General features: G+C 42.6%; 2 protein-coding genes, 6 long non-coding RNA genes, 2 other non-coding genes and 2 pseudogenes across 20 annotated transcripts, besides 37 other annotated features; 6 read left to right on the plus strand and 6 right to left on the minus strand.

Moving 5' to 3' along the window:
• Nucleotides 3,313-3,607: an enhancer, noted in NCBI's record as "tiled region #11276; HepG2 Activating DNase matched - State 10:DNaseD". NCBI's record gives its function as "activates a minimal TATA promoter and a strong SV40 promoter by Sharpr-MPRA in HepG2 cells {active_cell/tissue: HepG2}" and the evidence as "EXISTENCE:reporter gene assay evidence [ECO:0000049][PMID:27701403]".
• On the minus strand, nt 16,065-17,654 carry LOC105371088 (uncharacterized). The gene is made up of 2 exons (XR_933085.3): nt 17,470-17,654; nt 16,065-16,789 (listed from the first exon to the last, which is right to left on the minus strand). It is a non-coding gene; the product is annotated as an uncharacterized LOC105371088 (long non-coding RNA).
• A 6,425-nt stretch (nt 17,655-24,079) lies between these two features.
• Nucleotides 24,080-168,168, minus strand: CPPED1 (calcineurin like phosphoesterase domain containing 1). 2 transcript variants are annotated; one of them, NM_018340.3, is made up of 4 exons: nt 167,988-168,168; nt 145,466-145,684; nt 68,905-69,330; nt 24,080-29,396 (listed from the first exon to the last, which is right to left on the minus strand). In NM_018340.3, exons 1-4 carry the CDS (start codon nt 168,055-168,057, stop codon nt 29,167-29,169), a joined length of 945 nt encoding a protein of 314 aa, NP_060810.2. In that variant the 5' UTR covers nt 168,058-168,168; the 3' UTR covers nt 24,080-29,166. The 2 variants fall into 2 exon arrangements, with proteins under 2 accessions (NP_060810.2, NP_001092925.1); NM_001099455.2 differs by lacking the exon at nt 68,905-69,330.
• Nucleotides 80,993-81,287: an enhancer, noted in NCBI's record as "tiled region #10358; K562 Activating non-DNase unmatched - State 16:ElonW". NCBI's record gives its function as "activates a minimal TATA promoter and a strong SV40 promoter by Sharpr-MPRA in K562 cells {active_cell/tissue: K562}" and the evidence as "EXISTENCE:reporter gene assay evidence [ECO:0000049][PMID:27701403]".
• MIR4718 (microRNA 4718) lies at nt 84,602-84,652 on the plus strand. The gene has a single exon (NR_039869.1). It is a non-coding gene; the product is annotated as a microRNA 4718 (primary transcript).
• LOC105371090 (uncharacterized) lies at nt 110,121-124,830 on the plus strand. 4 transcript variants are annotated; one of them, XR_007064994.1, is made up of 6 exons: nt 110,121-110,259; nt 117,272-117,347; nt 117,502-117,668; nt 118,102-118,196; nt 121,770-121,869; nt 122,381-122,541. It is a non-coding gene; the product is annotated as an uncharacterized LOC105371090 (long non-coding RNA). The 4 variants fall into 4 exon arrangements; XR_007064995.1 differs by lacking the exon at nt 122,381-122,541 and adding an exon at nt 122,260-122,345; XR_933088.3 differs by lacking the exon at nt 122,381-122,541 and having other exon boundaries at nt 110,154-110,259; nt 118,107-118,196; nt 121,770-122,116.
• Nucleotides 166,348-166,427: an enhancer, noted in NCBI's record as "active region_10479". NCBI's record gives its function as "activates an Ori minimal core promoter by ATAC-STARR-seq in GM12878 lymphoblastoid cells {active_cell/tissue: GM12878}" and the evidence as "EXISTENCE:reporter gene assay evidence [ECO:0000049][PMID:35858748]".
• Nucleotides 167,750-168,119: an enhancer, noted in NCBI's record as "active region_10480". NCBI's record gives its function as "activates an Ori minimal core promoter by ATAC-STARR-seq in GM12878 lymphoblastoid cells {active_cell/tissue: GM12878}" and the evidence as "EXISTENCE:reporter gene assay evidence [ECO:0000049][PMID:35858748]".
• Nucleotides 168,200-168,249: a silencer, noted in NCBI's record as "silent region_7220". NCBI's record gives its function as "represses an Ori minimal core promoter by ATAC-STARR-seq in GM12878 lymphoblastoid cells {active_cell/tissue: GM12878}" and the evidence as "EXISTENCE:reporter gene assay evidence [ECO:0000049][PMID:35858748]".
• Nucleotides 181,230-181,430: a silencer, noted in NCBI's record as "peak2502 fragment used in MPRA reporter construct". NCBI's record gives its function as "represses an SCP1 promoter by STARR-seq MPRAs in K562 erythroleukemia cells {active_cell/tissue: K562}" and the evidence as "EXISTENCE:reporter gene assay evidence [ECO:0000049][PMID:32103011]".
• Nucleotides 183,816-183,895: a silencer, noted in NCBI's record as "silent region_7221". NCBI's record gives its function as "represses an Ori minimal core promoter by ATAC-STARR-seq in GM12878 lymphoblastoid cells {active_cell/tissue: GM12878}" and the evidence as "EXISTENCE:reporter gene assay evidence [ECO:0000049][PMID:35858748]".
• On the minus strand, nt 206,768-206,891 carry LOC124900378 (small nucleolar RNA SNORA27). The gene has a single exon (XR_007065227.1). It is a non-coding gene; the product is annotated as a small nucleolar RNA SNORA27 (small nucleolar RNA).
• RPL35AP34 (ribosomal protein L35a pseudogene 34) lies at nt 245,360-245,821 on the plus strand (annotated as a pseudogene).
• SHISA9 (shisa family member 9) lies at nt 265,879-927,298 on the plus strand. 7 transcript variants are annotated; one of them, XR_007064905.1, is made up of 7 exons: nt 265,879-266,908; nt 280,969-281,096; nt 567,675-567,830; nt 714,461-714,702; nt 838,491-838,622; nt 916,674-916,831; nt 918,124-918,643. XR_007064905.1 is itself a non-coding variant. In XM_011522642.3 (5 exons), the coding sequence occupies exons 1-5, from the start codon at nt 266,223-266,225 to the stop codon at nt 838,527-838,529; spliced, it is 1,251 nt and encodes a 416-aa protein (XP_011520944.1). In that variant the 5' UTR covers nt 265,879-266,222; the 3' UTR covers nt 838,530-838,932. The 7 variants fall into 7 exon arrangements, 5 of the variants coding, with proteins under 5 accessions (XP_011520944.1, XP_047290538.1, NP_001138676.2 ...); XR_932915.3 differs by lacking the exons at nt 916,674-916,831; nt 918,124-918,643 and adding an exon at nt 926,988-927,298; XM_011522642.3 differs by lacking the exons at nt 916,674-916,831; nt 918,124-918,643 and having other exon boundaries at nt 838,491-838,932.
• LOC105371092 (uncharacterized) lies at nt 302,422-321,789 on the minus strand. The gene is made up of 3 exons (XR_001752088.3): nt 321,661-321,789; nt 306,302-307,116; nt 302,422-302,535 (listed from the first exon to the last, which is right to left on the minus strand). It is a non-coding gene; the product is annotated as an uncharacterized LOC105371092 (long non-coding RNA).
• Nucleotides 303,965-305,164: an enhancer, noted in NCBI's record as "P300/CBP strongly-dependent group 1 enhancer chr16:13033541-13034740 (GRCh37/hg19 assembly coordinates)". NCBI's record gives its function as "activates an origin of replication core promoter dependent on BRD2, BRD4, P300/CBP, MED14 and CDK7 cofactors, with strong dependence on P300/CBP, by STARR-seq in HCT116 cells {active_cell/tissue: HCT116}" and the evidence as "EXISTENCE:reporter gene assay evidence [ECO:0000049][PMID:35650434]".
• Nucleotides 376,309-377,082: an enhancer, noted in NCBI's record as "H3K27ac-H3K4me1 hESC enhancer chr16:13105885-13106658 (GRCh37/hg19 assembly coordinates)". NCBI's record gives its function as "activates a minimal SCP1, AML or CMV promoter by ChIP-STARR-seq in primed H9 embryonic stem cells {active_cell/tissue: H9 hESC(primed)}" and the evidence as "EXISTENCE:reporter gene assay evidence [ECO:0000049][PMID:30033119]".
• Nucleotides 377,083-377,856: an enhancer, noted in NCBI's record as "H3K4me1 hESC enhancer chr16:13106659-13107432 (GRCh37/hg19 assembly coordinates)". NCBI's record gives its function as "activates a minimal SCP1, AML or CMV promoter by ChIP-STARR-seq in primed H9 embryonic stem cells {active_cell/tissue: H9 hESC(primed)}" and the evidence as "EXISTENCE:reporter gene assay evidence [ECO:0000049][PMID:30033119]".
• Nucleotides 400,960-401,160: a silencer, noted in NCBI's record as "peak2503 fragment used in MPRA reporter construct". NCBI's record gives its function as "represses an SCP1 promoter by STARR-seq MPRAs in K562 erythroleukemia cells {active_cell/tissue: K562}" and the evidence as "EXISTENCE:reporter gene assay evidence [ECO:0000049][PMID:32103011]".
• Nucleotides 434,015-434,549: an enhancer, noted in NCBI's record as "H3K27ac-H3K4me1 hESC enhancer chr16:13163591-13164125 (GRCh37/hg19 assembly coordinates)". NCBI's record gives its function as "activates a minimal SCP1, AML or CMV promoter by ChIP-STARR-seq in naive H9 embryonic stem cells {active_cell/tissue: H9 hESC(naive)}" and the evidence as "EXISTENCE:reporter gene assay evidence [ECO:0000049][PMID:30033119]".
• Nucleotides 434,550-435,083: an enhancer, noted in NCBI's record as "H3K27ac-H3K4me1 hESC enhancer chr16:13164126-13164659 (GRCh37/hg19 assembly coordinates)". NCBI's record gives its function as "activates a minimal SCP1, AML or CMV promoter by ChIP-STARR-seq in naive H9 embryonic stem cells {active_cell/tissue: H9 hESC(naive)}" and the evidence as "EXISTENCE:reporter gene assay evidence [ECO:0000049][PMID:30033119]".
• Nucleotides 456,823-456,982: a silencer, noted in NCBI's record as "fragment chr16:13186399-13186558 (GRCh37/hg19 assembly coordinates)". NCBI's record gives its function as "represses an EF-1alpha promoter that drives an FKBP-Casp9 reporter gene in an ReSE screen in K562 erythroleukemia cells {active_cell/tissue: K562}" and the evidence as "EXISTENCE:reporter gene assay evidence [ECO:0000049][PMID:32094911]".
• Nucleotides 466,016-466,546: an enhancer, noted in NCBI's record as "OCT4-NANOG hESC enhancer chr16:13195592-13196122 (GRCh37/hg19 assembly coordinates)". NCBI's record gives its function as "activates a minimal SCP1, AML or CMV promoter by ChIP-STARR-seq in naive H9 embryonic stem cells {active_cell/tissue: H9 hESC(naive)}" and the evidence as "EXISTENCE:reporter gene assay evidence [ECO:0000049][PMID:30033119]".
• Nucleotides 532,225-532,774: an enhancer, noted in NCBI's record as "NANOG hESC enhancer chr16:13261801-13262350 (GRCh37/hg19 assembly coordinates)". NCBI's record gives its function as "activates a minimal SCP1, AML or CMV promoter by ChIP-STARR-seq in primed H9 embryonic stem cells {active_cell/tissue: H9 hESC(primed)}" and the evidence as "EXISTENCE:reporter gene assay evidence [ECO:0000049][PMID:30033119]".
• Nucleotides 561,872-567,566, minus strand: LOC105371091 (uncharacterized). Its single transcript, XR_933092.3, has 3 exons — nt 567,482-567,566; nt 562,810-562,946; nt 561,872-561,936 (listed from the first exon to the last, which is right to left on the minus strand). It is a non-coding gene; the product is annotated as an uncharacterized LOC105371091 (long non-coding RNA).
• Nucleotides 594,817-595,552: an enhancer, noted in NCBI's record as "NANOG-H3K27ac-H3K4me1 hESC enhancer chr16:13324393-13325128 (GRCh37/hg19 assembly coordinates)". NCBI's record gives its function as "activates a minimal SCP1, AML or CMV promoter by ChIP-STARR-seq in primed H9 embryonic stem cells {active_cell/tissue: H9 hESC(primed)}" and the evidence as "EXISTENCE:reporter gene assay evidence [ECO:0000049][PMID:30033119]".
• Nucleotides 595,553-596,287: an enhancer, noted in NCBI's record as "OCT4-NANOG-H3K27ac-H3K4me1 hESC enhancer chr16:13325129-13325863 (GRCh37/hg19 assembly coordinates)". NCBI's record gives its function as "activates a minimal SCP1, AML or CMV promoter by ChIP-STARR-seq in primed H9 embryonic stem cells {active_cell/tissue: H9 hESC(primed)}" and the evidence as "EXISTENCE:reporter gene assay evidence [ECO:0000049][PMID:30033119]".
• LOC107984137 (uncharacterized) lies at nt 610,513-682,029 on the plus strand. The gene is made up of 3 exons (XR_001752087.2): nt 610,513-610,671; nt 622,614-622,716; nt 680,041-682,029. It is a non-coding gene; the product is annotated as an uncharacterized LOC107984137 (long non-coding RNA).
• Nucleotides 671,082-672,281: an enhancer, noted in NCBI's record as "P300/CBP strongly-dependent group 1 enhancer chr16:13400658-13401857 (GRCh37/hg19 assembly coordinates)". NCBI's record gives its function as "activates an origin of replication core promoter dependent on BRD2, BRD4, P300/CBP, MED14 and CDK7 cofactors, with strong dependence on P300/CBP, by STARR-seq in HCT116 cells {active_cell/tissue: HCT116}" and the evidence as "EXISTENCE:reporter gene assay evidence [ECO:0000049][PMID:35650434]".
• Nucleotides 715,939-716,538: an enhancer, noted in NCBI's record as "OCT4-NANOG-H3K27ac hESC enhancer chr16:13445515-13446114 (GRCh37/hg19 assembly coordinates)". NCBI's record gives its function as "activates a minimal SCP1, AML or CMV promoter by ChIP-STARR-seq in primed H9 embryonic stem cells {active_cell/tissue: H9 hESC(primed)}" and the evidence as "EXISTENCE:reporter gene assay evidence [ECO:0000049][PMID:30033119]".
• Nucleotides 716,539-717,138: an enhancer, noted in NCBI's record as "OCT4-NANOG-H3K27ac hESC enhancer chr16:13446115-13446714 (GRCh37/hg19 assembly coordinates)". NCBI's record gives its function as "activates a minimal SCP1, AML or CMV promoter by ChIP-STARR-seq in naive and primed H9 embryonic stem cells {active_cell/tissue: H9 hESC(naive and primed)}" and the evidence as "EXISTENCE:reporter gene assay evidence [ECO:0000049][PMID:30033119]".
• Nucleotides 717,139-717,738: an enhancer, noted in NCBI's record as "OCT4-NANOG-H3K27ac hESC enhancer chr16:13446715-13447314 (GRCh37/hg19 assembly coordinates)". NCBI's record gives its function as "activates a minimal SCP1, AML or CMV promoter by ChIP-STARR-seq in naive and primed H9 embryonic stem cells {active_cell/tissue: H9 hESC(naive and primed)}" and the evidence as "EXISTENCE:reporter gene assay evidence [ECO:0000049][PMID:30033119]".
• Nucleotides 721,686-722,632: an enhancer, noted in NCBI's record as "OCT4-NANOG-H3K27ac-H3K4me1 hESC enhancer chr16:13451262-13452208 (GRCh37/hg19 assembly coordinates)". NCBI's record gives its function as "activates a minimal SCP1, AML or CMV promoter by ChIP-STARR-seq in naive and primed H9 embryonic stem cells {active_cell/tissue: H9 hESC(naive and primed)}" and the evidence as "EXISTENCE:reporter gene assay evidence [ECO:0000049][PMID:30033119]".
• Nucleotides 731,519-732,020: an enhancer, noted in NCBI's record as "H3K4me1 hESC enhancer chr16:13461095-13461596 (GRCh37/hg19 assembly coordinates)". NCBI's record gives its function as "activates a minimal SCP1, AML or CMV promoter by ChIP-STARR-seq in naive H9 embryonic stem cells {active_cell/tissue: H9 hESC(naive)}" and the evidence as "EXISTENCE:reporter gene assay evidence [ECO:0000049][PMID:30033119]".
• Nucleotides 754,473-754,532: an enhancer, noted in NCBI's record as "active region_10481". NCBI's record gives its function as "activates an Ori minimal core promoter by ATAC-STARR-seq in GM12878 lymphoblastoid cells {active_cell/tissue: GM12878}" and the evidence as "EXISTENCE:reporter gene assay evidence [ECO:0000049][PMID:35858748]".
• Nucleotides 754,943-754,992: an enhancer, noted in NCBI's record as "active region_10482". NCBI's record gives its function as "activates an Ori minimal core promoter by ATAC-STARR-seq in GM12878 lymphoblastoid cells {active_cell/tissue: GM12878}" and the evidence as "EXISTENCE:reporter gene assay evidence [ECO:0000049][PMID:35858748]".
• Nucleotides 800,950-801,119: an enhancer, noted in NCBI's record as "active region_10483". NCBI's record gives its function as "activates an Ori minimal core promoter by ATAC-STARR-seq in GM12878 lymphoblastoid cells {active_cell/tissue: GM12878}" and the evidence as "EXISTENCE:reporter gene assay evidence [ECO:0000049][PMID:35858748]".
• Nucleotides 801,360-801,419: an enhancer, noted in NCBI's record as "active region_10484". NCBI's record gives its function as "activates an Ori minimal core promoter by ATAC-STARR-seq in GM12878 lymphoblastoid cells {active_cell/tissue: GM12878}" and the evidence as "EXISTENCE:reporter gene assay evidence [ECO:0000049][PMID:35858748]".
• Nucleotides 806,182-806,231: a silencer, noted in NCBI's record as "silent region_7222". NCBI's record gives its function as "represses an Ori minimal core promoter by ATAC-STARR-seq in GM12878 lymphoblastoid cells {active_cell/tissue: GM12878}" and the evidence as "EXISTENCE:reporter gene assay evidence [ECO:0000049][PMID:35858748]".
• Nucleotides 816,910-818,109: an enhancer, noted in NCBI's record as "BRD4-independent group 4 enhancer chr16:13546486-13547685 (GRCh37/hg19 assembly coordinates)". NCBI's record gives its function as "activates an origin of replication core promoter dependent on BRD2, P300/CBP, MED14 and CDK7 cofactors, and independent of BRD4, by STARR-seq in HCT116 cells {active_cell/tissue: HCT116}" and the evidence as "EXISTENCE:reporter gene assay evidence [ECO:0000049][PMID:35650434]".
• On the plus strand, nt 822,607-823,114 carry TMF1P1 (TATA element modulatory factor 1 pseudogene 1; annotated as a pseudogene).
• Nucleotides 823,800-824,301: an enhancer, noted in NCBI's record as "NANOG hESC enhancer chr16:13553376-13553877 (GRCh37/hg19 assembly coordinates)". NCBI's record gives its function as "activates a minimal SCP1, AML or CMV promoter by ChIP-STARR-seq in primed H9 embryonic stem cells {active_cell/tissue: H9 hESC(primed)}" and the evidence as "EXISTENCE:reporter gene assay evidence [ECO:0000049][PMID:30033119]".
• Nucleotides 947,565-948,123: an enhancer, noted in NCBI's record as "OCT4-NANOG hESC enhancer chr16:13677141-13677699 (GRCh37/hg19 assembly coordinates)". NCBI's record gives its function as "activates a minimal SCP1, AML or CMV promoter by ChIP-STARR-seq in primed H9 embryonic stem cells {active_cell/tissue: H9 hESC(primed)}" and the evidence as "EXISTENCE:reporter gene assay evidence [ECO:0000049][PMID:30033119]".
• Nucleotides 959,442-960,375: an enhancer, noted in NCBI's record as "OCT4-NANOG-H3K27ac-H3K4me1 hESC enhancer chr16:13689018-13689951 (GRCh37/hg19 assembly coordinates)". NCBI's record gives its function as "activates a minimal SCP1, AML or CMV promoter by ChIP-STARR-seq in naive H9 embryonic stem cells {active_cell/tissue: H9 hESC(naive)}" and the evidence as "EXISTENCE:reporter gene assay evidence [ECO:0000049][PMID:30033119]".
• Nucleotides 970,461-970,960: an enhancer, noted in NCBI's record as "H3K27ac hESC enhancer chr16:13700037-13700536 (GRCh37/hg19 assembly coordinates)". NCBI's record gives its function as "activates a minimal SCP1, AML or CMV promoter by ChIP-STARR-seq in primed H9 embryonic stem cells {active_cell/tissue: H9 hESC(primed)}" and the evidence as "EXISTENCE:reporter gene assay evidence [ECO:0000049][PMID:30033119]".
• Nucleotides 972,359-972,860: an enhancer, noted in NCBI's record as "H3K4me1 hESC enhancer chr16:13701935-13702436 (GRCh37/hg19 assembly coordinates)". NCBI's record gives its function as "activates a minimal SCP1, AML or CMV promoter by ChIP-STARR-seq in primed H9 embryonic stem cells {active_cell/tissue: H9 hESC(primed)}" and the evidence as "EXISTENCE:reporter gene assay evidence [ECO:0000049][PMID:30033119]".
• Nucleotides 972,861-973,360: an enhancer, noted in NCBI's record as "H3K4me1 hESC enhancer chr16:13702437-13702936 (GRCh37/hg19 assembly coordinates)". NCBI's record gives its function as "activates a minimal SCP1, AML or CMV promoter by ChIP-STARR-seq in primed H9 embryonic stem cells {active_cell/tissue: H9 hESC(primed)}" and the evidence as "EXISTENCE:reporter gene assay evidence [ECO:0000049][PMID:30033119]".
• Nucleotides 1,121,189-1,122,388: an enhancer, noted in NCBI's record as "BRD4-independent group 4 enhancer chr16:13850765-13851964 (GRCh37/hg19 assembly coordinates)". NCBI's record gives its function as "activates an origin of replication core promoter dependent on BRD2, P300/CBP, MED14 and CDK7 cofactors, and independent of BRD4, by STARR-seq in HCT116 cells {active_cell/tissue: HCT116}" and the evidence as "EXISTENCE:reporter gene assay evidence [ECO:0000049][PMID:35650434]".
• Nucleotides 1,131,267-1,142,125, minus strand: LOC124903645 (uncharacterized). The gene is made up of 2 exons (XR_007064996.1): nt 1,142,001-1,142,125; nt 1,131,267-1,131,647 (listed from the first exon to the last, which is right to left on the minus strand). It is a non-coding gene; the product is annotated as an uncharacterized LOC124903645 (long non-coding RNA).
• Nucleotides 1,142,126-1,153,433: the final 11,308 nt, after the last annotated feature.

Genomic DNA, 1,153,433 nt, shown 5'->3' on the forward strand with positions numbered 1-1,153,433 from the left:
GCACCCACCTGTAGTCCCAACTATTTGGGAGGCTGAGGTGGGAGGACTCCTTGAGCCCAGGAGTTGGAGGCTGCAGTGAACTATGATCACACCACTGCACTCTAGCCCATGCAATAGAGCAAGATCCTGTCTCAAAAAAAACAACAAACAAACAAACAAACAAAAAGAAAAAAGCTTAGACTTTGATCCAACAATTCTACTGCAAGGAATTGTTTTTCTGTGAATATACTGCACATAAAGCAAGGACTGAGGATGTAAAGAGCTCACTGAGGTATTGTTTGTGATAACGAATGACCACATACAGCATAGACATCCATCCACACAATACGGAAATGATGTAATAAACACCATGGAAAGAATGTAGCATTCTTTGTGCTTTTGAGCCACTTCCAAATATCTTATTAAAATAATTGTGTGCCTTTTTAAAAAAATTAGATATACGTATTCCTAGACATGAGTATTCATATTTTCATAGAGACCCTGTCTCTACAAAAATAAAAATAATTAGCTGGGCATGATGGTGGTGTGTGCCTGCGGGCCCAGTTACTTGGGAGGCTGAGGCAGGAGGATCACTTGAACTTGAGCCTGGGAATTTGAGGCTGTAGTGAGCTGAGATCGTGCCACTGCACTCCAGCCTGGGCAACAGAGCGAGACTCCATCTCAAAAAAAAAAAAAAAAAAAAAACCACTTATGGAAGGATACACAAGGGACAGTTAAAATAGTCATGACTTGTGGGGAGGTGGCGTTGCAGGTCAGTGATAAAAGTGAGATTTGATTATTTATTTATTTATTCCTGTATTTATTTTTGAGATAGGGTCTTGCTCTGTCACCCTGGCAGGCTGCAGTGCGATGGCACTATCATGGCTCACTGCAGCCTCCAGCTTTGAGGCTCAAGTAATCCTCCCACTTCAGCCTCTTAAGTAGGTGGGACTATAGGCGTGCACCACCTTGCCCAGCTAATTTTTTATTTTTTATAGAGATGAGGATTCTCCATGTTTCTCTGGGCTAGTCTCGAACTCCGAGGCTCAACGGATCCTCCCACCTCGGCCTTTCAAAGTGCTGGGATTACCGGCTTAAGCTACTGTGTCCAGCTGATTTTTATAATGTATCTTCCGGTGCTGTTTGAAAATTTTACCATGTGGTTGTATTATCTATTCAGGAGGCTGAGGTGGGAGGATTTTTAAAAACTTTTTAAGAACTAACTACAAATAAAGAGATGCTACTGAAACAGTAGCTTCAGCGGGAAGGCAGTGATTTGGAGCATGTGTGGGTGGAGCACAGGCCCGGCGTCGTATTTCTAGGTGATCCTAATGGGTCTTGACACCTTCACCTAATTAAAGTGGGCGAGCACAGAGGTGTCTGCTGGTTCTCGGAGTGCATCTGTCACCGGTCCCGCCACAGCGGGAGGCTAGCATGCTGAGCATGTGGAATGTGGAGCCTCGGCCCTGCAGCCTGGGCAGCTGGAGTTCAGACCGCGGGTTCCCAGATCAGCTCCCAGCTCACTAGGCTTCTTGCTATGACAGATACAGGGCAGCAGAGTGTTCAGCCTCCAGCTTCCAGGCAGCCCACCTGCCCTTTCTGTGCTGTAAATGCCTCCTCCCAGGTTCATGGAGTGGCTACCGTGCCTTGAAGCCCACCTGTGTCCAGTCTAATGTGATGGTCATGAGTGTAGGCTCAGAGGGCAGAGAGAAGTGCCTTGGAGACCTGCTTTAGGCCAGGCGCGGTGGCTCACGCCTGTAATCCCAGCACTTTGGGAGTCTGAGGCAGGCGGATCACCTGAGGTCAGGAGTTCGAGACCAGCCTGGCCAACATGGTGAAACCCCATCTCTACCAAAAAAGTACAAAAACTAGCCGGGCTTGGTGGCATACGCTTGTAATCCCAGATACTCGGGAGCTGACGCAGGAGAATCGCTTAAACCTGGGAGGCGGAGGTTGCAGTGAGCCGAGATCATGCCATTGCACTCCAGCCTGGACGACAGAGTGAGAATCCATCTCAAATTAAAAATAATAATAAGAAAAACCCCGCTTCAACCACTTACTGTGCAGCCTTGAGAACTGTACCCAGTTTTTGTGAGCCCTTGTTTCCTCATTGGTAAGATAGAGTTAATAATATCTCTCTCTCCAGGGGCTGTAAGAATTAAATGAGGTCATTTGTAGGAAGAATTCATCAAATATCAATTATTTATTTCATGAACAAACCTTTATCAGGCACGCTAGTAGGTGCCAAATCCCCTGCTAGGAGCTGGAGATTTAAAAAATTATTTATTTATTTATTTATTATTGAGACAAAGTCTTGCTCTGTCACCCAGGCTAGAGTGCAATGGCATGACCTCCGCTCACTGCAGCTTCTACCCCCCGGGGTTCAAGCCATTCTCGTGACTCAGCCTCCTGAGTAGCTGAGATTACAGGTGCCCGCCACCATGCCTGGCTAATTTTTGTATTTTTTTGTGGAGACAAAATGAAAGAAAACATTGGGTTTCACCATGTTGGCCAGGCTGGTTTTGAACTCCTGACCTCAAGTGATCCTCCTGCCTCAGCCTCCCAAAGTGCTGGGATTACAGGTGTGAGCCACCGCACCCGGCCAAATTTTTTTTTTTAAACGGCTGGGCAAGATGGCTTCTGCCTGTAATCCTAGCACTTTGGGAGGCCTAGGTAGGAGGACCCCTTGAGCCCAGGAGTTTGAGACCAGCCTGGGCAATATCATAAGACCCTTGTCTCTACAAAACTCTTTTTTTTAAAAATTAGCCAGGTGTGGTGGCACATCCTGTAGTCCCAGCTACTCAGGAGGCTAAGGGAGGAGGCTCTCTTGAGCCCAGGAGTTTGAGGCTGAAGTAAGATATGATTGCACCACTGCACTCCAGCCTAGGTGACAGACCAAGACCTGTCTCTAAAAAAGAAAAAAACAGTGACATGGTTTTTGCCGTTAAGTAATTCACAGTCAAACAGAAAAGAGGTAATATATAATATTAATAGTTTTTAAAAAACAATCCCAGAAAAAAACTGTCCCAGATTTATCATCTTATTTAATTTTATTACAATCCTCTGAGGTAGCTATTATTATTCGTATTTTATACATGAGGAAATGAAGGTCCAGAGAAAAGTGGAGCAGTGCACTGGAAGGTAAAGGAAGTTAATTGGCTAACAGACAAGAGAATTCTCTGGGGTTCTCTGGTGACAGTTAACACACTCTTTCAAGGCTACTTTAAGCAATTTTTTTAAATGGAGGAAATTTGACATAGGGATCCAGGGGCCTCATGTAATGCCTGTCATCAAAGTGCAGACAATGTAGCTAGCCCTCCCCCAGGAAAAATAGGAAGTAGGACAAAGTATTTTCTGCATCAAAGCCAGGCCTGTCTTTCCTTCTTTCATCATTGCCTCCTTTTGTGCATCTGCCTCTTTCTTCATCGTCAATCTGTCTTCAGAGCACAGGGCAGAAAATGACGATCCTTGACTCAGACACATACCATCTCCATGACTGATACATACCATCTCCATGGAGGAGACCAGCCGAGATAGCAACAGGACTCCTCCAAGGAAAGACAATCTGGTTGGCCCAGGCTGGACCACGTGTTTACTTCTTGACCAATCAGCTATGGCTAGAAAGTCAAGTAGCCTGCTCATTGGTGGAGCAGGTAATCTTCAAACAGGAGGGTCTGGGTGGCTGTGTCCACCCTGGGAACCTCCAGAAAAACAATAAATTTCAATAAACAGAGCAAAAGGGGTGTCCAAAAAAGGACTTCCTGAAGAAGATGACATTGAAGCTTTTCCCCAAACGCTTGTCTTTTCTTCATTAAATCTATAATTTCCAAAGCACTTAAGTGATGTAGAATGTCTTATTTAGGTCAGCAAATGTTACCTTGAAAAATGAGAGAGAAAAAATAAAAACAGCCCTGGCCACTTTTCAATCCTTTTTATATAAAAGTACAATTATCCAATATGTCCCTGAAGGAATAGAGCTGGTACTCTCATGTATGCACTAACGAGTGTTCCCTAAAAAGATATGTCCACTTCCTAACCTCACGTACCTGGGAATGGACTCTTATTTGGAAATACAGTCTTTGCAGATGCAATTAAGTTAAGGATCTCAAGATGGAAGCATCCTGGATTATCCAAGTGGGTCCTAAATCCAATATCTATTGTCCTTATAAGAGAAAACACTGGGAAATTTAAGATACACAGTCACGGGGGAGAAAGCCATGTGAACTCACGTGTAGACGGAGGCAGAGACTGGAGTGATAGTTTACAAGCTGAGGAACACCAAAGATTGCTTCAACCACCAACAGCTGGGAGAGAGGCATGGAACAGATTCTCCCTCGGACCCTCTAGAAGAAAGGAACCCTTCCAAACCCTTCCCACACCTTGATTTCACATTTCTGGCCTCCAGAACTGTGAGAAAATAAATTTCTATTTTTTTTTTGTTTGTTTGTTTTGAGACAGAGTTTTGCTCTTGTTGGCCAGACCGGAGTGCAATTGTGCGATCTCGGCTCACCACAACCTCCACTTCCCAGATTCAAGCAATTCTCCTGCCTCAGCCTCCTGAGTAGCTGGGATTACAGGCATGCGCCACCACACTCTGCTAATTTTGTATTTTTAGTAGAGACGGGGTTCCTCCATGTTGGTCAGGCTGATCTCAAACTCCCAACCTCAGGTGATCCACCCTCCTGGGCCTCCCAAAGTGCTGGGATTACAGGCATGAGCCACCGCGCCCGGCCCAGTTTCTGTTGTTTTAAGCTGCCCATTTTATGGTAAGTTCTCACAGCAGCAACAGCAAACTAACACAGGTATCAGTACGTGCCTTCCCAAACAGCCATGGTGCTCAGGACACATGTAGCGCATGCCCCTTCAAAGGACAGCCAGCTCAGAATGAGACACTTCATGGGGGCCAGGTCTCCAATCACAGGAATGGAACCCCCACAGCCCTGTCTGTGTTACTGGAAGTTACCCTGCCCTGCCCTACCTATAGCTGATTGGTCAAAATTAGGCACTTGACCTAAGCCAGCCAATCTGGGTTTTCCCTGAGGATTCTTCTAGCCAGGAATAAGTCATTCATTCTCTTGTGGTTGGCGACAGAAATCATAAGATGGGAACCTGGCGCATGGAAGCACCTGTGTTTCCTGGTGCATGGAAATAAGAGTCTGTAGTATGAGGGAGTGAAGGCATAGCGAAAAGGAACAAGGTGGATGACTTGGAGACACTGAGATCCTTGAGACCACACTCTCTCTCCCTCCCCTTCCCGTGACCTGGGTGAACCGCCCATTTTGCATCCCATGAGCCAATACAGTTTTCTGGTTTTGGTTTAAGCTGATTTGAGTTAGCTTTCCACCACTTGTTGCATATATTTTGGTGGCAGTGCTTGAAATCTACCCTCTTAGCAGATTTCCAGTACCTATTACAGTATTATTATGATAGTCCTCATGTGGTGTATTACACCTCAAGAGGTAATTGAGGTGTAATATACCACATGAGGACTATCATTATAATAGTGTATCAGGTCAGGCTCAGTGGCTCATGCTTGCGATCCCAGCACTTTGGGAGGCCAAGGCGGGTGGAGCACTTGAGGTCAGGAGTTCTAGACCAGCCTGGCCAACATGGTAAAACCTCATTTCTACTAAAAATAACAATAACAATAATAATAATAATAATCCAGGCATGGTGGCGGGTGCCTGTAGTCCCAGCTACTCAGGAGGCTGAGGCAGGACAATCGCTTGAACTGGGGAGGTGGAGGTTGCAGTGAGCCGAGATCATGCCATTGCACTTCAGCTTGGGCAACAAGAGCGAAAATTCATCTCAAAAAAAAAAATTACTGTATGAATATACACATATTCATCCCACATAACTCCAACTTTACATTCTTTGGCCACCATCTCCCCACTTCCCCACCCCTGGCTACCACTATTTTACTCTGTTTGTATGTATTTATCTTTCTAAAATTCCACATATACGTGAGATCATGCGGTGTTTTTGTTTCTGTGTCTGGCTCATTTCACTTGGCATAATGTCCTCCAGGTACCCTTCCACAGAGGGTAGGAAGTCCTTTTTAAAGGCTGAATAATATTCCCATTTAAATAATACAATACTTGAGGGAGCTATAGCGCAGCTACATTTTGGACACCGTGTGGATCTCGGTGAACATTTACCTGTGGGGCCTGTCCAAATACCACTGAATGTTCACTTTGAAGGGAACTATTTGTGTAAGGCACACATTCTCACAGTGTGAGCTGGAAAACACTGATCACACTGATTTTTTTGTGTGTCACATGTTGTAGTAATGCATTTGTTGCTCAGACCGCCATGACACAACATCGTAGACTAAGTGGCTTACGCAGCAGATTTTTTTTTTCTTGCAGTTCTGGAGGCTGGAAGTCCAAGGTCAAGGTGCTGGCCAATTCACTTTCTGTGACTTAATCTCTTCCTGGCTTGCAGATGGCTGCTTTCTTGCTATGTCCTCTCCTGGACTTTCCTTGGTGCACGTGCAGACAAAGAGAGTGAGCAGACACTCTGGTGTCTCTGCTTTTTAAAAATCTTTTTAGACACAGAGTATTGCTCTGTTGCCCCGGCTGGAGCAGCAGATTGGTGCAATCTGTTGCACCAAGATTGTGATACAACCATAGTTCACTGCAGCCTCAACCTCCTGGGCTCAAGTGATCCTCCTGCCTCAAGCTCCAGAGTAGCTAGGACTACAGGTGCATGCCACCATGTCCAGTTAATTAATTTTTTTTCTTCTTTTGTAGAGATGAGATCTTGCTGTGCTGCCCAGACTGGTCTGGAACTTTTGGCCTCAAAAGATCCTCCTGCCTTGGCCTCCCAAAGTGCTTGGATTTCAGGCATGAGCCACCAAGCCCAACCTGGTGTCATCACTTCTCTCTCTTTTTTTTTTTTTTTGAGATGGAATCTTGCTGTTGCCCAGGCTGTAGTGCAGTGGCATGATCTCAGCTCACTGCAGCCTCCACCTCCTGGGTTCAAGCAATTCTCCTGCCTCAGCTTCCTGAGTAGCTTGGGATTACAGGCACCTGCTATCACACCTGGCTCATTTTTGTATTTTTAGTAGAGATGGGGTTTTGCCATGCTGGCCAGGCTGGTCTCAAACTCCTGACCTCTTGATCTGCCCACCTCAGCCTCCCAAAGTGCTTGGATTTCAGGTGTGAGCCACCAAGCCCAACCTGGTGTCTCTTCTTATAAGGACACAAATCCTATCAGATCAGGGCCCCACCCTTTTGACCTCAATTAATCTTAATTACTTTCTTAGAGGCTCCATCTCCAAATATAGCCACATTGGGGTTAGGGCTTTAATATATGAATTTGGGCTGGGGGGAACAAACAGTTCATCGCAAGTAGTCAGGACGAGTAATGGCAGCTGCAGTAATAAAACATCCCACCATATCAATGGCACACATTACAGTTCCATGCAAGTGTGTGGCAGTCAGCCTTCCACACGGTGCTTCGAGGGTTCAAGCTCTTTCCATCTGTGGCTCTGACTTCCTCATTCCCATGGGTCCACTCTACTCAGCTGGCAGACAGGGAAAGCGAGTGAAGCACTGTATGGGGTGTGTGTACGAGGCAGGCCTGGAAGAGGTGCCTGTCACTTCATCTCCTGTCCCACTTGCTAGAACTCTATCGTGTGGCTGCATTGAACTGCAAGGGAGACTGTCTATCGGGGTGTCTGGAATAAGGAAGTGGATTGAATGAACTGCTAGCCAATCTGTGCCACCATGGTGGAAAAGAGTTTGTGATGAAATCGACTTAGGAAAAGTTGTTTTTAAAACAGTTAGATGGGGGCTGGGTGTGGTGGCTTACACCTGTAATCCCAGCCCTTTAGAAGGCTGAGACGGCAGGATTGCTTGAGCCCAGGAGTTTGAGACCAGCCTGGGCAACATGGTGAAACCCCGTGTCTACAAGAAATACAAAAAAATAGCCAGGCAGGTGGCGGCGCACACCTGTAGTCCCAGCTACTTGGGAGGCTGAGGCAGGAGGACCCCTGAGCCCAGGATGTTGAGGCTTTGGTGAGCTGTGATCACGCCACTGCACTCTAGCCTGGGCAACAGAGTAAGACTGTCTCAAAAAACAAAAACAAAAAGACAAAACAAAACAAAACAACCCAGTCAGATGAATTACCTTACTGTGGAACATCTTAGGTCCTTTAGTGAACTACTGTGCATTGTGAATTGCTAAGACGGCAGGGAGTGAATGGTGTTTCTCATCCTGACTTAAAGACTAGCCCTGTTTTGCTCAAAGAGCTTCTTGTGGCAAAAATATCAGTGTAGAGCAATAGGTCCAAAACCAAGTGAAGAGGGATGAGTGTGGAGGGGGGGAATATGACCGGGTGTTGCAATGTGGATTTCGTGGGATGAGCAAATAAAGCTCAGGAAGTCAACATCAACACAGAAGAGGCAGCCTCACAGTGCAGCCCCGGTGCCCTGCCCTGACTGTGGAAGTCACCATCCTGGCCCCCAATGAGCTCATCGAAAGAGGGACGTTGTTCACGGGCACTGAGAGGTCAGATAAGTTCATTGCAGTTGAAGGCAATAAAGCAATTTGAAAACTTCAGTACGTCATCTCCTGTGGGTCAGAAGCTGTGCTTTTCTTGGCATCATCGTCAGCCTCAAGATGGGGGACAAACACTGGCATTGCTGAGAAATTTCTTGAGAGCTCCAGGGAGGCTCTCTGCATCAGCCTGGTCTGATGCACTGGCTGGATGGAAGTGCAGAAAACCGGTTCAAATGCAGAAAACCTCTTTTCTGACCACCTGGGTCCTTCGGAGCTGATGTGGGGTATACAGTGGAGTCCAGATTATGCAAGCTTAGGCAGGGCTGCCTCAAGTGCGGTGGGAAGGTAGATGCTGGAAACACTCAGAACTCTGCTCAAAGCCTGGCTCTGGCTTTGTTTCCTTACCTGTAAAGTGGGGACAATAGACCCTGCTCCAAATGAAAATATGAATACAGATAACAACAACAACAGTGATGATTAATTGAACACTTACTATGTACAAGGCACCGTGAACTATTTTACTTACATCATCTCTCATCCTTTCAGCAGTGGTTCTCAACCAGGGGTGAATTTGCCCCTCAGTGGACACTGGGCAATGTTTGGAAACATTTTTGGTTGTCACAACCAGGGGAGGGGTAGTGCTACTGGCATCCAGTGAATAGAGGCCAGGGTAAGATCCTACAGCTCATGGGACAGCCCCTAGAGCAAGGAATGATACAGCCCAAAGTGTTGACATTGCTGAGGTTGAGAAATCTGACTTCCAGGGATCCTTCAAGATTGTTCCACCCTTCCCCATTTTACAGATGAAGGAACTGAGGCTCAGACATTATCTAATTTGGAGAAGTCTAGACCTGAACCGACCCGATAGCCATTGTTTGCAATGCCTCTGCGAGCATGTGTGTGTGTGTATGTGTGTTTGTGTGTGTGTACATGCCATCCCCCTTCCTCTCACCATTCTTGTTTATTGACCTTGAGCAAACTCCTCTTCCTCTCATGGTTGTTCCAATCCGTGCTAATCATGAGAGTGTGCAACTCATGGTACTTTAAAATCAATAAGAAAGGCTTAGCTGGGGGTGGTGGCTCATGCCTGTAATCCCAGCACTTTGGGAGGCCGAGGTGGGTGGATCATTGAGGTCAGGACTTTGAGACCAACCTGGGCAACATGATGAAACCCCATCTCTACTAAAAATACAAAAATTAGCCAGGTGTGGTGGCACACACCTGTAATCCCAGCTTCTTAGAAAGCTGAGGCATGAGAATTACTTGAACCCAGGAGGCAGATGTTGTAGTGAGCCAAGATCGTGTCACTGCACTCCAGCCTGGGTGATAGAGTGAGATTCGGTCTCAAAAAAAAAACAACAACAAAAAAGTAAACTAGCTTTCCATTTCCTTTGATAATTTTAAACATTTACTTATTAGATAATTTTTTTGTAAAAAAGAGTCAATGTGTGGCCGGGTGCGGTGGCTCACACCTGTAATCCCAGCATTTTGGGAGGCCAAGGCAGGCGGATCACTTGAGGTCAGGAATCTGAGACCATCCTGGCCAACATGGTGAAAGCCCGTCTCTACTAAAAATACAAAAATTAGCTGGGTGTGGTGGCGCGTGCCTGTAATCCCAGCTACTCGGGAGGGTGGGGCACGAGAATCTCTTGAGCCTGAGAGGTGGAGGTTGTAGTGACCTGAGATTGCACCACTGCACTCCAGCCTGGCAACAGAGCGAGACTCTGTCTCAAAAATAAAAATAAATAAATAAATAAATAAATAAATAAATAAATAAAACAAGTCAATGTGGCAAAAAGTGTGAAGATGATATATTAAACATGACTGCCATTTGGGAAATATGGTTCTAGGGCTGTCCAGCTGGACTTTCTGCAATGATTGAAATGTTCTATTCTGTGCTATCCAATAGCCACATGTGGCTATTGAGTACTTGAAAGGTGGCTAGTGTAACTGAGGCACTGAATTTTAAAATTTTATTTTACTATATAAAGACAATGCAGATCTTGGGTGATAACCGTGATTGATAATGCATGCCTGGAATACTGTCTTTAGGAGGACTCAGCGGTCAGTAGTTCTGTGACAGATTATTAATGCCTGGTGTGGGTATGAGGGGGAATGTGATGGTGAGAGTGTCATTTATTGGCCATCCCTAGACTACGTTTTCTTAGAGGGTCCTTCTAGCTCTAACATTTCAGAATGATATATTCTTCCCTAAGCCTTCGGTAGAATTTAGTACCCAATTAATGATCTGTCTAACCCAGGATGTCATGGAACTATTTGTTTCTGATTTCTGTGTTTTTTAGAAAACCTCACACCATCTGCTTGTTTCCTGATAAACGTAGAGACTACTGATTAGAAGGCTTCACTTTAAAGTATTTACCCATATCTACATGCATTTGCCTGAAGCTAATTATTTCAGGCTGGTGAGATGTGAGTCACCATTTCCTTTTCTCAAGAAAGACACTAAAAAGTCACCTCTTTAGAGGCAGGGGATCATTACCAACGGAAAAGGAAGGACCCCATCTGTTTAATGTGTGGCTAAAAGTGGGGTGCTGGAAATAACCTTTCTCCACGTGACTACAGAGTTGGGACAGGCTGTCAACAGGCTTCGGCTATCTTGGAGAGAAAGTCCCAGATTCTGCCATGGAGAACAGAGGCAAGGCATGGCATGGAACGCTCCCTCCACCCACCGCCATAGAAGCTGAATGTCAAGCAGGTTGGCAGCTTTCCCCAGCCCTCCCCCAGTGTCCCTGCCAGGCACGGAAGGACGGGTCACAGGGCTGACCCTGGCTGGCATTTCAGACAGCTTTATAATTACACCATCTATTTTTCAACTTGCCACTGACCTTTTGGTCTTCTCATTTGTGAGCATGCGAGCATGTGTGTATGTGTGTGCGTTGGATGTGTCTTCTTTTATCTTTGCTTGATGCTCTCATCCTCATTTCCTTTTCTCTTCTCCTCTGGTCTTGTTTATCATTTAAACCACAGGTTGTTAGGGCCAAGTTGGTTTCTCTTTCCTTCTGCTTTATCCTATTATGGAATTATCTAGAATGAGCCCTGTCATCTCTCTGACCTCACTTTCCCATCTGTCAAATCAAAGGTTTTGATTGGATCATAAGAATTGGTAACATTGAATTTTTTTTTTTTTTTTTTTTTTTTTTGAGACAGAGTCTCACTCTGTCCCCCAGGCTGGAGTGCAGTGGCATGATCTTGGCTCACTGCAACCTCCGCCTCCCAGGTTCAACTAATTCTTCTGCCTTAGCCTCCCCAATAGCTGGGGACTACAGGTGCGTGCCACCACTCCTGGCTAATTTTTGTATTTTTAGTAGAGACGGGGTTTCACCACGTTGGCCAGGCTGGTTCGAACTCCTGACCTTGTGATCTGTCCGCCGCAGCCTCCCAAAGTGCTGGGATTACAGGCATAAACCACTGCACCCAGCCAACATAGAACTCTTGACTCTGCCCACCATATTGCTGTCACCTGCTGTCACTGCCTTAGTCCAAGTCCTCATCACCTGTCACCATTGGGACCAAGGTTCTATCACTCCAGAATGGTACCCCCACCCTTGGGCTCCCCTCCAATCTGTTCATGAACCTGAGCTAGAGGCATCTTTTGGAAATGCCCATTGGATCATGTCACTCCCCCATCGTCCTTGTACCCTCCAAGCCCAGCCTCCCTAACATGTCCTCTGAGGCGAATCATCAGGTCCACCATCTGCCCACCTCTCGTCCCCACTCTACGTCACTCTCCTGCACTCTCTACCCTCCAGCCCTCCTGGCCCTCAGTTCCTCAAGCATGTTAGTCTCCCTCTGGTAACAGACATTTCTGCCGGTGGTCCCCTATCCTAGAACAGCTGTTTTCTAACATGGTTGCATATTGGAATCGCCTTGGGAGCTTAAAAAAATCCTAATGCCCAGGCTTTACCCCAGACCATTTGGATCAGAGTCTTTGGAGGGGCAGTGTGGGCAACAGTATTTTTTTTTTTTTTGAAATGGAGTTTCGCTCTTGTTGCCCAGGCTGGAGTGCAATGGTGCAATCTCGACTCACCGCAACCTCCGCCTCCCGGGTTCAAGTGATTCTCCTGCCTCAGCCTCCCAAGTAGCTGGGATTACAGGCATGTGCCACCATACCCAGCTAGTTTTTGTATTTTTAGTAGAGACGGGGTTTCAGCATCTTGGCCAGGCTGGTCTTGAACTCCTGACCTCAGGTGATTCACCCACCTCAGCCTCCCAAAGTGCTGGGATTACAGGCGTGAGCCACCATGCCTGGCCAACAGTACTCTTTAAATTTCCCCAGATGACTCCAATGAGCAACCAAGGTTGTGAACCAATGGCCTAGGATGCCCTTTTTCCTTTCCTCCGCTCTCATCAACTCATCCCTTAGAGGCGATGTCAAAATTTCATCTCTGGTTTCCACCTACGTCTAAGTTGGACCCCTTGTTTTATGCTCTCACAGGACCATGGGCTGTATTTTGAGAGCACATAGCTCAGTTTGCAATGACATATGTGTTAGTGTGATGTTTGATTACTGTCTTTCTCCCTGACTGTGGGACCAGCCTCTAAGATGGCACCCAATGTTCTCCACCTCCTGCTGTTACACCCTGTAAGGTGTGATCCCTTCCCACATTGTACCAGCCTTGGTTTCTGTGACCAGTTGCATATGGCAGAGGTGATGGTATGTCACTCTCAAGATTAAGTTTTAAAACACGACGACTTCCATCTTGAGGATTCTCTCTCCCCTGGATCACTAACTTTGGGGGAAGCCAATCCCCATGTCATGGGGTCATGAGGACATTCAAGGCAGCCTATGAAGAGATGCAGGTAAGAAACAAAGACCTCTGGCCAGTAAGGAATTGCAGCCAGCCAAGAGCCAAGGGGGATCACCTGAGATCGGGGGTTCGAGACCAGCCCGACCAATATGATGAACCCCTGTCTCTACTAAATATACAAAAATTAGCTGGGTGTGGTGGCACATGCCTGTAATCCCAGCTACTTGGGAGGCTGAGACACGAGAATCACTTGAACCTGGGAGGCGGATGCTGTAGTCAGACGAGATTGTACCACTGCACTCCAGTCTGGGCGACAGAGTAAGACTCTGTCTCAAAAAAAAAAAACAAACAAAAAACATACTCCCTTGTCAAGCCTAAAACCCCCTCCCCAGCCTCTAGCTCTGGCTTATGGGAGTCAGTTGCAGAGGTAGAATGGACAAGAAATGGGACTTGAGATCAACATTGTGGAATGTTGTAGCAATCAGGCCTCTTTTGGTTTGCAAACAACAGAAAACTGACTGAAGCAAAGAAAGAAAGTTATTGGCAGCCAGGCACTGACTAGCTTCAGGTATGGCTAGACCCAGGGGTTCATTCTGGTCCCTTGCTTCTTTCTTCTTATTCTCTCTTCTCCCTGTTTCTCTTCCCTAGTTTCTTCTATGATGGCTACATTCCTTGGTAAGCTCTCTTCTAGGTGGGATCCCCCACCAGTTCCAAACATGCACCACCCCTTCCAGCGAACTCCAGTGGAAAGAGATCTTCTGCTAATACATCCAACGAGAAGCCTGGGATACACATCCTTGGTTTGACTTGGGTTCTGTGGCCCTCTGTGACACCCCTGGCATGTGGCCAGAACTGTGGCACCTGATACCTCACAGGTACTTCTGCTTCCACCATGGCAAAGCCCAGGATAACGCCAGTGCCATCTAAACAACAGAAACTAATGTCGGGGATAGTAGGACCTCCAAAGTACAGTGAGAAGGCATAATGGGCCAGGCATGGTGGCTCATATCTGTAATCCCAGCACTTTGGGAGGCAAGCAGATCACTTGATGTCAGGAGTTCAAAACCAGCCTGACCAACATGATGAAACCCCCTCTCTACTAAAAATACAAAACTAGCTGGGCGTGGTAGTAATCCCAGCTACCCGGAAGGCTGAGGCAGGAGAATCACTTCAACCTGGCAGGCAGGGGTTGCAGTGAGCCAAAGTTGCACCACTGCACTCCAGCCTGGGTGACAGAGCAAGACTCTGTCTCAAAAAAAAAAAAAAAAAAAAAAAAAGGCATAATGGATGCTGCACAGGTGTCCATCATAGGTGGGTGGTTCCCATGGACAGTAAGTCACCCTGGATGGAGGTTACATTTCGGTGGTCAGAAAGACTGTTAATCAAATCCAAGAACCTTCTATAAAAGAGAGATGAGTCACCAGGAAATCACTGGGTGATTTCCATGAGAAGGAGCCATCAGATATATCCCTGGCACAGAGTAGGTACTCGATAATTTGCTGAATTAATGTAGAAATGAGTGTAAAGTCTGGGCACAGTGGGTCACACCTGAAATCCCAGCACTTTGGAAGGCTGAGGCAGGAGGATAGCTTGAGCCCAAGAGTTCAAGACCAGCCTGGGCAACATAGCTCCCTACCCCATCTCTACATTTTTTTAAAAAAATTAGCCAGGTGTGGTGGTGCACGCCCGTAATCACAACTACTTAGGAGACTGAGGCAGGAGGATGGATCACTTGAGCCCGGAAGTCAAGGCTGTGGTGAGCTATGATCAGAGCACAGCACTCCAGCCTGGGCCACAGAGCAAGACCCTGTCTCTAAAAAGAAAAAAGGAAATGAGTGAAAGGCAGTGGAGGGCACACTGGGGAACTGGAAGACCCCTAGCTGGTTTATGGGCATCGTGGAAAGTGGCACATGGAGGAGGGAACAGCTTCTACTCAGAGGGAGTTGCAGACAAAGTAAAACGAGGAGTAAGAGGGGCTCAGGACTCAGAGGAGAGGCTGAGAATGCAGGGGGATTTGCTTCACAGAAACAAGAGCTCTGGGGGCTTCAGTGGAAAATTGAGAGAAGGAGGGGCAGGAAGGGGGAAAGGAAGCGTGCTGTGTGTGTGCACAAGAACACAAGTCTGGGCCCAGCGTGGCAGTGCACACCTGTAATCCCAGCACTCTGGGAGGCAGAGGTGGGTGAATCACTTGAGGCCAGGAGTTCGAGACCAGCCTGACCAACACATGAAACCCCATCTCTACTGAAAATACAAAAAAAAAAAAAAAGAAAAAAGAAAAATTAGCTGGGTGTGGTGGCACACACCTGTAGTTCCAGCTACTCGGGAGGCTGAAGCACGAGAATCACTTGAGCTGGGAGGCAGAGGTTGCAGTGAGCTGAGACGGCAGCACTGCACTGCACTCCAGCCTGGGCGACAGAGTGAGGCTCTGCCTTAAAAAAAAAAAAAGAGAGAGAGAAAAAAAACCCAAAAACCAGAAGACTGGATTGACAGATTGAGCTAGAGTCTGCATGGAGAGGAAGGATGATATGGGTGGGGGACATGGTGGAATGAGCTGTCCTCAGGGTGCCATATAAAGTCCTGGAAGCAAACTGGAGTCTGGCGATTGGTCCTGTGTTTGGATGGAAAAGCAGAGGTCACTGGGGTTGAGAAGTGTCTGTGTGAGAGAGAAAGAGAACCTGGAGGTCACCTCCTTTCTCCCCCAGTGGCGCATGGCTTTTATCTTACTGATTTTCTGGAACTGAATGATGTAAACCAAGAAGAAAGTGTTGTTGTCAAATTGACATTCTCAGTCTGTAATTAACTACTCCTTTCTGTTTTTAAACAAAGCATACTGTAAAATTTATTAGTATCAATGAATATTTGTATCCACGCTAAATCTTTTAGGTATTGAACTGTTTCCTTTATGTTAGGTCTGATTTCATCACAATAAATGGTACCCAGGGGCATGATGATTGCATTGGTTGTTTAATCTGAATTTTGGATGCCTGGCAAAATCCATGCCAATACAATTAGCTTTAGAGCACCTGACGGATCCGACTGGAGCCAAGATCAGCAAGGTGTCCACGACAAAGAGGAGCAGACATGAGTTCCCAATTTCTGGTTCCCCAGGATCTGATGTGATCACCTGTGGAAAAAGCCCATCATGTACTGAAAGGGTGTTAAAATTATCAGCCCTGCTGGGGAGATGTTGCTGAACTGTCTACACAACATCAAAACGCTTGTTTTCTTAAATGATAATTAGAGCAGCTCCATGGGAGAGCTAGTTCATAAAGACGCTCCCCGTGAAACTGCTCCATCCACACAAACAAGCCAGACGCGGTGCTGTGACCAGAAGGGCAGAGGCCACCGCTAATTAGACATGACATCAGCATTTATACTCTGCTGACCAATTACGTCGGAAGAAGTAAATAAAGCTAATGAAACTTTCCTTTCATCCAAGCTAGGAGCTGCAGACTCTCCGTAGGTGAGTAACGTTGGCCCAGAAACGCCTCTGCTGGAGATCTTTCGGGTAATGTGTGACTTTATTCCTAGAATTCCTTGGAGAGAAAAAAAAATACTTAACTAAATTGAATAATGAAATAAATAAACTTGGTTCCATTTGTCAGTGGAGACATAATTTGAGGATGAAAATAATTTACTTACTTTTTTTTTTTTTTGAGGAGACAGAGTCTCACTCTGTTGCCTAGGCTGGAGTGCAACGGCAATTCTCCTGCTTCAGCCCCCCGAGTAGCTGGGATTATAGGCGCACACCACCATGCCTGGCTGATTTTTGTATTTTTAGTGGCGATGAGGTTTCACCATGTTGGCCAGGCTGGTCTCGAACTCCAGACCTCAAGTGATCTGCCCACCTTGACCTCCCAAAGTGCTGGGATTATAGGCGTGAGCCACTGCTCCCGGCCAAAAATAATTTACATTCCAGTGTCTGATTCCAAGAGGAGCAGACCTGCTTCTTCATCTAAAAGAAGAAAGCCTGGGGTCCTATTTGTGAACATGCTTTATCCTTTTTGGGTAAGGGAGTACATATGTCATTCCAACTCCCCCTGCCACAGAAGGCTAGAGGCTTGGTACAGTGGAGGGGTAATTGGTGCTGGGACCACAATGCTTGGGTTTGAATCCCAACTCTGACACTCACAAGCTACGTGACCTTGAGCAAGTTCCTCAGTGTCTGAGGTCTCAGTTTTCTCATCTGAAAAATGGGAATAATCAAAATACTTACCTTGGTGGGGTTGTTTTTAGCGCTCAGTGAGTTCATACATGGGAAGTAATCACAATAGTCTCAGGCCACGTAGCTGACGTCTCAGCTGCCTGCTCCTTTATAGACAAGAGGGAAAGTTTGTTTTGTTCCTTTGAAGCTGCATTATAAAAAAATTTGACTGCTGCTGTGCTATCAAATGTAGTTTTTTTTTGTTTGTTTGTTTGTTTTTGAGACTAAGCTTCACTCACTCTGTTGCCTGGGCTGAAGTGCAGTGGTGCAATCTCGGCTCACTGCAACCTCCACCTCCTGGGATCAGTGATTCTCCTGCCTCAGCCTCCCGAGTTTCTGGGACTACAGGCATGTGCCACCACACTCGACTAATTTTTGTATTTTTAGTAGAGATGGGGTTCACCATGTTGGCTAGTTGGTCTCGAACTCCTGACCTCAGGTGATATCCCCCCACCTCTGCCTCCCAAAGTGCTGAAATTACAGGCATAAGTCACTGCACCCAGCCCAAATCTAGCTTTAAGAACCCAGTCTGGGAGGCTAAGCACATTTTAAGGGGGACCATGGGCCCCTCATGGATGCACGGCTGGGCTCTGTGCTGGGGGATGAGGGTGGAGGAACAAACACGTGATGTTTGAAGATGATCAATGTCATGATTATCTATTATGCAAATACTCTGCACAGACACAATGGACAGTGCAGAAGCATTTGGTTATATTCTGCCAAGATTTGCTCATGTATCAGTGCTAAGGTGTCAAGAAGGCTCATGTTAACCTTAAGGGAAAGGTACTATATTGTCCCCATTTTATAGATAAAGAAACTGAGTCTCAGAAACAGGACATGACCTACCCAAGGCCGCAGAATCATTGAGTGGCAGAGCTAGCAATGGAACCCAGGTGGCCCAACTCCATCCCTTTAACACTTCTCCCTTCCTTTTCTTTCTTTCCTTCCTTTTTCTTTCTTTTTCATTCTTTCTTTCTTTTTCTTTCTTTCTTTCTTTTTCTTTCTCTTTTTTCTTTTTTCCTTTTCTCTTTCCTTCTTTTTCTTCTCTTTTTCTTTTTCCTTTCCTTCCTTCCTTTCTTTCTTCTTTCTTTCCTTTCTTTCTTTTTCTTCTCTTTCCCTCCCTCCCTCCCTTCCTTCTCTCTCTCTCTCTCTCCTTTCTTTTTTTTTCCCAGAATCTCTCTCTGTTGCCCAGGCTGGAGTGCAATGGCACGATCTGGGCTCACTACAACCTCTGCCTCGTGGGTTCAAGCGATTCTCCTGCCTCAGCCTCCCGAGAAGCTGGGACTACAGGCGTGCGCCACCACGCCTGGCTAATTTTTTAATTTTTAGTAGAGATGGGGCTTCACCTCGTTGGCCAGTCTGGTCTCGAACTCCTGACCTCAAGTGATCCACCTGCCTTGGCCTCCCAAAGTGCTGGGATTACAGGTGTGAGCCACCGTGCCTGGCCCATTTTTAACTGTATCTGTCTTTCTAGCATTTTCTGCACGTTAAGGAGGCCACCGATGGCGAAGCTGGGTTTTGATTTCAGAAACAGTAAAATGTGAAAAAAATGCGCATCTTAGAATTGAGGAGACGCACCCTGCCCTGGAGGTGACGTTCTGTGTCTTGTGTGCTCACTACAAGAATGGCTCTTGGAGGAGTGGACTGAAAACTTCTGCACTGTGCTGCCCACCCGGCGGTGCTGGGGGAGGTGCTCAGGTATGGCTGGGGGAGTCAGGGAGCAGGTGAGATGGGAGCTGGTCCCTGAAAGAAGTTTGGGCGGAGCAGTGGTCCAGGAGTTGTTCTAACTAAGGAACATCACCAGGAAAGGCCTAAGGAAAAGAGGCCCTGGGGGAGGCGGTTCCTCCAAGGAGAGTCCTGAGGCCTTAGCAACTGTGAGTTGTGAGACATTGGGGCACAGGACAGAGGCAGAACCTGAGTTTCTGGTTTAAGGCACGTGGGTAGGGGCTGTTGCTATTTGTCGAGACAGAGAAATACGAGACAGGCGTAGTGTCTCACACCTGTAATCCCAGCACTTTGGGAGGCTGAGGTGGGTGGATTGCTTGAGCTCAGGAGTTCAAGACCAGCCTGGGAAACAGTGAAACCCTGTCTCTACTAAAAAATACAAAAATTAGCCAGGCATGGTGGCTGGTGCCTGTGGTCCAGCTTCCCACTTGGGGAGGCTGAGGCGGGAGGATCACTTGAGCCTGGGAGGTAGAGGTTGCAATAAGCCGAGATCGTGCCGCTGAACTCCCCCCTGGGGTACAGAGGGAAACCCTGTCTTGAAAGAAAGAAAAGAAAAGAAAAAAAAACAAGAGAAAGTGCTTTCGGAACAGAGATGAATTAAAGTTTGGAAATGGTGTGTGTGCGTTGTTTTGGGGACACTGTCATGCTGTCCAGTCAGCGGAAGTTCATCTTGTCTTAAAATCATTCTATGTGGGAACTGTCATCACATACACAGTAATGAATGTGATTGGTGTCGGTCAGGTTTCCTAGGAACGTCAGGGAGCAGAGAAGGCTGCCCAGGACACAGGAAACATCAGTGTTTAAGTCGTCTCGCAAGAGACAAAGGCTGCTCTCTGTTCACCCGCGCCAGGCACAGGGCGCGGTACCTCCTCGGCAAGTCTTTGGAATGGATGAATAATCGGAAGGTTCATGGTGTTGGGAGGGTTGCTGAGCAGGGAAGCCTTAAATCCAGAAAGCCTCATCTGCTTCACAATGAAACACAGCACAGAGGAAGCAACAAGGAGGCAACACACATTTATAAGAAGGGTGAGGCCCCAGGCCAGGCAATGAGGACACAGTGGCTATGAAGACACTGCTCCTGCTCTCAGGGTATCATGTTGGATTTCATCCCACAACGACATAACAGAACAGGAAAACCCGAACCTATAGGGTAAATACAATACCATGTCACTTTAACAGTTTTTCACACCAAAATATGTGGTTTAAGGGTGTGATATTGCAGTTTGGTAGCCTTTTTTTTTTTCTTCCTTTTTTTTTCAGAGACAGGGTCTTGCTTTGTTACCCAGGCTGGAGTGCAGTGGCATGATCACAGCTCACTGTAGTCTTGACCTCCTGGGCTCAAGCGATCCTCCCATCTCAGCCTCCCAAGTAGCTAGGACTACAGATGTGTGTCACCATGCCTAGCTAACTTTTTATATTTGTAGAGATGGGAGGGGTGGTCTCACTATGTTGCCTAGGCTTGTCTTGAACTCAAGCAATCCTCCCCTCTCAGAATCCCAAAGTGCTGGGATTATAGGTGTGAGCTACTGCACCACTGAGCCAAAAACCTGCCTTGGTAGCTTTTTATTAATTACTCATTATTTTATTTTATTTTTTAGATGGAGTCTCACTCACTTTTGTCCAGGCTGGAGTGCTGTGGCATGATCTTGGCTCACTGCAACCTCTGCCTCCTGGGTTCAAGTGATTCTCCTGCCTCAGCCTCCCGAGTAGCTGGGACTACAGGCATGTGCCACCACGCCTGGTCAATTTTTCTATTTTTGGTAGAGACGGGGTTTCACCATGTTGGCCAGGCTGGTCTCAAACTCCCGACCTCAAGTGATCCACCTGACTTGGCCTCCCAAAGTGCTGGGATTACAGGTGTGAGCCACTGCACCCGGCCTCCTTGGTAGCTTAAGAGAGCAAATCCAGAGTATTTCAAAAATACTATGAGATGAAATCATTAGCTCTTTTTGTGGAAGCTTGAAAGGACAGCTTGGAAGACCAAGGAGAGACTTTCAAACATCACAGTAACAGGCTACATCCTGGATCCGCTCTCCTTCAGTGCCTACAACACATCCATATGGTCTGCCCAGAGGCAGGGATTCCGTGAAAGGCAGATGTCACCCGTTCTATACAGATGGTGGCTCTTTCCTGACATGACCAAGGCGAACTGTGCATAAATCCAGAAAGCCTCACCTGCTTCACAATGAAACACAGCACAGGGTGCCTCTGAGAGAGGAATTAGCAGGAAATGGACATGCGCCTATCAAACAATGGATCGATTACATTATCCCACGTCTCCATCCACTGCCCTAGCCTCATTGGCCTTTCCATTCCCTCCATTCTGGTCTCTAAAAAGAAGGGTTCGGCTGGGCATGGAGGCTCACACCTGTAATCCCAACACTTTAGGAAGCCAAGGTGGGTGGATCACTTGAGGTCAGGAGTTGGAGATATGGCTATGTTGCCCAGGCTGCAGTTCTTTATGTATTTTGGATACAAGCCCTTTATCTGATAAATGTGCTGCAATTTATTTTTCCAGCCTTGCCTCCCATTTTCTAATATCACTGAAGAGCAAAATCTTTATAATAAAGTCCAATTTAGTAATATTTTGCTTCGTGACTCACGTTTTCTGTTTGTTGAGCATAGAGAATTTAATTTTTTAAAAAATTTCACAAAATATGAGAAGTTGTTGGCTAGCATTTTTCCAAATTTTTGGGGGCCCATTCTTTCTTTCCTTTCTGGTACTCATCACCTGTACTTTAGACTTTTGATATAGGGTCCTGAAGCTTTGCTTAATAAAATCCTTTTTGTCTTTGTATTTTAGAATGAATACTTTCTACTGATCTGTCTTCATGTTTCCTGACTCTTTTCTCTCTTCTCCATTCTGCTATTAAGCCCATCCAGTAAGTTTTAAAATTTCAGATGTTATATTTTTCAGTTCTGAAATTTTCATTTGATTTTTTCTATGTTCTAGGAGATATCATTTCTTTTCATTCATACTAAGTATATTTTCCTTTACTTTATAAAGCTTTGTTATAGGAGCTGCTCTGTTCTCCTGCAGTGATAATTCCAACATCTGGGGCATCTTAGGACTGTTTTATCCTTTGAGAGTGATGTATTTTCTTTTCTTTTTTCTGTTGTTGCTTTTGTTGTATGTCAAGCAATTTTGGGTTGTATGCTGGGGATTGTGGATATTACATTGTGGAGAACTAGGATTCAGTTATATTCTTCTGAAGAATGTTGAGGCTTTTGCAGGCAATTAACTTGATCAGACTCCAGTGGTAAGCTTTCTATTGCTTCCTCTGGGCAGTGATTCAAATCTTGGTTCAATTCTTTAAGCCTCTGTTGCCCTGTCTGTCCTGCTCATGCATGCTTTGGGGGTAAGCAAGAGATCTGTGTGACGCTCATATACAAATCAGAGGCTTCCTATCCCTGGCTTGTCTCCCTGCTAGGACTCCTCACTCCCCAGTGACCCAGGCTTCTTCCTCTGGTATCTCTGGTCTAATACACAGTGAATGTTAGGCCAGGCCTGGTGGTTCATGCCTGTTAACACTAGCACTTTGGGAGGCCAAGGCAGGTGAGTCACTTGAGCCCAGCAGTTTGAGGCCAGCCTGAGCAACATGGCGAAACTCCATCTACCAAAAATACAAAAATTAGCTGGGTGTGGTGGTGCATGCCTTTGGTCCCAGCTACTTGGGAGGCCGAGGCAGGAGGACTGCTTGAACCTGGGAGGTGGAGATTCTCATGTGCTGAGATTAAGCCACTGCACTCCAGCCTGGACAACAGAGCGGGACCTCGTGTCAAAAAAAAAAAAAAAAAAGTGAATTTTGAGAAAAACTTTATTGACCTCTGGTGTGCTGCTTTGCAATTGTGGTTTGCCCTCAGACCAGTGTGGAGGGGAGGAGAGACTCACCAAGGTTTTGAGTTCCTTGCATGTCTTCACTCTGAATCGCCAGGTAGGTCTTTTCGTCTATAAAGTTATCTGTAGGAAGTTTGGACTATAGGGGCTTAAACCACTCAACTCCAGCTGGAGTCAATTCCTTTTTTGTTCAGGGTGCACAAGCCTGGAGTTTTCAGATTCCCTTTTACTCCTTCTGTGACTTCCATCTTTCCTGTCTTTCTGTCCTTAGGTATCTTGCAGTGCTGCTAGATTTTCCCAGGAATCTTATTCATTCCCATGACGTCCCTGGGCTGCACTCCCATGATGCAGTTTTCAGTGTTTCCTGAGTTTCATGCCTGTATTTCAAGCCATCTCTTTTACATTCACATAGAACCTTCAGTCTAGAGTCACTCTCTTGTCTGGCTCACCTGCTTTGGTTACTGTACAGTATTTGTTCAGTGAACTAGGCTTAGAATTACTACAAGTAGAGGATATTTTTGTTATCACCTCCAATTTCTTCACCGAGTGCACTGAACTAAAGATGACAATGATGCTGCTAGTTATTGATGGAACTACTGAGAATACTTCACTTTGAGGACAATCCCACAAGGACTACTACCAGGCTTAGGAATATCACTTCCTTCCCTTTCTTCCTCCCCTATCGATTGAGTGTTCATAGTGATAATCGGTATAGATTACTATGTGATCGCCATAGCTATATAGCTTTACCCACCATCCATTGCTGAGTATTCTTTGAGCAGCAACTCTATGCCCTTAGGCACAGTTCCAGCTGCTGGGGATAGAGTGGCAAATGGGACAGACATGGTCCCTGCTGTCTGGAGCTTGCATTCTGGTGGGTGGGTGTGGTGGGTTACACTTCGAGATAATTAAGCAAGGATATTTCTCAGCGATGCGCTATGAAAAAAACAAGCAAGGGAACAAGAATGCAATACTGGGACAAGGAGTGTAACCTTAGATAGGGTGGAGCAGTGTATTAGTCCACTTTCACACTGCTATAAAGAACTGCCTGAGACTGGGTAATTTACAAAGAAAAGAGATTTAATAGACTCACAGTTCCGCATGGCTGGGGAGGCCTCAGGAAACTTACAATCCTGGTGGAAGGGGAAGCAGGCATGTCTTACATGGCAACAGGAAAGAAAGAGTGTGAAGGAGCTATCAAACACAAAACCATCAGTGTCATGAGAACTCACTATCACAAGAATAGCATGGGAGAAACTGCCTCCATGATCCAATTACCTCCCACCAGGTCCGTCCCTTGACACATGGGGATTATGGGGATTACAATTCGAGATGAGATTTCAGTGGGGACACAGAGCCAAACCAATTTGGGTGGAGACACAGAGCCAAACCATATCAAGCAGGAAGGCCACTTTCAGGGGTGAGCGTTTGAGTGGATGTTGAAATGATGACAAGAAGCCAGTTTCTAGAGAGGCACAGTGGCTCACTCATTCTAAGTGTGCTGCAAAGCCCCTTTAGTGAAGAAATCTACTTCTCAAACATAATGGTCAGAATAATGAAGGGTAACATGATTATTCACATTTAATCGACTTCATTTACATAGATAAAGCCTAAAGGAAAAATCCAATCTGTATTTATGTGCATGCACTGATGTTTAAAAATCCACTGGAGGAAAAGGAAAATTTAGTCAGCAAAATCTTTTCTAGATAAATGCTAGAAATCATTATTCCAAGAAAAGAATCCTCCACTTTTACTATATGTGTGTGTGTGTGTGTGTGTGTGTGTGTGTGTGTGTACTCATTAAAAAATACATAAGAGCTCCTCCATGGCTTGAGAATATTTTATGAAGTTATAAAAATCAGTATTACCTGTCAAGTACTATGTTACATGTGCAATCAAAACTGTTGAGGTTACCTGAATAAAAAAAATCCCTGATGTCTATTACAGAAAGCTTTTAACAGAACTTGCCTTGGCAATTTACTCCTAAATCTTCTTTTTCCTCCAGCTCAATATAATATTGCTACCTAATATTGTGACTGCACAAAACCATTTTAGGTACCACTTGGGAATAAGTATTAAGAGTTCAAGTAAGGCTGGGTACAGTGGCCAACGCCTGTAATCCCAACACTTTGGGAGGCCAAGGTGGAAGGACTGCTTGGGGCCAGGAGTTCAAGACCAGCCTGGGTAACAGAGCAAGACCTTCAACTCCACAAATATAAAAATAAAAAATTAGATGTGGTGACACGAGCCTATAGTCCCAGCTAATTTGGGAGGCTGAGGTGGGAAGGTTGGTTGAGCCCAAGAGTTCAAGGCTGCAGTGAGCTGTGATCACACCACTGCACTCCAGCCTGGGTGATAGAGCAAGATTCTGTCTAAAAAAGGGTTCAAGTAAATGCAAATGATGTTTTGGCAACCTTTTCTCAAAAGATTCTGCATTGGAATACAGACTGTAATATTAAACTACTATGTGTATATTGTTTCTACAGTTGTATACACCGTAGTGTCTTTTACAGGTATATAAGGTCAATGGCCCTAGTCTAATTCAGATTTAAACTAGTGCTTGCCTTGTAACTCTGCAAGTGATCAATAATCTCTTAATACTGAAAATCACAAAATAGGATAAAACGTTCTGTTGCTAGTCCCATAAAGCTTACTACATTTTTTCCCCATTCTCCCCAAACTTAGGAGAAACTTGACTAAAGATGTGAGATAAAATTATTTATTGTAAAAAGTAAATGATCATCTCCCCAGCCCCATTCCCAAAGTCACTTGAGCCTTTGCAATCCAATTTGAGATCACTTTAAAAAACCTTCCCCCGTAACATGTCCTTGTGTTTTTGTTTTTTCCTCCAATTAAAGTGATTAATTGGAAAGGGGAGCATTAGGTGACATTCCTTGCCTTGAGACAGCTGGTGGTTTCCTACACCCTGTGGTGGTAACTCCAGACATGGAGCAGCTAGAGCTGCGGACAGTTACTGCTGCAGACAGGGCTGTGTCCCGTGACTCATTATGGTTCAGTTCGGTTTCTAAATCTCCCCCAGTAAAAATCCTCCCCCTGGAACCATCTGCTCTTTGGACAAGCTTCTGCCCCCTGAACCTGGTGCAATCAGGGTCTGGTCTAGGCTTTGCAGAGCTGGGAGGAAATCCCTGGGCCTCCAGCTAACGCTGTCCAAGGTGCTGAATACCGTACTCAGTGTGTTGCCACTGGCTGAGCTGGTGCAACCTTTCACCTCTGAGAAACGTTTTCCAAGACAGGACAGTGTTATGGAGCATGGACTCAAGCCTTGGGCCATCTACATCCGTTCTTTCTCCACCAAGATGAGTTAGGCGACCTTGGCCACGTGACCCCCACCTTTCTGAGCCAAAGCACTTAAAACACATAATAAACATTCAAAACCATAGCACTTAGAATCAGGAAGTCCTTTTATCGTTTTTCACAGTATAAGGCACTTATTTTTTGATATCATTCTCTTTTTTTAAAGGCAAAGGAATTACAAGTGAACACACTAGTCATGGCCCATCAGAATGATAGATGCTTATCTACAAAAACATTTCCTGACTTCTTGCTGAACCTCTTGCCTCTGGGAAATACTGCTGTTTGCTTACTTAAAAAGTGGTGAGAAATTAATATGATTCTCTCTTCCCTTTTAAAAAATTAAATTTGTATAAATATAAGGCGTACAAGTGCAGTTTTGTTACACGGATATATTGCGAAGTGGTGAAGTCCAGGCTTTTCCTGCAACCAACACCAGAAAAGTGTACACTGTACCCATCAGGTACTTTCTCATCCCTTACCCTCCTCCCACCCTTCTGAGTCTCCAATGTTTGTTCCACACTCTATGTTCATGGGTACACTTTATGTAGCTCCCATTTATGAGTGAGAACATGAAGTATTCGACTTTCTACTTCTAAGTTATTTCACTTAAGATAACAGCCTCCAGTTCCATCCAGGTTGCTGCAAAAGACATGGTTTCATTCTTTTTAGTGGCTGAATAGTATTCCATTATGTATACATACCACATGTTCTTTATCCAATCATCTGTTGATGTGATTCCCTTTTCTTTGCATATTCTTGGGGTACTTTTGAATCAGTTCTTTTAAGTTTTTGGGGAAGGAGATTTGGTTTCATTTTCATTACTTTCAATTATCTCCATTATCCTTCTGCAAACCCATGTGCCACAATTCAGAGCATTGTGCATACGTAAGAACAGAGTGAGAGCTCCTTTTCATTTCCCCCTGGAGGAACCCCCATCCTGGAATCGAAGCCCTCTGTTTATGATCCAAGTGTCACCACATCTCAAGTCTCAATGTGTGTGTGTGTGGTTTTTTTTTTTTTTTTTTGAGACAGAGTCTTGCTCTGTTGCCCAGGCTGGAGTGCAGTGGCATGATCTTGGCTCACTGCAACCTCTGCCTCCTGAGTTCCAGCGATCTCCTGCCTCAGCCTCCCGAGTAGCTGGGATTACAGGTGTGCACCAGCATGCCTGGCTAATTTTTGTATTTTTAGTAGAGATGGAGTTTCACCATGTTGGCCAGGCTGTTCTCAAACTCCTGATCTCAGGTGATCTGCCCGTCTCAGCCTCCCAAAGTGCTGGGATTACAGGCGTAAGCCACTGTGCCTGGCCCAATGTGTGGTTGTTATTAGCTATGCCCTTTACCGAACTCCTTTTCTTGACCTCCTATACCTACACCTGTTGTAAAGAAACAAATACAAAACAGGATTTCAGCAAAACACTAAAAGAAGAGCGTTCTAGTTTTTTAAAAAATTTAATTTTCTTGTGGCACATAACAATGAACTCTGGTGTCACCAGCCTATTGTATAATTAACTTCTCGTCTTTTGTTCCTTATGAATTTACATATTTAATTATCTTTCCATTTAATTTCCCATGGTTTTGCTACGTTGACTAAACTCTGTAATGAGAAAGTCTTTTAATTTAATAGACTTTGCAGGTCATGTGTAACCAGCTTTGGAAATCATTTTAGGATTACTGAGTGCTGTTTCATAATGCTGTATATTTTTCCTGCCAGGATTTGGAGTACCTAGGTTATTTGTCCACCAGAACAATGGCTGTAAAGGAGAAAATTGAGCAGTGGTCAGAAGCTGCTGAGAAGATGCGGTAAAACAGGTTACATAAAAAACAATGCTGGTTTGAAATAACCTATGCGCTTTTGTCAAGGGATTTTGCATTAGTGCATTTAGTCCAAGTCAGGGCCAATTCAGAGGATGTGGCTGAAGGCACCGTTTTGGCCTTTTTTGTTTCTTTTGAGAGCTCTGCATACATTCCCACTTTTCCTGTCAAAGTGGACAAAATGAAGAGTCTCATGAGTGGAGGGGCATTCTGATCCCAAGAGACCACCCATCTGTGGAGTGGCTACACAGCCAGAATGTGGATGTGAACCAACTCAACGTGCTCCCCAGAGACTGAAGAAGCGGCGTTTTAGAGCTTTGGTTTCAGTCTCTTGGAGGAGATTTTCAGAAATGGCCAATTTATGTGCAAAGGTGACTTTTCTAGGCACCCAGGAAGGCAAATTTAAGCTCCGAGCTGTATCAACTGCATTCTGTTCCTATCATCAGAAGTCTCAGAATTGAACAGTAAATGGTGCCTACTTGGCTCCTTGTCAAAATAAGTCTGCATGGCTCTCACAACAAGGGAGACAGCTGTTCGTTCCGCTGGAAAGGAAAGGAGATGAACTTTGTTTTGCCTAGCGTTTTGGGAATCGTGACCACAATTTAATACAATCAGGTGTAGTTTGTTTAAGGAATTATCAAAGATCATACTTGGCTGTCAGATTGGAATTGAGGTCGATAGGCAGACTTTGACCATATGCTAACCAGAATACAATCCAATTCAAAAGTGGAGTTGAGAAACACAGCATTAGGAGAATTTATTCAAACATCCATGCAGAGATAGTCTAATATTTTAAAAACTGATTTCCAGGATCATTCGCTCCATTTTAAAGGAAATGCAGTTCTATTTTGAATATAATTCAGGACAGGGCCCCAGCTCTCTGATTTATGCAAAAGGACATAAATTCACAAACCTGCCTGGGCTATTTTTATATTTCAGCAAGAGGTTGTGTGCAGCTGCTGTTTCTGGCAAAATAAAAAAATAGTGCAAGTGAAAAGTGAACGGGAACGGGAAGGAGCGTCATTTTTTCTTGATCAAATCCATGAGATCGTCTTCTATTCCTTTCTCACTCAGCTCATCTAGACTGTAGTATCGGTGAACAATTTTCTCGGCGGTGACCACCACGACTCGGAGCCCGTGGGGGTCTCTGCCCAGCTGGCATCCAATGGCAGATGACACCACCATGTCGAGGTTCTGGTAGGTACCCCCGGCATTCCTGTGGTAGTGGCCTGAGAACACGACTTTGACACCTGCAGAGAAGGGAAAAAGTCATTAGGGGGCCGAGGACTTCCATTAGGTAACCTAGGGTCTCCAGCATTTTATTCTGTGAACAGTAATATATTAAATATATTATTATACCATCATGTAGAATTATCATATTAAATGTATAATATTATTCTGTATATAATCAACAAATAGAAAGCGTATGTGATGTCCAGAATCTTTGAAAGGATACTTCATATATATAATATATTATTAACATGTTTGTCATAACTTGTACAAAGACGTACTAGGGAAGAAAATGAGAGAAGGAAGATGAAGTGAATGACTTTGAGAAAAGACAAAGGAGACTGAAGAAAACAGCCTGAGTCCTATAGAAATATCCAGATGACAAAAGTTATGTATTTTAAAAATAACATTTATGGCCAGGGATGGTGGCTCATGCCTGTAATCCCAGCACTTTGGGAGGCCAAGATGGGTGGATCACTTGAGGTCAGGAGTTCGAGACCAGCCTGGCCAACATGATGAAACTCTGTCTCTACCAAAAATATAAAAAAAAATGACCAGGTGTGGTGGCTCACGCCTGTAATCACAGCACTTTGGGAGGCCAAGGTGGGTGGATCACAAGGTCAGGAGTTTGAGACCAGCGTGGCCAATATGGTGAAATCTCATACTAAAAAATACAAAAATTGGCTAGGCGTGGTGGCAGGTGCCTGCAGTCCCAGCTACCTGGGAGGCTGAGACAGGAGAATCACGTGAACTCGGGAGGTGGAGGTTGCAGTGAGCCAAGATCATGCCACTGCACTCTAGCCTAGGCAACAGAGCGAGACTCTGTCTCAAAAATAAACACATAAACCAACAAATAAATAAATATAAAAAAATTAGGAGGGCCTGGTGGCGGGCATCTGTAATCCCAGCTACTCGGGAGGCTGAGGCAGGTTATCGCTTGAACCCAAGAGGCAGAGGTTGCAGTGAGCCTACATCGTGCCACCGCACTCCAGCCTGGGCGACAAGAGCAAGACTCCATCTCAAAATAAATAAATAAAAATAATGTTTATGGCATTCTAATTAAGGTAGCAGAGCATGTCTGACATATGATCAACCCCCTCTGCTCCAAACAGCCGTAGTGGATGAAACGTAAAACAGAAAACCCAAGGTCACAGGTAGGCTCAAAAACAAAACAAATAGCTCTACAGGCCAGACACAAAACAGAGAGGCAAAGTCATGAGTGGGAGTAAAATGTCACCGGGAGTTCAGCTCTTAGAAGATCATAGAGACTGAAAGCATTTTCAGGGGAAAATGGGGAAAATAAAGCCTGGCTCCCTGCTGGAAGAAGGGCTGTTGTGGGTGCCTCCGTTTACGGAAGGAGGCTGAAGAACGCTGCTGCTGCCTGGGGCTGGGGAAGTGGTAGGCTGGTAAATGTTTCACATGTTATTATTTTTTTTAAAGACCTGATTTGTCACATTTGTCAATTTCCATGGTGTAAATACTTCCACTGTGGCCGTGGCTGATTTCAAGTTGCCAAGGTGATGTCACTGAACCAGATGTAGAAGAGATGCCCAGTAGTGCCCATTACATATACATCAGATCTGTTTCTACCATAGAGATACAAGAGCTGCCAACAGCCTCAAGAGCATGGATGACAGCAATATTTAGCAAAAGAATTACAAAGTGATCAGTTTTGAGTATTTATTACCTTTGCTTTTTAATATAATCTATTTAATACTGAGTTTATATAATTATTAATAATGGCCACTTAACAACCAGCTCACAACATTCCTTAAAATGTAATGATTGGTCCTAATGAGTTAGTAGGAGCTGTCACCAGTACACCACTAGGCTAAGGCTTACTGCAACCTGAGAGTCTAGGAAGGAAGGAGAGACACAGGTTCAAGTCTAGGAACTGAAATGACTTCCCCGATATTACCATGGGGCCCTAAACCACTATTATAAGGCCTGGTCCTGAACGGGGGTGGGGGTGGAGGTAATGAAAACCACTAGAGAGAGAGAAGTTAGTCAAGAGAGAAAGAATGAGGGAAAAACAAAAAACAAAAAAAACACCCCTTACTCACATTGACCCTGAAATGAAAAATTCTGCTGCCCATGGAGAAATCACGTGGTAAAATAGTCTACAAACCCTTCAATTGGGAACACAAATTCACTCCAGATGAAATTAATTATTTAAGATTGTCTGACAAATATTTCAAATCAATGTGTTTAAGATATCAAAGGGTCCTTAATAAAGGACTAACACCCATAAAAAGATGTTATGAAACAACATAGGCATAAATTGAATGAGAACAGGAGGTAATGAACATTTAGAGATGGTGGACACAAAACATCCATTAAAATTTAAAATAAAAACAACCCTCAATAAATGAGATAGGCCAGGCATGGTGGCTCATGCCTGTAATCCCTGTACTTTGAGAGGCTGAGGTGCAAGAATTGCTTGATGCCAGGAGTATGAGATCAGCCTGGGCAATGTAGCAAGACCCCATCTCTATAAAAAATAGTAAAATAAATGAGATCAATTCTAGACATCAATCAAAGAGGAAATTAGTGAACTGAGAGGTAAAACTGAGGAAATGATCCAGAAGACAATACAGAGACCCAGACACAAGCAATAGGAACATGCTCTTGATTTGAGTTCTCTGAATTCAAAAATTCAAAGGATAGATTAAGATCAGCAGAAGTTTAGAGGAGCTGGTGGAGGAGAAAGGAGAAAATAATAGTGAGAAGAATTTGAAGAAATAACAGAAATTTTCCAGAAAGAAGGAAGACACAGGTCCTCAGATAAAAAGTACTACACAGGAAACATGACAGTTAATTCCTACTGACATATGGTGCAATAAAATTGTGGTACAGCAAAGACAAAGAGAAAAACCATAGAAAGAACCGCAGTAAAAACATTATAAAGAAATGATAATCACACAGATAGCAGGAATCTTAACAATAACAGAATCAAAGAGTAATGCCTTCTAAATGCTGACAGCAAATAACTATGAACCTCAAATTTTATTCCTAGCTAAACTATCATTTAAGTTTGAGGGCAAAAAAAAGACATGTTTGGAACATAAAAACTAAAAGTTTACCACGTCTAAATCTTCACTGAATGAATTGCTTCAGCAAAAGAAAGGATGAAATATTAAAAAATAATGATGACCAAACGCCAATATTTTGGTAAACTGAATTAACTATTGATTTTTTTAAACCTATTTTTTAATGTTAAAAGTGAAACTAAACATCAAAAATGTCAAGATAAGGAGTTTGGTGGAAACTTAAAGCATATATAAGTTATTGCCATGTTTGGAAGGGAGATAAAAATACGGAATAACCTGATACTTTGCAAGAAAAAAATGTATAGTTACCTTATTTCTTTAAAATGTTTGGGCATAGCAGTCAAACTAAACTTCATCAAAATTACCAACTTTTGTGCTCCCAAAACATTATAAAAAGTGAAAAGACAACCCATGGAATGGGCAAAAATATTTGCAAATCATGTATCTAATAAGGGTCTAATACCCAGAAAACATAAAGAGCTTTTACAACTCAACCAAAAGACAACCCAATTAACAAGCGGGAAAGGATTTTAACAGACATTTCTTCAAAGGAGATACACAAATGGCCGATAATTACATGAAAAGATGCTCAACATCATTTATCTTTAGGGAAATGCGATTAGCGACAATGAGATAACCACTTCATAGCCACTCGGATGGCTGTGATGAAAGAGATGGAAAGCAACAAGTGTTTACAGGGATTTGGAGAAATTAGAACCTTCATACAGTGCTGGTGGGAAAGTAAAATGGTACAGTTCTTTTGGAAAACATTTTGGCAATTCCTCAAATGTTAAACACGTATTTACCATAATTGTGATATTTCACTCCTAAGTATGTATCTAGGAGAAATGAAAACATTTGCCCATGCAAAAACTTGTAGGTGAGTGTTCCTAGCAGCATTTTTCAAAAGAGCCTAAAATACGGAAGCAACCTAAATGTCCATCAGTTGATGATGGATAAACAAAATGTGGTCTACCCATACAATGGGATGTTATTCAACCACGAAAAGGAATAAAGTGTTGATACAAGCTGCAATGTAGATGCACCTTAAAAATATTAAGCTAAGTGAGATAAGCCACTTGCAAAAGGCCCCATCTTGTATGCTTCCATTTATATAAAATGTCCAGAATAGCTAAATCCATAGAGAAAGTAGATCAGTGGTTGCTAGGGGCTGAGGGAAGGGTGGAACGGGAGAGTGACTGCTGACAGGTGCAGGGTTTCTTTGTGGAATGGTAAAAATGGTCTGCAATTAGATCACGGTGATACTTGCACAACCTTGTGAATATATTAAAACGACTAAATTTGATACTTCAAAAGAGTGCATTTTATGGTATGTGAATTATAGCTCAATAAAAATGCAAAAAATTTACAGGAAGAGGAGGAAGCTAAAATGATCCATATCACAACAACGGATTAGAGTTGGAGATATCAGTGGTAATTCATGTTTAGCTTAATATTGCTGTGGTTTCACATAGAAATATTTATAGATGTGTATATACATAGGCCAGTACATAGACATTCGTTTCCTTGCTCTGTCAGCTGAGAGCCCCTAGAAGTATGTACTAGCAATGAGAGCACCTAGCACTCAGATCTGGCTTCCTAGTAAGGATTCTCTAATAAAAGGAACTATGGCTCCTTGGAGAAATGGCTACCATAGCATTGAGCAAGAAATACAGAAGATGAACCTGGAACATCTTGTGTTGCCAGAAAGGATAGTGGTGCTCAGAAACAAAAACCCTGCAACGATGGGGTATGGCAAATGGACTCAGGAATCAAGTGACAGGATTCCCAATGGCCAAAGCTTAACAATCTGAGTAGTGAAATAAACTAGTGTTGAATTACAACCCACAGTATAAAAAAATCCACGAGGCGGCCAGGCACATTGACTCATGCCTGCAATCCCAGCACTTTGGGAGGCCAAGGTGAGAGGATCGCTTGAGGCCAGGAGTTCGACCAGCCTGGGCAACACAGTGAGATCCCGTCTCTACAAAACATTACAAAATTAGCAGGTGTGGTGGCTCATGCCTGTGGTCCTAGATCTCAGGAGGCTGAGGTGGGAGGATTGCTTGAGCCTGGAAGTTTGAAGCTACAGTGAGCTATGACCGCACCATTGCATTCCAGTTTGGGTGACAGAGAGACCTTGTCTCTAAAAACAAACAAATAAAAACTTTGCAAGACCATAATAATAAACTACTGAATAAATAAATAAATGGTAGGGGGAGAAACATCTCCTACACACAGAAGAGTAACAAATAAATGACACAGACACCCCACCCTCTAGGAAGTAGTGCATCTTTCTTCATCCCTTAGGTGTGGGCTGTGCATCCTGACTTCTGTTCAAAGAGTATAGTTTAAAGAGAAGGTTAAAAAAAAAAAGAATGTATTTACAGTGAAGAAACTGGACAAACACCAAAAGCGATAAGTCACATGATTAGTATGTGCTCTTGATATGAATGTGATAGAAATGGCACTTCACCTCTGTGGTCTTCCTCTCCCAAATCCATCACCCCAGTCTAATCCAGAGAAAAACATCAGACACATTCCCAAGAGAGACACATTGTATCAAATACCTGACCAGCACTCCTCAAAACTGTCATCAAAAACAAGGAATGAGTGAGAAACTATCACAGCCAAGAGGAACCGAAGCACATACGATGACTAAATGTAAATGATCCATGTGTTTTTATTTTTTTAATTATTTATTTATTTTTAATATATTTTTTGAGGTGGAGTCTCACTGTGACGCCCATGCTGAAGTACAGTGGTGCGATCTCGGCTCACTGCAAACTCCGCCTCCCGGGTTCAAGTGATTCTCCTGCCTCAGCCTCCTGAGTAGCTGGGATTACAGGTGCCTGCCACCATGCCCAGCTCACTTTTGTATTTTTAGTAGAGATTGGGTTTCACCATGTTGGCCAGGCTGGTCTCAAACTCTTGACCTCAAGTGATCCACCTGCCTTGGCCTCCCGAAGTGCTGGGATTACAGGTGTGAGCCATCGCGTCTGGCTGTATTTTTAAAAGTATACTTATCCCCTGTACCATTTTCCCCATTCATTAACATATTATATCAGAATAATACATTTGTTACAATTAATGAACCAATATTGACATATTAAGATTAATTAAAGCCCATGATTAGATTCCCTTAGTTTTTTCCTAATGTCCTTTTTCTGTTCCAGGATCTGAATGATTTTTACTAGTTCCACACTGGGGAACAGGAAGGAAACAGAGATTGAGAATGGTGGTAAAGAGGGGTAAGGGAAAGAAAATGAGGAGACAAGAGAGCAAGGGGAGAGAAAAAAAAAGGGCATGAAGGGAATATGCTGATAGCCTCTGCTTCTGGTGAGTGGGGTTCTGGGAGGCTGTAAAGAGAGCTCTTGGGACTATAGCTACCTGTGCTGGCAGGAACTGGAGATTCACCTGTGGGCAGGTGTGGATCAGCTCAGGTGCATAAAGTACTCAGCCTTCCCTACTTAAGACAGCCACAGGTGGAGAGAAACAGCTACAGTCACGTGCAGCACATGGACATTTTGGTCAATGATGAACGCCATATATGAAGGTGGTCCCATAAGATTATAATGCTGTATTTTCACTGTACCTTCTCTATGTCTAGATACACAAATCCCTACCATGGACGTTTTAGTCAATGATGGACGCCATATATGAAGGTGGTCCCATAAGATTATAATGCTGTATTTTCACTGTACCTTCTCTATGTCTAGATACACAAATCCCTACCATGGACGTTTTAGTCAGTGATGGACGCCATATATGAAGGGGGTCCCGTAAGATTATAATGCTGTATTTTCACTGTACCTTCCCTAGGTCTAGATATACAAATCCTTACCATTGTGTTATGGTTGCCTGCAGTATCCAGTACAGTACCATGCTGCATGGTTTGCAGTCTAGGAGCCATGGGCTATAGCACACAGCCTAGGTGTGCAGTAGACTACACCATCTAGGTTTGTGTAAGGACACTGTGATGTCTGCAACACTACAAAATTGTGTAACAATGCATGACTGCAATTCCATTGACTTCTTATTAGAATTTGAACAGAAAGAACTCATGTTAAGGGGGCAATCTAGCAATACTGTCGCACATTTTACTGTACATTCCCTTGGCCCAAAAAAACCATTTTGGTAGACAGTTATCCTTCAGAAATCCCCAGGGAAAAGCCCAAAGATGTATCCGGGCTGTACCTGTGGACATTAATATATGGTTCAATGTGCATCACAGTACCGTTAGTAATGTTTATTTATGGAAGACCTGTTAAATGACATTATGCGCATTTTTTAAAAAGAGGTAATTTACATGTACTGGCACCAAAAGGTGCCAAATACCATTAATATGTATAGCACACTGCTGCAAAAACATCGTGTGATCCTGTGTAAAATAACGTATGCCTTAGAAGGTTTGTGTGCATATACAGGCTCGTGTGCCTATTTGTGTATATGTATACCTCAGAGGGTATGTGTGCATAGACATTAAACTGCTTATAGTGGTGGCTCCAGGTGAGGGGTGTGGGGTGGGATTAGTGAGAGGCACATCATTCTCTCTTATTACAGTAGTGTAATGCTTCCAATGATCACGAATTAATCGGGTGATTGGGAATGAAATCCCAGCACTTTTGGAGGCCGAGGTGGGCAGATCAGTTGAGGTCAGGAGTTCGAGAACAGCCTGGCCAAGATGGCAAAACCCCATCTCTACTAAAAATACAAAAACTAGCCAGGCGTGGTGGCAGGCGCCTGTAATCCTAGCTACTTGGGAGGCTGAGGCATAAGAATCGCTTGAACTCGGGAGGCGGAGGTTGCAGTGAGCTGAGATTGTGCCACTGCACTCCAGCCTGGGTGAGAGCAAGACCCTGTCTCAAAAGAAAAGAAAAAAGAAAAGAGAAAAAAAAAGAAAAAGAAACATTAGGGCAACATGAACAGGGCAGGGTGGCGTGACAGATGCAGCCACTGCCACTCCAGGGCACAAACTGTGCAGTTCTCAGGTTGCAGCTGGGACTGCTGGGTTGGGCGCCTGATGGGTCCTTGCCATAAATAGACAACTGAAAGGCTCCAATCGTACAGACTGCAGGGGCGGTGGAAATGACTGCCTCCTCTGTGGCTCTCCTGGGGTTTCACAGCCAGTCTGTAGCTCAAATGGGACCGCGTAAGATCAGCCCTGCCTGGGGGAACGCTGAACGGCTGGACAGAAAGCACTTAGCATTATTATTTCTTTGCATGCTAAATTATGTTTATGAGATTTGGCTCTTCATGCCTAACTCATAGTTGCAAACTGTACTATTCTGGAAAGAATGTCTGGCAATTTTGAAAGAAGCTTGCATTAGCCATAATTAGCTGTAAAAACTCATTTATGTTTAAGTTTCACACCATATTGAGTGGCATTAACAGAGAGGGGAGCATTTAATGGTGATTGTTCAAGTGCCCAGAGGACCTCTCAGAGCGGGTCTCCCCAGACCCGTGGACAGCTGTTCCTCTCTGTAATATGCATGTCCTCTCCATCTGCCCCTCAGGGCTCACCAATTATTGTTAACGTCCGAAGTCACAGAAAATGTGACCAAACGAGGATTCTTAAGAGTAGCAAAGATGCTGCAAGAGGACTAGCAATAAAGATGAGGCCGGGTGCGGTGGCTCCCACTTGTAATCCCAGCATTTTGGGAGGCCGAGGTTAGAGGATCGCTTGGGGCCAGGAGTTGGAGACCAGCCTCGGCAACATCATAAGACCCTGTCTCTACAAAAAAATTTATCAAATCAGCCAGGCATGGAGGTGCATGCCTGTAGTTCCAGCTACTCGGGAGGCTGAGAAGGGAGGATTGCTTGAGCTCAGGAGTTGGAGGTTGCAGTGGGCTATGGTTGCACCACTGCACTCCAGCTTGGGCAACAGAGCAAGACCCTGTCTCAAAATAATAATAATAAAAAATAACGATGAGAGAAACTACTAGTGAGCAAAGCAGTTGTGTTCAAAACCTTCTCCTTCTGGTAAAAGAGAGTCCTCCCCCAATTCCAATGAGGAACTTGGCCTTCTGAGGTCCTGCATGAAAAAAATGAAGCAATGACTATGTGATGAGTTTACAAAGAGACGGTCAGGCAGGGGACGAAAGTCTGTCTCAGAAGCAGGAAGATGTGACTAACTCCGTCCTCCTGGGTTCTGATGCTGAGTTCAAGGCTCTGGCATGTTCCTGGCTGGCTCAAGGAGTCTGAAACGAGGAATGAGATGTTGAGCTGGAAAATGGGGGAAACACTTCTTGGGTTGGAGCCAGGTCCAGAAGAAGCCTGGTGAGTTTCCAGACGTGGGGGTTTCTGAGTCTATTTCTCAGCTCCAGGGAGGCCCGGAAGTTCTGAACCCGAAATATTTCTCCTAGTTCCACCTCCAGTAAGGGCAACCGCTCCAGGTGGAGTGAAAGGAGGCGGGGCCTGGAAGGGGGTGGCACAGTGGCGGGGCACTCTGTATCCTTCATCCTGTTTTACTGAATCCTCCCAATGCACCTCTGTCCTAGGGACTCACATCGTCTCCATTTTACAGATGAGAAAACTGAGGCCCAGAGAAGTTAAGAAACAAACACAAAGCCACACAGCTAGACAACAGGGCATCCAGGATCAGAACTCAGGGTACTCAGACATCAGAGCCCATTCTGCTTTGGGACCTTGGACCCATTACTGACCTCTGTGAGTTGGCATTTCCTCTTTTGTACCATGAATTAAAATGACAGCCCATATCATGGGTGGCAGAGGTCTGGGGGGGAGCATGGGTGTCAGTACCAAGCTCCTCATCGCCCCACCCAGGAGGCTTTCTCCAGGGCAGGGCCAGCTTCTCACTGCTGGAGGGGGGCACACAGCATGGCAGTCCAGCTCTGCAACACGCAGCCTCTCTCCGAGTTATAATCCTGTCCCTTTCATGCCGACAGGCCACAAGGACCTATAAGAAGTTTTACCCATCTCAGCTTTCTATTAGCTTTTGATAGGGAAGCACTGATTCACAACTCGATGGAGGTAAGGAATGTATTAATAAATCTTGGTTTCCCTGACGGGGTATTGATTTTAGTGATGTTTTCAAGAGCTGGGCAGAATTTCCACTCAGCCTGGGCATCAGTCATCTGTGGCTGACATGCCTCTATGGTTCCTTAATTGAGTATTATGTATAGATTGTTTTTGAATTATGAACTGCTGTAAGGAGATGACAGGCATCTTTTTAAATTACTGCCAGAAGAATTTCCAGCAAAGGCAGCCACTGCATCAACAGAGGATGATTTCTGTGGCATTAGCTTCATATGTTTTTTTTCTCCACGGTATCAAGTCATGAAGACGCTATAAAAGCTATTTTTAAGCTATCTTGATTCAAGTTCATTTCAAATCAATCAGAGGATTGGGACACAGTCACTGTATAATGTAATATTCTAACATTGGAAACCTGCTTCAAATCAATCAGGAAATTGAGATGCAACCCAGTACAATTCTGATACTAAACACTGGCCTTCTTTAATGCCTTGGTGTTGGGGCTTAGACCTGGAAAGTGTAAACACATTCCAACTGGACAGCCTTTACTTTTATCCTGCATGAGACTATATTTGTGAAAATGTGATCCAGCTTTACGTTGCCAGCTATAACAGTGAAAACTGCATTGCAAACCATCACTCACACTGAATTTATTCTGCCTCAGTGGTAGGGAAAAATGTGACACAAATAAAAAAGAGGGAGAGAAATGGAAAGTTAAAAAAGGTTGGGTGTGAATGTACAGAAAGTAGGTATAAATAATCCCTCCTGCCGGTAAAGAATTTCCTTAGCAGGCTTTGAGATAAGAGATTCTGGCCAGGGGGCAAAGGGGAAGCGACAGATGTTTCTTAAGTGGGTTTGGGAGGTGCAGATTGAATATGAAGTCATGGTTAAGCCCCACCTGACTCATTCAGGAAGAGGTTCTTCACTTTTCGTCGTCAATTGGGGAATTCTAGATTCCAGCATATTTGCTCACTCTCATCAGAATTTCCCTGGTATATATCTTCCCCAGTGACCCAATGCCTGTGGCCCAGGACTGCCAGGGGACATGGTGGAAGGGATCCGGGTAAGGTGGGAGGCTGCTTCTTCAGTTAGCTTGAGACAATAAACATCTGTTGAGCTCCCTCTTGGTGCCAGGTATTAAGGAGTGTGGTGGGATCAACCATTCCCAGCAATCAACAACTCAAGGTCTATAGCCAGGCAGTCAGAGAAAGAGCTACTCATAACAAAATGCAGAAATCGACATCACTCAGCAGCGTTTTATTCGCTGGACATCTACGACCTGCATTTTGCACCTGCATCATCTCACTCAAGCCTAATGAGGACGCTGACCAGGAAGATATCATCCCCTTTTGCAGATGAGGGAATGAGGCGAGGACAGGTTAAGTGACTTGCCTGGATTCACATAGCTAAGATGTATACTTGGATAAGGCCAATTCAGAAGCACAGGCTCTGTCCACCATCTGAGAGGTGCAAAGTGCCAAAGATCACCGTGCCATAGGCCCTGTAAGAAGGCTTCCTGGAGGGGGTGGCTCTGACCTAAACACATCCTTAATTTCTCCTAGTTCTCTGCTCATGTCTGACCTGAGGCCTGAGGGGGCATCATATTATGGTGGTAATAATAATAATGATGATAATAATATTTATGGAGTGTTCATTATCTGTCTAGACATTGTTCTAGGCACTTCACTTGTTTTTAGCTCATTTAATTCCCACAATTCCTCCATGAAGGAGGCATGGTTATTACCTGTGATTTTATTATACGATTTAGAGATGTTCAGTAGTTTGCCTAACTCAGCCTGTAAGTGTTGAAGCAGGATCTGAACCCAGGAGTCTGTCCCCAGAGTCAGCACTAAAACACCTGCCAAGTAGAGGTAAAGACACATCAGGTGAGGGGAATATCACGAGCGAGTGAAGAGAGTCAAGTGTGTCTAGGAAGCAGCAGGCACCAAACGTAAAGGCTCCTGCAGACTGGCACCTGCTGGGCATCCGAATTTCCTCTTCAGCATTTTTAATCCTTCTGACACCCAACATCAAGAAACTCCTGCACATTTCCCAGAGGACACGACTGAAGGTCAGCTGGTGGGTGGTACCAGAATTCCAGTTCAGATTCTGGCTTGGCTAGAGGATAGGCGAGGGCGGGGAAAGGCGGGGCCAGAGGGCTGCATGGGGCTATAGACTGGCTGAAATGGAATGACTTACAAAAAATTCCAAGGTTGGCTGGGCGCGGTGGCTTATGCCTGTAATCCCAGCACTTTGGGAGGCCGAGGCGTGCAGATCACTTGAGGCTAGGAGTTTGAGACCAGCCTGGCCAACATGGCAAAACCCTGTCTCTACTAAAAATACAGAAATGTGGATGTGGATGTGGTGGTGGGCGTCAGTAATCCCAGCTACTTGGGAGGCTGAGGCACGAGAATCACTTGAACCTGGGAGGCAGAGGCTGCAGTGAGCTGAGCTCGTGCCACTGCACTCCAGTTTGGTGGCAGAGCGAGACTCTGTCTCAAAAAAAGAAAAAAGGAAGTGCCACGGTCGTGTATGTGTCTTCCTTCTTGTGGTAAGCATCAAAGCATCCCATCACTTCCGGCTTCAGCCTTTCATTGATTCAAACCCTCTCATCCCCAAATCCTGTTAACTAGCATGGCATCTTAAAGACATTTTCATGGAACTTCTTTTGAGGATCACTTGGAACTTAATTGACCTGGGTCAGCAAACATTTTCCAGAAAGGTCTGGACAGTAAATATTTTCGCCTTTGTGGGCCATGTGGTCTCTGTCACGACTACTCAACTCCGCCTTCCTTTGTAGCGTGAAAACAGCCATAGAAAGTATATAAGCTTGTGGGCATGGCTGTGATCCAATAAAACTTTATTTACAAAAATAGGAGGAAGGCCACCCTCACTAATAAAGCATACCATTAAAAAGAATACACTTGGGTAAAGTTCAGCCAAGAGTTCTTGATTCTTCAAAAGTCTGAAAGTTTCTGTGCTTCTCAAAAATAAAAATCAAAAAACAGTGACAACAAAGGAAAGAGTAATTTGTAGTTTCATTTATAAAACCATGAATGCCATTTCAAATAAGGGAGGCAAGTGAATTGTGTTAGTGAACACAAAAAAGGTCAACTATTCTATAAGTAAGAGCATCTGTCCTGACGGTCAGAAAGAGACTTCTATATCTACTTTAAAAGTGTCCACATCCTTCCATCTAAAAAAGTAACTCAGATCTAATTCAACTGTTTTGGCCATTATAGGTACCTTGCATTTCCACGGAAATTTTACAATCAGTATGCTGATTTCTACAAATAATAAAACTGCTATAATTTTGATTGGGATTTTGTTGAATCTGTCGCTCAATCGGGGGGGAAATGCCGTATTAACATTGGCCCTGCAATCCATGAACATGGTCTACTTTTCCATTTACTCAGGTCTTTTAAAATTACTTTCAGCAATGTTTTGTAAAGGTAGAGGTCTTGGACATCCTTTGCTATTCCTAGGTATTTCATGTTTTATGGTGCTATTGTAAATTGAATTATTTTTGTAATTTCACTTAACAATTGCTTGCTGATAGTATATAAAAATACAATTATTTTTGTCTATTAACCTTGTATCCTGAGACCTTGCTAAATTCATTTATTCATTCTAGTAATTATTTTGTAGATTCCTGGGATTTTCTAAGTTAAAAAAAATCGTATCATCTGCAAATAGGCCATTTTACTTCCTATCTTTATGTTTCTTATTTCTTTCTCTTGCTTTTTGCAATAGTTAGGATCTCCAATACAATGTTAAAAAGTATTGGTGAAAATACTCTTTTTCTTGTTGGTTATAAATTTAGTTTTCATATTCCTATTTTTTAGACTTTTGATATGACTGCTAAATTATTCTTCAGAAAAACATAATCAATTTAAATACCCAACAAGGATTTGAGAGTTTGATCAGTGAAAGCTCATTCTTTGGTGATCTCACAAAAGCCTTGCAAAGATTAAAAGGGAAACTCCTCAGGAGGACCTAAAGTAAATATTTGTTTATCCAGAACTTCTGAGTAACTGCTATCCTCCCCATTCGTTTTTCATGCTGGATAATCCCTTTCATCTTCCTCTGAACAAAGCAGGTTCACGGACTTACTATGGTTGGACGTGTGTGTAAAGAGTAGGTGGATATTCTTTTTACTATTCCTTTTCTTGCATCTTTTCTGTAAGCTTGAAAATATTTCCAAATAAAATGTAAAACAAAAACAAAAACAAAAACAATGCATACTTGTTAAATTAAACCCAAATGTTGTAAAAATACAGAATATCAAACAAAAGAAAGTGGGAGGAGGGAAATTTCTTGAAATCCCTATTCCTGTTTTAGGAGTTTAGTGTGTATTTTCCAGATAATTTAAATGTGTATACTACTATATATGTTAGATATAGATCTAAAGAAACATATATACATACACAAAATTTCACAAAAATGGAATAGGCTACATACAGATTTGCAACTTGCTTTTATATATTCGACAATGTATCTTTTACTTATTCCATTCAGGATATGCTGCCCTATTTTAGAGCTACTCACTAACATCCTGAAAACTGTATTTCTGATGTTGGGGCTCAGAAATGGTACCCCAAAACATGGCACTTTGACACGCTAAACTAAAGCAGCAGCCTCAAGGTCTCTCTGACCTTCCCTCCCCAAGAGCAGTGACAGACTGTCTCTGGAATTTCCTTATCTGACTAAGGAGATGTCTTTCTAAAAGAAATGCAATTATCTTAAGAATCCCTCCCTAGGAATCTCATCAAATAACCGAGAAAGATTAGCCAATGGAAAAGAGAAGAGACTAAAAGTCATCACCATGCCCAGACAGACTTTTCTTCCATTCTTCTGAGAGTAGCTCCAAGAGATTACCTGGGAGACTTTATCTACATAATAAGACAACCTTTGTTCACAATGCAGTTCTGCCTCTTACCTTCCCATAACTTACTGGTCCCATTCAGTTTCCTAAAAAAATCATTTAGAAGGTAATGTCTGCTTCCTAGGCCCATTCAATTCCCCTAAAAATCATTTATGACTGCTCAAAATTGCCTGCATTTCTCCCATCTCCCTCTCCCCTATGAATAGGGTATATAAGCTTCAACCATTTGCCCCGAGTCTTATATATTGTATGGCTCTCAAGTTCAGCACATTAATAAATCTGTATGCATTTTTTCCTGTTCACCTGTTTATTGTCAGTTCATTTCGACAGTGAACCTTCAGAAGGTGGAACAAAAGCTTTCCCTCTGCCCCCACACTGCTATGTAAAATCTAGGTTGCCGGATGATCAATCTGTATCTTAATAATAAAAATACTGTAAACTGGGAGGTCAGGAGAGTTCAGAGCCTTTCAGCCCTCTAAGGACTACTCACATGCATGGGGACACACATAGTTACTACAGCTTCTCAGAGAGCATCCAGATTCAGGGGGCAGAGACAGCCCCCAGGGAAGAAGGAGTCTTGTCTGCACAGCCCCTCTGATCTGGGTCTTGGGGGAGAAGCCCAACTACTCCTGCTTGCTGTATCATCAGCATGAGAAGAGAGACACTCTCAGGTTACGGAGTGCCTAAGCCAAGCAGCTCTGCCCCTGTGAGACCTGGGGTGGGCTGTAGGGGCAATATCTCCTTCTGGAGCTAAGCCTCTCAAAGGTTTCACTGTGATGGGTCCACGTGCTCCTGGGCTGAACCCTGCTGGAAACCTGGGTTCAAGCCTCATCTCCTCTGATGCATGTGACATTAACACCTATACACTTGGTCATTTCAGGCATTTGTTCACATGTCTGGTCCATGTGATATAAAGCATCTGGTTTATCTTAGGATTCATAGCCTCCTCTTGAGATTCTCTTCCTCTTTCTTTCTTTTTAATGTTTTGCTTGGGTAGGAAGCAATGGCCCAGTTGTCAAAATGACCTTTACCTAAAGCCAGCTCATACTCTAAAACCTGAAGAGATTTCTTTGCTTTAAGGATTCCTCCCCCGACCCCCGTTTCCCCCCGTAAAGAATAGCCATGCGTTATTATTTCAATGTGCCCCCCAACGTTTAAGTGTTATAAACTTAATCCCCAGGGTAACAGCGTTGGGAGATGGACCTTTAAGAGATGATTAGGTCACGGGGGCTCTGCCCTCAAGAATGCATTAATGCTGTTATCAGAGAAGTGGCTTCCTGATTTTAAAACAAGGATGAATTTGGCCAGGCCCCTTTCCTCCTCACTCTTGCCAGGGATGCCCCAACAAGAAGGCCCTCACCAGATACAGCCCCTTGACCTTGGACTTCCCAACCCCCAGAACTGTAAAAAATCAATCTCTGTTCTTTATAAATTACCCAGGCTCAGGTATTCTGTTATAGCAGCACAAAACGAACTAAGACACCATGTAAATTACACTTTTCATACCTCACCTGATTAACGATTCACAAAAATTATATTCTTCCCTTTTCAAAGCTCCTCTTAATTAAAACTAAGAATGTGGGAGATGGGGATGGCACAGAAGTGGCCTAGAAAACACCTAGGGCTGTGCATTCTCGGCTTCATTAGGATGTAAGTAGTTCTGCAGCAAAAGGTTTGAGAAAGAGTGGATGGAAGAGGTTCAGTGGTCACAGTTATCACACCAACACCTGGAGGCAGCTGAGGGGGGCCCACATTCCCGTTCATAAAATGACGTTTCCCACTTCCACCCACCGCATCTGCATCCGACTTAGAATCAGAAAGGACATGGGGATGTGCTCTCACACTCCAGGGCAAAGAGCAGAATTGGGAAATAATTACTCTCCAGGGGCTAGAGGTGGCTGGCTGCCCACTTGAGTCCACAGCCTTGAGAGTGTGATTACAGCATAGCATCACTTCCCTATCCTGGACTCGAGGATTAGTTATGCTCCTCCAACCCCCAGACTCACTGCCGTTTATTACTTTTTTGAGACAGTGTCTCTCTCGGTCGCCTATGTTGGAGTGCAGTGGCGCGATCTTGGCTCACTGCAACTTGCGTATCCTGGGTTCAAGCAGTTCTCCCTGCCTCAGCCTCCCGAGTAGCTGAGATTACAGGTTCCCGCTACCATGCCCAGCTAATTTTTGTGTCTTTAGTAGAGACAGGATTTTACGATGTTGGCCAGGCTGATCTCAAACTCCTGAACTCAGGTGATCGACCCACTTTGGTCTCCCAAAAGTGCTGAGATTACAGACACGAGCCACCGCGCCCAGCCCCTTTATTACTTTTCTACATGGGGGGCTATGCTCAACTTTTTATTTTTTCCCCTTCCTGATGACTTACAGATTCAAAACCTGTAGAATATGCAAGAGGAGGGCTGTATTTTTTTAATACTAATATTTGGTTGTCAGAAAAGCAGTGGCAGCCTGGGGTGGGAGCTAGGGGTTGGGAGACTCAGGCGTGAACCTCAGTTCTGCTGTTGCTGAGCTGTGTAGGTGTGGCATGGGCAGCAACATATCTGAACTCCTCATTTGGAAGGCAAGACTAGTATCAACCATCCCCAGGGCCACTGGGAAGATAAGTGAGAATCAGGGACACGCCCTGGGTGGCACAGCAGGAAGCTGCGTGTCTTGTACTCAGGCAGCACTCAATAATTATACTTTCCTCTCATCCTTCTCTAAGTATCTGATCAGAAGATCTTTTTCTTTTCATTTGCACAAATTACATCTTTCTCACTATTCATAATTTCCTCTTTATTTTTAAAAGAAGATGGCAGCTTGCGTGTGAAATGGAGCGTGGGGCCCACATTAAGGTTTCAATCCAGAATGGACAATTTTCTAGATTTCCATGCTCTATCTTAAACACAGCTGTCAGGACAAGAGGCTCATTAAAAAGATTGTTTTGACTGACAGAATGTTCGTGTATCAAATTGGAAATCCATCCAAAAATACTCGAGGGAGGTAGACAGACGTGGCGGCCAGCCACGGAAGGAAAATGTTTTGCAGAATTTGTTCAAGATGAAATTTGCTAGGGAGAAAGTGCCCTGCCTCTGACTTGAGCCAGGGAAAGCCAAGAAGGGGGTACTGCATCCATCAAAACGTAAGGACCTTGGGTAAGTGAGATTCCGTTTGAATAACTGGGCCAAGAAAAATTCTGATCAGGCGATGATCCCTTAAAGAACACACATTAACTAAATTTGTGCACTTTTCCTTACCCCTGGGCTTCGAGGCACTTCCTCCTCCAGTTAACAGCTTATTCTTCCTGCATACATCTCCGGCTTCCACAAGCCCTTTCAATGGTGGCCTTCCCCAGGCTCTGTCCATTCCCCTTCTCTCGTCCCTTTCCCTCTCACTGATGACCACCGGTTCTGTTATAACCTGAACCAACTCCACCTGCCAAAAATTCAGAATCATTTCCCAGCCAACAATCGGTTCCTAGGCTTCGTGGACCTCTCTTCTGGACATCCTTGCAAGCTCTGCAAACTCAACCCGCTTACTTCTTTTGCCCCAATGCACACCCCTCCTCGTGTGGGTTTAACTGGAGCACCATGCAGTCATCCAACCCAGGCATGTGGGAGTCACCCCGAGACTCCCTTCCTCCGCCTGGTCCATGCGTCCTGTTGACCTGTCTGCCTGAACACGCTTACCCCCATCTCCTCTCCATCCTCAGTGTGATCTTCCTGGTTGCCTGATCTCCTGTATGATATTCAGCTGTCAGTGGCTATGGTGGCTTAAAAAAGTAAAGGCTGTATTTGTGCTTAACTATGATTTATCTACCCCGTAAAAAGAGGAGGTGAGCAGTCCAGGGAGGGCGCAGCCTCTCCAGGATTTCAATAAGGATCCAGCCTCCTTCCATCTTTCTGTTTTGCCTTCCTCAGTTTGTAGCTTCCATCCTCAAGATCGCAAGATGGCTGCAGGGCTTCCGGGCACTGGGTCCAAGTTCCAAGGCGGAAGAAGAGGTAAGGGCCAACGAAAAGCCTTTCTGGAAGCCCCACTTGCTAAACCCCTGAACCTAGGTCATGCAGCCACACACAGCTGCATGGGGGTCTGGAGACGGAGTGTTTCAGCCTGCCATGCTAGTGCCCTGAACAAAACCTGCTCTGTTAGGAAGGAACGCAGAGAAAATGCATCCCGGTAAACTGAGCAGAGCCATCTTTCTCAAATGCAAAACCTGGGCACAGTGGCTCATGCCTGTAATCCCAGCACTTTGGGAGGCTGAGGTTGGAGGATCACCTAAGCCCAGGAGTTTGGGACCAGCCTGGGCAACAAAATGAGACCCCATCTCTACAATTTCTTTTTTAAAGCAAAACCACTTGGGCCACTTCGTCAAGTAAAATTTGAGGGTTCTCCATCACCTTAGGATCCTGATCAAACACAATGTCTCCATTTGAGCCTACTCCACTCACTGAGCAACTCCAGTGCCAGTGCCAGTACAGGACGAGCTATTTTGTGGCTCCAGCCTCTGCCCATGTTGTGCCCTCTTTCTGCCCAGGTCTGCCTGATGTGCACTTATTCATCCTTCAAGACCCTGCTCATTCGTTTCCTCCAATGGGAAAACATCCCTGGTGAAGGTGCACAGGGCTGCTTCTTCTTCATCCTCTCCCTTGCAAATTCTTTTACTTTTGCCCTGATTTCTGGCTCCCACCTTGGTTTCCCCTACTGGTCTATGAGCTCCTTAAGGGCAGAGGCCACGTGTGTTTAACTGAATACTCATCCCCAGGATGAATAGCAGAGAGCGGCCGCTCTGTGACTGCTGGATAAATGAATGAATGGAGAGATGGATGGATGGATGCACAGTGAATGAATAAATGAAACTTGTGGCAACTCAGAAGCTATACTTTAGTAGGTATCCTGGAGGAGAAACCCAAATCTCCCCTTCGTTGATATTATCAAAGGGAAGGGAGAGTTCCCGTATTTCCTGATTTTACAAAAGAACTGCCATGTTCCTTACAGAAGGAGGCCTTACTCACGACAGGGTGGAAACTGGAGACAGTGGAACGAGCACCGACTCTGGATCCTGTCTGTTACTTAAATGTCAAATGACAAGCGACTGCACCTCGCTGTACATTGTTTCTTCAATTTTAAAAAGGGGACAATAATAGATCCCTCAGCCAGGTGCGGCGGCTCACGCCTGCAATCCCAGCACTTTGGGAGGCTGAGTGGACAGATCACCTGAGGTCAGGAGTTTGAGACCAGCCTGGCCAACATGGTGAAACCCCATCTCTACCAAAAATACAAAAATTAGCCAGGTGTGGTGGTGGCCACCTGTAATCCCAGCTACTCAGGAGGCTGAGGCAAGAGAATTGCTTGAACCCAGGAGGCGGAGGTTGCAGTGAGCCGAGATCATGCCACTGCACTCCAGCCTGGGTGACAGAGCGAGATTTCATCTCAAAAAATAAATAAATGAATAAAATGATAATAATAGCAATAATAATAGCCTCACGAGGCTGTTAGGAGTTTCAGACGTAATGCGTTTAAACCCCTGGCACACTGTCTACTGCATGCCGGGGACCTGATGCTTCTTGGGACCGTGTTTGAAACATAGTGTGGACAAGGACATTTTTCTTCCTTGCCTTTGGAGACAGTGCTGGTTGCCTCTCACTATCCACACCCTCCCTTTTCCTCCTGATTTTGTTCTGGGCAATGTCCTCCTCAGGGAGGCCACCAGCTTCATTCCCCAAACCAGGATGGATGCAGCTGTGACAATTCTCCTACCACGGCCACCCAGGGTCTGGGCAGGAACCCAGGTCTGGATATGGAGATTTGGGAGGAAACCACGGGGGTGTCTGAGAAAGGTTATGTTTCTTTTAAAAAGTCCCCCTTTCTTCCTCTGGGGTTGTCAATGTGAATGAATGTGACGTGCAGAATTGCATCAGCCAGCTGAGAAGTCCAGCCTAAGGAATGGGTCATGACAGGGAGAAGCACAGCGGGTGTGCAGAGAGATCCTGCTCATGCATTCAGCCAGGCCGAGTGCCTGAGCCACCCGTGGCCCTCTGTCCACACAGAGAACTTCCTTATTCTCTGAGCTGGGGTGATGGGAGTTTCCTGTTCTGTACAGCCCAAAGGAACAGATGCTATTGATACTATCCTATACTTGTTAGAACAGTCACTCTCCTTTTGGGGTGGCCAGTAATCCATTTGTTTTGAAGATTGCTTGTTTATTAATTGTATATATATATATATTTTTTTTTTTGAGATGGGGTCTTGCTATGTTGCCCAGGCTGGTCATGAACTCCTGGGCTCAAGTGATCTTCCTCCCTCAGCTTCCCCAGTAGCTGGGACTACAGGCATGAGCCACCATGTCCACGAATCCATTTGTGAACAAATACTATGTAAGTTGGTCTTTGGAAACTCCTACAAAATAACAGAGTTCCCCTGCTGTCCAAGAGGCCGCAGAGGGTTTCTTTGTCAGGGTGGGATTCAGTGAGACTCCATTAGAATACAGTTTTGTCAATAAACTTCTTGTATCATTTCTATTCCTGTGAAATTGCTTTCCCAACCCTCTTGCCTTCAGTAGGACCAAAGCATGCACAGGTCCAAAGGCAGTGAGTGCTGTGGCACATTCCTCATCAGAGAGGGGAGGATGCTGGGATGGGAAAGGTGGCTTAGTAACCCTGGCCCATGTCTGTATGACAACTTGGAGGCAATTTGGAAATGAGAACCAGACGACAGACATGAGAGGCAGAGTGTCAGTTACTAAAACACCCAAAATGTTGGCAACTGAAAACAAAGACAATCTCTTCCTCCCTTTGATTTAGATTGTGACCTTTTACTTGTGGCTGAAGAGATTTAAGTGCAGAAAATGTAAAGTGGCATAATTTTTTTTTTGAAAAGAACTGATGGCTCTGTAACTATGATCCTTAAATATAAGCATCAGTGGTGACTGATTCAGTACGTACACCAGGGGTTGGAAACTAAAGCCCATTGCCCGCTTTCTGATGGGGCCTGTGAGCTAAGAATGCTTCTTACATTTCTATCATAAATGGCTGCATTTAGGATGTAAGCACTTGTATCATAATCTCAATTTTGCCTCTTGTCCCACAAAACCTAAACTATTTAATCATGCTCTTTACAGAAACCGTTTGCCAACTCTTGACCTATACTCACTCCACTACAGGCATCCTTCTTATAATATTATTATTTTTTCATGTTTTGAGAAATTTAAAAGATACGGTGACTACAAAAGAATAATGTAACATTCGTAATGCCACCACCCAGAGATAATAAATATTAACATCTTGTAAGATCTGTCTTTACATTTTTTAAAAAAAGAAATGAAATATTACAATGATATCCCAAGTCCCCTTTAACTGCTCCCCACTGCACCAGAGGGTCTTAGCTTTACTTTTAAGCAATGTGCACCTTCTTGGGATAGGGCTTGGCCAGGGATTTGGCCATAGTGTCAGTGACCTCAACAAGATTAAGAATGGTTATTCCTAGGCCAGGCACACCTGCAATCCCAGCACTTTGGGAGGCTGAGGTGGGCAGATCACTTGACATCAGGAATTTGAGGCCAGCCTGGCCAACATGGTGAAACCCCATCTCTACTAAAAATACAAAAACTAGCTAGGCGTGGTGGCGAGCACCTATAATCCCAGCTACTCGGAAGGCTGAGGTTGCAGTAAGCAAGAAAATGGTTATTCCACAACCCTGACTGGAATAGAGGAAAGAGAGGCACCAGGTCACAATACTCCTGTGTATTGATGGATTAATCACATAAAAAAGCTTTCTTTGGGCTTGGCATAGAGTAGTCAATCCCCAAATTTATACTCAATTAATTGAACAGATGCCCCAAAAGCAGGCACTTAACTGAGTGATTTTATGAAGACAGTAATAACGTAAACATTTTATAAATTAAAGGAATAACAACAACAAAAGAATGAAGGAAGAAGGAGGGAAGGAAGAAGAAGGAGGAATGGAATGTCACTAACATGAAAGTCACAAGGCCAGCAGGTGCCACGCAACTCACACTATTTTTTTTTTTTTTTGAGACAGGGTCTTACTCTGTCTCCCAGGCTACACTGCAGTGGTGCGATCATGGTTTACTGCAGCCTCGACCACCCCAGGCTCAGGTGGTTCTCCTGCCTCAGCCTTCGGGGTAGCTGGGACTACAGGTGCACACCACAACACTCACACAATCTTAAGAGGAACCACACCCCTATCCAATAGGTAGAAAGCAAAGTACTTGCACATCTTCACATGTGACTTATGGGGAGAGAAATTTAAGTAATAAGAAACAACTCTAAAGTGTCCTAGAATCCTACTCCAGGATTTTTTTTTTTTTTTTTTTTGAGATGGAGTTTCGCTCTGTCACCCAGGCTGGAGTGCAGTGGCAAAATTTTCGCTCATTGCAACCTCCACCTCTTCCTGGGTTGAAGTGATTATTCTCCTGCCTCAGCTTCCCGAGTAGCTGAGATTACAGGCAGCCGCCACCACACCTGGCTAACTTTTGTATTTTTAGTAGAGATGGAGTTTTGCCATGTTGGCCAGGCTGGTCTCGAACTCCGACCTCAGGTGATCTGCTGCCTCGGCCTCCCAAAGTACTGGGATTACAGGCCTGATTCATCGCGCCCAGCCCCTACTCCACGACTTCTGCATTAAGTGTAATTCTCTGGTTTCTTTCCTGACTTTTCTCCAAGACTCTGAGCTTCTTGAGGGCAGGGCCGATGCTTACTCCACCTCATGTGTTTCCCTTGTCTCCAAGGAACACGTGGGAACATGCAGAGAACATGTGCTGTCAAAGTTAAAAGATGTAAAGACAAATATAACACTAAGCAAAATACCTGACCCCAATGTCAAGAGCTCCAGTCAGAATGCTACATGTCTTCAGCAAAACACGACACACAGTCACATGTGGCCTTACTTACCAAGACTGATTGCAGGCATTTGTTCTACAAATATGAAAATGCACAAGCATTTTTATGTTAAGATTTGGGTCTGTTTATGCATGAAGAAGTTCAAGATGTTATTATGTATGACAAAGAACAAGTGGAAACAACCTCAGTGTCCAACAATGACAAGAGTTAAATGAACGTGGTATGTCTACAGAGTACAATGAGCTGTGGTCTGGGTTTTTAATGACATGAGATAATGCTTTGTATGACATCATCTTATGCTTCCTAAATGCCCATATATGATCAGCTATATGAAAAGAGGGCTTTTTTTTTTTTTTTTTTTTTTTTAAAGACACAGGGTCTCACTCTGTCCTCCAGACTGGAGTTCAGTGGTGCAATCTTGGCTCATTGCAACCTCGAATTTATGGGCTCAAGAGATCCTCCCACCTCAGCCTCCCAAGTAGCTAGAACCACAGGTGCACACCACCATGCCTGGCTAATTAAAAAAGTATATTTTGTAGAGATGGGGTCTTGCTATGTTGCCCAGGCTGGTCTCAAACTCCTGGCCTCAACTGATCCTCCCACCTTGGCCTCCCAAATCACTGGGATTACACGTGAGAGCCACCACACCCAGCCAGTATTTCTTCTTAACAAGAAACTGTTCATGAATGGACTGCTTATAAACCAAGCCCACACCCCCAATCCCCCAAGCTGTGCAACAAGAGTGCACCTGTATGTGAGACCACAAACCACACTAAAGATGCAGGATTTCACAAAGCCGAAGGAAACGACACTGGGGAAGTCATCGGCAAATAAGGCTCTCACAGAGAAAACATACATGCCCACATTAGCTCCTGAGAAGCCAATCATCAGATTACTGATGGATTCAGAAACAGACTCTTATGAAGATTGATAAAATCTGAAAAGAACCCACAGTGATGCTCCTGCCAATGTCAAATGTAAAGTACAGGATGCTGTCAAAAGAATTTTTTTCAGACCATTTACTCCAAGGAAACCAAGTCGACACTTGATTACCTCTCTGTTCATCCTGAGTTGCTGCATACTGGCAGTAACAACCATTTTATCAAACACAAGTTGAAATTAACTGATTGCCATAATTTGTCTCTTTTCTCAAGACAATGTTTCAAACCAACCTTTATTTTTATTTTATTGCCATTTTCTGTAGCTACGGTCTGCATTTTAAGTGAGCTTTTTTTTTGGCAGCCATAATCTTTAGATAATGAGCCCACCTGGGCTTGAACTGGTGAGGGGCTGGCCAGAGTCTGCGGGGGTGGGTACAGATCCCTCCCTGTTTCATGAAAGACACCATCAAGAAGGCCAAGTGTGGTGGCTCATGCGTATAACCACAGCACTTTGGGAGGCCAAGGCAGGCAGACTGCTTGAGCTCAGGAGTTCTCCAGACCAACTTGGGCAACACGGTGAAACCCAGTCTTTATTGAAAATACAAAAATTAGCCAGGCGTGGTGGGGAGCACCCATAGTCCTGGCTATTTGGGAGGCTGAGGCAGGAGAATCACTTGAACCCAGGAGGCAGAGGTTGCAGTGAGCTGAGGTCATGCCACTGCACTCCAGCCTGGGCAATAGCGCAAGACTCCTTCTCAAGAAAGAAAGAAAAAAAAAAGGCCAGGTGTGGTGGCTCATGCCTGTAATCCAAGCACTTTGGGAGGCCGAGGTAGGTGGATTGCTTGAGCTCAGGAGTTCGAGACCAGCTTGGGCAAAATAGTGAAACAGTGAGATCTAGTTTCTACCAAAAAAAAAAAAAAAAAAAGACACCATCAAGAGCATCTTTGTCTGCAGAAGGCACAATTCACATACTCAAGATGAACGGATGAACGGAGAGGCTTACTATGAAAGAAAAATTCCTGCTTGTTGAGGCCAAAGGGGAATTCCACACCCCTGTATTCCACACCAAGTAGGCTCCACGGACCCTCACTTGGCAGATCCCTTTGGATATCCCAGTGCTGAGCCTCTGTGGTTGCAGCACCAGCTCCTTTCCTGAGGCAGCCCCTGTAGAGGAGCAGGTGAAGAATGGGCAGGAGGGTGAGCAGGTGGGACCCTGCCCCACACGGGTATCCCGGCTCCTCTCTACTTGCCATCAGCACCCGTGCCCACGGTGCATTCTGCTCATCAACATGCTCTGGGGCACCCAACAGCAATGTCGTTGAGAACACAGGACCCAGGGCCACTGCCCAGGCCCCAAGCAATTAGTGTCACCCACCACTTTGCAGCTGGTTGATGCTGGGGAAGCCGATTTGTCTCCCCACGCTGCAGTTTCCTTGTCTACAAAATCAGAGCAAGAGTCCCTGTGGTGTACTATTTATTAAGCAGTCATTATTACTATTTTACTAGTATAGTGTCCTGTGTGTGTTTTCTTTCTTTCTTTTTTTGAGACGTAGTCTCACTCTGTCACCCAGGCTAGTGGCGTAATCTTGGCTCACTGCAACCTCTGCCTCCTGGGTTCAAGTGATTCTCCTGCCTCAGCCTCTCAAGTAGCTAGGATTGAAGGCATGAAGTAGAAACACAATTTGACCCAGCCGTCCCATTACTGGGTATATACCCAAAGGATTATAAAACATGCTGCTATAAAGACACATGCACACATATGTTTATTGCGGCATTATTCACAATAGCAAAGACTTGGAACCAACCCAAATGTCCAACAATCATAGACTGGATTAAGAAAATGTGGCACATATACAGCATGGAATACTATGCAGCCATAAAAAATGATGAGTTCATGTCCTTTGTAGGACACGGATGAAGCTGGAACCCATCATTCTCAGCAAACTATCGCAAGGACAAAAGACCAAACACCGCATGTTCTCACTCATAGGTGGGAATTGAACAGTGAGAACACATGGACACAGGAAGGGGAACATCACACGCTGGGGACTGTTGTGGGGTGGGGGGAGGGGGGGAGGGATAGCATTAGGAGACATGCCTAATGTTAAATGATGAGTTAATGGGTGCAGCACACCAACATGGCACATGTATACGTATGTAACAAACCTGCACATTGTTCACATGTACCCTAAAACTTAAAGTGTAATACAAAATAAAAAAAAAACAAAAACAACATAAAGGCATGCACCACCATGCCTGGATAATTTTTGTATTTTTAGTAGCTATGGGGTTTTGCCATGTTTGCCAGGCTAGTCTTGAACTCCTGACCTCAAGTGATCTGCCTGCCTCGGCCTCCCAAAGTGCTAGGATTACAGGCATGAGCCACTGTGCCCGGCCGTGTCCATTGCATTTTAAATGACCAATGGAGTCACACTGACCCTCGAGGAAGGTGGTTTTTAATACCCACTGGTGGCACTTCACAGAGCCATCTCAGAGACAGGCTAACTTTAATTTGTCCCCGGTGTGGTGAACAGAACAAACACTGCCAGGAAGACTTTGGTTCCCACTCTGGCAACACTCGGCAGTGGGTCAGGGGTACCAATTCAAGGGATATCAGAAACTGTGTCCCTTACACATCCTTTTCACGTCCAGTCATTTAAAACATTTTTCAATAACCATGATGATAAGAATAGAGGTTCGCTATCACTGAGCACCTACCAGGAGCCAGACACTGTCTCAAGGTACTGGATTATTTCATCTGATCCCCACAAAACCCACCGCACCTGCTTCATAGCTTTGTGATCTGAATGGATGACTCTGCCTCTAGGACCTGAATATGTCTGTCGGCAAAACGGAAAAAATACCAGTACCTTGTGGGGTTGCGGTGGAGGTTTGCCACACCATGGGAGCAGCCGCTGACAATAATGTGAATAAAAATAAAAGTGAACACTGACCATGTCTCTCAAGAAGCCTGTTCATCTCCTGCACTTTTCGGGAGAGAAATTGCTCTATTAGGTGCCTTCAGTGGCACCATGGAGGAGTGAGATCAGAGAATACTATAGTCCCCAGGGAGAAAGAGCACGCAGCATAGGGCCCCACCTGGCAGGGCGGCCCCAGAGGAGGCTCAGTGGCTGAAAGAACATCACAACTGCCTGACATGGCCCCTTCTATCTGGACAATGTTACTGCAGGGAATAGTACCCTCACCTGGACTTCCAACTGCACACAGCACAGTGCTTACAGAAGGGAGACGTGTGAGGAAAAAAGATTTCCTTTCCTCTTACCGTGCCTATGAAATTTAAAATAGATTCAAGAGTTAGAGGGCCTCTGCTCCTTACAACTGACGTGCTCAGTTTCCACACCTGTGCCGAAGACCTGGAGAAGGCACCTTTAAGGTCCTGATAGAGGGGCTCCCAGGACAATGTCTGGCACCCAGGAGGCTTCACCTAAATGAGTGGTATTTGCTTTTGAGAGTCTCACTCTGTCACCCAGGCTGGAGTGCAGTGGTGCAATCATGGATCACTGCAACTTCAACATTCAGGCTCAGGCGATCCTCCCACCTCAGCCTCCCATGTAGCTGGGCGTGCACCACAATGCCTGGACTCATTTTTTGTGTTTTTTTGTAGAGACAGGTTTCACCATGTTGCCTAGGCTGGTCTCGAAGTCCTGGGCTCAAGCGACCCGCCCACCTCGGCTTCCTAAAGTGCTGGAATTACAGGGGTGAGTCTCTGTGCCTGGCCATGCTATTTTTTTTTTACTTTCAACTCAATCAATTCATATGCAAACATTTTTAAGTAAAATTTAAAAGGCAATGAAATCAAAGCATTTTTGAACTTATTTTACAAAGCAATGTTGTAGATTTGTACTTACACTGTGGGAAATAGGGAAAATGTCTTTTAAGTGAAGGCAAGTGCAGTAAATAAAAAATAACTTGAACTAGTAGACGGAATGAGCGTTTCACTAAGCTGGAGATACTGGAATTTTACAAAGGAATCTCACTGCTAATTTCAAAATGACACTAATTGCTATTTTTGAAACATGATCTCAAAGGAGAAGATATAATATTTTGACTTCATAAACTTCAACAGACACTGCTGTTCCCCATGTTCTGGGGGCTCCTTTTTGAAATGTTGTGATGAAATTAAAAAATTAAATCATTTTTACTTGGCCGGCTGTGTTGGCTCATGCCTGTAATCCCAGCACTTTAGGAGGGGCTGAGGTGGGCGGGTCACCTGAGGTCAGGAGTTAGAGACCAGCCTGGCCAACATGGTGAAACCCTATAGCTTCTAAAAATACAAAAATTAGCCAAGTGTGGTGGCGGGTACCTGTAGTCCCAGCTACTTGGGAGGCTGAGGCAGGAGAATCACTTGAACCTGGGAGGTGGAGGTTGCAATGAGCCGAGATTGCGCCACTGCACTCCAGCCTCGGTGACAGAGTGAGACCCTCTCACAAAAAACAAAAGAACAGAAAAACCCAGACATTTTTAGTTGAAGAGCAATCTACAACCTCAGAGAAGAAACTTCTCTGTTTTGTTCATCCCTCCATCCTCAGTGCCTAGCGTGGGATCCATGCTATTTGCTGAATGGATAAACGTTGATTTAACTTTAGGAATCAGCAGCATACATTTACACACGCCAGATTCTCAATTTATAAATATTTACCATCAGGACTTGATTTCAACTTTAATTAGCCCAACTGTTAAGGATACCTCCAAAGTGAGAAATCTAATCCATCACTTTACACCAGATGTAGCTTTGGCAGTTAGTCTTTTATCTAGGTTTATAGTGAATGAGAATCAGACATTAAATGACTAGTGTGTGATGTTTTGCGGTGAACTGATTGGAACCTAAAAAATAGGCCAAACGTGGGAAAATGAATTCAAGACTAAATCTGAGGAAATAAAACAAAGAGGGTAAACTTCCTCTAGCTGATAAGGTCCCACAAACTCTGGATTCTATGGATGCTTAAAAAAAGGTGGGGGGGGGGGCGGGGGCATGAGTGTGAGATAGTTTTTTAAAAACCCCCCCCTTTTTTTTTTTGAGATGGAGTTTTGCTCTCGTTACCCAGGCTAGAGTGCAGTGGCACGATCCCTGTTCACTGCAACCTCCGCCTCCCAGCTTCAAGCGATTCTCCTGCTTCAGCCTCTGGAGTAGCTGTGATTACAGGTGTGCGCCACCACACCCTGCTAATTTTTATATTTTTAGTAGAGACAGGGTTTCACCATGTTGGCCAGGCTGGTCTTGAACTCCTGACCTCAGGTGATCCACCGACCTCGCCCTCCCAAAGGACTGGTATTACAGGCATGAGCCACCACACTCAGCCTAAAAATTTCATTTTAAATGGGAGGGCACTGTAACATGATTGTCACTGCCCTGTGGACAGGTTTGCTGCATTTGTAAAAAAATCTGACTATGAAATTATACATTCAAAGGTGTGTTTACTAACACTTAATTGGTGAGGTATGTTAAATTAAGTTGAGGCTCAAGCTGCCTCCTTACATATTTTATTTTTATTTACTTATTTTTTTGAGACAGGATCTTGCTCTGTTGCCCAGGATAGAGTACAGTGGTGCAATCACAGCTCACTGCAGACTTGGCTTCCGGGGCTCAAGCGATCCTCCCACCTCAGCCTTCTGAGTAGCTGAGACCACAGGTGCATACTATTATGCCTGGTTAGTTAAAAAAAAAATCCTTTTCGCAAAGACAGAGTCTCACTATGTTGCCTGGGCTAGTCTCGAACTCTTAGGATCAAGCGATCCTCCTACTTCGGCCTCCCATAGTGCTGGGATTACAGGTGTGAGCCACCATGCCCAGCCTTCTTTATACATTTTAATTTCAGCCAAAGGTTTCTCTGTATACACAGTGAACTGGATGTGTAAACAGAATAGAACATACTCTTGCCAATCTCCGGTTTTGGCCAATCACAGGCAGTCAACTGTTCAAACTGTGTTCAAATAAGGCAAATGCTGAGTTGTAACCCATCTGGCTGTTTTTGTACCTCACTTTCCACTTTCCTTTTTCTGCCCACAAATCTCTCACCATTTGGCTGTGCTCGAGTCTTTCTGAGCCTCTATTCTGGTTCAGGGTCTGCCTGATTTACGAATTATTCTTTGCTCAACTAAACTGTGAACTTTAATTTGTCTAAGGTTTTTTCTTTTGAAACAGGTGTGTGCTTTAAAAAATAAACAAAGGATCAAATTTTATCACTACATTCTGTAAGAATTTTTCATCTACTTCAGCGACTACCATCCTTTTAAACCAGTACCCCCTTTTGTTAAAATTAAAAGTAGCATGCCTTCCTCATCTACCCTGAAAACTCTCAGACTGGCTGTAATCGTCTATCTTCCCGCATATCCCAGGAGCCAAGAGAATTTTGTCTAGCTTTACTTCCTATAGTTTGCATTTTGAACAGAGTTGATCATTATTTTCCCTTTCAAATCTACACAGCTATATCAGCAGGCAGCAGGCATGTCCCCAAACCAGGTCCGCCTGTCCTGGAGATTCTCAAGAACGCCCGCAAGAAGGACGCCAGCACCCCAGGGGTGAGAAGCATGCCGGTCTAGCTAATGGATAAAGCACATTTGCCTGCTGTGGGGTCCCCAAACGGTTCGGGATCATACAGAACAACAAACACGCCCTTAGTGAGTGCTCACTATGAGCCAGACATGGTGCTAAGTGACTTTCTTTTTTTTTTTTTTTTTTTTGAGATGGAGTGTCACTCAGTCGCCCAGGGTGGAATGCAGTGGCGTGATCTCGGCTCACTGCAACCTCCGCCTTCCCAGGTTCAAGTGATTCTCGTGCCTCAGCCTCCTGAGTAGCTGGGATTACAGGCACTCACCACCACGCTCCACTAATTTTTTGTATTTTTAGTAGAGATGGGGTTTCACCATGTTGGCCAGGCTGGTCTCGAACTCCTGACCTCAGGTGATCCACCTGCCTCAGCCTGCCAAAGTGCTGGGATTACAGGTGTGAGCCGCTGCGCCTGGCCTGACTTGTCTTTTTGATTTTATATATGACTCTCCTTAAGGGATACACCAACTTGACAAGGTTGGGGTGAGTACCCTCTTTTTACAAGTGGGAAAACTAAGGCAGAGAAATGTTTAGTGGCTTATCCCAAGCAACTTAAGAAGCCAAATCCTGTCTGTTCACCTGCCATGTTATAGGACCCCCTGCCCACCGGCCCAGACGCTAATTCCCCCTGTACAAACCTCCAAGTTTTGCCTTATCTGCACAGTACTCATACTACTATTTACTGAATCATTTTCTTTATTTTTATTTTTTATTTTTTGAGTCAGAATCTTGCTCTGTTGCCCAGATTGGAGTGCAGTGGCGCAATCTCAGCTCACTGTAACCTCTGCCTCCCAGGTTCAAGCCAATGTCCTGCCTTAGCCTCCCAAGTAGCTAGGACTACAAGTGTGTGCCATCACGCTTGGCTAATTTTTGTATTTTTAGTAGAGATGGGGTTTCTCCATGTTGGCCAGGCTGGTCTCGAACTCCTGAGCTCAGGTGATAATTAAATCATTTTCTTTAAATTGATAAGCTAGTTCTATTTTTTTCTAATACATGTGAAGCTGATCACCCAATTATTAGACATCTTACATGCACCATGGACCCTCTTGTCTGCAATCCATCACATCCTGGTCTTCAGGGGAACATGTGCCTCACCCAGGCACGCCCTCCACTGAAGACCTTCAGGAGGCTTGTTCTGGGCAGACCTTTCTGTCAGTCAGGCAGTTGTTACAATGGGGTCGTCAGATGCATCCTAAACTTAGACACATACAGAATGTGGACAAGGTTCTGGGGAGAGCAAGAGCGTCACCCTGTAATGGGAACATTTCTCTAAGCCAAGAGTTGGAAAATTATCACCGGCAGGCCTACCACCTGTTTCTGGAAATAAAGTTTTATTGGAACACTGCACTGTCTGTGGCTGCTCTCTTGTTATGAAGGCAGAGTTGAGTAGTTGCTACAGAGACCATAGAGCCACAAAGCCCAAAATATTTACTATCTGACCCTTTACCGAAAAGTTCTATTGACCCCTCTAGGCGAAGCATTTCCCATACAAAAGTCAGCTTGTGGCCTGGGTGCAGTGGCTCATGCCTGTAATCTTAGCACTTTGGGAGGCCAAGGTGAGCGGATCACTTGAGGTCAGGAGTTTGCGACCAGCCTGGCCAATACAGTGAAACTATCTCTTCTAAAAATACAAAAATTAGCCAGATGTGGTGGCGTGTGCCTGTAATCCCAGCTACTTGGGAGGCTGAGTCAGGAGAATTGCTTGAACCTGGGAGGCGGAAGTTGCAGTGAGTCAAGATGGCACCACTGCACTCCAGCCTGGGTGACAGAGTGAGACTCTGACCCCAACCCCCACCAAAAAAAAGTCAGTTCATGAAAACCAACTCACAAGTGATACGGATATTACCTGCTGATAAGTAGACTTGAATCACGCTTAATTCAATTCCATTGACCACTATTCACCTATTGGGGGGCTACTATATGACAGTCTCAGCTAGGGGCTGGCCTTACAGAGGTGAATAAGGCTGGGCTTCTGTTTCCTGGAGGAATCAGGATCTAAACAGTGACTGCAATACAGCGCAAAGGATGTCAGAGCAGGATTTGATGTTTTATCTTCCTATAAAGTAAATCCTGGGAACCTGATCTTTTTGTTCTTTAAAACTTTGAATTTTTTTTATTTATTTTTGAGACACAGTCTTGCTCTGTTGCCCAGATTGGCATGCAGTGGCGTAATCTTGGCTCACCGCAACCTCCGCCTCCAGGGTTCAAGCGATTCTTCTGCCTCAGCCTCCCAAGTAGCTGGGACTACAGGTGCCTGCCACCATGCCCGGCTAATTTCTATATTTTAGTAGAGATGGAGTTTCACCATGTTGCCCAGGCTGGTCTTGAATTCCTGACTTCAAGTGATCCACCCACCTCGGCCTCCCAAAGTGCCGGGATTACAGGTGTGAGCCACTGCACCTGCCAAAACTTTGAAATCTTAAAACTATAACCATGGACTAAGATTTATCTTCTCTCTCTCTCATTTTCTAAAAAAGCATAAATACTAGAAATGAAACTCTAATTCTGTGAAATGACTCATTAACTTTTGCGGGGAAGATCAACTTATTGGAATTTTTCATAATTGCCAAATTTGCTCTGGGCTCTCTAACACACAGTTCTAATCTCTCTTCGGAGAATGGAAAAAAAGAAAAGGTATCGAGACATCAAGGGAAACATGGTCAGTTAAAGATCTAGCTTTTGTTTTTTAAGACTGAGCTTCTAAATTGGAATCAATATTAAATGGGTCATATATTAACCCTCTGCTGAAAGAGGCATAAAGGACCGAGAAAATGTCTAGGTTCAACCAAAATTTCATTATCTACTATCTGTCTTTGCTACTCCAACTAGGTATCAGGTGAATAAAGCGGAAAACCAATTTCTACATCCCTTGGATGTGATGAAATTGATTATCCTCACGCAGGTGAAATGAAGACAGAAAATAACAGGTGCTGCTTCACACTGGTATATCTGTCCTGACCTGATAACTGTTTATTTGTACCGGCTATTGACAATGTTTTTGTATCATACAAAGACGGTTTTTCACTGAGCTTCAAAAGTAGAAACAGGATGCATCTGTTTCTAGGGAAACCTGCACTTGGAGGCTGGCAGGCTTCGATTCACACAGCACACCCCTCCACTCCCGGTGGTCCACTGCACAGTGACACCCTCCTCCTCGTTTATCTCATCCCATTTTTAAAAATTAATGCAACAATGAGAGATGATTGTTGATGCTCATTATTAAATCATTTATTCATCCCACACAATGATTCAGAATTATTCATCAAGCTTGCTGGAAGGAAGCTGGGTTTTACCTCCACGGTGGTTTGGGGAGAGATGTGCTCTTTAAAAGGGTATTTTATAACAACACAATTATCATAATTAAAAGTTACCCTGATATTCTGATGAGCTTTTGACATATTTTTGAGTACTGGCATTTCAGCACAAGGAGATAAATGAGACTGAGACAGTAGTAGGGAATAATATTGCCATGGGGGGAAGAAAACAAAGGCAATATTAAATACCAGCTGCCATCGTCACCCCCAATTTTATCCCAGCCTTTAAGTTAATGAATTTTACAAAATATCACTTGAACTTCTGGCTCTCCAAAATGAGTTCCAATTATGTTGTTGTGACCTGAGCCGCTTTCTGCATAACTGAGTCATGGATGCGTACAGCCAAGAGCGCCCACCTACATGAGCTTCCAAGCCCAGCAAGTCTATCTGCCTGCAGCGGAGAGCCTCCACATCCGACTCATATTTCCTTCTGATGTTGCCTAAGATTTGTTCTGTGTTTGGAAGGTCATTCAGCAAAAGGCCTGGTTTGGCAGGCCACGGAAACTGACAGGGAATTTCGGGAAGGGCTCTCATCTCTCTGGCCTTCTCTGTGAAGCAGGTTTAGGTGAAGACCCTTAGGCCAGTGGCCAAGAAGAGGTAGGTGCCTTTGTATACCTGCAGGTGGTGCCTGGAGGAAGCAGTGGGAGGGGGTGCTTGGGAAGAGAAAGACTGCTGAGTGACTTTGGAGAGCCAGCCTGGGGACCAGAGCAGAGAGAGGCACAAGTGGCTTCCCTAAGACCAAAGGCCACAGAGGCCACGTGTTGAACACAGAGGTCTGAACATGCTCTGTTGCCCAAGGTGGAGTGCAGTGGCATGATCTCGGCTCATTGCAATCTCCACCTCCCAGGTACAAGCAATTCTCCTGCCTCAGCCTCCGCAGTAGCTGGGATTACAGGTGGGCACCACCAGGCCTGGTTAATTATTGCATTTTTCAGTAGAGACAGGGTTTCGCCCTGCTGGCCAGGCTGGTCTTGAACTCCTGACTTCAGGTGATCCACCTGCCTTGGCCTCCCAAAGTGCTAGGATTACAGGTGTGAACTACCACACCTGGCCCAAAGACTTTCATTCATTCATTCCACAAATACTGATAAAACATTTATTATGAGCTAATATCTGAGCCAGGTCTCCCAACTGCATAGCTGAATATGACCCTGTCCCTGCCCTCAGGGAGCTGAGAGTTTAGCGGGGATTCAGACAAGTCAACACTTGCAAATCCACCTGACAAGTGCTGGGATAAGAGAAGCTGAAGAACCTGGGGTGGGGAGGAGGGGAGAGCCTTATACAGAAGATGTCAAAGTTGAGTGGGAGGCGGGATGTGGTGTCTCATGCCTGTAATCCTAGCACTTTGGGATACCCCGGCGGGAGGGTCACTTGAGGCCAGGAATTTGATATCAGCCTGGGCAACACAGTGAGACCTCCATCTCTGCAAAAAATAAAAAAATTAGCCAGGCATCGTGGCACTCCCCTGTAGTCCCAGCTACTTAGGGGGCTGAGGTGGGAGGATCACTTGAGCCCAGGAATCCAGGGCTGCAGTGAGCTATGATCACATCACTGCACTCCAGCCTGAGTGACATAGTAAGACTCCATCTCAAGAAAAAAAAAATGTTGAGGCCGGGTGTGGTGGCTCACACCCGTAATTCCAGCACTTTGGGAGGCTGAGGCGGGCAGATCACTTGAGGTCAGTCAGGAGTTCAAGACCATCCTGGCCAACATGGTGAAACCCCATCTCTACTAAAAATGCAAAAATTAGCCAGGCATGGTGGTGCGCGCCTGTAATCCCAGTTACTCGGGAGGCTGAGGCAGGAGAATCACTTGAACTTGGGAGGTGGAGGAGGTGGTAGTGACCCGAGATCATGCCACTGCACTACAGCCTGGGTGACAGAGTGAGAATGTCTCAGCAAACAAAAAATTGTTGAGTGGGCCTAGGCAGGTGAACCAGAAGAGGCTGGAGGGGAAGGCAGATGTGACTGAGAAGGGCCCTGGACACTGCAGTGAAGAGCTGGGCCGGACCTGGGGGTGGAGGGAAGCCTCATGCTTTGCAGTCAGTTACACACCCATCTTGCTGTTAGGTGCAGAATGAACTAGAATGGGTAAGAGCAGAGTGGGGAGCACAGTGCAGAGCTGCTGCTAAGACCCAGATGAGACAGTGGACAGGCTACAGAGACACGAAGGAGGTAGAATTAAAGGGACATGAAATAACCAAGTGCCTTCAGCTAGCGAGCTCCTCCGGAGATGGAGCCATTGGATTCCAGCGCCTGATGTCACTGAGAGTGGAATAAGGCAGCTAACCCCCCTGTTTTCTCATGCCTACCAAGCAGCCTCCTGATTATAATTGGGCTTCCCATGTAGCTCTGCCTACGGGAAGAGAAAGCACCGCTGGGGTGGAGGCCAGGGCTGCGGTCTTGCTCTAAATTAATCAACTGCCATTCTGGTTTGTAGCTATCAGTCTCTGGGAGCTGGGATAATTGGAGACACAGACCAGCTCTTGGTTTGCCAGCAACTCTGGTTCCTGTGCTTGAGGGGTTGCAGATCTGAGTGGGCAGGGGGCTGGGGCATCATGGATATGATGCCACCCTGTAGGGCCCTTGGTGGGTGGTCAACAGGCTTCTCCCAAGGGTGCCCTGTTAGAGCTCACACCTGTAATTTAAACTCTTCGGGGGGCCAAGGCAGGGGGATCATTTGAGGCCAGGAGTTAAAGCCCAGTGAGGTGCAACACAGTCAGACCCCGTTTCTACAAATAATTAAAAAAATTAGCTGGGCATGGTGGTGTGTGCCTATAGTCCCAGGTTCTCAGAAGGTAGAGGTGGGAAGATTGTTTAAGCCTAGGAGGTCGAGGCTGCAGTGAGCCATGATCACGCCACTGCACGCCAGCCTGGGTGACAAAGCAAGACTCTCAATCAATCAATCAATCAATCAATAGAAAAAATTAGAACTGTGAGTCTTCTCAGTATCTGGGGGTGCTCTGTCCTACAAGGGGAAAACCACAGAACTACATACCACTCAGGAATGTGGTCAACAAGAACAAGAACAAAGAACTCAGGGCAGTCATGGGCTTTACATCATCTAACATTAGATCTGGCCAGCTGCGGTGGCTCACACCTGTAATCCCAGCACTTTGGGAGGCCGAGGTGGGTGGATCACCTGACGTCAGAAGTTTCGAGACCAGCCTGGCCAACATGGTGAAACTAAACCTGGCCAAACTGTCTCTACTAAAAATACAAAAACTAGCTGGACATGGTGATGGGTGCCTGTAATCCCAGGTACTCAGCAGTCTGAGGCAGAAAAATTGCTTTAACCCAGGAGACAGAGGTTGCAGTGAGCCGAGATGGTGCCACTGCACTCCAGCCTGGGTGACAAGAGCGGGACTCCGTCTCAAAAAAAAAAAAAAAAGAAATACCATTGGATATGAAAGGAATCACTTCAATGGCATTAAATGTTCTCTCTGGCTTTATTCTCCACTACAGAATAGTCTCCATGGTGGTGCTCATGCCGCCTTGACGCTTTGTTTCCTTGTCATCAAGACAGTTTTCTGCACCAACTCAAGCATGGCATGAAATTTCAAACGACTTAATAGAAGTTTTCTAACTTTATCTCCATGGAACAGCTGGAAAACATCTCCAATTATGTGAGCTTATTGCAAAATGTCTTGAAAATACAAAATGTTCCGCTGGGTGGGGTGGCTCACACCTGTAATCCCAGCACTGTATTCCCAGATGGGACTAAATCCGTTACTCTCTCCGGATTCTGGAGGAGAACTTAATCCACCTCACCAGAGGAAAACTGATCACGTCCCGTGGCCTTGGGAAGCCAAGGTGGGTGAATCACTTGGGGTCAGGAGTTTGGAACCAGCCTGGACAACATGGTGAAACCCCATCTCTACTAAAAGTACAAAAATTAGCCAGGCGTGGTGGTCAGCGTTTGTAATCCCAGCTACTTGGGAGGCTGAGGCATGAGAATCACTTGAACCTGGGAGGCGGAGGTTGCAGTGAGCCGAGATTTTGCCACTGCACTCCAGCCTGGGCAACAGAACAAGACTTTGTCTCAAAAAAAAAAAAAAAAAAAAAGTAAGCCCTGGTGAAAGGAAGAACGAGGACAAAGAGAAGAGACACAACAGTTGTCAAAACTGGAATTTGCCAAATCACTGGTAACCCAGGGAATCTGCCTAGAACAGACTGTTTCTCTTGAAAGGCCCATGGCAGGTGCTACCAGAAAGATAAAGGAGGTGGGTGGGCTAGTGCCTTAGAGTGCCATCAGAAATTGAGGTGTGACCTCCAGAAATGGAGGGTCTTCATTCTGTGCGTGCACGTGTCTGTCACATATATCACTGGCAGCAAAAGATGGGACTAAATCCGTTACTCTCTCCTGATTCTGGAGGAGAACTTAATCTACCTTGGCAGAGGAAAACTGATCAGGCCCCAGGAACTGTCCGCTAAAGCCACATCCCAGGATTTCCTGAGTCACAGCTGATGAATACTGGAGGGCAGCTTGACTCTTAAAGATCGTCTGCCCTTGAGCAAGGTGCCTGCTTCCCAGAGAAGTGAAAGCAGATGTCCCTGGCATCTTGCCTTCTCCCAAGGCACATGCAAGCCACATTCACACCCACCTGCACTACCCAGTCTACTTCCCCCAATAAACCCCTCCTGCCACTTCCAGAACTCCAATCTTCAACTGTGAGCAGCTATGGCACACTGAGTACTTAGGCTAGGGTCTGTTCTCCATGTCTTGGAGGCCTTTCTCATTTAATCCTTGACACCATCCTGCAATAAGGCTACTATTACTATTCCTGTTTTATAGACGAGGAAACTGAGGCACAGGAGGATTAACTAGCCAGACATGCAGTCTGCAAGTCCAAGAGCTGGTATCAGAACTCCCGGCCTAGTCCTCTCTCCCTTTTTGACACATTGCAGAGAGACGGGAGAAAGATCTGGAAATGCCCTCTCTAGACTTGTCCTTCCTCCCTGAAACCCGTGGCCCGGGGCCTCTACCTGCGTGGATGAACTTGTCTGCCAACTTCTTCCGAGTGGACTTGCTGAGGTTGAAGTAGTAGTCGTCGTCCTCGTCGATGCTCTCCAGGAACAGCGGGATGTGCTGGAAGACGATGGCATGCTGGCAGTGCCGCTGCCTCGCGATGCTCAGCTGCTCGTCCAGCCACTGGTCCTGAGCCTGCTTCAGGCTGGGGCATTTGGAGGGGTTCTCGTAGAACTGGGAGTTGAGGACCAGGAACAGGACGCCCCCGACCCAGAAGCTGAAGTAGTCATCTCCCCAAGTCCGGCAGAACTCCTCGACGGTCTCGGCCGTGGGGGTGTTGCCAATGTCATGGTTGCCGCTGACAAGGACCAGTGGGATGGCCCTGTCCACTGCCCTAAGCACTCGCTTCAGGTCCTCCGTCTGCTCCGTCCGCCACGGCTTCCCTGGAAGAGTGAGGGTCACGTCCTGAGAAAGCCAGGGGCTTATTCACTTGAAATAACTAACTTAAGTACTTACTAACATAAAATTTAAAAAAAGAGTAATCTGGAAATCCACTCCACCTAGCACATGGAAACTGCAAAATGCAGTCACGTGCTAAAAGCAAACCAACAAGTCCGACGGGGGCCTCTGCCCATCCTTCCCCAGGATACCTTAGAAATTCCATGACTACATGGCCCCCTGCCCTATGTTGCTGAGTGATGGTGTGAAGTCAATCCTGAGATTAAATATTAGTGGACTGGGTACAGTGGCTCACACCTGTAATACCAACACTTGGGGAGGCTGAGGTGGGAGGGATCACTTGAGCCCAGGAATTATGAGACAAACCTGGGCACTACAGTGAGACCCTGTCTTCATAAAAAAGAAAATTAGGCTGGGCGTGGTGGCTCATGCCTGTAATCCCAGCACTTAGGGAGGCCGAGGCACGTGGATCACCTGAGGTCAGGAGTTCGAGACCAGCCTGGACAACATGGTGAAACCCCGTCTCTACTAAAAATACAAAAATTAGCTGGGCATGGGCACGGGCACCTGTAATCCCAGCTACTCGGCAGGGTGAGGCAGGAGAATCGCTTGAACTCGGGAGGCAGAGGTTGCAGTAAGCCAAGATCACGCCATTGCACTCCAGCCTGGGCAACAAGAGCGAATCTCTGCCTTAGCCTCCCAAAGTGTTGGGATTACAGGCGTAAGCCACCGCGCCGGGCAGAACATGCGTTCTTTCACTGTTGAATACCAAGTTCCTCATATTTCTACTCAATCAAACTCATTAATGGTGTGGTTCAAATTTTCTGTGTCATTATCCTTTTCTTTCGGCCTGTTGATGTATATTTGTTTCTGAGAGACTTGGTTAAGTTGTCGCTGTAACTGTGGATTGATCTGTCTCTTTCTGTAATTCTGCCAAGGTTCACGTCATTTACTTTTAGTTACATTGTTAGACGTGTAAGAGTTCAGAATTTCAATATCTCACTGCAATAGTTTTATATTTAACCCTAATGAAATAAATAAATATCAAGATAAGAAACAGGCGATCTATATTAATGCTATGAGAAAATCTTTAATATATAGTAAGTTAATAATATAAGGCACAGAGGAATAAAATCACACACAAATTTTTAAAAGCCTCACATGTATTCATGTATTATGGATAAAATGTCCCCCAAGATTCAAAGAAAACTGTTAACTCTGGTTAAATCCAGGAAACAGAAGCAGAGAGGGAGGGAGTCTTACACTTGGTTTAAAACCCTTTATATTAGGTTGGTGCAAAAGTAATTGCAGTTTTTGCCACTGAAAGTAATGACAAAAATTGCAATTACTTTTGCACCAACCTAAATACTTTCTTTCTTTCCCTGCCTCTCTCCCTTCCTTCCTTCCTTCCTTTCCTTTCTCCCTTCCTTTCCTTCCTCCCTTCCTTCTTTCCTTCCTCCCTTTTCCCAAGCTTATGTATAATTTTCACCGAAAAAAAAAAAAAAAAAAAACTCAAAGATTTTGACTCCATGGTTCTGGGGCTTAAAGAAGATTGAGGAAGCCAGCCAGGTGGCTGGAATGAATGTTTGGACTGGCAGCCCCAGGGCCAGCCTGGATCAACTCAGACCAGCCATGAGGCCAATGTGGACTGCAGACAAACCCTAGCACCCCTGGAAGAGAGGACTCTCGGTCCCTGGAGCAGGCACGACCTGCTTCCACAGGAGGCTGAGCAGACTGGGCTTCAGACCCCAACTCCTGCTGCAGGGGTCAGCCAGCCTTTCCCGAGCCCATTCCACTGGTGTCCAGAGGTGAGAGGTGGCTGCACGGCCTGAAGCCTAGTGGAGGGAGCCTTAGGGAGAAGCAGGTTCTGCCTGCACCAGAAACCAGGAGGCCTCTCTCTCAGGGGTGCTGGGGGTTCATTCACCTACCGTCTGCATCGAAGGTGCCATTGATTGACATTGCTTCTTTAGCCGAACCCGGACTGCAGGCATCTGTGCTGACTTACATGATCCTCTCTAAGACTCCAGTGTCTGGTTCTTTTCCCATGCCAGTTTAGGAAAGACAAGTCCTTTGTAGCTTTGAACACAACAAACTCTCTCAAAGCGACCCTTGTGGTCCAAGGCTGATTCATTACCACTTTCCTCACTGGATTTTCTCAAAGACCTCAAAGCCGCCCCTCTCACTTCTTCTTCTTTCTGTTCACACTGACTTGGGGATTTTGGGATATTCAATCACTGACAATACTTCTTAGCACTTCCTACAGGCCAGGCACTGTTCTCAGAGCTGTGTGTGCACCGACTTGCTTCCTCTGGACACCCAGTGGAGGAGTGGGGATTTGAACTTGGTGGTCTGGCTCAAGGTGCTGTCTACAGTGTCCTGGTCACAAACTAAGGTCGTTGCTCTCAGGATGACTTCTCCTGGCTGCCCTGAGACACAGGATGAGGACTTTATAATACACTGGGGTGCAGAGCATCTCCTGTTCTTGATTTTCAAAGTCATTAAGTATGGCCCCTCACATGCTAACTGAGGCAGGTATGGAAAAATGTCCGAATCCCTAATGACCATAAACAGAAAAGTTAAGAAGGGGCAGTTCAAAAGAAAGGCTGACTTGGGAAGGAAACCTTGTCTAGGAAGCAACCAACAAGGAAGAGCTGGGAATTACACACAGTAATGTGATGTGTGTTTCCAAACAAAGAGGGATGCTGCTTTTGGGGAAACCACCAATATCCCCCAGTAATCTGTTAAAAAAAAAACGCAGCTCATCTTCCCTAAATTTCCTTCAGCAAAAATGAGCCTCTTGGCAGGGCGTACTGATGCATGCCTATAATCCCAGCACTTTGGGAGGCCTAGGCGGGCAGACAACTTGAGGTCAAGAGTTCAACACCAACCTGGCCAACATGGTGAAACCCCAACTCTGCTAAAAATAGAAAAATTACCCAGGCATGGTGGCATACACCTGTTGTCCCAGCTACTCGGGAGGCTGAGGCAGGAGAATCGCTTGAACCCGGGAGGCAGAGGTTGCAGTGAGCTGAGACCGTGCCACTGCACTCCAGCCTGGGCAACAGAGTGAGATTCTGTCTCAAAAAAATTATTTATTTATTTATTGTTGGAAAAAAAAAAGATGAGCCTCTTTCTTGTGTAGCTTTTCCAACACTTTCTATACCTCTTGCATGGAGTCACAGGTGCTGAGGTGGAGTGAGTGTGCCCTGGGGTTGGTCTCTTGCCCCTTACAAGCTGCATGGCCTTAGGTAAGTCCCTTGGTTCCTCTGAGTCTTGGTTTCATCGTGTATGAAATGGGGATGATAATTCCCATACCTCAGGAATGGCTGTAAGAATTCCTACTAAGATAATGATGTCTAGAGTCTGGTACAAACAAGAATGCAAAGCTGTCAGCTGTCTGCTTTCCACATCCCATCCCCCTAAATGTAATAAATTCTTCCATTTTTATCAGCGACCCACTGTGTGTGCATAACAACCAGTAAATCGTTTCAGAAGGAATGAAAATCTTCCCCAGGGACAGAAATAGTTTTTAGTTAAGAATCTGGAAATAAAAGAGTAAATCCTAGATTACAAAAACCCAAGTTGAATGCCAACATTTGCATGATCTTTAACAAGCTCTCATTTGCATGTAACAGAATCTCTGTAGGGTTACGTACTATATTAACAACAACTTAGTATTAACAAAGATCATAGCACAACTTAGCAGAGCTTCCTGAAAAATAGTCCCATTGTGGCTGGGTGCAGTGGCTCATGCCTGTACTCCCAGGACTTTGGGAGGCTGAGGCAGGAGGATCATTTGAGGTCAGGAGTTTGAGACCAGCCTGGCTAACATGACAAAACCCCATCTCTACTAAAAATACAAAAATTAGCTGGGCATGGTGGCATGGGCCTGTAATCCCAGCTACTCAGGAGGCTGAGACAGGAGAATTGCTTGAACCCGGGAGGCAGAGGTTGCAGTGAGCCAATATCGCACTATTGCATTCCAGCCTGGGTGACAAGAGCAAAACTCTGTCTCAAAAATGTCCCATTATATATGAGAACCCAAAGCCCAAAGCCAACCTCACCAGCATCATGAACAGAAAAAACAGAAACCTGCCCAAGGACACAGAGCTTCAATGAGTTTCCTGTCTCACGCAGGGTTCTATGTTCACAAAAAGAATGTATATAAAGGACAGGAAGAAAGGCAGGGAAACAAGGGGAAAGACTCTGAAAAATGGCAAGACATGACTCAGAAGAGGGGCAGAGAAGGATTGTTCTGGGGTCTCCAAGGTGGATAAGAGGTATCTGCTGAGAAGTGGGTGCCAAGAGTACAGGGACCCCAATGTCAGCACACACCTGACCCCCACGGAGAGGAGCCCTGGGTGGGAATGGCGAGAGCAGTGTAGAAAGCTGCAAAGCGTTTAAAACACTTAAAAAAATTTTAATGCAATTGGTCAAAATAAAACTAGGAGGTAAAAAGCATGATAACGATAATTACAAAATTCTTATTTGTATCAGTGGTACTGTGAGAGGTATGATTTATTTTTGTCCATATTCATTAAGGCAGACATTAGTATCTTGGTTGTTTTCCAAATAGCCTTAAAATACATTGTCTAATAAAATCTCTTTGTGAGTTAGGAAGAGAAATAAACATCCTTAACTGGATAAAGGACATCTGTAAACAAGTATAGCTATGATCATAGGTAATGGTGAAAGACTGACTGCCTTCCTCCAAGATCAGGAACAAGACAAGGAAGTCTGCTCTCACACTCTCACTGAACATCATACTAGAAATCCTAGCCAGTGCAATAGGCAGGCAGGCAGGCAGTCAGGGAAGGAAGGGAAGGAAGGGAAAGACGGGGGGAAGGAAGGGAAGGAAGGGAAGGAAGGGAAGGAAGGGAGGAAGGAAAGAAGGGAAGGAAGGCAAGGAAGGAAGGAAGGGAAGAGAAGAGAAGGAAGGAAGGGAAGGAAGGGAGGGAAGGAAAGGAAAGGGCATACAGATTAGAAAGAAAGAAATCAGTCAATTCTCAGAAGACTGTCTCCACAGAAAATCCCAAATAATCTACAAAAAACAAAAGAACAAAACATCAAAGACTCTTAGCACTAATAAGAGAAATTAGCTTGGATGCAAAGTAAATATATAAAAATCAACAGTATTTCTACATCCTAACATAATATAAAAATTAGAGGTTTAACAAGAAGGATTTAAGAGATATTTGGGAGGTAGAACTGACAGGAATCCTCATTGTACTGGTTACAGGAAGGACTCAAAATTAATTCCCAGACATCTGAGCAACTGGGAGGCTGGTCATGTTGTTTACTGTCAGGGAAAAGACTAGGAGAGAAATAGGTTACAGGTAGAAATCAAAAGGTCATTTTGAATATAAAATTTGATGTATTGTTACAGGCCAAAAAAAAAAAAAGGAGGGGGGGAACAGACAAATTGGACCTCATGAAAATGCAAAACGTTTGTGCATCAAAAGACACTATCAACAGAGAAAAAAGTGCAAACCACAGAATGGGAGAAAATATTCTCAAATTAAATATCTGATAGGGAATGAATATCAGAGTATATGGAGAACTCCTAAAACTCAACAACCACTAAAACAACCTAACTCAAAAGTTGGCAAAGGATTGAACAGACATTTCTCCAAAGAGGATATATAAATGGCCAATAAGGACATTAAAAAGGTGCCCAACACGACTACTTATTAAAGAAATGCAAATCAAAACCACAATGAGACGCCACTTCATACCCATGAGGATAGCTACTATCAAAGAGACAGAAAATAACAGGTATTGGTGAGGATGTGGAGAAAATGGAAACCTGGTGCATTGTTGATGGGAATGAAAAATGGTGTAGCCACTGTGGAAAACAATATGGTGGCTCCCCCAAAAATTAAACGTAGGATTACCAGATAATCCAACAATTCTATATCTGAGTCCCCAAAATAACTGAAAGCAGGGTCTCAAAGAGATGTTTGTACACCTATGCTCACAGTAGCATTATTCACAATAGCTTAAACATGGAAGCAACCCAAATATCCACTGACAGATGAATGGATAAGCGAACTGTGGTATATCCATACAACGAAATATTATTCAACCATAATAAAGAAGGGAATTCTGACACATGCTACAACATGGATGAACCTTTAGGATATATGCTAAGTGAAATAAGTCATGCAGAAAAAACAAATACTGTTTGATGTCACTTATATGAGGCACTTAGAGTGGTCAAATTCAGAGGCAGAAAGTAGAATGGTGGTTGCCAGGACTTTCAGGAGGGAAGGATGGTGAGTTATTGTTTAATGGGCACAGAGTTTCCATTTTGCAAGATAAAAAGAGCCATGGAGACAGATGGTGATGATGGTTGCACAACAAATAGGAATATACTTCATGCCACTGAACGGTACACTTAAAATGGTTAAGGTGGTACATGTAACGTTACGTATATTCTGCCATGCTAAAAGAAAAGAGAAGAAACCACCAAAGTTATCAATATACTCATGATCCCTCCAGGTTGGGCTGTTGAGAGGGCAGCTGGGTCTAGGAGTCTGGAGTTCAGTGGAGGGTGGGGCTGGAAGCAGACACATTCACCATCATTCTAATAGGAGCCCCCATGATGGTGCCCTTGGGGTTGGCTTTTCAAGGGGATCCATAAGTGGGCTCCAGATTCAGAGGACCTGAGGTTGCTCTTTATTAGGGGTGTCCTCTGGGGATGTTGCCCTCTGAGCCTGTCTTCTAGACCCTAAAATGAAAATATTATCACCTCCTTTATGGAAATTCTGTGAGATAAATGAGATCATGTATTTAAAGTGTCCAGTATGTAGTATGTGCATACCTTCCTTTCCCCTCTTTCTAACAGCCCCCTACCCAGGGAAGAGACAGGGGAGGAGGGAGGCAGGTCTCAGGTGTTCAGAGATCTCCCTCCCATTTTCCTCATTCTCAGGGAGCTTAGCCCCCAGTGCCGCTGCTACTGTCCCTGAGAAATGCAGGAAAGAACACACATGTCTGCATGTTGACATCCTAGCCCAGAGCTCACGTTTACCTGACAACTCGTTTACTGTGGTGCCTGGAGGCCACACCTGTCCTGCAGACAGATGGATACATGGATGAGACAGTGCTTAGGCCCTTGCACAGAAAGGGAAGCATGCCAAGGACAAGAATTTCCAGAGACAGCCCTAAGAGGTCCCTGGAAACAGAGTCGATGGGGCTCCGTCCCTACCTGCAGGTTGGAAACGGAATAGTCAAGCCAGGGCATCAACTATATGGTTAAGATCATAGCTCAGTAATTAAAACTCCTTTCAGGGGGCAAGTAGAACTCCTTTCAGGGGGGAATTGGAAATATCCATTTAAACTTTAATAACTTCATGATATTGAGTGAGCCAGCAGTTCCATTTATCAGCCTTTATCCTACAGACACATACACAAGTGTGCAAAACATAACTATTCCTTGTAGCAACAATTGAGAAGATATAAACATTTAAATTGGCTTAAATGTTTATTAATAAGGAATAGATAATATGTATAGAGTAATAAACAGGCATCACAAAGAATGAAGGAGATCCGAATTTAGTGGCCACGGATATATAGAAAAGGTGCACTGTTAAGGTTTGGGGAGCAAGGGTTGGCTGGCAGTGGGGGACAGTAAGTGAAAACAGGAAGTTATTAGAGCTAGTAGTACGACACAATTTTATTAAAAATAAATCTACGAGTTGGTATATTCAGAGATAAAAATATCTAGAAAAACATGGCAAAACTGTTAATAGTACCTGTCTGTGGGGAAGTGGAAGGACAGAAAACATTTCAGTTTCCTGAAAAACTTAATTTTTTATGAGCATAAGTTACTTTCATTATAGAAAAATAATCAAGACATTAAAAAATCACAGATGCACTAAAATTAGATCTTGTTAAGTAAACAAGTATACATTTAAATAAAATGGGAACAAATGTAAAACAAGTGACAAGGCCAATTGTGTAAGTACTGTTCTTTACTCTCAGAAAGAGAGAAAATGGGGAAAAGAGAGTACCAGAAAGGTATTTCGAAATAAGTTCTTAAAAAAAAAAATCGCAGTGGGTAAATTCAATTTAAAAAAATGTATAAAAAATTGTGCTCAGGACGAATTGTGTTCTTTCTGAATCTGAATAATTACATTTTCAAAAAGAGAGTTTTCTTCTAGAGCAGATGACTTTAAACGTCAACACCTAGTGAGTATCAGAGGCAGCACAATGTCTCTGCTACTATTTTGATATCTGAATGAAATAGCATCAAAGGAGAAGGTGGTTGTCCTGGTCTTTTAAATCTAGTTTCTTCTTTTTTATTTTTTATTTTTTTTGAGATGGAGTCTCGCTCTGTCACGCAGGCTGGAGTGCAGTGGCGCAATCTCGGCTTGCTGCAATCTCTGCCTCCTGGGTTCATGCGATTCTCCTGCCTCAACCTCCTGAGTAGCTGGGATTACAGGCATGTGCCACAACACCCAGCCAATTTTTGTACTTTTAGTAGAGACGGGGTTTCATCATACTGGCCAGTCTTGAACTCCTGATCTCAGGTGATCTGCCTGCCTCAGCCTCTTAAAGTGCTAGAATTACAGGTGTGAGCCACCACACCTGGCTATAAATCTCGTTTCTTCAATCTTACTAAAATATGATATGTGTTTCTCAATTTTTTTTTCATTATTGCTGCCCCCAGGAGACCCAAAATTAGACTTTTTCCTAATCTCCCCTCCACTAATAACAGCTTGAGATATAAATACACAAACAATATAATTCATCCTCTGAAGGTATGTTTTTAGAATATTCAAAGAGTTGTGGACTGTCATGAAAATCAATTGTGGGACATTCTCACCACCCCAAAATGAACTTTCACCCATTAGCAGCCCTTCCCCATTGCCCCCCAACTCCCACCACCCTAATTCTAAGCAATCACTAATCTACCTTCTATAGATTTCTCCACTCCAGGCATTTCATAGAAATAGAATCATATAAAATGTAGGCTTTTGTTACTGATCTTTCACTTTGCATGATGTTTTCAAGGTTCATCTATTTTGTAGCCTATGTTAGTGCTTCATTCTTTAATTGCTGAATACTATTCTACTGTATGAATATATCATCATATTTTGTTTATCCATTCATCTACTGATGGACGTTTGGGTTGTTTCTACTTTCTGGCTATTATGAATTATGCTGCTATAAAAATCCACGTGCAAGTTTTTCACATGTGAAAAGATGTGTGGATATCTTTCATCTCTCTTGAGTGTATACCTAGGAGTGAAACTCTGAGTTACATGGTAACTATATGTGTTTACTTCTTTAAGAAGCTAGCAGACTGTCTTCCAAAGCACCATCCTACATTCCTACCAGCAATGTATGAGGGTCCCAATGTTTCCACATCCTCAACACTTGTTATTTTTCACCCTTTTAATTGTAGCCATCTTAGTAGGTGTGAGGTAAAATTTCATTGTGGTTTCTATTTGCATTTACATAATGACTAATGATGCTAAACATTTGTTGTTGTGCTTACTGGCAATTTTTATATCTTCTTTGGAGAAATGTCTATTCAGATACTTTGCCCATTTTTCAGTTGGGTTATTTGTCTTTTCATTATTAATATTTAGTTGTAAGAGTTCTTTACATATTATGAATACCAGATCTTTATCAGATACAGGATTTGCAAGTATTCCCTCCCATTTGGTGGGCTGTCTTTTCACTTTTTTGATAATGTCCTTTGAGGTACAAAATATTCAAGTTTCATAAAGTCCAATTTATCTATTTTCTGTTTTGTCACCTGTGCTTTTAGCGTTATATCTAAGAAATCACTTTCCAATAGAGGATCACAAAGATTTCTGCCTATGCTTTCTTCTAACAGTTTTCTAGTTTTAGCTCTTCTTTGGGCTTTGATCCATTTTGAGTTCATTTTTTTTTTTAATATGGTGTGAGGTAGGGGTCCAAATTCACTCTTTTGCATGTGGATATCCAGATGTCCCTGCACCATTTGTTGAAAAGACTACCCTTTCCCCATTGAATTGTCTTGGCGCCCTTGTCAAAAATCCATTGACCCTAAATGTGAGGATTTCTGGATTCTCAATTCTAATCCATTAATCTCTATGTTTATCTTCATGCCAGTACCATAGTGTTTTGATGACTGCAGGCTTCTAGTAAGTTTGAAATCAGAAACTGTGAGTCTTCCAACTTTATTCTTCCTTTTCAAGGTTGTTTTCGCTATTCTGGGCCCACATAATTTTCATATAAAATTTAGGATCAGCTTGTGGTAACTGTGTAATCAAGGAGAAATAAGATCAAGGTCCAACACTTAAGCAGCTTATAGCTTTTAGGCTGGGTGTGGAGGCTCACGTCTGTAATCCCAGCACTCTGGGAGGCTGAGGTGGGCAGATCACTTGAGGTCAAGAGTTCGAGACTAGCCTGGCCAACATGTTGAAACCCCATCTCTACTAAAAGTACAAAAATTAGGCAGGCATGGTGGCACACATCTGTAACCCCAGCTACTCGGGAGGCTGAGGCAGGAAAATTGCTTGAACTGGGGAGGTGGAGGTTGCAGTGAGCTAAGATCATGCCACTGCACTCCAGCCTGAGCAACAGAGCGAGACTCCATCTCAAACAAACAAAAAAAGCTAAGCTATCTTCCAGATAATTTTGTACTTTTAGTAGAGACGGAGTTTCTCCATGTTGGTCAGGCTGGTCTCGAACCCCCGACCTCAGGTGATCCTCCAGCTTCACCGTCCCAAAGTGCCGGGATTACAGGCATGAGCCACCACTCTCAGCCCCAATGGGATGGTTTTAAGGAAGCTTGTCCAACCTGCAGCCCGTATGCAGCCCAGGATGGCTCTGAATGTATTTTATGTGTGGCCCAAGACAATTCTTCTTGTAAAGTGGCCCAGGGAAGCCAAAAGACTGGACACCCCTGGTTTAGAGGGAAGAGAGTAGAGGGAGAAGGGTTGGCAAGGTAGTGATTTTATGGTTTTTAGCCAAGAAGTAACATGGACTGAACAGAACTATGATACCGGGCACAGAAAAGAAGACAACCATCTACATATGTGTAAGCTTTATTCTGCTTAAATGAAAAACCATGAAAGAGAAAAATATGTAATTGTGAATGTCACTGGACATGTTACTTCTGGTCAAGGTCTTCCATAAATTATTTTTCCTCCAAAGTGATCACCTCTCCTGTATTTACCTTCTTTAGCGCTAACGCTGGTGCTGCTATAAGGTATGTACACACTTAATCATAGAATATTCCATTTAACAAATTGCTTCTGGGCACTTGGTACACATGAGGCATTGCTCAAGGCTAATGATGCACAATGTGATATCCAGGGACGAAGAAGTTCCAGGACAATTACATGCAGATTCACTACTGCCAAGTCCCTTCGCTGGAAGGAAAGAGCACAATTCATTTCTGTTTAGAGATTCTGGGGTGTCAGATCCACGAACAAGTCTTATTTAGAATGACTGCCTTTTTTTACTTTAAGATTCCATGCTACAGTCTGAACTCAGGTGTTTGTGGCTACGCCCCTAAAACTTCAGTCCTATTTGGGATTTTAAATACGCAACCTAATGAAAAGTCAATTAAGAGTTTTACAGTTAAACTCCATATATAGATACTGCTCTTTCAAAGCCAGAGGCAGAATCTGAGCAGGCTTAGTCATTACAGGGCTAGAAACATAAAAATTATTTGTCTTCAGGTAGGCATTTATTCAATGCACCCCTGCTACCCACTGTGTGCTAGGTAACAGCATGACTGAGACAGTGTCTTTGTTCTCAATGGCCCAAGTTCTAGGGAGGGGCCCAGACATGGGAACAGGCAATGACCTTGTGGTGTTGCATGAGTTATGAAGTTACGACACGGAAGCACTGGGTGCCGTGGAAGCTCAGGGTGGGGGTAACTAAGCCAGTTGGGAGGCACCCCAGAGCTTTCCCAGAAGAAGCAACATTCCCACCAAACATCACAGGGCTTAGGTGGAACTAGGGCCTGCTGAACAGGGGGAAAGAAGGTGGGGAGGGGGCTTTCCTAACCAAAGGTAATAGTAGGGTGAGGGTGGAGAGGTTTAAAAAAAAGACCAGGGAGCCTTTTGGAAAGTGGGGCAGTAAAGAGTAAACAAATCAGAGTAATAAAAAGAACTTGGGTTTCTGAAGCACCAACTATGTACCAGGCTAAGTACTCTACACAGATTATCTCATCTGAATCTATAAGAATCCTATTGGGATCTTTTTTTCTTTGAGGCGGAGTCTCGCTTTGTCGCCCAGGCTGGAGTGCAGCGGCGCCATCTCGGCTCACTGCAAGCTGCGCCTCCCAGGTTCGCGCCATTCTCCTGCCTCAGTCTCCCGAGTAGCTGGGACTACAGGCGCCCGCCACTGCGCCTGGCTAATTTTTTTGTATTTTTAGTACAGACAGGGTTTCACCGTGTTAGCCAGGATGGTCTCAATCTCCTGACCTCGTGACCTGCCTGCTTCGGCCTCCCAAAGTGCTAGGATTACAGGCGTGAGCCACCGTGCCCGGCTGGGATCATTTTTTAGTGTAACTATATTCCAGGCAATACTTGTGTTGAAATAGAGACAGACAGACACACACACACATAATAATAATTATTATTTTTGAGACAGAGTCTCGCTCTGTTGCACAGGCGGGAGTACAGAGGCACAAATCTTGGCTCCCTACAACCTCCACCTCCTGGGTTCAAGTGATTCTCTTGCCTCAGCCTCCCAAGTAGCTGGGATTACAGGAGCCTGTCACCATGCCCAGCTAATTTTTGTACTTTTAGTAGAGGCAGGGTTTCACCATGTTGGCCAGGCTAGTCTCGAACTCCTGACCTCAAGTGATCTGCTCACCTCCGCCTCTCAAAGTGCTGTGATTACAGGCGTGAGCCACTGCACCCGACTTGTTCCTATATTTTTCTTATCAAATTTACCCTTCGTAAACTCAAGTCCCATCTGGGTTAACCCAGTCTGACTCCAGAGCTGGTGTTTTCAGCTAAGAATGGGAAAGACTACACTGTCTCCTGGTCAGCACCACCAGTAGATACAGCAAGAACTCTGTCAGGGGAAGAGAAGAGAGCTACAGTTAGCTCCATGAATTTCAATGTTGAGATACAAGATTATGACTTCAGGTCCAATCCCTTAAGCAGTGAGTCAGCTTGGCCACGTTTTTCTTGATGTGATATCTATCACACTGGCAACAATCAAAAACTGTAGATTGGCCAGGCGCAGTGGCTTATGTCTGTAATCCTAGCACTTTGGCAGGCCAAGGCGGGCGGATCATTTGAGGTCAGGAGTTCGAGACCAGCTTGGCCAACATGGTGAAACCTTGTCTCTATTAAAAATACAAAAACTAGCTGGGCCTGGTGGCAGGTGCCTATAGTCCCAGCTACTTGAGAGGCTGAGGCTGGAGGATCACTTGAACCTGGGAGGCCGAGGTTGTAGTGAGCCGAAATTGTGCCACTGCATTGCAGCCTGGGTGACAGAGCAAGACTCTGTCTTAAAAAAAAAAAAAAAAAAAGAAAGAAAAAAAAGGTGTTGATAATACGATTTGTTGGTGAGAGCATGGGGATACAGGGATTCTCTTATATGGCTGGCTGGGATGTAAATGGTTTCTTTTATTCAAATCTGAAAATGCACATTCAGCTGGGAGCGGTGGCTCACGCCTGTAATTCCAACACCTTGGGAGGCTGAGGTGGGCAGATCACTTGAGGTCAGGAGTTCAAGACCAGCCTGGCCAATATGGTGAAACCCTGTCTCTACTAAAAATACAAAAAATAGCTGGGCGTAGTGGCATGCACCAATAATAGCAGCTATTTGGTAGGCTGAGGCAGGAGAATCATTTGAACCCAGGAGGGGTAGGTTGCAGTGAGCTGAGATCCTTCCACTGCACTCCAGCCTGGGTGGCAGCGCAAGATTCTTAAGCAAAAAAGTTTCACGGGCTAATAGTTTCATGTGGCTGGGGAGGCCTCACAATCATGGCAGAAGGTGAAAGGCATGTCTTACATGGCGGCAGGCAAGGGAGAATGAGAACCAAGAGAAAAGGGAAAAACCCCTTATAAAACCATCAGATCTCCTGAGACTTATTCACTACCATAAGAACAGTATGGACTGGGAGGCTGAGGTGGGCGGATCACAAGGTCAGGAGATCGAGACCATCCTGGCTAACACGGTGAAACCCCGACTCTACTAAAAACACAAAAAATTAGCCAGGTGCGGTGGCGGGCGCCTGTAGTCCCAGCTACTCGGGAAGCTGAGGCAGGAGAATGGCGTGAACCCAGGAGGCGGAGCTTGCAGTGAGCCGAGATAGCGCCACTGCATGCTGGCCTGGGCGAAAGAGCGAGACTGCGTCTCAAAAAAAAAAAAAAAAGAACAGTATGGAGGAAACCGCCCCCATGATTCAATTATGTCCACCTAGCACCACCTCCTTGACACGTGGGGATTATGCAAATATGCCTAGAAATGTCTCTTGGAAAGATACCCAAGAAACTGGATGTGGTCTCCAGGAGCGAAGACGGAAAGATTGACTTACCATGTCCTTATATACCTTACCTATATATAGGATTTGATTTTTCCCTCCATACGCACAAATGACCTTAAAAATTAAACACCTTTAGGCCAGGCGCGGTCACTCACGCCTGTAATCCCAGCACTTTGGAAGGCCAAGGCATGTGGATCACCTGAGATCAGGAGTTCAAGACCAGCCTGGCCAACACGGCAAAAGCCTGTCTCTACTAAAAATACAAAAATTAGCCGGGCGTGGTGGCACAGTCCTGTAAGTCCCAGCTACTCTGGAGGGTGAGGCAGGAGAATTGCTTGAACCCAGGAGGCAGAGGTTGCAGTGAGCTGAGATCATGCCACTGTACTCCAGCCTAGGCGACAAGAGCAAAACTCCATCACAGAAAAAAAAAAAATTTAAACACCTATATAAATACGTGTACGTTAATTATATGTCCATTACACTATGTGCACACACACACACACATACACACACACCTATCTGTTTTTATCAGGCCATTATTAAAACTGAACAAAACTGGATGACTTCATATAGTTCTGGACAGGCCTAGACAGGAGAGCACAGATGCCTTCACACCGATCCTGTCTTCCCGAGAGAGATACGCTCTTGGTTTGGTGAGTGTGTGGCAATGGTTTTCTCCCCAGGAGATGGCACCCCAGATAAATCAATCAGAGCAGTGTGGGACCAGGCCTTTTTCAGCCTTGGAGAAAGAAGCCTTTGCCCTAAAAATACAAAAGTGTCAGCTTCTCTTCTGTGTTCTTTGTAGCTGTACCTGAAACCAAGCACCTGTTTGTGACTTGGCTTCAGTTACTAGCAAGCTTTTCCTAAAGAGGTGTTCAAATCCCGCACACCAAAGGATTTGTGCTTCAGTGAAGGAAACTTCTTGTTTTCTGTACCTTTACCTTTGATATTAACAAAGTGTTTTATTATTTTATTTATTATTTATTTTGAGACTGAGTCTTGCTCTATTGCCCAGGCTGGAGTGCACTGGCGCAATCTTGGCTCACTGAAACCTCTGCCTCCTGGATTCAAGCGATTCTCCTGACTCAGCCTCCTGAGTATCTGGTACTACAGGTGTGCACCACCACACTTGGCTAATTTTTGTATTTTTAGTGGAGACAGGGTTTCACCATGTTGGCCAGGCTGGTTGACCTCAGGTGATCTGCCCGTCTTGGCCTTCAAAAGTGCTGGGATTACAGGCGTGCGCCATCGTGCCCAGCCCAAACTGTTTTATTTTATACAAATTCTGTGCAAAGCTTAGTTTACAGCTCAACACAAATAAACAAAATTATATGTTATTAGGATAAAAATCCCATGCCCAATTCATTTATCCCTCAGTTAAACTGTTTTGGCATGGGGGACTAAAAGTAAACAAGATTTGGAATGTCCCTAGGATGGCTATGAATGGCATGTTGCCATAGTATTTCAGAAGCCACTGGTAAAGCCCTAGATGGATAGGATGAGCTCTTGGCCACAAAGCTTTTCTTAGGATTTTAATATACTACAATTTATCGTTTACTGGGAACCCAGGTGGAGTGACTTCATTTCCAAGAACATAGGTGTCCACGTTACCACGATTATTTTTTTCAGATTAAGGCTCTATCTTCTGAAGGGAAAATGACCACTATGCTTCACTGAAAGTCCATCTCAATCAGAAAGACAGGCAGATACCACGGAAACTTAGTACTTACCTGCCAAGCCCAAGACATCAAGATGATACACATTTTGTGTTTCTCTCTGAGGGTAAAAGAAGAAGGAAACTGCTGCAAAGTACCAAGGAATATAACCCGGTTATAAAACAGACAGAACGAGAAACAAATGGCAAACCCAAGTGTTGACCTTCCCATTCAACCAGACCACCCCTCTGCTTGCTGGAACTAGGAGTAGAGAAAAAATACAAAAAAAGGAGGCCGGGGCTGGGCAGGATGGCTTACGCCTGTAATGCCAGCACTTTGGGAGGCTGAGGCAGGCGCATCTCCTGAGGTCAGGAGTTCCAGACCAGCCTGACCAACATGGTGAAACCTCGTCCCTACTAAAAATAAAAAAATTAGCCGGGCATGGTAGCGGGCACCTGTAGTCCCAGCTACTTGTGAGGCTGTGGCGGGAGAATCCACTTGAACCTGGGAGACGAAGGTTGCAGTGAGCCAAGATCACACCACTGCACTCTAGCCTGGGTGACAGAGCAAGATTCCGTCTTAAAAAAAAAAAAAAGGCAAAATAAATAAATAAATAAATAACAACCAGACCATCCCAGCCAGCAATATGCAGAGCTGCTAAGATTCTACTAGCAAATAATTTTTAAAAACCAACCACCTCTGAGACCTTCAAAATATTTTCTCTCCGCTATGGAGGTTGTCTAAATAACAGATTCTGTGAATAGACTTCAACTGTGTTATGAATCCATTTACTGTCTTAGTAAGAATGTTTTTTTTTCCCAGCAAGAACAAGCAAACCAATGTTCTCTGAGGCAAACAGACAAGAAAAGATGCTGCTTAGTTAAAGAAAATAAGACCTCGCTAATCCCTATTCCCTGAAGGCACGGCAACTCAAAGGAGAACTGATGATGATACACTCAGCCACTGCTGGAAAATTTTAAATTAAATAGCAGGACAACCTTAGTAAGCGGAGAAACAGTCAGGTGATGTAACAGGCCACTAATGGAGCCTTTTACTCATTCGGGGTGGCAGCGAGTGGACTTCCCAGCTCAATATAAGCAGCAGCCAAAAGAACAACAAAATCAATATCGCCCTCAGGTAAGTAGATGCCGAGCAGTTAGTTGCAAACCAAATGATTTCTCCAGCTGAGGCAGGCTGCAGGGCAGCCAGACGAATGACAGTTTGCAATGAGGAAGAATTTCCTGCTGGAAAGACTGCTGCCATACTTTGTCAAATCCTTTCCCAGCTGGGCGCGGTGGCTCACGCCTGTAATCCCAGCACTTTGGGAGGCCAAGGAAAGCGGATCGCTGGAGCCCCAGAGTTCAGACCAGCCTGGGCAACACGGCGAGACCCTGTCTCTACAAAAATACAAAAATTAGTTAGGTGTGGTGGTGTGCACCTGTAGTCCCAGCGTGAGGCAGGAGGCTCACCTGAGCCTGGGGAGGTCAAGTCTGCAGTGAGCTGTCATTGCACCACTGGACTCCAACCTGGATGACAGAATGAAGCCCTGTCTCAAGAAAAAAAAATCCCTTCCCACCAGCATAGTTTCCTCAGCCTGCCCTGGCTTTCAGGGGTTTCTTTCTCCCAGGGATTCTAGCCACTGGCTTTCCCACGGACCCCAAGGCTGGGTGGTGCAGTAAGATGCAGGCTCCAGTGTATTTTCATTGCACAATAAAGATGCTCAGTAGATGTGTGTGGGTTGGTCTAATGTGAAATGAGCTGAGGGCAGAAATTAACAGGAAGACATCGGGATACCCACTTCTTGACTCTCCTCACCCCTATTTCAGGAGTGGGTTATCAGCGGGGCTCTCTCAGAATCCTTCCTCATCAGTCCAGGCTTTCTGATGAGAACAGGAGGGTCGGCAACGTCTCCACCCGGCTCCCATCTAACTTCCGTATGTGCGCACACACACCGCACATGCACACGCATGTACACAATGCACACATATAGTGCACACATACACATGCACACAGGGTGTCATTCCTTTGTCTTCTATAGCCTCTTCCCCTAACAGAGCAGTGGGCGAGCCTTAGGCAATTACAGGTGTGACTTCTGGCTTACTGCAATCTGTGAAGCTGCAATGGGCAGGATATGCCTGTTCTGGATGAACTATGTCCCTGAAAATTCCTATTTGAAGTCCTGACCCCAGTACCTCATCATATGACTGCAACTGGACACGGGGTCTCCAACAAGGTAAGTAAGTTAAAGTGAGGTCGTTAGGGTGAGCCTTAGTTCAGCCTGACTGGAGTTGTTATAAGACAAGGGGATTAATGAGAACACAGCTGCAGAGAGGAAGACCATGTGAGGATACAGGGAGAAGTCGGCCATCTGCAAGGCAAGGAGAGAGGCCTCGGAAGGAATCGATCTACCAACACTTTGGTCTCAGGCTTCCAGCTTCCAGAACGGTGAGAAAGCAAATTTCTGCTGTGTATACCCCCAATCCTGTGGTCCTTCCAGCCTTACAGAAAAGGAATTCACTCCCAGGGAGGGACGACAGTGAGGTGTGGTCGGAGCAGCTGTGCTTCTCTTACCTGAAGCCTCCTGATGCTCTGGGAGAAGGAATGCTCTTTGGAAAATTCTGCCAGCTGCCATGGGATAGGACGTGGGTTTGTAGCATGCCTCACTTCTCCCCACTGGTTTCTGCCCATGCCACTGCCTCCACCACACGGGGAAAAGCTGCCATCCACCCAGCTGCCTGACTCAGAGATCTGATCCCTGACCACTCCCTTCCTGCCACCCTCATACCCAGCCACCACCATGTCTTGGGGATCACACTTCCCAAACGTCTCTCAAGCCCTTCATGGTGCATGGTTTCCTTTGCCTAAATCAGAGCATACTTCCCCAAATAACTTGTGATGTATGCAAACCACCCCCCACTCCGGCCCCCAGGTTCCCTCTGGGGCTTCCTCCAGGTCAGGAATGACAAGGAAGGGGTCACAGACACCTCCTGTGTTCACAGTGGTGGCGGCCTGGATGGCAGACAAGAAGAGGCATGCTCAGTGCTAAGACGTCCCCGAACTCACAGACTCTGGGGGTCCCACTGACTTACTACCCAGGTCCTACCCCAGTGAGCTCACCCTCTGTCCTCTGCTTCAATTCCTCACACACTTTACCCATCCCTCTTGCCTTGCAGAACTGGCAAGAGCACACTCCTTCTCCCGGGGCTACAGCTCACTGCCGGGGAAACAATAACCTCCTGACCAGCCTGTCACTTCCATGAGTGGCCCGTGCAATCCATTATCGCGCAGCTGCCAGCAGTGGCTCTTTCAGCTGTCACCAGCCTGGCCTCTTCCAATCACAAACGGCTTACAGCTTCCCGCACTCATCTCATCTTCAGATCCCTTATCCCACTGACACCTTACATCATCCCTTCCCTGGTGCTGTAGATGGACTTGTGGTATCTTATGCAAGAGATCCTTCTGGAAAACCTTGCCCATTTCAAGGCTTGAACATTTCAAGACTAATTCTGCAACAGAAGGGTGTATTTCCGTTACCAGCTGAAGTGTCCATGCCATTTTGCAAGAGAATGGAAAGCGTTTTGCATCTACTCATTACCAGCTCTGAAATGACACGATTCTTTTTCTTTTTTTTTGAGACGGAGTGTCACTCTGTCACCCAGACTAGAGTGCAGTGGCGTGATCTCGGCTCACCGCAAGCTCAGCCTCTCGGGTTCACGCCATTCTCCTGCCTCAGCCTCCCGAGTAGCTGGGACTACAGGCACCTGCCACCACGCCCGGCTAATTTTTTGTATTTTTAGTAGAGACGGGGTTGCACTGTGTTAGCCAGGATAGTCTCGATCTCCTGACCTCGTGATCCACCTGCCTTGGCCTCCCAAAGTGCTGGGATTACAGGTGTGACTTACTGCGCCTGGCCAACATGATTCTTTTTGTTTTGTTTGAGATGGAGTCTTACTCTGTCACCCAGGCTAGAGTGCAGTGTGGTGTGATCTCAGCTCACTGCAGCATCTGCCTCTCAGGTTCAAGTGATTCTCGTGCCTCAGCCTCCCAAGTAGCTGGGATTACAGGCATGTGCCACCACACCTGGCTAATTTTTGTATTTTTAGTAGAGATGGGGGTTTTGCCATGTTGGCCAGGGTGGTCTCGAACTCCTGACCTCAAGTGATCTGGCTAACTGTAATCCCAAAGTGTTGGGATTACAGGCATAAGCCACTGTGCCCAGCCAACATGATTCTTGACAAGTGTTTACTTTGAAGGGACTTGTAAGTGAAGATCACTTACAAGATAGGCTTTTATTTTTTTCACACTACTTTGGATTCACGCAGCATCAATCCCTTTATTCCACCACAACCATTTACGGATGAGAAAACTGAGGCTTAGTGCAGTCATATGGGGAGAGGGGAGGGAGGAATGAGGACTCAGGGTTCAGCTGCAGGGGGTCCAGCACAGCCACAGAAGGTCAGCCTGGGAACTGATTTGTCAAAAGGACCACAGGTAGAGACGGGGGGAAGTGTGGAGACCTCGTGTTCAAATCTCTCTCAGTGACCACTAGCTGTAATCTTGTGTGCCACAATGAATGAAAACACGTCTTAGATATCTTTAGCGAGTGCTTCCATCTGCCAGGGCACCAAGGCCAAGTATTTCACATATATTTCATCTTGACAATACCTCTGTCACTTTGACACCACCTCTTACCTAGCTGTGTGCTGTCTTAATTTCTCTAGGTATAAAGCAGCAATAGGTCAGCTACAGTGGCTCATGCCTATAATCCCAGCACTGAGGCTGGGGAGGCTGAGGCAGGAGGATGGCTTGAGCCCAGGAGTTCAAGACCAGCCAGGGCAACATAGGGAGATCCCATCTCTAAAAAAGAAAAAATCATTTTTTTTTTATGAGATGAAGTCTCACTCTGTCGCCCAAGCTGGAGTGCAATGGCACAATCTTGGCTTACCACAACCTCTGCCTCCTGGGTTCAAACGATCCTCCTGCCTCAGCCTCCCGAGTAGCTGGGATTACAGGTGCACGTCACCATGCCCAGATAATTTTTGTATTTTTAGTAGAGATGGGGTATCACTGTGTTGGCCAAGCTGGTCTTGAACTCCTGACCTCGTGATTTGCCCGCCTCAGCCTCCCAAAGTGCTGGGATAACAGGTGTGAGCCACTGCACCCAGCCCTTTTTTTTTTTTTTTTTTTTAATACAGAGTCTCACTCTGTTGCCCAGGCTGGAGTGCAGTGGGGTGATCTCAGCTCACTACAATCTCTACCTCCTGGGTTCAAGCGATTCTCCTACCTCAGCCTCCCAAGTAGCTGAGACCACAGGCACATATCACCACACCCAGCTAATTTTTGAATTTTTAGTAGAGACGGGGTTTCACCCTGTTGGGCAGGCTGGTCTTGAACTCCTGACCTCAAGTGATCTGCCCACCTCGGCCTCTCAAAGTGCTAGGATTACAGGCGTAAGCCACTGCACCAGGCCTACAAAAAATTTAAAAATTAGCCAGGTGTGGTGGGGCATGCCTGTGGTTCCAGCTACTCGGGAGGCTGAGGTGGGAGGATGGCTTGAACGCAGGATGTTGAGGCTGCAGTTAGCTGTGTTGGCACCACTGTACTCCAGCCTGGGTGACAGAGCAAGACCCTGTCTCAAAATAAATAAATAAATAAATAAAATAAAAATAAAGCAGCAATAGTGTACTTTATCTTCAAAGAATAGAGGAAAAAAATGGTGTTAGTGTACGGGGCTAGGTGCCTGGGAGAGGGTGGTGAATGGGATGCTCACCATGCCTGTGAAGCTCAGAATGTGCACATGAGGCTTATGCCAGAGCTGTCAGGGGAAGGACGCTGCCCCTCATTTCTAAGGACCATCCTCACAGCACCTGTCAAGGAACCGTTGACTAAGTGATGATGAAGAGCAAATAACTCTCGCAGGCTTTAGACCATATACAACTGGAGCCCTGCGTTGGCCACATTCAGTTCAGTAGAGTACAACCAAATGTGTGTCCAGTATAGAGGGGTTTTAGACACTGTTGGAATGTCTCCAGTTTAATTATCCAGATAGGCATTCTGGCTGGTGGCAACAGGCATTCTGGCTGGTGGCGACAGGGAAAACAGTAACACTCAATGATCAAATCCCAGAGGTTATCAAGGAGGTCCCTAGAACTGTAGGGGAGAGTCTGGATATCAAAGCCTTTTGTTTCTTTGTTTGTTGAGATACAATCTTGCTCTGCTGCCCAGGCTGGAGTGCAGTGGCATGACCATAATTCACTACAGACTCGACCTCCTGGGATCAAGCCATCCTCCCACCTCAGCCTCTCGAGTAGCTGAGACCACAGGCGTATACCACCACATCTGGCTAATTGTTAAAAGTTTTGTAGAGATGGGGTCTATGTTGCTCAGGTTGGTCTTGAACTCCTGGGCTTGAGTGATCCTCACACTTTGGCCTCCCAAAGTGTAGGGATTACAGGCATGAACCACCATGCCTGACCGAAAGCCATCTGAATTCAAACATTTTAATCTGATGGAGTAATGTTAATTCCTCAAATAATGACAAGGCTATACAACTTCTGAATCCATCATAACCCTGCACTAAAGAACATTACAACACGGACTTATGAACACACAGTTCGTAAATTATCCCCCCTTGCAGCAGCCAGTAGTATTAAAAAGCAAAGACACCAGAATTATAACATACTATTATTCTCCTACAGTCATCTTCACCTTACAAATGTATGGTATGCAAAAATTTGTTCATAAACTGGCTGCCTGGAATGCAACTATGTTTTGTCATAGAGATCACGTTATAACTGATGGTGAGATCTCAGGCTAACTCATACAAACTGAATTAATTCACAATGCAGATGAATACACTAATTCAACTTCATTTACAATCACGCTTCCTTCCCTTGCTGCATGGTTTACTTTCCCAGCGAAATATTTGCAATTTCTGTTATTATTGCTGGATTTTGTGTCTTTTTCCGCTTTTCAAAATTGCTCTTATCAGCAAGTATAAAAACCTAACTGCTATTTATACCCACAGGTGTAATAGCAATGATCATAAGGGAATTCAGTGTAAGAGAGGGGAGAAATGTATTACGTACAGTAATAAGCATATTAAATGCCTTTGATTAGAGGGTCCGTAGAGGTATAATTATGTGATTATCTATACTGAGAAATACTATTTGTTATATTAATAGAAATAAAATATACTGAATTCGTAGATTTAGGATAACATATCCCTGATACATAAAAAAGCAAAAGAGATGAAGAAAGGATTACAGGTTGCTTATAATCTTGAGATCCCCCGAGAAAGATTGAGAGGAGCCAATTACAATTTGGGTGTGACCAAGTGAAGCAAAACATTTCCTGAGCTGCCCAGAAAGTCACTCTACAGAATAAATCATGAATATACTAGCGATCACTCATGAAACTCTTACCACATGGCAGGCACTGAGCACTTTACTTGCATGATTGCAACCTTCCTAGCCTGTTACTCTACAACAAGATGCTACATTCCTGGCTGACCAGGTGGCTGGGGCCTCTCCTTGTGCTAATACTATTTTAATGAGTACAACGACATCAAATGAAGTGAGCTATAACCAGGGAGGAGCAGTGAGGCCTGGCCAGTTCTGTGAGGCAAGAGGGTTCTGTGAGGCGAGAGGCAAGGCCCAGGAGTTCGAGCCCAGCTTGGGCAACATACGGAGACCCTGTCTCTTCAAAAAGTGTTCAAAGAATTGAAGCAGAGGACAAACGGTGAGCTCACTGGGGCGGGACCTGGATAGTAAGTGAATGGGACCCCCTGTCTGTGAGCTTAGGAGCATCTTGGCACTAAGTATACTTGTTCTCTGCTGGTGAGGTCACCATCACTGGAAACATGGGTGTCTGTGAGTCCTCCTTGCAATTTCTGATCTGCCTGTCACCATCTCTGTGCTGGAGGAAGCCCCAGAGGGAGCCCTGGGGTGAGAGGTGTGGAGAGTCCAGCATATATCATTAGTTCTTTGGGAAAACCTGATCTGACATCCAACTCAGGTCTCTAGAAGTTCAGCTGTGCCTCCTAGCCCTGGCATACCCTAACCAAAATAGTGAAGATGGCTCCAAGGGCCAGGGGAATACCTGGGACCCAGGGATATTATTAATATTACAAGGTTAATTTGGGGACATTACAAGGTTTAAGGTTAAGACGTTTTTATTTGCCTGGACTTGAAGAACGTGATCAGCTTAAATGTCCATATAATTGTATACAAAGATTTTTGCAAACTCAAGAAAAAAACATTTAAGAGAAAGCATCCCACAGACTGTACCTTCAGTTTGAACTGTTTATTAATCATTCTATCTAATAAAGATGTGGAATCAGAATCGTGTTGTCATCTTGTTGGCAATGCAGACTGCAGAAAACGACGTCTGGAGTACTGGTGAGAGGCGGAGGCATTAAAATTTTGTTTTTATAAAGCCACTGAGCAGAAATGACTCAGAGGAAACACAAGGGTATTCTGTCTGGGGAGACTGAGAGAGCTAAAAAGCCATCTTAAAGTCATAATAAAGGTTTCCAGTTAAATATAGTAGATTGAAAACACATTCAGCTTTGTTCCTTCCACAAATCCCACTGTAAAGGCAGGAAACTCTCAAGGACAAACAGGAGAGAACAGCCACAGAATTTGGAAACTGGAAAGTACATGGACAAGTAGCAATGGGCTTAGCTGAGTTATTATTGCTTCTTTTGAGATGGGAGTCTCACTCTGTTGCCGAGGCTGGAGTACAGCGGCGTGACCACAGCTCACTGCAACCTCAACCTCCTGGGCTCAAGTTATCCTCCCAGCTCAGCCTCCCAAGGTTCTGGGACTATAGACACATGCCACCATGCCTGGCTGATTTTCAAATTTTGTGTAGAGATGGGGCCTTGCTATGTTGCCCAGGCTGGTTTCAAACTCTTGGCCTGAAGCAATCCTCTTGCCTTAGCCTCCCGAGTTGCTGGGATTACACGTGTGAGCCACCACGGCCAGCTAATTTTTTTTAAAATTTTTTTGGAGAGAAAGGGTCTTCCTATGTTGCCCTGGCTAGTCTTGAACTATGAGCCTCAAGCAATCCTCCCACCTTGGCCTCCCAAAGTGTTCGGATTACAGGTGTAAGCCACTGTGCCAAGCTGCAGCTGACTTAGTTTAAGTTAAATATTCAGCTGGCAGCGAGAAAAGTCAAGAATCAACTGGCTTTGGAAAACTCTCAGGCAGTATTTGCCAAAGACAAACCCACATCTTCCCGATGACCCAGTAATTCCACTCCTTGGAATATACCCAGAGAAATGAGGGTGTTGGTCTATTAAAAGATAGGAACCAGAATGCTCTTGGCAGCTTTATTCACAATAGCCCCCAAGTAGAAATAACCTAGAGATCCATTAGCAGTGGAGTGGGTAAATAATTTGTGATCTGTTCATTAGATGGTATACTACATGGCTATAACACAGAACCAATTGCTGCTACATGTAATAACACAGATGAATCTCAGACATCACATACAGCGAAAGAAGCCAGAAGACACAAGAGTCAATACCGCATGATTTCATTTTTATGAAGCTCAAGAACAAGCAAACCCAACTAGTCCTGGTGACAGAACGTTGACTGACAGAGAAGGCGCACGAGGGAGCCTTCTGGAGTCTGGCAAATGTTCCACATCTCAACTCGAGTGGTGGGGAAAGGATGAGTTCACATGCTCCAGCTCTTTACTTCACATTACCCGCATTTTAGTTCCTGAGAAACCTCAATTTTTAGCTATCCTTGGGTATAGGAATAAAAAGAGAGCTAAAACAGAAAGATGGCTTGAAACTGCATGAAGCTTGACCACTGTCCTTCTCACCCTGGCAGAAGATGGGACTTTTAGTCTTTATAAAGAGTAAACAAAGGTCCCAGCACTTTGGAAGGCCAAGGTGGGAGGATCACTTGAGCCCAGGAGTTCGAGACCAGCCTGGGCAACATATGGAGACCCTGTCTCTTCAAAAAAAAAAATTTTTTTTTTTTTTTTGAGGCAGAGTCTTGCTCTGTCTCCCAGGCTGGAGTGCAGTGGCGCGATCTCGGCTCACTGCAAGCTCCACCCCCCGGGTTCATGCCATTCCCCTGCCTCAGCCTCCCGAGTAGCTGGGACCACAGGCACCCGCCACCACGCCTGGCTGATTTTTTGTATTGTTAGTAGAGACGGGGTTTCACTGCATTAGAAAAATTTTTTTTAATTAAAAAAAAAAAAGAGTAAACAAAGAAGTTCTGAGAGGCAGCAGAGACTGCTGGGGCATGGGTCCCCCGGGGAAAACAAGGGGATAAAGATGAAAGTTTTACCCTGGATTTCAGGATGGAGTCTTTTCCTTCCATTTGGCTCCTAGAACACTTAGAGCGAAAGAAGCCAGGCAGAGCCCTCCAACAGGAGTGGTCTCTGGGGAATCTGAGAGCCAAAAAGAAACAACCAAAAGCCACCGATAATACGGAAATGGGGAGCCTTCATCACGCGATGGTGAAGGCCGTGGGCGAGAAGGCCTCCCTCCCCCGCATTTGTCAGTTTTTCTGTGCTGTACTCTTTTTCATTCTTTTTTTTTTTTAAATTGCACTTTTAAATGGAAGCAGGCAGCCAAGGACCATTAGATGTATGAGCAATGTGTCTAATATGAAAAAAAAGAACAAAACAACCCCAATGGTAAGAAACAGAGGCGATATGGGGAGGAGGAAAAAAAAAACCATTAGCAGGCTGGGTGTGGTGGCTCACGCTTGTAATACTAGCACTTTGGGAGGCCAAGGTGGGTGGATCACCTGAGGTCAGGTGTTGGAGACCAGCCTGGCCAAAAGGGCAAAACCCGGTCTCTACTAAAAATACAAAAAGTAGCTGGGCGTAGTGGCACACGCCTGTAATCCCAGCTACTCAGGAGGCTGGGGCAGTAGAATCGCCTGGGGGGCAGAGGTTGCAGTGAGCCGAAATCGCACTCCAGCCTGGATGACAAACGTGAAACCCGTCAAAAAAAAAAAATCATTAGCATTCTCAGACAGAGAAGATACTGCATTAATCAACCAATTACAGGATGCTATTTTGAAAAGGAATAATGAAAAAAAAAAAAGCTCTTGAAAATTAAAACTATGGTAGCAAAAATGAAAAGCTCGGTAGAAGGCTTAGAAGATAAGGTGAGGAATCATCTCAAAAAGTAGAGTGAGCAAGGAAGTGAAAAAAAAAAAAGGAAATAATATTTGAGGACCAGAACAAGAGGTCCAATATTTGTAGACTATGAGTACCACAGTATAGGGGAGCTCCCCTGCCCACACACAACACACACACACACAAACACACAAACACACACACACACAGATGGAGAGAGAGAGAGAGAGAGAGAGACAGAGAGAGAGGATGAAATAATTCAAAAGGACTTCCGAGAACAAAAGGGCATGAGTTTAAACGGACTCATACCAAAGTCCCTCACAGTATTATTGTAGAACCCTGGATGCAAAGAGAAGATCCTATGTGTTTCTGGTTTCATATAAAAGATCAACAATCAAAATAAAATTGAACTTCTTAAAATCCATACTGAAAGAACAAAGGCAAGGAGACAAAGCCTTCAAAATTCTGAGAGAAAAATAACTCCTCACCTATCATTCTATACCCAGCCAAACTATCAAACTATCACTTTAATGTGAGGGTGGAATGAAGACATTTTTGGTGCAATTTCTTCTCCAGAAGCTACTGGACAATAGGATCCATCTAAAAAGGAGGCAAAGGTAGATCCAACATGAGAGAGAAGCACAGATGGTTCCTAGACTAGACACAGAAATCCTAAGATCACAGCTGTTAGCAGGCCTACAGAGCAAGCAATCAGGAAATAGCTCCAGGAGAAATTTCACCAAAAAGCTGAGATTGGTTATTATTTTAAATTTATTGACGGGAAATTGGTAAGCTCAGACTTTTGGAAGAAGAGTCTGAGGTTGAATTAGCACTCTTCAAAAACTTAAAGCAATTTTAAAACCACAACAAATAAAGCATGCAGGAAAAATAACCATGCCTACAATGTGGCTCTGTTGTGAATGATGTTTAAAATAACATATGTACAGGCAAGATATTATAAATACTAAATGCTGATACGACCCGAATTAGGAATTTTTTTTTTTTTTTTTTGAGACAGAGTCTTGTACTGTCACCCAGGCTGGAATGCAGTGGCACAATCTCGGCTCACTGCAACCTCTGCCTCCCAGATTCGAGAGATTCTCATGCCTCAGTCTCCTGAGTAGTTAGGATTACAGGCGCCCGCCACCACATTCGGCTAATTTTTGTATTTTTAGTAGAGACAGGGTTTCAGCATGTTGGCCAGGCTGGTCTTGAACTTGTGACCTCAGGTGATCCGCCCGCCTTGGCCTCCCAAAGTGCTGGGATTACAGGTGTGAGGCACTGCATGCAGCCAACCAAATTAGGATTTAACGACACTGGAAAGACACGGGGAAGAAATGTGGGAGTGGGATGGAGAGAAGGACAGAGCTAAATCCTCATTCTCCAGGACACAAATTCAATACATAACAGTAAGTAAGATCTAGAAACATCAACACAAGCATGTTGTTTAGAACAATGGAAGTGAATATCCACAAAATTAGCTCAACTCACGAGGGTGGCTGCCTCTAGAAGTGAGCAACAGGCCAATGAGGAGTTGTGCACTGCTGCTTTGTAAAACTTGCTGGGTACAGCTACTTGACTTCTTAATCTGCATGCATTTATAACGTGAATAAAGACAGAAAACAAAATGAAAAAAAAACTAAATCATAACCTCGTTTTTGCTTCCTATAAAACAGCAATTCCATAACCTGTAGAAAGCATTACACAATTAATTGCTTCTAGTTGGCAATAATTACAGGACAATAATTTGTCTTTGTCTCTGTTTTCAAATTACACGTTTTTTTTTTTTTTTTTTTTTTTTTTTTTTGAGACGAGTCATGCTCTGTCACCCAGGCTGGAGTGCAGTGGCACGATCTCGGGTCACTGCAACCTCTGCTTCCCGGGTTCAAGCGATTCTCCTGCCTCCGCCTTCCAAGTTGCTGGGATTACAAGCATGCACCACCATGCCCAGCTAATTTTTGTATATTTAGTAGAAACGGGGCTTTGCGATGTTGGCCAGCCTGATCTCGAACTCCTGGCCTCAAGTGATCTGCCCACCTCGGCCTCCTGAAGTGCTGGAATTACAGGCATGAGTCACTGCACCTGGCCACACAATAATTTTTTTTTTTTGTTTTTGAGACGGAGTCTCGCTCTTGTCGCCCAGGCTGGAGTGCAGTGGTGCTATCTCAGCTCACTGCAAGCTCCGCCTCCTGGGTTCACACCATTCTCCTGCCTCAGCCTCCCAAGTAGCTGGGACTACGGGCGCCAGCCACTGTCCCCGGCTAATTTTCTGGATTTTTAGTAGAGACGGGGTTTCACCGTGTTAGCCAGGATGGTCTTGATCTCCTGACCTCATGATCCGCCCACGTCGGCCTCCCAAAGTGCTGGGAATAATTTTTTAACTAGCAAATAATTTTCCTCTTCCCCAAAGGTATTTAAATGTCTGGCCTCAGGATGTGGTTCCACTCCCCTATGAGTCTACAGGGTTCCCATGGCATCACTCATCAGAGAGATGAGTCCTCTCATGGTCTCCCCACAGGAACACAGGACACCATGAATCAGGACTTGCACCCCACAAAAATCACAATCCAAGTGCAAGCCTCGAGGAACACAGGGATGAACCTGGGTCAGGTGGTAAAGGGATCCTGTCTTACCTAGCACTCCCCAGCTCTCCCATGCCCATCACCAGACTGCAGAGACCAGGCAAGGCAGGGAGGCTCAAGACAGATCTTGGGTCAAAGCCAGGGCAATAGGGTGAACCCCACCAACAGGCAGAGAAGCAGCCGGGAGTACTATCTGGAGGGTCACCAGCAGCAGAGAGCTAGGGAAGGCTTGTGTTGCCACTGTCCCAAGTGCACGGATGTCCAGGTGATATCGGGTACAAATTCCCTTTTATGGACCTGAAAATCTGCTCCCAACATACTCCATGGACCAATGATTATTTTTGCCTTTCTCTTGGGAAAAGAGAATGGGATGAGTAGACTATGACAATAAAGTATTTTGCACCAAGATCCAATGGCCCCTTCCCCAAAAATATATATATTTTTTTTAGATGGAGTCTTGCTCTGTTGCCCAGGCTAGAGCACAGTGGCATGATCTCGGCTCACTGCAAACTCCACCTCCTGGGTTCAACTGATTCTCCCGCCTTAGCGTTCCGCCTCAGCCTCCTGAGTAGATGGGATTACAGGCGCACATTACCGTCCCTGGCTAATTTTTGTATTTTTATTACAGGCGAGGTTTCACCATGTTGGCCAGGCTGGCCTCAAACTCTTGACCTCAAGTGATCAGCCCACCTTGCATCCCAAAGTGCTGGGATTACAGGCACGAGCCACCGTGCCTGGCACCCTAAAGATAAATTACACTTAGTGTAACAATATGTATAACTATACCACCTGCTTCATAGGATTGTTATGAAGATTCAGTAAGTTCGTCTCTGCAAAGAGCTTAGAACAATGCCTGGAACACAGCAAGCCCTATATAAATGTTAGTTATTACAAATAAAATAAATCAGGGGAAGAGAACATGACTTGTTTGCAAAGGTGCCGTGAGAAGTCTCTCTCTGTCCAGACATTATGCTCACATGCTGTTTAAATGTTTTGCATGAGACTAAAAAGAGGCCTGCATCCCCAGTGCCCCAGTAAGGAAAGAAAGTTATATTTAAACTGCCCCTAATGGTGGAAGAGGGTTACACCTGGAGACCATTATGGGCCGTCACTTTAGTCCAGTGCATAAAGGGATCAGGTCACCTCCCACCTAGGAAGCAAGATCCCCTGGGCCCTGGAGCCTGACGGAGCTTGGTGCCTGGCACTTCTGTATTCTGTTCTGACTTTGTAAGGGTGAGCAGGGCATGGGGCAGTCCTTATATCTAGGGAAGCTTGGGCCTTCAGAGGAGCCCCAAACTCAGAAGTGGGCTGTAGACTGTGTAGATCATATGCAAGTATTACTAAACTCCATCAGCAGATGAAGAAAAGGTTAAACACCTTTGGATTTTTTTTTTTTTTTTGAGATGGAGTCTCACTCTGATGCCCAGGCTGGAGTGCAATGGCATGATCTTGGCTCACTGCAACCTCCACCTCCCAGGTTCGAGTGATTCTCATACCTCCCGGGTAGCTAAGATTACAGGCACATACCACCATGCCTGGCTAATTTTTGTATTTTTAGTAGAGACAGGTTTTGCCATGTTGGCTAGGCTGGTCTCAAGCTCCTGGCCTCATGTGATCTACCTGCCTCGGCCTCCCAAAGGGCTGGGATTATAGGTGTGAGCCACCGCACCTGGCCTGGATTTTGGCTTTCATTGTCTGGAAACTTCTAGCTGTTGTGTTGAAGGGAATCAAAGTAAATTCTAGCCCATAGAAGTGAATACAAAGAAAAGGGAGGAGGAGAGACTTAGATTCAGTATTCTTCCATTTGCTTAACCATTATTTACAGAATGCTAGGCAATCTAAACACTAAGATTCTAGGCACTAAGAATACAACAAAAGTGTCTGCCTTCATGGAGCTTATGTTTTAATGGAGAAAGATGGATGATCAGTGCAGCTAATAGGTAAAGCAGGCAGTATATTAGATGGTGCTAAGTGTTACGGAGGGAAACCAAGTGGGAAGGCAGTGGGGAGGGGAAGAGCTGCAACTCTAAAATCAGAGATCATCAGATGGGTGCGGTGGCTCACCCCTGTAATCCCAGCACCTTGGGAGGCCCAGGTGGGTGGATCACTTGAGGTCAGGAGTTTCAGACCAGCCTGGCTAACATGGTAAAACCCTGTCTCTACTAAAAATACAAAAATTAGCTGGGTGCGATGGCGCACACCTGCAGTCCCAGCTACTCAGGAGGCTGAGGCAGGAGAATCTCTTGAACCCGGGAGGTGGAGGTTGCAGTGAGCTGAGATTGTGCCATTGCACTCCAGTCTGGGCGAGAGAGTGAGACCATGTCTCAAAAAAATAATAATAATAATAATAAAAAAAATCAGAGATCATTTCAATGAAAAGGTAACATTTGAGCAACAACTTGAAGGTGTAGGGCAACAAAGATCTGAAGGACAAGCAGGCAGTCCAAATTCATGGGAAGAAGGAGAAGAAGGGAGAGCAGGCAGAGGGAACAGTGTGTAGGAAGAGGGAACAGAATGTGAAAAGGACACAGAGGAACCAAAAAGCACCCCTTACAGGTGGGGCCCAGAGTGACAGGAGATACAGCAGGCAGGGCCAGATCAGGCAGAGCCTTGTGGTTCCCATGCAGGGACCTGTCTGGATTCTCAGAGCAACCGGCAGCCCCTGGAGGGTTTTAAGCAGGCAAGGGCATACTCAGGGCTGAGCGTTTGAATAACCTCTCTGGCTACAATGCTTTTATTGGCCACAATATTTTGGAAGACTGAAGTTAACACATGGTCTGAGCAGCTTACTCTTGCCCCCCTGAAGAATTCTAGGAACTGTGTGAGGCTGCAGTGGTCAGAGGGGCTGCTGAGCCATGAGAAGAAAAGGGACACTGGAGCTGCGCAGCAAAAGGGCTCTGAGGTCGCCAGAGTGGCTGCCAGATAAGGAACAGTGGGAGGGAGCGGCTGGAGGGAACATTTGAGCAATTTTCTCTCTCTCTTCTTGGTCTTCTTGGCATTCATCTTCCCTGTGTCAGGGGACCCCTGCCTGCAAAACCGAGGAATCCGGTCATTTTTTAAAGTATAAAAATTGCCAGCATCCTGTTCTACCAGGACAAAGTCATCATGGAAATGATAATGACTGACGCCTTCCTGGGGATAAGTGGTTAACACGGTACCCGACGCAGGTAGAGGGCCTGTTGGCAGATGCGTCGTGGCTTGGATTATTCTTTCTTTAGAAAATGTTAAGAATTCATGTATCCGGGAGATAATCCGAATGTGCATCACGAGAAGAGCAGCCCAGTAAAGGATTGTTGTGTTCTTAATGAAAGGACATTACGCAGCCGTTCACAATGATGCTTGTAATAATAAGGAGGTTGTTGATATTATATGAAAAATTGCAGCACACAAAACCGCAAATAATGTAGGAACTCAGCTATGCAAAAAAAATTTTTAAAAATTAGGAAGGAAATATGCCAACAATGTTAATAGTTATTACCTCTGGGTGGTACAGAATTACGAGTGATTTTCCTCTCTTCTTCCAAAATGTCTTTTGATTGCATATCTATTACTTTTATAATCACACACACACACTCGCGCACACACACACACCTGCTTATTATTAAAAAAAATGTTGCAGAGATGAAATGTCTCTGAATATTTTAGTTCACAAATGTGTAACTGTAAGCTGTGGACATGAATACAGATGACCACTGATTCATTTATTCAGAAGCAAGAATGCTGAGATTTTTCAGGAATAAGAAAGTAAAAGCAAAATCTCCTAGCAAAGTGCCTTACCTACTTAAACAGGAAAAAAATTATTCAAATTATTTAGAGAGTTTATGGGTATGGACTAACCTCTGGGTAATTTAGTAGCCTACCATACAAGGTCCTGCTAAAAATTATAACCCTACTCATAAAACGAATGTCATCTAGTTAGGCCCCAAATATAAAATCACCCCAAATTACAGATTCAATATATTTTGTTCAGTTGCAATATTATTAGCAAACTGTTTTGCCAAAACATGTTTAATGTAGCAGCTAAACCCTGGCAGGCTAATGATCATTACCTCCTGGTAGAGAAAAGTTAAATGAAGGAGTTTTCCTACTCTGATCCCAGGATCAGCAGTGCTTGCTCAGGGAGGTTAGCACCACACGGTGAAGGGTGAGTGGGTTTGGGAGGGAGGCGGCTTTCGCATTGAGTCTTGGGTCTGCTGCTTACCGAGCTGTGTAACCTTAAGTAAGGTATTGATTCTTCCTGAGATTGTTTCTAATCCCAAAATAAAAATAGTAGCGCCTCACTGGACAGAATGGTCATGAGAATAAGAAAGTGTGCATGTAGAATAAGTAGTAGAGAGACTGGCTTGCCCTGGACACTAAATGAATGGATAAATGAATGGACAAACAGTCCAAGCAAGTGAGTTTTTTCTACCTGTCCATTAATACCAAAGTGCTGGCCAGGCACAGTGGCTCACGCCTGTAATCACAGCACTTTGGGAGGCTGAGGCGGGTGGATCACCTGAGGTCAGGAGTTCAAGACCAGGTTGGCCAACATGGTGAAACTCTGTCTCTACTAAAAATACAAAATATTAGTTGGGCATGGTGGCAGGCGCCTGTAATCCCAGCTACTCAGGAGGCTGAGGCAGGAGAATCACTTGAACCTGGGAGGCGGAGGTTACAGTGAGCCAAGATCACACCATTGCCCTCCAGTCTGGACAACAAGAGCAAAACTCCATTTCAAAAAAAAAAGTGCTTGTTCGAGTAAACACTGGGGCTGCAAGAGTGGGGCAGATTGCTACGAGTAGGCTAACCTCTCTCTCATTTCCTCCTTTTTCTCCCATTTTTGCCTCTAGTATAGAGGATGCCAAAGCAACAACATGGTTCGCAGCCTCCTCTCTAGTTAGAGGTGGCCAAGTGGCAAGGAGACATGAGGAGAAATTGGCTGGGGGATTCCAGGGAAACTTTTGGTTTCTTGATAAAAGGGTTAGGTGTCAGTGGTACTGCCTCCCTTCCTGCCTTCTTCTCTTAAACAGTGAGGTGATGGCTGGGCTACAGCAGCCATTTTGCAACCATGAGGAAAATAACAAGAAATTGGCAGAGACACTGGTCATGACAGTGTAAACCAAATAAGTCAATGGTCGGAGCTGCCTAGCCTTGTTATTATGTGGAAAGAAAGACGAAAGAAAGAAAAGAAAAGAAAAGAAAAGAAAAGGAAGGAGAAAAGAAAAAAAGAAAGGAAAGAAAGGAAAGGAAGGAAAGGAAGGAAAGGAAAGAAAGGAAAGAAAGAGCGAGCCAGCCCTGCTTTATTTAAGATACTTTTTAGGCCGGGCGCAGTGGCTCATGGCTGTAATCCCAGCATTTTGGGAGGCTGAGGTGGGCGGGTACCTGAGGTCAGGAGTTCAACACCAGCCTGGCCAACATGGTGAAACCCCATCTCTACAAAAATACAAAAATTAGCCGGGCATGACGGCAGGCACCTGTAGTCCCAGCTACTCAGGAGGCTGAGGTGGGAGAATCTCTTGAACCTGGGAGGCAGAGGTTGCAGTGAGCAGAGATTGCACCACTGCACACCAACCTGGGCAACAGAACGAGACTCTGCCTCAAAAAAAAAAAAAAAAGCTACTTTTTAAAAACCCGTAGCCAAAAGTATTCCTAGTGCATACCAATCATGACTAATTAGGTCTGGTCCTTGCACTCATGGAGTTTACCGTCTACTGGGGATGAGGACAATAGAAGGGCCTCACAGCTAAATGTCAAATTAGAATATATTATTAGCGTTACAAAGAAGGGAGTGCTTGGCCCACTCCTTTATATAGCAGGGGTTTTCAGCCAGCTGCAGGGGCAAGGGCAGCTTTCCTCAGTGGGTGATGAGAATGCTGGGGGAGCAGGGGTGAAGGAGAGAATCCCTAGCAGAGTGAACAGCAGGTGCAAGGCCCTGTGGCAGGAAAGGAGAGCACAGAGTGTGAGAATCTGTCAGAAGGTTAGAAAGCCCCTGGTCCGGGAGGGTGCTGCTGGGCTGCTGCACCATGTCCCCTACTGCTTTCAGCTCCCAATACTGGGTGGCTTGTTACCTGCAGGCAAACACTCTCCTAAGTGATCCACCAGCTTTCCCGGCTGATCACAAGAGAAAAGGATGAGTCCACAACTATTTAACAGGCTTAGCAAGTCATTTAATCCACATCTCTAAGGAGCCAGCATTGCACTAGATAACAGTGCCCTTTCTAAAACAGGAAAACTGCCCGACATAGCAATATAATGGGGCCCAATTATGACAAAATATCATAGTAACTCCAGGCCAACTAGGATAGTACTTAAAATATAGTGGGCAGGACGGCAGAGAGAGTAAATCATCAGAAAGAATGGTTCTGCCTCATAAATGGCACCAGAGACACTCAGAATGGTTTCACATCAGACTTTTAAAAATCAGCAGAAAAAAATAAATCCTCCTCTGGCTGCCCTTTTTTTTTTTTTTTTTGTAGAATAAATGAACCGAGACAGACTTGTTTATCGAGAGCTGAGGAGGCTCACATGTGAGTGGAGAGAGATGTCAGAGTCATTAGCGGTGATAAAGGGACGCCATTCACTGTGGGTATGATTTAAGGCAGGAAGCTCAACCAAGAGCAGTTTTTGCAATGGGCCTGATGATTTGCTTTCCCCCAGTGGGGAAGGAATTAGATGGACACCATTAATCTGTTCACACAGGCCATCAGAGAAAAATCATGGTTGAAGAGTAGGTTGGGTACATGAATTTCTATGGGACAGAAGCCCCTTTATGGACAAATGAGACATCTGTTAGGGTTTGATGAGATGGCTCACAGTTAACTGCGCTACACTTTGCACTTTCCAGTATATGATGGTAATCACCATAGTCTATGTGCGTGCCTCTCTCCTCTCAAAGACAACAGTATTTAAAACACTGCAAAACTGACCTGGCGTGGTGGTTCACGCCCGTAATCCCAGTTCTTTGGGAGGCCGAGGCAGGTGGATCACTTGAGGTCAGGAGTTCGAAACCAGGAGTTCGAAACCAGCATCGCCAACATGGTGAAATCCTGTCTCTACTAAAAATACAAAAAATTAGCAGGGCTTCGTGGCACATGACTGTAATCCCAATGACTTGGGAGGATGAGGCGGGACAATCGCTTGAACCTGGGAGGGGGAGGTCACAGTGAGTCGAGATCAGACCACTGCACTCCAGCCTAGGTGACAGAACAAGGCTCCGTTTCAGAAAATAAAATAAAATAAATAAATAAATAAAATACTGCAAAAATAGATATATTCTTACAAATACATGAATAGAGAAATATGTGGAAATGACCATGATACTCAGAGAAACGGCATTTTACATAACTACAGACCTGTCTTTAACACACTGTAATCACATAACCAATAATAAGCTATTACCTAAAGAAACACTCTACAAGTAAAAGCAACTGGTTGCATAGCGTGACATGTTAGAAATCACACAGGCAGGTATGAGGAGCCCGTGAAATAACTGTGGGATTTTAAACTATCGGACAAGATGAGGAAGGTAGAAAATTCCTAACTAAACATATTAAAGGAATTACAAATGTTCCAAGATGATAAAAAGATAATGATTGCCAACCTTAAATAGATATGGGAAAATTTATTTCACTCATTGCAAAAACATAAAATCTATCTGCTCAAAAGAGTTACCGCTGAATGCCTGCCACCTTCCTCCAAACCACCGTGGAGCTTTCACTGTTCCTTTCCTATGGTGATCAATGACCATTTATTGGGTGATACAGGATATGCACCCTGCACTGAAAAATCAGGGGTAGTAGATGGATGTTCAGATGAAGACATGAATGTTCAAGGGTAGTTCAGAACATTGCCCAATAGCTGCTTCTCAGTTATTTTATTATCAGTGGGGAAACGACAGTTGTTGGGGATCCCAAAGATCACCCCCAGATTGAACTGTTTGTTAGGAGGACTCACAGGACCCCGCATATTGTCATACTCCTGGCTGTGATTTATCTCAGCAAAAGGACAAAAAACGAGATCAGCAAAGGGACTGGAGGCGTGGGACGAATACACAGGGAACCAGGCACCAGTTTCCTCTCCCAGTGCAGTCACACAGGATGTGCTAACTCCTCCAGCAATAAGCTGTGACAACATGTGTGGCATTTTGTCTATGGGTCATGAGTGACCCAGCACCCAGGGCTGTTGTTGAAGCTGGTCACTTAGGCAGCCTCTGTCCAACATATACCCAAATTCCAGACTCCCAGAAGGAAAGGTGGGTGTTCAGCATACACCACATTATAGGAACCACCCCAAAATCCAGGTTCTCAGATGCACGCCAAGTGCTAGCCTTGTGAATGGGGCCTTTTGAAGGGTAAGTCTCAGGACTTCTCTGCTAGTGAAGTCTTTTCTGCACAGAAAGACTATTCAAAAAATGGAAATGGGGCCACTGGCATAACCAAGTGGAAAAAAAATGAAATAAAATTGTGATCCTTATCCCCACCACACAAAAGCCAATCCCAAATAAATTAAATATAAAACACCTTTTCAGCTCTTAAAAGAAAATACAGTAGACTATCTTTATGACCTCAGGATAAAGAACGATTTCTTAAACAAGACCCTAAAATGCACCGGTCATAAAGAAAATGGACAAAGTGGACTACGTTAAAACTTAAAAATTCTGTTCATTGAAACAATGTAATTTTTAAAATGAAAAGAAAAATCTAAGAAAAGATAGCAGCAACTGATATAAGTTGATAAGGGATTAACCTGTAAATACACAAAGTACTCTAAGTTACCAAGAAAAAGTCATTTATCTCAATGGAACAAACAGGCTGAGATGAACAGAGAATGCAGAGAAATGGAAATCCACGTGCTCAGAAAACATACGAAAGACACTCGGCTGAGCACGGTGGCTCACACCTGTAATTCCAGCACTTTAGGAGGTCAAGGCAGGTGGATCACTTGAGCCCAGGAGTTTGAGAGCAGTCTGGGCAGCACGATGAAACCCCATCTCTACAAAAAAATACAAACATTACCCAGGAGTGGTGGCTCACACCTGTGGTCTCAGCTACTTGGGAGGCTGAGGTGGGAGGTTCACGTGAGCCAGGGCGACAGAGCAAGACCCTGTCTCAAACAACAAACAAAAACCAAAAAGAAAGAAAGAAAGATGTGGCTGGGCGTGGTGGCTCACACCTGTAATCTCAGCACTTTGGGAGGCTGAGGCGGGTGGATCACGAGGTCAGGAGATTGAGACCATCCTGGCTAACATGGTGAAACCCTGTCTCTACTAAAAATACAAAAAATTAGCCGGGCGTGGTGGCAGGTGCCTGTTGTCCCAGCTATTTGGGAGGCTGAGGCAGGAGAATGGCGTGAACCCAGGAGGCGGAGCTTGCAGTGAGATTGTGCCACTGCACTCCAGCCTGGGCGACAGAGCAAGACTCTGTGAAAGAGAGAGAGAGAGAGAGAGAGAGAGAAAGCAAGCAAGCAAGCAAGCAAGCAAGCAAGCAAGCAAGCAAGCAAGCTCAACTTCTCTAAGAATTATAAAAAGGAAATTAATACCACAGTGAGGACTTATTTCTTCTTCTAGCCAAGGAGGAGGAACACACACTGGGTTTACCCTCCTGCCTGGAAGAATTAAAAAACTGGACAAGAAACACGAAGCCACAGTACTTGAGACATGGACTAGCAGGCTACGGCAGCCAGTGACCCGTAAGAGACAGGACGCTAGTGAGACAGGCCCTACAGGCGTCGGACTGCAGGATTTCTAGGCCATGCTACAGAGAGGGGAACACAGGAAGGGTCTGACAGTCTCCCTGAGATGAGAAAATAGAGCTGGGAGTGCAGGCATCAAAGCATTAAGAGTTTGAAGGACAGAAGCCAGGCGTGGTGACTCACACCTGTAATCCCAGTACTTTGGGAGGCCGAGGCAGGCAGACTGCTTGAGCTCACAAGTTCAAGACCAGCCTCCTGGGCAACATGGCAAAACACCATCTCCACAAAAAATACAAAAATAAGCCAGGCATCGTGGCACATGCCTATAATCCCAGCTACTTGGAAGGCTGAGAGTATGGGAGGATGACTTGAGCCCAGGAGGTTGAGGTTGCAGTGAGCTGAGATCACACTACTGAACTCCAGCCTTGGGCAATAGAGCCAGACCTTGTCTCAAAAATACAAAAGTAAAAATAACAGATTAGACACTACAAAAGGAAAGATCAATGAACTTAAAGGCAGTCCAAAAGGAAATATAGAGGGGGAAAAGAGACAAAAACAGTAACAAACACTCTCGGAGTATCAGTGAGCTGTGGGACAACTTCAAGCAGGCTAATAAGTGTGCAACAGAAATCCCTCAAACAGAGGTGGGGACAGAAAAAATACGTGAAGAAAGGCGGGCTGAAATCTCTTCAAATATGATGCGAGTTATGAATTCACAGACTAAGAACCTCAATGAACTCTGAATGAAAGAAACATAAAGAAGACCCAGCAATCCCATTACCAGGTACATACCCAGAGGAATATAAAGCATTCTACCATAAAGTCACATGCATGCGAATGTGCACTGCAGCACTGTTCACAATAGAAAAGACATGGAGTCAACCTAAATGCCCACCAACGACAGATTGGATAAAGAAAATGTGGTCCATATACACCATGGAACACTACACAGCTATAAAAAAAGGAACGAGATCATGTCTTTTGCAGGAACATGGGTGGAACTGGAGGCTATTATCTTTAGCAAATTAACCCAGGAACAGAAAACCAAATACCGCATGTTCTCACTTATAAGTGGGAATTAAATGATAAGAACTTATGTGTACAAAGAAGGAAACAACAGACACTGGGGTCCGCTTAAGGCGGGAGGGTGGGAGGAGAGAGAGGAGCAGAAAAGATAACCATTGGGTACTGAGCTGAATACCTGGGTGATGTCATAATATGTATAGCAAACCTGTTACTGTGGAAGTTAAAATATGCAACAATAGCACAAGTTACCTATGTAATAAACCTTCACATGTATCCCTAAACCTAAAATAAAGATGAAAAACAGAAGAAACATAAAATGACACCAAGGCATATTATAATCAAATTGCTTAAAACCAACGATAAAGAGAAAATCTGAAAAGCAGCCAGACAGAAAAAACACATTATACAGAGGAAAAGGTAAGAATTGTAGCAGTTTCTTCTTGGAAGTACTGCAAGCCAGAAGAAAAAAAAAAATTTAGGTACTGAAAAATCAATACAAAACAAAATTGTCACGCTACAATTCTATGTCCCGGCAGGGTGTGGTGGCTCACGCCTGTAATCCCAACACTTTGGGAGACTGAGGTGGGCAGATCACCTGAAGTCAGGAGTTCGAGACCAGCCTGGCCAACATGGAAAAACCTCGTCTCTACTAAAAATACAAAAATGACCTGGGTGTGGTGGCACACACCTGTAATCCCAGCTACTTGGGAGGCTGAAGCAGGAAAATTGCTTGAGCCTTGGAGGCAGAGTTACAGTGAGCTGAGAGTGTACCACTGCACTCCCGCCTAGGCGACAGAGCAAGACTCTGACTCAAAAAAAAAAAAAAAAAAAAAATTCGATGTCCAGTGAGACAAACTTTCCAAAACAAAGGTAACATAAAAACTTTCACAGACATCCTGAAAAAGTACATCATCAGCAGCCTGGGGCTGGTTACAAAAAGAAGGGTTAAAGGAAGGCTGGAAGCAGAAGAAAGCCAATACCAGATGCGGCTCTGGATCTAGACAAAGGCACGAAGCCCACCAGAAATGGCAACTATGTGGGCAAACACAGAATCCTTTTTTTTTCTTATAATTTAAATTTCTTTGAAAGGAAATTGTCTTTGTAAAAGAAAAAAAATCACGACAGCATATGGCAGGGTTTTTAGCATTTATTTGTGGAAGTAAAATATGTGACACCCATAGCACAAAGCACAGGAATGGAGGAATGGGTGTCTATTGTTATCAGGGTCTTATGTAATACGCAAAGTGGGGTGATATCGCTTGCAGGTGGACTGTGAGAAGTTAAAGATGTACACTGTGCACGCTAATGCAACCTCGAAAATGCTACAATAAAGGGTTATAGCTAATGGGCCAGGTGGAACTCAAGTGGGATCAGGAAAAATAATCTAAAAGAAGTGAGGAAAAGAGGAAAAAGGGGAACAGACAACATATAGAAAAATGGGAAGTAGTGTTACAACTCTTTTGGAATCCAGGCTTTCCAGAGTTTACTCCCAAAAAATAAAAAAAAAATTAAAAAAAAAAAGAAGAAGAATGGGAAATAAATGGCAACATGGTAGGTTTGAATTCTACCAATAGAAATATCAATAAGGCCGGGCATGGTGGCTCATGTCTGTAATCCCAGCATTTTGGGAGACTGAGGTGGGCGGATTGCTTGAGCCCAGGAATATAAGACCAGCCTGGGCAACATGGCAAAATCCCACCTCTCTATAAAAAGTACACAAATTTGCCAGGCACAATGACTGGCATCTGTAGTCCCAGCTACTCAGGAGGCTGAGGTAGGAGGATTGATTGAGCCTGACAGGGTGATGCTGCAGGGAGCCATGATTGCACCACTGCATTCCAGCCTGGACGAAAAGGGGGACTCTGTTTTAAAAATAAATAAATAAATAAATAAATAAATAAATAAATAATCACATTCCATAGAAAAGGAAAAAAATCCCTCTATAGGCACATCATACTGAAAAATCACTCATGGAAAAATACATCACCTGAATAGCCTTGTAGCTATTAAATAAATTAAATGTGTAAAAACCTACACACAACGAAAACTCCAGGCCCATGTTGCCTGTCTGGTCTCAAACTCCTGGGCTCAGGCAATCTGCCCGCCTCAGCCTCCCAAAGTGCTAGAATTACAGGCATGAGCCACCGCGCCCGGCCTTAACGAGGAAACTTTGGGCGTGACACGTGCACTCATTATTGTGATTGTAGTTTCACAGGTATATACATATGTCAACATTTATTAAATTGCACACTTCAAACGTGTGCAGTTCATTGCATGTTAAATATAACATATAACCCAATAAAGCTACTGAAAAACTGTTCACTGTGTGCGCATTTTTAAATGTCTGCCAATTATATCTCCATAAACCTAAAAGAGGAACACCACGCAGTGCCCGTCTCACACCCAAGAGACTGGTCAAAATTAGAAGCCCAACAACTGAAAGTGTCGGTGAGGAAACAGCCAGTGGACATTCGCACACATTTCTGCTATGCGTATAAATTAACATACCATTTCGTAGACAAAATCTAGCAATATCCTGGAATGCTGAAGTGATTATTCCAGAATCTCTTGCATATGGGCACAGTAACAAAGGAGAAAGCTCACTCATAGTGGCATAATTTGTGGTAGCAAAAGGCTGAAAACAACCTATGCCCAAACACAGCACAATGGTTAACTAAATTGTGTTATACTCATATATGGTAATACTCTACAACAATGAAAATAAATGAACTAGAATGATCCATATGAATGATCCATATGAATACAGAAGGCTTTCTAACATACAGGGAAACAAATCTGTAAAAGAAAATATGTGAGATACGATACCATTTACACACAGTTTAAAAACATGTGAAATAAGCTTATATATTTCTGAGGAATACATACAAATATTAAAAGCATACCTCAGAGATATTGCAGATTCAGTTCCAGGCCACGACAATAAAGTATCTCAATAAAGCAAGTCACACAAATTCTTTGGTTTCCCAGTGCATATAAAAGTTATATTTACACTCCGCTGTAGTCTATTAAGTATGCAAGACTGGCCGGGCGCGGTGGCTCATGCCTGTAATCCCAGCACTTTGGAAGGCTGAGGTGGGCGGATCATGAGGTCAAGAGTTCTAGACCAGCCTGACCAACATGGTGAAACTCTGTCTCTATTAAAAATAAAAAATTAGCCGGTTGTGGTGGTGCACGCCTATAATCCCAGCTACTCAGGAGGCTGAGGTAGGAGAATCACTTGAACCCAGGAGGCAGAGGCTGCAGTGAGCAGAGATCTCACCACTGAACTCCAGCCTGGACAACAGAGCGAGACTCCATCTCAAAAAAAAAAAAAAGTATGCAATAGCATTATGTCTAAAAAAAATACATACCTTAATTAAAAATACTTTATTGCTAAAAAAAAAAATGCTAGCAATCATCTGAGCCTTCAGTGAATCACAATCTTTTTGCTAGTAGAGGGCCTTGCCTTGATGTTCATGACCTCTGACTGATGAGGACGCTAGCTGCTGAAAGGTGGGGTGGCTGGGGCAATTTCTTAAAATAAGACAACCATGAAGTTGTCTGTATCAACTGACTCTTCCTTCCATGAAAGATTTCTCTGTAGCATGTAAAGCTGTTTTGTTTAATAGCATTTCATCTACAGAATGTCCTTCCAAATTGCAGTGAATTATCTGAAACAATGCCACTGCATTGTGAGTTTATGGAATACTCTAAATTCTTTGTTGTCATTTCAGCAATGTTCGCAGCATCTTCACCAAGAGTAGATTCCATCCCAATAAACCACTCTCTTTCTTCATTCCATAAGACGCAACTCCTCATCTGTTCAAGTTTTGATCATGAGATTGCAATTCAGTCACATCTTCAGACTCCACTTTTAATTCCAGCTGTCTTGCTATCTCTACCACATCTGCAGTTCTGTCTTCTACTGAAGTCTTAAACCCTTCGAAGTCATCCATGATGACTGGAATCGACTTCTTCCAAACTCCTGTTAATGTTAATATTTTAACCTCCTCCCACGAATCACAAATTTTGTTTGTTTGTTTGTTTTAGATGGAGTCTCACTCTACACCCAGGCTAGAGTGTAGTGGTGCAATCTCAGCTCACTGCAACCTCCGCCTCCCAGGTTCAAGTGATTCTCCTCTCAGCCTCCCAAGTAGCTTGAATTACAGGCATCCGCCACCATACCTGGCTAATTTTTGTATTTTTAGTAGAGACGGGGGATTTCATCATGTTGACCAGGCTGGTCTTGAACCCCTGACCTCAAATGAGCTGCCTGCCTTGGGCTTCCAAAGTGCTGGGATTACATGCATGAGGCACCGCGCCTGGCAGAATCACGAATGTTCTTAATGGCATCTAGAATGGTGAATCCTTTCCAGAAGGTTTTCAGTTTACTTTGCCCAGATCCATCCAAGGAGTCACTATCTATGGCAGCTACAGCTTTATGAAACGTATTTCTTAAATACATTAAACGTTTCTGTTGTGGAGATGGCTTCTTTCCTTAAACCTCGTGAACCTTAGACTTTGGCTTAAGGGAATGTTGTGGCTGGTTTGATCTTCCATCCCGACCACTAAAACTTTCTCCATATCAGCAATAAGGCTGTTTCACTTTCTTATCATTTATGTGTTTAGAGGAATCGCTAGCACTTGTTAGTTTCCTTTAAGAACTTTTCCTTTGCAACCACAACCTGGCTGTTTGGCACAAGAAGCCTAGCTTTCAGCCTCTCTCAGTTTCTGACATACCTTTCTCACTAAGCTTAATCATTTCTAGCTTTCTATTTAAGGCAAAGGATGTATGACTCTTCCTTTCATTTGAACGCTTAGAAGCCAGTATAGGGTTAGTAAGTGACCTAATTTCATTATTAGTGTGATTCAGGAAATAAGGAGGCCCCAAAAGAGGGAGAGAGACAGGGAAATGGCCACTCAGTGGAGCAGTCAGAACACACCCATTTATCTATTATATTTGCCACCTTAAATGGACATGGTTTGTGGCACCCCAGAATGATCACACCATCAAAGATCACCGATCACAGATCACCATAACAGATATAGTAAAGAAGAAAAAGTTCAAAATATTGCAAGAATTACCAAGATGTAAGAATATGCTGTTGAAAAAATGATGCTAACAGAGGCCGGGCGCAGTGGCTCACGCCTATAGTCCCAGTACTTTGGGAGGCTGAGGTGGGCGGATCACTTGCGGTCAGGAGTTTAAGACCAGCCAGGCCAACATGGTGAAATCCTGTCTCTACTAAAAGTACAAAAATTAGCCAGGCGTGGTGCCTCATGTCTATACCAGCTACTCGGGAGGCTGAGGCAGGAGAAATCCTTGAACTTGAGAGGTGGAGGTTGCAGCGAGCCAAGACTGTGCCACTGCACTCCAGCCTGGGTGACAGAGCAAGACTCTGTCTCAAAAAAGGAAAAACAAACAAACAAACAACAACAACAAAAAAAACAGAAAAAATGATGCTGGATGCATGGTTGCCACAAACCTTCAATATGTAAAAAAACACAGTATCTATAAAGTACAATCAAGAGAAGCCCAATAAAATAAGGTATGCCTGTAATAAAAATATAGAGAGATACAATCAAAAACCCAAAACTCTTAAAGATAATACTTACCTCTGGAGGGAAGCAGAGGAATGTTCTCAGGGAGAGGTGGCTACCTTCCTATCTAATAACCCTTCTTTTTGTTGGCAGCAAGTGTTCCAGCAGAGTGTTCTTAAGGAAATTAACAGTGCTACTCCAGTAAACACACAAATGATAGGAAAGTGAAACAGCCTTATGGCTGATATGAAGAAAGTTTTAGTGATCAGGATAGAAGATCCAACCAGCCACAACATGAAAATATATTACATTTTTCAGTACAATTCTGGTCTCTAGAGTAAAAGTCATTGGATAGACCTCCTTGAAAAGTCCTTTTGCTACTGACCTTTCCTCCTTCGTAGAATACAGATGTGATGGCTGCAGCTCCTGCAGCCATTTTGTAAGCACAAAGACAACAGCCATACCCTAAAGATGAAGGAGCAGAAAGCTAGGAAGTCCCGGGTCCCAGGAACCCATGTCTCCAAATGTCTCATTACCTGAGAGAAAAATAAACTCTTAACATATGCCACTGTTCTTTGCATTTTCTTGTCACATGCCCTTATCCCTAACTAAAACTGGCACACAGGAGGCTTAAATAGGACTGATAATGTTTTACTTCTGAAGCTGGCTAGGGATGCATGTGTATGCGTTATATTAATCTTTAGACTATTTTTGGTGTTTTTTTATGCTTTTCAGTTTTTCTAAGATGCTGAAACATTTAAAACTTAAAAAGAAATTGTAGCCCAATACCTAATCCTCAGTAAGATTTTCAGGACTCAGTGATAAAATAAATGAGAAATGTCTGTGCTAGGAAGCTCTGAATAGGAAGTAAAAAGCAAGCTTCCTAGAGCCACCAAAGTCATAGAATTCAAACCCAGTTTTGTCTGACTCCCCAGGTCAAAGCATTTCCCACTCTATCCCAAATTACTGAGCACAACTTTGCTTTGAAGATTAAAGCTTCCTCGTAATAAACTAGTTCTGGTTTATAAACTTAAACACAATGAGAATAGAGCAGAGGTTAAAGTGCTGTTTGAATATAAAAAGGCTCCTGCTTTCTTTAAGAAAGTCTATTAAAAAAACATCACAGGCTGTAACTGGATTTTGGTGTGAAAAGCATCTTCTGGCTCTTAAAAAGCCTAATTGATGTTAGTTTATGACATAAACTGGCTCCTGAATCACTGTTAGGGGTTTAATGAGTTGTCATGCTTGATAAGAAACTCTTATGTTATCTCCTACTCTACCACACGAAATATGGAAGCTTTGTTTAATCTTGACAGCCCTCACTTAATTCTCTCTAACGGCCTTCTGTTCAACCACAGTTGCCTTTAGATTGTTGGGAATAAATCAATCTGTGTCAGCTCTGAGTAGATCAAATTTATTAAATTCTGAAAATCAGTTAGAAGTCTATCCTGGCAGGTAAACAAATGAATAAAAAGACAGTATGTAATGGTATGAAAATTTATATATATAGTATATATATTTATATTATATATTATGTATATGTTTATATATTATATGATATATAATATATATTTATATATATAAAATCTTGCAAACTAAAACACATGCCAAAAATGAAGTGCTTTCAAAAACTGCACCAGAATAAAATAAAAACAAAGAAAAACATTTGGAGCTAGTAGAAATTATCTATTAAAATTCATCTCTGGCAAGACATTACATAACATATATTAATTAGATTATGTATTATATACTAGCTGTACTATTTATTAATATAATATATAATTACATATTAATAACATTATATAATATATAAATATGTCAATATATTAATGACATATATCTATTTCCGCCTCTCTAGCCATAAACTCCAAACTCTCTTGCCTTTCAGATTCATAAACTGAAGACCGATAGCAAAATGATGTTCAGTTAAGCAAATTCAACATGTCTGAACCTTCATAAATTCGGTATAGTGTGAATTTATGATCTAAATTTTTTTTTACTATCCTATTATTCTATTCACTGTGAAAAATATTTCTTTGAAAAGTTACTGGATTTCTTTACACACTGCTATGGACTGAATGTTTGTGTCACTCCCAAATTCGCATGTTGAAATCCTAGCCCCCAGTGATGCTGTCCTGCAGTGTGATCCTGGCCTCGGGAGACGTCTGTCCCCAGCAGAGCTAATCACCTTTACTCTTTGGGTGAAATTGAAACTGATAATATTTTGATGTCAACGCATCTCATTCAAGAGCTGAGCTGTGAAATCCTACGAAGCCATGGCAGGGGTAGGTCCCGTGCGTGCCCCAAAACCAAGAAAGCCAGGCTTTGGCAAAGGAACAAACAAAAGCAGCAGCAGCAGCAGAGAACAGAAGGCCATGCGGTCCCAGTGATGGCAAAAGTCACTGATCGCCACCCTTCCTGGTCAGATGGCCACCTTTCCTGGTCACTGATCTCCATGCCTAGACCCTCCCCTCCTCCTCCAGGTCTGACTACTCTTCCTGTCCCTGGATTCTCAATCTTCCCAAGTCTCAACAACCCCAGCCACCTCATACATTCATAAATTCCCCCTTCCTCAGAATCCATGTGTCTACCCGCCCTCCTGCCCCTAATGTGAACACACTTCCCGTTTTCCACAGGGAGCCTGTGGTTCTTTATTTGGTTCTTCTCCCTACAGGAGCCCCCTCTCATTTATTTTTTTAACGTCTCCCTTTCATAAAGTGTAGCTTTCTGAGGTTATCCAATCCTATCTGGTGACCGATCCAGGAAAAGAGGAAATGAAGCTGGCCCTCCTGTGTGGCTTGGGGAGAACCTAGGTAAGAATGACAGGCTGGGTAATGAATGGCAGCTCTGGTTGCTTGCAAGGGTGATCCTGGTCATTGCATCACGAGAAAGTCAGTCTCACGGGGGTCTTGGTAGCCCTCCTTTCCAGCTGACAGCCCTCTGAGGCTCTGCACGCAGAGTTTTTCATTTCTTTGTACACCATTGCTTTTTCAGGTAGAAGAAAACAGAGACGCTTAGTCCCTAAACTGCATCTCAGTGATGGAGGGGCACACTCGGGTTCACTGTGGCTTTTGAACCCACCCATTTGAGGGTTTAGAGGCTCTGTTTGATGACAGATGAAATAATATTGATTTTAAAACCAGCTCCACCTCTAGAACATTTCGACAGAGTGTTTTCAAGCCAAACCAAACACCAGATGAAGCCCTCTTAGTTCAAGGCAACTTTATTTCACCAGCAGCTGCTTGTTAGCTGTGGATCTGCTGTGGTGAACACACACAGGGGCGCCTGTCTTTCCCCATCATGAGACGGGCCCCCCATGCTAAAAGCAGTCACATTTAATACACTCAGGGAAGGGGGGCCCAATTTCTAAACCTGATGTCTACAAATCTGATTAAACAAATTAAAGGGGCATGTGCACATTATAAGCAGGTTCTTCATCTTACAAAAGCATCCAGTGCAGAGTCCCTCTAAGGTCCTCCTGCATAGTCTATTTATAAAAATCCAATTTCACAGGACCTTCTCCACAGCTGACAGGCAGAGGCCAAAAGGGAGAATACCAGCTTTTCTTTGGCCCCACAATGGACCCAACTGAAAAAAATGTTAAAGTGTAGCATAGGCAGGTGCTGTGGCTCACACCTGTAATCCCAGCACTTTGGGAGGCCAAGGCGGGAGGATCACCTGAAACCAGGAGTTCGAGACCAGCCTGGGCGACACAGTGAGACCTCTGTCTCTATTAAAATTAAAAAAAAAATTCTTTAAATTAGGCCGGCATGGTGGTGTGTACTTGTAGTCCCAGCTATTCAGGAGCTGAGGTGGGAGGATGGCTTGAGCACAGGAGTTAGAAGCTGTAGTGAGCCGTGACTACAGCACTGCACTCTAGCCTGGGCAACAGAGAGATCTGTTGTACAAAAAATGTGTAGCTAGCAGAAAAAGGTAAGTCAGATTCACTGGAAAACATCTGCTCCCAGGAAGCTGCAGGCAAATGTGGCTTATTCAAGACTAAGGTGAACAGTTTCCTCCTGGACATAAAGTGGCAAAAATGGGGTCAAATCATCTCTGATGGGTCCCTTCTGGCATTGGAATTGCATCATTTTTATGACGAGCATACCAGTGATGCTCATGTATTAATCACTGACATTCTCTCAGGGTAACCTTCTCACAAGCATACAGTATGCATTCTTTTTTTTTTTTTTTTTTGAGACAAGGTCTCCCTCTGTTGCCCAGGCTGCAGTTCAGTGGCACGATCATAGCTCACTGCAGCCTTGACCTCCCAGGCTCAAGCAATCCTCCTACCTCAGCCTCCTGAGTAGCTGGGACTACAGGTGCATGCCACCATGCCTGGCTAATTTTTGTATTTTTTGTAGAGATGGGGTCTCACTATGTGGCTGAGGCTGGTGTATGAACTCCTGGCCTCAAGCAATCCTCCCACCTCAGCCTCTCAACATGCTAGGATTACAGGCATGAACTACCACACCCTGCCTCAATATGTATCTTTATGTGTCTACTTGTTAGGATGTTAGGGCATTTTTGTGATAGATATAAATACTTTCCAGAAGGCTAATACGCATACAATAAAGTTAATTTACTCATTTGCTTCATCATAGGAAAACAGCTAGACACATTCAGCAAATTTAGAAGATATGTTTGGGACAGCGTCATGTGAAATCCAAGTTATGTGGCATATATGAAATTTGCATGGCAGGGGCGTGGTGGGGGCACTCTGCAAGATGCCTCAAAGAATCAGAAGTTGCTGGGTACGGTGGCTCACGCCTGTAAACCCAGCACTTTGGGAGGTCAAGGCGGGCGGATCACCTGAGGTCAGGAGATGACCATCCTGGCTAACACGGTGAAAACCTGTCTCCAATAAAAACACAAAAAATTAGCCGGGCGTGGTCGCGGGCACCTGTAGTCCCAGCTACTCGGGAGGCTGAGGCAGGAGAATGGCGTGAACCCAGGAGGCGGAGCTTGCAGTGAGCCAAGATCGCGCTACTGCACTCCAGCCTGGGCAACAGAGCGAAACTCCGTCAAAAAAAACAAAAAAAAATCGGAAGTTGGTTCAGCTCTAGGCCAGCTGAAACTCATATAATGACACGTCCACAAGACTGGCAATTTGGGAAGGACACGCTGTCCATACTGAGAAGCTGTGGATGTAGTCAGTTATCGTCTTAAATAAGAGTCTCAAACTGAAATTCACAAGGGCAAAATGCTGCAAATTATGGGAGTGATCTGCAACAATGCTGCATCTCACGTGGGCAGTTCCACGCAAACTACTCTGGGGCTGTGGCAGCAGAGATGCATTTAAGAACAGTGAGCCAGGTGCGGTGGCTCATGTCTGTAATTCCAGCATTCTGTGAGGCTGAGGAGGGAGGACCACTTGAGGTCAGTTCGAGACCAGCTGGCTAACATGGCAAAACCCTGTGTCTACTAAAAATACAAAAAAATTAGCTGGGTGTGATGGCACAGGCATGGTGGAGCACACCTGTCATCCCAGTTACTTGGGAGGCTGAGGCACGAGAATCACTTGAACCCAGGAGGCAGAGGTTGCAGTGAGCCGAGATACCACTGCACCCCAGCCTGGGCAACAGAGCAAGACTCTGTCTAAAAAATTAAAAAAATAAAATTAAAACAGTGAGTGATTCCCTTGACACATGCCAGGAAAGCCAGCCAGCAAAATGATAAATCAGACAAAACTAAGCAATTAAGGGTCCCTATGGAAGTTTATGATACCAATTTAACCCTTGAGATCAAAGTTATAGACACCTACAGTGCTCTCCCAAAAGTGTTTCCCCCTAGAGAGTATTAAACATCCATGTTAAATGATGTCAACAACTTTCCACATCTTACTTCTAAAATTTTTAGATTCAATCCCGTGAAAAAACGTTTATCTTCACAAACTAGAATCAGGGTAAGTAAGGTAGGACCCTATTATAGCACCTCGAGGTGACCAACTAAGTTATAGCACCTCGAGGATGACCAACTAAGTTACAGCACCTTGAGGGTGACCAACTAAGTTACAGCACCTCGAGGGTGACCAATTAAGTTATAGCACCTCGAGGGTGACCAACTAAGTTATAGCACCTCGAGGGTGACCAACAAAGTTATAGCCCAGGGCTGAGGGGTTTCCCAGGATGTGGGACTTTTCAGTGCTAAAACCAGAACAGTCCTGGGCAAACCAGGCTGGTTGGTCACCCTAATTTGGAAGAAGACAGATTCCAAAGCATAACTACAAGCATTACTACAAATTTGAAGGGCCCAATATAATGCAGTCGGCCTACAGGGTTTGCCTACCAGAACTGCACAGGGGGATCTTACTTACATGGGGAAAATAAAACCCACAAAATTGAATGTCTCTACTGGCTTCCCTTTGAATGTTTTGTATTTTACAGATAGAGCCTCAGATCCTGGGCATCGATATTCCACATGGATCCTGTTTGTACCTCTTGTATTCACACCGGGGAAACTGCAAAGGGAAGACTGCTAAGTAATGTAAGGGGGCCCGTGCCTGCACAAATTCTTCCTAGCAGGCACACTGGGGGCCTTAGCAGCGTATGTGTTGTGAGCGAGTAACACTTTGCATCCGCAACGGACTTCATGCCTTTCAGACAATCTGCCAGACCAGTCCTAATGGCAACCTTTTAAAAAAGGATGACAAGTCCTTCTAGCAGGCTGTCACATGTTGCCAGATTAAAACATTGTGTAATTATTTACAGGAGACGGTGGGGTGTCAGATCATTTGGCTGGAAAGACCATGTTTCCAAATAAATTTGAGAGATAGCTACAGCTGCTCTAAAACAGAGCAAAATATATGGCAACAAAAGGAAGAAGAACACATTATTGAGGCAAATCATGCAATTAAGTATCCACTCTTTGTCATAGGGCATTTTGGCTGTCCCTGCTTCTCCAGGCAAGCTTTTGGAATATTCTGAATAAGAGCTGGAGAGTCAAAGAAAGAGAAAACAAAGCCCCTTTCTATCTCCCATACTTTTCCTTCCTGCAGGAAAAGGGACACAGTACCATGCAGTTGAACACCATGTCAAGTGAGGATAAAGGAAAACAGCCATGACATCACTCCATTACTGCCACCCCCAGTGTGCCTCACAGGCCCTGCAATTTATAATCTTGTTTAATCCTCCAAGCAACCGAGGAATACAGATATCATCGCCCCTGCTGTACAGATAAGGAAGCAGAGGCTCATTGGGGTCCAGGAGCATGCCTGTGGACAAATAGCTCCTAAATGACATTGAGTTTTAAACCCAATCTCCAAAAAGCCTGTATGTTTTGAGCGCCTATGATGTGTCATCAGACAGTGAGGCAGGTACTTGGGATACAATCAGATAAATGGCAGAGAACCTATCCAAGAAGCCCACAAGCTGGAAGCGAATACAAGAAACGCCATCACTCATAGCCATGACAATTACTGAGTGCCTGTCACATGCCTGGCATTGTTCCCATTCATGACTTCAGTTCAGCCTCCCACCAGCCCACTGACCAAGGCACTATTTTCCATGATGTCTTCACTTTCTGACTTTAAAACCCAGACTCTTCACCATTAGATCATGTGCCTGAGATCAATGGCAAGAGATGAAAGCCTGGCCAAAGCACTGTGTTAATAAAGTAGGCTGATTATACAGTTTACTACAAGTAGAAGGAATTGCCACAAACTGGTACTTCTGGAGCAGTGTTCAGGAAGAAGGCAGGAACTGCAGCTGAATCTAGTAATAAGACACGATGATGATGATGATGATGACAGCAATGACAACAGCAACAACAAAAATAGAGGCTGGGTGTGGTGGCTCATGCTTGTAATTCCAGCACTCTGGGAGGCAGAGGCAGGAGGATCGCTTGAGCCCAGGAGTCTGAGACCAGTCTGGGCAACACGGCAAGACCCCATCCCTACAAAAAATTTTAAAATTAGCTGGACATGGTGGCATGTATCTGCAGTCCCAGCTACTCAGGGGGCTAGGGTAGCAGGATCACTTGAGCCCAAGAAGTAGAGGCTACAGTGAGGTATGATCACACCACTGCACTCCAGCTTGGGCAACAGACGAAGACTCTGTCTCTAAAAAAAAAAAAAAAAAAAAAAAGACAAAAAAAAAGTGCTAGAGAACCAGATTTAAAGCAGAAGCAGTCCGGAAATCACATGCAAAACTGCTCCCAGGGAGAAACGCAAGCCCAGGCACAGAGCCCCGCTTGATGGCAGGTGCTGGACAATAACAATGCTGGGATCCCCGCCTCTGCTGCCACTTTCCTCACCAGCATGGATCCTGCCCTCTCCTTTGTGTCACTCACTAAAGGCTCAAAGTCTGGTTCAAGGTGAGTCTGAGTACTAGGGCCTGGGATACATGCCTGTGTCCTAACTGCAAAGAAAGCAGAGAGGCCATCAGGCCATCTAGCTTTCATCATGCAGGTGGTTTATACCACAAAGCAGGTGAATATATTCAAGGGGTGATACGGTTTGTCTCTGTGTTCTCACCTAAATCTCATCTCAAATTGTAACCCCCGTGTGTCAAGGGAGGGACCTGGTGGGAAGTGATTGGATCATGGGGTCGGGGGGTGGTGTGGTTACCCCATGCTGTTCTCATGACAGTGCGTGAGTTCTCACAAGACCTGATGGTTTAAAAGTGTTGGGCAGTTGCCCCTTGTGCTCTCTCTCCTGACGCCTTGTGAAAAAGGTGCTTGCTTCTCCTTTGCCTTCCATCTTGACTGTAAGTTTCCTGAGGCTCCCCAGCCATGTGGAACTGTGAGACAATTAAACCCGTATCAGGTGGTATCCTTATATCAGTGTGAAAACAGACTAATACTGGGGCAAACTCTCCAAAAGTCAGAAGGGAATACCAAAGTACTGGGAGGTCAGAAAGGACAAATGGACAACCACTGAAAGCTCCTTGTTCTGTCTTTTCTAAATGAAGTCATCCTTCCAATGGCAGCTGTGGGTTCCACGTCTGTGGATTCAACTGCTGATTGAAAATATTCAGAAAAAAAATTCCGTGATGTTTCAAAAAGCAGAACTTGAACTTGCTGTGTGCTGAGTATGACGCTGAATCCGTAAGAATAAAGTGATGTGTAGCACTGTATTGGGTACAGGTAATCTATAGATGATTTAGAGTATACAGGAGAGTGTGCATAGGTTATATGCAAATACCACACTATTTTATATCAGGGACCTGAGGACTGGTGGATCTTGGTATCCTTGGGAGGGTCCTGGAACCAATCCTCCATGGATACCAAAGGATGATGATAATTGATTGCTAACTTTGCCCTTCACAGGTAGAAACAATTTTACGTGTCTCAGAAAGAACAAAGAGTTTAAGATGGTGATGCTGAGATTCTGGACAAGATGGACATGGTGATCTCTACTGGAATCCGGGGACTGCTGTACTACGGTCATATACTACTGCTGGGGGCCTGGTGTTCCCGGGGTGCACTGGGGGCCTTGCTGTACTGATATGGTCATATGCTACTGGGGGCCTGCTGTTGCTGAGGTACATTGTCAGCAGGCCTAGGCATCGAAAATGACACAACTGTCTCCTGTTCAGAAGCACTTAGAATCTCCTGCATCGTGTAACAAGTGTTTAGAGATCCCTAGATCAGGGACTCTGGGGACAGTTTTTAATTTACTGATAAGTAAAGTTTTAAAATGTGACATCTTTGAGTACTGCTGCCCTAGTCTATTAAACAAAGAGAAGCAATTCCCAGGCCAGGATCATCCTACTAACCCAAACCTGATAATGCTGATGTGGCCCAGGGCTGGCAGGATGGCCTGGACTGTAACTAGGCATCCCCTGCTTCCATTTGCAGACATGTGGCTTTGCCCTGATGGAGACATAGTGACAGATCATTTTGTACTACGTAGGTACAGATCCAAAGGGCATCTTAGGCTGGCTGTCATTAAGTTCCAGTGAGGAACACCTGTCTTCTTCAGTTCCTGTTTCTCCAGTTTGCATGCAGCCTCAGCCCATCAGAAGGCAGCGGATAAGAGTTCCCCCTTGGATGGCTTTAAGTTGGCAAACAGGGGTAGAAAAGAGGCCAAGCTGCGTGGTGGCAGGCACCTGTAATCCCAGCTACTTGGGAGGCCGAGGCAGGAGAATTGCTTGAACCCGGGTGGCGGAGGTTGCAGTGAGCCGAGATTGCGCCACCGCACTCCAGCCTGGGAGACAGAGCCAGACTCTGTCTCAAAAAAAAAAAAAAAAAGAAAAAGAAAAAGAAAAAAAAAGAAAAGAAAAGAGGAGAAGTTCTGAGTTTCTGAGATGGGCTGGAAGCACATGGTCACTACCCATCAGCTGGGCGGTGCTGGGCAAGTTGTTTGACCTGACAGTTTGGTCATCTGCAAAAAGGGATAAAAGTACAACTATTTCATAATAAAACAGCAATCTTTGTGGCTCTATACTATGACGAGTACTATTATTTACATTAGTAACAAGCTCTTCTCAATTTCTAGTAGCCGCTTAGGTTTACCCAATGATAATGAATCAATCAGGAAAAATGGTGTCCCTGTGAAGAGACTAGTTAACCAGAAATAAATAAAAGCTATGGATACCAGCAATGGAACTACACTAGTAAAATCGCTTCCTATTTTCCAAAAGTTTGGGCTTAATCTTCAGACAACATGTTCTGGATAAAAAATGTGAGCCAGGGACAGTGGCTCATAGTATAATACCAACACTTTGGGAGGCCGAGGCGGGCGGATCACTTGAAATCAGGAGTTCGAGACCAGCTTGGCCAACATGGCAAAACCTTACCTCTACTAAAAATACAAAAAGTAGCCGGGCATGGTGGCACGTGCCTGTAATTCCAGCTACTCACTCGGGAGGCTGAGGCATGAGAATCACTTGAACACATGAGGTGGAGGTTGCAGTGAGCTGAGATTGCACCACTGTACTCCAGCCTAGGCAGCAAAGCAAGACTCTGTCTCCAAAAAAAAAAAAGTGAACAATGTCAGCACCATAGGAAAGGTAAATTTTTTTTTTAAATGGGAACAATGGAAAGAAGAGTTACAGTCTTAAAATAAACATATCCTCGGCTAATTGAGAGGACAGCCTGGGGTCTGCCCAAGGGCAGGGAACTGGGCCTCCCTCTTCTGCTTAGTCCCCTGGGACTTAAATTTCCACATTAAAAATACTCTCTCATTTATTTTTACTTCTTTGTCGGGGGAAGAGGGTAACGCCACGGAGATGGTGAATTCAATTTCTTGGACCACTAGGGATATTATTTAGTAATGGAGGTAAAAATATGATATTGTACTAGTTATGCTGTATGTCAGGGCAAGAATCTAATTTCCACTTTCCTTAATGTTATCATCTGAATAAAGTGATTCAAATTAATCAACAATCTGCTTCTAAGAATTTATCTCATAGTATAATAAAAAGTAGTAGCAGTAGATAGATAAAATGTGGTATATCCATATGGTAGAATATTATTCAACAACAGCTACAACATGGATAAACCCTGAAAACATCATGGTAAGTGAAAGAAGTCGATCCCAAGGCGCCGCATACTGTATATTTCATTTATATGAAATATCCAGAATAGGCAAATCTACACACGGACAGTGGATTAGTGGCTGCCTAGGGCTGGAGTCGGAGGTGAAGGGAAATAGGGAATGACAGCTAACAGGGACGGAGTTTCTTTCTGGGTTGATAAAAATGTTTTGTTTTGTTTTGAGACAGTGTTCCACTCTGTCCTCCAGGCTGGAGTGCAGTGGCACAATATCAGCTAACTGCAACCTCTGCCTCCTGGACTCAGGCAATCCTCCCACCTCAGCCTCCCAAGTGGCTGGGACTACAGGTACACACCACCACACCCAGCTAATTAAAAAAAAAAAATTTTTGTAGAAATGAAGTCTTGCGCCGGGCACGGTGGCTCACGCCTGTAATCCCAGCACTTTGGGAGGCCAAGGTGGGTGGATCACTTGAAGTTGGGAGTTCAAGACCAGCCTGGCCAACATGGTAAAACCCCATCTCTATTCTAAAAAATACAAAAATTAGCCGGGTGTGGTGGTGGATGCCTGTAATTCCAGCTACTTGGGAGGCTGAGGCAGGAGAATTGCTTAAACCTGGGAGGCGGAGGGTGCAGTGAGCCGAGATGGTGCCATTGCACTCCAGCCTGGGCAACAAGAGCAAGACTCCACCTTGAAAAAAAAAAAAAAGAAATGAGGTCTCACTATGTTGCCCAGGCTGGTCTCAAACTCCTGCGTTCAGGCTATCCTCCCGAGGCCTGCCTCAGCCTCCCAAAGTGCTGGGATTACAGGCATGAGCCCACCATGGCTCGCCTTGGTAAAAATGTTTTAATACTGATTTTGGTGATCATTACACAACTCAGCAAATACACAAAAGACCAATGAATGGAAATGGATGAGTGGCATGGTATGGAATTCAATCTCAATAGAGTCATTATTAAAAATAGAAGTAATCGTAGTTATTGGGCTGTATTAAATGCCAGCCAATATTCTAAGCACTTTTATAGATTATTTCATTTAAGTCTTATGAGAAACCTATGATGCGAGTACCATTATTATCTGCATTTTACAGATAAGGAAATTCAGCTACAGAGAGATTAGATAACTTGCCCAAAGCTATTTGGCCAGGAAACAAGAGAGCCAGGATCTGAATTTAAGCCATCTGACATCACAGGCCAGTTCTCAACTGCTGCCCATGTACACAAACGTATGGACTCCAGGAGGGGCCCTGCAGTGCTGGTTCTGGCAGGACTTCGGACACAGTCTGAGCCTCAAATACTAAACTGGTGCCAAAGTAATTGCAGTTTCTGCCATTGAAAGTAATGGCAAAACTGCCATTACTTGAGCACCAACCTAATACAAGCTGGTATTTTGTCCACTGAAAAAAGTGAAACAAATCTGCATATCCTGCTATGGAAAGACCAGGACAACAACAAGGTATTTAAACATTGTGTCTTTTTTGCTCCCATTTGCATTTTTTTTTTTTTTTTTACAAAAAGCTACACATGCAAGTGTACCCATACTTGACAAGTTTCCATAATTTTTCATGAAAAAGCATTAACTGTAGCTTTCTCTGAGAAGCAGGTCAATGGTGACAGGGACATTAAGGTTTTTTCTGGATACCTTTTGGTACTGTTTGATTTTAATTTTTTTTTTTTTCTTTTGAGACAGAGTTTCGCTCTGTCGCCCAGGCCAGAGTGCAGTGGTGCGATCTCAGCTTACTGCAACCTCCACTTCCCAAGTTCAAGCGATTCTCGTGCCTCAGCCTCCCAAGTAGCTGCGATAACATGCACATGCCACCACACCCAGCTAATTCTTGTATTTTTTGTAGAGAGGGGTTTCACCATGCTGGCCAGGCTGGTCTCGAATTCCTGAGCTCAAGTGATCTGCCCACCTTGGCCTCTCAAAGTGCTGAGATTACAGGCGTGAGCCACCACACCTGGCCAAATTTTTGAATTTTTTTGTAGAGTTGGAGTTTTGCCATGTTGCCCAGGCTGGTCTCAAACTCCTGACCTAAGTGATCCTTCTGCCTCAGCCTCCCAAAGTGCTGAGATTACAGGCATGAGCCACTGCGCCTGGCCTGATTTGAATTTTTAATAAACCATGAGCCTGGTGGGAGCCACCCAGTCGTGCTCCAGTTTCAACGGAGCCTTCTCTAACTCAACCACCTCCCACCCTCTTGGGTATCACAGGCTCAGAGCCACCATTTTGTTTTATTTGTACCTCTTGATGCCTCATGACTCTGCCTGTCTAGCCTGTAAGTGTCCTGAGGACAGACACCGTATTTGTTTCTTGCTAAGCAGGGGCAAACACATAGGCAGATCCCCTCGGTTCCCATCAGAGAAACAAATGAGTAAATGAATTAAAGTCAAACAACTTGACCTCACCTGCCAGCCTCAAGGTCATGAGCAGTGACTGGTGGAACAGAAGAGTGTCACGCTGTAAACCATGTCTGTCATATGAACTATGTCCCCGCTAGCACTGGGAACACTGTGACCTAAGAAGTCTGGAGTGGAACTCAAGTAAATGATTTATTCCTTTGATTAAACACATTTACTTTCATCTAGTCCCAGAGAATTTATGGAGCCATAATCCCTTCCATCTCTAATGCTGTTCATTATCTCTTCCTAATTAATGAAGGTATGTAAATTCATTGATCTAAAACTTTGCAGGCATAAACGTTACTCAGGTAGTGATCCAGCCCCACACTGCTAACAGCTCAAGCTTCATCACGTTCTACCAGTTTTTAAATTACACATGTTATCAGACAAGATTCATTTAATTTTGCAGCTAACAGCTACAGCTGATTATGCTGGCTGCTAGATATTTATAGCAACTCTTGTTGAATCTGTACTGTTAACCTGCTTAGGATATAATTAATAAAAGAGATTTAACTGTCTGACATAATAGGCAGCTTTGTATGATATAAAATATGCTTTAATGTGCTTTCGGGAAAAAAAACATTAAGAAAGGTATATTATCCAAGTGAAATTTGTTACATTGCTACCTTGCAGATCAATACAAAATTTCTTCACAAGAATATTTATGGATGATGACAGTGGTATTTCACTCAAATAATATATAAAGAAAGAAGGGAATGGTAAATTTTTTCTACAAACCAAATAATACATATTGAATAGAACCTACCATGGCTTTCCAATAAACTACTTAGGAACTGGGGAAAAACCATACAGAATTTGAAACATGCAGGTGACTTTCTAAATTCTGGGTTCGCGAAATATATGTCCTCACCCGTTCTGGCATTCAAATGCGCCATTTTCCAACCTCTCATTATTTTTTTTCATTCCACATTCTGATCACTTGACCAATTACCTGATAATTGAACCCCTTTGGGATCATGCTCCTTTTCAGTGCTTCATTTCGTTGCAGAAAATAGGCCCATCAAGGAGGCAAAATGTTCTAACTCCAGGAAATGAGTGTTTAGAGCAAAAACAATGAAAAAGAAGATGTAAATAATCCAGTCAGCTAAGCACAAGCTAGAAAGACACTCGCTTTGTCTATGGCATGTTGATTTGCCAGGGGATTGTGCAAACTTCTGCAGAAGGCGTTCATTAGCTCCAGAAAACCCCAAAGGGAGGCAGAGGCGGGTGCATCACCTTAGGTCAGGAGTTCGAGACCAGCCTGGCCAACATGGTGAAACCCCATCTCTACAAAAAAAATACAAATATATATATATATAGAGAGAGAGAGAGAGAGAGGGAGAGAGAGAGAGAGAAAGAGAGAGAGAGAGAGCTGGGTATTGTATTAGTACATTTTTGTGCTGCTGATAAAGACATACCTCAGACTGTGAAGGAAAAGGGGTTTAATTGGACTTACAGCTTCACGTGGCTGGGAGGCAGAAGGCGTTTCTTACATGATGGCAGCAAGAGAAAAATGAGGAAGATGCAAAAGCAGAAACCCCTGATAAAACCATCAGATCTCGTAGTATGGGGGAAACCACTCCCATAAGTCAATTATCTCCCACTGGGTCCCTCCCACAACACATGGGAATTATGGAAGTACAATTCAAGATGAGATGTGGGTGGGGACACAGAGCCAAACCATATCAGGTGTGGTGGCGGGCACCTGTAATCCCAGCTACTTGGGAGACTGAGGCAGGAGAATTGCTTGAACCAGGGGGGCGCAGGTTGCAGTGAGCAGAGATCACGCCACTGCACTCCAGCCTGGGTGACGGATCAAGACTCCGTCTCAAATAAAAAGAAAAGCAAAAACAGAAAACTCCAAGGAAGCACAGGAGGTAGGCTCTAGGACTCTTCTGCTCAGAGGGCTGGTCTGGTGTCTCTGATCAGACTGCCATAGCCGATTTGCCTAACGGCCTCTACAATCATGGTCTGCTATGAGCGACAGCATTCCCAGGTGGGAGCAGAACACAAGAGCATTCAGATCCCAAGTCATTTTGGCTCCATGGTTGCTCAGAGGTCCTCATTTTTTTTTTTGAGTCATGGAGCCTGTATCAGTCATGTGCTCCAGGGAACCAATAGGAGATACACAGATATGTAAGAGGAGGCTTAGTAAGGGAATGGGTTCACAGGGTCACAGGGGCCAAGAAGTCACACCATCTGCCATATGTAAGCCGGGGGTTTCATTCAGTCTAAATCCAAAGGCCTGAGAATCAGAGAAACTGATGGTGTTAGTGCTGGTCTGAATCTAAAGGTCTGAGAACCAGGAGTGCCGATGTCCAGGGGCAGGAGAAGGTAGACGTCTCAGCTCAAACAGGAGGCAAATTCATCTTTTCTCCATCTTTTTGTTCTATTCAAACCCTCAATGCATTGGATGATGCCTGCCCAAAATAGTGAAGGCATATCTTCTTCATTCAGTCACCCTCACGAACACACCCAGAAATCATGTCTTCTCAGCTATCTGGGCACCTCCTAGCCCAGCCAGGCAGACACGTAAACTGAACCATCACCAGGTCCTTGAAGGATCTGATGAGAGCTGTGGACCTTCTCCCCACTGCAGTCCCCAGAGCATCATCACGACCTCAAGCATCTATGCAAACACACTGGACTTTGCAGAGCTGACAGGGCCCACTGGCTGGATGAAGCCCATCCATGGAGCTCACACCCAGGTAAAGAAACCTACGCCGAGAAATTGCCCTACTGGGGTGCAGTGGCTCATGCCTGTAATCCCAGCACTTGGGAGGCTGAGGCAGGCGGATCATCTGAGGTCAGGAGTTTGAGACCAGCCTGGCCAGCATGGTGAAACTCCATCTCTACTAAAATATAAAAATTAGCTGGGTGTGGGGGTGGGCACCTGTAGTCCCAGTTACTTGGGAGGGTGAGGCGAGAGAATCACTTGAACCCAGGAGGAAGGTTGCAGTGAGCAGAGATCGCGCCACTGCACTCCAGCCTGAGCGACAAATTGGGACTCTGACTCAAAAAACAAAAAACAAAAAAACCCCTGCCCTATTGGACACTGTATGACTTAGTGCCCCAGAAGGAAAGTTTCATAAAAATTTTCTTTAAAGATAAGATTTTCCAGGAAAAGCTGAATTCCTCTTAGATACGGATAAGATGTTGTTTCTTTGACAACCTCTCTCTGGCTGAACCTTCAACTGAATTCTATCAACCAAAAGGACTCTTAAGACCTTTCTGTTTCGCCCTGCGGTTTTGTCTTCCTATATGAACTTTTATTTTCTTTGGTCCTGACATATTTCTTCTCTACTGTGTGCTTTTGCTCATTTTAAGCCTTCTCAAATGCTTCACTGAACAAATAAATAAGGCGAGGCTCTCTGTTTTCACTTTTTGATCTAAACACTGGAACCCAGACGGAAAGATTATGCTTTTTATTTTTAACCTAATCAAAAGGCAACTGTTAACTAGTCCCTATTATTGAGCTCTTGCTACTTCTTTTCATTGAATAATCAAATATCCACACTTTTCTAGCTACGATTAAGACTTCTGGCCTTTAATTAAAGGTACAGTTTCACCATTGAGTTTATATTTTGGTCAATTAAAATAGCCACATGTTGACCATGAAAAGGTACCTCCAAAAAGTCAAAGAACAAGAGTATGTGCGTATGTACACACAGGTGTGGGCTCTTATTCTGGGGCCATGGGGATCTGGGGTTCATCCTGTGAACTTCGATGGGAGGAAACCAGTTTTTTCATGAACTTCTGATATTTAGCATTTCCTTCTATTATGAAGTTAGTAGAAATTACAGAGGTATTAACAACCCCCTTGAATTTCACACCAACAGAGATCACATGGATTTTTTTTCCCATCACATCACACTTGTTGCAGATTAATTCAGGGTATGGTTTAAACTCACTGCCATTTTTTCTTTTTCTTTTTTTTTTTTTTTGAGACGGAGTTTCACTCTTGTTGCCCAGGCTGCAGTGCAGTGGCACGATCTCGGCTCACTGCAACCTCCACCTCCTGGGTTCAAGCGATTCTCCTGCCTCAGACTCCCAAGTAGCTGGGATTACAGGCACATGCCCCCACACCTGGCTAATTTTGTATTTTTAGTAGAGACGGGGTTTTACCATGTTGGTCAGGTTGGTCTTGAACTCCTGACCTCAAGTGATCCACCCGCCTCAGCCTCCCTAAGTGCTCTGATTACAGGTATGAGCCACTGTGCCTGGCCTTAAACTCAACTGCTATTTTGAAACTATGACAGTTATTAGCTCTGCTATTAGACTGTGTTATATAATAGACCAACACATGAATTATTACTATATCCAATAATTTAAAAAATATTTTGATAACCGTATTTCAATAGAATTGGTTTCCTCGAAAATCCTAGGAACTTTATTTTGTGTATTTAGAAATATTATTCTGAGATGGGATCCAGGGGCTTCAGCAACTTGATGAAGGAATCCGAGGCACAAAATGGGTTAAGACGCCGAGACTTGGAATAAAGGACTGACAGCAGCCAGTGTGTCTCCTCTGCCGGACTGCCACGTAGAAAATGCTGGCAGGGGTGGAAGGGCGATCACACACCTAATCAGAAACAACTTTTTAAGTAATATTCCCAGTTCCCTAATTAGTCATATAAGGTAAATTAGTTCCAACCACTTTTAATCAGCCTCAGCAGAAGGGCGGCATTGTCACTGATTGCCTGGATGATTTCACCGGGCTCATACTGGATGTGAAGGAGTGCAGGAGCCAGGGGGCTTGGCTGATTGCTCCCAGGTTACTGCTCAGCATTCGACCCACACGCGACCTGCTGGAAAATCTGAGCACAGACAGCCCCGGCCCATTCCAGAGGCTGGTGATATTTCAACTATGGCATCACTCTCTTGCACGCATAGAACTCCCTTTTTATGTTTCTCTGTGTTAAACTGTAGGGTAAATTGTCTTTAAATCCTGGCATTTCTTGGAGCCTGGTGTAGACACTTAAACATAACAACGCAAGGCTAATGACACAGCTGCGGAAATAAACGTGATTTAACTGAGCCTCTTTAAAAACAAAACCAAACAAAACAAACAGATCCTACTTTAATATGAACAAAACGGTTTCTGTTCAATGGAAATGTTCTGAGTATCTATGACATGGTAGGCGGTGCAGGAACTTATTGCTTACATGAAAGGGATGGAGGCTGTTGGCTACAAATAAGAGATAGCATGGAAGAAAAGTCCTGGTCAGTCCCTGTCCCTGAGAGATGTTCCCCAGAGAACTGCTAAGAGAACGGCCTGGTGTGCTCTCAGTGCAAATGGCGCTGAGGCAGATTCTAAACCCAGGCAACCCTCTTGGACTTCAAGCCTAAAGAAATACTTACCTGACTGTACAACAGCACGTCTGAGGATGCTCACAGCAGCACTGTTCAAATTAACTCCCACCTGGCGTTACTGCAAGATTAACCAATTATGAAATCCCCATCCACAGAACGCAATGCAGTTATTAAAAGCCTCACATGTATGTACAAATGTAAGGTTTTCTAGACAGATGGAAGGAGAAAAAGTAAATCACACAACAATGTGCACAGTATGATCACGTTTGTATTTAAGAAAAGCATGCTGACCAGGGCGTGGTGGCTCACACCTGTAATCCCAGCATTTTGGGAGGCCAAGATGGGTGGATCACCTGAGGTCAGGAGTTTGAGACCAGCCTGGCCAACATAACAAAACTCTCTCTACTAAAAATACAAAAATCAGCCGGTGTGGTGGCACACACACCTGTAGTCCCAGCTACTCGGGAGACTGAGGCAGGAGAATCGCTTGAACCCGGGAGGCAGAGGTTGCAGTGAGCCGAGATCGCGCCATTGCACTCCAGCCTGGGTGACAGAGTGAGGCTATATCAAGGAAAGGAAAGGGAGGGCAGAAGGAAAGGAAAGGGAGAGAAGGAAAGGAAAGGAAAGGAAAGGAAGGGGGAGGGGCGGGGCGGGGCTGGGAAAGGGTGAGCATGCTGACATTGATGCACACTTTTGACCACAGTGACCCCGAGGGAAGCACTTAGGGGGTGGTCAAAGTTTATTTTAAATATAGATTTTAAATTTACAAGGAGAATGTCTCTACATATTACTTGTAGAATTTAAAAATCTAATAAAGTAACAATAAAAAGATCCGTATCTACCCTCATTTAAATCCTACAGGAGACTAGGATGACAACAACAAAAAACACGGAGAACTTCATGTTTCAATATATCTACATGTATCTATATTCCTTATTTCTAAGTGAAGCACAGATTTCTGTCTGTTTCATTCACTAACACAGCACAAACATCTAGAATAGTGCCTGGTGCAAAGTAGACTCTCAATACAGATTTGTTAAATAAATGAATTGACTATTTATTCATGTGTTCCAGAAAACTGTACTGGGTGCCTACCATGTGCTGGCTTCTTGCTAAAGATCACGGGAAACAAACTGTGAATCATTTAACCAGCATTCACTGAATACCTTCCACGTGCCTTGCACTGGGCACTAAATGAAAGTACACACCAATACGGACACACAGACACACACACCCCCACTGCCCTTTAGGAACTTGGAACTAAGCTTGGGAGAAGGCGAACTAGCAGAGGTTGGAGCAATGAGATAAGGCCTTTTCCTGGCCAGAGCCTCAATCCTGGCTTTGGTTTTCAAAATTATGCCTCCGAGGCTTTGCTTATTATGGCCTGTCTTGTACCAGAATTATGTTCATGGGTTTGTGTCTGCCCAGCTGGAGGAAAATGAGTATCAACCTTCCTGGATTGTGGAACCACAGAAAAACAAAGGGCTTTATTCTTTGCCTGAAGCCCAGCAAACCAAAGCATTCTTTGTTCAATGGCTTTATTTCCCAATTCTATACATTCATTACAGAATTAGAAACCTCCCAGTGGGGGTCAGGCATGGTGGCTCATGTATGTAATCCCAGAACTTTGGGAGGCCAAGGCAGGTGCATCACCTGAGGTCAGGAGTTTGAGACCAGCCTGGCCAACATGCAGAAACCTTGTCTCTACTAAAAATACAAAAATTAGCTGGGCTTGGTGGTGCATGCCTGTAATCCCAGCTACTTGGGAGGCTGAGGCAGGAGAATTGCTTGAACCCGGGAGGCGGAGGTTGCAGTGAGCTGAGATCGTACCGCTGCACTCCAGCCTGGGCAACAGAACAAGACTCTGTCTGAAAAACAAAACAAAACAAAACAAAAAAAAACAAAATTCCTAGTGAGGAAGGAGTGTTGATGGTCATTTGGCCATGGCTACTGTTATCAGGACCTTGGTCTAGGCCTTGACATCTAATTGAAGGTGAACAGCTACCAAACTAGATGAATTAGAAGTTTTCAGGTCTCACTGGGGCATTTTCCTGATAGAAAAGCCTAACTCCTTTCATCAGTAATTCTACTTTACTTCCCCATAGCATCTCCCATTCTTAGACGCACTCTACTGATTTGCTTCCTCTCCTCTCCAGACTTTTGCAGCCATATCTGCACAAATCCAGCCCTTCTTTACCTTGAAGTTCAGACTTTTCTACCTAAGTGGATTATTCTGCTTTATCTATAGCAAATATCACTTTTGTGCATGCTCCCTCTCCTCCATTTGTTGGAATCATTTCTAAATTCAATTCCATTTTCATATTGAGTCTCTTTGGTCCCAATAGAAATGGTCCCCAAAATTCAAATATCAGATGTCTGGGACCCTTTTAACTTCTGAAAATGCAGTTACTGGGCAATGGATGTGCGAAAGTTAACTCGGGGAATGACATTAAATCAGAAAAGCCTTCTGTTTTTAGTGATGAAAAGCTTCTTCATCTATAAATCCCAAAGTATCAACTTTGCAGATCCATAAGCTCTTATCCCAAACCCCCTAGGCCAGATCTCATTTGAAATTCCAAGTTTTTCTAACTTTAGAATGGTAAGACAGGTCATAGAACACATATTAAACAATACTTCAAGCTGGGACTCGGGCAGTGCCCTGTAATGAAATCCAGTAATATTTTGTTAGCAAAACATATGAATATGCTCACTAAATATTGGGATCAATAAAGACCATAAACAGCCCTTTGTCACTTGGAAGGCAGTTTTGCCACCAGCTTAGTTTCAAACTTAAGAAAAAACTCTTAGTTTTCAGAGCTTTCTGAACTTTTGAGATGGTAGGTAAGGGGTTATGTACAAGTGCAAGACCCAAACGAAAGAAGCCATTGTAGCTCTCTTAAGCATTCTGCATAAAGACCCTTTTAAAGTATATATGTGTGGCCGTTTTCCTGAACATCAAAGGGCTATTTTGGAAGTCCTGTAAGAAGAGGTCATCCTGCGTTATTCAGTGTTGTGTAAAAAGCAAAGCAAAACCTACAAACTTAAAGCATTTCCCTTTAAATGCTGAGCATGTGTAAGTCTAAAGGAATAATGGTTCTCCTGATATACACCATTATCAGTTAAAAGGAATGTTCACAAACCACTTGCATACACACAAGATTACATTTAATACATTAAAAAGTGGCCCCGACTCGGCGTGGTGGCTCATGCCTGATAAGTCCAACACTTTGGGAGGACGAGGCAAGCAGATCACTTCCAGCCAGGAGTTCAAGACCAGCCTAGGCAACATGGTGAAACCCCGTCTCTACTAAACATACTAAAATTAGCCGGGCATGGTGGTGCACACCTGTAACTCCAGCTGCTCGAGGCTGAGGCATGAGAATTGCTTGAACCCGGGAGGTGGAGGCTGCAGTGAGCCGAGATCATGACACTGTACCCAGCCTGGGCGACAGAGTGAGGCTGTGCCTCAAAAAATAATAAAAATACATAAAAATACACAAATAAATAATAAAATAAAAAGTGTCTGTCTCAGCCACCCACGTGAACAATCTGTGGTGATTTGGCATCACCGCGATTCCTGACTCTCAATTTACATGCTACCAGTAAACAATCATTTTGTTACACCTATTCACACCTAAGTACTTAACAGTAAAAAATATGACACACCATTAACACGGGAGAAAACAGTGTGCCCAGGGAAACTAAGCAGCACAGTGGCATCACTGGAATACCTGCCTCAGCTGTTCAGCAGCAACAGATGACAGCAGGCTTCCAGTCTCCACCCACAATGCTGCGTTCTGACTCAAAGGCTCCTGTGCACTGTATTTTATTTTTTCAGGTGAGAAGAAACATCAGAAGCAGTTGAGGGACCAGAAAGTGAGTCCGCCAGGGATGAGGAGGCATTCTGCTAGATGGCTTTTTAAAAATGTTCCCTCCAAGCTGGGTTCAGTGACTCAACACCTATAATCCCAGCACTTTGGGAGGCGAGGAGGGCAATCACTTGAGGTCAGGAGTTCAACCAGCCTGGCCAACAAGATGAAACCCCATCTCTACTAAAATTACAAAAATTAGCCAGGTGTGGTGGCAGGCGCCTGTAATCCCAGCTACTCAGGAGACTGAGGCAGGAGAATCACTTGAACCCGGGAGGCAGAGGTTGCAGTGAGCCGAGATCATGCCACTGCACTCCAGCCTGGGGGACAGAGTGAGACTGTCTCAAAAAAAAAAAAAGTTCCCTCCAGAGTCATCTGCCTTATTAACAAGGGCTTTTGTCTTAGAAATCTCTTTTATTAACTGACACAATTTCTTGATCTGTTATGAATGCATGCTGTTCTAGTCCTTCAAAAGCTCACCACACATTGCTATGGTTTAAATATTTGTGTCCTCCAAAACTCATGTTGAAACGTAATCCCCAGTGTGGCAGTTCTGAGAGGTGGGGCTTTTAAGAGGTGGCTGGATCGTGAGGGCCATGCCCTCATGAATGGATGAGTCCATTCATGGATTAATGAATGAATGAGTTAGTGGATTAATGGGTTATCATGAGAGTGGGACAGGGTGCTTTTTTGTGTGTTTTTTGTTTGTTTGTTTGTTTGAGACAGGGTCTTGCTCTGTCACCCAGGCTGGAGTGCAGTGGCATGATCACGGCTCACTGAAGCTTGGACTCCCAGGTTCAAGCAATCCTCTCGCCTCAGCCTCCCAAGTAGCTGGGTCTACAGGTGTGCACCACCATGCCTGGATAATTTTCTATTTTTTGTATAGACGGGGTTTCACTATGTTGTCCAGGCTAGTCTCCAACTCCTGAGCTCAAGCAATCCACTTGCCTTGGCCTCCCAAAGTGCTGGGATTATAGATGTGGGTCACTGCCCTGGGCTGGTGGCTTTTTAAGAAGAGCAGAGACCCGAGTTAGCACACTCAGCCCCCTCCCCATGTGATGTTCTGTGCCACTTTGAGAGTCTGCAGAGAGAGTCCCCACCAGCAAGAAGGCCCTCAGCTGATGTAGCCCCTTGACCTTGGACTTCTCAGCCTCCATAACTGAAAGAAATAAATTTCATTTCTTATAAACGACCCAGTTCCAGATATTCCATTATAAGCAACAGAAAACAGACTAAGACACACATTTTCACCATGTCATCTATGGGTACTTTTCCTGCAGCACTGCCATCATCCTCATCATCACTACTATAGGTTGAGTATCTCTTATGCAAAATGCTTGGGACCAAAGGTGTAGAGTTTTCCACTATGGTGTCATGTCAGTGCTCAAAAAGTTTCACATTTTGAAGCATACTGGATTTTCAGATTAGGGATGCTCAATCTATCAGTGCTTCTTGAACCTCATTGTCCATACAGTTCATCTGGGAATCTTGTTAAAATTCTGATTCAGATCCATTAGGTCTGGGCAGGGCAGAGATTCTACATCTCTAACAGCTCCATCTGCTGCTCTGGGCACCACCTTCTGTCTGACCAGCCAGGCTGCAAAACGAAGCGCACAAGGTTTGGAAACAGATGAACAAGAGTTCCCAGTTTACAAGCTGAGTGGCCTTGGGAAAAGCAATTCACTGCTCTGAGCCAGTTTCCCCATCAATTAAAATGGAAATAGCAATGACACCTCCTTTGCAAGACTGTAATGAGTAGATAAGATAGTAACACAGTTCCTGGCAGATAACAGACCCTGAATTCCAGTCCCTGCCATCTGCAGTAGGCTGAACAATGTCCCTCCAGAGATGTTCGACATCCTAACTCCTGGAACTTACAAATATGCTACCTTATATGGCAAAAGGGGAATCTGCAGATGGGATTATGTTAAGGATCTTGAGATGGAAACATTATCCTGGGTTATCTGGATGGACCTAATATAATCACCAGGATCTTTACAAGAGGAAAGCAGGAGAATCAGAGTAACAGAATATGAGAGGGTGGAGCAGAGGTCAGACGGGAGAAAAGGTGCAATGCTGCTGGCTTTGAAGGCAGAAGAAGGAGCATGAGCCAAGAAACGCAGTTGGCCTCTAGAAGCTGGAACCCCTAGAAGGAACACACCGCTGCAGGTTCTTGTTGGACTTCTGACCCCTGGGATGGTAAGAGAACTGTTTGATTCCACTAAGTTGGTGGTAATTTGTGATAGCAGGAACAGGAAACTAACATACCATCCTTTGGAATAATACTGATATGGTTTTGCTGTGGTCTCACTCAAATCTCAACTTGAATTGTAGCTCCCACAATTCCCACATGTTGTGGAAGGGACCTGGTGGGAGGTAACTGAACTGGGGGGGTTCTTTCTCATGCTGTTGTCGTGACTGTGAATAAGTCTCACGAGATCTGATGGTTTTGTAAAGAGGAGTTTCCCTGCACAAGTTCTCTTCTCTCTTGTCTGCTGCCATATAAGATGTGCCTTTCAGCTGGGCGTGGTGGCTCACGCCTGTAATCACAGCACTTTGGGAGGCTGAGGCAGGTGGATCACGAGGTCAGGAGATCGAGACCAGCCTGGCCAACATGGTGAAATCCCGTCTCTACCAAAAATACAAAAATTAGCCGGGTGTGGTGGTGTGTGCCTGTAGTCCCAGCTACTCAGGAAGCTGAGGCAGGAGAATCGCTTGAACCCAGGAGGCGGAGGTTGCAATGAGCCAAGATCATGCCACTGCACTCCAGCCTGGGCAACAGAGTGAGACTCCATCTCAAAAAAAAAGATGTGCCTTTCGCCATCTGCCATGATTGTGAGGTCTCTCCAGCCACGTGGAACTGTGAGGCAATTATTCTTTTTGCTTATAAATTACTCAGTCTGAAATTTGTCTTTATCAGCAGCATGAAAACAGACTAATACAAATACTAAAGCAGGCTTGCCTCCCTTTACAGAACAGAGGACTTCCCAGGGCTACATCATCAACTGAAACTAAGTCACAGAATAGTTGCCCAAGTGCAGCTGAATACATGAAGAACTCTTCAAGGAAACTTTATATCAAGGGAAGAATTATTCCTGTATTAACTGTTTTTGTGTGGTTATGCCAATTTTTAATAAACAGGGATGAATGTATATGTTAGTAACAAACTGTTCTAAAGGCTCAAAGGAATCTCTTGCACCCTAAAGGTATCATCATGTTCTGATTTGTCAGCTTCACACGTAATTGCTGAAATCTAACAAGGCTTCTGGGGACAAAACCAGTGGGTCGATACCTCAGCATCAGGAGGACTGACAAGAGTAACCCTAAATTAAGAGTGAAGGATGAAAATCAATGGGTCTCAGTATTTGCACAAATGTTCACTTGCTACTTACAATGTGGCTTACCCCATAGAGGAGCTTTATAATAGAATAAAATACCAAGATAACCCAAAAGATGCCTGCAAAACAAAAATGTGTTTCAAAACTAAATGGACTTTGTGTGAAACAAAGAAGCCTGTATCTCTTAAGGATTTTCCTATGGGCTTGGCACCAAGGACTCCTCTTCCCATCACATTTTTGTGCTTCTCTGCCAAGACTCTAGTTCCACAGAAAGACCTGGTCTCTTGTCTCCAATATTACATCCATAGCATCTAACACTGTAATTGGCACTTAGTTTGCACACAGACATTTTTGTGGATGATAAGTACTATAATAGATATTTATAAGAAAAAGCATATTATTACTTTCATTAAAAAAAAAATGAAAGTTCTTTTTTTCTATTTTCTTTTTTTTTTTTTTTTCTTTTTTTGAGATGAAGTCTTGCTCTGTCACTCAGGCTGGAATGCAGTGGTGTAGTCTTGGCTCACTGGATTCTCCACCGCCTGGGTTCAAGCAATTCTCCTTCCTCAATCTCCCAAGTAGCTGAGATGACAGGCCCACGCCACCATGCTGAGCTAATTTCTGTATTTTTAGTAGTGATGGGGTTTCACCATGTTGGCCAGGCTGGTCTCGAACTCCTGACCTCAAGTGATCCACCCACCTCGGCCTCCCAAAGTGCTGGGATTACAGGTGTGAGCCACCATGCCTGGCCTTTCTCCATTTTCAACTTAAATCCACTTGGCCCAAGATATTTTCTTTTCTTTTTTCTTTCTTTCTTTCTTTTTTTTTTTTTTTTTGAGATGGAGTCTCGCTCTGCTGCCCAGGCTGGAGTGCTGTGGTGCAATCTTGCTCATTGCAACCTCCACCTCCTGGGTTCAAGCGATTCTCCTGCCTCAGCCCCCCAGAGTAGCTGGGATCACAGGTGTACACCACCATGCCCGGCTAATTTTTGTATTTTAGTAGAGACGGGGTTTCACCATGTTGGCCAGGCTGGTCTTGAATTCCTGACCTCAGGTGATCCGCCCACCTTGGCGTCCCAAAGTACTGGGATTGCAGGTGTCAGCCACTGTGCCTGGCCAGGGCCAAGATACTATTTATGGTAGAACTAAAAGTATGCTTTCTGATTTTATTTGCCTATTAATATATGCATTTGATAATGAAGAATGTGCTAAGTAGTCAAAGCAAATAATTACTTTCTAGTGTCTAACCCTGTCTATGAGCTAAATGAGAGGGAAACCACTTATTGCATATTAAAAAATGGTAACTAGTTTTAAAATGCTCTGTTTAATCTCAAACCACAATATTCAAAACAGTTACATTCCTTTCACTGGTTCAATTAAAACCCCAGAAAACAGTCCAAGTCTCCAGAACAAATTATACATTCTGCTTGAGTTGCACTGCATGTAAAATTCACGTTCAAAAGTTTGCCAAGTCACATTTATGAAGTCTTGACCAACTGGCGGGGCTGATCATAAAAACTATATCTTTTAATTTATAGTGTTTAATGTATATTCAGTGTATCTTATTTAAAAAGCAACATAATTGCATGAAAAACTTTTATTTTAAATCTGATTTTGAAATATGACTGAATACATCAACAGAATTCAGAACAAGTTGGTAAACATCTACGAGAACATGTTATATAATTCCAGTGAGCCCTATAACATTCTGTTTTTAAAGAGAAGAAACCACTGAACAGAAAAATTTGAAATCTTCTTTTCTTCTTCTTTTTTCTTAGAGACAGGGGCTCTCTCTGTTGTCTGGAGGCTGGAGTGCAGTGGTACGATCATGGCTCACTGTAGCCTCAAACTCCTGGACTCAAGTGATCCTCCCACTTTAGCCTCCTCAGTAGCTGGGACTACAGGCATGCACCACCACGCCTGGCTAATTTTTTTTTTTTCTTTTTTGAGACTAAGCTTCCCGCTCTATCACCCAGTCTGGAGTGCAGTGGCGCGATCTCAGCTCACTGCAATCTCTGCCTCCCGAGTTCAAGCGATTCTCCTGCCTTAGCCTCCCAAGTAGCTGGGGTTACAGGTGCCTGCCACCACACCCGGCTAATTTTTATATTTTTTAGTAGAGACAGAATTTCACCATGTTGGCCAGGCTGGTCTTGAATTCCTGACCTCAAGTGATCCACCTGTCCCGGCCTCCCAAAGCACATAAGCCACCGCGCCCGGCCATTCTCATGTTTTCATTATGGGTTTTGTTCTAGATAAGTGGGCTGCCAGAAAAAAGAGCCACCATGAGGAGGAACTGATACACTCAGGCTTACTACAGGGTACCTCGGCTTCTAAAGGAGTTAGACATCATCACAGAACTCAGAGCCTCGGTTTACAAGGTACAACTAGCCCCAGACAGACACCCACACCCACTGCTGTGTTTTCTGCAATGGTCTAAGGTCCCCTGCCTCCCTGAGGGACAGGAGCACTCTCCGTTTGCTTATACCTGCTTGCTGGGCTTTATCTTTGCCTGGGAGAAAAGGACATCAGAGTAGGCAAAATAAATAGGAAGAGAGTTCTAGAAGGTGTCTGTCATCGTTGAATTTCCAACATCTCACTTTTTTCGGGGGAGACTGTCCTGTTCTTTAGGGCACGTGGTTGCAGTGGAGCTGACCCCACACTCTGGTGGAAGGGGGCCATGTGAGCCAGAGGGGTATGAGCCTGGGACTTTGTTTTTTGTTTGTTTGTGTTTTGTTTTTTTGAGATGGAGTCTCACTCCTTCACCCAGGCTGGAGTGCAGTGGCACAATCTCAGCTCACTGCAACCTCCGCCTCCTGGGTTCAAGCAAGTTTCATGCCTCAGCCTCCTGAGTAACTGGGACTACATGCACCACCACGTCTGGCTAATTTTTGTATTTTTAGTAGAGACGGGGTTTCACCATGATGACCAGGCTAGTCTCGAACACCTGAGCTCAAGTGATCCGCCCACCTCAGCCTCCCAAAGTGCTGGGATTACAGGCATGAGCCACTGCACCCGGCCAGCCTGGGACTTTGGACCATCCAGAATAAGGCACTTTCTTTCTGTTCTGGTTTCTGACAAAAGGATACAAATGTAGACCTCCCAGGAGCCACTATCTAGAGAGAGCCTGAACGTAAATGAGGTCAACCCAGAGAAAGGCAGATCAGAGTGATGGAGAGACCAAGTCCTTATAACCAAGCTGACCCCCTAGATCCAGCTGTACCTGCAACCCAGGTCTGCTCCCAGACTTTACAGTCCTATTAGGCAACACATACCTTAAAAAAAAAAAAAAAAGGGAATCCTGTTTTAAGTTGGATTTCTGTCACTTGCAACAAAAAAGCACCAACAAATAAGGGAGAAATAAAAGTGTAAGAAGAAAGGAAATGAGGAGAGAAGATTATATTTATGGATATAGTGTCTGGAAGCAGTTCAAGTTTGTCCCTGGAAATGCAGAAAGGTGATGTGTGGGAATCTGTTCCATTTTTCATATTAAGCTCAAATCATCAGAACTGTAGCTGTGCCTAATTACTGTGATTAATCTCGCCAAACTCTAAATATAACATGAGTGTGCACTTTCTGATGTTCAATGATACTGCAACAATCATGAAGCGAAAGAACGGTCCATGACTGAGCAAAGATGCCTTCGAAGCAAAATCTTTTTTTCTCCTGCCCAAATGCAGTCATGACCGGCTGAAGGAGAAAAGGTCACAAGCGATGACCCGAGTCTTACCTGGCATGGCGTGGATGAGGTCGCCGCACAGAACGAAGAATTTGGGTTTGGGGTTCAGCTTGTTGATGGCCTGGACGGCTTGCTCAGTTAGACGGATCTCCTGTTCCCATTCGTCACCGCCATTGTCACAGTCCCCAGTGGACCAGGCCTTGATCAGCCCAAACTGTGGGTCTGCGCCCAGGATGAAGTAGAATGGGCCTTTCCATTCGCTTTCCTTTTCTTAAAAAAAGAGAGAGGGAGAAAGAAGGAGAAATCTTGTAAAATCTGTCATAAAAGCAACCAGCTTCCCATGCAAAGTGGATACACTATTTTTCTTAAATTAAGTAGGTCATTTTAATAAGCTGTGGTTCAAACATACCATTTTCCTGTCATAGTCTAGAGGATTTTGATTTATACTAATTATGCCTGGGACCTGGTGATACCCAAAGGCCAGAACTGTCCACGTGGGCTTCTGCAGCCACACCACCAAGCTGTTTGCTGACAAGCTAGACAGCCAAAAGGAAGCACGGGCCACAAGAGAACCCAATGCAGAAGATATTCGTGCTCCATAATCGTCTTTAAATTAGAATAAAACTCCCCAAATTGAATGCTGCCAGAAGTATTATATTTAAATTACTAGGTGAAGTGCTTACACATCTTTTCTGTGAGGCTTCGTGGCACCATTTCCACCGTTTCGGGGGATGTGACAGAATTTTAATTATAAAACTTGGCGCTTGGAAGCTCTGGCTATCTGGTGGGAGGTGTGGTGCCAGAAATGAAATCTCGGAATGAGTAAGTCAATGTGGGAGAAAAAAAAAAGAAAAAAGAAAAATCGATGCTAACATTTCAAAGGCAGTAGGATGTGGGCATCCGTGAGGTGTGAGGCTGGGGGTGGGGACTCTTTTATGTTCTTGGAAAGGGATCTAGGCCACCTGAAATCATTCTGCTTGCTCTTCCGACTGACTCTCCTGGGCCAAAGCTTTGTGGGTCTTAGGGTTTCTACTCTTATCTGCCAGAACTGCCGCGCCAGTGCCTGCTTGGGCAGAGCTGGAATGGCCATTAATGGGCACAGAAGTGCTGTGGGTTTCACTTTTTAAAAAATTATTTGGCCACAGAATCCTTTCCATAATCAAAATCGTACATGACAGACCAATGTTGAAAAAACATTCCAAGCAAAGAAGCTTGCTCTTACAGAATAGCATCTGGAACTTCCAATGCCAGAGCCAGATCTGGGGCTGGACACGGCACAGTCTGAGGACCCCCGATCTACAGCCCCCTCATTTATCCTCTGAAGAAACTGAGGCCCGGAGAGGCAAGAGAACTTGCTAAATGGCCTGCTAGCGCTTAGTGGTGGGACAGAGCTGCTCCATCACCTTGAGGCTGTTTTTTTTTTTTTTTTCATAATTTAATGTATGGCCAGGTACAGTGGTTCATGCCTATAATCCCAACACTTTGGGAGGCCAACATGGACGAATCACCTGAGGTCAAGGGTCTGAGACCAGCCTGGGCAACATAGTGAAACCCCATCTCTATCAAAAATATAAAAATTAGCCAGGCGTGGTGGCTAATTACAGGTGGGCACCTGTAATCCCAGCTACTTGGGAGGCTGAGGCACAAGAATCGCTTGAACCCGGAAGGCGGAGGTTGCAGTGAGCCAAGATCACGTCACTGCACTCCAGCCTGGGTGACAGAATGAGACTCTATCTCAATAATAATAATAATAATTTAATGGACAATGCATGTTAACTGAATAAATGGCATTTCCTTTGGAAGTCATGATGATGCTGTAATTTCCAAAAAGCTCCTTGGAATCAGTTCACGTCCATGTGTTTGATTCATTTGTCTATTGAGTATCATACTGGGAGCCTTTGCTTTGCCAGGCCCTGTGAGAGGTGCTGGCAATATGAGGGTGACCAAGACAGATGAGTCCCTGCTGTCCTCGCACTCAGTGCTCGTTGGGGGAGATGAGCAAGTAAACAAGCAGGGAATAGAATCAGAGAGTATTAATGACTATGCAGATTAAGAGTGAGGCAACGGCTAGTTTAAATTAGACAGACAGGGCCAGGCGCCACGCCTGTGATTCCAGCAGTTTGGGAGGCCAAGGCGGGCAGATTACTTGAGGTCATGAATTTGAGAACATCCTGGCCAACATGGTGAAACCTCATCTCTACTAAAAATACAAAAAATTAGCTGGATGTGGTGGTGCATCCCTATAGTCTCAGCTACTTGGGAGGCTGAGGTGAGAGGAATACTTTAACCTGGGAGGCGGAAACTACAGTGAGCCGAAATCATGCCACTGCACTCCAGCCTGGGTGAGAGATTCTGTCTCAAAACTAAATAAATAAATTAAATAAATAAATAAATAAATAAATAAGATAGGAAAGGCCTCTCTGAAGTGGTGACATTTAAGCTGAGATCTAAATGGCAAGTAAGGGCCAGTGATAACCTTTTTAAATTCCATGGCCACTTTCCCACCCATCACACTGAGCTCACTATCACCTTAGAATGGACTCTGGTTTCAAGCCTCCTTTCCCTTCTTAATTCCTTTTTCAGAGTTAAAGAAAAAAAAAGTGAACAAAAATACCTCTGCACACGTTACAGAACAAATTGTACATGTACATAAACCCAACAGTCCTCAACTTACAGCACAGTGTTCAATTACAATGGGCCAGAAGTCAATCTGAACAAAGGCTGCATGAAACCCTGGTGTGTGCATCTCATGGAGAAAGACAGCAATATGGCACATCCAGCAGGGACTGAGGGAGTCCACTGTCATTCACTGAGCACTGACTGTGTTGGCAGAAAGACTCTAAGATGCCCCCCAAATCCCTGCCTCCTGATATTCACATCCCTGTGCAACACCCTCCCTTTGAGTGTGGGCTGCAACTTGCTTCTAATAAACAGAATATGATGATGGCAGTCCCTTCCAAGAGTGGGCTAAAAGAAGACCATGACTTTCATCTCTTTCTCTTTCTCAGAGCCCTTGCTCTGGAGATTAAAAACTGTCATGTTGTGAATATCCCTACAGAGAGGCCAATGTGCTGAGGAACAGAGGGAAACCTCTGGCCAAAAGCCCATGAGAAACCAATCCTGCCAACAACCATGTGAGTCAGCTTGGAAGAGGACACTCCTCTGTTGAGCTTTCAGATGACACCACAGCCCCAACAGATACCTTGACTGAAGCCTTATAAGACTCTGTGGCAGATGAACTCAACTAAGCTGTACCCAGATTCCTCACAAAATCCTGTGACATGATACATATTTGCTTTTTAAGCTGTGAAACTTCAGGGTAATTTGTTACACAGTAACAGATCCCTACAAATGAGGCATTAGGGATAAATGGTCAAGAAGTAGACAACAAGATTTCCTGAAGATCTGACCATTTTGTCATGAAAAAAAAAAAAAACTGAGACTCTGCTTTGTGTCTTTATGTTATTAATCATTTATTTTACTTGCATAATAACCTTTTTTACACCAATGAATGCTTCTAGCTGTGTTTCTACTTTTGAGGCTGTTTGCAGAGCCATTTAAGCTGGATGAATTAATCAGAACCAGATAAGGGAGGTGAACACAGGCACCCCAAAGTAGCAGCATAAATCAACCTTCTACAACAGAGTTTATGAACAGCTCCCTATAGCAAACATTTTAACAAATCGTTTCCTATGACGAATAGTCAGAATTTCAAAAAGTCAATAGTCCTTGAAGCTATTAAAACAAATCTTTCATTATTACTTGTTTACTTACTAAAAACTTAGAATCTCAATTTTATGTGACAAAGTACAAAATAAACAGATTTGACCTAAAATAAACGACAGCTCACATATCAGTATTCAATCTACCTTACTTATCTAATGAGGTAATTTGTTTACTCAGGAATCTTCATTCTCCAAAGGAACTGGATGCTCTTAAGGTTCCTGCTACAGAAGCTGGTGGTCTTTGGTCTCATCGTAATTTCTTTTTATCAAGACTGAATTAAAGATATTTGGAGCTTACAATGCTTAATTCTAGAAGGAGGAATCTCTTTTAAATGTATACCTCTCCATCCCTTAAAAGGGCAGCTTTTTACATTATGAAAGTGAATTGTGTTTTTTTAATTTATTTTTACAGATGGGGTCTGGCTTTGTCACCAAAGCTAGAGTACAGTGGCACAGTCATGGCTCCCTGCAGCCTTGTTCTCCCATGCTCAAGCGATCCTCCTGCCTCAGCCTCCCAAAGTGCTGGGATTACAGGCATGAGCCACCACACCCAGACAAACGTGAATTCTTTTTTTTTTTTTTTTTTTGAGACAAAGTTTCCCTCTGTCACCTAGGCTCCAGTGCAATGCTGCAATCTCTGCTTACTGCAATCTCTGCCTCCCAAGCTCAAGTGATTCTCATGCCTCAGCCTCCCGAGTAGCTGCGATTACAGGCATGCAGCACCACACCTGATTAATTTTTGTAGTTTTAGTAGAGACGGGGTTTCGCCATGTTGGCCAGGCTGGTCTCAAGCTCCTGGCCTCAAATGATCTGCCCGCCTTGGCCTTGGACTCCCAAAGTACTGGGATTATAGGCATGAGCCACCACACTCAGATGAAAGTGACCTCTTAACAATACTTGCATTAAAATTATTTCACCAAAGCCCAGAGTTACCCCCAGGGTACAGTCCCCAGGCACAGTCCAGCTTTTCTGGAAACCCTCTGGAAGCACTCTTTTAGCAACTTGAGCCATGGAAGTATGGATAAACTGAGGTCCACTCCTGAAGCACTCTGAGTATGACAGTATTTGTCATTACTGGAAAAAAAAAAAAAACCAAAAGACACTCAGGGGTCCAGTTTTTTCCCCCTACCTTTCCTAGCTTAAATATGAGATTACTCGGTCAAACAGTACATGCCTGACAATGCTAATTAACGAGGAGAACTAGCCTGGCAATGAGCCTGATGAAGAGGGACAAGGTGAGGGTTACCTGACAGCAGAAAGCAGCAGGTTGCTCATGGCACAGAGATGGCAGGGCTGGGCCACAGCCTTATTCCTCCAGGTGTGACATCAGCGTCGCCTGGGAGCACATTCACAATGCAGAATCTCTGGCCCCAGCCCAGATCCACTGGGTGAGGATCTGCATTTTACTGAACCCCGGGGTGACCTATGCGCACATCCAAATTTGGGAAGCACCAGCCTACATACAACTAACCAAGGAACTCGAGTGGCCTGCAACTTACATGGGTTGGAGGAGAAACAGAAGCACAGTGACTTTCGTTTCCTTAAACTAACACTTCAGAGGGGCTTTGTTCAGGTTGTTAGTGGTGGTATATTTTTTATTTTGTTTTGGTTTGGTTTTGCATACTTCTCTGGTCATTGTTAGGTCTCTGCCTATGTACAGGTCATGGATTTGGCCCTAAATATTTCTTATTTCTCTGTATTATTCATTACTATCTAGTCATCACCCTTTACATTGCCTTGCAAAACTAAGTGTCAAGATTCTTTGAAAAGTAAGAAGTTGGGTTGGGCATGGTGGCTCACACCTGTAATCCCAGCACTTTGGGAGGCCGAGGCGGGTGGATCACGAGGTCAAAAGATCAAGACCATCCTGGCCAACATGGTGAAACCTCGTCTCTACTAAAAACACAAAAATTAGTCAGGCATGGTGGCATGCGCCTGTAGTCCCAGCTACTCAGGAGGCCGGAGAATCTCTTGAACTGGGAGGTGGAGGTTGCAGTGAGCCGAGATCGTGCCACTGCACTCCAGCCTGGGTGACAGAGAGAGACTCCATCTCAAAAGTAAGAAGTTAATCAGGGAATCCATTACTAATTAGTATGTTCTAATTTATTACTACATGACTTCATGGAAAAAGCACCCATTACCAAGTATGAGTATATAGCACACATGTATGTGTACACCCATACGTACACACACACATACATACACGTTTTCCAGTGCACAACAGAGAAGTCTGTATTTTTCTTCCCAAATTGACTTAAAAAAATTAACCCAGTCAGGGGCCCTAACTGATGACTATGATGAAAACCAAGGTCAAATTTTGAGACAAATATGTGTGGAAGGAATAAAAGAAAAAAGAATTGATTAAGATCTCATTTCTGACCCAGATGATATCAAAACAAGACTATAAACTTTGGAAACAACTCATACAAAGCTCTGGATAATGCCTATAGGGTATTTAGTGTTCATACGTGGTAAAAACATACATTTATTTAATTAAAACACCTATATCTGTTATGAATAAGAATATCCAGAATGAATTTTTCTTTCTTTTTTTTTTTTTTTTTTGAGATGGAGTCTCACTCTGTCACTCAGACTGCAGTGCGGTGGCGTGGTCTCAGCTCACTGCAACCTCTGCGTCTCGGTTCAAGTGATTCTCCCACCTTAGCCTCCTGAGCAGCTGGGATTATACAGGCATGTGCCACCACACCTGGCTCATTTTTGTATTTTTAGTAGAGATGGGGTTTCACTATGTTGGCCAGGCTGGTTTTGAACTCCTGACCTCGTGATCTGCCCGTCTCAGCCTCCCAAAGTGCTGAGATTACAGGCATGAGCCACCACACCTGGCCAGCGAATTTAACTTTTTCAACGTTAATTTTTTGACAGATTCATAGAGAAGTTAATTTAGCTGTCTACTGCTGTGTAACAAACTACCACAAATGTATCAGCTTCAAACAACCCACATTTATTATCTTATAGCCTCTGTGGGAGTCTGGCATGGTTTAGCTGGTCCTCTGCAAGGTCTCTCACAAGCTGCAACAGAAGTGTTGGTCAATGCTGAGGTCTCATCTGAAGACTCACATGGGGCAGGATCCGTTTCCAAGCTCACTTACATAGTGGTTAGTAGGATTCAGCTCCTTGTAGGTTGTAGGACTGATGGCTTCAGTTCCTCACTGGCTGCTGCCTGGAGGATGCCTTCAGTTCCTTGCCATATGGGCCTCTCCAATATGGCAGCTTGCAATATGGAGACTTGCCTCATCGAACCACACAAGGCAGAGGGTCTGCTAGCAAATGGAAGCTACAATCTTATATAACATCATGATGGAATTAACACCCCATCACTTTTGCTGTGTTCTGCTCATTACAATCAAGTTACCAGGGCAGCCCACCTTAAGGGCAGGGGATCACACAAAGCATGAACACCTGGAGGTGAAATCACTGGGCTCAGCTGAGAGTCAGCCATGGATGGTAATATAAACCTGAGGGCTAGTCTCACATACTTAACTTATCTCAGTTAATGTCACATTTGTACCTGACCTTCCAGTACTGCACTCAATAAGGCCATTTATTGTAGCTCATCCTGGTGAGATCAGAAGGCTTAACTCACAGAAGCCCGCCTTTTCCTACCTAAGTACTAGAAATTGTCAGTGCTGGAAGGACTCTCAGAGTTACTGTAACCAGCCTTTCATTAAACCAAGGGGGAGATGCTGAGGTCTGGGTAGTGAGGGGGAAGGGAGATGGGGCTTAGGCATGCCTCAAGTTCAAGGTCACACAATAAAGACCCAGCAACTTCTACCCAAGAGCTATTCAGAACCTCAGTGCTGCTGGGCTGGATGGCCTGGAGTGGTGAGAGCCATGATGAAGACAGAACATGCTCTGGGCTTCCCTCAAGTTATCCACCTCAATACTGACATCTTCTCTCCAAAAAGTTTCCTTCAAATGGAACGTCTTGATAAATGGGCTGTACACAAAGACAATGATGGCAAGACCCAGAGCTTTTCCCTGGTCGGCCGTGATGTTCAGGGTCCCTGCCAATAGCACAGGGTTGATTTGAGGCACAGGCGGGGACCCAGACATCTGTCTCCTGTGAGTGCTCAGTGGTGATCTCTTCCAGAGATTACAAACTCGACGTCTGTGGATGAGGTCTGCTTAGCAGATGTGTGCTGTTGGGCCCAGGCAGCGTTTATAAACTTCTGAATTTGTTGCCAACCTTTTTAATTCATGAGTTTCATAAATATACCTGGCTTTCTGGATTCTCTTGGAAAATCTGGCCACATCAGACCCAAATGAAGCATGCTAGTGACTCTCTGGGTCTGTACAGTGGTTGTGCCTTCACATGGGGTTTGTGCTCTCAAATTTGCCACAGTCCCCACCTGGCCCAATTTACCACCTGGCTGCTGTTGGCATCTGCAATGACAAACCCTTATCTATGGTAATCTTTCCATTTTGCTTAGAGGTGAGGAAGAGGAGACCCAGCAAAGGAAAATACATTGACTGAAATCTACAAAGGCTAAGGGGCAAACCAGGCCCCCACCTTTGCAAATTCTGCCACAGACATCACTCGCCCACATTTCAGGACAGCTGAAATTACTATAGAGAAGACATATCCAAGCCAGGAATGCCTAGGTCTAGCCAAACAACAAGCCAGGAAAAAAGAAAAATAAGCTAATGAGTTACCATAATTTTTTTTAATGGGGTCTCACTCTGTCACCCAGGTTGGAGTGCAGTGGCATGACCTTGGTTCACTGCAACTTCCACTTCCCGGGCTCAAGTGATCCTCCCACGTCAGCCTCTGGAGTCGACGGGAGCACAGGTGCGCGACACCATGCCTGGTTAATTTTTTGTATTTTTGGTAGAGACGGGGTTTTACCATGTTGCCCAGGCTGGTCTAGAACTCCTGAGCTCGAGTGATCAGCTCACCTTGACCTCCCAAGGTGCTAGGATTACAGCCATGAGCCACTGCATCCAGCCTGGTTGCCATAATTTTCTAAATCGAATTATAAAATTAACTTTGAAACACTTTTAAATGAAAAATTGACCTTAGAAATCAGAGTCACCTGTTGTATAGAGAATAACAAGATCTGGCCACTTCCACATTTCGGCTAACTTATAAAAGACTGTCACAGAAACCATATTTCAAAACTGAGGGATAAATACACAGTGAATTTTGGGTAATATCAAGCTAAGGACAGAAAGGCCTGTAGGTTTTCTTTAAACATTATCAGGTGCAAAGCAATTGCACTCAGAGAAGAATCTTAAAAACCTGGAAGAATTCACGCAATGCTTTACCATTAATCTTTCCTATGAGCCTCTGTTTATGTGCCAATATCCTGCCTGAAAGACAGATATTCAAATTGCAATTGCTCTTTACCGCTGAACTTTTAAAATCACAAACTAAATGTTTTCTTGGATTTGTCTCTGCTAATACATTTCCTCTCTCATTTTTATTATCCCTTTTAGGCATATTTGTCAATGTTAATGAAAGCTGACTTTTTAATATATACCAAGAATTAGAAATTTTATTGATTTTTTCACTATTACCAGTTAAGCAATGACTAACTATAATGAAGGTGCCCCCAAAAGCAAATGAATCACTGTTTTCATCACTCAACTAGGAAAAGGCCTGGGGGCCAGCCACGTTATTAAGTAATACCTAACATTATAATAATTTCTGCTCTCATGATGTGCTAAACCTGTTACTTGTATGCAACCTCAAATAATTCACGGTAGAATACAATGATAAATAGCTTTCTTAACTTGATTTTCATAAGAAAAGTCACATTGGCCGGTCGCGGTGGCTCACGCCTGTAATCCTAGCACTTTGGGAGGCCGAGTGGCGGGGCGGGGGTTGGATCATGAGGTCAAGAGATCGAGACCATCCTGGCCAACATGGTGAAACCCCATCTCTACTAAAAATATAAAAATTAGCCAGGCATGGTGGCATGCACCTGTAGTCCCAGCAACTCGGGAGGCTGAGGCAGGAGAATTGCTTGAACCTTGGAGGCGGAGGCTGCAGATCACACCACTGCACTCCAGCCTGGTGATAGAGCAAGACTCTATCTCAAAAAAAAAAAAAAAAAAAAAAGAGTAGAACATAGTATTAGTATGTCTGTTTTTCTGGACATGTCCAAGCTCCCAGCTTGTCCCATCAGGATCTTAAATTCAACACTTCCACAGGCAAATCCATCATCTTTTTTTTTTTTTTAATTTTACTTTAAGTTCTGGGATACATGTGCAGAACACGCAGGTTTGTTACATAGGTATACATGTGCCATGGTGGTCTGCTGCCCCATCAACCCGTCCTCTAGGTTTTAAGCCCCGCATGCATTAGGTATTTGTCCTAATGCTCTCCCTCCCCTTGCCCCCGACCTCCCAACAGGCCCTGGTGTGTGATGTTCCCCTCCCTGTGTCCAAGTGTTCTCATTGTTCAACTCCTGCTTATGAGTGAGAACATGCGGTGTTTGGTTTTCTGTTCCTGTGTTAGTTTGCTGAGAATGATGGCTTCTAGCTTCATCTGTGTCCCTGCAAAGGACATGAGCTCATTCTTTTCTATGGCTGCACATCTTTCTTTAAGACTGGCTCCCTCCCTAGATCTTGCTAATTTTGCCACCATCATCCCTAGTCCCCCAGTCTACAGATCTTAAGATCATGTGTCATCCTGTGCATGTAGACAGCCAAGTTGCATCATTCCACGTCTACAACATCCCTGCAGCAGCCCCACCTTACCGTTCCCATCACCAACTACTCTTGGGCCAGGTATTCATGGTTCCCACCTGGGAGAAGGAGGCTGGCAGGATGGCTCCCTGCAGCTCTCCCTACTCCAGTCCATCTCAGGCAGTTGCTGCCATTATGTCTCTTCCCAACCCCTTAACCAGATCATCAAATTCCTGGCTACAGAGCCACCATCCTGAAAGCTCCAGGGCAGGCCCACGTTTGCATTCCCTTTCTGGCATATCAGCAGCTTTTATTATTGAGTCTGGCACGTGGCAGGCATCAGTCAATATTTGGTGAAGAAATGGATGAAGACATCAATGGATCCCCACTCATCCACTCATTCTAGCACTTGGGCCTAAAGGGGCCCAAAGTTCTTCCAGCGGTATCTTTTTTTTTTTTTGAGATGGAGTCTTGATCTGTCCCCCAGGCTGAAATGCAGTGGCACGATCTTGGCTCAAAGCAACCTCCGTCCCCCAGGTTCAAGCAATTCTCCTGCCTCAGCCTCCTGAACAACTGAGATTACAGGAGTGCGCCACCACACCCAGCTAATGTTTTGTATTTTTAGTAGAGATGAGGTTTCACCATGTTGGCCAGACTGGTCTCAAACTCCTGACTTCAAGTGATCCACTTGCCTCAGCCTCCCAAAGTGCTGGGATTACAGGCCTGAACCGCTATGCCTGGCCTCTTCCAGCTGTATCTCACTGGTCCTGATGGACCAGTGGCTGTAGTCCCATCAGACCAGGGATGATTCTGACACATAACAATGTCTACAGACATTTTGAGGTATCACACTGGGAAGTGGGTGGTGCTGCTGGAATCCAGTGGATAAAGGCTGGAGATGCTGCTAAACATCTCATAATGCACAGGACAGGAACCCACAACAAAATCCAGCCCATAAACATCAACAATGCTGGGGGGTTGAAAAACCCTGTTTAAGACATACCACAGGAATCCCCCCAGATAGACCACTATCTGCTTCTCCAACACACCCTATACTTCCTGATATGGTTTGGCTGTGTCCCCACCCAAATCTCATCTTGAATTGTAGCTCCCATAATTCCCACATGTCATGGGAAGGACCTGGTGGGAGGTAACTGAATCATGGGGGCTGGTCTTTCCCATGCTGTTCGCATGATAGTGAATAAGTCTCACGAGATCTGATGGTTTTATAAAGCGCAGTTCCCCTGCACACGCTCTCTTGCCTGCCACCATGTAAGACATGCCTTTGCTCTTCCTTTGTCTTCCCCCATGATTGTGAGGCCTCCCCAGCCATGTGAAGTGTCAGTCCATTAAACCTCTTTCCTTTATAAATTACCCAGTCTTGGGTCTGTCTTTATTAGCAGCATGAGAACGGATTAGTACACTTCCCCTCCTCTTTCTGGTATACGCTCTCCATTCCACCAACTCTTCCTGCTGAAATCCCTTCTACCCTTCCCTGCCAGCTCAAATGCTCCCTGCCCTGTAGGCAGATGCAGCTTGGCCTCCTTCACTCATTCAAGCAGGTATGTTCTGAGCACCTGCTCTATGGCACTGGCTGTCAGTGGTTGGACATTCAACAGTGAGCAATGCTGATGGATCCTGTTCCTTAAAACCTTACACGATAGCGGGGGAGATGCACAACAAACAAGCAAATAACTAAGTTAGTTACACAAGTCAATTACACACTTCGCTCTTTACAACTGCAGGGTCATCAGGCTGATTGCAAGACAGAGTGGCCAGTGGGTGGGGCTGTGGAGACGCGCTCCAGGGAGGGGGCACTGCAAGTACCCAGACCCTAAGTCACCAGAAGGCTGGAGCGGGAGGCGGGGATAGACCATGCTGACAACAGACTTTGGGCCTCTATCTCCTGAAACCCTTAACTGAGTTCCAGTGGAGCTCAGACTGAGGCCTGAGTGCCCAAGTTCAACTCCCATTTCTACCCTTTACCAGCTACGTGACATGATGCAAGTTCCTGAACCTCTCTGGGACTCAGTCTCCTTATCTGCACAGTAGGAATAACAGCTCCTACCTCAAAAGGGTTGTTGAGAAGAATTAATGACTTAAAACATGTAAAGCATTTGGACTAGACACAGAGCAAGTGGTCAAAAGTGAGTTACTCGTGCCATGACTACCATTCACAGTAACCCCTACCCTTATCTTAGCAGAGACAGGCTTTTTAAAGACTCACCTATCTCTTGGTTCCCACAGCACATGGTGGGGCTGAGAAAACATCTGATGAGAGACACATATATATTTACATGCTTTGGTCTTAACATCTTTTCCTTTATATACTGTGGATATTGCTTTGGTTATAAAGCAGGAAAGATGGGAAGCTTCACAGCCGCCTGCAGGCTTTCTAGCTAAAGAGCAAATGGCAACAAAATGCAATTTTTGCAGTTTCTCACAATAGCAATCTGCATAGTGAATCACAATCTAAATGTCTCCAGCAATACCCTTCAACTGCTCTGGGGACTAATCTTATTTCAGCAGTTTAAAAAAAAAAATCACACACCAAAGAGTAGCTAAACAATATTTACCACTTTGGGACTCTTTCTGACTTAACAATCGTAATGTCCCCACTGTGAAGCTGCCAGAATGGTATGCAGCAGATAAGAGTGTCCTTCATTAGTGGCTGTTTAGGGGTTGGGGGTCTTTGGGGGCAGTTTCAGCACGGGGTGCAGGGTTTCTTCTTGGATTAAGGAAAATGTTCTAAAATTGATTGTGATGGTTGTACACCTCTGTGAATACACTAAAAGCCACTGAATTGTACACATTTACACTGTTGAATCAGAAAGAAGCCCAAAGTGGTAAATATTATTTAATTAACAATTCACATGGTGAACTGTAGGGTATGCTAACAGTTGTTAAAGGAAAAAAAAAAAATAGTGTCCTTCAGGACCCTGTCCCTCCCCCCACCCCCAAAATAATTAACTGTGACAGCAATATCCTCAAGAGTCTCCAAATGACTTGTCCTAAGTACAGGTTGCATATCTCTTATCTGAAATGCTTGGGACCAGAAGAGTTTCAGATTCCAGACTTTTTTCAGATTTTGGAACATTTGCATATGCAAACTGGTAGTGCATTCCTAATCTGTAAAATCTGAAATCCGAAATGCTTTTGAGCATGACCTTTGATCATCAAGTCAGTGCTCAAAAAGTTTCGGTCGGATCTTAGAGCATTTTGCAATAGGGATGCTCAACCTGTACAAAGGTAAATTTACCCAACCTCTCTTTTCTTGGCCTAAATGCATCCAAAAGGCAGTTTTTGAGACACACAAAAGATTCTGAGTCATGGCTTGGCTGCCACAATGGCCGTCCTTCCAAAATCTTTATCTGCAACTCTTCAGAGAACTAAGAAAGCAGATGGGCTGGGACTTCGTGGCCAGGCGGCTTTTGGCATCACTGGCTTTGGCTGACGCCATTCGAGACAACGGTTAAAGAGGGGAAAAGACATTTCCAGAACCTCTCTCACTTTTCAAGAGCAGAACTCCACTTGGGGTTTGCCTGGTTTTGGTGGATATTTGCTGTTATTTTTTTTCCCATTTCCCTAACAAGACAGCAGGCAGCTGCTGTCCCAGGCAGCACTCTGGGAAGAACTGGTAGAAGGCGCCTTCTCTGGGCAGAAGCAGCTGTGTAGGCACATGGCCAGGCTAACAGAAGCCCCAGATGCAAAGAGAAGGTAACCCTTCCCCCGGGCAGATGTGCTCCATGTGAGGGCACCCACCTGGTAGGCAAAACCTCTGCCTCTAGATGCTCTGGAGTAGTGCACACAGTGCACAGCCACCTGGTGTAGTCATGCAACTTTTTTTTTTTTCAGAGTCTCGCTCTGTGGCCCAGCCTGGAGTACAGTGGCATGATCTTGGCTCACTGCAAACTCCGCCTCCCAGGCGCATGCAGTTCTCCTGCCTCAGCCTCCAGAGTAGCTAGGATTACAGGTGCCAGCCACCATGCTCAGCTAATCATTGTATTTTTAGTACAGATGGGGTTTCACCATGTTGGCCAGGCTGGTCTCAAACTCCTGACCTCAAGCGATCCACTCGCCTCAGCCTCCCAAAGTGTTAGGATTACAGGCGTGAGCCACTGTACCCAGCCAACAACTTCTATTGGTTTGATCAACACCTTGGTCTCAGCTTTGTTTAGTCCGGAGACTCCATGGTACATGAGAGCAGTGGGTTGGACAGATACACCCAGGTGACCCAGGTGGAGTGTATTCATTCATACTCATCCATTTACTCAATATTAAATGGTCACTGAGGCCAGGCGTGGTGGCTTAGGCCTGTAATCCCAGCACTTCAAGAGGCCAAGGTGGGCAGTTCACTTGAGGTCAGGAATTCAAGACCAGCCTGGCCAACATGGTAAAATCCCATCTCTACCAAAACACAAAAATTAGCCAGGTGCAGTGGCATGCACCTGTAGTCCCAGCTACTTGGGAGTCCGAGGCAGGAGAATCACTTGAACCCAGGAAGCAGAGGTTGCAGTGAGCCAAGATCACGCCACTGCACTCTAGCCTGGGCGATAGAGCAAGACTTTGTCTTAAAAAAAAAAAAGCCACTGAGTGTCTACTACTGCTAGACACCATCCTAGGTCTGGGCTTCTTGCTCCTCAAGAATTTATAGTGTACAGGTAGAAAAAGACAGCAAAGTCACAAGAAGAAACATACAACTGGCCAGGCACTGTGGCTCATGCCTGTAATCCCAGCACTTTGGGAGGCTGAGGCAAGTGGATTACCTGAGGTCAGGAGTTCCAGACCAGCCTGGCCAACACGGTGAAACCCCATCTCTACTAAAAAATACAAAAATTAGCCAGGTGTGGTTGTGTGCACCTGAAATCCCAGCTACTTGGGAGTCTGAGGCAGGAGAATCGCTTGAATCCAGGAGGCAAAGCTTGCAGTGAGCCGAGATCATGCCACTGCACTCCAGCCTGGGCGACAGAGTGAGACTCTGTCTCAAAAAAACAACAAAAAAAACTCACAATGAGATACTACTTCACACCGATTTGGATGGTTATAATAAAAAAGAGTGGCAATAAGAAATGTTGGCAAGGATATGGAGAAACTGGAACCCATATACACTGCTGGTGGGAATGTAAAATGGCGCATCTGCTTTGGAAAATAGTTTGGTGGTTCCTCAAAATATTAAACATAGTTACCGTATGACTCAGCAATTCCAATCCTAGGTATCTACCCAAAAGATATGAGAACAAATACCCTTAAGAAGATGTGTCTGTGACTGTTCATAGCAGCTTTATTCCCAATAGACAAGAGGTACCCAGATGCGTGAAATGTCCATCAGTGTCAAAAAAAAAATGTCCAAATGTTTATCAATAGGTGGTCGGATAAACAAAATGGGTTATCTATACAATGGAATATCATTTAGTAAAAAGGAACAAAGTATTGGTTCAAGCTACAAAATAAGTGAGCCTCAGAAACCTTATGCTACCACAAAGAGGCCAGTCACAAAAGACCACATATTTTTCCATTAACATGAAATGTCCGGAAAAGGCCCATCTATGGAGGTAAATTAGCAGTTGCCTGTGCTGGGAGTGGCAACATGAAGAGACTTGCAAGTGGGTATAAAACCACTTTTTTGGGAAGGTAGAGATGTGCTAAAGTTAGATTGTGACTACACCACTCTAAAGTTAATAAAATCCCTTGAGTTGTAAACTTAAAATGCATGTTATGGTACATAAATTATACCTCAAGAAAGTTATTAAAAAAATTTAGGCCAGGTGCGGTGGCTCATGCCTGTAATCCCAGCACTTTTGGAGGCTAAGGCAGGAGGATTGCTCGGGTCCAAGAGTTCAAGACTAACCTGAGTGACACAGCGAAACTGTCTCTACAAAAAATATAAAAATCAGCCAGGCGTGGTAGCACCTTCTCTGTTCCTAGCTACTCAGGAGGTGGAGGTGGGAGGATCGAGCATGGCTTGAGCCCAGGAGGGGGAGGCTGCAGTGGGCGGAGATCATGCCACTGCACTCCAGCATAGGTGACAGAGTAAGACCCTGTCTCCAAAAAAAATTTTAAAGCAGGCAAGGCCCAGTGGCTCACACCTGTAATCCTAGCACAGGGATTTCCAATCTTTTGGCTTTCCTGGGCCACAACGGAAGAACTGTCTTGGGCCACACATGAAATACACTAACATTAATGATAGCTGATGAGCTTGAAAAAAAAATGGCAAAAAATTCCGAACTTTTAAGAAAGTTTAGGAATTTGTGCTGGGACACATTCAAAGCCATCCTGGGCCACATGTGGCCAGCAGACCATGGGTTGGACAAGCTTGTCCTAACAGTTTGGGAGGCTGAGGTGGGAGGATAGCTTCAGTTCAGGAGTTCAAGACCAGCCTGGACAACACAGTAAGACCTTGTCTCTACAAAAAAATACTTAAAAATTAGCCAGGCATGGTGGTGCACGCCTGTAGTCTCAGCTACTCAGGAGGCTGAGGTGGGAGGATCACTTAAGCACCACAGGTTGAGGCTGCAAATCAGCCATGATCACACCACTGTACTCCAGCCTGGGTGACAGAGCAAGACCACCTCAAAAGAAATAAAATACAATAAATAAATAAATAAATTTTTGAAAATGAAAAACCCCGACATTCAAAAATAAAATTAATTGTGTTTTCTGGAAATGTTATAGTGCAAACTTTTTACATATGTGTGCTGGTCACTCTATCCCTTGACTGATGATTACAACAAAGAGTTGAGAAAGTAATCATAAGCCCTATTTACTCACAGGAACTCTCAAATAAGAGGACCTTCAAATATATCTCAAATAAGAGATAACTAGTTTGGCCTAAATGTATGGCACAATTTAAAGCATTTATTTCATCATCATCATCCTGTTAGAATTTTTAAAACCACAATATTTTCAACTTTGTTCAAACTTGGAGATACCTTTCCAGGTCTACTATTTCTAGAAAAGTTCTTAGGTGAGACCTGCAAGAGACAGAGTGAGTTATTTTTTTACTGACACTATTCTCTGCCAAGGGAGAAGTTTTCCAGAGAGTACAAGGAAAGATTCAGGATTAGCAAATTCCATCAGCTTCTTAGGAATGAAATGTCTGGGAAAATAATCTTTTTAAGAATACCACCCATTAGTCCAGTTCTCTGAAGGGAAAATATCAAACTGGAAAAACAGATTCAGACCTAAAAATAATTAAGTCACTTTAAAAGCATATTTTATCTTGATCTCTCTCCCTTTTAGGATTTCTTCAAAACAGAAGCCATAAACTTCTCAAAAGACAATTACTAGAAGAAAGTAGTCCTAATTAGGATATGTGTCAAGAAAACCTAATTATCAATTTGCCTAATTAAAATGAATATCTGAACATGCCTTAGGAATGTGAGCTTTCTCAGGTGAGACATGTACAATTTTTTTTAATCAACATCCGTCAACAGAGCCTAGCACATTATGTTAACAGGGAACGGATGACTGAAACCAAGTGTCACACATACCACTACTGGAAGGAGTTGATGGGAATACTGTTACTCACGTAAATCACCGGTGGGAGGAAATGGGTCTTAAAGCAAAGCGCTCTTTCATTTAATTGGCAGGCTACACTTGGAAAACAAACTGCTCAATGAGCTGATTCTGCAGCAAAGGTGAAGGGTTCAGAGCTGTGATTTTTAGGGACTGTTGCTTGAGTTAATCAAACCCCTTTGATGGTGTGTGTTTTGGCAAGAGAAGGGGAAAAGTCAGTTTTTTTTTTTTTTTTTTTTGAGACACAGTCATCACTCTGTCTCCTAGGCTAGAGTGCAGCGGGCAATCTTGGCTTACTGCAACCTCCGCCTCTCAGGTTCAAGTGATTCTCCTGCCTCAGCCTCCCAAGTAGCTGGGATTACAGGTGCCTGCCACCACACCCGGCTAATTTTTTTAATTTTAGTAGAGATGGGGTTTCGCCATGTTGGCCAGACTGGTCTTAAACTCCTGGCCTCAAGCAATCCACCTGCCTCGGCCTCCCAAAGTGCAGGAATTACAGGCGTAAGCCACTGCTCCCAGCCTCGAAAAGCTAGTTCTTTAACTTTCTCAGTCTGCCCAAGGGGCAAATCTACTGGCTTCCCAAGGAGTCTGGAGAGGCCTCTGATGCCTCTAAGGGCACCTCTCCAAGTTGCCAGCGATGCTAATAGAGTCAGGACCCCGGGGAATTGTCAATGAGTGCAATGGAAGCAGCAATGGTAGGCTAGGGTTCAGCACCTAGTAATGTGAACCCACAAACCTGGGGTTCTCAGCAGAACACTCTGAGGCTGGGCCTCTCTAGGCCCTCCGTTAAATGACCCATCCTGGGTGTGTCTATGGGACTGCATGGCTCACAGAGGAGATCAAGTGCTGGCCCCACTTCTAGATTTACTCGGGGCTAAGAAAAGTTCAGAGTCACTCTCTCCTCCTATCAGCAGGGTAGGTATCTTATAGATTTATCATCAAGTCTCTCTCCAGCATCCCCATTCTTATCCAGGGGAGCTGCTCTCTGATCCTCTGGTCCCAGTGGTGGCCCCCTGGCAGCTGCAATGGCCTAGGAAGCTACTATACCTCAGCACTCCCACCATCTCCACTGAAAGACACCCCGTGCCCAATAGGCACCTCCAGCTACAGCAAATAAACACATTCAAAGTAAACAATGGGGGCCAAGTGCGGTGGCTCATGCCTGTAAATCCCAGCACTTTGGGAGGCCGAGGTGCCTGAGGTCAGGAGTCCCAGACCAGCCTGGCCAACATGGCGAAACCCTGTCTCTACTAAAAACACAAAAATTAGCGGGCATGGTGGTACATGCCTGTAATCCCAGCTACTCGGGAGGCTGAAGCAGGAGAATCGTTTGAACGTGGGAGGTGGAGGTTGCAGTGAGTAGCATCACTGCACTGCAGTCTGGGTGACAGAGCTAGACTCTGTCTCAAAAAAAAAAAAAAAAAAGTAAACCATGGGGGACTACAGAAATGCAGCCTCTGGACAAATCCTTGAGCTCCAGCTTCCAACTGGATTGCATCCCAAGTTGCTCTAAAGTAGAAATGCTTTTGTTGCCATTGCTGCAATCAGACCACTCTTTTCAAAATAAAAATCTGATCATACATCCTTGCTTCCTCACACATCCAGCTTGAAACCTCTTGATGCTATTAGGACACGACAAAAATCCTTAGTTACCACCACCTCCCTCTCCAGCCTCAGCCCACACCATGTCCCAACCTCATCTTTCTGCTCCAGACTCAGAGACTTCCTTCAGCCCTCATCCTTCCCTTTCCCATCCTGCCATGTCCTAGGACTCTCACACTTGCTCTGCCCATGGTCCACATGGTCTTCCCTCCCTTCGTGGCCCAGTTAACTCATACTCCTCTTTTAGCAATCAGACGAAGCAACACTTCCTCAGGGAAACCCTGCGTGAATGACCTCAGAGCCCACCAGTAGCCAAGCATTATTTTTTGTGCCCTAGCTTTGTACCTGGATTATTACAAGCCTCTGAGAGCATGTAACTTGAACCACTCCCCCGCCCCCAACTTCCTATTCTCCACCATACTGGACAGTGCAATAGGAATATAAGAAATATTTATTTCCTTTCGGTTTTTTTGTTTGTTTGTTTTGAGCTGGAGTCTTGCTCTGTTGTCCAGGGTGGAGTGCAGTGGCACATTCTCGGCTCACTGCAACTTCTGCTTCCCAGGCTCAGGCAATTCTCCTGCCATAGCCTCCCAAGTAGCTAGGACTACAGGCATGTGCCACCACACCCAGCTAATTTTGTATTTTTAGTACAGATGGAGTTTCACCATGTTGACCATGCTGGTCTCGAACTCCTGACCTCAGGTGATCCACCCGCCTCAGTCTCCCAAAGTGCTGGGATTACAGGCGTGAGCCACCGCGGCCGGCCCTCAACAAATATATAGGCGTGAGCCACCGCAGCCAGCCCACAACAAATATTTCTTGAACTGAAAAAAAAAATAATACAGCAGAGTAACAGGGAACTCTCATATACTGCTGGTGGGAGTATAAATTGGCACTACCACTTTGGAAGGCAGTTTGACCACATCTAGTAATGCTGGGGATGATTATACCCTATAACCCAGAACATAGCTTGTAGGTATATGCCTCAGAGTAACTCTCCCATGTGTCCACAAAGAGATTTGTACAGAATGTTCATAACAGCACTGTTACCAAGGGCAAAAACCAGAAACAACTAAATGGCCATTGTATTAGTCAGGATCCTTGCAGGAAATAGTTGGCATTCTCAAATTAGGATGATTTTAAAAAGGGTTTAAAAAGGGATTACTTGGTGGGGGTTGGGTGGACGAAACCTACAAGGGAGTGTGGTAACCCAAGGTTAGAAAAGCAGAACCACTGCCACTCCCACGCCTCAAAGGAGGAAATGGTTACTCAAATCCAGAACTAGAGAGAATGAGGAGAAAAGCTGTCCTGAGAAAAGGAGCGACCTTGACCTTCAGGGGTGGGGAGGAAGACAGCCAGGCGAGGCAACCCCACAGAGTAAACTGCAAGAATAAATACAGCTGCCTTTTGCTTCTCTCCCTGCTCTGATTTCTTCTCAGGGCTCCCCACTGGCTGAGCCCAAAGGAAAACCAAAAGGCAAGGAGCCCACCGATGTAGCTCACGGAGGGCAAACCCCTGGGGCATGGTGGGGAAGGGAGAAAGGTTTGGAGAGGCAAAGGGAAGATATTCAGCATATACATCAACAGAATGTATAAGGTATATAATCATCCAATGGAATGTTGCCCAGCAAGAAAAGAGCAAAATCTTCATGTTGGACAAAAAAGACAAGGTCCATTAAAATACAGTCGTCCCAGGCCGGGCGCGGTGGCTCAGGTCTGTAATCCCAGCACTTTAGGAGGCTGAGGACGGCGGATCACCTGATGTTGTGAGTTCGAGACCAGCCTGGCCAACATGGAGAAACCCCATCTCTACTAAAAATACAAAATTAGCCGGGCGTGGTGGTGCGTGCCTATAGTTCCAGCTACTCCAGAGGCTGAGGCAGGAGAATCGCTTGAACCCGGGAGGCGGAGGTTACAGTGAGCCAAGATCGTGCCACTGCACTCCAGCCTGGGCAATAAAGCAAGACTCCGCCTTAAATGAATAAATAAGGTTTTACCATAGAATTACCGGAGAAACCTACTTTAGATAAGGTAGCAGGTAAAGTCTCTGAGGAAGTGAATGAACTTTAAAATGAGGTGTGACGGTTGAGAGAGCCAGGCTCACCAACCCTGCTAAAGAAGCAGAAAACAGCAAGCGCCAAGACCCTCAGGGAAAGAACGGCCTTGGCCCTTTTAAATGCAGTTCAAACAAGGGCAACAACAAAACCTGTTGCAGAACTGGGCAAGAGAGAGAATGACAACCCTGAAGGAAGTGGACACAAGCCTGATCATATAGGGCATTTAGGGTGACTTCCCTGGGGGTATAAAGCTGGTGAGAGCCTGGGAGGCGATCTGGCTGCAGGCAGCAAAAAGCCACAGAGGGGAATCAACAAACCAGAAACAAACCTCCCTCTTTACTTAGCACCTAGCATGCGTCCAACACCGGGTTACAAAAATACTTTTGATCTGTTTACGCTTCCAACAACCCTATGAGGCAGGTATTATCAAACCCATTTTTAAGGCAAAGCAGATAATCTAAATCCAAAATCCAAGCACTTCACTACGACTCTCGAATGCCCTCCCTCTCTACTGCTCTGATGGGGCAGTGTTACCATTTCGGTGAATGACTTAAATAAACGTCATTATGGAGTACAGAATACATAACGGTGAACAACCTTAATAAAACCGACACCCTCTAACATGCACCGAACGCTTATCCAGTAACACCCACAAGTATTCCCGTTTCACAGATGTGGAAGCTGAGGCCAAGATGCTAATGCACAGCTTGGAAACCAGGTCTCGCTGCAGAGTCCAAGCTGTCATTAACTATGCTTTGCTACCCTCCTCTTACTTCCCTTCTCTGGGGGAAGTTAGGTCAAGGCCAAGGAGGCTCCTAGACCAGATCGCTCTCTCGGCCTCGCCTCTCAACTGCGCCCCTGGAATCCCTAAGAGCAGGCTTTGATGCAGCTATGGCGGCTCCCAGGCCCCGGTGCAGCCCCGGATGGTGTCCGACTGGCGGAGCGCACACCTGAACAAAAGGTTCCCCCGGCGGAAGGTTCCGCAGCCCCAGAGTCCCCTCCCCGGGTGAGGGGCGGGCAGTACCTGCGGGAAACGCGGCCAGGGTCCTGCCCCTGGCTCTGTGGAAAACACCCCCCGCCTCTGCAGCCGACATGGCGAGCGAGTTTCTGGCCTTCACTTAGAACACTGCGTGGGTGGAAGCCGCGCGACTTCACACAGAACAACCGCTGGACCTGTCCCGCTTTGGGCGACGCCCTTTGATCTCGGGGCGGGACTGGGGCGGGACGGGGAGGGGCCCGGTGGCTCGGGGCGCCACTAGTGCTGCCTGGGCGGAGCGGAGGCGCCAGCGGCCCCTCTGGGATCGACCTGCGCGCCTGGCGAGTGGAGACTGTCTAGGGCACGCGTGGGCGGGGATAAGGCTTTGGGGTCAGTCCTTCCCTAAAGGCAGAGTTACTAGATTTAACAAGTAAAAATGCAGGACTCCCGGTTAAATTGGAATTTCAGATTTTTTTTTTTAAAGAATGACTGACTTGGTATAAATATGTCCTATGCAGTATTTGGGAGCTACTTACGTTAAATTTTTTTTTCATTATCTGAAATTCCAATTGAACTGGGCGTCCTAATTTTTTTAAATTTTTCTCTTTTTGCAGGTTTGAATGGAAGCGTCCTGATTTTTTTTTATCTGACAACTCTATCATAAAGTCAGAAGGAGCCACTGGGGTGGCTTACGCCTGTAACCCCAGCTCTTTGGGAGGCCAAGGAGGGAGGATCGCTTGAGTCCAGGTGTTGGAGACCAGCCTGGGCAACACGGCGAGAGACCTTGCCAATACAAAAAAAAAAAAAAAAAAGATGAAAAGGTGGACGTCTTGGAAGACTGTCTCAGCCTGAACTTCCCAGTGGCTGCCACCATCTTTCTGTTATTATCTTTGCTTGCTATGCACCAGGCAGGGCGCTAAGCACTTTGCACGCTGCTCACTTAATCCCCACTACAGCCCTAGGAGGTGGTGCTGTTATTAGCTGCATCCGTCATTTGGGGAAACTGACGCTCAGAGAGATGAACGAACTTGCACAAGGTGACACACATCTAGAGAGGTAGTAAAGCTGCGAGTAACCAAATTAGTGTCTCTTCAACTCAAGAGCCATTGTAGTGAACTACTTAGCCAGCATTTGTCAAACGTGTTGAAAATACAAATTCCAGAATGGACCTATTGAATCCAAATCTCTATGAAAATGATCTGTGTTTTGTTGTTGTTGTTGTTGTTTTGAGACAGGGTCTCACTCTGGTTGCCTAGGCTGGAGTGCAGTGGCACAATCTCTGCAGTCTCGATCTCCTGGGCTCAGGTGATTCTCCCACCTCAGCCTCCTAAGTGGCTGGCACTATTGGCGTGCGCCACCATGCCTGGCTAATACTTTGTATTTTTAGTAGAGACGAGTTTGACTATGTTGCCCAGGCTGATCTGGAACTCCTGAGCTCAAGCAATCCACCCACCCGGGCCTCCTAGAGTGCTAGGATTACAGGCATGAGCCACAGTGCCTGGCCTGAAAATGATCTGTTTTTAACAAGCACTGCAGGGGAGCTCTTATGATCTTACAAATTTGGGAAATTCTTTTCTAAACTAGCTGCCTACATCCAAAGCACTGTTTGAGTAGCTAATATGGCCATAACTACTGTTCTCTAATCCTTGACAAGAGTCACCCATGAATCATAGTGGTTAAGAGTATAAATGCCTATGAGTCCTGGAGTCAGTGGGCTTGGATTAATCCCGGTTCTACCCACTTACTGGTTGTATGCTCTTGAAAATTGCATAGTTTCTCTATGCCTCAGTTTCCCTATCTGTGAAATGGAAACAATAGTAGCATCTAGGTCATAGGGTTGCAGAAAGGCTTAAATGAGTTCATGTATCAAAGTGCTTAGAATAATAGTTCTAATAACAAATGGTAGGTACTCAATGAATATTAGCCATTGTTATTATTAATCAATCACTATAACCCTATTCCCTGAACATGGCCTGGCCCAGAGGAGGAGTCCCAAGAAATGTGAAGGAGGCCGGGCGCAATGGTTCAGGCCTGTAATGCCAGCACTTTGGGAGGTGGAGGTGGCGGATCATGAGGTCTACAGATCGGGACCACCCTCGCCAACATGGTGAAACCTCATCTCAACTAAAAATACAAAAATTAGCTGGGTGTGGTGGTGCACGCCTGTAGTCCCAGCTACTCGGGATGCTAAGGCAGGAGAATCACTTGAACCCGAGAGGCAGAGGTTGCAGTGAGCCGAGATCCCGCCGCTGCACTCCAGCCTGAGCGACAGAGTGAGACTGTGTCTTTAAAAAAAAAAAATGTGAAGGGGAAGCTGAGCACAATGGCTCATGCTTGTAATCCCAGCATTTTGGGAGGTTTAGGCAGGAGGATTACTTGAGCCCAGGAGTTCAAGACCAGCCTGAGCAACATAGTGAGAACTCATCTCTATTAAAAAATTTTTTTTAATTAAAAGAAATGTGAAGGAGAGAATGAATTATAGAAACAGACCCTGCCTCTTATTCACTAGCTTTGCAGTCATACTGGCCATTCAGTTCATTAAACATGCAAATTAATTTCCCTCTCTGCATATGCAGTTCTTTCTGCTTAAAATGCCTCTTCCCAGCTGGGCACCGTGGCTCATGCCTATAATCCCAGCATTTTGGGAGGCCAAGGCAGGTGGATCACGAGGTCAAGAGATCAAGACCATCCTGGCCAACATGGTAAAACCCTGTCTCTACTAAAAATACAAAAATTAGCCAGATGTGGTGGCGCGTGCCTTTAATCCCAGCTACTCGGGAGGCTGAGGCAGGAGAATTGCTTGAACCCGGGAGGCGGAGGTTGCAGTGAGCTGAGATCGCGCCACTGCACTCCAGCCTGGTGAAAGAGCAAGACTCTGTCTGAAAAACGAACAAACAAACAAAAAAGTATCTTCCCCTGCTGAGCTAAAGCCCATTTGAACATGAAGGCCTGCAGTTAAATAACACTTCTGTGGAGAGGCCATGCCCTACCCATTTGCACACTTTGCTGATCTAAACTAGGCCTCCCTCATTCTTTGTTAGAGCACTATGTTCTTGTCCCTTGTTGCACTTTGCACAGTTGATAATTATATGTTTTCAGGTGTAATTATTTATTTAATGTTGACTTTCCCGACTCAACTATAAGGTCTATTAAGTTGGTTACCTTTTTAAAAAATTTACTGTTTTGGCCGGGCACAGTGTCTCACGCCTGTAATCCCAGCACTTTGGGAGGCCAAGGCAGGCAGATCATTTGAGGTCAGGAGATCGAGACCAGTCTGGCCAACATGGTGAAACCCCATCTGTACTGAAAATATAAAAATTAGGTAGGCATGGGAGCACGCCTGTAATCCCAGCTACTTGGGAGGCTAAGGCAGGAGAATCACTTGAACCTGGGAGGCGGAGGTTGCAGTGGGCCAAGATCGTGCCACTGCACTCTAGCCTGAGTGACGAAGTGAGACTCTGTCTCAAAAAAAAAATTATTATTTATAAAGATGGTGTCTCACTGTTATCCAGGCTGGTCTTGAACTCCTGGCCTCAAGTGATCCTCCTGCCTCAGCCTCCCAAAGTGTTAGGATTACAAGCATGAGCCGCCACGCCCAGCTGAGGGCAGTTACCTTGACTGTCTAGCTCACCAAGCAGGATGCCTGAGGCATAGACACTAAATGTTTGTTGCATTAATAAATAAATGGATTATGAATATCTCAACAAGATAACCATATTTTGAACCTCAGCAGCAATTGGGAATAGATCTATAGGCCAATCTGGAGCAACTTCAAAACTGTACCAGTGCATTGGATGATAGCAATAGCTGCAATTGTGAAAGGAAAATAAATATTGAGACCCCAAAATCACTAAGCCAAGGGGAAAAGTCAGGCTGGGAGCTGCTTAGGGCAAACCTGCCTCCCACTCTATTGCTGAAACAGACAGCTACTAAGGCTGGGTACAGTGGCTTACACCTGTTATCCCAGCACTTTGGGAGGCCGAGGCAGGAGGATCACTTGAGGTCAGGAGTTTGAGACCAGCCTGGCCAACATGGTGAGACATCCATCTGTACTAAAAATACAAAAACTAGCCAGTTGTAGTGGTGCATGCCTATAATCCCAGCTACTCGGGAGGTTGAGGCAGGAGAATCGCTTCAAACCACAAGACGGAGGTTGCAGTGAGCTGAGATTGTGCCACTGCGCTCCAGCCTGGGTGACAGAAGGAAACTGTCTCAAAAAAAAAAAAAAAAAAACCTACTAAGATAAAAAAGCTACGTACGTCGCTCAGAAGGAATTTCCTTGTAGACAAAGGACAGACAGAACTCAAAGTTATCCCTCTGCTCACTGAGATAAATGCATTTCTGACTGCCTCCTCTGGAAAAGCTAATCAGAAACTGGAAAGAATGCAACCTTTTTTTTTTTTTATTCCCCCGAGACAGAGTCTTGCTGTGTTGCCCAGGCTGGAGTGCAGTGGCATGATCTCTGCTCACTGCAACCTCTGCCTCCCAGGTTCAAGCGATTCTCCTCCCTCAGTCTCCTAGGTAGCTGGGGTTACAGGCATCTGCCACCACGCCCAGCTAATTTTTGTATTTTTAGTAGAGACGGGGTTTTGCCGTGTTGGCCAGGCTGGTCTTGAACTCCTGACCTCAGGTGATCTGCCCGCCTCAGTCTCCCAAAGTCCTGGGATTACAGGCATGAGCCACCGTGCCCAGCCACCTTTTGTCTCTTATCTACCTGTGACCTGGAAGCCCCCTCCCCACTTCGGGTTGTCTCGCCTTTCCAGACGGAACCAATGTACATCTTACATATATTGATTGATGTCTCATGCCTCCCTAGAATGTATAAAACCAAGCTGTGCCCCGACCACCTTGGCACGTGTCATCAGGACCTCCCAAGGCTATGTCATGGGTGCACATCCTTAACTTTGGCAAAGTAAACTTCCTAAATTGTCTGAGAACTGTCTCAGACATTTGGGGTTCACACTTTTTTTCTTTTTTGAGACAGAGTTTTGCTCTTGTCGCCCAGGCTGGAGTGCAGTGGTGTGATCTTGGCTCACTGCAACCTTTGCCTCCGGGGTTCAAGTGATTCTCCTGCCTAAGCCTCCCAAGTAGCTGGGATTACAGGTGCATGCCACCATGCTAGGCTAATTTTGTAGTTTTAGTAGAGACAGAGTTTTACCATGTTGGTCAGGCCGGTCTTCAACTGCTGACCTCAAGTGGTCCACCTGCCTCGGCCTCCCAAAGTGCTGGGATTACAGGCGTGAGCCACCATGCCCAGCCTGGTCTTGCCAGAGGCATTTGAACCAGAGAGACTCCATCTTGAATAGGGGATGGGTAAAATAAGGCTGAGACCTGCTGTGCTGCATTCCCAAGAGGTTACGCATTCTAAGTCACAGGATGGACCTTAGGAGGTCGGCATAAGATACAGTCGTAAAGACCTTGCTAGGCTGGGCGCGGTGGGTCATGCCTATAATCCCAGCACTTTGGGAGGCCAAGGCAGGCGGATCACCTGAGATCAGGAGTTTGAGACTAGCCTGGCCAACGTGGAGAAACCCCATCTCTATGAAAAATATAAAAATTAGCCAGGTGTGGTAGCAGGTGCCTGTAATCCCAGCTACTTGAGAGGCTGAGGCAGGAGAAGCACTTGAACCCGGGAGGTGGAGGTTGCAGTGAGCCGAGATCATGCCACTGCACTCCAGCCTGGGTGACAGAGCAAGACTCCATCTCAAAAAAACAAAACAAAACAAAACAAAGACCTTGCTGATAAAACAGGTTACAGTAAAGAAGCCAGCCAAAATGAAGATGGCAATGACAGCAAACCTCTGGACATCCTCGCTGCTCATTATACACTAATTATAATGCATTAGCATGCTAAGAGATACCCCACAAGCACCGTGACAGTTTACAAATGTCATGGCAACATCAGGAAGTTATCCTATATGGTCTAAAAAGGGGAGCTCTCATTTCCAGGAATTCCCCACCTCTTTCCTGGAAAACTCATGAATAATCCACCCCTTGTTTAGCATACAATCAAGAAATAACCATAAAAATGTGCAACCAGCAACCCTCAGGGCTGCTCTGCCGATAGAGTAGCCATTCTTTTATTCCTTTACTTTCTTAATAAACTTGCTTTCACTTTACTGTATGGACTTGCCCCAAATTCTTCCTTGTGTGAGATCCAAGAACCCTCCCTTGGCGTCTGGATAGAGACCCCTTTCCAGTAACAGTCTTATGGCCCCCACCCAGGCACTGACTTTGTGCAAAGATGACAACTTCCCCATGATTTCATTTCTTCTATTTTTATTTTATTTTATTATTATTTTTCTGAGACGGAGTTTAGCTCCATCACCCGGGCTGTAGTGCAGCGGTGCGATCTCGGCTCACTGCAAGCTCTGCCTCCCGAGTTCACGCCATTCTCCTGCCTCAGCCTCCCGAGTAGCTGGGACTACAGGTGCCTGCCACCACGCCTGGCTAATTTTTTGTATTTTTAGTAGAGATGGGGTTTCACCATGTTAGCCAGGATGGTCTTGATCTCCTGACCTCATGATCTGCCTGCCTCTGCTTCCCAAAGTGCTGGGATTAGAGGCGTGAGCCACAGCGCCTGGCCTCCCCATGATTTCATTTCTGACCTAACCAATCAGCACTCCCGACTCACAGGTCCACTAACCACCAAATTATCCTTAAAAAACCTGATCCCCAAATTCACAAGGAGACTGATTTGAGTAATAAAATTCTGGTCTCCGGTACAGCCAGCTCTGAGGGAATTAAACTTTCTCTATTGCAATTCCCCTGTCTTGATAAATTGGCTCTGCCCAGGCAGCAGACAAGGAGAACTTGTTGGACAGTTACATCCTCTGCCCTTTATAATTTTGGCTTTATCATCACTCTCTACAGAGAAGACTTCCTCCCAATCACTTGGAAGCTCCAGGCTCCTCCTTCATGGGAGCGGAATGGCTACAGCAGTTCTAGACCACATTCTCATGAGACACCACCCAGTGAGGTGAGGAAGGAAGTGTCTTTTATTTCCTCTGAATCCTCCAGCAAACATCCCCTGCATCACTGCAATGCCAGTTTAAAACCAAAGTTAGAAGGATAGATGGCATATTTAAACTGGCTGCAGTCATGAGGCCCACCCTAAAGAAGGCATGGTGTCAATTTCACCCTAGTTACATGCCTAAGAGTGGGGAGCACAATTCTCTTAAAATGAAATCTTGACGCCATTGTCCTAAGAAAGGAAGAACCAATTGTTAAAAAGAGCCAATAGGTAATCCATTACATAACCCGTGCAGGAGTGAATGTTGAGGTGGGGGTGGGGGAGTCACAAAGGCCAATGACTACCATCCCCGCTCTCCACCCTTTAAAAAAACTGCCCTTTTTCTTCCCTCCCACTTCTTGTAACAGCTATACTTGTAAAAAGCCCTAATCTACGTGGTGGCTCACGCCTGTAATCCCAGCATTTTGGGAGGCCGAGGCAAGTGGATCACAAGGTCAAGAGATTGAGACCATCCTGGCCAACATGGTGAAACCCCATCTCTACTAAAAATACAAAAATTATCTGGGTGTGTTGGTACGTGCCTGTAGTCCCAGACACTTGGGAGGATGAGGCAGGAGAATCACTTGAACCTGGGAGGAGGAGGTTGCAGTGAGCTGACATTGTGCCATTGCACTCCAGCTCGGCAACAAAGCGAGACTCTGTCAAAAAAAAAAAAAAAAAAAAAAGCTCTAATCTAAATGTGCTGTTATTTAGAGTCCTAGATATAAGATTAAGAACATCATTTTCTGTACTGGGCTGTAGAATAGCCTCACTTCTTGAAGCAGGCAGAACAATTTGTCCTAACACTCAAGGACTCTGGGCTGCTGAGCTTTTATAGTTCTTCTGTCCACTTTTTATAGATCTTCTGTCTCCTTGCTCCCAGCCTGTGGGCAGTCACTCCTTGCTTTTTGTTGCATCTGTCTCTTGCAAGTCCTGTCTGTCTCCTTCCCTTGTTTCTCATCTGCCCCAGTTTGTGAAGCTGGATGACAAAGCTTGTTAAAACTATGAGCCAGGTTGGTTTATGGATTGGAGCCAGTAGGCTTGGCATAAGAGCGTAAGGCCGCATTTAGAGAGAAGCACTTGGGCCTTGCTTTGATGGGTATTGTCATTCCTGGTTAGGCTGTGTGATGGTTAATTTTATGTGTCGACTTGGCTGGGCCACAATGCTCAGATATTTGGTCAAACATTATTCTGAATGTTGCCATTGTTAATGGTGGAGGGTGTCCAGGTTCTTGGCATCTTGAACAAAGAATTGGACAAAATGCACAAACAAGGAAAGAATGAAGCAACAAAAGCAGAGATTTATTGAAAATGAAAGTACACTCCACAGGGTGGGAGTGGGCCTGAGCATACGGGCTCAAGAGCCCAGTTACAGAATTTTCTGGGGTTTAAATACCTTTTAGAGGTTTCCACTGATTACTTTGTGTATGCCCTATGTAAATGAAGAGGCTAAAGTGAAGTTACAAAGTTACTTACTTGGCATACACCCTATGTAAATGAAGAAGATGAAGTAAAGTTACAGAGTCATTTACTAGCTGTATGGTGTATGCCCTATGTAAATGAAGAGGATATTTCCTGTTATAGCTGAAGTGTTTCCATTTGATTTAGTTCTAGGAAGTCCTTAGATTCCCTGCCTCCAGGCCCTCTTCTCCTGCCTCACCATGGAAATGTTTTTTTGGGTTTTTTTTTTTTTTTTTTTGAGATGGAGTCTCGCTCTGTTGCCCAGGCTGGCGTGCAATGTCACGATCTCAGCTCACTGCAACCTCCGCCCTCCAGGTTCAAGTGATTCTTCTGCCTCAGCCTCCCAAGTAGCTGGGATTACAGGTGCCTGCCACCACACCTGGCTAATTTTTGTATTTTTAGTAGAGATGGGGTTTCAACATGTTGGCCAGGCTTGTCTCGAATTCCTGACCTCAAGTGATACGCCCACCTTGGCCTCCCAAAGCGCTGGGATTACAGGCGTGAGCCACCGCACCTGGCCTAGGGGTGTTTACATATTACATTACTACAGTTACATTTGGACTTGGAGTGCAACAGATTGCCCTCCATAATGTGGGTGGGCTGCATCCAGTCAGTTGAAGGTCTGGATGAACAAAACACTGACCTTCTCTAAGCAAGAGAAAATTCACCCAGCAGACCTCTTTGGACATGAACCACAGCATCAGCTCTTCCTGGTCCCAGCCGTCTGGACCACCTTGCAGATTTTGCACTTGCCAATCTCTCTCTCTAGACAATCTATACACAGTCATGCATCACTTAACGGCAGGAATAAGTTCTGAGAAACATGTCATTAGGCAATTTCATCATTGTGTGAATATCATAGAGTGTGCTTACACAGACTTAGATGATCTTGCCTACTATGCACCTAGGTGGTGTGGTATAGCCTATGGCTCCTAGGCTATGCACCTGCACACCATGCTTCTGTGCTGAATACTGTAGGCAGGTGTAACATAATGATAAGTATTTGTGTATCTAAACACATCAAAACATAGAAAAGGTAAAGTAAAAACACAGTGTTATAATATTATGGGACTACCATCATATGTGAATATATGTGTTAGGTTGTTGACCAAAATACCATGCAGCATGTGACTGTATATACAGTCTTGGGACCCCAAAATCACTAAGGCAAAGGGAAAAGTCAGGCTGGGAACAGCATCAGGCAAAACTGCCTCCCATTTTATTCCTAAATAAGATAGCTACAAAAATAAAAACATTACATACCTCCCTCACAATTTGCCCACAAGGAAATTCCTTGTGGACAAAGGACAGATATAACTCAGTCATCCCTCTGCTCATATGAGATAAATGCATATCTGACTGCTTCCTCTGCCGCTTTCTTCCTTCCTTCCTTTTTTTTTTTTTTGTTTTAGATGGAATCTCCCTCTGTTGCCCAGGCTGGAGTGCAATGGCGCAATCTCGGCTCACTGCAACCTCTGCCTCCCAGCTCCCAGGTTCAAGGGATTCTCCTGCCTCAGCCTCCCAAGTAGCTGAGATCACAGGCATGTCCCACCACGCCTGGCTAATTTTGTACTTTTAGTAGAGACGGGGTTTCACCATGTTGGTCAGGCTGGTTTTGAACTCCTGACCTGAAGTGATCCACCCAACTTGGCTTCCCAAAGTGTTGGGATTACAGGTGTGAGCCACCACGCTGGGCTTTTTCAAGTGATTCTCCTGCCTCAGCCTCCCAAGTGACAAGGGGGCTGGGCATGGTGGTTCACATCTGGGATCCCAGCATTTTGGGAGGCCAAGGGAGAGGATCATGTCAACCCAGGAGTTCGAGGCCAGCCTGGGCAACATAGCAAGACCCCATATCTACAAAAAATACAAAAATTAGCTGGGCATGGTGGCACATGCCTGTAGTTCCAGCTACTCTGGAGGCTGAGGGGAGGGCATCATCTGAGCCCAGAAAGTCAAGGCTGCAGTGAGTCGTGATGAGGCTACTGCCCTCCAGCCTGGGAGACAGAGTGAGGCTCTGTCTCAAAAAAAAAAAATTATTTTGTGTATCTGAAATACCAATTTAATTGAGCATTCATATTGTATCTGGCACCCGTAGGCTAGTATCTACCATATTGGACAGCACACATGTGGAACATTCCCATCGATGCAGAATTTCTATTGGACAATGCTGATTCAGAACATTCATGAATAACCTGTAGCCAGTGAATCTTTCCTGTTGCTTCGGTTCTTCTGTCCGATGGCCTACCTCTGGCATGTGGGACAGAACAGCCGTAAGTATGCTCACCTTCTCAAATGCAGTTCTCAGCCTTGGAAGCAGATAGTACTAATTGTTCCAACTATTTTTCATCCAGAAACTTGAGTTTAACTTACCATTTAGGCTTTCTTTTCTACCTCCCCTATATTGCTTAACACTCCCTTGTAAATTACTTTCTGGATGATAGTGGAGCTTACTGTTAACTTTTTTCTTCTTCTCCTTTTTTTTTTTTTTTTTTTTTTTTAAGACAGAGTTTCGCACTTGTTGCCCAGGCTGGATGCAGTGGCACGATCTCGGCTCACTGCAGCTTCCGCCTCCCAGGTTCAAACGATTCTCCTGCATCAGCATCCCAAGTAGCCAGGATTACAGGCACCCACCACCACGCCTGGCTAATTTTTTGTATTCTTAGTAAAGACGGGGTCTCATCATGTTGGCCAGGCTGCTCTCAAATTCCTGACCTCAGGTAATCCACCCGCCTCGGCCTCCCAAAGTGCTGGGATTATAGGCATGAGCCACCGTGCCAGGCCAACTTTCTAATCTTCATTTTTTTTTCATCTGAATAATGAACCCAGCCTCCTGAAGCATTTAAATATTTTGCAATTGTTCTCTTGGGTTGTGAAATGAACTTTTCCCCCTTTTTCAACAAGAATAAGAATATTCCTGAAAGCTCCACTCCACTGAACTCAATTGTGCATTGACCGTACAACTTAAGCTCTTTGCAGAGGTATGAGCTCCCCAAGGCTTATGTATCCATTAGAATACACCAAGTGTCCAGAACAGGACCTGACACATAGGAAGCCCTTAATGAATACAAAGCCCTTAATAAAAAGACCCTAATCAAAGTGGAATTTGCTTCTCGGTTAAACTTACTAATGTTGAGAATCCCAAGGGCAGATTCCAAATTCCATTTAGTTTCTCCATGAATCTTGGTATTGGATGAGTTTACAATGAATAACAACAACAGAATTTTACATACTTCAACCCCCACCTCTTGCCTTGCTGTTTGTCATATATTCTTGCAAAGTAACTGTAGTCTGTTCTGGCCCTCTCAGGATGACATTTTTGTCACTGGGGGCCAGGGCAAAATTGAAAGCCACCAGTTTTGTCGGAAAACACTGTTGATACATGCAACCCTTTCTGCGTTTCATTTTCTTTCTCTATCTTCCCCCTGCTGGGCACTGTTTGATTGAAACCAAATCCTGTGTTTGCTAACATCATAACTGTGCTTTGTTTCCTAAGAGAAGGAACACATGTCTGAATCTGTCAGCTCTTACTGGTTTTTATCTTCCCAAAGCACTAGCTTGGTTTTTTATTGAGCATTTAATATTCTGGACTATAAGGTCTGTACGCAGAGGCACTCCAACAACAGGATTCTGGATTTTCTCTCTTGGGACTCTGAACATATTAGTCTCAATTAGTGGTTCTCAACCCGGGCTGCACATTAGAACCGCTTGGGGAGCTTTTGAAGCATATTCGTTCCAAGACTTCACCCTGGGAATTTCTGATTGGATGAGTTTTGGATGAGACCTCAGCATTGCTCTTTCAATGTCCCAGGTGATCCTAATATGAAGCTAGGGTGAAGAACTGCTTGTCCACACTCTAAAATAAGCCAACTGGCTGGGCGCAGTGGCTCATGCCTGTAATCCCAGCACTTTGGGAGGCCGAGGCGGGTGGATCACTTGAGGTCAGGAGTTCGAGATTAACCTGGACAATATGCTGAAGCCCTGTCTCTACTAAAAATACAAAAAAAAAAAAAAAAAAAAAAAATTAGCCAGGCGTGGTGGCGCATACCTGTAATCCCAGGTATTTGGGAGGCTAAAGCAGGAGACTCACTTGAACCTGGGAGGTGGAGCTTCCAGTAAGCTGAGATCATGCCACTGCACTCCAGCCTGGGTGATAGAGTAAGACTCTGTCTCAAAAAAAAAAAAAAAAAAAAAAAGAATAAAATAAAATAAGCCAAGCACCTGAGTCAAGTGAATGGCAAGTGAACAATACAGCCTATTGCTGCTGGTGTGAGGAGACAAATGCAATACACTGCTGAGTCACTGGGCACTGGGATACATACCTTTTCATACAGAGTCCTATTTAAGCTTCACCACAGTCTTGAAATTTTATGCATAGGATTGAATGATTGAAGAGTGTCTTCAGAAAATTCATGTCCATCTAGAACCTGTGAATTTGATCTTAATTGTAAGACAGGTCTTTGCAGATGTAATCAAGTTAATACTCATACTGGATTGGAGTGGGCCCTAAATCCAATGACTGATATCTTCTAAAAAAAATTTTTGGCCAGGCACGGTGGCTCATGCCTGTAATCCCAGCACTTTGGGAGGCTGAGGTGGGTAGATCACTTGAGGTCAGGAGACCAGCCTGGCCAACATGGTGAAATTCCTTCCTTACTAAAAATACAAAAATTAGCCAGGCGTGGTGGCAGGTGCTTGTAATCTCAGCTACTCAGGAGGCTGAGGCTGGAGAATTGCTTGAACCCAGGAGGAAGTGGTTGCAGTGAGCCGAGATTGCATCATTGCACTCCAGCCTGGGCAACAAGAGTGAAATTCCATCTTAAAAAAACAAACAACAACAAAAAAATTATAGAGTGTTCCTTCTCTTGTTTCCTAAGAAAAGGAACACATGTCTGAATCTGTCAAGTCTTGCTGGTTTTTATCTTCCCAAAGCACTAGCTTGTTTTTTTTTAGATTTTGTTTGTTTGTTTGAGATGGAGTCTTGCTCTGTCACTCAGGCTGGAGTGTAATCTCAATGGTGTAATCTCAGCTCGCTGCAACCTCTACCTCCTGGGTTCAAGCAGTTCTCCCTGCCTCAGCCTTCCGAGTAGCTGGGATTACAGGCACCTGCCACCATGCTTAGCTAATTTTCTTTCTTTTTTTTTTTTTTGTATTTTTAGTAGAGATGGGGTTTTGCCATTTTGGCCAGGCTGGTCTCAAACTCCAGACCTCAAGTGATCCACCCACCTCGGCCTCCCAAAGTGCTGGGATTACAGACGTGAGCCACCAGGCTTGGCCTAGCCTGTTTTTTTTTTTTTTTTTTTTTTAATTGAGGATATAATATTCTGGAGAAATAAGGTCTGTAGCTAGAGGCACTCCAACATCAGGATTCTGGATTTTCTCTCTTCAGACTCTGAGCATATTAGTCTCAATTAGTGGTTCTTAATCCTGGCTGCACATTACAATTTCCTGGGGAGCTTTTCAAGCATATTCGTCCTAAGACTTCACTCTGGGAGTTTCTGATTGGATGTCATGTTGCCCAGCTGGTCTTTAACTCCTCGGCTCAAGTGATCCTCTTGCCTAGGCCTCCCAAAGTGCTGGGATTACAGGCATGAGCCACCGTGCCTGGGCTGATGTCTTTTAAGAAGAGAAGAGGACACACAGAGAAAGCAATGTGAAGACAACCACAGAGATTAGAGTGTGTGGCTAGGATGCATCTATAAGACAAGGAATATCAAGGATAACAGAAAACACCAGAATCTAGGGCCCAGCATGACGGCTCACGCCTGTAATCCCAGCACTTTGGGAAGCTGTGGTGGGAGAATTGCAGCCTGGGCAACATAACGAGAACCTGTCTCTGCAATAAAATTTTAAAAATTACCTGAGTGTGATGGTGTGCACTTGTGGTCCTAGCTACTCAGGAGGCTGAGGCGGGAGAATTGCTTGAGCTTAGGAGGCAGAGGTAGCAGTGAGCTGAGATCACACCACTGCACTCTAGCCTAGACAACAGAGCAAGACCATTAAAAAAACAAAACTGGTTGGGCGTCGTGGCTCACACCTTTAATCGCAGCACTTTGGGAGGCTGAGGTGGGTGGATCACCTGAGGTCAGGAGTCCAAGACCAGGCTGACCAACATGGAAAAGCCCTGTCTCTACTAAAAATACAAAATTAGCTGGGCATGGTGGTACAAGCCTGTAGACCCAGCTACTTGAGAGGCTGAGGCAGGAGAATTGCTTGAACCGGGGAGGCAGAGGTTGCAATGAGCCGAGATTACACCACTGCAATCCAGCCTGGGCAACAAGAGTGAAACTCCCATCTCAAAAACAAAACAAAACAAAACAAAACAAAACACCAGAAACTAGGAAGAGGCAAGACAAGGAAGGATTCTCCCCTGGAGCCTTTAGAGGAAGTATGGCACCACCAATACCTTGATCACAGACTCCTGGCCTCCAGATATGAGAGTGAGTCTATTTCTGCTATCTTAAGTCACCCAGTTTGTGGTACTGTATAATGGCAGCCATGGGAAACTAATACAGATTGTTATTGTTGCCATTTGATGGATGAGAAATCTGAGGCAGCGTGAAGGATGCAAAGAAGTTAGACGTGGGTCCCACCACCAGGGCTGTGGGAAGGCATCACACGTAGATTGAGAGCTTGGAGGCCACAGAACTGGGTAGCATCTCAGCCCCACCACTGGCCATATAACCTTGAATAAGTCCCCTAGTCTTTCTCAACCACAGTGTCTTCATCTTCAAAATGAAATACTTCATAGAGTTTTGGGGGAAATGAAATAAGAAACTGCAGGAAAACACACATTGACCTGCACGTGGTTAGCTCTCAAAAATGGTACCTGGGCCAGGCACAGTGGCTCACGCCTGCAATCCCAGCACTTTGGGAGGTGGAGGCAGGCAGATCACTTGAGGTCAGGAGTTTGAGACCAGCCTGGCCAACATGGTGAAACCCTGTCTCAACAAAAAATACAAAAATTAGCCAGGCATGGTGGTGCGTTCCTGTAATCCCAGCTGCTGCTAGGGAGGCTGATGCAGGAGAATTGCTTGAACCCTGGAGAGGGAGGCTGCAGTGAGCTAAGATCGCGCCACTGCACTCCAACCTGGGCAACAGAGCGAGACTCTGTCTCATAAAAAAAGTAACTGTTATTATTATCAGCATTAAACATTAATTTACATCAATAATTAATTTATTAATTAAATTAATTTATATTAATTAAAATAAGTTAATTTATATTAAATGTTAAATACATTATTTAACCTGTATGAAATAGATGAAACTGGCCAGGATGCTTTCAAGAGGGGGAGGAATCAGAATTTACTTCTGATCTTGTGCTCTGCCTTCATCCCCTTAATGTGGCTCAATTGCGATCTTTGGTCAACAAAGTCAACTGGCGGAAAGGGAGGAGGGTCTTGCGCGCCCCCTGGAGGTGAGAGTGGGTAACAGACTGTGCGAGGAGGGAAGGGAAGAGAATACATCCCTGGGTGGTTAATGGGGCCAGATGGTGGAGAACCTTGAGTACTAGTGTATTAGTCCATTTTCATGCGGCTAATAAAGACATACCCAAGACTGGGTAATTTACAAAGGGAAGAGGTTTAATGGACTCACAGTTCCACATGGCTGGGGAGGCCTCACAATCATGGTGGAAGGCAAAGGAAGAGCAAAGGGATATCTTACGTGGTGGCGGGCAAGAGAGCGTGTGCGGGGGAACTCCCATTTATAAAACCATCAGATCTCATGAGACTTATTCACTACCACGAGAACACTATGGGGGAAACCGCCTCTATGATTCAATTATCTCCACCTCTCCCTGCCCTTGACACGTGGGGACTGTTCCAATTCAAAATGAGATTTGGGTGGGGACACAGCAAAACCGTATCAGCTAGGTAGAGGAGCTGTTTTAAGACAGACAAACCATGGTTGTGGTTGAAAGGAACTGAGCATGAGGAGAGCAACTGAGCCCTGAAGTGGCTAAATGTAAGGGTCTGGAAGTCGGAATGAAGAAGAAATGAAGGGAGGGATGCAATGAGAAAGACAGCAAGACAGAAATCACAGGCTTGGGTTTCTAGCCTGAGAAAATCGAGAAAAAATGATTCTGCTCTTAGAAATGGGATACTGGGAAAAGTCAATTTTATCTTAAAAAAAAGAAGAGAAAGAAAGAAAAAGAGTCTGGGCGCCATGGCTTATGCCTGTAGTCCTAGCATTTTGGGAGGCCAAAGCAGGTGGATCACCTGAGGTCAGGAGTTTGAGACCAGTCTGGCCAACATGGAGAAACCCCATTTCTACTAAAAATACAAAAATTAGCCGGGTGTGGTGGTGTGCGCCTATAATCCCAGCTACTCAGGAGGCTGAGGCAGGAGAATTGCTTGAACCTGGGAGGCGGAGGTTGCAATGAGCCAAGGTCACTCCACTGCACTCTAGCCTGGGTGACAGAGCAAGACTATGTATCAAAAAAATAATAATAAAATAAAATAAAATAAAGAAATAATGAAAAATATTTAGTTTTCTTTTTTTCCTTTCTTTTCTTCATTTTTTGAGACAGGGTATTGCTCTGTCATCCAGGCTGGAGTCCAGTGGCACAATGTCAGCTCACTGCAGCTTTGAACACCTGGGCTCAAGCAATTCTCCCACCTCAGCCTCCCAAGTAGCTGAGACTAAGGTGGGTGCCACCACACCTGCTAATTATTTTCCGTAGATACGAAGTCTTGTTATGTTGCCCAGGGTGATTTCAGACTCCTGGGCTCAAGCGATCTTTCCACCTTGGCTTCCCAAAGTGCTGGGATCACAGGCATGAGCCACTGCATCTGGCCCATGATTTAATTTTTGAACAAGCAGATTTTGAGGGATTTTGAAGTGAGAAAAGCCGAATTCTGGTTATGGCTCTGCCAAATGTGAACAATGAACCCATCACATAACCCTTCTGAGCCCAAGCCACTTGATCTTTAAAAAAAGAGGGCACTGGCTGGGCATGATGGCTCACACTGGTAATCCCAGCACATTGGGAGGTCAAGGTGGGTGGATCACTTGAGGTCAGTAGTTTGAGACCAAACTGCCCAACATAGTGAAAGCCCGTTTCTACTAAAAATACAAAAATTAGCTGGGTGTGGTGGCGCATGCCATTAGTCCCAGCTATTCGGGAGACTGAGGCATGAGAATCGCTTAAACCTGGGAGGTGGAGGTTGCAGTGAGCTGAGATTGCACCACTGCACTCCAGCCTGGGTGACAGAGTGAGACTCTATCTCAAAAAATAAAAATAAATAAATAATGGAGGCACTGCGTTAGATCAGAAGAGCAAATGGGTAGCAGATATGGTTTGTTTATTCTACACAGGGTTTTACATTTTAATTTTCTAGCAACATTTGACAATTGGGAGATGATACACAAAAGCTCAGACTTGTGCCTCCAGAAACTGGCAGAAGCTGATCCCTGTAGATAGGACATGTGGTCCCCTGTTTTTCCACAGCCCCCACCATGCCCTATTGTATTCCTGATGGTGAGGTCCAGTATCAGTTGCCATTTGCCACCTACACCCAGCCTGCTTTATATTTATGTTACCTTCCTGGCCCCCTGAGCCATTCAGTTTGAGGTCTCTGGATTAAACACTCTCTAAAGTTCCTTTCAGCTCAGTGTGTCTATAGTTCACCTCTATATCCACTGGAAATACAAGTCCAGTGAGAAATCAGAGCTAGTGGTGCAGATTTGGAAATTACATGAGTAGAGATGATAGTAAGATCTTTGTATGAGTCCATTTTCACACTACTATAAAGAGCTACCTGAGATTGGATAATTTTATGAAGAAAAGTGGTTTAATTGACTCATAGTTCTGCAGCCTGTGCAGGAGGAATGGTTGGGGAGGCCTCAGGGAACTTACAGTCATGGCGGAAGGCAAAGGGGAAGCCGGCACGTCTTCCCGTGGCAGAGCAGAAGAGCGAGAGGGTGAAGGGGAAAGTGCTACACACTTTTGAATAAACAGATCTCATGAGAACTCACTATCACAAGAATAGCAAGTGAGAAATCCGCCCCCATGATCCAATCACCTCCCACAAGGTCCCTCCTCCAACACTGGAAATCACAATTCGATGGGAGATTTGGGTGAGGACACAGAGCCAAACCATATAACCCTTGAGCTACATCATGGGTGTAAGTGTAAAAAAAAAAAAAAAAAGAAAAAAAAAGAAGAACAGAGAACTGAGGACAGAGAATATTCACCTATGGCTAAGGATGGTTAAGGTTAAGAACATGAGAAGGATGAAAGGACACAGAAAAGAAGAGTTTAGATGGAATCGTGCTAGGTAATGGAAACAAGAGAAGTCTCAAGGAGGCTGTATTAGTCCATTTTCATGCTGCTGATAAAGACATACCTGAAACTGGGCAATTTACAAAAGAAAGAGGTTTAATGTTTTTACAGTTCCACATGGCTGGGGAGGCCTTGCAATTATTGCAGAAGGTGAAAGCCATGTCTCACATGGCGGCAGACAAGAGAAGAATGAGGTAGCTTGTGCAGGGAAACTCCCATTTTTAAAACCATCAGATCTGGTGAAACTTATTCACTATCATGAGAACAGCATGGGAAAGACCCGCCTCCCGATTAGCTGGGATTACAGGCACTCACCACCACGTCTGGCTAATTTTTGTATTTTTAGAAGAGACAGGGTTTCACCATGTTGGCCAGGCTGATGTCAAACTCCTGACCTCAGGTGATCCACCTGCCTTGGCCTCCCAAAGTGTTGAGATTACAGGCAAGAGCCACTGCGCCCGGCCCTCAGCTGTGTTCCTGAGCAGTGCTGGCCACTGTCCCCAGTGCTGTGCTGTGACAACCCACCATCCAGTTGTAAACATCTCTATCACAATGTGCACAACAGCCGCAAGCACAACACAGTATGACATTCAGCCATGCAGTTCTTGACACAGATTATTAGAGCAAAAGACATTCAAAAACAAGAGAGCAAGGAGATTTGCTTTCCTGTTTTGTCCCTGCCTTATGAGAAGAAGCTGTTCTTTGGAAACAGTATGTCCTGGGTCAAGTCCATGTTAAAAATTACATGAAGCTAACACTGGCTCAAGGCTTTTAGAGTCCCAAGAACTGCAATCGTAGTGCCCCTTTCTTCGTAATGGAAATAATACCAAAATCAGGATGAGAAAGCCCAATAAAATTCTGATGTTTTTCTATCATTGGCACTTAGATGCTTATATTTTTGAAATATTGTATATCGAATTCTTTCCAATTTTTTTTTTCTCCTTATCCAACCCTTTTTTGCTGGTGGACTGTTCATGTTTTCTTGGCCATCTGAGTGTTCTGACGTTACAGTTAATGCAAAGGGTAATGTGTGAAATTGAAGGAACTTCTTTAAACCTCCACGGAAGTTTTATTGCCTGATAAAATTATGGTCTTCATGAAATACTAAAGCAATAAAGGACAAATGAGTTTCTTTTATTTTCTTTTTTGTTGTTGTTGACATGGTTTTGTTCTGTCACCCAGGCTGGAGTGCAGTGGCGCAGTCACGGCTCCCTGCAGCTTTGATGTCCCAGGCCCGAGTGATCCTCTCACCTCAGTCTCCTGAGTAGTTGGGACTACAGGCACACACCACCATGCCTCGCTAAATTTTTTTTTTTTTGACACAAGTTCTTGCTCTGTCACGCAGGCTGGAGTGCAATGGTGTGATTATGGCTCACTGCAATCTTCACCTCCCAGGCTCAAGTGTTCCTCCCATTTCAGCCTCCTGAGTAGCTGGGACTACAGGTATGCATCACAATGCCTGGCTAATTTTTTTTTTTTTTTTAAGAGACGGGGTACAGGGTTTCACCATGTTACCCAGGCTGGTCTTGAACTACTGGACTCAAGTGATCCACCTCCTGTGACTCAAGTGATCCACTGGCCTTGACCTCCCAAAGTCATTGTTTTGCATGGCCTAGGAATGTTATTTTGTCAGCTGTTTTCTTTACTTAATACGCTGATGTCATATATACCAATATATATGTGTGTGTATGTAAATGTTGATATGCCATATATGTGTATGTATAAAATAGTCCACAGTTTTACAGTTGCACGTGGATTCTGAAGTTGTTTCAAATGCTGTTCTTTTAGGTAGAACTCTATGAAATTGCTGTGTTCATTGGTCAAAAATGGCCAAATACCAGTCATTTCATATGGTTCAACCTACTATCTATGAGGACTATTGCAATAAACAGCTTAAATATATTGGTGCTCTTTTTTGGAGAATTTCTTTAGGATAAGTTCCTAGAAATGGGATTATTGGGCTAAATAGCACATACACATAAATTGTTGATGGGTTTTGTCACCATGTTCTCTTTCCCATCAATAGTGTAAGGGGCTCCCCAATATCCCTCACACTTGGCAAACTAAACTATAAGTTATGGGTAAACCAGTTTACTCTTTTTTTTTTTTTTTTTTTTTTAAGATGGAGTCTTACTCTGTCACCCAGGCTGGAGTGCAGTGGTGCAATGTTGGCTCACTGCAACCTCTACCTCCCAGGTTCAAGCAATTCTCCTGCCTCAGCCTCCCAAGTAGCAGGGACTACAGGCGTGAGTCACCATACCCAGCTAAATTTGTATTTTTAGTAGAGACAGGGTTTCACCATGTTGGCCAGGCTGGTCTCGAACTCCTGGCCTCAGATGATCCGCCTGCCTTGGCCTCCCAAAGTGCTGGGATTACAGGCTTGAGCCACTGTGCCCAGCCCTAAACTGGTTTACTCTTATGAAGTATGTATGCACTCCTCTTTCTGTGGATCTTTGTTTCCCGTTGCCTCTCTTTGGGGTGATCTTTCCTCTGGCATGCAGATACTCAGGTGCCCCCCTCAACTTGCATTGCACAAGAATCAGGCAGTAGAAACTGTGAGCCCAAACAGATGTGCCAGACAGGTCTCAATCAATTTAGAAAGTTTATTTTGTCAAGGTTAAAGACATGCCTGTGACACAGCCTTAGAATTTCCTGATGACATGTGCCCAAGGTGGTTAGGATACAGCTCGCTTCTATACCTTTTAACTAGACATCAGTCAATCAATACATGTGAGATGTACATTGGTTCGAGCTGGAAAGGCAGGACAACTCGAGACGGGGGCTTCCAGGTTATAGGTTGATTTAAAGATTGTCTGGGCTGGGCGTGGTGGCTCCTATAATCCCAGCACTTTGGGAGGCTGAGGCGGATGGATCACGAAGTCAGGAGTTCAAGACCAGCTTGTCAACATGGTGAAACCCCGTGTCTACTAAAAATACAAAAAATTAGCCTGGCATGGTGGCGGGTACCTGTAATCCCAGCTACTCGGGAGGCTGAGGCAGGCGAATCGCTTGAACCCGGGAGGCGGAGGTTGTAGTGAGCTGAGATCACACCATTGCACTCCAGCCCAGGCAATAGTGTGAGACTCCATCTCAAAAAAAAAAAAAAAGAAAAAGAAAGAAAAAAAGAAAATGAAATTATGAAAAAAAAAAAAAGATTTTCTGATGGGCAATTGACTAAAAGAGTTAAGTTATTATCTAAAGACCTGGAATCAATATAAAGGAATATCTCGGCTATGATAATGGGTTGTAGAGACCAAAGTATTATCATGCAGAAGAAGCCTCCAGGTAGCAGGCTTTGGAGATAATAGATTGTAAATGGTTTTTTTTTTTTCTTTTCTTTTCTTTTTTTTTTTTTTTTGAGACAGAGTCTTGCTCTGTCTGTCGCCCAGGCTGGAGTGCAGTGATGTGATCTTGGCTCACTGCAACCTCTGCCTCCTGGGATCAAGCGATTTTCTGCCTCAGACTCCTGAGTAGCTGGGATTACAGGCATCCACTACCATGGCCAGCTAATTTTTCTATTTTTAGTAGAGATGGGTTTTCACCATGTTGCCCAGGCTGGTCTTGAACTCCTCCTGGCCTCAAGTGATCTGCCTGCCCTGGCCTCCCAAAATGTTGGGATTACAGGCATGAGCCACCGTGCCTGGCCTGTAAATGTTTCTTATCAACTTTAAGGTCTGTGTTGATGTTAATGCTGGTTGGCTTTTCCTGAATTTCAAAAGCAGGGAGAGTATAAGGAGGCATGTCCGACTCTCCCCCAACCATGGTCTGAACTAGTTAGGTTAACTTTGGAATGTCCTTGGCTAAGAGGAGGGGGTCCATTCACATGGGCCTTAGAATTTTATTTTTTGTTTACAAAACTGAAACTGTGCCTCCTTTTGTGACAACTGTAACATTGAATTTCCTGGTATGTGATTTCTAAAAAAACTGATTTATATATTTAAAATTCCTGTATATCACATTAATTATTTCCTGAGTTTGGTGTGCATCATGAGTACAGAATATTATCAATAAAATAAAAGTAAATTTAAAGTAAGCTGACAAGGTGCCAGCTCCAATGTTAAGCATTTGTTTTATTGAATCTTTACAGCCACGCTGAGAAGTAAGTATTGGCATCCACATTTTACATAGAAAAAACTTGGGCTCAGAGAGGTTAATTCTCTCATCCAAGGTGGCATAGCTACTGTATTGATGATCTATTGCTACTTGACATGGTTTGGCTGTGTCTGTACCCAAATCTCACTTGAATTGTAATAATCCCCACGTGTCAAGAGCAGGGCCAGGTGGAGATAATTGAATCATAGGGGTGGTTCCCCCATACTGTTCTTGTGGTAGTGAGTTTCACAATATCTGATGGTTTTATAAAGGGAGTTCCCCTGCACATGTTCTCTTGCCTGCTGCCAGGTAAGACGTGACTTTGCTCCTCCTTTGCCTTCTGCCATGATTGTGAGGCCTCCCTAGCCATGTTGGAACTGTGAGTCCAACACGTCCCTTCAACCTCTTTCCTTTATAAATTATCCAGTCTCTGCTATGTCTTTATCAGCAGCATGAGCACAGACTAATACACTACTTAACAAATTACCACAAACTTAGCAGCCTTAAATGACAAATATTTATTATTTGACAGTTGCTGGGAGCCAGGAGTTTGGGCAAAGCTTAGCTAAATACTCTGCTTATGGGTTCTCAAGAGGCTATAACTGAGGAGTCAGTCAGGGTGGGGGTCACCTCTGAAGACTCAGCTGGGGAAAGGTCTGCTTTGCAACTTCACTTACATGGCTGTTGGAAGGATTCAGTTCCTTCAGGTTTCTTGGCCCAAGGGCTTCAGTTTCCTGTTGGCTGGAGGCCACCTTCAGTTCCTTGGCACATGGCACTTTCTAACATGGTGGCTCACAACATGGAAACTTGCTTCATCAAAGCAGCAAGGGACAGAAACTTCTAGCAAGACAAAACTCACATCTTGTGTAGTTTCATCACAGAAGTAGCATCCAATTACTTTGACCATATTCTGTTGGTTAGAATCAAGCCACCAGGGCAATACACACTTAGGGGAGAGGATTACACAAGTGCACAAAGACCAGGAGGTGGGAATCACTGGGGCCATATCGAGTCTACCTGCCACAGCAATTGAAGAGCAAAGCTGGGATGTGAAGCCAGTTTCATCCAAGTCTGAAGCTCCCAACAGTTAACCATTAAGCTCCACTGCCTTCCACAGAAATTAATCTGATTACTTTTTAGAAATATTAATCTGGTTATTCCAACATGGACTGCAGTGTTTATCTCAATGGGTTACCCTTTTAAATCTGTTCTCTCAAGTGAGAACTGAAAGATCCATCCAAAGTGAATGAATTCACTAGTTTTATGAATTTTCTTAAGAGGTAACTTTAGAAAGGAAGACTAATGACCTTAAGACTTCCAATGCTAAATCTTGACCCTGAGCTATTAGACCTAGCCTTCCTATATGATTTTTAGAACATCTGACCAATTTGCATAAAGAAATATACAAATCGGGCAGATGATTAGATTCAAAGAAGATAAACAAAACTTCCCTGGGAGAAAGAATTTAGATTATTCCCTCAACCTTTTTTCCCTCCCCTTTTATGTCTTGAATCTGTAACTAAGTTCAGAATTAAAATGACTAGTCTTAACAAACATCTTCAGACTCAGCCATACATCTGTGTATAATTTGGTTTGTGGGAGAGCAGGAGGACTGGTTCATGGGGCATCTTTGTGGGCAGCAATATATCTTCATTTATTGAAATGTTCCTAGCAACAGAAGTTGTTTTCTTTATCGCCCCCAAATCCTCAAAGTAGAAACAGGCAAAAATGATGACAAGAAATCTAGAAAATTGTAGATGTATTTTCATTTTTTTAAAGTGTAACTTGTGTTGTAAGTATATTTCCTGGCATTTGCCAACATAAAGTCAAAAGCTTTTTTTAAAAAAATTTTAATGACAAACATGAGTTCATGTGCAATTTTTTTTTCCCCAAAAGCTAACATATGGGACAGCAGTTAAATGCTGTCCTGTCATACTGCTTAGAGATTGCTTTGGCATTTCAATTGTATTTCCCTGGCATGATGATTTTTCTTTGGCTATTTTCATATTATTCTACTTTGCATGCATTCAGAATGTACCAGCTCAATTCCTTCTGCAAAGTAACAACAACAAAATTTATTAAAAATTGTTAATGATCACTTACTGTGTAGTCATTCTAGGCTACACACTTTCCATGCATTATTTCATGCTGTTTTCATAATAATCCTAAAACCTAGGTAATTATCTGATTTTATAGATAAGGAAAATGAAGCTTGTGGCTCAGAGAACTTAAGTAATTTGCCCAAGGCCACACAGCAAGTAATTAGTAGAGCAGGATTGGAGAGCATGCTCTTTGGACTATGCAATACTGCATAGGCAATGAGTGATGAATGAATGAATGAGTGACTACTGAGCTCAATTAGAGCAGAACTTACCTGTGTTTTTTGTTTTTTTTTTTGAGATGGATTCTTGCTCTGTTGCCCAGGCTGGAGTGCAGTGGCATGATCTCAGCTCACTGCAACCTCTGCCTCCCAGGTTACAGCGATTCTCCTGCCTCAGCCTCCCAAGTAGCTGGGATTACAGGCATGCACTACGAGACCTGGCTAATTTTTTATTATTAGTAGAGATGGGGTTTCACCATGTTGGCCAGGAGGTCGAACTCCTGACCTCAGGTGATCCACCTGCCTCGGTCTCCCTAAGTGCCAGGATTACAAGTGTGAGCCACCGCCACGCCTGGCCCCTTACTTGTAATTGTATGAGTAAATCAGAGTTTCTCATTTTCTCCCATCCTCCATTGGCAAAGAGTGCAGGATAATGAGACCTCAGGCTTTGTGGGTATTTGTGTTGGCGAAGACCATAGGCTGTGGAGTCAGACAGAGCTATATTCCAATTCAGGCTTACAGCTTTTCAGCTGTACGACCTTGGCCAAGTTCTATAACCTTACTGAGCCTCAGTTTGCTCTTACAAAAAGAGCAGGAATAATGAGTTTTCATCAAGGCCATTTGCAAACAAGGATCTATTTAGTGAAATAAATATGAGTGTATCCATGTCATACAGTTGATGTGAGGATTCTATGAGGGTATACACATAAAGCACTTACTTAGCACAGTGCCTGAAGGTATGGATAAATGCTTACTCCTTGGTAGTTACCATAATTATAATATCACATGGAGTTATGAAAAGTTGGATTTGAGTTCTGATTCTTTCACTTATTAGCTCTGTGACTAGCAGTAAGATATCTCTCTGAGACTCAGTTTCCCTATCTGTAAAATGGGTATCACAATATCGCCCTTGCCGTGAACGATGCTGTGAAAAATTGTATGGAAGTGGTTCTCAAATGTCACCCAGAAATAGTTGGCAGTGTTTGAAGACATCCTGGCCGTCATACTGAGGGGAGGTGGTGGTGGTGCTACTGGCATCTAGGGGGTAGAGGACAGGGACGCTGCTGAACATCCTATAATGCCCATGGCAGCCCCTACAACTCAGCATTATCTGGCCCCAAATACCAATGGTTCCAAGGTGGAGAAATCCTTTGGAATGGGCATTTCACGCAGAGCTAGTGCACAGGAAATGCTAGCTATAATATTATTATGTTTTGTCATTTTGAGTTTCCATTTTTTTTTCTTTTTTCTTTTTTTTTTTTTTTGAGACAGAGTCTCAGTCTGTTGCCCAGGCTGGAGTGCAGTGGTGCATTCTCGGCTATCTGAAGACTCTACCTCCTGGGTTCAAGTGATTCTCCTGCTTCAGCCTCCCAAGTAGCTGGGATTATAGGCACCCATGACCACGCCTAGCTAATTTTTGTATTTTTAGTAGAGATGGGGTTTTGCCATGTTGGCCAGGCTGGTCTCGAACTCCTAACCTCAGGTGATCTGCCCACCTCAGCCTCCCAAAGTGCTGGGATTACAGGCGTGAGCCACTGCGCCCGGCTGAAATATCCAATTATTAATGATACATTTTCCTGAAAAGGTATGATTATTGACAAATTAGTCTACTCATGTTTTAAGAGTAAAGTTGACATATTAAGCCTTTTTTTCTTTCTTCAGATAGAGTCTTGCTCTGTCGCCCAGGCTGAAGTGCATTGGTGTGCTCTCAGCTCACTGCAACCTCCGCCTCCCGGGTTCAAGTGATTCTCCTGCCTCAGCCTCCTGAGTAGCTAGGATTACAGACATGTACCACCATGCCCAGCTAATTTTTTTTTTTCTGTATTTTTAGTAGAGACAGGGTTTCACCATGTTGGCCAGGCTGGTGTTGAACTCCTGACCTCATGTGATCCACCTGCTTCCGCCTCCCAAAATGCTGGGATTACAGGTGTGAGCCACTGCACCCAGCCTAGGCCATCTTTAATGTCAAAAAAGAAGGAGATTAGCCTTCTTTTTAGTTTAGATTTTTCTTTTTTTAGTAGCAACCCTTAATCATTGTGGAAGACTTGCAAAGTTTAAAGAAATATTGAGGAGAAGAAAGAAGAGATAAAGAAAACAGTCAGCTGGGCATGGTGGCTCATACCTGTAATCCCAGTACTTTGGGAGGCTGAGGTAGGAGGATCACTTGAGGCCAGGAGTTCAAGACCATTCTGGTCACCATAGGGAGAACTCCATGTCTAAGGAACTAGTAAAATTTTTTTAAACATTAGCCAAATGTAGTGGTGCACACATCTACTCCTAACTACTTGGGAGGCTGAGGGAGGAGGATTGCTTGAGCCCAGGACTTTGAAGCTGCAATGAGCTAGGATTATGCCACTGCACTCCAGCTTGAGTGATAGAGCAAGACCCTGTCTGTTCTACTCTCAAAGAAAATGGTTTTGTCTTCTTTATCTTCTCCCTTCATCTTCCTATGAACCCGCCTACCATCTGCCTGAATCTGTACCACATTTCCCCTCTCCTCTCTCCAATGACAACGTAGGGATAGACTGTGACACCCACAAAAAAGATCCTGCATTTTGTGCATTGCACCCTACTGTCTAAACTGCTTAGTAGATAGTAGTTTTCCCATCTGTACTCCGTCTTTCCCTTCAGCACAGAATGGTAGACAGACTTCTGTTATAGCAGAAGCGTAACCACTAAATTGTCTGGTCTTCCTCTTTGGAGAAGGAACTAAAAAATAAAAAAGATGCAAGGGGCAACATCTGGTCAGATTCTCTAACCCACTCAGAGTTCCCCTGAAATGATGTGGGCTGCAGCTGTCTTAACCTGCTGGAGAGTTTGCATGTGGGACAGAGCAGCTGCTGCCCACATCGCACAGTGCTCGAGACAAGCTGTGAATTTTATTTTATTTTGAGATGGAGTTTTCCTCTTGTTGCCCAGGCTGGAATGCAGTGACATGTTATTGGCTCATTGCAACCTCTGCCTCCCAGGTTCAAATGATGCTCCTGCCTCAGCCTCCTGAGTAGCTGGGATTACAGGTGCCCACAACCACATCTGGCTAATTATTTTTTTTTTTTGTATTTTTAGTAGAGACGGGGTTTTGCCATGTTGGCCAGGCTGGTCTTGAACTCCTAACCTCGGATGATCCCCCCCTACCTTGGCCTCCCAAAATGCCGGGATTACAGGCATGAGCCACTGCACATGGCCTCAGAAGTATATTAACCTTTTTTGGTCAATACTTCCATGTATCAATAACTAATAACAATTGATATTCAGAATGATGAACCCAAGATCTATAAGGTCCTCAAATACCTTCTAATTCATTAGTAAAATGATAAAGCTCGGTTAGGAGGACCTTTTGTTTTGGTTTATATTTGGCAACTGATGATCTTTTCACAGTATTGTACCTAGCTGTAACACCAAGGGTATTGAATTCACCATTTTCTTCTCCAATTCCATCTGTACAGAGAAGGGAGTGTGGCATGAGTGAAATCATTTCAGAACCAAACAGATCTGAGCTAGAATCTTGGTGCTGGCATTTTTCCACTGTGAAAAGTAATTTAAATTTTCCCAGTCCCTGGGAATAACAACACGTGCCTTGGAGGAATATTGGGGAAAATGTCACACCCGATCCTGTATAGTAATTATTATTGCTGTTTCTGTCTTGTCCATAAAGTGTGTGCTCACCAATTCTTTTGATTTCACCTGTTCCTTCTTCCCCACCAACAGAATGCCTAGTGCATAGTAGGTGTTCAATAAATGTTTACTGATTCATCACTTAGAGTATCGTCTGAATGAGAAGAGGGCTCTCATTTCTCTCCCCTACTCTTCTACTGTATATGTATATGTATATGTATATGTATATGTATATGTATATGTATTTGTTTGTTTCTATGGCACACATCACTATGTGGCATGACATATGTTTATCTGCTTATTTTCTGCCTCCTCCATGAAATGTAAGCTCCAAGAAGATAAGAAATTGTATTTACTCAATCCCTACAGATTTTTTTTTCTTTCTTTTTTTTTTTTTTTTTTTTTTTGACAGGGTCTTTTTCTGTAGCCCAGGCTGGAGGGCAATGGCGGGATCTTGGCTCACTGCAACCTCTACCTCCCAGGCTCAAGTGATTCTCATGCCTCAGCCTCCTGAGTAGCTGGGACCACAGATGTGCATCACCATGCCTGGCTAATTTTTGTATTTTTAGTAGAGACGGGATTTCACTATGTTGCCCAGGCTGGCCTCAAACTCCTGACCTGAAGTGATCCACCTGCCTTGGTCTCACAAAGTGCTGGGATTACAGGCATAAACCACTGCTCCTGACCTTTTTTTTTTCTTTTTTTTTTTTTGATACAGGGTCTCACTTTGTAGCCCAGGCTGGAGTGCAGTGGTGGGATCACAGCTCACTGCAGCCTCAATCTCCCAGGCTCAAGTGATCCTCCTGCCTCAGCCTCCTGAGTAGCCAGGACTATAGGTGTGGGCCACCACTCCTGGCTAACTTTTGTATTTTTATTAGAGACGGGATTTCCCCATGTTGGCCAGACTGGTCTCAAACTCCTGACCTCAGGTGATCTGCCCGCTTCAGCCTCCCAAAGTGCTGGGATTACAGGCATAAGCCACCATGCCCAGCCCCGGCTAGCTTTTTAAATTTATTTTTTTTTAACAACAGGGTCTCACTATGTTGAGACCAGCCTAGGCTGGTCTCAAACTCCTGGCCTCAAGCGATCTTTCTGCCTTAGCAGAAAGTGCTGGGATTACAGGCATGAGCCACTGTGCCTGGCCTAGTCCCTATATATCTCTAGTGCTCAGTACTTACTGTTTCTCATTATTGTAGAGGCTCAATAAATATTATTGAATAAATGAAGTGCATGAGTGATGTCAGCAAAAAAATGAACTCTATTATTTCACACACAAAGTGAAACTCCAAAGACCATAAGGCAAATCACCAAGGAAAAATTTGTTGCCTGGAAGACGGTGGACTTCATATTATTTCCAGCAATAAGGTTTTACAAATTAATTGATTTTTTGACTCACTTTGTGTGGGTTTAAACAATATATCCAAAAGCTCTATACTATATCCTTTGAATTACTGAAACAATTAGAGACCCGAAAGCTGAAATAATGAGTTAAACACTTAGTTGAGCCATCTCTATTAGCGCTTTGCATTTATTGCCTTTCAGCCTCATCTCTGCGGTGTGAGCTTCAGTGCACACTGGGTGCTTCTGGGGACCGATTCCATGAGTTCTCTCCTCATTTCCCTCCCTGCTCATTGGAGAAAACAGCAGACCTGCCCTTGGGTGACATCACCGCTTTGCAGCGCGGGAGCTGCCTGTCAGACCTTCTGAAGGGAGCTACTGCCTCGTCTGAGCCCTGGAGTGCCACCGCCCCTGCACCAGCAATGTTTAATAACATGAAGAATACAAAGGCTGGCGAGATGAGTCACTGGTGCGAGTGACCAGCCAAATTGAATCTCCTTTAATGGAAAGGCCTTAAAATAAAGAAATACAAATGCACTCTAATTTCCAGTTTTAGTGGGAAATGAAATGTATTTCCAGGGAGCATGCCCACATGTGCTTCTTTCTGGTGGATGCCATAAAACACCTCTGAACCTGAATTAGGGTCCAAATTCTTTCTTCACCCAGTGTTTGGCAAATTTCAGCATTTGCATGCCATCTTCCCTAATTTCTTTGCCCTACCTGCGTGCCTCCTGTGTTATTATTTACTTTCTAGTTTTCTGTGATTCACTTTTGTTACTCAAATACCTTGGCTTAAAAGTGAAAAACAGGCCGGGCGCGGTGGCTCACGCTTGTAATCCCAGCACCTTGGGAGGCCGAGGGGGGTGAATCATCTGAGGTCGGGAATTGGAGACCAGCCTGGCCAACATGGTGAAACCCCGTCTCTACTAAAGATACAAAAATTAGCTGGGCATGATGGTGAGTGCCTGTAATCCCAGCTACTTGGGAGGCTAAGGCAGGAGAATCACTTGAACCTGGGAGACAGAGGTTACAGTGAGCCGAGATCGCACCACTGCACTCCATCCTGGGCGACAAGAGTGAAACTCTGTCTCAATAAATAGATAAATAAATAAATAAATAAAAATAAAAAATAAAAAAATGTGAAAAATTCTCACTGCTCACAATTCTGGTAAACTAGTATTTCCTGCCACAAATAGACATGTGTAAAATTAGACGGGGAAGAAAACAGTATCAATACCTGTTAGGTAGCTTCTGGTCTCTGCTAAGGACCTTGAGACAGAGATTTGAGATCTCTTTGATCAAAAGGAGAGTGAAAGTGTTAGGTGGTAAAGAAACAGTAAATGCAAACCAAGACGTTCTCCTTAAAGCAATGAAGTACATTGAAAAGGGAATACTGCCAGGACCTCCTTTGTGGTGATGGGTTCTGTATCAGGATTATGCTGGTGGTTGTACAGAGGTATGCACAAAATAAAATTGCATAGAACTACACACACAAACACACACACACACACAAATACATGTAAAAACTGGTGAAATCTGAATGAAGTCTGTAGCCTAGTTAACAATATTGTACCAATGCCTATTTCTTGATTTTGATATAGCGCTAAAGTTATATAAGATGTCACCATGCAGGACTTTCCATGCTATTTTTGTGGGAACATCCTGTAGGTCTGCATTATTTCAAATTAAAAAAACAATTTCACTGGGCGTGGTGGCTCATGCCTGTAATCCCAGAGCTTTAGGAGTGTGAGGCGGGTGGATCACTTGAGGTCAGGAGTTCAAGACCAACCTGGACAACATGGTGAAACACCATCTCCACTAAAAATACAAAAACTAGCTGGGTGTGGTGGTGGGCGTCTGTAATCCCAGCTCCTCGGGAGGCTGAGGCAGGATAATTGCTTGAACCTGGGAGGCGGAGGTTGCAGTGAGCCAAGATAGTGCCACTGCACTCCAGCCTGGGCAAGAGAGCAAGACTCCTTCTAAATCAATCAATCAATCAATCAATCAATCAATCAATCAATCACGGAGGGGAGTATTATCTTCCCTGTGTGACCTGCATCTATGTACCACATAAAATCAACATATGTACTGCTCACTTTGGGCAAAAATTGGCATACTTTTTCTGCAGGTAAAAACCTAAGTATATTCATTTATCTGGCTTTGGGCCCCTAAAGAATAGGACATAGTATCATTAGAGGCAGGAGAGCATTGTGGTTGGGAGCCTAGGCTCAGGATTCCAACAGAAATGGAGGGAGTCTCAGATTTACTTTGCCGGTAGAGAGACCTTGAGTAATGGTCTTAACCCTCTCATAGTCTAAGTCTTTTTGATTGAAAAGTGAAGATAAGGTGATTATGGTATGTTTCTCATAGGGGTTTTAGGTAGATTTTATGAAATAATTCAGGTAAGGCACTTTGCATACTACATGGCACTTAATAAGTGCTCGATATTTATTTATCTTTATCATCTTCTTTCTCTTATTCTCCCTCTTTTTCCATTATATTCATCATTATCACCAACCAATCAATCATTATCGTTGTCATCATAATGGGTTGAATTGTGTCCCTTAAAGTGATATGTTCAAGTTCTAACCCCTAGTATCTGTGATTGTGACCAAATTTGTGAACAAGGTCTTTGCAGATGTAATCAATCAAATTAAGATGAAGTCATACATGCTTGCAGGGACCCTACTCCACTGACTGGTGTCTTTATAAAAGAAAGAAGAGGGTGATTTGGAGATAGAGACAAGGACAAGATACTCAGTAAAGGAGACATGTAAAGATGGAGGCAGAGGCCAGGCATGGTGGCTCGCGCCTGTAATCCCAGCACTTTGGGAGGCCAAGGTGGGCAGATCACATGAGGTCAGGAGTTTGAGACCAGCCTGGTCATCATGGCAAAACTCTGTCTCTACTAAAAATACAAACATTAGCTGAGCATGGTGGTGCATGCCTGTAATCCCAGCCACTAAGGAGGCTGAGGCACAAGAATCACTTGAACCTGGGAGGCAAAGGATGCAGCTCCAGTGAGCTGAGGTCATACCATTGCGCTCCAGTGAGCTGAAATCACACCATGGTACTCCAGTCTGGGTGACAGAGGACGACACTAAAAAAAAAAAAAAAATTGGAGGCAGAGATTGGAGTTATACTGCCACCAACCAAGTAATGCCAAGAATTGCCAGTTGCAACTAGAAGCTAGAAGAGGCAAGAAAGAATTATTTTCTAGAAACTTCAGAGGGAGCATAACCCTACTAACACCTTGATTTTAGACTTCTAGCCTCCAGAATTATAAGAGAACACATTTCTATTATTTTAAGGCAGCCAATCTGTGATATTTCCTTATGGGAATTCTAGGAATCTAATACAGATTTTGGTACTGGGAAGTGGAATGCTGCTATAAAAAATATCTACAAATTGGCTGGGCACAGTGTTTCATGCCTGTAATCCCAGCACTTTCGGCGGCCAAGGCGGGCAGATCACTTGAGATCAGGAGTTCAAGACCAGCCTGGCCAACATGGTGAAACCCTGTTCCTACTAAAAATACAAAAATTAGCCAGGCATGGTGGCATGTGCCTGTAGTTGTGGCTACTTGGAAGGCTGAGGCATGAGAATTGCTTGAACCTGGTAGGCAGAGGCTGTAGTGAGTTGAGATTGCACCACTGCACTCCAGTCTGGTTGAGAGAGGTTGACTCTGTCTCAAAAAAAAAAAAAAAAAAAAAAAGAAAAAAGAAAAACCTAAAAATGTGGAAGTGGTTTTGAAATTGGCTAGTGGGTAGAGGCTGAAAGAATTCTGACGCATTGACAGAAGAAGGCTAGATTGCCTTGAAGGGACTATTGGTAGAAATATGGACATTAAGGGAGATATACTGATGAGAACTCAAAAGGAAGGGAAGAGGCTGGTAATTAAAACTGCTATTGTTTTAGAGAATACATATATTGTCACAGTCTGTTGTACAGATATGATAATGAAAGGTGTTTCTGTTGAGGCCTCAGAAGGAAATGAGGAGACAAAAAAGCCAAAAAAAAAAAAGTAAAAATAAAAAAAGGAAATGAGGAAACCAAAAAAATTATTGCACACTGGAGGAAATGTGGTTCTTGTTATAAAGTGCCAGGAAACTTGGCTGAATTGTTTTCTGTTATTTTGTGGAAAGTAGAACTTGTAAGCAGTGAACTTGCATATTTAGCAGAGGAGATTTCCAAGCAAAGTGTTGAAGGTGTGGCCTGATTTCTCCTTGCATTTATAGTAAAATGAAAGAGGAAAGAGTTAAATCAAGGAAAGAACTATTAAGCAAGAAGGAGCCATAACTTGGTGATTTGAAATAATCCCAGTCTACCTGTATTTCAAAATATGCTAAAACATACTCTGGAGAGAATTCCCATATTCCCATAGAGTGGCTGGAAAACCATTTGCTAAAGAGGTTGAGTGTTTTTTTTTTTTGAGACAGGGTCTCTCTCTGTCACCCAGGCTGGAGTGCAGTGGTGGGATCTTGGCTGACCGCAACCTCTGCCTCCCAGGTTCAAGCAATTCTCGTGCCTCAGCCTCCAGAGTAGTTGGGACTATAGGCACATGCCAACACACCCAGTCAATTTTGGTATTTCTTAGTAGAGATGGGGTTTCACCACGTTGCCCAGGCTGGTCTTGTGCTCATGACCTCAATTGATCCACCCACCTCACCCTCCCAAAATGCTGGAATTACAGGTGTGAGCCACCATGCCTGGCCTAATCTTTTTGTTTCTGACTACTGTCTCTTGTTTCTAAAGAGATTGAATATTTGGCTAATGGAAACAATCAGCCATCCTAGCAGAAGCCAGGAATAGAGATGAGGTTATCCAGGAAAGAGCTGTGGAGAACCCTCTTACCTGATTGTGTGGACTCTGTGAGTTGCACAGGAGACACACAAAGTTTTGAGAATGTTATATCAGCAGAAGCACTGTCACCCTGAATTGAAAGGGACAGAAGCAGAATTAAATGAAGAGAAGCTGTTGGACTTCCAAAATGTCACAGGCAGGATATGAACTCATAGAGGTACTGAGCTTCAAACATGTGTTTCCTTTAAGAAAAAGGAAGAATGACTCTGAGGACATCCTTAAGACTGACAGGGCTTCTGTAGGCTCAGAAGACAGAGCATCAGCCTGTTGAGGATTATTTTCAGGCCTTGAGACCTAATGAAATTTGTCTTGCTGAGGTTTTTTATTTTTTTAGACAGAGTCTTGCTCTGTCTCCCAGGCTGGAGTGCAGGGGTGTGATCTTGGCTCACTGCAACCGCACTGCCTTCCAGGTTCAAGTGATTCTCCTGCTTCAGCCTCCCAAGTAGCTGGGATTACAGTCATCTACCACCGTGTCTGGCTAATTTTTGTATTTTTAGTGGAGACGGGGTTTTGCCATGTTGATCAGTCTTGTCTTGAACTCCTGACCTCAGGTGATCCACCCACCTCGGCCTCCCAAAGTGCTGGGATTACAGGAGTGAGCCACTGTGCCTGGCTTTGTCTTGCTGAGTTTTGAACTCACTTGGGACAAGTGACCCCCTTATTCTTTCCATTTTCTCTCTATGGGAATGGGAATGCCTGTCCTATATCTGTCCCATCATTGCATTTTGGAAGCAGATAACTTGTTTTATACTTTCACATTTCCACAGATGAGGAGAATTTTTGCCTCAGCATTCATGATACCCAGAGTTGCACCCAAGCCTGATTTACATGATTTACATGGTAAGATTTGGGACTTCTTGAGTTGATTTTTTTCTTCTTGTTGTTTGTTTGTTTTGAGACAGGGTCTTCCTCTGTTGCGCAGGCTGGAGTGCAGTGGCACAATCAGCTCACTCCATTCTCTGCCTCCCGGGTTGAAAAAATCCTCCTGCCTTAGCATCCTGAGTACCTGGGACTACAGGTGTGCACCACCACGCCTGAGCACACCATGCCTGACTAATTTTTGTATTTTTAGTAGAGATGGGGTTTCATCATATTGCCTGGGCTGGTCTTGAACTCCTGCGCTCAAGCAACCCACCTGCCTTGGCCTCCCAAAGTGCTGGGATTTATAGGCATGAGCCACCACATCCGGCCATTAAGTCTCTATTTCTGTTCTGATCTTTATTATTTCTTTCCTCGTATTAATTTTGGGTTTAATGTTTCTTCCCATCAATAGTGAACGATCTGAAAAAGAAATCAAGAAACCAATCCCATTTAAAATAGCAACAAAATAAAATGCCTAGGAATAAATCTAATCAAAGAGGTGAAACATAAAACATTGATGAAATAAATTGAAGAAGACACCAATAAATGGAAAGATATCCCATGTGCATGGCTTGGAAGAATTAATATTGTTAAAATGTTCGTACTACCCAAAGCAATTTACATATTCAATGCAATGCCTATCAAAATACCAATGACATTATTCACAGAAATAGAAAAAACAGTTCTAAAATCTGTATGGAACCACAGAAGGTCCTGTATAGCTAAAGGAGTCTTGAGCAAAAAGAACAGAGCTGGAGTCATCACACTACCTTCAAAATATATTACAAAGCTATAGTAACCTAAAACACATGGTACTGGCATATGAATAGACACACAGACCAATGGAACAGAATAGAGAACACAGAATAAATCTGCACACTTATAGCCAGCTGATTTTTGACAAATTTGCCAAGAACCTATACTGGGGAAAGGACAGTCTCTTTGGTAAATAATGCTGGGAAAACTGGATCTCCCTATACAGAAGAATGAAACTGGATCCCTATCTATCACCGTATACAAAAATAAACTCAAAATGAATTAAAGACTTACATTTAAGACTGAAATAATAAAATGACAAAACTACTAGAAGAAAACACAGGGAAATGCTTCTTGACATTGGTCCATGCAAGGATTTTTTTTTTTTTTTTTTTGCAAAAGACCTGAAAATCACAGGGAACAAAAGCAAAAATAGAAAAACATGTGAGTATTTAAAGCTAGAAAACTTCTTCATAGCAAAGGAAACAATCAACAGAGTGAAAAGACAACCTTCAGAATGGGAGAAAATATTTGCAAACTATATATCTGACCAGGGGTTAATATCCAGAATGTATAAGGAACTCAAAGAACTTAATAGCACAAAACCCCAAAAAATCCAATTACAAATAAGCAAAAGCCTTGAATAGACATTTCTCAAAGAAGACACAGAAATGACCAACAGATAAATGAAAAAATGCTCAACATCATTGCTAATCATGCTAATCATAGCTAAACATGCTAATCATCAGGGAAATGCAAATCAGAACTACAATGAGATATCATCTTACCCCAGGTAGAATGGTTACTATCAAAAAGACAAAAAATAACATATGCTGGCACAGAAGTGGAGAAAGGGGAACCCTTGCACACAGTTGGTGGGAATGTAAATAACTACAGCCTTTATGGACAACAGTATGCTGGTTCCTCAAAGAACTAAAAATGGAGCTACCGTATGATCTGGCGATCCCACTACTGGGATTGAAATAAATATGGGAAATGAAATCAATATGTCAAAGAGACATGTGCACTCCCATGTTTATTGCAGCATTATTCACAATAGGCAAGATATGAAATTAATCTAAGTATCCATTAACAGATGAATGGATAAATAATATGTAGGTATATATATATATACAATGGAGTACTATTTAGCCATTAAAAAGGAGGAAATTCTGTCATTGGCAGCAACCTGGATGAACCTGGAGGACATTAAGTTAAATGAAATAAGCCAGGCACAGAAAGACAAATACCGCACAATCCCCCTCCTATGTGGAATCTAAAGAAGTTGATCTCATAGAAATAGAGAGTAGAATAGTGGTTACCAGAGGCTGCGGAGGTTAGTGGAGAGGAGATAGGGAGAGATTGGTCAACAGGTACGAAGTTGCAGTTAGATAGGAGGAATAAGTTCTTGCATCCTACTGCACAATAGGGTGACTATGTTTAACTATATTTTTGTTGTTGTTGTTGTTGTTTTTTGAGATGGAGTCTCACTCTGTTGCCCAGGCTGGAGTGCAGTGGCATGATCTTGGCTCACTGCAACCTCTGTCTCCTGGGTTCCAGTGATTCTCCTGCCTCAGCCTCCCTGAGCTGGGATTACAGGTACGTACCACCACATCCAGCTAAGTTTTGTTAAAAATAGAAACTAAAAATGTAGAGCTGGGATTTTGCCAGTTGGCCAGGCTGGTTTCGAACTCCTGACCTTGGGTGGTCTGCCCAGCTTGGCCTCCCAAAGTGCTGGGATTACAGGTGTGAGCCACTGTGCCTGGCCAACAATATTGTATTATTTATTTTGAAATAGCTAGAAGAGAGAATTTTGAATGTACTCACCACAAAGAAATGATAAATGTATGAGGTGATCGACATGGTAAATACCCTGATTTAATTTTTACACAATGCATATATATATTGAAACATCAAACTATACCCCATAAATATATATCATTATTATGTGTCAACTAGTAACAAAATAATAACTAATAATAACTAACAAATAACAAAACATAATAATAAGGCACAGACCACAAAGCTTATTAGAGATAAAGTGAGATTAATTCTTAAAAGTATTAGATTTAGATTTATGATTCCTCTAACTTTGCTAAGGAACATTAATCATTCATAGCAAAATATTTCCTTTAGCTGATTATATATATATATTTTCTCAGTTAATTCAATATTATTCCACATTTAGAGTTAATAATTTTCTACCAGGCTTTTTTTTTCCTACTTCAATTTGTTTCCTCTGACGGGATACAAGACAAACACCGTTTGCCTGAGTTTTTAAAGCGTATTTCCTTTGCTCACTTGAATGATCAATAAAGACATAAGTCCAATTGGCAAAGTGAAAAGGGGGTTCTACCAGATTTTAATACACAGTAAAATATATGTAAGTAAACCAGAAGTAATGTTTTCCCTGACAAAACTATTTTGAAATCACTTTCAATTTATGTGCCATGAAAAATGTTTAGATTTTCCCCCAATGATGTAATTGTAGAATTGAGATACATCTTATATATCTGCCTAGCTTATGTGCTAACAAAGATGATAGTAACCCAGATAAATTGTGTGTTAGTTTTTCATATGTCTCAATGTCTCAATGGGGAATCTTTTTTTTTTTTTTTTTTTTTTTTCGAGACAGGGTCTCACTCCGTCTCCCAGGCTGGAGTGCAAGTGGGGTGATCCTGGGTCACCGCAACCCCCACCTCCCAGGTTCAAGTGATTTTCATGCCTCAGTCTCTTGAGTCGCTGGGACTACAGGAGCCCACTACTATGCCCAGTTAGTTTTTGTATTTTTAATAGAGATGGGGTTTCACCATGCTGGCCCAGCTGGTCTCAAACTCCTGACCTCAAGTGATCCTCCCGCCTTAGCCTCCCAAAGTGCTGGGATTACAGGGGTAAGCCACTGCACCAGCCTGTTTTTTTCTTTTAAATCATCTTGACCTCAACATCTTAGTCAACGCTTATATGAAATTTTAGCAAAACAGTGATTGAAAAGCGGAGAATGTAAAGTCCCAGAGTTGGAGGAGTAGTTCATCCGGAAGCATCCGCCAAGTGATCAATTTTTTGGGGACGGTAGGAATAGAACAGGTCCGAGGAGTTACTTTTCTGGAAAATCAGGAAGTACTCATTGCCTCTCGTTCTTCAACTGAAGTCAGGATTAACCAAGACAACATGATTACATACTTGGCAAAGAGATTCACACCTCACATCCTGTACAGACCTCACATCTTGCCTTACTCTCAGAAAGAGAATGAGGATGCTGTTGGACCAGAGGGAAGAAAAGAACCAGTTCATGCTGATGCTGCCACATTTACATCCCAGAAGAGGAAGGCTAAGGAAACCAAAATTTGTGTGCCAGGTAAGCACTTAAAATACTTCACCTTTTTTTTATTTTTTATTTTTTAGACAGAGTCTCACTCTGTCACCCAGGCTGGAGTGCAGTGGCATGATCTTGGCTCACTGCAACCTCCACCTCCCCATTTCAAGCGATTCTCCTGCCTCAGCCTCCTGAGTAGCTGGGATTACAGGCTCCTGCCACCACACCTGGCTAATTCTGTGTTTTTATTAGAGACAGGGTTTCGTCATGTTGACAAGGTTGGTCTCTAACTCCTGACCTCAGGTGATCCGCCCACCTCAGCCTCTCAAAATGCTGGGATTACAGGCATGAACCACTGCACCCAGCCAATACTTCATCTTTTTAAGTCCTACCAACATACATGAGAAAGATGTCAATGCTGTCTTATAAATAAGGAGCCCAAGGCTCAAAGAGGCTCATTTGTCCTTGCTTTTATTTTGTTAATTAGCATTTATTAAGTACTCTTGCTAGGTGCCAACACCTGTATAATTTATTTACGTATTTTATCTCATTCGGTTTTCAAAACTTGTGTGCCATCATCCACACCACAAGTGAGAAAAGTATGGATAAGAAATGTTCACACATTTCCATTCTTAGCGTCAGGGGGCAATAGATAAACACTCCTGGAACAAATCAAGGAACACGAGGCAGTAGTCAGAAACAAAGAGATCAGGATAGGTGCGGTGGCTCACGCTTGTAATTCCAGCACTTGAGATGGGAAGATCAGGTCAGGAGTTCAAGACCAGCCTGGCCAACATAGCAAAACCCCAACTATACTAAAAATACAAAAATTAGCTGGGTGTGGTGGTGCGCACCTGTAATCACAGCTACTCAGGAGGCTGAGGCGGGAGAATTGCTTGAACCCAGTAGACGGAAGTTGCATTGAGCTGAGATCGCACCACTGCACTCCGGCCTGGGCAACAGGATGAGACTCTGTCTTAAAAAAAAAAAAAAATGGAAAGAAAGGAACAAGGAGAACAAAACACCACATGGAAGACTGGTGGCCTTGTGAATGAAGGTTGCTTTCCAATATGCCACAGGTTGAAGGTCACACACATAGCTTGTAAGCAAGGAAGATGGGATTTGAACTCTGATCCGCATGACTCCAGAGCCCAGGCACTTACCTACCCTACTCTCCTGCTCTTACTCTCTTTTTCAGTGAAATAATGGTATAAGGAAATTTTATAAAAACAATTGACTACCCACAGGCACTTCTACTTATTAACTGGTTAGCTAAGAATTAATGAACACTACAGTTATTTCAGTCCTTGCAAATGAAACATCTATTGACAAATGGTCCTCTGCTTGATTTAGCAAATGAAATCAGGAATTTTTTTTTTTAATCTTTTTGAGACTGTGTCTCACTCGGTTGCCCAGGCTGGAGAACAGTGGCATGATCTTGGCTCACTGTAATCTCTGCCTCCCGGGTTCAGGTGATTTTCATGTCTCAACCTCCTTAGTATTTGGGATTACAGGCATGTGCCACCATGCCTGGCTAATTTTTGTATTTTTAGTAGAGATGGAGTTTCACCATGTTGGCCAGGCTGGTCTCAAACTCCTGCCCTCAAGTGACCTGCCCGCCTTGGCCTTCCAAAGTGCTGGGATTACAGGCGTGAGCCATCACGCCCCACTTGGAATCAGGACTCTTAATTGCAAGTGACAGGAGTCCAAATCCAACCAGCTATAACCAAAGGTTACTTTTATTAGAGGGATTCTTGAAAGTCATGCAAAGGAAGAAAAAGTTGAGTCAAACTGGGACAAGAGCAGTGCAGAGATGCTGCTGAGCTTCCATTTGACGGTGATAAGAGGCATGACCTGCCGGAAATCCCAGCCTGGCTTCTCCAGCAGCAGAAGCGACTATTTGTGTATCAGCTTCCTAATGCTGCTGTAACAAGTGACTAGAAATTACCTGGCTTAAAGCCACACAAATCTATTATTTTCTGATGCTGGAGGCCAGAAGTCTGACCCTGGGCTGAAATCAAAGTATTGGCCAGGATGTGTTCCCATCTGGAGGCTCTAGGAGAGAATTCATGTCTTTGCCTTTCTGTTTCTAGAGACTGCCTGCTTTCCTTGGCTCTGAAGTCTTTTCTTACATCTTCAGAGCTAACAATGAGAGTTGCATCCCTCTCTTACTCTCGCTCTTCCATTTCTCTCATCTCCCTGTGATTCTCATTTTTTGCCTCCCTCTTTTTTTTTTTTTTTTTTCTTTTTGAGATGGGGTCTCACTCTGTCACCCAGGCTGGAGTGCAGTGGTGTGATCTCAGCTCACTGCAACCTCCACCCTCTGGGCTCAAGCCGTCCTCCCACCTCAGCCTCCTGAGTAGCTTGGACTACAGCTGCATGTCACCACGCATGGCTAATTTTTTTTTTTTTTTGTATTTTTCGTAGAGACAGGGTTTCACCATGTTGCCCAGGCTGGTCTTGAACTCCTGAGCTCAAGTCCACCTGACTCAGCCTCCCAAAGTGCTGGGATTACAGGTGTGAGCCACTGTGCCGGGCCACCCTCTTCTATTTTTGAGAACCCTCATGATGACACTGCCCTAGTACCCACCAACCACAGATCCTGTTTTAAGGTGAGATGATTAGCAACCGTAGTTTCACTGGCAACCTTAATTCCCCTTTGCCATGTGTCATAACATAGTCATAGATTAGGACGTGAACATCTTTGGGGGAGAGAATCATTATTCTGTCTCCTATAGGGGCATACGCCTAGATTTACCAATCAGCAATTCTGGATGCAATAGATGAGGGGTAGATTTCCAAAAGGAAATTGAAGTGTTAGAAAGGAGGATGGGTGGCCATGTGCGGGGGCTCACACCTATAATCCCAGCACTTTGGAAGGCCGAGGCAGGTAGATCACTTTAGGTCAGGAGTTTAAGACCAGCCTGGCCAACATGGTGAAACTCTGTCTCTATTAAAAATACAATAATTAGCTGGGCGTGATGGTGTGCACCTGTAATTCCAGCTACTTGGGAGGCTTGAACCCAGGAGGCGAGGTTACAGTGAGCTGAGATCCTGCAACTACACTCCAGCCTGGGTGATGAAGTGAAACTCTGTATCAAAAAAAAAAAAAAAAAAGAAGAAAGAAAAAAGAAAGGAGGATGATGATCAGTAATTCTCAGTAATTCCAGAAGATGGAAGGCCTGCTGGGAAGACACAGCCATAGCTGCCCATTATAGATTGAAACAGATGTCAAATCTGTCAAATCTGTCTTTGATGATTTATGCTCTTTCAGTGTCTCCAGATCAATCTTATAACTGCTACCAATTAGTATTAAATAGGTAGAAATACATGTCACTGTGGATTTGTATTGGCTTATAAGATACCCTGAAGTTATTTATTTATTTATTTAGAGACAGGGTCTCACTCTATCCCCCAAGCTGGAGTGCAGTGGCGCGATCACTGCAGCCTCTGCCTTCCTGGTTCAAGCAATTCTTGTGCCTCAGCCTCCGAGTAGCTGGGATTACAGGTACTCACCACCACACCAAGCTCGTTTTGTATTTTCAGTAGAGATGGGGTTTCACCATGTTGGTCAGGCTGGTCTTGAACTCCTGACCTCAGGTGATCCACTTGCCTCAGCTTCCTAAAGTGCTGGAATTACAGGTGTGAGCCACTGCACCCAGCTATTCCCTGAAGTTTAAAAAATGTCCTGCTTATGTTGTTCTCTTGTCTGTCCTTTTCTTATGTGTAGAACTCATAAAAATGGTTATGTGAAGGCCCTAGTGAATTGAAATTTTATTCTGCTACATTTAAGAAAATCAACATCCTTAAAAATAAATGGTATAATAGTAAGACTTTTTCTCAATTTAAGACAATTAAGATTGTTCTCATCTCTATTAAGGTGGCATCCAAACTTGATGAGTTTTCCTGGCCAGATAATATACTTCGTTTAAATTTTGGGGTGCTGTGGAATCCCCCCAACTCACTTCATTCCCAATAGGTACCTATGATTTATAGTTTGGTGTATATATTCTTCTAGATCTTTTAAAATATGTTTATATGTACGAACAAACTATAAACATTTTTTATTTGATTTTTTTCTCATATTACAATTATCTTCAGGACAGGTGCAGTGGCTCATGCCTGTACTCCCAGCACTTGAGAGGCCAAGGTGGAAGGATCGATTGAGCCCAGGAGTTTGAGACCAGCCTGAGCAACAGAGTGAAACCCTGTCTCAAAATACAAACCCAACACCATCCCAGTACTCTTTAGGAAACATTGTAGATCAATCTGTATATTAATAGTTCCACCTTCTTCTTTGAAGTAGATCATTGCAAGATCTTCCAAATGTTTTGAGAGAAACCCTAGATCCTGGCTTTTATAGGAAATGTTCTGATATTTTAAATGTTGGCAACAAATTTAAAAATTTACAGTGTGTAGTCTTTACTGCATATGCCTGTGGGCTTGATTCATCAATCCTGTACAACGCTAGTCTGATACCTCGAATGAGTGTGTTTTTCAATCCAGCCCCCATATGCCTGGTATTGGGCAGAATCTGCCAAAATCTGGAAGTGAGGAGACAAAAGAGGAAAGAAGCGGTGGTTGAAGCTAATATCGTTCATGGTTATCCTTTTCCATTTTCCTATGCACACAAACGGATTGCACTTTTTACCTCCCTTATCATCAGGCAGGGCCATGGGGCTAGTTCTGGTCTTGGGTGCCAGCGAGCAGAAGGAATGTGTGTCCCACCCAGGCTTGCATATTTAATTGCTGGAGTAAAACCTTCTAGCTCTGCTTCCTCCAGAAATCATAGACGTGCATCCTAAAATCATACAAGCCTCCAGCATCACGGGTCCCTGAGTGGCTTTTTTTTTTTTTTTTTTTTTTTTTGAGATGGAGTCTCGCTCTGTCACCCAGGCTGGAGTGCCATGGTACGATCTCAGTTCACTGCAACCTCTGCCTCCCAGGTTCAAGTGATTCTCCTGTCTCAGCCTCCCGAGTAGCTGGGACTACAAGTATATGCCACCACGCCTGGCTACTTTTTGTATTTTTAGTAGAGACGGGGTTTCTCCATGATGGTCAGGCTGGTCTCGAACTCCTGACTTCAAATGATCTGCCTGCCTCAGCCTCCCAAAGTGCTGGGATTACAGGCGTGAGCCACCACACCCGGCCTTGAGTGACTATTTTAAGTGGAGCCCTTCTGATGACTCCCACTAGATGTTAGTACGAGTGAAAAATAAGCCTTTGTGATTTTATGATTCTGAGATTCTGCGGTTTCTAAAATACATTTATAAAACTATAACGGGATTTATCCTGGCAAATATGGGGTATATTAATTTTTGATTGCTGTCTACCAAATCACCTTAAACTTAGCAGCTGAAAGCAACACTCTTTACTTGCTCACAGTTCTGCAGGTCAGAAGCTGGCATAGTGAGGCTGGATTCTCTGCTAGTGATACGACAAGGCATCTGTTGGGCTGTACCCTAATCTGGAGATTCAGCTGGGGAAAGATGCGTTTCCAAGCTTCCATGAGTAGTTGGCAGAGTGCATTTGCTTATGGTTATAAAGCTGAGGTTCCTGTTGTTTGGCTAGTTGCTGGACAGGGACATTTTTTTTTTTTTTTGAGACAGGATTTTGCTTTGTTGCCCAGGCTGGAGTGCAGTGGCACAAACACGGCTCACTGTAGCCTCAACTTCCCAGATTCAAGCCATCCTTCTGCCTCAGCCCCCTAACAGGCTGGGACTACAGGTGCATGCCACCACCCTGGCTAATTTTTAAATTTTTTGTAGAGATGGGGTTTCACCATATTGCCCAGGCAGATCTCAAACTCCTGAGCTCAAGTGAGCTGCCTACCTTGGCCTCCCAAAGTGCTGGGATTACAGATGTGAGCCAGCATGTGCCGTGTCCAGCCCATGGACCATTCTTGACTTCTACAGTCTGCTCCTAGGTTCTGGCCATGTGGTTCCTCCACCTTAGCAACTGAGAAGTTTGTGTAAATGGAATCTCTCTCATGCTTTGGATCTCTCTGACTTTTTTTTTTTTTTTCTGCAACTGTCCAGAGAAAACTGTGCTTTAGAAAGACTCTTGTAATCAGTTTAGTAGCAATCTCTTTATCTCCCTATTTTAAGGTCAATTGTGCCACTTGACATAACTTAATCATGGGGTTAAAACCCATCATGTTCACAGTACCAAGGATTACACAGGCCATGTACACCAGAGGAACAGAAAATCTTGGTGGCCATATTAAGATTCTGCCTAACGCATGGCAAGGAAGTAACAGAGATTAAGTAAGAAAGAAAGACTAGGCCAGGCGCCGTGGCTCAGGTCTGTAATCCCAGCAATTTGGGAGTCCGAGGCGGGTGAATCATGAGGTCAAGAGATGGAGACCATCCTGGCCAACATGGTGAAACCCCATCTCTACTAAAAATATAAAAATTAGCTGGGTGTGGTGGTGTGCGCCTCTATTCCCAGCTATTCGGGAGGTTGGGGCAGGAGGATGGCTTGAACCTGGGAGGGAGAGATTGCAGTGAGCCGAGATGGCACCACTGCACTCCAGCCTGGTGACAGAGTGAGACTCCATCTCAAAAAAAAAAAAGGAAAGAAAAGAAATGAAAAGAAAAGAAAAGAAAGAAAGAAAGAAAAAGAAAGAAAGAAAGAAAGAAAGGAAAAAGACTACCTGTTGGCTTATTTCTGCATGGAGAATAATCTGTGTAACTATCTTTTGTTTAGTCACTTTCATTCATTCCCGAAAACCCTGCCGCTAAGTAAAAACCCATTAAATGAAAAAAAAAAAAATCCATTTATTTTAGTGGAAAAAATTATGATGTCATCCCTCTCAAGCCATAAATCTTCACAATGCTCAAAGATAAAAAATATATCAATTGCAAAATGAAAACACACTTACATAAGTAATAACTAAAAAATAGCAAGTAAAGAAATATAGTTTGTATCTAAGATATAGGAAGGTTTTATTGTCTTTGCCAAAAGAGGACAAGAAGACTTAATTGTGGGTGGTAGCTGGTGAAATAAGTGTGCAAGGAAATTATTCTTTGAAAGGTGAGGTTTTCTTTTTGTGTCATGTTCTTCATTCATTTCCAAGCCATTTGGGGGCTGGCAGGTTGGTTATCTTGCCCTCAAACTGCTCACAAAAAATAACAGTAGAGCTCGGAGAAATGCCTTTAGGATGAAGCAAACCTAGATATGAGTGTGTTTGTGGAAATAGCACATGTGTAAAACACGCTGGAAAGTTACAGAAGACATTACTTCTTCATCCCTTTGTCTTGGTGCACATATGTGAGGAAAATATTTTGGGTTCACCCAATTATGGCTCACAATTCAAATTTGTTCCATTTGATGCTTTGACTTGAAACTGTTGTGTCAGGTAAATTGGGGAGTATAACTTGATCTGAAACTACAGTGTCAAACTATTTCGTTTTTTCTTTTTCTTTTCTTTTCTTTGTTCTTTTTTTTTTTTTTTTTGAGATGGAGTCTTGCTCTGTCCCCCAGGCTGGAGTGCAGTGGTGCGATCTCGGCTCACTGCAACGTCCGCCTCTCGGGTTAAAGCGATTCTCCTGCCTCAGCCTTCCGAGTAGCTGGGATTACAAGCACCTGCCACCACGCCCGGCTAATTTTTGTATTTTTAGTAGAGATGGAGTTTTGCCATCTTGGCCAGGATGGTCTCCAACTCCTGACCTCAAGCGATCTGCCTGCCTTGGCCTCCCAAATTGCTGGGATTACAGGCGTGAGCCACTGCGCCCAGCACACTTCTTATTACATATTTATTTAATGCATTTTAGAACAAAAAATATACTCTATATACACCATGGAACAAAAAAAGAGATCGTGTCTTTTGTGGGAACATGGATGGAGCTGGAGGCTATCATCCTTAGCAAACTAACACAGGAACAGAAAAACCAAATACTGCACGTTCTCACTTATAAGTAGGAGCTAAATGATGAGAATTCATGAACACAAAGAAGCAAACAATGGACAGTGGGCTCTACTTGAGGGTGGAGGGTGGGAGGTGGGAGAGGAACAGAAAAAGTAACTATTGTGTCCTAGGCTTAATACCTGGGTGATGAAGTAATCTGTACAACATATCCTGGTGACATGAGTTTAACTATGTAAGAAACCTTCACAGGTATCCCTGAACCTAAAATGAAAGGTAAAAAACAACAACAACAACAACAAAGAACTGAGTGACAAGAAAGCAGGACACTCTGTGAACTTCAAAATGTCCTTCAAGAACCTCAATGATCCTGGCTGGACTCGGTGGCTCATGCCTGTAATCCTAGCACTTTGGGAGACCGAGGCAGGAGGATCACCTGAGGTCAGGAGTTCGAGACCAGCCTGGACAACATGGTGAAACCTTGTCTCTCATAAAATTACAAAACTTAGCCGGGTATGGTGACGGGCACCTGTAATCCCAGCTGCTCCGGAGACTGAGGTGGGATAATTGCTTGAACCTAGAATGCGGAGATTGTAGTGAGCCGAGATTTCCCCACTGCTCTCCAGCCTGGGCAACAGAGTGAGACTAAGTCTAAAAAAAAAAAAAAAAAAAAAAAAAAAAAAAGAAACCTCAGTGGTCCTAGTATAGAAGTATTTTCAGGATTTAAGACAACCATAGGGTTTGTAGAGCACTCTTTATGGTTTCTGTTGAGTTTCATAGGACATTGAGTTCTGTGCCAATTGCTCATTCATTCATTAGCTTATTTCTTCATTGTATTTATTATATTCTTTATTAAATAGCTATCATGTTCTGGGGATTGTGACAGGCATTAATGATATATAGTCCTGGCAATCAAGAGATTCAAAGTGTTGAAAAAAAGACACATGAATTATATATTTTTGTATTTTTGAGGTAGGTATAAACTACATGAAGTCCACCAATTTTAAATGTAAAAAAAGAATGGTTGTCTAAAAAGTAGCATAACTTCTCAAGAGTCATTATGTCAAAAATTGATTGAACAGCTACAAATGTGATTTTATATTTAGACTTAGCCCTAGGATACATGGCTTAGGAACCTCTTGAAATATATAGGCCCATCGATAGTTTCTACTTATTCTCTGCTGTTAAAAAAAATTACTTTTCTTTTCCAAACTTAAATTGAAAATGAACAAGCCAAGTATTATAAGAGAAACTATTTGAGAGTAAGTCAAAATGACCCATTTGAAGGTCATCACTAATTGGAAATTTCTGAAAGAACCATGCTTAAGAAACAAATATAGACCTTAAAGTGGATAGTTACTGACTTTTATGAATCTTTTAATTTTTAAAATGAGGAAATTTTAAAGTTAAATATTATTTTCATATTTTAGAGTGATGTTTTCTATATTACAAGAACATTATAATGTAAAAATAATTTTTAAAACTTAGCACAAGATAATAATAATGAAATTGGTACCTTCTTTCAAAACATTTCAGTAGGAACTGTTCATTTATGTTATAGCATTATATCTCCACTTTCAAAATGTCATGTAGGGTACTTTTTTAGGATTCTGAATGAGGTAGAAAGGCTGTAAGCCTCAGCTTTCCTCTTGTTGTTTTTCCAAGATAATCTTTAAAAATTCCCCAGTATAACTTTTTCTTTGCCTAAAATGGACATAAGAATATTTTTAGTGGCTGGGTGCGGTGGCTAACGCCTGTAATTCAAGCACTTTGGGAGGCCAAGGTGAGCGGATCATGAGGTCAGGAGATTGAGACCATCCTGGCTGACACGGTGAAACCCCGTCTCTACTAAAAATACAAAAAAATTAGCTGGGTGTGGTGGCGGGCGCCTGTAGTCCCAGCTACTCGGGAGGCTGAGGCAGGAGAATGGCATGAACCCGGGAGGCGGAGCTTGCAGTGAACCGAGATCACGCCACAGCACTCCAGCCCGGGCAACAGAGCGAGACTCCGTCTCAAAAAAAAATAGAATATTTTTAGTAAAGTCTCTTGAAAGTGCAAGAGGAGGAAATACAGTTTTAATTAAGTACCATGTAAATATATCACATGTAAAATAATGTTCAAGGATGTTATTTTGATTGCATCCTCAATACATTTATAATCTAAAACTACTTACTTGGCTACAATTCTGCTATATATATATATATATCTGATATGTATCTATTTGATTATATATATATTTTTTTAATTTTTTTTTTGAGATGGAGCCTTGCTCTGTCACCCAGGCTGGAGTACAGTGGGGCGATCTTGGCTCACTGCAGCCTCCGCTTCTCAGGCTCAAGCAATTCTCCTGCCTCAGCCTCCCGAGTAGCTGGGATTATAGCCACCGGCCACCACGCCCGGGTAATTTTTGTATTTTTAGTAGAGATGGGGTTTCACCATGTTGGCCAGGCTGGTCTTGAACTCCTGACTTCAAGTGATCTGCCCACCTCGGCCTCCCAAGGGATTACAGGCGTGAGCCACCGCGCCCGGCCCAATTCTAATATTTCTTAATGGTGTTATTGGGAGGTAATCCACATGCTATACTTCTGGAGAAGTTGGTAGGGCCTTTGTCTTGCCCTCTCTTCCCCACATTCCATCTTAGTTTATTGTTTTGGGCATGCATGTTGAGCAAGGTGAAGTCAACATTTGATTTTGGTGAGTATTGAATCTTAGTGTTTACCAAAATACAGACGTCAGCATTTTTTTCGGGAAGAATTCCATTATGTTTTCTCTTTGAACAAGCTATATATCTATGAGTATTATCCTCCGCAACCTGATTCCCCCAAGATGTTTTTTAGGTGAAATTATCATTGATACTAGTTTTAGGGCTTCTCTCTTCAAAATGATGACAGATTGGAAGGGCTGTGTTGTAATAGTATAATAGGATTGAGTTCAGCTGCAAAAGCATCCCAAAACATTGGCTCGAACAATAAAAGTGTTTTTGTCCCTCACATAAATGTAGTGTAGAGGCAGATATTTCAGGGCTAGTATGGCAGCTCCACAGTTTACAGGGGCTGAAGCATTTTCTGTACTCAATACATGGCTTTTATCTCATTGTCCAAAATGGCTACCATTGCTCCTGCCAGCAGGAGGAAGAAATGGAGAAAGAAGAGTCCATAGGTGCATGGCAACTGCCTATTAGAAAGGTTTCCTAGCAAGCACTATTGACGACCTCCTCTCACACCTGGAACTTCACTGCATGGCCATACCTAACTATAGGGGAGGCTGAGATATGTCACCTTTATTCTGAGTGGTTATATGCCTAGGTAAAATTTGGAATTTTATTATTATGACAAAAGAGGATAATTGATCTTGATCTCTGCCACAAATAGAAAGATCACGGTCTTTGAAATCAGACACATCTAGACTCAAATCTAGCCCTTATTAATTTTTTTTTTTGAGATAGAGTCTCCCTCTGTTGTCCAGGCTGGATTGCAGTGGCATGATCTTGGCCCAGTGCAACCTCTGATTCTCGGGTTCAAGCGATTCTCATGTCTCAGCCTCCCAAGTAGCTGGGATTACAGGGGTGTGCCACCACACCCAGCTAACTTTTGTATTTTTAGTAGAGATGGGGTTTCACCATGTTGGACAGGTTGGTCTTGAACTCCTCACCGCAAGTGATCTGCCCGCTTCGGCCTCCTAAATTGCTGGGATGTCAGGTGTGAGTCACTGTGCCCAGCCTTAGTTTTTTTTTTTAACCTTGTGAAAGTCGCTCCAGCCCTCCTGCTTTTAAAATTTGAAAGCAAGGATGATATCACATAGTTTTTCTGGTAGCTATGACCTGTCTTCCTAACTTCCATGAAGTATATCTATGAAATAATAAAACCGTAGGCTGGGCACAGTGGCTCACACCTGTAATCCCAGCACTTTGGGAGGCTGAGGTGGGCAGCTCACGAGGTCAGGAGATTGAGACCGGCCTGGCCAGCATGGTGAAACCCCGTTTCTACTAAAAATACAAAAAAAAAAAAAAAAAAAAAAAAAAAAAAAAGAAAAATTAGTTGGGCATGGTGGCATGTGCCTGTAATCCCAGCTATTTGGGAGGCTGAGGCAGGAGAATCACTTGAACCCAGGAGGTGGAGGTTGCAGTGAGCTGAAATCACACCACTGCACTCCAGCCTGGCGACAGAGCAAGACTCCGCCTCAAAAATAAAACAAAACAAAGCACAACACAACAAAAAAAAAACAAAAAAACCCCTCCTGAATCCTGATATATGCATCTTCAGAGAGGTTTCTAAGTTACACTATGACACCTATAACACATTTGAGTATCTTTGGAAACAGCTCTTTAATAAACTACCTTCAAAGTCGCATAAATGTCAGTAAATTAGAATCCAAACAACAGAGTGTTTGTATAGTAAATGTGGACTGAAAGACTATAGAAAGTTACAGAATGCCCCCACGATCTCTACCAAACAAACATAATCAATATTGAATGGATGAAAAAAAATTTAAAGAAAAAATAACCAGATTATGTCATTCTTCATTTCAAAAATTAAGTTTGAGTAAGTGCAGGGTCTGGGCATTTCCATCAAGAGACAGGGAGGAATGAGGAAGCAAGATCCCTGCATTCATGGATTTTACATTCTGTGAAAGGAGACCTGCTTTTTCCCATCTTAAGGGCACAATATCAGGATCATCTGGGAGAATTTGGAAAAAAATTTAGAAATTAAAAAAAGAAAAATGGGCTGGGCTCGGTGGCTCACGCCTGTTATCCCAGCACTTTGGGAGGCCGAGGTGGGTGGATCACGAGGTCAGGAGTTCGAGACCAGCCTGGCCAATATGGTGAAACCCAGTCTCTACTAAAAATACAAAAATTAGCCAGGTGTGGTGGTGCACGCCTGTAGTCTCAGCTACTTGGGAGGCTGAGGCAGGAGAATCGCTTGAACCCAGGAGGCAGAGGTTGCAGTGAGCTGAGATCATGCCACTGTACTCCAGCCTGGGCAACAGAGTGAGACTCTGTCTCAAAAAAAACAAGAAAAAAGAATAAAAAATGGCACTATATATTCACTATACAAAACTCTGAAAGAATCTTGGCCTGATTGAAAAATCAAATCAAATCCACCCTTAATGTTCCTGTGGATGCTTGCTACTCTGTTCTGCCTGGCAGTATGATTCTCTGTCAAAATATAGCACAACCATAGCATTTCCAGCTCAGTTACGCAGTTGCTGCCAGATCCATCCATTCGTTCATCCACCTGTCATCAAATGTCTTTTGCAATGATGAGCAAGATGTGGCTCCTGCCCTCAAGAAGCTCACAGTGTACTGGAGAAGATAGGCAAGCACCCTATTCCAATCTCACTGTCAGCTCTCATCAGAGCAAGTGACCAGCTTGCATGAAGAGGAGATTTATTGCAACAATAAAGAGGAATATTTCAGGATCCAAGATAGAAATTTTATCTACACCCTATGGGCACTGAACACGGCCATGAATTGAAGTATCCACTCCCTCTTTTTGTTTCCTTTGTTATCTAATTCATTATTTTCTTTTTTCCAGACTGGCCTCTTGGTGTTCTAGAAACCCAACTGAGGCTTACTCACACTTAGTGCTGGCATAATAAATGCTCAATAAAGCCTAGCTATTATTATACATTTAATATAAACTGATATACACTCATGCACTTGTATTTATCTAAGCCGATATATATTTATATACATAGGTGTTTTTTTAAACAAATTTCACATCATGTACAGTGGGTTCTGATATCAGTGGCCAATTATCCTTTGCAATGAAACTGAGAGCAACCTTTTGTCATGGTTGACAAAACAGCAATCCTTGTTCCAGCCCCATCTGGGTATCCCTTCTGTCAGATTTTGTAGATCCTCTTTTGTCTTCTATGGTTCTTGTCCTGTTGGCTGATTACCTCATGGTCTTGGGATCTAGATGCTCAGTCTCTGCCAGACTTTACTGAAGCACCAGCTTTATGAATTGTACCCACAGGAGGCTCCCCTTCCCTCCAGCACATGCTACACAGTGTCAGCAGCCCCCTCCCACCCTCATGCTTGGGTAAATGTGCTGTATTAGCCTGTAATCATGCTGCTAATCAGGTCATACCTAAGACTGGGTAATTTATGAGAGAAAGAAGTTTAATTGACTCACATTTCCACATGGCTGGGGAGGCCTCATGATCATGGTGGAAGGTGAAGGAGGAGCAAAGTCACGTCTTACATGGTGGCAGGCAAGACAGCATGTGCAGGGGAACTCCTATTTATATAATCATCAGATCTCGCAAGACTTATTCACTGTCACAAGAACAGCATGGGAAAGACCCTCCCCCATGATTCAATTACCTCCACTGGGTACCTTCTATGACATGTGGGGATTATGGGAGCTACAATTCAAGATGAGATTTGGGTGGAGACACAGCCAAACCATATCATGTGCTTTGGTATTATGGTCTTGCTCTTTGAATGCATGCTTCACTTGTTCTGTGTGTGTATTTTTTTTCTGGCAGGGGCTCTCTCTGTCAGCCAGGCTAAAGTGCAATGGTGCGATCACAGCTCACTGCATATATATATGATATATATAATATATATCATATGTAATATATAATAATATATATCATATAATTATACATGATATATATTATATATAATACATACACTATATATAATATATAGTGTATATATTGTATATATATATAAAATTCCTATTGGTTCTATTTATCTGGAGAACCCCAGCTTTTGTAATAAAAATTTCAATTTTGTGGCCAGGCACCTCCAAATATTTTTGCTTACAACTGTGAGAAAAATTTATAGAAATAAAATTACTTGGCCTAAGGAGATGCACATTTGATGTTTAAACGTATAACGACAAAGTGCTACAAAAAGGCACATTAACATCTTTTGTTGGCCATTGTCTGATGAATATTTGGATAGAAAAAAAAAATGCCCCATTGAGGAAAGATACAGATTCCTTCTTATTTTTAAATGTCTCACATCTCCTTACCATCTTTTTCACCCAGCAGCCCAGGGGGTTGTTTAACCATTTAATGACTGCAGGAAAGAGAAAAACATTCCTGTCTAAAGTTTCCCTAAAGTACCCATACCATTGTTTTGAAAGCAGAGATAATGCTTCGAGTACACTGCTTTCTTTTGGTCAGAGATCGGCAAACTACGACCTGTGGGCCACATCTAAATACCATTTCTTTCTGTGCTGCCCATCAGCTAGAAATGGTTTTTACATTTTTAAAGTGTTGAAAAAAATAAAAAGCCAAATATGTGTGCTACATGAAAACTATATTAAATTTGGCCGGGCGCGGTGGCTCACGGCTATAATCCCAGCACTTTAAAAGGCTAAGGCGGGCACATCACGAGGTCAAGAGATCGACACCATCCTGGCCAACATGGTGAAATGGCATCTCTACTAAAAATACAATAATTAGCTGGATGTGGTGGTGTACACCTGCAGTCCCAGTTACTCAGAAGGCTGAGGCAGGAGGATCAATTGAATCTGGGAGGTGGAGGTTGCAGTGAGCCAAGATCACGCCACTGCACTCCAGCCTGGCTACAGAGTGAAACTCCATCTCAAAAAAAAAGAAAACTGTATGAAATTCAAATTTCATGTCCATAAGTAAAGTTTTATTGGAACACAGCCACACACACTCATTTACATATTGTCTGTGGCTGCTTGCCCTCAACAATGGAAGAATTGATTTGTTACAAGAGGGAACACATATGGCCTGCAAAGCTGAAAACATATATTGTTAATTTGATGGAGATCTTTGTATATTCATATACAGTTGTCAGAAATAATACAGAGAGATTGTACTCTTTGCTCAGTTGCCCCCAATGGTAACATTTTGCAAAATTTAAGCACAACACTACAACCAGGATATTAATATTGGCATAATCCACTGGGCTTGAAACTGAAAGTATTTACTACTTGGCCTTTTACGAGGAAATATTTTACAACCATTCGTTTTGGCCTGCAGTATTATTTTTTCTTTTGTGTTAGTCTTATTTTTTTCTTCTCTGAATTTTTCTCTATAATTCTCTGTTTTGTTTCCCCTCAATACTCCGCTACAGATAATACTGCAAATTAGCAATGCTCACTTTTATAGTGAATTGCATTTTTCTACTTGCCAAGTTTCAAGGTAAAATATATTTTAAGGGAAACAAAGAATAATGGTTTTTCCTTTGGTCTAAAATTAATTTTGATCACAATATTAACACAAAGCTAATGAAATTCAGAACTAAGGGAATTAAAAATATATATGTAAAAAACCCAGCTCTTCATTTTTCTAATTCTACTTTTCCCTAGAAAGACTGATTTACTTTTAGGGTGAGAAGTGGAGATACTGTTACCCCCTCACAGGTGGAGTCTAACAAAACAAAACAATTATTAACCCTTTCCTAGACAGGGCTGGTCAGGGGCTGAATAGCTGCTTAAGTACCTCTGGAAAAGGTAACTTCTCAGCCCAAGGGTGCAGGGCCGGACTTGGTCTTTTTAGATTCATTCCCTGGCTGGCTGGTTGTTAGTTTTGTAAGGTAAGAAAGCAGCATTTAGCAACAGAGGAGAGAATGTGAGAGATAATTCTGGTGGTCCTTTTCCAGGTAGGTTGCTGCTATCGTTCGAATGTTTGTCCTCTCCAAAACTCATGTTGAAATCTAATTACAATTGTAACAGTATTAGGAGGTGGGACCTTTATTGAGTCTGGCCCCCTTGTGCCTCTTGGCCCTTCCACCTTCTGCCATGTGAGCATCCAGCCTTCCTCCCCTCCGGAGGACACAGTCTGTGAGGTGCCATGTTGGAAGAAGAGAATGGCCTCACCTCACCAGACACCAAACCTGCCAATGCCATGACTTTAGCCTTCCCAGCCTCCAGAGCTATGAGCCAATACATTTCTGTTCTTTATAAATTCCTAAGTCTTAGATGTTCTGTATTATTCTGCATTATTGAACAACTGTGTTGTTCAGCACAAATGGGACTATGGCAGCCGCCATCTTGAGAGGACAGTATAGAGCAGTGAGATGTGACAGAGGCCAATGAGGACAGACCGGACATAAGAGGGTTTTCTGAGAATTAACCTAAATCAAAGATTCAAAATGTGCTCCTAGGGCCGGATGCAGTGGGTCACGCCTATAATCCCAGCACTTTGGGAGGCCGAGTCGGGCAGATCACCTGAGGTCAGGAGTTCGAGACCAGCCTGGGCCTTGGCATGGCAAAACCCCATCTCTACTAAAAATACAAAAATTAGCCAAGCATGGTGGTGCACACCTGTAGTCCCAGCTACTCGGAAGGCTGAGGCAGGAGGATCACTTGAACCCACGAGGCAGAGGCTGCAGTGAGCTGAGATCTCGCCCCTGCACTCCAGCCTGGGCAATAGAGTGAGACTTAGTCTCAAAAAAAAAAGAGTAGTGTTTTCAGACAAACAGCACCAAGGACTCTTGACAAATGTGAGTTATCAGGCTCCTACCCTAAACCTACTAAGTCTGATACTTTGGGGGTGGAGCCCAGAAATCTGTTTTAACAAGACTGTGGGTGATGATGATGATTGATACAGGTTCAAGTTTAAGAACAGCTGCCTTCAATCCCAATCCATGCCTAGAGGCCCAGAGTGGAGCCAATCAAGGTCTCAAGAGAAAGCAGGTCTCCCAGGACTGCTAAGATGGGTTTCCTGTTGCTTGTTGTGTCTCCTGATGATAGCTAGTATTTATCTAGTGTAGACTATGTCTCAGACACTCTAGTACATGAAAATAATAGTGCTCAGCGCTTATTGATTACTTAATATATTCCAGATACTGTCCTTGATGCTTTGCTTTATTATCTCATTTAATTTTGAGAACATACTTATCAGTGGGAACTAAGTGATGAGAACACAGGAACACATAGAGGGGAACAACACACACTGAGGCCTACCAGAGGGTAGAGGGTGGGAGGAGGGAGAGAAGCAGGAGAAATAACTAATGCGTACTAGGCTTGATACCTGGGTGACGAGATGATCTGTACAACAAACCCCTGTGACACAAGTTTACCTATATAACAAACTTGCACATGCACCCCTGAACTTAAAAATTAAATTGAGGCTGGGTGCAGTGGCTCACCCCTGTAATCCCAGCACTTTGGGAGGTTGAGGTGGGTGGATCAACTGAGGTCAGGAGTTCGAGACCAGCCTAGCCAACATGATGAAACCCCATCTCTACCAAAAAATACAAAAATTAGCCAGGTATGGTAGCACACACCTGTAGTCCCAGCTACTCGGGAGGCTGAGGCAGGAGAATTGCTTAAACTTGGAGGTGGAGGTTACAGTGAGCTGAGATTGTGCCACTGCACTCCAGCCTGGGCGACAGAGCGAGACTCTGTCTCAAAATAAATAAATAAATAAATAAATAAACAAATAAAATGAAAATTAAAAAAAGACAGTAAATGTAATATAAAGTGTGCAAAGTTCTCACCAGTATACCTAATCAGAGTTGACCTTAGTACATACAAATGTAAAATTATGCTTAATAGTAATTTTGAGAATATAATGAGGTAGTCGCTTTCATTAACCCCGTAATACAAATGAGAAAACTGAGGTCCAGAGAAGTTATGTCATTGGTGATAAGTCATAAAGGCAGCAAAGAGAAGACCCCAGCCTGACCCCAAGAGTCCTGGCTTGTGACCCTGATGTCCTGTCACTGGTGTTCTGAGATGCATTAACTCCCTGGTTCCCAGCCTTTCTGACACCAGGGACCAGTTTCATGGAAGATAATTTTTCCATGGACCGGGGTTAGGGGCGGGGGATGTTTTCGGGATGAAACTGTTCCACATTACATTCCCATAAGGAGTGTGCAACCTAGGTTCCTCTCAGGCGCAGTTCACAATACGGTTTACGCTTCTATGAGAATCTAATGCCGCCTCTGATCTGACAGGAGGTGAAGCTCATGTGGTGATGCTGGTTTGCCCCCTGCTCATGTCCCGCTCCGGCTCGCTCACTGCTCACCTCCCGCTCACCCACTGCTCACCTCCCGCTCCCACTTGCCCACTGCTCACCTCCCGCTCACCCACCGCTCACCTCCCGGTCACCCACTGCTCACCTCCCGGTCACCCACTGCTCACCTCCCGCTCCCGCTTGCCCACCGCTCACCTCCCGCTCCCGCTTGCCCACCGCTCACCGCCTGCTCGCCCGCCGCTCACCTCCTGCTGACCCACTGCTCACCTCCTGCTGTGTGGCTCAGTTCCCAGCCCTCGGCCCGGGGTTTGGGGACCCCTGCATCAACTCATTTAATCCCCTCAACGTTACTAAGAAAGTTAAATTCATTAGTGAAATTTTACAGCTGAGGAGAGGGAGGCTCTGAGAGGTCCACTAGTTTGCCTCAAATCACATAGCTTGTTAAAAGCTCAGCTGGATTGAGAACCTGAGCCATTATTGCTTGTCTCTCCTTGCGCTTGTCCTATTGCCTGGCACATACTATGTCTTCAAACGCTGAGTGCCGCCAGCCGCTGACTCAGAGACCATCCCCTGGTCCTGTGAGGGGGCAGCCTGACCCCTTCTTTAGGGAGCACAAGGGAAGGGTCCTACATCCAACCCTAAACTGAGCGCTCCCAGAAAGAACATTCCCCAGGAGCCTCCTTGAAGCTTGCTGCAAAATGCTGTGAAGGCGGGACCTGAATCAAGTGCGATTCATTTGAACAGAGTTTTAATTAGTAAATAAATTAGTTGGGGGGCAGGGGGAAAGATATCAATTAGAACATGTGGTTAAATAGGCAGAAATATGCAGAGAATTTTTGTGCCTGGAGGAAATGCACGTGTTCCATTAGCACTAATTAAGAAACACAGAATATTCTTTCCAGGCTAAAAGAGGCTTGAGCGTCAGGAACAGAGAGGTAGTGTGGAAAGTCTGGCTGATTTAGGCTGGGTGCAGTGGCTCATACCTGTAATCCCAGCACTTTGGGAGGCCCAGGTGGGTGGATCACTTGAGGTCAGGAGTTCAAGAACAGCTTGGCCAACATGGTGAAACTCCATCTCTACTAAAAATACAAAAAAATAGCTGGGCGTGGTGGCAGGCACCTGTAATCCCAGCTGTTGGGGGAGGCTGAGGCACAAGAATCGCTTGAACCTGGGAGGCGGAAGTTGCAGTGAGCTGAGATCCCACCACTGGACTCCAGCCTGGGCGGCAAGAGCAAAACTCTATCTCACACACACACACACACACACACACACACAAAACAAGTCTGGCTACTTTCAAGCTGGGACAAGCTGGTCACTTTATGGCATCAAGCCTAAAGCTTACTACCTGTGTGAGCTCAGCCTCCAAAGCCTTAACTTCATTTTGCTAAAAATGGAGATAATGATACTGACCATATAGGATTATCAGAAGGATTTTTATGTTTGATATCAAGAAGGCAGTGATATTTGAGTAGGTCCACATTTTTGGTCTTGTTTTCTCCTCAACATAGCCCTATGATTACATAGAGCAGAAATTACAAACCCATTTTTTCAGGTGGAAAAACAGTGTAGTGGATCCAGTCACTTGTCTCTTCTAACATCTGTTCAACTGTTTTTCTAGGACGTCTCTCGTACTGCAGAGACTGGAAAGTGAAAATCTGTAACATGTTTTCCAGACTCCCTTGTAGCTAGCGCTCCTGGTCTGATTCAGAACCACCAATCATATGGACTCACCAAAGACTTGAGTTTAGAATGAAGTTTGGTGGGGAGATGAGGCATCCAACTTGGTGTTAGCTCACAGCAGATGAGATGTGGCTTGACAAAGAGCAGGAGGAGGGATTGTTTCCTGCATCTGGGCCATGGTTAAGGTGGTGTGATCCTGAAGCCAGACATCAGAAGGTGGCTTTCTTTTTTTCTTTTTCTTTTTCCTTTTTTTTTTTTGAGATGTAATCTCGCTCTGTCACGAGACTGGAGTGCAGTGGCGCGATCTCATCTCACTGCAACCTCCACCTCCCAGGTTTAATCGATTCTCCTGTCTCAGCCTCCTGAGAAGCTTGGACTACAGGTGAACACCACCACATCCGGGTAATTTTCATATTTTTAGTAGAGATGGGGTTTCACCATTTTGGCTAGGATGGTCTCGATCTCTTGACCTTGTGATCTGCCCACCTTGGCCTCCCAAAGTGATGGGATTACAGGCGTGAGCCACTGCGCCTGGCCCAGAAGGTGGCTTTCTGCTGGCCCTTCTTCCTCTTTCTCTGATGGGCAAGTTCTGAGATGCTGCTCTGGAAGTCGTTCCTAGAGGACAGCCTAGATCCTGCTCCTCCAGCCCTCATAACAATTTTGTTTGATCTAATTTTTCTTTTCTTTTTTTGAGATGGAGTCCCACTCTGTCACCCTGGCTGGAGAGCAGTGGTGTAAACTCAGCTCACTGCAGTCTCTGCCTCCCAGGTTCAAGTGACTTTCCTACCTCAGCCTCTTGAGTAGCTGGGATTATAGGCACCCGCCACCATGCCCAGCTAATTTTTGTATTTTTAGTAGAGACAGGGATTTCACCATGTTGGCCAGGCTGGTCTCGAATTCCTGACCTTCAGTGATCTGCCCGTCTTGGTCTCCCAAAGCTCTGGGATTACAGGAGTGAGCCCCCATGCCCAGCCTGAACTGAATTCTTTCTATTAAATTCTTTTTTGCCTTACGTAGTGGGAGAGATTTTGCAGCTGAATCCCAGATGATACAATGGGGCACAGAGAAGTTATGCCACTTGTCCTAATAAAAGTTAAGTGTTTGATATTGCTGGTACTTAAAAAACATCCCTACAGATATTAATTTCATTTCCTGTGGATTTTCCACTTTATTTTACTTCTTTGAGCCCCTGTTTCCTCATCTGTCAAATAGAAATAATAATATTTATCTTGCAGGAGATGTGAGAATTGAACAAGGTCATAGATAATAAATTATTAGAGTCATGTAGATAATCCACAAATGGCACCTATTAATAATAAAAACTGGCTTTATAAGAAAGTCTATCAGTTAGGATGTGCTGGTTTTTTTTTGTTGTTGTTGTTGTTTTTTGAGACGGAGTTTTGCTCTTGTTGCCCAGGTTGTAGTGCAGTGGTGCGATCTCAGGTCACTGCAACCTCTGCCTCCCAGGTTCAAGAGATTCTTCTGCCTCAGCCTCCTGAGTAGCTGGGATTACAGGCATGTGCCACCACACCCGGCTATTTTTTTTTTTTAGTGGAGACGGGGTTTCTCCATGTTGGCCAGGCTGATCTTGAACTCCCGACCTCAGGTGATCCACCCACCTCAGCGTCCCAAAGTGCTGGGATGACAGGCGTGAAGCACTGTGCCTGGCCCATTTCAATATCTTAAAACAGAAAAGGTTTATTTCTCGTTCACGCTCATTGATACGTCTAGAGTTGGCAAGGGGTGTTCTGCTCCTCTTGGTTACTCAGGGGTCCAGGCTAATGGAGCAGCCGCCGTCTCATATGCACACTCATGAAAGAAGACAGCATTGGAGGGTCTTCAGTGAGCAATACAATCCTTGGCTTGCAGCAATATGGGGTACGTGCACTCACAATTCATTCTCCAAAACTAGTCACAAGGTCCCACCCAATCACAGGGGAACCAGGAAATGTAGTGCTGTCATGGGATAAGCTGGACAAAATATTTGGTGACCACATAGAGAGTGGAAGTGGAGTGACAACAAGACAGGAAGCTGTGCAGTGCTTCCAACATTTCTAAACTTCAGAACTTGTTCCATCTCCTATTAGGAACTGCAAGACTGCAATTGGATGGTTGGAAAGAAATTAAAGGGCATTTTCAGACAGCTGGAAGGAAGTCTGGAATTAGGAATCCTTCCAACACTTCGGTTTCTCTTGCTTTGCTACATCCCATTCCCCTCCCAGAATCCGGAGTGCTCCATGTGAACATGAATCAGATCACATTATCTTCCCACTTAAAATCGTCAAATGATGCTAAAAAGAAAACCCAAGCTTCTCACGATAGTGCTTCATGACTGTATTAGTTATTGATGGCTGCACAACAAATATTTCCCCAAATATAGGGACTTAAGAGAACAATAAACCTTTATTATCTCATGCAGTTTCTTTATTCTGTTTTTTTTTCCTTCTTTTTGAGACAGGGTCTTGCTCTGTTGCCCAGGCTGTAGTGCGGTGGTGTGATCATAGCTCACTGCAGCCTCGATCTCCTGGGCTCAAGAGCTCCTTCTGTTTCAGTCGCCCAAGTAGTTGAAACTTCAGGCATGTGTCACCCCACCTGGCTAGTTTTTTAAATGTTTTGTAGAGACAGTGTCTTGCTATGTTGTCCAAGCTTGTCTTGAACTCCTAGCCTCAAGTGATCCTCCTCCTTCAGCCTCCTAAAGTTCTGGGATTACAGATGTGAGCCACTGTGCTCGGACTAATGCAGCTTTTCTTGGTCGGGCATTTGGGAGTGACTCAACTGGGTGTCCTGGCTTATGGTCTTTCAGAGGTTGCCATTATGACACAGGTTGGGATTGCAGTCGTCCGAAGGCTTTGTTGGGCTAAAGGATCCAAGATGCACTCACATGGCTAGAAGGTTGATGCTGGCTATTGGTAGGAGGCCTCAGTTCCTTATAACACGGACCTTCCCATGAGACTGCTGAACTGTCCTCATGATACGGTGGTTGGCTTTGTCCAGAGTGAGTTGTCTGAGAAAGAGAGGGCAAGGCAGAAGCTGCAATGTTCTTCTATAACCCAGTCTTAGAACCCACACCCTGTCACTTCCCCCAGGTCCCCTAGGTCAGCCATATTTATTGTTTACACAAGGGTGTAAATTCCAGGAGGCAGAGATCATGGGGGCATCCAGGAGGCTAGCAGGCAGTGACTTAGTGCTCTGATTTTATCTTCTGTTGATTCACTAAGCACTCCTCACATTGAACTTCTATCTGTTTGAAACATGCTAAGCTGAGCCAAACCGAAGGCTTTTGCTTGCTCTTCCCTCCACATGAGATTCTGTTTCTCCAATCTGCTTCATCATCACATTTGGGTTTTGGCTCAACTGTTGTTTTCTTAGAGAGGCTTTCCCTGACCACCCTGTCCAATATTGCTCTTCCCTGCAGTCCCCACTCCAGGCCAATTGCTAGCACATCATTCTATTTATTTCCTTCACTCTTTGAAATCACTTTATTTATTTATTTATTTAGAGACAGGGCCTCGTTCTGTTGCCCAGGCTGGAGTGCAGTGGCGTGATCTTGGCTCACTGCAGCCCTGACCTTCTGGGCTCAAGCCATTCTCCTGCCTCAGCTTCCTGAGTAGCTGGTACTACAGGTGCATGCCACCATGCCTGCCTACTTTTTTCATTTTTTGCAGAGATGGGGGGGGGTCTCACTATGCTGCCTAGGCTTGTCTTGAACTCCTGCACACAAGTGATCCTCCTGCCTTGGCCTCCCAAAATGCCTGGATTACAAGCATGAGCCACTGCACTCAGCTGTAGTCTGAAATCGCTGTAATTACTGATTAGTTTATTAGGCCTCCGTCTCCTCTCTTAAGACTTCGGCTCCCTGAGAGTGGGCTGGGCCCATTATGCTCATCCCAGCATCTCCAGCACCTGGTATAGCTCCTCGTCCATAGCAAGTGAACCATACCTATGTGCCTAGTAAAAGAACAGCCTCCAGCCTCCCACCTCCCATAGGGAAAGTTCCAGATCCCTCAAATTTTCTCATGCCCTCCTGCTATCCTGAACCTGATCTGAAATCGGACCCTGGGTTTGTCCTAAGCTCCCTGCTCCTGTATGATCATTATTCACAGTGCAACCCATGAGTCTGCAAAGCCCTACAATCTTCCTTAAGAGGAGAGGGTGAGAAAAACCTGGTTGGCAGGCTGAGAGGCTGCCTTGCTGCAGGCTTGGCTGGACCCACAGCCAGAGCTCACCCTCCCAGCCCAGAAGCCTTTCTGGTTCAGTTGGTGATTATCTGAATAAGGCACTTTTAACTGCACAATCTAAGGGCTTCTTGGCAGGTGACCCATTAATGCTGGCCTAAATGGGAGTCACCTAGAGGGAGGGATGCCCTGGGGACCACTCTGAAAGCTTTAGCAGAATGCGTGGTTTTCTCAGTCGCTGTGGCTTCCCCAGGCATTTAAATGGGCGGCAGACAAGATTGCTCACATAGCATCTCCAGCCTCTGGTCTCAGAGGCTGCAGGTGACTGAGAGGGGCCATTCAAGCAGATCAACCATCTGCCTGCTAAGCTTCGTTTCATCTTTTCTCCATCTTTCCTTCCTTCCTCCCTCCCTCTCTCCCTTCCTCTTTCCCTCCTTCCCTCCCTTTGTCCCTCCCTTCCTGCCTTACCTATTTAGGGAAGTTGCAAAGGTTTATGAATTCCCCAGCCATCAACCTCTCATCTCTGACTATTGGCTTCATCTACTCCATTCCTTTCTCCTGTATCTTGCCTGCCTCTAACATCTGAAATATTGAGGTGACCTACTTTCACTGTATAAGTAGAGGCACCGGAGCTGTGGGCTAGAGGTATGAGAGAAACGGGCAGAGGCATCCGGCTGGTGAGAATCGTGAGACCCCTCTGACTATCTGGCTGGACTACTGGTGGCTTCTTGCATGTCTAGATTTTCAAAACCTGGCACCTTGGACAGCATTTGTGCACCTGGAGTTTTTGATGTGGGGCATTTTGTCGCAGCTCTTTTAGTACATTTCTATAGCCAGAGTGCCACGTGGGGTCCAGCATTTGCTGAGTGTTACCGGACACCGTGCTAGGTGATGTGATCCCATTAGTAATACTTGTGAGCACTTTATAAAGCAAGCATTTGGCACATGCCATCTCATTTCATCCTCTCCCAAACCTTGTAAGATGGGGGTGATTTGTCCCTAGTTTTCAGATGAGGGAACTGATGTGTAGAGAGGTTACGCTGCTCAGGAAATTCTAAAACCTTCATGTTGTGTATAGATTCTCTTTTTTTTTTTTTTTTGTTTGAGATGGAATCTCACTCTTGTCGCCCAGGTTGGATTGCAATAGCTCAGTCTTGGCTCACTGCAGCCTCTGCCTCCCGGGTTCAAGTGATTCTCCTGCCTCAGCCTCCCGAGTAGCTGGGATTACAGGCGCCCACCACCACACCCAGCTAATTTTTGTATTATTATTATTATTATTATTATTATTATTATTATTATTTTAGTAGAGACAGGGTTTTACCATGTTGGCTGGGCTATTCTTGATCTCCTGACCTCAGGTGATCTGCCCACCTCAGCTTCCTCAAGTTCTGGGATTACAGGCGTGAGCCACCACGCCCAGCCTGGATTCTCAAATTTGATTCTTACCACAACTCTGTGAGATGAAAATTATCATCCTCATTTTATATGCGAAAGCCCCAAGGCTTGAGGGTGAAGATCACACAGCCATCAAGTGGGGACTCTACTATTCATCAGCAGTCCCCTGTGCACGTGAAACTAGGTTGTCATGTGCAAGTGATTCGCCATCATTTGCAAAATTTGAAAGTTCAGTTGTTAGGAGAATCACTTACTCATTCCACAAGTATTTCTTGTGTGCCAATTAGGTATTAGGATCAACAGTGATGTGGTAGATTGCACACATGGACACAGACTGTTCCCTTCTCTTTAACCACACCCCTGTGTAAAGTGGCTTTGCATCTTCTCCCATCAAGAGGTAGAGTCTGTGTCCCCACCTCTTAATTCTGGACTGGCCTTGTGCCAAGCTTTGAACACTAGAATGTGACAAAAGTGACAGTGTGCCAGTCTAGACCTCTAGCTGTTTCTGCTCTCTCTTGAAACCCTATGAGCTCCATGTGAACAATCCTTATCTGATCAGCCAAGCGCCAAGAGACAAATGTCCCAGTCACACATGCTATCTTAGTCAGCATTCAGCCAACTCCTAGAAACAGCTGTGGGGTGGACTGGCAGCTGACCACAGATGCATGAGTGAGCCCAGCCAAGACCAGAAGAACAGCCCAGCTGAGCACAGCCCACGTTGCCAGACCACATGGTCAGGAGCTGAATCGGTGATTCTCAAAATGTATTCCCTAGTCTAGTAACAGCAGACTCACCAGGGAACCTATCAGAAAGGCACATTTTCAAGCTCACTTTAGCACTACAGAATCATACACTCCAGGAGTGGGCCCAAGTGATTGACTGATGGATTTTGAGATGGAGTCTTGCTCTTTCGCTCAGGCTGGAGAGCAGTGGCACAATCTTGGCTTACTGCAACCTCCTCCTCCTGGGTTCAACCGATTCTCCCACCTCAGCATCCTGAGCAGCTGGGATTACAGGCGCCCACCACCATGCCCAGCTAATTTGTATTTTTAGTAGAGATGGGGTTTCACCATGTTGGTCAGGCTGGTCTCAAACTCCTGAGCTCAGGTGATCCACCTGCCTCGGCCTCTCAAAGTGCTGGGATTACAGGCGTTAGCCGCCATGCCTGGCCTGGTTCCACATTTTTGCACTTGAGAATTGTGCAGCTGTAAACATGTGTGTGTAAGTATTTGTTTTGTAAAATGACTCATTTTCCTCTGGGTAGATACCCAGTAGTGGGATTGCCAGATCAAATGACAGTTCTACTTTTAGTTCTTTAAGGAATCTCCACACTGTTTTCCATAGGGGTTGCACTACTTTACATACTGTGGGTTCTATTTTTATGTCCATTTTACAGATGTGGAAACTAAGGCCTAAAGAAGATAAGATCTTTGCTTGAGGTCACTTAACCAGCCAGGATTTTGACTAAGGTGTCTGGTAGGCTCTCAAGTTTATGCTTTTACATGTTGTAGGATCCAAACTCCTAGTGTGAGACAGAAAATGTGTGGTGGACACCCAGAGTGGCCAGAATGGGAGCGTTACAGTTCCACGAGTCAAAAGAGGTTGTATGGGAGAGAGAGTCCCACAGTTGACTGAGTGGGCCAGGCAAGATTGGAACAGGTAGAGAGAGAAGAGAAAAATGAATTTCAGATGGAGAAAGCCGCTTGAGCAAAGATGAGTGAACCCGCAAACCTTACTAAAAGCAAGTGTTTTTATTGGCAGAAGTGAGTGTTCCGGGGTAAGACGGTAGCAGAATTTTAAATTCAGAGCATCATAAAGATTCAGCATTAATGAGTTTGTTGGAAGATGAGGTGTGGAAAGTTTCCTTGAAATATTAAATTAGTAACCCCAGCAAATGTTTTTTGACTTTTGAGTAGTGTGGTCTCTAAATTGACTTCCCTCCACCATTGGACTATAAATGGTTTGAAGATGTTAGACTTGAAAGGGTAGGGAGAATATTTTGCTGTTGCTATAGTTTATTGTCTCAACTAAACTTTTTCTTTCCACATTTTTTCCCTAAAGTGTATTCAGAAGGTGACATACCTCTCTTTCTAATGTCTTCTTTTTCTATATCACTAATAAAAAGAGGGAATACTTCGGTGAGCATCTGTTATGTGCTCAGCATCTGCCATGTTCACCACAAGTTAAGACTCTGCCCCTACTATCAAGAAACCTAGCAATCTAACTGGACACGAACCCATCTAGCATGCAAGCCAAAGACCATTAACAATCAGAGAAGAGAAAAGTCAGTGTAGGCTGGAGAAACCAGGAAGATCTTCAAGGGAAACTCAGTCCTGACATGGGAGGAAAACATTTCAGTTTCTTTTCTGCTTCTTCTCCTTCCTTCCTCCTTCTTCCTCCTCCCTTCTTCCTCCTTTCCTCCTCCTCCCCCTCCTCCCCCCTCCTCCTTCTTCTTCCTCTTCTTCTTCTTTTTCTTCTTCTTCTTCTTTTCTTCTTCTCCTCCTTCTCCTTCTTTTTTCTTCCTCTTTCTCTTCCTCCTCCTCTCTCTCTCTTTTTTTTTAAACCAGTGAACAGAAACATTTCAGTTTCATATTGACATTCAGTACATTAGGACCAGCTTTAGTACCACCTAGAATATATTCTTGTCCAATTTAGGAAAATAAGAGATGATCCTTTGCCTAAAAACTTCTTGGCAGATTTTCAATCTGAAATGGCAAATGTGCTTTACCTCTAGGATCAGTAGTGCTTGGAGTGCTATCTTGAATTTTGAGAATTTGGAGGGTCTCCAGCTTCAGAGGAAATGAATACTGGAAGCAATGGATGATGATGTCTGCTATGGTATGGGAGGTATGGGAGGAGTGGGGGAGAATATCCTATGTATATGACTTCCCTCTCCCATACTTTTCTCTGCAAATTGTTATAAAATCTCTATTTTCGTGTACCCAAGTAGCTAAAATCTTTAACTAATTGTACTTCATGCCCTGCTTTTGACTTTATTTTATTTTATGTTATTATTTATTTATTTTGAGATGGAGTCTCACTCTGTTGCCCAGGTGGGAGTGCAGTGGCACATTCTAGGCTCACTGCAACCTCCGCCTCCTGAGTTCAACTGATCCTCCTGCCTCAGCCTCCGAGATAGTACGGATGCCCACCACCATGCCTGGCTAAGCTTTTTATGTTTTTAGTAGAGACAAAGTTTCACCACGTTGGCCAGGCTGGTTTTGAACTCCTGACTGCAAGTGATCCACCCACTTCGGCCTCCCAAAGTGCTGGGACTACAGGTGTGAGCACTGCACCTGGCCCTTGCTTTTGACTTTTAAGACAGAGGCACACAAAAACAAAATTAAACATATCAAATATATGAAAAGGGAATGACCTGGTACATTTCTGTTCAGCTAGTTAAATTGTAACCTAATATTCTATACTTTATTTGGAGTACTACAAGTTGTTTCCTTTATATCCTGAAAGATGACAGTGAGTTACAGAAAATACTAAATGATTAATGATAAACTATATATTCATATAAATACCAAGCTGTATTCTGTTGAAAATGTATGTTATCAGCCAATGGTCTATCTGAATTAAGAAGGAAATAGTCATTTGAGGATATAGTGACTTACCTGAGTGATATTAGGAGGTTCTAAAATGCTTGATTCTAATCAACTTTAGATAGCAACTCTAGGTTTCAGAGGACAGAGATTAGGAGAAGAAGTGGGCCACATGGAGAGCAATTTTTCTTTTCTTTTCTTTTCTTTTCTTTTTTTTTTTTTTGAGATGGATTCTCACTCTGTCTCCCAGGCTGGAGTGCAGTGGCGCAATCTTGGCTCACTGCAACCTCCACCTCTTGGGTTCAAGCGATTCTCCTGCCTCAGCCTCCTGAGTAGCTGGGATTACAGGCACCCGCCACCAAGCCCAGCTAATTTTTTGTATTTTTAGTAGAGACGGGCTTTCACCATGTTAGCCAGAATGGTCTCGATCTCCTAACCTCGTGATCCACCCGCCTAGGCCTCCCAAAGTGCTGGGATTACAGGCGTGAGCCACCGCACCCGGCCAAAGGAGATAGTTTTTGAGATGACCCTTGAAGGATGGATGGGAGTTTATGCGGAAAACAAGATTTGGGAAGAGGCAGAGAGCACAGCAAGGTAGAAGGCATGGGGTATGAAGAACTGTGGGGCCAGGTGCAGTGGCTCACGCCTGTAATCACAGCACTTTGGGAGCCTGAGGTGGGCGGATCATGAGGTCAAGAGATTGAGCCCATACTGGCCAACATGGTGAAACCTGTCTCTACTAAAAATACCTAAATTAGCTGGGCATGGTGGCCCTTGCCTGTAGTCCCAGCTACTCAGGAGGCCGAGGCAGGAGAATCGCTTTAACCCTAGAGGCGGAGGTTGCGGTGAGCTGAGCTGAGATTGCGCCACTGCACTCCAGCCTGGCAACAGAGCAAGACTCCGACTCAAAAAAAAAAAATAAATAAAATAAAATAAAATAAAGAAAGAAAAAAGAAAAACCATGGAGTATAGCGGGGACTCTAAGCCCTTTGGTATTGCCAAAAAAAAGGTGAAGTGTAGGGCTGTGTGCTGTGTGTGGCTGGCAAGCAGACTGGGGAGATGACAGAATCTCTGATGCTATATTAAGGATTTGGGACTTTATCCTGAAGGCAATGGGGATCCCAAGAAGGGTTGCAAACGTGGGTCAGATTTCCTTTTAGCTAAATCACTCTGGTGAGCAATGCAAAGGCAATGCAAGGATATGCATGAATCAGAGTCTCCTTCCTCCTTTATGCAATGAGATCGGGAAGAATGAAAATAGTTAAGGAGATAGTCTCTAGGGCTTTGATCTCAAATAGCACTAAATGCTAAAAGCTTGGAGTGAGAATGGAGTTTTAAGTGCATTCTGGAAGCTTTATGACTGTAATAAGAGATTCAGATGAGTTGATTTTATTCAATCTCAGACACAGATGCATAGATTCTATAGATATTTTTGAATTAAAATTTGGTGAGGACCAACCCTAGAGAAACCTGTGCCCATGAGCTCAACATTCATGTCCTAGAATGTTCATAGGAACATTGTTAAAGACAGCCCTAAAATGGAAACAGCCTAAATGTGCCTCTGCTCTAGACCTGATAAATGCATTGCATACTCACAGGATAAAACACTATACAGCAGTGAGAATAAAGGTAGTAGAGCTACATGCATTTATGAGAGTGAAACTAAATACATAATACGGAGCAGAAGAAGCAAAAATAGAAAGAATATATACAGTATAATTAAATTTATACAGGGTTCAATAATAGTCAAAATGATACTCTATTGTTAAGGGGCACAGCTGTAGGTTGTAAAATTAAAAAGGAAGTCAAGAAAAAGTTATCTCAAAAGCCTGAGGGGAGGTAGAGAGTTATGATGGGGAAATGACCCTGGGGCTCCTTGGGATATTGAGAATGCTCTGTTCATGACCTAGGTGGCAGGTGCCCGGATATTTGCTTACTATTTAGTAAGTAGTATATTTACATTTTTGCTCTTTTCTTCTGTATTGATATTTCATAATAAAGTATTTTTAAAGTTAGAAAAAGCCTTTGATCATAATAAATGAAAAAAGGTGTCATGGGGAAAAGCTTAAGGGAGGGAAATTCCACAATATGCCAAGGCTTTTTTTTTGAGATGGAGTCTCACACTGTCCCCCAGGCTGGAGTGCAATGGCACAGTCTTGGCTCACTGCAACCTCCGCCTCCTGGGTTCAAGCGATTCTCCTGTCTCAGCCTCCCAAGTAGCTGGGATTATAGGCATGTACCACCATGCCCGGCTAATTTTTGTATTTTTACAAAATTACAACATGGCTTTGCCATGTTGGCCAGGCTCGTCTCGAACTCCTGACCTCAGAGGATCCGCCCTCCTCGGCCTCCCAAAGTGCTGGGATTACAGGTGTGAGCCACTGTGCCCAGGCGCCAAGGCAGTTTAATATGTTTAAATCTTGCTCAAAATTATGTATCACATTTGTTTATCATTAGTGACTTATTTTGCTGCTACATGTTCTCTCTTAAGAAGATTTGTTCAAAACACGCACACACACCCCCCCCCCACACACACACCCCAAGCAGAACCGTGGGCTCCCTAAAATGACCCACGCACAAAGAAGTCTAGACATCCCCTGAGGGCAGCTCTGTGAATTCCAGGCACGGTGTCTAGGAACCTCTCAAAGATTAGTCCTAGAAGTTTGAGTTTCCAGAGATGATAGATGTCAAGGCTACCAAAAAAAAAAAAAAAAAAGTTTATGTTTGTCCACTGTCCTCCCAGGAGGAAGGGCAAAATTACCCCCACCTGATAACTGCTGTTCTAGAACAATGCTGTTTACTTGAAGTAAAATGTAAGACACATACGTAATTTTTAATTTTCTAGGGGCTATATTGAAAAAAGTAAAAAGAAACAGGTGAAATTAACTTTATTTTTATTTCTTTATTTATTTGAGATGGAGTCTCACTTTGTTGCCCAGGCTGGAGTGCAGTGGCACGATCTTGGCCCACTGCAACCTCCACGTCCTGGGTTCAAGCAATTCTTCTGCCAGCCTCAGCCTTTTGAGTAGATGGGACTACAGGCGCCCACCACCATGCCTGGCTAATTTTTGTATTTTTAGTAGAGATGAGGTTTCATCATGTTGGCGAGGCTGGTCTCAAACTCCTGACCTCAAGTGATCCTCCTGCCTGGGCCTCCCAAAGTGTTGGGATTACAGGCGTGAGCCACCGCTCCCAGCTGAAATTAAATTTAATAACATATTTTACTTGACTCAGTACTATCCAACATATTATCTTTTCAATATGTAATCAATCTTAAAACATTGGCATGCTTTGCCATTCTTTTTCCAGTAATAGGCCTTTGAAATGCTGTGTGTTTCTCACACTGACAGCACATTTCAACTTAGACCAGCCACTTCTCAAGTTCTCAGTGGCTCATGGGACTCATGGGTACCATCTTGGGCAGTTGAGTTCTAGAACATAAGCTCTGTGAGAATAGGATTTTTTGCCTTTTTTTTTCATTGCTGTATTTTTAGTGTCCAGTACAGTGCATAGTACATAGCAGACTCCCTGATGGATACTTTAAAAATAAATGATTTAATGAATATCTAATTCTATTCCTAAGAGAGAAGAACATTCTTATATGGAGTGGGGCACTTTAAAAGCATTAAGGGAAAAACAAAGTGAGTCAGAAAAATAATCCCATCTGGTGAATATTACACAAGATGAAATGCACAAAAGCACCTCTAAATAGTCCAGTTTGCTGCCAGGTGGATGAAGTGTGTGGGGAGGAGCACTTTTCAATAAATTGCTGAGTTGTTCTCCTTCAAATGCCTTCCTCTGTCACACTCCCGCCACAAAATGTGGTTTCGATATCCACATCATTGTGTTTTGTTTGTTTGTTTGCTTTTTGGGATAGGCTCTTCCTCTCTCACCCAGGCTGGAGTAGAGTGGCGTGATCACGGTTCACTGCAACCTCCGCCTCCTGGGTTCAAGCAATCCTCCCACCTTAGTCTTTCAAGTAGCTGGGACTACAGGCATGAGCCACCACACCTGATGAAGTTTTGTATTTTTTGTAGAGACGGGGTTTTGCCATATTTCCCAGGCTGGTCTCAAACTCCTGGACTCGAGCAGTCCTCCTGCCTTGTCCTCCCAAAGTGCTGGGATTACAGGCATGAGCCACTGCACCTGGCCCATTGTGATCTTTATTGCAACACTTTTTTTTTTTTTTTTTTTTTAGGTGGAGTCTCACTCCATTGCCCAGGCTGGAGTGCAGTGGCTCGATTTCGGCTCACCACAACCTCTGCCTCCAGGGTTCAAGCAAGTCTTCTGTCTCAGCCTCCTGAGTAGCTGGGACTATAGGCGCATGTCATCATGCCCACCTAAATTTTGTGTTTTTAGTAGAGTCGGGGTTTCACTATGTTGGCCAGGCTGGTCTTGAACTCCTGACCTTGTGATCTGCCCACCTCAGCCTCCCAAAGTGCTGGGATTACAGGTGTGAGCTACCGTGCCCGGCCTCAACACTCTTTTAATGCTCCAGATACTGTTTTAAGAACCACAGATTTCTGCTAGTTGTCTGGTCTAAAAAAAAACTGGCTTGCTCTACCTGCACTTGAGATTCAATTTTTTAATTGGCAAGCATCATGATCTCCTGTGTATACATAGACAGTTAAGTGTGTTATTAAAATGAGATGATGTTTTGCCCTTTACATATGACATGCTGATACAAGCAAACTGGTGACAAAAGACACAACCAGGACCTTCTGTCAGCAACTTTTCCCACATCTTCTCTCAATATCTTGACGTACTTTTAAAATTAGACTCCACGTCCTTTTGGGTCTTGCCTCAGTTTTTTTTTTTCCAGCAGTAGGAGCGTTACCATTCTGGGCAAACTAGTTGTTCAGGAAGACACTGGACTCATTTCATGAACTTTTCTTCTTCCTCGCGCTTCTAGCGTTGATATAAATAAGCACTTATAGAAGGACTCGATTTCTCTTTTTTTCAGTTCAAGGAAAAGTTTCTCTTCTACTGACAAATATCAAGGGGAAAATCCAACTGTAGTAACTGAAGTACAATACGTTTTCATCAGAAATCATCTGTGGCTGGGCGCGGTGGCTCACGCCTGTAATCCCAGCACTTTGGGAGGCTGAGGCGGGCAGATCACCTGAGGTCAGGAGTTCGAGACCAGCCTGGCTGACATGGTGAAACCTTGTCTCTACCGAAAATACAAAAATTATCCTGTCACTGTGGCACGCGCCTGTAATCCCAGCTACCCGGGAGGCTGAGGCAGGAGAACCGCTTGAACCCGGGAGGCAGAGGTTGCAGTGAGCTGAGATCGCGCCATTGCACTCCAGACTGAACAACAGAGAGCGACTCAGTCTGAAAAAAAAAAAAAAAAAAAAAGGAATCATCTGTATTACAATTGGTTTTTCCCTTTTCAACAAGTCTGCCATTTGGCCCCTGTCCCTGTCAGCACATCTGCTTGGTGGATGTCACGCTAACCTGATGTCTCTCTGTAGGATAAGCAGACACAATTTTCCGAAGCTCCTTCTAATGCCAGCCTTTTTGCTCTCTGTTAAGTGGTGGCAATCTAGGCTTGCATTCTCTGGCTAACATGGTTTGCAGAAGACTAACCCTCAGCTGAACCAAAGGTACCCAGCCACTCATCCTGGTCTGGCATTTTTACTTCTGCCTAGACAGAAGAGGTGAGACTTGAACTCTCCAGTGTGGACAAATCAGTCGTTTTGAGACTTTCTGAGTCAGTTTAGGATAAATGCATCCCTGGGGCTTACCACAACCACTCTTGTTCACTGCCAGAGAAAAAAGGGCTCCTACCACCTTAAAATTAGACACTCACACAGGCGCGTATTCACAGGCTTGGCTATCTTAGCACTGAACTGCAAAACAGACATACACGACATTTCCTCTCTATGGGTAAGACTTCCTTCCTTCCTTCCTTCCTCCCTCCCTTCCTCCCTTCCTTCTTCTCTCCCTCCTTCCCTCCCTCCCTCCCTTCCTCCTTCTCTCCCTCCATTCCTCCCTCTTTTCCTCCCTTCCTCCCTGTCTTCCTCCCTTCCTCCATCTCTTCCTCTCTTCCTCCCTTCCTCCCTCTCTTCCTCCTTTCCTCCCTCTCTTCCTCCCTTCCTCCCTCCCTCCCTTCCTTTTTTTCTTTCTTTCTTCCCTTTTTTGAGAAGGAGTCTCACTTTGTTGCTCAGGCTGGAGCGCAGTGGTGCAATCTTGGCTCACTGCAACCTCCGCCTCCCAGGTTTAAGCGATTCTCCTGCCTTAGCCTGCCAAGTAGCTGAGACTACAGGCACCCACAACCACACCTGGCTAATTTTTGTATTTTTAGTAGAGACGGGGTTTCACCATATTGGCCAGGCTGGTTTCGAACTCCTGACCTCAGGTGATCTGCCTGCCTTGGCCTCCCAAAGTGCTGGGATTACAGGTGTGAGCCACTGTGCCCAGTCAGTTTTTCGTAATTTTGGTAGAGATGGGGTTTCACCCTCTTGGCCAGGCTCTGGTCTCGAGCTCCTGGCCTCAGATGATCCACCTGCCTCGGCCTCCCAAAATGCTGGGATTACAGAGAGGTACTTTCTTGCTGACCCTGGAGACCCACCAGAATCTGGTCCTCCCAATGCGATGATCAGCAGAATCACTTATAGGGCTTTTAAAAAAGAGCATTCTGGTTCTAGTGAACATGATGTTCTCTTGTCTACTTGGCATCTGTTTAAAAACAGTTCTCCCTTCTTCTGCTGGCAACAGGATACTTATTTCTTGGGGAAACTCATTTTGTCTGATTTAGGTGGAGTCGGTACCGATATCTCTACCACAGCCATGTACACATGGCTCAGGTCTTACCTATCAGAGAGCTATATTCTTCTGCCTACTGATTGGCTCAAAGATGGGCATGTGACCCAAGCTGGACCAATCATATATCTCTCAGAGACTTCTGCTGAAACTACCAGGAAAAAGATATGTCCAATCTTTGAAGATAATGAATGTAAAGACAAGGCAATAATGGAGCTGCTGTGGACAATTATTTCATCATGTCCAGAGCCCATGAATGGAGTCAACTGGGCTTATCATGATAAGAGAGCCAGGAGAGGGAGGGGAGAGATGGAATCCTGAAGGCAGCATTTGAGTCCCTGAATCTAGCCAGGTCTACCTTGAGCCTTCAGTTTTGTGAACTAGTAAGTCCTCCTTCCTTTTTTATTTTTTCTTTTTTTAGCTTAAGTTAATTTCATTTGAATTTTTGTCATCTTAGAACAAAACAGTTTGTATTAACACACTATTCTCATGAACACCCTGGGTCACTGGATCAGATATGATGACTTTTAAACTTTAGAATACATACAATTTAAACAGAGGACAGAGTGCGGTGACTCACACCTGTAATCCCGGTACTTTGAGAGGCGGAGGTGGGCAGATCACTTGAGGCCAGGAGTTCAAGACCAGCTTGGCCAACATGGTGAAAACCCTTCTCTACTAAAAATACAAAAAAAATTAGCCGGACATGGTGGAGCACAACTGTAGTCCCAGCTACTGGGGAGGGTGAGGCAGGAGAATCACTTGAATCCGGGAGGTGGAGGTTGCAGTGAGCCGAGATCGCACCACTGCACTCCACCCCACCCTGGGTGACAGAGCAAGACTCTGTTTCCAAAAAAAAAAAAAAGTTAAAAACATAAACAGAGGGCATTTTAAAATGCTGATTTCTGGGTCTTTCCCAGAAATTCTGATTTAGAAGGATAGAGTCCAGGAATCTTCATTTAGCAAGCATTCCAGATGATTCTGTTGTAAGATCACACTTTGAAAATCACAGAATTAGAGCATCCTCCTAGGCCACAACTTCATAATGAAGAAAGGTGGCTAATTGTTGTGTGCCTTCTATGAGCCACACCCCTTGGCTATGTTATCTACTTACCTCATTTAATCCCCAGAACAAGAGGTCCCCAAAAAGAATTAGATATCTCCTTTTAGAGGAGTGAAGCACCTGCTGCTGAAATTTGGGGGCAAATAACTGGAGTAGGCCTGCTGGGAACAGGACTTGTTAAAAGAACTATGTCTGGAAGGCTGTGGTCCAAGGCCATTTTTGCCGGCTATAAGTGGGGTCTCCGGGACTAAAGGGAGCACACAGCTCTTCTTAAAACTGAAGGTGTTTATGCCCTAGATGAAACAGAATTCTATTTGGGCAAGAGATGCACTTATGTATACAAAGCAAAGAACAACACAGTGACTCCTGGAGGCAAACCAAACAAAACCAGAGTAATCTGGGGAAAGGTAACTTGGGCCCATGGAAACAGTGGCATGGTTCATGCCAAATTCTGATGCAATCTTCCTGCTAAGGCGATTGGACACAGAATCTGAGTGATGCTGTACCCCTCAATAAACTAATGAAAAGTCAATAAATAAATGTGGATTTGTGCTCTTGTTAAAAAAAAATATATCTCCCTTTAGATTTGCACAATGATTTTAGATCAAAGTACAGCAGCAATTCTATTCTTAACATGGACAGAAAGAGGCAAGAAATAAAAGAATCCACCACGTCTTCATTGATTTTTCATTTCCAGATGTTAATAATTCCAAGGGTAAATGTAGCTAGGAGAACTTAATTAATTTCTTAAATAAAACCTACTTGTCTTATACATGTGAGCAAGAGAAGGTAATGTATGTTTCAGTAAAAAGAATCATTAGTAGGTTACAGAGTCTGAGTAGTAAATACTATAGTTCAAGTTGTGAGAAACTGTCATTACATCACCCTGATTGGAATCATCCTGTTTTGTGAAAATGTGGAGCTAGACCTTTCCACAGCTGGTCTTGGATCAACAGTCTTTGTGCTTTTTGTTTCTGGTTTCAGTTTATGAGAATAATTGCCTGTGGCTGGGTGCAGTGGCTCAAGCCTGTAATCCCAGCACATTGGCAGGCTGAGGTGGACAGATCACGTGAGTCCAGCCTGGCCAACATGGTGAAACCCTGTCTCAACAAAAAATACAAGAATTAGCTGGGTGTGGTGGTGTGTGCCTGTAGTCCCAGCTACTCAGGAGGCTGTGGCAGGAGGATTGCTTTGGCCTGGGAGGCAGAGGTTGCAGTGAGCTGAGATTGAGCCACTGCATTCCAGCCTGGGCAATAGAGCCAGACCCCATCCCAAAATGGAGTTCTTCAGAAGAAGGCCCTGAGATGAGGATTTACCTGCAGTTGATTTTTTTTTTTTTTTGAGACAGAGTTTTGTTCTTGTTGCCCAGGCTGGAGTGCAATGGCACAGCCTCGGCTCACTGCAACCTCCGCCTCCTGGGTTCAAGTGATTCTCCTGCTTCAGCCTTCCAAGTAGCTGGGATTACAGGCACATGCCACCATGCCTGGCTAATTTTTTTGTATTTTCAGTAGAGACAGGGTTTCACCATGTTGGCCAGGCTGGTCTCAAACTTCTGACCTCAGGTGATATGCCTGCCTCGGCCTCCCAAAGTGTTGGGATTACAGGCATGAGCCACTGTGCCTGGCCACAGTTGATTTATTAAGGCAGGATTTATCGGAGAAATCCATAAGGGAAAGACAAGAAGCCAAGTGTCTTAGTTTGCATTGCTATAAAGGAATACCCAAGGCTGGATAATTTATAAAGAAAACAAGTTTATTTGGCTCATGGTTCTGCAGGCTGTACAAGAAGCACGGTGCCAGCATCTGCTTCTGAAGAGGGCTTCAGGGAGCTTCTTCTCATGGGGAAAAGTGAAGGGGAGCAGGCATCACATGGTGACAGGAAGGAGGGAAGAGAGAGAGGAGGCAGGTGCCGGGCTCTTTTAACAATCAGATCTTGCAGGAACTAACAGAGCAAGAAGTCACTCCTTACTGTGAAGATGGCATCAAGCCATTTATGAGCAATCTGCCCCCATGACCCAAACACCCCCCATCAGGCCCCATCTCCAACTCTGGGGATCACATTTCTTTTTTCTTTTTCTTTCTTTTTTTTTTTTTTTTTTTTGAGATGATTTCTCACTCTGTTGCCCAGGCTGGAGTGCAGTGGCATGATCTCAGCCTCCCAAGTAGCTGGGATTACAGGTACCCACCACTTCTCCCAGCTAATTTTTTATATCTTTAATAGAGACGGGGTTTCACTATGTTGGCCAGGCTGGTCTCCATCTCCTGACCTCAGGCGATCCACCCACCTTGGCCTCCCAAAGTGCTGGGATTACAGGCATGAGCCACCACGCCCAGCCCAGTTTTAGCCCATTTTCTACTGCTATAACAGAATACTACAGACTAGGTAATTTATAAACAGAAGTTTATTTGGCTCAGCGTTTTAGAGGCTGGGAAGTCCAAGAGCATGGTGCTAGCATTGGCGAGGGTTATCCCTTAGCAGAAGGGCAAGAAAGATGAACTCATCCTTTTTATCAGAAACTCACTCCTGTGATAACTAAGTTACTCTCTCAATAACAACATTCACCCCTTTATGAGGGCAGAGACCTTATGGCCTAATCATTTCTTAAAGGTCTCACCTCTTAACACTGTTAGAGTGGCAATTAAATTTCAACATGAGATTTAGAGGGAAATTTCAAACCATAGCAAAACCTTACCAGATGTATGGTTTGCAAATATTTTCTCTCATTTTGTAGATTTTCTCTTTATTCTGTTAATTATTTCCTTAGCTGTGCAGAAGCTTCCTAGTTTGATGTAATTTCATTTGTCTACTTTTACTTTTGTTGCCTGTGCTTTTGGATTTATCTCCAAAGGACCATTACCCAGACCAATGTCATGGAGTTTTCCCCTATGTTTTCTTCCAATGGATATAAAATTTTAAGTCTCCCTTTCAAGTCTTTAATCCATTTTGAGTTGATTTTAGTATATGGTATTAAATAAGAGTCTAATTCATTCTTCTGCATGCAAATATCCCATTTCCCCAACAGCATTTGTTGAAAAGACTGTTCTTTCCCTCATTTGTGTTCTTGGCACCTTTGTCAGAAAACAATTGACTGTGTAAAAACATGGAACCAACTCAAATGACCATCAATCAACAAGTGGATAAAGAAACTGTGGTGTGTGTGTGTGTGTGTGTGTATACATACATACATATATATATATATGTATATATATATATATATATATATATATATATATATATATATAGGCTTTGGGGACTCAGGGGGAAAGGGTGGGAAGGGTGGGAAGGGGGTGAGGGATAAAAGACCACAAATTGGGTTCAGTGTATACTACTTGGGTGATAGGTGGACCAAAATCTCACAAATCATCACAAAAGAACTTACTCATGTAACCAAATGCCACCTGTTCCTCAATAACCTACAGAAATAAAAAATAAAAAAATCGGTTGGCTGTAAATTTGTGAATTTATTTCTGGGCTCTCTATTCTGTTTCACTGATCTATGTGTCTGTTTTTATCCTAGTACTATGATGGGTTTTTTTAAAAATCCATGCTGTTTGATTACTATAACTTTGTAGTATATTTTGAAGTCAGGTAGTGCGATGCCTCCAGTTTTGTTCCTTTTGCTCAAGCTTGGTTTGGCTATTCAGGATCTTTTGTAGTTCCATACAAATTTTAGAATTGTTTTTTCTATCTCTGTGAAAAATATCACTGATATTTTGATAGAGATTGCACTGAATCTGCAGATCACTTTGTGTAGTATAGACATTTCAACAACATTAATTATTCCAATCCATGCACATAGGGCATCTTTCCATTTATTTGTGCCTTCCTTAATTTGTTTCATCAATGTTTTATATTGTTCAGCATATAACAGGCCTTTTTTCTCTTTGGTTAAATTTATCCCTAAGTATGACATTTTATTTTTTGTAGCTATCATAAATGGTATTGTTTTCTTGATTTCTTTTTTGTACAGTTTATTGTTAGTATATGGAAGTGCTATTTATTTTTGTATGTTGGTTTTATATCCTGCAACTTTACTATATTTATTAGTTACATCAGTTTTTTTTTTTTTTGGTGGCGTCTTTAAAGGTTTCTATGTATAAGGTCATCTTGTCCACAAACAAGGACAGTTTAAATTCTTCTTAAATTTAGGTGTCATTTATTTATTTCCCTTGCCTAATTGCTATGGCTAGGACTTAAAGGACTATGCTGATTAGAAGTAGTGACAGTGGCCATCCTTGTTTTGTTCCTGATGTTGGAAGAATATCTTTCAGCTTTTAACCATTGATGTGAAAATTTTCACCAGTGATGTTAGCTATGGGTTGTCATATATGGCCTTTTTTGTCTTGAGGTACATTTATTCTCTACCTAATATGTTGAGGACTTTCTATCATGAAAGGATGTTGAATTTTGTAAAGTACTTTTTCTGCATCTGTTAAGACAATCCTATGGGTTTTGTCCTTTGTTTTGTTAACAAGCTCAGTAATTTTAAAGTGCATAATTTATTGGCTTGTAGCACATTCACAGTGGTGCACAACCAACATCACTATCTCATTCCAAAACTTTAAAAATCCCACCCCAAAAGCCAGTCATTCATTCATCTTTAGCCGCCTTAGCGTAGTGATGCATGAGCATTCAGTGTTTATTAGGTGCCTCGAGGAGGAACAACATCCGTTTTCAATAAAACAAGTGTCCAGCATTGAGAGCAGACGTCTGGTAATCATTCTCTGTGTTGCAGTGTTTCTAAGACTTCAGGTGTCCCTTTCAGCACTCGGAGACTTGCCAAATGCCACTCTTTTTAAAAAATCCCTATTGGCCTGGATAATTTAAAACTGAGTTGGCATCGTGGTAAAAGACAATGTGATTCACTGTTACAGTCTAATCTCACCCTTCTAACTGATTCTTTCACTAAATTCCACCATGTAGCCCATTGTTCATCTACATGAACCATCAACATTCCTTAGCTTCATAGCTTTATTCAAAACGTTCTCTCTTCCTAGAACACCCTTCCCTGGGACATTCTACTCATTTTTCAAGCCCATCGTCAGGGTCACTTCCTCTATGAAATCTTCCCTAATGCTGATCTCTTCTTCCCACGTAACACCCATCATGCATTGTCTAAACCTCTTTTCTCAGATGATATGCTGTGTTATCAGAATGATTTCCCTGTTTCTGTCTTTCTCTATCTGAATGTGAGCTTCCTGATGGCAGGGACAGTCTTGTTCATCTTTCAACTTTCCCATAGCGCAATAAGTATTTCCTGAATTGAATTGAATCATAGAATGTGTTAAAATGAATTTTGATAATATTTAATTAAAATAGCTCCAGTAGTCTCAGGGGAAAAAATTTGATTAGTATTTCTAGAAAAATATACGTGTCTTAGGGCTTTTTTGGGTGAAAGAAATGAAAATCTATTCAAATCATCTTAGGTATAAATTGGTTTCTTAAGAAAGATAAAAATCTCAAAAAATCCAAAGCCAAGCTGGAGATCTGGTTCTTTAAAAGGAAAGGAGCTGAGATCATCCCAGGAATTGGCAGCAGTAGGAGTCCATGGACCTTCCCTCGAGTTATTATTTTTTCTTTCAGCTAATATTCATTGTGCACCTACCATGTGCCAGCAATGGTGGCAGGCACTGGGCATACAGCAGTCACGCAAGGATACTACAATCTCTGCTCTCATATGACTTTCATTCTGGTTCCTAATGTTCATGTAAATTGATTCTTCACCTCCGTGCTCCCTCAGACTCAGTCTTTCCTACTTCAAGTTCCTGAGGGCAATCTTTTTTATTTATTTTTAATTTTTTATTTCCATAGGTTTTTGGGGAACAGGTAGTATTTGGCTACATGAGTAACCAAATCTCACTTTAGTGGTGATTTGTGAGATTTTGGTGCACCCATCAACTGAGTAGTATGCAGTAAACCCAATTTATAGTCTTTTTTTTTTTTTTAAGATGGAGCTTTGCTCTTATTGCCCAGGCTGCGTTGCAGTGCAGTGGTGCGATCTTGTCTCACTGCAACTTCCGCCTCCTGGGTTCAAGCGATTCTCCCTGCCTAAGCTTCCCGAGTAGCTGGGATTACAGGTGCCTGCCACCATGCCTGGCTAATTTTTGTATTTTTAGTAGAGACGAGGTTTTGTCATGTTGGCCAGGCTGGTCTCAAACTCCTGACCTCAGGTGATCTGCCTGCCTCGGCCTCCCAAAGTGTTGGGATTACAGGCGTGAGCCACCACACCTGGCCAATTGGTAGTCTTTTATCCTTCATCCCCTTCCCGTCCTTTCCTCCTGAGTCCCCAGAGTCCATTGTGTCATTCTTATGCCTTTGTAACCTCATAGCTTAGCTCCCATGTATGAGTGGGAACATATGATATTTGGTTTTCCATTGCTGAGTTACTTCACTTAGAATAATCCAGTTCCATCCAGATTGCTGTGAATGCCATTAACTCATTCCTTTTATGTCTGCATACTATTCATATATATATATATATATATATATATATATATATATATATATATGTATATATATCAGTTTCTTTTTGTTTTATTTTAAGTTCTGGGATACATATGCAGGATGTGCAGGTTTGTTACATAGGTAAATGTGTGCCATGGTGGTTTGCTGCACCTATCAACCCATTACCTACGTATTAAGCCCAGCATGCATTAGCTATTCTTCTTAATGCTCTCCCCACCCCTAACCCCGCTTCCTTCCCTTGATCCCCCAGTGTGTGTTGTTCATATACCACAGTTTCATTATCCACTAGTTGATTTATGGGCATTTGGGCTGGTTCCATATTTTTGCAATTGCAAATTGTGCTGCTATAAACATGCGTGTGCAAGTATCTTTTTTGAATAACGACTTCTTGTCCTCTGGGCAGATAGCCAGTAGTGGGATTACTGGATCAAATGGTAGTTCTACCTGAGGGGAATCTAATTGGCTGTTGGGCAGCATTGTGATCAATTGTCTCCTTCTGGGTCAGCTGTTTGTTATCTCTGGTCATGGGGGCTACAGGAGATGAGAGCTGGGCGAGGGGAGGGCAAAGACTTTTCTTAGAGAGATCAAGAGCTGGGTCAAGCACTCAAGTGTGCCTCATTAAAAAATCATCTTTATTATACATGATTTGTAAATATTTATGATTCATTTTATGTCCTATAAGGCACCAGATTCCAAAGGCGATGCTAATAAAAGAAAAGCCATTTCATATTATGATAGTAACAGCATATGCTTCTGTGGGAAGCCAGGACAATTGCTGCTTTAATTTGAAAGAAAGTTCTGCCCAAGCAATTAGCTCTGTCAGTGAATATTGTAGATCGCTTTTGGAGTTGGGACCTTAAAGATCATCTGTTCTGCTGACCTGTTTTCTTTTTTCTTTCTTTCTTCCTTTTTTTTTTTTTTTGAGCTGGAGTCTTGCTCTGTCACCCAGGCTGGAGTGCAGTGGCACAATCTCAGCTCACTGCAACCTCCACCTCCCAGGCTCAAGCAATCCTCCCACCTCAGCCTCCCAAGTAGCTGGGACTATAGGCGCCTGCCACCACACCTGGTTAATTTTTGTATTTTTAGTAGAGAGGAGGTTTTGCCATGTTGGCCAGGCTGGTTCTGAACTCCTGACCTCAAATGATCTACCCGACTTGACCTCCCCAAGTGTTGGGGTTACAGGTGTGAGCCACTGTGACAGGCCTTTGACCTGTTTTCCAGGTGAAAAAATCTGAGGGCCAGGTGGTGGTGGCTCACGGTTGTAATACTGGCACTTTAAGAGGCTGAGGCAGGAGGATGGCTTGAGCCTAGGGGTTCGAGACCAGCCTGGGCAACATAATGAAACCCTGTCCCTACCAAAAATACAAAAAATTAGCCAGGTATGGTAATGTATGCCTGTGGTCCCAGCTACTTGCGAGGCTGAGGTGGGAGGATTGCTTGAGCCTGGGAGGTGGAGGTTGTAGTGAGCTGAGATTGCGCCACCACACTCCAGCTTGGGTGACACAGCCAGACTCTGTCTCCAAAAAAAAAAAAAAGAAAAGAAAAGAAAAGGCTTTTCTTTGGTCAAGGTCAAGGTCAAGGATCTGTCAAAGGTGGAGCTGGAAATGGAACTCAGGTTGTTGCTGTCGTTATTAATCCATGCTAATAGAAACTTGCTTTTTTCTTTTCATTTACCCTTCGTCCATTCCTCCTTCTCTTTTTCTTTCCTTTTAAAAACTCTTTAATCAGTTTCTTTCCTTAAATCGTTAAAGCATACAGATGGTTTTAAAAAGTAGTATATAAAAGTATACAGGGAAAAGTATTTCTCCCTCCCACTCCAGTTCCTATCCTTAGAGGCTACCACTGCTTCTAGCATATCTTTACAAAGATAGTCTATAGAGTCTAAGCATGTGTGTGTGTGTGTGTGTGTGTGTGTTATTATTTTTGCATTTTAAAACTATATCTTGAAGATCATATATATAATATATGTAACATCCTGGGGATCTGGGGCAGTCATACCTAAACTGAGTTTCAGTTTTTTAAAAATTCCTTCTTTTTTTAACCACTGTATGGTATTCCATTACTCCGTGATATGAAAACACTGTAATTTATTTAGCCAAGTTCTCACTGATGGACATTTAGGTTGCTTTCAATCCTCTGCTATTACAAACAATGCCTTAAAGAGCACGTTTCATGCCCATCAATGATAGACTGGATAAAGAAAATGTGGTACCTATACACCATGGAATACTATGCAGCCATAAAAGGGAACGAGATCGTGTCCTTTGCAGGGACACGGATGGAGCTGGAAGCCATTATCCTCAGCAAACTAACGCAGGAACAGAGAAACAAACATTGTATGTTCTCACTTATAATTGGGAGCTGAACAATGAGAACACATGGACACAGGGAGGGGAACAATACACACCGGGGTCCTGTAGGGGAGTGGGGTTGGGGGAGGAAGAGCATCAGGAAAAATAGCTAATTCATGCTGGGCTTAATACCTAGCTGATGGGTTGACAGGTGCAGCAAACCACCATGGCACATGTTTACCTATGTAACAAACCATCCTACACATTTACCCCGGAACTTAAAATAAAAATAAAAATCAATTAAAAAAGCACTCTTCTACATATGTCTTTGTGTATGTGTGAGTAATCCCTGCCCCTTCTTCTGTCTTTTCCATCAAGTTAATTAATGGAATCAGGAAAGACAGAAACAAAAAGGAACATTTGGTGGTGAGGTGATAGAGGCCTGAGTAGAGAAACTGGAGACAGAGTATCTTGGTCAAGATCCTTCTAGTTGTGAGTAATAGGAATCAGCCTGAACTTGAAAAATGGGAAGAAGGTAAGAGGAATTTATTGGCAGGTCCAGGAGTATCACACAGAAGCCCCAAATCTCAGGAACGAGAAAGCCATCAGTGATGTAGTCAAGTCTCTTTTTGCCTTATTTCTGCTTCTCTCTGAAATAGAACTCATCTTCTCTTTCTGCCTCCCAACTCTTTCTGCTCCTCTTTGTACATAGAGGAAGACGGTGATACCCGGTGGTACTCCAGTATGTGGATCCTCAGCACAGACTGGTTGGCTTTTCCTTAGTCTAAGATGGATGAGGAGGACCTGATTAGCCACAAAAGTGACCTGATTATTGGTTAAATAATCAGCAAACCTGAACTTGTTCTTCTTTTCTTAACATTTTGTTTGTTTGTTTGTTTGTTTTTGAGATGGAGTCTTGCTGTATCACCCAGGCTGGAGTGCAGTGGCATGATCTTGGCTTACTGCAACCTCCACCTCCTGGGTTCAAGAGATTCTCCTCCCTCAGCCTCCTGAGTAGCTGGGACTACAGGTGTGTGCCGCCATACCCAGCTAATTTTTGTATTTTTTTTGTAGAGATGGGTTTTGCCATGTTGGCCAGACTGGTCTCGAACTCCTGACCTCAGGTGATCTACCTGCCTGGGCCTCCCAAAGTGCTGGGATTACAATCATGAGCCTCTGTGCCTGGCCTCTTTACTTAACATTTTTTGATGAGGTACCATCTATTATGGGAAAACTCTGAGCTTCTTAACAAGACATTTACATTTTTTAATCTGACCCTCTACTTGACCTTGCTGTCCAGTCTGTTCTGTTCAAATGCCCAGGCCATGCCAAACATTGAATCATTTTCTCACATACCCCAAGGATGCATGACTTGGCTGGCAGAGTATAAGGTAGATTTCAGCCCCACCTCATCCTTGGTTGGTGCCTCTCTGGAGTGCACGTCTCCATAACATGTGAGCAGAAGTAGGAAATTAGAGCCAGAAAAGATTAGGAAAAAACCCTTGATCATGGGATGGGGGGTTAATGCTGGGTTTTCCATTATATGGATATGGCGTTTGAATTATTTTTACCCAAGTTACAAAGGTCCTGGTGGTCCTGGTAATACAATGTCCATGGACAATGAAATCTGGGGTTAGCACCTGGGTTTCACAGATACCTTCCCCATACTTTCAGATCTCCCTATTTTGCCCCTGTCCTGGCTAAGCTGGCTATGGCCTCTGAAGACACCATGACTATCAGAGTTGGCACAGCTGATGTTGTTGATGGAGTGGATGTCCCTATGCACATTTGGAGGCCAGGAAGTCCATCACCAAGTCCTGTTGGGTCTGCTGACCTATGGGATTGGTCCTCTGTTGTAACCTTGAATTACTGACTTTTTTCCCCCCGAGACGGAATCTCGCACTCTCACCCAGGTTAGAGTTTAGTGGCGTGAAGGCTCACTGCAACCTCTACCTCCCAGGTTCAAGCAATTCTTGTGCCTTAGCCTCCCAAATAGCTGGGATTACAGGCACCTGCCACTACACCTGGATAATTTTTGTATTTTTAATAGAGATGGGGGTTTCGTTATGTTGCCCAGGCTGGTCTTGAACTCCTGACCTCAAGTGATCTGCCTGCCTCGGCCTCCCAAAGTGTTGGGATTAAAGGTGTGAGCCACCATGCCTGGCCAATTATTGCCTTCTTACTTTTATCCTGGAATAAAGCGACTGACAGTGTTCCACTTCTAACATTGAGTTCCCTGGTCTGTTCTCCATGAAGAAGCCACTCATCCTTTAAAAATGCAAATCTTGGGCAGGTCACGTCTGCTTCAGTGCTACTTCCGTGCCCTAAGGTTAAAATTCAAACCTCCTACAAAACTCTGTTTGATCTGGACCTTGGCTACCTCTCAGCCTTAATCCCCATCTCCTCCCGACCCTCCTAGCTCATTGAGAGTTTTACCTAGCTCATGAACAGTCATTCTTATTGGTAACTTAGTTTAATCATTATTTGCTATACTAGTTTTCTCTTGCTTTTGTAGCAAGTTACCACAAAAGTGTCTTAAAACAGGCAAAATTTATTCTCTTTACAGTGCCGGAAATTAGAAGTCTCAACTGAGTCTTAAGGGATTAAAATCAAAGTGTCAGCAGAGTTGGCCGATTCCTTCTGGAGGCTCCAAGGGAGCATCTATTCCTTGCCCTGTTTTTTAGCTTTTCACGTCCTTTTCCAGCTTTTGTGACTTCTGGACCCCTCCTCCCTCTTCAAGAAACATCACTCCAATCTGTTCCTATCATCACGTTTCCTTTTCCTCTTCTGTCATCAAATCTCCCTCAATCTCCTTTTTTTTTTTTTTTTTTGAGACAGAGTCTCACTCTGTCGCCCAATCTGGAGTGCAGCGGTGTGATCTTGGCTCACTGCAACTTCTGCCTCCCATGTTCAAGCAATTCTCCTGCCTCAGCCTCCCCATTAGCTGGGATTACAGGCATGTGCCACCACGCCTGGCTAATTTTTGCATTTTTAGTAGAGATGGGGTTTCACCATGTTGGCCAGGCTGGTCTCTAACTCCTGACCTCAGGTAATCCACCCGCCTTGGCCTCCCAAAGTGCTGGGATTACAGGCATGAGCCACTGCGACCCGGCCTCAATCTCTTTTTGATAAGAACATTTGTGATTAAATTTAGGGCCAACTTGGATGATCCAGGATATTTTCCTCATCTCCAGATCTCTAGTATAATCACATCTGCAAAGTCCTTTTTGCTAGGTAATAGGTTTTAGGTTCCAGGGATTAGGACCTGGATATCTTGGGGGACCATTATGACTGCTCCAGCCCACCATTCTACCTTCCTGATGTCCAGGTTGTATTACATGTATTAAACTCTCTGCCTGGTTCCAACAGGATGCTATCCTCCGATCATAGCATTTATTACATATCTTATAATTGTCTCAAGGCAAGGGCTGGTTATAGACACACCAGTCCTCTATCCTTACCTGAGCACATAGGAAAACTACATGTCCCAGCTGCCTTGGTTCTTCCATTTGGCTCATGTGACTGAGTTCAAGTAATGGAATATGGTGGGAATGATATATGCCACTTCCAGGCTAGGCCAGATATTGCCCCACTTGATCCTTTCTCACCTCCATCCACATGGCTGGAAGTAAATGATTTCAGGATGATGCTGGATTTCTACGTCATCATTTATTCTGTTAAGGCACTGAGATTTTGGGCTTGTTTATCACAGCAGATGACCTAACCTGACTAATCAATCTGTTTTCTTTATCGGATTGTAAGCTTTTTCTTATTTATTGTTGACTCCAGCCCCTAACGTAGTGTTTGGCACAAAGCGAACATCTAATAAGGGCTCGTTAAGTGAATGAGAGGCAGTTGGATTTGGGATGAGACATGGGTGTAGGAGTGGCTGGAGTGAGACTAGACGGACTTGCAATTGTCATTGTGAGAAGTGATAAGGGCCTGAACTAAAGCAGTGACAATGGAGACGAAAGGAAAGGAAGGATTCAATATTCACTTAGAAGGGAGAATTGACAGAACTTAGTGACTGTTGGGATATGAAAGTTGAGAAGCAGAGTGATGTCAAAGACTTCCCAGTTCATTGGCTTGGACATGTGTCTTCATACTGGTACACCAAACTTTCAAATTTCCGAGGGTTATTCTGAATATGTAGGCGAAAACACAGCTTATTCAGCTCTCTATGACTGTTAGTTCTTTGGTTGCAGTAGAATTCATGTGTACCAGCTTCTGAATCTGCAAAGCCCCTTTTGCCAGGTAATAGGTTTCAGGTTCTAGGGATTAGGACCCGGATATCTTGGGGAGGGGGGCCATTATCCAGCCCACCACTCTACCTTCCTGACCCCCAGGTTGTATTAAATGTATTAAACTCTCCCCTGAGTCCAATAGGATGCTATTTTACAGTCATAGCTTCTATTACATGTATTACACTTGTCTCTTGAGGCAAAGGCTGGTTGTATACTCGCCAATCCTCTGAATATTGTTGGTTGGGCAGCCTTGGTGATATGGAGATTTTCATTTGATTGTGATTGGTAGTAATGAGATTTAAGCTATATGGTAAATTGATACAAAAAATAGGCTGCATTTATTCATGCGTCACACATATGCATGCCTCGGTTTTCAGTGTAACTTTGGCTCTTTCTATCAAGAGAAGTCTCTCTACCCCCTGAATCTAGACTGGCTTTATGGCTTGATTTGGCAAATAAAATGTAGCAGAAGTGATGGGGCGCATGTTCTGACATCGGGTCTCAATAGGATTTGTGTGTTTCTTCTTTCTTTCTTTCTTTCTTTCTTTCTTTCTTTCTTTCTTTCTTTCTTTCTTTCTTTTCTTTTCTTTCTTTTTTTTTTTGACAAAGTCTTGCTCTGTTGCCAAGCTGGAGTGCAATGCGCAATCTTGGCTCACTGAAACCTCCACATCCCGAGTAGCTGTGACTACAGGCACCACGCCCAGCTAATTTTTGTATTTTTAGTAGAAACAGGGTTTCACCATGTTGGCCAGGATGCTCTCCATCCCTTGACCTCGTGATCCACCTGCCTCGGCCTCCCAAAGTGCTGGGATTACAGGCATGAGCCATTGCGCTTGGCCTCTTCTTGCTTTCTTAGGACCTGCCATGCCTCTATGCAAAAAAAGCTGGGCTAGCCTGAGGGAGTATGAGACCTCATGGAGTGGGGAAGAGCTGTCCCAGCTGAAGTGTATTCCAGGTGAACCTGGACACAGCTGGCCTGCAAGACAGCAAATGCATGAGTGAGCCCATCCAAGATCAGGATCGTGCAACTGAGACTAACCTTAGTTGCCAGCCCACAGAACTGTTAATTAAATAAAAATGGTTGTTGTAAGCCGGTAAGCTTTGGGGTGATTTGTTACATGGCAAAAACTAACTGATACATTCTGTATTTACAGGAGTCTGAGCAGAGAGACAGGGGTCTGCAGAGTAAACAACTGTGGGGTTTTCATCTAGTCTCCATTGATTCCTGGGGATACACTAAGTTATTTTAATCAATGTAGTTAGCTGGAAAATGCATGATCCCAAAACCTATTTTGGTTTCATAGCATAGTTGAAAGGAATTAAATTATTTAGATAATTGCTTAAACTTACTACTTCATTTGTAAACAAAAGCTACTGCGAAGCTCTTAAATTAGTGACCACAGACTTGAATTTCACCTTTAATAAAATGACTAAAAATTGGTGTCATTTAACCCCAATTAACAGGTTTGATCATTTTTCCCTGATAAGAATTTTTTTTTAAATACCACACACACATCCCTCATAAACACAAAACTAACATTTACTAACTCCAACGTTATTTGAGAAAGTAAATTGTGACACTAATACAATGTCCAACAAATGTGAAAGGTGTTTACTCAACACATTTTATCAGCCTTATTTTTCTCAATTTCCTATGAACCATTGAAACCTTCAACACATATTGGTATTGTTCTAGCATTTGAGAACTGTTTTTTTTTTTTTTTTTTTTTTTGAGACAGAGTTTCACTCTTGTCGACCGGGCTGGAGTGCAATGGCATGATCTCAGCTCACTGAGCTCACTGCAACTTCCGCCTCCTGGGTTCAAGCAACTCTCCTGCCTCAGCCTCCTGAGCAGCTGAGATTACACAAGCCCACCACCATGCACGACTAATTTTGGTATTTTTAGTAGAGATAGGGTTTCACCATGTTGGCCAGGCTGGTCTCGTACTCCTGACCTCAGGTGATCTGCCCGCCTCAGCCTCCCAAAGTGCTGAGATTACAGGCGTGAGCCACCCCGCCTGGCCTAAGAACTGCTTTTGAAGAATGTCTACCAAAATTCTTCCTGCTGCTTCTGAAAATGCTTACATGCGTTTAACTATGACTTCTCAAATGCTGCCATCCCTGAGAAGCCATCCTTTCCTCTGTAAATGGAGCTAAACATCCTCTTTTAAGTTCCTGTAACCTTAACCCCTATTTCTGCTAGAGGTGCATCACCTGTTTACGGGACCAGCTACAATATTGGTGGTGCTCAGTGCAAAAGTCAAAATGATTTTTCCCAGTGCCGAGCACTGAACCAAGCATGGGGCCCTTTAGAACATGGAGAACTGTGGGACTGCACAAGTCCCATACCCATAAGGCCTTCTCTGTCTCTATATTTCATCTTCCCCTGAAGATTTTGAGATCATGGAGGGCAAAGCCCTTGTCTCAGTCATCTATCTTCCTGGACATCAGCTCATTGCCTGGCATCTTGTCATCCTTCAGGTTTACTATAGTAAGAGTGACCATTTATTAAGCACTGCTGAGGTTCTACTCGCTGGCCACCCACTTTATGCAAAGTATCAATCATCTGTAACATCCCTGGGTATAGGCACCCTTCTTATTCCCGTTTTCCAGATGAGAAAACTAAGCTTGGAGAGATTAAGTGATTTATTCAAAGTCATAGATATCCTATGAGAAAGAGCCAGAACTTAAACACAGCCATGACTCTGGGTTTCAGTCAATTTTGCCCCTCAGGGGACATTTGGCAACGTCTAGCAGCATTTTTGTTTGTCACAACCAGGGGGTGCTATTGGCATCTAATGGGTAGAGTACAGGGATGCTGTTAAATGTCCTACAATGAACAAGACAGCACAAGACTTTCTCACCCACATGTTCCATACAGGGGCAGATTCCCAAAAAGTACCCACCTATGGTAGTGACTGTATTTACTGACTTGATGTGTTCGGAGGAAATCGACTTTTTTTCTTTGCAGAGCAAAATGAACCCGGATGATTCTTTTCTCCTTTTAATATTTTTCAAAGGCTCAGGAAACAGGCTGGGGCAATTTTCCAGGGAGTAGCGCTTCACCTCCCGCCCACCCCAACACAGAATTATCCACTCCAAAATGTCTATAGTGCTGAGATTGAGAAACCCTGGATTGAGGGAAAACCAAAGCCTGTGCTTCCTAAACTTCAGTTTTTAGTACCAGACACTTCACATTGTTTTCTTTATTTTTATTTCTTTATTTGTAAATACTATAATGTCTTTTTTCCATAATTGACTTTACATTGATAGACTTAAAATTATTAACTATACACCTTAAACATTTATTCCAGTGAATCCATGTTTGATGCATTATTATTTTCTTTCGAATACACATTGAAATATCTGTAAAACCATTGATATAAAAAAGATCTTTGTTGGGGTACCACCAAAAATCATCTTCCCTACCACCACCAGTCCCGGGGAACCAAACTTCATACCTAGTTCACTTTTTTTTTTGAGATGGAGTATCCTTCTGTTGCCCAGGCTGGAGTGCAGGGGTGTGATCTTGGCTCGCTGCAACCTCTGCCTCCCAGGTTCAAGGAATTCTTCTTCCTCAGCCTCTCTAATAGCTGGGATTACAGGCATGCACCACCACGCCTGGCTAACTTTTGTATTTTTAGTAGAGATGGGGTTTCACAATATTGGCCAGGCTGGTCTTGAACTCCTGACCTCATGATCCGCCCACCTCAGCCTCCCAAAGTGTTGGGATTACAGGTGTGAGCCACCGCATCTGGCTCAGACCTAGCTCACTTCTCTAAGGCTTCCCTCATCTCTTCAGGAGAGAATCAAATACATCAAATCAGCTTATTGCTTGAAACTGGCAAGGTGCTAGCTACATTTCACTTATGTTTTTTTCTCTTTTTTTTTTTTTCTCCTCAAGGCTAACAGCTGCTTAAAAACCTCTTTGAAACCCTAAAAGCCACTTGAGGAGGACAATTAACAAACCACTCATTTTGGTGAGGGCCAGAGCACATATAATTCAATTTGTTGAGTTGCTTATGAACAGTGGTTGCAATGTCCTGGTAACCAAACATCCTTTGTTATTAAGACATGGTTCCCTTCTCTAATTGTTAGGGAGTACAATTGCATTCTTTTTGCTGTGTGTACTGCAGTCTGACATAATTAAGGCTAGAGCAAATGAGATTCTTCTTTAGATATTAAAAGTGCCTGTGTTGTAAATAATAATGTCACCCTCTCTTTCATAGAAAGCACTTTCATTAAGAGCTGCATTTTAATATCAATGCGTTTGCATGAATTCATTTGGGTCATGGTGGGGGGACATTGCTGATGATTTTTAATCTTCCATGAGCTCACCAGGTGTTCCAATTAGGTCATTTATAATGCCTACCCCTCCCTGCCAGGAGCCCTGAAATAAATACTTTCTCACTCACATTTTCCATACAGGTGTTTGTTCCCAGTAAGTACCCACCCATGGTAGTAACTGTATTTACTGACTTGATATGCTCAGAGGAAATTGACTTTTTTCTTTGCAGAGTAAAATGAACCCAGAGGATTCTTCTCTCTTTTTAATATTTTTCAAAGGCTTGGGAAACAGGCTGGGGCAATATACCAGGGAGTGGTGGCCACTACAGCAGACAGGAACAGGAAGGGAATCTGGTTTGGGGAAAGCTCATGATGGGATAGGAGTTTTAAGGTTTAGAATCATTGGCACATAAGCCACACAGGGTGGCTTTCTGCTTCCTTCCCCAGCACAAGCTCTGCGCTCTTCTTGACACAAACAGGGGGCAGTCTCTGTTAATTAAAGCGAGGAGCAGCAGTCACAGTGAGCCTCCTCTGAGGACCGGAGTCAAATGTCCAGGTGACATGCAATATTTTACAGAGATTGGAAGCAGATTCTGAAATGGACTTTTCTGTCCAGATTTTGTCTCTTTTCTCTGAAGTATTTTTTTAATCAAATTTACAAGTACCTTAAAACTCCCAACCCTTGCAGAAAGAACCCTGTGACCTACTGTTCTCCCATGTCCCTGGTTAAACTCTGCCCTAATACCTGCTGAAGTGGAGTCGGACACAGAGTGGAGGAAGAGGCCGGGGTTAGGAGTTGGGCGTCTAAATCCAGCCCTGGTGGGGTCATTGCTGTCCATGTGATCTCCCACAAAGGTCTTAACCTCTGAGCCACAGCTTCCTGGAACATAGGAAGCCCGCTGGAGGGTCCCTTTCCATTTCCAATGTAGTATATAGAAAACTCCCACCCTTTATATACATAATGACAGCAGATACTCCATCATCCATGCCCTAAGTGTTCCTTTCCTCTTTTGGTTTAAGACAGAGTCTTGCATAAATTAATTAATACAACCCATGCATTTTTTTGAGTGTTTACCATGCTTAGAACTGTACCCCGGGGCTGCACCCTGCAGCCCCGCACAACCCCAAAGGCTCAAATCCCTGGAGTTGCGCACAGGGCTGGAGGGCGCAGCCATGGACCCGCAAGGCAGCTCCGTATGCCTGGGTTCTAGGGGCTGGGGACATGGTATGGGAGTCGAGGCCCTCTCCATTACACAGTTCACATCTCAGTGCAGGCAAACAGACGAAAACGCAAATACATAATATAGTAGGAGGTAGACAGAAAGTTTGGAGGCCTATTTCATGTAGTGGCTGGAGGGCAGTTTCTGGACTCAAATTTCTTGGGTCAAATGTCAATTCTGGCACTCATTTGGCAGAGCTACTTGGGCAACTGGTTTAACTGCTTTGGGGCTCATTCTCTCCCTCTGTTGTGTGGGCCTGGTACTATTACCTAAGGGAGAGAGAGTTACATGAAACCAGTCACTCGGTGGTTCAGCAAATATTTCCAGACTGTCTGCTATACGCTGGGCACTGCTCTAAGCTTTCTTGAGGAGCTGCTTTTAGAAAAAGCAAGCTTAGTGAGTATGTTGCAGGCACTGAATAAATGTCAGCTCTCATTAGCTCTCACACACCAGTGCTTGTGTTTGTAGGACTCACAAGGTGGTGGTGGGCGTGGGTTGCCAGTCATGACAGACTTTCCATACTCTCCTATTTTGGGGATTCTATTATAATGAATCTGGTGAATCTGGATTAAACGTGTTCATACCTTCCCCAGATGGGTTTGGAATATAATACTCCTGGGTATGCCCTGTCAATGTCTTGCTGTGTGTTTGCAAATCTTTTTTGAAACATCAAAATGTGACTTTTTTTTTCAAAGAGAAGGGGCGATTAGCCAAACTTCTCATTTGGAGAAAACTTGCAACAGAGTCCCAATAAATCCTCCCACCCTTTCTCAATTCAGGGGACCCTAGTAAACCATTTTACATGTCGCCCAACTTTTCGTTCTCTGAAGATGCCCTGAGAAGCCCTTGACTGCAGCCAAGTGGAGAGGAGGGTTGTGGAAACATTATCTCCTTGCAAATCGCCTAGCAGCCTGCAAAGTGTATACTTAGTTAATGCAATTAAAAAACAAAACGCCGGGGCGTGGGGAGATCTAAATTTGGTGTAGCAGCTTTGGTGCAAATCCTGTTTTGGGGCTACTGGAGTCAAATTCAAGCAGAGGAGAGAAAGAGGTGGGAGAAATGAGAGAGGGCCTCCGGGGAGCTGGAATTCGCTAGGAGAGAGAGGGCAGATTTGGAAACACAGAGGAGACGGGAGGCTGGAAGCTGAGGAAGCAAGGCAGAGCTCTGCAGCCCCCGGTGAGGATTTCCGGGGGGATCCGTGGGGACAGGGGCCAGCCAGCTCCAGAGACCGATGCGCGGGCTCCAGGTCCGGGAGGGTGGCTGAGGCTGGGTGCCCAGGCCTTGCGCTGCGCCAGATCCGGGAGCGCAGAGGCGGCGCCGCGGTGTTCCCTCCTGTGGAGCGCAGAAAACGCTGCGGGGGCGAAGAGGGACAGAAAGCGGCAGGTTCGAGAGGCTGGGGGACTTCCAAGGAAAGACCTTCCAGGACACGCCATAGCCTCGGCCTTGTTCGGCTGTCCCCTCTTACCCCCGACCTTCTTTGATTCGTTCATCCCGAGCCCCTCTCCCCCGGAGGGTGCTTATCCCTGGCTCAGGGGCTTGCCACCTGTCCTTCCCAGCTCCGCCTGGGTCCTTGCTTGGGCCCAGAGAGTTGAGCCATGCGGGTTGCGCTCAGGGCTGGAGGGCGCAGCCGGGAAGGGCAAGGAGGCCCCGCACGCCTGGGAGGGGCGATCCTGACCAGACTGCACCCAGTCTGTCTTGGAGTGAAAGCCATTTAGTCTGTCCCCATCCTCTCCGAGTCATCCTTCCCCTGATGCACAGATTTCGGCCGCCGCTCCTGCACACGCACCGGTGAAAAAGCTACGAGCTGAGCCGCCTCTGCGCTCTGGACAGGGCTGAGCCGCGCCTCCTACCCAGAGAGGGCGCGGGAGGTCCTGCCGCGGTTTTCCACCTGCCTGGAAATCCGAGCGGCTCCTCTAGCCTCGGCTGCTGCCGAGCTCGCTCCTCCCCGTCCGCTCGCCTGGCTCAGCTCTGCACGCCCCCCAGCTAGCTCCCGCTCTAGTCACCTCTTCCCCGCGCCCCCGCCCCTCTAGAGCTCGCGCCCGCCCCCCCCCACCCGCGCCTCCTCTGCCCGCCCTCCTCCCCCTCCCCCTTCCCTCCTGCCCTCCCTTCATTCCACAAGTGTCGCTTCGCTCTCTTCAGCGCACTTGGCGAGCTGGTGAGGTGAGAGGGATACTGCGAGAGGGCTAGGGGCGGCCAGTCCGGGGCTGCCGGCCAAGGCTAGGCGCTGCCAGCCCGATTCTCCTCTGCTCTCCACCCCCGCCTCACCCAGTGGCCGGCCGGACCTGCACCCCGCGCTTGACCCCGCTCATCCTCCCCCCGCCCGGCCGGGCGCGCTCCTCCCCGGCCGGCCCCTCGGCGCGCGGCGCGCTGGAGGCGAACGCGGGCTGAGGCGAACGCGGGCTGAGCCGAGCGCAGTGGCCGCCGACCACCGAGCGCCCCGCGCCGCTCCCTGCATGTGCGGCCCGCGGCGGCTCGCAGCTCCCGGCAGCAGCCTCGGCAGCTTCGGCCGCGCCTCGAGAGGCGGCCGCAGAGGCTCCAGCGGCGGCCGAGCGGCCGAGCCCGGGCTGGGAGACACCATGCGCCGCGTCCTTCGGCTGCTCCTCGGTTGCTTCCTCACCGAGCTGTGCGCCCGCGTGTGCCGGGCGCAGGAGCGAGCGGGACACGGGCAGCTGGCGCAACTGGGCGGCGTGTTGCTGCTGGCGGGGGGCAACCGCTCCGGGGCCGCCTCCGGAGAGGCCAGCGAGGGCGCTGAGGCATCGGACGCGCCCCCGACCCGGGCGCCCACGCCGGACTTCTGCCGGGGCTACTTCGATGTCATGGGCCAGTGGGACCCGCCGTTCAACTGCAGCTCGGGCGACTTCATCTTCTGCTGCGGGACTTGTGGCTTCCGGTTCTGCTGCACGTTTAAGAAGCGGCGACTGAACCAAAGCACCTGCACCAACTACGACACGCCGCTCTGGCTCAACACCGGCAAGCCCCCCGCCCGCAAGGACGACCCCTTGCACGACCCCACCAAGGACAAGACCAACCTGATCGTCTACATCATCTGCGGGGTGGTGGCCGTCATGGTGCTCGTGGGCATCTTCACCAAGCTGGGGCTGGAGAAAGCGCACCGGCCCCAAAGGGAGCACATGTCCAGGTGGGCTGCCTCCCCTTCGCCCTCCCCTCGGGGCTTCGCTCTCCCTGCTCTCTCCTCCCCACCTTCCCCCAGGCAATGGCGCTCCCCACGGTCCCCGCTCCCCGCATCCCAGCCTCTCCGCTGGGGGATGTCACCGGGAAGCCAACTTCGGCTTGGAACACGGAGAAGGGGCGCTGGGCTCAGCACAGGTGTGGGTCTGAGCGTGTTCGTGTGTGTGTGAGCGTGTGTGTGTGTGTGTGTGACTCTGCTCCCTCACCCTCTGGCCGCCTCCTCCCGCTGGTGACTGAGGCGGACTTGAGACACGTAGCCTGGGAGCCCGTGGCCCCGAAATCTTCGGGTTTGGGGAGAGGGTCCATGGCACCCCTCGGATTCCAGGTGCTAGCTTTTTGGTAAACAGGGGCAGGCGAGCCCGAAAGGGGAGGGGGGCGTGTGTGAGCCCGAGCGCGCGTGTGTGAAGGAGGGAGGGTCAGAGTGAGTGCCGCCTGCAACTCGTACGACTCGCGAAAAGGAGACGAGGGAGGTGGAGTGAGGGGAGGGCGAGAACAAAAGCCTTGCTTGGAGCGGCCGCCTCGCTTTCCCAGAGCTTCGCCGTCCCTGGATTTGGGACCTCAGCTGCCCCCGCCCCTTTACCCACCTCATCCCTTTCTCTGGCCACCACTTCTCCCTGCCCGGGGCCGTGGCCATCGCTGCAGATTGAGCCCCTTGCCCTGGCTGGCGTGGACTCCGGGGGCCCGAGCCCCCTCCTCGCGCGCCCTCACTTCCAAGCACCCTGATTTCGTCAACTTTCGGGTTTGCCTTGTTCATTATGCAAGCCCCAGCACCAGCTAGTTCCAGCAGATGGGAGAAGGCTTTGGGGGATTAATGGAGCTATTTGCCTTTTGCTTTTTTTAAATTTTTTTTATTTTAAGTGTCTAAATCGATTCGCAAACTCCGTAACTTTGGAGGCGGAGGACGCAGCCACTAGGAGCACTAAGCCCCCGGCCGCGGGAGAGGCTGGGGGTTGGCGTGAGGTCCGGGCGGGCGGGGTGGAAGGAGTGACTAGCGGCCTGCGAACAGCTGGATGGTTGGGGCATAAGCTTTAACTGTCCCCTTTCAGAGTCTGGGCAACGAAGTCGCTGTATTTTTCTCTACCCTCTCCCCACCCCTTCTTCCGCGCCCCCTCTGCCGGGGGCCTGTGTGTGTGCGCGCGTGTGTGCACGCGCTCCGTGTGATGCCTAAAAAATCTGAACAAAGAGACCCACCAAAAATAGGCAAAGGAACATCACCACCTCACTAGTAATTATTTTCTATTTATACGCAGAGTATCCGATGAGATTTTTTTTTTTCCCCCAGAGAGAAGAGATTTTGGGGGAAGAGGTGAGGAAGTTCTCGGTTTGGGTCAGCAGGGAGCTGTGGGTGGATGGTGGGGTCTTGCTGCACAGAAGTAAGCTCCGAGGGGCTTCAAAGAAACCCTGACCTACTAAAGGAGTAAAGCTCTGGCCCCGCCCACCTTCCGCAACCACAGGGTGGCCTGTCCCCAGCCCCACCGGCCAGGCCAGTCCCTGTTAATTCCCCGGGTCTGTGTTAAGATGAGGGGAGAAGTGGTCTCAGGACTGAGGCAGCGGGTGTCGCCTTGGTAGGGAAAGATTGACTCCGAGACAGGTAGGCTGCCTTGCAGATTTGGTTAACTACTGCTGAAATCTCCATCAAGCCCTGCCCTCGCGAACCAGCTCTTAAAAGAGTCCTCCTTGATGGTTGGCCTGACGGGAGGTGAGCAGGTGGGGAGAGGAGCTAACCTTTGGGCATCTGTGGGAGAAAGTGATGCTAGATCAGCCCTCTTTGATCTGGGCGTTCTGGTGACAGCTCTCTACCGGTTACCCAAGGGCCCAACTTCCTGGTCCTGCCCCCGTGCAGCTCTGCTGGGGGAAAAATGAACACAGCTGAGCGGGTTGCAGCTACTTTCTTCTGCAGGTATAGGGAGGGTCGGCCTGGTGGCAGAATCTAGGGGACCCAGTCCTAGGGTACCAGAGCCTCAACACAGGTCCTCCCAGTATACATTTTTGAGAATTCCAGAATGGAGTGGAAGTGCATACTCCCGAAAAGAGAGTTGTTGATTTTTACTGGCAGCTTCTAAGGTATGATTTTCAACTGTAACTGCTGTGTAGTATTACCTAGAATGTTTTATAAAAAAAATCCTGTCACCAGGGGTCCCACCCTAGGCTACTTAGATCCAAATCTCTAGGGTGGGACCTGAGCATCTGTATTATTATTTATTTATTTTTTGTATTTTTAGTAGAGACGGGTTTTCACCATGTTGGCCAGGCAGGTTTTGAACTCCTGACCTCCAGTGATCCTCCCACCTCAGCCTCCCAAAGTGCTAGGACTACAGGCATGAGCCACTGTGCCCGATTGCATCTGCACCTTGAAAAGCTCTCCAGGTGATGCTAATGTGCAGCCAATCGCTGTTAAGGAAAAGGAACTAATGCCTGCTGAGCACTGTGCAGGGAGCCAGGCACTGTACTGGGGTGTGTGTGTGTGTGCAAGTAAACACTCTCTCATTTAGTTCTCACAACTATCTTATGAGACAGGTACTATTTTAATATTCACATACATGCAAGAAAATCATGGCTCAGGTGAGGTGCTGTGTCCAAGATCACACAGTTAGGAAATTATGCATTACCAGTCTCCTGGTTTTAATTGTGTCTGGGACAGATGTTTTCAGATTGAATAAACATCAGGATCTGGGGCAGTGTCCTAAAATGCAGATTCTTGAGTTCTATCCACAGAGATTGTGAATCAATAGGTTCTGGGTGGGCCCGAGAAATCTTCATTTAACAACCCCCACTCCCCTAATGGCTTTGAGATAAAGTGGTCCACACTTGGGGAAACATTGGTCTTGGGTTTGGGGATATTTCACAGGGCTGATGGAGGGATAAATTAATCCAGGAGAAAGGAGAGGAGCCACTGTGAATCTCTTATTTTATTTGCATTTTTTTTTTTTTTGAGGCAGAGTCTCGCTCTGTCACCCAGGCTGGAGTGCAGTGGCAGGATCTCCGCTCACTGCAACCTCCGCCTCCCAGGTTCAAGTGATTCTCCTGCCTCAGCCTCCTGACTGGCTGGGACTACAGGCATGCACCACCACACCTGGCTAATTTTTTTGAATTTTTAGTAGAGACAGGGTTCCACCTGGCCTGGGGTTGGCCAGGCTGGTCTCGAACTCCTGACCTCATGCGATCCTTTCACCTCTGCCTCCCAAAGTGCTGGAATTACAGGCATGAGCCACTGTGCCTGACCGTATTTGTATTCTGTTGCTTGTTTCTCAACGTATGTAACTTTTCTGTGGTGCTGGGGCTACCCCAGGTACCTGCCAAATGCATCCTGGGCTGCTTACGCAGTTAATCACTTGGAGTCCCAGCTATGGCAACTGACCCAGTAGCCTTTGCCGGATTGTGCCAAGGGTTGCTCCAGTGGGTGTCAACTTGCCAAGCTTGGCATCAGAGAGGCTGCTATGACACAAAGCAGCTTCCAGGTGAAATTAACCTGCCAGTCACAGGCAGCTTCCAGGTGAAATTAACCTGCCAGTCACAGCCTCTTAATTTTTGTCTGGAGCTGCAAGGGACCCTGAATGGGGGTTTGTTCTCATCCAGACTGAAAGCATATTCTCTTGAAAGACATAAAGTATGTTGTCGCACCCCCATTATAAACTTTGCCCCTAGTGACCAGTAAACTTGGGTTTTGCTGCAGAGGCCTCCAAGATACCAGTTTGCAGGTTCAGAGTCCTGGGCCTGTGGCCTGCTTGCTTCTGGGCTAATTAGGGCTGAGAAAAGGAGAAAGACAGCAATTCCAGGAAGCGGTGGGGGGAGGCTCGCATGGGATCTCGTAAGAACCGAACAAATGCCCATTGAGCAGCTGCAAGAGCAGCCACAGTCAGTCACTATTTATTAGAATAAATGACTGCACATGGCAGCCAGCTATGGATACCAAACCATGTAGTCATGCTTTGCTTGATCTGCAAGGTATTTCTACTTAGGTGTTTTTATTTTTAAGTTTTCCTCAATTTTGTGTTGTGAGAAGTTTTAAACATACAAAAAAACCTTGAAAAATCATAACATAACTTCACTATATCCTTTATCTAGATGAGGATTTCTCAACCTTGGCACTATTGACTGGAGAATCCTGCGTTGTACGGGGCTGTCCTGTGCATGGCAAGATATTTGGCGGCGTCTCTGGTCTCTGCCCACTGATGCTGGTAGCACACACTCCACACCCCAGTTTTGACAGTGAAAAATGTCATCTAAGGGCAAAGGGCAAAACTGGCCCCAGTTGAGAACCACTAACTTAGATTGAACAATTATTAGTATTTTGTCATAGTTGCTTTATTGCTCACACACTCTTTCCATATTTTTTTCTTTCCCTTCTCCTTCCCTCCATCCCCCTTCCCCCTTCCCTCCTTCCCTCCCTCCCTTCCTCCTTTGTTTTTTCCTTCCTTCCTTATTTCCTTCCTTCCTCTCTTCCTTTCTTCTTTTCTTCCTTTCCCTCCCTCCCTCCCTCCTTCCCTCCATCCCCCTTCCACCCTTCCCTCCCTCCGTCCCTCCCTCCCTCCCTTCCTTGCTTCCTTCCTCCTTTCTTTCCTCTCTTCCCTTCCTACCCTTCTTCCTTCTGTCTTCTTCCCTTCCTCCCTTCTTTGCTTCTTTTTTCCTTCCTCCCTTCCCTTTTCTCCCTTCTCTTTCCTTCCTTCCCCTCCCCTCTTCTCATCTTCTTCCCTTCCTCATTTTCTTCCTTCCCTCTTCCCCTCCCTCCCTTTCTTCTTTCTTTCTTGGCTGAAACATGTGAAAATAAGTTGCAGACATGACACTTAGTCCCTAATATCTCAGCAGGGGGCTTTCCTGAGAGCAAGGACATTTTCCTACACAGCACAATTCCATTATCACACCCAGGAAAAAGAGCAAAAATCCCGTAATATCATCAGACATCCAGTCATTTAAAAATTTCTCACTCGCACAAAAACAGGTCTTTCAGAGCTTGGTTTTGCACATCGGGACCCAGCTCATTGTATTTGGCTGTGAAATCTCTTTAGTCTCTATTATGCGTGGTGTTTTAAAACCAGCTGAGACTCAGTTGCCAACATTTACAAACTGGGAGATTTCACGCAGGAATCCAGATTCCTGATTTCTCATGAGAACTCAGTGGGTCTGGTGACATTGGATCTGCATTTTCACGCAGCAGCTATTGGTTGCCACTAAGTGATGACTGCCCCCTTCAGGAAGCTCTTGGGTTCATCTCAGTCACCACCTCCACCCAATTCACTCTGTTATGTTAACTGCAGCCTCTAGAGAGTCAGTCAAGTTGCTCTGCATAGCGCAGACTCCAGTCAGATGGCCTGAGATTCAATCTCAGCTCAGCCACTTAATAGCTGTGTGACCTTGGGAAGGTTGCTTCACCTCTCTGAGTCTCAGGCTGTTGTCTGCAGGTGGAGGATTCACTGAGACAGGGCTTGGAAAACAATGAGCTCAGGACCTGTCACAACTATTACCCTTTTATCATCATCCTTATTATTGACATTTTTTACCTCTTGTCTACTGAAGAGAATTATGTTGTCATCTGGATCTCGGTTACTAACCCTTGCTCTGCTATATTTATTTAACTGTGTGACATTGACCAAGTCTCCTAACCTCTCTGGACTTGCATTTGAATCTGAGTGGGAGGGGCTGGCAGGTGCAGAATAGGAGGGAGGGTCTATATGTGACTACGTTAAATACATTGCAAAGTGTTGGCCTAAGTGGTGTTGAAAAATCCTTGTTGGTTTTGCAATTTTGCCATAAGCTTATGTGTAAATTCTCGTTTAATTTCATACCCTTCCCCCATGAGGTAGGCTCTATGACAATCTGCTGTTTATGGAGGCACAGATTTCTTTCCAAGAGGACGAACCTGCCCCTGGAGAGTGGAGTGTCGGACTTCAAACCTGGACAGTCTGAGTGCACGGATCCTTGGCCGCTAGGCTGCACTGCGTTTGAGTGCAAACCTGCAGGAATTCCAGACTTCTCAGATCACAGAGAAGTACGCGATGCCCTGCAAACAACAGCTCATGCATCGGGGCCAGTTCAAGAAGCTACCGTAAGATGAAGTCTAGGAATGCTTTCTATATCGGCCCCGGCAGGCCCAGACGTCTTGGTGGAGGCGTTGGTGAGAAATGACCTTGGGGACAGAAGCACATATGTGAAGCTCTCTACACTTGAAGCCAGTAGGGAACACATGTCATTATTTTGTCCACCTTCAAACAGAATTGGAAATCCAAGTGGCAAATGGCAGATAAGGGTCCTGTGTGTTTTTAAAACATGCTTCAGAAGAACTGGCACCCCTTGGAAAGAAATAGCAACAAATAATGATAAATGCACCTCCTCCTCTTGCCTTTTGCCTTCCAGTTTCTCTCCTGCCTCTCATCTTTCTATGCATTTGTGGTTATCCTAAGGCTTTGACCAGCTTCCCAGGCTGGAGAAGTCCATGTGTGCATGCATCTACTGTTGGCCACAGAAAAGTCTTAATTTATTTTTCTTTGCAGGGTATGTTGACTTCTCTTTGGGCACTGAGTCCTTGCATTTTAAAAATCAACTTCATTGAAGTATAATTTACACAATAAAATGCACACATTGTAAGTGTGTAGTTTGATGAGCTTGGACAAATGTCTATACCTGTGTAATCATTACTCTAGAAAGCTCACTCATGCCCATTGCCCTTGCATTTTTGAAAAATAATTGATGCTTCTTGTGCAAGAAGAAGTGCTCAGGAACTCTATTCAAGTGTTTAAAAGTCAACACATAGATTGGACATTGGGATACCTGGAGGCTTTGAAGCAAGATACCGGGACTCTGAGTTCTGTTTGGAAATATTGGTGTCATATATTTGTCATTGTAATTGGAAAGAAAAGAGATGCACCATTTTCTTCTTGTTCTTTGGATAAGCTAAGCTCATTCCCATCTTGGAGCTGTTGCACTGGCCCTTGTGTGGCTGGTCCCTCCTCATCACCAGGGTCCCAGCTCCAATGTCATCTTCTCTGAGAAGCCGTCCCTGACCAGGCTTAGTTGCTTCCCACCCCAGCCTGACACACTCCAGCCCATCACCCAGTCAGTGTTATTTGCTTCATTTTTACATTATGGTCTAAAATTAACTTGCTAGTTTACTGGTTTACTAGTTTATTATCTGTCTCCTTCCATTATCCCTCTCCTTCCCTCCTTCCCTTCCCCTTCCTTCCTTCCTTCCTTCCTTCCTTCGAGACACAGTCGTACTCTGTCACCCCGGCTGGAGTGCAGTGGTGTGATCTTGCCTCACTACAACCCCTGCCTCCTGGGTTTTAGCGATTCTTCTGCCTCAGCCTCCCGAGTAGCTGGGACTACAGGCACCCACCATGATGCCAGGCTAATTTTTGTATTTTTATTGGAGACAGGGTTTCACCATGTTGGCCAGGCTGGTCTCGAACTCTTGACCTCAAGTGATCCACCTGTCTCGGCCTCCCAAAGTGCTGGGATTACAGGCATGAGCCACTGCACCTGGCCCTTTTATTATTCATAGTAAGACACACAGGGACCACAATTGTCTCTTCTACTCAGTAGTTGGATTCTGAGTGCCTAGTTCAGTATTTGGCAAGTAAGAGTTCTGCATTTGATATCCTGGTTTACCTGGCACAACAAAGTATCTCCAAATTCATTCATTCATTCTTTCATTCATTCGATAGGTATTTACTGAACATCTAACTTATGCCCAACACTGTGCTGAGAGATATGAGATAACCATGAATAGTACAAAAGCAATCCCTGCCCTTGAAGAGCAAACAGCCAAATATCAGGAGACAGGTAACACACAAGGAAATGTACAAGAAAGTTGAGCCAGCACTTTTATAAGTACTGGTTCTAGTACTAGCTTTCATAAGAAAGTACTGGTTCTAGTACTAGCTTTCAGTACTCTCTTGTGAAATTTTCAATATTCAGTCATTTCAACCTCAAAAATGGCAACATAATTATGTTTCAACATAATTGTTGTTTTAAACAAACAATTTTGTTTCAACATAATTCTCCTGAACTGGGTGGAAGGCTATCAAGAAAAAGCTTAGCTTCTTCTTCAGGTAACTGCAAGAGACAGGGTTCTCTAGAGAAACAGAACAAATATACAAAGAGATTCATTATAAGGAATTGGAAGTCCAAAATCTCCAGAGCCTCTGTACTTGTACAAGTCTGAAGGCCGACAGGCAGGAGAATTCTCTCTTTTTGGGGCAAAGGTCAGTGTTTTGTTCTATCCAGGCTTTCAGATGATTGGTTGAGGCTCACTCACATTAGAAGGGCAATCTGTCTTACTGCCATTAGAATGCAACCTGTTTTACTTAGCTTACTGATTTCAATGTTAATCTATTTCAAGAGCACCCTCACAGAAACACCCAGAATAATGTTTGATGAAATATCTGGGCACCCTGTGACCCAGTCAAGTTGACACATGACACTAACCATCACAGTACGCTTAGGGTCTTGTCACTCGGAGTGTGGCCTGTGAACCAGCAGCATTTTTATCTTCTGGGAGCTTGGGCACGATCTCAGGCCCCACCTCCTGCTTATTGATTCAGAATCTGCATTTTAACAAGATCCCCAGGTGATCTGGATGCACCGTAACATCTGAGAAGCACTCAAACTATGTGCCGCAAACAAACGCCAAATTCTTAGGCATTTGTGTGGCTTGGAGCACATAGTTGGTTCTTTCTACTGTCTAATTCATTACATTTTTTCAGCACATTCCTGTCTATAAAATGTTTTTTTGTATGCACCCCAATATATGCACATTTATAAGCATATGCATGAACCCACGAACAATGATTAGGTACATTATGAAGCATACGTAAGGACAGAAATTTCAAACCAAGCTTGAGGGTGAAATAAATATTATTTGAAAACCTGTTGCTAATTGTGATGACTTCATACTATCATTAGTTACTATCTCAATGCATAATGTACAGTGACGGGTGAAGTTTATCATTAATAAAAAAAATCTGGATTTTAACCATTCCTCCTGAGCATTTTCATTATTTTTATCTGACTTTGTTTTGATCTCAATAGACTGTAATTGTTTTACCCTTGTGAGAAGCTTTTGAAGAGAAGGGAGGGGAGTCCAGTTTAGTGTTTTCTTGTGCTTGCATGATCAGTGCTATCTTCAGGCTGTAGTTTTGTTAAGAAGGGGGGCATTTTTAAACCACATGTCTGCTTTGTGATGGTTAGCCAAGTCAAAAGTATTAGGTCGGTGCAAGAGTAATTGCAGTTTTTGCCATTACTTTCAATGTCAAAAACCACAATTACTTTTACCCCAAGCTAATAAATAATTTAATCTGTGCATCCCCTTTGGGGGCACATATAATTGCCATACAGGCAGCACATCCCAGCGACGGGACTGCTGGTGGTCATCTTCCTTGGTCCAAGGTTCCTGATTCCTGCCATCTTACATGGGCCTTCTGGGAGTGGGTGCCAGCATCAATACACGTAAGACCATACAAAAAAGTTCTGACATTTCCTTCCCCATACCAAATCGGTTTATGCAGTCCCTGGAGTGAGCGAGCCCCACTTCAAAGACTCTTTGTCCAGGAAATGAAGGTCCCTAAAGACTCTTCATTTCTGCCGCACACTCTAGGAAGGGCTGCCCTGGGGAAAAGTGTCCTTGGACTTTGGGGCTGAAATTTCACAAATTTTGGTACTCAAGAGAAGCCCAGGGGATCTGCGGATGGCAGAACCGACCAAGTTCACAGTAGCCATTCTGATTACGTACTTTGTTATCCTTTCAAAAGCCTGAATAGTTCGGAGTTTTGGGGCGCGGGAGAGTGGGGGACTTCTTAGAAAATCCGATAAAAGTGATGGCTTCTTGCTCGAGAAACATGCACAAACACAATTTCTATGCAGTTTCAGAGGATTCAGCGATCCCCTGAAGCTCAGCATGAAGAGCCTGTTTACAAGTGAAAAAGGCAAGTTAGGTTTGGAAGGCCTCTGTCTTTTGTCTCAAAACTTTCTTTCCCTGTAGCCCCTTTGAGTTTCAGACCCTGCTTATTGCACGGAGGTTGCAAGGAGCCCAAACTTTGATTTCAAAGACGTTCAGGATTGCATCTCCTCCCAATCCCCGCACTGCTTAGTGAGTTCACGTGGGCAGTATTTCACTCTGTGAAACAGGTGATGCTGATGGACACCTTGTCACGTGCCCCTGCTCGTTGGCCCTCTTCCAGTTCCATTGGCCTTCTTGCTTGTTCTCCGAATATCTCAGCTCTTTTCTGTCTCAGGGCCTTTGCACTTGCTGTTCTTTCAGCCTGGAATGCTCTTCCCATCATCTTCACGTGTCCAACTCCTCGCTGTTCAAGGCCCATCTCCAGTGTCACCCCCTCACAAAGGCATTTCCTGATTTACACCGAATCTCTCCCTCCTTTCTATTTGTAACTTAAAAAAAAAGTATACAGTTCAGTGGTTTTTGGTATATTTAAAAAGTGTACTTTAAAAAAGTATAGTGTGCGATTCAATGGTTTTTAATATATAGGTTGGTGCAAAAGTAATTGTGGTTTTTGTCATTACTTCTTTTTTTTGGCGGGGAGGAGGGGGACTGAGTTTCACTCTTGTTGCCCAGCCTGGAGTGCAGCAGTGTGATCTCAGCTCACTGCAATCTCCACCTCCTGGGTTCAAGCAATTCTCCTGCCCCAGCCTCCTGAGTAGCCGGGATTACAGGTGCCCACCACCACGCCCAGCTAATTATTGTATTTTTAGTAGAGATGGGGTTTCACCATGTTGGCCAGGCTGGTCTTGAAATCCTGATCTCAGGTGATCCACCCGTCTTGGCCTCCCAAAGTGCTGGGATTACAGGTGTGAACCACTGCAACCAGCCCATTTTTGTCATTACTTCTAATGGCAAAAGTTGCAATTCTTTTTGCACTAATCTAATACTTACAAAGTTGTGCCACCATCATCACTACTTACTCCAAGTCCAGTATCTAATTCTAATAAGGTTTTAATCACCCTTACAAAAAAAATCCATATCCATTAGCAGCCACTTTCCTCTCCCCTCACTGTGTCCCCTGGCAACCATGAATCTACTTTCCATCTTTATGGATTTGCCTGTTCTGGACATTGGATATCAATGGAATCATACAATGTGTGGCCTTTTGTATCTGGCCTCTTTCACGGGGAATAATATTTTCAAGATTCATTTACGTTGTAGCAGGTACTAGTGCTTCATTTCTTTGTACGGCTGGAGAATATTCCATTTCCTGTAACACATCTCGTGTGTCCATTCATCAGCTGACGGCCATTCAGGTTGTTTCCGCTTGTTGGCTATTGTGAAAATTGCTGCTGTGTCCCAGGCTCTCTTGATCACATTACTCTTATTTATTTGATTTGCAGCCCTCGTTTATTTATTTCTTTTTTGTTTGTTTTTCTTTTTTTTTTTTTTTTTGAGATGGAGTCTTGCTCTGTCGCCCAGGCTGGAGTGCAATGGCGCGATCTCGGCTCACTGCAACCCCTGCCTCCCGGGTTCAAGCAATTGTCCTGCCTCAGCCTCCCGAGTAGCTGGGACTAGGGGCATGCTCCACCACGCCCGGCTAATTTTTGTATTTTTAGTAGAGATGGGGTTTCACCATGTTGGTCGGGCTGGTCTCGAACTCCTGACCTCGTGATCTGCCCACCTCGGCCTCCCAAAGTGCTGGGATTACAGGCGTGAGCCACCGTGCCCGGTAGTTTATCTACTTAACATGTTTGTTTATTTTTTTTTTAAATCTTCTCCCATAGAATATAAGCTCCAGGAAGGCAGCAACCTTGTTCATCTTGGGCACTGCTGTATCTTCAGGGCCTTATATAGTGCATGGCACATAGTAGACGATAAATATTTGTTGAAACAATGAAAGAATGATAGCTGTTGTTATTCTCTTGTCTCTTAGCAGACTCAGTCTTTTCCTCTCATTCATATGGGGCTCTTGCTGTTGTGGCTTCTCACAACGCAGCTGTTGTGAGAAGCATGTGCACTAGTCCACGTAAAGTCCCTATGTAATCTCTGTCTCACAGCCGAGATGTCTCCTCACCAGCTCTAGTTCTTACCCTATCATTCCATTGCCCCGTGATCGACAGTTCCCCATGCTTGGGGCCTGTGTGGCCTTAGCACGGTCTCAAATTTGAATGTGTAGCAGATTCTTGCAGGTTGCTGGGTGAACTCCACCCCTGTAGTTTCTGACTCAGGAGGGCTAGATGGATCTGAAAATTTGCATCTTAACAAGTTCCCAGGCGACACTGCTAGGACACTGACACCGTTGATAGGTGGACTGTTGTTTGAGAATCGCTGCTGTAGTACGGTAAGTTCCAGCAGACAGGCTGGGCCTGCTGAATTCATGGGTGGTCTGCGTGGGTTGCCCCCAAACAGCTCCTCTTCCGACTCTGTCTCCCAGTGTGTGGGCTTAGAGGGCTCTGGCCAGCTAAGGGCATGGGGGTATATCCCCAAACACGGCAATTCTACTTGTGGGTTTGCACCCTGGAGAACTTCTCTGTGGTACAGAGGAGGCCGGTATGAAGATGTTTATTGGCCAGCTGCGGTGGCTCGTGCTTGTAATCCCAACACTTTGAGAGGTGGAGGTGGGAGAATCTCTTGAGGCCAGGAGTTTGAAACCAGCCTGGTCAACATAGTAAGACCCTGAGACCACGTCTCTACAAAATAAAACAAAGTAGCTGGGGGTGGTGGCATGTGCCTGTGGTCCCAGCTATTCAGGAGGCTGAGGAGTTCGAGGCTGCTGTGAGCCATGATCACACCACTGCACTCCAGCCTGGGTGACAGAGCAAGACCCTATCTGAAGAAAGAAAAAGATGTTTATTGCAGTGTTGTTTATCGGGGCTGGGGAGTTGGTGACCATCTAGATGGCCATAATTATGGAAATAACAAATGGGGCTGATAGTCTGCTGGTTTGCAATGATGGCAGCTGTTTGTAGCTGCCATCCATTCTGATGGGTTTCTGATGGGCCAGTTCCTCCACCATACTAATTATTGCATATGAAGGCTCATTCCTGAAGGTAAGTGAAATGTGGGGATTGCTTATGACGGAATACTATGCAGCGGCTGCAAGGGATGGAAGGGTTTCACATTCAGCAATATGGCTAACACTCACGTGTGAACAAAGGAAGAAACGGAATGAGGTTTAGGGTAAAAACACTGTTTATGTAAAAGACACACACATATACAACAATACCTACAAAAATATATATCTTTCAAGGATATTCATATGATCTAAATAAACACATGATGGAGTGTAAAGAGAAAAAATGCATTGGTAGGTCTGATCTTGGGTGTGGTATCTGTTTGACAGCTCTCTGGTCTGTTCTACGTATGAACACTGAGTTTTTTTTTTGTGTGTGTGTGTGTGTTTTTTTTTTTTTTTTTTTGCTAAGTTTACATCTAATCATGAAGGTCACTGTCACAGGTTGAATTGTGTCTCCATCCCCCTGCACACTCCAAAAATACTCAGGCTCAAATTCTTGTGCCACAACTTACTGGCTCTGTGACCTTGAGCAGGTCGATTCACCTCTCTGAGCCTTTGTTTACTTATCTGCAAGGAGTAATAATCCTCATAATGTGTTTTGTGCTGTTTTGTTTAGTTAAGACGTAATGCGATTAGCGTGGTGCCTGGCTTATGGCAAATACTCAATAAATGTTATCTACTGTTACTAATACTGGGCCATTGCTGTACATGAAGAGTTTGTATCTAGTGTTAGATATAAAGAGAGAACTAAATCTATGGAGTGCAGACACATTATATGTATTCATCATTTAATCCTCTTAAAAACTCCGTGGGGTAGATAGTCCTGTTATTACATGGCTGCTGTGAGAAGCATATGCAGTAGCCTGCGTAAAGTCCCTATGTAACCTCTAATTACAGTGATTTTATTTACTTACGTTTTTCTCTACTCCACCCCTAACTAGAATGGTGGCTCCATGGAGTAATCCGCCTTGCCATTTGTTCGCGACTGCAGTACTCGGCGCATAGCAGCTGCCAGTCATTGTGTTTTGAATGAACAGATTTAAATTCTTTCTTCTTTCAGGGCCCTTGCGGATGTCATGAGACCACAGGGCCACTGCAACACTGATCACATGGAGAGAGACCTAAACATCGTTGTCCACGTCCAGCATTATGAGAACATGGACACGAGAACCCCCATAAATAATCTTCGTAAGTACAGCTGCATGAACCATTTCCAGTCCCATGGGGTGACCTGAGCAGTGGTCACATTGCCAGATTTCGTGGAGTGTGCTTGGGTTAGTTAAGAGCTCTTTGTGGGCAAGTTAGAAGCTTTCTTTCATGTCTTTTGGATGAAGCTGAATTTAGCATCATCCGATGTCCGTTGGTTGCTTTCTTTGTTAAATGGCGATCCACTTGGTTGGTTTCACATGATTGATACTTTTAGCTAGCAGACTGCTCGACTGGTTCATCTTGATTGATTTATTAACTAGATTAGTGGCCCTCTTGGTTGTTTCATCATGGTTGGATACTTAGTTAACCAATGGATTATTGGGTTAGTTCATTTTAGCTAGTCAATCTGTTAGCCAATGGTCTGCTAGCTTATACGTCTGCCTCCTGAGGTAGACCAGTTGTGACTTCTAGGTTTCATGCTGTTTTCAATTATGAAATACTAGTTCAGAAGAATTATGTCTATTCTTTGTAACGCTAGAGTTTCATAAAAATAATCCACAGAATATTCCGTGTGTAGGGGGTGCAGGGAGTGGTTATTGAATTTCGGTCCTGTTGATTTGAGGTTCCTCTGTATGATTCAACAGCAGCAAATTCGTTTCCATTGTTCTGCCAGGGGAAAAAAAAAACTGTGTTTGCTATTGTGTTTCAATAGGTATTTTTCACAGAGCATGACTGGGGATCTTGGTATACTCCCAAAGATTTTCTTTCCTTTCAAAGGTCTGTATATACAATATACATCGTGGAGCTGATGCTCTGACCTATGAGACTGGAGAAAAAATAAGATTGTTTAGTTTTTGACAATAATGTAATACTGTGGTTACCCCAGTAATTATGTTTTCAAGTAACCCCCACATTAAAGTAATGTGGAGGGTTTGGTTTAAAATAACAAAAGCCAGACAATTTAAAGAATGCATTTAGTTGTGGCTGGAGGTTCCTGAAAACAGAAACAATTCTAATGATGCACATTTTTACAGACTGGGTCGTCTTTGCTGAGGCTCCACTAGGAGTTGCCTGGGTGTTTTATTTGCTGAATCATAGTTTTGGACTGTTTGGTTGCAAATTCTTATGCTCAGTGGGTAGAGGAAGAAGCCTGTGGAATTTGACCTAGGCAATGTGAATTCTCTGATTCTGCCTAGTGATGATTTTTCATGGTTTGGAAATTGTTGCAGTGTGTTAGTAAAGTCAATGTTTGCATGGTTTGAAAAATAGGCCACCAAATAGGATGTGTTAGGTTTAAATATATTAAATAATTTAACATTATTAGTGAACTGGATCACAAAAGGGTATGAGAAATAGCAACATTTTAGAACAAAATACACCAGCAAATGGAAGTTTTATGACCAAATCCCATAGCCCCCCGAAGATATGGTAAATGGCATCAATTCTGACACGGCAGTTGCTGTGTCCGATTCTGGCTTTAATGGAAATGAGCACATTTTCTTTCAGTTCGCACTGGGAAATAAGTTGAACCTAGTCGTGTGCTTCAGTCCCAGACATCGTATACAAATGAACATGATCACAGAGCAGAGAAATTGAAAGGGTGTCAAGTCCTTGGCTGTAAAAGGTGATTGCTAACAGGATTTTCCCTTGAAGTTCCAATCTCTAGGATGATTTTTGAATCAGCACTCAAATGAAATAACAAACTCATTGAAGTCACCTAAGTTTCATCATTCCATCAGGTGGGCGGGAAACCTTAATGAATGTTGCTTACATAAGGCGTTTTCATTGAAAGTTGTACTGAAAATGGATTACTGCTCAGAGATGGGTGTCCAGGGACAGAAGTCTCTTGCGCCAGGCTGCTTTGGTTTATTTATGATTCTTGCGTTTGGTCTATATTTGTGCCTAAGTAATCAGTGATCTTTTACATCAAGGGAGAAAGTGTCTCATAATAGTGTACTGGGTAGCACTAGACTAGAGAATTCCTGGGAAGCTACAGGGGAGAATTCTAGAAGTCATTCTACAAACACTACATTCTTACAAGAATTGCCCAGATATTAATTTTATATAATCCTTCCAGGTTGATCCAATTCTTCTTTCCTAGCATTGTTGGGAATATCTGAATAACAAAAATAAGAAGAATGTGACCTTTTCACCGGTTTATATTAATAAGCTTAATATATGTAACACATTAATTCAGCAGCCGACAGTAATAACAGATTTCCTTGTTTATCTTTTTATTGATTTACAGGAGCTACTTACATATTATAGATACAGAAAAACATTTGTATGTTCAGATGAACAGATGATTTGAGGAGTGCATTGAGAGAATAGGATGAGATAACTGATATTAATCAGTTAAGGGTTTAAGAAGCCAAGCAGTCATCAGAGAACATTTTGATTGATAGCAAAGTAGAAGGGAAGGTATCCAGTCTGATAAATGGAAAATTAGACCAGCCCTTTGTGCCAGAACCAGAAGGCACCCATTTAATATAAAACCCTTCCCTGGACATTATGAGATGTACAAGGATTTACCATTACACAAATTGGAAAGAATGATGCATCTATTTGTGAAACACCAAGAAGGGCACGTCATGCTATTTTCAGTTTGTTCTTCACTGAACATCCAAGTTGTTAGATTTGACTGAGGATTCACTAGTCTCAAGTTAAATGTCATTTTCATGTCTATTCAATCACCCACTCAACATTGCTTTAAGAGAATACTAATCTCCATCTATTTCTCTCTTCTTATCTTAATATTAACCTTAGGTCTCTTTCTATTCTTTCTCTTAAGTTTTAGTCAAATGGTAAGATAATAGCCAGTGTAGAGATCTGGATATTTGGGAAGAGGGCCATGGAGAGAGACTTGGGTGAAGGTGAACTGGGAGGAAAGAGAACATTTTTGTCAACGTTTCTACATTAATTTTCTGGGGTTGATTTTTCCTGTGATATATTGGACTTGCCTTTTTATCTAAAGACGGATTTTTCTTCAGCGGATGCTGTTCATGTTCTTTCCAGGCATTCAGTGATATTGCCTAAAAATATTTAGTCTGATAATCAAAAGGGCCTCAACCTCTTTGATTAACAGGATGTAGTTTCCTGTGAGATGGTGATTTTCTGCAAATGCTCCTCAGCTTCTGTATAATTATCGTTTGTTTTTGAAGGCACATTTTGTCCTTAAGTGCTATGAACATACCCTACCTCCTGCACCCCGACTTCCCTGACTGCCAGTGACACCCCTCTCCCCCTTTCGGGGTTCAGGCTGCATGTAGGTTCCCTTTGGTCTTCTTAAGGATGGAAGACGTGAGTGAGGGGCTGTGGCTACAGCCTGGATCAACGTTTCTCACTCATTTGTGTTCACAGCACACTTCTTGAAATACAGTTTTTGTTTCAAGTCGTGGGTACGGGGAGGGGGGAGGGATAGCATCAGGAGATATACCTAATGTAAATGAACAGTTAATGGGTGCAGCACACCAACATGGCACATGTATACATATGTAACAAACCTGCACGTTGTGCACATGTACCCTAGAACTTAAAGTATATATATATATAAAAGAAATACAGTTTTTGTTTCTGAGTACTTTTAAAAATATTTACAGCAGAAAGGTTGCAAAGATAGTACCCAGAAAAATGAATAAGACCTACTGTTTGATAGCACAACAGGGTGACTATAGTCAATAGTAACTTACTTAACTGTAAGTTTTAAAATAACTTAAAGAGTGTCATTGGATTGTTTGTAACTGAAAGGATAGATGCTTGAGGGGATGGATGCCCCATTCTCCATGATGTGCTTATTTCACATTGCATGCCTGTATGGAAACATCTCATGTACCCTACAAATATATACACCTACTATGTACCAGCAAACATAAAACAACAACAACAACAAAAGATAGTACACAGAGTTCTGTATACTCCTCACCCACTCTCCCCAATATCAACATTTGACATCACCAAGGTACCTTTGTCAAAACTAAGAAATCAACGTGAGTACTTTCCTTTTAGCTAAACTGTAGACATGTTTGGATTTTGCTAGTTTCTTCACTAATATTCCTTTTCTGTTCTAGAGTCCCATCCAGGATACCACGTTGTCTTTAATAGAGCACACTTTGATCATAGAATTTTGGTTGTGCAGTATTGCATAATGATGTGGTAAAGACAGGAAACAACACTAAACAAGCCAGAAGCGATTACAAAGACTTTACTGCCACAGTGTAAAACGTGTTTCCTAGTGTCTATAAAAACAACTACATAAAATTACTCTCTTTGGGTCAGTGTTGGAATGGAACCAGTTGTTGGTCTGACTGTGCTCTTGTATATGTTCATAGGACAAAGACTTTCATATTCCATATACCCTTACAACCACTCTTTGAAACCGGGTTATGCGATAACATAAATCATGATGTTACGTGATTTAGTTTGCAGCATAACCTGAGCAAGTAAGGAGAAATGATGACTTGATGTTTTAGAACATAAAATCCATCAGAAAGAGCAGGATGCTATTCCAGCCGGTCACACCCTGACTCTCCTAGGACAGTTCCCAAACGGACTTACAAGGAATCCCAAAGCAGACCTGCGGCTTAGTTTCTGAGGACGCTGTATAGCTCATATCTAGGACCATTTATGAGTCCATATTTACCGAGGCACCTGGGATGTCCTACACTTAACTTTTGAAAATATTCCCAAGTATTTTAACATATTTGGGAGATTGAGCATGGCTCAGACCTGTAGTCTCAGTGCTTTAGGAGGCAAAGGCGGGAGGATCGTTTGAGGTCAGGAGTTCGAGACCAGCCTGGGCAATAAGATGAGACCCTGTCTCTAAAAAAAGTAAAAATAATTTGAAAAGTAATTGGGCATGGTAGTTCACACCAGTAGTGACAGCTAGTTGGGAGGCTGAGGTGGGAGACTGAACCCAGGAGGTCCAGGCTGCAGTGAGCTATGATCACACCACTGCACTCTAGCCTAGGTGACAGAATGAAACTCTGTCTCTATTAAAAAAAATTAAAAATTTTGAGGGAATTTCCTAGCCAAGGCAGACAAAATGATAAGTATAGATCGAGGCATATATAACAGTAAAAAATATGTAAGATAGTGTAATATCAGCAGTGACTTACACAGATAACATTATAAAACTCCAAAACATGGATTCCTCAAAACCTTATTAGGCTGATACTATTGTTTTTGCCATCATAAGGATGGGGAAACTGAGGCTCAGAGTGGTTAGGTGGCTTGTCTAAAGTTTGTATAGCTACTTAGTGGTGACACTGGGATTTGAACTGAGCCAGTCAGGGCCCCAAGGTCTGTGATTATAACCACTACATTCTATTGCCTTTTCTTGTGATACAGGTGTTTGCAGTGTGAGTGGGTCTTCCTCTGGGAGTAGAAACTATTGAAAGATATGCTAAGTAAATGGAAATATCCATTGGCATTTTAGGAAAGAGAGCTGTTTCCAAAATATACATCCAATTTACAGCCTTACTAACAACTAACATTTATTGAGCAAGTTACTACATGGTTTGAATATATTAGCTCATTTAGTTCTCAATCAACCCTCAAAGAGCCAGGCTCTATTCTGCCCCAGGGGCTTTGCACCTGTTGTGCTTCATGCCTACAGCACACTGCTCCAGCCCTCTGTGCATCTGATCTTTCCTCTTTCACCTCATACCCCAGTGGCTATCTCATTAGAGAGGACTTCACTGTCTACATCTGCCCCTCAAGTCATCCATTATTTCCCATTTCCCCAACCTTTTCTTTTCTTTTTGAGATGGAGTCTCGCTCTGTTACCCAGGTTGGAGTGCAGGGGCACGATCTTGGCTCATTGCGACCCCTGCCTCCCAGATTCAAGCGATTCTCCTGCCTCAGCCTCCTGAGTAGCTGGGATTACAGGCAGATGCCACCACACCCGGTTGATTTTTGTATTTTTAATAGAGATGGAATGTCACCATGTTGGCCAGGCTGGTCTTGAACTCCTGACCTCAGGTGATCCACGTGCCTTAGCCTCCCAAAGTGCTGGGATTACAGGTGTGAGCCACCACACCTGGCCCCCATTTTCTTTATAGCATTTTGTTCTCTTGGAAGTTGTCTCACTCATTATTTTATTTATGCCTCTTCTACTACAATGTAAGCTGCAGGGGAGAAAATGCTTTCTATTGTCACAACTGTACCGCCCCTGCCCCACCAGGAACTGGGCTGACTCATGGCAGCAGCTCTATACATTTTATTTTTTATTTTTGTAGAAATGGGTCTCACCAAGTTGCCCAGGCTGGTCTTGAGCTCCTGACCGCAGGTGATCCTGCTGCCTCAGCCTTCCGAGTAGCTCTATACATTTCTGTCCAATGAATAAAAAAGCCCATGGAAGATACTCTCATTTGATGAATGAGAAAATTGAGATTGGTGGAAATTAAAGAACTAATCTACCATGATGACTGAGGTTTGCTTCAAACATACTCCATATAAAATTGTGGGAGATGGGGCCAGGTGCAGTGGCTCACACGTGTAATCCCAGCACTTTGGGAGGCCAAAGCAGCAGATCCCTTGAGGCCATGAGTTTGAGACCAGTCTGGCCAATGTGGCGAAACCGTGTCCCTACAAAAACACAAAAATTAGCTTGGTGTGGTGGTGCATGCCTGTAATCCCAGCTACTTGAGAGGCTGAGGCATGAGAATCACTTGAACCTGGGAGGCAGAGGCTGCAGTGAGCTGAGATCATGCCACTGCACTCCAGCCTGCATGACAGAGCAAAACTCTGTCTCAAAAAAAAAGAAGAAGAAATTTTGGGAGACGGTAATGAAACAGTCGGAAAAATATTGAGATTTATTGTAGCTGGTTAACCAAATACATGGGAGTTCATTATTCTATTCCATGTTTGTGCCTATTTGAAAATATATATAATAACATATTAAAAAATAGAGGAAAATTAGCTGGGCGTGGTGGTGGGCGCCTGTAGTTCCAGCTACTTGGGAGGCTGAGGCAGGAGAATGGCATGAATCTGGGAGGCGGAGCTTGCAGTGAGCCGAGATCACGTCACTGCACCCCAGCCTGGGCAACAGAGCAAGACTCCATCTCCAAAAAAAAAAAATTAGAGGAGTTATCAGTGACATCATAGTTAATAAATAGAGGATCCAGGATTCAAACCCAGGTCTGTCCGACTCCACAGCTTGCACATGCTTTGTCTCACAGTGAATATTTGAGTCTCAGGAGGGGTAGGGATCAGGACCATCTCAAGAACTTCAGGAGGTAGACTGAGAAAAGCATCTTTTCTTAGTCCAAATTATCCAGAGAGAGAGAGAATATGAGTGGTTTCCAGCCAGTCAGTGGTCTGGCTTCAGTCAATGGATCAGTGGTCTGACCCTGCTTCCATCAGTTGAGTGGGGTGGCGTGCATTTTAGGATTATTCCTTAGCACTGTAGTGGAGCAGGTTCTCCAAGAAAGGTGTGCATGAGGAGGGAAAGGCGAGGTAGACGGCTGTTTGAATCTTCCTTGGGGGTGGGCAGGGATGCATTTGCTTTATTCATCCCTGTATTGCCAATGTCTAGACAATATGCTGTATTCAATAAATAGTTATTGAATGAATGAATATATGAATGACTCTTTAGCACAAACTTGATTAAAAGCCCAGTGAAACTCTAGGACTCTTAGGATTTTGAGTTTTGAGAGAACTTGACTAATTTCAACTCATGTGAAGGTTTGATTCTTTTCTAGGAAGTCACAGCCACCAACATTCTTATTCCTGAAACTTAGTTCTTTTTCATAGTTGGGCAGACTAGTTGTTCTATCTGAAGATCTATGATTCTAAGGGTTTTGGCATATGGGTTAGTAAATTAAGTAGTTACTAAGAGTGAGGGGATGCTCTACACTAGATTAGCTAAAATATGTTTGTAGGTTCAGCACAGTAGCCTGAAATGAGTTTGATTGTTTTAGATCAAGAAATTGGTTTTTCTCTTGAGGTATGGTATTAAGTGGTATAGATGGATCTCTGACATTGAACATGGCTTTGAGGGAGTGCAATGAAGAAGTGGGGGACACAGACTTGAGGGGTAGACAACCAAGATTGGGTATTTGCTGTGTACTTGTTCACTGTGCAGTCTTGGAAACATTAATCAAATTCTCTGAACCTCAGTTTCCCATTCTATAAAAGGAGTAAAACTATGTCTACCTTACAAGGTTGTTGTGAGGATTAATTAACACATGTAAAGAACTTAGCATAGTGCCTGGTAACATAAATATTAGTTGTTACTAATATTGTTTGTAGAATGAGTGACTATTGGTGCGAAAGTTGGCTGTTCATTAGGGGACAATGATACAAATCGGCATGAATTCATTGTGCAGTTGTCTTCACAGTGAAAATGTTTTCACTCTGCGTGCCAGTTGATAACACCGTGTGTGTGTGTGCATGGGAGTGTTTGTTATTACTAATGTTTCAATGCAGATGAGAAATGAAGAAACCGTCAATTCCTTCCCAAGGAAATAGCTTGGATGGAGCAGCTGTCCTGTTCTTTGCCATTTGTTCCTGTCTTACGGTTTTCTTCTCTTTCCACTTAAAACACATGAGCTTTTGTTCTGTTAGGAATTACTGATTATTTTGTCTTACTGGCAGACCAGGTCAGTAAGAATCTGTATGGTCCCCAGCATGTCTTATATTTGCACCCAGAAAATGAGATTGTGTGTGTGTATGTGTGTGTGTGTGTGTGTGTGTGTGCAAGCAACAGAGAAAGACAACCCTTAAAGGGAAAAAAATCACTTTCTGTAAGTTGTCTCCTGGGCTCTTTTCAAAAATTGCTACTAATGCTGGCCACATGGCATAGCCTAATTAGATTTGCATTGCCTTTCCCAAGTGCTTCCAACCAGCTGTAGGACTATTTGTAAAGAAAGCCTAAGTGCTCAACACAGTGTCTGGTTTAGTTTAAAAGATGCCAAGTTCTGTTCCTTCCATACCAGGGAAAGCTTATCCTTGGACACGTTTCTTTTCATAGAGCATTTCTATTGGAATATCTGGATTAAGTGATAGGAAATGCCTACTATAGCATTGATACTTAGTGTGGATTGAAAGGAGTAATAAATAAAACAATTGCTTTTTTTCTGTACTTATCACATGCATGCTCTTTTTGGTATTATTATTATTATTCTTTTTAGTAGAGATGGGGTCTCGCTATGTTGGCCAGGCTGGTCTTGAACTCCTGACCTCAGATGATCCACCTGCCTCGGCCTCCCAAAGTGCTGGGATTACAGGCGTGAGCCACCGTGCCTGGACTGCATTTTGCTTCTCACAACATCTTCATAAAATAATTGAAATGTGTATTGCACTCACATATTGTAGATGAAGAAACTGTGACTCAGAGAGTTTAAGTAACCTGCCCAAGGTCACAGAGATATTTGCTGAGTAATTCAAACCACAGACATGAACTATGTCTACCTGGCTTTAAACCTTATACTCTAGTTATGACCTTTCTCATGCCTTTCTAAAGGACCTATACTGGGCGATATACCAGATTATGCCTCTTTTTCTATTTGTTTTCCTTACTGATTGATCCCTGCTGAGAATTGCAGTATTAGACTACATTCACCTTTGAAAATGGACCAACCGAGATAAAGTCACCATTTCTGTCCTGGAGGACTCAGATTTTAGCTAATTGTTTGCTTTCCTATAATTAATATTTCTATTCAATCAACATTCCGCTGATATTTATTAAAATACTGCTATGTGCCAGTCAATGTGCCAGGAATTGGAGGTACAAGGATGAATTAGACATAAATAGGACATATCCTCTTGGAGCTTATGTTACAGTGGGAGAAATGGAAAAGTAATCACGTAATTGCAAAGTAGCATGGTGGGAGTAAGTTCAGGGTGCCATGGAGCCAGAAGGAGGCCTCCACAAAACATCTGCCTAGTAACATAAATAGTGCCTGGTAACATTGGGGCTAGAAGGGAGGGAAGAGATACTAGGATGGCCTTTCCTGAGAAACAGATATTTTGCTCTGAAAGAAAAATACTTCCCATCAACTTGCTACGAATCAGAGTGAAGAAAAGCAGAACATTTTCATGGACTGACTTTGCCCACCGCTGACTGAGGGGAGGACTATTTGTCTTACACTATAGATCTTTCTTGCAGGTCTGATTAATTTTGTACAAATTGCATACAGGGAGAAGAGGATTTTGTTCTACAAGGACCACACTGCTTTTGGTTGGAAAATAAGAATGCCAGGTCGGCCATGGGAGGACCGAAATTTCAGGATCAGCTGTTAGGAGCTGAATACAGATTTTTTTTCAGTCAGCCTGCTGTTCCTTTAATAGATTAGTGTTGAATTTTTTCTTCTTTTAATAATAACAGCCAATATAAAATTAAGTAACATTACTAATATCGTAATACATATATTAAAATAATTTATAATAAGGTTTTAGGAAACTGCCAAAAAGAAAAATCCCAATAAGCATTCTCAATAAAGTTAATTACAAGGTGAAAAGGAAATCCTGTTACATTAGTCTGAGAATGCAGTTAATGAAACTAAGTATAATCATAATCTGAATATTTCATTAAATGGAGACTTAAACTCATTACTTTAGGTATTAGGTCTGGAGTTGTGTGCTCATACCAAGACTGCCAATCTCAAAGCATAGCTGTTTTTTACTTACTTATTTATCTGGTGACAGGGTCTTGCTCTGCCGCCTAGGCTGGAGTGCAGTGGTGAGATCACAGCTCACTGCAGTGTTACCCTCCTGGGTTCACGTGATCTGCCCACCTCAACCTCTCAAGTAGCTGGGGCCACAGGCATGTGCAATCATGTCAGCTAATTTTTTTTGATTTTTTTTTTTTTTTGTAGAGACAGGGTCTTGCTATGTTGCCCAGACTGAGCTCGAGCTCCTGGACTCAAGCAATCCTCTTGCATTGGCCTCCCAAAGTGTTGGGATTACAGGTGTGAACCACCATGACTGCCTGTTTTTTACTTATGTAGATCCAAATCTTTGGCCACAAAAGGACATGGGCTCCCACCCCCCATAGATCTGTCCCCGGTGCTGAACCACACCATGGAGGGAGTTATCCAGTTCAAACCACCCAGCCAGAAAAGTCTATCTCATCACATTTTGGAGGTGGAGGGAGCTTTAGGTACCATCTTGCCTTTGGTATACCACACTTCTGGTTTCAAAGATGATTAAAAGTTAAAACAATTAGAAGAATTGGAGACCAGCATAGTGTGCTGACTTTTCGATTTTGCCAAAAAAGAAAATTAAGTAAAAAGAAACTACTTAAAAACAATTGCTTTCATTTCACAAAAGATAAGGGCATTTTAACATCAAACAATTTAGGTTAGAAGTAGTTCTCAAAATAAAAGACAAAGCCTAAGTTAAATGAAGTTAGCCTCATGAAAAACTAATTCCACTGTCCTTACTTTTTCTTATCTTATATTTTTTTTTTGCCCCTAATCAGTTGGAAATGAGAACATAGATTTGCATTTTTGGTTCTTTTCTTAATGAATGAGTATTTATTGAGTACCTACTAAATACTAGGCACTGGGGCTTGTCATTAGGGGTGCAGAGGTTGGTTGTGTGTGTGTGTGTGTATGTGTGTGTGCATGACTTTATAGGCTTTATAATCAGACCATCCATTGTCTGCATTTTACAAATAATGACACTGAGGTCTAGGAAGAAGCATGAGCTTCCCTTAAGGTACACAACCATGAAACTTGTCTGGTTAATACTGTTTTAAAAATAGTCATTGAATATTTAGGACACAATTACTGATCACAAATACATGTTAACTTTTCAGTTCTCCAAGACGGACATAAGGATGTGAACAAAAGGGATGGACTTCATTGTTATTGGTGTAGAACTTCTCTAGTTTTGATGCCTCACCTACTATCCAAAGGAAGCCCTTTGAAATATTCAGATATTCTTGACATTTTAACAAAATATTGAATTGCCTACAACCCTTGAATTGGAAGTTGTGCAAGGGCAGCATGTGGTATTTACTTTCCTTTATTGAATAGCAACAAGGAATGGAAGAAGCTCCTCATTCTGCAGAGGCATTATTTTTAAAAATTTAGTGCATATATCAAGTCAAAGAATGTCATCAAACAATTCTTTGATAATAACTGACAAAGACGTTGCATAAGCATATTAAACAAACTGTTTCTTGTGAACATTTTGGTTCTGCTAATCAGCTTAGAAGTGGCTAATTTCAGATACTGGTACTATTCTTTAAAAACATGTTTTAATGAACAGATACTTCTGAAAAGAAGACATACATGTGGCCAAAAAACATAGAAAAAGTGCAACATTACTGATCATTAGAGAAATGCAAATGAAAGCCACAATGAGATACCATCTCATGTCAGTCAGGATGGCTATTATTAAAAAGTCAAAGAATAACAGATGCTGGCGAGGTTGAGGAGAAAAAGGAATGATTTTACACTGTTGGTGGGAGTGTAAATTAGTTCAACCATTGTGGGAGACAGTGTGGTGAGTCCTCAAAGATCTAGAAGCAGAAATACCATTTGACCCAGCAATTTTATTACTGGGTATACACCCAAAGGAATATAAATCATTCTATTATAAAGATACATGCACCTGTATGTTCATCGCAGCAATATTCACAATAGTAAAGACTTGGAATCAATCTAAATGCCCATCAATGATAGACTGGATAAAGAAAATGTGGTACAGATACACCATGGAATACTATGCAGCCATAAAAAGGAACGAGATCTTGTCCTTTGCAGGGACATGGATGGAGCTGGAAGCCATTATCCTCAGCAAACCAATGCAGAAACAGAAAAGCAAACACTGCATGTTCTTACTTATAAGTGGGAGCTGAATGATGAGAACACATGGACACAGGGAGGGGAACAACACATACTGGGGCCTCTCGGGGGTTGGGAGGAGGGAGAGCATCAGGAAGAAAAGCTGATGGATGCTGGGCTTAATACCCAGGTGATGGGATAATCTGTGTAGCAAACCACCACTGCACACGTTTATATATGTAAAAAAGCCCTGCACATCCTGCACACGTAGCCCTGCACTTAAAATAAAAGTTGAAGGGAAAAAAACATGTTTTAAATGTCCCAGAATTGCTTCCACTTCAGGGGTTTTACATACGCTCTTCCCTCTGCCTGCAACAAGCTTCCTCCAGATCTTTGCAATGCTGGCTCCTTCTCATTGTTTAGGTCTTGGGTAAACTGTTATCTTTTTGGGGGGCCTTACCTACAGAAAATATCCCAGCCCATGTAAAGATCTCACCATCATCCTTCTCTATTAGGTCACTGTTTTATTTTCATCATAGTTCATATACTACCTAAAGTCATCTTGTCTACTTGCTCCTTTCACATTTTCCCCACAACATGTTAGCTCCAGGAGGCCAGGAATCTTCCTCCCACTCCCTACTGTATTCCCAGTGCCTAGAACTGTGCCTGGCACACAGAAAGTGCTCTATAAAAATTTTTCAGATGGAATAAATGCTGTCAACATACAATACTGAGCACATTTTATCAAGTAAATGCTGCTATTACTTTTTCTTTGTCAATTCATTGGGATCTTATTTCTTGTGGACTAAACCTTCAGTGCTGTTATCAGAGTCTAGCAAATGCCAAGTTGAGTATCAAGAGTTGTTGCATACATTTAAAAGCTCATGAATACATATTCCAGCATTACCTGGCGATTATGAAATGTCACACAAAGGCAGTGTTTTCAAAGTTCGGCCCACCAATTCAATCACAATTGATTTTTGTCAAAAGCATTTTCCTCCTTTTCATTTCTTTCGGCTTCTCTGTATCATAGTTTGCCTCCTAATGTCCTGATCCATGCTGACCCTCAATTTCACTAGCATGAAAGCAAACTAAGGAGGGAATTGGGTGTGTTTAATATTTATGACATGACTATGTCGTGTTGATGTGAATAATAATGAAAAAAACCTTAACACTGGTGATGCAAAGTAACCTTAATAATCTCCTGCTTAGGGTCACAATATTGATTTTAGTGCATTGCCAAACAGACTATTAAATCTCTAACAGTTATGTTTCACATTTAACTATTATTTTTAAAAGAAAGTCTTAAAACACAGAGAGAGGAAGTGATAGGTACAAAGGGAAAAAAACCCATAACAACTCCACAGATCAATTTCATATCCTATAATAAGGCAATCATCCAATGGCAAGCCCCAAGCCCTGGCTTATTTGTGGTTAAAATCAAGCACTTACCTACTCTTTGACTTTGAATCCAAAAATACCCCAAATGTGTTACCAGATCTTATAATCCCCACCCCTGGAGCAAAATCAGGTCAAGCTAAGAAAAGCACTTAAGAACAAAAGATGCAGTCTCTGGATGTTCCGTCACGAATGCTGGGAGCATCCCCTGTGCTCCCAGGATAACTTTTAGTAAAAGTACGGGAGGAAAGTGGGATGTATTATGTAGTGGATACAGGGGATGGAGGGAGGAGGTTCTTCTTGCTTACCTTTTCCTGGTTTTCGATCTTTGTGTGTTATTGAAGTTGCCCATTTTATTTCACTTTTTAAAACAATTTCAGCTTTCATTTTAGATTCAGGGGGACCATGCACAGGTTTGTTACATGGGTATATTGTGTGGTGCTAAGGTCCGGGGTGCAAATGATCCTGTCACCCAGGTGGTGAGCATAGTGCCCAGTAGATAGTTTTCCAGCCCTTGTATCCCATCTCTCCCTTTCTCGCCCTCTAGCATTCCCAGTGTCTGTTATTCCCATCTTTATGTCCATGTCTACCCAGTATTTAGATCCCACTTATAAGTGAGAACATGTGGTATTTGGCTTTCTGTTCCTGTGTTAACTTGCTTAGGATAATGGCCTCCAGCTGCATCCATGTTGCCACAAAGGACATGATTTCATTCTCTTTTTATGGCTCTGTAGTATTCCATGGTGTATATGTACCACATTTTCTTTATCCAGTCCATGTTTATTGGGCACCTAGGTTGATTACATGTCTTTGCTATTGTGAATAGTGCTGTGATGAACATACAGGTGGGTATTTACCCAGTCATGGGATTGCTAGGTCAGATGAAGTTGCCCATTTTATTAAGCAAGTACTGTATGTGAAACACCATATGAGGCATACTCAGGGTAAAAGTAATGATATCGTTTGGCTGTGTCCCCACCCAAATCTCATCTTGAATTGTGCTTCCCATAATTCCTACATGTCATGGGAGAGACCTGGTGGGAGGTGATTTAATCATGGAGGGCAAGTTTTTCTCATGCTGTTCTTGTGACAGTGAATAAGTCTCATGAGACCTGATGGGTTTTTTAATAAAGTGCAGTCCCCCTGCACATGCTTTCTTGCCTGCCACCATGTAAGATGTACCTTTGCTCCTCCTTCGCCTTCTGCCATGGTTGTGAGGCTTCCCCAGCCATGTGGAGCTGTGAGTCCATTAAGCCTTTTTTTCTTTATAAATTACCCAGTCTCAGGTATGTCTTTATTAGCAGCATGAGAACAGACTAATACAAGTAATAACACTCATAGTTAGCATTTATGGGATATTTGCTGTATGATAGGTGTTTCAAATATATCTTATTTAATTTACTTCACAACTCTGCAAAGTGGGTAGGATTATCTAGATTTTTTTCTTTTTTGAGATGGAGTCTTACTCTGTCACCCAGGCTGGAGTGCAGTGGTGCGATCTGGACTCACTGCAACCTCTGCCTCCCAGGTTCAAGAGATTCTCCTGCCTTAGCCTCCTGAGTAGCTGGGATTACAGGTGAGCGCCACCATGCCTCGCTAATTTAGTATTTTTAGTAGAGATGGGGTTTCACCATGTTGGCCAGGCTGGTCTCGAGAACTCCTGACCTCAGGTGATCTGCCCATCTTGGCCTCCCAAAGTGCTGGGATTGCAGGTGTGAGCCACTGTGCCTGCCTGGGTTATCTAGATCTTAAAGAGTAAAAGACACAGACTCTCCATCAAGTATATAGCAGGGTCAGGGTTATAATACAGTTTGGTCTGACTCTGAAGCCTGGGCTGTTTCTTCCATCCAGAGTAGGCAAGTAGGTTTCATTTTGGGTGTTGTCACTGATGACATGTCGTGGCTCCCTGCAGTGGAGTGTTGAAGATGATTTGGAGGCCATATTCCAGCTCAGTGGGCATGAGTGCTGTGATTGATTAGCCATGTCTGCTGTGAGAAAAGAACAGAAGGATGGTGCTCGTGTGCCATCTATTTACTCTCTTATTTCTGCTACAGATATAATAAAAGTCCCTCAAAGGACTTATGATTTTGCAAATGAGGGGAGGTAAATATATAAAATGAGGGAATATAGACCAAATTGATGGATTGGGAAGGCCTCAAATACGTAGTGCCTAACATATGGTGTTTGGATGTATAGTAGGTGATTAGCATATCTTTGTTTAATGAATGAATGAATATATGAATGAATAATTTGAAACATATAATAAACTTTTATTCTTTTATATTCTCTAAGCTATTTCCCTGCATCGAGTCAGACCACCATAAAACCACATATCAGAACTGCATTCCTTTAGTTTTCTATAGGAATGCCAATTCAGAGTTGTCTTTGTTGTCTTTTTTTTTTTGAGATGGAGTCTTGCTCTGCCACCCAGGCTGGAGTGCAGTGGCTCGATCTTGGCTCACTGCAACCTCCGCCTCCTGGTTTCAAGCAATTCTGCTTCAGCCTCAGTCCCTGTAGCTAGAACTGCAGGTGCATGCCACTGTGCCTGGCTAATTTTTGTACTTTTAGTAGGATGGGGTTTCTCTGTGTTGGCCAGGCTGGTCTGGATTCCTGACCTCAGGCGATCTGCCCTCCTTGGCCTCCCAAAGTGCTGGGATTACAGGTGTGAGCCACCATGACCAGCCCAGAATTGTCTTTTAATAGTATATCCTTGATTTAAAAAACATAGTTGATATAACAAAGGGAAACATAAAGAATGGTTCTGTCTTCTTGCAAATCTGCTGTTGAAAATGGGGCACATTATGTTGTGCCATATCCTTTATCTAGAGAATGACTTCCATAGTACACATTCATTCAACAAATCTTTTTCTTGTGTTATCTAGTTAGGCACTGTGTTAATGAACCAAAAAACAAGCCAGGGTTCTGACCACGGGAGCCTATGTTATAGTGGGGGAAGACTGTTCACACAGCCAGTAAATAAAACATTTAAGAGGGTGATAAGTATGGAGGAAAATGAGGAAGGTGATGGGAGAAAAAATAACAAGGCTGGTGTCACTGAGAAAGTGATCATTAAGATGAGACCCAAGGATGGGAAGAACCAATCTAGTGAAGAGTGGGGGGAAAGGGCATTCTAGCCAAAACAAAAAACAAAAAACTCCGCAGGATGTGCAAAGGCCCTGAGACAGGAAAGAAATTCATCATGCTTGTGGAAGTCCAGTGGGGCTGAAGTCTGGCAAGGGAGGGGATGAGATTATATAAATAAATGTAGGGAAATGCTATTCAGAAAAAGGAACAAAGTAAGATACTGATTATAGACTATAGCTAGAATTCTGGAGCAACTGCTATGCGCTAGACAGTATGTTAGGTGTTTTATACATGTCCTATTGTGTGTCAATGCTTGACCTGACCATCCAATAATGCTTCCCAGTGGATGCTCCATTGAACACTAGTCCTTTGAAATGTTCTTCAAAATTAGAGTTCCTTGGCCAAATAAATTAAAGACTCCTAGAATATATGCAATAAAGCCATTTACATTTATGTTCATCCCAGTGTTTTTCAAACTGATATATCCATTAAACACCTTTTTATGTAACAACTATTGATATATAGGGGAAATAATGTTCTGGAGAGAAGACTTTGAAGAAAGCTATTGGATTAATGTTTAGCTGGCCCTCCTTAATCACTTTCTATGGTGGCAAATTCGTTATGTCTCAAGGCAATACATTTTGTTTTCAGGCAGGCTTCATTCACAGTGAGTTTGCCCTATGGACATTTCAAAGTTATCAGCCAAGCCCCTTTAAAATCGCTTACCAAAGGAAGTGAAAGCCAAAGCCATCAATAATTTTCTTTCCTCTCCTCTCTGTACCCTCATCTCTCTCATCCTTCAAGGCTTAGGGTAAATAGTTTGTGTCAGGAAATTTTGGTTACAAGCAACAAAAGTCAATTCTTCTTCAGACTTAAGCAAAAAAGGGAAATCTTTTGAAGAATATGGGTTGGCTCATAGAACTGAAGGAACGTCTGATGGTCCAAGTTTGGGATGTCAGGAACCAGGGCAGCTCCAACCATGGTCTTATTGGAGCTCTCCTGCTGATATGAATTATTCCAACAATTTTGTCTCTCTTTGTGTCCATTCAAGTGTAAGATTCTTAAACTTGACGGTCTGATTGGTCCATATTGAGTCACATGCTCACCCCTTGGCTGGGAAGGACAGGGGCTTTGAGTGACAGTCTCACCAAAACTGCACATAGTGAGGAATAGGAAAGTCTCCACCATAAAATTGAGATGCTGGTCAGAAGAAGTAGGAAATGGATCATGAGTATTCAAAAAGGGAAACAAACAAACCTCTAAAGACCCAAACAAATTCCATCTCCTCTCTGATCTCTTCTCTGCATTTATGTATATCTTGGTATCTGTCCAAGTCATTTCCATCCCTTAGAATTCTACCAACATCTAGATGCTGCTGATGATATTTCCTGCGTTATTTTCTTGCCCTGTGGCTTAGCTCCTGTGGTGCTCCTTATCTGTGGGCGTGTGTTTGCTTTTTGTCTCTAACTAGGCATAATAATGAAGCCTATGGAATGTCTCCAGCAAAAATGGGCATATGTGATCATGGGAAGCTCATTCATGGGGAAGGAAAATCGAATAATTAGAAGGGACAGGCCGGGCCCAGGGGCTCACGCTGGTAATCCCAGCACTTTGGGAGGCTGAGGCAGGTGGATCACTTGAGCTCAGGGGTTCAAGATCAGCCTGGGCAACACAGTGAAACCCCATCTGTACAAAAAATACAAAAAGTAGCTGGGCATGGTGGCACGTGCCTGTGGTCCCAGCTACTTGGGAGGCTGAGATGGGAAGATTACTTGAACCTGGGGAGGTTGAGGCTGCAGTAAGCAGAGATTGTGCCACTGTACTCCAGCCTGGGAAACAGAACAAGAGCCTGTCTCAAAAAGAAAAAAAAAAAAAAGAAGGGACATATGAGATGGAGGATATATTGAGGGGAAGGAGATGTGAGTGGACATGAGGGCCAGGAGGGAACGTGTTCTCAGAAGGCTACTGAGGCAGGTGGAAAGGAACTAGCCTTACTTGAAGAGAGGGGCTGCCTTCCAGAGTGAGGAGTGATGAAGCCGACTGACAAATGGAAGGCTTAGAAGTCCAGGTAAGGGAATTTAGAACGGAGTCTCTGGGAGTTCTTGAGTAGATGCATCGTCTGATGTCCCTTCGCTAGCAGGTGCTTCGTTGGGTTCTTGGGATGACGGGTGAGAAAGGCCTTTAAGACAATTTGGGGAAGCTCTCCAGCAATCTCAAACAGCTGCCACCACCTTACCCAGGAAGTCCTTGTTCCCACCCTTCTCCAAAGCCTTTTGAGGGTTGCTAGGAAACTGGGGATACTTGAGCAGTTGGGATCTGATTATAATAATTTTCTAGGTTTCCATGGCTGGAGTAGGAGCCAGGTTGGTCCAATGTCATATTCTCTTACCTTACTGTGGAGCACAGTGAGGCATAAGTGTCTTTAAGTTATGTGAACTCAACTCTGTGATCTCAGTTCAGGGATGGGAGAAGGGATGGAGGAGGGGAAGAAAGAGAGAGAGTGTAACATAAATAATGTGAGTATTTCTGTTTCCCATTCCACACAATGAGCATATGCTCAAAGTGAGATGGGAGACATGAGTCTGCTTTTGCTTCAGACAGACTCACTTCCCACGAGCTTCTCCAGAGTGTGATTCTAGCATTTAAAGATATGCATTTTTCATATAACTTGGCCCCTAAACACAAGCCAGTTACTTCATCTGGTGCTGAACCAGAGAAACAGCCATCATGGGTAATTTTGGCTGAATATGATTTTAGCTGCTCCCTCTGGCCTCAGATCTCTACACGAGACAAGACTCTACTGTTATTTTGTAAAACCCCTACTCGGTGCCTATGAATGATGCCATATGGCTCCTGCTTGTTTACAGATTTGTCTAAGCCCTTGAGGTAAACGGAATCCAACCATTGACACCCTTGACACACAGCACGGGTTGGCTAGAGGGCGGTGGGGTTTGTGTATTTGTTCCTTACTCCAACACTGTCTTTTAAGATCACTATTGTAACCTGGAACACAGGATATCCCCCAAGTAATTTCACATACTTAGCTGGTCCTCTTGTGAACCACAGCTCCTTCCCCTGTGTTGTACAAGCCCACCTATGTGCATATTTTTTGAAATTTTAAGAATTGAGTTTTAGATGATTTGTGGAGCTTGGAATTTCCCAGAAGGATGACTTGCTCAGGTCTCTAGGCAGTGTCTTATGTCTAGCAGTCTGTCCATGTACATATAGTACATTTAAAAAAATTAACGTATTTATCTATTTGAATAGGTCAATATGTACATGGTAGAAAAGAAAGTAAAGCAATATTCAAGGACGTGAAGCAAACACTAAGTGCCCTCTCTCCTCAAGCACTCTAATTCTCCTCTCCAGAGTCAACCACTGTAATAAGTTTATTGTCTGTTCTCACAAAGATATTCTATGCATTTACTAACATTTCTGAACACTTCTGCACCTTGCTGATTTCATTTAATAGTGGGCATATTAGTCTGCTTGGGTTGGCCTAACAAAATAACACAGACTGGGTGGCTTAAACAACAGGAATTTATTTTCTCACAATTCTGGAGGGTAGACATACCAGACCAAGTCCATCAGGGACAGTTTTGGAGAGGGCTCCCTTCCTGGCTTGCAGACAGCCACCTTCTTGCTGTGTCCTCACATGGTGGAAAGAGAGAGAGCACTCTGGTGTTTCTTCCTCTTCTGATAAGGGGACCCACCCTGTGAGATTAGGGCCCCATCCTTATGACTTCATTTGATCTTTGTCATCTTCTCACAGACCCCATCTTCAAATACAGAACCATTGGGGGTTAGGGTTTCAACATATGAATTTTGAGGGCACACAAACATTCAGTCCATAACAGTGGATACTGGAGACTTTTTTTTGCTTTTGGTCTATTTAGACCTAGATATATCTTTTGCCCTTTTGCTGTGAGCTGAGCCTGGAGGATTGGTACCAGCTGTGATTTTATAAGGTGAGGCAGCTGGAATCCAGAGAGGTAAATGGAATCCAACTATTGAAACCCTTGAGGAGCATACAGAGATCTTGGCCAGTGGCCACCAGTCTCTCCTTGATGAACTGTTGCTGGACTTGTAGAATGGATTGTGATTCTTATGAGGCCATGGCTGTCCTCAAAGCTTAGTGTAAGAGGGAAAGCCTTGGTTAGGTGTTGGGGTCCATCCCGAGAAGGGGAAGAATAAAGCTATGCTTGTTCCAATCTGTATATTTTCCGATGGGTCAGTTCTTCATCTTCCAGAAGCTCAGCAGCCTGGGGGAATTGAGACCATAGTGGGGCTATCAATGACTTACTGCAACTCTCCCTGGAATACCTCTCTCTTTTCTTGCTAGACAAGTCTTACACATTTTGAGAACTCAAGGCAAAGCTCAGCTCCTTATAATCGATCTATCTGTTTCTTCCACTCCCATGACTCTTTCTTAGTGATGTGCTCAATTCTGTTCTCTCCAAGTCAGCTTACATTTATTGACTCCTAGGGGCTAATTCTCTCTCTCTCTCTCTCTTTTTTTTTTGAGATGGAGTTTCACTCTTGTTGCCCAGGTTGGAGTGCAATGGCATGATCTTGGCTTCCTGCAACCTTTGCCTCCCAGGTTCAAGTGATTCTCCTGTCTCGGCCTCCTGAGTAGCTGGGATTACCGGCACCTGCCACCACGCCCAGCTAATTTTTTTTTTGTATTTTTAGTAGAGAGGGGGTTTCACCATGTTGGCCAGGATGCTCTTGAACTCCTGACCTCAGGTGATCTACCCACCTCAGCCTCCCAAAGTGTTGGAATTACAGGCGTGAGCCATTCTGCCTTTTGACTTTCCATGCCATGTTGCCTTTGACTTTGATTTTTGTGGTGTATCTTAATTTTCCTAGGAGTCTGTAGTTTTCTCTCTAACTAGATTGAAAACACATTGAGGGCAGCAAATACTTCTAAGTTCTCCCTCCCATGTTGAGTATGTGCCATGTTCCAAGTAAGCATTGAGGGTGGATATTCATTGAGTTAGTACATTCAGATGATGTTTTGGGGGAAAAACTCCATCAGGAAGTAGTTTCATCTCTTCTCTCCTCTCCCCTCCTCTCCTTTCCTCTTCTCTCCTCTCCTTTTCTTTCCTTCTGATGGAGTCTCCCTCTGTCACCCAGGCTGGAGTGCAGTGGCACAATCTTGGCTCACTGCAGCTTCTGTCTTCCAAGTTCAAGCGATTCTCCTGCCTTAGCCTCCTGAGTAGCTGGGATCACAGGTGCTCACCACCACGCCTGGCTAATTTTTGTGTTTTTAGTAGAGACGGGGTTTCACCATGTTGGCCAAGCTGGTCTCAAACTCCTGACCTCAGGCAATCCACCCATCTTGGCCTCCCAAAGTGCTGGGATTATAGGAGTGAGTCACTGCGCCTGGCCAGGAAGTAGTTTCTTTTGAATATCCCTGATTGGCCCATACTTTTCCTCCCAGAGGTTTGTTGTTGGTGAAATACAACCCTTGTGTGCACTGGTCACAAGCCCTTTTCATTGTACTTTGAATGGAATCCTGCAGTTGACTATGAGAATGAGCGTGGACCATAGTTCTCATTTATGATTTAAGTCAACCCCATGGGAAATTTATACTCACGGAGGTTGTCACTTGTCCAAGTGGCTATGTTGGGATTTGAATCCCTAGATCTGTCTGACTTGTGCTTTTTTTCCACTCCATCAACTTTTCCCAACCTTCCTCTTTCCCCATCACCTGCCTCTCCCTGTCTATTGTGCTATTCAATGAAACATCATAGAGAGGATAGATGTGATTCAGCATCTGGCATATACCTGCTGTAGATGCTGTAGAACAGATTCTCTGCAAGTGCTTGTTAATGTAAGTTCTCTCCGCAGAACCTCATTCTCTTGAGACAGCAATGCTGAGAAAGCAAATCTGGGACTGGGGCTGTGATATATTCAAATTTGACAGCCTCATCCTCCTCCTAGGTGATTCTGATGTCAGTGGTCCTGAGGCCATATTTTCAGGAATACTGCCTTAAAAGTCATTATTATCCAACCAACGAATTCTTACTCTGTAGGCAACTAAAGGTTGACCCTTCCCAAGGGTCACATTTTAATGGTGTGTTTCACTTTTAACCCTGCTGGGGAGGAGAGAATTTTTGATTGGATGATCTTGAGGGGCAGAGTGTTCTTCTGCCTGCTTGTGGTTCCATCATGGTCACTTTCCAAGGTCTGAGGCAGAGGCCAGAGCTTGGGCTTGGGGGCCCATCTTGCCATTGTTAGATACAGTTAGTTTCCCTCTTCTAACAGCTTATCCAGTTTCCCTGTTCTCTATACTATAATTCCAAATACCCCCTTGCCTTTGCTGCACCCCAGCTTGTCTGAATATGCCTAGGCATGCCTGAACTTGCTACAACCCCAGTCCACATTCCTTTCCTTATTCGGGAATAGGTTACCTTCCTAGTCCCCCCATAAATGACCCCCCATCTCTCTCTTCTCACCTCACTATGTGCCTGCCTTATCTAAGAAAGTTTAAATGTCAAGCCAATCAGGACTAGTTTAGACTGTGCGGTCCAACCCTAGCCAATAGGGGAAAGACACAGAGGCAGAAGCTGCATTAGAGAAAATAAAAACCCCTGCTTTCCTTTGTTCTGTGTGCTCTCACCATTGCTCCATATGCAAGATGCACCCTTCTACAGAAGTAAATTTGCCTTGCTGAGAGATGCTTTGTCCTTTGTCTCAGTGCTAGTGTCTTTGCGGCACTGAGCATTTGTTTCCAACATATGCATTCAAATCCATGGGTTCTGTCTCTTTCTAATGGTGTAACCTCGGGGGAGGTGCATTACTCCTCCTTCCTCTCTTAAAAAATGGTGGTGTTACTATCCAGTTACTTAGATCACTGTGTAGATGAAATGGAATAATGCATGTAAAACCCTTGGCACAGTTCCTAAGACAGGCAAAAGAAAGAAACAAAACAAGAAGAAACAAACAAAGCCAAACCCTGTCTTCCCTACCGTCACCAGTTATCATGTTTTGCTACCAACCTGGTTTCATCTGTGGCACTTGAGTGAGGCACACAGTTGGAATGTACCTTTAGAAAAATGTTTAAAACTTTTTGGCCAGGTGCAATGGCTTATTCCTGTAATCCCAGCACTTGGGGAGGCTGAGGTGTGTGGATCACTTGAGGTCAGGAGTTAGAGACCAGCCTGGCCAACATGGTGAAATGCTGTCTCCACTAAAAATACAAGAAAATTATCCAGGTGTGGTGTGTGCCTGTAATCCTAGCTACCTGGGAACCTAAGGCAGGAGAATTGCTTGAACCCAGGAGGCGGAGGCTACAGTAAGCCAAGATCATGCCACTGCTCTCCAGCCTGGGCAACAGAGTGAGATTCCATCTAAAAAAAATAATTTAATTGTTATATTTTAATGTTTTTGATACATAATAGTTGCATATATTTGTGGGGTACATGATATATTTTGATACAGTTTGATACAGGCATGCAATGCATAATAATCACATCGTGGAAAATGGGGGTATCCATCCCATCAAGCATTTATCATTTGTGTTACAAACAATCCAATTATACTCCTTCAGTTATTTTAAAATATAAAATTAAAACTGTACAATTAAATTATTTTGTCATGCCTATAATCCTAGCACTCTGGGAGGCTGAGGCAGGCTCACCTGAGGTCAGTTCGAGACCAGCCTGACCAGCATGGTGAAACCCCATCTCTACTAAAAATACAAATTAGCTGGGCCTGGTGGCACATGCCTGTAATCGCAGCTACTTGGGAGGCTGAGGCAGAAGAGTCGCTTGAACCCGGGAGGTGGAGGTTGCAGTGAGCTGAGATCGTGCCACTGGACTCCAGTCTTGGTGACAGAGCAAGACTCTGTCTCAAAAAAATTAAATAAACAAATAAGTCATTTTGATTATAGTCACCCTGTTGTGCTATCAAATACTAGGTCTTATTTAAACCTTATCAAAGCATCACCACTCCAATGCAGGTTTGGGGGCACAGTGGCGGGTTTTGTTTTTGTTTCTGTTTGGCTTTGTAAGGATAGGTTACCTGGATTAATTTGTTGCTTGGGCTGGAGCCATTTGGGACCCTCAGTGCAGTGACAGCCTGATGGTAATGTGAGATCCCAACAGCTTGAATTAATCATGGAGACAGGAGGTAAAGAACAGGGATGCTGTGGAGGACAGTTCTTGACATCTGCAGGCACCTCTGTGCAACCCTTCTCAGGGATGAAGGGCAGGAGGTTTCAATTCTCTTGTATTTCCCTCCTCGGGACGGGAGAGTGGAACCTTCAGAAGTTGGTACAAATGAGCTTGCACTGAGAGGGAAAGGGCAGAAATGGGCTGAGAGTCAGTTGTGGCTAAAATGTTTGGGGACCAGTTCCTGGAACACTGACACTTGCAGAGAGCCTCTGGATGCTGGCATACTCAGACCACATTGCCTTTCTTCCAACTGCACAGAATCAAGTTGACCAACCATGGAAGCATGAGTCCCTCAGTGTTCATAACAGATGCTCTGAACAGCAGCCTTATACATCCCATTATTGAATTCGCTGCAAAGTGTCAGTTAATGAAGACAGCATCCTCCATATCTCCCAGTAGTTCCTTGTATAATGCCTATTGTGCTTTGAGAAATAAGTGCTAGAAAAAAGCTTTGCTGGTCCTAAGGAACTTGAGCATTCTCACTTCATGCTTAATGAGAACAATGTAGTTGACCGAATTTCCCTTTTCACTTTGTTTACCCAGAAGCGCACAGCCACATTTGAAACTGCATCCACCTCATCTGCTTTCTGTTTTCCATTTTGCTCTCATCTTGGCATATGCCCTGTAGTATGCCGTAGTCTTTTAGGCTCAAGGGTCAGAAACCTAAAGCAAAGAAAAAGAGGAGTTTATTGGGACGTGTCTCTCACCTTTAGGCACACGTAGGTCTCAACAGATGTTCTCGGGGCTCTGACTTTATGGCTCTATCTCTAGATTTTGTGTGCCTCTCTTGGCTTAGTTTTCAGACAGGCTCTTTCCCTGTGGTGGCAGGATGGTCACCAGCAGCTGCAAACCAGAATTGTCCTTACAGCTCCAGGCTCCAGAGAAGGAGAGAGCACATTTCCCTACAGCTGTTGAAAACCCTTGGAAAGTCCATGATTGGGCTATGATAGGTCGCATGCCCATTCCTGCACCAGTCACTGTGACGAGGGGAGGTGGTGCTCTGATTGGTTGGTCAGGGTTCAGGTATCCACTGTTGGAGTGGGTGGGGTCAACTCCACCCAAATCTCACAGGTTGAAGAGAATTATAATGGAACAGAGTATGGTGTGTGTGTGTGTGTGTGTGTGTGTGTGTGTGTGTGTGTGTGTGTGTGTGTGTGTGAGAGAGAGAGAGAGAGAGAGAGAGAGAGAGAGAGAGAGAGAGAGAGAGAGAGAGAGAGAGATCCTCAGGGGAGATCTTCAGAGAACAGAATAGAAAACAATGACGAAACCTCTACCTACCCCTTATTCTAATTTATATTTCCCTGTTTTGAATGTATGATTGTTTATTTATATTTTACTTTGCTGTCTTAAATCCTTTGTGAAATGAGGTGGAATAAATAAATGATAAGATGTGTAAACTGCCTTAATAAACAAGTGAATGCATCTCTCCTTACAGAAGGAGGGTAGGGTTGATTAGAGGTAACAGTCAGGAAACTGAGCATCAGATTGAGCTCTGGAATGTGCTGGAGGTAGAAAGTTTGTCTCCTGTTGGCCATGGTGCACAGCTGACCTCCATTCTGTTCTGGGCATGCCTGTTAGAAAACACCCTGCCTCCATTTGTAGATATTGATGAGGGGCTCATCTAATATAGATCCTATTTTACAGATTAATAACAAAAGCTAAGATAAAGACACTAGCTCAGGGTTCACATCTTGAAATTCTTGACTTACTTGTTTATTGTCATTCTGCCTTTCCCCTCCATTTTTACATTATTTTACATTTTTAATAATTTATTTATTTCTCAACCCCAACACTATTGATATCTTGGGTCAGACAATTCTTTGTTGTGGGGCTGCTGGTGCATTGCAAGATGTTTAGTAGGGTTCCTGGCCTCTACCCACTAGATGCCAATAGTCCTCGCTTCCCACCCAGTTATGATAACCAAATATGTCTCTAGTCATTGTTGAGGGGTGAAATTGTCTTGGTTGAAAACCACTGTTGTATTAGAATATGACTTCCAAGAGAAGAGGAATCTTGTGTGACTTGGTCACTGTTTAATTTCTCAGCCTAGTACAATGTCTGGCACCTAGGAGATGCTCAATAAATCTTTATTGACTAAGGGAATTAATTTGCTTTGAACTCTTATTTCTAGGCTGTCTTGACCTCCAAGCAGCAACATTTCTTTCTAGAAGAAACCTAAAATTCAAAGTTTATGTCATCACCCTCTCTCAGGTACTTGACAGTCAGTCAATACATGCTAGCATCTGGCATTGTTACGATGATGATTGTTTCTTCCTGGAAGATTGCTGAGCCCAAAGCCATGGATTATTCTGCTTTTTTTGTTGACCTTGCACGTTTGAACTAAAAGTCACTGGTGAATCTTGAACCTGCAGGGAGAGACTGGATTGAAATAGCTGGAGAATGGGATGTTGGCAGCAGGCATAGAGGTTTGAAGGACTTTGGGAAGGTAGCGTTCCATGAAATGACCCTGGCATTGGGTTCTTGGAGCCTAAGTTCTCTAGCTAGAAAGCAGCTGTGGAACTTAAATGTTCCTTATGCAGGAATAGTACTGTACCCTCCACACCTCCCTAAGACTGTTTGGAAAAACGTAGGAATTTTTTTCAGTATCAGTATCCTGTGGAGCTGCCTTGGTTTGACTTTCCTACAAGCAGATGCTGAGACAAGGATATGAGGACAAATAATTTATTTGAGAGTTGATCCCAGGAAACACTGTTAGGTGAGCATAAGTGAGATAGGGAAACCCATCAAGGGTGTGTCATCCAGTTACAACCATGGGCAACTGGAGCTCAGTCCTGCTGGAGAACTCTGGGGGAGCAAGAAGAACGTGCCCCAGAGTCATTGCAATTGAAGAGCAAGGAAGCTGGGGGGCTTATCCACCAAATTCTAGCTCAACATTGCTTGAGGGCTGCTTCCAGGGGCATTGACACTCTAGTACTTCTGGTTGTTTTGGGTGAGAACCACGTGTGTTTTTTAGCCAGAGCAAAGTTACCAGGCAGAGAGCCCCAGGTGTTTGCAGCTGGCACTCTTGAGTGTGGAGGTGAGTGTTGAAGGATCGCTATAGGGAACTGACAGTGTCTGATACAGGACATCTGGTGGGCAGGGGCTGAATATCTCACAGCACATACGGCAGCCCCTCACAGGTAAGAATTATCCACTCTGAATGCCAATAGACATGCCTTTGAGAAACATGATGAATGGGAATGGATATTTCGTTTGGATTCCTGGAAGAGAGAACTCTGTTTTATTTTTATTTATAAAATCAATAAGTGTTATTTTTCCTGGTTATAAATGTAATAGGTACTCCTTGAAGAAAATGTGAAAAGTACAGGGAAAAAATCCTTAAAGGAGACACATTTTAATGCATTTCTTTCTTGTTCTATGTAAAGTCTGTAGAAATAATTGTTACAAGAACAAGTTCTGGGTTCAAATTCAGACTCCACCACTTACTAGTTATGTGGCCTTGAATAAGTTAGTTCACCTCCCTGGGCCTTAGTTTTCCCAACTGAAAAATTGGAATGATAATATCTTATAGGGTTGTTTTGAGACTTAAATGAGATGATATATGTAGAGTACTTGGCTTATAATAAGAACTCATTAAATGTGGTATATACATACACATCTCCTTTTAAGAATGAGAATATGGCCAGGTGTGGTGGCTCACACATCCTGGCTCCCCCAGAGCAACGAGATGAGCACTTTGGGAGGCTCAGACAGGTGGATCACTTGAGGACAGGAGTTTGAGACTAGCCTGGCCAACATGGCGAAACCCTACTAAAAATACAAAAATTAGCCGGATGTGGTGGTGCACACCTGTAATCCTAGCTACTTGAGAGGCTAAAGCATGAGAACTGCTTGAACCTGGGAGGGGGAGGTTGTTACATGAGTTGGCTAACCTGTTTTCCCAGCACCATTTATTGAATAGTACATCCTTTCCCCATTGATTGTTTTTGTCAGCTTTGTCAAAGACCAGATGGTTGTAGATGTGTGGTGTTATTTCTGAGGTCTCTGTTGTTTTCCATTGGTCTATATATCTGTTTTGGTACCAGTACCATGCTGTTTTGGTTACTGTAGCCCTGTAGTATAGTTTGCAGTCAGGTAGTGTGATGCCTCCAGCTTTGTTCTTTTTGCTTAGGATTTTCTTGGCTATAGAATCTCATAGTCTTATTGGGAAAGATACAACTTGAAAGCATAAGGGAACCAAGTAAAAAGACAATACCAGCATGGAGCTAGATTGTGTTTCCTAGAAGCAAAGCCTGAGTCAAGGATTTGGGGGCATTTAATTTATCGAGGAGATTCTCTTAGAAGGAGGAGAGCAAGGAAGGAAGGTAGGGCAGGGGAACAGAGCCAAGCAAGGAGATAGTCTTGGTTGGAGACAAGCTGCAGCTTGATAACAGAGAAAGTTCTGGAACATGGATTGTAACACCAAGTTGGTCCTGATTTGAGGCAAGTGGCTGGTGTTTTGAACTTTTGTGTCAGTCAGTCCCCGGCTCTGGCTGTCCCTCTGGCTGGAGGTTGGGGGCCGAGTAATTTCCTAGAAGAGACATTCTCAATAGCCATGGCGGAGAAGGGGGCAGCTGTGAGCCATTAGCAACCAACATTCTCAACAGCTGGTGAAGGGCATTTGAGCAGGGCACTGCATGGCCATTGCAGTTCTCTAGGGCAGGAGGCAGCAACTACAGCCCATGGGGGAATTCCTGCTTGCCCCCTGTTATTGTAAATTAAGTTTTACTAGAACACAGACACGCTCATTTTTTCACGTATTGTCCATGGCTTTTTCTGCTGCAATAGCAGAGTTGAGTCGTTGTGACAGTGACTGTATGGCCTTCAAAGCCTAACACATTCACTCTCTGGCCTTTTAACAAAAGGTTTCCCAGCATTTGGTCGAGGGGAATAAGAGAAATAAGAGGGGTTCACTGTAATCTGGGTGGTCCCAAGGTGGGTGTTACTCTTACTCTGGGATGTGGGGAAATGGCGAGGTTTGGGTTAGAGGTGAGAAAGCTGGAAGACCTTCAAGGACTAGTGGGTTAATGCAGGTACAGGAGAAGCAAGTATACCTGGAAAAAGGTATATGACTGTAGCAAACAAGCGTGATAAGGTACAGATCCTTCTCTCCAAGGACCATGTGGCTATCTGGGACAGTAGCTTGTTTAAGTGAAGAAATCCACTTAAGGCTCATTTCCAGGGAAGAATTCCATTTAGAAACCCTTAATCAGGGGAGTGCATGGTCTGGGGCATGTTAAACGCAAATGCATTCAAACGTAATTATTTGGAGCAGCTATAAACAAGTCTGGTCACTTAAGATAAAGATGTAAAGCACACGCTTTGCCTTCATCAGAGCAGCAAAAGGAGAAAAGGATATCTCAGTCCTCGATGTTGGTGAATAGTTAGCAGGAATTCATTCAGCTTGGGGAGACATCACGTGGTGGCTAACAGGGACATCGGGACAGCAGCTCTTGAAATCCACGGGCTATTTTTGTCAAAGGAGAATTCAGTTTTAAATATTCGATGCTTTTAGGATAACTCATCTATCACTGGGCCAATTTAAGTCTCATTAATCACACGAAGGAAAGAACTCCCTGCCCCTTGAAGGTATCAGTGTATAGCTGCGAAATGGAGGCCTGGTTCCTCTGAGAAATAGAACACAAATGGTATAATTTTGCAAAGATGGGAGCAAGAGTGATCCCCCAAGTAGTGACCGTTCCTTGACTCAAAATTGCCGGTTGTGGGTTCTGTTGCCAAACCTGGGGCCACCTGAATCGACAGGGTTTAGAAGATCATGATGGGAATCTGTGGATCACATTTGAGAAAGCATAGGGTTGGATAAACACCATAGCCTTTGGGGCTAGGTAGCCTCCATTTATTGTTTTCCCTAGTAAGAAAAGACTGTGTACTAGACAATGTGTGCCAAACCAATTGTGTGCCAGGATTTGTGTTTAAGGTGCTTAGTTTAATCTTTATAATGCGTCTATGATATCTATGCCATTAGCCCTTTTACATATCTGAAAATTGAAGTTTAGAGATGTCTACTCATTTGCTCAGGGTCATAGAACTTGAAAGTGGCAGAGCCGGGATTTGAACCCTGGTTTGACTATTTCTAAACAAAACCAAGCTCTTGAACTATTATATGATACTGCACTCAAGGAGAGCCACTCTCATCAGTAAAGGAGGACTTACTCACCCTGGAAAAACTGGAAAATACAGAATGGTAGAAAGTAGAAGAAAAACCAACAACCATTAATTCTAATTGCCCCAAGTAAGTTATTGACAACATTGTGGTGTATTTCTGTCTTTGTTTGAGCTGCTATAACAAAATACCATGATTGAGTAGCTCACACACAAAAGAAGTTTATTTCTCAGAGTTTGGAGACTGGGAAGTCCAAGATCAAGGTGCTGGCAGATTCAGTGTCTGGTAAGGGCCTGTTTCTCATACACGGTGACTTCTTGTGTCCTCACATGGTGGAAGGGAGAAACAAGCTCCCTAGGATCTGTCTCATACAGGCATTAATCCTGTTCACAAGGGCTCTACCCTCATGAGCTAATCACGTCTGAAGGCCCCACTTCTTAATATCATCACTATGGGGCCTAGAATTTCAATGTATGAAGCTGGGGTGGGACACAGATATTCAGACCATAGCAATATCCTTCTAGGATTTAAAAAATGTTCATATCTGAAAAAACACATATTTGCACCATGCATTTTTGTCTTATTTTTCCCAATAAACCAACATTATGCCATAAGCATTTAAATATTATATACCTTTGTAATATAATTTCAAATAACCTCATAATATTTCACCATGTGGCTGGATATACTCATCTGTGTTAGTTTCCTTATCTTTAAAATATTAGTAATATTTCCCACTGCATGGCTGTGTGGTAGGATGAGATAATGGCAATTAAGTGTCTGATGCATGATAGGTACTCAGTAGATATTTGTACCCTTCTCTCCCTGTATTAAGAAAGTTCCCTAGGAGCAGAGCCTGAGATAGGAATTCTTATGCAAAGCATGTATTATGGGAGTACTAGCAGGAAAAGTCTGGAAGGGAGTGATGGCTGCGAGAGTGGGCAAGGAAGCAAGTGAGTCAAGAACGAGGTCTCCACTGGAGCCCAGCCACAGCCTGATTCCACGGGCAGCTCTGGAGCGTGAACTGCACCACAGTCAGCCCCACTTTGAGGCAATGGGGTTGGCCTTTTATTTTTCCATGTCAGTAGTCACTGGCTGTGGACTGCTCCTTGAGGAGAGGGAGGTAAAATGTTTGGGTGAGGCACCTCCTATTCAACCAAGGGGTACAGTTTAGAGCAGGCCTTTCCAAAATGTCAGCCCCTAGCCACATGTGGCTACAAAGCATGTGACATGTGGCTAGTCTGAATCAAGGTGCATTGTAAGTGGAAAATACACACTGGATTTTGAAGGCTTAGTTGAAAAAATAGATGTCAACATCATTAATAATTTTAAAAAATTGCTTACATGTCTAATGTGATAATATTTTGAATATACTGGGTTAAATAAAACATATGACATATTAAAATTAAGTTCACTTATTTTTTATATTATCTTTTTAATTGAGGCATAATAATTGTACATATTTGTGGGGTACTTATGATATTTCAGTACATGCATACAATGTGTAATAATCAAATAATAGTAATTAGGACATCCATCACCTCAAACATTTATTATTTCTTTGTGTTGGGACCATTCCAAATTTTCTCTTCTAACTATTTTGATATATGTAATAAATTGTTATTAATTATAGTTACCCTACTGTGCTACTGAACAGTAGAATTTACTGCTTCTATCTAGCTGCAGTTTTGTACCCATTAACCAACTTTTCCCCATTTCCACCTCCCCACTACTTGTCACAGCCTATGGTAAACACCGTTCTATTCTCTAGCTCCTTGAGATAAACTTTTTTCGTTCCTACATACAGGTGAGAACGTGCAATAATTTGTCTTTCTGTGCCTGACTTATTTCACTTAACATAATGTCTTCGGATTCCATCTATGTTGCTGCAAATGACAGGATTTCATTCTTTTTAATGGCTGAGTAATATTCCTCTGTGTATATATACCACATTTTCTCTATCCATTCTTTGGTGGACATTTACGTTGATTCCATATCTTGGCTATTGTGAATAATGCCACTATAAACAAGGGAGTGCATATATCTCTTTGATATACTAGTATCTTTTCTTTTGCATATATACCCAGCAGTGGGATTCCCCCGGGAAATGCATCTCAAAATCACAATGAGAAATCATTTCACCCCAGTTAAAAGGCTGTTATCAAAAGGGCAAAAAATAGCAGATGCTGGTGAGGATGTGGAGAAAAAGGAACTCTAGTGCACTGTTAGTGGTAATGTAAATTAGTACAGCCGCTGTGGAAAACAGCATGGAGGTTCCTCAAAAAACGAAAAATAGATCTACCATATGACCTTTTAATTTGTTTTTTTTTTTTGAGATGGAGTGTCACTGTTGCCAGGCTGGAGTGCAGTGGCATGATCTCGGCTCACTGCAACCTCCACCTCCCGGGTTCAAGCTATTCTCCTGCCTCAGCCTCCTGAGTAGCTGGGATTATTAGCTACCACGGCTGGCTAAATTTTTTTTTTTGTATTTTTAGTAGAGATGGGGTTTTGCCATGTTGGCCAGGATGATCTTGATCTCCTGACCTTGTGATCCACCCACCTCAGCCTCCAAAAGTGCTGGGATTACAGGCGAGAGCCACTGCGCCCGGCCCTTTTAATTTTTTTTTTTTTTTAAATGTGGCTACTTGAAAAGTTGAACTCACACCTGTAATCTCAGCACTTTGTGGGGACGAGGCGGGTGGATCACTTGAGATCAGGAGTTCAAGACCAGCCTGGCCTACATGGTGAAACCCCATCTCTACTAAAATACAAAAATTAGCCAGGCGTGGTGGCAGGCACCTGTAATCCCAGCTACTTGGGAGACTGAGGCAGGAGAATTGCTTGAACCCAGGAGGTGGAGGTTGCAGTGAGCCAAGATCGCACCACGGCACTCCAACCTGGGTGACAGAGCAAGACTCCTTCTCCAAAAAAAAAAAAAAAAAAAAAAAAAAAAGGCAAAAAAGCAAAAAAAAAGAAAAGTTGAACTTACACACCTGGCTCACGCTTGTGGCTCTCGTTACGTTTCCCTTGGGCAACATCACTGGGGGGTAGAAGTCGACACACTTTTTCTATAAAAGACCAGACTGTAAATATTGTCAACTTTGCAGGGTGCACAGTCTCTGTTGTAGTGACTCCACTCTGCAGTTGCAGAGGTGAAGCTGCCACACATAAAATATATACAAATAGGCATGGCTGTGTTCCAAGAAAACATTATTTGCAAAAACAGGTGTTGGGCTGGATTTGGCCCATGGACTGTATTTCACTGACCTCTGCTGTAGAAAAAAAATCAGCTGTGAACTGTTAGCAGCCAGTACTCATATTGGCTGGGGATGGCGGTGGGGGAGGGGTGCACCTGCCTGGTAAAAGGATCTGGGGGAGGAACCACCAGTGTGTCCTCTATAGTTCAATTTCTCTCCTGGTTAGAGAAGAATTCTTTTTCCAGTGATTCTTCCCTGCCTTCACCACTGACCTCTAGATACTTTGTCTTTAAAGGAAGAAGCTTTGTTAGGGGTTGCGGTGGAGCAGGGAACTTCACTTCAGGGAGCTTGGAGTATGAAACACTCCTGCCTCAGAGGCTGAAGATGGAGAAATATGCAGGAGGACAAACAAAACCAAACATTTATTTTCTTCTTACAATTGGAGGAAAGGAACATATGCATGTCAATATGGCATTTGAAGATGCTACTTGGTATTCTGCAGGTCTGTGCAACTGGTCTACCCTGGAAGGCGGAGGCAGTGTCTAGGGACTTAAATGATTTTTTTTTGTTTTAAATAACACATTCCCCCAGCTTTTGCTAATGCAGACGTAAACATGGAATTTTTCAATTGAGAGCAATTAACATATAATGCCCTAGGCCAGGAGCTAATTAATACAAAATCCTGGGGAAACAGCAGCACTGCAGCTCATGCTTTCCCAAGGTGGAATTGCTTCATCAAAATGATTCTTGGTCTCCAGAGAACTTTCTGTGACCTGTTTAGGCTGGAATTGGATGTCTCCACTGGGCCTGTGCATCTCCTCTGGCAGCCCCGTGGCACGGTCCCTCCTCACAAATGTGGAGGATCTCCCAGAGGGCCCTTCAGCTGACGTGTGGTTGAGTCTTCCCCAGTTTTTATCCATTGATATATTGGGATAATCTCCTCTGTCTTCAGTGTCCTCCTGTTAGAATCCTTTTGTTCCTTAAAGTCAGAATTGACATCATCTGATGTGGTTTAGCTCTGTGTCCCCATCCAAATCTCATGTTGAATTGTAATCCGAACTGTAATCCCCATGTGTCAAGGGAGGGACCTGGTGGGAGGTGATTGGATCATGGGGGTGGTTTCCTCTATGCTGTTTTAGTGATATGAGTGAGTTCTCACGGGATCTGATGGTTTTAAAAGTGGCACTTCCTCCTTCACTCTTTCTCCCTTCTTCTGCCATCGAATACATGCCTGGCTTCTCCTTCACCTTCCACCATGATTGTAAGTTTCCTGCAGCTTCCCCAGCCATGCAGAACTGTGAGTCAATTGACCCTCTTTTCTTCATAAATTACCCAGTCTCAGGGAGTAGCTTTATAGCACTGTGAGAACAACTAATACATTGTCCTCCTTTCTGCCCCCTCTTCCTTTCACAAATGTTTATTGAACACCTACTATGTACTGAGTGTGTTTTAGGCACTGTGTATGAGGCAGGCACAGCTCCTGACTTACATGCTAATGGGGAAGACTAATAACTAATATGTAAATAAATAGTAAAGTATGCAACTTCAGGAAGATAAGGGCTGTGAAAAAATAAAGAAGGACAAAGGAATAGAAGGTGATGTGTGTGGGATGTCTCTTTTAGATAGAGTGGTCAGGGGACATCTCTTTGAGGAAGTGGCCCTTGAGAGGAACCTTAAAAAAAAGTAAAAAAAAAAAGAAAAACAAAAAAACCCCTCAACAACAACAACAACAACAACAACAACAACAAAAAACAGCCAAAGCTTATAAAGGCCAAAGCTCAAATAGTGCCTACTCTGTGCTAGGCATTGTTTGGAGTGCTTTGCAGACATTGACTGATTATTCTTCATGACAATGCAATGTGGAACTATGATGAGCCCATTTGGTAGATGAGAACCTGAGGCACAGAAAGATGAAGCTGTTGGCCAAAGGATGCCTTGTTCATCAGTGCTAGGATGGACTTTGAAGCCAGACACCTAACACCAAGCACTCTTAACCAACAGAAAGCATAAGGACATTGATTGATTGAATATTTGATTCATTGATTTATTGTAATCTCTCATTCCTAGAGCACCCAATGAGCATCAAGTAGGCATAAATAAGACCTATTACTCTTTTACTGCCTACAAGTAGAGACAGCCTTGGGGCTCAGGCTTGCTGAGAAATATTAGATAAGATATTGTGTCAGTCTGAGACAGTGGGGGAATATATTAATTCATTCTCACACTGCTATAAAATTCTACCTGAGAGTGGGTAATTTATAAAGAAAGGAGGTTTAATTGACTCAGTTTTACATGGCTTGGGAGGCCTCAGGAAACTTACAATCGTGGTGGAAGGCAAAGGGGAAACAAGCAGCTTCTTCATAAGGTGGTAGGAGAGAAAGAGTGAGCTAGGAAGTGCCACACTTTAAAACCATCAGCTCTTGTGAGAACTCACTCACTGTCATGAGAACAGCATGGGGGAAACTGCCCCTAAGATCCAGTCACCTCCAACCAGGTCCCTGCCTCAACCTGTGGGGATTACAATTTGAGATGAGATTTGGGTGGAGACACAGAGTCAAACCATAACAAGGAATTAACAGCCAAGTCCACTCAGCAGAAGTGGCGAGATGATTTAAGACTTGAAGGACGAGTTTGCAGGAAGACAATGTTGGACTGAAGATGTGGAAAATGAGGAAATAGGCCTCAGGAAGGGCATGGCTGAGCAGCAGGAATAGCCTGTGCAAAGGCGTAGAGATGTGGTGTGCCCAGGGAAGTAGAAGTGTCTAAACATGGCATAGGGAGCATGTGGGCAAATAACAACTTATGAAACAGCAAATGTGGGCAGAATTTAGACAGAAACATGGGCATACAGAACTCAGATTTTATCTTGAGGGCCATGGGGAACCACTGAATGACTTTAAATAAAGGGTGATATGTTTGGATTTGTGTGGTTGGAGGATTACATGGGGAATCATGTGCATGTGGTTGGAAGATTACATGGGGAACAGTGTGTGTGTGGAGGGTTTGATGGAGGACAGGTTATTCCCTCAGTGCCTCTTGACACCTTCCATGTGGCCTAGTAGAAATAGAACTTTTTCCTTGGTTCTTAGACATTTTAATGAATAATAATGGCAGCTAATTCTTAGGAACATATTAAGGGCTAAATAGATTTTATGCTATTTTATATTTTTACCTTATTTAATCCTAAAATATATTCTGTGGAATAAATACTACTATCATTTTTATTTTACAGATTAGGAAACAGTTGTAGAGGGTACATGGCACATCTTGAGTTACACAGCCATTAACCAGTGAAACGGGGATTACAGCCTGGGGATCTGAATTCCAAAGGCCAGAGTATTAAGCAGTATGCTATTATCACTCATCTTTCTATGTGCACATGTGTTATTTCCATATCCAGAGGGCACAGCATGCATAAATGCATTTATTGGGCATCTACTATGCACTCGGTATGTGATGGACAGTTCCACACAATATTATTTGTGTTATTCCCTCACAATAGCCTGGTACAGGGTTATCTCCTTTTAATAGATGACAAAACTGAAGCCAGGAGGTGTGCATTGCTGTTTTTTTTTTATTCTTGCCTAGTGTTTCCATTGATTTCTCCCTGAGAGTTTTGTAAGCCTCCTTCTACATCTTTAACTACTTTTATTTCCTGTGGGATTGTCTCTGCTGTCCCTGACAAAGGCTCTAGACAATGGGCATGTCAGGACTGGCTGGATTCCACCAATTCCCAGACACAAGTATTTTTTCTCCTCCATAGTTTGGTTCACTTAATGGCCATTGCTTCCTCATTTTCTTGCCAAGTGACCCCTCCAACCAATGGCCTCCTCTCTAGGCTGGTTGGTGATCAACACACCCTAGAGAATAACCAGCACATTCAGTCTCTGGGCAGATGTGCCTCTGAGTGTGTTTCCCACTGGGGTAGAGTGGAAGGTTGTATTCCTAGAGACAAACTCATGTCCCAAAGACCTTGAGTTTGCTTTTTCTCAAGGTGCCATGAGTTATTTATTTATTATAGGCCAAAAAAAAAAATGTGAGCATGGTACTGGTACAAAAATAGATACACAGATCAATAGAACAAATAGAGAACCCAGAAATAAAGCCACATACCTACAGTCAACTTATCTTCAACAAAGTAAAAAAAAAAAAAACAATGGGGAAAGGACAGCCTTTTAAATAAATGGTACTGGGAGAATTGGCTAGCCATATGCAGAAAAATAAAACTGACATCTAAACTCTCACCATATGCAAAAATTAACTCAAGATGAATTAAGGGCTTAAATCTAAGACCTGGACCTATAAAAATCCTAGAAGAAAACCTAGGGAAAACTCTTCTGGACATTAGCCTAAGTGAATAATTTATGATGAAGACCCAAAAAGCCAATGCAACAAAACAAAAAATAGAGAAATGAGACTTACTTTAATTAAAAAGTTTTTGCAGAGCAAAATAAATAATCAACAGAGTACACAGACAACCTACAGAATGGGAGAAAATATTTGTAAATTGTGCCTCCGACAAAAGAGTAATATCAAGAATCTAGAAGTAACTAAAACAACTCAACAAGAAACAAACAACCCCGTTAAAAACTGGGCAAAGGGCGTGACAGACATTTCTCAAAAGAAGAAATACAAGTAGCCAATAAGCACTAATCATTAGAGAAATGTGAATTAAAGCCACACTGAGCTACGCCTTACACCTGTCAGAATGGCTATTACTAAAAATCAGAAAACAACAGATGTTGGCATGGATGTGGAGAAAAGGGAATGTTTATACACTGTTGGTGAGAATGTAAATTAGTTTAACCCTTATGAGAAACAGTATAGAGATATCTCAAAGAATTAAAAATAGAACTACCATTTGACCCAGCAATAACACCATTTTTATTTGCCTGAAAGGAAAGAAATAATTATATAAAAAATACATCTGCATTCATGTTTATTTCAGCACTACTCATAATAGCAATCATGGAACCAACCTAAGTGTCCCTTAATGGTTGATTGGATAAAGAAAATGTGGTATGTATACACTGTGGACTGCTATGCAGCCATAAAAAGAATGAAATCATGTCCTTTGCAGCAACATGTATGCAGCTGGAGGCCATTTGTCCCAAGTGAATTAACTCAGAAACGGAAAATCAAATATCATGTTCTCACTTGTAAGTGGGAGGTAAACAATGGGTAGACATGGTCATAAAGATGGCAATAATAGACACTGGGGACTCCAAAAGAGGGGAGAATGGGAGGGAGCTGAGCTTTGAAAAATTACCTATTGGGTAAAGTGTGCAGTATTTGGGTGATGGGTACACTAGAAGCCCAATCTCCACCATTACACAAAATACCTATATACCCCCCAAATCTAAAGTTAAAAAAATGTGTATTTGTGCATTATTTTTCAGTTTTAGATATATATGAAACCTAGATAAAGTTATAGATATATGTTTATTAACAATAATGTATATATATTCATCACCAAATATTTAATGTTTAGATAAACTGAAAGAATAAATGAAAAATAACCTTTACTCTTATCACCTACAGATAAACACAGGTATCATTTTGGAGAGTATTCATCTACTCTCTTCTCCCTCCTTCCCTCCTTCCCTCTCCCTTACAAAATGAAATCATATTGTATTAATAAATGCTGCTTTGTCATTGGTGACTCCCTTTCACAGCTCAGCAGAGGCACCTTGACATTCTTCTCTAGCAATGTCTTTCAAACTTCTTTTAGCCTCTTTTGAACCCTTTCTACAAGCATAGGGCTTGGAAACATAATTTATAACTGATTTTCTTAGTCTGCTTGGGCTGTGTCTTCATCAGTTCAGGCTGCCATAATAAAATACCATAGAGTGGGTGGCTTATAAACAACAGACATTTGTTTCTCACGATTCCGGAGGCTGGAAGTCTGAGATCAGGGTGCCAGCGTGGTTGGGTTCTGGTGAGTGTCCTCTTCTGGGCTGCAGACTGCTAACTTCTCTGTGTCCTCACATGGCAGGGAGCAGAGAGGGAAGTAACCTTTACCAGAACTCTTATAAGGACACTAATCCCATTCACAAATGCTTCACACCTTTATGACATCATCTAATCCTAATTACCTCCCAAAGGCACCATGTTCTAATAGGATCACATTGAGGGGTAGGATTTCAACATATGAATTTGGGGGGAGGTACATAAACATTCAGTCTATGACAGGCTTCTATAACAAAATACTATAAACTAAGAGGGTTAAACAACAAGCGTATTTTTTTGTTTTCTTCTCACAGTTCTTGAGGCTGGAAGTCCAAGATCAAGGTGCTGGGTTTGAATTTCCTAGTGAGGGCTCTCTTCCTGGCTTGCAGATGGCCACCTTCTCGCTGTGTCCTTACATGATCCAGAGACAGAGAGAGCTCTGGTCTTTTTCTATTCTTGTAAAGACACTGATACCAGCAAGGGGGCTCGACTTTCAAGACCTTATTTAAGCCTAATGACCTCCCCAAGATTCCACCTCCAAATACCATCGCAATGGGGATGAGGGCTTCAATATATGAATTTGGTGGTGCACATTCAGTTCATAACACAGATAAAAGCAGTTTAATTGGTTGAAGCAGAGGTAGAGGAAACAAAATGCTGTCTAGTTGCTACACTCTTTTGCCCAAATGGGCCCCGACATCACTTCTGTGAATCTCCTGTAGGCTTCCAAGGAGCATTGTTTGCAAAACCGTTATCATCTGACAATATCTTAAAGGTAGTGCGGTATTCCATTGCATGGATGTACACCATGGATTTATCTAGTTTCTATTGTTGGACATCTAGGTTGCTTTCCATTTTTCATCATTATAAACAAAATTCTAATGGACATCCTTGTACTTCCAACCTTGTGTGCACCTGTGATTGTTTCTCTCAGATAAAGTCTTAGAAGTAAAAATCTCTTTTGATTCCTGGCTTGTGGAAATTTCCCCCTGAAGCCCAAATCTCTGCTTTGGCATGCCAGGAGGAAATTTGCCCAGAGTGTGGGCCTCAGTTCAGAGTGGGTATGTGCTGGACACAATATGTCTTCATAATAGATGGCCTGGTGTTGGACTGCTGAGTCATGCTCTGTTGTCAGGACAGCAACAGACTTTCCCCTGGGTCTGGGCTGGCAAGACTGGTGCTTATGATGCTGTCTTATATTTGCAATAGGCTTTTACAGTTTTCAAAGCCCTTTTCATCTGTTGTTCCACAGTCACTACATGAGGTCAGCTGGGAAGATATGAATGTATCTTTAAAAGCATACTGAAGTTCAAAGAGGTTAGAAGACTTTCCTGAAATTATGTATCTAGTAAATGGCAGTACTCTGTACTAGTCAGCTATTATGGCAATAATGCTGCATAACAAATACTCCCCCCACCCCCAGGTCTCAGCACGTTACATCAACAAACAGTATTTTTCTTTCTCCCATGAGAGTTGGGTCTGAGGGTTGGCCATGATTTAGCTGATCCCAGCTGGGCCAGTGTGGCTGGTATAGGGGGCAATGGGTATGATGACACAAGACAATGTCAGAAAGGAAGCCTTGGGCAAAACCTTAAAGGCCATGGTACAGAGCTGGAATCTTATATTGCAATGGGAAACCATTGGAGGATTTTCCATAGAGGAGTGACATGACCTGATTTGTGTTTTAAGAGCCTGTTTGGATTTGTTTGTTCAATGCTGTATTTTCTGTGCCTGGTTAATCATAGATGCTCCATAAATATTTTACTGGATTAATAATGAACCTGATTCCAAAAAAAGGAATGGAATGCAAGACTAGAGGCATTGGATATATGTCCAGCCTCTGCAGGGTGCTGGTTAAGCTGGTTAGCTTCAGTAGGAAAGATCCATTAGCTAATTTATTTATTCATTTCACTCACTGAGAAAACATTTGCTAGGTGCTTCCTCTGGGGTATCCACATCAGCAGAGGAAAAGCTAGGGAAGGCTATGACTTTGCAAACTCTGTAGAAACCTCTGATGGAATCACCCCTCTACTGTCCACTGTAGTCCTCTTTCGAGGAAAAGAAAAAACTCAGGGCAGCTGGAGAAAAAACAGAGCTCAGACTCGAGAAAAAACAGAGCTCAGACTTGAGACACGGGCTTCCCTCTATAGGGGTCAAAAACCAGGGCGGAGAGAGATAACCATTGTTAGAACTTGAACCTCCTTAACTCATCATTTCATTCAGCTCCATTGTGTAGAAGGGGAAACTGAGGCCCCTAGGGTGGGGGTTGAACTGCCATGCTCGAGATGACCCAGCAAATGAGTGGCAGAGCCAAGTAGAGCCCAGACCTTCAACCTTCTATTCCTGGGGCTCTTTGCACAGCTCTGCCCTGCTGCCCTCGCCTTTCAGCCAACAGTTTCCGCACTCTACATATGAGTTTGGGGGAGGAACATAATACTGTTTATTTTGAATTGAAATGCTTTTTAAAAAATTAATAACCAGCCACACAAAGATAGTTTACATTTAAAATTAGATGTTAAAGTGCAAAGGTTTCCTTCAGGAATAGGAATTATGTCTTCTAATTATATAGTATTTGGAACTACGCATTTCCTTTGAAGAAATGCCTTATAAATAGGTCAAAACAGCCTTCACGTTTCTTATGTGTTTACTTGCGTGGTGTGCTCATTTGGCGTTTGGCCCTGATATCATGCAGCCTTGAACCCTGGTTACATTTTCTTGTGTAAAGGAATTATCTCCACTTAGACTGCAAACAAGATTTTCCTACTTGTCATTCTTTTTCCCTCCGTCACAATGTCTAGCGTAGTGCCAGGTACAGGCAATTTGCAAATATCCATTTAAAAAATTATTTTATTATTTTTTTTAAGTTCCAGGGTACATGTGCAGGATGTGCAGGTTTGTTATGTGGGTAAATGTGTGCCATTGTCAAAGATTTAGAACTGGAAATACCATTTGACCCAGCAATCCCGTTAGTGGATATTTACTCAAAGGAATAGAAATCACCCTATTCTAAAGATACGTGCACACATATGTTCATTGCAGCAATATTCACAATAGCAAAGACATGGAATCAACCCAAATGCCCATCAATGATAGACTAGATAAAGAAAATGTGGTACATATACACCATGGAATACTATGCAGCCATAAAAGGGAATGAGATCATGTCCTTTGCAGGGACATGGACGGAGCTGGAAGTCATTATCCTCAGCAAACTAACTCAGGAACAGAAAACCGCACATCATGTGTTCTCACTTTTAAGTGGGAGCTAATATCCATTCTAATTTCCTTTTCATCTCCTCCCCTCACCTGTCCTCCCTTTTCTTCCAGTTCCGTCCTCTTCCCTCCTCTCCAACCCTCTCTCTCCCTCTCATCCTTCTTCCCTATCTCAGCCCTGTTTTCCTTTCCTTCCAGGAACATTTTGGTAATGTGCCAAGCGCTTTATAGGCTTTGGGGACTCAGTGATGAATTAAAGTGAACACGTTTCCTGCTCTCACAAGGCTTTGAGTCTATTTTGGGAGTGGTGGGGGGCAGACACTAAACAGCTAGCAGTGCAATCATTTGTGTAATTATATCTGTAACATGTGGGGGGGATGATGAAAGGAGAGTGTGGAATGAGGGAATTTGGTCAGGGGTCAGGGGTCAGGGGACGTTTTCCTGGGGAATCCAGGCTTTAGCTGAGACCCGGAGGATGAGTGGGAATGACCAGCTGAAGGAAGGGAGACAGTGGAATAGCAACCCAGGCAGAGGGAACTGCATGGTGCAGGGACAACCTTGAGTGGGGAGTGGCCTAGGGCTTTGGAGGGATGGACAGGAGGCCAGAATGGTGGGAGCAGAGGTAGCGGAGTGGAACATGGAGAGGTGAACATAAACATCACACAAGGTCTCAGATGCCACGAGGAAGAGTCTGGTGTTTTTCTTGACGGCAATGGAGATCCATGGAAGGAATTTGAGCCAGAGAATAACACAGTCAGAATTCCATTTCTGGAAGGCCACTTGAGGCCAGAAGTGGAGGCGGTTCCATCAACACGGAGTGGATTAAATAAACCATATTACCTCCTCACAATGGCACGCTCTGCAGATGTAACAGAAAAAGGATGTGTCTGTATCCTGATGTGGAAAGGTCCCCAGAGCACCCCGGCCAAAACTGAGGAAGAGAACAGAGTTTTTCAGCTGAAGAAAGAAGGGGGAAGAAGGAGAAAGAAGGAGAACAGTGACCGCATCATATATTACAAAATGTTAGTGAACACAGAGCCCATTCCCCTGCCAAAAGCAACCCATAAATCAGCCCCAGAAGGCACAGGAGTTCAGTGCACTAGAAATTTCCCTCCAATCAGCTCTCTCCTGTGAACAGCGAGTTCCTTGCGACAAGTCAGGTTTCAGCTGAGCCCTGCAGATTGGGTGGCTGTCAGGTGTGATCACACACACCTGCTACAGCTGGCCTTTCTCTGCCAGGGAGTCACACCTTCCAGTCTTCCAGCATGACTGAGACTGAGAACCAAGTGGCCAGAACCTCGGGCCTGGTAAGAATAATTAAAATGGGATCAGTGTCTGTCCCTGTGGCGACGTCAACATCAGAGCTCCCAGCATGGAGGTCTCTGGCATGGCTGGACTTACTTGCTGAGGACTGGTGCTTGGCCCGTCTTGCCTGCACTGGCCTGGCTTACTCCAGTCGATGCGAAGGCACTGCTGTCCACTGCCTGGCCATCATGTGCTGGTGCTGTCTGTTGTCATTTCATACACATGATCTCAAATTCTCAAGACAACAGCCCTAGGAGGCAGGAAGGGGAAACTGAGACTCAGAGTGGTTCAAGGACTTGCACACAGACAGTGAGAGAGCCAGAGTCAGGGTTGACCCCAGGCCTTCAGGCTGCTGTCATTCTGGGTTTTCTGAGCTTCCTCACCATTATTTCCCAGTTCCCCAGTTGCATGAATGATAGTTGCCAGGTTCACTTGTGTTATGGACTGAATGTTTGGGTCTTCCTGCAAATTCATATGTGGAACTCTAACCCCCAATATGCTGATATTTAGAGGGCCCCTGGGAGATAATTAGAGTTAGATTAGAATATCATGAGGGTGGAGCTCCCATGAGGGAATTAGTGCCCCTATAAGAAGAAAGAGAAAGAGCAGAGTTTTCTCCCTGTCTGCCCCATTGGGACATAGTAAGAAGGTGTCATCTGCAAAACAGGAGGGGAGCCCTCACCAGGAACCAAATGTGCTGCTGCCTTGATTTGGACTTCCCAGCCTCCAGAATTGTGAGAAATAAATGTCTGTTGTTTAAGCCAACTGGTCTATGGTATTGTGTTATGGTGGCCCAAATGGACTAAGACAGCATACATTTCCCCTCGCCACTTTGAATCACCCTGATTTTCATTTGGAAAGTTACATCCCCCTTCCTAGGTGTATCTTGTTGGGCCTGACCAGGGGTAGCTGTGTGACCACTCAGAGCTCTTCTTTCAGGGCCTGGCCTCTTGAGTAGATTCTTTTAGTCCAGTACCCTCCTTCCACTGGGGTGCTCAGGAAATACAGGGAGGGAGCACAATTTCTGTTGCCCCATCCTGATCCTACTGCCAAGCCCAGTCCTCCAGCCTTCAGGTCCACTCTGTTAGCAACCTTGGGTCCACACAATCACACCCCTTTCTGCTTAGGTTCGCCACAGTTGTTTCTGTTGCTTGCAGTCAGAGGTGCCTGAGGGAAGCAGGAGCCTGGGTGTAGGCACTTTAAGTGCCATTTGTTCTTAGTTGTCAGCTGACAGTTTGTTGTGAGATAATGTGTGCCTGTTGTGATGAGATGAGTGGGAATGGTGAGGACATGGAGTGCATCTCTGCAGGACCCAGTATTGGGGGTGGAAGGAGATGTAAACAAGGTCATAGTCTCTGTCTTTTCCTCCAAGAAAAGCTGGGGGCTGGAGACCAAATGTGTATGCAACATGGCCTTTGTCTTCAGGAGCTCCTAGTGTAGCAAGAGATGTGACACAGACGTAAATAACCATAACATCAGGGTGGATGTCATAAAAGTATGAGGGAGACCATATGGCTGGCAGGGAGTTGGAGAGAAAGATTGTTCAGTGTGTGGGATAATTAATAATAGTTGACATTCATCAAATCCTTATTATGTGCCAAGTGCCTTCCTAAATGTTTTATATACTTGTGTCATTTAATTTTCATCATAACACTTGGAGGTAGCTACTATTAGTTCTCCCATTTTGTAAATGTGGAGACTGAGGCACAAAGGGATTATATAACTGGCTTATGATTATAAGGCTAGGAAGGTGCCAGGTGGGATTTAAATACTTCCATTTCTGGCTCTCCAGTCTAGGTTTCACAAAGTATCATACAGGTGGAAGCTTTTGAGTTGAGTTGTGAACGGCAGAAAATTTAGCCCCGAGTTAGCTTATGCTCACCTCAGGCAGAAGGCATTAAAGCAAGCATTTTTACATGTTTTGGATGTCATAGCCGAGGGAAGAACCATTTATGTAATCCCTTCCCTCTGGTCCTCACCAAGGGGGCTTCAGAAGCCCTTCAAGTCATAGCCTCATAATTAAGTAAATGAAAACCTTCCTGTGAACAAGGAATCTTCAAAGTGCTACTGCTTACAGACTAATAACACTGACAGATCATGGTTTTCATTAGAACAAATTGCTGCTGAAGTTGGGCCAGGCCCTAGGTCTGTTCTGAATATGTTAAGAATCAGTGCATTGCCAGATCTGGTCTAAGGTGCTAAATTTGAAAAGGATTTAGAACCAAGATACAGATGGAGCTGATCTTGAAGGAAACAAGAATGTGTCCACTGTTTTCACACCTAGGGCTTTAGCACACAGCAGGCATTCAATAAATTATCCATTGCCTGACCAAATGAAAAAGGTCCCAAATTAATTCCATGGAGCACCAGAGGTGTACAAACCACAGGGGTGATGGTGTATCAATCAAAACATTGGACTTTCTGTTTTTTTTTTTTTCAACAGAAACTCAAACTGACTTAAATAATAGAATTTATTAGCTACCTAACTAAAAAGTTCAAAGGTACAGTGGCCATCAGGAAAGGTTTGATCCAGCAATGTTAATGTCAGCAAGTTTTTCTTGGTTTTGTCTTGAGAGCTCAGCCCCTAGGAAGTTTAAGACAGGATGTGTTTATACTACAGCCCTGTCTGAAGTCTGATGTTGTGGCTTGGTCAAGGGTAATATTTTACAGACACACAATCTGGCCCGAGACAGAAAGAATTCACCAGATTGCCAAGACTTTTGTAGAGTACAGAGGAGCAGATCAACACAATTCAAGATCGTGACAGGGAATGTAGGGAATTCCTAGCTGTGTTAAACCTCAAAGAAGTTACTTAACCCCTGAGATTCTTGTTTCCCTCCACAGTAAGCATGAGGGAAACATAATTTCTGTCCTGTTTATTTCTTGGGGTTGTCAAAAGGCTCAATTGAGAACATACTTCTATTATAATTCTGCATAAAAGAGCAATATAATTAGTGATCATGGGAATTAACTGATTATCAATGATGGTGATTTCTCCTAGTAGATGTTTAGGCTGATTCATTAGTTTATCCTTATATATATCTCCATGCACATACGAATAAATGAATATCTATCTATATATACACACACATACATATATATATGTATATACCTTTCCTTCAGGAAAGGTTTGGTCTAGCAATGTCACCAAGTTATTGGTTTTGTGTTGACATCTCAGCCTCCAGGAAATTTCAGAGATTGTGTGTTACATCATATTACATCAATATTACAGCCCTATTTGAAGTCTGAAACATGTATTTATGCATGTGTGTTTGAAATATATGAGGTATAATTAATATACCATAAAATTTCAGCCTTTTAAGGTGTACAATTCAGTGGTTGTCCTTATATTCACAAAATTGTTCCACTATCACCACTGCCTAATTCCAGAGCACTTTCACCTCCTCAGAAAGAAACACTGTATTTGTTGGCAGTCATTCCTCCTTACTCCTTTCTCCAGCCCTTGGCAACTACCGATCTCCTTTCTGTCTCTTTTATTGGGCACCTATCGTGTGGGAGGCACTCTACCAGTTCTGGAGATACAACTGTGAGACAATTCTCCCAAGTGATTTGGAATCAGATGAACAAACCCTGAATTACTCAGGCAAAAAATTAATGGGTCTGGCTAGCTTCCAACGTCACTTAGGAGGTGGCTGCTTTTTCAGGGAGAGACAATATAGAATGGAGTGTGCAGGGTCTGGGGTTTACTCCCCCTCCCACATCGTGGCAGCCACGTGGCCTTGGTGTTTTCGAGTTTGAGTACTGTCCTCTATAAAACGGCACCTCCCCTCTAGGGTTTTATCCTCATGAATATAAAATGAGATGATATATGTAAAACATCAGTACCCAGCACATAGTCAGTGCTCAGTAAATAAGAACACTATTGTAATTGAAATGAATGACAAAAAGTGTTTTTCATTGAAGAAATAGCAAAGGGCGATAAGTGCTTATCTTAGGAATAGAAGAACAGGGGACATTTTCTTAACCTCATACTTCACTGCATTGAAACTGAGGTTTCCTGACCTTGGCTGTAGCATCATCTTGGACTGGATAATTCTCTGTTGTAGAAGGCTTCTTGTCTATTGCAGGATGTTTACTGGCATCTCTGGGCTGTATCCCTTGGATGCCATTAGCATTTCCCAAGTTGTAACAACCAAAATTGTCTCTAAACATTGCCAGATGTCCCCTAGAGGGCAAAATATTCCCTGGTTGGGCACCACTGGCTGAAACTGAATGTGTTCTGTGCTGGATACTTCACTTTCCTACATCTATGATTTTGCTCACCTAGGGGACATCTGCTTCCCTAATCCTACCCTTGGCCTTTAAGACCAAGCTCCAGTGCTATCTCCTTCCTGGATCTTCCCTGATGAAAGAGTTTCCTCCCTTCTCAAATCCTAAAGCGCTTTATCTCTGCATCTTGTATGACAAGAAGGAGTGCCAACTATGTACCAGATATGTGCGTTCTTTCTTTTTTTGTAGAGACAGGGTCTCACCATGTTGCCCAGGCTGGTCTCGAACTCCTGGGATCAAGCAATCTTCCTGCCTCAGCCTCCCAAAGTGTTGTGATTACAGGTGTGAGCCACTGTGCCCAGCAGTGCTTTATAATCTTTATAACAATTCCACAAGGAAGGCATTCGTTATCCCCACTTGCAGATTAGGAAGCCAAGGTACAAAATATCCCTTTCTCTGGAATAATCTGTATGCAAAACTTAGCCCCTTGGAAGACTGAGAAGGCCCTGTCTCATTCATTTCCAGCACAGTGCCTGGCACAGAGTAAGTGCTAAGAAAATTTACTGAGTAAATGAATGAAAAGAAAAAGAAGCCTTGGAGGAAGATGTTCAGCATAGTTATCAAGCCTTTGAACATGGGAAAGACTCAGATCTGTCCTGGGTGGTTAAATATTCATCTTCCTGTAGGATAATTAGCTGTCCAGACAATCTCTTGAAATCTTGCCTGATTCTAGCCATTCAACAGGTTTCCTGGGTGCCTCCTGGGTGCCAGGACTTGTGATGATCTCTGGGGAGGTCCAGAAATGAATAAGACATGGTCCTGTTCTAGAACTAGGAATACCATTTGACCCAGCCATCCCATTACTGGGATTATTACCCAAAGGATTATAAATCATGCTGCTATAAAGACACATGCACACGTATGTTTATTGCCGCACTATTCACAATAGCAAAGACTTGGAACCAACCCAAATGTCCATCAATGATAGACTGGATTAAGAAAATGTGGCACATATACGCCATGGAATACTATGCAGCCATAAAAAATGATGAGTTCATGTCGTTTGTAGGGACATAGATGAAGCTGGAAACCATCATTCTCAGCAAACTATGGCAAGGACAAAAAACCAAACACCGCATGTTCTCACTCATAGGTGGGAACTGAACAATGAGAACACATGGACACAGGAAGGGGAACATCACATACCAGGGACTGTTGTGGGGTTGGGGGAGCGGGGAGGGATAGCATTAGGAGATATACCTAATGCTAAATGACGAGTTAATGGGTGCAGCACACCAATATGGCACATGTATACATATGTAACAAACCTGCACGTTGTGCACATGTACCCTAAAACTTAAAGTATAATAATAATAATAAAAATAAAAAATAAATAAATATTATTATCCCTGTTTTATAACCAGTGTTATGGACATCCAAGGACAATGTTGATTTTGTTAATAAACAGTGCATCAAATAAAAAAAAAAAGAAATACTCTGGAGATTGAAGATGCCTATGAGCTCCAAAGCATCGATTCCTCTCCTAAGTGTAGCTCCTAAAGATATTGTTGATCCTGGGCACAGAGAGACATGCAAATAACAGTTATTGCAATGTTGCTGGTAATAGTGGAAAAATTGGAAACAACCTAAATCAGTGATTCTCAAACTTGTCTGCATGTTAGAATTACCAGGAGATCTTTAAAAAATTCCAGAGCTAAGCCAGGCATGGTGGCTCATGCCTGTAATCCCAGCACTTTGGGAGGCTGAGGCAGGTAGATCACCTTAGGTCAGGAGTTCAAGACCAGCCTGGCCAACATGGTGAAACCTCATCTCTACTAAAAATACAAAAATTAGCCGGATGTGGTGGCACATGCTTGTAATCCCAGTTACTTGGGAGGCTGAGGCGGGAGGATCAGTTGAATCCCAGAGGCAAAGTTCACAGTGACCTGAGGTGGCACCACTGCACTCCAGCCTGGGTGACAGAGGAAGGCTCCATCTCAAAAAAAAAAAAAAAAAAAAAAAAAAAAAAAAAAAAATCCAGAGCTCAGGCTACATATATCCCATATCATATAAATCACAGTCTCAAGGCTGGGACACATTTGTCACTATGTTTTGAAGATCCTGGGTAATTCCAATGTGTAGACTAGTATGAGAACCACTGACCTAAATATCCATTATAAGGTGGGTGAATAAATAAATTATGGTCTACGTATATGATGGATTACCTTGCAGTAATTACAATGAATGAACTATACCAAAAGACATGGACAAGAATGTTTATAGCAGCACTATTCATAATAGCCCCAAACTGGAAACAACTAAAATATCCATCAATGGCTGAATGAATAAATAAATTGCTTTGTAATCGTAAAATGAAATATCATACATTTTTGAGAATGAACAGCTACAACTGTATGTGTGAACCTTGCAAATATGCTGTTGAGTGAGAGAAGCCAGGCACAAAGGTGTACAGACTGTGTGTGGTTCTGTTTATGGAAAGTTCTGGAAAAGGTCATCTGCAAACTTTCCTGGAAAGAGCTCAGTAGTAAATATTTTAGGCTTGTGAGTGATGTGGGGTGTCTGTTGCTACCCAACTCTGCCACTGTGGTGCAAAACCAGCCATAGATGATATATGTAAATGAGTGAGTGTGGCTGTGTTCCAATAGAATTTTATTTATAAAAATGGGAGGTGCAGGCTGGGCATGGTGGCTCACACCTGTAATCCCAACAATTTGGGAGGCCGAGGCTGAGGTCAGGAGTTCGAGACCAGCCTGGCCAACATGGTGAAACCCCGTCTCTACTAAAAATACAAAACAATTAGCTGAACGTGGTGGTGCGCACCTGTAGTCCCAGCTACTTGGAAGGCTGAGGCTGGAGAATCGCTTGAACCTAGGGGGCAAAGGTTACAGTGAGCTGAGATCCTGCCACTGCTCTCTGTCCTGGGTGACAGAGCAAGACTCCATCTCAAAAGAAAAAAAAAAAAAGAAAAAAAAACGGAGGTGCACACGATTCAGCCCACAGTTTGTAGTTTGCTAATCTCTATTCTGGAGCAAACACCATTCACCTACAGTGAACCTGCCATGGAATTTGTCACCCTGGGTGGAGGGTGGTTAATGTAAAAAAAAGCACAAGAGAGCTCCTGGGATTTGGGAGATGATTTTTTTTTTTTTTTTCTGTCTGGGTGCTGATTATGCTATAGTGCTCACTTGGTGGAAATTCATCACTCCTTGCACTTATAAAGTGTACACTCTTCTGTAAGTGTTGTTCTCCAGGCGGGGTGCAGTGGCTCACACCTGTAATCCCAGGACTTTGAGAGGCCTAGGCAGGTGGATCCCCTGAGGCCAGGAGTTCGAGACCAGCCCTGGGTAACATGGTGAAACTCTGTCTCTACTAAAAAAACAGAAAAATTAGCTGGGAGTAGTGGAGCATGCCTGTAGTCCCAGCTACTCAGGAGGCTGAGGCGGGAGAATTGCTTGAACCCGGGAGGCGGAGGCTGCAGTGAGCTGAGAGCGTGCCATTGCACTCTAGCCTGGGAGACAGAGCCAGACTCTATCCCCACGCCCTCCCCACCAAAAAAAATGTTCTTCAGTGTGAAGTGTACACTGGAAACAGAAAACAAATAAATGAATGAGCTGAAACTGTATTCATTAAATCAGCACGCAAAAAAGTAAGTTTTGGAAGCTATATTCAAAATGTAGAACGTGCAAAACAATATAGTAAACTGTTTAGGGACCATGTCACAGATCTAAAAGATATGCAGGGAAAAAATAATCACTACATTCAGAATGGCGAATACCTTGAGAAAAATGAGATGGGGAGAGGCACACAGGGGCTTCATGGATAGCCCTAATTTTTTTATTTCTTGAACTGAACTGTGAATAAATGGGCTTTATTATGTTATCCTTTATTTCCCTTTATGTATTTAAATATTAAATAATAATAGTAAAAAGAATAATAGATACTATCCTTATTTTTAAGGAATATATATATTTTTTCAATGACAGATTTAGGGGGTACAAGTGCTGATTTGTTACATGGATGTATTGTGTAGTGGTAAAGTATGGGCTGGAAAAACTGGATTGCCATATGCAGAAGAATGAAAGTGGACCCCTATCTCTCACTAGGGGTATATATACATATATATATATATATACATATATGTGTATATATATATATATACATATATATATACATATATGTATATATATATATACATATATATATATACACATATATGTATATATATATACACACATATATATATACATATATGTGTGTGTATATATATATATATATATATATATATATTTTTTTTTTTTTTTTTTTTTTTTTTTTTTTGAGACCAAGTCTCACTCTGTTGCCCAGGCTGGACTGCAATGGTGCAATCTCAGCTCACTGCAACCTCTGCCTCCCAGGTTCAAATGATTCTCCTGCCTCAGCCTCCCAAGTAGCTGGAACTATAGGCACACACCACCACACCGGCTATTTTTGTTGTTGTTGTTGTTGTATTTTTAGTACAGACGGGGTTTCACCGTGTTGGCCAGGCTGGTCTCAAACTCCTGACCTCAGGTGATCTGCCCACCTCAGCCTCCCAGAGTGCTGGGATTACAGGTGTGAGCCACCGCGCCTGGCCGGGGCATATGTTTTAAAGTGGGTTCAGAAGAATGTAAGCCCATGAGGCAGGGATTTTTATCTATTTCATTCACTTACTGTATTTGTCTGCAGTGCCTCGAACAGTGTCTGATACATGGGAGGCACTCGCAAAGTATTTGTTGAATGAATGAATGAAACAGCACGTGGACAGTTAGAGATTGACTGAAGAATACACTTTGGTAGTGCTGAGGGAATTTGGACAGGAGAAGAACCAGGAAATCTCGAAAGACACCCACCTGGGATCCTGGCAGGAAGCTAGGCATTGCTAAGTCTCTCTTTTAGCTGTCTGCACAGGTACTAATTTTCCAGCCTAAACTTCAAGACTAAAACTTCGGGGCAAATATTTAAAAGGTGACACCTGCTGCCCTTATCCCCCCTCCAAATCAGGACTCTGTGTAGCTAAGGCTGTTGAGGACTTCTCAGCTTGCCTGTTTCCTAGGGCTGTCTAGTAAATCCTGAAGCCTTTGCCAGTAGCCAGGAAGCTGAGATCACCTCGGAGCACAGATGGGGAAGGAGGTTATGGGGGAGACAGAGACTGTGCCCAGCTGGGTTGGAGAGGCAGGCAGAAACCCTCTTGTCTCTTGGCTGGCTGCCCAGTCTTGAATGGGAGAGAGGTCTTCCCACGAAGGATGAGTCAGCCACTGAAGCTTGGGAGAGGATGGGGTGGGGAACTGTGACCTAATTTGCTGCATAACTGGGGAGGCAAGCCTCCTCCCTGTGCTCTGGGGATGCTGTTTTTTAAACACTTTATAAATCTCCCTACTCACCCCATGCTGTTGTGTGGATCATCTCTCTTTAGGAGCAGGGGCTGTAGGAACGACATATCGTACCAGATTAATTTTATGACTGCCATTATTATGAATGCCATCATCATTGTTGTAGGGGTGGATCTTTGGTGCAATTCATCAAAGCAGCCAAAGTAAGGAAAATCCTGCAGAAATAAGGAAAGCTAATATAATAAAGACCTTCTTAGCTCCTTTCCAGATCAGTGTTTAGCTCAATTTTAGTGGTACCCAGGTTTATTCCTTTTAGCTTTCTCTTTAGAGAACTGTCCTATAGATTCCGGTCTGTCTTTGCATTGTAGTCTAATTAGTCCACAAAAATTTCTCTTGCATGCTTAATCTATGCCAGACACAATTCTAGACATTGGGGATATGGTTATAAGTAAATTAGGCAAAATCTCTGCTCTCTTGGAGTTTGTGTGTGTGTGTGTGTGTGTGTGTGTGTGTGTGTGTGTGTTGAGAGGGGCAAGTGGAGGAAAAATGTAAATAAAAATAAATAATGATAAATAAAGGTAAATAAAAATAAATTATGATCATTTCCAATGGTTGTAAGCACTCACATTTAAAGGGTAGTGTCATATATTAGCAAGAGTGATCAGGGAAGGCTCTCTGGAAAGAATATTTTAATTAAAAACAGAAAGATAAGAGGAAACAGAAGAGCAGAATGAAAGAGTATTCCAGCCAAGAAGCACCACAGGTGCAGAGGTCCCAAGGTAGAAACAAAGTCTGGCAAGTCCTAAAACCAAATGAGTGGCCACTGTGGGTTGGGTCATCTTCCTCACCCACACCTCCGTATATCACTAAGTGAGCAAGGATGAGAGTGATATATAATGAGGTGAGGGATGTTGGAAGGATGAATCATACAGAATCTTTTAGACTCCAGCAAGGAGTTTAGACTTTCTTCTAAGTCAGCACTGTCCAAATCAACTTCTCATGAAGGTGGAAATACTCCGTGTCTGTTCTATTCAATATAGCAGGCACTAATCTTATGTGACTGTTGGACCATTGACATGCGGGTAATGCAACTGAGAAACTGAATTCTTAATTTTATTTAATTTTAACTAATTCAGAGTTAAATTTGAATAATTGCATGTAGCTATCGGCTACCATATTGGATAATGCAATTATAAGTGACCCAGGAAATAGTGAGGGTGTTGGTGCAGTGGATGGTAAGATTGGGTAATGCTTTTTTAAAGAATGGATTTTGTGGCTGGGTGCAGTGGTTCACTCCTGTAATCTCAGCATTTTGGGAGGCCGAGGTGGGAGGATCACTTGAGGTCATGAGTTCAAGACCAGCCTGGCCAACATGGTGAAACCCTGTAGCTACTAAAAATGCAAAAATTAGCCAGGCGTGGTGGTGGGTGCCTGTAATCCCAGCTACTTGGGAGGCTGAGGCAGGAGAATCGCTTGAACCTGGGAGGCGGAGGTTGCAGTGAGCTGAGATTGTGCCGCTGTACTCCAGCCTGGGCAACAGAGCAAGATTCCATTTCACCCCTCCGCTCCCCCCACACAAAAAATAATAGATTTTGTTAGCAAGAATAAAAGCAGGGACTCATGAAGGATCCTATTCACTTTCCCTGAGGAGCCTGGCAGCTGAATCCCATATTCACAGAAAGTTTTCCTTTTGCCCTTCTTTTCCTTTTCAAATGCTAACAGGTTTCCTGGAATGATATGGGATCAGGAGGGCCCTCTGGACTGAACTGATTCTTCAGGGAAATAGAAAGTCAAGAAACATGTGCCTGTTGTTTCGCTGGAGAGTTCAATTCTAGTGCTGCTTGGGAAGTGATTCTTAACTTCCATAAAGATATAGGCTACAGACTACGCTAGTTAATTCCATTTGGGCAGTCACTGGATGAGTGAAACATTTCGACTTCAGAGCAGAGATTTGGCAGACAACTGGGAGGCATCAGACTAATTCATCCCATCACTCTCCTTCCTCCTGCAGACAAAAATGAACTTAATAAAATCTGCAGATGCTAGTGATAGTTGCTTTTTTTTAGTGCCTATGAGCTAAGCAACTTGTGTATATGTAACACATTGAACTTTTCCAACCACTCTACCTACTAGTGAATGATTCTTAAGAAATTTTAAACTATAAATATTTACATTAAGACTCCTAGAGGTGGGGATAGTAGCACTGATTTGGGCACAGTGGAAAGAGCACTGAATTGGGACTTCAGAAGGCTATGTTCTGGTCTAAGTTTTGCCACTAATTGTCTGTATAGCCTCGAAAAAGGCTCTTCTCTTGTGTGGATATTATCTGGAGGGGATTAGTAACGTATTCTTCAAGCACCCTTCTGGATTTTGTTGCCTGTGGCATAAAAGTATGCTTGCTTTCCTTATTATGCATAAGTGGCATCAAAGTATTATTGGAAGTGAGGCCCAGAGTGGGCTGAAGACACAAGTCAAGGGTCTCCAGCACTGCCTGCCAGGATTCTTTGGTGGTAAGCCAAAGAGACCAATTAGAAAGTGGAAGGCCTAGGAAGAAAAGGGACCAGGGAGTTCCAAGGTCCCTAGAGAACGGCAATGAAGTCCTATCTAGCGTCCGTCCTTGTATTCACTGCTCATGACTCAAATTATGGGGAGAAAGCGTATATCTGGACAAGCTTGGGCCACTCCTTGGCCAGGAGAGGGCAGGACATCTTTATTGATAATTTCTCTAAAATTTTATCCAATGGAAGAGAGGTAGTTCCCTAAAGGAAAATTGACATGTTCTTACCCAAAGAAGGAGGCATGGAAACCAGGCGGGCAAAAATGACCAAGACTCCCTAAAAACACAGACTATAGTTTCTAAAAATTAAGAATATGACTTTCATGTCCATATAAGCCATGGCTAGCAAGTGATTTCTGGTGGTTTTTTTTTTTTTTTTTTTTTTTTTTTCCGGAGTTTCGCTCTGTCGCCCAGGCTGGAGTGAAGTGGTGCAATCTTGGCTCACTGCAACCTCCAACCCCCAGGTTCAAGCGATTCTCCTGCCTCAGCCTCCTGAGTAGCTGGGATTACAGGCACCCACCACCATGCCCAGCTAATTTTTATTATTAGTAGAGCGGGGTTTTGCCATGTTGACCAGGCTGGTCTTGAACTCCTGACCTCAGGTGATCCACCTGCCTCGGCCTCCCATCTAGCAAGTGATTTCTAAGTCTATGTGAAATTGTAATTTATCAGAATCTTCAGTTCACTGGGATTCTTAGGTTGCTTATTATGAAAATTATTCTGAACCTGAAACTATATATGTCTACATCTATAACTCTATATTTATCTGCATTTACATCTATCACATCCATATCTGTATCTATATCTATCTCTCTATATTTATATAAACTTTCAGGGTTGCTATGGAGCCAGCTGAGATTCCAGCATTGGTACCTTGTTAACCTACATGCACAATATTTTAATTAATTGATTAATTAATCCATCTGACAAATATTTGTTGAGCACCTGTTGTGACCGGGCACTGTGTTTACTTATCTGAGCAACATTCCCTGCTCTTGAGGGGCTTTTGTTTAAGTGTGTGTTGTTATCTTTGCTGATAATTCCACTAAAACTGTACCCAGTGGAAGAGGGGCAGTTCACATACAGCTATTATGTTCACATAATCAAAGTGTTGGGGAGGGCGTTCAAGAATAGGGTATTGGCTGGGCACAGTGGCTCACGGTGAATCACAAGGTCAGGAGTTCGAGACCATCCTGGCCAACATGGTGAAACCCTGTCTCTACCAAAAATACAAAAAAATAGCTAGGTGTAGTGGCTGGCACCTGTAATCCCAGCTACTCAGGAGGCTAAGGCAGGAGAATCGCTTGAACCCAGAGGTGGAGGTTGCAGTGAGCTGAGATTGCGCCACTGCACTCCAGCCCGGGCAACAGAGTGAGACTCCATAAAAAGAAAGAAAGGAAAAAGGAATAGAGTTATTAGCTCTGTCAGAATAATTGGATTTATGCAAGTTGTGTGTTTAAGGATTAATAAACATATTTAGGTGATAATGACCAGTGAAAGGCATTCAGGCAATGGTAAATGGGTGGGGTGGGACGGGGGCGGGGGGGGTAAGGGCATGTCACTATGAATAGGCCTGGCCTAATCAGGAATTGGTGAATTTAAGATGGAAATTGTAGGTGGGGCTGGGAGGGGGGACTGGAAAAAGAGGGAAGATGGCCCAGATATTTGGAAAGATTCTTGGTCATCCTTGAAGGACTTGAAGCCATGCTTAGTGGCCTGAGTGATAAAGAAGGATAATAGCTTCATTTATTTGAACAGCAATTTTTTTTTTTTTTGCCAGTGAACATTAAGCCAACAGAAACTTTTAGTTAAATTTTAATTCATCAGCAAATCTGATGACCCGGGGCATCCTGACTAATCAAACTTTTACTGTGATTCTCAATTAGTTTCACTTGGCAACATGTTGGAACCAATCATGGGTTGGCTGCAAATTCATGAGTTGTCTTTCCTACTTATTGCTCTAGAAAAATAAACTTATTATTATTATTTGAGACAGAGTCTTGCTTTGTCACCCAGGCTGGAGTGCAGTGGCGTGATCCCGGCTCACTGTAACCTCTGCTTCTCGGGTTCAAGAGATTCTTGTGCCTCAGCCTCCCGACTAGCTGGAGCCACAGGTGTGCGCCACCACACTCAGCTAACTTTTTTTGTATTTTTAGTAGAGACAGGGTTTCACCATGTTGGCCAGGCTGATCTTGAGCTCCTGGCCTCAAGTGATCTGCCTGCCTCAGCCTCCCAAAGCGTTGGGATTACAGGCATGAGCCACCATGCCTGGCCAAACTCGTTAATTTTTTATGGGTGTGGCTCTTTGGATTTTCTTCTGTTCTTTTGAGCCATTGACATGGGTGCATCATCTTTAGCTTGAAAGGTTTGAGACTGAGCATTGCTTTCTGACTAATTCCTATTCCGCTCCTGTGTCAACAGAATCATGGGGATTTGGAAAGACACTGAATTCCTCTGAAATTCAGTTACTCTAGATATTCAGGCTGAAGGTACTTTCCTCATTCTCAGAATCTCTCTGAATCATTTTAGGTGTTCTAAGGTGTAGATGTTGCTTTCTATTTCGAGTGTGCCTTGCAGGGGGTAAGTAAGTAACAAGCAGGTTTCAAGCAGGTGAGTGTGACAGTGGCAGACAGCAAAACATCATGGTTGAGTTAGCCCTGCCCTAATTTCACCTGTGGCTTTGCCTGGAATGTCACCCCAAGCAGAGGAAATGAAACAGCATGGTGGAAGAGGGAAGAAATATTTGGGACCTCAGAGAGTGGCTGAAAGTGAGCCAGGGGCAGCTTTTAGAAAGAAGTGGCACTTAACAATGAATCAAAAGAACATTGAGGGTTGCGTGGTTTCTCTGGAGGAGGAGAACATTGTAAGCTTGAGAGACATGAAAAAAGAGGGAGCAGTGCGAGCAGAGAATGCCTTGGACACTTTTCTTCCAAGGCCCCTGAGGTTTGGCCATATGACTTACTGTTGCCAGTGAAATGTGAATGGAAGCCTTTAAGAGCCACTGTGTGACTCACTGCAGTCTCTTCCCCCTGTCTTGGAGACGGGCTGTGTTCCAGACAATGGAGGCTCGGTTGGGCTGGGTTCCTGGGTGGATAATCCTATAGTAGGCACTGGGGTTGCGTAAATGAAAGAAATGGCCCTTGCTCTCAGGGAATTCATGATAGGGGGAAGAAGTGGTGATGGGGAGAGCACAGTTCAACTTAGGGGAATCAGGTAAGACTTCTTGGGGACTGACATTTGAGCAATGTTGTAAAGAATGAGAAGTTAAAACCACTGTGGAAGACAGTGTGGCAATTCCTCAAAGACCTAGAACCAGAAATGCCATTTGACCCAGCAATCCCATTACTGGGTATATACCCAAAGGAATAGAAATCATTCTATCATGAAGATATATGCGCGTGTATGTTCATTACTGCACTATTCACAATAGCAAAGACATGGAATCAACCCAAATGCCCATCCGTGATAGACTGGATAAAGAAAATGTGGTACCTGTCACCATGGAAAATACTATGCAGCCATAAAAAGGAATGAGATCATGTCTTTTGCAGGGACATGGATGGAGCTGGAAGCCATTATCCTCAGCAAACTAATGCAGGAACAGAAAACCAAACACCGCATGGTCTCACTTATAGGTGGGAGCTGAACAATGAGAACACATGGACACAGGGAGGGGAACAACACACACTGAGGCCTATTGAGGGTGGGGAGGGGGGAGAGTGAGAGCATCAGCAAAAATAGCTAATGCATGCTGGGTTTAATACTTAGGTAACGAGATGATTTGTACAGCAAACCACCATGACACACATTCACCTATGTAGCAAACCTGCACATCCCGCACATGTACCTTGGAACTTAAAATTTTAAAAAAAAGAAAGCATAAGAAAAAAAGAATGAGAAGTGAAGTGGGTGAATAAAGATGGGGGAGAGGTAGGATTTTTGCAGAGGGACTAGTTGGTGCAAAGACAGGCAAGAGAAACAAACAGAAAGGGAGTACTTGGAAATGGGCAGATGACACAACAATGGGATGCTTTTCTCCAGAAAATAAAATGGAAACCTGAATTTGACCCCTGTATAGACCCTACCATCATCTACCAAAATGGCACCACTGACATGGTATAGAATCATCCAACAGCTTACTGTTTATTCTGGAAGAAATGAGCATGACTTCTAGTCTCCCCTGGGAAAGAATTTTCATAAGTGCAGCCCTGTTTCATCAAATTATGATAGCCGATTTATATAGAGAAGGAAGACTACTACGTAACCCAAGGAGTAGATGTTGATTGTAACTGATGTCTGAATATTATTTGAAGCATGCAGAATGTAATTATTCTCCATGTAGATGGTAAATAATTTGAAATATTAGGCAGTGAGTGCATTTCCAAACTGCAGAGCAACTGCCAGTGATGCACATTACTACTTCCATAAAACTCCCATAAACAACAATTAAGGACATCAATATTTGCTTCCAAAGTAATCTGCTTATTATTAATGTGAATGATGTGATAAATAGCCCCAAAGGAGTGTTTTGAAGCAGTGTCTCATCACCTTGGATGAGGAGATGGCTTGACATCATCGTAGACCATTTGGTTTCTGTGTTTAAGGAGATGAGATATTTTCTTTGAAATTTGTTTTCTTCCCATTGCAATGTAACAGAACCGCTTCCTTAAAAATATATGGATTGATGAGTGGCTGGAGGGATGGATAGAAGGATAGATGAGTGTGAGACAAAATACACCCAAGTAGTAATTGTAGAATCTAGATGGTTAGTATGTATGTGTTCACCACACATTTCTTTAAAATTTTCTGTATCTGGAGAAGTTTCCATAATGAAATGTTGGGGGAACAAAACAGTGAGACATGAAATGGCTCATGATCTGTTTTTGGGATCCCAAATCCTCGTTATACACCTTGACTCATCTCTCCTCCCAATCTCCACGTCTAATCAGTCATCGAGTCCTGTGGATTCTACATTGCATTAAACCTTCAGACACCACCCTCTCCTTGATTGTTCCCATCGCTCCTGCCTTCAGCAATTCTTGCATGGTTTATAGCCACACCCTCTCTGCTGGTCTTTGCCTGATCTCACTCTGATAGATCCTTACATTGTTGTCAAAGTAATGATTAATTCCAGAAACATTTTTCGAGTATCTGCTATATGCAAGACACTGTGCCTGGTGCTGAAGTTTTTTTTTTTTTTGACCTTAGGGACACAAAACTGGACTGCTTATGAGTCTTGGTTTATGACATACTCCCATCGTTCCATGCAGGACTTGCTTTTGTCTAGTTAATTATATTTAATAGTTATAGTTCATTATTTTTAATAATGTGATAAGCGCCTGTGAGCCCATGCTCCAAACGAAAGCTAGAATATTGACAATAATGTGCTTCTAACCACATAGTTTTGTATCATCAGTCTTGGTTCGTCATTTACTTGTTTTCCTTTTGATATCTGTATTGCTTCTCGTATAGTCTTGAACGTGTATATTTTTATGTTGCTTGCTTTTTAATTTTATGGTGTATCATGCTGTATATTATCCTTTGGAATTTTCTTTTCTTTTTTTTCCTCACTTACTAAGATTTATCTATAACGTTGTGTGTTGCTGTGGTACATTTGTTTTGACTGCTGTTTATCCATTTAAGTTTCTTTCTGTCTGTTTCACTTTTTAAATTTTTCATCCTTGTTTTCTTCTCAAAAATAGATGCCTGTATTTCCCTCTAATAAAATACGAGCTTAGCATGCTCTCCCATCCCTTTTTTCTCTTCCTTCTTTACTACGACTTCTTTTAGGTTGATATTATCTATTCTCAAACTTTAATGTGCATTCAAATCTCCTGGGGATCATATTAAATGCAGAGTCTTTTTCAGCAGGTTGTGAATGGGGTTTAAGTTCCTGTATTTTTACAAGGTCAGATGAGGCTGAGGCTACTGATTCAAGGAACCACACTTTGAGTAGGGTTTTGCGACTTTTAATCCTGTGCTTTTATAGATATAATTTCCCTTTTTATGATCTTTTAAAAATTTGGTCTTAGCTACTCTTTAAAGACAGCGTCAAACTTTACCAAGGCATTTGATTATATGCATCTGTACATCTGGTACCATCTCCACTGTATGTCTCTCCTCTTATTCGTGTAATTTATTCAAAAGTAGTTTTAATTTGGGGCTTTCTATGGCAAATCTTTGAGGTCTCGTACATCTGAAAATATTTTTATTGTACTTTCATATTTGAATGACAGCTTAATTGGATATAATATGTTAAGTTCTATTTTTCTCATTTGATTATTTGAAAATATTACTTCATGTATTCTTGCATCTAGCATTGCTGATGAAAAATTCTGACATCAAGATAATTTCTTTCTTTTTAAAAATTCGATGTGCTCTTTCTCCATGGGTGCTTTTAGAAGTTCCTGTGTTTTTAATAGTTTCTGAATTTTCACTACAATGTGTCTAAATATGTTTTTTTTTTTAATTTCTCTTTTGGAACTTTTTTAAAATCTGAGAAATTTGTACTCATTATTTCTTAAAATATTTACTCCTACTTTTATTTCTCTTTCTGGGAGTCTTATTATTTTGACGTTAGTGTTTCTCTTCTATACTCCATATAATTTACCTTTAATTTTTTTTCTATTTTTTTAGTCATGACTTCTTCCTCTGGAAGACTTCCTGAATCTTGTCTTCCAGTTGATTAATTCATTCTTTAGCTGTATCCATTTTGTGTCCATTATCCATTCATTGTATTTTTTATTTCAACCATTATATTTTTCATGCCTGATATTTTAAATTGGTTCTTTTAAATATTTTCTTATTCCTACTTTATGCTGTTAATATCTTTCCTTCTTTCTTTAACATGTTTAATAGAAGGCTAATTAAAAAAACTTAAGTCCATCTGTTCTAATGTTTTTGCTTCTGTTGGAATCTGTAACCCAATGTGTTGTTTTTCTTTCAAAATGATTGTACTCCTCAAATATCTTGTTATTATGGTTTGTGAGCTCACTTTACCCTGGAGGTATTGGGTACTTTGATGGGCAATGTGGATGCGCAAAGGCCAGAGCCCCAAGTCAGCCCCAGTGAGTTCAGGGGCTAGGGGGTAGGTGAGTCCTAGGATGGGGAACCCCAGATACCAGAAACCTACAGTCGATCACTCACAGACCCAGAACTTTTACCCAGCCCTGATTTTATCTCTGGCAGCATTTGGAGCAGAGTTCTCAGTTGGGACATAGGGGCAGGCACTGTTTGCCCCAGGGCAATGGCAGGGGAGCAGACAGAGCCATACTCCTTCAACCCTTCTAATCCCCCATTCCAGTTTATCCTTTCACAGCCTTACTGGGCAGCTTCTGCCTCAGATTCAAGCCATCCCCCGCATCCCAGTCCAAATCAGCACGCAGCCACTCCAGTAGTTTACCACAGGTCCTCTGCTTTCCTGGAAATTCCTTCAAGGTTGATTATGGTGGAGGAAGCCAGCAGTCTAGCCAGCTCAGCATCATGATCAGAGAACTGGCCATCTCGATTTTTAATCCCCTGGGTCTTCGTTACAGGCTGAATTGTGTCTTCTTGCCCACAATTCATATGTTGAAGTCCTAACTGCCAGTATCTCACAATGTGACTATATTCGGAGACAGGGTCTTTAACGAGGTAATTAAGGTCAAATGAGGTCATATGGGTGGACTCTAACCCCATATGACTGGTATCCTTATAAGAAGAGGAGATTAGGACACAGAAATGCACAAAGGGAAAAGACTGTGTGAAGATAATGGAGAAAAGGTGGCTATCTACAAGTCAAGAAGAGAGACCTCAGAGGAAACCAACCCTGCTGCCATCTTGATCTTGGACTTCTAACCTCTGGAATTGTGAGAACATACATTTCTGTTATTTAAGCCACCCAGTCTGTGGTACTTTGTTACAAAGAAGAGCTCCCCATCAACTTTCAAATTAGACTTATGGTCGTTGAATGCGATTACTATACGCCAGGCACTACTTTACAAATGGAAACACTGAGGTACAGAGAGGTTAAGAAACTTCCTCTGAGTCATACAGCCAGCTGGAGATGGAGCCAGTATCACTTCTGCCTCGAGAGCTCACAGCTTAACTGCTGGATTCGGCCATCCAATATGGTGGCCAGTAGCCACATGTGGCCATTTACATTTAAATTGATTAACATTAAATAAAATTAAAAATTCAGTTTCTCTGTCACACTAGCCATATGCCAAGTGCACAGCTAGTGATTGCCATAGTGGACAGGAAAGATTTAGAACACTTCCATCATCTCAGAAGGTTCTGTTGGACAGCACTACACTAGAATATATTGCCTCTCAAGTAAATGATTACACTTCTTAGTGCAGAAAGTCATTCACAAACTGGCCCTGCTTACCTTTTTAATCTCATTTTCTGGCATTCTCCTTTACATTCTCTATCCTCCCATTTTACCCAATTCCCTGAAGTCCCCCAGCAGGGCATGCATGGTACTTTTGTATGATAGGTCAGGCCAACTCATCATTCAGACTGGGTTCGTGAGACACCATCTCCAGAACATCTCCCTTCACTTGCTAGGCTAGACCAGGTTTAGTTTTTTGCAAGATGGCAGCACTCCTTGTTTCTCTCAGCCACAGCATGGTGATGGTTTACTTATGTGTCTATTCCAGGCATTGTGAGTGGGCAGGTATGATAATTTCTTCATCTGTAAAGCCCTGGTACCTGGAAAGAATAAGATACTTAAAAAGCATTGCATAAATAAACGAGGACATTATAGGTAGCTGTCAGTTTCCTTACTCACACGCTCGCTTCTAGCTGTCCTGATTCTGTAAGGTGAAATCTTCCCCATCCCCATCATCTTAGATGAAGATGTAAGAAGCCAATTAGGCTATTTGAGAATTTGAACCAAAAGACACAGCTACTCTTGTGAGGTGGTATTGGGTGCTATTGAATGTAACTGTTGATAAGGGTAGGCTCAAATCTCCCATGTGGTGTTTTTCTCTGGGTGCCATTTAGAATCAGGTTTGGGGTGACCATTTTTTCATTCTGCAAGCCTGCTGAGGCAGGAAAAGCCAGGCTGCAGAGAGAAGTGTTCAGAATATAATAGGCCCAGAGAGCGAAGCTGAGACAGAGCTTATGTGGCTTGTGGCAGCGGGGAGTGGCTTGGAGGACAAGTTTTGATTCCTTATCCTGCCACTTTCAAGCTGTGTGAGCTTGGAAAATTTCTTCAACCTCTTGGAACCTTGGTTTCTCCCTCTGGAAAACGGGAATGTTTGTCCCTCAGAGATATTCTCTGTGAGTTAACTGTCAGAAAATGCAGGGAAAGCATTCAGCACTGCATCCAACACATAGTAGGGACTCAGTAAACATTATTTTTTCTTATGTGGAGTCAGAGAGCAGAGAGTGGTTTTGGGTTTTTTTGAGACGGAGTCTTGCCCTGTCACCCAGGCTGGAGTGCAGTGGCACAATCTCGGCTCACTGCAAGCTCTGCCTCTCAGGTTCACACCATTCTTCTGCCTCAACCTCCCAAGTAGCTGGGACTACAGGCGCCCGCCACCATGCCTGGCTAATTTTTTGTATTTCTAGTAGTGACAGGGTTTCACCATGTTAGCCAGGATGGTCTCGATCTCCTGACCTTGTGATCCACCTGCCTCAGCCTCCCAAAGTGCTGGGATTACAGGCGTGAGCCACCGTGCCCGGCCCAGTTTTGGTTTTTAACTGCTCCGTTATTCACCCTTTTGAGCTCTGTCTTCTACTCCTGATTCTCAGTTAGAGTCCTCTTTAGCTCAGGCTACTTTGAGGGGTTTCTGTTTCTTATCACCAAATGCTATGTGATTAAGATAACCAGTGCTCTTGGTTGTTGGTTTTGGCTTCTGTTCATAATTCCTACATTGGTACCCATTCTACTTGGCTGTTGGTGTTTTTTTAAAAAATGTAAATACTTGCTTCTTAACATTGGTTTTGGAGTTCTAGTCCATCTGGGGCTCTTCATATGGGACCTGGCATACATGTAATCCCAGGTTTTTCAGCCCAGGGGCCCCTGGCCTTCCTACCAATTTTCCCTTGTCACTCCATGGCCAGTGCACTCATCCCCACCTCTTTAAGCTTCCTTTATCTTGGAGCCTCTAGCATCAAGGAAATGAGCAGAGGAGGTGCTGAGTGCCAGAAAGAAATGAAAGGTACATTCAGTATCTGCTGTGTAAAAATTGAAGCCCCTGTAATGTATAAAATCATCTTCCTTGTGGAGGACTTCACATTAAATTTCAGCTGCCTTTTACTTTACCCCCAAATATGAGCTCAGTTTGCTGAAGTTCTATGAACAGTCAAATTCTCTCTTATTTACTGATATTGTGTGAATAAAGCTGAATATCCAGGGGCAAGTTACTCCATGACGTGTCTCTCTCTAGAGGTGGGAAATGGGACACTTTCCTTAGATTAGAGCTGTGTTTAAGTCAGTAATCAGCTCTTGTAAGTGGTTCTTGAGGTGATCTTCAGAATATCAGGAAAGGATGCTTTTTTCTCCCCAGACAGGAGGGAAATTGGTTCTTGGGGTTTAAAACCTAGGGTTTTTGAAAGAGCTACTGGGCTTTAATAAGAACCATGGGTGTCCTGATGGGTGCTGCCTGTGTGTTCTCCAGATAGCCTCTGATTCCTTTGGCATCCTCTGATTTCCTTGGCATGCTTCTGTGGGCCTTGCTTCTCTGTGACTCTTTGAAGGATTCTGGTGGGCTGCTGGAGCCACCCTATATGGGAGTAAGTCTGTACGGCCTGAGGTGCCTAAAGGGTGCAGGCATAGAAGAGCCCAGTTCTCTTGCCTCCAGTTGGAACAAACTCTGAAGCCTAATGTATGTCCAGAGCTCCCGACGGGATTAGGCTGAGGCCGAGACTTGCCCTGAAATTGTCCCTTGCTCAGTTTAGTTCCCTTCCCTGTCCTGCCCCTGAACCCACTCCCTCATTGGTTTATCCTCTGAGCACTTCCTGAATACTGTGTTATATATTACATGAATTGCACATTAATCCTCATCTCAGGATCTGCTTCTGGGCCCCGTTTCCATCAAAAGGAGGTGGTGTTTTGTATATATCTATCAAAGCATTATGTTGTACACCACAAATATCTACACTATATCTGTCAACGAAAAATAAATAAATAAATAAGTAAATAAATAAATAAATAAATAAATAAATAAATGGAAGAGGTGTTGGATGGGAGAGGGTGTTGGAAAGAATACTGGCTCTGCAGATCTGGGATTTCTTGGAATTTCTCTGTTACCACTTATTTCTGGTGAACCCTTCTCCAAGTTTCTGAAACTTGCTGAGTCTCAGTTTGTGCATCTGTGAAAAGAGAAGACTATGACCACCTTGAAAACTTGTGAGGTTGGACAAATCACCTGCCTGGTCCCTGGCACGCTGTGGGCACTCTATTACGTTTTAACTCTTGTTACCATTGGGCACTGAAGGGGCTGAGACTGGAGGCAAGGAGCTCATCCAGAAGTGAATTACCTAATAAAAGTAATGTTGAGTACCAGAAGAGAGGCCCCATGCTAAGATGTCATCATTTGTCTGCCATTTCTTCCCTAAGGGTTTGGGATGACAAACAGCTGGTGTTGTGACAATGTTGGCCTTACACCCAGATCTCCTGGAACCCTTTCACCATTTTTGTGGTCTGCAATCTTTGACTTTCCTGTGCTTTTGCTTCCAACAGCCAGCACCAGTGGCTCTTTCTCAGAGGACTTTTCTGGATACTGGAGCTGCTTTATCTGTATATAAAGAGCCAGAAATGCCTAAGAGTTTGTATCCTGCTTCCAGGACAACTCTGAACTCATTACTCTTGTGTGCACAAATTTGAGAACCCTGCTGTCTTACCTAAGACCAGGCCAGCGGTGGGGCCGACTTACACTCCAGAGCACCCCTGTGGGATAAGATTGATGTTACCATCTGTGGGACTTCGATTAAAGGCCCCACGCTTCAGGGCTTCCTTCCTTTCTATGTGCTGTGTCACCTGCATCTTTACTGTATTTTTTTTCATAACTGGGAGTAGTTTTTAAATAAATTGCTCATATACAAACCCTCTTTAAGGATCTACTTCTACAGAACCCCATTGAAGATAGCCGGTATGTACAAGTATTTCCATAGTGGGTATTAAAATATTGAAATACTTCCTTTTTTTCCTTTGGACACAGGGAAAGGGTCTCCCTCTTTCTTTTCCTCTTTCCTTCCTTCCCTTCTTGCTTTCTTGCTTGCTATTTGTGTGTGGTTGGGGAGACGAGGGTGAAGTATTGTTTTTAGAAGTAATTTGGAGTTTCATTTCCGTTTAGAAAATGAATGAATTACTCTTTACAGCCACAAGTATTTTGTGTTTTGTGGAGCGGTAATTAAAATAATGGAAGTGTCCATCTTGATTCTCAAGAAAGTTTCCTTTGGACCTGTGTGGTGGTGGTAAAGGGAATTCAGGTGTGGTGAGATCATGAGCTCGGAGGTCTTTTCAGACTGGATATTGGAGGGGATGGCTGAATCCCACGGGGAAGATCCCACCCTCTGCAGAGTCAGGGAATCAGACTGTCTTTCTAGAATCCATACACCTAGCTTCCCAGAATTTAATAGTGGTAACAGCTAACATTTAGGAAACACTAACTGTACCAGCCATGGTTCTGAGGGTTTTCTCTTATTTAGTCCTGACAATTCTACGAAGGAGAAGAAGTACAACCATTATCCCCAATTTAAAGATGAAAATACTGAGGCTTAGAGAGGCAAAGGAACCTGCCCAGGTTCATGTGGTTTGCAAGATCTGGAGTTAAAACCAGCCAGTCTGGCTCAAGGGCCTGAGCCCTTCACCATGACAGGGTACTTCTTCCTCTTCTCATTAGATGATATCACACCTGAGTGAAATGTAGCTGTCTCTTCCATATCTGTCTTCTCCACTGCAGAGGAGGACAGGGACTGTTTCCTGGTCATCTCAATATTCCCAGTATCTGCCGAGGAACTGGCACAGGTAAATCAATGCTGAAGGGGGAAGAGAATTGTGGTCAGAGTGTTGTGTTGAGCCCTGGAACACCAAGAAGTCTTGATGGGGCTAAAGAGCTGTTGTCTTTCATCCTTTGTGCCTCTGTCCGTAGATCTATACCAAGTTTGCAGTTTCAAAAGGGTAAATTCCACTCTGAGAAAGGTTCAAATTGTATATTTGGAGTAACTTCAAAAAAGCAATTAGTAATTGCCATTCTGACAGGTGTGAGATGGTATCCCAAAGGCATGGAATCAACCCAAATGCCCATCAATGATAGACTGGACAAAGAAAATGTGATACATATACACCATGGAATACTATGCAGCCATAAAAATGAATGAGATCATGTCCTTTGCAGGGACATGGATGAAGCTGGAAGCCATCCTCCTCAGCAAACTAACACAGGAACAGAAAACCGAATACCACATGTTCTCATTCATGAGTGGAAGCTGAACAATGAGAACACATGGACATGGGGAGGGGAACAACACACACCAGGGCCTGTCAGGGAAGCTGGGGGAGGGAGAGCATCAGGATAAATAGCTAATGCATGTGGGGCTTAATACCTAGGGCTGATAGGTGCAGCTAACCACCATGGCACACGTTTACCTATAAAACAAACCTGCACGTTCTGCATGTGTATCCCAGAACTTAAATAAACAAGAAAAAAGAAAAAGAAAAAGCAATTAGAGCTGCCATTTTGTTGAGTACTGGCTAGGTGCTACCAGGCACGATGCTAAACATTTTGTGTAATATAGATTCAGCTGTCCTTGTAGAGGCGGCAATGGAGGCTTCCATCCATGAAATAAGTAACTTGCTCAGGGTTACAATAGCTAGTATGTAAAGAAGCCATAATTCACCCCAGGGGGCTGGTCTCCAGTGTTCCTATTCTTGGATACTAAGCTATGCTACTTCTTTAAATACACCAATAATCAGATACCCAAAGAGGAAAAAGAATATGCAGGACAAGACAGCAAGACCCTGAAGCCAGGTCTCCAGATTCTTCACCATATCCCAAAGGCAGCAATGCACTGAGACTCCTGTGTCTCTAGGCTCCAGTCCAGATGGACCACAACAGGCACTGTGACATTTCCAGATCAAATTCCCAGTGCCTCTTTGGAAGGTCCTTTTCTGGTAGTTTAAATTGTTAGTCAGTTAAATTCTTCATGGCTGTTGACACGTCAATACGCTTGACTTGAAGCTTACTCACCAGCCTGTCCAATTCAAATAACATTCTCCCGCAGGTCGTCCCCTTCTGCCAGTTGGATTTTTCATCTCTGTCTTCATTCTACCACTAACAGATTTCTGCCCAGTGCCAAACCTCCAAACACCCGTGATCACTCATTCTCAGACAGGGTCTCTCCCCAGAGAAAATGGACAAGTTCCTTCTGGCTTGGTGTTTTGTATTTGTTTTCTTATATTTTATTGTTGTTGTTGTTTGTTTTGTTTTGTTTTTGAGACAGCCTCTCGCTCTGTCACCAAGGCTGGAGTGCAGTGGCGCGATTTCAGCTCACTGCAACTTCCGCCTCCCCAGTTCAACCGATTCTCCTCCCTCAGCCACCCGAGTAGCTGAGATTATAGGCGCCCCCCAACCATGCCCGACTATTTTCGTGTTTTTAGTAGAGACAGGGTTTCACCATGTTGGCCAGGCTGATCTCGAACCCCTGACCTCAAGTGATCCACCTGCCTTGGCCTCCTAAAGTGCTGGGATTACAGGTGTGAGCCCCTGTGCCCAGCCTGTATCTGTTTTCTAAGAAAAAATAAAAAATTTAAAAAAAGGAGTACTTGTTAATGAAATTCGCCTGTTGTAAGTATTCACCTGAGTACTTACAACCTGCCAACACCTTGCTAAGCATTTTATTTGCATAATTCCACTTACTGTTTACCACTCTTTGCAATAAGCACACGGTTATCTGTGTTTTGTAGATGGAGCCACAGCAGCTCAGAAGATGAGGTAAGAGCTAGAAAGTGGCATTGCTGAAACTTAAAGTGAGGGTTTTCAGACTAAAGATCCATTCTCTGAGCTTATAGAACCAGTAGATGCTTTGAAACAGAAATGAAAACTGCTTCTTTTACCACCTAAAGATAATGACAATAGGAATTTGCTTTGTTTCCTTTTAGGCTGTTTTTTTGTTTTTTGTGTGTTTGACGATGTCAGGCTGGGGTGCCTGACCTCTGCCTGCCGGGTTCAAGTGATTCTCCTGCCTCAGCCTCCTGAGTAGCTGGGATTACAGGTGTGCACCACCCTGCCTGGCTAATTTTTGTATTTTTAGTAGAGATGGGGTTTCACCATGTTGGCCAGGCTGGTCTCGAACTCCTGACCTCAAGTGATCTGCCTGCCTCAGCCTCCCCCGGGTGTTGGGATTACAGGCATGAGCCACTGCTTCTGGCCAAACTCATTAATTTTTTATGAGTGTGGCTCTTTGGATTTTCTTCTGTTCTTTTCAGCCATTGACATGGGTGCATCATCTTCAGCTTGAAAGGTTTGGGACTGAGCCACCACTCCTGGCCCAGCCTGTTTTTTTCTAAGAATGTATGTCTACTTAAATAATTTTGTTCTTTGCTTTTTGTCACATACCATTTTTATTATGATTAGGTTTCCGTGTCATTAATTACTCATTAAAAGTAACATTTTAGACAAATACATAATATTCTATCATATGAACACACCATGAATTGTTATTATTTTTCTTCGACTTTTGCTTTATGTTCAGGGGTCCATGTGTAGGATGTGCAGGTTTGTTACATGGATAAACGTGTGCCATGGTGATTTGCTGCACAGATCATCCCGTCGCCTGGGTGTGAAGCCGAGCACGCATTAGCTATTCTTCCTGATGCTCTCCCTTTGCACCCCTCCTGACAGACCCTGGTGTGTGTTGTTCCCCTCGCTGTGTTCATGTGTCCTCATCATTCAGCTCCCACTTATAAGTGAGAACATGCAGTGTTTGGTTTTCTGTTCCTGTGTCAGTTTGCTGGGAATGATGGCTTCTGGCTCTATCCATGTCCCTGCAAAGGACGTGATCTCATTTCTTTTTTATGGCTGCACAGTATCCCATTGTGTACACATACCGCCTTTTCTTTATCCAGTCTGTCATTGATGGGCATTTGGGTTGATTCCATGTCTTTGCTATTGGATGCATAGTGCAGCAGTGAACATACATGTGCATCTATCTTTATAATCAAATGACTTATATTCCTTTGGGCATATACCCAGTAACAGGATTGCTGGGCCAAATGGTATTTCTGCCTCTAGGTCTTTGAGGAATCACCACACTGTCTTCCACAATGGTTGAACAAGTTTACACTCCCACCAACAGTGTAAAAGTGTTCTTTTTCTCAGCAACCTCACCAGCATCTGTTGTGTTTTGACTTTTCAATAATCACCATTCTGGCATGAGATGGTATCTCACTGTGGTTTTGATTCACATCATGAATTATTTAACCATTTTATTATACTTGGACATTTAGGAGGTTTACAAGTTTTGCTTTTGGATCAGCGATTCTCAATGCAGGTTTTGCCTCCTGGGGGACATGTGGCAATGTCTGAAGACCATTTTGATTATCAAAACTGGAGGTGGATGGGGGGTGGTGCTATTGGCATCTAGTGAGTAGAGAGCAGGGATGCTGGTATACATCCCACAATGTAGTGGGCAGGCCCCACAACAAAGAATTAATTGTCTAGCCCCAAGTGTCAATTGTACTGTGGTTGAGAAACCCCATTCTTAGATATACCATCATGATGAACATCTCTGCGCATTAAACCAAACATATTTCACCCATAGCTTTTCTATGGTTTTCTTGGGATTGATTGCTAGAAGGGGAATTACTAACTCAAAGATTATAACTTCTTTGAAAGATCTTGAAACACAATATCAAATAGCTTTCCAGAAATACAGAAATATTATTCTTCCAACAACAGAATCTATTTCACCCCAGTCTTGCTAGCATGAAAAATTATTATAAGCCTTCGTTAATTTGGAATAAAAACCCTCTGCTCTCTTGTTGTTTTAATTGGTATTCTTTTTGATTATTAAGGAGTTGAATACCTTTTTATATGCTTATTCATTGTTTGTATTTATTCTGTGAATTATTAGTTCATGCCCCTCACCCATTTTTCTACTGAAGTTGTAAGGGATTTTAATTGATTTCTGGGAAAGTTTTCCCTTTCAGATCTTTTTTTGTATTTCAAAGGCAACTCAGAACATACATTTTTGACTCATTATGCAAAACTTACTGAACATTGTTTGGTAAGAGCTGTCTAGTAGGATGATGATGATGATTGTTAATATTTTGGAGCCTTTCCCCTGTCAGATATAGAGAGGTCATTTAAAGTTGATAATATTCTTTGAAGATGAAAACACCTTCACCTGGATGTAAACAAACGTCCCATTTTACTGAAGAGAAGGCTATGAAAGTACCTGAAGTTTGGAGTGTGAATTGAAAACAGAGAACTAAGAAGTTCAAGCATGTTCTTGAACTGACAAGGCCCTAGTCTCAGGCTCAGAAAACAAGTTATTGCAATTGCTGAATAATTACTCAATTAACGTCACTCTGTTCATTGCTCTATCAGAGTGGGTTGGAAGAGAGGAAGATGAGCTGAGTCAATCTTTTCTTCAGAGGAATTTAGAATGGCACAATTTTAAGAGTCGCAAGGGATCTTAGATGTGATCCAAGCCTGTGTGTTCAAAAGCATCCACCTTGTAGCACTCAGGTACCACCAAGATGATAAGTGGATACTGATAGATCCTTTTCCTTTTAATAGTCATGCATTTATTTTTATGTACATTAGAAAAAAAATATATCCTTAGCTTATCCATCCGATGGGTTCACGGACATTATTGCTTAGGATGACACTAAAATAGATATTAAGTTTTAAAAAAAGTCATCTGTAACTTGCCTCAGTGTCTAGAAGGGTACCCAGCACATAGGTGCTCAACAAATATTTTGTTGAAGAAATGAATATAATTTAAAAATATGAAATAAGTAATAGTATGGGAGATACATAGATATTTCATAATAACAACTATCAAGGTTGTAGGATAATGATAAATTTGATGATAAGTTTAACGCTGATAAGTTTGAGAAATAGCATTCTTAACACCCTTGTCTTCAGACAAGAAAACCAAGTCTCTCAGAAAGGAAAAACTTGCCTCAGGGCTGGGTGTGATGCCTCATGCCTGTAATCCCCAGCACTTTGGGAGGCCGAGGCAGGTGGATCACTTGAGTTCAGGTGTTTGAGACAAGCCTGGCCAGCATGATGAAACCCCATCTCTACTAAAAAAAAAAAAAAAAAAAGTAAACCGGGTGTGGTGGCACATTCTTGTAATCCCAGCTACTCAGGAGGCTGAGGCAGAAGAATCGCTTGAACCCGGGAGGCAGAGGTTGCAGTGAGCCGAGGTTGTGCCACTGGACTCCAGCCTGGGCGACAGAGTAAGACTCTGTCTCAAAACAAAAACAAAAACAAAAACAAAAAACCCAAAACAAAAATACCAAAATTGCCCCAGGTCACAAGATAAGAGCCAGAATCTGGTCTAGATTCCAGTTTTTCTGCCTCAGAGGCCAGTGTTCTTTCAGCCACAACAAAAGGCTGTTTTCCGCAATTTTATTACAGAGTTTTCTTCCTCACTTTTGTAACTGTAGGGTTGACATGTGTCACTCTGTCATTTTTGCTTTCGGAAAATGACAAGCGGTGTCTTGCATGTTTCAAAGGGCATGCATTACAGGGATGGTAACATTTACTGAATGCATACCATGTACTAGGCCATGACTGAGCACTTCACATGCTTTATCTCTTGGATTCTTCCCCACAGTGCTATGAGGTAGATACTAGTATTATCACCCCATTTTATAACTGGGAAAATTGAGGCATAGGAAGATTACGTCAAACTTCTAGCGTAGGATTGTCTGTGCAAACCATTTGGCACACACTGCTTTGGGACATACTCTTCATTTCCATCTTGGATTTTAAAGACAGTTAATTTTTTGGTGTGTATTTATACCTCCTTCTCTAAAAGAGATGACAAGTTTCATGGTAGAGGTTGGGTAGAGAGGAGAATGGGTAGCATCGGCCTGTCCGTGAGGCTCCCAGGCACCTACCCTCATATATAAAAGGTTCAGATTTGAAATAAGGGTTTGATTTTCTCCTTATTTTTGAGGCTGGGTTTGGTTGTAAAGAACAGGGCCATGACAAGTTTTGTTTCAGATCCTGAGAAATTACCTTTGAGTTTCCTCTAGAGCCAGCAACATAACACAGTAGTTAATTGCATGGACTCTGGAAGTAGATACAACTGGATTTGTATCTGGTCTATCTGGTCTCGGTTTTTCCTAGTGGCGTGACTTTAGGTGCATCATTCTACCTTTCTGAGCTTCAGTTTCCTTCAATCAATACATCTAGAGCAGGCATGATGATAAAATAAAATAACATAAAAAGCCCCTAGGTGCCCAGTAAAAGATAGCTTGGCATTTGTTCAACAACCAATTACTGAGCATCTACCATGGGCACTGTGTTCAATGCTAGTGACTTGGTGGTGGGCAAAATAGATTCAGCCCCTGCCTGCATGGAGTTTACCCTGTAGCAGGAGGCACACATCAAGCTGATATTGTAAGTACCCACTTATAATTTCAATCTGTAGTAAACACAGGTTAAGAGACTATTATGAGGAGTCCATTGAGACCAGACAATCACAAAAGGCCATTCTGAGCAAGAGAATGTTAAGTTGAGATCTGGAAGGTGAATAGGAGGAAGCCCAGGTAGCAAGGAGAATGGGAAGGGGGTTCCAGGTGGAGGGAATAGCATCCAGGCAGAGGGAATGGCTGGGGGACAGGAAAGAGGGAGGAGAGTTAGGGGGACCTGAAGGCAGGCCAGTGTGGCTGCAGCAGGAGGGAGAGGGGAAAATGGAGAAAATGAAGTCAGAGACCCTATGGAGGTTTATAGACACCTGGCTAAAAACCCCAGAGCTAGAGAGATAAGGGGAAGCTTGTGTAAGGTTTTACAGATCAGGATATGGAATTTGGGTCTTTCCTGAGTGAAATAGGAATCAACTGGAAACAGAAGTTGTGAAAAGGTCATGTTGGCTGCTGTGTAGACGATTGGAAGGGCTGAGGGAGCCAGGGATAGTCGTTGGAAGGCTGTTGTAGACATCCAGTTGAGAGATGATGGTGTCTTGGACCAGAGTGTGAGCCACGGAAGCAGAGAGAAGTGAATGGACCTGGAATATGTTTTGGAGGTCACTGAGGCTGTCATTGTTCAGTGACATTGAACAATGTCTCCTCTCCTTTGAAAGACACTTCCTTACTCCACTGATGCTGGGCTTAGCCCCATGACGTGATTTGGTGATTGTAATATGAGCAGAACTGAGCAGAGGCTTTCAGAGGCCTTGTATGTGTCCACTGGCTTCTTGTGTTCCTGTTACTTGCCATGAGAATGACAAGCCCCAGATTTATGGTGGTGGTGGTAGTGGTGGTGGGTGGTTCTTCAGCCTGCCTTCTGGAAATAGGAAACAGGTGGCGAGGACCTGAATTTGACCTACATTCTGAGAATAAGCCCAGCAGAACTATAGTTGACTCACTGTGGTATCCAACCACTAAGATTTCAGGGTTGTTTGTTACTGCAGCAAAAACTGAGCCTAATGAAGGTAGGACTGGTGTAATCCGTTGGTCATGGTCAGGTATATGATGTGATGGGTGAGGAAAATGGAGGTGGCAAGGATGTCCGTATCTTTGGCATAGACAGCTGGGTGGATAGAGGTCCCATTTACTATGATTAAGAAGACCAAGAATTCAGTTTTAGTCTTGTCAATCTGAGATACCTGTGAGGTTCCCAAGTGGAGATATCAAGTCCACAGATGAATATATGTGTTTTGGGCTCACAAGAGAGTTCTGGGCTAAAGATATGCTTTTTTATCGCATGTAAACAATATTCAAAGCCACAGGAGTGGATAAGCTTATTTGGGCCAGTATTTTTTTTTTTAAAATAAAAAAATTAATTAATTTTTTTAAACTTTTACTTTTTATGGGTACATAGTAGGTGTCTATATTTATGGGGTACATGAGATATTTTGAAACATGTGTGCAAGGTGTAAAAATCACATCAAGGTAAATGGGGAATCCATCCCCGCAAGCATTTCTCCTTTGCATTACAAACAATTCATTTACACTCTTTTAATTAGTTTTAAAAGTACAATTAAGTTATTATTGACTACAGTCTCCCCACTGAGCTGTCAAACAGCAGGTCTTATTCATTCTTTTTAGCTATTTGGGCTGGTACTTCTTGAACTTTAATGTGATTTGATGCTTGCTGAGAAAGCAGGTGCCTTGGCCACACTCATGGAGAGGCTGACTCAATAGGCATCTGGTAGAACTCAAGAATTTACATTTTAAGATTCTTCTTGGTGATTCAATGGTGGGGTTCTATAGACCACACTTTGAGAGACATGGGCCTAAGGAGGGATGTCTTAAACGCAAATGAGGGTGTCTTTTGAATGTTCATCTGGCATTCAGCCCAGCAGAAAGGATGTGCTCGGATTCTGAATTTCCTTCCACCTTCCCACTGTTAAGGTCCCTAAGCCTCAGAGGAATTCTCAAAGTAATCCTACAACAGAAAGATTTTAAGACAATTAGATCAAAACATGTTTGCATTCATTTCTAGGTATTTATTTATAAAGAAAATTCTGCCTTCAGATTTTAATTAGGCAGTTTTATCTCATTTATCCATTTAAGTGCTGCCTATATTGAGAGGCTTGAGGTCAAGATGCGTGTACGAAAGTCTTGAAATTCCTGCTTTCATAATAGTGGTCACTCCGGCACATCATTGGCCAAAGCATGGACATACCCACGGCTCTGATGGTGCTTCTTGAGTTGTGGTTTGTGCCCATGTCCCTGGTAATGCTTGTTGCATAATTCCCTGGAAATTGAAGGAGGGTGTAAATGAAGTCTCTTTGCTCTCAGAAAGCAGACAGCTCAGTTTTCTGGATCCAGGACACAAAGGGGTGATGTACACGTGCCTCTTTTTATCTGTTGCCAAAAGCTCAGATGCTTTTTGATGACAGTCTACAACCAAAAGTTGCAAATTGGTGGCCTAGAAGGTGGATCTGTCTGGCAGATATGTTTGATTTGAGCTACACAATGTGTTTTTTTCAAATTAAATTAATTTCCAGCATTGAAAAACCGAGAGGCTTTATATAAGATCCAGATTTTTGGCTTCTCTTGAAGAAAAAAAATGTGAAGATCTGGCAGTGCCAAGCCCATTTTCCCACGTAGCAACCATCAGCTGGAGGTGAGTAGCAGCTGTCCCCTTTAAACAGGGCTCTGTTCCTCAGTTTGGCACAGGCCCCCAGAACACCCTCCTGAGCCTGATGCTCTGGCTGAGTGCTTGTTACCACTTACCATCTTTCCCAGGTCAGCTTGACTTGCTGACTTGCCCACTTTACCAGCATGGCCCCCAGGGTGACTACATTGCACATCTCCACTCCTACAATTCATATCGTAGTCTGGATTTGTGCAGTGTTCAACTGTGCAACCGAACTCAGGAGTCTTGCTGGCTCCGCTGGATCAGTGGTTTTTAACCTGGGATCTATGGGTCCTCAGGGTCTTTGGATGTGTCTCAAGGGTCCCATAGAGTTGAAGGGGAGATCTTGAGGGTAGAGCCTCCAAGGGGCCTTTAATTTCTTATCTGTAGTTCAAACAGAACAGCTTCCTCTAGGTCTGGTATTTTGGAATGGTGAATAATATTTTAATTTTAAAAAAAGTTTCGTGGCTAAGAAAATTCGAAAAAGATGGATGCCAAAATTAGCTTTATATAAGTCACCCAAGTCCTTTGGGGAATAAAACCACTCAGCTTGCATGAAATTCACTTCTGCAGCCCCCAACTGCCAAATCCTTAGGCTAGACTAGTTTTTATCAGTATAATTTACATACAGTGAGATGCACATATCTTAAGTATATAAATCAATAAGTTTTGAAACATGCATATAGCCCTGCAACCAACTCCTCTATCAAGAGGAAGAGCATTTTCATCACCCCCCAAATTCCCTCATGCTTCTTTTCATTCAGCCCCACCCATCCCTCAGAGGTAACCACTGTTTTGATTTCTTTCACAGTAGTTTTGCATGGTCCTGAACATCCCATATCTGGAGTCACAACATATATAGCCCTTTGTGCCTGGCTTCTTTTGCTTGGCAGGACATCTTTGAATTCTTCCATGTTGCTGTTTGTCTTGGTAATTCATTCCTTTTATTGCTGAGTAGTATTCCATAGTATACTGCAATTATCTATATAGTCTCCTGTTGACGACATTTGACATGTTTCCAGTTTAGGCTTAACCTAGTTTTTTTTTTTTTTTTTAGACAGTCTCGCTCTGTTGGCCAAGGTGGAGTGCAATGGTGCGATCTCAGGTCACTGCAACCTCCATCTCCCGGGTTCAAGCAATTCTCCCACCTTAGCCTCGCCAGTAGCTGAGATTACAGGGACCCACCATCAAACCTGGCTAATTTTTGTATTTTTGTAGAGATAGGGTTTCACCATGTTGACCAGGCTGGTCTCGATCTCCTGACCTCAGGTGATCTGCCCACCTCAGCCTCCCAAAGTGCTGGGATTTCAGGTGTGAGCCATCATACCCAGCCTTAACCTAAAATTTAAGGCCCTTCATCATCTGGACTCTGATTTCCCATCTGGCCTCACCACATGGTTTTTGCCAAATATCCTTCATGGTGCTCACTCACTGAGGCCCTTCACCTCTGTGTACACACATTTGTACATAACTTGTTCTGCCTCTAGATATATCTCTAGATAATCATCCACCTGAGAAGCTTGCATATTTCAAGACTCAGCTTAAACGGTGCCTTCTCGTCCAGACACCATGTTATACACGGCGTGTAATAGGATAGAATGCATTGTGTTTGATTATGTCTCTTCCTTTCCACCAGAAGAGAAAACTATAGACTGGGTCCGTATTTTATTCACTGTTGTATCTGCGGTACCTGTACATAAGACAAAGTAATGCTCAGTACATATTTGTTGGGATAATGTATCCTGCCACCCAAATATAATATTTTCTTAGAGCTGAACACGCCTAGTTTCTGGACTATTCTTCATTTTCTCTCTGATAGTAAGAGGAACATATAGGGAAGCAGGTTTACTTCATAGAGCCTGGAAGGTCCATGCATTAGTTAAGGTAGGCTGTACCACTGTAGAAAAATAAGCACTAACATGTGTAATGTCTCAAAGACAATTGACATTTATTTCTTGCTCATGTGGCACTTTGAGGCAGGTGTTCTTGGCTGGTAAACAGCTTTTCCCGATGTGGTAATTCATGACCCAGCCTCCTTTTGGTATGTAGCTCTACCATCCCTTGGGGTAAAGGTTCACAGACTTTCTTTAAGTTCATGGTACTGCTAATGTCTTTGTGATGTTTTTCATAGCACCTTCTGCTAAATAAATCACTTATTCTTATTTATTTATTTTTGAGACAATGTCTCGCTCTGTTGGCTAGGCTGGAGTGCAGTGGTGCGATCGTGGCTCATGGAAATCTCTACTTTCCTGGCTCAAGCGATCCTCCCACCTCGGTCTTCCTGAGTAGCTAGGATTACAGGCATGGGCCCCCATGCTTGACTAATTTTAATTTTATTTATTTATTTTTTATAGAGATGAGGTTTCACTGTATTGCCAAGGCTGAAAATAACTTATTTTTAAGTAGTTGGATTCAAAGAACTTAATGAGTATTTATGTCTGTAACAACTCAGTGCTTACGTTGATCTTCATAAAGTACAGTTGATCCTCATTATTCATGGTAGATATATTTTCTAAGGTCACCACAAACACTGAATTAGCAAATCCCTAACCATTGCTCTTAGAGGAAATACAGGGTTGGGTTCCTGTGAGCCCTTAGTCACTACATTTTTGTCATCCAATCAATACATAGCCTGTATTTTGATGTATTTGATGTGTGTTTCTGTTTAAAGACACCTTATTTGGTATATATTATTGGTTCATTAACACTGAAATCACAGCCAGTAGCACTATAACTCATGCCTGGAGAAAGCTTACCTAACCTGTATTTTCTTTATAAGGCACATCACAGCCTTCTCATGCTTAGGAACACTAGACTAGACAGCTCTGCAGCACTACACGTGGGGGCTGCTTTAAACAGTAAAATCACCAACAGAAAGAACAAAAATGGAAAAAACCTGGCACTAAATAGACCATGAAAAGGACACTTGTTTACAGTTTGAGAGCTGATACAAGGAGGCAGAGGGACACCTTGTTTTACCTTGGCTGACAATGGGCGCGTTGTGTGGTTCAGACTTTTTTCAGACTGCTCTGCACATGTTCATAGATGACTCTGAAAACACATGAGTATTGATTTAGGGGTTATGAATACATTTTAGTGAGTAGGTGAATTCACAAATACAGACTCTAGATAATGAGAATCTACTGTACTTGGTTTTTATCTTAACAACTGCCAAATACTCAGCTTTGCAAAGATATGACGTCATTGAAAAGAACATAGTGATTAATGTGAAGCCCTGAATTACCTACCTTGACCTAGCAGGTTGCATGGGGCCTGATAGATGTTGCTGTGTATCCCTCAAAAGCCTAAAATATCCTATGGCACCAGGGTGAGTTTATGGTGATGCCCCAACAGGGTATGCTGACATGTAGTTTGGGAACTGTGGAATTAGTGCCTGAAGGTTGACTTCCTACAGCCAGCAGGAAGATGAACATGGAGGATATACTCCTGCTTCCCGCAATGCCCTTTCCCGCAAGTGTCCAACATCACTTTCTCTCACATTCCATTGGCCAGAACTAGTCACATGGCCACACAGAATGCAATGGAAGCTGGGAAATACAGTTATTCAGCTATGTGCATGGGAAAAAGAGAAATGGGTTTTGGTAAACAGCCTAAACAGTCTGCCATTCGTCTTGAATTTCTCATCTATTGGGAATAACAATTTGACTCCCTTATATTTCTCTATCACTATAAGTCTTTTTTACGCATAAGTGTCATTTAATTCTCATGGCTATTCTATGAATTAGGGACACTTAGCATTCAAGTCAAAGGTTTGGAGTCAGACGTCCCTGAAACCAAATTCAGGTCCCTTGAGTTCTAGCTTGGTGACTCTCGGGGGGACAAGCTGCTTCAATTCTCTGGGCCTGATTTCCCCATCTCTAAAATGGGATAACAAAGCCTGAGTTGGAGATTCCTATGCAAGTGATTTATTAAGGGAGCTGCCCTTGGGAGAAACTGTGAGGAAATAGGAAAGCAAGAGTAGGGAAGGGGAGACTAAACAACGACGTGGTTTTAGGTGGAGACTAGCCTCAGACTGATCCTGCGCACAGCTCTGGAGTGTAAATGGCATCTCAGAGTTTGTTCCACCTTGAGGAAACGAACCAAACTCTTCTATCTTCATGTCAGTTGGTCACTGGCTCTGGGCTACTGCAGATTGGGAGGAGTAACTCCCTGGAATGTCTGGACAAGGTGGCTCCAATGGCCCCAAGGACGATTGCAGGTGTCAGCCTGTAGCAGGAGCATCCACATCCGCAGGCAGAAGGGGTCCCCAGGAGCCTGATGGGGCACTGACAGTGTCTGCTAGGAGGGCTACGGGGGATGACGCATGGGGATGGCTTCCCAGAGTGCCTGGTGCATGGTAAGCATTCAAGAATGAGCAGCTGCCATTATGATTGTTATGACTGATTTACCCCCTTGGCATTTAAACTCAGACACTTGGAACAAGCTGTATAAGACTGAGAGGCTACAATTTCAGAAATAAAGCTTTTTCCTGGACAGCTGGGAGATGAAAATAGCCAGAGAGGGGTCAGGCAACTGCCCTCATCTTGGGTTGCTTCTTTCTTTCTTTGTTTTTTTGAGATGGAGTCTCACTCTGTCACCCAGGTTGGAGGGCAGTGTTGCAATTGGCTCACTGCCAACTCCGCGTCCCAGGTTCAAGCGATTCTCCTGCCTCACCCCGCCGAGTAGCTGGGACTACAGGTACCCACCATGATGCCTGACTAATTTTTGTATTTTTAGTAGAGACGGGGTTTCACCATGTTGGCCAGGCTAGTCTTGAACTCCTGACATCAGGTGATCTGCCCGCCTTGGCCTCCCAAAGTGCTGGGATTACAGGCGTGAGCCACCGTGCCCAGCCAGGTGACTTCTTTTTGAGATGCAACTTTCTTGTTGGCTTGTGGCACAGACTCCAGATCGCCACAATAATTAGGGGCAGGCAGGGTCCGGGGACCTGCTCCTCCCTCTCCTCCCTGGGCTGGCCAATCCTGAGATTCCACTGACTAAGGATCGGGGGGCCTTTCTGTTACTCCCGGTGTTTCTTCTCCTCTCCTGAGACCCCCTGGGATAGAAACATTTACCTAGACCTTTGGTTCTGGATGTTGGCTTCAGAAAGAATCTCCTCTAGAGAATTTAAAATTGCAATGCCCCAAACTAATCTATGGTAGAAAAAAATCAAAACGTTCTGGGGAACGGGGATGCAGATTGACTGAGGAATGGCAAAAAAGCCTTCTGGGCTGATGCAAATGTTCTATATCTTGATATGCAATGTTATACTCATGTATATGCAATGTTTAACTCAAACTCATAAAATAGTATTCCTAAGATTTGTGTCTTACATTCTAAATAAATTTCATCTCGGAAGAAAAGAATGTAAACAGGTATTGAACTCTAGTTAATGAAATGATAAGCATGCTGACATACTTAGGGAAAAATATACTGGTGTCTGCAATTTACTTTGAAATGCATAAAAAATCAATATGGGTTGATGAGTGGGTAGAGGGGAGGGTAGATGAATAAATAGGTGATAAAAAATGATAAAATGTTAAATGTGGAAGTTAGGTCATGTGTATTGAGTGTTCACTGTAAAAATCTTTCCACTGTTATATATGCTTAAAAATTTCATAGTAAAAATGTTAGAAAAAATAAATACCTATGCCCAGAAAAATGGATTTAATTGGCCTGGAATAGGGCCTGGCATCAGTGTTTCATAAAACTCCCTGGTGATTGAAAACACTGACCTGACTTACAGCAATAACACTTGTGCCTTATAAAATGCCTATGATATGCCAGGACCTTTACATAAAATATCCCATTTAGTTCTCACAAAAGTCTGGATGATCAGAGAGGTGTCACATGTTTAATGTCATATGGTTACTAACTGGCAGAGACAGGCTTGTAAACACCACACTCTAAATCCCTAAACAGTGACCTTTTATTGATCCTTTAATATGTGCCAGGCATGGTAATAAAAGCCTGCAGAATTTCACTGCTTGTCCCTGCAACCATCCTAGGAGTTAGTCGTGATTATCCTCGTTGTCCACAAGCGACGGCTCCAGGAAGTTAAGTCTCATAACCAGTTATTTATTTAATTAATAAAACTTGATATGCCAGACACTGTGCTAGGATCTGGCATTGCAATGTGAGACAGTCAGTTGGTTCCTGTCTTTTTTTTTTTTTTTTTTTGAGACAGTCTCACTCTGTTGCCCAGGCTTCAGTGCAGTGGTGTGATCTCGGATCACTGCAACCTCCACCCCCTGGGCTCAAGCAATTCTCCTGCCTCACCCTCCTGAGTAGCTGGGATTACAGATGCGCACCACCGCACTGGGCTAATTTTTGTATTTTTAATAGAGATGAGATTTCATTACGTTGGCCAGGCTGGTCTGGAACTCCCGACCTCAGGTGATCTGCCTGCCTCGCCCTCCCAAAGTGTTAGGATTACAGGCATGAGCCACTGTGCCCAGCCAGTTCCTGTCTTCATGGCGCTTGCTGGAGTAGGAATTTAGGCTCAAAGTTGCATTGTCAAGCAAGTATTTAATTACAATAATGATTTATGCTGCAGACATAGAATTAATGCATCTAAGAGGGACACGAGGTTGAACATTAGAGATGGGAAGGCCATCAAAAAAAAGCTTCCTTAAGATGATATCCTGAGCTGAAACCTGAAGGAATAGTTGGTGTTGGCCAGGGGAGCACATTCCAGTTGGAGGGAACAACATGTGCAGAAACTTCAAAGTGGGAAAGATTTCAGGAGAAAGAAGGCCAGTGTGGCTGACACAGAGCGAGAGGAGGATTGGTGCAAAATGATCTAGAGCAGTAGGCAAGGGTCAAACCCTGCAGGTCTTGTACGCCATGGGAATGACTTGGGACTTTAGCCCTAGGTCACTGGGGAACCATGGACATGTTTCAAGGCAGGGGGAAAACATGATCTATTTTGCTCCAGGTTATATAAGTTAGAAAATGGCCAAGTCCAGATTTAGACCTGGATCTCTCTGCCCTCGGAGACTTTGTTCTACTCTCCTACACTGTTTTCCTAAGCTCGCTGGGATTCCAAACTTTTCAAATGCTGCTGTATTTCCAAGAATTAGTTGTTTTGGCCATGTGCAAAAACTCAACCTGTTCAGCGGGCATGAAAAGTCCCATTATAGGGCAGAGGACATAAAAGCAACCTGCAACCACCACTAACGACAGCAAATAATGATGAGTTACAGGCTGGGCTGGTGGCTCACGCCTGTAATCCCAGCATTTTGGGAGGCCAGAGTGGGTGGATCACCTGAGGTCAGGAGTTCAAGACCAGCCTGACCAGTATGGTGAAACCCCATCTCTACTAAAAATACAAAGATTAGCCGGGCATGGTGGTGTGTGCCTGTAATCCCAGCTACTCAGGAGGCTGAGCCAGGAGAATCGCTTGAAGCCAGGAGGCGGAGGTTGCAGTGAGCCGAGATCGCGCCACTGCACTCCAACCTGGACGACAGAGCGAGACTCCGTCTCAAAATAATAATAATAATAATAATAATAATAATAAGAAGAAGAAGAAGAAGAAGTTACAACATCCATAATATTCTAGGTGACAGGACTAATTAATGTGCCTAGGCTAAGCTATGTGTTGGGGGTGCTTTCTTTACAACTTCTGTTACAGAGATGTCCTGGGTGAACCAATGTGTTGGGTTCATCAAGAAATAGGCAGGGAGAGGATGTAAGGGTGGAGGCATTTGGCAGATTCTTTGCACTCTGCTTTCCACCTGTTGAGGAGGTGTTTGAGGACTGCAGGGGGCAAAAGGTGGGTCTCTTCTTTAAGCCTCCCTCAAAGGGGATATAGGGAAAAGTCTGACTTGTAACAGATCTGGAAAATCCTTAGTGACCAACTTGTCCATTTTATTGGGATCCAAAAAAAGGGACATGATGTAGTCAAGCCTCAATAGTGAGTCTGTGGCAGTGGAGGAAATAGAATTCAGGTTGCCTGAGGGCCAGATCAGTGTGTTAAATATCTCCAAAGTCAGAACCAGAGGCATAGTCAGTGATGAAGCCACAGAAGTGGACAGTATCGGTTCATGCTCTCTTTTTGAGCAAGGGTAAGGAGTTTTGATTTTATTCTAAAAGTGCTAGGAAGCCATTGGAAGGCTTTAAGCAGAGGGAATGATTTGATCTGATTTATGTTTTACAAAGAGATCTCTTGATGCTTGGTGTAGAGTGGACTGATGAATTCATCTGGGTGAGACATAATGATGATTGAGCCCAGGGAGGGATAGACAAGATGGTGAAAAAGAAACAGGGTCTGCTAGGCGTGGTGGCTCATGCCTGTAATCCTAGCACTTTGGGAGGCCAAGGTGGGCAGATCACCTGAGGTAAGGAGTTCAAGACCAGCCTGGCCAACATGGTGAAACCCCATCTCTACTAAAAATACAAAAAAAAAAAATTAGCTGAACGCGGTGGTGGGCACCTGTAATCCCAGCTACTTGGGAGGCTGAGGCAGGAGAATCGCTTGAATGCGGGAGGCAGAGGTTGCAGTGAGCCTAGATCATGCCACTACACTCCAGCCTGGGTGACAAGAGTAAGACTCCATCTCTTAAGAAAAAGAAAAAAAAAAAAAAAGAAAAAAAGAAAGAAAGAAACAGAATCAGGAAATGTATAGCTGCAATCCATAGAACCTGGCTATGGTTTATTTATGAGGGTGGGAGAGAGGGGTCAAGAATGTGTCCTGGATCTCTGGGTTAGGCAATTAAGACCCTTGGAGAGGAGGTGCCATTCCTGAGATGAAGGTGACTGGTGTGTGGAGTTGGTGGAGGGAAGAGTGTATCACTGAGCTCAGTTTGAGGTACTGTGAAGTTTGGGATGCTTGGGAGACATCCAAACAGAGAAGCCAAGTCAGTGTTGGATATATGAGTATGGAGTTCTGAAGAGAGATTACTCCTGGAGATTTAAATTTGAGACTTTTGGAGGGTGATAAGACAGAGGAGATCAGCTGCTAAGGAAATATAGAAGATGCTGGGGTATGGGTGAAGGGCAACCAACATTTATGAGGCGCCTACTATGTGCCAGGTCATCTTGCAAATACCGTAGGGATGCATGCTCATTTTACCAGTGAGGAAAATGAGGTTCAGAGAAGTTAAGTAATTTGCTCAAGGTCACACAGTCAGTAAGTTATGGCAGAGGTGGGATTTACATCCGGAGTTTTCTTCCTTTTGCTTCTAGAAAGCAAGCTTCTCTTGCTTACTGGTTCCCATGAGGGTTCTTGGATTGACTTTTACCAGGAAAATCTGGGTACCTTCTCATCCCTGCCTCTATCACTCAGGCCAGTAGGACCTTCTGATTGGCCAGGTCTGGGACATGTGCCAACCCTCCAATCCCTGAAACCGGGCATCGGTGTTGACCTTGCCCAACCACATGGCTAGAGAGTAGGGGAGGAGACATGGGAGTGAATATTGGTGAGGGTAAAGAGAGATGTTCACAACAGACACTTTGCTCCTTGGACATTGACATCCTAGGGACTGTTGCCTGTTTAGAAAGGCGTTGCTGCCACATGGCGGTTCTTGGGTGACCTCGGCATATGAGCAGGGGAAGGTCTGAAACAGTGGGAGGCTCTTATTTCGGAGAGTTGAGCACAGAATGTTGGAGTCCTTTTTGATTGCAAAGTCACCCACAAAGGCATGTGTGTCCCTGCAGCTTGGGCTACAGATGGGCAGTGAAGCATGCGCGCACGCACACACACACGCGCACACTCTGAGAGACTGACTTCAGATGAGCTTTTATTAGCTAACATATCATCTGTGCAAAGAAGAGACTCACATGTGAGCGTTTGCATGATTTGAAGGAGAGAAAAATATGCCTGCCAGATTCTTTACTTCCACCCCAAAGGAAGGGACCAGAGTGACCTCAGCAACCTGGGTGGCTGCATTTTCTCTAAGCACCTGTTCCTTGTCTTCTAAATCTGAAATGGGAGAGGTCAAATCATGAGCCATGGGCAGCGGGGAAAGAGTCTAGAGGGAGGAGAAGGGTCTCCATCCACTGCCACCCGTCAACATATCAGCCAACCTGTGACAGTATTTATCAAGCACGTTCTCTGTCTCTCCAACTTGTGACTGAGGACAAAGAGGATGCCAGTGAAGCAAGACACAGAGACTCTGTCTCCAAGGACATTGCAAGTCACCTGGGGACTTCATTTATTCACTTATTCATCAGATGTTTTCTATCTTGTTCATTATTGTATTGCCAGAATCTTGCACAATGCCTGGCTCACAATAGGTGCTTACCAAATATTTATTGGATGGACAAGTTAGCGAAGAAATGAGAAAATGAACTGTATTAGACATTGTGACAACAAGACTGTGAATCTGCCTTGAGAAATTCACAGCTGATTAGGGGGAAATAGACATCCGTCACTGATTCTGTTGTACCCTCCTGCAGCCTGCCTGACTACACCTTGTGTTTGACACAATTGTCCACTCTCTGATCACTGAAGCTCATCCCCCGTCCCCCACCCTTGGTTTTCATGCTCTACTTTCTGTGCTGTTTCTCTTCAACCTCTCTGACCATTCAGCTCAGGCTACTTCTCTCCAGCCTGTTTCTAACTGTGGGTATCTTCAGCTCTCTTTCTGTCACCCTCGACACCTTCTGCATACCTGCTGCCTCAGGGTCCTATCAATGCTGTTGAGCCCCCAAATTATTCACTTGTTAAATGAATAATTCCATAGATATCTATGGATTCTATTCATGTGCCAGTGTATTCTAGATACTAGAGATAATACAACGTACAACACAGACTAACTCGTTCTCTAGGAACTTCAACCTCCCACTCTAAACTCTCTCGCTTGACCTCTGGACTTGACATTCTATTAGATGTCCAAAGGGACATTCATTGTCTCCCACTCTGGACCATCCCTTTCTCCTGTGTTATAAGGCTCAGGAGTTGGCTCTTCCTAATATCCAGTTTCCCAAACCAGAGATGGGGAACTCACCGTAGGCTGCTCCCTCTTTTCCAACCTCCCACCCCCAATAGGCCTCTAGTCCTGAAGTTTCCATATATCACACATCTCCTACAGCCTCCTTTTCCCCACCCTCTTTGCACAAGTGTTCTTTATTTCTTGCCTGTGGCCGCCATATTGGTCTCCCTTCCAACTAATCTATCCACTGCAACTTATCTCTCCCCTGCAGCCAGAGGAATCTAAGATCCCAACCGTGTCATATTTTTTCATTACTGAAAAGCCTGAGGGCCTCCCATGACCCTAGGGTGAGAACCCAAGCCTTTTTATACAACCTACAAGGCCCATCATGAACCATCCCTCTCTAACTCCCCAGCCTCAGCTCTCACATGGCCCATGCAGATCTGCTCACTGTTCCTTCAGCATGCCTGCCTATGTCAGCCTGAAACCCTTTGCTTATGCATCTTTCTTCTACGCAGCTGTTTCTTATATTCTCCTGTGTAGAACTGGCCTCTTCCTTCCTCACACCCCTCTTGTGCCCTGTCATCTTTCTCTCCTCTTGCACTTGTTTACATTCCTTCCTTTTTTTATCCTACAATGGAAGGGGCAGGGTTTTAGTATTCCCAGGGTCTTGCACTTGTAGGTGACTGTAGCAGACACTATTGGTGCTCTACCTTATTTCTTCTACTCTCCTACACCAGCTGCAGGCTTTGTACCGCAAGCCTCTGTGACTCTCTTCCTGACGGTTTTCTCCAGCCATAAGAGCTTGTTTGGGATATGAATGGGGAAGAATGGAAGCGCCAGGGAGTTAATGCTCTAGGGAGCACTGGTGGGTAAATAACAGGTTAAAAAATATGTCAAATAAGAATAGACATTGGTGGATTGATAGCCTGGCATCCTTACTCCTTGGGTGGGACAACTCTGAGATTTTTTTTACACCCTCTTCCAGGGGTCCAAATTGTGAATGTGTGCAGTTGTGACAGTGGTAACATGTTCATTAATACACTCTTCCCCGACATCACATCCCCACTCCTGAACTGGGGCTTCCTGGGATCATCTCCAAAATAAACCATTGCACTCGAATCTTTGTCTCAAAGTCTGCTTCTGTGGGAACCCAACTAAGATAGTGCCTTGTATGGTTTGGCCCTGTGTCCCCAGGCAGATCTCATTTTGAATTGTAATCCCCACGTGTTGAGGGAGGGACCTGGTAGGAGGTGATTGGATCATGGGGACATTTTCCCCCATGCTGTCCTCATGATAGTGAGTGTGTTCTCACGAGATCTGGTTGTTTGATAAGGGTCCGGTGCTTCCCCCTTTTTTCTCTCTCTCTCTCCTTCTCTCCCTCTCTCCTCCCTCCCTCCCTCCCTCCCTCCCTCCCTTCCTCCCTCCCTCCCTCTCTCTCTCTCTCTTTCCTGGCACCTTGTAAGATATGCCTTGCTTCCCCTTTACCTTCCACCATGATTGTAAGTTTCCTGAGGCCTGCCCAGCCATACAGAACTGTGAGTCAATTAAACCTTTTTTCTTCATAAATTACCCAGTCTTAAGTATGTCTTTAGAGCAATGTGAGAACAGACTAATACAGTGCCTTAAGAAATGTTTGATGACTGACTGAGTGTAATATAATGAATATAAATTATCCATAAAACAGTAGGTGGGCAACATAAGATAGCTTACAAACAAGAATCCACAGTTCCAAAGTCTTTGTCAATCAGGGGAGAAGGACTCCATAGGGGATGGAGAGTGACAAAAGTTAGCACTTCATGAATGTCCGTTATGTTCTAGGCTCTGTTCTAAGAGAGAGAGTGTGTGTGTATTTTTTTTTTTTTGAATTTAAACATCTCAGCAACTCATGGTGGGCACTGTTTTAAACCTGATTTACAAACAAGGTAGTCAAGTGGGTCACAGAAAGTTTCAGCACAGATCTTCTTAGCTGTAAGTGGAGGAGCTGGGAGTCGTCGACTCCAGGCAGTCTGGCTTTAAGCTGGGTTCAGAACCACTGTGGCTTGTAGAGGTGGTGAGACTTGATCCAGGTCTTGAATGACTGGAAGGGATTGGGAAGGACATTCAGGAAGGTGGGTCAGCCGGAGCAAAGGCACAGAGATGAGAATGCACACACCTTGCTCAGGATCATAACCTCGGAGGCTTCTTGATTTTCAGGAAGGTCTCCGTTCTGGAACTATATCATTTCCTCCTCCATTTTCCCTGCCCTTCCTCATTTATTTTCAACACTCTGGGAATGTGGGGAAGGTGAAAGGGCCAATAGCCGGAACCAGAAGCCTCCGAGGAACCTGGCTGCAGCTACTACAGCAGCAGATTCTCTTCTGTAGCTTTACTGATTTGTAATCAGAGTTTGCAAGAGTCTCAAACACACACTAAAACTTAGGTTCAAAAATCACAGAATCCCAGAAGTCTCATATCCAAGGCTGCAAACTCAAATGCCTGCAAGGGCCAAGCAGCCAAGGGGAAGAGTGAAAGGCCCAGATGCGGGATGATCAATGGCTCTGCAGATGCCCTGCCTGGAGGAGGCAATTCCCAGCTACAGCCCGTCATGGCCTGGTGGGAGTGGGGGCTTGGCATGGCCTGTTTTTCCTTTTTATAGAAACATAGAAGGCCAGGCATAGTGGCTCACACTTGTAATCTCAGCACTTTGGGAGGCTGAGGCAGGAGGATCATTTGAGGTCAGGAGTTTGACACCAGCCTGGATAATATAGAGAGATCCAGCTCTGCAATCAAATAAAAAAAATTAGCTGGTTGTGGTGGTACACACCTGTGGTCCCAGCTACTCGGGAGGCTGAGGCAGGAAGGTCGCTTGAGCCCAGGAGGTTGAGACTGCAGTGACCTATGATTTTGCTACTGCATTCAGCCTGGGTAACAGCGAAATCTTGTCTCGAAAAAAGAAAAAAAGAGAAGCCAGAACTCCAATTTCAAAAAGATGAAACATTCCAAATTTTAAATACTGGAATAAATTAATTAAAAAATAAAACCTCTTTGCAGGTTGACATTAAGGACATCAAACAAAATGCATTAATGTTTCAAATTGGTTACTGAGTCCCTGTGTTAAGACCCCCACCAGACAATAGGATATTGTACTTAAACCAACAGTATCTTAGACTTAGAGAATCGTAGCTTCAGGATCATTACTGTCATAGATTCTTAGACTTAACACTGTCTCTGAGGATACTTGACATGTTGAATCATTAAAATAATAGACATAGAATTTTAGCTGAGATCTCAGGTACATAGAATCATAAAAGCAGACAATCAGAATCAGCAGCATTATAGGTCTTTTTCTCATTAACCTTTAAAATCTTATCATCAAGTACTACTGGGATCAGAATTCCTCTACACTGAGTATCTGGCTTTTGAAAAATGCTAGTTGAATAATGGTTGGGTGTGGTGGTTCTTGCCTGTAATCCAGCACTTTGGGAGGCCAAGGCGGGCGGATCACCTGAAGTCAGGAGTTCGAGACCGGTCTGGCCAACATGGTGAAACCCCGTCTCTACTAAAAATACAAAAATCAGCCGGGCATGGTGGTGCATGCCTGTAATCGCAGCTACTTGGGAGGCTGAGGCACAAGAATCGCTTGAACCCAGGAAGCAGAGGTTGTAGTAAGCCGAGATAGAGCCACAGCATTGCAGCCTGGACAACAAAGTGAGACTCTGTCTCAAATTTTTAAAAAAGCTAGTTAAATAAATATTCTTATCAAGTTTCTGAATGGGATCCTTCCTCTCCGATATTCTTGCTAATATCTTCCACAAATATTTTTATTGAGCACCTAATACGGGCAGCAGTGAACCAGAGAGACTAAGAGCCTGTTGTAATGGAGTTTACGTTCTTGCTCAGGTGGGCAGGCGGTGAACACACACAAATGATGATTTTAGACAGTGAACCTTTCTTTTATTTTATTTCTTAAAAATAAATTTTATTGTGTATATTTAAGGTATACAACATGATGTTATGAGATGCGTGTAGATAGTAAAATAGTTACTATAGTGAAGCAAATTCACATAACCATCATCTCATATTAGCACTCATTTTTTTTTTTTTTTTTGGCAAGAGCAGCTACAATCTACTCATTTAGCACAAATCCCCAATACACTACACTATTAGTAACCACAGTTCTCATGTTTAGATCTCTAGACTTGCTCATCCTACATATCTGCTATTTTGTGTCCTTTACCCACATCTCCTCATTTCCTCGTCCCACCCCATCCCTGGTAACCTCTATCTCTGTATATTTGACTTTCTTTTTTGGAGTTGGAGTCTTGCTCTTTCGCCCAGGCTGGAGTGCAGTGGTGCCATCTCGGCTCACTGCAAGCTCTGCCTCCCGGGTTCATTCCATTCTCCTGCCTCAGCCTCCTCAGTAGCTGGGAGTACAGGCACCCGCCACCATGCCTGGCTAATTTTTTGTATTTTTAGTGGAGACAGGGTTTCACCGTATTAACCAGGATGGTGTCGATCCCTTGACCTCGTGATCCGCCTGCCTCGGCCTCCCAAAGTGCTGGGATTACAGGCGTGAGCCACCGTGCCTGGCCTTTGACTTTTTTTTTTTGTTTTTGAGACAGAGTCTTGCTCTGTTGCCCAAGCTGGAGTACAGTGGCATGATCTCAACTGACTATAACCTCCACTTCCCAGGTTCAAGCGATTCTCATGCCTCAGCCTCCCGAGTAGCTGGAACTACAGGCATGAGCCGCCACACCCAGCTAATTTTTGTATTTTTCGTAGAGGCAGGGTTTTGCCATGTTGGCCAGGCTTGTCTCGAACTCCTGACCTCATGTGATCCACCCACCTCGGCCTCCTAAAGAGCTGGGATTACAGGCATGAACCACTGTGCCCAGCCCTTTTTTTTTTCTTATTTTTTAAGGTTCCACATATAAGTGAGATCACACAATATTTGTCTTTCTGTGTCTGGCTTATTTCCCTTACAGAGTGAACATTTTTAAGGAGAAATGACACAGAATAATATTATAGAGAGTGACCCTGGGGTGAGAAGATGGGGCTACCTTAGGTGTTCAAGTGGCCCTCTCTGCAGAAGTGACCTGGGAGAGGAGAATGGAATAATGAGGAGGAATCAGCCAGGGAATATTTGGGGGAAGAGAGTTCCAGACAGAGGGAACGTGAGTGCAAGGGCCCTGAGGTCAGGCTGAGCTTGTATGATGGAGGTGTAGGAAGACACCCAATGTGGCCATAGCACAGGGACTGGGGAGGGAGAGTGCGGGGGATGAGACCAAACAACTGGACAAGGATGCACACGCTTTTCATTTCAAATAAATAATGAGAAACTTCTGGTACCCTGGTACTAAACAAGCTACCTTCTACACATTGCAGGGAAATGCTTGCTAAGTGTTTTAGATGAAACAATCAGGTCACAGAGAAGGAGGTGGGGCTTAGTTAGGGCTGCCTTTAGCCACAGCATCATAAAGGGCCTGCAGGGGAATTTCCTCAATGCTTTTGTAAGCATTCTGCTTGATACTTACACCACTTGCCCATTACTGCTGCCTTGCCACAGCCCCTCCTCCCTGGTCTTGTAGTGCTGGGTCCTGTGTCTCCAACAGTCAGCCACGGCCAGACAGGGAGGAGAGACAACTTTCAAAAGGGTGTGTGAGTGCTGTGACAGCCTCTGTGCTTGCCATCTCCATGGTACCCAGGCAGGGGGACAATCTAATTAGGCTATTTTCGGCATCCCGGAGGGAGGGGCGTGGAGGGAGACAGGGAGAAGGGGACCTGCCTCTCCTGCTGCCTGTCTCTCTCTCTCTTCCTTTCTGAAGCTATTATTGATTAAGCAGTTAAAGGCCGAGGAAGCAGGACCTTTCCATGATCTGTGCTAGGATCAGAGGAGTCTTTCTGGCAACTTGGTGGGCCTTGTGAACAGCATCAGGAACCCTGGGGCTGGAAGGCTTCCCAGTGCTCGGTGCTAATGAGCTCTGGAGCCTACAGCTTTGACCGGAATCACGTCCTCTGCAGGCTGTTTGTCCTCTGCTGGGGCTAGCTGCCACCAGCTTCCTCTGAAATGATGGGCCCAGAGTCAAGGACGCCTATAGCCCTTTGTTTCTTAGCCTGGGGCCTGTCCTGGCTTTAGAGGTGTTTGTCTGTGATATTCAGAGCCTGGCCGGGGGAAACTGAACTTTCATCTGCCTGGAACATGTGGCTGGTGGCTCCTGGAAGGGATTCATGGGTTGTCAATGGAACCACACTTGACTCTAAGTTCCGCGTGGCTAGGGATCACGGTCAGTTTGCTCAGCCCATGCCCCAGAGTCTAGACTTCCTACATGCTAAACAGTTATTCATCAAATATCCTGTTATAAGCCTGTAGGAAGGGTGTCTCCTAAAGGGTCTTCTCTTTTCACCCATGAGGCATCACTGTCACATCCCTTCACTGGCCACTGCTTTGCCCAGGTGTGCTAGATCTAGAGGTTAATGTGGTCAAACAAGGCTGGAAAATAATACCTTTTTTTTTTTTGAGACGGAGTCTCGCTCTGTCGCCCAGGCTGGAGTGCAGTGGCGAGATCTCAGCTCACTGCAAGCTCCGCGTCCCGGGTTCACGCCATTCTCCTGCCTCAGCCTCCTGAGTAGCTGGGACTACAGGTGCCCGCCACCAGGCCTGGCTAATTTTTTTTGTATTTTTAGTAGAGACGGGGTTTCACCATGTTAGCCAGGATGGTCTCGATCTCCTGACCTCGTGATCTGCCCATCTCTGCCTCCCAAAGTGCTGGGATTACAGGCGTGAACCACCGGGCCTGGCCTGAAAATAATACCTTTAAAGCCCTTGCCATATTTAGGAACTGTGTCAGGAGGTGCACCTGCCTCATAAGAACTCAGTGAGACAGGCAAATCCTACAAGGCTATTATCCCCATTTTACAGATGAGGAAACTGAGGCAGAGAGCAGTTAGAGCAATGTGCCCAAGACAATACAGTTGGTGTCAGAGTTGAGATTAAAACCCAGATGTGCCTGAATCCAGAGCCATCCTCCCAGGTAAAGCATTTACGTGGGATTCTCAGCTTCAGGACTCACTGGAGTGTTTAACAGGTTAACGTGAGTTATAAATCTCAAAGAAAGGGCATTTCCTAAAATCATTTGACCCTTCCCTTTTTGTTTTTTCTGAGCCCACTTGTTAACGTCCTCTGATGGCAGTTTGGGAAGGGCTGCTAGGAGGTAATTAAGCAGAGCAAGTGATAATGTCCTTAATTAATCCAATCCACTGTCTTTCAATTGTGCTTATTTCCTTATCTTGGAGATTGCTTCAACAGGAGGCCTTTAAACATTAAACCACTGGTTATTCCTTCTGACTCCAGAATGAGCATGAACACCCAAAGCAGCTATTTCAAAGAGCATCTCATCTCGGGTTACTGCTTTGCACCAACCTGAGATGTGGTGCTGTCTGTTACAGCAGAGAGCTGGGAGGAATTCTGAGCCGGGGGTGGAATTCAGGATGTTAACCTGCAGCTGAAGGCTGCTAACCCCTCCTCTTCCCCCATACAAATGCCTTGATGAATCAGGCCTCACAGTGGGACTTTGTTCTTTTGTTTGAAATATTATGAACTCACAAGACTTCAAAGACACTCCTGTGATGTTTTCCATTGCCATATTCCTTTTCACCCATTATTTAGTTATTTGGCATGTTCGGATACTGCCTTGAAGGCAGGGATCTCACCTATATGCCTCTTCCCCACTCAATGTCCAGCAGAGGGTTGGACATGAAGATATCCTAATAAATGGCTGGTTAGTGGATTCTCTCCTTTCATCAGCATTGCTCTCCACATCATCAAAGCTACCATTTATTGATTGTCTCGTATGTGTAGGTATTGGGCTGTACGCTCTGTAGTTAGGAGTCAGCCACACTGCAGCCTATGGGCCAAATCTGGCCTGCCGCCTGTTTTATTTTTACTGGAATGCAGCCATGCTTATTCATTTATGTATTGTCTGTGGCACCTTTTGTGCTGCAATGACATGGTTGAGTAGTTGGGATGGAGATTATATGGCCCCACAAAGCCTAGAATATTAACTATCTGCCCCTTTCAGAAAAAGTTTACTGACCTCTGCTTTAGCTATAATGAATACATAATCTTTTAATAGTCTTGTGACAATCTTGAAAGGCAATGCTGCCATTTCACAGATGAGAAGGTCAAAGCTCAAAGATGTTAAACAATTTGCCCAACTGATGAGTGGGAGATCCGATGTTTGGACTCCAGTCGGCATCTCCAAAGCCAGTATTCTTTACTCCACTCTATGCTCCCCAACAAACTGAAAACAAACTAAATATATTTTTACCCCTCATTTTTGAACCAATGCTTTTGAGCATCTGGGGTTGATTCTACTGGGACTGCAAAGTCAATGCTAGCGTAAAATTGCCCCTAAAGGCATGCAGGCTTCCTGGGTAGTTGGTAGCTGAAGGGGACTGTTACCCTATGCGTAGATACACCGGTTCCCTACTGGAGATCAAAGGTTTCCGGAGTAGCTGATTCATCAACACCCTTGAAATCTGGCGTCAATTTCACAAAGAGAAATTTCTTTCTTTCTTTAAGTTTGTTTGTTTGTTTCTCTCTCTCTCTTTTCTTTCTTTCTTTCCCTTTCTTTCTTTCTTTCTTTCTTTCTTTCTTTCTTTCTTTCTTTCTTTCTTTCTTTTCTTTCTTTCTCCTTCCTTCCTTCTTTCCTTCCTTCTCTCTTTTCCCTTCCCTTCCCTTCCCTTCCCTTCCCTTCCCTTCTTTTCTTTTCTTCCTTGAGACAGAATCTCACTCTTTTGCCCAGGCTGGAGTACAGTGGCATGATCTTGGCTCACTGCAACCTCCGCCTCCTTGGCTCAAGCAGTTCTCCTGCCTTAGTTTCCCAAGTAGCTGGAATTACAGGCCTGTGTCTGCTAATTTTTTGTATTTTTAGTAGAGACAGAGTTTCACCATGTTGGCCAGGCTGGTCTTGAACTCCTAAAGTGATCTGCCTATCTTGGCCTCCCAAAGTGTTGGGATTACAGGTGTGAGCCACTGCACCTGGCTAAATTAATTTCTTTAGCTTCTCAGCCTCTGACGGCTTCAACATCCCTGATGCTTTAACCTGGAAAGTAGTCCTCATTCCTAGTCTTTTTGCACACTGTGGATTTTAGAGCCATCTAAATATTTGCTGACTTCTTTGAACAGGGGAATAGAGAATGAGTAAGAAAGATCAGTTCACAAACATACGTCCAAGTGGTTGGTTGTGTAATGGGCAGTGGTGAGGGCAGAGAATATTAATGCCTCTGGGAAGAAGACTCAGGTGAGCTAGTCTTCAAGTTTTTGGTAGTGGTTTTTTGTTGTTGTTGTTGTTGTTGTTTTTTGCTGTTTTTTGCCGTTTTTGTTTATATTAGGCAAATCCTACAAGGCAAATTAACCAAACTGAAACTCAGAGCACATTTTGTTTCATTTATTGATTTATTTTTCTGGCCTATGACTATATTTACATGTAAAATTTTACAAAAGCATTCATTCATATGTTTACGGAGAGAACTGTAGGAAAAAGAATGAGATCAAGACCATCTTGGAAAATCAGGGACATGTTGTTGTGGTACTTTTTAGTCACACTTTGGGGACATTAAAAAATATAGTCCCCAAGGAGGGCAATTTTGTCCTTGTGAGCATTCCACGATATTAGGAATTTCAAAATACATTTTTAGGGAAAGAGTAGGGGCCTGTGAATGTGTACATGTATGCTGGGGTCTCTGATCTCGGGTACCTTTCTTCTTCTTCTTCTTTTTTGTTTCTTTTTTCTTTCTTTTTTTTTTTTGAGACGGAGTCTTGCTCTGTCACCCAGGCTGGAGTGCAGTGGCCTGATCTTGGCTCACTGCAACCTCCGTCTCCTAGGTTTAAGTGATTCTCCTGCTTCAGCCTTCCAAGTAGCTGGGATTACAGGCCCCCGCCACCATGCCTGGCTAATTTTTGTATTTTCAGTAGAGATGGGGTTTCACCATGTTGGCCAGGCTGGTCTCAAACTCCTGACCTCAGGTGATCCGCCCGCCTTGGCCTCCCAAAGGGCTGGGATTACAGGTGTGAGCCACAGTGCCCGGCCTGTTCTTCTGAAAGTATGAAATTTGGGATTCTGTGCAATGCATTTTCCCCAATTTATCTCATTATCACATTGTCAGCCTTCCATGTTGGAATCATTACCTCATTTTGCAAACAAGGGAATTGAAACTCAAAATTGTTAAGCAATTTGCTGAAAGTCTCATAGCTACTGGCTAAACTGGGATTCCCATTTAGATCTGTCTTATTGAAAGTCTGTATTCTTTGACAATGATGATATCATCATTATCAACAACAATAATTCGTTGACTGGTATTGAGTGTCAATCATATGCAGGCACTGTGCTGAATGCTTTCCATGGATTATCTCATTGAATCTTTATTCAGTGTAGGTTATACATTATCCCCATTTTATAGGTAAGAAAAACTGAGGTTTAGAATAGTTAAGTAGTAGACTCAAGGCCCCTCAGCTTCAAAGCACTGGGGACAGAGCTCATATACTTCATTGTGTGATACCAGTGCTGCAAGGACATGAACACTGCTAACTGGTGATCTACTCAAGTCTTACTAGTTCATGCATTCAATCCAGAATGTCTTTGCCTTGAGGGCTATCACATTCAATCCCCTTGTTCAATGAAAAAATTAGCTGAGTTTTAAGGAAATCCCCTCCCACCTGTATTCCCTTCTCAAAGGAAATTTTTGGCTACTTAAAAGAGAACGTTCTGGACTTGGCTTTCTTCCTTATAACAACCAAGACCATTCACTCTTACCTAAATCCTGTGTTGTCCTCTGCTGAGGAGCTAGCTCAGAGTGCTGACCCTTGGCCCGACAGGGATGGTGACTTCTGGAGCCTTGACCAGGTCAGCTGTTCTTCTCCCTCCTAAGTTCCTTGCTCTGTTTTGGATACATTCTCCATCAGCACAGCTTCACAGTGGGTAGGGTTTATTCGGCTACTGCTGGCGTGGCTTCCCTTTGTCATTCATTCTTTGCCTCCAAAGGCCTGATCCCAAATCTAGCAAGAGGGATCTGGCCTCCAATTTGAATCTAGTCTCACGCAGGTTGGCCCTGCTTCCTGAAGAAGCTGTCGCAATGGCCAGTGAAGACCAGCTTTTTGGTATTGCCTGTTTCCTTTCTGTTCTTCTCTCCTACTCTCAGTCTGTCTACCCCACCTGCTAGCATTTGCCCAGCACCCAAATCCTCCACCTCATGGCTTACCTTTTACAAGCTGTAACTTTGAGCAAGATGTGGGAAGAGGCGAAGGTTCCATCGGGATGAAGGCGATTTGCAGTGGGGTGGAGGGAAGAGTCCCAGGCAGGGGGTGTGGAGACTTCTCAGTGCCTTGTTTCCATCTCAGTCATTTCCAGTCCAGGAGAGGCACTGCAGCTGGTGATATTTCCAAAGCGTACATCTGCTCAAAATCCTTTATTGATTCCTAGTCGCCTGTCAACTTTGGCGACACAAATTTGAATGTGCATAAATACCAGCTGGTGAGTGTGTGAAAATGCTGATTCCTAGGTGAGCACTCTCAGAGATCCTGATTCAGTTCAGGGGGTAATCTGTGTGTGCCAGAGCCTATGTGTGATTATGATGCAGATGGTCCCAGAACCGAAGAACGCTGGAAAGCCTTGACCTACAAAGTGCAAACTCCTCAGCCCATGCATTACTTTGCTCAAGCTACCATAGCAAAGTATCATAGACTGAGTGCCTTAAGTAACAGAAATGTATTTTCTTTTTTTTCTTTTTTTGAGACAGAGTCTTGCTCTGTTGCTCAGGCTGTAGTGCCGTGGCACGATCTTGGATGATTGCAACCTCCACCTCCCCAGTTCAATAGATTCTCCTGCCTTACCCTCCCGAGTAGCTGGAATTATGGGCACTCACCACCATGCCCAGCTAATATTTATATTTTTAGTAGAGATGGGGTTTCACCATGTTGGCCAGGCTGGTCTTGAACTCCTGGCCTCAAGTGATCTACCTGCCTCGGCCTCCCAAAGTGCTGAGATTACAGACGTGAGCCACCACGCTTGGCCAGACATTTATTTTCTTACAGTTCTGGAGGCTAGAAGTCCAAGATCAAGGTTCCGGCAGATCCATTTTCTGGTGGGGGAAGCCTTCCCGGCTTGCTGAAGGTGGCTTCTTACTATGTCCTCATGTGGCCTTTCCTCAGTGGGAGAGCTCTCTGGCGTCTCTTTTTTTTTTCAGATTTTTAAAAAAATTATTATTGTGGTTAACTATACATAATCACAAAGTCTCTGATTTTAGCTATTTTTAGGTGTACATTTAATGGCGTTAGGTACATTTGCAGTGTTGTGCAACTGTCACCACTCTTCATTTCCCGGTCTTTTTTTTAAACTTTTAAGTTCAGGGGTACAAGTGCAGGTTTGGTACATAGGTAAACTTGTGTCACTGGGGTTTGTCGTATAGATTACTTCATCACCCAGGTATTAAGCCTAGTACCCATTAGTTGTTTTTCTTCCTTCTTTTCTTTTCTTTCTTTTCTTTCTTTCTTTCTTTCTTTCTTTCTTTCTTTCTTTCTTTCTTTCTTTCTTTCTTTCTTTCTTTCTTTTTCCTTCCTTCCCTCCCTCCCTCCCTCCCTCCCTCCCTCCCTCCCTCCCTTCTTTCTTTCTTTCTTTCTTTCTTTCTTTCTTTCTTTCTTTCTTTCTTTCTTTCTTTCTTTCTTTCTTTCTTTCCCTCCTTCTTTCCTTCCTTCCTTCCTTCCTTCCTTCCTTCCTTCCTTCCTTCCCTCCTTCCTTCCTTCTCTTTCTTTCTTTTTTTTTGACAGAGTCTTGCTGTGTCACCCAGGCTGGAGTGCGGTGCCTTGATCTTGGCTCACTGCAACTTCTGCCATCCAGGCTGAAGCAATTCTCCTGCCTCAGCCTCATGTGTAGTTGGGATTAGAGGCAAGTGCCACCATGCCTGGCTAATTTTGTATTTTTAGTGGAGACAGGATTTCACCATGTTGGCCAGGCTTGTCTTGAACTCCTGACCTCAGGTGATCTGCCCACCTCAGCCTCCCACAGTGCTGGGATTACAGATGTGAGCCACCATGCCCAGCCCATTAGTTGTTTTTCTTGATTCTCTTGCATCCTCTGACCCTCACCCTCCAAAAGGCTCCAGTGTGTGTTGCTCCCCCGTATGTATCCATGTGTTCTCGTCATTTAGCTCCCATTTGTAAGTGAGAACATGCGGTATTTGGTTTTCTGTTCCTGTGTTAGTTTGCTAAAGATAATGGCCTCCAGCTCCATCCATGGTGTCTCTTCTTATTGGATTCGTACCTCATTTAACCTTAATGACTTCCTTAAAGGTCCCAACTCCAAATACAGACACATATTTGTGGAGTCAAGGCTTCAGCATATGAATTTACAGGGGACCCAATGTTTCCATCCATAATAATATGGCACTCAAGATGTATTGAGAAGGACCTCGTCTCTGCGTATCCTTTGTATCTCCACCATCCCTTCTCTTTTGCATATTAGGATCCAAACATACTAAATGATACCAGACCTCTGGTATTTTGGAAGGATAGGTTCCTAGCTGTTTGTAGTTCTAATTGTCATGTATTCAGGGTGTAAATTGGATAACCAGATTTCTGTCACTTACCCTTCTTTGAGAGCATTATACGCAAGGGCAAAAGGCCCTGCTGGATTCTTAGCTGTGACCACATAATATCTCCCCAGTCCCGGGATTCTCTGGTGATTGGTGCTGGGGCAAGATGCTTGGGTGTAGAAACTGAAATAGTGACTTCTACTCTTGGCTCTCTCGAATCTAGAAGGGCTGGGTGAATTAAGGAGATGTTGAACTTGGCTATTCAACTTTATGGACGGCAATAGCTATATGGTCCTGCTGTCTCCTTGAGTGCTAGACCTCTCTCGAAGCGATGGCTCTCAACCAGGGACAATTTTGCCTCCCTCCTACCTCCTTCAGGGTGTTTGGTGGCATTTGGAGACATTTTTTATTGTTACCACTGGGAAAGGTTGATGGCTCCTGGCATCTAGTGAGTAAAGGCCAGGGACGCTGCTCAAATATCTTACAATACACAGGACCCTACCCTAACCCCAATACTCATGAACAGTGAGAAACTATCCAAACGGTAGTGCTGAGGTTGAGAAGTCCTGCTCTAGAAGTTCTCCTGAGAGTGCATTTACCACATAGAGATGGAAGCCGAAGAGTCTCCCATGCATGGGGACAGGAAGTGAGTTAGGGAGAGGGGCTTGGCTTCTGATACTTCAGGCTTAGTTATCACACCCACTAGTAAAACGTGGCTCAACCCATGTACCTGACTCAGAACAATCAGATGAACAACATCTCTTTCATAAAAGGCAGGAAGGCCGGGAGCAGGATGAAGAAGAAACGGTACCTGAGCTCTGATACCAATATTTTAAGAGGATTCTTATAAAACTCAGCATAACTTTATTTCCTCTTGGAATTTCCTCTGAATCTCTAGGTATATTGGATGTCCCCTTTTCTGAGTTTCTAGAATACCCCCTGTGTCATTTATTATAACACTTATGACACTATTATAATAGTCTATTTATTAGACAGGAATAACTGACCATTCTTTTCTCCATGGGCTGAGGGGGCAGCCTGGGAAGAGAAAGCATAGTAGTGTCCTAGGGCTGCCGTAACAAATGACCACACACTGCATGGTTTTGAAACAATAGAAATTTATTTTCTTACCAATTTGGAGGCAGTAAGTCTGAAATCAAGGCTTTGGTGGGGCTGCGCTCCCTCTGAGGTCTCGAGAGAGAATTCTTCCTAGCCTCTTCCAGCTTCTGGTGGCTCCAGGCTTTCCTGGGCTTGTGGGTGCATAATTCCATTTCCTGCCTCTGTCTCCACATGGCCTTGTTCCTTCTGTATCTGCGTGTCTCAAATCTCCCCCTGCCTTACTTTTTATTTTTTCAAGTCAGAGTGTTGCTCTGTTGCCCAGGCTGGAGTGCAGTGACTCAATCACAGCTCACTGCAGCTTTGAATTCCTGGACTGAAGCCATCCTCTCACCTCAGCCTCTCGAGTAACTGGGACGACAGGCATGCACCACAAGGTCTGGCTAATTTTTACATTAAAAAAATTTTTTTTTTTTCGAGACAGAGTTTCGCTCTTGTTGCCCAGGCTGGAGTGCAGTGGCACGGTCTTGGCTCACTGCAACCTCTGCCTCCCGGGTTCACGCGATTCTCCTGCCTCAGCCTCCCAAGTAGCTGGGGTTACAGGCATGTGCCACCACACCCGGCTAATTTTTTATTGTTAATAGAGACGGGGTTTCACCATGTTGGCCAGGCTTGTCTTGAACTCCTGACCTCAGGTGATCCACCTGTCTCGGGCCTCCCAGAGTGCTGGGATTACAGTTGTAAGCCACCGCGCCCAGCCTTAATTTTATTTTTACAAGATATGGGGGTCTCACTCTGTTGCCCAGGTTGGTCTTGAACTCCTGGGCTCAAGTGATCATCCTGCCTAGGTGTCCCGAGTAGCAGGGCCTACAGGTGCACACCACCACACCCAGCTAATTATTTCATTTTTCAAAGAGACAGGGTATCACTATGCTGCCCAGGCTAGTATCAAACTCCTGGGCTCAAGCAGTCCTCCTGCCTCTGCCTCCCAAAGTGCTGGGAGCCAGCATACCCAGCACTCTGCCTTACTTGTATAAGGACATCTGTCACTGGATTTAGGGGCCACCCCATAATCCAGGATGATGTCATCTTGAGATTAACTTGATCACATCTGCAAAGACCCGTTTTTCTTTCTTTCTGTCTTTTATTTATTTATTTTTTATTATACTTTAAGTTCTAGGGTACATGTGCACAATGTGCAGGTTCGATACATAGGTATACATGTGCCATGTTGGTTTGCTGCACCCATCAACTCATCATTTACATTAGGTATTTCTCCTAATGCTATCCCTCCCCAAGTCCCTGACCCTGCAACAGGCCCTGGTGTGTGATGTTCCCCACCCTGTGTCCAAGTGATCTCATTGTTCAATTCCCACCTATGAGTGAGAACATGCGGTGTTTGGTTTTCTGTCCTTATGATAATTTGCTGAGAATCATGGTTTCCAGCTTCATCCATGTCCCTGCAAAGGACATGAACTCATCCTTTTTTATGGCTGCACAGTATTCCATGGTGTATATGTGCCACATTTTCTTAATGCAGTCTATCATTGATGGACATTTGGGTTGGTTCCAAGTCTTTGCTATTGTGAATAGTGCCGCAATAAACATACATGTGCATGTGTCTTTATAGTAGCATGATTTATAATCCTTCGGGTATATACCCAGTAATGGGATTGCTGGGTCAAATGGTATTTCTAGTTCTAGATCCCTGAGGAATCGCCACACTGTCTTCCACAATGGTTGAACTAATTTACACTCCCATCAACAGTGTAAAAGTATTCCTATTTCTCCATATCCTCTCCAGCATCCGTTGTTTCCTGACTTTTTAATGATTGCCATTCTAACTGGCGTGAGATGGTATCTCATTGCGGTTTTGATTTGCATTTCTCTGATGACCAGTGATGATGTGCATTTTTTCGTGTGTCTGTTGGCTCCATAGATGAAAGACCTCTTTTTCTAAATGAGGTCACATTCATAGGTTCTGGAGGTTAGGACATGGTCATATCTTTCAGAGGGACATTATTCAGCCCACTCCAGATGGGGGTAAAACACAAAGATGGGAAGGGATGATAACAACACATTGTAGGATATGATTTACCACCTACAACTCTGGGAACAGAGAGGCTGAGGAACAGAAGAAAGTAAGAGTAATTAGATGCCTTTTATGTGCGAGGAACTGGGTTAAAGCTCTTCATTTCTCATCTCCATTAATCCTCACTAACACTTAGTGGATTGGTTATCTCCATTTTAAAGGTGGAGAGAGAAGTTCAGAGAAGGTATACAGGTAGCTCAAGCACCTACAGAACAAATTGAGCCCAGGTCTGCTGTTTCCAGAGCCCATACTCTTTCTAGGATAAAGGAAGCATTTGCATGGCCTCTTACTGGCAGCTGTAGGGAGGGACCAAGCCCAGAACATCTCATTTGCAACAGAGAAGGTGTCATTGCTCTTCCTGGGCTTCCAACAGCCTGGTGCTCACCTGCCTGCCTTTGGCAGCTGGAGCCCAGGTGCTGGACAGCCCAGTTGGCCCAGAGCCTCTTGAGGTGGGGATGTGGTGACAGATTTTGGCTGGTTCAGATGCAACACCCTTTTTGGCACCTGTGGCCATTTGGCACTGTGGGGGAGCCAGTCCCATACATATGTATTAAAGGATTTGGATTCCTTACTCCCACCAGTGCTGGGATTCATGCAAGCTGAGCAGGATTTTCTGAGAGGCAGTGTACTGTGATAGAAAGAGAAAGTTGAAATGCGAGAGATCTGGGTTCAAATCTTATTTTTGCCACTTATGGGCTGTATGACAAGTGAGCTATTTCACTTCTCTGAGCCTCAGCTTCTTCTACTGTAAAGTAGGGGGTGACAATACCCATTTCCACAGAGCTTCCACATACGGCACTTTGAACAATGCCTGCTACACAGTAGACCCTCAAAGTTCCTGTGTTGGCTGAATCTGCAGGTCCCTGTGATACTTCCTGACGCCTGGTTAGCATCTATCTCTGCTTGCATGAAAGTAGCCTCTGTGCAGCCAGGATCTCAATTGCCAATAACATCTGTCAAATGCAAGTGTGAACCTTGCTGCTAGTGCAAGGGGCAGATATTGGGGAAGGATGTCTTATCTCATGCATGCTCATAATTACCTGGACATTGATACCAACATGTTAAGAGGGTTCTTATAGAACAGCATAACATCATTTCCTCTTGGATTTTTTTCTGAATCTCTAGGTATATTAGATTTCCCCTTTTCTGAGTTTCTAGAATACCCTGTGTTTCATTTATTATAACACTTATGACATTATTATAATTGTCTATTTATTATACAGGGATACATTTGTAGGCAAGGGCTAATTATTACTTTCCTCTATCTTTCTAGACCAGTAATTTTCAACATTTGTTTCTTAGACCAGCAACGACATTACCTGGAAACTTGTTAGACCTACAAATTCTCAGGACACACTGCAGACCTGCTGAATTAGAGACTCTGGGTGTGAGGCCTGGCAATCTGTATTCACAAAGCTTTCATGTGATTCCGATGATGCTTAGGTTGAAACACCACTTCCCTAGATGACTGGTCCTTAACTTTGGAGGAACTCCTGGATCCTGGAACCCCTGAGGAGCTTTAGAAAATAGCGATGCCTCTGTCCCACCTCTAGAGGTGCTGACCTAATTGTTGAGGGGTGTGAACTGGGTTGAAATTCTTTAAAATCTCCAGAGGATCCTAATATTGAGCCAGGGGTGGGAATCACCAACACACAGCCCCATTCCTAATAGTCACTTAATAGTAGAACATAATAGTTGAGTGCCTCCTTGGCAATCTCATAGACGTAGGTCACATGCTGACCTCCTTCTTCCTAACTGCGGGTCAGTTCTTTTTTTTATTTTTTACTTTTTATTTTTACTTTTTTATTGTAAGAACACTTAACATGAGATCAACCCTCTTAACAACATTTTTTTTGGGGGGGATGGAGTTTTCCTCTTGTTGCCCATGCTGGAGTACAATGGTGTGATCCTGGCTCACTGCAACCTCCACCTCCCAGGTTCAAGCGATTCTCCTGCCTCAGCCTCCTGAGTAGCTGGGATTACAGGCATGCACCACCATGCCCAGCTAATTTTGTAATTTTAGTAGAAACAGGGTTTCTCCATGTTGGTCAGGCTGGTCTCGAACTCCCGACCTCAGATGATCCACCAGCCTCAGCCTCCCAAAGTGTTGGGATTACAGGCGTGAGCCACCGCGCCCACCTTAACAACATTTTAAGTGTATAATACAGTATTGTTAACTATAGGGACAATGCTGTGTGGCAGATTTCTAGAATGTATCCATCTTGTACAATTGAGACATTTTTGCCCATTGATTAGCAACTCCCAATTTTCCCCTCCCTATCCCCCGGCAACTACCCTTCTACTTTCTGTTTCTTTGAGTTTGATGACGTTAGAGTCCTTATTGAAGTGGAATCATGCAGCATTTGTCCCTTTGTGACTGATTTATGCATTTAGCATAATGTCCTCAAGTCTTATCTATGTGTCTTACGTAACAGGATTCCCCTCTTTTTCAAGGCTGAATACTATTCCATTGTATGACTACATCTACTACAGTTTCTTTCTGCATTCATCTGTTGATGGATGTCTGTGTCGTTTCTGTATCTTAGCTTTTGTGAATAATGCTGCAATGGACATGGGAGTGCAGATATCTCTTTGAGTTCCAGATTTCAACTTTTTATATATCCAGAAATGGGATTGCTGCATCGTATGGTAGTTCTATGTTTAATCTTTTGAGAAACCTCTATATTGTGTTTCACAGCAGCTGCACCCTTTTATATTCACTGTGGGTCAGTTCTGACCTCCTCAAGCCCTACTTTTCCTACCTGTAAATGTGAGTAGTGATGGGAATCTTCTCATAGCATCATTTTGAAGACTACCTATGTAATGCAGATAAAGCACTTGACATGATGGAAGACTAACAAGTAGCCATGATGCTTAGTATTATTTCCATTTTATAGGAGAAGGATGTGAAGCTCAGAGACTTTGGCTGCGGGAAGGGAAAACCAGTGCCCCTCCCCTCCTTGATCAGAGTCAACATTTAGGTTTTAAGGTTGAAAGTCATTGTCTGTGTCTTCAAGGTACCATAACTACCTAGAGTTTCATGGCCTGAAAGAGACCTGGAGCTTGTTTATACCTCCCTCCCCCACTGCTGTATCTGGGTCTTTTGGGGTATAGCCCATTTACTGAACAACGAAAACTTTGGGGATCCCCAAGATTTCTGTTCTCAACATTGAATTGTACTGTTGGTTGACAAATGTTGGGTGAAGAGTCCTCAGCTTTCTTTGGAAATTCTGTCCAACATTTTTGGATGTTCTTATCTGGAGGATGGACTCCATCAATATTCTTTCAGTTATAGGCAGCAGTAAAAACCATCTCAAACTTCCTTAAGCAACTAATAATATTTATTGGGTCATGTAGCAAAATTTCCAGGAATCTAGCTAGTTAGAGGTGCCCCAAAGAGGCTGCTTTTTGTTTCTTATAAACTGAAGCATAAAATCCAATATACACTTAGCATGCAACCCAGCAATTTTACTCCTCTGTATCTATCCAAGAGAATTGAAAATTATGTCCACACAAAGAATCTGCACTAATATTCATAGAAGCTCTATTCATAATAGCTAAAAGCTGGAAACAACCCAATGTCTATCAATGGGAGAATGAATAAACAAACTGTGGTACATCCACACAATGGAATAATTCTCGGCAATAAAAAATAATGAATATTGATTCACACAAAACATGGCTGAATCTCAAAAGCAGGCACTGAAGAGTGTATAGTGTTGGGAGGCTGAGGCAGGCGGATCACCTCAGGTCAGGAGTTTGAGACCAGCCTGGCCGACATGGTGAAACCCTGTCTCTACTAAAAGTACAAAAATTAGCTGGGTATGGTGGTGCACTCCTGTAATCCCAGCTGCTTGGGAGGCTTAGACAGTAGAATCACTTGAACCCAGGAGGCGGAGGTTGTAGTGAGCCGAGACCACGCCACTGCACTCTGGCCTGGGTGACTAGAGTGAAGCTCTGTCTCAAAAACAAAAAAAAAAAAAAAAAAAAAGAATGTATACTGAAAGAAGCCAAGCACTAAAAAGTGTATATTGTATGATTCTATTTATATGAGATTCTGAAAAGGTAGACGGTGGCTGCTTGGGGCTGGGGTGGGGGTAATTGACTGCAAACAGGTATGTGAAACAACCTTCTCAGGTAATGAAAACCTTCTATCTCTTGATTGTCATGGTGGTCTTGACTGTATGTATGTGTCAAAATTGATCAAACTGTGTACTTAACATGGGTACATTTTAGTGAATATAAGTTACACTTCAATAAACGTTATTTAAGAAGAAATCTGCCTCTATCATTGGGTTCTATTTATCTCTACGTGGCTTCATTCTTAGGCAGGTTCTCCCCAGGAAGTGATAAAGGGAGCTGCATTAGTCTGTTTTCATGCTGCTGATAAAGACATACCGAGACTGGGCAATTTATAAAGAGAAAGAGGTTGAATGGACTCACAGTTCCACATGGCTGGGGAGGCCTCACAATCATGGTGGAAGGTGAAAGACACGTCTTACATGGTGGCAGGCAAGAGAGAAGGAGAGCCAAGTGAAAGGGGAGACCCCTTATAAAACCATCAGATCTCGTGAGACTTATTTCTTACCATGAGAACAGTATGGGGGAAACTGCCTCCATGATTCAATTATCTCCTACCGGGTCCCTCCCACAACATTTGGGAATTATGGGAGTTGCAATTCAAGATGAGATTTGGGTGGGGACACAGCCAAACCATATCAAAAGCCTTCAGCAGTTTTGCCCCTCAGCTCAGCAATCCCCATGGAGAAGAGCTTCTTCCTATAGATAAATTATGGCATAGAGGGTCGTTGGAACAGCTGGGGTCATATGACCATCCTTGAATCAATCACTGTGTCTGCAGATGGTGGTGAAATTCTCTGATCGGTCAGGATTAGATCATGTTCTGGAGCCAGCTGGGGGTGTCAACACTTCAAAACTACATGGAGTGTGAGTGGGGGACGAGTCCTTCCCTGAAGGAAAGTAAAGGTGCTATTACTAGAAGACTGAGGAATGGATGCAAATGCAATTGAGGTCTTCTACATAGACCTTCCCTAGATATAACCTTCCAAGCTAGGTCCCATTTCTCTCCTTTTAAAATTTTTTTTATTTTTAGTTTTTGTGGGCACCTAGTAGATATATAGAGCTACCACATGCTTCAACAATCCCATTACTGGGTATATACCCCAAAGAAAGGAAATCAGTATATCAAAGAGAGATCTGTACTCCTGTTTGTTGCAGCACTGTTCACAATAGCCAGATTTGGAAGCAACCTAAGTGTCCATCAGTTGATGAATGGATAAAGAAAATGTGGTACACATACACAATGGAGTACTATTCAGCCATAAAAAGAATGAGATCTTGGCTGAACACGGTGGCTTACGCCTGTAATCCCAGCATTTTGGGAGGCCAAGGCAGATGGATCACTTGAACTCAGGAGTTTGAGACTGGCCTGGGCAACACAGCAAAACCTCGTCTCTACAAAAAAATACAAAAAATTAACTGGACGTGGTGGCACACGCTTGTGGTCCGAGCCTACTCGGGAGGCTAAGGAGGGAGGATCACTTGGGCCAGGAGGTCAAAGCTGCAGTGAGCCGAGATTGTGCCACTGCACTCCAGCCTGGGCGACAGAATGAGACCCTGTCTAAACAAACAAACAAAATGAATGAGATTCTGTTATTTGCAACAACATGGATGGAACTAGAGATCATTACATTAAGTGAAATAAACCAGGCACAGAAAGGCAGACATAATGTGTTCTCACTTAATTGTGGGATCTGAAAATAAAAACAATTGAACCCATCTCTCTTGTCGACCTCTCACCCTCCAGAATTAGATAGATCCACATCCATCTCGTCACTTTTGTGATTTATGACAACATAATGTAGTAGAAAGACAAAGGCTGGGAGCCAGAGGCCTAGAGGGTCAAATCTCAGCTCTGCTTCTTCCTTACCTCCTGACCCTAGGCAATTTATTCAAGCTCTCTAAGGATCAGTTTCCGCATCTGTGAACGGAGGATAATTATAGGACCTACTTCATGATGCTGCTGTGAGGACTGAATGAGATCATTCATATCCAGTGTTTAGCATAGTGCCTGGTACACAGTAAGCACTTGATCAATGTCGTTTATAATTACTGTTTTTAGAATTTTGAATGACTTTTAAAAATGGAGTATTTATCTATAGCCAGGTGTAGCAGGTGTATTGGCGCCATGTCCACATCTCCTTGGTACCTCCATTCTTATAGGCACTGATGGAATCCTATTGCAAGAACCCCCCACTCAGACTGTCTGGGGGCTTTCTCTGACATGCTGCTCTCCTGTAGGTGAGGTGAAGTGCTTCTAGAAGTGCTGGAGAGTCGATGCTCCTGGGAGCAGCCCCCAGCCAATGGTAGCCACCCAGCTTTCTCATTCCTTGGGTGAGTCCACTCTAAGGTACATTCAACAGCATTCCCAGGGGTTTCTCATAGGATTGAGCCCAGTTGCCCACTGCAGTAACATGCCCATTAATGCTAGATTGGCTTGCTTCCCTTCCCTGTCTAACTTCCCCGTTCCCCTTTTTGAGATCACCTTCCAAGAACCTGTCTGTACTCAAAAATGATTTCAGAGCCTGCTTCTTAGGGAACTCAACCTGAGATCCGGACCACATCAGTGAGTTGAAACATCATGTTTTTCTGCTCTTGACTAGAATTACAGCAACATTGTATAGTGTCACAGTGTAGTACAGTTACCTCTTGTAGACCACAGGCACTAACGGGCAGCTCTTTAAGGCTTTGATGAATAAAATATGGTAGGAAAAAATTAACTATTCTTTAATAAATGCAGCTTTCTGGGCAGTCAAATTCTACAAAAGCATTTATAGGAGAGGAACGCAATGGGGAAAATGAATCCCAAGGACCCCTTCATGGCCAAAACGTGTGCGTCACTGACAGGGGAGTTCTAAGTATTGGTTGAGTGATTGATTATCCTGGCTTCTAGCACAGGGCTGTTACTCAGTGTCAGATTAATGAGCTGTGGATTTGTGTGTATCCAAGTGACTGCAGAACTGCAAGGCTTAGAAGCCTGAGCCCATATCTTCCAGCCGTTTATATGTCTCTGTTGTGTTGATGGTGAGGGGGCTGCTGTAAGTAAACAATGGCCAAACCAGGTCCCGCGGGGCACTGTGATTACCATGGGTCTTACTCTAGGTATATTGGGAAATTACTGGGGATCCACAGTCCCAGATTTTAACCCCTCTTCTGCCTCTGCCTTCCTGTGTGACCTTGATGAATCCCTTGTTTTCTCTGGCCCTTGGTTTCCTCCTCTGTCCACTGGAATAGGTTGGATGAAGAAACCCCAGTTATTCATGCTTTGGGAACTGAACGAGCTCTGTTGCCTTGACAATAGTGTATTCAGCCATTGCACCCTCTCCATGGGGTGGGTAAGTAGCAAATGGATAATGTTTCATTTTACAGATGGGATGCCTGAGGTAGAGTGGCCAGTATGATACAGGCACCAACCAGTAACTGTGCAAAGGCTTATATTTCAGTGCAAGATCTTATGTAATTCCTGAGACTTAACAAGTAGGCAGCCAAGGGTAAGGCAATTTATACACATATCACAGGAAACACTGGAGTTCAGATGGAGCATGCCAGTATGAAAAGCATGTGAGCACTAGAGTCTGACAGATGTGGGTTTGAATTTTAGGTCTGCCTCTCTGAGCCTCAATGTCTTCTTTTTACGGCCTAAAAAATAATATCTATATCACGAGGTTAAGGCTAGGCTCATATGAGACAGTTCTGTTACAGTACTTGTTCTGAAAACATGAATTTGCACAAGTGAGATTGATATATCAGGAAACAATTTGAGCATAATGTGAATTTCACATTTGTTCATGTGAAATTTCCTCAGTGAGAAACAATAGGCAAATGCAGAAAACTGCACTCAAATAAACTGAGCCACATAGGAATACATAAAATACACACACCTCAAACATCTGCCAGCTACCTGAGTTGTGAGCCATGCCCACCCACATCTGGTGTTGCAACTGTCTATCCAACTTTCAACTTTTTTTTTTTTCAAATTTTACTTTAAGTTCTGGGATACATGTGCAGAACATGCAGGTTTGTTACATAGGTATACGTGTGCCATGGTTGTTTGCTGTACCTATCAACCTGTCATTTAGGTTTTAAGCCCCGCGTGCATTAGGTACTTGTCCTAATGCTTTCCCTCCTCTTGCCCCCACCCCCAAGAGAGGCTCTGGTATGTGATGTTTCCCTCACTGTGTCAGTGCATTCTCATGGTTCAATTCCCACTTATGAGTGAGAACATGAGGTGTTTGGTTTTCTGTTCCTGTGTCAGTTTGCTGAGAATGATGGTTTCCAGCATCATCCATGTCCCTGAAAAGGACACGAACTCTTCTTTCTTAGGGCTGCATAGTATTCCATGGTGTATATGTGCCACATTTTCTTTATCCAGGAACCAACCCAAATGCCCAACTTTCAACATTTTTATGTGAGGTTCCTGTCTTTAAAAAAATGTGTCACTGATGAAGTTTTTGAATGGTGTGCCCCTAACCTCATTTCCCCATAAACTCTGTAGTTTTTATTGCATGATTTTGTATAATGCAGTAATTTTTAGAAATGTGTATGTTGTACTATAGCAGCAGAACTGACTGTGTAATGAAGTAAAGTGCCTTGTACAGTGCCTAGTACAGAGTAAATATTAGACTGTTCTCATCTACTTCTTTCTATTACACTTTCTATTATATCTTATGGAATAGAAAGCAGAAAGGTCCTGAATTATGACTCTTGATTGTTGCAAGAGAAGGTACTCAAGCTTCATAGCTGGAAGTCGATAGAGATCTCTCACAGACAGGAGTGCAACTGAATTCAGGGAAGTCATAGTTTTGACCTTTGTGAGAAACAGAAAACCCAATTCATAATAGCTAAGACAAAAAGCTTGTAATTGCAAAGTTCCCTAGAGTCAGAGCGAGATCAAGGAACTCAAACCATGAGATGTTACCAGGACTTAGTTTCCATTTGTCAGACCTGCCTTCTGCTGTGTTGGCCTCATTTTCAGGCAGGCTTTCTTCGCATGGTGACCAGATGGTGGCCAGAATTTCCTGGTTCGCAACCATACAGCTTCAAGTCTAGTAGAAAAGATAGGGTGCTTTTTTCTTCTAGTCACATCTGCCTAAATCCTGGGATTAGCCGGCTCTAACTGCATTATGTTCTTATTTCTGAAATCATCATGCAGTGCCCATATTTGGTTAGGCTTGGGTGACATACCCTCCCCTACAATTAGGGTGAAAATGGACTGATGACCTGGACTGAAGGGAGGCGGGAAGGTGGTTCTCCAAAGGAAGTTCAAAGTATTGATAACTGAACAAGGAAGAATGAATACTGGACAGGCAAAACCAACACACTTCCACTATAAGAACCAAAACCAGGGATTTGGAAGCCATTTAGATTCTATTTCCTACTCTGTGCTTCATTTCTTTCTTTTTCAGAAGCCTTTCTTTTTCTGCTTCTCTAATCCACATGATCTTCATAATCATAGTAGTAGCTGCCAAGTCCAAACTTCCCAGAAAGGATTGAATATTACAACTTTAAATTCAAAAGAAAGGGTTCTGACCCAGCTTGGATTAGGGGTCCACTTGCATTCAAATCAAGAGACTCAGGCATGGGGGATGGTGGTGTACTATTGTATCAATAAACTGCCAGGAGCTCACTGTTATGTCCTTGGGTTGGGAGACCAATAGGAATGGTTGTTGTGAGTTGGCCACACTACCCAGTAGATGTCCATGATAAGGAAGTTCTTCCCAACTTGCTCCAATAGGCCTCCATTATTTTCAGGATCCAAGTCCAAGATGGTTCAGCCCATGATTGGAAAAATGAAAGAAGCTTATTAAGATACCTCCATGTGGCTGGGCGCTGTGGCTCACGCCTGTAATTCTAGCACTTTGGGAGGCCAAGGTGGGTGGATCACCTGAGGCCAGGAGTTTGCGACCAGCCTAACTAACATGGCAAAACCCCATCTCTACTAAAAATATGAAGATTAGCCAGGTGTGGTGGCGCATGCCTGTAATGCAGCTACTCGGGAGGCTGAGGCAGGAGAGTCGCTTGAACCTGGGAGGCAGAGGTTGCAGAGAGCTGAGATTGTGTCATTGCACTCCAGCCTGGGTGACAAGAATGGAAACTCCATCTCAAAAAAAAAAAAAAAATACCTCCATCTGAGACGAGCATCTTTACCTATCCCAAGTAGAGAAGTAGTCTGCTTGACTCCTTGGACTCCAGCTCATTTAGTAGGATAGAGGGAAAGATTCAGGAATGGCATTGGTGGGGGTAGGGGTGATGAGCACCATTAGCATCTCCTTGGGAATGACCCAATTTCTCAGCTTCTGTTTCACCTCCTGGCCCAGCTAGACTTGCTAATGAGCAGTGATGCCAACTCACACCTTATGAAAGTCAGGTCATTGGGATGTTCTTTCTTCTGAGATCAGGGAGAATTGGAACATAGATATTTGGCCTTAGTCCAGAAGAAGCAACATCTTATTGAGGGCAGGAAGAAAGTTAAGTTTATTTTTGGGGGGCCACTTGGAGATTGCTTTGTATAGCACACTGTAATGATAGACCCAATTCTTCAGACCTCCCTCCATGCATACTCTTTTCCATGTGACTTTGCAGTTTCCATCACAAGAGACATGGAGTCTCTTTCCCTACCTCTTGAATTTGGTCTAGCCTTGTGATTTGTTTTGGCCAATAGAATATGGTAGGAGTGACTATGTGCCAATTCTGAGCCTATAGCTGAAGAACGCTTGTGTGTTTCTTCTTGCTGTTTTGTACCTCTGCCATTGCCAAGACTACTCTGATGAAGGAGGAGAGACATGTGAAACAGACCCAGGTCATTCCCTTCTCCCATCCAAGATCGTCCTACATTAGTCAACAGCCAGCCAGTACTAGACATGTGAATGAGCTAAGCTGAGACTGAAAGATCTGCCCAGCTGATCCTAGACTAAATAACCAATTACAGATTTGGGAGCTAATAAAATGCTTTTTTTAAAAGAAAAAAAAGCTATTGTGTTTTGGAGGGTGGTTTTAACATCAACATTATTTGGTGGATTGTCTGTTAAAATCTTTGCCCACTTAAATCTGATATTGATACTATCAACAAATCCAACATATTTGTTATTATGGTAACAGAAAACTGATATGTTTGGAATATAATAGAATTAATAGCTCTATATTTTGAGTATTCACTATGCAGCATACAACTATGTACATTGCTGTGGTCTTCCTGATGACACATTTAGGTAGGTTGCACTAGCTCTATTTTTTGTAGGTAACTGTGAGAATGATGGAGATTAAATGACTCACAAGGGGTCAACCAGCTAGGAAAGAGTTGGTTTGAGAAAACATGGCAGGTCTTTTTCACTCTATCAATCTTCCTACATCCCTACAGTGTATCTGCACCCAGAATCCCATGTTGGTGATAGAGGTTTGTCCACAGAGCTCAATAATTCAGAGTAAAGGGGACTTTCTTGTGAATTGCATTATTCTGAGGTTGATTATGATTATGTGTTCCTGTAATTTTCAGCTTTTTTTTTTTTGAGATGGAGTCTTGCTCTGTCACCCCGGCTGGAGTGCACTGGAGTGATGTCGGCTCACTGCAACTTCCACCTCCCAGGTTCAAGTGATTCTCCTGTCTCAGCCTCTCAAGTAGCTGGGACTATGGGTACGCACCACCATGCCTGGCTAATTTTCATATTTTTAGTAGAGATAGGGTTTTGCCATGTTGGCCAGGCTGGCCTCAAACTCCTGACCTCAGGTGATCTGCCTGCCAATAACTTCCATCATAAAGATCTGGGATTTGTTGATAGCATTAATATCAGATTTAAATGGGCAAAGATTTTAACAGACAATCCACCAAAGAAGATATATATACGGTCAATAAGTACATGAAAAGATGCCGGTGTCATTAGTCATCAGGGAAATGCAAATTAAAACCACAATAAGATACCACCCATTAGAATGGCTAAAATGAAAAAGATTGATGATATCAAGTGATGGTGAAAATATGGAGTGACTGGAATTGTCACACACTGAAGGTGTAAAATAGTACAACAGAGAAGAGTTTGGTTGTTTTTAAATAAAGTTTAACCTGCCCTTACCATATGACACATCAATTCCACTCCTAGATATCTGCTCAAGGTAAATAAACACAAATGTCCGCACAAAGTCTTGTATACTAATGTTCAGAGTAGCTTTATTTGTAATAGCTCCAAGCTAAAAGTAACCCCCAAATCTATTCATAGGTGAGTGGATAAACTACTTGTGTGATATATTTTAACAACAATAGTAAATAAGTTATTGATACATGTAGCAGTATAAATCAATTTTAAAAATTATGCAGAGAGGAAGAAGGCAGATATAAAATAGTTCATACTACATAATTTCATTTATTTGAAATCTAGAAATGACAAATGAAATCTAGTGTCCGAAGGCTAAATAGTGTTTGTCTGAGGCCAGAGGTTGGGGGGTTATTAAGGTGGGTGAGATCTAATGAGACTTTCTGGGGTGATGGAAATATTCTGTATCTTGATGGTGGGGCTAGTTACATTGGTGTATAAATCTGTAAAAAGTCATCAAAATGTACAATTAAAATGCATGCACTTGCATATAAGCCATAACTCCATAAAGTTGATTTTCAAAGAGACCTAAAATTATGTTTTCTGAAAATTACATGGTTATGAATTTCTGGAGAATGATATATGGGTTGACAGAATCAGCTTCTTGAAGTTCAGAGGAGGAAAAAAAAAAAGCTCCCACAGCAAAAGGCAATTCAGGACCACGGACAGCACCCCCAGTACTAAATGAGGTAAAGTAGTTAGCACAAATCTGGCAACAGTAAGCGCTCACTCAAATGCAGCTCAAAAAACCCTTTAATAAATGCCTACTACGTGCCAAATATCACGTAAAGCCCTATTTATATGAATTATTTCATTTTAGTCTCACCAACCACTTGTAAATTAAAGACTATTATTATCCTTACTTTGCAGTTGAGAAATCAGGCATTGTTCTCAATGTAATTTTGTAAGTAAAAGGAAAGCAGGGAATGATCACACACACACACACACACACACACCACACCACACACACACACACACACAGACACACACACACACACACACACACACACACACACACACACACACACACTGTTGGTCCCAGATTCTGAAAGCGGAAAGGACATTCTTGCCTTTCTTGTGTAATGGTGTTTTGCTCCCAGGGCGTTTGAAGGCAGAATTGGTCGGCAGGCAAGCGGGTGTAAGTGCCAATGTGTGGAAGAATTACAGGTACATTTTCCCAAGCCTCTGGCAGATTATTTTTTACGTACAAAATTACTTGTCAGGAAGCTTTTTTTTTTCTCTCTCTCGGTTCTCATACTATAGAAACAAGTGTTACATAACATGCATATCAGCAGCGATGGTTTTGCACAGCATCTAACCAAGGTTGGGGGAGGGGAGCAGCAGTGAGGGAGAGTGCAAGTTATAGCCAAAGACCCTCAATGTCTGAGGGTATGGACAGGATGGTGGATGAGAGAATGGGGGCAGAGATGAACTCTTCTTTGCAAGATTGGGCAAAATCCTAGCCTGGGAATCAAACCTGGGGCCCTTGCCTGCGAGTACCTCCTTCCACTCACACTGTTATCACCATGGTTTAAACTCTCCTTTCTTTCCTGGAATAAGCAGCCCCCTAACTGGTCCTCCCACTTCCAGCCTTTTGTTTTTCAGTATTTTGACCTTAGAACGTTATAGACATGTATATCTGATTCATTCACTACCTTCTCTCAAATGGGCTAAACATTCCCCCAAACTGAACTTCCTAATGTAAAGTTCTTTATAAGCATCAAGGGTCACTTAAAAATCAGAGCCCTGACTACTCCACCAGTTTCTTTCCTTGCTTTTGTCCAACCTTGATCCTAACCCTAATGCATTACTTGGGGATCCCTGAAAGCATCGTGCTATGCTGAACTTTGCCTATGTTCTGTTTAATTGTTTCTTTGTTTGGAGACAGGGCCTTGCTCTGTCACCCAGGCTGGCGTACAGTGGCAAGATCTCGGCTCACTGCACCTCCGCCTCCCGAGTTCAAGCGATTCTTGTGCCTCAGCCACCCGAGTAGCTGGGATTACAGGTGTGCACCATCATGCCTGGCTAATTTTTGTATTTTTAGTAGAGACAGGGTTTCACCATGTTGCCCAGGCTGGTCTCGAACTCCTGGCCTCATGTAATCCAACTGCCTTGGCCTCCCAAAGTGCTGGGATTACAGGCGTGGGCCACCATGCCCAACATCTGCTTAATTATTCTGCAGTTTACCTTCTTTTCTCCATCTCTCTCCCTTTCCTCCTTTTCCTTCAGAGCAGCTAGGATAACCTTACTGTGGCCCACAAGGTCCTGCACAATCTAGCCTCTTCTCTGGCTCCAGCCTCACCTTGTGCTAGTCCCTGCACCCCACTCTCCTTTGCTCTATTCCAACCTCTTGCTTCTTTGAGGTCCTCCAATGTGAGCCTTACTCCTTTCTGCCTCCTCAGGACTTTTGCACGTACTGCTCCTACTGACTAGAACGCTTGCATCCTTCTCTGTAGTTGATCATCTCGCAGTTCATTCTTATATAACCTCCAGATTTCAGCTCAATCATTTCCCAGGGAAGCCTTCTCCGACCCTTAACATCACCCTGTATGTTTCTTTAAACACACATACCAACCATACAAAGTTATGTATTTACCAGTGTGATCGTTTGTTAATTCTCTTCCTCACTAGACCTTAAGCTCCACAGAGGCAAAGACTACATATCATGTCAATTTTGCCCACTACTGAATTACTAGTGTCTGACACATAGTAGAGCCTCTATAAATATTTGTTGAATGACTCAGTACCTGTCTCTGTTTCTTTATTTAATACTAAAGAATTCCCAATATTATTATTTTTTGAGACAGAGTCTCACTCTGTTTTCAGACTGGAGTGCAGTGGTGAAATCTCTGCTCACTGCAGCCTCCACCTCCTGGATTCAAGTGATTCTCCTGCCTCAGCCTCCCGAGTAGCTAGAACTACAGGTGTGCACCACCATCCCTGGCTGATTTTTGTATTTGTAATAGAGACGGGGTTTCACCATGTTGGCCAGGCTGGTCTCGAACTCCTGACCTCAGGTGATCCACCTGCCTCGGCCTCCCAAACTGCTGGGATTACAGGCATAAGCCACCGCGCCTGGCCAAGAATTTCTAATGTTAATCATAATGTTAAATATTTCACTTCACAAATGACTTTCACATGCAATGTCTTATATGATTCGACTTGAACTCTCAAAATTCTCAGGATAGGGATATTACACCAGCTTTCACATGAGGAATTTGAGGCTGAGAGAGGCTAAGTGACTTGTACAAGGTAATACAGATTAAAGAACCTCCACTTCCAGGTCTTTCCATGGTCTCATCCCCAGCTTCATTATTTGCAAAAAGACATGCCTGCCCAATGTGTCAATGTCATGGGGTTTTTTTTTTTTTTTTTTTTGAAACTTATAGAGGAGGCTGTGAGATTAAGGAGGATGACATATTGAGAGCCCAGAGAAACACAGAGTATAATATAAGCCCTTATTACATTACCCTCTGGAAGATGAATTGGAGCTGCCAAACATTTGCCTAAATCAATAAACAGTGTGGCATTAACTAGTATGAGGTTTATTTTTCCTCTCCAAATGAGGAGTAGTTGGTGTACAGGGAATGCACAAACCCCACACACCTGTTCTTTGTCAAAGACTGCCAAGAGCAAAAGTTCCATCTAAAGAAAACAGAAAGGAAGGAACACGAGGGTTCTGAAGTCACTCAGACCCGGCTTCAGACCCAGGCCCTGACAGTTTACAGCTGTGTGACCTGGACTTCAGTTTCCTAATCTGAAAAATGGGGATGATAAGCCATTCTTCATCACCACAGTGGTGGCTGGCATGCTTGATTCCTCTCTCCCCTGAGTCCTGCCAACTCCACCCACTTAATATATCCACATTTCTTACACTTTCTGGCACCATCTTGGTCCAAGTCAAGGTCATTTCCTCTTGGTCCAAGTCAAGGCCTCCTCCCAGATTTCCCTGATTTCTCTCTTGCTCCTTTCTCCAGTCCATTCTCTACACGAGAGCCAGAATTGTCATTTAAAACCAAATCACATCATGTTACCACTCCACTCAAACCATCCACCTGCAAACTCCTCTCTGTGCCCTGAGAAGTGTGCTTGATCTGATCTCTGCTTCTTGCTCCTGCTCTTCTATCCCTCCTTTTGCCTTGACTACCCAGTTCCAGTCACATTGGTTGGCTTTCTATTCCTTAAACACATGGTGCTTCTCTCTACCCCAGGGCCTTTGCACTGGCTGTTACCACTGCTGGGTGTGTTATGCCCTCTGATGTTTGCATGACCCTCTTCTTGTAATTCAGATTTCAGCTCAAATGCCACTTCTACAAATGGCCTCCTTTTCTAAAAAGCTTTCTGCCCTGCCAGTCTCTTTCTTTTGCATTTCTCTGTTTAATTTATTCTCATAGCATTGATTACATTCCAAATGATCTCACTCATTTGCATGTTTTCATGTTTATGGCCTGACTTGCTTATTAGAATGTAAACTTCAAGAGAGCAGGGATCTCATCTACTTTTCCCCCTTGCTCTATCACCAGTGTTTAGTGCAGTGCTTAATGCATACAATGCCCCAGTAGAATTTTGAAATTGAAAAATATTGAAGAGTCATTTGGTAAAGAAAAGCTTCTTTTCTTTCTTCCTATCCTGCTAAGGTCTGAGGGCCCTTAGGTGTAGATTTTTGGTGCAAGTGAATAATACACCTGGTTTGTAGAGAGTTCTAAGAAAACATTGTTTGTTTTAAGTTGCCCTGTTGAGCTTTGCAAGCCTTTTTCTAGGACCAGCCTGACTTTGGTGGCTCTCAGAATGGAGAGCAAGTGTGGGGTCCTGAGTCTCACCCAAGTGACCCCCAACCTGGAAACGTGTGCTTCTGCTTCAGAGGGTTCCTGCAGTAGACACAAAGCCCTTCATCCATTCATTCATTTAACAAGTACTGTGTCGTTGGGGGCTGAGCCTTTGCAGATCCTGGGCTAAGTACCAGGGGTGCAGCACTGAACAAAATGCATGAACCTTCGCCTCCCAACATCTCAGAGCTGGATGTGTTGTGTTCAAAATGGTATTTTATCAGAGCAGCTTAATGGTCCACAGAAGGAGTGCAGGCCCCCACAAATAAATTTTGTTTCCTCAATGTTTTCTCTCTGGGAAAATGGAGACTGCTTACTTGAACAACCTGATCTCTCTTTGTGCCTTGGGCTCTAGTTTTCATAATGGCTGACCCAGGCTTAGGACTCCTGCTGTTGTCTCTACCCTGGGCTTGGCCTATCCCTGACTGTCTGCTCTGCCATTCATCAGGGCTTTGTAACAGCCTGCTTCTTCCTCCAGTGCAAACCTTTGTCCTCTCTTTGGCTGTTCTATTCCCTGTTGGAGCCACGTATCCCCTGATATGGCTTCTGTAGACTGCTTTCTATTCCTACCAGCCACTCAAGTTGGACTTGCAAACAAGGGGCTATATGTAGCTACCCTCTGATTTATTTTGTGTTTTGAAATCCTGAGGAAGAGTTGATTTTAAGAAAGCATTCTGATCAAGTTTCAAAACCACTAATCTGATGAGCTGCATGCACAAATGAGCTCACCCTCCATTTAGCAAAATGCCAGAGCCGTGCCTGGGCCAGCAGTTCTCAAACTGTAGGGTACATGAGGCTCACTGGGGAAGGCTGATAAAATACCAATTCCAGGACCTCACTGCCATGGATTCCAATTTAGTAGGTCTCTGGTGGGACTCAGGAATCTGCAATTCTAATAAACTCCCTGGGGATTCTGATGTAGCTCCAGGGGTAATAAGAAGAATATTTAGCACATATGAGTACCATCGAATCATCAAAGTCTTGGGGCTCCCCCTCTCCCTCTTGCCTAATACCCGGCTTTGACTTTTTGGTTTCTGGATTGTGAGAGGCAAAGGGGATTTTGAGGAGGGATTGTAGCAGCTGGCTAATCAGGGGGATATTTAGTGTTCTCAGGGCAGTGGCAATTACCAACAACTATGGAGGCAGTTCTGTATTGTAATAACTGGGATTATTGCCAAGCTGTTCCCTGATCTGTTGGGTAGACAGTCTGCAAAACACAGTGGCCACAAGGACACTGGGAATCTTGCACTGGTCGCTACCTTTACCTCAGCCAGGAACTGTGTGTTCATGTTGATTAGCTTCCAGAAGGCACTCGTTACCTGCCCCTCAGTAAAAGACTGAAACCATGCTTGTGGCTTCTTTCTGCTCATTGACAGAATTTGTACCTTCAGGAGCTAGTGTGTAGGATTATTGGCCAATTTGCTTGGCTGCAATGAATGGAAAATGCAGTAGCATTGGATGGGACAAAATATAGCTGACCCAGGCTTCCCAAACAGAGACACTCTTTGTAAGTATTTTACCAGGCTCTCAACAAATGAATGCCTCAGTTGTTCTCATCAAAGTCTTCCCAAGCCAAGAACAGTTGGTTTCCTCTGAATTGAGTGTCTAATTTTTTAATAGAAGTGATCTCAAGAGTGCCCCCTTTGTGATGATTTTCTGGTCCTTTGGTGTCTAGAATGTTTGTGGGTACTAAAATGAAGTTTTGTATTTCAGATAAGAGTCTGAGGGAAATGATTGCCCTAATTAAGATATGTGCCCTTCCCCCTATTCTCTAGTCACACCATCTTTTTAAGTTTCCTTTTTAGCTCTATCACTGGCAAAAACTATCTTATTTGTTTACTTGTTTATTGTCGGTCTCCTCCCACTAAAGTTACATAAGAGCAGAAACCTTTTCCTTGGCTGCCACTGTATCACTAATGCCTAGAAGCATCCCTGGCACACGGTAGAGGCTCAAAGAATATTTATAGAATAAACTAATTCAAGGGGCATATTAGTTAAGGTAATGCTGGCTTCTAGAACAGATAAACCCTGGAGTTTCAGGGGCTTAATACTAAAGAAATGAATTTTGCATTCACATAAAGTTCAATTCGGGGTGCCTGGACAGCAGTTGGAGGGTAGAGGTAGACATGGGATGCTCTGCTCCATGCAGTCACTCAAGGACCCAGGATGATGGAGGAACTTCCAACTTTATCATGTGGCTTTCAACATTGACCTGAGTGTCAACATCTAACCAGTAAGTGGTGGGGGGAATGGTGAGGTCAGAGGAGTGGCATATCCCGTGGGAGGTCTCAACAGGCCTGTCCCGGAAGTGGATATATCAGTTCCATCCATATTCTGCTGGGCAGAACTCAGTCATATGGCCACACCTAACTGCAAGGGAGTCTGGGAAATATTGTCTAGCTGAACACCCAGGAGGAAAGAGAAACGGGCTTAGTAAACAGCTAGCTACTTCCCACCACGGGAGGGTATTTGTGGTTTCTCTATGATTCCTGAATTGGATTTTTAAATTCTCCTGTTTCTATCAGGTTGGTGCAAAAGTAATTGCAGTTTTTGCCATGACATTTAATGCAAAACACGTTATATTAATTGCAAAAACCACAATTACTTTTGCACTAACCTAATATGAAGACCCAAAGTTGTCATCTCTACTCCTGCGGTGGGAACTCCTTAACCTCCCACAGCTTGAACTCACTGTCCTGATATCCTCAGAGCTGCATCCCTCCTTGATCTGATGCTCAGTAGTCCAGAGCCATGCACTTTACACTTCAGGTCTTCTGCTGTTCTCTTTGCCTAGAATGCCTTAATAGCTTAGATTTATTGACATTTTACTGACTGATCCTTCAGAGCTCAGCCTGAAATTCCTCTCTCCTGGATATCCCCTGCCATCTCTCCCAGTGGATCTATTCGTTGTCCTTCTGGGGTCCTGTAACCATGGCTCACTTCTCTGCTTCACTTTATTATGCTTCTCCTTGTCCTTACTTGATTATCTATATTGCTTCATCCTAGGCTGGAATAATATTTTATTTCTCTTTGTATCACTTTCCAGAACTTAGCCTGGCCAAAGAAACTTAGCCTGTTTGTGGTCCCCCAGTTAGAAAAGAAGCCTCTGGCTAGAGTTTGAAACTGGCTTATGGGATTTTGAAGACTCAACCTGTGGTCTGTTTCATGAGGTCAAATCTGAAAATCCTCTAGGGAAGGGGTCCTAAAGGAGGTCTAATTGGGTTCCCCCATTTCAGACACGCAAATGTAGAATCCACGTGGCACTTACAGATATCAGGTTGGTGCAAAAATAATTTTCCCAATACATGAATGGCAAAAACTGTGATTACTTTTGCACCAAATTCCTCTGTGGTAGGAAGGACTTGGATTTAGAAAGACATCAGTTTGGGTTCCAGCCCCGCCACTTACTTGTTCTCTGACCTTGGGCAAGTTATTGAACCTTTCTGAACCTCGGTTTCTCATCCATAAAATGATTGTTTTTACAAGACAAATGTTTTATTGAGTGCCTAATAAGTGTTGGCCATAGGGGAGTGAATGAAATGGACATAGATCTTACAGATTAGTGGGCACAGATCCAATGGCTTTATAAATTAGGTCTGTGGTTACCATGCAAAAAGAATCTTCAACAGAAGGTTTGTTTGAGGAAGCACCGTGGGGCTCAGACCTGATGGTTAGTAAGGACAGATGAGGAGGTTGCAGAAGGATCCAGGCAGAGGCTATAGAATGTATGAAGGCTCCGAGGTGAGAGGGCATCTGGCTGCGTTGCTCAGGGGATTAAACGGACGGCTGCAGTTTTTCATTGTGTGACGAATGCCACACTGGTAGTTCTGAAGATGAATCTTGGATGGTAGCTAAGTGATCACTTAAAGCCCTTTTATATAGTCTTCTCTCTACTCTTTGCATGTTTAAAATCTCCCATCATAAAAAGTCAAATAAAAACTATAATTTATGTGGATGCTTATATTTGCTATTTGAAAAGTGATGTGCACATTCCAGGGCGCAGCTTGGTGCAGATGTTAACCACATGGATTCTGGAGCCTGCTGCTCTACCACTTCTCAGCTCTGTGGCTTCATGCCCGTGATGTGTGCCTCAGTTTCCTGATCTGTAAGATGGGGACGATAACAGCATTTACCTCATAGTGTAGTTATAGAGATTCAACATGCTTGTTATTATGGATGGGAATAATTTAAAGTTTAAGAAATGTATTTAGGCTTAAAGTATGAGTCAATATAGAAATGTTAAGCTAATAATGGCCAAACTTCATCTGGATACTTACTAAGTGCTGTTCTAAGTAGCTCACACATATTATTTCATTGAATGCCTACTATGAGGTAGATGGTATTAACCCATTTTGCAGGTACAGACAGATGACTAGTTTGATCAGGGTCAGTTTATGGCAGAGCAAGGATTCGAGTGCAGGAATTCTGTCTCCAGAGCTCACACCCCTCTGATAAATCTTCCACAAGATAGATATCTTACCATACTGTCTTGGCTAAGTAGTACAGATAGGTTCATGAGTAATGCAAGATTATTCACTCAAGAAATATTTATTGAGCATCTACTACATGCTTGGCTCTGTTGAAAACTCTGGAGTTACAATGGTACACGGTAAATCTCCCACAGAGCTTTGGCTTACAGATGATGAGGGAGAGGGAGAGGGAGAGGGAGAGGGAGAGGGAGAGGGAGAAATCAGTAACAAAGATATAAACCAGATAATTTCAGACCCAGATAAGTCCTGCAAAGAAAATAAAGCTGGATCATGGAAAAGAAAGTGACTGGGGAGCTTTTGTGCTGTCCCCTGCCCCCACTGTGTCCCCCAGGGGGAGTCTGCACTGTGCCTAGGAATGAAGGCTTTTGTCCTTCTCCAAGCTGCAGCTTGGCTCTCCTGATAAGCCAGGCCACGTTACTGCTATGAATTCAATCCAAATTTCAAGACGGTCAGGCCTATTAAGTCAGACCTTTTGACGAGTCTGCAGAGCATGGATTTATTATATGTCAATGTTTGTTTAAATTTGTAACTCTCTCACAGTGGAATTGAGGAGGCAGGCTCCAAATAACCATCAAAGCCCATTAATTTTCTCCAAATGCAATAGCATATTAATCAGGCATCACTGAGGGTCTGTGGTTTGGAGGTGATGCTGATGCAGGATAGATATCTACCCCACTCCCTGCCTCTCCTTGGGAAAAGCAGGTTTTCCTCTGTGACTGACTGTGTATTTATTACACAGCCTTGTGGCCAAGATGAATAATGAATGTAGAATCATAGTTGTATTTGAGCCAGAAGGGACCTTATTGAGGGAGGCTGTATTTTCTGAACCTAAATTTAGGTCCTATATGAGCTGACAAGGGATATTTAAGCTGCTTCTAAGTATGAGAGGCAGTCTGGATATGGGTTTCAGGCACTCGGAAAGCTGAATTTTTAGATGGCTTGGGGAGTGTGAAACACAAAGGCCTTCTTGGGCCTGCCCTGGGGAAAGCCAGGGAGGATTCTTATTATGGCTTTGTAGCATTAGTCCTCTTTTCTCATCTTCCAGAAAATGGGGCTTTGAGAAGGTGTGAATTGCCTATAGCCACACAGTAACTTATTGAGAGAATCAATATTCTGTGCAAAGCAGGCAGGGCAAGTTTCATAAAAAAGAATTTGATTGCTTTGCTCCTCCCTCTGCCTAAAGCCATCCATGGCTCCCTATTGCTTTAACAAAGAAAGTTAAATTCCTAACCATAGTCCCCTGTATGATTGGGCTCTGGTCTGCTTTGACTTCTCGCTTCTCTCCTCTCCAATCCAGCCATTATGAACGTCTTTCAGTTCCCTAGACACTTTCATCTCATTCACCTCCAAGTCTTTGATAACATTATTCCCTCTGCCTAAACCACTCTTCCTCTGCATGGCCTGGCTGGTTTCTGCTCAGCCTTATGCTTCAGTAGCAGCACCATTCCCCCGGTTATGTCCTCCTGGAACCTGCAGATTATTTACCCCTCATGATCTCTGTGGCTCTTACCCCCTGTGTGCCTTGCATGCTGTTCCACTCAGTGCTGGACACAGAGAAGAAGCCTGATAAATCGTATTCATTTTGGAGATGATGGTTAGTATGTGGTTCTCTCTCCAGTGGCCCTGGTTAGCAATTTTCTAGAATGATAAACCGAAAAAGGCTAGAAGTTTATTCCTTAAGGGTCTCCCCAGTTCTCAACTCTTTTTACTTGCCTTGATTTAATACCTCCAGGATCAGTGTTTTGAAAATTCCCACTCTGGCAGTTTTCTTAGAGGTTTAATAAATTCTTCTCTGCCCCTTCTGCCCATCATGGGAAGAAGGGAGCCAGCTCACTCCCTGCCACTGGCCAGCAGGCTGTCCATTCCTCCATCAATCAGACCATTAAAAAAAAAAAAGATCAGGAAAATTCCTGGGAGCCTTTAGGGGCAGGGGCAGGGCCTTCAGCTGGGCTTCTGCTAGAACATATCCAGCCCCAGATTGTGGCAGATTTGCAGTTTTTACTTTGAACAAATTTTCTTAGGCAATGGAAAGAAGTTTGCAATCTGTCTGCTTGCCTGGTTTTGAGCCAAAGAGCTCTGGGAAGGTTTGATCCAGGACCTGGGGATTGTCTTTTTGATGGTTGCTTTCGGGAGGGTGCCTGGATGCTTACTGCATAATGGCTTTGCCCTGCAGAAGAGCAATAAATACAGAAAATTCCCAATAAGACCATCTGGAAAAAGTGAGAAGAAATAAACATCTATCAAGTACCTCCCGTGTGCCAGGATCTGTGCAAGATTCTTTGCATCTTTTATCTCACTCGAGGCTCACACAACCCTATGGGCTTATTGCTATGAATACTATTTAATAGTAAAATTGCTAAAGTTTACTGAGCACTTGCCATGTCTCAGACCTTACGTTGAGTGCTTACAATGCATTATCTCATGGGATCATTACCACTGCCCACTAAGGTACAGGTTACAAATGTCCCTTCATGTAGAGGGACATTGAAACAAGCACAGTTTTATACCATGTGGAAGTATGATTCAGGCCCTGTCCAGAAGACTCCAAGACTCATTGTTAATTTCAGCATCCAGGATTCCTGCTTAGTGCCCACCATTGAGACTTCTGAGGCCTTCTGAAGGATATTATTCTGGGAGACCACGCTCCAAACCAGGATTTTCTTTGAAGGATTTAGAGGACTCAGCTTTCAGGTAGCATGACTTCAACATTTGCACAGCGTATAACTCATCTCTTATTTGTTTTCCCATATACTCCTGTTTTGATAAATGGCATATCTCAAAGTATGATGATGAAGTAACAAATAATTTGTCTGATTTTTCCATGGTAGATGCATAACTCAAAATCAGATGGGATCATCAGAACTTCTGATCAGCATGATATGGAGCCAGGCATCTGTGAAACCTAAAGCAAATCCAGGCATCTCTTGACTGTGCAATTTCTAGTAAGCCTTTTGAGCCACCAAAAATAGTTTATGGACTTATAACATTTTTTTTTTGAGACGGAGTCTAGCTTTGTCACCCAGGCTGGGGTGCAATGGCATGATCTCTGTTCACTGCAACCTCCACCTCCCAGGTTCAAGTGATTCTCCTGCCTCAGGCTCCTGAGTAGCTGGGATTATAGGTGTGTACCACCACACCTGGCTAATTTTTGTATTTTTAATAGAAATAGGGTTTTACCATGTTGGCCAGGCTGGTCTCAAACTCCTGACCTCAAGTGATCCACCTGCCTTGGCCTCCCAAAGTGCTGGGATTACAGGCATGAGCCACCGCACCTGGCTGACTTACAGCATTTTTTAAAAAGGACTTTATGGGTCCAGGAATCTAGAAAAGAAGTTCTGTTCTAAGACAAGCTTTGGACTTCAAGATAACTCCATAATAGGTAGAGGTTATGAGATATAACTGCTTGAATATGTGAGGGATTTATTGAGTCGATCATTCAGATATGAATTATTCAATTAAATGCATTCACATACCACACATTCATTTACTATTTTAATTCTCCTATTACTTATTGACTGAGTCTGCCATTCAACTCATTAAATCCTTTAGTCATTCAAGAAACATTTCTGGTCCAGTGTGTGAGCTTCTGGACTCTGCAGAGAAAAGTAACTTAAAAAAATTTGCTTTGTGTTCCAGGTTCAGCAGGCACTAGCCAGGAAATTACTGACAGATCCAAAGGCTTGAGCTGCCATTCTAAGCTTTGGTTAGGAGTATGTGTGTGTGTGTGTGTGTGTGTGTGTGTGTGTGTGTGTGTGTGTGTGTATGTGTATGTGTCTGTGTGTGTTGGATTTGCAGGCTTACTCCTGGTATTTTGCCTCATAGATATCTAGGATTCATTTCTGGCAAGTTGAAGATCATCTCCAAGTCTCCCTTTCCCCATCTGTAAAATAATCAGGTTGACCAGATGACGTAGGATTCATTGTAAGATTGTCTATCAGGTGCCTAGCCCTATGCTTTTAGTAGGCAATTGCTCCCTTGCAACTTTCACTGTAGGTTTGAAATGGGGATTCATCAGGAAATGACCTAGCTTGGCTTTGCTCTTTACACCCAAGGGAGGAAAATGTGTCCCTGTGGTTATTTCCCCCACTGAATTGCTGATAGTGGTGATGGAGTAGGGGATACTGGGCCTGGCTGCATGTGTTGTAACAAAAACAAGAACAGCTCTTGACAGCATGATTTTTTTTCTCTATCCATAACTTAAATCTTCTCTGTCAAAAGGGGAAAATTAGACAAAGGAAAAATTCCAAAAGGATAATGAGTCCTCATTTCCTCCTGCTGCTTCTCCTCCTTGGGCAGTGCTGTCAAAATGCCCTGACATCACCCTCCTGCCTCCACCTCCACTTATGCTTCCAGATGATTCTCACCTCCTGAAATGCTCAAACTTGGGAGGGTCTGAATGGGGGTTCTGATCCTGCCTCTCGGTGCATTGGTACAGCATCCGGAACCCCACTCCTGGTACTTTTCCGTTTGTTTTGTCATTTGCCCCATATTTGTCCTTGTAAGTCTTCAAGGATAGAGGATATATGTATTCTCAAGAAGAGAAACAACTTCTAGCAATTTTCTAAAGAAATCATCTTGGAGGTGTCAAACTAAATGCCCCCATAAGGGGATGCTACATAGAGGAGGTACTATGATGATATAGAATAACTATTGACATGGAGCGATGTCTAGGATATATTGGTAAGTTTTTAAAATGCATGGTTACAAAATCATATCAATAATATGGTCTTATTTGTGATATTGATTGAGATATGGATGTAGATATACATCTGTTGATGTAGAACAGAATATTATTAATAACTAATATAAATTAATCTCTGGATGAAGATATTATGGATAAATTAATTTTTTCCTTTTTTTACTTGTTCACAGTTTTATATATATACATTTTAAATTTGAGATGAAATTAAATGGGTCTGGCTCCGTCACCCAGGCTGGAGTGCTGTGGTGTGATCTTGGCTCACTGCAACCTCTACCTCCCAGGCTCAAGCCATCCCCCTACCTCAGCCCGTCAAGTGGCTGGGACTACAGGTGGACACCACCACACCTGGCTAATTTTTGTATTTTTAGTAGAGACAGGGTTTCATCATGTTGCCCAGGCCAATCTTGAACTCCTGAGCTCAAGCGGTCCGCTCTCTTCAGCCTCCCAAAGTGCTGGGATTACAGGCATGAGCCACCACGCCCAGCCATTTTATAATTGTTTATAGTACACATATATTACAACTGTAATAAAAAAATGCAGTAACCATTATCTTAGAATCTAACTGGGGAAGCCAGGCCATGGAAGAGTTACCTGTCTCTCCTCATCCCCTCAATAAGCTAGTAACAGATTGGAACTCAGTCATTCTGCTTCTGTGCTCAAGCTGTTTTTATGGGACATCCTAATCTCCTAAAGATTCATCAAGAAGGGTCCACCAGGAAAATCTCAATTTTAAATATTCTGCCATGTTGCTGTCCTGGGTAAACCCCTATGCATAGAAGCAGTATAACAGTGTGTTCTGGAGTTCTGTTTTTACCAGTTCTTAGCTGTGTGACATTGGGCCTCCATTTTGTCATCTGAACAGTGAGGTTAATAGTAATCCTTATCTCAGAGGGCAGAGGTGAATATTCCTTGAGGTGACGCTTTTGCATAATGCATCCTACTGAGTACGTACTTGTATTAGTCTGTTCTCACACTGCTAATAAAGACATACCCAAGTCTAGGTAATTTGTAAAAGAAAGAGGTTGAATGGACTCACAGTTCCACATGGCTGGGGAGACCTCACAATCATGGCAGAAGGCAAAAGAGGAGTAAAGGCACATCTAACATGGCAGCAGCCAAGAGAGAGCATGTGCAGGGGAACTCCCATTTATAAAAGCATCAGATCTTGTGAGACTTATTCACTACCACAAGAACAGTATGGGGGAAACCACCCCGATGATGCAATTGTCTCCACCTGGCCCTGCCCTTGACTCGGGTTTATTAAAATTCAAGGAGAGATTTGGATGGGGACACAGCAAAACCATTTCAGTACTGAATGAATATCGACTACTTCTGGGTGGCCTGCGTGCTTCAATTTGGGGTTCAGAAAATATCTTCACTTTACACACCTTCTCATCCACTTGCCTTCATTTTTTATTTCATTTTTTACTTCATGGAAATTTAGTGGCATTGAACAACCATTGTGCTAGGTAGGGCAAGATAGTTTAAACAAACAAATGACCAAAACAAAAGTGAATGTTGAAAGCCAGCCCATATTTCCAGAGTTTCAAGACTACCTTGAATCAGAGCCCAATTTGCTTTCAATTACTCCCCTGTACAGTTCTTGAGTTTTTATAAAATTTACATTTTTTTTTTTTTGAGATTGAGTCTTGCTCTATCACCAGGCTGGAGTGCAGAGGCACGATCTCAGCTCACTGCAACCTCTGCCTCCCCGGTTCAAACAATTCTCCTGCCTCAGTCTCCTGAGTAGCTGGGACTACAGGTGCCCGCCACCACACTCTTCTAATTTTTGTATTTTTAGTAGAGATGGGGTTTCACCATGTTGGCCAGGCTGGTCTCGAACTCCTGACCTCGTGATCCGCCTGCCTCGGCCTCCCAAAGTACTGGGATTATAGGCGTCAACCACTGCGCCCGGCCTAGCATTTAAAAATTTTAATAATTTCTTATTGCAAGTCTTAAATCCCCAAAGGAGAAATGAGTAAATCTAGTTTACGGTAGAAACCCCCAGTCATTAAAAAGTAATAATAATCCAAGAAAAGAAAAAAAAGAAGCAAGCAATGTGGTGTCAGACAAGTTAGAATCCAGTCTCTGAAGGGCTTTCTGCTTTTGTTAGTGATTTAGAGACATTTTCCCCCCTCCTTTCTGAATATGCTTCTAGCAGTGGAAATAGTTTTTCTGTAATAACTCTTGGTGAACATGTCACCTGAAATATTTGGCTCTAAAGATGATTAAAGATTATGTATGAGGGAGCAAAGCAATGAGGCCAAGAAGCCCACTGTCTTGTGAGAGCTCTACCAACAGTCATTATTAGGAGAGATTCCTCCCTTGTCCCACTCTGATTGATGAGTCATGAATCAACCATGAATCTCAAAAACTAAAGGCTGCCAATTACACTGAAATAATTGAGTCTTGAACCCAATCTATGGCAGAAATACAACTGACGGACAGACACTTTGCAAAACCCTATTTAGATGAGTTCACCCAACCAAGAAATCCATATGGCTCCAAGTTGCTGGGGAGTTGTTTCTATTTTCCTGGATTAACTTAAATGTCTTTAACCATCTGTTGTTCTTTTTCAGTGGTAGCCAAACCTCAAACATACTAAGGGAAAAACAGATTTAAAAAAAATGCCACCTGTTCTGAGCCCTGTGCTGGATAGGTATTTGGTTCACTACCCAGAAGCTTTCACTATGGGTGTGGTTATTCCCATCTTTGGTTGGGGAAACTGAGGCTTGGAGAATTTAAGTTAATTACTCAAGTTGGCACAGCTATTACCAACAAAGAAATCCTTTAGGATCCCCTTTCCTTCCTTTCTTTTTTTTTTTTTTTTTTTTTTGAGGCAGAGTCTTGCTCTGTTGCTCAGGCTGGAGTGCAGTGGCATGCTTTTGGCTCATTGCAACCTCCGCCTGCCAGGTTCAAGCAATTCTCATGTCCCATTCTCCCGAGAACCTGGGATTACAGGTGTCTGCTACCACACTGGCTAATTTTTGTATTTTTAGTAGAGATGGGGTTTCGCCATGTTGGCCAGGCTGGTCTCGAACTTCTGACCTCCGGTGATCCGCCCACCTCGGCCTCCCAAAGTGCTGGGATTACAGGTGTGAACCATCGCACGCAGCCCCCTTTCCTTTCTACTGTCTGCATTCAATCCTTCATCAAGTGTTGGCATCTCACCTCTGCAATGTAGTTGACGATCTGATTACTTCCTTTCATTTCCATTACCTCCAGCATGGTCCAAGTCTCCATCATCATTCACCTAAGCTATAGCCAAAGCCTCCAACAGGTCTCCCTGCAACCATGTTAACCCCTTACAGTCTATTCTTTCTGCAGCAGTCCAACTGTTCTCTTAAATAATGCAAATCAGATTATATCATTCAATTATGGTGCCCTTCCAGAGTTTTCCCATCCACATGGATTAAAATCTGGACTCTACCCCATCACCTACCACCTCTCTCTGACTTCACCTTGCCTGATTCCCTGTTGCTTTCTTCAGTTTTCAGACCTCCCTGATCTTTCTTCGTGTATCTTAAGCCCACTGAACTCATTCCTGCCTCAGTGACTGTGTATTTTCACTTACTCTTCATTCTGCCTGGAATGCTCCACCTCTCATATGGGACGTGGCTTCCTGGTCCAGGTCTCAGGTCCAGTGAATTCTTCTAGCAGTGAAAATAAAATAGTTTTTCTGTAATAACTCTTGGTGAACATGTCACCTGAACTATTTGGCTCTAAAGATGGTTAAAGATTATGTATGAGGGAGCAAAGCAATGAGGCCAAGAAGCCCACTGATACCCTCCCCAGAGTCGGTATCCTTGACGATTCCAGCTGGAGGAGTCTCGCCTCTTCTCTTCCAGCTGGAAGCTTCATCTCTTCTCTCTCTTTCATATAACCTGCTTTATTTTCTTTAAAGCCCACATCAATCCTGAAATTATTTTGTTCACATATGAATTTGCTTTTTTGGTATGTCTTCCCTATTAGAATGTAACTTCCATGAGGACAGAAACCACAGCTGTGTGTTTCCTGCACCTAGAACCATGCCTGGCATTTGATTCAAACACTGGCCTTAAGCAAACCTCCACCTAACGAGCCTCAGTTTTGTCATCTATAAAAATGGGGATAACGATGATCTTCACCTTACAGGGTGGATGCAAAGGTGAAATAAGAAAAACCTGTGGCTCCCACGGTCTGCTTGGCGTCTGGTGCACTGTTGGGCCTCAGTGACTGTTACCCTCCTTCTTTCCCATCCATCCTTTGGTATAGCATTGAAATTTCCTAAGCAGCAAATGATGACTGTTCTATTTTGAACTCCCCGATATTTCTAGGAACCAAGAAGTCTTGAAATCATTTGACTACATACATGTCCATGGAAATTCTTATTGGTGAATCAAAGAGAATGTCTTTAACTTTCTATTATAATCTCCTTTTAAACATAGGGACAAATTTGACTTATTTTCAGGGCAACAATGGGATTTTGCTAAGGAAGTTTGTTAAACTCCTCTTGAGATGGTTGATAAAAAGGCAAATAATGAATACCTCGTATGCAGAGGGTTTAGACTTGCCTAGAGGCAGATGCTTAGAATAGAGAGAAATCTTTAACACGGGCTGCTTCTGGCCTCTCTCTGCACCTCCAGCCCCTCTCATGAGTGATGTTCAACTTGCTCTCTGCCTTCCAGCCACACTGACTTCATTTCAGTGCATGGAAATTTCCACGCTGTCTCCTGCCACGGGGCCTTTGCACATGCTATCCCCACTGGTTCACTCTTCTTTCTAGTCTAACCCTAGTTTGCTTTTACTTGTCCTTCAAATTTCTACTTATATGGCTCTTTCTTAGGGAGACCTTCAGTGACGTTTCCAAAGCAAACCCCTTTGTCCTACAATCACAAGCTGCCCCAAGTTTATATGTATGCATATCATTATTAAATTAATAGGCCTTCTCCTAATTTGGCCATCATCATATAATAATAGCTCACACTCTTAGAATTTGTTCTGTTCTAAGCCCTTCAGTTGTATTATTTTATATAATCCACAGAAACCTCATAAGATAGGGAACTGTGATTATGCCCATTTTACAGGTGGGGAAACTGAGTCACAGAGAAAGTAAGTGATTTTCCCAAGACCATGCTTCAGGTAAATAGAACGAGAATTAGAACTCAGACATCTTTGCTTCAGAGTCTGTGCCCATAACCACAGTGCTGTTTTGTGTCTCTTTTAGGCTCTTTGGGAGTAATGACTATGTTAATTTTTGCTTCTCACTGTCTCTCTGGTTCTAGTGCAGGAACTCATGCATAGTAAACTCCACCTAAGTATTTGGGGTTGAATGAATGGCTCCTTCTCTCTATTTCTGTACCCCAAAGACTCTGTTTCCTTACAGTCTTCTTGGTGATCATGAGAAAGTGTCTTGGCTCTCACAGTTTGAATTCCAATTCCAGGAGCACTGTAATGTAACTTTGTCAGACCCATTGAAGTACGAGCCAGCATCCCACTCTGAATTACAAGAGCTGAGCAGAATTCTAAATTCTCCCTCCATGCCCACTCACCCTCTTCCCTCATAGCACTCTGGAGGCTGTGTGCCACCCAGGGAAACACTAAAATGCATTCTAGGGCAACAGAGAAGTCATCAGAATTACTGAGGATGCAGCAAAGCTGATATTCCCTTAACTCATTACTCAACCGAGATGTATTGTTTTTTAAGAAATCTCGTGCTTAGGTGAGAGTGATGGAACAAATTACCAACTTGCCTTGCTAACAGCCAGTAAGTCCAACAAGCCTTTGCTGAGTGATGCCCACAGGGAAGTTGCCAGCTAGATGCACAGACTGTTGCTGATGTCACACATGTGGTTTTCATGAAGCTTGGGACGCAAGTATGCACAGTGGGTGGCAGATCCGCCTCTGTCATGTGGACTGTGAACTGTAGGAGGGCAGAGACCCAGCATGGACCTCTGAGGGCACAGTTCAGGGCCTGACACATAGCAGGTGCTTGGGAAATATTGGCTGAATTAATATATAGGATATAGGGGCCATGCGCTTAAATGGGCTCAACTCTGAACACTTTATCCCAGGGCAGCAGGAGAACAGAGGAAGCATGCATGCATGACACAGCACTAAATGACAGAAGTGTGCTGGGGGTGTATACTTGAATCAAAGAGGCATTGGTAGAAGAAGAGCTACATTTTACAGGGTGGAGGCAAACTATGGTTTGTCTAGGGAAAAGTCAAATTATGCAATAGAGGCCTGAAGGCAAGGAGATAAAGTCCTGCTCCTCAAATCCACTTCCCTGGGTCAATGAGATCTGTGTTGATCCATCTCTTTATGTTGGAATCACCTACAGACATCAGGTCAGACATGTAGACCAGTGTTAGGTATGGGGAGGGACACATACACTGAAGGGAAGACTAGAATAATATCAGTTATGGGTTGGAAGGATTTATTGGGTAATAAATAGCATGACTCTGGGCCAGATTGTCTGAGTTCAGACTCAGGGCCTGCTCCTTAGGAGCTGTGTGGTCTTAGCTAAGTCACCTCACCTGTCTGTACCTCAGTTTCCTTTCCCATAAAACTTGCCTTCCGCTTCACAGTGTTGTGGTCAGGGTTCAGTGAGTCAATGTATGCAGAGTGCTTAAAAGGACTGCCAAACACAGCAGTCAGTGAGTGCTACATAGGCATTAGCTTATTAGGGTGGGAAAAGGGTACTTGAATTCATGCCACGAAGCGTTCATTCTCAGGATTGGTTAACACCTCGCTGTTAGCAGGAGGAAGTGAGAGAAAGTAGACACAGCGGGGCTTAGGGAGATAGTGAATCTGGCAGGTGTGTAGGTTTGGATTGAACACAGGCTCTGTGGTATGTTAGCTGTGAGGCTAGCAAAGGGGAGTATGGGGCGCCCCCGATCCAGAAAGCATATTGCAAAAGGAAAATACAAACTGGAAGCTAAAGGAATGGGCCTCGGTGCTATAGGCCCGCTAGCAGAGGGGGCTGCTGAGCATGTAATGCCCTTCCTGCCTGGGGCTGGAGGGTTGTACCCAGGTGAGGCTCAGAGGGCCAGTCCTCCAGCTGTGGCAGCCTCCAGGGAGCCGAACAATAGAACGTTCATGGATTTGAGCTAGGCTTGCCTTTCACAAGACAGCCCTGGATGGATGGGATGGGACTCTCATTTATGGAAGGCAGGTGCTCTGTTCCTCCTTAGGATCCAACAAGCTTAGAAGGGAATGTTTTCAAAGTAGGGAGTGTCGGATTCACCGTATCCTAATTGCCTGGGGGGTTTATTTATTTATTTATTGACAGAGTTTTGCTCTTATAGTCCAGGCTGGAGTGCAATGGGGCGATCTTGGCTCACTGCAATCTCCAGGGAGGTTTATTAAAATGTAGATTCTTGGGCTTCACCATAGATCCATCAAATCAGATTTTGGGGAGTAAGAGCCCAGGACTCAGCATTTTAAATACACTCCCGAAGGGATCTGATGCATACCATAGTTTGAGAACTGCTTGCTCTAAATAAGTGATACTTTTTTATTTTTAATTTAATTTTATTTAAGTTCTGCGATACATGTGCAGAATGTGCAGGTTTGTTACATAGGTAAACGTGTGCCATGGTGGTTTGCTGCACCTATCAACCCATTACCTAGGTATGAAGCCCTGCATGCCTTAACTTTTTATCCTGATGCTCTCTCCTCCCTACCACCACAGGCCCCATTGTGTGATATTCCCCTCCCTGTGTCCATGTGTTCTCATTGTTCAGCTCCCACTTATGAATGAGAACATCCAGTGTTTAGTTGTCTGTTCCTGTGTTAGTTTGCTGAGGATAATGGCTTCAAGCTCCATCCATGCTCCTGCAAAGGACATGATCTCGTTCCTTTTTATGGCTGTATAATATTCCATGGTGAATATGTTAAATAAGTGATTCTTAATCAACAGTGCACCTCAGAAATGGATGGAGAGCAGTTTCCACATACAAGCATGCCAATCTTGCTCCCTAGAGATTCTGATGCAATAGGGCTGGGGTGGGACAAAGCCCAGGCATATGAACTTTTTTTTAAAAAGATGCTTTTCCAGTGATTGAGTGAATAACAATTTGGCTTGCTTATTGCCTGGTCATACAATACCTGAGAGCTTGTTAAAAATGCAGGTTCCCAGGACTAGTTCTAGAGTTACAGAATGTGCCTCTATGGGGAAGGGGTGATTCTTAGCATTGGCTGAAATTGGGACCCAGGGTACCTACTGCTCTGTGCCCTCTTATTACTCAGGGCCTCCCTGGTGATTATAACAAGGGGGACTCATGTTGACAAGTAACTGCTACGGCCATCCCTGAGCCATGAGGCTCTTTACACTACTTCCTTCATTTACTCCCACAACTACCATGACTTACCATTATTCCTATTTTCCAGATGAGCAAAGTGAGGCCTAGGGAGGAAAGGAAGACAGCAGTGATGCTGAGAAGGGGTGGAGCTCAGAATAAAATCCTAGAGCCACAAAAGTTCTCTTCTAGTCTTCCACTCCAAGCCCAATGTAAGGGAAAAGTGTCATCTTTCGAGGAGAGGTAGTTGAAAGCTTTTGTACAGGTTCAGGGCTGCCATCCCCCATGATGGCTACATGTCATTGACCAGTGGTGTGGTGTATTTGTGTGTGTGTGTGTGTGTGTGTGTGTGTGTGAATGTGTATGTGTGGTGGGAGATGTCTCCCATAGCTAGGGATCCAGGCAGGACCAGCACACATAATACCGTTGCTCACTAACTAACCAATAGCTCAGCAAGGGGAAGTACATAATTCTAGACCATTTGGCCAAGACACGTGATGAGTGTGGGTTTGGGGGGTGGACATTTGGGAAGGTGTTTCCATATGCATTTTCTGTATTAACCAGTAAGACATTCTTAGAATAATTAGGAATTGAATGGTGTGTTCCCCCAACTCCTATGTTAAAGCCTTGGCCCCCAGTACCTCTGAATGTGATATTATTTGATATTATTCTTTGCCTCTGTAAAAACTCTATCTTTTTTTTTTTTTTTTTTTTTTTTGAGACAGAGTCTCACTCTGTCGCCCAGGCTGGAGTGCAGTGGCGTGATCTCGGCTCATTGCAAGCTCCCCCTCCCGGGTTCATGCCATTCTCTTGCCTCAGCCTCCCGAGTAGCTGGGAGTACAGGTGGCCGCCACCATGCCTGGCTAATTTTTTGTATTTTTAGTAGAGACGGAGTTTCACTGTGTTAGCCAGGATGGTCTCAATCTCCTGACCTCGTGATCTGCCCACCTCGGCCTCCCAAAGTGCTGGGATTACAGGCGTGAGCCACCGCACCTGGCCTATCAGATAGACTATTTACAGAGGTACAGAGTCTATCTGTAAACATGTGGACATGTGGGTGGGGGACATCACATACTGGGGCCTGTCAGAAGGTTCAGGTGGGGAGGGAGAGCATCAGGATAAACAGCAAATACATGCGGGGGGTCTTCATACCTAGGTGATGGGTTGATAGGTACAGCAAACCACCATGGCACACGTTTACCTATGTAACAAACCTGCACATCCTGCACATGTAAACTTGAACTTAAAATAAAAAGAAGAGTCTATCTGCAAATAATATCACATTCCGATATTATTATATAACCACATTCTGACCTCAAGTTAGAATGAGGTCGTTAGGGTAAGCCCCAATCCAGTATGACTGATGTTCTTACAAAAGGGGAGGTTTGGACAAAGGAAAGGTGATGTGAAGAGACACAGGGAGAAGGCAGCCATTGACAAGCCCAGGAGAGAGGCCTCCAAAGGGACCCACCCTGCCCACACCTTGATCTTAGACTTTCCGACTCCAGAACCGTGAGACAATAGATTTCTGTCATTTAAGCCATCCTGTCTGTGGTTCTTTATCTTAACAGCCCTAGCAAACAAATACAGGCAGTAATTCTGATTATTACCCCCATTTGACAGGCGAGGTAACCAGTATTCAGAGAGATCATGACCTTCACCCAGAGTCACATGACAGTTAAGTGCAGGTGGCTCCACTAAATCCCAGACGGGCCTGGCTCCAAGGTGCCGGTTTCCTCTGTTCTCTCAATGCGCCCCGATGTGCCACATTATTGAAGCTGGAGGGACAGCGTTCCTGGGAAAACCATTTAGATTTCATTCTCCTTCCTTTCTCTGACAGAAGCTGCTGGTGAGGAAGGTAATGATCTTGATCAAACCATCCCCAGAATGCATGCCTGCCTTTGGAAGGAGCAGACTGGGATGAAATTCTCTACTCTGCGTCTTATCAACCAGAGGACATGAGGCAGGTTTCTTAACCTCTCTCTAGGATTCCGTTTTCTTCTCTGAGAAATGGGCAGATTGGAACGGATCACAGAGGGTGATGGTGAAGACTGAAAACAGCCTAGCACGGTGCTTGGGTACAGCAAGCCTTGGGCGATGGTAGGTGCTACTTTTTATTTCTTGAAATACACTCTGGAGGCTGAGGCAAGAGGATCACTTGAGCCCAGGAGTTTGAGTCCAGTCTGGGCAACACAGTGAGACCCCATCTCAAAAAAAAAAAAAAAAAAAAAAAACACTCAAAATACAGGAAATTAAAGGTGGAAGCAATGATGTGGGTTCAAACACAGAGAGACAACAGAAGAGCCACGAGCCTCTGGTGCCAACACAAAGCCCGCCTAGGCCAGGAAGCTTTAAAATTATCTCCTGGGTAGGGCAGAGCCAAGGGCTGGCGTGGGAGTTGGAAGTCAGAGACAAGAGCCCAGCCTGGCTGTTAGAATGGGTTAGGGCTATGCAAAGAGTAGGCTCTGGACAAACCCTTGCTTCTTCCTAGTCCAAAAAGACTGAGGGCCGCATGGGGTCATACTCTCCATATCGTCTCCTGGTTGACACATTTCCATGTCCCCTCCAAGGCATGGTGCATGGTATGGGGATCGGGGACCTTGTGGTCCCAATGCTCCTGTCTCCACTGGGACTGAAGGAACTGGTATACCGGAAAAGCAGGGCTTGCTTATCGCCCTGCCTCTTGGAAGCCAATCCTCGTTAAACATAGTAAACACAGGAATGCTTTTTCAGGCCCTCCACACGGGGCCTGATACGGCTACAGGCAAGACCTACTAGAATAGTTATCTGAAGCCTTTGCATATGCTCTGTGCTACAGCCAGCGATATAAATACGCCTCACACACGGCGTTAAAAGAATCATTCCGCAGCCTACACAGATGTCAAAATAATAACAGGATGATGTTAGGCAAGGAAATAGTTTTGATGCCTATTCTCCCATTTAGAGTTATATAATCCTTTTTTTGGTTGTTATTGTTGTTCAGGAAAGCAGTCTGCAAGTCGCTTCGTCCGACAATCTAAGATTGTTACATATCAGCAAAACATTTGAACTTGGCAGGTTTATGCACTGTCCGGATTAAAGGGAACTTGGGTATAAGGCCACTTTGGAGAATGCATTAGCTAGACTGGGAGTGCCCAATACTTACATTAACTCAACATATGTATTGAGGACCTAGTATATGCAGGGTACTGTGCTGGGTGCTGGAGATACAGATGGACCAAACAGGTATAGCTCCTGCCCTCTGGAGCTTTGCAATTCATTACAGGAAGCAACCCCAACCCATTAACCAGCTACATAATAACGTCATTGCAAATTGTGATTTCTGCTGTAGAAGAAACAAACAAAAGGCCAACAGAATGAAAGAAACGGGATACGAAGTGATGGGTTGGGCCTCTCTGAGGAGGCAGCATGTAAGCCAAGACTCAAAGGCTAAAAAAGATATAGAGCCATTGAATGGTGGGGGGAGGAGCATTCTAAGCAGACGGAAGAGCCTGCACAAGTTCCTTAAGTTGGACGGAGCTCAATGCGCCAGAGGAAAGGAGAGCAGGCCGGTGGGGCTGGACTTGAGTGAGGCAGGCAGCAAGTAGGGAAGGCGAAGTGCCCAGTCAAGTTCCAGCTCCGATTATTTTTATTAATCCAAGTCTGTTGCAGCTTGGGCTGCCAAATAAAATACAGGACCCCCAGATAAATTTGAATCTCAGACAAACAACGGGTGGCATTTTAGTGGAAGTATACCTCAAGTATGGCAGGGGACTTACGCTAAAAAAAAAAAAATCCATTGTTTATCTGAAATGCACATTTAAGTGGGAGTCCTGTGTCTCTAGTTGCCAAATCTGGTAACCCTGGCTGTAGTGATCACCTGACTCCGTGCACACTGGGAAGACAGCAGAGGTGTTCAGATAAATCCTATGGACAAAGATGATGGTTTGTTTTGTACCTGCAGTTTTCGCAGAGTAGATCAAGGACTGCATCTAGGTACAGTGGACATTGCTGTGTGACCTAGAGCAGATTGCTTAACCTCTCTGTGTCTTACCTGCCACAACTGAGCAACAGGGGTCCTTTTGGGTCTTGAGTAGCTCAGTAGATTTTACTGAGGCTTCCATTGCAGAATGTTTCCTAAAGTGCTGCAGAGAGTAGTGGGGTTTTGATTAGTTGAGGGTGTGAGTTATCATGGTGCTTTTGAGCCCCTGAGACTAGATTACTCAGAGGAGTTTCCTGGAGTAGGGGGAGGGGAGTATTACTTATTTTTTCCTTTTGCCCCTGACTAATTTGGCTTGGCAGAGTAGAGTTACTGATTTTGCATTTATTTAAAATTTTGATACCTTGTTCAACATGGATTTTTAGAATTACTTTTGATTTTTAAAACTGTTGCATTTGAATACTGTTTATTCCGATGATGGAGTTTCTTGGTGCCCCTGTAAGTTGTGCACCCAAGGAAAGTGGCTCACCAGCCTCACCCTGGTACCCTGATCCTGGCTCCCGAGGGAGAGACCACAGTGGCGAGGCTAGATGCACTTGCCTGGGCGTGCTTTCGGACGCATCCCTCACTAGCTGAGTGACCCTATCTCAGTTTCTTTTCTTTTTTTTTCTTTTTTTTGAGACGGAGTCTTGCTCTGTCACCCAGGCTGGAGTGCAGTGATGCGATCTCAGCTCACTGCAACCTCAGCCTCCCGGGATCAAGTGATTCTCCTGCCTCAGCCTCCCGAGTAGCTGGGACTACAGGAGTGTGCCACCACACCCGGCTACATTTTTGTATTTTTAGTTGAGACGGGATTTCACTGTGTTAGCCAGGATGGTCTTGATCTCCTGACCTCGTGATCTGCCCACCTCAGTCTCCCCAAATGCTAGGATTACAGGTGTGAGCCACTGCACCTGGCCCTCAGTTTCTTTATCTGTAAAACGGGTTTAATGAAAGCACAATCTTAAAGTTGGTCGGGACCTTAAATGGAAAAAAAAAACAAAATCCATGTCCTATAGTTAGGCTAGTGCCTGGCATTCACAAAGTACACAAAGCATGTTCACCATCACCATTATTATCTTTGAATCTCAGTTTTCTCATCTCGTAAAGTGGAAATGACACTAACTTCTGCCTCCGTGTGTTCTTGTGGGGCGTCAATGAAATAATGGCGCAGAATGTTCATCTAAGTACTGGGTCCTTCAGCATCCTCTTCTTTCTTTACATCAGGAAAGCGAGATATTTCTATTGATTGCGCAATGGCATTGACAGCTCACCACTTTCCAGCGAGAGTCAGTGATGGTATCCAAGGAAGGGTGCGTATACTGCAAAGACTATAACAGAGACACACACATTGGTACCATGAAGCAGAACCAGGTGGAAATGTGTCAGCCAGGAGACGATATGGGGAGTATGACCCTATGCGGCCCTCAGCCTTTTTGGACCAGGAAAAAGCAAGGGTTTGTCCAGAGCCCACTCTTTGCGTAGCCCTAACCCATTCTGACAGCCAGGCTGGGCTCTTGTCTCTGACTTCCGACTCCCACACCAGCCCTTGGCTCTGCCCTACCAAGGAGATAATTTTAAGGCTTCCAGGCCTAAGCAGGCTTTGTGTTGGCACCAGAGGCCCGTGGCTCTTCTGTTGTCACTCAGTGTTTGGACCCACATTATTGCGTCCACGTTTAATTTCCTGTGTTTTGAGGGTTTTTGAGATGGAGTCTCACTGTGTTGCCCAGGCTGGACTTGAACTCCTGGGCTCAAGTGATCGTCTTGTCTCAGCCTCCAGAGTGTATTTTGACTCAACTTTTGCACTGAGAGCCAAGATTTGAATAGTTTTAATGCCAGGCCACAGTCATTCATTTATTCAGTCAACAAATACTTATTGAGCACCTACTATGTGCTAGGTACTTTTATAGATCCTGGAGATACCAGCAGCAAATTCAGAGACAGGTGACCTTGCTTAGGGAGCTTATCTTCCTATTGTAGAGGTAGACAAGAAAGAATAGAACACATGAGATCAGGCGCGTTCAGGGTGGTATGCCACTGACAAACCTGCACATGTTCCCCTTGAGCCTAAAATAAAAGATGAAAAGAAAAATAATAATAATACAAGAATTTTAAACACACCATTCCTTCAGCATATCAAAGTCAAGCAAAATGTACATAAGAATTTTGAATGATATAAGGATCATTATATGTGTATGCACAAATGTGCACACTTTCCAGTTCAATACCACTAGTAGCCAATAACGGAAGTTTGCATTACAAATCTACCCAGAAAACAAAAGAGACTCTCCTAAAAATATTAAAAGAAAACTTCAAATTTTTCTGTTTTCAGATTTTTTTCTACAATGAACATGTATTACCTTTATCATTTTTAAACAACGAAATAAAAGTTGTAAGGCAAAAAAAAAAAAAAAAAGAAAAAAAGAGAACAAATGGATGAGAAAGATTACCCTCACCAGAGTGGGATATAAACCAAACAGCCAAGGGAGAGGGTGAGACACTGGAAGAGGGTGCTTTGGGGAGGGGCAGCCTCACTGAGGTGTGACATTTGAGCTGAGACCTGATGGATCACAAACTGCATTCCTCCTTTAAGCTTTGTGTCTTTGTCTGTGACATGGGATCAGAGACCCCACCTCTTGGGAGGATGGTGGGAAGTAACCATTTGACAATGTGGTCAGTCTGGCCTTAGCTTAAGATATCTTGCCTTTATCTCCCCTAGATCTCCCAGACCATGGTCCTCACCTAACAAGGGTATCAGTTGTCTGCCTGGTATGTCACTCCTCCACGTTCATCTTCTTCTCCCCTTGTTTTGCATCCTTGGCAATGATCTCACTTTATTGCCACTGACCTTCTTCTTCCTTATCACTGATTTTTCTCTCTCCCTCCCACTCCCTCATCCCTGTCCCTTTCTCTTTTTCTTTCAAACCCATCTCCTTACCCCTATGTGAGGTGCATCCCAGCCTGGATACCAGCTCAATGTTGGGGTTGGGACTAGGTGTATTTATAAACTATGAACCAGTGAAAGTTTTAGAGAGAAGAAAACAGAATTCAAGGCCAAAGCCACGTTTAGGGCATGACAAACTGAAACTACCTCTGTTCACATGAAAAGAACACAGTTATTTAGCACTTGATATAAAAAATGATAACTTTAGGCACCATCAGGTGGGCTTTTGCCCATGTTTCTAGCTCTTGGGTGAGATTTCTTTTCTGCTTTTAATGTTCTTTTACTAATTAAAAGTTTCTGTTGCTAAGGAAGGGTTCGAAGGCTTGCCACGTTTCCCACGTGGTGGCTCTTCTGTAGGAAAGAACAGAGAAAGGAAAATAAAAGTTTCCGAACCAAGGTGTAAGTCCTTTGAATTTTCCAAGAAAGGCAGAAGCAAAGACTGTTGTCTGGTGCTCCTAGAATCTCCGCTTGTCAGGATGACTCTGCAGGTCTTTCATCACTCTGAGCTAGACCTTGACAAAGGACTGACTTCCACAGCTCAATTTGCAAGTCTTAGTCTTGTATACGCATGGTGTATGAACTGTCTTTTATGCCAGGGTCATTAATAATTTATCCTAGTCACCTGGCCCAGTGGAAAGTGCAAGCTTGTGAAAGGCTAGGGTTCAAACCCAAGACCTTCAATTTACCATCCAAAGGGTCTTTCCAGACCTCTCTACTCAAAGAAGCCCCCACATTTTTTCTCCATCCCTCACTGAGGGAGATACGAACTTTCAGAGCCAGTGTCTGATTCTCCACATCCTTTTCCTCTTGCTATGGTGATAACACTGAGATGGAAGATGCATGGAGATGGCACTTTTCTCGGCCTGGGTCCCTGCGTGACTACAGTGGAAATATCTCTTTCCTTATCTGCACTTGACATGTAGTGTGAATCAGAAATGGACCAGCTCTAGGGACTTAGGGGCTATTTGTTACTGCAGCATAACCTAATGAATTCTGACTGATACAATAGCATCTTTTATTTTTTCTTTTTCCTCTATGGCACTTACCACCATTACCATGTTTATTTATATTTGATATGTTTATTCATTTTCTGTCTCTTCTCTATAGAATATAAATTTCATAAAAACCATCTTTTTGTTGTTGTTGCTGATGTTCAAATGAGTAATTCCAGTATCTGGAGTGCCCAGTACGTGCTAGGCACTCAATGAATATATGTATTGAATGAACTGATTGATAATGGGGTTAATGCGGGAAGGTCACCTAACTTCTATAAGCCTCACATTCTTTATCTGTAAAATGGGAATATTAACCATGCCTGCCTCATAAGGGTGTTTTGAGAATTAAACGTGTAATGAATGTAAAGTACCTGGCATCATGCCTGGCACAAAGTAGGCATGTAGTAAATATGTGCTATAACAATTGTCAGTCCTGTGAACCAAGATCAGGGCCTCTATATGTAATGTCAGTTACATTTTACAGATATATTTTATGTTCCCCAGTCTTGTCAAAGGTCCCTTAGCAAATAAGTGGCATGGTTGCACTGGATTCCAGGATCCTCCTGCATTGAGACTCTAGAAGTTTTGTTCTAAATGTCTGCTTTTAGGTCACAGTCTGAACACTGGTTTTGGGGAAAGTATTTCTACTGTATTGGGCTGGAGTATCATCAAGATCCCCTAGAGCTTTAAATGCTTTGGGTATTAGGGTGGATGTTCAAATAGGAAGGAACTGTGGGAGCTAGTGCCTGGGGAAGCTTTGAGGGACACAGGTAGAAACACTATATGGAGAATTAAACTTTGAAGTGGATAACACCTTGAAGAGACAGAGTGCATGCTTGACTTAGCTTACACTTATTTTCTTTGCCCAGTACTGGGTGTGGGATCTGGTCCTGATGCAGGAGAAATGGACACAGTGGAATCTCTTACAGATCCTTGTTGGCCAAGAGATTGATGAACCTAGAAGGAACCTAGATGGGAAGTGGCTTGCATAGGTGCCCAGAAGCTGGGCTCTGGCATTTGATGAACTCAAGTTCACATGTGATTCCTTCACTTTCTAGATGAGTGATGTTGGGCAAACAAGCTCTCCTCTCTGTGCCTTGGTTTCCTCATCTGCCATTTTGGTTAGAATCAGGTAGGATTCTGTGTCTCCCCTGCTGGACTTGCTTCCTTCTATCTGTTCTCTTGGCCAAGGCCAATGTGTTCTATGTGGCATGTAATTTCTCTCCTAGAAATTCCACCCGAGCCCAGGAGGTCAAGGCTGCAGTGAGCTGTGATTGCACCACTGCAAACCAGCCTGGGTGACAGAATGAGACCCTGTTTCAAAAAAGGAAAATTTCAATGCCTTGGCATTGTCTTCAGGGGAGAGTGTAACTCAGTGTTCCAGCTCAGGCCCTGTCTTAGCTGGCCTTTGCTCACGTCCCCAGTCCGCCTGCACCTGCTGTGCCTGCTGCAGCCTCACTCCAACCCAGCTTTGCAGTAGGCCTTTGCGCCATTTAGATTCTGCTTGGCAGCCCCCACGCTGCTGCCTTCACCACTCTCCTGTCCTCCCACTGATTCCTCCTCAACCTTCAGATCTCACTTGAGATGTCACTTCCTCAAACCCCCGGACACCGGCATTAATGCTCACCATGCTACACTGATGTCACCTTTTTAATTGTCTGCCTTCTCCAACACACAGTCAGTTTCCGGCTGGCTGGGATGGGGCCATAATTGTGGGAGGGCCAAAGAGCTGAGTGGTTGACCACATATGCTCTGAGATCAGGCTCCTTGGGCTGGAACTGTGGGTTCATAAATGAGAGTTCTGGGTCCTAGGACAACCTTCCTGTGCCTTGCTTTCCCCATCCATGGTGTGGGTGTTCTTAAACAACACTCTTACCTTCCTTTGCCTCAGTTTCTCCATTGTGATGTGGGCCATTGAACAGGACTCTTTACCTGCCCAGGCCTCCGTTTCTCGACCCATAAAATGAGCCAACAGTAGTCATTCTTGTGTGGCTGCAATCAGGCAATGCAAATAGTTGTTTTTACTATTTTTCTATGGGTTTGTGGACCTGAAAATAAAAAGGTTCATAAAAGGGTGTGTGAACACCCACACAGACACCTGTTGTACACTTATTCTCACTCTCCCTTCACTAGGGGACATTGGGAATACTCCTCTTACAGCACTGAACTCTGCACAGCAGTTAGTCTAGTTTAGGAGTGGCCTGGAGTTTAGATGGAGAGAGGATGGGTTGTCAGTCTAGACTTTTCTTGTATTCCATCCTAGCAGCTCCGTAAACAAACGTGATTCTGAGCCATGGCTTTCACAGGTTTTCTGAATCCCAACAAGTACTGTGGCTGGGCCATTAAGAAGCCTAGCATCCCCTGCAACCTGTGATGGTAAAAGGGTCTGAGATGTGTGTGTGTATAAATGTGTGAGTGCAGGTGTGTGCATTCATGTGTGTATGTGTGCACACCTGCAATATGTGTATGCATATATGTGTGTACATGCAATGTGTGTATGTGTACTTATGCATGTATGTGTATATATATGCATACATGCAATGTGTGTATGTGTATTCATGTGTGTACATGGAATGTGTATGTGTGTATGTGTATACGTGTGTACATGCAATGTGTATATGCGCATATGTGTACATATGCATGTATGTATATATGTGTGTACATGCAATGTGTGTATGTGCGTATGCATACATATAAATGTATGCATATTCTTGTGTGTACATGCAATGTGTATATGTATGTGTGTACATGTGTACATGCAATGTGTATGTGTGTGTATACATGTGTACATGCAATGTGTATATGCACATATGTGTACATATGCATGTATGTGTATATATGTGTGTACATGCAATGTGTATATGTGTATACATGTGTACATGCATGCAATGTGTGTATGTATGCATGTATATATGTGTATGTGTATATGTGTGTACATGCAATGTGTGCGTGTGTGTACCTGCAATGTATGCGTGTGTATATGTGTATACATGTACACACAATGTACGCATGCATATGTGTGTATGTATATATGTGCATGTGTACGTGTGTGTACATGCAATGTGTATGTGTGTACATACAATGTGTGCATGTGTGTGTATGTGTATGTGTATATGTGTGTGTACACACAAAGTATGCATGTGTATGTGTATATGTGTACACACAATGCATGCATGTGTATATGTGTATACATGTGTGTACACACAATGTGTGCATGTGTAGGGTGTATGTATATAAGCGTGCATGTGTATGTGTGTGTACATGTGATGTATGTGTGCATGTGTGTACATGCAATGTGTGTGTCTGTGTACATAAATGTAAATGTGTGTGGTGTATGTATGTGTGTGTGTGTACCCATACCAGTGAGGGTGCTATGGTCTCTCACATTTATGTCTTGAAACTTAATCTCAGTGTGTGCAGATGAGGATGTGGGGCCTTTGGGAAGTGATTAGGTTATGAGGGCTTTGCTCTCATGAATGGGATCTGTACCCTTATGAAAGATGTCCCAGAGAGATCCCTTGGCCCTTCTGCCCTGTGAGGACACAGTGAGAAGAGAGGTGTCTATGAGGAATGAGTCCTCATCAGACACCTAATCTGCCAGCACTTTAATCTTGGTCTTCCCGGCCTGCAGAACGGTGGGAAATCAATTTCTGTTATAAGCCACCCAGGCTCTGGTGTTTTGTCGTAGCAGCTCACGTGGACTAAGAGAAAGGGTGTCACTTGGAAATTTGGGGGCTTCCATTTTATGTATTGTGGTTTTAGCTGTTTTTCCTTTAAAAACATCAACCCTTTAAAGTACGTGTGTGTGTGTGTGTGTGTGTGTGTGTGTGCACGCATGTGTCTGTGGAAACTGCCAAAGAAGACATGGAATTCCTCCTCTTCTCCCTCCTCCCATCCTTTTCCATTTTTTCTCCCCGTGCCCCTCATGTTGCTCTGTCCCCCGGACTCTGCCTCCATCTCTGTGTCTCCCTCCCTCTCTCTTTCTCTCCTCCTTCCGTATGCCCAGCACCCAGTCTCTGTGTTGGCACAGGAGTACTGGTTGCCTAGGAAACCACCGCAGGGCGAGCACATGCGATTGGCCAGGCTGGGACCTGACTCTGGGTTGGCGGGCAGATTTTTTGGGTGATTCTTGTCCTCATTCCCCTTTGGGGGAGGGACATTCTCCGGGATACAAAGAAACCTGGCTGTGCCGTGGCTGCTAGGGCTTCTCAGCCTGGGAAGGAATTCCTGTCCTAATGAGGATTCAGAGTTGCAGAACTAGGCCACCCAGGAACAAATTTCCAAAAAGGCAGGAGGCCGGGAAGTGGGGGCGGGGCACCAGGACAATCATAGCTAACACCTATATGTCAGTCACTGTTTGCTAAGCTCTTTATAGGCATTCGCTCATTAGCAAACCTATGCAGTTGGTGTTATCTTTCTCCAGGTTTTACAGATTGGGAGAGGGAGACTGAGAGATAATAAATAACATGGCTGAGGTCATACAGTGGCTAAGTGCAGAGCCGGGATTCGAACCCAGGAGTGTTGTATCATTAAGAAGTCCTCACAGCCGCCTTCCCTGAGGAGCCCCGAGGAAAGAGGGAAGATGTGGGACCATGAGGATAGATTAGATAGCTCCTTAATGTTCTCTTGCTTTCCTCCACTCTTATCCTTGACCTGCCTGGTTCTTCTCTCTCTTGAGTAACCTTTCAGTTTGAGGAGCTCTGAAGTCCTCAGGAACTAACATGTTCCACCTGCTTGCTTATCATTCAAGAATGACAAGACATTCTAGAAATGGATGGTGTGATGTTTGCACAACAATGTGAATGTATTTAATGACAGAGAACCGTGCCCTTAAAAATCGTCAAGATGGCAAATTTTATGTTATGTTTATTTTACAATTTAAAAAAAAGGAGTGACAGGGTCATACGTACAGCCAGCCTGGTCTTACGAACCTGTGATTTTATCCCTCTGGTTTTCCCATACTAGGGATAAGAATCAACTAGCAGGGTGGTTTTGAGCACTTTCTGTATGGTTGGCAGGCTCTCTGATGAGGGCTTAAACATGGATTATTTGATGGAATCCTTCCAACAATTCCTCCTACTATTTCCATTTTACAGATAAAGTAGCTGAGGCTCAGAACATTGAGAAATTTCTAGAGGTTATACATGGGTTAGTGATGCAGCCTCGATTTTAACCCTGGCCTTTCCATTCCATTCCTTTCCTTTCCTTTCTTTCCCCTCCCTCCATTCCCTTTTTCCTTCCTTCCTCCCTTCCTCCCTTCCTTCCTTCCTTCCTTCCCTTTCTTCCCTTCCTTCCCTCCCTCCCTCCTTCCTTCCCTCCTTCCTGTCTTTCCTTTTTGACAGAGTCTCTGTCACTCAGGCTGGAGTGAAGTGGCACGATCTCAGGTTACTGCAACCTCCACCTCCCAGACTTAAGCCATCCTCCCATTTCAGCCTCCCTAGTAGCTGGGACTACAGGCATGCACCACCATGCCCGGCTTTTATTTTTTTTTTTAATTTTTATGGAGAGAAAGGGTTTCACTATGTTGCCCAGGCCTGTCTCCAACTCCTGAGCTCAAGTAACCTGCCTGCTTTAGGCTCCCAAAGTGCTGGAATTATAGGTGTGACCCACCGTGGCTGGCCAAACCCCAGGCTTTCTGACACCCGCTCTTCCCAAATCGCCTAGGGCCTGCCCACTGTTGCTCACTGTTGACATTGCAGGGATGTGAATGAGAGAACTCCGCTTCTCTGCAGTGCCCGGGGACTAAATGATTCCCTGCCCCTGGTTCCAGCTCAGTCGCTTTGGAAGGCTTCAGTGCCCATCAGTCTCCTAGTGGACCGTTGGCTGGCCCAGGCCATCTCACCAGTGTCCTCAAAGTGTCAAAGCCACTTGAGTGAGGTTGAGAAGCGGTGGCTGGAAATAAAGCCAGTACCCAATGCAGGTAAGCCTGCCGGATCAAAGTTAATGAAGCCTGTCCTCAGGAACCACAGTGGAGTTTGGCAACATCTGGTGTGATTACTACCATCATGGGTTCTGGAGACATGGCCGGTGGGGCAGTAGCTTGGTGGTGGGGAGTGGAGAGGAATTCAGGGCTTTGCAGGGCCAGGGGAGGAAGTGATGGGGCAGGACCTGCTACCTTTTAGTTATCTCTTGGCGAAATTCCAGCCGGAGGCCTTCCTGCTGTCTTGTGCCCATCACACATCCCATCTGGGTCACTGAGCAGAATCGCTGAGTTGCTGTGATTTTTAGTTCTAGCAGCTCCTACGCTTGCATGTATCATCTCATTCAATCCTTTCAAGACCTATGATCAAGTCAGTCAAAAGTCTTATTTCCATTTTATTTTATTTTAAAAAAGTAAAATCTTTTTTTTTTTTTGAGACGGAGTCTTGCTCTGTCACCCAGGCTGGAGTGCAGTGGCACGATCTCAGCTCGCTGCAACCTCCACCTCCTGGGTTCAAGGGATTCTCCTGCCTCAGCCTCCTGAATAGCTGAGATTACAGGCGCCTGCCACCACACCCAGCTAATTTTTGTATTTTTAGTAGAGATGGGGTTTTACCATGTTGGCCAGGCTGATCTCAAACTCCTGGTCTCAAGTGATCCACCCACCTCGGCCTCCCAAATTGCTGGGATTACAGGTGTGAGCCGCCATCCCTGGCCTTATTTTATGTTTTGAGACAAGGTCTTGCTACTTTGCCCAGGCTGGTCTTGAACTCCTGAGCTTGAGTGATCCTCCTGTCTTGGCCTTTCAGAGTGCTGGGATTACAGACGTGAGCTACAATGCTCGTCCCTTATTCCCATTTTATAGAGAAGGAAACTGAGGCTCTGAGGGATGAAATTGTTCATCCAAGCTCACACAGGTAGCAAAATGCACAGCCAGGTCTGGCTAAGCCCAACTCTCTCCTATCTCTCTCTCTCTCTCTTTTTTTTTTTTTTTTTGTACAACAGGACTTATCATTTCTTGAGGATTAATTGAGGTCCCTGGGGACTCAGGGTAGGAAACTTATCAGGTGGTCGAGGATGAAAAGTGGGAGCAAAGAGTCTTTGCCATCTTTCACAGTTCTGTTCAATGTAGACATCTGGCACTTGCTAACTACCAGAACACAAAGTCACTTGGATGTGGAGTATTTGCCAAGGGCATTGATCTCCCACGTGGGGTCCCTGGACTAGCATCATCAGCAGCAGCATCACCTGGGAATTTGTTAGAAATGCAAATTCTCAGACCCCAGCTCAGACCTAGTGAGTCAGAAATGCTGGATGTGGGGCCCGGCAATCTGCAGTGCAAAGTCAAATGGTGGCAAAAAGACATGTCCATCTAGAACCTGTGGCCATGACCTTATTTGGACAAAGAGATCTTTGAAGATGTTATTAAGGTAAAGATTATGAGATGAGGTTATCCTGGATAAGGGTGAGTCCTCAAACCAATGACAAGTGTCCTTAGAAGAAAAGGGGAGAGGATTCACAGAGAAGGCCATGTGAATGGGAACGAGGCGGATACAAGCCAAGGAACGCCAAAGATAGCTGGTAACATTTAGAAAGCAGGAACGAGGCATGGGACAGGTTCTCCTGCAGCGCGTCCAGAAGAAACCAAGTCTGTGGACTCCTTGGTTTCAGACTTCTGGCCTCTAGAACCGTGAGAATAAATTTCTGCTGGTCGTTTTTTTTTTTGTTTTTTTTTTTTGTGGGGGGTGCAGAGTCTTGTTCTGTTGCCCAGGCTGGAATGCAGTGGCGTGATCTTGGCTCACTGCAACCTCTACCTCCCAGGTTCAAGTGATTCTCCTGCCTCAGCCTCCCGAGTAGCTGGAATTACAGGCGCCCGCCATCACGCCTGGCTAATTTTTGTATTTTTGGTAGAGATGGAGTTTTGCCATGTTGGCCAGGATGGTCTCGAACTCCTGACCTCAGGTGATCCACCCCCCTCGGCCTCCCAAAGTGCTGAGATTACGGGCATGAGCCACCATGCCTGGCCATTTCTGCTGTTTTAAAGCACACAGTTTGTAGAAATTTGTTATGGTTGCCACAGAAAACCAATACAAAGCCCTCCAGGTGGTTCTGATTCACAATAAAGTTTGAGAACCAATGGCTCAGAGCTGTGCCTCTCCATTTCTTACCCACCCAAGGATCAGCCCAAGGATGAACATTTTTTTAATAGGCTTTTAATGGTGGTTTCTATGCACACTAAAAATTGAGAGCATTTAGCCTTGAGGATACGGTGAGTAAATACCTTTTGTCTCTCTGCAGTCTGGCCATACCCAGCCAAATGAGATATATTCTTCAGCCAGCTTCCTACACTTGTGGGAGTACTGCTATTTTTATTGTTATCATCATTACTATTATTTTTTTCTTTTCTTTTCTCTTTTTCTTTTTCTTTTTTTTTTTTTGAGGTGGAGTTTTGCTGTTGTCACCCAGGCTGGAGTGCAATGGTGGGATCTCAGCTCACTGCAACCTCTGCCTCCCAGGTTCGATAGATTCTCCTGCCTCAGCCTCCCGAGCAGCTGGGATTACAGGCACATGCCACCATGCCTGGCTAATTTTTGTGATTTAATAGAGATGGGGTTTCACCAAGTTGGCCAGGCTGGTCTCAAACTCCTGACCTCAGGTGATCCACCTGTCTCGGCCTCCCAAAGTGCTGGGATTACCGGTGTGAGCCACCGTGCCTGGCCATTACTATTATTTTTATTGCTAGTTTTCTCTGCTTCTTTGCAGTTGGCAGGAGAACAAAGTGAACCAGTTTATGGTAGAGATGATTGTACCCAGTTAGGACCCTATATCTGCCCCCTACCATAAGTGCTCCCAGCACACTGTATAAAGTATTGGGGCCTGGCTGTGAGATTAGCAGAGTCCACAGGCATGAGGCTCAGCTACCCAACTCCCATCTGGGAGGTAGGACCACTGTGGAAGCAGAGCAGGGACATGGGAATTTCCTAATCATCTGCTTGGATAGCATAATGAAGTCAACATGCTGCATAATTACATACTTGGGAAGTTTCCATTATTCACCATGTTGTGATCTCTAGCACCTGGTGTCAGCCCCTCCAGAGACAGAGAGGCTGGCTGGCAGGAGGAGCTTGCATGGCTCCCTGAGCCCCGAAGCCAAGGGATCCTGAGTACGTCATCATGCCTTGAACCCGTGGGAGGGTCTTTTGAATCCAAGTTGTCCTGGTGCACCTCCTGCCTGCAAGAGACAGGAAGACGGGAAGACGCAGCAGGCTGGGAGGAATGGTCAGCTAGGGTCGTGGGCTCCCCAGGGGATCCTTCTCGTTCTGAAAACTCAACCTAAGGCTTTCTGGATTTGCTGAGCAGGAGCGGCCCATTCCATTCATAATATCTATTGGTGGCATTGTTCATCTCCTCTATGCAAGGCGCTTCACATATTATCATAGCTAAGCTTCGTAAAATGTCTATTCTGAAGGTACTATTGATTCACATTTTAGAGAAGATGAAGTAGGCCAGCAGAAAAAGTAGCCTGATAAAGATCACACAGCTGGTAAGACAGAAGCAGGATGTGTCTAACTCAGTGTTTCTTATCTAGATACTGTTGGCATTCGGGGCCAGATGATTCTTTGTTGCGGAGGATGGCCCTGTGCATTCTAGGGTGTTTAGCAACATCCTTGGCTTCTACCCATCAGATGCCGGTAGCACACCCCAGCTCGGTTGTGACAACCAAAAGTGTCTCCAGACATTGCTGATGTCCCCTAAGGAGAAAATCAACCCCCATTGAGAAATAGATTTTTTTTTTTTTTTTTTTGAGATGCAGTCTCGCTCTGTCACCTAGGCTGGAGTGCAGTGGCGCGATCTTGGCTTGCTGCAACCTCCACCTCCCATGTTCAAGCGATTCTCCTGCCTCAACCTCCCAAGTAGCTGGGATTACATGCATGCGCCATCACACCTGGCTAAGTTTTGTATTTTTAGTAGAGACGGGATTTCATCATGTTGGCCAGGCTGGTCTCAAACTCCTGACCTCAGGCGATCTGCCCAACTCAGCCTCCCAAAATGCTGGGATTACAGGCGTGAGCCACTGCACCCAGCTGAGAAACAGATTTTGTTTTTTCTAAGATGCTACTCTGCCTCTGCAAATATTCTAAATCTGAGCAGCTTTGAGGCACCAGGGTATAAGGTTATAGATGACATTACTTCTTTACCTATGCACTTTTTAGTTAGCCCACTTCCCCCTGCTCCCTCCTTTCCCCCACCCTCTGTCTTGCACACACCCAACCTTCTGCCATTTTAGAGGTATAGAACAAGATAGAATTTGGTTGACTTGTTGGAAGTTCATATAGCTAGGAAGTTGAAATCAAAGTAAAGCTAAGTTTTGCAGACCCTCTTCTAGCCCTTTTCCTATTTCCCCATTTTCTCTCCTCCAGTACCTCCAAGGCATGCTGGAAGCTGGGTGAGCTTCCTGAAGCTTCATTATGTGACATCGGCAATAGCCTCTTGCAGTGATTGGTTTCCTTACTTTCTCTCCATTTCTTTCCAGGAATCTACTTGGTTGTCACCTCCACAGATGAATAGCTGTTTATAGTGTGTCTGAGACCGTATCCCTACTTGTCATGGTCCCTGTACATAGTAGGCCCTCAGTAAATATTTGTTGAATTAATGACTAAATCACTCTGAGTGTCATTTCCACGAATTAAAATAACATGACCTTAGCTCGTAGTGTCAATGACACTTTGCCTGGGTTACAACCGGGTTTGAGGCAAGAAGCAAAATCCCACGGAGGCTGGAGAGAGCAAAAGGGCTTACTCACTGGAAAGAGCCAGGGATACCTCACAGATGCCAAGGGCAAAAGTACAGTCCAGCTAATGCAGCACCAGGACCAGGACTAAGATCATTATTCCGCCTTTCACCCTGGACTGAACAGCGTCTGATCTCAGATTTGCACAGCAGTTGGCTTTATCTCTGTCTCCTCTGTTTCTATTTTTCACTTCTTCTTCTTCTTCTTCTTTTTTTTTTTTAACCTTCTGAATTCCTCTCTATGTCCAGACCAGTGTTCTCTACTTTATCCATATGGTAAAAGATGACTCCCTCAGCATGGCAAGCTCAACACCCCCACATTGACTTGTCCTCATATTGAAGCACAAACCCAGACCAAGGAAGATTTTGCACACTCAATTTCAAATTTCCAGGAGAAAGAATCTGATTGGTGCTCCTTGTACCAGGTGATGCTCTCTGGCCCAATCAGGAATGGCCATGAAGTGGGGCTTTTTAGTATAAAAATGACCCCTGAGGTCCATTTCCATGTTTGAGGAGCAGTTCTTAGAAAACTGGGGGATGGGGAAACACCCAAAAGCCTCTAGTACATTTTCTCTGCCCAGGTGAGAAGTAGTAGCCTGCTCCACCTTGCCTGCATCAAAGTCAAGTGTTGGAGAAACATCAGGAGTTGGCATGTGACTCTCAGGTGGGCATAACTGGCTCAGACCCTCATTCAGTTCCTTTCCTTTTCCAACAAAAATGCTCAGAAGGAAGCCCTGAAAGGAAGTTGGAGTGCAACAGCTGCCACTTCTAATTACAGCCAGCCTTAGTCAATTTGGATTAATTGGGGGCAGAAAGTCCAATTTACACAAAAGAACAACCATATACACATTTCTTTGTTTTGATTGCCTATGAGGACATACAGCAAGTTATACTATAATGATGAAAAAAATATGGCAAACAAGTAAAAAGAAGGCAAGGAGGACAAACAGAAGCTCAAGCAATAGAAATCCCAGGGGACTGGCTTTATTGACTAAAACCACAGTGATAATAATAAACACACATGCAGTTGGAATTAAAACAGGTGCTTATAAGATGTTTGGAAACAGGTTTGATTCTCTTGAGTAGTAATAATGATAAGAAAGAAAAATAGCAAATGTGTACACAGTTGCCTCTTAGTATCCGCAGGGGATTGGTTCCAGGACCCCCCAAGGATACCAAAATCTCTAGATGCTCAAGTCCCTCATACAAAATGGCATACTATTTGCATATAGCCTACGGCTTTCTCCTGAATACTTTAGATCGTCTCTAGGTTACTTATAATGACTAATACAATGTAAATGCTATGTAAATAGTTGTTGCACTGTATTGTTTATTTGTATTATTTTTTATTGTTGTATTTTTATTTATTTTTCTCAACTATTTTTTTTTAAGACAGGGTCTCATTCTGTCACCCAGACTGGAGTGCAGTGGGGTGATCTTGGCTCACTGCAACCTCTGCCCCTGGGGTTTAAGAGATTCTCCTGCCTCAGCCACTGGAGTAGCTGGGATTACAGGCATGCACCACCATGCCTGGATAATTTTTGTATTTTTAGTAGAGATGGAGTTTTGCCATGTTGACCAAGCTGGTCTCCAACTCCTGGCCTCATGTGACCCGCCCACCTTGGTCTCCCAAGGTACTGGGATTACAGGCGTGAGCTACCACGCCTGGCCCCTTCTCAACTATTTTTGATTCCAAGTTGGTTGAACCCTTGGATAAGGAGGGCTGATACACATTTACTGTGTGCCAGGCTCTATTCTAAGTGTTTGATGGAGTCCATGTCTCCTCATTTAATTCTGCAGCAACCTGATGGTGGAGATGCTGCAGGGCAGTGGGGGTGCTCACAGTCTTCAAAAGTACTTTAAAAATTAACCGGGAGCGTAAAAGGGGAGGGCATGTCTGATGTTCTCTAGAAGAAGCATAACAGAATAGATAAGAGCTGGGACTATGCAGCAGCCAGACAGCCTGGGTTTGAATCTTGCTAAGTGACCCTGTGTGAGTTATTTAATCCCTCTGAGCTTTGATTCCCTCCTCTTTAAAACGTGGCTAATAGAACTTTCCTCAGATAATTGTGGTGAGGGTGAAACATGGCATGGAACCTATGTGAAATGCCGAGCACAGCCCTTGGCACGTAGAAGACACAATCAATGCCATGATATGTAGTTAGGGTTACAGGATCTAGAGTCCACCTGTGTATCTTACAAGCTTTGCCCACTTGGAATTACTTCTCACCAAGCTTCCATTTTCTTATCTGGGAAAACATGGATGATGACAGAATCTACTTCCTGTGTTCTTATGAGGAAGGATTCAGATAATGCAGGTAAAGTTCTTAGTACAGTGTCTTACCTATCATAAGCTTTTACTATATATGATTGTTTTTGTTGTTAGCATTCTAGAATGATGAAAGAAGCACAGAGAAAAAGGTAGGCCATTAAAAATGACAACATGAAACCCATTATACTGTTAAGTGATTTGCGCTGTGCAATTAGCAAATTACACTCATTTTTCCCACCCCAAAAAAGTGCTTTAACAAGAGGAGGCTGCTTGTGCCAATCATAAACACCCTATAAACAACGCATTTCTCCTGGAAGATCCATTTTCTCCTGACAATGCTCTCTGTTTGATGGCATTTGCATTCCCCTTGATTTGCCTAATTTTAATGAGACATTAGATCAACATCACAAAAGCAATTTCAGATTACTCGGGTTCCTTGACAAAAATTCTATTGTCATGACATTGTTCAGTTTATACATGGAGAATTTTTGCCATTGATTTCTGGGACAAAACTCTTATGTAATGCCAGCAAAAGTGTGAAATGATTGTTTTTTTAACATATAATTATGGTTTAAAAAACCCAGGAAACACCTTCTTGTGGTGTTAACACTACACATTAGTGTTCGTTGATGCAAGCAGCAGAAACCAACCTTTCCTAGCATGAAGGAAATCAAAATATATTGAATGCCTTTGAGAAGGGAAGGCCGGGGGATCCAGAAACCAGGGAAATTTTAGGCGTCTAGAAAGCAGGATTATTGGACCATCTTGTAAACACACCACCACTCAGCCGGGCGAAGTGGCTCACGCCTGTAATCCCAGCACTTTGGGAGGCCGAGGCAGGAGGATCACGAGGTCAGGAGATTGAGACCATCCTGGCTAACATGGTGAAACCCCATCTCTACTAAAAATACAAAAAATTAGCTGGGCGTGGTGGTGGGCGCCTGTAATCCCAGCTACTTGGGAGGCTGACGCAGGAGAATGGCATGAACCCGGGAGGTGGAGCTTGCAGTGAGCCTAGATTGCGCCACTGCACTTCAGCCTGGGCGATAGAGTGAGACTCCGTCTCAAAAAAATAAATAAATAAGTAAAAAACACCACCACTTGGTCAGCTCCAATTTTTATCTTAGCCTAGTTTCATTTAAGATGTAAAGTCCCAAGAAGTGTCCCATTGGTCTAGTGTGGATCCTGTGTCTGCCCCTTCATGGGTAAGGGAGAATGAGACTTGATAATTTCTAGCTTCACCAAGACCACAGACATTGGAGGAGAGCAAATTTCCTAAAAGAAGAGCAGGATTGAGAGGACTGAGGAGATGGTGTGTTTGTAGGTGTGGGAACTCCTTTTCTTTAGTTATCATTTACCAGAATTCCTAGTGAATAATGCTTTGCAGTGATTAATGCCCAACTTTTGCTGGCTATTGACTGTCACTGGAGACATAAAATAGCCATGCTGTGGAAGAAGGTTGTTACTATGTGTGTTAGTCACCACAGACCATAGACGGAGTGGCTTAAACAACAAATATTTATTTCTCACAGCTCTGGAGACTGGGAAGTCGAAGGACGAAGTGCCTGCAGATATGGTATCTGGTGGGGACTGGCTTCCTGGTTTGCAGATGGTGGCTTTGTCACTGTATCCTCACATGGCCAAGAGAGAGGTAATCTCTCTCATGTCTCTTCTTATAATCTCACTCATGAGGGCTCCACCCTCATTACCTAATTACCTCCCCAAAGCACCACCTCCAAATACCATCACATTGGGAATTAGCTTCAACATATGAATTCGGAGAGATACAAAAACATTCAAATCATAGCCCTAAATGATGGAGAATTGGGGTTTTCAAAACCATTCTTAGTCTCATTTTATTTAATTTAGAAGTTTTTGCTGTACCTAGGGATGGATAGAAAATGTGTTTTCCAAAACGCAGGCATTCTTTGTGATCTGGACTTTTCAGTCATTTTGTATGGAGAGGGAGTGCCTGGTCTAGATTGAGACCCAAAGCTGTGGGAAGGGATCATTTAGCACGGGAAGATGATGAGATGGCAAAGACAACTTTATAGCACTCTTTATCATGGATGTAAAAGGGTCAGGCGAGGCTGACAAGCCAGTCCTCACGGCTACTGTGAATAGGCCAAGGGAAACTGGGCTGAAATTGCATTATAAATTATTTAGGTAGAACATGAGGAAAGACTTGCTGGCTGCAAGGGAAGTTAGACATTGTGGCAAGCCTTCAAGGTATTTTTTTTTTTTTGATCCGAGGTAGCCAATGTGTGCATTCCCTCCTCCTCCACCCGTGATTCCACATCTATGGTGTATATCACCAGATAATCAGAGCGCTTGTCTCCTCCTAGGCAGGAATGGATCTCAGGATATTTCTCAACACAGCACTTTAGAGGGTTTTTATTAGCTGGGCATGGTGGTGGGCACCTGTAATCCCAGCTACTCAGGAGGCTGAGGCAGAGAACTGCTTGAACCCGGGAGGCAGAGGTTGCAGTGAGGCAAGATTGCGCCACTGCACTCCAACCTGGGTGATAGAGCGAGACTCCATCTCAAAAAAAAAAAAAAAAGGTTTCTACTGATCAACTAGATTTAGCGTGTGTGTGTGTGTTTGTGTGGTAGTGATGGTGGTGGTGTGGCACAATTTACTGCCCCTCATCTAGATTCAGAATTGGGAATGTAAGTGGAGACATGAGCTGCACTAATTATCTTTTCAATATTTCACCTTACTTGGGAGTTACCGCCAACTCATTAAGTAACTGCTAAGGCAACAACGACTACAACAACAACAGAACCCCCCAAAGGGGAAATAAAAGGACAGTGAAGCTTACAGGGTGTGAATTATTTGAAGCAGTGTGAGGTATTAACCAGAAGTGTTTAACTCCCTTGAGAACGCAGAATAGAGACATATCATGCAAGGCTTTTTGCATTGTATACAATAAGAAAATGCAAAACATTCTGGCTTAAATAATTTATGCAACTTATTGACTAAAGCAACAGGAAAATCAAGTTATGATGCCCAGTTCATGTGGGGCTTAATCTAGTAGTTTAAAGACCTGAGTTCCTCTCTCTTTGCCTTTTCATTCCATCCTCGGGCACCTCTTGGTGGGTCATCGTAGCTCTATGCTCTTTTCTTCTGGTCTGAAAACAGCTGCAGCAGCTGCACAATTTCCACCTTCAGCACATCCCGTTCACAGAAGAGAGAGTGTCTCTGCAGGTACCTCCTTCTCATGTCCCGGCATTCTCTCTCTTTCTCTTTCTCTCTCATTGGCTTGAATGGGATCAGTGTCTGGGAGATGCCAGGAAGGTCAATCCTTAGAACCAAGGGGAAGATCAGTCCCGTCTAAACCATATGGCTAAGATTGGTGTACAGGTAAGTTCCCCAAATGAGAAGCAGATTATGATTGAAAGGAATGGGGAGAATGGATACTGGAAAGGCAATGAAAGTACTCTTTGCAATGGTAGTTTGTACATGTGTGGGTGGGGGGCTGAAGTCTCTTGCCCAAGAGCCACTCCTTAAATAAAATAGGAATAAGGAAAAGATGGAAAGTTCATCCCATCCAGAGGTGACCAAGGTGCAAATTGTAGAGAAAACCCTTTCCTTCTTAAGAGAGTCCATCACCTCCTTCATTGCCTTTTGATGTAGAAATTGGGGTTTGGGCCAACTTTTCCACTGGCTGTCTTCTCCAGGTTTGCCTGGAGTTTTGCCCCATTAGCAGCCACTGCCATGTGTGTTTGTGCACCCAGCTTAGCTGGGAACTGATGTGCCAAGTAAGCCTGTGCTCCCCTAGTGCTGGTGGATAGAGGGGAGGGGCAGCCAACAGTGGGGTCACCAGAGGACTAGCAAAGGAGGAACTTGAGGAGAAGCAGACACTATTTCTCCTTCTCTGTTTCTCCTGGCAGTTCGTGGCTACTCCATGGGGCTGGATGGCTACTCCAACAGGATGGAGACATTTTTAAGATTCAGGCTTGAACAAGTTGCTCAACTTCTCATGGTCTCATGCGTCATCTCTATACAATGATCATAGAAGTGCATCATTGTGCGAATAGTTGTAGGCGTTCCATGAGATGATGTATGCAAAACAAGAGGGCTTCACTTTGCATCTTAGGTTGGATTCCCTAGAAGCAGAGTTTGAGATGGGGATTCTTGTGCAAGTGATTTATAGAGGGACACTTTCCAGAGAAGGGTAGTGAGGAAAGCAAGATTGTGCAGGGCAAGGAACTCAGCAAGGATGTGGCAGGGAAAGGAGACCAGCTAGGTCAGCTATTCTTCAGCCTGATTCCATGCGAAGCCCTAAGCATCAATTGCATCTCAGAGCTGGTTCCACTTTGAGGCGAGGGTCTGGCCTTCCATATTCTCATGTTAGTCATTGACTATGGGCTGCTTGTGTTTGTCATTGACTATGGGCTGCCTTGTCTATGGGCTGCTTCAGGGGGTGGGGAAAGAAACCTTATTGGCAAGGTAGCTCCCATTCAGCTAGAGCCAATTTTCCATAGACGAAGGTGGCTGTGAGCCATTAGCAATCATCATTCACAGCCTCTGGGGGATGGGGACACCTGCTGTGAAAAGAATCTGGGCAGGGCACCAACGGTATCCACCACACCATGATGGATACAATCTGGTTTCAAAGCGGGAGGGAGGCAGGATTTGGGATTAACTCTAGTTTATAGACCGGAGAACTGAAGTCGAGAGATCAGGCAACTTGCCCAAGGTCAAACTGCTAGCAGGCATTAGAGAAGAAATGAGGAGGCAAATTTCTTGCCTCTTGCAGTGAGGTTATTCATATGATCATAGTTTTCTAAAAAAAAAGAAAAAAGGCTAGTTTCTTATAAATTATCTGCCCAGCCCTTTATTTTAAAAACAAGGAACCTGAGGGCCAGAAAAGACCAAGCAATCCAAGTTCACAGAGAGAGTCAGGCAGACCCAAGACCAAACCTGCATAATCATATCCACCTTTGAACCCCACAAATCTCATTCTGCTGCTTCTTTTTGAAAACAGGCAATGAAGGGAGCTGCTGTTGCTTTGTGGAAATATGTTCCCATGAACTCAATGACCTCCCTGCTGCTTAGAACAAATCTTGATCAGGCAGTGAATAAACCTTCCAGACAACAGTATTCTTGCTTCAGGAGAGGCTTGTGGGAAAATGCAGTGAGCTCAGGTGCCTTAGAGTGAGAATGACAGACAGGGCTGGAAAGAGAAATCTTGCATTTACTTGACAAATATTTATTGTACTAGGTGGTGGGGGTGTAGCACTGCACACTCCAGACAGGTTCCTCTTTCTGGAGTTACAGTCCAGTGGGAAAGGCAATAATTAACTAAACTACCCTTCATGGGATTTAAATGACAATGATGGTACGTGCTATGAAGAGGTTCGGGATGTTGTGTGAACATATGACTGAGGGACCTGACCTCATTTGGGGCCAGAAAGCTTTTCTCTTAAGCTTAGACCATAGACCATAGACCATAGACAGACTGGCTTAAACAACAAATGGAGATATAAAGAATGAAGAGAACTTAATGAGAAAAAGGGGTTGAGGGAGGGGCTGGAAGAACATTCCAGGCAGACGGAACAGCTTATGAATGATTTCCAAGGGGGGAAGGTTTTGTTTGAGGCCAATTTATTTGAGAAAGACCAGGGTGGCTGGAGATCATGGTGAGAATGGGTTTGATTGGAGATGAGGATGGAGATTCAGTTCTTTAATAAAAGGGAAGACATAAAGTGAAGGTAAGCAGGAAGGTGTCCCAAATGTGTGTGTTTGTGGGGCAGGTAATAGGACAAGACTTGTGTTGTAGAAGTATCATTCTGATTGTGGTGGATTGAGAAGGATATCCTTACCAATATGGTGGACTCAACTGGCAGCATTGCAGACTCAACTGGCATGGCCCTCTTTTTCTTCAAAACACTTAGACCTAGTTGAGACTATTTCTCTATATCTATGTCTATATATCTATATATCTATGTCTATGTCGATACCTATACTCCAAAAGAAAGAAAGATAAATAATTATTAAGGAAGAGCTAATAGTATTTTGTCTAAAGGATTAGACAAAAAAAAAAGGAAGAGCTCCAACATAGATATAGGTTCTAAAACATAAAGGCTTGTGTTGATAAAAGCCGATGTCTCATCAAGAGACAGGTAACATGGCCTAGAGCCAGTGTGAAATGTACAGCTGCAACTGACATTCCTAAAATAAGGCTAGGACTTCGCCTGTTTTATGAAGGGCTAGAAAAACTCTGTTGACATATCCAAAGAAGCTATAAGGAAGGTTGTCGCCTGCCCAGGGTTCAAGGCTGATAAAAGAAAATCTCTGGTGAGAAAGTAAAAGGTCAAGTCTACGTTATGTGTAGGTGCACCGCCTGGGTGTAGGAATTCTAATGTGAGAAATTCAGGTGTGATCTAATCTAGGGCTAAAAAAACACCTGGTGAACAAGCTACCTTCGCAGTCTTATTTCTATATCCCTTGACTCAGGGGACTTTTACAGAATAAAGGAACCTCTGTTGAAGGTTCTAATAAAAAATTATAATCCAGGTAATTAGGCATCTCACATGAAGGAAAGTTAGCACACACAATAAGTAGTAATGTCTCAAGAACTTGAAACAAAGGAACCAAATGAAAGAAACAATAAAATAAGTTTGTTTAAAATGATCAAAGAGAATTTTTTTAAAAAAGAATGAGAGGCCATAATGAAAACACAAGAGTATTGTTTAAAGAAAAAAACAGGAAGATTGTTTTTAAAGCTAACTAAAATTTATAGAAATCAATTATATTGTCATTGGCCTGTCACAGTGGCTCACGCCTGTAATCCCAGCACTTTGGGAGGCCGAGGCGGGCAGATCATGAGGTCAAGAGATTGAGACCATCCTGGCCAACATGATGAAACCCTGTCTCTACTAAAATACAAAAATTAGCTGGGCATGGTGGCATGTGCCTGTAGTCTCCGTGGCTTGGGAGGCTGAGGCAGGAGAATTGCTTGAACCCGGGAGGCAGAGGTTGCAGTGAGCCGAGATCATGCCACTGCACTCCAGCCTGATGACAAAGCAAGATTCCATCTCAAAAAAAAAAAAAAAAAAAAAAGAAGAAGAATATTGTCATTGAAATTAAATAGTCAATTTCAGAGTTAAACAACAAATCAGATATAGCTTCAGAAAGAGGTAGTAAATTGAAAGACAGATGTGAGGAAATTAGGAAAGATAGACCAGGATGCAAAAAAAGGAGACTTGAGAATGGATTGGAAGAAGTCCAGAGTAGATAAGAAACATGCTTCAGTTGTATAGGTGAGAGATGATTGTGGTGTCTTGGGCCAAAATGGTACTAGTGAAAATGGAGACAGGGAAATGGATTAGAAGAAAATTTAGGATATTTGTATTTCAAAATTGAGAAAAAGAACATGTCAAGGCAAAGAGATGTATGCTTGCCTTCTGAGGAAAACAACCACCAATGGATGGAAGCAGGAGAGAGAAAGATTCTAATACATTATAAGGAAGATTTTGTTTTTCTAAGAACCAGACTTTTATTTTTTATTTTTTTAAAATTTATTTCATCTGTTTTCTTTTTTATTATTATTATACTTTAAGTTCTAGGGCACATGTGCCATGTTGGTTTGCCGCACCCATCAACTTATCATTTACATTAGGTATTTCTCCTAATGCTATCCCTCCCCAAGCCCCCCACCCCCCAACAGGCCCCGGTGTGTGATGTTCCCCGCCCTGTGTCCAAGTGATCTCATTGTTCAATTCCCACCTATGAGTGAGAACATGCGGTGTTTGGTTTTCTGTCCTTGTGATAGTTTGCTGAGAATCATGGTTTCCAGCTTCATCCATGTCCCCGCAAAGGACATGAACTCGTCTTTTTTTTTTTTTTTTTTTTTTTGGCTGCATGGTATTCCATGGTGTATACGTGCCACATTTTCTTAATGCAGTCTATCATTGATGGACATTTGGGTTGGTTCCAAGTCTTTGCTATTGTGAATAGTGCCGCAATAAACATACGTGTGCGTGTGTCTATAGTAGCATGATTTATAATCCTTTGGGTATATACCCAGTAATGGGATTGCTAGGTCAAATGGTAATTCTAGTTCTAGATCCTTGAGGAATCGCCACACTGTCTTCCACAATGGTTGAACCAATTTACACTCCCACCAGCAGTGTAAAAGCATTCCTGTTTCTCCACATCCTCTCCAGCATCTGTTGTTTCCTGACTTTTTAATGATCGCCATTCTAAATGGTGTGAGATGGTATCTCATTGTGGTTTTGATTTGCATTTCTCTGATGATCAGTGATGATGAGCATTTTTTCATGTGTCTGTTGGCTGCATAGACGTCTTCTTTTGGGAAGTGTCTGTTCATATCCTTTGCCCACTTTTTGATGGGGTTGTTTGTTTATTTCTTGTAAATTTGTTTGAGTTCTTTGTAGATTCTGGATATTAGCCCTTTGTCAGATGGGTAGATTGCAAAAATTTTCTCCCATTCTGTAGGTTGCCTGTTCACTCTGATGGTAGTTTCTTTTGCTGTGCAGAAGCTCTTTAATTAGATCCCATTTGTCTATTTTGGCTTTTGTTGCCATTGCTTTTGGTGTTTTAGTTATGAAGCCCTTGCCCATGCCTATGTCCTGAATGGTATTGCCTAGGTTTTCTTCTAGGATTTTTATGGTTTTAGGTCTAACATTTAAGTCTTTAATCCATCTTGAATTAATTTTTGTATAAGGTGTAAGGAAGGGATCCAGTTTCAGCTTTCTACATATGGCTAGCCAGTTTTCGCAGTATCATTTATTAAATAGGAAATCCTTTCCCCATTTCTTGTTTTTGTCAGGTTCATCAAAGATCAGATGGTTGTAGATGTGTGGCATTATTTCTGAGGCCTCTGTTCTGTTCCATTGGTCTATATATCTGTTTTGTTACCAGTACCATGCTGTTTTGGTTACTGTGGCCTTGTAGTATAGTTTGAAGTCAGGTAGCATGATGCCTCCAGCTTTGTTCTTTTTGCTTAGGATTGTCTTGGGAATGCAGGCTCTTTTGTGGTTCCATATGTGTAGTTTTTTCCAATTCTGTGAAGAAAGTCATTGGTAGCTTGATGGGGACGGCATTTAATCTATAAATTACCTTGGGCAATATGGCCATTTTCACGATATTGATTCTTCCTATCCATGAGCTTGGAATATTCTTCCATTTGTTTGTGTCCTCCTTTATTTCGCTGAGCAGTGGTTTGTAGTTCTCCTTGAAGAGGTCCTTCACATCCCTTGTAAGTTGGATTCCTAGGTATTTTATTCTCTTTGTAGCAGTTGTGAATGGGAGTTCACTCATGATTTGGTTGTCTGTCTGTTAATGGTGTATAGGAATGCTTGTGATTTTTGCACATTGATTTTGTATCCTGAGACTTTGCTAAAGTTGCCTATCAGCTTAAGGAGATTTTGGGCTGAGATGATGGGGTTTTCTAAATATACAATCATGTCATCTGCAAACAGGGACAATTTGACTTCTTCATTTCCTAATTGAATATCCTTTATTTCTTTCTCTTGCCTGATTGCCCTGGCCAGAACTTCCAACACTATGTTGAATAGCAGTGGTGAGAGAGGGCATTCTTGCCTTGTGCCAGTTTTCAAAGGGAATGCTTCCACTTTTTGCCCATTCAGTATGATATTGGCTGTGGGTTTGTCTTAAATAGCTCTTATTATTTTGAGATACGTTCCATCAGTACCTAGTTTATTGAGAGATTTTAGCATGAAGGACTTGAATTTTGTTGAAGGCCTTTTCTGCATTTGTTAAGATAATCATGTGGTTTTTGTCTTTGGTTCTGTTGATATGATGGATTACGTTTATTGATTTGCGTGTGTTGAACCAGCCTTGTATCCCAGGGATGAAGATCATGGTGGATAAGCTTTTTGATGTGCTGCTGAATTTGGTTTGCCAGTATTTTATTGAGGATTTACGCATTGATGTTCATCAGGGATATTGGTCTAAAATTCTCTTTTTTTGTTGTGTCTCTGCCAGGCTTTGGTATCAGGATGATGGTGGCCTCATAAAATGAGTTAGGGAGGATTCCCTCTTTTTCTATTGACTGGAGTACTTTCCGAAGGAATGGTACCAGCTCCTCTTTGTACCTCTGGTAGAATTCGGCTGTGAATCCATCTGGTCCTGGACTTTTTTTGGTTGGTAGGCTATTAATTATTGCCTCAATTACAGAGCCTGTTATTGGTCTATTCAGAAATTCAACTTCTTCCTAGTTTAGTCTTGGGAGAGTGTATGTGTCAAGGAATTTATCCATTTCTTCTAGATTTTCTAGTTTATTTGCATAGAGATGTTTATAGTATTCTCTGATGGTAGTTTGTATTTCTGTGGGATCAGTGGTGATATCCCCTTTATCATTTTTTATTGCATCTATTTTATTTTTCTCTCTTTTCTTCTTTATTAGTCTTGCTAGTGGTCTATCAATTTTGTTGATCTTTCCAAAAAACCAGCTCCTGGATTCATTGATTTTTTGAAGTGTTTTTTGTGTGTCTATCTCTTTCAGTTCTGCTCTGATCTTAATTATTTCTTGCCTTCTGCTAGCTTTTAAATTTGTTTGCTCTTGCTTCTCTAGTTCTTTTCATTGTGATGTTATGGTGTCAATTTTAGGTCTTTCCTGCTTTCTCTTGTGGGCATTTAGTGCAATAAATTTCCCTCTACACACTGCTTCAAATGTGTCCCAGAGATTCTGGTGCATTGTGTCTTTGTTCTCATTGGTTTCAAAGAACATCTTTATTTCTGCCTTCATTTCATTATTTACCCAGTAGTCATTCAGGAGCAAGTTGTTCAGTTTCCATGTAGTTGTGCAGTTTTGAGTGAGTTTCTTTATTCTGAGTTCTAATTTGATTGCACTGTGGTCTGAGAGACAGTTTTTTGTGATTTCTGTTCTTTTACAGTTGCTAAGGAGTGCTTTACTTCCAATTATGTGGTCAATTTTAGAATAAGTGCAATGTGATGCTGAGAAGAAGGTATATTCTGTTGATTTGGTGTGGAGAGTTCTGTAGATATCTGTTAGGTCTCCTTTTTGCAGAGCTGAGTTCAGGTCCTGGATATCCTCGTTAACCTTCTGTCTCACTGATCTGTCTAATATTGACAGTGGGGTGTTAAAGTCTCCCATTATTATTATGTGGGAGTCGACATCTCTTTGTAGGTCTCTAAGGACTTGCTTTATGAATCTGGGTGCTCCTGTATTGGGTGCATATATATTTAGGATAGTTAGCTCTTCTTGTTTAATTGATCCCTTTACCATTATGTAATGGTCTTTTTGTCTCTTTTGATCTTTGTTGGTTTAAAGTCTGTTTTATGAGAGGCTAGGATTGCAACTCCTGCTGTTTTTTTGCTTTCCATTTGCTTGATAGATCTTCTTCCACCCCTCTATTTTGAGCCTATGTGCATCGTTGCACGTGAAATGGGTCTCTTGAATACAGCACACAGATGGGTCTTGATTCTTTGTCCAAGTCTGTGTCTTTTAATTGGGGCATTTAGCCCATTTACGTTTAAGGTTAATATTGTTATGTGTGAATTTGATCCTGTCATTATGATGTTCGCTGGTTGTTTTGCCTGTTAATTGATGCAGTTTCTTCATAGCATTGATGGTCTTTACAACTTGGCATGTTTTTGCAGTGGCTGGTACCAGTTGTTTCTTTCCATGTTTATTTAGTGCTTCCTTCAAAACCCTTGTAAGGCAGGCCTGGTGGTGACAAAATCTCTGAGCATTGGCTTGTCTGTAAAGGATTTTATTTCTCCTTCATTTATGAAGCTTAGTTTGGCTGGATATAAAATTCTGGGTTGAAAATTCTTTTCTTTAAGAATGTTGAATATTGGCCCCCACTCTCTTCTGGCTTGCACGGTTTCTGCTGAGAGATCCACTGTTAGTCTGATGGGCTTCCCTTTGTGGGTAACTCGACCTTTCTCTCTGGCTGCCCTTAACACTTTTTCCTTCATTTCAACCTTGGTGAATCTGACAATTATGTGTCTTGGGGTTGCTCTTCTCGACGAGTATCTTTGTGGTGTTCTTTGTATTTCCTGAATTTGAATGTTGGCCTGCCTTGCTAGGTTGGGGGAGTTCTCCTGGATAATATCCTGAAGAGTGTTTTCCAACTTGGTTGCATTCTCCCCATCACTTTCAGGTATGCCAATCAAATGTAGATTTGATCTTTTCATGTAGTCCCATATTCCTTGGAGGCTTTGTTCATTTCTTTTTACAATTTTTTCTCTAAACTTCTCTTCTCACTTTATTTCATTAATTTGATCTTCAATCACTGATACCCTTTCTTCCACTTGATCGAATCAGCTACTGAAGCTTGTGCATGTGTCACGAAGTTCTCATGCCATGGTTTTCAGCTCCATCAGGTTATTTAAAGTCTTCTCTACACTGTTTATTCTAGTTAGCCATTCGTCTAATCTTTTTTCAAGGTTTTTAGCTTCCTTGCAATGGGTTCACACATCCTCCTTTAGCTCGGAGAAGTTTGTTACTACCGACCTTCTGAAGCCTACTTCTGTCAACTTGTCAAAGTCATTCTCCATCCAGCTTTGTTCCGTTGCTCGCTAGGAACTGCGATCCTTTGGAGGAGAAGAGGCGCTCTGGTTTTTAGAATTTTCAGCTTTTCTGCTCTGGTTTCTCCCCATCTATGTGGTTTTACCTACCTTTGGTCTTTGATGTTGGTGACCTACAGATGGGGTTCTGGTGTAGATGACCTTTTTGTTGATGTTGATGCTATTCCTTTCAGTTTGTTAGTTTCCTTCTAACAGTCAGGTCCCTCAGCTGCAGGTCTGTTGGAGTTTGCTGGAATTCCACTCCAGACCCTGTTTGCCTGGGTATCACCACCAGAGGCTGAAGAACAGCAAATATTGCAGAACAGCAAATATTGCTGCCTGATCCTTACTCTGGAAGCTTCGTCCGAGAGGGGCAGCCACCTATATGAGGTGTCTGTTGGCCCCTGCTGGGAGGTGTCTCCCAGTTAGGCTACATGGGAGTCGGGGACCCACTTGAGGATGCAGTCTGTCTGTTCTCAGAGCTCAAACTCCATGCTGGAGAACCACTGCTCTCTTCAGAGCTGTCAGACAGGGATGTTTAAGTCTGCAGAAGTTGTCTGCTGCCTTTTGTTCAGCTATGCCCTGCCCACAGAGGTGGAATCTAGAGGCAGTAGGCCTTGTTGAGCTGTGGTGGGCTCCGTCCAGTTCGAGCTTCCTGGCCACTTTGTTTACCTACTCAAGCCTCAGCAATTGTGGACGCCTCTCTCCCAGCCAGGCTGCCACCTCACATTTCGATCTCAGACGGCTGCGCTAGCATTGAGCAAGGCTCCATGGGCATGGGACCTGCCAAGCCAGGCACAGGAGAGAATCACCTTGTCTGCCAGTTGCTAAGACCTTGGGAAAAGCACAGTATTTGGGCAGGGAGTGTCCCGTTTTTCCAGGTAGTCTGTTGTGGCTTCCCTTGGCTAGGAGAGGGAAATCCCCCAACCCCTTGTGCTTCTTGGGTGAGGTGACGCTCCGCCCTGCTTCAGCTTGCCCTCCTTGGTCTCCACCCACTGTCTGACCAGTCCCAGTGAGACGAACCAGGTACCTCAGTTGGAAATGCAGAAATCACCCATCTTCTGCGTCTGTCATGCTGGGAGCTGCAGACCAGAGCTGTTCCTATTCGGCCATCTTGGAAAGCCGTAATTGAGAATCAGACTTTTAAACATTATATGACCATTAGAGATGTGATATGAACCTAACACTTTTTGACACCAAAACCCATTTGTGGAAATACTGATCTGGTATGGAAAGGAATATAGCTTTGAAGTTTCCCGGGGGCATAGAGTCCTGGGTTCTGTTGGCAGCAGAGGAGTTGGAAAGGGTGAGGAACATGGGGCAGCCAGTTCAAGTGGCTGCACCCCTCTTGTTCTGAGTCTTGGCCCAGGGCTTTACTTCAACCTAGGGTGACAAGATGACTTAGATGAGAGAAACTTCTATCGTAGATCCTGCCTGTCACTATAACTGTTGGGTTAAGAAAAGCCCATCTCTGCCACTTACTAGTTGGTGATCTTGGTCCAGTTGCTGTCCATCTTTGAGCCTCAGTTTGTTCATCTATAAAGTGGGATTGATGATAAGACTTATCTTGCAGGGATTTAGATGGGATTAACTGCATAATGCACAAAGGGTCCATACAAGAGGAGTTTTCATGAACACTGGCTGTCATGGATTTCCAGATAAGGACCTGCAAGAAGTGACTTAACTATTGAAATTCAAGGTATCATGTGCATATGAGAGGTGGGGGGAGTGGGGCTGATTATAAATCAGCAAAATCCCAGAGAAAGCCAGGTCTCTGGGAAAAGTCTCGTTTCCCTTTAGTAACTGGTGCTGCAGTTCGGCCCTGGATTTTTGTCCAGGCGCCCACATGTGCTTTGAGGATTTCCTCAGGAGTCTGGTATTTCGCTTCGTTGACCTCCCCAATCTCTGCCTTTGCATCCGTTTGTGTCTTTACTGAGAAGGGCCTCTCTAAGTACACCACACAGCACTGCGGGGCCTATAAATAGTGACAGGGCAAACTAGTTCAGATGCAATTGTTGCTGACTCAGACATTCGCTCCTCTGGCAGAAGGGAGGCACCATAGGATTTAAATAGGTGTGGCTCATCCCTCCCCTTCTGTGGGCTCCTTACTCCTTGTCTGCCTTTCCCACCATTCTGCCTGCGTCCCAGCCACCCCCACTGAAGGTAGGTCCCAACAGAAGCTGGCCCTTTCACAGGTCTCCTATACCAAGGAGGCTGCTGGGGTCCCGGTGTCTTGGTACTTTTCCATTCTCTCTTTGTCCTTTGCCACTGTGCTAGCAGAAAAGACGTTGGGAAAGAAAAGATTGTCATTGTCACAAGAAAGGAGATAAGGTAAAGTATGACAAATTTCCCAACCGTGCTCCTCTGATACGAGTTGTGGGTAGAGGAGGCAGTTTTTCTCCCCACCTCGAAACTGCATAAAACAGTTGACAAAACAGGCAACTTCCCATCCTTGGAAGATGACTTTGAAATAGGCCATTAGACAAAAGTAAGCTAAGAGCCAATGTATTGCTAAATATACTCATTCTTATAAAATCTGCTATTTTTGAGTTAAATGTTGCGGAAATTACCGAATTTGCATTTAATTATTTTAATACATCTTGTTTACAGATGACTAGGCAAAAATAAAAAAAAAATCCCCCAAACTAATTCACTTTGACTGCTCCGGTTGTAACTGTGCCTAAAATAGAAAAACTTACTCTGAATATTTTCTCAAAGTCGGAGGGAAAGCCAACTTTAATTCCATTTTGTCTCAGTGTCAATACCACACATACTGTTTCTTCTATTAAATGAGATTTATACTTTCGAAGTCAGGGATAAAATATATTTTCCCCATTGAAGGACTCTTCTAGACCTGTCTCCTGATTGGCCTGTAGACTTTGTTTTGGGTAAAATGAGGAAGAAAGTGTTATATAGTCCACAAGGGCATGGCCTTTATGGTTAAGCAGACCTGGGGTTGAATTCAAGTTTTGCTTCTTACTAGCTGTGTATCCTTGGGCAATTCACTTAACCTCTCTGAGTCCTGGTTTACTGTTTTCAAATAGAGACAGTAATTTAGCTGTGTAAGTGTTATAAAAATTAACAATAACATATGTAAAGCAGCTACTATAGTGCCTAGCAAACAGTAGGTCCTCAGTAAATACATATTTCTTCCGTTTCCTCCTCTCCTTCCCTCTTTAGATGTGATCAGGCATTTTCTTCCTCCTTGATAGAGAAAACTTGATAGGTTAAATGGTCTGTCAAATGGTTTACAGGTCCCAGGGATAACTGTGAGAGAGAAGAAGAGAATTTTCTGAGCAATCGTTGTTCCTGGCCATACTTGTGGGCAACGTGTATTTGGAGCTTGTTTCTCAGAAGGAGATTGGCAGGTGTCTAGTCTACTTGAAATGCTTTTCATTCCTGTCTCTGCTTTAGGGACACCCAGGGCCATCAGTCTAGCAATCTGCTTTTGTGCTTTGAAGCTCAGCTGAGGATGCTGGGGAGTGGTCAGCTTTGCTGTTTTGTTTCTGTGTTGGCAGATCCCCTGCATTCTGCAGAGGTTGCACATCTTAACAAAATGGGGAAGAAGCAATGAGTGAAAAAAGGCAGATTAGAGGGGCCATACCCATGTGTGGCCACCTCACTGGGCTAGGGAAGGGAAAACGAAAAGGGAAATGGTGGTGGTTAGGGGTGGCTTCCAGTATCCTCCTCAGAACTGTTCTAGCTCCCATGACTCTTAGAATAATATTTGCCACATATGAAGGAAAAGGACTACAGTCCAGACCATCTTCATTTAACTGAATTCTAGCTGTGGGTTTCCAAGTATGGGAGGATAGCACATTCATTCAACAAACACTGCACAACGAGTTCCATAAAGGCAGGGGCTGTTGACAATCTTTTCTCACCAGTGTACTCTCAGCATTTCACATACTATCAGGCACCTTGTGAATACTCGATAAATAGTGAATGGGTTTATACAGCAAGGCAATCAACTCTAGCGCAATGGCTCTCAAACTTGAGCGAGCATGCATCAGGATCACTTGGAGAGCTTTTTAAAGCACAGATTGTTGGCCAGTTTGCCTAGAATTTCCAAGTCCTTATGTCTGGGGCAGGGCCCGAGAATTTCCAGTTGTAGTAAGTTCCCAGGTGATGCTGTTGCTGCTGGTCCAAGGGCCATATTTTGAGAACCACTACTTTGGTGGTCAAGAGTGAAAGCCCTGGAGTCAAGAATACTTGAGTTTGAATCCCTGCTTCACTGGGTATTAGCTGGTTAACGATGAACAAGTCACTTAACTCCTTTAAGCCTCTATTTCTATGTCTATGAAGCGCAGATAATCATATGTATGTCATAGGATGATTAAGAGGATTAAATGAGATTGACTTAAAATTTTCAGTGTAGGCCTTGTTTATAGTAGACACTCAATACACAGAAGGTAGCTGGATTATGTACTGAGCATGTACTTTGGCAAGGCCCTCATCTACCCTTAGGTAGCTCATTTACCCAAGCCTTGCGACACAGAATGCAGAGACAAACGCCATATCATCTCTGCCCTCAAGAAGCTTATAGATTAGTGGGGAAGCCAAGTGGTTAAAGCAATAATCATTTACCATGTGTTAAATGTAGGCTCTTGTGGGGCACAGAGGGAGGCATTCAACCTAGCTGGGGCTGGGGGCTCAGGGAAGGATCCTGATGCAAGACTCATGCTGAAGCTGAATCTTAAGTGTAGAGAAGATGGGGAAGGTTGATATAGGCAGAGAAAATGTTTGAGTAGAATTGGAAGGGCCCATTTGGTGGCCTTGTAGTTATCCAAAAGCCTTTCACGGTGCCCAAATCTTACTATGAGTAACTTCTTGGAGTCAAGGCAGAGTCTATCTTGGAAGTTTAATTCATTGAACCTTTATTAGATGTAGACTTTCTTACTCGCTCAGTTCCACCTTCTTGGACTTTTGATGTTTCGTGAACATCTAAAGCTTGTTCTCACCCCAGCCTTTTGGATGTGCTATTTTTTCAACTGGGAGCTCTCTCTTCCCTGAGACTTACTCATGGATGGCTCCTCTTCTTGTCACCTGCTCAGACAGGCCATTCTCTGACGCCTATTTTAGAGTGACCCCTCTGTTCCCTACACTATATTCCTACTGGGCTCCATTTCTCTTCAGGGCACATCTCACTCTCTCAAGTCACATATTTATTTACTCATTTATTTTCTCTCTCCCCAACTAGAAGTGCAGCTCCATGAAGACAGGGACTGTGTCTGGCTTAAGGGCTTAGGTATATAATCAACACTTGATAAGTGTTTGTTGAATGACTGTTGAGTAATACTAAATGGGTGAATGAGTGAATCCCTATACAGAACCCCACAATGGTCCTTGGAGACTACCTAGTTTCTCTCCTTCATGTTACATTGGGAGGAATTGAGGCCCAGGGAAGGGAAGGGAATTTCCCAAAGCCACACAGGGAGTTGATGTTAGATCTGGCCTTAAACCCAGGACCCTTGACCCTTGGAATAGTGCTCTCAGGTCATCTACCCAAGTGGACAGCAGGCACTTTATGGGATGAGCCATCACGCGGTGGAATGCCCGACATCATAGTGGCATTGTCTGATCAGTATTTTTTTTTTTTTGAGTGGGGTTTTGCTTTGCCCCTCAGGCTGGAGTACAATGATGCTATCACTCAAGTGATAGCTCAAGTGATCCCCCTGCCTCAGTCTCCCAAGTAGCTAGGACTACAGGTTTGTGCCATCATGCCCAGCTATTTCAAAATAAATTATTTTTAGAGATGGGGTCTTACTATGTTATCCAGGCTGGGCTTGAACTCCTGGCTTCAAGTGATTCTCCTGCCTTGGCCTCCCAAAGTGCTGGAATGACAGGTGGGAGTCACCATGCCTGGCCTGATCATGCAGTCTTTAGTAGCTTTGACTTTGGCGGAAGTGTCATTCCTATATAGAGTGCAGCTTAATAGCACTGGGTGATGGGGAGTGGACAGGAATGAGTTTTAGAAGTAAGTACAGTAAAATGTCATGATAGACAGCATCCTACTTCACCAGGTTGTCCTGGCCAATGGTGAAAATCCTGTGATTCTGAGTTAGAGCAAACAAGCTAGTAGTCATAGTAGTACTAATTCTAGCCCTAGTACTAATGAGAATACAGTCAACATTAACTGAGCACTTACTATGTGTGAACCACTGTGTCGGGTGCTTTATGTATGCACAATCTTTCAACAGCCTGTTAATTTGGCACCACTGTTACCACCCCATTTCGCAGAAGAAACGGAGGGTCAGAGAGATGAAGTCACCTGTCCCAGGTTTTGGACCAGGGTTAGTTGACTCCAGAGTACCTGCTCTTAATGTTGATAAGGCATGTAAATCCTGGGATCAGATCCTGGCTATGACACTTAGGGCCTCAGGCAAGCAACAACTTCTTTGAACTTTGGTTTCCTCATCCATAGAAATGGAGCAAAAATACACTCCCTGCTGGATTGCCACGAATCCCATTCAGGGATTCACTGTGGCCTTTATTGCATCCATAAATGCCAGCTCTTACAGTTAATGGCTCCTCTTCTTTTCTTTAATTCTATTTCAGTATTAGGTGTTCTGTGTTACCATATACCCATTAAGATCCCAGCAACCCAGGGAGTCACCACTTTTCTCAGTCTTGCTGGCCCTGTGTTTTCCCTCTTGCCTTTGGAATTTCTGAATCTTGTTCTCTGCAAGTGAGAAAGGGGGGAGGTTCTCTTTGTAAAACCCATGAGCCACTTTCAGGCTACAATAAGACAGGAAGGAGGCCTGGAGAAAGTGACTTCTGGAATCAACCCAAAGGACTTGAGTGGTTTCTGGAGGCTGCAGGAGGCAGGATGTCCAAAGATTCCTCCTTAAGGAGCAACTGCAGGCTCCCATCCACTCTGTGCATGTGGCTGTTGCTGCCTCCAGGAACGGAACTCAGAGTTGAGTCAGATGAAATTGCAAAAAGGCTGGGTGGTTCTGGACTCAGAGAGGCTCCCAGCTCTGTTGAATCTGGCTCAATCTCTTCCTAGATCTGCGGTCTTGGGCAACCCCCTTTGTCTCTCTGAGATTTGGTTTCTTCATCTGCAAAATGGGCTGGTTGTGAAGAGTAAATAAAGGGATGAGTCATTAGTTAAAAGAAAAGGATTGTATACAGGTGGGGCTGACATTAAAAGCTGCTGAATTTATTCAACAAATATTTATTGAATACTAAATGCCTGTGGGGCACTGTTCTAGATCTGGCATTGGCAAGCTATGGCCTTCAGGCCAAATCCAGCTGCTGCCTGTTTTTGCAAATAACGTTTTGCTGCAACACATCCATGTCAATTCACTGACCGATCATCTATGGCTGATGCTGCTACAACAGAAGTGAGTAGTTGTGACAATGACAGGCTCACAAGCTTACAATATGTAGTCTCTGGCACTTTACAGAAAAAGTTGCTGATCCCTAATTGAAGTGATGGGAAAAAATGAACAACACACACACACATCTCTGATGGGACTTTCCTGGAGCAGGAAGACAGATAATAAGCAAAGTAAAATATAACTAAACTAGATAATATATAAGAAGGTAGCAAGCACAAGGGAGAATAATAAAACAAGGGTGGGGGACAAAGAATGCTGGGGAGAGGGTAGAATTGTAGTTCTGAGCAGGCTGAGAGTAGAATTGTGGTTCTGGGCCAACATCACTAAGAAGATGCCATTTCAGCCTTGACTTGATGGGGTGGAGGGAGTGGGCAGTGAGGATATCGGGAAGTGTTCCAAGCAGAGGGACCAGCAACTGCAAAGGCCCTGAGGCAGGAGTGTGCTCTGTGCCTCCTAAAATCAGTGAAGAGTGTAGCATGGCTGGACCCCGATGGGCAGCGGGGACGGGGTTGGTGGGGGCAGAAGCAGGAGATAAGAATCTTCCTTTTAGGCTCAGCCAGTTGTCTCAGACCTCATGGCAATTCTGTACACTGCCTTTTTCTCTGAGTGGGTTAGAAACCACTTCCAGTGTTGACCCAAGAAGTAATGTGATCAGAGTTATACTTTACAAATCCCAGGGGCCTCCAGGGGAGCTGGAGAAAAATCCAGGAGATTAGAGAGCCTAGGAGGCTCCCTGTTGACCTCTGAGCCTTTTGTCCCTGAATATTTCCTTTTACACCTTAGGCAGGCATCAAGAATCCAGACACCGACAGGAGCCAGGCTGGATGGGACTCAGCAGGAGGTCTGGGGACTGTAGCAAAGTGAGGGACACACGGCCCTTTCAGGAGACCACTCTTTACCTCCAGCCAGTGGCTGTTATGTAGGAATGTCAGCTCAGTGTCACCATAGCTGATTCCTCAAGAGAACTCAGAGATGCAGATTTTAACATATAATTGTGCTGCATTGATCTATGGATTAGTAATTCAACTTGTCTTTTTAAACACCACTCAGAACAAAACATATTTGCAGTACCTTTTTGGCAAGCATACACCCAGTTTACTGAATACAAGGATTTGGGCTTTGTTTTATTTTATTTTATTTATTTTTTTGAGTAGGTCAATTGGGACCTGGCATTAGAAAATTGTTGTTTGTAATCATGTGCCCAGGTGAATGAGTGAATCCCAGATATGCACCAGAACACACACAGGAGGACTCTGTGGTGCCCTGCATAGCCCTCGGGCTGGTGTAGCAGGTTGCACAGGACTTGGGTCTGAATGTCCCTTTTTGCTCCTATTACCTTGTGGGTATAGCTTGTACAGGAATGACAGCTCATTCATATTCTGGGGCTGGCAATGTGCTCAGGACTGTCCAAGAGATTGAGAAGTTGACTCCTTGTTCGGGGCCTCCAGAAGTGTGCACTCCAGGAGAAAGGATAGCATAAGCTGTCCTTAAAAACAGAGAAATACTACTCTCTGCTTCTACGAGTTTGGCTATTTATTTATTTATTGAGATGAGGTTTCGCTCTTGTTGCCCAGGCTGGAGTGCAGTGATGTGATCTTGGTTCACTGCAACCTCTGCCTCTCCGGTTCAAGGGATTCTCCTGCCTCAGCCTCCCAAGTAGCTGGGATTACAGGCATGAGCCACCACGCCTGGCTAATTTTGTATTTTTAGTAGAGACGGGGTTTTGCCATGTTGGTCAAACTCCTGACCTCAGGTGATCTGCCCACCTCGGTCTCCCGAAGTGCTGGGATTACAGGCTTGAGCCACTGTGCTCACCCCGAGTTTGGCTATTTTAGATTCCATATCTAGGTGGAATTCATGCAACGTTTGTCTTTCCATGCCTGGCTTATTTCTCTTAGTATCACGCCTTTCAGGTGTGTCTATGTTTCCGGGGCTGTGGGGAGAGGGAAGTGGGGAGATATTGACCAGGTTTCACTTGTGCAAGATGAATGAGCTCTGGAGATCTAATGTACAGCCATGTGACCATTGCTAACAATACTGTACTGTATACTTGAGATTTGTCAAGATGGTAGGTGTTAAGTGTTCTCACACGAAGAAACAAAAGGAAATGGTAACTATGTAAGATGACAGATGTGTTAATTAGCTTTATTGTATCGATTATGTCACAATGAATATATATATCAAAACATCAAGTGGTATACCCTAAATATATACAATTTTAATTTTTCAATCATAACTCATTAAGTCTGGAATACAGAAATATATACTGGAAACAAACATACATATGAAAACCCAACAGAGAAATACTGGTTAGTGCCAGGTAACCAAACTGAAGGCGTCAGGCCAATCTGGCCAACAATCATGTTGTGTTTGGGTTGATGGTCTTATTTAAAAAAATGTTTTAAGCTAGTTGCTGGCTTTTGAAAATCAAAATATTTCACACTGTTCCTTTGCATATATACCCAGAAGTGGGATTGCTGTATCATATAGTAGTTTTATTTCTAATTTTTTGAGGGACCTCCATACTGTTTTCCATAGTAGCTGTACTAATTTCTATTCCTACCAACAGTGGATAAGGGTTCCCTTTTCTCCACATCCTCGCCAATACTTGCTATCGTTTGTCTTTTTGATAATACCCATTCCAACAGGTGTGAAGGGATAGGCACAATTATTATTCATCAATTAAAACTAAATAAATAAATAAAATGGAGGAAAAAGGACTTCACACTAAATTCCAGATGTGAGCTTCTCTTGATGCAAAGCATCAGGAGACTCTGGCCATGCCAGGCCTGAATTCCTGCATGGATGATTGGGTAATGCTGAGAATGGCTGCCTCTTGCAGGTGCAGGTGTGTGCTCCCTACTCACCCAGCAGTTTACTTTACTTATTTACATTCCCCGACTGTCCCCTCCCTCCCTGAGGCTTTTGAGTTTGCATCCCTTGAAGTTGGGGCTACTAATCTGAGGAAGGCTCACCTGGGGTTGTGTCCTGTCTACGAGAACCGACATGCTCAACCCTAGGACTAGAATGCCATGTGTTCTCTCTGATCAATGATCAGTTATGATTGTGCTACCTGTTGCATTTCTAAACACCTAGCACTGTGCACCAGCTCAACATCCAGGTCACAGGATAGAGCAGCCTTCAGATGAAATTACAAACAGATATAGGGCTGCTATTCTGGTAGAATTCTGAACTGTCCCATGGGTTCCAGAGGTTGACTTTCTTCTCTTCCAGGTCCTTCTGTCCTCACCGCGTGGCCCAGGAGGTCTCTTTCTCTAAGGGTGAACTCCGTGGCCACTGATGCTATTCTGGAACACTGAGAGGCAAGGGAGAGAACAGACTTTCCCTTTGTCCCATCTGATGTCCTAATGTAGCCTTCTTGGGCAACTTTATCACACAGCAAAGTCAGGGTTGCAGCTGGGACTCTGGGAACATTTCATCCATGATGTCATAATTGATTTTCCTCCTTTTGTCCTCCCTCTAGACTCCCCTCTCCTTCCCCACACCATCCCTGTTTCTCTGCCGCTATAATGCTTCACTGCTTCCCCTAGACGGTTGGGGAGAATTCACTCTCCATGACTTGTTTTGTCCCTGTTAATCCCCAATCAATATGTGGCACCCAATGTAGTCGCTGTTCCGGGAAAAATAACTATTATTCTGCCTAGGCCAAGAGTCATCTTAATTTAAAAGGATAAATTGCTCACTCAACTTCCAGACTTTTCATTCAGAAGGGAGACAAGTTCATGGGTTGGCAGAGGGAGGCGGCACTTCCTCATAGGCTATGCATATAGAAATACTCTTCTTATCCTTTCAAAAACTTTTGTTTATATTTTTTACTGAAGGTTGTGCCAATCTCTTTGAACACATTTTCTCTAGTCCTCTCAACAGCCTGAGAGTAGTTGATTCATTTATAACTTGAGGAAACTGAGGCAAAGAGATAACAAGACTTATCCAAAGTCATTTAACTTGTCAGTAGCAGAGCTGGGATTGAATTTAGTGTGTCAGACTCCAAAGCTCATGCTGTATATTGAAGAAAACACTCTTCCGGAACTTCACACCCCAGAGTTTCATTCTTGTCTATCTCCTGGGGCGAGCTGAAAGCCCCCTTCTCAAAGATCTTCTCCTGGCATGAGTTTCATGATTTATCTTTCTCCAGCAAGCCTGATTTATAGAGTTTTAGTTATACATAGAGGGAAATGATTATGTTTCTGAGATGAATTATTGCACATTTGAGGTCACAGAGTGTCCTTAATGTCCCATGAGCAGGTGAGTGGAAAGACCAGGGGCTAATGAATGGGAAGAAAGCCAGGGACACAGGTGTTTGCAGAGCCACAAGAATCTCAGGTGAGACTCAGCTCAGCTCTTGAACACAGTAACCCAACCTGCCTAGGCCTCTCAGTCTGTGAGTAAGATGAAGTCACAGTAACAGGAATTGTGCACATTTTCTGGCTCTTATCTTCATTCACATATACAGGACTTCTGCCCATGCAAAGCTTTCCTCTCTTCTGTCTGATAATTCTTGTGGTGGGGTTATTTCACCCTTGCTTTCAGCTGACTGCATTCATCTCATAGTGTCCACCATGTTTTTTCTTCCATGTTGGCCTCATTGTCAACGTTTGTATCTTGAGATGCTCTTGAGGGTGCCATGGGCCACCATGTCATAGGCTTTGTGTCCAGATGCTTACGAAGGTGCTAACTCTAAAGATTTCCAGAGCATTGGAAAGAAGTCATCTCTCCCCCATTCTGGGATATACGCCACTCTCCAAGCTCCAAAGCCATCCTGCTTGGGCTTTGTTCTAGAGTCCTACGAAAACACAGCCATTAGTTTCTCCATCTGTTCCATCTCCAAATTGCTCCAGGAGGCATGCATGTGTCTGGTTCTTGATCCAACCTCATTTCTTTCTTTTGTGACATCAAAGCTTCTTGCTTTCTTCTTCATCCCCAGCTAATGCCCTCATACGGTTGTCTAAGGGGGCCAGGTTTACCAGCTTTCCATATTCTCAGTCATGTCTGAATTCCAGTTTGGCTTCAAGGTAGGATATAGTAGTATTTAATAGTATGAGCTTGGGTGGGAATGTAAAATGGTGCAGCAGCTTTGGAAAACAGTTTGGCAGTTTCTTAAAATGTTAAATATAAACTTACTATACGACCCAGCGATTTCCCTCCTAGGCATCCACCCAAGAGAAGTGAAAGCATATGTTCACACAAAGACATATCCATGAATATTCATACAAACATTATTTATAATAGTCCAAAGTGGAAACACTCCAAATGTCAATCAATTAGTAAATGGATAAACAAAATGTGGTATATCCATATAATGGAATATAATTCAGCAATAGAAAAGGAATGAAATACTGATATCTGCTACAACATGGGTGATCCTCAATAACAGTATGCTAAATGAAAGAAGCCAGATGTATAGGCTCGTGTTGCAGAATTCCATTATGAATTGTCCAGAAATGGCAAATCTATTGGGAAAGAAAGTAGATTAGTGGTTGCCTGGGCTGGGGTGGGGATGGAGGTGAAGATTAACAGCAAATGATCATGGGGACGTTTTGGGGGTGCTGAAAATGTTCTAAAACTGGAGGATAATCGAAATTCTATACATTTACTAAAAATCACAGAATTGTATACTTACAATGTGTGAGTTTTATGGTATGCAAATTACATATCAATAAAACTTTTTATTTTTTAAAAAAGTATGATTTTAGATTCTGACAGACCTTAATTGCTTAATAGCTTCCTCTATTGCTTACTAACTGTGCCACTGTCAATTACTTACGTTGGTTGAGCCTCAGTTTCCCTGTCCATAAAATGGGCGTAAATACTACTTCATAGGGTTGTTGTAAAAATTGAAACTGGTTAAAGCTTGAGAAGTGTTTAACGTCAAGGAAATATAATAATAAACAATAAAATATATTAAAAACTTAATATTGATATACTATTATACGCTCAATAAAAGTTAATTTCTGTTATGGTTGCCTTTCCTTGCTGTGAAGACATTCTTTATATTATTAACATTTTGAAATGTACCATAGGAGTATACGGCTAGCAAAATAATTGGGTTTCTTTTATTTTGGAAAGTGTTTCTGAATATGTGGTGCATCTGTGGATGGAAGGTGTCTAAGCTTGGAGGAGATGCGGTAAGCATTGCTATTACTGTCTACTGCATGCTGTCCCAAGTGGGTCCTGTCTGGACCACATTTCAGGCCATCACCCTCCCTCCCACTTGCTTACCACAACAGGTCTTCTGGTCTTCCCGGGCTCCTGGGCTTCTGCTTCCTATTTTTGCAATGCTTCTCATAGAGAGGCTTAGAAGGAGAGAGGATGGGTAGGATGTCCCCATGGGGCTTCCCGCAGCCTCCCAATTAGACTGGTTGTGGGGAGACTCCGGAGGAGGGAGGTCTTGGCCCGTGCCAGCAGGATGGCTATGAGTCTGTGGAGAAAGAAAATAGAGCACAGAAAGGGAGCTGAACTTTCTAAGCAGCCAGTTTCATTTTGGGCATGGCAGTTGCTTGTGCTGTCAGGGAGAATCAAGCTCATCTGCTGAGGAGAGCTGCCAGGGGCTGACAGACTCCATCCTTATAGGTTCCTCAGCTCCTCTTGGGCTTATTAAAAACTTGGCTCTGCCTGGCCGGGGTACAGAGCTTCTAGGTTGAGGAACATTGAGCATGTTGAAGTTGAGAGCGCCCTTTCAGATGATTTATTGGCACTTGAAGTCTTCATCATTTGGCTTCTATCATAGACACACTTTACTCTTGGATCTCACCAAGGGTTGACTTCTCCATGTGCCCTGGTCTCTCTATTCCCATAGGTAGTGTGCTACCTTCTGCCTCTTTACCTTTGTCCCTGCAGCCCTATGCCATTATTATTTTTGCAGATGAGGAAACTGAGCCTGAGAGAGATCAAATAACTTGCTCAAGGTCACATAGCTAGTAAGTGGCAGAGCTGGAATTAGAACCCAGCTTTTAATGATTCAAGAGCCTGAGTGCTTGGCTATTGAGCTCTGCTACCTTCCAAATTTTGGTGTGAATTATAGCATATTTTATAATTGTATGCTGGTACATCTGCCTCCCTTGTGCAAAGATTGTATACTTTTCATCTGTGTATCTTCTGGGCCCAGCATGAAGCCTGATGTACAGTAGCAAATTTGGTGCAAGTTTAAGTTCCTGCATCAGAGTCCACCTCCACCACTTACTAGCTCTGTGGCTTTGGGTGACTCAGTTAAAGCTTTCTGAACCTCAGTTTCCTTGTTATAGGATAATAATACCTACCCAGGGTGTGTGTGAAGATTTGGTGACATGATGCATGTTTGGTGTTTGATGCATACCAGATGTGGTACACATTTTTGTTTTCTTTTGGGACATTCAATCCTGTATATTTTCAACCGAGGCAGTTTAGATAGGGTTTACCTTAATCTCCAGCTCCAAGGAGAGAAGACCTTCAGCAGCCTGGCCAATCAGAAGGCTGAATTACCCTGATCACAGGGATTGGTTCAAAGGTGGACATGTGACCTGGATGAGCCAATCTGTGCCTTCTCTGGGACTTTGGCTAGAAAAAAAAAATCAGTAAGTGGCAAATTACATCCTTCTGAGATGATAAGTACAATGAACCATGTAAATAGTGAGCTGTGTAGCCACCAGGTGGGAAAGGATTTTTCTGAGAATGAAGCCGTCCCAGAGGAAACAGAACCAAGAGGACAAAGAAAGAGAGAGTTCTGATCATATTGTTCATTTCATGCCTGTAGTTTTCTAGTCACATCAATAAACTTGCTCTTTCTCACGTTCTCTCTCTCTCTCTCTCTCTCTCTCTCTCTCTCTCTGCTTTGAGCTAGCTGAAGTTGGTTTTTGCTACTAATGAGTTAAATTTTTATTCGACAAAGGGGGTGTTTTAAAATGGTGAGCTTTGCGTTTATTCCCCGAGTGAGGGAATGAACAAAATAATATAAGCTTGTTAAAGATCAGAGTTGGGCTGGCTGTGGTGGCTCATGCCTATAATCCCAGCACTTTGGGAGGCCGAGTGGGTAGATCACCTGAGGTCAGTAGTTCAAGACCAGCCTGGCCAACATGGTGAAATCCCATCTCTACTAAAAAAATACAAAAAATCAGCCAGGTGTGGTGGTGGGCACCTGTAATCCCAGTTACTTGGGAGGCTGAGGCAGGAGAATCGCTTGAACCCAGGAGGCAGAGATTGCAGTGAGCCGAGATTGCACTATTGCACTACAGCTTGGGCGACAGAGAGACTCGGTCTGAAAACAAAAACAAACAAACAAACAAACAAAAAAACAACAGACACACACACACACACACACACACACACACACACACACACACAGAGTTAACTTAACTTTAGTTCTAGCAAAGATCAAATAATTAGGTAGGCAGTCAAGGTGAAGATAGGTCCAGAATTTACAGGGAAGAAGGCTCTTCAGGGGGAAGCAGGACATTGAGGCTTAGTAATTTCATTACTAAGACAGCTGCAGTAGGGGTGGCAGGTGAGATTGATCAGGTAGGTTGGGGCCAGGTGATCAAGAGCCTTAACTGTCATGAGAATAGATTGGAAGATGAATAGTGGATGGTGAAACTGAAGGCCAGTAGGCCATTTGGAAACAATGGGGATGAATGAGGGCAGTGGCAGTGGGTATAAGGCACAGACTTAGTCCTTAATTTTGAGTCAGTATAAATTTGAATGGGAAAGGAGGATATGAATTGGGGTCTAGTCTGGTGTAGCAAAAGCCTTACACATAGTAAGTCCTATAATGCTCAGTCAGTTTGATTTATTTTTAAAGGGAGTGTTATGGACATTGTAGAGGGCACATTCTCATAAGACAATGAGTATGTAATATGTTAGGTGGTGATCAGAGCTGAGAAATAAGAAATTTTGGTAGGAGGACAGGGAGTGGAGGGTAAGGTGTTGTTAAGTAGGATATCCAAAGAGAGCCCCCCTCCGGCCCCACCCTGCTTTTTTGAGACAGTCTTGCTTTGTCACCCAAGCTGGAGTGCAGTGTCCTGACCACGCCTCACTGAAGTCTTGACCTCCAGGACTCAAGTGATCCTCCTACCTCACCTTTTCGAGTAGCTGAGACTGCAGGTGTGTGCCACCACACTTGGCTAATTGTTTTGTTTTTTTGTAGAGATAGGATCTTGTTATGTTACTCAGCCTGGTCTCAAATTCCTAAGCTCAAGCAATCCTCCTGCCTTGGCTTCCTGAGTCGCTGGGACTGCAGGCAGGCACCATCATGCCCGGCTAATTTTTTGAAGTTTTTGGAGTCTTGGGGTCTTGCTAAGTTTCTCAGGCTGATCTTAAACTCCTGGGTCAGGTGATCCTCCCACTTTGGACTCCCAAAGCACTGGGATTACAAGCCTAAACCACTGTGCCTGGCCCAAAGAGAGCATCTTTGATTAGAAAACCAACCGTTACCTCAAGACACATGAGACTGCATGCTTACTAATTTCTGGGAAAATATTTATCATGTAATACTAGAGGGAAAAAAATCAGCGTATGAATTAGAAGCAGATTAGGATGGAGCAAGATTGCTTTTTACCATTGGGGGAAATATTGAATTTGATTTGATCTTTTTCATTTATTTATTTAAGAATTTTTAAAAGCCCACATCACAACCAATGGTAACACAAGAGAGTGTTGTGAGCCCCAAGTTGAGTACAGTATCCCTAGGTATGGTCAATTTCTCAATGTTTCTCCTAAAGTGTAGTGTCCTGAGCTAAAACCTTCCAGAGCGTGCTGAGCAGCATCATGTGAAAAGGGACAAATGGATTGTTTTCTCCAGGGGTGTGACAGGTATATGATGATTCAGGGTGGCTGCTTTGACCTGGCTCTCTCTAGACTCCAGAGCATTTTGGGATTCTGAAAATCAAAATTATTATCTTTTTGTGTGTGTGTGAATTACTGAGTGTTGCAGGCATCAGTCTTGACCTCTGGGGCTCAAGTGATCCTCCTACCTCATCCTCCTGAGTAGCCGAGACTACAGATATGTGCCATCATGCTTGGCTAATTGTTCTATTTTTTTGTAGGGATGGGTTTGCTGTGTTACCCAGGGTGACCTTGAACTCCTGGGCTCAAGCAATCCTCCCACCTTGGCTTCCTAAGTAGCTGGAACTGCGGGCAGGCATCACCATGCCCAGCTAAGATCCACTTGTGGTCTTCAAGGGTAGGCCCAACTTGGCTTATTACTCATTCACTCATTTCTCCTTACTCACCACCTGCTTGCATCTCTCCTCATGCTCAGGGATGGGCTGGTGGGTGAAAATCTTGCAAGGCACTTAATACACACATCACTCAGTTGTTCATAAAAGCTGAATGTTTAATGACTTAAAAACCCCCAACTTTATGATGGTATAATTGACATAACATCAAATTCACCCATTTTAAGTATACAATTCAATGATTTTTAGAAAATTTACTGACTTGTGCAACTATCATGAGCATCCAGTGTGAGGACATTTTTTGTCACCCCAATAAGATCCTTGTGCCTGTTCTCATCCCTAACCTCAGGTAACCACTAATTGATTTTCTAGCTCTAGAGATGTGTCTTTTCTGGACATTACATGTGAATGGAATTATACAGTATGTGATCTTCTATGTCTGGCTTCCTTTACTTAGCATGTTTTTGAGGTTCATCCCTGTCTTAGCAGGTATAAATTCTTCATTTTTTATTGCTGCATAATATTCCATCATATGGATAGACCACTCCATTCACACATTGGCGAACATTGGAGCTCTTTTTAATGCTGAGATATTATGAGTAATGCTGCTATGAATACTCACTTGTGAGCCTTTTGTGGACACATGTTTTCATTTCTTTTGAGTAGATACCTAGGAGTGGAATTGCTGGGTAATATATATTAAGATTATATTCAACTTTTCAAGAAAGGAATAGCTTGGTTTTTAAGCTGTGTCAAAGTGCTCTCCCCACCACATATAGAGGGTTGTGTTGAGCATCTCTCATAACCTGGAATGCCCTCCACACATGGCTGCAACTGAGATATTTGCAATGGAATGTTCAGGTCCTTCCATGCCCAGCCATTTGCTGGAGCATTTCCGCCTACTAGTCATTCTGCCAAGCCTCCCATTCCTGCCACAGCCAACCCCAAGGAAGGGGGAACACAAAGACGTCTGTGGCTGTCTGAACGTGGCTTTTTCTCCAGATGGGACAGATGCAGTGGCTGTAAAAGCAGCTGCGATGTTTCCGTGCTGAAAAGGGCTTTTCATGCAAGAGACGAAAAGAGGAATGTCATGCTGGAAAGGTGAACTTTGGGAGCTGGTATGAAAAGAATGTGATGTGTGCTCCCTGTTTCTCTGGGACAAATGAGTCATGTTTGAGAAATGGTCCCTTTTCAGCCTCAATGACTGCTTGCATCTATTTCAACATCCAAAAAAAGTACAGGGAGAGGAGAGCTGGAACTTGAGCAAGACTCAAAGGTTGCTGGAGACTCGGAAACAGTCATCTGATGGTGTGACAGGTCAGTGAGCCAATCAGCCAGCCAAAGAGCTGTGATGAAGGGAGAGTCTGTGATTGTAGAGTGACACATGGCCTCATTTATCCTGGAGAAAGCTGGGGAATTTGGTCTCAGACAGCTGGTACTGAATTGAGTCTTTGTATGTCCAAGAGACAAGATATTCATTTAAATTGAACAGATGCCAATGTTACTTGGGCTCCTTAGTGGTAACTGATCCTCCCCTCATGGGCCTGAAGGTATTAAAAAATATTTAGTACGTGGCTTCTAAGATTTAACTGTAGCCCTTAAGAAGTAAACTCAGACATACAAGAGATGTGAAACTGGCTAGCCATATGCAGAAAACTGAAACTGGACCCCTTCCTTACACCTTATACAAAAATTAACTCAAGATGGATTAAAGACTTAAATTTAAGACCGAAAGCCATAAAAACCCTAAGAGAAAACCTAGGCAATACCATTCAGGACATAGGCATGGGTAAAGACTTCATGACTAAAACACCAAAAGCAATGGCAACAAAAGCCAAAATTGACAAATGGGATCTAATTAAATTAAAGAGCTTCTGCACAGCAAAAGAAACTATCATCAGAGTGAACAGGCAACTTACAGAATGGGAGAAAATTTTTGCAATCTATCCATCTGACAAAGGGCTAGTATCCAGAATCTACAAAGAACTTAAACAAATTACAAAAAAAAAAAAAAACCCAAAAACAAAAAAACAGCTTCCCTTATTTCTTAAGGTGATCTCAGATGGCAGACTCCCTGAGTTCAAATCCTGATTGCAGAAGATCATTGAATAATTTATTTAAGTCCTCTGTGCCTTGGTTTTCTCATCTGTAAAGTCAGACTGAAAACACCTCCCTGTTTTGAGGATTAACTGAGATTATCTGTGTAAGACACTTAGCATATTGGTGGGCACATAGAAAGGCCAGAGTAAACATTAACTATCATTACTATTAGTTTGAAATTTATTTTTTATTATTAAGATAATTTTCTTTTTGGAGCTTCTATTTAACCAGGTGGATGAAATTCAAATCTTACCCTATTCCAGGTAACCTCAAGCAATTCAGTATTGAATATTAAGTATTCAATGCAGTATTGAATTGCCTCTCCCCAAAGATTTGGATTCTGTAAATGTGTGGCAGAATTGTGTTTAAAGGAGGGTAGGAGACTATGATTGTTCCTGGATAGGTGAGAGGCCATCTGGTCTTCAGTTATCATCTGTTGAGGCAGACATTCGTGGAAACCCATTTCATCTTGTATTTGCAGATGAGAAAACTGAGGCTCAGAGAGGTTAGGAAACTTGCCTAAAGACACACAGCTAGGTAGTAGACTCAAAACCAGGTCTGTCTGACTTTCGGGCCTTTGCTCTTTCCCATTTGTCTTCTAAAAATGACTCCAAAGGCCTTTCTATCTTATGCCCAGGTGGTCATACCACTCAGCAAAAGGGTAAGGATTTTTTTTTGTTTGTTTTTAAAGGAGATGGACTAGGTTGTTTCATGATTCGTCAGAAAAAGGCCTGAGGACTTGTGTCAGATGCCAAATAAAGCTTTAGTTCTTGATATGTTTAGAGAGCAATTTGGTGTTTTAGTTAATAAGAGAAATTCAATGCATATTTGTTGAATTGAAGCAGGGAGGAGAGAAGGGAAAAAATAAGAGAAAGAGGGAAGAAAGCAAGAAAAAAGGAAGAAAGATGGGAAGTGAAGAAGAAGGGAAAGAGGGAGGCAGGGAGGAAGGAAAAAAAAGGTTTTGATTTTCATTTGCCAGCCACACTGTTGGAGTATATTGGTTTTATGGAGCTTTACCAAGGTTTTATGCCTTGGAATCTCTCAAGGAACATTTTCCAAATATGCATTCTGGGACCCCACGCCACAGCTACTGAATCAACTGGAATCCCTGGGGTCAATTCTGAGCAAACAAACTCAGGCAATTTTATACAATACCTCTCATTGAGAAGCATGAGTTCGTGATTTTTTTTTTTAACAAAACAAATTAAAGACCAGTCAAGGGGTTCTTCTGGTTTGTGAGTGGCTTCATCTCTTATTTGGATGCTTCTCAGTGATGTTTCTGTTGGGAGGAGGTGCTTGGCATTGCCTTTCAGAGGCCATTAAAAGGCCCCTCTGGTTCATGGCTCCCACTCGCCTTTGTGATGGCCAAAGAATGTGTGGGGTTGACATTCTTCCTGAAACTAAATCCGGTGTCACTTAGAATTAGGGTCTCTTTTTACCCTAATTCCATCTCAGCTTGCAGGCAATAGAGTAAAAAATTTGAGGCCAGGCGCAGTGACTCACGCCTGTAATCCCAGCACTTTGGGAGGCCAAGGCAGGCAGATCACTTGACGTCAGAGGTTTGAAACCAGCCTGTCCAACATGGTAAAACCCCATCTCTATTAAAAATACAAAAATTAGCCAGGCGTGGTGGTACATGCCTGTAATCCCAGCTACTCGCAGGGCTGAGGCACGAGAATCGCTTCAACCCAGAAGGCAGAGGTTGCAGTGAGCCAAGATCATCCTGCTGTACTCCAGCCTGGACAACAGAATGAGACTCCATCTCAAAAAAAAAAAAAAAAAAAAAAAATTGAGAACATCTTCCTGGTTTTCAGGCCTAGACTGACCTAAACTAAAGTGTTTTCATTTGTTGCAGTGATGATGGTGGTAATGGCTCCCTCAAGGGGCCAGTCACAGAGTATCTGCTGTCTCTTTGGTAAGAGGGCTGTCTCAGCCAGTCAGGGTTAGTGTTAGAGAGATCACGTATTCCAGGGAGTGTCCATCCTACCAAGCCTGGAGATTGTTGCTTGATCTGTATATCCCGTGATCAAGAATAGGAGAGGACCAGCTTTGGTATAGCATCTCTGAATTAATTGGCAGCCTTCTTCAGGACTTGGCACTAATCGGACAGAAATAGACATTGAAGTTCTGGGAAAATTGTCTTGCCTGAGAGGCTCATTATTGCGTCCAATACAAAGGAATTTGGGCAGGGAGGTCAGAGTTAATGTGCTTAATATTCAGTTGCTGCAGGGACCCAGCCAAGGAATTGAGAGTGTCCTGAAAATTACTGGCCTCATTTGTTTGCCTTTTCTGGCTGTGTTCTTGGCACCCATGGAGGAGAAAGGGATGAACACAATAGAAACTAGAAAAAGGTCCAGGCCTGTATCTCAGGGACAAAAAGGGTTTTTGGTAATCGTCAAGAGGAATTATCACCTGATTCCCAGTCAATGGAGGCTTCTGCCCTGAGCTGGCTGGCAGGGGTCACTGCCTTCTTCTGTCACTCCATTATTCATTTGTTCATTCATTCAGCAAAGCGCTTACCATGGACATGCTGTAAACCTGGAATTGTGCCTGGAAAAATTCCGGAGAATTTTGTTACCTGTGATGGTTAAAATATTCCTAGAAATAAATGACTGTTGATCTAAGAGCACAGAGGCTTAACAATTAGCAAACTCACAATATTGAAGGCTCCCCCACTGCCAGTTTTCTTTTTCTTAAATTATAATTTTTATTTTGAGGAAATTAAAAATAATACGAAAAAGGCTGGGCGTGGTGGCTCACACCTGTAATCCCAGCACTTTGGGAGGCTGAGGCGGGCAGATCACAAGGTCAGGAGATCGAGACCATCCTGGCTAACATGGTGAAACCCCATCTCCACTAAAAATACAAAAAATTAGCTGGGTGTGGTGGCGGGCGCCTGTAGTCCCAGCTGCTCGGGAGGCTGAGGCAGCAGAATTGCTTGAACCCAGTAGGCGGAGCTTGCAGTGAGACGAGATTGCACCACTGCACTCCAGCCTGGGTGGCAGAGTGAGATTCCATCTCAAAAAAAAAAAAAAAAAAAAAAAGACGAAAAATACGAAGAACTAGGTAACAATCACCCAGGTCCCCACTACCTCAAATCAATAATTGTTAACATTTGGTTATTGCTAACAACATGTCTTCAAATATTATTGCTTTAACATAAGAATGAATACATTACAGATAATGTTTAAATTTCCTCTTCTCTATTGCCTTCAACACCCCACCCTCTCCCGACCAGGCAATTATAGTAATGAATTTTATGTGTTTTTTTCTTATGCTTAATTCCTAGTCTCTTAACTTTTACATATAGATTTATGTGTCCATAATCTGTATGTGTTTTAATTTTTGTGAATTTTATTATATTTTAAATTTCATTCTGCATCTTGCTTGTTTTCACTTAACATTATGCTTTGGGGCTTTATATATGTTTATAACTAGCTAAGTATTACATCTAACTCCATCCATCCATCCATCCATCCATCCATCCATCCATCCTTCTCTCTCTCCCTGTATCTTTGTATCTATATATGTATCTATCTATCTATCGATCATCTATCTATCATGATTATCTATTTATCCATCCATCTATCTATCTCTTCATCACCATTATCATATTTATGTATCTACCTGTTTTTCATTTTGCTGGCTGCCTATTTTATATATGTCCTATTTCATATACTTAGCCACTCAGTTTTCTTGCCTGATTCCTTAGCAGGGATGATATTCAAAATATTTAACAACCCATATTGCTGAGACCAGCTTGGTCAGGGAGACCCTAACCTATCAGCACTAGAGGAATTAAAGACACACACACAGAAATATAGAGGTGTGAAGTGGGAAATCAGGGGTCTCACAGCCTTCAGAGCTGAGAGCCCCGAACAGAGATTTACCCACTATTTATTAACAGCAAACCAGTCATTATCATTGTTTCTATAGATGTTAAATTAACTAAAAGTATCCCTTAAGGGAAACGAAGGGATGGGCCGAATTAATTGCAGCAGGAACACACCCTTAAGACAGAGATCACTAATGCTTTTGTTTGTGGCTTAAGAATGCCTTTAAGCGGTTTTCTGCCCTGGGCGGGCCAGGTGTTCCTTGCCCTCATTCCCTTAAACCCACAACCTTCCAGCTTGGGCGTTAGGGCAATTATGGACATGTTACAGTGCTGCAGAGATTTTATTTATGGCCAGTTTTGGAGCCAGTTTATGGCCAGATTTTGGGAGGCTTGCTCCCAACACCGTATGCCCCAGGCACCAAATAATAAAAACATATGATGGCCTAGTCAGACTAAACCTGGCCAAGAATAACTGGTAAGCCCATTATACTGGTTCATACCAGCTGACTAGTAGCTTACCTGCAGGCATTTCATTTTGCAAACCCTGCACTAACAATTCCTTCCAACACTGACTATCTTATGAACAAAACCCTTGGAGTTTCTTCCTCAGAAATACCTTCCCTTCTGATGACCTATAATCCTCCTTCATCTCTGCTTGTGGAAATCTAAGCATCCTTTTAGGCCAAATTCAAATACCATTTCCTGCATGAACGACTCTGGGATCTCTAAGACAGATTTTAATTCTTCATTCTGCCTTATGATTGCGATTATATCTGTAGTGTTATCCATGGATTGAATCCTTCAGTGGACTGTGAGTTTCTCAAAGCTTGGATAGCTCCTTACTTACTGATCTCTGTAACTTTGTTTCATCTCCATCTGTCACTCAAATGTGCACATAAGCTGATGCCTGGGATACATCATACCTACCCTTGTTAAGTTGGCAGAGAATTAACGGTGGATTCTACCTGGCATGGGGGCATTAGGAGTGGGACATATATGATACAGCATGAAGATGTCAGTGCCCCAGGTTCTCATTCATGGACACTTTCCAAAGTGTTCCTCGGAAATAAATACATGGTCTTTAATGGTCTTTGGCTCTGAGACAGCTTGTCAGAGCACCATGGTTTATAGTATGGCAGAGTGACATTGCTGAAGGTCTCTCTGGAAGGAGCTGAAATTTCAGATGTGAAAGTGATTTGAGAAGGTGCAGCAGGGATGTCTGTTAAGAGCTGGGCAGCATGGGACAGTGAGCAGGACACTGGCTTTGGAGCTAGTTGCTATGTTCTGTGAGCCTGTGCCTAGAAACCAGTCTAGAAAACTGTGCATTTGAATCCCATCATTTCTGGAGCATGGTGGGTGCTCAGCAAGTATTTCCTAAGTGTGTGAATGGATCCAGGTAGTCCTGGGTTCCAATTGCTAATCTAGACTGAGTGTCAGTTTCTCTCTCTGAAAAATGGTGAAGATATTGTCTACCCTTGAGGATTACTGAACAAAGGAGGTTTCATACGTGAATAGTGCCTAACACAACCTCGAAGACTACTAGGACTGGTAGGACAGCATTATTAGTGACCATGTGATAAATGCATTACACTTATTAATATAGGTTAGGGCCTTTACATATGTTAGGGACAAACACCTAGGGGCCAGCAATACGTCCCAGTGGTATTTTAGTTGTGTGATACTGGAAAGGTTATTTTATTTTATTTTTTGAGACAGAGTCTCACTCTGTTGCCCAGGCTGGAGTGCAGTGGCGAGTGATCTCGGCTCACTGCAACCTCCACCTCCCAGGTTCAAGCAATTCTCCTACCTCAGCCTCCCGAGTAGCTGGGATTACAGGCCTGCGCCACCACCACGCCCGGCTAATTTTTATATTTTTAGTGGAGACAGGGTTTCACCATGTTGGCCAGGATGGTCTCAAATTCCTGACCTTGGTGATCCTCCCATCTCGGCTTCCCAAACTGCTGGGATTATGGGCATGAGCCACTGTGCCTCGCCTATTTTATTAGTTTTTCAACACTCTCAGCTTTAGTTTCTGCATCTGTAAAGTGAAAACACATAAATACACATAAATACAGCAGACGTGTGTTTGGATACCTGCTGTGAGATGGCAGAGTGGGCCGAATGGTGACCTTCCAGAAATTCCCTAATCCTGGAACTTGTGCCTGTGACTTTATTTGGTAAAAAGGGTCTTGCAGATGTAACCAAGTTAAGCATCTGCAGGTAAGGAGTTCAAGTTCATTCCAGATTATCTGCCTAGGCCCTAAATCTGCTAGCAATTGTTCTAGAACAGACACGCAGAAGAGAGACATGCAGAGAAGAAAACTGGACGAAATGTGACCACACGGCAGAGATCCTGGAGCCACCAGAAGCTGGAGGAGACAAGGGATGGGTTCTTCCCTAGAGCCTTGGGAAGGGGCATGGCCCTGCCAACAGCCCAATTTCATACTTCTGGCCTCCAGAACTGAGAGGAAAAAAGTTCTGCTGTTTTAAGCCACTCAGTTTGTGGTAATATGTTACAGCATCATCAGGAAACTGACAATCAGTTTCTGTATTCTGGCTCTGCGGGAGCCTTTTGCATATTATAGGTGCTTACTGAAATGCCCTTAAAAAGCTCACAGTCAGCCTGGTGTGATGGCTCACACCTGTAATCCCAGCACTTTGGGAGGCTGAGGTGGGCGGATCGCCTGAGATCAGAAGTTCGAGACCAGCCTGGCCAACATGGTGAAACCCCATCTCTACTAAAAATACAAAAACTAGCTGGGCATGGTGGTGCGTACCTTTAATCCTAGTTACTCAGGAGGCTGAGGCAGGAGAATGGCTTGAACCTGGGAGGCGGAGGTTGCAGTGAGTGGAGATCACGCAATTGTACTCCAGCCTGGGCGACAGAGCGAGACTTCGTCTAAAAAAAAAAAAAAAAAAAAGCTCACAATCTAGAGCTGGGAGATGACACATTCACCAGTAATACAGTCTAGCTGGTCAAGGTTGTGATAGAGGGGCACACAGGAAGGTCAGGCAACCTGACAGGGAGGTATGTGTGTGGGTGTTCCTGGGAATACTTCCTGGAGCTTTTCTCAGCTGAGCCCTAAAGAGCAAGGAGGAATTAGCCAGGCAAGAAGAGAACAGGACATTTTATTAGAGAAATCAACATGCACAGAGGCATGAGACAGCAAGAACAGGCAGTCATTCTTGTCTTCTTAATTCCTGGGAAGGTCAGATAGCCACCTAGAACAGTGCTTCCCAAAAGGTGAGGTGCATGTGGATCACCTGGAGGATTGTGCTAAAATGAAGAAAAACAGATTTTGAGTAAGTGAGTCTGGGGCAGGCCCAGAGATCCTGCATTTCTTACAAGCTCCCAGGGGATGCCGATGGTGACCACACCTTGAGGAGCAAGGCCTTAGTACACTAAAGTCTACGGCACTTTTGCCCATTTCTTTCTTTCTTTTCTTTTTTCTTTTTTTTTTTTTTTTGAGACAGAGTTTCACTCTTTTTGCCCAGGCTGGAATGCAATGGCGTGATCTCAGCTTACTGCAACCTCCACCTCACGGGTTCAAGCCATTTTCCTTCCTCAGCCTCCAGAGTAGCTGGGATTACAGGCGCCCTCCACCATGCCCAGCTAATTTTTTTGTATTTTTAGTAGAGACGGGGTTTCTCCTTGTTGGCCAGGCTGGTCTTGAACTCCTGACCTCAGGTGATCCACTCACCTCGGCCTCCCAAAGTGCTGGGATTATAGGCATGAGCCACCGTGCCTGGCCATGTTTTTGTATTTTTAGTAGAGATGGAGTTTCACCTTGTTGGCTAGGCTGATCTTGAACTTCTGACCTCAGGTGATCCGCCCACTTCGGCCTCCCAAAGTGCGGGATTACAGGCGTGAGCCACCGCGCCTGGCCCACTTTTGCCCATTTCTTATCTCATTTAAGCTTCTCCCTCTCAAGAGGGAGCGAGATCTGCAGCTGTGAAACCAGATGCTGGAAGAAGGGAGGTGCTTTGCTCAAGGTCACACAGGCTGAAATGTTATCATTGATTTTAGAACCTGGGTTTTCTGACTTTGAATACACTGTTCCTTTTAATAACTCATCATACAATTTCAGTATGACATAGGAATAAGGACTAGATTTTGATTTTTGAGCCAGTCTCAGGGTCTTTTTCTTTCAGTAGATTGTTTATGTCACATTTCCACTTGTTGATCTAAAGTACATGTTTATTAATTAGTAATAATAATGATCATTTATATTATAGGCAATGATATATTAATAAACCATCCAATAACTACTAACAATCATTATAATCATTAACAATCGCTAATCATTAATAATCACGAATAACAAATAAGTTAATTATAATTAAGCTGTCACTCTTTATAGTACCTCCCAAAAGATGTGGCAGCAGTTTATTTGCTGTTTTCTTCAGAGGTCTGGGGGTGAACTGGGCTGTATCTGATTTCTTCCCCTAATCAGAGCCCTAGAGGACTGTTCGATGGATCTTACGTTTAGCTCAAGGTAAACATGTTACCAAGTTCTTGGCTAACTAGTTATTTCAGGCAAGTACTTAATATTGAAAGGGAGTTAATAGTTTTTTGTTGTTGTGGATTGCATGAGATTTAAGCTGTCATCTAAGTCCACCTTCAATAACAGCAAAGATGTACAGTTTTTTAGAAGAGGAGTGGTGGATGATCTCGGAAAGATGGGGCAGGGACTCCAGAAAGAATGGGAACATGACAGGGAGACATAAAGGGAGGAGGACAGTGTGGTCTTAAGGGCAGGTGGGCATGGGGTGATCAGAGCTGGCATAACCTTAGAGATGGCAAAATTACAGCTGGTCACGAGAGGAAGGGGACAGATAGGTGTCTGCAAGTAGCACTGGAAGTGGATTAAAAGAAGGAAGGGTGCAGATATGCAATTAGATATATAAATATTTCTTATCTTTGGCCAAGCTAGTTTGAACGCAGAGTTACTCGCCCAGGAACCCCATGGGGCTGTTGATAGTAGTGCAGTGAAAGCTGATAGATTCCATTTTGGAGCACTGGAGCCCTTTGGCTTATCTGCAAGGACCTGTTACCAGGGGACTTTTTAACAGGGGATTGCACAGCAAACATCTGTTCCTTCCCCACGAAAAGGATGAAGCTGGTGACCCCTGTGCACCACCAGGCTGCATGGAAGCACCATATTCATAGTGCCCCAAAGGTTTCCCATGGTCGTATGTAGGGCGGAGAACGCTGGGGACTGAGAGAACATATTTTTTCACATAAATATTTATGTCAAACCAACTCTGCTAAGAAGGTGGCAAAACAAGGCGTGAAAACACAATGAGACAGAGCAGCCTGACTTTTTGCAAATATTTATGAGACAGGAAAATGCTGAGAGAGAGAAATAGCCCTGGAAGGTTGGCAAAGAAGGGAGAGAAACACCCAGGATGCCCCGAGCTGTGGGAAGGCTGTCTTCTTAGAGGAAGAATGCGTAGAGGGGCAGGGCTGATTAAATAACAATACTGTTAGCGAGGGAAGAGGATTGACAGCTTTTCTGTGCCTTTTAAATGCCTGTATGACAGTCAGATTGCTAAGCACATAGGGTTCTTCAGGAGACTTTCACAGCCCATTTTACAGGTGGTCAGGGGGATTAAGAACTTTTTTTAAGCTACTCAGCTGCCAAGGGAGAGAGCTGTGATTCTGTTCATATCAGCTTGTTTCCAGCCTCTAGGAGTCTTCCCATCACTATACTACAGTTCCCTGGCCCACTGCAGGGCTGGGCAGTAGTGTCATAGGCGATTAAAATAACCTGGAGGCTGAGGTGCGAGTATTGCCTGAGCCCAGGAAGGTGAGGCTGCAGTGAGCTATGATTGCATTCATTGAGCCCCAGCTTGGGCCACAGGGGGAGACCCCCTGTCTCAAAAAAATTAATAAATTAAAATAAATAAATAAATAAAATAATCTGGGCTGGGCATGGTGGCTCACGCCCGTAATCACAGCACTTTGGGAGGCTGACGTGGGAGGATCACTTGAGCCCAGGAGTTCGAGACCAACCTGGGTAACATAGTGATCTCCCCTCTCTACAAAAAATTTTAAAATTAGCCAGGTGTGGTGGTGATGTGTACCTGTGGTCCCAGCTACTTGGGAGATTGAGGCAGAAGGATTGCTTGAACACAAGTGTTTGAGACTAGAGTGAGGTATGATCGTGCCACTGTGCTTCAGCTTGAGTGGCAGAGCAAGAACCCATCTCGAAAATAAAGATTATTTGTCTCTGCATTCTGTGCATTTCCTGTAATAATCTTATATTACTTTTTTAACTGAAAATATAAACATTAAAATATTAATTCAAAACTCTAATAAGCAGTCTAATATACAAATAATTATTCTTAATATACCTTTTTTGAATAAGCAATATCTGCTCTGCAAGCATCCACACCAAACTGCATCAATGCTAACTCCGTGGGGATGGGGGCAGGGAAGGGGAATGGGCAATTTCAAAGCTTCATTTTGTCAGTTTTTGTTCAAATTCTTTTTACAATGAACACTATTGCTTTTATAATAGGTCACAACATTAAACACCTATACACACATACACACACACACACACACACACACACACACACACACACACACACACACACAGAACAGGCCTACATAACAGACATAATTAGCATTCTTCCCTCTCAGCCTGAGTTTCCTCTTCGATAAAATGATAATAAAAGCAATCCCGTGAGGATTGAGTGATACTGTTCACATAAACTACTTACCACAGTGCCCAGCACATTGGAAACTCTCAATCCATGTCAGATGTCATATTTTTAGCTGACAGCCCATTGCAGGAGTCCATTGAGTACTGGTCGGGGGATCTAGCACATGCCTTGCCCATAGTAGGGGCTCAATGCTTTTGTTGAAGAAGTAAATACACTGGGACTGACTCTGGCTTTGAGAGTAAGAAATCCAGCCTTTGTGAACCATTCAGGTTTAGGCAGTTGTCAGTCACTGCCGAATTCTTTTGCTGCTGCTCAGCCAAGGTTCCCCAGAAGTCCTCTTCTGATATCCCTTTAGGACACGGCCACTTCTTGCCAAGCCACCAACAATTGTTCCTGCCTCTGGCAAGCAGTTATCTTCAGAGGGACGAAACAATCTCATCCTTCCTAAATGCTGGAGAGAATGCAATAGAAAAAAATCTCTGTGCTACAGGAAGGCAGCCAGGCTGTGATGGTCAAGGGGGAAAGAGAAGCTCCTAAGATGTTTGCATATTTTCTCGAGAACAGGTTGCAAAAGAAATAGGTAGAGTGTCACCTGGATTTGAAGGGTTGTATAGAGTTATTCAACCCCAGTTTTCTATAAGGAGCAAACAGGCAAGCATAATTATTGGCTGTTGCAGAAAAAAGGGGGAGAAGGACATTGACATTAGCAGACTGTCTGTTGTGCCAGGCACTGTGTTTGATGCATTAAGTATGTTTTCTTTTTTCATACTCAAACCATATTATTAGGTTTTAAGATTTAAAAATATTAAAAAGGGCTGGGCATGGTGATTCACACTGGTAATCCTAGCACTTTGGGAGGCCGAGGCAGGAGGATCGCCTGAGGTCAGGAGTTTGAGACAAGCCTGGCCAACATGGCAAAACCTCATCCCAACTAAAAATACAAAAATTAGCCAGGTGTGGTGGCAGGTGCCTGTAGTTCCAGCTACCTGGGAGGCTGAGGCAGGAGAATTGCTTGAACCCGGGAAGCGGAGGTTGCAGTGAGCCGAGATTGTGCCACTGAACCCCAGCCTGGGCGACAGAGCAAGACTCCATCTCAAAAAAGATATTATTATCATTTCTGTTTTATAGATGAGAAACCAACTTGCCTAAGGTCATGTAATGCAAATAAACAGGATAGAACTAGGATTTGAGAACTAGGATATCTATTTGGGTCCAAATCTTCCTGAGGATGTATGGGAGACAGAAAAATTAAAAAGACAAGTTAGTAAATGGATACATTAGAATATGGCCAATTTGATTTTCTGCTATCTTGGGAAGCGGGGCAGGCAGGAAGAGACTTTGTTATTCAACAAGGATAAATTCATTCATTCATTTAGGAGCTGGGATTGGCTTGGGCCATGGGTGGCAAGAAGATTAAATCTTGAGTGCCTAGTCTAATCCATTGGGAGTGGCTGCTCGATGGGAAATTGATTAATGGTGCCTGTTAAGGATATGAAATAGAGATTAGTGGTCTAGTTGCTATATCCTTGATACCTACTCATGAAGAAGAGAAGTGGCTGTTCTAAGTAACACAGGAAGAAGTGCTATACTGAATGGCACAGATAAGGTGATGGTGGATTCTATCTTTGTGAAAACAAAGGTCTGAGATAGATGGTGAACACAGCTGGCAGTTTCTGAGAATCCCATGAGGATAGGTAAAGGCTTCATTTGAGATAGTGAACTTATAATTCTTGAACTACCTCTATGGGAAGCAGCCCAGTCTGGACAAGAGAGAGGCTTAAAGAAGAATCCAGGAAGCAAGCCCTTCTTGTGGCAAAGTGGTAGCTAACAGTGGGACTATGGGAGCTAGACAAGGCCACATTTCAAATCCTGGCTCCATCATGTATGAGCTGTGGGAACTGGGGAATTTACCTCTCTATTTTCAACCACAAAATGTGAATACTGCTTCTAACTCTTGGTGTTGTTCTGATGATGAAATGAGATAACATTATTAAAGTGCTTTGCACACAACTGGCACTCAATGTATGACTGTTCCCTTTTCCATGCACCGCATCGTATCCTGCAGCTGGGAATACTCCCCCTGTGAGGAAAGTCCTAACCGGAAGACACTTAGCCTAGCCCTTGGTATACAGGTGACTCTAATGCCCCCTTCCCATGACTGAACTTCAGGGGCCCTTTACTATTAATAGAAACTGTGTTCCTAATTCCTCTCCCACTGTGCAGTCAATTTACCTCTTAAAGCCTGACAGAGGCAGCATGCAGGAAGATTGACAACATTGCTCACACTATTTGAAGGTTCCACTGTGTGTTGAAAATTGTCTAAATGGGGGGATAATGAACAGTCACCAAATTGGAGCTTTCTGAAACTGAGAGGAAAGAAAGGCTTTGGAGAGAGGTTGCCATCTTACCAAACATATTAGCCAGGGTAGGGAGATGGAGGAGGGATGGTGTCAGTTCCCCAAGCCCAAGAAAGGTTGGACCTGTTAGAGTATGAAGCATCTGGGGGCCGTTCACTGTTAGCAGTTTATGTGATTACTTTCTAGGGAATGCTGGGATCAGACAGGGATGGGCACACCTTGGACTCTGTGTGCCCCAGACAGGTTAATGTAACTGTGAGCCCATGGGCATCCACCATGATCTGGACTGACCTGACATGTGAAGACAATCCTAAAACTTATATGGAACCACAAAAGACCCAGAATAGCCAAAGCTATCCTGAGCAAAAAGAACAAAGCTGGAGGAATCACATTATCTGACTTCAAATTATGCTACTGAGCTATAGTAACCAAAATAGCATGGCACTGGCATAAAAAAAAGACACATAAACCAATGGAGCAGAATAGAGAACCCAGTAACAAATCCACACACTTGTGGTAAACTCATTTTTGACAACAGTGTCAAGAATATATACTGGGAAAAAGGCAGTCTCTTCAAAAAATAGTACTGGGAAAACTGGATATCCATATGCAGCAGAATGAAATGAATCCCTCTCTCTCACCATATACCAAAATCAAATCAAAATGGATTAAAGACTTAGATCTAAGAACTCAGACTATGAAATGACTACAAAAACATGAGACACAATCTCCAGGACGTTGAAGTGGGCAAAGATTTCTTGAGTAATACCCAATAAGCACAGGCAACCAAAGCAAAAATGGTCAAATGGGATCCCATCAAGTTAAAAAGCTTCTGCATAACAAAGGAAACAATCAACAAAGTGAAGAGACCACCCAGAGAATGGGAGAAAATATTTGCAAACTATCCTTCTGACAAGGGATTAGTAACCAGAATATATAAGGAGCACAAACAACTCTATAGGAATAAAACTAATAATCTCATAACAAATGGGCAAAATATTTGAATAGACACCACTGATTTTTCTGATGGCAACTTCCCTAATGGGATGAGGTGTCCTGGGTGGAAGGAGTGTCTCAAATCCTGGTTTCCTGTTTTATTAGCAGTGTGTCTTTGGGCAGGTAGCTTCACCTCTTTGAGTCTCTACTTCTTTCCTGGCAAACGAGGGGTGGTAACACTTATCTCACAGAACCATTGTGATGGCTTACAGTCATGAATTTAGAAACTACAAGTGTAATTTGCCACATTCTTACTTTATGGTGGATGAGACACTATATTAGTCTACAATTTGATCAACAATCATGCAATGTAGGTTACACTATCCACTCTTGTAAAAATGAAATGTTAAGCCTCATAGAGTTGGTGTTTCTCATTCAAAACCTCACAATTAGAAACCAAAATCTGTTTGTCTCCAAACTTGATACTTTATTCCCTCTACACAAGACTACCTTGACATTAAATGCTGCTGACGGCAAAACCTAGTCTGATGTAAGAACATCACAAGTGCTCAAGAAATATTTATTTGTTTATTGTTCATTGATTGATTCACACAAATATTGAGCATTGATCAGCTCTGAGGCTGATGTTGGACCTTAGCTGGTTGGTATCTAACATTACTGGCTATTGACTGTTACCAGGGTCAGAGTACAGAAGCAACCTGTTTTCTTTTTCTCTTAACAATGATTAATAACTATCTCAGAAATGGCCATCAATATTTGCAATTGGCAGGAGGTGAGAAGGAGGTGAAATCCAACTCATTGACATATTCTAGCTACTGGCAATCCCTTAGTTTCTTATAGCCTATTGGAAACTCAGTGGTATATGGAGGCTCACAAAGATTCGGCAGCCCCATGTGCATAGATCAGTTTGCACAGCAGTTTGGAGAGGGATGCAGAGGCTGCCTGAGAGGAAGCCTTCCCTGGGGCCCTCCTCCAATTCCTCTATCATAACGCTGACCTCACTGCTGTCATGATCTGTTTTCCTCTTTGCTCCTCTACTCCAGCTGAGTATGAGTTCCTGGGGTCAGATACAATATTTAATTGATCTGCACATAACCAAAGCATTGCATAAGGTCAGGCAAAGAATGGGCAGTTAATCAGTGCAGAGAGAGGAAGAGGAAGAGGGAGAGAGAGAGGGAGAGGGAAAGAGAGATTGAGGGATGGAGAGGGAAGGAAGGATGAGAGAGAAAGGGAGATTGAAGGAGGGGGAGAGAGATGGAGGGAGAGAGGGAGAGAGAAAGAGACTGAGGGAGGGAGAGAGGGAGAGAAAGGGGGAAAGAGAGAGAGAAAGAGAGACAGGGAGGGAAAGAGATGGAGGCAGAGGGGTGGGGAGAGAGAGAGGTGGAGAGAGAGACTGAGGAAGGGAGAGAGAGAGAGACTGAGGGAAGAAGAAAGTGGGAGGGAGAGAGAGACTGAGAGAAGGAAAGAGAGAGTGACTGAGGGAAGAAGAGAGAGAGAGGGAGAGAGAGCTGAGGGAAAGAAAGAGACTGAGGGGAGGAGAGAGAGAGAGAGAGCTGAGGGAAAGAAAGAGAGAGAGACTGAGGGAAAGAAAGAGAGAGCTGAGGGAAGAAGAGAGAAGGAGGAGGAGACTGAAAGAAGGAGAGAGAGAGAGACTGAGGGAAGGAGAGAGGGAGAGAGAGCTGAGGGAAGGAAAGAGAGAGAATGAGAGAAGGAGAGAGAGAGAGGGAGAGAAGGAAAAAGACTGTGGGAAGGAGACAGAGAGAGCCGAAGGAAGGAAGGAGAGAGACTGAGGGAAGGAGAGAGAGAGGGAGAGAGACAGCTGAGGGAAGGAAAGAGAGAGAGACTGAGGGAACAGAGAGAGGGAGGGAGAGAGAGAGAGAGTGAAGGAGGGAGAGAGGGAAGGGGGAGAGAGTGAGGGTGGGAGAGAGAAAGAAAGAGGGAGAGAGGGAAAGAGAGGGAGGGGGAGAAAGAATGAGTGAGGGAGAGAGAGGGAGGTGGGAGAGGGAGGGAGGGAGAGAAAGAGATGGAGGGAGAGAGAGAGAGTGAGGGAGGGAGAGAGATGAAGGGGTGAGAGAGTGAGGGAGGGAGAAGGAGGGAAGGAGAGAGAAAAGAGAGGGAGGGAGAGAGAGGAAGAGAGAGAAGGAGACAGAGGAGGAGGGAGAGAGGGATAGGGAGAGAGAGATCGAGGGAGGGAGAGAGAGAAACAAGTAAAAGAGGAAAGAAAAGAGAGAAAACAAGAAAAGGATAGAGAATAAAGGAAGAAAAGTAAAGAGAAGCGGAACTTGGAAGGGAAGGAGACAGAGAGAAGAGAAGGGGAGGGAGAGCAGCTTGACAGGTCAGCTCCTGCAGAGTTTCTCTGGCTGTCCTCCAAAAGATGCACTCTTAAGCTGTAAACATGCACTGGGCTCCAGGGTAAGCTTAGGAATTTTTTATTCCAGAAGACCCAATTCTCTGTAAGCCTCAGTCCCCTTGTCTGTGAAATGGGCTTAACCACGTCTATTTCACACAGTTGTTGTGGGGATTAAGCCATAAAATCACAGTGAAAGAGCCAGAGCTCCCAAGCACAGGAGGCTGAAGTCCAGATGTAGCGCTTTGGAGAGAAGCTCACAGGGAGAGGCCTGGACTGCTGGGAGAGCCCAGCTTCTGATGCTGACCTCTTAGCCCTTCCAGTTCTAAGCACTGCGATTGTTCAATTCTTTTATTAGATGCTTTTCTCTGGCTCAATAGGCCCACGTCTGTGAACGGGACCTTTCCTGGGGTGCATACAGACTGTGCTATTTTGAATTCTGCATCATTAAGATAATTAGATGCCCAGACGGAGTTTAAATACTATTAAGAGTTTGGTGTATACTGGCTGGCCCTGGTGACAGAGTCACTTGGGGACACAGTCTCTACTTCCTGCTGATTTTCTGAGCCCAGAACCTTGATTAGCACAAAAAGGCTCTCCTGGGTGAAGGAAAGGAAGGGAAGAGAAGACAGGTGACATATTTTTGGGCCCATTCTTAGTGCCAGGTGTTCTGCAGGGAATTCTATGTGCATTGTCTAATTTAATTTCGCCCTTCTAACAAACCTATCAGGTGTTGTGTGGTTGCTCCCATTTCATAGATGAAGAAACACAGTGGTGGAACAGAGGGTAAATTTGTGTGCTTCCAACCTAGCAGCTAGGAGGCTCCATTGGCTCGGTGGCCTTGAGCGCTTTTCTTTACCTCTCTAAGCCTAAATTTTCTGGCTTGTGGAGTAAAGACAATAATAATACCTACCATGTAGGATTGGTAAGAGAATGATCATGACTGAGATGGGGCATATAACACTCTTACCACAGTGCCAGACAGCTGGAAAGAATTAGGTCAGTGTTAGTTAACATTTTTATTCATGCCCAGATTGTTGGGACCAAACCTTAGGTTTGATTCTATGACTTTGTGAGTCTAGCTTATGTCCCACTGGGAGGCAGACTTGGGTCCCACATGTGTATGGGAGCTGAAAGTCCCTGATCCTGTTTAGGATATGAGCACTTTTGGTTCTCCTCATGCTGTTGGAATTCATTAGGAATTCATTTATGCTGTGTCTGTGTACGTGTGTTGTACCCATGATGGCACAGGAACTTGGCGCTGCCATATCTGTATATACTTTCTGTGCTTGTTCATGTGCAAATCCACCTCTGTGGGGATAATAGAATTAATATCAGAACAAAACTTTGCTGTTTACAGAAGTGGTTTTGTGGATATGCTTTTATCTTGTCTTTCCAATGACTCTATGTCATTGCCATTTATATTGCCCTTAACTTGCCAATATTTTTGTCTACAAATGTTATCTGAGCATCTTCTTTATGTCAGACATTGTTCTAGAAAGAAGAGTGAATAAGAAGACAGAGTTATTGTCTTCATTTTCATTGCAGATGCTTCTGTTTCAGTGACAGTGAATATAAAAGAAAAAATAAGAAAATTTTGTGGATTAATTAGAACTCTGAAGAAGAAAAACAACCCCAAATTCTCAATGCATGTATATAATTGATGTTTATTTCTCATTCACAGTACAGTGAGCTTTGCTCCAAGCAGTCATTCAGGGACTCAGGCAGCTTTCATCCTCTGGCTCCACTATTCTCCTAAGTTCTTGGAGTCCTCCTCTAGGTCCTCTGCATCTGACCAGCAGACAAGGGGAGAGTGAAAGACTGGGGACTAGATGGGAGGGTTTTAGTAGACCAAGCTTCGTGTGGGAAACATAACTTCTATCTACATTCCATTGGCCAGAACTGTCATATGGCTATACCTAATTGTAGAGAAGCCTGGTACATCTGGTCTAGCTGGTTTCCTAGGAAGAAGAGGGAACCATTTTAGTAAAGATGCATACACCCTCTGCTACAGTACACAGGTAGGGCTGTGTTTATGCTCCCTGTGGATGTGTGTTCACATGGCTTTCTTTGGAGGGCTCAGAGGAGCTGGTCTCTGCAAGAAAAGGATGCATCTTCAATGGATGGTCCCATATGTTCAGCAGGGGAAGTCTGACCTCTAGACCTGCCTTTTTCACACCATCCTTTCTCCTATTTACCATCTCTTACCCCATGTCCAACCAGAGACTCAGATCTATTGCTCTACTTGTGTGCCTTCTTTCCTTCTCCCTTCCCAGAGTGAAGCTCCTCCACTCTTGTGAATCCCTCATCACTCCACAGAGGCTACACACAACTGGGAACCCAGCTAGTTTTTTGTACCTTTGAAACATTCTTCGCCATTAGTAGCAGTCATTGTAATGCTACCACTTAAGTTGAATGACCCTCACAATTTTCAAAGAACTTTCATGTATTGAAATTTCTTCCTCAAGATCTATTTCATGAGACCCCAATGAAGGTCTATTGGCACCATGGGCTCTCTGAGCACATCTGTATGTCTGGTGACTATCATGGGTCCTGGCACACAATGGGACATCAATATGACATAGCCAATGAAAAAATGAGTCAATCATTGATTATGTCTTATTTAATCCTTCCAGCAACCTTAAGATTTAAGTATAATTCTCTCTCCTTGGTTCATATTATTCTCAGGGAAGAAAACTGGGACTCAGGAAATTTCATAGCTCTCCCAAAATCACAACAGTAATAATTGGTGGGACTTGGATTCAAACTCAGGTGTGCTTCATCCCTAATTCTATGTTTTTTTGTTTGTTTGTTTGTTTTGTTATGTTTTGTTTTTGCTACATGATACCATCCCTATCATTTAATATTGATACCACATCCTTATATTTCTTGGTACTTTTCCAAAGTACTTCACATATGTGATTTTATCAGAGCAACACAGAGTTTCAGTGTAGTATATAACACAGGTATGACTTTTTATTTTCATAGGTTTAGGTATGACTTTTTATTTTCATAGGTTTAAAAAAATCTTCTGCAATGAAATACATCTACACTAGAACTTAGCAGACTTTTTCTGTACAGAGCTGGATAGTGAATATTTTAGACTTTGTGTACCATGCAATCTCTGTTCAACCCCTCAACCCTGCCACAGTAGCACAAATGTGGCCACAGGCAATATGTAGAAGACTGGTTTGGCCATGTTCCAACAAGACTTTATTTACATATGTTTGTTGGCTGCATGAATGTCTTCTTTTGAACATCACTGATCATTAGAGAAATGCAAATCGAAACCACAGTGAGATACCAACTCACACCAGTCAGAATGGGGATTATTAAAAAGTCAAGAAACAACAGATACTGATGAGGTTGTGGAGAAAAAGGAATGCTTTTACACTGTTGTGGGAATGTAAATTAGTTCAACCATTGTGGAAGACAGTGTGGCGATTCCTCAGAGATCTAGAAGCAGAAATACCATTTGACCCAGCAATCCCATTACTGGGTATTATATACCCAAAGGAATATGTCATTCTATTATAAAGATACATGCATGTGTATGTTCATTGCTGCACTATTCACAATAACAAAGACATGGAATTAACACAAATGGCCATTGATGATAGACTGGATAAAGAAAATGTAAAAAATATACATCATGAAATACTGTGCAGCCATAGAAAGGAACGAGATCGTGTCCTTTACAGGGACATGGATGGAGCTGGAAGCCATTATCCTCAGCAAACTAATGCAGGAACAGAAAACCAAACACTGCATATTCTCACTTACAAGTAGGAGTTGACCAATAAGAACACATGGACACATGGCAGGGGTGGACAACACACACTGGGGCCTGTTGTAGAGGTTGTGGGGAGGGGAGAGCATCAGGAAGAATAGCTAATGGATGCTGGGGTTAATACCAAGGTGATGGGTTGATCTGTGCAGCAAACCACCATGACACATGTTTACCTATGCAGCAAACCTGCACATCCTACACATGTACCCTAGAGCTTAAAAGTTGATGGAAAAAAAAAGGTTTTATTTACAAAAGCAGGTGACAGCCATATTTGGCCTATGAGCCACACTTCTTCAACTCCTGCTCTATACAACCCCCAAGGAGTGAAAATGGAAAATCCCAAAAAAGGAAAATCATGACTGAGAGTCTAAGGAACTTGCCTGAAGCCTCACAACCTATTTGGGACAGAGTTCTGGTCCTGAATCCATGTTTCTTGCTTCCTAAGATAATGTTCTTTCCATGATACCATCCTCCCTTATTAACCACTGTGGTGGAAATAGACGCTGATCCCGGACTCATGGGTTTGCCATTTGTTCTCCCTAATTACAAACATTAGTCACTGTTTAGTCTTCAGTCCTGACAGCTTTTTTCCTGCAAAAACCTATACAAGTGCAAACTCCTTGCTTTGCTGAGTTCTAATCACAGCGACAAGCACAGGACAATGTGTCTGTTTCTAAAAATGAATGTATCAGCCAGAACAGAAACCCTCCCTGATTTCCAATAGGCCAGAGTGGTAAAGAATACAGATTTGGAGGCAGACAATCGAGGTGTGAATAGCAGCTCTGATGGTTACTAGCTGGGTGACTTTGTGTGTCTTAGTTGCCTCATTTGTAGAATGGGGATAGTAATAGTATCCCCAGAAGACTGTCGGATGAGAATGAAAACAGTTAAATGTAAAGCACTTAGAAGAGTGTCTGATACCTAGTAGATGTTTACTGCTATTGCTGCTAATATTATTATTTTTTTCCCAAAATGGGATTTGTGACTTCATGTATTTACTGCTTTTAAACTTCAATGCCTCTAACTCAGAATTTTCATACCTTTGGCATGACTGACATTTTGGACTGGATAATTCTTTGCTGTGGGGAGTGTCTTGTACATTTTTGCAGCAGCCCTGGCTTCTACTCCCTAGATTTGGTGGCATCCACTTCCCCCATCTGTGACAACCAAAATATGTCCTGACATTGCCAGATGTCCCCTTAATCCTAGAGGCAAAACTGCCCCCATTAAGAACCAGTGGGTCTAAAGCCATTGTCTCCTCCTTGTGATTGTTTGGCTACTTCTGACACATGCTTTCCTGATGAAGGGAAAAATTAACAGGCAGTAAGGAAAGGTATTGAAAGCAATTATCTTCTGAGTGAGACCCTCTCACTGATAAGATGAATTGAAGGTCTTTGGAGAAAAATTCTGGGAAAAAGTGAACAAGTTGTAAGAAACTTTTCTGTTATAAAACAAAAAATTAGGGATGGCTCAGAACTTCTAGATCTTCCCCATGACTGGGGTGGGGCCAGTGGAGGGACATTCTGTGTGACCTTGTCCATCACTTGGGGAAGGTGTATTAGGAAAGAGTCACCCAGGTCTGATCATGACAGAGACAGGCAAAGCCATCATTTTTTCATTCAACAAACCAAAGACTACTTCTGTAGCTAAAAAAGCAAAGAGGAATGAGATATTGCCTCTACATTCCAGAAACTCACAATCTAGTCCAAGGAGGCCAAAACGTAGACAAATAAGGTGAGCAGTCCCCCAGACTGGGACTACAGAGCTAGGTGGAATCTTAGATATGTTTTTATTTTTCTGGATCTTGATTTCTACCAAGTATAAAGGGATTTTCATTGATGTGGAGGAAAGTGTGCAAATGTTGAAATTCCTAGCCTCTCTCATGATGAAATGTCCATAAGATTATAATCAAAGGCTCAAGAAAGAGAATTTGCTCACAAGGAATGTCCATAATTTTCATTTCTCATTTTCTTGAAAAAAGTAATAGTTTGGTAAGTAGTGGGCTGTTTAAACTTGGCTCATTGCCCAGTGGTGTCTTTATCAATTCAGGTTCCCAGTTCCTTCCCGAATGCTCCTTACATTTCTATAGCTCTGGCCATTGGCATAGGCAGGGCACCAGGGTGAGATATTTCTCTGTCCCCACATCTCAGGTTGATGAGTGATGCAAGCCCCATTGTATATGAAAAGCGGACTATTTTCTTCCTTTCCTGAATGCCAGTCCCCTCCAGCTGGGTTGGCTGGTTTCCCCTCACATTTCGCCCACATTACCCAAGGGAAGCAACGTGTCAAACCAGGCTATAGGCTTTGCTTTAATTGAAAGTCATGGAAGTAATTGGCTTGTTCTCTGTCAATTGCTACATCTTCATCACTCTCATTATCATCAATTCTATCAACTCGTTCATTCATTCATTTAGCAACCATTCAGTGTTAAATCAAAGGGGGTGTGAAATGGAAATGGTTCACTTTGGCAGGGAAGAATATTTTATCATCGACATTGTTTCAAATTGCTTGTGCATGGTGATAATATAAAGCAGATAAAATCTTAGTGATTCTATTAGTGTTTAAAAATTTCCTACTGACAATGTACTCTATGCCTGCACTAGGAGCAGACTCTACAATCATCTTGATCTCGATACACTACTGCTACCATTTATTGAGTGTCCACTAGGTGTAAGAAACTTTGTTAGAATCTGGTCATACACGGATTGCTGCACAACAGCACAGTGGTTAAGAAGTGGGTAGTAGCACCAGACTGCCTGGGTCTATTACTGCCAAGTGTAAACTAAGCTACTTAACCTGTCTGGGTCTCAGTTTTCTCACTTGTGAAATAGGGAACAGTAATAATACCTATCTTAATTTAATTTAAAATTAAATAAAATAATGTACGTAAAGCACATAGCACAATGCCTGGCACACACTAACATCTCAGTATATGCTAGCTATTATTTATTCCAGTAAATATTTGTTGAGCCTCTCTTGAGTGCCTGACAATGTGCAAGGGACTGGATGGGGATGAGCAAAATGGTTTCTTCCCAGGCCAATGGGGGAGAGAGGAGGGGTTATTTCTGCCTATGGAGAAGGGGTGAGGAAAATTTTCACAGAGTAGAGAATATTTGAGTTAAATCTTAAAGAAGGGATAGGATTTTTTTGTTTTTTCAGGAAGGGAAATGGGTTTGATGTGGCCGGAGCAAAGGTGAGGTGGAGGTGAGTATGGTGGGAGACGAGGCTGGAGAGATGGGCAGGGGCTGAATCATGTACAGTCTTGCTGAGAAGCTTGGGCTTTATGCCTCGTAGTTGATGAGAGGTGTTTCAGTCAGTCTAGGCTAAGTTATGTTGCCATAACAAGTATCCTCAAACATCTTGGTGGCTTGAAACAACACAAGCCTATATCTCACATATGTCATCGTCCAATGTATGGAGTGCCTCTAGCTCTGCTCCATGGGCCTTTACTCAGGAATCTATGCTGAAGGAGCCACCCCTTCAGCCACCTGTGGGACATCCTGGACTCTTAGCAGAGAGGGAAAAAGAGACCTGCAATGACTCTTGAAGCTTCTGCTCAGAAGGTACACATTTCACATTCACTCAGATCTTATTGGCCAATGCGAGTCACATGACTCAGCTTGCTGTCAATTCACTGGCCAAAGCAAGTCACATGACTCACCTTGCTGTCAATTCATTAGCTAAAACAAGTCACATGACTCAGGTTGCCATCAATGGGAGCAAGAAGCAATTCTTCCATAGGGAAGAACAGCAAATGTTTTGAACAACAACAGAATCTACTACAGGATATCATGATCAGATCTGGATTGTGAGGAGCAAATGTATCAGCAGGTATGAAACTGTCACACATTGTAAAGCTCTATTCAAATACCAATAGTTATCACTAGTTTTGGTAATTAGAGATGCACCACCTGGATCCTTCTTCAAAAAAGAACTTTCTGCACAGCTTCAAGGAGTGTGATCAGCAGATAGCCTGCAACTAACAGCTCCTTCATCTGTAGAGATCTACATCATCATAGTCTTTCCAGGGCAGCCAACATCCAATCACTGAATGCGGCATATATACAAAGTTTGGCCCATTCTTGCCAGAAGGAGGACAACCCCAATGGACAATATTCCATCCAGATCTCCTTGCTGGGTTGTCCCATGCTAGCCTGGTTGCAGTTGAACTTCTCCCTCTGCCCAATCTTGTTGCCTCAGCCTTCCTGTCACAGGTGTTGATTCCTTGCTTAATGTATTGCATCCCAAATTGTATCTCAACATCTGCTTCTGGAGAACTCAATCTTTGACCTTATTATAATAGTAATAATAATCATAATATAATTACTTGTATAGTATACAGTAACGCCAACAGCAAGATAGATGCAAGGGCCAGCAAAAGGAAACAAACCAGATTGCAGAATTAGTAATTAAGGCAATAGATTATTCTTTGAGGTTTCATCTGGCAAAAACACCATTTTGTTGCTTAAGGGTTTTGTGCTTCTGGGGTAGATATTCCAGGGCTCCACTATCAGGTCCTTTCTGGAATCAACCAGAAGCTGACATGTCAGTCCCAGGCCATTTGAAACTGAGAGTTCTGGGCCAGGAATAGCCCTTTAAGAGAACACACTAGCTTTTAGCTGCCAAAGTTCTCTAAGAATATCCACGCTGAAGCATATGCTATTCTGAAGTCTGGTTCTTTGTTTAAATTAGTAATATCTCTCTTGATGTCTCTGTTTATTAGAATATAGTGGGAAATGACCCATGTTTCAATCTAGAGAGACTTGGGTTTGAATTCTAGCTCTTCATCTACTACCTGATTGGCAGTGGGCAAGTCACTTAACTTGGGCACTTATAGGGCAATATTTACCCTATAAGGTAGTCTGAGGATTAAATGAACTATTTTATAAATAAAAATTTCTTGCCAAAGTGCATGTCACATAGTAGGGGCTCAGTAAATGTGCACTTTCTCTGCTTTCTCTTCTTTTCGTTGTGTGAAATATACAGTTTCCTTCTTTTTTTTTTTTTTTTTTTTTTTTGGAGTTTCGCTCTTGTTGCCCAGGCTGGAATGCAATGGTGTAATCTCGACTCACTGCAACCTCCACCTCCCAGGTTCAAGTGATTCTCCTGCCTCAGCCTCCTGACTAGCTGGGATTACAGGTGCCCATCACCACTCCCGGCTGATTTTTTGTGTTTTTAGTAGAGAAGGGGTTTCACTATGTTGGCTGGGCTGGTCTCAAACTCCTGACCTCAGGTGATCCACCTGCCTTGGCCTCCCAAAGTTCTGGGATTACAGGCGTGAGCCACCATGCCCAGCCAATTTCCTTCCTTAATAGGTAGTCTGATCACTTCACCTGATGACTCTGGAATAAGAGTCCTTTCTACTGATAAGTCCACACCATGTGGAAAAATTACGGCAGCCTTTTGTTCCCTCCTATGCCCAGTAAAATTTTTTTTTGACTAATGTCTCATTGAAAGATGGGTTAAAAGATGAGAAGGATTTCCTCTTAGATGCAAGCTCTTCTCGGTCATTGGCAGGTTCCTAAGGAGTTAGATTGAGAAGGTTTCTGCAAAAGCTTGTAGGTTCTGCAGGAAACAGAACAAGGATTAATTATTGATGTCTGTCTCCGAGTAGAATTAGGAAGTGATGACACACATGATACCACCTTGCATTCTCCATGGCATTTCAACAGAATGTATCCTTTCCCTTTCAGGAGTTTTCAAGCCTGTCTCAGCTTGTGAGAAGTCAAGTCCAGTTTTGCCTTGGCAACAATCCTAACCTTCTGTATCTGGCCAGATGGAGTTGGATGAAATATATTTGTTGGCTCTGAAATGGGAGGCAGATAGTGGAATCCATAATAGATGCTGTTGTGTGGGGATCCTAATACGGCAGTAGTGATTGGAGTCTGAGTTCATGAAAAAATATGTCTCAAGAAACCTGGAAAATGAATGAGTGACCCCCAAGTTGAGATAAGTAAAAGATCAACTCACTTATTACATCTATTAGCATAAATAGTGTTGAATTGATCACACTAGGGAGGCTCGTTAGAGAGCCCATAACGGAGGATCTAATCTTTTTATTTTTTTTTTTTTGAGACAGAGTCTCAATCTGTTACCAGGCTGGAGTGCAGTGGTGAGATCTCGGCTCACTGCAACGTCCGCCTCCCGGGTTCAAGTGATTCTTCTGTCTCAGCCTCTCGAATAGCTGGGACTACAGGTGCATGCCACCACGCCCAGCTAATTTTTGTATTTTTAGTAGAGATGGGGTTTCACCATGTTGGCCAGGATGGTCTTGATCTCTTAACCTTGTGATCTGCCCACTTCAGCCTCCCAAAGTGCTGGGATTACAGGCATGAGCCACCGCACCTGGCTGGAGGATCAAATCTTTAATCATGTTCCCTGCCTCATTTCTTTGATCATGCATGCTGCATCTAACTATTCCTGGGCCCCAGTTCATTCCTCTTCCTATGGCTTTGTCCAGCTGTTTCTTTGCCTGAAATGCCATTTTCTCACTCTGTTTTCATGGCTAACTCGTATTTTTCTTCAGGACTAAGCGCAAGTAGATTCCCAAGGATGCTGCATCTCAGATGTTACATGAATGATAGTTCACACAGATAATTTGGTAAAATAGATTTCTGGGCTTTAGCTCCAGAGATTCTGACTCGGTGGGTCTGGGGTAAAGCCTGAGAATTTGCATTTATGCACACCCAAAAGTGATGGTGATGCCGCTAGTCCCTGGGCTATATTTTGAGTGGCTGTGCTCTAGGACTTTGCTTCTCTACCTGTGTTCTGTGGACTAGCAACAGCAGCAGCATCTGAGAGCCTGATGGAAATGCAAAATCTGAGGCCTCATCCCAGAGCAACTGAATCAGAAGCTGCATTTTAATAAAATGTGTGGGTAACTCATAGATTGGAACTTGAGACCAATGGTCCAGGAACTCTTCTTTGACCTTCCTTTCCTAGAATAGGTGCTTACATTTTCCACAGTGTCCTTCTCCTACACTGTTTCATCCTTATCACACTATTATAATCAGGATGGCTACTTTTTAGACCTTAAGCTTTTGATAACAGGGGCGGCATCTTCATCACTGTAGATTCATCTCCTATGACACTGCCTGGCATATAGGAGATTCTCAGAAAATATAAATTGAATGAACAGATATGGCAGCCCCCAGACCTTAGACTCCACGAACTACCCCTCCTCTCAGCCTCATTCAAGTTGTCTTTTGTAGACTCTTGAAGAAAGATTTTCCTTAGTGGTTCACAATTATGGATGGATGTCTCACAAGGGGAGTCTTTGAGCCGTTTAGGAGGACTAGAGTGTTCCACACATATCATCTCTTGTTCACATGCAAAGAATTGCTGCCCTATGAGTCATTTTCCCCCATTCATGTGAGCATGTTATGAGGATTCCTATTTGGAAACTTTTATTATTTTTTTTTTGTAGGATTCATGGCTCCTGACATGGCCAGAGTGTCTGACCCCTTATTTGCAGTTTTTAATTCCATGGTACCCACCTTTACCTTTGCTTTTTGATTCATTGGACATCTTGGGCTTGGAGCATCTATTAGGACACCCTGAAGCATTGCGGGATGGAGGGGAGGAAGATGTAGCTGATGCAACTCCTATCCTCAAACGTGGGGTACTAAGTTGCGAATTAGAGGAATGAAGTTGTCACCACTACAGTGCCATTACCTTCCACTGTGGCCTCAGAAATATCATCCTTTCTGACTGTTTTCTCATTGCAGGGTTGGGTTTTATTTGTAATTTGTTTCTTCACTTCTTCATTTCTCTTCCTTAACTTTATTCCCTCTATTATCTCCCTCCCTCCCTTCCCTCACTCCCTTCCTTTCTTCTTGCCATCTTTCTTTTCTTTCTAATTCCCTTCCTCTATCTCTTCCTTCTTCCCTCTTTTTTTAACTTTCTCCATCCCCTCCTCTCACTTGCTTTTCCTTTCTTCACACCCCTTCCCTCCCTCCCCTCCCTCCCTCCCTCCGTCCCTCCCTTCCTTCTTTCCTTCCTTCCTTCCTTCCTTCCTTCCTTCCTTCCTTCTTCTCTTCCTCTTCCTCTCCCTCTTTCTCTCTCTCTCTTCCTTCCTTCCTGTCTTTCTTTTCTCCCTTCATCCCTTCCTTTACTTTATCGGTAAAGTAGAACCACTCCCTTAAGGATTTCCTGTGGAGTGCCAATATGGAAGCCTGCTATAAACAGAGTTGCCCTAGTTGAAGTGTGCATGGCATGGTCTGTAGCACGAGTCTCCTCCGCATTCCCTGTCTTGGAAACAATTCTTCAGAATTCCAGATTTCGTAAAATTCAGTTTCCAAACCACTGGAATTGACCATCTGAGGTGGACATTTTGTTCCTAACAATTTAAGGTTCATATGAGTAAACAAGACAAGTCAGGTTAGAACCTGTTATTTGGCATTGCTCAGCAAGGCAGCTTTAAAACTGTCACCTTGGAACCTCAGAAGAGGCAGGCCTTGCTCTTCAGAGTCACTCATTAAGCTACTGGCTCTGACTCAGTTGAGGTCCCTGGCTGTCTATATCCTGGTGGCTTTGTCACAGCCTCACCCACCTCTCACCTGACTGCCCAGCTTGGCTCTGGCTTTATGCTTTGGCTTTTGACCCTCGGTCATTCCTTCTTGTTTTGCGAGTAGATAGTCCCCTCCCCTCTCCTCTCCTCTCCTCTCTTCTCCTTTCCTCTTCTCTTCCCTTCCCTTCCCTTCCCTTCCCTTCCCTTCCCTTCCCTTCCCTTCCCTTCCCTCCCCTCCCCTCCCCTCCCCTCCCCTCCCCTCCCCTTCCCTTCCCTTTCTTTTTAGACAGAGTCTTGCTCTGTTACCCAGGCTGGAGTGCAATGATACCATCTCTGTTCACTGTAACCTCCACCTCCCGGATTCAAGGAATTCTCCTGTCTCAGCCTCCTGAGTAGCTAGGGTCACAGGTGCCCACCACCACAACCAGCTAATTTTTGTATTTTTAGTAGAGACAGGGTTTCACTGTGTTGGCCAGGCTGGTCTCAAACTCCTGACCTCAGGTGATCCACCTGCCTTGGCCTCCCAAATTGCTGGGATTATAGGCGTCAGCCACTGCACCTGGCCAATGGTACTCCTTTCTGGGGGTACCTAAACATCTCCTTATTTGTCCATTTAATAAATCCACCCAACACAGATTTATTATAGCAAGTTCTGCATTTAATTTACAGCAAGTTCTGCAAGTTCAGACACAGTACTAGGTACTGGGGATGCAGGGATACATCAGACACTATCCTTGCCTTCAGTTATCTCATAATCTGTGTAAACATGTGAATAGATCAGTATCAATTACTGTGACAAGTGCAATGATAGGAACATGTGGACAGCAGTGATGGGAGAGTGTGAATTCTGTAGGGAGGGTTTGAGGGGTCAGGAAAGGTTTCCAGCTAGGTTTTGAATGAAACACCCAATAACTAGACTAGGAAGTTAGAAGGCATTTGAAAGTATGAGACTGGATGTACAAAGTCACAGAGCATGTCTGGCACAACTGTGGGCACTTAGGATTATCTAGAAATACTGGCATGTAAAGGGGGAAGGAGAATGGAGGATGCTGAACCTGGAGAAATAGGACCAGATCATGAAAGCCCTGGTGTATTACTTGAAGGAGATTCATCTTGTAGATGGTAGAACAACAGTGAAGCCTTTCACCGAATCCCCTTATCCTTCATAATTAATCATGGAAAATTTAGAGGACAAAGAAAAATTAAAGCAAGAAAAAAAAATCCATTGACTTTGCATATGGAATCCTACCATCTAAAGGCAACCATTGCTCTTATTCTTGCTTATTTCCTTCCAGTCTTTTTTCTACGCAGGTTTTTTTCTACCATGGTGATAATGACAATGGAGAGATTTAAACAAGAGACTTAAATTCAGACTTGCCTATTACAGCAGTCACTTTATGAGCTGAGGAATAGCTTGAACCCTACACACAATCTCAATGAACTAGAAATCACTTATCATCTTTTGTTTTTCATTTTTTATTATTAAAGAGATGGGCTGGGTGCAGTGGCTCACACCTGTAATCCCAGCACTTTGGGAGGCCAAGGCAAGCAGATCATGAGGTCAAGAGATCGAGACCATCCTGGCTAACATGGTGAAACCCCATCTCTACTGAAAATACAAATTTAGCCAGGTGTGGTGGTACGTGCCTGTAGTCCCAGCTACTGGAGAGGCTGAGTCACGAGAATCGCTGAACCCAAGAGGTGGAGGTTGCAGTGAACTGAGATCACGCCACTATACTCCAGCCAGGTGACAGAGCAAGACTCCATCTCAAATATATATATATAATAAAATAAAATAGTTTAGATTTACAGAAAACTTGCAAAGGTGATATGAAGAGCTCTTGTATCCTCCTTGCCCTCGTTTGTCATTTAAGTCTTTCAATTAAGTAGTCAACATTACTTGCTGTTAGTCAAATAAGGAAATAGGCAAGTCATGGGGATTTGTCTACTAACATAATGGCTAATCACTGCCTCCCTTTACCTCCTCCATCCTTTATGTCTGTAATAACTGGACATTGAGAACAAGAGTTCACATTGACAACCCTGGAGAGACAGATCTGTAGATCTTCCATGCTGAAGCAGGAAATTAACTCAGATTGTAGAAAGATTACGCACTGCACAAGTTGAAATAAACACAGCTTTCTATTCTACCTGAAACAACATTACAGTGTCCCCATTCTAGGAGCATTTCTGAGGCTCAGCATTGAATCCATAGCCAGTTCGAGGTGGTTCTGCTGGGTATGACTCTAGGTCTCTCTTGTCTACGTGTGGACTGGGCGAAGTGGGAGTCTAGAAATCATTCTAATTTGGCTAGGAATGGGGCGTCTAGCAGGCCCAAGCTGCTTGGTGTAGGCACGATTACTTATTAGGTCTTCCCTAAGCCCAGATCAGTAATAGCCCACGTGTTCCCTTCTGTAGCTATTCAGTTTGAGTTCCCCGAACTATATTGCCTGAGGCGGGCAGTTTAATTTTTTGCAGTTTCTGAGTTTTTCCAGGTTTCACTGGGTTTTCATGCTCTGGCTAGATGCAGGTAATCAGAGCTAATTTATTGTACGCTTCTGTGGCCAGCTGCAGTGGGAACTATCTAAGTAAGTAAGAACCGGTAGTCAATACTCAAACTCCAAGTCTTCATATAGAGTTGTCTGTAGTTTCCTTGCCTCTCCTGTGAAGTCTGCAGGCAATGCCTTCTTTCTCCTTCTGCCAGATAGTCCTTTTGATTTTTCATCATCTGGCTCAAGGTACCCTGTCTTTTGTTTACTCCAAGTTCGTTACTTTATTATCATCTCATTATTACCTTTATTTTATTACCATCTCATTATTTCACAGAGTGGGGGGGATGTTTCCATGGTGATACAGCAACCTTACCATGTTGAACACACTGAAAGCACATTAGCACACTGGCTAGGGATTTATTTTTAGAGGGGACATGATTCAGGATGCTATAGAGACTGTAACAGAGCTATATGGCCCTTCCTAATTTCCTTTTTTATATATTTAATGGGAGGGGATATATTCAAATTAGTGGGGATGAACTTAGCATTCTGTAAGGGTGGATGAAGAACCTCTGTAGCTGTTTCCTTTTATTTTATTTTATTTTATTTTATTTTATTTTAAGACAGAGTTTTGCTCTTGTTGCCCAGGGTGGAGTGCAGTGGTGTGATCTCGACTCACTGCAACCTCTGCCTCCCGGATTCAAGCAATTCTCCTGCCTCAGGCTCCCGAGTAGCTGGGATACAGGCGTGTGCTACCAGGCCTGGCTAACTATTTTTTGTATTTTTGGTACAGACAGGGTTTCACCATGTTGGCCAGGCTGGTCTTGGATTCCTGACCTAAGGTGATCAACCCTCCTTGGCCTCTCAAAGTGCTGGGATTACAGGCATGAGGTACCATGCCCAGCCTCTCCTTTATTCTAATTAGCCTGCTTACTTCATGAAAGCTTTTAGCCTAACACCACGGTGTACCAAGGATGAATATATCCCCGTACCTATCCTTCTGGAATTCAGAGCCATCCAGGAAGGAAGCAGTTACAACAGAAGGTGATTTGAATTTCACATGAGGCAGAGGAAAGGCCAGTGGGTCAGCTGCATGGGTCCCCTATGGGAAGCTGTACTGTGATCTGGTCACCATTTCCCTACCGTGCTCCCCAGCCTTAGTGGTGATCCCTCTTGATGTGATCATGCTGCAGGGACTGATTCCCACTAGATTGATGTATAAACCATCATGCAAATATATCTCTTTCCATTGAAGACAAGAGCCAGCCATCAAACAGACAATGCAGAGGCAAATGAATTCTCCCCCATGGGCCAAACCACATAGGAAGCTACATTACAATCCCTGAGGCAGTACCATTGGCAATGCTTGAGCTAGCTTGTCCTGAGTGACTCATAAGGACCAATTGCTCACATCTCTTCCCAAATCCACATTCAGTGACTTTACATCGACTGCTTATAGTTGACCATGGTGGGGATATTTACACCATGATCATTGGAAAATCTTATAAATTAGGACTTATTTTATCCCCCAGAAATCTGATTGCTGCACATTTGTCACCAAGAGCATTTGATCTATTTCATAAAATAAACTCAGTTGGTTAAATAGGGTACCATATGTTTGGGAGGGGCATGGTCAATGTCTTTTTCTTTTACTTTTCTCATTGAAGGTATGGATGATCAAGAAGCCTTCTGACAGATGAATTAGTGTAATATCCTAGTATGGGAGATTATTTTGCAGTTGGAGGGGCTAGTTCTTTTTTTTTTTTTTTTAATGGAGTCTCGCTCTGTCATCAGGCTGGAGTGCAGTGGTGAGATCTTGGCTCACTGCAACCTCTGTCTCCTGGGTTCAAGAGATTCTCCTGCCTCAGCCTCCCAAGTAGCTGGAACTACAGGAGTGTGCCACCATGCCTAGCTAATTTTTGTATTTTTAGTAGAGACAGGGTTTCACCATGTTGGCCAGGATGGTCTCAATCTCTTGGCTTCATGATCTACCTGCCTCGGCCTCCCAAAGTGCTGGGATTACAGGTGTGAGCCACCGTGCCTGGCTGGGGCTAGTTCTTGAACATCACCTATCTCTGCTCTGGTGTGCATCTTGTATTCAGTGGGTAATTTGGCTTCTAGGTTCTGAGTTCTTTGGGATCACCTCACTGTTGGCCATGTGCATATTACGAGGTCGGGGAAAGAAGAGATGGAACTAAAAAAATAGAGAGAAAAGGGTTGCTATCATTTTTAGTGACTTCTATCATCTTAAATGTCTTTGCTAAACAATAGAAATAGATTTAATGGAAGCTAAAGTTTTATGCTGAAACTGGACTTCTGTTGATTTTGGGCCTTGGTTTGGACAAATGGAGGGCAGCGGAAGCCGCCACTAAGTGGATTTTGCTCTTCTTAATGAGGGATATAGTGCCAAAAAATTAAGTTTCTTTCATTAGTGAAAATGAGGCTCCTCCATCAACTTTCACATTATACAAAGAAAGAAGGGGGAAAAATCTAGGCAAGAGAGAAGGAGGGAGGTTAGGCAAAGTAAACAATTATTTTTGATTTATTGATCCCTGCAAGAAGATAGAGCTTTTGGCAGAGGAGGGAGCATCTTTCTTAATTAGTGTCATGATTTTCTGGCAGTGATTGACAATGTTTCTTCGACCCTATTGTTTTCTTAGTGCTGGCTGCTTCCCATGTGTTCCTTGCCAGGTGGCTTGCAGACCCTATCGCAGGGATGAGAGATACAGAGGATTCTCAGCATCTCCCGAAACGACAGGAGCACCTGCATTGCAGCATAGTCCATTTTTGAAACCAGCCCTGCCCTCAAATCCCAATTCTAGCACTTAGTAGTTATGTGAGTTGGGCGTGGTGGCTCACGCCTGTAATCCTAGCACTTTGGGAGGCCGAGATGGGTGGATCAGTTCAGGTCAGGAGTTCAAGATCAGCCTGGTCAACATGGCAAAACCCTGTCTCTACTAAAAATACAAAAAAATTAGCCAGGTGTGGTGGTAGGCACCTTTAATCCCAGCTACTCGGGAGGCTGAGGCAGGAGAATTGCTTGAACCCGGGAGGCGGGAGTTGCAGTGAGCCAAGATCGTGCCATTGCACTCCAGCCTGGGCAACAAGAGCGAAACACCATCTCAACAACAACAACAACAAAAAAAGGTAGTTGTGTGGCTGCGTGGAAGGTGCTGACCTCACTGGGTCCTAGATTACTTAGCTTGCTTACCTACAAAAGGGAATAATCGTGATTTTTGTTGAGAGAATTAAAGATGAAGTGTGGAGTACATTGTATAGTGCATGTGGAAAGTGAGTTATTAATAATAGTGATGGTTGGAGAGATTAATTGCAATCTGCCAGTAGGTGCAGTACTCATTACCTTAACAGATACTTACTGAGCACCTACTGTGTGCCAGGCATTGTTCTAAACCCTGAAGTTACATCAGTAAACAAAACACACAAAAAAATTCTGTCTTCATAGAACTGACATTCCAATACCTGATTTAAAATTCATAGTGAGGGCTGGGCGAGGTGGCTCGCGCCTGTAATCCCAGCACTATGGGAGGCCAAGGCAGGCAGATTGCTTGAGGTCGAGAGTTTGAGACCAACCTGGCCAACATGGCAAAACCCTGTCTTTACTAAAGATACAAAAATTAGCGAGGTGTGGTGGTGTGTGCCTGTGGTCCCGGCTACTTGGGAGGCTGAGGTGGGAGAATTTCCCTTGAACCCGGGAGGGGAAGGTTGCAGTGAGCCGAGATTGCACCACTGCACTCCAGGCTGGGTGACAGAGTGAGTGAGACTCCGTCTCAATGAAAATAAAATTGACAGTGGAAGTGATTATTTGAATTGAGAAGATGCTGGAGGTCTCAGCCTAATGGACTAGGCTCTGAAATGAAGCCAGGTTTCCTGCATTCAGGATATGAAAAGGGCATAATCCAAGCCTATTAGGAGGAAGTTAGGTGCATAGCTTTTATTTTTTTTTAATTTTTGTGTTTAATTTTTGTGAGTACATGTAGGTGTATTTATTTATGGGGTACATGAGTGATTTTGATACAGGCATGTAATGCATAATAATTACATCAGGGTAAATGGGGTATCCATCACCTCAAGCATTCATCCTTTCTTTGTGTTACAGACAACTCAATTGTACTCTTTTTGTTATTTGAAAATGTATGATCAATTATTGTTGTCTGTAGTCTAGGTCCACAGCTTTTAAAGCCAACATTTATTGAGCCCTTGGAATGAGGCAATATCTCATTCAACCCTTTGAGATGGTTTATTATATGAAGCAACAGAAGTACAAAAAGTTTAAAAACTTGTCCAAGACCGCACATCTTAACGTTGTCAGAATCAGGTTTCAATCCCAGATGTGCCTAATCCTGAAATCATGCTCTTAGGTGTATTAACAGGGCACCAACTCAATGAATGGGATCTGTTCTCCAAATTCTTCTTCCCTCCAGTTTCAGATATAGATTATGGGACGAGGTTTCTGGAGAAAAGTCTGATTTCAGTCAATTTTAGTTTATAAGCTTTATAAAGGAAAGAAGCATACTTTTTGTTTGGCACATTCTAGAGCCTAAATGATCCACTGGAATCTATCAATTGCTCAACATATTTGGGATGAATGAGTGAATGAATGAATGAATGAATGAGTGAGTATAGTATAATGTGTCCTTATTCTTTCTGCAAATAAGAGGGACTTATTGAGCACAAAAGACAGCAAGATGCATATTGTTTTTGGCTGAGATAGCATTGCCTTTGAGGAACAGTCAGTAAATGGGTGAGCCTAGAAGATATGGTGACACGGAAGAATGGTAGGAAATAAGAAACTAGCAGGGCCAGGGTCTTTGAGGGTATGATAAGGAGACTGAATTCTATCTAAGGGCTGTGGGGAGCCACTGAATAGCTGTGACTGGAGCGGGAAAGAGTTAAGACAAGATTCTACAACCAAGGGTTTGCCCAAGGTCAGGTCATAAAATAGTGACAGCAGGAACTAGAAACTTTAAGGCTAGGGATTTTTTTTCTTCTAAGCTACACTGTGTTTTCTTCATTCTTACAAAAAAGTGTAAACTGAGCTTTTTTTTTTTTTTTTTTTTTTTTTCCAGTCTCGCTCTGTCACCCAGGCTGGAGTGCAATGGCGTGATCTTGGCTCACTGCAACCTCCGCCTGCAGGCTCAAACAATTCTCCTGCCTCAGCCTCCCGAGTAGCTGGGACTACAGGTGCACAACACCACGCCTGGCTAATTTTTGTATTTTTAGTAGAGACAGGGTTTCACCACGTTGGCCAGGCTGGTCTCGAACTCTGACCTCAGGTGATCTGCCTGCCTTGGCCTCCCAAAGTGTGGGACTATAGGCGTAAGCCACCACGCCCAGCCTGAACTGAGCTTTAACTCTGGGCTGTTTCTGCTCATGATAGGCTTTATGGTTTTTCTTTTTGTTTTGTTTCATTTTTGGACACCTCCACCGGGTGGGAAAATCTTTTCCTACTGAGCATAGCTTGAGAGAAGCTCACATGTGCCAAGAAATGCTACTCACCCCAAATACTTTGTGCCCAGTAAAAGGGATAGTTAGGGACTGAGGTCCGAGAGGGGGACAGCATTCTGGAGAACACTTCTAATAGATCTCTGCAAATATGTTGAAGAAGGACCTAGGGTGTTCTAAACATTGGGGAGGGGTGCTCAGGACTCTGCAACTGTCTTTCCTGGTGTCACTGTTCACGGCATGCACACTCACAACATACACACCTGCCAGCACATACCTACATGACCTTCGTGCCCTTCCCGTACTTCTGGTGCATCACCCCTGCACATCACATTTCCTACATGCATTTCCCACATGTCCCCGCACACCCGAATATACACAAACACATATTCCCCACGCTCCGTGAAGTATGTCCACCACACACTCACATAGGCAAGAGCAGATGCAATGCCTTGGGTTCACACACTCTTTACACACCCCTGCAAACACATCCACACTACACACACCATGCGCAGTTTCCATGACACACCCACACAATCCATATTTTTGGCCATAGACATATAGCACATAACTGCATCAAAACCTTTTCACCCACAAAACATATATACCTCACACTCACCTACCCACCCACGTCACATTGACACTCATATCGACACCATCTCACCAAAGCAAACCACAGTCCACATTCACTCTATATCTATTAATATATCTATATCTATCATCTATACCTATGTCTATATTCATATGCATACATCTCATAGACACACACATTCTCATTCACACACCCACTCTTCACATCCTCATTCTCTCACACATACACAAGCACACACACACACACACACACACACACACATCATGACTATACCCTGCATATAGACCATACTTATTTCCCAGGGATCATAATTCAACATTGAAAAATTGCCTGAGGCCACACACAATCCTAGCCTAGAATCACCAAAAAAAAAAAAATTTTAAGTCTAAAAAGTTTATGGGGAAATAAAATTCTATTTGCCTATTTTTAGCTCCCCCGAGGTTAAATATGGCCTTATTCCATGCTCAAGCAGCTTCTGGGATTATGTAACTCCAACAGCTCTGATGTCTGACGTCAGTGCCTTCTCTACCCTCAGTGACGGAAGTGCAACACCCTTTCATCCACCACCAGCAGCAGCAGGTGTTCTAGGCAAAGGGATATTTACTGCTGTGGTGAAGGGATGGAGTGGAATAAATGTGGGGAAGTGGTGCCCTCAGCCAGTGAGATGAGTCTCCTTGACACCAAAAACCCTGCTTGGTAAGGACTGAGGCCCAGACCAACATCTGAAAAATGATCCTATCTTGCCATATGCTCCTTCTGAAACTCTCTTGATGGGAGACAAGTGTTTGGGGAAAAGGGCTGGGACTCCAGCTGCCCAGGCTGATGTCCTGAGCCTGGCATTGAAGGGCAGCTGGGGATACAGAGGAGGGGGTATGGGGTGGAGAGGCTATCGTTCAATGCCTTGGGTTTTGTGGTTCATGCTCACTGGGCACAGGGTCACAGAGGGTTTCCTGAATCCACTTACCAGCAGAGATTGAGAAGAACCACTGTGTTGCCAGGTTGGGGGTAGTATAGCGTAGTGGTTAATCACAGGGTACCCTGAGTTGCATCAGGTCAATTTCTGGCACCTCATCTATTAGCTCTACTAGCTCCTTGACCCTGAGCGGATTACATTGCATCTCTGAGCCTCTCTTTTCCCAACATTAAAATGGGGGTGGCTCTGACATTCAAAGAGATAGTCATGGGACCAGGCATGGTGGGTCACACCTGTAATCCCAGCATTTTGGGAGGCTAAGGCAGGTGGATCACTTGAGGTCAGGAGTTCAAGACCAGCCTGGCCAACATGGTGATACCCCGTCTCTACTAAAAATACAAAAATTAGCCTGTTGTGGTGGTGGGTGCCGGCAATCACAGCTACACAGGAGGCTGAGGCACAAGAATCGCTTGAACCTAGGAAGCAGAGGTTGCAGTGAGCAGCGATCATGCCACTGCACTCCAGCCTGGGTGATAGAGCAATACTCCATCTCAAAAAAAAGAAAAAAAAAAAGGAAAAAAAAAGATAATCATGAAAAGAGCTTAGCACAGTGCCCAGTATATAGGAAATGCTCAATGGTCATTATCATCCTCATCATTAAAAAAAAAAAAAAAAAAAAAAAAACTAGCCTGTTTTTCTTAGTTAAAAGTCCAGAGTGTCAACCCTGGCCAAGATTGACTTCTAAGGAGGCCCCATTCTTTTCCTTTTTCCTTTGAATGCAGCCTGTTCCTCTTCACCCAAATTGGCCTTTCAGGAGTTCCCTAAATCTACTGCGTTTGTTCCACCTCTTTGTATTTTCTCATGCTGTCTCATCTGCATGCACTGCCATCCTCTCCCTTGTTGGTTTTGGCAAACATCTACTCACCTTTCAAGAGGAAGCTCAAATGCCACTTGTCATGGAGAGCCTTCCCTGACACCCCCAGGCAGACTTGGGTTTCCTCTGATCTGTCACTGCTCCTTAGATGTGGTGACGTCCATGTCTCCCAACCCCCTGCCATCCTTCATTATTGTGGTAGACTTGGCCCTATTTGTCAGCAGCAAGAGACACAGCAAGTAGCTAAGAAAGAGGGCTCACAACAAACTCCAAGATAGTGAGATTATTCTACTCTTAGCTTTGCTACCCAGAGTTTATTCTGGGAACCAGTAGTGTCATCACCACCTGGGAAATTGTTGAGATGCAGAATTTCAGCCCTACCCCAAGCCTATTGAATCAGAATATGAATTTTTAAAAGGAGGTGATTCATCTGCACAGCATCATTGCGGAGGCATTGTCTGGGACCTCCCACCACCCCTGCAAGCAGTAATGGTGGCAAGCAGGGCAGGTAAAGCCATGTGCATATATTAACCCTTGATTTACTTAGTTGGGATTCAACCATGACCATGGAAGAAACCCCAGGTAGGGATTATATCCAAGATGCAATCAAAACCACAATGTAACGTTTCCTTTTTATTGAATCCCCAAATAATCCTTCCCTCATTTCTTCCTTTTTGCCCTCATCTCAAACCTCTCCCAAACACCATCTCAATTTTTCTAAGGTTGAACCAGCAGAATATGAGTTACTCTACCCCAATTATTACCGACTTCACTTTCATAGGGGTTTTCTTCTTATATTATCATTAGCATGAGGTGGGAGCTCAATGAATGGGGATAACTAAGAGTGGCACCTGGTCACTTTTATTTTTATTTTTATTTTAGATGGAGTCTTGCTCTGTCACCCAGGCTGGAGTGCAGGGGTGCAATCTCACCTCACTGCAACATTTGCCTCCCGGGTTCAAGCGATTCTCCTGCCTCAGCCTCCTGAGGAGCTGGGATTTCAGGCGCCCGCCACCACACCTGGCTAATTTTTGTATTTTTAGTAGAGATGGGGTTTCACCATGTTGGCCAGGCTGGTCTCTAACTCCTGGCCTCAAGCGATCCACCCACCTCAGCCTCCCAAAGTGCTGGGATGACAGGCATGAGCCACCACACCCAGTCACTTTGATTTTCAAGGGATCACAACCTCTCTCAATGTGGCTGAACAACAACCAGCTCACCTTCTTCTTATGGTCCCAAGAATATGAAGACCCTACAGCTGTAGGCTTATTACTTCACCTGTGTCTGGATATATCTTATCCACCCAGACATGTTACCTCAAATCCCCTCAGTTAGTAACTATCTCTACTCTTGTTATATAAAGAATATTTCCAAATTTACATGAATTCATAATTTACAAACTCTTTACAAGCTCTTGAACTAAATACGTTTTAGATTCTTATAAATTAGCCAAATACACTTCTCTCATTCAGAAAAACAGATTTCCCTGATGATCATTCTGCACGTCAGTACATGCCCACTTAATAGCTTTTATTACTAGTCTTGAATTGCTATGAGAATGGAGCCATGGATTCGCTGGCCTGTAGTAGGTTTTCTCAGGAATTTATTCTTAGGTGAATAAATGAATAAGACCCTTGTGTCCAGGGAGTCAGACTTTTTATCTCCGCATCACCAGGGTTTCTGGCACATAGTAGGTGTTATCATTTGTTTTCAATGAATGAATGGACAGAAACTGCAGTCATTTCTGCCGCCTTTACCTCTAGGGATCCATGTGGATTCTTAGATTAAATTGTGTGAGAAGAAGATCAGGGAGGAAAACAAAGCAGAAACCTTATTTCGTGCATATTATCATACTGCTTTTTTCATTCAGTGTAAATAAATAAAAGGGGCTAGTTCCAACAATGGAACTATAAAAATACCCAGAGATGCATATGAAAAGTCTACCACTCCCTAGAAATAAATTCATCTAGTTGAGCTATTTATTTCAGACACTTTTTTTTCCCCAAAAATAAATCTTCTGTCCTCCATACAAGTCAGGAGAGGTTGTCTATGTGTCTGCCTATCTTTAGGCTTGTTAGGTTTCTCTGTTTATCTCTCTGTGTCTTTATTTGAATTTGAGGCTGCCAAGGCTCATGGGTTATAAGCAAGAGAAACTAACTTTGGATGACTTAAACAAATACATGATCTATTGGAAGAAAAGCGAGATATTAATAGCTCACAGAATCAGAAGATGTTCTAGAGAATCACACTTTAGGAAGGAGGGAGATGAGGGAAGTTTCAGAGTTCTGGAACTAGCATATCCTGTCACTGAAATGATTGGATGTCAATCATTTTCCATTATTGGGTCACTCAACTCAAGATTCAAATCCCAGGGGCAGGGTTAAATGCCAGGACAATCTTGGGTCACATGTCCAGTCATGTGCCAGGCAAGGATGGAACACCCAGTTTGCCAGGCAAGGATGGAACACCCAGTTTGATGAATTGATGAAGACTCTATCTGAAGAAGGAAGAATAGATATTGTGGTAGACAGAATAATGGGCCCCCAAAGAGGTGCACATCCTAATAATTGGAAACTACATAAATATGTTAGGTTACATGGCAAGAGAGAATTAAGGTTGGAGATAAAATTAAAGTTGCTAATCAGTTGACTTTAAAGAGGAAGATTTTCCTGGATTACCAGGGTATGCCACTATAATCACAAGCTTTCTTTAAATGTAGGCGAGGTAGGTAGAAGAGTGACAGAGTGATGTAATTAGCCACAGCTGAATATCTGAGTATGAGAGGGGGCTCTGAGCCAAAGAATATGCCAGTCCCTAGAGGCTGCAAAAGGTAAGAAAATGATCCTACCCTCAAGTCTCCAGAAAGGAACACGGCTTTGCTGACACCTTGATTTTAGCCCAGTGAAACCCATTTTGGACTTCTGACCTCCAGACATGTAAGATAATAAATCTGTGTTGTTTTAAGCCACTAAGTTTGTGGTAGTTTGTCACAGCCAACTTAGGAAATGGATATAGAGCTCAACCAGAAAAAAAAAACAAAAAAAACCACATGCCTATAATAGAGTGTGCCTTTAAATGTTTGTTTCTATATTGGATTTTTAATGGAAAGCTTGGTAGTTGTAATCCACTCAGGGATGGAGAATTGGAGAATCACAATTAGTTCCAAGGCCTAGCTCAGAGGAGGTGCTTGAGAAATTCCGGCTGCATAAATTGATAGACATGGAACAGGTGTGGTGTACAGTAGATTGTTGATGTATCTCATGCCCATTTCTGGAGAACCTTGTGGTGGAACTCCAATGTGGGATTTCCACAACAGAGAGGGTTCTCAAGCACTGCCTCCCACAGGGTCTTCAGAAAAGGCAAAAGCATGCCCCAAAGTACCAATTTCATCCCAGTACAAGCTCCGGCAAGCAGAGAAATGTGGCCCTCCGGAGGGTATCAAACCTGATGTTCCAGGATGTTTGCCAGTCTTCTCTGGAGCATGAGAAAATATTGCACTTGATGATCGCTCATTTTGATTACACTTCTGCTCCAGAGATTATGGTACTTTTTTCTGCAATGTTTGGGAACGCAGCATCTCTGGGTATTGGTCTATGCCCATCAGAAATCAGTGTTGTGATATAATTACATTTGTGAAGCAGATGGTTCACCAACAAGCACGTGGCTGAAGCTCCTGTTGCAAATAGAGGCAACAGATCTGAGGGCTGGGATGGGAGTGGGGGTGGGGGTGGGTTGAAAGCTCCTCTTTGTTCCCAGATAAGAGCCATCTAGCTTGTGTCTCTGGTGTTTTTGCAAGGATTTTGGCAGGGAGATAATTGCAGAGGCTCAGAGAAGGGAATTACCGTTTATTAAGCACCTATCATGTGCTGAGTTTCTTCTACACCTATCTCATTTAATATTTATAACAAACCTAAGAAGTAGATTTTAATTATCGTCATTTTACAGGTGGGGAGACTGGGGAAATTTAAGTTAGGGGTTTACAGTTATGTAGCTGTTGTGGTAGTCATTAGCATTGCCCACCAAATACTTCCTGTTCTCCTCCCAAGCACAAGAGAATTTCCCTGCTCTTTGGCCATCTCAAAGTGTGGTTTCTGTTCTCTGACCTTTGAATGAGGGTAGAAGCATGTGACTTGCTTAGGAGAGTGAAAGGTGAGCAGAAATGTAGCGGATCTCTTCTGGATGGAAGCTTTAGGAGCCAATACACAGTTAGCCATGTGCTTTTCCCCTCCATCATGGTGATGGGTAATGATCCAGATAGAAGTTGCTCTGTTAACTGGCTCTTGGCAGTGAGGATGGCATGGAACAGAGACCCCAGGCAATGTATGAGAGAGAAGAATCATGAGTGAGCAATACAACTTTGTTGATTTAAGCTACTGAGATTTTGAGGCTGTTGGATGCAGCAGCATAATCCTGTCTAATACAGCTGCTAAGGAAAAGGTCTGGAATTTGACCACTAATCAGCCTGGCTTTTTACCTCCTCTCTGCAGAGCACCAAAGTGGTCTTGGTTTCTCGTTCATGATCCCTGTAGAGAGTTAGGATTTCAGGTTTAGGGTCTTTCCTTTGCTGTGAATCTTAATTTTTCTGAGCTTTTGAAAGCAGACACGGTTACGTGGTTGTTCTCAGGATGTTTTGTCAGGGTTGTTTCTGCCTCCCCAAGAAGCCTGCAGAGATGGGAACTCTGTCCCTCTCTAGACATCCCTCTCTAGACATCACTCATGGTACACATGGCTGCTCAGATTGTAGATGATGATGAAATACTTCCTGTAGGAGTTATTGGCATAGGTTAAAATGACTAAGAAGACAATGAAATAATGACATGGGATGAAATATACTGGAGTAGAATGAACTGGGGACAGAATGGCTTGAAATGGAAGAGGCTGAGTTGCAATGCAATGAAATGAAATGGAAGTAGATTAGAACAGAATGGATTGAACTGGGATCAAATGGGATGAGTTGGACTTTAAATGGGATGGAGTGGCTTAGAATGCAATAGATTGGAGTGGAATGTATTGGAATGATGTGGAGTGGAATACTTGGATATCACAGAATGGAACGAATTGGATGGAACATAATTATTTATTGAGTTAAAGGCATATATTGGAATGAAATGGATTGAAATGGAAAAAGTTGGTAGCTTAGTTCTTTTCTTCTAGGGTCCTACCCCTCCCCACCTGCCCTGGGACTATTTTTGCTGCTCTTAAGTAGTCAACATAATGTTGAGAAAATGATGTTGACTAGATGACCCCTCTGAGGGAGATAATTTCAGTCTCCTCATTAGCTCTACCAGACTGCTCTGCAGGGGATGGCCTCTGGCCTTTCATAGTGTGTTTGTTTGTGTGTGTGGTGTGTGTGTGTGTGTCTGTGTGCATACGTACATATGCACATATGGTGGGGGTAGGGCACTGTGCTAGTCAAGGTACCCAGGCCACAGCCTTTGAACTAATTAGCAATTACTGGGCCTGGGGGAAACGTGGCTGGGGTGGGGGACATTTGTTAATTCCATTTGGTGAAGTCCATGATATTATTTGCTTCTCTGCCTCTTCCCCACTTCCCCCTCTCCCCCTACCCCTATTCCATGTTCCCTGTATAGTAACAAGAGGATTTCTCTGCTTTTTTTTCTTCCCTCTCCCAGAATGAGGGAATGTGCTTGGAAACAGTTGCCGAGGGAGCAATCTTGTTTTTGAAAAAGAAACTGTAAAAAATGTGTTTGCGGGGATGCCAAAGTGGAGGAGCCTTATTTAAGTGAGTGGGGTGGTGGGAATGTGTTTACACAGCAAAAAAACGCAAGCTGGGTGTCTGCTGTTTCTTAAGTGGATGGTATTTTGAAGGGACTTCATGATCTGTCTTTTAATTCACTGTTACTGCTTCTAGTCCAGGAAAGTGTGCCTTCCTGGCATTCTTCATGTAGCTTAGGTTAAGCAGCAGAAAATTGGCAGCCAGTCTGAGCCGGTGCTTACCTAATAGAAAACCGTGTACACGCAGCTCAGACAGAGCCATATACATGGGTGTAACTGGGTGCATCAATGACCACTGTGAGGATTAAATGAGGTGGTACTTGCCAGCATGCTTAGCACTGAGCCTGGCATGTAGTAAACTCTAAATGAGTGTTAGCCCATTATTAATTGTGTGTACACGCGTATATGCACACAATCCTGCCAACACTCATTGATAGGTGCAATTGTATACACATATAAAATTACTTCCTTGGCCAGGCATGGTGGCTCACGCCTGTAATCCCAGCACTTTAGGAGCCTGAGGTGGGCAGATCACAAGGTCGGGAGATCGAGACCATCTTGGCTAACATGGTGAAACCCCGTCTCTACTAACAATACAAAAAATTAGGCAGGCATGGTGGTGGGCGCCTGCAGTCCCAGCTACTCAGGAGGCTGAGGCAGGAGAATGGCGTGAACCTGGGAGGTGGAGCTCGCAGTAAGCTGAGATCGCGCCACTACACTCCAGCCTGGGCAACAGAGTGAGACTCCGTCTCAAAAAAAAAAAAAAAAAAAAATTACTTCCTTGCACAACTGTGCAGACCAATAGCTAGGCACACCTGCGGGATTACATTGTTACACCAAACCCTATGCACACTCCTAACTATGGATACGTATAATCAGGTAGTCTCTCATCTTTGCGCTTCTCCACATCATGTGCGTCATCAAAAGATGAAGGCATGAAAGAAGAAACACATTTACTGAGTGTTTTTTATATAGAATGTATATAAATGCAATTTGCAAATTTCCTTTGGAAACCTGGCTGAGGGCTTTTCAAGTATGCATCAGAGGATTCCTATTTAGAGCTTTGTTTCTGTGTTCCACTCTTTCTTGGTTCCAAATGGCTCTTTCCTTTCCATCTCCCCTGCTGTCATCTGAATCTTCTTCTTACGTGTTTATTCATCCATCCATCATCCGTCCATCCCCCCATCCATCCATCCATCCATCCCACTAAGATGCTTTATGTGGTGCTGAGTGCTGGGCTATAAGAAAGATTTGAATCAACCCTTTCAGAGCCTCTCATCTATCCTAGCATTAAGGAAGTTGTTTGTGTGAAGCTTCGCACTAATATATGTGAAGCAATTTAGCATCACAAAGCTCTGTTGCATACATGATAATACTTGATTAGCAGAGAATGGGAGATCTCAGATTTTGGAACTTGAATGCCTGGGTCCAGATCCCAGCTCTGCCAATTATTTGCTGTAACTGGACAAGTTACTTAGCCTTTCTGTCCCCCAGTTTCTCATCAGTAAAACAGAGATCACAAAATACCCATTTTCGAAGATTTTCGTGAGGATTGAAGGAATTCATACATGGAAAGTACTTAAAACAGGATGTGGTACATATTCAGTGTTATGTGTTGTGACTAAAATTGCTATTGCTGATTTTCTCAGGCAGACCTGGGCAGCTAGTGGTGTTATCTCCATTTTGCACATAAAAAGGGTCAGGGCAGTTCAGCATTACCCCTGAATGACTGCCACTGCCTGTCAGCTGTCCTCCCTGCCTGTTCCCAAGGAGGGAGACAACCCTTCTGCCAGCCCCCAATCCGGAGGCATTCATTCATTCCCACTCTCAGTCTCCCAGGAATTGTCAGTGAACACAGATTTGAGTCTTGTTCTGAGAGGAGGGCTTCATAAAAGGCTGCTCAAGGCTCAGGAAGCCTCAGCTCCATTTGTTTGTTTTCAACACTCTCCTGCTTTGACTCATCTCCAGGGTTCTTAGCCCCTCTAACATGGGCTCCTCAGTTAGTCTGAAACAAGTTTTTTATGTCAGAAAGGGGTGGTGGAGAATGATTGGTTAAGGGTGAGTTGTGGTATATTAGAAAGAACCGGAACCTTGGGGCCAGACCTGGGCTTTAGTCACTTTCAGGCAGAACAGTTCCCTGTCCTCTCTGTGCCTCATCTGTAAAATGGGGCGACAGTTTTTCCAGTATGTCCTCTCAGAGCAGTGTAGCCATAATGGAGAAGCAGGCTTTGTCTTCAGACTGACCAACATTCAGATCCCAGCTTTGCCTCTCACTGACTGGGACTTGCTTGTCTTCCTTGCAATGGAATTAGTCTGAGTTCTTAGTTGCAAGCAAAAGAACCCAACTCTAAATGATCCCAGCAGAAAATGAATGTATTAAAAGGAAGTTCATAGAATTTCTGGATGTCTGAGAAACTGGCTTAGAAACTGAGAAGAAACAAAGAGAGAAAAAATAGCCAGAACTACCCCCAAAACCATGCCACAAAAGCTGTCCTGGGAGGACCCTGCTATTGCCCACAGTGCGCACTGGATATTGCCGCAGTGTTACTTTTCTCAAGATGGCTTATTCACTGTCCCTGTTACTTGGGCTACCAGCTCCCAATTCAAAGACACATCTGATTGGCCAAGCCTAGGTCACATGCTCTTGCCTGTGCCACAAGGGAGGCTGGGAAAGCAAATATTTGGTCTTTTCAACTTGTTGGAGGGAGGCTCCATTTCTTTCCAAGGCCCATAAGATGGGGAGCTCCCAAACATAGGAGAAGGTGATGAAGATGATTTTAAAAACACAGCAAAGCCCAGGCATGGTGGCTCACGCCTATAATCCCAGCACTTTGGGAGGCTGAGGTGGGCGGATCACGAGGTCAGGAGGGCGAGACCATCCTGGCCAACATGGTGTAACCCCATCTCTACTAAAAAAAAAAAAAAAAAATTAGCTGGGCATGGTGGCATGCGCCTGTAGTCCCAGCTACTCGCGAGGCTGAGGCAGGAGAATCACTTGAACCCAGGAGGCGGAGGTTGCAATGAGCTGAAATTGCGCCACTACACTCCAGCCTGGTGACAGAGCGAGACTCTGTCTCAAAAAAAAAAAAAACAAAACCAAAAACAAACAACAAAAGAAAACCCAGCAAAAACACAACAAAAACAAAAAACGAAACTAAACTGTCAACTACAATGTGGATTCCTCTTCTGTACAATCTGGAAAACAAGACCTATTTCTAGGAATATTGTGAAAGTTACATAAATTAACATGAATTAGGCATAATACCTAGCACATTATATGCACTCAACAAATGCTGGTTTCCTGCCCCAGTTACTAGAAGGTGCTCCAGGGTCTGAGTTTCTGGGGTGGTTCCCAGAAGGCTTCCTTTTCCTAGCTGTGGAAGAGGAAAGACTGCCTTTGTCCATGATGCTGATTTATCTCCAGATCCCCAGTGGCTCACAGATGCTCCTGAGCACAGCTGTTCTCGAGATGTGAGAGAAGAAAGCCCAGTACTGTTTGGTTCTCAGGAGGAGGTCAGGATTGGGAGTAGTCTCGCTCTTTTGCCTAAAACTGGAGTAAAATTTCACTCAGCAGAGGGATAGATATGAAGATGACTGGCTCTTGGTTCATTAATCAGAGCATCCTTTGAGCATACGCTTTTCTCTTGATAAAGATTTACTATATTTCAGTTCCACCAAAGCCTTCTACAAGTTCCATAGGTTCCAGATATCAATTGGCCTCCCTTAGAGGAGAACACAGACTCACAGATATGTTCACATCATTTGCCCATTCTCTAAGGCCGAGGTTCAAGTCCATGCCCTTGGGTGAAGCTGTCCATGATTAATTCCGCAGAAACTTCTGCCATCTTTGAATGCTGCTGAAGCTCATATTGCTGCCTCTTCTTCCTGACTCCTGTTCTTTCTCCCACAAATATTTGTTGAGGGCCTACTATGTGCCAGGCACTGGAAATAAAGTAAGTCATAAAACCAACTAGCTATCTGCTGTCAGATAATTTTCCATTCTGGTAGAGGAAAGCGAAAATAAACAAGAAATAAAATAATTCTATATTGCTATGGGTGAGTGTTAGGAAGACTGAAACAATGAAGTCAGGGAAGATTGGGAAACTTTAAGTGTGGAGGTCAATGAGGTGCCTTCTAAGAAAGGCTGAGCCATATGAAGGCCTAGGGAAGAGAGTTCCAGGTGGAAGGAATCACAGGTGAACAGATTCTGAGGCAGGCGTGAGCTGGTGTGTTCTGGGTACAGATGAAGGATTAACATGGATAGAGAGCAATGAGGGAGAGAGAGAGAGAGGAGGTGGATACAGCTTAGTTAATAGTGCTTGATATCTTGATTTGTTCAATCAGATTTCCTATAAGTCAGACCTGTGCCTTCTACTTTTTGGTGTCTGCCTGCTATTGTGTCTAGTATATTCTATTCACCCAAGAGGCACTTAAGTTTATGCTTGATTAACATGAATCCCTCCTCCAGTAATATATCACACTGCATAGGTGGCCCTGGTCCCTTTGAGTTGTTATTTTCTACAAAATCATGATGCTGAATGCAGACTGTGAGGTTCTACACTGGGTTAGGTGGGATGCATCTAAGTTGGGTCACGTTTTGTCAATGCAGTCAAATCAGGAAGTGCAAACCTAAGTATGGTGCGTGAGAACCAAAATCTGATGAGAAAATTTTATTATGCGCTCTTTGGGGCAGGTTGGGACCATTTTAACACCCCCCAGGGGCTTAGTTTAAAGGCACAGCCCTCTGGACCTCCCATTTCACAACCTCCTTGTCAAATGCTTGCATAGATGTGTCAGAATACTTCTGCTAGAAACATGCCCACAGGAGAGAAGCGGTGATGTTGCCCTGGAGCCTCCTAATTCTGCTGCGTCTGGCTGAGACAGGGTAGGCAAGAAATCAACACTTTCCTTTTCAGGCTGGATGGCTTCAAGGAAACAAGTAAATTCTTAGCCTCAGGGTAGATATTGGTATGAAATGACCCTAATTTTTCTTCCTAGCCCCATTCCCCATGGCAGGAGAAGTTAGGTTGGCATTTGAACCAAAGCTTTATAAATAATTTGCAGGAAAAGGCACACCCTGGTTAGAACCAAAGACTTATGTATTTCAGTGGAGCCGTGGAAATTCTCACTTTTCTGTCCTGGCTGGCTCCAGGGAGTTGGAGGCAGAGAGAATTATAGTCTATTGTGCTCCAGGCTGTCCAGAGGTTTTAGAGATGTCTGTGGGAAATAGAATTGCCCAGGATGGTCAGAGTCAAAAGGCGTGGTGAGCCCTTTGCTACATTGATGGGTCGCTCTGTGGTGTCACTCAGGATATCTTTCCCCCCTGCTTGGGTCTTTGTGTTTTGGACTCATCTGCCCATGTGGCTAGCCTCACATAAGACCTGGACCCTAACACGTCCTCACTCATCTGTCCTGTTTCTGAGCAACTTCTCTGAACCTATCTTGCAACATCCTTCTGAGCAGCTTCTGACCCAGTTAATTATACTCTTTCATTTGGGTCTTGACTTTGGGCATTTTTCTCATCTAAACCCTGGCTGTCCCCCTACAGCTAAAATGCCAAGTCTATAAGAACTCAAAGGCATTTTTCTGTCCCAGCCATCCCCTCCTACGTTGGTCCAGACCCATGGTCAGGACCCAAGCTGTGAAGAACAGAATGAGTCTTTCTTGTCTCTGCATTCTAGGTCCTTTATCCCTTGACTCTTAGATCTTCCAGCCTCTTTTATAGGCAGGGGGTCCTTTGAATACCTACCATATGCAAGACAAAATTATAAGTGGGCTGAGGGTGGAAAGTTTGAACTCTACCTTATAAGAAAAACCCTCGTTTTTTTTTCCTCTATCGGTGCTAGAAATGGAAAGTTTCTAAAGATTTGTTTCCTTAGGTACTACAACCTCTCTTTCTAGTTTGCTGAAAGTTTTTTATTGGTGATACACATTGCATTTCATTGCATGATTTTTCTGCATCCATTGAAATGATCTTATGGCTGTTCTTTTTTAGGCTGTTAATATTATGAATTACTTGGATTGAAATTCAAGTGATAAACCAACCTTGGATTAATTAGAAGGGGATAATGTAATGGCAGAGGTGGACCTAGGATGTGGCTATTAATAGAAGACAAGTTAGCCCATATGAACCTCAGTATTCTCAAGTAGGTAATGTAAGACTTAGTAAAAGTAGCCAGAAAGGTGGGTATTCAGAGGGGGTGGGAGACAGCTTTCTCCTGGGGACAGAGTGTATGCATATTATTCTCAGGTTCTTTGGAGAACTAGTTGGTGTAGAAGAAATAAAGAGACTTTGAGTTTTTAGGATTTATGAGTGGGTGTAGAATCGTGTAATTCTTTCTTGGGAAACAGGGAAGGGAGGCATTTGTTTGGATATAGGAGCCATTAAGGTACAAATTAAACAAGGCTTTCAGGTAATTCTTATAGGACTGTCAAGGAAAAACAGTTTGAGGCGTAGGGATGTTCTTTTTTACCTTGCATTAGCATCAATCACTGCGCTGAGCATACAGTACATCTTTAATACACGAGACTGATTGCTTGACTGATACTCCAAATTCCATTAAAACAGATTCGAAACTCATCCAAACTCTCCTCTCTGGTAGAACTGGGCTATGGCAAATGGAACGGGAAATAAGTAGCCCACCCCTTGGCCTTGACAGTGTGTTACACACAGGACTTTATTATAAGGCCATTTTACATAGTAGGTGCCTATTATCAAACAGGTGTATGGATATTGTCATAAGAGAAAGTGGGAATGAATCTTAGCAAAGTAGATGTCAGAACATTTGAAAAAGATTCTAATTGCTAGTGTTCTGGAAAGGAAAGCAAATTAAGTTAGTCATTTACATGAAAAAAAAAACCGATACAAGAAACAGAGGAAGGGGTTTTGAGCACATCTTATTTTATCACCTTGGAGCCGTTATCCTGTTCACCAAAGGTGGTTCTTCTTAGTCCTAATTCTTAAGCTAAATGTGTTATTTATAATGCTTTCTAAGTCAAAGAGAGAAAAAAATAATGAATGAAAGAAGGAAAGACAAGGAATTCTAAGTTAGTCTTTATCCTTCTCTTGTTCTGAAAGCCAGTGATTTTAAAGAACTTGGACAAAAACTGAGTGACCTTGGACAAGTCACTTAGCTTACCTGAGTCTCAGTTTCTTTGTCCGTGAAAGGATGCTAATAATGCTAAGCATTTAGGTTTACACTAAAAAAGAAATGAGAAAATGTATTTGAAAATACCTACCTAGAATAGGCCCAGGTTGGGGGACAAGATGAGACCCCAATGAGTCTCAAATGTCTTTTAAAAAAGAGTCTTCATTTGACCTTTGAAAAGTTATTTAACATCTCTAAGCCAACTTTATTCTACTTCCCAAAGTTGTCTTGGCTCTTACAGATCTTTTTAATTTCCATATGAATTTTAAAATTAGATGATCATTTCTACAAAAAAGTGTGCTTGAATTTTTACTGCGATTGCATTGAGTTTAATAAATCTGCTGTTATTTTTATCTCTGTTTCCACTGTATATAATGTGTCCTTTTTTCTCTGATTGTTTTTATTATTTTCTTGTTGGTTTTCAGCAATTTAATTAAGATTAATTTGGGAAAGAAATGATAGCTTAAAATACTGAATATTTAAAACCATGAACATGACATATTTCTACATTTATTTAGGTCTTTTAAAATTTCTCTCAGTAAAGTTTTTATAGTTTTTATTGTACAGGCCTTGCACATCTTTTGTGAGATTTATCCTTAAATATTTAATATTTTTGTTGCTATTGTAAATGGTATTTTGTTAAATTTCAATAGTCCATTACTATGTTATGCAAATACAACGGAGTTTGGTATGTTAACCTTGTGTCTTGCAACCTTGCTAAAATCACTTATTAGTTGTAATAGTTTTTTTTTAGATTCCAAAGAATTTTCAACAGAGATGATCTCATCTGCAAATAAACACAGTATTAATTTTCCTTTTCCAATATGGACTCTGATTCTTTTCTTTTTCTTGCTGTATTGTACTGGATAGAACCTCTAGTAAAATGTTGAATATAAATGGCAAAAGCAGATGTTCATTCTTGCTTTTTTCTTGACTTTGGGGGATACGTGTTGGATCTCCCACTATTAAGTATGGTGTTATCTATAATATTTTTCATAGATGTCCGTTATCAGTTTGAAGAATTTCTCCTCTATTCCTAGTTTGCTGAAAGTTTTTTTATTGGTGATACACATTGCATTTTATCACATGATTTTTATGCATCTATTGAAATGATCTTATGGCTGTTCTTGTTTAGACTGTTAATATTATGAATTACATGGATTGAAATTCAAGTGGTAAACCAACCTTGGATTAATTAGATTATCACCACTTAGTCATGGTGTGTTATTTTTATATATTGCTAAATTTAGTTTGCTATAATTTACTGAGAAATTTTTAACCTATGTTTTTGATGGACATTGGTCTGTAGTTTTCTTTTCCTTGTAATGTTTTTCTTTGTATCAGGGTAATGCTGGCTTTATGGAATGAGTTGCAAAATATTCCATCCTCATCAATGTTTTGGAAAAGGTTTTGTAAAATTAATATTATTTCTTCCTTAAATGTTTTTAGACTAGAAGCTGAGGTCATTCCTTTGAGATTTCCTAATGTGAGCATTTATGCTATAAATTAGCCTCTAGGTATTGCTATAACTGCATCTCACACATTTCGATATGTTACATTTTTCATTCTATTCAGTTCAAAATACATTTTTATTTCCCTCTTAATTTTTTAATTTTATTCATAGGTTATTTAGAAGTGAATTTTGACCACCAAATATTTGGGCATTTTCTGTTATTGGTTTCTAATTTAATTCCACAAGATTTCACAATAGAGTTTGGATGACATGAACCTTTTTAAAATGATTGAGATTTTATTCTATGGCTTACAATATGGTTCATCTGTGGATTTTTCTAGGTTGTATTATTTCTGATAAGAAATCTGCTACTATTCTCATCTCTGTTTCCTCTGTATATAATGCATCCTTTTTGCCTTTGATTGCTTTTATGATTTCTGGTTGGTTTTCAGCAATTTAGTTAAGGTATGCCTTGGTATAGTTTTCTCCATGTTTCTTGTGCTTGTGGTTTGTTAGCCTTCTTGGCTTTGTATTTGTAGAGTTTTCATAATATTTTGAGAATTTGTGGCCATTAATTGTTCCAATTTTTTTTATGCCTCCTCCTTTCTTCTCTCCCCTAGGAACACTGATTCTATGTATATTAAATCACGTGATGCATTCCACAGTTCAGTCATGCTCTTTTCATATTTTGCTGTCTGTTTTAATCTAAGTGTTTAATTTTAATTGATTTGTCATTGTGTTTTCCAGTTTACTAACATTTTCTCCTCCACTGTGTCATCTGCTTTTAATCCAATCCAGTATATTTCTTTTATCTTATATATAGTAGTTGCTATCATTAGAAGTTTGAATTTGCTTCAAATGAAGTAAAGGTAGTGATCTTAGACCTGGATTTATTTTAAGAAGAGTTATTTAATAAATAGTAGTATAGGTAGTGTTTGAATTTGGCAACAGCCATGGAAGTGACTGAGACTTAGGAAACTTCCTGTTACCTGTTCTCTGATACGTGGAGAAACTGAGGCTGAGATGGATGCAGATTCCTCAGACCATGAGCAAAGGTACTTTGTAATGTCTTTCCTCTCTGTCTTCAGTCAGCTCACAGTTCCACACACTCCAGCCTTTCCCACAACAGTCAGCAGGTTAGACACAGTATCACGTGCTGATCAGTGAGTAAAGTCCTTTCTGCTGTGTATTTATTAAGATTAATTTACTAGGGTGGTTGGGGGTTTATCGAGCACTTAAAAATGTTAATGGACACTGTTCCCAATAAATCATGTCAACAGATCTCTATAAAAACAGTGGGAAGCTTTTAAATTGAGCCTAAGAAGCAGTATTGACTTCACATGGTGGGCTCAGTATAACCTTTAAGAAAATGACAGGTATTATCAGCCCGAGTCTGGAGCCTGTAATTCGCCAGCTACTGAATTCTCCATGGGAAGCCATCCTCATAGTAATAGTTATTATTTGTTAATGCCTGCTGTTTGCAGGAGATTAGTCTTGGCATTTGATAGATGGTCTCTTTGATCTCATCAATGTCTGTTTTATTAACTTCCATTTCATGGATGAGATAATCAAGGTCCTGATAAATGAAGCCCAAGATTGTGGCTTTTCTCCAAGTACCTCTCTCTCAACTCTAGCAACGTCAGACTTCTAAGAGTTTCTACAATGATATGTTATCCTTTTCTGTTTCTGGGCTTTGGCTTCCATCGTTCCTTCTACCTGGAACATCCTTTCTCTTGCTTTTTTGCCTGCCTTTGCATCCCAGCCCTCTTGATAAAGCAGATCAGTTCATGTTACTCACCACTTAACTGTCTTAGAACATCCTCTTTGCTTTAGGATGAAGCGTGTGCTTCTTAGCATGGCCAAAAAGGCAAGATTGGAGAGACTTTTCCTAGCCACTTCTTCTAATAAAACCCATCTCTCTATTCCCTCTGCACCCTCTCTCCCTTTTCCTGCTTTACTTTTCTCCATAGCCTCAGTCTTACCTGACACTATACATTTATCTACTGTGTTATCATTCTCCCCCGCTTGAATGTCACCACCATGAGGGCAGGCATTCTTGTCTGTTTTGTCTACGGTGTGCCCCTAATGCCTCCCCCAAATGCTGCAGAGAAGCTGTCAAAAGTGAAGGCAAAGGAAGAATCATGGGATGCGATAGTGGGAAGGTACTGGTGATCTTCACAAGGTGGTTGTGGGCAAAGAAGCCAGACCATGGTGGCAGAAGCAGGGAAGAAGAGGAGGCAGTAGGCAGAACACTCTATCAAGATGCTTTTTTCCTTAGCTAATGCATGCTGTGCTTAATACCTACGTGATGGGTCGATAGGTGCAGCAAACCACCATAACACACATTTACCTATGTCACAAACCTGCACATCCTGCACATGTACCCTGGAACTTCAAATTAAAAAAAAATTTTTTAAGATTTTTTTTCCTTTAGGAGAATTTTTTTTATTCTTACTTTACTCTACTTCTTCTCTCTCTCTCTCTTTTTTCTTTTTTTTTTTTTTTTTGAGACAGAGTTTCGCTCTTGTTGCCCAGGCTGGAGTGCAATGGGGCGATCTCAGCTCACTGCAACCTCCGCCTCCTGGGTTCAAGTGATTTTCCTGCTTCAGCCTCCTGAGTAGCTGGGATTACAGGCATGCACCGCCACACCTGGCTAATTTTGTATTTTTAGTAGAGATAGGGTTTCTCCATGTTGATCAGGTTGGTATTGAACTCCCGACCTCAGGTGATCCACCCACCTTGGCCTCCAAAAGTGCTGGGATCACAGGCGTGAGCCAGTGCACCCGGCCACTTTACTCCTCTTCTCAGCCACATTTGGCACAGTTCCCTGCTCCTTTCTTCTCCTTAGAACACTCGCCTCCCTTGACTTGTGCCTCTTACGTTTCTGGTAACTCCTTGACGTGGTCTGGATGTGTGTCCCCACCCAAATCTCATGTTCCATTATAATCCCCAGTATTGGAGGTGGGGCCTGGTGAGAGGTGATTGGATGATGGGGGCCATGCCTAATGATTTAGCACCACCTCTCCAAGTGCTGTTCTCCTGATAGTGTTCTCATGAGATCTGGTTGTTTAAAAGCATGTAGCACCTTCCCCCCTTCTCTCTCTTCCTCCTGCTCTGGCCAGGTAAAACATGCCTGCTTTCCCTTCGCCTTCCGCCATGATTGTTATTTTCCCGAGGCCTCCCCAGCCATTCTTCCTGTACAGCCTGTGGAACTGTGAACCAATAAAACCTCTTTTCTTTATAAATCACCCAGTCTCAGGTATTTCTTTATAGCAGAACTTAGTGTGAGAACAGCCTAATACAGTCCTTCTGTCTTAATTCTTGGATTTCCTGTGTTGTTCTATGTGTTTCAAGCAGGTCTTATTACTCTTTCCATGGCTGATAGTTTCTCATTATTCAGGTCTCAGCTCACCTGTCTGTAACAACCACATTTTCCAGCTTCTGTGCTTGATGCTTTGATGTCTTGGCACCTTGCTGACCCTGGAGGGACTGCTCCTCTCAGGATTAGCCAGTTCCTGGAGATAGTAAAGGACTTAACTTCAAGCGTGACTGTCTTATGCAAACTAACCAATCCAAAGCCCACACCCCCAACCACCTCCGTTATGGGCTGACTCAGGGTTGATTACCCATCTGTCCTAATCACCCCAGGGCCAGTGATTAAGATTTAGCTCAGTTAGACAAGACCAGGCTATGTAGCAGCGATGAATAAACCTGTAAGTCCAGTAGCTTAATTCCTTAAAACATTCTTACCTACACAAACTCTGCCACACATGGGCAGCCATCTCCATCTCATAGCAATGCCATCCAAACCTATGGCCTCCAACATTACCATATCAGTCACCTGGAAGCGGCTTACATCATTTCTACCCTTACTCCATTGGCCAACATATAATCACATGGTCCATGTCTACCAGCAAGGGAAGCTGGGAAATGTAGTCTTCTTAGGTGCCCCAGCTGTAGCAAACTGCAAAGCCTTGTCTCTCTACTACACCATGAAAGGGAGAAGGGAGCCTGTTCAGGAGGTTGTGAACTACTGCCTAGAGAAAGCTGGCCAGAAAGCAGTGAGAGCTTAGGAGCAGCTAGCGAGCTGGGATTTGCTCTGGATCTCATCAGCACCTAGTTTCTCGTATTCTGCATTCTCTAGCAGGCTAGGAGCCCAGGATGTGGACAGTGACATCGGAAGTGCATTATTCACGTTCCACTTGCACCATCTGCCAACTGTGTGGCCTTGGCCAAGTCACTTCACCTGTCTCAGCTCTTATTTGTTTACCTCTAAGAGTAGGCATCAATACCTGCCTCACAGAGCCGACATGAGAACTGGAGACAGATGACGCATGCATCGTGCCTGGCAGGAACACTTTGCTCAGTGAGTGATTGTCACCATGATCATTGTTTTTATCATCTTGATAATTATAGTGGAACCTATTGAGGCATGGACCTTAGCAAAGTGGGAGCAGCTTTTGCTTTTGGATTTCCAACTCTCTGTATACAATGACCCCTACGGAAGACCTCACACCTGTTTCAGAGAAGAGAATAATACCCGCCCCTGGGTTTGGCCATTTCCTTTGTCTTACAGTTGTCATGGGATCTTCACCCCTCCCAGCTCCATTGGAAGGTCAGTTGCAGTGCAGCCCTTTTCCGGGGTAATAAGTTTTTAATGTAGACGCAATTAGTGAATAAGCAGTTGATTAGTTCATTACGAAAATAGTGAAAACAACACCATTTGCGGTGGCAGAAGCTTCAGGAAGACAGATGCGTTCCCTTTTCATGTTATTGGCTGGGTCAGAATGCCAGGAAAGTTAACATATTTTACCATAATATTAAGCCCTTTTAACACTGAAAGGCCATTATGTTAGGAAAAAATCCCCCTCTGGGGTATTAATTAGAGAGATAGAGCTTTAAAAAAATCATAATCCCATTAAATTCCTCTCTTATAGCCATTTTCATAAAGAATCCTTAATGTGAATTGTGGATGAAAAACCACAACTCTGGCTAAAGAATTTATGAAAAACACTAGGCAGCTGATGTATCATTTTTAAGAGGAGGAAAACAAAACATTTTATCAGTTTCCTGGCTTTGGATTTCTTAAACAATTATGAACAGCCTAGACCAGAAGTCAGAGAGCAATGCCGTCTTTGTAGTATAGTCTTTAGCCTTCCCGAAAGCTAATGATGACATATGATTGCTATGGGTGGAAATGTATGCTCTGTGTCCCAGCTTCGGATCACTCTCTTCTCTTGGGGCTTTCCTGGGTTGCACTGGGTTTCTGGCTGGCATGGCAGTCTGGTTATGAATCCTTACATGCGTATTTAAAATAGGTATTTAAAATACATGTTCAGGCCGGGTGCGGTGGCTCATCCCTATAATCCCAGCACTTTGGGAGGCCGAGGCAAGTGGATCACCTGAGGTCAGGAGTTTGAGACCAGCATGGCCAACATGGCGAAACTCTTTCTCTACTAAAAATATAAAAATTAGCCAAGCGTGTTGGTGTATGCCTGTAATCCCAGCTATTCAAGAGGCTGAGGCAGGAGAATCGCTTGAACCTGGGAGGTGGAGGTTGCAGTGAGCTGAGATCGTGCCATTGCACTCCAGCCTGGGCAACAGAGTGAGACTCCATCTCAAAAAAAAAAAAAAAAAAGAAAAGAAAAGTAAAATATATGTTCATTTGTTCATTTATTTGTCCCTATGATAAGTATCTACTGAGCCACTCTGCATGCCATATGCTGTGTGAGTGCCTGAGATACAATGGTGAATGGAGTAGACAAGATCCCTGAACTCAGGGGCTTTGTGTTAGTCAATTTTGTGTTGCTATAAAGCAATACCCAAGACTGGGTAATTTATAAAGAGAATTGATTTGTGATGACAACACATGGATGCGTGGCAGGGAACAACACACACTGGGGCCTGCCAGGGGTGGTGTGGAGAGCATCAGGAAGAATAGCTAATGGACACTGGGCTTAATACCTAGGTGATGGTTGGTCTGTGCAGCAAAGTACCATGGCACACGTTTACCTATGTAACTAACCTGCACATCCTGCACATGTACCCCTGAATTTCAAATAAAAGTTTGTTTGTTTGTTTGTTTGTTTTTTGAGATGGAGTCTTGCTCTATTGCCCAGGCTGGAGTGCAATGGTGCCATCTCGGCTCACTGCAACCTCCACCTCCTGAGTTCAAGCCATTTTCCTGCCTCAGCCTCCTGAGTAGCTGGGATTACAGATGTGTGCCACCACGCCCAGCTAGTTTTTGTATTTTTAGTACAGATGGGGTTTCACCATGTTGGGCAGGCTGGTCTCCAACTCCTGACCTCAGGTCATCCACCCGCCTTGGCCTCCCAAAGTGCTGGGATTACAGGCGTCAACCACCGCGCTGGGCCTAAAATAAAAGTTGAAGGAAAAAATAAAAAAAGAAAAAGAAAAGAGATTTATTTGATTCACCCTTCTGCAGGCTGTACAAGAAGCATGGTGCTGGCATCTGCTTCTGGTGAGGGCCTCAGGAAGTTTCCAATCACGGCCAAAATTGAAGGGGAAGCAGGCGTGTCACATGGCAAGAGAGCCAACAAGAGAGAGACAGCAAAGATCCCAGACTCTTTTTAACAACCAGATCTCTTGTGAACTCATTAAGGTGGTGGAGAGGGTACCAAGCCATTCATGAGGGATCCACCCCCATGACCCAAACACCTCCCACCAGGCCCCACCCCCAACACTGGGGATCACATTTCAACATGAGATTTGGGGCAGGGGAGAAAACATCCAAACCATATCAGGCTTCTAGTTCATGGAAAGCTACACATTAATCAACAAATCACAGAGACTGGCGTGAAGTTGCAAATGGGGTAGATGTCATGGAGGAGGGACTTGTGCAGTGCTGGGAGAGTGAATGACAGGCCATTGATACAGCAGGGGGCGGGGGTGGGGGCGGGAGTCAAGGAAGCCCTTTCTTGAAGCTGACATGAAGGAAGGCAGGGGTGTGCTGATGAATGGGGGTGCTTCCAGCAGAGGAAATAGTACTTGCCAGGGTTCTGCCCTGGGAGAGAAAGAACAAAGAGCATTTGGGGAAATGAAAGGAGACCAGGTGGCTAAAAGTTTAGCAAAGAGCAAAAAAGTGGGGAGTGACATGGCACGAGGCTGGAGGGGTGGATGGGGGCTGTGTGGGCCGGGTAAGGACTGTCATCTTTATCCTGAGAGAATGGTAACCACTGGAGCAACGTAGGTGACATGATCATGTTTGCATATATGTGTTGACATTCGTATGCATATGATAAAATTGCAACATTGTGTGATGCTGAGTGAATAGCTTTCTCTCTCGGATTCTCTCCTCATTTGTTAAATGATACTAATAACAGGACTTACTTCTAGTTTTACAGTAGCTATTATATGAAATAACCCAAATGAAAATGCTTATCCCTAGTGTTTGGTATGCTGGATGTATACAAGGCAATTTTCTTCCTTCCTTCCCACTTTCTCTCCTTCCCTTCCTTTCCCCCCTTTCCCTCCTTCCCTCCTCTCTTCTGCCTTTATAAAATGAGCTAACTGAATATATCTTGCTTCTTTTAACTTTAGGACTCAGGGCTGTTTTCTTTTTCAATAGGTACTCTTCTTTGTTTATTGCTTTTATTAAATCAGTTGGTTATCAAATCAGTCAATCAGTGAGTATTAAATGGGCACTAACTTTATGCTTGGTTTTGCAGAGACACTTAAGATGCCTAGGGGATTGGAAGGCTTCCTAGTTATAACACCTGCACATCTTTGTAGTCCAAAGTGCACAAGAAGTCCTTAATTAAACAGGTGGCTTTAGGAATAGATACTAAATAAAGCCAGGTAACTGGCTGGTTGTTCATCCTCAAGGGAATTAGTAACTGAGTCATTAGTCGTAGCATATAATCAACGTGTGCATGAAGCCTCTTTAAATATGTGCAACCATCTTGACTTTGGTCTTGACTATTTCCTCTCTGTGTCACCATCTAGGGCTCCTCAGTTTCTTTTTTGTGTGTGTGAAATAACAATGAAAACACCATTTCACCATCACCTTCGTGCTGGCAAGAAGAGCCGTCGTTGAGTCTTCCAGCAACAATGTCAGCCTGGTTTCGCGTCTGTTTAGGCCCATGAGAGAGTACCAAGAACAATCATATGACTTAATTACAATTCACTTATCTTGATGATTTTTTTTTTTTTTTTTTTGGTAAATAATCTTGATGTAAATTCCTAGTGGGCCACGAGAGAGGAGGCGGGATTGTAATGAACTGGTGATGAAGTGGAAATATTTTGAAACGCCGAATAATGTATTTTGCTTGTCACCTAATTACTTTTCTTCTGCCTAATAGCACATTTCATAATATCTTACTTCCCGATCTGTTCAACTGGCAATAAAAATTCTTTTTTGTGATTGCCGTGTGCTCCCAAGTAAAGACCAGTGCATTAGGAGCTCAACATATAATGATGCTTTAATGACCCCGATAATGTCCCTTTTATCAAATGGAAAAAGGAGTTTGTTTCATTGAAAATACATTTTCTTCTCTGTATGAATATTATTTGAAAAGGAATTGTTTATCAGTCAGAAGAGATGCACGTGCGCACACACACACACACACACACACACATTCATTCTCACTCATTTACCAATCCAGAAACAAAGAGTTTTTAGGTTTTGATTAACACCTTAGCGTTAACAATGCAATATAAACACACAGAAATGCTGAAGGTATCCCAGAAGAACAAAACTCTTATATGCTTTGATATATATATATCCTATATATTTCAGACACTACAATGTGGAAATGGCATGTATGTGTGCATGTACACACACACACACACACACACACACACACACATTTTCCTAATTGTAGATTAGATTGGTTGCATGTTTACCATGTTCCAGGACCTGTGCTGATAATAGGAGTGTAAAGAACAAGAGGACACTGTTTCTGCCCGCGTGGACCTAACAATCTAGATCAGCAGTTCTTAACTGGGGGCAATTTTGCTCCCCACCCCTATTTGGGGATATTTAACAATGCCTAGAGACATTTTTGGTTGTCACAACTTGCAGGAGGCAGTGGGCAGGGATGTGCTAAGCTCCTGAAATGCACAGGACAGTCCCTTATCACCCACCCAAGCCAAGAGTGAGTTTTCCCAAGATGTCAATTGTGCCGAGATTTGGAAACCGAGGTCTAATGGAGAAGACAAATGAAAAACCCGGCAATTACAACAGAGTCAGGTCAATGTATTCTAAGCCAGAGGAAGTTCACAGGGCTGTTAGAGGAGAGTGGTTGAGCATCTCACCCAGCTTGGAGGTTCAGGGAGGGCTTCCTGGAGGAGATGATGGCTGATTGGAGTGACAAACTAGAAGAAGAAATGGGGAAAAGGTGTTCTGGGAAACTTAATGCTGACTGAGGAGTCGGAGTCCTGGCAGATTCCACAGTCTGGGACGTGCTGGGGCCTTAAAAAGTCATATCACCTCTCTAGGCCTCAGTTTCCCATCCCCACCCTTCATTCTCAATAAAATGAGCGGCTGGACTGGTTGATCTCCAAGGTCTTTACTAACTTGATATTTATTATCCTACACCTCTGGCTTGTATAAACTTGTAAAATATAGCATTTGTTTTTTGTTGTTTTGGTTTGTTTTCTGGGTTTTAATTTTCATTATGGGGCCTTCTCATGCAACCATTTCCAGCCTCCTGTTTGTTTACCCAACAAAAACATGACTCTCCTCTGGTCCTGCCTTATGCTGGGCTCTGGGAACCCAGATATTCCTCCTCCTCATGTACCTTGCAGTCTGGCCCCAGATCAGTTCACAGAAGCTCCCTTTCATCACTGTCAGAGTCCTTGACTGTCTCTTGGGAGTTAAGGAGCTGTAAGCCCATTGGTGCCTATACCTCTTCCTTAAGACCATGTTGGTCCTCAGAGAGATAGCGATGGCCTGAATTAAGGCAGGCAAACTGGAGACAGAACTGGGGGCAGGGATGAAGGCTAAGAAATTTGAGAAATATTTATGAGAAAGAATCTCCAGGACTGGACCCCTTACTGGGGATGGAGGGATGAGGTGATGGAGAAGCCCAGGAGGGGTTTGGACTTGAGAGGGTGAGTAGCAATGCCCTCCTCTCACATGGGGTGAGGTGCAGAGGGAAGACGCTGGTTTTGTAGGAAGATGAAATGATCTCTCTCTTGCTTCCTGGTAAGGGGACCAGGGAGGCCTGTGGGAGTGTGAGAGGTCCAAAGGAGCCAAGCTGATTCCTTTATAATCTCTGGATCCAAGGCAGCTCTGAGATAGAAAAAGAAAGACTCCTTATGTGGGGAAAGGGTCCCTTATATTCCAGGTACTTCCTGAGCTTCCATAAAAGACTTAGGCAAAGATATGAGAGAAATTTATGACTGGGTCCTCGTCCTCAGCACAGGACACAAAAAGAGGCTTGCATTTAGCATGAAATAATCTCAGCTTCAGTCCCAGAGCTGCCTATCGGATGCTAGCTCTTGGCTTCACTTTCCGTCTTTTAAAAAAGGTCTGGGATGGACGTGGTAGCTGGCTCATGCCTGTAGTCTCAGCACTTTGGAAGACCAAGGCAGGAGGATTGCTTGAGCCCAGGAATTAGAGACCAGCTTGGGAAACACAGTGAGACCCCGTCTCTCCAAAAAAAAAAGAAAGAAAAAAAAAGAAAAGAAAAAATTAGCTGGGCATGGTGGCACATGCCTGTGGTCCCAGCTACTCTGGAGGCTGAGGTGGGAGGATCGCTCAAGTCCAGGAGTTCGAGGCTGCAGTGAGCCATGGGCAACAGAATGAGACTCCCTCTCCAAAATAAATACATACAAATAAAATAAAACAAAAATAAAAAGATTTGATTTTTTCCCTATGTTCCAGAGATGCTATAAGGAGTAAATGAGAGAATGGATGACAAAAGTTATTTGCAGGCTGGGAAGTTGTGTGATTTGAGTGAGACACGCCCAGGTGAGGGTTCTGAGATGGGTACAGATTCAGTCTCGTGCCCACAGCTGGCCAGGAAGAAGGTGAAGGTTACTGTGACTTGTAAGAGAGGCAGGGCTGATTGAAAGTTATTTTTCAACTGGTCTTAAAGGAACTTGGAATATTAGCTCCAGTATTTCTCTGCATGGGCACGGTGAGCACATTGGGTGGGATGAATCCCTGTGGGACACCACACATTGCAGGACATTTTAGCAAACCTGGTGCCCAATGCTAGTAGCCTCCCCTGCATCACTTTGATAATAAAATATGCCCCCCCACACTTTCACGTGCTTCCAAGGGTGGGTGGGGGCTTTCCTTAGAACGTCACATGTGAGGAGACCAAGCAAGAGAGAGAAACTAGTTAGGTACAAATCCAGAGGGCTATTGAGTTGGCAGAACTGAGATTTGAACCGAGGTATGTTCTCACTCTCCCTCTGTCTCTTGCCAAATCAAATCTCTAAAGTTACATTTAAATGTAACTTTAAGTAGGCATAGCATTTTTTTCCTACTAAAGTTACATTTAAATGTAACTTTAAATATCTTTTTTATAACTTAGCTTAATTTCCGTGTTTTTTTAATAAAAACCTGCCTAATGTTAAAAACCTCTATTAGTTGATTACAATTTCTTTACTCAGTTTATTCTACCTTTATCCTTGTCCCTAAGACTGTATCTAGATTTGGAGGGGGCTTATATAGCCAGGCATATTTTGGGGGGTCTAGGTATGGCCTTTGATCATTATGTGCCTACAGTCAGTTCTGCTAACCAGTTTGGTTTTTGACTGACACGAGTCATCTGTCCTGGACACCTGCAGAGGTGCCCATTTTAATCTCTTTGGTCTCTGATCACACAGGTCACACCACGCCTACTTCTCTACCTCCTCGTCCTGACCCCAAAGTCTTTCCAGGTCTCACAGTCCACTCTCTTTAGAACCTGGATCTTAACCAATGCCTGATGCCACCACTCTTGTGTTTGATGGTTTTATGCCCTTCAGGGCCAAGTGCCACTCACAGACACTGGGAAGTCCAGCCCAAAACAGCCAGACAGACCCAGGAACACGGACCCACAGTGGGAGTTCTGAATTCAGCCCAAGGCTTGGCCCCCTCCTGCTTACATAACTAGTGATGCCCATTCCATCTCTGAGCTGGCTTTTTGACTCACCACTGTTTTTTTTTTCCCCAAGAAGTAAAATGTAATTAATTGCAGGCTTATTGTTATATTATAACCTCACATGGGGGAGTGGGTGGTAGGGTGGGCCGAAGCTCAAGACAGATAATGGCCTTGTAGATCTGCAACCCTCAGATCACCCACACCTCTTCTCCCCTCTCTGTTCTTAATCTAATGTTGAGACAATAATGAAGCCATGATGCTGAGTCGCTGTTATTCATCTGAGTGGTTACTCGGAGGCTGGGGAGGACACATGACTCCAATTACAGACTGTCTCCCAGCTTTTGATCTTTGAGGGCTCAGAGCTGGGGATCCTCTGAATTTGCTGGCTGGGGAAAGCCTGATTCTCTCTGCATTTCATTTTCTCAGCTCAGCCCACCATCAGGAAAGATCTGTGATCCAAGGTGAAACTCTCAGAAGTGGTGGGGAATTTGAGGGTTATGAAAATCTGCACTTTGTTTGCACCAGGGACAGTGTACAGAACCCCCTCTCAGAGAACATATTAGCAGCTCACTTAATTGCTCTCTGATCTTTTTCCTCTCCTAGAGCCCAGATTCTTCATACCTTCTGGACCAGAAACAAAACCTAGCTCAGCAAATGCTCATCCATAGCAATACGAAGTTTGGAAGCTCAAAATCTTAGAATGGCTCTTTTGAGGTCTGATCCTGTTGTGCAGACTCCCCACAGAGACTATGGCTGCCCTGTGGCCATCTGCTCAATAACAAAGTATTGCCACTGTATACAAAAATGGGTGGGGGAAAAAAACATTCAGTTCTTCATAATATCCCACCTCATGTGAATTAGGCAAGACTAGTGCTCAATACTTCTACTTTTATTTTATTTTTTTTAAAAAGCGCAATTGAAAGCATATATCTACTCATACGATTTTCCCTAACTGATACCTGTCTTGCTTACTAGATTACTGGCTCCTGGAGGCAAGAACTAGGTTCACGGTGTTTTTGTTTGTTTGTTTGTTTGTTTGTTTTGTTGAGACAGAGTCTTACTCTGTCGCCCAGGCTAGAGTGCAATGGCGCAGTCTAGGCTCACTGCAACCTCTGCCTCCTGTGTTCAAGCGATTCTCCTGCCTCAGCCTCCCGAGTAGCTGACACTACAGGCAATCGCCACCATACCTGGCTAATTTTTGTATTTTTAGTACAGAAGGGGTTTCACCATGTTGTCCAGGCTGATCTGAAACCCCTGACCTCGTGATCCACCTGCCTTGGCCTCCCAAAGTGCTGGGATTACAAGCATGAGTCACTGCGCCCGGCCAGGTTCATGTTTTGTAACTGAGGTTGTTCCAGTCCCTGGAATGATGCTTTGCACATAGAGATATTTCAAAAATATTATTGAGTGAACAAATGAACGAGTGAATAATCACATCGATTTTGAGGTTCTTTAAAGAAGAGAAGGTGCTTGAACTTGAAGAACACTTGTGGGCACAGACAAAGGAGCTAGGGTATTTTATTCTTCTCAAGTTGCTCAGAGCATTCTCCTCCATCCATGGATCAGCTACAAGGATGGGTCAGGTGCACGTGTGGAGAGAGAAGTAATCTAGAATTCTAGAGAGTTGGCTTTCATCTTGACATATTTGTAGGGTGACCATGAGTAAGCCCATCCCTCTCTCTGGGTTTTTTTTTTTTTTCTTTTCATCTGTTAAATTTTTAATGGGACTGAAAGAGTCTTCAAGGTTCCCAGTTCTACTATCTCCTGACGATGCTTCTGCCTCCCATCTTGGGCCCCACGTTTTACAAGTTGCTTCTTCCAATCACTCTCCAAGCTCCCGACACAGCAGATGGAGCTGGTGCCCGCCCACGACTGACAGATGAGCCTCATTTACAGCCCTCAACATTTAACCATTTGGCTATTTGGCAGAGTCATCTAGCTCCGAGATGCTGGGAGAGTCCTCCCCGTCCCCAGCAACACAGACAACTTCCCACTCCCAGGTCTCTGCTAGTGCCGGGGACCTGGGAATGTGAAACAGAGAAGCCAGCCTCCAGCCTTGGGTCTACAAGGCCTTAGAGGGAAACCACATTTGAAAATAGTAATATTTCCCAGAGAGCAGAAGATGATGGGGAGGTGTCTGGACATACATTAATTAGCCAGCTTGGTCTATTTCCAGGTCCATGTTTTCAGAGGCCAGGTTTTTGTTGTTGTTGTTGTTGTTGTTTGTTTTTTTCTGCCCTATTTAGTAATAATATCCATAATTCTAGAAAAGCCTGATGTTAAATGTAAGGTGGTCTAAGCATTGAAGCAAACTTTCTTCCTATCTCAAAATCATTGAGTTGTTGATGTCTAAGGCTTTGAGTAACCACTTAACTCTATAACAACATCATCCCTCTAGGCTGGGCATGGTGGCTCACACCTGTAATCCCAGCATTTTGGGAGGCCGACGTGGGCAGCTGATTTGAGGTCAGGATTTCTAGACCAGCCAATATGGCAAAACCCTGCCTCTACTAAAAATAAAAATAAAATTAGCTGGGTGTGGTGGCAGGTGCCTGTAATCCCACCTATTCAGGAGGCTGAGGCGGGAGAACAACCAGGAGGCGGAGGTTGCAGTGAGCTGAGATCACACCACTGCACCCCAGCCCAGGTGACAGAGCAAGACTCTGTCTCAATAAAACAAAAACAAAACAAAACAAAACAAAATCTCTCTGATGTCTGTTGAGTGCTGGCTCTGTGCTAGTCATAAACATCTCTACATGCCTTATCTTATTTTGTCCTCACAACACCATTAAAAGATAGATACTATGATTACCACTGTTTTATAGCTGAAGAAACAGAGAATCAGAAATGTTAAATTTATACAGTCATAGAGCTACCAGAAGGAAGAACTAGGACTCACACCTAAGAAAATCAAAGCTCTCTTCCTTGCCTTCTCAGGTGATTGAGGAGAAATCCTCTGTTAATACTCCTGCCTCCTGGCCTTGGCTCCAATGATGGTCCCCTGGGAATGACAGTGGGGCTGTGGGAAAGGCAAAGGTTCTCTCCAATTTGTTCTATCAATTAATGATTTTGAGATTTGGTGTGGAAATCCAAGAATCTATGACCCCATGAGAAAATTAAAGGATGAGATGGGGCCATTGAATGGGAGCAGATCAGAATCCAAAGAGGAAAGGTTAGAGTGTAAAATTCCCTCTACTGCGTCTTCCTGGCAGGATGTGGGTGTTTAATTACTGTGTTGAGAGCAGGATTGAATAAGTGGGACAAGACTGGAAATGTTTGTTTAGGGGCTGTTCCTTTAGGCTGATCTGGACCCAGGGCATTGATGATGGTTTTACAATGTGAGAGAGCTATCAGGTGGGTAGGAAACTCTCCTGAGTCTGTGAGGCAAATGACCTCTGGCTAATCAAGTTTCTTAACTAAGATTGCCTGAGAACTTAAGATGTAGAACTCCACGAAGCAGTCAGGTCTGGACATTTACAATGTACGTGGAACATTTGTTCAATGAATGTAGACACTGTTTAACACTTCTACACTTTCAATACTTGGCTCCTATGAAAAGGTATAGATATATTCAGAGCCTCTGCCGCCTGTCTGGCTTCTAAGCTACACTGCCTATCCACATTCCTGTTGAGAGATATTTGCTGTGTTGACTGCTACATAACTCTGTCCCCACACCAGTTTACAGAAGTTTGGACCAGGGGTGCAGGACACCTAACCCAGAGGGAGCCTGTCCATGGCTGACCTTGGTGCTTAGAGTGAAAAAGATAAACTGATCAGCCAGGCACCGTGGCTCACACCGCAATCCCAGCACTTTGGGAGGCCAAGGTGGGTGGATCCCTTGAGCTCAGGAGTTCGAGACCAGCCTGAGCCACACAGTGAGACCTTGTGTCTATAAAAAATTAAAAAATTAGCTGGGCAGGGTGGCATGCACCTGTCTTCTCAGCTACTTGGGAGGCTGAGGTGGGAGGATTGCTTGAACCCAGGAGTTTGAGGCTATAGTGAACCATGACTGCATCACCGCACTCCAGCCTAGGTGACAGAGTGAGACCCTGTCTCTAAATAAATAAATAAACAAACTGATCAAATGAGATCAATTTGTGGAACTGAAAATGAGAGACTGAGCCATCCTTATGGAATCAGGATTATCAACACTACACAGAGTGCTAAGTAGGATTCTACATTCCATGTCCCAGGAAATTGATGTGGGGGACAGTCTCCTTTCCAGATGGAGAGTTATTCCTGCTTCAGGAGACACCTGATGGAATCATAGTCAATTGGAGTAACATTTGGAATCGTGCACTCAGTGTTAATTCACTATTTTTTTTCATCCAAAAACGTTCTGAGCAGTTACCATGGGCTAGAAATTGTGCTGGATACTGGCATTAAACCAGTAGGCAAAATAGATATTGTTATTGCACATCCAGTGGGGAAGACAGGTATCAAATAATCCTGCAAATAAATATATACATTTTATAAACTATGATTATGGAGGAAAATAATGGGTTTTATTGTTACCATTATTTTTGTTGTTTATATAATCATAATAATAATTATAATTACTATGGTGGGTAGAGCAGATTTATATGGGAGATTAGGCCCAAGAAAGTCTTTCCTAAAATAAAATTTTATATATATATATATATATATATATATATATATATATATATATATACACACACACACACACACACACATATACGAGCAAAGTACAAAAAGATGAATGGGAAATCAAGAGAAGTGAGAACATTCTAAGCAAAGGGAAGAATGTGTATGAAGGCTGTGAGGGGGGAAATCACATATTTGAAGGTTTAAATGAGGGCTCAGCTTGCTGGGGGATAGAGATCAATGGGAAAGGTAATGCCATGTGTCTGGAGAAGTTGGTAGGTGCGGGATCATGCAGGACCTTGTCATACATGGTATGGGTTTTGATTTTATTCTAAAGTGCAGCGGGAATTAGTTAAGGGGTCTGAAGCAGGGGAATGATGTCATAGCTCGTGTGTTAGAGATTACCCTGACTTGTGAGTGGTTAATGGATTGGAAGTGAGTGAGAGAAAGAGAGGTATCTCAATAGGAGGTCCAGGTAGGAAACAATGCTGGTTTCATCTAAAGAGGGGGTGATGGAGATGGGGAGAAGGGGGATAAATTTGAAAAATGTTTTGAAAGGAGAATCTGAAGGTCACAACCTTTAAAATACCCTTGAGATGTGTGTGTTGGGCAGGAAGGGATTCAAGATTCACTTAGAATTATTTTAAGGGAACCAGCAAAGAATGAAGAGTGACATTAGGTGGAAATTCAACAAAGGTTTTGTTCCATGCGAGCAATAAGTATGGTGCAAAACAGCCATCAGGTGTGCAGGGACTGACGTGGGGAGGCAGAAATCGTGCCAGAGCCAATGGTGACCAGAAGCTACATAGTGATGGAACATCTAGCAAGCTCAGAGTAAATATGTAAAGAAAATAATTATGTCTGGGACATCCCAAGTTCTAACAATAGGTTTCACCTAAGTTGCCATAGTATCTCTCATTTATCTTTGTGGGTTCATTTTTGCCAGATAGTTTTGAAAATGGGGACTTCCTATAAAATAAGTGTCATTATTCTTATTTTATCGGTGAGGGACAGGGGACATCAGAGAAGTTAAGTAACTTACCTGAGGTCACATAGCCAAAAACTCCAAGCCTGGAGCTCATTGTATAAAACCATCCTCTGGGTTTAGGAATGTTTAGCTGAAAGAAGAACCTTTCCTTTCCTCTTTGATCAGGCATTCATATCACTTGCCCCTTTTTATTTTCCAGCAGGTCTCAGTGTATCCACTAATGATGATGGTGACCGGTTAGGTTTATAACACTGAGTCAAAGGTATAAGGGTTCTATTTTTCCTCTGATGGCCTCAGTTGTAGTAAATGTTGGGATTTCAGGTTAAAGTTCATCTCATTTGATTTCTTATAAATTTGGAATTGGAGCTTATGCAAATCTAGTGTTTCAGATATACAAACTAAGATGTTTTTCTGATGTCATTGCTGTGTACTGAACCACTCTACAACTTAATAAGCAATGGACACAGACCTCCACCACTAGGTGGAAAAAACGTCAACATCACTTTGCAAAAAATGCATTTGAGAGAGGGAGATATTGTGATGACCATCTTTGGAAACTTAGTAGCTTAAAACAACAACAACAAAAAACAATCATTTTATTATCTTCCATAGTTCTTGGAGTTGACTCTGTTCAGCTGTGCAGTTCCCACTCAGGGTCTGTCACACAGTTGCAGTCACACAGTGACTGGAGCAGAAGTCACCCTGAAGTTGCTTCTCTTACATGTCTGGCAATGGATACTGGCTGTCATCTGGAACTTCAGCTAGGGCTGTTGGCTGGAACATCTACACGTGGCTATTCATGTAGCCTGGGCTTCCCTACAGCATGGCCACTGAGTCCCAAGAAAGCAAGTAGAATTGCCTGGCATTTGATGACCTAGACACAAAATTCACAGGGCATAATTTCTGCCCTACTCCATTGGCCAAAGCAGTCACAAAGTTCTGCCTAAGTTTAATAAGAAGGGCCACAGACCTCCACCACTAGGTGGAAAAAATGCCAACATCACTTTGCAAAGTCCGTATGAGAGAGGGAGATATTGTGATGGTCATCTTCAGAAAATACAATCTGCCACAGATTAGGTAACACACTTGAAAAGTGTTAACACTATGTATTTGTGTACTTAGAAACCTTGAACACTTTCACTGCAAAGTAATCCATGGCTAGTGTTAGTAATAGAAGTTATAGTAAACAAGATCTCTTCCCAATGTACTTTCTGCTCCAGCTTCGCTGATTTTCGTAAGGTTCCTTAAAAGGCATAAAATGCTTTTTCATGGTTCTTTACCTTCATCCTTGTAGTTTCTTTGGACAGAAATGATCTCCCAACTGAGAGCTTAAAGATTCAAGAAACCGTCCCTGAATGCTCTGGATACATAATTAAGTCTCTATAAAGTGCCCTATCTTGGTTTCCACAACTATGTTTTCCTTTTGTGAATAACTCTATTAGGTTCTTTTTTCATAACTACCTATTCTCATTTCAGGTATGCAATGTACTCTCATCCTTCTGAGGATGTTAATTACACTTACTTTAAGGTCCTGATCTAATTGCTCTCTTGGCTCTGTTTCCATGGATTTGAATTCTTCCACTTTTGAGTTTATCTTTCCTATTTCATGGTGTTGGTATTATGCAGTTAGTGACCATGGATTGGATGTGAAGTTTTGTGATTGTGGTTCCTTGTTGACTCTGCTGGATTTGTTAGCATTATGTTCTTGTGGGAGGGGCGGACAGAAACTCTTATTACTGGCAGTTTCTTATCCACACTCTGGGGGAGGGACAGGAAATGTCACTCAGGAGACGGTTGGGCAGGTGGTCTTCTGGGTGGGGGCAGTTTTTCCTAAGCACCCTCCTCTACCCAGAGGATTGTTCTGTCCCTCCACTCCAAGAACTCTCAGTCATAGTAGCTGCCTCACTAAATTGAGAAGCCAGATGGTTTGGGAAGAGGCAGGATGGTTTTCAATCTACTTACCCACCTATTTCCATTCCACTGCCTCACATAACTAATCACCTGTAAACGTCCTCACCTGCTTTTGTTTCCAGACTCTATCACCGCTGGGATGTTTGAGCCTATCTTCTGCAGCTGTACTTTCTGCCTCAGATCCTGGGCTATGGATTCCCATCTTAAGCTAATCCCATTTAAGCTCCATATTTCAGAGAGCTCTCACCGTTTCTGGAACACCAGCAGTTACTCTACGTTTCTAAGTAGGGTGATGTCTTTGCATATTTTTTAAAAACTTTTTAAATTTACTTTATGATTTACATACAGTAAAATTCATTCTTTTGGGGATGGTTCTATGAGTTTTGACAAATGCGTAGAGTGCTGTAACTACCGCTGCAATCAAGACACAAAGTAGTTTTGTTCCCCCACCACCAATTCCGTTGTTCTGCACTTTTATGGCCTTTGTGAACCTGGCAGCCACTGCTCTGTCTTCTGTCCCTATAATTTTGTCTTTTCCACAATGTCTTATAAATTGAATCAGACAGTATCTGGCATTCGAGTCTGGCTTCTCTAACTTAGCATGATGCATGTATTAATAACAGTCCATTCATTTTTAATTCCTGAGTGTAATTTGTTTGTATGGATGTACCACAGTGTGTTTATGAATTCACCATTGAAGGATATTTGTATTGTGCTCAGTTTTTGGCAATTATGAATAAATCCACTTTAAACATTTGTACACAGGCTTTGTGTAAATAAAATTTTTTATTTCTCTTGATTACCTAGCAGTGGGATTGGAGGATCATATTGTAAGTATATGTCTAAAAAGAAACTATTTTCCCAAAAGAGCTGTAGCATTTTACATTACCAACAGCAAGGTGCAAGAGTTTCACTTGCTACATATCCTAAATTGAGACTTGGCATTGTCAGATTTGTGTTTTGGTTTCTGTTTTGCTTTTTTTGGTATTCTTACAGATATATAGTGATAACTCATTTTTGTATTATTTATGCATTTTAATGTTTATTTTTTATATCTTTGTTTGCTTGTTCTTAGAAACAGGGTCTTGCTCTATCACCCAGGCTAGAGAGCAGTGGCACAATCATAGTTCATTGTAGCATCAAACTCCTGGGCTTAAGTGATCTTCCTGCCTCAGTTTCCCAAGTAGCTGGGCCTACAGGGACATGACACCATGCCTGGCTACTTAAAAATTTTTTTGGTAGAGATGGAGGTCTTGCTATGCTGCCTAGGATGGTGTTGAACTCTTGGCCTCAAGTGATCTTCCCACCTCAGCCTCCCAAAGTGCTACGATTATAGTCATGGACTGCCAAGCCTGGGCCATTTTTTATATCTTGATTAACATTTTTAGAAATTTGGCATAGGAGGGATTACAAAAAGGCAAGCCCCAATTTGAAACAGATGTTGCCTCTAATCTCTCTTTGTACCTGCTTTTTAATAACCTCACATGTGTTACAAGGAAATTGTTTACCTGTTTCCCTCACTGGACTCTGAGCTTCTCAAAGGCAGGAGTGAGTCTTGTCCATTTTTCTTTCCTCAGTACCCAGAATGATGCCTAGCCTAGGATGGACACATGGTGATTATTTGATAAGTGAGTTGTTCATGAATAAATTTGCCCAATCTCTAATTAGAAAGGGTTTGATTTACTCAACAATCACCACCCTGAGCATTTTCAGAGGAAAATAAAATGGCTAGGTTGTTTTAATCAAGGACTGAGTTTTGTAAAACTGGAAATGTTATAGGGAAACGAGATAGGATCTAACATTGCAGAGCACTTCCGCATGCCAAGCACTAAGGGTGATATTCTCAGGACATATCTCATTTTACCCTACCTTGAACTCCATGGTAGCGAATTGGCTGGGACAGAGAGAACATTTGCTTTGGATGAAGCTGATTGTGTCTCTGAGGCTTGTGACCTTGAATAAGTGACTCACAGCCTCCCTTTGCCTCTGTTTTCTTATCTTCAAAATGAATACAATAATGCCTGGTTTATTGAATGGGTTTGAGAATAAAGGACATGTATGTGAAGCACATTGTTGTGTGTGTGTGTGTGTGTATGTGTGAAATTGTGGGGAAAAAAATAACATGAAATTTACCATCTTAACCTTTTTTTTTTTTTTTTTTTTTTTTTTTGAGATGGAGTCTTGCTCTGTCACCCAGGCTGGAGTGCAGTGGTGCGATCTCGGCTCACTGCAACCTCTGCCTACTGGGTTCAAGCAATTCTCCTGCCTCAGCCTCCTGAGTAGCTGGAATTACAGGTGCATGCCACCACACCCGGCTAATTTTTGTATTTTTAGTAGAGATGGGATTTCACCATGTTGGTCAGGCTGGTCTCGAACTCCTGACCTCGTGATACACCCGCCTCTGCCTCCCAAAGTGCTGAGATTACAGGTGTGAAGCCACCGTGCCCAGCCATCCATCTTAACCATTTTTAAGTGTACATTTCCGTAGAGTTTAGTACATTCGCATTGTTGTGCAACCAATTTCCAGAACTTTTTCATCTTCCCAAAATGAAACTCTGCATTGCTGAATAATAAATCCCAATCCCCGCTTCTCCAGCCCCTGGTAACCATTCTACTTTCCATCTCTATGAATTTGACTACTCCAGGGACCTCACAGAAATTAAATCATACAGTATTTAGTCTTTTTGTGACTGGCTAATTTCACTTAGCATAAATAATGTTGTCAAGATTTGTTCATATCATGGCATGGGTCAGAGCTTCCCTCCTTTTAAAGCTCAATTGTATTCCACTGGATGAGCAGACTACATTTTGTTTATCCATTCATCTGTCGATGGACACGTGGGTTGCTACCACCTCCTGGCTGTTGTGAAGAGTGCTGCTGTGAACACGGGTCTACAAATACCACTTCGAGATACTGCTTTCAGTTCTTTGGTTGACCTCTGTTTCACATGCAGCAGCACTGACTTCCCCGTTTCCCCCATTCCATGTGCCCTAGCAGACTCTGGAAGGCTAATTAATTTGCCTATGGCCTGACAACTTATGCATTGCTGGGGCAGGATTGCAACCCAAGTTCTCTGGCTCTGCATGACCCATTCTGTCTTCACAGCCTCACTATCTGAAAACTTCTCAGGAGGTAGGATTGGCACCTTGAGGGACAGAGAAGGCTTCTTTTCTTTTCTTTTCTTTTTTTTTTTTTTTTTTTTTTTTGAGGCAGAGTCTTGCTCTATCACCCAGGCTGGAGTGCAGTGGCACAATCTCAGCTCACTGCAGCCTCCACCTCCTGTGTTCAAGCGATTCTCCTGTCTCAGCCTCCTGAATAGTTGGAACTACAGACGTGCACCACCACACTGGGCTAATTTTTGTATTTTTAGTAGAGATGAGGTTTCCCCATGTTGGCCAGGCTGGTCTCAAACTCCTGATGTCTAGTGATCCACCCACCCCTGCCTCCCAAAGTGCTGGGATTACGGGTGTGAGCCATTGCGCCCAGCCCATCTGGGGAACTTTTGAAGGTCTAGAAAAGAGTAAGACTGATGATAGTGACCTTTGCTGTGAATTTCATAACCATTCACTTATACTTTTTCTGATAGATCCTTAAAAATGAAATTTCAAAGCAAAATGGGGAGATTTGCACCCTAACTTCAGTGGGGTTGTGAGTGGACAAAATGTACAAGGTTGTCGACAAAGTAGCATGCTTCCACACGTTGACCATGTGCAGCTTCAACCTAGATGATGCACAGTGAACATTTCATGAATAAAGCCTGATATGGGATTGTCTACAGGTTCCTCCAACCCCTGAGTAGAGATGTTCCCTCCTAGAGACTTGCTGTAGATCACGTTTCATCCTCCAACCGTGGGGGAAGTGTGCTGTGTTATTACCTGATCAATGTAGTATCTTTATTTTGGGGGAAAAGCTGAGCCTCATTTTTCTCATTTGTTATATTGCTTTCCTTTTGTGTGGTCATTTGCTGTCCCAGGCATCAAATGGTCCATAAACAAAACACTTACCCACTGCACACACACTCCAAAAAAGAGCAAACAAATTTCAGAGCAACCAAAATGTTGTTGCTAACCCAGTCCATGAAAGCTCATGCATTTTTCTTGGAGCAATGTCTGACTTTTAGGTAAAGCACCTTGCAAACTGCCTTGACACAGCAGGTGCCTGCAAAACATTTTCTTTTTCTCTTCCTTTCCTGGGTTAGAATTCAGATCCAGTAAGGAGTGAGGCTAAGTACTGGAAATGGAATGATGAAGGAGATGGACATCCGTCCTGACCTCAGAAAGGTGTGGGGAGGCTGGGCACAATGGCTTATGCCTGTAATCCCAGCACTTTCAGAGGCCAACGTGAGAGGATGGCTTGAGCCTAGGAGTTCGAGACCAGCCTTGGAAACACAGCAAGACCCCGTCTCTACAAAAATAAAAAAATCAGCCAGGCATGCTGGTGCATGTCTGTAGTCCCAGCAACTCAGGAGGCTGAGGTGGGAGGATCACTTGAGCCTAGGAAGTCGAGGGTGCTGTGAGCTATGATTGCGCCACTGCACTGCAGCCTGGGTGACAGAGCAAGACCCTGTTTCAAAAAAAAAAAAAAAAAAAAAAGGTATGAGGAAAACAAGAATTGAAAATAAATGAAAGTATTAATGTGAGTAAGGAAGAAAAGGAAAAGGAATGTTACAATATAATATTATATTGAAGTCCTATCACCCAGTACCCCCAGAATGTGACTTAACTGCAGATGCAATTAGTTGAGATGAAGCACACTGGAGTAGGATGAGTCCCTAATCCAATATGACTGGTCTCCTTATAACAAAGGGAAATTTGGATGCAGACACACACAGAGAATGCCATGTGAAGACAGAAGCAGAGATCCCCAAGCCAAGAAATGTCAAAGGTTGCCAGGTAACCATCAGAAGCTAGGAGAGAATCATGGAGAACCCTCCCAAGGAACTATCCCTGCTAATACCATGACCTCAGACTTCTAGCTCTGGGGACTGTGAGATTATAGATATATTTCCATTGTTTAAGCCACTCCATTTGTTGTTCTCTGTTATATTACCTTAGCAGATGAATACAGGGAGCTACAGGGGTATTTAGTGAGGGGATGAAGATTAGGGAGGTCGGTTGGTGGGCATGGTAGAAGGAAGATGCTCAAGGCAGAAGGAAGTTTCATTCCATAGAGGTGGCTCAATGCTGAACCTCCAGATTCTTCCTGATATGTGCTAGGGGCAGCTTAGCTTGACGGAAGAAACATCGATGTTGCCATCACACAAACCTGGCATCGAATCCTGATGTTGTTACAACATGCTGTGTGACTTTGGGAAAGCCACTCAACTTCTCTGAGCTTTGGTTTCCTTCTTTGTAAAATAGAATTGTTATACTTAGAGATATGAGGGTAAAAAGTTTTTACGTGGTTAATGTGCCTTTTTATTTGGCCTTTCTGAGTACACGACTTTTGTCTGAGTTAGCCTGTGGTAACCATCTGCTTTGGAGAGAAAGGAGAGAGAACGATGTGGAAGGCATGTGTTTAAGCTGAGACCTGAAAGATGGCTCAGAGTTAGTTTGGGGAAAACATAAAGGAGAGCAGAGGATTTTACAGAAGAAAACTGTATTTTTACATATGGTTAATTGTTACATGACAATTTATCCTAACGAGCTTGAGTATCTGGTTTCTAATTTCCTAACACATTAGAACTGCGAGTAAAGAAGGCTGCCTCTCACTATGTGGCTGGTAAAACAGACTGACAATGATGGAAGACAAAGGAAGACTACACGATAGAAGGAATTAGGAGGAGAGGGACGCAGAGGGAGGAGAAGAGAAGGGGCAGAAACTAAACAGCCATAGTAGGCTGGGGCTATTGAGTGAAGGGGCAAACATCTCCTGTTAATAGTATCTCATTAAATTGGATGAAGTGGCTGCTGTGGGCATAAAACACCCTTTAGTCTTTTTTTTTTTTTTATGCTTTAAGTTTTAGGGTACATGTGCACGTTGTGCAGGTTAGTTACATATGTATACATGTGCCATGCTGGTGCGCTGCACCCACTAACTTGTCATCCAGCATTAGGTATATCTCCCAATGCTATCCCTCCCCCCTCCCCCTACCCCACAACAGTCCCCAGAGTGTGATATTCCCCTTCCTGTGTCCATGTGTTCTCATTGTTCAATTCCCACCTATGAGTGAGAATATGCAAAACACCCTTTAGTCTTTAGAATGATGATGGTGAGCCACCAAGGGTGAGTTATGGGACGTTAGGGATGTTCTGTTTCAGAACTGATAACAATACATTGTGGTTTCTTCGTCCACATATACATGATGCTACTTCAAATCAAAATGGAACTCCTCCTCTTCTTTTTGCTGCCTTTGAAACTCTTGCAGAATACAGATGAGCAAGGCCCCCTGCCTTCTAAAACTGGATTAGGTGGCCCTCTCTTGTGCTTGCGCGGGAACCTCTGTTTTGCTGCTTCACATCATTCACCGTTGCTGGTTGCAACTAGTTCTTCATGTATCCCGCCATGCTGCGGATCTGCCTCCTACCCTAGACTGTTATCTATTTGCAGCACAACCGGGATTTTGAAATGAATCTCTGTCCCCCAGAGCCTGCATAAAAACTGGCTGAAAGTGAGCATTAAATAAATATTTAACAACTCTAGTTTTAAAATATTTCCATCCTAAATGGTTCAAATTTTTTTTTTAAGTTTTCATGCTCAAACATATAAACTCTTGGGTAACACCAATGCCTCATTTTCCAAAGGTTTTATGATTATATATGTGTTTTTTTTTCTTTATTGCAAATTCCTGCTGGTCTCTCTGCCACCAAGATTCAAAAAGATTCAATTCTCCTTCTACATAAACCTTTTCTGATGTAAGCCTAGGCTGCTATATTCTCTTTTGACAAATTCAGGGTAATTTTGAGTTGGATTGGATACTTCTTTTTTCCTTGCTTGTGGACAGAAAAAAACCTACATGGTATTTCAAACCATAATTTTAAGGATTTCCCTCAAAAAGGTTGCTGGCATAAAGATTTGGAAAGGTTAGAAAGAAAAACAGTGCTAAAAGCCAGAGCTCTGTTCTGATTTCTGAATGTCTATTCTCCTTTTTTGTTCTTATGAGACTAACTAGTGCAATTGGCCCCAGCAGGGACATCTCCTGCCCATTCCCTGTCATTAGTCTGGTTTTGAGGCAATGGAACAATCTAGACTATGTCCAAGAATTCTGAGCCCAGAGAGGACCTTATGGAAACCTAACATCCTCTTTTCCTCATGGCCACCTGTTATGTTGTCTTGGCTTTCTAAACAATTGGAGGCAATCAAGCAAGCTTTAGCTACCATATGTTGGGTGCTTACTATGTTTCAGTGCGTTGCTAAGCATGATGATCATAATGTATTTGAACCTCACAGTGACCCCATGAGGAAGCTGTTATGGTCCCAATTTAGAGCTTAGAAGACTGAGGCTTATATAGGCTTTATAAGACACCCAAAGATGCTGTTGGTAAGTGGAAGAGCAAAAATTTGAGTCCAAAATGGACTGACTAAAAACTCCATTCTTATTTCATTATGTTGTCCTGGATCGTGCTGTCTGTGGAGAGAGAGATGGCTGAGGCCACATCATAGGGTATAGAAGGTGTGTTGCAAACAGTGGAGATGAAGAATGTCCCTGGGCAGGACCAGTGTGGCCTCATGGGCTAGGCAAAAGCATGGTCCCTCTTGAGTATTGAAAGCTTTAGTAGAATTTTATACAAAAAAGACACCAGTACTTGTATGTTCATCGCAGCACTATTCACAATAGCAAAGTTATGGAACCAATGAAGTGGAAGGAGTGAGGGTTGGAAACTGTTGATGTGCTCATCAACAGTTGACTGGATAAAGAAAATGTGGTATATACACACTATGGAATTCTATGCAGCCATGAAAAAGAATGAAATCATGTCCTTTGCAGCAACATGGATGGAGCTGGAGGCCATTTTTCTAAGTGAACTAACTCAGAAACAGAAAATAAAATACTGCATGTTCTCACTTATGGATGGGAGCTAAACAGTAAGTATGCAGGGACATGAAGATGGAAATCACAGATACTAGGGACTGCAAAAGGGAGGTGGATGGGAAAGGAGTGAGTGTTGAAGATTACCTTTCAGGTACAATGTTCACTATTTGGGTGATGGCTACACTAGGACCCCGACCCTGACCTTTATATAATATGCCCATGTAACAAATATGCACAAATATGTATCTAAAATAAAATAAAATTTGAAAAAGAAAGCTTTGGAAAAATTTTATGAAATTCTTTAGTAAGTGGTATAAGAGCTGGGAATCGTTAACCAAGCACAATGCCTGGAACACCATAGACACTAAAATATGTGAGGAAGAATGGATGGATGAACCAAGCTGAAGAGGCAAGCACATAGGTAGGTTCCACCAGGAAGCAGGGTATTTCTAATTTGGGAGGAAACTTGTTTATTATCTGCATAGAACAGTAAGTTCTGTTCTCTGGATAGAAGAAACAGGCCGAGGCGGGTGGATCACGAGGTCAGGAGATCGAGACCATCCTGACTAACACGGTGAAACCCCATCTCTGCTAAAAATACAAAAAATTACCCGGGCGTGGTGGCACGCACCTGTGGTCCCAGCTACTTGGGAGGCTGAAGCAGGACAATCACTTAAACCCCAGAGGTGGAGGTTGCAGTGAGCTGAGATAGCACCATTGCACTTCAGTCTGGGCTACAGAGCAAGACTCCATCTCAAAAAAAAGAGAAGAAGAAGAAAGAAGGAGGAGGAGGAGAAGAGGAGGAAGAAGAGGAGGAAGAGGAAGAAGAAGAAGGAGGAGGAGGAAAAGAAGAAGAAGGAGAAGAAGAAACAAAAAAGCATAGATCTGGCCAGCAGTTTTCTCATCTGACTGGGAAATTTTGCAGGAAGAAGGAAGTTATTCAAGACAGAAGGAAGTTTCTGTCCACAGAGGTGGTTCAATGCGTGGTTCAATGCTGAACTTCCAGGCTCTTCTTGATCCATTCTGGGGGCAGCCTAGCTTGGTGAAGGAAACATTAGTTTTGCCAACAGACAACCTTGACATCAAATCCTGATACTGTTATAACATGCTGTGTGGCTTTGGGCACTCAACCTCTCTGAGCTTTGGTTTCCTTGTTTGTAAAATAGGATGGTTTAACTTAAGAGATGTGAGGGAAAGTTGTTTTTACATGGTTAATGTGCCTTTTCCTTTTTATTTGGCCTTTTTATTTTTTAGATGGAGTCTTGCTCTGTTGCTCAGGCTGGAGCACAGTGGCATAATCTCAGCTCACTGTGACCTCTGCCTCCTGGGTTCAAGCGATTCTCCTGCCTCAGCCTCCCGAGTAGCTGGTATTACAGCTACCATGCCCGGCTAATTTTTGTATTTTTTAGTAGAGATGGAGTTTCTCCATGTTGGTCAGGCTGGTCTCGAACTCCTGACCTCAGGTGATCCACCCGCCTTGGACTCCCAAAGTGCTGTGATTACAGGCATGAGCCACCGCGCCTGGCCAATTTGGCCTTTCTGAGCACATGACTTTTGTCTGAGTTAGCCTGTGATAACCATCTGCTTAGGAGAGAAAGGAGGGAGAATGAAGTGGAAGGAAACCCAGTCCACACAACTGTGTAGGGCCCATTGCCCCATAGTGGCAGGTTCTGTGGTAAGACCCCAGCTCTTGGGGTATCTGGTATCTCAGAGTTATTGGGGAGTGCCAACCAGGCAACCTTTTGGTTAGATTATATCCCTCTGTTTCTTAACTGGCTCAGCTGCCCTGTGACAGCTCAGAGCTTCACTATGAGCTCCTGCTAGAGTCTCAGAGGAAGCAGGACAAGAGACTCCTGCCTCAAGCATTTCCCACAACTCATCCAACATTCCTCCCCTACCCTGCATCTGAAACCCAAAGAGGGAAAGTCGGTGACATGATCTTAGTCTTCCTCCTCTCTCTTTCTTTTCCTTCTCACATCCCCCCAAGAACTGGAGGAGTCAGACATCCCATCCCATTCCTCTCTGGTCCATTCTTGTAAAAATCCTGTGGTCTTGCCAACCAAGTGCGGTCCTTAATATGCCGAAAGGTGGAGATTAAAAAAAAAAATTAGAACAAAACACCTTCCAAAGACAAATGTCTTCCAAATGTGCGTGACTTCACATTGTATTACTGTCTGGCTGCCAAATCATTTCTGAATGTTAGAGATTTGAATATTACCTCCTTCAGCAGCAATAAGGAAGTGCCTAAGTCCACAGATTCTAGAGTCAGACTGTCAGGTTCAAAGCTTGGCTCTGCTGTTTCCAGTGATGTAACTTTGGGCCAAACCTCTCTGTGCCTTGGTTTTCTCCTCTACAAAATGGAGTTGATAATAGTATCTCATAAGGATGCCTGGGATAATTCGATTAGCTAGTATATGGAATAGTGTGGGGTACCTCATAACCCCTTTATGTTTATTATGTATACAAGTGTGTCTTCACCTTCCTCATCATTATCAATATCATCATTTTTTGTGTTACTTCTGTAATAAATCTCAATTCCTCAACCCTACCCAGGCATATGGAAGTCATGGGCCATCCAGAGCCAAGCCCACACACTCAGGAAGACAAGAAGAGAAAAACACATTAAAAACTTAAAAAATACATAGTCCATAAGCACTGTGTTCTAGTTGATAAAGTTGTGTCCCATGAGGATATGGGTTAACAATTCTGATATTGCTATAATTATGTACTGGAATTGAACAAGTAACAAATGGATGGTGGATAATGGGAGCCAGGTTTATTATTCTTGGAGTGGGAGGTTACAGATAATCGAGGGAGGAAGCTAGAATGATTCATCTGACAGTGAGTTAGAGTTGGAGACATCAGGATGACTTCATGCTTAGGTCAATATAGACACGGATAGTTGCTTCTGTAAATTTTTGTAGATATGTGTGTATATACATATATTAGCATACATATCTAAATTCCCTTACCTTGTCAGCATAGAGGGAGTAGAAAAAACCAGCACACCTGGCACCTAGATTTTGGTTTCTAATATTATTCTCCAATAAAATGAACCAGGCTCCTTGAAGAAATGGTTGATTCTTGGACCAGGATAACAAATCTATACAAGATGAGCCTGGGGAATCTTGTATTGCCAGAAAGTTAGAAAGTTTAAAAATGAGGGGAATCTGTCAAAGGAGACAATTGAAATAGTTTCCGATTCCCAAATTTGGAACAATCTGAGCAACAAAACAAAATAAAGTGGTAGTGGATTATAACCCAAGGTATAAAATACATATCCATGTGTCTACACTGATATGAATACATGATTGAATCAATACATAAATGAGGAAGAAGAGACAAATCTTCCATGAGGAATAATTCCAAATAGTTTATGTAGATATTTCTTCCACTCAAGGAGGTAGAGCATAACCCCTACTCCTTAGATACGGTGTGAATGGCACACAGTGACTTCTTTCCAAAGAGTAAAATGTGAAAAAAGGGGAAAATAGAATAATTTTATAGAGGAGAAATCTGTCCAACACTTCCTAAGCCAGGCAATAGTTTAACATCAATAGCGATGAGTCATTATAGTACATATTTTTGCTATGTTATGAGAATGTCACTTTACCTCAGTGATTCCCCTCACTCCCAAACCCATAACCCCAATCTAATCATGAGAAAAATATGAGACAAATTCCGTTTGGCCAGGCGTGGTGGCTCACGCCTGTAATCTCAACACTTTAGGAGGCTGAGGCAGGCAGATCACCTGAGGTCAGGAGTTCAAGATCAGCTTGGCCAACATGGTGAAACCCTGTCTCTACTAAAAATAAAAAAATTAGCCAGGTGTGGTGGTGTGTGCCTGTGGTGCCAGCTACTCGGGAGGCTGAGGCAGGAGAATCGCTTGAACCCGGGAGGCAGAGGCTGCAGCGAGCTGAGATTGCACCACTGCACTCCAGCCTGGGGGACAGAGCAAGACTCTCTCTCAAAAAAAAAAAAAAAAAAAAAAAAAAAAGGCCAGGTGTGGTGGCTCACGCCTGTAATCCCAGCACTTTGAGAGGCTGAGGTGGGCGGATCACGAGGTCAGGAGATTGAGACCATCCTGGCTAAGACGGTGAAACCCCGTCTCTACTAAAAATACAAAAAATTAGCTGGGCGAGGTGGCGCGTGCCTGTAGTTCCAGCTACTCGGGAGGCTGAGGCAGGAGAATGGCGTGAACCCAGGAGGCGGAGCTTGCAGTGAGCCGAGATTGCACCACTGCACTCCAGCCTGGGCGACAGAGCGAGACTCCGTCTCAAAAAAAAAAAAAAGAAAGAAAAAAAAAAGTCCATTCTACAAGATATCTGACCCTGTACCCCTCAAAACTGTCAAAGTCATCAAAACAGGGAAAGTCTGAGAAACTGTCACACGCAAGAGGAATCTAAAGAGATATGACTAAATTCTAAGTTTAATATGGTACCTAGATATTTTGAAACAGAAAAGATGGACATTAGGTAAAAACTAAGGAAACTCAAATAAAGTGTGGGCTTTAGTTAATAGTAACATATCAAAATTGATTCATTCACTGTGACAAATATACCACACTAATATGTTAATAATAGGGAAACTGGGTCTGGAGGATACAGGAACTCTCTGTACTATCTTTGCAGTACTTTTGTAAATCTAAAACCGTTTCATAGTAAAGAGTTTGTTTAAAAAATTTATTGTTTGAGGCCAGGAGCGGTGGCTTACGCCTGTAATCCCAGCACTTTGGGAGACTGAGGCAGGCAGGTCACCTGAGGTCAGGAGTTCAGGACCAGCCTGGCCAACATGGCGAAACCATATCTCCACTAAAAATACAAACATTAGCCGGACATGGTGGTTCACACCTGTAATCCAGCTACTCGGAGGCTGAGATGGGAGGATCACTTGAACCTGGGAGGTGGAGATTGCAGTGAGCTGAGATCATGCCACTGCACTCCAGCCTGGGTGACAGAGTGAAACTGTATCTCTCTCTCTGTACATACACACACACACACACACACACACACACACACATATATGTGTATATATATATAGAGAGAGAGAGAGAGAGAGAGAGATAACATGAGAAGCTCTTTTCCTACTGTCTGGAACACGGTGTGTGCTCGACAAAACAACACTATTTGACCATCTAGTGCCTTTCTGGGCTATTCCTCCTTGGGATATGCTTTGAAGGAGTCATTATGTTGTCTTTCCTTTAAGATGAGCCAGAATGGTCTAGTTTCTGACAGTTAATATTTGTCTCTTCTGCATGGAGAGACTTGGAGCATTCTCTCAGTATTTATAACTGAGCATTTTTACCTTAAGTGGCTCTGAGTTGCATCCGTTTTATTTCCCTGTTTAGTAACTAAGATATCCCACACAACAACAGGAGTTACACGGTAGTTACCTTGGCGCAAGTCTGCCAGATGCTTCCAATGAGTAATTGTATCTTAACCTTCTTTGAAGACGATTGTTGGATATACGAGGCTCCTTCTCTGTCTTAGGAAGGAGAGCACAGGACACCATCAATTTGTCGTTTGTGGACCAAGGGTCTGCATGGAAAAACAGCATCACAGAAGGGCAAGTCTTCATTCATTATTTCGAAGGGTCGTAATGAGTTGCGCTTATAATGGGTGGAGGGGGGAATTTTCTTGTGGCATTGGATAAGGAGTACCTTTCCACAGAGGTGGGTAAGATATCTCTGGGGATGGGGAATGTCTAGAAGGGAACTTCTGAGAGTGAGACATGTTACTGGATTCCATCTATTGCTATGACTGTGGAAAAGAAATTATATATGCGGGCCGGGCGAGGTGGCTCATGTCTGTAAGCCCAGCACTTTGGGAGGCCAAGGCGGGCAGATCACCTGAGGTCAGGAGTTCAAGACCAGCCTGGCCAACATGGAGAAGCCCCTTCTCTACTAAAAACACAAAAATTAGCCGGGCTTGGTGGCACATGCCTGTAATCCCAGCTACTTGGGAGGCTGAGGCAGGAGAATCACTTGAACCTGGGAGGCGGAGGTCACAGTGAGCTGACACCACTCCACTGCACTCCAGTCTGGGCGACAGAGTGAGACTCCATCTCAAAAAAAAAATTAATATATGTGTGTATATGCATACATATATACTTGTGTGTATATGCATACATATATACTTGTGTGTATATGCATACATATATACTTGTGTGTATATGCATACATATATACTTGTGTGTATATGCATACATATATACTTGTGTGTATATGCATACATATATACTTGTATGTGTATGTACATATGCATACATATATACTTGTATGTGTATGTACATATGCATACATACATATATACACACACGTACACACATGCATATTTCTTCTCTCAACTTGGCAAGGGCAGGATTTGCAGATTATAACCTAGATCTCATTCATGCTGCATTTTTTCACTCACCCTATTGTTCTAGTTTTCTTGGATTCCAACCTGGGCTTATCTCCAATCTGCATTTTTTTTTGTTTCTCCTCCCTAGCTGAATATATTTGTGGAAAACTCACAAAGCAACTGGGTTGCCAGGTCTGGTCTCTATCTTCCTGTCCAGTGAAAAGAAAATGACATTTAGAAAACCTAGTCACAAATGTCTGTTTAATAAATTTTGTTTGTTGCCCTGAAACTGGATTTTAATATTTCTGAATATTCAGTGCCTGGAAGCTAGCACAAAATGGCTATCTAAAACTGCCAGAAATTTGCTTTATGTGGTTCTTAATGTGAAACTGGAAATGCACCTTCTGGATGGTGTCACTTCTTTTGAGAGGGATCGCTTTGGTGGGGTATTATGGTTGTGTCTACTTATATTAAGTAACTACTCACTGCCCCTGAGGTGTCTCAGGACTTGGGATAAATAATCTAAAAGCAAATACTTTATAATGGAATATCATGTATTCTGTTTAATAATATAAAAGTGTGTCCCAACATATTCAGTGAGGAACATCTCTGTAGAATTATTTTTTTTCTTTAACGAAGTGTTTAGTATTTTCTCTGGCAGACCTGGACACAGGGTTTGAGCCTAGTAGGTTGAGTCTGAGACTGACGGATCAAACAGATGAGAGAAAGGACTTATACTGGAGGATAATAGGCTTTGAAGGTTCAAATCTTTAATTAGACAGTCTAGTGTTTGGGATGTATTTCCAGGGGTAGGGGGGCCTACCATTGAGACATTAGTTAGCTTACTAATGTCCTTGGGCACGCTCTATGCACGAGTCAGCCAAATTGTTGTTTGAAATTTCTGCTGTAGCTCTGTAGAAAACTGAGGGGCAATGCATTTTCCATCTCGAGGCAATACCTGGGTTTGCCCCATGGACAGCCTTCCCTCTGGTCAGTTTCAGCTTCCCAGAGGAAATCCAGACAACAATTGCCTTAGTCAGAACTCTACATTGCAAGTGGCAGGAGCCAGGAGCCACAAAAAACACTCTTTAGAAAGGGGCTTCTCTCTCTCCTCAGCTGCTTTCCTGTGGGTGTGATTCTTATTCTTTAATAATGAAGAAAGATTTTCTCCACATGGTAGGTTCAAATTCACTTGACTTCATGGCCTTTTCGTTGTTTGACTCCAATGGTTCCAAGTAGAAAAGTTGATGGAAGATGGAAGAACTCTGATTGGCCCAGCATAGATCACATGCTCTCCTCTGGTCCAATCATCATTATAAGAAGGAGGTATTGGGATTGGTTTGATTCAGGCTCCATGCTCGCTTCCATGGCCAGGGGTCTGAATTACTGTATAGCACAATGAGCCCTCGCTAGCTGGGCACATACTCACCTGCTTTTCAACTGCCAGCTCTTACATCCCTGAGCGAGGGTATCTCTGGCCACTGGAGCTAGCTTTGCCTGTGAACATGGGAAGTTGCCAGTGCTAACGAATTAACATCTCCCGGAAGCAGCTCTCAACCAATGACTAATAGGAGTTTGTGTGTAAATACTAAGGGGTCCTTTGCCCTTGGGGTGACATAATTTTGAGGCATGCATTCAATACGATTTACCAGAATTCCAGAGTGGGATTAAACTCCAGTCGACCACATTGCATCTTGCTTGGCATTGCACTTTATTTGCTTCTTCTTGTTCTCTAACTCCCCCATCCTTTTGCTACAAGTATTTCCTGAGATCACCTGCCAAATATGCTTGCATTTAAGTCCTTTGGTATGTTTCTTTATCCTTTATCGCCACTTGAGTTGTGTGATGAGCTGCCAATCACGGTAACTGTCTTAGTTTGTGTTTCCCCGGAAGTCACTAAGATAAGGACTTTGCACAAAAACAGTAGCTATCCACCAAAAAATATATCATGAAACACACACACACACACACACACACACACACACAGCAGCAGCAGCAGCAGCAGCAGCATACAATGAGAACTTAACAGTAAGCCATTTCCCACAGGACCAATACTTGGGAACAAAACATGGCTGGCCTGACATGCCCAGGGGAAGCAGACAGGAACCCTGGTGGGTTGGCTTTGGAGAGGAGAATGTCAGAGGATCTTGGGCTCCAAGGTGTGGTGAAAGCCATACCTTATCAACACCTTTTCTACTGTTACTTTATTAATCCTGGGACTCTCCCATCGCAGCTGAATCTCGGCCAAAAAGCTATCGTGGTAGAAGGATACATGCGTCTCTCCAGACGTTGGCCAAAGACTGGGTTACTTGGCACTTATGTTTGGCGACATTCCCATTTAACACTTGGGCTTGTGTGATGGCCCATGCAGGTAAAGTGATAAAAATACTGTCCCTAACCTCATGCCTCAGCTAGGGTATCTCTGCCTGTTTCCATTTGGGTTTGTTGGTTTCTAAAGCCACACATTTTCCGTATGCATCAGGGGTTGAGTTATCTAAAAGCAAAGCCTGGGAAAGGGGTTCAGATGCATGTGACTTTGAGGGAGTGTTCTTCAGGTAACAAATAAACACACACCTCTAAGGTTATGAGGGAAGCAGTGTAGGAAAGGTTAGGGAGCCACACAAAAATGGGGCTCCAAGTAAAGTCCAGATTCAGGGGTTGTCAAACTATAGCCCTTGGGTCAAACTTGGTACCACCTGTTTTTGTAAATAAAGTTTTATTGGAACACAGCCACACCCATTTATGTAGTTGTCCCACGGTATCCATGGGGATTTGGTTTCAGGACCCTCCAAGGATACCAATATCAACAGATGCTGAAGTCCCTTATAAAAAAATGGCATAGTATTTGCATATAACCTACTCACATCCTCTCATATACTTTAAGTCATCTCTAGATTACTTATAATACTAGTACAACACAGATGTTATGTAAATAGTTGTTACACTGTATTTTTACTTGTATTATTTTTAACTATTGTATTGTTATTTTTAATTTTTTTCTGGGTATTTTCAATTCACAGTTGGCTGAATCCAAGGGTGTAGAACCTGTGGATACAAAGAGTCAACTGTCTTCTGTCTAGGGCTGCATTCATGCTACAAAGGCAGAGTTGAATAGTCAAAGCAGAGACTGATGGCCTATGTAGTCTAAAATGCTTACTACCTGGCCCTTTACAGAAAAAGTTTCCCGACTCCTACTCTAAACTTGTCCCAGTCCATGTGAACTCTGAAGTATCATCATTTCATAAAGTTATCCCCATGTTGAGGCAAGGGGCTGGTCTTTGGACTTCAGTGTCAGCGGGACATTGGTTGCTGACCACTTGAGGATGAGGTGTGTGAAGCATATTGACCCCAGGGCAGTGGCTCCTATCAGCCAAGAGCAATTCTCTGGGTATTGAAGGCAGCTGTGAGCTGTTAGCAGCCAACATTTGCAGCAGCTGGGAAATGGGTTCACATACTAGATAAAGGGGATCTTTCAAGGCACCACTGGCAACCACCGCAGTGCATACCTGGATGGACACACATGCTTCATGAAGCCAGAGGGAACCCATACTTTCCACCTCAAAGTGAGCCATCATTATCTCCCAGTGATGGGATGGATAGACAGGAGGCGAGACCCATTCCCATTTGGGTCTCGCCTCCTGTCTATCCATCCCATTGCTCTCAGGATGAAGATGGTGACACTTACCAGTGTTCACTGGGTCCTGCCACCCTCTCCAACCCCACCTCATTCCAGTTTCCTTACACTGTATTCTCTAGCTGTGCATGGCCAGAGCTCAGAGGGCAATTCCTTCCGTTGCTGAGCATGTTGGGTTCCATCCAGCTCCACGGCTTTTGCTCATGCTGCTTCCTCTGCCTGAAATACCCTCCCTCATATCTTCCACCTTCCACCACACTGAACTATTATAACAACCCTCCTTCCTGTAGATCTCAGCTCAGAAAAACCTTCCTGAATCTCTCTTTCCTTGAATCTCATTTCCCTTCAAGCAGCCAATATTTAGTTTGTTTGTCTTTACATTTGTTTGTGTCTTGTGCAAACTTGTAGTATGCAAAAATATACACATAGGTTATATTACTTAACAAAAAATGCTATACTATTTGCTTTCCTTTAAAGCTTCCTTTTTTCCCTTTAACAATATAAACCATAAGAAACTGTTCAAGTTTTCCTTCATTTTTTCTAACACCTGAAAGATATTCCATCATATGTGTACATACTATGTACATCATATGTATTATAATAATTCATTTAAGAATTCCCATATTGATATGAGCTCAGATTGTTTCTGTGTATGTGTTTTCATTTTTACAAATAATGGTGCAAAAACATCTCTGAACAAATATCCTTACATTCTGATGCTTTTATTTCTGTAGGCTCAGTTGCTAAAAGTGGTATTGTTCAGTCAACATATACATACGCTTTACATTTCAATACTCAGTGCCTGATTTCTTCCTGCAAATATAGGAAATTGCATGTCCACCAGCAGCTTTAAGAGGCCTCCCTGTGCTCAGCATCTCTGCCAGTACTCATGTCCTTCAATCCCTTTAACATCTGCCAATCTGTTGGCAAAGGAATGGCTTCTCATTGTTCTTCTGACTTCCATTTCTTTGACTGTTACTGAGATTGGGCATCTTTTTATACAAATATCATTTCATTGACAAAAATAACCTCTCTACTGAAAGGACCTTAACATGTTAGTTTAACATGTTTTGAGCACATCTTTTGAGATGATGTCAGAAAAACACCCACCTGTCCTCATTTGCTCTCCAGTGAAGACTATGAACTCAATTGTGTCCCATGTATCTGTGAACCCTCTGCTGTTTTGCGACTTGCGTCCCTAAAGGGTGGGGAGAGTTTTGGTCTCCAGTGATGTGGTGATGGGAGGGAAGGTAGATGGTTCTGCCCTGTCTGTGACAATCTCCTTCTGTGTCTTCACTTCCAGATGCCACCCAGATGAACAACGCAGTGCCCACCTCTCCTCTGCTCCAGCAGATGGGCCATCCACATTCGTACCCGAACCTGGGCCAGATCTCCAACCCCTATGAACAGCAGCCACCAGGAAAAGAGCTCAACAAGTACGCCTCCTTAAAGGCAGTCGGTAAGTGCCACCTGATGGATCTTTTTCTCTTTCTCCTCTTCGCTCTCCTTTGCTGCTTCTTGTAGATCTCTTTATCTCCAGTTTTCTTTCCTAATTCCTTTTTCTAGCTCTCTTTTTTTCTCTTTCTGCTTTTCTCTGCCTCTATCTCATTTTTGTTCTCTCTCTGTCTATAAATATGTATATCTATATATCTATCTATGTCTGTCTATGCATTCATTCATCCATCCACCTATACACTCTATCCATCCATTCATCCATCCACCTATTCACTTATCCATCTACCTACCTACATATGTATTATCTATCTGTCTGTCCATCCATCCATCCATCATCCATCCATCTACTATTCACTTATCTGCCTATCTATTATCTATTGAATCTATCTACCTATTATCCTATCATCTGTCTGTCTATCATCTATCAATCCATCCACCCATCCACCTATTCACTTATCCATCTATCTACCTACCTATGTATTATCTATCTATCATCCATCCATCCATCCTTCTATCCATCTACCTATCCACTTATCTATTATCTATCTATATCATCTGTCTACCTATTATCTATCATCTAACTACCTATTATCTATCTATCTATCTATCTATCTATCTATCTATTTATCTATCATCTTTCTATCTACCTATTATCTGTCTGTCTGTCTATCTATCTATCTATCTATCTATCTATCTATCTATCTACCCATCTTCTGGGTCTCTCTACCTGGGACCCAGGTTTCTAAGGACCAGAGACCCTCAGCTGCTTTCTCTGACCTAGAACAAGTTCTACATTGCTGTGTGAGGCAGGGTGGCTGGGCGAGGGGCACATGTGCGGTGAGGGCTATTTCCTGGGGAGAAGAACCTGGATGCTCATTTGGTCCCACTGACACTTTAACCCCTTTACCATCTCCATCTACCCTAGCTGATCCTCAGGGAATCTTGACATAGAATCTAGGTCTCTCCATCCCAGAAATGCCTTATACTTTAGTGGGTAACACCCTTCACCTACAAAGTCCATCCCATTTCTAAGAAGTTGGTAAACAATGCACGTTCCTATCCCAGGCAACTTCTGCTCTTCAGGATTTAAGTATTTACGGGAGTGGGCAGCCTGGGGCTGCTACTAATGGAGTTCTTACCAAGTGCAAGACATTGAATTAAACCCTTGTTTTCTCATAGTGATTCCAAGGTGAAGACACAATGATTATCCCAATTACCAGATTAGAAAACTGAGACTCTAAGAGGCTAATATAACTTGCCCAAGTCAAGCAGCAGTGGGTGACAGAGCTGAGAATTGAACCCTATTTTTATCCCTCCAGAGCCACTGCTTCCACCACTGTCCTGGTTCCTTCAGTTCATTCTTCAATTTAAACATGAGGGGGTGTGATAGTTACCCTGACAGTGACTGAGGCTCCTGAACAGTTTGCTCATAAAAGGGTTCTATTGGATAGAAGCAACAGTCACAGAAAGCAATTCCTGACTCCTGATTGGCTGTGGCAACCTCAGGGTTCCCTAAATCAATGGTTCTCACATGTGGATGCCAATTACTAGAATCACCTGGAGAGCAGGTAAAATATAAGGATGCCCCAGGTCCACCCTGGAGATTTCAATTGAACTGGTTGAGGATAAGATTCAGACATGGGCATTTTTAAAGCACTCTGTGGCTGTTTCTAGTGTGAAGCCAGGGGTGACAGCCATTCATGAAAACTACTTCATCAGTCCCACATCCAGGAAAACCAAATCCTATTTCAAATGCTTGCTCTGAATTTCCTCTTCTAATGACCTTAATACATGGGGGAAATTCCTTTTCTTTCCTTCTCACTGTGTCCTGTGAGCTCTAAGTTTTTCTCCCTGTCTCAGAGGAGAGATTTTAAAGCCAGGCTTTCCACTTAACCTGATTCTTCTGAGTCTATTCCTTGGGGAGCTAGAAAGAGCCAAACAGATGTGAGTTCAAATCCTGGCTCTACTGCTTACCATCTGTGTAGCCTTGGGCAACATTTGGCCCCTTTTTAAGGTCTCAGTCTTCTAATCTGTAAAATGGGCCTAAGGATGCCTGTGATGACTCATATTATAGACTGGTAAAGGACATTCATTCAACATACATTTGTCACCTCCCTTCTCCAGAGCTCCCTGGTCTTGTTTCTAGTAGCCCCATGGATGAATCCTTTTCTCATTTCCATCTTAGAGCATGCTCAGATATCATAGGAAGGTCTTCTTCTTCTTTTTTCTTTTTTGAGACAGAGTCTCACTGTGTCACTCTGGCTGGAGCGCAGTGGCACGATATCGGTTCACTGCAACATCCGTCTCCGGAGTTCAAGTGATTCTCCTGCCTCAGCCTCCCGAGTAGCTGAGGTTACAGGCATGCACCACTATGCCTGGCTAATTTTTTTTTTTTTTTTTAAGTAGAGATGGGTTTCTCCATGTTGCTCAGCTGGTCTCGAACTCCTGACTTCAAATGATTTTCCCAGCTTGGCCTCCCAAAGTGCTGAGATTACAGGTGTGAGCTACTGCACTTGGCCAGGAAGGACTTCTTTAAACATTCTCCTTTTCCAACATGGAGTCCTCACCTTCCCAGCAGAATTGACTGTCAGAAGCTCCGAAGCATTAGAACAATTCACTTTGAGTGGAATCCCATTTATTGGTAGAGGTCTTCTACTCTTTAGTTATTCATAAAATTTATTTATTTATCTATTCTCACATAGTTTTGGTTCCCGAAAAACTCTGGGCAGGCAGAAAACCCCACAAACCATATACTTTCTTTTATTATCAACTGTTCATCCTATTTTCTCCCCCCACTGCCAAGCCCCTCATTGGAGATGGGATGAGAGATACTTGCTGATCGATTTCAGTATGAAATATGCTAATCCTGTTATAAACTAACACCAGAACCCAAAGCACTGACACAACCATGTGTCTAAGATGCATGTGGTAACCATAATCAACACACATCAGATTCACAAAACAAGCATTTTGGTGCCTAGCATAGGGCCAGGCACTTCCTAGGTGCTTAGCCAGTGCTTATACCAGAAGTCTATGTTTGGGAATTCATGTTCCCTGATCTCTTAAGATTTCCAGATGGAATCATTCAAATAGTGACTGAGCCAAATTTATAATACCAAGGACACAGGATGTGCAAACTGACACAGGCTTTTCTAAATCTGAAGCCTTGTAAGACCCTACGTACTGGTTACCCATGTTTCACATTGAATTTCTATGCCCAGCTCAACCCTCGTTATGTCCCATGACCACAGATTCCTTCTATTCCATATTGCCTGTTTGCACAGCATATGCATCCTAACTGCATTCAAATATACTCAGTGTTACTAGGAAGGGATGAGGGCTGTTACCTAGGAGAGCAAGAGTCACGGCATCTTTGCCAGTGTAACTGTGGAAGCCTTCATATGCTATTTGGTGGCCCACTTCCCTTTCTGAGCCTCGCAGTTAGATGATAAATAACATATGCCATTTTATTTTATTCTTCTTTAGGCATTTAAAAAATCAACAGGCCAGGAGTTGAAGACCGGCTTGGCCAATATGGCAAAACCCTGTCTCTACTAAAAATACAAAAATTAGCTGGGCATGGTGGCAGGCACCTGTAATCCCAGCTACTTGGGAGGCTGAGGCATGAGAATCACTTGAACCTGGGACGCGGAGGTTGCAGTGAGCGGAGATGGTGCCACTGCACTCCAGTATGACACCCAGTCGCTCCCTGGGAAAATAGCAGAGGGATATTCTAACAGAAATTCCTTGATTTTATCCAAGATTTATGTGGAGCTCCTCTACATGGCAAATGTCTGCAATGCATTTGGGATTAAATTTTCAGTGTGAAAATCATTTCACACTCTTTGAGTAACCCTCTGTTCATAAATCAGGAACTTCTGAAATGTTTGTTGAATGAATGAATGAGCTTGTCTTTGACAAGAATAAAAAAAAAAGGAATAGCTTGGTTGTAAGGAAGCACTCTAATACCTCCTAGAAAACTCTGAAGCATCCCACGTGGGACACCTTCCCCAGTCCTAGATGGGGTTGATGTACCCCCTCCTGTTCTTCATCCTTTTTTTCTGACCACTGTGAGAGTTCTCAGGGCTTTCTCTGAGACATAGGTGGTCTTGTGAATCTGGAGGGCCAATGAGGAGCAGACTGAGGGATTGCTTGACTCAATGGGTTAGCCAGGAATCCAGCATCTGCCTGCACATATAAAATGCAAATCCCATAATAAATGTTCTTTCAAGGGTTCTTTGTTAAAGCATAATGTGATCATGGTGTGAATGATGAAATGCATTTTATTAATGAAATTATTACCAGCCAGGAGAGAAGTTGTTTAAAAAATGGTTTGCCATTGAAAGTTCTGCAACCTCCGATAAGCAGATTCATTTTCTAAATATTTCAATCCAGAGAATAAGGAGAGGTTAGACAATCTTTAGCATTCACTGGTAAGCTCAAAAATACTTCTGGAAAATAAATTTCTCTGGGAAGCTTTAACATCCAGAGCTCTGGGAAGATGATCAGAGGCTCTGTCTCACTCAGACTCTAACTGTACTTAGCTGGATGACTTTGAGCAGGTCAATGAAGCTCTTGGACTTCAGCTTCTTCATATGAAAAATGAGAAAACTGAACTATAAGATGTCCAAGTTCCATTTTAATTTTAAAATTAGAAAATTAAATAATTCTACTCATTCTAGTTATTAGAATGCCTTAAACATGTGCCATTCATTTCCTGCCAACTCAGGGAAAAAACGGTTTGAATAAAGGGTGTTAATGTTGGTTGTTCCTGAGGCAAATTCTCCCCAAACCTGCCTTCCTTTCTATTTTATTGTATTTTATTTTTGTTTGCTTGTTGGGATCACCCTCACTCATGTTTAAAGAGACCTCTTTTCCTTTCTTTTTCTTTTTTTTTCTTTTTTTTTTTTTTTGAGACAGAGTTTGGCTCCTATCACCCAGGCTGGAGTGCCATGGCGCAATCTCGGCTCACCACAACCGCCGCCTCCTGGGTTCAAGCGATTCTCCTATTGAGAGAATTGGACATGCACCACCTAGTCATACATGGCATGTAACTGCAGAATGGTTTCTGTTCCCAAGGGTTTCACTGCCCAGCTCTTGGTAAAATATTAGCACACACTGGGGAATTGTTAGTGGCTAAACCGTATAGGACTTTGTACCAGAAGGGATGATGACTTTGAATTATTCCTTCAGTTGTTCATTCATTCTCCAAACATTAAGTCTGGTTTCCCTTGACTGCAGGTCCCACTGAGGCATGAACCAAATCTGTCCCATTTGTCAATGTATCCCCAGCACCTAGTGTCATGTGGGGTGCTTAGTAAGGACTCCCAACACCTATTTGTAAAACTAGTGAATAATACCATATGAGAAGCACCTTATCTAGCCTGAGAGGGGCCTTAGAGAATCAGCAGGATAGCAGAATATAGCACAGCCTCTGGAATTTGTCAGGGCTGAGTTTAAGACCCAGCTTGGACATTTATCAAGTAATTGGAGAAATTATTTAACTTCCTCAGGTCTCAGTTTCTCCTTCTGTAAAATGGAGATAATAATGATAACACACAGATAATGGCTTAGAAAATTTGATGATATAGTGTAGGTAAAGTTCTTAGCCTGACATATGTCAGTCCTCAGCAAATACTGCAGCATATTAAAGACCCAGACCAGAGTTATCTGCGGTCATCATTTTCCCCTGATCTCGGAGATACGCTGGTACCTGGATTAACATGCAATTGCCCACATTTCATTTTGAGGGAGAAAGGGTTGGTTCCATATTCTTTACTCCAGTCTGATGGGAAAGACATACATGAAAGTTAACTCATGTCAGGGATCTGATAAAACAAGCAGGCAAGCAAGCAAACAAATGGCTTTTCTAAGCTGTCCTAAGGACCCTCAAAGAATCAGTCTAGACCTCTTCAAGTTCCCCATCTTCAGGGTGGACAATAAAAGTTGATGCCCAGGCATATAGATACTGTAATGTTAGCCATCAGAGAAATATTCTGTTTCAATACAATCCATCAGGGAACTATTCTTTTTCACTCAATTGACTCTCCTTACTAAAGCAAAAATGTAATGTGGATTTAAACATTTCCCACCAATGTTGAGGTTGAGAAGTGGGTCTTGTTATAGACCGAGCCAAAAATGTAACCTGAAAATCCAGTTAAGCATACAAGTTCCCTGGCCTGAGGTGCCCATATGGTTACAATATGGGAGCCTACCTTGTGATTCTTCACAGGCCAAAGTTTGGAAGACAGACGTCTTTATGAAAATATCCCTAGGCCGGGTGCAGTGGCTCACACCTGTAATTCCAGCACTTTGGGAGGCCAAGGCGATGGATCACGGGGTCAGGAGATCGAGACCATCCTGGTTAACCCAGTGAAACCCCGTCTCTACTAAAAATACAAAGAAATTAGCTGGGTGTGGTGGCACATGCCTGTAGTCTCAGCTACTTGGGAGGCTGAGGCAGGAGAATGGCGTGAACCCGGGAGGCGGAGCTCGCAGTGAGCCAAGATCACACCACTGCACTCCAGTCTGGGCAACAGAGCGAGACTCTGTCTCAAAAAAAAGAAAATGTCCCTAAAGCTCACTTGGTGGTTCAGAGAGGGATGATTGGTACTTCCAGAACTGGAAAAGATCACCCTTTCACCCTTTTATGTAATTCCTGATGGGCTTTGCAAACAGAAAGTTGCCTGCACATTGACATTTATCTTTCATTAGCCCCTTGTCCAGTTTTTCCTCTAGGTTTCTGATTATTGAACTCCTAAGTGACCAAAGATTCATGATCATGTGCCCTTAAGATGGCTCAATGCAACCTTGGCCATTGAGTATAAGAAAGAGACAGGATGTACCAGCATCATTGATAAAATGCTGCGTCACTTCATTTCTAATTCAAAATTTTAATTTTATTAAAAAAAAATTGTCTGTGTTGCTATTTGACAGATGATTGACATTTTGCCAGAATCACAAGGCATTTTCCAATAGCACTTTTTGAAACAACAGCAACAATACACTTCAATATGGCAGGAATTCCCTCTTTACTCTTGGAATCATGAGTGAAAACCCTAAAAGCCATACATGAGGCACTTGGCCATGGATTGGCCTCTACTAGTTTAATTTCTTTTCAAGTTAGGGCAGAAAGGGGGCTCACATCACTGAGCTCATAAACAGCACACCTCTGAGGGAGGCATCAGTACCCCCCGTTTTGCAGATGGGGAAACAAGCTTAGCATAGTTATTTCCCCATAATCCGTACTTTTAGTAAATGGCAGAGCCAAGTCTCATATTCAAGAGTGCTTGACTTGGAATCCTATGTTCTTCCCATGAAACTATGCTGTCTTCTGCAGAGAAATTTCTAGCATCTAAAGTATGTAACCAGGCAAAAGAAAAGCTGGGGAAGCCTATCCCCTGCTCTTCTGGGGGAAGGAGAGCTTACCAAGGTACTCATCATTTTTCTTTGTTTGAAAGTAAAAGTTTGGCTGGGCACAGTGGCTCATGCCTATAATCCCAGCAGTTTGGGAGGCCAAAGCAGACAGATCACTTGAGATCAGGAGTTCGAGACCAGCCTGGCCAACGTGGTGAAACCCCATCTCTACTAAAAATACAAAAATTAGCCAGGTGTGGTGCTGCTCGCCTATAACCTCACCTACTTGGGAGGCTGAGGCAGGAGAATCACTTGAACCCGGGGGGCAGTGGGGGTGGAGGTTCCAGTGAGTCGAGATTGTGCCACTGCACTCCAGCCTGGACAACAAAGCAAGACTCTGTCTCAAGAAAAGAAAAAAAAAAGAAAGTAAAAATTTCCCTATGATGTTGAGTATAATTGAACTCTAGTGTATTTGAGGTATGCTATACTGGAGGTATATTTTACATACAGTGACATACACAGTTCATAATTTTACAATAGTGTGATTGTTTAAAAAAAAAGCATACACTTGGTTATCCACATCCCAATAAAAATGAGAAATATTTTCGTCACACTGAAAGTTCCCTCATATCTCCTTCCTTTTAATACCTTAGGTCTACTTCCTCTTCATGAGCATTTTTCACCCTCAAAGTATTTTTCTAATGTCCATGAGTGTGACCAAGTACACAGTGGAGCCTTAACTAAATGTTCCGTAGCCTATACATCATCTTATTAAATGCCCTATTGTCAATGAACTTATAAATGAAAATTCATTATTGTAATAGCTAAGCCCTATCTGAGCTAATGGGAACAGAGGTGACAAAATAATGGTTCCTGCCTTCAAGGCAAACAGCAATGGATTTAATTTGGGGTTCAGATGGCTTCCCTGGAGTCAGCGACTTGTTGGCTTGGTCAGCGTGTGGCCATCCACACAGGAAGAATGGGGGTCGCACCACTATTTCCAGATGACCCTGGCTATGGGGGAGAAGAGAACCGAGTCATCCTGGGTGGGCCCGACTCAGTTTTAACTTCCTCACTCTTCTCTCTTCTGTTGCTCCAATTGTCCCTCTTGTGAGTGATGAGGGGTGTACAGTTCAGATCCACGGGGGGGATGTGGCGATTTGAGCATCCTTTGGCACGCCTGGGGAGGCCAGCCAGAAATGTTTAAATGGGGCCGGATCTGTGCTCTGTAATCATTCAGATGACAGACTGTTCCCTGCGCCTTCACTCAGCCTGATATATCTCTGGAAATAGTGCCAAACTGTTGAGGACTTGGTCTTTCTAGGTAGATGCCTAAGAAAGGAAAGAGCTAGGACCACACGCTGATTGGCCAGGTCTCCAGCCAATGAGGAGAGGTCTCGTGGGTAGGGTTGCCCCACTTTAAGCAAAACCCAATCTTACAGAGAACTATCAAAGAAAATGCGAGGTTGGTGGGGGTTGGGTTGGGTATAGCCTTGGCCAATTCTCAGTATCCTTCATTTTATGAAAGGAGTCATTATGGAATTCTGTTAATAATGTTAGATCTCCCAGGGCTCATTCGGGACATCTGAAAGGGAATTCAATTCGGATAAACTGATTTATAATGAAAACTCCAGGCACACACCTGTTCTGTAAAGCAATGTATTACTCATTATGGGATTCTCAGATAACAAGCTTGATCTCGTTACCGTTTAGAATTTCCCTACCTTAGAAAGGGTGACTCTGTGGATAAAATTGAATGCATTCCTTCATTCAGTCATATTTTCCAAACACAGAATGTGTGTTAGGTACTGTGGTAAGGTAGCCCCCACCCCATGGGGCCTGTCACCCAGCATTTAAAGTCGCAGTCAGTAGAGCCTGTCCCAACCTTGAATCTGGGGCTAATAATGTGCCCCTTTTCAGGAGGGGGATTGCAGTGGAACACGATCAAAGTCTATCTCTTGTCATCAGAGTGTAGTCTTGAGCCAAGGTGAGCTCATATAACTCAAACTTTCCTTTCTTTCTAAGCAGGTTGAAATTTACAGCCAGATTTTCTACCTAAGAATTATCTTTCTGCCTTACGTAACTGAAAATATCTCGGCCTTTTTCAGGAGGCTTCTTTTGATCTTCTGTTGGGTGTTAACGTGAGGCTGCTTCAAGGCCTTGCAGAAAGAGGTACACACATAGCTGCATTTTCACACGTGGCTCCCTTCCCTGTTCCCTGGGTCCCCTGAGGCCTGTCCCTGCTTGGAGGCTGCAGCAGGGGCAGCCAACAGCACCTGGGTGTGAGGGCATAGTGAACATGGGTGCCCTGCAAACAGATCATCAGCATTTCTTGATTGTTATTTTTTTAGGAAGTTCTGATGGTGACTGGGCAGTATCGACACTTAAGTCACCAAAAGGTACTGTACAGCTTTTTCTAGCTCTTTTGTCCAGGTGTTGTCAAAGTTAGCATTAAATAATGAAGGGATAGAGAGTCCTGGTGTCTGTGTGACCTGTGCACATGTGTGTCTGCATAGGGTGGCATCTGCAAGTCCGTCTAAGTTCCAGTGTGTAGGTGTTTGTGTGTTTGTGTGTGTGTGTGTGCATCTAGCAATTGTTGGACAACGTGGTAGCCCTCACTTCCCAATATTTGCTGCCTGATGGAAAATATCACTATGAGAAATCATGCCAGGTAAGGTGAAATATGTTGATTTTTCTCAGAAAGCTGCAATGGCAAATGGCAAAACACAAGGTTAATTAATGGGGGCGGGGCGGGGGAAGAACACAGCTTCTGAGGGAGAGAAAAACATAATCAAGTTATTGGCCAAGGGTCTTGGGAATGACTAGCCTTTTAGAGAACAGAATGCTATTTTCAACTTTCCTGGGACAGCGTGGTGAGCAGAGAGGGTTAGGAAGTTGGTCGACTTGAGTCTGTGAGTTAACCCAGCTGGGTGACCAGACCAGGTGGCAGCTATCATTAATTAGCGCCCTACTATGTGCCAGAGGACTGGCCCTTTACATCATTTTATCATTTAATTCTATGATGATCAGGCTGTGTAGGCATTGTCATCTGCATTTAGAAATGAGGACATGATGTCTAAGTATGGATAAGTCTTGCTGGTCTAGAGTCATGTGACTATTCAGTGGTAGATCTGCAGTTTGAACCTCTATCAGTCTGACCCTTATTCTAAGCTATTTTCCACTAGGGTGTAATGGAAGCAGCTCTTTTTAGAATAGACCAGAAACACCCTTCTCCATATGCTTTGTTGGACTTGGTGGAGAAGTAACTGACCTAAGGAGGTGGAGGTAGAACTATTTATCTATTTATTTATTTATGAGACAGAGTCTCACTCTGTCACTCAGGCTAAAGTGCCGTAGTGCGATCTTGGCTCACTGCAACCTCCTCCGCCTCCCAGGTTCAAGGGATTCTCCTGCTTCAGCCTTCTGAGTAGCTGGGATTACAGGCACATGCCACCGTGCCCAGCTAATTTTTGAATTTTTTTTTTTAGTAGAAACGGGGTTTCACCGTGTTGGCCAGGCTGGTCAAAATCCTGACCTCAGATGACCCACCTGCCTTGGCCTCCCAAAGTGCTGGGATTACAAGCATGAGCCACCATGCCTGGCCAGTAGAACTCTTTAATGAGCTCGAACTGGGGAAAATTAGGAGACATTGCCAGGATATCAGCAAGAAACTGGTGTATTAGTCTGTTTCAATGCTGCTGATAAAGACATACCCAAGACTGGGCAATTTACAAAAGCACAAGGTTTATTGGACTCACAGTTCCACGTGGCTGGGGAAGTCTCACAATCAGGGCAGAAGGGAAGGAGGAGCAAGTCACATCTTATGTGGATAGCAAAGGGAGAGCTTGTGCGGAGAAACTCCCATTTTTAAAACCATCCGATCTTGTGAGACTCACTCACTCTCACAAGAACAGCACAGGAAAGACCCACCTCCATAATTCAATCATCTCCCACCGGGTTCCTCCCACAACACCTGGGAATTGTGCGAGTTGCAATTCAAGATGAGATTTGGGTGGGGGCACAGCCAAACCATATCAATAGTTGTGGCCATTTTTTTTTTGCCGTTTCAAAAGATTATTCTGGCTTCTAAGTGGAGACTGGATTAGGGGACTGTGGACTAGAGTTGCAGACACCCACTGGAAGGCTCTTGCAGGTGGGTGGTGACCTGCACTGAGGTGGGTAGAGGATGGAGAGAAGAAAATGGGAGTGGAAGGATCATTGAGAGACTACAAAAAGTACTGAGTGAGGAGGGGGAGGGATCATGAGACCAATGGTTCTCACGTTGTAACCAGCTTGAGCACACATCAGCATCACTTGGAGGGTTGTTACAAACCCAGATTCCTGGGCCTTACCCAGGAGCACCTGATTCACTAAGCCTTGGCTCAGAAACATCCTGAGTTGTTGCAGGGAGGAGAGTGCATTCTATTCCCTCATTGGGAAAGAGAGCTTTACATCAGTGTATTTAATGAGAATCCCCTGACTACCTGGCTGTTGCCTTCAGAGAGACAGATTTTTGGGTTTTGCATTAGATAATAAGTATTCACATGTCAAAGTCCATTTTTAGAAATGCAAACAATTTGGAACATGACAGACCTCCTAATTTGAGGCATTAACTTCTTTTTTCCCTCCCTGTGAAAAACAAAGCCGTTATGATCTCTGTGACAGCATTTGGAGGCAGCCTGCATTTCTGTCCTTATATCATCCTTTTGTTGTCAGATGCATTTAGAACATATTTCAGTTTAGGTTAAAAGCAAGGAGCTGTTTTCTACCCAAACCAAGCTAACTTCACCTGTCCTGCTAAAGGCACCTTTATCCTGCCTTGTCGGGGGAGAGGAAAAGTGGTCCCAGTGAGAACCAAGTTCCTCTGGGGTCATTGGTCTGCCTCTAGTGTTCTCTACTCAACCTCTAGACCCAGACTCTAGATGAGGTATGGTAGCAAGGTTAGGGAGTTTGTGTGCCCCCACCTTCCACATCCTGCCACTTTCTTAAAAGGGAGAGAGACAGGCTGGGTGCGGTGTCTCACACCTGTAATCCCAGCACTTTGGGAGGCTGAGGTGGGCAGATCACCTGAGGTCAGGAGTTTGAGACCAGCCTGACCAACATGGTGAAACCCTGTCTCTACTAAAAATACCAAAATTAGCCAGGCGTGGTGGCACGTGCCTGTAGTCCCAGCTACTCAGGAGGCTGAGGCAAGAGAATCGCTTGAATCCGGGAGATGGAGTTTGCAGTGAGCCAAGATCATGCCACTGCACTCCACCCTGGGCGGCAGAGCGAGACTCTGTCAAAAAAAAAAAAAAAAAAAAAAGAGAGAGACAATTTGGATATGATGGGCTTAGACTCAGGCATATATGGGTTCCAATACAGGCACCATCATTTGCTAGTCTTGTTGTCTTCAACCTCTCTGATCCCCTATTTTCTGATCTGCAAAATGGAGACCATCATATCACCTACCTCCTAGGTCGTTGTGAGATAAGGTGTTGAAAACACGTGTCATAGTACCTGGCATATGGAAAGTAATAAATGCATGCAGTTCATTACTGGTATTAGTAGTACTGTTATTATCAGATGAGCAAATTAAAGGCTCTGAAAAGCCTTGTGGTAATAAAAACTGGTGAACTCTTTTTAACCCACCATTTCCCAAACACTTTTGACATCTGATCTCTTTGCTCTTAAGGAAGACCGATGAACATCTTAACATTCAGTGGCATGAATGTTGCTGGGAACCTACTTTGGGAACATAGGGCGTGGGCAGAGAAGTAGGTAGAGGTGCAGATGTCACTGGGGAGCAGTGGGGGAGATGGGAAAAGGAAGAGGTAGCTGTCAAGGGGAAAGGACAAGGTCCTTGAAGATACAAGTTTCTTACTGCCACCTGCATTGATAATGACTCCCTTTGGAGTGTGTCTGCCAGGACAGGAAATGATAAACATCATGCTAGTTGGTACGATTTATTTTTCACCACCTAGGGCTTCCCATGCAAGTTGCCCCCTAGTGGTCACTGCTATTGATCCACCCACGCCCAGCCTTGGAAACAACTGTCACACCATTTTAAAATCCACCCACCTGTCACACCTGTTTAAAGTCCACCCTGGGCTGGGCGCGGTGGCTCACGCCTGTAATCCCAGCACTTTGGGAGGCCGAGGTGGGCGGATAACGAGGTCAGAGGATCGAGACCATCCTGGCTAACACGGTGAAACCCCATCTCTACTAAAAATACAAAAAAAAAAAAAATTGCAGGGAGTGGTGGCGGGCACCTGTAGTCCCAGCTACTCGGGAGGCTGAGGCAGGAGAATGGCGCGAACCCGGGAGGTGGAGCTTGCAGTGAGCAGAGATCTTGCCACTGCACCCCAGCCTGGGTGACAGAGTGAGACTCCGTCTCAAAATAAATAAATAAATAAATTAATTAATTAAAATAAAATCCACCCTGGAAGACACCATCTCAAGACCAGCAGACTGTCTTCACCAAGATGAAGCCGTGTCTTTGGAAATCTGTTTATTTTGCAAACAGAAACTTTAAACTTAAGCCCAGTGCTACAGCAAGGCAATCAAATTAGGAGAAACTGCCAGCATAGACTGCAGTGTAATCTCTCTGCTTCTGACTAGAATCAGCCTGCGTCCCCCTTTCCAAGCTACATACATGCTCCACGCTCCCATTTCTACCATTGCTCCAATAGAGGAAATCAGAGAATGTACTCTCTGTAGGTTTTGCACAGGGCTTGGCTTGGTATATAATAGGTGCTAAATAAGAGTAAAAGAGGCCAGTACTCACAAAGTCTCCATTTATCTCTGCTTTGGAGATAGCTCTTAGTCATCCTGATGGAATCTTTCAGAAGGAAATACACTTCACTAGGCCGGGCGTGGTGGCTCATGCCTGTAATCCCAGCACTTTGGGAGGCCGAGGTGAGCAGATCACTTGAGGTAAGGAGTTCGAGACCATCCTGGCTAACATGGAGAAACCTCATCTCTACTAAAAATTGAAAAATTAGCCAGGTACAGTGGCATGTGCCTGTAGTCCCAGCTACCTGGGAGGCTGAGGCAAGAGAATGGCTTGAAACGTGGAGGCAGAGGCTGCAGTGAGCCAAGAACATGCCACTGCACTCCAACCTGAGAGAGAAGGAAGGAAGGAAGGGAGGGAGGGAGGGAGGGAAGGAAGGTAGGAAGGAAGGAAGGAAAAAAAGAAGGAAGGAAAGACATTTCACCTAGCTTTTCTGCTTTTATACATGAGGAAACTGGGGTTTCCTAAAACCGCAAAAGAAAAGTACGTCACAACAGGACCAGGGTCCAGACCTCAAAGAGGGGCTTGAGGACTTGACCCAGAATCACTGGAGACGCTTGTTACAAATGTAGATCCTGGGCCCACTCACTCCTAAGGAATTAGAACATCTGAGTGTCGTGTCCCAGTATTCATTTTTAAAATGCACCTCCTGGGTGATTCTTATGTACATTAGAGTTTAGACCTAGCTTTTCCTAATCCCCCACCCTAGATGCAATCGCAGTTTGCGACACAGCATCCGTTTACATACCGGCGTTCTTCCCAATGTATTTTTGCTGTTTGCTGAAATAAAACTGTTTTCTTAGTGGTGATTTGAGCTGGGGCCACAGCTGGACGGTAACAGCATTGAAAGTGGATAGTGTTGGGTTTGGTTTCTTGCTCTGCCACTTATTGGCAGTGACAGAGTAATTTGTCAGCCAAATTATTTAACATCTCTGGACCTTAGTTCCTTCATCTGTCACGTGGAAAGAATGATATTGCCTGCCATGTCTCTTTAAGAGGGTTTAAATGAGACAATGTACGTAAAATCGCTAAACCAGTGTCTAGCCCATAGTAGGTACTCAGTACATGCTAGTTCTTTCCTTCTTCTAAGAAAATTGACTTAGCCCAATGAGAAATGCTCATGCAGGAGGCACAAGACAATAGACAATGTGCAATAGGGTTACAGTTCCATTGGAGTGCATGCATCCTATAGACCATCCCAGGGGAGGGAACACCCATCGAAAGGCAGCTTTAAAACATTACTTCATGAAATTTGGGCTTTTGCAATTTCCTGATTTTGGTTATTGGTTTGGTCATGAGCCGCCGGGTGCAAAGCAGGTGGAAGACAGGAGGGTGATGTGAGGTGAAGTTTTTTAATAAAAATCAAATCCTACTCGCTCCTGAGTTCAGTCCCCTTTGAAAAGCACACAGCAAGTGCTGGGATTTTGATGAGCTTCCTTGGGAACCCATAGGGCATGAAATGAATGCGCAAAGAGGGTTCTCTGGTTTGTAGAAAATGCTCTTGCATCAAGATTGCAATAAACATTTGACTAGTTTGGCCGTGTGTCCTTCCGAGGCTAACCCAGCCAGATCCTGTTCATTCCAAAGCCATCTTGCGTGACACTCACAGCACACACAGTAGGCAATCAACATATATTTTGTTAATAAATTATTAAATGAAACTGGGCATAGTGTTCAAAGGAAATTTTGTCTTTTCTGAAAAGGTACTGGGAAATGAGAATCAACCAGAGGGAAGTCTGGAAACCTGTATTCTAGACCCAATACTGGTTTATCCATGTGACAGTCTTTGAGCTTGGTATATAACAGGTGCTAAAATTTCCTCTCCTGAAAGATGGAAAGCTTGAGACTATTAATTTTTTTGCCCCCTGAGCCTCTGTAAGTAAATATCCCAGGTTTTGCTCTGATTACCTTACCTTGTCATGTGCCCACCTCTGAACAAATTTGTAGGAGGAGGGCAAAGAAATGGAGAATGCCTGGGGCATGGGGAAGTGGAGGGATATGACATCCAAACCACATGGATTAGGAATAGGAGAGAGGCTTTGGGAGGCCGAGGTGGGCAGATCACCTGAGGTCAGGAATTCAAGACCAACCTGGCCAACAGAGATGGTGAAATTGTCTCTACAAAAATACAAAAATTAGCTGGGCATGATAGTGGGTGCCTGTAATCTCAGCTACTCAGGAGGCTGAGGCAGAAGAATCACTTGAACCCAGGAGGCGGAGGTTGCAGTGAGCCAAGATCACGCCACTGCACTCCAGCCTGGGTGACAGAGTGAGACTCCATCTCAGAAAAAGAAAAAAAGAATAGGAAAGAGATGCATCTCACCTGAAAATTGGGGGCTCTTCTTGGAAGTATGGTGAGTGAATGATTGGCATTTTTATCAGTCAGCTACTGCCACAATAACACTGCGTAACAAATAACCTCAAATCTCATTGCTTAAAATGTATTTAGACCAGCATTTATTTAGATCAGGAGTCTATATTCCAGTGATTTCAGCTGATGTGGGAGGTTCTTCTTATCTCAGGTGATTTCACCCATCTCTCTGGGAGTTGGCTGGATGTTGGGTGATCTAGGCTGGTTTTAACTGGAATGACTTGGGTGACTTGACTCTGCTCCATGTGCCTCATCCTCAAATAAGGCAGCCCAGATATGGTCTCATGAGGGTGGGAGAGGTGCAAGAGAGAAATTCAAACCAGCAAGCACTTCTCCAAATGCCTGTATGTCTCATGTCTGCTAACATCTCTTAGTCACACGGAACAGAGTGTAGAGATGGAGAAAGTCAAAGAATTGATTCATGCATTAATCTAACATAGGATCCCAAATCTCATAATTATCTACATTGACATGGTCCCAGGAAACTACAGCCAAGAGGAAGGTGACAAGTAGGGCTTAGAATTCTTTCCCTTAATTTGCTTCATTTAGAAAACCACCAGTTGTATGAAATTTCACCAGCTGGGAGGATGATTGGAAGACAGACCATGCAATGAATTTCTGGAAAAAAAAAATCTCTATCTATATAGCAGCAATGCACAGGAAGGCAGTGAGTGGATGCAGTTCCATCCAGAACCCTGTGTGGGAATCGGTGGGAGGGGATCTGTGCTCAGCCATGGCTGGAGAATGAGCCTGTCCACCGTTGTCCAGTAGCCTTTCAGAAGATGTTGACTGCACAGCAGGACTGCCTAAGTGAAGAGAGAAAGGGCCTGAGGTTTCAGAGGGCTCCTGGCAGCCACAACAAAGGGGGCCCATGGTACAGGCTGGACAGCTTTGTTGCAAAGCCCAAGCCAGGGGCTGTTTTAGAATTCTCCCTAGCAAAGGCTCCCTCCTCACTCTGGATTAATAGTTTGCCTATATATGGGATTTTAGAAAAAAAAAAAATCACAGTACCACCGCCTGTTGGGAGCCTTCAGGGTTAAGACTAAAAAAGGGCCAGGCTCCTGGACGCCTTTTTCCGGTTTTCTCTCTTAGAGCAATATGGCTTTGGGAAAGATATGGTGCCCCGTGGGGAGGGCCAGATGCCCCGTGCTTCTTTAGGACCTGGTTCATGTGCAGCCTCCGCTACTTGTGTCTCTGCAGCAAGGCCCGGAGGCAGGTGAAGTGCAACTAATTCACCATAAAGACAAATCTTCCATCTACTCCCTGGTCCTCTCCTGCTTAGGAAACTCAGGCTTTTTTTTTCCTGCCTTTCTTGTTTCTGTCTGCTGAGACAGCCTCTGGAATCTGCACAACTTTATACCATGTAGTTCAAAAGAAGAGAGAAATACCTGGACTTTTTTTTTTTTTTTTTTTAACAACATGAACTCTTTCCCTATCACTTTTTAATTCAGCTTGTGAAGAAGAAGAAAGCAGAGACCGAGAAAACGGTCCTATATAAGTTAAATACTGTTTTACGGTACTAAAATGTCCCACAAATACAGTGCTTAAGAGAAAGAAGTATTTCTTTTTTAAACAACTTTATTGAGATATGATTCACCTATCATACAATTCACCCATTTAAAGTGTAAAATCCAGTGGTTTTCAGAATGTTCACAGAATTGTGCAACCATCATTACAGTCAATATTAGAACATTTTCCTCATCCCAGAAAGAAACTCTATAACCATTAGTAGACATTTTCCATCTCTTACTGTCTTAGCAGTCCTCTCCCAGCTAACCCCTGGTTCAAGCAATGACTTGCCTATTTTGTGTCTTTATATATTTGCCTGTTTTGGATATAGCTGTCTCATGTGATAGACCTGTATTAGTTTGTTTTCATGCTGCTGATAAAGACATACCCGAGACTGGGTAGTTTATAAAGGAAAGAGGTTCAATGGACTCACAGTTCCACATGGCTGGGGAGGCCTCACAATCATGGTGGAAGGCCAAGGGGAAGCAAAACACGTCTTACATGGCAGCAGGCAAGAGAGTGTGTGCAGGGGAACTCCCCATTATAAAACCATCAGATCTCATGAGACTTATTCATTATCACAAGAACAGCACAGGAAAAACCCACCCCCATGATTCAGTTACCTCCCACCAGGTCCCTCCCACCAGGTCCCTCCCAAGACACTTGGGAATCATTATAATTCAAGGTGAGATTTGGGTGGGGATACAGCCAAACCATATCATGACCCAAGGAGAGTAATCCAGGTTGGTGGGCAGCTCTACTCCGAGTGGTCACTCCAGGACCCAGGTTCCTCCAACCTTGTTGCACTATGACTCTTACCATCTTGTCCTCATCTGCATTGTTATAGTTGGTTGCTGTCACTGTGTAATTCTGGCCTGGGGGAAGAGGGAAGAGAGGAGACCTAGAACAAGGATTTCTTTTTTTAAAGCAAGTCAGGTAAAGCAGAAATAGGACACATCACTTTTGCTATTATTTCACTGGTGCGATATCAGTCTCATGGCCAAATGTGGCTTCCAGGAAGGCTGGTAAATCTAGTTCTGAGTTGAGTGACCATGTGTCCAAGAAAAAGAAGGTAGACTAAATCTGATCTGGGAGATAAGAAGCAGGCAGCCACAGCATCTTCTCTGATGGGAATGTACATTTCAGGAGATGTACCATGCACTATGCATAATGTTCTGAGTTTTCGCAAGCCTTGTCTCGTTTACTTCTACACTGCACTCCACAAGGTGTGTGTGTATGTATATATATATATATATATACATACACACACCACAAGGTGTATATCCACAAGGTATATATAACATTATCCTAATTTTATAATCTTTATATTTTCTGATGACGACAGAAATAGCAGTTACTACCCTTTGGATACTTGCTATGAGGCAATGACATTGGCCTTTTTTCAGGATGCAACGTCCTCTACACGATTCTCTTCAATACTCTCCATCCCCAGGCCACATAGGCCTGGTTATTTTAGTTTCAATTTTATAGGTGAAGCTTAGAGATTTGAACCCAGATCCATCTGCTGTCAAAGTTTATACTCTTTCCTCCATATGGTAAAGAAGATTTTGTAGTCACAAAAGTCAGACATGGCTGGGTGCGGTGGCTCATGCCTGTAATCCCAGTACTTTGGGAGGCTGAGGCAGGAGGATTGCTTGAGCTCAGGAGTTTGAGACAGGCCTGGACAACATAGTGAGACACCCTTCTCTACAAAAATAAAAACAAAAATAGCCAGGCATGGTGTTGCATGGCTATAGTCCTAGATTCTCGGGAGGCTGAGGTGGGAGGATCACTTGAACCCAGGAGGGTCAAGTCAGTAGTGAGCTCTGATCATGCCACTGCACTTCAGCCTGGGTGACAGAGTGAGATGTGCATATTTCCAAACTTTGTTATCTGTCATATAAAACTGGTGCATTGAATCCTTCAAACTCCCAGCCATATTAACTCCTCTTTCCTTCTCAACATTCCCAGATCTCATTTCTTGTTTTTCAAGACTGGGGGCTCTACCATAGCTTTCAAGAGCCTAGTGTAGGATTCAAAACCAACACGTTGGTTCTTTGTCATCATTTGTATCAGTCTGTTCTCATGCTGCGAATAAAGATGTACCTGAGACTGGGTAATTTATAAAGGAAAGAGGTTTGATGGACTGACAGTTCCACTTGGCTGGGGAGGCCTCAAAATCATGGTGGAAGGCCACGGAAGAGCAAAAGCATGCCTTACATGGCAGCAGGCAAGAGAGGGCATGTGCAGAGGAATTCCCCTTTATAAATATTGTCAAAGAAGCAATATTCATTGTCCATTGCAGGCAATGTAGAATGCCTACATTGCAATATTCTATACTGCAGGCAAAAGCTTCCATAAATATTGAGTGTGATGGCCATAACTTGAGGCAGTGGAGCCAGGTGTCCTGGGTTCAAGTCTCAGCTCCATTTGTTGGATAAACAGCCAAAGCTCTCTGAGCCTCAGTTTCCCTACTTATAAAATAAAACCAATGGTAACACCTACCTCATTAGGATGTTGAGAGTATTGAAGGGGATAGCAAATGTAAATTCCTAGTGAAGGCAGTAGCATAGAACACACACTTAAGAAAGGTGAGCAATTACTCAGTTTGCCATTGACAAGAGTGGGGAAATAGAGAGGAAGTCCCTGTCTCTACTCAGACTTCTGATATACCCAAACAGTCTCTTTAATCAATCCCTGCCTTCTTCACCTGACTTTATTCTACCTCCCTTCCCCCGAGCTAGGTCTGCTAAAGAGTATCCAGGTCTCTGCAAATTCTCAGACAGGAAAATGGATCCTAGTTCGCCTGTCTGCGACATAAAAGCACTTAACCTGAGCTCCAGCCCTTCAATCCCTGTAAAGAACAGATGACTCAGTCTTCGGTGATACAGACTGAATGACCAGGAGATGTAATATCCTGCCCATTTCTCATATTTCAGGGACTGTCATTGGAACTGGAATATCATCAGTGCTTTCCTTCTTTCATCACGTGCATATTATTGCACGCCTGCTGTATACCAGGCACTGGGCTGGACGTTGAGGATACAGCAGTGAGCAGAACAGACACAACCTCTGCCCTAAGTGGAGCTTTATATTCTGGTTAAGGGAGACAGAGCATACACAAGTAACCAAAAAAGATAACTTTATATAGTAATATGAGCTATGAACATATTAAAATAGGGATAGGTCATCAGAGCCATTGGTGGAGGTGTCTTCTTTGGGTATTAGGAGGGTTTTTCAGGAGGTAGCCTTTGGTCACAGGTCCAGATGACAAGTAGTATTTAGGCAGAGGAAACAGCAGGGATGATGTCCAAAGGTCCTGAGATGGTGACAAGCTTGGCGTGTTCAGGAACAGAAAGGAATCTCATGTATAGTGGAATAGTACCCCCCTAAATCCTTGTCCATTCAGAACCTCAGGCTGGGAATGCACATGGAAATAGAGTCTTTGCAGAGGTCATTGAGTTGAGGATATATTGAATTAATGTGGGCCCTAATCCTGTGGCTGATATCCTTATAAGAAGGGAGAAATTTGGACACATAAACACACGCACACACACATACACACACATGGAAAATGGCCACGTGAAGTCCAAGGCAGAGATTGGAATGATGTAGCTTACAAGGCAAGAGATGCCAAGGATTGCCAGCAACCACCAGAAATTCGAAGAGGCAAGAATGGATCCTCTAGCAGAGCCTTCAGATGGAGCATGGCCCGGCCAACTTCTGGCCTTTGGAACTGCAAGAGAATGTATTTCTGTTGTTTTAAGCCATCAAGTTTGTGGTACTTTGTGATGGCAGCTTTAACAAACGAACACACACTGTGATGTGTTCACAATAGGTATGGAGCAGAGGAGGGTGCATAAGTAGCTAGAGTCCACGTCAAACAGACCTCAGGGACCACTGCAAAGAATTTGGATTTTGTTCTTAAGTGTAATGAGAAGATTAATTGCTGTCTTTTATCATACCCTTGAGCGAAAGGCAGAAACCGATGAGGAAATGTGAAAGCTTTGGTTGGGGCATTGCTTACCAGGTGAAATCCATCACCTGTGACCCAGGAATATTACCAAGAAAGAATGAGTGGTAGGAACCCCTCCCTAAGATATCTTTGCCTCAAGGAAAGGAGGTAGGTGGGAGGCTGCCTGCTGAGACCCTCAGATGTGCAGCTTGTTTTGGGAACTGGTTATTACCTTGACGTTCTCCCTTTCCACGGAAGCCAGGCTCCATCCCGCCCCGCACCTGTACAAGTGTCTGCTGCTAATTAAGAGAGAGACAGATGGAGGAAGGTATAGTTTAATTTTACAGCCCCAGTTTCTTCAAGGCAATTAGGGTCATTAGAAGGAAAGCACCTTTTCCTTTCTTCTTCTTCTTTTGTAAATGAAGAAAAGTCAAATAGGAGAGGGCCAGTGTTGTTGAAAGGCTCACACATCTGTTTCCTGGTCAGTTTGTCAGCCATCTGCCCACGAGGTACCGGGGCTGATTAGGTTAATGCATTTATTAATGGGGCTTACAAGACTGTTCAATGAATCTGTTATTCTTTTGCAAGTAGCTTTTTAATATACTAAGACAGGGACTACACTGCACAAAGCCAAGAGTGGCTAGATAAGCATTTCTTTCCCCTCACCTGGCTCCAAACCAGAGGGGAACAGAAACATTATGAAAACAGGTTTTCATGAAAACTGCACTTCCAGGTAATGGAAATGATTCATCCATCTAACCTCTAACCACCTCCTTGTTGTTGAAATAATCTTGAAAATATCTCTTTGGAGGATAGTTTCATGCACCAGGCACCAGTTCAGTGCCTACACTGTGCTTCTCTAAGAGACCACCTGAGTCCTAGGGTGGGAGAATGGTTAGTTAAATGAATAGGCATGAATGATATAATCTTGCCTATAGGACATTAGATGGCCTGAGGATCCCTTGCCTTCTTCATCTATAACTCAGATATCCTTTCAGGTTCTTGAAGCTACTCGGCTCCTTCTCACCTCAAAGCTTTTGCAAATGCTGTCATGTATCAGTTATCAACTGCTGCATAACAAATGACTCCAAATCTTAGTTGCTGAGCATAGCAACCATTTATCGAGATCATGATTCTGGGTCAACGGAGAAGTTCTTGTTTGGGCTGGATTGGCTCCTCTCAGTTGGATTTTCTTGGTATCTGGGTCTGCTGTTAGGTGGCTGATGGTCTAAGATGGCCTCACTGAACATACTGCAGTTAGCAGTTGGTTAGTTGTGTTGAACAGGGGTAACTGGTCTATGGGTTTCTCATCCTCCAGGAGTCTAGGGGATCCCTTCTTCACATGGAGGCAGATTTCAAGAGCCTTAGAGTAGAAGTTGCTAGAATCTACTGGTCCAAGCTCACCATAATGCCAGGACATATTCAAGGCATGGGGAAATAGATTCCACTTCTTGATGGTAAGAGCTGCAAAGTATTTTGGTCATTCTTGGAATATGCCACATATTCCCTCACGTGGGTTGCTCTTTCTGTTACTCTTCACCTTCTGATCTCAGCTTAAAGAGTTCTTTCTCAAGAGGCAGGATGAATGCCTGCCTCTCTAGTAGAATGTTTATTCCAGGATGGCAGGAACCATGTCTGCTTCTGTTTCTGATTGTCTTTCGTATTTCAAGTGTCCAGCATATGGTGGGTACCTGTTTGATGAATGACTAAATGATTGAACAAACAGCTCGAAGACTGCAGCATGGAGAATGGATTACAGGAGGTGAAACAAGGCAAGGAGGCCAGTTTGGTTACTGAAGTAGAACAATGTTCAAAGGGGGTAGGAGAAAGGGAATAGGTTAAGGAAATATTTGTTAGATATAGCTGGAAGGACTTGTTGGTTTGACAGTTGTGCTGCAAGAGAAGAGGAGAATGAAGTCAACCATTGCTCCCAAATTTCTGGCATAAGTGGCTAAGGAGTGAGTGGTCCCACGTGAGATGTAAGGAAAAGGCTGAAGAACAGATCTGAGTAATGTTGCTGGGTTCAGGGATGACAACCTTGGGCCAGAGATGCTATTGAATCTGTCCGGGAGGTAACTGGATATATAAATTTTGAAGTCTAAAGGGGAATCTTAGATTATTTTTCTGTTGAAGTTTCATGGCACTGGAAATCTTGAACTTTCCTCTAAAAGGCAGGAAAATAGGTTCAAATCCCAGCTGTAATGTTAGCTTGTGCTACCTTAAACAATAAAGCTTCCCTGACCACCAACTCCCTCCTGATCAGATCAAGGCCCCTTTGTGTGCCCTTTCATGGAGTAAACTAGGCACTCAACAAACATGGTGGGTGGAAGAAGGAAAGAAGGGAGACAGAAAAGAAGGCAGCTTGGTTTGGATGAATGCCTGCTTTGTGCCTAGTAAGTTGCCTACCATAGAGTAAGTGTTCAAACAATGTCTGTCAAATTTAATCCAGGGCTTCTTTCTTAAGGCAGGGAATAGGTAAAATATAGGTATTGAGCATTTACTACATTCCAGGAATTGTGCTGTGTAGCAGGTGTATCTCATGCAATTCATTGCTCACATTAAATCCAAGAGTGGTTAATATTATCCCCATTTCACACCTAAGGAAACAGGCATAAATGGTTAAGTGGTGTTCCCAAGGTCTCATAAACTCAGATCTGTCTCATTCCAGAGCCTGCAGACTTTCTTTTTCACTCCACTCTTGCCCCAAGTACCAAACACTTTCTGTGCTCAGGGAGTACCCAATACCAGATTCACCAAGCAACCAGCTCAGAGTTAGGTTAGGAGGATGGTGTGGATTCTCCATGTGGGACTCACTGTTTCCTCTTAATGGGATTTTCCCCCCATCTGCACGGATATGGACAGACTTGAATGCCTCTGTATCTACTTTTCTTTAGAACTTTCTGAGGGGACATCATGTATTGAAGCTGCTGGGATGCTTAACTCATAATTTATTTTGTCTGCTTCTCAGAAACAGGAACCATTGAATGCATCCCTTGCTCAGAGCAGACCTCAGACTGGTCTGATGTCTGGAAAGAGGAACATGGGAAAGAATGATGCTGGATCATTATAAGACATTTAATGAGGGCGAGTGAGATTTTTCAGTGAAAGATTACTGGGAGGAAAGTGAGAAAGATAGCTTCCACCCCTATTCTTGCCCTATATTCTCTATGTTCTCACTGTATTTTGCTCATATATTTTTTTTAATTTTTAAGTTCAGGAGTACAAGTGCAGGTTTGTTACATAGGTAAACTTGTGTCATGGGGGTTTGTCGTACAGATTATTTCATCCCCCAGGTATTAAACCTAGTACTTATTATTTTTCCTGATCCTCTCCCTCTTCCCTCTCTCATCATTCATCAAATATTTACTGAGGCCAGGTGTGGTGGCTCACACCTGTAATCCTAGCCCTTCGGGAGGCCAAGGTGGGTGGATCACTTCAGGTCAGGACTTTGAGGCCAGCCTGGCCAACATGGAAAAACGCTTCTCTACTGAAAATACCAAAATCAGCCAGGAGTGGTGTCACATACCTGGAATCCTAGCTACTTGGGAGGCTGAGACAGGAGAATCACTTCAGCCCAGGAGGCAAAGGCTGTAGTGAGCTAAGACTGTGCCACCGCACTCCAGCCTGGGTGACAGAGCGAGACACTGTCTCAAAAAAAATTTGACTGAGTCCTTAATATCTGCCAGGAACTAGGCTGGACATTGCTTATATAATGCTGGCCAAAAGTCATACCTCATCTTGGAACGCTAGTGAGTGAGACGGATGATAATGAATGAACTGCACAAACAAGTGTAAAATGACAGTCATGATAAATGCCACGGGAGGAGCTTATTATGGAGAGATCTGACTTTATCGGACTTTCTAGAAGGGAGAGGGACCTCAGGGGAGAGGCAGCTGGGCATAATAGGAGTGAAGTGATACTTCCCTTTAGTTCTCTAACAAAAAACACCCCTATGTGCTGGAACTGTGAAAACGACAGAGGCTATCCCTGTGGTTCTCAACCCTGGCTGCATATTAGAATCACCTGAGGGACTTAGAAAATATATGTCTGGGCCACAATCTCTGAAATTCTGATCAAATGGTTTTGGGAAGGGGTCCAGGTGTCTGAACACTTTTAAAGCTCCCCCATGTGATTTCCATGTACTGCCAGGACTGAGAACCACTGAGCCACCCAGATGGAAGGATATTTCTGCTCTCAAAGAACTCGTGGTCTAGTGGGGAAACAGATGTGAACACAGAAATTTATAAAACAGCGTAGTCAGTGTTATGATGGAGAGAGCAGGGGTGGCTGAGAAAGTCTGAGGGAATGAGGGAGGCAATATCTCAGCTAAGTCTTGCAAGATGAGTAACAGTAAACCTGGTGCTAATGAAGGGGATAGACTCTGCAGCTCAGACACCTGGTTCTTAGACCAGATAGGGGACCTCATTATAAGTACTGCTATGACTGGTTAGCTCCCCTTCATAGCACTTACCATAGTTATACATTTATGTAATTTGGGGGATTATTTGACCACCATCTCCCTCCTGATCAGATCAAGGCCCCTTTGTGTGCCCTTTCAGGGAGCAAACTAGGCCCTCAACAAACACGGTTGGTGGAAGAAGGAAAGAGAGGAGACAGAAAAGAAGGCAGGTTGGTTTGGATGAATGCCTGCCTCCCTGCTAGAATGTCCACCCCAGCAGGGCAGGAACCATGTCTGTTTCTGATTCTTCTTCATATTTCAAGTGTCCAGTACATGGTGGGTACCTGTTTGATGAATGACTAAATGAATGAACAAACAGCTCAAAGACTGCAACATGGAGAAAGGATTGGAGGAGGTGAAACAAGGCAAGGAGGCCAGTTTGGTTACTGAAGGAGAACAATGTTCAAAGGGGGTAGGAGAAAGGGAATAGGTTAAATAAATATTTATTAGGTATGGCTGGAAGGACTTGTTGGTTTGACAGTTGTGCTGCAAGAGAAGAGGATAATGGAGTCAACCATTGCTCCCAAGTTTCTGGCTTAAGTGGCTAAAGGGTGGGTGGTCCCATGTGAGAGATAAGGAAGAGGCTGAAGAACAGATCTGAGTAATGTTGCTGGGTTCAGGCATGGCCACCTTTGTTACGGGAAAGGAGTCCCGACCTAGACCCCAAGAGAGGTTTCTTGGATCTCATGCAAGAAAGAATTCAGGGCGAGTCCATAGAGTAAAGTGAAATTAAGTTTAATAAGAAGTAGAGGAATAAAAGAATGGTTACTCCATAGACAGAGCAGCCCTGAGGGCTGCTGGTTACTCATTTTTATGGTTATTTCTTGATGATATGCTAAAGAAGGGGTGGATTATTTATGCCTCGCCTTTTTCGACCATATAGGGTAACTTCCTGACATTGCCATGGCATTTGTAAACTGTCATGGCGCTGGTGGGAGTGTAGCAGTGAGGATGACCAGAGGTTACTCTCATGGCCATTTTGGTTTTGGTGGGTTTTGGTCAGCTTCTTTACTGCAACCTGTTTTTTCAGCAAAGCCTTTATGACTTGTGCCAGGCTTCTGTCTCATCCTGTGACTAAGAATGCCTTAACCATCTGGGAATGCAGCCCAGTAGGTGTCAACCTCATTTTACCCAGCTGCTATTCAAGATGGGGTTGCTCTGGTTCACATGCCTCTGACAGTTGTCCTGCAAGAGAAGAGGAGCATGAAGTCAACCATTGCTCCCAAGTTTCTGGCTTAAGTGGCTAAGGGATGGGTGGTTCCCATGTGAGAGATAAGAAAGAGGCTGAAGAACAGATCTGAGTAATGTTGCTGGGTTCAGGCATGGCCACCTTGGGCCAGAGATGCTGTTGAATCCAGGAGGTAATGACATATAAATTTTGATGTCGAAGGGGGAAACTTTGAGTATTCTTCTATTGAAGTTTCATGGCACTGGAAATCTAGAGCTTTCCTCCAAAAGGCAGGAAGATGGGTTCTAGTCCCAGCTCTAATATTAACTTGTGCTACCTTAAACAATTCATGACATTTCAGGAATGTGTGATCCTCACAGCCTTAGCAGATTCCAAGATTCCTTTTGGCTTTGACATTCCATACCTTCAGGTAGCCCTAGAATTTAAAGAGGAAGTTTCTCTTGAAAGGCTTTATCAGTCGGAGCTATTTGCATTACAAGGAATATAAACTCAACTTAAACTGTATCATACATAGCAAGTTAATATGTGGCTTCCTGGGTTGTTTCCTTGGGCAGTAGTCCGAGTGGAGGCCACGCTAGCCAGGAAAGAGTGCGGTGATCAATGAATGATGTCTAGCATAGACACAGCATCAGAAACAGGGACATATTTTTGTTTCAGTCCTGAAACCAAGGGTTTCCGTCTGTGGCCTTTCAAATAATGTTGATTGAATGTAGGTTCTACTCTGGCTCAGCCATTAGCTCTGGGTAACCTTAGTTTAATCATTTTATATGCCAGAGCTTGACAGTTTCCTTATTTGTCAAGCGGGAGAAATAGTCCCCATCTTTTCCACCTTCATTGTTGAAAGGATCTAATGAGAAAAGAAGCATAGAGCCCTGTAAGGAGGAGAATCAGATATTGAAGATATGAAGGAGAATCAGAAACAGACATGGTTCCTGCCCTGCTGGGGTGGACATTCTAGTAGGGAGGCAGGCATTCTTTAACCTTTATGTAAGTTCACATGTGTGACACTGTGAGATCCCAACGTGTGGATAAAAGAGCAAATACTTCTGGTCCCCTGAGAGATGAAAGTTCAAAAGTTTATTGCTAATGAATTAATTTTAAAAGTGTAGATAATCTTATAATAAAAGAATTCAGAAATTAAAATAAAATAAAAGGAGATTTCATAAAATTGTCAAATGAAAAACAAATAAGAAAAGAAAGTGTCAGCAAACCACCATGGCACATGTATACCTATGTAACCTGCACGTTCTGCACATGTATCCCAGAACTTAAAGTATAATAAAAAAATTAAAAGAAAAGAAAAGAAAGTGTTGATGAAAAAGGTCAAACTCTGTCAAATACTTGAAGAGATTTATTCTGAGCCAAATAGGAGTGACCATGGCCCATGACACAGCCCTCAGGAGTCCTGAGAACATGTGCCCAGGGTGGCTGGTCTGCAGCTTGGTTTTATACATTTTAGGGAGGTATGAGACATCAATCAAATACATTTGAGAAATACATAAGTTTGGTCCAGAAAAATGGGACAATTCGAAGGGGATGGTGAGTGGGGAGCTTCAAGGCTATAGGTAAATGTAAACATTTCCTGGTTGACAATTGGTTGAGTCTAAAGACCTGGGATCAATAGAAAGGGAATGTTCAGGTGAAGATAAAAGATTGTGGAGACCAAGGTTCTTTTGAAGTCTTATAGTGGCAGCCCTTAGAGACAATAGAAGACAAATGTTTCCTATTTAGACTTTTAAAAGGTGCTAGACTCTCAGTTAATCTCTTTACGATTGGGAGGGCCTGGAAGAAAAAATCTAGCTATGTTAATAGAGCTTATTTACACATGTAGGTTTTACCCCACAAAAAAACTTTTTTTTTGCAGGGCCATTTCAAAGAACGACAAAAAAACATGTTTTGGGGTAAAATATTTTGACTTTCTTCTTTGTCATGTAATGTTGTGTCAGAGTCAGATAGGAAAGTAAGTCACGATATATAGCGTTAAATAAAACCCATCTGATGAGAATTTATGGTTTGTAGGATATGACTCCCAGACCCCTTAGATAGAAATCTGGGCAAGATAAGAAAAAATCAGAGCTTAGTCCTCAAAAGAAAGAACGAGAAAGAGAAGTAAAAATGAAGGAAGAGAGGGAGGGAGGAAGAGAGAGAGGAAGAAGGAAGGAAGGAAGGAAGGAATCCTTCAATGCTGGAGAGAGTGTAGTTAAATTGAGTGGAAATTGGTAAAACTCTTTTGTAGAATAGTTGGCAATATGTATCAAGAGCCTTAACAATGTTTATACTCTTTGGCCAAATAATTCTACTTTTTATAATCCAAATCAAAGGTCAGCAAACTTTTTAAAGAAGGACTGGGTAGTAAATATCTCAGGCTCTTCAGGTCTCACGGTTTCTGTCAGCTGAGTTTCAACCAGCACTCAATTCTACCACAGCAGAACAAAAGCAGCTATGGATAATATATAAATGAATGGGCATGGTTTTGTGTCCAATAAAACCTTGTTTACAAAATCAGGATGTGGCCAGATTTGGCCCCGTGGGCTATAGTTTGCCAATCCCTGATGTAAATTAAGAAAACAGGCCTGGTGCGGTAGCTCACACCTGTAATCCCAAGCACTTTGGGAGGCCAAGGTGGGAGGATTGCTTGAGCCCCGGAGTTCAAGACCAGCCTGGGCAACATGGTGAAACCTCATTTCTACAAACAAAAAAATACAAAAATTAGCCTAGTGTGGTGATGCTTGCCTGTGGTCCCAGCTACTCAGGAGAATCATCTGAACCTAGGAGGTAGAGGCTGCAGTGAGCTATGATTGTGCCACTGCACTCCAGCCTGGGCAGCAGAGTAAGATCCTGTCTGAAAAAATAATAATAAATAAATAAATAAGAAAACATTTTTAGAATTATGCTAAATTCAAAATTCTAAATATAAAGAGAGGTTTAAGTGAAAAGTTGCTATTACATACAACTGTATTTGTAATAGCAAAATATTGGCACAATTAGAACACTCATTAATAGGGGAATTAATTAATTTTGATAGTTCCACTCAATGAAATACTAGGTACACATGAAAATCCTGTTTATTAATAATTTATAACAACATGAAGAAATGCTTGATAGAACATTACTTGAGAAATAGAAACAAACTTATTTATAATGACGATGATAATGGTGGTAGATAATATCTAAGCACTTTACACAGATCATATCATTTAACTCTCCAAACAGACCTATGAAGTATACTTTTTTATTGTAATGGCTTTCCTTATGGAGAAGCTGATGCTGACAAATGTTAAGTAATTTAGTCAAGGTTAAGCTGCTGGCAGGTGTCACAGTTGAAATGTGAATACAGGTCTGGTTTAACTGCTAAAAGCAAAAACAAAAGCAAACAAACCAGCGGAGAAAAATCCCAAATTAAACTCTGTTTATTAAAAATACCAGAAGAAAATACACCCAAAAGTTGTTATCGGCTGTCTTGATTGGTAGGTCATAGATAGGAAGATCACTTAACATGTTCACTCTTTTCTCTAATGAAAATGTATCATTTTAATAAAAAAGAAACAACACGCGAATTTCATAGGCAAACCAACGATGGCAGAATGGTAGGTGGGACTGTGGGGGGAGAAGTGTTTATTTCGGAGGTCTAGAGGTTCCCTTGGGGATGCCTTTAATCCTCTTGGTCCTGCTCTTTGTTTGTGAAAAGGGCATGGTGCTGCCCTTCCCTCTGTCTTGTTCTAGGTGGAGTTTCTAGTGTGTCTTGTTTGGACTGTTGGCCCATTTTTATGCTGTTCTTGGGTTGACATGCCAGTCTCTAACTCTCTCTCTCTCTCTCTCTCTCTCTCTCTTCTCTTTCTTCCCCTTCTTCATCCACCCGTTCCGATGTGTAGCTGACAAGGTCAATGACGACTTCTACACCAAGCGACGGCACCTGGCTGAGCTGGCTGCCAAGGGGAACTTACCTCTGCACCCCGTAAGAGTGGAGGACGAGCCCCGGGCCTTCAGCCCTGAGCACGGTCCTGCCAAGCAGAATGGACAGAAGTCCCGCACCAACAAGATGCCCCCACATCCCCTGGCCTACACCTCTACCACCAACTTTAAGGGCTGGGACCCCAACGAGCAGTCCCTCCGGCGGCAGGCTTACAGCAACAAGGGCAAGCTTGGCACGGCCGAGACAGGCTCCAGCGACCCCTTGGGAACTCGCCCCCAGCACTACCCACCCCCACAGCCATACTTCATCACCAACAGCAAAACAGAAGTGACTGTCTGAGCTTTCACCACAGGGAGCACCCTGGAGACCACACTCAACTGAGAGAGGCAAAAAACAACCCCGCCCACACCCTCCCCATCCTCCCCTAATACATGCGTCCACACACTCACTCTCAACAAGAACCAACTCTAAACCTACTGGGGACACAGAGTCGCGCTTTTCCTAGGTCATGCCTGTAACGTGTCGGCGGGCAGCTGAGAAAGACCGAAGCGTGGACATTCAGCAATACAGCAAAGGGGAAAATGAGGCACACTCTTTCCACTTCAGGCCCAAGATGGCCAACTCACATGCCCAAACCGTGGGGCTGAGTTTTCTTTTCCTCCTAACTTGAAACTGAAATCCATGGTGACAAAATATAAAAGTAGCACAATTTAGAGAAATTGTCCATTTGAGCACATACACTACTTGCCACGTGCTGTCTGTTTCTAGGTTCGAAAGCCAGGGTGGAAATGGGGGTAGAGAATGAGGGAGGACACAAGAGAAGAGTGTATTCTGGAAGAGGAGTTGTTCTGGGAGGAATTTGCCCACATTAGAAGCATTTTTCTAATTCCAAGAAGTGGTGACGTGGACGTAAAATTTTGACGAGCATGAAACAGTAACTGGACCCCAACCATTCTATTTATAGTACTTTTCATATCATCCATGTTGAAAGCAAAAAACAACACACCCTCAAACTCACAGAAAGTAAATAGACCCTGAACCCACCGACAATGATGGGAAGGAAAAAACAAAAAACAAAAAACATTTTAGAGAACTCCCATAAGGACCATGACCGTGGAAATGGGAGGGATGGGCTTTTACGGAGAGGGTCCGGAGAGTATCAAATAACTTTTTAAAAAGAGGATTAAAATGTAAGCCCACTACAAAACAGATAAAAACGGCAAATTAGGTGTTTTTTTTTTTTCAAAAATCTTGAAGACTTGTTGACATTAACAACAACAAATCCACAGTTGGAAAAGTCCACAGGAGATCAGATGAGGATCCAGAAGCCTCTGATTTCTGGGTTTTGCCTCCAAGACCTGAAACAGCCACAGAAACAAGTCCTCTATAAACTGTATGTCCCTGACATCCCTTTCCCTTCAGCGCGTTGCCGCCGCCGCTGCCAAACTTCAACTGCTTTGGACTGAAAATGTCATAAGCGTGGGTGGTGCCTTCAATGTGTTACTGTTGTTTAATGACAGTCTTGTTTCCCAAGTGCAACCTGTGTTCTTTTAGCCTTCCTTCCTCTTCTTTTTCTGCAGTAGTAGAAGATGTTTCCATCCTTCCTTTGTAGGTGAGCCCACCCCATAACACCCTCTGAGGGGCTGCTACAATGTCAGGGGTACCCAAGAACGAAGACCTCCCTACTCTCTACACTATCAAAATTAGTCCTTCCATTTTCTAGCCCTCTCAAACCTGTCAGATGTTTCTTGGTCCCGTAATTCCCATGGTCCCTCCAAATTACCTCCCCACATACTTCATGTGTTCATCTCCCATCCAGAATGTCCTGAGGTTGTTTTTCTGGTTGGTTCTCATAATCCATAGTCCTTGGGGTCCCAGCAAAGTCAGTTTTCCTACAAGTTGTGTTTGTTTTGTGGAAGCCCAAAGAAGTGGATTGAGAGAGAAGAGATTTTTATCTAAGGTGGAAGGTTTTTCAACTAGCCCCTAAAGGTCTTTGGTAGTTAATTAACATTCAACAGACCCACAGCAACTCTGGTGTCAGAAGCTATAAATGGTCTGGCCAAACAAGACTCAGAGTATTTTCTGAAATCCTGAGCTGCAAGGTTCTGCCTCACCTGTCTCTCCACTCTGACATCACGAAATCAGCAAAACCAGATATTTATTCTCCTCACTCCCAGCAGATACGAGGACACCAACAATGCAGTTGATCCCTCTGGGCCTGAGTCTCCCATCTGAAACATGGGGAATTGGGGTAGGTCAAGCTTTTTGAAACTGCAAAACCTCTACCTGTTTTTAAAAATGAGATCTTTTGACCAGGCACAGTGGCTCACACCTAAAATCCCAGCACTTTGGGAGGCTGAAGCAGGTGGATCATCTGAGGTCAGGAGTTTGAGATCAGCCTGGTCAACATGGTGAAACCCCGTCTCTACTAAAAATACAAACATTAGCTGGGCATGGTGGTGGGTGCCTGTAATCCCAACTACTCGAGAGGCTGAGGCAGGAGAATCGCTTAAACTTGGGAGGTTGCAGTGAGCTGAGACCACACCACTGCCCTCTAGCCTGGGTGACGGAGTGAGACTATCTCAAAAAAAAAAAAAAAAAGAAAAAAAAAGAGATCTTTCAAAGAACGCATAATAGGAGATCTCCATGTATAAAAAGGTACCATGCTGTACAAAGCTGGGGTCAGAGATTTAGTGCCCACCTTCTCAGCCTCCTTGGGAAGACCCCAGAGCTTCCCAGAGTCAAGTAAATACCACTGGGCATGGTCAGAGTTTCCTTGACGTTAATGAGCTATGTACCTGCAACACACTTTGGCATCTCTGTATATCACCTTCACAATATTTGTATCTAAATTGATTCATTTTAATGCATTTTGTTTTTAAAATGAAAACTTCCTGTCTTCATCACAAATTTAAAAAAAATCATCAGTTGCCATAAATAGAAAGCAAACATAAAAATAAGTACAAAGGAAACAAGCAGCGATGATTAAATTCCAGCTGGAGTCTGTTGTCTGTGAGTCTGAACTAAAGCCTGGGGTTCTTTCTTTCTCTCTCCATCTCTCTGTTTCTGTTTCTCTCTCTCTCTTAAAATGATATCATCAGGTATTAAATAATTGTTAAAAATACCAGCACCCAATGAAGACTTTCTCTTTGTACTAATAAGATGGACCAAAAAGTAAATGAAAGGGGAATCATTTCCTATGCAAGTCAGTGTTGAACAATGCTGTAGCTATGTACTGCCTATGATCATTGTGCATACACTAGGGGTGCATAGCCCACACTTCAGAAAACCCTGGGTTGACTTATCTGTGAGGCTCTTTCCAGCTCAAAGTTTCCATAATTCTTATCTCCCTTTTACCTCGTGGTTGCTCTTTGCCCCCAGTCCACTTCGTCCCACCCTTATCTCAACTCTGATTAAGAGTCTTTCTTGGCCTCTAAATCTGTAGTATTGTATTCCTTCTGCATGCTCCTTCTCCTCTGAATAAACTTCATCAATTGAACTGGGCTCCTTGGGGTCTGCAGTTGTAATTTTGGCAGCAAAGGTGCAGACTGGTCATTAAGATGTAGCCACAATGATGGCCCAAGAAGGACACGTACTTTCCAAGTAGTCCTGTCTAGGATGGAAAGCTCAGGAAGTGCTTCATAGTTTATTATCTTCCAGTTGGTTTTGGGAGATGAACTGAAGAGGGAAGTTTGGATAGGGAAGGTCTTTTTATTCTTTTTTTTTTAATGTATCCATGGAGTATTTATTATTATTATTATTATTATTATTATTATTATTATACTTTAAGTTTTAGGGTACATGTGCACAATGTGCAGGTTAGTTACATATGTATACACGTGTCATGCTGGTGTGCTGCACCCATTAACTCGTCATTTAGCATTAGCTATATCTCCTAATGCTATCCCTCCCCCCTCCCCCCACCCCACAACAGTCCCCAGAGTGTGATGTTCCCCTTCTTGTGTCCATGTGTTCTCATTGTTCAATTCCCATCTATGAGTGAGAACATGCAGTGTTTGGTTTTTTTGTCCTTGCGATAGTTTACTGAGAATGATGATTTCCAATTTCATCCATGTCCCTACAAAGGACATGAACTCATCATTTTTTATGGCTGCATAGTATTCCATGGTGTATATGTGCCACATTTTCTTAATCCAGTCTATCCTTGTTGGACTTTTGGGTTGGTTCCAAGTCTTTGCTATTGTGAATAGTGCCGCAATAAACATACGTGTGCATGTGTCTTTATAGCAGCATGATTTATAGTCCTTTGGGTATATACCCAGTAATGGGATGGCTGGGTCAAATGGTATTTCTAGTTCTAGATCCCTGAGGAATCGCCACACTGACTTCCACAATGGTTGAACTAGTTTACAGTCCCACCAGCAGTGTAAAAGTGTTCCTATTTCTCCACATCCTCTCCAGCACCTGTTGTTTCCTGACTTTTTAATGATTGCCATTCTAACTGGCGTGAGATGGTATCTCATTGTGGTTTTGATTTGCATTTCTCTGATGGCCAGTGATGATGAGCATTTTTTCATGTGTCTTTTGACTGCATAAATGTCTTTTGAGAAGTGTCTGTTCATATCCTTCGCCCACTTTTTGATGGGGTTGTTTGTTTTTTTCTTGTAAATTTGTTTGAGTTCATTGTAGATTCTGGATATTAGCCCTTTGTCAGATGAGTAGGTTGCGAAAATTTTCTCCCATTTTGTAGGTTGCCTGTTCACTCTGATGGTAGTTTCTTTTGCTGTGCAGAAGCTCTTTAGTTTAATTAGATCCCATTTGTCAATTTTGGCTTCCTCTTGGGAGGGTAGACAGACCTCACAATATGGAAAGACGGGACAACCTATGGAACTATCTGTGACTTCCATGTACCAAGACAAGGACGCTATAGCTAGGGTAGTGAGACCTAGAAGAGAGAAACCAGAACAAAGCAGACAGGCTGTCCTCTTCCTAATTCCATGCCCTGACATCAGCCCCTATTTTTTGCCTTTAGCTGTCCCCCAGTTTCCAACCCAATGGGACCAGAGTCTGACTTCCCTTTGCCCTTTCACAGTGTCTCAGCCTCCATCTGCCTTGGGCTCCGCCTGGCCTCCCCATCTAACTCTTCCCAGTTTTTTGTGTAAATGGAGCATATTTTATGTGCGAATATTTTAGTAACCGTATGTTCTGCAAGTAAACCTGTGTTAATACTTGTCAACAACTGCAGAGTTTATGATACGAATAATTCTTCCTACAATGAAGAAAAAAACACATTTGTTTGTTTTCTAAGAATGTTTATTTGTAAACATATGTATTCACTATATTAATATGAATTTCTTACCTGGCAATAAAACTGATTATATGTGAGGCTGTTGGGATTGTCATGTATCTTTCTAGAACCCTGCATCCTAATTTGTGTTTTCACCAGGGAACACCAATATTAGCATAGAGAATGAGGTCTATAATACTCAGAATATATGGGAAGTTGTTTCCGGCAAAGGCAATTTCTAGTTAACAGCAACATATACACATTTTCCAGGAGACTTTGTGTTTGAAGCGTTTTTGGTAAGTTTGTGTCACATCTCCTAGTTCACATCCTTTTGCCTTTAGAAATCTATTGTTGCTAGGTTTCCTCATCATAACTAAATTTATTCTTAATGGTCAAGAATCTTGCTGCGATTTGAACTTTAGTTTTGAACGCTGATCAGGGTCATAGAAGACACAAATATTGAAAGGATGGAAGATTCGATTCTTCCCCTATTTATTAAATTTTATTTCCTGTCTGGCCTCTGGTAGCATAGAGTTTGAAATTTTCAGGTAGAAACCTGTCTGACTATGGTTCCTCCAGAAAGAGGCTCGGAGATTAGGATGTGAGAAATGAAGAGAATACTGGGAGGGGGTGGGAGGTTCAATAAGGAAGGCAAAGCAGCTAAGAAGAGTATGATATCATGTCAGCTACCACTATGCACGGCTGGAGTTTCATGCTGCAGGGAAACTTTGGGAGACAGTGTTGAACACACACACAGAATCATCCTGCCCAAGTAACGTGAGCTTGGGTGTTTACGTGCCCATGGCCATCAGACATTGTTTCCAAATTGCTTTCAGGGATGCTAATGTTCAGACACTCCTAGGCTGTCATGTGCAAAGGCAGAAGGACTTTCATGGTGTCAAGAATCCCTAGGCAGCCGGGCACGGTGGCTCATGTCTGTAATTCCAGCACTTTGGGAGGCCAAGGCGGGCAGATCACCTAAGGTCAGGACCAGCCTGGCCAACGTGGATTAACCCCATCTTTATTAAAAATACAAAATTAGCTGGGTGTGGTGGCGCATGCCTGTAATCCCAGCTACTCAGGAGGCTGAGGCAGGAGAATCGCTTTAACTTGGGAGGCGGAGGTTGCGGTGAGCCGAGATCACACCATTGCATTCCAGCCTGGGCAACAAGAGCCAAACTCCATCTCAAAAAAAGAGAAAAAGAAAAATCCCTAGGCACAGAGATGCACCTACTGGTGATTATAAGCCAGTCACTGTACACCAAAGTCCCAAAGACCCTAAGGATGTGGGCAGGAACTCACAGTGGCTGCCCAAAGCCAGAGATCTGGGGTCCCTGGGGAATGAAACTTCCACTCTCTGGATGCTTAGAGACATTGTCAATGTCAAGCAAAGGGGAGATTTGCAGTCAGGGTCAGGATCTTTACTCTGGGATTTGGAGACCTTTCATTGGCCACAGGGTCACTTAGCATCACCCAGAGCAGATCCCCTGGGCTGTCTTTGGGGCACAGTTCTGGTTATCAGAGAAGTCTGGAACACACAGGATGCTCTTTCAGCACTTGGAAACTTGGTGGCTGGAGTCACTCACATCAGAGCCCCAAGAATGTAGTCATAGAACAGAGAATTACACCTCTGTGAGGAGAGCCACACTATTCCTCTAGTGAGCCACCTGGTGGATTATAACTCATAAACAACAACAACAATAATCATAGCAAGCTTATTTGCAGAGCCACACACTGTTAAAGACCTTCTATGCATTGCCACATTTGGTTCTCACTGCAAAAGGTGGGTACTATTATGCTTTGGAGATGCTGTTCAGAGATTTGTCTAAAATTTGAGTAATGCTCCTAAAGCAATTCAACTAGTAAGTGGTAGAACTGGGATTTGAACTCCAGAGCTCATGCTTTAATGGCTCTGTCAATAGTTCTCACCTGGATTCGCATGTGAATCAGTGGGGCAGCTTGATAAAAATGCTGATTCCCAAGCTCCCTCAAAGAGCTTCAGATAAGGTAGATCCGAGGAGATGGGGCCCAGGGTCCAATGTTTGTAACAAGCTCCCTGTCATTGCACTAGAGTGGCCCCTGGACCCTATGATGAGAAGCCTTGCACAGTGCCACATTACATCATCATCCAACATCTGTGGGATCATCCCAAGGACTATGAGATGCAGAAGAAATTGGAGTGGACCTGTGTGCTTCTAGAGACAGGAACTCTCATCATCCGGCTTCATGTCTGATATTGAAAAGTTGTGTCCTATAATGAAGAGAAGACTGACTCCAGGAGACTTGGCTGGTGGTATTTATTGATTCCAATGCCAATTTGCCACGTGCCTTGAAACTATCCTTTCCTGCAACTCCATGTCTTCATTTTCCTTCAGAAGGAGGAGGTTGCAGTTGATAATCTTCAACCCTGCTCTCTGACTGGACTGAGTATTCTTCTTCCTGATCACCACGAAATGGGTATAATCAATGGAATTGAGTCTCTTACCACTTTCAAAGGTTTGCTCCTGGATGACTGGGATTTTAGTGTGTATATTAATAACATTATAGTAACAAATTCTGAGGATTGAGCACTTGCCAGGTACTCGGTGTAGACCCAGAAAATCTGAGACAAGTCTGTTAATTTAGAAATATTATTTTGCCGGCCAGGCACGGTGGCTCATGCCTGTAATCCCAGCACTTTGGGAGGCCGAGAAGGGCAGATCACGAGGTCAGGAGTTCGAGACCAGCCTGGCCAACATGGTGAAACCCCATCTCTACTGAAAATACAAAAATTAGCCTGGTGTGGTGGCATGCTCCTGTAGTCCCAGCTACTCAGCAGGCTGAGGCAGGGAGAATGGTGTGAACCTGGGAGGCAGAGTTTGCAGTGAGCCGAGATCGCGCCACTGCACTCCAACCCTGGGTGACAGTGCGAGACTCTGTCTCAAAAAAAAAAAAAGAAAGAAAGTTTATTTTGCTAAGGTCGAGGACATGTGTCTGTGACACAGCCTCAGGAAGTCCTGATGACATGTGCCCAGGGTGGTTGGGGTGTACCTTGGTTTTATACATTTTAGGGAGACATGAGACATCAATCAAGTACATTTAAGAAATATATTGGTTTGGTCCAGAAAGGCAGGACAACTCAAAGTGGGGGGGCTTCCAGGCTATAGGTAAATTTAAACATTTTCTGGTTGACAATTGGTTGAGTTTGTCTAAAGACCTGGGATCAATAGAAAGGAATGTTTGGGTTGATGCAAGAGGTAGTGGAGTCCAAAGTTTTATCATGAAGATGAAGCTTTTACCTAGCAGGCTTCAGAGAGAACAGGCTCTAAAATGTTTCTTATCAGACTTAAAGCCTGTGTTGATGTTAATGTTGGACAGGTATAATGAGGCATGTCCGACCCCCACTTCTCCCTTCATGGCCTGAACCAGTGTTTCAGGGGCCTTAGAATTTTATTTTTGGTTTACAGCAGCGTTTTTTTTTTTTTTTTTTTTTTGAGATGGAGTCTTGCTCTGTCACCAGGCTGCAGTGCAGTGGCGCAATCTTAGTTCACTGCAACCTCTGCCTCCCAGGTTCATGTGATTCTCCTGCCTCAGCCTCCCTAGTAGCTGGGACTACAGGCACGCACCACCACACCTGGCTAATTTTTTGTCTTTTAGTAGAGATGGGGTTTCACCATGTTGGCCAGGATGGCCTCGATTTCCTGACCTTGTGATCCACCCGCTTTGGCCTCCCAAAGTGCTGGGATTACAGGCCTGAGCCACCATGGCTTTCTGATTCTCTAACAGCCATGGGCTACTATGAATATTCTTAATGTTCTTAGGCCATGGATCCTTTCAATTATCTGGTGAATGCCTATGGATTCCCTTTTCAGAATAATGACTTTAAATGCATAAAATAAAATACATAGAATTACAAAAAAAACCCATTATCTCGATGTATACTCATGAAAATATTTTTAGAAACTCACATTTGTGATATGGTAATACAGTTGGCCCTTGAACAACACTGCTTTGAACTGCAGGGGTCCACTTATGTGTGAATTTTCTTCCACCTCTGCCACCCCTGAGACAGCAAGACCAAGCCCTCACCTTCCTCAGCCTACTCAAAGTGAAGATGACAAGGATGAAGACCTCTATGATGATCCACTTCCACTTAATAAATAGTAAATATGTTTTCTCTTCCTTGTGATTTTTTAAATAAGATTTTCTTTTTTCTAGCTTACTTTATCATAAGCACACAGTGTTATATATTTGTATACATACATACATAAAATACACATAGCATACTAAATATGTGTTAATCAATTGTTTATTTTATCAGTAAGGCTTCTGGTCAAAGTGGACTATTAGTAGTTTAGTACTGAGGGAGTCAAAAGCTGTATGAGGTTTCCGACTACATGGGGTTTGTCGACCTCTAACGCCTGCATTGTTCTAGGGTCAGCTGTATATGTGCTTTTCAACTAATGCAATAAATAACATGAGGTTTCAAAGTATTGATGAGCACAAACAATTCTTTGAGCTATCTGCTACATTTGCGATGTGATACGACAATATCTGTGATTCTACTGTTGACAAAGTCCCAGGTCGGTGCTAATACTATAGGTGGTTCTTTGCCTACATTTATTTACTTACTTTTGAGACAGGATCTCACTCTGTTGCCCAGGCTGGAGTGCAGTGGAGCAATCACAGCTCACTGCATCTTTGACCTCTGGGGCTCTAGCAGTCCTCCCACCTCAGCCTCCCGAGTAGCTGGGACTACAGGTACGTGCCACCATGCCCAGCTAATTTTCTGTATTTTTTGTAGAGATGGGCATTCACCATGTTGTACAGGTTGGTTTTGAACTCCTGGGCTCAAGCAATCTGCCCACCTCAGCCTCCCAAAGTGCTGGGATTACAGGCATGAGCCTCTGCACCCTGCCTTATTGCCCACATTTATAATTGAGGGACATGCTAAATTTCAACTAGAGGCCAGTGAAAGTAAAGACATGATATATTTTCTCCCACCTACTTTCATAAACCCACTGAATTCTACCCACAAATCCCTCTGCAGGTGTGTGGGTCCCAGGTGAAGCACTGTGTACTAGTGAGACTTAGAGCTACTTACCTATTCTCTTCATGCTTCTATTTTTTTAAAATAGGGATAACAATAGTATCTCTATCATTGGCTGTTATGAGAGATAAAATAATAGATAAAAAGACAGTAGCTTAATGCTTAACACCTAGTAAACATTTCAGCATTAGCTTTTGTTATGAGAATTATTCTTTCAGATGATTCCTATAACCTCACAAAATTGTGTTTTATTTTTCGCCACTCATAGAAGAAGAAACAGGCTCAAAGAGGTAAAAATTGCACAAAGTAACCCAGGAAGTCAGTGGCAGAGCTGATTGAAACCTGGTTCTCTCTGATTCAACCTTAAGCTCTGGCCTATCGTGTGTGCTGTGTCATTTTTTAAAACTGATAGTATTAAATGTCCTCACTTCTCCCTGGAATGAGGCTAGACCGACTTTGGAGTAGATCACCATGGATGTCCCCATTTCTTCACCCCTCCCAGAGGAGAAAGACAAATGTCCAAGGTTCAGGAAGCTCTTGTCTGGCGCCTGTTTATTTAAGGGCTTAAATAAATAGCCCTTTATTAATTAACTGGAGACAGTTAATACCAATGTCCTCCCTTCAACACAAGCTCTCTCCAGCCCAGTACTTGCAAGATCCCAATTACAAACCTCACTGTCCCAGAAATTGTCAGATTCTAGTTTTTTATTTAAAAAAAATCCATCCTGTTAGGAATATATTCACCACATAAAACCAAAATAAGTCTGATATGGCTTGGCTGCTTCCCCACCCAAATCTTATCTTGAATTGTAGCTCCCGTAATTCCCACGTGTTGTGGGAGGGACCTGGGGGGAGGTAATTGAATCATGGGGGTGGTTTTCCCCATACTGTTTTCATGGAAGTGAATAAGTCTCACAAGATCTGATGGTTTTATAAGAGGAAACCCCTTTTGCTTGGCTCCAATTCTTCTCCATGCTTCCCCATGTAAGATGTGCCTTTCACCTTCTGCCATGATTATGAGGCCTCCCGAGCCACGTGGAACTGTAAGTCCATTAAACCTGTTTTTCTTTATAAATTTCCTAGTCTCAGGTATATCTTTATCAGCAGCGTGAGATCAGACTAAAACAGTCTTTCTCATACATTCAGTCTCAGCCTTGAAAGATAATAATCATCGTAATGCTAATAGCAACAACTTCTTTGATTACCAATTATTGAACATTTTTTGTGTATCAGGCACTGGGTTAGGCACTGTAAAAGCTTCATTCTTCTCTTCTTGCTGGGGCTCTGAGCCTCAGTCAGCATGAGTCTCTAAATGGTTTTGTGAAGCAGTAACTTCCTTTACCACCATTTCCACCACCAACTGGACGTTATGTGAGTTAGGAATAATCTTCTATTATTATCAGTGTGTTAAGCACTGAGATTTCAGGGTTTATCTGTTAGAGTAGCTAGAATTTCCTTAACAAATACAAAAGATAAAGCACTTAGAACTGTATCTGACTATTTAAAAAAAAACAATAAATGTTATCCGTTGCCATCATCATCATTATCATCATTGTAGCACTCTGTTTTCACACTGCTATAAAGAACTACCCTAGACTGGATAATTTGTTATGAAAGATATATAGTAAATATATAGTATTTATATTTTAAATATAATAATATAATAAAAATAATAATTTGTTATTAAGTGACTCACAGTTCCACGTGGCTGGGAGGCCTCAGGAAACTAACAATCATGGCGGAAGGGGAAGGGGAAGCAAGGACCTTCTTCACATGGTGGCAGGAGACAGAGAGTGAGCAAAGAGGAAATGCCACACTTGTAAACCATCAGATCTCTTGAGAACTCACTCACTATCATGAGAACAGCATGGGGGAACTGCCCCCATGATCTAGTCACCTCCCACCAGTTTCCTTCCATGAAGGGATTACAATGAGAGATTAAATTTGGGTGGGGACACAGAGTGAAACCATATCAATCATCTTAATTAAACTTCTACTCTATGCTAGGACCTTTACATACCTGATCTTTAATCCTCTCAGTAACCTTGAAAGGGTTCATAACTCCATTTTAAAGATAAGGGAACTGAGAGGTTAAATGTCTTACTCAAGGTCACAGAGCAAGTGCTGGAGCGAGAATCTAAACCTGGAGTTTTCTGGTTCCACAATTTCTAGCACCCCACTTAACCCTCTCAAAGTTCCTGGTACTATCTGGATCCAGTTACTGTGGTTAAATAAATAAATAAATAAATAAAAATACCTTTGTGGAAGAAAAATGTCTTCACTGTCAGCTTGGCATCTCACTTATTTTCTTGTCAGATTCCAAATCCTAACTCGTGCTGTGTTGTACAGTTCAAAGAAAGCATTTCCCATCAAGAAATGTCATGGTTGCTAGAAATAATTTTGTCACATCCTCTTGAATTTTTCCTTTTTGCAAGTTCAGAGGTTTCAGTTAGATTCACATCTTATGATGCCTCTTTTTAAAACATTATAAAAGGGCAACTCATTTTTAAAAATCTCAACATCCAAATAGAACACTTCATTGTTTTCATCTTAAAAGGTAAAAAATGGGAAGACTCTAAAGAGGCAATTTACAATGTGCGGGTGCCTTATTTTCTGGTAATTTGAAGCTGTTTTTGATGCTGTAATTTGTTTTTGAATTTTGCTGTCCATGTATCAAAGGCAGTTGAGCTGAATGTACTGGAATTCTACAAGTTAGGTGTCTGTTGAATTCCCAGATCCAGGATGCCAAAAGTCAGCACCATGCGGGTCTTAAAGCCTTTCTCTTGGGTCTTATTAGTTGCCATGAGAATTTTCCTCATGGGGGTTTGATTCTTTTTCACGTGGAGTCAACATTAGACTTTTGGACAAAATTTAGAGAACACTGCTGAGTGCTTGGTTCTGCTCAAAAAACCTCATTTTGTAATTCATTCAACAAATACAGAGCATCTACGATGTGCCAGCCATGGTGCCGGGCCTTGAGGGTGCAAGAATCCCTTTACTGTCTCCCTTCTCCTTCCCCCTTCTCCAAAAAATAAAAATTAAGAAGGTAGAAGATGAACAATAGAAAGCAAGCACCATAAAGAAATAAAGAGAGGCACTGCATGCAGAGAGAAACCTTGGTGTCAGATAACCTTGGATTTGAGTCTTCTCTATAACTTCTAGTTATGTGACCTTGGGGAAGCTACTGAGATTTTCAGAGCCTAGTTTTTCTCATCTGTAGAGCAAGCCCAGTCATACCAACCTTGTCGTGTTGTTTGAGCAGTTGAGGTAAGATATGTAAACCACTTACTCATGGTGGATGTTCAACAAACTTGGGCTTTTATTAATCGGAAGCATTTACTTATCGACTCCCACCCATTAGGAACCAGGCTAATGTGGTACCTTGGTTTTTCCATTTTGTTTTTGTTGGGGTCCCCAGAAAGCGATCCTGAGATAGGAATTCATATGCAAGGAAGGAATTTTGGAAGAAACTGGTAAGGGGATGGCAGAAGTTACGTAGAAGAAGGACCAAAACAAGGATCTACTTTTAGGCAACGCCACAGAGAGGGTAGACCTTATGTGCATTACTCTAGAATTGGCATCAACCCCAAGCAAGGGAGCAGGGCTTTCATTCTTATGTGCCTATGAGTCGAGTCATTCACCAAAGAGATGGAAACTTCTAGCTACTCTGGCTCATTGCATGTTGAGGGAAAATTTCTCCAAGAGTCTCAGGTGCTGGTGGTTGGAAACAAATACTACAGAATCTGGAAAAGAGGTGCATGGAAACAAGAAAAAGGATGTGAGGACATCTAGGTGAAGCACCATGTTGGTTATACTTCACTTTTCTGACTTCTCAGAGACATTAGTCCTGGTCCAGCTGGTCCCAGTAAGGAAGATGAGTTTTCCTTGGTTCATAAAAGCAGGACGTTTGGAGAATTTACCTGCCAAAAATATGAAGAATGGCTTTGGGGTCAGCCTCGTTGAAGATAAAATCTCAGCCTAACTTTTTATAGCCCATGTCATTTTGGGCAATCAATTTAGCCTCCTTGACCTAGATTTTCTTACGTTTAAAATAGGAATAATAATGCGCTTTCTGTAGATTTGTTGTAGGTTGAGATGACTTTATATTCCCTGACTTATTTGACAAAGATATGCTGAGCATCTGCTATATGTGAAACAGGGATAAGCATTGGTACACTGAGATGAATCAGGCACAGGTCCTGCCTTCCAAGACCTTGGCATCTAATGGGGGAGGCAGACACATAAATTACAGACTCTGTTTTCTTCCTTATACATTTTTTCTCTCTTTCTCTGTTTCCTTCTCTGTGTCTGTTTTTTACTCAGTTGCATCTTCTCTTCTTTTTCCTCCCCTCTTCCTTCTCCTTCACTTGATCTCCACCTTTCTTTTATTATTATTTTACTTCTTAGAAACAAGGTCTCACTCTGTCACCCAAGCTAGAGTGCAGTGGCATGTGGGCTCACAGCAGCCTCAACCTGTGAGACTCAAGCGATCCCCCAGCCTTAGCCTCCAAGAAACTGGGACTACAGGCACACACCACCCTGCCCAGCTAAATTTTTAAATTTTTTTGTAGAGCCAGGGTTTTGCTATGTTGCCCAGACTGGTCTTGAACTCCTAGGCTCAAGCAATGCTTCCGCCTCGGTCTGCTGAGTAGCTGGGACTGCAGGTGTGTGCCACCACACCTGGCCACATCTCTGCATTTCTATCTTGCATTCTCTGACCCTCACCACTTCCATACCTAGTCTTTATATTAACTGGAGGATATCTAATCTGCTACCCTTTCAAGTCCCTGGCTCCTGCTGCTGTTTTCCAAAGCTTCTTCTGCAAATTGCAAAGCACATAAAGTTCTGGGGAATTCAACTGGACCCAGACCCTCAGGTGTGACAGAAGGAGACTTGGAGATAGGAGAAAACCATCTACAGCTTTACTTAAAGCTTAGGGGTGGAGGAGTGGGGGCAGGAGGTACAATTAGCAGTCCTGAGTGGGCAGTCCTGAGGAGTGGCAAATAGAATTTATGATTAATTGCATTGGGGGGAGAGGGTCAGAGGTGATTTTCCCTGCTATTTGGCACATGGGTAGACTCCTAAGAGCATTAGGATAGGAGCCAGAAATTCTTCATTTTAATTCTAGCTCTGAAACTAGCTGTATTATCTTGGACATTGATTCCCTTATCCATATGATATAGAGGTTGCATTCAGTGATTTTTTTAGGACTCCTCTGACGCTCTTGGTCAGGAACTCTGCCTTCATAAATTTCTTATCACCCCAACCCCATTGTGTCTTACTCTGGGAATGGCACCCACCAGGTGCTTATATATATAACAACAATACACTTATTTTCTGTATTCCAGGATTCTGGGGATGATTAGCTTTGGGTTTGAGAAAGATCTATATTTGGGGCCCTGGAAGCAGACTCTGTTGGCTGGAACCCATTCAGCCATTTTACTGTGAAGTCCATGGCAGCTGCTGCAGATGGTGAGGCAAACCCTAATGGCTTGTATAATGTGGTACTTCTCAGACTTGACCACCATGATTCAGATGCTCTGTGGGCTCAGGAATTTGCATTTTAAGAAACACTTTGGGGATTCTGATGCAAGTAGTTAGTGGACTACTGTTGAGAATCAATTCTAGAAACCTGAGCTTAGTGCTGCTACCAATACTCTATGTGACCCTTACCTAGTAGTGTAAGGTTTTGAACACGTTTCTTCACCTGCACGATAGGGTTCTTCACCCCCACCCCGTCTTCCTGCAGGATTTCTGTGAGGAACAGATAAAACAGCAGATGGAAAAGCTCTGAGAGGCTCCACAAGAATCAAAGATGGCGGCCTTTGTGTGTGGAGATGCAGCATCCCCAAGCTTCCTCCTCTCCATACTCAGAGGAAAAGAGACTGCTGGCAGATAATATTCCAGGGGACACTTCAGCCCCTCACCCCAACTCCTGTATTTGATATTTCTTGATCCCCGCTTCACCTGCTTTTGACTAACTTTTTTTACTCCAGTCATTGCCATGACAACCAGCTATGCAGGTGTACCCAGTTAGCACCTGGCCTAGGTGTGCTTTAAAGCTCTTGCTTTCTGACTCAGTGCCTTGTGTCCTCAGCATGTGCAAACCTGGAAGTGTGAGAGGGTTAACACACCACGGCCCAAACTTTGACTAATGGTTGCGGGGAGAGGGGTATTGGAGATTAGTGGTGCATGTTCCCCTCTCCATCTCTTAGGTAGACAATTCTAAGTGATTTCTTCCAGCTCCTCAGAGGGTCCTAGTGGGTTGGAACCCACTTGCCCATATGGTGGTTACCAGGTCCATAAAGTACCTTGAGGTTGGCTTTTCATCCTTCCTGTTTCATTCTTCCAAGCCCCTCCTCCTTTTCTTTAGGATACTTTCCAAAATAAATACCTGCACACAGTACCTTGCTCAAGTTCTGGTTTAGGGGGCAAACCAGGCTGACACAAAGAGGGCTCTGTTGATGAACCAGCCTGGATCTCCAGTAGTAATTCCAGGTCTAGGATGGTCATCCAACAATTGACTATTTACTTAGTAGCAGAGTGAGGGCAGGTAACAGGAAATGTAACCTGTCCACTTCCTACTTGACCAGCGAGAACTGAGTTCAAATCCCAGCCTTGTGCCCTAGGGCCAGGTACCATGTAGGTAAAGAATTCTGCAACAATGCATAGTACACAGCAAGTTCCCTTAAGACAGATCACAACGTTCTTTCTTCAGTTCCCTCCTTTTCACTCCATGTAAAGTCAAAATCCTTAAATCAAAGTCCTTAAAACAAGCCCAAAAGACCTTCCATGATCTGGCCTCCAAATGCCTCTCTGCCTTCCTGTTGTACTACTCACCCCTTCACTCACTCTGCTCCAGCCCCCACTGGCCTCCTTGCTGTTCCTCAAATGCCCCAAGAATGTGCTCACCTTGAGCGCTTTGTCCATCAACTGGGACAATGTCGTATCCCTCCTCCAGGGGACATTTGGCAATAACTGGACACATTTTTGGTTGTCATAACTTGGGAGATAGGTTGCTACTGGCATGTAGTGCATAGAGGCCAAGGATGCTGCTAAATATCCTACAAGGCACAGGACAGCTCTCCTGCTTCAAAGACAGAAAATTCTCTGTTCCCAAATGTCAGAAGTGCTGAGGGTGAGAAACCCCCAGGACCCTTCTTCATGCTGCAGTCTTCCTCCCCTGGCTCACCCCACATCTGTTGGGTCTTTGATTATATTTCACCTTCTCAGTGAGGCCTGATGCCCTGTTGATACTGAAGCTTGCGCTGCTCATGTCTCCTGGCCTGTCTTAACCTTCTCTATTATTTTCTTATTGCATTCAGCCATTTCTACCATATTATATAATTGATCTACTTATGTTTACTCTTATTGTCTGTCTCTTCTCACTGGGATGGAAGCTCCATGGGGGTAGAAATCTTTGAGTGCTCCCATATGCCCTCCACCTACCACGGTACCTGGAACATAGGCATTCAATAAATATTTGTTGAATGAATTAATGAATGAATGAAAGGAAATACAGTTGACCCTTGAACAACATGGGTTTGAACTGTGTAGGTCCATTTATACTTGCATTTTCTTCTGCCTGTACCACCCCTGAAATAGCAAGACCAACTCCTCTTCTCACTCCTCTTCTTTAGCCTCCTCAAAATGAAGACGATGAGGATGAAGACCTTCATGATGATCCACTTCCACTTAATAAATAGGAAATATATTTTCCCTTCCTCGTGATTTTCTTAATAATAACATTTTATTTTCTCTAGCTTACTTTATTATAAGAATACAGTATGTAATACATATAACATGCAAAATGTGTGTTACTTGACTGTTTTATTATTAGTAGGATTTCTGGTCAATAATAGGCTACTACTAGTTAAATTTTGGAATAGTCGAAAGTTATATGCAGATTTTTGACTGTGTGGGGGTAGGAGTTGTTCAAGAGTCAACTGTATCGTGAGGCTGAGGTTTGAGGTGCATCTCTTCTACTATCATGTCAACGTCATCAGTGCTTATGGGAACACCTGTCCAAAGGTACAAGGGAGATGGCAGTGTGTGTTAGTCTGTTCTCCACTGCTAATAAAGACATACCGAAGGCTGGGTAATTTATATAAGAAGAGGTTTAATGGACTTACAGTTCCACGTGGCTGGGGAGGCCTCACAATCATGGTAGAAGGTAAAAAAGAAGCAAAGTCGAATCTTGCATTGTGGCAGGCAAGAGAGCTTGTGCAGGGGAACTCCCATTTATAAAACCATCAGATCTCGTGAGACTTATTCACTATGGCAAAAACAGTATGGAGGAAACCACCCCATGATTCAATTATCTCCCACAAGATCCCTCCCACAACACATGAGAATTATGGGAGCTAAAATTCAAGATGAGATTTGGGTGGGGACACAGCCAAACCATATCAGAAATATATCCACTTGGGCATTAATTATCCATGGACAGGAGTATTATGAAACGTCCCCATAAGGTCAAAAGGTGACACATTTCATCCAATTTATTTTAACATTCACCAAGATTAGGAAGAGAAAAATAAGACATTACTGAAGGTTACTTTTTTTTTCACTTTTTAAAAATCCTTCCACTTCCTGTTTTCTTCAGGGAGACTGAAAAATGTCTTCTCAAACATTTCTCATTATCAGAACTTAACAAAAATTCTAATTAGGGCTACTGCACACTTCAGTGGTAGTTTTCAAAATGGAGCTCTGGCTTCATCTTTGTCAGGCTGCCAATCTTTTCTATCCTTGCCAAAGATGCCCTCTATAATAATAATACTAATAATTACCATTTATTGAAAGTCTACTATGTGCCAGGCAATTTGCATACATTAGCAGTTGTCTTCACACAAATCATATGAGGTGGGAACTATTAACCCTAATTTTAGATGAAGTGATTTGCCCAAAGCCAAGCAGCTAGAAATTGGCAGAACTGGGATTCAGACTCAAGTCTATCATCTGGTCCAAAACTTTCCATGTCCAGCCTTCACAGATTTAGGGGAGAGAGAAGATAAGACAACAGGACCACTTGTCACTGCTTCCAGCATGACCATCAGTTCCAACCGGAGGGTTTGTTACGAGTTATTATGTCACCAGCCTTGGTTGCTAGGTCTCTCTGGGAACAGAGTTTAGGGAATCCCAGGAGACTCTGAGACACCCAATTAGAAAGGCAATAATAGCAGACTTGAGAATAGACTGATTGCTTATTCATTATTCTTGTTATTTCTGGACTTTTCCATCCATCGTACAGCGGGCTGTCAGCAATTACCATGACGTTCTTTCCAGAAAGGGGCCTCTTGGCCCCACTAATCACCTCCCCCAGAACCAAATAGAGTCTTTCAGGTGGCAAATTCTTCAGAAGCAACATCAAAATGCTCCTGTCTTTGGGGCTTCCCAGTGAATCCTCAGCGGACACCTTGGGGCAAAGTGAAAGCACTGGACTTCAACAAATGAAGAAACAGTCCCTTCCGGGCTTGTTAAGTGCCAGGAGCCTTGTTGAGCAGGTGTTGCCCAGAGGCGACGTGGTCTTGTAATGGATCAGTAGATTAATACCAAGTAGCAGAGGATCAGGCCTGAACCTGAACTTGAGCTGTTTGAGCAGCAGGAAAGTATCTGTTCCCCTCACCTCCCAGGAGGAGCTTCTTTAATTTTTTTTCCTTCTTTCTATATCATCCTCTTTTTCTTCTTTGCTCCTCTATCTAATAACACTGCAGACTTGGATACCTGGCTTTAGCAGGTGGAGGACATCACTGATGCCTGTTACGTCCCCTAACCTCTCACTGCTTTCTCACACTTCCTCTTCTCTCTCTTGCTATGGTTCTACTTTGACTATATCTTTCTCCTTCATGCTCCTTTTCCTCTCTGTTCCTCTTCCTCTCCCTCAATTCTTCCCCTTTCTGTCTCTCTCTCTCCCTCTCTCATTCTCTTTCTGTCTAGGCATCTTTCTTCCTTTTTGTTTCATGCATTTCTCATCCTCTGAGATCTGCCTTTCTCTGAAACACATTCTCTCTGTTTGACCTTATGTCTCTTCTCTCTTGCCCTCTATCTTTGGGACTCTGTGTCTCTTTATGTGTGTGTCTTTCTCTTTCATATACATACAAAGGATTCATTCTATCTTTAGGTCAGTTCACATTAAACCATCACTGCCATCTTTCACTCCTACTTCTGTTGTCTAAAAAAAGTACCATTCAAGTTCAGAAGGCAGAAGTGAAATCCAGATCTGGCTGATTCCAAAGCTTGTGATGTTAGGAGCTGCCTCAATTTCCTTCTTCCTTACCTTCCACATCTAAATCTATTTCCAGTCCCTGCAAATTTCATGCTCTAAATATTTCTTGAACATTAATTCTACCTCCCAATCCTTACTACTAATTTATTCATTCAACATATTATTATATGAGCACCTGCTATATGTGGTAGGTCTAGGGAGAAGTGAAAGAAAAGACTTAAGAAGACATGACTCCAGTCTATGGGGAAGAGAGATGATCACTATCTTTCCTCAAGTTTGCATCATTTCATGCCCAGATTAATAGAACAAATTTTTCTCAGCTCACTCTCCATACTGCAGCCAGAATACTTAAATTTATGCTTAAATCCTTAACATTTCTTCCCTGTAGAATAAAGAGGTGTCATATAACAACCTTCCTCACCTGTCCTGCAACCTCACCAGACTCATATTTTACTATTTTTGACCTTTTTATGTTCTAGGACAGTTAGGCTATTGGAAGTTCCCCCATACATTCACCATGCTGTTTCTACCACCTGGCCTGCCTGTTTCCTCTGCCAGAATAACTTTTCTCCTACATCTGCTTAATCCTAATAATCCTTTAAGACGCAGATCAGATTCTTTCCTGCCTTCCCAGCCTCGATTAGGTGCTTCTTCTCATGGCCTGTAAATATCCATTATTGAAATTACAGCATATTGTATATGTGTATGTATTTATTTATTTATTTTGAGATGGAGTTTCACTGTTGTTGCCCAGGCTGGAGTGCAATGGTGCCACCTCGGCTCACCGCAACCTCTGCCTCCCAGGTTCAAGTGATTCTCCTGCCTCCGCCTCTCAAGTAGCTGGGATTACAGGCACGGGCCACCATGCCCCACTAATTTTGTATTTTTAGTAGAGATGTTGTTTTCCGTGTTGGTCAGGCTGGTCTCGAACTCCCAACCTCAGGTGATCCGCCCACCTCGGCCTACTAAAGTGCTGGGATTACAGGCGTGAGCCACTGCACCTGGCCGTATATTGTTTGATAATCAGGTGCTGAGGTGTCTTTCTCCCTACTAGACTGGGGGCTCTTTAAAGATTAGTTTGTCTCTGAATTCCCATTGCCTAGAACTGAGTGTAAAGTCAGGCAATTGATAACTCACACTTGAATGAGTGAACAAATGAATGAGTGAGGAAATGAATGAATATTTCTTTTACTACACGGTGTTGCCTTTTGAGTATTTATAATAAGGGTTATTGAGGACAAGAATAGTTTATGATTTGAAAGTTCTAGGGACTGAAAACGTTCCTTTGGTGAGGAATGTCTTAGACCCCTTTAAGCAGCTGTTGAAATCAGTGAACCTTCCCCCAGAAACATACACATACACACAATATGTTTGATATACTTGCAGGGAACTTATAGGCTCTCTGATGTTCATCTATGCCAACCTCTGGTGCCCTTGAACCCAGTGTTAAGAACTCCAACTTTAGAAATTATGTCAGGGTACAAACGACCATCCAGAGACTCTCTGCCCATTTACGAAGTTTTGTAGGAGCAGAGATGAGAGTAGAATTTGTGTTTTCTGCCTTTTTTCCCTTACATTCTTTCTCAGCCAAAGAGTTTGGCCATTGGTAAGGAACCATCCCAGGACAAGCTTTTCTTTCTAGCACTGTTGCTACTAAATGAGATACTTCATTAGAACCCTGGAGAGTGACTTGGAGATGCTGCGTAGGGTAATTGAATGCAATTAAGCTGATCAAGTTGTGCCTGGCTTACTTCTTATTCATTACGTGACAAGTTATTTAACCTCTGGGACTCTCCTTTCTGATCACTAAGATTGGTCTAACAATAACAAGCCCATAAGGCATTAAGTAGCTAACATTCAAGGGTGGGGACTGGGACAATATCGGGTATACTGTCTACGCTCATTCATACACCATCATCATCATCACCACCATCATCAGCTCTCTTGGCCTATGTGAGGCTTTACCTTTTCAATAACATCATCTTATTTTGATCACCCCCTTTTGTAAAGTACGGGAATGTTGGCAGATATTTCCTCCAGGTGTCCACTTCTGCCAGTTTAAATACCGTGGTTCTAAGAAATACTCCACATGTCTTTGCAGGTGTTGCCATGGCTATATGAGTGTCCACCAGGGATCATACATTTATGTAAAAGCCCTTAACATGACTTTTAGAGTGTGAAAGCTCCCTCTCTTCTTAATATTTTAGGCTCCCTTCTGTGCTACTTAGAAGCTGATGAAATCTGAAATCTGCTCATTATGTGCTTTTTGGAGGAAAACCCAATTTAAATACTTTATTTTTTTTGGTGACATAAACCTGTGCTTTCCATGTTCTTTGTAAAGAATGCTGAGATTTTGCAAGCATCCTTCGCTAAATAAAAACATCATGACCAGACTTCTCAGTATGCCCTGTGTGGATGGATAGTTTAGCAAGTGGACAATAATTGTGCATTTTCTTAATTTCAAGTGGCTGAAATTTAGCTAGAAAATCTTAGCATCTGTAAGGCCGTGTAATTGTATTCTTGACACCATTTAGCCATCTGCCATCTACTCTCTAATCTTAGTTTCCCTCCCCTACAACTCCATTTGGACACAGTAAAGGTTTGATTACCTTGAATAGTCAGAGTAAAGCAGATTCTGAATAAATAAATTTTCTGGTTCATTAGGGAGTCATACTGGTATAAAAAATTCTTAGACAGATCTATGTTTGGGTATGGTCACAGCCATTTGTTAACTGTGTGTCCTTTAACTTAACTTTTCAGGGTCTTCATTACTCCAGCCAAAAAAATAGTAATGAAAATGGAAACACTTCAAGGTTTCTTTGAAGACTAGAAATAAGTTGGTGAAGGATATGGCATATAACAGGTGAACAGTAAGAGTTGGTTCTCTTCTCTTCTACTTAGTCATTAATTCATTTCACAATATGTTGAATAATTACAAGGCCCCCAGCACATTCCTAGGAAATAGGGATGCAATGGTGTATTAATTACTTTTCATGCTGCTGATAAAGTCATACCCGAAACTGGGAACAAAAAGAGGCTTAGTTTGATTTACAGATTCTGAGGCTGGAGGCGAGGCCTCAGAATCATGGTGGGAGGCAAAAGCCACTTCTTACATGGTGGTAGCAAGAGAAAAAATGAGGAAGAAGCAAAAGCAGAAGCCCCTGATAAACCCATCAGATTTCATGAGACTTATTCACTAGAAAGAGAATAGCATGGGAAAAACTGGCTCCCATGATTCAATTACCTCCCTCTGGGTCCTTCCCACAATACATGGGAATTCTAGGAGATACGATTCAAGTTAAGATTTGGGTGGGGACACAGCCAAACCATATCATTCCACCCCTGGCCCCTCCCAATCTCATGTCTTCACATTTCAAAACCAATCATGCCTTCCCAACAGTTCCCCAACGTCTTAATTCATTTCAGCATTAACCTAAAAGTCCACAGTCCAAAGTCATCTGAGACAAGGCAAGTCCCTTCTGCCTATGAGCCTGTAAAATCGAAAGCAAGCTAGTTACTTCCTAGATACAATGGGGGTACAGGTATTTGGTAAATACAGCCATTCCAAATGGGAGAAATTGGCCAAAACAAAGGGGTTACAGGGCCCATGCAAGTTCGAAATCCAGTGGGGCAGTCAAATTTTAAAGCTCTAAAACGATCTCCTTTGACTCCAGGTCTCACATCCAGTTCATGCTGATGCAAGAGGTAGGTTCCCATGGTCTTGGGCAGCTTTGCCCCTGTGGCTCTGCAGGGTCCTGCCTCCCTCCTGGCTGCTTTCACAGGCTGATGTTGAGTGTCTGTGGCTTTTTGAGGCACATAGTGCAAGGTGTCAGTGGATCTACTATTCTGTACACTGGAAGATGGTGGCCCTTTTCTCACAGCTCCACTAGGCAGCCCCCAAGTAGGGACTCTGTGTGGGGGCTCCAACCTCACATTTTCCTCCTGCACTGCCCTAGCAGAGGTTCTCCATGAGGGCCCTGCCCCTGCAGCAAACTTTTACCTATGCATCCAAGAGTTTCCACACATCTTCTGAAATCTAGGCCAAGGTTCCCAAACCTCAGTTTTTGACTTCTGTGTATCCACATGCTCAGTACCACATAGAAGCTGCCAAGGCTTGAGGCTTCCACCCTCTGAAGCCACGGTCCAAGCCGTATGTTGGCCCCATTCAGCCATGGCTGGAAAGGCTGGGACACAGGGAATCAAGTCCCTAGGCTGCACACAGCATGGGCACCCTGGGCCCAGCCCATGAAACCATTATTTCCTCCCAGGCCTCTGGGCCTGTGATAGAAGAAGCTGCCATGAAGGTCTCTGACATGGCTGGAGACATTTTCCCCATGGTCTTGGGAATTAACATTAGTCTCCATGCTACTTATGCAAATTTCTACAGCCAGCTTGCATTTCTCCCCAGAAAATGGATTTTTCTTTTCTTTCTTTCTTTTTTTTTTTTTTTTTTTTTTTTTTTGAGACAGGGTCTTGCTCTGTCACCCAGGCTGGAGTGCAGTGGCGTGATCTCGGCTCACTGCAAGCTCCACCTCCTGGGTTCATGCCATTCTCCTGCCTCAGCCTGCCGAGTAGCTTAGACTACAGGCACCCACCACCATGCCCAGCTGATTTTTTGTATTTTTAGTAGAGATGGGGTTTCACCGTGTTGGCCAGGATGGTCTTGATCTCCTGACCTTGTGATCTGCCTGCCTTGGCTTCCCAAAGTGCTGGGATTACAGGCATGAGCCACCGCGCCTGGCCGGGTTTTTCTTTTCTATTGCATAGTCAGGCTGCAAATTTTCCAAACTTTTAAGCTCTGCTTCCCTTATAAAGCTGAATGCCTTTAACAGTACCCAAGTCATCTCTTGAATGCTTTGCTGCTTAGAAATTTCTTCCCTGAGATACCCAAAATTATCTTTTTCAAGTTCAAAATTCCACAAGTCTCTAGTGCAGGGGCAAAATGTCACCAGTCTTTGCTAAAACATAACAAATGTCACCTTTACTCCAGTTCCCAAGAAGTTCATCATCTCCATCTGAGACCACCTCAGCCTGGACCTTATTGTCCATATTGATGTCAGTATTCTGGGCAAAGCCATTCAATGAGTCTCTAGGAAGTTCCAAACTCTCCCACATTTTCCTGTCTTCTTCTGAGCCCTCCAAACTGTTCCAACTTCTGCCTGTTACTCCGTTCCAAAGTCGCTTCCACATTTTTGGGTATCTTTTCAGCAGCGCCCCCCTTTACTGGTACCAATTTACTGTATTACTTCATTTTCATGCTGCTGATAAGGACATACCTGAAACTGGGAACAAAAAAAGGTTTAATTGGACTTACAGTCCCACATGGCTGGGGAGGCCTCAGAATCATGGCAGGAGGCGAAAGGCACTTCTTACATGGTGGCAGCAAGAGAAAAAATGAGGAAGAAGCAAAAGCAGAAGCTCCTGATAAACCCATCAGATCTCGTGAAACTTATTCACTATCACAAGAATAGCAAGGGAAGAACTCGCCCCCATGATTCAATTACCTCTGCCTGGGTCCCTCCCACAACACTTGGGAATTCTGGGAGATGCAATTCAAGTTGAGATTTGGGCGGGGACACAAACCGTATCAAATGGTAAACAAGACCATCTTGCCTATGCCCATGAGGACTCTAGATGTGAAATATGACATACTCTGTGATTGGGAATTTAGGGTATTTTAGGAGTCCATGGGAGAAGACTCTAGTCCGTCCAGTCAAGATCTGTAGGTTTATAGATGATAATGATAATGATCCTGATAGCGGTGGTGGTTGTAGTGGTGGTGATGGTGATGATGGATATCATGATTTTGATGCTGTTGATGATGATGTTGACAGCACTCACATTTTGTGCCAGACACTGACATTAAGTGTCTTGAGCAAGGCCACAAAGCTGGTAAGTATCAGGGTCCAATGCAAACTGAGGTTCTTCCTAATTCCACAGCACCCCCACCAGCTCTTTCCAAGCTGATGAAACACCAGAATTTATTCTGAAGTTGACTAGGAATAAAATTTGGGGCATCCAAATCCTTGCAGTGCGATTAAATTCACTTTACCCTTTCTTATAATCCAGACCCACTGTTTACAAAATTTTATAACTTCAGGTAGGAAGAAGCTGGTAGATTAATGGTGGCACTTGTCTACCAAATGCCATGTGCTGAGGGTACATCATCATAAACACTTTCTGTGACCTGAAATGGATATGGGCTGGTGATCATGGTTTCATGAGCCCAAGAGGACTGTGACAAAGAAAACTGAGATAGGAGTTAATGAGACTCAAACCCATCTGTAGCCAGAATTAGATATGAGTATCCTCAGGAGTCGAAACATCTCTTGCCTTAAGTTCTGTGGCTGAGGATATCAGTAGGCAAGATTCTGCTGGCAGGTGTATCCTGCAGGTGTGTCACTGTGCAGCCTTCATATCAATAATATGACAACAGCTTCAAAAGTAATAGATAGATAACATAGACATTAATTAAATCAGTCAGACTCAGAAAATTGAGATAAGACCCAGCAGTTCTCTTTGAGGTTCAGACTGAGAGGAAACCAACATCTCCACTATCCTCAAATGCCCCCAAACAATTTGGCAAAACAACAGGTTGTCAATCCTCCAAAGAAAACAAAATAAAACATACAAAACCAGTCCTGATATGCTCAGTTTCTGAAAAGAATGGGATTGATACCAGCCAGAAACTGATGAGAGGCAGCTGAGCACCTGTGCAGTGCAGCTAGGCTGTCTTAGCTTTCATGCAACATCCTTAACACTCTAAATTCTAGATCCTGGCATCCACAGCTCTCTTATAAGCTTCTAGTCTCATTTCTCAGTTCCCTCCTTCCTCAATTGCACTAGTAGCCTTTTAGCTTTCGCTGCACTCTGTCTATATCAGAAGGCTTATCAGGTTGTATCACACTTGTTGACCTGCTGCTTTGCCCAATAGCCTGGAGGATCTTTTAAGACAGAAACTCTACTTTATTTACTTTTTCAACTTGACCCATAGAAGGATCAATAGAGAACTTCCATATTCTGGCCCGGTGAGTAAGTTCTCAAAAAAATTGTTATTGTGGAAGGAAGGAAGGAAGGAAGGAAGGAAGGAAGGAAGGAAGGGAGGGAGGAAGGAAGGAAGGAAGGAAGGAAGGAAGGAAAGAAGGAAGAGGCAGGGAGGGAGGGAAGGAAGAAAACAGATGTTAGCTACTCCCTTGTGTAATGGAACACTCCAGCATGAAGTATGGTTTTTGGGGTGAGCTACATTCACTGTGCTTACCCAGTTGAGAGATATAAAGCTAATTTTTGCTCATTCAGGTTTAAGTTACAGGGAGAGCATTAACTATCTACTCTCTTCCTTCTAAATCACTCTCCCCAGGGCACCTATGCCTTGCATTCCCACTTCATACATAGACATGAGGGTCTCTTTTTTATTCCCCATCTCAATCTAGACAATAAGAAGCCTCTGTTTACTTGCCTTAAATTTTCTTGCAACGTAACTATTCATTCCTGTGGATTTATAATTTGTCTCATGTCTTAAACCCCATTCCCAGAGCCTTCACTCCACCTCACTCAGACCATCCCAACTACACTACATTTCTCATGGACATTTCTCATCTCTGTTTCCCCTGGGGTGGGAATTCGGCAAGGACTTTTAACTTGATGAGTCCGTGGTCATGGGATTTGTGGATACCTCCCAATAACTCTATTGTCAGTGATATGGTTTGGGTCTGTGTCCCCACCCAAATCTCATGTTCAATTGTAATCCCATGTTGGAGGTGGGGCCTGGTGGGAGGAGACTGGATCACGGGGCGGAGTTCTCATGAATGGTTTAGCACCATTCCCTTGGTGCTGTTCTTGTGATGGTGAGTGAGTACTCACAAGATCTGGTGATTGAAAAGTATATAGCACCTCTCCCCAAATTCCTCTTGCATTGGCCATGTAAGACATCCCTGCTACCTCTTTGCCTTCTGCCATGATTGTAAGCTTCTTGAGACCTCCCCAGAAGCTGAACAGATGACCAACACTATGCTTCCTGTACAGCCTGCAGAATTGTGAGCCAATTAAACTTATTTTCTTATAAATTATCCAGTCTCTGGCATTTCTTTATAGCAACCCAAGAACAGACTAATACAGTCAGGGACATATAATTCCTACATGACTGTGTATAAAATCTTGTGTGGGATTCTGCCAATACCAATTTCCTGGGTTTTATTGTGTAGTATAGTTATGTAAGATGCCACCTTTGGGAGAAGCTGAATGATAGGTACATGAGACCTGTCTGTACTATTTTAGAAACTTCTTGTGATTCTATAAATAATTCAAAATAAAATGTCTTTCAAAATCTTGTGAGGCAACCAGATATGTAAAATAGAAAAAAAAAATCTTCCTTATATACCTGTTTCTTTTTCAAAAAGGAGAGTCAGATCTTTCCTTTATTTATTAAAGTGGAATTTTATCCGCAAGGTTATGTAAACACTGATATGACTACTTAAGCAACTCTGGGCTCATACCTCCTTCCCCAACATAGTATGTCTTGCTTTATGGGTGGCTGTCATCACCTGTGTCTGCTTCTACAACTCAATAGGGGAGTTAGGGAGGGAGACATTGTTTTAAATCTTTTTTTTTTTTTTTTTTTCCTGAGACTGAGTCTTGCTCTTTTGTCCAGGTTGGAGTTCAGTGGCATGATCTTGGCTCTCTGCAACCTCCACCTTCCAGGTTACAGTGTTTTTTGTGCCTCAGCCTCCCAAATAGCTGGGATTACAGGTGGACGCCACCATGCCTAAAATTTTTGTATTTTTAGTAGAGACAGCATTTCACCATGTTGGCCAGTCTGGTCTCGAACTCCTGACCTCAAGTGATTCGCCCCCCTCGGCTTCCCAAAGTGCTAGGATTACAGGCTTGAGCCACCGTGCTGGCCTGTTTTAAATCTTGAGAGTGGAGGAAACCAGGGGCGGAGTTTCTTTTGGTTGTCTGACCTCAGGATGAAGCATCCGGTGTACAGTTAAACATTTTGCGCTTCAAAGGTTAACTTCTTGCTAGTAGTTCTCCTATTCTTCATTATTCTAAACAGAATGTCTCTCTTGCTTCTAGTCTTGAGTTGATTTTTAGATTTTCTTTCTAATATCTTAGGTTTAAGTTAGTAGTGAGCTCTGGTTTAGGAGTAATAATAAAAGTAGAGTGAAAAAACAAAACAGCACTGAGCACAGAACCCTCATCTTGGGGAAAGAATTCACCCCAATATAAGAGAATTAAATCTTTGTCTTCCCAAAGAGAGAAATCAATAAATAATGTCAAGAAAGTAATAATTCCCTCTCCTTTCTCTTCTTCTCCCTTTCCAGTCTCCTCCCTTTCCCCTCGCCTTTCTCCTCCCCTCCCTCGCTCCTCCTTTTCTCGTCTTCTCTTCCCTTCCCCTGTTTTTCCCCTCCTCTTTTCCTCCTCTTCCCTTCCCTCCTCTCCTCTTCCTGTCCCTCTGCTCCCCTCTCCTCCCCATCCCTCCCTTCCACCCCCTTCCCCTCCTCATCCCTCCCTTCTTTTCCCCTCTCCTCCCTTCCCCTCCCCTCCCTTCCTGTTCCCCTCCCCTTCCCTTCCCCTTCCCTTTCTTCCTGTTCCCTTCCCTCCCCTCCTCTTCCCACTCCCTCCCCTCCCTTTCCCTCCACTTCTGTTCCCTTCTTTTCCCTCCCCTCCCTTCCCTTTCTTCCCCTTCCCTTGCCTTCCATTCCCCTTTCCTTTCTTCTTCTTTCCTTCCCTCCCCTCTGCCCTCCTCTTCCATCTCTTTCCCCTCCCCTTTCATCTCCTTCCCCTCCACTTCCATCCCCTTCCCTTCCTTCCCTCCCTTCCTCTCCTCTCCTCTTTCTCTCCTCCCCCCTCCCCTCCTCTTCCCTTCCCTTCTCTTTCTCTCCCTTCCCTTCTCTTTCCTTCCCTTCCTTTCCCTTTCCTTCATTCCCTTCCCCTCCTCTTCCCTTCCCTTCTTTTCCTCTCCCTTCCCTTCCCCGCCCTTCCCTCCACTCCCCTACCTTCACCCCCTCCTCTTCCCTCCCCTCTCCTTCCCTTCCTTTCTCTCCTTTTCTCTCCTCTTCTCTTCTCTCCTCTCCTCTCATTCATTCAACAAATATTCATCGAGTGCAGTGCATACAATCATCAAACCATGTGATATATGCTGAGGATAATGAAACCAATGAGACACTTTTCCTTCTTTCTAAAAGTGGAGAGTTTTGTATGGGAGACAGAAACCATCTCTTACAAGGAAAAGAGGCAAAAGATAACTGGAAAAAAAAAACAAGAATCTCTGGAGCATTTTGTTTTTAAAAGAATAATGTGCCAACATCCCAAGTGTTCTGGGTATCAATTTACACTGAAATCAATTTCCTAAACTCAAATTCATCTTTATCTGTAGGGTTGGACACTGAGAATTTCTGTTATTAAGATATAAGATTAGGAAAGAAAGATTGAATTTTGCTCATCAGACAACAGATATAAAGTGGATGCATATCTTGTTTTTGCATTTTCATGTTCAGTGGGTGATTCTTAAAATATGTTTTTAAATATCAAAGCAATTGCATGCACATAGTTAAAAGCATAAATCAGCTTTATAAAGGAAAGCAGGAGTCTCCTTTGCCAATGTCCCCGCATCTCTTCTTTTGGGCACATTCCCAAAGGCAAGGGATTTTAATGGTTAGCTGTTTCTTCCAGAAAGTTAGCTTTATGCTGTATTTCTAAATATGCATGCATTATTATTTCTTTATTACCCTTTCCTAGATATTATTTATTGATTTCCCTCTTTGGAAAGATAGGAATTTAGTTTTCTTATATGGGAATAAATGCTTTCCCCAGTCTAGGACTAAGATGAAGGCTCTCTGTCTCTAAGAGCCTGGAGTGCTTCTCTGGAATGACTGCAGGCTGTTTGTTCCCACCATGAGGATTGTCCAGGCTAGAGGGAGCTAGCTTTGATGAGGGCAATGTTGGTTCAAGCATGCAAGCAGCATTCCCACAGGTACTGGCTGTTGTTGTGTTTCCCATTTGGAATTGCTCAGGGAGGCTCAGGCCCCCCAGAATATAGGCTGGCATTGTAAACGAAGAAGAAAAAAACACACAACTTTTAAGATGGAAAACTCTTGCTGGAAGTCCAAGGATAGCTCTGGGGACCCTGCTGGAGGAGAAATTGAGTAGGTAGTGGTGGGTGGAACAGAGAGAAAAAAGGACATCTGCAGAGGCCCTTGCACATCAAGGAGGGAAGGATGAAAAACAGTTACTCTTAGGAATAAGACCTTCATATATGATGACAACAAGCGGTGGGGAAGGCAGGGATTATTTAGTACCCACTGCTGGGACAAATTTGGCAAAAATTCATGTTGATTCTTGCATCAGATTCAACACTGAAAAAAGAAAACCTATGCCTTCTAGATAAAGCCAACGGCTTAAAATTGTAAATAAAAATAATCACCAGGACAAAATAAAATTGAAGATTTATCAAGTTGCTGAAAAAGAGGACTTTGGGTGGATAAAATCACAAAATAAAAGATGGATGTAGTTGATTGTATTTTTAAAAATGTCTTTAACTTTAAAAATGTTTAAAAAGAAGCCAAGTGGGACCATATTCTAAGATGACAAACCAAGACTTGCTAATTTTAACATCAAGAGCCTATAGAATTATTACAAAAATCACTAAGATCCTGAAAGCTAAATTAGATAGGAAAATAAAAATCACAAGGAGGAATCAAAATGGCTTTAAAAACATATGGGAACATATTCAACCTTAATAGTAATCAAAGAAATGCAAATTAAAATGGCAATACTATTTTCAGCTGGCAAATGTATAACATTTCCAAAAAATGAGACTACCCAAACTGATGGGGGTGTGGTGAAATTGATACTGTCATGCACTGCTGGAGGTAGTGTGAGTTTGTACAGCCCTTTTGGAAAGCAACTTGGCAATGTATATCAACAGCCTTAAAAAGATCCGTGCTTCTTAATTCAACAATTCTACCTCCAAGACAGCAATCGTAAATGCAGCCAAAGTGTTCTGTATTAAAAACTCTGTGGTGGTGTTATTTATAATGTTGAAAAGGAGGATGTAATCTAAATGTTTAACATGAGGAGGAAAGGTTAGGTAAATGATACAGTCCAGTTGCTGGATTATTATAAGCAACTAGTAGTGGGTCAGACCAACCTGAATCTATTCTCTGCTCCATCTTCTCTGTGTCCCAGGGAATAGTGCTTACATTTCTGTAAAATTGAACTAATAGGATCCTGCAGGGTGGTTGTGAGAATTTGGCCAGGTATTTGTACATTGCCTGAGAGGGGGTTCTTTTCTTGTTTCTCAGGTTTTTTTTTTTTTTTTGGCTCAGCACCTGGCACTATTCTATTGGAATAGACATTTCTGTGACGAATAGGATACTTATGGCCAAAGGATTCCTCCAGGAAAACATTAACAGGAGAAAGGGGCTCAAAGGGCTTAAGGCCAGGAGAGATGCAGCTGGATGCAACTGCTACACAAATTCATGGGGGCACTTCTAGGACCTCATCCCTTACTACCCCACCCATCAGCTCCTCTCCTGAAACTCTCAATTCTATTGTGATCAAATCAATGTTTTTGTGATAGACACTGGGGGTAAAAATGGGGGCCAGGGAGATGTTTGGCATGCTGAGATGAATAAACCATGCCTTATGTTGAATAAAAAATTTTCTCTAGCTCTTGCCTGTAATCCCAGCACTTCAGGAGGCCAAGGCGAGTATATCACTGGAGGTCAGGAGTTTGACACCAGCCTGACCAACATGGTGAAACCCTGACTTTCCAAAATATACAAAAATTAGCTGGATGTGGTGGCACATGCCTGTAATCCCAGCTACTTGGGAGTTGAGGCAGGAGAATCGCTTGAACCTGGGAGGCAGAGGTTGCAGTGGGCCAAGATCGTGCCATTGCACTCCATCCTGGGTGACAAAAGCAAAACTCGGTCTCAGAAAACAAACAAACAAACAAAAATGTCCCTTTGAGAAATTCATGTTGTACAAGACTTAGCAGCACATAATGTTCCCCATGTAGAGGAAATGGGGAACATTACACTTCTCCGTAGTGTTAATGGTCTTGTTCTCATCCTCAATGTGAGCGTATTTTCCTTTTTTAGTGTAGTGGGCACAATTTCTTGTGATTTTTCTTTCCTAATGAGCTGAAATGTCTTCATATTAATCCTGGAGATCCTTTCATTTTAAAAAATCAACATGCATCCAGAATAAAAAGCAATTCTTGGGGAAAACCACAACTAGCTTTGTGACATATTTAGCAAGTATTTGCTGAGTACATATTACGTGTCCAATTGGACACATGATACCAGTTATACCCACTTACCTATTACCAGTTATATGTACAGCTTTATCATGTGTGGCAAACAGATGTAGCAGTTAATTCAGGGTCTCAGTCCTCAACAAGCTGTGATCAAATGGTGGAGACATCCAGGTAAAAAAAAATAATGATAACATGTAGTCAAGGGAGCTTGCCTGTGCTGCATATGAAGTAACATGTGCAGAAGACAGAAGGGAGGTTCTGTTCAGGAAGAGAAGTCAAGGAAGGGTTTCAGGAGGTGGTAAACTTTATCTGATCTTTGAGAGAGAATAAGCTTGTCAATGTTTGAAAGCAAAACACTGTAGGGCTTTTGTGGCACCTATGCATCCTTTTAGACTATATAGCATGGTTTTGAAGGCAGAGAGCCCTGGATTAAACCCCAGTTCGGTCGGTCACCAGCTGTGTACATTGGAAATGCTACTCAACCTCTCTGAGCCTTACTTTCTGCATATGTAAAATGGTCAAAGCAATACTTCCCCTATGGGGGACATACAGGAATAAATCCTCCTCCATATTTCCAGGGATATCCAGGCTTCTGGTGATCACAAACAGAAAACACTTCCAAGATGGGGCTTTCTATGCTCCCACTGCCATCTATCTTCCCCTCTATGGTCTCTTAACAGTGAGCCAGTGAGCCTCTGCCAAGCAGGCTCTTCTGCTGTTGATTCAGTGGTAAGCTTGGAAAAGCCACTTCCCTTCCCTGTACCTTGGTTTTCTCATCTAACAAATAAAGGAGGTAAACAAAAATAGCGCCTTTCAGCTATATCATTCTGAGAGTGTTCTAGGCAGAGGAGACAGTATATGCTAAGGTCCTGGGTGATATACTAGAGGTGGTATGGATAAAGAGAAAGAATTTAGGAGGCAGTGGCTACAGTAAGGCTGTAGAGGTAGGTGGGAATCTGTGCCTCAGAGAGGTGATATAACTTGCCCAAGGCCATCTATCTTATAAATAGGGGATCTGGGATTTGATTCAAGGTCTGGAGCAGAATCCATGCTCTTGCAATCACCACAGATTTGGTGAAACTTGGCCTCTTTAAAGTTCCCCACTAGCGAGGCTGACATTTGCCAAAAGTGAGTTTTTGTTCAAGGGCATTAGAATGAGACCCAGAGAGCCTGACCCAATTATAATTACTCTACCTGCCACAGAACATTTAAAACCAACCACATTGGGAGGAAATGTTTGCTGGGCTCTGATAAGGGCTTACATGGAGCAATGCCCTGCCTTGCTCACCGGACTCCAACAGAATCCAACTGTTTACTTGGTGGAAACTGCAGTTTGTCTTTATTTACATTTCCCCTGATGGTGAGGGTCAGCAGGCTGCAACCTGGCTGAGACAAGGAGTAGGACTTTGGAGCATTGGGCTGATACATTGCGCAAAGCCTGTAGAATTCTACAGACCCAACAAGAGCAGGAGTTGGGGGCGAGGGGCAGTTAAGGACACCATTGCAACTCTCCTGGGCACCTCCACTGGAATTTTGAAAGGAGATCTTTTGTACAAGGCAAAGCAGACTTGGAAACAGAATTTACCCTCCTAATGACTTGCTCTTAGGAGAGTGAGGAAGGAAAAGAGAAAATGAGGGCGATAGAATGAGCTTTGCAAGAATGTATTTACAATTAAATTGCATTTTAAAGGAAATGTGGAAATCCTTGCTCTGCAGAGAAGTGAAGTGGAGAGAAGCCAACAAATTGTAGTCAAAAGTGTACCAGCTTTAGAGACAAGAAGACTTCGGTTGCAATGCTGGATCTACAATTATTGGTTGTATGACCTTGCCCAATTAACCTAGCTGAAGATCAATATCTGAAAATAAGGATAATTATACACTTACATAAGGAAATGATTGTGCAGGTTGTAACACAGCTGTCACTAAATATGATTTTTCTGTCTTATTAATCAAGATATATGTACAATAAACAGGAAATGGGGAGGGGTAGAGCACCTTGGAGTCATAAAAGTAGACTCTGATTAGAAGTATAGTGGTTAGCATCTGGGAATCATTTGATAAGTCTCCCTTTAAGAAGAGATAAATTTTGAGCCATGGAAGGTAGCATCTCCTAGAGAGGGAGTTAGCTCTATAGCCTGACTTGGGAAGTAGATCAAGTGGTACCATTTCCTTGGGTTCTGAGAGTTTAGGAAAGTGTGCATACTGACCACTGACCTCAGACCCTGAGAAGGGATATGGGGAAGACTTTGGGGTTCAGTGGGTAGCAGGGATATATCCCAAGTCTGACACCCAAATCAAATGCTATAATGTGGAGCTCACATTTGGGCAACTTTGACCAAGCTCAATGCAGAAGCAATGGAATCCAAGAACCACACTGGTGATCCGGGAACTGTAACATCAGTGTAGAGAGAAGGAACAAACATTACCTGTTGGACTCTGTAGAACAGTTCCCTGGTTTGTAGAATCACCTGGAAAGCTTTGGAAACAAATAAGTGTCCTGAGCTCCATCCCCAAGCCCATTAAATCAACGTCATCATGTGTAGCCAGGCTTGAGAACCACAGATGTAGACCAATTTAAAAAAGCACTCAGGTTGTTTTCAGCTTAAGGTTATTATGACCAGTGCTGTTATGAATATCCATCCATGTGTAAGTCAGCGTGTACGGTGGTGAAGGAGTTGACAAAACATTCTATATCCCTACCATGGGATATTCTTCCACCATAAAAAGAAACTATTGACACACACGACATCATGAATGAACCTCAAATATATTATGTAAAGTGAAAAAGAAAAGAAAAACAGACAGAGAGACCACCAAATTGCATGATTCTAGGTATATGAAATGTCTGGAAAGGTAGAAACAGAAAGTAGATTAGTGGTTGCCTGGAGCTGGAGGTGGGCATAGTGATGAACTCAAAATGAGGATGAGGGATCTTATGGGGGGGGTGTGTGTGTGAGAATGTTCTAGGCTGGGTGTGGTGGCTCACGCCTGTAATCCCAGCACTCTGGGAGGCTGAGGCGGGTGGATAACCTGAGGTCAGGAGTTCGAGACCAGCCTGAACAACATGGTGAAACCCCTCTACTAAAAATACAAAAATTAGCCGGGCATGGTAGCAGGCACCTGTAATCCCAGCTACTTCGGAAGCTGAGGCAGGAGAGTCACTTAAACCCAGGAAGGAGAGTTTGCAGTGAGCTGCGATTGTGCCACAGCCTGGGCGATAAGAGAAAAACTTCATCTCAAAATTAAAAAAAAAAAAAAAGAGAGAGAGAAAATGTTCTAAAACTGATTTATGACGGTGGTTGCATCACTTGGTAATGTTACCAAAAATTATGGAAGCATACAATTGAAATGGGCACTTTTCATAATATGTAAAATACAGCTCAATAAATTTTTTTATAAAAGCAATAAAGTAGGAAGAAACAATAGTGATCGCCGACAGTTTCAAAGCAGTTGCTGTTCTTTTTTGAGTGTGGAAGTTGTACAATGACCCTACAATGACCTTTCCACCCCTCTGCCACAGGTAGACTCCATAAAACCTCATTTCTTTTTTTCTGTTTAAAAACAATTTTTTTTTAATAGAGATGGAGTCTCGCTATGTTACCCAGGCTGGTCTTGAACTCCTGGACTCAAGCCATCCTCCCACCTCGACCTCAGAAAGTGTTGGTATTACAAGCGTGAGCCACTGTACCCAGCCTAGAACCTCAGTTCTTTTGAGTAAAATTGATGAAGAGACCTAACAGAGGGTTATCAGAGTTTGGGCCAATCTTGTAGGTGAAGGACTAAAAAGATGACTTGGAAAAATAAAATAAATATCATCACATTTATACACTAAATTTATAGAACAGCTGATACCAGTTATGTGAGGATTGAGTGAAATATATGCATACTGGTAGAATGCCTTGGCAGTTGGAAGATGTACAACAGTTATTAATCCCCTTTTCCTCCATCTCGGGAAAAACCTGTTATCTTTCTCTCTTCTTCTTTACAATCTACCCCATCCCATTGTTTACCATCAGAACTATACCTATATTGAACAGATTTTTTTTATTCTCTGCAACGCTTAGACTTTACTGATTGACTCACTGATATTTTTTCTCTCTCTCTGTTTTTATTTGTGATGTTAAACTCTCAGAACAACTGGGGTTATTGCTTTCTCTCTCATTTCCTGAACTTGCAAAGCCACAGAATTGGAGCAGTGGCAATGATGTATCCAAGCCTCCAGTTGATTCATCAGAATTGGTACATTTCACCCCATTCCACTGGCTTCACCTGCAATTAGCTGTGAACCTCCACATGGGACAAAGTTTATTGAAGTATTATTAATATTAAGGACCCAGTTTTCAACTGTGCATTCCCCTTACACCAATGCAAAAAAAAGAGATTCTACACTCCTGGTAAGACATCTCAACGACATGTCCTAATAGACACATTTCAAAATCTCAGATCTGTGACTGTGGACAAGTTGCTTAACCCCTGATATGGTTTGGCTGTATTCCCACCCAAATCTCATCTTGAGTTTCCATGTGTTGTGGGAGGGACCTGGTGGGAGGTAATTGAATCATGGGGGCTGGTCTTTCCTGTGCTGTTCTCCTGATAGCGAATAAGTCTCATGAGATCTGATGGTTTTAGAAGAGGGAATATCCCAGCACAAGCTCTCTCTCTGCCTGCTGCCATCCATGTAAGATTTGACTTGCTCCTCCTTGCCTTCTGCCATGATTTTGAGGCCTCCCCAGTCACATGGAACTGTAAGTCCATTAAACCTCTCTTTCTTTTGAAAATTGCCCAGTATTGGGTATGTCTTTATCAGTCAGCAGCTTGAGAACGGACTAATACAACTCGCTAGAATCACTCTTTGTCTGTTAAATGGGAATGCCTATTGCACAGGAAAATTATGAAAATTCAACAAGAGTAGTTTTACAAAGAGGCCACAGGAGCAGACATAGGGCAGGGTTTCAGTGAATGTTCATTTTCTCTCCTAAACCTCAGAAACTTAAGAATCTCTAAGATTTTCATGAATTATCAAAGTCCATGGTTACCCATGTATCTGGAATCGGAAATCACTTTCCAATAGGACAGTCTCCCAGGGCCATCAGAGAGTTGGTAGGAACTGAAAATACCACTGTTGAAAGAGAATCTGGGCTCTTCCAAAGTAGTTGTTTTTAGAAAAGAATCATTCACTGTGTGACCTTGAAAAAAATCACTTAACATCTTCAGTTTTCTCACTTAGTCAAAAGTAAGATATTTGTCTAGACAAGTATCCATAACACATGCCATTGGCTTGCTTACCTCTTACTTGAAGGCTCGTAAGATGAAAGCATAAAAATATGTGTTTCTGTCCATCATTTACTGCACCACTCCAGATAAAAGGGGAAGATGGATAGGCCATCATCTTGAGTTGTCTTTATTAATCAATGTTTTTAATTTGGTGTTCTGGCTCTCAGTCTCCTTACATGAATCCTTTTTGATGCTCTGGGTAAATTTCCAGTTGCTATATACAAGATTGTTCTGCTTTAGCATCAGCTTTTATGGTGTGATTCCTTATATATATATACTTAGGAAATGCACTTTATATTGCTAATACAACTCTTGAAAAAAATTTTCTTTCCCTTGCTAATCAGTTGAAATGCCTTGAAGAGGTCACCCACTCCTATAGTTTCGGATGCAAATGCTTATAAATGGTTTAATTTTAAGTTTTAATTAATTATTCCAGCCTCTAGCAGCTGTGCAGTGAAGTGGTTGTTAATTCCCCATGGTAGAGATAATGTGAGCAGACAGAAGGGATCCAAATTACTGCTGGCTGACCCTGAAAGAAGGAGGGAAGAGAAAGCTCCTGATTATGTCAAGTGGCCCAAATTCCATGACATGCCAACTCTGGGTGGAATCAGAGTGCTTGAAAAAGTCATTCATGTTGCCTCGAAGCTGGAAAAGCCACTTAGCAATGATAGCCATCCTTTGGAGGAAATCCAGTGAAATCTAACGTGTTTCGGGCAGGACTCACTAATTCCCTGCAGCAGAAACACCTCAGCCAGTGCTGAGAATTCAATCAATTGTCCTTTCGTCAAGCACAAATTCCCAAGATCCATTGGAAGTGTGGCCCAGAGCGCTAATGATTGGGTCCACTGTGAGTTGGGGCCATGGTTATTTGATCCAGGAGACCTGTCACTCACTATCAAGTCTAAATTCCTCACTGATGACAAGGTATGAGGTCAAACCTCCTTCTATTCAGAAGACATTTGAGTGCAGCTCTACCGTCTACCAGCTACGTGAGATTGGGTAATAAAGACCTCACAGGGCTACTGTGAAGATCAAGTGTGGTAACTGATGAGTTAGGTGTTCACTCTACATTGTTTCTCTTACATAATGAGGTTATTTATATTAATATTGGTTGTTTTTCTTTTTAGATCTTTTCTATGCATATTTTAATGTAATTGAGATTGCACTGCATAGACAATTTTGCCTGGATATAGAAATAAAAGTTCAACACTATATTCTATTAGAGCTTCAGACTTTGCTTTATTGTTTTAGTAATTAAGTCTAAGGTCAATATGGTTCTGATTTCTTTCTATGTAAACATTTTTCTCCTTTCTTATCAATATTTTACAATTTTCTTTTAATTTTTTGTGATTATAATATATTATCAAATGTATGAGTTCGATGTAGTAATATTTTAAGAATATTTGGATGTATGTTCATGAGTACATTTGGTGTGTAATTTTGATTTCAGAATGTCTTTGTTTAGTTTAAATAGTGGCATTATGCTGGCCTCATAAAACATGGGAGGTATATATCCCTCTTCTCTATTTTCTGAAAGAGCTTACCGTTAGTATGATTTCTTCTGTGAGTGTTTTATAGAACTCACCAATAAAATCACCTTGGCTTTTCATCTTGTTTGTGAAAAAATTTTTAATAGAAAATTTAATTTCTTTACTAATATTCCTTTATTATCCTTTTAATGTCTCTAGAATCTCTGAAAATAACCTCTCTTTCCTTCCTGATTCTGTTACTTTGTATTCTCCCTCTTTTTTCTTGATTAGTTCTAACTAGGTCTTCATCAATTCTGTTGAAATTTTTATTTTTTATTTTTAAAAAAAATTAATTTAATTTTTCCATAATTTATTGGGGTACAGGTGGTATTTGGTTACGTGAGTAAGTTCTTTAGTGGTGATTTGTGAAATTTTGGTGCACCCATCATGCGAGCAGTATACACTGGACCATATTTGTAGTCTTTTATCCCTCGCCCCCTCTGTCTCTTACCCCTAAGTCCCCAAAGTCCATTATCATCCTTATGCTTTTGCATCCTTATAGCTTAACTCCCACATATCAGTGAGATGTTTGGTTTTCCATTCCTTAGTTACTTCACTTAGTTTAATAGTCTCCAATCTCATCCAGGTCACTGCAAATGCTGTTAATTTATTCCTTTTTATTGCTGCATAGTATTCCATCATATATATATATAGCACAGTTTCTTTATCCACTCGTTGACTGACAGGTATTTGGGCTGGTTTCATGATTTTGCTGTTGTGAATTGTGCCACTATAAACATGCATGTACAAGTATCTTTTTCGTATAATGACTTCTTTTCCTCTGGGTAGATAGCCAGTAGTGGGATTGCTGGATCAAATGGTAATTCTACTTTCAGTTCTTTAAGTAATCTCCACACTGTTTTCCATAGTGCCTATACTAGTTTATATTCCCACCAGCAATGTAGTAGTGTTCCCTGTTCACCATATCCATGCCAACATCTACTGTTTTTTTATTTTTTGATGATGGTCATTCTTGCAGGAGTAAGGTTGTATCACACTGTGGTTTTGATTTGCATTTCCCTGATCATTAGTGATTTTGAACATTTTTTCATATGTTTGTTGGCCATTTGTATATCTTCTTTTGAAAACTGTCTATTCATATCCTTAGACCACTTTTTGATGGGATTGTTTGATTTTGTCTTACTGATTTGTTTGAGTTAGTTGTAGATTCCGGATATTAGTTCTTTTCAGATGTATAGATTGTGAAGATTTTCTCACACTCTGTGGGTTGTGTTTACTCTACTGACTGTTCCTTTTACCATGCAAAAGCTCTTCATTTTAATTAGGTCCCAGCTATTTATCTTTGTTTTTATTGCATTTGCTTTTGGGTTCATGATCATAAAATCCTTGCCTAAGCTAATGTCTAGAAGGAGTTTTCCAATGTTATCTTCTAGAATTTTTATAGTTTCAGGTATTAGGTTTAAGTCCTTAATCCATCTTGTGTTGATTTTTGTGTAAGATGAGAGATGAGGATCCAGTTTCATTCTCCTACATGTGGCTAGCCAATTATCCCAGCACCATTTGTTGAAAAGGGTGTCCTTTCCCCACTTTATGATTCTATTTGCTTTGTTGAAGATCAGTTGGCTGTAAGTAATTGAGTTTATTTCTAGGTTCTCTATTCTGTTCCATTGGTCTATGTGCATATTTCTATACCAGTACCATGCTGTTTAGGTGACTATGGCCTTATGGTGTATTTTGAAATCAGGTAGTGTGATGCCTCCAAATTAGTTCTTTTTGCTTAGTCTTGCTTTGGCTATGCAGGCTCTTTTTTGGTTCTATATAAATTTTAGAATTGTTTTTTTTTCTAGTTCTGTAAAGAATGATGGTGGTATTTTGATGAGGATTGCATTGAATTTGTAGGTTGCATTTGGCAGTATGGTCATTTTCATGATTTTGATTCTACCCATTCATGAGCATGGGATGTGTTTCTATTTGTTTGTATCATCTATGATTTCTTTCAGCAGTGTTTTGTAGTTTTCCTTGTAGAGGTTTTCGGACTCCTTGTTTAGGTATATTCCTAAGTTTTTTTTTTCTTTTTTTGCAGCTATTGTAAAAGGGGTTGAGTTCTTGATTTGATTCTCCACTTGGTCGCTGTTGGTTTATAGAAGAGCTACAGATTTGTGTACATTAATCTCATATCCAGAAACTTTGCTGAATTAACATATCAGGAGCTTTCTGGAAGAGTCCTTAGGGTTTTCAAGGTAAACGATCATATGGTCAGCAAACAGTGACGATTTAACGTCCTCTTTACTGATTTGGATGCCCTTTTTTTCTTTCCCTTGTCTTAATGTTCTGGCTAAGATGTCTACTACTATGTTGAAGAGGAGTGGTGAGAGTGGGCCTCCTTGTCTTGTTCCCATTCTCAGAGGGAATGCTTTCATCTTTTCCTCATTCAGTGTTATGTTGGCTGTGGGTTTGTCATAGATGGCTTTTATTACCTTAAGGTATGTCCTTTGTATGCCGATTTTTCTGAGAGTTTTAGTCATAAAGTGATGCTGGATTTTGTCGAATGCTTTTTCTGCATCTATTGAGATGATCATGTGATTTTTGTTTTTAGTTCTGTTTACGTGGTGTATCACATTTATTGACTTGCGTATGTTAAACTATCCCTGCATCCCTAGCATGAAATCCACTTGATCATGGTGGATTATTTTTTTGATATGTTGTTGGATTCAGTTAGCTAGTATTTTGTTAAGGATTTTGGCATCTATATTCATCAGGGATATCGGTCTGTAGTTTTCTCCTTTGGTTACGTCCTTTCCTGGTTTTGGTATTAGGGTGACGTTGGCTTCATCAAATGAATTTGGTAGGGTTCCTTCTTTCTCTGTCTTGTGGAATAGTGTCAAAAGGATTGATACGCATTCGTCTTTGAATGTCTGGCAGGATTCTGCTGTGAATCCATCTGGTCCCGGAGTTTTTTTGTTGGTAATTTTTAAATTACCATTTCAATCTCACTGTTTGTTATTGGTCTGTTCAGGGTATCTAATTCTTCCTGATTTAAGCTAGGAGGGTTGTATTTTTCCAAGAATTTATCCATCTCTTCTAGGTTTTCTAGTATATGCACATAAAGGTGTTCATAGTAGCTGCAAATGATCTTTTCTATTTCAGTGGTGTCAGTTGTGATATCTCCTGTTTCATTTCTTAGTGAGGTAATTTGGATTTTTTCTCTTCTTTTCTTGGTTAATCTTGCTAATGGTCTATCAATTTTATTCATTTTTTCAAAGAACAAGATTTTTGTTTCATTTATCTTTTGTATTTTTTTGGTTTCAATTTCATTTAGTTCTGCTCTGATCCTGGTAATTTCTTCTGCTGGGTTTGGGTTTGGTTTGTTCTTGTTTTTCTAGTCCCTTGAGGTGTGACCTTAGAATGTCACTTTGTGCACTTTCAGTCTTCCTGATGTAGGCACTTAGGGCTATAAACTTTCCTCTTTGCACTGCCTTTGCTGTATCCCAGAGGGTTTGCATTCAGTTCAACAAATTTTTTAAATTTCCATCTGGATTTCGTTTTTGACCCATTGCTCATTCAGGACCAGGTTAGTTAATTTCCGTGTATTTGCGTGGTTCTGAAGGTTCCTTTTTGAGTTGATTTCCAGTTTTATTCTACTGTGGTCTGAGAGAGCGCTTGACATAATTTCTATTTTCTTAAATTTATTGAGGCTTGTTTTATGGCTTATCATATGGTCTATATTGGAAAAATTTCCATGTGCTGTTGAATAGAAAACTTATCCTGTGGTTGATGGAGGAAATGTTCTGTATATATCTGTTATGTCCATTTGTTCCAAGGTATAGTTTAAATCCATTGTCGCTTTGTTGACTTCAAAGTATTTACAAGAAACCTTCCAGTTATTAATCTCAAATTTAATTCTATTGTAGTCATAAACTAGTCTCTGTTATTTCAATCCTCTCAAATTTATTGAGACTTGTATGGACCTGCATATGATCTACTTTTGTGAATGCCTTAATTATTTGAAAATAATGAATATTCTACAACTGATGGATGTAGAGGTCTATAAACATCAAAGATGTCCAGGCAGTCGATAGTATCATTCAAGTGACCTACATCTTTATCTAAAATATCTGACTATGATTGTGAAATCACTTCTTTCTCCCTGTGGTCATGTCAGTATTTGGTCCATTTGTTTTGGATGTCTGTTTTCAGGTGCATATGCATTTATGATTGTTGTCTTCCTGAAGAATTATCTGTTTTAGTATTATGTAATGTCACTCCAGTAATGCTCTTTGTATTAATTCAATTTTGTTAGGATGTATAGGTTTTTCAATACATACAAAGTATCTATTGTCCTTATTTTGGTAAATTGTGTCTTTGAAGGAATTAGTCCATTTCATCTAAGTTATCAAATGTGTGAGCATGGAGTTGTTTGTTGTATACATTTACTCTGCTTTAAATATTCATGGGATCAGAGTAGTGATGCTACTTTTTCATTTCTGATATTAGTAATTTGTATCTTCTCTCTCTTTCTCTTTTTTTTTTTTTTTTTTTTTTGGTTAGCTTGGCTAGTGGTTTATATCAACTTTATTGAAACTTTCAAAAAGCCAGCATATGGCTTTGTTGATTTTCTCTATTATTCCCTTGATTTCTATTCCATTAATTTCTGTTCTTTCATCAGAAGACCAGTGCTCTAACCTCTGAGCTTGAGAGCCTCATTATGCTTTTATATTATTTCTTTCTATCTAATTGCTTTAGGCTTAAATAACTCTTCTTTCTCTAGTTTCTGGAGGTGGACAATTAGTCTATTGATTTTAGATATTTATTATTTTCTGACTTGTTCATCGAATATTATGGATTTCCCTCTAAGGACTGCTTTCATTGAATCTCACAAATTTTGCTAAATTGTATTTTCATTTTCATTTAGTTCAAAATATTTTAAGAAGTTTTTGAGTCCTCTTTGACTTGCCTATTATTTAGAAGTATATTGTTTATCATCCACACATCTCAAGAATGTTCTAGATATCTTACTGTTATTTATTTCTTATTTAATTATGTTGTAACGAGAGTATATACCTAATAAGATTTCAGTTGTTTAGAATTTATTGAGACTTAGATATCTACATGCAATGAGGTTGTACCCTTTCCTTGTATCATACCCACCCTTTAACTCAAAATCAATCAAGAATCTAAATATAAGAATTATAACTATAAAGCTCTTAGAAGAAACCATAGGAGAAAAGCCTCATGACAGCAAAAGACATGTGACAAGTAGATGAGTTGAACTACATCAAAATAAAAACCACTCTGTGCAGGAAAGAATGCAACAAGCAGTGAAAAGGAAACCCAAAGAAATGGGAGAATATATTAGGTTGATGCAAAAGTAATTTTGCAGTCTTTGCCACTACTTTTTAAATTCTTATTTTATTTTTTATTTTTAAAATTACTTTTAATATGCCATGTAGATACTGTGCGAGTCACATTATTTACATTTTCTCATTCAATATAACTTAATTCTCGTTTTTAAAAATATCTATGAGCCAGAGATGAAGATGGAGATGGGAAAGATGAAGAGACTAATGCTACACAGAGCGATTGCACAACTTACCCAAAGTTATACAGCTAGTAAATCACTTTTATTATTATGGATGTTTCTTTCTACCTCTTTAAAATTCTTTGTCATGAAATCTGATGTTAACATGGCTTCCTATAGCTCTTATCAATATGGTTTCTTATTAATATGTTTTTCTGCTTTCTTGTGCTTACTGTTTGCATAGTATATCTTTTTTCGATTATTTTAATCTCAATCTTTCTGTATACTTTTATTTCAAAATGTGCATCTTCAGATAGTATGATGACTTCTTCCTTTTAATTTTGGTGTGGTCCATTTACATTTAATGGAATTACTGAATTGATTGTATTTAAGTCAACTATTTTTCTGGTTTTTTTCCATTTTCAGTTTTTGTTCTCATTCCTCTGTTTTTTTTTTTCTTTCTTTTCTTTCTTGGGGTTATTTAAATGTCTTTTAGCAATTTATTATATTTTCTCTTAATTTTTCAATCATACTTTTTCTAAGATTTTCAGTGATTGTTCTAGGTATATCAATATATCTTCTTTGTAAACCAATTAGAGTTTATATGGAATCATATTGTACTTTTTTATATTTCACACCAATTAATGTACAATTTTTGCTTTCTTTTTCCATTTTTTTCCCTTCATACCTGGGCCACCTCCCACCTTCCTAGTTTCTGCTTTATCCTTTATGTTTTATTCATAAATGTGATACTTCCAACAGTATAATTTCATTACCCAGCACCCTTATGATGCTTTATATACTTGTTTTATAATTTTACTTCTATATTTGTTTTAAACTTCATTTTACAATGTTATTATTTTTATTCAGTCAGTGCTAAGAGATGTTAACTTAAATTTTCTCATAATTTAAGAACATTATGAGAAAAAGAAAACAATATTTTATATTAAATTACTTATTTACCATTTACAGTGCTCATCACTCTTTTGAGTACATTCAAGTTTCTATCTGATATTATTTCTCTTTGGCTTGAAGAATATCCTTCTACATTTCTTCTCATGCAGGCATGCTGGTAATGTATTCTTCCAGGTATGATTTATCTAAAAATGCCTACATCTCACCTTTAGTTTTGAAGGCTATTTTTGCTGTATATAGACTTTTTGATTGCCAACTTTTATTTTTTCCTTCAGCATATTCAAGATTTTTTTGTTATTGTTTCTGGCCTCCCTTGTTTCTGACAAAAAGTCAGTAATATTTTTTACATTTGTTCTCTTGAATTTTATGTGTTTTTATTTTCCTACTTTAAAGATTTTTTGTCTTTTGTTTTCTACAGTTTAACTACATAGTTCCTGAGTGTGGTTATATTTATATTTACTGAGTTTCTTGAACTATAACTTACTGTTATATATTTATCACACTTTTGTGAAATGTTTAGCTATTACTTCTTAAAAATAAATATTTTTTCTGCTTCAGTATTACTCTTTTCTCTTTTGGAGACTTCAACTACATGTATGTCAGATCATTTGATATTGTCCCACAGGATCCTAGGACTCTGTTACATTTTTTTAGCTTTTTTTGTTTTGTTCTTTAGGTTGCATAACTTTCAATTACATGTCTTTAAAGTCACTGAATGTTTCTTTTGCTCACCCAGTGAGTTTCTAAATTTCACATATTGGACTTTTCGTTACTATACTTCTAAGTTCTAGCCTTTTCATTTGATTTTTTCTTGCATTTTCTATTTAACTGCTGAGATTTCCTGTCTGTCCACTCATTAAGATTACATTTTCCTTTAGGTTTTTTTAAATATCATTTGCGAATATGTATAATCACTGTTTGAAAATCTTTGTCTGCTTAGCGTCATGCTTGGACCAGCTCAGGATTGGTTTATATTAATGACTTTATTTTTCTTGACTATGGTTCATTTTTTCCTGTTTACTTGTATGGCTAGTGGGTTTTAATTGAATACTGGACATGGTGAATAATATAAAGACTTTGAATTCTAGTTTTTTGAAGAGTGTTAATTCTTATCTTAGAAGGCAATTCAACTACTGGTTGATCACTAGGAACTTTGTGCAACTTTGGCTTTACATTTTGCTTGTTCAAATTTTATTTAGAATGTATTTATCAAATTTTTCTAACTCAGCTAACTTCCACCTCCTAACTCTGTCTCCCCTGCAGATCTTATTTGGGTTTTCTTTTAGGCTTTGTTAGGGTAGGCCAAAGCGGTAGGTCTTACTCTAGTGTATTAATCTGTTCTCACACTGCTAATAAAGACATACCCAAGACTGCGTAATTCTAAAGGAAAGTGGTTTAATTGACTCACAGTTCCAAATGGCTGGGGAGGCCTCACAATCGTAGTGGAAGGCAAGAAGAAGCAAGTCACATCTTACATGGTGGCAGGGAAGAGAGAATGAGAGCCAAGCAAAAGGGGTTTCTCCCTATAAAACCATCAGATCTCGTGAGACTTATTCACTACCATGAGAATAGTATGGGGGAAACCACCCCCATGATTCAGTTATCTCCCACCAGATCCCTCCCACAACAGGTGGGAGTTATGGAAACTGCAATTCAAGTTGAGATTTGGGTGGGGACACAGCCAAACCATATCATCTAGGATGTGTCTTTATTCTAAAATGAGGACATTCTTGTGTCTTTGCTGGATTTCAGGTATGTTAATGATGTGTTAACAAGATCTCTCCATTCTAGGACCAGAACCCCAACATCTCTCGGCACTCTTTTTCCTTCAGCACTCTTGATCTCTAGTGTCTAAGTTCCATTTTCAACCCTAACTTTTGTTGTCTTCTAAACCTTGGGACATCTCACCTTGAGAATGGACAAGCTAGCCCTCAGCCATACACTTACAAGTGACCCCCTGCATGGACTTTTAGGGCAACCTCTCTGCACATCTTCCATCCTTTTGATGCCTTCATTAAACATTACTCATGAATTCATTTATTAAACAGATTGCAAGCTGCTTCATTGCATATATTTCAAACTCTGCTCTCTGCCTTCTCAACTTAGCAGAACTGCTGTGCTCTGTTGAGACTCCTGTTTTCTGCATCACACTGGAGAAATTTTCCCCAAGTATAGAGCTATATAATCACAGGACTTACCTAGGTGTTTCCTCTTTCATGAATCACAATCTCGTGCTGCCTGTTTTCCACCGTCTGAAAAACCTGTTGGCTTCCATATTTTGTCTACTTTTATAGTTATTCACAGTGGGAAGTCTAGCCCAGTACCAGTTACCCTTCCATGGACAAAAACAGAAGCATTAACATTTTCTTTTAGTATCTTGAATTCAGATAGTATCTTTAGAGTATATTTAGATGTAGTGCTTGTATTTCTTATCATTGCATTTAAAATAGTGCCTGACACACAGGTGATCAATAAAAATGTGTTGAATAAATGTGATTTACCTGCTGATTACCTGGTCAGCTCTTTCTTTAGCTCAGAAAAATTTCTTTATTATGCATTTCATTATTTATTTATTTATTTACTGTAAGACAGAGTCTTGCTCTGTCACCCAGGCTCGAATGCAGCAGTGCAATCTCAGCTCACTGCAGCCTCCGCCTCCTGGGTTCAAGCTGTTCTTGTGCCTCAGTCTCCCAAGTAGCTGGGATTACAGGTACGTGCCACCATGCCGGGCTAATTTTTTGTATTTTTTGTAGAGGCGAGGTTTCACCATGTTGCGCATGCTGGACTTGAATTCATGGGCTCAAGTGATCTGCCAGCTTTGGCCTCCCAAACAGCTGGGATTACAGGCGTGAGCCACTGTGCCCAGTCTTTTTTATTCTCTTTGGAACATTTGCTAAACAGATGTTGGATCTTCTGGATGTATGTTACCTGTCTTAACTTTCCCCTCACCCCATGTTTGATCTTTTTTTTCACTAGTTATAACAGAATTCCTCAGCTGGGTGTCCCAGGCCGGTTTTTGGTATTCATGGATAGCCTTTTTTTTCTTTTACATTCCACCCATCTATTAAATTTTAGCTTTTAATTTGACAATCATGGCTTTAAAATTTTGTATTTGAGAGTTTGAGAGTTCAGGTGTTTTCATTTCCTTAGCAGCCTGCTCTTTCTTATTGATGTGATGGCTCAATAAGTTACTTCATTTATTGTTAACTGTTTCCTTACACATGATTTGTTTACTGTACTTTGAAATTCTTTTTCATACAGTTAGATTCATTCCAATGTGTGGTATTTATTGGTTGCTATTCACAATAATTGATGAAATTTAAATTGAACGATGTTGGCAGCTGGGGAGTAATTCTTCTGCCCAAGGCAAATTTCATGTTCTCTTGGCAATGAATGCAGATTTAGATTATAAATGCCTTAATTCAGGTGTAGTTTTTTTTTTTTTTTTTTTTTTTTTTATAAAAGGAGGCAGATGAGGCCGAGTGAGATTTACTTTAACGTATGTGGGTGGAAGATTTTCAGTTTTGAATGTGATCTCCTTGTCTTGCCTGGAAGCTGTAAGCTATCCAAGGTATAGCCCCACTTCTCTAACCATAGATCCCGCTTTGGGGACCTTCTTTGTTAGAGTTTCTGGGTTGGAAATCTGTATATAAGACATTATCCTAAGTGTAAATGTCAGATAAAGCCAAGGCCTGGCTTAACTGCTTTATCTTTTAATTACTTATCCTGCTGACAACCCACAAGGTGCTTGTTCTTTAACCCATCTGTTTTCATTGCCAATCTCTTCAGGCTGATTTTCTCTTCCATCAGAGGATACTGGTGGTTCTCCTCCTATCTTTCCAACTCTGTCAGGGGTTGTTTTTAAGTATGTGTATTTATCTTCTACCATTTTAGTCATGTGCTTTATGAAAGGAAAATAAATTTGAGACCCCAAAAATCACTAAGCTAAAGGGAAAAGTCAAGCTGGGAACTGCTTAGGGTATTCTATTCAAAGCTCACTGGGATAAATGCATATTTGATTGCCTCCTTTGAAAAGGCTAATCAGAAACTCAAGACAATGCAACTGTTTGTCTCTAATCTGCCTATGAGCTGGAAGCCCCCTCCCCTCTTGAGTTGTCTTGCCTTTCTTGCAATATTCATCTTACATCTATTGATTGATGTGTCATATCTCCCTAAAATGTATAAAACCAAGCTAACCAAGCTATGCCCCAACCACGCTGAGCACATATAGGCAGGACCCCCTGAGGCTGTGTCACAGGCATGCATCCTTAACTTTGGCAAAATAAACTTTCTAAATTGACTGAGACCTGTCTCAGATATTTGGGGTTCACAGCTTTAAACCCGAAGTCTCCACTTACAATTTTATATCCTATTTTTCAGTACCATTGCTGCCAAAGATTTTCTTTGTCATTAAATTTATTCACACCAGTGTAAAATTACAGTCAAGAGCCCGCATAAAACAGGCATACAGCTCTGAGTGAACCAATTGTCTGGGCAAAATATAACAGCCAGTTTGTTTGTTCCACAGTGATTAGAAAAAAAATTAAACCTATATTAGGGAAAAAAAGTAACAAGAAGAAACACGTCATCTGCAAAATATATCGGAGAGCTTTGATGTGTGTTTGTTTATCACTAGAGGATAATCACTGATAAAAGAAATCTCATTTGCAGATCAAAAGTATCCTAGGACAGCAGACATCCATAGATAGATTTTCAAGAAAAGGAAATGAAGTTAGCATAAGCCCAAATAAACTTCTTGACCTGATACGTAAAGCCATAAAAATGATGCTTCTTAGTGGTCTTACACACAGACTCCCAGTAAATGAGATGAAGCTGTGGGGAATTTTTTTGTTTTTGTCTTTGTTTTTAATTCTTATTTTTTTATTAAGAACTAAGCTGGATGAATTATGGCCACCAGGCAAATGGAGTGTGGGTATATGATTGTGTATTTTTGTTAATTTTTTTTAACTCATTACCTCTTCGATTCACTCATTAAACAAATATTGATTAAGTATCCACAACAGACACCAAACACTACTTCTACCATTAAGGAAGTCCCACTAGAAGAAGGAAAATGTAAGTACGTTATTTAAAACACTGTAACATGGCCCTACAATAAGATTAATAACATGATCTACGCTATCACATAAGAACCCAATTAAATGTGGAAGGAAGGTAAGGCCTACAGGTTCATTGATGGAGAAGAGTGTGGATGGAAGAGGCTTTTTAGGAGATGAGAATGTGTTCAGTTTTGGACTTCTGACTTTGAGGCACCGGTGGAACTATTCCGTGGCAGAAAGATAAGTTCATATGTCGCTTATGTGCGAATCTGAGCTGAAGTTTATATCTGAGTGGCTAACATGATAATGATAATACTCTCCCAGATGGAGAACAACTAAGCTGAAAAACCAGAAGGACTAGAAGGAGTTAATCAGGTAAAGATCACTGGCATGGAGTTTTTAGATAGAATAGATGTTGAACCATTCAGATGCATTTGTGAACATAATATGATTCAAAAGAATTGTAAGTCGATCCACATGGCCAAAATAAAGAGTGTGATGGGGAGAAAGCAAGGAATATTGCTGGAAGGGATAGTGGGAGTCAGACCCTGCAGGGTCTTTTATTTGTGCTGGCTTTTGTCCAGAGGAATAGCATCATCAGGTTTTGGATGTAGAGCATAGACTGGATCACAAAAAGAAGAACTGGAATTGCAGGGACCACCTAAGTGAGTGTTGTAGAAATTCAGCTGAACAATGATAGTCACTTTCACTAAGATGTTCTTGGCAAAAATGAAGATAAATGGAGGCCTCCTAGAACTACTTAGTGGGTATAATAAATAGAATCTGGCGAGTGTTTTCACCTGAGAGTAAGGGAGAAGGATGCATTCTGTTGAAGCCCCTTCGCTAATGGGTGAATACAGGTCCATTCACAGAGAAGAGTGTGGATGGACGAGGAGCTTTGGGAGGTGACAGTGAGTTCACTTTTGGACTTCTGAGGGAACTATTCCATAGCAGCAGGTTATGTTCTTATGTACCTCATGTGGGAATCTGAGCTGAAGATTATAGCTGGGTGGCCAAGGTGATAATGACAATTGAAAATATGGGACTAGGTTAAAAAAAGAAAAACAACCTATGAAAGAGCATACAGAGACAAATATCAGAGAGATAAGAGAAAAATGGGACCATGTTGGCTATTGGTCAGCTTAGTCTGCCATAACAAAATTCCATAGACTGGGTGGCTTAAACAATAAGAATTAATTTTCTCACGTTGCTGGGAAGAGGCAGTTCAAGATCAGAGTGCTTGCATGGTCAGGTTCTGGTGAAGGCCTTCTTCCTGGCTCACAGAGGACGGCCTTCTCATTGTGTTTTCACATGGGAGACTTGAGAAGAAGATAGGGATTGGGGGAGAGAGAGAGAAAAAGGGAGAGAGGAAGGGAGAGAGAGAGACAAAGAGAGACAGAGAGAGAGATCAAGATCTGTTTTCGGCCAGGTGGGGTGGCTCACTCCTATAATCCCAGCATTTTGGGAGGCTGAGGCAGGTGGATCATGAGGTCAGGAGATCTAGACCATCCTGGTCAACATGACAAAACGCTGTCTCTACTAAAAATAGAAAAATTAGCTGTGTGTGGTCACATGCGCCTGTAATCCCAGCTGCCTGGGAGGGTGAGGCAGAATAGCTTGAACCCAGGAGGCAGAGATTGCAGTGAGCCGAGATCACACCACTGCACTCCAGCTTGGTGACAGAGCAAGACTCTGTCTTAAAACAAAAACAAAAACAAAAACAACCTGTTATCTTTTTCTCTTCTTATAAGTCCACAATCCTGTTGGACTAGGGAACTCATTTAATCTTTAATCCTAATTACTTCCTTAAAGACCCCATCTCCAATATAGTTACATGAAAGTGAGGGAGTGAAGGCTTCAATATATGAATGAGTGAGGCTTCAATATATGAATGAGGTTGGTGCACAATTCTGTCCACAGCAGTTGGTATCACCTAAGCCAATGAAAACCTGTCTTCAGGAGAGAGTGAGTGGTAAATAGGGTTAGAGGCTGCGGATGAGTTAAGGAAGAGGAAGACTGAAATGTGTGCATTGGCATTGGAATGTCCGCAAAGGAATTAGAGTAGAGCACTTTCTCTTTCCTAGCCCACCCTCCTCTCCTCTTTCTTCTGGCATTGTGTTGTCCTGTCTCTTGTCTATCATATTCCCATGTTTTCCCTCTGGCTAAAAAGGTGGGCAGATGACATTGCCCTGCCATTTAAAGTTTCTTAAGGGTGGGCAAGTGACCTAAACTGAGTCCATCTGAGTCCTGTCTGGCACTCAGTTTTGGTTGGTGGGGGGGCGGGAGGGTTGTGGCAGGGTTGGGGGGTGCTGATGGGAAAGTTGATTGCTTGTTCTTTGGGTCAGGGTTCTAGAAAGAAGTAACCAGGGAATTACTTTCAGTTGTGGGACAAAAGTCCTTGTGCAGAAAGAAAAGATAAATAAGCAAAAAGCAAACAAACAAACAGAAAACAAAAAAAAACCCCAAGAGGATCAGACAATATATTAGCAGTGAAAGTGATGAAGGAGGGTAGGAAAGAAGGAAGGAGAAAAATTGGGTAGGGAGAGACAGAGTGAGAGTCAGAGCAAGAGCTAGAGAGAGAGAGAAAGAGAGAGAGAGAGAGATTGAGAGAGACTGGAGAGTTGGTTTGTTGGCTGATTAATTTCTGGGAGCATTGAGTTTCAGAATGAATCTGCAAGCCCCAAACTCTCATGTCTTTTTCTTTGATCACTGTAAGCAACTCTAACTTTCTTTTCAGACACATGATCCCCAAATTCTCTTTTGCCTAAGCTAGTTTGAATTGTGTTTATACTTTCTAATAATATTTGAATAATCCTGACTAACACTGACATCACTAGGTATGGTGATTAAAGAAAGAATGCTGTAATTTGAGAATATAGGGTTAAAAGTAGATAAAATAAGTCTAGTTGTTTTATAAGAGAGATGCATTTATTCAACAAATATTTACTATTCTATGCCCTGGAGATTCAGCATTGAACATAGGTGGTATGGTATGTGCATAGTTGAGTGTGAATAAATCTCTTTGATAACAAATTCCATGGAATGTAAAAATTTAGAGCCCATTTGTAGTATGATCTAATCTTTATTTCTATGGTATTGTACATGTAGCAATAATGTTGAATTTTTGTTTAACACTATGAAAGGGCAAACATTTTCATTTATGGAAGATAGCCAAAATAGAGCTTCTCCCTTAAGTACTATGTTGGTTTTGGGAATGAAGATGCAAACAGAGTCACACTTTCCTGAATTGGATCTTCTTGTTATTTTTCCCCATGGTGGGCATTCACCCATGCTTTTAGCCAAGATGAGCACACCGAGAATGAGATGGCACACCATTGTTAAGACCTAGGAGGATGGAAGCTGATTTCAAAACAGACCTTCTGCACTAGGGAGCGTGGTATCTTGTTTTGCTGCCAATTAAGTAGTGATGAGTTTGTCGTGTTTCCTGTTATCCAGGATGATTAATCTGAGCCCTGAATCCAACTAAACCATTAAGGAAAATTCACAGCAAGATAAGCTGGGAGTGACAATGTTACCCTTTACAAGAAGGGGAGATGACAGAATGAAACACAACCCCCTGCCTCCCTCTCTCTGGTTTCCAGCCTGTGGTGGTAAAATCCTTGGGCTCCTACTGTGATAAAGAGCTTGGGAAGGCATGAGCTAGAGTCACACAATCAGAGACTCTTAGAACTGAAAGGGGCCTTGGGACTTTGCTTCTCCAACCTGCTCATCACACAGATGAAGGAATGGAGGATCAGAGCGTTCATTTTACTCGCTTATAAACACACAGCAAGTTGTTGACTGGGCCGGGACTAGAGCCCCATCATTTAGCACTTATTGTGGTCTCTTTCCCATTGTATCATAGAGTTCTGAGCTCACAGCAGCTGTCTTCTTTTGCGGAAGAGAGTTGCAGTACTGAACACACTATTTAAGGACCTGAGATCTAATCTCTAGACTAGCCTCTGGCACCAACTTGCTATAGGAACTGCAGTTGACTGGCTGCTGTGTGGGGTACTTTGCTTATTTCTGTATGACTTTTCATTCTTCACTGGGCTGGATCTGTTACCTTATGTGGTGGTCTCAGAGAAGCATTTCAAGAGAGTGAAGGCAGACACCGCAAGACCCTTTGAAATTTAGACTCCAAAACTTGCACAATATCACTTCCACCATTTTTTATTGATCAAAGCCAGTTACTGAGCCAACCCAAACCCCAGGTGAAGGGAAACAAACCCAAGCTCTTGATAAGACTAGTGACAAAGTTACATTGCTAAGGGTCCTATGAAATATACCTAATTTTTGCAGTAATCTTTGCAAACCACATCTTCCATATTTGGCAGTCTTGAAATGTACAGTTACCCCACAGAAACAGCAAAATAACCCACTAACTTCATTACCCACACACTTTATGTATTGCCTCTTTTTCATGTTTCCCATGAAGTGCTCCCAATTTTGTTTTTGTTTTTGTGTAAGGGAGGAATCTTAAGAGAGAAATAAGCATGTGTATGTAGAGCATGTGATCACATATATGCATGCGTGTATGTTCTAGTTCATGTTTTAAGTTGATATTTGAGTTACTTATTTCCCAGAAAAGATGTCTCATGACACCAGAGAATATGTAACATCAAAAGAAAAAGCCCAAATTCAAAATAGATGTAAAGCTAATTTAAAAATAGAAGAGTAGAGCAATAAGATGGAGCCAGAAATAAGGCTTAAAAAAGCATACTCTTATATCATTAACACTTGTGGTAGGCAAACTGCAGCCTTGACTCTGAACTGTGTAGGAGCCTTTATGAAGATCACAACACATGACTACTGCTAAGAGATAGGGAGAAAACAGTGTTTTTTTACCTTTTGGTCACAGGGCCTCCTGTCAAGATTGTATTCCCTTTCTTTGGATTTCATAGCCTACTTATATCTGAGTCTATATATTTTTCCTCTTTTTTTTGTAGCTTGAGTAGGATTCCTCATGATCAATGTCTTCTGCTTGAAAATGTAATCTTAAGGAAAAGCAGAGACCAAGTGTGGAGACATCATGGCCCCCTTGGGTCTGTCCATGGTGCTGAACTAGGAAAAGCCAAAGATGACCCAAGACCCTTGTTTCTAAGAGCGTCTTTGCTGTGACTGACAAGAGTCGATTACAATTCAAACTACGTGTGTGCTTGTCTTGACTATTGCTTTTAAACCAGGCCACTCCTAACATAGTGTTTTTAAAATTATGCAGTTGGAATCCTGAAACAGAGGAGTTGGATATTCCTGTCCAGATTACCAAGAAAGGCTTGGGTTTCTCTCTTTATTCCTACCTCACCTCTTGAAATAACCTTGCGTTTATGTTTTTCTGATCCTTTTACTTAGACAATGGACCTAGCTGTGTGCTCATTCCAAATCTAGTGACAGATTTTCTAAGCATTTTTGTTTTTCATCTTTTCAATTATTTCTTAAATATCCAGTGTGTACTGATTTCTCTCTCTCTTCTTAGTAGCCTCCATCATGTAATCAAGCCCAAGTCCCTGAAATCCAGTCCTCATCCAAGAGCTGGTCATCTTGTTCCTATCAAATACAATCAACCTCTCAGATGAGAGGAAGTAATACAAAAAAGAAGTCTTATCTTCAATACAATACAAGGGCAGGGAATGGATAAAGGACTCTGAGGCTGTCTTGTATATTGTACCCTGAGAGGTTATCTAGAAAGTAATCTTTTAAAACACTTTTTGAAAAAAAATTTGTCAAGGACCAACAGTTCTAAGACATCCAGTTGAATGAGGGCACTGCTTCCTTGATCCCAGAAGTCATCTTTTGGAAATAAAGTAAATATATTTGCTTGCTTTAGCAGAAAAACCAGTATTGATCCCCATTCTAAAGAGAATGGAGAGAGCAGATGGCTGCTCTCCATCAAATGAGGATCTTTTTTCAAGAACAAGATGAAGCAAACAAAACCCAGGTTTCCCCCCTGCAAACTGCTGTTTCTCTTGGCTACTGTATTTACTGGAGCAATCAATGAGACAAACAGATTCTAAATAGCCTTCACATATTACCCAGGATTAAAATGAGTACCCAGCTGTGGTAGACAAATTCAGAACAAGTTATTTCAGATAACAGTCCTGTGATTGTTTTGAAACAATTTATTTGTTTATCTGACCCACAACACACGCACGCGCGCAAACACACACACACACCCTTACTTTTCCCTTGAAAAAATGAGAAGACCACGTTGGTTTTTTAAGTGTTTTGAACTCCATGTTCTTTGCTCCCTATGGCTAGTCAACCATTAAGTCATGTTTGTTGTACCATCTGCAAAGCTCTTAAATAATGCAGTGGCAGAATCGTGCAGTGGTTGAGAGCCCAGACTCAAAACGTAGACATCCTGGGTTTGAATCTACCACTTGCAAGCCAGGCCACCTTAGGCAAGTTGCTCAGCCTAACTTGTAAAATGGAGGAAGTAGTAGAACCTATTTCATAAGGTTGTTTATTAAATATATATAATGTACTAGTACAGTTCCTGACACAAAACAAGCACCTGATAAGTGTTATTATTGGCAATGTTTTTGTTATTCAATCTCCTCACTTATTTCCTTTTACAGTCTAAGTTGAAGCCAACATTATATTCCACCTGGACACCTCCAGTAGTTTCATAATGTTTTTCCATGGCTCTGCCTTAATTCTTATTTGCATCCTTTCCATTCTGTCATTGCACAGCCAGAATGAACACTCAAAGCAAAACAAAACAAAAACTCTAGTGGTTGTATGTGTGTCTAAGGATGTAGAAATGGCAAAAATTATGAGAGAATAAGCCATAGGAACTTAGAAGATTCATGAGGGGCATTGGGTTTTGTCTTGCTGTGTGTTGTGGTTTTGTTCTTGGTTGTGCGAAGGGTTGGGGTACCCAGCTGACACTGGCTTATCCAACACTCCAACCCTTGAATTTTTGACCCCATCATGTAAGTAAGCAAGCTACACAAGCAAGCCACACAATTATTGCAGAGCTTCTGGTCATTTCTAACACAGATGGCATTGTCACATATCCTAGAAACATATGCAATATCCTGCTTGGTCATTGGATTATGCTAAGGGGTTTCATTGGCCAGTTTATCACCTAGGGTTTGCTGTGTAATAATCTACCCCAAAACTCAGTGGCTTAAGATAACATCTATTATTATATATCACATGACCATGGATTCCCTGAGGATTGGCTGCCCCAGGATGGGTTCAGCACATCTCTGCTGGGTTTGTTAATACGTCTGCAAATCAGCTGGAACTGTATGTTAAAGTTAGTTAGGCCACCATAGCTGAAGAAGCCCTGCTTCGTGTATCATTCCTCTTCTTCCTGGACCAGCATATAGCCTGGGCTTTTCCTTCTCAATAGTGATGCAGAAAGTGCAAGACTCTTAGTGGAAACACATGAAGCCTCTTAAGGCTTCAACTCAAAACCAGTGCATCAATTCTGCTTCATTCCATGACCCAAATCAAGTCACATGGCCACATCAGGGGAAAGAAATAACATTCCACTTGTTATGTGCATAGACTTCCCGGTGCCAGGATATTTGCAGCTGTGAGATCTCCAAGGTGTTACCCAAGGCACTGTTATCCTTATGGGTTTACAAATGGCCCACATTGGCAAATACTGTATCTTCATTGGAGAGCAGGGGTCTCAAACTCAAATACTTACAGAGTTCAGGCAGCAAATACAATGAGCGAATTGAGTTGAGTGGGAAGCATAATTAAATGGAAGCTTAATTAAAAGATTGTGTCCTATCTAGAGTGAGGGAGGATGACTGTGAATGAAAGCACGTCCAGAGTTAATAGCCAACATAGTGCAGTAACCGTTCTAACATTTACATGTGGGAGGCACTGTTCTGAAACTCCACTTACATTAATTCATTTAACCCTTACAATATGCTTTTGTGGTAGGTATTATTATTATTATTGCCATTTTACAGATTAAAAAAACTGGGGAATAGAAAGGTTTGGTACCTTGTCCGCAATCACAGAGCTGAGATTCTAAACCAGGGAACCTGGCTCTAGATTTCATGCTCTTAATTGTGACACTACATCACCAAATTTTTTTTAATTAGAAATGCAGACTTTTGCATTGAACCATTCAAGTTTTACACTTAATAAGAAAGTAAAATAAATAAAACACAAATTATTTTGTAGACAAAGGAAAATATATCTGGGCTGAATTTGACTGTGGATCTCTTATTTGGGACCATTATCTGACCGAAAGAGTTGGTCTGCTTAGGAGGATTTTATCAGCCTGAATTCAGAGAAGCTGCTCAGTGGCTCCAGGCCTCCTACCCTTCTGGAAAAGTACTGAACACAACCAATCCTTCAAAAATCAATTCTCAAAATTTTGACAGTGTCTTCATGAAACTCTGGCCAGTTCTCCTGCCCTGGCATCGGCCCAGGGTATCAGGTAGGCACTGCCTGACATTGGCCCGTCCTTCAGAGGGCATTGAAAATCAGAACTGGAGCCCAGGAAGGAGACGAGCCTTGGTTTGCATATCAGGCTCGAAAGGCCAGCTGGGGTCTTTTCACCTCGGGGGGTTCAATTTCCTGCAGAGGGCTAGGCAGGTAAGAGATGTGTCAGGTGCCAACCAGCTGTGATTTAATAATGTTGTGGAAAATTTGAGGATTGGAGAAAGAGATCCCTAAGGAGGCAAGAGGATGTGAAAACTAGTGATAAAAAATTTATCACACAATGCAGTGGTCCTTTCTAGAGGACCAATGCATGAAGTGTGCCAAAGAGAAAATTTGAAAATTCAAAGGAAGGAGCATTGATTCAGAGAGGACTTAAAAAAATTTCTGTCGGAGCTTTTCCTTGAATTGCCCAAAGTCATAAGGCAAGTCCTCGTGGGACAAATACACCTTTTTTGAGCCTGTATCAGACTCTGTATATGTCTATTAGCTAGAAAACGGGAAGGATTTTTTCATGCCTTTCTTGCAAATCTGAAAAGTGTCTCTTAATCCAAGTCCTTCTGTTAATCTCAATTGTCACTCTCATAGCCTACTTGTTGTTGTGGTTTCAGCAGTGATAACAGATAGATCTTTTTTATTGAATGCAATATTTTCCTTCACTATCAACCCCACCTCTTCTTCTGTCACTTTGAAAGAAAAGACTTCTGCTTTTTTGTTTTTTTTTTTTCTCTGCAACATTCCCCACCCTCCATCTTTTTGGCAGAAACAGATGCTGGGATTTCTGAAGGTGGGAAAATAAGTGGTTACATCCTCAAGTTATATTTTTTTAGCACTTTATGTAACAAATCCTGGCAATATTTACCCATTTGTATTATCTAGAGGGTTGTTATTTGCTGTGCGTGCTGTTTTTGAACAGCACGCAGGGGGGAAAAAAACAGATCCCTTCCTCACTGTGTCCGAGAATACTGGGAATATGGTTGAAAATGTTCTATGTGGAAGGGCCACATTCTGTCTGTGGATTGACGGTTGCATTCCTAGTAACAAGGCATAACATGGGGCTTAAAAAAAAAAATAACCCTTCACATACATTACAACATTGCAATATTATTCCCTTTTTATAGATACAATACTTGCTCATTGCACTTTGGGAGGCCAAGGCAAACAGATCACTTGAGATCAGGAGTTCAAGACCAGCCTGGCCAACATGGTAAAACTCCGTCTCTACTAAAAATACAAAAATTAGCTGGGTGTGGTTGTGGGTGCCTGTAATCCCAGCTACTTGGGAGGCTGAGGCAGGAGAATCACTTGAACCTGGGAGGTGGAGGTTGCAGTGAGCTGAGAGCATGCCCTTGCACTTCAGCCTAGGTGACAAGAGGGAAACTCCATCTCAAAAAAAAAAAAAAAAAAAAAAAAAAAAAAGAGAATGCTTTCTCGTTGTAAAAATGTCTTAGAAAATACAAAAACAACAAAGAGAATAACCATTCATATTTCTTTCCATCAGTAATACCTTAACTGTTTGATGAATGCTATCTCATGTACCCATTCAGAATTATACTGTAAGCAAATATTAATATCCAGATTTATATTTGACTCTAATGGCATCCCTATGGTATTAGAAACTTGAAATGCCTGCATAATGTTTCAGCACACTGATGTTCAATAGCATTTTAATCTATTCCCTTATGGAATAGGCTATTTTCAAGTTTTTACTTCTATAAAGGCTACCTTGATAAATGGTTTTGTTCATCATTCTTTTGTATTTCATATTATTACCTTAGGCTATTCCTATGGGTCACATGGTTGAGCCCAAGGGAAGGATATTTTTAAGACTGTTGATAATTTGGCCATATAATTTTTTAGGAAATTGAAACAAACTTAGATCGTGGAGCCTTTGAGACCAGGTTGACATAAGCCTGTGGTTGAGGTTTCCTTTAGTCTTTGGGAAAAGTATGAAAGAGATGATGGGATGGAGAGTGCCTGGGGTTGAGACAGTTGCAGGTGGTGTCTCTAAAGTGGAAGATACCTGAGTGATGTGAGAAAACAGCATGCATATATTTAGGAGAAGGGATTCCCAGCAAGAACGGAGTAGCAGACACAAAGTCCCTTAGGCGGGAAAAGATTTGACTAAGTGAAGAATAGTGAAAAGAATGGTCTGGTTGTTGGCGTTGAGCTTCTTGACAGTCAGAGAAAGAAGAAGTTGAACTTCAGGTGCTCCCTTCTACAGGGACATAGTTATCAGTGCGTTCTTTCTTTTTTTTTCTTTCTTCTTTTGAGGCAGAGTTTTGCTCTTGTTGCCCAGGCTGGAGTGCAATGGCACAATCTCGGCTCACTGCAACCTCTACCTCCGAGGTCCAAGCAATTCTCCTGCTTCAGCCTCTTGAGTAGCTGGGATTAGAGTCATGCGCCACCACGTCCAGGTAATTTTGTATTTTTAGTAGAGACAGGGTTTCTCCATGTTGGTCAGGCTGGTCTCGAACTCCTGACCTCAGGTGATCCACCCGCCTCGGCCTCCCAAAGTACTGGGATTACAGGCTTGAGCTACTGTGCCCAGCTGCTATCAGTGCTTTCTGAAACTCTTATCTTCCATGGACCTGCCAGGCTGCAGGGAAATACATTCTTGTGACCAATTCAATCCATGGACACCGGCTGCTCTTCGTTCAAATACAGAGATGCTCCCTTCATTATAGAAACTCATCAACCTTCCTGGTCTTAATTCTGATTTTCAGTTAGTTCAGAAGTTCAGAGAGGATGTGGACTTTATAGAGCCTACTAAGCTGGAAGGAACTGATGATCAAACTCCTATAGGGAAAAGTACCGTGGAAACTCTAATTTTCTATTAATAATTATTCATAATTCTACTAATTATCAATATCAATATTATTATCAATAATAAACACGATGATGACTCACATAATTAAGAGATTATCACCCAGACTTTGTGCTAAAAGTGTTATATGGATTATCTCATTTCAATCATCACAATAATCTTAAGAAGTAGGCAATATATCTTGTTCTTATTGTGTAGAGGAGGAAATCAGAGCTTAGAGTGCTTAAGTACATTCCTCAGGATCACCAAGCTGGTAAGTGCTGGAGTCAGGATTTGAACCCACTTTTGTCTGACTCTAGGGCTTGAGCTTCTTCATCACCATGCAGTGTTGCCTCCAGGATTGCCTGGGCGTTTCAGGTCAGAGTTCGCCCTGTCAAAGCCGTACTTCATCTGGCGAAACCCTGAAATGCAGCCCTTTGGAAGAGTTTATTCTGTTAACTAGGCCCTAAGGAAGGAGGGCTTGAAACTTCACTCTCACACATCCTGGCCCCCATGCTGAGATCTGGCCTAATTATGGCTTTCAGAGCCACCACAGGGCTTGGTTAGTCAGAAGGGCACGTGTAGTTTCCCTTCTGCACACAACTGGGTTCTGCTCAAGGGCAGAGTGGGAAGCTCCCTGCATGGGGTGCCTGGAAGCCTTTCCCAGACACACTTGGTTAAACAAGCAGTCTCCTTGGCTCTCCTCAGAGCTGCAAGGATAAGGCAAGGACTGCCTTGTAAGGGGCCTACAGAAGGATGCTCCCAAGGGCAGCCAGTGACCTCCAGCTCATCTAGCAAAGTCCAGCTTAGATATCCCTCTCCACTTATCTAAGCCACAGTTACCAGCCAACCAAATTCACTCCTTAATGCCCTGAATATTACTTTGTGGCTAAGGGTGTAAAACTTCCTTTGCCAAACACTCATTAGCGCTTCCCTTGTACAGACAGTCACTGCTCTAGATGACCTTTCAGATCATCAGGAATTAGACCCTCCTTCACTCTTCGCAATCCAATGAAGTAGGTACAATTTCTGTTGCCTTTTTACCGATGAAGATTCTGAAGCACGGAAACGTTATGTAACTTGCTTAAAGTCGCACAGCTGGCAGGCAGCAGAAGAGTTCAGAGTCAAATCCCGGTGGCTCATACCTGTAATCTCAGCACTTTAGGAGGCTGAGGTGGGCGGATCACCTGAGGTCAAGAGTTCGAGACCAGCCTGGCCAACATGGTGAAACGCTCTCTGTACTAAAAATACAAAAATTAGCCGGGTGTGGTAGTATATGCCTGTAATCCCAGCTACGTGGGAGGCTGAGGCAGGAGAATTGCTTGAACTGGGAGGCGGAGGTTGCAGTGAGCAGAGATTGCACCCCTGCACTTTAGCCTGGGCGACAGAGTGAGCCTCTGTCAAAAAAAAAAAAAACAAAAAAAACCCGACAATTGGCTTTAAAGTCCAAGCTCTTAACCATCCTGTAGAAATGGGGATAAACAGATCTCTGTTCAAATCTTTGCTATGCCACTCCCTGCTACGTGTGCATGGGCACCTCTTTTAACTGCTCTGTGCCTCAGTTTCCTCATTTGCAAATGGCAGGTACTGGTTGTACATACTCTATAGGGTGACGGTGACTGTGAGGATTCAATGAGATAGTGCACATGAAGTGCCAGGTAGGAGTGTGGTTGCTCAAAGGGACCTTGCCTTCCTTAGGCTTATGTTTTACTGCCACTTCCGTTCAACTCCCCCTATTTCAAAGTAGCCCAGCTGTTTTCTTCTTCCAGGAAAGACAGACTAAAATTGCACCTTGATCCAAGCAAAAGAAAGAATGAGAGGTGATGGAGGCAGGAAGAACAAAGCCTAGAAGTAGCAGGCTCTCGCTCACTTTCCCTTTCTTCTTCCCTCCCCAGTACGCCTGTATTTCAAGATGTACTGACTTCCCAGACCCAATCCGCCCCCACATTCCATTTCTGAGTGGGATACTATGATGTAACAAGCTGCAAAGGGAAGCCAGCTCCCCTGGAACGAGAATCAATTTTGGGAGTTTCCCTGCAAATGTAACCCTGCTTCTCCTCATTCCTAGCCCCAAACTAGCTCATCCAGGTGGGCCCTCCTGGAGAAAAATCGGAGAGGTGCATATTCCTGCATTTCCCTCGACCTACTCTGTGATATGGTCTGCCCCATGAGCAAAATGTGGAGTCAGATTACTCAAAGTCTCATTTATTAATTGGGAATTGGAGGCCCTTTATGACAGAACTGGGCGATTATTGAAGAACTGAGCTGCCATGAACGAATTTAATTTCAAGAAAAAGTCAATTCAATTGAGTCCTGAAAATCATTCTGATGTACTCCCAGGGAATTCTATTTGGAATCAATAAACGTGCCTGTGTCACTGACTCTTGTCTCCACTCTCTCCCCTGCTGGCCCCAAGCCAAGGAGAAATCATTCAAAGAGACCAGGTTTCATTTCAGAGAAATGTGGGTTCTGCCAAGTGCACAAAATGGAGCACTTATTGGCTCTGTGATAAAATCTCCCCCCTCCCCTCCCCTCTTCTCTCCTCTCCTCTCCTCTCCTCTCCTCTCCTCTCCCCTTTCTTTGTCTCTCCCCTCTCTTCCTCTCCCACCTCCTCCTTCTTCTTTCTTTCTCTTACTCTTTCTTTCTCTTCTCTCTTTCACTCTCCTGTGACTCTTTTCTTTCCTTGTCAATATTGACTCCTTCTCTTTTCTATTCTTTTATCACCAATTCGTCTTTCCCTTCTTTCAAAAATGCGGATTCACCCTTCCTTAAAAACTCTACAATCTGTATGCAAGAGTCTGCCCAGAGTTCCCTGTGGAAGTGCCTTAGAGAATTTGTGGTGCCGACCATCTCACCAGAGCCTGGATGACTTTGAGGTTGGGTCTGCTGAGGCCAGACAGGTGGAAATGCCCCCAGAGGAGAAAAGGTTGGAAAGGAGACGAGATTCACACTGAGACATCCTATGGTGATGGTTTGCACTTCTCAAAACTTTAATGTGCAGAAGAACCACTTGGAGAGTCTTGTTAAAATGTAGTTTCTGATTCACTGTGTCTTGAATGAGGCACGAGATTCTGCATTTTGAATAGGCCCCCACATAATGCTGCTGTTGCTGGCCTCAACACTGCACTTGAAATACCGTGAGGTCGAATGTACTGTCACCCAAAGTGTAAGTCATATGCAGCTGCTGGTGCACAAAAAGACATTTGGTGATGCACAGGTGAAGATTTTTAAACTTCTAATAGTTCTGTGTTAATTTTTATTAGTAGCAGAAAATTATAACTAAGCACCTGTGGTTTTATAGATAATATTGCTTGAGAGGAGTTTGAAAGGGTATTTAATTTCCTAACTGAGTTGACTTAAATAAAATTATTAAGGCATTGGTAGTATGAGGTATGTGGGTGTAATGATTCTGTGAATGCAATGAGTGAATGAATGAAGTTGGGAGGAGAGGAGGCACAGAGAAGCAAGGAGCATGGGCTTTGGAATGAAGCCAAGATTTGGGCTCAAATCCTGACTCTACCAAACTTATTCTCTTTGAACGTCACTTTTCTCAATGTCAAACGAGGCTAATGTTGTCTACCTCACAGAGTTACTGTGAACAGGAGAAAGATAGTTTGTGGTACATGCCTGGTGCAAGGTGGGGACTGAGATAATGGAGATAAGGGTAGCAATTTTACTATTGCAGAGAGAATGGTGGGCCCAGAGTGAGGGGTACACACTGATTTTAAAGGATACAGGGCAGAGACAGAAGGCATTAGACAGTGGGGTAGTATGAGCTGCACTGGTCCTTTCTTCCTTCATCACATTATAGGACATAGATCCTTGTTTCTCGGTCCAGTTGTGTCATGGTGGTTAAAGGGAAACTTGGAAAGCCAGAAAACTATTTATACAACCTCTTGTTTGTCCCCCCATTGAACTTAGATGCACAGGCAGGAAATTAACCTCATTTTTAGATAGTAAAGAAAGCCCATAGCTTGTGTATGTGTGCCTGTGAGTGCATGCGTCTATATTAGAAAGCTGGACAGAACCTCAAAGCCTCCCCTATAAATAGTTCTAAAACTGAACCTGAGGAGATAAGCTTTACTAACTCTGAAAGGCAAACGATGCCACCAGCCTGATGCCCCAGGAGGAATAAATGGAGCCCCTCTGGCCTTAGTTCTTTGCAATCAGGCCCTTAGTTGCAATGGGACTGAGCCACCTCCCTCTGCATGATATGACTATGGGATACAGACTCTCTCCATGAACTAAACCCAGAGGCTCCCAGAAGGGGATCCCAGCTGTGCCACTCCTGCTTCCTTCTTTTGGCATCTCACAGGGAGCCATGCTGTCTTCTATCCCCCAGGAATGGCCACGGCCCACTTCCATCTAGATAATCTCACTTCCTCCAGGTAGTCTTCATTCATGCGAGTACGACTGATACAGTTTGACTCTGTGTCCCCACCCAAATCTCCTCCTGAATTGTAATCCCCATAATCCCCATGTGTCGAGGGAGGGACTTGGTGGGAGGTAATTGGGTCATGGGTGTGGTTTCCTCCATGCTGTTCTCATGATCGTGAGTGAGTTCTGACGAGATCTGATGGCTTTATAATGGGCTCTTCCCCCTTTACACGCTCTCTCTCACCTGTTGCCGTGTAAGACGTGTATAATTATAAGTTTCCTGAGGCCTCCCCAGCCATGCGAAACTGTGAGTCAGTTAAACCTCTTCCTTTATAAATTACCCAGTCTCGGGTATTCCTTTGTAGCAGCGTGGAAACAGACTAATACGATGACCCAGTCAAAATGGCAATAACTGTTTTTTGCCCAAGAAGCCTAGATTTAAAGCATTTGTGTTATTTTCTCCATGTGTAAAAAGGGAATACAAGGCAGTTCCTCAAAAAGTCAAACATAGAGAACTAGGAACAATTCTACTTCTAAGTATATACTCAAAAGAAAGGAAAACAGATACTGAAAAAAATACATGTGCATGTATGTTCATAACAGCTGTATTCACAATGGGCAAAAGGAGGAAACAGCCCACATCAGTAGGCTAAATGGATGATTAAGTGGATAAATAAATTGTGTGATATAAAATATTATTGAAATATTGCTCAGCCATAAAAAGGAATATAATACCAGAATATGCTCCAATGTGGAGGAACCTTGAAAACACTATACGAAAATATTAAGTGAAAGAAGCCAGACACAAAAGGTCACATATTGTACAATTCCATTTATGAAAAACATCTAGAATAGGTAAACCTATAGAGATAGACCAAAGAATGGTTTTTGCCAGGGTATGGAGGGGAGAGAAGAATGGAGAATAACTGCTTAAAGGGTGCAGGATTCCCTTTTAGGATGATGAAAACGTTTTAGAACTATACAGAGGTGGTGGCTGTACAGCATTGTAAATGTTCTAAATGCCACCGAATTGTTCACTTCAAAGTGGTTAATTTTGCTATATGCATTTTACCAAATTTTTAAAAAAGGAATGGGAATAATTACTCTCTTAATATGATTGCGTGAGAATGATGACGTAGTGCAGGTAGAACCCCAAACACACCCTGTGGCTTAACACTTGTCCCTCAATAAATGCATTTCCCTTCTTCTTCCCAGACTTAATCTTTTCACAGACCACAAGAATCATATCCCTGGTGTCCCATAACAAAGTTGAATTGTCCTTAATTTTTAAAGGGTGATATTAATTGTTTAGGGAAACCCATTGGAAATTAAAAAAAAAAATAATAAAGCAGGAAATGTACAAAAGGTACCATTTCCAAGCCTGGTTTCTGACTATACTACAGCTTTTTTGTTTACCTCTGGGATCTTACTCTCCATCCATTTCTCCAACCTCTGTCTTTGTGCTTCCCATTTGTGCAACAATGAACTATTCTCCTCTATGGTTTTTCAATTTCTAGTTCCAGGCTGGATTTGTGTGAATGAAGTCTTACACCACCTTCATCACACGGAAGTTGCCTTTTATTTTATTTTTGCAAAAGGGTCTCACTCTGTCACCTGGGCTGCTGTGTAGTAGCATGATCACGGCTCACCGTGGCCTCAATCTCCCCAGGCTCAGGTGAACCTCCCACCTCAGCCTCCCAAGTATCTGTGATTACAGACATGCATCACCATGCCAGGCTAATTTTTGTATTTTTTGTAGAGAGGGTTTTGCCGTGTTGCCCAGGCTGGTCTTGAATTCCTGGGTTCAAGTAATCTGCCTGCCCTGGCCTCCTAAAGTGTTGAGATTACAGATGTGAGCCACTGTGCCTGGCCAGAAGCTGCCTTTTAGATATCTTGGCCTCCTTGGACAAAATGACAGAAATGATCAAATATTGCTATCATTTATTGTGAATTTGTGTTGTTTTGAGGTCTAAGAGTGTTTACGTGTGTTTTTTATTCCCGCAACAATCTTATGAGGTGAGTTCTATTATTAGTCCCATCTCACAGATGGAAAACTGATTCGTAGTGAGGTTAAGCAACACACCCAGAGCTGAAATACCAAATAAGTGAATGAACGGACTAAGTTAAGTGAAGGCCTGCCATTCATTGGTTTCCAGAGGGCAGAAGTGTCAGCTCCTATTTTCTATGAGGGGCATATAGCACAAAGAACTGAAGGTGGCTCTTAGACGATGCAGGTGAAGGACACCCATTACTGGATCTGTTCTGACAGACAAGGTCAACGTAACTATGCTAGGCTGATCCTAAAATTCAGGTTGAATATTTCTTATCCAAAATGCTTGGGACCAGAGGTGTTTTCAATTTTGAATCGTTTTTTCTTTTGGATTTTAGAATATTTGCATATACATAATGAGATATCTTGGGGATGGGGCCTACGTCTGAACACGAAATTCATTTGTTTCACATACACCTAATACATGTAGCCTAAAGATAATTTCACTTCCCCCTGGGGACGCTGAGTTTGTTGTGTGCCTGAGTTTTTACTACAATCTGTCACGTGAAGTCAGGTGTGGAGTGTTCCACTTGTGTTGTGATGTCAGCTCTCAAAAAGTTTTAAATTTCGGAGCATTTCAAATTTTGGATCTTTGGATTAGTGATGCTCAATTTTCCAATGACTGTGACTCCAGGTATTCAGGCCCTTGTGTAATCACTTCCTTGGGCTAGCCTAGGAATGTACTTTTAATAAACATAATGCAGGAAAACTGATGGAATAATGTGCCTCATGAGAATGGGCTACAAGGACTCTGGTTTCTATCCTGTCTTCCCCTGTCTCTCTCACTCTCCCTTGCTTGCTCTGCTGGAATCCAGTTGCACTGTTGTAAGCTGCCTGGTGGGGAAGTCCATGTGGTAAGGAACTGATGATTCCAGCCAGTGAGAAACTGCTGTGCCCTGCCAGCTGCCACAGGCATTAACCTGGAAGTGGATTGTCCTCCATTTGAATCTTGAGATGAAGACCGCAGCCTTGTGAGGGACCCCGACTCAAATAACCCAACTAGATCACTTTGATCCCTGACCCACAGAAAATGGGAGACAATGCAGGGACTTTAGAGCAAGTCCCTATGCTAGCCCAAAGAGGTGATTACACAAGTTTGGTTTGAACATTTTGGGATAATTTGTTAAATGGAAATAGACAATCAATACAGTAATATTTCAAATCATACATATCCTTTGCTAGACCCTTTCTAGAGACAGGGGAGACTGAGAGGAATGAGAAGACAGAGTCCCTGCCCTCCAGAAGCTCATGGGCTAGTAGGATGGAAAGATAATCACTTAAAGTGAGAATCTAGAAGTGTGTGCAAGGTACAGAGGTGGCAGAGGAGATTCAACATTAATGAAGGATTCCAGGGCTTTGAAGTAGGAGTAGGAGTTCATAAGAAGATGCTGCAAACTATGTTTTTTGAATGAATGAATACTCTGGAATGGCAAGAGATGGGAAGCAAGACCAATTGAGATACAGGAAATGGGGTTATCATAATTTGGCAACCAATCTGCAGGAAGGGAGGGGTGGAGACAGGAAAAAGTCAAAGATGACTGGATTTTGTTGTTGTTGTTCAGTTAAACAAGTGGTGGTTGTGCCATCAGCTAAGATAAAGATCACAGGAAGAAGACTGCAAAGAGCAGTAAGCCTTTGTAACAGATCTCGGTCATGTGCCATACTGCTGTTCTTTAGCTTTCTTTGATCACTATTTGATAGGAGAGAGAGGGAGAGAGAAAGAGAGAGACAGAGAGATAATGATATTAGTTATCATTGTGCAACAAAACTTAATGATAGCATTCTGAGAATGGCTTAACTGCTCAGGATCTCTCTGAAGTTGCCATCAAGATATTGGTCAGGGCTGCAGTCAGCTAAAGGCTTGACTGGGGCTGGAGGATCCACTTCCAAGATGATTCACATGGCTATTGGCTGAAGGTCTCAGTTCCTCTCCATCAGGCTGCATCTTCCAGGGAGCTAACATCTTTCAGAGCAAGACATTAATCAAAGAGCAAGAGAGTAACCAGGAAGCTGCAAGATATTTTATAACCTAGACTCCTAAGTCATACACTGTCACTTCTGCTTTATCCTATCCCTTAGAATTGAGTGACATAAAAAATTTGTGGCCATATCTTAACACACACACCCATACACGTATGTATGTGTGTATATATACACATTATGTATATGTATGTGTGCTTAGACTGATACCTTAGTAGTCTAATAGTAGTAGATACTTAATAAATATTTATGAATGAAATGTTTACACTGCATGCAGAAGTTTTATTCTATTTCATTTAAAATGTTACAAACATGTTTCTATGGTATTAAGAAATAAAAATATCATAGGCTTTGCATAGACTCAGGCTGGTTTGAGTTTTGAATACCAGATCCATCTCTACAAACCTGGACAAGTCGTTCAACTGCTCCAAAGCACAGTTTCAGTATCTATCAAATGAGAATAATAGCACTTACATATCCCAGAGTTGTTATAAGGATTAAATCACCTAGTATGTGCACAGGACTTAAGCCACTGCCTGGCACATGGCAATCATTATTTAAATGTCATTTATTTTTCATATTTTGCATTCCAGAATGGTGTGGCCTTTCATGTACTTCCCCTGTATTTTCTGCTGCTATTTCCTCCTGGCTTGTGGTTGAGGTTTTAAGGATTCAGACATCCAGGAATGAGGTTTCACAGGGGCCTCATGGTGTGAAAGGGGATACGCTTTCTGTTCTAGTAGAAGCACGTGGTCGCTTCCTGTTCTGTATCTGCTGTAGGAGATCAGAAAGCACAGGGGCTGATGCCAACCATTATGCTGACTGTAGACATGACTAATTGGTTGTCCATTCCAGGAATTAACACTTCTTCCCACAAATACCTGATTACAATGACTAATCAGACAAAAGTTCTTCCCAAAACCTGCGTGAAGTACAGCTCTAATGTAATAAACCTTATTCAATGTAGATATGATTAATTTTTCCATTCTTTCTCCTTATAGGAATCAATAAGTTGTTTAGATGTGTTTAATAGAGAGGAAATGAACAAAAAGTAGGTTTTGCTCCTTTATGAAGGTAACTTTTAAACTTTTTGCCTTTAAAAAAGACCATCTTTTTCATCTACCCAATGAGTGGGATTTTCAGGAAAATTTAGATGTGTTCATTTCCATGATTAGGTGAGGATGATTAACGGTCCTTCCAGCAATTAGTGTTGGATTTCACTGTTACCAAAATGAACTTGCGTTCACAAATCTCACCGCATATATTCTGAGTGCCATATGTTACAGACCAGGGAAAATTTGTTTTCTGTTCTTGCCTCATTCCACATCTAATGCTCATGTCTCCCTTGCTCTTTTATGACATTCAAAGTACATCTGGAATGCTGAGATCCTCTCAGAAAATAATTATTTGGAGGCACCACATGAGTAATAGGACAGTAAGAAAAGAGAATACAATGTTCTGGGACTTTCTAACGCACACGACATCAAATTGTAGGAGCTTTTTTTTTTTTATGTTCATCAAAGTAATCTTTGTTCCAGGCTCATCCCCTTGGAAAGAAGCTTGTCTGGTGTGTATGAGTGACAATGTGGATGAAAAGCACCATATAAATTTCAAATGGCATTGTTAGTTGAAGTGGAATGGTAGGACAAGAGACTGGCACCCATGGTAGTGGCCTCTGGTCTTTCTCTGTCTCTCATAACCATGGCACTGAGGGTCCTGAGGTTGCATTATTCAAGGTAGATTATTTAGGCAGGAAAATAGATGGAGACAATGTTAGCCAGAGTGTCCCCATGAGCATGGGTCTCAGACAAATATTCTGGACCAAAGAGATCCTAAGTATCCCAATGACGGTAATCTTCAAATTCCCTCCCTCCAATTCTATCCCACTCCCACCATAACTCTTAGTATCTCCATGTTCATGATGGGGGACAAGGTGTGTGTGTGAAGATGAAAGAAGACTCAATACAAGACATAACTTACAGCTGTGAATTTATGTTGTTGTCATCCATTGATTCAATATAGATTGAACATTTAATATTATAGGGATGGAAAAATCCCACCACCATCCTCTTAGGGTTCCAACTGGGTCAAATAATTAAATCGCCATAAGATAGGTGAACAGGGTAAAAGCATAAAATAAGTTTTATGTGGCACAGGAGCCTCCATAAAGAAATGATGACATGAATAAACAGAATGAGTTATTTATGTACTGGATTGGACAAAGAATAGTTAGTTATGAAGAAACAACTACATTATGTGGGGAGGCTTAAAAGATAAGAGTTTCTCTAACAAGGTCTATACCATATTCTCTTGGTCTCTCTTGCCTTTTTTTCCAGTATAGGAAGAGTGTCTTTAATATGGGAATTTTGTTTTCTGCTTTAAAGAAACAGCATAAAGGTCAATGTGGTCTTCTTGCACCTGCGGTTTTTTCAAGTGCCTTTAACTTAATAAATAGTTAATATGCTGGGGGGCCAGGGGGTAATGTTGGGGCTAGGGAGGGCATCAGGAAGAATAACTAATGGATGCTGGGCTTAATACTTAGGTGATGAGTTGATCTGTGCAGCAAACCACCATAGCACACGTTTACCCGTGTAGCAAACCTGCACATCCTGCACATGTACCCTGGAACTTAAAATAAAAGTTGAGGCCGGGCGCAGTGACTCACACCTGTAATCCCACCACTTTGGGAGGCCGAGGTGGGTAGATCACCCGAGGTCAGAAGTTTGAGACCACCCTGGCCAATATGGTGAAACCCCATCTCTACTAAAAATACAAAAATCAGCTAGGTGTGGTGGCACACACCTGTAATCCCAGCTACTTGGGAGGCTGAGGCATGACGATCACTTGAACCCGGGAGGTGGAGGTTGCAGTGAGCCGAGATCACGCCACTGTACTCCAGCCTGGGTGACAGAGAGAGACTCAGTCTCAAAAAAAAAAAAAAAAAAAGAAAGTTGGAGAAAAAATAGTTAACATGCCAGAGGGATATATTTTTAACTCTTTTATGATTTGTGAGGTGCTGTTCTCAGTGCTTAGAAAGCTAAGATTCTAGATAATGGGTCATGACCACACTCTTGGGAACACTAGACCAAACCTAAAACAACAAACAAACAAAAAACTCCAAACAAAATCCAAGTTCTGTATTTTATTTATTTATTTACTTATCTATTTATTTATTTATTTATTTATTTTGAGACAGAGTCTCACTCTTGTTGCCCAGGCTGGAGTGCAATGGCACGATCTCGGCTCACTGCAACCTCTGCCTCCCAAGTTCAAGTGATTCTCCTGCCTCAGCCCTCAAAGTAGGTGGGATTACAAGAATGCGCCACCATACCTGGCTAATTTTTATATTTTTAGTAGAGATGGGGTTTCACCATGTTGGCCAGGCTGGTCTTGAACTGCTGACCTCAGGTGATCCACCTGCCTCGGCCTCCCATAGTGCTGGGATTACAGGCGTGAGCCACTGCTCCCGGCCTGTTCTGTATTTTAAATGCCAAATCAAGAGAAAACAAATTTTAAGCTTTTCCATTCAACTCGTGTTACAGTTATAACTGAATTCAAGGACTGGAGGTGGGCTTTTAAAAAGCTGCTTTTTTTTTTCTACTATGAAACATTTAGGACATAAAAAATGTTTAAAGAACAGTTTAGTGAACATCCAGATATTTATCACATAGTTTAAGAAATAAACCCCATGAATTCATTTGAAGGTCTTTGTGTGTTCCTCCTCTGCCTTATCCCACTCTCAACCTACAGAATTGCTATCTTGATTTTTACGTTATCATTCCTAGAGGTGTGATTATTTAATAGGGGCATTCTAAGTCAATAAGGTTAGGATGAAATAAAAGCCATCATGTTGAATCATGTGTCTACTGAAATCCTCTATCTTGAAGGACTTTTAGCAAAAAATTAGAAATGTGAATGTTTGGTCTAAATTCTCCACTGCATTATAATTAATGTCATTGATTTTTATGCTTTTTTTTTTTTTTTTTTGAGACGGAGTCTTGCTCTGTCACCAGGCTGGAGTGCAGTGGTGCAATCTCGGCCCACTGCAACCTCGGCCTCCCAGGTCCAAGCAATTCTCCTGCCTCAGCCTCTCAAGCAGCTGGGACTACAGGGGCCTGCCACCATTCACAGCTAATTTTTGTATTTTTAGTAGAGACGGGGTTTCATCCTGTTGGCCAGGATGGTCTCAATCTCTTGACCTCGTGATCCACCCACCTCGGCCTCCCAACGTGCTGGTATTACAGGCGTGAGCCACCACACCCGGCCTGATTTTATGCTTTAACATTCACATCTTCTACTGAAGGACTATCTTCTAAGGATGATTTCAGGTTGTAAGCAGGAGTCCATGTAAAACCCAAGAGTGAGAATGCAAAAAGGGATTGCAGGGCCTAGAAGATACTCTGTCTCTCGTTTCTGCTTCTCTGTCTGCCTGATTCTTCTTGCTCTTCATGCAAGATTTCTCCAAAACAAAGACATTCATAAGGCTACCAGGTTTAGCAAAAACTTTATAGATACATATATATTTTATATATTATGTATCTCGTATATATGTGTTTGATGCTTGATTACATTTAAATTTCCGCTAAAGAATAAAGATTTTTAGTGTTCATCCTACGCAATAACTGGGTGTATTTACACTAAAAATATTTCATTGTTTATTAGAAATATAAGCTTAAATGAGAATTCAATATTTTTTTCTGCCAACCCTAAATAGCTTTTACAAATATACGTCTCAAGCCCAGCCCCATGTAGAGACTCGTTTTCTCTTCCTTTTAACTCCTGGGAGGGAAAAGACTCTGATTGGTCCAGCCTTGGTGGGTTTCAAGTAGCTTGGGCTGAGTAATGTTGATTACACAGTGCTACTAGAAGACTACCTTTGTGGATTAAGGCAGCAACTACAGAGGGTGATTGTGAGCTGGGATGACATACAATGTCCACTCCAGACTATCTGTATTTACTTCGCTTTCAAATAAATGGAGATTGTTCTCGTTGGTTCCTTCTCTCATTTCTCTTAGGAGGCAGTGTTATGTGGCAGGTAGGAACACAGACCCTGAATTTCCACTTCCAAGCGTGATTCCTTCCTCTACTACTTACCAGTTACGATTTTGTGCAAGTCAACTTCCTTATATGTAAAAACGAGATAGATAATAATAGTAACTATAGGATTGCTGTGAAAATTAAATGAACTAAAATAGGTAAAGCACTTAGAACCCTGCCTGTAACATATTAAAATTATACAACAGTTTATTATTTTTCTCCTGAGAAAAGTGTATGCCCAGTGGCTTTCAGGAAGGATGTCCAGGAAGAGAGGGGGACAATCTAACTGACTCACTTGGTTTTAAAACCAGTGTATACCAACTTTAGGCTTATTCTTCAAAATATTTTAGCCCAGAAGTCTACTAATATTTCTGTAAAGGGTCAGATAGCAAATATTTTAGGCTTTATGGGTCCTGTGGTGTTTGCACAATGCCCCAAGTGTGCTGCTGTAGCATGAAAGCAGGCATGGAAAATTTATAAGCAAATGGGTGTGGTCTTGTTTCAATAAAACTTTATTTACAAAAACAGACAGTGGGCCAGATGTGGCCCATGGACAGTAGTTTGTTAACTGCTCCTGTAACCCTTCTGGCATCACTCTTTTTCCCACTTTTCAAAGAATCAATTGAAACTAATATAAACTAATCCTCCTGTCCCCCCCTCAGTCATGGATTTCACAGACACTGAATGACGACTGCCTTGAACACTTGCTGAAAATCAGTTTTACAATATGCTAAGAGCCTTAAAACTGTAGAGACCATTTATTAGTTTGACAAACATTGATTCAGAATCCATGATATATTAAGCACCCTTCTGGCCACTACTGGACATCCCTTCAAAAGAAATCATCAGAGAAGCAGACACAGACAAGGAAAATCAAATATATTTATCAAAATGTGATTACAATAGCAAATAATTTTCATAGCTTCTTAAAATACAACCTAAATTTATAATGTTTAGGTAAATTCTGGTACAATCATAATATGGAATATTATGCTCTCAACAGATTTCCATCCTTCACAATAATGTAAATTTTTTTTACTAGTTTTCAAGTTTTAGGATCAACTTCTAGAGAAAGCACTAATGTTTCAATTATGGACTAAAGAGAGAATATAAAAATTAGCAAAACCAACTAAAAGAAAAATTATAGCTAACAGAAGTTGAGAAGTGTTAGGGAAGATAACAAGATGAGGCCCTTACAAAATGTTAAATAAAAAAAACCCAGGCCGGGCGCGGTGGCTCACGCCTGTAATCCCAGCACTTTGGGAGGCCGAGGCGGGCGGATCACGAGGTCAGGAGTTCGAGACCATCCCGGCTAAAACGGTGAAACCCCGTCTCTACTAAAAATACAAAAAATTAGCCGGGCGTAGTGGCGGGCGCCTGTAGTCCCAGCTACTTGGGAGGCTGAGGCAGGAGAATGGCGTGAACCCGGGAGGCGGAGCTTGCAGTGAGCCGAGATCCCGCCACTGCACTCCAGCCTGGGCGACAGAGCGAGACTCCGTCTCAAAAAAAAAAAAAAAAAACCCAGTTTTATAAATAGGGAAATCAAGGTTTAGATATGTTATTTATAGTATAATGGTAATCAAGAAAGGAATTTAAAAATAAAGGCATAACTTGGGAGAAGAGGCAGGAGAAAATATGTGTTTGGAGATGGTGGTAGAAATGAACCCAACTCCCAACCATCATAGCAGGAAATCAACAGATAATTCCTGAAGTAGAGACATCTAGAAGTCACATGTTATTTAGCCATATGGAGGTAACAGAGAAACTTCAAATGAAAATGCTTAAAAAGTGGTTCCCAAGGGGATATGACTAGATGAGGAGGGTGGTGTGTGTGGAAATAGGGGAGGGAACTATTGCATTTCACTATTGAAAAGGAAACATTGTTTATGAATAGTCTGTAATAACATAGAAAAATATTTCTAATTGAAGTGGAAAGGCTTGTAACAAATTGTATACACAGAACTTTAGCAAGTATATAAAAATGAAAAAGAAAATAAGCAAAATGCTATGCATAGGGAAATGCCAAATTATCTACAGCTCTCTGGATGGTGGGAAACAGGATCATTTTATTTTTTGTCACAACCTTCTTCATTTCTGTATTTCCCCAATTTTCTATAGCAGAATTGCATTACTTTTATAATGCCAAAAGAAATTACACATTAAAAGACTTGAATGGTAGCTCTTTGGTTCAGTTTTCTATACTCTCTGTGTTAGATAGGTATCAAAAAGGAAGGTTTGGCTGGGAGTCAGAGGTCGTGGGATTTTGCTTTTGCTCTGCTAACAATAAGCTGTACCTCATGGGTGGGTTCCCAGCCTCTTCTCTTCTACTGCAAAGGGAAGGTTGAGCTAGGTGATCTCCAAGCTTCCTTCTTTCTCTTGCACTTTAGGATTAATTCTAAAGCAATTCATTATGCACTGGGAGCAACTCCTTATTCTTTCATTTTTATTTCATTTTTTTTTATTTTTTTATTTTTTTTTGAGATGCAGTTTCACTCTTGTCTCCCAGGCTGGAGTGCAATGGCACGATCTCAGCTGACTGAAACCTCCGCCTCCCGGGTTCAACCAATTCTCCTGCCTCAGCCTCCCGAGTAGCTGGGATTACAGGCATCTGCCACCATGCCCAGCTAATTTATTATTACTATTAGTAGTAGTAGTAGTAGTATTTTTAGTAGAGACAGGGTTTCACCGTGTTGGCCAGGCTGGTCTCAAACTCCTGACCTTTGGTGATCCTCCCACCTCGGTCTCTCAAAGTGCTGGGATTACAGTCATGAACCACCACGCCCAGCCTATTTCATTTTATTTTTAACAGCTTTAGTGAGGTATAATTGATATACCAAAAAAAAACGTGCATACATTTAATGAATACAGTTTGATGAGTTTGGACATATGCACACATCTGTGAACCCATCGCCACAATCAACATCATAGATACATCCATCATATCAGTTCCAAAAGTTTCCTTGTGTCCTTTTTCTCTTTTTTTTCTTTGTGGTGAGAATATTCATATACGTAATTTAACATAGTCAAATTTATAGAAGCAGAGAATAGAATGGTGATTAGCAGGGCCTAGAGGGAAAGGAAATGGGGAGTTGTTCAATTGGCATAAATTTTCAATTATGCAGGATGAATACTCTCTACAGATCTGCTCTACAATATAGAACCTGTAGTTGACAATACTGTATTATGCTCTCAACAATTTGTTAAGAGGGTAGATCTTCTGTTAAGTGTTCTTACCACAGCTCCTTATTCTTAGTCATCATGATCCACACAACAGGATCCCAGTCCCGTTTGGTTCCCTTGAAATGATCTGTGTGTGCACCCTTGTCAAATAGAACCTGCTGTTGGCATCTCAGATGCAGCAAAGAGACCATGGGCTTTGGAGTCCGGCAGACCTGGCCACTCATTTATTGTGTACCTTGGGGGAAAATCACTTGTAGCATAGCACCTGCAATGCTGACTGGTACACAGTGATTTGTAAAGAAGAAATTTCTCTGAACCTACCTCCCTGTCTTTAAAAGGAGACACATAACAATAATCCTTACTTTCTAGAGTAATTGTGAGAACAAGAGAGCTTGTATGTCAAAGGACGTAGCATAGTGTGTGGCACATGACAGGGTCTTAGTAAGAGGAAGCTGTCACTACAGTACCCAATCTTTAGTATGTTTATAAAGCTTAGCACAGAGGTTTATGCCCCATATTCATTACCTCGTTTAATCTTCTTGTGGTCCTTCCAGTTAGGGAGGGATTTCTCTCAGGTTGGGGCTACAACATGAAGTGTAGCTAAGAGCATGGACTTGAGACAAACAGACTTCCATTGTCTAGCTGTGTAATTAGGAAAGTTATGTAACTTCTCAAAGCACCTTTATTTTCTCATCTGTAAAATGGGATGTTAATAGGATACCTACCTCAAGGATGGTAGTGAGAATTAAATAAATTACTGTATGTAAATTGCATGGAGGAGTGCCTGGTGCATAATATAGTTAGCTATTATTATTCTTGTTTTACAGATGAGATCACTGAAACTGGAAGTGGATGGATAGCTCTCCTATGGAGGAGGGTCACACATTTAAGAGTGAAAACATGAACCCAGGCGGGTAGAAGCCATCACTTGCTTGCTTAATCATCATGCTGTTTACCCTCTCCCTGGTCAACTATTTAGCATAAGTGAATATGGATAAAATTGCCCAGATGAACTGTTGCTCACTACATATTGCATTTGTAGGTTAGAGTAAATAACATCTGATAGAAAGTGTCATTACAATTAAAAAAAAAAAGAGAGAGAGCTTCAGATGCCCAGTGTTGTACCCAAGCTAAAGATGAAGGATGGCATTTGGAAAGGGCATATCACAGGGACTGCAGAGCCTGGGCATGGAGCGATGACTCAACACTGAGTCCCTGGTTGCTACCCACAGTCTGGATGGCTTGCTGGTAGCCTGGGAAGCGAGGGTGGAGGGGTCAGTGGCTTTGTGTTGGAAATTGTGGAGCAGAGAAGAAACAACTATTGCAAAAGTTTCCTGCAACCACAGAGAACGTGTCCAGAGTGATTTATTGCAACTGGAGTTTCATTATTTCCTTCTGTCTAGGGGATTCTGTGTGTAGGTTTCTGCTGACCTCCTTCCCCAGGAAGCGAGAACAGAATGTGACCTCTCCTTGTTCTTTATTGAGTCCAAGTGCTCAAATGCACCTTCAGGTCAGACGCAAACCCATGAGGGATCTACTTTGAGCCCACAATCATGGAATTCTGATGTGCTACAAGGTGGCAGTAAAAATGGAAACCATCATTCCTGATATTTTAAGCCAGTACCATGTTCCAGTCATACTATATCACCGAATCTAAAATGACTTCAATAACTTTCACTTTTGTTTCATGTACCACTAAGAAAAAAAACCCTCCATCCAATAACCTAGGATATACCCTCAATTGTAAGTCACATTCCAATTCCAGAGATGATAAAATGTGGTAAACATGTGTCTGAAGAGTAATTCAATATAGTGTTAGCTCATTTGATCCTCCCATTGACTCCACAAAGCAGGCATAAATATACACCTCCTTCAAGAATAGGAAAGTGGTTCAGAGATATTAGATAACTTGTTCAAAGTTAAACAGTCAGTAAGAAAGGGCCAAAATTTAAACCTGGGCAGCCTGATGCAAGCCCATGCACCTCCTGCAACCTGCAAGTCACCTGTTCTCTGTGCATTTAAGGAAGGAAGCCTGGTGGTATCTTCGTGTTCCTTCTCTCCCTTTCCTCAGCTGAACTTCAGGCTTCACACATTACAGCTTCCCTGTCCCAGACTGAGTCCCTAGCTGCTTCCAGAGGCCAGTAGAGCCCCAGAGGTCAGAACTTCCTCCTTGAATCTTTTCAAAACTCTCTGGTTGGGAACAGCAGAAACTATCAATAGCAGACGGGGAGCTTGTTGGGAGAAAAAGGGCAGCTTGCAGAATGGACCAGAGAGTGGGACATGGGCAACGCCAGGAGTCTGGATGCCAAGAAGTCTTCAAACCTCTCCTTGTAAGAATCTGCATTAGCCAATTCTGATTAATTTTCCTAAAGTCGTGTCACAAAATGCAAGAGTCAACATTTCAGGACAGACAACCCCGTTGAGGATTCTCAGGGGAAGTGTAAACTCAGCAGGGAGTTCTTCAAGAGGAAATTTAGGCAAAGAGTTCAGGCTTTGGGTTCAAACTGCCTTCTTTTTTTAAATTTTATTATTATTATACTTTAAGTTTTAGGGTACATGTGCACAACATGCAGGTTTGTTACATATGTATACATGTGCCATGCTTGTATGCTGCACCCATTCATTCAAACTGCCTTCTTGCACAGCCAGCTCTGCCTACCCTCTGGGTGACCCTGGGAACCTAACCCCTATGCACCTCAGTCCCTGCCTCTGTAGAATGGAGATCACAACAGCCCTACCTCACAGGGCTTGGAGGATGTAGGAGATGATGCTTCACACCATGTACACAGCAAGTGCTTAATAAATGTTGGCAACCATCTGTCCCTTCATGTGTCAAACTTTGAAAGTTACAGCTCTTTGTCACAGAAACTTTCTGATGCCTACAACTTCATGATTTTTTTTCCAGAAGTATCTAAAGTCCCTAAGATTGGAAATGCCTCATGTTTGATTTTGAGCTACCACTTGGAAGTGAAAACCCTCAGGTCTCAAATTTTCTGTTGAAAATATGTAATATCTGACATTGGTATATAAATGGATCATTTCCATAGTCATCCTTCAAATGCCTTGTTTTTTTTTTTTTGATCCACTATGTACATAGTCTGTGCCCAACACTGTGGCAATGTCTATAATCTATATGCAAGGAGATAAGGTCTGTATCATTCATGAATTTATGACTTAATAGGTCAGAAACCTATTAAGTTGTAAACAATAGGTCATAAACTTAAGGAATAAACTAGGTTTCCCAACCTCATACTATTGACATTTTATCAATTCTTTGTTGGGAGGAGCCATCCTGTGCATTGTAGGATGTTTAGAACATCCCTGGTCTCTACTTCTAGATGCCAGTAGCAAATACCCTTCCCTTTAGTTTTAAAAACCAAAAATACCTCCATTTTTTTTTTTCTTTTTGAGACAGAGTCTCGCTCTGTTGCCCAGGCTGGAGTGCAATGGCACGATCTCGGCTCACTGCAACCTCCACCTCCTGGGTTCAAGTGATTCTTCTGCCTTAGCATCCTGACTGAGTAGCTGGAAGTACAGGTGTGTGCCACCCCTCCCATCTAATTTTGTGGTTTTAGTAGAGACAGAGTTTCACCATATCGGCCAGGCTGGTCTCAAACTCTTGACCTCAGGTGATCTGCCCACCTCTGTCTCCCAAAGTGCTGGGATTTGGGAGCCACCGTGCCTGGCCCTCCAGACGTTTCTAAATGTGCCTTGGGGTGCAATGTTGCTCCCAGCTGAGGACCACTGTGGTGGATCAACATAAGCTCCAAGAGAAACTAGCTGTCTCTGTCTGGTTCACCATTGCATTCTCAGGATCTAGAAGAGTACCTGACACATAGAAGGTGCTTTACATTTGCAAAATGATCAAATAAACCTGGATCATGGCAATCTTAGGCTAAAAACAAAAGAAACTACAAAACACACTTCAAATATCCTTATTGCTTTCTAAATCAAGTCTGAATTCCTTAGCTGGTGCTCAGAGCTCTCCACCATGTGGGTCCAAGTGTACCTTCTCAGTCTTTTGCTCCCATTTGGACTCAGGTGGTCCCCACAGACTCATTTCACTACTTTTATTTCATTTTATTTTATTTGAGAGAGTCTCACTCTGTCGCCTAGGCTGGATGGAGAGCAGTGGTGAGATCTCCGCCCACTGCAACCACCGTTTTCCAGGTTCAAGTGATTCTCCTGCCTCAGCCTCCCGAGTAGCTGGGACTACAGGCTCATGCCACAAGGCACTGGCTAATTTTTGTATTTTTAGTAGAGATGGGGTTTCACCGTATTGGCCAGGCTGGTCTCGAACTCCTGACCTCAAGTGATCCACCTGCCTCAGGCGACCCAAAGTGCTGGGATTACAGGTGTGAGCCACCACACCTGGCCAACCACATTTATTTTTACAAAATGATCTCAACCGCTTGGCGAGAAATCATTTCGGCCTACCACGTTTATCCTGCACTAGAAGACCCGTTGGAAGAACTGTCAAACAAATATATTAGTCGTCAAAGTGACACTACGAGGTAAACCCTACATGAATAAGAGACGATAATGTTTTATCGCACAAGAATAAAGCTGGCTCTTTCCCCCTGCTTGACATAGATTTGAAATGGTACCTCCAAGGCTGTGGCTGGAAAGAGCCCAGCTTCAAGTGAGCCTCCTCCCTTTTGTTGCTCCCTCTCTGCCATCCTGGGATGGGAGTGTGCGTGGGGAGCAGGGGGGTTACTCAGAATCTGATGTAATCCCTCCTTTCCATCCATGATGCACAGTCCTGAGCTTGCAGAGGAGCCCTGGGAATGGTCTCTCAGCTGTGGCCCCTTCTGGGTCCCACAGGGGCCTTTCCAGGGTGTACAGTGCAGAGATGTGCACAGAGCTGTTAAAAAAAAAAAAAAAACAAGGCCAAGGAACAGAACGCATGTGGCTTTTCCAGCGGGGATGGTTCTTATTTAAACTTTGGTTTTACATTTGTTTTGATATTTGAATTTGAAGCCAGGCCAGGAAAAAGGAAAATCTGCAATTATAATCATTTCTTAGCCTGTTAAGATGAAACTTTAAAATGAAATGTTAGGTTAGAAAGTAGGCAAAACAGCCGGGCACGGTGGCTCGCACCCGTAATCCAAGCACTTTGGGAGGCTGAAGCGGGCAGATCACGAGGTCAGGAGATCGAGACCATCCTGGCCAACATGGTGAAACCCCGTCTCTACTGAAAATACAAAAATTAGCCTGGCGTGGTGGCATGCACCTGTAGTCCCAGCTACTCAGGAGGCTGAGGCAGGAGAATCGCTTGAACCCAGGAGGCAGAGGCTGCACGGAGCCAAGATCGCATGCCACTGCACTCCAGCCTGGGTGACAGAGCGAGACTCTGTCTCAAAAAAAAAAAAAAAAAAAAAAAAAAAAGTAGGCAAAACAGCAATAGGCTCAGAGGTCAAGCAACCCAGCAAGTTCCAATTCAGGTTTCTCTCTTTGTAGGTATGTGACCTTGAGCAAGTTATCTCACCTTTCTAAACCATGGCTTCCTTAACTGTTGTAATAATGTTAAACTCTTTGGGTGCTAGGGAAGCTTAAAGAAGATAATCCATGCCATGTTCTCAGCACTGTACCAAGAGCCACACATAAAGGAAAGGTGCTGTTTTGTTTTTGTTGTTGTAGTTGCTGATGAATACAGCCTCCTGTAGAGATAGTAGGGTCTCCTCTGGACAATGGCTTCTTCCAGAGATCAAGTCTTACCCCTGGAACATGCAGAGCCATGTCAAATATGAAATCAATGTCTTCTTACCCTTTGCTTGTGAAGGGAAGCTGACAAGCTGGGTAGGACAGGGTTGGGGGACAAGGGTATTATTTGGCAAAAGCACTGAAAGTTTCCTCTTCACAGCTGGACTAAATATGGACTCATTCTGTGGCCACCCCCCTCTAGACCTCCCTGTCACCATTTATACAACAAGAAGGTTAGAATCTGAGTGTCTCTAAACTATCTTCATTCTTTGATCTACTAGTCTGGTGTTGTTCAATGGAACTGTCTGCAATGCTGTAAACCTTGTGTCTGCCAACTTGGTAGCCGTTAACCAGATGAAGGTATTGAGCCTTGAAATGTGGCCAGTGCCACCAAGGAACTAAATTTTTGACTTTATCTAAATTTTAATACATTTAGATTCAAATGTAAGTAGCCCATGTGGCTAATGGTTACTACATTGGACGGCACATCTTCATAATTCTGGAAATCCACAATGAAGTTTCTAAATGCAACCACGATTCCCATATTGTTGCCAGATCCATCCATCTACAGGTGGCAATAGGAAGGTATGTTACACTAGCAGACTCTAGTATCTGTGAGGTCAGAGATCATGTCCCAGTATGACTTTCTCTCCAGAGTCTTTTATAGCATAGAACACAGAGCCGGTGACAAATAGCATGTCAATAAATGAATGAATGAACGAATGAATGATTTTTCTCTGGGAGTCTCTCTTTCATCTTCCTGCCATAGGCCTGAAATTCCCCTAAGAGCAAATAATTCTGGCAGCTTTTGCATTCTGCTGTCCAGAAGTCATCTGTTAAAATACAGCCACCCTTGGGAAGGTATTGTAATAAATAAGGCCATTATTAGCATCCTACATCCATTAATCCATCAGATTAGTTGAACACTTAAGGGAATAGTACAAAGGAGAGGAACACACTGATTGTAAAGGCTGAGGGAAATTCTATAACTTAATGAGTTTATGTGTTGCATATTGTACATGTTTCCTTTTTCCTTGTGTGTTCAGGTGTGCCTGTCTGATAATCTCCAGGTGTGTCGGTGTATGGCTGTGTGTGCAATATATAGATGGGATTTGTCCATTGTTAGATAGTTGGACTCCAAATGACAATCATAATAATAAAATAATCTCAATAATAATCTCTGCCACTTAATATCTAATGTGATCTTTGAACAAACACTTAGCCTTTTGGAATTCACTAACTGTGAAATGGGGATAATAGGAATTATGTCTTATGGATTTGTGATCATTAAACAACATATTTTTTAAAGTACCTGACACAATACCTGACATATAATAGGTGCTCAACAAGTGCTCACTAAACGACACAATAAAATTGTGATTATATATTTCATATGTCTACATATTGTATATGTCTTACTAATTACATTAAATGCATTGCAACTATTCTCTTCTTTAATTCTCATAATAATATTGCCAGCTACGTAGTATATTATCTCTATTTTACAAATACAGAAATGGCCTCGAAGGAGCTGAGTGCCTTAACTGAGTTCAGCCAACCAGATCAGCAAATCAGCCAGTGTTGAAGAATAATAGTAATGATCCTAGAGTGATCTAATAGGAAAAAATAATTGGAAATGAGCACAGACTGAACTTCAAATCTACAGCCTTTCCCTAAAGCTGCCAAGGCCTCTGGAGCCAGGAGGGCCCTGAGTAGCCAGACATCTGCATAATGGTTTCTCATCCTTTCCTCTCTTCTCATCCTTTCCTCTCTTATCAGTTAATTCAGCTAGCTGAATATGGCTCCAGGCTCAGAGCCAGTTAGAGCCCTCTGAAAACAAGGCTGTAGGTGGATAAGTGGGGAATGTCTGTTTTCTTCTCTTTTGCATAGAAACCCAGACTGTGTGAGTTTTGAAGGTTAGCAGGGGTGCTAAGGAGGCTAGTCAAGGCCTATTTGGAAAGTGAAAGGCTAAAACAAAGCACCTCAGGCCAGAGAAAAAGGAAATAGCAACAGCTGTCTCTGCAGATGCGCTTCCCTCACCCACTCTCGCATCCCCATCCATCCTGGGGATGTGGGTGGTTGCAAAGTTGTGTTTAGAGAAGGGATGAAATTGGGTGGGGATGAGGAAAGCTTGAGACATTATTGTAAAGTTAAAGCTATAAAATCTTTGTGAAATCTTCTTCTTCTAGATCAAACCTGGCCCGTAAAGTTGTTTAACTCCCACATTATGGTTGTGGGAGATACTACCACCCAATAAAATCTAAGAGGCTACCAGTCATACTGTGTCTGGATTCATGTCACGTCCAGTACCTGCACCACAACTGTGAGAAGTAGGAATACTGCAGAGATTTCCTGATAGATCAGTAATCTCAGAGTCCCAGAATCTTCCTGCTATGTCTGCTTAAGAGTCAGGTTGTTTAGGTTCAACCCCCAGCTCAATGTTAGTTAACTTTGACTTTCTTCTTTCAAAAATGGGGGTGATAATGTTGATATTGGTAAGACAATTAAAGGAGGTAATTTATGGAAAATATTTATAGTAGTGCCTAGTACAAAATAGGTATTTGGTGAATGCTGGTGCTCCTTATAATTATTCCGTCTCCACCAAACATCCTTTTGGTAATGAAATATTGTGCTTGGTCTCATGGCCAGCAGTCAGAGTGCAATGCACTCTCACAAAGCTTGTACCTGGAGTTGAGTCAACAGATGCATTTTATCTCCCATGTCTTTTAAGTGACAGAATCCTCAGTCATTGAGTGGAAGTCCACAAGTTTGGCGCTTGACATGGTTAAATATAGTTTGGATGTTTGTCCCCCTTCAAATCTCATATTTATATGCGATATAGTTTGGATGTTTGGCTGTTTGTCCTCTCCAAGACTCGTATTGAAATATCCCTGTATTAATCCTTTCTCACACTACTATAAAGAACTGCTTGAGACTGTGTCATCTATAAAGAAAAGAGGTTTAGTTGACTCACAGTTCCGCACGCCTGGGGAGGCCTCAGGAAATGTACAATCATGGTGGAAGGCAAAAGGGAAACAAGGTAACTTCCTCACAAGGTGGCAGGAAGAAGTGTCGAGCAAAGGGGGGAAGAGCCCCTTATAAAACCATCAGATCTTGTGAGAATTCACTCACTATTATGAGAACAGCATAGGGGAAACTGCCTCCAAGATCCAGTCACCTCCCACCAGGTCTCTCTCTCGACACCTGGGGATTACAATTCAAGATGAGATTTGGGTGGGGACACAGAGCCTAACCATATCAATCCCCAGTGTTGGAGGTGGGTCTAGTGGGAGGTGTTTGGGTCATGGGGGCAGATTCCTCATGAATGACTTGAGGCTGTCCTTGTGGTCATGAGTTCTCACTCTATTAGTTCATGTAAGAGCTGGGTGTTTAAAGGAGCCTGGCACCCCTTCCTCTCTCTCTTGCTCCCTCTCGTGCCATCGATGTATCTGCTCCCCCTTTGCCTTCTGCAATGATTGCAAGCTTCCTAAGGCCTCACCAGAAGCAGATGCTGGTGCTACACTTCTTGTACAGTCTGCAGAACTGTAAGGCAAAATAAACCCCTTTTCTTTATGAATTACCCAGCCTCAGGTATTCCTTTATAGAACGCAGAATGGATTAATGCAGCTCTGAATCAGAATTGATTACCCTTTCGTGACCTCTTAGCAGTATCTTTGCTCTAGACTGAGCCAGGACCTAGCTCTGGGAGTTTCTGTAGCTCAAGAGTTGGTAAATAGTTACCTCCAGGATCCTGGCCCAGTTTCTAGCATCTATTCTGCCACTTTCTGATTGGCAACCACAAAGAAAAATGGGGAAAGAGCACAAGCTCTAGATTAAGGCAGAGTGGTTCAAATCCTAGCTCTACTACTCACTTGCTATGTAATATTAGTTAAGTAATTTCACTTCTATGAGCTGCAGGGGTTGTTTTTTTCAATCTAGGCATCCTCAAATGGCCTTGGTAGCACAAACCTCTTGACGATTATGTGAGTCAGGGTTCTCCAAAGAAATAGAACCAATAGAATTGTAAACCAAAAAGTATCTGAGGCAGTATCTGAATCAGTTTAGATTTTTATGTTGTCAAGATTAAGGACCATAGCCCGTGACACACCCTCAGGAGGTTCTGAGAACATGTGCCTGAAGTGATTGTATTACAGCTTGGTTTTCTATAGTTTGGGGAGACAGAAGTTACAGGCAAAGACATAAATCAATATGTGGAAAGTATACATTAGTTCAGCCTCAGAAGGCAGGATATCTCAAAGCGGGGGCTTCCAGGCCATAGGTGGATTCAAAGTTTTCCTGATTGGATATTGTTGAAAGAGTTAAGCTCTGCCTGAAGAGTTGAATTCAGCATAAAGAAATGCTTGAGTTTAGATAAGCGGGATTGGGGAAGCCAAGTTTCTTATCATGTAAATAAAGCCTCTACATAGCAGACTTCAGAGAGAATAGATGGTAAATGTCCCTTATCAGTACTTAAAATGTGTCAGACTCTCTGGAAAGGACCCAGTAAGGGAAGGAGATTCTCTACAGAATGCAAATTTTCCCCCAGAAGAGATGGCTTTCAGAGCCATTTCAAAATATATCAAATAAATATATTTTGAGGTAAAATACTTCACCTGCTACCTGTCGTGTGTCATGTCATGACAGAGTCAGATTGCAATTTGATAACATATTGCTACAAGCAGCTTGTTTTGTCAGTCTTAAGATCTCTCTTTTCATGTTAATGCTGGCCAGTTGTGCCTAAACTCCAAAGGGAGGAAGGTATTATGAGGCATGTCTAACCCCACCTTCCCATCATGGCCTGAACTAGTTTTTCAGGTTTCTTTAGGATTCCTTTGGCCAAGATGGGATCCATTTAGTTGGTCGAGGGCCTTAGAATATTATTTTGGGGTTAGAGCATGTATTTATACATACTATAGAAACTGGTTCATGCAGTTATGCCGACTGAGAAGTTGCACAATCTGCCGTCTGCAGGAGGGACACCTAGGACAGCCAGTGGTGTAGTTGCAGTCTGAGTCCAAAGCCCTGACGACTAGGAGAGTTGATAATCTAAGATGCAATCCTTACGCCATGGAACACTATGCAGCCATAAAAGGAATGAGTTCATGTCCTTTGCAGGGCCATGGATGAGGCTAGAAACCATCATTCTCAGCAAAATAACACAGGAACAGAAAACAAAACACTGTATGTTCTCACTCATAAGTGGGGGTAAACAGTGAGAACACATGGACACAGGGAGGGGAACATCACACACCAGGGCCTCTCGGTGGGGTATGGGTATAGGGGAGGGAGAGCATTAGGACAAATACCTAATGCATGAGGGGCTTGAAACCTAGATGACGGGTCGATGGGTGCAGCAAACCACCATGGAACATGTATACCTATGTAACAAACCTGCACGTTCTGCACATGTATCCCAGAACTTAAAGTCAAATTAAAAAAAAAAAAAGAAAGAAAAAAAAGATGCTGTCCAAATGCAGAAAGAGAGAAATGTCCCGGCTTAAAATAATCAGACAGAGAGAGAAAATTCTCTCTTACCCTGCCTTTCCCCTATTCAGGCCCACCCACCGTAGGGAAGACAATCTGTTTTACTCAGTCTACCTATTCAAATATTAATGATAACTAGAAGCATCCTCATGAGCCCACTAAGAATAATGTTGACAATATTTGGGCACTGTGTAGTACAGATAAGTTGACACGTAAAAGTAACTATCATAGTGGCCTTACTTGGGCACCAACACTGGAATAAATGAAGGTCAGTGGTTTCCAGTCTCCTTGCATCACTTCTTTCAAGAGTCAAAGTCCCCACCGGGTGCAGTGGCTCATGGTTGTAATCCCAGCACTTTGGGAGGATGAGGTAGGTGGATCACTTGAGGCCAGGAGTTCGAGACCAGCCTGGCCAACATGGTGAAACCTCATCTCTACTAAACCTACAAAACTTAGCTGGGCGTAGTGTCGCATGCCTGTAATCCCAGCTACTGGGGAGGCTGAGGCAGGAGAATTGCTTGAACGCGGGAGTTGGAGGTTGCAGTGAGCTGAGATTGTGCCACTGCACTCCAGCGTGGGAGATGAAGCAAGGCGCCTTCTCAGAAAAAGAAAGAAAAAAAAAGTCAAAGTTCCAGGAAAGATACTGAATGGCTGTTATTATATCATGTGCCTGTCCCTATGTATTCTGGTGGTGTGAAAAGTGATATGGTTGAGATACCCAGCACATAATACATGTTCCACTTATGAATACCTACTTTTATTTTTTGTTTCTCTCCTCTCTGTGCCTTATTATCAGTAACTCAGTGAATCATTTCAGAATGTCTTTGCAATCTAGTTATCCTGAAAACAACCTCCTCAACACCCACTGGCCAAATTTGCTTCTTTGCCGTCAATAATGTACACAGTTTAGGTGTTGAACAGTGTGATACTAGTTATTTCAGTTCTTGGCATTGTGTTTACCAATTTTTAAAAGTCTTGCCTTCAGGACACACTGAACATGATTACTCTATGTGAAAGACGCATTCCTGGTACTTTTTTAACGTACCAAGCCAGAGTCCTACCAGCCTTTCTCCCTGCCCGCTGCACTAGAAGTGTAAGCATGTCCTTGCCTGGGAGGAAGGGAGCCGAGAGCCATGACCTGGCATGAGTTGGGTCTTTTGGGGGTGGACCCTGTACTTTTTAGTTAGTAGATTAGCAAGCTCATGAAAAGGCATAGCCACGTGCGGTGTCTCATGCCTATAATCCCAGCACTTTGGGAGGCCGAGGCAGGTGGATCACCTGAGGTCAAGAGTTCGAGACCAGCCTGACCAATATGGTGAAACTCCATCTCTACTAAAAATACAAAAATTAGGTGGCTGTGGTGTTGTGCACCTGTAATCCCAGACACTCGGGAGACTGAGGCAGGAGAATCACTTGAACCCAGGAGGCAGAGGTTGCAGTGAGCTGAGATCGAGCTGCTGCACTCCAGCCTGGGTGACAGGGCAAGACTCTGTCTCAAAAAAGAAAAGGCATAGCTCTTGCCTTTCTTTGAGCCTCAAGATTGCACTTTTTTTTTGAGACAGGGTCTTGCTTTGTTGCCCTGGCAGGAGTGCAGTGGCACGATCTCTACTCACTGAAACCTCCGCCTCCCGAGTTCAAGTGATTCTCGTGCCTCAGCCTCCCAAGTAGTTGGGATTACTGGCCCCTGCCACCACGCCTGGCTAATTTTTGTATTTTTTTAGTAGAGACAGGGTTTCTCCATGTTGGCCAGGCTGGCCTTGCACTCCTGACCTGGAGTGATCCACCCACTTCGGCCTCCCAAAGTGCTAGGATTACAGGTGTGAGCCACTGTGCCCCGCCAAGGTTGTACTTTAATACTTGTGTCACCTAAAATCTTTCATCGTACTCATAACAACATCATGCGCATTTATTAGCTTTGCGCAAGAAATCTGTTTTTGAAATGCATGCAAAGGGAGAGCAACTGCCCCTCCCACTCCCCTAAATACAGATATTTCCCATTCCCCCTCCTCTTAATTTCAAACTCGGCCTCGAGCAGGGGCCTCTCACCATCACTTCTTCTAGCCCCTGTGCACTTCTACAGAATCTTAGGCAGACTGGAGTAGATTAGAAAGGGAAGAAAACATAACTCCTAAATGCCAGCTCTCTAGTAAGAGTCTGTTTCTAGTTAGAGTCTATTTTCGCCCTGGACAACACCAGTGTGATTACAAGTGCAAGGTCTGCAGATTCAGCTACCCACCAGGGGGTTTGAACCTCCCCATGTTAGCAACATTTTTCTTTTCCTTTTTCTTCTCTTTTTCCTTTTTTTTTTTTTTTAAGGAATTTTACTCTTGTCACCCAGGCTGGAATGCAATGGCGTGATCTTGGCTCACTGCCACCTCTGCCTCCCAGGTTCAAATGATTCTCCTGCCTCAGCCTTCTGAGTAGCTAGAATTACAGGTGCCCACCACCACGCCTGGCTAAATATATGTGTATACACACACACACACACACACACACACACACACACACACACACACATATATATTGTATTTTTATCAGAGACGTGATTTTGCCACGTTGGCCAGGCTGGTCTTGTACCCCTGACCTCGGGCGATCCACCCGCCTCAGCTTCCCAAAGTGCTGGGATTACAGGTGTGAGCCACCATACCCAGCCTAGCAACATTTTTCATAAGAGGCAGCCTACTGCACTGGTGATATAGGAGTTAAGAAGAAATTATTTAGGCAGATAGTGAGAATACAGAAGTCCTCAGTAACATTTTCCTTTCAATGAAAAGCAGCCCCCAAATCATTTTTTTTCCCTAACAAGGAGCACCCTGTAAAATTGAGCTGCAGACATAGACAAGCGAGCTGGAAGCTTGCACCGTTGAATGCCGGCAGTTGTGCAAGTAGAAAATGGCTGCCTGGGACTAGGCAGGTTAAAAATGGCGCCTCCATCTTCCCTTCTTTTTGCTAAACCTCATGTACAGGAAGGAGAAGACAACATGACGCTGGCCAGGCAAAGGCCCCATTTGCATAATAAGATTGGGGTAGGGCGACCAGCCTTCCCTGCTCGCTAAGTAAATCACACACAGCCTCCTCAAGCCTGCCTGTAAAATCAGGAGCAGTCTGCTGCAGGCTGGTTTTTCCTTTCCGGCGCCCCTCTTTCTTGCAAGCGAGAGAGCTGTTCTCCTTTCTCTTTCTTCTATTAAACCTCCGCTCCTAAATTCACTCCTTGTCTCCTTGTGTGTGTTGGCATCCTCATCTTCTTGGGGCAAGACGATGAACCCTGGGTATTTACCTCAGACAATGACACTGCCTTACTGGGTTAAGGATACAGATTAAAATCCATGTGCTAGGTTGCATTGTTGATCCTAATTCTTCACCCCTCCCTCCAGCCACATCATTTTCCTTGTTGACTTTTCATTTTCTTCCCACTCCTCTAATTTGAGTTCTGCTATGTCACTCTCTTTAGGCAACAGAATAAGCTGAGGTGATGTAAAATTCCAAGACTACTCCTTCCCAGGCCTGTGAGTTTCCCTTTGCCCTCTTGCATCTCCTCCATGCTAGGAGAATAACATGCCCAGGACAACCTGCTGGATGAAAAGAACAGCAGAAAGGTAGAGCCATGCCAGTGAATTCCTAGCCCACCCCTAGCCAACCTGCAGACCTTGAGCTAAATGATGGCTTATTGTTGCGTCCGTCCTGGAAAGATATTTGGGGTTGTTTGTTCGGGTTCAATTTCTTGACTTTTCATGAAGAGCTAGAACTAGATGGTTCTTAAGGATAGTTTTAGCTCTGAAATCATGCAGTTCCTCAGATATCCAATAAATCGTCCCCCAGTATCTTTGCCTTGAGCATTAATTATATTGTATTGTAGGAAACATATCAAGTGTCTGCCTCCCCGACCGATTGTGAGATCCAGGTGGATCAGCCATGGCTTACTCATCTCTGCAGCACAGTGTCCATCTCAGGGCTAACACATTGTAAGTTATCAGTTAATGTTTGTTGTGGGAATGACTATATGGCCGAGGGGCCATTCCAGTGGCACATTCAGATAGGCAGCAAGTTCATCGACTTTCTGTTTTCAGAGACAGATATCTCCATTTCACCCGACTATGTGCATGCTGTCCTTTGTGCAGTGGGTGACTTGATCAACCAGGATTTTTTTCATTTAATTAATGTATAGCATACTTATCAAATGCATACAGTGCATCAAAGTGCTTTTAGATTTTCATGTATCTATTTGTATATTTAGCTATCTTGTTAACTATAACAAGATAATACCTGCCAATGATTTAAAAATAGGTACTATAAAAGGATATCCAGTGAAAATTAAGTCCCTCCTCCTCTTCACTGTTAGTTCCCTAGGTCACCTCTCTGTTGTAGTTTCTGGGATAGCGTTCCAGAGATATTCTATGAATGTACAAGCAAATAGGCATCTATCATCCCACTTCTCCTTCTTTTGTGTATTAATGGTGCATACTTCCACGCTCTTTTATTTTGCTTTCCTCACTTACTGTTTGCTTTAGATAGTACAGTGTTTAGTAGACATTGCTCTGTCTTGATATTCTAATGGCTGCATAGTATTCCATTTTATAGCTGCACCACAATTTAAGCAACCCTTGTTGTGGGTGTCAAAGTTAATTTCAGTCTTTGGGCCAAACTCCTCTGAAGGGCCTTTGAAAACCTTGGCCTCATTGGGAGCCAGCAGGGATGGGCACTTGACCAAAAGGCCAGCGGGGAATGATATCTAGCCCATACTCCACTCATCAAGCCAGGAACTCTAATGTATCACTGTACAGGTGTACAGTGTGTAAGACAGATTCTCCCTGGCCTCATCCCTCTAAAAGTCTTAAAGAGGTAGCCCTGTGATCCTAGCGCCCAGCCTATCTCAGAGCTTAGCTAAGTGAGATGACCAGTTGCCACCTTGAATAACCACAGATGCTAACTACTCCATAAGCAGTTAATTATGAAGAGTCAGAACCAAGTAATAGATATTGAGTAAGGAGGTGGATAAAAGGCTGGGACTTGAGAACGGACCAGACATAACAATGGTGCTAGACCCACGAAGTGTCCCATAAATAGAAAAAAAGAGGGAATGCAGAGGGCATGGGGATAGAGAGTGATGGTGAGAGTTGATCTCCTAGGCAGGTGGGGGAGCCCTGGAGGGTCAGTTCTGGGGGTTCCTGAAGGTTAACATAGGACAAAAAAAGTTAATGGCTGCCAATAGAATTGTGAACGTCTGATGGAAACATTTTAAAAACTCCTCTTTAATATGATTTTTAAAACATTTTAATTTTTCTGTAAAAAAAAAAAGCTATTTATCCAAACTCTTCTTCTTTCTATGATCTCATGTCTTTAAATATACCAAACATGATAATTTTATGAGCAAATCACATTATACATAATACATTTTTATGTTTCAAATCTTACAAAATGACTTAAGTTCCATAGAGTGTGTTAATTTTTTTTAAAGAAGAATGCATATATTTCAGTGTTCCCACTTTGCTACTTCATCTGCTCTCCTCCATCACAAATATCCCCCTCCTTGGCTTCAACATTTTGGAAAATTTCTTGTCTGTAATTCCAAACTTCTCTTCAAGGATGACTTCTCCTTTCCAGATAAGATCCGGACTCTGATTCCAATGCCACCATTTGTTTGCAGTTTGACTTCTGATGAGTCACTTAAGCGCTCTAGTCCTTGGTTTCCTATCTGGAAAGTGGAAACCATAATAATACTTACCCCATGTTGGGATGATTGCATGGTATGTGTTCAGTATCTGGCACAGTGCTCGGTGCACATTCGGCAGACTTTATGTTCCGTTTCTCCTTCCTGATACCGTTCAGAAAGTACTCTCTTTGGTCCTGGACCAGTGGTCTCTCATAATAACCTGGCTGGGTTAGAAATTAGATGGAGATATTTAGGTAAAATAAGGAGGGATCAGAAGTCAAGAGAAATGACTTGAGATAGATCTCAAGCAGAAAAGGTGACACAGGAAAAAAACACAAAAACAACAACAACAACAACAAAAAACAAAGAGAGGCCCTCTGCTGGTATACTGGAGAAGACAGGCCTGTTGGAAGAGGCAGGGACAAATCTCTGGGATGACAAGTTGTCCTGGTTTTCCTGGAACTCAGAAGTTCTCAAGATGTGAGACTTTCAGTGCTAGAACCAGGAAATCAGGACAAGTTGTTCACCCAATGTCTTAACCTTTTGGAAGTCATGAAGGACCCTTCCCAGGCCCATGAAAGACTGGGTGGACCCATCTGCCTCTTGACAGAGTAATCTCCATTTCTTGTTGGAAAAATATTGAAAGGGCAGGGAAGAGACCACAGGGCCAAGAAAACACTGAAAGCGAGAGAGATCGTCACTGGGAAATGACTCAATAACTCTAATTGGCTAGAGGAGGCCCCATCCTACCTCAAATATCCATTTGTCTTCCAAAAGAAGCTTCAAATTGGATTTAAAAGGATGTTTTTTCCCCAAACAAGGACAAAGATCCTTCCATCAGCACAGCAAGGAAGCAGCACTGTTCAGACAGGACCTCTGATCCCCCCAGAGACTCCAGAATCACTGTTTTCCCCAGAGAGAGAAGAACAACTGGGGAATAAAAAAAAATTCAACAGGGTGTGACCCCAGGAGGACTCTCAGGAGCCTCACGTGAGAGGATTATTAGGGGCACAATAAAATAATCAGGCGTTTGCCTTTGAGTATATGCGCACTCTGTCCTGATGTTACTCATGCCTTCTCCATCCATCTGGGGGCAGAGGTGCTACATGGCCCTGTGGTCCAGCTGCCAGCAACTCCAGGGGCTTCCTGATGTATGCTAAGCTGCTGCCGGAGCTGGTCTGTCCTCTTTTGATTCCTCTTTTGAACTCTGCTTTTGTCTTTTAAAAATATTCAGCCCTTCAAGACTTCTTCTCTCAGCAAGGGGTCCTCTGCCGTGCCCGTCGAAGTCAGAGGTCCAGGAGAGCTGCCCTTCACTGGAGAAGGGGGAAAGGGAATGGTTCTCTCCAGGGCAGCTTTTGCACCTTGAATGGGGTTGAAGTTGTCAGTGCATGATGCAATTGGAACATCCATACAAGGGTCAAACACTCCATCTTCTCTCTTTCAAAGGAAGGAAAACAAAGCCACAGCCAGGGACATGGGAGGACCAGTTTGGTCCTGGAGCCCTTCCAGCTGCAATCAAATCCTCTTCTGATTCTTCAGGCAATCTGGAGCAGAGGAGGCTGGTTTGAGTAAAGGGTGGTTTTGGGTACAGGGTATCACCCTAATGGTATCATTGATATGATTCAAGCTCGTCCTTGGGTGTACATTTGACTGAGATGTGTATGGATCCCAGACACTGCCCTCCCAATATCCAGGAGGGAGGGAGGATTTCATGGCTGTCTGTTTTGGTGTCATGCATATTTCATGGCATCCAGGGTGAATAGGTCCTCTGGACATTTTCCAACAATCTCAGACTTCCTGGAGCCAAGAGCCACATCATGTTTTCGAAGGGATAAATTGTCTAACTTTGCAGAGATAATGATCCAGGTTTCATTCACCTACTAAAAGGTTTGAATGAAGGAGATCAGTAGAGATGTCCTAAAAACCATTAGAAATAAAAGGAAAATTGTTGCATAAATATCTGGAACGTAAACTACCCTGTTTTAAGGCAACCATCCTACCCTTAGCAGCAAAAAGGGAGGGGGAAGTTGGGGAGGGGGAATTTCTCCAGTGCCCCTGCTTGCCGATATAATTTCTGCTTTATGCTTTCTCATTAAAACTTCATAACCTTGTTACAAAGGATAGCAAAGACCTTGCTCTCAGGAAAGGTTGTTTCATCTAGCTCCAGACTGTCTCTGTTGTAACTACAGCCACGGAAGCTAAAAGGATCAACATTTTAATTGTGTTTCCTTGTTTTCACATGAATCTTATTCCATTTGACTTCCCCATCCATGCCCATGTCCCTAGTTTTCAAATGAGAAAACTGAGGTTTGGTGATCTTTGGACTTTGAGACCGATGCTATCTCATTTCATATCAAGAATAGAAAGCAGATCCCTTTTCTCTCCTCATTGGGGGCAGACAATCATCACTACTTGACAAAACCTGTGTTTGGATTCCTCCTTTCTGGGATTTTCACATTGCTACCACTTCTAAAGAGAAGAACATACCTCTTAGTGGTTATTGGTGCAGATGTCTGGAGTTTGAGCCAGTGCTGGACACAAGCTGTCCTCATGAACACATGTGGCTGACTATGAGAAGAAACAGCAACCTGCTCTTGATTTGAAATTAGAGTCCTGCTAGCAGAGGGTTCTTCTGTCTCCGAGCTTTACTCTTCTCCTCTGTAGAATTGGGGCAAGTTGCAGTCCCTAGCTCTTGGATTTACTGTGAAGAATAAATGAACTAAGGCCGGGTGTGTTGGCTCATGCCCGTAGTCCCAACACTTTGGGAGGCTGAGGTGGGAGGATCACAAGGTCAGGAGATCGAGGCCATCCTGGCTAACATGGTGAAACCCCGTCTCTACTCAAAATACAAAAAAATAGCCAGGCGTGGTGGCGGGCGCCTGTAATCCCAGCTACTTGGGAGGCTGAGGCAGGAGAATCGCTTGAACCTGGGAGGCAGAGGTTGCAGTGAGCTGAGATCACACCACTGCACTCCAGCCTGGGTGACAGAGCGAGACTCCATCTCAAAAAAAAAAAAAAAAAAGAATAAATGAACTAATATAAATTCTTATTTGCCCATTACATATTGAGAGAAATAGGGTCATGATTGTAAAATGTTTACCAGGGAGCCTGCCACATCAATGCTCAGCAAATGTTACCCACCCACGCCTCCTGGAGCAGGGCACACCACTTCCAGTTTATGTGCTAGGAACCTGTATATTCTAGAGACAAGGTAACTCCTACCTTTGGTTCTGGTAACTTTTCATGCTTCCTTCCTCCTGTGAATTGTTTCCATGTGCAAAGCCAGTTCCCAAATTAGTCCCATGGGGGACACCTCTGGTTGGATTAGGGTTCTGTCTGTCATTCATCCATTGGCTGGTCAAAGACCCATGAGGTCATCTAACCCAGAGGAGGCTGGCCAATTAACTTGAGCCCTATCTTCAGGCCTAGTCAGACCGGCTTTCTCTGGATGTGTCCCATAAATAAGAAGAGGATTAGTTAGGTGAGAGCAAGTGGATAATGGAGTTGAGAGGTGACAGACACAGAGCCATCATTAGGGAGAAAGTTTGCAGAGGAAGAGAGAGATAGATGGAGTAGGTTGTTTCTAGCACTATCTTGAATCCTGATGGCTTTTCTGGTTCCGCTTCCATCATAAATATGCTTTCAATATCTATCCCCTACCCCCCTTTAAAGGTGACTATAGTCCCTTAAACAAAGGTGCCCATATAACTTTTCATCGGTTGAGAATGAAAAGGAATATGCTGTCTTAGAAGATGCAAAATTCTCTTTTGGGACATTCCTGCTCCGTACATAAAATCAGAGACAGGTCATGCAACTGTCATTCAGCTCCATCCTTAACTTGTTTCGATGAACCAGTCACACACTTTCCCTGATTGAGCCTCAGTCTCCTCATCTGTCAAACTGCCTGGACAACCTCTCAGGCTCTGTTATCCCATGAGCCGTAGAGCCTTTGATGCTCTGTGTCTTTGAGGGTGGCCAAGACCATTTTGGGGGGGATCGGAGACTCAAGTAGGAATCACAGAGTGAAGGCATCCTGGTTCCTTAGGACCTGGGCAGGACTATCTTGGTGCTTCTGCCTTGTACCCCCTGGTGTCTACAGAAGAAATGGAGACATATTATCAACCAAAGAATGAAGATAAATACAGCCTTTGTTGGATTAATATCCCCAGGATTACTCACATCTCCTTCAAAGTGAAGCAAAGATCATGTGCCGCCTGACAACCGCCCATCTGGCCCTAGAACAGTCACCATATGGGTAGTTCTCACTAATTATAGTTAAATACTGAAGGGATGGGGTCCAGCGTGGTGCCTCCTCACATCAGAAGTCCCGTGGTTTCCCGTCTCCCAGGAGCTAGTGGAAAGGTCACGTGGTCACTCTGCTCAGACCTGTCCAGGAGCAAGCAGGCATGTCATTGAACCTCACCAGAACCAATTTTCTCCAATTCAAAAGTGAAGAAATAATACTCATCCTTCTCTGTGTTAAAAAGAGTTTAACAACAGTGACCTCTGTGCCAAATAGCCAGTCAAGATCTTGGATCGTAGAGGAATCCAAGAAAACAATTAATAATTTGATAAAACCACATTAGGTTCCTATTATGGATCCAAGTCCTTGTTCAGTGCACTGCAATTTATATCAAAGACAGAAATATAGAATTATTTTAATTACTTAATTATTTTGCTAGTCCCAGGCAAAAAACCCTTAGTGAATCATTCTGATCCCAGAAAGGAATTTCCCTTGTAGAAAGCACGTAGCAACCTACAGTGTTGCTTTCTTAAAATAGTTGGAGGTTACATTCTCTCCTTCTCAAGAAGATAAGGAAATAACTCATTTGAAAGATGAGAAATGTGTTTCCTACACCTGCCTTTGGATAATCACCAAGAGCCATCAATTTAGCTGTGGACCACATGTCAGGTGTGGGACTTAGTTTTGGGTAAGGGGAGGTGGCATATTCAATTTGTGGGTGGATGTTCATCAGTGGTTTCATTCTGCCTGCATTGCTTTGTCCATTCTAGACCCTGGTTCTCTAGGCACAGCTAGCTTTCCTCACCTATAACACCATCAAAGTAACAACCTTTCTGTGGAGGCTCAAACCTCCACACCCCAAGAATCCAGGTAGGCAATATATTAATACATGACTAAAGTGGAACAGATGCAAGAAAATACACAGCTCTCTCAGAGTTTGTTAACTGACCCACTTTTTAAAAAGATGTGGCCACAAGGATATTCTCTTCTGAAACAAAAACAGCAATGACAGTATGATGACAAATGTTAACTGATGCCTGGCTCTAGAGTCTGGGAGACAATGAAGTGTGGGAGGGATAGTTCATTAGTGGGAGAGCCCATGCGCTTTGTCAAGGAGGCCCCCTTCTGAACAGCTAACACATGGTTACTGATATGGTTTCGCTGTGTCCCCACCCCAGTCTCATCTTGAATTGTAGCTCCCATAATTCCCTTGTGTTGCAGGAGGGACCCAGTGGGAGATAATTGAATCATGGGAGCAGTTTCCCCCATACTGTTCTCATGGTAGTGAATAAGTCTCACGAGATCTGATGGTTTTATAAAGGGAAACCCCTTTCCCTTGGCTCTCATTCTTCTCTCATCTGCTGCCGTGTGAGACGTGCCTTTCACCTTCTGCCATGATTGTGAGGCCTCCCCAGCCACGTGGAACTGTGAGTCCATTAAACCTCTTTCTTTTGTAAATTGCCCAGTCTCTGGTAATGTCTTTATCAGCAGTGTGAAAACAGACTAATATGGTTACCATTCACCAGTGAAGTGCCAACATTGCCAGATAATGGGCTTTTCTAGAGATACTCTCAAATGGGATATTCATGTGTAATATTCTGATTTTTCTTGATGCAAATTTTAAAAAAAGTACCTGAAGCTTTTCATGTGGTTTGGCTCTGTGTCCCCACTCAAATCTCATGTTGAATTGTAACCTGCAGTGTTGGAGGAGGGGCCTGGTGGGAGGTGATTGGATCATGGGGGCAGACTTCCCCCTGCTGTTCTTATGACAGTGAGTGAGTTCTCATGAGATCTCATTGTTCAAAAGTGTGTAGCACTTCCCCCTTCACTCTCTCTCTCCTGCTCTGCCATGTAAAGATGTGCCTGCTTCCCCTTTCATTCCACCAGGATTCTAAGTTTCCTGAGGCCTCCCTAGCCATGCATCCTATACAGCCTTTGGAACTGTGAGTCAATTAAACCTCTTTTCTTCATAAATTACCCAGTCTCAGGTAGTTCTTAATAGCAATGCAAGAATGCCTAATACAGCTTTCAAGTATTATTTTTAAAAAGAGGCACCACCTTTACTCTGGCTTGGCTGAAGTGATAAGATGTGAGGCTACCAGGGGCCTTCTTGTCAGTCTAAGGAGACAGCTTACCCAACGTGTCACCAGCACAGAAGAAACAGAGCTGAGGGATGGTAAGCATCTGAGTCCTGGTGATGTCATTTGAATCCCTGGATCCAGCCACACCTGAAGCTTCCAGTATCCCTAAACTTCCTAATTGCATAGCCTAACAATCTCTTCTTTTTGCTTACGTCAGTTAGAGTTATGGCTCTTTTACTTGCAACAGAAAAACAATCCTAATCAATACAAGGACCTCAGCGTCATTCATGAATAATTGATAACAACATTGTTCAGCATGAGCATGCCAAATATCTGCTGATATTTGAAGTGGCTGGAAAAGAGTATGTGTTGAGGCTGAGCAGATTGTACAGATAGGAAGAGGAGACATCATAGATAGCCTAGGGTGCTTTCCTTAGCAAGCCAGTGAAGGGTTTGGGAGATGGCCACAGCATTCAGTCTTGGGATTTTATTTGGAAGTCTGGCTTCTACACTGCACGTCCTGCCTTTTTTTCTGCTAGTTGGTTCCAGGGCAGTAAAGGGTCTGCCTCCTGAGTGATGGGATGGAAAGATTAGGCCCATGTTTTCTGGAGTTCTAATACCTCTGAGCCTGTTACAGACTCATTTGACTGGTTTGTAATCTCCAGGTGAATGTATAGTAAGCAGAAGCTCTCCTGGCACTTTGAATACATAATACAGTAAAGCAAAAGTCACGATAATGGAAGAACAAATGGCACAATATTTTCCTAAGTGTATTTGGGTTAGATTTACGTTAGACTTGGGAACCTGGCAATTTAATAGGTGGGAAAACTTTCATCAAACTTCAGAAGTACATGTATAATTCATGGCCTCTTGGTACATGGAATTTCAGGGAGGGATTCTAACCTGAGAGACACAGTATGACACAGAGCAAAATACTGTCACCTGTCCCCTTGCTGAGCCTTCTCTTGCAATTTATGGGGATTGTCAGTTACTAACCATCTAAATAACTCATTTCCATGCCAGAGATTATAACTGGAGCAGAAAATACCGGAGCTCAATCCCTTATTGTGACTTTTTTTTTTTTTTTTTTGAAAATGGGACACAGTCTGGTCTGTATGGGTGTCACCAAGTTAGAGCTGTCATAACTTAAGGGCTATTAGGTACTTTTTGCCATATCAGTCTTTCACCTTATTATTTTACAAGGGTCCTAAAGTTCATGCAAGAAGCACTGAAATGGAACCAGTGGAGAGAGGATGATAAGACGTTGTTTTCATATCCTAATAGCAAAGGCTCTGAGATTAAACAGACTTGGATTTGAATCAGGATTTCTTCAGTTACAATCTGCTGTCTTAAATAACTAATTTATCTCTCTGAGCCTCAGTCCTTATCAATAAAATGGGAGCAACAGTAGCACCGACATAGAAGTTGTGCATAGAATGGGTGTTCCCTCGTGCTTCTTTTAATAAAATGAAGAATTCATGAATTTCAAGCATAATACCCATAGTAGATTTTTCCTTTTTTGTTTGTGTGTGTTTGTTTTGAGAAAGAGGTGTGGAGAAAAAAAAGGGAGAAAGAGAGAGAGTATAACAGCATGGTGTTTAACCATCTGGACTTTGAGGCCAATCTGCTGAGGTTCGAGTTAAAGGCTCTGCTACCAGTTTGTTGAGTAACCTGCTCAAACGACTTAACTCTGAGTGCCTCAGTTAGTTTTCCATAATGTGGAGATAATAACACTATTTAGATCTTAGATTGTTATGAAAGTTACATGAATAAATATATATAAAGTGTTTGGAATAGTGCCTGGAAAATAATGTACTATACACCTTAGCTATCAGCAATGATTATATTATTATTAATTGGACTCTGCTATTATTTCTTTAGAAATGATAAAGGTAATTACTCATTTGATGTGGAGGGCTATAAGATTTGGAAGGATGATTAAAAGTATGGTAAACTTTAGATTTAGTCATTCCTGATTTAAGATGTGCTCAACCTTCATTTCTACATCTATAAAATGTGAACAATAATTGCTACCTCTTGGGACTAATTGACAGCATGGTATACCAGCCTTGGACACAGTGGCTGTCAAGATTATCTCTCATTTTACAGAGGAGGAAGTATGGGAGGATAAGCCATCTGCCTACATACACACAAATGGCTTAACCTCCTATATTTGGCCAGGTGTCTTTCCCAAAATTCTTTGCCTTTTTCGCTCCCCAGATGCTTCCTCTTCTAAAGGAATATGGGAACATATAGGGGACAGTGTTATCCTTTGGATGTGATGGTGCCTTGTGAATTGATGCATTAGTTGGGGTATACTGGAGAATTCATCTGTTTTGAAAACTCCCCTTGAGGTGAGTCCTCAGTGGCCGTGTTCCTGCCATGTGACCTCAGCCTTTTGTTATGTGATTGGACCAGGGTAGACACATGATCAAAACTGTCCCAGTCAGATTCACCCTCTGGGGAGCTGGAAATCAGAAGTTGAGTCTTTACAAACCCTCCACCACAATCCGGACAGGGGGACCCTTTTGAAAGGCAAATCTAAAAATCAGTCACTTTTTCCCTGCTTCAAACAGCTCTGTGGCTCCCTATTGCTCTTATCCAGCCTGGCCTTAGCCATGATGGCCCTGCAAGGCTTTAACTCATGTCATCTCATCTTTCATTTTAGTGCTGCAGCCACACTGGACTTTGTTGCCCCTTGAGCTCAAAATGTGTCCTCTTGCTACCGGGCCTTTGCACATGCTGTTCCTTCTGCAGGGAACACAAGCCCACTCTCCACTCCACTCTCTTTCTCCTCTTTCCAATATAATTTCCATGGTTACTTTCTCATGCAAACCTTCCCTAATCTCCCTGACTGGGTCAAATTTGTCTACTGTGGGTTTTCATTGCACTGTGTGCCTTTCTATCAAAACACTAACCACAGTTGTGATTATACATTTGTATGTATGATTATTTGATTAATAACTGTCTTTCCCAGCAGACTCCAAGCTCCACTGGGAAGGATCCATGTTTATTTCTCTCCACTTCTGTATCCCCAGCACCTGGCACAGTGCTTGCCCATTGTAGATACTCAATAAATACTTGCCAAGAAAATGAAGAAGAATCAGGGATGTGTAGAGCTACCAGGTGAAAGTCCACAAACCACTGCTGCTGAGATTCTTAGAGTTGTCTTTGTCCCCACCCTTGCCTGTCTTAAAGTATGCTTTTTTCTTCACATTTTCTGCAGATTCAATAAAAGACCCTCAACATCCTTTCATTGAATTCCCATGTTTTGTTTAATCTTGTATGAGTGGATTCCTCTTCCCTGCAACCCAATAAAACCTTTCATGCTGCTGTAAGGAGATGGAGATTGAAAAAAATCCCAAGGGTTTTCTTCCCCCAAGATGATTCAAAATGAGGACAAATAACAGAGGCAATGATGATGACCATCACTCTGAGAAACATAAAAGATGTCTATAGTTTATACCTGCTGTTATTTCTACTCTGACGCAGCAGACAACCTATCAGGTCAGGAAGCATTATTCTAGTTACCTCTGGTCCTAGTAAAGTTTTATCTTCAGTTCTTACAGTGCCTTTGCTAACCTGTATTTGTTTCTCCATTTTAAACACGCTTTCCTCCCACAGACCCTGTTTGAGTTAATCAGTAACCTATTCAAAGGCAAAACTCTCCTTAAAGGAAACATTGATAACAACATGTAAGGATCCTATCTATACGTAGCAGAGACATACTGATTCATTTGAAACCTTTAAAAGTATCTCAGTCTGCATGTCTCCTCTGGATTCATTATTTATCTCTGTTCCAATCCTTTTCTGTGACTGAACCAGAGCAACATCCACCCAGTTGCCTAAGCCAAAAATCTGGGCATCTCTTTGCTTCTTTCCTCTCCTTCTCACAGTCAAATCCATTGAGTTTATTCACCATTCTGCCTGCTAAATAGTTCCCAAATCTACCCACTTCCTCCCTACAGTCTCACCACCACAACCCTAGTTAAGCTGCCATGGTCTGTCTCCAAGATGCCTAAAACTCTTTTCCAATTCTCTCCCTGATTACATGCTTACCCCTTCCACACTACTCATTTTTCCAAGCACAAAACTGATCATATCTATTATTTCACGTGCTCTATATCTCAGCTGCCACATCAGGGTCACACCTTAGAAGTCACTGTTACTGAACACTGTCCTATGTACAAACATCACAGATGCCAGCTTCCTACATTTTTTTTTTAAGACAGAGTCCAAGCTGGAGTGCAGTGGTGCGATCTTGGTTCACTGCAACCTCCATCTCCTGGGTTCAAGCGATCCTCCTGCCTCAACCTCCCCAGTAGCTGGGATTACAGGCATGTGCCACCATGTCCAGCTAATTTTTTTGTATTTTTAGTAGAGAATTTCACCATGTTGGTCAGACTGGTCTCAAACTCCTGACCTCAAATAATCCACCCCTCTCGGCCTTCTGAAGTGCTGGGACTACAGGGGTGAGCCTCCACATCCGGCTCAACTTATTCCTTTGTGGCTACAAGATCCTTTGATCTTTAAGGCAACAAACTCTAATACAATAACTCTTCAACTTCACTATGACTCTAATCCGTTTACACCATCACTTTCCCCACATTCGGTAGTCCCTTTCTCTTTGCCATTATTATTCTGATTAGATTTCATGGTCCATTATTTGCAATCACCTGCTTCCAAATGCCATCTACTCAATGTTCTTGGCTCCTGTTCTCCCTCCACCATACTTTCCTGGCAACACCCAGCACTAGATGCAGTAAGGGCTACACACCTGAGCAGCTAAAAACCACAACAGAGAAAAACCCAAGAGAATGGTTTTACATCCTATGACGTTTTCCTATTGAAATTGCTTTTCTGCTCTCAAAGATCTCAAAGATCTAATCCAAACTAATGAGTCTGTTGTAAAGATTAAGAGTTAATATATGCAAAATGATTAACATATTACCTAGCACATGAGAAGCACTCAATGCATATTAACTATTGTTGTTGTTAATATGATTATTTTTGTTTTATTTTTGTCATGATCATTAACCCGACCTATTCTTAGCTGATGATCTTACCGCTTAGTCAATAGAGAAACTGGAAAACTTCAGATGAAAACTCTGTAATGTTGCTGAAATCTTTGCACCAAATCTGCAGATCTCTCAATATCTCTAGTTAACTTCACATTCTTTTCTCTGAGAAATTATATCTTATCTTCCCAAGGTTGATTCCTTAACATGTGATCTCAATCTTACATACCTTTTCTTTCATAAAACTTTTACATTTTCCCACTTTTTTCTTTTTCTCTCTAGTACCACAAATAAAATGCTAATCATCATCTAATCACCATGCTAATAAAATGCTAATCACCATGTGGTGTGGGAGTCACCTGCTCCCACACCACATCCTCAGGACAATCCCTTCAGTCAAAAATGTAAAGCATATTCCATGAAGTGATGCTGGGATTCTGGCCTCTAGATGGAGAAGGACTTGGTCTGGGAGGAAAATAATCATCAACTGCTTTACAAAAAAGTGAGAAATCCTATAATTAAAGTCCTAGTTGATTCACATATTTGTATCCTGAAAGCCATTTCTTTCAGAATTGTAGTTCATTATCCTAAAGCAATTGATCTCTGGTGCTTGTATGTTTAAAAGTGTAAGAAGCATCCTGACAGAAAGGCTGACTAATTATATTAGGCATCATGATCTTTAATTAGATCAATAGGAGAAGAGCATCAGTAAACATCTTGAGAAGCTTTTGTTACATTGGCTGGGTCCTCCAAGAAACCCCAGCATCAATACTAATCCATAAGAAAGTGTTCAGAAAAACACGGTGGATTAACAAGGAGAGAAAGGATAATTTGGATAAAATTAATCATTGTTGTTATAGGACAAAAGCAAAAATCAGCTTAGCAAATGGGTCCAGAGCATTAAAGACCATGCCCTTCTCTGCCACAGCCTCAGGACTACTCTCAGCTTCACAACCCATGACGGTCTGTTGGCAGAGACAAATGACAATTTCATCACCAATGTATACTACTCTTCAAGGGAAAACCCTGGAATTATTTTACTTATAATGAAATCACCCAAGAAACCCACTGAGTGTGAATCACAGGGCAGAATCAAAGCTTTTCTTACTCACTGACTTTGTGGAGGGTGAGGGTGGAGAGTGATGGGATTGGAGAACCAGCCAGTAGGTCTGTATTTGGCTATCATTTAGATCTTGGTTTTATAACAATTCATCTACGAAAGGTTTGTGTGTGTATAGGAATGGGGGGTGGAAATTACTACATACCAGGAATGGTTCCAAGTGCTGCAAACTTGTTTTCCCCCATCATTCCTTTTTTAGCTCTTCTTCCTTCTTCCTCCTCTATGCCCTTTTCTTATTTCTGAGGGTTCTCTAAAGCTGTGGCAGAATTCAAAATTATTTTCTAAAGATCAGATCCTTGCAATATGTTTTCCCATAGTGCATCTGCCACCAAATAGAATAACATGGTAATAATATTGATAATAATGATAACAGTAGAAACTATCATAGTGGCAACAATAATGACACAATGGCCATATGTACTGAGTTCACACCATTTGCCAGGCATGATGATAAGCACTTACAATAGATGCTATTATTGGTCTCATTTTATAGGTGGAGAAACTGAAGGCACAGCAAAGTGAATATATATGCCCCAAATCTCACAACCAGTAAATGACAGAGTCCAAGTCTGAGCCCAAGAAGCATGCCTCCAAATCCTATGTTCTTGGTCATTACACTATAGTAAGGACCTCAAAGGAGGCATTAGTCCTCTTGGCTTCTCTTAGCAGGAAAGAGCTAAGATAAGTCACTCTGTTCATTCTACAGGTAGAGAACACTGAGTCTCCAAGGGCCTGCAACATTCCCCATGTATGTAGAATTGGAAGGAAGGAGAGGGAGGCCAACCCAGAGTAATTTCATAATTTTTGAATAAATCTCTACTGTGACTTGTTTAGTGGGTCACCCAAGCTGCTTGCTTGGGTACATTAAACTTCTTTTTTTTAAATTTTATTTTAACTTCAGGATACAAGTGCAGGTTTGTTATATAGGTAACCTTGTGTCATTGGAGTTTATTGTACAGATTATTTCATCACTCAGGTATTAAGCCTAATACCCATTAGTTATTTTTCCTGATCCTCTCCCTCCTCCCATCCTCCACCTCTGAAAGGCCCAAGTGTGTGCTTTTCCCCTCTGTGTTCATGTGTTCTCATCATTTAGCTCCCACTTGTAAGTGAGAACATGTGGTATTTGGTTTTCTGTTCCTGTGTTAGTTTGCTAAGGATACCGGCTTCCAGCTCCATCCATGTCCCTGCAAAGGACATAATTATGTTCTTTTTTTATTGCTACACAGTATTCCATGGTGTACATGTGCCACATTTTCTTAATCCAGTCTATCACTGATGGGCATTTAGGTTGATTTTATGTCTTTGCTATTGTGAATAGTGCTTCAATGAACATACATGTGCATGTGCCTTTATAATAGAATGATTTATATTCTATTATACCCAGTAATGGTCTTGCTGGGTCGAATAGTATTTCTATCTTTAGGTCTTTGACGAATCACTACACTGTCTCCACAATGGCTGAACTAATTTACATTCCCACCAACAGTGTATAAGTGTTTCTTTTTCTCCACGACCTCACCAGCATCTGTTATTTTTTGACTTTTTAATAATAGCCATTCTGACTGTTGTTAGATAATATCTCATTGTGGTTTTGATTTGCATTTCTCTAATCATCAGTGACATTGGGCTTGTTTTCCTATGATTGTTGGCCTCATATATGTCTTCTTTTGAAAAAGTTTCATTCAGGTCCTTCGCCCAATTCTTTATGGGGTTGTTTTACTCTTGTAAAAAAATTTTTTTAAAAATTTCTGTAAGTTTAAGGGGTACAAGTGCAGCTTTGTTACAGGAATAGTGGTAAAGCCTGGGCTTTTAGTGTAACCATCACCCAAATATTGTATATTGTACCCATTAAGTAATTTCTCATCCCTCATCCTTCTTCCACTCTCCTACATTTTCAAGTGTCCAGTGTCTATCATTCCATGCTCCATGTCCATGCATATGCATTCTTTGGCTTCCCCTTCTAAGTGAGAACATATGGTATTTGACTTTCTGTTTCTGAGTTATTTCACTGAAGATAACGGCCTTCAGTTTCATGCAAGTTACTGCAAAAGCTTAAATCGGCTGCGACGCCACCAGATATTCATGGGCTAAAGACCCCTACAGCTTTATAGAGCACCTGATGGTCAAGGAAGGTCTCAGGCAAAACTGGGTTTCCTGAAGACTAGGCCAGACTTGGTCGTCTCTCAATCAAGTGCATCAGTGTCGACCGAAAACAGCCTTCTATTAAATGTACCAATTTTTGACAATTCCTTTGGAATAGGATTACAAAAGCTACTATTGACCCTTGTTGTTGGCTTTCACAAAGGATGTCAAGAACAAAAAAATTGAGGTAATAGTAATCTCCCACTCATGGCATGTTATCATTCTTCGTGGTGGAAGTCTCTTTTATTTTATTATTTATGTTTGTATTTGTATAATTTTTTCTCTAAGAACTAAAAATAGAACTATCATTTGATCCAGCAGTCAAGTGGTGTCTACCCAAAGGAAAATAAACCATTCTATTTTATTATTTTTATTTCCCCTTTTCCCCTACCATACCGTATACACCCCAGTGGACTTAATACGTATACTTCAAGTAGCCTTCCATGTTTTATAATCATTTAATATTTACCTGCACCCTTAAAAAATATGGTGGTGCTTGCGTGTGCATGTTCTTAATTTGCATAAATAGTATTGTGCTATAAATCCCAACCTGTTTCCTACTTTTCTTCCTTCATGCTGGGTTTTGAGATTTATTCACATTTGTTCTATGTAATGTGGCATGTGGATCTCTGGTTTTCTGGCCATCTTTTATGCTCTGACTTCATTCATTGACTCAAAAACAATCAAAGGAAAGTTGTATTGTGCTTATGTAGTTTCTTTTTAGTTCTTTTCCTGATGATGTGAGAAAATACAATGTCAAGGATGCATTTTTTATTTCAACCAAAGAAAAGGAGGGAAAATTGCCATTTCTGAACACTTGCTCAACCACTTTTTTGAGCACGGGGTCAGGTATAGTATACTTATTTAATTCTTAAACCAATCCTATGAGGGAGAGAACATTATCTCCATTTTATCAGATGAGGATCCTGGGGTCATAGCCTCAGCATAAAGGCTGCATACCTCGTTTGGGCACTCAGATATTTTAGGAGGCAGAGGTAGTACTCAAACACATCTTTTATTGAGTCCATCCATAATCCTATTCCAAGTAAAATCACTCTACACAAGGCCAGTACCCACATAGGCTCACAGAAATCCTGCACTTACATGTCTTCCTTTTTCAGGGCATAGTGCAGGGACAATAGTTGTTTAGAGCGGGTGCAAAAGGAAACTCGAGGACTTCTTTCAAAAGAGCACTGCATTTCTGGACAAAGAAAAAAATACTAAAGTGAACTTGGCTCAACTAAAATTCTGGGAGATATTATCCATAAATGATGTAATTTAGTTTTTAGGGGCCCCTGATTGACATAAGAACACTGGGTTATTTCTAGAATGAGTGTTGTGTCTGGCCTGTCTTCATTCTCCTGCAGAATTTCTTCTTTTTCTTCACCATCTTTAAGATGTACTATTGTTGCCCAGAGCTCCTCAATTTTTTTTCTGACAATTGTGGAAGGTAGAATAACGTACCCCCCCACAAAGATGTCCACATCTTAATCCCAAGAACTTGTGAATATGTTGCATTACATGGCAAAGAGGAATTAGGATTGCAGATGGAATTAAGATTGCTAATCAGCTGACCTTAAAATAGGGAGATTATCCTGGATAAGCCACCTGGGCCTAATGTAATCACATAGTCACAAGGGTGAGTGAGGCTTGTGTTGAATTTCCAACCCACATAACTATAAAATAATATATTTGTGTTGTTTTTTAGCCACTAAGTCTGCGGTTAGTTGTTATGGCAGCCACAGAAAATTAATACAATAATAACGTTAAGACAGGTTTAGTATCCCATATCTAAAATGCTTGACACCAGAAGTATTTCAGACTCTGGAATTTTCTTTTTTGATTTTTGAATATTTGCATTAGATTTAACAGTGTCGGCATCTCTAATCCAAAAATTCGTAATCCAAAATGCTCCAATGAGCATCTCCTTTGAGCACCATATTCACGCTCCAAAAGTGTGAGATTTTGGAACACCTCAAATTTTGGATTTTTTTGATTACAGAGGCTCAACCTATATTTCTCACATACTTTTACATGTCAGCAGTTTTGTGCTAAGCATCTCACATGAGGCATGTACTATTATCGCCCTTAATGTACGGGTGAGGAATCTGAGAGGTACCCTGGTTGAGTAATTTGCCTAAGAACAGCTGGCAATTTGTCGAGCTGATGCCTGGTGCCTGACTCTGTAACCAATCAAGCAGCAGCCATTCAGTCTCCACAGTCCCACTTAACCAACCACAGACAGAGACTGAATGGCTGCTGCTTGATGGGATTCTGAATTATGTTAGAGACAATCTGATTGGTCCTGTTTGAATCATTGTGATCAGCTCTAGTCTAATCAGACTATGCTCAGGGAAGTGGGATCCTGTAGGACAATCATGGAGGTCCGATCTGCATTTGTAGATTGAAGGGGCCCGAGAAGAGGAAGATTCACGGAACAACTTGTCTTTTTACCAAAAGCTGCCTGTTACAGAGTTCCCTCATTTGTATACTTTGTGGCCTCACCAGCTTGTTTTCTCTTTGCACTCTCCATTTGCCTCGGACTAACATCCCCCTTTGCCAGAGTGGGTAGGTTAGTGGCCCACAGAGTCATTTCCAAACACTGTTCCCTCATGCACACACCCACTCTTGACATTTGTTCTTTGAAATTACCAAGCCAGTGTGTCTGTTCTGTTCTCTAGCCTGGTAAGGGGCTCTTTGTAACCAAGGAAATAGATCTGCTTTTGAACCAAAGAGATAGACAAGAGGCATATAATTCCCATCTAGGATCTTTATATAGCAAATATCAACTCCCTTTGTTCTCTTAATTCCCACCAGCAAAATGCCAGTGAGGTTTGCAAGGCAGCATCGGTTTAGATTTTCCTGTTGACTGATATTCAGTAGGTCTTAACCACCCGCAGTGTTAACACATAGTGACTTGCATGGACGAGGGGGTCTCATAGAGGCAGCTCTGGGTTCTTCAGAAAATATTAAAAACTTGCCTAAAGAATGAGAGCGGTTGAAGTGATAGGGGACAGACTCTAGAGATGCGTATGTGACTTTGCTGATTAAGCACCAGCTCTCTGGAGGTCAAGTGCCAGGTTCCTGAGAACACTGGAATACAAAGAGAAGGAGGAGGTACTGGGAGCTCTAATACCACACAGAGCCACTGCTGCACTCACTGATCCACTGGCAGTTGTAGCATTTCTGTTGCAACAAGTGCCCTTTGAGTTAGCATGATTAGATGTTTTCAATTCCAAGTTGCACATCTTTCCACATTTTACCATTACTGAAAGCATGAAACAACTGACAGTTGATGGGTACACTTATTTTTGTGTTTTTCTTCTAGAAAGGTGCTATTAAATCAGTGATGTGTCTTACAAATATGGCATCTTAGAATCATGAAGGTGTAGTAATAAATTTCATGTAGGGATGGTTACTTTTGTTTAGATGAACAGAAAAAGGAGCTGATTTTCATCTGGTCTGGAAGGGAGGAACTAGGTTAAATAAGCAAAAAGACCAAGGTCTTTAGAAGATATGTAGAAGTTAGGAGGCCCATTATTTTTACCAGAGTTCTCTGAAAGGCCCCTGTGATGGTTAATTTTAGGTCTCAACTTGACTGGATTAAGGGATACCCAAATAGCTGCTAAGGTATTATTTCTGGGTGTGTCTGTGAGTGTGTTTTGGGAAGAGGTTGGCATTTGAATGAGTGGACTGAATAAGGAAGCCCTGCCCTTGACATGGGGGGCTCCATCCAATCAGCTGAGGATCTGAATAGAGCAAGAAGGCAAAGCAAGAGTGAATTTGTTTTCTGTCTCTTCTAGAGCTGGAACACCCTTCTTCTCCTGCCTTTGGACATCAGAACTTCAGATTCTCTGGCCTTCAGACTTCAAGACTTGCACTAGTGGCCCCCTGGGTTCTCAAGGTTTTGGCCGCCTCGGTTGAGAGTTACACCATCGGCTTCTTTGGTTCTGAGGCCGTTGGAGTTGGACTGAGCCATGCTACCAGCTTCCCTGGGTCTCCAGCCTGCAGATTGCCTACTGTGAGATTTAGCCTCCATAATCACGTGAGCCAATTCTCTTAACAAATCACTTCTCATATCTTTCTCCTTCTACATATCTTATTGGCTTTGTCTCTGTGGAGAACCCTGATTAATACAGCTTCTAAACTGATAAATGCTCACTTATACCCATTGAGTTGAGATTGCTTCCTGTCTAGCCTCAAGGCTCTGTCCTCTGAAAGCCACGCTTGGGATCTTCAGGTGAGTGCCTCTGTATACCAATTGCAGACATGACTTTGCAGAAGTGGGTTCTTTCCAGTTGTGCCTTTTTGCCTCAGAGGCCCAAGTTCCTCCAAGATGACCCTAAGCTGCTTTTTTCAAAGTATTTTTGCAAAGAAAGAGTGAGGAAAAAACTGAGCCCTGGGGTATTAATTCTGAATGGCTTGTTGAATGGCTGGCTTTAAGATTTGCTCCTTATTACACAGAAACCCTCTTTATTCTTCAAAAGAGGCTTTGGCAAAGTCAGAGTAAGTAGGACTTAATCTTACAATACAACCTGGCTGTTCCAGGGAACATGAAGCCCGCAATATTTTCTACCGACAGTACTTCCTAGAAAAAGCTTGCAGGTTTTCCCGAACAGTAAATATGGCTACCATCTATTGGGCACTGATGTGCAGGCACTGGGCTAAATTCTTTATGTGAATATATTTTTATATGAATTGTCTCAATTTTCAAAACAATCCCCATCATACTGGTGAGGAAGCTGAGAAACAGATACCTTTCTCAGAATCACACAGCAAAAAGTGGCAGAGCCAAGACTCAAACCCAAATCCCTGTCACATCAAAGCCCAGTCTCCTAGTCCCTTACCTACACTGCCTGTCACGAACCGCTTGTTCTTCTCTGACCCAAAGGCCCCCAGACAGACGACGTTAAAGCTACCAGGGCAAGCAAATGGCAGCTGCTCCCAGGTAAACATACTCCTCCGTATAACATGGTTTTCTAACCTTCAGTTCACTGACTGGTGGGTGGCAGGAAAGGCAGAGGAGATAGAAGACAAGTACAACACACTATGAATAGCAGAAGGATGAACTGAGGACTGTCAACGTGCAAAGGAGGTTGAACATGCAAAGGAAGGAAGCCAGGACAGTTGTAAGGGCATCTCCAGGTCCCATTTCCCCACCCCACCCCTGCCATCCTCCTCCCAGGCTGTGATGAATCCAAGGAGGATAAATCAACACTTGCCCAGGTTACTGTTTATTTCCTTAGAACTAGGGAAAACTGCATCTCCCCTTCTTTCACTTGGAAAAATCACTGTGTTAGAATAATTATGAATCATCCTTTGATCTGTCTCTATATCTGCAAAGCATAAATAGCGTTCAGCTGTTGAGGTCTGATTGCTCGATATTTCAGGTTTATATTTTGAATAACACAAGGATTGGTTGCTAACACCAGTAAATAATTTACTCTAGTCTGAAATATGAGCTCCAGGCAAGAAACATGAGATCAAACACGGGGAACTGTAGTATGATAGCAAACATACTGCTATCCTGTGAAGGGTTTTTCTAAATTCACTGCTGGAAGACAGAGGGAGAAATGACAACAGGTGGAGCATCAGCCAAGGTCCTTCTGGCTCCTGCCCGAATAGAATGGCTTTCCTGACATCAAAGGATGCTGGAGAGATGAATATCAATTTGAGCATGGAGAGAGGATGTGATAGCTGAAGGAGGGCTTCTTCAGCTTCTAACACCAAAACATTCCTCCCTCCACTCCAAGCCCTTGGTCATGCCAAGCTCAGTAGCAATGCCAACTTCTTATATCTCCTTTAAAAAAATCATTCTGAGCCACAGGAGGGCAGAATATTGGGAGAACAGAGTGCATGGTCTGATTTCTTTGACTTCATAAAATCTGGAGCAGAAATAAAAATTAGCAAAAACAGTTTCTTTTGATATGAGAGTTTATTTGATGCTTTTGTTATGACATTAAATGAAAAGGCAGGGTTTCAAATGCAGCTGCAGTATGATCACAATGAAGTTCAAGTCAACAGCAAAATTTCTGGGGTGAGCAAAACCAACAATAAATGCATTAATGCATTATCAGTGGTTGCCGTAGGGAGATGGGAGCGTAGCTATATCCAGCACCTCCTTGTTACAATATAAGCAGGATCCCAGTGGAAATGTAAGGGCTCCTGTGTTGTCCTTAAGATTGTTCTGGAAAGTAACAGTATTTTCATGCGCGTCCGTGTGAAGAGACCACCAAACAGGCTTTGTGTGAGCAACATGGCTGTTTATTTCACCTGGGCGCAGGCGGGCTGAGTCCGGAAAGAGAGTCAGCGAAGGGAGATAAGGGGGGGGGGGGGCGGGGCGTTTTATAGGATTTGGGTAGGTAAAGGAAAATTACAGTCAAAGGGGGTTTGTTCTCTGGCGGGCAGGAGTGGGGGTCACAAGGTGCTCAGTGGGGGAGCTTTTTGAGCCAGGATGAGCCAGGAAAAGGACTTTCACAAGGTAATGTCATCAGTTAAGGCAAGGACCGGCCATTTACACTTCTTTTGTGGTGGAATGTCATCAGTTAAGGTGGGGCAGGGCATATTCACTTCTTTTGTGATTCTTTAGTTACTCCAGGCCATCTGGGCGTATATGAGCCTTGGGCTCAGAGGCCTGACATTCCTGCCTTCTTAGTATGAAAAATAAAACAAAATAGTGTTGAAGTGTTGGGGCGGCGAAAATTTTTGGTGGGTGGTATGGAGAGAGAATGGACGATGTTTCTCAGGGCTGCTTCAAGCGGGATTGGGGGCGGTGTGGGAACCTAGAGTGGGAGAGATTAAGCTGAAAGGAGATCTTGTGGTAAGGGGTGATATTGTGGGGATGTTAGAAGAAACAGTTGTTGTATAGAATGATTGGTGATGGCCTGGATACGGTTTTGTATGAACTGAAAAACTAAATGGAATAAGAAGGAGAAAAACAGGTATAAAAGGTCTAAGAATTGGGACGACTCAGGATATCTGATTAGAGAGTGCCTAAGGAGATTCAGCATAGTCCTGCCAGCAAAGATCATTTATTTACTTCAAGAGTTAAGCGTGGCAGTTTGGGGATAGCACCAGGAGATATCAGCTGTGATGGCTTGGAAAAATAGTGTAAACCTGCAGTGTAAACAAGAGCAGGGCATGTGTGAGTAGTTGAGATCGGTAAATAGGAGTATGATTAGACAGAAGATAGTAGGGATGACAAGTTTTTTGGGGCACAGTCTAAGTTGGTCTGGTGTCTGGAATGAGACTGGGGCCTAATAACAAGGAGCGTCTATACAGGAGCTTAAATGGGCTGTACCCTGTAGCATTCTGAATACAGGCCTGAATTCTGAGAAGGGAAAGTGGTAAAAGTATTGTCCAGTCCTTTTTAAGTTGGTGGCTGAGCTTGGTGAGGTGTGTTTTTAAAAGACCTTTAGTCCATTCTACTTTTCGTGAAGACGGAGGACCGTAAGGGATATAAAGGTTTCACTGAATACTAAGAGCCTGAAAAACTGCTTGGCTGATTTGACTAATAAAGGCTCATCTGTTATGAGACTGTATTGAGATGGGAAGGCTAAACTGAGGAATTATGTCTGACAGAAGGGAAGAAATGACTGCGGTGGCCTTCTCACACCCTGTAGGAAAGGCCTCTACCTATCCAGTGAAAGTATCTACCTAGACAAAGAGGTATTTTAGTTATCTGACTCAGGGCATGTTGAGTAAAGCTAATTTGCCAGTCCTGGGTGGGGCAAATCCTCGAGCTTGATGTGTAGGGAAGGGAGGGGGCCTGAAGAATCCCTGAGGAGTAGTAGAATAGCAGATGGAACACTGAGAAGTTATTTCCTTCAGGATAGATTTCCACGATGGAAAGGAAATGAGAGGTTCTAAGAGGCAGGCTAGTGGCTTGTACTATAGTATAACCTGCCTTTGCTGGTGTGTGGCAATTAGGCCTGGTGGAACCGCCATCAATAAATCAAGCGTGATCAGGGTGAGGAACAGGAAAGAAGGAAATTTGGGGAAATGGGGTGAATGTCAGGTGGATCAGAGAGATACAGTCATGGGGGTCAGGTGTGGTATCAGGAATAATGTGGGATTGAAGTCTGGGCCAGGAACAACGGTAATTGTGGGAGACTCAACAAAGAGTGAGTACAGCTGAAGGAGCCAGGGAGCAGAAAGTATATGCATCAGGTATGAGAACGAAAATAGATTTTGGAAGTTATGAGAACTGTAGAGAGTGAGTTGAGCATAGTTTGTGATTTTGAGGGCCTCTAAAAGTATTAAAGCAGCGGCAGCCGCTGCACGCACACATGAGGGCTAGGCTAAAACAGTAAGGTCAAGTTGTTTGGACAGAAAGGCTACAGGGTGTGGTCCTGGCTCTTGTGTAAGAATTCTGACTGCGCTAACCATGCCTAGGAAGAAAAGGAGTTGTTTTGTAGAAGGTGCTGGGGTTTGAGATCAGTTGGACACGATTGGCAGGGAGAGCACGTGTGTTTTTATGAGAATTATGGCGAGATAGGTAACAGTTGAGGAAAAAATTTGGGCTTGATTGAAGTAATGGGGGCTGTCTGTGAAGCTTTGCGGCAGTACAGCCCAGGTAATTTGCTGAGCTTGATGGGTGTCAGGGTCAGTCCAAGTGAAAGCGAAGAGAGGCTGGGATTAAGGGTGCAAAGGAATAGTAAAGAAAGCATGTTTGAGATCTAGAACAGAATAATGGGTTGTAGAGGCAGGTATTGATGATAGGAGAGTATACGGGTTTGGCACCACGGGGTGGATAGGCAAAACAATTTGGTTGATAAGGCACAGATACTGAACTAACTTGTAAGGCTTGTCTGGTTTTAGGACAGGTAAAATGGGGGAATTGTAAGGAGAGTTTATAGGCTTTAAAAGGCCATGCTGTAGCAGGCAAGTAATAACAGGCTTTAATCTTTTTAAAGTGTGCTGTGGGATGGGATATTGGCGTTGAGTGGGGTAAGGGTGATTAGATTTTAATGAGATGGTAAGGGGTGCATGATTGGTCACCAAGGAGGGAGTAGAGGTATCTTATACTTGTGGGTTAAGGTGGGGGGATACAAGAGGAGGACGCAAAGGAGGCTTTGGATTGGGAAGAAGGGCGGCAATGAGATATAGCTGTAGCCCAGGAATAGTCAGGGAAGCAGATAATTTAGTTAAAGTGTCTCAGCCTAATAAGGGAACTGGGCAGGTGGGGATAACTGAAAAGGAGTGCTTAAAAGAGTATTGTCTAAGTTGGCACCAGAGTTGGGGAGTTTTAAGAGGTTTAGAAGCCTGGCCATCAATACCCACAACAGTTATGGAGGCAAGGGAAACAGGCCCTTGAAAAGAAGGTAATGTGGAGTGGGTAGCCTCCGTATTGATTAAGAAAGGGACGGGCTTACCTTCCACTGTGAGAGTTACCTGAAGCTCGATGTCCGTGATGGTCTAGGGGGCTTCCGAGGCGATCGGGCAGTGTCAGTCTTCAGCCGCTAAGCCGAGAAGATCTGGGAAGGAGTCAGTCAGAAAGCCTTGGGCCAGAGTTCCAGGGGCTCCGGGAGTGGCTGCCAGGTGAGTTGAACAGTCCGATTTTCAGTGGGGTCCCACAGAGATGGGACGTGGCTTAGGAGGAATCCCAGGCTGCGGGCATTCCTTGGCCCAGTGGCCAGATTTCTGGCACGTGTAGCAAGCTCCTGTGGGAGGAGGTTCTGGAGGAACACCTGGCCACTGCGGTTCAGGCGTTTGGAAGTTCTTGTGTGCTGGAGATGTGGCTGGGGTTTGTCTCACAGTGGAGGCAAGGAATTGCAACTTTTTTCTATTATTGTACACCTGAAGGTGAGGTTAATTAAATCCTGTTGTGGGGTTTGAGGGCCGGAATTTAATTTTTGGAGTTTTATTTAATGTCGGGAGCAGATTGGGTAATAAAATGTATTTTGAGAATAAGACGGCCTTTTGCCTTTTAGGGTCTAGGGCTGTAAAGTGTCTCACGGTTGCTGCCAAACAAGTCATGAACTGGGCTGGATTTTTATATTTGATGAAAAAGAGCCTAAACGCTTCTGATTTGGGATAAAGAAAAAGGAGCATTAACCTTGACTGTGCCTTTAGCTCCAGCCACCTTTTTAAGAGTAAATTGCTGGGCAGGAGGGGGAGGGCTAGTCACGGAACGAAACGGTAAGCCAGACCAGGTGTGAGGAGGGGAGGTGATAAAAAGATTATAGGGTGGAGGAGCAGAGGCTGAGGAAGGATTGGGACCTAGCTCGGCCTGGTGAGGAGCAGCCTGGGGAGGAAGGGAGGGGTCAGATGGGTCTGTAGAAAAGGAAGATTAGAAAGACTCAGCGACGCTTGGGGTTGGTTCTGAGGGGACAGGTGGGAGGGTAAGAAGGAAGATTTGGGACAAGTTGCACTGGGCACAGAGACTAGGAAGGGACTGATGTGTAAAAGAATGCCTGGACGTCAGGCACCTCAGACCGTTTGCCTATTTTACGACAAGAATTATTTAGATTTTGCAGGATGGAAAAATTCAAAGTGCCATTTTCTGGCTATTTGGAACTACCGTCGAGTTTGTATTGGGGTCAAACGGCATTGCAGAAGAAAAGGCATTTAGGTTTTAGGTCAGGTGTGAGTTGAAGAGGTTTTAAGTTTTTGAGAACACAGGCTAAGGGAGAAGAAGGAGGAATGGAAGGTGGAAGCTTACCTATAGTGAAGGAGGCAAACCCACAGAAAACAGTAGAGACACGGAGAAGGGGTGGAGGGTTCTTGCCCTCCAGAAAAGCAGAGAAGGGGTTGGGGCACGGAAATAAGGGATTGGGGCACAGAGATAAGAGGCTGGGGTGCGGAAATAAGCGACTGGGGGGTTCTTGCCCCCTAGGAAAGCGGGACTTGCCGCTAAGGGTGAAGTCCGTGACCGGCGCCGGAGTTTTGGGTTCACGGATAAAACATGTCTCTTTTGTCTCTACTAGAAAATGAAAGGAATTGAAATTAAGAGAAGGGAGAGATTGAAGTGTGGCGCTAAGATTGAAAGGAGAAAGAGGTTGAGGGATAGTGAGGGAGGTTGGAGAAGAGAGTAAAAAGAGGCCGCTTACCGGATTTGAAATTGGTGAGATGTTTCTTGGGCTGGTGGGTCTGAGGACTTGAGGTCGTAGGTGGATCTTTGTCACGGAGCAAAGAGCAGGAGGACAGGGGATTGGTCTCCTAAGGGAGGTCCCCCGATCCGAGTCACAGCACCAAATTTCATGCGCGTCCGTGTGAAGAGACCACCAAACAGGCTTTGTGTGAGCAACATGGCTGTTTATTTCACCTGGGTGCAGGCGGGCTGAGTCCAAAAAGAGAGTCAGCGAAGGGACATAGGGTGGGGCCGTTTTATAGGATTTGGATAGGTAAAGGAAAATTACAGTCAAAGGGGGTTTGTTCTCTGGCGGGTAGGAGTGGGGGTCGCAAGGTGCTCAGTGGGCAGGAGTGGGGGTCGCAAGGTGCTCAGTGGGGGTGCTTTTTGAGCCAGGATGAGCCAGGAAAAGGACTTTCACAAGGTAATGTCATCAGTTAAGGCAATGACCGGCCATTTACACTTCTTTTGTGGTGGAATGTCATCAGTTAAGGTGGGGCAGGGCATATTCACTTCTTTTGTGATTCTTTAGTTACTTCAGGCCATCTGGGCGATATATATACGTGCAGGTCACAGGGGATGTGATGGCTTGGCTTGGGCTTAGAGGCCTGACAGTATGCCTCTGTGATGGGTACGGCCTCCCTTGAAAAGAGAGAATCTTCCTTCATCCAGCAAGTTTTAGCAAGTGGAAAGGGTAGCAATTGGCCCTCACTACTAGCTATGATTGGTAGTGACTATCTGGGATACTGGGGTGAGAAGGATTCTGAAATCAATGGACTAAAAGACCTGATTGATTAGTGATGTCTACCTGGGAGCATGAGGTGCTATATTTGACATCTGGGTTTTGAGTGAGATACCTGTATTCAAATCCTGGTTTTAAAAGCTTGGGATTTTGGACTTTAAAAAGTCTCTCTTCTAATGCTGTCCCTCCCTTTGTCCCCCACCCCCCAACAGGCTGTGCTGTGTGATGTTCCCTTCGCTGTGTCCACGTGTTCTCTCTCATTTTCTTAGATCAGCTACCTAATCTGTTACCAACCTAAGGGGATTACATAAAATATTCCGTGAGGATGTTGCTGGCATAAGTAGATGCTAATACAATTCCTCTATCTCTTCCCATTTCCTTCCCTTTCCTTTACATTCTTCAGGACCCAAAAACCGTAAGAGAGTATTCTCTTTTCAGAATTTTCACCAATACATTCAGCATAATTGTAAGTGCTTCAACCAACCAGTGAAAGGCCTCCAGATAGAGAAAGATGGGAACCCCTCTCTGCCTTATACCTGACCAACATAAGACTGTTGACAGTTATGAGTTCCAGACATCAACAGCAGCTGTAATAACCTTTCTCTTGGCTGTTTTCAGCAGAGCCATAAAAAGATGAACATGATATGATTGACAGGCCTAGAAGACAGGGTGTTTTTAGGACCAAATAGTGTTAGAAGGACCTGCTGGAATGAGGAATACAGGAAAAGACCTCAATACACTGTGTATGGTACTGAACTTAGCAGATTACTGATGGAATTTTTGGAATACCTCCTCAGAGGCATGAAGCCTAGAACTTTAATAGCTCTGTATTCCTGAAGGTAAAGAATTTCTTGATTAGGATGAGAAATGCAATTCCCATCCGTTGGACTTCAACTGAAGAAGAATGTCCAGTTTTAGATTCTCCAGAAGAATGTCCAGTTTTAGATCCTAGTCTGCAAAACAATAAATCTTCAAAATTCCAATAATTAGTACTGAGGAGAATCAACTTGTTAATACTGTTGCCATTTTCACTGTAATATTTTTTGGGGGGAGGTCAAGGCGGGGTGGATCATTTGAGGTCAGGAGTTCAAAACCAGCTTGGCTATCATGGTGAAACCCTGTCTCTACTAAAAATACTAAAAAAATAGCTGGGTGTGGTGGTGGGCACCTGTAATCCCAGGTACCCGGGAGGCTGAGGCAGGAGAATTGCTTCAGCCTGGGAGGCAGAGGTTGCAGAGAGCAGAGATCATGCCATGGCATTCCTGCCTAGGTGACAGAGTGAGACTCCATCTCAGAAAAATAAATAAATAGCAATAATAATTTTTATTTTATTTATTTATTTTTTGCTCAGAACTGGCAGCATGGTAGGTGGGAAAGTTGTGTAAGTTTAGAATTCTATCCAATATGGGTGAAAACTCCAATTTATCACCATACTTTTACCTCTCTGAGACTCAGGTTCTCATATGTCAAATACCACTAGAGGTATTTATACATTTAAGGATTTTTGTAAGATCTGAAGTTTATGGGTCACTTCTTTTTTCTAGCAGATGCGGTTGGTGCCAGTGTCACTTTCCTTGTGTGAAGCAGGTTCACTGTGCACGGGTTACCAACTTGCCTGAGTGTGGTGACACAGAACACCCACACACATCAAGTTAGATAAAGTGAATTCATTATTTGCAGATAGGCAGCAAAGGATGCTAGAAGCCTAGGATTCATGTTGAGCTGGTCCCCCAAGACTCAAGAAAGCTGCCCAGGGTGGATAGAGTTTCATCTGTGCATGCCCCACTTGCATCACAGCTGAGGGACTATGGAAAGCCGTCCACCTGAGTTCTGTACCTTGGGGAACTTGACTTGCTGGGCTAAAGCGTGGAAGGACATCCGGTTCTGGGGACTGGAACAGAGCCTGGGCTGTTACATCCAGTTCCTCTCTATCTCAGGATGTTGCATTCTTTGCATATTCTACAGTTACTTAAGAGAACTACAAGTGAGAAAGAGGGAGAAATGAGTTAGTGCAAGACCACTCAGAGAACTGTCCTGCACCCTCAGCTCACCTCTAAATTTTGCTGCAGCTGATGCTCACTGACGGTGTCCCACTTCAGTTCCCCACTGTGTTTCTCCACTTTCCTGTCTCAGGGCTTGATATGGTTTGGCTATGTCACCACCCAAATCTCATCTTGAATTGTAGTTCTCATAATCCCTACAGATACTGGGAGGGACCCAGTGGGAGGCAATTGAATCATGGGGGCGGTTTCCCCCATGCTCTTCTCATGATAGTAAGTTCTCATGAGATCTGATGTTTTTATAATGGGCTTCCCCCTTCACTTGGCTCTCGTTCTTCTTCCTGCCACCATGCAAAGAAGGATGTGTTTGCTTCCCCTTCCGCCATGATTGAGGTCTCCCTAGCCATGCTGAATTGTCAGTCAATTAAACCTCTTTCCTTTATAAATTACCCAGTCTCGGGTATGTCTTTATTAGCAGTGTGAGAACAGACTAATACAGGGCTTTTATCAAAATGGTGGCAGCTCAGTCAAGCCTCGCATAGGTGGAGCCGAGGAGCTTAGGGAATTTACACCAACAGGACAACCTGCAACCAGTGGGTGATGGGAGTCAGTGGATAAATGCTTCAGCCTCCCGGCCTTCTCAGGGAATATTCTGAGGTGCATTCTACACAGTTCCTCAGAGGGCTCCTGGTAAGATGATCTCTGGTTGCCCATAGTAGTAACAAGCTCCATAATGTCCCCTTCACCAGCTTTTCATCCTTCCCCTTCTCACTTGCTCTACTCCTCATTCCAACTTTTGGAGATAACCTCTCAAATAAAATACCTGCACCAAACTCCTTGTCTTAGGTTCTCTTTTGGAGAGATTCAAATAGACACTCAAGCTCTGTTAAATATTCTTCACCTTTCTAGTACTCACACTTTTTCCTTCATTTCCCATACTCATGGATGATTTAATTTCTTCCTCAAGATTAAGAAGGTACACCATCTTCTTTTCTTCTCTATCTCTCTGTCCATCTTTCTCTTCCTTTTATTTTTAGGGGAATGGGGTTGCTCGCTCTCTAGAGCTAACGCTTTTATTTTGTCTTGAATAAACCTGGTTCTCCATCAGCGTCATCCATTTCAATTAATGACACCACCATCCTTTCAGTTGCTTAAGCCGGAAACCTGGATGCATCCTCCTCTTATCTCCTGATCAATCACCAAATCCCAAATGTTTCTTGATTTTGTCCACTTCTTTCTCTATTAACCTTCATTGGGTATCTGCTGTGTGCTGAGCATTTTATGAGCTTTACAAGCTTCATCTCATTTATATCCCTACAGAAATGATGCCTTTTATAAAATGGTACTATTTTTATCCCCATTTGTAGATGACAAAATGCAGGTGAAGAGAGGTCAAGGAACTTGCCCAAGGTTGTTTGAGTGAGTTCATGGGGACTAAAACATGAATCTTTTTCCTAATTACAGAGCTCATGTTCTTCCACTCATGTGCTGTTCCACCTGCACGTCTTCAAAGGCATTGCACCCTGATGGTTGTTCCTTCCCATGCCATCATCTCCACTCTCCTTCTCAGAGATTTTCTTCCCTTTTGCCATTATCCATGATGATGTGTTGTCTGTTTCATACAATAGGCTTAAAGAAATTATTTATTGGATGAACAAGCCTTCATATAACTAATTATTTCCACTATGTGTATTATCATTTACATTAACATGTAATTGTTCATTATCCTTTGTCATTAAAAAGAGGTAAAGAATTATGGGCTTTGGAGTCAGAGAGACCTAGAGTCAAACCCCGTTGCCATCACACACTAGTTATGTGACCTTGAGTGATTCACTTAACATTTCCAGGCCTTCGTTTTCTCACCTGCAAAATATAGATTAAAAATAGCTCCTGGCTGGCTGCAGTGGCTCATGCCTATAATCCCAGCACTTTGGGAGACCAAGGCAGGCAGATTGCTTAAGCTCAGGAATTTAAGATCAGCCTGGGCAACATAGCAAGACCTTGTCTCTACTAAGAACGACAGCCAAAAAAAAAAAAAAAGCAAAACCAAACAACAACAACAGCAACAACAAAAAAAACCCCACAAAAAACAAAAACCAGCCCAGCGTGGTGGTGTGCTTCTGTAGTCCCAGCCACTTGGGAGGTTGAGGATGACTCGAGCCCAGGGGATCGAGGCTGCAGTGAGCAGTGATTGTGCCACTGCACTCCAGCCTGGGCAACAGAGGGAGACCCTGTCTCAGACCAAAAAAACAAAACAAAACAAACAAACAAAAAAACAAAAACGTGGTGATGGCAAAGATGGGGGAGCTGAAGAGGACAGTATTGAGAAAGATGGCATCTGAACTGGACTTTGAAGGATGAAGCAGGGAGTGGAGAAGAGGATTCTGGATGTAGTAAGACATGTGCAAGGAAGTGAAAATGCAGAAAGTTTTGGTCATCTTGGGTCTAGAGAAATTTTATGAAGCACTTCATCCCATCTTGTCCCTAAGCCTTATCCCATATCCCTGGTGGTAGTTTCCTCTCTTTCACTTCTCACATTCCTGATTTTATTTCCATTTCTTGTATTTCTTCTCTCCCAACTCCTGGAGCAAAGTCCCGTTCTTTTCATCTTCTCATACAGAGCCATTTAGCTTTCTCTTTCATTGCCTTGTTTTTTTCAAAGTCCAGGCACTGAGAATTTTCTTTAATCCCCAAGTGACTTCTCAAGGGATTCCTCTCAACAAAAACAGTTCCCACATATAAAAGGAATGCTGATGCCAACTAATAATATAATTAAGGTTTTCACATCTGCTGCACTTGTGTTAGTATTAGATTGCTATCCCTTTGGGAAGTAGAGCTATGTTTCATTGAACTCAGAAAACTAGAAAATGCTCGACCATGTGATCTACTCTCTGTAGGCACTGGGTACACAGAGATGAGAGAATGTGGATTTGGCCCTTCAAGGGACCAGAGTCTATATGGGTAAACAAGCATTGAAAACAACTATTTCAATGCTAGATCATAAGCACAACATGGAAATTTGTGTAAGGCTCAGCAAAATAACAATTTAATATCACAACTTGAAGTTGTTCATTTCATGTCTTCCCCTCTGGACTATAGTATCTTTGAAGGAAAGGTTTTTCTTGAGGAAGAACTAAGTCTCCTTCGTTTGCCGTTTTATTCCAGGTGCTTGGCACAATGACCGGCACCTAAGGCAAACCTGGTAAACATTTGTGGAATTAAAGCATGAATGATGGAAGGGATTTTTAAAAATTAGGTGGTGGTGGCAAGGATAGGGAGGTGGAGAGGATGGTATTAGGATGTCAGCAGCTGAACTGGGTTTTGCAGGATGAAACAGAAGAGTAGGGAAGTGTATTCTGGACACATGAAAAACTATGTGCAAAGAAGTGGAGGTGCAGAAGAGCTTTGAATTTGGAGAACTGTAAATGGTTTGGTAGAACTGGAACAAATGCAGGGATATGGGATCATGAAAGGTAGAGCTCCAGAGACAAGCAGGATGCAGCCTTTTCTGTATCATCTGTGCTGAACCTAGCACAGCGCTGGCTTCAGGATAAGCATGCATTGCTTGGTGGTTTTAAACTTTTGAGTTCCTTAGCATGCATGATAGACGTGCACATTTTCAAATCACGGAAGATTACTATTCAAGGTCTCTAGGGAAGAAGTAGTCGAAGAGTAGTCCAAAGACCAGAAATATCAGCATGTCCTAAGAACTTGTTATAAATGCACATTGTCAGGCCCTCCCAGACCTGCTGGATCAGAAACTCTGGGGACAGAGCCCAGCAATCTGTATTTTAACAAACTTTCCACATGATTCCAGATTTACACCCAAGTTTGAGGGTCACTGATCTGAGGGATGGAGCTAAGAAACAACGAGAAAACAAAACCAAAAAAGCCACAGATGTTTCTGATGATCTGTCCAGCTTGAGAATTTCTCTTTAAATGTATGTGTCATCTTTATTGTCATTGGCTTAGCATTGAACTGACAGATTTACTCTGCCTTTTGGAACTAGCCTGGGCTTCTCTGAAACACCTGTGCCCACTAGGTCCTTACTGAAAACATGAAATAGACCAGAATCTGGGGAAGGAGGAGAGCTAGTCTCTGATATTCACAGGCTCCAAGAAGGAAGGAAAAGCAATTGTCTCTGCTGAAGACGTTGAATCATAGGCAAGAGATGCCCTGAGAAAATAAAGAGAAGCAAATTTAGAACAAGCAACAAGAGATATTTTTGCATTCAGCATTCACTCAACTTGCAGGATTTGGGTGGTTTATGTCTTTCAATGAATATGCAAGATGGTTCTTTTCACCCAAATATAATTAACACTATTCAGTATTTTTATTCAACACACAATATACCATATAGACAATATTAAACAGACAATGCCCAATTATAGTGAACACCAGAGAATATTTTTATTAAATAGAAAATTCAATGATAGGAGGCTTCTGCAAGATTGTTTGCTATGTCATTTATTCTTGGATCAAGCCCTGGAAGAGCCTTGATTCCCTATGTCTAAAGAAGTGCGCTCTTTGAATGGGTGGTTTCCCTGGACGATAATCACTTCTTGAATAATATGAATGACAGTTATAATAAAAGTATCTGTGTTCAGCTAATTTCCTTGATTAGAGCACATTTATTTGAGCATGTTGCTGGTAACATCCAGGCTAGGGGTTCCGTCTTTGTGTAGGCAGTAAGAACGAGAAGATGAACAATTAGGGATGAGGAAAAACAAAGGAGGAAAGTGGATAGAAACATTACAAGACCTTGCATTTCCATTGAGGAGAGCCTATGAAGCTGAGTCCAAATACCCTAGGACCTAGGGACACCACAAGTCTTCCAAAAATGATGATGGTGGTGATGATGATAATAAAAGTAATAATAATAGCTGGCAGGTATTCAGTACCTATACCTATATTGTGTTCAATGCTTTATATGTATGCATTTTCCAGACTTTCAAAACAAACTGGGGAAGGCCCTAGCATCACCTCATGGAGATTTAAACTGGGAAGGGCTAAGAAATGTCCCCAAAGGTCACATTCATAATAAGGGACTGAACCAGGCTTCAAGTCCAGGAAAGCTTGTGCTCCTTACCACTGCATTGCATTGCCTCTGGCAAGGAGGACCTACAATGTAAGGAGGGTAGTGATGAATCCATGTTGTATGTAGCATGCTCTAACATTTATTGGACATGTGATGTGTGCCAGGCATCATGCTAAACATTTAACATACCTTATCCCTCTTAACTCTCCTACAGAGAGTATACCTCTTTTTTTTTTTTTTTTTTTTGAGACAGAGTCTCAGTCTGTTACCTAGGCTGTAGAACAGTGGCGGGATCTTGGCTCACTGCAACCTCCGCCTCCCGGGTTCAAGCTATTCTCCTGCCTCAGCCTTCTGAGTAGCTGGGATTACAGGCACGTACCACCACGCCTGGCTAATTTTTTTATATTTTTTATAGAGACAGGTTTTCACTATGTTGGCCAGGCTGGTCTCGAACTCCTGACCTCAAGTGATCCGCCTGCCTTGGCCTCCCAAAGTGCTGGGATTACAGGCCTGAGCCACTGTGCCTGGCCCCAGAGAGTATACTTCTAATCTTCACATCTTATGGATTGCAAACATATTCGGAACACCAAGTTGTAATTGTTGGACGTGGAGGTGGAAACCAGAAATGAGTCCCAGGTCTGTGAAACCTCATGGATGACCTATGGATTTGAACCTTTGAAAAAAATTAAGGACAAGAATGGAATGATTCTATAGCTCAGTAAGTTTCCCCTAAGGAAACTTCATCTCATAGAAAATAAAAGCTCTGCTGAAGCCTTCTAGTTTGCCTGGAATTGAAATACACAGAGCCCCTACTTAGTCGTTATCATCACGTGGTGTAATACTGGTGCTTTTATATCACTGTGGACCCAGAAAATTATGCACCATTCAAGGGCCATGTGTAAAATGATGGCAAAACTGCCATCAGTTACTGATCTGTGGACAAAATATCCAGCATCTTATTTAAGTGGCTTGTATCATTTAAAAAGATCTTGCAGATTACTCAACGGTTAATGCTTTAATGGAACATTTAGGCTTTGGTCTACTCATTTTCTTGTAGTGCCTGTAGCATAGACAGAATCAGCCTGTGAAAATAGAGGACACAGCTATCTAAAAAGAATGCAAGCAAATGTGTTTTCATTTACAGTGTCAATATTTAGTAAATATATTTCAAACTTTATTGTGCATACAGATCACTTAAGGATCTTGTTGAAACACAGATTTGGATTCAGTAGATCTAGGGATACTGAGATTCTGCATTGTTACAAGCTCCCAGGTGACATCAATGCTGCCCATACCTAGACCACACTGTGAGTAGCAAGAATCCAGGTTTTAGTCAGGGTGCAGAGGCTCATGCCTGTAATCCCAGCACTTTGGGAGGCTGAAGCAAGAGGATTGCTTGAGCCCAGGAGTTTGAGACCAGCCTGGAGAACATAGTGAGACCCTGTCTCTACAAAAATAAAATAAAATAAAATAAAGAGGCCAAGTGCAGTGACTCATGCCTGTTATCCCAGCGCTTTGGGAGGCCGAGGTGGGCGATCACTTATGGTCAGTTGAGACCAGCCTGGCCAACATGGTGAAACCCCATCTCTACTAAAAATACAAAAATTAGGTGGGCATGGTGGCACATGCCTGTAATCCTAGCTACTCAGGAGACTGAGGCAGGAGAATCACTTGAACCCGGGAGGTGGAGGTTGCAGTGAGCTGAGATCTCGCCACTGCACTCCAGCATGGGCAACAGGGTGAGGCTCCATCTCAAAAAAAAAAAAAAAAAAAGAAGAAGAATCGAGGTTGTAAAAATCTGGGTTAATATATGTGTACAATTCCTGCCCTTCCTCAAAGATCTTAATAACCTCAAAAATCATTTGTCAAACCAGTACAAGGAGTTTCAATTAGCAAAACTTAAACTCAGTAATTAAACCAACTACAGTACTAGGGTGAACATCTAAATAAAATGTCCAAGAATGATTGTCAACAACCATTCAAGGATTATACGTTTTGCCACTACCATATGCTGAGGGCTTATTGAATGTCAGACATCCTGCAGAGTTTGTTCTGTGGTCCCCATTATGTTGGAGTCTAAATTCAGGCAAACTAGATACTATAAACAGAGGAGGGGAAGATGCCACCCACGGGTACCATTTATTAAGCTCTTACCCTGTATCAGTCACGTTATAGACATGATCCCAATTAATCCTCACAGTGAAAAGACGGAAATATTATCATTGTCCCTATTTTTCAGAACAGGAAGCCAGGATCCAGAGAAATTAAGCCATTGGCTCAAATTCTTAAAGTTCTTAAGTGGGAAAACAAGATTTTGGACCCAAAATCTGTTGACTTATTACCTAGCTTCTATTGAATTCTGCATCATTAGTAATGAAAACTTAACTCCTAATCCTAACACAAGGTTAAATAGCAAGTAGGATGCGGGGGGGAATGAAGATGTTTCCTGAAGTGTACACGCGTGTGCGTGCGCGCGCGCGCGCGCACACACACACACACACACACACACACACACACACACCCCTGAATTTGGTCTGAGAACATGGATGTGCTAACAAACCCTTACTTACTTCTGGGCATTCCACAGTCTTCCAGGTCATTAGCCTCCTAGCTCCCATTCAAATCCACACCATTAGTAGCTGCAATCAGCTATAATTCTTTTATTTTTTAATTTTATTTTATTTATTATTATTATACTTTAAATTTTAGGGTACATGTGCACAATGTGCAGGTTAGTTACATATGTATACATGTGCCATGCTGGTGCACTGCACCCACTAACTCGTCATCTAGCATTAGGTATATCTCCCTCTAAATGCTAAGCTTCCTCTAAAAAACCTCACAGATTGGCAATTTCCTACTGTGCCTCAAGTGTTAATTCAACCAGGTCAATCAACCAGCCCTTAAAACTGAGCAAGATCACCTGCAAAGGCATTTCTAATAGCCATATCTGAGGAGAGGCTGAGTAGGTGAAATTGTAGGGATGATTTTGTAACCAGAATTTTTCAACCCTTGGAGAGCTAGAGGTGCTTCTGAGGCAGTGAGGTGAGAAAAGGGGGATTTCAAGGAATTTTGGTAGCACAGGTAGTCTCTTACTTCTCCACGGGGGTTCAACAGACTAACCTTACATGTTCTGAAATCAGATATACACAGTATCGCTACTATATTCAAAAACATGCTAATTAAGAGAGGACAGGACTTGTAACAATCAGAAGAAAGGCCAATGGGAACTAAGAACCTGATTAGATTATGTAGGTTTTAGAGGCTTCGTTGCGTTAGGGGGTTTTGTAGGAATGAAGAGAGAGGATAGTGGAGAATGCAGTGTGAGCTTGTTTTTAGATTGAGAGAAGACCTTTAAAAGACGTATCCAGCTGATGGTAAAATGATGGGGTGTGCTGTATTGATCAGAGGTGAATTTTCTTATCTTGGAGGGTAGAAAAAAACAGGCTAATTAATAGATACATAAAATGCATTTGATTGGAGCAATGACCTCCAAGGCAAGATATGTGCAAAAAAAAAAAAACCCACTGGGATATGGAAATAAAATATTAGAGCTACTAATAATGTTTACTTCGACTTCAAAATACAGAAGGAAATTAAATTTTACTAATATGTAGCATATGATTGACAGGGAGTAAGTATACAGTGTATAAATGAATATGCATACATGTGGTATATCATAAAATGTTTTTTCCTGGTAAGGATGAGACTCCTTAGTAAGATTATTTATATGTGAATCTGTGTGTTTGGAAATATTTGAAATGTGATGTTGGTGAAAGAAAAGGTACTAGAATGGATAGTGTTAAATATTTATATAATGGAACATTAGACAACTGTTAAAATGAATATACTTGCTTTAGATAAATCTTAAAATGTCAAATTTAAAAAAGCAAGCTGCAGAATAATGTGCTCAGTGTGATTCCATTCATACATATTTTGAAAGCGTACAAAATAGTATTCTGTGTCATTTATTTCCGTATATAGAAAGGATATAACATTGTGGATAAGATGAGTGCTTGCTAATTTCAGAGTAGTTGTCAACACCTGGGAGAACATTAGGGCTACGAGATTAGGAACACTACAAAGGAAGTTCTGAACAAAACATTAACATGTGTTCAGTCTAGGAGATAGGAGTGTGGTTGCTTGCTGGTTTATTAAATGAATCTATATTCTTTTGTCTGTTCATAACATTTTATAATAATCCAATCAATGATATGTGCTAAATTGGTGGATTGAGCAGAACATATCCTGGAAAGTTAGGTTTATAAGTGTGGGAAGGCTGCAGAAAGTTTACTTTCTTGGGACCCCAGAAGTAAGGTGAGCTGTAAACACCTTGTTCAAGCAAGAGAAGCAGAGGATGCAGCCAAGACTAAACTGCTGCCGCTTCTCGGTGTCCACTGATGGGGCTCTCCGTCTTTGTGCCAACTGCATCATAATGAGCAGAACCGCATGCATTAAATAAAGAGTAATCAATCATGAGCAACATGACAGGTGATCCTGTGAGCCTCATGTTGGGGGATGTAGGGTGAGTTTGAGAAGAATGTCAAAGAATGACAAACACTGAGCTCACAGGGGCTAGCCGGGTCAGTGGTTCTTAACCCCAGGTGCATATTAGCAACACCCAGGTTGCTTAAGTTCTCTGACCCCTCCGCAGACCAATTGAATCAGTAGTATCTCTGGGGTTGGAGACCTGGCCTAGGCATCTAATTTAAAGTTCCTTTTTTATGGGTGAGTAGTATTCCATGGTATAAATATACCACATTTTCTTTATCCACTCATTGGTTGATACAATTCATACATGCAACCAAAAACCATTTGTACCTGTAAAGCAATTGAAATAAAAATAAAAATAAAATACATAGAGTTCACTAGCTGATTCCAAAGTGCAGCCCGAGTCGAGCTCAGTGGGGTATAAGGTATTTCCCGGGGTGCCACGACCATGGGTTTTGTCTGTTTTTACGCCTCCTGGCTTGGTAACGACCAACGTAACTTGTGTTTGCAAACACAGGTTGCCTTACATGCTGTGCTGGTTACCTTTTCTGCTCAGATACAAACCTCAGTGGGAAATGGGATGTAGAGTCAATGGCCCTTAAGGAAATCATATGATATGGGGACCAGGTCTTTAAAATTAGGAAACAAAGGTCCTGGAACAAGAAATGCCTTGGCCCAAAGACACACAGCTGTTTAGCAGTAGGTCTGGGATTTAAACACTAATTTTCTGACACTATCTTGAAATTAAAGAAAGTTCCGTTAAGAAGGGTTTGTTTTCTTCAGCTGATACTGTTAACCTGCACCGACTTACGAAGGCATTGCTGAGTGGACCTTCTTCTGAGCACAAAACAGTTTATAATTATCCTAATTGTACGGAAATGAGAGCTTTCCAAACATGTGAAGGGTCATAAAAATGTCTTGTTCAGTTAGTTATTTTAAGTATTCCCACTATGATCTTGTTTTGAACATAATTTTATTTTATTTTTGAGGGAGTGTTTGGTTAGTGCTGAAAAGCTCTAAACTACCCTCTATTTGAATGGGTTTGCATTAAATATTAGAAGCCAAATTAGTAAGGTTCTGAAGGACTCTAGTCTGAAAGAGAGGCTGGGAATGGAGTGGACTCAATAAAAATCAAGTAATAGAAATAATAATAATAATAGCAAACACTTATGAGCACTTGCTGGGCACTTTTCTTAGTGCTTTAAGTGATAGGGTTGCTGCCAGATTTAGTAAATAAAAATAAAGGGCACCCAAATAAATTTGAATTCCAGCAAACGACAAATAATTTTTTACTCTAAGTATGTTCCTGTATTTTCTTTGCTGATTCTGTCGACTCCACTAAGTGAATTAACACCATTTAACCTTTACAATCCTACGTGGTAGATTTAATTAATCCCCAAAATACAGAGGAGAAAATGGAGGCAGTGTTAGGTAACTTATCCAAAACTACAAAGCTACTATGTAGCAGAGTTGGGATTTGAACCTAGGAAGTCCAGATAACCACCATGATACACTGCCTGTTCAACAACTATTCAGTCTGCAGACATTTACTCTGTATCTGGGGAACTTGCTAATATCCAGATGTCCCTGCTCACCCCCATAGATTCTGATGCAATAGGTCTAGGGGTGGATCCTTGGTATCCACTGAAACTGATGTGCCTGAAGTCTGAGATCCTCCAAACGACATCATCTCTATGCTTCATGATTCTTGATCCTGGCTGCACATTAGAGTTGCCTGGGGAGGCTGTGGTTCATTTGATGTGGGGTGGAGCCACTGAGTGATTCCACCATAGGAACCAAGGTTAAGAATCACTGCTATAGTACAGTACCTCTTGGCTCTACCTTGATTCAATGGTAAGTGAACACACATGGTTGAAACACTCCTAAGGAAGTTAAGGATAAAGAAAAAAGAGTAAGATTAGCGATGTCCCTTCATGATGAAGAACCTTCCCCTCACCTGACATCTGAATACTTATTTTGGCATCAGTTCACTCAACATCTGTATGCTAAGAACCAACTGTGAGCTCAACGGGGAGATGTACAGAATCAATTACTATCTAGACACATGCCTGGAAGGCAGGATGGCATTCAGGAAAACTGTGACTCAATCCTCAGTCAGGTGCCCCTACTTTTCACTCTACCCAAATCCCCTTTCAGATAATCAAGACCAGGATTCCAACTTGACTTCTCAAACCCACCCAGAGTCACAGCAGCTGCCTAGGCAACACCCGTGCCACCCATTTCTCTTGCCTGCCTTTCTTCTTCTTTGTAAAGCTTACCTGTTCTCTGTTTCAGTTCCTCCAGAGCTCTTCCAGGCATTTAGAACTCAAACACTGATCTTATTGGAGCTCCTACATAAATATCTGCCCGCGGATTGATATTTAGCCATTGCTAAAGAGTCTGTGCTAGGGTGGGGAGTATCATGGAAGTACCCTCCTTTTGTGGACTCTAGGGATTTTGCATCCCCCAATCAGACTTTGAAAGTCTCCAGGTGGGTAGGCACACTACACTAGAAAGGAATTATTAAACCTCAGAGTTATTAAAGTCCAACATTTTCCATTCATTTAACAAATAACAAGGTGCTGGGTGCTGGGCTAGATCATGGGAAAATAAGGCTGATGGAGAGGGACAAGGTCCCTGTCCCCATGGGGCTTATATTCAGTCTATCTAAGGTAAGTCCAGGTGATATAGCTTCCTCCTAGTAAATATGGTACAGGAACAAAGTCTTAGGTCTAATTGCAACTTGCCCTAAAGCAAAAGGGATCATGGCATGGCCCACCATAACTCCTACTCTGATATAATGTCCAAGCAGCACCATTTCAGTGGCAGGGATGTGGGCCGCATTGCTGAGATTTGAGACATTTGAGACCACAGACCTTGGTCCCTTGAAACAGGCTCTGGTTAGCTATTCATTTCAGTTCTCAGTATTCACTAAGTATTTCCTAAGATGATAACCATGACTAATATTTAAGAAGCTCTTTTGATGTGCAAAGCTCTATATGAATTACTGCATTTTAACTTCACAATGAATAGCTGCAAGATTGCAAAGGACGTAAAGGAAGCAGAGATTGACCGACCTACAGTCTTACTCCAGAGTAGTGTTTCTTAACCTTTTTTTTTTAAACCATCCCTCTAAGAAGCCCTTTAAAACACTTTTTATTAATTGACCCTTTCATATGAAATTTTAATGACATAGATATACTGTTTAGTGTATGTACCTCATAAATATTTAATGTATTGGATACATATCTGTGCTTTAAACATAAAATAGTAAGTTTTTTTCATCCTCAGAACCAATTCTTGCCCCCCTTGGAGGCCATAGCACCCTCACTGAAAGCACATATCCCGACTACTAACTACTGTAGAAAGGTTAACCCACCTTTCTACACTTCGTGGTGTTTTTATGTGCAAAATACTGGTTTATTAGTTGCTCCCCTGACTCCAAGCAAAATGCCTTACCCTGCAATATGAGGAAGTTCATATCCTAATTGATACAAACTGTTTCAAAGGTTGAAAGAGTAATACAGCATTAGCTGATTCGCCATAAAACATAGCTCCTTGTTGCAAACACTTGGGTATAGCCTGGGAGGTAGTATGCTCTATCTACAAATAACAAGAAAAAACAAACTAGTGTTCTTGCCCAAATCTTGTCTCTTACCTGTCTTCAATGAGGGAATCTCCACTTGTTAACTCTGTGACTTTGGGCTGCTCATTATTGTCTCTGAGCCTTGGCTCGCTCATCCGTAAGATGGGAGTGATGAGGCTGGGCGTGGTGGCTCACGCCTGTAATCCCAGCACTTTGGGAGGCCGAGGCGGGCAGATCATGAGGTCAGGAGATCGAGACCATCCTGGCTAACATGGTGAAACTCCATCTCTACTAAAAATACAAAAAATCAGCCGGGCATGGTAGCGGGCGCCTGTAGTCCTAGCTACTCAGGAGACTGACACAGGAGAATTGCTTGAACCCAGGAGGCAGAGGTTGCAGTGACCGAGATTGCACCACTGCACTCCAGCCTGGGAGACAGAGCGAGACTCCGTCTCAAAAAAAAAAAAAAAAAAAGATGGGAGTGACGATAGTGCCACCCCAAAAGGCTGTTGTGTGAATTAAATGAGGTAATGTACATGCAGTGTTTAGCACAGAGGCCCACACAGAATAAGATCTCATAACACGTTCATATGGTCACAGGTTGGGTTCCCTGGAAGCAGATGCTGAGATGGAGTTTGGGCATTAACCCCTGGACAAGGAAGGAGTTGAAGGAAAAATGTTTGGTAATGATCACTTGGGGAAGAAAGGGGAGGAACAGAGACATGAATCATGATGCAGTTTCAACAAAGCTTGGCCAACTTGGCCATAAGCTCTGGAGCAAGTAACTCTCATCACGTTGGCCAGCATTAGGCCAAAATGTCCTGGCTTATTTCTTTTTTTTGTTGTTTTTGTATTTTTTTTTCTTTTTTTTTTTAGTATGCTTTAAGTTCTAGGGTACATGTGCACAACGTGCAGGTTTGTTACATATGTATACATGTGCCATGTTGGTGTGCTGCACCCGTTAACTCGTCATTTACATTAGGTATATTTCCTAATGCTATCCCTCCCCTGGCCCTCCATCCATGACAGACCCCAGTGTGTGATGTTCCCCACCTTGTGTCCAAGTGTCCTCTTTGTTCAATTCCCACCTATGAGTGAGAACATGTGGTGTTTGTTTTTCTGTCCTTGCAATAGTTTGCTCAGAATGATGGTTTCTAGCTTCATCCATGTCCCTACAAAGGACATGAACTCATCCTTTTTTATGGCTGCATAGTATTCCATGGTGTATATGTGCCACATTTTCTTAATCCAGTCTATCATTGATGGACATTTGGGTTGGTTCCAAGTCTTTGCTATTGTGAATAGTGCTGCAATAAACATATGTGTGCATGTGTCTTTATAGCAGCATGATTTATAGTTCTTTGGGTATATGCCTATTAATGGGATGCCTGGGTCAAATGGTATTTCTAGTACTAGATCCTTGAGGAATCGCCACACTGTCTTCCACAATGGTTGAACTAGTTTACAGTCCCACCAACAGTGTAGAAGTGTTCCTATTTCTCCACATCCTCTCCAGCATCTGTTGTTTCCTGACTTTTTAATGACTGCCATTCTAACTGGTGTGAGATGGTATCTCATTGTGGTTTTGAGTTGCATTTCTCTGATGGCCAGCGATGATGAGCATTTTTTCATGTGTCTGTTGGCTGCATAAATGTCTTCTTTTGAGAAGCGTCTGTTCATATCCTTTGCCCACTTTTTGATGGGGTGGGGTTGTTTGATTTTTTCTCGTAAATTTGTTTAAGTTCTTTGTAGATTCTGGATATTAGCCCTTTGTCAGGTGGGTAGATTGTAAAAATTTTCTCCCATTCTGTAGGTTGCCTGTTCACTCCGATGGTAGTTTCTTTTGCTGTGCAGAAGCTCTTTAGTTTAATTAGATCCCATTTGTCAATTGTGGCTTCTGTTGCCATTGCTTTTGGTGTTTCAGTCATGAAGTCCTTTCCCATGCCTATGTCCTGAATGGTATTGCCTAGGTTTTCTTCCAGAGTTTTTATGGTTTTAGGTCTAACATTTAAGTCTTTAATCCATCTTGAATTAATTTTTGTATAAGATGTAAGGAAGGGATCTGGTTTCAGCTTTCTACATATGGCTAGCCAGTTTTCCCAGCACCATTTATTAAATAGGGAATCCTTTCCCCATTTCTTGTTTTTGTCAGGTTTGTCAAAGATCAGGTGGTTGTAGATGTGTGGTATTATTTCTGAGAGCTCTGTTCTGTTCCATTGGTCTATATCTCTGTTTTGGTACCAGTACCATGCTGTTTTGGTTACTGTAGCCTTGTAGTATAGTTTGAAGTCAGGTAGCGTGACTTTCAAATAGAAAAAAGAAAACATCCAAAAAGAAAACTAAGAAAACAATTCCATTAGCAATAGCCAAAAAACAAAAAAACAAAAAACTTAAGAAATTAAGAAAAGAAGCCTAAGACTTGTACACTAAACACTACAACACATCACTGAAAGCAACTAAAGAAGACCTAAGTAAGTGGAAAGCTATCCTGTATTCATGGATAAGAAGACTTAATATTGCTAAAATGGCAACACTCTCCAAATAGATCTGAAGATTCAACCCAACACCTATCAAAATCCTAGCTCCCGTTTTTGCAGCATTTGGCAGGCTGATCCTAAAATTTATATGGGGTTTCAAGTAGCAAAATACAAGGGGTTTCAAATAGTGGGAAAAAAAAAATCTTAAAATTGGAAAACTCACGTTTTCTGATTTCAAAAGTTACAGCAATCAAAACAGGTACCCAGGTGATGGAAGAAGTCCATCTTGGACATTGATAATTGTGTTCCCTAGAAAAAAGAGAGAAAATGAAATACCACACAATGACTCTGAAAAATTCTGCTCATAATTGTTCCACATCATTTTGGTTCACATTCCAATGGCATAAGCACGTCATATGGCTAAAACATGGTTTCAATGAACACAAATGTATAATCCTCCCTTAGGGAGTGGCAGTAAATATTTTGAGCAATTATAATATGTTCAGGTGATATTTTAGATAGAGTCATGGCATAATAATTTGGAGGTCTAGTCACTCCTGGAGCCTGACTGATTCTCTGGAAGAATCTTCAGAAAGTGTGAAGATGATGTCAACACACTTATATGACTACATGCTTCTCAGCACATTTACAGCCAGGTGGGGAAATCCCATGTCAGCCCACTCACCTCTCTAATGTATCTGAAGTCATTTCAGCTTTTACCTCTATAACCAGAGCTGTTTTTTTCCAGAGAGTCCAAGAGAAAGTAAAGTTGCAGAAAATTGAATCAGGACCATGGCTATGAGCAAACACATGGATTTTTTTTATTTTAGATTGGTTAAAAATTAAATTTCTGTTTCCAGGGGTGGAGCTGAAAGAACATCCCTTATTCTGTAAATTATAGGGTGTTTATTTTCTTTCTTATCTTTTTGGAGACAGGGTCTCACTCCATTGCCCAGGCTGGAGTGCAGTGGCATGAACTCAGCTCACTGCAGCCTTGACCTCTTGGGCGATCCTCCCACCTCAGCCTCCTGAGTAGCTGAGACTACAGGTGCACACCACTATGCCCAGCTAATTTTTGTATTTCTTGTAGAGATGTGTTGCCCAGGCTGGTTTCGAACTCCTGCACTCAAGTGATCCACCCGCCTTGGCATCCCAAAATGCTGGCATTACAGGCATAATCCATCATGCCTGACCATGATAGGGTATTTGTATCAAAAAAGACAGATTCCCTAAAGGAAAGTTAATGAGAAAAAAACCTTTAATGCTGCTTCCATCCTCTCAGGAGGAAGAATTGCGGGAAGGGTTACAGCATCTCACCACCCAACGAGGGCACACTGCATACCAGTGGTGGAGAAATGGGTGAGCCCCAAGAGCTTGCCTTGGATGGTCAGAGAATGAGGCTCTTATTCCATCATGGACCACAATAGCAGCCTTAGGGGCGGCATTCATGTGCTGTTGCTCAGGCTTCACAGGAAAGAAAGCTATGGGCTGATCCCTTTATGGAGCAAGCTGAGTATTCAGAGCAGCCGTGTACTCAAGGATGAGCTGCCCAGGTGCTGGTAAATCCCAGTTCTTTTTTATCATGTTTCCAGATGCCAATCATTCATTTACATTTCAAACATCGTATTTGTTCCTCATGACTCATTAGCTTGGAGGGAGGGAGAGCAAAGAGGATTGTCCCAATATGCCTCTGTTACCTGGACTGCTAGGCCATGCTGAGCAGAGAGCAAAGCTAGGACACCTGATACCTATGCCACCCATGGATTTTGATCCCGATCACCTTTAATATGCTAATAAAATGTACAAACACATACGTGGTTCTCTTGGCACAAATATATTCTCCAAGTCTGTTGGGTCTCATTGAATGTGAAAAAGAAGATTCTACTCAGTATATAGCTCAATAATGTTCCCTCTTGGGAATATCCTTTCTCTATGAAAAATAAAACCAATAGCATTTATGCAAGGCCGGGTGCAGTGGCTCATGCCTGTAATCCCAGCATTTTGGGAGGCCAAGGTGGGCGGATCACTTGAGGTCAGGAGTTCGAGACCAGCCTGTCCAACATGGTGAAACCCCGTCTCTACTAAAAATACAAAAAAAAAATTAGCCAGTCGTGGTGGCACGCACCTGTAGTCCCAGCTACCTGGGAGGCTGAGGTGGGAGAATCGCTTGAACCTGGAAGGCGGAGGTGGCAGTGAGCTGAGATTGTGCCACTGCACTCCAGCCTGGGCAACAGAGCAAGACTCCATCTAAACAACACCACCAACAAAAATATTTATGCCAACTGGAGAGCCCTGACATCTGTCACCCTGCTGACTGTGAAGCCTGCAGAGCTAGGATAGATGATGTCTTGGGATTTATGTTACTTAGGGATAGAACTCAAACTAGTTGAGGTCAAGAGAAGAAGTTAATGACCCACATACTTGAATGGTTCAGGGATTGCTCCAATATGGCTACCTCAGGTATGACTTGTTCCAGGTACTCACATAATGTCATACAAACTTGCTCTGTTTCCCTTTCTTGGCTCTGTTTTACTGTGTGTTGGTTTTATTCTTAGGCAAGCTCTCTCCATGTGGTGGCAGGATGACTGTACATTCCAAGCAGCCCTGGCATTACTAGAGTGCCTGCCCACTGCCAAATAGTTTCAGGAAAGTTTCTGGGTTGTGTTATAAACCCTGCCTGCGTCTTGTGTCCATCTCTGAAATAGCCACTGTGTCCAGGAAGATGCCGTGGTCTACTTGACCAGCCCTTGTTCATGTGCCTAGAGTGGAGTCAACTCTCCTGAATCATATAGAGAAATCGAGAGACAGACTGTTATTCATGCACCTGTCATAATATATGAGGTTCTCTATAGATTAATTCTTTTCCTATCTTTCTCCTCTTCTAGGTGCTGAGCAGCACAAGGGTTTGGGCTATTTAATGTGTCTCTATAAGTGCAGTGTCTAGCACAATGTATGAAACCTATGAGTGCCCAATAACCGATCAATATTGTACATGAATGAGTGTTCAATAACAAGGTGATAAATCACAAGGATCATATGCATTCTAATTACCTAGTTTGGGGGTTGCTCCATAGCTCAAAAATATTTGTTGAGTGAATCAGCATTCAGTTCCTCTGGGGATGGAAATTATATCTGATTAACTCTTTGTGTGTTTTCAGCAAAATACACAGTAAGTAACCAACGATGTTGTTAAATAAGAAAATAGATGAATGGGTGAGCTTTAAGTTTCACCACTCAAGGAACCTCATCTCCTTCATCACTCAATTCCCAGTGGTAGATCCAGTAAGCCCTACCCTCTAGGGACTCAAGATACCTCCATCCTTACTCTCCCACTTCCCAGCTGGAAAGCTGCTTAACTCACCTGTATCCCAGAGGATGTCCAGAGGATGTGGGCCATGGTGAGAAGATAGTGAGTTTGAATATGAAAAAGAGGCAAGAAGGAGACAAATGAGGAGTTCACTCCAAGTTCACATTCATCTTATTTTGGAAGGAAGTGGGAAAGGAGAACAAAGTTTTCATGAATAATGCTGCATATTAAAATGCTTGCTCTCTCTGATGGTGATTAAGATGGATGCAGCATCATACTGACTTTTGGAGGGAGTGGGAGTACAGCTGACAATTTTCCCATCAGAGCTTTTCACGAAGAAGGAGCAACTCCCAGGTCCCCCCGCCACTTCCCTCCTCCTGCTCCAGCCTGCCTTTCCTGCACAGCTTCTGGCTGCTTCTAGGCACTGGAGGAGGAATTCATCAGGGGCTGACAAGTGGCAAATGACATTAGCTGCCAACTATATTTTTTTAAATGTGAACACAACCGGGGTAATGTCTTATTCCCTTCTCCCTGTTTCCAGTCCCTGTGCCTAACAATAGTGCCTGAATCCTGGTAGGCACATGGTATTTCGAATTCCTCCGCGGTGGGCATTTGTCATTTTCGGCTATCTCTCGTTCCTTTCCTCTTCTTCTGTTATCAAATGCCTTTCTTTTCTTTTGAGGAGCCACTCCCTTCCTTCAATTTATGTGGTTCTGGGGATTAAAGGAGCTAATTCTGTCAAATTCTTAAAATACCGCCTTAATTAATATTAGCTATCATTATAGCTAATATATCATTACAGCTAATATTACATTATAGTATAGTTAATGAAACACCCATGACACAGGATACCATAAATAAAGAAATTTTGAGAGTGTATGAAGGGCCTTTTATAACTAAAAAGATAACAATTATTTTAAAGAATTAAATAAGCATAAGAGTTGGAAGATAAAATTAAGAACATCTCAGAGGAAGTAGAACCGAAAGACGAAGATACAGAACACAGAGATACATACATATGTTTAATTTGAGCATCAGTTCAAGATGTCCAGTATTTTCAGAATCCTCAAAAAAAAATAGAAGAGGGATTACAGAGGAAAGAAAATTATCAAAGAAAAAATAAAAGAAAAAATTCCGGGTTTGAAAAATATTATTTTTCGTATCAAAAGATGTCCTTTCTAACCCAGTGCTGAGAACAAAAAAGTGAAAAAAGCAGTCAAATCAGGATGTATCATCATCACATTTTAAAAGAAGGGGGGAAAGAGAAAATGTTTCAATGCTTTAAAAGAGAGAAACAGCAGATCATGTACAAAGCATTGGAAATCAGTATGACATTGGATTTTTCCACAGTAATGTTAGAAACTAGAAGACACTATAACAGTGAGTTAAAAATTCTGACTACTAATAATTTCCAGATTAGAATTCTATCCTCATTCAAACTATCGATCAAGTATAAAGGGGAGCCTAGATTTTTTCTTCAAATTTGCAAGTTTTCAGAAAGCTGTTGCACAATTTATTACACCAAAATGAAGGAGTAAACTAAAAGACAGAAATAATAACTTTTCTTTTTTAAAACTTGGCATTTTATTATTATTATTATACTTTAAGTTCTGGGTTACATTTGCAGAATGTACAGTTTTGTTACATAGGTATACATGTGCCCTGGTTGTTTGCTGCACCCATCAACCCTTCACTTTCATTAGGTATTTCTCCTAATGTTATCCCTCCCCTAGCCCCCCACCCCCCAGCAGGCCTCCATGTGTGATGTTCCCCTCCCTGTGTCCATGTGTTCTCATTGTTCAACTCCCGCATGAGTGAGAACATGTAGTGTTTGGTTTTCTGATCTTGTGATAGTTTGCTGAGAATGATGGTTTCCAGCTTCATCCATGCCCCTGCAAAGGACATGAACTCATCCTTTTTTATGGCTGCATAGTATTCCATGGTGTATATGTGCCACATTTTCTTAATGCAGTCTATCATTGATGGACATTTGGGTTGGTTCCAAGTCTTTGCTATAGAAATAATAAGTTTTCTAAAGAGGGGATTCAAGCAGAGAGAAGAGGCAAAGATAATAATCAGAAATCATTTTGAAGAGAAGCCCCTAGATGACAGCTGGGAAGTAGGCCTAGAGGGCAACTAACCAGATTAGAGAAGGAAGATGGAGAGATTAGAGATAGAAATAAAGGGTTCCTAGCAAAGCAGTGGAACTAATAACCAGTAGAATAACAAATGTATTTGTCTGTGGGAAAAAGTGTTAAAAGGGTTTCTAGTGTTCTGTGGAGACTCTGAAGTAATTTATCCATAGGAAACTAAACAGATTTCAAAATGAGGCAACTCTCAACTCCAGGAAAAGCATAAAGTTATAGAACTAAGAAAAGATAGTCAAAATATACACCTTGACTCAATAGTGCACTTAAATGTACTGAGTCATTTAATGAACAAGTTATATTGTAAACATGGAATGTTCATTTAACTATATTTGAGATGTAAATTTATTGGACGGGTTGGGGAGCAAAGTGGTGTTGGTGGTGCTATTCCTGCTGCTTTTCCTTTTTTAGCGCTAAATTCTCATTTACTGTAAAAAAACCTAATTTCTAAATTAAGAAATATATGCAGTCATATGAATATATTATCTATAAACCTAACTAAGTGTATAGAAGAAATAGCAAGAAGTTGTAAAATTTTTATTGTGCCTGGAGCAGGACTTGGGAAGGTTGGGAACATGGGAGGTTGCTTTTTGTCAGAAGATTTGTAATATAATTTAAAAATCTTTAGAACTAATTATGTGTATTATTTTGTTAATAAAAATGAATTTTAAAATAGGTAAATGACATGAAGAGAGTGTTCCCAGACACAAATGCAAGTGAAAAAATGCTCAATCTGAGTCAAAATTAGAAAAATATGAATTATACTTAAAATGTGATATGTTAAACACATTAGGTTGAAAAAATTTTAAAGTTTGATAATATAATCAGGGACGGTATGGGTAAACAGTATTTTAAATTTTGGAAGTGTATTGATACAAACTCTCTGAGTAAAAATTAACACTGTTTGTCAAAATACGCTTTCATTTAGCATTTCTACAATGAAGAATTTATCCTACAGATATTTTCTCATGTGTAAACAGAGATATATTGCAGTAAGAATATTTATTATGACTGGGCACAGTGGCTCATGCCTGTAATCCCAGCACTTTGGGAGGCTGAGGAGGGTGGATCACTTGAGGACAGGAGTTCGAGACCAGCCTGGCCAACATGGCAAAACCCCGTCTCTACTAAAAATACAAAAAATAGCTGGGTGTGGTGACGCATGCCTGTAATCCCAGCCACTTGGGAGCCTGGGTCAGGGGAGAATTTCTTGAACTCAGGAAGCGGAGGTTGCAGTGAGCCGAGATCGCGCCACTGCACTCAAGCCTGGATGAAAAGGGTGAAACTCCATCTCAAAAAAAAAAAAAAAAAAAGAAAGAAAAGAAAAAAAACAGGCGTGGTGGCTTTCGTCTGTAATCCCACCTGTAATCCCAGGACTTTGGGAGGCTGAGGCAAGTGGATCACTTGAGGTCAGGAGTTTGAGACAAGCTTGACCAACATGGTGAAACCCTGTCTGTATCAAAAATAAAAAATTAGCCGGGTGTTGTGGCAGGCGCCTGTAATCCCAGCTACTCGGGAGGCTGAGGCAGGAGAATTGCTTGAACCCAGGAGGCAGAAGCTGCAGTGAGCCGAGATCATGCCACTGCACTCCAGCCTGGGTGATAGAGCGAGACTCTGTCTTAAAACAAACAAACAAACAAAGTAAATTTAAAAAATTGTTATAACACTTTTTTTGATAAGAAAAAGAATCAAGCAATATGTTACTGATCACATGTCATTGATACCTCCATGTAACTTCTTCAATCAGCAGTCACTAAGTGTTCGTTGCGTGTCAGGCACTATTCTAGGCTTTGGAAATAAAGCAATAAACAAAACTAAGTCATCACCCTCATGGAACTTACATTCTCATGGGTGGAGAGAAACAATAAATAAACAAATAGGTCAAGCGATACAAAATGCTACAGAAAAAAATGAATTAAAAGTAGAAAGAAGGTGGTGGGAGATGGCAGCTATTTTACGAGAGTGGTTAAGGATGGCCTTTCTCATCAGGGAAGACTGGAGCAAAGATCTGGAGGACGTGGGAATGGAGAAAGCTGCATTCCATGAAGAGGAAGCAGCAAGAGCCAAAGGCTCAAGGCAGGAGTGTGTGTAAAATACAAGATAATAATATGCAGATACTTAAAAAAGAATGAGGCAGATCTGATATGGAATGATCTTGAACATATATCCTTAATAAAAATATGGGGGAAGAATAGTATTCTGCCATTTATGGAGAGAGAAAGGTAGAGACAGAGAAAGACAAATGAGTGCTTATATGCGTGCATAGGTAGAACATCTCCGAAAAGATGAACAAGAAACTGGCAATAGTGATGTCCTTTGAATATTGGACCTGGAAAGGGCATTGAGAGGAGCATATTAAGTTGGTGCAAATGTAATTGCACCAGCCACAATTATGTTTGCACCAACCTAATATTTATTTATTTATTTATTTTGAGACAGAGTCTTGCTCTGTCACCCAGGCTGGAGTGCAGTGGCATGATCTCAGCTCACTGCAACCTCCACCTCCCAGGCTCAAGCGATCTTCCCACCTTGGGCTCCGAGTAGCTGGGACCATAGGCGCGAGCCACTATGCCTGGCTGATTTTTGTGTGTTGGTAGAGGTAGAGATGGGGATTTATCATGTTTCCCAGGCTGGTCTCAAACTCCTGAGCTCAAGTTATCCACCTGCCTCGGCCTCCCAAAGTGCTAGGATTACAGACGTGAGCCACCGTGCCCGGCCAACACCAACCTAATACTTTAAATGTAATATTTTGACTTTGATTTTTTTACAGGGTGCAGGTGTTTGCTATTTTTTAGAACATACCTATTTGAAAAAATGGTTAACGTTAGGAGAGAGGAAGAAACTATGCCTCCTTTCAACTGGTTTATACATTTAGGATTTTTTTAGTTTGGCAAGAGGCATTGAAATGTCTAGCAAATTTCATTCTTCTCTGTTCATAGGCAAATAATAAGTTTCGAAAAATTCAGGATAGGAACTACATGGGATTAGAGGCCACCCAGGACAATGAATGCAGATTTCAAGCTCTCCTGATATGGTTTCTCCACTCCATTCCCCATGGTCAGGTTGGCAGTTAATGTTGGGTGGTGAGATGCTAGGAAATAATCTCCATTTTGCATCTTATAAAATAGCTGTGGTAACTCTTCTCTCTGGCCAGGTGATCCCTGTCTTAACTTTTGTTACCTTGAGGACTTCAGGGGCCATGGTTATTGGAATAAGTAGAAGTATTCAGCATATGGCATGAGAATCTGGCTATGGTAGGTTTCCAATACCACTGTGGATATAAGAAGAGCAATGGTATCCATTTTTCTCTACCAAGAGCCAGGAAGCAATGGTACTCTGGACCTCAGGCTACAGCAAACATCTTTCAGGGTGGGGAGACAGCAACCTTGAAGCTTTAAGGACAAGAAGTCCATAGGTTATGTCTGGCAAGAGCGTTTTCTTCCGTGAAGGAAAATGAAGAGAAGTTCAATTCCAACCTTTTCCCAAACAGCCATGATCTGCTAGACACAAACACAAAGATTTGATTTTTAAATTAATATTTAAATACATTTGGCATGAATTCATTCTTTTTATAAAAAGTTTGAGGGTAAATCCATCCAAATTAAAAATGTCTTCTCTGTGAAGGACCCCATTAAGAGGATGCAAAGACCAGCTCCAAACTGGGAGAAAATATTTGAAAACCACTATCTGGTAAAGAAGTAGTATCTGTAATCCATAAAGAATGCTCCAAACTCAAAAGTAAAAACAAGCAAACAATTCAATCAGAAAATGAGCAAAAGACAGGAAGAGACAGTTTACCAAAGAAGATATGCATGAAAAAGAAGCACAGGTAAAGATGAGAAATGTGAATTAAAATAACAATGCGATATCACTACATGCCTATCAGAATCGTTAAAATAAAAAGTAGTGGCAACACCAAATGTTAGCAAGGATGCAGACATTAATAAATTCATAAGTTTCAGATGGGAATGTAAAATGGTACAGCCACTCTGGAAAACAGTTTGGTGTTTTTTACAGAAAATTAAACCTGCAAGAATCAGCAATTGTATTCTTGGGCATATCTGCCAGAGAAATTGAAATGGACATTCACACAAAAATCTTTACAGGAATGCTTATAGCAGCTTTATTCATAGTAGCCCCAAACGGAAGCAATCTAGATGCCCTTCAAGGGGGAAATGCTTAAACAAACTGTGGTATATCCATACCATGAAATAGTACTCAGCAAAGAAAAGGAACAAACTGTGGTATATCCATACCATGAAATAGTACTCAGCAAAGAAAAGGAACAAACTGTGGTATATCCATACCATGAAATAGTACTCAGCAAAGAAAAGGAACAAACTGTGGTATAGCCATACCATGAAATAGTACTCAGCAAAGAAAAGGAACAAACTGTGGTATATCCATACCATGAAATAGTACTCAGCAAAGAAAAGGAACAAACTGTGGTATATCCATACCATGAAATAGTACTCAGCAAAGAAAAGGAACAAACTGTGGTATATCCATACCATGAAATAGTACTCAGCAAAGAAAAGGAACAAACTGTGGTATATCCATACCATGAAATACTACTCAGCAATGAAAAGGAACAAACTACTGGTACACATAACAACTTGGATGAATCTCAAAGGAATTATGCTGAGTGAAAAAAGGCAATCCAAAAATGCCACATACAATATGACTCCACTAATATCCTTGAAATGACAAAATTAGATGAGTGGTGGCTAGGGATTAAGGATAGGGACAGGGCAAGAGGGAAGTGTGTGTGAGTAAGAAAGGACACCATAAGGAATCCTGTGGCAATGAAACCCTTCTGTACTGTGACGGTGCCCATGGATATATGAACCTACACATAATAAAAGTGCATAGAGCTAAATAGACACACACAAATGAGTACAAGTAAAATGGGAAATCTGAAGATCAGTAGATTATATTAATGTCAATATCCTGATTATGATATTATACTATAATTTTGCATAATGTTATCATTAGGAGAAACTGGATAAAGGGAGCACAGGATCTTTCTGTATTATTTCTTACAGATGTTAAAAATTAAAAGCTGAAATCCCAATGGTTTCCATCTGTAGTCATAGGATCTCCTCCACCTCACCCTGGAAGTGTCCACTTACTTTAATGCGAGTTCTATGCTGGGAGAAGAAATGGCCCTTTGAATTCAGACAAGTCTGGATTCAAATTCTGATTCCACCACTCAGTAGCCTTGAGGGAGTAACTTAATTTCTCTGCCTAGCTTCCTCTTCATAAAACAGGATCCAATAATAGTACTTAGCTTGTTCCAAGAATCTAATAAATTAATACATATCAGTTTCTTAGAAGTGTGTCTGGCACGTACTAAATTCTCGATATTATTTTTATTATACACGTATCTTTGAAAACGTGTAGCATGATTTTCTTTGATGTGGATTGTTGTTTGTTTTATACAAACGATGTTATGCTTCTATATCAGTCTGTTATTTGCTTTTTCCTTTCTGCAGCAATATGTTTTAGATTCCTTTCCATGTCAGTAAATATCAAACTGTCTCATTTTAATTGTTATTGTAATGTTTAATTACTTTGTAATTGCTGCATAGTATTCCATGGTATGGTTATATTTAAATTTATTTACCATTTCCCTACTGATGGATATCTAGTTTGTTTCTAATGTTTTACTATCTAAATTCATATGCGTGTCTCTCTGGGCTACATATGAGAAATAGAATAGCTAATTGACTGAATACGGCTTTAACACTTTCAGATGATATGTTGAGAGTCAGTGCTATCTATAAACGATTCTGTGCCTTCCCCTCCAGCAATAATTTAAGGAATCTTCTTGCCACTTAAAATAAATCATTGATGTGTAATTCACATATTATAAAATTCATCCATTTCTGTACATTTACATAGAATTTGCAACCAGCACCATGACTTACTTTGTTATGGGTTGAACTGTGGTATCCCAAAAAATGTATGTTGGAGCCCTAATTCCTAGTACCTCCAAATGTGACCTCATTTGGAAATAGAATTGTTGTAAACAGAATTCAATTTAAGATGAAGTCATACTAGAGTAGGGTGGACCTGACATCCAATATAACTTGTGTTCTTATCAGAAGAGGGAAATTTGGACTCAGAGACAGACAGGGAGAACATCATATGAAAATGGGGGCAGTGACTGGATTCATGTTGCTGCAAGCCGAGTGATGCCTACAGCTACTGGAAGCTGAAAGGAACAAGGAAGCTTCCTCCCCTAGAGGATTTTTTTTTTTTTTTCTTGAGACGGAATCTCTCACTCTGCCACCAGGCTGGAGAGCAGTGGTGCCATCTCAGCTCACTGCAACCCTCGCCTCCTGGGTTCAAACGATTCTCCTGTCTCAGACTCCCAAGTAGCTGGGATTACAGGCACGTGCCACCACGCCTGGCTAATTTTTGTATTTTTAGTAGAGACAATGTTTCACCATGTTGGCCAGGATGGTCTTGATCTCCTGACCTGGTGATCTGCCCGCCTCGGCCTCCCAAAGTGCTGGGATTACAGGCGTGAGCCACCACACCTGGCCTGCATTATTCTTTATGGTGCATTTTCACTGATGAAAATGACTCGCTAACTATGGTCCGTTACACCCTTAGTCTCAGTAGTTCTCCACCATTGGAGTGAAACTCAATTATGAAATTTTCTTGGAGGGTGAAAATCCCCTCCTAGAAAAAAAAAAGACATGTATCTCCTGGATCTCCACACTACGAAATTTCACTGACAGTGTTAGAATACTGAGAGCCGTGAAGCCTCTTCTACAAGCCTTGGTATTTCCATGCTCATGGGGAGGTCAGTAGTACCTGAGACAGCCCATTCCATCCTGGGAGCTCTATATCCTACAAGGTAATTCCTGCAGGTTGAAATCCAGGTTCTGGTGGCTTCCACTTATTCATCCTGTGGATTGAGATGTGGAACAGAAGAAAAAGGAAGGATCAATCCCAAGAGTCAAATAGGATTCTATAGAAACGTGAATGGGAATGATTTTCATGCCTCTAGCAAACTCTCAGAAGGGGGAAATAGTGCAGTGGGAAATCCCAGAATTTGGGGAATTTTTTTTTTTTTTTTTTTAAGACAGAGTCTCACTCTGTTGCCTGGGCTGGAGTGCAGTGGCTCAATCTCGGCTCACTGCAACCTCCACCTCCCAAGTTCAAGCAATTCTCCTGCCTCAGCTTCCTGAGTAGCTGGGACTACAGGCATCCACCACCATGCCCAGCTAATTTTTGTATTTTTAGTAGAGACAGGTTTTCACCATGTTGGCCGGGCTACCTTGACCTCAAGTGATCCACCCATCTCGGCCTCCCAAAGTGCTGGGATTACAGACATGAGCCACTGTGCCTGGCCAGCAGAATTTGGACAGTCTTTTGTTTGAAAATCCTGGTTCTATCATATGCTAACTCTCTGGCTTTCAGGGCTTATTGGTAGCCTTTCTGAGCCTAAGTCTCTTTTGTCTGTAAAATTGAAAAATCTGGCACATCGTAGATGTTCTATCCTCAATGGTTTTAGATGGAAGGGAAAACCTCATGTGAACAAAAGAAAGGACCTCATTCTAGAGGAGATGGAAAAGAGGTGGAGGGGAGGAAATTTCCACGTCTAGTAGCATTCTTCCAAATGAGATGATCAAGTCTTTAATACAGAGAACCTTTGTAAAAAATTTTATAGACATTATTTTTTGGAGTAGTTAGGGGCTCAGAGCAAAACTGAGTAGAAGGTATAGAGTTCCCATATACCCTCTGTCCTATACACGCATAGCCTCCCCTGTCATTAACATCCCCCACCAGAGCGGCACGTCTGCTACAATTGATGAACCTACATTGACACATCCCTGCATTCCAAGTCCAGGGTTCACTTTTGGTGTTGTACATTCTGAGGGTTTGGACCAATGTATAATGATGTGTATTTACCATGATAGTATCATACAGAGTAGCTTCACTGCCCTAAAAATCCTCTGTCCTCCACTTATTCATCCCTCCCTCCTGCTATCCTCTGGCAACCCCTGAGCTGTTTACCCTCTCTGTAGTTTTACCTTTCCCAGAATTGTCATTGAGTTGGGATCATACAGAGTGTAGCCTTTTCAGATTGGCTTCTTTCACTTAGCCATATGCATTTAAGGGCCGTGTCTCTTTATGGCTTGATAACTCATTTCTTTTTAGTTCTAGATAGTAATCTATTGTTCATGGTAAAAGTGGAAAGCAGTTCACTATGTACATGTGTATCAAAATATTATGCTGTACATCTTAAATATATACATTTAAAAAAGAAAACATTTCATTGTCTGGATGTACCACAGTTTATTGATTCACCTACTGAAGGATATAGATATTTTATTGAATTAAATTAGGGCTCCATTTTACAGCCCAGGGATCATAGCATGGAATCAGCAGGTGGCAGCATTCCAGATCACTTGGAACTCAAACAGGTCCTCTGATTAACCTAGGCTCACAATGATGTACTCCAAAGGATAGGTCTTAGGTCTCTAAAGTCCCAAAACCCACTGCATTAAGAGGTTAAAGAAATAAAACTGATTTGCTGTGGAGGCTGCGATTGTCCTGGAAAATCACAATGCAATATCTCCACTGGCTATAATCACTGAGGAATTCCTTCTGCCCCTAAAGGGTTGGCACTCTTGCGTAGGATGGGTGCTCTTGCAAGATCTAATCCTGGAAATGCTCTCCATTCTCCATTCTTTTTTCCACTTACTTCTAAGGACAATACTGGGTTAGGCACCTGGCTTAAAGGAGTCTTTGAAGATCCCAACTGACAAGTGCAAAATATACGACTTGAAAAGAAAATCAGAATGCTTTGCCTTGGTTTGCTGAAGTGTGAAGTACATAGAACTTAAATACTATGTGGGTTTTTTCTAACCTTTTTTTTTTTTTCTGTAACTGAGCCAAAAACCAAAAGGGATTTTTTCTCTCTCTCTTTTTATAAGATACCAGGTGCACCAGAAGCAAGCATGCATTTTCTAAAACCAGTGAACCATGACATCAGAAGATTCTTAAGTCACGCCAGAACCAAACCTGCATTTCATCTAATCTCTGATCTAAATTAGGCCTCAGACATGCAATTGTTTTACCCAGTTGCAATCCAACATGAAGTGTGTTTGTTGGGCCTGTCTATCTCGGCTCAGTTGTGTTGTGGTCCAGTTCTGTCTCACTGGTTCTCTGCATCTGGGTGGCTGGCTGTCTTTGTCCCTCTGTGTTTCTATACTTTGTCTCTCTGCTTTTTGCTTTCAGTCTCTCTGTTATTCCGCCTGTGATCTTTCTCACTCTGCTGCTGCCCTTTTCTGAAGTGCTTTCAACACTAAGTCACGTTTAAGAGCACGTTTAAGATTTCAAGCTTAGGCTTGAAATCACCTCCTGCCTCTTTCTTCAGTCTCATCTGTCAACATGCTTAGAAGGGTATGTGGCTTGTAACAAGCATGTTACAGTCATTCACTATTATGATTCCCCACATTTGTGTAGCACTTTTCCAGGTAGTTTCTGAGATCAGCACGCTGGGTGACACCACAAAATGGAAAGAAAGGCTTTGGGAGAAAGAAGATTTCATGGGCTGATGAAAAGAAATACTTAGGTGACTTCTCTTGGCTGTGTGTGTCTTCTCATATCTTTCACAAGAGGCAGTCTGAGATATCTCAGGCAACTGCAGGGTATGCATGTGGCATATCTTGATTTTCGTAACACTTTGGCTGCTGAATCTCCATTCCAACCATGGCAATCTGTGAAAGCAAGAATATTGAGGAGAAAAGAGTAAAGAAAAGGGGAGACAACATGAGAGAGAACAGGAGTGGAGAAAGAGGATGAGAATTAAAGAGAGGGTAGAAAAGAGTTGATAAGAGTGACAGTAAGAGGAAGAGAAGGCAAGAGATAGAGTGACATTCACTGAAACCATAAAGCAGTGTGTCCTGCTGAATAGAGTAAGTGAGATCAACATGAACCCTTGGAAAAAAGATGCTATAGCCCACATTATTGCTCCTTACATTAAATTGTACTAAATATAAGTCTATTATCTGCTTAACTTAGTCTTGGTATAATTCACTGTGCTGCTGTAGGCCTCAGTTTCCATCTGAGGTCTTGCCTTTGTAAGCAAAACTGTAGCTCTGTACAGCAGAGATTTAGCTCCTTCACAACTGAAAAAAGGCTAAAGAAAGGGAAAACAAGGCACTTGGTGTTACAGAGTTAGAGAGAAGAGATACTGAAGTATTATACTTGGAAGCAGCAAACAAAAATCAGTCCCCAACGAATCTATGCCGTGCCATCTGCAGTCAATATGCATTATTACAGTTACACAGATGGCTGGGTTCGGGGGGAGTTCCAAGCCAGTGGTTCTAGACCTTAGCAGTGCACTGTGATCACCTGAGAGCTTAAAAAACATCTCAGTGTCCAGGTTCCACCCTAGATCAATTAAAGGGTGGAATCCAGGAATCAATATTTTTGGAGGCCCCCAGGTGACTCCATTGTGCAGCTAAGGTTGCAGACCTCTGATCTTGGATAACCCTGGGAGCCAAGCAACAAAGTTTTTGAACTCTGTAACCTGACTGCAGGTAAAGTAGCTCAATAAATGACTGTACCTGTTGGGTAATAACGGTGGCAATTCAGGGACTGTCAGAGGACTATGAAAAGTCCATCTGTTTGGAATGATGCAGATTTAATCAAATGATATTCTTCAAAAGTGACTACCTCATTCTCAGACATTTGGTTTGCCCCGAGTGTCTGATGGTCCCGGTTTGCTGGTATCTGTTTATAGCCATCTGCTGCCAGTGATTGTGGAGGTGAGGAACAACGTGTTGCCAGCTGAGGTGTGCAGCAGGGCAGCTTTCCTACCTGGTTTTTTCCTGGGAGGAAAGGTATCTTCACCCCTGGGAGTAAAGGTACCTCGAACATCCTAAATACACCTGTTATGGATTAGTTGTGTCTTCCTAATATTCTTATGTTGAAGTCTTAACTCCCAGTGCCTTAGAATGTGATTGTTTTGGAAATAGACTCTTTGGAGCTGTGATTAGTTAAGATAAGGCCCTACTGGAGTGTGATGACTTGACAGCTCCCTTCTTTTTAGTTCTAGATAACAATCTATTTTTCATGGTAAAAGTGGAAAGCATTCCATTATGTACATGTATATTAAAACATTATATTGTACACCTTAAATATATACATTTAAAAAAGAAAACATGTTTCATTGTCTGGATGTACCACAGTTTATTGATTCACCTACTGAAGGATGTAGACCTTTTACTGAATTCAGTTGGGGCTCCATTTTACAGCCCAGGGACTACAGCATGGAATCAGCAGGTGGCGGCATTACAGATCACTTAGAGGTCAAACAGTCCCTCTGATTAACCTAGGCTCACAATGATGTACTCCAAAGCATAGGTCTTAGGTCTCTAAAGTCCCAACACCCACTGCGTTAAGAGGTTAAAGAAATAAAACCGATTTGCTGTGGAGGCTGCGATATGACTGGTGTCATATAAAATGGGGAAATTTGTACACAGAAATATGCACACACGGAGAACACTGTGTGAAGATAAAGGCAGAGACCATCTGCTTCTATTAATATAAACCAAGGAGCACCAAAGACTGCCTGCAAAGCACGAGAAGCTAAGGCAGAGGCCTGGAAGGGATTCTCTTACTCACAGCCTTAGAAGAAACCAATTTTGTTGACACCTTGATTTTGGCCCTCCAGAGCTGTGAGATGATAAATGTCTGGCTTTTAAGCGAAACAGGTCGTGGTACCTTGTTACAGCAGCCCTTGGAAACTAATACAACGCCCCAGGATGGGAGAACAAATTCTGCCCACTGATGGGAACCAAATGGAGGCTTTCAGGCCTGGGGGAAGGTGTGCCCTGAACCAATCAGCTGGCCCCATTCCAAACCTGCTTCAAACTGATCACACAGATGTTTGCTCCTGATACCCTCGTGCTCACTGTATCCACTGTTGGGGGATTGAAATACCCCAAGCAGGGCCAGCTCCACGGGTGTGTGACCTGTGCAGTCACACAGGGCCCACTCCTATTTTAATTCTCTGGTGTTGCCATCTTGAAATTCTTAATTTTTGAACAAGAGCCCAGCATTTTCACTTTGCACTGGGCCCCCCAAAATTGTGTGGCCATTCCTTTCCCCAAATGTCTCACCAACTTTCCCTCTTTCGATCAGATCCCATCTACTTTGTCTGAATTTCTTATTGTGTCTGATCCACTGATGTCACCCCCTTCTTGCTTTCAGTGATATTTTTGTAGAAGTTTCCTTTTTAATACTATTGTTTCTGTTATTTGTAGGGATTTGGGGCAGGAGGGAATGGCAGACGGGCACTGTGTCAGCCATCTAAATTGAATAACCCAAAGCCAACAGGACTCTTATGCTCATTAGGTTGTTAGTCCTATCAGGGACGTTGGCTAGAGAATGGAGGAGAAGTTTATAAAAGACTGTGTGAGCCTTGGCTTAGGTAGTACAGCTCTGGGACTCTGATGACCATGAGTAACTGAGAGTCTGGAGGGAGTGATACACTGCTTAGGACCCTTGAAGGCTTGAAGGTGGCTGGCTGTCTCTGTGTCATACTGGCATGGTGTTTTGCTAATCTGATCATTTTATTCACAGCTCCCCTTGAAATCCTGGCATAGGTTTCTATTATTCCTGGGATGCTCTGACAAGTTGGGTCATTGTTCCCATTCTTTCCTCTTTCCCTGAATTAGAAATATGCACTCACACTCTTTGCCACGGTGCTCTACGTCACGTCCCACTGTGGGCAACGTGACCTTCCCACCCCATTGACACTGGGTTAGCCATGTGACTTGCCTTGGCGGATGGAACTTGAATGGGATTGTCAATGTGCCAGTTCCCAGCTGAGGCTGTAAGAAGCATTACGCATTTCCACTCACCTTCTTGCATTTCTACCATCTGCCATGAGAAAAACACACCCCACGTAGAAACTAGTCCAGAGAGAATGAGGAGACAGTCCCAATGCCCAGCCTGGATTCAAACCTAGCAGATTCCAGCTAAACCCAGAAGAGATACAGCCCCTCTACAAACCCATAAGCAGCGTTAATGTCCTTGTTTACAGAGGCCAGTGAGTTTGAGAGGTCTTTGCTATGCAGAATTATTGCTGCCAAAGCTGACTGATGAAGAAATAATGTGATTTCTTTAGGTGGGCTTTCATGTCCTTTTCTGGTCTGGACCTTTCTATTTGCTCAGTCTTATCTCCTACCCCCCACCCTCTTCTTTGTCCATTCTACACTCAGTTCAGATGTTCTATGTTCTCTCTCAGCTTTGAGCCAATAACACATTCTCTTCCTCCATCCCTGCCCTACTCAGGATCCTTTGACTTGGCTTTCTCGTTCTCACTCTCTAGCTCTCGGTCTAAGTGTCACTTCTACCAGTAAATCTTCCTTAAGGCACAGTAGGAAACACTAATGGCCCTGCAATGTACTCTCTTTGTGCCGTGTTCTTCCACACCATAGCACTTAGGACAGTATTGTGTCACTGCTAATATGGTGGGGGAAATATATTGAGATATTTATTTGTATTTAATTGCTGTAGAAGAATCAGGACGAATGAGAGGCAGCAATGCTTTGCTTTTTATACTCTGCCCCTCACTTGCACACAAACGAATCCCAAGGAGTCCATAGGGCCCCTCCCTTCCTCTGCCACTGTCATTTTAAAGCAAAAGCAGTATCTGGGGTGTGTGTGTGTGTGTGTGTGTGTGTGTGTGTGTGTGTGTGGCTGTTTGTGTGTGTGCATGTGTAGGGGGTTGGTTTATCTTATGAAATCCTAAGAAATTCTAGTGAAATCCCAGAAGGGGAATGATGAGGAAGAATGTGGCTTTGCAGTCTGGCTATGAAATGTTCCTCCAGAATGAGTGTGGACAGAGGTTGGCAGGTTTCATGAATATGCAGACCTGTGCTCGCCATAAGAATTTGGAGGGCTGGTGCACCTTCGAGGAGCTGAGTCCCAATTTCTGGGCTCTTGGGTATCAAGAATGCCTGTTGCCACATGTCATGGAAACAACAGCTCAAATGAACTTCAGGAACCGTGCAGACTTGGACTATACAGTGCTCAACAGAAACTGGGGTAGACCAAAGAAAGGTTGCCAATCTAATGACTTAAAACAGCACCAACTTATTATCTCATGATAGCCCATAGGGCAAGAGTCTATGCACAGCATAAGTCCTCTGCTCAAGGTCTCATATGGCTGAAATTGAGGTTTCCTTTCTGCAAAGTCCGACATTAAGGGACTGAGCCCTAATAGTGTCTGAGACTGAATGGCTTGACATGCAGAGATGCCAGGCTGGCAATGGAACTTAACTAGGTCTACACACATAAATGGCATTGCTATTTCTTATATCATCTCATTTAGCTTTTAAATGTATGTCTATTATACTTTAATGTTCTGTCTTTCCTGGTAGACCATAAGCTCTTGCAAGGTGGGCTGTTTCTGTCTTGCTTATTGTTGTGCCTCCAGAACCTAAGACAGTTCTTGGAACATTGTAGCGAGGGAGTCGATAAATATTTGTCAAATGAGTGCTTGACTTTTAGGTGCTTGATATGCACTTATTGAACTAAATGGAACCAGTTCTCATAAACGCCATGTGATCTGTGCAGAGTGGGTATCACTACAGCTGTTTCAAAGAGGAAGAACCAGGTTTGGGGAGTTTAGGTAACGTGTTCAGGGTCACTTCAAAGGTAGGAGCAGAGCTAGATCTTTTTCATTATATTCAGAAAAAAAATTAATCTCTTTTTATTTGAAACACGGCCCTGAAATGTAACACTATGACACATTCTAAGTCGTATGACTCATACTTTTCATCTTCTGTGATCAAGAGAGGGGGAAGATGTAATGAATTAGAAGCGTTTATAAGATGTGATTTTATGTTGAGGCCTCAGATACTAACATTGCATAGAATCTCAAACTCTACAGTACCTGAATCTTCCAAATGGATGAGTCTCCTCTTAATAGAAACACAAACTAAATCAATCGGCCGGATGCAATGGCTCACGCCTGTAATCCCAGCATTTTGGGAGGCCGAGGCCGGCGGATCACTTGAGGTCAGGAGTTTGAGACCAGCCTGGCCAACATGGCGAAACCCCATCTCTACTAAAAATACACAAATTAACTGGGCAGGGTGGTGTGCACTTGTAATTCCAGCTACTGAGGAGGCTGAGGCACGAGAATCACTTGAACTCAGGAGGTGGAGGTTGCAGTGAACTGAGATTATGCCATGGTGAGACAGTGTCCTCCACTAGCCAACTCCCCGACCCTCAACCAGAAATCAATATTAAGGGCTCATGGCATAACCTGGTTTCTCTCAGACAGACTAGACCCAAATCCTCTTTCAGGTTTCTGTTGCCTAAATAGAGTGGTTGTTCAGTGAGCAGAAATCTGGCATGTGGATTGTATTCCTTATTAATCATGTAAGCACACCATGAATTCTTGCTTCAGGGCTTTTGCACGTACTGGGATGCTTGTTTGAAAGGCTCTTCCCTTTCTTGTGACTCCATCCTTCTCATTCTTCACTTCTTGATGTAAACATCAGTCCTCAAGGAGTCTTTCCTGAAAGGGTGTCTGGGGGCACCCTCCCTCCCCATGAGTCCCCATCACTGCACACCATTTATACTACTTTTCATAATTTGCAATTACAGCTGACCCTTGAACAGCATGAGTTTAAACTGCACAGATCCACATATATGTGGATTTTCTTCCACCCCTGCCACCCCTGAGACAGTGAGACCAACTCCTCCTCCTCCTGCTTATACTCCTCAACATGAAGACAATGAGGACGAAGACCTTTATGATGATCCACTTCCACTTATTAAACAGTAAATGTATTTACTCTTCCTTATGATTTTCCTAATAACATTTTATTTTCTCCAGCTTAAATTAACTGTAAGAATACAGTATATAATGCATATAACATAAAACATATGTGTTAATCGACTGTCTACGTAATCAGTAAGTCTGCTAATTAATAGTAGTGAAATGGGAAAAGTTCCCTTATCCCCCTGGCAGGGCTTGTAATGGGGGTGTGGCTCGCTTCTTTGGTGCCCTGCTGCTGAAACCCCTAGGGGGAGCATGCAGACAGGTCCGCTGTGGGGCTGTGACCCACAGTGTCTAGGTGTGAATGTTTACAGCTCCTGAAGCCCAAGTGGGCATGTGTTACAGTGTTTTTGGTTTGTTTGTTTGTTTGTTAGTTTGTTTTTAGGCAGAGTCTCGCTCTGCTGCCCGCCCCGCTGGGGTGCAGTACAGTAGTGCAATCTTGGCTTACTGCAATCTTCACCTCCTGGGTTCAAGCGATTCTCCTGCCTCAGCCTCCTGAGTAACTGGAATTACAGGTGCACGCCACCACACCTGGCTAATTTTTGTGTTTTTTAGTAGAGACGAGGTTTCACCATGTTGGCCAGGATGGTCTTGATCTCTTGAACTCATGATCTGCCCACCTTGGCCTCCCAAAGTGCTGGGATTACAGGCATGAGCCACTGTGCCCGGCCACAGTGTGCTCTTCTAGTTTAGCCATCCACAGGCAGATTGTGTTAACCAGCTCAATTAGACCCCTGCTTTATCACAAAGACAGAGGGCTTTCTGTATCCCAGGGTTTCTTGCCTTGGTGTACCGGAAGAATGGGAGGACATATAGGCTTGGAGAATGAGTGCAAGGTTTAATTGAGTGGAAGTAGCTCTCAGCAGAGCGGGGAGCCAGAAGGGAGATGGAGTGGGAAGGTGGTTTTTCCCTGGAGTCAGGCCTCTTAGCAGCCCATGTGCTCCTCTGACTGCCCTGGCCAAACTCCAGGAGGATCCGACAGTCGATGACCTGCTGTGGCATCTGTCGGTGTGCTCTTTTGCAGATGTGTTCCCCTAGACTAGTCCAGCCGCTTGTGTCTCTGCCTACTAGGGTCTTGGGTTTTTATATTCACAGGATGGGGGCGTGGTGGCCCAGGGTGTTCTTGGGAAATGCAACATTTGGGCAGGAAAACAGAAATACCCATCCTCACCTTGTCTGTGGGCACAAACCCGGGGGTGGAGCCCTGGCCAAGGACCACACCCTTCCCTTCCCAGCACTTCCCGGTCCCCCTTCTGTATCAGTAAGCTGTTAGTTTTTAAGTTTTTGGGGAGCCAATTTTGACTGCACAGGGAGTTGATACTCCTAACCCCCGATGTTGTTCAAGGGTCAGCTGTATATAGGAATTTGTTTATTTACTTATTCGTCTTCCACTTGATCTCATGCTTCACAAGGGTAGCTACCAATGTGGTTTATTCACCATTTTTTTTTTTTTTTTGACACAGATTCTTGCTCTTTAGCCCAGGCTAGAGTGAAGTGGCATGATCTTGGCTCACTGCAACCTCCGCCCCCCACCCCACCTCCGGTTCGAGCGATTCTCCTGCCTTAGCCTCCTGAGTAGCTGGAATTACAAGCACCTGCCACCACGTCCGGCTAATTTTTTGTATTTTTAGTAGAGACAGAGTTTCACCACATTGGCCAGGCTGGTCTTGAACTCCTGACCTCAGGTGATCCACACGCCTTTGCCTCCCAAAATGCTAGGATTACAGGTGTAAGCCACCACTCCCGGCCTTATTCACCAATCTTAACTCAACTCTAACACAGTACCTGGACTAAAACAATCATCAATTATTTGTTAAATGAATCATGAATGAATTAATGAATGGAGTTCATTGGGTCATTCAGCAAATATCAATTGAGTGCCAGTTATACGCATTAGAACCTAGAAATACAGATAGGGCGTGGTGGTTCACACCTGTAATCTCAACACTTTAGGAGGCTGAGGCAGGGGAATGCCTGAGCTCAGGAGTTTGGGACCAGCCTGGCAATATCTTGAAACCCTGTGTCCACCAAAAATACAAAAAATTAGCCAGGCTTGGTGGTGCGTACCTGTGGTCCCAGCTACTTGGGACACTGAGGTGGGAGGATGACTTAAACCCAGGAGGCAGATGCAGTGGGCTGAGGTCACACCACTGCACTCCAGCCTGAATGATAGAGTGAGACCCCATCTCAATTAAAAAAAAAAAAGAAGCTAGAAAGACAAAATTATGTAAGACCTGGGTCCTTCCTTCTAAGTGTTCACAGTTTAGTCCTGAAACAAACCATATATTCAAGCTAAATAAATGGCCAAGGTTTTACCTGATTTAACCACAAATGGAGCCAAATTAACACAACACTTAAATTGTAGTGGTTCTTTGTTCTACCACAGAACTACATGAACTTACTGTCCCCCAAGATCTCTCTCAGTTATTTTTGTGAGTCCCCAGGGATGCTTCTCCTGTGCTTCAAGACCGGTCCACTCATGTTCTCGTCACCCCTTCTAGCCATGCTGCCACATTGCTCCTGGCACTATTGCTTTCTGTTCTTTCCATGGGTCCGTGGCTTTCTTGCATTTCATTGGGCACAGGAAGCTCCTGCTTCTTCACCGCTGCTTATCCCAGGCCAGCTAAATGTGGCTATGGTCTTCCAGCACAGAAATGAGAAGGGTGCCTGCGTGTATCTGACTTGCCTGGGGATCTGGTTACAATTCAGTTTCTGATTCAGTAGGTCTGGAGTGGGTCCTGAGAATCTGCATTTCTCATAAGCTTCCAGGTGATGCAATTTTGCTGTCCCATGGACCACATTCTGAGTAGCATGAATGTAGAAGATACTTGTAGTGGGAACAGTAAATGCTCAGTCCATTTTGGCTGTTATGATGTTTACACCTGGAAGGTGCCTAGCACAGGGGTTGCCATTTTGCCAATGCTTTCAAGCGTATCAGGTGCTCTCAGTACCCTGCCTATCCATCTCAGAACTCATCTCTACAAGTAAAAGCTTTAACTGTGAGTACTTATTACTTTTACAGTCCATGGAAACATTGTTGGCCCTCACGTGAAGCAGGTTAGAAATACTGGAGATTAAATGCTTCCTAGAGCAACCTTCAACCCACAGTGGACAGGAAACTGGGGAATAAATGTCCCATTTCTCTTGCCTCTCCGGTAGAACCATTCTGAGGCATGCGTTCTAGACAGGCTCCCAGTGTGACCCAGAAAATGAAGGCCCAGCTACTGGCATTAGTAACTTTCTTGATAGCACCCTGCTAATTTACTTTATTCTCTTCCCTGTCTCTCTTCCCTCTGTTCCAACACACACACACACACACACATATTTCCTAGAACTACTTAGCAAGTAAACTCTTTGCATCTGAATCTTTACCTCTGGGTCTGCTTCCCAAAGGTTTCTTTCAAGGCCAAATCGTCTTACCATAAAATCACTGTTTTTTGCAGAAGACCAAGTGTCATCCTGTAAGCCACGTCCAGACAATGCCCACCATGTCTAACAGGAGGGCTTCAGCCACAGCTCCCCTTACCTTCCCAGTGACATCATATCAAATCAGGAAGACAGTTGCTGCCAGGGTCCCCACAATGTTGTCTCGATCAGAGGACAAGTGGATGATTCATTCCAATAACCCTGACTCCATGTCTGAACAAATCAGTCTGTCTGCTTCTAGTTTATGCGGACAACCAGTTGTTGGATCACATTGACCCCCAATAAGCCAGGTGCTGCAGGACACAGCTTAGGAGGCCCTAAATGTCAGCTGCACAGAGCAGGGAGGAAGCTTCTTCCTTATGGACACTAACTTCTTTCAACTCCATGGAAGAAAGAAACTTTGAGAACCAAATAAAGAAAGCATGGGTGAACCCTGGCATTATGAATGAAATTGCTCCAGACAAATCTAAACAACCTCTCCTAGCAGGTGAGCTGGTGATTCTCCAGCTTAAGCATGCATCCTGGGCCCTTAGGGAGTGTGCTGGAATGCATTTTTCCAAGCCCACCCACAGACTCTGATCCCACCTTGGGAAAGTGCTATAAGTTGTGAGAGTGAGATGACCATCCCACAGAATCTCCCAAGGATTAAATAGAATTTGTTGAGTGCCTATGTGCCAGAAACTCTTCAAAGCTCTTTACCTCCATTCACTTCTTTGATTTTTGTGACAACCTTTTCAGTTAGGTACAGTTATTCAGCCTTATTTTTACAGATGAGAAAGCCAAGGCACAGATAAGCTAAGGAACTTCCCTGAAGCCACACATCCAGGCACACTGGAGGAGCCAGGATTTAAACTGCCAGTCTGACTCCAGAGCCACGCCCTTCCCACTATGATAGAACTGAGGCTGAGCAAGGCCCACGCATATTACTTTCATTCTCTAGAAAGACCCTGCTATGGGCTAAATGTCTGTGTTCCCCCAGTGTTTGCATAGTGAAGGCCTAACCCCCCAGTGGGACTGTATTTGAACATATGGTCTGTGAGGAAGTGATAAAGATTAAACAAGTCATAAGCATGGGGCCCTAATCCTTTAGGGTTGGTGCCCTTATAAGAAGAGAAAGAGACACTACAGCTTTCTATTCCCCCCGTATGAGGACTTAGCTAGAGGGAGGCCATCTACAAGACAGGAAGAGGGACCTTACCAGTGACCAAATTGTCTGGCATCTGGATCTTGGAATTCCCAGCCTCTATATATTAGTCAGGTGTATTAGTATGTTTTCATACTGCTATGGAGAAATGCCTGAGACTGGGTAATATATAAAGAAAAAGAGGTTTAATGGACTCACCGTCCCGCATGGCTGGGGAGGCCTCATAATCATGGCAGAGGGCCAGGAGAAGCAAAGGTGGCAGGCAAGAGAGCCTGTGCCAGGGAACTGCCCTTTATAAAACCATCAGATCTCATGAGACTCATCCCATATCACGAGAACAGCATGGGAAAAACCTGCCCCCATTACTCAATTACCTCCCATCGGGTTCCTCCCATGGCATGTGGGGATTATAGGAGCTACAATTCAAGATGAGATTTGGGTGTGGGCACAGCCAAACCATATAATCAGTGTTCTCCAGAGAAATGAAATCAATAGGATATACATAGATATAGAAAAGGGAATTTATGATGGGAATTGGCTCACGTGATTATGGAGTTTGAGAAGTCCCACAACATGCTGTCTGCAAGTTGGAGAACCAGGAAGCCTTGGAGTGCAATTCAGTCTGAGTTCGAATGCTTGAGAACCAGGTGAGCCAATGGTAAATTTCCCTGTCTGAGACCTAAGGCCTGAGAACTGGGGAGGCCACTGGTGTAAGTCCAAGGGTACAAAGTTTCAACAACTCAGAGTTCTGATGCACAAGGGTAGGACAAGAAGGACATTTCTGTGCCAGAAGAGAGTGAATTCACCCTTCCTCCGCTTTTTTGTTCTACTTGGGCCCTTCGTGGATTGGATGATGTCACCTACATTGGAGAGGGTGGTCTTTTTTTTTTTTTTTTTTTTGAGACAGAGTCTCACTCTGTCACCCAGGCTAGAGTGCAGAGGCACAATCTCAGCTCACTGTAACCACCTCCCGGGTTGAAGCAATTCTCCTGCCTCAGCCTCCCCAGTAGCTGGGATTGCAGGCACAGGCCGCCACGCCCGGCTATTTTTTGTATTTTTAGTAGAGATGGGGTTTCACCATCACACCCCGCTAGACGAACCCAGGAATAATGTTTTACCAGCTATCTGGGTTTTTCTTGGCACAGTCAAGTTGACGTATCAAATTAACCATCACATTCCAGAACTGTTACAAAATAAATTTCTGGGCTGGGTGCAGTGGCTCACGCCAGTCATTCCAGCACTTTGGGAGGCCAAGGCGGGCAGGTCACAATGTCAGGAGATTGAGACCATCCTGGCTAACACAGTCAAACCCCGTCTCTACTAAAAGTACAAAAAATTAGCTAGGTGTGGTGGCGTGCGCCTGTAGTCCCGGTTACTCAGGAGGCTGAGGCAGGAGAATCACTTGAGGTTGCAGTAAGCCGAGATCGTGCCACTGCACTCCAGCCTGGGGGACAGAGTGAGACTCCGTCTCAAAAACACAAAAAAAAAAAAACCAAAGAAATTTCTGTTGTTTAAGTCACCTAGTTTGTTGCATTTTACCATAAATGACTGAGAAGACTAATACGGACCCACAGTGTTCCATGAGGATTTCTTGATTCCATTATCAACACTTGCCTGCCCTATGTCTATTTCCTCAGATCCCTGCTGCATGATCAGAAATAAACTAGAAATAAATTTGAACAGCCTTTTAGGACCTAATTTTTAAATAGCTCTTTTATTCCTGATTGTAGTCATAAATTGAGTTCAGAGCAGCATTTTTAGCATGCAGTATATCTTTGTGGAATGAATGAATGGATGGATGATTGGATGAATGAGTGACTCTGCAGGATCAGGAGTGAGGAGCTATCCCCTGCAGAATGCACTTCAAGTAGCAACCATGCTAATCCCATGTGGAATGTTATCCCTAATCTCTATTGGGTTTGACACCTTCAAAACACAGTGCTGGAAATGGAGATAGTAATTCAAAAGCAGCACTGAATCACAGTATTAGAGGGTGCAGCAAAGAGTCATCACACTTATGCCTCCACAAGGAGGGAAACACATTATTAACATTAAATCATCTTCTGAGTAGGTTGTGTAAGGATCTGAGGACAGAGTGACGCCTTTCTAATTCAGGGTCTGAAATGGCACTCTTGAAAAGATGGATGGAGAAATGACAAATGCAATTTTGTAGATGAGCGTTTTGGTACCAGCTGGCTATGGATTCTTGGGCAAGTCACTTTACCTGCATTGGCCTCAGTTTCCTCCCCTGGAAAGGAAGGGGAATAAACATGGTGGGTCTTCTGATGTTTGGGTGGGTCCTCTGATGTTTCTGTGACCCTATCAAGTCAGAGTTTGATGTTTCTTCTCTAAAAACACAAGATATGGCAAGAGCAAATAACCAAAAGGCACGTCTTGTAAATGGTAGAATCGTGATTCGAACTCAGGCTCTGCTTACCCTAAGCTCATGTCAGGAACTTTCCTCTATTATTTTGTTATTTCTCTATTATTTTAATTATGTGATCCCCCACCACCTAAAATTCCCTTCTTCACTCAACAATAACAACAATGACGTATCTAGGGTATCTGTATGTAGCCAGGCACTTTGCTGAGCGTAGGAATAAAATAGACAGCTTCTATGCTATCACAGAGATTACAGTCTAGTTGAGGAGTTACATGTTAATCTAATAAGCATGAAAAGAAATACGAAAATGAAACAATGAGAATTTTGAAAGTTTTCAATGCTTTGAAGTCATATATTAGAGAAATTTGTCCTCATCGGGGAAGTAAATCTCTGAGGAAGGGAAGCCTGAGTGAAGAGGTAAAAGATAAGTAGATGTTAACTAGGCCAAGAGAGAAGGGAAGGTAATTCCAGGCAGAGATACAGCACATGCAAAGGCCCTGTGGTAGAAAGTATATGGTGAGTTTATGGGACGAAGGCTACAGGTGGCCAGAGCACAGAGAATGGGAGGGAGGACATGTTATGAGATGAAGCTGCAGAGATGGGTAGGGATATAGGGACTGCATCCTTGTGAGCTATGCTAGGTATTTTATATCCTGACACAAATAGAAAATCACTGAAAGAGATTCTGTAATTGTCTTTAGGGATGACTCTCAAACATCCATTCTATCTCAAGTGGCCAGCCTAAGCCAATGATGTTAAAGCCTTTTTCTGTTATAAGTAACTAGTTAGAAATGGACATGTGATCCAGCAATGGACATTAAGACACGAGAGAGCATCTTCTAGGGGGCTTTTAAGGTAGGTTTCCATGTTCTTAAGAGGGACATCCTGAAAGAGATAGTCTACTTGTCCCTCTGGACACAGTCATAGATGTGATGCCTGGGACTTCTGAATCCATTCAAACGTTACCTCCTAGTTATCCTAAGGCAGGTGGAAGACACTGCGTCCCTTCAGCTTCCACGGTGGATGGTGGTTACCTGGAATTACCCTGTCATGGAGAAGACACACATTGGGCAAAGGGTCTTGCCCCTCAGAGAAAATATAGGGATGGCTATAGTGTAGCAAAAGTAGACAAATCTTTATTATCCTATAATTGGTTCATTTGTCAATAATTGCAATGAAATCTGGATTTAATCTTCTAGTCAATTCCGAATATGTTATTTTCATGGTGCAAAAGAAACCCAGTCCTAGTGAAAGGAAGCAGACCCCTTCATGCCCTTAATTACATGGGACCACAGGGTAGGAGGCAGCCTTGGGAAATCAGATGTGGAAGTGTTTCCAAAGCATTCTGTGCAGTGTGCACTCACCCAGAAGATAGAAAGATGCTCCCTGGAAATCAGCCGCTCTGCAAGAGATTTTCTGACAGAAGGAACCCCAGAACTGGAAGACATTTGTTTGTTAGTTTCTTCAACATTTATTTTAGGTTTGGGGTGATATGCGCAGGTTTATTACCTAGGTATATTGCATGATGCTGAGGTTTTGGGTACAGTTGATCCTATCACCCAGGCACTAAGCATAGTAACCAAGAGTTAGTTTTTCAGCCCTTGTCCACTTCCTTCTCACTGTAGTAGTCCCTAGTGTCTGTTGGTGTCAGCTTTATGTCCATGAGTACCTAATGTTTTGCTCTTACTTATAAGCAAGAACATGTGGTATTTGGTTTTCTGTTCCTGTTTTAATGCACTTAGGATAATGGCCTCCAGCTTCATCCATGTTGCTCCAAAGAACATGATTTTATTCTTTTTTATGGCTGTGTAGTATTCTTTGGTGTATACATACCACATATTCTTTATCTGGTATAACACTGATAGGCATCTAGATTGATTCCATGTCTTTGCTATTGAATATAGGCCTTGGCAAAGAAATCATGACAAAAAAAAAAAAAAGCAATTGCAACAAAACAAAAAATAGACAAGTGGAACCTAATTAAACTAAAGAAAAAGAAATTTTCTACACAGCAGAAGGAATAATCAACAGAATAAACGACAACCTACAGAATGGGAGAAAGTATTTGCAAACTCTGCATCCAACAGCGTCTTTTTAACAGCTGCCCAGATGTGCCACTCCTTGACTTTTTGCAAAAATTCACCAAAAGTTGTGCATTTTCCAAGCATCTTTGGACAATAAGAAGAGGCAGAGAGTAGGAAACCAAGACATTATGGAGGCTTGTGAGTATAATCTTGTTAGTGCTTTGTAGAAAATCAGATAGCTCACACTCTGTCTCTAAAATCCTTTAATTAACCAAGAATCAGTGCCAATGTTACTCTTAACTTTCCTGTCTTCTCAACCCCTTTTTTGGTTCTGAACCCAGGTTCATGTTATTTGCCTGGCTACCTGGAATAGATTCCCATTTTCAGTATGACTTTGGGGTCCTCTCTAGAATGTTAATCCCTAAGAAATGTGCTCTCTAGACTCAGGTCCAGGGCATCCTCTTTTTACCTGCTCCTGTAGAACATTCTCTTCCGCTTTCTACTGTCTTGTACTCCTTCTTCAAGAGCACTTGACTATGCCCTCAGACTTCTACAACTTATGAGTATGCACCAGAAACACGACCCTGCGGGTTGGGAAGGCTGTCACATAGTGTAAGGCATTAGTTGGGTTTGGGAGTCAAACACATTAGGATTTTCTGACCTCATCACTTTCTAGGTGTGTGACTTTGGGTATATCATTTTAGATCACTAAGCCTTCACATGTTCATGTACAAAAAGGAGACCACAGGTCGGGTGCGGTGGCTCATGCCTGTAATCCCAGCACTTTGGGAGGCTGAGGCGGGCAGATCATCTGAGGTCGGGAATTCTAGACCAGCCTGACCAACATAGAGAAACCCCATCTCTACTAAAAATACAAAATTAGCTGGGTGTGGTGGCGCGTGTCTGTAATCACAGCTACTTGGGAGGCTGAGGCAGAAGAATCGCTTGAATCTGGGAGGCAGAGGTTGCAGTGAGCTGAGATCGTGCCATTGCATGCCAGCCTGGGCAACAAGAGTGAAACTCTGTCTCACAAAAAAAAAAAAAAAAAAAAAAAAAAAGACCATGACTTGGGCTGCTCTAGTCTATTCAAACTACCACAACAAGCTACCATAGACTGGGTGGCTTATCAACAATGGAAATTTATTTCTCACCATTCTGGAGGCCAAGAAGTCCTAGATCAAGGTGCAGGCAGGTTCAAGGTCAGTTGTGGGTCTGCTTCCTGATTTGTAGATGGCTTCCCTCTGGCTGTATCCTCATGTGGCAGAGAGAGACAGCGCTGGTCTCTCTCCTGCTTCTTATAAGGATGCTTTGTGCATTCACGTGGTGGAAGAGGCAAGGGATCTCTTTAGGGCCTCTTTTTAAGGGCGGTAATCTCACTCATGGGGGCTCTATTCTCATGACCTAATAACCCCAAAAGGCCTCACCTCCAAATACCATCACACTGGCCATTAGGATTTAACATATCTATTTTGAGGGGGACACAAGTGTTCAGTTTATAGCAATGATGCTGTCATGAACACTGTTGGTTTCCTAACCAATAACCATTCCTTCTTTTTTGACAGTAGAGTGTTTCATTCAGATATTCAGGGTAATGTGTCCTGTCTAAGGGGATGAATTTGTATTGCTACATTGATCATAATAATCCTCTACCCATTTATCAACAACTGCTTTAGGTTAGGCCATATGACCATTTCTGAACTAGAGATTTAAAGGGACCGTGGAGGGGAGGTTTTCCTCCCTGATGAAAAAAAGAAACTTGAGAAGAGGAAGCACATCTTACTTTCTTCATAATTGTAGATATTATTGTGTAATTCAGTGATGTTTGGTGCTACAGCAACCTTCTTACAACCATGAGGAGAAAGCAAAGAAAACCACAGAGAAGCCATGTAGAGATCTAGATGTCTTACAGATCTAGAGATAGATGTCTTATTATATGAGAGAGTTAACTCAACATGTGCACATGGTCAGGGTTCTGGATGGCTTCTCTGTGATTTTTCCCATTCTGTAGGTTGTCTCTTTACTCTGTTGATAATTTCTTTTGCTGTGCAGAAGCTCTTTAGCAGAAGCTCTTTAGGGTTTCTTAGATGTCTACCTAAGACATCTCTAGATAGAAGTCTTATATGAGGAAGAAAAATCTCTATTGTTTAAGCCATTTTTACACACTTGTGGGGTATGAAGGTTATATTATGTTGTAGACACTTTTTAAGTAAAAGAACACAAAATTAAAATATAAAAGTTGATATAAAAATGAATATTTACTTAGAATAAAAAGGAAAGAAAGCCACAGCAGGTTACAAATATTAAAAGCTGATAAATGCCAAACATCATAAAGCATTTTTAAATACCAGTTTTTATTAATAATTGACTAATAAAATAAACACCTTATCCTTTTTATTCAGGCAGGATGGTCTGTCTTCATATGACAATAATTTTGTAGTATTATTTCTATAGAGAGAATAAAAAATAATTTTTTCTAGCATAACTGATAAAAATTTAATATTATTATCAATGACTCAGAAAACTTTCTCTCAGCTTCACAATTCATTGTTGTTAATGCTGTATAAATTTTTATGATTGCCATCAAACTTAGGAAAAGCTCTAATGAGCTTGTTTCATATATGAGTTGTATACTTTAGAAGAATTTCCCACACACAGCCTAACTTTTGCCTTCATACATTTCAAACCTGTTTTCTCCTCTGTACGTACATTTCTACAGTTCCCATTGCAATACCACCCCCAGTCCTGCTGTTGATATCAAGATACCAAGTGAGTAAGCAGAGTGGTGGCAGAAGTATTCCTAGAAGTCATCCCTGTAATACAGACAGGAGACAGGGAAATACTGGGTAGAAGAGGGCCGTTTCCCGGCAAAGGCCCCACCCTCAAGCCTGGATACCCATGGCCTTAAGAGAGAACAGGTATTCTTGTTTTCATGTCCAAAAAGTTGTCTTTTGGCCTGCCACACCCCACTATCCTGTACCCGTATAAACCCTGAACCCCAGGCTCCGGAAGCAGGAGATGACCAGATGAGGAGACAAGCAGACAAGTGGTAGAATGGTATGACAGGAAAAGACGAAGAGAAGGAATATCTGAACACTGAGAGGAGTTTGGCTGGGGGTAGTCGGAGAGGAGTTCGGCCGCTAGATGGCCAAACTCCAGGGGAAGATCATCTTCCCACTCCATCCCCCTTCCAGTTCCCCATCCATTCCGCTGACAGCCACTTCCACCACTCAGTAAAACCCCTGCATTCATCCTTCAAGTCTTTGTGTGACCCAATTTTTCCAGGACACTGGACAAGAGCTTGGGGTACAGAAAGCTATCACACTGGCCCTCTGTCCTTGCAGAAAGGTGGAGGGTCCACTGAGCTGGTTAACACTTAAGCCATCTGCAGACAGCAAGGCTAAAAGAGCCCAGTGTAACACTTGCCCACTTGGGCTCCTGCACCTGTCCCTCTGCATGCTCCACCTCCTGTAACGGATTTGAGCAGTGGTGGTGACCCCACGCCCCTGTCACACATCCTGTGATGGGGATCAGGGAACTCTCCAGTCTCAGCTACACAAGGGCAGCTTATAGTGACTTAACTATACATGGAAATAATTGAGAATCACATAAACTTATCTCACCAACCCTATTCCTAATGTATTGTCTTAGCTGGATCTCAAAATGCCCCCAGCCTCTGCAGCACCAACTATCAGGAGGGAATGTGTAACAAGAGAGAAGTTCAGGTGGAAAGAATTAGCAGCCATATACCATTGCAGTTAAGATATTTTACTTTTGCAAACTTTCAAAAAATATGCGAACATGTAAACACCTTGCTAGGGCTTCAGAAAGGGTTTGTTTACCTGAAGGGGCCCCAAAACTTAAACTTTGCAGTAAATACATCTTCTCTGATCATAGGCATGTTGTGAGAATGGGATGAATACATAATGTAAGTAAACTGCTTAGCGCAGTGTCCCGCATATAACAAGCCTTGAAATATGGTGGCAATGATTATATTTTTAGTAGTATTAGTAGCATGGAAGATGGGATCTCCCATAGAACTTTCCTTTTTTCTCCTGAATATGTTTTCATTGCTGCAAGCAAAGCAGTGAAACAAGTCTTTGACCCACAGTTTTCTATTCTGGGTGAACAAAGCTTTGAAGTTGATTTTTAGTATGAAATTTGTTCAGGATAGGTCTTTAGTCTTGAGGAGTTAAACATTCTCATGCCTGAAAATGTTGAATATCTCTATAATTGCAGTGATGAGGACATCAAAGTGACATCTTTCCAATCAATAGTTTTATTATTATGCTTTAAATTTACAGGCATCTTTGCCCTAAAATCGGCGTGTTATATTTAGTCACCATCACCAAGAGACATCTGCCCAATGAGGCAACAGTTCTTTTCATAAATGATACGTCATGTATTTATTTCAGCAGCTAAGCACCTTCTGGCACAACAAACAGCCACCTTTGGAAACAAAGATGTCATTTTGGGTGGCTTAACAGATATGGGTTGTCTAAAATTAAAGACGGTGCTAATTAACTGGAACACAGAATTAGAACCTACAGTTTCGAAAATATGCCAAAAACAAAAAAAAAGTGTTTGCCAGAAACTTTAACACTGGAGAGCTAAGTTGGCTCTTTCAAGGACGCTAAATTGATTATAAGAATTATATAACATTGGGAGATCTCAATAAACAAAGCCTGTCAGGTTGTGCCTGAATTAGATCACTTGTTTGCTCAAAGAGCTGGTGTTTAAAGTAAATTCCCTTTCACTGATAAAAATTATGAATACACCTAGTGAAAAGGATACTATCTGTGGGAGGGAGACGGAAATTGACCATAGCCTGATTTGTATGTAACTGACAATTTTTTTTCTGTCAAATACACCTTAATTCAAAAGAAGCAATTGTCATTAATATCATTAAATCTAAAACCAGAATGAGTTGCTTGGAGTGTTAAAAAAATATTAGGAGAAGCTGGTAGAGTACTGGGTATAGGTACCAGAGTTCTTCTAGGTGATTCATACTAATGGAATTGAATGAAAAGGGCAAGATTTGAAAGTCTAGATACATGGGTTTTCATCCCATATCCGTCCCTGATTCACTGGATGATTTTAGCCAATCTCCTAACTTGATGTGGCTGGTAAGGACAACGATGTTTCCTTCCTCCTTAAGTGAGATAATGAATAGTGGAACACTTTGAAAGCTAGACAGCACTACATAAAAGAAAAAATGGGAATGGCAGTTGAGCATGATGATTAGGAGCCCAAATTTTGTGTGAATCAAAACTAGACTCTGCAAGAAGCTCTGCCACTATCCAGGTGTGTGGTCCTGGGCAGAGTAATGAACTTCTCTTCTTTAACTTCTCTTCAACAGTTGTAGCAATGGCCATATGCAATAATACATGTTAATTTGTTCACCTGTGTGTATCAGAAGCACAGGATAATTATGACTTAAACACAAAGAAGATGGACTAGCAGTTCATCTAAAGGCTAGCAGTCCAGGCCGGGAGGGCCTGTCTGCTGCATGGGGTCATTCAGTGATCCAGGATCCTTCTTGCTGTTGCTCTGCCATCCTGAGCCTGTTGTTTTCATTTTCATCGGCAAGGATGCCTTGGCAGTATCTCTGAATTCCAAGCAGCAGAATAAATGAAGATGAGGTAAGGAGAATCAGGATATAGCCCTTTTCTTTAAGGATACACTCTGTAAGTTACACAAGACACTTCTGCTCATATTTCATTGGTTGGAACGTAGAGAGATGGCTGCCTGTGTCTCCAAGACACACAAGCTTTATTCTAGGAGGCCAGAGCCCAGATAAAACTCAGGGGTTATTTGCTACCAGAAAGAGGAAGAAAATTTACAGGAAGGATGCTGAAGTAGGTCCATCACAGCATCCAAAACTCTTAGCACACATGAGGGTCAATAAATTTTAGCTATTACCATCTACAATAGTCAGCAGGTGTGAAAAAATTTTTCAGAGGGGGATGATCCCAGTTCATCTCTGCCATGTCTGGCCTGGTACACCAAATTCTTTACCTTTCTGAGTAGTCTCACCCTAAACACACACAAGGCCTATTCTCGAATGTAAGTACAGAAAGGGACACGTTTCTGAGATCCACATGTGGATTACATCAAATCATTTTCTGGGTTCTCAACTGCAAAGTGTCTCATTCTCTGCTCAATGAGAAATGATATCCAACCTGGGGAATGTTTCCAGACTGTCCACAGATGCTAAAATATTTGAGCCCTGTGAGGGGTCAGCACCACATGAGTTACATGGGCTGGGAGTAGGGAGGGCTGATTTCCCCGATGAAAATAGGGATGTTAGAGACAGAGGAAGGAATGCTAGTGCTTAGTGTGAACAAACAACAGATGTTCATACCATCTCTTCAATTCTCTTTCTTTCTTCTCTATTCCTTCCCCTTTCCTACGTTCTTTCTCCCTTCCTTCCCTCCCCTCCTTCTCTCACTTTCTTTCCCTAATAACCACTGTGCAAGACACATAGATGAACCTCTTGTGGTTCCTGACTTCGGGCAGCTCTCAGATTCAAAAAGGAGGCCGGGCATGATGGCTCACACCTATAATCTCAGCACTTTGGGAGTCTGAGGCAGACTGATTGCTTGAGCCCGGGAGTTTGAGACCAGCCTGGCCAACATGGCAAAACCCCATCTCTACTATAATACAAAAAATTAGCTGGGTGTGGTGGCACACACTGGTAGTTCCAGGTACTTGGGATGCTGAGGTAGGAGGATCACTTTAGCCCGGGAGGCAGAGGTTGCAGTGAGCAACAAACACACCACTGTACTCAGTCCGGGCGACAGAGAAAGACCCTGTCCCCCTAACCAAAAAAACAAACAAATAAACAAACAAAACAAAAAGGAGAAAGACAATTAAATAACAAACTCCAGTAAAATGTGATATGCTTTGGAAATGCATACACAAATAAATAAATAAATAAATAAAGGAATGAATGAATGAATGAATGAATAAAATGGTATAACAGAATTACACAAAGTACTCTAAGTGAACAGAAAAAGAAGGGATTAACTCACCTAGATCAGATGAAAACTCGGGGAACTTTTCACAAAGGAAATATTTAATCTGACTCTGAAGGATGAGGAGGAGTTTATAACATTTTCCAACAAAAAGAGACCCTCATAAAACCACCATTAGGGTCTTCGAATTTTCACATGGAACTTGGAGAAAAATTCTATGATCAAATATCAGTGAATTTGAGTAGACACAGCCTGTCACTAAATTTAACCTTCTGTAAGTCATTCGTCTACTCTTGTCATCAGTTTTTATCTTTTGTAAGATAAGCAGATGGGGCTATTTATGAAGCTCCTTCCTGCTCTTAAAAACAAGGAATTTCCATTTGAAAGGATGAAGACCCATGGGTTGTACAGTGAATGGAAGGGTCTTTGATGCTGAGATTCTAGGTAAATTTGCAGTGTTGGCCAGGCGCAGTGGCTCACGCCTGCAATCCCAACACTTTGGGAGGCCGAGGTGGGCAGATTACATGAGGTCAAGAGTTCAAGACCAGCGTGGCCGATATGGTGAAACCCTGTCTCTACTAAAAATACAAAAATTAGGCGGGCGTGGTGGTGGGTGCCTGTAATCCCAGCTGCTCAGGGAGGCTGACACAGGAAAATTGCTAGAACCTGGAAGGCGAAGGTTTGCGGTGAGCTGAGATTGTGCCATTGTACTACAGCCTGGGTGACAGAGGAAGACTTCATCTCAAAAAAAAAAAAAAAAAAAAAAAAAAAAGACATGTTGTTGTTGCTTTGGAGAGTTGAGTATATATATTGGGAGAAACTGGTTTACCAGATATGTGAATCAGCTAGTTGCTATTGTGGACACTAAGGAAAAGAAGTAATGAGACTTCTAAGTTAAACGTGGGTCAGTTTATTCCATTGACTAAACTCATCCTGCAACCGTAGCAATGGCTGGAACCAATGTCAACTGCAGAGCCAACAGGAAATTCCTGTAACCAGATTAATTTTTTCCCAAATCCCACCACTTGAGGTTCATCTTGTTAAGTCCTTCTGATGGTCTTTTCCCCATGAGTTGAATTTTGCTTTTTCATGGTTGGGAAATCACACTTGGCCAACAAATGAGATGGAGTTAGGTGTACTAAAATATGTATACAGTTTAAAATTATCACCAGGTTCTTTTTTTACTTCTTAATTTAGTAAACAGGAGGAAAACAAACCCTATGCCACCCCTCTGTGTTGTAATCTTGTATTGAAAAGTCCTGTTGTGAAAGCAGCATGACCCATTAAGCCCTGAAGTTCAAACCACAAAAATTACTACCTTGACCTAATGATTACAATTTGTTATTGGTGCTCAGCTCCAGCAGATGAGTAAGTTCTAGCACACAGGGAGAAAATGGACTTGAAAACAGGATGGAGTAGGAGTTCACAAATGCCCACACAGCATTCCTGGAAACAAGGGCTTTGAATTCCCTGGGGATATTATTGGCCTCATTTTAAAAGACAAGGAATGAGGCTCAGAGAAGTAAAAAGACTGGCTATGTCATATAGCTAGGAAGCGGACATGTAGGGGCTCAAAACAAATTTTTGTTAATTACCATGTTCGTTCGTTCTTTCTTTCTTTCTTCTTTCTTTCTTTCTTTTTTTTTTTTCAGACAGAGTGTTGCCCTCTTGCCCAGGCTGGAGTGCAGTGGCGCGATCTTGGGTCATTGCAACCTCTGCCTCCCGGGTTCAAGCGATTCTCCCTAGTAGCTGGGATTACAGGTTTGCGCCACCACGTCTGGCTAATTTTTTGTATTTTTAGTAGAGACAGGGTTTCACCATGTTAGCCAGGCTGGTCTCAAACTCTTGACCTTAGGTGATCCACCTGCCTTGGCCTCCCAAAGTGCTGGGATTACAGGCGTGAGCCACTGTGCCTGGCCAGGAACAAGATTTATAGACAGCAAAAGGACAGCAATGTACAGAAAATGGAAGTGAAGTACAGAAACAACTGGATTGGCTATAGCTCACTGTTTGCCTTATTTGAACACAATTCGAACTGTTGGATACATCTGATTGGCCAAAACTCAGGATTGCCACAGGTATGGGCTACAATCGATTTACACCTCCACTTGTTATAGTTCATGATGTACAGAAAAACCTTTAGGCTGAACTTAAATATGTAAGGAGGCAGCTTTAGGCTAAACTTGATTTAACACTGGATGAAGAAAATGTGGTACATATACACCGTGGAATACTATGCAGCTATAAAAAAGAATATCGTGTGCTTTGCAGAAACATGGATGGAGCTGGAGGCCATGATCCTTAGCAAACTAACACAGGGACAAAAAACCAAATACCACATGTTCTCACTTTTAAGTGGGAGCTAAATGATGAGAACACATGGACACATGGAGGGGAACAGCACACACTGGGCCTTATTGGAGGGAGGAAGGTGGGAGGAGGGAGAAGATCAGGAAAAATAAGTAATAGGGGTATTAGACTTAATACCTGGGTGATGAAATAATCTGTACAACAAACTCCCATTACATAAGTTTACCTATATAACCAACCTGCACACATACTCCTGAACTTAAAGGTTAAATACGAATAAAATAAAACCTAAATCACATGACAAAAAGGAATGAAATGATGTGGAGCTCTGTTTATGAGCCTAAGATTGTGCTAATATCTAGAAAACAGAATGGATTATCCAGAAAGATTTGGATAGCTATGGATATGATTATTTTACTGAATTATTTCACTAATATACAAATCTAAAGATTTGATTTAATTGAAAATCCAGTAACCTAACCTTCTTTCGTTAAAAAAAAAAAAGTCACTTTGATTTGCTTACAAGAGTAAATATTGTATGAAACGAAAAAAAGAGTACATACTGGAAGATTATATTTATATGAAATTCAAAAACAGGTAAAAACTAATCTTTGGTGTTAGATGTCAGAATAGCAGTTACCCTTGGGAAGTAGTGACTAGAACAGGAGATAAGTGAGGTGCTTTCGTGGCATTGGTGATGCTCTTTTACTTGTTCTGGGCCAGGATATATGACTGTGATTGGTTTGTGAAAATTCACCAAGCTATACTCATAACCTATGCACCGTTCTGTAGGTATATTCTACATGAAAAAAAACCTCAAAAAGTAAAAAATAAAATTCACACAAAGTTAAGAAACAAGCTAGCTGAAGGCTTATAGAAAGAGTTATAAATGATAACAGTAGTAGGTGACATTTACCATTGGCTTACTTAGAACCTGGTAAGTTTATGCAGTAATTAATTTAATTCCTTCAACATCACAAAGTATACACAATTGTTACCCCATTCTTAGAAGGGAAACAAGGCTCAAAATCTTAATTATCTTACCCCTGACCATATAACACATAAGCACTAGAGTACATATTCAAACAGGAGCAGCCCACCTCCAGTTTAACCATCATATGTCATTTTAACCATCATATGACACCAGTTCTCCAACACTGGGAGGATGTGAGACACCCAAGGGTACTTAGATTCACAAGTTTATTCCTGTGGAAACCACTTAGAAACCCAAGAAATTGGTTAGCCAGGCACAATGGGGCCCACCTGTAGTCCTAGCTACTTGAGAAGCTAAGGCAGGAGGATTGCTTGAATCCAGGAGTTCGAGGCTGCACTGAGCGATGGTAACACCACTGCACTCCAGCCTGGGTGACCTTGTCTCTGAAAAAGAAGAAAGAGAAAGAAAGGAAGAAAGAAAGAAAGAAAGGAAGGAAGGAAGGAAGGAAGGAAGGAAGGGAAGGAAGGAAGGAAGGGAAGGAAGGAAGGAAGGAAGGGAAGGAATGAAGGAAGGAAGAGAAAGAAAGAAAGAGAGGGAAGAAGGGAGGGAGGGAAATGAAGGAAGAAGGAAGAGCAAGAAAGAAAGAAAGGCAGAGAAAGAAAAAGGAAGAAATAATAAAACCTAAGAAATTTGAATAAATTTCTTAAAATTACCTCTGGAAGAAAACAAAATGTTTAAATAAAAACTCAGTGTTCACTGAGATGGAGAAAGTCTGTTTATAACAATTTAAGGAGCCACACAGAAAATCACAAGGGCTATAACTTCCTGCTTGCCGAAGGCACCTTTTGGATGAATTGCTGCTTATATCACTGCATGGCAACTGGAGAAGACGTGGATTGATGCAGTCGTTCTCAGGAAGTTAGAGGACTATTAACATCAGCACGGGATTCATGATGATGTGTTGAAGGGTGGTTGGCACCCGCAAAAGGAAAGGTGATATGTTTCATATTTTATGATATGTTTTGTCACTCGAGGGAATTTAGAAGTGGAGGCACTTGATAGTGAAAATGGAAGCCAACTTTCTCTTTTTGTCACTTGCGTTATTTGGGATGTTTTGAGTTGGAAAAAAAAAAATAAGCAGAGACTGAATCTGTCCACTAAAGGAGAAGGGAGAACTGGGTTGGAGCCAAGAAATGGGCAGAGTGAGAAGCAAGGCTGGGAACCAGATATTTGCTCAGTTTATTTGCTTCCTCTCTCTTGTTAGCTATTGAGTTTTCATTACAGTGTACTCACTTCTTTCTTCAAGTCTTCACTGTCAGTGTCTTGCAAACTGCTGAACACCACTGGATCCCTCATTCCTAAAGCAGAAGTGGCTTGACTGAATGTCATCGTAGTGGGAATCACACACATTGGGCAGACCCCACCATTGGAGGCTACCTCAGCAGATATCGTCTGCAAAGACAGCCTGTGCCTGGATGATGAGATCTATCCCTGCTCAAGGAACAGCTCACTGTAGCTTCCCTAAGTGGAGACAATGGGCAGGTTAATGCCAACGGGCAGAGAAGAAGGGCATGGTGGTGACCCTATCAACATGCTCGAATGCTGGCATCAAACAGAGGATGCTTGAAGCTTTGGTGTGGTGAAGCTGGTGGAACTTTTTGAAATCTCTTGGGAAGGTTTATGCCAATGATACCCTACCTAAACCCCATCTCACATTTTCTTGGTTGAAACCATGAGCCTATTTTCTTCTTCCCTCCTTTTCTTCTTTAAATCCTTCCTTTATTACTTCCTTTGCTCCTTCATTCAACAGACACCTGTCATGTTTTGGAGGGGAGGCCTAGCCTGAAAGAAGCTAGATTATGTTTATCTCTGAGAATATGACTTGTGTAGGCATCTCAGGTTTGTCAGTACAGTGGTTGACCTACATGTATTTATTAGCAGGATCTTTGAAGAAAAAAAAAAAGAGGTGCTCCAATTGTTTATTGCTAAGTATCAAAACAGCCCCAAACTTAGTGGCATGAAAGAATGGCATTTTAATATGCCTATGATTCTATGGATCAGGAATTTGAAAGCCCATGTCCATGTTCCACAATGTCTAGGGTAATGAAGGCTGGAGATGGTTGGAATGGCTCACCTGGGGCTGTATATCTGGCGCCTCCATTCTTCACCATGTGGCATCTGCTGAAACCGCATATGCAAGAGAACTACTTCACTCATATGCATGGTGTGTGGGCTGAAGTGGCTGGAACACTTGGGGTCTGACTGGCACTGCTTCTCCTCCGTATGACCACATGGACTTCCCCCCAGTATGGCGGTCTTATGTTACTCAACCCAGAGACTCCTGCCCAGGCCCATGGAGAGAGCAGAAGCTGCTGGAGCTCTGATGATGTGGGGCAAACTGGGATGTTCTGTGGCCCAGATGGCAAAGCAGCAAAGAGATGGCATGATTTTATTCACCTCCTGCATGAATTCACAGTTACACAATGTGGCTCTAGCACCATAAGGACTATAAGTAATAATCTAACCTTGAGAACACAGAAGATAGCATGCTGGTGTGATTGCACTGATACCCTCAGCCAGCTCAGGCAGAATAAACAACACGGGCTAGCAGTGCAGGACAAGAACAGCACATTGCACCTTCCTTAGTGACCACAGCTAATAGCCTGATTAATGAGGCACAGGTGAAACAACCTTGGGGCATTCCCAGAAATAAAGTGGGGACATCCTAAAGGGGCTGGAGGTTCTATGTAAGTAGTTGAAGAAAACTTTAGTAAAATGTGGATATTTAATCTTATATAAACCCACGTGTATGAACTGGTTTGTGAAGATGCAAATTACACTTTACAAAACTTTTAGTTCAAGCTTTGTATTTAATGACCTCACCCTCCAGGGTTTAGTATCTAATTGGAAAAATAAAATTAATATACATTAAATAATGGCGTAAGACAATGTAACAGCTGTCACCAGGGAGCCCTGAATAAATGACTCAAACATTAAGTTTTATAGGGATAAGCTCCAAGAAAGAAGACATTCTGAGAGATGGAAAGAACAGCGGGCCTCCTGGAAGCTGGAAATTTGATCTGTGCTTTGGAAGGTGGTGCAATTAAGTTAGGCAGACAATGAAATCTCAAAACTAGAAATATTTTTGAAAGACTTTTGGCTTTGTGGGACTAATCTTTCCTTTAATATCTAAATAAAACAACTCATAAGAACAACTATTTTTTCCTAAGCATTTTTAGTTTTTAAACCTTAGCCTTTGTTAGCGTGTGATGTCTAGAACTCTGGAGTTTGAAGACATGTGGGAAGTCTAGATGTGGTTATAAGAGAGGATTAAAAAATCAAAAGTAGAGGAGGTAATTTAGAGTGGCTGTTTACTTACGTCTCTTCCTGAACTTGAAGACCAGGGTTGGCCAGATAGTAAGTACTTTTTGACATTGTGGGTCACACAATTTTTATAGCAACTACTCAACTCTGTTGTTGTAGCCAGGAGCAATCATAAACAAGGCATAAACAAATAAGCATGGCTATAACTGTGTTCCAATAAAACTTTATTTACAAAGCCAGGTGGCAGGCTGGATTTGGCCCATGAACCATATAGCTTGCTGACCTCCACTCTAGATGTTCAATTTATTCCATCAATGTTTAGTGAAATCTACACTGCGTTAATCACTGTGAATAAGAACATGGGATAAAAGTTGTTTGCTCAAGCTGGGCACAGTGGCTCATGGCTATAATCCCAGCACTTTGGGAGGCCAAGGCAGGCAGATCACCTGAAGTCAGTAGTTCAAGACCAGGCTGGCCAACATGGCGAAACCCCGTCTCTACTAAAAATACAGAAATTAGCCAGGTGTGGTGGTGGGCACCTGTAATCCCAGCTACTCTGGATGCTGAGGCAGAAGAATTGCTTGAATCTGGAGCGGGGAGGTTGCCCTGAGCGGAGATCGCACCACTGCACTCCAGCCTGGGCAACAGAGTGAGAATCTGTTTCAAAAAAAAAAAAAAAAAAAAAAAAAAAAGGTTTTTTGCTCAGCAGGCGTTTACTGTAGGCTGATTGTGTGCTTGGTGCTGTGCCAGTCAAGTGAAATCTAATATTGAACAGATAAATATGATCCTCCCCTCACAGAAAGCTTCCAGCCTAGGAGTAAAAAGCCTGGAGATGGGGATGGAAGCTATCACAGGATCTAACCCAGTCTTGGGAGATGAAGAAACCAGAAATGTCTTTCCTGAGGAAGGGATGTTCAGTCTGAGATTGGAAGAAGCTTGTTCTTAGCACAGACAGGTTATAAAAGTGGGGGATGGGGGGTAAGGAAAGGCAAGAGTAATGTTCCATATAGAAGAAACACCCATTTCAAAGCACAGAAGGGAGGGTGTCTTTCTTTAAAGAAACAGAAAAATTCATTATGGCTGAGGCAGCCTGATTAATGAAGCCAGAATGAGACAACCCTTCAACCCAAGATGGAATTGGAGGGCTGACTGGGAGCCCACCAACATCCCCAGAAACGCACAAATGCCCCTGACCCTCAGCATGTGCACATTTCTTCTGCAGTGTCAGGGCATTTAATAATCAGCCTTGTTTAGGAACAGCTGAGATTCTGCAGATGACAAACACTATGAAATCCTCTCACGTAGACATTGATTCCACTCAAGAGATGATGGTATTACAGCTGCTCCCAGCGAAACAGCTAGATTTTGCTTCAGGGGAAAGCAGTGATCCAACTTGGACTCTTCACACATACCATGCAAGGAAAAAGTCCATTTCCACATCATTTTCAATACTAATTAAACTGGCACCAATTAATGCAAACCCAGGGAGCATTTGAAGTGATCCTTGGCCCTTTCCCTTCAATAAAAATATGCAGTTGGCTGAAAATCTTCATCCCTCAGGCCAGGTAAGAGAGGATCTGCTGCATTCAGATGTCCTAGAGACAGTGCCATTTCTTCTCTGTGTTATTACTGACAAGTACTTTCTGCATTCCATATAATTCCAATATACCATCCTTGGGCTCTGTATTAATCCGTTTTCATACTGCTGATAAAGACATACCCAAGACTAGGAAGAAAAAGAGGTGTAATTGGACTTACATTTCCACATGGCTGAGGAGTCCTCAGAATCATGGCAGGAGGTGAAAGGCACTTCTTACATGGCTGTGGCAAGAGAAAATGAGGAAAATGCAAAAGCGGAAACCCCTGATAAAACCATCAGATCTCGTGAGACTTATTCACTACCACGAGAACAGTATGGGGGAAACCACCCCCATGATTCAAATTATGTCCCACTGGATCCTTCCCACAACATGTGGGAATTACGGGAGCTACAATTCAAAATGATATTTACGTAGAGACACAGAGCCAAACCATATCAGTCTCTAATTAACTAAGATGCAAACTTCATCCAATAGAACAAAGTAAACACTCAGTAAATTTTAATTTATGTCATTTTGTTGTACATAAAAGAACCCAATACAATATTTGACACACAGTAAGTATCAACAAATATTAGTCCTCTTCCCCTTCTTCCAGGCCATTCTAGTCTTCAACTCTCACATGAAATCTCATAAAACCTCTTATGTGCCGTATTTTCCCAAACGAATCCCAGGTTGGGGTAAATGCTTCCAGCCACACTAAAAGAAATGTCTGATCAGCAGGATGTGGAGGAGATGCTAACTCCCTGGTGACGAGCACAGGAAATGCCCATGTGGTGATCTAAGCCCTTTGTGGGGCTCTTTTCTGCCTGCATCCTCTAATATAAATGGTTGGTTTTGCAGAACCAGCTTTGAATGCATATACCCAATCACTACACAAGTGGAGCTGGTCAGCTTTTCTTGCCTCTGTGGCCACAGGAGAGAGCACTCTCAAAAACACAGGTCACCTCCAAGGACCAACCCACTCGTAAAATACGGGCTGATGTCTGATGGCAAATGCTCCCCATGGAGCCAGCACAGAGGTTCAGTGAGGCTCCAAGGATGTAACAGGCTTCCAGGCTAAAGCACAAAGTAGCAAATATGTTCCTGTCCTTGCTACAAGTGTCAGGATTTTTTTTTAAAAAGTTATTTTTGAATACCTTCAACATTCAAAAGCTATTTATTAATGCCATCAACATTCACATAGCCTGGAGAAAACTACATTGGCACTGACTGATATAAGACAATTGGGTTAGGCTGGGCGTGGTGGCTCATGCCTGCAATCCCAGTGCTTTCAGAGGGTGAGGCAGGTGGATCACTTGAGGTCAGGTGTTCAAGACCAGCCCGGCCAACATGGCGAAACCCCATCTCTACCAAAAATACAAAAATTAGCTGGGCATGGTGGTGCATGCCTATAGTCCTAGCTACTTGGGAGGCTGAGGCAGGAGCATTGCTTGAACCTGAGAGGCGGAGGTTGCAGTGAGCTGAGATCACTCCACTGCATTCCAGCCTGGGTGAAAGAGTGAGACTCTGTCTCAAAACAAACAAACAAAAACAAAGAAACAAACAAACAAAAACCACCACCACCAACAACAACAAACAATTGGGTTAAAAAGTTACATCTGAATGTTGATCCTGTAATTTTCATGACCTTGTGAGTGATCTTAGTGAGATTCAGTCCCCAACTTTGTGTCTCCATTTCTTCATCTTTCTGATGACAGTCTTATTGCACGTGAGAGCTAAGATTCCTCCTAACTCTAAAATGAAAGGTTCCTGTTGTATCTTTGGAGAAAGGAGGAAAGAGACCTGGACTCAAAGTTACAGAACTTGGATTCCTATCCTAATTTTACCACTAATCAGGTGCATGGTCTTGCACAAATAATTTAGTGTCTCTAAGAATCCAGCTGCCTTACCTTAAAATGAGAGGAAGGAGCTTGATCAGCTTTAAGTTTTATGAGTCAGTGACTTGAAGATGGTATTGATCTGGGCATCTTCTCTGAACAGTGGCATCCAGGAGCCCCAGAGGTCAGATATCTGAATGTTTGCCTGAGAAGAGTGAAGGCTTCAATATTCCAGGCAGTACAGAAATTGTCTACTTACTTTGTAGAGAAACCACCAGCCTCTGGCCATCTGACATCTGCCTTGTATTTACCCTGGAGATTGTTTTCTTTATTTTTGTTTTATTACAAAAGGGAGATAAGTTCAAAGGAAGAGAAAAGCAAGAAGAAGAAATAACCCCTGTAATCTACCTTATCCCCCAAAGTTACCAAGAGTTCAATTTCATTTTATAACCTCTGTACCTGTTTTCAGTATCTCCGAGAGAGATCCATCGTTTATCCAAATCATCCCTAAGTTCTTTGGCTTTCGGGGACTAATCTTTCTTTAATATCCAAATAAAACAACTCATTTCCCCTGTATTATTTTTCTATTGCTGCATAACAAATTATCGTACATTTTGGAGCTGATAACAACACCCACTCACAGTTCTATATGTCTGTGTGCATGGCATCCCTGGGTGCTCTGCTCAGGTCTTACAAGGCTAAAATAGAGGTGTCAGTAAGGCTGTGTTCCAACCTGTAGTCTCTGGAGATAAATCCACTTCCAAACTCATTCAGACTGTTGAATTCAGTTCTTTGCAACTGTAGGACTGAGGTCCTGTTTCCTTTCTAGCTGTCAACCAAAGGCTGCTCTCAGCTCCAAGAGGCCACCTGCATCCTTGCCACATTTTGCCATCACCCCATTATCAAGCCAACAAGGACGCATTGAGTTCTCTTCATTCTTCTACTATCTTTATGTCAGGAAGAGCTCTGTCCCTTTTAAGGACTCATCTGATTAGGTCAAGTCCACCCAGGTAATATCTCTTTTGATGAATTTGAAGGCAATTGATTTGTAACCAAACCATAGAAGCCATATCCAATCCCATTCACTGGCCCCACACAGTCCCAAGAGAGGGGATTCTATACAGTATGTACAGGAAGGGCAGGAATTGTGGAGGGTCTCTTAGAATTTTCCTAACTCACGCCAATTCTGCATTACTGCAGGAAATCCAGTCCTCTCCTGAATATCTCACTAGGAAGTAATCTGTTACAGTGCTCCGCATTGAGCTGGGCTCAAAAAGCAACTGATAAATGAATCAAAGTGCTCCTGAATGTAATGACCTTGTGGCCAGCCCCTCTCATTTGCTACTCCAATGTTGCCCACTTCTTGGCCACTTCTGGCCTTATCATCACATTCCAGGCTTCTCTGCCTGTCTCTTCTGCTCCAAACCCCTAGGCATCAGCCCTCCAAGGCAACACTAGCAGAAGGTCAATGCCTGACTGCAGTAAGATTGGGAGAGGAAAAGGCCAATGAAGGCCATCACAAAACAGGGAAAAATGAAATCATGCGAAACTGGGTACCAGGCATCACTACTCCTTAAGTCCAAATCATATCCCGTCAGAAGTCCCTTACTGGTAGTCTCTCACCTTAGATGAGAGCTCAGAAAACTTTTATAAATATGTTAGATTTTGCAAGCCATAATGTCTCTGTTGCAGCTATTTAACTTTCACCTGTAATGCAAAAGCAGTCATATATGATATGTAAACAAATCGGCATGGCTATGTCTCGGTTAAAATTTATTTATAAAATAAAGCGTAGACCAGAATCAGCCTTTGATTGCTTCTGGCTTAGACCCTGGCTGCTTTAAGGCTTTGGCCTATTCTCCCAGAATGGAGTCTTCAGGTATCTTTGTTTCTTTACCCTCCTGGATGAAGGAAACTCTTGTCCCAGGCCAGGAGAGGAAAGTGAAATCATCATAACATCCAAATAAACTCTTCATTCAAAGAGAACCACTCCATATATATACCATGGAATACTACACAGCCATAAAAAGAATGATATCATGGCCTTTGCAGCAACATAGTTGCAGCTGGAGGCCATTATCCTAAGCGAATGAATGCAGAAAAAGAAAATCCAATACCACATGTTCCCGCTTATAGGTGGGAGCTAAACAATTGGTATACATGGGCATAAAGATGGAAACAATAGACATTGGTTACTTCAAAAGCAGGGAGGGGCTGCGTGCGGTGGCTCACACCTGTAATCCCAACACTTTGGGAGGCCAAGGTGGGCAGATGGCTTGAGGTCTGAGACCAGCCTTGCCAACATGGCAAAACCCCATCTCTCCTAAAAATACAAAAATTATCCAGGCATGGTGGCACGTTTCTGTAGTCCTGGCTACTCAGAAGGCTGAGGCAAGAGAATTGCTTGAACCCAGGAGGTGTAGATTGCAGTGAGCTGAGATTGCACACCTGCACTCCAGCCTGGGGGACAGAGTGAGACTTCGTCTCAAACAAAAACAAAAACTAAAACAAACATAAATAAGCAAAAGCAGGGAGGGAAGAATGGGGGTAAGGGCTGCAAAGCAACTTACTGGGTACTATGTTCATTGTTTGGGTGAGGGGTTTTCTAGAAGCCTCAGCATTATGCAATACACTCGTGAAACAAACCTGCACATGTAACCTCGATCTAAAATAAAGTAAAAATAAATACCTTTTTAAAGAGAAAGAACCACTCATTCACATGAACATAAAAAAGAGTTTTAACTTCCTGTTGTCCTGAACTTTGTCATTATGGATTTTGCACTACCTTGGAAAAACTCATTTGAGAGTCGTTGTTATTTGCTTGTTTGTTTCTTCCTAGAGAAGATCCCCAAGCCACAGGAAGACCCCAGAGTAACTCTGATACTGTAGTTGTTATTGTGGCTTTGCCTGATCCTGCAAGCCTAGATGGAGTTCTTGGGGGCTGCCCAAGGTCAAGTACTTGTGCTTTGCTTCCTATCAGTCATTCTGTAGGGTAAGCTAACGAACAGGAAACAGACAACACAGAACAGTTATCTTCCCCTTTCTGAGCCCACTCTGAAGGTCCCTGCTTGCCTTCTTCTTTTTCCTTCCTTTTGTAATAGGAACTTCACAGTTCAAAGGCTTCTGCGGAGAGTTTGGCAGAAAATGTAGTTTAAGCTGCAACTTGCTGTAATCATAATAGCTGCCGTTTATTGGGAGCTTACTACACGTCAGGATCCTTGCGAAGTGTTTTATATGTGTTATCTCATTTAATTCTCACAACAATTTTATGAGATCGGCCCCATTCCTTTTTCCATTTTATGCACAGAAAACTGCAGTGTCAAGAGGTTAATCAGCTTCCCTAGGTACACGGAGCCAGAAAGTGGTGGAGTCTATTCAGAATGCAGATCTCTCTCACTCCAAAAGGAGTTCTCCCAAACATGACACCAAAGAGCGTCTGCATCTGGGAGATAGAGCCCCCACTGGGAGGCACTGTCTGTGTACCTTTCCCCTGCCATCAGGGTGATGGAAGTTTATGGCCCACCTCATAGAGGGCGCCACAGAGAATCTTGACATTCTTTTTAGACCAAGGCCACTTAATAAAGTACTTCTATTGATCGTTCGAAGTAAATAAGTTCAAGACAGGCTAGAGGGCTTAATTTCAGACAGAACAATACATTAAGAGGAAGCAAAGGCCACATGGCTAACTTAATAAAGCTTCTTCACTTAGGGCATCTTTCAGACCACATCAAAAAATAACACTGAAATTGAATGGCTGTACATAAATAAGTCAGAATTGACATCATCCTCACCTCGCAGTGTGGTTTATGAATGGCGTTGACAGTAATTAAACACTTCTCAGCTGCAAGTATCACCAAGCATTCTATTTACATTATCATACTTAATTTTCACAATAATTCTCTGCATTAGTCAGGACAGTCTAGGCTATGCTGCAGTAACAGGCAACCCCCAAATCCTGGAGGCTTAAAATCGGAAAGGTTTATTTCTCACTCATGCCGATTGTCTACTACAGTCAGCTGGGGAGTTTGCTGCTCTGGGACCAGGCTAGCAGAATATTCTGGAATGTTTTATCAGGAACTTTCCTAATTGGTATCTGAAACATTGTTGGCTGGCATTGCAAGAGGGGAAAGGGAGCTCTGGAGAGCATATGACTTCATCAATTAAATGCTAAGCTTAAAATGTCACATGTTGCTTTTGTACAAACTCATCAGCCAGAGTCACACGTCAAAGAGAAAGAAATAAAATATTTGCTCTAAGGCAAATGTCATCCTTATCCTGCCTTTTATAAAAGAGGAAAGAGAAGCTAAGGCGCTTATCCAAGGTTATGCAGCTAGATGAATGGTTGAGGCAAGATTTGACTTTCTGACTTGACTCTTCACCCTCTCTGTTACAGATGGAAGTGTAAACAGGTTTCTACAGTATAAAAGAAGATTAAAACGCAACAGCATTTTAAACAAAAATTAAAGCTCAAAAGAACTGTAGGGAATGAACAATTCTAATTGGGAGGTGAAAGATTTAAAAAAGAAAAAAACAAAGCCTTGTGGAAGACATGTGGCTTGAGTTGAATGATGAAAGACAGGAAGGACATTCCAGGAAAAAGTAGAGGGAAGTGGAGGCATAGAGAGGGAAGAACAGAGGATAAGTTGGGACATGAATGACAGTGTGGCTGGAGAGAGAGAGGGAACTTGAGAGAAAGAGATGAGTAGAGACAGAGCAGGAAATGAGGCAAAAAGTGGACTGGCAACAGACAACAGGTTTTATTCTCCTAGCTGTAAGGAGAGGCAAACAGGGTATTATTCCAGAATAACTGAAACCCACAACTAGAAAATGCACTGAAACACAAACCCACTCAATAATGGGTCAAAAGCCTTATCTTCTATAGAATCACAGTAGTCCTAGAGTTCTACAGAGTGCTTGGCACATTGCAGATGTTTGATAAATATTTAGAGCGCATTGAATGATTTCCAGAAGTGTATATGAGGTTTAGAGTTTGCTCCGAGGACAAAACAGAAAGAACTACGAAAAATCTAAGCATAAAGGAAGCCCTGCAAAGAATTTTCTAGGTTGAATTTGTCACTGAAGACACAGAACATCAACATACTGGCAAACATCCAAGCCAATAAGAAGATGCAAACTGTGTGGTCAAGGTTTAACTAGTCTTGTGATGAAAGGGACTGCCATATGGGATTGTTTTTATTTGTTGTGGGTAATTTTCTGTGGAAGAGTATCCTTCTAACCTAGCATAATGAAGCTGATTATTTGTGCTTAGAATAACTAGCAAGAAAAACAAAGAAAGAGAGAGAGAGAGAGAGAAATTCATTCAAAAACATTGGAGTTAAGTTACATCCTTGGCAGAATTTCATCAGTGGAGCCCTCCTGAATGGATGACCAAAAAGCTGTCAAGGGCTGGCTTGTCAAATACATTGACCAAGAGCTCAAAAAAATTGGGTTTTATAGACACAAACTCTAAGTGGAGAGAGAATTCTGCTCTGGGAAACTTGGTGATCTCCAACCTTGAAGATAGTCATAAAACCTCCTGATGGATAGCTTCCTTGAAGTGGGTCATTCTTTTCATTTCATGCCCAGATGAATTCTGCACACTAAGAAGAAACTTAGAAGACCTAAACATTGGATAAATAGTGCTCAGGGAAGAGAAGTTATTTTATTAATGAAGGGTCTTGTCTGTTGGGCTGATGATCTTGGAATATATCCTGAGACTAGTGGTGAACATTCCTTAAAAGGGGACACTCAAATTTTATTTTATTGTTTTATTGTTTTTTTTTTTTTGAGTCAGAGTCTCACTCTGTTGCCCAGGTTGGAGTGCAGTGGTGTGATCACTCACTACAACCTCCGCCTCCCAGGTTCAAGTGATTCTCCTGCCTCAGCCTCCTGAGTAGCTGGGATTACAGGTGCATGCCACCAGGCCTGACTAATTTTTGTGTTTTTTAGTAGAGACCGGGTTTTGCTATGTTGACCAGGCTGATCTCAAACTCCCAGCCTCAAGTTATCTGCCCGCCTCAGCCTCCCAAAGTGCTGGGATTACAGGCGTGAGCCACCAAACCCAGCTAAATTTTAGAAAGATCACTAGGCAGCTGGGTGGAGGATGGATGACGGGATAGTTTTGCAGTGGCGATGGCACTGAAGGTTGATAGCAATAGACCAGGTGAGAAATAACAAAGATCTCAATTTTAGTAGTAATGATAGGAATATAGAGGAGCAAACTTATATTAATTTGCTAGGTCTACCATAACAAAATACCACAAACTGGGTGGCTTAAATAAGAGAAATGTATTGTCATACAGTTTTGAAGGCTAGAAGTGCAAGCCAACAGAGTTGGTTTTTTCTGCGGGCTGTAAGGGAAAATGTATTCCATGCCTCTCTCACAGCTCTCTGTGGTTTGCTGGCATCCCTTGTCTTCTGCTGCATTACCCTGATCTCTGCCTTCCTCTTCACATAGTGTTTTCCTGGGTGTCTTCACATCGTCTTCCTTCTTTGCATGTCTGTCCCTATGTCCAAATTTCTCCTTTCTATAAGGACACCAGTCATATTGGATTACAGGCCCTCCCTACTCCAGCATCACTTCTTCTTAACTAATTATATCTGCAAAGGCTTTATTCCAAATAAGGTCACACTGTGATGACCTGGAGTTTAGGAATTCAACATAGGAATTTGGGGGTTACATAACTCAAATCATGACAGGACCTATTTCAAAAGTATGTTGGAGTTATAGTTAAAATGACTTGATAACTAATTGAATGTGCTTGGTTATTTATGAATTAAGACAGTTTGCAGATGATGTATCAGCATATAAAGATGATATTTGCCGTTTACCAAAGGATAAACAATAGCGACAATGTCCTTGTTATGAGCTAAATTGTGTCTCCCCCAAATGTATATGTTGAAGTTCTAACCCTTAGTATCTCAGAATGTGACTATATTAGGAGATTGAGTCTTAAAAGAGATAATTAAGGTTAAATGGGATCCTTAATGTAGGTCCCAATACAACGTGATTAATATCCTTGTAAGGAGGAGAAATTAGAACACTGACACACCCAGAAGAAAGGCCATGTGAAATCAGAGGGAAAAGACAGGCATCTATAAGTCCAAGAGAAAGAACTCAGAAAAAAATAACCCTGCTGACACCTTGATCTCAGACGTCTTGTCTCTAGAACGGTGAGAAAACAAATTTGTGTTGTTTCAGCCACCCAGTCTGTGATACTTTCTTAAGGCAGCCCCTAACTGATGAATACAGTCCTTAATAATCTAATGACAGTCATTTGAGTATTGTGGGGACCAGTGCAGGAGACAAAACTTTGGACGCGGAAACCATCCTGTGTCTCCATGTAACTTGATTCTTATGTATTTAGGGACAAATTTCATGTTGCCTTTTGGAATCTGATGATTTGCAAACTCCGGTGGGCCTGAAGCCCAGAGGAAGAAGCATTTATAGGACACTCCACTGTAACAAGTCCTAGTATCCTAAACACCACCAAGTTGTTTGCCCCTGGCACCCTTACCCGGTGGGTTTTCAGACGTAATGTCTGCTCGACATTACATCTGATGAAAGAATACTTTATCTTTCATCAGGAGGGAAAATAAGTTGGATAGAAAAGAGGATTAGACAGACCAGGCATGGTGGTTTATTCCCATAATCTCAGCATTTTGAGAGTCTAAGGTAGGAGGATCACTTGAGGCCGGGAGTTTGAAAGCAGCCTGGGCAATATAGCCAGAACCCATCTCTAAACAAAAAAAAAAAAAATTTTGTTTTGATTAGCTGAGGGTGGTGGAACATGCCTGTAGTCCCAGCTACTTGGGAGGTCAAGGTGGGAGGATCTCTTGAGCCCAGGTGTTCGATGCTACAGTGAGCTATTATTGTGTCACTGCACTCCATCCTGGGCAACAGACCTAGTTTCTGTTTCTAGAAAAAAAAAAAAAGAAAGATGTATATTTTGAAAATGGAGGTTGTTGACTGTTCTGACATTGCTAACTACTGCAGAAGCAGAGAAGGTCTCCTCAGGAGATATGATTGAGCAGAGGCTGTTTGGGAAACCTCTTCAGCTAGTTGAGGGAAATCTCCTACACATCCTCCAAGACCCATCTCAGATTACCCTAACTGAGGAAGCCTGCCCAGATAAGCTGCATGGTCCACCCTAAATTCAGCTCCTTGAATTTGACCTCCCCTCATCCCACACACAAAACCTTCACTGCTTAGGTGCCTTTTTCTCCAACTAAATGGTGAGCTCTTCTAAAACAGAAACTCAGTTGTTCACCTTTGTAGCCATGGACCCCATCATCATGTCTTGGAGTGGGCAAATACTCAGATGGGTCGAATAGGGAAAAAAATAACTGATGGCCAAAAGCAATTTCTATTGAAGTTCATTACCTATAAACTTCCAGTTAAGGAAATTTCCACTGAACTCAAATATGTGATGCTTTCTTGCTTATATTTTTCAACATGCAACTTATTTTTATCAAGGCCTTATCAGGCTAAATGGCCAGCATCAAAACAACAGCTTGAAGCAAGAAAGGGAAAAACAAACAAACATTTGGTCCACTGTTTTCTTGTCTTTTTATTTTTTTTCCAACACAATGCCCAGTGGTCCATTTTGTAGTTTACACGATTTTTCTCATTGATGGATTAATCTGAGAATCCACTGACCTCAACAGTAGCTTCTGGACTGACTCAGCTCCCTGCCTTCTCATAGTGAGTGCTTAGACAAACATCTGCTGGAGAATTAAGACCTGTAAGAAAATATGTATTTAATTTGAATAACAAAATAGGCCGGGCAAGTGGCTCACGTCTGTAATCCCAGAACTTTGGGAGGCTGAGGCGGGCGGATCACCTGAGGTCAGGAGTTCGAGACCAGCCTGGCCAACATAGAGACACCTCATCTCTACTAAAAATACAAAAATTAGCCAGGCTTGGTGGCACACGCCTGCAGTCCCAGCTACTCAGGAGGCTGAGGCAGGAGAATCTCTTAAGCCCCGGAGGCAGAGGTTGCAGTGAGCTGAGATCATGCCGTTGCACTGGAGCCTGGTTGACAGAGTGGGACTTCATTTCGAAACAAACAAAAAAGCTTAAATAACAAAATGAAAATAACCTCTCTTCATGTCATACCCAGACTTGTAAATTCTGTTATGAATTTCTAGGCTATAATCTCTGATAGGTAAAAAGTCACCCAACCAATTGAAAAGGCTGGTAAGTCCACCCTCATTCCTCTTATCTGTACACTTCCAAGTTCAGAAGATGTAGGATATCTGTATTCTTTGTCCCTTTTAGCATAGATGCCTGTTCCCCAGGAACACTGGGCAGGTGACTATTTGCAAGCCTGTAAATAAATAAAAGTTGCAAATCTGGAATGGAGGGTGAGAATTACTTTCTAAAAATGACTTATGGTGATGCGTTGAGAAAGAAGAGAATTGGAGGCCAATGAGCTGTGAAATGATTCAAACGGAGGGTGATATTCTAAAGTATTCCAGAGTTTGCATTCTAGACAAGGCTCTAGAGTCATAGAAAAAATAGTTATCCACAAAAATTGACACAACCCAAATTTAACAGTATATTTTTTAGATTTCTGTTAGTTTGTTTTTGCTTTTTTTTATGGCAGTCATTTCAGTTCAAGTCCACAAACAAATATTGTGGACCTACTATGTTCAAAGCACAGGAGTGAAAGGCATATAAGTGATTATAATATAATTTTGGTATCAAGATGTTAACAGAGTAGTATGCAGCCATAAAAAAGAATAAGTGCATGTCCTTTGCAGGGACATGGATGAAGCTGGAGGCCATTATCCTTAGCAAACTAACACAGGAACAAGAAAACAAATACTACATGTTCTCGCTTATAAATGGGAGCTAAATGATGAGAACACATGGACACACTGAAGGTAACAACATACCCTGGGGTCTATCGGAGGGTGGAGGGTGAGAGGAGGGAGAGGATCAGGAAAAATAACTAATGGGTACTAGGCTTAATGCTTAGGTGATGAAATAATCTGTACAGCAAACCCCCATGACACAAGTTTAGCTAAGTAACATACCTGCACTTGTAACCCTGAACTTAAAATAAAAATTTTAAAAAATGCTATATTAAAGCTTGAAAATGAAAAAAAAAAAGACAATAAATTGTGTTTATAATAGGGATAGTCATAGTTACAACTTATTAATGCTTACCATGTTCTTCTAGAAAAATCAGTAGTGCAGAGTGGCAAGATGATAAACACAGGAGGCAATAAGCCTCCAATTAAACTTCAGATCCACCATTTAACTCACGGTGTGACTTTGAGAGATTTCCTCAATCTGTCTGCATCTCAGTTGCTCGTCTGTAAATCTGAAGTAACCAAAGTATTAAAAGAGTTATTGTGAAAATCAAATGGGTTAATACACATAAAGTACTTAGAAAAATGTAGTTAGTGCTGTGTGTGTTAGTTATAATTGCTATTATCTCTATGTGCATGAGATACATCACATATATTGTCTTTTGGGGCAAACTGCTATTATCCTTATTTCATGGGTGAAGAAAGAGGTCAGAGAGATTAATGTGTTCAAGGATACAGAGCAAGTAATGGTTAAAGCAAGGATGCAAATCTCAACCTGCCTCTAAGATTCATGTTCTCACCACCACATGTCACTGCATACAAGGTAAGAAATATTAATATAACACAAAAGGAAATATGTGAAAAAGGAGGCTTTGGGTAAAAACTCTGGGAATGCAAGGGGAAATGGATAGATTCATAGAAGAGGTAGCATTGGAACTGAGCTTGGAGGAAGGATTTGTCCACTGACTAACCTACCTTGTATCCCCAGGATAGGCAGCCCTGGTGTGCTTTGGCTTTGACCATCTATTGTCTGATTTTTGTCAGCTTGGTGATATTGCTTGTGTGTATTAGTCAGGGTTCCCTAGAGGGACAGAACTAATAGGATAGATGTATGTATGAAAGACAGTTTATTAAGGAGTATTGACTCACACGATCACAAGGTGAGGTCCCATAATAAGCCGTCTGCAAAGCTAAGTAGCAAGATACCCAGTACGAGTCCCAAAACCTCAAAAGTAGGGAAGCCAACAGTGCAGCCTTCAGTCTGTGGTCTAAGATCCAAGAGTCCCAAAGCTGAAGAACCTGGAGTCCAATGTTCAAAGGCAGGAAGCATCCGGCACGGGAGAAAGATGGAGGCCAGAAGACCCAGCCAGTCTACTCTTTCCACATTCCTCTGCCTGCTTTTATTCTGGCCATGCTGGCAGCTGATTAGATTGTGTCCACCCAGATTGAGGGTAGGCCTTCCTTTCTCAGTCCACTGACTCAGATGTTCATCTCCTTTGACAGCACCCTTGCAGATGCACCCAGGAACAATACTTTGCATCCTTCAATCCAATCAAATTGGCGCTCAATATTAACCATCACACTGTGTTAGACAAGCTATGTTTTTTTTTTTTTTTTGAGATCGAGTTTCAGTCTGTCACCCAGGCTGGAGTGCAGTGGCGCGATCTCGGCTCACTGCAAGCTCCGCCTCCCAGGTTCACACCATTCTCCTGCCTCAGCCTCCCGAGTAGCTGGGACTACAGGCGCCCGCCACCAAGCCCAGCTAATTTTTTTGTATTTTTAGTAGAGATGGGGTTTCACCGTGTTAGCCAGGATGGTCTTAATCTTCTGACCTCGTGATCCGCCCACCTCGGCGTCCCAAAGTGCTGGGATTACAGGCATGAGCCACCGTGCCAGGCCTAGAAAAGCTATGTTTTATACATAGTAAGTACTCAATAATTCTCATTAGAATGAAGAATAAATGAACGAATAAATGAATAGGAGAGGATTGGTATTTCAGGTTTTTAGTGGAACTTCAATTAAGCAAGTCGGTAGCATTCAACCAGCCCATTAGCCAGTCTTCTGATTACAAAGTAGTTGGAGCCTGTTTTGTTTAGAAAGAGATTGGTGCTTTTCAGAATGCACTGTGAGCAGAGAAAGCCTTTGGGGCTTAATTAATAATCCCTGTTTAAAATGAAAAATACACTAAAACTACAAATGTGTTGTGTGACAAGATTTCAGCCCTGTAGGTAATCTGTTCTTTTTTCAAACATACTTTCCTCTCTATTTACTGAATCCATTATGTTAATTAAGGAAAACACCAGCTTCCAGGAATATCCCAAGGATTTGTTTTTGATTTTTGTAGTAAAGCCTCTATCATTTTAACCATATTTATTCCCTGAAAGGATAGATGTACCCATTCTTAGAATCTTTTTTTTTTTTCAGTAAATGTAACTGAGATAACTATATGTCAGGAGCACTTAGAACTGCAAAGACTTCAAAGAGGTTCAGCAAGAACTCTCCCCACAAGGAATCTGAAATGTGGTTGAAAAGATGAGATAGATGCACATAACAAAGTTAAATAAAACATCAGGCAAATGACAGTAAACTATGTCACAAGAAAGGACAGAAAGCTGTGTGTGATCAAGCCCACCTTGGTGGAAAATGACACTTGTTCCAGTGGGGGTTTTTGTTTTTATAACTTTACATTCTTTGGAATATGACTGGAAAAGGCACTTTTCAATGAGTCAGCTAATACACAAACTATCCCAACCCTTTGAAAATTACTTCTGCTGGGCTCAGCCTTGGCAAAAACCTGAGGGGAAAAAAAAGAGTACATCCTACAGCCTCTGATGTTATCAAGCCAGGTTCATTCTGCCCACACGCAGCAAGCCAATCACTGAGGTGACAGGTTTTGCAAAAGAGTGAAGATTTGATTCACAAGGCTGCTGTGCTGGGAGACAGAAGAACAAATCTCAAATCCTCTCCCTGAACATAGGGCTTGGGGGTACTTCTGGGATAGGAAGCAAGGTGGTCTAAAGTGTGAGGAAATGTGATTGTGTGGTAGGAAAGGTGAGGGAATCAGGTTTCTGTGCAAGCATAAGTGAGCTGTATGGCTCTTCACAGGACTCATGTGAAGAAAATGATGGCTTTAGCATAACTTGAGGGTGGAGTTTTGGACCTCTGCTGTCAAAAGTCACTGTTGGGGCACCCTTGTAGGCCCAGTTGAAGGGTCAGCTATCTGAACTGGCTTGAACAGAACAAGAGCTGCCCCCTAGTGTCAGAGGTGTTAGAACCAGAGTGACTCCGTCTTGAATACAGACTGGGTAAAATAAGGCTGAAACCTACTGGGCTGCATTCCCAGGAGGTTAGGCATTCTTAGTCAACAGGATGAGACAAGAGGTCAAAAGATACAGGTCACAAAGACCCTGCTAGTAAAAAAGGGTGTCGTAAAGAAACCAGCCAAAACCTACCAAATCCAAGATGGCGACTAAAAGTGGCCTCTGGCCATTCTCACTGGTCATTATATGCTAACCATAATGCATTAGCATGCTAAAGGACAATTTCACCAGTGCCAGGGAAGTTTAAAATGCCATGGCAATGTCCATAAATTACCCCATATGGCCTAAAAAGAAGAGGAACCCTCAATTCCAGGAATCCCTCAGCCCTTTCCCAGAAAACTCATCAATAATCTACCCTTTGTGTAACATATGATCAAGAAATAACCACAAAAATAGTCAATCAGCAGCTCTCAGGGGCTGCTCTGCCTATGACGTAGCCATTCTTTTATTCCTTTACTTTCTTAATAAACTTGCTTTTACTTTACTCTGTGGACTCACCCTGGATTCTTTCTTGCATGAGATCCAAGAAGCCTCTCCTGTGGTCTGGATTGGGATCCATTTCTGGTAATACTAGTTCCTGAAAACCAACTTTAGGCACCTGTTACTATAGTGACACACAGTCAGAGATGTTATCCCCCCAGGAAGCTAGTGGGAGTTGAGTCACGTATTGTTTGGCCACGTGATTTGCTAGTGGGAGTTTTTAAGATCAACCAGAAGTAAATGATTAAAAGCAAGCAAGGCAGTGAAGTTTGACGGGCTTAATCAGGGTAACCTTTGGTTTCACCAACAGTTCAAAGCAAAGTCTTAAATGGGGGCAGGCAAGAGAGCATGTGCAGGGGAACTGCCCTTTATAAACCGACATCTCTCATGAGACTTACTCATTTTCATGAGAAAAGCACAGGGAAACCCCACCCCATGATTCAGTTACCTCCCACCGGGTCCCTCCCATGGCACATTACGGGAGCTGCAATTCAGGATGAGATTCGGGTGGGGACACAACCAAACCACATCGTTCCAGAAAAATTAGGGATCTTTGGTTCACAAAAAAGATTTTCAAGTTTTTACTCAAAAAAAAATGTCATGGAAACATCTGGGGGGATTGGTTGCCATGGTTACTGTAAGATGATATGGCTTCAAAAAAGATGGACATTAAAAGGCTCCCCTCCCACTCTACCCTGGGGAGAAAAGAGATTTCTGTGATGATGATGGTTACTAATTACTCAGCACTTATCTATTCCAGCCTGAAATCTAAGCACTTTAAACATATTAATATGCCCAACCACTCAGTAAAAAAGACATTATCAATATTCCAATTTTACGGATGAAAAACTGGAAGTGGAGAGAGGTGACCCCTTTTGCCCGAGGCTGAGCAGTCAGTAAGCAGAGAAGCCCGGATGAGACCCAGCCTGGCCCCAGGGCCCGTGTGTTTACCCTCTTCTGTGTTACCTCCCAAGCCATAAACAACTCGGTTACTGTGATTCTACTGAGAAGATCCTGATAGCTTGCAATTCCCTCTGCTGTGAACTCCCCCACTGAATTCTGGGGGCCCAGAGCATTTCTCAAGTCATTATTGATATCAGCTTTTTTCCCCCAGATGATCCTTGACTCATGGGGAAAGGGATCCAAGGTCCTATCAGTGAGGACAGCAAAAATAATCAAAGGCTTGACAATTCCAAGTGGTGGATCTAAGAGAAGGCAAGTCTAAGTTCCTAGCACTTTTTTTTTCTTTTTTTTTTTTTTTTTTGAGACAGAGTTTCACTGTTTTTGCCCAGGCTGGAGTGCAGTGACGTGATCTCAGCTCACTGCCACCTCTGCTTCCTGGGTTAAAGCCATTTTCCCGTCTCAGCCTCCCAAGTAGCTGGGATTACAGGCATCCGCCACCAGGCCCAGCTAATTTTTGTATTTTTAGTAGAGATGAGGTTTCACCATGCTGGCCAGGCTGGTCTCGAACTCCTGACCTCAGGTAATCCACCCACCTCGGCCTCCCAAAGTGCTGGGATTACAGATGTGAGCCACCGCACCCGGCCTCAGCACTTTTTATACCATTTCAATAACTGTGAGAATATCTGCAAGGCATTCACCTTGTGTGACCCTTAGTTTGCTCATCTGGAAAGTGGCAATGAAATCATTTTCTTAAGATTCTGGGAGGTTTAGACGAGGTTAAGTATGCATTGGGCACATAGGAGGTGCTCAAACAGTATCAGTTCCCCAATACCCATCATTGTGGCGTTTGTATCACAGAGACCTAACAGCATCTACCTATTTTCTATCTCTAACAGTAGCTAGCACACTCTTACATATCTAGTAGTGCTTTGATAGCTATTTGAACAAATCTTAAATAATCATTTTATTTTGTACATAAGACATTAAGCTACAAAAATAAAGAAAAGGAGAGAGCATAGCTGACACTTTGGAGAGAAAATGTCCTTACAGAAATGTAACTGAAAAATTAGACATATCATTGTTATTCGGTATTTCTCAAAAATGTATGGGAGTTTGCTGTTGCAAATAGGGGGAAAATAATCATTTCATTATGACTACTGAAAAGTTTTGGCAAACTGTGAAGACTATGTAACCGCTGGAGAAGAACCAGAAGTAAGCAGTGAAAATTCATTAAAAGGTCAGAAAATAAAAGGCCTATGTGAAAAGGTTAAAAATAATTGGGATTAGTTAGCCCAGAAAGGAAAAGACTAAACGGCAACTTAATTACTGTCTTTATTCCTTTGCAAAATGAGGTCCGCTCCATCCCAGCTGTCTCTGATAATGAGAAAACTAGAAAAAGTGACCCTAAAAGAAAGCAAGGGAAACGTAGGTCATTCTTGGGACATTTTACGGGAGAGAGCAAACATTTAAAATCCCGCCATTTGTGAAAATATGGATGCCCCTAGAGGACATCATGCTAAGTGAAATCAACCAGACACAGGAAGACAAATAGTGCATGAGCTCACTTACAACTTAAAAAAAGTCTTAAAAAAGTCAAACTCATAGAAGCAGAGAGCTCACATAAGAGCAAGAGATGGACCCTATGTCTCCTCTTTTCCCCTAGACTGATATCAAAACAGTGAGTAGTTTCCAGGGGCCAGGGGGAGAAGGACGTGGGGAGATGTTGATCAAAGGGAACAAACTTTCAATTTTAAGATGATTATGTTCCCAGTCTCTAAGGTACAGCATGGTGGCTCTGTTGTATACTTAAAATTTGCTGGAAGAGTAGATCTTAAGTATTCTCACCAAACACACACACACACACATAACTATGGAATGAGATGGATGTGTTAATTAACTTGATTGTGGTAATCATTTCACAACATATACATGTATCAAATTGTTGGTTATTTACCTTAAATATATACAATTTTTGTTTGTCTATTGTACCCTAATACATCTGGAAGGAGGGAAGAGGTTACCTGAAGTGATTCTAGAATTGGATATTCAGGAAAGCCTGTCTTTCAGATGTAATGGCTTGGAAGGGGGACCTAGGGGTTGGTGGAAGAAACCAAAAATGGCACAAAAAAATGGCAGAAACTGAAGGCAGGAGACATGGCTTCTGGTGACCCTTCAAGTTCTCAAATCTTTAATACCTTGAATGTGAGCCTTGGCCTCCCCCTCATTAAATGTCTCCGCTGCTGCCAGCGTGTGAAAACCAATTACAAGGGCCTTCGTGAGAAATGAGGACTTGGTTCTGCCACAGAGCCATAGAGGGAAATAAAAGGTCAGCTCTCAAAAGCCCAGCTGGGAGTCAACTCTGCTTCTTCTGACCTCCAAACTTTCCATTAGAAGGGCAGTGATCTCAGCGATTTACCAGCATGGGCAGCTGGGCCTGTGATTAGATAAAATGCTGTTAAGGAACTGAGTTAATACTCAGGCAGCCGCGCCTCAAGAGGACGTGCGTTCTGGGAGGGTCAAAGCCTTCCTATACTCGTTGGTAAGTTTATCTCCTTAATGGAGGAGGGGAGGTCTGGTAAATTATCAGTCTTACTATCACGCAGTCAAATGCCCCCACAGAATCCATGAATTTGAAGGTGGTTTCTTAATGGTATGTGGGTGGGGGTGGAAGGTTCATTCTGAATACTTGGGGGCTCCCTTTCCTCAGAAGGAAGCCTCTCCCATTTGTATACCCTCTAATTCCCAGTCTTCATCCATGGAACTCTAATCCCGTTAATGCCTTCTGTTTCTGCAATAGAGCCTCATCTGCTTTTCTCTTTGGCTTTAGGGAAGAGTTGTCAGTCATTTGATTCCATCTATTTGGTTTGCTGCTGTGTTGGGAATCAGGGATAGAGTTTAAGCTCGTTTATTGAAGGGGGAGAAGGAAAGAGAAAGCACCTTGCCATTGACTGGCTTTAAAACAGAGCAGAGACATCCAGATTTCAAAATGTCAAGACTGACGCCCCCTTTGCATGTCTCCTAGTTATTCTGTTAACAGAGTCTCTTCTGCTCTGAGCTTCTTTTCTAAATGTCTTTTCTATTAGCCTAAAACCTGTGTGTGCTTTGATTAAAAAAGGGACATTGGTGGCCGGGTGCGGCGGCTCACGACTATAATCCCAGCACTTTGGGAGGCCGAGGCGGGCGGATCACGAGGAAATCGAGACCATCCTGCCCAACATGGTGAAATCCCTTCTCTGCTAAAAATATAAAAATTAGCCAGGCGTGGTGGCGCGTGCCTGTAGTCCCAGCTACTCAGGAGGCTGAGGCAGGAGAGTCGTTTGAACCCGGGAGGCAGAGATTGCAGTGAGCTGAGATCGTGCCACTGCACTCCAGCCTGGTGACAGAGCAAGACTCTGGGAAAAAAAAAAGAAAAAAAAAAAGTCATTGATATATTCCAGATCCCGGGAGGGATAATCTGGGAGTCGAGAAAATTAATCCAACTCACATGGCAATAATGAGAGCAAGAGGTGGGGTCTGGGAAGGGAGTGGAGAGGACAGAGATAGCAGAGAAGAAATATATTTGATTTCACAGGGACCTGAGGAAAAATAAAAGCAGAAGATAAAAGCAGTTGAAGAAAAATACACGCAAACTGTGCTTAGAACTCCATTTCTGTCTGTTGGGAAAGAGGAAGCTGAATTGTAGAGAAGGAAACGTAAACAACAATATGGCATCCTTCTAAAATGAAAATGCTTAAACCTGCCAGGCTCAGAGGGACACAAAACTTTCCTCACTGTCAGGAGGTTCCTGGAGTCACCAAATCCCAAGAATGGAAATTTGTGCACCTACTTGGCAGACACACCTGAGAGCAAGAGTTTAACTTAAGCATACCTGAGAATGACCCTATCATCTAAGAATCTGTGTTTGGAGTTCTAAGTGAAGGAATCCAAGAGTGGCCAACCTAGAGATCCATTCCCTATCTATGAGGAACATCTAAATCCCCCAGCCTATCCCATGGAACACAGGCCATGCATGGAGATCAATGCCCTTTGTTTTGGGTTAAATGATGGTTGCTAGGTGTAGGTTGCTAAGGGGAGGGTGCTAAGTGAAAATGCTCTATAGACTGCATGTTTTCTATAAGTGATTGTGATTCCCCTGTCCAGTCTGCCCCCACTGGACTGCCCTGTATGTAAGTCTTCAATGAACCCTATGTCTCATTCACTGGCTCTGGGTCTCGTTAGCCTGTCAAACCTGGTGCCGTCCCTATTGAAGTCACCCCAGCTTAAAACTGGGATGACTTAAGCATGACAGCACCCCAGCCTCAGAGCTCTGGTTTCAGATGTGTTTTGACCTGAAACTATGTGTGGGGCCGTAGCCATATAATTCCCAACCCAAAGGGATGTGCTGAAAAGGTAACCCAAGATGACTCAAAACTTTCCCTTCCAAAAAATGCAGTTACCTCTACTCTGTATTTGCAAATGCAAACTCAGCTGCCTCCAGGGCCTGACAGATAATGAAAGTGATGGAGCTTCTTAGATCTGAAGAGTGCTTGCCTGTTGGCAAGAAGCAGCCAGTAGTTAGCCTCAATAGCTTCCAAGTGGGAGCACATTGCCAGATCTTCCAAGTCTCCAAGAAAGGGCAGAAATATAACTCTTCTGTTAGACCTCCTAGTTTTGTTGTTGATGTTTCTTTGCTTGTTTTGGTTTGGTAAAAGGATGAGAAACAAAATAAATCTTTTTCCAGCTGTAGAAATCTTTCTGGAAGAGACACAGAGACACCTGAATCTTGATGTGTCTGCAAATGTTAACAAGGAAACAATTTTTTTTTTGATATGGAGTCTCACTCTGTTGCCCAGGCTAGAGTGCAGTGGCGCGATCTTGTCTCACTGCAACCTCCACCTCCCAGGTACAGTGATTCTCCTGCCTCAGCCTCCCAAGTAGCTGGGATTACAGGTATGCACCACCACACTTGGCTAATTTTTGTATTATTATTAGAGACAGGGTTTCACCTTGTTGGCCAGGCTGGTCTCGAACTGACTTCAGGTGATCCGCCCACCTTGGCCTCCCAAAGTGCTGGGATTACAGACATGAGCCATCTCACCCAGCAAACAAATTCATTTAAAAAAATCCTGCAATAATATTGTACTTCAGATTTTCAAGATGTTACTGTTGGGGACTAGGTAAGGTGACTTATGCCTATAATCTCAGCATTTCAAGAGGCTGAGGCAGGAGGATCACTTGAGCCCCAGAGTCTGAGACCAACCTGGCCAACATAGTGAGACTTGGTCTCAACAAAAAAATAAAAATTTAAAAAAGGATGTTACTGTTGGATGGCTGGTGGAAGGGTGCATGGGAGTGTATACTAAGTTTGCAACTTCCAGTGAGTCCATACCTATTTCAACATTAATAGTTAAAAGAAAACAAGCTGCTCAAAACAAAATACTTTGCACACCAAATAAAAATAGGTTGGCAGCTGACTGTTTCCTACTCTCCTTTAGTTTGAGAGACTTCTTTCCTTCATCAGAGCCATAACTCACTGAGGGGCAAAAGCAGACCAGACTCACAAGACGGCCCATAAAAGGACTTTCCATTACACTTCTTTTATTTTGAGACAACATACTGTTTTTTCTGGGAAAGTTCACTGGACAAAAGTGGAAAACAATGTTTCAGGAATCCAACTGTACCAAATATAATGAACATCATCTGTGTTGAAGAGATTTTATTGAGGTTGATGGTTCAATGTGACTTGGGACCAGGGAAATGAAGAAATTCTAACTAATCTTCGGAGAACTTTTTCTAGGAGAGGAGGTTTGGGAGAGGATGTCATATAGACCAAATGAATTCATTTTAGAGTCAGTGCATCTGAGTTTGAATTCCAATTTGGCTTCTTACTGAAAGACTTTGGGAAATACTTGTCCATTTTATTATCTGTTATCTATAAAATGGGGATGGTACAATTTCCACTTCCCAGAGCTGAGATAAGATCTTAGGAAGTAATGCACCGTGCAAGCCCTGATAATCTTTAAAGTAGCAATCCAACATAAATGACAGTGATTGTTTTCGTTACTACGTGCTGGGACATACCCCTCTGATCAATTTTATGTCCTTGTAATCAATTCTGCATGTTCCCAAGCCCCTATGTTTTTATTTAGTTTATAGGGGCTCATTTTAAACAAGAAAATAAAACTTTCATTTATTGCCTTGTTCTGCGACTTCTATGACACACCTGGGAAAGATTAACATTAACAAAATGGCACGCATCATAAACCATCCACTAATCTAATGCCCCTTTATTATTCTTCTTAGGCCTCTCTTTATTCTTTTTTCTCCCCCTTGACATTATTTTCTGTCTCTTATGGGATCATCTGGACATCAATCTTGTTTAAACACAGTTTCCTTCTTGTACAAAGTAGAAGTCCAGCCTAGAAGTCCAGTAACTTACTTCCAAAGTACTTCTTGGCCTGGCAAGGCAATAATTGTCATGGAATAGCCATCTCCCAGGATCTGTGTTTTACAAAACCATCTTAGAAGGAAGCTCCTCACCCCTCCCCTTCACCAAGACTGGTTTGTTTCCTTTTCATTGCTGTTAAATATTAGAAAATATGGCTCACGCCTGTCATCCAAGCACTTTGGGAGGCCAAGGCTGGAGGATCTCTTGAGCCCAAGAGTTCAAGACCAGCCTGGGCAATATAGACAGACCCTGTCTTTACAAAAAATATGAAAATTAGCCAGGCGAGGTGGCACGCACCTATAGTCCCAGCTACTCAGGATGCTGAGGTGGGAGGATTGCTTGAGCCCAGAGGGTGGAAGTTGCAGTGAGCTGAGATCACACCACTGAACTCCAGTCTCAGTGACAGAGCAAGACTCTGTGAAAAGAAAGAGAGAAGAAGGAAAGAAGGAAGGAAGGGAGGGAGGGAGGGAGGAAGGAAGGAAGGAAGGAAGGGAGGAAACAAGGAAGGAAGGAAGGAAGGAAAGAAGGGAGGAAGGGGAAAGTCTTGCAGGTCTTTTGGAAATATTTTCATTTTTCCAGCACGTTCTATTGTCTGTGTCCTTTATGTTCTCCAACTTTATCTACTAGTCTTGATTGTCTCTCACTATGTGTGAGCAACACCAAACTGTTTGTAGAGAGCTGCTCAGAAGGTTGTGGGTCCTCATCTCTACACCTTTGCAACAGCTGCACCAGTGTTCTCCACCTGGTTAACCCTTGTGCATTCTTCAAGATTCAGTGCCACCATGTCTCCTCCAGAAAGACTCCCAGATCTGGAAAAAGATTTCTCTTTCTTCCCTCCCTCTTCCCTCCCTCTTCCCTCCATCTTCCCTTCCCTTCCCTTCCCTCCTCTTTTCTGCTCTTGCTCTGTCACCCAGGCTGGAGTGCAGTGGTGCAACCTCAGCTCACTGCAACCTCTGCCCCCCTGGGCTCAAGTGATTCTTGTGTCTCAGCCTCCCAGAGAGCTGGGACCATGGGCACACACCACCATGCCTAGCTATATATATATATATATATATATATATATATATATATATATATATATGTTGTATTTTTGATGGAGACAGGGGTCTTGTCTTGTTGCCCAGGCTGGTCTCGAACTCCTGAGCTCAAGCAGTCCACCCACCTCGGCCTCCCAAAGTGCTAGGATTACAGGTGTGAGCCACTGCACTCAGCCTGGAAAAGATTTCTTTTTCATCCTTTTGCATTTTAATTCTTGTTATGTGCTTGTCTCCCTCCTATTTATAAGTTTGTCAAGGCACCCACAGAGTCTTGTGGATCCTTCTTTGCATCTCCAGCACCTAACACAATCTCAGCACAAAGGAGGTTCTCAAGAGATGTTTGCTGAAAAACAGTTAAATTTGAATGAATTTAGATGTTAAGCTTTGTGGAGATAAAGGTTGTGTCCTTTTCTGTTCATTACTGAAGCCCAATTCCTATAATAGTCTTTGGAACCTAGTGGTCAATAAATATTTGCAGAAAGAACGAAGGAAGACACAAAGGAATGAGCATATATTGGCTTAAATATTAGTGATAGTGAAAAGAGGCTGTTATTCTTAGAGGTGAATTTGAAATTATTTTGTTCACTACCCTTTCCTTTGAAATGTTTGGTCTTAATTCATAGCGCTATGAGATTATTAGGTAAATTTGAAATTATTTTGTTCACTACCATTTCCTTTGATTGAAACTTTTGGTTTTAATTCACAGTGCTATGAGATTAATCTAGGGACAATATACTGAAGCAGTAGGTTAAACTCATGGGTTCTACTTGAAGCCAGACGACCTAGACTCAAATCCTGACTTTACCACTTACCAGTTATGTGACTTTGGGAGGTTGCTAAACCTCTCTGAGCCTCTGTTTTCTTACCTTTAAAATGGGGGCTAATAACATTACCTCCAAGACTAGTAAGAAGTTTTGCCCTCATTTGAGAGTCAAAGAGGCATTTAGAATATTGCCTAGTACTTTTTTTTTTCTTTGAGACAGAGTCTCACTCTGTTGCTAGGCCTGAGTACAGTGCTGCGATCTCAGCTCACCGCAGCCTCCGACTCCCTGGTTCAAGTGATTCTCCTGCCTCAGCCTCCCAAGTAGCTGGGACTACAGGTGCCCGCCACCATGCCCAGTTAGTTTTTTTGTGTGTTTTTAGTAGAGACGGAGTTTCCCCATGCTGGCCAGGATGGTCTCGGTCTCCTGACCTCGTGATCTGCCAGCCTCAGCCTCCCAAAGTGCTGGGATTACAGGTGTGAGCCACCGTGCCTGGCCGTGCCTAGCACATTTTAAGAGCTCATTGTATTATTATTATTTATATTAACTAGGAGCAGGTTTACTGTAACATTCAATATAATGAAAAACATTTACTGAGTCCCTAATATGCATTTGACACTGGGCTATGTCCTAGGGAGGCAAAGATGTTGGAACTAAAAATTCTTGCCCACAAGTCACTTGTAGTCTATAAGATAAAAAATTGAATTTGGTATTATGAGTTCAGTGAGGCCAATAAAGCAGGGTCAGCAGAGGGGGAAGTGAATTGCTTTCAATTGCTGCAGTGAGACCAATAAGATGTCTTAGAGAATGAGATTTTGAGCTGGGGGTTAGAAGGATTAATAGGAGTTAAGCAAGAGAGCATATGTATGGCAAGGCAACTTGTTGAGACTGTGTGTGTATGTGTGTGTGTGTTTCTGGTTGTGGGAGAATCAGAAAGGATAAGATCCATGCTGGGCGCGGTGGCTTACTCCTATAATCTCAGCACTTTGGGAGGCCGAGGCGGGTGGATCACTTGAGACCAGGAGTTTGAGACCAGCCTGGCCAACATGATGAAACCCTGTCTCTACTAAAATATACAAAAAAATTAGCCAGGCACGCTGACACATGCCTGTAGTCCCAGCTGCTTGGGAGGCTGAGGAACGAGAATCGCTTGAACCTGGGAGGTGAAGGTTGTGGTGAACCGAGATCTTGCCACTGCACTCCAGCCTGAGTAACAGAGCGAAACTCCATCTCAAAAAAGAAAAAAAAAAAAGTGAAAGGGACAGGGTAAAACTATGTGTGGGGCTGTAAAAAAAAAAAGAGAGAGAGAGAAAGAAAGAATAAAATCCATCTGTATTTTGTTTTCTATATTTTCTCTCCACCCCTGCTTAAAGATGGCATCTTGGCACATGTGAGCCTTTGGCTTGAGAATGTTCACCCAGAAGCTGAAGACACCACCCTGTCCCTTTCACATTTTCATTCTGAAAAATCCATTAAAGAGATTTTCTGAATTGTGTCAGGGAGCTGTTTTGAGTCCCAGTAGTCAGAAGCTGCAGGAACAACAGGGGGGTTCCTAAGTCTAGAAAGTGGTGGTTTGGGGTTCCCTATGGATTGCGGATTTGCGTTCTACACATTCATAGTGTTCCAAGGAGGTGGCAGGAACTCTGAGAGCAATAACTGATAGGTGGAAAGGCTGGTCACATGTTGGCCCATCTCTGGCTGCACAGTGTGGCTGAAAGGTGGAGCAGCTTACCCAGCAATGCGGGGCAGACAGGGACAGACAGAGCACCTGCTAGACCCACTACAGATGCTGCACATGTGGGCAGATCCAAGCTACCAGGAGTGTCCAGCACCCAGGCATTTGCCTTTTTAGTCTCAGTCTAATCTCCATGGAAGTTGGAATCATTTTCTTTGGGAGATAGACATGCATTATAATCAGCAAATCATGGAATAAACACAGAGGAACCAAGAATGGCCAGGCTAATGAGACTCGGAGACCATCAACTCGCCAGCTGCATACTGCATACACACAAAAAACTCTTTTTTTTCTATCCCACATGTTGAAAGATCGTCACAGAAATGTGATTACTGTAGTGGGTAAACATCACAGCACCTAATAAGGTCTTCTGAAAAAAATGCATTTGCAACAAAAATTATTGCATGCCCTTCATTTGAACGCATGATGGACTTGAGAAAAGACATACAAAAGTCATTAGGTGAGGGTGACGATCATGTGCTCCAAAGTCACTTAGAGAGAAACCTGAAAAGGAAAACCATTTCAACAAACACAGGCCCAGGGTGTCTATCGTTAGTCACAGAAGCATTACTTCCAGGGTGGGTTTAGAAATCACCTGTCCACATGAACCTCTTGCTGCCAGACACATACACCATCGGACTTACTGCTTTGAGCCTTTTGAAAGTCTGCCAGAGGTGAGTTTTCCCACTCATTTGGAGAAAAATTTTCATTGGAGTGCTTTCCCTGGAAGTAGGTTTGGAGGTGTCCTATAGAGAGCATGCACATGTACCCTGGTCTTTTATTCCAGTGCAAAAGGCCAGATTTCCTGGTGATGGGAGGGTAATTTTAAATAGTGGAACACGCCTTCAAAGGCCATTATCGAGTCTGACCTAAGCACTAGGTTGGCCCTGATCATTATGCCTCTTAGCTGTGCCCTACGCTATAATAATCCATTCTCATGCTGCCCCAATCATCACAAAGACACCCTCTCAAGCTGCACAAGTCACAGACTGGGTCTGTCAACTTCTTCCTGATGCCCAGAATGAGATAAGAGGTGAACGGACCGTACTCTTCTGCAGACAGTTATATAACAGGAAGCCATCTGTGGCCCTGCCCCAAGGCAGAGCCTACATGTTCCTGATATGTCCTCCCTACTCATTTCTCATTGATGGCTCCAGATGTTGAACTATAGTGATTTCTGAGGTCGCCTATTCAGAATATCCAAACATTACAGAATATCACAGGAAAATAAGCCAGTATTATTCTTCAGAGTGAATACCAAACAGAACGTTTAGTTCAAGAGCTTTTCTAAACTTTCCTGGATAGTCTCAAATGTCAAATAAAAATTAGCACTCAATGCCAGTAAGTGTGTGGCTCCGTGGGTGCCCTTTGTGTATCCAGGTGATAAGAGTGTAAATCTATATATTTTGGAAAGCTGTTTGGCAATGGGTTTCAAGCATTTGAAGAATATGTAATTTTTTAGCCCAGTACTGTCACCCGTATTCTATTAAAATGGTCTGAAATTCAGACAGAGCTTTATGAAAAAGGTGGTCATTACTGTGAAACCTTGGAAACAAACTAAAATAGCCAACATTTAGGGAACCAGTAAGTCCTTTTAGCTGAATTCCTCAATGAAATATTTCAAGCCATGTGAAATGAAGTTTACAAAGAATTTGTCCTGGGAAAAATGCTAATGTCCTAATGATTCCCTTAAAAAATAGAGTATAAAATTAAATATACAATATAGTCTCAAGTTAAAATTTTAAAATGTACAACAAAGACAGCAAGAAATAGACCAAAATGTTCAAGGAATAGACCAAAATGTTCAGGCCATAAGATTATGAGTGATTTAACTTATTCTCTTCTATCTTTTTGTCATTGTCTAAATTTTCTATGACACTCACTTATTCTTTCTATACATTAGAAAAGTGTTACTTTAAAAATCTAATATTTGGGGATAAAAGTCAGAAGAGTAACTTCCTGGGGGTAAGGGGAAGCTATTGATTGGAAAGGAGCATGAGGGAACTTCCTGGAGTGATGGGAATACTCTATATCTTGATTTGAGTGGTGGCTAGATGGTTGTATACAGAGAGAATCCACTGGATTGTACCATCAATGTGTGTGTACTGCATTGTAGGTAAATTTTTCTTCAATTTTTAAAATACAGCATATTTGCCCTTCCATTCCTTTCATTATGTAAAGCCCCCACTTGCCTTTCTTCCATGATATTCACGGCAAACCCCATTTCCATATGGCTCCCATCACTCCTTTTAAAAGTTGCTTCTACCCATATGTCCCACCTTCACCATTATATTGTAGACATCTTCTGGGGAGAACCTCATTGTCTCTTTTCTACAAAGCTCTCCAAAGACAGGTCTGGGCGCTGTGGCTCATGCCTGTAATCCCAGCACTTTGTGAGGCTGAGGTGGGTGGATCACAAGGTCAGGAGATTGAGACCATCCTGGCTAACATGGTGAAACCCTGTCTCTACTAAAAATACAAAAAAAATAGCAGTGTGTGGTGGCACACACCTGTAGTCCCAGCTACTCGGGAGGCTGAGGCAGAAGAATCGCTTGAACCTGGGAGGTGGAGGTTGCAGTGAGCCAAGATCGCACCCCTGCACTCCAACCTGAGTGATAGAGGGAGACTCTGTGTAAAAAAAAATACACACAAAGCTCGCCAAAGGCAATTCCTACTTTTAGTCCATGTTCTACTACTTACTTGCTGAATGACCTCAGGTAATTAACTTTTCCTTTAGTTTTTTGCATCTTAAAACTTGAGGGTAGGGTTAAGAACACCTACCTCGTAGGGTTATATTGTGAAGATTGGGAATTACATATATAAAGTACTTCCCAACAAGGTCTAAGGCATGGTGAGCATCTGATAAGTCGAAGTGAATATTACTCTTAGCCAAACTGGTCTCCCATCTCCCACTGATCTATGCTAATCCCACTAATTCTTCAAAGCATAAGTAACTCCTCTAGAAGCCATTCATGGCCACTTCAACTTTCATGGGTCTCCTCATTTTTGTAGCCTAATTTAGCCCTTCATCACCCACTGCTGTGTAGAACTTGCTGCTATTTCATGGCAAATAAAAATGATATTTATTGATCACCTGCTATATGCAGACACAATTATAAACGATACACACTGTCTCCAACCATTTTACAACAGTCCTATGAAGTGGAATTATTATCTCCAATTTTACAAGACAGAAAACTGCAGACTCAGAGAAGGTCATGGAATTTGTCTAAGGTCACACAGCTGAATTTGAAGCCAGCTCTGTCTGAGCTCAAAATCTGTGTTGTTGTTTTGTTGTTGTTGTTGTTGTTGTTGTTTTCTTCTTTAACATGTGCTAGCGATCTGCCCTATTAGGCTTGAAAATTTCTTGAGGATCCGATATGGCGGCAGGAGGCATAGGAATCATGCATTCATTCATTTAACAAATACCCACGGAGAACTGTGACCGATGCTATCAGTGTCCCCTCTTTTTCCTCTTAGATCTTGGTACACATAACCCAGCTCCCAGTGGTATCATCCACAACTGTTCACCTAAAGACTTTCTCCGGCCACCAGAGCCTGCTCTGCCCCTGGACATGCCAGAGTGAACGTGATGGAGAATGCCTGCTTCCCGGGAACAGCCCTCAGTGATGGATGGGAATTTGTGTATAGCTGCCCCAGCCCTATCACTTCTCAGTGGTGGTACGTCTGAGGTGCGTGTTCCATGCTGGCTCTTGGAGTTCCCCGGGAGGATTATTCTCCAGCTGCCCCGTGGTAACTCACTGGATAACACACCCTTTATGGTCTGCCTTTCCTCACTGTCCTGCCTTCACCTCCCAAATCAACCACTTGCACTTGAATCCCTGACTCAGCGTCTGCTTTGGGAAGAAACCAAGCACAGATAAGCACACACATCTATCAGGTACCTATCTATGCAACCTGCTCCCTATTGGGAGAGACTAAGTCATAAATAAGCCAACAGCAAATAAAGACAATTATAGATCCTCAAATTCACCAGGAAAGATCCAAGATGCTGTGATAGAGAATAAGGTGGAGGGATTACTTTTAGATATAATGGGCAGACCTGGTGATCATGAAAAGTGGCCTTCAAACTGAAGATCGGAGGACCTGAAGAGCAAGGAGCCAACCACATAAAGGGCAAGAGAGAGAGAATTCTAGCAAGAGGAATCATGGAGGACAAAGATCCCCTAGTTGGGAAAATGCTTTGCACATTTATGCTCTCAAAGGAGGACAGCATAATGATAACAGAGTAACTGAGGAATGTAGAGACATAGGCATGTGACAGATCCTTGAGGACTGTGGACATGTCAAGAAGTTTGGAATCCTGGCAAGTCGCCGATGTGATTTAAAGGAGGTCTTTGCCCTGTGCATAACTTTGAGCCATGCATGGAAGTTACTGCTTTCATTCTTCTCAGGGCTTCGGATTCAAATTCATTCACCTGGCTTCAAGGAGAAGGGGAAGGGAGAAGGGGTACAGAGAGACTGCTTTTGCAAAGAAGTATGTCAGGAGATGCTGAAGGGACCCTTTGTTTCATCAAGTTAGTTTTCCCTTTGATTCCCCAATACCTCTAATTCTGCATGTCACCAGGAAATAGGTGTGCTGCAGCTCGGTGACAGCCTTCTCCAGTGTCTATGGCAACCTGGGGCTGGGGCCATTTTTCCTTCAATGAATGGGCTGGCTTCCCGAAGACAAGTAAAGCCCAATTGTTATTCTCAACTGTTACAGAGGGAGGGTGCACAGGGGTAATAAAGAAACAACTGAATACTGCTAATGATATTGCATAAAATAACATGAATTAAGTAAATCATTTCTCTCCAGCTTAATTATAGATGCTTCAGGGTGAAAATGCAAGAAAGAGCCTCAAACTGAGGCTTTGCTTCTTATTCCAGCCATTATTTCCAGTGTTCTTTTTTTGTTGCCACGGTCCATATACCTTATTGTCTGACAACTCTGAAAAGAGCTGGCTTCCAGGTTTGTGAATTACAACCACTTGGCTGTGTTCCTGAGAGAAACAACAGAGCTAAACAAAGGTGGGTAGGTGGAAGATGGAGCATTATTTGACAACAAAAGTCTCCCAACTTACAGATCGGATGGGTGTTAGTCTCTGCATCCTCTTCCTACTACTTTGGGCAAGGGTTATCTTTCCAAAGAAAAGCTGATCACATCATTCAATAGCATAATAATCTTCAGTGGCTTCTGGTAGACTGCAAGATAAAAACCTAAGCTATTTGGCTCAACCTCTTCAACCTCAGCTCTCATGTTGCCTCTTTGTACTTACTCCACTGAGCTATTACTAGGTCTTCCAATACACCAAGCTGTCTGGGGCCTCTGATCTTCTGCTTGAGCTGGTTTGCCCTCTTCCCTCTTAAAGAATATACTCTCATCTTCTAAAGGTTGGCTCAAGAATCCCTCACATTGTATAGCTTTTCTTTTCTTTTCTTTTTAAGACAGAGTCTCACTCTGTCACCCAGGCTGGAGTGCAGTGGCGCAATCTCAGCTCACTGCAACCTCCACCTCCTTGTTTCAAGCGATTCTCCTACCTCAGCCTCCCGAGTAGCTGGAACAATACGCACGTGCCACCATACCTGGCTAATTTTTGTATTTTGTATGTTTGTCAGGCTGGTCTCGAACTCCTGACCTTGTGATCTGCCTGCCTCAGCCTCCCAAAGTGCTGGGATTACAGGTGTGAGCCACCGCGCCCAGCCTTGTATAGCTTTTCTAGCATCCCCAGGGAAAACCGTTTGTTTTTGCCCTTGCAATATGGGGATATGTGTCCCAGGCTCCTTATTGCAAACTTTGGGATCGAGATACATTGATTGCATTCATGACCCCAATTAATGGCCTACCTTTATCCACACCTTTTGCCTGTAATTCTGTAACTCCCTGGCTTGGAAATGTGAGCTATTTTGTAAGATAAGACAATCACAAACTTCATACAAAAGCTTGCAAACCTGTGTGAGTTTTTTCTTGCCTTCTCAATGCAACTGGCTTTGCTCACTCTTGAATCCCTGCCATGGTCATGAGAACAAGCCTGGGCTAGCCTACTGGAGGATGACAGACACATGGAACAAAGCCAAATTGCCCCAGACCAGGCCATCCTAGACCAGCCAGCCCCCAGACAACCCTCCAGCTGCCTGAAGATGCAGGAACGAGCCCACCCGAATTGGCAGAACTATCCTGATAGTCCATAGACTAGTAAAACATAATAAATGGTTGTTGTTTTAAGCCACTACATTTTAAACTACTTTGTTTTATGCCCATTGTTAAATGATATAGGGGACCACATAGGAGAAGGCTTAGGTCTGGTTGGTTGTTGTCTGATAGCTGCATGGAAGACTGCAGCTCACCTCACTCCCAATCAAGAGTAAGAGATGAGAAAAAGAGGGATCCACTGTCTTTAGAACATGAATTCTTTCCAGTACAGAGGCTTGTCCGATCTATGTTATAATACCCTCATCTCATACATCAAATGTTATAATACCGTCATCTCATACATCAAATAATACCCTCATCTCATATGTCATTTAAAGAACTCCTCCTTCTTCGAAGAGTACCAGTGAGAGGTAAGGAGAAGGCAGACATATCTACTTGATCCTTTCTAGAGGACAGAAATTTCTCTTTTATGGGCTAGCTGTAAGGAGATGAGAGGGAAAGGGCTCCCCCTGCAGGACAAATTTAACCAACCGTGCACAATTATAAAAGGTTGACCTTTTGAGAATCATTGTATACCTTGTTTTCCTATAACGTGGGTTTGTTTCGGAACATGAAGGAGATACTATGTCAATGTAAATTATTAAGGAAAAAATGGAGATGAGGATATAGGCAGAAGGAAGAAGAGCTAAAAGATGCAGGCAGAGTAGGAGAAGCACTTTACGAAAGGTGTTTGCCTTCACTGACACCTCTCCACTTCTCACTCTGACTCACACGCATGGATCCTCTTGTCAACGTATTAAATATCGTAATAGAAAGTGCTTGATGAGTGCTTGCTACATGCCAGGAATTGTGCAAATTCACCTATCTCTCACAATAATTCTATAGGTTGGTACCATTGTCGTCATCTTTGTTTTACAGATGAGGGAGGAAGACTCAGGAAGAAATATGCCCGAAGTCACACAGATAGTGACAAAATGGCGATTCAAATATAGGCAGACTTGCTCTAACACCTGTGCTTCACCTGGCCTCTACAAAAGAAGCCAGACTGTCCCCCGAAGCCCATTATGTGGTGTTAGGCTTTGGACGTGGATCAATAGAAATGGACAGAAGGAAGGAGAATCATCTTTTCTATATTCCATCTTAGACTTTCTCCAAAATTGGAGATACCAGACCTGTGCTACTCTGTCCCTGCTTACTATTTACTTCTATTCATGTGGCTTCCTTCATTACAAACTCATTAGCGGAGGGAAGGGCAGTCTCATGGCCAGACCATGTGAAGACTTGCCTGAGTGTTCACCCCACTCTATTTAGTGGAATGCTATCTGTGTCCTTGGCCAATCTCACTATTGCAATCACAAAAGCATAATCAGCTACCTTCTTTTTTTTTTATCATATCCCCTAAGTCATTTTCTAATTCTACTATTTTAGTTTATTCAATTTCTACACCAGAGTATGCCCAAATATATATAACCACATAATTATACCTTTATACACTATGTATCCAAAATTCATTTTATATACATACCTTAGTATTTTTCCTTCTCCAGAATGAGATTTCCCTTCTATGCCCTATTTCACATCATCCCCTGCCTCAGCCTCTGTCTGAAGTTATTTCCCAGTAAATGAAGCAGCCTTCCTCTCCATTGTCCCAAGTCATTCTCTGCCAATTCCACCATCCCATAGGATATGTCTCTTATTTCTTCCACAGAAAGCAAAGTCAAAGTCCATTTTGTCCTCCACTCCCAATTATATTGGCTTCAAGTGCACCTTCAATGTTTTGCATTCACCAGGGATTTATGTAGAAACCAGTAAAAAGGAGTCCAAAGAAAAAAAGTGACACAAATGTTCACATGGTGGATGAGAGAAGAGAGTAAAAGTGCTCATTGTCATTGCTGACAGCCTGTGTTTAGGAAGCATTTGCCTGGCCCCGGCTGAATCCTAATATGCATGTGGAAATTGATAATTATGTTCATTCAACCCTTTACAAAGTGCCTTCATGTGTTAAGATGCAAAAACATGAAGCTAAGTGCCCAATTCTTTATTAATTCGGTGTGGAGTTTTGCAGTTAACGGTGCCAGGTTTGCATCTGCAATTACCCCTCAGCTTTTTAGTGGATCTAAAAGGGCAAGTGAACCACCCTAACCGCAGCCTCCCTCCCCCAGTACAATGCATCATTCTCCTGTTTGAAGAAATGAAGGGAAGTTGATATGGAGCTAGCCACTCTGTTGATGACTGTGAGTTTTTCTCTAAGATTTAGCTGGAGAAACCTAAGCCCCGTAAGTAGAAAGTTTAGAGATATTTCTTGTGGCCTGGAATTGGAATCAGACTCACTTAATGAGGAGATAAAACGTGGCTACCTTGGGCTAAGGACTCTCAGGACCTGGCAGGTGTCTTGAGAAAGACAAACAAATGCTGTTCTCCATTGTCCTAGGAGAGACATACACTAAACAAAATCATTTTAGATGTAAGGACTGCTAAGAAGAAAATCAAATGGAATTGAAATCTGGCTAGTGACTCCTCTTTGCCAATTTCTTGTGAATCTGAATGACTTCGTCACTATGTCCGGGACACATGACGGGACTTTCTCATCTCATCCTTCTAAAATGAAAACTGGAAGCCGTTAGACTGTGCACTTCAACCTGTTTCCCACTCGAATGCTAGCCTCTCTAGCTAGCTAGACCACCTCTCCAACTCCCACCTGCTGTATTTCCCCATTATTGCTGACACCTGAGTCAGCTTAATAATCATGTTTTTTCCTCCACCATTTATTTTCCTTACGATACCTAGTACAATATTTTGGACAGAGAAATGAATGAATGAATCGTTCACTGGGGCAATTCTGGGATGCCGATGTCCATTCTTTAATGCCACTGCGTCATGAAGAATTAATCATATCCAAAGTGAGGTCCAGTCTTTGCCCTTGGCTACTGGGATGTAATTTCCAAACTCCTGGAATGTCATGCCTGATAGAGTGTCTTTGTTTGCCTGAGGGTCTTGGCCACTGGACAGTTTAACAGTGTGATTTATGATGGAGGCTTTAGGCCATACGTTATCAGTTCTACCTCCAGAAAAGCTGAAGACTAATGATCAGCGCCATGTTGTCAACTCTAACTCTGAAGAAGCTGCCATTCAGGCAATGTGTGATCAAGCCCCAGTAAAAACTCAGGACACCAAGTCCCAGGTAATTGTCCAAAGCTGGGGATACTCCATGCTTATCATCACATGTTGATGCCAGGAAAGTAACACCATCCATGACTCCATGGGGAAAGGATAACACAAAACTTCAGGTTTGGAACTTTTCCGGGACTCTGCCCACAGGCCTATTCCCTTGGCTAATGTTAATCTGTATTCTTTCTCTGTAATAAACTGTAACTGTAACAGCTTTTGGTGGCCAGGCACAGTGGCTCACGCCCATAATCCCAGCACTTTGGGAGGCCAAGGCGGGCGGATCACCTGAAGTCAGGAGTTTGAGACCAGCCTGACCAATGTGGAGAAACCCTGTCTCTACTAAAAATACAAAATTAGCCAGGTGTGGTGGCACATGCCTGTAAACTCAGCTACTCAGGAGGCTGAGGCAGGAAAGTCGTTTGAACCCGGGAGGCAGAGGTTGCAGTGAGCCAAGATCGCACCATTGCACTCCAGCCTGGGCAACAAGAGTGAAACTCTATCAAAAACAAACAAACAAACAGCTTTTGGTGAGTTCTGTGAGTCCTAGGTAATTATCAAAACTCAGGGTGCTTTTGCTCCCCTCTCTTGAACTTCCAGTTCAGAAGTGAGAGTAGTCTTGCCTGGACTGTGTTCCCTCTAACTGTACAGTCATCAGACTCTCACAGCCACATGTCTGCCCCATAGCACCACCTATATAGGAAAATCCCACACACACTTGCAGCTCACAGCCTAAGTTTTGAATGACTCCCTTTAGGCTGATTCTTTATGCAGACGCCAGCTTTGTGTAGCCTTTGACCATTCCACCTTCTGCTTGTTCTCTGTTGTTCTTTCTGTATTACCTAGAGCCATTTTACCATCCGTAAGATTAATCCCACTTGCATTGAGTTTCTTTGCACTGGCTACTCAGCCACCAACAAACACAGTCCCCAGAACTTTCTGTTGCCACCCTTTATGCTTAGGAGTGTCCTCAAACAGGAACTGAAGGCTCAGGTAATTTACGTGAGAAACAAGAAGAAAATTAAATGAATAATCACATATGAGAAATAGTAAATATGGCTAGGACCTCTCTAGGCAAGACCTTAAAAATAATTCTTCCAAAGTAAAATATTTTTCCTTCCTTCCTCCCTTCCTTCCTTCCTTGCTTCCTTCCTTCCTTCCTTTCTTCCTCCCTTCCTTCCTTCCTTTCTTCCTTCCTTCTTCAATTATCTCAATGACAATGTCTGACATGGACTAGAAACTCTGTAAATATTTGCAGTATTGTTCAATGAGTGGATGAACCTATATTGAGCACCTACCATATTGTATACACCATGCTAGGCATTTGGGAAACAGTGAAGGATAACATAGACATTCCAAGTGCGATGTACCAGTCAACCTATCAAACCAAGCAGTATCTGGAGGAAACACAAAGGAGAATAAGAATAACCTCTTATGGACACTGACTGTCATGGGTCACCTTCCTCTTTCAACAAATGTGGCTCTCAGGGGATCATGGGAGATCATAAAAATTATTGAGACTCCACAGGATGAGTCTCGTGATCACTGATTTGGACCAGTGTCTGTATCAGCAAATGGAAGCAAACTTTATGATGCTGTAACGATGGGAGCAGGGTCAAGCATTACTGAAAACCTTCAGTCTCAGATAAAGCGGAGGGAAGGGGAAATTACTCATTTACAGCTAGAAATTGGTAATCTAGAAAAAACTCGATCAACAATGGCTGAAGAACTAGTAAAATTAACAAATCAAAATGATGAACTTGAACAGAAGGTGAAAGAGATACCCAGACTTAGAATCCAGCTAAGAGATTTGGATCAAAGATACAACACTATTATGCAGATGTATGGAGAAAAAGCAGAAGAGGCAGAATAACCTTGATTAGATCTTGAGGATGTAAAAAAAAAATTTATAAAACTCAAATAGATGAACATTTAAGACAGAGGCTCAGTTAACTTGTGAAAATTGAATTCTCGTCAAACTGAATGTAAACATTTAATATCTGAATATTTATTGTGGACTTCCAATAAATTCTCGGGTTTTTTTGTTTTGTTTTGTTTTGTTTTTTGTTTTTTGTTTTTTTTTTAAGACGGAGTTTCGCTCTTGTTTCCCAGGCTGGAGTGCAATGGCGTGATCTCGGCTCACTGCAACCTGCGCTTCTCAGGTTCCAGAGATTCTCCTGCCTCGGCCTCCCAAGGCATGCACCACCACGCCTGGCTAATTTTTGTAATTTTAGCAGAGATGGGGTTTCTCCATGTTGGGTCAAGCTGGTCTCGAACTGCTGACCTCAGGTGAGCCACCCACCTCGGCCTCCCAGAGTGCTGGGATTACAGATGTGAGCCACTGTGCCAGGCCAAATGCTTCTATAGAATGAGAAAAAAATTATTGAAACTCCAAATGAAGATTCCTAGATATTTGTAGGATGTGCCCGTACCTTACAAGTCACGTGCAGCCCTGGTGTAGCCTTGACTTAGTGACAGAGGATTTTGACAAAAACTTTATAAAGCAAACATTCACTCTTCCTCTGGTGACATGGGGGGAGGAGGGTGGTATAGAGATCTCTCAATACCACCTTCCTCCCCTCAAGTCATCATGCACAGGACAAGGGTAGAAGGATACAAAGGGAGTGGTATCAGTAGAAGCAAGATACAGTACTGAATAACTTTTATCTTTTGCCTGGAATGTTCTAGCCTATTTATTTTTAATGCTCTTATTTTTCAGGGGGACCTTATCACCTTTGTTATTCCAAATCAGCCTTAGTCAAATTATTGGGCACTCTAGGACCCACCTCAAAAACAGATATCACTGAAGATTTTTTATCAGATGGGTAAAGTATGCATATCACAGAGAGGGAACTGTGCATTTCTGTTCACCTTTTCCAGCCTGGCTCTTGCTAACAGGAGGCTGTAATTGACCCTGTATATCATGCCTGGAGACCTTAATGGAAGTGTTGTAACACAATTAACTTAGAAGCAAAGGACAAAAGGAAAGGCATCATGCCGTTATCTGGCCATTAGAAGCTACTCTGCCTTGAGATAAGGGGTATGGGAAAAGAAACAAGTGTGTATGAGTCCTGAGATATTTTTATAGTCAGCATCAAGCTTTATATGATTATGAATATTTTTTTAACAGGGACACTCACACTGTCGCCTAGGCTAGAGTGCAGTGGCATGATCTCTGCTCACTACAAACTCTGCCTCCCAGGCTCAAGTGATCCTCCCACCTGAGCCTCCCAAAGTGCTGGGATTACAGACACGAGCCACCACACGCAGCCTATATGGTTATTAGTATTATCCCTAAACATATCCATTTGCATATTCAATGGACAGTGATTGAGTGTCTACTGCATACCCATCAATCCTGGATTCATGGCAAATACCAGAAGAACAAATATCATCCCTGTCCTCTGGGAGATGGGGGTCTATATGATATACAAACAGAACACACACATGCAACCTCAAAATGAGGCTGCTCCATGAACACCTCATGGAGAAGAATGGTATCATCAGGGTCACATCATAATGATATCAAGACTCATTATATATCAGTCATTTACTGTGTGCTGGAAACTTTATGCTCATTTCTCTAATCCTCACAACAAGCCCCCCCGATCCATCATATTAGCTCCACTTTACAGAGGAGGAACCCCAAGATCAGAAGTTATGTGAGTTGACAAATGTCCCACAGTTGGTAAATGCCAGAATCAGGCCTGGCACTCAAGAATGTGTAATTCCTCCAAAGCCCATGAGTTTTCTAGTAGTTTGTGTTTTTAGGGACAACCACAGTGCCTGTCACATATGGATGGATAGGTTCGAGTAGAACTTGTTTGATGCTTAAAAGGATATGATAGAGCTTATCAGTTGGATATCTTAGAACAAGGGTGCTCATGAGGATCCATGGGTCTAACTCTAAAGCAGCCCAAGGTTAGTGAGATTCATATTATGGGCAGAATCTGCCTTCCTTCTCTCTGGTGTGACTTGTCCTAGGTCGACTACAGCTGGTCTGGATTTGTAATGATGCAGAATACTACGGTTAGGTCTTGTGGCAAATCCTGCCCCACATTCAGAGAAACTGGACTTGCCTTCCAGAGTCATCACCTTCTGCCAACCAGCCGCTCAGTATGGCATGAGCACACCCATCCTTGTCCTTCATCGCTCCTTGTTAAAACCACTTTCAGCTTTCTACTTGTGTCTTTTGCTGTCTCAGGCAGTAATCCATTTCTCAACATGTCATTTATCCAATAGACAACATATCAACGAGACAGTTTTGATTTGCTCAAACATCTTTGGCAAATGAAGGTGGCACCCTTGCAGAGATGGCAATAATATTAATAGAAACTCAAGCCTGCAGTTCTGACAGCTCTCCCAACCTGTGCACACTTGCCTCTCTTGGGCAACTCTTAGTGTCCTCAAAGACTGGCTGAGGCACTGTCCTGGTGGCTGAACCCAAGACACCTAGCCCTTCAGGTTTAGTGGTTCTCTAAAGAGTTATAGACTTACAGCCAAGCGCAGTGGCTAACACCTGTAATCCCAGCACTTTGGGAGGCCAAGGCGGGTGGATCACCTGAGCTCAGGAGTTCCAGACCAGCCTGATCAACATGATGAAACTCTGTCTCTGCTAAAAATACAAAATTAGCCGGACGTGGTGGCACAAGCCTGTAAACCCAGCTACTCGTGAGGCTGAGGCTGGGGAATCGCCTGACCCCTGGAGGCAGAAGTTGTAGCGAGCCGAGACTGTGCCATTGCACTCCAGCCTGGGCAACAAGAGCAAAACTCCCTCTCAAAAAAAAAAAAGATTTATAGACTTTCTTTTTTTTTTTTTTTAATTTTTTTTTTTTTTTTGAGACCCTCTGTCACCCAGGCTAGAGTGCAGTGGCATGATCTCGGCTCACTGCAAGCTCCGCCTCCCAGGTTCACGCCATTCTCCTGCCTCAGCCTCTCGAGTAGCTGGGACCACAGGCGCCCGCCACCACGCCCAGCTAATTTTTTGTATTTTTAGTAGAGACGGGGTTTCACCGTGTTAGCCAGGATGGTCTCGATCTCCTGACCTCGTGATCCGCCCACCTCGGCCTCCCAAAGTGCTGGGATTACAGGCGTGAGCCACCGTGCCCGGCCTAGACTTACTTTCTTAAGGAAGTATTCACCCAGGAAGTATTCACCCATTCAATAAAGAAGAATTGTTGCATACCTAGTATTTTCCAGTCTTATTAATCTATTCATGTAGCACTTTGGGAGGCTGAGGCAGGAGGATCACTTGAGGACAGGAGTTCAAGACCAGGCTGAGCAACATAGTGAGACCCACATCTCTGCTTAAAGAAAAAAAAATAGCTGGGTATGGTGGCATCCACCTGTAGTCCCAGCTACTCAAGAGCCTGAGGTGGGAGGATTATTCGAGCCCAGGAGTTCAAGATGAGCCTGGGCAACATGGTGAGACCCCTACCTCTACCAAAAAAAAAAATTCTTTAAAAATAAATAAATAGAGTCAAACCACTTATTTAATCTCATTCAGGTTGGAGAAGGAAGAAAAAGTAATTCAGACAAAAGAAACAGCATGTATAAAGGTAAAAAAAGTTCAGGAAACTAACAGATCACTCAATACAGAGGCCTGAAGAAAACAGGTGTGAGAGATGAGGGTGAAGGATTAGGTGAGGCCTAGATTTCAGAGGATATTATGTCTCGTTAATGAGCTTAATTTCATTCTATTGTTCTGGGACCATCTAAGGTACAGGCAAAACTGCAATGTAGGCTGGGTGCTGTGGCTCACACCTGTAATCCCAGCACTTTGGGAGGCAGAGGCAGGCAGATGGCTTTGAGGTCACGAGTTCGAAACCAGCCTGGCCAACATGGTAAAACCCTGTCTGTACTAAAAATATAAAAAAGTTGGGCAGGCACAGTGGCTCACACGTGTAATCGTAGCAGTTTAGGAGGCCGAGGCGGGGGGATCACCTGAAGTCAGAAGTTCGAGACCAGCCTGGCCAACATGGTGAAACCGCGTCTCTACTAAAAACACAAAAATTAGCCAGGCGTGGTGGCGGGCGCCAGTAATCCTAGCTACTCAGGAGGCCGAGGCAGGAGAATCACTTGAACCCGGGAGGCAGAGGTTGCAGGGAGCCGAGATCGCACCATTGCACTCCAGCCTGAGCGACAGAGGGAGACTCCATCTTAAAAAATAAATAAATAAATAAATAAAAAATAAAAATACAAAAAAGTTAGCTGGGTGTGGTGGCACATGCCTGTGGTCCCAGCTACCAGGGAGGCTGAGGTGGGAGGATCACTTGAGCCTGGGGGGGGAAGGTTGCAGTGAGCTGTGATAGTGCCATTGCACTCTGTTTTGTCTGGGTGACAGAGTGAGACCCTGTCTCAAAAAACAAACAAAAAACCCTGCAGTGTAGAAAGTTCACTATAGCTTTCATGTGAAGGATAGATTGGGAAGAAAGAGCATGGCATGACCCGTGAGGAAGCTATTGCAATAGTTCAATCCTGAGGAAAGTGAGGATGGGAACTAAGTAGCAGGTGTGGAGAGAGAGAGGACCATGTGGGCAGGAGAGGCAGCGTGCAGGTGGAATCAGCAGTACTTGGAGAAAGAGTTCTTGAAAGTTGTGGAACACAGAGAGGAGTCTGGAAAGATTCCTGGGACTGTTGTGGCTGGAGGGCTTCACCTACTCTGAAGAGTTGCTCGGGAGCTCTGTTGCCTTCTCAGTTGCAGAAATGAAGGAATTAAACGTCACCTATTGAGAGTGATAATCTTGATCTTGGCTTGGTGCTTCTGGTAGCCAAGGTCTAAAAGAAGGAAAAAATAGCATTTGTAAGTCATGAATAGGTACAAACCAGGAAGCTCTGTTGCCTTAAAGAAAGAGCTTCCTTAGCAGATTCTTTATTTCATCATTTCCAGTTTGGCAGCGCCCTCATGGTTGTGGCTGGGACAGGACTGCTGGCTGCTCAGGAAATATCGAGCAAATGGGCTAATCAGCAGGCAAAGAATTGATTCCCGTGTCACATCCCTTCCCCTTAGGCCACAAGTCTACAAAATTGCCAAGTGGCAGAGGCTTCTGAATCCCTGCCGTTGGCTCCCTGGAATTGCAGAAGCTTGTTAATATTGACTTTCATCTAATTGCTTCACTATTTAGTTGGCAGGATTGTTCTTTAAAAATTTTTTCCTAGTTACGTTATGCCCAAAGGCAATGCTAATTAACAGAAAGATCCAGGTTCTCTCAGACTCAAACTGCATCCTCTTTTCTCCTCATTCCACTACTTGTCTGTCATGAGAATTACACAGAAGTTTCATCTCTTAAGCTTTCCATGCCTCAGTTACCTTATCTTTAAAATGGGCATAATTAGATTAACTCTGTGACTTTCTTTATAGAGTAATTGTGAGGATTGGAGGAAGCTTTCCAGGTAAGTGTGCTACCTAGCACTTAGGGTTTAATTAAGGGTAGCTCTAAAGAATAATCACCTCATCTGCAGGGAGATGTTGCCAAGGCCTCCCTGACCTGTTGGAGGAGTTTGAGAATCACACTTGGTCGATGCCACCATTCTTTCACTGGCCTGTCTTACCATGGGTTTCTCATGGATGGCTGCTAAGCTTTGTGCAAAATCAGTCCAAAACTTACAATCCTGAAGCCCCAAAACTGGTGCTATTTCCTCCAACTCTGGTTCTCCCTATCAGCCTAAGTGCTCAGATGCTTTGAATGTGTATTTTGATTTTGCAACTTGAGTCTGAACTAGAGTTTCTTGTCTAAAGCTAAAGCCCCTTTCTTGGAATTTCATGTCAATTTTGTTTTGGTTCAAGCTGAAATTGCCTCCCTCTTTCCCAAAACCACTGATTTGCTTTCCCTGATTAGAGCAACCGGAAATTTTCCCGTTTACTACCACTACTACCTTTACTACAAATATACAGTAAAGTAAATAAAAATGGTGGCTGAAGTTGAGTGCTTACTAAGTACTGGGCGCTATCCTGAGGAATTCACATAGTTAGTAGCCCTTGGTCCTCATAAAATTCCCGAGATATGTTCTATTTCTATGCCCACCCCCACCCCCCACCTTTTACAGTTCAGAAAAATAAAGACATGAGTAATTCATTAAATCCTACATCTAGATAGACTTCCATAAACCCTCAAACAGATAGACAGCTTTTTCTAATGTTGATATTTAGGGGCCTAGTGGATTAAAGATTTTCTTAGGAAGGATAATGGAGACATTATCCTAAAACATACCTTTTACCAAAGAAAAGGCTACTATTTGCCATTAACCTTGTAGCAGGGCTTCTATACCTCAGTCTTATTAACATTTTGGAAGAAATAATGATCTATTCTGGGGGTAGGGGGCTGGGTAGGTGGAGGAAGGAGCATTGCATTACTCCTGTGATTTGCAGAGCATTTAGCAACATCCTCAGCCTCTACTTGTTAGATGCCAGCAGCCCTCTGCCCAAACTCTGGCAACCAAAAATGCCTCCAGGCATTGCCAGATGTGTTTTGGGGACACAGTCACCCCAGTTGAGGACTGCTGCTTTGAAGCACAGAATAATGCTAGAAATCATCCCTCAAATGAAGTTGAACGTGGGGCAGGTTCATTTTGGCAGAACTGGAGGTCAAAGGAAAAGTCCAATAAGATTTCGTCCACGAGGCTAGGATTTCTAGTAGGTTGTGGGGCATGGATTTGAAAAGATATCACCTTAAGCCAGGTTGACTGGGGAGAAACAATACCCATAAGGGCATGAGAATCACAGGATTTGGCATAAGGAGAAGTTGAACTGCAATATAGAACAAAGATATCAAATGGTACCTGTTGTCTTGCTACCTCAGGAAGGAGAAGGGGAAGGATGCTAGGGAGAAAAGTCAACAAATCTCCACAGAGCCTCAGAAAGCTGAGTCATTTATCTCAAGGTGATACACCTTTGAAGGCAGATCCAGGTTCAAGCCCCAATCTGTCTGACTCCATGGACCTGTCTCTCTCCCCCCTCTACCTCTCCAGAAAGAAAAAGCTGCTGCAACGATTTAGTGTAGAGGCTGGCCAACTATGGCCAATGGGTCAAATGTGGCCCACTGCCTGTTTTGACAAGTAGTTTCATTATAACACAGGCAAATCCATTTAGGTACATATTACTTATGACTGCCTTCCTGCTATAGCCACAGAGTTGGCTAGTAGTAACAGAGACTGCATGGCCTGAAAGGCCCACATGATTTGCAATCTGCCCCTTTACGGAAAAAGTTTGTGTGATGGCTAATTTTTTTGGCATCAGCTTGAGTGGATTGGGGGATGTGCACCATTAACCATTACCCCTAGTGACCCACTAGCAAAATTTGTACTTCCTGTTCCCACAATGTTATGTTCTGCTGGCCTAGAGGTCTTAGTTCCAGAAGGAGAAATGCTTCTACTAGGAAACACTACAATGATCCCATTGAACTGGGAGTTAAGACTGCCACGCGGCCACTTGGGGCTTCTATGCTTCTGAGTCAACAGGCTAAGAAGAGAGTGATGGTGCTGGCTGGGATGATTGATCTGGACAATCAAGGGGAAATTAAATACTGCTCCGCAATGGCAGTAAGGAAGAGTGTGTCTGGAATACAGGAGATCCGTTAGGGCATCCCTTAAAATTACCATGCCCTGTGATTAGGGTCAGTGAAAAACTACAACATCTCAATCCAGGTAGGACTACAAATGGCCCACACTCTTTAGGAATGAAGGTTTGGGTCATCCCACCAAGTAACAAGCCATGACCAACTGAGTTGCTTATTGAGGGCAAAGGAAATACAGAATGGGTAGTTGTTGTTGTTGTTGTTGTTTTTTTAAAAAAAGTAATTATAAATGTCAGCTACAGCCACATGACCAGTTTCAAAAATGAAGATTGTAACTGTAATGAGTATTTCCACCTATTTTGTTAAAAATACATTTGTGCATATATCACATATGTTAAGCAAATATCTTTATTTTCTTTCTTCTTTTATTCCTTTATCATGTAACATAATGTTGATTAACTTTGTATCAGCATTTAAGCATTGTTAATTTTACATTATAGCATTTAGGTTTACTGACTTTGTATCAGCACTTAAGCATTGTTAATTTTACATCATGGTACTTAAGTTATAGGATATCAGGAGAAATGTAAATGTCACTCAAGAACTTTACCTCCTCTTCTGGGAATGGGATTAGTGCAGTTTTGGTTGTACTCAGGATAGTTGTATCATCTTAAGTGGAATTATGACCTTGTTATGATCTTTATTTGGAAATTAAGTATGGCTTAAAGAGATGCATATGGCTGCCACGTTGACAAGGGGTGGGCTTATGCTGATTAATGTTTTATGTGTTGACTTGACTGGATTGAAGAGTGCCTAGATGGATGGTGAAGCATTGTTTCTGGGTGTGTCTGTGAGTGTGTTGTCAGAAGAGACTGACCTGTGAATCAGTGCACTGAGAGAGGAAGACTCGCCTTCTATGTGGGGGGGTAGCATCCAATCTCCTGGGGGCCCAGTTGGGACAACATGGCAGAAGAAGGAGGATTCTCTCTTTCTTTCTCTCTTTTTCCCACTCCCCCAGAGCAGAACACTTTTCTCCTCCTACCTTAGACATCAGACTCTAGGTTCTTCAGCTTTTGAATTCTGAGCCTGGCACTAGCCACCTCCTGGGAGTTCTAGGGCATTTAGACTCAGACTGGGGACTGTACCATTGGCTTTCCTGGTTTTGAGGCTTCAGGGCTTGGACTGAGCCACACTATCAGCTTCTCTGCTTCTCCAACTTGTACGTGGCCTATCATGTGATTTCTTCAACTCCATGATCCCGTGATCCACTTCCCCTAATAAATCCCCTCTCATATATCTGATTGTTTCCATCTCTCGGAAGAACCCTGACACTCACAATTTGCCCATCCATGATTTAGAGAATGGATCTCTAATGATATTCTCCAGAATTGCCTGTTGGATGGAGCCAAGGGGCAGCAAGATGTTGAGCTTGCCTCATTTCCCTCCTTCGTCCACTCCCATGTAGGATCTTGGGCCACCAGCCATATTTCTTGCTTTCTTTTCTATTCACCTAACACCAGGTTCATTTGTCTCCCCTAGAAGAAGCCTGTGGTTAAAAAGTGGAAACACTTCAGGAAGGAATACTTGCAAAACAAATTTCATGTGTGAGTGCTCCTGAAATTTACCCATTGTACATGTCGCTATCCTTCATGGTGTTTTATCTCCTTTCAAAAGAACTGAAAAACTTAACAGCAATGGATATTACAACAAAACTCATCTCAGTCTTACCATTAGACTGAGAGGGTTTTATTCTTCCTGTTCTTCTGTCAGATTTTAAATGGATATAGTTTTATTCCCTTTCTCATCTAATATTGGAACCTATCAATCTGCAGCAAGATCTCATTTTAAAAGATGTTCTTATATTTCAAGAGGCCTTTTAAAGGGGGAAAAATAGATCCACTCCACAGAAAGCTTGTTGCTGGAAACCAAATATATTTATCTCCATTGATTCAACAACTATTGACTGAGTTCTGGACCCGGATTATTGGTGCCCAGGGAGAGGGGCAGGGAGATGAGGTTCAGAGAGGAGACCTGACTTACTCAGAGTCATACAGCCAAGAGTGAGTCAGGGTGCCTATGCTTTTTCTTCCTTCTCATATGTTTATATCCAATAACCACAGATATAAATGTGATGCACAGACTTATCCATCCATTTACCCAAGCATCCATCTGCCTCCAACTTTTTAAATATAATACTTCCATACTTTCATTTCTTCCTCTAATTCTATCCTATGTTTCTCTTTTATTGGCTTTTACCATTTTATCCTAAATATCTTGCTCTACTCAGAAGTAATAGGAGGTCCATTCCTGCACCAAGTAATAAGAGAACTCTAGGAGGTGAATCTGTAGACTGGTCCTCAAAGAAATCTTACCAGAAAGAAGCGTCCAGGTGTATGACTCACATCTGCAATCCCAGCACTTTGGGAGGCTGAGATGGGAGGATTGCTTGAGATCAGGAGTTTGAGACCAGCCTGAGAAACATAGTGAGACCCTGTCTGTCTCTATGAAGAAAAATAAAATATATATGTATTCTTTTTTGTTTTATATATGTATGTGCATTATATATTGCTTTTTATATATGTGTATATAAAACACATATATAAAATATATGTGTTGTTATATATATAAAACAACAACAACAAAAAAGAGGCTGGGCACTGTGGCTCACACTTGTAATCCCAGCACTTTGGGAGGCTGAGGCAGGTGGATCATTTGAGGTCAGGAGTTTAAGAGCAGCCTGGCCACATGGTGAAACCCCATCTCTACTAAAAATATAAAAATTAGCCAGGCGTGATGGTGGGTGTCTGTAATCCCAGCTATTCAGGAGGCTGAGGCAGGAGAACAGCTTGAAACCTGGAGGTGGAGGTTGCAGTGAGCTGAGATCATGCCACTGCACTCCAACCTGGGCAACAGAGCAAGACTCTGCCAAGAAAAAAAAAGAGAAGAAAGTAAGGTAATTTAAGGTAAGAGAGAGAGAGAGAAAGAAAGACAGAGAGAGAGAGAGAGAGAGAAAGAAAGAAAGAAAGAAAGAAAGAAAGAAAGAAAGAAAAGAAAAAGAAAGAAAGAAAGAAAGAAAGAAAGAAAGAAAGAAAGAAAGAAAGAAAGAAAGAAAAAGAAAGAAAGAGAAAGAAAGAGAAAGAACTGGAATTCTGCAAATACATAAAGATATGTGGGGTGGGCACAACCTGGCCTTTGAGCCTCGACCTGTGCAGATTTCCTATCATCTCATCTTCTTCTATCCTATAAAATCCAGTTCTGTGCTCATCCAAATGACTCTGGCTCTTGTTCTCAAACCTTCTCCCACCCATGCTTCTTTGCCCCTTGGAGACAGAGGCAGTCACTCATTCCCTCACATCCCACCTGTGCATCCAGAACATCTTCCTCCTCAGGGTAATCACAGGGTAAGATTAATTATGCTAATCAGCCTCTACAGGCTGACACAATTAACCAGAGTATGAGATAACTTCAGAAATCTATATAGGAGGTATCTACCTGCTGGGTTGAATTTCACCATTAAGCACAGTAATTAAGGGGAGGGGTGGGTGGGAAGTTTGCTCTTTTCAACTAAAGAGTACATGGTACCATTCTCCAATAGAAGCTGTATGAAGTTTTCCAGGAAGTGTTTGGCCACTTATTGTCATCTCTTGGGATCTGCTATTGAACATCTCCTTCTTGGGGCTAGGCACCAATATTGTAGCCAGTTCTCTCTTCGTGATGGAATCAAATGAGGTGTTTGTATTTTGATGCATTTTTAAATCCTTTTCTTTCCCCTATTTACTCTTCTACACCTTTAAAGTTTTTAATATTTTTATTTATTCAAAAATAAGAAAAGTTGCCTCTCAGAATAGGAGATTTGAAAAGAAAATAAGAGAAGTTATAAAAGCTTTAGATTAGACATCCCTCACATGTGTGTTATGAAGTGTTAATTCTGAAAGTTGCTTTGGGGAATAAAAGTTTGCAATCCAAGGTAGAGAAACTCTAATTTCGGTATTCTTCTTTTGAATTTAATATCTATAGAATTTAATGTATGAGGAGTGTATTAGTCTGTTCTCTTGCTGCTAATGAAGACATACCCGAGACTGGGTAGTTTATGAAGGAAAGAGGTTTAATGGGCTCACAGTTCCACATGGCTGGAAAGGCCTCAGAATCATGGTGGAAGGCAAAGGAGAAGCAAAGGCACATCTTACATGGCAGCAGGCAAGAGAGCTTGTGCAGAGGAACTGCCCTTCATAAAACCAACAGATCTCATGAGACTTATTCACTACCACGAGAAGAAAATGAGGGAAACTGCTGCCGTGATTCAATTATCTCCATATGGCCCCATCCTTGGCACATGGGGATTGTTACAATTCAAGGTGATATTTGAGATGGGACACAGCCAAACCATATCAAAGAATCATACATTAAAGGCTCTGAAAATTCTGTAACAAAGAAAACATATTAACCAAACACAGTTAATCCAATATTTTCCACATTTATTTTACTACACATTGAACTGTGTTAAAGTCCTTGTCTCAGAGTCTCATTTCAGGGGCAAAAAAACACCGTAAATCTTAGTTTTCTTGCCCCCAAAATGAGACCTGAAGACAAGGACTTTAGCACAGTTAGTTTGCTGAGAGAAGATTTCAAGAAACAGAAGTGAGGAAGTGGGAAAAATGAGGCAGGATAGGAGGAAAGACAATCAAAGTGTATTAATGAAATAGTTACTGCTGTGGACAACTGGGGTTCAGTCTTGCTGGAACCCTAAAGATCCATCTAGAATGCATCACAGAATTGTCCTTCTGGAGGATAGAAAGGCTGAGGCATTTATCCACGGACTCACATATCTTATTGTTTGTTTTTCTGTGTATGTCTGAGTTGATCAGCTGATGGAGAGAAAACACAACACACCCTTAATATGGGGCTGACAGTGCAGCATGGAACTGTCCGCCACAGCAGTCCTGAAATATGGAGGACTGAAGGGCTGTGTTGTGGTCATCACAAGTTCTTGCTACATTGTATAACATTTTTTAAATGTTTTAAAATGCTAATTTATTAACATCCAAGCAAACTTGCAGTCTATGTCCATCATTTAGGAAACACCACTCTGTTTTAAATTATTCGAGTTTTTCTAGATCCGACTCTCTCCTTTTTCCTCATGGGAATATAAGCACTGACAAATGCTAGTCAGTAGATTAAGAGGAGATGAGTGTGTGTTCCTTCCAAGCTGAAGTGGAAAAAGTCTCTGCACAACTCTCCCTCTTTGCTTCCCCTGCAGTGACAACCTTGGAATGCATCAATTGAGGTGGCCACAGGAAGAAAGTAGATCAGATCCCTGAGCAAACATGAAAGAGAATGCCCCAGGGAGCTACCTGACCTGCAGTGGACTTTGAGCAAGAAATCAGCTTTTATGTGTCAATCCACCAGAATTTAGGGCTTTCTCTTAATTGCAGCAAAGCCTAGCCCACCGTGAGTAACACAGCAGCCTTAGAGAACACAGCCACAGATAAGCAAAAGTCACTGTAATCTAAGATATTCCTTACACAGAATATCAGATACAGGTCAGCTAGTGTTATAGCAAGAAAAACAAGGAGAGGACAAAGAAAGACTGACCATTGCCTGTTCTTCTTAGTGTAACTCACAGAGAATCACAAAGACAAGGGAGGAAAGGGTCAGTGAGTGACCCAAGCTCTACATGGAAGTGTCTTGTTTCTGGAGAATGAGATGGTCTAGAGGAGCGTGTTCCATTTTATGGGAGCAGATATGAGTAAACTCTTCTTGAAAAGGAGAGCTTAGTGCTGTGTTTTCATTCCCTGTTCTGACTCTTTAAGTGGGCTCATTGATCTGGAAAACATATACTTGCTGGCCCACAGATGTGAATAATTGAAGCAATGTCACCCACCCTTGCTTATTCTAATTTGCTTTCACTACAATTTCCTATCTAAACTAGCTCTGAAATTTTGGCTCTGGCAACTCTTGTTCAAATATTTTTCTCCTCTGTCCCCTCATTTGGGGAATCCAATTAAGCATATATTTGCCTGTTTGAATTCATCCCTTCATTTAGAGCTTATTAACGCTCTGCTAAATTTTTTTTTTTTTTTTTTTTTTTTTTTTTTTTGAGACGGAGTCTTGCCCTGTCGCCCAGGCTGGAGTGCCGTGGAACAATCTCGGCTCACTCCAAGCTCCGCCTCCCAGGTTCATGCCATTGTCCTGCCTCAGCCTTCCCAGCAGCTGGGACTACAGGCACCCGCCACCAAGCCCGGTTAATTTTTTTGTATTTTTAGTAGAGATGGGGTTTCACCATGTTAGCCAGGAAGATCTTGATCTCCTGACCTCGTGATCCGCCCACCTCGGCCTCCCAAAGTGCTGGGATTACAGGCGTGAGCCACAATGCCCGGCCTCTGCTAAAATTTTTAAATGATCTTTTCTCTTTTAATTTCATTTTTGATAGTTTCTCTTGCTATGTCTTCAAGTCTTTTCTTCTGTCATGTTTAATCTCCCATTAATTCCATCTACTGTTTTTAAAATCTCTTACATTGTAGTTTTCATCTTAAGAATGTCCATGTCTTTTTACTATTTCCCACGTATTTATTCAAAGTTTTGATATCTTGAATACAGTTATAATAACGATTTTAATGTCCTTGCATGTTAATTCTAACATCTAGGCCAGTGCTGGATCAGTTTTGATTATTTAATTATTCTCCTCACTATGGGTCATATTTTTCTGCTTCTTTATATGCCTGTTAATTTTTGATTAGATGCCAGTCATTGTAAATTATGCCTTGTTGGATTCTGACTAACTTTCTGTCTCTGTAAGTATTCTTGAGTTTTGTTATGGGGCACAGTTAAATTACTTGGAAAAGTTTTATTCTATCAGATTTTGCTTTTAATATTTGTTAGGCAGGACTAGAACAGTGCTCAGTCTTGGGCTGATTTGGGCTATTTTCCATTACCAAGGCAAGATACTTCTCTTTAAAGTAATTACTTCACATGTCTGATAAGGTTTATTTTCTTTGTTCTTTTTGTTCCTTTTACTTTTTCTTTTCTTTCTTTCTTTCTTTTTTTTTTTTTTTTTTTTTTGAGGGGGTATGTTTCAGGTGAGAAAGTAAACCTAGTCCCTGTTAATCCATGTTGACTGGAAGCAGAACTGTGACTGATTTTAATTCTTATCAAAGTTCCCTTTGGAATTTGTGATTAAACATGCCTTCTTGGATTTGGCCCACTGAGTTGAATAATTGATTTTTCCTTTTTCTGACCTTTCCCAGAGTCCCTGAAATACCCACCCTTCCTCAGTTTCTTCTGTCACACCAACACTCTTCATTAAGCTGTCAACTGTCTAATGCAGTCTTTCTCCAGAAGATACTGCCAATTGCCTACCTAACAGTTATCCCTCCCACTTGTTTGCTAGGTAATAAAACTCTTATATTGTTCAGGGAAGCAATTTTCCTCAGCTAAGTCTTACCTCTCTGGACTTCAGTAAATCTAGTAGTAGCCACAGGAAAGTTGTTTGTTTGTGTGTGTTCTTTTTTAAATAACACAGCTATTCTTGCATCTGATTTTTTACTGTTTGGAATTTGGATGCAATGCCTGGAGATGCAACATCATTCTTGCAACCAGAAGCACATATATGATACATATTGTGTAATACCAGATAGTGCTATTTATATACAGTAAGAAATGAATGTGCCACTGCCTGATGCTGTGCAATGTGCAGTATATGTGGCCATACTCAGAAGCCCTAACAAGAAGGATGAAGATGCAGGAAGATAGAAGGGCCCTGGGTGTGAGCACTAGACTGACTTCTTGCTGTGTGAGAAAAAAATACCCCTTGCCTGTTTAAATCATTTTTTTCTTGGTTTCTGTTACTTGCAGCTGAGCATAATCTTGACTTACATCCCTCTTCTTCTTTCCTCTACAGGTAACAGAATATTGGCATGTAGCACTCCTCAAAACATAGAAAGCAGAAACAAATCAATTCTGCCTGGAGGACCTCCCCGATCTCAACACCCAGTGGTTTTGACAGAATTGATATAGAAATAGAAGCTTCAAGGTGGGAACTTTTTATTTAATGCAAAGTAATATACGATTTAAGAAACTATATTTGTTGCATGTTATGTATGTGTCAGATAGTGGGTTAAGAAGTGCTTTACATGAATTATACCGTTTAATCTTCAAAACTACAGTAAGATGCAGGGATTGATATATTTATCCAACCAATATTTATGAATTATTAGAACTGTTCTAGGTACTGTGGACCTAGCCATGAATTACAAGGTACTTTCTATCCATGGAGTTACAGCCTGGTGAGGGAGACCTGTAACATCAAACAAATAAATAAAATAAAAATAGAAGACTGTGAACAAATCTCTGAAGATTATTAAATCATCTGATGTGATAAAGATAGTGACTATTTTAGAGCAGCTCACTGGGGAAGGCCTCTCTGAGGAGGTGCCTTTTAAGGTAAGAAGTCTGAATGACAAGAATAAGACAACCATGTGAAAATCAGGGCATTTCAGGCAGGGGTTACAGTGAGTGCAAAAGGCCTTGAATTGAAAAGATCGTGGTGAGTTGAAGGAACAGCAAAAAGGTCCTGTGTGTTTGGGGAGTGAAGATGAAAGGGGATGAAGCTGTAGGTACTGGTAGGGGGACAGTCATAAACGACTGGGTAAACCAAGCTCAGGAGTTTTATTCCATTCTAAGAGGAGTGCTGTGATTTGTTTTATATTTTACAAAATCAATCTGGCTGTTCTTTAGTGAATAAATAGATTATGGGTAGGGGAAAAGAATGAAAGTAAGAAAATGAATTAGGAAGCTTTGCAGCCATTCAGAAGATGAAAGGACTTGGCTGGGATGGAGTGATAGGAAAGATGAAGGGATGGAGATGAATTTGGACTGTGTTTTGGAGGTGGAGTTCTCAGAGCTTATTTAGGGATTGGCTTACAGGCGATGAGAAAAAGGAATCAAGGATTGATGTTAGGGTTTTGCCTAAGGAATTATCCCCATGTCAAAAATGAGGAAACATATATATGCTTAATATATATCACATATATATGTTTCACATATATATTTATATATATATGAAACAATTATATATGAAAGAGATTATGAAGTTTGCCAAAGGTCATACAGGTATCCCATGACTTTCATTTATTATGTATTTATTTATTCATTTGACAAATATGTGTCAGGCATAGCAGAAATAGGAGTGATCAAGACAGTAATGGTCACTCATGGAATTGAAACCAACTCAATAGTCCCATAGACCAATAGTCCCCAACCTTTTATGGCACCAGGGACCGGTTTCATGGAAGACAATTTTTCCACAAACCCAGGTTGTTGGGGGATGGTTTGGGATGATTCAAGCATATCACATTTATTGCGGATTTTATTTCTATTATGATAACATTGCAATATATAATGAAATAATTATACAACTCACCACAATGTAGAATCAGTGAGAGTCCTGACCTTGTTTTCCTGCAACTAGACAGTCCCATATGGTCACGATGGGAGACACTGACAGATCATCAGGTGTTAGATTTTCATAAGGAACAGGCAACCTAGATCCCTCATATGTGCAGTTCACAATAGGGTTCGTGCTCCTATGAGAATTGAATGTTGCTGCTGATCTGGCAGGAGGCAGAGCTCAGGTAGTAATGCCAGCTATGGGGAGCAGCTGTAAATAAAGATGAAGCTTTGCTTGCCCACTGCTCACCTCCTGCTGTGTGGCCCATTTCCTAACAGGCTACAGACTACCACCCGTCTGCAGCCTGAGGGTTGGGGGAGACCCCTGCCATTGACAGTTTGTTTTTTTTCCTCCCAGTAAACATAGAAATTGACCCTTCTGGTCTTAAAGCTTGAAGCTTACATTTGTTTTATCAGAGTTCCTTCCTCAGGAAAGGATCCCCACTCCCCTGCCCCAGACTTTCAAAAAGTATCAAAGAGCTGAAACTCACCAGATCATCACATCCAGGCAATGAGAAGCCAGACCACTTATTCATCCTGATTGCTTCCTTACCCCTCCCAAGTTACATTTCCTTCCTGCTATATAAACCCCTAATTTTAGTCTGTTAGGGAGATGGATTTGAGACTAAGCTCCCATCTCCTCAGCTGCAGCACCCAATTAAAGTCTTCTTCCTTAGCAATAACCATTGTCCCAGTGATTGGCTTTCTGTACAGAGAGTAACAGGACCTAGACTGAACCCCTGGTGTTTGAGAGGATATTTTACTGCATTATTAAAGTGCTTAGGAGGATTTGAAATTCAAAGTCAGTCATGGTAAGTCAAAGTTCATACTTTGGCTTATGTGGTGTTTGATGGAATTTCCTGCTGTTTGAAAGGGGACACCCAGGGATCAGGACTCTACAGACCCTCCCTCCCATCCCACTTAGCCCCTCTTGTTCTTTGACTGAATTTTGTCATTCAGCCTCAAGCACGCCTGTTTTGTGTTTTTTTTTTTTTTTTTTTTTTTTTTTTGAGACGGAGTCTCGCTCTGTCGCCCAGGCTGGAGTGCAGTGGCGTGATCTCGGCTCACTGCAAGCTCCGCCTCCCTGGTTTACGCCATTCTCCTGCCTCAGCCTCCCGAGTAGCTGGGACTACAGGCGCCCACCACCACACCCAGCTAATTTTTTGTATTTTTTAGTAGAGACGGGGTTTCACTGTGTCCAGGATGGTCTCGATCTCCTGACCTCATTATCTGCCCGCCTCGGCCTCCCAAACTTGGGATTACAGGCGTGAGCCACTGCGCCCAGCCTTTTTTTCTTTTGAACAATGTTCTTACGTGGTCCACCAGTGATTACTGCAGGAGTCTTGGTAAACACTTATTGCATACCTACAAGGTGTCAGGAACTGGACTTGTCGCTGGAGAAATAAAAAATGAGTAATAGATCTCCCTGTCTACAAGGACCCCATTGTCTAGTTGGAAAATATAATCATAAACAATTATTTCAATGCAGTAGACTTAGGGCTGTGATAGAGGCACAGGACATTGTTGGGTCACATGGGAAGGTACCTTACACAGACTGGGCAAAAGTTATTAGAAAAGCTCTCTCAGAGAAAGTGATAGAGAAAAAGGAAAAGGAAATGGATTTTGCCATGCAAAAGGAAAGAAAAAGAATTCTAAGGCAGACAGAGCAATCCATATAAAATCACAGAGGCTTGAAACAACATGGCAAGTGCAGGGAACTATGATGTGTTTGGACCATAAAGTGAAAAAGGTGGTGGGGGGAGGTGAGCCTGGAGAAAGAGATCCCAACCTGGCCCCAAAGGCAAGTCATTTCAAAGCCTCTTTGCACCACACATTTTCTCTCTCCTTTCCTTCTTCCACAAACAAAACGAAAGTATTTCCCAATGCAGAATGCCAACTGAAATGTGCACTTCAAAGGCTATATTGGGCCAGGCGCGATGGCTCATGCCTGTAATCCCAGCATTTTGGGAGGCCGAGGCAGGTGGATCACTTGAGGTCAGCAGTTCAAGACCAGCCTGACCAACATGGTAAAACCCCTTCTCTATTAAAAATACAAAACTTAGCCAGGCATGGTGGTGTGCACCTATAATCTCAGCTACTTGGGAGGCTGAGGCAGGAGAATGGCCCGAACCCGGGAGGTGGAGGTTGCAGTGAGCTGAGATCACACCATTGCACTGCAGCCTGGGAAACAGAGCGAGACTCCATCTCAGAAAATAAGTAAAATGAACAAAAGACTAGACTGTGTTGGTTTTCTCTCCCTCTTATTTTCTGGGGACCTGCTACATTCTGATCATGGATCCTGTTTTGTTTGAGCGACATCGCATTTTCCTCTGAAATCCTTTCTGTCTCTCTTCCATCCGGTTGTTTCTTTAACTGAAAAAGGAACCTGCCGGGGAAACATGTTGGGGTCTTGACGGCATCTCATGTCTGTGTATATTTCAAAACACATAAAAGAGATCCTGAGTCACTGAGGGGCATCCTCCTGTTTCTTATGCTTTCTGTTTCAAAGATTGTCTCCAAAGCTCACCTCTTAGTGCTGAGAGTTTTGGGCTTCTTTATGGAATTGTCTGGAATCTTAAGAAAAAAATATACACTTGCAAATCAGTGCTGTGTTCACAAAGCAAAAGATCACACCCTAAGAACCAGGCTTTCCCTGTTGTTTAGGTCAAATCCCTTTTGACCTAATTCTTAGGGTCCTATAAGTCTGGACTCCTCTGGGCCAGACTTGAACTCTATAGTTTACCCCCTAGAAACACTGGACTTCCTTGTGCATCAGTTCCTGCAGCTGTAAAATGCAAGCATTGAACTAGATCATCCTGGAAGGTCTGTTCCACTCTAATAGTCTAGGATTTTGTAAAAAATTTATTTATGATTTAGTTAGTACTTCTGCCAAACATATTCCATAAACCTTCACCCAGCTTTTGAAAAACAACAGATCTTTCTGGATTTCATCTTCTTACATGAGTATTACTAAGCCTTTCTACATCGGTACAGGCTAGATAATTGGAAAAGAAAGGGTGTTAAGAATGCGGGCTCGAAGGCTGGACTTGGATCTAATGAATCCTAATATCTGGGAGTGGTGCTTGGGGACCTGTACTCAATAAGCCACCTGGGCGATTCTGATCCACCATTAGTGCATCTGATGTTTCTGCAGGTAACACATTGTATTAGTGTCCTATTGCTGCTGTGGAATATTACCATAAACTTTGTGTCTTAAAACAACACAAGTCTGTCATGTTTACAGGTCTGTGTCTGTTTAGAAGTTCTAAATTATTTTCATGGGGTGAAAATAAAGGTGTCATCATGGCCTCCTACTGGAAGAATCCCATTCCTTGCCTTTTCCAGCTTCTAACAGCTGCTTATATTCCTCGGCTTATGGTCCTGCACGGCGCCTATCAGTTTCCTTTGTCTCGTCCCTTTCACTGACTCTGAATCTAACTCTCCAGCTTCCCTCTTTTAAGGGCCCCTGTGATTACTGTGAGCCCTCTTGGATAATCCAAGATAATCTCCCTGTCTCAAGATTCTTAACTCCATCATGTCTGCAAAGCCACTTTTGCCATGTAGGTAGCATATTCATAGGTCTGGGTATTAAGGTAAAGACATGCTTTGGATGCCCTTATTCAGCCTATATCCCATACTGCCTTGATTTTGCTGAGGCTGATACAAGGGGCCCCAGAATTTGTTGCTGCAAATTTTCTTTTATAAAATCCAATAAACTGACTCTAGGAGATGTCACTGAAACACTTGCTAAAAATAATCTATATTCCACCAGGTAATCTGCAATCACCTGCATCATTTAGAACCCTCCATTTCATCATGCAATTAATTTATACATATATATATATACTTTCATTATTCACCTGTTAACTCCATAACATGCTAATCACGAGCTAGTTTGCAGCAGTTATATTCCCTTCCTCACGGCTGCATGAGGATGCGATTAATTGGAAAACAGGGAGACCAGAGACATGACCAGAAATGACGTCATGCATCCCATGCCATCGCAATACAATTGTCAGGTTCACTGGTGGTTTGGTAAAGCTGGTTCAGTTCTATTCCCTTTGTCAGGGATTCCCATGTGTGTGAAAATTGGACCAACAGTGGTGGGGTTCCATTTCCTGGTTCCATTTCCTATGTTCTTCTCAGAAGATAGAATAGCGTCTGTTAAGACAAGATGGCTTAGGAGGCGGACTGACCTGAATTCACGTTCTGCCTTGGCCACTTACTAGCTGCATTGGTTTTGGCATATTACTTAACCTCTCTGTGCCTCAGTTTTATAATCTGAAAAATGGGATCTCATAGCTATTAACTAACAGCAAAGACTAGACCCCTAGGCCTACCTCTTCTCACTCCTGCACCCATGTTTTGCTTGGTGTGCGGTGTAGTGGGCTTTTTTATTCTCTAAAATACCTTAATTTTTGTTTTGAGCCTCAATTCTAACATGCAGAGAAAACAAGGCTTGGGCTGTTTAGGGTTTTTATTCTCTCTTTTCTCAAGGGGTTGAGGCCAAGTTCTGGGGCATGTGGAGTGACATCATGCCGAAGACGTCATTAGCAGTCGGTGCCAGCTCCTCCTGAGAACTGCTCTGTTTCATCTGGTCAAAACCAGGACCACTCCAGGCCTCGGTCACTCTTGGCCTCTCTTGAATACAGGAAATATTTGGTAGTTCTTTCTCTAGGCTTGGGGAACAGGGAGAGAATGCACTCCCCACTGTGTCAGCGTGCACCTTGCTGGTCACTCAGAACCTTGAGGTTCCTGGCACATCTATCTCAGAACAATTGGTCAGGGCAACCCCACTTCCATTTTTCCTCTGCTATTCCCTGATGACACAGGAAGGGGCATGCTAGGGTCTTGCCATTTTTCACCTGTGCTTTTTCTACCACACAATGTTTTGCACCCTCTGAAGCAAACCCTATCAGCCTCTCATCCAAGCTGCTTTGGAAGCTTTCTTTCATAGGCAGCCAGAGATAAGGGGCTGAGAATGGCGCAAGAAAACACCAAGAGTAGAGCTCCTAAAACCAGTGATCCCTTTGCTAGAAGACAAGCTATATGTGAGTCCATCCCCTGCAAATCACTCCTTGGCAGAAGAAACTCAGAAGGCGGTGGAGGGGTTGTAGACAGGATAAAACACTTATGTTTAATTGCCTTGGGAGGGTCAGAAACAAGTCTGTTCAGTTTTGTCAAGCTAATTTGTTAGAAAAGAATGTGCTCAGCATATAAACAAAAGCCTTTTTTCTATAAGCAATTAGGAACCACCCTAATCTTACTCATTTAAACACACACCCAACCACAAAGCTGGAAAGACACCAAAGAGTTGGAAAGACACCAGAGTTGGGGCTGACCAACCGCTTTTGCTAAGCCTCAAACCTTTGCAATTAAAGACTGATCTTCCTTTCTGAAAAGCTTGTCTTTGCGAACCTCTGAGCGTTGATTTCCAATTTGTTTTTGGCCAGGCAGTATTCTCTGTGTACTTTATTTACATGATTTAGAATTTTCATGACATTCTTGCATTTTTTCCCATCACCCAAGTATTTATCATATTTATCATTTCTATATGTTGGGTACATTGAAGGTCTTCTAGCTATTTGGAAAAAGTACAACTCATTTTGTTAACTATAGTCACTCTGCTGTGCTAGCAAACGTTACAACGTACTCCTTCCATCTGACTGTATGTTTTACTCATTCACTTTTAACTTTAGCAGTGATGGTGTCAGGCTGTCCTCAACCATGCTGTAGAGGTGCATCCCCTCTGCTTCCACCACAGCCTCCTCTCCTTTCTCCGTCTCACATTCACACGCTGTTTTGTAACTGACAGCTTATGTGTCTCTGCCCTGTAAACACTGTGAGACCAGTCTTATGTCTACCACTGTGTCCTCAGTGCCTTGTACCATGCCCGGCACATAGAGGCTACTGGGTAAATTATTGTTGAGCAAATGAATGAATGAATGAGTGAATGCCTTCTCTGGGAGGGAAGGTCAAAGGTGTCAGAGGTCATTGCCACAGTGATGAGGATCTGCAAATCTGCAAAGCAAATAACACTGAAAATGGAAGCTATCTTTCCCCCAAATTTCTATGAAATTGAATTTCAAAATTGAAGTGGAAATGAATCACAAGATGGTAGATATCTCATTAAGAGAGATCTCATTAAGAGAACTCATACATACTTTGATTGAATAATCAGGGCCAATGTTTTCTGAACACTTATTACATGCCAACCACTGACACAGCACTCTTTACATGCATTCCTTCCTCCATTGGGTACTTGAGCTGAATGTCTTCCACTGGCCCTTCCAGATCCGCATCTGTGCTTTTTCCATCCCTGCCCTGGTGCTGGAATGCTAACCTGTAGAGACTGACTAGGTCCTCTTGCTCTCCAGCTTCTAGATGGATTCAACCATTGGGAGGCATCAGCAGAAGTCAGAGAAGAGGGTAAAATGCAGTCCGGCTATTTAGTCTGTTGGCTGTTTCCCTGCCAAGTCACCATGGGTGATTTAACTGTATCTACTGAAGACCACAGTGCCTGTCTTGCAGCCTTCTCCATACAATTACCTTTTCTGGATGCCAGTAACCACCTCTTCCTCTTGCCCTTGCAGGCTTAGAGACGTATCAGCTGCCTTCTGTTATTACCCCAGCGGTATTCACCATGCCATGTGGGTTTCCTTAAATCCTGTCACCCTTTTCTCATAACAACAGTTATGTCATTAATAGCTCCATTTTAAAGAGAGGACACTAAGTCTTAAAGAGATTAAGAGACACTTCGAGGCCAGGTGTGGTGGCTCATGCCTGTAATCCTAGCACTTTGGGAGGCTGAGGCAGGAGGATCACTGGAGCCCAGGAGTTCAAGACCAGCCTGAGCAACATGGCAAGACCCCATCTCTACAGAAAAGTAAAAAATTTAGCTTGGCGTGGTGGCACATGCCTGTAGTCCCAGCTACTCAGAAGGCTGAGGCAGGAGAACCACTTGTGCCCAGGAAGTCAAGGCTGCAATGAGCCCTTTTCATGCCACTGCATTCCAGCCTTGGCAACAGAGCAAGATCCTGTCACTAAAAAAAAAAAAAAAAGAGAGAGAGAGACGTGTCCAAGGTCACCGAGTCAGTAGGAGCAGATCCTCCAACCTAGATCTGTCTAACTCTACTGCTAATGCTTCCCTTCTGTGATATTTAAGGTGAGAGTGTGGCTGGTGCCCCAAGGCTGAGATGTAACTCGGAGAAAAACTAACTGGAGCAATGTTTACTGGGAGCCAAGAGCAGAATTCTCATTTCAGACCTCCGCTTCCACAGATGGGCACTTAGAGTTTGGCTCTGAGGGGTGGTGGTGGTTCACAGAGAGTTCAAACCCCATCACAGACACATGTGGGTGAATAAAGTGTCAGGGTCTTTGCTTTTTCCAAGTGCCTGATACAGGCTTGCAGATGCGTGGGGGTGTGAACAAGAGAGCCTCAAGTGGATTTCACTCTTGGATGTAGCCTATAAATATGTATGTTGGGCACCATGAATCATTTAGGGCTGGATTGGTTGCAGTTTTTCATTTTTTAAGGGATGGTTTCATGACTCAGAGATACTGGCATGCACCCCCAAGGTCAGAGTGGATCCGAACACTTTACAGAAATTGGAAGGAAACAAAATATTTGCTGCCTAGCTTTATTCTGAGAACTTTTTCTAAGTTTAAAAACATACAAGGGAGCAGAGAACGGGTCACAAATGAGCTTCATTCAGGGTTGTGGTGTTTTGATATATATATTTTACTGGATTTTGACCACAATCCATGGCTCATAGCTTCCATAGCCTTTTTCCAGTCTTTTATTAGAATGTCAGGTGTGCCAGGCCTCAGGAAACAGAAGCTCGCTGACTTTCCCCAGCCCTCCTCTCCCTCTAATCCTTCCCCGGTCTTTCTGATTGTGGGTCTTAAGACCACCCATCCCCAGAGAGAGTCCTGCTTTATATCCTGGCGAAAGGAATGTTGAGGTCATGAATCTTCCCTAAAAACACAAGAGAACTGGGTCCAGAGATCTTCTGGATAACTGAACATGTAGAGGTTTCTGAAGGGTGGTCCCCAGGGAGAGCATGGAAGCTCTGTGTCCCTTCTCCCATACCTCACCCTACACATCTCTTCATTTGGATCCTTTGCAATATCTTTTACAATAAACTGATAAATGCATTTCCCTGAGTTCTGTGAGATGCTCCAGTAAATTAGTTAGATTCAAGGAGGGATTCTTGGGAACCCCAGTTTGAAGCCAGTCAGAAATTTCAGAGGCCTGGGCTCACGACTGGTGTCTGGGGTAGGGGTGAGGGGGCAGTCTTGGTAACTGAGCCGTCAATCAGTGGCATCTGATGCTATCTCCAGGCAGATAGTGTAAGAATCAAATTAGAGGACACCCAGCTGGTATTCCCTGCTTGGCGTGTGGAGGAAAAAAACCCATATATTTGGTCACAGAAGCCTTCCATGTTGATGATTGTTGTTGTGGTAGTGTGAGACTAGAGGAGAAACATAGTTTGAGAGTTTTTCCGAAACAAGTGTGATAAAAGCTTTGGAAATTGTATAGCTTTTATAATTTTTTTCACCCCTTGTACAATTGTAACTTCACCTCTCCGAGCCTCGGTTCCCACATCAGCACAATGGGCATAAGAGCTCAATGAGATGTGTGCCTCTACAGCACCAGTACAGGACATGGACTTCACATGCATAACTGGTGGTCTTCCTCCTCTTCCTCTCAAGTAGCTCCAACTCACAGCCAAATCTGAGTGCCTAGCATGCTTCCAGCCAGCCCTCAGAAATTAGCAGTTGTTAATTGGTGAATGTTGCCTCTCTGGCTGTATAGTAAGTGTATTAGTCCGTTCTCACATTGCTGTAAAAAACTACCTGAGACTGGGTAATTTATAAAGAAAAGAGATTTAATTGGCTCACAGTGTGGCAGGTTGTACAGGAAGCATGGTTGGGGAGGCCTCAGAAAACTTACAATCATGGTGGAAGGTGAAGAGGAAGGAGACAGCTCTTACATGGCTGGATGAGCAGGAAGCGTGGGGAAGAGTTGCTATACACTTTTAAACAACCAGATCTCCGGAGAACTCACCTGCTATCACAAGAACAGCAGCAAGGGGGACGTCCACTCCCATGATCCAATCACCTCCCACCAGGTTTCTCCTCCAACACTGGGGCCTATAATTCGACATGAGATTTGGGCAGGGACACAGAGGCAGACCATATCAGTAAGCTCCTGCATGGTATGTGTATCAGTCAAGTGATGCTGCAGTAACAACACTAAGCCTCTTGTTCTTTTTTTTTTTTAACTTTAAGTTCTGGGATACATATGCAGAATGTGCATGTTTGTTACATAGGTATGAATGTGCCATGGTGGTTTGCTGCACCTATCAACCCGTCATCTAGGTTTAAGCCCCACATGCATTAGGTATGTGTCCTAATGCTTTCCCTCCCCTTGCCCCGCACCCCCCGACAGGCCCTGGTGTGTGATCTTCCCCTCCCTGTGTCCATGTGTTCTCATTGGTCAACTCCCACTTATGAGTGAGAACATGCAGTGTTTGGTTTTCTGTTCCTGTGTTAGTTTGCTGAGAAGGATGGCTTCTAGCTTCATCCGTGTCCCTGCAAAGGACATGAGCTCATTCTTTTTTATGGGTGCATGGTATTCCACGGTGTATATATGCCACATTTTCTTTATCCAGTCTATCATTGAGGGTAAGCCCTTGTTCTCATACCATATTGCTTCCCTTTTTCCTTTTTTATTGATATATAACAATTGTACATATTTTGAGGGTACTTGTGATATATTTTGAGGGTACTTGTGATATTTCAATACCTGTATAAAATGTGTAATTATCAAATGAGGGTAAATAGAACATTCATCACCTCAAACTTTTATCTGTTCTTTGTGTTGAGAACATTTCAATTCTTCTCTTCTAGGTATTTTGAAATATACAATAAGTTATTGTTAACTCTAATTTCCCTTTGTGCTATCAAATGCTAAAACATATTGCTTCTGTGTTTTTGTACCCCTTAACCAACTTTTCTTCATCTCTCCACACTGCCTTTTCTTCCCAGCCTCTGGTAACCAGCATTCTACTCTCTATCTCTATGAGATCCACTTTTTAAGCTCCAGTATATGAGTGAGAATCTGAGATGTTTATCTCTCTTTACCTGACTTACTTCATGTAACATAATGACCTTTGGTTCCATTCATATTGCTGCAAATGACAGAATTTTGTTATTTTTTATGGTTGAATAATATTCTATTGTTTCACTCCCATACTGTCTGCCTAGACACCCTTTCTCCACGTCATCCAGAGGGTTACCCTAGAGGCTTCCATGTTAGAAACAGGGGACCCCATTCCTGCACGGAGTTGATTCCAGATGGTTCATGGATGGGCATCTGATCCAGGCAGAATCCTTCCCTGAGAATGGGGATCTAGAACTCAGAAAGAGACTTGGAACATGTTGGTATGTATGTATGCTTTCACATGGACCAGCGAAATGGTGAAAGCTAGACTGGGTAGAGAGATTGAAAATAAAACAGCCATTAAGATAGGAGAAGGATTGAGAGAAGAGATTTTCATGAGAGCACTCAGAAGTCCTTGATTCCAATTAGACCTGAGGCCCAGCCACATTACTGTCTTGGCTTCCAAGAATAATCCTAGTACCCTACTTCTCTGAAAATCCTTCGGTTTCTGTCACTTGCAACCAAGAGTCAGCATCCAGGTGGCAGACTGACATCTATCAACTTGGTTTAACTTATTATTTTGAAATAATTTTAGACTTCTCGCCAACACATTTTTACTCCATATCATTTCTGATTTGTTTTTGCTCACTTATAAAATGGAAAGAAATATTTTCTGGAACCATTCTTTTTTTTAGTAGAATGCATATAAAAATCTACTCTAGAGCCTAGCATAGCAAATGCTTAGTGGGGATCTGCAATAATCCTCTCTATACCTTCTTTCTCTTTTTATTTTCTTTGAGATGGATTTTTGCTCTTGTTGCCCAGGCTGGAGTGCAATGGCATGATCTCAGCTCACCGCAAACTCCATCTCCCAGGTTCAAGTGATTCTCCTGCCTCAGCCTCCAGAGTAACTGGGATTACAGGCATGCGCCACCGCACCCAGCTAATTTTGTATTTTTAGTAGAGATGAGGTTTCTCCATGTTAGTCAGGCTGGTCATGAACTCCCGACCTCAGGTGATCCACCTGCCTTGGCCTCCCAAAGTGCTGGGATTACAAGCGTGAGCCACCGCACTCAGCCCACTTCTTTCCCTTAAAGATATTTGCTTCTTGGTTCTGCACCAGGCTAGGCTAAGTAGTTGCCAGCCCATTTTTCTGGTTCCTTTCCTGAATGAATGGTTTCCACCTCTTTCTTCATTGCTTGTACAGTCATCCCTTGCTATCTGAGAGGGATTTGTTCCAGGACCCTGGCAGATACCAAAATCTGCAGATGCTCAAGTTGCATATGTGAAATGACATAATATTTGCATATAACCTATACATATCTCTGTGTGTTAGGCCGTTCTTGCATTGCTACAGAGAAATACCCGAGACTCGGTAATTTATAAAGAAAAGAGCTTTAATTGGCTCACAGTTCTGTAGGGCGTACAGGAAGCATCACATAAGCATCTGCTTCTGGCGAGGCCTCAGGAAGCTTACAATCATGGCAGAAAATGAAGAGGGAGCAGTTGTCTCACGTGGTGGGAGCAGGAAGGAGGCAGGGGCTGCCACACACTTTTAAATGACCAGATCTTTCAAGAACTCAGACAGAGAACTCATTTATCACCAAGGGGACGGCCCAAGCCTTTCATGACGGATCTGCCCCCATGATCCAAAAAGCTGCCACCAGACCCCACCTCCAACATTTGGGATTATAATTCAACATGAGATTTGGGTGGGACATCCAAACTTTATCACTCCATATACTTTAAATCATCTCTAGATTACTTATAATACTAACATAATGTAAATGCTATGTAAATAGATACTATACTGCATTGTTTTTAAGTTTCCATTATTTTCATTGTTATATTGTTATCTGTTTTTTCCGGATATTTGCTACTGTGGTTGGTTGAATCTGCAACATGTAACCCTTGGATACAGAGGACTAGCTCCATGTGCATTTGGGCCAAGACAGTTTGGGTTGGGCCAATGCAATTATTTGGGAAAGTGCTGGATGGCAGGGACACTTTGGAATCAGAAAGGAGAATCTCTTTTAAAGCAAGGGATCTCACTCAATGAGACAAAAGAGAACTTTTAACAAGGTCAATACTTGAACTTGACTATATCCAAAGTAGTAAATGCTAGTGCTCATTCAAACCCTTTCATCTGATGTTTCAGGAAGATAATGGACCACCAGGGGGGTTTGTTAGCCAGTGAACTTGGCCTCCACAGTCATCCTTCCCCACTCTTTCCACCTGAGCCCCTAATGGCTTTACCTCCCGACCATTCTTCCCCCCAGATTAAATATATATGGTCAAAGGATATCAAAATTCCTCAAAATGCAAAAAAAAAAAAAGGAATTAGTTATAATTTTATGTCAAAGAATGTGAAATGTCTATTTAAGGACAGTGTTTTAGTTATTAATTATGAACTGTTATTGACCCACTGTCATACTTCAACATAAATGCTGCATTTTTCTGTGTCATCTGGGAAGCTTTCATATGAAGTCTTCTTTATTCTCATGACTAATAGCTGATCCTATAAGTACCCTCTTACATATACATTACTGTTGCATATACAATATTCCCATAAGATTATAGTATTCTCTTTTTACTGTACTGTTTCTATGTTTGGATATGTCTAGATACACAAATACTTACCATTGTTACAGCTGCCTACAGTATTTCATATGGCAACATGCTGTACAGATTTGTAGTCTAGGAGTAATAGGCTGTACCATATATCCTGAGTATGTAGTAGGTGATATCATCTAAGTTTGTGTATGTAAAAGTTACAGTGTTTGCACAATGATCCAATCACCTAACAATGCATTCTTATTTATTTATTTATTTTTAATTTTAATTTTTATTTTTTGGAGACGGAGTCTCACTCTGTTGCCCAGGCTGGAGTGCAGTGGCGCGATCTCAGCTCACTGCAAGCTCCGCCTCCCGGGCTCACGCCATTCTCCTGCCTCAGCCTCCTGAGTAGCTGGGACTACAGGCGCCTGCCACCGCGCCTGCCACCACGCCTGGCTAATTTTTTGTATTTTTACTAGAGACGGGGTTTCACCACGTGAGCCAGGATGGTCTCGGTCTCCTGAACTCGTGATCTGCCCGCCTCGGCCTCCCAAAGTGCTGGGATTACAGGCTTATTTTTTTTGAGACAGAGTTTCACTCTTGCCACCTAGGCTGGAGTATAATGGCACTATCTCAGCTCACTACAACCTCCACCTCCTGGGTTCAAGCGATTCTCCTGCCTAGGCCTCCTGAAGTAGCTGGGATTACAAGCGCATGCCACCACACCCGGCTAATTTTTTTGTATTTTTAGTTGAAGCAGGGTCTCACCATGTTGGCCAGCCTGGTCTTGAATTCCTGACCTCAGGTGATCCACCCACCTCAGTCTCTCAAAGTGCTGGGATTACAGGTATGAGCCACTGTGCCCTGCCTAACGATGCATTCTTTAGACTTGTATCTCTGTTGTTAAGCGATGTATGACTGTGTGTGTATATATTTTTTTTCTCACTTGATCCCTGATATGGCTTGGCTGTGTCTCAACTCAAATCTCATCTTGAATTGTAGCTCCCATAATTCCCACGTGTTGTGAGAGGGATCCAGTGGGAGATAATTGAATCATGGGTGCAGTTCCCCCATACTGTTCTCATGGTAGTGAATAAGTCTCATGAGATCTGATGATGTTATAAGTGGTTTCCCCTTTCACTTGGCTCTCATTCATTCCTTGCCTTCCACCATGATTGTGAGACATCCCCAGCCATGTGGAACTGTGAGTCAATTAAACCTGTTTCCTTTATAAATTACCCAGTCTCAGGTATGTCTTTACTAGCACCGTGAGAGCAAACAAATACAATCCCCCGTGAATGCTATGAGATAGATTCTATTATCTTCATTACATAAATGGGGAAACTGAGGCACAGAGTGGTTAAGTAACATTCCCAAGGTCACAGTGCAGGTAAGTAGCAGATCTGGGATTGGAACAAGGAAGTCAGACTCCAGAGCCTACATATGTACACCATTGCCTGTGTTGACACTGCAGTGGACAGTGTAAAAAGAGGCATGCATGGGATACCAGGGGTCTGGTTAAATCAAATGAAATTGGCAATATTCAACCACTTTAACCTAAAAGATGTCAATTTCATATGGTAGGAACATAGTAGACATACAAGATAGTAAGTCAAAAAGGGCATCCCTGGGAGATGTTTGGCTGCAGCTGAGTTTGTGAAGATAAAGAGGCAAAGAAAGTTTAGGAACAGATGATGTTGGCAGAAGCCATAGCAGGAGCAGTTACGAGGGCATGGAAGAGCACAACACAATATGCTGACTGGAATGTTGGGTGTTTGTCGAACAATGGTGGGAAATGAGGGCCGGGCACAGTGACGCACACCTGTAATCCCAGCACTTTGGGAGGCTGAGGCGGGTGGATTGCCTGAGACCAGCCTGGGTGACATGGACAGACCCTATCTCTACAAAACAAACAAACAAACAAAAACAGAAAAATTAGCCAGGTGTGGTGGTGTGCACCTGTAGTCTCAGCTCCTTGGGAGGATGAGGTGGGAAGATCACTTGAGCCCGTGAGGTCAAGGCTGCAGTGAGCCATGATTGTGCCACTGCACCCCAGCCTGGGCAACAGAGCAAGAGCCTGTCTCAAACATACATAAAGCAAATGAGGACAGAACCTGAAGCCCCTTTGGGTAAACTGAGTCTGAGTCTTTCCTCTGGAAACGACAGGCTTTCTGATTCTCTGCCCAATTTTCTTCTTGGTGCAATGTATGTATTGATCCACTCGAGCTCTTTGGGATGTTCTGTGTCTTCTTCCCTTCTGTAGTGTGCCAGGCAAAGCACTTAGCACTTAGAAGGTGCTGATCGGCCAACTGACTGCTGATGATAATATTACATGTCAGAGAAACCAACCAAAGGTTAACTTTATTTCAAACAGGTTGTAATATATTCTCTGCTTTTCACTATTTGGGAGAGGGAAATGTTCTTATTTTTTCTTTAATTATAAAGGCCCTTTTAAGTTTTCCTGTGGAAGCAGCCCTAAAATCAAAGGCTGTATTGCTGCAAGATGTATATTGAAGTTCAGGTTCAACTAATTGGTGTTAAGCACTTATAATACACCCAATACTTTCATGTAACTATGTTCACTGAATCTTAAAAACCCTGAAAAATAGGCTCTATTGTCTCCATTCTTTACATAAAGAAACTGAGAAAGATGCATTAACAGACTTGCTCATAAACGGTGAAGTCAGAATTTGAACTCTGCTCTCTTTGTTCTTTGCCATGGCTTTTCCCTCTACAAAGATGCTACTGGGAATCCATTGGTGATAATGACGATGACGATGATGATGATGGTAACGAGGATGACGGTGCCAGTAGCCACAAAACTAGAAAACACTGATTACCATGTTGTGTAACAGAAATTGTCCTAAGCACCTCAAGGAATAATTATTTACTTTTCAGAGCCTTTTTTTTTTTTTTTTAACCTTTTGGAGACTTTCCTGATGGTGAAACTGAGGCTAACAAGTGTCAAGTAACCTGTTGAGATTACGTAGCTTACTCATAAGAGGGCTGGATTTTTTGTTGGTATTGAGACTGAATCTCACTCTGTCACCAAGGCTGGAGTGAAGTGGCACCATCTCAGCTCCTACAACCTCCACCTCTAGGGTTCAAGCAATTATTCTCACTCAGCCTCCCAAGTAGCTAGGATTACAGGTGCACGCCAGCAGGCCTGGTTCATTTTTTTGTATTCTTAGTAGAGTCGGGGTTTCATCATATTGGCCAGGCTGGTCTCAAACTCCTGATCTCAAGAGATCCACCCGCCTCGACCTCCCAAAGTGCTGGGATTATAAGCATGAGCCACTGCACCTGGCCTGGGATTTTTAAATATTTATTTATTGACCTTTTTTTTTTTTTTTTTTTTTTTTTTTTTTTTTTTTTTTTAGAGATAGGGGTCTCTCTATGTTGCCCAGGCTGTTCTTGAACTCCTGGGCTCAAGCAATCCTCCTGCCTCAGCCTCCCAAAGTACTGAGATAACAAGCATGAGCCACCATGTCTAGCTAAGGGCTGGGATTTTAAACCAGAGCTAGTGACCTTTTGAATAGAAGTATCTGCCTGTTTTAGATTCCAGACCCCACCTTTGTCCCTACCCACCTCACTCCTCCTGCACCAAGAAGGAAGAACAAAGAAAACCTTCCCTTGGAGCATCAGGCAAGGCTCTCTGTTCCGGTGTCACCATGATAACCAGCCCTAGTCAATTTCCTCACAAGGAAGGGAAAAGTAAATGTCAAATACAGCTTCCCCAGCAACATTCTGTGGGCGAGCACTGGGGAAAATGTGCTGGAGCCTCTGTGTTCTCACTTAAATAAGGTGAATCACTCCTGGAATTGGAGCTGGGAAGCAGGCCATGTTCCTAAACAGGTGAGGTTAACGGTGTTCTTGGAGAGCCTCTGGGTCACTTTGAAAATTAATCCTTTTTACTTCAGAATCTGAGCTCCTAAATGAGCAGATTAGAAATCAAAGCGGGGAAACAAATGGGTGTTCTTGGCAAGGGATTTTTAGAACATTACAGCATGCTTTTTAGGCTGACATCATCTTATCTCACCTCTACTGCCCACCTTTTGTTGAGGTCTTGTCTGTTTGAAGACTGTCGGCTGCCAAAAGCATGTAGACTCCAAGAAGCCAGGGCCATGTAAGCCATTCACCACTGTATCCACAGTATCTAACATAGCACCTGACTCAGAGTGGGAAACTTACTAATTATTGTTCAACTAATGGACTGATTGCAGCTATCACAAACAATACTTTGGTTGGGGCAAAATGCTTTTGTTTCCAATATTTGATCATTTAAAGCAGAATGTTTTGACCTTTCTGGCAGGAGACATTTAAGCTGAGATTTGAATGACAAGAAACAGCGAGTTATATGAATATGAAGAAAGAGCATTGCAGGGTAAAGGAATAGCAGGTTCTGGGGTTGGAAGGAGTTTAGTATGTTTGAGAAACAGCCAGAGGCCTCTGTGGCTAGAGAGAAGTGGAGAATGAACAGAGTGTGCAGAGATGAGATTGGAGAGATAGAAAGGGCCAGCTCCTGCTGCAAGAGGATAGATCTGAATTATTTTTCTAAGTGTTATGTAAAGCTATTGGAGAGTTTTAAGGGGGAAAAGTGGAGGAGAAGGGAATGTGTCATTCACTCTGTGTCCCTATTGCTTGGCACATAACAGGTGCTCAGAAACTGGATGAATGAGCTGAGATAATGCATATCAAGTGCTTTTGAAACAATGAAGTGTTTCAGAAATGACACTCATCATCAGTTGGAGGAGAATAAGACACTGCCCCCAATACCATTCTTTTAGATCACAAAGCTATTACAGATTTCTGGGTAATGAGGGTGGAAATCTAGAGGCACCTGATTTTTTACAGTGCCTTATTTCTGTTAAAATAATTTCAAACCACACCAAGATGCAGGATTGCAATAGCACTGGCCAGACTCCAGACAAAATTCCCGTGAAGAATTCACTCTTGGCTACCTGAGGCAGAACAGCGAGGTCAGGAAGGGAAAAGGTAATGGTTTTTCATGACCCCTGATATCTGAGACACACGGGGCTCTGATAGGTAGGAGGTACGTTCTAATGAGGTCATGGCTCTTTTATTGACCCAATGCCCCAAATACTGTGTTTCTTACTACTTTTCACTTGGAGACTGTGATGGCTGGAGTTGTGACATGGTGGAGGATGCAACAGAAAGAGAAAACAGTGGATGCTTATTGCAACCTGAGAGCCAAGATGTGAGAACTAAGTGGGAGGAATGAAGAAGAGAGAAGGAGTGGTAGAAACAGTGTTCCCTGGGTAAGATTTCATTCACCTCTATGTGCTAAGTGCTTTGCCTGGCATATTATAGAAGGGAAGAAGACACAGAAGGTCTCAAAGGGTTTGAGTGGATCAATACATACATTACACCAGGAATATAATTGGGCAGAGAATCAGAAGAGCTCATAGATCCCAGAGGAAAGTTCCAGACTCAGTTTACCCCAAGGGCCTTCAGGTTCTGGTCTCTGGTCTGGAGATTCTGATGGCTGGAGTTGTGACATGGTGGAGGATGCAACAAAAAGAGTAAACAGTGGATGTTTATTGGAACCTGAGATGCAAGATGTGAGAACTGAAGCGGGAAGAAAGAAGGATAGAGAAATAGTGGTAGGAACAGTGTACTCTGAGTAAGATTTAATGCACTGGTGCTGATGAGACAAGAGCTAGACACATGTTAAACAATCCATGAATAAATTCCCTTTGTATCATCAGTGGGGCAACTATTTCTCCTCTGCCCACACTCAAAACATAGCCAGCAGGCTTCAGAAGTCTGTCCAACAGCAGAATAGATTAATCAGCCTTTCATCAAAGGTCTGAGGGATGAGGATGCAACAGGATACAGGTGAACAATTGGGGACACTAAAGAACCCCAGAAACCCAAAACTCCACCCAATGTGTTGATAGACAAACACCAAGACTGCCTAAATGTTTTATCTTTAAAAAGAAGGAAAAAATTAAAACAAAAAACCAACAACCTGGAATCTGAGAAACAACTTCCAATCATAAATGAAAAGGAACGTTGCACTCAAAATGCATAGAAAGTACACACATTTTAAAGAATTCGTTATGAGAAAGAGAAGAAAATTCTACAAGGCATCTGGTATGCTGCCAGTAAAATTAAAGAAAACATGAACTTATAGGGGAATGGTTAAATGAATTGAGATACATCCATATGGCAGAATATTTTACAGCCATTATAAACCATGTTTTCAGAAACTAAATAATGACGTAGAAATATGCTTACAATAGAACGCTATATTTTAAAAGGGGGATTTAAAACCAGTGAATACCAGAAAATCCCTATCTGTGCATGAATGTTCATAGAAGCTTTATTCACGATAGCAAAAAACTGAGAACAACCCAAATGTCCTTTAATAGGTCAATGGTTATATAAACTCTGTTCTGTCTATACATTGATACATGCAACACCCTGCATGAATGTCCAGGACGTTGCGCCTTGCAAAATAAGTCAATCTGACAAGATTACATACTGTATGATTGCATTTATGTAACATTCTTGAAACGACAAAGCTATACAGAGGAGACATATTATTAGTTGTTGCCAAGGTATAAAGACGGGGTGGAAATATAAAGGGGTAACATGGGGTACCTTTATGATGATGACATAGCTCTGTATTTTGAGTGTAGTCGTGATTCCATGAATCTCTATATGGGATAAAATTGCACAGAATGATACACATATGCACACATGTGGTAATACATGCATGTAAAAATTGGTGAAAACTGAGTAAGATCTGTAGTGTAGAAAACAGTATTTTAGTAGTGGTCAATTTCCTAGTTTTGATATTCTGCTAAAGTTACACAGGATGGTACCTGAGGAAGCTAGGTGAAATAGACATTAAACTCTATGTCGTATTTTCGCAATTTCCTATAATTATTTCAAAATAAAAATTAAGAAAGATAATATATACCAAAGAATCCCAATTTCATTTAAGAACTATAAAGAAAGAAATCCAAATTTTGACTAGAAGAAAATACTCCATTATATTGGCAGTGACTTTTCTTTTCTGGTTAATGGGATAATGGTCATTTTTATATTCTTCTATGTATTATTCTGTACTTCCAAAACTTTCTGCAGTAATATATGTTACTTTTGTAATCTGAAAAGAACTTATCATTTCTGATTTTAAATATTTGGTGAATGTAAAAAGTAAACATTTAAAGGAAAAAGTATATAATAATATTATAAAAGAGAATTGAGAAAAAGAAGGGCAAAAAAGAAAATGACTTGGTAAGATATGAAAACATGGCAAGGAAATACAAAATGTAATAGCAAAGTTAAATCTACATTGAAACAGTACAAAACACTTTAGAAACTAAACCGATGGTATGTAGGACAAACACACAAACCCTGCCCAGAATGCTGAGTCAAAGATCAAAGACATGAAATAGAGACAAAATAAAAGATGTGGAGAACCAAACATAAAGATTCAGCATACCACTAGCTGGTGTTTCTAAAAAAGCTATCCTAAAAAATGGGACAAAAGCAATAATCACAGAGACAAAATAGCAAAACACTGTCCAGATTTATGGATGACCTGAATTTGTAATGCAAATAGATACACTAAATGCCACTGTCTGGAAATATACATGATAAGGTTTCAGCATTTCAAAGATCAACTTTTATATTCTGCATGTAGCCAGGCAGAAAACAAAACAAAACAACTCAAAAAATGTTTTACCTGGAAAGATGAAAACATCAAACTAGTCTCATTTTTTTTCCTCCATAACATCAAGTTTTGAGAAGGAAAGATTATGACCTAAGCATCTCTACCAAATTTCCAAGTTGTTATAATAATAATAAGGTAATGAGGTAATCATAATTGCTACTTATGATTAAGTAACAATAAGGCACTTGATAACTCAACCGTCATAACTAATTAAAATTTAGTACAACTAGAATAAGATGAAAGTGTCTCAAAATAATTATTTAGCCATCTCAAGTCAATGGTCAACATTATATAAAGAGAGTTTTCATTTATTAATAAGATAAGGAAACCACTATTATTTATTACCATTATGGATTTTCTAGTAAATCCAATAGGTCATGAGAAAAAAAAATAAGGAAGTTCATCACTGCTTCCATAAGATACGATTGCTTACTTAGAAACAAAATGAGCTGGAAAAAAATTGGAAACAATAATTATCGTCTGGAGGTGATGAGTTACAAAATCAGTATGTCTACATTTTTCCTGTGTAGTATTTGACATAAAGCAATTAGAAAATACAAAAAAAATCCATGCAGAGTAGAAATAATAGAAATAAAAACAAAACATCCAGAACTAAAGGTTAAAATACACACACACGATCTTGGCCAAGAGATGAAGATATATCAGTGTCTATCTATATATAAAGATTTGAAGAGCTCAATATGCCATTTTCCTAAATAGGAAAATTTAGTATTATTAAAATGTCACTTCTTCCAAAGTTAATTAATGCGTTTAATTCAATGCTAACCAGAATTCTAAAAAGGATTGCTTCAAAGCTTAATACAATTATTCTGAAGTTAATTTGAAAATATAAGCAGATGAGACTGATCAAGAGATATGAGGAAAAACAGGGCAAGTAAAAGGAACATCTTGTCCTGCCAGATATTACAATTTTTGTTGTTATTCATCTTTTTTTAAATTTTATTTTTAATTGACAAATAATAATTGTATATATTTATGGGGTACAGTGTGATACTTTGATACATGTTTACGATGTGGAATGATTAAATCTGTCTAACAAATAATTGTATATATTTATGGGGTACAGTGTGACATTTTGATACATGTTTACAATGTGGAATGATTAAATCTGTCCAACAAATATCTGTCTACCAAATCTGTCTAAAAGCAACCCAGGTATCCATCATCATATGAATCAATAAAGAAAAGGAGAGGGGCCGGATGTGGTGGCTCACACCTGTAATCCCAGCACTTTGGGAGGCCGAGGCAGGAGGATCACGAGGTCAGGAGTTTGAGACCAGCCTGGCCAGCATGGTGAAACCCCATCTCTACAACAAATACAAAAAATTAGCCGGGCATGGTGGCGCATGCCTGTAGTCCCAGCTACTCAGGAAACTGAGGCACGAGAATTGCTTGAACCCGGCAGGTGGAGGTTGCAGTGAACCGAGATTGCACCACTGCACTCCAGCCTGGGTAACAGAGTGACACTCCGTCTCCAAAAAAAAAAAAAAAAGAAAAAAGAAAAAAGAAGAGGACAAATTAAAATTTTAATAAGATACTTCATAAAATATCCTAGCAGACAAGTTGACAGACAGATACATGAAACATAAAAGATGCACCAGTTACCAGTGAAAGAAAAGATAAATGGTGCTGGGACAATTAATTATCTATTTGTTACAGGAGAAAACAAGCTTTAAATACCAAAATAAATTCCAATCAGATTAAAATAAGTGCAAATACGTGAATAAAATCTTAAAATATTAAAGATTTAGCATCTGAAGAGGGAGAAATTTGTGAGCAATAGAAAAAAAATCACAAAGCAAACACTCAACAAATTTGACAATATAGAATCTATTTAAATTACAAACAAAATAAAACAACAAATTAAAAAAATCAGATAAAAGTTTAATGTATTTAGCATATGAATCCATGGGAAAATATTAACATTCAGCAGAAAAAATAGACAAAGGATGTGAAAAGACAATGTAGAAGAAAAGGACCCTAAATGACAAATTGATACCAAAAAAATCAGTTTCATTATTATTCAGATAAACAAAAATTTTTTTAAAAGGCTGCCTTTAAAAATCAAACAAATAGAAGGAAAGCTTTAAATTGTTACCCCTCAATGCTAGTAGTGTAAAGACAGTGACATGGTCAACTACATACATTGCAGTTGGAGTAAACTTTGCAGTAAACAAGTTGGAACTAAGTTTCAAAAGTCTTAAAAATATTCAGTTTCCTTTACACAATAATTCTTCCAGAAATCTACCTTAAGAAAGTAGTCACGGCTGGGCGCAGTGGCTCACACCTGTAATCCCAGCACTTTGGGAGGCCAAAGTGGGAGGATCAGCTGAGGTCAGGAGGTTGAGACCAACCTGACCGACACGGTAAAACCCCATCTCTACTAAAAATACAAACATTAGCCGAGTATGGTGGCGGGCACCTGTAATCCCAACTACTTGGGAGGCTGAGGCAGTAGAATCACTTGAACATGGGAGGTGGAGGTTGCAGTGAGCCAAGATCACACCATTGCACTCCAGCCTGGGTGACAGAGTGAGACTCCATCTCAAAAAAAGAAAATAAAAGAAAAGAAGGTAGTCATGAATTTGTTTTCAAAGATGTCCAATGTAGTAAGATGGAAGACATCCACCAGGGTATTACTCCTTGGTTGTGCCAAGGAAAGGGGAGAAGTCAGTCTGGTTTGTGAATTTAGCAGACACTGATCTGGCCTGTCCTGCCTTCTTTTTCCACCTCCTTTTGGAAAGAATCTGCCTTCTTGCTGAGAGGATACCTATGGGTCTGTTCTCCAGACATAAGGTGAGAGGTCTGCCCCTGAGCAGGAGGCCCGAGGTTTGCCAGCAATGCTCATGCCTGCCCTGGATAAATCTGTACACTTCTGGGGTACAGTATCAGAGAACTCTGTTTCCCCACCTATGCAGCATCCTCTAAAGTAGAAACCAATCAGTAACCAATCAGTAACTAAGTTGACAGTTTGATCTCCACCTGTCTGAATTTCCTGTATCTAAACCTCATTGTGCTCTGAAGTTGGGCAGGAACAAGAAAAGTGTTATTTTATCACCACCCACCAAAAATAGGAAAATGACGTAGTTTTGGCAAAGAAAGAGATGGATTAAATCAACATTATCTTACCTATAGGGTGGAATAGTATGCAGATTCTAAAAGCGGTGCTCTGTAAGAATACACAAAGGAAAATGAGTGTTATTTAAGATTAAATGAGAGAAAGCATGTAACAAAAATAGTATGTAAATAAATACCTCTACAAATTGTGAGTACATAGAGAGAAAAAGATCAGAAGAAAGCACTTCAAAAAGCCAGCATTTGTCTCTGGGTTCTGGGGTTATGGGTGATTCTTATCTTCTTCTTAATGCCTTTTTGTATTATATAAATTCTCTATAATATATTTGTACTGTTTTATAATAAAAAAACATTTATTTTTGAGGAAAGCAGAATCTCAAAGGTCACAGTGACTGTACTGTTTGTCCTCTGCACATCAGGAAGAATAAACTCTTTGATTTGGGCCCAGGGCACTTTGAACATATGAGTGCAAACCCACGAAAGGTTTATTCTGAGACAATTCAGCACAATTTCTCTGAGTCATGGAGAATGATTCTCAGACCTTTTGTCCTTGCGCAGGGGCAGTGCATCTATCCGTCTACTTACCCAAACAAAGAACAATGGTTGAGCAGGAACGATGTGCCTGGTACTGTGCTCATCTTCACACATGCAGCCCTCAGAGGCTTGATCCTCACCCCAAAGGAGTGCTGCATGGCAGGGACACAGACAAGCAAGCAAATATAGCAGCGTGGTGTGATAGATGCTTGATGTGGCTTGGCTGTGTCCCCACCCAAATCTCATCTTGAATTGTAATCCTCAGGTATTGAAGGAGAGACCTGGTGAGAGGTGACTGGATCATAGGGGCGGTTTCCCCCATGCTGTTCTTGTGATAGTGAGTGAGTTCTAACAAGAGCTGATGGTTTTACAAGAGGCTCTTCCCCCTTTGCTGCTCACTTTTCTCTCTCTTGCCGCCATGTGAGACGGTCCAAGCTTGCTTTCCCTTCACCTTCCGCCATGATTTTAAGTTTCCTGAAGCCTTCCCAGGCATATGGAACTGTAAGTCAATTTAACCTCTTTCCTTTATAAATTACCCAGTCTCAGGTATGTCTTCATAGCAGTGTGAGAAAGGACTAAAACAGTGCTGCTCTCGAGGAATGTACACAGCCCCATGGGGAATATAGAAGAACCAGCGTAAAGTTTCTGCAGTATTAATGGAAGGAAATAGCAGTTAATCTGGGTCTTGTAGGATGATGGGCCAGGTGAATGGTAGGATTTTCCAGGCACAGCAATGGAAGTGAGAGAAAGAGAAATAGAGAGAGAAGGAAAAAGACAGAGTGGAGTGTGGGGGGAGGCAGAGGGAGAGGGAGAGAAGGAGGGGCAGGGGGTTGGGGGAGAGAGAGACCAGAGACAAAAAGACAGGGATTATGTAACTACTGGTGTCTTAAATAATTGTAAACCATGTAGGAGGATGTACCAGTTAGTTATTCTTTGGCCATAAATCATAGAAACTGACTCTAACTAACTAAGGGAGAAAGGAAGCTTATTGGATTAATATAGGGCAGCTCTAAGAAGCACCAAGACATATGAACTAGAACTCCCAATGTGCAGTTTCAGGAAGCTTTAGGTAACTAAATTCCTCTGGAAGTTGCAGGAGGATGGATCACCTGTTTTCAATCCAATGTTTTACCCAAGAATAAATTCCAGAGAGGGAGCACTATAGGAGCCTAATGTCAGTCACGCAGCCACCCCTTGGCTGGAGGACGGGTGCACTTTCATTGACAGTAGAGAGTGCTCAACAAGGACAGGATAACCTTCCCAATGCCAAACCCCATACTCTTAACCTAGAACTGTAGTTTTCAACCAAGGGTGCATTTGCCTCCCAGGAAACATTTGGGAATTTCTGCAGACATTTTTGCTTGTCACAAATTGAGGGTAGGGGGAAGTGCAACTGGCATCTAGTGGGAAGAGGAAAGGAGACTGCAAACATTCTACAATACTCAGGACACCCCCTACGACAAAGAATTACTTAGTCCTGAGGTTGAAAAACTCTGATCTAGAGGTGAACATATGTGTGAAAACAGAAACTACAAAAGTCATTTAGGAAAGAGAGAAAAAGGGAGGATGGAGCCATGAAAGGAGTATAAGAAAGATAAACTTTATGCCAAGGGCAGTGGGAGGGTCTTTGAAAGGCATTTAAGCCAGAAAGAGGTGTGATATATTCATGGCAAGCATGAGCATGTCAGTACATATGACAGCACCCTCTTCACCAATTTTACAGCAATATTCTCCATTTGTAATTACATACTTTTAACATTTTTGTTTGTCTTTTCATGGCCGGCCACACATCAGTAATCTTCATTAGGGACAGAACCACATCTGCTTTATTTACTATTGTATGCTTGTGCCTAGAATGGTGCCCGGCACATAAAAGAGGCTCAATAAATATTTGCTGAAAGAGGGCGGGCACGGTGGCTCAAGCCTATAATCCCAGCACTTTGGGAGGCGAGGAGGGTGGATCACCTGAGGTCAGGAGTTGGAGACCAGCCTGACCAATGTGGTGAAACCCCGTCTCTACTAAAAATACAAAAATTAGCTGGGCATGGTGGCACATGCTTGTAATCCCAGCTATTCTGGAGGCTGAGGCAGGAGAATCACTTGAACCCAGGAGGTGGAGGTTGCAGTGAGCCGAGATCGCACCATTGCACTGCAGCCTGGGCAACAAAGCGAAACTCCGTATCAAAAAAAAAAAAATTGCTGAAAGAATGAACAAATAAATGAACAGATGGATGAATGGAAGGATGGAAGGATGGATATATAGATAAATGAATGGGTGGATGAAATAAAGGAATATATTTTAAAATACTTTGTATATCAGAGAGTATAATATTTTTAGGTCATATTTGTAAAGATTGCCTACATAGCTGTCAGATTCCCACCTACAAAATAAACCAAAGCAAGCATTTGGAGAAAAAGAAAGGAATCAAGATGATTCACACCCATGATATCTGCATTTTACAAGTTCTGGCTGAGTACATATCATGCAGGATCCCACACTAACATCTGTCTAATGTGCAAAGGGAGGAAAATGTCCACGTGCCAGACGTAGCCTTCACCTAGGAAGGCAGAGATACAGCACTAGAATAACTTTAAGGCAACCTATTAACAGAGGCTGGAATGCATGGCATACCAATCATTTATTTATTCAACAAATATATTTATTGTATACCTACCATGCGTCTGGGCACAGTACTAGATACAAAATATCCATTGTTTAAAAAGGCAGACCTGGTCTTTACCATTGCGGTATTTAAAATGCATTAGGAAAGACAGGCCGGGCGCGGTGGCTCACACCTGTAATCCCAACACTTTGGGAGGCCGAGGCAGATGGATCATTTGAGGTCAAAAGCTCGAGACCAGCCTGGCCAACATGGTGAAACCCCATCTCTACTAAAAATACAAAACAATTAGCCAGGCGTGGTGGCATGCACCTGTAATCCCAGCTACTCGGGAGGCTGAGACACAAGAATTGCTTGAACCCAGAAGGCAGAGGTTGTAGTGAGCTAAGATCACGCCACCACACTCCAGCCTGGGTGACAGAGTGAGACCTGTCTCGAAAAAAATAAGTAAATAAAAAATAAAATAAAATAAATCTACTGGGAAAGACAGATAATGAGTCAACAGAGAAATATGCAATTGCAAATTATAACAGTGGTAGTAATAAAACAATCAGAATATAGTGATAAATTAAAAAACACAGTTTGGTGGCTGACTTAACAGGGACGACATGGCAGTTCTCAAAGGGAAGGATATTTAAGCCAGAAGGATGAATAAAAACCTGCCATGCTAAGAATAAAGAAAATAATGTCTCAGGTAGTTGGAATGATAAAGCAAAAGTCTTGAATCAGGAAAAGGTTGATGTGTTTAAGAATCTCTAAGGAGCCTAGTTTGCTGGGAGCATAGTGAGTAATATGGAAAATGGCATGACACTAGTATAGCGATATAGACAGTGCTCAGATCATGCAGGGTCTTAAAGTCCATGATAAGCTCTTGGATTTTGTTTTGGTTATCTATTGCTGAGTAACAGATCACACCAAAGCTTAAGGGCTTAAAACAATAATAATTTATTATTTTTTCATGATTCTATGAATTGCTTAGGTGGTTCTTTTGTTAGCATTACCTGGGCTCTGTCATGCTGATGCATTCACCTGGATATTGGATGGAGTTGTAATGTTTAAGACATGGCTACTTGGGCTTCCTCCCAGCATGGCAGCTGGATTCTAAGAAGGAACATTCCAAAGAGGCAAAACTGAGAGCTGCAGATATCTTAAGGCCCAGCTTTAGATGGGCCCCTACCACTTTTTTGGGCTACATTGTACTGATCGAAATAAGTCACAGGGCCAGCGTTCTTGATGGAAGGAGTGACCAAAAAAAAAAAAATTGTAACTGTATTTAACCCACCACAGATTCATCCTAAATGAAATGGAAAGTCATTGAAGATTTTAAGGCGTGGATGTAATATAATGAGATTTATGTTTTCCACATGTTCACAGTAAAACTACTATGGGAATAATGAATTGCAGAGGGGCAAGAATGGAATAAGGGATGTAGCTTTACATGTTGGAAAGAGCCCACGATAGAATAAACAGGAAAGGTAAGTTAGAATAAACCTTGAAATCCAAGCACAATATAAATTATCAAAAAGAAGGAAGGCTCCCCCTCAGGTGGCATATATTCCTTAATCAAATACCTGCAAAGTAGATATTAAAAATCATCAGAGCAAATTTGCAGAAGCAGCCTAGTGTGTCAAAATGAGCATTGGCTTTAGAGTGCAACATATTCAGGTTTGGATCCTGGTCTTGCTGCTTACTAGTTAGTTTCCTGATTTGTAAATCAAAGACCTTTACCTTTAGCCCTTGGAGTTTTGATGAGGAGTTGCATAATTCACATAAAGCATTGTATTGCAATACCCAAATTGCAGTAAGATCAACACGTAAGGTTTCATTAGGATATACAAGAGAGAATTTACAAGCAGAAAGTATACACCATTTATGCGTCATTTAACTGAAATGACCACAACTAACTGATTTTCTTTTCGGAGATTTCCAAAACCCATAAGGTCCCTGTAAAGAAAGTGGCCTCACTTGGAAAACACGGGCCAGCATTGCTCAAGCTCCTGGGAACACTGCTCGAAGCCAAAGCCAAAAATAATCCCATTAGTCACATTCAAAGTGCTAAGCAGAAACAAAAAGAAATCAAAATTAATTTCAATACTTACAGTGACAGCAGCAATTAAGGTGACAAGATTATGGAAATCATCACCATCACCAGAGATCTTTGCCTAAGGGAGAAAAATAACCAGTAATATAAAGGACTAAGAAACAGAGGAATTTGAGTTCTGTTCACAACAAATGAACCACTAGCCCTCAGAGGATTTCAACTGGGCATTGCTCCATGCCATAATAATGTATTCTGTGCCCATTATATATCAACATCTTAAAGTAATTACCTCTAGTACTCACATCATCTCTATAAGAAGTATTATTGTTCTCGTCTGTGATTCAAGAAACTGAGTCACAGAAAGGTTAAACAAATTACTCAAGATCACGTTGATGAAAAGTATCAGAACCTTGATCTAAGGTCATCCTCACTTGGGACCCCACTTCCATCCCACTGCCCTATCTTTGTAGATAACAGCCTCAGGCCCCAAAAGAAATGGGATTCTTTCAGCTCCCTCTTATCTGTGACTACGTGCCAGGAATTAGAGAAAGGCTGCTCGGTGTGGTTTGAATGCTCCATAGGTTGTCCATTTTTTCCTCTTTCTGCTTTCTTGTTTGTCTCACTGCAAGTGATTGCTAACAAATTCCAGTATGGTTATCTGAAAAAGACCAAAGCACGAGAGGGGAGCAACCTGTTCTGAAATATCAGAAAAGATAGATTGCACCTTGCTGTGCAGAATGGCAAAAGCAATCATTAAAGTCAAGTGGGCCTGGCATAAGAAAGTCCAAGCAGTGCAAAGAAGCTTTTTGTGGCTCTGCCTTCTGGTCCTCTCTCCTGGGAATGGTGCCCTTCTGGGGGCTTCGTATATTCTTATTGATCACCTCTATGGAGACCTGGGGTAATGGAGAAAGAAAGCTGGTCTTTCATCTGGATTAACAAGTGGCTGATGTGGGCTAATCATATCACTCAGTCCAATTTGGAGCAAATTGGAAGGTCTTCAGAGCAAAGAAGTAGCAACAGTTACCAAGATTTTCAAGTGTATTGGTGAGGACAAATAATAGCAATAGCAGTAATTAAAATGCCAACAACACCCACTGCTGAGATGTGGAGTGGTTCACAGTCTACAATACTTCCCCTTTATTTACATTTTTATTTGTGAGTCAGTAGTTCTGTTTTCTGAGGTTCTTCAGGGGGACCTGGAAAGGGCAGAGATTCAGAAATGGTTTTAGTTACTTGGGAAATTATGTTAACCTCATGAGGTCAAGAGGCTTCTTGGGTGAGATGACTGTGATTGTTAAAGCTTGTCTTAACAGAACAAATCATGACCTCCTGGGTCTGGGTTGGTTGCAGAAACCTTTGTCCCCCCATGTCTTTGGGCAGGGAGGTGTTGACCCATCTTTTTCTGAGGCATTCGATTGTTGTTGTTTTTCATAAACAATATTCATCAAAAATCATTGCCCATTGGCCCACTGGAGAACAGTCATCTGTAACTATATCTGTACCTAACTCTGTCATCTGTACCTATATCTAGGTCCCTCTCAGAGACACAAAGCCTTGTTTGGTAAGAAGAATAGAGGAGATTAATAGGGATTTCTAAAGAATTAGCTAAACCCCAGATAAAACAAGAAGCAAATAAGTAAATCCTTGAACATTCAAGTCATTCTGCCTTAAGTAACTATCAATCTCCCTGGTAAATGAGGGAGTGGGGAAGATTTGTCAAGTTCTTTTTTCATTCCTTCACCCAGGCATTTACTCGACAACTATATCCTGAGTATCTGCCACATGCCAGGCACAGTTCAAGGGGCTTGGGGACATCAGAGAACAACAAAAAGACAACGACTCCTAGAGTTGTGTGATTTCCATCCCAACAGAGGTGTGTGGGAGGTGAGGACAACAACAATAAGGATGATACAGAGGTAATGATATAGCATATTAGCAGGTGAAAGTGCAGTAGAAATTGAAGAAAAGCAGGGGAGGAGAGACAAGGAGTGTGATGAGGAGGACGGGGTTGAAATTTCAAAGACGACGGTTGCATGGAAAAGATAACTTGAGCAAAAGACCTGATGGAATTAGACATGCGGATATCCAGGAAGAGGGAGCAGCCAATTCAAGTGCCTTCTGTTGAGAATGTGCCTGGCATGTTTAAGCAAAAACAAAGAGGATGGAGCGCCTGCGTGAAGTGAGAGAAAGGGGATTAGAAGGTGGTGTCAGAGAGCTTATGGGAAAAGAGAAAGTGGGTCATATAGGATCTGCACACCATCTTAAAGATCTGGCTTGAGACACTGGGCATGGTGCTATAATCCTAGCACTTTGGGAGGCTGAGGCAGCAGGAGCCCTTGAGGCCAGGAGTCTGAGACCAGCCTGGGCAACAGAGCAAGACCCCATCTCTATTAAAAATTTTGTTAATAAAAAATTAGCCGGGCATGGTGGTGTGCGCCTGTAGTCCCAGCTACTTGGGAGGGTGAAGCAGGAGGATCACTTGAGTCTGCGAGGTCGAAGCTGCAGTGAGCTATGATTGTACCACTGCACTCCCTGCTGGGTAACAGAACAAGATCCTGTCTCAAAACAACAACAGCAACAACCACCATGTATATATATATATATAAAATCTGGTTTGATGACTCATTGATTGTTTCACACTTACATTTCAGGCAAGAGTAACTTTGGCTTTTGTTCTATAGGGTAGATCCAACCATAATAATAATATTTTTTATATTATTATTATTGTTATTACTCCCATTTCAGAGATAAGAACAATGAGACTCAGAGAGTGCAAGTAATTTCCCAAAGTCAAGGTCATCCCAAATGGCGAGGAACAGAGTCAGGGTATTAGTAGGAAGTTGCTGACCTGATGTGATTAGAGGCATTTTGGGCCTCCAGATATCTGCCCTGTAGAATTTCTCACTGGATTAAGCATTGGCTTCTTTCTTTTCTTTCTTTTAGTGGTAGAGTACCCTGGAGCAGCGATTGTCTAACATTAGCGTAGACAAGAATGACCTGGAGCTCTTGTTCCAGATGCAGACTTCCCAGCCTCATCTTGTTTTGGGAGGTCTGAAAGGCCCAAGAATTGATGTTATTAAGAAGGAACCCAGGTGATTCCAATGCCGGGGGTTCCTGGACCATGCATTTAAGAAATGCTGCAATTAGTGCCAAAACTCTGAGTGTGGTTGAATTTACCAGATGCTTTGTTTTGCAACAGGAAGTCAAACACAGTGAGAGGAGACAGTTGTACAGAGACTGCCAGCCCTGATTCAGGTCGGGCATGTCTGTGTCTGAACAACCTCTACCCAGAGGCCAGAGCAGCCAAGCAAGATTGTGCTCGTTTGCTTGTTTGAAGGCTAGAAATGGGGTAGTAAATCCTGCTCCAGGTAGCCCAGCTCAAAAAGAAGTTATTTTCCAAAGCCGTCCGTGCCTTAGGTGCACACACTATTTTAATGATATTTCTTCTTTTCTGATTGCAACTGTAATGCATACTTATGGTGGAAACTACCACCAAGCATAAAGAAAACACAATTGTTTCTGGTTCCCACTTCTCCATGGTAACCACCAATAAATTTTGTATCTTTCCATCTAGCATTTTTTCTCTCTCTCTTTCTCTTGGTCTCTATCTCTCATCTAAATTCTCTGAGTCTTTGTTTCCTTTTCTGTAATATGGGAATAAAAGCACCTACCTTTTAGAGTTACATAATGGATGCTTAATAAATTACATTACACTTATTATTCAACTATGATTGTGTTTATTTTTTCCACTTGACATTCTATAATGAACATTTTCCATGTGTCATTAACTACTCTTCAAAAACATGACTTTTAATAGCTGCATAATGCACCATCATTTAATGAACCATAATTTATTTAACTATTCTCCTATTATTGAGCTTTGAAGTGTTTTCTAATATTTTGCTATTGGAAATAACACTGAGTACTTAAATCTTATTTTTTTAATGTCTGAATTTTTTCTTAGGATAGATTTCCAAAAGAGAAATGACAAGGACAAAGAGTTTAAACATTTTAAGGTTTTTTATGCATGTTGTTAAATTATCTTTCCAGGGTGGGGTGGGAAGTGTATACTTCCAATAGCGTTGCCAGCATTAAAAGTTACTTAAACACATGTCAGAGATGTACATGTGTCAGCATATAAATTAATGGGAATGGTGAAAAGATAAAATTCATTGTAGATTTCAAAATCCATTAAGCCTTTTGGGTATATACAACGCATTAAACTCTTTAAGAGAAGAGACTCAGAAATGTGGATGTATTTTCTCATCACTGTTCACTAGCTAAGAAACTTTCATGAGGAGAAAGACATAATTTCTCATTGGCAGGTTGCTAATATTACTCCATATCTTGAAAAACCTTCCACTCTTCTGGTTCCTATTGCTAAATTCCAATCATCCTGAAGGGGATTGATAATTGTGGCAATTGTACAAAATGATTGCTACCTGTAGAGGCAATCACTTCCGTCTCCTGCAGAACTGATGAGCAATTCATTATCAAGGATTTAATTGCTATAAACCTGTGAGGAAAAGGGATTTCTCATATGATTTCCAGGATTTTGTGCATCCGACCCTCCTTGGCTCCAAATTAGCTTTCGTGAATAGGAATTTGAAATCAGGCTGTGGCAGGAGGGTAATCACACAGTGGAGGTGCTGTGGAAATATTTGCATAATCTGTCTTGAACTTATGATGTTACCTTTAAATAGGATGCTGCACCCATGAGTGGGGTAGAATCTTCTTGAATAATTATGACAATTCCGGCAGCAAGCCCACAGCTGGCTTCAGTCAGAAATGCAAAAAAAAAAGAAAAAATTAGTTAAAAATAAGGCATATTAAGAGTTATGATGAGGCTTAGAAGCTTACTGGTTAGAGCCAGAACTCTGGACTCAGACTGCCTGGATTCAAAGCATGCCTCCATTTCCCAGCCCTTACTAGATGAACCTGAATAAGGCAGACATGTCCTGCACAATTCTCAGTAGGAATGGTGCTGATAACAGTGCCTGCCTCACATAATTGCTGCAAAGATTATCTTAGAATACCCATGTAAAGCCTCAGGCATGGAGCCCACATAAAGTAATATTATTCCTAAGGTATCTTGAAAGTTTCTTTCATTTTCCGAATTTGAATTTGCCCATGGATCTCAAGTATTTTCACCAGGAAAAACTATATTTTTAAAATTATCAGGTCTCTCTGCATGGACTCCTTGTTTTAAGAGATTGCAATGAGAAAATGTGGAATATCACTTATTAATGACCCACTGTGTGTCAGAAACAATATATTATGACATTTAATTTTTACCGACTACTTTTTAAGATAGGTGTCATTTTGTCTATTTTTATGTGATACTGTTGTGAGCCAAGCTTCAAATCCTGGTTCTCTATTGATTACCCATGTGATTTAGGGCAAGTGACCTCTCTAAGCCTCATTTTCCTCATCTGTGAAGTGGGAATAATAGTAGCCTCCACCTCACCTTACAATGGTGGCTGGCACACAGTAAGTGCTGAGATTATGCCAGATCTTATTATTATTTGTTAGTGAAAAACTGAGACTAGCCTCAGTGTCTCACACCTGTAGTCCCAGCACTTTGGGAGGCCGAGGTGGGCAGATTACCTGAGGTCAGGAGTTCGAGACCAGGCTGGCCAACATGGTGAAATCCCGTCTCTACTAAAAATGCAAAAAAATTAGCTAGGCATGGTGGCAGGCACCTGTAATCCCAGCTACACGGGAGGCTGAGGAAGCAGAATCACTTGAATCCGGGAGGTAGAGGTTTCAGTGAGCCGAGATTGTGCCACTATACACCAGCCTGGGCGATAAGAGTGAGACTCTGGCTCAAAAAACAAACAAACAAACTGAGGCTCATTCAGATAAGCGAAGTAATATTCCCAAGATCACAAAACTTATTAGTGGCTGAGCCGAGATTTGAATCCACATCTGTCTAATCCCAAAATGATCTGTTTTACTATATCACGTTAACAAACTCTACTGTGATAGAGAAACATCCATAATAATTCATTCATCCTCATAATCTTAACATCTAGTAAAATTGTAACTGCCAAACATTTTCTTACTGGTCCATCACAACCAGTGTTTTCAAGTTGTGCTGAAAGCAGTGACTCACTTTTCTCACCTGAAAGGAGTAGGTAATAATGCTTTCCTTGCAGTTTTTTCCAGGCTTAGAAGTGACTATTAAAAAATAATATTTTCTTGCTAACTAGTAGCCATTATTTTTGTTTTATAATTCCAGCCTATAGAAATAATGATAAATGACGCTTTATTCTGTGTAGTTTATTGTTGATAAATGTGAATTTTCTGGGTTTTTTTTTTGTAAAATAAAGGTAATAGACTAAGAATTGTCATCTCTGCAATCAAGGACCCTTGTCATCTACGTACTTTAGCTTGGGAACCACTGTAGTAGAAACTGTTAGTAACTATGTATTAGAACTGTGCCTGCAATTTGTGTATGTGCCACTAGGTGACAAATGTCTCTTCCTGCTTAGGCCGATTACCATTTCTCCAGGCACAGGTAACTAGAGAAAGCAAAATTTAGCACATGGTTCAGTTTGGACGTTCATCACTACATTAGCCATGTATCTTGGCTAAAGACCAAATATGACTAATTTTTATAAATCAAGAGTAACTACTAATAAATCAATTAATTAAGCAGATTGTAGTTGCACCCAAATAAAGTCATTCATAAGTAGAAATAAGACCCTTGTACTTCTCCATAAATTCTTTGGGGAAATTAGTCACTGAGATGAAACTGTATTGCTAGATATAGGGAATTCACACACAGTTGTGATATTCAAAACATTATTTCAAACAAAGAAGCGGAAATACCCAGAGTGAATAGAGACCTCAGCTTAAGATCACAAATACAACATGAGGAGAAGTAAATGAATATTGTTTACCTATTTCCTGGCTGCATTTGGCATTTTTCACACACATATTTTAAATTTAACTCTCATAACAGAGACTGTTGCTTGAAACCAAGATGAAATAACAGGGATCAGATTTACTCCTCTACCTGAAACAACTTAAAAATGGGGTACAATAAAGGTAACATGTGTTTTCCAATATTGGACATCAGGGAGTACAAGTCAGTGATCACTGAAAGAAAGAAACAAAATCAGATAAGCCCCACAAATTGCCTCTACTTATTACTGGAAGAGTTTTCAAGTTACAGTATAGGGAGGGAGGGGGGATTCAGGCAAAGTCCAGTAATTTCTCTGAATTGAGATAGAATTGGAAGTTCAGAGAGACCAAGATAACTGCAGTTCACAGGGAAGAGTACAAAAAAGGAGAAGGTGAGGGTGGGGGCAGAGAGAGAGAGAGAAATCTGAAGAAATCCCTCTCAAGTCCTAGACTGAATACTGACCACCACATTTATGTGAAAAAACTATCCAAGTCTAGGACTTTTCCTAGACACCTGAGAGTGGCAGAGGGAACAATCCTAAGAGTTCAAAAGAGCCAGGAAAAGTTCCTATTCCTGCCAGCCAGAGCAAAAAACTTCATAAAACACAGGGCACTGGGGAGAGTACTTAGAAGGGAACTGCCTGGAGAGTGGTGCAAAATTAGCCCTAGATTAAGGCCTGCTCTGGTCTCCATAACAAAGCATAAAAGCAAGCCTCAAAAGATTAAAGTGTTTCCAAGTAACCTAATTGCATCTTAGAACAAAGCTCAAGAATATTTATAGAAATACAAAATTATCCAACACCCAACAAGCTAAAATCACAGTATCTGATACCTAAACAAAAATTACCAGGAATGCAAATCCCTGGTAATTGCTGCAAAAAGAATAAAATACCTAGGAACACAGCTAACAAGGGACGTGAAGGACCTTTTCAAGGAAAACTACAAACCACTGATCAAGGAACTAAGAGAGGACACAAACAAATGGAAAACTATTCCACCCTCATAGATAGAATCAATATCGTGAAAATGGCCATACTGCCCAAATTAATTTATAGATTCAATGCTATTCCCATCAGACTACCATTGACATTCTTCACAGAATTAGAAAAAACTAGTTTAAATTTCATATGGAACCAAAAAAAAGAGAGTCTGTATAGCCAGGACCATCCTAAGCAAAAAGAACGAAGCTGGAGGCATCATGCTACCTGACTTCAAACTATACTACAAGGCAACAGTAACCAAAACAGGATGGTACTGGTACCAAAACAGACATATAGACCAGTGGAACAGAACAGAGACCTCAGAAATAACACCACACATCTACAACCATCTGATCTTCGACAAACCTGACAAAAACAAGCAATGGGAAAAGGATTCCCTATTTAATAAATGGTGTTGGGAAAACTGGCTAGCCATATGCAGAAAATTGAAACTGGACCCCATCCTTATACCGTATACAAAAATTAACTCAAGATGTATTAAAAACTTAAATGTAAAACCCAAAACTATAAAAACCCTGGAAGAAAACCTAGGCAATACCATTCAGGACATAGGCATGGGCAAAGACTTCATAATGAAAACACCAAAAGCAATTGCAACGGAAGCCAAAATTGACAAATGGGACCTAATTAAACTAAAGAGCTGCTGCACAGCAAAAGAAACTAGCATCAGAGTGAATAGGCAACCTACAGAATGGGAGAAATATTTGCAATATACCCATCTGACAAAGATCTAATATCCAGAATCTACAAGGAACTTAAACGAATTTACAAGAAATAACCAAACAATCCCATCAAAAGTGGGCAAAGGATATGAAAAGACACTTCTCAAAAGAAGACATTTATGCAGCCAACAAACATATGAGAAAAAGCTCAACATCACTGATCATTAGAGAAATGCAAATCAAAACCACAAGTCAGAATGGCAATTATTAAAAAGTCAAGAAACAATAGATGCTGGCGAGGCTGTGGAGAAATAGGAATGTTTTTACACTGTTGGTAGGAATGTAAATTAGTTCAACCATTGTCAAAGACAGCGCAGCAATTCCTCAAGGATCTAGAACCAGAAATACCATTGACCCAGCAATCCCATTATTGGGTATATACCCCAAAAATATAAATCACTCTACTATAAAGACATATGCACATGTATGTTTATTGCAGCAGTACTTACAATAGCAAAGACCTGGAACCAACCCAAATGCCCATCAGTGATAGACTGGATAAAGAAAATGTGGTACATACACACCACGGAATACTATGCAGCTGTAAAAAAGAATGAGATCATGTCCTTTGCAAGGACATGGATTAAGGTAGAAGCCATGATCCTCAGCAAACTGACACAGGAACAGAAAACCAAACACTGCAAGTTGTTGCTCACAAGTGGAAGTTGAACAATGAAAACACATGGACACAGGGAGGAGGACAACACACACCAGGGCCTGTTGTGGCAAAGGGAGGAAGAGTATTAGGACAAATACCTAATGCATGCAGGGCTTAAAACTTAGAAGGTGGGTTGATAAGTGCAGCAAACCACCATGGCACATGTATACCTATGTAACAAACCTGCATGTGCTGCACATACATACCAGAATGTAAAGTAAAATAAAATAAAATATTTTTTTTTAACAAAGTCATGCTCTGTCACGCAGGCTGGAGTGCAGTGGCATGATCTCGGCTCACTGCAACCTCTGTCTCCTGGGTTCAAGTGATTCTCCTGCCTCAGCCTCCTGAGTAGCTGGGAATACAGGCAGGCACCACCACACTCGGCTAATTTTTGTATTTTTAGTAGAGATGGGGTTTCATCATGTTGGTCAGGCTGGTCTTGAACTCCTCACCTCGTGACCTGCCCGCCTAGACCTCCCGAAGTGCTGGGATTATAGGCTTGAGCCACTGCACCCAGCCAATTAAATTAAATTTAAAAAAAGGAAAAAGAAAAAATTTAAAAAAAGAAAATGCAAAGCATCAGGAAATATAATCAATAAGAGAATAAATAATCAATCAAACCAGACTCAGAAATGACACATATGGTAGAATTATTTAGACAAGGATATTAAAAGAATATTATAAGTGTATCTAATTTGTTCAGGAATGTGGAAGGCAAGTTGACTACATTAAGTAGAGACATGGAAGATATATAAAAGACCTAACCTGAACTTCCAGAGGTTAAAATTACACAGGAGGGGATCAACAGAAGATGAGACACTACAAAAGAAGATTAGCAAATTTGATAACAGCAATAGAAACCTTCCACAGAGGCAAAAAAGAAAGAATAAAAGCAAAAGAGCATCAGCAAGTTGTGGTCAACTTTAATTGGCCTAATACATGTGTGATTAGAGGCCCCAGAGAATGGGTAACAGAAAAATATTTAATGACCAAAAATTTTATGCTAACTATAAACCCATTGATCCAAGAAAAATGAAGAAAACCGCATCGATACACGTCGTAACTAAATTGCTTAAAACCAGTGAAAAAGAGGAAATTATAGAAGCAGCTGGAGGAAAAAAAATACACATTATGTAAAAAGGAGCAAAAACAAGAACGACAAAGACAATTTTTAAAGAAATCTGATGATCAGGTATGGGGAAAATTTTTAAAATAATTATAGCAATCTTGTGAGAAACAACGCAAGCAAAAAGATTAGTGGAGTAGCTTTTTTAAAGTACTAAAGAAAAAAGTCTGTCAACCTAGAATTCTATACTCAGTGAGAATATCTTTCAAAACTGAAGGTGATGGAGCAAGGAGGATATGGGAAATGTCTGCACCCCCTGCTCAATGTTGTTGTGAAACTACAAGTGTGCTAAAAAATAAAGTCTAGTAATAAGAAAAGAGTGAAATAAAGAACTTTCCAGACATACAAAATCTAAATAATTCAGCAGAAGTAGAATGACACTAAAATAAATGTTAAAGGAATTTCCTCAGGCAGAAGAAACATGGTCTCAGAAACTTAAGGCTACATGAAAGAATGAAGAGGAGTACCAGAAATGGTAACTACATGGTGTATATACATGATTTTTTCTTATATTTTAAATTTATTTAAAATGTAATTGACATTTTAAAGCAAAGCTAATACTACTCACAAAGATCTGTTATGTGGGTACCATTATCCCCATTTTAGAGCTAAGAAAACTAAGACTCATACGAGTGTCATACTTCCCCAGGGTCACAGATATGTTTGACAGCAAAGTCCTTGCCTCTCAAACAAGTTATATATGACCCCAACAGTGAAATTTGTCAACTTTCCTCATTATACACCAAGGTCTTATAGATAGGAAGCCTTGTCTTATCTATTTTAAATCTTCTTCCCTGTAGTACTTAATATAGAAACACACCATAATAAATACTTGTTTAATAAGTTAATTAAGAAGAAAATATATTAGTCTCTAGGGAAGAATTTACCACCTTATTTTGGAAACATGACACAAAAAACAATTTGAGAAAAATCCAAGATTAGGAATATTAAAAACAGCTATAATATACTGAGAGATTGTCAAATGTCTGGCACTGAACTTAGCATGTTTCACACATTGTCATTTAATCCTCATAAAAACTCTATGAGAAGAGAAAGTACACCATAGATTAGATACACAACACCTTTAATGGACTGGATAACCTATGTCTTTCCATATTCCATCAGTTGCCTGTGACTTATCTTACCTTCCAATTGCATGGTAGGCTGCTCAAAAACCTTTCAAAGTTCTGCATGTTCTGCATGGAGACATCCCCTTCTGCAGAGGAAGTGTCTCGTCCAAGCTGATCTTCAACCCAGATAAACCACAGAGCTAATGGAGGGTCAGTAGGTGTGAACAAGGATTTGGCTTCTTACAGTGAAGCAAGATGGAAAATAAATGGCTTCCATGTTTGCACACAGGCAGGATTCCTGTCTTCATCAACAAATACGAGGTGAGGCAGAATGAAGGTTCATAATCACCCTGGACCTAGAAGCAGAAAGAACATGTTTTTAAATTTTTTTCCTAAGATTGAAACCACATTTTTGGAGAAAACCCCTACAGAAGAAGGAAAGAAGTTGGAGATTCAGGTCCTTGGTAATCAGGACCGAAGAGAGTATTTTGGTCCAAGATGAACTGAAAAGGTATTTGTGGGATGAGTAGAAGAATTATAGGGCCAGTAACTGGGAGCAGTGGCTCACGCCTGTAATCCCAGCACTTTGGGAGGCTGAGGTGGGTGGATTGCCTGAGGTCAGGAGTTCGAGACCAGCCTGGCCAACATGGTGAAACCCCATCTCTACTAAAAATACAAAAATTAGCTGGGCATGGTGGCAGGCACCTGTAATCCCAGCTACTCGGGAGGCTGAGGCAGGAGAATTGCTTGAACCCGAGGCAGAGTTTGCAGTGAGCCAAGACTGTGCCACTGCACTCTAGCCTGGGAAACAGAGCAAGATTCCATCCCAAAAAAAAAAAAAATTACAGGGAAGGAGAGAAAGTCATAACTGATCACATACATCCATTATTTCATTTAGTTCAATAAATGCATGCTGGTACACAGTATGTGTGAGTTTCAAATATAGTCAATAAAACTGACCTGTTCACTGTCCTCATAGAATTTACAGGGTAATGAGTAGGAAATAAATATGTATTGCTGATGTGGTGATTTGATGTTATCCCCCACATAGTCATGTCTATCCACAAATTTAGAATGTCTGCAGATATAATTATTTCAGTTGGGGTCATACTGGTGAGCCTTAAATCCAGTAGCTGGTATCTTTCTAAGAAGAGAAGAGGACATGCAGAGACACACATAGAGAAGAAGGCCACAAAGAAAAAAGCAGAGAGTGGAGTGATGCATCTACAAGCCCAGGGTCACACAGGATTGCTGGTAACCATCGGAAGCTAAGAGACAAGCACGAAATTGACTCTCCTTCAGCGGGTCCAAAAGGAACTACCCTGAAGATACCTTGATTTCAGACTTCTGGTCTCCTAAACCATGAGAGAACAAATCATTATTCTAAGCCATCCAATTTGTGGTGATTTCTGGTGGCCATCCTAGGAAACGAATATGGTTAGGTCACAAATGTGCACATTATAACCAGGTTTCAAAGAAAGTGCACCACTTGTATCTCCTGAATTAGCCTGAAAATCCTCACAAATCCTTGTCCTGAGGGGTAGTGGTGAAAATTCAAATTTAGTTTAATCAAGTTAATTCAGTATGATCCAATACTTTAAACCATCCCTGAAGGCAACTCAATTTCTTTCAAGCTTTCCCAGTTTTCTCCCCTTCTCCTTATATGTCCCGTTCATTGAGTATCTGGATGGGGATCTGGAGGTGGAAGTACATGGCATTATGGTGGCAGAAAAGAGAAGGACCTCAGATTCTATATTACCTCCCAGTTACATGGCAGGCTGCTCAAAAACCTCTCAAAGTTCTTCATGGAGACATCCCCTTCTGCAGAGGAGGTGTCTTGTCTAAGCTAATCCTCAACTCAGATAAACGAGAGAGCTAATGGAAGGTTAGTGAGTGTGAACAGGGCTTTGGCCTCTTCCCACCATGCAAGGTGGAGAATAAATGTCCTCCATGTTTCCACCCAGGCAGGCACCATTTACAGAATCCCTGCTCTTCTGGTCTCCATGGCAATGCCCCTTATTGCCGGGTTGCTGAGCAGCTGCTGGCAGTCAAGGAGGAAGCCAGTCTGGTGAATTGCGCTCTGTGCTCTCCCAGCCCAGTCAGGACCTGTGATATGTCTCTCCCTGCTTCTCCCCAAGCTGTATATCCCTCTGACGCTGACCACTCCCACTTAGCTCCTAGGCCAGGGGAGCTGCCCTGCAACACACTACCATAGATCACTTTGCCTCTGGTGCAGCAACACCTAAGGCAAACTTCCTAGCCATTCTCAGCTAACCTCCAAATGCTCTCGGTGGTTCAGAAAAATTCTGGCTCCTTCCATTCCCCACAAGAGCCAAAGGAGGCTCAAGATGCTATCTCAGACTAGCCAGACTTTACAACAGTGTGCCGCCGACCTGAGGCAGTCACCCCATGTTGACACATGGGAGACATCTTACAAATCCCTCTCCTCTCAGATGCCAAATAGGAAACAGGACCAGAAAAACCTCTTTTTTTGCTATCATCTTTTTCCTCAATCTATCTTGCTGATTTCCCCTCCCTGCACTTCATCCCAGAGAGTTTGATTAAGATGCATGTGTTTTATTACCTGCTCCATCGAGCTGCTAACTTGTTCCTTCCCAACCCACCTGAAATGACAGAAATGGGACTTCAGCTGCTTCTTCCTCTCTCTCCCCAGGATGTTCCCCATTCTACACCCTTCTGTTTCCAAAAGTAGCATCTTTATTTCCTCTTCCTCTAAAGATGTATTGAAATAATACTCTTAGTCCAGTTTATGTTGCTATAGCAGAAGACAACAGACTGCGCAATTTATAATGAACAGAAATTTATTTCTCACAGTTCGAGGTTAGGAAGTCCAAGATCAAAGGGCCAGCCTGTGGCGAGGGCCTTCTTGCTGCATCATTCCATGGTGGGAGGTGGAAGGGTAAGAGAGGATAAGAGAGAGGAAAAAAGGGGGTGAACTTTCCTAGGAAACCCACTTCCACAATAATCCCTTCATGAGAGCAGAGCACTCATGGGCTGATCGCCTCTCATTAGGCCCCACCTCCCAGAACTGTTGCACTAGGGATTAAGTTTCCAATATATGCTTTTGTGGAGACAAATTCACATTATAGCAATTATTATTTATCACAAAAAAGAGAAAGAAAAAAACCTCTAAATTTTTCAAAATACCCTAATTACTTGAGTAAGCAAAGATGCAAGTAAAACATTTGATGAGTATTAAGAATAATGCTCATCAAATAAAACAGTGTAAATGGCAGAAAATAATCAAAGATTTCTTAAAATAGTTAACATATTGAAGGCATAGTAAGCCTCAATAATTTCTTTTAATTATTGTAGTTGAAGCATTCGTTGTAGCATTGTTATGGGTAATTCCACCATGAACCGTAGCAATTGATGAGATGTGAATTGATGAATGAGCCTGTTCACAGCTCAACGGGTGATGGGTAGATGGCTTCACTGGTGCTTCAAGAAGTATTTCCAAACATAAATGCCATTGCCAAAATGCCCACCACATCTTCAAAATCTGCACCAAGCACCATGTCTTTATAAATTGTATTTCAGTAGCTACAGCTATAGCTATCTTTGTTTTTATCAGTTATAACATAGGTATGAGTCTGTTCTCACACTGCTATGAAGAAATACCCGAGACTGGGTAATTTATAAAGGAAAGAGATTTAATTGACTCACAGTTCCACAGGGCTGGGGAGGCCTCAGAAAACTTACAATCATGACAGAAGAGAAAGAATACACGTCCTTCTTCACATGGTGGCAGGAGAGAAAAGTGACATGCAAAAGGGGGAAGAGCCCTTATGAAACCATCAGATTTTGTGAGAACTCACTCATTATCATGAGAACAGTATGAAGGTAACTACCCCCATGATTCAATTACCTCCTACCGGGTCCCCATCCCCCATGACACTTGGGGATTATGTGAACTACAATTCCAGATGAGATTTGGGTGGGGACACTCAAATCATATCAACACCCCTTCATGAAAATGTACTGCAACCTAAAAACAGTAAGCTCTCTTGTCTCAGTCCATGGCACCTATCCAGATGGAAGAAGGCCCAGAAACTCCAGGGCCATGAGAACCACAGCAAGAGCCATATCTGCAAGAACCAGGAGTAACTGGATGCTGGGATAATGCTGGTGACAGGCATGAAAACAAATGTCACCCACGTGATGTGGGAAGGTTGGTATGAGGCAACCCACATCAAGAGGAAACAGCAGCTTCTGCCCCACTGCTAATTTTACAAACCTTGGTCAGTGAGCGCACAGATCAATAGTACCAAAACAAAGCTAGAGCTGCCATCATTGATGGTGATTGGGCACGTAAAAAGTTCTAGGGGGCCAGGCGTGGTGGCTCACGCCTGTAATCCCAGCACTTTGGGAGGCCAAGGCGGGCAGATCACGAGGTTGAGAGATCGAGACCACCCTTGCCAACATGGTGAAACCCCATCTCTACTAAAAATACAAAAAAAAAATTAGCCGGTCATGGTGGCAGGCACCTGTAATCCCAGCTACTTGGGAGGCTGAGGTGGGAGAATCACTTGAACCCGGGAGGTGGGGGTTGCAGTGAGCTGAGATGGCGCCATTGCACTCCAGCCTGGGCAAAAAGAGTGAAACTCTGTCTCAAAAAAAAAAAAAAAAAAAAAAAGTTATAGGGGAGGGAAAGCCCCTAAAGCAGTCCATCATCACAAAGACAAAATTCTTCAGCAGAAAAGCCAAGGAGAAGAGTAAAGGCATATGTATGTGGAGGGGAAGGGGTCTGCGTCCTGCTGGACTGAAGTCACAAGAAGTCGACTAAGTGATAATAAATGCTTTGAAAGATATTACCAGCGCAAGAGATTAGCTGTTTTCCAATGCCCTGTCACATCTTGTTTTTTACTGACATATAATAATTGCACATTTTTATGGGGTACAGTGTGATGTTCTGACACATGCACACATTGTGCAATGATCAAATCATTGTAATTAGCACATTCATTACCTTAAACATTTATCATTTCATTGTCGTGAGAACACTCAGAATACACTCCTGTTAACCTAGGAAGGTCATCTCTGTGCATGTTCTGCCCTCCACCTCTCATTTTCAATTCTCTGAGCTCCACTGGTTAGCCACTGATGTCTCATCAGTGAAGAGCAGCTTCCAGGTTAGGTGTGATCATTCTGTACAAACTGTTCCACACCTGATCATTACTGGGTGGAAAATTTCCAGCATCTTCCTGATCTTTCTCTAATTAGGTGCAGAGCATGTGAGCTTTCTTCTCCCTTGAATCTTCTTCCCTGCTCACCATGTTGGTAAAATCCTGTATCTTCTTCAAAATTATTCTGACATCATCTCTTCCCTGAAACATTCTCTCATCCTCCCAAGGAAAATTAGTCATTCTATTTTTTCCAAAACCCCTATACTTTATACAGTACACATTACAATTTGCGTCTAATGCCCTGTATCACACATATTTATTTACACAATTGACTCTGCTTGTTTTCTTGAGGGAGCCAATTTTATCCTGTTCAACTCTGTCACTTTAGGTCAGTGGTTCTCCACCCTGAATTCACAATGAAATCACCTGGGGAGGCTTAAGAAATGCAGATGCCTTGAAGAAACCCCAGGGGTTCTGGCTTCATTAGTCAAGGGTTTGGCATTAGAGTGGGTTTTTAAAAGTAGATAGCTTTTGAATGTGACAGATAATCCTAATACATAACCAAGGTTGAGAGTCACTTCCCTTTTTCCTAGCATAGGACTTGATGTATTAGATTCTTTGCCATGTAACTGTTTCACGTGTGTTACGTTCAATGCTCTTAACCTTTGGCAAATTTTCCCCTACAACTGTTATTAGGATAAGTCACCAAAATATCACTTGTCCCTGAAAAATTTAACAAACCTTTGAAATGGAAGTCACCATCCATCAGTGCTGTAGGGTCATAACAACACTTAAGAAATAGCTCCTCCTGAAGTTAACTTCATTATTTAACTGTTAAATTTATTATTTTTGCATGAAGCCCACATATACCCTGAAATATACTCTGTGGTCCAGAAACGGAACTCTAAAACAACAGCAACGAACTTGACAGGCGCTTCCCGGGAAGTTCGAATTCCCCACACTCTGTCCCCACCAGCCATGGAATCCTAAGACTGTTCAAACTGCTTTCCTGTAATCCCACATAAGAGGAGATCATTGTTAGCAAGAGGGCTGCATTGGTATCTGTGTGAGATTTCCCCTTTTGTTTGGTTTTGACTTGGAGAAGATTTTCCATTGTGATGCTCAGATGCAAAGGCAGAAAGAAGGTTTTACATCAGGTAGAGGATGGTATAAGCTGGAAGCCTGTTGGGAGACCTTTGGCATATTTCTGAGTTAACATGGAAGAAGAAGAACTTTGAACAGTTTTCATCCTAATGACATGTTCAGAGTTTCCCCCATCGGCCCCTCCCCCTCAGTGGTTTGATCATCTAGAAACAAATTGGGGATGCTTTGCTATTAATGATGTTGACCTCATTTGCTTCCTCGACCATCAGTGAGGAGTCCCCCCCCGATTTCCTTTTCCCTAGTTTGACCTGGAGGCCAGCTGTCATTCCACCTGTGCCTATTTCTACATATTTTAATATTCAGGCAAGGGTTAGACTTAATAAGAGCAGACAGATTCTGATTCTCCGTCTTTATTATTTTGAAAGCCATATTAACCTGGTCTAGGCTGACCTTATAAAAGCTGCAGTGAGAGCCTTATAATGTAGGCCACAGCCATCCCTTCCTTGAAAATGTCTTCCCTGATGCTAATAACCCATCACTTTAAATTAGTTCTTTAGGATTTAGGGCAGCTAGTTTACAGCCAGACACCTGCCTCATCCCCATTGGTAATAGCATCCACCTTCCAGGGTCAGAATGAAGTCCTAGAAACAGGGGGAATATGATGCAATTCAGCCCCTGTTATATTACAGGTATGGACAGAGAAAGGGCTAATTATGGTTAAGCAACATGGAGTATCAGCTTTGGGGAGGAATGTGGAGACCAGTGCTCCCCAAAGAACTGGGTATCAAGGGTTCTTGTTGAGCATTAAGGGGATAGACTTGTCATTTAAAAAAATGGAAGACCCAGGCCAGGCTCGGTAGCTCACGCCTGTAATCCTGGCACTGTGGGAGGCCAAGGCGGGCAGATCACCTGACATCAGGAGTTTGAGACCAGACTGGCCAACATGGTGAAACCCGATCTCTACTAAAAAAATACAAAAATTAGCCAGGCATGGTGGCAGGCATGTGTAGTCCCAGCTATTCAGGAGGCTGAGGCATGAGAATCACTTGAACCAGGGAGGTGGACGTTGCAGTGAGCCGAGATCCTGCCACTGCACTGCAGCCTGGGCAACACAGCAAGACTCCATCTCAAATAAATAAAATAAAATAAATGATGGAAGACCCAAAGAGACAATACACAGTATTAATAGTGTCTTTGGCCATTTTTGCATTGCTACAAAGAAATACCTGAGACTGGGTAATTTATAAGAAGAGAGACTTAATTCATTCATAGTTCTGCAGAGTGTACAGGAAGCATAGCAGCATCTGCTTCTGGGGAGGCCTCAGGAAACTTACAAACGTTATGGAAAGTGATGGAGGAGCAGGCATGTCACATGGAAAAGCAGGAGCAAACAAGAGCGATGGGGGAGGTGCTACACACTTTTGAACGATCAGATCTCACAAGAATTCACTCACTATTGTGAGGACCACACCAAGGGGGATAGTGCTAAGCCATTTATGAGAAACCACCCCCATGATCCATGATCCAGTCACCTCCCACCAGGACCCACCTCCAACACTGGGGATTACAATTCAATATGAGATCTAGGTGCGGATGCACATCCAAACCATATCAAATAGTAATTAAAAGTAGCAGATGGCGAACGATTTCCATGGCTCTTGGACTGTTTTAGGAGCTGTATATGCATTGTCCTCTTTGATCCTCATAACAATATTAAGAGGAAAGTACTACTATTATTATCACCCTGATTTATAAATGGGGAAACTGAGGCTCAGGAAAATGCAGAATTTACCTAGAGTCACACAGTCGAGAAATGGTGAAGCTGGGATTTGATGCCAAGGAATTTGACCCCCTCCCACCCCAAATGATGTTCTTGACCATTATGCTATACTGCCTTATTAACAGGGACCTGGTTATGCATTCTTTTCTTGAAAGGTGGAATCTTAGCATCCAGGACATAGTTTGAAGTCCTGAGTGCCAAGAGAGGTAAGGTAGCTTGCAAAAAACACAAGCCTCACACATTGCCCCCGGCTGTCCTGGTTTCTTGGGCTGGACTCCACCACCATCATCTGACAATAATTTGATATTCATTTTAGGAATCATAAATATGGCCAAGAGTAGACTGCAGAAGATGTTTGCCCACTGGCCATATATGTCTGAGCACTGACAAATAAAAAGTATGCAACCCAGTCAATCAGAGGCAAAAGTAAGCAGCGATTTCAAGACTGCTTTCAGCCTCTTGAAGATAGCTCCACTGGCTGAACCACAGTGCTAATCAAGACAAGATTAATTAGTTCAGTGTAGTGTTTCTCAACCTCAGGACAATTGACATTTTGGGCTGGGTCAAAAAATTTTTTCGAAACAGTCTTGCTTTGTCACCCAGACTGGAGTGTAGTGGTGTGAGCATAGCTCACTACGGCCTCAAACTCCTGGGCTCAAGCAATCCTCCTACCTCAGCCTCCTGAGTAGCGGGGACTACAGGTGAGTACTACCATGCCCAGCTAATTTTTTAATTTTTTTTTTTTTTTAAGAGATAGGGTCTTGCTATGTTGCCAAGGCTGGTTTCGAACTCCTAGCCTCAAGCAATTCTCCTACCTTGGCCTCCCAAAGTGGGCAGGATAATTCTTTATTACGCAGAGTTGTCCTGTGCCTTTCCATATGCTCAGCAGCATCCCTGGCCTCCAATCACTAAATGCCCATAGCACCCTCTGCCCCAGTTGGGACAACCCAAAATGTTTCCAGACGTTGCTAAATGTCTCCTGGGTGGGGTGGTAGGGTATCAACACACCAGTGAGAACCACAATATAGTTCTCAAACTATCTCAAACTTTAGTGGGCATCAAAATTATACCAGGGGTTGATAAAACAGAGGTTTCTGGCCCTATCACCGTAGTTTCCAAGACGTTGATTTTAGGTCAGTTCTAAGAATTTGCATTTCTAGTAAGTTTCATGTGGTGCTGATGATGCTAGCCTGGGAACCACCCTTTGAGAACCACTGAGCTAATCCATTTTGTTATGTCGTCAGAGCTACACATATTATTAATCCTGGAAAGGGACAGTAGAGATAGTGTGAATGAATCGGATGCCATCTTTCACTTGCTAGGAAAAGAAAGGCTCTGTCTTAGACTTTCTGTCGAAGAGTCCGGGAGTGGAAAAAAGCTGCAGTTACATTAAAAAGACATGAATTTAAGCCCATAACAAAAAACTGGATGAGTTATTTAAAATCTCAAACCCTCAATTTCCTAATCTATGAAATAGAGCTAAGAACAAGTGACATTTTATTTACACTGGATTGTTGGTGGCTCAAAGAAATAATGAAATAACAATCCCAAACTTTGATCACCCTCAAAACACATTACAATTTCTTACCACATCCACCCACCACTTGAAATTAATACTTCTTTAAACTAATTCACTAAAATAAGTGGGAAAAAAATCTTAATTATCTACTTTATTATAAGAAATATCTGTAAAAATCATCATTTTCACTTGCTAATTATGTTTTCCCTAATATGCATTAAAATAACTATTAAAAATTTCCATGTATCAGCTACAATTATCTATATCTCCTGTGGTTCACGTTCCACACTTTGGAGGACACTGAGATATTTATGAGGGAGATTTAGATATTGCAAAGTGTTGTACAAATTCAAGGTGTGGTCATCAACCTTGCCTGGGCAGGGCAGATGTTGTAATTGTCTAGAAAGTGAGCAAATGGTGACATCAAGGTGGCCCTCCATGGTGTAAACCAGTGCAGCAAGCATATGTTTTCCTTCTGCTCTTGAAGCTTGGCTGTATATCAGAATTAGCCACTGAACCTGTTATCCTATCACTTTTGGTCTTTGAGAGCTCTTCCTAATACACTTTGATACCATTTCAAATGGGAGACAGTGAATTAAAAGGGGAGAGCAAACTGGAGCCAGTAGGAGTGTACTTAACACTAACAAGATCCACCTGAGTTTCAGTTATTTCTCTTGTTATCAAAACGGGTCTTCATTCAGAAGAGAACCATCAATGACTTTAGCACAATACTTCCTGAGGACTTCACCCCAGAGCTTTGTCAATGTTGGCAAATTAAGCCTTCTCTGTCTGCCTGTGGTCATGCAGCTTTTTAGCCTCATGTCTTCTTGGAATTGGCTCAGGTCCTCAGCCAACTGCTTCTCATTTTATTTTCTACTTTTTGGGACAGAGTCTTGCTCTGTTGCCCAGGCTAGAGTGCAGTGGCGTGATCTCAGCTCACTGCCACCTCTGCCTCCTGGGTTCAAGCGATTCTCCTGCTTCAGCCTCCTGAGTGGCTGGGATTACAGGTGTGCACCACCACACCTGGCTAATTTTTGTATTTTTTTAGTAGAGACGGGGCTTCACCATGTTGGCCAGGCTGGTCTCGAACCCCTGATCTCAAGTGATCTGCCTGCCTCGGCCTCCCAAAGTGCTGGGATTACAGGCATGAACTACCAGGCCCAGGCTGCTTTTCATTTTAAATCTATGGTTCTCCCCTCTACACATATTAGCCTCACCTTAGAATATTTTTGAAAAATTAATGCATGGGCCCTACCCCAGACCGATTAATGCATGGACTCCACCCCTGAAGATGGAACCTAAACGTAAGTATTTTTAGAGCACCTCAGGTGACCCAAACGTACATCCATGGTGAAGAACCCTGCTTTAAAGGAAGGAGAAAAAGTCCCCAGATACTTGAGCTTCCTGTAACCGAATGACTTCTTTTTTTAGAGACAAACAAGCACCAATTTTAGTTCTAAGAAGAAGGAAATGCCCTTTCCCCTTTGACCTCATACACTGACTTTTTCTCCACCCCAAATGGCAACCCATTCTTTTCCACATCTAGGCTCAAAGAAAGGAACAAACGAAGCTTGTTGAGTACCTAATACTATAACCTGCCCCAGGTTATAAAGTGTTTACTTCAACAAACACTGTTCTAAGGGTTTTACATGAAATTCACTGGATCCTCATCATGAGTAAATATTATTATAAGTTTTCTTATAAAGGAGAGCTATTAGGTTGTCCATCCAGCACAACCACAACTTCTGGAATCTCCCTCAGCGTTTTTGGAGAACGCCTCCCTCCCTCCATCTACAAGGTTCTAGTGGGAGCCGCCATTTTAGTACAACACCACTCCCAGTCTTTAGACGCAGATAATTGGGCTAGAAATAAAATGCACAAGATTTAGTCAGGCTAATTAACTTCTTCACTGAGAGCCCAGAGTTGAGAGGGGCAGAGAGAGAAAACGAGAAAGAGATAGGAGAAAGTGAGAGAGAAAAGATCTGCAGAGTCATGTGACTAGTCTAGTTAAATATAAGGTAGTGGCGTCAGCAGTCAGTATTTTTCTTGTATGTGTAGGTAGTAAAGGAAGCTAGTCTGCAGTGAGTAAGAAGAATGAAGCAAACACACTCAGAGAAGTTCATATAACAGATAAAGCCCACACGGAATTCAAGTTCCTAGTTATCCCTGTTTGCCCCGACACTCAGATCTGCTCTTGGGCTCGGTGAGAAACCTCAGTATCTTATAATAAATTCCCCCTTTTTGCTTAAACAAGCCTGAGCGGGTTTCTGTTACTGGCAACCAAAGGAACTTACATTAATATGACCATATGTAGGATATGGGGAAGGAGTTCAAAAAAGTATAAGACTTTGGCAGATGCTCTATAGGAATGGAATTTACAATTCAGGAAACGTGATAGAAAAATCTAAGATTTGGAGTCAGACACAGGGCAGCTCCAAACTCTCACTCAATAGACTGTGTCATCTTGGATAGTTATTTTACCTCTGCGAACCACAGGCTTTTCATTTGCATAAAGGATACCAATATTTCATGTGGCTGTTGGGAAAATTAAACACTAGTATACTGCCTGGCACTTCGGGGGGCCTCAATTAATCAGAATTCCTTTCCCTGTCTTAAAACTAGATCCCCGGGAACAAAGAGAAGAGGCTTCTGAAAGCTTGCCCAGCAAGATCATAGACCCGAGCATGAATGGGTTTTATGTGATCATAATCCCCTCACCTTTCCCCTTGCTCAGGAGAAGAGGAGACATAACATCATATAACCTAAAGAGTCCATTTCCACACTTCTGACTCCCTGCAACCCAAAGAGCATCAGAGCAGCCAATTAAGATGTTTTATTTTAAAAGTTCTCAGTGAAGGAAAGTGCAAAGAAGAGGTCACAGAACTTGGAGTTCAAAAAAAAAAATAAGAAAAAAAGTCCACTGGAGCATGTACTCTGAACGTGTCTTATTCTAAAACAAAAATTGTTTTAAAAACTGGGTTACTGAATTGAAATTCATCAAGATCCTCATTAAAAGTATGACCTTTCCTCATATGAATCCCAAAAAGAAAGAAAGGCATTTTTTTGGAGGTCATAGAAAAAAAACTGGGGCTTTGGAGCCAGGCAGATTCTGGGTTTAAATTTTGGCTTTGCCTCTTCGTACATAAATGACCTGCAGCAAGCCATGTCCCCTGTTCCAGCACCAGTTAATCTCCCCACGGTAACATAGACCTAAAATCCCTAATTAATTGAGTTGATAAAGGAATTACATAAGATTCTTGTAATGTGCCTACGTAGTGTCTAGCACTTAGCATATGCTCAATAAAAGTGGTCACAGCTCCTTTCCATACCCCATAAAGTTTTAGTATGGCCCTAAAGAACATGTACGTGATGATCAGACACAGTCAGGGGCAAGTTCCACTTCTGATTTGATGACCCTGTGAAACTTACTTAACTTTTTAGACCTCCAGTTTTGTAAATAAAATATAAAATCCTAAGCTTCCCAGCTGACTGAACAGACTCCCTCTTGGCCAAGGGGACCCCAGAGAAAACCTGAAAAACTGAGTTCCCACCATGACAGAATAGGAGGTCAAACATGCCTCATGACAGCCCCTCTGTTTTGCAGTTTGGACACAATTAACCAGAGTGAATGTTCAAATAGCAATCGTAAGACTGATAGAATGGATTATTTGTGGCAATGGATATCAAATTATAAACAGGACCTAAATCCATGCCAGGCAAAAGTTAACTCACACACCCCAAAAGGTCAATCTGGATTGTACTGTGTCTTGATCTTGCAACTCAACCCTGGCATAGCATGCCACGATGATTAGCTGACTTTATCTCAACTTAAACATTCCTTTCTGCTGACTCCAAGTTTTTAGACAAAGCTTTGTTCCTTTAATCATTTGCAAATTAAAGGACCTCTAAACCCACCTATGACCTGTAAATCTCCACTTCAAGATATCTCACCATTCTGGGGCCAATGCATAATCTCCATGCCTTGATTTATGACTTTGCTTGTAACTTCTGCTTCCCTCAAATGTATAACACAAAGTTACAGTCCAACTGCCTTGGGACCACTTACTCAAGGCTACTTTGGTTTGTGTTTTCCCTGGGCTGCAGTCACGCATATTGGCTCAGAATAAACCTCCTTGCAATATGTGACAGAGTTTGTTTTTTTCCACCAACAGTTTCCTTCTTTGTTAAACAGAAAAAACAACACCAACCTATAGGGCATCCTGTGTTTGCCCACCCATATCCACTTCCCTTTCTTTCTTCCTCATAGAAGTATGATGTTCTTCAGGCAGTGCCGTTCCCTGGTAGGCAGATGCTTGTGAGAGGCCAATCCCACCCACAGCTCCAGGTAACCTGATTGATCTGGAGGAAATCCTATTCTCTTGATTGGTTCAGGAATGGGCATGTGACATAACTGCAGCCAATGAGACAAGAGCAGAAGCTTACTACAGACTTTTGGGAGTCTAGTGCTTGGCCGCCTGGGTTTAAATATCACCTTCTAACTGGGTGCAGTGGCTCACACCTGTAATCCCCACACTTTGGGAGGCCAAGGTGGGTGGACCACTTGAGGTCAGGAGTTCGAGGCCAGCCTGGCCAACATGGTGAAATCTCGTCTGTACTAAAAATACAAAAAAATTAGCCAGGCCTGGTGGTGAACACATGTAGTCCCAGCTACTCAGGAGGCTGAAGCAGGAGAATCACCTGAACCCGGGAGGCAGAGGTTGCAGTGAGCTGAGATCGTGGCACTGCACTCCCGCCTGGGTGACAGAGTGAGACTCCGTCTCAAAAAATAAATAAAAATAAATAAATAAATATCACCTACCAGCTCTGTGTCCTTAGGGAGATTACTTGATCTCCCTGAACTTCATTTTCCCCATATGTAAGATTGAGATGATTATAACTTCTGTTTTATGGGGTTATTGTGTGGATTAAATTTAAATATGGTAAGCACTTAAGACTGTGTCTGACACATAGGAAGTGTTAGCTGTTGCTTTTATAGTGGCTGCTGTTGTTTCTATCCTTGTTGGTAGCAATGACAATAAGTATGATGGCATCCGTGATAAGAGCTAATCATTTTTTTGTGCCGTTACTGGGATACTTGGGTTGACTGTGACAACACCACCTACCTATAGTGTACCCTAGGCACCTTGTTTTTGCCCCCCCAGAACCACTTCCCTTTTTCTTCCTTCCTTACAGAAGAAGCATGATTTCCTTCAGGCAGCACCATTCCCAGGTCGGCAGATGCTTGCGGGAGGCCAACCTGACCTGTAGCTCCAAGGGTGACCTGATTGGTCTGGAGAAAATCCCATTCCCTCCATTGGTTCAGGAATGGTCATGTGACACAACTTTAGCCAATGAGACAAGAACAGGCGCTTGCTAGAGACTTCTGGGAAAAGTTTTCTCAAGGAATCTCTTCCATTTCTGAATGTTGTCTGATCTCCACATGATGCCTGGGACTATTTCACCCACTTCATGACCAGCCTAGGGGTAAAGCCAACAGTGAGTAAAGCAGAGAAGAAAGATAAAAAGGAGCTTCCTGGAGTCTTGTATTATCATTGATGCCCTGAATCAACCTCCATTGAAACTTGCCTTACCTGTGAGTTTCCTGTTGAAGGCAGTAATGAATAACCTCTCATTTAGTCAGCTGGGGTTGCAATTTCAATTATTGTACCCAAAAGTATCCTAACTAATGAGAGTTAATTAAGTTACCACATGTAAATTGCTTGTCCCAGTCAAACCTGGGACCCCAGTAAGGGCACCGAAAATGATTAGCTCTTAACACAAATGCCATCACACCAGCAATAATAAAAACAACAGCAGCCACAATAAAAGTAACAGCTAACACTTCCTATGTGCCAGACACATATCTTAAGTGCTTACCATATTTAAATTATTTAATTTTCACAATAACTCCCCCAATCTTACAGATGGGGAAAACTCAGTTCAGAGAGGTCGAGTAATCTTTCTGAGGTCACACAGCTGGTAGGTGATGTTTAAACCCAGGCAGCCAAGTACTAGAGTCCATGATACGAAAAAGAAGAAGATCACAAAGAAATTTGATTTGACCTTCTGGTTTGGCCTCCCTTTCTCCCTCTAGCTGCTAAACAAAGTCAAGGCAAATTAGCAGGGTCCCTGAGGAGCGATCACCATGAGGTGGAGAGGGGACTGATTTTGAAGTCAGAGATGTATGAGCAATCTCAAGTAAGATGCGTAATCCCACCGGGACTGAATTGCTTACCTGTGAAATGGTGGGGCGGTGTGGGGGGCAGGGAATACTCACCTCTTAAAATTATTATAAGGATTTAGAACAATTCATGTTCAGTGTGTGGCACAGGGCCTAAATGAAAGCTATTAAAGATGAATTATCACAGTACTCGAGCACTTTCATACCTTTCTCCCATTTACCAGCTGCCTTCTTTGTCTCATTTAGTGATGACACGAAGAAGAAGAAATACTTAAGGAGATTGAATGCCAACCAAATCGGCAGTTAACACTTGAATTTAAATCCCCTTTTCTGCCTCCCCTCTAAGGAGTCTGATGATAACTCCCTTCCAGGGTTTCATTTCATAACCTGGGCCAATTTGACTCATTATCTCCCTGTCAGCACGAAGAGAATGAAAACCAGTTGTCATTACCAACTTATCCCTGCTCTGAATAGAATATGGGATGGAGGAGAAGTGAATGCCCTGTATAGGTTGTTAACCCCCAAGAACAAATTCAAGGATTCTGGGACAAGCCCAGCCCTAGATCAGGCTGCAAATGTCCAGAGGCTTCTGGGTAACCTCAGGTGATAACCTTGGAAGGAGGGGGATACAGGGATAAGAGCAGAGGAAACACAGCTGGAGGAAGTAAACTTTGGCAAAAATGAATGGAGCATGGTGTTGAGAGCCACAAATCACATCAAACCAGAGCAGAGGTTCCAGACTCAGACTGACCTGGGCTTGAATCCAAGCTGCTGCCCTGTGGCCGTGGGCAGGTTGATCTCACTAAGCCTAAGTTTTCTTGCCAGTATGATGGAATAATACTATGTGCGTGTGTGTATGTGTGTGTGTGTGTGTGTGTGTGTGTGAACGCTAACTAAAATATGACTATCCTCTGAGAGCAGTTATTGTTTTTACCTCATGTGCCAAAAGTTGGGAAAGTGTCCCCCTTGCTTCACATGGCTGCCTTCTGACAATTTCTTTTCCTTCCTGCTTCCAACATTTCAGTTTCTTTCAAGGCCATGCCAAACCTTCACCATCCACAGATCCTGCTTTCAAAGTCTTCTGCTGATTTCCCAGACACTCACTCTTTCATTCCCTGAAGATTCCAGCACCTGGATCACTGTCTTCCTGTCCCCTGCTATTCCTGTCTTCCATCCTCGTGAGTCTAATATCCACATAAATTATCCATCCAATCCCCTCGCTTCTCAGGTCTTTTGCCCCCTACCTCCAAAAGTCTGGTTTTCTGCCCCACCTCAGCCCCTTACTTACCTCATTACTCTGTAGGACTTTGAGTGCATCAGATCCAAGATCTCAAACCTAAACATTTCATTCTCCAATTACATCCTCTTATTTTTCCAGCTCACCCTTGTGAGGCCCCTTCATCTGATCATTCTTCTCCACCAGTGAGACATCTAATCCATGGTCCCCCATGACTACCTCTTTACTCATCATCCCTTGTCTGCTCTTACTTTCTTCCCCACACAGTTTAGATTCAGAGTCAAGCACTGTATCTTACTTGGGGACACCTTTAACGCTCTTATCTCCTCTCGTTTTGGTTCCCCAGGCAAGCCACGTCTAGATTAAACCCAGTACTTCACCTATTCTGTGCCTGAAGCCTAGGCAGCTCAGAATGATTGGAGAAAACTTACACCAAGCTTACTGGCCTCTCCTTACCCTTATGACCACAGTCCTGCTGAAAAGTTCTGCTGTTTTCCCTAGAAAGTTTGCCTTTCTATTTTTCCAAGATGACTACTTGGTGTCTTCTCTCCCAACCTCCAATGCTTCTCCAATCTTAGAAAATTGATGACCATCCTCTCGTATAAGGACCTCTTCATCACCCCACCCCCACCACCAAATACACAAGCCTCTGTGGGGACTAATTCTGACCTTCCCTGTTGCATTGGCTGGACTGTCTATCTAAAGCCAACCCCTCCACTTATGCAAAGCCCCTTCTTCTTCAAGGATATCACTGCTTCAATTGTCCCCCATCTCTTCTGCATCAATTTCCCCCTCTTTGTGGATTATTTCTATAAGTCTATATGCATGCTACCATAACTCTCAATTTTTTTTTTTTTTTTTTTTGAGACAGAGTCTCGCTGTATCGCCTAGGCTGGAGTGCAGTGGCGCGATCTCGGCTCACTGCAAACTCCTCCTCCCAGGTTCACACCATTCTCCTGCCTCAGCCTCCTGAGTAGCTGGGACTACAGGCGCCTGCCACTGCGCCCAGCTAATTTTTTGTATTTTTAGTAGAGACAGGGTTTCACCGTGTTAGCCAGGCTGATCTCCATCTCCTGACCTCGTGATCCGCCCGCCTCAGCCTCCCAAAGTGTTGGGATTATAGGCGTGAGCCACCGCGCCTGGCCTGGTAACTCATTTTTAAGAACACTTCCCTTAATACCACATCTCCCTCCAACCACCACCCCATTTCTTTTTACCATTTACAACACAATGCCCCACATTCAAGAGTATTCTATCTCCATATGTCTCTTATCCACACCATTTCACTTTTTTTTTTTTTTTTTTGTGACAGAGTTTTGCTCTATTGCCTGAGCTGGAGTGCAGTGGTGCGATCTCAGCTCACTGCAACATTTACCTCCTGGGCTTAAGTGATTCTCATGTCTCAGCCTCCCAAGTAGCTGGGACTATAGGTGTATGCCACCATACCTGGCTAATTTTTGTATTTTTAGTAGAGATGGAGTTTCACCATGTTGGCCAGGCTGCTCTCAAACTCCTGACCTCAGGTGATCCGCCTGCCTTGGCCTCCCAAAGTGCTGGGATTACAGGTGTGAGTCACCATGCCAGGCCCACAGAATATTGACTTATCAAGATGGCTAATAACTTCCAAGTTGCCAAAATTAATTATTAATTTTCAACCCTCTTTTTACAAGAATTGTCAGCAATCTTTGACACATTTGACCACATCTCCCTGTGTGAAAACACTGTGTCCCTGACTTTAAAGATGCCACACTCTTCTTCAGGGGAAACTCTCCTTCAGTCTTTTTTGCTGGATCTTCCTCATATATCAACCTCTAAGTGCTGAAATGTTCCAAGGTGTAGTCGTTAGCCTGATCTGTCTTCTCCCCTCTTCTCTTTCCCTTTCCTTTCTCCTCTCCTCTTATCTTTGCCTTCTAAAATCTTTCCCTAGATGACCACATCTATTCTTATTCTTTTTAATATCACCTATATGTTGATGATCCCAGAAATAACATTGCTCGCCAACCTTTCCACAATATTCTGCTTCCCGGCTGGGCACAGTGGCTCACGTTTGTAATCCCAGCACCTTCAGAGGCTGAGGCAGGTGGATCACTTGAGGTCAGGACTTTGAGATCAGCCTGACCAACATGGTAAAACCCCCCTCTCTACTGAAAATACAAAAATTAGCTCAATATGGTGCTGTGCGCCTGTAATCCCAGCTACTCTGGAGGATGAGGCAGGAGAATTGGTTGAACCCAGGAGGCAGAGGTTGCAGTGAGCTTAGATTGTGCCACTGCACTCCAGCCTGGGTAACAGAGTGAGACTCCATCTCAAAAAATAAATAAATAAAATTCTGCTTCCAACTCAACTCTCCAGTTCCTAAGTCAAAATCTTCATGTAGACATCTAATGAGCATCTTAAATTTCTTAGGTCAAAAAATAGAAATCTTGATGTCTCTGAGAGAACCCACTCCATGTGCAAAATATATGCTCAATCTGGCCACTTATTACTCCCTTCATTATAACTCTTATAGCCTAAGCCAGGGACCCACAAACTATGCTCCTTGAGCCCAAGCCAGCCAGCAACCTGTTCTTGGAAAACAGTCACACTCGTTCGTTTACTTATTCTCTACAGCTGTGTTTATGCTATAATGGCAGGATTGAGTGGTTGTGACAGAAACCATTTGGCTCACAAAGTCTAAAATTCTTACTGTTTGGCTCCTTGCAAAAAAAGTTTGCTGCCCCCTGGTCTAGGCCCCTGTTGTTTCATGCCCATGAGGCTTTCCTGGCCTCCTTCTTGGTAGTCTTTCTTCCATAATTTTCCTTCTGCATCCAGAAGCCAGAATAATGTTCTTAGGACACAAATCATATCTTACAACTCTCTTAATCAAATAGCTCTAATTGTTCCATCATATTTGCAATAAAATGCCCAGTCTGGTTCACGGTCTGCAAGACCTAGAATAATCTGGATCTGCTAACTACAGCTTCACTTCCTATAACTTTTCTTCTTACTCAGGCACTGAGCCTTTGTACTGTTCGTCCAATAGACCAAGAACTTCCATCCTTCAGGGACTTTGCATATTTTTTTCTTTTTTTTTTTTTTTGAAACGAAGTCTCACCCTGTCACCTAGGCTGGAGTTCAATGGCACGGTCTCGGCTCACCGCAACCTCCGCTTCCCAGGTTTGAGCAATTCTCCTGCCTCAGCCTCCCAAGTAGCTGGTACTACAGGCACGTGCCACCACCCCCAGCTAATTTTTGTATTTTTAGTAGAGATGGGGTTTCACTATGTTGGCCAGGCTGGTCTCAAATTCCTGACCTCGTGATCCGTCCGTGTCGGACTCCCAAAGTGCTGGGATTACAGGCATGAGCCACCGTACCTGGCCTGCGTTTGTTTTTCTATCTGCCTAAATAACTTTTCCTCTACATATCCCTGTGGCTACTTCTTTTCAGTATTTAAATCTCTGCTGCAGCATCCTCTCCTCCCCAGTGAGAATGGCATTTCTCCTTTGACAGGAATTTTGTCTCTCTCATTGGCTGCCATGTCTATAGTACCCAGAACATTGTAGACTCTCAGTATATAATTGTGGAGTATAAGAACAAACGAATAAGCCCTAACATAGAGATAAGCATAAAGAACTGTGAACACACAAAGCAAGGGCACCCAGCACTTCTCGGCATTGCGGAATGGTTAAAAAGACTAGCAAAGAAGAAGACGCTGGAAGGGGAAGAAGGTGTTTCAGAAAGAAGAACAAAAATGTACAAAGACAGTAGCCATGAGAGAAGCTTGCACCATGTGCATGTACAAGGCACATAGAATATACCATAGATATAGCTACAGATATAGATCAGGGTGTGGGGGTGGAAATAGGCATAGTCAGATAATAAAAGATTTTAACTGTGAAACAGTTACATCTTTTCTGGGGTCGTTGAGAAGTTATTAATGGCTAAACAGAATAGTGGCATGATCAGAAATGCTGGGATCCCACACTAATGTTGTCCTACTACTCAAAATTCCACAGTCTTTCTCCACTACTAGTTTCTCTGGACTTTCAGCATCAAGGATCTTAATTTGGTGTCTGGTTCTTGAGTCAAGCTTAACATGTTTCATAACTCTGACATACCAGCTCCACTTCTGGAATCCCATAATAAGGTAATGACCTAAAATCCTGGAAAACATACATGCACAAAAATGTTTAACATAGTATAATTTATACTAGAAAAAAAAATTTAAGGGCCAGGCCTGGTGGCTCATGCCTGTAATCCTAGCACTTTGGGAGGCCTACGGGGGCAAATCACTTGAGGTCAGGAGTTGAAGACCAGCCTGGCCCACATGGTGAAACCCCATCTCTATTAAAAATACAAAAATTTACCGGGCATGGTGGCAGTTGCCTGTAATCCCAGCTACTCAGAAGGCTGAGGCAGAAGAATCACTTAAACTTGGGAGGTGGAGGTTGCAGTGAGCCGAGATCACACCATTGCACTCCAGCCTAGGTGACAAGAATGAAACTTCACCTCAAAAAAAAAAAGAAAGAAAGAAAAAATTTTAAGAAGAAAAAATTAGAATAAATGGAATATTTTATAGGGGTGTAAGGATTTGGAAAATTATGATGTAACTACTTATTGTTGTATTATGCAGTCATTAACTGATGTATTCCTAGAGGAATGGAAGAAAGATTCGTGGTTACCAGGCAGTGAGGATGAAGATGAGAGTTAATCACAAAGGTTTACAAAGGAATTTTTGGCGGCCGTGGGACAATTGTATCTTGATTATGGTACACGTTTGTCAAAATTCATAAAACTATGCATCAAAAAGGATGCATTGTACCATATGTAAATTATATCTCAGAAACCTCAAGAAACTTTAAACCTATGTTTCTGATTATTTTGAATGCCATGGGGAAGTTTTAAAATTATGCAACTTGAAACAATATTAAGTAACATAAAAATTATGCAGAGGAAAAACGCTAGAAGAAACTATGTCAAAATATTGTACCTATAGTAAATTATCTTTTGGACAGAGGAGAAAAATGGTGTTTTCTACTTTTTTCATCTTTTTTGTATTTAATTTTGATGATGATAAAATAAGTATATTTTGTTTTAAAAATATGTTAGACTGTTGAAGTTTCTCTAAACTTTCTTTCAATTGTTTTTGAGTTTAGGGTTCTTCAAACACCACAAGCTACTTTGCTTGTTATCTGCGATCTACTAGAAAGAGTAGTGAAAACCAAGGACAGCTCCTGAATTTACTGGGGTGGCTTTAGCATGGGCTTGGAATGGGACTAAAAAGCTGTCCCCTCTCATGATCCCATGGCCTCAAAGCAATAGCTCAGGTCAGGAAACAGGTTTTCTCTCAAATTGCTCTGTAATTGCGTGTCCTCTGCTGGCAAAATACACTTTCTAGTCCCTGCCTCCTTTCTCGGGCTTTTATAAACACAAGACATACAGAATACTTGGTAACAGTACAAGAAAAATGGTATTATTATCTAAACACTTGAAGTAGACAATCTCTTCAAAGCCATTTCATAAATCACATCTTAGAGCTTGTCATAAAATACATACAGCAAAGAAAAATAACAATTGTGTCCTTTGGAAAATGGATTTTAAACTTTCAACTAAGTTCATCAGAACCTTTTTTCCAAAGGCAATGTATGTTTTTGCTTCCTAGTCTAAATGGTTATGATGGACTGAAGTGTTGGTGAGGAGGTAACATTCTAATGAGGAAAAGCAGAGAAACCAAGAAACAAGATGAAAAAGCTATAATAAATTATGGATTTTGATAAATTGCCCCACACTGTAGCATTTCAATTACAGAAACACATAGTTTACACAAGTAATTACTGAAGAAATTACCACAGAAGCACATCCATTCATTGAATTATGAGGCATCAATTCTCTCCCCTTGATTGCATCTTCAGTTCCAAGAATGGCAATCACAGCTCCACACAAAACTTTAATAACACAATCTTTTTTGGATTAAAAAAACACTATTGGATGAGAAATATGTAAAGAGATGATAAGAAAAGGATGTAGATTCATGTTGAGAAACAGAATGCCTTCAATGAGTTAATTGCAAAGCCAGAACTTTGACGATTGGAAGGTGATCACTGGAGAAGCCTGTTCTGAACATGAGTCCCAATGTTTTCTGAGGGTCTTTGGCATCATGATGAGGGTCAGAAGAGATTATCTAGTGAGGATAAGGTCCAGCAACAAATGCATTATTTTTCTATTTTTTTGAGATAACAGTCTCACTCTGGCACCCAGGCTGGAGTGCAGTGGCATGATCACAGCTCACTGTAGCCTTGACCTCCCAAGCTCAAGAGATCCTCTTACCTCAGCCTCCCAAGTAGCTGGGACCACAGGTGTGTACCACCACACCTGGCTAAATTTTACATATATATATATATAAAGACAGGATCTTTATATATATATAAAGATATATATATATAAAGACAGGATCTCACTGTGTTGTCCAAGCTGGTCTTGAACTCCTGGCCTCAAGCAAGCCTCCTGCTTTGGCCCTCCCAAAGTTCTGGGATTACAGGTGTCAACCACTATGCTTGGCCCTAACCAATGCATTCTGTTGACATTAGCATGTCATGTGATAAGTCTCAGCAGAAATTTAAGGGCTTTTAATCTAATACTTTTTGCTATTATTTTGAATAAAATCATGATTTGGTTTGATTTGAATTTCCAACTTTTATTTTAGGTTCAGAGGGTACATGTGCAATCTACATGTGTAAATCACATATCACAGGGGTTTGATGAACAGATTATTTTGTCACCCAGGTAATAAGCATGGAACCCAATAGATGGTTTTTGAATCCTCATCCTCCTCCCACCTTCCACCCTCAAGATGGCCCTGATGTCTATCATTCCCTTCTTTGTGTCCATGTGTACTCAGTGTTTAGGCACTTATAAATGAGAACACGCCATGTTTGGTTTTCTGTTCTTGTGTTAATTTGCTCAAGATAATGGCCACCAGCTTCATCCATGCTGCTGCAAAGAACATGATCCTACTCTTTTTTATGGCTGTATAGTATTCCATGGTGTATAAGTACCATATTTTCTTTATCCAGTCCACTGTTGATGGACATTTTAGGTGGATTCCATGTCTTTGCTATTGTGAATAGAATACTGTGATGAACATACACTTGCATATGTCTGCCTTCATGACAAAGACTCCAAAAGCAACAGTCTTACTTTCAGTCCAGTGCTTAAATCCTTTCAACTCAGTGTCCAGTGTATATGTATACACAGATATATGCATGTGCATACATGCCCACACACACACACACACACACACACACACATAAACCTCCTATAGCAGATCATTCTTGGTGCTCCCTCATGTTCCCTCACTCTTATAACTTCAATGCAGACCAACCTAATTTGCAACTCCAAATTCAATGCCTGAGGACTTTCTTTGGCACCAAAGCACTTTGTTCACCGATTTGGCAGGCTAGAAGTGCAGCCCTCAGCCAAGGACTATCAGGAGTTGGTATATAAATACCCCAGCTCCCTTTCCCATCACAGGGATAGCTCCGAGGTTTAGGGCCTACACTGTTTCTCAGAAATTTTCCCAGTGGAATTAAGCTTCAGGTGCTCTCCATTGCAATGAGTTATAAAATATATACTTTATTTCTACCTCCTCTTTATTGTCTCATTCCCCATTCCCCTACTGATTTTTCCTGGGATCATCTCTAAAATACCTGACTTGAATCCTTATCTTAGGATTTTCTTCGGAAACCAAGTTTGGGGAACCCAAAGTAAGACATTCCTCATCCTTAAATTTAGGGTAATGATGCTCCCATAGTGAGCATTAAGTGAGAAAAATGCATGTAAAATGTCAATCACAGTGCCTGGTTCAAGTAGATGATCATTAATATTTATTATTATTACTGCTACCCCCATTTTTGTTAAAGTATATTTCATCACTATCTTCTGCTGTTACCAGCTTCTTGCCATCTCATTTGCTGTCTCTTTCCAAAGCTGTGGCTTTGATCCCCAACCACTAAAATGCAGGCTGACCAAAGGAGGACAGTAGCCCTGAAGGTATTCATTGGCATCAGTCACTTGTGGCTTCTAAACAGACCTACTACCCGGGTGTCGGGATTCCTCAGGAATCTTTGGGAAGCAAAATCAATGGAGAACTCAGTGGCGACAAGCTGTGTGTTATTTTTCTGTATTGTAACTGTGCATCTGTGTTTCCCCCTCCTGGCTGGAGCAGAAGCAGGAGCCACTTCGTGCTGTTGGGTGCAGGCTCTGGTGATGATGCTCAGAGAGTAAAGGTTATTGGTCCCAGACATGACAGTTTCCTCTCCAGGGGCCATAAACAGTAGTGGCTCCAGAATCCAAGCAAAAAGGTGAATGAGAAAAACAGAGTAATGTAGTACATGATGAGCTGGAGAATGGGAACCCAGCCTAAAGAATTTTAAATTAAGATATTTAAAAACTGTGTGAGAGCCAAGAAATCCATATATAGCCCCACAAAATGTGCACCCCCGCCTTTGCCTGAACCCAGCCTTAACAGTTTACAAAGTTTTGTTGCAGTCTACAAACCATTTACGAAGCATTTGGCCCTCTTTACAATCTTGTGTGGTCAGCCGGAATTTATTATCAGAATCTCCATTTTAGAGTGCAAGGAATTGAAGACCTCAACATTTAAATGACTCTTCTAAGAAAAGAGCACACAGTTAAAACTCATGAAATATCTGATTCTAAATACTGCGTTGTTTCTATGAACACACTCAGGGGTGGGGTCTTCGGGGACAGAATCCCTTTCACAAGGTTGTGGAGAGCTGAATCACCCATGAACTCAACTCTTGTTGAAAAGGGAGAGTCCTCAAAAGAGTGAGTATGATTCATGGGAACTCATCCATGTGAGCAGATCAGTCACTCAAAGAGGATAATAAACTCACAGAATAAAGGACAAGAGGATATTCGACGTGAGGTCAGGACTTTTCATTCATGGGGTATACTGGGTCGAATGCTGCCCCTCAAATTCATGTCCAGCCAAGACCTCAGAATGTGTCCTTATTTGAAAATAGGGTTTTTGCTAACATGATTAAGGTAAAGAGTGAGGTGAGATCTTATTGGATTTTGGACCCTAAACCCAGTGAATATCCTCATAAGAGACAGATAAAGACACACATGAAGAAGGCCATGTGAAGATGGGGGCAGAGGTTGGAGTGATGCTGCCATAAGCCAAGGGACACCTGGAACCACCAGAAGCTGGAGAAGGCAAGAATTCTGCCCTTGAGCCTTCAGAGGGAGCATGCCCCTGCTGACGCCTTGGTTTCTGACTTCTGGCCTCCAGAACCATGAGATAATGTATATCTATTGTCTTCAACCACTGAATTTGTGGTCATTTATCACAGCAGTCCCAGAAAGCTATAACATGAGATGATTGCCTAGGTGCAAGGGGATAAGGACTCACCATGCACCAGGCACTGAACTTTCACAACCATCCTAACATGGAATCATCAGGAAGCTCCTGTGGGACAGATAACATCGTGTTCATTGTATAGGTGAGGGAGCTAAGGTTCAGAGAGGGTAAGTGAGTCACTCAATATCACACAGCCCCCTAGAGGGCAGAGCAGAGATAGATCAAGCTCACACCTGTGTTTTCAATCAGCGCTGAGTTGAAGTGTGATTGTGGGACTCACAAAGAATAAGTATGCCCCCCCCTACTCTATGCTGAATGAGCTATCCTTTCTGCTCTGTTGCCTCACCCCTATTTCCCAGGGACAACAAAATGCACATGTGTTTCAATCCAGCCTCTTTGGACTACAAGTGGTGTAAGTTAACTCGCTTAAATCAAAATAAGCAACTGAACTCAAAAGGGAGATTTGCTGGATTTGTTGACTGATGAAATGAAAATTCAAGAGGTATTCCACCATCAGGGATGGAGGTTTTGGGGCTCGAGCAGCATCAACTGAGAGCGTTTCTGTCTCTTTCATCCCACAGGTTGGCTTTACTGACAGGCAGGTTCCAGTGGAATCAATGGCCGTGAACAGTATTGGGTTTACACACTACCAGCTTAGCAACTCCAATAGTGATTTTAACCTTAGTCTGTCTGATCCCAGAGCTTGCCTTTGCCATTTTCACTGCAGCATACTGATTTCCAACGTTTTCTCCCTTTATTCATTCCACAAATATTTTTTGAGCACCTACATTCTGCCAGGTGCTGGGCAAGATGCTGGAGATACAGCAGAGAACAAGACAGGTGAGGTCTCTGGCCTCCTTGAAAGCATTGTTATGCCTAAAGGTAGATGGGGTGTGGGATGCAGAGAAAAGAAGATAATTATATACAGTACAATGTGGTATAATGTTAGATGGTCATGATATAAACTGTAACAACAGAGGGGTGTGTTTATTTTCAATACAGTGGTCATGGTAGGGCTCTTGAAGAGGGGACATTGTATTTACACTTCAAGAGTAACTGACACATAGAAGACCTTGAACAAATATTTGAATGACTGCATTTAATTCAATTCTCTGCACAAAACTATGATGTCAGTTCATTATGATATCCATTTTATGGTCCAGTAAACTGAGGTCCAAGGAAGTTAAACAATCTGACCAAGACCACTCAGACGGCCAGCATAAAACTGGGATTTGACCCCAGAGTCCTTGATCTTGAGCACTGTGATTTTGTTACCTCCCAGGGCCATCACTCCCCACACTCCCAGTGCTGTTTCCACCAGTGATGCTCAAGTGTTCATGCACAGAGTCCGTGACACCAGGGCCGCAGAAGCCCAGGAGTACAGACAAACACCTCAGGCAAAGCTTGTACCAAAACTACTGCACACAACTCCTTGCCTCCCAAATGCTGCTGCAGAGCCCACAGATAATGCTCGCCTCTGAGTAGCATCGACCCTTCCTTCCCAAAGGCATCCATGGCGTCTACACCCCTGAAAATGCTCCCTGACAGTCACCTAGAAAGCCCTCCAGATTAAAGATGAAACATTATTCAAATATCTACCTCTTTTTCTGGGTAACTCTTGCTCAGAGAATTGCAGGGCTAGGCTTAAAATGTTCTGGCTCCTTGTGCAGCTGAACAAATAGAAACCCAGAAGGGGAAGTCACGTGCCTAAAATTTTACAGGGAGGAAGTAGCAACCCCATGGACATGAAAGTGTTAAGTGTAAAGGGTATGACATTTAGAGGGAGGCAGTCTCCATTGCAAATTCTGGCTTAACACTTAACACCTCTTTGAGTATCTGCTAAGTACTTACTACCTGACTAAGAATATTATCTTATTTAACTCAATCAATAGCATGAGGCAGTATTAAATATACATAATACTATATATCTTATCTATATATCTAGATATATTATATATAATATATGTATCTTTATCTATATATCTTATAGATAAGGAAACCTTAGCCTCAGAAGGGTAAAGTACCAGTTAATTCATGGTACAACCAGAATTTGAACCCCATTCTGACAGACTCCAAAGCTCTTGCTCTTAGTTTTTCGGTTTTTTGTTTTTTCGGGTTTTTTTTTTTCTTGTTTTTTTTTTTTTTTTTTCCCCGCTGGATGTTGTATTTCCACTTTGCACGGACATGACTCTTGAAGTTTTCAGGGAGATTGCACAGCTGAGAAGCCAGAAGCAACCTTGGCTGATAAATTACTATCCTGGCTGGGATTTCCCTCACCAATTGCTAAGCAAAAGGAACACATAAATTTTGGAGCAACCACCTTTTTAGGTGTGAGTTTGGAGCCTTGTAGAATAGAAGACTGGGCCAGGTGCAGTGTCTCACACCTGTAATCCCAGCACTTTGGGAGGCCGAGGTGGGCAGATCACTTGAGGTCAGGAGCTCGAGACCAGCCTGGCCAACATGGTGAAACCCTGTCTTTACTAAAAATACAAAAATTCGCTGGGCGTGGTGGGGCGAGCCTGTAATCCCAGCTACTCAGGAGGCTGAGGCAGGAGAATCACTTAAATGCAGGAGGTGGAGGTTGCAGTGTCCTGAGATCATGCCACTGCACTGCAGCCTGGGTGACAGAGTGAGACTCCGTCAAAAAAAAACAATAGAAGACTGATAGTGTCAACAGTTTAGCATTGATCTGGTGACATCATGATCATCATCCTTATTTTCCTCATCATCACAATAACATCAGAACCACTATTTGTTAAAGGCCTAGCAAATATCAAATCTTATGCCATGTGCCTTGCATGTACTTTCCAACTTCATCCTCACAATAATGCTGTAATACAGATGACACCTACCCAGTTTTTACCATTGAGAAAAGAAAGATCCAAAGAAGCCGAATAATTTGTCCAAGATCGCACACTGGTGAAGTGGTACAGCTAGAATTCTATTCAAGGTCTTTTTGAATCCACAGCACTGCCAGTTTCACCAAATGGTCTGATTGTTAAGAACCAGGATAAGTTTCCCTTTAAACAAGATCAAAAAAAGCAGACGGAAATGCCAGCATCCAATTAAATAAGAATCCTGCATGGATGATCAAGGAGAGATGAGTGGAGGGACACATATGTCTTTGAGCCAGTGAGCTAAAACAAGTGGGGGCTTCCTACAAGGGAGTCTATGGATTTGGCTGTTGCCCCTGGCAACAGACACAGGCAATTGGTTGAATAGCCCCTCCACCCCTGAGCATGGGAAAGGCTGGTCTTGGAAGCAGCCATTGTTTCAAACATTGCTTCTGCTTGAGGTCTTGCTGCTTGTGAAATAGTTCCCTCTCTCTTCCTGAACATTCCACCTGTTGCGTCCCCTGGCAGGAGCCAGCAGCTTAGCAAAGATGAATCTTCTCTCACGCCATGGCCTGTCACATGGACATCTGGAGTTCTGACCTGCTCAGGATCCTCTCCCTCTTCTTTTGTATCAGAACTCTCCATGATGGCACCACACCGGTCCCGATCCGCTTCTACTATCACACGGTGTAAAGTCTGGCCAATCAGAGCAGCTCATTCAATGGGCCACAATGATTGGTTCAGGGAGAAACATGTGACATAAGCTGGGCCAGTTAGATTCCTTCCTGGGACTTTTAATTTGGATTTGAGAGAGGGATGATTTCTTGCCAAACTGGTAGGACGTAAATTTGGGGCTGCCAGTGACCATCTTGCCTGTCGTGTGGATGGCACCTGAATTAACAATGTAGGAAGGGGGCCCAGAGAACACTAGGCTCACTAATTCAGCCCTCTTGCCTAGAGCCAGACTTGTCTTTGGAGATGTCTTTGTCCTATAAGAAAGGAAATCAGTAATCAGAAAAAGGAGTTAGAAATGTGCAACCCTGTCCAACTTTCTACAAAATTCCTCAGTGCTACAACTTTAGTCCAAGCAACCACCATCTCTTACCCAGAAAAGAAGATTATTGTTCTCCCTGCTTCTTCCCACCCTTCCATTTCATTTTCCTCAGCCTACAGAGTGACAATTTTTAAAAATGCAAATCAGTTTTGCATGTTAGTATCATCTTATTTCATACTGAAGAATTCCCATTAGCATTTCTTGGAAGGCAAGTGTAAGGGTGATGAATTCCCTCAGCTTGTGTTTGTCTGGGAAAGAATTTATCTCTCATATTTGAAGAAGAAAAGCTTTGCTGAGTGCAGTATTCTCATCAGTAGTAAGTCATTACCTATCAATAGTAACATTAAATGTATACAGACTAAATTCTCCAATTGAAAGACGTAAAGTAGCTAAATGGATAACAACGTGAATCAGATTATAAGATTTCCTGATGCCCTGAAGATTAGTAAAAGTCCTTTCTACTGCCTATGAAGCCCTACATCAGAGGTCTGCAAACTGACCTGTGGGCCAAATCCAGCCCAATTCCTGTTTTTGTAAAGACAGTTTTATTGGCACAAAACCATATTCACCCATTTTTACATGTTCATGGCTGCTTTCTCTGTCAATAGAAGATTTGAGTAGTTGAAAAAGAAACCATACGGTCTGTTAAGCCTAAAATATTTGCTATCAGGCCGTTTACTGGAAGAATTTGCTGACCCCTGTGGTATATCATCTGGCTCCTGTGTCTGGCTCATCCATGCAACTCTCCAATTTCCTGCTGTGCTACAGCCACACTGCCCTCCATAAAGCTCATCCTCACCCTGGGCCAACATTCATCTCTTCTATCTTTACATGGCTGACTCTTAACCACTGATATCTTACCTTGAATACTTCGGAGATATCATTATGTTGTTTTAATTTCTTCATAAAGCCTATTACTTTGGGAAATCATGCATTTATTGCTTTACTTAACTAATTCATCCAACAAATATTTATTGAATATCTACTATGTGCTCAGTAATTGGTGAATGCCAGTAATGGAAAAAAAAATGATTCTTGTCTTTTTAGAGCTCCCATTCTGCTTAGGGAAGATTGAAGATAAAGATGTAAGCACATTATCAGTGGGTTTTTTTCTAGTGAGAAAGGCTATATATTAGGGTTCTCTGGAGAAAACAGAACCAATAACTATATAGAGATTTGTAAGAAGAGATTTATCATGGGAATTAGCTCATGAGATTATGGAGGAAGGAAAAGAAGTCCCACAAGATGCTGTCTGCAAGCTGGAGAATAAGGAAAAATGGTGTTGTAATTTAGTTCAAGTCCAAAGGCCTGAGAACCAGGATCTCTGATATACAATGGCAGAAGATGTATATCCTAGCTCAAGAAGAGAGAGAGAGGGAGAGAATTTGCCATTTTTCTGCATTTTTGCTCTATTCAGGCCCTCAATGGTTTGGATCATGCTAACTCACATTGATAAGGGGGGATATTCTTTGCTTAGTCTACTGATTCAAATTCTAATCTCTTTTGGAAAAACTCTCACTGAAAATTTAAGGGAACACAAATAAATGGAAAGATATCCCATGTTCATGAATTGGAAGAATTAATATTATTAAAATGTTAATACTACCTAAAGTGATAAACAGATTTAGTGAATATTTATGAAAATATCAAAGACATTCTTCACAGAAATAGAAAAAAAACATAAAATTAGTATAGAACCACAAAAGACCCAGAATAGAGAAAACAATTTTGAGCTGAAAGGACAAAGCTGGTGGCATCACACTACCTGACTTCAAAATACATTACAAGTCTATAATATGCAAAATAGCATGATACTGGTATAAAAACAGAGACATAGACCAATAGAAGAGAATAGAGAACAAAGAAATAAATCCATGCACTTAAAGCCAGCCAATTTTTGACCAAGGCACCAAGAACACACATATGGGAAAGGACAGTCTCTTCAACAAATGATGCTTGAATAACTAAATATCCACATGGAGAATAAGACTGGACCTTATCTCTCACCATATAAAAAAGTCAACTCACAATGAATTAAAGATTTGCATGTGAGACTCAAAACAATAAAACTACTAAAAGAAAACATAGAAAACACTTTACAACGTTGGTCTGGGCCAGGATATTTTGGATAAGACCTAAAAAGCATAGGCAATGGAAGCAAAAACTGAATAAACAAAACTACATTAAATGAAACAACTTCTGTACAATGAAGGAAACAACAGAGTGAAGAGACAACCTACAGAATGGGAGAAAATATTTGCAAACTATGCATCTGACAAGAGGTTAATATCCAGAACATATAAGGAACTCAAACACCTCAATAGCAAAGTAAGTAAGTATTCTAATTAAAAAGGGGCAAAAGACCTGAACAGACATTTCTCAAAACAAGACAAACAAGTGGCTACAAATATACTTTTTTAGATGCTCAACATCATTAATTATCAGGGAAATGCAAATCAGAACCACAGTGAAGTATCACTTCACCCCAGTTAGAATAGCCATTATCAAAAAGACAAAAAATAACAAACACTGCCAGAGATGTGGAGAAAGGAGAACACATACCTTTTTGGTGGGAATGCAAATGAGTACAGCCAGCCATTATGGAAAACAGTATTAAGGTTTCTCAAAATATTAAAAGTAGAACTACCATATGATCCAGTAATCCCACAGCTGGGTATATATACAAAGAAAATAAAATGAAGGTATGAAAGATATAGCTGCACTCTCATGTTTATTGCAACACTTTACACAATAGCCAAGATATAGAATCAACCTGTATCCCACAGTGAATGAATGGATAAAGAACATATAGTACATTTAGGCAATAAAATACTATTTGGCCACATAAAAAAGAGAGAAAATTCCTGTTATTTGCAGCAATGTGGATGAATCTGGAGATCATTATGTTAAGTGAAATAAGCCAGGCACAGAAAGACGAATACCACACAATCTCTCTCATGTGTAGAATGTTAAAATGCTGATCTCATATAAGTAGAAAGTAAAATAATTGTTGCCAGAGACTGGGAGTGTAGGAGGTTAGGGAAATGGGGAGATGTAGGTCAGTGGGTACAAAGTTAGATAGGAGGAAAAAGTTCTGGTGTGCTATTGCACAGTAGGATGACTATGGTTAACAATATTTTATATAAGAAATGATAAATGTATTAGGTGATGGATATGGTAAATATGATTTATTCATTGCACAATGAATACGGGTATTGAAACAGCACACTGTACCCCATAAATGTGTACAATTATTATGTGTCAATTAAAAACAAACAAAAAATATATGCATCATGGTTTGTGCAAAGTTTAGAGTGTAAGTGTAAGATCTTTCAGAAAACTAATAGGTTGCTTTTATATTTAAGAAAAAAAAACTCTAATAGTAATAATTTTTTGCCAGCTATCTGCACACCCCTTAGGTCAGTCAAGGTGACACATAAAATTAACCATTATAGGTTATGAAGACAATAAAACAGAGTGATCTTTTAGGAAATGACTGTAGAAGTGGGGAGTATTTTAGATCGTGTATACAAGGAAGTGTTAATATTAGAGCTGAGGCCAGGTGTGGTGGCTCACACCTGTAATCTCAGCACTTTGGGCAGCCGAGGTGGGCAGATCACAAGGTCAGGAGTTCAAGACTAGCCTGGCCAACAAGGTGAAACCACATCTCTACAAAAATGCAAAAAATTAGCTGGGCATGGTCGTAAGCGCCTGTAATCCCAGCTACTTGGGAGGCTGAGGCAGGAGAATCGCTTGAACCCAGGAGGCAGAGGTTGCAGTGAGCCGAGATTGTGCCACTGCACTCCAGCGTGGGCAACAGAGTGAGACTGTGTCTCAAAAAAAAAAAAAATAAAGTATATATATTAGAGCTGAGAACTCAATGATGAGAAGGAGTGACCCCGGGAAGATCTAGAATATTTCAGGAAAAGGGAACTACAGCAAGTGCAAAGCCCCCGAGGCAGGAGAGAGGTTGGAACAGTGGAAAGAAAGCAGTGTGGCTGGACTAGATGGGATGAGGGATGAGGCATTCACATCCCCCTCTCTAGATTTTAAGCTCCGTGAAGACCTTGTTCATTTTGTTCACAGCCCTATCTCCAGCCCCTAGAAACTCTCCCATTCAGTTTTACTCATCCATGCAGAAAGAAAGTTAAACTAGATGATGCGTAAGTGCCTCGCCACCTCAAACCTTCTATAATTTGAACTTTCTAAAATAACAGAATTGAGTCCACTGACTTCCCTTTCCGGAACCAGCAAAATGTCCTCGTCATCATTTTAAAAACTGTCCAAGTGGCAACTCTTAACCATAGATCAGCAAACACACAGCTAAGCCGGGGATTTTTCCAGCACGTTTTCTTGGATGTGCAGTTTGTTGGAATGTAAATGAAGCAAGATTCTGTGGGTGAAAGTCTGGACCCTTCAACTCCAGGTCTTCCTGAGAAAGTCAGATACACAAGGAAGCTTTTAAAAATAGCTTCCCTACCACATTTTTAATGCATACTCAGTTTTTAAAATGTTAGTAAGTATTCACTGCGAATGGAGGAGGAACAAGTGACTAATAAAAGTTTTCCCTCTCAGTTTACATGTCTCTGTCCCTGCTTCTTTCCCAACTTGATTTGTGGGAAGAACACATTCTTCTTCAAGAAGTGATGGGCACAGGCCAGGTGCAGTGGCTCACACTTGTAATCCCAGCACTTTGGGAGGCCAACGTGGGCGGATCAAAAGGTCAGGCGTTCGAGACCAGCCTGGCCAACACAGTGAAACCGCATCTCTACTAAAAATACAAAAAATTAGCCGGGCATGTTGGTGGGTGCCTGTAATCCCAGCTACTTGGGAGGCTGAGGCAAGGAGAATCGCTTGAACCTGGGAGGCGGAGGTTGCAGTGAGCCGAGATCACGCCACTGCACTCCAGCCTGGGCGACAGTGAGAGACTCCATCTCGAAAAAAAAAAAAAGAAGTGATGGGCACAAAGATAAAAATCCACTGAAGATCTTTGCTCTTCTTTCTTACACACAGACACACACGTACACACATACACTCCTACAAACACACACAAATGTCCCAGATGCACAGCCATTGATGCTATTTACTAAAATACACATAAGCACCAACACAAACTTATATTCACAACCTTCAGCACATACACAAATATTCACATGCACACACACCTATAAGCACATATGTGGGTATTCGTATGCATCCCGACACACTTTGGATTTGTGTTTGTAAGTACATGAGTACATGAATGGGTTTGCCTATTCACATACATATATCTTACATGTAAGTTACAAAGTACATACATATGGGCTTGCATGTAAATCCTGAGATACACATACATGTAAAGACATAGGACACAAGCCCTTACAAACAGAAGCATATGTGACTGTGGGCACATGCACTGACATACATTCATGTACATAAGTACTTACAAACATACCACATGCATACAATCATTACTCCCCACACACAGCAGGCAGACACAATTGCTGTGCACAAACATAGACACAAAGGGGCTTCATACTGCTTTCCTGAGTGATCAGGTGAAAAAAAAGTACAATTGGTAGGCCGGGAGCGGTGGCTCATGCCTGTAATCCCAGCACTTTGGGAGGCCGAGGTGGGCAGATCACGAGGTCAGGAGTTCAAGACCAGCCTGGCCAGCATGGTGAAACCCCGTCTCTACTGAAAACGCAAAAACTAGCCAGGCAAGGTTGCAGGTGCCTGTAGTCCTAGCTACTGGGGACGCTGAGGCAGGAGAAATGCTTGAAGCTGGGAGGCGGAGGTTGCAGTGAGCTGAGATCTCACCACTGCACTCCAGCCTGGGTAACAGAACGAGACTCCATCTGAAAAGAAAAAAAAATACAATTGGTAAAGAGGTGGGGACGCATTTTGCTTCAGCTTTGTGTTTTTTCTGCTAGAAAATAGAAAATCAGTTGTAGTGGAATAAGTGAAGTAGTCAGAAAATAAGATGCAGGCTTCTCCAGAATGAGAGGTCTGTGTTCATCTCTGCAGAGAAACCAAGAGCGAGGAGCTCAGGCTCTGCAGGGAGCTGGATCTGCTCTCCTGAAATTCATGAAATCCTCACCAGAGGGAGTCTCCCCGGTGGTTCCCCATCATCCCACAAATTAATATTAACAACACCCTTCCATTTGTGCTTTCTTTTGACTTTGGAGGAAATGCATTCCTGTCTATGTTCCGTTTGTATTTTTAAGCTTCCACCGAGGTGGGAAGGGCAGGTGTCACGATGCCATTTCAGAGGCAGCAACCACCAAGACATGGCAGTGGTCTTCATGCACCTTCTATGGTATCGGGCTTTGTGGCAAGTGCTTTTGTTACCTTAGCTGATTTCATCCCTGCAACAACCCTGGAGGTAAATGTATTAATATCGCCATTTCGCAGTTGAGTAAATTGAGGATAAAAACAGCAACAACTTGCTCGAGGTCACAACGGATGACGCTGCTATTTAAAGCCAGGTTGGCTTTGAAAAGACCGGCCCAGGGGGTGGTGGAGCCTGGGGTGCTTTAGAATAATGAGATTTTTTTTAAAGCCTTATTTTTAAACAGTTTTTTTTTAAGTGAGAATAGCCAGACCCACTTCACAAGGTCAGGCTAGCTCTCTTCACTTCTAATAATTGGCCTCTGTCCCAAGGGAGCAATTCTCTGTGGGAAGCAGAAGTTACAAAAGCCACAAAAGGAGCAAAAGATGACCATGTTCAGGCTGTTGACTATAGCAGAGTTTCTCAACCACAGGCGCTATTGATCTCTTGGGCCAGATAATCGTTTGTTGTGGGGGCCTGTTCTGTGCACTGTGGGATATAGAGCCACAATGCTGGCCTCTGCAATCTAGATGCCAGTAGCACCCTCCATCCATTGTGACAACAAAAAATGTCTCCAGACATTGCCAAATGACCCCTGGGGGACAAAAACACCCCTGACTGAGAACCACTGGACCACAACCTGCTTTCTGAACACCTGCTATGTGCCAAGCATTAAATGATGTGTTTTAGTTCACTTGCTCTTCCCAACAACTCCAGAAAGTAGGACTATTCATTTCCCCATTCTGTAAGTGAAGAAACTGAGGCACCAAGAGGGCAGATTACTTGACTAAGATGACACATATTTTTCCACCATCTTCTATTACCACTTCCAATATTAGCAACTACTATTGAACACTCTATCTCATTCTACGCTAGGCACTGTGCTTTACATGATCTGTTTTAAGTTTTACCGCAAATCTCTACAGTAGCTACCACTAACCACTACCATTTTACAGGTGGGAGAACAGAGGCCCACCTAGCAAAAAGGTAAAGCAGGGATTCGATCTTGTGTCCATGTGACTTAAAGCCTAAGTGCTCACCAGGTCTAAAATACCACTACCATAGCAGAGAGAAAAGATTAGATTGGAACTCCAGAACCGAAACACATGCTTTCATTTGAGCATTTCCTGGCTTGTGAGCCAGGCACAATGATTTTGAATAACTGAGCTGCTATTTAAAAAAAAAGAAAAAAAAAATCGTGCAACTGAATTCTAAAGAAAATTTCTTGTGGCTTCATTGTTAAACCTTAACCATCCCTTCGCTGTGAATCACCACCAAACTGTTCACTGTGCTTTAGTTAGCGCCAATTAACTCCTTACAATTGAGCATATTTTCCACTATTACAGGGGCTGCATAAAATCTTCCAACTGGGGAGGCCCAGAAACATCAGAATCCAAACCAGATGATGATCCACATCTCATTGTGACCCAAAATAAACCAGTCACGGCTGTAAAGGATTACAAATAAAATCCTATTAAAATCTAGCATGCACCAGGTCCTCTAAAATAGCACAAGACCACAACTATGAGTGTTCTGGGAGAATATGCTTCCTCTATTTTGGGGGGAAAGTAAAAAGTATAAAAAAAAATAACTAGCATCTATTCCTTTTTCCTCTTGGTAATAAAAAGCACAGGTTTTGGCTGGGCATCTTCTGCCTCTTACATACAGAGTCTCTTCCTCACCTCCAGGGGTGGGCTCTGATTGGCTTAAACCAAGCTACATACTCCAGGAAGCCATTCTGATTGGTTCAAACCTAATAAAATGTGAGCCAATGAGAGAGGAGATCTAGTTGCTAGAGATTAAAAAAAAAAAAAAACACCTTTCATGCCTACCTGAGATAACTACAGGGAAGGGCATGGGGATAAGGAAACAGAGGACTTATATGCTACAAGTCTGGTATTTATTTTTGCTATAAATACTCTATTATAAATTAATGAAAAAAATCATGGTAAAATCTCTGTGACACAAGAACTCTCACATTTGTTTCCTTTTTTTTTTTCTTTTTCTTTTCTTCTCTTTCTTTTTTTTTTTTTGATGGAGCCTGGAGTACAGTAGTTCAATCTTGTCTCACTGCAACCTCCGCTTCCCAGGTTCAAGCAATTCTCCTGTCTCAGCCTCCCGAGTAGCTGGGATTATAGGCATGTGCCACCACACCTAGCTAATTTTTGTATTTTTAGCAGAGACGTGGTTTCACCATGTTGGTCAGGCTGGTCTCGAACTCCTCACCTCAGGTGATCCACCTGCTTCGGCCTCCCAAAGAGCCACCGTGCCCAGTTCATTTGTTTTCTTAATGCCCCAGGTTGCATCTAAAAGAAGATGTGGGAAATACAAAGGACTCCTGCAAGCTCCTGGCAGCCATTTTGAATCATGAGGGGCATTGCTGTTAGGGTGAGGAAGAAAAGAAGAAGGTGGAGAGAAGAGATGGGAAACATCCCTGTGCCTTGGGTTAAATCCCATTTGAGGCCATATCTCCTTGTGGAATATTCATTTACTCAAATCAATAAATCCCTTTTGACGTTCAAGGCAACTTGAACTGGACTTTCTATTAACTTCAAACATCAGATTTCTGGTATATAATTAGTATTAACTAAGACCAGGAACCTGACTTATCTCAGCCCTAATTTCCAAATCTAGTCAGAGAGGATGAAAGTCTTTAGGGTTGTTGAGAGAATTAAATGAGCAAATAACCTATATAGACTGTTAGTACAGTGCTTGGTTATCATAAGCACTTTATAAATTTTAACTATTATTATCCCTGAAATAACCTACCTGTACAAAACTGTATCATGAACACAACATTTTTTCTGGGCTTATAAACGTTAATCCTGACTTCCATATAGAAGCGTTTTTTGATAATGAATAAAGATGGTATAACCTTCCTCAGAGCTTTCCAAAAAAATAAAAGAGGAAAGACAGCACATTCTTCCACCGAAATGTGAGAACATTTGGTAGTTCCTTTATATACCAGGAAAACAAAGGATACGTGGGGGTTACATGAGAAGAAACAATTTTGAATGAACAAGCAATCGAATTGGTTTAAAAATGAGCAAGAGAGAGAACTTGTACAACAAGCGTGTCAGACAAACCCAGAGGTCTGCAAATAACATGGACTGCCTGGGGAGGTAGCAAGTTCCCCACTCCACCCAAAGTGCAAGCAAACATACTGTGGCCATTTGTCATAGTGGAGCATACAGCGAGTACTGGCCCCACTGAGCTTTAAGGCTACCTACTAGACTGATACTCCCTTGTTCTCTTCCTGAGGCCCTTTGTCCCACGTTACTTAGATGGAGGGAAGTGGAAAGGTATTTTGTATTTACAGGTAAAATAACTATCCACCTCTCAGCCCCACAGTGCAGTTTGGCCTGGGGAGGTAGGACTTTGGGGAATCAAATCTTATCTAGGTTCAGTTCCTCACTCTGCTACTCAGATCTTACTCTATATGCTCAGTGGCAAACAACCTCACACTGCTGGTTCTCAGTTTCCTCATTTGTTAGAAAAACAAAAGAGAGAAAATATGGTCGGGCTTGAGATTATACAGATGTAGATGAGATGAGCTATGCAAAGCACTTAGCCTAACCAGACAAAGCCACTTTCCGATTCCACCCTTTCAAATCTCCCTGAGTTCCTCCTTCAGGACGTGTGTTTATTTATTTCTCTCACCACACACCATCAATCAGTTTTGTACTAAACATGTTAAATATTAAGTCATTCTGCTAAATCAGTGGTGACTCGGGTATTTTTATTATTTCCCATTTAACAGACGAAAATGTGGCACAGGAAGGTTATATGACTTGCCCAAGTTCATACAACTAGTAGATGCCAGGATTCGTTGGAATTTGAACACAGTCTGACTCCAGAGTTCCATGCCTTAACTAGTGAATCATTCCGCTTTTCACTTAATTGATTAATAAACAATCAGCTTGGGAGGCCGAGGCGGGCGGATCACGAGGTCAGGAGATCGAGACCATCCTGGCTAACATGGTGAAACCCCGTCTCTACTAAACAAAATACAAAAAATTAGCCGGGCAAGGTGGCACGTGCCTGTAATCCCAGCTACTAGGGAGGCTGAGGCAGGAGAATGGCGTGAACCCGGGAGGCAGAGCTTGCAGTGAGCCTAGATCGCGCCATTGCACTCCAGCCTGGGCGACAGAGTGAGACTCTGTCTCAAAAAAATAAAAAATAAAATAAACAAACAAACAAACACTCAGCCCTCCATATCTGTGGGTTCTCCCTCCTCAGATTCAACCAATCACAGATCAAAAATATTCTGAAAAATAAAAAATAAAAACAATAATATAACAACAAAAAAATACAAATTTTTTCAATACAGTATAAAAAGACTTGTGTAGCATTTACATTGTATTAGGTTTTATAAGTAATCTAGAGATGATTTAAAGTATATGGAATATACATAGTTTACATGCGAAGACGATGTCATTTTATATAAAGGACTAGAACATTTGTGGATTTTGATATATCCTGGGGTCCTGGAATCAATCCCCTCCAGTACTGAGGGGTGACTGTAACTTTCTTGGGAGTGTACCGTTTGGTACTCTAGTCTATTCCCAGCACTTAAAACAGTGCCTGGCATATAGTAAGTGTTCAATAAATATTGAAATAATCAATGAAGAATAAGTGAATAAACAGAATATTCTTCAACAAGTGTTAATTCCCTCTTCCTTCCTCTCCCCTAAGGAGGTAGAAACATTTGAATTCAAATCTCTTGCACTCTTCTTGAATCTGAGGTTTTGCATAAAATTTGCCCAAATTACATATAATCAAGTATCCATCATAGAGATGAATTCAGATAATTAGACCAAAAATACAATCTACAAATTCCCATGCAATGCATTTGTCTGAAAAAGGTATTTGCCTGGAATTTCAACCAAACCCAATGTCCCTTTAACGCCACTAAGGAGAAGCTCAGCCTGGTGAATAACAGGACATTTGAGTACTGGAATAAATGATGATTAGAAGACACCCGTGGCAAAGCTGCCTCATAGCAAGATTAATTTGGGGGCGAGAAGAGGGTGGTTATTAATGTGTCCGGGAGACAACTCCAGGCACTGTTTCCCTGATGGGAGCAGAATCTCAGGTTATTTATAGCCACTTCTCAGGAGGAACATGGCACAGGGCATCCGAGGAGAGAACCACGCCAAGGTGCGCTAATGGAACTTTGAGGATAATTTACTGCTCAAGTTCAAGGACTTTTGCAACAAGAAAGAGCCTCTCAAACTCCCAGCAATCTCTACCCAGGAAGGAGATGAACGTGACTGTGCAGGTCTGTCATTCAAGATTCGCCATCTCATCAATCTCATCTTCTCCCACTGTCCCCCTGGCTCACTCCTCTCCAGCCACCGCAGCCTCAGGCAGCTCCTCAAACATGAAAACACACTCCCACCACAGGGTTTTCATTTTTGCCCTTTCCTCTGCATGGACACACTTTTCTGACACCCTTTTAAACTATAGGCTTCCGATCACCTGATACTAGTAATTGAAGGGTGTAGTGAGCTATAACTGTGCTGCTGCACTCTAGCCTGGGTGACAGAGACCAAAAAAAATTAAACTAAAAGTTGAAAAGAATAAAATATAAACTTCCTTTTCTGCTTCCCTGCTTTGCATTTTTCTACAGCTCTTACCAAATCCATGCTTGCTTTGCCCCGAGTTTGCTGTGTGATCTTGGGCTAATCACTATCTCTCTCTGGGTTTTAGCTTCCCATCTACAAAATGAGGGCAGTGGTTGACAATTCTCTAAAATCCTTTCTAGCATTCACATCCCACATCTCTGGGTGCAAATAATGTAAATAAGCTTGATGCTGTGCTGGTCAAAATACATAGTTTCAGGCTTATTTATCAATAACAAGAAAGTGACATTGTACATAGTCACTTCTTGTTATTTTCAGTAAAGTCACCACCAACTCCCAATTAGCCAATCCTGAGCCATGGCTCCTAAGAGAAATACAGGGTTGGGTTCCTGCAAGCCTCTGACCACAACATTTTTATCAATCAATCAATGCATAACCTTGTTTTTTGTATATATGTGTTTAAAGGCATCTTATGTAACATATACTGATTCACTAACACTGAGCTCACAGTCAAGAGTACAGTAACACGTTCCTGAGCAACACTTATCCAACACATGTATGTCCTTCTTCAGGCATGTCACAGCCTTTGGAACACAAGGTAGCACTTCCACACTTTATTTGGGGAACAATTTTAAACAGCAAAGTCACCAAGAAAAAGCACACAAATGTGACAAATATGGCACTAAACAGACTACAAAAAAAGATATTTGTTTATCGTATGACAGCTGAAACAAGATGGCAGAGTGTTGCCCCGTTTCCCCTAAGCTAGGAATGTTTTCATCACCTGATTAACATTTTTCAGGGCTCTGCACATTTCTGTGAATGATTGTGAAAGTGTCACGAGTATTGATTCGGGGGTTACAAATAAATTTTAGCAAGTAAGCAAATTCACAAATACAGAGTCTGGGAATAATGAAGATCAATTTATAGTTTACAAAGATAATTATTATTTGCCTTCCCCACCACAATGTAAGCTCCAAGAAAGCAGGTGTTTTTCTGTTTTGTTCACCACTTTCTCTCTAGCTCCTAGAATATATACACTCTTAACAAATATTGGTGACATAAATAAGCCTGAAGATATCTATTTTGACCAGACACAGTATCGAGTTTATTTAAATTATTTGCACACAGAGATGTGGGATGTGAATGCTAGAAACGATTCTAGAGAACTGTCAACCACTGCCCTCATTTTGTAGATGGGAAGCTAAAGCCCAGAGAAGGGTAGTGATTAGCCCAAGATCACACAGCAAACTGGGGTCAAAGCAAGCATGGATTTTTTTTTTCTTTTTTCTGCATTTTCTATTTTTTTTTTTTCAGAGACATTCTCGCTCTGTCACCCAAAATGGAGTGCAGTGGCACAATCATAGCTCATTGCAGCCTCAAACTCCTGGGCTTAGGTCATCCTCCCACCTCAGTCTCCCAAGTAGCTAGGATTATAGCCATGTGACACCATGTCTGGCTAATTTTATATATATATTTTTTCTAGAGACAGGGTCTCTCTGTGTTTCCCAGGCTGGTCTTAAACTCCTCATCTCAAGCAAACCTCCCACCTCGGCCTCCCAAAGTGTTGGGATTGCAGGCATGAGCCACCACATCCAGCTGAGCATGGATTTCTTAAGCCATTCCATTTTACTATATTTCCAGCACCTTACAGACATGATCTTTGTTATTATTGGGATGTCTCAGAGCATCTGGCTCAGGGCTTAGAACAGAGTGGTTGTTCAATAAATGCTGACAGGCTGGATTACAGAAAAGGTAGGGGATATTCCTAGAAGATGAAAAGGCAGACTGCACCTTCAGCTAAAGTCAGTCACATCAACTGGAAAGATTGACTTGATTTTCAGCAGTAGCTCTCTCAGGAAAAAGTTAATGGGGAATAAAGAGGAACTCTGTTTATCAGTCAAGACTTCATGTTCCAAGTAATGAAAAGATAAACTTGCTTTAAAATAAACAAGAGAGAGAATTCATTGACTTGGGCAACAGAGAAGTCCAGAATTAGGGTGAATTTCAAATGTGGATTGAAAATAGCATTGGGGTAGCAGTTTTGCAGCTCTGCTTTTCTGCAAATCTCTTAGCTCGATTTGGTTTCTCTCACTAGCAAACTGTGTACAGGAGTCTAAGGCTTAGTATCTTCCCAACACAGCATTCAGAAGAAAAGAGCTTCTATGGTCCAGCACTCCCACCTGGAGATTCTCACCTGAGATTCACTGTAATTAGACTGGCTTAAGTCATGTGGTCACCCCTGAACCAATCACCATAGCCAGGAGGGTGTAAGCTGCTGATTGGCTGAGCAGGATCACATGGTCTAATCATGGAGCTAAGTATTGGTATCAGCACCTGAAGAATTTTCTATCGAAATTCAGGGATGGTAGAAAGACGGGAGAGGGGAATGAATACCAAGAAACAATGGTTTTCCACACTATATAGACGTATGAGGCCAGACACCTCCAACGAACTTCCAATGCAGGAACAGAGATTTGAGAAATTGTTAATTGTTTTAAAGAATTTATTGCTGCACATATTATTGCTCCAGGTTCCATGCTAGGTTCTAGGGATACAGAGGTGAAAAACTCCTAATCCTCATCCACAAAAATAGCTCACAGGTAATTCATAACAGTTGGTTCATAAGATACATGAAAAAAGAGAAGATCTGTCCAAATGCACTAAATTAGGAAAAAAAAAAAAAAAAGCAGAAAGGAGAAGAGAAGAGGCTATGTCACGGCCATGTCAGTCCCAGAACAAAAACATTGTTTCTGTGTTATTTATTCTTAACAACTTTTTTTTGTTTTGTTTTGTTTTTGAGACAGGGTCTCTCTCTGTCGCCCAGGCTGGAGTGCAGTGGCACAATCTCGGCTCACTGCAACCTCCACCTCCAGGGTTCAAGCGATTCTCCTGCCTCAGCCTCCCGAGTAGCTGGGATTACAGGCGTCCGACACCACTCCCGGCTAATTTTTGTATTTTTGGTAGAGATGGGTTTTCACCATGTTGGCCAGGCTGGTCTCGAACTCCTGACCTCAGGTGAACTGCCCGCTTCAGCCAGCCTCCATAGTGCTGGGATTAAAAGCATGGGCCGCCGCGCCTGGCCTTAACATCTTTTTGAATATCATATGTACACTAGGGACAGAAATGTGCACTCAATGAACCCTTTGGCAGTTATTAGTCCCAGAATATTAGAAGCGTTTGGCTTTTTCCAGTGACTGTCTTTGAGAGAATCAGTGGTCTCCTCCCGACAAGGCACTCTGCATTTCTTACATAACTTGCAGCATCTCCAACTAGGAAGACTTGGCCCCGCATCCATTACAATACCCCAGAGAGATTCCCATAACTTCATTCTCGTGCTGCTGTCAGAGAGCTACTCTACTGTGAAGCATTCTAAGTGAGAAACAAGCCGTGGGCAGGAACCTCTCCATGTTCCGTTGATAGCTGTCAGGAGGGAGAGGGTTTACAGCAAAATCACTTCCGCTACTTTTACTTGGGGTTTGTGCCAAAGCGTGCTGATCCTTCAGGACTCTGCTCAGATCCAGACTTCAGAATAGCGAGGTGTGGGGAGCTGAGGGTGGAAGGGCCCCTGGAGGAAGTGCTAGCTCCATGAGTCTGCGGTGCCATGCAGGTCAAGGTAGTGACCTGTGTGGCCCTACGTGCCAGGTGATGGACTAGGGGAATTGCTTGCACAAGCCCTGGAATAGAGTAGATGGTAAATAAGTGTTAAATTATGTGTAGGAATGTGACAGCAGAAAAGAGGTGCCAGATAATGTTTCCATATTGGTTGCAATTCAAATTAGCTTAAGAAAAAAAAAAGCAAAAGACAGCTGTATTGGCTGGTATAGCTGGCAAATTAAAGATAGGACTAGTTTTAGGCAGGAGTGGATCCAGGGGCATCATTGAGACTGTGAGAGCTCTGTCTCTTTTTAACTCCTGGTTTGCTTCTCTGTAGGTGATGGCCTTGTCCTCACCTTCCAGGGACAACTTTTCTCCACATTGAGGGGAAGATGGTTGTCCTCAGTCACTGACTAACAGTCTTGCATCTTTCTGACATGAAAAGTAAATCCTTTTTCCTTCCAGCACCTAATCAGGAATTGCAGGGGAAATTGTCTGATTAACCTAGCTTGGGTAGGACAGAAACCCCTGGAACAGGTATTATGAATCAGAGAAATTGGGTTCTATGACTGGCCAGCCTTGGAGTGCACATCCACGCTAATGATACAGTGGCCTGATTTAGTAAATGAAAATGCAGTGTAAGTATGGACTAAAAAATGATTCATTCCTGGCCAGGCACAGTGGCTCATGCCTGTAATCCCAGCACTTTGGGAGGCTGAGGCAGGCAGATCACCTGAGGTCAAGAGCTCGAGACCAGCCTGGCCAACACGGTGAAACCCCATCTCTACTAAAAATACAAAAATTAGATGGGCGTGGTGGCAGGCACCTGTAGTCCCAGCTGCTCGGGAAGCTGAGGCGGGAGAATCTCTTGAACCCGGGAGGCTGAGGTTACAGTGAGTCAAGATCATGCTGCTGCACTCCAGCCTGGGTGACAGAGCAAGACTCTGTCTGAAAAAAAAAAAAAAAAAAAAGATTCATTCCTTATATGAAATTCCAATTCAACTACGTGTCTTACCTTTTTTATCTAGCAACCTTACGATGGAGGCAGAAGAAGGATTCTATGGTTGGAAACCTGCCAGACTCACAGGCTACGGAGAAGAAAGGCTAAATCCACCAGACTGTTGGATGCACCTAAAACAAATTGCCCTCCGTGGCTTGGTTTCTTATTAATATACTCATAGAAATGCACAAGAACTGAAAGCTCGATAGGGAAACCAAAAAATAAAAATTAAAAAAAAAAAGCTGTAAACCAATGTTTCTTAAAACATGCTCTGCAGAACACTCGTTTGGTGGAACGTAAAGTGTTCTTTCATATTAAAGGAGTTGCGTGTTAATCGTGTTTCTCTGTCATAGGACTCTCATTGCATTAATATGTCAGTTTCCATTGTGAATTTCTCAGGAGAGAGAGGCGAGTCTGTGATATTCCTCAAATGCATGAGGTCATGGAATCTAAGAGCAGAAGAGCATTAGGATAGCAGAACAGCTTTGATAGCACAACAGCTCCTTGCATGTGGTGGAAATCACAAGTTCAGGGGGACATTTTACTGGCTGTATTGTCAGTAGGATGAATACTACACGCTGCATCTTCTGAACTATAATACGGTATCCCTGAGAAACAAAATTAGAGGAAATATTGATCACATCTCACCATTTCCAGCTAAAACTAAGATGCAGAGTCTGCAATGCCCCAAAATAAATGTGCTCATTCCCTGAACACATGGGGCCTTTGTCTTATTTTGTCCTTTGTCTTATTATTTATTTATTTATTTATTTATTTTGAGGTAGAGTTTCACTCTTGTTGCCCAGACTGGAGTGCAGCGGCATGGTCTTGGCTCACTACACCCTCCCCCTCCCAGGTTCAAGCGATTCTCCTGCCTCAGCCTCCCTAGTAGCTGAAATTACAGGCACCGGCCAATATGCCAGGCTAATTTTTGTATTTTTAGTAGAGATGGGGTTTCACCATGTTGGCCAGATGGGTCTCGAACTCCTGACCTCAAGTGATCCACCCACCTCGGCCTCCCAAAGTGCTGGGATTACAGGCATGAGCCACCGCGCCCGGCTGAGCCTCTGTCTTGAGCCATCCCGGCCAAGTTCAGAAGTTGCTCTTGCATCTGCTCATAAGTCTCCCAGTACGCATTGCAGCAGGAAGTGTAGGGAAAAAAGTGCAGAGTTCTAACTTACACAGTACTTAGATACCTGTTATACCTGGTCCACCTTTATTATCACAAGTTCACAGAAATTGGGAGCTAAAGAGACCTTTAAGGCAGAAATAGGAGAATTGAATCATCTTGACCTCTAGGCACATACCAGACACGATGCTAACCCATTTTTACATTTTTTCGGTGACTTCCCCATGACAACTCTATATCTTTTATACAAAAGGACTTCTGTAGCCTAATAAATTTAGGCTTTCGTTTTGATTCTCAACAGATACAGAAACTGAGATCAGAGACAATGGCTTGATTGAGCTCATTTCACTCCATGAAAAATATTTTGGAATAAGAGATTTTTATCTCCTCTACACTGATATTTTATACTTCTTTCAGCCACGCAATATTGTGCATCCCCAAGAAGCTCTCTGCTTCTTATTCAATGCTTGTCAACCTCTGCCCCTCTGGCAAATTTCTTCTAATGGGTAGCATCCAGGAAGCCCCTGTTCCCTTTGTGTGCCCCCGCTATTTTCCACATTATGTTTGATCTCAACATTCCACTGAAAATTGGATATTGATAGTAGCCTGCTATGATAATGAACAATTCATGTCTCAATGTGAAAAGGCATTTAAGACACCTGTTTTCATGAGTAATTATAGATAATTGCTATGGTGGATGAAGTTTTTTAAAATTATTATTGCACAGAAAAGGTCTTGAGAAACAGAGCAATTAATTTCCTGATACCTTACCAAGAGTGAGTGCGACGTTAACCCTCACTTTGGGAAGTATTTGTAGGTAATTGGGCTTGGCTGCTTGCAATGAGGGGAACGTGAATTATATTCCAGAGTAGGCTCCTGACATATCCCAGCCATGGATAACTTTCTTTTTAACGTTTTGTTCAGCATTTACTCCTTCCTTCATTCATTCTAGGAACACTTGTTAGATACCTCCTATTGGTCAATTGCCTCGTTAAATGCTGGGGTTGCAATGACTCAGCTTCATTCACTCATTCGTTCAACAATCAGATGATACTATGTGCAAGGGCCCTGGATATTTAAAAACGGATTGTAGGCTGGGTGCGATGGCTCATGCCTATAATCCCAGCACTCTGGAAGGCCGAAGTGGGTGGATCACTTGAGGTCAGGAGTCTGAGACCAGCCTGACCAACACAGTGAAAGCCTGACTCTACTAAAAATACAAAAGTTACCTGGGCATGGTGGTGGGTTCCTGTAATCCCAGGTAGTCGGGAGGCTGAGACAGGAAAATCACTGGAACCCAGGAGACAGAGGTTGCAGTGAGCCGAGATTGTGCCACTGCATTCCAACCTGGATGACAGAACGAGATTCCATCTCAAAATAAATAAATAAATAAAAATAGATTATGATTATAAAGCCCTAATACAACAGCATAAGTCCATTTTCCTAAAGAAATATTCTTGCCCTCTGAACCAGTAACTCCACATCTAAGAAGTTTTCTTAAAGAAATTATATCAAAATTATGAACAATCGGCCGGGCACGGTGGCTTATGCCTGTAATCCCAGCACTTTGGAAGGCCGAGGTGGGCGGATAAGGAGGTCAAGAGATCGAGACCATCCTGGCTAACATGGTGAAACCCTGTCTCTACTAAAAATTCAAAAAATTAGCCGGGTGTGGTGGCACACGTCTGTAGTCCCAGCTACTCAGGAGGCTGAGGCAGGAGAATCGCTTGAACCTGAGAGGCAGAGGTTGCAGCAAGCTGAGATCATGCCACTGCACTCCAGTCTAGGTGACAGAGCGAGACTCCATCTCAAAAAATAAAAATAAAAAAATAAAATTATGAACAATCTAAATATTTATCAAGAGTAGAAAAATGCTAAATGAATCATAATAATCTGTAGTTATTAATATACCATGGAATACTACGCAGCCATAAAAAATGACGAGTTCATGTCCTTTGTAGGGACATGGATGAAACTGGAAACCATCATTCTCAGCAAACTATCACAAGGACAAAAAACCAAACACCGCATGTTCTCACTCATAGGTGGGAATTGAACAATGAGAACACATGGACACAGGAAGGGGAACATCACACACTGGGGACTGTTGTGGGGTTAGGGGAGCGGGGAGGGATAGCATTAGGAGATATACCTAATGCTAAATGACGAGTTAATGGGTGCAGCACACCAACATGGCACATGTATACATATGTAACAAATCTGCACGTTGTGCACATGTACCCTAAAACTTAAAGTATAATAATAATAAAATTTTTTTAAAAAATGTATCTTATGAGAAAGATATAATGTGTGGAAGCAATTTTGATATATTAGAAAGAGGGAAGGCTTGCAAAATAAAAAAAAAGAATAATATAAGCCAAAAAAAAAAAATAGAACCCCCATATGATCCAGCAATTCCTCATCTGGATATTTATCCCAAGGAATTGAAATCAGGATCTTAAAGAGATATTAGCATTTCCACATTGATTGCAACACTATATAGAATGTGGAAATAAATGTCCATCAACACATGAACGAATAAAGAAAATGTGGTATATACATATAGTGGAATACTATTCAGCATTGAAAAGGAGGAAATTTTGCAATACATAACAACATGGATGAACTTTGAGAACTTCATGCTATGTGAAATAAACCAGTCACGGAACATCGTATACAGAAGACTGAAGATTTCATTTATTTGAGGTGTGTATAAGAGTCAAATTCATAAAATCAAAGAGTGGAATGGTGGTTACCAGGGTTGAGGGGAAAGGAGACATAGGGCATTACTCGTCAACAGCCATAAAGTTTCAGTTAAAACAAGATGAAAAACTCCAGAGATTTGCTGTACAGCATCATACCTATAGTCAAAAATGATGGGTTGCACACTTAACATTTTGTTAAGAGGGACAGACCTCATGTTATGTATTCTTACCACAATAAAACAAAATTTTTAAAACGAATAATATAAGCCAAAATGGAAGCAGCAGTTCTATTCAGGGAGTGCTATGGGAACGGAAGTTAAATTCGTGGGTAAGGTTAGAGTACATTTGATCTGGTGAACTTTTCTGCATTTCCTAAGTTCCAACAATAAACATGTATTGCTTACATAATTAGGAAGTAGAAGCAAAATAAGTAGTGTAGAGGTTTGGGTTCTGCAGACGAGCCTTGGAAGATACAAAGCTAAGTGCAAAAGTGATGCTAATGACCTTAATGACAACAGTGAAAATTTACCAGGTCTCAGGGTTGGAGAGAACCACATAGGCTGATTCTTTCTGCAACTCTGATTCCCAACCTTGGCTTCAGATAATCAGCTCTGACGCTTTTAGAATGTAGAAATGCTCAAGTTAATCCCCACAACACACACATCTCAAGAGATTTGGTCTTGGGTAGGGCTGGACATTGGTACTTCTTAGATTTCCCAGGCAGTTATAAGATATAGCAGCCAAGGTTGAGAGCTACCACATCACTGATTCTCAAACTTGACTGCACATAAGAATTATCTGATAAACTTTACAAAAATGCTGATTCCTGGCTAGCACGGTCATGCCTGTAATCCCAGCACTTTGGGAAGCCAAGGTGGGCAGATCACCTGAACTCAGAAGTTTGAGACCAGCCTGGGCAACATGACAAAACCCTGTCTCTACAAAAAATACAAAAATTAGCTGGGTGTAGTGGTACACACCTGTAGTCCTAGCTACTGGGAGGCTAAGGTGGGAGGATCAGCTGAGCCCAGGAGGCAGAGGTTTCAGTGAGCCGAGATTGTGCCATTGTACTCCAGCTTGGGTGACAGAGCGAGACTCTGTTTCAAAAAAAAAAAACAAAAAAAAAAAACTGACTCCTGGGTACCACCCAGAGATTCTAAGTTAACTAATCTTGGTGTGGTTTGGGCATTATGATACGTAAAATTTTCCAAGTGATTCTAATATACATCCAAGCTTGGGAAACATTGCTCTACATCCTTGTACTTAAAGAGCGGCCTGTAGATCATCAGTGATGGCACCACCTGGGAGCATGTAAGAAATGCAAAATCTCAGTCCCCACCCCAGCCTGCTAAAACCTCGTCTGTGCATTAACAAGACATTCAGGTGAAGTGTGTGTATATTAAAGTTGGAGAAATACTGTCCTAGATCATCCCAGAGAATAAACACCATGGCTCCAACAATCTTCCAAGTCAAATTGCCACAGACCCCCATTTCTATTCCATTCCCTTTCCCATGTCTTTGAAAAGGGGAAAGATCTAATTTAGGACAGTTCTGCAGCAGATAAAATATGGCTCTGCCCTTCTCCAGCTATATCCAGACTTTCAAACCCCACACAACCCAGCCAGAGGGCAAGAAACGGCTTCTCCAAGCTGAAAGATCCAGATTTTTTATTATTCCACAGGACCACACTGGGAGGGAACAGAACAACCCCTGAAGAGGACATTTCACCACCGATCAGCTAGCTTCAAGAGGCCTCCCCGGAGTCCCCATATCTCCCCACAACAAAGTGAGCTGATTTTAATCAGCAGCTGCCATCTCATCTGCATTTGAGATCCCATGAATATGCAAGCCGGGTGGATGGGGTCTCAAGGAAGAGGAATAATTGGCCCCTTATATTTGATATTCAGGACCGCTGTTCTCTTATGGTGCAGTTTTCCTCTCCAGCAATCTTGTGAGGGATTTAGGTCGCAGCAAATACCATGGGCATTATCCATCAGAACAGGATCAAAGGAAAGAAGGAGTGCATTTAAAAAAGTCCAGTGTGTGGTGTGATTACTTGATGATACTATTAAATTTCTCCTGTGTTTTGCAACCTCTCTGGAGAGGATTTGCAAATACCCTATGCCTCATTAGCCTTAAGCCAAAGCAGCCCTGAGCTTGCTGCACGGTAGGAGGTGTGCGCTGGTACCTAGCCCTCTGTAGCTATCTCCACCTTTAGGAAGGGAGAAATACAAGACCTCTCTAAAGGCAAGGTAACATGGGATTGTTTATAGACCTGAAGTGTACAGATGTGACCTCCAGAACAGACACTGTTTTTGTCACTAGCATTTATTCTCTCTTCTTCCTTTAGGGAGTCACTCCCTCTTCGGCGCTAAATTTGCATGGTTTGGAGGGACCGATTGAATCAGGGATGGGTGTGACTCAGGCCCAGCCAATCAGAGCATCTCATTCTTCCAGCCACAGGGTTTGGGTGAGGGATGCACATGTGACCCGATAAGAGCCAATGAGAATTTAACTGGGACTGTTACAGGAAAGGGCAGGAGTGTTTATACCTGGGAAAATCTAAAATCAGTCTGCCAGCAGTCATCTTACTGCCACACAGGGCGATCCTATCTGAGACTAAAGCCAATACAGAGGAAAATAGATGAGAAAGACAATTTTGAGCCCCTGGATTCAGCCATACCTGAAGCCTGGGGGCTTATCTGAGCCAGTGAATGTCCTTCTTTTTGTTTCGAGTTGGGTTTCTATCATTGCCAAGTGAATGAATCCTAACTGATAATGGGCTGTTTTGTTCATATCCTGTTTTGACACTACCTGGGGTTCTGTTTGTCACAGCCCTCACACTAAAGACAAGATAACGTAACATTCAGTCTTTCTAGTAATATCATTGAGCCCCTGCTGTGTCCAAGACACTGTTGTAGATGCGAAGGATAGTGCAACACATAAAATAGGCCACATCCCTGCTCTTGTTGAATTTACATGAGCTTTGAGTCAGAAGGTTTAGAGTGAGGTTCCATTTTACAGATAAAGAAATTAATGCTCAGACATACCCAACAACCTGCCCAAGGTGATCCAGAAAACATGTGATGGAATGAGAATTCAAACCCAGATTGGTTTTACCCCTTAGGTCTGTGTGAAAATCGAAACCAGAAATTGAAAACTGGCAAAATTAGACCAGAATATGCCAAAAGATGTGTTTTATTTGGACCATGATTGTTTTTAAATGTAGAATTATTAGCCATCACTAAAACTCAGATTTTCTAACAGATCCAGATTTCTCAGTAGTACTGAAAAGTCAAAAGGTCTAGCAGCAACAGACTAGAACCCTCACATGGCAATAGCTGGCTGGGGTGAGAGGAGGCTGCCCCCTCGAAACACAGTCCCATTCTCTTTGCCACAGTCTCTCCCTGGGCTACCTCTCTCACTTAAGTTAGTCCCTTTGGACATTTGAGTTTGCAAGCCCTGCTGCAAGCATTGTGAAGGCATGCTTCGATATGCCCTCATCATTGCTTGAAGTCCCAATGCTTGGCATCTAGCGCAGGATCAATGGTGGATCACTCTCATTCCTACCAATTTGCTCAAGATGGGACTGACAGAAGCTATCCATCTAGTTGCCATTTGCATATGATTAAACCTTCTGGAAGCAGAGCAATCAGATGAAATCAGCTCCAGGGAAACATATGTGTGCCCTGCTGGTCTCCTTAATTTCTAGAAAGGAAGCCCAAGCATGCCCAAAGCTTTGCAGGTGTTACAGACAACTTAGTGTTGAAGGCCAACAATATAAGTGAAAACCAATATGGTGATAGAAATAAACGTGCCTCTCCTATGTGTCTGAAGAAAGAAGCGACAGCTCAGAAGGAGTTGGGTTTTTTTTCACAGTGGAGAGAAAGAAAAAGTTTGAGGGAGAGCATCCAATTTATTATTGAGCATCTGCTGCGTGCCAGGCACAATGCTGGGTGTTTAGGATACAGAGGTGAGTGAGATGTAGTCCCTGCCCTCAGAGAGCTCACACTCTAGAGGGAGTTAGGGAGGGGAGATATAGAAGCACAGGATGCTGTAAAGTGTATGAGAACTCCAACACACTTCTTCCTGAAGTGCAATGGTCACTTCCAGGCAGTGTGAACAGTGTGAACAAGGTAACAGGAGGGTCAAACAGCAAAGCATATTAGAGGGACATGAGGTATGGCTGGAGCACAGGTTGCAGGGGGAGCTGGGGGCCCAGATTAGACAGGAGAAGTTGGCAGGGGCCAGATTGTTGTAGGACTAACAGGTTCATATGTCCACTGGGCAGCAACAAACCAATACACTGAGACGGTAGGATTTGCAGCGAGAAGAGTTTAATAATCACAAGGCCACGTGAAGCAAGGAAATGGAAGGAATTCTCAAGTCTCAGATCCATTTGCTCAAGAATTTCTGGGCAAGGATTTTTAAGGGGATCATGAAGGGCAAGGAGGTAGAAAATTGGAGTTGTCAATTGGTTGGGGTAATGGGGATGAAATTATCAGGATATGGAAACTGTATTCTTCTACGAGTCATCTCTTTGCTGGGCCCTTCAGACCATCTGGTGTGGGTGGTTTTATTAAGTGGAACCTAAAGGAGAAACTCGAGCAGAAAGCTTATTTTTTTACAATGTCTTCGATTTCATCTATAGAACAGAATAGAAACAAAGGATCTTGTGACAAGGTCTGTTACCTTCGGATAGTAAACAGTGACCAACTACAAGGAAATGGACCAAAGGGCAAGCTGTCTTAAGGATTACTGCTGACTGTGCTGCAAGCCTGGGTGAATTTTGCTTTTTCCGCTTCATCGATTTTATTATTTTATTTTATGTATTTATTTGTTTTTTGAGATAGAGTCTAGCTCTGTCACCCAGGCTGGAGTGTAGTGGCACGATCTCAGCTCACTGCAACCTCTGCCTCCTGGGTTCAAATGATTCTCCTGCCTCAGCCTCCTGAGTAGCTGGGATTACAGGTGTGCACTACCATGCCCGGCTAATTTTTGTATCTTTAGTAAAGACGGAGTTTCACCATATTGGCCAGGCTGGTCTCAAATTCTGACCTCAGGTGATCCACCTGCCTCAGCCTCCCAAATTGCTGGGATTACAAGCATGAGCCACCACATCCAACCCACTTCATCAATTTTATAAAGTTTTTTCAGGGATGGTTTCAAGACCATGACGGGTCATTCATGTTACGTTGAATTAGGTTATCATTAGGGAGTAAAGGGATGAGCTCATGCAGACCTGGGGTGAAATCTCTGCTCCTTGTCTGCCTTGCTGGGTCACTGTGGGCAAGTGATGTCACTTCTCTGAACCTCAGTTTCCTCATCTATAGAATGGGAAACTATCAGGGCTTACCTAATAGAGTTCTGGCAATGATTAAAATAATGTGTTCAGGTGCTTACTATAGTGTCCGTCACTAAGTATTTAATAAATGTTTCTGTGCAGAGCTGCTGAAAGATAAGGCAGGGAGTTAATAATTTCCCCACAGATGCTTAATTTGCTGCTGAGGATATGATAAAAGGAGATCCTGGAGAGATTTTGATGCTTCAGCTCCTTTAGGAAACAACTTCCGCATCCCTTCCCATGCCTATGGATGTGACATATCAAGTATCTAGGGAATACAAAGAGTTTTAAGAGTCCTAGACAAGAAAAGAAGTTTCTGATTTTCTTCTTTATTTGCACTTTATAAATGTGGCGGAGTGTGGGTCGCTCTGAACTATTCAAACGCTTTCTTAACACGGCCCACGATGAAGTGAGTGCTTTGGACTTGTGCTTTCAGGGGTGATACCATTTGAAAGTTATCGGCAGCACCTCCTCAGAGATACCAGGGGAAGCTGCATTGTTTAGACAAGTTCTAATAATTTAAGCCTCCTGTAAATTAGGAGGGAAAAAGTGATAAAATTAAGAAAGAAACAGTTTACATTTGCGATTTGCATTTGCAGTAAGAAGTGCCTTATGAGACAGCGGCATATGCAGAGAACTGAGAGGGTTGGGAGAGTGGGGAGGGGTGGTCATCCTGCTCCCCTGTCAAGCTGGCGTGGTGCCTAAACCCCCACCATGATCCCATTAATTTGAGGCTCGAAGACTTTTATGGTACTTTTGGATTCTTATTTAAAATGCAAATACTGTTATAAGAAGGCAAAGATTTTCAGATAAGGGCTTTTTAAAAATTCCAGCTACATGCTGTTTATGCCAAAAACAAATGACAACAAAAGTTTCTGAATAAATGAACAGGTAAAGATTCACTGGGAAAATGCAAAAGCAACAATTGCAAGCATGATTGGTAATAGTACCGTCAGACAGAATGCAATTTAAGGCCAAAGGCATAAAGTTTTCAAAATGAGAGATCATAAAATGATAAAAGGTATGACCCTTGGAGAAAATAGTTTAGTAATGAAACCATCTGCTCCAAACTACACAGCATAAAGCAAAGAAATCAGGCACCACTTAAACGAACATGAATACAGAAGCAGGTAAATACATCCTGGTATATCCTTACTATAAATTATTATGCAGGTATTAAAATGGATGAGTTATGTCTGTGTATATTTGGTCCAGAGTAGGGGCTGTCAACCCTGGCTATACATAAGACTCATCTAAAGAGCTTTGAAAAATGTCTCTGCCCAAAGTGATTCAATTGGTCTTTGATGTGCTCAATTACTGGAATTGTTTGAAACCCCCCCACGTGATTCCAATGTACAATCAGGGTTGAGATTCATCAGGATAGATAGACATCCTTAATGTATTAAATAAAAAAGCAAAGAAAGGAGAAAGGGAGAAAAGAAAAAAGAGAAAAGAAGAAATGAATAAGTAAGAGAACAAGCAATGAAAATGTGTATTTTTCATATATTTGTCTGAGCATTGTGAAAAAATGAGAAAAGATAAATAATACCAAAAGTAAACATTGGCTATCTAATTTGGTAGCAGTGGAATTTGGAGTTCAGGGAGACTAGTTATTGAATTTCTTTATATATCACTCTGTGTTATTTGACTTGCAACAATTAGCATGAACTATTGTGTAACTTTTAAAAATCAGTCATTCAACAACAATTAGCTAAGCAACTACTATGTGGTAAGCACCACTCTAGCTTCTGAAGATATGAAAGTAGATAAAACAGACAAAATCCTTACTTTCATGGATCTTACAATCAAATACATTTTTAATAAGTTGCAAATAAAATTCTAATGCATTTTTGATGTTAATACATTGGAATAAGTCAAGTTGCCTCATCAACTGTTCTCTTTGTGTGATTAAGACCTGTGGAGACAGTGGGATAATGGGTACAGATTGGTTGTTCCAGAATGATACCTGAGTTTGGTGGGTAAATAAAGGTCTAGGCATGGACCCTAAAGCCTAGAGAGCATGTGGTTCAATTGCAAGTTAATTAGCCATTTCCCAAGAGGTAGTCTTCACTGCGAAGCAGATGATAAGGAGTCTTTCTGTGCATCAGCTGAATATGCAGTGTTAGGTATTAATAATGGCATATCTAAGTTCACAGTCTTTCCTTTGGTCCCTGCATGTCCAGTGGCTCCTGCCTCCCAGGCCATCTAAAAACAGGTCCCCAAGAGCTTAACAGGAAGAAATGACTGCATCAGCAATTAGAATAGCTTATTCCAGTCTTATCTAAGCCACTTCATGTGCTATATTCATGAAGCCTATCTGACACCTGGGCTTAAAACAGAAGTCTACTGGAAACAACATGATAAATAACCCTCATCCCTCTATTTAAATAATAAAATAGTATTCAAACAACTTCCACAGACTTGAGGCTCCTCGGATCCGAAAGTAGCTTAGGAGTCTCCTAACTTTCTTAACTAGTGTTCTGGTCCTGACCACCTCTGGGTTTCTATCAATATCCTCAGATTTCCAAGGACAAAGTTCACAACTAGATGTACCTAAAAGTCCTCTGGAGTCCTGTCAAAAGTTCAACCTCAGAACAATTCTCCAAGCTGACATACAGCCAGGAATAGTTTATGTTTCTGCAAGCTGGAGAGTTAAAACCTCATAATTCAAGGGATATGAGGTAGAGTACTCAAAAGAGTATCATATTAATAGTGTAGAAATGTCAGCCCTGGACGAAGGGACCTCTTTAGCAAAACTTAAAAGTAAGCCCGGAAAGCATCAAACTGTGTACTGGTAAATTTATGTCCCAGAACAAAGCTCAAAAGTATTTTTAGGGTTACAAAAATATTCAGCACCCAACAAGGTAAAATTCAAAGTGGCTGATTACAATAAAAATTTCCAGGTATACAAAGAGGTAGGAAAATATCACCCATAATGAGAAAAAAAAATTCAATAAAAGAGAACCAAAAATGACACAGACGAGAGACTAAGCAGACAAGGAAAACAAAACAGCTGTTGTTGCTATATTCCACATAGAAAAGCTCCACTATGTGAAGTGACAAGACATTTTAAAAGACCCAACTCAAACTTCTAGAAAGGAAAAGAGGGAATGCAACAGAGGGGCAACAGAGGAAAACGTTAGTGAATTTAGATGTAATGGAGGGAACAATTAGTGAATTAAATGCAGCAGAGAGAAAAATTAAAGACAGAAATAGAAACTATTCAAAATAAAACCAGAGAGAAAAAAAGACAGAAGATCAACAGAGCATCAGTATACTGTGGGAGAGGTTTATATGGCCTAAGAAATGTGTAATTATAATCCCAAAAGAAAATGGGGGTAAAAAAGACATATTTGAAGAAATAATAGCAAAAAATTCAAAATTTGAAGAAATCTATAAACCAAGAATTTCAAGATGAATGAAATAATGAAACCAAAACACAAGAATCATGAAGAAAATTATGCAATGGCATATCGTAACCATATTATTAAAACCAGTGAGAAACCAAAAAAAATTAAACCAGAAAGAGAATAAAGACGTACAGATGGTCAAAGATATGAATAACAGGAGACTTCTTAGTGGAAATAACTCAAGCCAGAAGACTGTTCAGCAACATTCTTAAAGTACAACAACAACAACAAAATTTGTTAACCTTGAATTCTAAACGCAGTGAAAATGTATTTCAAAAATAAACGACATTTTTACAGATACAAAGGCTGAAAGAATTTACCAGATCTATACTGCAAGAAATGTTGTAGATAAAGAAATGTTAAATAATTTTTTTTAGGCAGAATAAAAGTGATAGCAGAAGAATTTGAATCTACACAAAAGAGTGAAGAACATCAGAAATGGTAAATGTATAGGCAAATGTATATTTGCCTATACATTTACCATTTCTGATGTTTTTCTTATCTGATTTTTCTTTATTTCTTTATCTTTATTTTCTTTATTTCTTTATCTTTCTATACTTATTTTCTCTTATCTTATTTTTCTTATCTTTTGCTCTCCTTTTCAAAATCTCTTTAAAGACAATTAAAATAATGAGAATTTATTATGGGGTTTACAACATATGTAGAATTATAATATATGACAAAAGTAGCACAAAGGGAGATGGAAATATTCTGTAGTTAGATTCTTTTTTTTTTTTTTTTTTTTTTTTTTTTGCAACAGAGTCTTGCTCTGTCGCTCAGACAAGTGCAGTGCCACAATTTTGGCTCATTGCAACCTTCACCTCTGGAGTTCAAGCAATTCTCCTTCCTCAGCCTCCTGAGTATCTGGGACTACAGGCATGCACTACCACATCTGGCTAATTTTTGTATTTTTTAGTAGAGATGGGGTTTCACCATGTTGGCCAGGCTGGTCTCAAACTCCTGGCCCTAAGCAATCCTCCTGTCTCAGCTTCCCAAATGCTGGGATTACAGGTGTGAGCCACTGTGCCCAGCCAAGATTCTTATATTATATGGAGATTTATCTGAAGGTAGGCTATGATAAATTAAAAATGTATACTATAAACTGAAGGCAACCATTAAAAAGGAAACCCAAAATGTTATCACTAACAAGCTAACAAAGAGACAAATGGAATCATAAAAAAAACTCAATTAAACCAAAAGAAGGCAGAATAATAGGAAAAAGAGGAAATAAATGGGACACCAATAGCAATATGGAAGATCTGACTCCAACTATGTAAATGATCACATTAAATGTAAGTGGGTTAAGTACCCCAGTTAAAAGACGCAGATCGTCAGATTGGCTAAAGAGGCAAAATCCCACTGAAACCTGCCTACAAAAATTCACCTTAATCTAAATACTTGGCTGGGTGTGGTGGCTCACACCTGTAATCCCAGCACTTTGGGAGGCCAAGGCGGGCGGATCACCTGAGGTCAAGAGTTCGAGACCAGCCTGACCAACATGGAGAAATCCCATCTCTACTGAAAATACAAAAAATTATCCAGGCATGGTGGTACATGTCTGTAATCCCAGCTACTCAGGAGGCTGAGGCAGGAGAATCGCTTGAACTCAGAAGCGGGAGGTGAGCTGAGATCACGCCATTGCACTCCAGTCTGGGCAACAAGAGCAAAACTCCATCTCAAAAAAAAAAAAAGATATAATATATATATATGCTCAAATAGGATAAAAGCGAAAAAATGAAAAAATATACAAGGTTAACACTAAGCAAAAAAAACCCTGAGTAGCCGTAACAATATTAAACAAAGAATATTACCAGAGAAAAAGAAGGGTAAATTCATTGTGATAAAGGAATCAATTCAACAAGAAGTTATAAAAATTCCAAATGTGGATGCAGGTTATAACAAACCTTCAAAATACATGAATAAAAAGCTGACAAAACATAAAGGAGAAATTCTCAAATGTAATGAAAGTGTTCAAAAGCTCTCACTAAACAATCGATAAAACATGTAGACAGAAAATCAGCAAGGATATAGAACAGAATAAGTGAAATAACTCTTTGAACCAACTTGACCAAATTGACATTTATAGAACACTCCAGCCAACAAAAGCAGAATATACATTCTTTTCCAGTACACACAGAACATTTACCAAAATACACTGTACCTGGCCATAAAAACTAGATAGATGTTTTTGATGAATAGATTTTAATGAAAAGTATATTATCTGATCACAACTGAATTAAACTGTGTAACAAAAAGAAATTAGTAACAAAAAAGATACCTGGAACATCTCCACATATTTGGAAAACTAACAAACCTCTAAACAAAACAAAATTGCTCAAAGAAGCTACAGAGTATTTTGAACTGAATCAAAGAAAATAAAACATATCAAAATTTGTGGAATACAGCTAAAGGAGAGCTCGGCGTGCTCAGAGCTCGGAGTGCACCACAAAGTGTGGTGTGTCCATAACATGGGAGACACATCAGCAAAAAAGTTTATCCACTATTATAACATACAACAATGTATGTGAATTTCAATAGATGCTAACCATAACTATGCTAATTGAAATAAATCAGACAAAAGAGTATATGTTAATATTATATTAATCTATGTACACAACATTCTAGGAAATTATGAACTGATACAGAGAGAGCAGAGTATTTTGAACTGAATCAAACAAAATAAAACATATCAAATTTTGTGGAATACAGCTAAAGGAGAGCTCGGAGTGCTCAGAGCTCAGAGTGCACCACAAAGTGCAGTGTGTCCATAACATGGGAGACACCTCAGCAAAAAAGTTTATCCACTGTTATAACATACAATAATGTATGCGAATTTCAATAGATGCTAACCATAACTATGCTAATTGAAACAAATCAGACAATAGAGTACATGTTAATGTTATATTAATCTATGTACACAACATTCTAGGAAATTATGAACTGATACAGAGAGAGCAGATTCATAGTTTTCTGAGGATAGGACACAAGGCAACTTTTGAGAGTTCTGCATATGCTCATGATCTTGATTGTGGCAATAAGTTTACAGGTGCATGATAATAATGATACTGTCCAAAAACACTAAATTGTATACTTCAAATATGCAAAGTTACTATATGTAAATTACACCTCAATAAAGTTGTAAAAAAAAATCCAAACCCCAGTTCCAGGCACAGAGATGCTGATTAAGTGGCAGTAGGTAAGGTCTAAGAACATGCTAAGGTAGGGGGTCCCTGAACTGCACTTTGGAAAATGCTGGGGGAAGAAATTATTAATATATATCTTGGCCACACCAGCCCCAGCCTGGAGTACCACATGCTGGCCATGGTCAGCCAGTTTGCTCCAATCAGCCAGGCAGGCAGGCCCCACATAACTGGAATCCATATTCACCCTTTTGTTCCTCCCCTTCTCTCTACACTGTCTCACCCACAGGTTCCTTTTTCCTTCCTGTCATTTCTTGGCTAGGCTTCTTATCTATCACTCCACTGGTTTTGGCTGTCCCTCCTCAAAAGTCTTCCCCTTGTGGCTTTGGACTTCTCATTTCTCCAAACATCCTCCCAAATTGCCTTTGGCATCCCCATTCTTAAGCTGGAAAAATCCTTCAACTAAGAGAAAAAGCATTATAAACGTTTTAAAACTGATGCACAGAAAAGATGTTCTTTTGTCTGGAAAGGCTACAAACTAAGCTCATTCTAATGGAAATGTGTTAATGGCTCACTAAAACACCTTTTTTTGTGTGTCCACAGATTTTTGTGGGTGTCTCTTTTGTGACTGCATGCGTAAAGCTTTGAGATCTTGCAATTTGAGGCCAGTGGGAAACATAATTGATGCAGGATATTTTCTTAACCTCTTCACGGGACTCGTGACGGGGTGCCCTGTTTACTCACCCTGCCCCACTCAACCCCTCACGGGAGGGAGTGCGTAGGCGAACAAGCACAGGAACTGGCCAACTGCTTTAGCACTGGCAGGAGCAAACTCTGTGCAGGTCCCACAGCAGCATACAGGTAGGGGTGCCTGCAACCCCAAGGCCCCAGAGGGTGAGTTACAATGCTCTTTCAGCTCTGCTGTCTGCAGACAGGAGTGTGTGATCAGCTCAGTGGGCCCTTTGTCTCATCATGTAGGGTGGCTGCCCTCTGTCAGCAAGGGCAAAGGGCCAGTGTGAAAGGTTTTTTGGGTATCCATACTTGGTGTGTCCTGAATTCTTGTCTAGTGCCCAGGAGGAATGAGGTCATGCAGACAAATTGAAGGACGGTGAATGCAAGAATTCACTGAGCAATGAAAGCAGCTCTCAGAAGACAGGGGAGCTGGAGAGGGGACGGGAAGGGCAGGTCGCTCTCCTTTGAAGTCAAGTTGCTTCTCTGCCGATCCAGCCACCACCTCTGAAGTCAAGTTGTCTCTCTTCACTGTCCAGCTGCTTCTCTCTCTCTCTTTCTTTCTCTCTCTCTCTTTCTTTCTCTCTCTCTCTTTCTCTGCCAACTGAGTCTGGGGTCTTTATAGGCAAAAGATGGGGGTGGGGCAGGCCATAGGTAGTTTTGGAAAAGGCAACATCTGATTGGTGAGAAGACATTATTTGGAAAGAACCAATTGGGAGAGAGCAGTTACACAGGGATGGAATTTCTCACTTTGGGCCACAGGTTTCAGGGTTTTCAGCTGGAAAATGGGGTTTTGCTGGGAACTTGCCTGTCTGCCTAGAATTTCTCTACCTCTCTCTATCACAAGTGTACACTGTGTTAGTATAGAAAATAAAGTTTTCTTAAGAAGAGTAAGAAATGTAAATGAAAATACAATAAACCTTTTACATAATGCTAATAACAACCAAGACCAATGCATTTTACCTTATCAGTAAGTGTGTTTGTGTGGATTAAAATGGTTTTATTTTGTTAATGAACAGCTTCTGTCCATAAAGATGCTGTCGATTTGTCTACCCCACTCCACTTTTGCCTGCCTTTCCTTGAGCAGTGATTTCATTCCTTGCTCTGGAATGGTTTGGGCTGTCAGCCTTTCAATGGCCATTTTGTTTGAAGGTCACGTTGCTAGAACCCAGACCTCTGCTGTCATGGAAAGCTGGCTGGGAAAACATTTCTTTAGAGCTAGGGGCAGCCTTAGTGTCCTTGGAGCTGCCTAATGTACTTCTCTATCTGAGACAATAAAAACCCAATTAGAAAAGCTACCCTGGCTTGGATGTCTCTGCTCACTCAGTCAAAAGAGGACTCTATATACATAACAACAATGATTCTATAAATTGATTGACTGCTTCTAATTTACGTAGTGCTTCTGAGTTCATTATAGAAATAATATTAGGCCAGGTGCAGTGCCTCAACTCTGTAATCCTAGCACTTTGGGAGGCCAAGGCAGGCAGATTGCCTGAGGTCAGGAGTACGAGAATAGCCTGACCAACATGGTGAAACCCCGTCTCTACCAAAAATAAAAAATTAGCTGGGCGTGGTGGTGGGCGCCTGTAATCCCAGCTACTTGGGAGGCTGAGGCAAGAGAATCACTTGAACCTGGGAGGTGGAGGTTGCAGTGAGCCAAGATGGAGCCACTGCACTCCAGCCTGGGTGACAGAGCAAGACTCCATCTCAAAAAAAAAAGAAAAAAAAGAAAAGAAATAATATCAGTCAGGACTCTGTTGCAGGTACCCAAAACTCTCAGCTCAATGAATTCAGCAAAAGAGAAAAAAATTGAAAGTGTAAGGGTAAATTTCAGGCACGTCTTGATCCAGGGACTTATTTGAGGACCCTCTTATTTATCTCTTTCTCTTGTCTCTGCTGTCTGTTTGGCTGGCTTCTGTGTCAGGATCCATGTTTGCCCCCTGGCTAATAATTGCTAGCAATACTTTCAGAAATGACTTTGCAGCTCTTTCTCAATATTATTAGCAAAGTTTCCTTGTATCTCACTGATTCTCATTAGGTTACATGATCATCCCTGAACCAATGACTGTGGACAGGCAAATCTTCATTGCCTCTAACACGCAGAACTCCTCATCACCTCCTTACAGCCAGACTGGAGCTTCCAAGGACATTCAAGTTGGCAAAGACTGTGAGCATCCTGAACATTTAAAAGAGTCCCTCTAATAGGCAACATTTGTTCTTCAACATGGTTTCCTAATTTGGTGACCACCTATGCATCACCTCTCTCATATCTTGAAGCTTGGACAAACTGGAACAAAGTCTCTTTGTCCAGGTCCCAGGTCACAAGCCTCCAGGGTTGGGGTGTGGTTGAAAGTAAGGCAAGCGTCTCCCAAGGGAAAATCAAACTGCATTAAAAGAGTGCAGTAGCCGGGCACGGTGGCTCACGCCTGTAATCCCGGCACTTTGGGAGGTCAAGGTGGGTGGATCACCTGAGCTCAGGAGTTAGACACCAACCTGGGCAACACGGTGAAAACCCGTCTCTACTAAAAATGCAAAAAATTAGCCAGGCGTAGCAGCGAGCTCCTGTTGTCTCAGCTACTTGAGAGGCTGAGGCAGGAGAATCACTTGAACTTGGGAGGCGGAGGTTGCAGTGAGCCGAGATCGCGCCACTGCACTCCAGCCTGGGCGACAGAGCGAGACTCCAGCTTAAAAAAAAAAAGTGCAGTAGATGCTGCCAGTGCCTTGCCCAGATCCTCAACACAAACCCAGTGCATCCATCTTCCAGCTCCTGATCCATAGACCCTACTGCATTCTTCCCTGTAGAATCACTTGCTATTGATAGGAGCCTTCTACCCAGTTGTGCCTGGGGAATTATGTCCTTCTCCTGAGAGTGGCCAATAACCTGTGTCTGATGGATATGGGCATATTAAGTGCAGCTACCTGACTTCTGGGTAGGACAAACCCTGTGCTATAATTCATGCTCCAAAGTGATCAGGCTTAGTCCAAACTTCACCTGAAAGCACTTCTTTACATCCCTTCCTGTCCTGCCTCATCTGCTTCCCTTAATGCATTACTCATTTGTCCAGAGAGCATGCCCTTAATAAAACACGGGCATAAGATTTTCTGTTGCAAGCTCTGCTTCCAGGCAACAAAGCTTGCAATAGATCAAAATAACAAAAGCCAGCCAAGTAGCAAAAACAATAACCAATCCAAAGAATGATGATAATGATGATGACACCGTGTATCAAGGACCATGATATGGACTGGCTATTATGCTAGATGTTTTACATATATTTGTTTATATTCTTTTTTATTCTTTTTTATTTTTTTGAGATGGAGTCTTGCTCTTTCATCCAGGTTAGAGTGCAGTAGCATGATCTCGGCTCACTGCAACCTCCGCCTCCAAGGTTTAAGCGATTCTCCTGCCTCAGCCTCCTGAGTAGCTGGGATTACTGGCACACGGGAACACACCCAGCTAATTTTTGCATTTTTTGAATTAGAGATGGGGTTTCACCATCTTATCCAGGCTGCTTTCGAACTCCGGACCTCATGATCCACCCACCTTGACCTCCCAAAATGCTGGGATTACAGGCGTGAGGCACCGTGTCTGGCTTATTTGTTTATATTCTAACTACAGCCCCAGAAAGATAGTCATCATTAATCCCTACTTTACAGAGGAGGAACCCGGGGCTTAGAGAAGGGAATTGAACTGCCCAGGCTCATATTGCTAGGAGTTAGCCAAGCTGCGTATGAAACGACTACCTCTTCTGCCAGTTGCTGCTGCTCAGAAACCAGCTCAGTAATATAACACTCCTGCCTCTTTTTAACGGCAATATTATGTTCTTAAGTGTGTCATATGTATCAGACACTTTGCTAAGACTTCATATGCATCATCATCTTATTTAATTCTCGTAACAGCCCTGAGGAATAGTTACTATTATCACGTTTTGAAACAGAGACGTGGAAAGGTTAAAGATCACCCAGCTAGTCAGTGGTACAGACACTATCTGGCCAGGCTGGAGTGCAGTGGAGCGATCTCGGCTCACTGCAAGCTCCGCCTCCCGGGTTCACGCCATTCTCCTGCCTCAGCCTCCCGAGTAGCTGGGACTACAGGGGCCCGCCACCACGCCTGGCTAATTTTTTGTATTTTTAGTAGAGACGGGGTTTCACCGTGTTAGCCAGGATGGTCTTGATCTCCTGACCTCATGATCCACCCACCTTGGCCTCCCAAAGTGCTGGGATTACAGGCGTGAGCCACCGTGCCGGGCCCGATGTGGGCTTTTCTTATATGGTCTTTATTATGTTGAGTTAGTGTCCTTCTGACCTCGAGATCTGCCCGCCTTGGCCTCCCAAAGTGCTGGGATTACAGGGGTGAGCCACCGCGCCCGGCCAGGTTTCTCTTTTCTTCTCCTGAGCACTGACTTCCTGGATGCATAAGAAAGGAAATAACTTTGGGCCATCAACTCATGGCTCTTAATCAACCTAAGTCAGCTTCAAAAATGGCCAGAGTTGGATGTGAAATTGTCTGGCTGCTCCATGTGCTTACAATCCAGGAAAAAAGACAAGCAACTCTGAGAATTGTGTTTAAAATTGGGATCCATTTCCTTCAGCTAAGCAAGAAGTTGGCTCATTTTTTTTTAGTAATTGTCACAATTTGCCTAGTACTTTCTTGATTGTCTGGATTTCCCTAAAAGTAAGCTCCATGAATGCCTGGTCTAGATTTGTATTCCCAATACCTGGCACTGTTATGGCACATAGCTAATATTTTTAAAATATCTTTGAATATGTTTATTATTATTTATTATTATTATTATTATTATTATTATTATTATTTTGAGATGGAGTTTCACTCTTTCACCCAGGCTGGAGTGCAATGGCCCGATTTCGGCTCATTACAACCTCCACCTCCCAGGTTCAAGCAATTTTCCTCCCTCAGCCTCCCGAGTAGCTGGGATTACAGGTGCACACCACCACACCAGGCTAATTTTTGTATTTTTAGTAGAGATGGGTTTTCGTCATGCTGGCCAGGCTGGTCTTGAACTCCTGACCTCAGGTGATCCGCCTGCCTCGGCCTCCCAGAGTTGCTGGGATTACAGGCGTGAGTCACCATGCCTGGCCACGAATATGTTTTTTAAATGAAACAAAATAGCATCCACATCAGGCTGTGTGCTACTAACGCAGAAACTTCCTTTTAAAATGGAAAATAAAATGATAAGGCTAGGAGTCTACCAACTTCCCATGATTCTACCAGTGATTAAAAGCCAATCATTCCATTATTGTGTTCTGTTCTGAGCTTTCCAGAACTTAATTCTGCCTCCTAAATTGAGATCAGAAAACTGGTAGAGAATTGAAATCCTCTGGGCCATTTCTTTCTTCCAGATACTTCAGTCGCCATCAGCACTGTCTTAATGAATCTCCACTCTATTAAATTGTTATTGGGTCTCCAAGCAGGTCATTTGTAACCCCTCTTTCTCAGAACAGAAATCAAACTGTGGAAAGGAATAGGGAAACAGAAAGCAGAATGAGATTAAGATGTAATTTCCTATGGTGGATCCACATTTAATTAACTTTTTCCGAACAAAATGCTCTCACATGGTGGGGTCATACTGTCAAGGAGGTTGTAGCTGGTGGACTCTTCCTCCGTGGGACTGTCTAGACATCAAAGGGGTAGGAAATCCAGAGGTGGCTCCTCTATTTGGAGAACTGGATATTTTGCTGCCAGGAGTCTGGAGAATTTAAACTTCCTGAGTCAATTCAATTTAGGTAGGAACTAATTCATCTTCTGTCCATCACCCAATCACTATGCCAGATCATGTTCCTGTCATGTTTCATTACCTCCTTTCAGCTGGCATCCCTGGTTCACATCTGTAATCCCAGCAGTTTGGAAGGCCAAGGCAGGTGGATCACTTGAGGTCAGGCATTCGAGACCAGCCTGACCAACACCATGAAACCCCGTCTCTACTAAAAAAAAAATATAAGAATTTGACCGGGTTCAGTGACTCATGCCTGTAATCCCAGCACTTTGGGAGGCTGGGGTGGGTGGATCACTTGAGGTCAGGAGTCCAAGACCAGCCTGGCCAACATGGTGAAACCCCATCTCTACTAAAAATACAAAAATTAGCCAGGTGTGCTGGTGTGCACCTGTAATCTCAGCTACTCGGGAGGCTGAGGCACGAGAATTGCTTGAACCCAGGAGGCAGAGGTTGCAGTGAGCCAAGGTCATACCACTGCATCCCAGCCTGGGCAACAGAGTGAGACTCTGTCTTAAATAAATATATAAAAATTGGCATCCTGCCTTCAATCTTAAGCCACTTTCTACCCCCGTGCACTCTAGAAAGAATAGTTATTGATTGAGCTTCAACTACATCCTGATACTCTAATCACATCACATGGATTAATTTATTTAATCCTCACAATAAATCAGTGGGGTACATGGGATTATCATATTCACCTTGCAGAGGAGGAAGCAGGGCTTAGGGAAAGGAAATGGCTCACCCAAAGTTCCACATGCTGGTCAATGGTGGAGGTGAGATCCCAGCCCAGGGAAGCCTGATCCCAAAGACGATGTCATTTATGTATATTGCATAATGATGAGGTTTGGGCTTCCATTGAACCCTTTACCAAAATAGTTTACATTGTACCCAGTAGGTAATTTTTCAACCCTCACCAACTCCTACTCTCCCACTTTTGGAGCCCCCAGGGTCTATTATTTCTGTCTTTGTGTCCACGGGTGTCCCTTGTTTAGCTTCCACTTATAAGAGAGAACATGCAGTATTTGATGTGCTATTTGTGAGTTATTTCACTAAGGACATTGCAGGCAGAGGAAAGAGCATACACACCTGCCTCTCCTGCCTCCACCAATGTCCATGTGGTTTCTCTGAAGCCCAGATCTGACCATGTCACCCTTAGTAGCTTTCTGGGATTCTCTGCCACTCAGTTAATGAGGTCCATTTCTTTATCCTAGCAAGTTTCCAAATTGAGCTTTAATCTAGGTCCCCATCTTATTCCCAATTCCCTGACTCTCTCCCCAATGTACCTGCCACTCCAACACTTCTAACCTTACCCTATTTCAAACATACTACTCTCTGTCATATTTATGCACCTTTTGTTAATTTTCTATTTTATTTTTTATTTTAGATTATTTTATTTTGTTCTTATATTTTATTTTAATTTTATATTATTTTATTTTTATTTTAGATTGATGGGTGTACAAGTGCAGGTTTGTTACGTGGGTATACTGCATAATGGTGAGGTTTGGATTTCTATTGAAACCATCACACAAATAGTACACATTGTGCCCAGTAGGTAATTTTTCAACCCTTGCCAACTCCCACCCTCCCCACTTTTGGAGTCCTCAGTGTCTGTTATTTTCATCTTTGTATCCATGTGTACTCATTATTTAGCTTCCCCTTATAAGTCAGAACATGTAGTATTTGATTTGCTGTTTCTGAGTTATTTTACTTAGGATAAAGGACATGCCAAGCAGAGGAAAGCACATATGCAAAAGGTGCATAACCTTCGCCCACTTTTATGGGCTGGGAATGTCCCTCCCTTCTTTCCTCTCTGGGGAATACTAAGTCATCATCCAAAGCCCCAAAGGCACATCCCCTGTAAGGCCTTATTTGACTGTCCAAGAAGAAGCTCATCCCTCTTTCTCTGGCTCCCATAGCACTTTTCCCAAATACTTCCAGGGCACCTCAATTTTGCACCATACTTACATTCAGGTTTTTTGTTTTGTTCTGTTTTGTTTTTGAGACAGAGTCTTGCTCTAGCCATGTAATTAAGCTTGTACTGTTCAACAATAAACATGGTATTTCATATTACTCAAGGTTGTTCATTGTAAATTAAATGTTCATTGGAAACTAAAATATCATTTTGCGTGTGACAAATTGAGCTCTCTTTCTTGCATTGATGGCCTGTGAGTTGGATCTAGCCTGAGTATATTTTATTTGGCCCACATACTGTTTTACAAATTATGTTTCAGAGTTTCAAAACTCTAAACAAAAATCTAAAAATCATGAATATTTACATTTTTAAAAGCACATTTTAAAATCATATATTTTTTTTAATTCTGAAAAAGTAGATCTAGCAATGCAGAGTATCCATTCCTGAGAAACTGCTGAGTATTTTCCAGTTTTGCCTAGCCATACTTATTTATTCTGTTTCCTTCCTGGCCCCTCCAGGTATTTTAGTTTGCAACTCCTTGTTTAGTTTAACAAGTCAATCACAAAGGAATCAACCATGAAATTGAAGATGTAGTCACCCAAGAGCATATTTTAATTTAAATTTAACATTAGCCAATGCTTCAGGCTAATGATGAACTAGCTGTTCCAACAAAACACACACACATAAACACACACACACACACACACACATACCATGGCTTCAGAATGAGTTCTATTAATTCAACCAAACAAATACGTACTGAGTACCTACTATGTGTCAGAAACAATGTCAGGTGTTTTGATGACAACATCAACTTAATCCTTGCTCTCAAAAAGCCCAGGGACAAGTAGAGCAAATATACAACTGAATAGAAAATTGCAATGCAATGAAATAATCCATAGGTTAATGAGTGTATTACAGAAATTTTGATATGAAGTTTGTTCCCCCAGTTTTTAAAATGTGCAGAATCAATCTAGGAAGCAAAGGTGCATGGAATAAAAGCTTACAACTGCCTTTCTCTTTGGGTTTGAAGAAGTCTTTACAGATCTGGAGGAGATCTGTAAGTGACTCACTTAAGGTCAATGGTTGACATTATGTGCAGACCTAGAACTCAAGAACTGGGCAGGTGTCTTGTCTTTTGTTTGTTTGTTTTTGGCAGGACAGATACTAATTCCCTCCTACTGACTTGAAAAGTGGATTGCCCCTTTGCTGAAAAATTTAGAAAACATTATTAGGACATAGTTAGCTTCAGGCCACTCCTTTATAATATCTCTTGATTTATCTGAGATCATTATGATGGCAAAACGTGGACTGAAAGATATTTGTCTTGTGGGCCTTCATCTAGAACATCTGCCTGAGTAATGATAATTTGTGTTCTTGGGGGTCAGCCTGGAAGTGAGTCTTTAGTGTGATGCCACAGGATCATTATATCAATTAAGGGCTTGGTGGAGGCTCTAGTGGTCATGCTGATCCAATCTGTATTTGACAAAATTCGGAATGGAACAGCTAATATTCAAAATGAAGGAATCTAATTCAGAAAGATCTCACTAGACTGAAACATTGGGCACAAGCCAAAAGATGAGCATTAACCAGGATAAATATTACCTTTTTAAAAATCAATTGCTCAAGTAGAGAATGGAGAAGATCTGGCTTGGCTGTGGTTCCCATGAGAAAGACCTGGGATGTGTTGGAGGCTTGTGCGAGCCAAAAGCAATACAATGCCATAAAAAGACACCAATAGAGAAAACTCTTTCAGTTAATAAATGAGAGAAATCCAAATCAAATTGATTAAAGTAATATGGAGAACTTATTGGATCATATACCTAAAAAGACCAGTAGTGAACTCTAAATATTAGTCATGTTTTAATATGTATCAACCAACCTCCAAATCTCAGTGGCTCTCAAGAACAAACATTTGGGTCCATGGGGCACCTTGGCTTGGCTGGACCAAGCTGGACTCAGGACTTCTGGTTGCTTCTGAGTGCTCCCTGGGTCTTCAGTCTGGCTCCCATCCAGAGAGACAGTGGCAACTTGGGTAGGGTCATTTCATGGCTAATCACAGGAGATAAAAGGGCAAATGGAAATGTAAATGCTTTAGGTTCTCTGCTTGGAACTAGCAAACCTCACTACTGCTCACATCCTGTTGGCCACAACGAATCTTGTGACTGGGACCACATCAGTGGAGTTCAGAATTAAAATCCATCCTATTTATTAGGAGGTATTGTGGTTGCATGGAAAAGATCACAGATGTGTAATTCCTTTTTTTTTTTTTTTTTTTAAGATGGAGTCTCACTCTATTGCCCAGGCTGGAGTGCAGTGGTGTGATCTCAGCTCACTGCAGCCTCTGCCTCCTGAATTCAAGCCATTCTTCTGTCTCAGCCTCCCAAGTAGCCGGGACTACAGGCACATGCTACCATGTCTGACTAATTTTTTTGCATTTTTAGTAGAGACAGGGCTTTACCATATTGGCCAGGCTGGTCTTGAACTCCGACCTCAGGTGATCTGCCTGCCTCAGCTTCGCAAAGTGCTAGGCGTGAGCCACCATGCCCGACCAATATGTAATTCTTTTTTTCTGAGACAGGGTTTCGTGCTGGTTGCCCAGGCTGGAGTGCAGCAGCACGATCTTGGCTCAGTGCAACCTCCACCTCCCGGGTTCAAGCAATTCTCCTGCCTCAGCCTCCCAAGTAGCTGGGGTTACAGTCGCCCATCACCATGCCTGACTAATTTTTGTGTTTTTAGTAGAGACAGGGTTTCACCATGTTGGCCAGGCTGGTCTTGAACTCCTGACCCCAGGTGATCCGCCCGCCTCGGCCTCCCAAAGTGCTGGGCTTACAGGCCTCCCAAAGTGCTGGGCTTATGGCCTCCCAAAGTGCTGGGCTTACAGCCACTATTCCCGACCAATGTGTAATTCTAATACACTTTGTGTACTAGAGAAGGAGTGATTCAGTCTCCCTCATTCTGGCTACAGTAAGTCTGGATTCAGAAATTCAAATGATGCCAACAGGAGTCTATTTCTTTCTTCTGTCTGCTTTCCACTATATTGACTTTAAGTACTAAAGTTATCTACACTTACAGCTTACTGCCTACCTTAACATGAACTTACTATTCTACTGTTTTCATCAACATAATTTTACTGTTCCAGGAAACTCTTGCCCAGCAAGATCAAAGTTGCAAACAGCTTTATTGTTCATTCAAGGAACTTTATGAAAGACCTATCAATTCTCCAACTGACAGCATTAAACAATAATTTATAGCCAAGAGTCTTAGAATTGCTCATCTCACATCTCTCATTTCCCTGTGTGTACCAATCCTTAACTATTATATTGCAATCCTTACCAATTCTAAGTCATTACATCAAAGTCCCACCTTACATCAGACTCCAAAATCTCAATAAATATATCTATTTTGTCCTTCCTCCTCTGAGATGCTACTACAACTCTATCAAGATAGTGCTCTTTCTTCTCGTGGTAAAACTCAACTCAACGTTGTCTTATCAGCAGGTTGTTTTGAGGAGCCAGCATTCAATAGCCTCATTCTCAAGCCACTAGACAGCAAAGGTGGCCACCAAACCCTTCAGATTTACGTTATTAAAAGCAGAGTATCCCTATACGAAAGAACAAAAGCTGTTTCTTGGTAGCACCAGCAAAAGTCCTACGCAAGGCTTTGATAGGCCCAAGTCAAATCACATGCCCAACCCTAAATCTAGGAGTCTTTGGGGATATTGTGCTGTGATAATCTTTGCCTGAATTCTTGGCTACTGCTGAAGGTGAGAATGGAATATAACCCTCCTGGGGCTGGGCTCGGTGCCTCAGTCATGTAATCCCAACACTTTGGGAGTCCGAGACGGGCAGGTCATGAGGTCTATCCTGGCCAACATGGTGAAACCACGTCTCTACTAAAAACACAAAAATCAGCTGGGTGTGGTGGCGCGTGCCTGTAATGCCAGCTACTCGGGAGCCTGAGGCACGAGAATCGCTTGAACCCAGGAAGCAGAAGTTGCAGTGAGCCGAGATTGCACCACTGCACTCCAGCCTGGTGACAGAGCGAGAGTCCATCAAAAACAAAACAAAACAAAACAAAACAAAAACCACCTTCCTGAATCATATGGACTGAAAATAGAGGAGATGTGGTTCCCCAGAGGAAAATGCAGCATTTGCTGCCAGGAGAAGGAACAATGGTCATTGAGTAGATAAAAATGACAAATATTTGTTATACTATCTTAGTCGGCCATACCAATAGAAACTACGAGGTCACAAATAAGAAGAGAAAAGCTTTACTGCATTGTTTAATGCTGATTTCTACAGCATTAAACTATAGTGTATCCAGAAGACAGAGCACTACTAGTGAGGGAGTAGGCACCAGTTTAATGGTGAAGCCTCCAAAGTTTATCATGAACAAGCTCTGTGGCACAGAGCTCCTAAAACCCTTTTAGGTTGATGATAGTAGCATCTTTGCTTCCAACGAGGAGACTATTGATGAGTTCCCAGACAGCTTTAGGGCGAGGCTAGTCCATTACTTTTATTGGCGAAAATAGCTATTACTCCTGCACCAACCTTAATAATTGGAAGTTTGGAACGTTCAGCCTCAGGCTCCAACTCCCAGGGAGGGGAGAGGCACTGACATTGAATTAATCCCCGATGGCCAATGATTTAATCATCATGCCTACATAAGGAGACCTCCACTAGAACTCTTCAACCGCAAGGTTCGGACAGCTTCTTTTTTTTTTCTTTTCCTTTTTTTTTTTTTTGAGACGGAGTCTTGTTCTGTCACACAGGCTGGAGTGCCGTGGTCTGATCTTGGCTGACTGCAACCTCCACCTCCCGGGTTCAAGTGATTCTCCTGCATCAGCCTCCTGAGTAGCTAGGATTACATGTGTGCACCACCATGTCCGGCTAATTTTGTATTTTTAGTAGAGATGGGGTTTTGCCATGTGTGCCAGGCTGGTCTTGAACTCCTGACTTCAGGTGATCCCCTCTCCTCAGCCTCCCAAAGTGCTGGGATTACAGGCGTGAGCCACCGCGCTCCACCATTGGAGAGCTTCTTGATGGGTAACACATTCAGGTGCTGGGCGGGTGGCACACCTGGGGAGAGTGTGGAGGCTCTGTGCCCCCGCCTGCATACCCTGTCCTATGCATCTCTTCCATTTGTCTGTTCCTGCATTGTATCTTTTTTTTTTTTTTTTTTTTTTTTTTTGAGATGGAATCTTACTCTGTTGCCCAAGCTGGAGTGCAGTGGTGCGATCTCGGCTCACTATACCTCTGCCTCCCAGGTTCAAGTGATTATCCTGCCTTAGCCTCCTGAGTAGCTGGGACTACAGGCACACATCACAACACCCAGCAAATTTTTTTTTTTTTTTTTTAGTAGAGATGGGGTTTCACCATGTTAGCCAGGATGGTCTCGATCTCCTGACCTCGTGATCCGCCCCCCTCGGCCATCCAAAGTGCTGGGATTACAGGCATGAGTCACTGCACCCAGCAAGTTGTATCTTTTATAATAAACTGGCAATAGTAAGTAAAATATTGTCTTACTTTGTGTGAGTTGTTCTAGCAAATTTTCAAACCCGATGAGGGGTTGAGGGAACCTCTGAATTTGTAGTTGGACAGAAGTGTGTGTAACTGGAGTCCTGATACTTGCAACTGGTGTCTGAAGTAGGGGCAGTTTCTGGGACCACGCCCTGAAACCTCCACTCCACGTGGAGTCTGACACTGATGCCAGGAGGTTAGTGTCAGAAGTGAACTGCATTGCAGGAAACCCACTTGGTTTTGGAGAGATGGAGAGGTGTTGAAAACAGCACCATGTATTGGTATAAGGAGAAAACAAAGTTCAAAGGGGGAGATCTTAACGGTATGTCATACATAAAAGAAAATAAACCTGACTCACACCTGATCCATTCAATTCAATATAAAAAAAAAATGGGCTTCAAGTTCATTTGCTTCATAGTATTCTTTGATTTCAGTAACTAGTTGACAACTTCTCTACCAGATCCTGACCATAGCAAAAGTTCTATGCCAAGCACCGGGTCAGATGCTAGAGCCACATCTTAGAAAAGACGCTGACCACGTGATTAGTGGTGGACGAGATCCAAGTTACCCTGAGTTACCAGCAGCATATCCATGCGGATGTGCAGCAACTTCAGTCCGTCCATCCTCAGAAGAAAGAATTCAACTGAGGGACATAAAGCAGAAAAAGAGACCGAGGCAAGTTTCAGAGCAGGAATAGAAGTGTATTTAAAAAGGCTTTAGAACAAGAAAGAAAGGAAGGTGCACTTGGAAGAGACCCAAGCGGGCACATGAAGGTTAAACAGAAAAGAAGCATGTCTACCCTTGATACTCGGACTTCATAAGCTCGCCTCTTTCCCATGATTCTTTCCTGAGGGTGGGCTTCCCTCCTGCACAGTGTCCTCCTTACCCTCAGGAACTGAGCACATGCAGTGTGTTTAGGAAGTTGTACATATGCCCATCTGAAGTTCTCTTTTTCTGGTGGAGCGTCACTGGAAGGTCATAGTTCACCATTTTCTCTCTTAGTGTGTATGTCCCGGATGTTTTCCTCCCCAGCATCTGCGTTCAATTAACACTTTAATGTTAATAGCTGTGGATCATCAGGAAATGGCCTTTCCCTGGCACCCTCAGTGGGCTTCTGAATTATCATTTTTAGACAGGCGGTGTGATCATCATCGAACCATGACCTGACACTCCTAGTGAGTGTGGGGAGAACCCCTCTGCCCATCTACCTGGAACAATATGAGCTATAAAAAAAAAAAATTATCCAAAATTGGCCAGGGGCAGTGGCTCACGCCTGTAATCCCAGCACTTTGGGAGGCCGAGGCGGACGGATCACCTGAGGTCGGGAGTTCGAGACCAGTCTGACCAACATGGAGAAACCCCGTCTCTACCAAAAATACAAAATAAGGCAGGCGTGGTGGCATGCGCCTTTAATCCCAGCTACTAGGGAGGCTGAGGCAGGAGAATGGCTTGAACCCGGGAGGTGGAGGTTGTGGTGAGCCGAGCTCGCACCAGTGCACTCCGGCCTGGGCAACAAGAGTGAAACTCTGTCTCAAAAAAAAAAAAAAAATGCAAAATTTAGAAATAAGGCCAAAAAACACAGCATGACGCTCGATATCATGCCAGGCCATTGCCTAATAGGCCTGTTCACTCGAGGATTATTTAATTCTCTTAGAAAAAGTATCTGCATTGGCTTTGCTATTTAGTCTATCATTAGAAACCAAATACTATGAAGTTATGTTTCTTCTTGTAAATTCCTATGAAGTAGAAAAGACGGCTCTACAGGTACACTTTTATTTCTCTGTAGGACATTGCCCAGTTTTGTATCTAACCTAGCAATCTTGTCCTAAAGTTCTTCTTTACAAAATGCCTATAAATACCCAGTTCTTCGAACTGCTCTTTGAGCAAGTTTTACCATTGTACTGATTCTTTCATTAAAGAGTGAAATAAAATCTTGGCATGTGTTCAATTTATATTTGCACAGGAGTCATGGTTTTCACTTTTTGAAAAGTATTCTTTGATAGAATTTTCTAGGCTACTAAGAGAGAGACATTAAACAAATTACATTTGGGAAGGGTATTAAGAAGTAATTATAGTGTGTTATCCTGCAAGAAAAGGATTTCACATAGTGTAAGAATTGGGAATGGCTTCCCTGAAAACGTGACATTTCTTGATGCGTGAATGAGAATCAAGTGATGGAAGGAAAATTTGGAGCCAGGCATGGGCCTGCTTCAAAGACCCAAGGCCAAGGGTAAATGAGAGGTGCATCCAGATAGCACCAATAGGTAGAAACCATCCAGGGCACATTTTTCACTAGAGGGGTTTGAATCAGAGTTCCTGGGTCTCCAGGGATGTCAGAATCCCAAAAACGAGGATGGACTCTTAAGCCTCTGCATCTCTGGTTAGGCTTGCACATGACTTTGGCTTCTGTGTAAGTTGTCAAATGACTCCCACAAAATAGCTCAGAAGCTGATCCCTGGACTCAGCATCATTGGAACTACTTCATAGCTCAAGTTTCAGGGAGCAGGAAGCAGTTTCCTTCTCCTGGACTGAAGGACCACGGGAGAAGGGAAGCACATTGCATAGGCCCAACAGAAAACACCAGGCTCTCATTGCCTGTGTCACACAGAGGCCTCTTTAAATCTGCATCCGGTTAAAGGGAGTAGCTGCCATCACGTGGGCTCACTCTGATCCCTGTCTCTTCTTTGTAGCTGAGGGGAGGTTGGATAATAAGCCCCAACAGCTTCTCATTTGGTTGCAAATTTCAGAAGACAAAGGGAAAATAAGAAAAGCCAGGGTTACTGTTGCCAGGATATTAAGCCACTCATGATAACACAAGTTAACTAGAATGCAGTAGAATGAGGTGGCTTGTCATCTGGGCTGGCTGGGCCCTGACTTCTCAGACACAGAAAGGTCTTTGTGAGGGAATTTGGACCTGGGGGATTTGGGGACTAAGTACTGTGTTCATCAGGCAATCAATCCAAGCAATTATCAGCCACAAAAACAAATATGTTTGGATTTTCGACACTCATAGGAGAGGAGCAACACATTTATTGATTGATTGAATGAGACAAGGTCTGGCTCTGTCGCCCAGGCTGGAGTGCAGCGACAGGATCTCGGCTCACTGCAATCTCTGCCTTCTGGATTCAAGCCATCCTCCCACCTCAGCCTCCCAAGAAGCTGGGACTACAGGTGTGTGCCATGACACCCGGCTAAGTTTTTGTACTTTTTTGTAGAGACGGGGTTTTACCATGTTGCCCAGGCTGGGCTCAAACTCCTGAGCTCAAGCAATCCGCCTACCTTAGCCACCCAAAGTGCTGAGATTACAGGCATGAGCCACCGCACCTGGTCAAGGGAGGAGCAATTCAGAATGGCAAAAACAGAGCTGACACTGTTTGTAGACATACAGACCTGGGTTTGAATCCTGACTCTGTCTTTAGAACCTTTCACAACTAGACCCAACTTCACCGCTGTGGGGGATAACAATAGTTGCCAGCTCTTATGGAGTGAATGTTAGTGTCTCTCCCATCAAATCCTACCCGTGATGTGATGGTACTAGGAGGTGGGACCTTTGGGAGGTAATTAGAAGTAGATGAGATCATGAGGGTGGGGCCTCGACAAATGGGATTTGTGCCTTATAAGAGTCAAAAGAGAACTTGCGTCTTCTCTCTGCTCTCTGCCATGTGAGGACACAGGGAGAGGTCAGTGGTCCACAACCCAGAAGACAGCCTCCACCAGAGCTCAACCATGCTGGCACCCTGATACCGGACTTCCAACCTCCAGAACAGTAAGAAATAAACTTCTGTTGTTTATAAGCCACCTAGTTAATAATATTTCATTACCGCAGCCCAAGCTGATGAAACACTACCTCATGGGGCCAATCTGAGCGTTAGGTGAGATAATTCATGCAAAATGCTTAGTTTAGCGTCTGGCATGTAGGAAAGGTTCAACTAATCTTATCTATCATTATTATAACTATAATAATAATACCAGGATCATCAGAGTCTGTCTATACATTTTCATTGCTGTCAAGTCTTGATTTCAGATTTTAGTCTTGATTTTCTATTGCGAGTTTCATCTTCAACCAGTTTTAAAGAGCATGTCAGCAGTGTTTTCAGGGAAGACACAAGGAGTTTTGATGCCTGGCATTAAAACTTTGAGAAACTAAGGATTGGGTGGGTGTAAAGCTGAGAGAGGACAGTGTGGGTGATCAGCTCGTCTGTTTGTCTGGGTCCTTCTCTGTTTTCGTTTTAGATATTTTCCAGAAAATCCCGTTTCCTGGGAAACCCCAAAGTCCTAAGCCAGCCAGGGCAGCTGGTCATCTTAACTATAGAACTAATTCAAGGCTGCACGGTAATTCACAGAACCAGCACATGACCCCAGGCCTCCTGACACCCAGGTTACAGGGTGCCTTTATCATGTCATTTTTACCAACATCTTGTCCTTGGGTGGCCCGAGGAGGGGCACATACAGATAGAAGTTCCGATGTGTAGGCTTTGGGACATAGTTTTTTCAACTGATACTACACATCAATAAGACGGACTGGGAAGACTCCTGCAGCAAACCACAAGATGCTTTCTAAATGGCAGGAGCTACTTAGCAATGGCCAATCATAGCTCTGTGAATAATGTGAGCCCAGCATTGTCAGATATTATACTGATTATTTCAGAGAAAAAGGCTGCGCACAGTGACTCACACCTATAATCCCAGCACTTTGGGAAGCCAAGGCAGGAGGATCTCTTTGGCCTACAAGTTTGAGACCAGCCTGAGCAACATAGGGAGACCCCGTATCTAAAAAAAAAAAAAAAAAAAAAACAAGCATGGTGGCATATTCTTGCAGTCCCAGCTCCTCGGGAGGCCGATACAGAAGAATCACTTGAGCACAGCAGTTCAAGGCTTCAGTGAGTTATGATCATGCCACTGAACTCTAGCCTGGGCAACGGAGCAAGACCCTGTCTGAGACAGAGAGAGAGAGAGACAGAGAGAAGATATCTGAAATTTTAAAAATGTTGTCTTGCTCTGTCGCCCAGGCCGGAGTGCAGTGGCGTGATCTTAGCTCACTGTAACCTCCATCTCCCAGGTTCAAGCAATTCTCCTGCCTCAGCCTCCCAAGTAGCTGAGACTGCAGATGCCTGCCACCATGCCCGGCTAATTTTTTGTATTTTCAGTAGAGACAGGGTTTCACCATGTTGGCCAGGCTAGTCCTGAACTCCTGACTTCAGGTGATCTGCCTGCCTCAGCCTCCCAAAGTGCTGGGATTACAGGTGTGAGCCACCGCACCTGGCCTCAATTTTCAAATACTGACAACTAATTCTATTAGAAAAAAATCCTATAGAGTCAAACAAAACACGTTAGTGGGCCAGATGAAGCTTGCCAGCCATCGGTTTACAAACTTGATTTACACCATGCTCTTCCCCACTTCAGGGCCTTTTCACGTGCTGGTCTCCCTGCCTGGTATATTGTTTCCTGCTCACCTTTTCACATGGACCACACGCTCGATTTTCTTGCCACCTTTGGAAGGTCCCAGGGCTCTGTTCTTGCACTTCTCTTTTGAGTCTATATTCACTTCCTTGTTCACTCATCCTCATGTCCTTAAACATCATCTTGAAGTTAACAACTCCCAGATTTTATCACCAGCCTAGAATTCCCTCCTGCACTTCTGACCCAAATAGTCAGCTGCCTGCTCAACATCTGTCCTTGATGTCTAATGGACACTTAAAATTTGTCTTCCAAAACTAAACTTTTAATCATGCACCTCCAAATCTATTCGTTGCCAGTCTCGCTAAGTGCTGACAGCATTCTTCCATTTCTCCAGCCAAAATTGGAGGCATGCTTGGCTCCTCTCTTTCTGTCATATCTCAAATCACTTCTTCAGTAGATCCTGTTGGTTCTTTCTTCACAATGCATTCAGAATCCATGGTCTTCTCCATCCTTGGTCTACATCACCACAATCCATCACCTGGATTTGAAAAATAGCCTCCACCCTGGACTCCTGGCTTCTGTCCGTGCTCCTCTCAAGTGTGATATCTATACAGCAGCCAGGTGATCCTGTGAAATGTAAGTCATGATGTCTCTGCTCATACCCTTCCTATGATCCTCATTGCATTCAGATGAAAAGCCGAACCAACCTCCCAGTGTCTAATAATCTGCCCTCCTCCCCATCCCATCTCTGACTTAAATTTCTACTGGCTACCTTGCTGTTGTTATCATTGGTTGTTATTTTCCAAAATGCTTTTCCTCCGGGGAATCATGTGGACCATGTCCTTGCCCCCTTCAGAGCATTACTCAGATGTCACCTTTACAGTGAGACCGACCTTTAAAATTCAAAATTTGCAATTGCCACTGTTGACAAAAAGAGTCCAACTCTATAAAATCGTTTGAAGGGATTTTTTTCTGAGCCAAATGTGAGTGACCAATGCCCCATGACACAGCCCTCAGGAGATCCTGAGAACCTGTGCCCAAGGTGGTCAGGATACAGCTTGGCTTTACACATTTTAGGGAGACAGAAGGAATCAATCATCACATGGAAGATGTACATTGGTTCCGTCCGGAAAGATGGAACAACTGGAAGTGGGGAGCTTCCCGGTCGTAGGTAGATTTAAAGATTTTCTAATTGACAATTGGGTGAAAGTGTTAAATAATTATCTAAAGACCTACAATCAATAGAAAGGAATGTCTGGGTTATGATAAGGGGCTGTGGAGACCAAGGTTTCATCATGCAGGTGAAACCTCCAGGTAGCAGGCTTCAGAGAGAATAGCCTGCAAATGTTTCTTATCAGAGTAGATTCTCTCCTGGATCAGCAAAAGGAAAGAAAAGGAGGGGGATTCTCATAGAATGTAGATTTCACCATCCACCCCCCTCCGGCCCCCACCAGTCAGCTTTGCAGGACTGTTGCAAGATATGGCCAAGAAAACATATTTGGCATTAAAATATTTTTATTTCCAGGCCAAGCACAGTGGCTCACGCCTGTAGTCCCAGAACTTGGGGAGGCCAAGATGGGAGGATTACTTGAGCCCAGGAGTTCAAGACCAGCCTGGGCAACATAGTGAGACCCCATCTCTAAAAAGATATATATACACATGTATATCTTAATATGTATTTATCATATATGTATCATATATCATATATGTATATATGTGTATATATACATATATATCATAATATATCATATGTGTATATATGTATATATACATATATATCATAATATATCATATATGTATATATGTGTATATACACATATATATCATAATATATCATATATATATTTCCTTCTTAATCTGTCATATGTTGTTATGTGACAATAACCCGGTTTTAGCTGAGAATGTTCTACAACAATTTGACTGGCTTAAGTTCAGGGTCTTGCTGGACAGCCAAAACTCAGTTATAACATAGATGCTATTTCCATGAAAACCTAAATTCTGTTTGAGTGGCAATCTCTAATTGTCAGGTTTGGGGATGCAAAAGCAAAAACAAAAGGAAGAGAAAGACTTAGAAGGAAAGGGAAAAGAGGATGGGAAATGGAGAATATGAGAGAGAATATATTTAGTCAGAAGAAATAGCTCACAAAAATAGTCCCTGGGGATTAAAAAGTAGGATTTACTGCTTCCACTACCAGTGATTAAGAAGCAAGAGATGTTCTGTGTTCGGCGCTCTGAAGAATATAGAGGAAAGAGCTTCTGTTTTGTTCATAAGACATATTTGACTTTAAATCCCAGCCCTTCTGTTTCACAGCTGTGTAACTTTGGCAAAGTCATGCAGCCTCTCTATGCTTCCAAGTTTGATGGTGCCTACCTCAAAGCACTATTGTGAAGAGTAAGTGAGAGATGCAATTTATATATCCAAATTATATAATGGGTATGGAGCGCCTATTATACAGACAGTAGGGTCTTGACTGAAGACGAAGGTGCGTATGGTCTTACCCAGGAAGTGAAGGCGGGTGGGGTGTACAAGTGCCCAGGTCCAAGCCCTGAGAAACTTCAGCATAGGAGTGCTGGAGAGGAAGGTGAAAGATAAGGCAGCAAAAGATACTGAAGTAACTAGAAAGATCACAGAAAAACCATCAAAGAGTAGCATTACTGAAGCCAGGGAAAGATTGTTTCAAGATAGCTCTCAGGGTGTAATAAAAAGCAAAGACTGAAAATATCCTTTTTTTGGGGGGCGGGGATGGAGTCTCGCTCTGTCGCCCAGGCTGGAGGGCAGTGGCACGATCTTGGCTCACTGCAAGCTCTGCCTCCTGGGTTCACGCCATTCTCCTGCCTCAGCCTCCCGAGTAGCTGGGACTACAGGCACCCACCACCATGCCCGGCTAATTTTTTTGTATTTTTAGTAGAGATGAGGTTTCACCATGTTAGCCAGGATGGTCTCGATCTCCTGACCTTGTGATCTGCCCACCTCAGCCTCCCAAAGTGCTGGGATTACAGGCGTGAGCCACCACGCCCAGCCAAAAATAACCTTTTATAATATGTGTAGCCATTAAAAATGAGGTATTGCTAAAATGGTGAACGTTGTATTTGTGCTTCATGGGAAGAAGCAGATGACAAAACATTTATATATTTATAGGTAAAAGATGCTGACTGAGCTTCTGTTTATTAAGTGCATTTATTCAACAAATATCCATTGAGAGCTTGCTGCATTTTGTGCTCTGTTCTAGGTGCTAGGGTTATGAGGTTGAATAAGACAGCCATGGTCCTTGTCCTCATGGTGTTTATATCTCACTGTGCGTGTGTGTATGTGAGATCATACATACATACATACATATCTGTGCCTTGGGTTGGAAATGAGATATATGCAATGGGTAATGAAATTGGACAAAATCACATTTATGCATATGCATACTGCATATACCACAAAATATAGCAGACTATGTAACAAATATTCATGATAATTCATCCAAGTGGTGGGATGCTGTTTGAGTGGTTAAGAGCTCAAGTTTTAAGGTAGGATAACATGCATTCAACTTAGTTTCGTTACCTAATAGCTGCCTAATTAAGCAAGCTATTTGACCCCAGTCAACCTGTTTCCTTTTCTCTAAAATGAAGATAATGCTGGTCTCTATCTTGTAATACTGTGGTGAGAATGAAATTATATAAGTATATGCTTAATTCAGTTTCTGGCACATAGGAAGTGCTTGATAAGTAGCCATTATTTTTACCAGTGTTTGGCTTGCTTGGATTTTACAATTTTTTGTATAATATAAATATGTTCTTTTTGGAGTTAGAAAACACCATAGAAGTTGTTTAAAACAATAATCTTTTGTTAGAGAGCAAGGATGAGCCAGTTGCCTGGAAACTGAATGCTTGCTTAAAGAGGCAAAAAGGAAGCTCATACTACATGACAGTTTGGTTGTGTCAAATATTGGTGCTTTGCAAATTATTCTGTTGATGCTAAATCACAGAAGAATCTACCAATCACATCACCTAGGAGGGAAAGTGAAATGGACTAAACAAAGCAGAAAGCCCATTTCTGGACAGTGGTGTAACAAGGTGTCCATGAGAGAAACAAACATCATGGGACAGCTATGAACGCCCAGAGAGGACAAGTCACTTCCTGTATTAGTCCATTTTCACACTGCCAATAAAGACATACCTGAGACTGGGTAATTTATAAAAGAAAGAGGTTTAATGGACTCACAGTTCCACATGGCTGCGGAGGACTCACAATCACGGCACAAGGCAAAAGAGGAGCAGAGTCACGTCTTACATGGCAGCAGGCAAGAGAGCTTGTGCAGGGGAACTCTCATGTATAAAACCATCAGATTTCATGAGACTTATTCACTACCGTGAAAACAGTATGGGGAAAATTGCCCCCATGATTCAATTATCTCCACCTGGCCCCAGCCTTGACACATGGGGATTATTACAATTCAAGCTGAGATTTGGATGGGAACACAGACAAACCATATCACTTCCCCAAAGTCACTCAGTTCTGTAAGAGTCAAGACTAGAACTCAGACCACCAGTACCCATACTAAGACCTTATCTATCACACTCACTGCCAGGACTTTACTACTTTCAAAGACACTCTCTGCTGTAGTAGGTTCCTGCCTCTCATTCTAAGAAGACAGGTGCATGCCGTTTCCAAAAGACTGTCTCATCTTTCTATATTAAAAGTCAACAAAACAAAACAGTCTTTCAAAGAAATAATGATGTGTTCAAATCTATGCCTTTTCAGTTTTTCCAAAAAGTGAAACACAATAATAACAAAAAGTCCTAGCAGACGAGTCAGGTGGCACCAGGAGTACTAGCAGGAGAGGTCACTGAATCAGGGAACTGTAATTTATTTCAAATAGCCCTTGGACAGTCATGTCAAATTTACTTCCTAATGTACGAATCTTTGCTGAGACACTTCTGAAAGGCGGTAATTGAGCTGCTGATTGAGCTATTATTTATTTAGCAACTATTATTTCCAGGCAATGAATTATAATCTATGCCCCAGAGAGCATCCAGAGTGACCTTATTAAAACCCAGTCAGGTCTCACCCCCTTACAACGGCTCCTTATCACATTTGGAATGCAATCTAAATCCTTTCCCAAGCTCACAAAGTAGGGCACTGTTGCTGCCCCTCTGACCATGTCTCCTTCCCTCCTCCCATCATCTATTGCACTTCATGCTCTGGCTGTCTTCTAGGCCTTCAAACATGCCCAGTTCATTTCTTCCAGAGGTCTCTATACTAGCGATTCTCTCTGCCTGAATTGCTTCTCCCCCAGGTCTCCCTTGCCACTCAGATCTCATTCAGCTCTCAGCTCAAATGCCTCCTCCTTCAAATGGTCATCCTTGACCCCTGATCTTCTTCCCTGGTCATCTGAAGTCACACCTCCCTTGTTTTATTTCCTTATATCCCTAATCACTATCCGGAATTATTTTGTATCTCAGATCGGATTCTCTAGAAGTAGAGCCTGAGGATTCTTGTGCAATTAATTGGCTTACTAAGGGAATGCTCTCAACAGAAACCCATAAGGGGCTGAGGGAGGTAGGACAGGACATGAGAAAAGCCAGGCAAAGATGTAGTTCAGATGACGTCCAGCCTCCTTTCTCCTTCTGGGAGCTCTGGCGCATAAAGGGCTCCACAGAGTCTGTCCTGCCTTGTGAAAGGGAGCTTGTCTGTTGTATTCTTGCATCAGTGAGTCACTCAACTGAGGGCTGCCTGGAGTCCAGGACAAAAACTTTGAGGCAACCCCAATTGTCCAACGGCACACCTTTGCACAAGGATATAAATGTGAGCTGTTGGGCAAAACTGGGGGAAGAATACACCAACCAAGAGGCTCTGAGTAGGATGCCCACTACACCCACATTATCCTGCTCATTCACCCGTTTCATTGATTTATGTCTGTCTACCCTGCTAGACTTTAAGTTCCATGAAGGCAAGAATTTCATCTGCCTTATTTGCTGTGTGCTACTACTTAGCACGTAATAGGCACTCAGTAAATACTGGTTGAATGTTCAAAGAATGAATTAATAAGCTAAGGCACTTTACTTACTCTAGCCGCATAATTCTTACCATCACCCTGGGAGTCAGGACCTTCAAAGCTGACTTCTTTCCAGGCTTAGATCCAAGCATGTCCATCTGAGAGACAATTAACCAGACGGTCTAGATAAAAATAAATTATGAGAGCAAACTTCACTTCAGCCTCTACCTCGAGTCTTTCTCCCTATTCCCCACAACTTCTTCCCATATATACATGGAGATTTTCTTTTGTCTTTTGAAATGTTTGTTCCCCAAACTCCAGACCATGAGACCAAAGAATCATGAAGAATTAGTGCAGGGATTGTTTTTCTTGATGCTTCATTTTGTTTCCATGCATGTTAAGAATATTTTAAAATAAACAGTAGTTGTTATTCACACAGCTAATCAGGACTGTATGTGTAGGTGCTAACAGGATGGGCTACTATGCATTAAGGTTATATAGTGTTTTAATATTACAAATGACATGGAATTTATTATCTGGACAAGAGGAATGTTTGAGATTTTTTTTTTACCCCCCATTCCCTGCCAGGGACTTGTCAGTCATCTTAAGATGAAATGGTTTAAGATCTCATTCTTCTAGGGGTGATTTGTGCACCAGCAGCTTAAGCACCCTGGAAGCATGTTAGAAATTTAGTATCTTGGTCCCATTCCAGGCCTGCTAAGCCAGAATCTGCATTTTAACCTGATCCCCAGGTTGGAGATAGGTTGCCTTCAGACATTTGCTATTGTCTTTTCTATGTCCTATTTGCTTCAGTCTTTCCTATTGTCCTTCCTTTGGGGAAGCTGACTGTTTCAGAACATCCCTGTTAATTCCTTATATTCCCCTTCCCTGGAGTCCTGGAAGACCGTAAGGAATTAGATCCCTCTTTTGTCTGTAAAAGTTGGCCAACTTGGGATCTTCAAAAGTGAGATAGAGGCAGGGTAAGGTGGCTCGCGCCTGTAATCCCAGCACTTTGGGAGGCCGACGGGGGCAGATCATGAGGTCAGGAGTTCAAGACCATCCTGGCCAACATGGTGAAACCCCGTCTCTACTAAAAATACAAAAAATTAGCCGGGCGTGGTGGCTATAGTCCCATCTACTCGGGAGGCTGAGGCAGGAGAATCACTTGAACCCAGGTGGTGGAGGTTGCAGTAAGCCAAGATCGCACCCCTGCACTCCAGCCTGGCAACATCGCGAGAATGTCTCCCAAAAAAAAAAAAAAAAGTGAAATAGTTACTTGTCTTGCATCCAGCTTTGTAGAAAGGGTTAGCATAAAGAATATAAGATTCTGAAAAGAAGGGCATCAACAGATCTCACTGCTTCTACCCTTTTCTTGATCTTTAGGATGATAAATTTTTCCACGAGCATATGGACTCTATCTTTGTCTTTTTTAGGAGACCATCCAGAGGCCAGTTGCCCGGAGACAAATTGTAAGTCTTTATGATCAGAAAGAATAGGGGTAGATGGCTGTCACTGAGTGATTCACAGGCCAGAGTCCAAATCAATCATCGATGTCAGTACTTTCAAACCCAGGAAGAACATCCAGATGGCCTGCACAATGGATTGAAAAGTTTCCCTTGCCTTAGGGATGCAGATTCAGCATCTCAGAGCAAAGCCTTGAAATATGAATTTTTAAAGAAGTTCTGCAGTCAACTTGGGAACGAATGAGTTTAGTAATTACTGTAAACCAAAATTTTCCAAACTTCATTGATGATTAAAAAAGAAAAACACATGGGATGCTTATTTTAAATGCTAATTCCCGAGTTTCTCTTTTGGAGGGTCTAATTCAGAAGGACCCAAGAATCTGTAAATTACCCAACCATTACTTCTTGTAGGAAAAAGGCTCTACGCTTTACCACCAGCTTGTTTTGCGCTCCTTGGGAATGTCACTCAAGCGCTCCTAGGCCTAATTTCTTCATCTGAATGCTGGATATGAAAATATCCATTTCACAAGGTTCATGTAAAATACTACCGAGTTAATCTATGGAGACACGGTTTGTAATTCTATCAAGTGCTATACGCAGGCATAAGAAATTCCAATTTTCAACTGGCTTCATTGTAATGTGTCTTTCCTTGTATCTAGGACCAATTAAATAATTTGCAGTAAATGGAAACGTGGGGGCTCCTTGTTAAATATTTATTAAGAATTTGAAAATGGAGACAGCAGAGTGTTAAACTGTTAAAGGTAGTTAGGCATGAGAGCAGGACAGGAGAGGGCTCTCCGACCCTCCATTGGAAATGTCAGGTGTTGGTTCGGCAATTACCACATTGCCTCTCTAAAAATAATTCAGCAGCGCGAGGAAGACGCCATTTCCTGATGGTCCACACCTGTTAACATTAAAATTTTAATTGAACGCAGGCGCCAAGGAGAAGCAATTTCCTGGGCATGCGTGTTAACAGACAAAAATGGCCTTTGGGAGGCCAAGGCGGGAGGATCACTTGAGTTCGGGAGTTCGAAACTAGCCTTACCAACATGGTGAAACCCCCGTCTCTACCAAAAACACAAAAAATTAGCCTGGCGTGGTGGCGCACGCCTGTAATCCCAGCTACTAGGGGGGCTGAGGCAGGAGAATTGCTTGAACTCGGGAGGCAGAGGTTGCAGTAAGCTGAGATCCCGTCACTGTAATCCAGCCTGGGCCACAGAGAGAGGCTCCGTCCGAAAAAAAAAAAAAAAAAAAAGACGAAAATGGCGAAGTATGATCTCCCATACACTCCACCAGAGAAGGGAAGAAAGCCTCAGATGGGCATGCATATAACTCCCTAAACACACTGCGCATGTTCAATTCCAAAGGATACAGAAAGCACTGCGCATGTGGAAGCCCCACGCTAAGGGAGGAATTACAGGAAAGAGGCAAGCTTATAAAAAAAAAAGTCCTAGGATCCGCCGACGTGGTGGCTCAACGCCTGTAATCCCAGCACTCTGGGAGGCTTAGGCAGGCGGATCACGAGGTCAGGAGTTCAAACCAGCCTGGCCAACATGATGAAACCCCGTCTCTACTAAAAATACAAAAATTAACTGTGTGGTGGCGCGTGACTGTAATCCCAGCTACTGGGGAGGCTGAGGCAGGAGAATTGCTTGAACCCGAGAGCCGGAGGTTGCAGGGAGCCGAGATACCGCCACTATACTCCAGCCTGGGATACAGAATGAGACCCCGTCTAAAAAAGAGCAATAAGAAAGTCGAAGTATGATCTCCCATACACTCCACTGGAAAAGGGAAGAATGCCTCATACGGGCATGCCTGTAACTCCCTAAACACACTGCGCATGCTCCGTTCCAAAGGAGTATAGAAAGCACTGCGCATGCGGAAAGCCCCCGTTAAGGGAGGAACTACCGCAAAGAGGCGAACTTAATATAAGTCCTAGGATCGGTTGGGCGCGGTGGTTCACGCCTGTATTCCCAATACGCCTGTATTCCGAGGCGGGCGGATCACGAGGCAGGCGGAACACGAGATCAGGATTTCAAGACCAGCCTGGCCAATATGATGAAACCCCGTCTCTACTAAAAATACAAAAAATTAGCCTGGCGTCGTGGCGCGCGCCTGTAATCCCAGCTACTGGGGAGGCTGAGGCAGAATTGCTTGAACCCGGGAGGCAGAGGTTGCAGTGAGCTGACATCGCCCCATCCCGCCACTGGACTTCAGCCTGGACCACAGAGCAAGACCCCGTCTCAGAAAACATAGAGACAAAAACTGCTTAGTATGATCTCCCATATACTCCACCGGAAAAGGAAGAAAGCCTCAGTTGGGCATGCGTATAACTCCCTAAACACACTGCGCATGTTCAATTCTAAACCGTACAGAAAGCATTGCGCATGCGGAAAGCTCGCCCAAAGGGAGGAATTATGGGAAAGAGGCGAGTTTACAAAAGTCCTAGGATCCGCGGGGCGTGGTGGCTCACGCCTGTAATCCTGGCTGTTTGGGAGGCTGAGGCGGGCAGATCACCTGAGTTCAAGACCAGCCTGGCCAACATGATGAAACCCCGTCTCTACTAAAACTACAAAAATTAGCTGGCTGTAGTGGCGCGCGCTTGAGGCAGGAGAACTGCTTGAACCCGGGAGGCGGAGGTTGCAGTGAGCTGAGATTCCGCCACTGTACTCCAGACTGGGCCAGAGCAAGACTCCGTCAAAAAAAAAAAAAAAAGACAAATACAGCACCGGAAAAGGAAAGAAAGCCTCAGATGGGCATGCGTATAACTCCCAAAACACAACTGCGCATGTTCAATCCCAAAGCGTACAGAAAGCACTGCGCATGCGGAAAGCCCACTTTAAGGGAGGAATTACAGGAAAGAAGGAAGCCTATAAAACTCCTAAAATCGGCCGAGTGCAGTGGCTCACGCCTGTAATCCCAGCACTTTGAGAGGCCGAGGCGGGCTGTTCACGAGGTCAGGAGTTCAAGACCAGCCTGGCCAACATGATGAAAACCCGTCTCTACTAAAAATACAAAAATTAGCTGAGTGTGGTAGTGCGCGCTACCTGTAATCCTAGCTACTGGGGAGGCCGAGGCAGGAGAATTGCTTGAACCCGGGAGGCGGAAGTTGCAGTGAGCTAACATTCCGCCACTTTCCTCCAGCCTGGGCCACAGAGCGAGACTCCGTCTCAAAAAAAAAAAAAAAAAGAAAAAGAAAAAGAAAAACGGCGAAGTACGATCTCCCATACACTCCACTGGAAAAGGGAAGAAAGTCTCAGATGGGCATGCGTATAACTCCCAAAACACATTGCGCATGTTCAATTCCAAAGGGTACAGAAAGCACTGCGCATTCGGAAATCCCAAGGGAGGAATTATAGGAAAGACATGAGCTTGTAAAAGTGCTAGGATCAGCCAGGCGCGCTGGCTCTGGCCTGTAATCCCAGCTAGCACTTTGGGAGGTCGAACCCGGGAGGCGGAGGTTGCAGTGAGCCAAGATCACGCCATTGCACTCCAGCCTGGGCAACAAGAGCAAAACTCCATCTCAAAAAAAAAAGTAAAGAAAAGAAAAGAAAACAACCAAGGCTCAAAGAAGTAATTCTGGGAAGTAGGAGGCCAACATAATAGAGGTGTGTAGTGTAGGAGCTCAGAAACAGTGCCCCAAAAGGAAGGCCTTAGAAGCACAAATTTCTCTTTGCTCTTCTCCTGCCCTCCTGTCCGTCTTTCCCATTCTCCTCCGAGTCTATCCATAAAGAGGGAATTCCTCTTCCCCAAGGCAAGTCATAGAAACCAGAACCCCTTTTCTTCAAAGCCAGTCATAAAACATAAAAATATTACTCGAATTTTTCCTTTGTTTATAAGAACTGGACGTGAATAAATTACCTGACATTCCTTGTTTGACTGTGGGTCTTAAGATCCCCATTTCAGAGAGAGCCCTGCCCTGCACCTAGAAGGAAGAAATGCATATTCATAGAGGCTGAGAAGAATCTAGACAGAGAGGCCTTGCTGGATTCCCCCACCCAGTCTACGAACATTTGATCATGGTCTTTTTATTTAATCATATTTTTAAATAGCTGTCTATCCTTTGCAGAACCTAAGCATAAAAGTGGGCAACTTCAGGCCAGACGTAGTGACTCATGCCTGTAATCCCAGCACTTTGGAAGGCCGAGGCGGGCAGATCATGAGGTCAGGAGTTCGAGACCACGCTGGCTAATATGATGAAACCCCGTCTCTACTAAAAAAATACAAAAATTAGCCAGGCATGGTGGTGCATGCCTGTAGTCCCAGCTACTCGGGAGGGTGAGGCAAAAGAATCGCTTGAACCTGGGAGGCGGAGGTTGCAGTGAGCCGAGATCGTGGCACTGCACTCCAGCCTGGGTGACAGAGAGAGACTCCATCTCAAACAAACAAACAAACAAACGAACAAAAAGTGGATAATTTCCCCCGTATCTTTGGGTCTTCATTCTGAAGGCTCCCATGTCACGTGAAACTATGATAAAGTAAACTTGTGCTTTTGTCTCGTTAATCTGCCTTTTATTCATGATTTTCAGCAAACCTTCAGAGGGTGAAGGGGAAGTTTTCTCTTGGCACTGATAGTACCAAGTATGTGAACAGTGTATGCTGGACACAGGTGAGCAGGAGCAGATGGGGGAAGGGTAGACGTAGCCTGGGAGCAGGGAAGCTTCAGAAGGCAGCTGGCATTTGAGCCAGGCTTCAAGCTGGTTGAAATTTTAACAGAGGGAGACTTGTGAGAAAGAGATAAGCCCTCCCCAGACAGAGGGATGAGCAATACGAAAGACATAAAATTCAAATTGCGTTTCAAAAAATTGCAGGCAGTGGGACAATGGATGCAAGATAGGGTGTGTGTGTGTGTGTGTGTGTGTGTGTGTGTGTGTGTGTGTGTAGAAGGTACAAAAGGAAAATAAATCTTGTGGCCCCCAAATCACTAAACCAAGGGAAAAATCAGGCTGGAAACTGTCAGGCAAACCTGCCTCCCATTTTATTCCTAAATAAGATAGCTAGAAATATAAAAGAGCTACATACCTCCCTTACAATTTGTCCACAAGGAAATTCCTTGTGGGCCTCAAGATCTTTATCCTAAGACATTTCTGTTGAATTTCACCCTGGCAATGTAAATTGATGGCTGATCTTCCCAGGTGCAGGACAGAAAGTCATGCCTCTGCACACCTAAGACAAATGCATATCTGATTGCTTCCTCTGCCCTGTTGTTTATGTAAAAATGCAGATTCACTGACTAAATTGCATATTCAGTGAAAGGCTGATCAAGGACTTAAAAGAATGCATCCGTTTGTCTCTTATCTACCTATGACTTGGAAGCCCCTCCCCTTCCAATTGTCCCGCCTATCTTATCGGACCAAACCACTGTACACCTTGCACATATCGATTGACGTCTCACGTCTCCCTAAAATGTATAAAAGCAAGCTGTACCCTGACCACCTTGGGCACATGTTGTCAGGACATCCTGAGGCTGTGTCACAGTGTATCCCTAACCTCAGCAAAATAAACTTTCTGAATTGATTGAGACCTGCCTCAGATATTTTAGTTTCACAAAGGTAAGACTGCAGTGGAAAAAAACAGATACCAGGGGTCCAGATGGACTGGGGCTAAAATCTCAGCTCAACTCAGCCTTCTCTTGGCTGGGCTCCACATTGCCTTGTTGATCAGCTGTCTCTTTTCTGTAAGACTACCTCCTCTGTTCTCTGTTCTCTGAGATTCCTTCACCCTCAGGCCCTCCCATATTTTGCAGAGCAATCTAGACTTGGGCCTATCTTCATATTCATAAACACAAAAAATATCTCTGTTAAGGCCAACTCTCAAATATCCTGAGCTTCAGCCTCCAAGCAGCACAGAATTTCAAGTAGAAACTTTCACACTTCAAACTCTTCCTTTTCTCTTCTACACCAGCCTGTCTACATGAAAGAGATTTCTTTTACCCTTCCTATAACATAAATAGTCTCCCCATCCCCCTTCCCCAGGAGGCAAATTGTCAATAGTCTGGGTTTGTAGGAATCAGAGTCTTTTTTTTTTCAATATGACGACCCAAGACTATTTTGCTGAATCCTTATTGCACCCCTGTGAGCTAGGTATTGTTATCCTGTTTCTTAGAAGAGAAAACTGAAGCCCATGATCACATAGTACGTAAATGACAGGGCTGGAACTAAAACTCAGGGCTGCCTGAGTCCAAGAATAAAATAGTTCTTGCCCAACAGCAATGAGAAATAGAAGAGTGACATGTCTATCTCATAATCAAGAGATTAAAGGCTCATATTTTAAGACAATTGAAGGTTCAAAAACACTGCAGAGAATGGATTATTCCCCTCTCCTTCCACTGTAGCCATATTAAATATTAATTCCTTTTGTCTTTGCAGATACAGAAGTTGACTAAGACACACATCATGAAAAATGCAAGGTGAAGTTTCACTTTAATTTCAGCTTTTGTATTGGAAATGCATTTGGATGACTTTCTTCCCTACTGCTGGGATTGAACATTTGATCTTCTTTGCCCTTGGTCGGTGTCGACCAGAAGAACGTGGGTGTCTGCGAGGTAGCAAGAGATCAAGGACAAGTTCCCATCAGGAGCCTGACAATCCCAGCTCCAGGTGTCAACAAACATTGTGTTTTAAATATTTTTAGGAGACAAGAGGACCTGAAAAGGAGTCCTTTCTGGCCGGGGGTTATCTAGGTCTTGGGAGAGGTGTCAGGAGGGATAGCTGGGGCCGCTGGCGTCAAAGGACCCAACAGGACAAAGGAGGGCCACTGGTGGCAAGCTCCTGAAAGGCCTGTTTGTTTTTTGTTTTGTTTTCAGTGCTGATTTCCACTATCTCTGTTGGGTCTATAAAAATAATAACTTTTACAGCTTTTATTTCTTGAAAGAAATACATATTCACGGCAGGATGTTTCAAAGATGTAGGCATGCAAAAAGAAGATAAAAATTAACTATAATCCAAGAAATGCCCAAGGATGATAAACACCCAAGTTACAGTAGTGTTTATCCCTAAGGGAAAGGGGAGGGAATGGGAATGGGAATGGGAATACCCAAGGGCCTTCAACTTTATTGGTAGTATTTTACTTATTTGCCTATTTACTCGGTTCATGGATACTTATACTTTTTCTTGGGATACCCAAGGGCCTTCAGTTGTATCGGTAATATTTTACTTATTTGCCTATTTATTAGGTTCCTGGATACTTATACTTTTTCTTTTCACACTTTGTTAGTATGTCTGAGATAATTCAGATTTTTTTTTTTTTTTTGAGATGGAGTCTCGCTCTGTCACCCAGGCTGGAGTGCAGTGGCATGATCTCGGCTCACTGCAACCTCCACCTCCTGGGTTCAAGTGATTCTCATGCCTCAGCCTCCTGAGTAGCTGGGGCTACAGGCACCAGCCACCACACTCAGATAATGTTTATCTTTTTCGTAGAGATGGGGTTTCATTCTGTTGGCCAGGCTAGTCTCAAACTTCTGACCTCAAGTGATCCACCCCCGCTCAGCCTCCCAAAGTGCTGGGATTACAGGTGTGAACCATCGTGCCTGGACAAGAATAAGTGTTTTAAAGTCATCCATTTTACTCATCATGGAAAACTCAGTGCCTGGCACAGCCTCTGCTATATAGTAGATACTTAATATATATTTCTTGAATGAATGAATGAATGAATGAATGAATGAATGAGTGAATGAATGAATGAATGACTTGACTGTGCGTTACTTCTGAGCTTCACTTTTCCCTCTTCTGGAAAACAGGGCTGGCAGTGTGTATCTTCCAAATTATCGTGAGAATTAGATTTCTATACTAGTTTCTATAGGATGTCTCACTGGGTACTCATTTGAGCATGGTTGACAGGTGAAAAATGGGCCTCACTGGCATGATTATTTTACTCCTCAAACATCCCTGGTCTTAGTTTATAAAGAGAAGTACCCACTTGTGTTACTATATTTTAAACATTTTTCTCTGCTTTTTTCAATGCAGGTGCGAATGGGAACACAGGGATATTCATTTTAATATAATTCCTTTGAACCTTAAAATGTGTACGATAGAAAACAGGGTGACATATATAATTTTACCTTTTCTTCCATCTAACTACTGTTTACAAATGTTGGTTGCTATGATTTAGCTCAGAAAACCTTTTCAAGGCTCAAGCAGTTAATTACAGCTGCCTTTGGGGCTGTGGAACCTGCTTCACAGAGATCAATAGCTTTGACTAGACTGGGAGGGAATAATTGTCACTCAGGCAGGAACAGCTGAATGTGAGTAACCCTAGGAACCAGTGTCTCTATAAGTCACATGCCTCAGTCCACGTTCCATTTGCAATAGCTTTAAAGAACCATAGTCCATACAAAAACACCCCTTATTTCCCAAAGGAAGATGGGTGTATTAGTCAGGGTTCTTCAGAGAAAGATAAATAATAGAAGATATATTTTAAAAAGATTTATTATAAGGTAGTTCAGGGGATTACGGAGGCTGGGAAGTCCCATAACCAGCTCTCTGTAACAGAAGACCCAGAAAGCCCATGGTATAGTTCCAACACCTGAGAGGCAGAAAGCCAATGGTATAGATTCCAGTCCCTGTTTGTCTGCCTGAGAACCAGGGGCATTGAGGGCAAGAGAAGACCGAAGTATCAGCTCAAGCAGTCAGGCAAAGATGGCTAATCCGCCCTTCATGTTTTTGTTCTATTCAAGCCCTCAATGGATTGGACAACACCCACCCACATTGGTGACGACAGAGCTTCTTTACTCAGTCTACCAAATCAAATGTTAATCTCATCCAGAAACACCCTCCCAGACACATCCAGAAATAATGCTTAACCAGATATCTAGGCATTCCATGACCCAGTCAAGTTGACACATAAAATTAACCATCACACCTAGCCTCCAATCTAAGGTGGAGGGGAGATACGTCTATTTGACCCAAAAATATTTATTGAGCACCTAATATATGCCAAGCGAAGCGATGTACTGGGCTCTGAGCAAGAATATAGTGGTGAACAAGAGATAAGATCCTTGCTCTCAAGCAACTGCCATCTTTATAGAAGAAAACAGAAGATAAACAAAGAAGAAGGAGAAAACAAAAAAATAGAGAAGAGTGGTTTTTTTCAATTATATTAAAATAGCATGAAATAGATAGTGGTTACTTGCTAATGATGAGAAAGCGAAATTTAATCTATGATCTGAATGACAAGAAGAAATCAGCTACACAAAATGCTGAAAGCATTCCAGGAAGAGAGCACAGCTCATGCAAAAGGCCCTGAGGTAGGAATTTTAGATTTTAGAAACTTATTAAGTAAGTGGAACAGTGGAAATAAAAACAGTCAGGAGGTAGAGATTCACCTTGCAAGGCATGGTAACGAGTTTTCATTTTATTCTAGGGGATACAGGAAGTCATTGGAGGGTTTTAAGCAATTGGATAATATTGGTGTGATTTATGGGGTTTTTTTTGAGACGGAGTCTTGCTCTGTCGCCCAGGCTGGTGTTGCAGTGGCATGATCTCTGCTCCGCCTCCCAGGTTCAAGTGATTCTCCTGTCTCTGCCTCCTGAGTAGCTGGGATTATAGGCACGCACCACTACGCCCAGCTAATTTTTGTATTTTTAGTAGAGACAGGGTTTCACCATGTTGGTCAGGCTGGTCTTGAACTCCTGACCTAGTGATCCACCTGCCTCAGCCTCCCAAAGTGCTGGGATTACAAGTGTGAGCCACCGCTCCTGGCCGATTTATGTCTTTTAAAAAATCACTCCGGCTTCTATGTGTGTGAAAGATATACTACAGGAGATGGGTGCAAAAGTAGTGAAATCATTCAGGAGGCTGTTGCAATAATCTCAATGAGACGTCATGGTGGTTTGGACAAGGGTGAGCTCAGCAGAGATGGGAAGAAGGAGACATAGTATAGTCCAAATTTGTTTTGAAAACCCTGGCTGCTGATGGAGATGATTTAGGAATAGTGCCCAGGTTTTTCTTTTTCTGCAAAGAAAATAATTTTTGTGGCATACTTTTAACTATCATTGGCCCTTCCCCACCTCATAATGACCAAAGTGAACTTTTTTTTTTAATATACCTGTATGAAGATAGTTCTAGTACTAAGATTTCTTATTTGCTCCATGCTTCCTGCCTCTCTGATTTCCTGGATCTTTTCTCTGACTTTAACTGCTTTTTGCCCCTCCTTCCCTCCAGTTCCTTCTCTCTGATCAGTTTTCTGCTCTGCATGTTTCCCTAATTTGGGCCCCTTCCTGCTAACTGGAATGCAGTCTTGATGGCTGGACATCAAGCAGCCATGTTAAATAATGAGGTGGAAGCCATTGCTGAGAATGATGGTGTAGAAAGACAAAGAGTTATGTTGATGAAGCATCCTTCACAGCTGTAGATGGCCTGCCACTGGACAGTTTCATGAAAGTGAGAATTGAACTTCTATCTTGTTTTAAGATATAGTTACATTGTTACTCCCAGCCAAACCTAGCCTGAACTATCACCATGCTAGGAATGATGAGTTTTGTTTTGAGACCGAGTCTTGCTCTGTTGCCCAGGCTGGCGAGCAGTGGCACAATCTCAGCTCACTGCAACCTCTCCCTCCCACATTCAAGCCAGTCTCCTGCCTCAGTCTTCTGAGTAGCTGGGATTACAGGCATGCACCACCACACCTGGCTTTTTTTTCTTTTATTTATTTATTTATTTATTTTGTATTTTCAGTAAAGACAGGGTTTCACCATGTTGACCAGCTGGTCTTAAATTTCTGATCTCAAGTGATCCACCTGCCTCAGCCTCCCATAGTGCTGGGACTACAGGCTTGAGCCACTGCACCCGGCCGGAATGGTGAGCTTCCTGCCTGTGTTTCTTCATGTCATAAACAATTATTTGCTTCCTTGTTTGAGCAGTAACTTGGCACTTCAATTCATTTCAGATTTATCACTTTTTTAAAGGCTTTGCTCACGTATCTTACTATGTATCCTTTGAAAGGAAGCATTTCTTCTTATCACTTCTGGCTCATTCCCATGACAAGCACAGTCCCCCTCAAACCAAGGAGAAAATAAATGTTTGCAGAATGAATAAATGAATTCAGTCATCAACTGTCATCTCTTGATTGAGCTCCCTAACTAGAAGAAGGGGTTTCATGTACTGCAGCTTGAATCCTATTGTAACAAGCACTAGTATATTTTAAACAACTGCATATCTTAAAGAGATGTTCTAATTCCTACCAGTAGTCAGCTATCAAAAAACAAACATACATTTATGGAGTGACCATGACATGCTCAGACCTAAGAATCCATATAAATCATAGGAAAACCCTGTACACAAAGGGCTTAGAGTCAGTTGTGGTATAATTTTTTTTTAATTTATAGATGGAATCTTGTCGTGTTATCCAGGCTGGGGTGCAGTGGCTGATCACAGGTGCAATCATAGCTCACTGCAGCCTCGAATTCCTGGAATCAAGCGATCCTCCCACCTCAATCTCCCAAGCAGCTGAGATATATGTTTACACAAAGAGAGAAAGGAAAATAAATCCTGCAGGAGGTTTAGCAATAACATAAAATCATTGGTTGATTTGGACAGAAAAGTTCAAACCTCTCACCTCCCCCAGAGTCTCTGCCCAGGCTCTGCAGAGAAAGATGGCTCAGAAGAGATGGGGTGCATATTATTGTCCTTTTCTTCCTTTCATGGATCATCATCTTAAGACTCACCTATTTAATAATCTGCCTGCAGGCCTTGGACACTGTCTTAGCCTTTGGAGAAACAAAATAAAGGCAGGGAAAGATGAAAGACAGGTGTTACTCCTTTCAGGTATGTGAAATTCAAGAGGTTTGGGACAGAGATGTCAAGGTCAGAGTTTATTTAAATGAATATAGCCACCAAACAAGTCTGAATTGGAAACCTCTCCATCTGTCTGACATTATGAGGGGTGAGAATCTGTTGGATAAAGGAGGGAAGGCTGTAAATGCATTTATCCAGTGGTCCTGATGGTGTTCACCTGGGCAGTTAAGGAGTGGAAGAGCGTTGGTAGCAGGAGACTGTTGGAGAAAGCCTCTCACGGTCGTGCTTGGTCCAATAACACCTCCTAAGATTTTGCCAGGCAACTGGTCTCTTTTTTAGCTTATGTTACCCCAGGGTCCTGTGGGCATAGCAACTGAGTGAGTCTTAATCCAATATGTTGGATAATGTGTCTGAAACATATTATAGATCAGTAATCAACGCTGGGACAAAATGAACTGAGACTTGCCCCTGGAAATATCAAAGAAGGAATAATAAAGTGCATGTGCGTGTGTGCGCACATGTGCACGCGTGCACACGTGCATGCGTGTATGTCTGTATAATGTATATATAAAGAACATATATGCAATATGCAATGTATATATGCATATACATATATATAGCGAGAGAGAATAAGACTTACTCTAAAATCAAAATGCAATATCCCTCAAAGGCCTACATTTGGAAAGCCCTTTTGCATTTTTTTCAGATGCCTGAATTAAGACATTTTTCTGTGTGCCACTAACTAGGGGAGAAAAAATTCTAAGACATCACAGTCAGAGACAGGAAGAAACAGAGGTAGAACAGGAGAGATGAAGTGAGAGAAAAGAGAGAGAGAAATTACAGATGACACTACTGTTGCCTATAACTATATGAAAGGCCATTGTAATATATCATAGAGTCATGGATCTCATGTCCCAGTTCACAGAAAGAAGAGACTCATGAATTTGGTCCATAAGAAATTCATTGCAATTAATACTAAGCAATGGTTTGGAATTAATTAGATGTGAGCCTTTCAAACAATAGTACTTCTGTGTGTGTAAGTGTGTGTGTGTGTGTGTGTGTGTGTGTGTGTGTGTGTTTTGGATTTTTTGGACTTTCTTTTCAATCTTAGAGCAAAGTTCTTCTATGGGAACTAGCCTAAAATGTACACACACACACACACACACTCACATACATACAAACACATACATACACAAACATACACATACACACACTCACATACACAGGTACACACACAGAAGTACAATTGTTTGAAAGGCGCACATCAGTTCCCCACCTTCTCCTATGCCATAATTGCTTCACTCTCTCCACGTGGTAGCCCCTTTCCCCTGGAAGATCACTGCCCCACAACTCGGGAATGCCTTTCTTGTTTGCCAGCCTAAGGAAAAAATTACTCTTTGCTCCCCCAGGGAAGATGTTAAAACTGAAAACCCGACTCTGAGTCTCATAGTCAGTTCAGAGCAGCAGTGCTGTTGACCTTGAGGGGTGACCACCTTCAATGTCACAGATTTGCTTATAGCATGTAGCAGGGCAGAAGAGACAGGTGGCATTAAGGAGAGCGTCAGATGGTGATGGCAATGCCAAATTCCGTACTGACGCTTGCGAGCATAGGATGTTGTTAAAAGATACATGAGTTAAAACTGATTCTGCAACTCACACGAACTGATTGAAAATATGCATTGAGAAGCATGCGTGCTCTCTTTATAGACTGCAATTGTCTTGTTCATTTATTTATCTTTCTCCCCTCCCACCAATTAGAATGTTGGCTCCAAAAGGGCAGGGTACTGGTCTGCCTTCTTCACTGCTATAGCTGCCACTGCCTGACACATAGCAGGTACATCATAAATGATGCCAGGAAAACACCAGAAGGAAATAAATCAGGAATTAATAGTGGTTACTCTGGAGAGAGATTATGCGATGGTTAATATTCTTTACATATTTTTGTCTTTTCAACTTTTCTGAATAATTTTTTTTCTAATTAGAAAAAAAGGAATGAATATGGCTTGGGCAAAATTCAAGTCATCACAAACATTGACATTAGTTAGGAAATTAATGCACATTCTTGGTCTGATGGTATATTGATGGCAATGATCTTATACATTCCTGTTTTTCATTTATTCATTCTCTCAATCATTCATTCAACAAATATTTATTGCACGCAGCCATGCATTGCCCCTTGTACCAGCAATGAAGAAGCTGTTAAAGGATTATTTTCAAATTTTCAGAAAAGATAAAATCATGATTGTCATACAGATGTAAAGTGAAAACATGTTAAACAATTTATTTAACTTATTAATAAATGAACTGGCAACACTTTAGCACCAGTTCAAAGGAGAATGCAAATATTAGACACAAGTATAGGGGAGGAATATTGAAATGAAAACCACCTTTGCAAAAATTATGACAGTGAGAAATATCTGAAAGAGAAAAATTATGATGATTGATATGGTTTGGCTATGTGCCCCCACCCAAACCTCATCTCGAGTTGTAATCTCTAAGTGTGGAGGGAGGAACCTGGTGAGAGGTGATTGGATCGTGGGGCGGTTCCCCCCATGCTTTTCTAATAGTGAAGGAGTTCTCACAAGATCTGATGGTTGATAAGTGGCAGTTTCTTCTGCTCTCTCTCTCTCTCTCGCCTGCCACCCTGTAAGATGTGTGTTGCCTCCCCTTCACCTCCAGCCATGATTGTAAGTTTCCTGAGGCTTCCCAAGCCATGTGGAACTATGAGTCAATTAAACCTCTTTTCCTCATAAATTACCCAGTCTCAGGCAATTCTTTATAGCAGTGTGAAAACGGACTAATACAATGATGAAAGAAACCTAACCTAACTAACTCCATCTTGCCTTTAACCTCCAAGCTGCCCTTCTTTATTCCTGGGCATAGGGTATCTAACTTTGGGAGGAATTTAGGTTATAGTTTAACTTTAAAACAAAGGTAATTACAGCTTCTCCCTGAAACAAACCTTCTTGCTTGGGGACCAGACTGCCTTTGTAAGACTAATAAGTTAGTCACAAGATTAGAAATTGTGGTTCAGGAGTCATGCAGCCAGGGGCCGCAAGATTCCTAATCTTCCCAATTGCTCCTGTAGATAGCATTTCTTTTTCTGGTTTTTTTTTTTTTTTTTTTTTTTTTTGGTTAGATGCAGTTTTGCTCTTGTTGCCCAGGCTGGAGTGCAATGGCACGATCTCTGCTCACTGCAACCTCTGCCTCCTGGGTTCAAGCAATTCTCCTGCCTCAGTCTCCTGAGTAGTTGGGATTACAGACATGTGCCACCATGCACAGCTAATTTTGTATTTTTAGTAGAGATGGAGTTTCTCCATGTTGATCAGGCTGGTCTCGAACTCCCAACCTCAGGTGATCCACCCGCCTCGGCCTCCCAAAGTGCTGGGACTATAGGTGTGAACCACTGCTCCCAGCCAGATAGCATTTCTTTACAAAACCTAAGATTGGTGTTCAAGATATTTTTCAGACCCTGCATTCTGATAGACAAGCTGGTGCCACCCAGACTCATAAACTGGCTCATCTGGTCTTGTGTCCCCCAACCCCCACCCCAGAAACTGACTCAGCACAAGAGGGACAGCTTTGACCCTGTATGGTTTCTTCCCCAACCCAGCCAAGCAGCATTCCACATTCTCTAGCCCCCTGCCTGCCAAACTATCTTTAAAAAACCCGAGTCTCCAAATTATCAGGGAGGCTGATTTGAGTAATAATAAAACTCCAGTCTCCTGTTTATTCCACTCTACACATATTAAACTCTTCATTGCATTTCCCTTGTCTCAATAAATAGGCTCTATCTGGGCAGCCGGCAAGAAGAACCCTGGGACAGTTACAAGTTGAATATGCAACTGGGGACAAAACTGGCCTCTTCTACAGTGGGGAACCTCCACTGTACAGAATTGAACCTCTACTCCACCAAATTTTTTCATGTCTACAGTCAGGAATTATTTTCCTTTGCTATCAGTTATCTACGACTTAGAGAGTTGTCAAATGGCTTGACACATTGAAGGGCTAGCATTCAATCACCTAGAAGAGCACGCTTTAGACAATGGATAATTTTCCATTGAAGCACAATTTTTTTCTTTAACTAGAAAGATAATTAAGATATAGTCTCTGACTTCTCATGTGGTAGCTGGGAAAACTGGCTTAAACAAAAGACCTGTCTTTCTCTGGACAGGAAGAGAATCAATCCTGGTGCCGCTCCTCTTCTGTTTAGAAGGTCACTGTGAAAGAAACTCCTATTTAAAGAATGGCTCTTGTCCAAAGAAATGGGGAAAAAATGTATAATTTGTTTATAAAGAGCACTTTAAATCTTTTTGCTTTAACAATTTTTATTAGAAATTAATAAACCAATAAGTACTCATAAAATAAAATGCAAATCATAAAGAAATATATGGAAAGAAAAGAAAAAAGCATCCTTGACCGCCTCCCTTCTACCAATCCTATTTTCTCACCCATTGGCAACGCTACTAGTAAAAACCAATAATGCAGGCTGGGCGTGGTGGCTCCCGTCTGTAATCTCAGCACTTTGGGAGACCCAGGGGGGTGGAACACTTGAGGTCAGGAGTTCTAGACCAGCCTGGCCAACATGGTGAAACCTTGTCTCTACTAAAAATACAAAAATTAGTCAGGCATGGTGGCAGGTGCCTGTAATCCCAGCTACTTGGGAAGCTGAGGCAGGAGAATAGCTTGAACTCGGGGGGCAGAGGTTGCAGTGAGCTGAGATCCTGCCACTGCACTCCAGCCTGGATGACACAGCGAGACTCCATCTCAAAAAATAAAAATAAAAAAAAATAATGCCCACACATCAGATGCATTGTGGTGCTAAGGAGACAGACCTGGAGTGGGGAACCCTTTTTCAGCAGGCCACCTGAATGAAATATTTGGATATGTAAAGTAGTGTAGGGATTAGTTTGGGTTACTAGTTTGGGGAGAGTGGAAATTTAGAACACTCTGCATTTGAAAGGCACAAGAATGCTAGGAGTTCAAGGCTGGCAAATGAAGAGGATAGGAGACATCCAGGGAGGTGGGGAAGATGGAGAAAGCTAAATCTTCAGCACAGATAGAGCTAGTAAGAAATTCCCAGTGCCAGGAAATGTTTGATGAATTGTTGGGATAACGATGTCTAATATTTCATCACAAGTTCTTGCCTACTTGGCTTCATGTGTCACCTCCAACTATTAGCAAAAATTATCTAGTTAAATAAGTAAATAAATATCTGCTAGACAGGACACGCTGTGTCAGTCAGCAGTACTTTGAAGACCATTCCAGTCTGGGTCAGGGGAGTGGAGAGAAGAGAGCAGTTTGTAGGAGGTAAGAAGCAAGAGGTAAGAAATTCATCCAAGGCAGTGACTCAAAGCAAGAGACAACCAGGAGAGTGTAAGCTCCTCCCACCCCAGGTTCTGGGAAAAATCCCTGCAGATACAGGACAAAGGTACTGGATTTCCAGCCACCTATTGGATTGGAGCTCTATACATTTTTTTTTCTTTTTAAAAAATTTATTTTTGTATTGTATGTATTAAAGGTGTACAACATGTTTTGATGTACATATACATGGTGAAATAGGTACTACATCAAGCCAATTAATATATCCATCATCTCAAACAGTTACTGTGTGTGTGTGTGTGTGTGTGTGTGTGTGTGTGTGTGTGTGTGTGTGTGTTAGGAGCATCTAAAATCTACTATTTTGGAAAATCTATACATTTTAGATTAATATTTAAGGACATAATTATCTAAAAAATCTGGAGTTGCCAATGAAAGCATGGAAGGCTTCCCAGAGGAAGTGACATTTAAACTGAGTCTGGAAGGAAGAGGTTCTCACCACACATGTTAGGCTAAGTAGGAAGGAAAGAGAGAACCACATATGCAAAACTAGGAGGCAGAAAGACCACCAAATGTTTCGGGAAACCAAGAGGTGTTTGGTATTATTAGAGTCCAGCCTATGTGGAACTGGTGGGATATGATATTAAATAGTATACAGACCTCTCTGGTTATGTTGATATTAATTTTTAAAGATATCCCCAATGCAGAGAAGGAAAGCATTGTGGCAGAAAACTGATGATTACACAAGGGTTTGAAGACCCATATTTTAATATTAATTCTATTGCTAACTTAAGCAATCAGTTTTCCTGATTTTCTGTTCCTTTATCTGTAAAGTAGAGACTATGAAATCTGACAAGGATGTGTTTATACCCTCCCAATACTGTACAAATACAGCATACTGGAATCAGAGAAGATTGTCTTCTCTGAGTAATGATGTAGGACAAGCCTATAAAAGAAGAATACTCCAGTTAAAGAAAAATAAAACTTTTCAGAACAAGTAAATGTGCTGTATTTAGGTCTCAGTGCTGGAACTGAATTGAGGCAAAAGGAACAAAAAACTGATGAAGGTATTGTCTCATGTGTAAACTAACAAGACACAATTTTAACAAATTCATTCCCATGTTATATTTCCTGCCCTTTATGGCCAAAGATGTGGAACATATAATTCCGAACCTCAAACTTAAGTCTTTCTACTTCCTTGGTCATTTCTGTTCTTGATGTTGTTACTGTTATTTCTACTTGATTCTCTCTGATTCTCTTCTAAGTATCTGTTAGGTGAAAGAGAGAAAATAAAAATACAGTACCTGGTAACTGGTAACAGGGATGTTGCAACGTAGGAGAATGCTTTTCCAAGCCATGCATCCTAAAGATACAAATATTTTTACTTAGGATATACGAGGGCATTAAATACTAAATGTGGGCAATAGAAATGTGAGTTTAGCAAGAACAGTCTTACAGAAGGCAAAGTGGGTAGACACATGGCTCCTCTGATGAGCAGGCACTCTTTTAATCTTCCTCTCTTTCGTGTGAGATGCTCCACGTCTAAGAGCCAGAACTGGCTGGCCCTGCACACTTCTCTAAAGCCCTCGTGCTCCCTGAAGCCATATTATATCAGTTCATCCCCCCCCAAGACTCATTCATCTGCTTTGAAAGAACTTAAGGCCTCAGATGAGGTCCTTCAAATGGTCTTTAGATACTGAAGTCCTACTTCCTCAGTGCGGACATCAAAGTCTTCAAAAAGTGGGTATTAGCAGTAAATCAAGTGGTTCTCTGGACATGGAGGTGGGAGTTAGATTCAAGGACAAGTCTGTAGCCTTAGCTGTACCTGGCACCATATCTCAAATAAATTATCTTGTGGGTAACACTTAAATAGTCAACACAGGACAAAGTCTATTAAGCATCACCATCATTAAATGCTAATTAAGCAACTATAATGAGCTAAAGGTTAAAAGAGATACCCAAGAGCAAAAACAACCATTCCCCCAAAGGCATCTATAGTTTATATAAGGATGCAAAACACATGCGTAAGAAGATAAACTAGCATGCATCTGGGGCCTCTGAGGATGCGGATGGCAGTGCATCAGAAGGTTATATTTATTAGCCTGACAAGGCTAACAAACTACACCATTTCATGAACTACACCATTTCATTCATTAATATATCCCCAGAAACTAACATAAAGTGTGACACATAGTGGGGGACCCTAAAATATTTGTTGAATTGGAGGATAAACGTAAAGATCTGGAGTGGTGATCAGGGAAGGCTGATTTGTATTTATTTATTGTTATTATTACAATTATTATTATTTTGAGCTGGAGTCTCACTCTGTCGCCCAGGCTAGAGTACAGTGGTGCAATCTCCACTCACTGCAGCCTCCGCCTCCTGGGTTCAAGCAATTCTCCTGCCTCAGCCTCCTGAGTATCTGGGATTACAGCCATGCACCACCAAGCCCAGCTAATTTTTGTATTGTTAGTAGAGACGGGGTTTCACCATGTTGGCCAGGCTGGTCTTGAACTCCTTATCCACCTGCCTTGGGCTCCCAAAGTGCTGGGATTACAGGCGTGAGCTATCGTGCCCAGCCGGCATACAATTTTTAGAAGACAGAATGTGCAGATGAATGATTGAGAACACTGACTCTAGAACCAGACGTTCTGAATTTGAATCCTGGCGGTGTCACTCATAAGGTAGGTGATTTGGGGCAAGTTGTGTAACCTCTCTGTGCCTTGGTTTCATTATCTGTGAAATGGAAACAAGCATAGAGTGGTAGGAAAAATTGGATACTTGTAAAACACTTAGACTGGGATGTGATAAGTACTTTTTAGAGGTAATTGATGATAATGATGAGGATAGGATCACAATAAAAAGATTGAGGTTCATACAGAATGAGCCATAGCTCAAGGAGTATTTAACGGCTGGAAACACGGGCCTGGCAGTGGTCATGTAGTGTGGTAGATGTGTTGGGAAGCAGTGAGAAATAAAAAAAAAAAGATGAGGCCCAGATCAGAGACAACTCCTCTCGAATGCCATATGATCTTCATAGTGCAAGCCCCCAAAAATTTTATAAAGCAGTGTTCCTTGAGGGACATTTTAGAAGATGCCAAAATAAATTGCATTGCTTTTAATAATTGAAATATCTTAAGTGCCCATCAGCAGGAAAATGGCCTAAGAAGCTTTGAAAATTTTCTACTATGGAGTACTGTGCAGCAGATAAAAAGAATGAAGTCAGTCTATATGAAAGAATATGGAAAGATCTTCAAGGCAAAATGTTGAGTGAAAAAGGCATGTTGCCACGTCATCGTTTTGTTTTTAATTTTTTGAAGAACCATCATGCTGTTTTCCATAGTGACCACACCATTTCACATTGAGCCAACTCTAGCCCCAAACCTCGCTAAAAATATTGTCAAACCATCTTAATCAAACCATTTACCTAGACAAAAGTATAGGTGATAGAAATGTTTACTGTGGTGCAATAGACATAGTACCATAAGGAAAAGATGAATGAACTGAATCAAGCATTAAAAAGCAAAGACAAATCCTTATACCAACAGTGTATCAGGGTTCCTATTTCTCTAAATCTTCACTAACACTTTTTGTCTTTTATGGGTGTTTTTTTGTTTGTTTGTTTGTTTTCTTCTTTTTTTTATTTTTTGGAGACGGAGTCTCACTCTGTCACACAGGCTGGAGTGTGGTGGCATGATCTCGGCTCGCTGCAACCTCCGCCTCCCGTGCTCAAGCGATTCTCCTGCCTTAGGCTCCCAAGGAGCTGGGATTACAGGCGCTGGCCACCACGCTGGGCTAATTTTTGTATTTTTAATAGAGATGGGGTTTCACCATGTTGGCCAGGCTGGTCTTAAACTCCTGACCTCAGGTGATCCACCCGCCTCGGCCTCGCAAAGTGCTGGGATTACAGGCATGAGGCACCATGCCCGGCCTGTCTTTTGTTTTTAAAAATTTTTTAATAATAGTTATTTTTACAGGTTTTAGGTCATATCTCATTGTGGTTTTGATTTCCATTTCCCTGATGACTAGTGGCTTGGAGCATTTTTTCATATACTTGTTGGCTACTTTTATGTTTTCTTTGGAGAAATGTCTATTCAGGTCTCTAGACCATTTTAAACGGGATGATTAATTTTTTATTTCTTGCTATGGAGTGTAGGAGCTCCTTATAGATTTCAGAAGTCAACCGTTTATCAGATATATGTTTTGCAGATATTTTCTCACTTTCCTGAAGTTGTTTTTTCTACTCTGTGGAAATTTCCTTTGCTGTACAGAAGTTTTTTAGTTTGTTGTAGACTTATTTGTCTATTTTTGCTTTTGTTGCCTATGCTATTGTTGTCAAATCCACAAAATCATTGCCAAGATCAATGTCATGAAGCTTTTCCCCCACTTATTCTTTCAGGAGTTTCTTCCAAAAGAATTGAAATCAGGATCTTGAAGCGATGTTAGCACTCTCGTGTTTATTGCAGCACTATTCACAATAGCCAAAATGAAGACAGACAAGCTAAGTGTCCATCAGCAGATGAATGGATACAGAACAATGAAATATTACTCAGCCTTCAAAGGCAAAGAAATTCTGCAATATGTAACACCATGAACTGAACCTTGAGGACATTATGCTAAGTGAAATAAGCCAGTCACAGAAGGACACATACTGCAAGATCTTATATATATGAAATATTTAAAACAGTGGCCGAGCGTGGTGGCTCACACCTCTAATCCCAGCACTTCGAGAGGCAGAGGGGGTAGGATCACCTGAGATCAGGAGTCTAAGACCAGTCTGGCCAACATGGCAAAACCCCATCTCTACTAAAAATACAAAAATTACTCGAGCGTGATGGCACGTGCCTGTAATCCCAGCTACTCAGGAGGCTGAAGCAGGAGAATCGCTTGAACCCTGTAGGCGCAGAGGCTGCGGTAAGCCAAGATCACACCATTGCACTCCAGCCTGGGCAACAGAGTGAGACTCTGTCTCAAAATTTTAAAAATAATGATAATAATAATAATAAAATAAAATAGTAAAATCACTGAGTTAAAAAGTGGAATGGTGGCTGCTAGGGGATGAGGGAAAGGGAAATGGAGAGTTGTTCATAAGCAATCGTAAAGTTTCAGTTAAGCGGAATGAATACGTTCTAGAGATCTGCTGTACGACACCGTACACAACCAACAATCCTGTGTGCTTCGACATTTTTTAAGAGATCTCATGTTGAGTGCTCTTATCACAGTAAAATATTTTTTTTAAAAGCGTGTTGCTAAATAAATAAATCATGATACTATTTACATGTACACACATGCAGGCACACACATTTCAACACATTTTCTATTCTACATATTTTCGATTGGCAAGTGTTTTTACAAATACAAAGAATCGGCCGGGCATGGTGGCTCATGCCTGTAATCTCAGCACTTTGGGAGGCCGAGGCAGGCGGATCACCTGAGGTCAGGAGTTCGAGACCAGCCTGGCTAACATGGCGAAACCCCATCTCTCTTACTAAAAATACAAAAATTAGTCAGGCATGGTGGCACGTGCGTGTAATCCCAGCTCCTCTGGAGGCTGAGGCAGGAGAATTGCTTGAACCCAGGAGGCGGAGGTTGCAGTGAGCCAAGATTGTGCCTTTGCACTCCAGCCTGGGTGACAAGAGTTAGACTCTGCTAAAAAAAAAAAAAAAAGAAAAAAAAAAAAAAGAATCACGTCTGGAAGTTCACATACACAAGTGCTGCCTTTGGAGAAGTGGAGAAAGAAATAGTATTTTAAGGATAAGAAGGCTGTCAAAGGGATTTTTAACCACATCCATAAGGGTTTTACTTTTAATAACGAGAGTATGCATTATTTATGTAAACAAAAAGTAATCATTTTTAAAAGAAATTTGTTTGCATGGAGGAGAAACTCGAAGGTGGAAGCTTAATTGGAAACTATTGTAATTGTCTAGGTTTGAGGCCATGGGTAGCAATGTTAGAGATGGAAATGACAAAGAAAATTACAGTGTATGAGTCAACAGAATGTAGCGTAGCAGAAAAGAGAGGCCACAGACTGAGATTCAAGGGAGAGAGTGAGTTCAGCTTTATAAACCAAAGTCCTGAGGACCGCTATTATGTAAACCTCTATTGCTTGCATGTGGATTGCTTTCTCTCGCATAATAATGACCAATTAGATCAGTTAATTTTGTCGATTAATTAGTTACTTGGTCCACAGCTGTGTTAACAGCTTTATGAAACAACCACAAAGAAACCCCCAGACAGCTGATTTGATATTGAGTAGCTACAAGCTTGGTCTTGTTTAATAAGAAATAGACCAAATGAGGCTAGAAGGTATTTATCAGTGCATTGAGTCTGATACACTAAATGGTTCACTACTGATCCAGGGAATTTATTTTTATGCCATCAAAAGAGAGTAGTTCAAACCTTGGGTGACTTGGATTTAAGCATTTCTGGTCAGTACAGAGCCTAAATGCATATTTCACTTGCATCCAAGCAAAATGACATTTATAATATCCTTTTCAAGGCCCACAGATAGCCCCTTTTCTTTCTGACAGCAGATCCATTTAAAAATACAGTTACTGAATCAAGTTTCATATTAATTCCATTGGCAGTCTTCTATTGGCAATACTAAATATAGTTCACTTCAAATAATGTAAGATGCAAGATGATTAACCTATTGAAGCAGAGTTCTTAATGTTGGGCAAATGAGGGTGGTAGCCCATGGATGGACCTCACAGATCTAAGCACATTCTGAAATATGATGAGGCAAAATTCTCTGAAGTTTTGTTTCTTAATTTGTCAGGGAGCACAAGTCCATGGTTTAAATGAGTTTTTTTAAAAAAAAATTTTTTTAGGAACTGCTACAGTTTTTTTTTTCTACACAATAGGTCATTGTAGCTAATTGAATTGTTCTAAGTGGACTACGAATTGCTGATTCTGACATACAAAATTATAAAATTGAAGTTATTCATAGTAAGTCAATCCTTTAAGGAGCCTATGACATGTGAACGAATCAGTTTTTAAAAAGTTACAGTCTGTGATAGGTCAAACATTTCTCAGAAACAATGTCTAAGAAGAAAAGTTTTAAGGAGAAAAAGGCTTAGTCTGGCTGATAAAAATTCTGGGAGACTTTTAGAAGCAGAAAGCACTGAAATGTCCTTTATAGAACAGGTAGGAATTTACAGACAAATTATGAAAAGTCAAGTTCTCAGTTAAAAAAAAAAAAAAAAAAAAAAAAAGGTGGGGAGAGGTTTAACCAGAGTCGTGGAGACAGGAAAAGAAAAGTCGTCCTCAACAGCTGAAACTTTCAGGGCAAAAGTAGGAGCAAAAACAAGAAATAAAGTCCTACTTAAGAAGGCTAAGCCCTATTCAATAGGAGATGTAAGAATTGAGGAGTTATTTAATGTTTCGGATCAAGGGGATGACACGAAGAGTAGATCTATCCAGTGTGGAAGTAGAAAGATTGGAAGAGACAGGGCCATTTTTCTGTACAATATCCAGGATAGAGAAGATGAGCCATTAAGACCAGCTGGGGCATGTGCAAGACCAGCTAGGGTTTGGAAGTAGCTTGTTGCCAAAATCAAAATTTCTGCTTCAATTGACTGCCTTTTTCAAATGCTTAGTTGACATGTGCATACATAGACACAAACCCTTAGCATCTGCTGGACTAAGTCCTAGGAGTACGCATTTGCAATATTCCTTCCCCTAGTAACTGACCTTTATCCTGGTTTGTCCTGGTACACTCAGTCCAAAAAGATACAGTTGCAGCAAACACCAGAGGACAGGAGTGAGTTCCCTCCACAACTTTCTGTTCCTTGGCTATAATCTTTTTTTTGAGACAGGGTTTCACTCTGTTGCCCAGGGTGGAATGCAGTGGTGTGATTACAGCTCACTGCAGCCTCGACCTCCCAGGCTCAGCCTCCCAAGTACCTGGGACCTCAGGTGCATGCCACCACATCTGGCTAATTTTTCTATGTTTTGTAGAGAAGGGATTTTACTATGTTGGCCAGGCTGGTCTAGAACCCTTGGGCTGAAGCCATCTGCCCTCCTTAGCCTCCCAAAGTGCTAGGATTACAGGCATGTGCCACCATGCCTGGCCTCTTGGCTATAATCTTAACATCCTGCCTTTCTTATCACCATAAGACATCCATGAATGTGGCAATCTCCACCTTATCCCTGCTTGGAGAAGAGTAGCCCTGTCTGTCTTCACCATCCCCTTGCTTCTATCTATCATTTGAAAAATTAATTATATAACATACTCAGGCTGATTAGTAAATAAGTGGCCACAGGGCCAGAGGACATATCGAATAAAAAATACTTTCACTTTCTCTAGAAACTATAGCACTGAAGCACAGGAAAAAAATCTGAGGTCTCTACATCACACCACCTACAGAACACAAGCTACTGAGATCATCGTCTTGCATATAATTATTGGGACAATTCAACAGAACGAAAAGGAACTGTAGGATGGGAATCTGATCGTGTACAGAGATTTCCACAAAATGCAGTGGGTGTGCATGGTGTTCTGTGAGAGCAAGTGTTCTTTGGTAGGAAATACTAAATCTCCTCTTAAGTCACAGGTGATTATAAACGTGACTTTTTGCTTTTGGCAGACACAAAAAAGGAAAATGCCTACCCACAAGACTGGAAAAGAAAAAGGCTAAATATTAAGATCTCAACCTAATTTTATCAATTAGCGGCTGAACAGGAGTTAGATGAGGCCAGTATCTTTGAACAGAAGCTTCATGTTTGACCCAATTTGATGAGCAGCAATTGATCTTGTGAGGTCCAGAGATTCCCTGAGACCCCCGTATAATACTATTTCCTCCTGGAGAGAACATTACTTTTGAACAGGGTGCTCCAGAGTCTATGTGTTATTTCTAAGATTATCTGGCTCCTCTGTAATAAGGAAGAATTTTTCATTGTCTGAAGGTTCTTTGCTTAATGTTTCATTTTTCTGGGTAATTGTTGCAGGTACAAAAGTCCCTCATTATTTAAGAATCTTAGTCAGTAAAATGGGTAAGTATGTAGGTGTGAAAGGAAAATAAATCTTGGGTTCCCAACATCACTCAGCTCAAGGGAAATGTCAAGCTGGGAACTGGGTCACTTGCCTCCCCTTTTGCTTCCTCAATAAGACGGCTACAAGATGAAAGCTACATGCCTCCCCATATTTTGCCCACAAGGAAACACCTAGTGAGCTCCCAGATCTTTACTCTGAATTGTTTCTGTTAAAATGTAACCATGGCAATGTAAATTGATAGCTTATCTTTAGAGGGACAGTCACCCCCTGCCCCAGACACAAATGCCTATCTGATTGTTCCCTTGCCCCATTTTGTCTGTTATCTTATGTAAAAAATGTAGACTCTGTATTTTTCCTCCACCCCATTTTTGTCTATGTCATCTTATTTTTTAAAAAACGCAGATTCACAGAGCCAGACAAAGGCATAAGTAACTATTTTTCCCCACTCCCTTCTTACACAAAAATTGTGTACTTCTCAATATCCTGCCCTTTCCCCCTTTAAATTTGGAGCCCTCAAAATCATCTTCAGAGAAAGGCATAGACCTGTCTCCTGGGTGCATGTCCTTAACTTTGGCAACTCCTAAAATGATTGAGATTGTTTTGTCATTTTTCTCAATTGAGATAGGTAAGTAGGTAGATAAACAGATAGATGGAGAGAGAGAGGAAAAATAAATCTTGAGACCCCCAAATCACTAAGCCAAAGGGAAAAATCAAGCTGGGAACTGCTTAGGGTGAAACTGCCTCCCATTTTATTCCAAAACAAGATAGCTACAAAGATATGAAGCTATGTACCTCCCTCACCATTTGTCCACAGGAAATTCCTTGTGGACAAAGGACAGACAGAACTCAAAGTCGTCCCCCGAGACTCACCTGAGACAAATGCATATCCAATTGCTTCCTCTGCCCTACTGTTTATGTAAAAATGCAGACTCACTGAGCCACACTAAACTGTGTATTCGGTGGAAGGCTGGTCAAGGACTCAAAAGAATCCAACCTTTTGTCTCTTATCTACTTCTAATCTGGAAGCCCCCACTTGGAGTTGTACAATATGTGTATTATATACCTTACACATATTGACTGATGTCTCATGTCTCCCTAAAATGTATAAAAGCGAGCTGTATACCAACCACCTTGGGCACATGTCATCAGGACCTCCTGACGCTGTGTCACAGACGCTTCCTTAACTTAGCAAAATAAACTTCCTAAATTGACTGAGACCTGCCTCAGCTATTTGGGATTCATAATAGATACGTTACCAGAAAGGGGTCCCTATCCAGACCCCAAGAGAAGGTTCTTGGATCTCACACAAGAAAGAAAGAATTCAGGGTGAGTCTGTAAAGTGAAAGCAAGTTGATTAGGAAAGCAAAGGAATAAAGAATGGCTACTCCATAGACAGAGCAATCCCAAGGGTTGCTGGTTGCCCGTTTTTATGGTAATTTCTTGATGATATGCTAAACAGGAAATGGATTATTCATGCCTCTCCTTTGAAGACCATATAGGGTAATTTCCTGACGTTGCCATGGCATTTGTAAACTGTCATGGCGCTGGTGGGAGTGTAGCAGTGAGGATGCCCAGAGATCACTCTCGTTGCCATCTTGGTTTGGTGGATTTTAGCCGGCTTCTTCACTGCAACCTGTTTTATCAGCAAGGTCTTTGTGACCTGTGTCTTGTGCCGACCTCCTATCTCATCCTGTGACTCAGAATGCCTTAACTTCCTGGGAATGCAGCCCAGCGGATCTCAGCCTTATTTTACCCAGCCCCTACTCAAGATAAATAGATAGATGATAGATAGATAGATAGATAGATAGATAGATAGATAGATAGATAGATATCTACCACCAATGTCAAAAATAAGGTTAAAGAACACTTGTGAGGGGCTAATAACCTCCTCCAAAGGCATCTACATCGTAATTCCCAGAACCTGTGAATATGTTACCTCACTTGGCAAAAGGTACTTTTAAGATGGGATTAAATTACAGAGATCAGCCTGCATTATATGTTTTGGCCCAGCGTAAGCAAAAAGGATCCTTATAAAAGGGAGGTAGAGACCAGAATCAGAAGAGATGTGGCAACAGGAGCAGAGATTGGAGCGATGTACTTTGCAGATGGAGGAAGGGGCCCCAAGCCAAGGAGTACAGGCAGCCTCCTAGAAGCTGGGAAAAGCAAGGAAATCCACCCTCCTCTAGAGCCTCCAAAAGGAATGTAGCCCTGCCAGCGTCTCAGCTGAAGGACTCCTGACCTCCAGAACTGTAAGGTAATACGTAGTGTTGTTTTGAGTCATTAACTTGCGGTCATCCTTTGCAGCAGCAATAGAAAACTAATCTAGCCCTATAATTGGAGTCATTAAGGCCTCTTATTTCTGCCCAAAAGAAACAATAAAAAGGTAAAAATGCCCCCTAACAGCCACCACCACCACTTTCCTACCACAGGCCTGTGGCAGGCCAGGTTTCCCTAACGGCTGAACAGGCAGGCCTTAGTGGCCTGTTCAGCACTGACTGAGTGGTTAAGTTAAATATTAAAAGCTGAGAGAACCAGTGCCCTTATACAAAGGCTGGAATGTGACAAAAGCCCACCCAGAGTTGTGCCCAGGCCTTCCCTGGGCCTTGAAGCATGACAAGATAACGAAGGAATTCTTAACAGGACCCATTTAGGATTCAACAAGTTTTACTGGCGGTGTGAAGAAACTCCCCAGGCCTCCACAAACAAGTTTATTGGGAGTCTGAAGGGACTCCCCAAACCTCCATGATTTAGCAGCAGACAAGATAAGGGTAATCACCCCAGCACCTGGACCCATTTAGATTAAGTAAATTTACTGAAGCTCCAGAGGAAGGTCTTCAGGACTCAGACCTTAGACTAGAATAAACTAATCACTTAGGTCTCTAGATGAATATACACTTACACATGGACATAGCTTAGTACGTATATAAGCTCTGGAAAACTTTGTAATTTTGAGTTGGTCTGGCAGTATTTTCCAGGCCTATTCTCTGTAACTGGTTACAGAAATAGAAACTCCCTCCTTTCCCAGTTCATCTGCATGCATCTCATTACTGGGCCGTGAGAATAAGCAGCCGGACCTTCTCTGTTTGGTCTGGGAACAGGTCCCCAAAGGCACCTGAAGGATCTGACCTACAGTGAAGACCTCATTCTACTGTCTAGAGAAACAAATTATTAGAAATTATTAGAAAGGCTTTATTAGCCATTTATTTCTAATATCTATCCATTAGAAATTATTTATTAGAAATTAGAAATAATTATTAATTTATTAGAAACTCAAAAAATTATTTATTAGAAATTAGAAATAAATAATTTCTAATAGACAGATATTGGAAATAAATGTCTAATAATGCCTTTCATACAACTATGAAATAAATGTCTAAAAAATCCTTCCACTGGCTCCAATCTCTTTATGGTTTCTATTTTCAATCCATTATTATTATTATTATTATTTATTTTTTTTTTTTTTTGAGATGGAGGCTCGTCTGTTGCCCAGGCTGGAGTGCAGTGGTGCGCTTTTGGCTCAGTGCAAACTCTGCCTCCTGGATTCAAGTGATTCTTCTGCCTCAGCCTCCCAAGTAGCTGGGACTACAGGCACCCACCACTATACCCAGGTAATTTTTTATATGTTTAGTAGAGACGGGGTTTCACCATGTTGGCCAGGCTGGTCTCCTACTCCTGACCTCAGGTGATCCGCCTGCCTCGGCCTCCTAAAGTGCTAGAATTACAGGTGTGAGCCACCGCACCTGGCCTTATCCATTATTATTAAAAGAATAAAAACGTGGCCTGGCACAGAGCGTGAGCAGCCCAAGAAGGCAAATCCTCCAACACTAGTCAAGCAAAGAAGGAAAAATCTGCACAAGGCAAGTCAGGCCTGAGGTTTCATGGAAGGGTGATTTCATGGAGGAAAGCATTACAGGGTGAGGTGGCACATTGGTTTAGCGTGGGTCTCCTGAGAGCAGTGTCCATGACAAAGGCCTGCATGCAGTAGTTCATTAAAGACGTGACTGTAGCGAGTTAGAGTGAGAGATTCCAGGGAAGCAGAACAAGGGAAAAGAGAAAGCAGTCCATACATGTACAATGAGGGGTCACTGCCCAGGGTGACAGGCGCTCAGTTTGCAAATGTTAATGAATTGCATTTGTGGAAATGCAAATGTGAGTAAATGCATCTCAGAACTCTTTGCCTGAGGCATTTACCTGCTCAGCCCCATTGTCCATGAGTAGTACATGGAACACACACACACACAAACACACACACACACACACACACACATTCCTGGGTCCCAGGTGAAAGTCAGTTCCAGCAGTCCACCCCCATTACCATCATGGTGTCAGAGAAGCCCTGAGGTGGGAAGCCGGAGATATACCCGAGGGTCCAGGGTGGAGGATGCCCAGCTGAAGATGGTTGGCCTTGCTCTGAACTGGTCACTGAAAGAACATCTGGAATAAGAAGTGGGGTTGGGAGGATGTACAGTGGTCTTCAAGAGGGATCCAATACAATGATAAAACCCAAACAATGTAAAGGAAAGAAGGATATATTTAGAAGCCTAAAAAAAAAAAGCAAATCAGCCCATATAGTGTGGTCAGTACCATGTGTTATCAATGGGGCATGGAGCTCCTGGTCTATAGTTACCATATCTCCAACGCCTGCCATGATACTAGAAGCCACCATAGCAGGTCCTCAGAAAAAGTAGGTAAGAATGAATTAAGTTATTGATAAAGTTTGGCTGTGTCCCCACCCAAATCTCATCTTGAATTGTACCTCCCATAATTGCCACATGTTGTGGGAGGGACCTAGTGGGAGATAATCAAATCCCTGGGGCAGTTTCCCTCCTACTGTTCTTGTGGTAGTGAATAAGTCTCACAAGATCTGATGGTTTTATAAGAGGTTTCCCCTTTTGCCTAGCTCACATTCTCTCTCTTGCCTGCCACCATGAAAGACGTGACTTTGCTCTTCCCTTGCCTTCCACCATGATTGTGAGGCCTTCCCAGCTGCGTGAAACTGTGAGTCCGTTAAACCTCTTTTTCTTTATAAATTACCCAGTCTCATGTATGTCTTTATCAACAGCATGAGAACAGACTAATACAGTTATTTTCCACTGCCCTCTCCCCTGTGTTCATGTCCAATGGCTGCTGTAACTAATGACGTCTAACTTAGTGGCTAGAAATAACAGAAGCTTATTGTCTTACAGTTCTGGAGGCCAGATGGTTCAAAATCAAATTTCACTGAGTCAAAACCAAGGTGTCCATAGGGCTGTGCTCCCTCTGAGGCTCCAGGGCAGAATCCTTTTTTTACCTTTTCTAGCTTCGGTGGCTCCTGGAGTTCTATGGCTTGTGACAGCATCACTCCCATCTCTGCCTCTGTCTTCACATGACCATCTCCTCTCTGTGTTTCTCCATGTCCTCTCCTAGTTTTATAAGGAAATAAGCCATTGGATTTAGGCCCACCCTAAATCCAGAACTTTATCTCAAGATCGTTAACTAATTACGTCTTCAAAGACCCTACTTCCAAATAAGGTCACATGCTAGAGTTCTGGGTAGATACCAATTTTGGAGAGACATAATTCAGCCCCATCACACTCCCCTCTTCCTCAAAGTGACAGGAGTCTTGGGTCAATTCTGGGGCTCAATGGAAGGTTGGGATTGGAGGCACTCAAGGAATGATCCAGGAAGAGGCACTAAAAAGCTAAACTAGGAGAGAAGCAGAGGAGGGAAAAGAAGCAAGGGTTGGGTAAGAAGCACTGCAGATCCGGGTGCGGTGGCTCACGCCTGTAATCCCAGCACTTTGGGAGGCTGAGGGGGGCGGACCATGAGGTCAGGAATTCAAGACGAGCCTGACCAACATGGTGAAACCCCATCTCTACTAAAAATACAAAAATTAGCCAGGCGAGGTGGTGTGTGCCTGTAATCCCAGCTACTCAGGAGGCTGAGGCAGGAGAATTGCTTGAACCTGGGAGGTGGAGGTTGCAGTGAGCCGAGATGGTGCCACTGCACTCCAGCCTGGGTGACAGAGCAAGACTCCATATCAAAAAAAAAAAGGCCAGGTGTGGTGGTTCACGCCTGTAATCCCAGCACTTTGAGAGGCCAAGGCAGACGGATAATGAGGTCAGGAGATCGAGACCATCCTGGCTAACATGGTGAAACCGTGTCTCTACTAAAAATACAAAAAATTAGCCGGGTGTGGTGGCAGGCGCCTGTAGTCCCAGCTACTTGGGAGGCTGAGGCAGGAGAATGGCGTGAACCCGGGAGGCAGAGGTTGCAGTGAGACGAGATCGCACCACTGCACTCCAGCCTGGGGGACAGAGAGAGACTCCATCTCAAAAAAACAACGAAAAAAAGAAGAAGCACTGCAGAGAAGGGAAGTGAAAAACGACCCCAAGCTTCTAAGCCTGAATTACCAGAAAATGGAGAAAGTAACATTTGTGCTGCAATGGAAAACTGCAGGCTTTCAAGATCTCTTCTTCCTGGTTATTTGATTTTATAGGAGTTATTTTACAACTGTGTCAGTTGTAAATAACCAATGTCAATAGAAGTAATTCTGATCCATAGATATGCAAATGAATTACGTCCATAAAGGAAGAACTTCTCCCTCTCACCATGAAAAAAACAGTTTTGTATCTATTTGTACATTCACTTCAACCTTCCTTTCCTTTTTATAAATCTGTGTTTCTTTGGCTTTTCCTTTGAACTGTTTATTGCTTGGTTTCCTCATTTAATTCATGGGTTAAATAAAATCTTTAACATACATATTAGTTTGCTGAGGCTGCCGTAACAAATTACGAAAAGGTGGGTGGCCTAAGACAATAGAAATGTATTAATGTTGCAATTCTGGAGGATAAAATCCAGGTATCTGCAGGTCTGAAACCCAAGTATCTGCAGAACCATGCTCTCTAAAGGCTCTACAGAGCCTCCTTCTGCCTTGCATTTTCCTCACTTCTGGAGGTTGCCAGCAATTTTTGGCTTGTAGACACACCTCTCTCATTTCTGCCTCCATCTTCACATGGCATTCTATGGGTCTGTCTCCAAAAGAATATTGGATTTAAGGCCCACCATAATCTGGTAAGACCTCATCTTGTAATCTGATTACATCTGCAGCAACCCTATCCCTAAATAAGGTCACATTCACAGGTTTCAGGTGGACACACATTTGGGGGGACCACTCTTCAAACCACTATACACATGTTTACTTTATATCAGAATGGGAGTCATGATTTGACTTCTTTGGAAAAATTTTCCTATAACAGAGGTGATGCCGTTAAAAGCAATGTCAGCAGGAAATGATGGGTTAGTATGGGAGAGGCGAAAGAGAAAGTGTTTAAGAGTTGAACATGTGGAATTGGCCTAAACTCAAGTGGGGCTGGAGGCCAGAGAAGAAGGAAGAACTAGATGGAGAAGAGTAGGGATCTCAGTTCTATCCAATGGGCTCATTTTACAGGTGGGAAAACTGAGGCCCAGAGAGGAGTAACTCTCTCAAAGGCACAGAGAGGGTGATTGGAAAAAGTAGACTGCAACCTCGACTTTTGACTTCCAGCCAGGATATACACACTGGTTAGAAAGGTTTTTGATAGTTTCAGCATTTTTTTTTTTTTTTTCAGATGAGGTTTTGCTCTTGTTGACCAGGCTGGAGTACAATGGCGCAATCTTGGCTCACCGCAACCTCCACCTTCCGAGTTCAAGCAATTCTCCTGCCTCAGTCTTCCCAAGTAGCTGGGATTACAAGCATGTGCCACTATGCCTGGCTAATTTTGTATTTTTAGTAGAGACGGGGTTTCTCCATGTTGGTTAGGCTGGTCTCAAACTCCTGACCTCAGGCGATCCACCCACCTCAGCCTCCCAAAGTGTTGGAATTACCGGCGTGAGCCACCACGCCCGGCCTAGTTTCAGCATTCAGATGGAGAACTTTCACATTTTCCCTGGAAATCTCTCACATATAACACCCTTCACATCTCCATGTGTGCACATGCATAAATATACACATAAGAAAAAGTTCTACCCACATAGAGTCACAAAAAAAGCTCTCATTAGAAAGCTGATTCTTGGCTGGGCATGGTGGCTCACGCCTGTAATCCCAGCACTTTGGGAGGCCGAGGTGGGCAGATCAGGAGGTCAGGAGACTGAGACCAGCCTGGCCAACAAGGTGAAACCACATCTCTACTAAAAATACAAAAGTTAACTGGGCGTGACGGCGTATGCCTGTAATCCCAGCTACTCGGGAGGCTGAGGCAGGAGAATCCCTTGAACCTGGGAGGTGGAGGTTGCAGTGAGCTGAGATCGCGCCACTGAACTCCAGCCTGGAGACGGAGCTAGACTCCATTTCAAAAAAAAAAGCTGATTCTTTTTTTAAAATCTGAGACAGAATCTCCCTCTGTGGCCCAGGCTGGAGTGCAATGGTGCAGTCTCGGCTCATTACAACCTCCGCCTCCCGGGTTCAAGCTGTTTTCCCACCTCAACCTCCTGAGTAGCTGGGACTACAAGTGCCTGCTACCACACCGGGCTAGAAAGCTGATTCTGAATCAAAATTCAACGATACATAATTAGCTTACATACCTCCCTGATTACATCAGTGTGAAATCTTTGGGCTACAAGGAAATATCTAAACTGTAGACAACTCTATAGCTATTAGTACAATAAAATAGATTTCGAGACAAGGATTTTCATACTTGATAATGTTACAGGTACAGAAGATCTCTAAATTCATAGAATTTACAAAAGAAATTGTGAAAATGGAAAGTATTACAGTCTCAACTTGCACTTTTTTTCTTAATTATTGTACTGACACGACAGGCCTAGAAATACCATAATCAAGCATCATTTTCTTGTCTAACCCCACAGTAATATTCCAGCTCCCAAGAGTTTATATAATAACCAAGTCATAAAATGTAGAATAATTTCAACTTTCTTTTACTCGATACCCCTGTATGCATTAGTCACATAGTGATATTTCTTTACCAGAAAGAGACTTGAGAAAATGTTGTCATTTGTTTCATAAACTTTGCTCAGAACTTCGGTGCTTCAGAGAGCTATCTCTCCTATTCTGCATGTACAATCGCATTTCTATCAGGATGACGTTTTTGCTCAAATGTTGCTAAACACTTTGGGGGTAAATATAAAAATAATATCCATGAAATGTTTTATATTTCCACTCTTCCTATGATGTTATCTCATTTGATTGTCACGACCACTCACTGAGCTATTCTTTTACCCATTTTAGAGATGAGAAAACTGAAGTTCAGAGAAAGTTAATTGACTTGTCCAATTAATGCCAAGTTGTCAAAGCAGCTGAACTGGTACCTCAATACCAAGCCTCCTCCTCTTTCCCATGCCCCAGGTCACTGTCCACCACCTTAAATGAGGCCAAAAACATGTTCTGCAATGAGCATGTACTCTCTAAAAATGAGAGGGGATTTTTTTGTTTTTTGTTGTTTTGAGATGGAGTTTCACTCCTGTTGCCCACGCTGGAGTGCAATGGCACAATCTAGGCTTACTGCAACCTCCACCTCCTGGGTTCAAGTGATTCTCCTGCCTTAGTCCCCTGAGTAGCTGGGACTGCAGGCATGCTCCACCATGCCTGGTATATTTTTGTATTTTTAGTAGAGACTGGGTTTTGCCATGTTGGCCAGGCTGGTCTTGAACTCCTGACCTCAGGTGATCCACCTGCCTCAACCTCCCAAAGTGCTGGGATTACAGGTGTGAGCTACTGCACCCAGCAAGAGAGGGGGTTGTTTTAAAAACCCATTACTGAGATGACATATTTGGAGTTGCTTGAAGAGCAAACAAGATCTGTTCAGAGAAAATGATAATGCCATAATGGCACACAGTAGGTGCACAATGAAAACTAATGAGTAAACACTACCACATGCACTAAAATGAGTACAAAAAGCCATAAATGTCTAGAATGCCAGATGTGGAAAGAACACAAATGTCTAGACCAATGGTTCTCAACTGGGGGTGTCAGCTGTCACAGCTGTGGGAGGTGCTACTGGCATCTAGTGGGTAGAGGCCAGGGATGCTGCTTGCTGCTAAACATCTGATATGGTTTGGCTGTGTCCCCACCCAAATCTCAATTCTAATTGTAATCCTCATATGTCAAGGGAGGAACTTGGTGGGAGGTGACTGGATCATGGGGACGGTTTCCCCCATGCTGTTCTTGTGACAGTGAGTGAGTTCTCACGAGATCTGGTTGTTTGGTAATTGGTGCTTTTCCCTTCTTTCTTTCTCTCTCTCCTGCTGCCTTGTGAAGATGTGCCTTTCTTCCCCTTCCCCTTCTGCCACAATTGTAAGTTTCCTGAGGCCTCCTAGTCATGCTTCCTGTTAAGCCTACAGAATTGTGAGTGAAACCTCCTTTGTTTATAAATTATCCAGTCTCAGGTATGTCTTTACAGCAGTGTGAGAACAGACTAATACGACAACACACGGATCAGACTCGGACAACCAAGAATTATCCACCCCAAAATACCAATAATGCTGGGAATGAGAAACCCTAATCTAGATCAGTGGTCTACAAACTTTTTCTGGAGAGAGCAAGAGAGTAAATATTTCAGGGTTTGCTACTTACAGCAAAAGGAACGATGGATAACATATACATGAATGATCAAGGCTGTGTCTCAACAAAACCATATTTACAAAAACAGGCAGCATCCTGAAATTGGCTCACAGACTGTAGTTTTTCAACCCTGATTTAGATTAATGGTTTCCTAATTTTTTCTTCTAAAAATGATGAAATGTTTCATTCATTCAAATGAAATACTGCATGAAATCCAAGGTATGAAGCAGATTAAAGGGATGCTTCTTTGGTTGAACCAAGGGTGCATTCAAGGTGGCTCTCAGAGAAACTCCTGTAGTAGCCTGGACAAGCCTACTCACTGTATAGTTTAGAGCCTTCTCATCTTACTCAAATGTCACTTCAGAATGATCATGGTATTCTCTGCTCAAAATCCTTCGGTGGCTTCCCATTGCTTCTGAGGTAAAGTCCTTCCTCCAACCTATAGGATCTCTCATGGGAGTGTGGCTCGATGGCTCCAGATCCTTACTAAGAAGCTTCCAGGTCTGACTATACCACTTACGGTCTGTGCGACTATGGGCAAGTTACTTCACCTCTCTGAGCCTCAACTTCTTCATGTATATACCAAAAATTATTAACAAAACCTACCTCACATGATAGTTTTGAGAATTTAAATGAGATCATGGATACATCGCCTTGCACAATACCTCATACATAATAATACTCAATAATTTAATATGATTCTTGTTAAAAATTATTTTGATTGGGATCTTGTATCTCTAGAAGCAATGTATAAGTCAGAGCGAGTTGGTTGGGACTCCAGGCAGTTGGAGGCGTGGCTGATAGAGGGAAATGGGCCCTAAGGAAGCCCTCTCTTGGGTTTCTACTGTGTTATTTTTTGACTTTATCTTACAGAAATATCAATCACGGGAGAAGGTCAGATCAGGCTCCTTTTTCAAAGCCTTTTGGGCCCCAGGTGGATAGGAGTATTGACAAGTTTGTCAATTGAAAGGTCCCTTCTGTATACCGAGGGATAACTATATATGTTGACGTTAGATTTTCTTGTTAATTGCAGTTGAAAACGTCGTCACTCATACATATGGTCATTAGAATATTATAGTCTGACTGAGATCCAGTTATCAGGATATACAGCAACTGACAGTTTTTGAGGCAACCTGTACTCCAACACGAAGCACACCTAGATACTAGTAGCAGAGTCGGCAGTTAATGTCATCGGGATTGTGTCTATTTCTGCAATTTACAATATGGACAGAGAAGTCTCAAGGTAGGAGGTTAAAGACAGGGGTTTGAGGTTTGATTCTATCCATCCCTCACCATGTGACCTTGAGCAGTTCACTCAATTGTTCTGAGCCTCTGTTTCCTCCTCTGAAACAAAAGCTAAATAAAATTCACCGAAATTCCAGCATTTTGGGAGGAATTATATGACAATTCTTGTTTGTAAGGGACATAAACCCAATTAAAATGATTCCAGCAAGAGATGGAGACGAAATTCATCTTGAGGGGCAGACAGTACCTGTACAAATTATTTCAAGGGCACACGGAACAGCTGGGCTAGACTGCCCAGGATTTTAAGGAAGCATATATAAGGGTGCTTATCCCAATCTTGGGTGAGGGAGTATTTCCCAAGTTGAATGTTAGAGAATGAAAATTAATCAGACAATAAGGAGTGGGAAGAGTGTTGTGGAATAAAGGAAGAACAGAGAGGTGAGGAATGGCATGAAGCACACACATGAATGTGCATGTGTGGGCATGCCTGTGTGCGTGCCTGTGTGTGCATGGCTGTGTGTGCATGCCTATGCATGTGCCTATGTGTGCATGCCTCTGTGTGCATGGCTGTGCGTGAATACCTGTGTGTGCACGGCTATGTGTGCATGCCTGTGTGTGCATGCCTGTGTGTGCATGCCTGTGTGCATGACTCTGTGTGCATGGCTGTGTGTGCATGGCTGTGTGTGCATACCTGTGTGTGCATGACTGTATGTGCATGGCAGTGTGTGCATGCTTGTGTGTGTGTGCCTGTGTGTGCATGCCTGTGGGGAGGGCAGTGAGAGGGTTGCCAGGCAAGCAGCTCAACAATACCAATACATAAGGAGAAGGTGGTTGATGAGGCTGGACCCGTGGGCAGGGACCACCTCATCATGCAAGGGAGTTTCCATGCCAAGCTAAGACACATAAATTGACTTTGTAATACCCCTGTTCACTGCACAAGAAGGAGGAAAAATTTCCCCTTAGCGGAATTTAAGCCAGTACAGCACATAAATGAACAAAAGCTTCTGTCATTCTCCTCTTCTATGCTTAAGGCTCCAACAATTTTCCTTCAATTTCACTCTCCCCTTCTTTTACTGTATCCTTCTTCAGCAGGAAAGTACCTTTTTTATATACTTTATTGGATTTTTATTCCAAGCTACAAAATGCCTGCTTGTGGCAACAAGTCAAAAACAGAGGTTTACAAAGAAAAAGGCAAGTTTCTCCCTCCTTGCTCAATCCCTGACACTCATTCACCAAAGAAACAAGGCTGTTATGTGTGATCTTTCTCTATGTTTATACAACTATATGAAAACACATATGGTCATATAAATAAAGGGTTTTTTCCCTACTTTTTTTAAAAAATGGACTATACTGGTCTCATTACAGTATACAACTTGCCCAGGTTAAATATAATGCAACTTGCTCAGATTATAGGTTGTAACTATTAATAATTACTATAAAAGCGGTAAAATATTCCACAGAATGAGAAAATGTCTCCATTCAACTATCTTGATTGGGGAAAAACATAGGGTTTGCTTGTTGCTTTTCTTAGCCATTCTCAATAATATTGCAATAAACATGCTAGTACTAGTACTCTTGCTTATTTTATTTTTATTTATTTATTTATTTTTTCTTTTGAGAGGGAGTCTCAGTCACCCAGGCCAGAGGGCAGTGGCATGATCATAGCTTACTGCAGCCTAGAACTCCTGGGCTAAAGTGATGCTCCTGCCTCAGCCTCCTGAGTAGCTGCAATTACAGGTGTGAGCCATTGTGCCTGGCTCGAGAACCTAGTTTTAAGCATGTCACCTGACTACTCAGGAAAGCAACCCCCTATGCCAGAAGAGTCACAGAGAAAAGTGGTCCTGAAACTATACTAACTCAAAGCCATTCCCTGTTTTTGTTTGTTTGTTTGTTTTTGTTTTTTGATGGAGTCTCACCCTGTTGCCCAGGCTGGAGTGCAGTGGTGCTATCTCTGCTCACTGCAACCTGTGCCTCCCGGGTTCAAGCGATTCGCCTGCCTCAGCCTCCCAAGTAGCTGGGATTACAGCCACTGGCCACCACGCCCGGCTAATTTTTATATTTTTAGTAGAGATGGGGCTTCACCATGTTGGCCAGGCTGGTCTCAAGCTCCTGACCTCAGGTAATCCACCTGTCTTGGCCTCCCAAAGTGTGAGCCACCATGCCTGGCCACATTCCCTGTTTTCTGCCCTTCTCCATCTCACTGAATAAGCCATAAACTCTCCCACCTCAGATCTGCTCAAACATTCTCCTCTTCCTAGGTTGCCATTCTTCTCCCAACCCAAATGCACATGTCACGCTTAGTTCAAGACAAAGCTCAGATTCCACGTTTTCTAAGAAGGCTCCCAAATCTCTCTATGGCAATTAATCTCTTCTTCCACCATCGCTTGAACAACAATAAGAACAACTTCAACAGTTATCACTGTGATGTGCTGGGCATCGTGTTAACGCACATTAAATGCATTATTTTATTTTCTCTTCAATAACCTGATTTAGGTAGGTGATATTGTTATATATATTTTGAAGGTAAGGAAACTAAGTCTCAGAAAGGTTAAGTCACTAGTCCAAGGACACACAGCTAATACGTGTTGCAGCTGGGCTTTACATTCAAGTCCAGTCATCATTCAATGCTGCATAATAAAAGAAAAATTCCATTGAGCAAGCTTCTAGTTTAATGGCAAACAGGTTGAGCCATTGCTTTGTAAACACTGCCTGCCATAGATGAATTTGTTTTCTACATTTTTTAAGCGGTCTTATCTCCCAGTGAATCTTATGAATGGAGCAAAGTTGTCAGGTTCTACAGTAAATGGCATGCGATGTGATGTTGCCAGAATTCAAGCTTTCTTCTGCTAATTTTTCACTGGGTTGCAAGCTTTAATTTAACTGTCAGACCCTGGGTCTTTTGCCAGCACTAATGGAGGATTGTGGCAGTGATGGTAATTATTTCTAGACTTGGTACCTCCTTCGTTTACCTTCTGGTCGCAAATATTCAGCAGCTTCAAGCTAATTTCCTTCCTGATTTTCTTCATCAGTTTGCAAACTCCCACTGCCAACAAAAACAATGCATCTGATAAAAACGTCAACATGGAGTGTTCGAAATATTAAAACTGTCAAATAAAAATTGTGTTTTTACAAGGCAGTCCAAATATGTCACACATGTGGAAATCATTTTTCAAAGACAGATTGTATAGGTCAAAGAGTTGTTGGGCTATTTTTTTTTTAACCCACAAAAACAAACCCAACCATGACAGTTTCTTGTATATTGGTTTGATATCTTGAAAATCAGCTTCCAATCTACTCTGGACAAATTTGATAAAAAACACTGGCATCAGATGTCCTTTCCTCAGATGAAGACCACAGGCTTTCCCCTCTCTGTGGAATTAATAGAAGAATTACCTGAAAGAAGATACTATGATTTAGCTTGCTGTTTATATTTCATTCTTCCCACCATTAAACAATGTAGACAGAACATGGGGCCTGTCAACCAATGCTTATTATCAGACGTGCTATTCTCTCGAAAATCTCAGAAGCCGAACACCCTGATTTAAAATGCTAGGTAGCAACTAAAGTTGTGGATGGGAATGAAACCACCAAAGATAATTGATAACCAGAAAGGAAAGGTGACTAACCCTGGGTAGGGCTAAGCTGCAGAAGGAGACCAAGGGTGAAACACAAATGGGTAATTTTAAGTAGGTTTTCAAGGGGGCAAAATCCTCGCAAATGGAACACTTTTACAAATAAACGCTGGCATTTTTACAGTGCTTACTTACCGGCAAGGAATCATTCGGGGGGCCTGCATCTTCCACTAGACCCAATTCAAGGGAGGCTCATGTGAACAGGTCAATGGGTGTGGGGGTGTGTGTGTGTGTGTGTGTGTGTGTGTGTTCAAATCCCAGTTCCTCATAACATAGAGGGAGGAGTGTTGGTATAACAAGAAGCCAAGTCATGTCTAAAAAAATACTTACGTATACACCCCCCCCATGTGTATTGTTTTTATGTACATGAGAGAGAGAGAGAGAAAGACAAAGACAGAAAAGAGGCAGACAAAGAAGCACAGAATTGGGAGGCCGAGGCGTGCGGATCACTAGGTCAGGAGATCGAGACCATCCTGGCTAACACGGTGAAACCCCGTCTCTACTAAAAATACAAAAAATTAGCCGGGCGCGATGGCGGGCGCCTGTAGTCCCAGCTACTCGGGAGGCTGAAGCGGGAGAATGGCGTGAACCCGGGAGGCGGAGCTTGCAGTGAGCCAAGATCGCGCCACTGCAGTCTGGCCTGGGCGAAACAGCGAGACTCCGTCTCAAAAAATAAAATAAAATAAAATAAAAATAAAGGCAGAAATAGACAGGAGTCAGAAATAAAGACAAAGATACACAGAGGCCAGAGACAACCAGAAGCCAAGAAAGAGGGAAACAGAATATATCTGGAAAAACAATTGCATATCTACATAATCAGGACTTAATGACTATTTTGCATATGTATTTTAAAAGTTGTAGTACAGCTCAGCAAGAAGAACTAAGGAACTCATGCGGTCACCTGGGATCATTAAGTGTTCAGTGAAATGAGCAAGAGAGATTTCCAAACTGCCCAGGAACAGTTCCTGGAAAGGAAATCAGAATTCCTTGATAGCTGCAATGAGGCTGAAATTTCATTGTTTTTTAAAGTTACTAGAGTCTAAAGAGTTTGCACTTATTTTTATTGAAGAACATAGGCATGTAATAACAGCTAACGGCTAGTGACATTTACTCTGAGTCCAGCATTTCTTTAAGTGCTAATAGGGATTAATCCATTTAATCATTATCACAACAGTATTGAGTAGGTCCTATTATTATCTTCCTCATTTTGCACACGAGGAAACTGAGTCCCAACCTCCCCGACCCTGCCTTTGCATCTATCTGCTGCTCTTCCTCTTCTACTTGACTCCAAAAGGTGGAATTGTTCAGCGTTCAATCCTGGGCCACTTCCCCGGGTCCTTCCCTTCCCTTCATTTTCCATGCTAGATTCCTGATGAATCCAAAAGATCTCAGAGTCAGACTCCACCAGACAACATAACCCGTTGTGTCTGTCTGTTTACCGGCTGGAATATGAGAAGAAAATGGGTCTCTGGGTCTTAGGCAGGTGCCAGTGGAAAGTGGGATGACCAGAAGAGCAAAGGATATTTAACTGCTGCATGGCTTATCTCAGTGTGATCATAAAGTTTTGAATATTTATTGCCAAACTACTTGCAAGGATCCTGCAATATGGGCAGCTATATTGAGAAATAAAAGCCGTATTCCTGACTCTGGGCTTCAAAGCATCCAGAATTATCAATGATTTCTCAGCTGGCCTCAGTGACACCAGTAAGAAAACACTAATTTTTCAATTCATAAATTATTATTTAGAGGCAGCCATGAAGTAGAGACAGCTTCCCTGGACTTGGCTTTATTTTCTACTCTAAATTCAAGATGTTGAGAATGCAATAAGCCCACAATTTCAGTATCATTTAAAGCTAATGGTTTTCCCTTTAATTATTGCAGATTAAAGCTTCCCTCATTTATATGCATTATTTGAGAGTTTTATCTGGAACACATGAATATCAAAGAAGGCCTTTGAGCTTTTTCAAAACACATTCCTTCTCACTGTTTAAAACAATTACAAGTTTCTGTACAGAAAATTTTCTAGCTCTATGTTGTTAAACAAGTTCAAGGGTAATTGGACTCTGCTTGTTTAAATGATAAAGACAGATGATAGATAGATAGATAGATAGATAGATAGATAGATAGATAGATAGGAAAATTAGGCACATAGCTAAATAGTTATTCGTGGTACATGGATAGAGATAGGTAGATACAAACAGATGTGTTCACACAAGAGAAAACACATAGTAAAAACATTGCTCCATTAGTTTTCATAACAACTGTATATGGAACATACATTTTTTCCCAAACATTTTAAATTTATTTATGTATTTTTTAACTTTCTTTAAAAATTTAAGTTCTGGGATACATTTGCTGAACGTGCAGGTTTGTTACACAGGTATACATGTGCCATAGTGCTTTGCTGCACCCATCAACCCATCATCTAGGTTTTAAGCTCCGCATGCATTAGGTATTTGTCCTAATACTCTCCCTCCCCTTTCCCCTCACCCCCCAACAGGCCCCAGTGTGTGATGTTCCCCTCCCTGTGTCCATGCGTTCTCATTGTTCAGCTCCTACTTATGAGTGAGAACATGTGGTGTTTGGTTTTCTGTTCCTGTGTTAGGTTGCTCAGGATGATGGTTTCCAGCTTCATCTATGTCCCTGCAAAAGACATGAATTCATTAACTTTTATTTTATTTTTTTGAGACGGAGTTTCACTCCTGTTGCCCAGGCTGGACTGCAATGGGGCGATCTCGGCTCACTACAACCTCAGCCTCCTGGGTTCAAGCGATTCTCCTGCCTCAGCCTCCTGAGTAGCTGGGATTACAGGCATCTGCCACCATGCCTGTCTAATTTTTTGTATTTTTAGTAGAGACGGGGTTTCACCATGTTGGCCCGGCTGGTCTTGAACTCCTGACCTCTGGTGATCCACCTGACTTGGCCTCCCAAAGTGCTGGGATTACAGGCATGAGCCACCGCACCCGGCCTTAACTTTTATTTTAAATTCAAGGGTACCTGTGCAAGGTTGTTATATAGGTAAATTGCAGGCCACAGGGTTTTGGTGCACAGATTATTTCATCATCCAAGTAATAAGCATAGTACCTGACAGGTAGTTTTCCAATCCTCACCCTCCTCCCAACCTCTTCCCTCAACTAGGTCCTGGTGTCTGTTGTTCCCTTCTTTGTGTCCATATGTAGTCAATGTTTTGTTCCCACTTATAAGTGAGAACATGTGGTATTTGGTTTTCTGCTCCTGTGTTTGTTTGCTTAGAATAATGGCCTCCAGCTCTATCCATGTTGCTGCAAAGGACATGATTTTGTTCTTTTCTATAGCTGCGTAGTATTCCATGGTGTACAAGTACCACATTTTATTTATCCAGTCTACCACTGATGGGCATTTAGGGTGATTCCATGTCTTTGCTATTGTGAATAGTGCTGCAATAAACATATGCATGCATGTGTCTTTATGGTAGAAACATTTATATATCTTTGAGTTTATACCCAGTAATGGGATTGCTGGGTCAAATGGTAATTCTGTTTTATGTTCTTTCAGAAATCACCAAATTTTCTTCCACAATGGCTGAACTAATTAGCTTTCCCACCAGCAGTGTAAAAGTATGGAATATGAATTTTTATTTCCATTTTACATAAGCAAAATGAGGTGGGGGATATTGAGTAAGTTGTCACAGCTTACACAGTTTGAAAACAGAGGATCCCTTGGAGATGATGGTGATGATGACACCTTATTAATAACCTTCTTTTCAAAAACTCTCCAGTGTGCTAGGAACTATATGTGGTATTCTATATGTATTATATCACTCAGCCACCACAGTGCATCTTCGATTATTCTTATTTAAAGTAAGGAAATTAGGGACAAGAGAAGTTAAGTACCATGGCCGAGGTCTGCAAATTAAAAGTGCTGGCATCATAATTAGAGCACAGATCTGTCTGACATCCATGGCCAAGGTATTTTCATTACGCCATGCTTTGTCTCTACTTGTTTGGTCTTTTAAATTTTTAATCAAATATTTAGGTCAAAAGCCATTAACTTTGTCTACTCAGACTTCAGAAGGCTGTTGGGAAGTCTGTGAATCAATTTTTCTGTTGCTCTTATTTTTGTGGCTTGCTTACGAAAGTCACAGATACAAAACATCAAAAAAAGCTCTGCTCAGAAATATCTCCTGGGTATTATATTTGGAGATTTGAGTAAATAAGAGCCTCTTTTAAAATGTAAATACCACCTGAAAATGTTAAGCCTATTAGAAAGTCACACCTTAGCTTTAACAGTTATATAATCCAATTTACACTTGTGAAGCATACTGAAAGGGTACTGCAGCTGTGGTAGAATGAATCATTTTCTTCTTCTCCTTTATTCTGGGATATTGCAAAGAAGAAGAGGCATGAAAACAGCTGGGTAGATTTTTTTAAAATAAGTTTCCCATTTTAAAATAATTTTGGATTTACAGAAAAATTGTGCAGATAGGACAGAGTCCCTGAATACCGCACACCCCGGTCTTTCTATTAACATCTTAAATTGATATGGTGCATCAGTCATAATTAATGAACCAATATCAGCACATTATTATAAACTATGGTCCACAGTTTATTCAGATTCCCCTACTCTTTAGTAATATTCCTTTTCTGTTTCAGGATCCCATCTGGGAGACCACATTATATTTACTCATCCTGTCTCCATCCTTAGGCTCCTCTTGGCTGTGGGAGTTTCTCAGAGTTGACTTGGTTGTGGTCACCTTAAGAGCTGGAGAAGAACTCCTCAAGTTTTTTGCAGAATGTCCCTCCATTGGGATATGTCTCACGTTTTTCTCTTGATTAGGCTTAGTGTATTAGTCTGTTTTCATGCTGCTAATACAGACATACCCAATACTGGGTAATTTATAAAGAACAGAGGTTTAATGAACTCACAGTTCCACATGGCTGGGGAGGCCTCACAATCATGGTAGAAGGCAAGGAGGAGCAAAGTCATGTCTTTCATGGTGGCAGGCAAGAGACAGAATGAGAGCCAGGTGCAAAGGGAAACCCCTTATAAAACCATCAGATCTCGTGAGACTTATTCGCTACCACAAGAACAGCATGGGAGAAATTGCCACCATGATTCAATTTCTCCCACCGGCTCCCTCTCACAACATGTGGGAGTTATGGGAGCTACAATTCAAGATGAGATTTGGGTAGGGACACAGTCAAACTATATCAATAACTTAATTCAGTCTTACCTACTTTTTCTGAGGACCTGCTATGGTAGCTTTCAGAATCATGCCAGACATTGGAGATATGATAACTGCATGCCAGGAGCTCTGTTCCTCACTGATAACACATGGTACTGACCACACTACATGGATGGCAACAGGCAAAGAGAGAATGTGTAGGGGAACTCCCCTTTATAAAACCACCAGATCTCATGAGACTTATTCTCTATCATGAGAACAGTATGGGGAAAACCACCACCAAGATTCATTTATCTCCCACTGGGTCCCTCCCACAACTTACGGGAATTATGGGATCTATAATTCAAGATGATATTTGGGTGGGGCCACAGCGAAACCATATCACTTGGATTATGGGTTTACAGGAGGAAGAACATTGTGGTAAACGGCAATCATATCAAGATTCCATGCTATCAACACGACTCATCACTGTTGGTGTTCACCTTAATGACAGGCTGAGTGGTGTTTTCCAGGTTTCTCCACTGTAAATTTACTGTTTCTCTCCCTTTACATGCTGTACTCTTTCTTTGGAAGGAGTTACCTGTAGCCTACACTTAAGGAGTGAGGATGAATGTTCCCTCTCCTTGAAGAGGCAGTATCCACATACATTATTTGGAATTCTTCTGCAGGGGAGATTTGTTTGTTCTCCCCCATTTACTTGCTTATTAAATGGTTTACTTAAATTGGCATAGACTCATGGATATTTGTTTTAGGCTTTGGGCTAGAATCCAAATCTACTTTATTCTTTTTTTTTTTTTTTTTTTTTTTCTGAGACAAGGTTTTGCTTTGTCTCCCAGGCTGGAGTGTAGTGGTGCGATCTCAGTTCACCGCACCTGCTTAACCTCCCAGGCTCAAGCAATCCTCCCACCTTAGCTTCCCGAGTAGCTGGGACTACAGACACACACCACCACACCCGGCTAATTTTGTATCTTTTGTAGAGACAAGGTCTTACTATGTTGCCCTGGCTGGTTTCGAACTCCTGGACTCAAACTATCCTCCCAGTTTAGCCTCCCAAAGTGCTGGGATTACAGGCATGACCCACCGTGCATGGCCTACTTTATTCTCTTAATACTCAAATTGTTCCAGCTTTGCCCATTGGGAGCTCTTTCACTGGACTCCTGTATGCCTTCGACATACCCTTCTCATTGTGGATGTTTTGTTTTTCATTTTGTTGTTATGTTTTTGAGCACTTCCTTACTTCTTGGCACTACAAGATGCTCCAAGTTTATCTTGTATATTTTTTGCCCCAGTCTTAGAATGAGTCATCTCTCCCAGGAACGCTGGTTCCTTTTGTTGGAGAATGGTATTTACTTGACAATAATATTAGAAACTGGATATGGGCTCTAGGAGTGCTTGTTGCCACTGGGGTGTCATTGCTCCTAGGCCCACTCAATTGACAGAGAAGGAAATACATGTATGTATTATGTATTTTAACTGAGGAAATGCACAGCTCATCTATAAATACTTCTATATGTAACCATATGCACCTATAGTAAGTTAAACATGAGTTCATACTAATACCTCAGCATATTTTTAATAATAGCAATACCCAAAGTCTAGCCCAGCTCAACTGAATTAGAAACAATTAAATTTGAATCTAGGCAGATGGAGGAAGGAGTAGAGCCCAGGCTTTGGTAATTGTTTGAAAAATCGCCAGGTAATTGAAATATGCCTCTAGCCTTGAGAATCACTGATGGAAACAAAACAGCACATGTGAAGCTGATGTGAGGTTTTCCTGGGAAATCACATATTAAAATTACTAATAAATGAAAGAAATAGTTTTTATTATACTGTTTCCTAACATCTCACACTTTTATATCCTCAGAGTTTTCCTAAATTTTTCCCTTTGATCCATTATTCATTTATCAAGTCCAGCTGCAGAAACACTGATTTATTGTAAATGAGGAGAAATGGAGTCATCCTAATCTTGAAAAGAAGCAAAGTGAAAGAAAAAGTATACATGTATGAAACTCCTGCACCAGGAATATGAAGCAACATGCTTATCATAAGTCTCAGAGACTACAATCAAAACACAAATAGGTAGTAGAGCACTTTTGACGTGCAAAATACTATTCTTTATACCTATATTAGGACACTGTCATAATAGCAATATTCACTATTAAAAATAGCATTACATTGAGAATAAACCACGTGATATTATATATATGCATATATACATATATGTGTGTGTGTGTGTGTACATATATATATACACACACACATATCAGGTCTTTGTTCCTGATTACTGGCATAGAGTTTCAAAAATCCTTGCATTTTCTTAGATGACAGAAATGTCATGGTTATGTGATATGCTTTGGCTGTGTCCCCACCCAAATCTCAAATTGTAGCTCCCATAATTCCCATGTATCATCAGAGGGATGAAGTGGGAGGTAATTGAACCATGGGGGCGGGCCTTTCCCATGCTGTTCTCATGATAGTGAATAAGTCTCATGAGAGCTGATGGTTTTATAAAGGGGAGTTTCCCTGCACTTGCTCTCTTGCCTGCCACCATGTAAAACATGACTTTGCTCCTTCTTTGCCTTCCCCCATGACTGTGAGGCCTCCCCAGCCATGTGGAACTGTGAGTCAGTTCCATAAATTACCCAGTCTCAGGTATGTCTTTATTAGCAGCGTGAGAACAGACTAATACGTTATGATAATAAAGCAATTTATGGAGGGCCTCTAGAAAGCTTCAGGATGGGAGCTGGTTACCAGAAAAACCAACCATGTGATTAGAGGTCTGGAACTTTTAGCCACCAGACCTCTGAGGAGAGGAAGGAGCCTGCAGCTCTAATTCAATCAGGTGGTCAGTGATGTAGTCAATCATGCCTATGTAAAGAGATCTCAATAAAAACTCTGAACACTGTGGCTCAAAGGGGCTCCCTGATTGGTGAACATATTGCTATATCAGGAAGTAGACACACTCTGACTTCACAGAGACAGAAGTTTCAGCACTCAGGACTCTTCCAAATCTTGCCACCCTATATATCTCTTCATCTGACTGTTTATTTGGGTCCTTTATATTAAAATGATAATCATAACTATGTCACTTTCCTGAATTCTGGGAGCCATTCTAGCAAGTGATCGAATGTGAGTGGGTTGTGGGAAGCCCTAAAAGTGTGGTCAGCTGAGCAGAAGGTCAGGTAGTCTGGAGACACCATGTGTGGTTGGTATCTGAACTAAGTGTAGTCTCGTTGCAGACCCTAACCTTTAACTTGTGGGATCTGATGCTAACTTTGGGTAGTTAGAATTGTATTGAATTGAACTGTAGGATATCAAGTTGGTGTCATAGAGTTGATTGCAGAATGCAAACTCAAACAAAGGAACCTTGCGAAGTTGTTGGCATAATCACACAGGGAGTTATTTTAAGTGAATTTCACACAAAATATTCTGACTTGTATTCCAAGTGGCATAATCTTAAAAACAAAAAGAACTTAAACTGTTTCCAGTAGTCTTAGCATTAATAATACTATTGTCATTTTTTATTTTGAATTATGCATACACATGCATAAATATAAAATGTATGAAATATGTATGTGAATGTTATTTTGTGTCTAGATTAGCAGCATGAGAAAATAGATGCAAATGTAAAAATCACAACAGGTAAGTTACAATAATAATTTTTATTTAAATTGAGAATATCAGTATGAACTCGATTTATTTTTTCTTCCAAAAAAAATACACATTTCTTAGTGCTGAATACTAAAAAGGCATTTTCAGTCCATTAGCAGTTAGCACCCTAGGCCCAGACTGTGGTCTCTACATACCATTGTCCATAAGAAGAAAGTAGGGCCACCTGAGGAAATGGTTGACTGTAGAACTAAGATACGAAATAAAAAATAAGAGCTTGAGACATTCTCTCTCTCTGTCTCTGTCTCTCTGTTTGTTTGTGTGCATGTGAGCCTGAAAGCAAAGAAGCTATCAAAATAAATGTTTGCATCAAAATGACACAAAGGTTAGCCTGAAGGGACTTCCATTGGCCAAAAATAAGACAATCTGAGCATTAAAAAAATGATCACAAAGGATTGAGCACAACAACTACATAAAATTCATGAGTTCTTAATTATAACAAACCTAAAAAGCAACTGGACCCTTTGGCAGTTGGTAAGGCACCAACTCATTATTCTAAATTGATAATTAAAAGAATAGAAATTAAGCATCTCTTCTGCTTTTTGTGAATCGATGATATTTTAGAGTCAACAAACAGGGTTTTTCCCCCCACAGGAGAATTACAGTTAACAATTAAAAAAAATTATTTGACGTGAAAATCACTATTATTCAACCACAAAAACAATTCAGCAAGAATAGATAAACAAAGATTGGCAAATATTAATGATTGTTGAAGCGAGGTGATTATATAGTCACCCTATTTTGTGTATGTTTGAAATTTTCTATAAAAATATACTAAAAATTAAATATAACAGTTATTCAGAGATCCATCCAAATAACCCTTACTGAGCCCTGTCTCTGTGCCTCGTCTTGTGCTAGAATTAGAAATTCAAATGTGAGCAACCTGTGGATTCTAACCTCAAGAGACTTAGGTTGGTGTATAGGAGTCCAAGATATGAAGAGATCATTAGTATACAGGTGCACAGCAATGACAGTTCCCACAGCGAGGACTTCAGCAAGCTACGCATTCCTTCTGATGTTCCACTTACGGTTGTCTTTCCTACTCTCAAAGAATTTGAGCTATGAGCCTCTTGCCAGTCTTGCAAATACTTTCTGAAATCCAAAGATAGTCAACCCTTAGAGACCAGGTATGGGCCAATGCAGAGAGTGGTGGGCAAGCCAAGATTCTCCAAAGAGATTCATCACAGCTATTGGACTGTCACTCAGAGAAGGAGCAGCTTCTACAAAGGACATTTGGTAAACATCAAGCCATAATGGCAGCCAGTGGCTAGATATACTGGGCTGTTACTTGACTGTTAGGTAGATTGGCTAAGCCATCAGCAACATTTCACAACTGATCAAATTGAAAAGTGATTCACTGTGAGGTAGCCAAGTGAAAGGCTCTGACACACTCTATGGTGGAAAACACATTCATCATTGCATTTACTATATTCATTAATAGAAGCTACCATTTCCTACACACCTAGGATATGCCATGCTTTGCACTGTGTGCTTTCATTTGTGATGTCATATAGTGCTCATAATAAATTTGCAAGCATTTTAACCCCAATTTTACGGACAAGGAAACTGAAGCTCTGAGAAGTGAAATAACTTGTCCAAAGTGAAATGCCATTTAGGAATTTTTTTAATTGATCAAAAAAATATTTAAAACAAGGTGCAGGTCAAACAAAGCACACATCTGTAGGCTAGTTCAGCCCCCTAGTTTCCAGTTTAAGACCTCTGCTCTACTTCATGCTACTGTCAAATGTACCTCTTACTTAAGCCCTTTTCTGATTCCTCACCTAAAAAGTTAAGAGCTCTAGAATCCTGTGTTCAAGAGCATGGAACACAGGCCAGCTGTATTCCATTCTTCACATGATATGGAATGGCCAACTTATTCTAGAAAATTTACATTTCTTTGGAAAGTACTATATACATCAGACACACATATTCATAAAATTTTTGTATATAGCTATCTGCAAATATATGTACAAGTTGAGAACTTTTATAAGGTCAATAAATGCAATTGTAATGCCAGTCTTTTTTTTATTTTTCAAACACAACCAAAAGTTGGAAGAGTTTTTATTAATTGTTCTTTTAAATAACCTTCTAAAAATATAAGTCAAGCAGACATTATTAAAAAATCAAACAGTATAAGAGAGTATACTATATGCAATATTAGAAATACAAATAATAGCTAATAATTATTATTAAGCACAAATTATATTCCCGGGACTGTTCTGAGCACTTTTCATGCATGAATTCATTCACTTCTCACTACATCCCTATAGGTAGATTCTATTATTACTACCTTTTAACATATGAAGTGGGAAACTTTAAGTAACTTCCCCAAGTTCACATAGCTGAAATGAGTATCCTTCTTACTTCCAAAAATGCACCCAAGTCTACCAATTTCTGTTCCTATAACAAGCAGTGTAACCAATTTCTTGTGACTTTTCCAGAAATTTTCAATGTATAGCCAAGCATTATTCTAGATGACAAGAATAAATATATGGGAAAGTATAGAAAATAATGTAAACAACACCTATATACTCACCATCTACAATGAATAAAGGTGAATGTTCAATTACATTTGAGTCATATTGTATTTAACTTTTTTAAAAATCACTCAATGGTGTTAAAAAAAATCTCCCTTTTAACTTCTTCCCAATCCTATCAACCCTTTCCAGACAACTGTTATCTTTATCAGGTGAGCATTTTCTAAGCTTTGTTTTTATTCTGGATATCACTAAATCCCTGTGTAATATCTATAAACAAAGCATATATTGTTTTGTGTATTTTATCTACCTAATGGTATCTTTCCGCAACATCCATTTTTCCATGACATTATCTTTGAAGATCTATTCATGTTTATACATACTGATCTCACCATTTATCATCACTGCTATACCGTGTTCTATAAAAATCATGTTTTATTTATTCATATCCTTACTTTGATGTGATATGTCAATACAGTTTAAAATTTTTTAAGGTAAAATTCACAGAACATAAAATTCACCATTTAAACCATTTTAAAGCATACAGTTTTAAAGAGGACTAACTTTAAAACAAATTGAGCGCCTCTGACTTGAAATATAATAAGCACAGCTGGGCAGGTGGGGAGACACCAGTTCCCCTGATTTTCCTTTCCTTCAAAGTTATCTTTTCAAACCCTCCAAACCCAAATATGTTGTAGCCACCTCAAATCATCTACTGCTTTATTTCTTCTGCTTTTCTCAAGTCAATAACTGCACACCCACCTTTGCAAGGTCTAAGTGGATCTGTACGTCTGATTTGGCTTATCTGGACAGAGTGGAATAGCTCTCTTTCTTAGTCAGCTCAGGTTGCCATAACAAAATACCATAAACCGAGAGGCTTAAACAACAGAAGTTGGGTTCTTACAGTTCTTAAGGATAAAAGTCTGAAATCAGGGAGCCAGTAGGGTTGGGTTCTAGTGAGGGCTCTCTCCCTGGCTTGCAGACTGCCACCTTCTCACTGCATGCTCACATTATGGAAAGAGAAACAGGGAGGTCTCTCGTCTCTCTTTTTCTTCTTATAAGGACATTAATTCTATCATATCAGAGCTCCACTCTTGGGACCTCGTTTAGCCTTAATTACTTCTACCAAGGCCCTATATCCAAATACCATTACATTGGAGGTTAGAACTTCAACATAAAAATTTGGTTGGTAGGGGGTGGGGTGGCCACAAACTTTCAGCTCATAGTAATCTCTATAAATGTGAATTGTCACAGCTGAGCCTGACAGGTATACAAACCAGCTGGCATGGATACAAAGTATGAGAATGAGTTAAATGTCCATGCAATATGCAAATTATGCACCTGGACACAGATACAGATGCAGAGAAACCAAACTATCACTCCCTGTTTCAGGCTTAGGAAGCAAATCAAACATTTGCATCTGGGAAGGAAAACTCTGCTTCTCTGTTTGTGAAAACTGCCTCTCATAAATAAGAGATCAAACTAGAAGTGCACATCAAACCTGATGCAGCCTGAGCTGGGCCGGCCAGGAAAGAAATATGGTAAATTATAAATCCTTCAAGAGAAGAGTAAAGGCTGCACAACTCCCTTGAGGGAAACCATGACAATGAAGGAAGAACTTGCACTATTCAAGAGCCTGAGGAGTATGCTACCCAAAGGCTATTCTGCCAACAGAGATGGATCATCCAATTAAGTTCAACCACCACTTTGACCAAAGAGATTTCCGAATCGACCGGTTATCTGACTAAGCCAGGGTTGGCTCCCTTTGTGCTCAACTGTAGCAGGCAACTACATGGGATAGACAGAGGAACAAAAATATTGGGGTCGGTGTAGACTTGAGTTCAAACACACTTGCATCACTGACAAATTACCTAGAAAATACACCTTGGCAGTGAATTTGACACACATGAATCTAATTTCCAGATTTGCAAAATAGAAATAATAGTGTATTTGTCCTTGGGTCCATTGGAAAGAATATGTGTTGAGTGCTTACCATGTTCCAGCCATTGTGCTAAACTTATATAATCTTCACAAGAACCAAAAGAGGTGCTATTATATTCTGTGTATTATAGACAGGGAAACTAAGTCATGGAGAAGTTAAGTGTTTGGCACATCAAACCATACCAGCCATGAAATCCAATTAGCTTAAGGTCTTGTTTTCAAAACTCCCCTGAAGATAAAAATCACTTGGGGCACTTGATATCACTCCCCACTTCCCAGGCCCCTGCCCTGGGGATTCCAAAGCAGCGGATTGGGATAGTGCCTGGGAATTTGTATTTTCAATAAGCATCTCAAGTGATTCTAATACTCACAGAAGCTAGGAAAACTTGCACGTTCACTCCATTCAACAAGGGAAGGGACCTGTGGCAAATAGATGTCTATTCAAAGAGTACCACAGAATCTTACAGCAAGAAAGAATGGTAGATTCAGATTAATCCCATCCCTTCATTTTATTGATGGGAAAACTGAGTCCCAGCAAAGGGAAATGGCTTGCCCAAGGTCACACAACCTAGGCAAAGCAGGTTTGGGATTTGAAGCAACAGTTCCTGACTCCCAAGGCATTTTATTCTATTTGTACACCATCAGGACCAGCAGGCATTGGTTCAAGTGAGGGGTATAGAGGTAGAAGCAATGAAGAACACTGGGAGGTTCCCAGGTGGAATAAGTGTGGATGGTACAGCATGGTGACCACAGTTAATTACAGTGTATTACGTACTTGAAAATTGCTAAGGGCGTAGATTTGAGGTTTTCTCAGCACAAAGTAAGAATAACTATGTGAGGTAATGCATATGTGAATTAATTTGAGTTAGCCATATGTCTACGTATATCACATTATGTTGTTTGTCATAAAATGTACAATTTTTCTTTGGCAATTAAAACATTTAAAATAAGGGTGGGTGGGACACCTTCATGAATAGCCATAAGCAGCCTAGGAGGTAGCAAGAGAGACAGAAAAACATGATATGGTTTGGCTGTGTCCCCACCCAAATCTCATCTTGAATTGTAATCCCCATAACCTCCGTGTGTCGAGGGAGGAACCTGATGGGCGGTGATTGGATCATGGGGCGGGGTGGGTTCCTCCATGCTGTTCTCGCGATAGTGAGTGAGTTCTCAAGAGATCTGATGGTTTTATAAGCATCTGGCATTTCCCGGCTTGCACTTCTCTCTCCTGCCACCATGCGAGAAGGTCCAAGCTTGCTTCCCCTTTGCCTTCTGCCATGATTTTAAGTTTCCTGAGGCCTCCCCACCTATGCAAAACTGAGTCAATTAAACCTCTTTCCTTTCAAATTACCCAGCCTCGGGTATTTCCTTACAGCAGTGTGAGAACAGACTAATACAAAAAGGAAAATAAAATAATTGCTTCTGATATGTTAAGAGCTGACTTTCTTGTATTCATTCATATTTATAATTTTTCTCTGTCTCTCTCTTCCTCCCTCACCCTTTCCTCAGCTTTTCTTTTTCACCCTTTTCTTACTCTTTTGTTCTCTTTGTACCTTTTTCAGACATCTTCCCAGCAAAATACAAAGATACCTTTACTTTTTTTTGTCTGCAGAAAGCTTGAATTTTTTACTCAATGACTGAAAAGGGCCAGACTTTTCTTTTCCTCGATGACATCTAGTTTCAAAAAAAAATCTTCACCTTCCCAGCAGTGGCTCCTCTCACTCTTCACTTAGTCCAAACTCATTTTCTTAATCTTCCCCCAGAAAATATTTAAGGGCAGCCAGGCCATAGTTGGAGCAAATCTGTTTGCAAGACTTGCAAAACCCTATTTCTCATATGTCTAACAGACCTTATATCTCAAACACAGCCATGCAGTCGTATTCCTCCTCGAGAGTTTCTTTGTTCTAGGGCATTTCTTGGAATCAACAAGTGAAGTATGTTGGGGAAGGCTCAAATTGAAGTAAAATGTCTTAGATCGGCTTGGACCTATTCATGACACATGGGGAAAATCATTTCTGGCCTTTGGAAAGATAATCCAAAAAAAAACAATGGATCCTACAAGCCTGAGTGAGGAGCAGTCAGCCATTCCCACCAGGTACGTCGCAACATTTCAGCGGCACAGGACGGAGCCAGAGTCTCCCTCAGGAAGCCACTATCCTGCTGATTTTTATGGCAAATTTCTAGTCAACCAGCACTCCACAGGGATTCCTCTCGGATGCCCTGGACTGAAGGTCTCCCACCTCCACCCAGATTGTGGTCTCAATTCCCACTGAGGTAGTCCAGTCTGAAGATGACAGTGATAGGACAAGAGAGGAAATGATCTTTTACTTTACTTCCACACAGTACAGGCTTCTGCAAATACTTGTTAATTCCTGGTTAACTTAATCAGACCAAAGGCAGATTAAGATTCTCCTTTCCATGGGAGGAAGGCAGAAAAGTTACTAAGCTCAAGTGATGGTTAATATTAAATGTCAACTTGATTGGATTGAAGGATGCAAAGTATTGTTTCTGGGTGTATCTGGGGGTTGTCAGAAGAGATTCACATTTGAGTCAGTTGACCCAGGAGAAGAAGACCCACCCTCAGGAAAACCCGCCCACAATGTGGGTGGGCACCATCCATTTGGCTGCAAGTGCGGCTAGAAAAAGCCGGCAGAAGAAGGTGGAAGAAGCTGACTTGCCGAGTATTCTGGCCTTCATCTTTATCCCATGCTGGATGCTTCCTGCCCTGGAACATCAGACTCGGAGTTCTTCAGCTTTTGGACTATTAGACCAGTGGTTTGCCAGGGGCTCTCAAGCCTTTGGCCACAGACTGAAGGCTGCACTTTTGGCTTTCCTACTTTTGACGTCTTAGGACTCACACTGAGCCACTACTGGCTTCCTTGGTCCTCAACTTGCAGACGGCCTATCGTTGGACTTCACCTTGTGATGGTGTGACTCAATTCTTCTTAATAAACTCCCTTTCATATATGCTTATAGCCTATTAGTTCTGTCCCTTTAGAGAACCCTGACTAATGCAGCTCAGTATGGGTATTGCTTAGGTTCAAATCTTGACTCTGTCATTTATCAGCTGTGTGGTCTGGAGGAAGTTACTCAACCTCACTGAGCCAAAACTTCTTCATCTGTAAAGATGGGAATGATGTTAACAAGAACGATTTCAGAGGGATGCTGGGAGGATTAAATGAGGTGACATGTATATTATAAATATTACACAGGGAAAACACTTAGAAATAGCTAGAATGTAATATTCTGGTTTTATCTATTATTATTGATATGTATGATTTGACTGAAGTATGAAAATCTGTTCCATTACTTTGCAGTCAGGAAAAGAATTCAGAAATTCAAATTATGGACGATGAGTAGCAAAGATTCTTAACAGTCATTTGCCAACATCAAAGCCATGGCCGTAAAATGCAGCCTAATTAAGTTAGCAAAGGCATAACCCAAATATTTCTAATGCTATTTCAATATGACTTTGAGTTCCAAGTTTTAATATATAGTGGCAGATTTACCCTCCTCATACAAGTTGACTGTAGTTAATATAAAAATAAGTTTTTATTCCCAAGAATACTTGAGTGGCTTATGCGTGTGCTGTGTTTCAGAGGAATGTCAACCCAGGATAGACCCTTACTTGTAATAGACCAAAAAAATGGATATGTGACATTTATCCGACCACCAATTATTTAAGTAACAGAGTCACACTAACCTAGGTTAGAGTTCTGTTTCTGTTTTTTGCTACTTAGCAGGCAATTTTGGGCAATTACCTAAACTTTTTGAGCCCTGACCTCCTTCTCGAAAGTGAAGATGATGACAATGATAATATCTTTCACAGTTTTGTGGGAGATTAACTAAGAGGAATGCAAGCATTCAAAAAATAGCCTCTTTTTTTTTTTTTTTTTTTTTTTTTTGCCTTTTCCTGTAACTGCTCTCCTTCTGAAGACTCTCTGGAACCTTTCACATTCTGCTTCTTTGTGAGACTCACAGGGGCAGGGATCATGTTTTTTGTTTTTTTATTTGTTTGTTTTTTGTTTTTTCCATCATTGGATCCTCAGTGCCTGGTGCATAATAGGTGCTCAATAGGCATATAATAGGTGCTCAACAAATATTTGTAGAATGGCTGACAGACTAAATAAGCGCCAGCATCCCGAAGAGCTTGAGGAGCTCTGGGTCTTGTTTGCACCTGCCCCATTTCACCTTTCTGCTGACTCCATTTCCTTCCCTTCCTGAAGTTATAGCCATTTGAACAATATCCTCACAGTGGATATTTTTGGCTGAAGATGCTGGGTATTGTATTCTTTCCCTCTCTCCATCTGTCTTTATTCTTGTGCTACTAATAGCTTTGTGGGGTTTTGTTCCTCTAGGATGAATGGCAGCTCTTGGCTGAAAACATCTGAAGTGACCCTTGTGACACAAAGTTATTTTAAACCTGTAATATCTCATCTAGTTAGCAGTCAAAGATGAGATCCACAGGCCCTCCCAGAAACATATAATAGGCTGGTTGTTTGAGGGGCACTAAGAAACAAGCCTTCTCTTCCATTCCGAAGTGTGTCAGACAAGGTCAAAGAGAGAGGGCCATGTGTCCAGGTGCAGCTCCAGTCACAGCAGCATTGGGTACCCACCTCCGTGGACCCAAAGACTGAGGCAAAATTGAAAAGAAATAATTTTTTTTAAAAAAAAACAACTATCCTATTCCACCTTGCCTTAATACCTTCAGCCTTCACTGGTCTCACAAACATCTAGGGCTCCCCCACATTCAAATCTCATTTCTCTACCCTGTATCTCACTCCCAAAGTGCCCCAGCTTTCATTTTTTTAATCTGATTTTTAAAAATCACATTTAAAAATCAAGGTGGCTCACACCTATAATCCCAGCCGTTTGGGAAGCCAAGGTGGGCAGATCACCTGAGGTCAGGAGTTTGAGACCAGCCTGGCCAACATGATGAAACCCTATCTCCACTAAAAATACAAAAAATTAGCCGGATGTGGTGGCACTTGCCTGTAGTCCCAGCTACTTGGGAGCCCGAGGCAATAGAATCACTTGAGCTCAGGAGGCGGAGGTTGCAGTGAGCCAAGATCGCACCACTGCACTCTAGCCTGGGTGACAGAGCAAGACTCCATCTCAAAAAATACATAAATAAATAATTTAATTAAAATCACATTTATTTGTTGGTTAATGAACTAATGTTCTAACTACCTTGAAAAACAAATGGCTCTTTCTTCTATAGTTCTCAATGGTGTTCCACTAAATGTGTTTATTATTTCTCACCATTCAGTACGCAGCAAGTAGCACAGTGCTAGGCATATAGGAAGCTCTTAATAAAGATCTTCTGAAAGAAGGAAAATTCTATGAACAAAGGACTTAACTTAGTTTGGATGATGAGTAACAGAAGCCCCAACTATCAATGGTTTAAACTAAAGAGTTTCATTTCTCTCTCACGTAAAGGTTTAGAGGTTGGCGGTTCAGGGATAATATGATTGTTCTGCTTCATAAAAAAACAGAGCTAATAAAGAAATTATGGGCCAGGCACAGTGGCTCACAAGTATAATCCCAACACTTTGGGAGGCTGAGGCGGGAGGATTGCTTGAGCCCAGGAGTGTGAAATCAGCCTAGGCAACATAGAGAGACCCTGACTCTACAAAAAATTCAAAACTTAGTCAGGCATGGTGGCATGTACCTGTAGTCCCAGCTACTCAGGAGGCTGAGGTGAGAGGATCGCTTGAGCCCAGGAGGTTGAGGCTGTGCTAAGCTGTGATTGCACCACTGCACTCCAGCCCAGGCAACAGAAGGAAATCCTGTCTCAAAAAAAAAAAAAAAAGAAAAGAAAAGAAAGAAAGAAAAGAAAAGAAAAGAAAGAAACTATGGAGGGGCCAGTACTTTCAGAGTTATAAGAACTATATAATTATTTATTATAGTAAGCAAAGTGCAGGCCCTTTAATCACATATAATCAAATCCAGGCTCCAGAACTTAAAATATACACAAACTTGGGCAGTGACTTAACATCTCTGTGCCAGTTGTCTCAGCTGTACAAAGAAGAAAAAGGAGGAGGAAGAGAGAGAAGGGGGAGAAAAAGGAAGAGGAAGAAGAGGAAGAGGGGAACAGGAAGAGGAAGAAGAGGAGGGGGAGGAGAAAAACGAGGGGGAGGAAGGAGAAGGAGGAAGAGGAAAAGGAGAGCTCATAAAAACAATAGAGGAAAGAAAAGGCTCATGTTCCACAGCTTCCCAGGGAAACTATGATCTCCCTGGTCATCTCTCTGACTTGTCTTCTCCATTTCACCACATCCTTTCTCTCCCACCACTGCTTCTTTTCTATCATGGTTCCAAATTCCTAGCAAAGGGTGAATCAATACCTCTGGAACTGGGAAAACCAATGAAATAACAGAAATACAACCATTTGGGGAAAAGTTCTCCCAAATCTTTCCATTACTTTTACAAAAACATACTAAGGTTCCATTGAGTTTACGTGCTGAGCACAAGACTTGGCATATATTAATGGTGACCAATATGTTTTAGCTTTCTTCTCTTTTATTCCTCAAAATTCGTGGTGTTGATTAGATTTATTTTTTCTAAAGCTCTGTTAGTTATAGCTTCAGATTTAAATCCAGTATAATCCCAAATCCACTCATTGATTCTCAAGAGTCCAGCTCTTGATCTTCTATAATACTTTAAATGAATAAGGGATGTTTCTAATTCCTGTTGCATTTAGCAGGGAAGAGTTATTTTAATATCATGTTTTAACTTTAGATCTCTGGAGTGGGCAGTTCACTGGGAGCCCATGGATCAGGATACTTGAAATAATAACATTTTTAGCTCCCTGTGCCCTTGGTTTCTCAATCTATAATGTAGGGGAAAATGTATCAACCAGGTTCAGAATTCCTGAGCTATACCAATTTAGTCATATCCAGTGGAGGAGGAAAGAGAGGGGGCAAGGATCCAAATGAGAAACATTTAGAGCTACTTTATTTGATTACTTTTAATTTGGGGAGTATATAGTAGGTATATGTATTTATGGGGTACGTGAGATGTTTTGATACAGGCATGCAATTCATAATAGTCACATCATGGAGAATAGGGTATCCATCCCCTCAAACACATCCTTTGTTTTACAAACAATCCAATTATACTCTTTCAGTTATTTTAAAATGTACAATTAAATTATTATTGATTATAGTCATCCTGTTGTGCTATTAACTACTAGGCCTTATTCATTCTTTCTATCTTTTGTATCCAATAACCATCCCCACCTCCCCCCAACCCCGACTACCCTTCCCAGCCTCTGGTAACCATCCTTCTACTATTTCCATGGGTTCAATTGTTTTGATTTTTTGATCCCACAAATAAGTGAGAATGTTTGATTTTTTTCTGTGCCTGGATGTTTTAATTTAACGTAATGACCTTCCAGTTCCATCCATGTTGTTGCAAATGACTGAATCTCATTCACTTTTGTGGCTGAATAGTACTCCACTATATATAGGTACCACATTTTCTTTACCCATTCATCTGTTGACGGACACTTTGGTTGCTTCCAAATCTTGGCTATTGTGAACAGAGCTGCAATAAACATGGGACTGCAGATATCTCTTTGATATTTTACTCTTTTTATTGAAGACAATTCTGCAGGACTCCTTCTTTCCCCAACTATCATCTAAAATTGTTAAGACCTACTGCACAGGTCTTAAGCATCCTGAAAATCCCTTCCTTTAACCTGGAAATTCCCTCTATTAGTCCATTCTCACATTGCTATAAAGAAATACCTGAGACTTAGTAATTTATAAAGAAAAGACATTTAATTGGCTCATGGTTCTGCAGACTGTACAGGAAGCATGATGTTGGCATTTGTTTGGCTTCTGAGGAGGCTTCAGGAAACTTTCAGTCATAGCTGAAGACAAAGGGGGAGTCTCCATTGATTTGAAGGAACAACTGTAAGGCCAATATGCCTCTGTGAGGGGTAACTACTAAGTGGATTTAGTTGACCACCAAATACTATTGTCTGTTAGTCATAAGGATCCAGTAATTCCTGTAAAGTATGAAAAAATTTTATTTGCAAAGATAAAATGTAATACCTCTTCCAAAAAATCCAATTGCTAATGCTGATCTGAAAGGAAATATTGTGAAGAAGATTAAGAAAATGATAACTTTTGCCAATACATAGAAGTTTTATGGAAAAAAAATTTTACATGGTAGAATTTCCAAATCTGAATCATTTATAAATGAACATCTCAGATCACGTATTCTAAAAAGGGACTATTGTAATTATATTTTTTAATAAGATACAATGTAAACTCTTAAGTGTTACTAAGCAACTTAAAAAAAATTTCCTATTGATTTTCAATGACTGCTTAATTTAACCCTATTTTTCCTCAGATTTCAATAGGACACTTTCTTCAAGTAAACCAGAATTTCTGTGCTTCAAGACTAAAATCACCTACAAACAAACAGGGCCACAGTCTTACTGTATCTTTTTCAGGTATCCAAAAGACTTTTTCTTCTGCCATAGTCTTTAATTTTCCTATCAAGAAGACCTACAGAATGTCTGTGATATTCAGAATCCCTCCTAACCAATTAAATCACTCAAGGTCTTCTAGCTCAAGAAATACTTGGGTAAGTAAGTGACCTTGGGCAAGTCACCTCGCCTCTCTAAGACACAATTTGGTGGGGAGAAGACACAATTGGATTAACTTGACAGTTTCTAAGGTTTGGCACCGAAGGCAGTAATCTTAAATACAAATTTATATTTTATGTTTAAAAGCACTAAATCCAGAGTAAGATATATTTGGGTTAGAATTTCTAGCTCTGCCATTCACTATCCATTAATTCTTAGAAAATTTCCTTAACCTCTCTAAGCCTCTATTGCCTTTAAATGAAATAATACTATTATCTGCAAGACAAGATTATTGTAAAAATTAAATGAGATAATTCATCTAAAACAATTAACATAATGCCTAGCCCATGATTCATCTTCCATAGCTCTTAGCTCTTACATGTTATTATTATTATTATTATTATTATTATTATGAATTGTAACTGCGATAGTGGATTTTCCTAGAACTAGCTGTTTGGTCCCCTCCAAAAAACTGGAGGACTTCGAATCACATTATCAATGACACTCATACTGCATAGCCTCTTCCCAACTATTGCTCAGAAAAGGCCAGTCCTTCTCCTGGGTACCTGATCTTTAGAGAAATATCTCATTGTTTTTCATGGAAATCAGAGGCTTTTTAGTGATCCTGAAATTTAGAAAACAGAAACAAACAAACAAAGAAAAGAAAACCCCCAAAACTGTGGCACAAATACTCATTTAAGTTTGTTGATTTAGCTCCAACATTTTAAGACCATTAATTTCTCACTAGCCCTGTCTGTGTTAATATAACTTATGGCCATTTAAAAAACAAAACTATTATCTCTAGCATGTAGATTAATAGACGCCCAATCATTTAGCCTGGTGCTTATGCAAATGCTTTTGTCTTCCTCTGGACAGGGTGGACAAGGTGGTCAGGAGGGCAGATGGTGAGGGAGAACTTGTGTTTATGATCATTTGACTGGCTGTCTGGGTCATTTTAGCTGTCAAACCTGATTTCCAAATTAAAACATCAAAATCATAAATTACCCCCCAAATCTAGTACAATAATTCCCTGCTTGCCTTTTTCCCTTGCTCATTATGCAATGTTGTTCTTACAACAAGGCGATGACCAGCTAGTACTCAAAACCCCATGATGGGTTCCTTTGGAAAACCTCCAGGAAAAGCTTGTCTTCTCCTTGAAGTTGTGTCACAGGTTGACTTAGGTGATTTTCCCATTCCAATTTCACTCTGGCAGACCATGTCTCCAAGCATCATCCTACTCTAGTTTGCAATAAAGATAGAACTGAGCCAGGTTTATTGGGCAACTCCCCACTACCTCTACTTGTAATTTTTAACAGAAAAGTACTGGTTGACTGATAGTATATTTTCAGCATTCTCAATTAATGTTGTCCACTGCCTGGTTCACATCGTTCTTCCACTAAAGGATTAGAGGGATAGAGAGAGAACAGCAGATTTGGAGCTAGACTGCTTGTGTCTGCAACCTGCCTCTGTGGTTTATTAACTACGTGACCTTAAAGAGATGATTAACCTTTTAAAATTGAAATGCCCCTGCTAGGCACCATACTCCATCCATCAGCAACTCCTGTCCTATCTCCAAAATAAATTACAACTCCTCTTCCTTCTTTTCATCTCCACCACCACTCCAGTCTGCCCATCATCATCTCTTTGCTGGGCTCTCTTGTCCAGTTGTTTCCAATCTGGCCTCCCTGCTTCCTCCTCTGAATGTGTATGATCCAGTTTCCACACATAGTGATTTTTTTTTTTGTCTTTCTCCCCTCATTGAAATTACTCTTTAGCTTTCATCTCCAACGTTTCTTACCATGGCTTCTGAGTCACTGGGTAATCTGGCCCCTGCCTACCTCTCAAGCCTCATTTTTTCCTTCACCCTGCTCCCATACCCTAGCCTCCTGTTTTGTTCTTCAAAAACTACAGTCTGTCTCATCTCCATGCTTTTGGACATGCTGGTCAGTCTTCATGAAATGCTCTTTCTCCAGATTTCTATGGGGGTGGCTTCTCTTTATCTTTCATATTGCTTTGTATAAGTGTTATTCCACCTGACTATCACCCCTGAATTAGTATATTTTATAGGACTCTGGGTTTTTCAGAGCACTTATTACAAATTAAAAATATCTATTTATAATTTTCTGCTCTTCTAGCAAATGTTCAGTGTTTTTGGGGAAAGGACGATGCATGTTTTATTCACAGTTATCTCTCCACTACATAGCTTTAGTAGGCAGATTTCTAAGACAGCCCCCAACATTCCTTCCCCTCATGGTATACACCCTTTATAACTCCCTCTCTTGAATGTACAAAGGATTTATGAGCAAGAATGATATTTCACTTTCATGATGAGGATATATTTTATGGGAAAGATGAAGCCATTTTGTATGTGTAATTAAGGTCCCTAATCAGTAGACTTTGAGTTCATTAACTGAGGCATTACCCTAGGTGGACTGACTAATCTGGTGAGTCTTTAAGTCAAGCGAGAGAGATCAGCAGCAGCAACAAATGTTTGTCCAGTGTCTTGAAGAAGTTAGCTCTCATGTGAGAGTAAGAGTACAGGCGGCAAGGACCTGAGGGTGACCTCTGGGAGCTGAGAGTGGTCTCCAGCTAACAGCTGTCAAATACTGGGGAATCTCAGTGATATAACCACAGAGAAATGGATTCTGCCAAAATCCTGTGAGCTTGGAAGAGCCCACTGAGCACCAGGTGAGACTGCAGCTTGATGAACACCTAGATTTCAGCCTGAGGAGACACTAAGCAGAGGACCCTGCTAAGCTGCACCTGGACTCTTGACCTAAAGAAAGTGTGAGATAACAAATGTGCGTTTTAAACCACTTAGTTTGTGGCAATTTGTCACACACCAGTAGATAGCTGATACAAATAGCAAAGTACCTGGCACTTACGAAGCCCACAGTGAATATCGTTGCATGAAGAGATATCCAATTTTATTCTCACATGCATTGCTGGAGTAAGAGGACATATTTATGTATGGAAAGGGAGGGAAAGATAAGGGAAGTAAGTACTTTAATAGGAGGATGAAAATGGAAAGGGAGAATCAAAGCATGGACAAACACTTCATATTAAGTTGTTGCAAAATTGCACTAGCTCAAACATAATACTTTTCCAAGGGTGAGCCTTGCCCTTACATCTCAGCATAACCTAAACAATCCAAGGTATATTTGTCCAAATGTCTGAGACTATTTGGAGAAGAAAACATTAGAGATGTAGACATGAAATAATGGGTTTTACTCCCTGTAAATTAAAGAAGGCCGTATTCAGAAGAACAAAACAGAAGAAATTCAACAAGAATTCCAATCAAGGGTAGAAAAAAATGCAAATTTTATTTCTAGTGTTTCCAAAAACTCAAACAAAGCAGACCTTAACTCACATAAGCCTCAGTACACTTTGAACCCTCAAGTCAATGCACAAAGCAGGAGAGCCTTAGATGTTGTTTACTTTGTTTTGTTTTTTCCTTTTTCCCAGAGAAGCATAAACCTAATATGTACACCTTAATTATAGCATCAAGCACTACTTCCTAAGATTTATCAGGTTGCTCATGGAGGTCTCAAAGGGATCCAGCCTGTGTGAGTAGAAAGACAACCGCAACAAGGTTGAAAGGCATTGATTTTCTCTGCAACTCCTGGGCTATGACACCAGCAACAAGTCCCTCTACTTCATTTCTGGATCCAAGCAGTTGTAAAAAGGGAATCATAATTCAAGCTATCCATCATCACTTGGAATTAGTGTGAGGGTCCCATGAACACACAGCGTCTGGAGCTACGGAGGTGTGCAATTTATTAAAAGCTAGTCACACAGAGAAGTCAGTAAAATGCTTAGTGGGAGAGATCTTGTCTTTGTCTTCTACTCAACAATCAGTAAAAGGCCCTGGACCCAAGAAACAATCAATCTTCCAAGGCTATTGTTGAAATACTTACTTCATCAGCATGCCTGGAGAGCTAACACATCAGGAAAACACAGAAGAGCTATTGTTCTACCAGCAAGGCACTGGGATTCACAGGCTGTTTCCCATACTAGAATGTTATATCACTGATACAAACTTTGACTTGTTATTTATGCAATGACCATTATTGGGCATTTTTCCTCTGTTTGGCTGTAGACAGGAGGAGTACAGCGGCAAATAAAACAAATCCCTTGTCTTCATGCAGGTTGCAATATTCTTTTTTTGTTTTGTTTTGTTTTGTTTTGAGACTGAGTTTCGCTCTGTCACCCAGGCTGGAGTCCAATGGCATAATCTCGGCTCACTGCAACATCCCCCTCCCAGGTTCAAGCAATTCTCCTGCCTCAGCCTCCCAAGTTGCTGGGATTACAGGCACCTGCCACCACGCCTGGCTAATTTTTGTATTTTTAGTACAGACGGGGTTTCACCATGCTGGCCAGGCTGGTTTCGAACCCTGACCTCAAATGATCCACCCCTCTTGGCCTCCCAAACTGCTGGGATGACAGGCATGAGCCACCATGTCCAGCCTGCAGTATTCTTTAAAGACAATCTTTGCCTTTCTCCTTGACTTTAACATTTCTCCTTGACTTTAGCCCACCTACACATATCTCCAAGTCTTTTCATCATACTATGTTGTTGAGATATTTCCTTCATGAAGACTTCCCTTGGTCTCCCAGCTGAAGCTGTCCCCAGAATATCGAGGTTCGCAGATTAACTCATCATGAGGTATCTTGTGTTATATACCTCCCTTCTACCCTACATCAAACAGCTTGAAGGCAAAGATAGCACTTTGATCTTGGTATTTATTGCCCACAACACTTTGAAAAACATCTCACCTGAGCTCAATGAATGCTCATCAATATCAGTGACTCTCAGCCTTGTTGTTTCAACACATAGTGTTTCAAATAATTTGTTTTCAATAAAAACATATAGTTTATAGATGCCTTTAAAAGTAAATTAGAAGACTGGGCACAGTGACTCATGCCTGTAATTCCAGGACTTTGGAAAGCCAAGGCGACAGGATTGCTTGATCCCAGGAGTTCGAGACCAGCCTGGGCAACATGGCAAAACCCCGTTTCTACAAAAAATACAAAAATTAGCTGGGCATGGTGGTGCATACCTGTGATCCCAGCTATTTGGGAAGCTGAGGTGAGAGGATCACCTGAACCCAGCAAGTCGAGGCTGCAGTGAGCTGTGATTGTGCCACTGCACCCCCGCCTGCACATCAGAGTGAGACCCTGTCAGGAAAAAACAATAAAAAGTAAATTGGAGGATATTTAAGGTTATCCCTGTAATCACATTACCTTGACTCAAGTCATTGTGAGTGCTCTCTTGAATAGGTGGAGTAGAGCTATCACTTGGGAACTAATAACTGTGCATATCTGAGGACATTCGTGGGAGTTTGCTATTGACGTCAACTTCATCCATGATTTGGATTCTAAAGGCAAACAATTATGAGAGAGAGTTGATTTTTCCAAAACATTTAAAAAATATTTTATTACGTAAGTTAGATATCTATATCTATAAAGTAGGGAGTAAAAATCTCCTCCATTTAAAATGACTGTCCATTGCTAACCACTGTTAACAGATTATTTCATGGCCTTCCAGATTTCTTTTTAGGCTCATACATACATTGCCATAGTCTCATAAAAAATCACACTTTAAAGCTCTACTCTATTTATATAAGGCAGACATGATGTTACATTATATGAATATACTATCATTTGTTTAGCCAATCCTCTTTTATTACACACTCTATTAGACAATTAAGACAACTAAATACCATTTTAAAATGATTTTTAGAGATCCAAATTCCAAATTATATTCTTCTATGTATAAGTCTATCCATTCCAATCAAAAAAAAAGAAATATAATCAAATACATCAGTATTGGCACAACTTAATGTAAATGCATTCTTAGGAAATACACTATTTCAAAGAAAAATGATATTCATTCCTAGGCTCTATGTTGGTTTATTTTTAATATGTAACAATAGCATCCTTTCTAATTAGAAGGTATATTTTTCTCATTTCTTTTAAATTGACACATAATAACAATACATATTTATGGGATACAGTGTGATATTTCAGTGCATGCATACAATGTGTAATGAGCAAATTAGGACAATTAGCAAATTTGTCATCTCAGACATTTGTCACTTTTTTTGTGTTGGTAACATTGAAAATCCTCTCTTCTAGGCCAGGTGTGGTGGCTCATGCCCAAGGCAGGTGAATCACTTGAGGTTAAGAGTTTGAGACCAGCCTGACCAACATGGTGAAACCCCATCTTTACTTATTAAAAGAAAGAAAGAAAATCCTCTTTTCTAGCCACTTGTTAATACACAATATACAATAAATTGTTAACGATAGTCACCCTACTATGCTATAAACACTAAAGTTTCTTTCTTCTATCTACCTCTACTTTTTTGTTTGTTAAGAAACCTCCACTTACCTCCTTTCTCTGTGCTATTCCCAGCCTCTCATAACCACTCTTCTACTTTCTACATCTATGAGATCAACTTTTTTAGCTTTCACATAAGAGGGAGAACATGTGGTACTTATCTTTCTTTGCCTGGCTTATTTCACTTAATATAATGGCCTCCAATTTCATTCATGTTGCTTCAAATGACAGAATTTCATTCTCTTAATGGCTGAATAATATTCCATTGTGTGAACAGGCCACATTTTCTTTATCCATTCATCTGCTGATGGACACTTAGGTTGATTCCATATTTTAGCTATTGTGAATAATGCTGCAATGAACCTGGGAGTGCAGGTCTCACTTCAATATTCAAACTTCCATTTTTTTGGATATATAACCAGCAGTTGGATTGCTGGATCATATAGTACTTCAATATTTATTTTCCATAATGGCGATACTAATTTACATTGCCACCAACAGTGTATAAGCAGTCCCCTTCCTCTGCATCTTCACCTGCATTTGCTTTTTGTCTTTCTAATGATTGCCTTTCTAACAAGTGAGATGACATCTCACTGAAGGTTTACATTTCCATGAGGATTTGTGATGTTGAGCATTTTTTCATATATCTTTTGGCCATTTGTATGTCTTCTTTTGAGAGATAATTATTCATTTAATTTACTCATTTTTAAATCACATGATTTATTTTTGTGGGTTTTTTTTTTGTTTTTCAGTTGTTTGAGTTTCATTTATATTCTTTTCTGAATTTTCACTTTCATCAAAATAATACATATAAAAATCAAATAATGCCATAATAAAAAATGGCAGTCCCATGTCCCAGCATTCCTATCTTCCAATTGTCATGCCTCAGAGGCAACTGTTTTAAACCTTTTAATTATTTCTTTTGGTATTTATGTTCATATTACTAAATATCACATAGTATACTGTTTGTTTTCCTTGAATTTTCAATATTAGATCTTCATTGACTGCCTTTTGCAGAAGATTATAATTTAATTTTTTTATTTCAATAGCTTTCGGGGTACAAGTGGTTTTTGGTTAGAAGGATGGATTGTATTGCGGGTTTTTTTTAACTTCTATTTTTTAAGTTCAGGGGTACAAGTGCAGGTTTGTAACACAGGTAAACTTGTGTCATGGGGGTTTGCTGTACAGATTATTTCATTACCCAGGTATTAAGCCTAGTACTCATTAGTTATTTTTCCTCCTCTAGCTCCTCCCACCCCCGACCCTCCGAAAGGCCCCAGTGTGTGTTCTTTCCCTCTATGTGTCCATGTGTTTTCATCATTTAGCTCCCATTTATAAATAAGAACATGTGGTATTTAGTTTTCTGTTCCTTTGTTAGTTTCTAAGACAATGGCTTCCAGCTCCATCCCTGTAAAGGGTATAATCTCACTCTTTTTGTGGCTGCATAGTATTCCATGTTGTATATGTACCACATTTTCTTTATCCAGTCTATCATTGAGGGACATTTAGGTTGATTCCATGTCTATGCTATTGTGAATAATGCTGCAATGAGCATATGTGTGCATGTGTCCATAGACCAAGCAGAGGAAAGAATCTCAGAGCTTGAAGACTTGAAATCAGACAGGAAGACAAGAGTAGAGAAAAAAGAATGAAATGAAATGAACAAAAAAAAAAACTGAGAAATGTGGGATTATGTAAAAAGACTAAATCTAGAACTGATTGCTGTACCTGAAAGAGATGGGAGAATGGAACCAACTTGGAAAACATATTTCTGAAATCATTCATGAGACTTCCTCAATCTAGCTAGAGGGCCAACATTCAAATTCAGAAAATACAGAGAACCCCAGCAAGACACTCCCAAGAAGACACATAATCTTGTCATCCCAAAGACACATAATCATCAGATTCTCCAAGGTCAAAATGAAAGGAATAATAGGAGTAATATGTAGTTTTTTTATCCCTCACTCCCCTCTTCCCTTCTGATTCTCCGCAATGTTCATCAAACCACTCTGTATGCCTTTGTATACCCATAGCTTAACTCCCACTTACAAGTGAGAACATACAGTATTTGGTTTTCCATTCCTGAGTTACTTCACTTAGAAAAATGGCCTCCAGCTCCATCCAAGTTGCTGCAACAGACATTATTTTATTCCATTTTTATGGCTGAGTAACATTCCATGATGTATATATACCAGTTTCTTTATCCACTCATCAGTTGATGCACACTTAGGTTGATTCCATATCTTTGCAATTGTGAACTGCACTGTGATAAACATACATGAGCAGTTATCTTTTTGATATAGTGATTTATTTTCCCTTGGGTAGATACCCAGTAGAGGGATTGCTGGATTGAATGGTAGATCTATTTTTATTTCTTTGAGAAATCTACTGTTTTCCATAGAGGTTGTACTAATTTACATTCCCACGAGTAGTGCATTAAAGTTCCCTTTTCACCACATCCATGCCAACATGTATTTTTTTTAACTTTTTAATAATGTCCATTCTGGCAGGGGTAAGGTGGTAGTTTGCATATCCCTGATTATTAGTGATGTTGAGCATTTTTTTTCATATTTTTGACCATTTGTCTAGCTTCTTTTGAGAAATGTCTATTCATGTCTTTTGCCCACTTTTTGCTGGGATGTTTTTTTCTTGCTGTTTTGTTTGAGTTCATTGTAGATTCTGGATATTAGTCTTCTGGCAGATGCAGAGTTTGCAAATATTCTCTCCCATTCTGTGGGTTGTTGGTTTACTCTGATGGTATTTCTTTTGCTGTGCGGAACCTTTCAGTTTAATTGGGTCCCCTTTATTTATTTTTGTGTTTGTTGCATTTGCTTTTGTGGTCTTAGTCATAAATTCTTTGCCTAACCCAATGCCCAGAAAAGTTTTTTCTAGCTTTTCCTCTAGAATTTTTATGGTTTCAAGTCTTCAATTTAAGTCTTTAATCCATCTTGAGTTGATTTTTGTACACAGTAAGACACAGGGATCCAGTTTCATTCATGTGGGTCTCCAGTTTCCCAGGACCATTTATTGAATAGAGTGTCTTTTCCCAATTTATGTGTTCTTAAGACTTGTCAAAGATCAGTTGGTTTTAAGTATGGCTTTATTTCTGGGTTATGTATGTTGTTCCATTGGTCTATGTAGCTACTTTTATACCAGTACCATGCTGTCTGGATTGCTATAGCCTTGTAGAATAATTTGAAGTAAAGTAATGTAATGGCCTCCAGATTTGTTCTTTTTAAGATTGCTGTGGCTATTCAGGCTCTTTTCTGGTTTTATATGAATTTTAGGATTGTTTTTTCTAGTTCTGTGAAAAATGATGTTGGTGTTTTGATAGAAATTGGATTGAATCTGTAGGTTGCTTTGGGCAGTATGGTCATTTTCATGATATTGATTCTTCCAATCCATGAGCATGGGATGTATTTTCATTTGTTTGTGTCATCTATGATTTCTTTCAGCAGTGTTTTGTAATTCTCCTTGCAGAGGTCTTTCACCTCCTTAGTTAATTATATTCCTAGGTATTTTGGTGTGTGTGTGTTTGTTGCAGCTATTGAAAAGGGGATTTTTTTTTTTTTTTTTTGGAGCAGAGAGTTTAATAGGGGAAAAGCAGCAAGAAGGAAGGGAGAAGGAAGAAGCTTCCCTTTACAGAGACAGAGGGAGGGGGCTTCAAAGCCTAGAGGTGGAACCTCAAGTGGTGCAGAAACCAGCCAGGTGTATATATAGAGGCTGAAGGAGGTGGTGTCTGACTTGCATAGGGCTCAGGGGATTGGTGGGATTTGGTTTTTGATTTGATTCTTAGCTTGGTCATTGTTGGTGTATAGTAGTACCACTGGTTTGTGTACATTGATTTTGTAATCTGAGACTTTACTGAATTCATGATCAAATCAAGAAGTCTTTTGGAGGAGTCTAGCGTTTTCTAGACCCTAGATGTATAGTAGTAGTTGATGTAGAGTAGTGCCACTGGTTTGTGAACATTGATTTTGTAACCTGAGACTTTACTGAATTCATTATCAAATCAAGGAGTCTTTTGGAGGAATCTAGGATTTTCTAGGTATACAAGCATACCATTGGCAAATGGTTTCAGTTCCTCTTTTCCAATTTGGATGCCCTTTGTTTCCTTCTTTTGCCTGATTGCACTGGTTAGGACTACCTAAATGCCACTTTTTATTAAGACAAACAATGCTTCAGTAAACATTTCTATTCACACAGCTTTGCGCACTAATGTGACTTTTTGAAAGACAAAATCCTTAAAATATTATTTGGCAAGATCACAATTTGAAATGTACGTTTCTTTTGACCCTACAATAACACTTTTTGACTACTTTGTTTTTCCTTTTTTCTTTCTTTCTTTTTTTTTTGAGACGGAGTCTTGCTCTGTCGCCCAGGCTGGAGTGAAGCGGCGCCATCTCGGCTCACTGCAAGCTCCGCCTCCCGGGTTCATGCCATTCTCCTGCTTTTTGGCTACTTTTTAACAGATTGTCATCTCCTCAGCACTGTCTAGTGGTGTCTCTCTACAACTCAAACTGTTCATTTATAATAGCTTTAGGTACAAAGTTTGGGGGGAAAAGAAGAAAACCGTTTATGTGATGCTCAAGAGTCATGATGATTTCTCTTCTACCAAACGACCAAGGAGGATGAGCAGTCATAGTGTTTACCAGAGACACAGAATAGGAGCTCAATGATTATATTTATCAGCCCATTATATACAGCTTCTCTGGGAATTGTAATCCAGGGAAGCTTTAATTATTTGAAAGATTTGAAACCTGCTTGCCTGAAAGTTGGAAATTGACCTATAAATAGTATGATGCTGGGCAGTGTCTCATTACCTTCCCCTACTATCCATCTCTTATTGTCAGATCCAGCTAGTGATACTTTTAGATTTGTTCCATGGTGTTATCCAAGCCTTTTTGATTACATTCTTCCTGCAGCCTCTCAGTAGGCAGTGAAAATTCGGGAAAAGGGGCAGACAAACCTTTCATTTCTTTTTGAGCATACACCTTTAAGTTGGGCAAATGATCAAAGATCTTTTCTGATTTCTTCATTCCTGCTACACATGCAATAAACTTAGCACTTCAAAACAAATCTGTGTTCACTAAACTACTCTCTAAAAGTGAGCCTATATGATGCAGTGGAAGTCTTCTGTGAAACTGTGCTGTTCTTGGAACACCACTTGGTTGATCCTATGAGAAGGAATGATCAACCACAAAAAGATCATCAATTTTCAGCAAGCAGCAGCAGGTAAAACAGGCTCCTGTAGCATCAGAGGCTGCTGGCCTTCAGAGAGAAGAACAAAGCTAGGGATTTGAACAGTTGAAATTCTGCTGCTGTGTAAATCTAGTATATGACTGAGTGCTTTCACATCTGCCCACATGATATTGACTCAGTTCAAGGAACACTCTTTAGTTCCTAAGCATGGATGATCCAAATCAAAATACAGAGGCAGGCAGATTTCCATCTTCAACCCCTTACTGCTCAGTGGAGTGACTCTGAATGGCAGCTCATGTGAGAAAACAATGACTCATCAAACAACTGTTGGGGGAAAAAAAGATCAGAGAGTCTATTACAGCATAAAATTAAAATTGGCCAATAGTACCTATCCCACCACAGCCACCAAGGTGGTAATCTAGTCTATTGTGAATATTAAATGGATAAAAAGTTAACCTTTATCTGCTGCAGCTGAGAGGGATGCTTAATAGTGTTACACAGGAAGTGACACAGTGGGGGATCCTTTTCAGCTTGGACATGCTGAAGATTATCTTTCCCACCTCCAAGGAATAGAAATGAGAAGTCCTCCTTTCACCAAAGCTCAAACAGAACATAGAAGCAGCAGTAGGTGATATACAGAAGATTACATAGAAATAGAGAAGTTATTTCTGGATAATTGGCAGCAGACATTGTAGAGCACGTGGGAGGAAGACTCTCCATGGCAACTCAGTTTATGATGGCTCCATATTTAAACTAAATGTTGAGCTTTTATACTTCCAGAGTGAGGATTTTCTGTAATTTTTGATATTAAGTTCTCTAATTCAGGAAAGCAAGCATTCCAGCAGAGGTCCACATAAGGCAAGAAGAGCATGAGATATGCAGAAAATAATTTACAGATCTTAAAGATTTTATTAAAAGGGAGAGAAATTCAGATCAAATGAGACCAGAATCACCGGCTAAAGCTTTTTAGCAATTTCTAGTGGGATCAATTGGTTATTAATTGCAAATCCTATCGTACTGCCTTTGTAGTTTCTTATATATAACTATGCTTGTGCCGAGTGTATAATAAAATTGTACATAATATTCCATTACATCATTTGTTCTCAATGAATACTTTTTCTTTGCTTTTGTAGAGTTTATGTTATAGATGGATAAAACCCCATCTCATTCAAGATTCTGATGTCTGTGGAAGGCTCAGGTTGATGGCACCTTTTGCAGAATTCTTCCTTCCTTGCATTGTCAAGTCAGAATAAACAGTGCTGTCCTTCCATTGCAAAAGTACATCCGGGATAGCCTTGCTCTCAGTGTTTATTTTGATCTGCTATCACTTGTTTGAAAATATTATAATGGGGATGGAATGTAGTAGTGATCTTGATACCCCATCCAATTCACTCTCCTATTCATTTCCCTTTAAAGACCAAGCATATTGAAAATTGGCCATTGGTACCTCCTGGAATCCATTCCAATGCCATATGCCACGGCCAGTAGCACCTACCTGCTGGTAAGCAATCCTGTTATCCTTGTCCTACTAGTCATGCTATGCCCACTAATCTGTTCTTAGTTAAGGATCCCAGAAAATGAAGTCTTTCTCTTGGTGTACTGTTTTAAACTTTTACTACTCCTAAGGGTATTAATAGTTTAACAGGAGAACAAAGCCATTAGCCAAAGAAATTAAGACATCAACAAGCTGCTGAGAGTCTTTTTAGTCAACACAAACGGATATTACAAACATTCAGACAATTAAATACATGGCAATATTTTTAAAGATCTGACCTGTTTTTATGCTTAATTTTCTATGAACCTAATAAAGCAATATATTCTAAACTGGCACAAGAAAACAATTCTTAAAGTATTTTTTTTATATGGTTTGGCCTAGAATTTCCATTTCTGGTAATTCGTCCTAAGTCTTCCAAAATAGGAAAGCATTTTTAGCAATGTTAATCAATGTGTCATTCTAATAGCTAAAATCAAAAATAATCTAAATGTCCAGCAATAGGAGAGTAATAAAGTCAATTATGATACATTCATTTATAATGAGATAACATCATGAAATATTAATATTTGTGCTTTTCTTTCCTGTAATCTGTTATACATGACCCTTCTCCTAGTTAATCAGAGGCATTCAAAGGAAATTCAAATTGTTATGGCAGGAATGGAAAGAAAGAGATAGTCAATATTCAGTCTTTTTAACTTCCAAAATAAGCCTTGATCATTACAAAGAATGGCTTTGGGGGAAAGTTGACTGACGGAGTTTATGCAACAATAATTGGCTAGAAAGAAAAGAGTAGGCAATCATGCCTGCCATCTCCATTCCTGGCTGGGAAAAGAGATATGCCAGGGTCTTGGAGGGCAGATGCTGCCAAACACTAGCAGAATGGGGAATGGATCTGAGAGACCACATGAAGAGAATCAGCATCAAGAGACAGGCTAACCCCGTCTATTCAAGGAAGCCCATCTTGGGGCAGATACTGAGAACCCCAGTGAGCAATTCCCACTTCTGTCCATGAGAGGCTCCGAGGAAAGGTTACCTGGAGATCTCCCAATCATCTAGCAGGAGGACAACCACCTATGCCCTAAGCCTCTGAAGACCGCCAAACTACTCTATATGGACTAATGCCTTTTGGGACAGTCATGAGTCTTTCGACTCAGACTATAGTGTCCTTTCTATGCAGAGGAAAATGAGAAGATACAAACAAAAGCGCCAGCACTGGCACTTGAGTGGGACTGGAGGGTGGTGAAGCTCACTCCTTTACACACACAATAATAATAACTATCATTTATTACTTGCCAAGCATAATTCCAATCGTTTTACAGGTATCAAATTGCATCTTCACAACAGCCCTTCCTACAAGGTGGATACTGGTATTGGTTTATATTACAGATGGGGAAACTGAGAAAAGAGACATTCAGTAGTTTGTCCGTGATCACACAGCTAATAAGTAGTGGATTCAGTATTCAAATCTAAGCAATATGACCCTGCAGCCTGTGATCCTAATGCTGTGGTATGCTGCTTCCCATGATCAGCAACTAAAAATAATGTTTGCCCCAAATTTGTAAGTACATGCGTAGGAAGTTTGTGTTATGATCCTAAGTGACTCAATCAGAATTTAATACTGTAACTACAATGCAATCCACATTTTTAAAAAGACATCAAAATATTAATAATAGTTGACTATGGATGGTAGGAGGATTCTGAGTGATTTAAGATTCTTTTTTTTTATTTTTCTGCATTGCGAATTTTCTCTTTAATGAGCATATGTTACATTTAAATCCTGGGGTAAAAACTCACTTTCAATATTCCTTGAACTTCTCAAACACAAACATATAGACATACATTTTTGAGTTACAAACTCCAGTTCTTTGAAGAAATTGTGTTATTTTGGCAACAATGAGAGATGCCACAAAGCATATTTCTAACAAGAATAGTTCAAAAGTACCTTAACACACCAGAGAAAAAGCCAGGAACATCAGTAATAAGCTACATTTATCCTTTCAGACAATTACTTCGACAGGAGGGACAGGGGCACAGATGACAGAGATTAGGTCAGCATAAGTTGTCACATCTGAGCAGCCCTGCCATTTTTCTACATTTTATAGCTTGGAAGATCTTAATATACCAAAATTCCCAAGGAGAATCAAAGTAAGTTAGCACCAAATTTTTCATTTTCACTCTTCATATGATGTCTTTTGATAAATACATATGCTTAGTTTTCATGTGGTTAAATTTATCAATCATGTTCTCTATGGATTGCACTTTTTTGTGTGTTGTTTAAGAAAACTTTTCATGTTTTAAGTTCATGAAGATATCCACCTATGTTCTCTCCTAAAGTTTTAGAGTTTACCCTTTTACATATAGGTGTTTAATACCCTTGGGATTCATTTTTGCGTATAGTGTAACGTGGGGTCCAATTCCATGATTTTCCATATAGATAACGAATGTCTCAGCACCATGCCTTGAAACATCCACCTTTTCTCCACTGATCTGCAATGCCACTTCTTTTATATGGGCTCTTCTTTCTATTCCAATGGTCTCTTTGCCTATAGCTATGCCAGTACAACACCAATTTACTATCGTAGATTTATAACAAGTCTTGAGATATGAGAGCAGCACTGAAATTTACAACGAAGTGCCAAATGGTGAGAACTAACTAGAGAATTCACCTAGAACCTCCATATTGAAAAAAACAAACAAACAAAAAGAGAAAGAAAACTGGCAGACATTTGTGCTTCATTGTTAGATTTTCTTTGCCTTGCATTTATTTATGTGTGGTCTCCCTCATCATCCTACCCCACCACATAAATATGCAGCTATTATGAATTCATAGATTTATCATGTACCAAGTCCACTTAGATAAAAATAGGAGAAAAAAATGAGAGGTCTAAAGAGAAACAGCATTCACGGGTAAAATAACAGAATGAAATTACTATGAAGGCTTCTATCTGACACTGTCAAAGGCAAGAGTGAGGGCATATCCAGCCTTCCTGGCAGCATTAAAATCTCGATGTTCAGAAATATGACAGGCTTGATGAGCCTAATTAAGGCATGTGGAAAAATTAGTTTATCACCCAGATTGTGGAGACTTCCAAACCGCTCCCAAGGCTGGAATCTCTGAATTTGGCACTGGAGAAGATAAAATATAGCCTGGATCATCTTGTTGCTGTTATTCATCAGGCAGCACTGTGTTCCCAGATTGTACTTAATAGAGCCCAGGATAGTCTATCTGTTTAAAAAATGGACAGCCTAAGAAATTATTTTTTACAAAACATGCACACTTACTTCCAAGGTGCCTGAAAATAAGACTTGGCTGAAGAGTGAAACAAACAACATCTTACAGACTCCGCTGTTGGTGTTATCCTTGGGTACATTTGACTTCTATGTGGTAACACCAAGGTCACTCCTAATTTCATCTTCTGTGAATATCCAAAACATTTTCTCTTATCAAAGTTTCCCCATACCTGCCTAAGAGGCATTGCATAACAGCAGCAGCCGGTAAATTACATTCCTGGGGACTCACTGGGCGATAACCTAAGAATAAGGAGGTCATGGATGCGCTCACTGTTTCTTGCTTAACTCTTGCCTTGGAATACATCAATATTTTCTTAGTCTTACTCTGGAGTATTTTCTCAAAAGAGCTGGTCTGGCCTTAAAAAAATAGTTTCAAGTTTCATTTTTAAAACCAAACAGGCTAAGTCATTGCACGCCCAAAGGTACTCATCACAACTTGTCTTGTTCTTGATAAAACATTCATATGTGAGGGAATTTGGTATGGATGCTTCAGTTATCAGAGAGAATAGGAAGCATATTGATTCACTAGTCTATAATGAACTGGCCTGGGCCTCTCTCCAGAAAACTTGCACATGGAGGTAATGCTCACAGCCCCAGATAATCCATCACTCTTACTATTTACCCAGCTAGCCCATCTGGTCTACAGAGAAAAGGATAAGAATATCTAACAAATGTTCAGGCAAAGTGATCATTTGGCTGCTCATTTTCATCATTTCCTTAAACCAACTTAGCAAGTCTCAAGCTTTGGTCAAAGTTTTCATTTTGAGGAAATACAAAAGCTTGTTATAAGGCAATAATAATAATAGTTGCTGTATGCCTAGATCTTCCATTTTGGTAATTTTCCCATCCCCATGGATGTGTGCAGTTGACTTCCACATCTATAATTCTACTTATGACTTCTCCCTTGAGCTGCAGACATGAACTACAGCTATTTACATGATAACTCTATCTACTTATCAAATAAGCCTCTCTAAGAGGTTCAAAATTAAACATTTGCTTTTTCTGGCAAGTGCCTGCCACTCCTTTAGTTCTGTCTCTCAACAAAAACTTCAAGATCAAAAGGTCTAGGAGTCACTTTTGATTCTTCTTTTTCCTTACGCCTCTTACCAGTAAGTTCTGTAGCCTCTTCTTCCAAAACATATTAGAAATCTTCCCATTTCTCTTCTTGGCTTTCATCTTCGCCCAAGCTAACATCATTTCTTGCTCAAATTATTAACAATAGGCACTTAATTGGCCATTGACCCACTCTTACAACCCTTTAACACTCTTTCTATTATAGTTTATTTAAAGCAGCCAGAACGATCTCTTTCAAGCATAGATCATATTACTTATGTGTTCATTCCTTTCCTTCTCTCTCCTCTTTTTTCTTTTCTTTCCTTTTCTTTTCTTTTTTTTTTTCTTTTTTTTCTTTTTTTTTTTTTTTGAGACAGAGTCTCGCTCTGTTGCCCAGGCTGGGGTGCAATGGTGTGATCTCGGCTCACTGCAACCTCCATCTCCGAGGTTCAAGTAATTCTCCTGCCTCAGCTTCCTGAGTAGCTGGGATTACAGGCACATGCCACCACGCCCAGCTAATTTTTGTATTTTTAGTGGAGACGGGGTTTCACCATGTTGGTCAGGCTGGTTTAGAACTCCTGACCTTGTGATCCACCCATCTCGGCCTCCCGAAATGCCGAGATTATAGGCATGAGCCACAGCGCCCAGCCTTTCTTCTCTTTATTATTATTATTATTATTATTATTATTATTATTTTTATTTTTAATTGAGACAGAGTCTTGCTCTGTCACGCAGACTATAATGCAATGACAGGATCATAGCTCACTACAGCCTCAAACTCCTCGGCTCGAGCCTCCTCTTTCAGCTTCTCAAGCAGCTGGGACTACAGACATGCACCACCACACCCGGATAATTTTGTTTTGTATGTAGATATGATGTCTCTCTATGTTGCACAGTCTGATCTCAAACTCATTGCCTCAAGTAGCCTCAAAGTGCTGGGATCACAGGCATGAGCCACTGTGTCCAGCCCTTCCTCTCCTATTAAAACATTCCAGTGGCTTCCAATCACAATTGTAATATAATCCAAAGTTCTTCTTACTCTGGTTAGCTAGATCTCCCATAAACTAACCCCCACTTTCCTCTCTATACCCATCTCTTACCCTCTCCTTCCCACACACTATACTCCAACCACAGTGGGTTTCTCTCTGTTCCTTAAATACTCTAAGTTTGCCCTCACTTCCGTGCCTTTGCTCTTGCTGTTCTCTCTGGCTGGAATGTTCTTCCTCCAGAGCACACGATTAACTTCCTGTCATTCAGCTTTTATCTCAAGTGGCATCTTCTGAGAAAGACCTTCTGTAAATCCTTGTTCAAGTCAGGATCCAAGGAAAGCAGAAATCTTTCTAAGTATACAGAACAGAGGGAATTTAATATGGGCGATAAGTCATACATGGGATGGATAACCTTCAAAGTCAAATAAGGAAGGACAACACAGATATTTACAGCAGCAGGAAAACTAACGGAAAAGTGGTATTACCAGATCCCATGAGCCAAGGTCACCAGATGAAATCTGGGGGAAGCTTTAGACCTGTCCAGCAGAAGCGAGACCCACAGAAGAAACACAGCCACCCTCAAGAACCCGATGAGCACAGGAAGGGTGAGAAAAATACCCTACCTTCTCCCTTCCTTCCATTCTCTAATCTCCCACCAGTGCCTCCACTACCTAAACCCACTTGGAAACAGCTAATATAGGAGATTTGGAAAACATCCCACCACACCTACATACCCTGACTATATAGTTTACAACAGGTAATAGAAAAGATAGATCTGAGGGCAAACAGCCCAGGACCAGTATACCATACCATTTTACCTTTCTATCTCCTCTCTCCTACTCAATGTTAATAATATAATTTTGTTTGGCTATTTTCATAGCACTCATTATTATCTCAATGTCTCTATATTACTTGTCTATTCATCTTCCCAAATTAGAATATAAGCACCGTGGTTTTTGTCTGTGTCTTCAGCACCTTGAACAGTGCATGCAGGGCACTCAATAAATATTTATTGAAAATATATTGAATGAATCATTACTATGTACCAAATATTGTACTAAGAATTTTACATAAATTATCTCACAGAATCCTTATAACGATATCAGGACTGTTTTAACTATGAAGAATCTGGGGATTAGTGGGGTACTATGAGGCACTTTGCCTTGGAAGGGTTCCAGTACCCAGCAGGCTGTCAACGATATAAGCTGAAAAGAAGAAATAACCCACCTACATATAAAATCCATCAAGGTGACATTTTGCCAATTAAAAATTCAGTTCTGCTATTAATGAGTATCTTATTCAACACCTTCACTGAGCAGTGTTGGATAAAGTAGTTGACATTTGCCCATCACTTTCACCTCTTCCAAAGAGGGAGAGAAAGGAAACACACCTGAGTTATTTTTAATTTCTACAAGGTACCAAAACACCTGACCTTCACTACTAATCCTCAGACAATGAAAGTCTTATTCCAAGCCTTTCAACAGTACCTTCATTCTAAGCTGGACACCGGACAATGTAAAATACTATGTCTTATTGGTATCTATTAACAGACATTTTATTTTATTTTTTTGGTGTTATGTTTATTATTTTTATTTTTTATTTTAGTTTTTGTGGGGGACAGTAGGTATATATATTTATAGGGTACACTGGCTGTTCTGATACAGGCATGCAATGCATAATAATCACATCATGGAAAATGGAGTCCCCCTTCCCTCAAGCATTCATCTTTTGTGTTACTAACAATCCAATTATACTCTTTTAGTTAGGATCAGGAAAAATAACTAATGAGTACTAGGTTTAATACATGGATGATGAAATAATCTATACAACAAACCCCCATGAAACAAGTTTACCTATGTAACAAACCTGCACTTGTACTCCTGAATTTAAAATAAAAGTTAAAAAAAAAAAAAGAGGCCGGGCGCAGCGGCTCACACCTGTAATCTCAGCACTGTGGGAGGCCAAGTCAGGTGGATCACAAGGTCAAGAGATCGAGACCATCCTTGTCAACATGGTGAAACCCCGTCTCAACTAAAAATAGAAAAATTAGCTGGGCATGGTGGTGTGCGCCTGTAGTCCCAGCTACTCAGGAGGCTGAGGCAGGAGAATCGCTTGAACCTGGGAGGTGGAGGTTGCAGTGAGCCAAGATTGTGCCACTGTACTCCAGCCTGGCAGCAGAGTGAGTCTCCGTCAAAAAATTAAAAAACACCAGGATGATTAAAAAAATGAAAGAAAATGCAGTACTTATACACAATAGAGGACTACTCAACAGACATTTTAATCTAATTCTAGGTGTTAGTTGTCTCTGGTGAAACATGCTTATCTAAGAAATGGCAGACATCTAAGTTCCATCCACATGGTTTCATATACAATGAAACAGGAATTACAAAGCCACATTAAATTTTGGGCCAAGTTTTTTACTCATGGAATCTGGCCATGGGGCATCTGTCCTTTGAAATTTAAAAAAAAAAAAAGAAAAAAGAAAAAAAAAAGAACCTAGGGAGACTCTGCTTGTGGAAGCACCAACACCCTTACCCTAACTGAGCTCCATGTTGGTACCTGCTGTGTGTGAATCATGGCTACCCAGGCTTCCCCAAGGGAGAAGCCAAGCTTCTGTCTTTAGCTTCTGAAGCAGCTTTTCATCTTGTAAGAATGTCAACTGTTCATTTTGCAACACAACCAAGCAGGGACTGTTTCAGACCTTTGCTCCATTAAACCATGACTTAGAAAAGACAATTAAATTTCCACAGATAAAGATACAGATATACAAATGTACCGTCGCGGCGGCTTTTAAACCCAAATCTAGTTTAGGCTGGTTTATTTTAAAGCCACAGAATTTTATTAGGCTTTACATTAAATCAATAAAGAAAGTTTGGACCAAAGTTTGGAGAGCTTTGGATATAGTCAATGGATTCCTCAGAAACCTACGAAGTGCTCTGAAATTGCTCTGAAATTGGCTTGGGATTTCTGCCGTGCTCAGATGAAGTGACAAGAGTTTCAGCCAAAGCTCCCCAACTTATACCCATCACTGGTTGTACTCCACAGGGTCATATAGGAAAAACGTATGATTTTTCTCTTGGAATGTGCTATTTCCAGGTCCTGTTATTGGTCTTCCAGGTGAACTCTTATAGGACATGAGATCCTACGTGTTAGTTTTAGTAATTTATCTTCTAGACTATTTCAACTATTTAAAGTGGTTTATATACATGTGCATAGTAAAGCCATAAAAGGAAAATTAACTGCAAAAAAATCAAGGTGAATATACTGTGGTTTATAGAAACAGTGCTATGCTCTACAGCCATTAAAAATGATGACACAGCCCTCTATATTTTGATATAGAATATTCTCCAACTTTCCTCATTCAGTCACGAGAACAACATGCAGAGCATAATGCTATAATTTGGTTTACAAAAAGGAAGAGAAAAATACATATAGACTACCCTTGAAAGGATATACAAGAAATGCTTAAGAGTGACTGTCTCTGGGGAAGAAAATTGGAGACGGATTGCACACCTTTTTAGTTGTCTTTTTAACCACATGCATTTCTTACTAATAAAATAAATACATAAATATACACGAACTAAGTCTCTTCCAGGCTGGGCACGGTGGCTTATGCCTGTAATCCCAGCACTTTGGGAGGCAGAGGTGGGAGGATAGCTTGACCCCAGGAGTTCCAGCCTGGGCAACATGGCGAGACCCCATCTCTAATAAGAAAAAGAAATTCTCTTCCAATTCAAGGCAAGGTAAATAAAGCCCTTGCCATTGACACTGTTGTTACCCCACTCAGATCTTTAACAGGCCAGTGTGCCCATATGTGTCATGAGTACTGGCTGCTGAAGGCTCACAGTTGACCCCTGTGGTTTCCCTTGCCTCAAGGTGGGATTAACTGTGATGCAGCATAGGTTCCAGAGTTCACCTTGAGATCAGGTGGAAGCCAGTCTCCAGCTGACCCACCCTGGCTGAGTTCTTTTCCCCTGCGCTTTCACTCCCCTTCTCCTAAGAGCATTCTCAATAAACCACTTAAAAAAGAACTCTCATCTTAAGCTCTGGTTCTAGGGAATCTGGTCAAAAACAGTATTACAGAGATAAAGGTAAAGGTTTACAAAATATTAAGGCTCTAAAAACAAATATATGCTGTCTCCACATTATAGTCAATAATAATTGTTTTTTCTTAAGGTAAAAATGCCTCCCATCCTTAAAAACTTTTTGGAGAAAACCTAGAAGAAATACATAAATTTGTGGAAACACATAATCTCACAAAATTGAACCAGGAAGAAATTGAAACCCTAAACAGACCAATAACAAGTTCCAAAATTGAATCAGTAATAAAAACCCTACCAATCATAACAAGCCCCGACCTAGACAGATTTGCAGACAAATTGTACCAGACATAGAATGAAGAACTAGCTAGTACCAATCCTACTGAAATTATTTCAAAAAATTGAGGAGGAGGGACTCTTTTCTAACTTATTATATATGTCAAAATATGGCAGAGACAAAATGAAGAAAGAAAACTTTAGGCCAGTATCCCTGATGAAAATAGATGCAAATATCCTCAACAAAACACTAGCAAACCGAATCCAGCAGTACGTAAAGAAGTCAATTTACCATCATTAAGTAGGCAGTATTCTTGGGATGCAAGGTTGGTTCAACATATGCAAATCAATAAATGTGATTCACCATGTAAGCAGAGTTATAAACAAAAACCATATAATCACCTCAATAGATGCAGAAAAGGGCTTTTGATAAAATTTAACATCTGTTCATGTTAAAAACCCTCAATAAATTAGGCATCAAAGGAACATACTTCAAAATAATAAGAGCCATCTATGACAAACCCACAGCCAACGTCAAACTGAACAGGCAAAAGCTGAAGGCAGTCCCCTTGAGAACTGGAATAAGACAAGGATACCCACTGTCACCATTCTTATTCAGCATAGTACTGGATGTCCTAGCCAGGGCAATTAGGAAAGAGAAAGAAATAAAGGGCATCCAAATAGGAAAAGAGGAAGTCAAATTATCTCTCTTCACAGATGATATGATTCTACACCTGGAAACTCCTACAGACTCCACCAAAAGCCTCCTAAAACTGACAAACGACTTCAGTAAAGTTTCAGGATATAAAATCAATGTACAAAAATCAGTAGCATTTCTAGACACCACCAACAAAGTTCAAGCTGTGAGCCAAATCAAGAAATCAATCCTATTTACAATAGCCACAGACACAAAAATACCTAGGAATACATGTAATCAAGGAGGTGAAAGATCTCCACAACGAGAAATAAAAAACACTGCTAAAAGAAATCATAGATGATACAAACAAATTAAAAAACTTTCTATGCTTATGAATTGGAAGAATGAATATTTTTAAATGGCCATACTGCCCAAAGCATTCTACAGATTTAACATTATTCCTATCAAACTATTCTAAAATTCATATGGAACCAAAGAAAAGCCCCAGGTAGCCAAAGCCATCCTGAGCAAAAGGAACAAAGCCAGAGGCATCACATTACCCAATTTCAGACTGTACTACAAGGCTATAATAACCAAAACAGCCATTGTACTTGTATAAAAACAGACATATAGACCAATAAAACAGGACAGAGAACCCAGACATAAAGCTCCACATCTACAACCATGTAATCTTCAACAAAGTCGATGATAACAAGCAATGGGAAAAGTACTCCCTATTCAATAAATAGTGATGGGATAACTGGCTAACCATATGCAGGAGATTGAAACTGGACCCCTTTCTTTCACCATACACAAAAATCAACTCAAGATGGATTAAAGACTTAAACGGAAAACCTAAAACTATAAAAACCCTAGAAGAAAACCTAGGAAATACCATTCTGGACATAGGCCTTGGCAAAAATTTCATGACCAAGGCTCCAAAAGCAATTGAAACAAAAACAACAATTGACAAATGGGACCTAACTGAACTAAAGAGCTTCTTCACAGCAAAATAAACTATCAACAGAGTAAATAGACAACCTACAGAACGGGGGAAAATATTTGCAAACTATGCATCCAACAAAGGTCTAATATCCAGAATCTATAGGAAACAAACAAATTAACAAGTGTTGCAGACCCTGGTGGACTGAACAAAGGAGGACAAATGCGGGAATAAAGACAAAGATAAAAGAATATGTTTGGAAGAAGGGGTAGGGGGCTCCTTGCTTCTAGTGAACAAGGGCCCTGAGCTTCTACAGCCCTTCATATTTATTGAGTAAAAGAGATAGAGAGAAAGGGGGTGGTTGTCAGTCAGCTGCTTGATTTAGTGCAGGCCTGCATGGCTGCTTTCTTAGAACAGTAGGCTCCAGATGTTCCAGTAGATAACCTCAAGGAGCATGGTGCCAGGGAGTGATTGCCCTCAGAATACCTTCTGGTGGCAGGCGCAGATGTGAGTTTACCCTCATCCTGCATTCATGATCAACAGTTTTCTGTTTGACCAAATAGCCTCCAGTGGAATGCTGAGTTGGTCACGACCCTCAGCCTTTCAGCTCCCAACAAACAAGCAAAAAATAACCCCATTAAAATATGAGCAAAGAACATGAACAGACACTTCTCAGAAAATATTTATTATGCACCTACTAAGTTCCCAGCACTGTGCTGTAATATGGGGAAGAAAAACAATGGTGAATAGATATATATTAAGTTCCTGCTGTCATGGATTTTATCTTCTAAAGACAGAAGCAGACAGAGCCAATAAAGCACAAGACTAAATGTAAGTGCAGTGAAACAGAGATACATTCAAACATGAAAGCCTATAACAGATAATTTAACTTGGACCAGGGGGTTAGGAAATTCTTTCCCTGAAGAAGGCCTGATTGACTCAAGATCTGAAGGTTGAGTAGGTTTTTCTTATGCAAAAGGGAGGGCAGGGTGTTCCAAACAGAAGGTACAACATGTGAGACTGCCCCACAGAAGAAGGCTGGTATAGTGGGGGCAGTCTTTTGACATTTGAGTGGCATTTGAACCACTCTGGCTGAAATGGGGGTGGAGTTTGGTGGAAGAGGCTGGTGTAAGCAAGAGTCAAACAATGCAGCATGTTTCCTAAGACCAACAGGAAGCTCCTGAAGGGTTTTTCAGCAAGTGAATGACACAATCAGACTTTCATTTGAAAAGATCACTTGGCATCTGAGGGATAATTGGTTGTATGGGACCCACAGAGAATAAGGGAAGGCCAATGCGCAGCGAGTTGAGGATAGGTGTTGTAATAATCCAGATGAGACATGATAGCAGTTTTGCCTATAGTGACAATAAAATGGAAGGAAGGGGGTATATTTGATGTTGTTGATTACCACAGAGCCAAAGTGAGTGTCCTCAAAAGCCAAAGGGCATGTGCCAAGCACATAGCTCTCCAATAAACTGGTTTCAACGAGTCTAAAGTTTAGAGAATCTGAAAAGTAGATTGGTAATACTTCACAAACGTCTCTCATAACTGAGCTTTTGAGAAGGCCTAGAGTTTAGATTGAAATTATCTACCAGGAACTGGGATATTATGTCCACAGACCCAATGGTGACATATATAGTTTTCTCTGGAGCTAGAGGTATAGTTAGAAATTAACATCCTCCTGTAAAAGTCAAAGATACTGCTGTATACAATTGCATATATTTATATAGGTGTAAATTTATGGGTATATATGTTTAAGCTAATAATAAGTAACTCTATACAGTTATTCATAAATGTGAGGACAGATCTTCCCAGTTAATTGAGGGGTTTTTTGTGTATGTCTTTGTACAGTGCTCAGGTTAAAAACAACATTTTCAGGTGTTGTGACATGGTGTCATTTATGTCAGGTAGAACCATTTGCATTCACTATCAAAGACACTTTTCCAAATAAATCTACCTCTTGAACAATACTATCCAGACAAGAATTATTCTTGTTCAGGTATGACTCAGTTTATATGGGCAAGAAGTTTTATAGCTAGCTTTTTTTGTTTTTTACAAGGTACACTTTATGTAGAATGCTAGTGTGATAAATGGGTAAGACCATAGATTTAAAAGGTCAAGTTTGTGGATTCAATTCCTGTGTGGGCCAACTAGCTCCAAATCAGAATCATAGGATTTACAGCTTGAAGGAATTTCAGAGGTAATCTCATGCAAAAACAAAATTTTACAAATGAGAAACATGAGACACAGGGGATGACTTCTCCAAGGTCACCAAGCAGTCAAGCAGTCTAGTGACAGAGTTGTTTTCAAAATATACTAAACACCAGGTCATTTGACTCTGAAGAACACTACACAACTATACTCTTGCATAAATACAAGTTGCTGTTCTTATTCTGATGAGCCAACTGACAGATATTTTATGTTTATGGTTTGCAAATATGGAAAATCAGACTAAGGAAAAAGAGGAGGGTTTTTACTGGAAATACACTAGGTGGGTCACAGATTCAAAGGAAGGTAGAAGCAATCAACCCCAGGCAAGTACTGTAACCAGGGCATCATAAGAGATCTCAGTAGTAGAGGCCCCAGAATTGGGTCCCTAGAAATTACCATTGGCTTTTCCATTTTTAAGCTTAGACTAAAAATAAAATTTCCAGGAGATAGTGTTCCTTCTATTATAGAATGGTCTAGTTTGTATCTGACCAATAGTCCCAACAAGAATGATTACTAAATCTAGACATTTTAAAATATATTTTTGAAGCCATTGAAGGGCTACCAAAGTAGGCAGGATATGAGAAAAGCCCAATTTTTTTTTTTACCAATTTTCCATTTGAGGCATTTGCCAATTCTAAAGCAACAGAAAAGTGAGAAGCTAATCAGAAAGTGATGACTAAAGGGTTAAAAAGATAAGCCACTCTTTCAGATGTCCCAGGGTGCTGGATAAAAGTAGAAATCATAGCTAATAAGCAGTAAAACTTGAGGGGCCAAGCTCACCACAAAGACTGGAGTAAGCTTTACAGTTGGCTTCTGCATTTCCTCTTGAAGCACTTAAAAAAATTTTTGCCCAGTGGCTTAGAGGCTAAAAAACCAAGCAGAAAGCAGAAACTAAAATCCTGAGAAGCTAAACAACATTTATAGTCATCTCACAATGGTGGGGAGACAAAAATTGAAGTTTGCAACTAGCCAAAAGTAAGAGGCTCTGGTAAACACCCCCAAGGTTTTGACTGAGCTTCTGAAGGACTCCAGTCTGGAATCAAGGGCAAAATTGATATGGACCATCCCTTACAGAAATAAACCTAGCTTCCAATCAAATCAGTGTCATACTGGATAAAATCAATTTGTCTCTAGTTTAACTGACTTCCAAAAATCAAAAGTATGCCCAGTTAAAAGATTAACTTAGGCACATTAAATTTTTTAAGACTTTGAGCAGAAGGTGATTCATGAATTGGATAGTGCCAGACTACATGTGATTCAGGGCTCCATTGCAGGAGCATGAAAGGAAGGCTTATAGGGTGACTGCAAAGGCAAGGCAAATAGAAAATATTGGCAAAAAGAAAATATTGATTGGTTAAATTGGAGCAATAGCCTTATTTAGATCATTCCAGTGGAAAGTCCCTAGTTAAAGGTTAGATGGTGATTTCTGATTGGTTAGGCTTAAGATTTGTTTTACTCTTTAGAATGAGTTGAGTTTCAGTTTGCTTATGTAGGAACCCAGGGTGCTAGAGCACCTTAACCTAATAGTCTCCCAAATAATTTTAACAATCCTTCCTAGAGAAAGATATCATCCAGAGTTTCTACAGTGTTTTACACATTTGTCTGGCATTTAGTGAAGTTATCAGACACATCAAGAGATGGAACAAGAAGAGGAAAATCAGTATACTTGCTTATCAAATAGAGATTTTAAAATAACTGATATATCCAAAAAAACAGATGAAAATATGGAGAATTTAATCAAAGAACTGTCACCTACATCAAATAATCAAATGTAAATTCTAAAACTAAAATAAAATGCAAAAACCAAAATTAAGAATTAAATAAATATTTAAGATACCAGAGTAGGCACAGAGGACAGAAAATTAGTCTATCTGAAGATATGTCAGTAGAACGTGTCATTAATGCAACACAGAAATAAATGAAATGATGAGACATGCATACAAATGTATAAAAGATATAGGAGACTACTTGAAAAACTCTAACATTCATGTAATGAGATATCTAGTAGGAGAGGAGAAATGTACTGGTACAGAATAGAAGAAGCAATTTTTTAAGAAAAATTTCCCAAACTGACAAACTAGCAAACCATAGAGGCAAGAAACTCTATGAACCTCAAGTAGGAATAATACAAAAACTGAACAAACAAACTTCCTAGGCACATCATGGTAGAGCTTCTAAAATCTAACGGCAATGAGAAAGTTTTAAAAGCAGCCACAGGAAAAATTAGGTTTACCTTCAAAAAAACAACAATAAGAATTATTGATGACTTCTCAACAGTAACAATGAAAGTCAAAAGACAATGGAATAACATCTTGGAAGTGCTAAAACAAATTCCCATTGACAAAATACTTTTAGACTTTCTTTGACCAAATTTCCATCCCTGTGGAGGGTTGGGCACTACAGAATGAAAGTTTTCCAAAGAAAACAGGGGCTAGGAACAGTATAAGAAATAGAAAAGAAATATGTAGGGCAAACAGAAATAGGCATTATCTATGTACTGATTTAATCCTCACAAATTTCTATGGAAGGCAGAGAGGTAGTTTGCCAAAGGGCATTCAGTGAGCTGTCAAGATGGGACTCATATCCAGATCTAACTTCCAACTCATTCCCTTAACCTTTATTTCCCGTAGAATGCCTTTAAGAAAGAAGAAAGCTAGCAGTCAGATCAGCTGAGTCAAACCTGGCAGTTCCAGGAAGGCAGATTTTGCAGCCTGATCACCCACCTACCCAAAGAGGAATCTTTTTAGCACTCCAGGGAAAAAAAGCAATCTTTCTTAGAGATTAAAATATCAAAAGAACTGGCAGTGCTACACTTATGTAAAATGCCTAGCTCATCTATTTACCAGCTAATGTACAAAATTGTGATTCCAATCAAGAATCTAACTCAAAAGAAGGGACTCATTACTGTCCTGTTTATAAATAAAAACAAGGACAACACACATCAGAAGAATAACCCAAGTAAATTAAATTCACTCCCATGAAAGAATAGTGATAACAAATAGTGTGACCATTTGTCTTATTTGGTTGATATTATGTCTCAACATATAAAGGGATGGATGGAGCTGTGTAGCTGATGCAGTTGCTTAAAATCTTGCTATTTTGGTGAATTACATCCATGGTAAGGTGAAATAAATACCAAGCTAAGGACTTCTCTCGGAACTTTGCCAAATATTCACTCTTCTTCTGTAGTGATTAAGAAGTCACAGAGGGGTTATTTTTTCAACCTTCAAAATCAGATTAAATGAACATACATTAAAAGAGGACAGCACTTCAGAAAAATTACACAGGCCCTTCAGAATAAATTTCAAACCTACTTGTCTGGCAGAAGTGACTCATTTAGTTTTGAGTGGTGTTTTCTTATTTTGAGCATCCATTTCATCATCCAAAAACACCCTGTCAGATCAGTCTTAGACACCGCCTATTAAAATGTTAAACTTCACCTGATAAAATGTAATTATAGCATTCCTGACATTTTTACATAGCACACACATGCTTCAAGCCAATTTTGCTGGAGTTAAGATTATTCCTTTAGATGTGTGAATGCATGATGAAACTGTAAGGAAATATCAATATGTCAAACTCTAATATAGTTGAGAACCTAGTTCCAAAATAAATATGAAAACGAAACCAGAACGTGCATAAAAAGAATAAAAATGGTGACAAAGGCCATCAAAATACTTGGAGAGCTCACCAATTTATGTAATTAAATAAAGACAAAGATGCCATTCAATAGACAGTTATTTAAATGCTTATGAGTCAATATTTCACTTTATTGGGGCAGTGGTTCCTCACCTGGGGAGCTTTTCAGAAGCTTCATATTTATACACCATTATCACTCACTCTGGAAAAAGTCAGCTGTCATGTTATAGGGTCATTTGAACTGCCGTGGACGCTCCAACAGCAAGGAAGTGAAGTCTTCTGCCAACACACTCCACTGGATTTTACTAATATCCATACTCCATTTCATACTATTTGAGTTAGGATTTCTAGAGATAGGATCCAGGTACCAGTATTTTTAATAGCTTCCCCATCACCAGTTATTCTAATATCTACATTGGTCGTGTGTGGCCGTGGTCAACAATTGCTGTAATCATCATCATATAATTAACACCTGAGAGTAGTTAGATGGTTAGGTCAGCCTGCTTATACATTATCCTTAAGTCTGCATTTCATCCTATCCATAGTCCAAGTAACAAAGTCCTTTGGATAAATTGAGGGGCAGCGGTATAGAGAGATGTCCACAAGTTCTTTGATATTTCTCCATTAAAAAAGTGGGGCCTAACTCCACCTCTTGAGTGTGGGCTGGACTTAGGGACAGAAAGTGGCAGAAGTCACAGTATGTAACTTCTAAGATTAGGTCATAGAAAACATTGTACAGAAAGCATTCCTCCTTGCTCTTTCCTGAATCACTCACTCTGGGAAAAGTCAGCCACCACGTTGTAGCCTCCTCTCAAATGCCCTATGGAGAGGCCCACACAGCAAGGAGCTGAGGACTCCTGCCAACAGCCATGCGAGTGAGCCATCCTGAAAGTGGATCCCTCAATCCCAATCAAACTTTCAGATGACCACATCCTCAGCGAACATCTTGATTTCAATCTCATCAAAGACCCTGAAACAGAACCGCCCAGCTAAGATGCTCTTGAATTCCTGACCCAAAGAAACTGTGAAATAATAAAGGTTCAATATTTCAAACTAAGTTTGGGGATACTTTGATACATAAAAATAGAAAACTAATACAGGCAGTCAGTCTTCAAAAACAAATACCAAAAAATTAGGATTGTCCACCAGTCTGTAAAGAGGCCTAACATCATGCCTAACGTGTGGCAGGCATTCAATAACTATTGTGAACAAATAAATGATTGATTGATAAATGATTACCTTCCACTTTTGAACAATGGAAGTTTCCATTCTCTAGCACTCCACAAAGTAGTAGAAGTCTATGTCTATTTTGCAATAATCACCAAGAATTTTGTCTACATAAAGCCTAAAATTTGAAGGAATTAAGCCTCTAATCAGCAGAAATATGTCTCTATTACTAGAAACAACTAATATTATGTTCTGTTTGGACTCACTAGAAAATACCTTCTTGTCATTTTTGCCCATTTGGGAAATCTTCACTGCTCTGAATGTTGTTTTCTTAGCTTTTTATTCTGCAAATTGATATGGCTTTCCTTGCCTCCAAAAATTCTGAATCCAGCATCAAACAATCCAATTGCCTTAAATAACTAATTAATTATCACATTCTGTTGCTAATGCAACGTTCCTCACTTCACCCATTGTAATCAGCTTGTCTCTTCTCATTAAGTCTTTGGGGAATATAATTATTCTCATTCACTGTTCCATGCACCTTCTTACTTACCCATTTCTTGGATAGAGCGGTTTGTTTTCTTCTTTCTCATTTGGGAAGCAGGTGAGCTCTCCACAGCTGTGGTTCCTGAGTCTTATAAGAATCACCCAGTGAACTTGAGGAAAATGTAGCTACTTCGGTGTTGCTTCCAGAGACCCTACTATTGCGGAACTAGGGATGGTTCCCCAAATCGTATTTTGTAACAGACTCTTAAGTTGTTGAAGAAACCATTGCATCTAAAAATCCCTGTGTTTTGTTAAAAAACAAAACATGATCCTCTTCATCCATTAAAATATTCTTGTGCTTTTGTAATTTTAAAAGGGATACACACATGGTCCGAAGAATGTAAAAAAAAAAAACATACGTTTTCCAAGTTATATCTTAAACAATGCAAAGGCCATTGACAACTGGCATGGGTGAGAAGTGGTTCCTCTTTCCTTCTCAGCTTGTTGCCAGCATCTCAACAGGGATGGGTCCTCTAGGATTGGTTCAAGGGCCTCCTTCATGGTTACTATAGAACTAAACTCTTCACTTTTGGCTCTTTTTTTTTCCTAGATGGAGTCTCACTCTGTTGCCCAGGCTGGAGTGCAATGGTGGGATCTCGGTTCACTGCAACCTCTGCCTCCCAGGTTCAAGCGATTCTCCTGCCTCAGCCTCCCAGGTAGCTGGGATTACAGGTGAGCACCACCACGCCCAGCTAGTTTTTGTATTTTTTGTAGAGACAGGGTTTCATCATGTTGGCCAGGCTGGTCTCAAACTCCTGACCTCAAGTGATCTGCCCGCCTTGGCCTCCCAAAATACAGGGATTACAGGCATGAGCCACGATGCCTGGACTGACTTTTTTGTTCAAAACCTTTTTGCCTCTCCCTCTACTGCCTTCGTTATCCTGACACTAGCCAAAATGTTTTTGGCTAATGTTAATGTGGTTTGCATGGGTAGTTTTTCTTCTCCTTACCCCTTCTCCTGGGCCTGGATGTTCCAAAGATAGTTTAACAAATGGGGCCAGGGCATATTTGGTAATGTAATCAAAGTGGGGGCAAAATGATAGATATTCTTTTAACATAATAATGCCAAGCATATGAGCCAAGAGGAGCCATTAGCGTAATAACGCACAGGAGCCAAGAGGAGAAACATCATGGCAGGATAAATGGTTTAATTTTTCAGGAGGGTAGATGCTCTGCCCACATGGTCTGAAATCACCATCTTCTTTCAACCTAGCCACACCTTCCCTGGGCTTATTTTCAGCAGAACCAGATGTGGCTGAGCAACCAACAGCCCAAGTTTAAACACTGAACAGAAGAGGCAGGATCATGAAGGCGGTAGAGGGAGAGGCAAATGGTTTTGAACAAAAAAGAGTCAGGCCGGGCATGGTGGCTCACGCCTGTAATCCCTGTATTTTGGGAAGCCAAGGCAGGCGGATCACTTGAGGTCAGGAGTTCGAGACCAGCCTGGCCAACATGGTGAAACCCTGTCTCTACTACAAATACAAAAACTAGCCGAGTGTGGTGGTACGTGCCTGTAATCCCAGCTACTCGGGAGGCTGAGGCAGGAGAATCGCTTGAACCTGGGAGGCAGAGGTTGCAGCGAACCAAGATCTCATCACTGCACTCAAGCCTGGGTGACAGAGTGAGACTCCATCTCAGAAAAAAAAAAAAAAAAAAAGAGTCAAAAGTGAAGAGTTTAGTTCTATAGTAACCGTGAAGAAGACACTTGCACCAATCTTAAAGGACTCATCTCTGTTGAGACTCAATAAGCTGAGAAGAAAAGAGGAACCACTTCTCACCCATGCCAGTTGTCAATGGCCTTTGCATTGTTTAAGATATAACTTGGAGAGGTTTTGTTTTTTTTACATTCTTTGGACCATATGTGTGTCACTTTTGCTACTATTGAGATTGTTTAATAATAAACTGGGGCATCACTCCCTTCTACTCTTAAGGGTTTAGTTATGAGGTTTTAGTAACACCCTACAGTACTAGCAGCGATAAATTATCTACCATTATTAAAGGCAAGTAACACTTTCCACGAACTCAAATATGAAGGATTGCATATATTCATAACTTACTATTTTCAAGCTGAAAGCTGTTTCCAGGAGCAACCATTTGTTTCTAAACAGGCAGAGAAACATTAGACCAGCTAAAAATCCCAAAGATCCATCAGCCCACGCACATAGGTTTCCAGCGTGATCACACCTGGAGAAGTTACACCCATGGAAAAACAAATGAAGCCAATAGCATGTTCTTCTAAGTCCACATTTGTCCTGGGCAAGTAAGAAACAGACTGTTTTTTAGGAGGCTATGTGCATTTTAGGCAGGGTAACATACCTTTCCTTCATTGTGTCAGCAGGTAGGGTGCCCTCTCAAAGCCCATGTGGGTTTTATTTTCCAGCTACTCCTGGCAGGAAACTGACTACTCTAATGTGACTGGCACATGGACATGTAGCCTCCCCTCCAGGAGGTGGATCAAGTTGACTTTTAAGAAATATGCTTTCTGTCTCTGACTGCGTTTGTTTTGTTGGCAGGCTCACAGAATGCCAAGGCTCCCGGGGAATTGCAGTCTGGATGGCTGGCCAGCAGGTTCTGCCAAGAGGCCTGCCTGCCTGAGCCAAGAGGAGCACATTTCCTCCTGCAAGGGGCTGCTTTCTTACCTTCTCACCTTCTCTGTCCTGTGTCCGGAATCACCCATGGTGCTGCCTTATTTAAGAGTTCAGAATCTCGCTGGGTTTTTTGCCTCCCATGTGGAGTTGAGGGTTTGGGAAACTGAAGATTTTGCTTTTTTTCAAAATCAACAGTAAATGATATCCTTGGTTCCAGAGATTTCCAAACTTTTTTTTTAAGCAGGAGGACTATAATAGAACTTTCTAAGATGAAGGAAATCTTCCACATTTTGATTGGGGTGATATTTATAGGGGAATATACTTTGGTCACAGTCCACTGAATGTATATTTAATATGTCTATATTTGACCATATGTAAATTATACTTTGATTAAACTAACTTTTAAAAACATGGAACTTAAGCCCAATAAATAAGATAGATCTTTTAATAATAAATCATTTGGGTTCCAGTTCTGGGTAAGGTAGAGAAAGCGTAACCCACTTTGTCTCTCCCATAGATGACAACTAAAAACTCTGGAAATAATGCGTGTGACCGGGCACGGTGGCTCATGCCTGTAATCCCAGCACTTTCAGAGGCCGAGGCAGGTGGATCATGAGGTCAAGAGATCGAGACCATCCTGGCCAACATGGTGAAACCCCATCTCTACTAAAAATACTAAAATTAGCTGGGTGTGGTAGCATGCGCCTGTAGTCTCAGCTACTTGGGAGGCTGAGGCAGGAGAGTCACTTTAACCCGGGAAGCGGAGGTTGCAGTGAGCCGAGATCACACCACTGCACTCCAGCCTGGCAACACAGTGAGACTCTGTCTGAAAAAAAAAAAAGAAAAGGAAAAAGAAAAAGAATGTTACAGCACCTGAGGACTCTGAAAAGGAAATTGTAGCCAGCTGATTGGGAACAAAAGAAAACAGAACTTAAAGCAAGACAATCCAGCAATGAGTTTTCTAGTCTTTTTTTTCTTCTGCCAGTATCCGCAGCCTGAATCGGAAAGCATGCTAAAGCCCAGAATTTGGCACTGGGTGCAGACTGTTAAGAACTCCAAGAGAACCCTCTCTTTCTAGTCTAAGAAATGAGAGGGGTACCCCTAAGGGTCATGGGTGGGAAGTAATTTCCTCTACTTACGCTTTCTCCACACTCTCCTGCCCAGCTCACAAGCCATCCTACAACAGCAGTGGCAATGGTGATGGCAGCAGCAGCTGGGGAAGTGCCTAAAACTTTGAAGAAGGAAGACTCTTCTCTCTGACCAAAGGAACTATGGCTTCAAGAGCATGGAAAGGATCTGCACTGCTCTTTTACTATTTCTATCCTCCTGCCTCTTTGTCTTGGGACAAAGTCATGGGAAGTGCAGAGAAGAGGGAAAAATAAAGCTCTGGATGGATTTCTAGCCAGAAGTGAAAGAAGGTGCAAAGGGTCTATGGGAGCCAGAAAGTGTTAGGGAAATTGCAGAGAGGAAACAGCAAAAAAATAGTGATTTCTTAAAGCTGTATATGGATTCCTAAAATCATTTCCAAGCTGTGCATGCATAAATATGTCCCTAAACAACATACCAAAGACTTTGAAAACTGACAGATGAGGCAGCCCATCCCGCAGGTGTCAGACAGGCCAAGGGGTATTATATACACAGAACAGATCTGAGTAGTGCATAGAGCCCACTGAAAACTGAAGGACGTTAGAACTGAAGCCCGTATGAACTAGGTCAGAACTTGCAGCCTGAATCCACCTGGGTTAACTGCTTGTGTTTTCTGTTTTTTGTTTTTTGGGGTTTTTTTTAGATGAAGTCTCGCTTTGTCGCCCAGGCTGGAGTCCAGTGGCATGATCTTGGCTCACTGCAACCTCCGCCTCTAGGTTCAAGCGATTCTTCTGCCTCAGCCTCCCAAGTAGCTGGGACTACAGGTGCCCGCCAACACACCCGGCTAACTTTTCTATTTTTAGTAGAGATGGGGTTTAGCCATGTTGACCAGGCTGGTCTCAAACTCTAGACCTCGTGATCTGCCCACCTCAGCCTCCCAAAGTGCTGGGATTACAGGCATGAGCCACCACGCCCAGCTGTACTTTTTGTTTTAATCAATGCTTTGTCAGGAATTAAACAAGACCCAGAGTCTTATAACGCAGTATTCAAAATGTCCAGAATAGAATTCAAAATTACTTGATACATGAAGAGCCAATAAAATTTCAATAGCTTGCAAGTGAAGAGGCAATTAACAGATGCTAACCCTCAATAACACAGATGCTGAATGTCAGAATTATCAAATACTTTAAAGCAACTATTTATCTATGCTGCAAGAAGTAAGCAGGGACATACTTAAACAGAAAGTCTCAGTAGGAAAATAAATAATCTAAACAAAGAAACCAGTGGAAATTTAAGAACTGAAAAATCTACCACCAAAAACAAAAAATTCACTAGAAGGACTCAATAGTAGAACGAATGTAACAAAGAAAAAGTCAGTGAACTTGAAGAAAGACCAATAGAAATGGTCCAACGTGAACAAAAAGGAGAAAAACTATTGATTAAAAGAATGAATAGACTCAGAGTCAATCAGACAACCCCAAAAGGTCTAATGTTTATTTCATCAGATTCTCAGAAGGAGAGGAGAAAGTGTGGTGCAGAAATATTTTTGAAGAAATAATGACTGAAAACTTCACAATTTGGCAAGTTTTTATAGTTAAGAAATTTCAGCTCCTCCAAACATGGATCCCTAAACCTGTACAAATCCATGTCCGCAAATGTAATAATGAAACTGCTGAAAACTAAGGACAAAGAAAATAACTTGAAAGCAGCCAGAAAAAAACCAATCATTATTTACAGAGAAACCACAATCTGAATGCCTGTGGATTTCTCATCAGAAACCATAATAAGTAGCACAACATTCTTCAAATGCTATAAAAAATAATTATTTTAACCTCAAAACAGAATTCTATGTTAAGTGAAAATATTCTTCAGGAATTAAAATTATTGTTAAAAGACATTGTCAGATGAAGGAAAACTAAGACAATTCATTGCTAGTAGACCGTCTGTAAACAAAATGCTAATACCAGATGGAAAATTGGAGAAAGAGCAACAGAAATCATAAACATTTGGGTAAATATAATAGACTGTTTTTTCTGCTCAAGTTCTTTAAAATATGTTTGATGTTTGACAGTTGAAACCAAAGTTTAAATTTTTTTTCTGAGAGGTTTTTATGTAGACATAATACATGCGACAACTACAATAGAAAGGTGAAAGATAAATTATGATACATCCATATGTTGGAATACTATTTAGTCATGAAAAGGAATAAACTATCGAATCTCAAATGGATTATGGCACCTGAAGTTTCAAGAGGCTATATCTGCGTGATTTCATTCATTTGATATTCTGAGATAGGCAAACTATGATGATGAAGAAGAGATAAGTGGTTGTCAGGGGTTAGGAAGAGGAGGAGGGCTTGGCTGCTGCAGGCCAGTAAGAAGGTGTCTTCTGCAATAACAGAACAGTTCTGTGCCCTGATTATGGTAATGGTTACATTAATCTACTTATACATGTGTTAACCTTTACACCAACAAAAAATATTACTGTTTATAAATTTAAAAAATAATTTTTAAAAATGAATCATTTTGTCCTCATTCTGACTTTTTTTTTTTTTTTTGCAGCAAGGTCTCACCCTGTCACCCAGGCTGGAGTGCAGTGGCTCAATCTTGGCTCAGTGCAACCTCTGCCTCCCAGGTTCAAGTGATTCTCATGTGTCAGCCTCCTAAGGAGCTGGGATTGTAGGCACCCACCACTGTGCCTGGCTAATTTTTGTATTTTTAGTAGAGACGGGGTTTTGCCATGCTGGCCAGGCTGGTCTGGAACTCCTGGCCTCAGGTAATCCGCCCACCTCGGCCTCCCAAAGCGCTGGGATAACAGGCGTGAGCCACCGTGTCCGGCCCACTTAGTCTTCATGCAAATAAGCTTAATACAAAAAAAAAAATCATGAGACAACAAGAAACATTTGATCAATGGCTGGGATACTTGATGGTATTAGAAAACCATTGCTAATTTTGGGGTGTAATCATGGTATTGTTATTATGTTATCTAAAATAGTTCTTAATATCTTTCAGATCTTACTGAAATGTTTTTTACTAATGAAATTCTATCTTGGGTTAGCTTCAACATATTTATTCTCAAGGAAGGGGGCAATGCAAGCAGGTGTGCTGATGAAACAAGACTGGCCAAGGGTTGATCATTGTTGGAGCTGGAAAATGAATATGTGAGCTTTATCACACTTTGTTGAAATGTTTATGTTAAAGAGTTTCCATCATTAAAAGCTCTTAAAAGAAATGAAAAGGGTTGCTTCAAGTTAAAATGAAGCTGGAGATCACAGGTATATTTATTTGCTCCCATCTCTCCAATAGTACCCATTTGGACTAATTTCAATTAACTTCTAGCATTCTATGACATAGGTCCCCAGCCCCTGGGCCATAGGCCGGTATCAGTCTGTGGCCTCTTAGGAACTGGGCCACCCAGCAGGAGGTGAGCGGCAGGTGAGCAGGCCAAGCTTCATCTGTATTTACAGCCACTCACCATCTTTCACATCAACACCACAGCTCTGCCTTCTGTCACATCAGTAGCAGCATTAGATTTTCATAGGACATAGGAGTGAGAACCCTACTGTGAGCTGCCCATGTGAGGGATCTGGGTTGTGTACTCCTTACAAGAATCTAATACCTGATGATCTGTCATTCTCTCCCATCACCCCCAGAAGGGACCGTCTAGTTGTGGGGAAACAGGCTCAGCGCTCCCACTTATTCTACATGATGATGAGTTGTATAATTATTTCATTATAAATTACAATAAAGTTCACAATAAATGTAATGTGCTTGAATCATCCTGAAACCTTCCCCGCTTCCTGGTCCATGGAAAAATTGTTTTCCATGAAACAGGTCCCTGGTGCCAAAAAGGTTGGGGACCACTGCTCTATGAAGTACAAATTAATTTAAATAGTCAAGAGTCATGAAAACCTACCTTGCTCAAAACACAAAACCTGGCTGGGAGCGGTGGCTCATGCCTGTAATCCCAGCGCTTTGGGAGGCCGAGGTGGGTGGATCATGAGGTCAGGAATTTGAGACCAGCCTGGCCAACATGGTGAAACCCTGTCTCTACTAAAAATACAAGAAATTAGCTGGGTGTGGTTGCCAACGCCTGTAATCCCAGCTACTCGAGAGGCTGAGGCAGGAGAATCACTTGAATCCGGGAGGCGGAAGTCGTAGTGAGCCTAGATCACGCCACTGCACTCCAGCCTGGGCAACAGGAGCAAAACTCCATCTCAAAACAAACAAACAAAAAAAAAACCCTTGATTCTGACGGCAAGATTGGTCCTGTTTGCCCATCCTCCCTCAGTGTCAACCAGCTAATTTTTTGCAGACACCCTCACATTGAAGACTTTGTACTTGACCCTTCATTGGGTGCAAGGAGCATTTATCAAAACATATGCATACGCTGTTATCAACATGAAAGTCAGAGTTTGTTTTTATGTCATCGGGAGAAGGAGATGTTTTTCTCTTTTGTTGTGCTTGCCATGGGGGAGGAGAGTAGCCTGTTGTTGTCATCCCTGCTCTAATATCCCTCATGACATATAAATGAGTAATCTGACCTTCCCATAGGATCACAGGTCAAATCATGGTCACAGTGAAGGAGCAGGATCTGCTGAAGGGCAACCAGTGCATTTTCCTGAGCCAAACTAGCCATTTGAATACCGGTGGAACTAGCTGGGTTGGATATCCCTACTGGTCCCATGAGAATCCATGAAAGAAATGAGTCCTGTTTGCCTGCTCCCTGCTCTGCTGCAACTAAGCCTCGTTGCATCAAAATGTCTCAAAATTCCACATCAGAGGTAATCACTGGCCATCTCTGGGGTCTCTTGATTTTCCTTGGTGCCCATTATAAGTTTCTCTTTTATTAGCATCAGGCACAGCAGCCTGTTGTGGCTGCTGACACCAACACCCCCAAGGGAGCTCAGAAGTTCTCTCTTGGTACTGCCTAATAATTCTCACTCTATTGCTTACTGTAGCTTTCTTCTTCAATTAGCAATGTAAATGTGATTGCCTGGGCTTGATAATGAGCTTTTCATGGTAACAGGAAAAAGCCACCAGCCCCCTAGAAGGCAAAGCCTTCTGGCTGCTGGAGTCCAGCTAGTGGGGGGCTTCTGTTTATTAGAACAATTTTTCAGGGTGATTGATAGGGATTCCCAAAGAGGACTATCATTCACAGAAGGCGATTAAAGGGGGTGAACTACAGCAAGGGCTTTCTGTGGCTGGCAGTTCTGTTCACTCACAAGAGCAGCTTAATGTGGTACTGAATTGGAAGTTGTCTTTGCCTTCTCCTGTACCCTTAACCTTTCTTCTAGAGGTAGAAGAGCAAGGAATAACCTCATCCTCTAACCTCTCAGAGGGAGATGCTCAGATACACACCAAGTTCTAAGTTGGCAAATTGATTTAAGATACATACCAGCCTGCAGCTTTTAGAGAAAATGTTTCTGGCCGGGCGCGGTGGCTCATGACTCATGCCTGTAATCCCAGCACTTTGGGAGGCCGAGGCAGGCAGATCACGAGGTCAGCAGATCGGGACCATCCTGGCTAACATGGTGAAACCCCGTCTCTACTAAAAATACAAAAAATTAGCTGGGCATGGTGGCGGGCACCTGTAGTCTCAGCTACTCAGGAGGCTGAGGCAAGAGAATGGCATGAACCCGGGAGGCGGAGCTTGCAGTGAGCAGAGATCGTGCCACTGCACTCAAGCCTGGGCGATAGAGCGAGACTCCATCTCAAAAAAAAAAAAAGAAAAGAAAATGTTTCTAATGAACCAAGTAAAGCAGAACCAGAATTGTTTATTGGTCTTTTGTTTACTCATTTTCTTTTAGTTTGGTTTGGTTTGCTTCTTGATATGGTTTGGATCCGTGTCCCCACCCAAATCTCATGTTGAATTATAATTCCCAATGTTGGAGGTGGGGCCTGGTGGGAGGTGATTGGATCATGGGGGTGAATTTACCCCTTGGTACTGTTCTACCAGTAGTGAGTGAGTTCTCATGAGATCTGGTTGTTTAAAAGTGTGTAGCATCTCCCCCTACTCCTCTCTTGCTCCTGCAGCAGCCATGTAAGACATGCCTGCTCCCCTTCACCCTCCACCATGACTGGAAGCTTCCCAAGGCCTCCCCAGATGCAGAACTCACTATGCTTCCTGAACAGCCTGCAGAACCATGAGCCAGTTAAACCTCTTTTCTTTATAAATTACCCAGTCTTGGTATTTATTTACAGCAGTGGGAGAAGGGACTAACACAGTTTTGTTTTATCGCTATCAGAACACGCATCAGCCTCCGTTATCAAGAGCTATGTTAACTCACCACTGCTCTCCTGGATTAATTTGCCTACCTGACTTCCCCAGCTACTTTTCCATCCTCTTTTTTTTTTTTTTTTTTTTTTGAGACAGAGTCTCGCTCTGTCTCCCAGGCTAGAGTGCAGTGACATGATCTTGGCTCACTACAACCTCCACCTCCTGGGTTCAAGCAATTCGCCTGTCTCAGCCTCCCAAGTAGCTGGGACTACAGGCGCCCACTACCACGCCCAGTTAATTTTTGTATTTTTAGTAGAGACGGGGTTTCACTATATTGGCCAGGCTGGTCTCGAACTCCTGACCCTGTGATCTGCCCACCTTGGCCTCCCAAAGTGCTGGGATTACAGGTGTGAGCCACTGCACTGGGCCTTCCATCCTCTTTTCTTACCTCTCGTTTCATTTGCTCTCTTCCAGTCACACTAGCCTTCTGTTTTGTCCTGCCTCCAGATCTTCACATCTGCTGTTGTACCATCCTGGAAGATGATTCCCTTCCTTCATCTGGCTAACTCTTAGCCAGTCGTCCCATCTCTGGTAATTTACCACTTCCCTAAGGGAGGTTTCTCTGGCCCTTCAGTCTCATTTAGCTTCTCTATTATATCTTCTCATAGCTCCCAATATTTTCCCTTCCTAGAATGAACCACAATGCTCATCACGGCGTCATGTATATGATGTTACATTTTTCCAGGCCTCTCTCTCATTAGCTTATCAGCTCCTTCAGGGCAGAAGCCACATCTGTCACATACCCTGCTAGAGACTCAGTGCCCAGCATGTGGTAGTGATACCAGTGGACTGGTGGAAGTCCCAAAGTGCCGGTGGGACCAGTGTCCAGGCTCTTGACGCCTTAGTAAGAAGGAATTCAAGGACGAGTCAGAAAATAGTGAAAGTACAGAGATTTATTGCAAAGGGAAAAGTACACACTCAAGAAAAAGTAGTGTGGGTATACTCAAGAGAGAGCCATGCCTAAGGGGGTTTGGAGATGCTATACCTTAATGGGTTTCTTTACCTAAGGGGTGAAATATTCAGGAAAATTCCAGGAAAAAGGTGGAGATTTTTCAGAATTGTGGTGCCACCCATTTTTACACCAAATAGGGTATTCTTGGAACTGTGCTGACGCTGACGGCTGTGTGATTTAGGATATTAATGAGCATATAACGAGGTCCGGGGAGAAACCTAGGTGGAATCCAGCACCATGTGGGGTCAAGTCGGTCATAGCCAGCTTGGTCCACATGTAGTTTTTCAGGCTCTTCTCGGCCCATAGCCTCTAGACATGTGAAACTGCTGTCTGGAATTTTTATTCTCCTGTGACCACCCTGTCTCAGTATGTGTCATCATAATTGCTGAATGAATTTGATAAAAATGAGGAGGGGGAAAAAGGCATAGGGAGACAGAGATAAAAGCAAAGGCATTTTAGCACAATGATATACATATGAGAAGAGAAGAGTTTCAAAACTAAGCATGCTATAAGCTTAATAATTAAAATAATATATTTATTATTGATTGCTCACCCTTTAGTACCTCCTACTACTACCAAATCTATAGGAACTTTTCTTTTCTTTCTTTTTTTTTTTTTGGAGAAGGAGTCTGGCTCTGTCGCCAGGCTGGAGTGCAGTGGTGCAATCTCGGCTCACTGCAACTTCTGCCTCCCAGGTTCAAACAATTCTCCTGCCTCAGCCTCCGAAGTAGCTGGGACTACAGGCATGTGCCACCACACCCAACTAATTTTTGTATTTTTAGTAGAGACAGGGTTTCACCATGTTGGCCAGGATGATCTCAATCTCTTCACCTCATGATCTGCCCGCCTTGGCCTCCCAAAGTGCTGGGATTACAGGCATGAGCCACTGCACCCGGCCAAGAACTTTCTCATATGTGATCTTCTTTGGGTTTATTTAGTCCTCTGAAATGGTCGACCAGGAATTGTCCCCACCTCTCATATTATTGTTAAGGTGCCTGAGGCTCAGCAAGCTCCCATGACCTGTTCAAGGTCATGCAGCTGATAAAAGGCAATACCCAGACTTGAACCCAGAGTGTGTGGGGCACCCGCTGCCACAGCACAAATTGGCTCTTTTCTCCTGGCCCATTCTCCATTCTATCCCCAGAAGGAAATCTTTCATAACCATTCTTTATCGCTTCTCCACCTGTTCCTTTGGAAAAGAGATTTTTGTCACTAAAGGAGCTGTTAAAATTAGGAGGAGCTGCTTGATTTGCGGGTGCTGTAAATAAAGATGAGACTGTTCTGGTCTCAAAGGTGATTTAACTTTAATTGCAACCAGAACAGATCAGAGAGTGAGACGTGACTCAGACGTGATGCTTCGGAGCAGGGGGATGACAAAATAGAACACAGTTTATTTTTCCTTCTTCTTGGCAAAGAAGGCTGATAAACACTGGTTTGCTCTTGATGACATGAAATGATAGTGTTCTGAAGTACAAAGAGGCTTTCATACCAAAACACTTAAAGTGGCCATCAAAGACAAATGGAGACATTTGCACAATCTGCCAACATAGGCTTTAGCCTTCACTGACTCACCTGCCAACACTGCATTTCCAAGAATGCAGGAGGTGGAATCAGACATATCATTCACACAACATATTTTTATTGAGTACCTGCTCTCTGCCAGACACTTCTCAAGCACTAGGGTTAGATCATAAAGCAAAGTAAAATCCCTGCCTTCGTAGAATCGTACCCACTTCCTGCAGTGTTACTGCACACAGCTATGCATGTTGCACATTGCAAAACTCTAAGAGTGCCAATCCCATCACATCCATGTGAGTGGGTACCCTAGATGTGCTATCCCCAACCTGCACAACTGTACACAGCAACCCTGAGTCGCCTCCACCACTCCTACCCTGGGCTAGAGGAATGATGGCTATACCCTCCCATGTGGTCTCCCTGATTTTACCCTGCCCCTCTACTGTCCGCCCTCAATACAAAAGACTTTGTTCTGTTAAAAACATAAGACAGATCCTATCATATCTCTGTTCATACCCTCCAGTGGCTCCCAGTTTGATTCAGAGAAAAAGCCAACCTCCCATGGCCGATCTGACTTCATCTTCTGCCCCTCTCTTCCTTGCCCTCTCCTCTGGCCACCCTGGCCTCCTTCCTATGCCCCACACCTGCCAAGCACTCTCCTGCTGCCCTGGGGCCTATCCCTAGTTTCCCCGGTCTGCAGTGCTCCTTCCCCAGACATCAGTATGTCTCCCTCACTTCTTTCAAGTCTTTGCTCAAACATCATTTGCTCAATGGGGCATGCCCTGACAACCTTATTCAAAACTGTATGCACACACACACACATGCAGGCACACGCTCACATGCATGCACACATACAGAGCCCCTGCCAGCCCTCCATACCCGTCTCTGTTTCTTCTTTCATGACACCTATCAGTTTCTTGCATACCAAATGGTTTTATGATGATGTAATTCATTTACTGTCTGTCATCTGCCCCAGAACCACTAGAATATAAGCTCCACAAAGGCAGGGATTTTTTTGTCTGTTTCATGCCCTAATCTGTCCCCAGGGCCTAGAGAAGTGCCTGATATAGTATGCTCTCACCAAAGATGGGTTGAATGGATGAATTATAGCTGGAGAGACAGACCACAAACTGGCAAACACACTCAGGTACATGCACACACACATACATATCTAGATGGTCCCCAACTTATGATGGTTTGGCTCATTTTTTGACTTCATGATGGTGTGAAAGTAATATGTACTCAATAGAAGCTGTACTCTGACTACCCATGCAACCCATTCTATTTTTTGTTTGTTTGTTTGTTTGTTTGAGATGGAGTTTCACTCTTTTGCCCAGGCTGGAGTGAAGTGGTGTGATCTCAGCTCACTGCAACCCCAACCCCCCAGGTTCAAGCGATTCTCCTGCCTCAGTCTCCCAGGTAGCTGGGATTATAGGCGCTCGCACCACGCCTGGCTAATTTTTGTATTTTAGTAGACACTGGGTTTCACCATGTTGGCCAGGCTTGTCTCGAACTCCTGATCTCAGGTTATCCACCCACCTCAGCCACCCAAATTGCTAGAATTACAGGCATGAGCCATCGTGCCCATTCTATTTTTCACCTTCAGTACAGTATTCAGGAAATTACATATGATGATCAATACTTCAATATAAAATTGGCTTTGTGTTAGATGATTTTGCCCATCTTTGGGCTAATGTATGTGTTCTGAGCATGTTTAAGGTAGGCTGGGCTAAGCTATGATGCTCAGTAGGTTAGGTGCATTAAACGCATTTCTGACTTATGATAGTTGCAACTTACAATGGGTATATTGGGATGTAACTCATCATAAGTCAAGGAGCACTAGTATATTATTATTATATATTATAGAGATTATATATACATATATTATTACATGTAATAGATGTGTGTTTATAGCTGAAGAGATCATCAACAAACAAGCACATACACATATATCTATATATATATGCACACGCGCATATACATACATATTATATTATATGTATTATGTACATATATTATATATATTATGTGTACCTAATGTGGCTTATTCATTCATAGCGGGGGAGACAGACAAAAACAGGCATACATAGATACACACATATAGATACACATGCACATATACGTATCACGTAGATATGCACACGGTGGCCCATGCCTGTAATCCCATCACTTTGGGAGGCTGACGGGGTGCTTCACTTGAGATCAGGGTTTCGAGACCAGTCTGGCCAACATGGCGAAACCTCTTCTCTACTAAAAATACAAAAATTAGCCAGGCATGGTGGTGGGTGCCTGTAATCCCAGCTACTCGGGTGGCTGAAGCGGGAGAATCACTTAATATGTGCACATATCAGTGTGTATGTGTATGTTTGAGTAGGCTGGGCTTGGCACCTCTGGGGCACCCATTCACATGGATGTGCTGGGATTCGCACTCCTGGAGTTTTGCAGTATGCAACTTGTGCATATATGTATACATATCCATGTGATACATATATGTGTATGTGTGCATATATGTATACCCGTTTATATCATATATGTGTGTTCATATGTATGTATATACGTATCTGTGTAAGTTTGCCTTTTTGTCTCCCAGCTATAATTTATTTATTCATTCAACTAATTTTTGCTCAGCACCTACTATATGTATATGCATATGTGCGTGTGTGTGTGCATATGTATGTGTGTGTATATGCATATGTGCGTGTGTGTGTGCATATGTATGTGTGTGTATATGCATATGTGCATATACATACGTACATAGTAGGTGCTGAGCAAAAGTATTTTTGCAGAAGGATTTTGGTAACCTTATATAGAAAAATACAAATAAAACCCTCACACACACATGTATATGTATATATGCATATGCATGTGGCTATATGTGTGTATACACACACATATAAAATAACAGCAGATCAGAAGAAGCCTAACATGAAGGAGTTCTGTCCTCAGGGTTCCTGACTTGTCTTCTGTCCTCTTCCATTATAGGAGGTCTGGTCCAAAGCCTCCACTTTACCCTCCTACCCCCTTTTCTGCGGGCCTCACTACAGTTTTCTGCTAAATAAGGGGACCAGGTGGTATGTGACCTTCTATCTGGTCCTCTGGGAAGACTATCAGGCTTTGGGGCATAGGGCCATAAAGAAGCAGAGCAAACTCTGGAGTGGGGTGTCCACCTCCAACAGTCTCCAGGAAAGCTGGCACTCTTCAGCATGGCAGGGACCGCAGGGAGGAGGCAGCCTTCCCTGACACTTGCTCTCTCCTGACACTTTACTACGGTGTCACCTGGCTTAATTTCCTTGGTCCTCACAACCACCCAGAAGATAGTGTGAAAGTTGTCAGAATCAAATGGAGTCACTAATGTTAAGAAAATCCTGGTAAACAGAACTGGAAAAGGCCACGAAGACAGGATTCTCACACTTGTATGCCTGATAACAACAACAGAAACAAAAAGATTCTACAAAAACCCTAACCTTGCCCAAAAGCCACGGCAACCTTAAACAAAAAATATTTCTGCAAGGACATCTGTCCAGAAACTGACTGTTCAAATCAGACTGGTGTCACCTTTGTTATTGATCTTTGTTGCCAAGGATAAATTATTTCAAGACAGTTACATAATTATCTTCACTTTTCCTTTAAAAATCTTAGTGGCCAGACAAGATGGCTCTCACCTGTATTCCTGACACATTGGAAAACTGAGAAGGGAAGATCGCTTGAGCCCAAGAGTTCAAGACCAGCCTAGGCAACATGGCAAAAGCCCATCTCTACAAAAAATACAAAAGTTAGCTGGGCATGGTGGCACGTGCCTATAGTCCCAGCTACTCAGGAGGCTAAAGTGGGAGGATCACCTGAGCCCAGGGAGGTGGAGACTGCAGTGAGTCATGATTGCACCACTGCACTCACTCCATCTTGGGCAACAGAGTAAGACCCTGTCTCAAAAAAAAAAAAAAAAAAAATCTTTGTATTCTTTTTCCTCCCTCAAAATGCGCACAGTTTACTATGGCAAGTATATTCATTCCCATTGCAATGCTCTGTTCCCAAATAAATATCTTTTCTTTTAGAGAGTCTCTGTTTGTTTGTTATTTAGGTTGACAAGGGGGATATTATCATCATCCCATTTTATAGATGAGTAAATTGAGGCTCAACGAGGTTTAGTTTCTGCCTCCAAGTAACAGTGATCTAGTGTCAGAGCTGAAACTCTCTAAACCTTTGCTATTCGAAGTGTGATCCCTGAACCAGCAGCTTCTGCATCACATAGGAGCCTGCGAGAAATCCAGAATTTTACAAAACAATGAGTTTCAGGGGGAAAAAAAAATGAGAAAAAGAAAAATGCAGATTCTCAGGCCCCACCCTAGACTCTCACCCAATCCAAACGCATGTTACAATTTAAGAAGCACTAACCTAAACCAGTGGTTCTCAACTGGGCTGAATACTAGAATCGTGCAGAGAACTTTAAAAAATAGAGATGCCCAGGCTGAACCCCAAACCAATTAGATGCTATGGAGGTAAGATCCAGACATTAGTCATTTTTAAGGCTCCCCAGGTTATTCTAACGCAAAAAAAAGAAAGTTGCCCTAAACCAGCTTTTTAAAAAATTCTTCTATCAATAAAATTACATCAGTACCACACTTAGGAAAACAGAATCGTTAGGCACCTGACAATTTGCATATGTAACAAAAGTTCTAGGTCATTTTTAAGATCTTGAAAGTTTGGGAAACACTGGCCTAAACACTAGGATAAATTTCAGCTCAATATCTATAAATTGTCTTTAGGAAGCTGAAGTTTTAAAATATATTTTATTGTAAAACATTACAGGTACACAGACAATTGTATAAGGCCACAGTTTAGCAAATATTTTAAATTATGCAAATCACCACTACCCAGGTGAAGAAACAGAATATGGCCAACATTCCCGAATTCCAATGCCTCCCTCTCCCTCTGGAAGTAACCACTATCTTAACTTTTATTGTAATTATTTACTTTCTTATATTTATAGCTTTTCATCCTGTGTATACATATCTAAACAATATGTTTCATTTTGCCTGTTTTTCAATTTTTTATTAACAGAATCATGCTGTGTGTTCTCTTTTGTGTACAGTTTCTTTATTCAACATTATATATATTAGAGTTCATTTTCATTTCCTTATGATATTTTATTTATTTATTTATTTATTTTAGACAGAGTCTCGCTCCATTGCCCAGGCTGGAGTGCAGGGGTGCGATCTCTGCTCACTGCAACCCCTGCCTCCCAGGTTCAAGTGAGTCTCCTGCCTCAGCCTCCCGAGTAGCTGGGATTACAGGCGCTCACCACCATGTACTGCTAACGTTTTGTATTTTTAGTAGAGATGGGTTTTACCACGTTGGCCAGGCTGGTCTCAAACTCCTGACCTCAGGTGATCCACCCACCTCGGCCTCCCAAAGTGCTGGGATTACAGGCGTGAGCCACCGCGCCCGGCCTCTGTTTTGGGGTTTTTTTTTTTTCTAATTTTTGTTTTGTTTTGTTTTTTGTTTTTTTGAGACAGAGTTTCACTCTGTTGCCCAGGCTGGAGTGCAATGGCGCAATCTCGGCTCACTGCCACCTTCACCTCCCAGGTTCCAGCAATTCTCCTGCCTCAGCCTCTCGAGGGATACAGGCATGCACCCCCATGCCCAGTTAATTTTTGTATTTTTAGTAGAGATAAGGTTTTACCATGTTGGCCAGGATGGTCTTAAACTCCTGACCTCAAGTGATCCACCCACCTCGGCCTCCCAAAGTGCTGGGATTACAGGCATAAGCCACCGTGCCCGGCCTGAGATTTTAATGTATAAATATTCCACATTGTAAAAAATATATCATTATGTTGATGGATATTTAATTTGGTTCACCGTCTGAGCTACCATAAACAATGGTGTTCCAAACTTTTGTGCATAAGTATGCTGAGGCATAAATGTATGCAGCTCTCTGGGATAAATATTTAAGACTCTAGTTGCTGGGTTATTGAATAAGTATATTACCAACTCCGCTAAATCATGCCAAACACTCACAGCAGAAGTGTTTAAAAGGTCCTGTGGCTCCAAGTACTTGTGCCTTGGATGGTGATTCCTCTTGGCCACCTTCTCACAAAAACCTGCAGATTAGAAAAAGACCCATTAGCTTTCCCTGCCTTGAAGTCAAAAACCTGCTCTTCCTTAGCCCTGCAAGAAAGAGATGAATGCTGAGCAGTGGAAATTACAGGGGTGGTTTAATGATGAACTTGCTCCGGGTTAAGACTGGATAGCAATCATTTCCTCTAGGTTTCTGCGGACGACTCCACAAATGGAGAATATCTATCATAGGCAGAGGCATGTGGAATGACAACGTGCTTGTGCGATAATGATTTTCCTTCCTGTTTATCACAAAGAAGATGATCAATCAAGGTGGGAACACTCAAGTCGGGCCCGTCAGAGAGGGTTTGCCATCAAAGAGAGCAATCAGACAAACTGCTAACAGACCTGGCCAGGAGCTAGGGCCTCCTTTGTGTGGATCTGGTTATCTGTTCATATACTGTTGTAAAACCCCGAAAAGTAAAACCGTCTCTTCCTCCTTGTCTCATTCATTCATTCAGCCTGTAGTTACTGAGCACCCACGCAGCACTAAGGATTCAACACTGAGCAAGTCCACTTGACCTAGCCTTCAAGGACCTTACATTCTACTAAGACAGTAAATGAAGCCACGGGGCATCACTGGACTAGTGGTTATTCAGCGTCTATCTTGTACCGGGTGCTGTAGATTCAGAGGTGAACAAGGCATCGTTCCTATCTTCGGTAAACTTACAGTCTAGTTTAACTTCCTTCAAGCACAAGGCACAAGAACTGTGATCAATGCAGGTGCAAAGCATCTATCGGAGCTCAGACATAAACATCTAGATCAGATTCTGGACTCAGACACACTATTTCATTCACAAGGACTAATTCCTAACTCTCTCTAGTAGGAGAGCAGAGGCCTGAGTGGAAGGGACACAGCACCCATAGGTTTCAATGGCAAATTTTAGAGGAGAATATTGGTAGGGTAGGGTATATGAGAAGCAATCACGGTCTTAACAGCCAAGAAAAGTTGTCATGCTTGATTCTCAGGAAAGCGAAGGCAAATGAAGACACTCTACTACCTTGAACTTCCGCCCTAGATCAGCAAAGCAACAGGAACCATTCATGAGGCTGTTCACATGTATTATCTCATTTATTCCCTGCAACTCAAACAGGTAAGCACTAGAATCCCCATTTTACAAATAAGACGACTGAGGCCACGAGAGATTATTTTCCCAACACTGCACAACTAATAGGATCTGCGAAACCACAATTTGAGCCCAACTCTACTTGACCCTAAAACCATTAGCACTATCTCTATCACTTCTTGGTAAATAAGATGCCTAATACAGAAGTTTACTTAAGCATCCGTTTACCCTTTTTCCTAAAGGTCAAAGCTGTCCCTACTGTTGTCTTGCCTGGCTGGCCCCAATCTAGTTCACCTAAGCTCCACCTTCAGCGATCAGAACCCATAGTGCTCTTTGTGGGACCTGGACCCCAAGGAAGAAGAATGTGTGTCCCTGCACATTCACATGACTGTATTTGTGTGTGTTGGGAAGGTTAGTATGAAGTTGAATGTGATGCCCCCAAGAGGTAAGTCAACTGAGGAAGGAACAGCACCTCCTCTGACCACTCTTGGATACTGTTGGACCGATCAGGACAACACCTGTGGCTGCAATGAGCCTGAAGTCAGTCCCTATGTACTGGGTAACAGTATATAGGTCAATTGAGCCTGGCTCCTAATCAGATGCTTGTCACTTCATTCATTTACCCGATCATTCATTCCATGTGCTTAATAATTCATTCATCCAATATTCATGATTATATTTATTAAGCTAATACTTCATAGAAAGCACTGTGGCAGAGACAAAGGTAGCACTATAAACATGAATCAAACCCAAACAATTAAGTACACTCATTGAGACATAATTAATAAAAATGGAAGGGAAAATGATTTTTGGCCGCATCATCGTGGTTAATATTATCAGTACTTTTTCAGTGCTTAATATTTCCTTGCCAATAGGTCAAGCTGTTTACTTCCTTTAGAAATCCTATGAAATAGATTACTGCATTGGCCCCATTTAACAGATGTGCACACAGAGGTTCAAAGTGGTTAAAAATAGCTTGACCAAGGCCACACCAGTGGTCAACGACAGAAGTGGAATTGGACATCAGGGTGATAAGAGAGGGAGAGGTAAGTCTTTGCACTTGCACAGAGTCTGTCTTCACACAGGAAAGGAGAGAAACAGTCCTAAGTCTAACAATGGAAAACTGGTAAATAGTTCTACCTCTACACAATTATAGTCCCTAAAATGCTCTCTACAGACATTGAAATGGATGAGGTAGATCCACATATTAACCCAGAAAGTTGCTTACGATGCACCCACTTTGAAAGTGAGTAATACAATAGTGTAGCAGTATTTGGGGATTTTTTAAAGAAAACTTTCCACTATATATACATATATATATGTATAGAATATATATATACACACATATATGTATAGAATATATATACACATATATATGTATAGAATATATATATACATATATATGTATAGAATATATATACACATATATATGTATAGAATATATATATATACACACACACATAGAATATTTATATATATATATATATATATGCATAGAAAAAGAACAAGATGGAAAGTATTTTGAGGGCAAGGATTTTTTCCTTTTTGGACACTTGAGATTTTCAGCACATCAATTAGTGCCGGGCACATGCTGTAACAGATGGCTGATTAATATTTGTCAAGTAAATGAATGATTTATTGGTGAATGTATGAATGAGTAAATTGAGATAGAATGAATGAATGGATAACTGAATGAATGAATGTGGCAAAATGCCAACAAGAATATAATCTCTGGGTGGTGGGATTTGGGGTGAATTCTTTTCTCTTTGTGTTTATCTGCATGTTTTATTTTTTTTTTTTTTCCATCAATGGACATAGGCTACTTGTGTGAGGGAGGAGAGAAAATACATCCAGTTTTCTCCAGAATCACAACCTGGAAAGAAGAGGAGTCAGGAGGCTGAGGTCTAGGACTCTGATGTGGTTTGGCTGTGTCCTCACCCAAATCTCATCTTGAATTGTAGCTCTCATAATACCCATATGTTGTGGGAAGGACCTGGTGGGAGATAACTGAACCATGGGGATGGGTTTTCCCCTGCTGTTCTCATGGTAGTGAATAAGTCTCACGAGATCTGATGATTTTAAAAGGGGAAACCCCTTCCACTTGTCCATGATTCTCTCTTGTCTGTCGCCATGTAAGACGTGCTTTTGTTTCTGCCATGATTGTGAGGCTGCCATGTGGAATTGTGAGTCCATTAAACCTCCCAGTCACGTGGAACTGTGAGTCCATTAAACTTCTTTTTCTTTACAAATTACCCAGTCTCGAGTATGTCTTTATCAGCAGCGTCAAAACGGACTAATACAGACTGATTGTATCACAAGCTAAGGTTATGACTTGTTCATTGGCTTAGAGAGACGTCAATGTCAGATCTCAATGTGTAAGTGTTCATATACAAATGCCTCGGTTCCATCATTTGTAAATTGAGATTTAAAATCTCTGTTGAGCCTCTCCTATGAGGCCGAGTTTTCCAAACTTCAGTCATTAAGAAAACCACTTTCACTATTTTTGCCACATCTGGGTTCCTCCTGCACTATTACTTTCTTAACATTCTTTTTCAGACAAGTCATTCTTTTAGATTTAAATAATTTATTAAAGTTTTTTCTTTCAGACAACTTTTTTTTGGATTTAAATAATTTATTAAAGTATGAAATCATCGCCCTAAGTACTACCAGTATTACTTGCCATCAATTCTACTAACAGTGAAAATTTTAAAACAACAAAGAGAAAACAACATCGAATTCTTTATAGATACTATTGCCTGCTAAAGACTAAGAGCTCATGTTCTGTTCTCTCTTATTAAAAAAGGGAGATTTGCAAGTGTTGGAGAGGTGTTAAATACAGACTAACACCAAACCGAGACTGCGTTTGATATAATTAGGATTAAAGAAAATTGGAATAGAAATATGTTTTCACTATGTGATTCAGTATTTTATAATGCTGGGTGGATGTAACACTTTAAGTAAATGTCAAGTACTACCACATTGCACATCTTGGAAAACATTGCCTTCAATTATCCAATTGGTGAATAAGATGGGAATATGTAGCTAATAATATTATTAATAGCAGCTACCATATACTGAAGTATTCACTATACCAGTTCTACATACGTAGTCTCCAGTCTTTGAAAACACTGAGAAAGGTGGTCATTATCCCCATTTTGTAGATGTGGAACACTGAGGCTCATAGAAATGAAATTATTGTCTCAAGATTACAAAGCTACTGAGGAACAGATCCTGAATCTAAACCAGGGTTTCTGTCTTCAGAGAACATCAGAAAGCCTGAGAAAGAGCAGCAAGGATTCTCGTATACTGTCAATGGTGGCATAACACAGGACGTTCATTTTGGAAAACAGTTTGACTATTTGCTGGAGCTACACATCCTCATACCCTGTGACCTAGCCATTGCACACCTTACCCAAGAGAAGTGGATGCATACGTCTACACATGGACTTGTACACAAGCTGTATTCATAGCAGCCTAATTTATAATAGGCAAAACCTGCAAACAACTTGAATGTCCATCAAAAGGTAAACAAAAAAAGCACATGGAATACATAAAAATACAACCGGCTAACAAAAAGGAACCAACTATGATTCCAAAACAGATGAATTTCAAAACATTATGCTGAGTGAAAGAAAAAGAATAGGTACTATAGCACTCCATTTATATAAATTTCAAGAATAGTCAAAACTAAACTATGATGATAGGAGGCAAAATAGAGGTAACCTCTAGGGAGGGGAATTAATGGCAAAAAGGAACTTTCTGGGCTGAAGAAAATATACTACATAATGATCTAAAGATACAGATTATATCTGTATGGTGCATATAAATGTATTTAGACACGTAAAATTTTAACCAAATTGTACATTTAAGATTTGTGCATTTTATTCATGTAAATTATACCTCAATAAAGTACTTGGGGAAAATTTGCATAGCTCTATACAAAAGTAAACATGCCTCCAATTAGAATTCTAAGCAAGTCTGCAAGATTTCTTAGAATTTCCTCTACATGCTAGAGTCAAAGAATGCCCAACTCTGCTTAGGATTTCATTACTTTAAACCTTAGTCTTGAGCCTCTTTCTTAACTATGCCTCTCCCCTCAATAGATTTTAATACACTTGAGGTAAGTACTCTGCCTCATTCATCTTTCTATCCTCAATTGTGTCTTCCATTGAGCCTTGCACATAATAGTTCCCAATAAATATTTGCTAGACTTAATTTTCATTATTTCAAATGCCATTTAGATAGTTATGTCTGATAGCTTCATAAAGAGTTAAAATCATATCTAAAATTAACAAATGTAGCCTTACTCTCATTCATTTCAAAGTCGCCCTCCACCCCCAGTGTCCTCCAATGCAGCTATCCTGGAGTTCAGTCAGAAGGAAAAGGGAGCATCTTTAACAGAAGAAGAAGTCCAGCTTCATCGGAACACTCCTCTAGTTTTGTGTACACAGCTCCTAAAGAGGAAATTTCTTAAAATTCTGTTTGTAATGATTATACCATAGAATACGGAGATAGAAGATGAAAAATCAAGTTTTATTATTAATTGTAAACCCAGTGGCAATAGAAGAAAGGAAAAAGTAACAATGATATACTGGCTACTGCCAACCAGCCTGCCAGAATGCTTTAGTTCCTGATGTTAATGAACTTTGTCCTTAAGCAACAAAAAACAGTTGCATCCATTTTTAAAAATGGACTTTAAGGTCCTTATTTAAAAGGCAAAAACCAATAGATGTTGGTGTGGATGTGGTGAAAAGGGAATGCTTATCCACTGGTGGTGGGAATGGAAATTAGTACAAACCCTTTGGGAAATACTACGGAGATTTCTCAAAGAACTAAAAGTAGATCTTCCATTCAATCCACCAATCCCACTACTGGGTATTTACCCAAAGGAAAATAAATCACTATATCAAAAAGTCACCTGCATGCATATGTTTACTGCAGCACAATTCACGATTGCAAAGATATGAAACCAATCTAAGTGCCCATCAACTGATGAATGGATAAAGAAAACGTGGTACACATACACTATGGAATACTTTTCAGTATAAAAAAGAATGAAATAATGTCTTTTGCGAAACTTGGTTGGAGCTGGAGGCCATCACCCTAAGTGAAGTGACTCAGGAATGGAAAACCAAATTCCATATGTTCTCATTCATAAGTGGAAGCTAAGCTGTAGGGTACATGGAGGAATACAGAGTAATATAATGGACATTGGAGACTCAGAAATGGGGAGGGTGGAAAAGGGATGAGGGATCAAAAACCATATTTGGGTACAATGTAGACTACGTGGGTGATGGGTACACTAAAATCTCAGACTTCACCACTATACAATTCATCCATGTAACCAGAAACCGCTTGTACCCCTAAAGCTATTGAAATTTTTTAAAAAATGGACATTGAGCTTATACTGAGTGGTCTTAGGAGTGATTTTTTAAAAGCTTGTGCAAAATAACCCCCAGTACTTCAGTAGTGACCTTGGAGGATGTGGGAAGGTGATAAGAACAGGTTCTGATGATAGCAGCCCGGGAGGGATGCTTCTGATTGAGCCACAGTTGTGGATGAAACTGTGAGGGGAACTCATCTCACTTTTTAGATAACCATTGAGATCCAACGTGATACCTTTTAGGGCACATTCCTGAAGATGGAACCCCAGCAGTAGTCCAATATGGTCCTCATGTATCTCAAAGAAGAACACATAGGCCATTGCAATACCCTGACCTTGTATCAGAGGCGTTTAAACCAGAGGGACTCCATCTTGAGTAGGGGCTGGGTAAAATAAGGCTGAGGCTTAATCGGCTGCATTCCCAGGAGGTTAAGAATTCTAAGTCACAGGATGAGATAGGAGGTTGGCACAAGATACAGGTCACAAAGACCTGGCCGATAAACCAGCATGCAGTAAAGAAGCCAACCAAATCCCAACAAAACCAAGATGGCGATAAAAGTGACCTCTGATCATCCTCACTGCTCATTATACACTAATTATAACGCATTAGCATGCTAAAAGACACTCCTACCAGCGCCATGACAGTTTACAAATGCCATAGCAACATCAGGAAGTTACCCTATATGGTCTAAAAAGGGGAGGAACCCTCAGTTCAGCGAGTTGCCCACTGCTTTCCTGGAAAATTCATGAATAATCCACCCCCTGATTAGCCTATAATCAAGAAATAACTATAAGTACTCTTAGTCGAGCTGCCCATGCTGCTGCTCTACCTATGGAGTAGCCATTCTTTTATTCTTTTACTTATTTAATAAACTTATTTTCACTTTACTCTATGGATGCATCCTAAATTCTTTCTTGTGCGAGATTCAAGAACCTTCTCTTGGGGTCTGAATCAGGACTCCTTTCTGGTAACAATGGGACTAAGGGTAAGGATTAAGGTGGAGGTAGAAACTAGGTGCCCCTACATCCTTCTTTGACTATGTCTTCTATAGTCCCTACAGCCAACATATCTATTATTCTTTTTAAAAAGCCTGTTGTCAGAATCAAGTTAATAATAATGCTTATTTATTGAGTATGTATATAAGCCACGTTCTGTACCACGTAACTTAATTCTGCCATGTAATCTTTACAACATCTCTATGAGAAGATAATATCCCCCATTTTATAGGCAGGGAAACTGAGGCTCAAATAAAGTTGACAAAGTTTACATGGCAAGTACGTGATAGAGCTGAGATATACACCCAGTTTGCCTGACTTCAGAGATCAAGTAAGTTAGGAATGATTGAGGTAAACTCTTCCCCATCCTAAACCCCTCAGGTTACTGCAGGTGAAATCCAATCTGGATTTCTATCACATAGGAATAGAAAGATGGAAAGCCTGTAAAAAACTAAATCAGGACTTTCCCATCACTACTAAAAATAAAAGATCACCTTAATTCCTGGGGTAAATTAGTATTGCAATGAATGTTATTGTCAGAGAACATAACAAGGGGAGTCATCTCATGAACTTATGCCAATTTCAAGTGTTAAGCTTCTCAGGATCCACCAGACATCCAAAGGACGGCAATGTTTCTAACATCTCTATAGTTCATCACTCAATTTTCAGACCATTTATGACAGATCCCTGTAACATCTTCCCTTGGAATTACACAAGGCATAGGAATTGCTCAGATTTCCTGATTTGTATTCTGAGCACTGCCCTATATGAGATTAGAAAAAAACATTCACAAAGTGAACCTGTATCTTCTCCCTTTACATGGAAATAAATGAAAATCTCTGTGCTAGAAAGATTTTTCTCTCTCCTCTTCCTGGGGAATTTGACTGTATCTGCAGCACTCATTTCATTACATACTTTGCAAGTGTCTCATAGTTATAATCACTCAGGGCACCTCAGGTTAACACACTACTGGTTTTTCTCTTTTTCCAAGTCTTCCAGCTACCTGTGCTAGGAGGATTCTACCCTTGTCATGAACTCTTTGGCTGCAACCTAATTTTTCCATCTTATAATGGACGAAGAACTATCCTCTATGAATGCTCCTGCCTAAAATGTGTAATAAAAACACATGTCATATGTGTCAATTGCATACAAGAGAAGAATTTGCACTTGTTTTTAGTAGAAGTTTCAGTGGAAGGGAAAATGAAGCACAGAGCAAAGAAGCCACCATATAAGCAGAATGGTAACCACCACAGATGTAAAATCTCAAGGTCATTTGTCAGATCTTGAAAACACAACAGTCTCTACCCACTCCCATTTCTGGTGTCTGAAGTTCCACCACTAAAAATCCTATTTGTTTAATTTAGAAGAATAAAAATGAATACTAATTGAATTTCTACTGCATGCCAGATGTTTTTCTAATCCTCAAAACAATTCAGCGATGAGTACTTTTAATTCTCATTTTGCATATGAGGAAGCTAAGGTTATCTGACTTGCTTAAGGTTGTGTAGCTGGTAAACACCTGAATCAGGATTTGAACTGAGAAACTGAGTTCCAGACTTCAGTCCTTATGAACATGCATTTCTCAGTGCATGTGTACCACTGAGGTGTTGTCAGTGACATTTACCCTAGTATAAATAAGTAAAAGTCCAATCTTTTTAAAGAAAAACAAAAATGAGTTCCAACATGTGGTACAGGAGAACTGAGGGTGGCAATAAGGACAACTCCCACACACAACTTCCCAGAGACACTGAATGAATAGCTTTATAGTGGGGCAGGACGAAAAATGCAGCCATTGAAAACTGGTCTTGATATCAACCAAAAAATCTCTAACTAATAGAAACTGGTACCAGGAGTGGGGTTTAATTTTGACTCCAGTCTTTGTACCAGGGCTGCCACCTAATAGAACATGAAAGTCATGCTTAACTATTTCCTCGCCTTCACTCCTCCTGTCCAATTAGCTCCCATGTTATCAATTCTACTTTTCACATATTTTTCAAATTGTCCTCCACTCTCAATTATCCCCTTTACTTAATTCAGACTCGTTGACTCCTGTCTGGCACCTCTCTCATTTCCTCTGACCATCTTCCCTATGGGAGCTAGAATGAGCTTTACAAAGAGTTAATTCAATCCTTTCTATCCTTTATTTATATATCCTTTAACTGATTGACTACTATTTGTAGAATAAACCCCAAGTTTTTGGTCCTTACATAAAAAGTACATTATAATTTCACTCCATCCGATTTTTAAACTCATTTCACACCGGCTTTATCCTCCCAATGTATGCTTGGAAGATTCCAAGGTACTTACCATTTCTCCAATACAGCACGTTGTTTCAGGATTATGTTATTCTAAACACACAGTTTCACTTATCTGAAATGTACTTCACCTCCAATTTTAAGCCACTTTATTGAGGTATTATTGATATACACAAAGGTATATGTATGTAATGAATACATATTGATGACTATAGAAGTAAGTATATACCCCTTAAACCATCACCACAATCTGTGCCAGAAACATACACATCACTTCCAAAAGTTTCCTTCCACACATTTTGTCATTGTGTGTGTTTGTGTGCGTGTGTGTGTATGTGTGTGTGTGTGAGAGAGAGAGAGAGAAACAGACAGACAGAGAGAACACTTAACATATGATCTACCTACTTAGCAAATTATGAAGTATACAACACAGTATTTACTACAAGCAATATGCTGTTTGGTAGATCTCTAGAGCATATTCATCCTGCATAACTGAAACTTTACACCCTTTGACTAATATCTCCCCGTCTTCCCACCCCCACCCCAAACCAGCCCTTGGCAACCACCATTCTACTCTCAGCTTCTACAAATTGCATTATTTTCAATTCCTCCTATAAGTGGGATCCTATGGCTTTTGTCCTTCTATCTGGTTTGCTTCACTTAGCATAGTGCCCTTCAGTTTAGGTTCATTTATACTGGCACAAATAGCAGGATTTTCATCCTTTTTAAGACTGAATAATATTTTATTGTACATACAGACCACATTTTATTCATCCATTCATCCATCCATGGACATTTAGGTTGCTTCTGTGTCTTGGCTATTGAGGTAATGCTGCAATTACCGTGGGAGGGCAGATATCTCTTCAAGATCCTTGTTTCAATTCCTCTGAATACATACTCAGGAGAGGGACTGCCAGATCATATATATGATAGTTCTACTTTTAATTTTTTGAGGAACCTCCATACTGTTTTTCATGGTGGCTGCACCAATTCCCACCGACAGTGTATATGAATTTCCTTTTCCCCAAATCTTTGCCAACACCTATCTTCCGGGTTTTTTTGTAATAGCCATTCTAACAGGGATGAGGCAATATCTCATTATGGTCTTGATTTGAATTTTCCTGATGATGAGAGATGTGGAACACTTTCATACGCCTGTTGGCCACTTATATATCTTCTTTGGAAAAGTGTCTATTCAGTTCCTTTGCCCAAGGGTTATTTGGGGCTTTTGGTTTGATTGGTTGCTTGCTTGGTTTGGTTTGATTTGGTTTTTGCTATTGAGCTGTCGGCGTTCTTTATGTATTTTTAATACTAACCCTTTATCAGTTGTATGGTTTGCCGATATTGTCTCCCATTCCATTAGATGCTTTTTCATTTTCTTGACTGTTTCCTTTGCTGTGCAGAAGCTTTTTAGTTTGCTGTAGTCCCTGTCTTCTATTTTGCCTTTGTTCTCTGTGCTTTTAGTGTCACATTCATAAAATTATAGCCAAGGCCAATATCAAGAAGCTTTTCCCTTATGCTTTTTTCTAGGAGTTTTATGATTGCAGGTCTTACAATTAAGCCTTTAGCCCATTTTAGTTGATTTTTTGGTGCAAGAAAATGGTCCAGTTTCATCATTTTGCATGTAGATATCCAATTTTCTCCATACTTGATTGAAGAGACTATCATTTGCCTATTATGTATTCTTAGCACCCTTGTTAAAACTTAGCTGACCACATGTAAGTGGGCTTATTTCTGGGCTGTCTATTCTACCCATTGGTTTATGCATCTGTTTTTATGCTACTACTGTAGCTTTGTAATATATTTTGAAATCAGAAAGTGTGAGGCCTCCAGATTTGTTCTTCTTGTTCAAACTAGCTTTGGCTATTAGCAGTCTTTGTGGTTCCATACAAATTTTAGAATTATTTTCTTCCATTTCTGTAAAAAAAAAAAAAAAAAGCCATTACAATTTTGATGGGGATTACATTGAATCTGTAGATCACCTTGGATAGCATTAACATTTTAACAATATTAATTATCCTAATCCATAAACAATACATGTCTTCCTATTTATTTGTATCTGCTTTAATTACTTTCATTAGTGTTTTATAGTTTTCAGTATACAAGTCTTTCACCTCCTTGGTTTAATTTATTCCTAAATATTTTATTCTTCTTGATATTATTGTTAATGGGAATTGTTTTCCTTTTTGGATACCTTGTTGTTAGTGTATAGAAATGCAAGCAATATTTGTATGTTAGTTTTGTATTCTGCACTTTTTTTTTTTGTTTTTTTGGAGATGGAGTCTCGCTCTACTGCCCAGGCTGGAGTGCAGTGGCACGATCTCAGCTCACTGCAACCTCTGCCTCCCAGGTTCAAGGAATTCTCCTGCCTTGGCCCTCCCGAGTAATTCGGATTACAGGCACCTGCCACCACGCCTGGCTAGTTTTTTTGTATTTTTGGTAGAGACAGGGCTTCATCATGTTAGTCAGGCTGGTCTCAAATTCCTGACCTCAGGTAATCTACCCGCCTCGGCCTCCCAGAGTGCTGGGATTACAGGCGTGAACCACAGCGCCTGGCCTGCACCATTCTCAAATTCATTTTCCTTCACCTCATTTCCACTTGAAGAACACCACTTCCTTCTTTAAGCCACAGCACAAATGTCTCCTCCAGCAAGGAGCCTGTCATGACAAACTAACTGCTCCCTTCTCTATGATATCTTTATAACTTGTAAAAACTTATAAAGCAGCTAGCCTAGTGCTCATGATAAGCGCTCAATAAGTTGCTGTTATTGTTATTATCATTTTGTTGCAGTATGCTGAGACATTTGTTTACAAGTCCCCCTCCACTGCTAGATTGCGAGCAGTTTTTAAGCAGAGGACTGATTATTATTTACTTTTGTAAGTACATCAACTTAGTAAAAAACCAGCATAAAGTAGGTACAGCAAGAACAGAAGGTTCAAAGGAGCTCTTTATTCAATTCTTCTTCCTCCTCCTCAAGAGGAGGAGCTACTATTCCTATAGCTGTCCAGGTTCCAGGGCAATGACTGGGTTATGGTTACTAGCAGACAGCATCATTCTCCACCAGAGAAGCCAAATCCTATAGGGCAGTGAGTCAGGTCATCCTGATCCCTTTGCTCTTTTCTTCAAGCACATCTTAAGACATCCTCATCACTTCCTCTAAGAGCAGATAGTAATATTTTAGGATTTAGAGGTTAATAGAGGCCCCAATAGATTTTTATATAAGCCCACATATTTATTTTAGCCTACTTTACCAGAAAATTCTAAAATCACAGCTCTCAGCAGAATATCAGCCAAGCAATAAAACAGTACCTCATTATCCTATTTGTCATAATTTTATGTGACAATTTCACTCCAGAAATCTTGTTAAAAGGGACTATTATGGTATGGGTAAGGGTTTCCCAGAATTGTCTGGTCATAATGCCCTTTTATTTCATGCATTCAAACACCACCGTGGTCCCATCATTGGTTCTAAGACTAAACACCCAGTGAATGCTTGTTAATTTGTGTTTACTAGGAAGCAGGTCTTTAGTGGACCCTGGGCAATGGTAAAACACTCCCGTTGAGGATGACACATTTTGAAGACATTTCCTATGTGTCTTCAGCCTTCAACATAGTGAGAGAAAGAATACCCACCTCCAATTTCTGCCCAAGCAAACTTTAGAGCCTACCACCAAAGCTTTCCACTCTTATATCTAAAGATTTCAGAGTTTTAATTCTTTTTTTCTTTTTTTTTTTTTGCGGACGGAGTCTTGCTGTGCCACCCAGGCTGGAATGCGGTGGCGCAATCTCGGCTCACTGCAAGCTCCACCTCCCGGGTTCACGCCATTCTCCTGCCTCAGCCTCCCGAGTAGCTGGGACTACAGGCACCCACCACCACGCCTGGCTAATTCATTTTTTGTATTCTGAATAGAGACGGGGTTTCACCGTGTTAGCCAGAATGGTCTCAGTCTCCTGAGCTTGTGATCTGCCCGCCTTGGCCTCACAAAGTGCTGGGATTACAGGCGTGAGCCACGGCACCCGACCAAGAGTTTTAATTCTTAAGAAAGATTAATAATATATCAGGAATATAAAGGCAGCAGGAGCATAAACTTAATGGCAAACATATAATCAATGTTTCATAATGTTTTTAAAATAGGAGGATATGTAAAGTCTGCTCTCTATAATTTCTTTCCCAGACCTCATAAATAAACAGTGACTCTCTTTCTCCATTTTCGACTGATTTATAGGCAGATTTTTAAGTAAAGTGCTTCTATTCATTACTAATGCATTGCATAATGTGCTGTAATAAGTGAATATAGCTTGAGTATGGTTGTTTAACATATTAATAAAAAATCAGCATAATTTAAAGCAGCAACCTTTTCATTTTACACAAACAATCACTGGATAACAAACAGGGAGACTTACAAGTGAGACACCAACGTGCAAAGTACAGGGACCCCAGAAATTCCCATCAGTCACAGGGTACTAGCAGAAAATTATGACGCATCAGTTACTAGGGGCAAATTATCAAGACCATTGTTGCACAGCCTGGCACCAATCATGCCCCCAATTCCTCCTGGTAACAGCAGGAATCGGCTTTGTTTTCCTATTGCAAAATCAAGATTCATCAACATAGCCATGGTGCAAAACCTGCCTGGAGAAGACCAGAACAGGCTATTATTTTAAGCCTAACACACTGACCTGTTGTGCAGCCTTATGGGAAATTAGACAGGAGCTCTTTGCTGAGGACAGAATTAACCCTTGTCATTTAATATTTCATGCCAACCAGTGGCTCCCTAACAAGAACAAATGGCTATAGATGAAATGAGGCTGATGTATTCTGTGTGGTATCTAATAAAGATGGCAGAGCAGCATGTATCATGAGCCTATCTTACCTGCAGTCATCAGTACAGTATCATTGTATTCATCCTGCACTGGAAAAAATTAATGCCCACCTTTCTGGGCTTGGAAAAACAACTATTAATTCAGTTTAAAATGAAACATAATTAAACAGAAAAAAAAATATTCCTTTCCCCCTGGAGGGTAGGACATAGGAAAAAAAGAGAACGTGAATTACTTTAGGGATGTTTTGCTTTTTATTCAAGGCAGATGGCTACTTTCCTGGGTCTTCAATTTCTCTAGTTTTGTTTCTCTTTTGCTCTTATCCACTGAAAGAACATCTGTTTTATGAGCAGGGCCTTGGCAGCCTTCCTCCTCATTTTTCAGGTGATGAACGGCCTCTGAATTGTGGTTTATAAACCTCAGGGCTCCCATGGTGAGTCTGTCTGGCTGGGGAACTCAGCACTTTTGTTTTCATCCATAGGACTTCTTCAGGGCACGCAATCCTCTCAAATGAAGTGAGCTCCAATTGGGTGAGAAATGGGAGAGAAAGAATGAGGTTCACTGAAAGGTGTAAATTGTTATACAAATGGCTACTTGGCCACAAAACATTGGTTCTTCCCTTGCAGAGTATAGAATTATTGCTGGGAAGTATTGCCTATCTCAGAACTACATATCCCAGCATCTCTTGCAATTAGGTGGGGTCATGTAACTCATTCTCACCAATTAAATATGATAAAAGTGATGTTCATTTTCTCCAGCACAATTAGATGAGAAGCAGGTGTGCCATCTCTGGCCCCTTTTTCCCCGTTGAACAGCAGGATAGAGAGTATTCTGAGACCCAAGAAGAAGACAGAGCTACAAGAAGAAAGGAGCTTGGGTCCCGGAGTGACTTCATGGAAGGCTGCCCACTTGCAAAGCTCTGCTGATGAGCAAGGAATAAATTTCTAGTGGGTGAAGCTTCTGAGATTTCAAGGAATATTCATTACAACAGACCAGCCTGACGAATATGGTGAAACCCCGTCTCTGCCAAAAATACAAAAATTAGCCAGGTGTGGTGGTATGTGCCTGTAGTCCCAGCTACTGGGGATGCTGAGACAGGAGTTGCTTAAACCCGGGAGGCAGAGGTTGCAGTGAGCTGAGATGGTGCAGCTGCACTCCAGCCCAGGCGACAGAGCAAGACTCTGTCTCAAAAAAAGAATTATATATATATATACACTCATACATATATATATTCATTACAGCAGCTAATACTACCTTTATTAGTATACAAATCAAAGCACTTTCATAGAAACCACAAAATTGGAAGGCAAGATAATAACCCCATTTGGCCATGATGATTCTGAACAAACCTGTATGCTTTTCACACTTTCCAAATTACCATGATTTTTACATTTCTGTTCTCATGATGCTGCTTTAGCAGCTCTAATATATTCTGCATGTAGCTAACCATGTCTCTCCACCTCATCTTCTGTCATCTTCAGCAGTGCCTTCAAAATTCCAGCCAAACCCCAAGATCCTTCACGTACATTATTATTCTAATTATCCTCTAGATTTCAGTTCAATATTGCTTCTTCAGAGAAGCTAGTTTTGCCTGTTCTAGAACTTCAGAGAAGTAGAATCATTCAGGGTCAGGAGCACTGGCTCATGCCTATAATCTCAGCAATTTGGGAGGCCGAGGTGAGCAGATCACTTGGGGTCAGGAGTTTCAGACCAGCCTGGGCAACATGGCAAAACCCCAACTCTACCAAAAAATATTTAAAAATTAGCCAGGCATAGTAGCATGTGCCTGTAGTCCCAGCTACTCAGAAGGCTGAAGGAGGTGGATTGCTTGAGGCTGGAAGGCAGAAGTTGCAGTGAGCCAAGATTGTGCCACTGCACTGCAGCCTGGGACACAGAGCAAGACCTGTCTCAAAAAAAAAAGAAAGAAAGAAATAGAATCTTTCAGTATTTCTGTGTGTTGCACAAATCAATAGTTCACTTCTCTTTGTTGCTGAGTAGTATTTTATTGCATGCATATATCATATTTGTTTTTTTAGTCACCTGTTGAAAGACATTTGGGCTGTTCTCAGTTTGGGGCTATTATGAATAAAGCTTCTATGTAGACTATGTCTTCATTTTTCTTGGGTAAAACGTAGAAGTAGAATTCCTGAATCATAGGCTAGGTGTATTTTAATGTTTTAAGAAACTGCCAAACCCTTATTTAAAAGTAGATGTACCTTATTACACTCATGCCAGCAATGTAAGACAATTCCAGTTGCCCCATATTTGCACCAATATTTGGGGCTGCTGATCGTTCTAGAGGGTATATTGGTATCTCACTGTTATTTTCTCTTTTTTCTTTTTTTTTAGATAATGTGGACTTTGTTTATTCTTGCAATCTTTTTTTATTATTATACTTTAAGTTCTGGGATACATGTGCAGAACGTGCAGGTTTGTTACATAGGTATACATGTGCCATGGTGGTTTGCTGCACCCATCAACCTGTCATCTAGGTTTTAAGCCCCGCATGCATTAGGTATTTGTCCTAATGCTCTCCCTCCCCTTGCTCCCCACCCCTCAACAGGCCCCAGTCTCACTGTTGTTTTCATTTGCGTCTACCTGATGGCTAACGATGCTTAGAATTTTTTCCTATGCTTATTTTCCATTTGTGTTTCTTCCTTTGAGTAGCTTCTGTCCAAGTCTTGTTCTCCATTTTATTGAGCTTCTTTTAATAAGCAGGAAGGAAGACTGCTTTCATCAAGCAACTCCACAAGTGGCTCTCCAGCGGCTTTCCATCAAACTGGGATCTCAGCCAGAATCAAGCTTCCAAGCCCGATATTATATTGCTGGTCCCACCAGGGAGTTCTTTTTTGATTGGACAGAAATAGAAACCTCCCTAGGTCCATCTGAATGTCAGAAACAGTGAAGTCACATGCAAGGGCATTCTGGATGGAGAAAGAGAATGTTCCTGCCCTTCTAGCAAGAGCTTCCCACTTAATGACATACACAACTAGAGGGAAGGCACTGTTACCCCTATGCAGGCAAAGGTGACTCTCAAGGTAGGCAGAGACAAACAGCATCTGTTGACAAAATTCCCTGGTGGTCCAGTGGTGCACACAAGGACAAGAAATCTCAACAAAATATCCAGTAAAAAAAACACAATCCTCACATGGAAACTCTAGAACTAATAGCTCCTTAAGTTACTTAACCACCATGCTCAGCCCGTGCTGAAGTGACACCACCATTCATTTAGGAAAGGAATCCTTAGCTGTTAGATGCTTTTAATTCCAACATGAAACTCAAAAGTGCCACCTTTCCTAAAAGGAAGCAAATTGTGTGTGCTTAGCCATTTGAGGGCTCAATTATCATGTTTGCCCCTGCGATTAGGAAATGACTCCCACTAATTGGGTAATTGTGTACCTAAGTGCCCAATTTGTGTGGACAAATTGAAGGCATGATATAAGCAAATCAACCTACATGTAAAATTTTTTGTCCCTGTGAACCTAACTATCACTGAATGTCAATCACAAAAACAGCCAATTGTATCCACGTCTGAGTGAAGGCTTTTAGTCAAAGTGATTTTTGATATCTGAGTCTCATTGATGATATGAAATAATAATATATAGATTATATAACACTTAGTATTAAATATGAATCATGTCATCTTCCTGGCAAAGAAGTCGGCCGAGCTGTGGATTCTTACAAATGGTTAATGATGCCTTCCTCAAAAAAGATGTCAGCTCTTATTGCCAAATAAAGAGGTAACAGTCTCAAAGAAGAGGGTGCTTAATAAAGGGTGAAGGAAATCTAAAAGGTTTTAAGGTTCTGTTTATGGGTTTCAATAGCTGCCATATGCCAGATCCTGTGGTAAGCATCTGACATGCATTATCTCATTGAATCCTACAATTTACCTATGAAGTAGATATGTTATTAGCCTCATTTTACAGATGACAGAGACATTACAGATTTACATTTTACAGATTTACAGAGACATTAAGAGAGCTATCAAGTAGTAGAGTCAGGATTTTAACCCACCTCCTTCTCTCCCACCTCTCACCTCCAATCCATCTTCAAGTTCTGGGGATTCCATCTCCTTAATTTCTTTTAAATCAAGTTATTCTCTCCACCACCACTGTTGCTAGCCTTGGCTCTGGCCATCGCCCTCAACAACAGTTTTCAAGCTGACTTTCCTTCTACTATCTTACATCCAGGGTACTCTTTCTATAATGCAAATCTGAATGCATCTCCTCTCCTGCTAAAATGCTATTTCCCTCATGATGAAGTTCCAATCCCTTTACATTACAATCATGATCTCTCCTACAAAACCTTAGAGAAGACACTAGAACTCTACTCAGGCTTACATCCCCCGCACATCCATGAAACTGCTCTTGCTAACATCTCCAGTGACTCCACAATGCCAGGGCAGTAATGAAATCTCAGTTCTCTTTGCAGTCATGCTTTGAGAATCATTTGACAAAGTTGATCATCCCCTCTTTCTTGGGCTTTTTCTCCACTTTGATTCCTAGATCCTACACTGTCTGATTTCCCCCTTCTTCACTCACTGTTCCTTCTGTCTATCCCAGGATCTGGTCATGGAACCTCTTCTCTATTTATACTTATTCTCTCAATGATCCCATCTAGATCCATGACTTTTAATATCATCTATACAATAAAGACTTTAAAATGTGATTCTCCAGCCCTAACCTCAATTACAAACTTCAGACTCAAAGTTCCAATTACCTAGTTAAGTCTCTACTTGAGCATCCAACAGGCATCTCAAACTTAAGACGGCCCAAAACTGTTGATTTCACCACCTGCTCCCAATCCTGTTTCTTCTGCAGTCAATCTCTAGACAAATAACAACACCATCATTACAGTTGTTTGAGAGTTATCTTTTCCTCCTCTCTTTCTCTCAAGACCCATATACAAGACATCAGCTAGTCCTGTCTGTTCTACCTGCAGAATGTATCTTCGATCAGAGCACTTCTTCCTACATCCAACGCAAGCACTACCAAGCCACCATTGCTTCTTACCCCACTACTGACATAGCTGACATAAACTCCTCCACTTCCCTGCTTTCACCCACACTCCCTACTGCCCATGCTCAATACTACAGAGAGATCTTTTCAAAACATAAATCTGATCTTATCACTTCCCTTCTCCACACTCTCCTCTCCTAGCTCCAGTGCTTTCCCTTCACACTTAGAAAAAGAATCCTAAATCCTCTCCAACTCAGTTCTTTTCCTCCATTCTCCCCCCTTGCATATAGAACTGTAATTATCCTTTAGCCAGCATCCTAAGTATATTTTATATCCTTCTTGGTTACACTAATGTAATTCCATCCTACAATCCACCAGATTTCTCTTCTAATCTGTATTACCCATTAAACAATAATAACTACAGTTACTATTTGTTGAGTGCTGACTGTGTGCTATTTCTCTTGCTTGATCAGCTGCATTCCAGAACTCAGAAAATCTCACCCATATCTGAAATTGCTCCATGTTCGTGCAGCATGATGCTCAAGTTTATTTCTTCTTCTTTTTTTTTATTTTCTTTTTTTTGAGGCAGGGTCTTGCTCTTTCATCCAGGCTGGGGTGCAGTGGTGTGATCATGGCTCACTGCAGCCTCCTGGGCTCAAGCAATCTTCCATCCTACCCTCCCTAGTAGCTGGGACCACTAGGGCACACCACCACATGTGGCTAATTTTTTGTATTTTTTGCAGAGATACGGCTTCACCATGTTGCCCAGGCTGGTCTCCAACTCCTGGGCTCAAGCGGTCTGCCCTCCTCAGCTTCCCAAATTGCTGAGATTACAGGCGTGAGCCACCTCACCAGGCCACAGGTTTATTTTTCTTCAGCCATATGTGGTGTCTGCAGTAGGTAGTGGTCTCATAGCGACAAAAAAAAGCAGACACAGCTGTATTAATTTGGCCTCACTTAGCGCCTACATCTCCTAGGCTCCTGAGGGCATGCTCGTTCCCATCATGTGACCTTTAGTAGAGATCAAAGCCCAGTTTCAAGTTGGTGTCAAACAGATGTTGTTTTACCAAAGCTCCATGCTGCTTCACATCCTGATTTCAAGCAAGTCAGACAGACTGGAATGAGGCTCCCTTGTTGACCTGAGTTTCCCAGTGTGAAAGGAAAATATCTTGGGCCCCCAAAATCCCTAAGGAAAACTCAAGTTGGGAACTGCTACAGGGCAAACCTGCTCCCCATTCTATTCAGAGTCACTCCTCTACTCACTGAGATAGGTGCATATCTGATTTGCCTCCTTTGGAAAGGCTAATCAGAAACTCAAAAGAACATAACCATTTTTGTATCACCTATCTGTGACCTGGAAGCTCCCTCCCTGCTTAGAGTCTTCTTGCCTCTGCTTCAAGTTTTCCCACCTTTCCAGACAGAACCAATGTACTTCTTACATATATTGATTGATGCCTCATGTCTTCCTTCATTTATAAAACCAAGCTGTGCCCCAACCACCTTCAGCACACGTCATCAGGACTTCCTGAGGCTGTGTCACGGGTGTGGGTGGCAAGCCACCCAGGTGCTGAGGCAAGAGACCAAGGGCACGAGCTATTCCAGTATAATAAAATACATAAAATAAGAATAGTTATACTAGATATTGATCTTAGATATGATTATACATGAATATCATTCATCAATAGTTAGTAGCAGTTACTCTTTATTCCAATATTATAATAATCCTCGCTCTACAATCATAACCTAGGAAAAACCAGGCCACACAGAGATAGGAGCTGAAGGGACATAGTGAGAACTGACCAGAAGACAAGAGTGCGAGCCTTCTGTTATGCCTGGACAGGGCCACCAGAGGGCTCCTTGGTCTAGCGGTAACGCCAGCATCTGGGAAGACACCTGTTGCCAAGCGAACCGTGGTCTAGCGGTAGCATCAGTGTCAAGGAAAAACACCCGCTACTTAGCAGACTGGGAAAGGGAGTCTCCCTTTCCCCGGGGGAGTTTACAGAAGACTGTACTACTCCACCTCTTGTGGAGAGCCTGACATCAGTCAGGCCCGCCCGCAGTTATCCAGAAGCCTAACCATCTGCCTGTGATGCTGTGCTTCAGTGGTCACGCTGCTAGTCTGCCTTCATGTTCCATCCTGTACACCTGGCTCTGCCTTTTAGATAGCAGTAGCAAATTAGTGAAAGTACTAAAAGTCTCTGATAAGCAGAAATAATGGTGTAAGCTGTCCCTCTCTCCTCTCTCTCTCTGCCTCGGCTGCTAGGTAAGGAAGGGTCCCCATCCAGTGGACACGTGACTCACGTGACCTTACCTATCATTGGAGATGGCTCACACTCCTTACCCTGCCTCTTTGTCTTGTATCCAATAAATATCAGCGCAGCCTGGAATTTGGGGCCACTACCAGTCTCTGCGTCCTGCTGGTAGTGGTTCCCCGGGCCCAGCTGTCTTTTCTTTTATCTCTTTGTCTTGTATCTTTATTTCTACACTCTCTCATCTCTGCACACGGGGAGAAAACCCACTGACCCTGTGCAGCTGGACCCTACACATGGGTGCGTCCTCAACATTGGCAAAATAAACTTTCTAAATTAACTGAGACCTGTCTCAGATTTACTGGGTTCACACCAGAAAGAAGTGGGCAAGTCAGTTCCCTAATGTGGTCCTTGCTCCCCTCAAGTGTGGAATTAGGGATGTGTGGTAGGCTCTGCCAGCTGTCCAACTATCCTCCACCTTCGCCCTCTTCTTTAGTAACAGAACACACATTTTCTTCAGGGTGGCTGACAAACATTCTTCCCAGACTCCCTTGCAGCTAGGATTGAGTATGTGACATGCTTTTGGCCAATGAGATGTAAGTATAAGTCTATGGGTGGGACTTTAGGAGAAGCCATTGTTTTCCTGATAACAATGGAATAGACTCAACAAATTTTGCCCTTCCCTTTTATTCCTGCCTGTATTGTGGAAACAAGGCTTGGACTTAGAACAGCCATCTTGTGTCCACTGTAACAAAGATATAAGCAAAGAATGGTTGGTGGAGAAAAAGATAGAAAGATCCCAGGTCCCCAGTGGCATCTCTGGGTTGCCACACCAGCGCTGGACTTCCTAAATGTCTCAGACATTTCATACATAAGGAAAATAAACCCTTTCCTTATTTAAATCACAGTTTTTAGACATTTTGTTTCATGAACTGAATACAAATCTTATCTAATATTTCCTATTACTATCCCTCTTAATTATCTATTTCTGTTAATCATCTCATTGGGCAAAGAATAGGAAAGGTAATGTCATGTTTCTCAATGAGCATGTTACCGTTTCTTAACCTCACAAACCAATCAAATTTGCCTTTGCACCAATTTCTTTGAGCCCTTCATTCAACAGAAATTTACTGAGTGCCTACTATGTGCAGGCACTATTAAAAAGGATTCAGTCTACGATGAACAAAATTCCCCGGTATACCTTTACCTTAACTCTTGTGTGGATCTAGATGCTAACACAGTCCTTTCTGTTTTTGGATTAAACAACAGAAATTTATTTTCTTGCACTTTCAGAGGCTAGAAATCCATGATCAAGAAGCCAGCATGGTCAGTTTCTAGAGAGGATCAGTTTCTCTTCCTGGATTGCAGAAGGCCACCTTCTCACTGTGTTACCACATGGCAGGGAAAGAGACAGTGTGCAAGCTCTCTGATAGCTCCTTTTCAGCTTCTTTATTGTTGAAATAAAGTTGTCATAACTTTTTTTTTACTTTTTTCTTAATTGACAAATAATAATTGTCTAACATACTCGTTAATAATTTTGGAGCCTTTCTAATGTCACAATGCTGCATGCTCTTCCTCTTTCCTCCTTGGCAAACACCTATTAGCTTCTGATCTCCTTTAGGCCTGCAAAGTTCTTCAGGCCAGTTTTATATCACTGTTCAAGTTTTTCATAAGTCTCTTATACTGTCTCAAGGTTGGGGAAGGGGAGTATAAAGCTAGTCAAGATTTCCTTATTGAAAGCATCCTGGGCCAGGTATATTGGCTCATGCCTGTAATCATAGCAATTTGGGAGGATGAGTCATGAGGATCTTTTGAGCCCAGGAGATCGAGGCTGCAGTGAACTATGACCATGCTACTTTGCACAAGCCTTGGTGACAGAGCAAGATGTAGTCTTAAAAAAAAAAAAAAAGTATCCTATTACACAGAGATCAGATTCAGTGATTTCTAAAGCTCTTTAAGGATCTAATATTCTGAGTTCTACATAATTTTCTCTCCTTCCCAATTGCCCTTCCCTGTCCACCCCAACACAAACTGCTCATTAAGAAAAAATTACATAATATAGAAATGCTGCATTACCTTTGAATCCATATGTGAGATCAAGAATAAAAAATGTGTCATTTTTGAGAATTTTTGAGAGCAAGGGAGGATAACAATTTTGGAAACTTTGAATAATTAAAACTAAATCTAACATTGATGTTTCTGCCTTTATAATCATCTTTTCAAGACAAAGATTCAATCTCTCTGTCTCTCTCCAAAAAAAAAAAAACTGTATATCCAAGCTACTGAAACTATTCATCTCAGAGATACCTTGAGATGCCTATCTGTGAAACATCAGGCTAAGGAGTTATTTCAATCAACTCCCATGTCTGAGCATAGACTTTCCTAGGAGACAAGGACCACTAACCCTTTGGTTTGGCAGATTTCTCTTTTCCCCAAAAAAGGCCTTTCAGGAAGAAACAATAAAATCTCAACCAGTAAATTAGCTTTGCACTCACTGCAAAGAGTTGCTCAGACAACACTGTTGACATTTGGGCCTGGATAATGTTTGCTGTGTGGTGCCATCCTGTTCACTGTAGCATACCTAGCATCACCCAGTAGATGCCAGTAGTTACCTTGTCCCACTAACCTACTCATTTGTGACAATTGAAAATGTCTCCAGACATTGCCAAATTCCCCAGGGCACAAAATTGCCCCAGTGAGAACTTCTGCCCTACATCAGGCAGGCTTCAGCTATGCTGATACTCCTTGAGAATGGAATTGGCATTTAAGCCCTCTTGCATCCCTGAATCACATCTCACCAACACCCACCACCGCCCAAACAGGCAACTGGTCACCTTGTGGAGAGAAATCAGCTCAGCCCTCAACACACAAGGAAAAATGACATGAATGCAATTGTATCACCGGAGACCAAAATGCATGGGTTTGTATCTATTATTTTAATTAAAAATGACTCCGTAGGACAAAAATTACCAAGGTCTCGTCTCTAATATTGCACTCTTCTAATTTACTCCCATTTCACATGAGGTCCTCTGCTGTCTTCTTAGTCAACTCCTCCTCTTCTTACCCTACCTAGCCAGTTCCTCAATCTCAGGCTCAGCACTTTGTTGCTTCTCCCTCTGCACCCATGGCTTCAAATATCTTTATGCTGATTACTCCATATTTTCTATCTGGCCTAGACTCCCACTCTGAATTCCAGATTTGTATATCCAACTATCTACTTGACATTTTTCCTTGGATCTCTCCCAATATCTCACAGCTAACGAATCTAAGAAAAATCTCTTGCTTTTTCACCCCCAAATTGTTTCATATCTAGTCTTCCCTCATGTGAGAAAATGCCACCAACATCCTTGAACTTACCCAAGTCAGTAACCTAGGAGTCATCTTTAAGTGTCTCTCCCTCCTTACCCTCCTCACTATCAAATCCATCAGCACATCCTAAATCCAACCACTTCTCTCTATCTCTCTCTGCAGCTACTCCTATCCCATACTTGGGGCCAATCCACTGCTTAACTTCAGAAATCATTATTTTCATTGTTGCATAGGTGAATGACGTCCCCTGGAGCTGTACAATTATCAATTTGCAGGACTATAATCATCAATTCTGATTCCCTACTCCAACCTAGCATCATCTCTCACCAGGATGAATGCAACAATTTCCTGACAGATCTTCCTGTTTCCACTCTGTCCCCAACAATCCACTTTTCACGCAACCACCAAGAGTGATCTTTCAGAAAAATACACAGCTCAAATCATATCACTCTCCAGCTTAAAACCCCTCAATAGTTTCTCATTGCTCTTTACATAAAATTTAAATTCCTTTCTGTGACCTCAGGGCTTGTCTATCTGGTGCCTCGAAATCTCTCTAGTCTTTTTTTTTTGTTTTTGTTATTTAACTTATATTTTAAGTTCAGGGGTACATGTGCAGGTTGTTTTATAAATAAACTTGTGTCATGGGGGTTCGTTGTGCAGATAATTTTGTCACCTGGGTATTAGGCCTCGTACCCATTAGTTATTTTTCCTGATCCTCTCCTTCCTCCCACTCTCCACCTTCCGATAGGGCCCGGTGTGTATTGTTCCCCTTTATGTATCTACGTATTCTTTTTTTGTTGTTTTTTTGAGATGGAGTCTCACTCTGTTGCCCAGGCTGGAGTGCAGTGGCATGATCTCGGCTCACTGCAACCTTCACCTCCCAGGTTCAAGCAATTCTCCTGCCTCAGCCTCCTGAGTAGCTGGGATTACAGGTGCGTGCCAACATGCCCGGCTAGTTTTTGTATTTTTAGTAGAGACGGGGTTTCACAATGTTGGTCAGGCTGGTCTTGAACTCCTGACCTCATGATCCACCCACCTCAGCCTCCCAAACTGCTGGGATTACAGGCGTGAGTCACCACGTGTGGCCATGTATTCTTATTATTTAGTTCTCAATTATAAGTGAACAGAAAACCTATAGAATGAGCGAAAATTTTGCAAACTATGCATCTGACAAAGGTCTAATATCTAGCATCTATAAGGAAGCTAAACAAACTTACAAAAAAAAAGGAGTAAAAGATAAGATTCTTGCTTGTGTCCTTTGCCTGCTTTTTAATGGGGAAAGGAATTCCAGGCTAGGCGCAGTGGCTCCCGATCTCTCCAGTCTTAACTCTTAACTCCTTTGCTCCATCCTAACAAGTTTTCTTTCAGTTCTCCAAATAAAACAAATTCCTTTCTGCCGCAGGGCCTTTGCATGTGTTGCTCTTATCACCTAGAACTCTCCTACAAATCCCCAACCCCAATACTCTTCATAGAACTGAATCCTCATTTCTCTGTCTCGGTTTGGTTGACCTGACCCCACTATTAGAAATTTGGTGCTTCCCTTTTTTATTCTTTACCATGGCACACCATTTCCCTCAGAATACTCCTCACATTTGTAACCATGTAAAATCATTTGTTTTGTTCACAACTGCATTCCCAGCACTTAGTGCAGTACTCAGGTTATATTAGGCGCTCAATAAATGCTTCTTAAGTTAAATGAATATGTGAATGGCACCACTAGAAAATAACCAGTATTCAGATCTTAGTGTATGCCATTTCTAGACCTTAATCATATTTAATTGTAATATTGTTGTTTCTTTAATAACTCTAGGGCTTAGAATCTAGTACAAAAAAATACATAGGCACTTAAAAAGTATGTATGGGCAGAGTGCAGTGGCTCACGCCTGTAATCCCAACACTTTGGGAGACCGAGGCAGGCAGATCACTTGAGGTCAGGAGTTTTAGATCAGCCTGGTCAACATGGTGAAACTCCGTCTCTACTAAAAATACAAAAATGAACTGGGCATGGTGGGGTGCACCTGTAATCCCAGCTACTTGGGAGGCAGAGGCAAGAGAATTGCTTGAACCCGGGAGGCAGAGGTTGCAATGGGCTGAGATTGTGCCACCGCACTCCAGCCTGTGTGACACAGTGAGACCCTGTGTCAAAAAAAATTTTTTAATTATGTATGATTCAGGTCTCAACTCAAATGTCATCTCCCCAGGGAGAACTCCTAGCCACACCAATGAAAAGAGACCTCAGTTTCCATCACTACCGTACCTGGTATTTACTTACCTGTCTCCTCTGGCTAGAATGTAAGTTCTGTGAAACCAGGGACCAAGTTTCTATTGTTTGATGCTGAATGCCCAGTGCCTAACAGTTGCCAGCAAAGAGTAAGCACTCAATAAATGTTTGCTGAATGACGAATGAATATCTGAAGTTTCTCTACCCAGAAAGTGTTCTAAGCCAGACGTAAACTGTCAGGTGGACTTAGGAGGAACCTCAAACTGCACTTAGCATTTTAAAGCCATCGCCAGTTGCACAGAGACACTGACATGCTAAAGATGGGTTCTGTCCAAAGCTGTCACACACACTCGCTCCAGCCCTGCCAGAATGCAGAACGGCACTCGTGCAGATGCTTGTTGAAAACTTGGCCTTTCCAGGCTGAAAATGGGGCCATGTCTCATCTGTCCAGGAGAACAGCACCCAGTTCCCCTATCTGCTAATCAGGCTGGCAGCAAACTTCAGCCGCAGTCACTGCATTTGATGCTGTGATGCCAGTACCACAAGACTGAAAAATGAGAGAAGTAGAACGAGGGGAAGGCTGAGACTGTCTCAAGCCAAAGGTAGGGCAGGGAGAGAGGAGAGAGACCAAAAACTTAAATACCAAAAAGTTCAAGTTTTTTTTTTTTTTTTTGAGATGGAGTCTCGCTCTGTCGCCCAGGCTGTAGTGCAGTGGCATGATCTCGGCTCACTGCAAGCTCCGCCTCCCTGGTTCATGCCATTCTCCTGCCTCAGCCTCCGAGTAGCTGGGACTACAGGTACCCGCCACTGCGCCTGGTGAATTTTTTGTATTTTTTTTTAGTAGAGACGGGGTTTCACCATGGTGTCGATCTCCTGATCTCGTGATCCACCCGCCTCAGCCTCCCAAAGTGCTGGGGATTTTTCTTTTTCTAATTCTTAGAAATAAGAGCTCCTATCAGCAGCCTAACCAGGGGTAAAAAAACAAACAAACAAACAAAAAACGAAGTTTCATTGTCTCAACTGATGATGCTGCAAACCAGAAATCACAGATCAGTGACTCCTGGGCAAGGTCCAGCACATAGATGTGTTCTGTTTGGCCTACACAGCATTTTTTAAAAAGTTGGATTACTTGTCAAAATTTCAAAATTGGAAAATTTCATCATTTAAAAATCTAATTCCAGGCCAGGCGCAGTGGCTCACGCCTGTAATCCCAGCACTTTGGGAGGTCAAGGAGGGCAGATCATAAGGTCAGGAGTTTGAGACCAGCCTGGCCAACATGGAGAAACCACCCCGTCTCCACTAAAAATACAAAAATTACCCGAGCATGGTGGCACACGCCTGTAATCCCAGCTATTCAGGAGGCTGAGGCAAGAGAATCCCTCGAACCTGGGAGGTGGAAGTTGCAGTGAGCCGAGATCACGCCACTGCACTCCAGCCTGAGTGACAGAACGAGACTCCATCTCAAAAAAAAAAAATCGAATTCCTGGCTTCTCCTGAAAAATCAGAAGGCCTGGCAACACCAAGTCCATCTTCTTCCCAGGTGTCAACATCACGTGGCCTGAATAGACACTGCAGGTTTGGGACAGGGTTCTTCACCTCATTTTCTACCTGGTCCCTGAAGGCCATCGACTCTGTGATCCCTGCTTCCCAAGGGGAAGATCCTTTATTCCCCTGTCCTCATATGTCCAAAGGAGTGTTTTCCAAGATGTCTACCCTCTGGAGGAGCTCCCCAAAGAGATAGCTTCAACCTCTAACTCCCCTTTTCCCTTGATCCTCCCCCAGAGAGGAAAGTAACTAATCTGATTGGTGAGATGCCTGGGGACCCACCTTCTGGTGGGTGGTGGGCTCACTTTGCATCAAGAACAAGAAAAGGGGCTTCTCCCACTCTTTCAGTGGCCTCCACGGACCTCTGATATGCAAAAGCCAGGCCTGCTCTGTGCTCCTCACCATTCAGCTCCCCCAGACCAGGCACAAGGTCTTCTCTGACCCCATCCTATGAAGACCCCAAGGTACTAAAATGAAGAGTGATCCTCTATGGAGCCAGCTGGGTGAGAATACTCAGAGGCCACTTTGCCACCCAACGCCGTCAGTGGATCATCCAAGAGCTAGATACAGGGAAAGGCAACAGGAGACATCAATCCAAGCTTTGTTCTCCAATCCTCTTTTACCAGGGAACCCCATTCTTTGGGACCCAATGGGCCTTAGTCATAAGTATGATATTTTATTTTCTCTATCTAGATCCTTGTGCTTCTGATTAGAACCAGGATAGTAGAAGGAGCAGTATTCAGAATCCCTCTCCTCCAATAAATCTCGAAACAGAGTGTTTGATGAGATTTGGGGGGAAATTTTTTAAGTCAAAATAATTGTGGTGCACCCTCCTGAAGCACTCACTTTACTCAAAGATTTAAGAAACATGTTTTAGAATTTTTGAGCTTTTATGCATACCCAAGTACAATTAACAAGAGATCATTTTTCTGGGTTGACCAATTTTATGGCCAACCTACAAAATTTCACAAGTTTTTCATGTGTGAAGTTGCGAAGCATACAACTTTTTATGTGCAGAGAAGCCATTGGATAATTAGGTGCTTTGAGTTATTAGGATATAATGTGAAGATGCAGTAAAGTGAATAGCGGCTACAGGAAAACCAAAGGTCATAATAACGTCCCTAGGCTTCAAAATGCCTCACCATGGGCCAACATTTTATTTCCTCAATTTACATCCATTTCCCATAATTACTGAGGTCTCAATAACACAAATATAGCAAAACTTTTTAGTGTCACTTTTTTTTTTTTTTTTTGAGACAGGTTTTCATGCTGTTGTCCAGGCTGGAGTGCAGTGGTCCAATCATAGCTCACTGTAATCGTGACTTCCCGGGCTCAAGCGATCCTCCTGCCTCAGCCTCCTGAGTAGCTAGGACTATTGGTACACACTAGCATGCCCAGCTAATTTTTTAAAATTTTTTGTGGAGTTAGAGTCTTACTGTATTGCCCAGGCTGATCTCAAACTTCTGACGTCAAGCAATCCTTCCACACTGGCCTCCAAAAGTGCTGGGATTACAGGCATGAGCTATTGCTACTAGCTAAGTGTCACTAAATTTTAGTGTCACTTTTCTATTTTTTTGAGACAAGGTCTTGCTCTGTCACCCAGGCTGGAGTGCAGTGGCATGATCTCGGCTCACTGTAACCTCCGCCTCCCAGGCTCAAGTGATCCTCCCACATCATCCTTCCTAGTAGCTGGAATTATAGGCATGCACCACCACACCTGGCTAATTGTTTGTGTTTTTTGTAGAGATGATGTTTCGCCATGTTGCCCAGGCTAGTCTCGAATTCTTCAGCTCAAGCAATCCTCCTGCCTCAGTCTCCCAAACTGCTGGGATTACAGGCGTGAGCCACCACACCCTGCTAAGTGTCACTTTTCATGTGCCTTTTTACAGAATACTAACTTGTAAGTTACATTGTCAACCTGGAATGTGTCTTAGGGTTTAAAAGCTAGAAGTTTGAAAACTAAGCATGAAACCAGTGAAAACAAGCACAGTTATGACAGAAATTTAAAATAACCTGGAATTATCTTTTCCCACAAGAGTTTGACAGTGAGACAAAGAGAGGAGGCTCCTGTGCAAACGCCTTAACTGGTGGTAGGTCACACAATAGGGATTGCAGTTCAATGCCTACTTAAAAGGAAGGTTTTAGATAAATACCCATAATGCTCAGGTTTTGATCTCTAAATACTATTCCCTGATAAAAGGACTAGGCTTTTTGCAGAAATGGCTGACCTAAGGTCTGGGGCATAAAATGTACAAGATGAGCCAAAATCAAGGAAGCTATCAAAGTTTAATGGGGGTCCATTAAAAAGTGGGCAAAGGATATGAACAGATACATTTCTTTCTTTATTTTTATTTATTTATTTTTTTTGAGACAGAGTTTTGCTCTTTTCCCCAGGCTTGAGTGTAATGGCGCGGTCTCAGCTCACTGCAACCTCCGCCTCCCAGTTTCAAGCGATTCTTCTGCCTCAGCCTCCTGAGTAGCTGGGATTACAGGTGCCTGCCACCACACCTGGCTAATTTTTGGACTCTACAAAGCAAATTTCACAGACTCCCTTACGAGTTGACTTCTTATTAAGTTCTGCTAATAGGAGATAACAGTAGGAACAGATGTGGGAGTTTCTGCTTTCCCACTCTTACCAATATGTTCCAACAGCAGCATTTGGCTTCAATCTCCAGCTTCCTTGAACACTTACAACACCAACACTCCCGCCCTTCCTTTGAGCTTTTAGGTCCCGGTAACCCCCGTCTTCCTCTTTATCCCCTTTTCTGGGGGTGAAACCATATCTGTAACCTACAGATGAATGAAAAAATCTCCACCCGTGGTTTGGCTCTTTTATTTGTCTTTACCCCTCTGTGATGATGATGCTATTGTCTTATAGTCGTTAATTATATTAACTGTTAATTTATATTGTTTTTGATTATAAAATAACCATAAAGAATTTTTTCAACATTTATTTACATGACATTATATATTTTTTGTCAAATGTGATAACTCCTCGAAAAAAATGTTTGCAAGACTTCGTTTGTATAATTGCATACCTTGAAGACTTCAACAACCACTGCATTATTCACCAATACACATTTTATCCTAAGAAGCTTGCCTCTTGGTTTTCTCACTACTTGGCAGAGTGATTTTTAAGAGTACCAAAATTATTTTAAGTGGTTTGGATACTAGCTTTTTAATAAAACTGAGAGACACCTTGAAAGCTTATGCAATTACACAGCTACCTACTGCAGGAAGATGTTGGTTAGAGTTTTCAAACTCAAGACTAAATTGTTATGTTTCTTCTAGGGGATTAGAAAGACATTAAGATAAGGTACAGTCTAGAAAGGGTGAATTAATTCCTTGCTCGATGTCAAGGAAGGTCTCATGGAGTTGGTTTGTTGAGCTGTTTCTTTGTAAGCCTAAACACTTTCAGCAACAATGGCAAGGTCAGTCTAGGAACATTTTTAACACCTCTGATAAGTTACTATAATAAAAATGGTGCTCAGGAGGTGGAGAAAAAGGGTTTGTCATGGAGATTGGGCATCGTCTGTGACTCTTTCTTCATTTATACGTGATAAAAATTACAGCCTTAGAAATGTTTAAAATCATCATCTACTTTCTTCACTGCAAAAGTCCTGTGAGGAGTATTTCCTGGGGCAGGCCTGTGGGTCAGTGCTGGGGGAAGTGTCATCCAAGCAATGTGCTTCTCTGTTAATGGGTACATTTGGCAAAATCACCACCAGAGCCAGACTGTGCTGCTCCACTCCTCTGGCAGCATTCATGAGCTTCTCGTCTCTATGGCTCACCTGACACACCTCATCAGTCAGTGAACAAACCATTCTATTTCCATCCACACAACCACACTGGTTGGGGCTCTGAACATCAAGACAGAGAAGAGAGAGGGCCTGCATACTAAAGATCTCTACAATCTCATCTCTGTTCAAATCAGCTAATTAAATAAGACAGTCTGGTCTTTGAGATTCATAAAGCTTATCCTAAAACCCTTTGGTATCTTCACACTGTACTTCAAACAAAATCCAGATTTCTGACCACGGCCAGGGAGGCCCTGAAGATCTGACCCTAAGGGAGTCTCATCATGCTCTCTATGTGTCAGCCACACTGGCCTCTTCATTCCTCAAATGCAGTAAATATACACCCTCGAATACTATGCAGCCATAAAAAAAGAATGAGATCATGTGCTTTGCAGCAACATGCATTGAACAGGTGAGCTATTTCCCAACAAGGAGACTTGCCATGTTTTCTTTCCTCTGTTTGGAAACCTCTTCCCTAGTTCTTTCCATGCTGGCTCCTCATCCATTGAGCCCCAAAATATCCATGTTCCTAGGACGTATCCCCTGAACACCCCATCAAAATTGACCCCATGATGCATCCTATCATAGCAATTATGTAATTTTCCAGAAAACTAATCACAGTTAGGAAATTAATATCCATCTTCCCTGATAAATGGCAAGTGTCATGAGAGTAAGAACCATGATGGCCTAGCCTAGAAGTTAGCAAACTTTTTTTCTGTGAAGGATCAGATAATAAATATTTTAGGCTTTGCAGGCTATACAATCTCTATCACAACTACTCAACTCTCCCGTCGGGGTGGAAAAACAATCAGAGACAATTCACAATTAAATGAAGGTGGCTGTATTCCAATAAAACTTTATTTACAAGATCATGCAATGGCCAAATTTGGCCCACTGGCCATAGTTTTCTGACTCCTGGTCTAGTTCACTGTTATAAACTTGGAGTTGTCAAGCATAACACCTATCACATAGTAAGCATGACAAATATTTATTGGAAGGAGGAATAAATGCATGCATAACCCTACAATCAGTTTAGGCTAATGTTTAGATGAGCTTGGGCTTCAGAGTTGAAATTTTTCTCCATATTGTACTCAAAGTTCTTCCTCTAGTCAATTTTATTCCTTTATCTTCTTCAGCATTTCCCAACCTGCCTTTCATTTACTGTTTGATAAGTTGTTCTCCCTCCTTGAGCTTCCCTAAATTGAATCTCAGAACTATTATTTTGCTCTTGAATCATCTGTCTACGATTCATCTCTCATTGACTTAGCCTGAACATGAACATTTTCACTGTTATTACTTCTACTTCATTGTATTCAGCAGTTATCTGCATAACATTTTTTCCAGTAAAAAGAACAAAAATAAAGAAGGATTCTGAATTCTGTATATAAAAATTGCTACGTCCTTTTTGGATGGCAATTTACCAGCATCTATTAAAATTGCAGATATGCCTCCCCTTCAGTGTGGCCATTCTTAGGACCTTCCCTCACTTGGGGCTATCTCGTGACTCTAGAAATTGACATAGTGTCAAGATAGGAGGTAGACCTTCTCCTCCTGTGATTGGCCAACTATCCACGCAGACAAACAATGATATCCCCAGTGTCCTTGACTCTAGATTAACTTCAGTTTTCGGCCACCTCCAAGTGAGGCTTTCACAGAGCCATTTTGTAAGAATGGCTGTAGTACTCTGTGGTAGAGCTCCAGACATGGCCCTCGGTTGTTCCTATCTCCTGTTATTCATGCCCTTGGGTAATCCCCTCCCCCGAGTGTGGACTGGACTTAGTAAGTTGCTCTTAATGAATAAAAAATGGCAAAAGTGATGGAATATCCAGCCATAAAAGAAACGAAATTCCATCCACCATGAATACTAGGTAGCCATAAAAAAGAATGAGATCATGTCCTTTGCAGGAACATGGATGGAGCTGGAGGCCATTATCCTTAGCACACTAGCACAGAAACAGAAAGCCAAATACTGCACGTTCTCACTTATAAGTGGGAGCTAAATGATGAGAACACATGGACACATAGAGGGGAAGAACACACACTGGGGCCTTTCAGAGGGAGGAGCGAAAGGAGAGGATCGGGAAAAAATAACCAATGGGTACTGGGCTTAATACCTGGGTGACGAAATAATCTGTACAACAAACCCCCATGACAAAAGTTTACCTAAGTAACAAACCTGCACTTGTATTCCTGAACTTAAAATAAAAAATTTTAATAAAAAGAATGAAGTTCTGTCATTTACAGCAACATAGATGGAACTGGAGGTCATTATGTTAAATGAAATAAGCCGGGCACAAAAAGACAAACATCACGTTCTCACTCATATGTGAGAGCTTTAAATAGTGAATCTCATGGAGGTAGAGAATAGAATGATAGACACCAGAGACTGGGAAGGGTGTGTGGTAGGGGTGGGGAAAGAGGTTGGTCATGGGTACAAACAAGCAGTTAGATTGAAGGAATAAGTTACAATGTTTGATAGCAGAGTAGAGTTACCACAATTGATGACAATGTGGGTACCTTTCAAAATAGCTAGAAGAAAGAACTTGAAATGTTCCCAACACATAGAAATGATAAATGCTTGAGGCAAGGACTATCCTAAATGCCCTGACTTAATCATCACACCATCTATGAATATAAAAAATATCCCATGTTCCCCATAAACATGCACAAATATTTACATCAATTTTTAAAAAGTGATGGAATGTCACTTCCAAGATTAGGTTACAAGACTGTGACTTTCATGTTACTAGCCCCTCTGTCTGGCTCCTCCATGTACTCTGATAAAGCCAGCTGCCATCTTGTGAGCTTCTCTAGGAAGAGAATCAGCTAGCAAAGAATGGAGGGTGGCTTCCTGACCCACAGAAACGATGATAAATGTTTTGCTGTTTTGTTGCTGTTGTTGTTTTTAGCCAATCCTTTATTTTGCATGGTATTGCTCTTCTTTAAAAATATTTTCCAAGCTATTTATTTGTATTCTGCTTCTGCACCAAACCAATAAACCCCTGATCATTCATTTATTCCTTCATTTATTTAAATAAATGTGTACTGGACCCATTAAGTACGAAGCACAGTAGCCATTGCATCTCACTCAATTTGGGTATATTTCCTCTAGTGTTCTTTTCCTCTGATCTGAGACCTCTTTTGATACATGTTATGCTAAATATTTGCTGCTTCTAAGCCAGTATGTTTGGGATATTTGTTATGCAGCAATACGCAACTAATACACTCTCTCTGCTAAGATACCAACCAGACATATTTCTCTATGGTCTTGATGTCACTCAGTTGCATTGCAAGAAAACAGAACTGTCTTTCCTTCCCACCAACACCCAAAGGATCCTCTAGTGTGCAAGGATAGAGATAGTGTCTTCACATAGCAAAGACACATTCTCTACAGCTGTAAATCTCCTCCCTGCCTTTTACCTCCTGAACAACACTTCTAAATTCTACTGAGGGTTAGGCTTTTTTTTTTTTTTTTTTGAGACAGGTTCTTGCTCTGTCACTCAGGCTGGAGAGCAGTGGCATGATCACAGCTCACCACAGCCACACATCCCAAACTGAAGTGATCCTCCCACCTCAGCCCCTCAAGTAGCTGGGACTACAGGTGCACACCACCACACCCAGCTATTTCTTTTTAACTTTTTGTAAAAACAGGGTCTCACTATGTTGCCCAGGCTAGACTTGAACTCCTGGCCTCAAGCAATCCTCCCATCTCGGCCTCCTAAATTGCTGGGATTTCTGGTGTGAGCCACTGCACCTGGCCTAGACGTTTTTCAAAACAAAAGCCAGGAAGACTTGCTGGTGAGTTCTGTTTCATGCCCTGCCACATCCATCCCTTGGGGCAGTGGAGTGCCAGCCTGATCATCTACTCTAATTAGGTAGGGATGATTTCATATTTAATGCTATCCAAAGGTGGTGATGCTCTTTGTCCTAGGTTTCCATTGTTATTGCAACCTACTTTTCAAATAATAAATAACGCACCCACCATCATCTCAGTTGCATTCCTCACTCTTGAGGTAAGTATTTCATAAACTTATAAAAATATTATTGGGAGTGGGATGGGGAGTAGAATACTGGGCCTGTAAGATTCTTCTCAGAAAGGTTTTTGTGCTCAAATAAGTTTTTAAAATACTGTATCTTATACTGTCCCTCTTGGAGATTCAAGAGGGACACATGAGCAGATTTGAGACTTTTACAAGTCCTCCCATTTTTTAAAGTGTGTTTGTTTAACCTAAAATTCATTGAAACACAGAGCCCTTTCTTTTCTACCTATTAACCTCCTGTGAAAAGCACTTTTCGAAAACGAAACAGTACCTGCATTACCAGACTTGCTGTTCTGTTTCACCGTTCCATGCCTTTTTCTGTAGTATTTCCTGGGCCTGAAATGTCTTTCCCCTCACATTGAACTCCTGGTTGCAAGTTAAAAGCTTCTCCATGACCTCAACAACACCCTGATGGAGTGAAGCACAGCCCTCCTCCAAGCCATCTCTAGGACATGGGTATGATTCCATGGTTGCATTCCTCATACTTTACTAAAACACATATTAACATGCCTGCCTCACTTCAAAGCCTCTAAGTTCTGTGTGGAGCTGGACTGCGTCTTGTTCCTTCCGCATCCCAGCCTCTAGCACGGTCTTGCCACACTGCTGTGAACTTTACTCAGCCTATCTCATTTGCTGCCCAGAGTCCTGCTATGATCTTCTCCGTTCTGTGGGAGAAAACTGAAGTCAGTAAATGATGGAGCTAAGAGCATTAACAATGTATCAATATCCAACAGTTTATCAGTATCCAAGATTTGCATAACCTATCCACCAAGCTATTTCCTTCTGTTACGTGAATACACCGTGAGGGTTTGGGATAGATTTGAAAAACTATGACTTAAAACCCAAGGTGAGACCCGTGGAGGAAAAGCACCCCAAGGCTTTGATGTGAAAATAGAGCACTTTCTCCTTTGGGACTGTAAGTTTGGAAATACAGCATGACTTCTGAGAGTTTACAGCTGCTTTGTAGACTTTTCCACCTTGGAACTAATCCCAAACAGAAAGGGAACCAGCATGATCCATTCTGAATGCACCCTTGTGTGCATCCCAGAGCGCAGATGGTCACGGACCACAAAGCAAATCCCTCTAATGTTATGTGACTCAGGGCTGGAGGATTTGTCCGCCAGCCTCAGCCCCCCATTGTCCATCTTCCTTTCCCTTGTCAAAGCCATTTGACAGCCGTAGCAACCGAGACATTTCCTTTCTCTTTGGATTTGTCTCTTTCATGCTTCTCACCCCCCACCGTGCCCCCATTGGCTGTCCGTTCCGTTCGGCTCATCAGTCTTGCTCTAAAATTGGTTTTATTTCTTGTATTTGTCTTATCTGAGGTTCTCATTACTTGAATCTCTCTCACTTGCACTTAAGAGTTTATCATCATTCCCATTGTGCTGCTTTTACTGCTGTCATCTGTCTCACTCCACGTCTGCTGCTTCCCTACTCCCGGCTTCCCTCCCTCCTCAAGTTTACCCTTCATGGCTGTCTTGTTCCTAATACGTGTCATAGACTTTGGATCATTTTCACAAGGCACAGGCTTTCTTCCTGTTTTATTTGAGATTTTTGTCCTCCGTCAACAATTCACTTCATTCTTTTCCTTCTCTCTATTTTCCCAAGGATCTCATTCCCAGTATTTATGGAGATGGGTTTGCTGAATGTCTTTTCCGCTACCTTTGCCTCTGTGGTTTTCCCTGCATTGCAACGTGCCTTATTAGGAAGGATAATCATGCCCATTAAACTTCAGGAACATCTGTCTCAGAGAGAAGACTGTGTTTCTTGTTCGTCTCCTAAAACCGTATAGGGTTTCTGCCAAGGACTAGGGACCAGCATCCTGGAAAACATCCTCCTCAGCCGAAGTGGGGTCACCTGCCGTCATCTCAGAGAGCAGAAAATGAGCTTCCAAGACAGAAAGGAAAAACACCTGCTGTTGTTCAAATGTGCTCCCCAAAGTTTACATGTTGACAACAGTGTTGAGAGGTGGGATCTTTAAGAGGTGGTTAAGTCATGAGGGCTCTACCTTAATGATGGATTAATGCCGTTATGGTTCCTCATCATGGAAGTGAGTTGTTTTTTTTTTTCTTGACAGAGTTTCACTCTTGTCGCCCACGCTGGAGTGCAACAGCATGATCTCGGCTCACTGCAACCTCTACCTCCTGGGTTCAAGCAAGTCTCCTGCCTCAGCCTCCTGAGTAGCTGGAATTACAGGTGCCAGCCACCACACCTGGCTAATCTTTTTGTATTTTTAGTAGAGATGGGGTTTCACCATGTTGGCCAGGCTGGTCTCGAACTCTTGACCTCTTTATCTACCTGCCTTGGCCTCTCAAAGTGCTGGGATTACAGGTGTGAGCCACTGCACCTGGCCGGAAGTGGGTTCTTGATAAAAGGATGAATTATAAGTTTGCACCCCCTTCTCTGTCTCTCTCTCTTTCTCTCTCCTCTCTCTCTCTCTTCTCTCTCTCTCTCTCTCTCTCTCTCTCTCTCACTTGCTTGTCCTTCTACTTTCACCATGGGATGACACAGCAAGAAGACCCTTGCCAGATATAGTCTCGACCTTCGACTCCCCAGCCTCCAGAACTGTAAGAAATAGATCTCTGTTCCTTATAAATTACCCAGCCTGTTATAGCAACACAAAGAAACTAAGACAGCACCCAAGACCTCCTTTGCTAAGAGCCCTCAGAATGTCTCCAATCCTTCGAACTGGCCAGGTTCCTTCAGAGCTTACTGCACGAGGCCTATGGCTGATGAAGACAGGAAGAATGCAGGCCAAGAACCTCCAGGAACTAGCAGGAGCTGGGAGGAGGAGGGACACTTTCCTTTCCACACCTAAGAGCAAAGCTCTGCACCTGGACCACCAAAATGAGTCGGGGCAGAAATTAACGCTCTTTCTTCTCCCTGAGGAGCCCATCACCGATCTCTTGCCCTAGGGCTAGTGCCCTCTTCTCAAAAGAGCAGCTTAAAATAATACAATGGGCATTGGTGTTAGGATCTGAAATTTAGGGTTTGAAAGCTGGCTCCACCATTACAGTTTCTTAATGTTGCTGAGCCCCAGCAGTCTCACATGTAAAACAGGAATAATGATAAATTATGGAAGGAAACGAGATCATCATTATAAAACATGATAATGGCTGGGCGTGGAGGCTCACACCTGTAATCCCAACAATTTGGGAGGCCGAGGCGGGTGGATCACTTGAGGTCAGGCGTTCGAGACCAGCGTGGCCAACATGGCAAAATCCTGTCTCTACTAAAAATACAAGAATTAGCCAGGCAGGGTGGCAGGCACCTGTAATCCCAGCTACTCCAGAGGCTGAGGCAGGAGAATCGCTTGAACCCAGGAGGTGGAGGTTACAGTGAGCAGATATCATACTGCTGCGCTTTAGCCTAGGTGACTGGCTACTAGATGGTATGCACTGAAGTTTTAGAGGATTCTCTATACTTACAACCCCAGTTTTATGGTAAAACAGTCCAGAGAAACATTCGCAACCCACATGTCTTTTTCCCCCCAGGACACTTTTCCAGGGAGATGACACAAATAATAAAACAAGTGTTATCAATTATTATTTGTTCTGGGCAAGGGGTGGAGGAGATAAAAGAAAAGTATGCCCCAGGCTGCAACAATTTCGACACAAATAAACAGAAACCTGGTGGATAACCAGGAGACTTGCTTGGATATTTTAAGCTTCCCATCCTTCAACAATGGATTATCTTATGCAGACTGACGATGTAATAGTTCCATGGGTTTTTTTTTAATCCTCCATGAAGAACCAAGATTATGCATTTTCCCCTCTGCCAGATACACACAAAGAAAGCAGGACACCAAAATGGGATCTATGCAGTGTGGGGGAGAGTCAATTTTCCTCTCATCATGGCATCTCTCAGCAGGTAAATATTGATTACATTCTCCTAGTGCCTCAAGCCATTATTTCTGATACAACTGCTTGCTTCCAGATATGAATTTCCCCCCCTCGTCTCCATGGGGATATCAGACAGAATGAGGGGGAAATTTTCCCTAAAGAAGTTTGGCAGAAAAACACCTTCTAATTATGAGCATTTAATTCACATCCCCAATACTGATATCCTTTGGAAATAACAGCAAGTATCCACCTTGAAGATAATTCTTCACTCAATACCACCTGCTGTTCAGGAAAACAGAGTACCAGCCCTGACCCAGAAGGTAGAGAAAAGTCCAGAAACCCGTTGACTGTTGAAAAACATGCCTGAGGTCTGGTGCTATCGGTTTTTATATGAATTATTGATGCAACTTTGGGATCTTTTGGGTAGTGAAGGTATCAGGTGTGAGAAGATGGCAGGCATGTTATAGTGGAATTGACAAGAGCTGGTGATTAAACCTGTAACCCCATGCATGGTGCTAACACTATTTTGCTGATATCCTAGAAGGTGCTCACTGTCAAATCCTGTCTTGAGCAGAAATGCATCCCAGGCAAGGTTTATGCACAGTGCCCAAGGACATCCTCCCCTGACAACAGCTCCGTGGTCATGAGCGGGAGAGAGAAACAAATACTGAGTCTTGGTCTTATGCTCATCAGAAGAATCTCCATCTTCAGAGCCTAAGTGCCTACCAAGTTCCAAGTGCTCACAGTAAAATTGCAAGAAGCACAAATTCAATGGAAAAAAAACATCCCTGCCTTAGTTTGTGTTCCATCTAGCAAGATGGAGCACACGCCTCAGAATTATTTGGCAATCCTAGGACTGCGAAGGTTATGGTATTTATCCACCAACTCCATCTGCCATTGGGTGACTTCCAGGGGCATTAACTCCTTGGCCTTTCCAGCCTGCCCTTTGTGCTGGGTGTCTGATCTTGTGGCCAGAAAAGAAAAGCCCTCAAGAAGAAAGCTGGAAGTAAGTAACCTTCAGCTTGCAAAGGAGAGTACCCAGGGGAGGTGGGTGGAGTACCGAGAACATCTACTCTAGCCCCCACCAGCGTATTTGGGGGATCTGTTGTTAAAGATCCCAGTTCATGTGTTGGCCCATAATTAGTCATTTAGTATGACCAAAAGAACACTGATTTGTACTGCAGAAAGGAAGAGGCCTTGTAAGCTACTTAGACTTTCTAAAAGTGGTCTTTTTATCTGCCACATGAGAAAGTGATGTCTTTCCTACTCACTTCATGGAATTATGATGAATGCATTTATGTCACCCGACCTCCAACCTTGCTAAAACTATTCAATGACTTCCAGCATCTCTTAAGATTAAAGCCTAAATCCACTGCATGGTCCACAAGGCACTGTACGATCTCTCTCTCTCTCTCTCCATCCATATTCCCTCCCCCACTGCCCACTTCTTGCCCCTCCTCTCATGTCCTCCCCACCTCATTCTATGTGCTCAGTCTTCCAGTGACCATCCCTTCCTCTCTGAGGGTCACTTACTTCCTCCCACCAAGTGTTCTTTGCACATGTGTGCTCCTCTGTCTAGAATGCTTGCCATCACAACTACCACCATTATCACCATCTCCGTCCTTTATCCCGTCAAGTCATATCCATCCTACAGTTTTCAGTGCAAACATCACACCTCCAGAGAGGCGATACTGGACGGTTTAATTCTGAGGTCAAAATTGTCATACTCCCTGTAGGCATCAGTAGAATACTCTCAGAGGGCAGACTCGTGAATGCATCAGAAGCCTAAAAAAATGGGCGCACTTTGACCCAACAATCTACACATAAGAATTTGTTCTAAGCAAATGCTTCCTTCCAATGCAGGTAAAAAGATCAAGGGTGTTTATTTCAGGATGGACGATGGAAGGGTTGGAAGGTAAAGGAAACCAGGAAAGAAAGGAAACAAACTAAATATCCAACACTAGGTGATTGATTTAATATTATATACATACTGATATGATTTGGCCATGTCCCCACCCAAATCTCATCTTGAATTATAGCTCCCATATTTCCCATGTGTTGGGGGAAGGACCTGGTGGGAGGTAATTGAATCATGGGGGTGGTTTCCCCTATACTGTTCTCATCGTAGTGAATAAATCTCACAAGATATGATGATTTTCACTTGGCTCTCATTTCCTTTCTTGTCTGCCGCCATGTAAGACATACCTTGCTCTTCTGCCATGATTGTGAAGCCTTCCCAGCCATGTGTAATGATGACTCACAGTTATGTCTTTATCAGCAGTGTGAAAATGGATATATATATATATATATCTCCAATAGAATACTACTACTCAACCATGAAAAATGATGATACATATGTATAATTATTGATATAAAAAGAGGTTTGTGATATATTACTAATTTGAAAAATGGATCACAGAATCCTATATTCAATACTAATATGTTCTGCAGGTATGTTCAGCAAGACCTCAAATCTACTGGGGGGATGTGTTTGCAGGCATGACCACAAAATGTTTGACAATATTTAAAATGAGTTTCCTCTCCTCTCCTCTACTTCCTTTGATTCTGTGTTACCTAAGTTTTCTACATCAAACTTAATAAAAAGGTATCAATTCTGAAGAAGAAGTAATAAACTTGACACATTCAGCCACCCCAAAAAATTGCCCTTTCAGTACTTTGCATCTTTTCCCTTGGTTGAGGGGAAGAAAAATCACATGACTGGGATTGATCATGGAGAAACAGAACCATCCAAGTCAAGGGAAAATTAGGGACTGGTTTTCTGTCTTCCACTTTTCTCCTTTTCAACCTCTGTCTTTGCATGAACGACTCCTTCTCCAAGACCCTTTACTCTCCCCACACACAATTCCATGTAACTCCAAGTGCCATCTAAATCAGAAAGGAAACACAGAAGATTAAACCTCAGACTAAGAGTTTCTCCATCCTTCACACTCATGGATAATTCCCTAAGGTTATAACCAATTTGAGGTACCTTAGTTCCCTTTCATCTGCTCCTCTGTCAGAGCTATCCTGAGGAGTTCACAGTCTTTAAAAACAGAGGCCAGGATGGTCAGAACCAAAAGGAGATAAGCATATGTTTGTGCAAGCTGAAAAATTGTCCTATATGGAACAGTCAGAATAAATCACTAAAAGCAGTTTCAGACAAGCACTACAGAGAAAAACTGTTAATTACTGGTATTACCATTGATATGTATTCATTTGAGACTTCTGTTCAGGAAAGGCAATTGCTTGGTCCTATTACATAACCAAAATCAAGAGAATTTACAAAGAAAGGTGGGGGGAAACATTCTCAGCTCAGACAAAAGGATTGAAAGAAAACGAGACAAGCGATATTTTCTGGGGATTTACTGAGACAAATCTGCACAGAAAAGAATATGAACATGCTCAGTTTCATACAAATATCACCCATTCTCACATGGCTTTATTCTCTGCATATAAATTTCAAGTTTGAAAGAGCTCAGACAGAGACCCTTTTAAGAGACTTCTCTGCACTCAAAAGGTTTCCGCCTTATCAAAAGTGACTTTCGTTCTTAGTTAAGTCCTTTGGAAAAAAATATATATATAATAATAAAACTGCAGAGCTTAATACCACAGAGTGAGGACTCTAATCCAGAAGACCTAGGTTCAAGATCCATTTCTTCCCCAACATAGCTCAGTGACACTTGGCAGGTTCCTGGAGGTTTCTGAGCATCTTTCCTCACATGTAAAATGAACATAATACTACCTCATAGAGATGTGTAAATCTAAATCTGCATGAAGCACTCCATCAGTCAGCATCAGACCAGGAAAAAGAAACCACTTGAGCATTTCAAACAGCAGGATTTTTTTTTTAAGACGGAGTTTCACTATTGTCACTCAGGCTGGAGTGCAATGGCGCAATTTCAGCTCACTGCAACCTCCATCTCCCAGGTTCAAGCGATTCTCCAGCCTCAGCCTCCCGAGTAGCTAGGATTACAGGCGCCCGCCACCACTCCTGGCTAACTTTTGTATTTTTAGTAGAGACGGGGTTTCACCATGTTGGCCAGGCTGGTCTCAAACTCCTGACCTCTGATGATCTGCCTGCCTCAGCCTCCCAAAGTGCACTGGTATGAGCCACCGTGCCTGGCCAGCAGGATTTTAACACAGGGAATTAGTTGCACAGGTGACAAAGGACTGAGATGCTAAATGGGACAGTGAGGCAATCCTATTTTAATGCAATACCTTTAAAAGCCTAGATGGATGCAGAAAAAGCCTCCATGATGAAGAAAATATCAAAATTCTAAATAAAGACAGGATCCAAATCTGCAGTTGCACAATCCAGTGTCATTTGCTTCATCTGGCCCTGTCAGACATTAATAAACAGCAGAAATCTGCCACAACACCTGGGGCGAGGGACAAAGGGAGAAGGGGTATTAATGAAGCCCAGGGCAAAGGCTAAGCCCAACCCATGGGATCTGGAGCCACAGAGGAGACGTAGCTGCTCCAGAGATGCCAGGGGAGACAAAGAGGAAGCAACGCCATGGTTTACGCCTTCCTCCTTCGTCCTAGGCTTCCATCAGTACCTCCCATTGGCCAACTTCAGATACAAGTCTACCCAATGTGGGAGCCTGGAACTATGTCTGCAGGAGGAGGACAAAGGGTGGATCTGAGGCCAAACAGGCCGAGGAAGGCTGGGGTTCTTCACTCAGTTTCTCTCCCACCTCGAATGTCCAGAAGTAACTACTCCATTCATAAAGGTGGGGACAAGAGATCAATTGCGAATATGTTTTAAAGAATGAATTTGAAGATAATTTTTTGATGAGGTGAATGTGGAGGGTAAGAGAGGATGACATCAAGGCTTTGGGCCTGAGCCTCAAGAAGCATGGAGTTGAGTATTAGCTGAATCTCCGTATTAACTGAAATTGGGTGAATTGTGAGTGAGGTATATGCTTGGGTAGTGGGAATTCATGAGCCTGGCATCATAAGTGCTAAGTTTGAGATATATATTAGTTCATTCTTACATTGCTATAAAGAACTACCTGGCCAGGCGCGGTGGCTCACGTCTGCAATCCCAGCACTTTGGGAGGCCAAGGCAGGCGGATTACAAGGTCCAGAGTTCGAGACCTGCCTGACCAATAAGGTGAAACCCCATCTCTACTAAAAATACAAAAATTAGCCAGGCATGGTGGCAGGTGCCTGTAATCCCAGCTACCCGGGAGGCTGAGGCAGGAGAATTGCTTGAGCCCCAGAGGCGGAGGTTGCAGTGAGCCAAGATCGTGCCACTGCACTCTAGCCTGGGCAACAGAGCAAGACTCTGTCAAAAAAAAAAAAAGAACTACTTGAGATTGGGTAGTTTATAAAGAAAAGAGGTTTAATTGACTCACAGGTCCACAGGCTATGCATATGCAGGAGGCATGGCTGGGGAGGCCTTAGGAAACACAATCATAACAGAAGAGGAAGCAAGTACACCTGCACATGACAGCAGGAGAGAGAGAGAGTAAAGGGGGACGTGCTACATGCTTTCAAATAACCAGATCGCCTGAGGACTCACTCACTATCATGAGAAGAGCAAGCAGGAAATCCACCCCCATGATCCAATCACCTCCCACCAGGTCCCTCCTCCAACACTGGGAATTACAATTCAACATGCAATTTGGGTGGGCATACAGAGCCAAACCATATCAAGATATCACATACAAACCCAAGTGAAACAGTCAAGAGGCAGTTGGATAGATGAGTCTAGAGTCCAAGAAATAGGTCTATGCTGGAGACGTAGCTCTATTTACATATAAAAATATTTAGAAATATAGCTTTGCCAACTTCATGTATTCAGCTAAGTACTTCTGGTTATAATCAGAAATCCAACTCCAGCTAGTTTAAGGAACAGCAGGAAATTTATTGGACCACAGATCTGAACGCCCAGATGCAATGGTTTCAGATACAGGCAGATCCTGGGGCTCAAACATTGTCAAATGTCTCTCTCCATCTCTCACTTCTGCTTTTCCTCCTTGTTGGCTCCATATGCAAACAAGCCCACCTGCTGTGATGGGAGACATAGCTACAAAAAGTACTAATACATTCTTTTTTACTGAGACAAAATTAGCATAACATAATCTAATCATTTTAAACTATACCATTCAGTGGCATTTAGTACATTCACAGTGTTGTGCAACCATCACATCTATCTGGTCTCAAAACATTTTCATCACTTCAAAAAGGGAAACCATACCCACGAACCGATCCCTCCCTTTCCTCCCTTCCCTCAGTCCCTGTTTTCTGTGTCTGTAGATTTGCTTATTCTGCATATTGAATATAAGTGGGCTCGTATAATCTATGGCCTGCTGTCTCTAGATTAGTGCACTTAGCAGAACGTTTTCCAGGTTCATCCATGTCGTTGCCTGTATCAGTACTTCATTCCTTTTCGTCGTCGAATAATATTCCATTATATGGAGATATTACATTTTCTTCATCCATTCATCAGTTAATGGACATTTGAATTATTTCCCATTTGAGCTAATGTGAATTTCACTGCTATGAAATTCATTAACAAGTTTTGTTTGAATGCCTGTTTTCAATTACTTTTGGTATATAACTAGGAGTGAAATTGCTGGGTTATATGATAATTCTATGTTTAACTTTTTGAAGAACTATCTTATATGGTCCTAGCAACCACCAGAGGAATAGAGTTTCTCCCTCCAGAAAGATCCAGCAAAGTACTTTTGAGTCTCATTAGCCTATCTTTGGTCACACGTCCATCCCTGAACCAATCATTGTGAACAGGAAGATGAAACACTCTTTGATGAAAATATGTCCACATCTACAGTGAAGAAAGCTCTCTACCCAAACCATATGAACTGAGGAAGTGGGATAGGTGGTCCATTCAAAGGAAGGTCAAAGAGGTGTTAGCAGAAGAGGAGAGAAGAGATAACTGGAAGACCAAAACAAGGGATGTTCACCTCACCAAGGAAGCGATAAATAACTGCTTTAGATCATCGTGTGAGAATGTGTGATGGGCACTTAATACATGTCAAGCACCATAATACTCTGCAGAGAGTATTAGTATCCCCATTGCACAGATGAGAAAAATGAAGCTCAGAGAATTTAAGTAACTTGTCCAAGTTCACACTCTTAGAAAGTGATTGAGCTGGGACATGAACCCATGTCTGTCCAATGCCAAAGCTCCTATCCATGCTGGTGCTTTGCTGAGTGGAAGGCACTGGGCATGAAATAATCTGGATGACTGCTTGGTGAAGGGTCAATGTCCTAAATTCTCCATGCTAGGTACCAAAGTTTCCATTTCTTTTTTTTTTTTTTTTTTGAGACAAGGTCTCGCTCTGTCACCCAGGCTAGAGTACAGTTGTGCAATCATAGCTCACTGCAGCTTTGACCTCCTGGGCTCAAGCGATCCTCTCACCTTAGCCTCCTGAGTAGCTGGGACCATAGGCATGCTCCACTACTCCCAGCTAATTTTTTAATTTTAAGTAAAGACAGGGTCTCGCGATGTTGCCCAGATTGGTCTCCAATTCCTAGGCACAAGTGATCCTCCCACCACAGCATCCCAAAGTGCTGAGATTACAGGCATGAGCCACCGTGCCTGGCCCAAAAATCTGCATGTATTCATTCACAGATACACACACATATTTCCTAGAGGCATGAATAGAATATACATAACCCTCTGTCTCCCATCACATGACACATAGAGCCAACGTAAAAGATATTCTTTTTTCTCTTTATTAAAATCATGACTAAATCCCTTACCAGTCAATGGATCTCCCAAAGTAGTCAGAACTCCAGAAGTCCACTTGGGCAGCTTCTCCCCTGCACAATGAAATCTGTTGTCTCTTCAAAGAGTGTGAAAATCAAACGTCATTTGCAAGGCTTCTCAGGTCCATCAGAAGTGGAACTTCAGTTGTTAAGCCACATTATTTCTCTTGAATATCATAACTTTTTTTCCTAAAGCATTTAATTTGATTCAACCCCAAGGGATTGTTTTTCAGAAATGCCAGGAATCTGCTGAGCTCTCTGTACTCTGGGCGAAATTTCAGTCCTGTTGTTAACGTGGTACCTTGTCTCCCTCCTCTGTCTGAGCTGGGAACAGGAAGAAACCTTACATCACCATAGTAATCTCATAATAAGATTGTACTTTTTTCTGCACATTACATCTCAAGGGATCATTGTCATTTGTTTCCCGCAAATGACAATCCAGCTTCTCCGGGCCCCCTAGTTGCTCGGTGAGAAATGTTACCGAACAGCTTGTCTCTGATGATGTTTTATAATTGTAGCAGAAATCCAACGTTAGTAGAGCTGTCTGACTGAAGAGGTGCATGAGCTCTTGTGTATCCACAACTCTACCCCAATGGCTCAAAAATATGCCTGATGTTTATTCATTCTGATATTTCGTATATGTACATAAAAATAAGTATCGATTTTGATGATGCATAAATGTGAGACTATCACAGTCTCCATGGAAAAAGCACATCCTGTTTATTCTCCAATAGACATTCTATAGCTCTATGCTGTCATAATTTTTAAGTACCCTTTCCTTTTTTTCTGAAATATCCCTCCCTTTGTCTCCACTTATCCAAATGCACCCTTCAGTTGCTTTCTGAGACCACTCCAGCTTACAATGATTTCACCCTCCAATGGCATTTGACTTTACCTTCCATTTGGCAATCACTCATGAGCTTTCTTGTGACACTGCCTGTGTTCTTCACAGAAGCTGTTTAAACTGTTCACATTTTTTGTCAAGGTCCTGACCCTAGCTTTAACTTTATCCTGACTTAGAGGAAAATGGACTCTTAGAGGAAAAAATCCAAATGATTAAGAGGGCTGAGAATTCTCCCTTCTTCCCCTCCACTCCCTTTATCCACCACTCATCCCCAACCACACTGTTGGATGTTATTTATCTCTGTGGAAGCCCCAAACAATGGCTTACATTAACTACAGAGTTCTTAAGGGTATTGAAAAATATTCCATGAATTATCAGGGGCTAAGCAAAGCAGGAAAGGGATGGTGGTCAATTAATGACAAAGATAGTGATAGAAGACATTAACCTGTTTCACGATCATAGCTTTACCTGACTTAGATAAACCATAAAAATAACTCCCTGTGTGACTGTCCATGGTTCCTGAAAGCTCTGCCGCCATAGACAATTTATCACCTGATTGCCTTGGCCTTTAACTCTCTAACTGCAACTACCATTGATTCTATTCGTGTGGTTTGACCCCTAATTTAGCCTGACTTCAACTAAAATGTCTTCTGAACAATCTGTTTCCCAGATCAGCAGTCTTGGGAAGCAACAGTGAATAAAAGTATGGAAGCTGGATCAGACTGCCTGGGTTGGAAGCCCAGCTTTACCATACGAAGAAAGCTACTTAATGCCATCTGTCATCTGGGAATAGTAGTACTATGTACTTCATGGGGTTGTTTAAGGAATTAAATGAGAAAGTCTATATAAAGAGCTTAGTGCAGTCCCCGACACATAGTTAAGTTCCCAATAAATTTAGCTTTTTATCATAATGATGGTATCTTGGATCCCTAACTACATGTAAGGTATTTAAAGAACGATACTGAATCTTATCCTTCATTACCCTCTGTATGCATATAGAATATAAGGATGGGTGAAAGCTTTGAAGTAATTCAGAATGGATCCAAATTTTGGCTTCACAGCATAGTAGCTGTGTGATATTAAGCAATTTACTTAACCCTCCTGAACCTCCCTTTCCTAATTTATAAAGTGGATTAAATTATATCCATTTGTTAGAGCTTTAAATATTCTAGAAGATACATGTAGACACCTGGATTAAAATAGGTGTGCAATAAATAGTGATCATTGTGTTTATGGCTATGAATTTGAAATGAATGCAAAAAGTTATTATTTCTGATCATCTATCACAATCTGTGAGAGTCAGGAGTGCATATTAAGGATGAGCAGTGCAGATTCGATGCTTCCTTTTGGGAGGTCCATTTCTCTGGAAGAGCTTGATGACATTGCTTTGTATGGTGGATCAATTGTTTAAGTCTGCTAGGGCCTTATTTATCAACTCAATTTCTTTACAGAGAAGAATAATTTCATACGGAGGAATTGTGATCATACCTCTGCACACATTAATATGGCTGTGTAACCTGGGTAACAGGTCAAAATGGGACTCAGTAATGACTATACATTATTCTGCATGGGAAAAAAATATTTCTAATTGTGAATCTGGTGCTATCATTCAATGTATTCAGTGTATTCAATGCCCAGAGTGTTGAATGTAAGTACTTGAGTCAGATTCCTGTTAACTGACATAGTTTTAGAGAAATGTGGAGACTGTCAAAAATGCATTTGTAGATTATATCTCTGGAAATCATTCCCATACTAATAAATCCCATCTGAGGCACCTCCACTAGCAGACAGTTCTTTGGAGGTTAAAGGAAGAATTGTCCATTACACTTCATAGTTCCAACTGTGTGTTAATTAGGACCAGACGGGAAATGGCAAAATAAATGAGGACAGCAAGACATGTCTTCTAGGTACACTATATGCCAAGTAAAAATCCTCTTAAAAATGCCTCCTTTAGCACGCAGTGTTATTTTCCCATCTAGGGCACACCACTCCATTTATCAAGCATGATCTAAAGGATAGACTTCAGATGTGTCTTCAAAGGAGGAAAGCCTCAGACAGAGTCCCTGCTAGTCACTCTGCTCCCATGAAAATAATTAATCTGTGGGAAACATGGCACCACTCTACGCTCTGCTCCTAGGATCCTTACCCAAGCATGAGTAGGACTTGCAAACCTAAGGTTCCAAATGCCTAAGATACAGAAAGTTAAAAGTGACCATATTGAAAAGTTGTTCCCCCGCAACCCAAATACCTTCTGCTGCTTCCACCACCCTGAGAGTATCTGTAAATGTCTCAGACATGTTCTCAGAAGAAAATGCTGGCCAGGTACAATGGCTCACGCCTATAGTCCCAGCACTTTGGGAAGCCAAGGCAGGCAGATCACTTGAGCCAGGAGTCCAAGACTAGCCTGAGTGACATGATGAAATCTCGTCTCTATAAAAAATTTAAAAATTAGCCAGGTCTAGTAGTGTACACCAGTTGCAGCTACTTGGGAGGCTGAAGTGAAGGGAGTGCTTGAACTTGGGAGGTGGAGGTTGCAGTGAGCTATGATCACACCGCTCCACTGTATCCTGGGCCACACAGTAAGATGAAGACGAAGTCGAAGGCGAAGACGGAGAAGGAGAAGGAGAGGGAGAGGGAGAGGGAGAGGGAGAGGAGGAAGAGGAAGAGGGAGAGGAAGAAGAAGAGGAAGAACAAGAGGAAGTGGAAGAGGAGGAAGAGGAAGAGGAGGAAGAAGAGGAAGGAGAGGAAGGAGAGGGAGGAGGAGGAGGAAAAGGAGAAGAAGAAGAAGAAGAAGGAGGAGGAGGAGGAAGAGGAGGAGGAAGAGGAGGAAGAGGACAAGAACAAGAGGAAGGACAAGGAGGAGGAGGAGGAAATATTGGGCATGCAATCAACCAATATGTCACCAAATACCAAAATTTATTTCTAAGTTCCATGGTGGTTTGAGGAGATGCAGGAATTAAAGAAAATACAAAGGATCACAGGAATATGGTTAAGAGCATTAACCTGCAGTTAGACAAATCTAGGTTTATATCCTATCACCACCACAACCTGTCCATGTTGAGTTACTTATTTCTCTATAGCTCAGGCTCTTCCTCTGTAAATTGGGGATGATAATAATAGCACCTATGTTATAGAGTTGTAATGGACATTCAACTATACAATCCATATCAGGCGCCTGGCTCAGAGCCAGTAGATGTTAAGTAGTCAATAAGTTGTTTATATAAGCATTTTTTCGGTACATAATATTCATGATCTCATTTCATATCACAACACTATGAAGTAGGTATTATCTTTGTCATCTATTTTGATGGCAAGAAAACTGAGGTAAAAAGAAAAGGATTTTTTGGGTTTAACAGCTAGGATGTGGCCACGATTCAAGCCTAGGTCAGTCTGACTCAGACAACTTTAACTAATTTAATCAACCTTTAATGCAAAAAGCTAAAGCTCTTGGTATTCCCTGACCCCAGTTACACAACCCTCACTGATGGATATATTTGGCCACACCAACAAGCCAAGGGGAACACTGCTCTGGCCTCCAAGTTGCAAAATGGAACAATTATTAAAAATGTTTAAATTATACCCTATACAACTATATCACCTTAGGGCACAAGTACAAAATTCAACCTATTTAACAGAAACACTTTCAGCTTCCTAAGATTGCAAATGTAAAATTTTCTCTGGAAACTTTGCAACCCCTTCATTGTACAGCTCTGAAAAGGGGGAAAAAGGGAGTTGCACTGACTGGGCATTTACTGTCAGGTGATGTGCCAAGTGCTTTATAAACCTTACCACTTCATCCATCAACTAATACTAAGGGATAAAGATGATAGTCGTGCACCGCAAAATGACATTTCCATCAACAACAGATTGCATAAATGACAGTGGTCCTATAAGATTACAAAACCACATTTTATTATTATTATTATTATACTTTAAGTTCTGGGATACATGTGCACAACGTGCAGGTTTGTTACATATGTATACATGTTCCATGTTGGTGTGCTGCACCCATTAACTCGTCATTTACATTAGGTATATCTCCTAATGCTATCCCTCCCCCCTCCCCCCACCCCACGACAGTTCCCCGGGGTGTGATGTTCCCTGCCCTGTGTCCAAGTGTTCTCATTGTTCAGTTCCCACCTATGAGTGAAAACATGCGGTGTTTGGTTTTCTGTCCTTGTGATAGCAAAACCACATTTTGACTGTACCTTTTCTATGTTTAGATACAAACATACTTACCATTGTGTTACAATTGCCTAGAATATTCAGTACAGTAACATGCTGTACACCTTTGTAGCCCAGGAGCCACAGGCTATGGCATACAGCCTAGGTGTGTAGAAGGCTACACCATCTAGGTTTGTGTAAGTGCACTCTAGGATGTTCCCACAACAAAATCACCTAGGGACACATTTCTTAGAATGTATCCCCATTCTTAGATGACACATGACTGTATTTGCCTGTTTCACTGGGAGTAAACTGGGAGGATCAGAGAGTTTAGGTAGCTTGCCAAAGGTCACTCAGAGGAAAATGGGCATTAAAATGCAGGTTTTTCTAAACCCAGTAGCACCTCAGGGCACCATTCATATAGGCTGTGATGAGATTTGTGCCGCTGGAGATGTCCCAAAAGCTTTTTTCAATATACCACGCTGGACTCTCCCGGAGCTCGCGTGACTTAAAAAAAATTAAATTAACAAATCAATGGCATTGGTGCCAGCATGGAGACTTGGGTGTGCATGAAGTCCCAGAAAAAGAAATTCCTTCTCAGAAACACTGTCTTTCCTACATGTCTCCTGCTCTCGTTAACAATTCTGGGTAAAGGAGAAGTTTCTTTCTTCTCTTACTAAGCAATCTACTCTTCTCTGTAACTCCTATGTCCTCACCCTTCCTGAGCCTTGATAGAGTGCAAAATTCTCTTCCCCTGTGATCTTTATGTCCTAAGGTTGAATTATTGAAAAAAGGTGTGCTGTGTGAAAAGTTATACTTAAGGCTTTGCCAATGCAAAGGGCCAACAGAGCCCACCTGGTAGGACGATACCTTTTGCTAGAGCTATGGAACTGTGGCAAAATTGCCATCAAACAAATTACACCATACCATAGAAAGATGTATCAGCACTTTTTGAATAAAACTACTTTCTTGTAGCTTAGTAACTTAGCTCTAAAAATTTGTTCTGGAATACAACCTGACTTGCAAATACTATTTTTAAAGTATACATCCTTTAAGAGCACTAATCTGTCTTTCCTACCATTTGCCAAACTAAAACACTTTCCATTTTTAATTAAAGCAATTTTACTTTTTATATAATGCGGAGCTGACCTCTCCTATATTGGAAATTTGCAAGAACACTTTTAGGAAAAAAAAATTAAACTATCAGTTATATAGAGTTCCATTTCCACCTGGGAAGTAGAAAGCTGGAAAAAGCTTTACTCTACTCCCAACCTAACAAAAAAAAGGCAGATAAACTTCAAAATCATAACTTTCAAAAGTCGAGGTCACAGAGAAACCTCAACTCCTGAACTCCAAAGAAACTTCAAAGAAAGGCTCCTCCAAGGAAAGACAGATTTAGGCACTGGATCACATGTGCAAAGCACAGGAGGAAGAGACATTGGGCACCATGTAAGTGGACAAGAAGAAGGTAGTTAAAACTTTTAACAAATTGCTAACAGCCAAGTATGGGCTAGCATGAGCAAAGTCAAGTATGGGCTAGCATAAGCAAGTATGGACTAGCATGAAATTATAGAAATGTTATGATTAACAGACACAAGGAGAGCTTGCACATATACACAGCCTCTTCTCCACAGACCTCCCACAGTGGGTGTTTGGGAGAAAGATCAGAAGCAGGGGAAGGTACTGGAGAGAGCATCCCTGGGTGGTGCAGTCCTAGAGCATTACTGGAGTCAATGCAAGAACTCCCACCCAGAACCTTCTCCCCAACAGAACAAAAACCTTAAGACTATTAGAGTAGGGCAGCAAATTCAGGCCATGGGTGAAGATCCACTGAAGCTGGGGAAAGGAAAAACAAAAAATACCCTCTACTCCTGGGTGAGGGGCATGAAACAGTTACATAACAATAAAGGGGGCCAGGCGCCGTGGCTCACGCCTGTAATTGCAGCACTTTGGGAGGTGGGCAGATCACGAGATCAGGAGTTCAAGACCAGCCTGACTAACATGGTGAAACCTCGTCTCTACTAAAACTACAAAAATTAGCTGGGCGTGGTGGCATGTGCCGGTATTCCCAGCTACTCAGGAGGCTGAGGCAGGAGAATCGTTTCAACCCAGGAGGCAGAGGTTGCAGTGAACCGAGATCACGCCACTGCACTCCAGCCTGGGGTGACAGAGCGAGACCCCACCTCAAAAAAATAAATAAATAAAGGGATCAATTTACCAACACAACAATCCTAAATGTGTATGTACATAATAAAAGAATTTTAAGATTTAAAGGAAAAGCTGAGAGAAGTGAAAGGAGAAATAAGCAAATCCACAAATACAAGTGGAGACAAAACCACTCCTCTCTCAATAATTGATAGGGCAAATAGGAGGAAAATAAGTAAGGATATAGAAGACTTAAATACTACCAACCAACTTGACCTAGTTGACATTTACAAGACACTCCACTTGACAACAGAATACATACACATTTTATTCTCAAGTGCACACAGAACATTTCCCAAGATAGACCATATTCTGCATTCAAATATACAAAGACTTTTCCAGAAAATAGGAAAGTAGCAAAGACTTTTCAGCTCACTCTTTTTTTTTTTTTTCCTGAGACAGAGTCTCACTCTGTCACCCAGGCTGGAGTACAGTGGCATGATCTCAGCTCACTGCAACCTCCGCCTCCCAGGTTCAAGCAATTCTCATGCCTCAGCCTCCCAGTAGCTGGGATTACAGGTGCGTGCCACCACTCCCAACTAATTTTTGTATTTTTAGTAGAGATGGGGTTTTGCCATGTTGTCCAGGCTGGTTTCAAACTCCTGGCCTCAAGTGATTTGCCTGCTTCAGCCTCCCAAAGTGCTGCAATTACAGGCGTGAGCCACCACGCCTGGCCTTCAGCCCATTCTTTAGGACTGCATTATCCTAATACCAAACCAGACAAAGAAATGAAAGAAATGCAAAAGGAAGCAAGCAAACAAGGAAGCAAGCAAGACAGACAGACAGAAAGAAGGAAAGAGAGAAAGAAGAAAGAAAGAAAGAAAGAGAGAGAAAGAAAGAAAGAAAGAGAGAAAGAAAGAGAGAGAGAGAGAGAGAAAGAAAGAAAGAAAGAAAGAAAGAAAGAAAGAAAGAAAGAAAGAGTCCAAAATCGGTTGTCCAATAGAGCTTTCTGCTATAATGAAAATTTCTACACTATCCAATATGATAGCCATTAGCTACATTTTAAGCAGTCCTTAAAATGTGGCTGATGTGACTGATAAAATGAGTTCGTAATTTTATATCATAATTTAATCCATTTAAATTTAAGTTGACATAGTACATGTGGCTAAGGGTTACCATATTGTGTGGTACAGCTATTGACCAATGCACCTAACGAGCATAGATACAAATACACTAAAAAATATGAGCAAATGCTATCTGGCAATATATAAGAAGAATAAAGCATCATGACTAAATCAGGTTTATCCTAAGAATGCCAAGTTGGTTCAACACTTAAATTCAATCAACGTATTTTCCCGTATCAGCAGACTAGAGGGAAAACCATATGATCCCATCAAGAGATTCAGAAAAAAAAACTATCCAAAAAATTCACTATCTATTCACAATAAGATCTCATAGCAACCTAGGAATTAAATGTAATTTCTTCAACCTGTTAAAGGACATCTGCAAAAACTGCACGTAATATGCTTAATGGTGAAGTCTGAACACTCTCCCCCTAAGATCAGGAACAAGGCAAGGATATCCACTCTCATCAGGCTTAGTTAACATTGTGCTAGAGGTCCTAGCTAAAGCAATACAACAAGAAAAAGAAATAAAATGTATACAGATCCTCCCACAGGATAAATAATGTCCAAATGACTCTCCTTCAGAACCTCTTCCTTAAAATGACATTAACCTTTGAATCAAAACTTCAGACAGTGGCCACTGAGTGAAATAAATGTAAAAAAATTTTTTTAATTAAAAAATTTTAGAAACTTCAAACTAAATCTTCTGGCTCAAGTTCTACAAATCAAATAGAATCTTACTCTCTTCTTTGCCCCCAAATGATTGTTTTTAACATCTCCCTTGCCTTCTGCTTAGAGACCTGAGCTACCATATATCTTCATTTCTTATGCAAAAAAAGTACTTCAGGGTGATTTTCTATTATTAATTTTTTTTACTCATACATACTAGATGTACATATTTTGGGGGTACACGTGATAATTTAATACACTCATATTGTTTGTAAAAATCAAATCAGTGTAATTAGGATATCCATCACCCTAAATATTTGTCTTTTATGCTAGAAATGTTCAAATTATTCTCTTTCAGCTGTTTTAAAAGTACACAATAGATTATTATAAACTATAGTCATGCTACTGATCTAACAAATACTAAGTCTTATTTCTTCTATCAAACTATATATTCATACCCAACTTGGTTTTCTTGTTTGTTGATTTGTTTATTTCTACAGGCCCCAAGTTCAGACTAGAATATAATATGGAAAGGGTTATGGTTCTTAGGTTTTACGTGCAAACACAAATGATTCATTCAAGGAATGCTTCCAAGAGAAACCAATAAAAGGGGAAGCAAGACAAAGAAGGAGAGAAAGCCAAACAGGGGCGCAGTTCCAGGCAGAATCCCATAAAGGAAAGTTCAAGCCCCTGGAGCTTAAGGCAATTCTGAAGTTTAGTTGTACCTCTGAGTTGTCCCAAGCCAGGGCAAGGGAGATGAGTCTTCAAACTTGCAGCCTATGGTTTATGGCTACTCTCACAAAGCCTATACATTCCCAGGCACTTCCTTTGTTAGACTTCAATAACCCAAGACAGTCTTCCAAAAAAAGAGCTCCAGATGTGAGCTCTTGAAAGTAAAAACAAACCAAAAGCCAGTGGTCACACAAAAAATGGAATCCACGTACACCTGGGCAGAGCATCAACTTCATTCATCTCATACCCATTTACTGAGCATCTACTTGGAACCAAATCTCCTGCTAGGCTCTTTACAAACATCGTCTCATTTAGTCTTCATGACAACACTGACAGATCTATATTGGTTTTTTGTATTCTTATTTAATCCTGACAGCAACACCCTATGAAGTAGTTCTTACTAGTTCCATTTTAAAGATTGTAACATTGAGGTTCTGAGAGGTTAAGTAACTTTTTCAAGATCACATAACTAATAAGTGGCAGGGGTGGGCTTTAAACTGGGGTCTATCTGGCCTCTGCCAAGTTTGATCCTGCTTTTTCCTTTTATGTGTCATGTCTCTCTTCCTCTTCTCTCACACATTACTCCCATTAAGTACTGAAGTCCCTCCTGCTTCCCAAGCCTATGCCTGTAATTCCATAAGCAGTTTCTCCTATTTAGACTGTTTTCACTGTTCACACTCTGGACCCCTATCTAAACTTACCTTCTCATGTCCCAGGAATCTGTCAATTCCCTACGCTCTGCTGGATGTCTGGTTGGAAAGGACTTTATTGATAAAATTCCAGCCAGGAATTAATAATTGGAGATGGAAGGATAGAATTTGTCTTAACTCAGATGAGTGGATTTCTATCTATTCTCAAAAATCCAAATGGGAAACTCATTAAGAATTGGAATCTGATTTGACCATATGCAATAAGCAAGGGATTTGAAGAGAGTGGTCTTTGAAAAGAGTTTTTATAGAACATCCAAGAATTTTCTCCATAACTGTAGCATTCCCTTACCCAATTCCTCAAAGAGTTTTCTCTCACTCTCTTGGCTCCCTAGACACAGCCAGAAGAAAGGTCTCCAATTTCTCCAGTGGAGTGGCCCAGCACTTTCTCCTCATCTCCTCGCTGGATGACAAACCCTAAACAATGAACAAAGCATATTAAATTAGCAAGCAGTTTTCTTCATGCCTTAAGTGTGAGCAGTAGAGAAACTTCTTCCACCAGACATGGCCCCAGGCATATGGAACTAAGCCAAACAGAGAGTGGAAAGCCTGCCTGACATACTGTGTTGGGGACAGGAGTGGCCAGGTAGAGGGAAGAAACACAACTACCTCTAAGAGCTTGCCTGGACAGTGGCTTAAAAATGGCAGTAAAAAGAAAATAGCATTTTTGTGAGGTGGAAAAAGCTGAGATAAAATAATCAGAGAATATCTCCACAAATAAAAATAGCTAGCAATCATTGAGCACCTACTGTGTGCCACGTGCTTTTTATTATTTGTATTAGATATAGTCTTTTATTTATATGTCATCTTAATCTTCACATATCCCTATAAAATAAGTATGCTGTAATTCTGATGTTACAGATAAGGAAAGCAAGGCTCAGACAGACTGAGTACTTTGCCCAAGGTCACACAGTGTATAGAAATTATGAGGGCCGGGTACTGTGGTTCACACCTGTAATCCCAGCACTTTGGGAGACTGAGGTGGGCGGATCACAAGGTCAGGAGATCGAGACCATCCTGGCTAACATGGTGAAACCCCGTCTCTACTAAAAATACAAAAAAATAAAAAATAAAAGAAATAATTAGCTGGGCGTGGTGGCAGGCGCCTGTAGCCCCAGCTACTTGTGAGGCTGAGGCAGGAGAATGGCGTGAACCTGGGAAGCAGAGCTTGCAGTGAGCCGGGATCACACCACTGCACTCCAGCCTGGGCGACAGAGCGAGACTCCATCTCAAAAATAAAAAAAAAAGAAAGAAATTATAGTCATTAGTTGAAACTGACCCTGTCAGGCTCTAAAGCCACACTCTTTATTACAATGAATAATAGCACAGTGGTAATGTACCCAGCCTCTGAGGTCAAACTGTCTTCAAACCTCAGCTATGCCACTTATTGGCTGTGCAACTCTATTAGTTTATTAGGGCTTCTGCAACCAAGTACTGTAAACTGGGTGACTTTAAACAACAGAAATTTCTTACCACACAGTTCTGGAAGCCAGAAGTCCAAAATCAATGTGCGATGGCAGGGTTGGTTCCTTCTGAGAGCTACGAGACAGAATCTGTTCCATGCATCTTGCCTGGTTTCTGGTGGTTTGCTGGCCACCTTTGGCATTCCTTGGCTTAATGAAGCATCTCTGCCTTCACCTTCACATAGAGTTCTCCCCGCATGCATCTCTGTGACCAAATTTCAATTTCCATTGTATTTTATTTATTTTTATTTTTTGAGATAGAGCCTCTGTCTGTCACCCAGGCTGGAGGTTGCAGTGGCATGATCTCGACTCACTGCAATCTCCGCCTCCTGAGTTCGAGCGATTCTCCTGCCTCAACCCCCCGAGTAGCTGGGACTACAGGAGTGTGCCACCATGCCCAGCTAATTTTTGTATTTTCAGTAGATACGGGGTTTCACTATGGTGGCCAGGCTAGTCTCGAACTCCTGACCTGAGGTGATCCGCCCGCCTCAGCCTCCCACTGGGCCTGGCCAAATTTTCATCTTTTTTAATAAGGACACAAGTCGTACTGAATTAGGGCCAACCCTAATGACCTCATCATAACTAGTTATAGCTGCAATTGATATAGGGGTTAAGAAAAAATTATTTAGACAGATAGTGAGGGCATAGGAGTCCTCAGTAAGGTTTTCGTTTTAATGAAAAGCAGCCCCCAAATCACTTTCTTTTCTAACAAAAAGCAGCCTTTAAAATCGAGCTGCAGACATAGACAAGCAAGCTAGAAGCTTGCACGGGTGAATGCTGGAAGTTCTGCCAATAAGAAAAGGCTACCTGGGACTAGGCATGTTCAAAATGACAGCTTCATGCTCCCTTCTCTTTGCCAGCCACGTGGATAGTAAGGAGCAGACAACATGGCGCCGCCCAAGTGGAAAGTCCATTTGCATAATAAGATTACGGTGGGGTGGCCAGCCTTCCCCAAGCGCTATGTAAATTTCACACCTGATCCAACCAATCTGTGGGCCCTACGTAAATCAGACACCACTTCCTCAAGCGTGTCTATAAAATCCAGTGAACACCACAGCGGTTTTCTCTTTCCAGCACCCCTCTCTCGCGCGAGAGAGAGAGCTGTTCTCCTTTCCGTTTCTTTTGCCTATTAACCTTCCACTCCTAAACTCACTCCTTGTGTGTGTGTCTGTATGTTTAATTTTGGCGTGAGACGACTAACCTTGGGTATTACCCCAGACAGTGATGCTGCTTCACAATGATCCTGTTTCCAAATCGAGCCTCATTTGAAGGTATTGGAAGTCAGGATTTCAACATACGAATTCATTGCAGGGTTTTGGAGGAAAGGGGCACATAATTCAATCTATAGTAGTGAGCAATTACTTTTTCTCCCTATGTCTCATCGTATTCATCTGTCAAGTAGGATTGTAATAGGATTGTGAGGGTTAAAGGAATTAACATGCATAAAGCGCCTAGAACACGGGCTCAACAAACTTACCACCCAAGGGCCAAATACAACCTGCCACCTCTTTTTGTACAGCAAGCAAGTGCTTTTATAAGTGGTTTCTATATTTTTAAAGGGTTAAGGAAAAAATAAAAAGAATAATATTTCATGACACATGAAAAACGAGATTTAAATTTCAATGTCCATAAAGTCTTATTAGCACTCAGCCACGCCCACTCATTTACATACTGCCTGCAGCTGCTTTTACACTACAATGGCAGAGTTGAGGAGCTGCAGCCTCTACAGAGACTGCATGAGCCACAGATCCTAAATTATCTACTGTCTGACTCTTTATGGAAAATGTTTGCCCACCATTGACCTAGGAGGTTACCCAGCCTGTAGTAAGCACTGTCTTAATATTGCTTATGACTCTATTTTTCCCTTTTCTTTTACCATAAGAGGAATTACCTGCCTCTGCATTTCCTTCTGTAGCAAAGATAATTTTCAACTCCTATAATGGGGGACAGAGGATGTTCCTATCCAGAGCCAGTCCCCATGTGTCCTGGGGGGGGGGTCCCCAGCCCTCCCAAACTCCTCCCCTGAATTGGCTGGTTTCCCCCACCACGCTCAACAGCTGTTCCCCTAGCTGTATCAAGTCCAGGCCAGTGAGCTTGCTTCTCTCCGGCTTGTCTCAGCAATTTTGTTTTCCCCCACTGCACAAGTTCCTAACAGCTCCAACGAGTCCAAAGGTGAGCACTTCCAAACCTTTAATTATTTACATCTGAGAAATTGAAATTCTAAGGGCTTTTTCTCCCTGTCAGTCACGTCAGCAGTTGGCGTCCCAAGCACAACAATCCTCCCTCCTGTCGGAAGCTTCTGCCTCCTTCCTACAAATTGTAACAAATTTGCATTTTTTGTTCCATTTTTCACTGGCCAAAAAAAGACGTGAAGCGCCATGTTAGTTGGATGGTTCATCTGGGCTACTCAGGAGGAAGGGGGCAGAGGAAGGTAGCGTGGACAAGACAGCAGTGTGCGGGGGTGTTTGCAGAGAGGGAAAAAGAATATTTCCATGCGGAGTCAGCAAAACTGGCAAACATGGAGAAAAAAAATTCACAGTTCAGATGGGGAGAAGAAACACTTGTTCTTGCAATGATTTGAAGCGTGGAGAGTTTAATTACCAAAGAGACCACAATTGTTTGGCTCCACATGTTCATGGCTGTGTATTGGATGGTATGTGGTGTCCTCTCAATGATTTTTTTTCTTTCAGAATTATAGGATCTAGGAATAAAACCAAGTTATAGTCAGATTAAAGTCCTTAACTCTTAATGAAAGGTTTTTATTCAGCCATATGCATTCAGCCTCAGAATTTCTCATCCAGACCTCCCAGTTGCCATTGAGGAGGAATGAGAGCTTCTAAAAATAAGTCAGCTACGTGCAGAGTCCCTCTGAGGTCAGACCATTGTCCCCAAGGAGGACACAGCTGTTGTTATTGCTGTTTTTATGCCAATGTGGCTCGAGTCACACTAGGATGGGGATGCCTCTGTGATGGGAACACGGAGGAAGAAAACTCTCCCCAAAAAGAACCCCAGCATGGTTCCCAAACGACCCCATGTTCTAGAAAAGTCTCTTCCTATGCAAATCTTTCTTTCCCCTAGTCTTGATCACCCTTCAGTTTTTCTCACTTCACTCAGTGGCAACCCCAGATTCAATTAACTGAAACCAAAAATCTTGGCGTTGTCTTTGATACCTCCCTTTCTCCTACACCCCACATCCAATCTGCTGACAGATCCTGCTAGTTCTATCCAGGACTGGTTACATAACTGGTGTAGCCAAGCTCAAAATAAAAATGCAGAGCCACCGTCCACAGGTCACATGCCCATAAAGTCAGCCCTGGTTCTACCTACAAAAACACATCTGAAATCTGACCACTTGTAACCTTCTCCACTGCCAACAACCTGGTCTGAGCTCCCACCTGGGAACCTTCAGAGTCTCGTAACCAGACTCCCGGCTTCTATGTTGAGGCCTTCTGTCTATTTGCAGCACAGCAGCCAGAGTAATTCACATGACATCTCTCTTCTGCTCAAAACCCGCTGCTGTCTCTTCATGTCACCCGGAGTAAAAGCCAAAGTCCTCACAATGGCCCGGAAGCCTGTTCCCATCCCCAGGACCTCTCTACCCTCACTTTTGACTCTCCCCCTTGCACACTTTTTTTTCAATCACAACAGGATCCTTGACTGTCCTCAAACCAGCCGGGCATGCTCCTTTCTTCTGTCATTTCACCTTGTTCCTTCTGCCTGGAAGCTCATACGACACCTGAGCTCACTATATATGTATGCTCTCCCTCACATTCTTTTATTCATTCAACAAATATTTATTGAAGTGTTATTCATTCAACAAATATTTATTGAGCACCAATGGTGTGCCAGACACTATTATCCTTTGCACAGATGGTTGAATCCAGCATCTCTCTGATCACTGATGAGGTACAGCATCATTTCCTAGATGTGTTGGCCATTTTATAGCTAATTTTTCTGTAAATTGTAAATTTTTCTGCAAATCACCCTATGTAACACTTACATAGTACTTCCTCTGTGCCAGACACCACTCTAACAACTTCATAAAGAGGCACTGTTGTTATCCCAATTTTACAAATGGGAAACCTGGTTAAGCTACTTACCTGAGATCATACACCTGTTTTTCTACTGGGTAGTTAATTTTTATCATACTGATTTGTAGGAACTCTTTATATATAACAGCTATTATCCATTTGATTGTTATGATGAATTCTACTGGCTGCATAATAGGGGAAAGACCATGTTGCCTCCAACTATCCTTGTACCATGTTTTTCATCCACCAAGCTGTACATGCTAACCAGTGAGAACATTTCATTTGCTAACCAGTGAGAACATTTCATTTTACCTTGTGTATTAGTTATCTATTGCTGTGTAACAAATTATCTCCCCCCCGCCAAAACAAAAAAGCAGTTCAAAATCACAAATATTTATTTTGTTACACATATTTCAAAGGACAGGGATGTAAGAATAGCTTAGCTGGATGGTTCTATCAAGCACTGTCAAATGGTTCTGGTGGTTTGCAGTCAAGCTCTCAGCCAGAGTTGCAGCCATCTCAAGATTCAACTGGGGTAGAACTTCATGTGTTTTCTGGCAGACCTCAGTTTTTCTTTGGCTTTTGACGAGAGGCCTCATTTCCTCCACCACGGGCCTCTCCACACAGCTTCTCACAATATTGCAGCCAGCTTGCCCTCAAGGGAGAGGAGGAGTGAGAGAGTGGAAGCCTCAGCCTTTTATAACCTATCATCAGAAGTGACATTCCATCATTTCTTCCACTTGCTATTGGTCACACAGACCAACCCTCGTACAACGTGGGAGGAGGTCATCTTTGAGTGTGAATACCAGGAGGCCAGGGTCACTGGTTCCATCTTTGAGAACGGCTACCAAATGTTGGGTCCATTATTATTCTTTAGTACTCACTTGTTTTGGAAACACACACGTGCTGAGTGACGCTTTTGAAAAGGAGAAACTCAGAGTCCTATACCTCAGAGATGGATTCCCAAAACTAAGGGGCTGCTGTGACAAAACACCATAGACTGAGTGGCTTATAAAAAACGGAAATTTATTTCTCACAGTTCTGGAGCCTGGAAGTCCAAGATCAGGATGCCACCATGATGAAGTTCCAGCGAAGACCCTCTTCTCCAGGTTCCAAATGGCAGACTTCTCATTATATTTCCACATGGCAGGGAGCAGAGGAAAAAGAAGCAAACTCATTTTTCGTTTTTGGTTTTTTTTTAACTTGCTATGTTGCCCAGGCTGGTCTTAAAACCTTGATCTCAAGCAATCCTCTCATACTTTAGCCTCCCAGAATGCTGGGATGACAGGCATGAGCCACCATGCCCAGACTCTCTCATGTCTTTTTATAAGGGCACTAATCTCATTCAGAGGGCTCCATCCTCATGACCTAATTACCTCCCAAAGGCCTTGCTTCCTAATGCCATCCTACTGGGAGTTAAACACATAATCAGTCCATAGCAAGATTTATACCTTCCACTATCCCCTAAGCCCAAGACTCCTACTGCAACCAACGAAAGCCCTCTGCTTATTTTAAGCAGGAAGAAGGGTTATTTAAAGGATGTTGGATACTTTACAGAATCTACAGAAGGGCTGGAAGATTACAGATTTGAAGGCTACACAACCAGGCACAAGGTGGAAAATTCATCCTTGGAGTAAATCCAGTGAAGACATCATAGCTTGCACGCCCGACACTACCAACAGTGGACACCCATGTTGCTACTACAATCTAGAGCTGCAACTAGCTTGAGGAAGTGACTGCTTCTGTTTGTCAGAATTGACTTTGCATGGTTCTCCTTCTTCGCAAGGTTTTGATTGAAAGACTTGACCAGGGCCATTTGACTGGCAGCACCCTTTGATGAGTCATTTAATGGGCCTGTGCCCTAGCTGCAAAGGATGCTGAGAAAGCAGTTGTCCATCCTTTTCAGCTTATATGCAAGGAGGCAGACCATCCTTATATTCTATGCTTCGTCATTTGGAAGATTCCTTCAAACATAAAAACTTCAGATGCCGAGCGGACAACAATAACAAAAAAAAAAACTGGAAATAAATATCTACTACACCTACAAAATTTGGTCAGAGAACAGAGAACATTTATCTAACTTGGAAAAGATCTTAAACACAGAACATCTAGGAAGTTCAATGCCCACACTTTACTAATGAGGAAATTGGGGCCCTGAAAAGTGAAAGGAATTGCCTAATGTAACATAGGAAGTAAATGACAAGAGGCAAGACTTTTCCTCTTGGATCCAGACTCCAGGAGGAGGGAGTTCTTAATCTCTATCATGGTATAGATCTCTGTTTAATAATTTGGTGAAGACTGTGGATTCTTTCTCAGTATAACATTTAAAAAAAAAATTAAAAGAATACATTAGAAACAAATTAGAAAGAATACAAAGGAAACAAATTACATTGAAATGTAATTATAGAAATATTAAAACAAAGTTGTGATACAGCAATATATGCAATACATATTTTTCTTTATTAATATATTAAGAACAAAATCTAGTAGCAGATCTAACAACCACTATAATTTCAAAGAAATGATATTCATTAAGGATATTTGAAGATTCCATAACAATTGTAATGAGATATTAAAATAACTATGACTTCCAATGATGACAAAGTCACAAGAATTGTAGATTCCACCATGGTTTTATTGCCTACATTCATAATAGAAAAAAATGCTAAAAGTCAGAGGTCAGTGGAAAAAGTTTTTTTCTATCCAAGTTGACTAATTCTTTATATCTTATCTTCAGAACTGCAGGAACTGGGGGTGGTCATTCCGGGATAAGAACTGCCCGGCCTGTTGATTATAGGATGGAAAAGCAGGGCACACAAATAGGCCAATAAAATCAGTTGAAATTGATCATGAATGGAGGGTTTGCAAAGTATTCCTTTCTTATGGGTATTGTGGGAGGCGAGGGTGTGCACGTGGGATACATACATGTCATGCATGTGTGTATGTGTATTTTCCTATTACAAGAGAGTCCTATATTTACAGACATGGAAAGACAGCAGGGTAAACTATTAATATTAAATGAAAAACACATTACAGAACGTGTAACAACAATAGATAATATTTACTGAGCACTTGCTAGAGCACTTACAGATGTCACCTCACTGAATCCTCTAACCAACACTTTGACATAGCTTTTTTTCTTTTATTTATTTATTTATTTATTTATTTATTTATTTATTGAGATGGAGTTTTGCTCTGTCACCCAGGCTGGAGTGCAGTGGCTCAATCTCAGCTCACTGCAAACTCCTTCCGGGTTCAAGCGATTCTGCTGCCTCAGCCTCCCGAGTAGCTGGGACTGCAGGCACCTGCCACCACACTCGGCTTATTTTTGCATTTTTAATAGAGATAGGGTCTCACCACGTTGGCCAGGCTGGTCTCGAACTCCTGGCCTCAGGTGATCCTCCTGCCTTGGCCTCCCAAAGTGCTGGAATTACAGGCGTGAGCCACCATGCCCAGCCATCATAGCTATTTTTTATTATCTCATTTTGTAGGTGAGTAAACCAAAATGTGGAGAGAGAAAGTAAGTTGCCCAAAATTGCAGAGCTGCTAAGTGAGGGAGCAGCCATTCAGGGCCAGACTATCTGACTCTAGGGCTTGAGCTCATGTCTGTTCTGCTTATCCACTTGTTATAATTAAATGCTTAACATTCTGCATGTATGTGTGTACATGTGGATACCTACATGCATTTTTAAAAGCTGGCACATTACATATGCCAAACCACTAACTGTGTTTACCTCTGGTGAGAGTGACTGGGGAAAGGGCAGAGATGGGATAAACCATTTCCTTTTTAAAAACTCAAAGACGCTTAAGTGTTTTTAAATAAGTGAGCAAGAGCCCCATGTATCAACCTGAGTGAAACTCACAAGTAAGGTTGAGGAAAAAATATATGCCCAGTATAATATGGTGCCTTAATATGTAAGACAAAATTACCTATGAGGTAGGGTCACAAACATAGATAGTAAAAATATAATGATATGCATGGACTCAATAAATATCAAACTTGGGGGAGGTAAAATGGGTGAGGAAAAGAAACAGATGAGGCGTCAATCATATTGATTATGTTTTACTTCTTTTTCTTTTCTTTTCTTTTCTTTTTTTTTGAGACAGAGTCTGGCTCTGTCGCCCAGGCTGGAGTACAATGGCGCGATCTTGGCTCACTGCAAGCTCCACCTCCCGAGTTCACGCCATTCTCCTGCCTCAGCCTCCCAAGTAGCTGGGACTACAGGTGCCTGCCACCACGCCTGGCTGATTTTTTGCATTTTTAGTAGAGACGGGGTTTCACCATGTTAGCCAGGATGGTCTCGATATCCTGAGCTCGTGATCCGCCCACCTCGGCCTCCCAAAGTGCTGGGATTACAGGCGTGAGCCACCGCGCCCGGCCAATTATGTTTTACTTCTTAAGCAACCTGGTGGGCAGTAGCCGCCTCTTATATTATCATGTACACTATTATTTTTTATTTGTTTCATAATAAATTTAACAGAGAGAGAAATTACTAATGAGAAATACCCACACACGGTCAATCCTTCGTTTTAGCTTTGATATTGTTTGAATTCTCACTTGGGAAATGTATAAAAGAAAAAGGGGGATGTAACAGGGCGGGTTAGTGGTTACCTTCGGGAAGGAGGGAAGGAGTAGTTACTGGGAGTCCACACGGGGGCTTCTGGAGACCAACAATGTTCTGTTTCATGAGCTGGAGTGACAGTTTCACACGTGTTTGCTTTGTGATATTTGATTGATCTGTATGTATAGGATTACGTTCACTTTTCTGAATATATGTTATATATCAAAATGTTAAAATGTAGAGAATCTTACCTTATGAATATACAAAAAAAGAGGAAGACATCTAAGGCACTTACAAAAGAACTTTAACCCCCTAGTTTTCAGCTGGTTCTATGCCATCCGAGACTCAAGGCCACTCAGCAGGTTACACTCCCCTCCATAGGCTGCAGGCACGAGGCAAAGCTGTAGTGCTCATTCAAGACCTTTCAAAACAGATCTCTGGGCACACCCCAGCCTCCAGCATCTTCAGTGGGGTGGCTTTTGTCAAAAGGCTGTCTACATCACACAAGTCCAGAAAAATACTGTCATGTGGCCAGGCTCTTAAGTGGGGAAGCCTGGGACACTGAGAAAGAAAACATGAGATTCCAAATGCCAGTTGAGACGCCATCCATTATTTGTTGTGTTGGTAAGTTTTTGTTTTGTTTTGTTTTGTGACGGAGTTTCCCTCTTTCACCCAGGCTGGAATGCAGTGGCACGATCTCAGCTCACTGCAGCCTCTGCCTACCGGGGTCAAGCAATTCTCCTACCTCAGCCTCCTGAGTAGCTGAGATTACAGGTGCACGCCACCATGCCCGGCTAATTTTTGTATTTTTAGTAGAGACGGGGTTTCACCATGCTGGCCAGGCTGGTTCAAACTCCTGACCTCATGATCTGCCCACCTCGGCCTCCCAAAGTGCTGGGATTATAGGCGTGAGCCACCGCACCCGGCCCTGTTGCTAAGTTTTTTAAGGAGCCACGGCAAGATTGTTTTCTGGCTTCTTTAGTGATAAATCCACCAGTCTCTTCTCAGGAATGGAGAGGACTTCCAAAGATCAAAACAATGCTCTTACAAGTAGAAAAGAGAGAGGTAACTGAAATGCAGAGGGAAGAACCATGATCTGGAAATCAGATCTGTTGCATCAGCTAGCTCATGCTGCATAACAAACCACTCCAAAATTCAATAGCTTGAAACAACAAGCATTTATTATTTATTAGTCAGCTAGGTGGATGAAGCTCAACTGGTCTTGGCTGGGCTTGCTCAAGTGTCACCCATAAGTTTGGCTGGATTTGGCTTTGACCTAACTCATGTGTGTCTTGACTGACTGGCTGTGAGCTGACAGCTAGGGGTGACTAGGCAGTGTGTTGCTCATCATCCAGCATGGTAGCCCAGTCTTGTTAGTATAATGCTTAGGTGGGTTTCCAAGACAGAAAGGAAGTGTGCAAGGCATCTTGAGCTGTTGACTTAGAACTATCACATCATCATTTCTGCCAAACTCTATTGGCCAAAGCAAGTCACCAGGCAAGCTCAGATTGAAGAACTGGGAAAAGAGACCCTACTTCTTGGTGGAAGCCACTGCAAAGCCACATTGCAAGATAATTGGGTACAGGGCGGGGGGGTGAAGATTTGGTGACATTTTTACAGTTAGTCCACCCTACTTGGTTCTAGTCCAGACTTTGCTTATAACTCACAA

This window comes from Homo sapiens, chromosome 16 (genome assembly GCF_000001405.40).
Source record: "Homo sapiens chromosome 16, GRCh38.p14 Primary Assembly".
NCBI classification, from domain to species: Eukaryota; Metazoa; Chordata; class Mammalia; order Primates; family Hominidae; genus Homo; species Homo sapiens.

Coding starts and splice junctions, on each gene's coding strand:
- CPPED1 (NM_018340.3), bottom strand. CDS start 168,057: ATGTCGGCTGCAGAGGCGGGGGGTGTTTTCCACAGAGCCAGGGGCAGG. Junction 145,685..167,987: donor CCTGGCCGCGTTTCCCGCAG/GTACTGCCCGCC, acceptor TCTTTTTTTAAG/AAAAGGAAAGCGAATGGAAA. Junction 29,397..68,904: donor AGACAAGTTCATCCACGCAG/GTAGAGGCCCCG, acceptor CCTTCTCTGCAG/GTGTCAAAGTCGTGTTCTCA.
- SHISA9 (XM_047434582.1), top strand. CDS start 266,223: ATGTGCGGCCCGCGGCGGCTCGCAGCTCCCGGCAGCAGCCTCGGCAGC. Junction 281,097..567,674: donor AACCCCCATAAATAATCTTC/GTAAGTACAGCT, acceptor CTTCACTTCCAG/ATGCCACCCAGATGAACAAC. Junction 714,703..815,242: donor GATTTAGCCTCCATAATCAC/GTGAGCCAATTC, acceptor TTTTCCTCTTAG/ATCTTGGTACACATAACCCA.